The sequence below is a fragment of the Fusarium solani genome, assembly GCF_023522795.1.
Source record: "Fusarium solani strain SB1 chromosome Unknown bctg00000002, whole genome shotgun sequence".
Lineage (NCBI taxonomy): Eukaryota > Fungi > Ascomycota > Sordariomycetes > Hypocreales > Nectriaceae > Fusarium > Fusarium solani.
Window position 1 is genome coordinate 379016 of NW_027072155.1, and position 1019144 is coordinate 1398159.

At 49.2% G+C, this 1019144-nt stretch overlaps 332 protein-coding genes across 332 annotated transcripts; 172 read left to right on the forward strand and 160 right to left on the reverse strand.

Annotated features, from left to right (window-relative positions):
• Positions 1-9995: 9995 nt before the first annotated feature.
• MRS44_004067 (uncharacterized protein) lies at positions 9996-10406 on the reverse strand (the record flags this gene model as incomplete). Its single annotated transcript, XM_046271667.2, has 1 exon — positions 9996-10406. The coding sequence occupies one exon, from the start codon at positions 10404-10406 to the stop codon at positions 9996-9998; it is 411 nt and encodes a 136-aa protein (XP_046125526.2).
• A 4749-nt stretch (positions 10407-15155) lies between these two features.
• MRS44_004068 (uncharacterized protein) lies at positions 15156-16595 on the reverse strand (the record flags this gene model as incomplete). The annotated part of the gene is made up of 3 exons (XM_065622039.1): positions 15156-15986; positions 16117-16404; positions 16458-16595. The coding sequence occupies 3 exons, from the start codon at positions 16593-16595 to the stop codon at positions 15156-15158; spliced, it is 1257 nt and encodes a 418-aa protein (XP_065478111.1).
• A 1645-nt stretch (positions 16596-18240) lies between these two features.
• Positions 18241-19248, forward strand: MRS44_004069 (uncharacterized protein; the record flags this gene model as incomplete). The annotated part of the gene is made up of 1 exon (XM_046274247.2): positions 18241-19248. One exon carries the CDS (start codon positions 18241-18243, stop codon positions 19246-19248), a length of 1008 nt encoding a protein of 335 aa, XP_046125528.2.
• Positions 19249-19643: 395 nt separating this feature from the next.
• On the reverse strand, positions 19644-20836 carry MRS44_004070 (uncharacterized protein; the record flags this gene model as incomplete). Its single annotated transcript, XM_065622040.1, has 2 exons — positions 19644-20346; positions 20559-20836. 2 exons carry the CDS (start codon positions 20834-20836, stop codon positions 19644-19646), a joined length of 981 nt encoding a protein of 326 aa, XP_065478112.1.
• A 3622-nt stretch (positions 20837-24458) lies between these two features.
• On the forward strand, positions 24459-27368 carry MRS44_004071 (uncharacterized protein; the record flags this gene model as incomplete). The annotated part of the gene is made up of 7 exons (XM_065622041.1): positions 24459-24711; positions 24762-25118; positions 25176-25265; positions 25357-25649; positions 25904-26020; positions 26296-26412; positions 26877-27368. 7 exons carry the CDS (start codon positions 24459-24461, stop codon positions 27366-27368), a joined length of 1719 nt encoding a protein of 572 aa, XP_065478113.1.
• Positions 27369-27402: 34 nt separating this feature from the next.
• MRS44_004072 (uncharacterized protein) lies at positions 27403-28073 on the forward strand (the record flags this gene model as incomplete). The annotated part of the gene is made up of 2 exons (XM_065622042.1): positions 27403-27552; positions 27825-28073. The coding sequence occupies 2 exons, from the start codon at positions 27403-27405 to the stop codon at positions 28071-28073; spliced, it is 399 nt and encodes a 132-aa protein (XP_065478114.1).
• Positions 28074-28647: 574 nt separating this feature from the next.
• MRS44_004073 (uncharacterized protein) lies at positions 28648-28971 on the reverse strand (the record flags this gene model as incomplete). The annotated part of the gene is made up of 1 exon (XM_046281661.2): positions 28648-28971. The coding sequence occupies one exon, from the start codon at positions 28969-28971 to the stop codon at positions 28648-28650; it is 324 nt and encodes a 107-aa protein (XP_046125532.2).
• A 1709-nt stretch (positions 28972-30680) lies between these two features.
• Positions 30681-32102, forward strand: MRS44_004074 (uncharacterized protein; the record flags this gene model as incomplete). The annotated part of the gene is made up of 9 exons (XM_065622043.1): positions 30681-30752; positions 30800-30837; positions 30890-30940; positions 30995-31001; positions 31050-31094; positions 31143-31272; positions 31324-31405; positions 31464-31818; positions 31869-32102. 9 exons carry the CDS (start codon positions 30681-30683, stop codon positions 32100-32102), a joined length of 1014 nt encoding a protein of 337 aa, XP_065478115.1.
• Positions 32103-32959: 857 nt separating this feature from the next.
• Positions 32960-34245, reverse strand: MRS44_004075 (uncharacterized protein; the record flags this gene model as incomplete). The annotated part of the gene is made up of 2 exons (XM_046267840.2): positions 32960-34049; positions 34097-34245. 2 exons carry the CDS (start codon positions 34243-34245, stop codon positions 32960-32962), a joined length of 1239 nt encoding a protein of 412 aa, XP_046125535.2.
• A 1058-nt stretch (positions 34246-35303) lies between these two features.
• MRS44_004076 (uncharacterized protein) lies at positions 35304-35975 on the forward strand (the record flags this gene model as incomplete). The annotated part of the gene is made up of 1 exon (XM_046277659.2): positions 35304-35975. One exon carries the CDS (start codon positions 35304-35306, stop codon positions 35973-35975), a length of 672 nt encoding a protein of 223 aa, XP_046125536.2.
• Positions 35976-36080: 105 nt separating this feature from the next.
• MRS44_004077 (uncharacterized protein) lies at positions 36081-37411 on the reverse strand (the record flags this gene model as incomplete). Its single annotated transcript, XM_065622044.1, has 3 exons — positions 36081-36427; positions 36479-37243; positions 37303-37411. The coding sequence occupies 3 exons, from the start codon at positions 37409-37411 to the stop codon at positions 36081-36083; spliced, it is 1221 nt and encodes a 406-aa protein (XP_065478116.1).
• A 214-nt stretch (positions 37412-37625) lies between these two features.
• MRS44_004078 (uncharacterized protein) lies at positions 37626-39233 on the reverse strand (the record flags this gene model as incomplete). The annotated part of the gene is made up of 1 exon (XM_046277660.2): positions 37626-39233. One exon carries the CDS (start codon positions 39231-39233, stop codon positions 37626-37628), a length of 1608 nt encoding a protein of 535 aa, XP_046125538.2.
• A 2932-nt stretch (positions 39234-42165) lies between these two features.
• Positions 42166-43092, reverse strand: MRS44_004079 (uncharacterized protein; the record flags this gene model as incomplete). Its single annotated transcript, XM_065622045.1, has 2 exons — positions 42166-42753; positions 42973-43092. 2 exons carry the CDS (start codon positions 43090-43092, stop codon positions 42166-42168), a joined length of 708 nt encoding a protein of 235 aa, XP_065478117.1.
• Positions 43093-44223: 1131 nt separating this feature from the next.
• On the reverse strand, positions 44224-45286 carry MRS44_004080 (uncharacterized protein; the record flags this gene model as incomplete). The annotated part of the gene is made up of 3 exons (XM_046282722.2): positions 44224-44334; positions 44384-44440; positions 44495-45286. The coding sequence occupies 3 exons, from the start codon at positions 45284-45286 to the stop codon at positions 44224-44226; spliced, it is 960 nt and encodes a 319-aa protein (XP_046125540.2).
• A 437-nt stretch (positions 45287-45723) lies between these two features.
• MRS44_004081 (uncharacterized protein) lies at positions 45724-46688 on the forward strand (the record flags this gene model as incomplete). The annotated part of the gene is made up of 2 exons (XM_046272358.2): positions 45724-46009; positions 46072-46688. 2 exons carry the CDS (start codon positions 45724-45726, stop codon positions 46686-46688), a joined length of 903 nt encoding a protein of 300 aa, XP_046125541.2.
• Positions 46689-47153: 465 nt separating this feature from the next.
• On the forward strand, positions 47154-49817 carry MRS44_004082 (uncharacterized protein; the record flags this gene model as incomplete). The annotated part of the gene is made up of 1 exon (XM_046272359.2): positions 47154-49817. The coding sequence occupies one exon, from the start codon at positions 47154-47156 to the stop codon at positions 49815-49817; it is 2664 nt and encodes an 887-aa protein (XP_046125542.2).
• A 246-nt stretch (positions 49818-50063) lies between these two features.
• MRS44_004083 (uncharacterized protein) lies at positions 50064-51895 on the reverse strand (the record flags this gene model as incomplete). The annotated part of the gene is made up of 2 exons (XM_065622046.1): positions 50064-51491; positions 51773-51895. The coding sequence occupies 2 exons, from the start codon at positions 51893-51895 to the stop codon at positions 50064-50066; spliced, it is 1551 nt and encodes a 516-aa protein (XP_065478118.1).
• A 284-nt stretch (positions 51896-52179) lies between these two features.
• On the forward strand, positions 52180-53872 carry MRS44_004084 (uncharacterized protein; the record flags this gene model as incomplete). Its single annotated transcript, XM_046279040.2, has 2 exons — positions 52180-52393; positions 52467-53872. 2 exons carry the CDS (start codon positions 52180-52182, stop codon positions 53870-53872), a joined length of 1620 nt encoding a protein of 539 aa, XP_046125544.2.
• A 520-nt stretch (positions 53873-54392) lies between these two features.
• Positions 54393-55114, forward strand: MRS44_004085 (uncharacterized protein; the record flags this gene model as incomplete). Its single annotated transcript, XM_065622047.1, has 3 exons — positions 54393-54455; positions 54520-54625; positions 54696-55114. The coding sequence occupies 3 exons, from the start codon at positions 54393-54395 to the stop codon at positions 55112-55114; spliced, it is 588 nt and encodes a 195-aa protein (XP_065478119.1).
• A 310-nt stretch (positions 55115-55424) lies between these two features.
• On the forward strand, positions 55425-56237 carry MRS44_004086 (uncharacterized protein; the record flags this gene model as incomplete). Its single annotated transcript, XM_065622048.1, has 1 exon — positions 55425-56237. The coding sequence occupies one exon, from the start codon at positions 55425-55427 to the stop codon at positions 56235-56237; it is 813 nt and encodes a 270-aa protein (XP_065478120.1).
• Positions 56238-56828: 591 nt separating this feature from the next.
• Positions 56829-59470, reverse strand: MRS44_004087 (uncharacterized protein; the record flags this gene model as incomplete). The annotated part of the gene is made up of 3 exons (XM_065622049.1): positions 56829-59222; positions 59281-59352; positions 59414-59470. The coding sequence occupies 3 exons, from the start codon at positions 59468-59470 to the stop codon at positions 56829-56831; spliced, it is 2523 nt and encodes an 840-aa protein (XP_065478121.1).
• A 623-nt stretch (positions 59471-60093) lies between these two features.
• MRS44_004088 (uncharacterized protein) lies at positions 60094-61129 on the forward strand (the record flags this gene model as incomplete). Its single annotated transcript, XM_065622050.1, has 4 exons — positions 60094-60126; positions 60183-60248; positions 60322-60700; positions 60870-61129. The coding sequence occupies 4 exons, from the start codon at positions 60094-60096 to the stop codon at positions 61127-61129; spliced, it is 738 nt and encodes a 245-aa protein (XP_065478122.1).
• A 589-nt stretch (positions 61130-61718) lies between these two features.
• Positions 61719-62860, reverse strand: MRS44_004089 (uncharacterized protein; the record flags this gene model as incomplete). Its single annotated transcript, XM_065622051.1, has 2 exons — positions 61719-62390; positions 62465-62860. 2 exons carry the CDS (start codon positions 62858-62860, stop codon positions 61719-61721), a joined length of 1068 nt encoding a protein of 355 aa, XP_065478123.1.
• A 698-nt stretch (positions 62861-63558) lies between these two features.
• MRS44_004090 (uncharacterized protein) lies at positions 63559-64530 on the reverse strand (the record flags this gene model as incomplete). Its single annotated transcript, XM_046277661.2, has 1 exon — positions 63559-64530. The coding sequence occupies one exon, from the start codon at positions 64528-64530 to the stop codon at positions 63559-63561; it is 972 nt and encodes a 323-aa protein (XP_046125549.1).
• A 2018-nt stretch (positions 64531-66548) lies between these two features.
• MRS44_004091 (uncharacterized protein) lies at positions 66549-71498 on the forward strand (the record flags this gene model as incomplete). The annotated part of the gene is made up of 11 exons (XM_065622052.1): positions 66549-67188; positions 67237-67688; positions 67736-67832; positions 67883-68370; positions 68420-69015; positions 69067-69415; positions 69462-70032; positions 70076-70464; positions 70515-70701; positions 70752-71022; positions 71081-71498. 11 exons carry the CDS (start codon positions 66549-66551, stop codon positions 71496-71498), a joined length of 4458 nt encoding a protein of 1485 aa, XP_065478124.1.
• A 269-nt stretch (positions 71499-71767) lies between these two features.
• On the reverse strand, positions 71768-72763 carry MRS44_004092 (uncharacterized protein; the record flags this gene model as incomplete). Its single annotated transcript, XM_046273122.2, has 1 exon — positions 71768-72763. The coding sequence occupies one exon, from the start codon at positions 72761-72763 to the stop codon at positions 71768-71770; it is 996 nt and encodes a 331-aa protein (XP_046125551.1).
• Positions 72764-73377: 614 nt separating this feature from the next.
• MRS44_004093 (uncharacterized protein) lies at positions 73378-74466 on the forward strand (the record flags this gene model as incomplete). The annotated part of the gene is made up of 1 exon (XM_065622053.1): positions 73378-74466. One exon carries the CDS (start codon positions 73378-73380, stop codon positions 74464-74466), a length of 1089 nt encoding a protein of 362 aa, XP_065478125.1.
• Positions 74467-74859: 393 nt separating this feature from the next.
• MRS44_004094 (uncharacterized protein) lies at positions 74860-77011 on the forward strand (the record flags this gene model as incomplete). Its single annotated transcript, XM_046272360.2, has 2 exons — positions 74860-75190; positions 75246-77011. The coding sequence occupies 2 exons, from the start codon at positions 74860-74862 to the stop codon at positions 77009-77011; spliced, it is 2097 nt and encodes a 698-aa protein (XP_046125553.1).
• A 642-nt stretch (positions 77012-77653) lies between these two features.
• Positions 77654-78847, forward strand: MRS44_004095 (uncharacterized protein; the record flags this gene model as incomplete). Its single annotated transcript, XM_046280333.2, has 2 exons — positions 77654-78154; positions 78206-78847. 2 exons carry the CDS (start codon positions 77654-77656, stop codon positions 78845-78847), a joined length of 1143 nt encoding a protein of 380 aa, XP_046125554.1.
• A 124-nt stretch (positions 78848-78971) lies between these two features.
• Positions 78972-80152, reverse strand: MRS44_004096 (uncharacterized protein; the record flags this gene model as incomplete). Its single annotated transcript, XM_046273123.2, has 3 exons — positions 78972-79620; positions 79674-79792; positions 79841-80152. 3 exons carry the CDS (start codon positions 80150-80152, stop codon positions 78972-78974), a joined length of 1080 nt encoding a protein of 359 aa, XP_046125555.2.
• A 979-nt stretch (positions 80153-81131) lies between these two features.
• Positions 81132-82021, forward strand: MRS44_004097 (uncharacterized protein; the record flags this gene model as incomplete). Its single annotated transcript, XM_046279733.2, has 3 exons — positions 81132-81207; positions 81265-81411; positions 81465-82021. The coding sequence occupies 3 exons, from the start codon at positions 81132-81134 to the stop codon at positions 82019-82021; spliced, it is 780 nt and encodes a 259-aa protein (XP_046125556.1).
• A 1830-nt stretch (positions 82022-83851) lies between these two features.
• Positions 83852-86032, forward strand: MRS44_004098 (uncharacterized protein; the record flags this gene model as incomplete). The annotated part of the gene is made up of 4 exons (XM_065622054.1): positions 83852-83854; positions 83907-84686; positions 84870-85407; positions 85479-86032. 4 exons carry the CDS (start codon positions 83852-83854, stop codon positions 86030-86032), a joined length of 1875 nt encoding a protein of 624 aa, XP_065478126.1.
• A 195-nt stretch (positions 86033-86227) lies between these two features.
• On the reverse strand, positions 86228-89812 carry MRS44_004099 (uncharacterized protein; the record flags this gene model as incomplete). The annotated part of the gene is made up of 10 exons (XM_046282725.2): positions 86228-86275; positions 86336-86975; positions 87034-87170; positions 87217-87524; positions 87586-88324; positions 88570-88621; positions 88876-89032; positions 89082-89380; positions 89442-89681; positions 89760-89812. 10 exons carry the CDS (start codon positions 89810-89812, stop codon positions 86228-86230), a joined length of 2673 nt encoding a protein of 890 aa, XP_046125559.2.
• Positions 89813-91112: 1300 nt separating this feature from the next.
• On the forward strand, positions 91113-93209 carry MRS44_004100 (uncharacterized protein; the record flags this gene model as incomplete). Its single annotated transcript, XM_065622055.1, has 4 exons — positions 91113-91507; positions 91561-91625; positions 91673-92317; positions 92374-93209. The coding sequence occupies 4 exons, from the start codon at positions 91113-91115 to the stop codon at positions 93207-93209; spliced, it is 1941 nt and encodes a 646-aa protein (XP_065478127.1).
• Positions 93210-94281: 1072 nt separating this feature from the next.
• Positions 94282-96063, forward strand: MRS44_004101 (uncharacterized protein; the record flags this gene model as incomplete). Its single annotated transcript, XM_046271658.2, has 5 exons — positions 94282-94468; positions 94517-94585; positions 94639-94785; positions 94843-95693; positions 95749-96063. The coding sequence occupies 5 exons, from the start codon at positions 94282-94284 to the stop codon at positions 96061-96063; spliced, it is 1569 nt and encodes a 522-aa protein (XP_046125561.2).
• Positions 96064-96600: 537 nt separating this feature from the next.
• On the reverse strand, positions 96601-98537 carry MRS44_004102 (uncharacterized protein; the record flags this gene model as incomplete). The annotated part of the gene is made up of 7 exons (XM_046272362.2): positions 96601-97086; positions 97146-97204; positions 97262-97446; positions 97502-97793; positions 97844-98066; positions 98114-98273; positions 98338-98537. The coding sequence occupies 7 exons, from the start codon at positions 98535-98537 to the stop codon at positions 96601-96603; spliced, it is 1605 nt and encodes a 534-aa protein (XP_046125562.2).
• Positions 98538-99088: 551 nt separating this feature from the next.
• MRS44_004103 (uncharacterized protein) lies at positions 99089-99505 on the forward strand (the record flags this gene model as incomplete). Its single annotated transcript, XM_046277663.2, has 1 exon — positions 99089-99505. One exon carries the CDS (start codon positions 99089-99091, stop codon positions 99503-99505), a length of 417 nt encoding a protein of 138 aa, XP_046125563.2.
• A 418-nt stretch (positions 99506-99923) lies between these two features.
• MRS44_004104 (uncharacterized protein) lies at positions 99924-100982 on the reverse strand (the record flags this gene model as incomplete). Its single annotated transcript, XM_046282726.2, has 1 exon — positions 99924-100982. The coding sequence occupies one exon, from the start codon at positions 100980-100982 to the stop codon at positions 99924-99926; it is 1059 nt and encodes a 352-aa protein (XP_046125564.2).
• Positions 100983-101406: 424 nt separating this feature from the next.
• MRS44_004105 (uncharacterized protein) lies at positions 101407-102128 on the forward strand (the record flags this gene model as incomplete). Its single annotated transcript, XM_065622056.1, has 2 exons — positions 101407-101756; positions 101816-102128. The coding sequence occupies 2 exons, from the start codon at positions 101407-101409 to the stop codon at positions 102126-102128; spliced, it is 663 nt and encodes a 220-aa protein (XP_065478128.1).
• Positions 102129-103399: 1271 nt separating this feature from the next.
• MRS44_004106 (uncharacterized protein) lies at positions 103400-104710 on the reverse strand (the record flags this gene model as incomplete). Its single annotated transcript, XM_065622057.1, has 5 exons — positions 103400-103931; positions 103990-104197; positions 104370-104399; positions 104456-104585; positions 104639-104710. 5 exons carry the CDS (start codon positions 104708-104710, stop codon positions 103400-103402), a joined length of 972 nt encoding a protein of 323 aa, XP_065478129.1.
• Positions 104711-107495: 2785 nt separating this feature from the next.
• On the reverse strand, positions 107496-109456 carry MRS44_004107 (uncharacterized protein; the record flags this gene model as incomplete). Its single annotated transcript, XM_065622058.1, has 6 exons — positions 107496-107951; positions 108007-108140; positions 108194-108252; positions 108313-108624; positions 108686-108959; positions 109015-109456. 6 exons carry the CDS (start codon positions 109454-109456, stop codon positions 107496-107498), a joined length of 1677 nt encoding a protein of 558 aa, XP_065478130.1.
• A 795-nt stretch (positions 109457-110251) lies between these two features.
• MRS44_004108 (uncharacterized protein) lies at positions 110252-111259 on the forward strand (the record flags this gene model as incomplete). The annotated part of the gene is made up of 3 exons (XM_046280334.2): positions 110252-110550; positions 110601-111117; positions 111179-111259. The coding sequence occupies 3 exons, from the start codon at positions 110252-110254 to the stop codon at positions 111257-111259; spliced, it is 897 nt and encodes a 298-aa protein (XP_046125567.2).
• Positions 111260-113152: 1893 nt separating this feature from the next.
• On the forward strand, positions 113153-114260 carry MRS44_004109 (uncharacterized protein; the record flags this gene model as incomplete). The annotated part of the gene is made up of 2 exons (XM_046279043.2): positions 113153-113269; positions 113319-114260. The coding sequence occupies 2 exons, from the start codon at positions 113153-113155 to the stop codon at positions 114258-114260; spliced, it is 1059 nt and encodes a 352-aa protein (XP_046125568.2).
• Positions 114261-114478: 218 nt separating this feature from the next.
• MRS44_004110 (uncharacterized protein) lies at positions 114479-115549 on the reverse strand (the record flags this gene model as incomplete). The annotated part of the gene is made up of 3 exons (XM_065622059.1): positions 114479-114482; positions 114538-114795; positions 114852-115549. The coding sequence occupies 3 exons, from the start codon at positions 115547-115549 to the stop codon at positions 114479-114481; spliced, it is 960 nt and encodes a 319-aa protein (XP_065478131.1).
• Positions 115550-116019: 470 nt separating this feature from the next.
• Positions 116020-116963, forward strand: MRS44_004111 (uncharacterized protein; the record flags this gene model as incomplete). The annotated part of the gene is made up of 2 exons (XM_065622060.1): positions 116020-116621; positions 116681-116963. 2 exons carry the CDS (start codon positions 116020-116022, stop codon positions 116961-116963), a joined length of 885 nt encoding a protein of 294 aa, XP_065478132.1.
• Positions 116964-117460: 497 nt separating this feature from the next.
• MRS44_004112 (uncharacterized protein) lies at positions 117461-120977 on the reverse strand (the record flags this gene model as incomplete). The annotated part of the gene is made up of 6 exons (XM_065622061.1): positions 117461-118153; positions 118202-118255; positions 118349-119124; positions 119370-119569; positions 120119-120562; positions 120625-120977. The coding sequence occupies 6 exons, from the start codon at positions 120975-120977 to the stop codon at positions 117461-117463; spliced, it is 2520 nt and encodes an 839-aa protein (XP_065478133.1).
• Positions 120978-121479: 502 nt separating this feature from the next.
• MRS44_004113 (uncharacterized protein) lies at positions 121480-122554 on the forward strand (the record flags this gene model as incomplete). Its single annotated transcript, XM_065622062.1, has 5 exons — positions 121480-121579; positions 121639-121949; positions 122005-122115; positions 122178-122478; positions 122547-122554. 5 exons carry the CDS (start codon positions 121480-121482, stop codon positions 122552-122554), a joined length of 831 nt encoding a protein of 276 aa, XP_065478134.1.
• Positions 122555-123175: 621 nt separating this feature from the next.
• Positions 123176-124037, reverse strand: MRS44_004114 (uncharacterized protein; the record flags this gene model as incomplete). Its single annotated transcript, XM_065622063.1, has 2 exons — positions 123176-123342; positions 123407-124037. The coding sequence occupies 2 exons, from the start codon at positions 124035-124037 to the stop codon at positions 123176-123178; spliced, it is 798 nt and encodes a 265-aa protein (XP_065478135.1).
• Positions 124038-124763: 726 nt separating this feature from the next.
• Positions 124764-126629, forward strand: MRS44_004115 (uncharacterized protein; the record flags this gene model as incomplete). The annotated part of the gene is made up of 5 exons (XM_046277664.2): positions 124764-124878; positions 124942-125778; positions 125835-126228; positions 126292-126386; positions 126439-126629. 5 exons carry the CDS (start codon positions 124764-124766, stop codon positions 126627-126629), a joined length of 1632 nt encoding a protein of 543 aa, XP_046125575.2.
• A 672-nt stretch (positions 126630-127301) lies between these two features.
• Positions 127302-128442, reverse strand: MRS44_004116 (uncharacterized protein; the record flags this gene model as incomplete). Its single annotated transcript, XM_046271680.2, has 2 exons — positions 127302-127763; positions 127819-128442. 2 exons carry the CDS (start codon positions 128440-128442, stop codon positions 127302-127304), a joined length of 1086 nt encoding a protein of 361 aa, XP_046125576.2.
• Positions 128443-128985: 543 nt separating this feature from the next.
• Positions 128986-131436, reverse strand: MRS44_004117 (uncharacterized protein; the record flags this gene model as incomplete). Its single annotated transcript, XM_046282728.2, has 2 exons — positions 128986-130152; positions 130204-131436. 2 exons carry the CDS (start codon positions 131434-131436, stop codon positions 128986-128988), a joined length of 2400 nt encoding a protein of 799 aa, XP_046125577.2.
• Positions 131437-132394: 958 nt separating this feature from the next.
• MRS44_004118 (uncharacterized protein) lies at positions 132395-134513 on the reverse strand (the record flags this gene model as incomplete). Its single annotated transcript, XM_046274249.2, has 2 exons — positions 132395-134052; positions 134111-134513. 2 exons carry the CDS (start codon positions 134511-134513, stop codon positions 132395-132397), a joined length of 2061 nt encoding a protein of 686 aa, XP_046125578.2.
• Positions 134514-134990: 477 nt separating this feature from the next.
• On the forward strand, positions 134991-138969 carry MRS44_004119 (uncharacterized protein; the record flags this gene model as incomplete). Its single annotated transcript, XM_065622064.1, has 4 exons — positions 134991-135327; positions 135393-135687; positions 135748-136198; positions 138136-138969. The coding sequence occupies 4 exons, from the start codon at positions 134991-134993 to the stop codon at positions 138967-138969; spliced, it is 1917 nt and encodes a 638-aa protein (XP_065478136.1).
• Positions 138970-140128: 1159 nt separating this feature from the next.
• On the reverse strand, positions 140129-141184 carry MRS44_004120 (uncharacterized protein; the record flags this gene model as incomplete). The annotated part of the gene is made up of 1 exon (XM_046281662.2): positions 140129-141184. The coding sequence occupies one exon, from the start codon at positions 141182-141184 to the stop codon at positions 140129-140131; it is 1056 nt and encodes a 351-aa protein (XP_046125581.2).
• A 2996-nt stretch (positions 141185-144180) lies between these two features.
• On the forward strand, positions 144181-146433 carry MRS44_004121 (uncharacterized protein; the record flags this gene model as incomplete). The annotated part of the gene is made up of 1 exon (XM_046277665.2): positions 144181-146433. The coding sequence occupies one exon, from the start codon at positions 144181-144183 to the stop codon at positions 146431-146433; it is 2253 nt and encodes a 750-aa protein (XP_046125582.2).
• A 221-nt stretch (positions 146434-146654) lies between these two features.
• MRS44_004122 (uncharacterized protein) lies at positions 146655-148745 on the reverse strand (the record flags this gene model as incomplete). Its single annotated transcript, XM_046277666.2, has 2 exons — positions 146655-147466; positions 147518-148745. 2 exons carry the CDS (start codon positions 148743-148745, stop codon positions 146655-146657), a joined length of 2040 nt encoding a protein of 679 aa, XP_046125583.2.
• A 1491-nt stretch (positions 148746-150236) lies between these two features.
• On the reverse strand, positions 150237-151367 carry MRS44_004123 (uncharacterized protein; the record flags this gene model as incomplete). The annotated part of the gene is made up of 3 exons (XM_046267844.2): positions 150237-150413; positions 150465-151005; positions 151060-151367. The coding sequence occupies 3 exons, from the start codon at positions 151365-151367 to the stop codon at positions 150237-150239; spliced, it is 1026 nt and encodes a 341-aa protein (XP_046125584.2).
• A 1132-nt stretch (positions 151368-152499) lies between these two features.
• Positions 152500-154159, forward strand: MRS44_004124 (uncharacterized protein; the record flags this gene model as incomplete). Its single annotated transcript, XM_046277667.2, has 3 exons — positions 152500-152648; positions 152704-153862; positions 153920-154159. 3 exons carry the CDS (start codon positions 152500-152502, stop codon positions 154157-154159), a joined length of 1548 nt encoding a protein of 515 aa, XP_046125585.2.
• Positions 154160-154956: 797 nt separating this feature from the next.
• On the forward strand, positions 154957-165154 carry MRS44_004125 (uncharacterized protein; the record flags this gene model as incomplete). The annotated part of the gene is made up of 21 exons (XM_065622065.1): positions 154957-155150; positions 155221-157047; positions 157097-157330; positions 157967-158138; positions 158206-158247; positions 158303-158369; positions 158443-158465; positions 158516-158534; positions 158588-158710; positions 158763-158785; positions 158835-158872; positions 158921-159058; positions 159108-159480; positions 159681-159878; positions 160128-160140; positions 160195-160667; positions 160721-160831; positions 160893-161065; positions 161124-162080; positions 162848-162944; positions 162998-165154. The coding sequence occupies 21 exons, from the start codon at positions 154957-154959 to the stop codon at positions 165152-165154; spliced, it is 7452 nt and encodes a 2483-aa protein (XP_065478137.1).
• Positions 165155-165169: 15 nt separating this feature from the next.
• On the reverse strand, positions 165170-165742 carry MRS44_004126 (uncharacterized protein; the record flags this gene model as incomplete). The annotated part of the gene is made up of 1 exon (XM_065622066.1): positions 165170-165742. The coding sequence occupies one exon, from the start codon at positions 165740-165742 to the stop codon at positions 165170-165172; it is 573 nt and encodes a 190-aa protein (XP_065478138.1).
• A 1213-nt stretch (positions 165743-166955) lies between these two features.
• MRS44_004127 (uncharacterized protein) lies at positions 166956-168391 on the forward strand (the record flags this gene model as incomplete). Its single annotated transcript, XM_046280336.2, has 2 exons — positions 166956-167147; positions 167195-168391. The coding sequence occupies 2 exons, from the start codon at positions 166956-166958 to the stop codon at positions 168389-168391; spliced, it is 1389 nt and encodes a 462-aa protein (XP_046125590.2).
• Positions 168392-168510: 119 nt separating this feature from the next.
• On the reverse strand, positions 168511-169355 carry MRS44_004128 (uncharacterized protein; the record flags this gene model as incomplete). Its single annotated transcript, XM_065622067.1, has 2 exons — positions 168511-169011; positions 169071-169355. 2 exons carry the CDS (start codon positions 169353-169355, stop codon positions 168511-168513), a joined length of 786 nt encoding a protein of 261 aa, XP_065478139.1.
• Positions 169356-169868: 513 nt separating this feature from the next.
• Positions 169869-171225, forward strand: MRS44_004129 (uncharacterized protein; the record flags this gene model as incomplete). Its single annotated transcript, XM_046281663.2, has 4 exons — positions 169869-169899; positions 169952-170191; positions 170245-170389; positions 170442-171225. The coding sequence occupies 4 exons, from the start codon at positions 169869-169871 to the stop codon at positions 171223-171225; spliced, it is 1200 nt and encodes a 399-aa protein (XP_046125592.2).
• An 86-nt stretch (positions 171226-171311) lies between these two features.
• On the reverse strand, positions 171312-172474 carry MRS44_004130 (uncharacterized protein; the record flags this gene model as incomplete). Its single annotated transcript, XM_046284361.2, has 7 exons — positions 171312-171417; positions 171469-171632; positions 171680-171782; positions 171834-171992; positions 172042-172179; positions 172229-172322; positions 172372-172474. 7 exons carry the CDS (start codon positions 172472-172474, stop codon positions 171312-171314), a joined length of 867 nt encoding a protein of 288 aa, XP_046125593.2.
• Positions 172475-175196: 2722 nt separating this feature from the next.
• MRS44_004131 (uncharacterized protein) lies at positions 175197-176510 on the forward strand (the record flags this gene model as incomplete). The annotated part of the gene is made up of 6 exons (XM_065622068.1): positions 175197-175232; positions 175280-175525; positions 175576-175778; positions 175832-175923; positions 175968-176138; positions 176188-176510. The coding sequence occupies 6 exons, from the start codon at positions 175197-175199 to the stop codon at positions 176508-176510; spliced, it is 1071 nt and encodes a 356-aa protein (XP_065478140.1).
• Positions 176511-177418: 908 nt separating this feature from the next.
• On the reverse strand, positions 177419-177878 carry MRS44_004132 (uncharacterized protein; the record flags this gene model as incomplete). Its single annotated transcript, XM_065622069.1, has 2 exons — positions 177419-177740; positions 177796-177878. 2 exons carry the CDS (start codon positions 177876-177878, stop codon positions 177419-177421), a joined length of 405 nt encoding a protein of 134 aa, XP_065478141.1.
• A 755-nt stretch (positions 177879-178633) lies between these two features.
• MRS44_004133 (uncharacterized protein) lies at positions 178634-179896 on the forward strand (the record flags this gene model as incomplete). The annotated part of the gene is made up of 1 exon (XM_046277671.2): positions 178634-179896. One exon carries the CDS (start codon positions 178634-178636, stop codon positions 179894-179896), a length of 1263 nt encoding a protein of 420 aa, XP_046125595.2.
• Positions 179897-180294: 398 nt separating this feature from the next.
• On the reverse strand, positions 180295-182244 carry MRS44_004134 (uncharacterized protein; the record flags this gene model as incomplete). The annotated part of the gene is made up of 4 exons (XM_065622070.1): positions 180295-180784; positions 181170-181254; positions 181301-181463; positions 181513-182244. The coding sequence occupies 4 exons, from the start codon at positions 182242-182244 to the stop codon at positions 180295-180297; spliced, it is 1470 nt and encodes a 489-aa protein (XP_065478142.1).
• A 99-nt stretch (positions 182245-182343) lies between these two features.
• On the reverse strand, positions 182344-183894 carry MRS44_004135 (uncharacterized protein; the record flags this gene model as incomplete). The annotated part of the gene is made up of 1 exon (XM_046277672.2): positions 182344-183894. One exon carries the CDS (start codon positions 183892-183894, stop codon positions 182344-182346), a length of 1551 nt encoding a protein of 516 aa, XP_046125598.2.
• A 541-nt stretch (positions 183895-184435) lies between these two features.
• On the forward strand, positions 184436-184669 carry MRS44_004136 (uncharacterized protein; the record flags this gene model as incomplete). Its single annotated transcript, XM_065622071.1, has 1 exon — positions 184436-184669. The coding sequence occupies one exon, from the start codon at positions 184436-184438 to the stop codon at positions 184667-184669; it is 234 nt and encodes a 77-aa protein (XP_065478143.1).
• Positions 184670-184974: 305 nt separating this feature from the next.
• On the reverse strand, positions 184975-185825 carry MRS44_004137 (uncharacterized protein; the record flags this gene model as incomplete). The annotated part of the gene is made up of 3 exons (XM_065622072.1): positions 184975-185266; positions 185314-185606; positions 185658-185825. 3 exons carry the CDS (start codon positions 185823-185825, stop codon positions 184975-184977), a joined length of 753 nt encoding a protein of 250 aa, XP_065478144.1.
• Positions 185826-186222: 397 nt separating this feature from the next.
• Positions 186223-188342, forward strand: MRS44_004138 (uncharacterized protein; the record flags this gene model as incomplete). Its single annotated transcript, XM_065622073.1, has 2 exons — positions 186223-186718; positions 186778-188342. 2 exons carry the CDS (start codon positions 186223-186225, stop codon positions 188340-188342), a joined length of 2061 nt encoding a protein of 686 aa, XP_065478145.1.
• Positions 188343-188809: 467 nt separating this feature from the next.
• Positions 188810-189905, forward strand: MRS44_004139 (uncharacterized protein; the record flags this gene model as incomplete). Its single annotated transcript, XM_046271678.2, has 2 exons — positions 188810-189770; positions 189826-189905. The coding sequence occupies 2 exons, from the start codon at positions 188810-188812 to the stop codon at positions 189903-189905; spliced, it is 1041 nt and encodes a 346-aa protein (XP_046125602.2).
• A 273-nt stretch (positions 189906-190178) lies between these two features.
• MRS44_004140 (uncharacterized protein) lies at positions 190179-191405 on the reverse strand (the record flags this gene model as incomplete). Its single annotated transcript, XM_046277674.2, has 1 exon — positions 190179-191405. The coding sequence occupies one exon, from the start codon at positions 191403-191405 to the stop codon at positions 190179-190181; it is 1227 nt and encodes a 408-aa protein (XP_046125603.2).
• Positions 191406-193041: 1636 nt separating this feature from the next.
• Positions 193042-194532, reverse strand: MRS44_004141 (uncharacterized protein; the record flags this gene model as incomplete). The annotated part of the gene is made up of 2 exons (XM_065622074.1): positions 193042-194353; positions 194417-194532. The coding sequence occupies 2 exons, from the start codon at positions 194530-194532 to the stop codon at positions 193042-193044; spliced, it is 1428 nt and encodes a 475-aa protein (XP_065478146.1).
• Positions 194533-195775: 1243 nt separating this feature from the next.
• On the forward strand, positions 195776-198950 carry MRS44_004142 (uncharacterized protein; the record flags this gene model as incomplete). The annotated part of the gene is made up of 2 exons (XM_046272364.2): positions 195776-196293; positions 196349-198950. The coding sequence occupies 2 exons, from the start codon at positions 195776-195778 to the stop codon at positions 198948-198950; spliced, it is 3120 nt and encodes a 1039-aa protein (XP_046125605.2).
• Positions 198951-199586: 636 nt separating this feature from the next.
• On the forward strand, positions 199587-199881 carry MRS44_004143 (uncharacterized protein; the record flags this gene model as incomplete). Its single annotated transcript, XM_046281664.2, has 2 exons — positions 199587-199680; positions 199736-199881. 2 exons carry the CDS (start codon positions 199587-199589, stop codon positions 199879-199881), a joined length of 240 nt encoding a protein of 79 aa, XP_046125606.2.
• Positions 199882-201687: 1806 nt separating this feature from the next.
• On the forward strand, positions 201688-203160 carry MRS44_004144 (uncharacterized protein; the record flags this gene model as incomplete). Its single annotated transcript, XM_046277675.2, has 1 exon — positions 201688-203160. The coding sequence occupies one exon, from the start codon at positions 201688-201690 to the stop codon at positions 203158-203160; it is 1473 nt and encodes a 490-aa protein (XP_046125607.2).
• Positions 203161-204560: 1400 nt separating this feature from the next.
• Positions 204561-205950, forward strand: MRS44_004145 (uncharacterized protein; the record flags this gene model as incomplete). The annotated part of the gene is made up of 4 exons (XM_065622075.1): positions 204561-205196; positions 205247-205466; positions 205512-205801; positions 205876-205950. The coding sequence occupies 4 exons, from the start codon at positions 204561-204563 to the stop codon at positions 205948-205950; spliced, it is 1221 nt and encodes a 406-aa protein (XP_065478147.1).
• Positions 205951-206793: 843 nt separating this feature from the next.
• Positions 206794-208582, forward strand: MRS44_004146 (uncharacterized protein; the record flags this gene model as incomplete). The annotated part of the gene is made up of 5 exons (XM_065622076.1): positions 206794-207033; positions 207078-207199; positions 207249-207300; positions 207358-207463; positions 207585-208582. 5 exons carry the CDS (start codon positions 206794-206796, stop codon positions 208580-208582), a joined length of 1518 nt encoding a protein of 505 aa, XP_065478148.1.
• Positions 208583-209289: 707 nt separating this feature from the next.
• MRS44_004147 (uncharacterized protein) lies at positions 209290-210372 on the forward strand (the record flags this gene model as incomplete). The annotated part of the gene is made up of 1 exon (XM_046267848.2): positions 209290-210372. One exon carries the CDS (start codon positions 209290-209292, stop codon positions 210370-210372), a length of 1083 nt encoding a protein of 360 aa, XP_046125610.2.
• A 1061-nt stretch (positions 210373-211433) lies between these two features.
• Positions 211434-212228, reverse strand: MRS44_004148 (uncharacterized protein; the record flags this gene model as incomplete). Its single annotated transcript, XM_046277676.2, has 1 exon — positions 211434-212228. The coding sequence occupies one exon, from the start codon at positions 212226-212228 to the stop codon at positions 211434-211436; it is 795 nt and encodes a 264-aa protein (XP_046125611.2).
• Positions 212229-212720: 492 nt separating this feature from the next.
• Positions 212721-214379, reverse strand: MRS44_004149 (uncharacterized protein; the record flags this gene model as incomplete). Its single annotated transcript, XM_065622077.1, has 1 exon — positions 212721-214379. One exon carries the CDS (start codon positions 214377-214379, stop codon positions 212721-212723), a length of 1659 nt encoding a protein of 552 aa, XP_065478149.1.
• Positions 214380-214840: 461 nt separating this feature from the next.
• Positions 214841-215785, reverse strand: MRS44_004150 (uncharacterized protein; the record flags this gene model as incomplete). Its single annotated transcript, XM_046277677.2, has 1 exon — positions 214841-215785. The coding sequence occupies one exon, from the start codon at positions 215783-215785 to the stop codon at positions 214841-214843; it is 945 nt and encodes a 314-aa protein (XP_046125613.2).
• A 399-nt stretch (positions 215786-216184) lies between these two features.
• Positions 216185-217261, reverse strand: MRS44_004151 (uncharacterized protein; the record flags this gene model as incomplete). The annotated part of the gene is made up of 1 exon (XM_046277678.2): positions 216185-217261. The coding sequence occupies one exon, from the start codon at positions 217259-217261 to the stop codon at positions 216185-216187; it is 1077 nt and encodes a 358-aa protein (XP_046125614.2).
• A 1788-nt stretch (positions 217262-219049) lies between these two features.
• MRS44_004152 (uncharacterized protein) lies at positions 219050-221114 on the reverse strand (the record flags this gene model as incomplete). Its single annotated transcript, XM_046267849.2, has 4 exons — positions 219050-220079; positions 220134-220232; positions 220297-220920; positions 220978-221114. The coding sequence occupies 4 exons, from the start codon at positions 221112-221114 to the stop codon at positions 219050-219052; spliced, it is 1890 nt and encodes a 629-aa protein (XP_046125615.2).
• Positions 221115-221776: 662 nt separating this feature from the next.
• Positions 221777-222401, forward strand: MRS44_004153 (uncharacterized protein; the record flags this gene model as incomplete). The annotated part of the gene is made up of 2 exons (XM_046277679.2): positions 221777-222231; positions 222287-222401. The coding sequence occupies 2 exons, from the start codon at positions 221777-221779 to the stop codon at positions 222399-222401; spliced, it is 570 nt and encodes a 189-aa protein (XP_046125616.2).
• A 206-nt stretch (positions 222402-222607) lies between these two features.
• Positions 222608-232450, reverse strand: MRS44_004154 (uncharacterized protein; the record flags this gene model as incomplete). Its single annotated transcript, XM_065622078.1, has 9 exons — positions 222608-223672; positions 223722-225428; positions 225486-226830; positions 226929-227556; positions 227607-229970; positions 230018-230213; positions 230264-231151; positions 231208-231730; positions 231777-232450. The coding sequence occupies 9 exons, from the start codon at positions 232448-232450 to the stop codon at positions 222608-222610; spliced, it is 9390 nt and encodes a 3129-aa protein (XP_065478150.1).
• Positions 232451-234178: 1728 nt separating this feature from the next.
• On the forward strand, positions 234179-236139 carry MRS44_004155 (uncharacterized protein; the record flags this gene model as incomplete). Its single annotated transcript, XM_065622079.1, has 6 exons — positions 234179-234237; positions 234284-234510; positions 234558-234608; positions 234655-235032; positions 235086-235359; positions 235407-236139. The coding sequence occupies 6 exons, from the start codon at positions 234179-234181 to the stop codon at positions 236137-236139; spliced, it is 1722 nt and encodes a 573-aa protein (XP_065478151.1).
• Positions 236140-236627: 488 nt separating this feature from the next.
• MRS44_004156 (uncharacterized protein) lies at positions 236628-237700 on the forward strand (the record flags this gene model as incomplete). Its single annotated transcript, XM_065622080.1, has 2 exons — positions 236628-236986; positions 237121-237700. The coding sequence occupies 2 exons, from the start codon at positions 236628-236630 to the stop codon at positions 237698-237700; spliced, it is 939 nt and encodes a 312-aa protein (XP_065478152.1).
• A 588-nt stretch (positions 237701-238288) lies between these two features.
• Positions 238289-239773, forward strand: MRS44_004157 (uncharacterized protein; the record flags this gene model as incomplete). The annotated part of the gene is made up of 1 exon (XM_065622081.1): positions 238289-239773. One exon carries the CDS (start codon positions 238289-238291, stop codon positions 239771-239773), a length of 1485 nt encoding a protein of 494 aa, XP_065478153.1.
• A 442-nt stretch (positions 239774-240215) lies between these two features.
• On the forward strand, positions 240216-240683 carry MRS44_004158 (uncharacterized protein; the record flags this gene model as incomplete). Its single annotated transcript, XM_046281665.2, has 1 exon — positions 240216-240683. One exon carries the CDS (start codon positions 240216-240218, stop codon positions 240681-240683), a length of 468 nt encoding a protein of 155 aa, XP_046125622.1.
• Positions 240684-241928: 1245 nt separating this feature from the next.
• MRS44_004159 (uncharacterized protein) lies at positions 241929-242741 on the forward strand (the record flags this gene model as incomplete). The annotated part of the gene is made up of 4 exons (XM_046282734.2): positions 241929-242051; positions 242100-242172; positions 242247-242421; positions 242474-242741. The coding sequence occupies 4 exons, from the start codon at positions 241929-241931 to the stop codon at positions 242739-242741; spliced, it is 639 nt and encodes a 212-aa protein (XP_046125623.2).
• A 567-nt stretch (positions 242742-243308) lies between these two features.
• MRS44_004160 (uncharacterized protein) lies at positions 243309-243617 on the reverse strand (the record flags this gene model as incomplete). Its single annotated transcript, XM_046267850.2, has 1 exon — positions 243309-243617. One exon carries the CDS (start codon positions 243615-243617, stop codon positions 243309-243311), a length of 309 nt encoding a protein of 102 aa, XP_046125624.1.
• A 1349-nt stretch (positions 243618-244966) lies between these two features.
• MRS44_004161 (uncharacterized protein) lies at positions 244967-246205 on the forward strand (the record flags this gene model as incomplete). Its single annotated transcript, XM_046277680.2, has 1 exon — positions 244967-246205. One exon carries the CDS (start codon positions 244967-244969, stop codon positions 246203-246205), a length of 1239 nt encoding a protein of 412 aa, XP_046125625.2.
• A 217-nt stretch (positions 246206-246422) lies between these two features.
• Positions 246423-247661, forward strand: MRS44_004162 (uncharacterized protein; the record flags this gene model as incomplete). Its single annotated transcript, XM_046280339.2, has 1 exon — positions 246423-247661. The coding sequence occupies one exon, from the start codon at positions 246423-246425 to the stop codon at positions 247659-247661; it is 1239 nt and encodes a 412-aa protein (XP_046125626.2).
• Positions 247662-249083: 1422 nt separating this feature from the next.
• Positions 249084-251316, forward strand: MRS44_004163 (uncharacterized protein; the record flags this gene model as incomplete). The annotated part of the gene is made up of 5 exons (XM_065622082.1): positions 249084-249319; positions 249377-249648; positions 249704-250382; positions 250447-250703; positions 250757-251316. 5 exons carry the CDS (start codon positions 249084-249086, stop codon positions 251314-251316), a joined length of 2004 nt encoding a protein of 667 aa, XP_065478154.1.
• A 343-nt stretch (positions 251317-251659) lies between these two features.
• MRS44_004164 (uncharacterized protein) lies at positions 251660-253222 on the reverse strand (the record flags this gene model as incomplete). Its single annotated transcript, XM_046282735.2, has 1 exon — positions 251660-253222. The coding sequence occupies one exon, from the start codon at positions 253220-253222 to the stop codon at positions 251660-251662; it is 1563 nt and encodes a 520-aa protein (XP_046125628.2).
• Positions 253223-254032: 810 nt separating this feature from the next.
• MRS44_004165 (uncharacterized protein) lies at positions 254033-256113 on the forward strand (the record flags this gene model as incomplete). The annotated part of the gene is made up of 2 exons (XM_065622083.1): positions 254033-254638; positions 254677-256113. The coding sequence occupies 2 exons, from the start codon at positions 254033-254035 to the stop codon at positions 256111-256113; spliced, it is 2043 nt and encodes a 680-aa protein (XP_065478155.1).
• Positions 256114-256991: 878 nt separating this feature from the next.
• Positions 256992-257794, forward strand: MRS44_004166 (uncharacterized protein; the record flags this gene model as incomplete). The annotated part of the gene is made up of 2 exons (XM_065622084.1): positions 256992-257201; positions 257249-257794. 2 exons carry the CDS (start codon positions 256992-256994, stop codon positions 257792-257794), a joined length of 756 nt encoding a protein of 251 aa, XP_065478156.1.
• Positions 257795-259101: 1307 nt separating this feature from the next.
• On the forward strand, positions 259102-259488 carry MRS44_004167 (uncharacterized protein; the record flags this gene model as incomplete). The annotated part of the gene is made up of 1 exon (XM_046274250.2): positions 259102-259488. The coding sequence occupies one exon, from the start codon at positions 259102-259104 to the stop codon at positions 259486-259488; it is 387 nt and encodes a 128-aa protein (XP_046125631.2).
• A 722-nt stretch (positions 259489-260210) lies between these two features.
• Positions 260211-262316, reverse strand: MRS44_004168 (uncharacterized protein; the record flags this gene model as incomplete). The annotated part of the gene is made up of 7 exons (XM_046271666.2): positions 260211-260605; positions 260658-260832; positions 261007-261095; positions 261167-261597; positions 261646-261794; positions 261851-262080; positions 262130-262316. The coding sequence occupies 7 exons, from the start codon at positions 262314-262316 to the stop codon at positions 260211-260213; spliced, it is 1656 nt and encodes a 551-aa protein (XP_046125632.2).
• A 1463-nt stretch (positions 262317-263779) lies between these two features.
• On the forward strand, positions 263780-266044 carry MRS44_004169 (uncharacterized protein; the record flags this gene model as incomplete). The annotated part of the gene is made up of 6 exons (XM_065622085.1): positions 263780-263828; positions 263896-263910; positions 263963-264112; positions 264165-264745; positions 264808-265120; positions 265167-266044. The coding sequence occupies 6 exons, from the start codon at positions 263780-263782 to the stop codon at positions 266042-266044; spliced, it is 1986 nt and encodes a 661-aa protein (XP_065478157.1).
• Positions 266045-266161: 117 nt separating this feature from the next.
• On the reverse strand, positions 266162-267657 carry MRS44_004170 (uncharacterized protein; the record flags this gene model as incomplete). The annotated part of the gene is made up of 7 exons (XM_046267851.2): positions 266162-266243; positions 266301-266374; positions 266424-266841; positions 266890-267359; positions 267407-267454; positions 267504-267548; positions 267604-267657. 7 exons carry the CDS (start codon positions 267655-267657, stop codon positions 266162-266164), a joined length of 1191 nt encoding a protein of 396 aa, XP_046125634.1.
• Positions 267658-268343: 686 nt separating this feature from the next.
• On the reverse strand, positions 268344-269376 carry MRS44_004171 (uncharacterized protein; the record flags this gene model as incomplete). Its single annotated transcript, XM_065622086.1, has 4 exons — positions 268344-268513; positions 268560-268782; positions 268834-269295; positions 269344-269376. The coding sequence occupies 4 exons, from the start codon at positions 269374-269376 to the stop codon at positions 268344-268346; spliced, it is 888 nt and encodes a 295-aa protein (XP_065478158.1).
• A 716-nt stretch (positions 269377-270092) lies between these two features.
• MRS44_004172 (uncharacterized protein) lies at positions 270093-271848 on the forward strand (the record flags this gene model as incomplete). Its single annotated transcript, XM_065622087.1, has 7 exons — positions 270093-270341; positions 270391-270475; positions 270595-270649; positions 270697-270916; positions 270966-271105; positions 271154-271790; positions 271840-271848. 7 exons carry the CDS (start codon positions 270093-270095, stop codon positions 271846-271848), a joined length of 1395 nt encoding a protein of 464 aa, XP_065478159.1.
• A 997-nt stretch (positions 271849-272845) lies between these two features.
• Positions 272846-273817, reverse strand: MRS44_004173 (uncharacterized protein; the record flags this gene model as incomplete). The annotated part of the gene is made up of 1 exon (XM_046279045.2): positions 272846-273817. The coding sequence occupies one exon, from the start codon at positions 273815-273817 to the stop codon at positions 272846-272848; it is 972 nt and encodes a 323-aa protein (XP_046125637.2).
• Positions 273818-276471: 2654 nt separating this feature from the next.
• On the forward strand, positions 276472-278451 carry MRS44_004174 (uncharacterized protein; the record flags this gene model as incomplete). Its single annotated transcript, XM_046271664.2, has 4 exons — positions 276472-276532; positions 276580-276923; positions 276976-277796; positions 277842-278451. 4 exons carry the CDS (start codon positions 276472-276474, stop codon positions 278449-278451), a joined length of 1836 nt encoding a protein of 611 aa, XP_046125638.2.
• Positions 278452-279127: 676 nt separating this feature from the next.
• MRS44_004175 (uncharacterized protein) lies at positions 279128-280804 on the forward strand (the record flags this gene model as incomplete). The annotated part of the gene is made up of 1 exon (XM_046282737.2): positions 279128-280804. The coding sequence occupies one exon, from the start codon at positions 279128-279130 to the stop codon at positions 280802-280804; it is 1677 nt and encodes a 558-aa protein (XP_046125639.2).
• A 610-nt stretch (positions 280805-281414) lies between these two features.
• On the forward strand, positions 281415-282563 carry MRS44_004176 (uncharacterized protein; the record flags this gene model as incomplete). The annotated part of the gene is made up of 1 exon (XM_065622088.1): positions 281415-282563. The coding sequence occupies one exon, from the start codon at positions 281415-281417 to the stop codon at positions 282561-282563; it is 1149 nt and encodes a 382-aa protein (XP_065478160.1).
• A 329-nt stretch (positions 282564-282892) lies between these two features.
• Positions 282893-284773, forward strand: MRS44_004177 (uncharacterized protein; the record flags this gene model as incomplete). Its single annotated transcript, XM_046277682.2, has 1 exon — positions 282893-284773. The coding sequence occupies one exon, from the start codon at positions 282893-282895 to the stop codon at positions 284771-284773; it is 1881 nt and encodes a 626-aa protein (XP_046125640.2).
• Positions 284774-284976: 203 nt separating this feature from the next.
• MRS44_004178 (uncharacterized protein) lies at positions 284977-287187 on the reverse strand (the record flags this gene model as incomplete). The annotated part of the gene is made up of 5 exons (XM_046274251.2): positions 284977-285575; positions 285628-285766; positions 285812-286613; positions 286663-286985; positions 287035-287187. 5 exons carry the CDS (start codon positions 287185-287187, stop codon positions 284977-284979), a joined length of 2016 nt encoding a protein of 671 aa, XP_046125641.2.
• A 2205-nt stretch (positions 287188-289392) lies between these two features.
• Positions 289393-289929, forward strand: MRS44_004179 (uncharacterized protein; the record flags this gene model as incomplete). Its single annotated transcript, XM_046281667.2, has 1 exon — positions 289393-289929. The coding sequence occupies one exon, from the start codon at positions 289393-289395 to the stop codon at positions 289927-289929; it is 537 nt and encodes a 178-aa protein (XP_046125642.2).
• Positions 289930-291972: 2043 nt separating this feature from the next.
• MRS44_004180 (uncharacterized protein) lies at positions 291973-292443 on the reverse strand (the record flags this gene model as incomplete). Its single annotated transcript, XM_065622089.1, has 1 exon — positions 291973-292443. One exon carries the CDS (start codon positions 292441-292443, stop codon positions 291973-291975), a length of 471 nt encoding a protein of 156 aa, XP_065478161.1.
• Positions 292444-293411: 968 nt separating this feature from the next.
• Positions 293412-294311, forward strand: MRS44_004181 (uncharacterized protein; the record flags this gene model as incomplete). Its single annotated transcript, XM_046282738.1, has 1 exon — positions 293412-294311. One exon carries the CDS (start codon positions 293412-293414, stop codon positions 294309-294311), a length of 900 nt encoding a protein of 299 aa, XP_046125643.1.
• Positions 294312-296861: 2550 nt separating this feature from the next.
• On the forward strand, positions 296862-298220 carry MRS44_004182 (uncharacterized protein; the record flags this gene model as incomplete). The annotated part of the gene is made up of 4 exons (XM_065622090.1): positions 296862-296991; positions 297149-297614; positions 297668-297798; positions 297856-298220. The coding sequence occupies 4 exons, from the start codon at positions 296862-296864 to the stop codon at positions 298218-298220; spliced, it is 1092 nt and encodes a 363-aa protein (XP_065478162.1).
• Positions 298221-298504: 284 nt separating this feature from the next.
• On the reverse strand, positions 298505-303041 carry MRS44_004183 (uncharacterized protein; the record flags this gene model as incomplete). The annotated part of the gene is made up of 9 exons (XM_065622091.1): positions 298505-299312; positions 299373-299468; positions 299697-300295; positions 300352-300431; positions 300484-300863; positions 300916-301043; positions 301687-301820; positions 301870-302403; positions 302459-303041. The coding sequence occupies 9 exons, from the start codon at positions 303039-303041 to the stop codon at positions 298505-298507; spliced, it is 3342 nt and encodes a 1113-aa protein (XP_065478163.1).
• A 442-nt stretch (positions 303042-303483) lies between these two features.
• MRS44_004184 (uncharacterized protein) lies at positions 303484-304270 on the forward strand (the record flags this gene model as incomplete). The annotated part of the gene is made up of 2 exons (XM_046271663.2): positions 303484-304079; positions 304135-304270. The coding sequence occupies 2 exons, from the start codon at positions 303484-303486 to the stop codon at positions 304268-304270; spliced, it is 732 nt and encodes a 243-aa protein (XP_046125647.1).
• Positions 304271-305405: 1135 nt separating this feature from the next.
• Positions 305406-307057, forward strand: MRS44_004185 (uncharacterized protein; the record flags this gene model as incomplete). The annotated part of the gene is made up of 4 exons (XM_046273129.2): positions 305406-305651; positions 305703-305754; positions 305809-306069; positions 306120-307057. The coding sequence occupies 4 exons, from the start codon at positions 305406-305408 to the stop codon at positions 307055-307057; spliced, it is 1497 nt and encodes a 498-aa protein (XP_046125648.1).
• Positions 307058-308445: 1388 nt separating this feature from the next.
• Positions 308446-309879, reverse strand: MRS44_004186 (uncharacterized protein; the record flags this gene model as incomplete). The annotated part of the gene is made up of 1 exon (XM_046277684.2): positions 308446-309879. The coding sequence occupies one exon, from the start codon at positions 309877-309879 to the stop codon at positions 308446-308448; it is 1434 nt and encodes a 477-aa protein (XP_046125649.2).
• Positions 309880-310690: 811 nt separating this feature from the next.
• MRS44_004187 (uncharacterized protein) lies at positions 310691-312409 on the reverse strand (the record flags this gene model as incomplete). Its single annotated transcript, XM_065622092.1, has 5 exons — positions 310691-310862; positions 310911-311046; positions 311095-311491; positions 311538-311776; positions 311929-312409. The coding sequence occupies 5 exons, from the start codon at positions 312407-312409 to the stop codon at positions 310691-310693; spliced, it is 1425 nt and encodes a 474-aa protein (XP_065478164.1).
• A 710-nt stretch (positions 312410-313119) lies between these two features.
• On the forward strand, positions 313120-315400 carry MRS44_004188 (uncharacterized protein; the record flags this gene model as incomplete). The annotated part of the gene is made up of 5 exons (XM_046277685.2): positions 313120-313238; positions 313296-313424; positions 313470-314127; positions 314177-314689; positions 314741-315400. 5 exons carry the CDS (start codon positions 313120-313122, stop codon positions 315398-315400), a joined length of 2079 nt encoding a protein of 692 aa, XP_046125651.1.
• Positions 315401-315720: 320 nt separating this feature from the next.
• MRS44_004189 (uncharacterized protein) lies at positions 315721-316536 on the reverse strand (the record flags this gene model as incomplete). Its single annotated transcript, XM_046282739.2, has 2 exons — positions 315721-316198; positions 316250-316536. 2 exons carry the CDS (start codon positions 316534-316536, stop codon positions 315721-315723), a joined length of 765 nt encoding a protein of 254 aa, XP_046125652.2.
• A 556-nt stretch (positions 316537-317092) lies between these two features.
• Positions 317093-317893, reverse strand: MRS44_004190 (uncharacterized protein; the record flags this gene model as incomplete). Its single annotated transcript, XM_065622093.1, has 3 exons — positions 317093-317258; positions 317309-317594; positions 317644-317893. 3 exons carry the CDS (start codon positions 317891-317893, stop codon positions 317093-317095), a joined length of 702 nt encoding a protein of 233 aa, XP_065478165.1.
• A 1079-nt stretch (positions 317894-318972) lies between these two features.
• On the reverse strand, positions 318973-323878 carry MRS44_004191 (uncharacterized protein; the record flags this gene model as incomplete). The annotated part of the gene is made up of 3 exons (XM_065622094.1): positions 318973-320777; positions 320826-323534; positions 323638-323878. 3 exons carry the CDS (start codon positions 323876-323878, stop codon positions 318973-318975), a joined length of 4755 nt encoding a protein of 1584 aa, XP_065478166.1.
• Positions 323879-326464: 2586 nt separating this feature from the next.
• On the reverse strand, positions 326465-328525 carry MRS44_004192 (uncharacterized protein; the record flags this gene model as incomplete). The annotated part of the gene is made up of 6 exons (XM_065622095.1): positions 326465-327063; positions 327134-327387; positions 327430-327759; positions 327832-327912; positions 327971-328211; positions 328354-328525. 6 exons carry the CDS (start codon positions 328523-328525, stop codon positions 326465-326467), a joined length of 1677 nt encoding a protein of 558 aa, XP_065478167.1.
• Positions 328526-330548: 2023 nt separating this feature from the next.
• On the forward strand, positions 330549-331433 carry MRS44_004193 (uncharacterized protein; the record flags this gene model as incomplete). The annotated part of the gene is made up of 1 exon (XM_065622096.1): positions 330549-331433. One exon carries the CDS (start codon positions 330549-330551, stop codon positions 331431-331433), a length of 885 nt encoding a protein of 294 aa, XP_065478168.1.
• A 2010-nt stretch (positions 331434-333443) lies between these two features.
• Positions 333444-335220, forward strand: MRS44_004194 (uncharacterized protein; the record flags this gene model as incomplete). The annotated part of the gene is made up of 5 exons (XM_046277687.2): positions 333444-333736; positions 333789-333795; positions 333842-334291; positions 334339-334920; positions 334969-335220. 5 exons carry the CDS (start codon positions 333444-333446, stop codon positions 335218-335220), a joined length of 1584 nt encoding a protein of 527 aa, XP_046125658.2.
• A 1782-nt stretch (positions 335221-337002) lies between these two features.
• On the forward strand, positions 337003-339046 carry MRS44_004195 (uncharacterized protein; the record flags this gene model as incomplete). Its single annotated transcript, XM_065622097.1, has 6 exons — positions 337003-337160; positions 337207-337339; positions 337420-337515; positions 337561-338264; positions 338315-338641; positions 338689-339046. The coding sequence occupies 6 exons, from the start codon at positions 337003-337005 to the stop codon at positions 339044-339046; spliced, it is 1776 nt and encodes a 591-aa protein (XP_065478169.1).
• A 315-nt stretch (positions 339047-339361) lies between these two features.
• MRS44_004196 (uncharacterized protein) lies at positions 339362-339847 on the reverse strand (the record flags this gene model as incomplete). The annotated part of the gene is made up of 1 exon (XM_046279046.2): positions 339362-339847. The coding sequence occupies one exon, from the start codon at positions 339845-339847 to the stop codon at positions 339362-339364; it is 486 nt and encodes a 161-aa protein (XP_046125660.2).
• An 830-nt stretch (positions 339848-340677) lies between these two features.
• Positions 340678-341676, forward strand: MRS44_004197 (uncharacterized protein; the record flags this gene model as incomplete). The annotated part of the gene is made up of 1 exon (XM_065622098.1): positions 340678-341676. One exon carries the CDS (start codon positions 340678-340680, stop codon positions 341674-341676), a length of 999 nt encoding a protein of 332 aa, XP_065478170.1.
• A 69-nt stretch (positions 341677-341745) lies between these two features.
• Positions 341746-343476, reverse strand: MRS44_004198 (uncharacterized protein; the record flags this gene model as incomplete). The annotated part of the gene is made up of 1 exon (XM_046279735.2): positions 341746-343476. One exon carries the CDS (start codon positions 343474-343476, stop codon positions 341746-341748), a length of 1731 nt encoding a protein of 576 aa, XP_046125662.2.
• Positions 343477-343839: 363 nt separating this feature from the next.
• On the forward strand, positions 343840-345387 carry MRS44_004199 (uncharacterized protein; the record flags this gene model as incomplete). Its single annotated transcript, XM_046277688.2, has 1 exon — positions 343840-345387. One exon carries the CDS (start codon positions 343840-343842, stop codon positions 345385-345387), a length of 1548 nt encoding a protein of 515 aa, XP_046125663.1.
• A 144-nt stretch (positions 345388-345531) lies between these two features.
• Positions 345532-347497, reverse strand: MRS44_004200 (uncharacterized protein; the record flags this gene model as incomplete). The annotated part of the gene is made up of 6 exons (XM_046277689.2): positions 345532-345864; positions 345909-346243; positions 346293-346713; positions 346764-347129; positions 347174-347409; positions 347458-347497. The coding sequence occupies 6 exons, from the start codon at positions 347495-347497 to the stop codon at positions 345532-345534; spliced, it is 1731 nt and encodes a 576-aa protein (XP_046125664.2).
• A 680-nt stretch (positions 347498-348177) lies between these two features.
• On the forward strand, positions 348178-352197 carry MRS44_004201 (uncharacterized protein; the record flags this gene model as incomplete). The annotated part of the gene is made up of 10 exons (XM_065622099.1): positions 348178-348203; positions 348254-348385; positions 348437-348534; positions 348589-349391; positions 349495-349555; positions 349683-349776; positions 349816-350915; positions 350968-351370; positions 351425-351713; positions 351760-352197. 10 exons carry the CDS (start codon positions 348178-348180, stop codon positions 352195-352197), a joined length of 3444 nt encoding a protein of 1147 aa, XP_065478171.1.
• A 72-nt stretch (positions 352198-352269) lies between these two features.
• On the reverse strand, positions 352270-352809 carry MRS44_004202 (uncharacterized protein; the record flags this gene model as incomplete). The annotated part of the gene is made up of 1 exon (XM_046280341.2): positions 352270-352809. The coding sequence occupies one exon, from the start codon at positions 352807-352809 to the stop codon at positions 352270-352272; it is 540 nt and encodes a 179-aa protein (XP_046125667.2).
• Positions 352810-352821: 12 nt separating this feature from the next.
• On the reverse strand, positions 352822-353163 carry MRS44_004203 (uncharacterized protein; the record flags this gene model as incomplete). Its single annotated transcript, XM_065622100.1, has 1 exon — positions 352822-353163. The coding sequence occupies one exon, from the start codon at positions 353161-353163 to the stop codon at positions 352822-352824; it is 342 nt and encodes a 113-aa protein (XP_065478172.1).
• Positions 353164-353528: 365 nt separating this feature from the next.
• MRS44_004204 (uncharacterized protein) lies at positions 353529-355768 on the forward strand (the record flags this gene model as incomplete). Its single annotated transcript, XM_065622101.1, has 3 exons — positions 353529-355072; positions 355210-355436; positions 355482-355768. The coding sequence occupies 3 exons, from the start codon at positions 353529-353531 to the stop codon at positions 355766-355768; spliced, it is 2058 nt and encodes a 685-aa protein (XP_065478173.1).
• Positions 355769-356962: 1194 nt separating this feature from the next.
• MRS44_004205 (uncharacterized protein) lies at positions 356963-358916 on the forward strand (the record flags this gene model as incomplete). The annotated part of the gene is made up of 3 exons (XM_046271662.2): positions 356963-357898; positions 357951-358705; positions 358823-358916. The coding sequence occupies 3 exons, from the start codon at positions 356963-356965 to the stop codon at positions 358914-358916; spliced, it is 1785 nt and encodes a 594-aa protein (XP_046125669.2).
• Positions 358917-359858: 942 nt separating this feature from the next.
• Positions 359859-361253, forward strand: MRS44_004206 (uncharacterized protein; the record flags this gene model as incomplete). The annotated part of the gene is made up of 6 exons (XM_065622102.1): positions 359859-359912; positions 360063-360249; positions 360304-360496; positions 360557-360694; positions 360746-361171; positions 361220-361253. The coding sequence occupies 6 exons, from the start codon at positions 359859-359861 to the stop codon at positions 361251-361253; spliced, it is 1032 nt and encodes a 343-aa protein (XP_065478174.1).
• A 476-nt stretch (positions 361254-361729) lies between these two features.
• Positions 361730-363826, forward strand: MRS44_004207 (uncharacterized protein; the record flags this gene model as incomplete). Its single annotated transcript, XM_065622103.1, has 2 exons — positions 361730-362105; positions 362166-363826. 2 exons carry the CDS (start codon positions 361730-361732, stop codon positions 363824-363826), a joined length of 2037 nt encoding a protein of 678 aa, XP_065478175.1.
• Positions 363827-367564: 3738 nt separating this feature from the next.
• Positions 367565-369881, forward strand: MRS44_004208 (uncharacterized protein; the record flags this gene model as incomplete). The annotated part of the gene is made up of 4 exons (XM_065622104.1): positions 367565-367896; positions 368178-368381; positions 368604-369036; positions 369132-369881. 4 exons carry the CDS (start codon positions 367565-367567, stop codon positions 369879-369881), a joined length of 1719 nt encoding a protein of 572 aa, XP_065478176.1.
• A 1205-nt stretch (positions 369882-371086) lies between these two features.
• Positions 371087-371971, forward strand: MRS44_004209 (uncharacterized protein; the record flags this gene model as incomplete). The annotated part of the gene is made up of 3 exons (XM_046277693.2): positions 371087-371376; positions 371431-371826; positions 371878-371971. 3 exons carry the CDS (start codon positions 371087-371089, stop codon positions 371969-371971), a joined length of 780 nt encoding a protein of 259 aa, XP_046125674.1.
• Positions 371972-378641: 6670 nt separating this feature from the next.
• On the forward strand, positions 378642-380527 carry MRS44_004210 (uncharacterized protein; the record flags this gene model as incomplete). Its single annotated transcript, XM_065622105.1, has 3 exons — positions 378642-379072; positions 379121-379286; positions 379337-380527. 3 exons carry the CDS (start codon positions 378642-378644, stop codon positions 380525-380527), a joined length of 1788 nt encoding a protein of 595 aa, XP_065478177.1.
• A 3757-nt stretch (positions 380528-384284) lies between these two features.
• MRS44_004211 (uncharacterized protein) lies at positions 384285-384909 on the forward strand (the record flags this gene model as incomplete). The annotated part of the gene is made up of 2 exons (XM_065622106.1): positions 384285-384625; positions 384681-384909. The coding sequence occupies 2 exons, from the start codon at positions 384285-384287 to the stop codon at positions 384907-384909; spliced, it is 570 nt and encodes a 189-aa protein (XP_065478178.1).
• A 216-nt stretch (positions 384910-385125) lies between these two features.
• Positions 385126-386060, reverse strand: MRS44_004212 (uncharacterized protein; the record flags this gene model as incomplete). Its single annotated transcript, XM_046277694.2, has 2 exons — positions 385126-385743; positions 385794-386060. The coding sequence occupies 2 exons, from the start codon at positions 386058-386060 to the stop codon at positions 385126-385128; spliced, it is 885 nt and encodes a 294-aa protein (XP_046125676.1).
• Positions 386061-389418: 3358 nt separating this feature from the next.
• MRS44_004213 (uncharacterized protein) lies at positions 389419-390703 on the reverse strand (the record flags this gene model as incomplete). The annotated part of the gene is made up of 3 exons (XM_046277695.2): positions 389419-390186; positions 390232-390362; positions 390415-390703. 3 exons carry the CDS (start codon positions 390701-390703, stop codon positions 389419-389421), a joined length of 1188 nt encoding a protein of 395 aa, XP_046125677.2.
• Positions 390704-394326: 3623 nt separating this feature from the next.
• Positions 394327-397133, forward strand: MRS44_004214 (uncharacterized protein; the record flags this gene model as incomplete). Its single annotated transcript, XM_065622107.1, has 5 exons — positions 394327-394467; positions 394512-395193; positions 395248-395585; positions 395632-395697; positions 395745-397133. The coding sequence occupies 5 exons, from the start codon at positions 394327-394329 to the stop codon at positions 397131-397133; spliced, it is 2616 nt and encodes an 871-aa protein (XP_065478179.1).
• Positions 397134-402284: 5151 nt separating this feature from the next.
• On the reverse strand, positions 402285-403235 carry MRS44_004215 (uncharacterized protein; the record flags this gene model as incomplete). The annotated part of the gene is made up of 1 exon (XM_065622108.1): positions 402285-403235. One exon carries the CDS (start codon positions 403233-403235, stop codon positions 402285-402287), a length of 951 nt encoding a protein of 316 aa, XP_065478180.1.
• Positions 403236-404277: 1042 nt separating this feature from the next.
• On the forward strand, positions 404278-405979 carry MRS44_004216 (uncharacterized protein; the record flags this gene model as incomplete). The annotated part of the gene is made up of 7 exons (XM_065622109.1): positions 404278-404303; positions 404352-404645; positions 404707-405029; positions 405077-405375; positions 405427-405586; positions 405631-405733; positions 405916-405979. The coding sequence occupies 7 exons, from the start codon at positions 404278-404280 to the stop codon at positions 405977-405979; spliced, it is 1269 nt and encodes a 422-aa protein (XP_065478181.1).
• Positions 405980-406182: 203 nt separating this feature from the next.
• On the reverse strand, positions 406183-406714 carry MRS44_004217 (uncharacterized protein; the record flags this gene model as incomplete). Its single annotated transcript, XM_046281668.1, has 2 exons — positions 406183-406530; positions 406577-406714. The coding sequence occupies 2 exons, from the start codon at positions 406712-406714 to the stop codon at positions 406183-406185; spliced, it is 486 nt and encodes a 161-aa protein (XP_046125681.1).
• A 1013-nt stretch (positions 406715-407727) lies between these two features.
• Positions 407728-409218, forward strand: MRS44_004218 (uncharacterized protein; the record flags this gene model as incomplete). Its single annotated transcript, XM_065622110.1, has 4 exons — positions 407728-408160; positions 408217-408648; positions 408713-409060; positions 409190-409218. 4 exons carry the CDS (start codon positions 407728-407730, stop codon positions 409216-409218), a joined length of 1242 nt encoding a protein of 413 aa, XP_065478182.1.
• A 992-nt stretch (positions 409219-410210) lies between these two features.
• On the reverse strand, positions 410211-412326 carry MRS44_004219 (uncharacterized protein; the record flags this gene model as incomplete). The annotated part of the gene is made up of 2 exons (XM_046274252.2): positions 410211-412115; positions 412285-412326. The coding sequence occupies 2 exons, from the start codon at positions 412324-412326 to the stop codon at positions 410211-410213; spliced, it is 1947 nt and encodes a 648-aa protein (XP_046125683.2).
• A 2976-nt stretch (positions 412327-415302) lies between these two features.
• MRS44_004220 (uncharacterized protein) lies at positions 415303-417238 on the forward strand (the record flags this gene model as incomplete). Its single annotated transcript, XM_046282742.2, has 3 exons — positions 415303-415948; positions 416019-416267; positions 416325-417238. 3 exons carry the CDS (start codon positions 415303-415305, stop codon positions 417236-417238), a joined length of 1809 nt encoding a protein of 602 aa, XP_046125684.2.
• Positions 417239-418455: 1217 nt separating this feature from the next.
• Positions 418456-420875, reverse strand: MRS44_004221 (uncharacterized protein; the record flags this gene model as incomplete). Its single annotated transcript, XM_065622111.1, has 5 exons — positions 418456-419173; positions 419552-419650; positions 419723-419887; positions 420138-420276; positions 420740-420875. 5 exons carry the CDS (start codon positions 420873-420875, stop codon positions 418456-418458), a joined length of 1257 nt encoding a protein of 418 aa, XP_065478183.1.
• Positions 420876-422398: 1523 nt separating this feature from the next.
• Positions 422399-423816, forward strand: MRS44_004222 (uncharacterized protein; the record flags this gene model as incomplete). Its single annotated transcript, XM_046279051.2, has 2 exons — positions 422399-423145; positions 423196-423816. 2 exons carry the CDS (start codon positions 422399-422401, stop codon positions 423814-423816), a joined length of 1368 nt encoding a protein of 455 aa, XP_046125686.2.
• Positions 423817-424676: 860 nt separating this feature from the next.
• Positions 424677-425423, forward strand: MRS44_004223 (uncharacterized protein; the record flags this gene model as incomplete). The annotated part of the gene is made up of 1 exon (XM_046281669.2): positions 424677-425423. The coding sequence occupies one exon, from the start codon at positions 424677-424679 to the stop codon at positions 425421-425423; it is 747 nt and encodes a 248-aa protein (XP_046125687.2).
• A 1287-nt stretch (positions 425424-426710) lies between these two features.
• MRS44_004224 (uncharacterized protein) lies at positions 426711-427847 on the forward strand (the record flags this gene model as incomplete). The annotated part of the gene is made up of 3 exons (XM_065622112.1): positions 426711-426733; positions 426781-427480; positions 427530-427847. 3 exons carry the CDS (start codon positions 426711-426713, stop codon positions 427845-427847), a joined length of 1041 nt encoding a protein of 346 aa, XP_065478184.1.
• An 82-nt stretch (positions 427848-427929) lies between these two features.
• Positions 427930-428499, reverse strand: MRS44_004225 (uncharacterized protein; the record flags this gene model as incomplete). Its single annotated transcript, XM_046273131.2, has 1 exon — positions 427930-428499. The coding sequence occupies one exon, from the start codon at positions 428497-428499 to the stop codon at positions 427930-427932; it is 570 nt and encodes a 189-aa protein (XP_046125689.2).
• A 208-nt stretch (positions 428500-428707) lies between these two features.
• MRS44_004226 (uncharacterized protein) lies at positions 428708-429329 on the reverse strand (the record flags this gene model as incomplete). Its single annotated transcript, XM_065622113.1, has 2 exons — positions 428708-429045; positions 429092-429329. The coding sequence occupies 2 exons, from the start codon at positions 429327-429329 to the stop codon at positions 428708-428710; spliced, it is 576 nt and encodes a 191-aa protein (XP_065478185.1).
• A 256-nt stretch (positions 429330-429585) lies between these two features.
• Positions 429586-431464, forward strand: MRS44_004227 (uncharacterized protein; the record flags this gene model as incomplete). Its single annotated transcript, XM_046267858.2, has 2 exons — positions 429586-430566; positions 430640-431464. The coding sequence occupies 2 exons, from the start codon at positions 429586-429588 to the stop codon at positions 431462-431464; spliced, it is 1806 nt and encodes a 601-aa protein (XP_046125691.2).
• Positions 431465-431539: 75 nt separating this feature from the next.
• Positions 431540-432567, reverse strand: MRS44_004228 (uncharacterized protein; the record flags this gene model as incomplete). The annotated part of the gene is made up of 4 exons (XM_046282743.2): positions 431540-431780; positions 431838-431874; positions 431936-432441; positions 432518-432567. The coding sequence occupies 4 exons, from the start codon at positions 432565-432567 to the stop codon at positions 431540-431542; spliced, it is 834 nt and encodes a 277-aa protein (XP_046125692.2).
• A 746-nt stretch (positions 432568-433313) lies between these two features.
• MRS44_004229 (uncharacterized protein) lies at positions 433314-434904 on the forward strand (the record flags this gene model as incomplete). Its single annotated transcript, XM_046279052.2, has 4 exons — positions 433314-433715; positions 433772-434244; positions 434321-434732; positions 434791-434904. The coding sequence occupies 4 exons, from the start codon at positions 433314-433316 to the stop codon at positions 434902-434904; spliced, it is 1401 nt and encodes a 466-aa protein (XP_046125693.2).
• Positions 434905-436470: 1566 nt separating this feature from the next.
• On the forward strand, positions 436471-438216 carry MRS44_004230 (uncharacterized protein; the record flags this gene model as incomplete). The annotated part of the gene is made up of 5 exons (XM_046282744.2): positions 436471-436957; positions 437023-437282; positions 437349-437401; positions 437455-438129; positions 438186-438216. The coding sequence occupies 5 exons, from the start codon at positions 436471-436473 to the stop codon at positions 438214-438216; spliced, it is 1506 nt and encodes a 501-aa protein (XP_046125694.2).
• A 533-nt stretch (positions 438217-438749) lies between these two features.
• MRS44_004231 (uncharacterized protein) lies at positions 438750-440466 on the reverse strand (the record flags this gene model as incomplete). The annotated part of the gene is made up of 4 exons (XM_065622114.1): positions 438750-438896; positions 438952-439849; positions 439912-440302; positions 440394-440466. 4 exons carry the CDS (start codon positions 440464-440466, stop codon positions 438750-438752), a joined length of 1509 nt encoding a protein of 502 aa, XP_065478186.1.
• A 1845-nt stretch (positions 440467-442311) lies between these two features.
• MRS44_004232 (uncharacterized protein) lies at positions 442312-443580 on the forward strand (the record flags this gene model as incomplete). The annotated part of the gene is made up of 3 exons (XM_065622115.1): positions 442312-442334; positions 442387-443052; positions 443244-443580. The coding sequence occupies 3 exons, from the start codon at positions 442312-442314 to the stop codon at positions 443578-443580; spliced, it is 1026 nt and encodes a 341-aa protein (XP_065478187.1).
• Positions 443581-443745: 165 nt separating this feature from the next.
• On the reverse strand, positions 443746-448209 carry MRS44_004233 (uncharacterized protein; the record flags this gene model as incomplete). Its single annotated transcript, XM_065622116.1, has 4 exons — positions 443746-444463; positions 444516-445687; positions 446275-447324; positions 447379-448209. The coding sequence occupies 4 exons, from the start codon at positions 448207-448209 to the stop codon at positions 443746-443748; spliced, it is 3771 nt and encodes a 1256-aa protein (XP_065478188.1).
• A 1518-nt stretch (positions 448210-449727) lies between these two features.
• On the forward strand, positions 449728-451323 carry MRS44_004234 (uncharacterized protein; the record flags this gene model as incomplete). The annotated part of the gene is made up of 3 exons (XM_065622117.1): positions 449728-450169; positions 450244-450281; positions 450334-451323. The coding sequence occupies 3 exons, from the start codon at positions 449728-449730 to the stop codon at positions 451321-451323; spliced, it is 1470 nt and encodes a 489-aa protein (XP_065478189.1).
• A 976-nt stretch (positions 451324-452299) lies between these two features.
• On the reverse strand, positions 452300-452926 carry MRS44_004235 (uncharacterized protein; the record flags this gene model as incomplete). The annotated part of the gene is made up of 1 exon (XM_065622118.1): positions 452300-452926. The coding sequence occupies one exon, from the start codon at positions 452924-452926 to the stop codon at positions 452300-452302; it is 627 nt and encodes a 208-aa protein (XP_065478190.1).
• A 223-nt stretch (positions 452927-453149) lies between these two features.
• MRS44_004236 (uncharacterized protein) lies at positions 453150-455448 on the reverse strand (the record flags this gene model as incomplete). Its single annotated transcript, XM_065622119.1, has 4 exons — positions 453150-453497; positions 453546-453585; positions 453649-455326; positions 455373-455448. The coding sequence occupies 4 exons, from the start codon at positions 455446-455448 to the stop codon at positions 453150-453152; spliced, it is 2142 nt and encodes a 713-aa protein (XP_065478191.1).
• An 879-nt stretch (positions 455449-456327) lies between these two features.
• On the forward strand, positions 456328-457928 carry MRS44_004237 (uncharacterized protein; the record flags this gene model as incomplete). Its single annotated transcript, XM_065622120.1, has 5 exons — positions 456328-456428; positions 456506-456642; positions 456696-457224; positions 457281-457393; positions 457459-457928. The coding sequence occupies 5 exons, from the start codon at positions 456328-456330 to the stop codon at positions 457926-457928; spliced, it is 1350 nt and encodes a 449-aa protein (XP_065478192.1).
• A 741-nt stretch (positions 457929-458669) lies between these two features.
• On the reverse strand, positions 458670-459981 carry MRS44_004238 (uncharacterized protein; the record flags this gene model as incomplete). The annotated part of the gene is made up of 5 exons (XM_046282745.2): positions 458670-459061; positions 459119-459183; positions 459243-459625; positions 459675-459779; positions 459832-459981. The coding sequence occupies 5 exons, from the start codon at positions 459979-459981 to the stop codon at positions 458670-458672; spliced, it is 1095 nt and encodes a 364-aa protein (XP_046125702.2).
• A 1172-nt stretch (positions 459982-461153) lies between these two features.
• MRS44_004239 (uncharacterized protein) lies at positions 461154-463441 on the reverse strand (the record flags this gene model as incomplete). Its single annotated transcript, XM_065622121.1, has 6 exons — positions 461154-461173; positions 461222-461506; positions 461654-462325; positions 462665-462927; positions 462982-463193; positions 463238-463441. 6 exons carry the CDS (start codon positions 463439-463441, stop codon positions 461154-461156), a joined length of 1656 nt encoding a protein of 551 aa, XP_065478193.1.
• Positions 463442-464075: 634 nt separating this feature from the next.
• On the reverse strand, positions 464076-464820 carry MRS44_004240 (uncharacterized protein; the record flags this gene model as incomplete). Its single annotated transcript, XM_046277698.2, has 2 exons — positions 464076-464137; positions 464187-464820. 2 exons carry the CDS (start codon positions 464818-464820, stop codon positions 464076-464078), a joined length of 696 nt encoding a protein of 231 aa, XP_046125704.2.
• A 499-nt stretch (positions 464821-465319) lies between these two features.
• Positions 465320-466705, reverse strand: MRS44_004241 (uncharacterized protein; the record flags this gene model as incomplete). The annotated part of the gene is made up of 4 exons (XM_065622122.1): positions 465320-465453; positions 466105-466128; positions 466223-466450; positions 466510-466705. The coding sequence occupies 4 exons, from the start codon at positions 466703-466705 to the stop codon at positions 465320-465322; spliced, it is 582 nt and encodes a 193-aa protein (XP_065478194.1).
• Positions 466706-479740: 13035 nt separating this feature from the next.
• Positions 479741-480858, reverse strand: MRS44_004242 (uncharacterized protein; the record flags this gene model as incomplete). The annotated part of the gene is made up of 4 exons (XM_065622123.1): positions 479741-480277; positions 480349-480462; positions 480522-480602; positions 480682-480858. The coding sequence occupies 4 exons, from the start codon at positions 480856-480858 to the stop codon at positions 479741-479743; spliced, it is 909 nt and encodes a 302-aa protein (XP_065478195.1).
• Positions 480859-482199: 1341 nt separating this feature from the next.
• On the forward strand, positions 482200-483366 carry MRS44_004243 (uncharacterized protein; the record flags this gene model as incomplete). Its single annotated transcript, XM_065622124.1, has 1 exon — positions 482200-483366. One exon carries the CDS (start codon positions 482200-482202, stop codon positions 483364-483366), a length of 1167 nt encoding a protein of 388 aa, XP_065478196.1.
• Positions 483367-483706: 340 nt separating this feature from the next.
• Positions 483707-485204, reverse strand: MRS44_004244 (uncharacterized protein; the record flags this gene model as incomplete). The annotated part of the gene is made up of 2 exons (XM_065622125.1): positions 483707-484736; positions 484795-485204. 2 exons carry the CDS (start codon positions 485202-485204, stop codon positions 483707-483709), a joined length of 1440 nt encoding a protein of 479 aa, XP_065478197.1.
• Positions 485205-486829: 1625 nt separating this feature from the next.
• On the forward strand, positions 486830-488391 carry MRS44_004245 (uncharacterized protein; the record flags this gene model as incomplete). The annotated part of the gene is made up of 5 exons (XM_065622126.1): positions 486830-487010; positions 487075-487213; positions 487267-487514; positions 487578-488266; positions 488359-488391. 5 exons carry the CDS (start codon positions 486830-486832, stop codon positions 488389-488391), a joined length of 1290 nt encoding a protein of 429 aa, XP_065478198.1.
• A 546-nt stretch (positions 488392-488937) lies between these two features.
• On the reverse strand, positions 488938-489895 carry MRS44_004246 (uncharacterized protein; the record flags this gene model as incomplete). Its single annotated transcript, XM_065622127.1, has 2 exons — positions 488938-489342; positions 489395-489895. 2 exons carry the CDS (start codon positions 489893-489895, stop codon positions 488938-488940), a joined length of 906 nt encoding a protein of 301 aa, XP_065478199.1.
• Positions 489896-490789: 894 nt separating this feature from the next.
• MRS44_004247 (uncharacterized protein) lies at positions 490790-491837 on the forward strand (the record flags this gene model as incomplete). Its single annotated transcript, XM_065622128.1, has 2 exons — positions 490790-491240; positions 491293-491837. 2 exons carry the CDS (start codon positions 490790-490792, stop codon positions 491835-491837), a joined length of 996 nt encoding a protein of 331 aa, XP_065478200.1.
• A 15449-nt stretch (positions 491838-507286) lies between these two features.
• Positions 507287-508763, reverse strand: MRS44_004248 (uncharacterized protein; the record flags this gene model as incomplete). The annotated part of the gene is made up of 5 exons (XM_065622129.1): positions 507287-507689; positions 507738-508319; positions 508379-508403; positions 508458-508640; positions 508694-508763. 5 exons carry the CDS (start codon positions 508761-508763, stop codon positions 507287-507289), a joined length of 1263 nt encoding a protein of 420 aa, XP_065478201.1.
• Positions 508764-509561: 798 nt separating this feature from the next.
• On the forward strand, positions 509562-511715 carry MRS44_004249 (uncharacterized protein; the record flags this gene model as incomplete). Its single annotated transcript, XM_065622130.1, has 1 exon — positions 509562-511715. One exon carries the CDS (start codon positions 509562-509564, stop codon positions 511713-511715), a length of 2154 nt encoding a protein of 717 aa, XP_065478202.1.
• A 296-nt stretch (positions 511716-512011) lies between these two features.
• On the reverse strand, positions 512012-513080 carry MRS44_004250 (uncharacterized protein; the record flags this gene model as incomplete). Its single annotated transcript, XM_046272367.2, has 3 exons — positions 512012-512635; positions 512692-512869; positions 512923-513080. The coding sequence occupies 3 exons, from the start codon at positions 513078-513080 to the stop codon at positions 512012-512014; spliced, it is 960 nt and encodes a 319-aa protein (XP_046125713.2).
• A 730-nt stretch (positions 513081-513810) lies between these two features.
• MRS44_004251 (uncharacterized protein) lies at positions 513811-515976 on the forward strand (the record flags this gene model as incomplete). Its single annotated transcript, XM_065622131.1, has 3 exons — positions 513811-514757; positions 514858-515248; positions 515302-515976. 3 exons carry the CDS (start codon positions 513811-513813, stop codon positions 515974-515976), a joined length of 2013 nt encoding a protein of 670 aa, XP_065478203.1.
• Positions 515977-516855: 879 nt separating this feature from the next.
• On the reverse strand, positions 516856-518296 carry MRS44_004252 (uncharacterized protein; the record flags this gene model as incomplete). Its single annotated transcript, XM_046272368.2, has 2 exons — positions 516856-517867; positions 517917-518296. The coding sequence occupies 2 exons, from the start codon at positions 518294-518296 to the stop codon at positions 516856-516858; spliced, it is 1392 nt and encodes a 463-aa protein (XP_046125716.1).
• Positions 518297-518801: 505 nt separating this feature from the next.
• MRS44_004253 (uncharacterized protein) lies at positions 518802-520233 on the reverse strand (the record flags this gene model as incomplete). The annotated part of the gene is made up of 6 exons (XM_065622132.1): positions 518802-518976; positions 519043-519270; positions 519361-519455; positions 519509-519882; positions 519933-520041; positions 520087-520233. The coding sequence occupies 6 exons, from the start codon at positions 520231-520233 to the stop codon at positions 518802-518804; spliced, it is 1128 nt and encodes a 375-aa protein (XP_065478204.1).
• Positions 520234-520810: 577 nt separating this feature from the next.
• Positions 520811-522367, forward strand: MRS44_004254 (uncharacterized protein; the record flags this gene model as incomplete). Its single annotated transcript, XM_046272369.2, has 3 exons — positions 520811-521117; positions 521168-521514; positions 521564-522367. The coding sequence occupies 3 exons, from the start codon at positions 520811-520813 to the stop codon at positions 522365-522367; spliced, it is 1458 nt and encodes a 485-aa protein (XP_046125718.2).
• A 303-nt stretch (positions 522368-522670) lies between these two features.
• Positions 522671-523333, reverse strand: MRS44_004255 (uncharacterized protein; the record flags this gene model as incomplete). Its single annotated transcript, XM_046281670.2, has 2 exons — positions 522671-523153; positions 523319-523333. 2 exons carry the CDS (start codon positions 523331-523333, stop codon positions 522671-522673), a joined length of 498 nt encoding a protein of 165 aa, XP_046125719.2.
• An 873-nt stretch (positions 523334-524206) lies between these two features.
• Positions 524207-528149, reverse strand: MRS44_004256 (uncharacterized protein; the record flags this gene model as incomplete). Its single annotated transcript, XM_065622133.1, has 2 exons — positions 524207-527819; positions 527875-528149. 2 exons carry the CDS (start codon positions 528147-528149, stop codon positions 524207-524209), a joined length of 3888 nt encoding a protein of 1295 aa, XP_065478205.1.
• Positions 528150-529372: 1223 nt separating this feature from the next.
• Positions 529373-530611, forward strand: MRS44_004257 (uncharacterized protein; the record flags this gene model as incomplete). The annotated part of the gene is made up of 1 exon (XM_046273132.2): positions 529373-530611. One exon carries the CDS (start codon positions 529373-529375, stop codon positions 530609-530611), a length of 1239 nt encoding a protein of 412 aa, XP_046125720.2.
• A 1312-nt stretch (positions 530612-531923) lies between these two features.
• MRS44_004258 (uncharacterized protein) lies at positions 531924-533259 on the reverse strand (the record flags this gene model as incomplete). Its single annotated transcript, XM_065622134.1, has 5 exons — positions 531924-532479; positions 532527-532561; positions 532611-532691; positions 532737-533073; positions 533120-533259. 5 exons carry the CDS (start codon positions 533257-533259, stop codon positions 531924-531926), a joined length of 1149 nt encoding a protein of 382 aa, XP_065478206.1.
• Positions 533260-534233: 974 nt separating this feature from the next.
• MRS44_004259 (uncharacterized protein) lies at positions 534234-535637 on the forward strand (the record flags this gene model as incomplete). The annotated part of the gene is made up of 2 exons (XM_046267862.2): positions 534234-534785; positions 534834-535637. The coding sequence occupies 2 exons, from the start codon at positions 534234-534236 to the stop codon at positions 535635-535637; spliced, it is 1356 nt and encodes a 451-aa protein (XP_046125722.2).
• A 516-nt stretch (positions 535638-536153) lies between these two features.
• MRS44_004260 (uncharacterized protein) lies at positions 536154-537115 on the reverse strand (the record flags this gene model as incomplete). Its single annotated transcript, XM_065622135.1, has 3 exons — positions 536154-536665; positions 537002-537062; positions 537110-537115. 3 exons carry the CDS (start codon positions 537113-537115, stop codon positions 536154-536156), a joined length of 579 nt encoding a protein of 192 aa, XP_065478207.1.
• A 107-nt stretch (positions 537116-537222) lies between these two features.
• MRS44_004261 (uncharacterized protein) lies at positions 537223-540189 on the forward strand (the record flags this gene model as incomplete). Its single annotated transcript, XM_046277705.2, has 12 exons — positions 537223-537234; positions 537320-537624; positions 537675-537722; positions 537769-537822; positions 537874-537965; positions 538028-538420; positions 538472-538649; positions 538716-539052; positions 539111-539174; positions 539231-539563; positions 539613-539876; positions 539927-540189. 12 exons carry the CDS (start codon positions 537223-537225, stop codon positions 540187-540189), a joined length of 2343 nt encoding a protein of 780 aa, XP_046125723.2.
• Positions 540190-540608: 419 nt separating this feature from the next.
• On the reverse strand, positions 540609-542521 carry MRS44_004262 (uncharacterized protein; the record flags this gene model as incomplete). Its single annotated transcript, XM_065622136.1, has 10 exons — positions 540609-540714; positions 540763-540935; positions 540988-541096; positions 541145-541387; positions 541435-541810; positions 541858-542003; positions 542059-542209; positions 542255-542272; positions 542325-542374; positions 542421-542521. The coding sequence occupies 10 exons, from the start codon at positions 542519-542521 to the stop codon at positions 540609-540611; spliced, it is 1473 nt and encodes a 490-aa protein (XP_065478208.1).
• A 680-nt stretch (positions 542522-543201) lies between these two features.
• On the forward strand, positions 543202-544582 carry MRS44_004263 (uncharacterized protein; the record flags this gene model as incomplete). Its single annotated transcript, XM_046281671.2, has 6 exons — positions 543202-543256; positions 543306-543407; positions 543458-543626; positions 543679-543802; positions 543850-544277; positions 544342-544582. The coding sequence occupies 6 exons, from the start codon at positions 543202-543204 to the stop codon at positions 544580-544582; spliced, it is 1119 nt and encodes a 372-aa protein (XP_046125725.2).
• An 83-nt stretch (positions 544583-544665) lies between these two features.
• Positions 544666-545366, reverse strand: MRS44_004264 (uncharacterized protein; the record flags this gene model as incomplete). The annotated part of the gene is made up of 3 exons (XM_046277706.2): positions 544666-544702; positions 544754-545131; positions 545176-545366. 3 exons carry the CDS (start codon positions 545364-545366, stop codon positions 544666-544668), a joined length of 606 nt encoding a protein of 201 aa, XP_046125726.2.
• A 1347-nt stretch (positions 545367-546713) lies between these two features.
• On the reverse strand, positions 546714-547166 carry MRS44_004265 (uncharacterized protein; the record flags this gene model as incomplete). The annotated part of the gene is made up of 1 exon (XM_046281672.2): positions 546714-547166. One exon carries the CDS (start codon positions 547164-547166, stop codon positions 546714-546716), a length of 453 nt encoding a protein of 150 aa, XP_046125727.2.
• A 944-nt stretch (positions 547167-548110) lies between these two features.
• MRS44_004266 (uncharacterized protein) lies at positions 548111-553034 on the reverse strand (the record flags this gene model as incomplete). The annotated part of the gene is made up of 7 exons (XM_046282749.2): positions 548111-548467; positions 549207-550204; positions 550257-550412; positions 550459-550506; positions 550567-550626; positions 550680-550868; positions 550922-553034. The coding sequence occupies 7 exons, from the start codon at positions 553032-553034 to the stop codon at positions 548111-548113; spliced, it is 3921 nt and encodes a 1306-aa protein (XP_046125729.2).
• Positions 553035-553475: 441 nt separating this feature from the next.
• MRS44_004267 (uncharacterized protein) lies at positions 553476-555574 on the forward strand (the record flags this gene model as incomplete). Its single annotated transcript, XM_065622137.1, has 5 exons — positions 553476-554030; positions 554084-554279; positions 554330-554467; positions 554520-554684; positions 554733-555574. The coding sequence occupies 5 exons, from the start codon at positions 553476-553478 to the stop codon at positions 555572-555574; spliced, it is 1896 nt and encodes a 631-aa protein (XP_065478209.1).
• A 289-nt stretch (positions 555575-555863) lies between these two features.
• MRS44_004268 (uncharacterized protein) lies at positions 555864-556259 on the reverse strand (the record flags this gene model as incomplete). Its single annotated transcript, XM_065622138.1, has 1 exon — positions 555864-556259. The coding sequence occupies one exon, from the start codon at positions 556257-556259 to the stop codon at positions 555864-555866; it is 396 nt and encodes a 131-aa protein (XP_065478210.1).
• Positions 556260-558302: 2043 nt separating this feature from the next.
• MRS44_004269 (uncharacterized protein) lies at positions 558303-559304 on the forward strand (the record flags this gene model as incomplete). The annotated part of the gene is made up of 2 exons (XM_046277708.2): positions 558303-558455; positions 558507-559304. The coding sequence occupies 2 exons, from the start codon at positions 558303-558305 to the stop codon at positions 559302-559304; spliced, it is 951 nt and encodes a 316-aa protein (XP_046125732.1).
• A 1689-nt stretch (positions 559305-560993) lies between these two features.
• Positions 560994-562799, forward strand: MRS44_004270 (uncharacterized protein; the record flags this gene model as incomplete). Its single annotated transcript, XM_046277709.2, has 1 exon — positions 560994-562799. One exon carries the CDS (start codon positions 560994-560996, stop codon positions 562797-562799), a length of 1806 nt encoding a protein of 601 aa, XP_046125733.1.
• A 525-nt stretch (positions 562800-563324) lies between these two features.
• MRS44_004271 (uncharacterized protein) lies at positions 563325-566561 on the reverse strand (the record flags this gene model as incomplete). The annotated part of the gene is made up of 1 exon (XM_065622139.1): positions 563325-566561. One exon carries the CDS (start codon positions 566559-566561, stop codon positions 563325-563327), a length of 3237 nt encoding a protein of 1078 aa, XP_065478211.1.
• Positions 566562-570632: 4071 nt separating this feature from the next.
• On the forward strand, positions 570633-571593 carry MRS44_004272 (uncharacterized protein; the record flags this gene model as incomplete). The annotated part of the gene is made up of 3 exons (XM_046271659.2): positions 570633-570854; positions 570900-571221; positions 571460-571593. The coding sequence occupies 3 exons, from the start codon at positions 570633-570635 to the stop codon at positions 571591-571593; spliced, it is 678 nt and encodes a 225-aa protein (XP_046125736.2).
• A 361-nt stretch (positions 571594-571954) lies between these two features.
• MRS44_004273 (uncharacterized protein) lies at positions 571955-573305 on the reverse strand (the record flags this gene model as incomplete). The annotated part of the gene is made up of 2 exons (XM_046281673.2): positions 571955-572866; positions 573258-573305. 2 exons carry the CDS (start codon positions 573303-573305, stop codon positions 571955-571957), a joined length of 960 nt encoding a protein of 319 aa, XP_046125737.2.
• A 9036-nt stretch (positions 573306-582341) lies between these two features.
• MRS44_004274 (uncharacterized protein) lies at positions 582342-582740 on the forward strand (the record flags this gene model as incomplete). The annotated part of the gene is made up of 1 exon (XM_046277710.2): positions 582342-582740. One exon carries the CDS (start codon positions 582342-582344, stop codon positions 582738-582740), a length of 399 nt encoding a protein of 132 aa, XP_046125738.1.
• A 30-nt stretch (positions 582741-582770) lies between these two features.
• MRS44_004275 (uncharacterized protein) lies at positions 582771-583651 on the forward strand (the record flags this gene model as incomplete). The annotated part of the gene is made up of 2 exons (XM_065622140.1): positions 582771-582976; positions 583432-583651. The coding sequence occupies 2 exons, from the start codon at positions 582771-582773 to the stop codon at positions 583649-583651; spliced, it is 426 nt and encodes a 141-aa protein (XP_065478212.1).
• A 27-nt stretch (positions 583652-583678) lies between these two features.
• MRS44_004276 (uncharacterized protein) lies at positions 583679-584861 on the reverse strand (the record flags this gene model as incomplete). The annotated part of the gene is made up of 4 exons (XM_046267865.2): positions 583679-584456; positions 584506-584601; positions 584649-584688; positions 584738-584861. The coding sequence occupies 4 exons, from the start codon at positions 584859-584861 to the stop codon at positions 583679-583681; spliced, it is 1038 nt and encodes a 345-aa protein (XP_046125740.1).
• Positions 584862-585670: 809 nt separating this feature from the next.
• MRS44_004277 (uncharacterized protein) lies at positions 585671-588531 on the reverse strand (the record flags this gene model as incomplete). Its single annotated transcript, XM_065622141.1, has 3 exons — positions 585671-586918; positions 586970-588352; positions 588403-588531. 3 exons carry the CDS (start codon positions 588529-588531, stop codon positions 585671-585673), a joined length of 2760 nt encoding a protein of 919 aa, XP_065478213.1.
• An 815-nt stretch (positions 588532-589346) lies between these two features.
• Positions 589347-591759, forward strand: MRS44_004278 (uncharacterized protein; the record flags this gene model as incomplete). Its single annotated transcript, XM_065622142.1, has 4 exons — positions 589347-589394; positions 589446-589505; positions 589565-590921; positions 590981-591759. 4 exons carry the CDS (start codon positions 589347-589349, stop codon positions 591757-591759), a joined length of 2244 nt encoding a protein of 747 aa, XP_065478214.1.
• Positions 591760-592341: 582 nt separating this feature from the next.
• Positions 592342-593152, reverse strand: MRS44_004279 (uncharacterized protein; the record flags this gene model as incomplete). The annotated part of the gene is made up of 3 exons (XM_046274254.1): positions 592342-592575; positions 592626-592954; positions 593014-593152. The coding sequence occupies 3 exons, from the start codon at positions 593150-593152 to the stop codon at positions 592342-592344; spliced, it is 702 nt and encodes a 233-aa protein (XP_046125743.1).
• A 1508-nt stretch (positions 593153-594660) lies between these two features.
• On the forward strand, positions 594661-595727 carry MRS44_004280 (uncharacterized protein; the record flags this gene model as incomplete). The annotated part of the gene is made up of 4 exons (XM_046267867.2): positions 594661-595030; positions 595084-595321; positions 595375-595588; positions 595635-595727. 4 exons carry the CDS (start codon positions 594661-594663, stop codon positions 595725-595727), a joined length of 915 nt encoding a protein of 304 aa, XP_046125744.2.
• Positions 595728-596537: 810 nt separating this feature from the next.
• On the forward strand, positions 596538-597556 carry MRS44_004281 (uncharacterized protein; the record flags this gene model as incomplete). Its single annotated transcript, XM_046282751.1, has 2 exons — positions 596538-596719; positions 596773-597556. 2 exons carry the CDS (start codon positions 596538-596540, stop codon positions 597554-597556), a joined length of 966 nt encoding a protein of 321 aa, XP_046125745.1.
• A 740-nt stretch (positions 597557-598296) lies between these two features.
• On the reverse strand, positions 598297-600500 carry MRS44_004282 (uncharacterized protein; the record flags this gene model as incomplete). Its single annotated transcript, XM_065622143.1, has 3 exons — positions 598297-599528; positions 599577-599895; positions 599940-600500. 3 exons carry the CDS (start codon positions 600498-600500, stop codon positions 598297-598299), a joined length of 2112 nt encoding a protein of 703 aa, XP_065478215.1.
• Positions 600501-602984: 2484 nt separating this feature from the next.
• Positions 602985-604967, reverse strand: MRS44_004283 (uncharacterized protein; the record flags this gene model as incomplete). Its single annotated transcript, XM_046277711.2, has 1 exon — positions 602985-604967. The coding sequence occupies one exon, from the start codon at positions 604965-604967 to the stop codon at positions 602985-602987; it is 1983 nt and encodes a 660-aa protein (XP_046125747.1).
• A 2743-nt stretch (positions 604968-607710) lies between these two features.
• Positions 607711-608286, forward strand: MRS44_004284 (uncharacterized protein; the record flags this gene model as incomplete). Its single annotated transcript, XM_046280347.2, has 2 exons — positions 607711-607797; positions 607846-608286. The coding sequence occupies 2 exons, from the start codon at positions 607711-607713 to the stop codon at positions 608284-608286; spliced, it is 528 nt and encodes a 175-aa protein (XP_046125748.1).
• A 4256-nt stretch (positions 608287-612542) lies between these two features.
• MRS44_004285 (uncharacterized protein) lies at positions 612543-615052 on the forward strand (the record flags this gene model as incomplete). Its single annotated transcript, XM_065622144.1, has 3 exons — positions 612543-612598; positions 612962-614045; positions 614102-615052. The coding sequence occupies 3 exons, from the start codon at positions 612543-612545 to the stop codon at positions 615050-615052; spliced, it is 2091 nt and encodes a 696-aa protein (XP_065478216.1).
• A 330-nt stretch (positions 615053-615382) lies between these two features.
• On the reverse strand, positions 615383-616648 carry MRS44_004286 (uncharacterized protein; the record flags this gene model as incomplete). The annotated part of the gene is made up of 2 exons (XM_046267869.2): positions 615383-616387; positions 616436-616648. The coding sequence occupies 2 exons, from the start codon at positions 616646-616648 to the stop codon at positions 615383-615385; spliced, it is 1218 nt and encodes a 405-aa protein (XP_046125750.1).
• A 2008-nt stretch (positions 616649-618656) lies between these two features.
• Positions 618657-622518, forward strand: MRS44_004287 (uncharacterized protein; the record flags this gene model as incomplete). Its single annotated transcript, XM_046273134.2, has 4 exons — positions 618657-618674; positions 618725-619042; positions 619095-619483; positions 619539-622518. 4 exons carry the CDS (start codon positions 618657-618659, stop codon positions 622516-622518), a joined length of 3705 nt encoding a protein of 1234 aa, XP_046125751.2.
• A 352-nt stretch (positions 622519-622870) lies between these two features.
• Positions 622871-624961, reverse strand: MRS44_004288 (uncharacterized protein; the record flags this gene model as incomplete). The annotated part of the gene is made up of 2 exons (XM_065622145.1): positions 622871-623099; positions 623196-624961. The coding sequence occupies 2 exons, from the start codon at positions 624959-624961 to the stop codon at positions 622871-622873; spliced, it is 1995 nt and encodes a 664-aa protein (XP_065478217.1).
• Positions 624962-625855: 894 nt separating this feature from the next.
• MRS44_004289 (uncharacterized protein) lies at positions 625856-626751 on the reverse strand (the record flags this gene model as incomplete). The annotated part of the gene is made up of 2 exons (XM_065622146.1): positions 625856-626096; positions 626168-626751. The coding sequence occupies 2 exons, from the start codon at positions 626749-626751 to the stop codon at positions 625856-625858; spliced, it is 825 nt and encodes a 274-aa protein (XP_065478218.1).
• Positions 626752-628331: 1580 nt separating this feature from the next.
• On the reverse strand, positions 628332-630269 carry MRS44_004290 (uncharacterized protein; the record flags this gene model as incomplete). Its single annotated transcript, XM_065622147.1, has 2 exons — positions 628332-629683; positions 629762-630269. 2 exons carry the CDS (start codon positions 630267-630269, stop codon positions 628332-628334), a joined length of 1860 nt encoding a protein of 619 aa, XP_065478219.1.
• A 5514-nt stretch (positions 630270-635783) lies between these two features.
• On the reverse strand, positions 635784-636934 carry MRS44_004291 (uncharacterized protein; the record flags this gene model as incomplete). Its single annotated transcript, XM_046271673.1, has 2 exons — positions 635784-636790; positions 636850-636934. 2 exons carry the CDS (start codon positions 636932-636934, stop codon positions 635784-635786), a joined length of 1092 nt encoding a protein of 363 aa, XP_046125755.1.
• A 248-nt stretch (positions 636935-637182) lies between these two features.
• Positions 637183-639379, reverse strand: MRS44_004292 (uncharacterized protein; the record flags this gene model as incomplete). Its single annotated transcript, XM_046277713.2, has 2 exons — positions 637183-637453; positions 637848-639379. 2 exons carry the CDS (start codon positions 639377-639379, stop codon positions 637183-637185), a joined length of 1803 nt encoding a protein of 600 aa, XP_046125756.2.
• Positions 639380-639993: 614 nt separating this feature from the next.
• MRS44_004293 (uncharacterized protein) lies at positions 639994-641661 on the forward strand (the record flags this gene model as incomplete). The annotated part of the gene is made up of 1 exon (XM_046277714.2): positions 639994-641661. The coding sequence occupies one exon, from the start codon at positions 639994-639996 to the stop codon at positions 641659-641661; it is 1668 nt and encodes a 555-aa protein (XP_046125757.1).
• A 711-nt stretch (positions 641662-642372) lies between these two features.
• Positions 642373-644115, reverse strand: MRS44_004294 (uncharacterized protein; the record flags this gene model as incomplete). The annotated part of the gene is made up of 4 exons (XM_046274255.1): positions 642373-642813; positions 642894-643152; positions 643209-643275; positions 643350-644115. 4 exons carry the CDS (start codon positions 644113-644115, stop codon positions 642373-642375), a joined length of 1533 nt encoding a protein of 510 aa, XP_046125758.1.
• Positions 644116-645660: 1545 nt separating this feature from the next.
• MRS44_004295 (uncharacterized protein) lies at positions 645661-646339 on the reverse strand (the record flags this gene model as incomplete). Its single annotated transcript, XM_065622148.1, has 2 exons — positions 645661-645856; positions 646176-646339. 2 exons carry the CDS (start codon positions 646337-646339, stop codon positions 645661-645663), a joined length of 360 nt encoding a protein of 119 aa, XP_065478220.1.
• Positions 646340-648861: 2522 nt separating this feature from the next.
• MRS44_004296 (uncharacterized protein) lies at positions 648862-650254 on the reverse strand (the record flags this gene model as incomplete). The annotated part of the gene is made up of 3 exons (XM_046267872.2): positions 648862-649135; positions 649189-649667; positions 649727-650254. 3 exons carry the CDS (start codon positions 650252-650254, stop codon positions 648862-648864), a joined length of 1281 nt encoding a protein of 426 aa, XP_046125759.1.
• A 440-nt stretch (positions 650255-650694) lies between these two features.
• MRS44_004297 (uncharacterized protein) lies at positions 650695-652271 on the forward strand (the record flags this gene model as incomplete). The annotated part of the gene is made up of 3 exons (XM_046277715.2): positions 650695-650803; positions 650907-651856; positions 651909-652271. 3 exons carry the CDS (start codon positions 650695-650697, stop codon positions 652269-652271), a joined length of 1422 nt encoding a protein of 473 aa, XP_046125760.1.
• Positions 652272-654968: 2697 nt separating this feature from the next.
• Positions 654969-657631, forward strand: MRS44_004298 (uncharacterized protein; the record flags this gene model as incomplete). The annotated part of the gene is made up of 4 exons (XM_046267873.2): positions 654969-655217; positions 655299-656434; positions 656486-656887; positions 656941-657631. 4 exons carry the CDS (start codon positions 654969-654971, stop codon positions 657629-657631), a joined length of 2478 nt encoding a protein of 825 aa, XP_046125761.1.
• A 720-nt stretch (positions 657632-658351) lies between these two features.
• On the reverse strand, positions 658352-659558 carry MRS44_004299 (uncharacterized protein; the record flags this gene model as incomplete). Its single annotated transcript, XM_046267871.2, has 3 exons — positions 658352-659198; positions 659254-659480; positions 659535-659558. 3 exons carry the CDS (start codon positions 659556-659558, stop codon positions 658352-658354), a joined length of 1098 nt encoding a protein of 365 aa, XP_046125762.1.
• A 1853-nt stretch (positions 659559-661411) lies between these two features.
• MRS44_004300 (uncharacterized protein) lies at positions 661412-665014 on the forward strand (the record flags this gene model as incomplete). The annotated part of the gene is made up of 4 exons (XM_046272370.2): positions 661412-661420; positions 661505-661985; positions 662045-664907; positions 664963-665014. The coding sequence occupies 4 exons, from the start codon at positions 661412-661414 to the stop codon at positions 665012-665014; spliced, it is 3405 nt and encodes a 1134-aa protein (XP_046125763.1).
• Positions 665015-665678: 664 nt separating this feature from the next.
• Positions 665679-666989, forward strand: MRS44_004301 (uncharacterized protein; the record flags this gene model as incomplete). Its single annotated transcript, XM_046272371.2, has 3 exons — positions 665679-665775; positions 665824-666624; positions 666886-666989. 3 exons carry the CDS (start codon positions 665679-665681, stop codon positions 666987-666989), a joined length of 1002 nt encoding a protein of 333 aa, XP_046125764.2.
• A 1746-nt stretch (positions 666990-668735) lies between these two features.
• Positions 668736-669872, reverse strand: MRS44_004302 (uncharacterized protein; the record flags this gene model as incomplete). Its single annotated transcript, XM_046271657.1, has 1 exon — positions 668736-669872. One exon carries the CDS (start codon positions 669870-669872, stop codon positions 668736-668738), a length of 1137 nt encoding a protein of 378 aa, XP_046125765.1.
• Positions 669873-676999: 7127 nt separating this feature from the next.
• Positions 677000-677370, forward strand: MRS44_004303 (uncharacterized protein; the record flags this gene model as incomplete). Its single annotated transcript, XM_065622149.1, has 2 exons — positions 677000-677150; positions 677210-677370. 2 exons carry the CDS (start codon positions 677000-677002, stop codon positions 677368-677370), a joined length of 312 nt encoding a protein of 103 aa, XP_065478221.1.
• Positions 677371-681041: 3671 nt separating this feature from the next.
• On the reverse strand, positions 681042-682016 carry MRS44_004304 (uncharacterized protein; the record flags this gene model as incomplete). The annotated part of the gene is made up of 1 exon (XM_046273135.2): positions 681042-682016. The coding sequence occupies one exon, from the start codon at positions 682014-682016 to the stop codon at positions 681042-681044; it is 975 nt and encodes a 324-aa protein (XP_046125767.1).
• Positions 682017-683196: 1180 nt separating this feature from the next.
• Positions 683197-684909, reverse strand: MRS44_004305 (uncharacterized protein; the record flags this gene model as incomplete). Its single annotated transcript, XM_046267875.2, has 1 exon — positions 683197-684909. The coding sequence occupies one exon, from the start codon at positions 684907-684909 to the stop codon at positions 683197-683199; it is 1713 nt and encodes a 570-aa protein (XP_046125768.1).
• A 442-nt stretch (positions 684910-685351) lies between these two features.
• MRS44_004306 (uncharacterized protein) lies at positions 685352-686507 on the reverse strand (the record flags this gene model as incomplete). Its single annotated transcript, XM_046277717.2, has 2 exons — positions 685352-686142; positions 686207-686507. 2 exons carry the CDS (start codon positions 686505-686507, stop codon positions 685352-685354), a joined length of 1092 nt encoding a protein of 363 aa, XP_046125769.1.
• A 521-nt stretch (positions 686508-687028) lies between these two features.
• On the forward strand, positions 687029-687584 carry MRS44_004307 (uncharacterized protein; the record flags this gene model as incomplete). The annotated part of the gene is made up of 2 exons (XM_046279056.1): positions 687029-687037; positions 687084-687584. The coding sequence occupies 2 exons, from the start codon at positions 687029-687031 to the stop codon at positions 687582-687584; spliced, it is 510 nt and encodes a 169-aa protein (XP_046125770.1).
• A 98-nt stretch (positions 687585-687682) lies between these two features.
• MRS44_004308 (uncharacterized protein) lies at positions 687683-690414 on the reverse strand (the record flags this gene model as incomplete). Its single annotated transcript, XM_065622150.1, has 6 exons — positions 687683-688136; positions 688195-688548; positions 688605-688936; positions 688992-689290; positions 689345-689805; positions 690395-690414. 6 exons carry the CDS (start codon positions 690412-690414, stop codon positions 687683-687685), a joined length of 1920 nt encoding a protein of 639 aa, XP_065478222.1.
• Positions 690415-691223: 809 nt separating this feature from the next.
• On the forward strand, positions 691224-695554 carry MRS44_004309 (uncharacterized protein; the record flags this gene model as incomplete). The annotated part of the gene is made up of 10 exons (XM_065622151.1): positions 691224-691397; positions 691450-691637; positions 691693-691747; positions 691805-692403; positions 692462-692888; positions 692944-693099; positions 693148-693687; positions 693837-693929; positions 693986-694515; positions 694567-695554. 10 exons carry the CDS (start codon positions 691224-691226, stop codon positions 695552-695554), a joined length of 3750 nt encoding a protein of 1249 aa, XP_065478223.1.
• Positions 695555-696118: 564 nt separating this feature from the next.
• MRS44_004310 (uncharacterized protein) lies at positions 696119-697512 on the reverse strand (the record flags this gene model as incomplete). Its single annotated transcript, XM_046277718.2, has 2 exons — positions 696119-697159; positions 697219-697512. The coding sequence occupies 2 exons, from the start codon at positions 697510-697512 to the stop codon at positions 696119-696121; spliced, it is 1335 nt and encodes a 444-aa protein (XP_046125773.1).
• An 837-nt stretch (positions 697513-698349) lies between these two features.
• Positions 698350-698862, forward strand: MRS44_004311 (uncharacterized protein; the record flags this gene model as incomplete). The annotated part of the gene is made up of 3 exons (XM_046277719.2): positions 698350-698416; positions 698511-698687; positions 698756-698862. 3 exons carry the CDS (start codon positions 698350-698352, stop codon positions 698860-698862), a joined length of 351 nt encoding a protein of 116 aa, XP_046125774.1.
• A 274-nt stretch (positions 698863-699136) lies between these two features.
• MRS44_004312 (uncharacterized protein) lies at positions 699137-700315 on the reverse strand (the record flags this gene model as incomplete). The annotated part of the gene is made up of 2 exons (XM_046277720.2): positions 699137-700111; positions 700178-700315. 2 exons carry the CDS (start codon positions 700313-700315, stop codon positions 699137-699139), a joined length of 1113 nt encoding a protein of 370 aa, XP_046125775.1.
• A 1334-nt stretch (positions 700316-701649) lies between these two features.
• On the forward strand, positions 701650-703000 carry MRS44_004313 (uncharacterized protein; the record flags this gene model as incomplete). The annotated part of the gene is made up of 4 exons (XM_046277721.2): positions 701650-701865; positions 701920-701954; positions 702050-702371; positions 702425-703000. The coding sequence occupies 4 exons, from the start codon at positions 701650-701652 to the stop codon at positions 702998-703000; spliced, it is 1149 nt and encodes a 382-aa protein (XP_046125776.1).
• Positions 703001-703910: 910 nt separating this feature from the next.
• MRS44_004314 (uncharacterized protein) lies at positions 703911-705140 on the forward strand (the record flags this gene model as incomplete). The annotated part of the gene is made up of 2 exons (XM_046277722.2): positions 703911-704315; positions 704382-705140. 2 exons carry the CDS (start codon positions 703911-703913, stop codon positions 705138-705140), a joined length of 1164 nt encoding a protein of 387 aa, XP_046125777.1.
• Positions 705141-705848: 708 nt separating this feature from the next.
• MRS44_004315 (uncharacterized protein) lies at positions 705849-709717 on the forward strand (the record flags this gene model as incomplete). The annotated part of the gene is made up of 2 exons (XM_046272372.2): positions 705849-708980; positions 709037-709717. 2 exons carry the CDS (start codon positions 705849-705851, stop codon positions 709715-709717), a joined length of 3813 nt encoding a protein of 1270 aa, XP_046125778.2.
• Positions 709718-710088: 371 nt separating this feature from the next.
• MRS44_004316 (uncharacterized protein) lies at positions 710089-710765 on the reverse strand (the record flags this gene model as incomplete). Its single annotated transcript, XM_046277723.2, has 2 exons — positions 710089-710364; positions 710421-710765. The coding sequence occupies 2 exons, from the start codon at positions 710763-710765 to the stop codon at positions 710089-710091; spliced, it is 621 nt and encodes a 206-aa protein (XP_046125779.1).
• Positions 710766-711757: 992 nt separating this feature from the next.
• Positions 711758-713231, forward strand: MRS44_004317 (uncharacterized protein; the record flags this gene model as incomplete). The annotated part of the gene is made up of 2 exons (XM_046267878.2): positions 711758-712856; positions 712915-713231. 2 exons carry the CDS (start codon positions 711758-711760, stop codon positions 713229-713231), a joined length of 1416 nt encoding a protein of 471 aa, XP_046125780.1.
• A 3459-nt stretch (positions 713232-716690) lies between these two features.
• MRS44_004318 (uncharacterized protein) lies at positions 716691-717967 on the forward strand (the record flags this gene model as incomplete). The annotated part of the gene is made up of 3 exons (XM_065622152.1): positions 716691-717013; positions 717071-717504; positions 717576-717967. 3 exons carry the CDS (start codon positions 716691-716693, stop codon positions 717965-717967), a joined length of 1149 nt encoding a protein of 382 aa, XP_065478224.1.
• Positions 717968-718862: 895 nt separating this feature from the next.
• MRS44_004319 (uncharacterized protein) lies at positions 718863-719862 on the reverse strand (the record flags this gene model as incomplete). The annotated part of the gene is made up of 3 exons (XM_046277724.2): positions 718863-719474; positions 719530-719605; positions 719663-719862. The coding sequence occupies 3 exons, from the start codon at positions 719860-719862 to the stop codon at positions 718863-718865; spliced, it is 888 nt and encodes a 295-aa protein (XP_046125782.1).
• A 299-nt stretch (positions 719863-720161) lies between these two features.
• MRS44_004320 (uncharacterized protein) lies at positions 720162-720980 on the forward strand (the record flags this gene model as incomplete). Its single annotated transcript, XM_046271669.1, has 4 exons — positions 720162-720236; positions 720295-720311; positions 720440-720645; positions 720706-720980. The coding sequence occupies 4 exons, from the start codon at positions 720162-720164 to the stop codon at positions 720978-720980; spliced, it is 573 nt and encodes a 190-aa protein (XP_046125783.1).
• A 1026-nt stretch (positions 720981-722006) lies between these two features.
• Positions 722007-723311, forward strand: MRS44_004321 (uncharacterized protein; the record flags this gene model as incomplete). Its single annotated transcript, XM_046272373.2, has 4 exons — positions 722007-722545; positions 722598-722675; positions 722730-723227; positions 723281-723311. 4 exons carry the CDS (start codon positions 722007-722009, stop codon positions 723309-723311), a joined length of 1146 nt encoding a protein of 381 aa, XP_046125784.1.
• A 743-nt stretch (positions 723312-724054) lies between these two features.
• Positions 724055-726053, reverse strand: MRS44_004322 (uncharacterized protein; the record flags this gene model as incomplete). The annotated part of the gene is made up of 6 exons (XM_065622153.1): positions 724055-724198; positions 724237-725387; positions 725445-725474; positions 725558-725583; positions 725641-725909; positions 725973-726053. 6 exons carry the CDS (start codon positions 726051-726053, stop codon positions 724055-724057), a joined length of 1701 nt encoding a protein of 566 aa, XP_065478225.1.
• A 3797-nt stretch (positions 726054-729850) lies between these two features.
• On the reverse strand, positions 729851-731699 carry MRS44_004323 (uncharacterized protein; the record flags this gene model as incomplete). Its single annotated transcript, XM_065622154.1, has 3 exons — positions 729851-731164; positions 731219-731313; positions 731462-731699. The coding sequence occupies 3 exons, from the start codon at positions 731697-731699 to the stop codon at positions 729851-729853; spliced, it is 1647 nt and encodes a 548-aa protein (XP_065478226.1).
• Positions 731700-733724: 2025 nt separating this feature from the next.
• Positions 733725-734980, forward strand: MRS44_004324 (uncharacterized protein; the record flags this gene model as incomplete). Its single annotated transcript, XM_065622155.1, has 2 exons — positions 733725-733958; positions 734009-734980. The coding sequence occupies 2 exons, from the start codon at positions 733725-733727 to the stop codon at positions 734978-734980; spliced, it is 1206 nt and encodes a 401-aa protein (XP_065478227.1).
• A 734-nt stretch (positions 734981-735714) lies between these two features.
• MRS44_004325 (uncharacterized protein) lies at positions 735715-736296 on the reverse strand (the record flags this gene model as incomplete). Its single annotated transcript, XM_046277726.2, has 3 exons — positions 735715-735818; positions 735883-736071; positions 736131-736296. 3 exons carry the CDS (start codon positions 736294-736296, stop codon positions 735715-735717), a joined length of 459 nt encoding a protein of 152 aa, XP_046125789.1.
• Positions 736297-738126: 1830 nt separating this feature from the next.
• Positions 738127-739345, forward strand: MRS44_004326 (uncharacterized protein; the record flags this gene model as incomplete). Its single annotated transcript, XM_046282752.2, has 2 exons — positions 738127-738334; positions 738402-739345. 2 exons carry the CDS (start codon positions 738127-738129, stop codon positions 739343-739345), a joined length of 1152 nt encoding a protein of 383 aa, XP_046125790.2.
• A 734-nt stretch (positions 739346-740079) lies between these two features.
• On the forward strand, positions 740080-744342 carry MRS44_004327 (uncharacterized protein; the record flags this gene model as incomplete). Its single annotated transcript, XM_065622156.1, has 6 exons — positions 740080-740954; positions 741086-741263; positions 741464-742078; positions 742141-742415; positions 742483-744092; positions 744152-744342. 6 exons carry the CDS (start codon positions 740080-740082, stop codon positions 744340-744342), a joined length of 3744 nt encoding a protein of 1247 aa, XP_065478228.1.
• Positions 744343-744537: 195 nt separating this feature from the next.
• Positions 744538-745783, reverse strand: MRS44_004328 (uncharacterized protein; the record flags this gene model as incomplete). Its single annotated transcript, XM_046274257.1, has 2 exons — positions 744538-745475; positions 745531-745783. 2 exons carry the CDS (start codon positions 745781-745783, stop codon positions 744538-744540), a joined length of 1191 nt encoding a protein of 396 aa, XP_046125793.1.
• Positions 745784-747306: 1523 nt separating this feature from the next.
• Positions 747307-748068, forward strand: MRS44_004329 (uncharacterized protein; the record flags this gene model as incomplete). Its single annotated transcript, XM_046279058.2, has 1 exon — positions 747307-748068. One exon carries the CDS (start codon positions 747307-747309, stop codon positions 748066-748068), a length of 762 nt encoding a protein of 253 aa, XP_046125794.2.
• Positions 748069-748280: 212 nt separating this feature from the next.
• MRS44_004330 (uncharacterized protein) lies at positions 748281-753246 on the reverse strand (the record flags this gene model as incomplete). Its single annotated transcript, XM_065622157.1, has 4 exons — positions 748281-751137; positions 751191-752013; positions 752202-752757; positions 752815-753246. The coding sequence occupies 4 exons, from the start codon at positions 753244-753246 to the stop codon at positions 748281-748283; spliced, it is 4668 nt and encodes a 1555-aa protein (XP_065478229.1).
• Positions 753247-754160: 914 nt separating this feature from the next.
• On the forward strand, positions 754161-755503 carry MRS44_004331 (uncharacterized protein; the record flags this gene model as incomplete). The annotated part of the gene is made up of 3 exons (XM_065622158.1): positions 754161-754202; positions 754575-754591; positions 754642-755503. 3 exons carry the CDS (start codon positions 754161-754163, stop codon positions 755501-755503), a joined length of 921 nt encoding a protein of 306 aa, XP_065478230.1.
• A 5981-nt stretch (positions 755504-761484) lies between these two features.
• On the reverse strand, positions 761485-761973 carry MRS44_004332 (uncharacterized protein; the record flags this gene model as incomplete). Its single annotated transcript, XM_065622159.1, has 1 exon — positions 761485-761973. One exon carries the CDS (start codon positions 761971-761973, stop codon positions 761485-761487), a length of 489 nt encoding a protein of 162 aa, XP_065478231.1.
• A 13737-nt stretch (positions 761974-775710) lies between these two features.
• Positions 775711-778203, forward strand: MRS44_004333 (uncharacterized protein; the record flags this gene model as incomplete). Its single annotated transcript, XM_065622160.1, has 1 exon — positions 775711-778203. The coding sequence occupies one exon, from the start codon at positions 775711-775713 to the stop codon at positions 778201-778203; it is 2493 nt and encodes an 830-aa protein (XP_065478232.1).
• Positions 778204-778415: 212 nt separating this feature from the next.
• Positions 778416-779051, reverse strand: MRS44_004334 (uncharacterized protein; the record flags this gene model as incomplete). Its single annotated transcript, XM_065622161.1, has 1 exon — positions 778416-779051. The coding sequence occupies one exon, from the start codon at positions 779049-779051 to the stop codon at positions 778416-778418; it is 636 nt and encodes a 211-aa protein (XP_065478233.1).
• Positions 779052-807916: 28865 nt separating this feature from the next.
• MRS44_004335 (uncharacterized protein) lies at positions 807917-809702 on the reverse strand (the record flags this gene model as incomplete). Its single annotated transcript, XM_046283240.2, has 4 exons — positions 807917-808142; positions 808200-808656; positions 809093-809463; positions 809515-809702. The coding sequence occupies 4 exons, from the start codon at positions 809700-809702 to the stop codon at positions 807917-807919; spliced, it is 1242 nt and encodes a 413-aa protein (XP_046136541.2).
• A 439-nt stretch (positions 809703-810141) lies between these two features.
• Positions 810142-812687, forward strand: MRS44_004336 (uncharacterized protein; the record flags this gene model as incomplete). Its single annotated transcript, XM_065622162.1, has 3 exons — positions 810142-810199; positions 810402-811556; positions 811603-812687. 3 exons carry the CDS (start codon positions 810142-810144, stop codon positions 812685-812687), a joined length of 2298 nt encoding a protein of 765 aa, XP_065478234.1.
• Positions 812688-812704: 17 nt separating this feature from the next.
• Positions 812705-814267, reverse strand: MRS44_004337 (uncharacterized protein; the record flags this gene model as incomplete). The annotated part of the gene is made up of 6 exons (XM_065622163.1): positions 812705-812733; positions 812780-813246; positions 813299-813660; positions 813735-813839; positions 813904-814177; positions 814215-814267. The coding sequence occupies 6 exons, from the start codon at positions 814265-814267 to the stop codon at positions 812705-812707; spliced, it is 1290 nt and encodes a 429-aa protein (XP_065478235.1).
• A 1537-nt stretch (positions 814268-815804) lies between these two features.
• On the forward strand, positions 815805-816803 carry MRS44_004338 (uncharacterized protein; the record flags this gene model as incomplete). Its single annotated transcript, XM_046280948.1, has 3 exons — positions 815805-815871; positions 815955-816380; positions 816430-816803. The coding sequence occupies 3 exons, from the start codon at positions 815805-815807 to the stop codon at positions 816801-816803; spliced, it is 867 nt and encodes a 288-aa protein (XP_046136537.1).
• A 496-nt stretch (positions 816804-817299) lies between these two features.
• On the forward strand, positions 817300-819143 carry MRS44_004339 (uncharacterized protein; the record flags this gene model as incomplete). Its single annotated transcript, XM_065622164.1, has 4 exons — positions 817300-817382; positions 817436-817617; positions 817668-818785; positions 818844-819143. 4 exons carry the CDS (start codon positions 817300-817302, stop codon positions 819141-819143), a joined length of 1683 nt encoding a protein of 560 aa, XP_065478236.1.
• Positions 819144-821506: 2363 nt separating this feature from the next.
• On the forward strand, positions 821507-822140 carry MRS44_004340 (uncharacterized protein; the record flags this gene model as incomplete). Its single annotated transcript, XM_065622165.1, has 2 exons — positions 821507-821960; positions 822058-822140. 2 exons carry the CDS (start codon positions 821507-821509, stop codon positions 822138-822140), a joined length of 537 nt encoding a protein of 178 aa, XP_065478237.1.
• Positions 822141-822999: 859 nt separating this feature from the next.
• MRS44_004341 (uncharacterized protein) lies at positions 823000-824554 on the reverse strand (the record flags this gene model as incomplete). The annotated part of the gene is made up of 3 exons (XM_046268942.2): positions 823000-823184; positions 823238-823946; positions 824006-824554. 3 exons carry the CDS (start codon positions 824552-824554, stop codon positions 823000-823002), a joined length of 1443 nt encoding a protein of 480 aa, XP_046136535.1.
• A 1526-nt stretch (positions 824555-826080) lies between these two features.
• On the reverse strand, positions 826081-828471 carry MRS44_004342 (uncharacterized protein; the record flags this gene model as incomplete). The annotated part of the gene is made up of 2 exons (XM_065622166.1): positions 826081-826917; positions 826969-828471. The coding sequence occupies 2 exons, from the start codon at positions 828469-828471 to the stop codon at positions 826081-826083; spliced, it is 2340 nt and encodes a 779-aa protein (XP_065478238.1).
• Positions 828472-830155: 1684 nt separating this feature from the next.
• On the reverse strand, positions 830156-834438 carry MRS44_004343 (uncharacterized protein; the record flags this gene model as incomplete). The annotated part of the gene is made up of 3 exons (XM_065622167.1): positions 830156-830827; positions 830880-831298; positions 831780-834438. 3 exons carry the CDS (start codon positions 834436-834438, stop codon positions 830156-830158), a joined length of 3750 nt encoding a protein of 1249 aa, XP_065478239.1.
• Positions 834439-835418: 980 nt separating this feature from the next.
• MRS44_004344 (uncharacterized protein) lies at positions 835419-837555 on the reverse strand (the record flags this gene model as incomplete). Its single annotated transcript, XM_065622168.1, has 4 exons — positions 835419-836055; positions 836109-836219; positions 837178-837259; positions 837300-837555. 4 exons carry the CDS (start codon positions 837553-837555, stop codon positions 835419-835421), a joined length of 1086 nt encoding a protein of 361 aa, XP_065478240.1.
• A 2510-nt stretch (positions 837556-840065) lies between these two features.
• Positions 840066-840685, reverse strand: MRS44_004345 (uncharacterized protein; the record flags this gene model as incomplete). Its single annotated transcript, XM_046275658.2, has 3 exons — positions 840066-840239; positions 840328-840477; positions 840539-840685. 3 exons carry the CDS (start codon positions 840683-840685, stop codon positions 840066-840068), a joined length of 471 nt encoding a protein of 156 aa, XP_046136531.1.
• Positions 840686-841275: 590 nt separating this feature from the next.
• On the reverse strand, positions 841276-842224 carry MRS44_004346 (uncharacterized protein; the record flags this gene model as incomplete). The annotated part of the gene is made up of 2 exons (XM_046279399.2): positions 841276-841453; positions 841506-842224. 2 exons carry the CDS (start codon positions 842222-842224, stop codon positions 841276-841278), a joined length of 897 nt encoding a protein of 298 aa, XP_046136530.1.
• Positions 842225-843247: 1023 nt separating this feature from the next.
• On the forward strand, positions 843248-845294 carry MRS44_004347 (uncharacterized protein; the record flags this gene model as incomplete). The annotated part of the gene is made up of 4 exons (XM_065622169.1): positions 843248-843372; positions 843471-843611; positions 843659-843731; positions 844458-845294. 4 exons carry the CDS (start codon positions 843248-843250, stop codon positions 845292-845294), a joined length of 1176 nt encoding a protein of 391 aa, XP_065478241.1.
• Positions 845295-845501: 207 nt separating this feature from the next.
• On the reverse strand, positions 845502-846640 carry MRS44_004348 (mitochondrial 37S ribosomal protein mS45; the record flags this gene model as incomplete). The annotated part of the gene is made up of 2 exons (XM_046275656.2): positions 845502-846044; positions 846221-846640. The coding sequence occupies 2 exons, from the start codon at positions 846638-846640 to the stop codon at positions 845502-845504; spliced, it is 963 nt and encodes a 320-aa protein (XP_046136527.1).
• Positions 846641-847249: 609 nt separating this feature from the next.
• MRS44_004349 (uncharacterized protein) lies at positions 847250-849858 on the reverse strand (the record flags this gene model as incomplete). The annotated part of the gene is made up of 2 exons (XM_046283238.2): positions 847250-847447; positions 847501-849858. The coding sequence occupies 2 exons, from the start codon at positions 849856-849858 to the stop codon at positions 847250-847252; spliced, it is 2556 nt and encodes an 851-aa protein (XP_046136526.1).
• A 1398-nt stretch (positions 849859-851256) lies between these two features.
• MRS44_004350 (uncharacterized protein) lies at positions 851257-851939 on the forward strand (the record flags this gene model as incomplete). The annotated part of the gene is made up of 2 exons (XM_046268939.2): positions 851257-851431; positions 851482-851939. 2 exons carry the CDS (start codon positions 851257-851259, stop codon positions 851937-851939), a joined length of 633 nt encoding a protein of 210 aa, XP_046136525.1.
• A 756-nt stretch (positions 851940-852695) lies between these two features.
• MRS44_004351 (uncharacterized protein) lies at positions 852696-853679 on the forward strand (the record flags this gene model as incomplete). Its single annotated transcript, XM_046268938.2, has 1 exon — positions 852696-853679. One exon carries the CDS (start codon positions 852696-852698, stop codon positions 853677-853679), a length of 984 nt encoding a protein of 327 aa, XP_046136524.1.
• A 196-nt stretch (positions 853680-853875) lies between these two features.
• MRS44_004352 (uncharacterized protein) lies at positions 853876-857259 on the reverse strand (the record flags this gene model as incomplete). The annotated part of the gene is made up of 1 exon (XM_046275655.2): positions 853876-857259. The coding sequence occupies one exon, from the start codon at positions 857257-857259 to the stop codon at positions 853876-853878; it is 3384 nt and encodes a 1127-aa protein (XP_046136523.1).
• Positions 857260-858619: 1360 nt separating this feature from the next.
• Positions 858620-859511, reverse strand: MRS44_004353 (uncharacterized protein; the record flags this gene model as incomplete). Its single annotated transcript, XM_046268937.2, has 3 exons — positions 858620-859066; positions 859119-859331; positions 859389-859511. 3 exons carry the CDS (start codon positions 859509-859511, stop codon positions 858620-858622), a joined length of 783 nt encoding a protein of 260 aa, XP_046136522.1.
• A 1274-nt stretch (positions 859512-860785) lies between these two features.
• On the forward strand, positions 860786-862100 carry MRS44_004354 (uncharacterized protein; the record flags this gene model as incomplete). The annotated part of the gene is made up of 4 exons (XM_046275654.2): positions 860786-860842; positions 860890-861260; positions 861312-861720; positions 861777-862100. The coding sequence occupies 4 exons, from the start codon at positions 860786-860788 to the stop codon at positions 862098-862100; spliced, it is 1161 nt and encodes a 386-aa protein (XP_046136521.1).
• Positions 862101-862817: 717 nt separating this feature from the next.
• Positions 862818-863984, reverse strand: MRS44_004355 (uncharacterized protein; the record flags this gene model as incomplete). Its single annotated transcript, XM_046270669.1, has 5 exons — positions 862818-863014; positions 863070-863316; positions 863372-863533; positions 863584-863849; positions 863927-863984. The coding sequence occupies 5 exons, from the start codon at positions 863982-863984 to the stop codon at positions 862818-862820; spliced, it is 930 nt and encodes a 309-aa protein (XP_046136520.1).
• Positions 863985-865107: 1123 nt separating this feature from the next.
• MRS44_004356 (uncharacterized protein) lies at positions 865108-866271 on the reverse strand (the record flags this gene model as incomplete). Its single annotated transcript, XM_046270683.2, has 3 exons — positions 865108-865132; positions 865235-865931; positions 866028-866271. 3 exons carry the CDS (start codon positions 866269-866271, stop codon positions 865108-865110), a joined length of 966 nt encoding a protein of 321 aa, XP_046136519.2.
• A 1279-nt stretch (positions 866272-867550) lies between these two features.
• MRS44_004357 (uncharacterized protein) lies at positions 867551-868488 on the forward strand (the record flags this gene model as incomplete). The annotated part of the gene is made up of 4 exons (XM_065622170.1): positions 867551-867837; positions 867897-868126; positions 868168-868184; positions 868396-868488. The coding sequence occupies 4 exons, from the start codon at positions 867551-867553 to the stop codon at positions 868486-868488; spliced, it is 627 nt and encodes a 208-aa protein (XP_065478242.1).
• Positions 868489-870526: 2038 nt separating this feature from the next.
• MRS44_004358 (uncharacterized protein) lies at positions 870527-879069 on the forward strand (the record flags this gene model as incomplete). Its single annotated transcript, XM_065622171.1, has 4 exons — positions 870527-870573; positions 870632-872705; positions 872774-873274; positions 873538-879069. 4 exons carry the CDS (start codon positions 870527-870529, stop codon positions 879067-879069), a joined length of 8154 nt encoding a protein of 2717 aa, XP_065478243.1.
• A 1153-nt stretch (positions 879070-880222) lies between these two features.
• Positions 880223-882574, forward strand: MRS44_004359 (uncharacterized protein; the record flags this gene model as incomplete). The annotated part of the gene is made up of 5 exons (XM_065622172.1): positions 880223-880718; positions 881117-881595; positions 881640-881679; positions 881737-882154; positions 882199-882574. 5 exons carry the CDS (start codon positions 880223-880225, stop codon positions 882572-882574), a joined length of 1809 nt encoding a protein of 602 aa, XP_065478244.1.
• Positions 882575-883843: 1269 nt separating this feature from the next.
• On the reverse strand, positions 883844-889963 carry MRS44_004360 (uncharacterized protein; the record flags this gene model as incomplete). Its single annotated transcript, XM_046275653.2, has 8 exons — positions 883844-884065; positions 884120-888429; positions 888632-888743; positions 888798-889040; positions 889092-889157; positions 889218-889271; positions 889322-889595; positions 889647-889963. 8 exons carry the CDS (start codon positions 889961-889963, stop codon positions 883844-883846), a joined length of 5598 nt encoding a protein of 1865 aa, XP_046136515.1.
• Positions 889964-890557: 594 nt separating this feature from the next.
• Positions 890558-891493, forward strand: MRS44_004361 (uncharacterized protein; the record flags this gene model as incomplete). Its single annotated transcript, XM_046275652.2, has 1 exon — positions 890558-891493. The coding sequence occupies one exon, from the start codon at positions 890558-890560 to the stop codon at positions 891491-891493; it is 936 nt and encodes a 311-aa protein (XP_046136514.1).
• Positions 891494-891848: 355 nt separating this feature from the next.
• MRS44_004362 (uncharacterized protein) lies at positions 891849-895050 on the forward strand (the record flags this gene model as incomplete). Its single annotated transcript, XM_065622173.1, has 5 exons — positions 891849-893130; positions 893189-893703; positions 893750-894274; positions 894330-894969; positions 895013-895050. The coding sequence occupies 5 exons, from the start codon at positions 891849-891851 to the stop codon at positions 895048-895050; spliced, it is 3000 nt and encodes a 999-aa protein (XP_065478245.1).
• Positions 895051-897604: 2554 nt separating this feature from the next.
• MRS44_004363 (uncharacterized protein) lies at positions 897605-898147 on the reverse strand (the record flags this gene model as incomplete). Its single annotated transcript, XM_065622174.1, has 1 exon — positions 897605-898147. The coding sequence occupies one exon, from the start codon at positions 898145-898147 to the stop codon at positions 897605-897607; it is 543 nt and encodes a 180-aa protein (XP_065478246.1).
• A 451-nt stretch (positions 898148-898598) lies between these two features.
• On the reverse strand, positions 898599-899705 carry MRS44_004364 (uncharacterized protein; the record flags this gene model as incomplete). The annotated part of the gene is made up of 3 exons (XM_046283237.2): positions 898599-898676; positions 898729-899070; positions 899127-899705. 3 exons carry the CDS (start codon positions 899703-899705, stop codon positions 898599-898601), a joined length of 999 nt encoding a protein of 332 aa, XP_046136512.2.
• Positions 899706-900113: 408 nt separating this feature from the next.
• On the forward strand, positions 900114-901933 carry MRS44_004365 (uncharacterized protein; the record flags this gene model as incomplete). The annotated part of the gene is made up of 4 exons (XM_065622175.1): positions 900114-900154; positions 900412-901044; positions 901113-901798; positions 901848-901933. 4 exons carry the CDS (start codon positions 900114-900116, stop codon positions 901931-901933), a joined length of 1446 nt encoding a protein of 481 aa, XP_065478247.1.
• A 392-nt stretch (positions 901934-902325) lies between these two features.
• Positions 902326-906243, reverse strand: MRS44_004366 (uncharacterized protein; the record flags this gene model as incomplete). Its single annotated transcript, XM_065622176.1, has 6 exons — positions 902326-904177; positions 904231-904849; positions 904902-905529; positions 905582-905812; positions 905886-905929; positions 905985-906243. The coding sequence occupies 6 exons, from the start codon at positions 906241-906243 to the stop codon at positions 902326-902328; spliced, it is 3633 nt and encodes a 1210-aa protein (XP_065478248.1).
• Positions 906244-907012: 769 nt separating this feature from the next.
• Positions 907013-908503, forward strand: MRS44_004367 (uncharacterized protein; the record flags this gene model as incomplete). The annotated part of the gene is made up of 1 exon (XM_046275649.2): positions 907013-908503. The coding sequence occupies one exon, from the start codon at positions 907013-907015 to the stop codon at positions 908501-908503; it is 1491 nt and encodes a 496-aa protein (XP_046136509.1).
• A 1057-nt stretch (positions 908504-909560) lies between these two features.
• MRS44_004368 (uncharacterized protein) lies at positions 909561-910793 on the reverse strand (the record flags this gene model as incomplete). Its single annotated transcript, XM_046279956.2, has 2 exons — positions 909561-910462; positions 910514-910793. The coding sequence occupies 2 exons, from the start codon at positions 910791-910793 to the stop codon at positions 909561-909563; spliced, it is 1182 nt and encodes a 393-aa protein (XP_046136508.2).
• A 1090-nt stretch (positions 910794-911883) lies between these two features.
• On the reverse strand, positions 911884-913736 carry MRS44_004369 (uncharacterized protein; the record flags this gene model as incomplete). The annotated part of the gene is made up of 6 exons (XM_046280945.1): positions 911884-912102; positions 912155-912809; positions 912862-912973; positions 913024-913277; positions 913331-913372; positions 913423-913736. 6 exons carry the CDS (start codon positions 913734-913736, stop codon positions 911884-911886), a joined length of 1596 nt encoding a protein of 531 aa, XP_046136507.1.
• A 3200-nt stretch (positions 913737-916936) lies between these two features.
• On the forward strand, positions 916937-918943 carry MRS44_004370 (uncharacterized protein; the record flags this gene model as incomplete). The annotated part of the gene is made up of 1 exon (XM_046268936.2): positions 916937-918943. The coding sequence occupies one exon, from the start codon at positions 916937-916939 to the stop codon at positions 918941-918943; it is 2007 nt and encodes a 668-aa protein (XP_046136506.1).
• A 1200-nt stretch (positions 918944-920143) lies between these two features.
• Positions 920144-923315, reverse strand: MRS44_004371 (uncharacterized protein; the record flags this gene model as incomplete). Its single annotated transcript, XM_046268935.2, has 5 exons — positions 920144-920683; positions 920741-922207; positions 922262-922545; positions 922600-922889; positions 922993-923315. The coding sequence occupies 5 exons, from the start codon at positions 923313-923315 to the stop codon at positions 920144-920146; spliced, it is 2904 nt and encodes a 967-aa protein (XP_046136505.1).
• A 1410-nt stretch (positions 923316-924725) lies between these two features.
• MRS44_004372 (uncharacterized protein) lies at positions 924726-926424 on the reverse strand (the record flags this gene model as incomplete). The annotated part of the gene is made up of 2 exons (XM_046270690.2): positions 924726-925869; positions 925919-926424. The coding sequence occupies 2 exons, from the start codon at positions 926422-926424 to the stop codon at positions 924726-924728; spliced, it is 1650 nt and encodes a 549-aa protein (XP_046136504.2).
• Positions 926425-927797: 1373 nt separating this feature from the next.
• Positions 927798-929445, forward strand: MRS44_004373 (uncharacterized protein; the record flags this gene model as incomplete). Its single annotated transcript, XM_046273654.1, has 2 exons — positions 927798-929082; positions 929135-929445. The coding sequence occupies 2 exons, from the start codon at positions 927798-927800 to the stop codon at positions 929443-929445; spliced, it is 1596 nt and encodes a 531-aa protein (XP_046136503.1).
• A 1076-nt stretch (positions 929446-930521) lies between these two features.
• MRS44_004374 (uncharacterized protein) lies at positions 930522-931265 on the forward strand (the record flags this gene model as incomplete). The annotated part of the gene is made up of 4 exons (XM_065622177.1): positions 930522-930630; positions 930670-930806; positions 930861-931182; positions 931237-931265. 4 exons carry the CDS (start codon positions 930522-930524, stop codon positions 931263-931265), a joined length of 597 nt encoding a protein of 198 aa, XP_065478249.1.
• Positions 931266-932318: 1053 nt separating this feature from the next.
• Positions 932319-933612, reverse strand: MRS44_004375 (uncharacterized protein; the record flags this gene model as incomplete). The annotated part of the gene is made up of 3 exons (XM_046278343.2): positions 932319-932531; positions 932590-933340; positions 933440-933612. 3 exons carry the CDS (start codon positions 933610-933612, stop codon positions 932319-932321), a joined length of 1137 nt encoding a protein of 378 aa, XP_046136501.2.
• A 793-nt stretch (positions 933613-934405) lies between these two features.
• Positions 934406-936460, reverse strand: MRS44_004376 (uncharacterized protein; the record flags this gene model as incomplete). Its single annotated transcript, XM_046275648.2, has 3 exons — positions 934406-935793; positions 935872-935985; positions 936349-936460. 3 exons carry the CDS (start codon positions 936458-936460, stop codon positions 934406-934408), a joined length of 1614 nt encoding a protein of 537 aa, XP_046136500.1.
• A 2882-nt stretch (positions 936461-939342) lies between these two features.
• On the forward strand, positions 939343-939901 carry MRS44_004377 (uncharacterized protein; the record flags this gene model as incomplete). The annotated part of the gene is made up of 2 exons (XM_065622178.1): positions 939343-939544; positions 939615-939901. The coding sequence occupies 2 exons, from the start codon at positions 939343-939345 to the stop codon at positions 939899-939901; spliced, it is 489 nt and encodes a 162-aa protein (XP_065478250.1).
• Positions 939902-940961: 1060 nt separating this feature from the next.
• On the reverse strand, positions 940962-943565 carry MRS44_004378 (uncharacterized protein; the record flags this gene model as incomplete). The annotated part of the gene is made up of 4 exons (XM_046283236.2): positions 940962-942488; positions 942548-942633; positions 942687-942805; positions 943318-943565. 4 exons carry the CDS (start codon positions 943563-943565, stop codon positions 940962-940964), a joined length of 1980 nt encoding a protein of 659 aa, XP_046136497.2.
• Positions 943566-944675: 1110 nt separating this feature from the next.
• MRS44_004379 (uncharacterized protein) lies at positions 944676-946313 on the forward strand (the record flags this gene model as incomplete). The annotated part of the gene is made up of 2 exons (XM_046268934.2): positions 944676-944810; positions 944868-946313. 2 exons carry the CDS (start codon positions 944676-944678, stop codon positions 946311-946313), a joined length of 1581 nt encoding a protein of 526 aa, XP_046136496.1.
• A 1444-nt stretch (positions 946314-947757) lies between these two features.
• MRS44_004380 (uncharacterized protein) lies at positions 947758-949568 on the forward strand (the record flags this gene model as incomplete). Its single annotated transcript, XM_065622179.1, has 5 exons — positions 947758-947833; positions 947936-948024; positions 948084-948116; positions 948177-948551; positions 948606-949568. 5 exons carry the CDS (start codon positions 947758-947760, stop codon positions 949566-949568), a joined length of 1536 nt encoding a protein of 511 aa, XP_065478251.1.
• A 273-nt stretch (positions 949569-949841) lies between these two features.
• Positions 949842-950087, forward strand: MRS44_004381 (uncharacterized protein; the record flags this gene model as incomplete). The annotated part of the gene is made up of 1 exon (XM_065622180.1): positions 949842-950087. One exon carries the CDS (start codon positions 949842-949844, stop codon positions 950085-950087), a length of 246 nt encoding a protein of 81 aa, XP_065478252.1.
• A 3204-nt stretch (positions 950088-953291) lies between these two features.
• On the forward strand, positions 953292-955055 carry MRS44_004382 (uncharacterized protein; the record flags this gene model as incomplete). The annotated part of the gene is made up of 3 exons (XM_065622181.1): positions 953292-953486; positions 953548-953724; positions 953784-955055. The coding sequence occupies 3 exons, from the start codon at positions 953292-953294 to the stop codon at positions 955053-955055; spliced, it is 1644 nt and encodes a 547-aa protein (XP_065478253.1).
• A 2041-nt stretch (positions 955056-957096) lies between these two features.
• Positions 957097-958484, reverse strand: MRS44_004383 (uncharacterized protein; the record flags this gene model as incomplete). Its single annotated transcript, XM_065622182.1, has 2 exons — positions 957097-958137; positions 958230-958484. 2 exons carry the CDS (start codon positions 958482-958484, stop codon positions 957097-957099), a joined length of 1296 nt encoding a protein of 431 aa, XP_065478254.1.
• Positions 958485-966691: 8207 nt separating this feature from the next.
• MRS44_004384 (uncharacterized protein) lies at positions 966692-968182 on the reverse strand (the record flags this gene model as incomplete). The annotated part of the gene is made up of 2 exons (XM_046268926.2): positions 966692-967501; positions 967553-968182. The coding sequence occupies 2 exons, from the start codon at positions 968180-968182 to the stop codon at positions 966692-966694; spliced, it is 1440 nt and encodes a 479-aa protein (XP_046136491.1).
• Positions 968183-972033: 3851 nt separating this feature from the next.
• On the reverse strand, positions 972034-972354 carry MRS44_004385 (uncharacterized protein; the record flags this gene model as incomplete). Its single annotated transcript, XM_065622183.1, has 1 exon — positions 972034-972354. One exon carries the CDS (start codon positions 972352-972354, stop codon positions 972034-972036), a length of 321 nt encoding a protein of 106 aa, XP_065478255.1.
• Positions 972355-982347: 9993 nt separating this feature from the next.
• On the forward strand, positions 982348-983645 carry MRS44_004386 (uncharacterized protein; the record flags this gene model as incomplete). The annotated part of the gene is made up of 3 exons (XM_065622184.1): positions 982348-982614; positions 982980-983216; positions 983295-983645. 3 exons carry the CDS (start codon positions 982348-982350, stop codon positions 983643-983645), a joined length of 855 nt encoding a protein of 284 aa, XP_065478256.1.
• A 343-nt stretch (positions 983646-983988) lies between these two features.
• MRS44_004387 (uncharacterized protein) lies at positions 983989-985186 on the forward strand (the record flags this gene model as incomplete). Its single annotated transcript, XM_065622185.1, has 5 exons — positions 983989-984026; positions 984253-984397; positions 984464-984612; positions 984657-985003; positions 985041-985186. The coding sequence occupies 5 exons, from the start codon at positions 983989-983991 to the stop codon at positions 985184-985186; spliced, it is 825 nt and encodes a 274-aa protein (XP_065478257.1).
• A 1349-nt stretch (positions 985187-986535) lies between these two features.
• MRS44_004388 (uncharacterized protein) lies at positions 986536-987641 on the reverse strand (the record flags this gene model as incomplete). Its single annotated transcript, XM_046268924.2, has 4 exons — positions 986536-986611; positions 986672-986896; positions 986995-987258; positions 987463-987641. The coding sequence occupies 4 exons, from the start codon at positions 987639-987641 to the stop codon at positions 986536-986538; spliced, it is 744 nt and encodes a 247-aa protein (XP_046136485.1).
• Positions 987642-988657: 1016 nt separating this feature from the next.
• On the forward strand, positions 988658-989023 carry MRS44_004389 (uncharacterized protein; the record flags this gene model as incomplete). Its single annotated transcript, XM_046280944.1, has 1 exon — positions 988658-989023. The coding sequence occupies one exon, from the start codon at positions 988658-988660 to the stop codon at positions 989021-989023; it is 366 nt and encodes a 121-aa protein (XP_046136484.1).
• A 48-nt stretch (positions 989024-989071) lies between these two features.
• Positions 989072-989426, forward strand: MRS44_004390 (uncharacterized protein; the record flags this gene model as incomplete). Its single annotated transcript, XM_046275646.2, has 2 exons — positions 989072-989203; positions 989256-989426. 2 exons carry the CDS (start codon positions 989072-989074, stop codon positions 989424-989426), a joined length of 303 nt encoding a protein of 100 aa, XP_046136483.1.
• Positions 989427-989771: 345 nt separating this feature from the next.
• Positions 989772-991493, reverse strand: MRS44_004391 (uncharacterized protein; the record flags this gene model as incomplete). Its single annotated transcript, XM_046275645.2, has 2 exons — positions 989772-991423; positions 991478-991493. 2 exons carry the CDS (start codon positions 991491-991493, stop codon positions 989772-989774), a joined length of 1668 nt encoding a protein of 555 aa, XP_046136482.1.
• A 547-nt stretch (positions 991494-992040) lies between these two features.
• Positions 992041-992764, forward strand: MRS44_004392 (uncharacterized protein; the record flags this gene model as incomplete). Its single annotated transcript, XM_046273652.1, has 4 exons — positions 992041-992043; positions 992106-992432; positions 992484-992702; positions 992756-992764. 4 exons carry the CDS (start codon positions 992041-992043, stop codon positions 992762-992764), a joined length of 558 nt encoding a protein of 185 aa, XP_046136481.1.
• A 1432-nt stretch (positions 992765-994196) lies between these two features.
• On the forward strand, positions 994197-994744 carry MRS44_004393 (uncharacterized protein; the record flags this gene model as incomplete). The annotated part of the gene is made up of 2 exons (XM_065622186.1): positions 994197-994517; positions 994568-994744. 2 exons carry the CDS (start codon positions 994197-994199, stop codon positions 994742-994744), a joined length of 498 nt encoding a protein of 165 aa, XP_065478258.1.
• An 18-nt stretch (positions 994745-994762) lies between these two features.
• MRS44_004394 (uncharacterized protein) lies at positions 994763-997060 on the forward strand (the record flags this gene model as incomplete). The annotated part of the gene is made up of 5 exons (XM_046283947.2): positions 994763-994786; positions 994848-995864; positions 995917-996333; positions 996382-996768; positions 996824-997060. 5 exons carry the CDS (start codon positions 994763-994765, stop codon positions 997058-997060), a joined length of 2082 nt encoding a protein of 693 aa, XP_046136480.2.
• Positions 997061-998929: 1869 nt separating this feature from the next.
• MRS44_004395 (uncharacterized protein) lies at positions 998930-1000285 on the forward strand (the record flags this gene model as incomplete). The annotated part of the gene is made up of 2 exons (XM_046268923.2): positions 998930-999447; positions 999496-1000285. 2 exons carry the CDS (start codon positions 998930-998932, stop codon positions 1000283-1000285), a joined length of 1308 nt encoding a protein of 435 aa, XP_046136479.2.
• Positions 1000286-1002716: 2431 nt separating this feature from the next.
• Positions 1002717-1005268, forward strand: MRS44_004396 (uncharacterized protein; the record flags this gene model as incomplete). The annotated part of the gene is made up of 4 exons (XM_065622187.1): positions 1002717-1003905; positions 1003954-1004336; positions 1004395-1004782; positions 1004859-1005268. 4 exons carry the CDS (start codon positions 1002717-1002719, stop codon positions 1005266-1005268), a joined length of 2370 nt encoding a protein of 789 aa, XP_065478259.1.
• A 6172-nt stretch (positions 1005269-1011440) lies between these two features.
• MRS44_004397 (uncharacterized protein) lies at positions 1011441-1012774 on the forward strand (the record flags this gene model as incomplete). The annotated part of the gene is made up of 3 exons (XM_046273651.1): positions 1011441-1011558; positions 1011614-1012045; positions 1012095-1012774. The coding sequence occupies 3 exons, from the start codon at positions 1011441-1011443 to the stop codon at positions 1012772-1012774; spliced, it is 1230 nt and encodes a 409-aa protein (XP_046136476.1).
• Positions 1012775-1014647: 1873 nt separating this feature from the next.
• MRS44_004398 (uncharacterized protein) lies at positions 1014648-1017710 on the forward strand (the record flags this gene model as incomplete). The annotated part of the gene is made up of 2 exons (XM_046268920.2): positions 1014648-1014865; positions 1015892-1017710. 2 exons carry the CDS (start codon positions 1014648-1014650, stop codon positions 1017708-1017710), a joined length of 2037 nt encoding a protein of 678 aa, XP_046136475.1.
• Positions 1017711-1019144: the final 1434 nt, after the last annotated feature.

Consider the following 1019144-nt stretch of genomic DNA (forward strand, 5'->3'; position numbering starts at 1 on the left):
GATTAAAATCTTAAATAATTATATTTTTATTATTTTTATAAAAAGAAACTTAATTATAATTAATAATAATTATAATTAACTAATTAATTAATTTATAACTAATTAATTAATTTATAACTAATTAATTAATTAATAATATATTAATAAGATTATAATAGCTTTTTATAAAAACTTTTAATTAATAAATTAAAATAATATAGCTAATACTTATTAATATACTTTTTTATATAACTAAGATAACCTTATTAAAAAAAACTATAAGCTTTATAAAAGCATAAAAAATACTTATAATAAGCTATAAGAAATATTATTATATAGGGTTATTTAAAGTATTATAATAAATATATAGCTTATTAAATAAAAACTTTAAATTAAACTTATAATTTTTAATTATAACTTTTTTTAATTAATTTTTTTTTACTTAATTATAATATAAATAATTAATTTAATTTTATTAAAAAAAAAACTTTTTTATTAAAGGCTCTTAAAAAAAAGCTAAAAAAATATAAGTATTTTATATAAAAAGAAATTAATTTCCTTAATAACTTAAGAAATAATAATAATATATATTTATATAAGATATAGCTTATAACTCTTATTTTTAATATTAATACCTTTTATAATATTAAATAAAAAAATTAAAAAAGTCTTATAGCTATATAGGATTTAGCTATATAGCTATAAGTATAATTAATTAAATTTATTTAATTAAATATATAATATATATATCTTAGCTTATATAAATATATAAATAATAATAATTTTAATAATAATTTTAATAATAATTAATTAATTATAATATATATTAATTATTTAAAAAATAAAAGTATTAAAGATCTTATATAAGGGTATTAAACTTATTAAAATATAAAATATATTAATTATAATTAAAGTTAAATATTTTTTTAGTTTTTTTAAGGACTTTTAAAAAGGGATTTTATATATTTCTTAATAAGATAAATATAATATAAAATAATAAAAATAAATAAATAATTAATAATAATAAAAATCTAATTAAAAAAAAAATTTAAAAAGTTATTTATTTTATATTAATTATAATAATAATAATAATAATAATAATAATAATAATTAAAAGTATTTTAGCTTTTAACTCTTTTTTATATATAAGAAATTATTTAATAGCTTAAAATAACTTAATACCCTTTTCCCTTAATATATTAAGCTATTATATTATATACTTATATTATTATAAAAAAAGTAAAAAATATATAAATATCTTACCTAAAAGGAAATTAATTTCTTTAATAGCTTAAGAAATAATAATAATATATACTTATATAAGGCATAGCTTATAACTCTTATTATTAGTATTAATACTTTTTATAATATTAAATAAAAAAATTAAAAAAGTTAACTAATTATAATCTAGCTATATAGCTATAAGTATTACTATTATAATAAGCTTAAGTTAAGGTATTTTTATAAAGAAATAAAAAGTAATAAATCTTTTATTATTAAGAAATAAAAGTTATTAATATTATAAGTTTTAAATAAATTAATTCTTAGAGTTAATAATAAAGTTTTATTATTAAATTTAAAAAATATTAATATTAAAGCTTAATATTAAACTTAATAATAAATAAAAGTCTATAAGTTTAATTAATTAATATATATAATAAGCAAGTAAGATAAATAAGTAAGTAGGATAAAAATCCCTTACCTTATATTATCTCTATTTAATTAATTAATTCCTTACTATAAAAGATATTAAGCTTAAATACTAAGGCTAGAATCCTTCTTGCCCTTTAGGCCCTTTAAAATAACCTAAAATTAAGCCTCTAATAAGTAGTAGAGATATATAAAGTGACTTATATAAGGCTCTAGCGCTAGCAATAAGGCATTTAATCTTAATATAATACTATCTAGAAATCTCATAAGCTATTTAATTTAGAGAAAGAGATCTTTATTTATTTTATTCTTAACTTAGATTTGCGAGGATTTTCTCCTTAGCTTTATAATATAAAAGAAATAGCTAATTAATTACTTATTAACTATAATATATTATTAATTAATATATATTAAGCTTTAAACTTTATTAAGTAATACTTAAACCTTAAGATATATTTTTTTTTAAAGATATAATTATTAAAGAACTAAATATAAAGATTTAATTATTATTAATAATTAGTTTTAACTTATAGTAAATATAATTATAAAGTATAATATTTAATTAAATAATATTTATAATATTAATAAGATTAGCTTTTTTATAGGTATAATTATAAGTAAAATAGTTATTATAGGTATAAAAAGGTATAAAAAGCTAAAATTAATATAGCTTAGAAATTAAAAATAAATTATAATTATTTAAGTAATTAATATAAAAGGTTAATTAATCTTAATATTTATTATTAATATAAGCTAATATTACTTTATTAATTAATATTAAAAAAATAATCTCTTAAGTAATTAAGCTATTATAATAATTTAAAATAATTAAATTAATAATAAGATTAATCTTAAGTAATTTAAATACTTTAATTAATATATAATTAATTAATTAATTAATATTTATTATTTCTTAATCTTTAATAATTATAAAAATTATTATTTTATTAAATTTAAGAGATATTATAAAAAAAATAAAATTATTAGGCTATATATACTATTTTATTTATTTTATTTACTTTAGCTCTTTAATATTAAGTATTTTAATATACTTAAGAATACTTATAATTAAAAAATAAAATATTTAATTAAATACTTTATAACTTATATTTTAAAGATTAAATTTTTTTTAGCTTTTTATATTATATTTTAGGCTATAATAATAGAAAATAATATTAAAGTAGCCTTTAAAGGAGCTAAGTTTATTTCTCTTAACTTAGAAAGTATAATTTTAAAGCTTAATATATAGCTATAGACTTTAATATTAGCTAAAGAGGTAGCTTAACCCTTAACCCCTTAGGTCTTAAAGACCTTAAAGATTATACTTAAGGCTTAATCTTAATTTAAATATATTAAAAAATAGATTAAAGGGCATTAAAATAACTCTTTAAAGTTAATTCTTAAAGTATTAAAGTCTCTTATAAAGGGGATAAAAATAGTTATATATAAGATAGCTTTAATAAAGGCTAAGGTCTAAGACCTTTAAGAGATAAATAAGATACTAAGTTAGCGCTAAAGGGTAAAAAGGATTAAATTATAAAGAAGAGAGGTTATAATAATAAAGGAAAAAAGATAAATAATTAATTAAATAGATATTAATATATAAGTAATAGCTAAATTATCGAGGAGTAATAATTAAAGAAGGTAAGTATAACTAAGGGTTTAATATTATAATATCTATAGTAAGCCTAGCTATAATATAAGGACTTATTAGGTAATAATTAAGATATTTAGGGAAGAATATAATAAGTAGTTTTAATTAATTAAATAGCTTATAATATTTTTATTATAGTTTTAGTCTTAAAGGTTAAGATTTCTATCTTACTTATTTAATTATTTTACTTACTTATTATATATATTAAACTTATTTAATTAATTAAACTTATAGACTTTTATTTATTACTAAGCTTTAATTTAATATTAATACTTTTTAAGTTTATAAATCTTTAATATTAATTTTAAAAATTATTCCCTTTAAGTAAACCTATAATATTAATTACTTTTATTTCTTAATATTATACTTATAGCTATATAGCTAGATTTTAGCTAATTATTAGATTTTTTTAATTTTTTTATTTAATATTATAAAAGGTATTAATATTAATAATAAGGGTTATAAGTTATATTTTATATTAGTTATTATTATATTAATTCTTAAGAACTATAATATCTTTATTAATAAGATTTTTTTTTTAAATTTTTTTTTAAAAGCCTTTAATAAAAAAAGTTTTTTTTAATATACTTAAACTTTTTATTAATATTATAATTAAATAAAAAAAAAACTAAGAAAAAGAATATTATAATTAAAAATTCTAAGTTTAATTTATATTAATTAGCTAAGCTTTATACTTAATTTAATACTTTAAAAGGCTTTATTTAATATTATTTTTTATAATATATTATAAGTATTTTTAATACTTTTATAAAGCTTATAAATCGCCTTAAAAAAGTTATTTTAATTATATTAAAAGGTAGATTAATAAGTATTAATTATATTATTTTAATTATTTAATTAAAAATCTTTATAAAAAGTAATTATTATAATCTTATTATTAATATATTATTAATTAATTATTATTAATTATAATTAAACTTCTTTTAATAAGAATAATAAAAGTAATTTTAACCTCTTTAAGTAGGTAAGAATTATAAGGATAATTAAAAGGTTAATATTAAAGGGCAGAGCTATTATATAAAAAGATTAAATTTTAATCTTTTTAATTAATTAAAATATAACTTATTTATTATAATTAAAATTAGTTTTAATATATTATTAAAGCTATTAGTAATTATATAAATAAACCTTATTAATTTAAGCTTATTAAGACTTTAGGCTTTAAGTATAAAGCTTTTATTATTAAAATTATTAAAATATTAATTAAGATATTTTAATTTGTATTTTAAATAAAATAAAGTTTAAAATAATATATTATAAATATATTATAATATTATATTTTTAATATTAAAATAGTAATATTTATTTTAATTTTATATTATTAATATTAAAAAAATTAAATTTAATTATATTAGTATAATAAATTAAATCTTTATAAGATATTTAATTATTTTAATTTTTATATATAAAATAAAATAAATATTTATTTTTATTTTATAATATTAATATAATAATACTTATTAAATAATAAATTATTAAGCTAAGTATTTATATTAAATTAATTATCTTAAAAAGTAAAGTAATTTTTATAATATTAAGGCGCTTAAGAGTATTATAAACCCTTAGGCGCTTTATATAATATAATATACTATTATAACTTAAAGAGCTTAGAGATATATAGCTTAAAAACTACTTATTTATTAAAGCTATAAAGGAAAATATAAGCTAGGTTAATAGCCTACTAGAGGTAGTTAAGTAGCTAAGAGAGTAATAAAAAGAGAAAGACCATATTAACTATAGATAAAGCAGGGAAATTAGCTATAAAGGATAAGTTATAAAAAACACCTTACTAGGGCTCCTTTTTAATATAAGTTAATAAGAAAGGGATTAAAGTCTTTAAGTTATTAAGTCATAAGAGTAACTTAAGAGAAAGAAAAAAGGCTTTAGTTATAACTACTAAAGTAAGTTAACAAAAGGATTATAGTATAGATTAGGTTAATTAGAGCTTAAGGCCCTAATCATAAAGGGGGAATAGTCTAGGCTCTATTATAAGAAGGGATAAGGCCTTAATTATAAACTAGGAATAGTCTAAGCCCGGGATTAAGTTTTTAGTTTAAATATTTATTAGATGTACTTAGCTTAATTTAATATTATTCCTAGTAGGTAATAAATATATTAATAGTTATAAGAATATATATATATATAATAATACGTCTCTTTCTTATTATATTTCCTTATATATTATAAATTTATTCCTTAAGATTAATAAGATAAAAATTATACTTAAAATCCTAGCTTAAATTAATCTTACTATAAAGAGGTATAATTAGCTATTTCTTAACTATAAGATACTAGCTAAGCTAATTTTATATACTAGCTTATCCCTTCTTATAATAGGGCCTAGACTATTCCCCTTTTATAATTAGGGCCTAAGCTAGCGCATAAAATTAACTTAGCTAGCGCCTTATAATTAGGGAATAGCTAGTTATATCCCCTTATAGCGGGATTAATTTAAGCTAAGATTTTAAGTATAATTTTTATTTTATTAACCTTAAGAAATAAATCTATAATATATAAGGGAATATAATAAGAAAGAGACTTATTATTATATATATATATATATTTTTATAATAATTAATATATTTATTACCTACTAAGAGTAGTATTAGATTAAGCTAAGTATATCTAATAGGTATTTAAATTAAAACCTTAATCCCGGGCTTAAACTATTCCTAGTTTATAATTAGGGCCTAAGGCCCTGATTATTAATAAGGGTTAAAATAAACCCTGTTTTTAAGTAAGATATCTTATTATATAAAATTAGCATAGCTACTATCTTATACTTAAAACCCTATTATATTTATAGCTATTCCTTAATAAGCAATAGCCCTAATTGCCTTTCTTACTTATTAGAAGGTTATAATAAAGTTATTATAGCTATAATATTAAAAAAGTAAATATATTACCTTTAAAGCTTAATTTAAATACCTTTAGATATAATTTTTAAGAAAAAGAAAATTATCCTTATATCCTCTATAGAAAATATACCTAATTTAAAGAGATATTACTCTTAAAAGCCTATTAGAAGTCTAAGAAGTAATCCTAGTTACCGCTAACTATATAAGAAGCATCATAGCTACTACCCACGCACCCTAATAATCCTAGTATATAATTAGTCGCATTAAAGCCTTATAATAGCTAGGGTTAGAGATAATCTAATAAGTAGATTTTATACTTCCTTAAGAGATTACTTAAAGCCTAATAGAATAGCGACCTAAATATTAATAAGAAAGAAGTATATAGGGATATATTAGTAAGCTTTATCCCTAGCTTTAAAGTAAAGTAGAGGAACTAAAGCTAATCTTATAAGATAATAAAGAATAAGCTATAAAACCTAAAGGACTTTTAATATACTTTTTATAAAGCTTATAATTTATTAGGAAGGGGATATAATAAGAGGACTAGATATATTAATCTTAGCCGGGAGAATAAAAAAAAGATAAAGCAAAGATTCCTATAGTAAGGCTATAAAGCTATAATAAAGGGACTACTTATTAGTTAGTATATTATAATAAACTTATAGGAGGAGATATTTATAGATAACCCGCTAGTAGGTTATCTTATTACTATAGTAAATAATAAGATAGTCTAAGTAGCCTATAACCTAAGAGGCATAGCAAAGGGTAATAATAAGGATATTATAATAACTAATAATAATAATAAGAAAGTTAAGGAGGATAAAAATAATAAGGATAATAAGGAGGGCAATAATAAAGTAAATAATTTACTATAAAATTAACTTCTTAATTCTTTAATTCCTAATACTCCGCGTAGGAAAAAATCCTTATTATCGCTAGCTATAATATCTTTAATATCTATGGGAGGGTTAATTCCTTTTTTATTATAACTATAGCAGTGATAGCGCAGCGCTATATTAGAGTATTAAACGCCTTCCTTAGTAGTAATAAGGAAGAAAAAATAGAAAAGTAAGAGACTAATTATACCGGCAGAGTTAAAGAAACTACTTTATAATAATTCTTAAAGGAGCTTATCTATTATGTTATAGGTAGCTAAGTTAAAAGACCTAGAGAAAGTAATTATTAATTACCTAGAGGTTATTAAAGAGTTAAAAGGTATAATTTATACTATAAGGGCAATCTTATTATTTAAAGAAATAAGGAATATAATAATATAAAATATATTAGGTTTAAAAGAGGTAAAAAAGGCTTAGGTTAAGAGCTAATTTAGCCTAGTAAAATAAGACTATATAGTTATTATACTTAGAAGATAAAGCTTAATAATATTTTATTTATTAAGGTAGTTTTTCCTTAGTAAATTAACCTTAATTTAAATACCTTATTACTAATTATAATTATATTATTATAAGCCTAATTTTATAGCTTTAAATTACCTCTTATTACCTTTAGCTATACTATTAGCCTTTTCTTTATTTATTTTCTTTAACCTTATTACTTTTATTACTTTTATTACTTTTTTTATTATTATTACCTTTCTTATCTTAGTTATTTTTATAGTATTATTAATTTCTAGCCTCTTATTTTTTTTTTTTCTTTTTAATATAATATTATATTCCCGCTAAGTTATATTAATAATCTTATTATATAGCTTAATTAGGGACTATATTAATATAAAGTTATTTATATACCTCTTAGCTACTTTTATTACTTCTTAGGTAAGAGAGAAATTATTTAGGTATATTAAAGGGTTAAGATTATACTTATTAGGCTCTATATTATTTACTAAGAGGAAATTCTATAGACTTATAACTATAAGTAGAATATAATATTAGTCTTTAATAAAATATTTTATAGCGCTATATCTTATAATTTTAAATTTCTTTTTAATTTAGCTAAAGATTTACTTAATAATTATATAAAGCTAAGTATAATAAAGGTTATATATCTCTTTTAGGCGTTATAGCTATTAAGTAATTATTTCTTAGTCTTAAAGATAATATCTTATTTCTAAGAATAAAATTAAAATATTTTTATTAAAGCTAAAGCTAATATTAATAATATAAACTTATATTAATAAGATTTATAAGTTAATAATCTTTATTATATATATAAGTAAAGAGTTATTAATAAATCCCTTAGTACCTATAAGTATATATATAAAAAATCCCTTAAACTTAATTATTATAAGAATATTTTATAAAATATTATTATTCCTTAATTAATATCTCTTTTATTATTAATAAAAAATAAAAATAAATATATAATATTTATTTATAATATTAATAATATTATTAAATATTATTTTTTTAAGGATAATTTTATAAAAATTAATAAATTAAAAAAATAATATATTAATTATATAATAAAGTATATATATAATTACTAAAGAAATTTAATAAGTTTATAAAATATATTTAAGATTATTTCTTAATTAATATAAAAATAAAAAGTAATATTTCTTTATAGCTTTTTAAATATAAATATCTATAATATAATTATTAATTTTTACTTAAGAGATATATATCTATTATTATAAGTAATAATATTAATTTATAATTATTAATAAAGGGCCTAAAATAAGATATATAATATAAAAAATAAATACTTAAATATATTATTATCCCTATTAAGTAGCTATAAGGTATAATCTCTTATAAGATATATATTTATATATAAATAATAATAATAATAGCCTTATTAAGTTAATCTCTTATTATTAATAATACTAAAGAAATATAATATAATAAGAACCCTATAATAATTAATAATAACTTTATCTTTTATTATTAATTAATAAAGATATTTTTTATTATTAAAGAAATTATTATTATTAATTAAGTAATTTCTTTATTTTTTTTAGCTTTAGATATTATTTTTAATAATAAATAAAAATATAAATAACTTTTAATTACCTTTTTTTACTTAATTTAAAATAAATTATAAAAATTAATATAATTATTATACTTCTTGCCTCTATAGGTAACCTAAAGCCCACGGTAAGTCCTAGCTAGTATAATATATAATAATAATAATCCTTATGCGCAGAGATATAATTAGGACGGTTAATTCTTATATCCCCCGCTAGGAGTAGTGCTAGATCGAGGAAAGCATATCCCCTTATTCATCTAACAGGAAAATTTAAAGCATGATTCATTTTGACCCCTGTTCATAATCAGGGCCTAAATGCAATATCTCGGCGAATTGCCATACTTTGGCTGGTACACATCAACTTTGAACACAATGGAGGCTAACTATAACCCTCACAGCCCTGCCAACATGAAGAGAGGCGACGAGGCGCTTAATAAGCTTCATGCTCGCCAGTCAGGCACCTGCACTCACAAGTTCAGCACTGGCGCCGAGCTCGAGCTCGACAGATGCGCCGGCAAGTGCCTTCATCGACTTCTTGCGAGTACCACTCTTGAGCGGGTTACAAGTCAATGAGTATCTGTACACTGTGTGGCTCAGGCTTGCTTTGTCATTGGTTGCAAGGTAGACAAACCCTTACTATGGGGTTAAAGATGCCAGTCTCAAGTTGACATGCACCAGATCTAGAAAACAACACAAGCCAAAAAAATCTGCTACGGTTAACAACAACAACAACATAGAAAAATAAATCCTTTGCATTTTAGCCAATTTGGGTCAACTATAGACAATAAAAGAAAGAGGAAAACAGTCTAAGGATCGTAACCGCGACGCCTCAAGTTAGGCTCGCGCAGAGAGTAACATGAAAAGCAACCATCACCCATATTATCCATCATCACCTTCAGCCATAATCAGTCATCGTGGCCCCTCTTGCACTTCTGCTCACTATCGTCCCAATGCTTATGCTTAGGGCACCTGCAATTGCCCCATCTGTCCTCCCACATGCCGTCCCTGCATCTGCATTTGCCGCCCCTGAACTCCTTCTTCCTGTCTTCGCAGACACACTCATGGCCCTTCCGTCTAAAACCGTCCTTGCAGACGCATTTATTGAAATCCCTATTATACTTCTCCTTTGGGTCATTGCAGACGCACGGCCTCTTCCTGTTACCAGTCCGGTGGGCATCGTCGGGGCAACGGAAGTGGTGGCCTCCGTGGTTGTCATCCCTGGCCTCGACGTCGTGAATGTCAGCGTCCGGATTGGGAAGTGCAGCGACTGAGTTCAGGGCAAGAAGCGCCCCTAGGAGAAATTGGTTGAGAAGCATGATGACTGAGGGGTGGATTCTTTAATAGGGTCAACTTGGTTATGTAGAAGAGAAGTAGGAGTTTCTTATATAACGGCCAAGATGAAGAGTGCGGAAGGGAAGGTGCCGGTATCTCAGTCAGAGAGGGTTCGACATGGAGAATAGAAAAGGATGAGATAGAGAGAGAATGCTTCTAATATATACGTCTCAGCTGGCCCTCATTGAGAGTGCCATTCTCCCTTCACCGTGAATTGAGCTTGAGTTCTGCATCTATCTTTAGAATCACATTCTGCCTCGGAAGCCCATTTTTAGAAAATTAAGTTAGTATTTGACACCACCTCACCTCCTCAAGCATGCTATGCCCTAATTCCATCCATCGCCGGAAAGATCATGTAAAAATAGCTATGGTTCAATATCTTAACCTCCCTTCTACCGCCACTTCTTATCGATACGAGGTAAACCCAAACGGCCTGGGCGGATCTACAAGGGAGCCAGCGAGTTGATTTGCCGAACATGTGTGCTGTGGAATGAAGCTATCTCGATATCATCAGTGACCCCTTTCAGTAGCACGCACTCTCCTTGGTTGGTGCATCTCGTTGAGGTGACATGGTCGTGACAAAGAGGCTTCGGCATCTGGCCCTTCCGTCTGTAGCCTGAAGGCAGAAGCTGAGTCTCGGGAGCGAGGCATCAAAACGGACTTGCGGGCAGTGTTCGAATATGATGTTGATGCCTCCTAGATAATGCTGGACACTTGCACTGTCTGAAGCCTATTAGACACACATAGAGAGTCGGGTGTTTCCCCGCTTCAACGTCAGCGCCACCGTCGCGATGATTCCGTCACAGACTGGCCCAGCGCTAGTGAGCGCGCTACGTGTAGCCGCCGCGACACCATTCCCGATGGCCTGGGCCGATGGGGCTTGAACTCAAATCATGAATGGGAGCATAGCTGAATCTCGCCGGTGAGGCTCGTGGGTGCGTCTCTTATAATGTCATTACGGAGGATATCGTTATGTATAGCGAAGCTATATGAAGACTTCTCGGTTATGTCCCTACATTCACCAGCAAGTGTGGTTGGTTTCAGGTTCAGGTGGCAATAGATATCCAACGGAGCACAAGCATGAAACGGCGGCGAGAGATGGGCCACGCTGAATCTTTCAAGAGCTGACTTACAAGTACACTCGGTGGATGACAAGATTGGGAACATGCAGCCACAGAGGCCATTGCCGAAGAGCACAATTGACTTTCTCATCTATCCAGGCTTACTCGGGTCCACGAGCTTCCGACGAGCTCCGCCGACGGCCCGGATGGGTAAGTAAGTAAGGCAAGTCTCATTTCTCACAGCTCATATCATACTGTGTTGTCGTTATTATGGGCGCCTATCTGAAGCGGGTGGTAAGCAAAAAGCTAGCGGCCAGACTTGGAGGACCAGTGTCAATAGCTGAACGGTTGGCTTGTATTATAAGGAGCAAGCTAAGCCTGCAGCTTGAGGGCTGTGGAGACGAGGCTCTGTTTGGCCATCTATTTCTGGATTGTTTACTCCGTACATGTCTTTCTGAGCTGTCGTCGAAGAAAACGGGATATCTAACAGAAATCTGGAAATATGCACCATCCGAGTAGAATGGGTAGGTCATAGCGCACATGTGAGCGAGAAGCTTGGCCTTAAACTCCGCCGTAGTCTAGATCGCCAAGAACCTTGCGCATGTCGCCGGCTGAGAATGCAGAGAGCAACTGCGTTCAGCCGGCGAGTGGTCTCATGGGAACTCCTGGTGGCTGCAACCGTATCTCACGGTTTAGAAGCCACTTCAGCAGCTTCTTCATTAGAAGCCACCTGTTCATCGGCTTGACGATGTCGTCGTCTACCCCCTTCTCTGGACGGAGGTCCATATCCCCCTTCAGTGTGTAGCCGGTGATGGCAATGATGGATGGGTGGCCGTGCGCCGCTTTTCTTGATGTGGATCGTTGCCTCGTATCGTTTTATAATGGGCGTACTGATGTCTATGAGTATTAGATCAACGGCATCGGGCGCGATGGATAGACTCGAGCCCGCCTGGGCTCCGCCAGAGGCGATCGTAATTGTGACGCTCGTCTGTTTCCCAAGGGATAAATCGGTCGTGCTAAGTTTATATTGGCAGAAGGGCTAATCACGCTATTAATAAATAATAGGGGTTATTATATATAGTAATATGCTTAACGGTATTAAGTACAACTAAGTTATATTAATAGCGAAGGTAGCTAATATATAAGAAAGTATAAGTAGGTATATTTTATATACTTGAGGTATTATACTTAACTACTATGCCTTAGCATCTTAATTGAGATAGAATTAGATACTTGCAGGCCTCTATGGTATACCGGTGTAGCTTGACTCTATCCAAGTCGTAGTGGAGAGGGTAAAGAGGTCTTCGCTGTCGAGTGGTAGCTAGTTTAATGTCCACCCTGGAGCGTTTGAGATTGAGCCTCTTTTCAAGTTGTGTGACTTCTGAATACTTCGCGCTTACTAGTTTATGAATCGGCTAACCTGGCAAGTATTAATAGACTTAATCCCTCCTCTGAGAGTAAGTAGCGTTTACAGTCTCCGCATGTGAATATCCGCTTCCTGAGAGGAACCCTCTGAATTCTGGAACACTAATGTCAACAATTGGATACAGAACCGCCCGGGAGGCCTCAGACCTCAAGGCGCTCGAATATTCACTGCAATATATCCTAGATGTGCAATAGCAGCAAGTACATTCTCCGGCATTTGGCCATTTTGAAGGATCAAGTTAACGTCCTCGATGATGTCACCCTTCAGTTTCAATCCTTCCTTTCGCAGATCTGGACTAAATAACGGTGTTTCCATTGCCACGAAAGCTGCAGTCATGCAAAGGGTCACACGCATAAGTAGCGGGTCGTTTATCGCAAGACTCAGCCATGTCTTGTTGTTGGGAACTATTGTAGTCAGGTAGTCAAAAAACACCACGGCTAGAGCCGGTGAGCTAGAGCAACTGGTAGCAGAAATGAGGAATGCATACAATGCTTGAGAAGCGTGTCGATTCTCGGATTCGATGATATTGGGATCGTTCCAAAAGGGTCGAGACTACTAGCTGAGAACCGTTCGACTCCCGTTGTGTAGTTGCTGCAAAAACCTCTCTGGTTCGCATTTGCCGGTAGACATGCTGCTACTGTCGTGCCTACTCATCGTTTGGGATGTTCTCTTAGGCTTAGAACCGCGACTCTTTATAGGGGCCGTCCTGATCTTGAATTGGCCTTTTAGCTCCTTTTTTCGTTGTGCTGTTCGTGCTGAGTCTGCTGCGCCATCCCGCAAATCTCCTCCAGCCACCCTGTTCGAACATAACTGCAGGGCTGTCTTTACGGCATGGCTCCGGACGGCCTTGTTAGCCGGCATCGGTACGCCATTTGAGACGAGAAATTCGTATTTGGGCATATCGGCTTCCTGGAACACGACTTGAAGCACTAGCTGGGGATGGTTGATGCGTTCGCGTCGTCAATTCTGAAATGCAGAAATGCCGGCATCCCAAACGAGCCCTATGACGTCAAACGAGAGGCCATGGACGAAAGCCGAATATGACACTGCTATTTTAGTTTTACCCGTCGAGTGAGTCGTGATTTATTGAATTCAAACTTTAATAAAGGAAGGCAAGAGCTCCAACGAAGGAAGCTCGGCTGGTAAGTTATTGCCGCAGTGACCTCAATGAGAATAGTTGCAGGATGACGGTGATGCCCATGGGAATATTCGTGATAGGATCTCCGCAAGGGCAAGGTCTTGCAGCAGTGGCAATGTCGGATGGATGGGGTGCGAGAGTACTTGGGGACAATCCAAGCCATAAACACAGAGGTTGTTCTCAATAACCCCAACCATCGAAGAAGCGGTCCCTGCTTACCAAACGGAGAAACTAGAACTAGGTTTGCTACAGGGTGGGCGATTGGAGACAAGACAGCGCTCCCCTGACCCATTTTCGCCACGCTGTTAGCTTTACAATTGCCAGCCGCGCAGCTAGGTGCTTCCAAGTGTTCCCCAGCGTCAGAAGTCAAAAGAATACTAACACATGCACTCTCAAACGGCCAATGTATGGATGCCTTTGTAGCCAGTGACTCAGCCCACTTCTTTATTATATATAACAGCAAAAAGAATTTGAATTTTTGGAAACCCTCCCAACTAAACGTGAGGTTATGAGCATCGATGTGCACTCTTGCATGGCCGAGTCAAGCCTCGTTCTTCCAGAAACTGCCGGACTCGACTTGGGGCCATGGGCTTAGAGCCAGGGGCTTTCACCATGGGTAATCTCTCATCGCCTCAGCCATTTTAAATGCACTTCTTTCGGCCTGTTCATCTGCAACGTCAGCCTCGGTTGGCTGTCCTGCATCAGGCTCACCAGTCTTTCCCTCGCCTGCTCCATGCTCTCTGCCCGTTTCACCACTGGCTCAACTCGGCAGGTCCGAAAGAGCGTCGCAATAATGGCCACAAATTCTACCTGGGACATCTTCTTGCCAGGGCAGACTCGAGGGCCACCGGACCATGGGATGAATGAGCTTTGCTCTGGAGTGATGAGCTGAGAGTTTTCTACTGTACAGCCAGGAGTAAGCCACCGGGAAGGGTTGAATGAAGTTGAGTCTTCTCCCCAAATGGACGGGTATGTATGCAGACAGGCGCTGTTAATATAGACGGTACAAGGCCCAATGATGTGGTAGGTTTTACCATTTGCTGTGATAGATTGCGTCGATTGGATGCTGCGAGCGATGTGCATAACTGGCGGGAATAATCGCAGTGTTTCAATCTAGTATCGAGACGATTAGCTCGGTCGACAGACAAGCTCGAGGCGGGAGGCGAGTTACCATCAAGGCCAAGCATCTCGTTAGTTTCGGGAAAGTCGTGGAATACTCGGGCAGGCCGCTTCCTTTGTCGGCACCTAGGACGAGGTCCAGTTCATCCTGTATCCACAATTGCCATTCAGGGTATGCGGCGAGCAGGGTGATAGCATAGGCCATGGTGTTGGCAGTTGTATCAAAGCCCGCTGCAGTGAAAACAAACATGTTTCCTGCAATTTCATCCTCCGTGAGATATTGACTTGCTCTACCAAGTAGCTCGTCATGCCCCTTGACCTTCTCTTGGTCTGACAGGCGAACGAGCATACTCATGATATTATCAGGAGCGCCAGCTCCTGAGGCAGTCCGTCGCCGTTCCTGATGCAGCATATTCTTGGTAAGGGTCGGAAGATTGTGCAGTGCCGCCCCAACCGTCTGTAGTGTTTTGGGCATCACTGGCAAGCGCAGGAGTCTTGCTGGTACTAGAGCAGCCACTACAAGCTGTTCTGTGCACAACGAGATCGCATCGATATATGACATGCTCGAATCTGGGTCCCTAGGTAGCTCCATGGGCCCAAAGGGCTTCGGCTGGCCATAAACAACTTGGCCGAGAACGTTGATAGCAATAACGCGGAGTCCTTCGATGGTGTCGCGTGACTCGCCTTTGGGCATGCCAAGCATGAAACCGGCCATCTGGCTTGCTTGTTCCGCGCTTTCCTTCCAGACGACTTTACTGACTCTCTCGTTCAAGCTCGGTGCAACGATGCGACGTTGTCTTGACCAGGATTCTCCATCAGCCTGCCAAGGCATAGCTATTAGCTACCATTTGCCAAGAGATGTGTCACAAACCGCTGTTCATTGATGCCGTGATGCCCTAGATTCAGCTGGTTCTACATTCCATGATAACACTAAAGGAAAGGCAACCAACCGTGACGATGTTTTCCCCTAAAAAATTCATAACCTTGGATGCTGTAGGTGACTGGACAAAATCCTTCCTCCGTGCAAGTATCACTTGCGCCATGGCGGGATCTGCACACTGAAGCTGATTTGTGGCAGGCGTAACAAGAATAAAGGCAGGTCCAAGCCTGTCGTGGAGATCATGTTTGTCCCTGAACTCCCATCCGAATATAGTGACTTTGATTGCGTCGTAGAAAGCCGCGGGCAAGATGCGCTCAAATACTGGTCTCAGGGGGACGCTAATGATAATATAGAATACCTGAAGAATGTTAAGAAAAGCGCTTTCCAACTGGAAATCGTGAGGGCCCTCACATTCTCTGGGTCGAACGGGCATATCAAAATTGGCAAGCCCGATGCACGCGCAGCCTGGTAGTTGAGGTAAAGCGCCCAAAGATTAGAGGCCATCCACGAAAGTGGCACGAGGGCAATGGCAACGTGCAGAAATCCCATGGCGCGTTGAAAACTTGCTGAAATCTTGACATGGAGTTCCAGAGGTTGGTGACAGAGTAGTCGTATATAAGGACTGATTCATGTTATCTGTGAGCCTCTGGTATGCCAAGCCAGGCTAGGCTTGCTGTTCGCTTCGCCGGACTTCAAGAGGAATTACCAAATATGGAAAATAGTTGACTGAAACCCACTAAGCTCAAGTTTAGCTCCGCAGTTAGCTTTGTGGGCCTCCTGCTCCTCCGAGCCTTGTCCAAGACAGGGACTTTTAGCAACGGAATTACCTTCCTTTTAAGCGGAGTAAGCGACCCCTTTGAAGTCCAATTATTTCAACGCCACTAAACAGTTAAATCATCTCCAGCCTACGCCTCGATCATCAAGACATTGAGCACGAGAAGTTAGTCGAGGCAGCATGCAAGGATAGGATCGGGTTGTACTTTGACGGAAATGATCGTTCCGAGGGACAACGGAACGGGATTTGTGAAGTGGGTCAGGGCTTAATTAGTAATGCGAGGTACCGGGGGTTAAAATGACTATTATAGCTACAATACAGGACTGGGAAGAGTCTCTTGTTACAGTTATAATGAATGCCTAGGCCTGATTGACCGCGGACTGGCACTCCACAGTTAAAAGTGGGTAGACGGCCCAGTTCGCCTCGAGCTTGAAGACATAGGTGTGACACTCCAAGGAAGAAAGGTGCACCAGTAAACTTGCACGTAATGGGAGTCCGAAGAACGAAATTAGTGAGCTATTTATGGAGGTAGTGATAATAATGACTCTTACGAAGGAGTTTGTAAAGCTCAGACCCAACGGGTGCCCCTGCCAAGAGACAGCCTGTGAAACGACGGAAGCGTCATGGAATGGGGATACGAGGTGACATTCGGGAAGAGGAATGGGACCGGCAGCTACGTCGGCCAAAAGACCGTCATACCGCATCCCCGATCTGGACAAAATGGTTCAGCAGGGGAAACTTTTTGTTTGTCGTATGCATGCCAAGCCATGCTAGGCTAGCCGTTCGCTTTGCAGCACAAGCTTAGGGATGGATTACCTACTTTGGAAAATAGTTTAACGCACAAACGTACCATTCCATCGTCCATAAGCCCGATCGACGAAAGTATCATCAAGGATTCGTTCATGATTCTGGCTAGTGCTGATGATAGCCATGAAAATAGAGTCAATCTTAGTTTTGAGCCGAGGCGGGCAACTCGGGTATTCGTGTAATCGTTTTTGTGGGTCCGGGTACTCGAGCTGCCAGTCGCGGACAGGGAATGCGGGTTCGGGGATATGTATAATAGAATGTCGGGTGAGAGACAGTTCCTGATGTAAAGAGTCTGGAGATAAAGCAATCACAGCCAAGCCGCACACACGACCAGTTCACAATAACATGTATCAACTCTCACATATTTCCATCAACTTCATCTCAGGCCTACAACAATCCTAAAATAATTCTGCATAACTCCAAATCATGGAAAACAAGATGTCACGCAGAATCATCATCATCAGCGCCGGTTTCGCCGGGGTATAGAAAGCCCTCTCAGCAAAGCATCTCATCAACCTCCACAACACGGAGCAAAACATTAAGGTCCTCGTCATTGCCCCAGAACCATCGCTAGTAATGCGTCCACGCCTCTAGGAAGCCAACGCCTCAAGGATGAATCATCCTCTCGGACCGCTCTTCAAGTCTGCTAGTATCGGCTTTTTCCAGGGCACCGCCGAAGCCATCGATACGGAGTCACAGACGGACCGTGTTCGATCCGTTTCAGGTGATGAGTCCGATATTGAATTTGACTGGCTCATTCTAGCAGCTGGAAGTGCTGTCGTACGACCAAAGAGCGTCACTGGCCTTGAACAGTATGCATTTGACATCGACTCTTTGGCTTCTGCGGGCAAACTCGAGTTTCATCTCAACAGCCTAAAATCTCTCCCGCAAAGCAAAGCTCGCGATATAGTAGTCGTATGGGGTGGCGGTCTCACTGGTATTGAGCTTGCAGCAGAGTTTCCGAGACTGCTTCACAACATGGACAACGTCCGCATTGTCCTTGTTGAAAGCGCGCAAGATCTTGGACCAGAGCTGGGAGCAGGCCCTCGTCCCACGATCACGATCACGAAGATCCTAAAACACCTCCGGATTAAAGTCAAGCTATGGTCCGCAGTTACAGCCATTAAAAACAGCGGTGTGGCCCTTGCCTCTAATAAGCGTATCGAAACAAGGCCAGTCGTCTGGACCGCCGATATGCGAGCAACACCCCTCACACAGCAAATCCGCGGAACCAAGGACCACCTCTCCCGACTTCACATTGACCAATATCTCCGCATTCTGACCTGTAAGCACGTCTTCACCACTGGCGACGCCGCCTTGATGTTCAGCCAGCACGCCAACATCCTCGGCCGCTTCTCAGGCCATAATGCAGCAGCAGTCCTCCTCGGCGAACCAATGATAGCGTACTCCCAGCCAGAGTACAACTGCTGTATCGATCTTGGATTCTGGGGCGCTATGATTGCAAATGGCTGGGATAGGGAGGTTAAGATCATAGGCCACGTCGCAAAGCAGCCCAAGAAGTATGTCAATCAGAAGCTGATTTATCCGCCGCAAGATGCAAAGGAAGCAATCAAGGCTGCGGATCCCGCTTGTTCTGACTCATATGGCCTTTTCAAATAGTTTCTGGGAGTCTTGGGATGGACACTGAGTAGTTGCAAGGGTATGAGGACGGCGGAGCATTGATGAGGCAACGAAGGAGCGGTTTCAGGGTCTAGAAGAACGGAGCCTCTCTTGTTCTCTCAACTCGACGCGGGGAGATTTCTTGACGGAAGTAGTTATGCCCTTCCAGGGCTTCCTCGCTCTGCTCGTCAGGGGATGTCGCACAGAATGAAGGAACCGGCGTTTGTTTTTATCGCTGGGGCTCGGTACAGTAACGGGGTGTGTGAAGACTGCACCTGGGAAATAGATCCACCACAGATGGCTGCTAGTAGTGATGACGTTAACGACTGTACACTTTGCCATACTTGATAAACCAAACCGATGTCTGAGCCACAAAGTCTGCTGCATAAATCGCCCTAGCCCTTTCTGATCTGGTCCATCCCTTTCCCCCAAGCCAGCTTCAGCCCCGGGACTGCTCCCTCCGATTTGCACCTCGTCCATTCAGCATCGAATAGATCAAAATGTCTTGCCTCACCTTCGGTGACTATTGCGCCTCCCCTCAACTCTGTCATATTCATTTGAACAATCCCACTCGCCGGGTCTTTAGCATGGGTAGCTAACTTCCCCCGACCTTTCACCTTTGGATGTGAACCAATGAGTAGGACCTGGAGACGGGCACTCAGCGGCTTCAAAACCGACGCCCACTTTTCATCTGCTTCACTTGTGGCCCCGAAATTGCTCAGCAGGACTTTGGTTCCTTTGTCGATGCCCAGCGGGCCAGATAAATCGGACTTGGTAAAGTCATCGTACAGCAAGACTTCATCAAACAGGCCGGCTATCTCGCTGAATACCCTAGATTTAGCTGACCCAACAGCGATAGCCTTCCTAGGCTGCTTGCTTACTAGCCATCCATGCCGCAATTGGTAAGGAAAGCTAAGGCCTGTTTTTCTGGAAAGCGCGAGGAGAACTGCGACTGCGTCGGCGATGTCTGTGTCATCGTTACTCCATCGCATCTTCGTGCCGAGAGGGTGAACAGGCATTTCGGCCCATGAAAAACCACAACGGCTCAGCATGTACGATGACTCAAAGAGCACTCGCATCATTGCGTCCCATCCAAAACTATGTTTGCCCGTTGGCAGATCTGTGTCCGGAGGATAGGCCAGGTAGCGATTGTATATTGACAACAAATGTCGCCCCCTCTCGCTGACCTCAAGACTATGCTCCGATGCATGCCCAATTGTGACTTCTAGATCTTCTGGATGTGTGCCAAGGGGCATATATCCCCACAATTTTGTCCCGGCAGGAAAATGAAGAGACGTGCTCCCGATCACCTCGGCATAGCTCCACGGTAAGATTCGCCCATACTTCTGGGTGTCATTATACGGTGATGGCAGTGAGGGGGGAGCGGGCAAACATCCCACAAGCCAAGGATGTAGCCGAGGCGTGCGTGAGTGAAGTTGTTGGCCGTGAGCGAGAGAATGATGCTGCGGATGCGGATGGCATTCGGCTCAAGAGGCCGGAGAGGATATGTACCCGGCAAAGAAACCACGTACTGCTTGGTATTGTCGGACTTTTCGAGGGTTTGGGTCAAGGGGGTTGACTCAACCATCTTGAGGACTGCCTTCAGATGGATCTTTTGCGTGATTTCAATCCTTTCTCCCGGTCGACCCGCATCTAAATAGATCCCAGCTGTCAGCCCGGCGTGACTCATAACTGGCTGGTAATACCTAGAGCGGTGGCCCATTTGGGGGTGAGGGACATTATTTGGGGTGCTTGGTGCCAGTCATCTCCGAGTGCTTCAACTCCTCCTGGTATAGCATTGGCTTGAAGTGCAGTACTAAGAGAACCCTCATAACCCGCAAGCTAGGGGGCCTCTACGGCGACCTATCGGCTACTATCGCGGAGATCACCCATATCTCGTATACCGTCCTCCGCGGCGTAGTGGATATTGAGGCCCTTAGCGTGGCGGAGAAGATATCATAGGCTGCCAGCCGCAAGATAACACGCTCCGAATGGCATACTCGCTATTTTGCATATTCAGTATCAACATGTCATTGCTATACGGCGAGGGGGGACAGCGTGCCTTTTTTAGACTTCAAGATGAGATCATGCAATAGACTCATGACCACTCCATCTTGTCATAGGGCTTCGCCATAGGGCCTACCAATTATGGCATCTTGGCCAAGTCTCTGAAGGAGTTCGCCTGTTGCGGCAACCTCGTGGCGTCGGGGGTCAGGCCCAAGGGCCACCGGTCACACTACACCGTGACGAACCTGGGATTTCAGATCCAGATCCCCGTGGTGACCGTCCGCAACGTCCGGTACGGCCTGTTCAACACCACGAGGCGCGGGGCGCGGCGTCGACGCATGGCACTTATGCTATGTCGTGTAGCAGGAACTGACAAGGACGAAGACATCGTCGTCCGCGCAGCATGCAGCATGCCCATCTTCCGTACCAGAGACGTGATTTGACAAGGCCACCAGGAAGCAGTTGTATCTTGCCAACAAACCAGCTGCGGATGTGCAGAAAGATCAAGATTTATTCATCATCCATGTCCCTCGGGAACTGGCCAAGTACGGGTACAGGCCTACAGAGATGTATCCGAATGTAACGCCGTCAGGGAGGTCGACAGATGTTGAGAGCAGGGTATGTTTCGGGCCATGGGCCCCTGGTGAGGAGAGGTGGGCTCTGATGAGGTATGAGAGCCATGCATACCCTGTTTTCCATCTCAAGGCCAAGTACCACGAACGTGGTGGAGTTGGTCTCCTGAAGCTGTGTGCAGCTAGAGGCATACTCGTTACGACATTAGAGCCGCCGGGTAGTGGGCCGGATGAGGAGGCGTCAGACGCAGCATGGCAGAGGGTATATACCTAGGTCCGGCTCTGGGCTATCTTTCAGTCGAAACAGGAGAGTCGCTAGTATATGTGGGTAGTTATTGCATCGGAGCTTGCGTCTATCGAATGGACTGGTGAAATAAAAGAATGAGACTAATGTACCGATGCCTGGCCTCATAACTGAAAGAGACATGTAAAGACTGAGTGAGTTATCTTGGCACTCTTTAAATGAGATTTTTGGTAGAAATCTCTGTTCTAGCCACTCGAGCGTCCGGGGCTGTCATGGTGGGTGGGATCCGATACTGAATGATAACATCGCTTAGAGTTAAGCCTCAAAAGGGTTTGTAAATACCCATCATTTTAAAACAATAGCTGTTCCGCGGCTATTAAGCTTCAAACTCTGCGCCTTTTACAAGCCTCCAATACAGTTAACCACTCTGCCACCAGGGGGAATCTCCAACGACACTTGCTCTTAAGCGCCATCGAGGGAGCGTGATTGACACCTTGCATGCCAGAGGGGGCACAGTACCGAATTCAGTCCCGACAAACTCAGTCCCGACAAACTCAACGCCTAACCAGAGCCTAGGGCTATCCATCACTTGGTCACGACCACCCTCAGGTTCAGCGAGGATCGGCACGCTTACCTGGTAATATCTACGAGCCATGCAGGCTTGGCACAATACCCTTTGTCAGCGAGGCCCTATCAGACATGTATCACCACATCTTTTCTGATATGCTTGCGACGAACGCCTCAGCAGTCGACTGGCAAGACCCTGTTTCTGGGGCCTCGGTATTACATTGGGTGGCACGCATCGGCATAGGCATGCAGATCCATTCCAGCAGACATACGATCCGGGCCTCGATGTGTTTGTTCCCCTGTGCTTGGATTTATTGTGAATTATAATATAGCGTCTTCCATAAGCGATTAACTATTCCTACCCTATATCTATTTAACTTTATTAATATAAATGTTTGCTACTAATACGGGTCTAATTAATTATTAGTATAATAATTAAAATAATTCAGTTATAATATTTAATAGTATTAAGTTTTAATACTATTATATATCTATAATTATATCTCTTGCTATTATGGCTAATAGTCTCTCGCTGACTCGCTAGCGTAGATAATAATACTGTGTTTCTCCTTGCTGCGCTTTATTAGAATACAGAGGGGCTACGACTATTAATGATCCCGCGAGACGCACCCCGAAGCCAACATAAGAACACTGGTCACGCCATCTCGTTAACCAGACGGAGCAAGGAAGCGAAAGTGACAACGACGTGGTGTATGCAGCTCTTCTGCACTTTGCTGGTGCTGAGCCTCCTGTCCCACGGAGCGACCAGGAATGTTAACGACAATAGAGGTTTAGAGCCTATCCATTACGCTGTTGCTGGTGGAGCAGGCGGAGCCGTTAAGCTTCTCTGGACACCCACGACAACAAAGGGCAGGCTCCTACGGGCGACTGATCTTAGGCCCTACAGCATTGCATACGATCCCATTGGTAGGCTTTAAACTTGGCCGAGAGCCCCTCGGCCCCGATAAACCGCTCACCTGTCGCGTTCTCATCGAGGCTGGGGCTGACGTCGAGAGGGTTGGAGATCACTTTCGCGGAGGCCAGTCTCAGTTTGCATGTTATGAATGTAGTCGGCATAGGCTAAAGCGCTGGTTTCTAACTAGAAGGGGTTGCTTTATTGAGCCAATTCTTCTCCTGCAAACTCTTTGTCTCTTTCCTAACCTAGTTAGTTAACAGGGACGTGTGTAAGATGAATAAGTTATCTCAGGCCTCTTGAAGCCAAACAATCGACGGACTACGGTAATAAAGCTAACACAATCAATACCTAGCATCCTATCAACACCGCAATAATACGATAGTTCCTAACTCTACTCCTATATAAATCCAATGAGTACGGATATGCCCGTTTCAAGGTCTTCTCAACGGTCTACAGCAACGCAACCAGGTGATTAGGTTTCCTAAGAAAGGGCGACAGCTCGATCTAAGGACCCAGTTGCGCATCAGTGTGAGTCTACCATGGAGTTATCACGGCTACCCTTCTTCAATTTGATCCGCGCTTATCTCTACATGTTCCGAACAGGGTGTATGCTGACGTCGAGAAAGGCCCTAGTCAAGATGAATAGACGATTTGTAATCAGCCTGCGTACTAAGGCGCATGCCCAGTTTTTAATAACTGTTGCTGTAGATATTTGTCTGCGAGAGGGGTGGTCATTGGCCAGTTCGAGAGCAAGATTCTCTGACAGGGGCTATTCATGCTGCCCTGACCCACCCAGGGGCATTTTTCATAGAGTATAAATAGACGCGGTTCTCGTGTAAGAATTTGATGTCACAATCACCAGGCTAACTCCAACAAACACCAAAGCCTTGAATAGCAGCCCCTGATGACCTTCCTCCATGAGCCAGACATTCCTACCGGAAACACTGTCCTTGTGACAGGTGTAAGCGGATTTGTTGGAAGCCACATCGCAGATCAGCTCCTTCACGCAGGCTATAACGTCCGAGGCACTACAAGAGATGCTGCCAAAACTTTTTGGATCACTTCGCTTTTTGAGAGAAAGTATGGCCCAGACAGGTTTGAACTCTGTGCTGTTCCCGACATGGGAAAGGCTGATGCCTTTGATTCTGTTCTAAAGGGTTCTTCCAAGAGACGGTTTGCGTTATATCCAGTTACTGATATTTAGCAGGAGTTTCGGGCGTCGCCCATGCCGCATCCGACATGACGTTTGGTTCTGACCCGAATGAGGTTATCCCGCCCATTGTTGCCATGGGCTTGAATCTCCTCCGTTCAGCGGCAAAAAATGGGGAGATTAATAGATTTGTGTTTACATCGTCTTGCGCAGCGGCAACGAGTCCGAAGCCTGGGAATTGGCCGAAGATTTCGAGCGACACATGGAACGAAGAGGCGATAGTGGAGGCTTGGGCCGAGCCGCCGTATCTTCCAGACAGGGGGTTTGCAGTCTACGCGGCGAGCAAAGCGCAGGCCGAGAAGGAGATGTGGAAGTGGTATCACGAGAACAAGCCTTGCTTTGTTCTCAACACAGGTCAGCCTTGAAGGGTGGTTTCAGTTTCGTAAGCCAACTAAAAGCACCTCAATGCAGTCCTTCCAAGCATGAACATGGGCCAGAGCCTCGACCTCGACAACCAGGGCCATCCTTCAACGTCTGGCCTCATTGAGGCTTTATTCAGGGGTAATCACGACGTGGTGAATGCGGCTCATCAATGAAAGTGGACTTCATCGCCATTTTCTTTTTATTTTTCGCTAACTATCTTCTGCTGTAGTCTTCTACGTCGATGTCAAAGACACTGCGCGCCTTCATCTAGCGGCCCTGCTTCACCCCGACATACGTGACGAACGAATCTTTGCTTATGCTGGGCCGTATACTTGGCACATGATTCAGGCAGTCATGAAAAATCTTTACCCTGACAAGACGTTCTGTCCCGAGATTTCCGAGGCCGTGTTGGACCGGAGCGAGATTGTACTGGCTCCGAGGGCTGAGGGATACCTAAAGCAGATGGGCTGCAAGGGTTGGACTACTCTTGAGGAAAGTGTGAAGATGAATACGGAGGACTTGGTGTGATCTTATAATAGAGTACTACAGGGTTATCATTGGTGCAATGAGATCGACTGGCTTCTCTGCATTGAACGGTTTGAATCGAGGTTCCTCCCAGTGGTGTAGCTATTAAATAGAGCTGGAACCTAAACTAACAATACGATTAAGTAAATTAAGATTACAATAATTCTCTGTATATTAGATAACCCCGTATAGCAAGCATTTTAAACGCTTTTTAGCCCGAGGAATGATATCGCGACAAAAAAGAGCCTTAGTATACGTTTCCCGGCTATCGGGGTGGTGGCCCGGCCCGTCAGAGAGTTCTCCGAGGATGGCATCGACTTGCAGCGATGGAAGCCGCCAATGATAGTTTGCGTGGACCACACAAAGACGTGAGTCTCCAAGTGCAGAGTTGCACGATTAGTTGTTATCAAAATCAATAAATAATGCATGGTTCCACATTTGAATATTTCACGATAAGACTAGGATTTATTCGCCTACTCCCTGCCAAGCAATGCGTGCCCTTTTTAGCGAATATCCCAGGATCTCTTTGAAAGGAACATGCTCCCTTCACATCCAATCGGCCTTTCCTGCATCTCCATGCCTACAGATCCTAGAACCAACACTTTACTGTGAAACTTATTTGACCCTAGCAACGACAGAATAGGCAATCGCCGTGCTATGGTCATATCCGCCGATCTTGAAGAGAGGCCATGATGCAGGAGAGGCAAGTGGGATCACACAACGCAAGAACTTTTTCATTGAGGGCTCGATCTCTGGTCAAGTAAGTAAAAAACAAAGTTTATATATCGCGAGTTAGGCTCGGTAGTCTTTATTTTTGAGGCAAGCTGACTCTTATTCCTTTGAATCTCTTTTCTCTATTAAGCCATCTTAGTCTAAGCCTATTTATTCACTCTTTCATTTTTTCAGTTCTAACTTATACTTATTACTTCTACTTCTTTACTTCTTACTCTTCTTAGCTTAATACTATGCGGCCTTACCTAAGATTACTACTAATCTCTCTCTTATTAGGGGCTAGCTTAATTTACTCCGCTATTAATCTTATGTGAATATTTCCAGGTCCTAGCTAAAACTCATTATCTTCCTCCTTCACTTTTTTCTTCACCCTCAGCCTGAGTCATATGAGCAGAACCACGCGTAAACTCAGGATGAAGACCTCATTTCCACTTTCACTTCTGGCTCCTTGGTTCTCGATTATGTGCTGGCAGTGCAGCCCCCAATCTCCAGTGGGATCCTGAAACAATCGACTCTTGCGTCGAGTGGTACGACAATGATGAGGGCGAGACATGTGAATCTGTCAGAAAATCCTTTGCCATCACTCCCGAGGAGTTCACTGCATGGAACCCTTCTGTCGGCCTCAACTGCAAGCCGTGGAGATGGCAGTCTTACTGTATAGTAACCAAAGAGAAGTTGGCCACTGCACCGCCGAAGCCGAGAACAGCCCAACCGACTACTACCACGCCGACCCCAACGACTGCCACTCTAGGACCCTCTCCTGCCGCTTGGACTCACCTGGGCTGTTATGTCGATAACGACACTACCTCGCCAGTGCTGGAGAAGCGCGTCAGCAAGGAGGGTGGCGACGCGGCGTTGACAATCCCAAAATGTGAAGATACTTGTTACCGCGCTCAATTCGAGTTCGCCGGTGTCAAAGAAGGCAATGAATGCTGGTGCAGCAGCTTCGTCGCTGGCGAGCGGACACGCAACGAGACTGACTGACTGCAATACGCCGTGCAGCGGGGACAAGGCCAAAATGTGCGGCAGCAAGGACCCCATCAATGTTCTTGCACCTGACTGGGAAACTACGAGCGAGGTAAATGAAGAGACATCGACTGAAGCTGATGCTACGACGAAGGTGGAAAGTGAGGTTGTCAGTGGCTCGACAGAGGTGGACGGTACCGTCGTCAGCGCCCATTCTTCCTGCTCAGGAGGCATGAGATACCACGCACTATTCCGATGGTGAATTCTAAATATTTAGATAAAAACAGATCATTAGTTCAATTTCATCGTCTCGGTGGTTATGATCTGGGGTGGTGACTGTGGGACTGCCTCGTGTATTTCCTGATCGTAGCTCTCTTAGTCGATCAAAGCCCTTGAAATTGGTCTCTGCCTCGCCAGTCGAAGATCAAGAATTCACTGTGCCGGTTTGGGAATACACAGACTTTCTGCTCGTAGCCTGACTCTATCCGAGACTCGAGGCGAACGTTGCAGCCACTCACCAAGCTCCGTGACTGTGCCTTGGAACAGCTCCAGCTGTCATCCCAGCCGTCGGACGGAGCGTTTCGTCTCGCGGTAGGTGGTGACGAGGCGGGGGATAGTGTTTATGAGGTCTGCTACTCGGGCCGCTATTGCCATCGAGGCGCCGACAAGGCCGGCGATGCTGACTGGGTCCATGTCGACGTTTCTGTTTGGAATGAGGATTGATCAAGTGGGGGAGGAAGCTTTTCTATGTGGCAGGGAGTTTCAGCTGCGGCTGAGAATGGGTGTTGGCAATGTGCACTTTGCTGCGACTCTGGCGAAGTTTGCGAATCAATAGACCAAGCCACCTCCGAATGTGAGTGGACAAACAAGTGATAAGGCAGACTGCCAACGGTTCATTAGTCTGACTACGGCTTGGCGGTCTAGTGCCTCGATAAGCATCTGGCAGTGCGATAACAACACCAGAGAGCAATGTTGGGTTACCACTAAACCATCCGTTCCAATAGTCTGATACCCTCTTCCTCAACTCTAACTCGAATCAAGTCGCAAACGTCACGAGAATACGGCGCCAAAATACCAGGCTTGTTCAGGGGAGCATGTCCGTCAAGAAGGAGTTGCGTAGCAATCCCACACGTGACTCCAACCGACTTGGACATGGCTGAGTCTCCGTTGGGGTCACCAAAGAGCTCAAGAGTGGATGTGATGGTGTTCTAGTTCAATCATTAACAACAAGTCAAGAGGTTTTGTGAGGGTGCTGTGTTACCTGAGTGCCATCCTTCCATTCAACAACAAACTTGTGCTAGAGCATCACCAAGTCACGCTCACCAGGGCTGAAGTTACACAGCTTCTCCAGCTGTGCCGAAAGAGTATCGAGGAGGTTACTATGGAGGGTGGGCATCTGGTCGGAGAACAAACCCATCCAACGAAGTCCCGACAGGATCTTGTCTCGCTCCTCCGCGGAAGAGAAGGTACAATGCTCATCTACCTTGGCGACAAAATCATTTTCTTCAGCCGAAGCAGCTCCAGTTGCTTGTTTCTGAATCTCTGCCCACGTCATTCCATCCTTCAGCCACAGCTTCTCTTCTAGGTTGATCCATCCGAGATCAATAAGGGCCTTGGCCATGGCAGGGTTACCTTCGTATCGAAGGGACCCTCTGATGACTGTCAGACCAGAGCATCGCGTCATTCTCCCTGTAAATGGCGATAGTGCATGGTAGTCTCTTCTAATGTCCAACGCCGACCCAGTTCCATACTAATCAACAGGTACTGAAAATCTCTTCATGGTCAGTTTTGAAGCCTTTCTCGTAGCATTTAAGCACTGCCTATTGCTAAGCCAAACCCAACTGTCTGTCACAGGTCATACAAGGTAGCGCTTGCGTCTCATTGATTGACCACATTGGATCCAGGAGACCTCAGTTGTAAGATTTCCATCAAAATAAAAGGCAAAACGACATTGTTCTATTTGCGCACCGATCGTGGGATGTTGACGTTGTGCAAGGCACTATGCGAACTATGGGATAACGGTGTGACTGCCGTGAACCTGACTAATGATAGACAGAGGTTTGGATGTATAATTAATGTATAAAAAGAACCTTCACAATGAAGGCTATATCATGTTTCTTGCTTCAGGTGAAGTAGAGCAGAGCGTCGTGGTGCTTTTTCATGCGCTAAACCATTATCACCTGAACGAGAAGGAGGGAACCAAAGGTACGAATTGACAGAATGGTGAGAGTTAAGTACAATTGAATCGTCTCGATAAAGGAAACAGAGCCGCCTCCTTGGGTTAAATCTGTTTACTCAATCTCTATCTTTTCAATCATTAGATAGTCGTCAAGTGCGTTGCAGAGAGAAACATGTGACAAACGTGATGGTTGTTGCTACCCTGAGCCTGAGCCCAGGAACGGCTGCGGGGCTTCAACGACTCCCGAAAAGAGGGGTTCATCCCGATGCCCAATCAAAGGTCGACTACCCACTTTTATCCGGTGTCTCGGCTAGGCTCTATCCAATCACAGCGAGAGACATGGGGCAAAGTGGGGAAGGTGGGATTTAGCTCGGATGTGGCTGACGCTCCTTCCGCAAATGCCGGGAAAAGGGAAAGAGAGAAGAACAAAGAATGGAGGAAGGGAAATTGCGAGGGAGCCCTCCATTAACGGAAAGTCCCGTTAGAGTCTGAGGGCAAATCCAATGGTTTTAATTAGGAGCTTTGAGCGTTTAATACCACCTTTTTTACTCTCCAGCCCTAGCGGGCTAGCTAAACTTGCAATTGGATTAGTGATCGACCTAAACGATATTCTCCGGGAAATCCCCCACAAAGAGGGATGATCCCGTCTCAGGGACGAGAAGTAGCGCCGACTCGAGTTTGTCTCTCAGAGAGAACAACTTCTGATATGAATGGTTTGTACCAAATGCAACGTTCAACAGCAACTCTTCAACTCCGACACTTCCGACCAACTTCCAGAACCGTAAGCAACGCCCGAGCCCCCCCGCGCATGTGCCTCTCCTGCGCTTTGTCTCCCCTGTTTCCGGAACGCTCCCCGACCGGATACTTGACCCTCAGGCTAAACCAAGCCCTCGGGAGTCTGTGTCTCCCATTGGCTTGTCGACTCTGTCAGCCTTGTTTTAAGTGGAGGGAGAAGAGTCTGGGCACAATATTCGACTGAGCAGTGGCTTGCGCTCTGGAATTCCCCGTGGCCTGATGGGGTGGGGGTGGGGAAAACAGAGGAATAAGAAGAACGTGGCTCCGGCAACGGCCCGCACTTTTCCTCTTCTCTGCATCTGCGTTGCCCTGTTGGTTTGACTTTGTTTCGATCGAAAAAGATCTGATCTGCAAACATGGCGGAACCCACTCAGGAGGACACTCGACACTTGCAAGAGACCCTGGCTGAGAACCCTCTGCAGGCCGACGTAGGCTGCACGTGTGACTGTTAGAGATTCTGTGCTGACACCCACAGGACACTGCCTCCATCGCCGATTCAAGCTTCGGTGGCTCGTGAGTCTCTTGACCGATCTGGAGTAGTCCTCGTCTGACATGCCCCCTTTAGAGACTCTTCCAGCTACTATACGTCCATCAACTCTAGTATTCGCAACTACAAGTATGTGATCGAAGTTTCTTTTACCTCGGTGCCCCACTAATAGTTCCCCTCTAGATATGAGGTTAGTGGTATCGATCACATGTGTCACGTCTCACCAACACTATTCTAGAATGGACGCCGTTATCATGCATTTCGTGAGGGTGCCTACCTTGTGGTACGTATTATCACATGGCGTGTAACTACTCGTCTCACTTAGCATTAGCCAAACGACGACGATGAACAAGACCGCATGGATCTAGGTCACCACATTTATCGCCTTCTTCTTGGGGGAAAGCTTTACCTCGCCCCTATCAAGGAACCTCAGCGGGTACTTGACCTCGGTACCGGAACTGGTATCTGGGCGATGGAATTTGCAGAGTAAGACCTCGCAGTGAAATATCTAGTACTGGTTCTCATGGTTTGCGTCAGCGAGTTCCCCTCCGCTCAAGTCCTGGGCACTGATCTCAGCCCCATCCAACCTACATGGTACGAATAACTCATCCTTCCAAGACGAGAATGACCCCTCTTACCAGTCACCACGCAGGACGCCACCCAACTGTGTGTTTGAAGTTGACGACTTTGAATCACCCTGGCTCTATAAGCAACCATTCGACTACATCCACGCCCGAGAACTAGGAGGCTGTGTAAGTAGCGATAAGCACTTCTTTGGAGAAGCCTTTAAGCACCTGAAACCCGGTGGTTATTTGGAAATGCAAGCCGTGTACACAGACTTCAAGTCCGATGACGGTACCAAGGACAAGGCCGAGAATGCCGTTGTGTGGATGAAACACATGGTTGACGGCACAGCCAAGTTTGGAAAGCCCCTAGATTGCGCGATTGGGTGGAAGAAGGCGATGGAAGACGCGGGGTTTGAAGATGTTCAACAACAAGTCTACAAGGTTTGTGCCCTGACGCATCTTTCTAAACGAGTATGCTGATCTTCTCAAAGTGCCCTATTGGGCAGTGGCCAAAGGACCCCAAACTCAAGGAGATTGGCAAGTATCAAGCCGCTCAAGAGTCTCAAGTTATCACCTCATACACTCCAGCCGTCTTCTCACGTGTTCTAGGCTGGCAAGATGATGAGATTCAGGTCTTTATGGCCAAGGTCAAGAAGGATATCACGAGCCCGGCCATCCACCTCTATCTCCCCGTGTACTTCATTTGGGGTAGAAAGCCTGAGTGATGGCGAGTCTGGGTATCAAGGGTTGAAGTTGGTACATTCTGGAGTTGAGCGCTGAATCACTAATGATTTGTGAGGAGCTTTTATGAAGCAATGATCAACAATTACATAGATTCCAAATTCCAGCAGTCCATCGTTAATGACCAGATTCTCACCATCTCCGACATGACGATTCTTCGGAACCTGTTGAATACCTTCAAATCACTCGAAACATGTTTGATTTAACTCCCCTCTTCAATCCCTCGGCTTTCCCATTCTCGTACTCAACCCCGGCACTGCCACCTCCACCAGACAGCATCTCTAGCTTCTCTCTAAGCTCCTGGTCCAGCTGCGCACTTGTCTTTTTAGGCACTTTTAACTCGGACGGAGAATTCTGAGTAGTTGTGACGGATGACTTGACTGTTTCGGTGGTTCTTGATCCCGTTGGTATTGTTTCTGGAAGCGCTGGTTGTGAGGTTGATTGTACGGTAGTGGCGTGAAAGAGTCTTGAGCGAGCAGCGATTAGCGGCCTCGAGGCTAAAATGGTACGTTGCATCATATTGATTGTTGATACAGTATGGAGAGAGTCATGCAAATCGCTTTTTAAGAGAGAAATAGGAAGAAGGCGAAGGAGCCTATGTTGTGCTGGATTTTGTTTGGGGAAATCGAAGTACGTCATCAACACGTCAGGAATCCATCTGTGAGTCGATTTATGCGAAGATCACGTTGTTCCTTCAGGCAAACAACCTATCGATTTCAGTGGTACCCATCCTGCGTAGTGGGAAAATGCTTGCCCAATAAGATATATTCTCAGCAACTCCTTGCACGACCTATGCTTTCAAGTATGCGCCCAATACCTAGTACAACTCTCGTGACACTCTCTAGGAGCCTATCTTCAACAACCAGCCATCCGCCTCAGTCTCGCCCTTGGCATTCACGCCTCCCCACATGATGACGCCCTTGCCATCCAAGCAAGTATCAGCTCCAAAGAAACCCCGAGGTCCAGGGTGCACCTTTCCAGTCGTTTGTGTCAACTCGGTGGGTGCAATCTCAAGCTCGTGCCAGCTGAATTCCCCAGACTCCACACCTGGGATGGCGTCGCGGATGACGTCTTTGACGTGGGACCCAGTGAAGCCACCCGAGGGGAGTTGCAGGGACCACATGTCGGAGTAGAAGGGGTGGTCTTCCGTAAAGGTTTCGTCTGAAGATATATCGACGTCTTTTCGGCTTCCGAATAGGCAGAGGAGGTAGTGTCGTCCGTAGCCTGTTGTGACATGGGACATCGCACCCCCCACACGAGGTCGAGGTCCAGGAGCCAATGGGTTAGTGGGGAAGTCAATGGTGGACCATTCTGGCGCTTCAGTTTGATCTTCAGATGTGCCTGGCTTGATGTAGTGAATGGAGCCATGCACGTCTGAATCCCCGCCGATGGAGTAGAGCGTGCTGTCCACATACTGCGCCGCTAGAGACACGGCGGGAGCAGCTGGCAGCTCGTTCCACAGGCGTGTTGTAAAGTCGAATACCCAAATGTCCTTGGTCGGCTCGCCGTCCTCAAGGCCGCCATGGAGGACCAAAAGATCCCGCGCCTGATCATAGAAGATCTGATGCTTCGATCTCGATTCTGGCGTTTTCCCCACGGCCTCAATCTTTTCCCACTTGAGAGTATTGGCGTCCCAAAGCCACAAGCAAGATGCTTCGTTGGGTGCCTGGCCATCACCTTCCTGTCCCCCATGGATGATGAGAGCGTCACCACGAGCACAGGCAGCATGGTTTACTCTGGGGGCTGGACAAGCATCCTCTTCACCCACGGCTGGGTAGCATGCATACTCTCCATTGCCCTGTTGCTCGCCTGGAAGAGATACAGCGTGAACTTCGTTGGAGCACAGCTGCCCGTCTTCTTTGTTACCGCCAAAGATGTAGGCTCTGTTGTTGATGACGGTGACCGTGTGATGGGATCGAGCCAATGCGAGCCTATGACTTGTAAGCTTAGTCTTTAACCTCCAGAGCGAGCATCCTACGATTCGTCCTCTGCTGGAGTCGTAGCAATCTGGGTCAAAACGACCGTCAATGGCTGCGACGGTCGCGCAACAACAGCAGCGGCGCCAGCTTCGACACCCGTCGAGATGATTTGCTCGGCGACGATAGCTCCAGCTGCGACTTCTGCCATTGTGAGTGTGTAGAGCGAAGTTATCGCGTTGAATGATGTAGATGAAGGAGAGACGAGGTCAAGAGTAAACAGTGAGAAGGTGACGTAGGGAGGGAGAAAGGGTCGTCTTCCATGACGTAACTGTGTGAGTTAAAAGTGGCACTGGAATGTCAGCTCGGCAGGATTGAGCCACAATGTCCCTGATTAGGACCACGGCATGTGCATGTTGGAATTGATGAAAGAATTGAATTCTTGATCAAGGTTCATTATTAGCTCCAACTCTGTCGTTTCTGGGGATATACGAGGGAATGGTTGGGTGCTATTCTCCGAGTCCCGCCTTGAGAGACGATGGCCTTATCAGAGCTACCACGCTAAGCTTTTTGTGAATAGCCAAGGACGAGGCCAAGAAGTGACAGCTAATATGTGGCAGGGCTGCTGTGTTGCCATGGGCGGTGGGAGGTGTTCGAGACACGACATGGGCCATGGAGCAAGCTCCGGTTCATACCAAGCACTTCATTCGCCATGACAGGTTTTGCTTGTTTACTCCAAAATTCCTAAGCTTTTCTCAATTTGAATATTTCTCCACCAAGCCTTGCCCTCCGACAGACCGATAGTATCTATGTATCCCTTCTCTCCGCCTCCCGTCAATAATGTGTCCGGGTGCAGCCGTGCCTAGGTAGCATTTCGGGCTGTCTTGGCATACCCACCCCAAGTCTAGACCGTAAGAACTGAATCAACGTGCCCCTTTCGGAATCCTCTCCTGCCAAGGGAGGAATCGGTATAAAACCAACCATTCCGCGCGTCGTTCAGCTTCCCCGCGTCTGCAGCTCCGTGGCCCGCCCCCGCATCCCGTCGGAACGTTCCCGCGGTGTGTGTTACCCTTGGAGAAAACATGTGCCGGCTTCGGCAGTCGGAGGCTAGCAGCGGATATCAAAGAATATGGCACATGGACAATGATGGGCGTTGTGATGACATAAGAAGGGCGTGGCTGTCGAGGACGATGAGGAGAAGAGTTGGTGTAAGATCTGTTCTCATCTAATCAATTCAATCTCAAACAGCGACAAGATCGAGGTTTCATCATGTCTGACTTTGATTATACCCTCTACTCTTACTTCAGGTCTTCCTGTTCCGCGCGTCTTCGAATCGCCCTGAATATCAAGTCGATCAAATATGACATGGTCTACGTCAATCTCCTCAAAAACGAACAGCTGTCAGATGAGCACAAAGCTCTCAACCCCTCCGCCTCGGTGCCCGTTCTCATCAACAAGGCGTCAAAAGGCACTCCATTCAAGGTTGGCCAGTCGGTGGCTGCTCTAGAGTATCTGGAAGAGAAGCACCCCGGCACTCCAATGCTTCCTCCGACGTCTGACCCCGAGGCTCGAGCCATGGTGCGCACACTCGTCGACATCGTCTGTGTAGACATCCAACCACCCACAAACCTCCGAATCATGCGTCGAGTCAGGGAACTTGGAGGCAGTGCCGAAGATTGGAACCTCCAGCTCATGACGCAAGGAATGGCAGCTTACGAGAACGTGGCAGCGGGAACAGCGGGCAAGTATTCTTTTGGGGACGAGGTTACACTGGCGGATGCTTGTCTCATCCCAGCTATTTGGAACGCGCAGAGGTTTGGTGTTGATTTGAAGGCTTTCCCTACGATCAGCAGGATTGTGGAGAATTTGAAGGATCATCCTGCTGTGGTCAAGGCGCATTGGCAAAACCAACCAGACACTCCTGAGAATTTGAGGGCGTAGATAGTGCTAGTAGAGGCAAAGAACAGCAGAGTCTGGATAAGAATGAATTTTTGATTGTATCATGCCATCATTGACTTTCATTTTCTAAAGTAAACTCGCCCACCATCACTTGAACAAAGGCAACGGAGGCTGAACAGTACCAGAAACCTCACCGAATCCTACCACGGAATCACCACTTCCAAAGGAACCTCGAATGACCAAAGTATCGCCGTCTTGCAAGAACTTGCGTTCTTCGCCACCGCTGAGTTGAATAGGAACCTTGCCGCCCTGGGTCTGTTCCAGGATGCTTCCTTCAGTGCCAGACTCGGTACCAGAGATTGTGCCTGAGCCGAACAAGTCACCTGGTCGGAGGTTGCAGCCGGTGATGGTGTGGTGGGCGATCATCTGTGGCCATGACCAGAGGAGGTTCTTAGAGTTGGTTCGACTGATTGTGGTCTTGTTTCCGGCAGCGGCTAAATGAATGTTAGCAGCGGCTTTGTCTCATGATGTTGTTAACCACTTACTGATAAGATCCACCTCAAGATCAATGCCCAGCACATTGTCCTGCACCTTTTGCTTCAGGTAAGGCAGAAGCTCATTGTCGTTCTTGATACCAGGTCCCTTGGCTCCCTCAAGGGCATCGGCCAACACAACCCAAGGACTGATACTAGTACCCAGGTTCTTGGCCGTAAAGGGGCCAAGGGGCACATACTCCCAGGCCTGAATGTCTCTTGCACTCCAGTCATTCATAAGCACGTAACCAAAGATGTGCTCTTCAGCCTCATCGACAGGAACAGGGCTTCCGAGTGTGTTCTCGCGGCAAATAAACATGCCCATCTCCAGCTCAAGATCCAGCCTCTCGCAAGGGGCGAGATCGGGGGTCTTGTTACCGGCTCGGAGGATTTGACCCCATGGTCGTCGAATTGGTGTACCAGATGGAACCACGCTGCTGGCCCTGCCGTGATAAGCGACGGGAAGATGGGTATAGTTCGGCTGTAGAGCGTTGGCAGGTCCGCGGAAGAGAACGCCGACATTGTAGGCGTGGTTCTTGCCAGCGTAGAAATCGGTGTAATCGCCAATGGTGAGCGGCAAATGGTTCGTCACATCTGATCGCTTCGAAAGAGACGCATCTTGGAGCTTCTGGTTGTCCTTCAAAACTGCAGCATGTTTGCTGTCCTTCGCAAAGACTTCCTGGAGGTAGCTGCGAACAGCGCGATGAAACGGGCGACCTAGGGCGGCAAAGGCATTGAGGGCGGGTTGCGAGAAGACGCCGACGTGCTTCTGGATGTCTGAGCTTGCCTCAAAGCCTCCCCGCGGGCAAAAGCATCAAGATCTAGCACATGATCACCGATCGCAATGGCTGGCCTTGGGGATGCGTTTGACGAGGTGGAGATTACGCCAAAGGGGATGTTGGCGATTGAGAAGTGAGAGCCAGAAGGAATCGATAGCCACGACATTGCAACGGCGTAATGAATGAGAATACAACGAGAGTCTCACAAAAGATTATTGCATCAAAGAAGACGACGTCAATTGAACTTGTATTATATCATCAAGCCGCCGCAAGCCGATGACGCGGGGCCGAAGCCAGATGCGGGGCCGGGCGGAATGGAGCCGCCTCGGCTAAGCTCGCCCCGGCCGACCAATGCCGCTTCTGCAGGCGGAACCGGAGCCTCATCGGAAATTTGGGCGGAATCGGTTTCGTTCAAAGTAAGCATTTAGCCAAGAGGGAACACCGCGATGGCTCGTCGTGTCAGGCAACGGTGTTGCCCTGGTGTATTTGCTCGGCCTCTTGGCACTGCTCGGCAAGAATTCAACCGTCAATGCGATCCCAGCCGCGTCCATCACACGATCAACAGCTTCGTCCAGCTTATCCCAAGCCCCAAGATGAAGTTGTACAAGATGTGGAAACATTTTGGGGTGGGATTTCTTCATGTCGGCGAGTCCTATGATTCCTTCTTGAATGGACTCAAGTGTTGTGGCCTCGTCCTTGATCAGATGGAGAGAGACGATGGACGGTGGCAATCTAGACCAGATACGGTCACGATCCTTTTCGAGGCGTTGAGTATCTGGGCTGGCGGGTGGTGAATAGAATATAGCCGCTGTAGAAACCAGAAGGCGTTGTAGCGAGCAAAAGTCGTTGAGACCGAAAAAGGCAGGGCTGGGGGGAGGAGTGTAGTAAATGTATCGAAAATCGAGGTGAAGGGTTTCTAGTGTTTTCCGATGAGGCTTCAACGCATCGACCGCTTGTGAGGGGGTTAAATAGTAATCGTCAGTATCAGGCGTCGCCGAGGATGCCTCTTGTTCGTACAAAAAGGCCCTGAGGCCTCCGGTGCATCGAGATATAATGGCTGGGACGTTTTCCTTTTTGCAGGTCATGCGAGCAAGGCGAAGCGTCTTGAGATTGGGTAGGTTGACGTCTTGAGTCGGGGAGGGTAGAAACTCGCGCGCATTGAGCGTCTCTAAGCCAGTCGCCAAGGCCAAGATGGGATGGGGATTGATTTCTATCTCGAGTGTTTTCAACTTGGGCAGAGTAGTAATTCCCAGAGCCTGAAACGCTGACGGATAAAAGCGCAGTCGAGACCGTTGCTCTTGCCAGAGACTGAGGTGATCCATGTTTGGGAGGAGAGCAATGAGCATGGTGATGAGCTCGGCGTCGACGGCCTTAAAGTCACAAGGGGGTCCCATAATCTCCAGGTGAGCCTTTCTGGGATCCCTGAGCTCGGGAGTCAAAAAGATTCGGAGGAGTTCATCGTAATGCGGACCCCATCGTCTCCGCTCATCCGCTGAAGCCTCGTCTGCGCGTCGCTTCCAAGCTTGAACCAGATCGATTCCAAGAACTGCTGCCGACTCGAGCAGCAAGTCCCGGATTTCCTCTGTGCTGACACTCTCCCTGAGAAGGGGATGAATAGCAACCTTGCGAACCTTGGCCGCGAGGTCTCTTCGCCGCCCAACAGTGCGCATAAACGACGCGAGCCGGCCGTCAAAGTCATACACCCTCGAGCAAACCGAGTCGCCGTATCCGAGCACAAACTCGTGATACAAAACAGTCTGCGCTAATGGATGCAGTTTCCTGCACGAGGTGCTTAGAGAAAATAGCGCATCTCGATCCAACGCGTACCAAGAGCTCTCGTAACGGTCCTGCTTGGGACGCGGGTTCTCATGTTGAAACGAGGTGCTGAGTCCGACGGGTTCTCGGAACTCACCGCGGCAGTGGAGGCAAAATTGGCCAAAGATTTCTACCAAGACTTCGGCGGGGAGATTATCGAGCGATGGCTTCATGTTTGCATGTCATGAGATGAGTGTGAATGAACACGTCGCGTCAAGTGGAGGAGGCTGGCAGGGTGCAAAGACGCGTGACACGCGCGTCAGGTCAACCATAATGGAACAATCTTGTCGCAAGACATCTATCTAGGAACATCTCATTGTAGCCCAGAATACAATTTCATTCAAGGCATTCTTTAGAAAACTAAAGGTTACGCAAAGTCCAGCTTATATCTTCATTAAGGCGTTGAGCCAGTGTTTCTGAACCTTTACAACGCTTCAGATATTCGACATCTCATGCTACGGGCTTGAGAATATGCAATGCGAAAAATAGTGAAAATCATGTTAACTTTTCTCGCATGAGGGGACAAGACGTGTGGCGCGGGAGATGGGAGACTGCACCTACGGTCCAGCGCATCGCATCTCAAGAACACTCAACCATTGTCGATAAGCCCGACCAGAGATTTATTTCTGGCAGTGGTATTCAATCTGATACTGAGTAATGGTCAACAGTAATGCTTAGTAAACTGGCCGGCGGTCATCGGTGTTAAGCCATCTGATAACGTTGACGCAGGCCCAGAATGGAAACTTGCGTTATGAGTCATTCTGATTCAGCTTGTATACTCACTCACTCACAGAGTGACTACTCAATCAACCCCGGAAACTGCTCCACCAAGGAAATATCGGCTAGATCGCTCTCATGGCCCACTGTGAGATCCGGCTATTGCGAATCCTGTTGTAGTCTCGGGCGTTGTTGTTGGGAGGGATATTGAGGTTGGTCAAGTTGGCCGACACCCTTGTCGCTACAACCATAAAAACAACTTGTCAAGGGCGCATTGCATCATTCCAAGGGTCATGCGCCAAGTCTGCATTCTCTAGAAGCAGACTCTTGCATTCCCGCAAAACCCCGTATCAATGTCAAAGCCCAGTTGTGAGATATACGTTGGCCCTTGCCGCACACTGCATTAAAGAAGACGGATTTCTCGGAAGCCTGTTAGTGTCTGTCATGTCATGGCTGCCCCGTTAGTTAGCTCTTCCACCCGTTGGTGTTTGGGGCCGGCGGGTTTTGTAAATACCACCGAGGCTCGTGCCAACGGTTGCTCGGGGTAAGCTCACTAGACACACACTCATAGCATCTCCGAGACCCTATGAATGACTAAAATTAGTCTCGTAAAAGATGTTCATTTCAAAAAGCTTGTTCTCACTGGAGCCGAAGATTGCAGGCCCATCATCCCGTCAATGACTTGTAACCCGTTCCGTGAGGGAAACGGTGGTCAAGAACGAGCTCTAGACCAGACGTAAAACTTGGAGGCGCCATTGAGAGTGAAGCACGCTACGTAGAATAACCTGTCCTGACACGTGGGGCCTCGACACCGATATGTCACAACCAGGTTGTGTGGAGGTTGGAGCCGGAATCGTCCGCCTCAAGGATCAAGGTAACATTGTGATACCAGCCGCAGATGGAATCAATATCTCTCACAGTGACTCATAATGAGCAAAATATTATCCATCATTTCTCATTATTGCTCAATTACACGTCAGGAGTGTTGTTGCGGCAGGCCGTAGACTCTCCACGGAGGAGAATAGGAGATGGCCCGTTAAGGGCATCTTGATCACGAAGTCTCCTTCTTAAATATCGGGAATTCTTCTTCATCATCTAAAGTCTTCTCGCTAGACATGATTCAGTGATACGCGCTCTTCTCTGCAGTTCTCCACTAAGGCATCCTTTGAGCCAGGTAAGATCCCCCCTTTCACCCAATATCACCACTCTCCATCATGATGCACAACAATATTTTGCCGATCTGAAGATTACTGCACATATTGCGTTTTTGAGGACCTATATAGCCGACATCGCCTGAAACTCTGAGACTCATCCCCTTGCTTCTTCTTCACTTTCTTGGCGGATGGTTGCTAACAGTGGCATCCTTGCATCAGTTCTCCTCCAAGGGGAACCGCCCCCAGGGGGGCCCCGATTATCTACTCCGCGATTTATCCCTCCTACGGACTCTTGACCCAGCCCGAAGGCGTCTTTTCGGCAGGCCGGTTGGTTGACACCTCGGATGCTCGGAGTCTTCTGCTACCCCACTTGACTCGTGGTGTCCCATACTGTAAGCCAGAAAACCAACGTCCAGAAATGGGATGGCTGTGAGTTCTCTTGGAGTCCCCGAATTTTACTCATGACTATATGAGCTTCTATTCCCAAGCAACCCTTTGCAAAAAGCAGCTGTGAGCTATGGGTGTTTTTGAATCCATTCTCGCTCCGCCATTAAGCCCCAAGGCTATCAATCCCCTCTGTGGACCAAGCCAATAGGTTTGTGATGGATATTAGCATTCCTTCCTTGTTATGTGACGTGTACTACTAAGTTGATAACGAGCATTAGAGCTATCTCCCCATTTGAAAGAGATCTTGCTAAACTAGCTAGTTGCGGGCTTATCAAAGCCATTGCCGCTTCTGATATTCAGCGAGGACTCCTGAGAGCTGGCCCAGAATTACAAGTGTCAACAAGCGCTGTCCATATACCTCCCAGCTCATTATGTCTGATATCTGGTTTAACTTGGTCGTCAAGTAAGAGTAAATAGGGCTTACGTGCTCCTATTCCAATATCTCCAGCCGCCTAGGAGAGACAATTGGCGTATGACGCCGTATTCTTTAGTCATCTGGGTCCAATTTGACATGTTTCTTAGCGAAGTCTTGGTAGGCTCTTCTACCTCTCAGCAAGTAGGAGTATTCCTGAAGCCGTCAGCGTCGTCGGCAAAGCTTATCCCCTGGGCATCTTCAGAAGTAGACGCCTTATAGAGGTCGAGAATTTAACAGACATCCGACTTCAAGAGGATATTTTTGGTTTTAGCATTAGCTATTGTTTTCTTGTATGGGTATTTTTAAATAATTATCCAAATCCCGAAGTGCAATCTATAGTCAAGCCATCGTCCAGCTTCATAAACCAGTACGTCATGTCTGCCGCGGACCTTCAGGAAGCTCCTCACGCCGTATCTCCTTTCCAGCCAGCTCTTGAGGCGGACTCTGCGGGGTGTCCAATTCTGTCGGGGGATACCCTCCAGCAGCGTAACGGTTGGCATTGTCCTCACCGTATTCGACATTCGAATAGGGTGCTTTCTGTTCCCCGTTCTGGCCCTTCGCTCGTCGTCTGAAGAGCCAGAATGCGGCTGCAGCGATCAGTGCGACGCCTGCGACGCTGCCTATTACAATCCCAGCAATGGCACCTCCACTGATGGAAGAGTCATCATCTGTATCTGTATCTGTATCCGCTTCAGGCTCGGCCGAGGTTGTCTGCGCTGCTTCGCTCGTCGTCGTGTCGGCGCTATTCGTACTTGCAATCGTGGTTGAAGTGTCGACGCAGGTCGCATCAGGCTCGAACCGACTCGCTCTTGTCTCGCCCTTGCTCATTGACGAACCTTGAGAGCAAGCGGCGCCAACGCCGTCGGATCGAATTACTCCTTTGTAGCCAGAGTCGCAACAGAATGATTGTTTAACCTCACGGCCCTCTCCCACCCAAATAGTTCGATTGCCATGCGCGCACTAAATAGCAAGGTCAGTACGGGAGATCCTGACCTTGGTGTCTCGCCGTGGAGACTGTCTACAAGGACAAATGCCTACCTGAGGATAATTCAAAATGTCTTTGAGACAATCGCTGTTCTCCGGGCAACAATAGGCATTGCCCCCTTTGTCGGGTTCCGTGTAAAAACACCAAGATCCTTGAGGACAACATCTCGAGCTGGCGCCAGCTTTGCAGCTCACCGTGTCGTCTCCGCACTCATCCGACCGGCGAACGGAAAAGCCGCCATCGAAATCGCAGCTTGTCGCCAAGCATTGCGAAGCTCCTGCGAGGAGCGCGAGAAATATTGAAGAGGAGCGCATTACTTCACTGGTGATGATGGTGAGGAGGGAAGATGAAGCTTTGGAAAGAAGAAAGAATCGGGAGGATGGAACTGGGCGCGTTTCAGATTATTAGGGCTAGCCTCTCTACCTGCATAGCCGCCGTGTTGGTCAAAGGATCTTCAGCTCATGGCATGATCCCTTGAGGCTGTGGAGTCATCTCGCCATGTCTGGATGTGTATTGGATACTCGGGACCCTTGGCGTAATCACGGGATCGCCCGTTGTCAAGGTCAAGGAGGTAAACTGCCTGGAGGATCATCCTGCCAGGCGCATTTTCTTATTTCCAGGGCCCTGATTTGAATGAGCAGGATGCCGACGTGCGTAAGAACCTTGTCGAATGGCTGTGAAAGTCAAGGCGCAGTTTCAGCCCCCAATGGCCCTGGCACCTGAGAGGTTGGTTGGTGCAAGGTTAGTTTCAAATAAAGTTGGAGTTTTGCGAGTTGAGCTGGGGTTAATTGATAACGATAAGAGGCTGTGCTGTGGTAATTGTGGGCAAATTAGCCAACGTTCATTGCCCGAAGTTGTTGGTTCGTCTCGACGCGTGTGCACCTAAGGAGGCCAAGTTTCGGCGAAAGATGATACCAGATCGGTAAAGAAATGAATCCAAGAGCTTCCAACCTTGGAATGAACATGCTTCTAATCTCATTGCCGTTCGGGCTTGTCGCAAAGCTTGCCAAAAACGACTGCCGAGTCTCCACAAGGGTCCGATCGGGTCCTTGACAAGGATGCAGCAGTCAGCCCAGCTACCCTTAAGCTACCCTACGGAGTTAAAGGTCGGGGTAGCCCAGTCGATCCATCTCGCAACAATCTTGGTGGATATTGTGAGACAGTTGAGAATATAAAGAAGAAAAGGTGAGAGGTTTAAAGTCGCCGACTTTTCTAACTATGAAGCCAAGAAAGGCACAATTTGATCCTAGGCGTACATCGCAGTCAAACCACTTTGAGCATCCCACTATTTAGAGATAACTCTCACCTAATAATAACATCTAGGTTTGCTACTACATACGTGCTTTACTAATATATAAATATTGAAAACTAAATAGCAGGTAAACTAATTAGCTCAGAGGTTTACCTATTGCATCCTCTCATCCTCTTTTAAGTACAATTCCATATCAAAACACCTGTGGAACAGGTGGACCCCATACAGACAAGGCGTCTGGGCCTGCAGGCACTTTCGCAATCTCTGTCTCCGAATTGACAAGGTCACCGTCGGCGTAGTGTTCCTGTCAAGGGTTAGAAACGACCCCTTTGGCAACTGTCAAAGGTACCTACAACAACGAATTTGCTAGGGTCGAACCAATAGTCAAAGATTTGGCTTCCTAGGACGTGCTACAGCAAGTCAGTCCCTTCATGTCAACAGCGATAGCGTGGCATTTAACTCACTCTGCCAACTCCCCAGCAGAGCTGGTAGCCCTTCCCCTTCAGATGCTGGTGTCCAAGCTGCTGTATATCAAAGTCGTGGACCTCGAATGCAGCGTGAGCCACGTTCAGCTCCTGTCCAGGCTTGGCTGGCTTGAAGAAGAAGGCATGGTGGTCGGTGAACTCTAGGCCCCGGTCGATATGAAAGAAGCAAGTAATTGGCTGGTCGTCCTTGTACACCACATCCGAGACGGCCAGGGCAAGATACTTGGTGTACCAGTTGAAAGTCTCCTGGTATTTCCCGGGGGTGTATGTGATACCGTAGTGGCCCCATCGGTGCACAGGCGCCGGGCCGGGTTCAAATCTCTGGAACCTGCCTTTGCGTGGCTTATCGTCTTCGTAGTTGATGGTTAGTTTCTCGAGATTCACAGGCACCGCCTCCTTCTTGACCTGGCCAGCAACAAGGTGGACCTTGTGTCCCATGGGGTCCGTGAGGGTGACTATCTCGCCTCCGCCGGGACCATCGAGCTTGGAGATGGGGGAAGCGGAGGGGATCTCAGTGGCTCTTTCAAGCTCCCTTCGTGACTCGACCTCGTATGCGGCACCGCCGAATGCACTCTTTTCGGCCTTGCGGGCAACGTAGATGTATGGCTCGGTCCCGTAGCCGGCAAAGTAAACTCGATCGCCACGATCCTCGACAATTGTCATGCCAAAGTCTTGGAGAAAAGTCTTTGCTGCGTCGAGATCAGCATGGGAATAGTCTACATAGGCCGTCGCCAAGAGACGGATTCGGCTGTCATGTTCCGGGATAGGCATCTTGATACAAGTGACGTAAAAGTTATAGAAGCGGTCAATTGGAGATGTCTGGCTCGTGTTTGGCATGTCAATCGCTCCTATATATAACCACTGCAGATTCCAGCTGATTGACAATCTCTGGTGGTAAGTTTCCAATCGAGGCGTCTAAGCAGCCGAGACCGAGCTAGAGAGGCTCCGGCCCCGGTGTGGTTGTCAGTAACGGCATCGGGTAAGGTGGTTTTGGATGCGGATAAAGTGGTACCGAGGGGAGCAACCCCGGACGATCTCCAATAATTTTGGACCTGCTATGACTTGAACTCGCGTCATCCACAAGACATGAGCCCCGAAGGACAACAAATAAGTAATGTCAAGATGCCGCCGGGCCTTTGGTTATTTCAAGTCTCAGCTACAAAACTTGCTGTATCCCAAAGATTCCGACTACGCCCGCCCTCTTCAACATGTCTACCTCGTCTATCCACCCAGCCTGGGATCGCTTGATCCGCTACCTCCCGCAAGGCGGCTCGAACCAAGTTCGCTGGGGCGAACCCATCTTGAAGGATGAACAAAGCGACATGGCCAAGCTCTCTGAAGAAGGCCAGCTGCAGGTCAAAGTCCTCGAGGGTCCAAACTTTCTAGACGCAAAGCCCACCGGGCAGACTGAGACCGTCGGAAAGCTGCTGGGACCAGTCACGGCACAGGATGTCCCCATCATTCGATGCATCGGTCTGAACTACAAGACACATAGTAAGGCCGTTACCCCGTCTCACAACGAATTCCCTGTTGCTAACTTACCCGCTTGTCGCCAGTTCTCGAAACCGGACGCCCGCTGCCCACATGCCCCACGATCTTTACAAAGCCCAGCCCCTCGGTGGCTGATCACAACGAGGATATCCCCATCCCCGTCATCGCTCAGGGCCAGTGCGATTACGAAGGCGAACTGGTCTTTGTCATTGGCAAGGACGCAAAGAACGTCCGCGAGGAGGACGCCCTCGAATACGTCGCGGCATACACCGTAGGCAATGATGTTTCAGCTCGCGACTGGCAGCGGGAACCTGGCAAGGCTGGGCCCGTTCCACAATGGAGCTTTAGCAAGTCCTTTGACAAGTACGCCCCGGTTGGCCCCGGCCTGGTGTCTTCCCGGCTTCTTGGGGATGCGGGGAATCTAGACTTGAAGACGATTGTCAACGGGCAAGTCCGTCAGCATGGCCACACGTCGGACTTGTGCTTTGGCGTGCGGAAACTTGTAGCTTTTTGTAGTCAGGGACAGACGCTCCAGCGGGGAACGCTGGTGATGACAGGGACCCCCGGTGGCGTGGGTTTGTTCATGAAGCCGCCTGTGTTCCTGAAGGGCGGTGATGTTGTCGAGGTTGAGATCGAAAAGATTGGAAGGTTGAAGAACCGTATCGTGTTCGAGAAGGAATAACTATAGCCTCAACCAAGTAGAGAGCTCTTTTGTCAATGCCAAACTAAGCCAATAAGGAACCTCATCCAGTTACCATGCCTTGCCTCGGTGATAAATGTCTTTGAAACCAGTTTCCCTCCAACTGCTGGAGAGCCTTGAAGCCTTGAACCTTGTACCACTCGATCCGGCCGGCTGGAGAAACTGGGGTATGGTAGAGGGGTTGGGGAACTTGACGAGATGGCTTTTGCGGGGTTTTCTACAGAGCCAATGATTGTTTCTGGGGAAATGACGCTAACCATGCGGGGGTCGAGTGCCACAGTGCTGTGCTTGGAAACAAAAGGCTCCTCCTTTGCCAGCCAACAAACCCCTTCCTCGCCACCCTCTTCACCACCCATCACCTCCACAACGCGGCAGGCCCGGCACAACCTGAATTGCCTCAATCACTGCCTTTAGGGAGGTAGCCTGTATAAACGCCTCGATCTTACCATGGAAAGCCCAGAAACGACAGACGCTGCTGGAAAAGCAACTGACGAGTTGCCCGCCGAGGAGCCCTCATTCATCTGCAACGATGCCCAATGTGACAAACGTTTCTCCAGCGCCACGGCCTTGGCCCGACATGAAAAGAACCACTCGGATCAGTGCACAGATGTCTGTCCAGTGTGTGAAGTCGGCTTCTTCCGCCACGATCTCCTAACCCGCCATATGAAGCTACACACCGACAGGGCGACGCTGAGAGGCGGGCCCAACTCGAAGAAGCGCATCCGGAAGCGATGTCATACTGCATGTGACCGCTGCCGTGACTCCAAGAAGCGCTGCGATGGGCACCAGCCCTGCGCGGCTTGTCGGCTTGCTGGTAAGCCCTGCAAATTCGACACGTCGACGCAACGCATGAGTCGCGTGCTCAACCGCGAGAGGCGATCCTCCCCGTCAGAATCCCCTGGGTCGGCCGATGGCGCGACGCTAGAAACTGTCGAGAGCAACTCATCTACCACATGGTCCCATGGAGATGCCGGCCAAGGCCGAGTTTCGATGACGGTGGATGCCAGCCCCGGGATGGAGGAGCCGCCCTCCAAGTGTAGCTCGAATATTCAAGAGAGCCATGCCAACGACCTCGACAACTCTATGCTCGACTTGATGCCGTGGGCTTGGCTGCATGAGAACGCCTTCCTGGTCGACGATACGAATCTAGCAATGAACTCGATTATATCGGCCGACATTGGGCTCCCTCTTGATTTATATCGGGACGTCCTAGAGGGTCAAGGTTCTCAACTTGCCAGTCAAACTGGCCAATGCAGACCGTCCGAGATTGCCCCAATACTTTCACCTACAACTCAAGATATCGGACACATATCAACTTCTGCCACAGGTGGACGGGCCGGAGGGACAACGTCAGTCACGAATGCTGGTGCCTCGCTTGACCTGGCAATCCACAAGCATCGAACTGTCGACGAAGTAGTTCGGTCCGCGGGTTTTGAAGCGAGGGGACTTTCTGCGTTGGACCGCGGGCTCTTCTGGGACTCTGTCTCTTGCAAGATTGCCCAGACATTCCAAATCGATCCTTCAGCGTCGACCGTCATGGACAGCTTTCTGCAGCTCTACCTAGATCACTTCCACCCCCTGTGGCCGCTGCTCAGCCGCCAGAATCTAGAGCCCAGAGAACTGCACCCGTACCTCTACCTGGTTCTTTCGAGCATCGGAGCAATGTACGACGGTGGTCCTGCAAAGGAGTACGGCTCTATGATGCACACGGCTCTGTGTAGTTGCCTCTGCGCTCCCCTGGAGCTGGAACTTGAAGACGACGGAAGCGATCACATCTGGCTTGCGCAAGCTCGCCTCCTCACCCAGGTCGCAGCCCTCTACTTTAACCAGTCCAGGGCCTTCTCATTTGCTCAGCATCTTGGGGTGCTACTTGTCGCCCAGGCCCGCAAGATGAGTCTATTCTCGGCGCCATTCTACCGGAACGGCATTGCCCTATTCCGTCGCTCGAGGTCCGTGTATCCAGACGCCGAGCGTCTCGCCCTGTGGCTCAGCATCGAGTCCCGGAGACGTCTCGCCTTTGGCATCTTCAGGGGCGACACCTTTACCAGTGTCGTCCTCAGCACGAAGCCCTTGGTGACCTTGGAAGAGATCGAGCTCGAGTTTCCAACCTGCCATTCTGTCTGGGCTGGGGAGAAGCTGGAGGCTCGTCAGGCTCTGGACCTGATCGATCACTACAGCCCGCCCAACAATCCACTACCTGCTTCTGACATGTACCATATCATGATGGACAGAGGCGAAATCCTCCCGCCGCTGGAGCCTCTTGCTCACGAGCTGCTGCTATTTGGGCTCCAGTGGCCGCTGTGGCGCTTTTCACACGACAGAGAACTTCTGGAGCGTCTCACAGGTAGGCCAGGCAGTGAAGATCTATGCCAGGTTTTCTGTCAGCAAGACGAGCCTCCCTTTGGCCGGAAAAGGCCAGAATCGATGACCTCGGAGACCGAGTCCCTCGATGCCCTCTCTAGGCGTATGGACGACCTCTTGGCCGACCGTAAAAGGCTACTGCATGCCCTTGGGAAATGGGAACGGGCTCTTCCCGTAGTCAAGACATTCTCTCGGACTGAGCAGGACCGCAGCTTCATCCTCAGCAGTCTCATCCTATACCATATAGGATACATGAGGTTGCTGGCGCCTATCGAAAAAGTCCACCAGGTCCAGTACCATATCATGAACAGGCGTCCGGTAGACGATGCCATGATCCAAAAGATCGTTCAGTGGGCACACTCGCCGCAGGCGGAGCTCACCATGAGCCGCGTAGGTTCAGTCTGGTCGCTACTAGACAAGGAGTCATGCCGAGCTGCGAGTAGCCGCTCCAAGGTCAACATCCTTGCCTTTATCGGCCTGCATCACGGTGCGGCTCTGCTCTGGGCGTTTGTAGGATGCAGGAGGGACAAGGCAGAGAGCGAGTGGCTCTCGCTTCTTGGGTTTGACGATTCATTTCGTTTGCCGGTTGATCATGAGGGATGCGGCGAGTCGCGAGTTTTGCAGCCCTTCATTGACCAGTATGGTCGGATTGATCCTGCGGGATGGTCTTCTTTTGTCGAGCCCATGAAGGTGATGGCGAGGAATGAGTTCCCTTACGCAGGTTCGTTGGATACAGCCATGGTTGGGTAGCTTCACTGCATCTGTTAATACCTAGTATTATTCACACATGTGTGGTTGACGGTTTTCTTGTTATACATCTTCACGACCTGGGTAAACATGTCAAGAGGTGTGGACTTGAGTTGATGGATAAATTCTCATGTGACAAATGATCTCGCCTATGACAGTAAAATATATCTGCTACTACTAAGCACACGTCCAGCAACCTCCCTTCCTCCTATTCACCATAGACCATAGACCACTTCCCACGCTCTTCTTTTAGATCGTCTCCTTAGCCTCTAGGAACTTGAGCCAAACGTGACCCGTTTTTGATCCAGCAGCAAACACATCTGCCAGCTCCAGAGCATCTAGCTCGTGTCCGGGAGGCGTCACGGCTCGGAAGAACCGGAAGATCTTGCCAATCATGTACTTGAGCTCTGTCATGGCGAGGTTGGACCCCGGGCAGGATCGGCAGCCATATCCGAACGGTGTCCAGTTCAGTTTCATCCGCTCGTCAGCGTCAATCCAACGCTCGGGGGTCCAGTTGTTGGGCTCGGGAAAGACCTCCTCCAACCTGCCTTGGTTGTACGCAGCTGTCGATGCCACGACACCCTTGGGAATTCTTTTATCAGCTACAACAATCTCTTCCCCAAGATACCTCTCTAGGGGCCCCGGAATCATCGGGTACAGACGCATGGTCTCGCGGATGACGCCGTCCAGGTACGGTAGGTCCATCATCTCACGGATGTTGATGTCGTCAGGATCAGGGTATCGCTCAAAGAGCTCCCTGCGCAGGCGATCCTGAGCATCGGGATGACGTGTAAGAAGCCAGCAGGCAAAGGCCGCAGTGTGGGAAGTGGTGGACGACCCTGCGGCGAGCATCTCGACCATGTATGCGGGAATATCCTCAGTGGGAACCGCCGGTGCATTTGCAGAGTTCATGGACTGGAGCATCGACAAGACGTCCTTCTCTCGGTTCTTGTCAGCGCCGCCGCTCTTCCACCGCTGAAGCGCCTCGCGAGCCGTGACGTCCATGTCATTGCAGTCGTTTCGGAGCTGTTTCCAGCTTCTGCTCCCGCATGTCTGGACCAGCATGTCGAGGGCAGGGATGAAACTCTTGAGAGCGTTCCACGTGCTGAATGCGTGGAATCGGCGTAGAAAAACAGGTGTCTCCTCGCTTTGGGCGTTTCTGCTTGACAGCAGAGTATTTGTCTCCCCCCACAGGACATCAGTGACGATGTCCAGGGCAAGGAGCCGAAACACAACGACGCCGTCTACTGTGCTGTCCTCCTTTGTGCTTGTCTTCAACAGCTGAATGAACTCGTCAACGTGAGACTCCAGGTTCTCGACTAAGACCGAGAGGTTGCGATTCTGGAAGCACTGCAAGAGGTTGTTGCGCGAAGGAGCAGCAGCGCGATAGTCGACAAAGCCAAGCGTCGAGGTGACGCCTTTCCAGCTTCCCATAGACTTGTAGAAGCTCGTCTTGTTGGAAGACCGGTTGTAGATAATCTTCATGGCGGAATCGTCGGTTGTATGAACCTGGTCTGGGGCTATGACAACGACGGGACCGTACTTGTCAAGCAATCTCGTGGCGTATGCGGTTCGAGCTCGATTTAGAGTTGCCCATAGTAGTGGGAGCCGCGAGACTCGCGCGTACCAAGGGCCGGGGATGTGGCGTACAGGAGAGAGAAGGAAGGGATAGATTAGCTAGGAAGAAAGGGAAATGTCAGCTTTAATGAATGTATGGACACATGGTGGGCTTGGAGTACCTTGCTATAAACTATATAGAGGCTTAACAGGATGGCACTCCACTCAGCCAGGCTCAAGTCAGGAAGCTGTTGGAGGATTTGCATGGTGAAAATGGAGTGACTTCTTGTGTATCTGGTTCAAAAAGGCCAGCAGAGTCAGATTGGCGGTATCTGGGTGTGATCAAGTCTGTAGAGGGGCAGCAGTGATGGGAATTTATCTTGAAGCGCCCGCCGAGGCACCTCATTCTTCTTCTCTTCCCCGTATCCAGGATCCTTCAGTGGACCCGTGGAGAATTCGCCGGGAATGAAGGGGTTGGCCCTGGGGGAGGGCCATTGTCCAATTCCAGCCGCTCCGAAGGCCATGTTGTCGGATAATGTGGTAGGCCACGGGGATTGCCGACCATGGAGATGATCCTCGGCACGTATGTTGTCTCGCGGAATTGAAGGCACTCACGGGATTTTTGAAGGCATGAATAAGCCCATTTACCACTTTTCCAGGTACTGTCGCGTCGTCCGTCGATGAGGCCTACGGAGTTGAAATAGTTGACCGGTCGCTGCTTAGCAGGGTGTAACTCCGAGTCATCCATCACCAGCTCTCGCCCTAATTGCACATCACCAAAGACGCTCAAATGAATCAACAATCCAATATGGAAGTCCCCGTTTTGATCATTGGTACTGGTCCTTCGGGGGCCACGACCGCCCTACTGCTCGCGCGAATGGGGATCAAATCGATGGTGGTCTCCAAGCACAAGAGCACGGCCAACACCCCCCGGGCACACATCTTCAACCAAAGAGCAATGGAGGTGCTGAGAGATGCTGGCCTTGAGCAGAAGTTACGAGGTCTAGCAACACCCGCTGACGGTAAGCCAGATGCTCTATCACCTCTTCCATGCCTTCGCTCTTACAGTCATTTGCTAAACAACAAATGGGGCAGATATGCAACACACTTCGTGGCTCAACACTCTGACTGGCGAGGAGTACGGTCGCCTCTGGGCCTGGGGAAATAAGCCAGAACAGCGTGGTGACTACATTGCCGCAAGTCCCTGCGTCATGTCGGACATCCCCCAGACGGTTCTTGAGCCTGTCGTTGTCGAAGAGGCTAAGCGGCTCGGGGCCGACTTCAGATTCCACACCGAATTTGTCAAGTTTCAAGAGATTGAGGGCGGCGTTGCTACCGTTCTCCGCGATCGAGGCAGTGACGAGGAGTACACTGTTACATCGAGATTTCTCGTGGGCGCAGATGGGGCCAGGAGCGCTGTTCTCACACAGCTAGGAATTCCCATTCACGGACGCCAAGTCAACACGGCCTTCAACGTCCACATCCGAGCCGATCTCACCAAGTACCTGGCACACAGACCTGGAAGCTTGAACTGGGTCCTGAACACTCAAGCACCCGAGTGGTCCGCCGTGGGGAACTTCCGCATGGTTAGGCCATGGAATGAGTTTGTGGTTTCCATGCACCCTGCCACCAAGGACCCGACCTCGTTCCAGCCGACCCACGAGTCTCTCAAGGCCCGTCTGCATGAGATGATTGGAGACTCTAGCGTCGATATTGAGATCCTGTCTTACTTCTCGTGGTCCATCAATGACCAGGTCGCCGAGAGGTGGCACCAAGGGCGTGTCTTTTGCATCGGCGACGCTACGCACCGTCACCCACCCATCAACGGTCTCGGTAGCAACACGTGCATTTCCGACGCCTTCAACCTCTCTTGGAAGCTGGCATACGTGCTAAAGGGTCTTGCCACGCCCTCTTTGCTCGAGACCTTGACGGTAGAGAGGAAGCCTGTCGGTGACGGCATCGTCCGCCGGGCCAACGACGGAATGGAAGCTCATCGCCGACTCTGGGACGTCCTAGGCCTCGACCCCAAAAGTCGAGACAAGGCGACAAAGGTTCTAGCCTCTGCCACCCCTGAAGGTGCGGGGCTACGACGACAACTCCGTGACGCCATGGAGGCGACCGAGGATGAGGTTCAGGCGCTGGGTATACAGATGAACCAAGTCTACAAGGAGTCAACAGCAGTCTTGGCAGAGCCAGATGACGAGCCTCCCAACTTTGACCATCTGAATGCCATCAGGCAAGTGTTCATCTCCACGTATCCCGGATACCACTTGCCTCACGTCTGGCTGGCTGCGGACGCAATGTCGCCCCGGATATCGACGCTGGACTTGAGCGGTGACGGCGCCTTTACTCTTTTCACGGGCATCGGGGGGAGATTGGATCAAGGCAGCCAAGAGAATTACCGTAGAGACTGGCGTGAAAATCACTGGATACTCGATTGGCTTCCATTGCGACTACATGGATTGCTACCGTCATTGGGTGCGAGTCAGGGGCGTGGATGAGGATGGCGCTGTGCTGGTTCGGCCGGACCACTTTGTAGCATGGAGGTCCCGTAGATTAATGAGCGATCCAGAGACGAAGCTCAAGGCAGTTCTAGGAGAGATACTAGGGACAAAATAGCATTAAAACCATTGCATAGTTGATAATTAAATTATTATTTTTGAGCTTTTTTAAATCCATTTCTTCCTCTTTTGACTGAGCCGTATTCATGTTATTTTGGCATCTACAATATCTGTTTACATCATCTAAAATAAACATTCAAAGAGTATCATTATATCAACATGCCGGGTAAGGGAGCGGAGTTCTCGTAGTCCATGTAAGCGGGAGACTAAGTCTTGGCGTGTCGGATAATGTGGTTTATGACCACATTCATCCGCCCGCTACACGCTATCGTTCATCTCGCCAAACCTGGGGATTTCCCCATGGGGCTTGCTGGAATAGAATAAGTAGTCAGTTGTCGATCCTCCCCTTGGCAGTTTTCCTTTTATCACAACACCTCTTTCTCACAGGGTATCACGCAACATGGGGTTTTTGAACCGCGGAAAGAAGCACAATGAATCGTCTGTTGGCCCGGCCCTCGCTGCGGTACGTAGCCCGATGGGGACGGCAAACTCTTTTCCACGGCTCCTTCTCTGACATTGCATTGTAGGTCCTTCCGGATGACCCAAGGCCCTGGTACCGGATTGGATACCTCTTAAAGCTCAACTGCTGTCTCATGGTGCCTCTTCTCTCCTCGACCACCCTAGGCTACGATGGTATGTGACAGCTACTCAGTGGGGTACATACGGCCTTGGCTCGTTCTAACACAGGTTTCTACATTTCTAGGATCCATGATGAACGGCCTCCAAACCCTCCCTCAGTGGCGAACCTTTTTCGATCAGCCAGAGGGAGCGATCCTTGGCCTCATGAACTCTGTGTACCCGCTGGGCAAGGTGGTCGGCATGGTGGTCGTCACGTATGTCTCTGATCGCTGGGGTCGTAAGCTTCCTCTCCTCATCGGCATGGTGACATGCATTGGCTTCGCCATCATGCAAGGGCTGTCTCCGAACCTGGGCACCTTTGTTGCGGCGCGAGCCCTGCTGGGGTGTTCGACCTCGTTTATCAGCCAGGCGAGCCCTATTCTCATCACGGAGGTTGCATATCCCACTCACCGAGGAAAGATCACGGCCATGTACAACACATTCTATGCAAGTGCCTCCCTCACCGCCTCGCGTCCACAGATGGCTGGGTTCATATCATGCTAACCATGTTGGCCATGACTAGTATTTCGGCGCCATCTTCGCTGCTTGGTCTACCTTTGGGACCTTCAAGATTAGTTCGACTTGGAGCTGGCGCATCCCCTCCCTGCTCCAGGGAGCCATACCGGCAATTCAACTCGCAGGCCTGTTCTTCGTCCCTGAATCCCCAAGGTACATTGCATGGTTCTTGAGACATCATCTGTTAGCTAACGCGGGATTAGATGGCTCGCGTCTCGTGGTCGGAAGAGGAAGCGCGACAGATCTTTGCCACCTATCACGCCGGGGGAGACATCAACTCCCCCTGGTGACTTTTGAAATGGACGAGGTCCAGCAAGCGCTCAACGAAGAAAGTCAAGAAATGTCCCAAAGTTCCTGGCTCGATCTTGTTCGAGGACAAGCTAATAGGAGGCGCACTCTTATCGCCGTCATCGTTGGCTGGTTCTCCCAATGGTGCGGCGTCGCCGTGACATCGTACTACCTCACCCTTGTCCTCAACACTATCGGCATCACGGAAGCAAAGGACCAGACTCTCATCAACGGTCTGCTTCAGATCTTTAACTGGATCATCGCAACCTTTCTAGGCGCTCTCATGGTTGACCGCCTCGGCCGACGTTTCCTCTTTTTGGTCTCAACCGCAGGCATGCTAGCCAGCTATATCGTCTGGACCGGCCTTACCTCGTACTTTGTTAGCAGCCGCGACGAAGCAGCTGGCCGCGCTGTGGTCGCCTTTATCTTCATCTTTTACTTCTTTTATGATATTGCGTGGACACCCCTATTACAGGCCTACCCCGTCGAGATCTTCCCCTTTACGCTTCGCAGTCGCGGACTGTCTCTCACTTATATCACTGCGTCTACAGGCCTTATCGTGGGAAATCAAGTCAACCCTATCGCGATGAAGGCTATCGCCTGGAGGTATTATATTGTCTTCTGTTGCATCCTTGGTCTGCTCTTTGGCATTATCTGGTTCCTCTTTCCAGAGACAAAGGGCCGTACCTTGGAGGAGATCAGAGAGGTTTTTGAGGGTGAATCGTCCACCGATGGGGACATTGAGAAGGAGGACAAGCTGAAAGGGGATGGTAGAGCCACTTCCACCGGGCATGTCCAGCACGAGGAGCTTGAGCGTTCTTAACGGGATGACCTATTGGTATCGTGATTCCGCGTCTAGGGAAGGCTATTGTTAGGATACCCATCCCTGGCACATTTCTCGCCGGGAGATTTTCTTGCTCCACAATCATGTTTCGCGTATGGTGGTACCAAGTTCAAGTATCGTAACTACCATGCACTAAAGATTATATTGGATAGGATTGGGTCTCTATAGATGTCACTGCTGTATAGAAAGCTGTTCCCTACCCACCATTTACTGCTTCAACCCGGCGTCTGAGAAACTAACAGTTGAGTATCTGTTGACCTGGGATCACAAGACTCGCCGAGCCACTACCGTCCTGTCTTCATTCCTGACTCCTCAACTCGAATGCCAGAAGATTCTGGTGAAGATAACTAGCTCCTCAGCCATCTTTTGGAAACGTCACGAAGTTCACTATACAGTGTATGTATAGGTAACTCGGCAGTTCTTAGTCAAACGTAGTTCAATCACCTTGAAGGGTTGAATCGTGCGGCACAAACACGGTAGCCTCGAGATTGGGATCTATTTCTAAAGACGCCTACGTTTCGCTACGTGCTTTTATCAAGGACCTTACTCCAACTCCGGATCCTAAGCAGCCTATGGCGAGTAACTAGTGCCCTTGACAGTGATGGGGACAACCTCCAGGATATCTGAAGCCGACGATGCCAGCGAAAAGTCGTATTCTCCTGCCTGAACCACCCACCGCCCCAGCGCCTCGTCGTAGTAAGCCAAGTCCCGCATAGCAACGGAGAGCTGCAGAGTCTGCTCCTCGCCAGGCTTCAGAAAAACTTTCTGGAATGCCACAAGAGCCTTGACAGGGTGTTGGTCGGCATTCCTATTCTTCTTTCCAACGTAGATTTGCGCAACCGTCGCCCCCTCTAGAGACCCAGAATTCGAGACATCAACCGTGACCGCGAAGGCGTTCTCTGCTTCTTGAGACACTTTGAGGTTCCCATAGGCAAAGTCAGTATACGAAAGACCATGACCAAAGGCAAAGTTCAACTTGTCACTACCAACACGGTCATAGTGCCGATATCCCACAAACACGCCCTCGGCGTAGTTGACCTCCAAGCGACCATTTACATAGGTACCAGGAAAGTTGCCATGGGCTGGTGCATCTTGGATTTTTCTCGGAAAGCTAACCGGAAGACGCCCTTCTGGGTTCACAGCTCCAGTGAGAACATCGGCGATGGCATTGCCACACTCTTGTCCAGGGAACCATGCCTGGAGCACAGCTGCGACCTTGTCAACCCAGGGCATCGCAACCGGGACGCCAGTTGAGTTGACGATAATGGTTCTGTGATTCGCTGCTGCAACGGCCGCCACCATGGCGTCCTGGTTCCGCGGAAGATGGAAGCCCTCTTGATCTCGGCCCTCAGACTCCCACTGAGGGTCGTGGCCAGTGAAGACAATAGCAATGTCAGCCTCGGCTGCTACATGGGCTGCTTCCGTCACCAAGTCGGCGTCGTGTTCCGACTCGAGGGAAAAGCCCATTCTCACTCCCGTCCGGCCCTCGAGGATCTCGAGGCCGACGTTGACTGGCGGGCTGCTATGGATACACAGGCGATACTTTTTGTTAGCCTCGAGGTGAACCCTGACTTCCGATTCGTTGGCAACGCCAAAGAAGGCCCCCATTGGGTCAGAATAGTTCATGGGTTGATCAAGGACGAGACGGTCATCGATGAATACCTGGGTCGGGCCAACGCCTGAGCAGGCGAGGTAGTGTGTGCCTGTCTCTTTAGGAGTGAAGTACCCGATGAGGTCCAGATCTTTCCATAGCGACTCCTGAGAGCCGAGCGGAGAGTAGACAGATGCCGGGAACCCGTGGATGGTCGAGACCAAGGGCCCACGAAACTCGGATAGCTGACGAGTAAAGCCAGGTTGACCGTCAAGACCAATGATCTCTCCGTAGCTAGCGTCTTTGGTGATGGGAGCTAAGAGGCGCTCCCTATGGGCCCCCATTGCAAACGTGAATTCGACATGTTTCCCGAGGGCTTTGTGGAGGGCATCCCAGGGCGTGATTTTATAATGGGCGTTGACAGCTGCGCTGCCGCCGCCGTGAGCGAGGCCGACTTTAGCGTACCCAATCAAGGCAATCTTTTTGCCCTTGGTGTTCTCCTTGTTGATCGGCAAGACATGGTCGCTATTCTTGAGAAGCACAATGCCGCGCGCTCCAGCATCTCGGATCAAAGCCCTATGCTCGGGCCTATCAACTGCGACTGGGATGACGTTGGATGCCGTTGTTTCGGTGTCGTTGAAAGCACCGACTCGTGCAAGAAACTGAAGGACTGTCCTTGATCGATCGTCGATATGGCTCTCTGTTAACTCGCCCTGCTTCAGCGCCTCCATCACGGCGTCAAGCTTCCGCACCTGCGGCGGTCCCGGCATTTCGAGGTCGAGGCCAGCCTTGAGCCCTTCGGCGACGGTATTGGTGCCGCCCCAGTCGCTCATCACGAGGCCCTTCCAGTTCCATTGGCCTCGCAGCACGTCTTCTAGTAACCACTTGTTTGCGTCGCAATGTATGCCGTTGATGCAATTATAGGCCGTCATGACCGCCCAAGGAGAGGCCTCCTTAATTGCAATCTCGAATGGCCGCAGGTAGATCTCTCGTAGGGCTCGCTCGGTAATAGCTTCGTTGACGGTAAAGCGCTCCGTCTCCTGCTCGTTGGCGACAAAGTGTTTTATCGTAGCGGCTATTCCGTGGTTTTGCACTCCCTGTATCGTCTGCGAGGCGAGCTTCCCAGACAGAAACGGATCCTCGCTGAAGCTCTCAAAGTTGCGTCCTCCCAGGGGATGACGATGGATGCAGACGGTAGGGGCGAGAAGACATCGAGCCCCCTTGCCCACAGCTTCCTGGCCGAGCGCGTGACCGACTCTTCTGGCTATACCGAGATCGAAGGTCGCGGCGATGCTGCACGCTGCAGGGAAGCATGCGGCGGCTGTGTTGCCGTCCGCGGCGGGACCTCGTGTGCCATTAGGGCCATCTGTGAACTATGGACAAAGTGCATCAGTATGCATCACGTTGTTAGGGAGGAAAGGGGACACCAACCTTGATGAAAGGCACACCCTTGTCAGGAATTGGCGCAGATTCAAAGAGCGCCCTCCCAGAAAGAAGCGTGATCTGCAGATTGGTTCGTTATACCGGACACAGACAAGAGGACTCCTCTCTGAGTGACACTCACCTTTTCCTCTAGCGTCAAAGACGTGAGAATGGCTTCGATATCGGCGGTGGATTCCATGGCCTTGCTCCAAAGGTAGGTAATGCAGTTGATGGGAGAGAGCACTGTAAGAAGGCTACAGTACGATGTATCCGAAACGAAATAACTAACTCAAGGTTCAGAATTTATTAGGTGTCTCTCAACGGCAACGCGCATCGGTGGGATCGACAGGCGCAACCACTTTATCCGACTCAAGCATGGTGCTTTGCGAGGGCCCAAGCGAGAACTCTCGCGTTACCTGGGGGCATAAAGAAGTAGACTAGTCACCAGGCCACCTACTTTTATTTTAAACAACTTGTAGTTATTTTCCAGGGACTCACTGTTTTGTGTTGTGTGTTCGACAGGAGGAGCCTGGCCCGTAGTAACCGCGGTCTGACCTGGTAAAGGTGACCACCATATCCGACCGCCACCGCAGGAGTCTTGCCGGAAAGTGCCTGTTTCTGTCCACGTGGTAATAAACAAGGTAGAGCCGGGATCCAAAACCTTATTTCCCCGCACCGTTCTCACATGCCACTTTGAAGATTCTGCATGGGGATATAAAAGCAAAAGTTGGATCTTTCTCAGGCTGGATGAGGGCACAGTTTGTGGGTAGCCTTTGATGAAAACCTAACCACCCGTTGATTGCCTGAAGTCACCTGCGTACAATGTTGGTCCCCAACCTCGAATCAGCGCCCGAGGTCAGTAATCCTCGAGAAAATACCTGTATCTTCAAACTGACACGGAAACCGGGCAGGGCACCAAGATCTGGCTGCTACACCTTGGAAATCTCGTTGCAGATGAAGGCTTCTTTCTTCCTCATGTCAGCCAGTGCCCTTTACTTCTTCCCGCTGAACCTAGAAAATGACACTAACGCACTGCTCTCAACGACATAGGCAAATACTTCTAGCTTGAGCAACCCCAAGCCCGAGCATGCCCGACGATGCATGGTGATGATTTCAGTGCTCATCTACCACCCGGAAGAGGGGTTGATCCTCTTTGAGACGGGGGCTGGGAAAGACTACCCCGAGATCTGGGGCCCTATGCTGGTGGACCTCTTTGCTCGGGAGGGCTACACCGAGGATATGGAGCTAGACGTGGCCATCAGGAAGACGGGAAACGACATCAAAGATGTCAAAGCCGTCATCATCGGTCATTTGCACCTGGACCATGCTGGAGGTCTTGAGCACTTCAGGGGGACTGATGTCCCGATCTACGCCCATGAGCTGGAGCTGAAGCATGCCTTTTACAGTGTTGCGACCAAGACAGACCTCGGTGAGTCCCAAACCTGACCTATACAGTATTGTTTCGTTCCGAGGGCTAAATTCCGGCCATCTTCCAGGTCTTTACTTACCCTCATACCTCCAATTTGACTTGAATTGGAAGCCGTTCCATGGGAGCAGCCTCGGCTTTGCACAGGGTATATTCATCCACCACTGTCCAGGGCATACCCCAGGACTCTGCATTATTCAGATCAACTTGAAGAAGAGCGGGACATGGATCTTCACATCTGATCAGTACATTGTTCGGGAGAATTATGACTCGCTGGGGACTCAGGGCTGGCTGACACGAGACCATCATGCGTGGTCTCAGTCGAACCAGATGGTGCACTTTCTCCAGAAGATCACAAAGGCCAAGGTGATTTTCGGGCATGATCGCGAGGTCTTTCAACAGTACCAATCTGCTCCACACTATTACACTTAGGTAGAATTGGCCAGTGTACCAGGTTAGTGGTTGTGTCAATCTTTACCTCCTTAGTAGGAACAAGACTCTTTGTTTGCTGGGTGTACATCGCATGATGGAGTGTGTAGAGGGAGATATCCTGCTTTCTCCAGTCTATGCTACGGTTTCATCTGCTTTCAATGCTATTTTTTAACTTGACCCGTGGTATCAGAGGATAGCAAGATATTCCAAAAGCTACACAAAAAGCTGCTAGCATGAAAGAGACCTACTCGTTTTCCGTGTGCCATTGAAAGTTGGAAATGCGACAGCTTCGGTTAAGGGCGTGGGAAGGGAACAGACCCAATACAGTCAGAGTTGGACAGCTATTGGAAGGTACTTCAGTAGGTTTAATTGAATGCAAGATACTATAGGAGGTTCTCTTGCGATTCATGTATTGCCACCTTAGCTCCGTTGTCTCACTCACAGAGATGGCTGTATCTGAGAAGACACGGTGCCAACCAAATAAAACCTGACAAGAGCAATAGTATGCCATATACCCAGCGGGAGACATGTGCTTCACATCCAGGTTTAATCAATCAGTGTTCCATTGTTCGCTACCTATCTATCCTTGTCAAGTCAACTTGGGTAGCTGACCAAGCTCAGCAAACCTCTCAAAAGCGTCAACAAAAGACTGATAGGAATCAATGTGACCATTCCAGCCAAACGCCCTGGCCTTGTTGATGCTAAGCGTCGCATTCCAACCTCGCTGAAACACCCAGTCCTGGAACGCCCATGTCCCGGCCTTCCAGGTAGGTTTCGCCGCCGGGCATCTAGCCTTGTCGCAGATGCGCTCCCAGACTTCCTGCTTGTCCTTTGACCATTCTTCAAAGCTGGTGTCGAGCTGAGTTTGGCCGTACTCGGGCCGCGGCTTTGAGAATGCCTGATCGCTGCTGGCCCTGGCTCCGAAGTAGGCGGCCAGGCGGGGCCACATATGCTTCCACGAGAAGTAGTCGCCGTTGGCAACGTTGAAGGCCTGGTTCCCCGCGTGGGGATGCGTCGACGCCCAGACGGTGAGATCGGCAATCAGGCGGAAGTCCGAGATGTCGTCGTACCCCTCATAGTATATCTGGTTGGTGGGCATCTTTGCCTCGACGCCGAGCTCCCTGCAAACCATCATGTACAGGGCTATGGTAAGGGCTTCATTCATGCCGTTGGGCTTGACGGTGTAACCGATGATGGCCTCCGGCCTGATGACGTTCCAAAGCCACTTCTGACCCTTTTGCCTCTGGATGAGGTGGTCCTCCTGATGGAAGTAGAAGTTTCCGATAGAAGTCTCCCGCCGGGGCTCCTCCTCCCGGGCAGGAGAAGGAACAGGACCGAGATGGACATTGTAGTGCTTCCCCCGGTCTGCAGAACGCAGCTCTCGAGGTTAGGGGCCACCTCGAGGAGGGAATCAAGAAAGTTTTCAAACAGAGCTTTATTGGCCTTGTTGAGATTTTGGAAGTCGTCCTCGTGAACGTAGGAGGAGAAATATGCGTGGGTGACTTTTGCGCAGACTGGCCTCATCTCTGGGATTAAGGAATTCGCATCCTTGGTAAAATCCAGAGGAATAAAGGTGATGCGGTCATCCTTGACGGTGCATTGGAGAGGTGACAGGGATGTCGCAATGATCTCGGACCATTCGTCGGGGCCGGTCTTTTCAGCCAAATGCCGGATGAGGGCGGACCCGGTGATGCCATTGGCGCCGGTGATGAATGCAACTTTAGGTGGCATGTTTAAGACAAATATGTGCAGGGTTTAATGGTATTGAGTCCCAAGTGGCTGTGAAGATCCGGGGTATTGTGCTGATGCTGACGAGGCATAGAGGAGTTCAAATGACGTCTCTTTTTATCCTCTAGCGGACGGCAAAGACAAGTCGATGTTTGAAACCACCTCATCCGATCTGAACTTTATTACTCCGCTTCCACGAGCCGTTAACCGCCACCTCCCATCGGCCCATGACTTGCCGACATGGGCCGCGGGGATTAGCTTGCCACTTGGCGTTTTCTATGGTCTAGTTAGCATTGTTGTCGGATGTGAGGGGATGGCCTAGCTGACCGGACCGCTGGGGTTGTATCCCATAAGCCAGAGAAACCTCCGCTCCGTACCGCCCCACTGGTGTTGATAACAAAGATAGTTCTCTCACTATGAGCATACCTGTCATATCCTGTCCCTTTCGGTGCTTCTTGCTTGGGCAAAGCTAAGGGCGGACTGAATTTTCCCTCACAGAAACGGATGTGATTGACTTGAACCCCCGGTGGTTCCTGTCAGCTGATGGGATAATTTAATCCAACATTTAGATATCACGAAAGTGATTCCTATCTATTCATATCTAAACCGCTTTGAGCATTTCCCTCTCTAACCCTGAGTCTCACCAGGCTATATCATCGCTTTTCTATCCTTATAGTCCCTGATAAACAATGCAAAGCCCCTCAGAGCTTTGGCTCAACTCCCTTCTGGAGCCGTAGAATAGACTGCTGACTCTCAGACGCCACCAAGTTTCCATGCTCATCCCAAAGCTTTCCCTCAGCAAACGTCCTCCCATTTCCAGCTCTATAAGTCCTCCGCTCCTTAAGATGCCATTCGTTCAGCTTGAGGTCAGGGACAAAAATGCGCAGAGCAAAGTCCAGGCTCGAACAGACCGTCACGTCGTCGAACCAGAGGTGGTTGTGACTGAGCGGGAGGAATGATAGACCGCCATCCATGAGGAAGGATAGGGCGGCCATGTTGTCGGCATGTGTTGCGAGGGGATCTCTGGCGCGCTGCCATTCTGCTGATGTCTTGTCGGTGACGTGACGATCATCTTGAGTTGTGACCTTGTCCTTGATCGCTCCGCCCATGTTTTGACCAGCGACACCTTCGAGGCAGTACTGGGCATCGAAAAAGGTGTCGAAAGCTGAAAATGACTCTAGGAACGCGTCGGCTTGATCCTTTTCAACAGTTCCGTCGGCGATTAGCTTGTTGATGTGTTCAGCCATGTCTTCGCACTTGTCACTCCCCGGCTTGGGCCAGTTGGGGTTTGGTCGTTCCGTATACGTGAGAGTAGATGGCTCTATCACGTGAAAGTCGGCAATGAGTTCCAAGCAGACGCGAAACTTGCCATCTGGTTGCTGTTGCTTGACCTGAACGCGTCGTGTAGCGAAAGACCTGGTGTCTCTGGTGTGTGTAACGCTGCAGTGCAACTTTCTATCGGTTGAAGCGGGGCCGAGAAAGTGTCCCAGCACGGAATACAACGCCATGGTGGGAGGTGCAGTTGCACAGGCGGCGCTCACAGCAACGCCTGCAGTGCAGCCTCCGTAAGCGATGGGCATGGAGTTGCCCATTCTGATGGGGAGCGTCTTGGAGACATATTCTCCCTTTTCCAGCTGCTCCACGGCAACTTGTTCAGCGAGAGTCGGAGCCATGATGAGATGAGACGAGATGATGGAAAGAGAAAGTCTAAGATTGAAGATAAAGATGAGATCGCAGGTGACATTCCTCAGCTCCTTGATCAAGGGAGACCCTGGTTTTGATGACGTTTCGGCCAAGGTGGAGATGCCTCGGTTGGAGTGGGGCATCATTCGCCGTTCCTATTGGATCGGCTCCAGAAATGCAAACTCCGACGGAGAATATCTCCACGTGCAAGACAATGTCAACCAAAGTTCTGTGTGCGATGAAGGTCAGATTCACGCCAGTTTAGGGTTATTTAATGTCTAATGGCTCGTTGAGAAACTGCAATTTTAAATGGTCACTCTTAAATGGCCAATATAGAACAGGTCGCCGGTACCAGAGACAATTGCAGGTGGAGATGGACATCAGTGCGACACATGCAAAAGCCGATAAAGTTCACTGAGATCTTATAACGTCTTTATTTGACTGGCTGGAGATGCATTAAGCTTTGATATCAGGTGGATGTCATGGGTTAGGTAATTGCTGTCATCAATGAGAAGTTGGTACAAACCAACCGTCAAGGACCAGTTGAGATCTGCCCTTTGACACATCAAGTCAATGTGTTATGCAATCCACGCCTTGCGTCCTTTATTAACCAAGCTTGTGTAGATAAATCACATGAATATGTTTAACTACACTTTAGACAAATGTTCAACCAGTTCCCGAGCCCTTTTACTTGTGTCTCGAATCAAAGCCGTCTTCACAGGTTAAATCACTTACTTACCCTGTAGCTCCGGCAGGGTTCCATAATCTTGCACTGACTCAGAATTCGACAAAAACCAATCGTCCGTTGATTCAGTTGAATAAGGCTCGAAATTTCACCAGCAGGGGATCAGTTGGCTTCGCAAGAGACCAATGGATGTTGAGAGGTTGCAGTGGTGAACAACGCCACGTGTTATGTCATTTCAGCCGCAAGGTGGCGTTGAACCCGGCTGCGCGAAGTCAAAAAGACCTTAGTCACCCTTATGATGAGCTACATAGCACCGTGATTTTGGAAACCATGCCCGTGACTCTGGGGGGTGAGGTGATATGATTGTGATGTGGTTGGCAAGAAAGCCCGCAAAGGTTGAGCAACATCAACAACAGCCACGTTGGGGTTGACGTGACGCCGCGTGCATATTTCGAAAAAAATTGAGGCATATAGAGCATGAGATCCTTCGTCGACTGCAAGGTATATGATAGGCGACCTGAAGTCGGCTTCTTGATGGTGGGAGAGTGGCGTGATTGATCGGTCCCCATGGATGGCACAGCAACAAGCAATGAAGCTTGAATGTCGATGAAACTAGACCGTTTGACGATACTCTACGTCATTCAGTAACACCTCAGATCCCTCATTGTGCGAATACGTCACTGAACTTCGTAGAACTCGTTGCGGAGTGATGCCAGGTGACGACGGCTGTGAAGCAGGCAGTCTCGACGGTCAAACCCGACCTCGCCAATCAATGCCAACGAAATGCATCCCCTTTCTTAAGCGAACCTGTCGCAGCCTTGCCCCAAACTGAACCCCTCCGATAAAACGAGTGCGAAGGCGACCCGTGGACCCCCGGGCTCGGGCCTCCGCGGGCTCCTTGTGGGGACCCGGTCCACACACATTTAATCATATCCCCCGACTCCGTCGGTTCGGGGCGACTCAGCTTCGAGAGCCAAGAAAGTGACTCGCAAGCTGCTGCAAGGAATTTGTCGCTGCGGATTTGCGGCGCGTGCTGATTCACCCGCGGGCCCCGTTCCCTTTATACGAATTTGCTTGTCCGCACAGGACTTTTCCACTCGGGTCCGGAGCCCCGGTTCTTTCTTGTCAACCTTATTTCTTTGCGGACTTCAACTTTGCAGATCTTTTGGATTAACAGGTTTGAGGGTAGAGGCTTGTTGATGGTTCTTATACTTAAGACCTGTGCTCCCTGATCTGATCTGATTTTGAACTCGACAAGCCTCTGGACATCATACCGTCTAGAACAAAAGTCTCGACCATTGATCGATCCTTGGCGCCTTCAACATGGCCCCTGAAGACGAAAAGACACCCGGAGGTCTGACCCCGGGTGAAAGAGCTGACCACCACGAGGATGGCACATCGACATCAACCGCCGCCAGCATCAAGGATGATACTGCAGCCAGCAGCTCCCATTCAGACGAAGGTCCTTCGAGGGTTATGAACCACGAGATTGAGGCCCTTGCACGACAACTCACCAGAGCTTCTACTACAGTCGGCGCCGAACTTCACGCCTTTTGTCCTCAGCCCGGTACACGACTTGATCCCGGTTCGCCCAACTTTGATGCACGAGCATGGGTCAAGGCCTTTGTCAAGCTTGACGAGTCCGAAGCTGGCTCTGCACCTCCTCGCAGTCTCGGTGTCGCCTTTCGAGACCTGAATGTTTTCGGATGGGGTACCGGTGCTGAACACCAGAAGAGTGTTATCGACTATCCATTGGATGTTGTCAAGTCTTTGGTTGATCTCTTGAGTCCTCGAAAGAAGAGACGTGTCGATATTCTTCGCAACTTTGAGGGTGTTGTGGAGGAGGGCGAGTTGCTTCTTGTGCTTGGACCTCCTGGCTCTGGTTGTTCTACTCTTCTCAAGACCATTGCGGGTGAAACAGCTGGTCTTGAAGTTGACCCCCAGTCTTACATGAATTTCCGAGGTGAGCATCAATTGGCCCAAGCATGAAATCTTTCTAACAATTGCCAAGGTATCGAAGAAAGCCACATGCGAACCTCGTTCCGCAGCGACGTCCTCTACAACGCAGAAGTCGACACCCACCTCGCCCATCTCACAGTCGGCGAGACCCTCTCCTTTGCCGCAAGCGCCCACTCCCGCCGTCACGTCCCCGGTGGTGTGACTCGAGCACAGGCGGATACAATGATGCGCGACGTCATGATGGCCATCTTTGGTATCAGCCACACCGTCGACACACGAGTTGGTGATGACTTTGTTCGAGGTGTTAGTGGTGGTGAGAGGAAGCGTGTTAGCATTGCCGAGGCTGCTCTCACGGGTGCCAAGTTGCAGTGCTGGGATAACACTACGCGTGGATTGGATAGTGGGAACGCTATCAACTTTTGCAAGACTTTGAGGCTGCAGGCTGATCTTGTGGGAGTTGCTGGTGCTGTTGCTATCTATCAGGCACCTCAGTCAGCTTATGATGTAAGTCTTCAATCAGGAACTATCAGGGGAGAGCTAACATTTGGTAGTTGTTCGATCGTGTTACTGTCCTTTACGAGGGACGGCAGATCTTCTTTGGCAAGATCACCGAAGCAAAGCAATACTTTGAAAGCCTCGGCTTCGAGTGTAAGTTAACTTACAACACCTTTCTGTTCTACTCAAGACTAACAAGACAGGCCCTGATCGACAAACCACCCCCGACTTCCTCACCTCAATGACTAGCCCTCAAGAGCGTCGAGTGAAGCCCGGCTATGAACGCACAGCCCCCCGAACCCCCGATGAGTTCGCCGAACGCTGGCAAGCCAGTGAACCTCGCAAGCAGCTCCTTCGCCAACTCTCTGAATACGAGGAGAACCATCCTCGCGAGGAGCGTCTGGCTGAATATCAAACCTCTCGTCGCGCAGAGCAGTTCAAGGGCCAGCGTGCCAAGTCTCCCTACACCATCTCGTATGCGCACCAGGTCAGACTCACGCTCTGGCGTAGCTGGCGCAGGTTGCTTGCTGATCCTGGATTCACGATTGCTTCACTCTTGTTCAACTTGATTATGGCCCTGGTTCTGGGAAGTATGTTTTACAACCTCAAGAACGATTCGTCGACATTCTACTACAGAGGAGGAAGCATCTTCTTCTCGCTGCTGTTCAACGCCTTTGCTAGTCAGCTCGAGGTAAGCAACTAGTTAATTCATAGCATGGCTGATACTGACTGAATAACAGGTCCTGACTGTCTATGTAGAGCGTCCTGTGGTTGAGAAGCACAACCGCTACGCCTTCTATCACCAGTCCACCCAAGCCATTGCCAGCTACCTCATCGACCTTCCTTATAAGACGGTCAACATGTTTGTCTTCAACCTCACTGTGTACTTCATGGCCCACCTGCGAAGAGAAGCAGGCAACTTCTTCTTCTTCTGCCTTACCTCATACCTCACCACCCTGGTTATGTCAAGCCTCTACCGCACGCTTGCCTGCCTGACTCGCACCTCTCACCAAGCCATGGTTCCCTCCGCTCTTCTTAGTCTCGGCTTGATGATCTACACCGGCTTCACTATCCCCACCGACTACATGCTTGGGTGGTCTCGCTGGATGAACTACATCAACCCCCTGGCCTATGCGTTCGAGGCCCTTATGGCGAATGAGTTCCACAACAGAGAGTTTCCTTGCGCCCAAATGGTTCCCCGCGGCGGCAGCTACGATGATCTCCCTCCCGAGTCGAGGATTTGCGCTGTTGTGGGCGCTGAGCCTGGATCGAACGTTGTCAATGGCGACAGGTACATCAACATGTCATTTGACTACAGCAACGCTCACAAGTGGCGGTAAGTTTGAAACCACTCACACTACACTGAACATTACTGATATCGCCATAGAAATGTTGGTATCCTCTGTGGTTTCCTCGTTGCTTTCTTCCTCACCTACATCATCTCGGCCGAATTCGCCAAGCCCCCTCAGAGCAAGGGTGAAGTCCTCGTCTTCCGCAAGGGCAAGATGCCTCCTTCCCTTAAAGAGAGCAGCAAGGGTGACTCTGAAGCTCAAAAGACTGAACGACCTGTCGTGGCTGAAAAGGTTGCCAACAATGGATCCAGCGGTCTCGCTGCTGGTGCATCCGTGTTTCACTGGGAGGATCTTTGCTATGATATTCAGATCAAGGGTAATGAGCGACGTCTTTTGGATCATGTTGATGGCTGGGTCAAGCCCGGCATGTCCACAGCATTGATGGTATGCGAATTCTTTGATATTGAGAATGCTCAACTAACAATTTCAGGGTGTTTCTGGTGCCGGAAAAACGACTCTCCTCGATGTCCTCGCTACTCGTGTCACCATGGGTGTCGTCAGCGGAGACACTCGTATCGACGGAAAGCCAACCGACTCTTCATTCCAGCACCGCGTCGGCTACGTTCAGCAACAGGATGTCCACTTGAACACCATGACAGTCCGTGAAGCCCTCGAGTTCAGCGCCCTCCTTCGTCAATCCGCAGAGATCTCCCGTGAAGAGAAGATCAAGTACGTCGAACAGGTCATTGAAATGCTCGACATGCAGGAATTCTCCGACGCTGTTATTGGAACGCCTGGTGAGGGTCTCAACGTCGAGCAAAGGAAGCGTCTTACTATCGGTGTCGAACTGGCTGCTCGTCCTCAACTGCTCGTCTTCCTCGATGAACCTACTTCGGGTCTCGACTCTCAGACTTCATGGGCTATTTGCGATCTGATTGAAAAGTTGACCACTAGTGGTCAGGCTGTTCTCTGCACTATCCATCAACCTTCGGCTATGCTGTTCCAGCGATTTGACAGGCTGCTTTTGCTCGCCCCTGGAGGAAGGACTGTCTACTTTGGAGGTACGTTTACTATTACACCAGTTTAACACACTTCCACTAACAGCCTCAGACCTCGGAAATGAATCTAAGACCCTCCTCGAGTATTTTGAACGAAACGGTGCTCCTCCTTGCCCCCCTGATGCCAACCCCGCCGAGTACATGCTTCAAATCATCAAGCCTACTCACGATGACGAGGACGTTATCGACTGGCACCAGGTCTGGAGAAACTCCCCCGAGTTCAAGGACGTCAAGAAGGAGCTTGCAAGACTGAACTCTCTGGCATCTACCCAGCCTGAAGGTTCCTCTGCATTCGCCGACGGTGATCAGTCTCAGCACAACGAATTTGTGGCTTCCTTCATGACGCAGTTCCGGGAGGTTCTTATCCGTACCTGGAAGCACTTCTGGCGGTCTCCTACCTATATCTGGTCCAAGACCATCCTGATTGTCCTCGCTGTGAGTTGCTTGCAACCAACGAGATGCTTCATCACTAACAGTTGAAATAGTCCCTGTATCTCGGCTTCAGCTTCAACGCCAACAATAGTATCCAAGGTCTCCAAAACCAGCTCTTCGCCATCTTCATGTACCTCGTCCTGTTTGGCAACATCAACGAGCAGATCATGCCCATGTTTATTCCCCAGCGCGCCCTCTACGAAGTCCGCGAGAGACCCTCCAAGATTTACCGATGGAACAGTAAGTCATTCTCCATCCTCAACTCAAAAACATCAAGCTGACTCTTGTAGCCTACATCCTGGCCAACATCCTCGTCGAGGTCGCATGGAACAGCCTCATGGCTGTCATCATGTACTTTTGCTGGTACTATCCCGTGGGCTTTGTGCAAAACACCACGTCCGACGATGTCAGCAGTCGTGGATTCCTCGTCTTCCTCTTCCTCCTCATGTTCATGCTCTTCACGAGCACCTTCTCTCACTTTGCCATTGTGTGGATTGAGACTGCCGAGGAGGCCGGTGTTCTCGCCTCGCTTATGTGGATGCTTTGCATTTCTTTCTGCGGGTAAGTTGTTCTCTGTCCCTTATTTTTCCTGTATCGACGGTTGCTAACGTTCATGCAGCGTCGGTGTTCCTTATCGCGACATCCCCAAGTTCTGGACATTCATGTACCGCGCATCTCCTGGCACATACCTCGTCAGCGGCATCATGTCGACCGCTGTATACGGCTCCAACGTTGAATGTGCCGACAACGAGGTTCTTCACATGGCGGCCCCTGCCAACATGACCTGTGAAAGCTTTATGGGTCCCTTCATCAAGGAGGCAGGAGGATATCTTCTCAACCCCCTGTCTTCCGACACCTGCCAATACTGCAGTCTCGCTTCGACGGAGCAATATCTGAAGAATTTTGAGATTGACTATAGCGATAGGTGGTGGCAATTTGGCCTCCTGTGGGTCTACATCGCCTTCAACATTGGTGCTACTCTCGGTCTTTACTGGTACTTCCGGGTGCCCAAGGGCGCCGGAGTCAAGCGAAAGTAGGAGAAGCTGAAGAGGGGGAGAGAAGAGGGGAGAGGAGAGGTGGTTTACATTCAATCATGCACTAATGGCCCAGATCAAGATTGATCATATTGCATATTAATTGGCTTCTAGACTTTGGGTTCGGTTACAATTTTACATAGACTGTCGTCCAAATTTCCTTCGTGTTATAGAGGGACCGGGTAGATCTCATCTCTTCTTTTTATACTATCAAGACAATAAACTCGCGTTTCTTTACCCTCATCCTCGCCAAGATTTATCTTGATACCTCCTCACCAGTTTGGGTTATAGTCAAACCCAGTCAGATACTCAATGTCCTTGGAGGCCAGGAACTCCGGATACGTGGGGGTCTTGACCGGGTTCTTCAGCTGCTTTGGCTCAATGACTCCTTCAACTCCGGCACAGAATTCGTACTCTCCAAGGAAAGCAGGTCCATCAAGAACCTCGAGAGGAAGACCAGTCAACTCCTGCATCTCCTCTAATGTGACCTGCTGAAACTCTGCCTTCTTGCCAGTGACGGCGCTCCATGCATCGATGGCCTCACTGATGGTCATGTTGCTGTCATAAGCTAGGAGTTTAGTTCCAGCAGGCTCGTCTTCGATGAGAGCACGGACGAAAGGACCAGTAGATGTCAGAGGGTCGATGATGGGGAACTTGGTGGTCTTGGGGCCGGGTAGAGCCACAGTGTACTCTCCAGTCTTGGTGTTGCGCTTGGGGAAGAGCAGGAGGTTGGAGCTATAAGCACCAAGGTAGATGTAGGATGCTTTGTCGGCCAGTTCAGGCACCTCTTTCTCGATGTAGTTGACAGCCTCAGCCTTGCTGTCCCAGTGGTAGCAGTGAGAGTACTTGCCACCAGACGCGACCTTCATGGGACCCAGGGCCGAGTAGATGAACTTCTCAAGGGTAGGAGTCTTGGTGGCGGCAATAGCGGCGTTCTTGACGTGTTGGAGTTCCGTTTTGAATCCCATGGCGCTGCTGGTGGGCTGGTCGTGTCCTGCGGCGAGGGCAGCTTGGTAGGGTGCCCAAAAGTCCGTGTTGACAAAGATGGCATGAACACCCTTGAAGGCGACAATCAGAGAATCGAGGTTGTCGAGATCCGCCTCAACTACTTCAGCTCCGAGAGCCTTGAGGGCTTGAGCTTTCTCAGAGGTGGGTCGACGGGTAAGGCATCGGACATTCCAGCCAGGGAGGTCGAGGAAGGTCTTTGCGACTGAGGAGCCCTGATTTCCAGTGGCTCCCACGACGGCGATGGTCTTTGAAGTAGACATGATGATCACGTGAAAAGTGTGCGATGTTGTGAAATGGTGGTTGTAGAAGTGTGCTAGTTGATGTGTTGCTGGAGAATTGGATACCAAGGGTAGAGTCTTGGAGAATATTTATGCTTCATCTCGTCTCGGCCTTAAACTTCATTTTTCCATCTTTCCAGGCCATTTATTAATTCCTTCATATTCCATGTCGCGATGCTCAGAATCGACTGGACTTAGTGGTAGTAAGCCATCGCCAGTGACGCAGCGTGATTCTGTGTGTCTTGGCGGCTTACCCATTTATCCACTTCTGATTGGCTAACAAGTAGTAAGCCAGGTGGCGATACGAGACGGACTTCGGACTTTAGAGATGGTGTGGAGACGATCCTCGTCCCCAATGACCTTGACCTTTATCCCCTTGTGCCGTCCACTAGCGACGTTGAGACTTTGATGACAAGCAGCTCGATATGGAAGGCAAAGACAGCCTTGATTGGGCTACAAGTGATAAGCCAACAGAGTCGGTCGGGCGAACTCCGGGGCCGAACCACCACCCAAGCGCCGGGTCTTGACCGAGGCGCGACGAGAGCAGAACCGAGTCGCTCAAAGGGCGTATCGTGAGCTACTCCTGTCAGAAATTCATGGATTCTATCCTAATATCTAATCCCATAGGCAAGCGACAAAAAGAGCATCGTAAACAGCTCAAAGAGGCAGAGTCACGCCGCTATCAAACACGTCGACCGCGACCGCTGCTGAAGCGATGCGACATCACTTCCAAGCCCATCAAATGCTCTCATGATACGCCAAGCCGTGTTCAAGAGCCATTAAAAGCCGAGATCCTATCAACGCAGGGCACTCCACGCAGCAATACCAGTGCATGTCATGGTCCTGTCTCACTAATCCAACCACCTCAAGCGGCTCCCGATGAGACAGGCAACGGCATCCCCCCATCATCCGATGCGCTGATCGTAGAAGACGTGGAGATAATTGGGAACATAAACGCATCCGATGTTCATGACGACAACTTACAGTTGGTTCCGACTCGCCATCGATCAGACAGATCCAGGACCTCGCACTCCTCGATAAACAGCCAACATGACGAATCAATATTACCAGATGTGTACCTCAACATGCTTCAGTTCGAACCAGTAGCGATATTCAACGCTGCATTTCAAAACGCCCTCTCCATGGGCTTCGACCTACCATTTATTGCCAATTGTGGCGGTCATTGCATCTCACCCTTTTACCAACCTAGCCTCGCTTCAACAACCGACCCAACAGCGCTTTTGCAACAGGGGGCCGCCTCTACTGCATCTTTCAAAAACACCAGCATTCCTATCCATCTTCGACCAACACTCGCACAAGTCCTCATTCCACACCACGCCAGTTTAGATCTCATCCCGCTCCCATTCCTCCGTGAAAGGGCTATCCTGCTGTCAGCTGCCATGCCTGACACCTTTAACAGCTGGGAGCTAAAGTTTGATATTTATGGAAGAGGAGGTTTGACTATTTGGCGACGGAGCCAGTCTGGGACAGAGAGGCGCTCTAATACCACGTATCAGCCATGGGACATGAAGAGCTGGGAGGCTGCACCGTGGTTTCTAAAAAAGTGGACTATGATTATCGGGGATGAAGAGAGCGAGTTTTACAAGCAGAGTATTGGGTGGCAATTGATTAGAGATTTGATACTCTCGCAAGGCGAGTTGCAAGTTGGAAATGGAGGCGTTTGAAGGATTCGGTTTTGGTGTCGAATCAGCAGTTATCACCACGACAATAGTGCAAGATAAAGACAAAATATGTCTCATTATACTAGACAACCAAGATGTTCTAGTTGTAAGTCAGTTGTTCTAACAGGCGATGCTTCTGCTGGGGGAAACTGTGGATTGCCTGAAACCCTCCTTTAAAATTGGCCTGGTCAAAGTGGTGAGGGGACGCTGTTTGAATGGAGATTTTTACGGATGGCAGGAACTGGAGCAGTCGGCGGATCTTTATTCCACAAATCAGGTCGAGATCCTTGTGAAGAGCTGCAGTGCTTACCTCTCATACCCCGCAAAGATAGTCGCCGTACAATGAAACAAAGCTAATGAAAGCTATTCCGTGCAGCACCACTGAGATCCTAAGCCATGGCGTCGGAACTCTGTTCAGCATGCAGTAACGTCACCCTATCGATGCTAATAGATGGCTTCCAGCATCCTCTAGACTACAACCAGGTCCTTCAGTCCAAGGAACACTGCCGACTTTGCGAAATCGTCAGCAACGCCTACAAGTCACAGACCTGTGTCAAGTATGACAACTTGACGGCTTTGAGGGGTGATGAAACAAAGGCTTGCAAGGTAGATCATTGTGGGCCACTCATGTGGAGGTTGCAACAGTCAGAACCTGGGGCACGCTGGGGAATGTTCAAACTCGACTCTCAGCATTACGGAGGGCTGCATCGGATCTCCGTGTCAGAAGGTACGATTGTCTTTTTGTCTGTGGACTTTTCAGGACCAAGACTAATTATTGGTAGAATCAAGTGTCTTTAAAAACAGAATCATCACGCACAGGGACCTGCAAGACGCCAACTCTCCGCGAAACATGCGTCTGCTTCGTGAATGGCTCCAAGAGTGTCAGCTACATCACGATGAGTGCGGGCGGGGTACATACTCGGGGAATAAATACAACGATGGCTCTTCCTCCACGACTCTCCCGTTCAGGGTCATCGATGTTGGTTTCGCTGGTGATGGTAGAAGCGAGGAGAAGAAGCCACGCGTCTATACGACACACGGCAAGGAAACTGGACGTTACATGACTCTCAGTCACTGCTGGGGAAAGGTCATTCCGCCAAGGATGACCAAGGATACTGTCGATGCCTGGCAGGTGGAACTCCCATTGGCGAATTTGCCCAAGACGTTTCGAGATGCGATATGGCTTACAAGGGAACTGGGCGAGCGATTTCTCTGGATCGATTCCATCTGCATCGTCCAGGACGATCCCACTGAGCTCATGACACAGATAGGGCTCATGGGAGTGATCTTCGAGGAATCCTTCTGCACTATAGCTGCGGTGGATGCAAAAGGCTCAGACGGGTCTCAGATGGCCGATTCGGGCTTGTTCGTTAGTGGGCCAGCGGTTGCCAGGACTGCCAAGTTTCAAGTCAAAACTGCTGGGACGAATAATGATGGAATTGCAGAGAGCATCGTGGGACCGAGTCAGAGTTCATCACAACAAGAAGTAGATGAACTGTGCGAGGTCATCATGCAGGAAGCTTCTGATACCGCCGATCCCTTCCCTCTCCGACTCCAATTCAAGGCATGGCACTCCCGCGGCTGGGTATTTCAGGAACGGGAACTCTCCCGCAGATGCATCTTCTTCACCGAGTACGACCTAGGCTGGCGGTGCAACCGATACTGGGAGACGGAGCAGACGGGGATCCCTGAGTGCCGGCGTCCTCGTGGCGAGTACACCATGGACGGTACGAAATCGTACGGTGGCGTGTCTTACGATGCCGAGTACAATCTGAGGAAGACGTGGCAGAATACAGTACATCAGTACAGTGTGACCAAGCTGACGTATAACTCAGACAAGCACAATGCGTTGATGGGGTTTGAAGAGCGGCTGGCTACGCGCTTCGGGTACAAATTCTATCACGGCATTGTTGATTTTGGATATTGTGAGCACCTCCATTCCCAGCTGCTATGGGTTCCAGCCATCAGCCGCGGCGGGCTCAATGACATCCCATTCCCATCTTGGAGCTGGATGAATGTGAAGGGGGCGGTGAAGTGGCCTCATGATGAGTACCTCGTCTATCCAGAACTCCTGGCACAAGTCATGTTTGGCGCACCAAAAACAAATGAAGAAGCCCAAGAACTGCAAATCTCCGGGCCTTTCCAGAGCATCAGAGTTGGGGCTCGGATAGGTGACATTCCTCACTATACGGACCGTGAAAGATGGGCCCCTGACACTCACTTTGGATGGTCAGAGTTGGGCCTGCATCCCGACACGAACACGCTTCTGTCATCCAAAGATGATCAAGTTATTGGATGGGTAGCTTTGGACGCCGATCTTGAGTCTGGGGACATATTTGCGTTTCCTCTGCTCAGGTACTTGAGGCAGGACGATGAGGAGGAGCCGATGTGTGTTGATTTCTTGGCCGTATCTGGAAACTTCACACGGCCTGATTTGAATGCCCCAGAGAAGAAAGAACCGTGCCGTCGGGTTGGCCGAGGGCGAGTACTCAAGGCTGCATTTGAATGGCTAGACGGTTGCCAGGACGGCAGTGTTGTGTTGAACTGAATCGAATTGACTATCCGATCTTAAACCGGCCACTTCCCGAGATATCCTGCCTATATAGTGGATAAGATTAAGAATAGATGATCTTTCATCAGTATAGCCTCATGACATTAGTAACAAGATGGGCAAACCTCGACCAACAGAGCATCTCTCTTGCAAGGCAAGCTGTTGCATCCACTTTTCATCATTGATTGCCCGGTGTCACGCGCAGATTAAACTCGGTATGAGTCAATCGTGCTACGTCGAAACGAGAATCAACACAAGGCCGATAAAGTATACTAAAAGAAGAAACTGATTGTACAACAGAGAGGAGTTGTACAGCAGGTTGACGGAAACTGCGACGAAGATGGGACTAGCGCGTATGACAGGGCTTGTAGGGTAGGATGACAACTTTAGCCTATGCAGGCGACTGAAACTGCAGCCTATTTAGTACTAGTATCGTGGGCCTCAGTAGAGACCCCGGCATCCACTAACATGAAGGGATCCAGGATGACTGTGTTGAACTCAAGTATAAGAGCTCCTCGAATTGGCCTCATAGTCTCCTCTTCTTTCTTAATTACTAGCAAACAGAAGCTTCCACTAATTGCAATCAGTCAGAACAACCTTCTTTACCCAACTGCAACCGCTCGCCTCCTAGACCTTACAATGGAGCACGCCATGCCCCTCGAAGAACGCCTAGCCTTGCGGCAGGAACTGCTGAATGCCAACGATCAGTTCGTGCTCGACCTTCCAAAGGTGGAACTGCACGTCCATATCGAGGGCACCTTGACTCCTGAGCTCAGGTGGAAGCTTGCCCAGAGAAACAACCAGACCCTGAAGCTCGAGCGGACTGGTACCGTGTACACGAGTCTAGAGCAGTTGAAGGTGTCGTACAACATCATTCCAGCCCGGGAAGGTCACTCCATCGACAATGCTGAAGAGACCTTTACCTTCTTCGAGGCCTACTATGGCGGGTTTGAAGTGCTTGCCACCGAGCAGGACTTTTACGACTTGGCCATGAACTACTTTGAGCATGCTGCCTCGATGAACGTTCGGTACTGCGAGCCTTTCTTTGATCCACAGGGTCACACCCGCCGTGGCGTCTCCTGGGACACTATGATGGGGGGATTTCGAGCGGCTCAGGAGGAGGCAGAAAAGCGCCTGGGCGTACGTGAGCAGCACACCATGAGTTTGCACATATGCTGACCCTGAGAGCAGATCAAGTCCAAATGGATCATGTGTTTCCTGCGCGATCTATCGCCAGAGTCTGCCATGGAGCACTTTGAAGCTGTTCTTCCCTACCGAGATATGGTTATTGGCATTGGTCTTGACTCGAACGAAGACAACCGTCCCCCATCCTTGTTCTCAGAGGTCTTTACTCTGGCCAAAGAGGCCGGCTTCCACCTCACCGCACACTGTGATGTCGGCCAAAAGGACACCCACGAGCATATCCGCCAAGTTGCGGCGAATGTGGGAGGTTCAGGCGCGGAGCGCATAGATCACGGCCTGAATGCTGTTCAAGACGAGGCTCTCGTGAATCTCATCAAGAAGAAGGGTATCGGCATGACGATTACTCCATGGGGATATATTCGCCACGAGCCAGTTGACGAGATCTTTCCGAGAATACGCACCCTTTACGAAGCGGGGATCCCAATCGCAATTGCAAGCGACGATCCGGCCTATATGGAAGATTGCTGGATCCTACATGACATGCTACTGGCCAAGAAGATGTGCGGCTTTAGTAACCAGGACATGGTGACTTTGACGAAGCATGCTATCGACATGTGCTGGGCGACTGAGGCATGGAAGAAGGAGATTAGGGATGAGCTGGAGACTGTAGTATCTAGATACATGGACTAGATGCATTTCTTGCAGGTATTTTTCAAGATAAATTACAGTCTAAAAACGCAACAGATATGCAAGTAGTATGCAAAATCCATGTGAGTGTGCATGCTTCAGTGTATTACTACCTCTATTGGGCAAACTATGCCAACATTATGATGCGTCCGTTCATGCTAGCAGTGAGAGGGTCATATTGCACATCATTATCCCAGACAAAACGCAGTGTCTCGAGCGCGTTACTGAAATGCCGACATCCAACGGCCTCTAGGGCAATGTTGAGACGCTTCTCTACCCACGCTCTCTCCTCCAGTGCTTCATTGCCCAAAGTTACCCCGATCTGGAAGATGGGCCACAGCAAGGAGTAGCTCCAGGGTGAAGCCGGTGGGATGAGCCGCGCGTGATACAGAATCTGGCTTGTCAAATCTGCTGCACCCGACGAGTTGGTGGACGGGAATAGTCGCCCGAGGTACGCCATGATGCCGAGACACCAAACTTCAACCATATGCTTCCGTGGGCCAGAAGTTTCTCCAAGCCATTCCCACGCTGCCAGACGGCATTTTATACGATGAGCCTCCTCCATAGTCTCCTGGCTTGGACTCGTCACGTCCAGTTGAGTTTTGGAAAGCATAGTAATGTCTCCGAGTATCTCAAACAAATCGATTGGGCACGGGAAAACATCATAGCTCCATTGCCGCCGTCCATGATTCGAGCAGCGTCCGAGAGCCGCCTTGAGTTCTGTGGTGGACAAGTTTGGTAGTCGAGGAGAAGTTGTAGACGCCATCATGTCGAGCCTAAGGCTTTGTTAGAAGAGAATTGCTGCTACAAGGATGGCTAGCAAACTCACCACGCAAGCCGCTGCTCAAAGTAGTGCCTGTTTGATGCGTGGTCATAATCATGGCCCCGAATTATGACGACTGCGGCTTTTAGATGCGTCTCAAACTCAAGACAGTCTCCGGAACACATCTAGATATTGATGAGACAAGTACTCGACAGAACGCTTGTTTAGCTTACGTCAAGCTGTGCCAGCATCAACATGCTGGCTAGTATGCTTTGATCTGTTGCCGGGCAAGGATCTCGGAGCATCTCTCTCAATAAATGCGTAGCATGGACACGCAGATACAGGCTTTTCTTCTCGAGCTCTTTATCTGAGGTTCGAACCGCAAGGTGACAGGATGCTGATGCAGCGATGGCATAGCGTATAGGAGGCACAGTGTCTATAAGTGGAAGCACATAACGGAACATTGGATTGTCGCTGGGTCCAGTTCCTAGATAAAAGATGCTGCTGAGGTCCTGGACGTCTGTGTAAACGCCAAGATTAGTCATGACATTCGATGGTTAAGCGGGAGGGTGTCTTGCAATGTTTAATCAGACTTTCCAACTCATCATCTCCAATCCATGCCATCACATTGAGACGCGAGTCGTTAGAGTTGTGTCCAAGCTCCCTCTCGATGGCGTCCCTCGACGACACAGGAATATTCCCCCGCTTGGCTCGTTTAGGCCTGGGCTTTGGGGTGTTTGCTGAGCTGTCGCAAACCGGAATAGACTTTCCCGCAAGCTTCCCTCTCGCCGCAACGCCAGGCCATCTTGTGATGTATCCTTCGCACTCCACTCCTCGGCGCTGACAGCTCAGACAGGCCGGCAGTGTTCGATCACATTTGCGGCCTCGCCGGCGGCATCCTTTGCAAGCGGTGGCGTGATGTCCAACCTGACTCATTTTTTCAGCCGCAGGTAATGGAAGTTTCTGAGGACAAGAGGATATATGCAAGTTATTTCAGCTTGTGTAGATGACGTTTGAGTCAGACCCTTGAATTGGTGGGGTCAGCTTGGGTCTGGGGGATCACATGACTGGAGGCATTGTTGGTAAAGCTATACTTGATTAGGTTCAAGTATGAGGTCATATCATAGTGCAGCTCTCCCGAGACGTGACCCGAGTTCTCTGTCCTTGGATAGGTAGAGTTGGGATCAACTGCAACGCCGATATTGTCGCTGCTAGGTTGTATAAAATGCTCGATGCTTGCGAGGTCTCAAGATACCAACTGGCACTATCAAGTTAGTGGCATGACTAGGCCCATTCTTTGATGATCTGTCCTTTCAAGAAGATTGATCAATTCTAGGCCCTTGGCAATAAGCAAGTGACACAAATTATCAGCGACTATTCTATCGATAGCGGCAAAAGTACAGGGCGCTTGCTTTGTGTGGCGTTTTGACTTTTATTATTAATCTGGCCCCGACCCACCTTTTTCTTCTAGCAGATCTCATCTCAGCTCAGCTCAGACTTCACTCATTATCAAACATCAACATCATGATCACAAACGGGGAAAAGTACGCCTGCGAGAGCTGTATTCGCGGCCACCGTGTCGCCCAGTGCCAACATACGGGTAAGTTCATAATTTATGGCTCTTCAAGGTGGGCATGGTTGATGCTAACGCGTGCAGATCGCCCGCTTCAAAGAGTCGGAAAAAAGGGCCGCCCGGTATCGCAGTGCAATCACTGTCGCACTCTTCGAACCTCAAGATCAGTTCATACCAATTGCAAATGCGGCTCGACTTCTCGTCAGGCCACGCTCAAGCAGTTCGGCCAAGGTATGTATCCGTGTTTCATTCATCCAAGACCCCGGCTGATCAAGTTTTCACAGAGCGATGCCTCTGCTGTGAGGGCGGCGACTGCACGTGCGCCTACAAGACTGGTCAGAAGAAGCACTGCGGGTCATCTACATCTTCACCTTCAGCCATCTCCAATCAGAGAAGTCCCGGGATCGCCCTCAGCCCTACTCTATCAGACTCAACGGCCAGCATGGCGATACCTCACGATATTCCCGACAGCGACGGCACATATCCCGCACTAACCCATGTTGACCTGAGTAACCAACCTTCCAAAGCTGTCCCTGACACGTGGGCAACGCCACCAGACAATGGTCCCCATCTCGTGATACCTCAATCACCAGATTGGCTCAGGGCATTGGATTCAGTTCTGGGGCCAGTACCAGACGAACAGACGCAATTCTCCATGTCGGCCTTCAATGATCCATTGTTGCCAATGGACTCTTCTTACCTGGCTGATTTCTTGAGTGATCCGCCACAAACCGAACAGCCCAACAATCCCGATCCTATTCCCACATTTGATCCGGCCCTGTTGGATTTGACGTTGTTCAATTTTGACAACCATGAGCAATCACCCGTCAGTCATGACTAAAACCTATAAGCTCGCATCTTACCCCGAGTCGAGGCAAATGGGAGATGGGGGATGGGTCTGATACAGCTGCCCTACCAGGGAAGTCCAGTACCTATGCAGGGGGGAAGCGAGCCCTCGGCGGCTTCGATGGACGGGCATATTATCAGGCTGCTCTCTGTGTTTTTCAAGTAGAAAATCTTTAATGAGGAAACCACCCAGTGCTGGTTGGTGAAAATCCACTCCTTTCCTTCACTCCAGGGCCTCGGCCCAAACCCAGCTTCTTGCCTACGATCCAGGGGTAACTCACGGCTCCTTCCTCTGTCGTCATTCTATTTAATCTCGCAGAAACCCATCCCAATTCTGGGGCTCCATCAAATTTGCGGACATTTACTCCATCAACTGTTGTCCCGACGCCGACGCGGTCCGCGGGGCTCCGAGCGATTTGTGCGTCCACCGCGTTAATCTCTCCGCATCTCCGAAAGCCTCCTGCAGGGTTTGTGTGCGGAGTTTTGTTTGCGGCATTTGTGCGGTCGCTTGGTAAAGCCTGCGGGTGCCACCTAAGGTTGTGTGACTCCGGGTACGAGCATACTGTAGTTATGTACGAGTATCTGAGGGATGTACTCGGAACGAGGAGGAAGCCAGATATCCTCTCACGGGAAAAGGAAAGGTGGCATCTTGCACTGTGAGACTCGCCTTTCCACTATTGAGTTTCTATGGCTGCAGAACCTCAATTTTATCTTGGTTACGGTGTTTTGAAACTGGACTTTGATGCTGTCATGTGTTTATTAGTGTGTTCTGTTGTATATTGTGCCCGACGGAGGTCATTGATAACAAGAATATACTCGGAACAGCGCGGTTGATGTCACCTGGCTTCGCGGTTCCACCCTGCCTCGGCTCCAACTTTACTGTGCATAGTACCAAGGCTCATGAATGCCTTAAAAGTGCACCCGTATCGGGTCGAGGTAGAACTGATATCTACCAACCACCACCTACCAGGATACTTCCCACCTAGCCCTACACCAATACAACCATTCCTGTAAAGTGCGTTCGTCGAGTTGAAGTTGCCATGCAAAGGTGGCTATCGCATCGGCGAAGCGACTCCAACCAAGTCGCTGGCTTCTGCCCTGTTGGCCGTGATAGGCCACACACGGCAGGGTAGATGCTGAGGTGCTAGCCCACCGGTTAAGGGAAAATAGGGAGGCAATCACAAATCTGATCGGGATGTTACCGGATTGGCAAATACTGCGGTATTGACGTTGGGAAACATTGCTCTTATAGCACAAAGAGGTGTAGTATCTCCTGCGTTGAGAAAAGAGAAGCGTAACTACCTGTCACTGTGGTGGCCAAGACGCTGTATTGTTTACATCTGCAAGGGCAGCGTCTCTCATCTCCATGCATTGCTGCCTAATCCGGCTTTGGTAGGGTTGGTCCCAAAACATGCAGCCGCAACCGCATTTAAGAGCCAAGTGATTTTAAAAAGCACAACATCCCCTGTTCAGCAGGACCGATTAAACCGACACCTGCGATTGCCAACCCGCTCTTCACAATTCTGTTAATACCTATAGCGACTACCACTTCAGCCGACACTCTCTCTTCTCCGTGAAAAGAGAAATGTCCACTCAACAACATCTTGCACAAGACCGTCTTCCCGCAAGCATCTTGTCCTTTAGCCTAAGTAGGCTCATGGATCATGTCTGAAATTAAATCTTTGCTTCAAGTTACGGATGCCATCTTGGAAGACGCAATAGCAACGTACGAGAGTATAAAAGGCACAAGTAGGCTCCCCCAATCCCTGTGCCAGGTTCTCGACAAAATTCCCGCCCTCAGGGATGGTCTCGAGGCTATCATGTCATGGTAGGAAGACGACTCTCCGTTCTGGACCGACATTGCCCCACGGCTTCATCAGTCCTGCAACAAGAGTGCTGTGCGACTAAGAACCATACTACGGAACCTTCAACTTGATAAGGACACGCCATCGGTCAACTCTTACCTATCGACTATTCGACCTTGGGGTAGTGAGAGTCGTGCTGAGGTGCTCGTGAAGGAAATGCTAGAGGCTGTGCTTCCCTTGGTAGAGGGGCAGACAGGGACAGTGTTGGTTCAAGAACAACTGCGGCAGCTGAGCGCCAGTCTTGAAGAGTTACTACTGGTTGGACCACTAGTCGGAGACCCCGAAGAACCTGTGGGATCATTTCCAAAACCCTTGAACGAGAAATTTGCACTCCCGTTCCTTCCCCGTGGCTCCCCTTATCCCGAACGCTTAGACAGTAGCAGTCTTCGGCTTCTGGAGATCGTCTCGGCGGATGACGACAACATTGGGATCCGGCTCCAGCCTTTCAAGTTTGATCGGGGATTGAGCTTCGAGGCTCTTTCATACGTCTGGGGAACAGAAGGACGCATAGTGCCCATCACCTGTAATCAGGATACGACTGTTCTGGTTACACCAAGCTTAAAGAAGACACTCAAGTCCTTACACCTTTACCGACCACCGCCAGCAAGGCCACTTTGGATAGATGCCATATGCAAAAGCCAAGACGATGACAAGGAGAAAGCGGCCCACATACCACTGATGACGGATATTTATTCTCGAGCTGCCCAGACAATTATCTGGTCGGGCCCATCAGACATGGCGGACACCTTCATGGATGTTGCGCCGGCCGTCGCGCGGCGAATGAAGTCAGGCTATGTGAGTCGTGGAGACATTTTTCTACCTGACGGCTACCCCGACAGTAGCAATTACGGGCCCGTATGGTCTAGTTATTCGTTTCTGTTCAGCAATCCTTGGTCAACACGCTTGTGGATTCTCCAAGAGGCCATCCTTCCGCAGAATGCAATCATAATGTGTGGGACTAGGTGGATTCCCTTGCAGGCGTTGGAAGACATTCAACAATGTATCCGAGGGAGCGGTTTGCGTGTTCTGCAGTCGCCAGAAGAAGTTTGCGATGGGAGACTCGGGCCTTACTTTGGACGTCACCTTGCGGCGACCTGGGCCGAAATCTTTGCTTACAGGCACTACAAGTCTAAAGAGGGGACCTTGGACTTAAAGATGATTCCAGGGCTTTTAAGCGAAGGGATGCTGCGCGCCGTTCGAGACCCAGTGGATCGAATTTGGGCAGTGGCCGGTCTGTTCGAGGGGAGCTTCCGACACCAAATCATGCAGCACATTGACCTCGGACCAAAAGCCCGCCAAGAGTATTGGAGCACGTATATCAACTTTACAAAAGAGCTTCTTCTCTGGGTCCCTTCACTTGGGATTCTATCGATTCCGCCCTCGCCGGAACGGGATCCCAGGCTACCAAAATGGTGTCCCGACTTTTCCAAGTGGCCGACCCACGATGGCATGTATACTTTCTCGACGACTTCAGTGCAGGTGTCTCCAGATTGGGAAATCCAGACCATCCTGCCCGGTGCGTTTCTTTATCAGGGAGTGGCAATTTACTTTGCATTCGGGGATTCCGACTGGATATCGTGTCTGAAGTTGTGGACGGCCTCGGGCCTCTCGGGCTGACGAACGGTTCCCAGGCGGAGTCTCAAGATGAGATAGAGCGGTGGGAAAATACTTGTTTGAGTCTTTCGAGGCGCGTCACAAACGAGAACGATGGGATACCCCGTGGCTATATACGTACATTGTTGGGCGGTAGATACCCGTTCGGGTATGAAGAGCATGGTTCAGAGCTGTGGGAACGAGCGCACGAGTATGCACTACGAGGCGTCCGGACTCCATCCCGCGGTATTGGAGGGTTTGACTGGAGCCCTCCCAAGGCAAGGCTCCTCCAAGCATTCCACAGGTTCCGGAGCCGTTCTTTCTTTAGCACTCGCGATGGACGGCTAGGACGCGGCCCACCAAGTTTGAAACCAGGGGACACTGTTTGCTGTTTTCACAGCGCAGCGCCACTGTTCATTCTTCGTTTTTCTGACAAGGGCAACGGCGTTGCACAGTTTGTGGGGGATGCATTCGTTCATGGCTGCATGGACTTTGACAGCTTGGAAACACCTCAGAAGAACAACCCCGAAGATTTTTCTATTGAATAGGGAGGTAGGATAACATGAGCTACTGACTTTCAAATGGTCTGAGAATTTTAGAATAAAGTGTAGACTAGCTAGGTGTGAAAATGCACATGACAATGAATGCAAGATAAGCCCCGATGAAGTCAGACGATGTAAACACTCCCTCGTCATGTCATCCGACCCCTCAAATATCTGCATCCCTTGACAATGATGGAGTAGCTAAAAGATCAGATAATCGTGGGTTTCCATGATGTCTTTCTTTGATAGCTGTTCAACATGTCAGTACGATTCATGAAACTTGTCGCCAGAAAACCCAGGTGTACTCACATAGTCCGTCCATAGCTTCGTGTCCCTGCCGCTCTCCGCCCCTTTTCTACGCTCCTTCCAAATATGCTCCAAGATAGTTGTAGATGCCAGATTTCGAAACCCTGTATCGTTCAAGATGGACTTGACTCGAAGAAGCACGTAATCTTGCTGATACGCCATCAAGCTCTCAGTACCAGCCATGAACAGTGGCCAGAGCAATCTTGATGAGCCTTTGAAGCCGGTCGGGACTTTAGAAACCGCGTTGAGGATCTCTTGGATGTGTCTTTGGATCTTGGGGTTGTCAGCGGTCATATCCTTGTCTGAGAAACTCAGCGAGTGGAGGAGGAAGCTGTGCCGGAAGGCGTTGGCGAGGTGGTCTGAGCCATCTTCAGGGGCTGCATCGCTGCTCGCATCTCTCCGCCAAGTGGCGAGATATTGTTGAATAGACCGGATGGATTCCATGTCGGGGGAGGTCTCTGAGGCTGCTGAAGATTCATCTTTGGAGAGTTTAAGTAGACGAGAGAAAGCCAGAAAGAGTTCCAGCGGACATCCTGAGAAGCACTCAAAAAGCCTAGGGCACATCTCCTGGAAGACGTGTTCCTGAACCCCGTCGGTGAGTAATTCTTCATATCTCCTTGGGACACAGCGAAGCATGTGTAACCTAGGCAGGTAGTGAGCGATGATGTTTCCCCCTCAAACCTAATCTTCCCTCGACTTACCATGACAAAGCGCCAAATAAGAATTTCATGCATGGCCTATCGCGAATCGACCTCTCAAGAAGTTTCGAGTGTCGTTGACAGATGCTTGTGACCCCATTCAAATGAATGCCCCCTGCCGAAACACCAGTTTCACAGACCTGCATAAATGTGAGTTTTGTACAACAGAGAGTGAATAATTCTCACATCGTGTATCAACAAGATTAGTATTATGGCGAGCCCAGCTTCTACGAGACAGGGATCAGTAGAGGTGCCTTGCAGCCCTTCCAGCCAGTCAATCACCTGCCTGATCGCCCTAAATCGGTACTGCAGTGATTCCTGCTCGTTGAAGGGATTGTCGCAGTGGTTGATAGACAGATGGCCTAGTGAGAGACCCAGAACGGCGTATAGGACGCCTGAGAACTGGAGGGACATTGGGAGGAGGTATTGCTGGAAAGGGTTGGACCAGGCTGCTGCTCCGTCGATGACGAGTTTTGGGCATACGGTTTCGTCAACTGCTCAGATGTTAGTATTGAAAAGTCCTCTTTCTCCTATTCTCCTTGGTCGTCTCCTTACAGTATTGTAGTAGAAATTGCACCCGATCTTGGTCCAGATTTGTAGGAAAAGGCGTCTTATCTAACGGGGAAGATAGACTCGGCAGGGCATCGAACTTGACGGCTGCTATCCTGGAAGCCCAAGGAATCCTAGAAAAGGAAGCAGCCAGTGAAGCAGCGACTGCATCCTCCTGTACATTCCCACTGTTGGACAAGGAAAACTTGTTCATTCCAACCAGAATCCGCTGACCCTCTGCTTCCGTAGTACCGCAGATAGCATCTAGAGGGAGTAGGAGTTCATCGTCGCGGGAAAGTGCGCTCGTTGCTGGGCTGACACCCGTAATCTGGTCCTCTAACGCACTCCCTCTCAGAATCGAAGCCATCTCCATGAAGGCCTCGCGACTAGACCAATCAAATTCGGGAGATTCGGGGAGAATTGCCCCTCCGGGGACTGTTATCGTCGCATCCTGGTCCAGGTGGTTGGGATCCACGATGGCTCCTACAGGGGAAATGGCGAGGGTAGGTCCGGTAGGAGAGGAGACGGCTGTGACTGTGGTTGTCTCCGGGGGAGATAGCCTAATGTCCCTGGGAGTCGAGATCGGAGCAACAGCCTCTGTGCTTCCAGCGTTGGATTGAGCCCGAACGCGTCTCTTCTTGGTGGGCCTGGGGGAGGTGTCGGCAAAGGGGTGAGGCTTGCCAGATAATTTTCCGCGGCTGGCGACTCCACAGAACTTGAGGGGGTATCCCTCACAGTTGTCACCCTTGGTTACGACGGTTAGTAGGCAGTGAGTCGCTGTGATCGGAAGGTATTCACCTTGTTTGTGCATTGGGCACAAGCCGGCTTCTGGCGGTCGCATTTCCTGCATTTTCTCCGACAAGTGGCACAGGCAGGGCCTTTGATGAAGACTTTATCAATTTCCATTCGCAAGGGATATATCAAGCAAGATGGGTTACTTACCGGCAACTCCGGGCATGGTTGTGTTGTTGTTGTGTAATGACTACGTACGCCTTCGCGTGGTTGCTTCGGAATGAAGGGCCTGGGGCCGATTTGGCCTTGTCTGGGGTGCAATATGTAGGAAAATCTGATGCGGGGTACAGTTAACGCTAGAGATTAGCGTGGCGATACCGAGATAGCGGCTGCCATGTCATTTTTTGGTGCGTGACTCGCTAACGAATGCTACAGATACAGGCCCCGTTGAAGAACGCCCGCTGTGACAGATTCACATCACAATGGATAAGACGAGTTGAGGAAATGTATTTAATTCAGTTTTGGTCTTGGATTTCTTAATTATAGAGCCCTCCATTCGCAGACAAGACAGATCCAGTTACCCAGCGTGCCTCTTCAGTACACAAAAACGAAACCAGAGGCGCAATATCCTCCACCTCTCCAACTCTTGGAGCCGCAGGGGTCGACTGGATGATCGGCTGCATAGCCTCGATAAACTCGTTCGTACTCGCGCGCCATTGATCTAAATAGGTAAGCATTGACACAAGGCAAGACATGGATTCGGTACTCACCTGTTGCGACTGGACCTGGATTGACACAGTTGACAGTGATGCCGTGCTCGTGTCCAAGCTCCTTAGCCCAGACGCGCGCCAAGGCCTCTCCGGCTGCCTTGGTAGCAGAGTAGATACCCTGTGTTTCGACACCAAGTCGAGCTGCGACCGAGGAGACGATGACGATGCGACCGCCGTGGGCTAGATGAGGGAGGGCTTTCTGGGTCAGGAAGAAGAGTCCTCGGATGTTGCAGTTGACGTGATCATTGTAGAAATAGACCGTCGTATCCTTCAAGAGGGCGTCTCGTCCAACAGCGGCGCTACTACGCGTCAGTATCGCTGTGAACGCAGTATGGCATTGACGGGCAATAGCAAGCGCACTTGTGAACCAAGATCTCAATCTTTCCACTCTCACTAACATTTTTGACCGCAGCATCGATAATGTTCTGATGTTGGTCCAGATCTGTAAGGTCCGCCTTATAGATGGCCGACTTCCTCCCCAAGTCTCGGATTTGTTTGGCGATGGCTTCGGCCGCGGCAACGCTGTTCGGGCTCGTGTAATGGACTAGGACGTTGGCTCCTTTCCGGGCGAGATCTAATGCGATGCCAGCACCGATGCCTCTACAATTGGATACAAATCATCTATTAGTATTTCTTCTTCTCGGTGTTGGAATGGTGTTGTAAAAACAGCACACATACCTGGAGGATCCAGTGACAATGGCGGCCTTTCCTTGCAGTGGCAGATTGCTCATCTTGTCGAAAGTATCTTACTCGCAGCCTTGGAGTACAGTGGATGTTGGTAGATAGGATCTTTACCGATGCTCAAGCTAAGCTATCAGGCATGATGAGAGTCGGCATCCATCGTTTGTTTAATAATTAATGATGCTCGGCATCTGAGCCGCATCCCCAATTCCCCATCGTGGAATGAACAGGGATGCTAGAGTACGCGATTGGCTGGTTGAACTGCCTTTTTGGGTAAAGCCTACAGAAAAACGTCTAGTCCCACTTGGAGGGAGGGTGGCATCTCGGCTGCGACCTTGAGGTTTGGTTACTTAGATTTGGAGAAGAGTCATGAGATAACTTTTATCTCTATCAATGACGCTCCAGAAACACAAGCGTGCCGCTGATGGTCTGTACGACGACACCCTGATACGGTGGCGATAGAGTCAGTCCCATGACACGGGGTAAGTCCTGCTTTGCTCTAGGGTAGCTTGCTGCCACGACACCATTGACATCCATGACATCTAGTTGCTCTGGTGCTCTTTCATAGTTTAAATTGAAGCACATTCTATAAGACATAGCTGTAGTTTTCTTTTTGGTCATTCAATTGCTTTATCTGGGCATTAGGAATTGAACATGGGACGAGCATGAAGTGGCCACGGAACAGCAGAACTCAGTCGCATACTCCCAGAGTCGTCCACAGCCAACAAACTTGAGATAAGCCACATATGCGCCCAGAATAAACACACTGGCGTTATCTGCAAAACAAAGAAGGTTATTCACAAACCTTGGTATCTCATGAAGCAGCTCGGCCAGGCACGAATACAAACATGCCACTTCAAGTGTCAAGCTGTGACAAGCGAGGCGAAGCGGGTGGAGACTAGCTGGCCGATTTTCCCCTCATGGTCAAAAGATTGCATTTTACTCGAAAAGCAAACCCAGCCTCGCCCATGTCGCATCCTCCACTTGTCATGATTTGCCACATGCTCGAGTCTCTAGTTCCTGATAAGATGTAGACCATGAGGGGCTGGATCTCCCATCCCCGCGATTGACTCCCCCGCAGAATTGATGGACGGTAATGATTGGAGCATCGGAAAGGTCAACTGCTTCAACTGCTGAATGTGGTATTAGCGTGGACCGGCGGGCTGCGAACACTGAGCTGGATGTGCTGGGAGCTGTAGAATATATATCGTGAGAGGTCCGAGAAGTTCAATTGTTTCCATATCTCATCATCAGTCAACATCTTAAATATAGAGCAGCAGCAGCAAGACAAGTCTCACTGCCCGCAAGAAACACAATTGCAAAGTCTCTTTACACCCCCACGAGTCAACAATGGCCCGACACCCTCTCGACCCCCTGCACGCCGATGAGATCGCGCAGGTCGTCAAGATTCTGAACCACTCTCAGAGGAGCAAGATCCGATTCAAGGTCATCACCCTCGATGAGCCCCGGAAGCAAGACTTCATCCCCTACCTTGAGGCTGAGAGGTTGGGCGATCTTTTGCCTACTCCTCCCAACAGGAAGGCTTATGTCTACTTTCACACCCTTGACGATCACAAGTTCCACCGTGGTGTTGTCAACATTACTACCAACACTGTCGAGGTTGATCAGATCCTTGAGGGTATCCAGGGCCCTGCGGATGCGGATGAGCAGATCGAGATTGAGGAGGTTTGCAATGTTCACCCCGTTGTCTTGGCCGAGATTGAGAAGCTCAAGCTTCCTCCCAAGTAAGCATCCCTTAGCCCCCAACTGACACCTGCACGTGACTAACCTGGTATAGTGCACGCGTGTTGAACGACCCCTGGGGATACGGCACCGACGACGACAGCATCAAGAGCGACCGCCGTCTCATCCAATGCTACATGTACGCCGCCCTCTCCGACGACCCCGAGGCCAACCACTACTCGATTCCCCTACCATTCTCCCCGTCTTCGACTCCAACACAAAGGAACTTGTCCGCATCGACCGACTCCCCCTGAACCACGACGACGAGCGCGTCGACACACAAGCATGGATCCCTCGAAAGGCTGTAGAGTACAGCACCGCTCTTCTGGAGCAGGGTGGCCTGCGACAGGACCTGAAGCCCCTTCAGGTTCAGCAGCCTGAGGGCCCTTCGTTCAGTGTCGACGGACACCTTGTTGAGTGGCAGAAGTGGCGATTCCGTCTCGGGTGGAACGTCCGAGAGGGTCCTTTCCTGCACAACGTCACCTACGATGGTCGAAACGTCCTGTACCGTCTCTCCCTGAGCGAGATGACTGTCCCTTATGCCGACCCTCGACAGCCTTACATCCGCAAGCAGGCGTTTGATCTGGGCGATATCGGCTTGGGAATGACTTCTAATTGTCTGACTCTGGGTTGCGACTGCTTGGGTGTTATCCGCTACTTTGATGGTTTCCGTGTCAATGCCAAGGGAGAGACGGTCAAGATGAAGAATGTCATCTGCATGCACGAGATTGACAACGGCATTGGCTGGAAGCACACCAACTACCGCAATGCCACATCCTCTGTCGTCCGTGATCGACGCCTGGTTATTCAATGTAAGTTGGCATTGAACCTTGGCGGCTTCATTCGAGCACTAACATAAGTTCTTCAGGCACCGCTACCGTGTCCAACTACGAGTACATCCTGATGTGGACCCTCGACCAAGCCGCCAACATTCACTGCGAAGTCCGGGCAACTGGTATCGTCTCGACGATGCCCGTCAATGACGGAGTCAAGCTGCCCTGGATGACCCGCGTAGCCGACGGCGTGGGTGCCGCATACCACCAGCATCTCTTCAACCTCCGCATCGACCCAGCCATCGATGGCTTCTCCAACACCATTGCATACGAAGATTCCGAGCGCACATCCGACGATCCCGTGCTGGACCCTTACGGCGTTGGCTACTATGCGAAGATCACAGATATTGAGAGACCCGGAGGCTACGATCTGGACGTCAACAAGTCGAGAGTCTACAAGATGATCAACCCTTCCTCCATCAACCCCATCTCGGGAAAGCCAGCGGGCTACAAGCTCCACGCCCATCCCTCTCAGATGATGCTCATGCGTCCCCACGCCCCAGGCGCAAAGCGAGCCCTCTTCGGTAGTAAGCCCATCTGGGTGACAAAGTATCAAGATGGCGAGCTCTACGCCGCAGGAGAGTTCACCAACCAGAGCGCCGCCGACTCTGGACTCGCAGTATGGGCCAAGCGCGACGAGAACGTCAAAGACACAGATGTGGTGCTCTGGCACTCCTTTGGTCTCACGCACAACCCTCGACCTGAGGATTTCCCCGTCATGCCCATGGAGATGATCAAGGTTGAGCTGCGACCGACGAGCTTCTTTACCATGAACCCTAGCAACGATGTTCCTAGGTCGAACCAGAAGGCTAACAAGTCGGTTCTTGTGCCTAGCTGCTGTGATGGACCTGCGACGTCTAGCCGGCTGTGAGCCTAGATGGATGGTGTTTTGAGCGTCGCATGTAAAGAATAGTAGACCAAGGTTAAAGAGCAGACGAGGATGGAAACTGTATTGTAGCCATGAAGATTGAATAAACTGTCGCTTAGATTATATTCGATTCGCTAAAATGACGAGGTATGCGCTTGACCTTTGGCCTGTTGTATAATTGCGTCTCCTGATGCTAATGACCTTGTGAATTGGATATGATCATGATGGTCTGCACGATGGGGAGAACGTAAATTCATAGAAGATCTCGTCCTATGTGTTATCTGGTATCCTCAAGATGCATATACGAGTGTATTCTACGTCTTCTATTGACTCTGGAGAAGAGGCCATTCTAGCTACAACATTGACAGGGAGGACATGATCAACCAAGGTCCAGCAATTAATCACCGGCTAGGTGACCACATTTATCTTTATCACGATAGTTGGGCTGAAGAAAGATAGCGTATCACGACTCCCGTTCAGTTCGGCTGAGCCATTGCTTCGGACTGGGAAGCATGTCATGATGAGATGGCCATTCAGATGGATCAAAATATAGCGAACGGGCAGGAACATGGGCCATTGCTGAATTTGTTACCAAACAGAATAAAAGATAACCGAACAATCAAGCCGAAACAATCATCCGCTGACCCGCTTCGAAGGAGCCTGCGAGCCCCGGAGCCATCGGCAGTAGCATCGTCTCCTCCCTCCGGGCCGAAGGGTCATCTCGTATCCCTGGAGACCTGGCCCAGCCGCCGACTAAAGTCTAAAGCCACCACTTCTTGCTACCGCTTCTTGTCGGCGGGTACATTAGTGGGTTTCCCAAATGTGACGATTCTCACTCGGACAGTCATTTGTCGTAAGACTCTGGGAACTGGGTGGACTGCCTATTGAGGAAATACCTTCAGGACCCACCCTGACTCGCCCCCTGGGATGAAGGTTCAAGAGGAGGCGATTCGAGACTAAAAGATGCAGCTGATGAACGACAGTAATCCTCTAGGGAGACCAAAGCTAGCAGAGATACGACTCAAAAAGATACAGCAACTTGTTTAGTCATTATCGCACCTTCTTTACGCTCAAAATGATCCCAAACACTTCTGAGGGTTACGTTTGGACCGCTGAGTCTGGTGTCGTCCAGGGCTCGTTGCCTTGTAAAGGCGTCATTCAACCTCCCACATCGATCCGCAACAGCCGTGGGGTCTACGACTGCATCGTCATTGGCGCTGGGTTTGCTGGTCTTACTGCAGCAAGAGACTTGACTCTGGCCAGTAAGTGTTTCTCAACATATTCTGAATAGGGACTGACGTGATGCACAGAGAGAAAGGTTCTTCTGATTGAGGCACGGGATCGCATTGGAGGACGAACCTACAGTATTGAGAAAGATGGTATGAAGAATCCATGATATCTGTACTGCTCCTGAGCTTACTTCAACTGCTAGGCTACACGTATGAGATGGGAGGCACATGGGTGTCTCACTTCCAACCCAATCTCTTTAGGGAGATGCAGCGCTACGACATGGATCGAGATCTTGTCACCACCAGACAAGGCATGTATGAGAACAACTACTACACCATGAACCTGACCGGTAAGTCTTCCTAATATATGGCCGCCCCTGAATATTTAGCACTGACCAGCGTTGTAGGTCATGCTCACAAGCTTACCCACGAAGAGGCCGGAAAGCTCCAGGCCAAGGCATGGAACCTCTTCGTCAACATAGACGGTGCCGGATGCCGCAAGATCTGCCCCCTGCCTCATCAGCAGCTGGGAAACTTCATGGTCAAGAGAGGGGATATTGAGCGCGTCGACGCCATGTCGTGCAGAGAGCGCTTCGAACAGATCAAGGACCAACTCACCGAGGAAGAGTCAGCCCTCCTTCTGTCTCTGATCCTGCACATCTCGGGCGGTAACCTCGATAACTCGAGTCTTTGGGATATGATCCGCTCGCATGCTTTGGCTGCGCACTCTTCGGACAACTTTGAAGATGTCTGGCTTTTGTATAAGCTTCGAGAGGGCCAGTCGGTCCTGGCCAAGCGCATGTTTGACGAGGCAGTCAACGACGGTCTTGACTACGCCTTCTCTACCGAGGTAGCATCTATCTCGGACTGGGGCCAGCAGGTAGAGGTCGCTAAGCCAAGCGGCGAGCGATTCCGTGCTTCCCAGGTCATCTCGACCATCCCGCTCAACGTGCTCCGTCACATCAGGTTTGAACCCCCTCTGTCCCCTCTTCGACAGGAGGCAGTCAACATCGGTCATGTCAACTTCATGAACAAGATCCACGCCGAGGTCAAGGGATCTGGTCTCGCCTCTTGGAACGGTATGTCATTCCCCAACATTCTCATGTACGGCTATGGAGATGGCGTACTGAACAACGGAAACGCGCACATTGTTGCCTTTGGCACCGATGAGCGTGCCACGGGTTATGTTGCTGAGAAGTGTCCTGAGCAAACTATTGAGGCTTTCCAGAAGCTCCATCCCATGAAGGTTGAGAAGATGGTATGTTGGAGTGTTGAATTGATATGTAACATGCCTGCTAACTTTGGATTCTTAGATCTTCCACAACTGGAACACCGACCCTTACTCCCAGGGGGGACCAGCCTGGTGGGCTCCCGGCTACATGAGCCGCTTCCAGGAAGAGCTTCAGAGCCCTCACGGAAACGTCCGATTTGCTTCTGCCGACTGGGCTCACGGATGGAGAGCCTTTATCGACGGAGCCATCGAGCAGGGTCACTTGAACGCCAAGGCCGTGCTCTCTAGCCTTGGCCCTATCTCGGCGAGAACGCTCAGTCAGCTCCAAAGCCTGTGGGAGGGTATAACAGAGTCGGAGAGAATACGAGAATTTGTGTATAATAAAAGAGACATTTAGTTCTGCGACATTCATGTCGACCAGCGAGTTGGAAGCTAGCTTCTTGCAACCTTTGAAAACGAGTTTACTTTTGCGACGAACCTAATTTCGAGTAAGAATTCCTTAGCAGTGGTATCCGTGTCGTTAGAATGTTACTCCTCGTCTTCTTTGTCTTTATCTGATACTTTCTAGTGACAAGATATATCAATTTATCATCCAGAGGTAGGGGCGCAGCTATTGCCTTGGGGACCTTGCTGCAGAGTGATGATGAAAAATCTCGAGACCACAAGATTGCGCATGTATTTTCTATCTCATGGAGTGAATGTCTAGGAACCTTTGCAGCAACTGTAAATTAACCATCAGAAGACCGGCATAGTTGTTACTTTACTGTGTCTTTTACTATTGTGGCTGATGGCTTCCTCCGGCCAAGTTATCACCTTCAATATTGTAAGGCCAAGAGTTCATTCTTTCATATCCTTACTTGGTGCCTCCAACTTTACATAGTGGCCCTTGTCATCAAGACCTTGCTTTCCAAGTCTCCAGGTCCCCCTATCAAGTCTACTCTTCGTCCTCCACGGTATTGAGAGCATTGAGGGTATCCCAGTCAATATTCGGTCCTTCAAAAGTACGCCTCTGAACCCACCACAGACCCAAAATCAAAAGCAAAAGGATGAACAGCACAACTGAAGTGTAGTTCATCGAGCCAGCCTCGACGGGCAATGCTCCTGGAAAACAGAAGAAAGTGCCAATGATTGTCACCCACAGAGGGGCAAAGAAGTTGGGGATGTAGCCCCAGTTTCCGAGATTCAGGTATCTCTTGGGAAGACGCGACCTACCGTAGGTGGCACATATGCCCTGGGGTACACAGTATGTGATGTTCAGGGCGAGAACTGCCGTCGTGATGATCGAGTTGAAGGCCGCTGTGGAGGCAATGTACAGCAGTCCGTAGATGGTGCAGAAGCAGGCCGACAGGATGGTCGCTCTGAGAGGTAGCTGGAAGCGTTTGTTGATTTCTGTCCAATACTCGTGGTAAGGCAGGCCCTTCTACATGAGTGTCAGCGAGAGAATTAGACAATTCGTAAGATCTAGAATAAGCAACTCACGTCACGAGCAAATGCCCACGTCATTCTGCCACAGGTGATCCACTGACTCGGCAGGGCAGCTGGAGATGAAATTGTTAGATTATTTAGCACTCGATCAACAAGTTGAGCAGACTCACAGTAGTAGACGGCAATGGTCCAGGCCTGCAGAAAGGTAGCCATGACCTTACTACCAGTGGCTTGGTAGTACAGCTCCATGCTCGGCAGTGGCGAGTTGAGAACGGCATCCATATCCTTGATGGTAAACATATAGGCAATCGCCACAGGCACGGTGGTGACGATGCCGATGAGCATCGTCACGTTCCTTTGTTGTCAGAATTAGCTTAAGAGATCTTGCCAATGAAGGGTTCAGAGCCTACATAACTTGAGGAAGACGCTTTCCAGGGTGTGTGACTTCTTCGGCAATGTGAATGACTGCGTCTGTTCCACCGTAGGCATACAGGGCGTTTCCAATTCCCAAAATCCAGGCAATTCCAGAAGGCCAGCCAGTTCTGTTGCCACCCGTCTCGGTGATGGTGTGTCCAGGCTGGAAGTAGTCGCACATGGCGAGGATGGACACAAATACAATGATACAGCCAACAATGGACAGATGTAGGGCGAACTGCGTCATCTTGCCCATGTGCCTGTTGGGGACGATGAAGATGGGAATCACTAGGACCCGCGTCAGCACGAGAATTCAAAGGGTCATTGGCACAACTCACTTGTAATGATGATTCCAAGGTCAAAGAGCAGATAAATCTGCCACTGGGTCGCTTGGAAGCTGGGGTTCCACCACGAGACGAGACCCATGGTGGAGACAGTGCCCAGGGAAATACCGGAACAAGTCACGATCCACCATCCAACGACATTGAGCGTGCCTACGGAAAAGGCAGCAAAGTTTCTGTGCTTCTCGGGTGCGAGGATGTAGGTGAAGTGATATTGGCCCTGCTTCGGTTAGCACTGAAACGAATGGGAGGGAATGGAAAACCTACACCGGACGAGGGAAAGGCCGAGGCGAGCTCAGACAGTCCAAGGGTGACGGTCCACTGGATGAAGCCCGCCACGATGACGGCAAATACAACGGCCTGGGGACCTCCAGCTGCGAGTGTGACTCCGAAGCAGCTGGTGTAAGACATCCAGGAGTTGGTGATACTGGAAATCACACAATTGTTAGCCATAGAGACACTAGAGCAGATCCGAGTTCATCCTATCGCACCTGTATCCCAAGCCGATGGCTCCTCCCCAGGAAAAGGATCGAGGGAGCGCAGCCTCATGGCCCTGGGCTCGCAGAATGGCATTGTCTAGGTCATCTCCATGGTGGTCGGGGATCAGAATGGTCTCCCCCTGATTGTTGCTGCTAGTCCTCTTCAGCTCCCTGTGCTTAGTGTCGGTTCTGTCGGAATCCATAGTCTCCATTATGTTGGTTGTTATTGAGAGGATCGTCTATTAATGTGGTCGGCCCTGTTTACAAAGCTTGACTCGTCGAATGACAAACCTGGCTCGAGAAGGCGAGGTTGCCCTTCTTTTATTCTCGTAGGTCGGGCTACGCTCGGCGTGCTTCGCGTACCTAGGTAGCCAAGTAGAAACTTGATAGAGGCTTATCTGCGGGCTTTCCACTCCAGCCACTCTCTTCACGTTGCAAGGACCAGGATCATGGTTGAGTCAAGTTCGTCCGGGGGTCGTTTACCCCACGATCTTGTGATGGATGCCGGTGGCGGCTCGTTAGCCTATCTCTCCCCGCATTCTGGATATCATGGCCGGTCTGGCCGGGCCACCCGATGCAGAAGGTCACCCAGGCCATGCCTCAAGGCTAGCAGGTTTAGCCTTATCTAAATGGTTCACTACGGGCTATATCTTGAGGGCAGATTGCTTCCAACAGGCTGCAGACCAACGTCACGCACAACACCAGCATCCAACCACAACCTGTTATCTCATTTGGCTTCGAACCCTTGCCATTCTTGGAAAAAATGCCGCTGGTTACCTTTTCCCAAACGCCCGGTCCGCTTGGAGACCTCTTCTACGCCTCGGGATGTTCTCACGCCGCCAAGATCCCCTTGTCCGGATCCCTCGTCACAACCGCGGGTCAACCAGGATTCGACCTCAAAACCTGTCAGCTCATCACTTCGTCTCTGCATGATGAAGTTAACGCCTGCTTCGATTGTGTGGAGGTAGCATTGAAATCCGCAGGGGTCTTACAGGGTCTGGCTGCTGTTCACAAGTTCACGGCGTTTCTCATCGACATGAAGGTGGAAGAGACGATGATGGAGGTTTGGAGGAGCAGGGTTCCGGGGCATCGCCCAACTTGGGTAACTATTGGAGTGGCTGAACTAGCTGTGCCAGGTATGCACCTCGAGTTGCAGGCTGAGGCTATGCTGTTGGAGTAGACGGACCGTGGGCTAAGGGAAGATGAGGAGTTGAATGATTAGCCCGTGTATTATCTTGGAGAGCCGAGCCAAGATATTGGAATACATGCAAGATATCAAAACTTTGACAACTTGGCCCTCGCTTGATTGATGATCTGCATTCGCACCATGGGATAACTGCCCGACCAGGTAGTTCAGCCCTTGTCAAGGGGAGCTCGCTTCGTAACTTGGACTTGACATCCGTCGACAGGCTTCCCGACAGGGTCTATGGTGTTATTTTGGCTTGGGTATAGCACGAATTGTTGGAAACAGCGAGACGAAAGTAGCACCGATTTCGGTTGCAGTTCGAATCTCCGGATAGATCTTCACTTGGCGAATATGCTTGATGCAGTTATTTATTCAATGCTTTGTTTACCTTATCAGTTACAAACACCTCGATTCAAGCTTTCTTCAAAAGACACCCTGATCGAGATGAACTCTCATCATCCAGCAGCCATCTCATCCCATCAACCATATCCTTCCAGTAGTCCTTGCTCCTCTCAATCTGTGGCCAGTTGGTCCAAAACATGTGACCATGCCTCTCGTAAAGATTCAGCCGAGTGGGGACATGCCACTCTTCCTCCAAGACCCTCTGATACACAAGTGCATGGTCCCGCAGAGGATCAAGTCCGGCTACCTGGAAGAAGGCCTTGAGGGGTCTTGGTGCACCCTCGGGACCGGGATACCACTCTTCGGCAAAAGGGGAGAACAGTGGCGAATGAACATCTGCCTTGAGCATCGTGGAGATGAAACCGATTGTCTTATCGCTTGGTCCATCAAGCAGTGGAGGAAGTACAGGGTCGACGCGGTTGGTCCACATGCTATTGTAAGAGTCTCGATACCGCGCAGGGACCAGTTCGGGGGGCAGAAGATAAGGCACGCAGAGCCATTGACCAGTGATAGGGGGCTGGAGGTTCTCTTTCATGGCGAGGTGGGCCAGAACGGCAGTGATGTTGGCCCCCGCGGATGAGCCACCGACAATGAATCCCTTGCTCGGCTCCGCGCCGAGAGGAGCTTTGGCGGCCCATTTCAGCACATCCCAGCAGTCCAGGACGCCAGTAGGAAATACAAACTCTGGTGCCAGTCTGTATTCCGGGTTTAGAACGACGCAGCCGAGATCCCTGGCAAACACTCTGGCGTTGGAGTCTTCATCCGTCGAGTCACCCATGACCCATCCACCCTCGTGGAATAATATCACTAGCGGCATCTTCTCCTCGCCACCGGATGCAGACCTGTAGAACTTGGTCTTGATCTGGTAACCATCTCGAGCCTTGACGAAGAGTTCGCCTTCGATTACCTCTGGTATCGGTCTAGGCGCTGGGAGTAGGTAGCTCACGCCGTCGAGATGTCGTCGCCTATCCCCTCGGTTCTCTGGCTCAAACGGGAAGCCCGGGAACGGTCGCTGATCGATGGCAGCCTGTAGTATCGGATCTCGCTCTTCTGGAGTTTTCTTGTCCATGTTGATGTTTGTGCTGCAATTGATGGATGATGCAATGTGAAGTATCTTTCGCAGTTCACGATACCAACAACTGGTTACTTATCCACGTCGTCTGGATGACCCCCATCTCCAACCCCCTGTCTCCTTGAAACGTCAAAACGATGACGATGCCGAGTCTGGCAGTCTACCAAACCACTCTAACCTTGATAGGAAGTTCAACCAGCCGCTGGATTAGTGTCCTTGGAATGAGGGGAACTGCAGGGACTGCCGTTTCGATCCACGCCGCCAAGATCCTCCCTTCTGATAGGTGCCTTGCTTACATGCCCAACCCCCTACATAGCGCAGTACAGATCACAATCTTGACATCAATCATCCACGAAAAAGAAATCTTCATCTAACATCTTTCCATCTATCCTTCCTCCCCGTCTAATCCCCCGCCACCAACATGGTCCCCCCTGTCCGCACCGAGAAGAACCAAGAGGCCATCGCCTTCTCCAAGACCCTCTCGCACATCCCATGGTGCGATGACTACGAGAAGATGGTATCGAGCATGCTCTACAGCTGCGAGGCGCCTGAGCTGCTCGAGGCCAGAAACCACGCTCGACGGCTTGCGCAAAAGTTCAACACATACGTGCCAGATGAAAGTGCCACGGCTGCACAGGTCACCGAGACGAAGGTCGCTATGATTAAGGAGATTTTTGGTAAGGTTGGTGCCGATGTCTACGTCGAGCCCAGTCTGCAAGTGGATTACGGATGCAACATTACCGTTGGCGACAGATTCTATGCTAACTTCAAGTAAGTCGACTGACGCTCTGCTGAAAGAGCACAAATACTAATCTGAGGCGTCCGTCCAGCACCGTTATCCTCGACTGTGCTCATGTCACGATTGGCGACCAAGTCTTCTTCGGCAACGGCGTCAGCCTGATCACGGCCACACACGAAACGAGCCTTCAATCCCGACGGGACAACATCGAATACGCCGAGCCCATCACGATTGGCAACGACTGCTGGCTTGGAGCCAATGTCACAGTCCTGCCCGGTGTGACAATTGGCAAGGGATGCACCATCGGCGCTGGAGCTGTTGTGTCCAAGGATATTCCTGACTATTCAGTCGCGGTGGGAGTTCCAGCCAAGGTTATCAAGAAGGTCGAGCCCTTGGATGATTAGAAGGCATCATTAGAATAGTACATCATACAAAAATAGACGGCTACAGGTGTAGCTGCGCCTGCTACCTGTCTTTACTTGCAATGTTAATGGATGCCCCCTGCAACACAGTGCTGGTTGACCCTTTGCCAATGGCTTGCTGAAGGACTGTCAGGGCTTTGACGTCGCCTTGTCTTTCTCCAGTGTCGTTATATGCAAAGGCTCTTTTCAAAGACTAGGTTCGTGACCGACTGCTGTCATGCGAAGTCTGGCGACTTAAGAGAGAATTACAAGACCACAAGAGCCAAATTTATAGGCAATAAGATCTTAGTATAACCAGCTACTCCTTCGAACCATATTACATGACCTTTGACGCTCTTGCGCTTGCTATGGCGAAAAACGAAGACAGGATCGACCGACCGAGCCCGGAGAATCTACTCGCACCAGACTGCTTGCCAACATTGGGCTCAGTATCTTGACGCGAAAGAGATGCATTGCTTGAGCCTGACGGATATTTGGGATCTTTTAAGTCTAGAATATCTTCTTAGTAAACAGAGGAAGCATAAAAAACGTTGGGTGCTGACCTGAACCATTTATTCCTTCAGACATGGTGTCTTATTAATGCGACGGAGCCAAGCAGCTGTCGAGTTTTGGAGGATATGGTGGGTGTTCCTATTGTCGTACTGCCAGATGATCCAAAGAGAAGTACTGAAATCCTCATTAGTCCTTCATCGCCCCATATCTATATCGCAAACTTAGGGACTAGACGTTCAAGGGGTTGCCCGTTACAGTAATGCCATGTGCGGGTTAAGCTTCCTGACAAGGAAAACGAACCCACTGGGGCAGTTGACAGAGGGAAACCTCCTCAAATCTCTCATTCTGAATGGCTTAAATCGCGGGGTTTGCATGCACGACTCTTGGGGTGTTGTCATTGTGGGATCTTGACAGGGTTCCCCGCCAACTCGAATAGCCTCATGTCATTCGGGCATATGGCTCAGTACTGTGCCATTGCCTGTATGGTTCTGTGTCACTATATGGGTCAAAATATGGACAGGTGACCCTTTTCATGTGTCTACAACGGTAGTTTCGGTCACGGTCAACGGAAGGTTGCGCCGTACCATGATCGACATATTTCCTGATCATGGCGCAGGTCATGCCATGTAGATTTCATGTCAATAGGAGACCTGCACTCACGGGGTTTTAATTTATACGGTGTAATCCACAACTGGGTAGCTTACACCTGACCTCTTCAAATGCGCTGAGGATGAACATGAAGCTCTGGATTCGGCGTTTATTTACAGACAGATATCTAAAGAAAACTGCTTCTCGTAGTCAACCAGGGTGAATCTATACCGAACATCCCCATTGTGAAGCCTTTCCAGCGCCTCACCGACTCCCTTCTCACTAATTGAAATTGTCTCAACCCAACTCTTGATGTCCTTGTCCGCAGCCAGCTGCAGCATCTCAAGCACCTCTCGTCGGTTGCCCAGATGGCTACTTCCTATCAAACATCCGTTCCAGATCAGACTCTGTGGAGCAACCTGCCAGCCCGTTCCCTCAGGCAGACCAACAGCGACGAACTTGCCGTGAACCTTAAGGAGTGAGAGGTAGTCACCTAGCTCAAAACCTTCGGCGGAAGAGGCCGTGCTCAGAATGAAGTCGAGCTTTCTGGCATAAGGCTTGTTCCAGTCTTGTTCCTTCGTAGGTAGGAAATCATCAGCGCCCAGCTGTCGTGCGTCAGCTTCCTTGGCCCTTGAGCGAGAAATAGCTATCGTGTTTGCTCCCAGAGCCTTAGCAAAGAGGATGCCAAAGTGGCCGATGCCTCCGCTAGAGTATGATGAGCTCTGAACTTTCCGAGAAAAAGGTTCATCCTCTTGTCACTCACATGCCAATCACACCGACTGTCTTGCCGGGCCCAACGCCATTGCGAACCAATGGTGAGTAAGCCGTCAAACCAGCGCAAAGCATGGGGGCGGCAAGTTCAGTCTGCAGTTTCTCTGGGATGGGATAAACGTAGTGCTCGTGAGCACGGATATGAGAAGAGTATCCTCCCTGGGCGAGGGTGCCGTCGGCGTACACCGATCCATAAGTGTCTGAAGTCAAGACATGAGCATAACGAGTACCAATGTGAGATGAAGAATGACTTGCCCTTCCACTCGGGACAATAGTTTTCATTCTCGCTTTTGCAGGCATCGCAATCCCGGCAAGAATCAATCTGGGCCCCGACGCCAACACGCTGGCCAACCTTGACACTGGTGACTTTACTCCCAGCCTTGACAACATGACCGATAATTTCTAGCAGGATATTAGCACCAGTGGCTTCAGAGGCGATCGGGAGGGGGCTAGAATACCATGACCGGGGACAATCGGCCAGTTCTTGTTTCCCCAACCGCCAGTAGCTGTGTGAAGGTCGGAGCCGCAAACTCCGCATGCAACAATCTTGACGTCAATGTCATAGTCCTCCAGAGGCTTGGGTTTGAACTGAGACAGGTCAATCTCTATCCGCCAGCTAAACAAAGGTGACCAGGGTGTACTGTAATTCGCTTGGGGTTGTTCCACTCCTCAGCTGAGGGAATGCCGAAGCCTTCGAAAGAGTCTGGGTACATGATTGCTTGGTGTATGGAGACGGGCCACAATAGGTGTGGTTGACTGTTCTATCATGGTTGTTTCACTTAATGTGCTTCCCTATTAAATAGGTGACCCAACGTGCAATGTATGGTCCTGTGTGGTTTGTTCCTTGGGTGGCTGTCTTAGGGGTGGAGAATCGTGAATATTGTCCTTTCTGGGAATAGCTTCATGCTAAATTGGTGCATGTGAAGGAAGCGGACAACGGAAGCAATTCCCATAGACAGAGAATACCCCAATTCTTGACTCGGTCCCAAGAAACAGTCAGCGAGAGGGTGACAGAGAGATAGTCAGGGTCAAGTTTGAGAAAACATGGCAAATAAAGAGCCAAGGTCACATTAAACTGAGTCGTCTCATTGGCAACAACATACCCTACAGTATCTAAAGCTATGGGCTGGGTGCTAAAACTACCAGTCTGCCCTTAATCCTGCAGCGTATCCAGCATAAGTTGCTACATATAAGCCACATGTGGTAGATACCTCAACACTAGAAGTTTCTTATAAGCAAGCTCAGCCCTTTGACCGCCCCTTTGTCTAGCTGGTGACACTCGATAACATGGTCTGATAAGCAAGCAAAGGCATGTGCCAGGAAAGACAAAGGATTGGCTTTCCTCGCCTGTTTAACATGTCCGTTCACAGTCTCCCCAATGCCACTGGCAGCCACTGGGCAATCTCATGAGTAAATGTCATCCAAAGCGGCTGTCATATTCAGAATTTCGGGCTTAATTATGTCATGAACATCTGCAAGCAACCATTATTGTTACTGAAAGTGACATCGGGGACAAGCATTGGAATCTCACAGTTGAACAGGCGAATCATCCCCTTTCCAAGCTCTGCAGCAGCACCGTAGGACGCTTGCTGGCAAGGGCAGAGTTTCTGGAAAACTTCTACTGCTTTTTTTTCTCTCGTCCTCGAGCCTTCCCTCGTAAGTCATTGCGTCCTTTAAATACATATACTTTTCGAAATCCGTCAATTGGTCTCTTGGGGACTTAATCAAAAACCCATGCCACGTGTACGCAACTTTGATGACTGTTTCGAGTATCATGCCGTCTTGGCAGCTTTTTGGGTATTTCAACTTAAAGAAGACACTTTAGTCCTTGCACCTTTACCGACCCCCGCCAGCAAGGCCACTATGGATAGATGCCATATACATTAACTAAGATGATAATAAAGAGAAGGCTACCTAGATACCACTAATGATAGAGATATATTCTTGAGCTGTGTAGGTTACTATCTAGATGGGCCCATTAGACATGGCGGATATCTTTATGGATGTCCTCTATGAGCGTGACACTTGAAATTAAGAGTCGGCACGGCCTGGATGTCTTCTTCACCATCCAGATTACATGTAAGATTGAAGGTTTCCATGCTATCATTGCGATAAGCCCACCGGGCCATGCCTATCAAGGCAATTGAAACCCGCGGATAGCCCGTTGATCACATGGACAAGCATTCTAATCTAGATAAGGGATGGGTGAAGAATGACACTGGGCTTACCCGATTCGGAATGAAGACACCTGTAATACCGGGCTTATTATTGGTCAAGCAGGGGCGGATTGCCTTTCCTAATTGGGATGAGAATACCATCCTTTGTCTTCGTGGAGGTGTTAGACATGGGACGTAGCTCGAGTTACCATGACTTGCGTGTTGAAGCTGTTGTGATTTATGTGTGCGGTCATCTCCACGAGTCTGAGTTGTTTTATGGCAATCTTAAAATCATCATTTAAACAGCCTTGGCCTAAAGTCTCAACTCAAAATCTCCTGCCTGACCACGCTCCCTGCCTTATGGTATACTACCAAGGCCATTACTGGCTTGGTGAGACGTGGAACCGTTTGCAAGGTAGGGAGGAGAAGTAAGTCTAGTCCAGAAAAGGTCTCCTTAGCCCATGTTTCCCTTCATAGACAGTATCCCACGCTATCTTAACTGCTGTTGCCCGCACCATCGGAACAGTGATACCAATCCCTGTCTCTCCCCGCGTAGGATGTACCAGTAATCACTTGATCCTGATACGAGGATCAAGTCTCCATAACAAGCTCAGAGTCAACCTTAATATCACCCAAGATTAACATAACACTGTGGGGGACAACAATCTCTAGTCTGCTGAACCCCTCCAAGCCCTAGCCACGAGAGTGAATCTTCCTAGAACCCCATGCTACTCAGATTTCTCTCGACTTGGAGGCTCATTATGAAAGCGCTGATCGTGAAACCTCATCCCATATCCCGCTGCACTCGAAGCTAGAACCCAGTCTTATCTGAAGAAAGTAATGAATAGATCGATATGTGAATCATTAAATAGTTACTTATTTATATGCCAGACAGACGAGGGTTTTACGACCGGTCTGATACGGATAATCCAAATAGGGATAAAACAAGTGACATCGGGGTCCTGATCACAGGCTAGCCAATTGATCAAAAGGCGTTCTTGATGACCTGATGATGATTGTGTTGAATTCCTTCCTGTGGGATGGCCAGATTTCCCCTCTTTTCTAACCACGTGCCATTACGGGACTAGCCTCTTCTGTCAGACAACATAACTATCGAACTACTGTATGAACGACCGAGCGGAAAGGTGATAGATGGGGTGACTTGTCTTATTCAGTCTAGCTAGTCCGGGGGGCGAGGGGCTATGTACCAGAATGCAAGGGTCTGAAAGCCAATCCTACCTATGGAGAGAACGCCCACTCATATTGTTGCAGGGTCACGAGGGCTGGGTCTCTTTGTCCTTGTACCCGGATGGACCGACTTCCGTGCCACAACAACAACTATCTACCAAAGCTTCTCCCAAAATCGTCTAGCCCAGTTCATCTCTTGTAGACGCAGTCTCTGATTCTCCAACGCCGCAGGATCTTCCCAGACTCGAGTTTCCTCATCAACTTCAGCTTTGCCCGTAATCAGGTCAGCTTCCGAAGGTTTGACGAATCGTGATCGTTTGAGAATCTTCCCAACGACAAACATGAAGGGGCCGAACGCAGTGGCAAAATAGTAGGTGATCCAGCCTTCAATATCAAAGGGCGAGAAGGTATCCCAACCGATGAAGATGAGGAAGATGCATCCCAGACCAAAAGCAAAGTAGGCGCCATATGGTCTGAATGGCGACAAGAATGGTAGAGATGACTCTGGAACAACGGTTGGTTGGGCCTTCAACGCGCGATGCCACCCGATGAATGTCAAGAGCATGCAAGTATAGACGTAGACAAATCCGCCAGTAGTCAGATCGACGAACTAAAAGCTATTATCAGTATGAAGACCACAGCGACATTTGGAACAAATGACTTACCCAATAGAAAACTTGGACGGACGAATTAGAAACGACGAGGAAGGAGAGGCAGGAAAGCAAAGTGACAACTAGGACGCAGTAGATGGGTACGCCCGACCTAGTGCACTTCATAAGGAACTTTGGGGCAAGTCCATCTAGAAATTTGTTAGACGAGGTTTTGCGTGTTCATTGTTTGAAGGAGACTCACCGCGAGCAAGTCCGTACAGGGAGCGAGAAGTCGAGTACAGGTACGCATTCCCGCAGGACCTTTGAGGCACAATTAGCTACTTCACGTAGGACTCCACGACTCATGTTGGGATTTCTTACCAGCCAGACAGTAAGATAACGGCATTGATCACATGCGGCAAGCCGTGGATGCCCAAATTCTCAATGCCAATGACCCAGGGCGAAGCTGCCGCCCCTGAATCACCATTCTCGATAGCGCTCATCAACCGGTCATCACGGCTTGAGCAAATGATACCAACTGCAAGGACTCCGACAACGTAAAAGAAGGCGAGGCGATAGAATATAAGTCGAGCGACTCGCGGGATCGTGTGCCGGGGGTTCTGGATCTCGCCAGCCGTGAAGCAGATCAGGTCGGGACCGCCAATGGTGAATGCAGCATAAATAACCACAGACCTGTATTCTATTCGTCAGGACACACCTCCACGCGTTACTCATTTGTGTCAGGATATCTTACCAAAAGCCAAGAAAGCGGCCAGTTGCTCCATCGGTGTAATAGGTGTGCATAGCATTTCCACCACCCCAGTATCGAAAACCATACGCATCGCCTCGAGGGTTTCCACCGCACATGGTAATGAGAGTGAGCAACATGAGACCAATGATCAAGATCACTTTTGTCGATGCCATGATGAATTCAGACTCGCCATACCACTTGACAGCAGCCATGTTCAACAGGAAGCAGACGGCCAAGGCCATGGCGACCCATACGCCTGGGTTGATAGTAGTATTCCCTGTCATTCAAATGGTAAGAGGAAAACACTCGCTTCATCGGGGAACTTCACGTACAATACTGCATCACCGTCGCGACAGCACTATATTCGACACAAACCAGCATAATACCACCGTAGAAGTATGTCCAGCCCATGGAAAAGCCAAGAGCTGGGTCGACAAAGCGGCTGGCAAGCTCGAAAATGCTCCCTCGGACAGGGAGATATGCACACATCTCTGCAACACTGAGGGTGCATGGCAAGATGAAAAACATGCTCCAGAAGAGATATCCAAGAACAAGCGAGAGTGGACCGGCTTTGGAGAGTGCACCGCCAATACCAACAAAGAGGGCAGTGCCGATACTGCCTGCAATAGCCATCAATTGTACATGTCGTGGAGAGAGACCACGCTTGGTCTCCACGTTGGTAATGTAGATTGAGGCCCTGTGGATGGAGCTCGTGTCGTTGATTCCCTCAGAGGCAAGTTTGTTGGAATCATCTTGCTTAGCTGTGTAGTCCATCTTTGGGTAACAGTACTTGGTGAGAGAAAGGTTGGGAACTTGAGGTCGTTACTGAATCGTATCTCAATGAAGACAACTCCATATTTATCTCCACGTCGACCCTAGTCAAAGATGAACCCCAAATCTCATGACTCGTCATATCCCGCATCGGTTCAACATATCCGGACTCGACGGTGGGTCGAGCTACCCCTGATGAAGCTCACTTATTGGCCATATGCAAGCTAGAATCTATCGTTAGAGTCCTTGACTGTGGGATAGCTAATCGGGCATTGCAGAAGAGAGGCTAGCAAGGGTGGCTTGTAGTCCAGTCCGAATGTGTTAGTTCTAAACGGTGTCAGATAACTAGATAACGACTACCTACGTCATTGCAAGGAAATCACATTGTATGTACCGTACAGATTACAGAACCCTAGCAGGCGGGTTGAAGAAATCACGGCCGCTCTCCTTGTCCCTGGAAATCTTTTCTTTTCCAAGCAATCAAATCCATACCCTGCATGATGCCGTTGTGTTATTTTCCTCTGTTGGGTTAAACAAGCCGGGGATGACAAGTCGGCTACTCGGCGGGAACAAAGATCAGGCACGATAACAGATCAGCGCGGGGATCCATGGTCCACTTGAGCGTGACTCGCTATCTCGTGTTTTCCGTTTTCGAAATTGGGCGCATTATCGTATGAGAACAAAAGATTGAATCCCTGCGATAGATATAAAGGGTATCAATGCTCACCGTGGAGCAAATCGCCCCTTAATCCCGAACATTGACACAGACATCTTTGCAAAGACGCTCAGCACCACATCATGACCTCCACAACCACTGTTCAAGCCCAAGCCCTGACTCTTGAGGGTGCTGGGTCCACCCTTGTCAACCAAAAGTCTGTTGCGAAGAAGGAAGAAGAGCACACGCAGGTGTACACAACTGGTGCATACTCGTTTCCAAGCATCCCCATATTTGACGACCTTTACAAAAAGCGACAGTGGCAACTAGAACATATGGCTGCTGCATTCAGAGTATTTGCGCGCAAAGGCTTCACGGAGGGAACAGCCGGACACATTAGTGTTCGAGACCCCGTGCAACCAAATACCTTCTGGATTAACCCGTAAGTGGATCTTGGCCAATGCACGAGAAACGACTCTGATGATTTCCCAGTTTCGGTGTGCATTTTGCCATGCTTAAAGCAAGCGACATGGTGCACATTGATGAAGACGGCAACGTCATCGGCGGAAACCGAGTCGCAGTTAACAAAGCTGGGTTCCAGATTCACGGAGCTATTCACAAGGCTCGTCCCGACATCAACGCTGCTTGTCACACACATTCACCAGCTGGAAAAGCATGGTCCACATTCGGGCGTCCTCTCGACATCATCAGCCAAGACACGTGCGCTTTCCTCGGCATTCAGGCAGTTTACGAAAACTTTGGAGGCATCGTTCTAGAAGACGAAGAGGGACAAAGAATTGCCCAGGCTTTGGGTGAGAAGAACCGAGTTGTGATTCTGCAAAACCACGGCATTCTCACCACGGGACAAACTGTCGATGAGGCAGCTTACTTGTTCACACTGTTGGAGCGATCGTGCGAGGTGCAGATCATGGTGGATAGTACTGGTCTTCCGAAGAAGGTGATTAGCAAAGAAGAAGGCGAATACACTGCCAAGATCTACCAAGAGCCGGTAAGTAGCAAGTTATCTCTTTATACTCCTATAGCGAAAAACGGTCAACTAATCCTTCCAGGACACACTCTATGTGGAATTTCAGCCTGATCTTAACTTTGAGGTTAGCCAGTCTAATGGGCAACTTACTATTAGCTCTTGACATGTATTCCTATCTGTCTCATGTAGTAGTAAATGTCAATGTCAATTCCAAGTTGAGGTAAATACATATGTTGTTAAACTTGAGTCCATCAGCAAGGGTATCGAGATTTGCTTGACAGGGTCAGCTGGCCTTGAGGGTCATGCTTTCGCTGCCTCCAGAGGTCCAACGTAGAGCCCACCCATATTCCAAATTACATCATCCGGTTCTTCTTCAGTGGCGCTAGGGTTTTTTCAGCTAATCGGGTATAACCACTGTCAAATCTCATCTTATATCTATAGCTAACGCCATCGTGCTGGGCTCCCTGTGAACGTCATGACGCTTCCACCATAAGCCATCAGTCATCCCTAACGGTAACATGTATTTTGACTACTGCTGTGCCGAGCTTGATTTGCACTATTTGGGCTAAAACATTCTCGTCCCGAAATTCCATCACCCATCATAGTAAGGAGCACAGGTGCACCGGTGTCCATGGCAAGGGTTTTACAGGCAACCGGGCCATTCGGTATGAGGGCATCCTGCTGTGACGAGGCTTTTGACGCGCCACTAATAACATCCATTCGTGTTTTTACAAATATACGTTTCCCGTTTAGGGATTGTGGTCCTATTTCCGTCTGGCCACTATTTAGGCGCGTTTCCCATAAACGATGAGCCTGCTTGATACCACATTAATGTGACCGAGATTGCCTTCTGGCAATGCCTTCTGAATAGAGGTGAGGAAGCTGATATGATTCGGCGATTCGGACTACACTAGAAGGCCGTCTCCGCTTATAAAGCCGACGGAGATGGATCACGGGCCGGGACAAGGCCAGGCTTGGCATCTGCTCCGGTTCTCTCACGTGAGCTCAAACCACCCCTTGTTCCCTTGAGGCCTCTTCCTTTACCCTACAGATTGAACCACAGTGATCGATAAAGTCTGAAGCTCCATGAATCTCCAGTGTCTAATCCCCACGTTGATCAATTTCCGAAACTGCATTATGAATGGAACTTCTCCTTCCGTCGGCCGGGAATATGGCGTGCAGCCTCGGGCCACCACAACAACAGCAGCAACAACAACCACGAGACTCTGGAGAAGAGCAAGGTGATACTAGAAACATTAAAGACGTTCATCCTGTACTTCACCAGCTTAGCGTTGGAGTATGTTAAACTTTTAGGACCTCGACGAAACAACATCCACCAACTTCCAGGGCGTCAATACCAGCTTGCTTTACGTGGACGGCCCTTTAATCAACGTAGTGGCCCAGGGCGAGGCATTCGGTACAGTTCCGAATCACAGAGACTGTCTTCCGAATTAGGGGCATTCTGTGGCTGCTTGGCTTTCTTCCCTTGCGACAACGAACTCGGCCAACGGAAAAGTGTCCAGCATCGAGTTGCTGGCCCACAAAGACGTGGATTTCGTCACCGGAGCAGTGCGTAACTCCAGGAGTACTCATCTGCAAGAACGAAGCTGTCGACAATTATGTCAGCGGGCTTTCGTTGTTACTTCCTCGAATGCGCTTCGTCGCTCATCCCACTCTAAGTTTAAGCTTAGTTGCAGCAAGAACCCACTTCAGAACACTGTTCATTTAATCTACTGATTCATCTTGGTAGTATATGCATTATTTAAGGCATAGGTTCTCATTTCCGGTTGCGACGACGCGGCGGCGGACTCCTCCAGCGCTCCGTGGCCTGATCGTGATCCGCCCCAGTAGTACAGGCTCTCTGGAACCCCTGCATCGGAACTTCTCAGCTAGCCCGGCTCAACTGACTGGCAATGTCTTTGAAGTTGTATAAAGGTTGACATCTTGGGCACAAGAAGAAAAGATATTCTAGGTCACCAGGTACAGCTTTTCAGAGTCCTTATTATCACTCATCCAGCCTAGATCACCATTTTCAGAACTACTAAACAACCAAACCATGGTTACCAAGTTGGCAACACTTGGAGCATTGCTCCAACTCGCTGCTGCGGCGCTAGGTGCCGCCACTCGCAAGAAGTACACCTTCAAGCCAGAGAACGAGGTCACTTACCAGAACGTAAGGGTGTCTTCCCCGTGTTAAACTATGTCAAACTGACGCATCAAAGGCTCATGTTCCCGCTCTTATCAACATCACCAAGTCTCAGTACGACTATGAAGGGGGATCCTCTTGGTGGATGAGCTCCTTCATCACTAGCACCCGTGGAAAGCAGTACCTTGCCATAGACCACATCTTGACAGCGCCCAAGAACGTCTGTCGATCCTCAGTTCTGGACCTGGACACCCTCGACTACTGGGTTGATCTTGTCTACTGCTCTGCCAAGAGCGACAGGACGATTAACTCGCCCGGGCCCATCAATGCCGACTTTGGAACTCACGGATTCGTATCTACCTCGGACGATAGCGTCTCCGAGATGTACGCATACGCCGACACCAACGCTTCCTTTGCTTTCAATATCAGTTGGCAGGCGACATCCAAGCTCGTTCTCAACGGTGGAGCAGGGACCATTGCTTTCGGGTCCGGTCCTACCAACGCGACTGAGTGGGGACTCCCCGCTGGGAAGACGACCGGAAGCCTCACGCTCAACGGGACGGACGTCAAGATTGACCCCAAGAAATCCTTCACCTGGTACGACCGTCAGATCTCCTATGGAGCCCCTCGGAACTGGACCTGGTTTCAGTTGCACTTTCCTGGATCGGATATCAAGGCCAGTATCTGGGCATTTAAGATGGGCCCACCTGACGACACCACTTATCAATTCGCAACGGTTCGTCAGGGCGACTCGCAGCTTGTCCTCGCCTACGACTTGATTCCTGACATGAAGAACACCTGGACGTCCCCCAACTCAGGACTGGTTTACCCTCTCTCGTGGAGACTGGAATTTGAGAATGGTGACTATGTCGTTGTCAAGTCTGTTCGGCCAGACCAGGAGATGTATGGGCCTGAAGACCTAGTTGACTCGGCTTACGAAGGCTTCATCACAGCGTCTGGAAAGTTCCTTGGGCAGAAGAAGGGCTTTGGAGTTGTCGAACTCGTTACGATTTACTAGTTGTACTAGCAGTATGTGGGGACTTCAGGGAATCGTTGGGGCTCACCATGGTTGAGGTCATGCTGAAAGCACAAGAGCCACAAGGTCCTGTACGATAATGGGTCTGGAACGTGCGACGATCCCTCTGTATTTTGCATGGGCCTATATAACTTCCCTCTCTTTAGCAATCAGTGCGCTCCTAAGCCAGTATCGGATAATCTCTCCTCAAATACTAGTTTCTAGCTATGTTTGACCATCAAGCAATGCTCCTTTCACACATCTATCGAGCTGTACGCACCACAGCCGGTGTTCATTCAGCGCAAAGAGTTGACCCTCAGGTCCGAAGCAGAAGTTAGCCACGCCGCCTGAAATAATGATCTTGCCCAGAAGGACACCTCCAGGCGACCATACGTTGATACCATCGCCACAACCGCTGTACACATTCCCCCGTGTGTCGCACTTGATACCGTCTGGGATCCCTGTGTCGGCGAGAGCAAACAAGCGCCTGTTGGCCAGGAACCGTTGCCCATGTCGCTGAATTACTTCAAACGCATATCTATCAACAGTCAGCAATCGAACGGGGGCATCACAGGCAACGGGGGTGGGACTCACATGGAAGCTGCCCTACCATAATCGACAGACTGGCCACGCACCTGATCTGTATCAGTGATGTATATGGTCGAATAGTCGGGCGAGAAGCAGATGCCATTAGGTCTTCCCAAACCATCAGCTACAGCCCTGATACTCTCAGTAGCAGGGTCATAGCGATATACGGCGTTGGGGAGGCTAGGCTTGGGCCTATAACCCTGGTCGTGGCCGTATGACGGGTCTGTAAACCAGATACTTCCGTCGCGGTGTACGACAACGTCATTGACGGCATTGAAAGGCCTCCCCATGTAGCTTGTGATAACCGGCCCTGATTCGTAGGGGTAGGTGGTCTGCAGCTTGAAGAGGCCACTAGGACGTGTCGCAGAGCCTTGGGCGCATACGAGGATTCCATCTTGATAATTAACCCCACCATTTGCCATGTGAATGAGGTCGCACACGATCTTTTCCAACTTGACCGGGCCAGCGTCATCACCTAGGGAAATCTTGGAGATTTGAACTGTCTTCTCGCCGGCATGGTCCTTGAACTGGTTGCTCGTCACAAAGAGTTCATTCGTCTCGGGGAGGAAGACACCGGCCTCATGGGCAAAGGGGAACTCGTCGATTTGAAGGAGCAATTGGAGTGACGGCTCCTGTCCGAGTATGTCCCTGAACTCATCTTGAAAGATCCGCCAGGTGTTGGTAGGGTCGTTTGTGTTTGCCATTGTAGTGGGAGTGACGGAACAATCCGAGGGTGAGCTTGAATGTGAATATGACTTGGAGAAGGGCGCGAGAGATTGAGAATAAACAGCACTACACCGTATGGCAAAGGTAGAGGCCTATCAAGCCTAGTATGAAAACAAGGATCAACTGTATCATGCACCATGCATCCTGGTAAAGATCTCCTCGACCTGTTTGGACCCACCAACGGTGGCTTGAGTCCGCACTTTGCCCTCGAGACGAGCAAAAAACAGAGCCCGTCTCGGTCGAAAATTGCCCAGAGATTGCGTTCCTCGAGGCAAGCGAGGAGGTTTCAGCTAAAAATAGTGGTTTTGTTCATGAATCTCCTATAAACTGCCGAGAGACCCTTGTAAATGCACTATTGTCAGAAAACTCTTCGGCTACCTCTTCGACAGCGTGCCGTAGCCCTGTTTCAAGCTGCTTTCATCGTCCATACAGCTCCAATCTTTCCAATATGAGCCAAACAAGCGACTGGAAGGCGTCAAACCGCCATCTTCAGATCCTCAAAGCCGCCGAGGAAGGCCACTACGGTGTTATTGCCGCCATCGCCTACAACATCGAGCAGATCCTTGGTCTCGTTCGTGCCGCCGAAAAGGCTCAATCTCCCCTCATCCTCCAGTTCTTTCCATGGGCCATCCGGTTCTCAGATGGACTCTTGATACGGACGGCTGCAGATGCTGCCAGGCGGGCTCGTGTACCCGTGTCTGTCCATCTTGACCACGCACAAGATGAGGCCGTCATCAAGCTTGCGGCAGATACGCTGCCGTTCGATAGCATCATGGTCGACATGTCCCATTACGACAAGGAGGACAATCTGAGAAAGACTGCCAAGTGGGTGCTGTATTGCAACGACAGGCAGATTGCGACCGAGGCCGAGCCTGGCAGGATCGAGGGTGGGGAGGATGGCGTTACCGACACGGCAGGGCTCGAGGCCAGCAAGACGACTCCAGAGGAGGTTGAGCAATTCATCGCAACGGGTGTGGATGTGCTAGCTCCCGCGTTTGGTAACGTCCACGGCGAATACGGGCCTCAAGGACCTCAGCTAGACTTTGAGAGGTTAGTGGCGCAGATTGACAGCAGAGCGAGAGCCGGACAAGAAACTCACTAGTTTCCAGGTTCAATTCGATCAAGGCACAGCTCAACAAGAGGGCGCATGTTGCTCTCCATGGCACCAACGGCTTTCCTCCCGACTTGATGCGTCAGTGCATCAAAGCCGGGGCAACCAAGATCAACGTTAACAGGGCCGTCCTCGACGACTACTACGTCCACCTCAGAGCCGAGAATGCAAGGGCCAAGCCGCATACTGTTCTCATGGAGGAAGGCGTGGAGAAGGTGATGAGCCAGACGATTGAGTGGATGGAGATTGTTGGTTCAGCGGGTAAAGCGCCCTCTTCGTAAACAAGTAGAAGAAGACAGCTTGCGTTAGCCCCCCATCAACGTCAACTGGCAATATTACAGCCAACCGCGGTGTCTAGTCCGCTCGCCATATGTCGCTCAGCTCACGGCCTAGTGAGTATCCCGGCCAGCCTGCGCGCTTGTTACACGTATCGAGGTATTCGAGAACCGCGGCTCGTTGGGTGTCGTCTTCGATCACCATTCCCGCTGCTCATTCAAGATGATCAGTCACATGAAAGCTGTAAGGGAGACTAGAGTTGCCATGTTACCTATAAAGACACACTGCGAGGACATGACACTGGCCGCGTAGTCGGTGCAGGTCATTGCAATGCCACACACCATCCTCGCCCACTTCTTCAAAGTCTTTTGCCTCTCCAGATACTCTTTGAAGCCCCCGTAGCATGGCTGATGCAGGTGCAGTAGTATCAAAGAGCAGTAGTATAGTTGCATGGCAATCCCTGCCAGATGCTGGTCAGCCAGACGATTTGCCTACCCCGAGACTAGCAGAGGGCGATGATGTGCTTACCAAATGCGGCGGGCTGGATCCAAAGAAGTGGAAAGTCCTTGTTATTCTCAGAATCTGGGCCTGGAAGGGGGTTGAACTCTACAGTTAGATACGACTTCCAGGTTTCTAGCCGCTGCAGGAGAAGTGCTGCTTTTTGAGTGTTGAGAGTGGCATTGCCTGGCTCACTCTCCTCAGCGCAGAAGCCAACAATGTGAGCAAAGTTGTAGACGGCTCTAGCAGCCAGGTGGTTCGGATCCAGCTCCGCGAGAGAGCGAGTGGGTTGCCAGAAAGTGAAGGGCTTCCGCTTCTCCCGGAACGCCGCCCACACGTCCTGGCACAACCACGCCCACCAAACAGCCTGCCGCAAGCCACCAGAGTCACCGTGTATAACCTGCGAGCGTTGAATCCAGAAGACGCCCTTAAGGTGCTTCTCCCAGTCCGTGCTTGCGCCGTCTAGCATCTCATACGACGAGATAATTATGGCACTCGCCAAGAGTTCCAGGCTGGTCTGGTAGGTTTCATACTTCATGGCCTTCTGGCTGTAGTGGAGCGTCTTCCAGTAGTAGCGGATGGTATCGTTGGGATCGGGTCGGTATCCTGCGGCGTGGCATGGGGAATCGCTGTTGACGATGCGCAGATGACGAGCCGACAGGGCCAAGACGGCGTTCATCAGCCCAATGTTATGGAGCTTTGTGCTTGTTAGACTTGAGAGCAACCGTTGGCAGCGAAGACGTACAGCTAGGTGAGGGACCAGAGTCCCAAACGGTCTCTGCGGCTCAAAGAGATCCATCTAAGGTGAAGGGGGGAGTCAGCAAAATGGCCTCCCAGATTCACACATCGAAGCAAACCAAGGTCGTGGCTTAACAGGGCACGTGGCACGTACCCAACGGCTGATGTGTTCTGTAAAGTGTCGGAAGAGGATATGCTCCTGCGGCTGCAAGGCTATCGCCTCCGAGGCCTGCCAGAGCTGTTTATCGCCGGAGGGACCCCTTCTGTCGGGAAGCCGCTCCTGCAGGTAAGCACTCTGTGTTGTGACACCGGAGCTGTCGTTGGTGGCTGGCGTAGCTGCTTCGTCGAGGCTGGTTGGCGTCTGGGTGACAGCGTTGCCGAATACGTCTGGACCAATTTCAAGCTCTGGAAGCGGCCCGTAGTTGAGAGTCGCGTCACCAATGAGTAGATCGAGCCATCTAAGCGTTAGTGATCCATTCCCGTGGTTGACTCCCGAGTCGGGAGTGCTGTGGTATGCGAGAGCGGCCGTTTGGAAGGCGGCCTGAGTTGGCGACAGCATTTCTGGGTGCGCGTGCTGGAAGGTGTAGCAATTCTGGGTTCCGAGGTTTGATCCAGATGATACCATCGCCTCGCACCCCATCTGCCAGCTCGTTGCATCCCCTTGAGTAGTAGAGGAGAGTCCGGGGTCTCTTGCACTAAGCTCAAGAACGTCCTCTAGCACAGAATAGCCCTGGCAGTCATCAAGTCCATGCTCTGCCGCCTCGCGTGGTACTGACTCAGTCTCTGGTGCTTGATCTTCCTCTTGAGCCCCATCGGAAGGCTGAAGCCCTTCCTGGTTGTCCCCAGAGGGCGGAGACGATGCTTGGGTGGCGCTGGGGCTGCCTTGGTTGGCTTGGTCACCCTCGGTCTGCGTAGTGTCTTCAGCCAGGGCTGGCCGAGAGATTGAAGTCTCATCTTGATCGCTAAGCTCCAACGAGTGTCTCGTAGTCCTCCGTGCAGCTTTCTTGGGACTTGAATAGGCACAAACGGCACTGATGCGGTCGCATGGCCCACAACGCGGCTTGCGCTCGTCGCACTTGATATGTCGCCGACGGCAGGTCAAGCTGCAAAGTCTTGTCAGCAATGGGTTACACTCCATTCCACCCCACCATGATGCTGGAAGCGACTCATCTTACCAGCCTGTAGTCCTGCGCAAGCCTTTCCCGCGTGACAGTCGGCCTCTGGTGAAGCGACGAGGTTCCTGGTTGTCGTCCATGCATAAGGGGAGAGTTGGTAAGTCGCAGCTGAACCAATGATCTCACCGATACCTGCACTTGTGCTTGGGCGCCGTTTGCCAACGTCGATGGGGAAGTCAGAGGATGGAGCGATGAAGAGCCTTGAGGGCCGATTCATTGGCCCTGGTGCTATTAATAAGTTACTGGAGCTTCTCCGCACGTACCAAAACTACCTAGAGCGAAATCGGACTAGACCACCAGTTGGTTGGTAGTTCCCCACGGAGGTAAACACCGAAGTCATGGACCCAGGCTACCTACCCTACGCGACCTTGTCTGCCGCACGAGGCTTGTAACTCCAGGATCTATAACTATCCTACACAGTGTCCTGGTGTAAATCACGTTATTCATGATAAAATCGGCGTATAACGTGATAAGTACTCTTTACAGTAATGTTCTAATAAAGACAATTATGTCCATGACGTCTCCTTGGGGCCAGGTAAGGATGTTTCCAATCGAGGATCCTGAGGATTAACGTCAGTTCTTAACACCCCGAGAATACTTGCTATTTGAAACGCGGATATTAATTTGGATATTAGAGATTAATCTCTCTTTATGCTCACTTTAATGTCTAGTACCATCCTCGTGACACTCCCTCATTCTCGTAGGCCTAACTTGTGTAGTTGCAATTTCGTTATTGAAGATGAACATACATGCCGCCATCTACCAGCAACTGAGCCCCCGTAACAAAACCACTCATCTTGTCACAAGCTAGGAAGACAGCCGGCCCAGCTAGATCCTCAGGATTGCCGACGCGGCCCCATGGAATGCGGTGCTCCAAGTACTTGCGCTTCTCTTCGTTGGCCATGTCGGCGTCAGCCAGCTGCGTATGAATCGTGCCCGGAAGAAGGGCATTGACTCTGATCTTGTCCTTGGCCAGGGCGATCGCCATCGATTGGGTCATGGACAGGAGAGCAGCTTTGGTTGGCGTGTAGTGTACTTGGAACCCGCCACCGACGAGTGCGCTGATGGACGAGATGCCGATGATGGAACCCCCATTGCCCTGCTTGACCATCTGTCGAGCTGCGGCCTGGCATGCGTAAAAGGCACCGTTGACGTTGACTTTCATGGACTTGTCAAACGTCTCCTTTTCGATGCTGCGACATGAGACACGGATCATGAGCATTGGACATGCTGCAGAGGTGTGGAGAAAACTTACTCGAGAAACTCGTTGGCCTTGAAGATGCCTGCATTCGCAACAAACACGTCCAAAGCTCCCCATCTCTTGACTGCCTCCGCTACCAGAGCCTTCCCCGTCTCTGGATCCGTCACGTCTCCGGCAATCTCCAGCAACTGCCCCGTTGGTGCTCCCTCAGGTGCCTCACTGCTCAGACGCTTGGCCTCGTCGACAAGGCTTCGGCGAAGCGGTTCGTCCTTGGAGAGACCGAGATGGTTGACGGCTACATTTGCGCCTTGGCGGAGGTACTCGAGGGTGATGGCCCGTCCGATTCCCGTCGTACCGCCTGTGATTGCAGCCGTCTTCCCGGCGAGTAATCGGACAACTGCACTCATGTTTGTCAAATAGGGTAGTGCACAAAGGACGGATATCTGACTACAAGAGATGTTTGAGGGGAAGGACAGATATGACCCATTGATTAGTGACCAGGAGCAGCTGTTCCCATTGCCTTGTACCTGGTAGTCATGAATCGTGTGGCCAGCACAAGGAGGGTTCACCCATGGATGATGTGGAGGCGCGGGGTTGTGGAGACATGATGGTGCCTTTTCCCTCGAGACGAGGGCAAGACCCATAGTGTTCCAACGTCCATGGGTCCAGGACAACTTCTTCGCCAATCAAACTTTAGCCGCAGTAGCCCAAAGCACACCTCCAAAGCAGGAATAGTCAACATGGCCGTCTTGAGGCCCGCAGTATTGTACCCTGGAGCCGCGGAATGCATCTCCCGATCCTATGTATTGGAATTATGGAGACTCGATATATATCTACACGACCAAACGTGAATCCCTTTGCACCATTTCATTCTAGCCCGTACCCAAGATCACAGCAGTAGCAGCAACAATGAGTCCATCAGCCGAGCAGACGACCACCGCGGCCCCAGCTACGACAGCTGGCCAACAACACCAGACCAAGGTCGCCTTGACCGGCAAGATCATCGCGGGTACGTCCACCTCCCCTAAGAAGCTCTCTGAGCTACTGCTAACAGAGACTTGTCAACAGTCACGGGTGCGAACCGGGGCATCGGCCTCGGAGTAGCAGAGTCCTGCCTCGACAACGACGCCGCCCTCGTCTACTCGATCGACTACGCCGAACCCGGCGAGGAGTTCGCGGCCGCCCAAAAGAGATGGCCAGGGAAGCTAAAGGCCATTCAGGCCGATGTCACAAAGGAGGCTACCGTCACTGCCGCCGTTGATCGCATCGTTGAAGAAAGCGGTGCCTTGCACGGCATGGTTGTCAACGCGGGTCGGACACACCACAAGGCTGCGTTGGACTTCACAGAGGAGGAAATCCACGCTCTCTTCAATATTAACGTATGTATACTAACGCGGTCTCTGCCTTGTGTGCGATGCTTATAGATCCCATCAGCTCTTTGGTGCCTTTTACTGCGCCCGAGCCGCCGCGCGGGCTTACATTAAGCTCGGTATCAAGGGTGCCGTTGTCTTTACGGCCTCGATGGCTTCCTACCGCCCCAACAAGGTCAGTCACATTCCGTCATCCGCAGTCGGGTCTGGCATGGTCGCTAACTGCCCAATCTCCAGCGTGTGCCTTCGGCTCCGTACGGCGCGACCAAAGCTGGTGTCCGAAACATGACCCATACACTCGCGATGGAGTGGGCGAAATACGGTATCCGCGTCAACTCGGTGTCTCCTGGTCTGGTCGAGACGGCCATGACCTACTGGGTACCGCAGCAACCTGACTGGGAGCAGCAGCTCAAGTACTATGGTGGCATGCCGCGGCTGGCACAGATCCAGGAGCTTGGTGGCGCATACGTATACCTGCTGAGTGACGCTGCAAGCTATACTACATCGATCGACATTCCTGTTAACGGTGTTATTGGAAGTAAGTGCCGAGTCGAATGGCTTGATTATCCAGGAATACTTGACCATCGGTAACTAACAATTCCTCAGTTTGCTAATCGACAACTGACCAAGAACATGTATCATTGAGGTGGATAGTACAAAGGAAGAAATTTGATAGATATCGTGCCTTCTTTCGACTGTGCAATCCAACGTCATTTCACGACCCAAGTTGGCTCCTTGTAGACTCCCCTCGTCTTTCGCCCATTTGCGTGAATGGGCAAAATCACGCTCATGTGGATAAAACCCACAGAAAAGGGTCCAACATCAGCCATTGCAAAGACTCTTCCTGGCTCCTTACAACTAAAGGCGTCCACCACAACTCTCATTTAGTCTGCAATTATACTGTCTCTTGTACTGCCACAGGAATGACACCACCATCCGCCATGACTGATTTCAAGTGTTTGCACCTTTGTTTTCTAGCTTCTTGGGCGTCGTGCCTGGTTGGCTGGGGGAAGTGCCCGGTGTTTCCTTGCAAAAGTTCGGCAACAACACCGACTTGTCACGATGGAGCCGACAGCGGGGAGAGCATAATTCAATATGGCAGTACATGGGCACTGGTTTAGTCTATTTCTCATCTTAGGTGCTAGCTATCCTTTCACCCGCGCTGAAAAATCATCTATGGTAAAGTAAATCCTCCGTCGATTATCACATTTGAACCTGTCATGTATGTTGAAGCATCACTGGCCAAGAACGTGTACAACTAGATCACTTTTGTTAGTTTCATCAAAAACTCGCGGTTGGGAGAGGAATCCTACGCCTTTCAGCTCCTGGGGCCGACAAGTGCGGCCGCCTGGAATCATGCTTAGCCATTTCGCCATCAACTCCTCTGGCTGGGTAGTAATCACTGGCCGATGTCAGCAACATTAACGACAGACTTTAACTGGATTCCATCAAGTTCGGCTACTTACTCTCCGTGTGCACGTATCCTGGAGAGACACAGTTAACCCGGGCAAAGTCAGCCCACTCGACAGCCAGCGACTTGGCGAGCAGCAAAGCCCCTGCCTTGGATGCGTTGTAGGCGGCCTGTGTTTGGGGAACATTAACCAGGCCTGCGCTCACAGACACTGTAATTATGAGGTTGCCTTTGCCCTGCTGCTTAAAGATCTTGCCTGCTGGGATGGCCGTCCACATGACACCGTTGTAGTTGACCTTGTTGATGTAGTCCCATGTTTCCCCCGTGTACTCGAGCGACTTGACATTCTGGCAGACACCTGCGTTGGCGACCATGATGTCAAGCCTGCCTCCTCCAAAGGAGCTGACGATCTCTTGGATTGTGTCTGCCATCCTTGTTCGGTCGGTTACATCAGACTGGTAGGCTTGGACCCTCTGGCCAGTCTTTGCACTAATCTCGGAAGCCACTTCATGGGCATTCGTGCTACTATGGTAGATGAAGGCAACATCTGCTCCAGCTTCGGCGAGAGCGGTGACGACCTGGAGGCCGATGCCCCTGGAGCCCCCTGTGACGATGGCGATCTTGCCGGCCAGTGAGAACTGGGAGAGGACTGGCGCGTCCAGGTTCTCGGGTAGATTGAGAGGCATGGTGATGGTTGCTGGGAAAGATTTCAATGATGTGTTAACTGTGGATGATGGTTAAGATTGCACGAGTAGTAGCTGAAATATCTAAATCCTCCAAACCCTTCTTCCCTGGAGTTATGTATGCTGAGCTCTTGATAAAGCATGGGCGATTGACAATATGCTGATTGCAGGAAGCCTGCCTGAGCCTGTTGAGAGTTCCCATCCCACCACCTGAGCCGTGGAGTAAATTCAACATCATGTGGTGGTTCTCATCCGTCGGCAAGAGGGAATAGTCTTGGTGAGTACAATAGCGTTTGCTCCACGCTAACCTCTCCACATTTTGTTCTAGCCTCGCCTTGGCACTCCGGGGCTAGTTCTGCTCGTCTCGAGGGAATGACTGCCCAATGCACGGACAAGGCCAGGCGTCGGATGGTGAGCCGGCACGAATCGTGCTCTTGTGTCTGGAGGTACTAGGTGGTCACTCGGAAATGCCCTCCGGATCCAAGTCCCAGACCCCAGCTTTGAATATCTATAGTGTGACATCAATCCGGGGACCCCGGATCACAGGAAACATCGCGCCAATTCCCCGTCTCCTCAGAATCCTAGCCTCGAGGAGTGGCGCGAGGTGTCGTCCATAGTCTCACGAGCCCTATATATGTCTGTGATCCAACTTCCTCCGCTTCAAAGTTCATCTGCATTCGCCAACCTCCATGTTCTAAACCATCGCATTTTACACAAAGACACACTCCAATGGCATTCCTCACAGTAGACCAGACCCGGTCGTGGATGGTTGCAGCCCACCTGCAGAAGCGATCGCTTCTGGTGGCTGTCAACGCGCTGGCTGGCATGTCCATCTTCTTCTTCGGTATGTTTGAATCACCAAACGGCATCTGCAGCCACATTTAATAACCATGTTTGAGCTACATAGGCTATGATCAGGGACTCATGGGAGGTGTGAACCAGAGCACCGACTATATCCGTCGCATGGGCCTAGGTCATCTCGCCGAAGATGGGAGCCCCGTCATAACAAAAACTCTCCTTCAGGGAGGCATCATGGCCATCTTCTATCTTGGGACACTCGTTGGTTGTCTCGCTGGTGGTTCCTTTGGTGACCGGTACGGCCGAATTGGAACCATCGGTCTCGGAGCAGCTTGGGCCATCTTCGGCGCTGCTCTTCAGTCGTCAGCCATGAACCCATCATGGATGCTCGGTTCTCGGTTTGTTAATGGTATCGGGACTGGTATCTTGAACGGCATCGTCCCAGCTTGGGCCTCGGAACTCTCCGACTACACCAGCAGAGGAACCTTTATCGCTATGGAGTTCACACTCAACATCTTTGGTGTCGTCGTGGCTTATTGGCTTGCCTACGGCGTGAGCTTCATCGATAACGGCGAGTCCGAGATCCGGTGGCGCTTTCCAATCGCGTTCCAGATCCTCCCATTGTTATGCCTCCTTGCGGGATGCTGGGCCTTCCCCGAGTCCCCTCGATGGCTTGTCAAAGCTGGCCGCAATGAGGAGGCACTTTACATCCTAGGACGCCTCCGAGGCACTGAGGGTGAAGATGCGGGCGTTGCCGAGACTGAGTGTAACGACATTCGCAGGGCTATTGAACTTGAGAGGAGCTCTGAATCCACGTCCTATCTTCATATGCTCTTTGGCTGGAAGTCTGGAAGACTTCATACTGGTCGCCGGGTGCAGCTGGTCATCTGGCTCCAAATCATCCAGTGCTGGACTGGAATCGCCGGTGTGACCATGTACGGGCCTAGTAAGTTCTCGAGAAACTCCCTGCTTCTGTCCCGGTTGCTGACATTAACCCCTTAGCGATCTTTCATATTGCTGGCTTTGGTCCCAGCAAGACACAGTGGGTTGCCGGTCTCAACAACATCTTCTACATGTTCGCCACATTGATCTGCGTGTACACCATTGATCGCATCGGTCGTCGATGGACCCTTTACTGGGGTTCGGTTGGACAAGGAATCGCCATGTTCCTCGTCGGTGGGCTGTCCCGTGGCGGCCTCAACGCAAGGGCAGATGGCAACATCAATACCGCAAACCAATGGGGCGCTGCCGCTGCGTCCATGGTCTATCTGTATACCTTCATCTTTGGTGCTACCTGGCTTACGGTTCCTTGGCTCTACCCGGCCGAAATCTTCCCCATCCATATCAGAGCAAAGGGGAATTCGTGGGGTGTTGTTGGATGGAGTATTGGAAACGGGTGAGTACTTCAGCATGCGTTTAATTACCTTGCACCAGTGCTCTGTGGCTTACACCTCTTTAGCACATTGACTCTCCTACTCCCGTACATTGTGAGCGCCATCAACGAAAAGATGATGTACATCTTTGCTGTTGTCAACGTCCTCAGTATCCCCATCGGTATGTACCAATCATCGAAACGCAGGGGCTTCCATCTGCTAAACAACAATAGTTTATGCCCTTTATCCCGAGTCCAACCAGCGCACACTGGAAGAGATGGATCTCCTGTTTGCAGCTCCAACTCCTTGGGCATGGGACGCTGAGAAGACATTTGCGAGGCTCAAGGAGGAAAGGGATGCAGCTGGCGAAGGGGTCAAAGGTAAGAACAGCGAAACCCCTGCCGAGTTTGTGGAGAGTGTGTGATGGATTTGAGAGTGGTCAAGTTGGACATGCAGCTAGGAATGGCCAACTGATGTCAAGGGAGAAGGACGATACGGAGTGACTTGATGCTGACTTTCAGTATTACGGTTTTTCGCTGGTATATATGACTGAATCTTTGCTCCATGTTGCTCATGAGCCAACTTGCCCTTTGTACCACTACCTAAGTCTCCCTAGTACTCTCACGACATAATAGCGGTTTCCTCCCCGTTTTGTAACTTAAGTTGAAGACTCGCACCTTGATAGACGTGCTCTAGATGTCACAAAAAGAGTTTGCTATGGACGCTCTTCTCACCTAATGTCAACACAGTTGTCTCTAGCCTTTTCAATTCTGGCCTGCTTTATAATACCTCAGAAGCTACCTACCTCATCGTTCTTGGGTTCCTCCCCAGACGATAAAACTTCACAAGTACTAATAGCCAAGATCACTGACTTCTCGGTCATTGGATGCTTTTATCCATTCTCCTAGAACGTTGCGCATGAGTTAACTCCAGGGCAAGGTCAGATCCTCCTCAAACACGCTCAACCATGTATGCAGTGCTTCATATGATCTGTATATTGCTAACAATACTTCGGGCTAGTACAGTTACCCCAGCCGTTCCTCGTTACTTGTCGAGCTTCCCGCCGTCCTTAGCCTCCACTGCCTCCATTACCAAATCAATGAGTTCGCCCGTCCTTAGTCCCCTCAATACCTTCGAGATCGGCGTACAGCCTCCATTGGTAGTCGAGACTAGGGTCGTTGAACCGCGCCTTGATATCCAGCTCCTCAATCGCCTTGATGTCCTCGGCATCGAGCTTGAAGTCGGCCTCGACATTTTCCTTGATCTGCCAGTCGATGGTGCTCTTCGGAATAACGGAACGGCCGTTGTTGACACCCCACGCCAACACGATTTGGACTGCGCTCTTCCCGTACTTGCGCCCAAGGTCCTGGAGAAGAGGCTGGTCAATGACTCTCTTCATGTGAGAGACTTCTTTGCTCCATCCCGTCGCGCGATAGAAGTCATTCATATTTCCCAGCGGGCTGAACTGCACGACATGAATACCCTGTGAGCGAAGCCACTGGTTGAAACCCTTCTGTTGTAGATAGGGATGGACCTCCATTTGGTGAACGGCCGGGACCTGAGCACCCAGATGTTAGCCAAGGATCTCTCTATGGAGTCGCTGTAGAACATACCACTGAGCACTCTCCAATGATTGTCTCGAGCTCTACTTTGCTGAAGTTGGAGACGCCGATGGCCCTCGTCTTGCCTGTCTTGACAAGCTTCTCCATAGCCTTCCAAGTGTCCACAAACGTGGTTTCGCCATGGATCATTTTACCATTGCTGTCTCTGGGGAACCGCTCCTCGCCCCTAGCAAAAGTACAGGGATAGTGCATCATGAGCAGGTCGACATACGGCGTATCGAGATCTGCCAGTGACGCATCCAGAGCCCTTTCGACGTCATCCGGGTGGAAATCATTGCACCACAGCTTGGTACCAAGAAAGATTTCCTCGCGCGAAACTCCGCTCTTCTTGATGCCTCGTCCAACCTGCTTTTCTACATCGTACACCCGTGCAGTGTCGATGAGTCGCAGGCCCGCCTTGAGAGCTCGCGACACGGCGTCCTCTTGAGCATCTGGATCTTGGAACGTTCCGAAACCAATAGCGGGAATTGAGGCGCCTGTGTTGAGCTTGAAGCGTGTCTGTTGAGTCATGATACTTCTAGTTTGCTGATGGCGTGGGCAAGCAAGGCCAGTCCAGGTGGCCCGTCGCAGGCGGGCAGCCGTGAAGCGCCGAAGCAGAGACGTGGTGGAATGCATGGTGGTACCTGGCTGATTATTCCTGGTGCCAATGGTGTCGCAATAGATGCGTCGTCTTCTGATTTCTAACCTAGCACGAGGGAGTCTCTTATGGGCTCAGCTCATGCCGCGCGGGGGAGTCATGCCAGTGGCCTGGCTAACCTGGGAAGCTCATACTCCCTCGACACGATACGTTAACAGTCTGTGGGGTAGACTAGCTAACTGTGTCAGAGTTTGGGCCGTTTGTCCCTCGTGACGAGGGATAAACTGTGTTTAGTGCGTATGGCCTTCGCAGCTGGTTGGGTAACTTGAAACAGGGGACTCTGACACTAGTCCAGGTATAACTATGTGTGGGTATGGCTTAACGTGTTTTAAAGCATTGTGTTTGAAGGCATTGGGTTTCAATGTTATCAAGTATCGACTTGAATATAACAGATATTTACAATCCCATTTAGCTAACTGATGTCAAGTCTATCAATACAGTGAATTCTAATATTTACTTCACGAAATTCGTATGTCGCTGGTGGAGGACGTCAAGCTTGGCTGACGAGCCATGCCATTTTCCTACCAGTGACGGTGTCGGAGTGATCGTCGACGTCTACGGCCTCCGCAACCAGACGTCTTGGTCGCAGCGGAAGGAGTTGTGACTGACGAAGCAGTTCCACCAACGGTGCCAGATGAAGCAGTGCCGTTTGTGGGAACAGTAGGTGTGACGACTGTTCCGCCTCGGTTGATTATCTTGTCCGCAGCGTGCTCAGCGACCACCATGACCATGGCCTGGGTGTTACCCGTTGGCAGGTCAGGGTGAATACTGGCGTCGACAACGAAGAGGTTATCGGTGTCCCAGACCTTGGTGTCGACATCCACAACACTGGAGCCGTCGTTCTCGGTGCCCATCTTGGCAGTTCCGACAAAGTGAGAGCCAGTGGTGTAGTCGGAGATGATGGACTCAGCAGTCGTGTTTGAGGCGATGGTCAGGGTGCTGTTGGGCTTCTGGGCGTAAGAGATAAGCTGGTTGAGGAAGGTGATGATGGCCTCCTTGTCACCATCGGTCTTCAGATACGGCTCCGAGATAAGCTTGGTAGCTCCAGCACTGGTCATACCCAAGGACCCAGTCGAAGTGGCACCGTGAGTAAGGTAAATCTTCATCTTAATGGTGTCGTTGGAAGGAGAGTTGCAAGTTCCCTGAACATATCGCTCGATTCCGTCGGCCTCGCTCTTGACAGAAGACCAGAAGATGAGTCGCTGACCAGACTGTGCCATCAGACCTGATCCCTGAGCGTAGAGGTCAATGTTGGTCTGGCTAGGGTCGGTGAACTCGGTGCTGGGCAGAGCCGCGAGTGACTGCTTGGTCTTGAATGTGGCAGTGAAAATGGGGTGGTCCATGAGGTGCTTTCCAACGGGGAGGTTGATCCAGTCATTCTTGGCGGGTAGGGTGATGCGGGTGCTACCGTTGGAGACGGTTGTGATCTGATCCGATGGGCCGATTCCGCTGTTGATGAGAACTCGAGGCGTAGAAAGGGCACCGGAGGCGAGGATCACGGCACCGTTGGCCTTGAGGTTGATGATCTGGCGGGTGGTAGGTCCAGTCTCGACTTCGACACCGGTGACTGTGCTGCCCTCTCGGATGACACGGAGAACCTTGGTGTTGAGCTGAAGCTTGAAGTTGGGAAGAGCCTGAGCGAGAGGAAGGTAGTCACGCACAGGACCAGCACGCAGACCATTGTTGACCTAGTGATGTTAGTGTTTGCTCTTGCGCATATAGTGCCACTGATTACTTACCATGATAGGTGGGTGAGTAAAGACGGACCGCTTCTTGTCCGACTGCTCGATGCCGTCAACCTCCACAAAGTTGTTCCCAGAGAGCCACTTGCTCAGCACATTCCAAGCTCCTTGGTCCACCAACTTGCCGTCCTTGGTAGGAGAGGTAGTACCAGGCGTGCGCTCGTACAGCTTTTCAGCTGAAGCCTGGACGTCTTCCCACTTCCAGCCCGTGGGCCACTTGTCGTCGAAGTCGACGGGCTGGGGCCTAACAAACATCATGGCGTTGATGGAAGTCGAGCCTCCAAGGATGCAGCCAGCCATGCTTGCAGTGTCGGTGCAGTAGGCGCTGGTATCAGCGGCAGTGGTGAGGTAGTAACCCATTCCTGGGACGTCGTACTGGGTCACGGTGTCATTCCAGTCCATGACAGCGCGGCCACCGGAGGAGTAGAAAGAGGCCTTGCCACGCTCGAGAAGGAGGACGGACTTCTTGGACTCTGCCAATCGCTCGGCAACGATCAAGCCGGCAGCACCGGCACCCGCCACGATGTAGTCGTAAGTTGCGTTGGAGACGATGGTGGTGACGTTGCCAGCGGAACCACCACCTGTGCTGGGGCCAGTGTTGGATGTACCATCAGAAGCAAGTTCGGCCCAGGAGCTAAACTTTGATGACTTGGCGGCGGCGAGGTCCAGAGAGAAACCACCAAAGCCGGCGCCGTGGTAGTTGAGCGCACCGTCGGCGGACTCAGGGCTGGAGAGGGCAGTGTCGCTCACAGCAAATCCCAAGATACCAGGGGAATCGCTTGCCTTGAAAGACGAGCCGTCGTCCTTGATGCAGCCTTTGCACAGAAAGGTAAAGGTGAAGGAAGATGCTCCCACGGTGGTTCCCTTCTCGATGGGCGAGAGGACAACAGAGCTGTCGTCGAGGACATCGGGGTTGGAGTATCCACTGGCTTTTCGCAACGACGAGACGACAGCGTCACCGTTGGGCCAAGCTACGATGAGAATCTTCTTGGCCATGGACGAACCCAGAGACATGGAAGCATAGCCTTTGGTGATGGGGGCAGAAAACATGCCGATGAAGTCGGTGGTGGGGTTCTCGGGGAGGGCAATACCAAAGGTGGCGTTGCTCTTGGGGTCGGTCCATGACTGAAACGTGATGCCAGAGTTGGCGTCGGTATAGGCGGTTGACTGGGCCTGGGCGAATCCAGTCAGCAGCAGAGCCGCTGATGAAAGGAGAAACTTGAACTGCATCGTGTCGGGCGGCGAGAGAGTGTCTGGTTAGGCTTGAAGGAAAAAAGAGTGACGAATAAGGAACGTATGTGCCGGTGAATGAATCTCTACCAGCGAGAAAAGAACGTGAAAATACAAGCAACCAGTGCTAAAAAAGAATGAAGGGCAAGCCAGGCCAGAATGAAGTGAGCAAGCAAACTACCTAATGCGACGGAAGAGCAACATGCCCTGGATTATATAAATTCTAGAAGCAATTCCCTATTCTTGGCCAACGGCACTTCAATCCCGAATTTTCGGGACCTCATCCTGAACACGAAACAAGGACCCAATGGCGTTGACTCGAAATCGACCATATCCCGACTCCTTGTTTCAGCGACGGTGGAACATTATATCCACAAACTCTTCGGAGAAACTCAGCACGAGATTCTCCGTGCCCAATGCCCCATGGTAATATCCTCGCGACAAGGAGGAATGCCGTAAGCCTTTATCGCGGAGCCATTATTGGTGCCGAGGTTGGTGGACCTCGTTACAGGCACAAGAAGGCCAAACCAGCTTGGGCCTCATGGCATGATGGAGGAATTGTATATCTGAAACCAGTTTATCTGTGCATCTCGAGTGGAGAGGATAAAACCTTTCCCTGGGCTCGTGCACGGTATTTCCAGCAATCAGGGTTCTGTGTTTGGATTCGCGTAGCATAAAGGGCCGTTTACATGGCTGACCCTGGGTTAATTTATCACGTTTCAGGGATCCTACATACGCGTCGTCCGGCAGTCACGTGTGTGGCCAAACTTAGAGAGGATTGATAAATTTCGCAAGGCAGATATCTCGACGTCTATTTTAATAATCAAACCCTTTTAATTCGAGAACATGGTCTCATTTTGCATCCGAGTCCTCGGCCAGCTTAACTAGGTACTTTATCTACACCCCGTTAATGAACATCCGCATAAAAAGAAAATAGTTGCACGTCAAACTGTAATAATCAGATCAGATTAAATACATCTTCGCCGTCTTCCAATTCCTCCTCTATGTCACGATACAGATTCGCAGCAGCCTTATGAACAACAGCAGAGCTCCCACTGAGTGGCGTCCAACCATCCAGATGAGGTCCTTCCCTCTTGTGCAGGATCTTGAGCCACTGGACCTGAGCTGCGCCGACACGACGATAATCGCCCGTTGTACCTATTGCGGAAACCAGGATGGCGACTATGGCCGCTTGGCTCGCGTACAAGGGAACAAACCACAGATTCCCATCCCTGATCAGACGCTCAATGTCAGGCTTGGGTCTGTCCGGATCCAGGCGCGTGGATTCTGGACTAGGTCCTTGTTCAAACTCGCGCCCGTACACAGTGAACTTCCTGACCACATTTTCCGACTCCCCATAGATTACGTCTTCAACTTGAAGCAGCAGCCCTTCCAGTCGAATGGCTCCGTGGGCAACCAATGCTGAGCTTCCCACGTCATCGGAAGCTGGTATGTCTAGAACACTGGCAAATATAGTAAGTTTGTCAGCCCAAGGAATCTTGGGATAGAAGCATATCTCCCCATCTAGGGAGAGCCATGACCAGCTGGGGGCACGGGTTGCTGTCTCACTGACTGGAGTCAAGCCTTCTATATACTCGGTAAGAAACCAAGCCAGGTCGACCAAGAAGGTGCTCTGCCATGCACCGGCAATGTACTCGTCTCTCCGGCCTGCTTCTATCATCTTGGCGACGCCTGCAAAAGCCACCAACTTGTCCGATGGAAAGGTGAGAGAACAAGCCGAGTACTTTGAGACCAGGTCGTGCCAAACTCGACAGAAATCAGCCTGTTTAGTACTTTCCTTTGGGAGAGTTACGGCTAGGTGCACTTGCTGCTTCGAAAACGTTCCCAAGCCCTTGGGCAAGCCGTGAGGAAACATCTCCAGCGCATCCAGTCCATTGCACTCCCAGGCCAGCTGTCGTTTACCAAAGTGTAAAACTCTCGGGGCAAGAAACCGTTCTTGGAAGACCCAGCCTCTGCCCATCAATGGCGCCTCAAGAGCCTCATCCGCCCAGAGGTCTCCGTCTAGCACATAGTCCTTCTTCAACGGCCCATCACATTCCACTGCCAGCTGGCATGGATAAGTGTTGTCCAACGGTCCGGGGGCGAAGAGCGGGGGGTCATTGCCTTCGGTTGCATAGGACGCTGACAAGTTTAGGTATGAGTGAGCATACACATTGCCCATCTGTAAGGCCTCAACCTTCCAGTCTCCACACTCTTTATCTTGCTTGATGCACAGCGAATCGATCCACAGGTATCGAACATTGAGCTTGCGGGTCATATCGATTGCATCTTGGAAAACTCGTGGCAGTGTCGAAATGTCGATAGACGCCTTAAAGCGGCCTTCTGACTGAGAAGTGAGCTGCTCATAGACATGTTTCCCCCATCTGTGACTCAGTGTCATGTACGGTCCGGTAGGTGAGGTCTCTTTGGCGATGATGAGTTTCATGGTGGCTCCTGGCATCCCCAGATCCAACAGTCTGGTTGGGTACCAGATTCGATGGGATAAGACGCAATTTTTATGGTCTTTCTCGCATCCCTTGATCCATTCACGGACCCTTTCAATATCCACGCCGGGTGGGCTCTTCTGGTTGGCATACATATCCGGGCCCTGAAAATCTGCGCATTGCTTAGCTATCGCTCTCATTATCGACATCTGCTACGCCAGGAGTTTTACCTGTATCTCTGAGGAAGTTTAGCTGGATTTGACATCCAGCTTCTTCGCTGTCAAGGCAGCGCCATAGGAACATGCTACTGATGCGAAGTTTGCGCCGGCCGATACTGTCAGCGGGGAGATCCTCTTCCATGTCAACAGAACTAGGATCAGAGGATCCATCTCCAATCAAAGCGCATGTTTCGACCCGGAATACATTCGTCAAAGGGCCTTGAAACCACGCTTGCCAAGCTTCGTCATCGTCATCCTTCAGCCAGTCGGCGAACTTGGCGCAGATCCAGCAACTCTGTACTGCAGCTGCATCGTACGATGGATAAGTCGCCTCAGTGCTCCGCCGGGGCTCTAGTCCGTCAAGTTTGGGGTATAACGCCACGACCACGTTGCTGCAGATGGTGCAAATTGCCATTGTAAACTCAATAGGCTGTAGAGGGAGGCAACTGTAAATCTAAACCGCAGTTGGGATCTGCAAGGCTTTTTATCGTTGTTTGGGTTAGGACTAAATCCGCCTTGTCAGCCATGCATTGTGCCTAATGGAGTGGCATGCATGTAAATTCTGCCTTTGTCATTCCATTTGTATTTTGTGTCAGAGGGTACTCATTTGTTATTACTAAGTAGATTTGGCAGGGAAGCATTAGTTACAATATTAAAGATTTTAATAAATAGAATCTAGATAACGAAAGCAAAAGATACCTTTAATAGGCTCCCTGGACTCGGTATGTATTCATCCTGACTCCCGTAAACGTGAACGTCAATCACGTGAGCCAGCGCCTTAAGCGAGATTTGATTCCACCCCGCTTTGTGGAGAACAATCTGCTCTTCCCCGAGCGCCAATCTAGCATCAGGGGCTCCATGAATCAGTTCAAGCGCGGATTCTACTCTCCCAATGTCAGGCCATCTAGCTACTACCTGGCTCGACACGGTGCTATCAGATCGTGACAACCACCCGGACCCTGTGGTGGCAGATTCTAGCCCACCTCCTAAGCGGCGTCGACTTCAGCCATCGTCACCCGAATCACCCACCGCGAGGACTGATGATGGCACTCCCGTTGCCTCCGGAATAGAAAGACCCACTCACCACCTACCCGACACTCATGAAGAGCCCCAGACTGGATCTCACAGCAACGACCGCGAGCAGACAGCACCAATAGAGTCAAGCTCTCCTTCCCCTACCCTGCCGAGAGAGGACGACGAATCGGACTTATCAGACAACTCCTGGATAGGTAGCGCGGATGATCAGTGGTTTAGGGTAAAGAAGCGCAAATCCGACAATTCAGCAACGGGATAGGCATTTTACCGACTTCGGCTCGACGCCGCTTCAACAAGCTCAAGGACGAAGGGATGGAGTGGGCCAGACAAGGATCCAAGAGTAACAAATACTACTCTAAAGAACGACAGGATCTTGGGGAGATTGTCTCCCCGGAAGAAGTACGGAAGATCGTTTTCAAAAATACCCAATATACCCACATCGAGGATTCTTGCGGCTGGAGGGCCAACATGGACATGGGAGTCAACAGCCGAGTTCTTGCCTTAGCCTTTGAGCGACCGGATGGCTACCTCACTATGTCGAATTCTCTTCAGATGTGAGAACCTCCCATGCCTCAATGACCTTGTCACACATCTAACTGTTCTATGTTGTATAGTTCCATGGCATCTATTTCTGATAAGTTCAATGCAGGTTTTGGCGACAAAGGAATGGCCGACTTCTGCATTTACCTACACCTCGACAGCAAACTCTACGCGAAGGAAAGAAATGAGATTGATCGACTTTATGAAAGCCCTGCGGGTACCAAAATTAACCACACGAATTTTGAACCCCTTACACATTTCCCACTAGCTCTAAGCATCAACACTGGGGGTGATATATTGGACCTCGGGGCATGGGAGTCTGCACGGTGGGCGTGCTTGCAAAATTTGATGAAGGTTTGCACCGTCGGTGCTTGGGAAGAAGACCCGAAGCCCAGCCTGCCTGAATTTCTCCCGGCAATCCTTGTTGAAGACGACGAGTGGAACCTTGTGGTGACCACGCACGAGAGGAAAAATACGACTATCTGGCACCAGATCAAGATTGGATCCACGTCGGGCATGCAGGAGGTTTACCAAATCATTGCCTGTCTGCATCTTCTGAGAGAGTGGGCAGAGGATGTCCTGTGGCCATGGCTCAGTGATCTTCTTCATCACTCACGCCCAAGCTATCGTGCCCACAGATTCAGGCGTTCTAGGCCGATGTCCGTAGAGCAATATTATGGAAGGGGGCGGCGAGGGTCATCTACAACAGATATTGATTTGTAGGTTGCAGGGTTTTACGGTTTGGAGTTCTAACGGCGTTGTGTATTAACAACGATGTTGTGCCCGATTGTGGGCGATGGCCTCTTTCGGACTTGCCATTGTATATAATGATAAAGAGTAAAAAAAATTAACAAAACCATCTGGGTAGTCAAGCTCCCCATCTCCTGCCTTCCCGAGAGAAATACGAAGCAGTCCATATGACCCATATTGCCTCGGTAGCTTCTAACAGGCATTGTTCACTTTTACTGTTGACATAGTAGTTTATTGCGTTCCACAGAAGATGACGAATCGGATCTATCAGACGAGACCTGGTCAATGGGTAGTGTAGGGGATAGCCAAGTGGAATACCATAGGCACTCAACTATGTCAGACAGAGCTAACGCAAACCCAATCCCATATACGACAGTCCTTTTGGTTAAAGATATTATTATGACGGGTAATAGGAGAGGAAAAGTGAGGAGCACGGGCAAACTATGTCTTAGCTCTGTCTGAATTGGTTGAGAGGATGCGGTATAGGTAGCAAAGGAGAGTGAACTTAGAAAAGTTTGATGTATTATTACCATCCTTGAAGCCCCTCTCAAAGCGATCCGACCCCGCGAGCCACCAACCCATGCGGCCCATGGTTCGCCCGCTGCCTTGTCTTGGCATGAGGCTCTGCCCAGAGGTTGGCATGTTCTCGGCCATAACCCATAACTGTAATAATCTCTCGAGTCACTTGCCTAGGTAGAATACGTCATGTCGAGGTATAGATAGCAGGCGCGTTATGGGTATTTTGAAGAAGGCAGATGAAATTGACATTGAGGTGGGTGCCTGACGCCGCGATCACGGGCCGCCAAGAACAAAAGCGAGGCCCGGACCGTCATTCAACTGCTAACATCATCTAATTTTCGATAGGTCTCGAAGCTTCGTCCGATATGGCATGGCTTAAGTTGGGTGGTCAGCCCAGACGGGCACACTGAGACATCAGCACTGCCAATGCAGCACAAAATTGGCCCCTTCGCCCAACCGGAGCCTGATTTGGCCAAAGGTGAATGCCTGAGGCTGACGGTGCCCATTGATTGGTCTTGGAAATCCGCCCCGTTGACCTAAATTACCTGGATCTCAAAATTGGCCCCGTGCTTCAGTCGCCAGGAAGCCACAGGCACAAAGGCTGGGTTGAAACGTGTCTGGATTATCCAGCCAAGTCTCCTACTGTGGTGCAGAGTTGTTTTCATTAGCCAGCTGAAAGATTTTGAGCGAAGTTTAACATCGCCTTTATGACGTGGCGCAAGAAATTTGCCCCTTCGTTCAGAGCCTGGCTGGAAAATCAAGTCTGTAGCTTACAGCCTGATTCACAGTTATAGGTCTCAGAAATTGGCCCCGCTTAGTCAGAAGTTGTAATTGTCCCCGAAGCCTAAACAATCATAAATACCCCTCAGTCCTTCGCTCCCTCCCTTTCGGCCTTTCCTCTACCTACCTATGTGTTGGTTAGAGCGACCCCGCTTGAGGGGGGCTCATTTCACAAGAACAAGGCCCTTTCAAGTACCGTTTTCATGCCCCAAGGCTAGGTAGCTTTAACCCCCTGTACGACACTGTCCTGGTTCCACGGATCTCTCATGCTGGAGTCGCTCCAGCGAAAAATCGAAGAATAGTAAGTTCTGCTTTATCTATTCTCTTGACGCTTATCCCTAATTATCCCGTGTTGCTAGGTCTTCCCGCTTAACTACTCGGAGGGCTACCGCCCATTATTGAAAGTCCAATAGCTTGTCGAGCAGTGCGGAACAGGCTTCCGCGCTCTCACCATCTCTGGACAAGACCATGGACATCGAATAGATCAGTTTTCGTACCTCAGCGTACTTGACTTTCTGACAGGGTCATCATCCGACACTTTCTGCGCTGACATTGGCTTTTGGAAGTGCGATCTGGAGTGGATGTCAAGACTCAGTCCCCCAGTCTCCACCTCGGACGTTCTCTTGTCTGAGGAGGTGCGCTTGGGAACTTCGGGCTCTGAATTAACTCCTGCGCCTCTAGGTAGCCTTGGTCCTTGCTTGGAATCTTCTCAGTCTTCTCGCTCTCCCTCCTCGGCAATCTCTTCCTGTCCTCCACTTCTTCCTACCGACACGCCCAATTCTGTATCCAGTGCCCCGTCTTTCGAGCTCAACTTCTCTTTGGCCCCACCGCAATACCAAGGGTGTGTGATTTGTGGCAAGCAGTTCAGCGCAGACCGCTTCAGATCCCACACAAAGCTTTGCAAGCGCCATCGTTGTTTGGCAACTGGCTGCGGCAAGTGTTATTTCGACGCGGGAAGCCTGAAGCGCCATGAAAAAGAGTGCCGACATATCGAACGCAACCAGCCATCCTCGAGCTACAAGTGTGTTTGCCACAAGACTTTCGCACGATGGGACAAGTTTGTGGCTCATCATCGCCGACGCACCTGCAAGGCTCTTCCTGGAAGTTCATATGTTTGCCAATGTGGACTTGCTCTGGCCCGCATCGAACTATTGGAAGCGCATCACAAAACAGAATTACGGAAGGCAGGACGCCCTCGAAAGCAAGCACGACAGGAGGACAACCACGAGGGAGAGGACTACGGATGAGACCACTCACACTTCGTTGTCCGGCATGGGCGATGTGAGGAGCATTATTTGTCCCCTTACCACCAACCGGCTGCGAGGTATGAACAAGGACTAATTTCATGTGTGGTAGTGAAGGATTCATCGGTCATGTTAGAAAGCTAAGATAACTTAGGGGGTTTCTGAGCCCCTTAGCTTCTGACCCCTCTGAGTGCTCTGGAGAAAGACAAGGTCTACTGTTTCGGTGTCAAGACTTCTATGTTTAGTTAACTGATCGAGGAGCCAATCAGTTAACTAAACATAGAAGTTTTGACACCTAGATAGTAGACCTTGTCTTTCTCCAGAGCACTCAGAGGGGTCAGAAGCTAAGGAGGGTCAGAAGCCCCCTAAGTTATCTTAGAGGACGCTGAGTGCTATTTCTGCGACGATGCCCATGCTGGTTTGGCCCTGGAATGGGCAATGGGGGATTACGCTGTCGATAGAGGCCGAGGGGTATTTCCTTCGGGGGGGCTTAGAATGCCTCTGTTGAAATTACGGCCCGCTCATGTGGGTTTGGTGAGTGTGCTGCTCGGCTCATCCGACTGTGTTGTTTCCAATTAGGATAGGCACAAGTAAACCTTTCCGGTTGGGTATATGTCTTGGCCCTTGACCAAGGCTAGCAACACAGTCGGATGGGCCGAACAGCACACTCACCAAACCCACATGAGCCAACGGATTGTGGCATCTTCCCACTAGGGAGATCGGGACTCATTATATGATGGTAGCCATTTTGATGAAGAAAGAGAAGGGAGACGATAAAGATATAGATAATAAGCCAAAGGAGGAAGTGAAGGAATATATCTTCTCGTAAGAAAAAACCATACAATAACATTACACCATTTAATGTTATAACCGACGGAAACTGTAGTAATCTGATCCACTTAGACTGAGATTTCTCATACACACACAACGCGTTCTAAGCCTTTACCTTTTAATGAATGCAATTACTTTTATTTCAATACGCTGATGCCTCGCTTCTGAGCAGAAAACGCAAGCCTTGAATGCAGCTGACTCCAGCAGAACATATTCATAAGGAATGTTCCTTGCTCGCTACCTCGTAAGAACACTATCAATATGCCACCAGCTCCGTTTGTCGTGATTCTTTGTACGTGAAGCGACCCGTATCCGGTCTCATTTGCTTGTTTTACTCCCACTCCAAAGACCGCATATACTCGACCATGATATGCTCCCGCTCCTTTCGCAGGTCCGCCAGACTTTCTGATTTATCCAGAGTCCTCCGAATTTCTTCCATCTCCTTGCCCAGATAGTCCCAAGCTGGACAGGTCGGCAGAATGTACGTCCGATCTTCCACCAAAGCTAGCAAGCGATACTCTATCTCCTCCCGGTCAGCCAACTGAGCTTCCGCTTTGTCCAGTCTTTCTTTCAGGATGCACGCCGAGCCCAATCTCTGGCGTAACTGAGCCACTTGGGCCTCGAGACAGGGAGTGATGATGTCGGTATAGAATCGAACAGCCTCCTCAAAGAGTTCATGCTTCTCAATCTCCGTGTCTTCGTAAGCTTCCCAAGCCCGAAAAAGAGGCCCTAAGGAGGAGATGAATGTTTCGCGGGCCCTTGGGTCATGAGTCTTAGACGGTAATTGTCGCAGCACGGAGACGCGGTGTAAAGTAGTCTTGAGATAGCATAGCTCACCATCTTTGAGCGACACAAAACGATCCAGTTCTTGTGTTGAACGAAAGGTTCGCTTCCGTCTCTTGCCACCCCAGGTTTTCTCCGCCGCCTTTAGCATGGCTTCTGCCGTTGCATGATCCAGAGATAGAGCGGAGAGCAGCGAGGGTTTGGGAAACAAACGTGACAAATGGTCCAGTCGCATCAACGCCGACGCGCTCCTCTGTGCTGGGCTTGGACGGTGGCGCATCTTTTTAGACACTTCAGTGTTGTCCTGACCAACCTCCGTTGCAGCACGCTTTGAAGCTCTCTTCAGTCTTCTTTTCTCGCGCTGCTTTTCCCGTTTTGCTTTCTTGGATGCCCCAATTGTTTGAGATGGAGATAGTTCGGTCTCCTGCTCTGTGGTCTCATCCGAAGATGAATGAGGTTTGACACCCTGGTGGTCTGGAGAGAGAACTGGGCTGAGGGGCAGAGAACTGGCAACCCCGCTCTGTGTAATGCTGCAAGATGCCTCGATGTCTTCGTTGCTGGCTTGTCCGCTGGCATGGAGAGACGTCGCTGATGGCGGGTCCATTGTGAACTGACGCTGGTGACCAAGTGGTTCCATGTTGCCTGTTGTAAGAAGAACCTGCGGTACTTTTTAGAAGCACAGAAGCCCGACCTGAAAGATGGGGAAAGTACAAAACTGATGACAACTTGGCGAGGCAACCAACAGGGATGTCTTGATTCTGCTTGGGCGCGGGGATGATTATTCTAGCCAACCGCAAAGAAGTCCGCCCTGGCGAGCGGTTGGAAACAAACGAGGCGGTGCAACTCGCGGGGCCAATTTTCTCGACGGTTCATGTCATCTTGAAGCACGCTGGGGCGTGAGACGGGGCCATTTTTCTCTACCCAGCCTGGTGCGCCGGAAAAGCGCTTTTCACCAAGATCAGAGGGCCAATTTTGTAAATCCCGAATTTCACTGCTCGAGCAAAATGGCCCCTTTTTTCTGGCTGAACTAGCCACGACTCATCCCAGCGAAAACCGGCCCCTCACGGGGCACATTATATGGCCTTATGGCTTAGGGACAACGTCAAATCAGCTCAAATGGCCAGTACAGTCCAAGTAAATTGGCCCCGTCAGCTGCCATGGCAGCTAGAAATGATCAACAGCTATTAAAGAAGCAGTAAGGTCTTGAGCTATGATGATGAAGGTTTAGTTGTAAAACCACAATTTGTCTATCAAATTCGCAAGTTCTTTCAAAGTTCCCTTCACTTGAATTTCTCCAGGACGCCAATTGCCGTCTTCCAGTCCGTGATTTGTCGACCAAGTTATGCCATCTTAGCAACACAAACCTATTTCTCCTTCCTGAACCCACGCGATCCGAACCTCCTCGGCAATTCGCAACTTGGCCAGCAACTTTGCTTCGCCCTGAAACATCACACTTCGCCTTGGTTTACGAGCCTTGCTACGGAACCAAGTATCTCTCATGAACCAGAAAAAGATGGCATTTTTCTCGCCGGAGGTTATTATAGCCATGATTTTCGGCGCTCCGAGTTTCCTAGTTGCCGTGGCGGGCCTTTGGTTCGCATACCGAGCTGCGTATTCCTTCAGGCAGCGGCGTCATGATCTAGAGGCCTCGGTACCGGCAGATAATTCCCAGTTCACACCACCAGGCATATCATCGGGGAGTCTCGAGTATATCGTGGCAATTCCAGATGTCGCACACATACGACATGCTTGGGGCGAACCCGTTATAGACAGGCGTCATCAGGTCCCTCCGTGAATGCTGCGCGCCAAATCGCTGCCCCGTTAAGCGTGAGTTCCCATTATTCTTACTTTTGCAGCCTTACAGCTTCTCATCGCAATGGGCAGAATAAAAATTCATCTCGCCACAGCAGGACATCCGTTAATTCATAAGTTAACTCATCCCCTTGACTCAGGATGATCTTTCGTCACACCGAACATCCTCGTCAAGGTCAAAGGGCCGGAGGGGTCTTGTGGTTGTTGACTGTTGTTTGTTATATCTCCTGAGTTAGGCTGAGCGTATTTAGTGCGGTGAAATGAAAAGAAGTAAATCGTTGCAGGAAGCAGACATAGAAAGGAATCTTGGGCGGTTTATGCATTGCAGCTGTTAGGGAAAAGTCAACATGGGTAAACATGGTGCCACCCAATGCCGTTCAGTGTCTGACCAGATTGCGCACTACTCTATCAACGAATGTGACTCCAAGTGATAGAGTGCTCTTGACCCTCTCCTCTGAGCACTGGTAGCTATCTTCTGGCTTAGCTATCCCATCAAAGGCCGGGCTTCAACTACATTAAAAAAAAACAATGGTAGCACGGGTGCACAATAAGCATTTGGTCCAGCCCAACCTCTAAGATGTACACCTATGCCTGCATTCCAGTGAAGCATGAAGCGACACTCATAACCCTTATTCCCTCACAAGGCCAACCGACGGATAGACAGCTCGGCTAGATGGCCAGGTTTCACGGTGCAATAGCAGCTCGAGTTGTCTGCGAGAGTGGTGGGCTTACCCTAAGCCACAGTTCTGTACTAGTGGAAATTGGCAGAATGGCCAATGAAGGAAACCCAAGGCCTTCTGCCCAAGCCTAATTCTATCACGAACCAAGGCACTAACTGAGTTCGTGAAACCTAAAGCCCGGATAGATGCTCCGCTTTCGGTTGATCATTACCTATCTGTCTCTCCTCAGGCAGTGCAGAGGCCTTTTCTGGGTCCTCAGCGAACTGCTCCATCTGTCACACCCAAAATCTCCTTGAATAGCTCAATCCACCGCCTCAAACGGGCTAGCAGTCTTCTTATTGGTCATTCTTTACAAATAGAATGTTTTGTAGAACTATGAAGCTATACGGTCGTTAGGGGAGAAGATTGGTCCGGATCGGTTCCGCTTGCACCACTTCAAGTCATTATTATGTCTTGATAGGTGATAGCCCGCATCTGGTTTCGTAGTCACACATAGAGACTTGGTTTCCTTAAGGTGCTTGAACTAATTACTTGAGGGCGCTGGTCTCTTGGCTCCCTCCGGTAGCGCAAAAAAGGTAGCAAGTGGCAAAAAAGAGTGGACAATGGTGGATTCAAACCACCTCTGATGGACGAACAGGGAATCGAACCCTGGACCACTCCCAGAGGCGAGGATCTTTTGGAAGAAACTTGCTAAGGGAGTATTATACCACTAAACCATTCGCCCGGAATGCTTGTGCGTTGCGATGTTCGGCGTCTCCCTCTCGGGGTTCATGAACAGAGAGAGCCATTAACATGGATAGTATATTTTTAGCTCACTGGAAAATTCCGATGGAAGACGACGATCTTTATTTAAGTACTGGTTTGTCAGTTTAGTCACGCGTGTTTCACCTAGGGTGCAGAGAAATCCAGGGGCTAGCAATACGGGAAAAGAGCAAAAACCCCCACCTAACAATCTCGTATCCCAAACCTTGCTTTGATTAGGTACGGCAATGCCCGTTAGTATGGAACCAATACATGGTATTTAAAATGGCAATGGCAGCCGCCATGCTTCTAGCATGCTTCTAGAAGCAATAGACGACATCCCGTTCAGTTACTGGACTGGCTAATGATGCTATCGCACGCCACTCTTCACCTATTGGTGGCCGCTGGGCTCGCCTTAGGTGCCGAGCTCGACTTCGTCAAGGCATCCAACAGTTATATCGTCGAGTACAAGAACGGTATCACCAAGAGAGACAACATCTTCTCTCGTGATGCTAGCATCAAAGTTGTCCGAGACTTCCATAGCGACATCTTCTACGGCGCCAACATCGAGGCCGAAAAGCACACAGCCGAGGAACTCTTGGCCCTCCCCGAGGTCGCCAATGTCTGGCCCAACCGCTTCTACGAGCCTATGAGGGTTGTTGCCAGACAGGCGGCTGATAACTCGACCGACCTGCCGCCTGGATCTGACCTCAATCCGAATGAGTACGACGTGCACAACGCGACAGGTGTGTGGGCTCTCCACCAAAAGGGCATCAAGGGCAAGGGCGTCAAGATTGCTGTTGTCGACACTGGCGTCGATTACACTCACCCAGACCTGGGAGCCGGATTCGGCCCCGGATTCAAGGTCGCCGGTGGCTATGACTTTGCCGGTGATGGAACCTGGCCCAAGGGACCTAGAGAGCCTGACGACGACCCAATGGGTCTGCAAGATCACGGTACCCACGTGGCCGGCATCGTGGCCGGCAAGGGCAAGAACTGGTCCGGCGTCGCCCCCGAGGCTACCATCTACGCATACAAGACTTATGCGCGGGACGGCACCGACGAAGCAATCAACATTGACGCCTTCCTCGCAGCATACGAGGCCGGCGTCGACATCATCACGGCCAGCATCGGCCTCGGCGGCGGTTGGTCCGACGGCGCCTGGGAGGAGGTCGCAACTCGTCTTGCCAACAAGGGTGTCGTTATCACCGTGTCCGTTGGCAACGGTGGCGACGGCGGACCTTTCCGCGCTTTGTCTCCCTCCGGTGCCAAGGGCGTCATTGCTGTTTCCAACATCAACACGTACTCGAATCGCGATGCAAAGCTAGCCGTCCCTGACTATAGCACCTCATGGGGGCCCCTCTTCGACCTACAGCTCAAGCCCGACGTCGGCGCCCCAGGGGCATATATCTACAGCACCGTCTTCAACCACGGATGGGCTATCTACAGCGGTACCTCCATGGCGACACCCTATCTTGCCGGAGTCGCGGCTCTCTACATTGGCCAATTCGGCGGTCGAGGCACCCAGAACGGCGCCAAGTTTGCCAAGATGATGCATAATCGCCTCGTGTCTAATGTCCGCAAGGTGAACCAGTTCAGCTGGAATGACCCAGTTGCTTCCGTTGCCCAGATCGGAAGCGGTCTGATCAACGCCACAAGTCTCTTCGCGTCGACGACTGACCTGATGTATGAGCCCATGGCCCTCAATGACACTCGCTTTTTCTCTGGCCACCACAAGATCACTGTTATCAACAACAGCAAGAAGCCTGTCGAGTACTCCTTTACCAAGGAGGACTCGCAGGGCGTCAGTTCCCTGGGCAGCGATGCGTATGACACCATTGTCAAACAGTACGATAACCTGCAGTGGTACGAGTACTCTATCAATGCTACACTTCCGAAAAAGTTCACCCTGCAGCCCGGCAAGAGCAAGGAGGTCACTGTCTCTTTCCAGAACCCCGACAAGTCCAACTGGTATAAACCAAGTATGCCCCTATACGGCGGCAACATCATCGTCTCGGGCTCCAACGGCGACCGTCTTGCCATCCCCTTCGTAGGTGTCGGCGCTGACCTGAAGGGAACGTTCAAGAACATGTTCCTTTCCGAGCCGCGCATGCAATCCCTCGATCCACCCGTTCAGCAGGGCGTCAATGGTTCTACTCCCTCCTTCTCCTTCAACCTCACTGCCCAGGATTTCCCCGTCATCTGGGCCGGCATCGGCTGGGGCACGCGTCAGCTCCGCTACGACATCTTCGAAAAGGGGTGGAAAGAGAGCGCATGGACGTGGCCCCTCGTTCCGGGGAAGAATAAGTACGTGGGCTCGGGCGCATGGTGGGTTGGGGCGGGACAGGTTCCCAAGTGGTTTGACGATCAGGGCTGGAACCCAGACGAGACGACTGACTATCCCTTGATAAACACTGGTCGAGCAGCGGCCATGCCTGGATACGACAAGCGCGAGTACTGGTGGTTTGGCAAGCTTACCAACGGCACCAAGATTGCCCGTGGCGAGTATGTATTGCGATTTGCAGTTCTTGTGCCCTTTGGCCGACCGGAGGTTGCAGGTGACTGGGATACCTTTACAGTGCCCTTCAAAGTGACGGGACAATACAACTCTTTACAGTAATTAGATAGACGACTGAAATATACACAGTACCTAAAGTCTCATCAGAATAAGCTGTTAAGTATTTAATCAATTAAAACAGTACATAAACAAAGAACTCTGTACGCCTATCCTGCCTGCAAGACATGCCTCTTGTAGTAGCAATTTATCTGTAAATCCCAGGTCCCTCGAGCAATCTATACTCTATCCTCTCTGTCCACCATTTTCCGTTCAGACTGTCAATGTTAGATGGCCCGAGTATCTCTCAGTGCCTGTCCAGCACCAAGTCCATTTACATCCACCTCAATGCCCCCAGCCATGGTTGGCCGCTGAGGCACAGGTACAGAACCGCTAGCCTTGATGTGCAGTTTCTCATCTTGAGCGGACGCAATCTTGTCCTGTTTCAGACCCATCGAATCAAGAAATCCAATAGTGTCTGTCAGTTCTTGCTCCTTCCTGGCTGCGGTCCAGTGAAGCTCTTCAGCCATAATGTCAATGACCCTTGGCAGAACTTGCAGCGCTTTTGAAGCATCAAGGAACGACAGACGGGTCCGGCGGGCGATGACGTCCGCAGCTGTGCAAGCGGCCTCAGAGCGCACGCCATGGGTAATCTCGGCCTCAATGAAGGGGAGATTTGGCAGTAGTCGGGTGTTCAGACGTGGTGAAATGGCGAGTAGTGCCCAGGCTCGGTCACCGTAGTTGGTGGCAAGGTGGTGGGCAATATCAGCATCGATGGGGAATACCTCCATCAGCCGCGAGGCAAGCGAGGACCAGTAACCATGTGCGCCTACGAGCGGTACGTTCCGCGTGCAGCATCTACCGCTAGTCGTGAAACCTGGTAGCCCGGCACCGCTAATGTCGGGAAGAGGAATGGCGCGCGGTTGGAGGTTGAAAGTCTTGATGGCTTCATCAACCGTGTCTTCAGCCATTTGTCGGTAGGTGGTCCATTTCCCACCTGCGCAGGTAAGAAGACCTGAAGGAGAGACGGTGATGAGATGGCTTCTGACAAGAGATTCGGTGTTTTTGGCTCGTGGGTCGCGGACTAGGGGACGGATTCCTACATAGTGTAAGTAGATGGACAAGCATTCAAGACGGATGCTTCACTCACCTGACCAAGCTGCCAGTACATCATCCCTGGAGAGCACCGATTCTGGCGACAAGAGCTTGCTGACCTCATCGAGAATGAAATCCACATCGTCTTGCTGCGCCACAGGTGCCTTCTCAACCTTGCAAGGGTTATCCGTCGTTCCAGCCAGAGTGAAGCCCTGCCAGGGAAGAACAAAGATGACACGTCCATCCGAGGTAGCTGCATCAAGCATCCCCATTCCATTAGGGCACAGCCTCTTTGGGAGCATGATGTGGACGCCAGATGAGGGAGCAACGATGGGCTCTCGAGAGGGTTCATCCATCTGCTCAATGGCGTCGGTGAAGGGACCGGTCGCATTGATGACGCCCTTGGCGTGGACTGTGAAGGCTTGCGATCCGTCAAGTACATCTCGTACCTTGGCACCGCATATTTGACCACTGGCGTCTTTCTCGAGACCCGTGACCTCGACATGGTTGAGAACCGTGGCTCCGTATTGAGAAGCCGTCATCGCCAGAGCGACGTTCATTCTCGAATCGTTGTGTTGACCATCATAGTACACCAAAGCTCCGACCATGTTATCTCGTCGCAACAACGGAAACGCAGCAAGCGCTTTGCTCTTACTCAAGTAATAAGAACTCTCAAGACCCTGCGAGCCGGCAAGAAGGTCATAAGCCTTGGTACCAGCCCAGAAGTAGGGCGCTTCCCACCAACGCTGCAACGGTAGCAAGATTGGCAGCGAACTTGATAGATGCGGCGCAATGTTGAGAAACGTCTTGCGCTCCCTCAAAGCTTCCATAACGAGTTGGAGCTGACCGTAGTCGAGGTTCCAAACAGCTTTTTCGAGATAGCGAACACCGCCATGCACGAGCTTTGTGCTCTTGGAGCTTGTCCCCGAGGAGAAGTCATCGCGCTCGACGAGTGCGACTTTCAATCCGCGTGTGACGGCATCAAGGGCGATGCCTGTTCCGGTTGCGCCGCCGCCGATGATGAGTAGATCATACTGAGCGCTCTTGTCTGGTGTGTTGCTACGGCGCAGGTCGGCAAGCTGTTCGGCGCGGCTCTTTGTAGCTTGGAAGGTAGGTGGCACGATACGGCCGGCGGAATCGCGCTTGAGAGGAGCAATGGGCTTGTCGATGGAATGTGTCTTGTTTCGAGTCGCGTAGACGACGCCGCCGGCTGCTACGGTAGCTGTTGCAGCCGCGCAAGCGACGAGCAGCGGCCGCTTGACTGTTCGAAGTCGCTGCTGCATGGTGGTTGGCTTGTGCTCTTGACGGGGGTTGGTGTTCTGAGCTCCTCAGACAGCTTTGAGCGCGTCTTAGGAACGATACAGGTGGCCTTGAGTATGGTGTGAAGTCGATCAACTTGGAGCAAAGAGAAAAGTATGTTTATAACAGACAATAACTTGACAATGATCGTCGCATTGGAAAAAAAGATTCCATCATTTGCCGGGTGAAAATGGGCCACTCGAGCAGCTCTGATATCATACCTGACGCTTTCCTCTGCAAAGAACCGGAGACATGCCGGCCACGCCAAATCACGGTCCCACGTTTCTCCCCGTGACCATTTTCCCTCCTCGATTTCCCGTCGAAATGAAACCCCTGCCCCGCCAGAAACTCGCATCTGACAAGTGAGGTCGTCCCGTAAAACCTCCAACATGCAAGGGAGCCAATTCTTGCCGTGTCATGACCAACGCTCAGCCTCATCCACCATATGCATGTCGGTATTTCAGCACCGAGCTGCTAAGCTGTACAGGGATTAGGGCCATGACCCCTGGCAGATGCATGTCGGGGTTTGGTACCGACCATAATTCACCGAACACGACCGAGAGATCCATCGTGCGCCCGCTTCCTCCGGTGGCAAACTTGGCTTCCGTGGCCACGTGCTGATGTTCACCGAGGTACAGCAAAATGCTGTTGGCTTGGCTCGCACCTCGATGTTGCTCTTCAGGTAAGAGGCGCATGCAGGTTGGTACCATTCGGACTAGGTACGCTTTCTGGAAGGGAGCCGCAAAACTGCAGTTTCTTACGTATCCACTCGGTTTGGTTGGTGTGGGTCAAATATCCTACCACGTTGTATCACGGCTCGGCGTCAACTCACCCTGGAGTTGGAGCATTGATGAATGGTGTTATCCAAGTCGAATCTCAGCAGACTTTCTCGCTTGATAGGCCTTAAGCATTGTAATTAGGATGATTTGGTTTGGATATCACTTGATATCGAGGCTAAATTATTGATGCCCAAGATACAGTGGAGGAGAAATACTGGAGCCAAACGTTGTGATAAAAACCATCGATAGCCAGCGAGTTGGCCAACTGCTATGCACTCCAAACAATCTCACGAAAGATTTCCTCATCGCCAAGGGTTCATCGATTGAGTTAAACATTGTCCTCAACTCCAAAGGATATCCACAACGATCTCGCAATGTCTCAGAATGCTGACACTTCCAAGTTCCACCAGCGCTGATCACAAACTCCAGTGGAGAATCGCGAGGTGGGCACCGTGGGGTTGAGGCAAACGTTCTTCAGACGATCAACGCTATCAATTGACGCACTACGTAACTAACTATAATGTTCTCCAAATATGTTTCTCATTCCCGTCATCTGGGTTCTGTCTTTCCCATCTTCTGTTTCGGTTCCTGTTGTTTCTCTTTCACCCACCAAGCTTGACTTTTCAAAGATTCCCGAACACCCCGCCCTCACCCCGAAAGCGTCCGAGCCCTTCAACCATGCCCAGCACGAGGATTCTATACCTGCGAGTCCAGGGCACGGTCATAGGTGTTTGACCAGACTGATCGACGAGGGGTTACCAGCCGCTTGAATCCCATGTAGGGAGTGTTCATTGGGCTAGGGCCAGTGTACATGAAGGCATCATAGAGGAAACCACCAAAGGATGTACCAAGGAACGGTATCACCATTGGGATCTATCATGAAGGTCAGTTGAGTTCGCCATAATCAATCAAAGCTTGACTCACCCAGAAATAGTATCCTCCCGCAGACCAAACCTCAGTTCCGTATCCAAGCATGTACGAAACCAACCGCGGTCCAAAGTCACGAGCCAAGTTGATGGCATAGCCAGTCTCCCAACCCCAGCAAGCACCGATACCAAAGATCAAGAAGAACAAGGCAAGAGGCATCAACGGCCCGGCACCAATGTTGGTGCTGTCTGCCAATGCAAAGATGACAAACTGCAGGATCGTGCTGGCGATGAACTCGGAAAAGACCATGCCCGTACGCGTCATGAAGGCAGCGGGATACGTGCAAAAGATGCCCGCCGTCGCGTTCTCTCCCGTGACGGTTCGGATACCTGGGCCGCCCTCGTACGCGTTGATGGCAGACTTGTAGTTGCCGTACACGACGGCGGCGGCGGCCATGGCTCCGAGGGTTTGGGCAATAGCATAGATGGGGAGTTTACGCCAGGGATGACCTCTGAAGAGACAGTTCGCCAAAGTCACGGCGGGGTTCAGATGGCCTCCTGATTTACCACCGACGTATACTCCAAGCATGACACCTAGTCTGGTCGAGCTCGTTAATCAAAATCCAGGTCGACTATCACGATCGAAGACTTACCCCCAACCCCAAGAGATGCTCTGATAGTCACCCTTGGTTCCTCTGCTCAGAACAACCTGAGCAACAACGCCGTCGCCAAACAGAATCATGATAAAGGTGCCGAAGAATTCCGAAAAGGCATCCTGGCAAGTCTCCCTGACCCTGCTCCAAAGCAACGCCTCCTCCCTCTCACCAACATGAGGCTGCAGCGTCGAATCGCTGGGCAGTTCCTTGAGCGCTTTGGTCTGAACCATCTCGACTTTGGCGGGAGAGCTTGGACTGTTGATGGATGACTCTGAGATAGAGTCTTGGTTGAAAGAGGCGGTCATTGCAAAGATCTTGTTGGAGAGGGGATGGATGTGAATGCCGTCATCACCTCATGGGGATGTGGTTACAATTTATGCTCAGCAAGGACCAGGAAGGCTCTTGGCCACCAAGCCGATTAGGTTACAAAACGGTCGAGTGTATCCTCTCGCACTGAGCCATAGTTCGGCTCCGGTGCGAGCGAGCATCGCTTCCTTTCCCGAGGCACATTCCCGGTCCCCTCACCTTCCCATGGTGAGGGTGGCTTACAAGTCTGTTGGTACACTCCTAGTTAGAGAACGGGAAAGTCCAGCTCCGAAGGGGTAGCACTTCCAATCCCTCCCGACACAATCGAACCATGGCTTGTGGACGGGCCCTTCGGTGTTTGTCAGTCAGGTGAGGGTAACGTCTAGATGCGAGCTCGGTAGCCCACACCGAGAGGTATCACCACCCTCCAAGATGGGGATTCGAGACCCCCATCCCCCGCCTCCGCAGGTTCCCCGACGAGCCTCAGCCCCTCCGGAGGTCCGAGGGACTTTAATTAGACAGTATAATAGACTACGAATATGCAGATAAGCGTTCGCCAAGCCCCTTGTCACACTCAAGCTTCTAGAACGGGTTCCCACTTTGTGGGGATATGCACAAGGTCCCGAGGTGTCAAGAAACTTCTCCACGCTGATCCTTCGCTGCTTAAACCCCGATGGCGTCCTCCGATGCTCGTGCCATTGACCATGTAAGTCGGGTTCGCAAAACCCGAGTTTCTGACCTCCATCTCTCAAGTGTAGGGATTGTGAGACGTGCTGTTGGTCCGTGTCAAGATGCAACCCCAATCAACCGCGGTGATCCTCGGCCGAAAATCTTGATCTCGTGCTCTTTTCTCGACCAAAAAGTAAAACCCCGCAAATTGACCCTTGGGGTAGTCACCTGGGGTTGGGTCTAGGAGGGGTTTCTTCCCCGTGGAGGAGGGGATGGCTTGTGATGGTGTCGCATTAGAACCTCCAAGCTCAAGCCGAGACGGGAATACTTAAGTGCCTGGTCCATTGCAGTCTGATGACACGTCCTATCGCATCTTATCTCGGTTTAATCATCGCATTACAAGCTCGTCCCACCTTTTTTTTCCCAATTCTTTACGACTGATACCTCTTCACCAAAAGCGTCATGCCTCTCATCAATGGAAACTCCAATGGCTCCTTTATTGGAGCCATTGATCAGGGCACAACCAGCTCACGCTTCCTCATCTTCGACACAAGTGGCGAAGTTGTGGCGACGCATCAGCTCGAGTTCAAGCAGATCTATCCCCATCCTGGGTAAGGCGATATAGAAGCAACGTATTTTTGGTCCGGAAGCTAACATTAAACTTAGATGGCATGAGCATGACCCAGAAGAGCTGGTAAGCTCTGTGGAAAAGTGCATTGATGGAGCTGTCGAGTCCTTTGAGGCTCGGGGCAACTCACGCGACCAAATCAAGGCCGTGGGCATCACAAACCAGAGAGAGACAACCATTGTCTGGGATAGAACGACGGGCAAGGCGCTGCACAATGCCATCGTCTGGACCGACACTCGATCTCAAGAGCTAGTCCGAAGACTGAAGCGTCGTCTCGGGGCCAGTGAATTGCCTTCGAGATGCGGTCTTCCTCTCTCCACATACCCTTCTGTCAGCAAGCTGCTATGGCTGCTCGGGAATGTTCCTGAAGTCAAGGATGCTTACGAGCGCGGCGTGCTCGCTTTCGGTACCGTCGATACTTGGCTGACGTACAAGTTGAATGGCGGCACGGAGCGTGACATTTACGTGTCAGATCCTTCGAATGCGTCACGCACCATGTTCATGAACCTCGAGACGCTCAAGTACGACGAGGAAATCATTGACTGGTTCCGTCTCGACCCCGCAAAGATTACCCTGCCAAGGATCGTGCGGTCCTCAGACACCAAGGCTTACGGCTCCTTGGCTGGCACATGCTTGAAGGGCACCAAGATTACAGGGTGCCTAGGTGACCAATCTGCTGCCCTCGTCGGCCAGAAGGGCTTCACCCCCGGCCTCGCCAAGAACACATACGGGACTGGCTGCTTTCTGCTCTACAACGTGGGATCCAAGCCCGTCATGTCTACCCACGGACTTTTGAGCACCGTCGCCTTTGACTTTGGCGAGGGCAACACCATGTACGCGCTCGAGGGCAGTATCGCCGTGGCGGGCTCGAGCGTCAAGTTCCTCGTCGACAACTTTGGCTTCATCCAGTCGTCGTCCAAGCTGAGCGCCCTGGCCGAGACTGTCGAGGACAACGGTGGGTGCACTTTCGTAACGGCCTTTAGCGGCCTGTTTGCGCCGTACTGGATTGACGATGCCCGAGGTACCATCTTTGGCATCACAGCGTACACACAGCGCGGACACATCGCTCGCGCCACGCTCGAGGCCACCTGCTTCCAGACAAAGGCCATCCTAAACTCGATGGAGAAGGACAGCGGCCACGCCCTAACGGAGCTGGCCGTGGATGGTGGCATGTGCAACTCGGATCTTATCATGCAGGTACGTACATCAGCTGAAGGAACAAGGGGGAGATGAAGACGCTAACAAGGTTTACAGACGCAGTCTGATCTTATTGGTATCCCTGTCAATCGACCAGCCATGCGGGAAACAACGGCTCTTGGCGCCGCCATCGCAGCCGGTTTCGCAGTGGGAATCTGGAAGGACTTTGATGACCTCAAGAATGTCAACACGCAGGGCCGGACCATCTTTGAGCCCCAGATCACTAATGAAGAAGCGGCAGCTCGTTTCGGGACGTGGGAGAAGGCGGTCCAGATGGCTAAGGGGTGGGCGAGCTAAACGAGGCGGTGTCTGTAGCGTTCTTGTCTGTGCTTTCTTTTTTCCTTGCGTTTTTTTGTCTGTAGCATATGTATCAAGTGAAATACTGCTGCCTGGGCCAAGGGCTGCTAAAACAAGCCCGTTCAATTACCTGTCAACACTAGTGATGATCGCCTAAGCCATTGCCGTCTGCCACATGCCAATAGAGGCAAAGCGTCCTGGGGCCGATCAAATCCTTCAATGGCGCCAGGGTGAGGGGACAAGAGAAACGAAGCATCTTCTTCCCGGCGAAGCCGTAGCATGAATCAGGACATGAGCTGCGGGTGCTCAGCGTCTCATCTCCACCGGAACTTTATGTAACCTACCAAGCATCGACGTACGTCAGCCGGAGTCCAGAAGAAGAAGGCCCCTAGACCTTCTGGGATGTCATTTGCTACGGGCCCCCTGGTCCGCGCCTACAGGGAGGGGGTAGCACCCCGAAATGCCGCCTTTGTGGTGTGCCCCCCTCAGCTCGGCAGTAGAAGGCATGGCGACAGTGTCAAATCTCCACGTTTCACCGGGGGGTCTAGGCCTCTCTAACTGGGGCAAACTTGGTCAAAGATTGACGGCTTACCGCCGGTGTTAGTGGACCGAGGCTCGGCCTTATTGTTCACCAACCGTTCGTTCTCCTCAATATTATCTCTGGATCCAATTCTCCACGTTTCCTGTCAACGAAGATCTCCTGTTCCACCAAAGCAATCCATGCGCATGGTTTATTCTACTGCTTATCGCTCTTCCCCAGATTCTACTCCACGCCAACTCAATCGACCTCTGAGGGAATGTGGAGGTCCCAGACCCTCGGGAGAGGGATCGGCACAATCCCCACGAGCGAGCCCTCGACAGCGGCAATTGAGGCCGAGGACCTCAACTCGACCTTGAGTAATGACGAGGGATCCAGCGGCGAGGAGTCCAGGCTCACCAGCTCAAATGGCCCGGCGAGGAAGCGGAGGAGGGAGAGACACCAAAAGATATCGTAGGTTTTTTTCCGACATACAATACCCGATAAAAAATACGAAAAAATCTGAATAGTTTGTGTGTTCAAGGTGTGAGATGTGCAAATCCCGCAAGGTAAAATGCGACCGTGCTGAGCCGGCATGTTCGTGGTGCGCCCGACACAACCGCGCCTGCGTCTACCTTGAGAGACAGAAGCCAGGGGCGGCTCGCAATGGCTTCAGTCTTGAGCTGGAGGCCAAAGTCAACCGGATCGACGCGTTGCTACAGGCCCTGGGACGTCGTGTTGAGGAGCACATTGTCCAGGATCACACGGCGGCTTCACCGAGCCTCGCGTCTTCCACCGCGAATAATCTACAGGGCGACAGTCAAGATGGTAGTCGGCTTACGCCTACAAGTCTCCCAAGAACCTCTTCAATGTCGCAAGCTAGGTCACCAAGTTTGTCCAGCACAACATGGCAGCCCGGCATCCAACCTCAGCAGCCGGTGCTGATGGCCAGTTTGGAGGGCCCTCCCCAACCAATCAGTTCTCCAAATGCCTCTGGATTTCGAAAAGACCCTTCTCTTCACTCCTTCATCATTGATCTCCCACCTCACGACGTCGTCTACACCCTCGTGGACCTCTACTTCAAGCACTGCAACACGTGGTGTCCTATCCTGGACCGAAAAACGACCTTTGCTAGCTTCTTCGGGCCAACATTGATGGAGGAAGCCGACCGGATTCTACTCTATGCAATCGTGGCAACGACGCTGAGGTTTCTCAAAGATCCAAGGATGTCATCCGAGATGCGGACATACTACCATGCCGTGGCTAAGCACACGGTGCAGATATACGCCATGGAACATATCAGCGTACCTGCTCTAAGAGCGCTCGTCATAATAACCCTGGATGAACTGGGGACATCAAACGGCCCCCGCGGCTGGAATCTCTTGTCATTACTCTCACAAAGCGTAAGGCAACTCGGCCTATGTGAAGAAAGCACCGTCTTCCTTTCAGCCGAGGCGTCAGAAACTCCGCACACCGGCTCCATGAGAAGAGTCGCAGCTGGAAAGCCCGAGTCCTGGATCGAAGACGAGGGAAGGCGACGGCTTTACTGGATGATATACCTCTTGGACCGTTATGCAACAATAGCCACGCCGACGTTTGACTTTATGCTCGACAGCAAGAAAGTCACTCGGTTTTTACCTTGTTCATACGATTTGTTCTCCAAGAACGTGCCGGTAGAGACGAGGGCCTTTCACCCAAGTGACGTCCAGCAGAGAGAATACCTCGTCAACAAACCCGAAAACCTCGGCAGCTTTACCTACCATTGCGAGATTCTCATCATCCTTAGCAAGATTCACGAGTTTCTCAAGACGCCTATTGATGTATCTTCTACAAAGGACATGGCTGAGTGGCGAAACACATACCAGACGCTTGATCGATCACTGGATGGCTGGTTGCAGAGCTTACCGAGTGAATACAGCAAGATATCTGCTTTGTGCCACTCGGATCCTGCAAGTCGTGTGGCCAACTGGTTCATGTTGCATAGTGCGTACGTCACTTCTGCGGTGCGGCTTCATTCTTCGGCGGCGTACCCAACCGTTAGGTCTCACATATTTGTGCCCTCTCACTACGCAATGCAGAGATGCCTGTCTGCTGTACAAAGCCTGGGAGACATTACCCGTGATGTCTCCGAAGCAGATGGCTTGAATCTTCTAGGACCTCCGTTTGCATTTTCGCTCTGGGTGGCTGGTCGATTGCTGCTGGTTCATGCCGCTGCGGTTGGATGTCCAGTTGATCCCCTGATTGACTTTTTTATCGATACGCTTCGAAATGTCGGCCAACACTGGGACGTCGCGAGCAACTACTCCAAAATCCTGAGCCGACTTGTCCAACGGGGGAGACAGGGTGACATGAGTTTTGCCACCATGAGACGGTAGGTCCTCGACAATCTCCCCTAACAACAGAAACTAACATGGCTTTAGGAGCGCGTATGATCTGGTGACACTCACATCTACAGCTCGACACTCGAGCCTAGAGCCAACATCAACCCAAGTCACATCTCTCAGCGAGCTCGACAACATCGATGTCTTTGACTTTTTCAATTATCCCAGAGTCTCCAATCAGAGCACGGCGAACCTGGTCATTCGACCCCAGACCATGAATAATATTCAAGGGGACTCGGCGAGGAACGGCATACCTGATCCAGAAGCTGATTGGTTAGCTTATGGGGGATCACTGTTCAACTAACCTGGAACGCCTGGAGCATATAGAATTCTTTTGACAATCACTTGTCCGATATCATATGCTTGTATCATTAAATCTCAGCCAGGTGTTATAGGTATATGATGGGGGGATTGGGATTCTAACAAGCGTAATAAAAGATGACTGCACGCTCAAGAAAGCATGATGATATCCTTTATAGGAGTCTTCATTAATTCCGTATCGATTAGCCTCTGGTTGTTCCTATTTGCCTCCACGGTTTGAATCTCCCCAGAACCCCATTCCCGGCATGTACTCCGACACAGCCCTGCTTGGTTTAGATGCCCTCTTCGACCAAAATCCCCTTCTCAACCTTCTAAACAATACGTCCAACGACAAAGCTAAAAGACTTACTCTTGAGAGATGCAATCCAGCCAGTGACTTGATCCAGACATCGTCAGGCCAGAGATTGCGACAATCCTACGGGTTCCGTCAACGCGTAGAACAACATGCGTAATCACACGCAGAACCGAAGCAAATTTACCGCCAACAACACTTATCTACGGTGTGACAAGCGGGCGGAGATGCAGAGAATGTTACCTTGCATATCAGACCACGGTCGGATAAAATGCCAGGGTTGAACCAACAGACAGCGACACCTGTCAAAAGACCGACGACCCCGCCCGTAATTCTTGTCGCGATCTTGACTCTTATTCCACGCACGAACACCCGCGGACCAACGGACTAGACAAGATGACGAATGATCCTGAGCCTTCTCCTCCAGCGCAGACTGCCGACACCGCTGACGATCAGGTGGCGCCTCTGGTACGTGGGACGACGGAACGGTCCACTCAGACGGTTGATGGTGGATGATGAAACTGACGTGACTCAGGAAGCTGAAGCCCCGGCTGACGACGACTCGGCAGTTGTGGTCGTGAGTGCTGTACCCCTTATCTATCAAGGAATGTCAATTGACTCGCCTCCGCTAGACTGATGATGAGCTGTCCACTGCGTCGTTGCGCTCGAGCATTCGCGAATACCACATGATCAATGGCCGTAGATATCACCGAGACGAGAGCAAGTCGGGACCGAATCGCTTGATCAATCTCCAGCTAATTAATGTTTGCAGAATACTATCTCCCTAGTGACGAGGTACGGCCTCTCGCTCATTCAACCAAAGAACCTCGCTGACAGGCTTGCAGCATGAATCAGAGAGATTAGGTAACCGCGTAGAAGACGTACCCATGAATTCGGGGCTCATAACAGCTTTACAGATCTCCAGAACCACCAACTTCTCCTAACATTTGGCGGCAAGAGGTATTTCGCTCCCAATGCCGAGACAGCCAAGCGAGTCCTTGATGTGGGCACGGGCACAGGAGTCTGGGCGGTCGAGTTTGGTATGTCGAGACAGTCCCCGTGTTGAACTAGACGCTGATGGTAATCCCAAAGCCGATGACCATCCTCATGCTCAGGTAAGATTGATGACGGGATATGATCGATACATATGACTCAATTCAGCAGGTCTTTGGCATCGATATTGCCGCTATCCAGCCAACTTTGTGAGTGTGGACCTCACCAGGCCAAACAATTGTCTGATGATATCCCAGTGTTCCTCCCAACTGCACTTTTGAGATTGACGATGCCGAGAAGGACTGGACTTGGAGTCAAACGTTCGACTACATCTTTGTGCGGCTGATGGTCGGTAGCTTGGCCGACTGGGACAAGTTTACCCGCAAATGCTTTGAGTAAGGGCACAAAACCCCCACTTGCACGCTTCGTTCTGACCAAGCCCAGAAACTTGGAACCCGGAGGCTGGCTTGAAGTCATTGACCCTACTTTCCCCGCCAAGTCAGACGACGGAACACTCAAGCCCACCTCCCCTCTGAACAGATGGGACGAGCTAACCTCCAAGGGCGCCGCAAACCTCGGAAGACCCTTTGACGAAGGCGTAAACCACGAAAAGCGCCTCAAAGAACAGGGCTTTGTCAACGTGACGCGAAAGATGTTCAAGTGGCCTATTAACACCTGGCCCAAGGATCCAAAGTACAAGGAGATTGGACTTTGGACTCTGGCCAACATTGAGAGAAATCTCGAAGCCATCAGCACGATCCTGTTGGCGCATGGGCTTGGTATGAGCCGGGATGAAATTTTGGTTTTCCTTTCTGAGGTGAGGGCCGAGATGCGGAATCCGAGGGTTCATGCTTATTGGGAAGTGTGAGTTTCAACTTGACCCCTGATCGATGGTGAAGCTGACTGGTGATGCAGGTTTGTGGTTACTGGACAGAAGCCGGAATAGTAAACCAGGGCGTGACGACGAATAGATTGTTGAAATGGTATATGAAGTCGAATAAATGCTAGACATGATAGTCTATTTCCGGTCTTCGGACTGTCTACTGGGCCGTGTTAAAGATAATCACTGCTCGACTCAACACCCATATCATGGAGTGTCAAGAAATAGAGTTAAATGTTGCCGAGGCTGGAACTGAAACCACTGCGACATCAGACCGGGCAAGCCGACACAGCACTCGCACGTCATATCTGGGCAACGAATTCTCCATAACCGGGGTGAGTCAACTGAACGCATAGGGCCACAAATAAGAAACCGTCTCACTGTCGTCAATAAAAACAGAGTTTGCCTAGACCCATATTCATCGGCCAAGCCGGGGTTTCATCCGTCTTGTCTTTACGGCGCGGCCAATCATGACGCGCCGCGATCCAGGCCATCTTGGCGAAAATACGAGAAATGGCAAGGGAGCCAATACCTTAATTCAATGTGTCTAGGGAGGCTTCTTGCACGGGCCGACATGAGTACAGGCCCAGCCTGGCTGTGCGACTTGGCCGAAAATGCCAACTGTCAGACAAAGATAAAACCCTCCAACAGCCCAATTCTTCGTCATCTTCAAGTATTTCCAACTTCACTTTGCGTCAATCCACACCATGGAAGGCAGTTATCGGCCTCTTCCTGCTAACGCACCCTCGCACGATCCATCAACGCCTTGGCGAGGGAGTCGACCGAGCAACCAAACGCCAAGCCCGCCTCACCAGCACGAATTAATGGAAAAGACAACACCTCGGTTTAGAGGCCTCCCAGCGCGACGGAGATCACGGCCAAAGCTTTGGCTTGGGGTGCTTGGGAAATGGCTCATCACGGTGGCTTTTATTGTCATCATTTACGTCATTTTGATCGGCTATTCCAACTATGAAGTCATTTCCAACAAGCAGAAGCGATATTTCAATGCATTAATTACCGGATTTTTAATCGCGTTGGGCTTGACGACCATGAGTCAGTTGACAAACGCCGTGTCTGATCTCAGATGGTGGATTCTTAGCCGCAGACCTCGATCGGCAGGAAAGGTGAGTAACGATTTTCACATTTGAGAAATCTTTCAACTAACAATGTCGCTTAGGTCAAGGCAATTCTGCACGCTACTAGTATGACCCAGGTCTTGATGCTGGCCATCAAGTCCAGTCGAACATCCATCCACCTCAGCGTCGCAGCTTGGGTCATCCTATTTCTTGTATGTCCATCTCTCATCTTGCATCCGGAATGCTCATCAGAACTGACGATGGAGACTTCAGGGCTCTCAAATTGGCTATGCATCTCTCGGACTGTGCTACTCTGTAGACAAGACGGAAGACCGCGCCCTGCTCGTTCCTGGCAACGTCTCCATCCCCAATCTATCTACAATCGAGACAAACAAAGTCATCAAGCAGTCCAATTCTATCAGGGCACAGCAATACACTGCCAACAGGTTTGTTCTGCTGCAAAACCAAGGCTATTCCCGAGCAGATTATCTGACTGTCTACTAGTTACGGCACCGTCTCCCTGGCCCTCAACTGGGCCGATCCCGAGGATATGCCCATTCCCGGCACGCTCTGGTTTGCTGATGATTACTCCCTCTTCTGCACCATCAACTACTGTTCCTATGTTTTCCGCGAGACAAACACGCAGACATTGGGAGACCCACGTGCGATTCCTGTCACCGTAACAACGAACCGCAATATCAATGCCACCGCGCAGTGCTCTAGCTACCCGGTTCTTCAAGGAGGCAACGGCACAGACTCGAGCATACGAGTCAAGATTGACTCACGAGAAGTCAATATCACCATCCCGCACCAGGACGGACCCGATCAAACGACCTACATGACATCTACTGACGAGTCTTGCGGGGAGGGCTGCAGCATTATATCAGCGTTCGAAGCATCATCAACGGAGCCATGGTTTTATAACTGCACTGCAAGGCTAGGATCTGTGGCTAATGCCACTAGGCCAGAGCATAGACTTGGGAGCAATCTTGCACAGCTGGCGACGTCGGCAATCGCACTGCAGGGCTATGCCAACAATGGAAGCTTCCAGTACATGACATACCCATCGGCAGCCACCTTTGGAACTCCCGTAAACGGCTCAACTGAAGCCATGGGACTTCTCCTTTCTCGCTTCACAATCGGTGTCCTCAGCACCGTTATAGAGTCGAACTCGGACATCGTCGTCCAAGGCCAGGCACCAACCATCGGGCAAAAGCTAGGTGTCTCGCACTGGGGAATCATTCATCTCATCATCTGGTTGACAGCCGGCTTGCAATTGCTGTTGGCAGTGCTGGCGACTTGGGTGGCGGAAAAGGTGGTTGTCCCAGAAGAGAATCCTCTCGCCGAAGCACGAGTTTTGCAATCCATGGTGACAGAACAAGGGCCTCAGATGATCAACGGCCAGTCGTTTGAGACTGTCCCGTTGGGCCCAGCCAAGTCATTATGGATCTTTAAAGACCAGTATGTGGGGGATGGCGTGTACGATTTATATATGGAGGAGGTTTCGAGATGAGCAGACATATAAAGCGCGCCGGTGTTCTTTGATTTTTTTATACTTTGCTAGCGATGCTTTGTTTATGAAATTTACTTGTATCACGATTTTACTGTGCTCTAGAGTGCAACAACACCCCCCCAGCGTTCATTCTTTCACACGCAAGACAAATCATGCTTGCAAGGCCTCGTGAAACTCGTCACTAAATCCTGACTAACGCTTTTATAAAGCAAAAGTTTTAAAAGTTGAGCTTATCTAGTCAAGTCATTGTCCAAGATGTATTGGTTCTGCCGATCTCGGGCGTCGCTCTCGCACACCAAAACAGGCAAAGTCGATTCTGCAGACCCATGTTCGAGTCAGGTGTTGAAGAAATTGGCGAGAACAACGTGTCCCAAAAGACCAGAGACTATTCATAATTAAGGAACAGCATTCACAATATTTGACAGACAAAAAAAGATATACACGAAATAGAATCTTCTGTTCTTGTATACTTGAGCCAAGATGTAGCAACGTGAGGTGTTTAATTATGCTATGGCTAATCAGCAATCAAGGCGACATGCTGCGAGATAAAGACCCTGTGTTGAGTGATTTTGACAGTCTTGGACCAATCGGAACTAGAGGCAACCATTAGTCATGATCGGCCGGTTCTAGAGTTGACCTCCGAGTTCTTGTCAAGTCTCCTCCATCAATTCACACGATAAACACTTGACCAATCTTTCATGATGCCTACCTTAAGTGCGGATATGTACAAGCCCGCTCCGCGGCGTGTAAAAAAGACAAACATTGTCCGAACCCGAACTGGCTGCATTACATGTCGTGAGCGAAGAAAAAAGGTACGTTCCACAGCCAGCGAGCGATGCGGAGGAACTGGGTTGACTCGTGATAGTGCGATGAAAAGAAGCCTGCTTGCAGCACATGCGAAAGACTTGGAAAGCGCTGTGAAAAGTACAAGGCGGGCATCAACTTTAAGAATGTGTCCTTTGATGCATCGCCAAGTCCTCGACGGGAGACTCGCAGCAATGGAGCCCGTTATGCTCAGCAGGAGGATTGTTCGCCAGAGGCAGTCACCGCGCAAACCCCCTTGTCTCATGAACCATCTCCCATCAATTTGACGATATCTTCGAGGCCAAGCCCACGGGCGCCCAAGGAGACGGCTTCCTCGACCCCGCTTTCGGAATCAATGATATCGGTCCCAATCAGTCCCTTCTCAGATATGGGAGTTGCCGGCTTCGAGTTTACCAACACTGTTCTAGGTGATGGGTTCGCGCTTTGGGCTGGCGACGTCGATGACGCTCCAATGGCTCCATTGAAGCCGTTGGCTGATGACGCGCATTCGTCACAATTTGGCTCAGATACACATCTAGGGGCTCCGCCTGCCACCTCAGGAGGCGAGGAGACTTCGGCCCAGACCCCAAGGCCTGTCGGCACGCCGCTACTCGTTGAACATGGCTTGCAGAATGAAGCTACATCAGACTGCCACGTCTCGGAAGTGATGGATTTACCTACCACGAACTCTCCCATTACAGACCTCATAATCCCAGGCACCAACTTGACGACATCCAACACGATCCAGCCTTACAAAATACTCAAAAGCCCAAGCCCTTTTTTACTCAGCGACAACCAAGTAGTATACATGGACTTCTGGCTTCATCAATGCCTCCCTGCTCTCCATCCCATTTTCAAAGACTTTCCCATCCTCGGAGACCTCCCTGTTGTGGTCACTGACACAATGATGGCCCTATCAGCAGGGCGTCTAAGTCGAATGCTTCCTCAAAGAAGCTCCTCGGCCCTTCCAAGTATCCTGGGGTTGTCCTTTAAGCCTGACTCCAGCCACAAGACCAGGAGCCAAAAGTATTACTACTCCGCCATCAAGGGTATATCCGACTGGGTCAAGGACAGCAATGCGTCCCAGGCGACTACTACCCTTGCGACTCTCATTCTGTTCTGTTATTGGGAATCGTCGATGGGCAACTTCCGAGACTTTTCCGTTCACTCGGGTGGTGCCACAAAGCTCATTGAGGCTCAAGAGAGTACCTTGGTACAACAGGGCTTTGTCGGTTATGGACTCATGGCTGCTTGGGTGCGAGCTCAGATGAACAACTGGTGGCGACGCATGCATTTTAGCACGGTGGAGTTCCAACGAAAGCAGGACCCAGTGTCGATTTCTCCCAACGTCGAGCTCATCTTGGACCTTGTTGGGGACACAAAGGCTTCGGTATTGGTCATGCTATGCGAGTCTCTTCGCATATACTCCTCCGCGGTTGTCGGCTACTGGGACTTGTTCCGCGATCCATCCCCCACCAACGAGGATAGCCAGCCAGGTTCACAAATGCCTACAGCCTCCTCTGCAAGCCGAGAGGGCGATGCATGTTTATATCCTTACACTCTACTCATGAAAGCCCAAGTCAGAAAGCTGAACGATTGGCACACAAAGCTGCCATTGTCTCAGTTACCCATCACACCCTTTCACTCGGCGGGACCGGCCACCTCAGAAGACAGCAGTCTAACTATCGAGCCGTTATACTTCCAATCACATGATTCAGCGATGAATTACGCATACTACATTACAGCACGAATTATTCAGAGTGCAGATTTGTTAAAGGATCAGAAATCTACCACCTCGGCACAGGAAGCAGACAGATGGGCACTTATCCTGCTTCAGATCGCCGCTGGCATTGACTGGGAAGAATGCATCCGCCTCAACACGTTCGCAATCGGCTTCTCCGGCCTCCTGCTAGTTTGCGCCATCCACACCTCAAACCCAGCCATTGGCCTCTGGATCCAAAACTGGTTGGAAGAGCGACAAAGGACCAGTCATCTGGAAGAGGGCAGCTTTCCTGTTCTGCAGATACTTCAAGTCCTACGTGCGGTCAATCATGAGCGAGTCAGGGGCCGAGACGTCTTTGCTGTTTTTCAGACGGTCGATGATGGAGGCGGGGAGGGCAAGTTTCACTCATACCACAGCCAGACGCTCACGTCTGTCATGGTGTACGGGAAGGAGAAGGATACCGAAAACATGGTTTCGTATAGAACCCCAGTTTAATATCGAAGAGGCCTATCACTCCTCGTCCATCTCGACACAATCCTCGGGGTCCATATGCTCCAACAGAGCGCCAGATCTCCCGCTGGTCGTGAACAGAACCTTGAAACTAGTCTTCCGGAGAAGCGTCACTAAATTGGAGATTAGATCGTCCGTATCCCGTCCATCAAGCCAGTGCAGTCCAGCAATGACACACACTGTATCTGGGGTCACAAGTCGAGCCGCCTCATCGAAAGCGGAAAGCGCCTCGCTCCATGTCTGTGCAGTCCCGTCCAAGTCTGAGATCCGCTGCTCCAGCGCACTCAGTAGCGATTGCCTCGACGCATCTGTAGAGTGAAAGGAATGCATTGCAGCGAGGAACTGATGTAGCAATGCGTAAACAAGTGACACGACCCCTTCAGCCTCCCTTGAAGAGTTACCCTTGCGCGGGCCTTGGCGGCTGATGCTGCAAAAGTATGACACTAGAGTATCATCTCGTAGCTTGACCTCCCAGGCCAACTCGATGATCTTGGCTGGTAGAATAGACATGCTGTTATAGTTATCCTCTGCCAGAGTCGGAGGCCCTTGAAGCCAGATCCTTCGTCGTCGCATTTGAGCCAGTCTTCCACACGCTGAAGCATTTGATCAGGGATTGAATCGATGTGGAAGCCTTCGGGGGTTAGCCTTACTCTCTGGCTGTCGAAGAAGCCCTCCAATGTCTCCATGGCGTTTGACTATTGACCATTAGCCGCGTGACACGTATAAGATAAATCATGGTGAGATATCTCACCATTTTCAATAGCGAAGATTGAAGTTGTTGACTGCTACTTTTTTGGGTTTTCTTCGTACGGTGGTGCCTAGGTAGATCTCTTATAAAGACTGCAAATGGTAATTAAATTCAAGACTTGGAAAATGGCAAGACACAATAGTAGCTTATATAGCCTCCAACTACTAGCAGTCGCAGTTTGCAACAGCCTCATGCGGTTTTTGTAAGACATTCACATAGGTCCACCGGATAATAGATGCTGATTATTGATCCGATCTTGGGCCTGAGCTGTCAGCAGACGATTCTTGATCAAATCAGAAAACTTCGGTACGAGTCTCCCATCTTCTCAATGGTAAGCGGTATTATCTTCTCTCAAGTGTTGAACATCTTTGCCGATATCCTCAACGTTCAGCTCTACTCCTCCGATTTCAAGGATGGCCAGCGGAAGCACCTCTATCAGACCTTTGCCGAGAGGCTCAGCGGAACGGCATTTCTTCTCAGCTATTCCCCTTTATTCCTCTGGTGGTAATGTCATCAAGCCTCCCAAACCGCAGTCTTTCTAGCCGAGTATGAAGCAAAGTAGGACAATGAAAGCAAGACTCTCGTGAATGACGACTATTTTCAGGCCTTCATCAAATCTTCCAATGATTTCAAAAAGTATCAAGACACATTGCACAAGAAGGGCGAATCTCAGAGGGTGGCTTTGAAGCCTCGGTAGGCAGATGGGGGAGGGTCTACGCGAACAACAAACACTCATATTTGAGTCACCATATAAACTCACGCGGAAAAGAGCAACAAAATATGAGCCCTACCCATCGCTTCCCATTACCGTCATTGTTGACGGAGAGTCCTGGTGTATGTCGCTATCGCGCACCATATTGGGGATAGCGTCATCTCCACCAACATCGGTGAGTTATGGGACGATGACCAGAACCACTCGGACAAGAGTTGTAAAAATAGGTTAAATACATCAGTTTCTAGAAATTCAGTCAAAGTCAAGATCGCTCTCGACTCACTTAATCACAAGTTACGCTCAGCAACGCCATGCAAGTTACAAAAATGACTCTTCCACAAAGACTCGCGCCCCCGCACGACGAACTACTCCAGTTCTACGTCGGGAAAGACATTCACGATGTTCCCAAGCCGACCGTCATCTTGGACGTGTCACGAGTTCGAAGACATTGCCAGTCCATGCTAGAGGCTGTGGATGCTTTGGGTGTCGGATTCCGTGCCCATGTCAAGACACACAAGGTCAGTTAAAACTGCACCTTCGACCATCATCAACTGACCCCTGTCAGACAGTGGAGGGCACCCGCCTTCAAGTTGGGCAAGGCAACGGCGACATAAAACTTGTCGTATCGACTCTTGCAGAAATCGACCATCTTCTCCCGCTCTTCAAGGAGTACCAAAACGCAGGCCGAGATGTCGACATCCTCTATGGCATCCCACTTCCGCCATCTCAAATTCCTCGACTTGCTGCTCTTGGCTCCGAGTTGGGAAAAGGGAGCATCTCAGTTATGATCGATCATCCCTCCCAACTCGACTCAGTCAAGAGCTTTTCCCAACAGACGAAATTCCCTGCTCGCGTCTACTTGAAGGTCGACACTGGCTACCACCGTGCGGGACTACCTCCAACATCCTTGAACAAGAATGGCTTGATAGAAGCCTTGGCGCAGCTTGAGGCACAGGGGGAAGCTGAGCTGATTGGACTGTACTCGCATAGTAGCCTGAGCTACAAAGACTCTACCCCCGACCAAGCCATGGCTAATCTGGAAGGCGAAATCCAGGGTTGTCTTGCAGCAGTACACGCGCAGTCCCATTTGTTCCCCAAGGATAAAGAGATCATCATCAGCGTCGGGGCCTCTCCACAAGTTACAGCCATCGAAAACTTGACCAACTCCGAAGGAGATTTGTCAGATGCTGCCCAGTCTCTACGCAAGGCGATTCAAACAGTCTCGGCCGGGAAACCAGGTGGACTTCAGACCACCCTTGAACTCCACGCAGGAGTGTACTCCATCCTTGATCTCCAGCAAACCTCAACGAACTCGAGGAGAGCCCTAGGGTCATTCGAGGAAGAGATTGCAATCTCAGTCGTTGCTGAGGTCTGCAGCATCTACAACAACAACGAGCGATCTCAGCCAGAAGCACTGGTTGCTGTCGGTGTACTCGGCTTGGGCAGAGAACCTTGCCCTTCGTATCCAGGCTGGGGCGTCATCAACAAAGCCCACCTCAAGTCTCAAGAAACCTCAGAGAGGCGATTGATCATTGACCGAGTGAGTCAGGAACACGCCATAGTGGCCTGGGAGCAGGGCAAAGATGAAGACACCACTGGTCTACCTCCTCTTCCTTTGCAAGTTGGCCAGAGCGTTGTCATTTTCCCAAACCACGCCTGTATTACTGGGGCTCTGTATGGGTGGTATCTGGTAGTTGACCCGTCAGATGAGGAGAACCCAACCAAGATTGTTGACGTGTGGGTTAGAGCGAGTGGATGGTAGCCCAGTACGCGGCCAAGGGTAGTGCCGAGCAATACAAGATCAACCACGTTACAATTAAAAACACATCACATGTCTCTGACCTATCTACAATATGACTTGAATCCATGAACGTGACAGCTCTACACCAGGTACACGTCCTCGCCCTCAGCGGCGTTATCTCGGTTCTTCACAACTCTGTCAACAGCAGCTTCAATATCCTGATCACCATCAAGCATATCCAGCCAGCACGTTTGCCCCTCATCATGTTTCAGCAGCGAAACAACTGTCTCTGCAACCGATGCACGGCTCACATTGCCCTCCGATCCGGTGGTCTTGCCCAGCTCGACCTGCCCCGCGGGTTCATCCGACAACATGCCAGGTCGGAGACTTATCCCTACAAAGTCGGCTCGCTTGGATGCTTCTTGGAGTAAAATTTCATCCGCAGCCAACTTTGTCTTGCAGTAGTTCTTGAGATAGCCGCTTTGCATCTCTTGGGCGTATTTCCATGATGCGTCGTTCCACCAGTGAGGAGGCCTTTGACGACAGGCCAGATAAGAAATGAGGACGAACTTGTTGACAGTGGGTGTTTCAACGGCGGCCTTGATGAAGTTGATGGCGGCATCTCGATCAATAGCAAACGTCTTGGTTATTCCCCATCAGTAATTCCCTGGGTCTACTCGCTGTGTTGACTGTTACTTACCCGTTCAGGTCCACCCTTTCCACCGGCACCGGCACTCCAAACCACAACATCAGCCTTCACTTTGGAGAGAAGACCTTTGGCCTGAGAGACGTCTTGAACATCTTCGATGCTGTGAACAAGGACGCTCAAGTTGTTCTGCCCTGCAGGCGCCAGGCTCTCGATCTGAGAGACTTGCTCCTTTGTCCGGATAACACTCGTAACAGTCCATGAGTCTCTTAGCAGCACCTGCGTCAGGATCTGGGCCACTTTTCCGTGGCCACCGAGTACAAGAGCGTGTCGACCCATTTTTCGAGTGAGATGGTGTGCCTGGTAAAACTTTGTTTAGGGCGTCCCTAGAGTGATAAAGGGGCTGTTGTCTCTGGATGCGGCTGGAAGTTGGGCCGGCTGAATAATTCTGATACCTAGATTTTATAAAGAGCACGCCACTAGTAGCATTTTCTTCACCTCAAGGTCCGAGTTGTTAGTTAATCACTAATCAAGACCCTCCAAAGGGCCGAAGATATCTGATGATAGAACCAGCTGCCCCTCTCTTGAGAGTGAGTAGCAAATCAGGGTCAAGTCAATCACAGATTAAGATTCCTAGATGAGGCATTAATGATGTCAGATCAGGGCTCAAGGCGTGTTAGCACAAGGTTCGTATGGCGTACCAAGTCTGTAGGGCGTGTATCGCGCCGCAAACCGGAGCCTCTCATTTGTCAGCCTCTTCTGTCTCGATGACGTCGAGACAATGTTAAAATAACGACGTAGAAGATTGAAACATCTTTCAACTGGAAAATCATAATTATTCGAGCCGTCAACATGCCTTCAGCCATTGTCACCGGTGCCACTGGTGAGTCTGTGCCTTGGTGTCTCGAGATATCAGCTAACGCTTCCTTTCTCAGGCATCCTGGGCCGCGAGATTGTAAAGGAACTCTGCAGCAGACCTGAAGAATGGAGCAGCATCTACGCCATGTCTCGCTCCAAGAAGGAGGACTTTGGCCCTAGGGTCAAGCATGTCCATCTTGACTTGACGGCCGCAGCCGAGACCATGTCTGAAGACCTAAAGGACGTTGAGGCAGACTATGTCTTTTTTGCCGCCTATTTACAGCAGGATTCTGAGGAGGAGAGCACTCGTGTGAATGGTAATATCTCAAACATTTATATCCAGGAGATTTTGGTGGCTGACATCACTTAGGCGACATGCTCAATGCGTTTTGCAAGGCCCTCGAGATTACCGGGTGTGCATCAAGTATTAAGCGCTTCGTCCTCGTCACGGGAGCTAAGAACTACGGAGTTCATCTCGGCCGAGTCAAGATTCCCATGCAGGAGACTGATCCATGGTGCGTACGAACCGACCAAGTTTGCGAAAGTCATATTGACATTCGCCTTTAGGCTTCCTGAGCCTCCCTTTCCTCCCAACTTCTACTACCGCCAACAGCGTATTCTGCACGAGTTCTGTGAGAAGCACAGCATAGAGTGGAATGTGACCTATTCCAACGAAGTTTTTGGATTCGCCAAGGGCAATTTCATGAACTTTGGCAGCGCAATTGCCATCTACGCTGCCGTGTCCAAGGAACTCGGCAACGAGCTTGTGTTCCCGGGGTCTGAAGAGTTCTACACCAACGCAACCGTCTTCACTGACGCTGGCCTACATGCGCAGTTTTCCCGTTGGGCGGCTCTGGAGCCTCGGGCAGCTAACGAGGCCTTTAACGTCGTGAATGGCGACGTGGAGTCGTGGATGAACCTGTGGCCTCGCGTCGCAAAATATTTCGGCCTTAAAGTTCCTGCTGACCAGTTCCTTCGCGAAACTCCTCTTGCCTCAGAGAGACCCCTAGTGCCAGAACCACCAGCGTCCGTCCTTGCCAAGGAAATAGGTCTACAGGACCGCGTGCCTCAGAGCTACATCCGCCAACGCATTGATCTCGTCAAATGGTCTCAAACCAAACAAGTGCAAGATGCTTGGAAGAAGATGGCGGACCGAGAAGGACTAGATCCCTCGGCTCTGAACAAGGCGTCGTGGGCTTTTGCTGGATTCGCTTGGGGACGCGACTACAATGTGGTCTTGAACATGAGCAAGTCTCGAAAGCTGGGGTGGACTGGGTATCTTGACAGTTGGGAGAATCTGGAGTCTATCTTTGACATTCTTCAGAAGGAAAAGGTCATCCCGAAGATGTAATCGACATAGTCTCGGGAAACCGGGTCAGCACTGACCCCGAGAGAAGGATTGAAAATTGACAACTTTGGTATTCTATCTTGTCTACTCTACGCCTTGAGGCTATCCTCAAACAACTTTTGTAGTCGTGCACCCTCGCTATCAGCAACCTGGCCGTGGGTCCTAATACTTCCATATGGGTGGTAAGGGAACGGACTATGTATGAAGTCAGCAACCGCAAGGGTCTACCAGAGTCTTACAACTTACCCATACTCAGGCACAAAGGTGATGAGAGCATCTTGGCTTCGCGCCTTGACGATGCGCAGCCAGAGCTTCTCAAAGAATTCGCGCTCGGGCTTGAAGATGGGGTCCTCAGGCTCGGGACATTGCGAGGATTGAGTAGTTCCAATTCGGGCATGGATGTGGTGCACCTAGTCGATGGTAAGACACCGGTATAGGAACGAACAAGTTGACTTACCCGAGGAACCAAGAGGTCGAGAATCTCTTTATCCTCCTCGCCGAAGTCAAGAAGTCGTTCACAGACCACAACCCAGTGGGAGATGTCCGCTGTGATCCGGAGCCTGAAACAAGCATTAAATGGTGATCAAAGAAACAAAGTATGCGAATCGTACTCGGGCACCTTGAGCAAGACCTGCCTGGTGGCATAAGGAGTAAAAAGAGCTCGGTTGCGGTGTGTCTCGTGGGAGACTAGGCCAGTGAGGCCAAGCTCCTGGTCGACTTCCAGGGTCTTTTGGTAGAAGTAGACGGACTCGTCCACAGTCCAGTAGTCACTATCACAGTCAGAAAAACATATAGGTTATATGGCGTGGGTTCGCTTACCCTCCAGACTGCGCATTGATCTTGACTGGTCGCAGAATCTTGGCCAGCTCAAGAGTCTTGCGGTAGACGTCGAGATGGACATCGGGGTTCAGACCCGTAGGTCGAGCGCCGACGTATCCAGCCCAAGCAGTGTGCATCCTTTGACACGTTAAATCACTTTGGCTTCCAGTTGATCAGCCCAACTTACAGCACCGTCGCCTCAAAGCCAGCATCGTCCAAGAGCTTGCGAAGGAGTCGTAGGTTGTCAGCATCTCGATCAGTAATGTCGACCTCGACGCCAGCTAAATCAAAATCAGTTTTTGCAGCCATGGTAGATCTTGAGAAACCAACAGTAGCCCTGCTTCTTCAGATCCGTGAACCAGGGGATCCACTTCTCGAAGTTCTCTCCGGAGTCGATACCCCAGACAGTTCTGAACCGTTTAATAACCACCATTTTGGCTGCCGAGAACAAGCACAAATAGAAGAAAACAAACAATCAACTGAAGAAAAGGCTATGTTGAAAAGTCCAAGTTCCTCCTCACAAGTTAACGTCTTTATATCCCGCCAAAGCCCGCGACTCGGCGATCACCCGGAGTTCCTTACCCAAATAAACCTCCAAAAGCTCAAGTGGAGTTGCTCCTCTCAAAAAGGCAACATCTCGCCGCCGGGAGAAATTTCCCTTTCAGAGATCTCACGCGGGGAAGTGTCCGATCGACCCCGCCTCCGAGATGCTGCCAGACTCCACATGAGGATGGTGGAATTGCCGAATGGACCAGAAGAGGCAATCGGGATTGGCAATTGCCTTGGGCGTTACTGTTTTACTTTTGCGTGATTGGTTTAGTGGTCTATTCTTGGCTGGTCATCTCATATTAGGTGCTGCTTGCGAGATGCTCCCCGACAACAGCAGAGAGCTGCACGTCAGCAATGCCACTTGTCGATTCCTCAATACAAAGCAATTGTTCGCCGAAGCCAATATTTTTTAACTGATGTGTTCTTAATAACCTGCAGAGTGTTGCTATCTCATGGTGGAATCCAGTTGTTATGGGGCAGCCGACTTATAACACAACTATAGGATCGTCGCATGCAATTGACGCATTCTCATGAGCCATTCTCATTCTAAAGATACTTTGCAAGACTTTTCTTCAAATCGAGAATCTCTCTACTCTCTCCCACATCCCCTGTCGATCAAGATGCTAACTTGGCTGTCCGGGTGGCTTCACGCCCACGGTGCGGGAACTAAGTTCTCTTGACTCGTGTCTCATCAGTTGTTAGTTGTGTGGACGCCACGTGTGAAGAGGGTGAAATGGAATTGCTTCCAAGATAGAGTATGCTTATTCTAATGTCCCTATAATATTCTTACTTTCTATCTCTGTTGATCAACCTCGGTCTTATGGCTCAGTTATCCCATCGAAGGCCGGGCTTCAACTATAATAAGGAACACCTTATCAACACATCATAGCATCATATCCCAATGCTAACACAGTGGCCTTGTTGATCAACCTCGCTGCCGTTTGCGCAGGGGATATTCTGCATCCCATTGGCGTTGCACTTCGCAGGTTCTGGTCAGTGTGTTCATTTTTCATCATCGTAACGATCTTGCAATAGGCCATTGGAATTGAAGTAAGAGTATATTTATGACATGGCTTCCTTTGACTATATACATACTTGAATGAATTGAGGGAGTGGTGGAGAGGGCGGGACGTCGGTGGCCCAGGGATAGTTGCTTCAACCGAGGGGTATGAAGTTGAAACAGTACCTACAAAGCGCGTGATGATACTCTAAACGGAATTTGTGGGGTTTTTTCTCAATGATTATTTAGGCTCAAATACATTGTGGTCGTTCCCTACTTCGAGTGGTATGAACAAGGTGTTCCAGTTTGTTCACCAGGATAAATATCTAACACCTTGCTCTTTGTGCATTTCAAAGTTGTCGGTCCGTGTCAACTGTCAGCTTTGTTCAATTCTTTCAATATCTGCAAAAACCCGGTGTCGAAAGAATGCTGCTCGAGCCAGCTCATCTAGCTCTTTGTTTCCCCATTGTTCAGGAGTGAACAAGAACACTGATCATGTAGTAGTCAATCACAACAAGCTACAAGAACAAGACAGTGAGTATGAACCATCTGTCCATCGCAATCAATTATAAAGTTCTGGCCAGCTACAACAATCCAGTCTCCATCATCACCCATCACAGCATCTTCACAGCAGTACATCACAACACACTCATTCACAACCGTCAAAACACTTTACAGTCTCTCACGACCCACTTACACCATCAATATGTGCCAGTCTACTCCGATCACTATCACCCCTGCCTCTCCCGCCGTTTTGGCCCCCTCTACCCCTGAAAACTCGGCCCCATCTTCCCCTACTGCTCCCATCACCCTCGCTCAGCCTATTCGCGAGATGGCTAACCCCCGATGCCAGTGCGCTTGCTCTTGCATCAACATCGTCCGAAACCGATCGTGCATTTTTTGCGACTTTTGTCTCGAGCACCACGTGGCTTAAGCAGACCACATGTTTTGAGCACTGCATGTGAGTGTCTCGAGCCAGATGTGAGCCGTCTGGAGCCTTTGGGGAAGATATAAGATAGATAGGTGACAAGGTTCTGCCCCGCCCAGAACAAGAAAAGATCAATAAATCGATAAACTATTAAACAACTAATTTCTTCTCATTACGTGACTGATTATCTCAAAATACGCCCAAAATATCGACTCGTCACACAAACCTTTGCCAAGCCGCCCTGACGCTTCCACCATCGAAGCGAAAGCTGGAAACGTCGAAACGGTGGCGAGTACGGATGCTGTCGCCCCTCCCGGAACTTGGACCTGATTAGCAGTACAGGTTCCCCATGGGAAGGCGCCTCGTCCGCTTCCAGGTTCATGTGTGGATGGTTCTGGCTTGGTGGCTCAACCTAGCGTGTCCCGACTGGCATGCGCCGAGATGCGCAAGGCTGCGCATGTCTGATATCATCTCGTGCCAGAAACTGTAAACAGCCACACGAGGGTCGCGACCTTGGTGTCAGCATTCTTCAAGCCCGAGGGGTTTAAAAAGGTTGCTTGAGAACCTGCACGTGGTGGGTGACTCCTGTGATGCGGCCGACGATAGCGAACCCCGCCTAGGACTTGAACCTCTCTGAGGGCCGGTTTGAGAGCCCGAATCATCAGATTCTCGAGGACAATGGGGTTTGGAAATCCAGGGCCGGCAGCCATTCTTGTGCGTTCAACTCACAGCCTTTCTCCGACTCTCTTAACCTCCTCCAGGCTTCACAATGGACCCTCATCGTGGTCGCCACGGCCGTCATCGCCGCCCGAGTATACCTACGGCTCAAAATCCAGAACCGCCGGATGCTGTATAGCGACATCATCATGTGCGCGGCGTGGGTTTTCGCCATCATAACAGCGGCATTTGGGCCCGTGTTCGCGAGGATGGGTGCCCTTGAACCTGACGTGCATACGTCCCTGCAAGGGTACAAAGGAGGATTGGATGATCTAGAGCTGGTTCTGCAGGTGAGGGCATCTTGGGAGAGGCAGCGACAACCAGGACTGACGACTTGCAGTTGTTCTTTGCCGTCAATTTCCCCTTCTACACCACCCTCTACCTATGCAAAGCCGCCCTTCTCGCCGTCTACCTGCAGGTATTTCCCGAGTTCATGGTCAAGAGAAGGATCTTCCTATGGGCCACAATCGTGTTTGTCGTCATCGCCTACATTATCACCATCACACTAATATTCACCATATGTCTACCTCTGGAACGAAACTGGTGAGTTGGCCCTGCGGCGCGAAACCGATGGCATGTCTAATGGCTCTTGATAGGGAGATTAGCGTTACAGAGTCGTGTCCAGGCTCGTCTTATGCCATTCTCTTCCAGATTGGCTGGGGATTGCATTTCCTGGGGGATCTTCTCGGTGAGTGTTCTGCTCCTGAATTATTACGCTCTCTAACAACCCAGTTTTTATCCTCCCATGGCTGATTGTCCCTGCATTAAACGTCAAGAGGGCACTCAGGCTAGGCATCTACTTTACATTTCTCCTTGGAACCATCAACATTGCCGTGTGTCTGGTGCGGTTCATCGCGATCCAGCAAGCGGGTGAAGATTACTCCATCTCGCTCAGCACCATCAGTAGGTTCTCGCTCGGAAGCCGACCAATACCAGTTCTAACAATTCATAGTACTCTGGAGCTCCCTCGACGTCAATGTCGGCCTCGTCATCGCCTGCCTCCCATCCCTTCGACCATATTTCGGATCACGAGGAAGCTCAGGATACCCAACGGAAAACACACAAACAAAGTCAACGACAGCAGGGCGACAATCGGAAATCGGTGTCAAGACGCATGACCCTCGGCCGATGGGGCACTTTGAAGATGCGCCAATGTCAGCAGGCCCGAGTCTGCGCGACCCATCTCTCACGTATACGGAGGAGATTTGGGACTATGGAAAGAGGGATAACGCGAGTGATGTCGAGTTGATACAGATGCCTTTACCACCACGATAACAGCAACAATTATTTAGGAACAATAATAATAAACATGTTTCCAGCCAAAACACGACGGCTGAGATTTTCTACTTCAATGCAGACCTTCCATTCTTGTCGTGACACAGAGCTTGTTAGGCATAACACATCAAGCACGGTTGAAGATCAACATGTCGTGATCACTAATCGACGGCGCCACTCGGCGCCCACGAGTACCAAAAGACCAATGCAGGGGCGACGTAAGCTAATTCAAGCCATGATCCAGAGCCTCGTTATCGCATTTCGCTTCCGTATTTCGCATCCGAGCTCGCCTCCGATCCCCGTCGCACAAAGACTGCCGCTGTAAGCGAGACATGCCCACGCCTCCCCGTATAGCGACAAATCAGATGGGGCGTCGAAATCCTCAAAGTTGCCCTGAGCCGAACGGCGCTTGGACTAACTCGCAAAGGGCAATTGGCGCGCACGACTCCGCGTTGTGGAATGGAGGGAAAGCCGTGTAAGCCGTTGAGTGGATATAAGGTTCCCGCGGTACCCCGGATCAGCTAGCCTTCAGCCTTGGCAGGCGAAAAGGGTTCTATGTCCGGTGTTGATGATGAATGAAAGAAACGGCATCTCCGAAGGTGAGTCAATATTGCCAGCAAGAGCTGTGAGACCGTCATTGGTCCTATCTATTGTAGAACCGACTCAACTCTGGATTCGAATATCTAGGCTCTGCTCTATAATTGACTGTTCCATCTGCCTTGAAAATGACATAGAAATCTCATGCTACGTCACAAGAGGGATGACGTCGTAGAACAGCCAATACCAGATGTAAATGTCCCGACGGACTGGGACTCGATGGGACAAGCGCGTGTCAGACCCCCTGGTGTCGCAGAATGACCTCAGTACTTCATACCGGGTTCATGTTTCAATGGCTTGGCATTCCAGCGTCATATCCGACGACTCGATTGAGCTTCTGCCCCTGGTTCAGCAAGGTTGTTCGGTGCAACTTTATAAACATGGTCGCATATTCTCCTCGCTGCCTCTGTTGTGCTCAAGTTAGTCACGTCGAGTTCCATTTCGAGTTCACCTCCAAAGTGGAAGATGCCTCCCTCCCTAAGACCACTCAGGGCCTCGAGGTCATTTAGTTGCGTATTGCTGTCGCCCGTATCGCCCGTATCGCCGCTGATGCTCTCGGGAGTGTTTCTCAAATACAGCTGCGACGGTGTCGATGAGAAGATGGTTGCTGACCACCTTTGCATTCGGTAGTAGCTGGCTTTGCGCTCGCATTAGCCAAAGGCCAAGATACTAGATCAATGATTCTCACTAGAGTTCATTGGCAATGGTGCGTTTGCCAGCGCCAGGATAACCGTTCAGGTAAATGATTGGTCCGTATTTCCTCTTGGCCATTTTGAAGTGCGTCTCTTGGTTATGGGCAAGGGCAGCAAGAGAATTTTGGGCGATCAACACAGAAGAAGAGAGAGAACGACCAAGTTCGTTTCATGGTCATCAACATTACCGCTAGGATAGAGTTGGTCACGTTGAAAATTTTAAAATAAGACTTTCATGTGCAACACCAACATAGTCGGCGAATTTAGCTACCCTGTATAACAAAATGTAACCTTCGCCAACACTCATCTTCTAATATTTCAGGGATGCGGCATACATAGATAAATCAAACATTAATTAAGATTTATAATTGATAACTTTTCTGAGAGAAAGGTGGTGCAAGTTTTGCTGTGAGCTTGGGTGTAGTTGCTCTAGATAATCTGCGGGTAGAACCTCAGATGGCTGGCACGTATCCGTACCCACGCCAATTTGTCTACAATCTACCAAAGTCAGGGCCTCATTTGGCTACTTGGGTTTCTAAATATTAACCTTCATATAAAAAAAAAAAAAAGAACAATAGCAAACATCCAACTTTCGTTACTCCCTTTCTAAAATGGATCCATCACTTGAGACTGTCCCCAGAAATAACGACAACTTGACCATGGAGGTGGTGATGTCAGCCAGTAAGGCTTAGCGGCGGAAAAAAAGGGGGCGGGCCAATGATGACGCAGTTTAACCGTGGGTACCTGTCAGCAGTTGAAACAGTTGTTGGCGATGCTCCGTCTCAGCCTCTCTCGATTCTGACTCTCCTTGCTTCTTCAACAAGCAATGAAGCCATGCGGCCGTCTCGCGCAAACATCGGCTTCTGGCTACTTTGGCTATGCGCCCTTGTCTGGTGCTACCTGAACAGCTACGATGACCCCTCCTCCTTCTTCTACGATGCCGATCGCGCCTTTGACAGGTCCTTTTCTGCTGTTCGCGAGGCAGAGGTTGAGGAGTACCTGCGACGCGACGTGTACCCGGCCGTTGAGCTGCCAGACAGGACCGACGCGCCGGTAGCGGGCGAGTTTCTGTGCATTGGCATTCCGAGCATCAATCGCACGAGCTCTGCTTTTCTTGCGCACGCTGTTGGGAGTCTTGTCGACGCGCTTACCCCCGAGGAGCGAAACTCGATACACATTGCTGTTTTACTTGCCGACAAAGACCCCAAGAGGCATTTCGCATACGGAAAAGAATGGCTGTTTAACCTCGCCGACGAAGTACTCGTATACGAAAACACCAACGTTGGCGAAACGACCGACGAGACATCATCGAACCTTAACTACACCGTCCTTCCCCACGATGTACGCGGCGTCGGTCGCAGCGACGATCGAGTCGAGAATATCCGCCTCGACCACTCGGTCCTATTCGAAGTCTGTCGAAAACGAGATCCTTCATACTTTGCGCTTGTCGAAGACGATGTTATAGCCTCGCGCGACTGGTTCACACGGTTCAAGAAGGGTGTGGCGCAGGTTGAGAAGCAAGCCAAGGACTCGGGCACAGACTGGATCTACCTGCGGTTGTTCTACTCTGAAATCTTTATGGGATGGAACAACGAGGAGATCTTTGACTATTTGAAGGTGGTCATCTTGGCGTATACCTCTGTCATTGTCTGCCTGTTGGTCGCTTTGCGGTGTCGTCGTCATCGTCACTCTGGCTCTTTCGCTAGCAAAGACTTTGCACAGACCGTCGCATTACTTCTCGGCCTCTGGATCCCAGCCTGCATAGCCCTAGCTTTCGTGACCGGTCGCACCACGCTGCGTCGTCTCACTACTTTCTCCCCCGGCGTCCGCGAGATGCCTCGTTACGGCTGCTGCGCCCAAGGCCTCGTATTCCCGAACCACCACCTACAAGGTCTCCAAGACTTTCTCCGAACACCGCCGTTCCAGTTCCCCGGCGACATGATCACGGAAGATTACGCGCGAGATAGGGGATTGACGAAGTGGGCGCTCGATCCGAGCGTGATGCAGCATGTTGGACTGGTTGAGTCGTCTGATGGTCCCAGGAGGGCTGAAGTCTGGAACTTTAGCTTTGAGAGGCTCCGACCGAGGCCAGGATGAGAAGACTGTCGAGACTTGTTTGAATCAATTTGGTATAAATGGGTAGTGGGCGCCTGGAGTCGCTTCAATTAGGTGGCCGTGTTCCAGAACGGGGACAAGCGGCATGTCCTGACGATACCCTCTCCGACCGAAGGAATAGGCCCAAGCTGAGGCATGATGGCTGCATAAGTCTGATCTGGCTCATTGACAGAGCCTGGTTTCTCGGCGTCGACAAGCCCGGATTCGCGATGTTGGAACGAGAAGGAGGGCTCTCGCAGGGTCGAGACAACAGTTGTCGGTATGCCCTGTACAACAGACCATTCACAACCGTGTGAAGAATATATATGGCCATATAGCTTCGTTGAAAATATGCAACAACATACGACAATAATGTCGGACACTTGAAAGCGACTCGAGCTTCACAAGTCCTTCCGAAAGTACACCCGCTCGTAGCCCTCATCAGTCTTTCTCTCTGTCTCCACAAACCCCATCTTGGCATAAAGCCCAAGATTCTCCCACATCTTGACGTTCGTAAACAGCTCCAGAGCAGAACATCCCCGTGACTTTGCAAAGTCAGCGGCATAGCGCATGAGCACGCCTCCGTAGCCGCGTCCTTGTGCTGTAACGTCGACAACCAGATTGTTGATCTTGACCGCGTCGGAACCTTGTTGGTGACCGAGAACGATGGAGCCGACTATAACGTTGTCTTCTTTTCTTCGTAGGACAAAGATGTCGTGTGATTGAAGGACCTCTTCGTAGTCTGTTGTCATGGGAGCTGGTGGCTTGCCGATGCGCTCAATGTACTTAGTGTATGCCGCATCGACTATGGCCTTGATGGCTGGCACATCTTGAGATGTTGCCCTTTCAAGTGTGAGCTCATCAGACGTGAAAGGAGGGTCAGCTATATCCCTATCGCATTGTAAGCCAGTGCAGGACAGATTGAGGGTCGGCGTAAAGAATACCTAGAAGTCATACTTAAAAGGCAGAACAAAAGAAGCAGTTAAGGGTCAAAGTTCGATCAACAGAAGTGATGAAACTCGGAATACTGTCACAACAAAGCGATCTTTTGTAGATCTTCAACTCCGGGACCGGGACCGGAAGCGGAGAACTGACTCAATGAGGAGAACGAGGCAATTTAGCTGCATCCTAATATGACCCAACTAGGCATTTCATGACTTGTCTGACAAATCATCCGATCATAACCGCGTGCTAGCATAGAATAGGCATTAAACAATGATAGTAGTGACTGAATCATGAGTTTCAGAGGCGATACTCCCAAGTCTCTCTCTCACACCAATCCCAGAACTTCTCTCCCAGGCCGTTTTCCGCTGAGGCGCGGATATCTTCGCGGACTGGGGCGATTCGTCCCCAAGGAATAACTGCGATGCATTAGATGAAATTCTACTACTTGAGCTGGATACATACCCCAGCAGCCAGAGTTCTCGGGCGTAATGTCTGGCGAGAATCCTGCAAACAGCTCCGTGTACGCGCCGTACACCGGATCCCAGCTCATCCAGCCAAAGAAGGTGGCGATAATCCAATGTAAATGGCGACGCAGTTCAGTCTTGAGATTGCCAGGGTTCATAGACTAGATTTGCGTCAGTAAATGGTCGCCTAGTTGGAATGGGAAACCCTACGACGCTGATGATGCCGTCCTTTTGATGGCGTCGTGCATACTCTTGTGACAGCAACACCATGCCTCCCTTGCTCATTCCATACTTCTCTCCAGTGTTTACATTCCTCTTGTAGTCCAGATTGTCCATGTCCACGCCTCCATGCGGAGCGAACAGTTCAGCAGCTGAGGAAGCAACCCACAGGACTCGCACAGAGCCTGGCGGCTCATGTTTAGCAGCCTCTGCCAAAGCTGGCGTCAGAAGCTGCGTGAAGAGGAAAGAAGCGATGCAGTTGACGCCTAGCTGGAGTTCGTAGCCTTGCTTCGACGTGGAGCCTTCGGGCGGCCTCATCACGCCGGCATTGTTCCACAGGGCATCGAGACGTGTTTCCTTCTGCAGGAATGAGGCTGCTGCTTCCTTGACGCTGCCTAGGTCTTCGAGGTTAACGGGCAAAAAGACTAGGTCGCCTGTGGACTTTGGAACAGCGGAGCGAATATACGCGATAGCGTCGTTCACTTTGCTCTCAGTTCTCGAAGCGAGATACACCTTGGCGTTGAGCGAAAAGAGGATGCGGGCTAATTCCTTGCCTACACCGGCTGACGCGCCAGTGATGATAAAGACCTGCGGGGTGTTAATTGAGGCTTTCGAGTCATTGAGGACACGCACCTTGCCGGATTGATCTGGTACATCTTTTTCGGTGAATTTAGGTGCTGGAGGCCATACTTGGCTCAATGTATTCAGTGCCCAGCTGAGCATTGTTGAAGTCGATGAGCTGCGTGGTGGAATGATGAGAGAATCAAGTTTATCTTGTTGGCGCTGATTGACAATGACCTCATATCCCCTGCCCTGTTTCGGTTAAATGATGGAAAACTCTTGATACTCGACATCCTTCAACATCTCGATAGGCACCCACGCAACCGTTCCCACGCGTCTATATTCTGAATCACTTCCTTCAACCGCTGCAAGCATCAAACCTCGTCCACCGGCTGGTCGATAACCTTGTACTAGCTGCTGTCCTTCTCTGCCTCCCCACTGTTCCTCGCGCATGTCCCTTGTTCGTAAGATACAGACTGTAGTTGTTTCTCTGCGCTCTTTCTCGATGTTGTCAGGTGTGAAGCAAATGGAGCTGCTCTTGGGCACCTCAACTACCCTCGCGCGCATGCGGACGAACCCAGAGACTAGCCCATCTCCAGCCTCGCTCTTGATGACACCAGCGTCAAGAATCTCAGCATCGTCATCATCCGCATCATACCTGAAAATGATCGGAAAATTTGTCAAGGCCCAGGACCATGAAGGAGCGTAGTACACGGATGAATGGAGTGCCGGATGCATCGCTTCAGGCCCAGCCCTCTCCCAGAGCAGATCCCTCATCAAGTTTCCCCTCCAAAGTCCAGCCAGGTAAGCGCACTGCAGAAGTTTTTGTACCTCCATCGCAAGACCATCAATAGCAGGAAGCTTATCAGTTGGGACTGTCAAGCGCCGCCGTGAGTAATCCTCAACCATGGACTGCCACGTCTTGAAGCGGACCAACGTCGCTTTCTCTGGCCATGCTCGGCCAGATCGTACCATGGCAAATCCCTTGCCATCAGAAGGAACATCGAAGCAACGGAATGGCCAGGCCGAGGAGAAGTGGTCTAGGTCGAGATACTTGATCTTCGGGCTTGACAGGCGGTTTAGAGGGCGGATGTACGAGCAAACTTCCTCTCTGCACTCCCAAACGACATGAGTTGTCGTGAAATATAGAATTCGTGGCGACAGCTCTCTTTCTTGAAGTACCCAACCCCTAGAAAAGAGCGGATTCCTAAAGAAGGATCGAATCCAAGGGTTTGGTTCTTCAGCAGGTGTCGTAAAGTCCCACTCCATCCCGTAGCCTCCTCTACGAGGAACCGGCAAGTCCTTCTTGGAATACGAAGCCTTGATGAAGCCGCCATCACAGTGATCTGAAGCGCCAGCCGCGATGGTGATGTACGCTCTTGAGTAGACTTTGCTCATCAGTGAGGCTTCTCTTGCCCAGTCTTGCTTGTCGTCTTGGAGGATGCATAGTGAATCGATCCAAAGAAAGGGTATTCCAAGTAGATTCGTCAGCTTTATCGCATCTCGTGGTGTTGCTGGAAGCTGCGAAAGTTCGATTCCTTTCCGGAGAGTTTCCAGCTTGCCTGTTGTTGCTTTGCCCGTATCTGGCATACGCGTTCCCCAGCAGTAGCTCAGAGCCACGTATCTTTGGTCTTTTTGTCCATTAGTAGATATCTCATTTTGTAGAATTAGGCGAACATCCGGATAAGCTCGAATGTCGATGAGTCGTGATGGTAGAAAAGGTGTGGAGTCTAAGGTCTGACATGCGCCATGTTTGGCGATGCAGTCTTGTATTAGCCGTTTCTGTATTCTTCGTTCCTTTCCCACGAACATGGCGTCTATACTTGATTGTAGATAAAATTCGAAACGTGTGCCAGAAAGGAGGACGATGTCAAGTCGAAAATGAGCAGCCTGTATCTTGGTTTCGCAGATTGACCAAGAGCCGGGTAAACTCGGAATTTTCTTGCAGAGCAGATGGTTCAGCTTTCCTGCAATGCATCTGCATGTGGGCTTGGTGATTGGGCCATGTTGAAGATGGTGCGTGGCGAAGCTACGAAGCTGCGCCCCCGAAGCAGGGTTATGAACCACACCAACTGGGACCGAATCACAGAGGAGGGGAGGCGATTAGGAAAGTCGCAGCCATGGTTACGATTTTATCCAAAGCCCATTATTGAACCAGGGACTTGCTCAGCCAGGGGTTTGAAACGCCCCAACAAGTCTGCCTTGCGCTTCTCTAGTGTCTAGAAGATAGACAACTCCCCAGTACTTGAGCGCTGGAATTGCGGCTATGAGCCCAAACAACCAACATCGCACTAGCTTGCTGTTTAGAATTCGTGGGGGCGCAGTGCTGCCAGAGGTACTGAGTTATGCGAACATGAGTACTCCATCAAGTCTCGATAGCCTCAAGCCAGGCTTGAACGAACCTCGTATCTTTGGCCTCGACTTTCTTATCCTTGAGCGCTTCATCACGTCCGAAACGGTGAGGGACGATGGTCCCACCGAAGCCTTGCTCAACTTGGTCACAACACCACCAAAAGTAGACTCAGTGGCTGTGCGTGAGATTTCCAGCGCTGCTTCAACCTGCGCTCTCTCCCCCTCCGCTCCTTGACTGAGCATGTGGAGCTGGAATCTAGCCACGTAGAGAAGCCCTTCAAGAACCTCACGTCGCTTGGAATCTTCTCAGGCAAACAAGGGATGCGATCAAGACACTGCGTCAGATCTAGACTCGAGCCTGGAATTGTGTTGGTGGCCTTGGCCCCGGAGAGTATCGTTTGCCAGCGAAAAGTACCTCGGCTAAAAATAGCTTGGCTATCGGAACCATTGTAGAGACTGTCTTCGCAGGTGTAATCCATGGGCGCGTAGGGCGGAAAGAGGAAAGGTGAGCGAGATGTTGTACTGTTGTACACAATGGGTTCATGGGTTGGTGGCGTGCGTGCCACAGGTGAAGACGCCGTTTCTGCCTGTGCCACCGCACATTCTGCAGGCTCTACTAGGACTCGAGGTGCCTTGGTCGGTATGTTGAAACTCAAAATTTGCACCGATACGGTCGCTTATCTCCTGCATCTGCTGGACAAGCGCTTCAAGCCCATAACCCTTTGGCAGACCCATCTTGACCCAGTATGGAAGCTCGTCGGGTACGACAAACCCGAAGGTGATGGTTCGGCCTTTAAATATCTTAAACCCAGTCCTGGCATCCATGATGGACCTCCAGCTCGTTAGTAAATGTGTCGGTGACCGGGAAGGAATGCATACAAACCACCCGTCTTCATTACCGCAGTCTTACTGATGATCCCAGGAAGACCGAGACTCTCTGGTGGTATTTTCAGCAAGCCATTTGGGGCTGCTTGGGCCATGAGGTGATTGTTATGGGAGCGAACGTGGAACATGACGACCGAATCACTCGTCCACAAATTGACCATCAAGGCCATGAGCTCTGGATGAAACCGATTGATCCAACAGCAGTCGTAATCAGTTGGCCCGTATGACTTTATGGCGGCCAAGGAAGATTTCGGGAAGAAGGATTCAACAGTGGACCGGACTTTCTTCTGTCTGTTAGTACATTTTGGCTATGGCGTTGGAGAGTCAGCCTATTGTACCTGGTTTTCGAATATGTTGGTCTTGATAAATGTTAGGCCGGGCTTGTTCCTGAAGTTGTACCCGATTTCTTTAAAAATCGCATCAACTCGTTGTCCCACGTCGAGATCCTCTTGGCAAAAGTAGCCAAGCTCCTCTATCGACTTCTTTGTCTCGTCCAGCGACGCCATGGTGGCAAGACAAGCGATCAACGTGTGACTAGAATATGCCTCGTACAGGTGGACGGTCAAAGATAGCGAGCGATGGTTTCTTCACCTTTGTGGCCAAACGTTGATTATTGGTTTGCTGGGTGGCACCTCTCAAGGCAGGCTCCAATCCAGGCAGCAAGAAGATCTCAGCCTGATGCACGAGATCCCCGTCACATTGCATAAATTCAGCCACCGAGAGCCCAGAGCCCGCTTACTATAATGCATTGTTGGTAGGTCTCTCCGGGCTCAAAGACTCTCATTGCTTATCACCAAGTTTTAGAGCCTAGTCATTACCGGCCTCCCAAACTATCCTGCCAACACCGAGCTGCAGGTCCTTCCCCCTTGAAACCAACACCACGCCAACTTGTAGGTGTCCGCCATGGACTTCATTCTCCAAGCCTGGGACCCTGGCTCTGCGAGATCCGTCGCCAGGAAGGCCGGGTACTGTAAAGCTTGCGTTGGCATGCTATGCACTCCCGAGGGCCTCAAATCCTTGGGAACTTTACCCGGGTATCGCCATTCCAATATGCACCAGCTTCTAGAAAGCATCAAGCAGGGGTGCCGGCTGTGCGAGATCATTCTTCGTAGCGGGTGGGAGCATCCCCGACACAAGTTGGGCTCTGGCAAGCAGGTCCAATACTCTGAAAAGCAGAAAGATAGATACGTCTGGTTTGTCTCGCGGGGGTCTAGACAGAGCCCTCCGCCTGGCTTTACACGGTATACCACCAAAGATTGGGAGAAACGTCTACGCGATAGTTTGGGCGACAGGGTGTGGCTAGATGGCGGGTACGTTGATCACGAGAAGCCGCCAAAAGCCCCGAAAGAACGATGGTCATGGAACAGCCAGATCTCTATCGCAATCATGGCCTCTTTTGGTAAGTATATTCGACCGCGAAGCTTCATAATGCTCATAAGCTACGAGACGATCCTGCAGCAAAGTACTTCTTTAATCGAACTACGCATACCAACTTCCTCGACGGCGATATTATGCAACAAGCAAAGATATGGCTTGATGATTGTGTAGGAGAGTGTCATGAGAGATGTCTTCCTCCTGAAAAATCTCAGCTTCCAACCCGCGTTCTAGACGTTGAGTCTAGCCTTGGTCCTATTGTTCGTTTGCAAGATCAGACGGCCGGCAGATTTGAGAGGTACGCAGTACTGAGTTACTGCTGGGGCGGGCCTCAGCCTCTAACCGCCACCAAGAGCAACATTCAGACCCTGATATCTGGAGTTGAGATTGATAGACTCCCACAGACCCTCAAAGACGCTGTCTACGTCACAAGGAGACTTGGAATTCGATACCTCTGGATTGATGCTCTCTGTATCATCCAAGATAGCCCGGAAGATAAACTATCCGAGATTGGTAAAATGGGCACAGTCTACCGGAATGCCGTGGTCACCATCGCATCTGCACATGCCCGAAAGGCTTCAGACGGTTTCCTCAAAATTGCCAAGGATAATAAACCGGAGCACTCATGCACAATGCCAATCCACCTCCCGAAGCAGCCTCGAGTTGGTAGAGTGACTCTGGCGGCAGAGGGTATCCCGGCCGATACACACCCATTACCCCTACGGACTCGTGGCTGGGCTTTCCAAGAAGCCGTCCTCTCCCGGCGTATCCTGATCTTTTCAGATTACGACTTGCATTGCCACTGTAAGCCTCAGCACGAAATGCTCCTCAACCTCGGCAACCTCAAGCGAGAGAAGAGCCCGAGGCTGTTCTCGTTTGGAACCAAGCTTTTCGACGAGTTTGAAACTTACCATAGAAGCCGCGGAGACGGCTGGATGTCGCCAGTGTTCCTTGGCGGAATGTGGAGCGGCATGCTCCTCGAGTTTACTACGCGGTCGCTCACTGTGGCTGATGATCGACTTCATGCTATGCAGGGCATAGCGAATGAACTACTACAGTCGAAGCACTTGTCAACCACTATGGACAGGACATATATTGCGGGCACTTGGATGGCTTGTCTGCCATTACAGCTTCTCTGGTCACGATCCCAAGCTGGCCCTTCCCAGCCTGTCACGAGTAGATCCAAAAGAGCCCCAACATGGTCTTGGGGTTGTCTGGACTGTCGTATCAATTTTTATTCCTATGGAATATCCTACGTGCGACCATATAAAGGCTTCTCGCTTTTGCACGTCTCTTCTGAGCCAGATGAAGTGTATCTGGAGGCCGAGTGCGATATCGTCTGTCGCAGTTTAGACCAATTCCGCCACGACTCGTCAAAAGGCCAGGGCATCCGGGTCACCCTTGACCTAGATATAGATGAGTTCCCTACCACGGCTACATGTGTCTACTATATACTTCTAGACAAGACTATTGACATCACGGGTAGGAAGAAGAGCGATCCACTCCGGCTGTACTATGTTGAGGGTATCGCTACCTACGAGAATGAGCAAGGGGCTTTTCAACGGCTTGGCTTTTTCAGATGGAATGTGAACCAGCCTGCTGAGGATGAGTATACCTTTGGTCAGCGGAGACGGGTCAAGTTGGTGTAACGGATGCTGTCGCTTCACAGCCCTACAAGGGGCAACCATCGGCAAAGACCGAAAAACGGGCTGACTCTTGGCATGTCAGGATCAATGTTGCAATGTGCGGACCCGCCTTGTCCGCTTTAGGAAAAATCTCTCGAGTTGCATCTGGAGCCAATGCTGGGCGTAATACTGGCCCACTTCCCCAAGATCTTGGCTACGTCTGACTTGGTCAAGAGCTGAAAACTTGATTCAATCTGAATCCAGTTCCTATCCATTTCTGACGCTCATTGACCAGATGGGTAAATTAGCCAGTCCTTACCTAGATACACCGCCACCCGGGCCAATTACCACTTTGGCCAGCTGAACTATGATCCTAGACTTGTTTTCATGTATAAAGGCAGAGTCAAACCTTCACTTCAAGTTGGACAAGCAACTTGCCAGCAATCAGCAGCCTTGAGAGTTCTCTTCCCACTCCTTCTCGACTATTCACCATGAAGTCTGTTCTTGTCTTCGCCACCATGGTGCACCTCGCGGCATCCTCTTGCCTGAACCTCCAAAACCTAGTCAACTTTGGCGACAGTTTCTCTGATGAAAACCGCCTCAACTACATCTACGAGCATCAAGGTCTACCTCCTGCTGGAACCATCCTCCCTGAAAATGGTAACACCACGACCAGCGGCGGCTACAAGTGGCCGCGAATGGTGGCTCGCAAGACTGGCGCCAAGAGCTTCAACTACGCCGTTGGTGGTGCTACTTGCTCCAACAAGATCGTTGAGCGCCAGTTTGTCCTCACACCTGGCAAGCCCTTCCCCTCTGTCCTTGACGAGCAGGTCCCAGCTTTCAAGGCTGATCTTGAGTTTGATGAGCTTTATGGCAACCGCACGGCCGACAACACTGCCTATGCTGTCTTGATTGGAGGAAACGACTTGACTGCCAATGGCTTCTTGACCGATTCTAATGCCCGGGGCACCAACATTACTTCGTACGTCAGCTGTGTCTGGGACGTCTTTGACGCACTCTACGAGACTGGTGGCCGTCACTTTATCGCCATTACACCCCCTGCCGCAGAACGCTCTCCGGCCTACCTCATCCCTGAGGACGGCGGTAGACTCGACAACCCATCCTGGCTCAACAAGGCCGCTTACAACATGACTGACTACAACTACAAACTCATGGAGTACCTCACCAGCGCCAAGACGATGCTGCAGTACGGTGTACCCTTTCAGCTCATCGTCGAAAAGCGATGGCCCGGGGCGACTTTTTCCTTCTTCGACCTCCATGGCCTGATGACCGACATGCTCAAGACTCCTGAGGAGTACATTGACGCCCCTGCCAATATCACTGGTCACTACAGGCACTGCGAGATTGGTGAATTCCTCGACTGCCCGGTTGAGAAGGAGGCCAGGGAGAGTTTCTTCTGGTTCGACGAGCTGCATGTGTCTGAGCGAGTTGGTAAGTCATCAATACCAGACTGCCCCCATTGGTAGTCATTGCTAATACAGCACAGAGGAGAAGGTTGCAGACGAGTTCATCAAGCTCCTGGCACAAGAGTCCAAGTACGGAAAGACCTATCGGTCTTGGGCTTAGGCGACATCCTCAGGCTTGTTGTAGATTAGTGATGGATATCGGCATCTTTCATCTTTCTTTCAATGTGTACTTGCATAGAGACACTGTCAGATCCAGGCTATTGTCTGGCTTAATAGAATTCTTCTTGTGAAGAGGAGTAATATTATTCCTCGTGTCTTCACCCCACCAAATAAGTTGCCAGACCGCATCCCCGATGACTTGCCCTTCTACCGACGCAGCATGCACTTTCAGGCTACCTCATGAAATCAACGAAAACGACCACAATGCTCCTATTTACAGCTCCAGCTTCCCAAGGCACATCCCAGTAAAGTTGGCCACTTGCTGCTTGTCATCAACCTTGGCAAAGCTGCCATTGTTCTTCTTGGTAAACTCGTAGGCAGCCAACCCGTAGAATGGTTCATCAAAGCCCTCGCTCACCGGAATAGCATCCGCAACTGAACCCAGACATGCTCTAACATCAGCGTCGGGGCCGTAGCCGCTAGTGAACTTGCCGCATGGAGACTTGCGGGTCTCGAGGCAGGCGATGACAATGGCAACGACCGCGAAGCTGATGATGCACCCGGTGTAGATCTGGTACCAAGTGTCTGAGATGCAGGGGATAATAGTCGTTGTATCATGCTTGCAGATGAAAAATATGAAAAATATGATGGTTGTTGCTGCAAGAAACACAAGATAGAAGAGCAAGACAGTAAAAGTCGTAGCCGTGTAGTTGCCGCCCGATATCGCATAACAGATGGTCAAGGCCAACAGCCCGAGTATGGACAGCCCATAGACGAAACGAAACAAGATGCTACCCCAATAGGTAGTAGGCAGGAATGGACGTGACTCATCGTCTTCTGAGAAACGCTCGAATGACTGGCCAGAGCTATCCGGCTGGCGACACGGGCATAAGAAGTTATCGGTGGAAGAAGGATATGAGAAATCGTCGGTAAGCCAGAAGCAACAGAAAAGTCTAAGCAAGCCAATGAGAGCGATGGGGAAGAAGATGATGTCGACTGCCATCCACTTTGTGAAGCCGATAGCACCCTCGGTGAGCCCGCCTGATAAGAGGGTGATGGCCTGCAGTCCCTGAAAAGTGACGATGAGGGTCTTGACCATTTCTCTCGAGAACAAAGAAGCCCGGGTGCCTTCTGGGAGATGAACACAATACTGGTGAGTACCCTTGGTCATGGCTTCTGAACCATCCCATCGTCCATCAATCCAGAACAAAGCGTTCGTGGCGGCGAGATCGGCTTTACTCCAGTCTTGAGCACGGATTCTCCGATCAGCGATAATAGCGTAGCGCCAGAGAATAGAGGTTGGGTTGTAATGACAGATCCGATGATACCAAGTTGGTCGATTGTCGTCAAGAATGGTTGGAGAGGGGACACCAACAAGGACATGGGCAACAAGAGGGGTCAGGCACAAAGTGAGGAGCGTGACCCACTCAAAGAAGGATATTTCTTGGTTTTGAACTCTTAGCGGAAGGGCGTTAAGTGGCCGGTACTCGAGTGCAGGCATTGTGGGTGTCTCAAAGGGGATATCTGGCAAAGACGGTAATGAGGCATTGGCATGGAACCGGACATGTTAACAAGGGGGAGGAACCCTGTCCTTTATGTAGAAGCAGCTGGAGAATTCTGAACGAAGAAACCAGTGCTATTATTTGATACGTAATGGAGGGTTGTTGACCAGGCTGTCCGAGAACTTTGGACCGAAATCAGGCTGTAGGCCAAGACATAGCCACACCAACACTTCCTACCAGCAGCAGGCTGTCGACAACTTTGAAAATTGGTAATTAAATCACGCAATGGTAACTCGAAGCCTAGACATCGGGCTAGCAATGGCAAGCTAGAAAATAACGAGTCAAGAATGCCCCAAAGTATCTAGTTGTCAGTTCGATAACCAGATAGATTCTCCAAGGAACTTATGCAGTAGTTAAACCCCGAGAGACTCTTGAGCGGCTATCCATAGCAAATCCCTTTTTAGGAAAAATGGGCTGAAAGAACACCTTACGCGCAGCGGCGCGTGACGGGGCATAGTGTGCACTTTCGACCCTATTTTTACGTATCCCAAGAGACAAAAGACACGGCCTGAAGCGCTGTGGCATAAGCCTCATCAGCCACCTATATGCAATCGGCCAATAGACTCAACTTGGCAACATACCCGGGTCTCCAGCTCAGAAACAACAGAGCCTGATCTCATGCATTCGGTGTGATAAGGATTTACTAGCTGAATACCGTGTACGCCAGTACTCAGTTGCGGCTGATGGCATGCATTGGAGAGGTTGTTTCCTCAGCCTGAACGGGCAGAAATCTTCTTGACTCTTCAACAATGTTTCTTCTAGGCGCCAACTCTAAAAACCCAACTGTTCTTTCTTGTTTTCAATGACGTCTCCGTCCTGCACAATATCAAAGAACACGCTGATAAACACATAACAGTATCATAACCAAATTCTCTCAACGAACTCACAAGGAGAAGAGATAGTTGAGAGCCTGACCAACCAAACCAAGTTCCCATTTGCAATCCGGGCCAATATGCAGGACCTCAGCTGAGCTGAATCCCATCATATCTTGTAAATCAGGCTGTGGGAGGGTAAGCATTCCATCGTAGGGAGTGGCCAAGAAAGCGGTCTGCGGATAACCCTAGCCTCAAATCTTGGAGCCCGTGACTCTAAACTTGGCTAGTCTCTCAAAACCGACTCCCTTGCTGAACCGCCAAGACTGTGGCAGTGCACCATGTTGTGTTACCACTCACAACAGGCAGTGCCCTCCACAAATCAAGTCAGGGGTCTCACTTTCTATGGGCAGGTGTCACCACACTCTTGAAAGGATGTCCTGTCTGACCTCTACACAGAAAACCGCACATTACTCTAAGAACAACAGACTAGATAGTGATCTGTTTGAAAAGGGGAAGAACTTTCAACCTGCCTCAGCTACATGCGTAGTTGCGAGTGAATGAATTGATTCTCAGATGCCATAAAAGAGTTAACCCATTTGGAAGGAAAGGACAGGAAGTCATACCAAGTGAACGATTGGAAAACAAACAAGCCCAGAGAGTTCTTGACACCAACCTCCATCCAGGTTCACCCGAACATCTTCCTTCCTTGATTCAGTCTTGTCCACTTTCAAGCCCTTACTGAGCTTGCGGCACCTGTCCTTCAATCCGTCAATGGCACAGTCCAAAGCCGAACGCCATCAAAGTCAACGCTGGCCAGAGTCAACTTCCCTTCTCCCTCCAAGACCAACATACCAGACCCCGCTTCACTCGTAACCTTTCCATTCTCATCTCTCCAACTCTCAGCCTCTGGCCCATCCTCGGTGCCGCCTCTTGCAAACCTCCATTTGACCTCCTGAAGTAAGTCAAACACCTCGATGCTGCCATCGCCACTCACCCACACCACGAGCTTGTTCCCTCCGTCAGCAAACTTGATCTCGTTTACACCTACGAAGCGTCCTGGTATCATCAAAGGCGTCTCGCCTTCAATCCTGGCGTCTCTGCGCGAAAGCAGCCGCCTCTGGATGACCTCTTTCTTGACGATATCCAGGAGAAGGATCTCGCCGTCCCTCTTCCCACCAACGGCTATTAGCTTCCCGTTTGGGTGCCAGGCGACCGAGGGCCTCCACATCTTTGGGCCCTCAGCTTGGAATTGCCAATACAATGTCTCGTCCGCATGAAGCGCATAGACACGAATGATGCCAAACCCGTCTGTGGCGACGAAATACTGCGAATCGGGGCTAAAGGCGCCGGCCCAATGATAGCGGTCTGTTTCGAAACAGTGAAGTTGATGACCATGAGCAGCATCCCAGATACGAATCGTCTTATCGAATGAGACAGTTGCCAGAAGTGTTTCATCAGGGCTCCAGCCAGCCCACTTAATGTCATCGGTATGGCCTTTCAGAGTCAAGAGAGGTCTAAAGTCCTCCGTCGAGCAAATCACAACTTCCCAGGGAACAGTCTCCTCAAATTCTGGGGCATATCCAGGCGAATACACCATCTGAGTCCCTGATGGATTGAAGATCTCGGGCTGGTGACCAATTTGGAGACGACCGCAAATGCGAATGTTGTCTGAGATGTTTTGCTTCGCCATGACTCGGTCGATCTCGGACACCAGAGCTGTTTCAAGCTCTGCTTGCCCAGGATCCTTCAGCTCCAGGCCTAGACCCTCCAACTTGGCGGCTACGACATCTATAGCGGCCTTGGAAACGACGTGCAAATCAGACTCTTCCAACCGCTGAGCCTTTTTAGCTTTGTCGATATCCCAAACAATGATTGTCGGCTCAGCGTCACGACTGATCTGATCAGCCTCTGTTCCTTCAGACGAAACAAGAATGTTGCTGTCGTTTGGCTTTAAAGCAAGGCCGTCTACGGGGCGCGTGTGGCCTTTGAGAACAGTAACGGTCTCCCAAGTCTCCGTATCGATGACTTGAATTCTCTTGTCGACAACGATTGCTGCCCGCTTGCCGTCACCGCTGAGACACGCATCGCGCGGCTTTCCACTCAAAGAAAGCTTTCTATCTTTGTTGCCCCATTACAAGTGACCACCTTGGGCATAAGGAAAAGGCTTGCCATCAGCAGTGACAAAGTCCTTCTCGACGGCATATCGCCAGTCACGGTAGAGTTGATCAATTGTATAATGGTAGGGCTTCATGATGTGATGTGATGTTGCAAGAGCGAAGTTCACGTCTTTGTTGACGGCCTTTATATACCCATCTCAGGGCGGCTGAGCAGGCCGGGTTATGTCAAAATATCGTCGATCTTAAGATGGTATTTATTTATGATATCTAGGCAGCAGTCGATCATTTCAGCTAACTGAGAGCAGCTGAGCCACCTAAATGCAATGCCTTCAGCTTTCTGGCTGTGGCGGATAACACGGCAATGCAAAACCCTGGCCGCCGGGGGCAACAAGGCAATATATAGACGCAACGGATAGTACGGCAATCCAGATGACCTGTGCTACGGCTGGCCTTGTGAAAAAATTAGAGGTCACAGGACTATCATTCCCTCTTATTGCTCCTGTCCAACGGTTTGAAGGCCATGAGAGGCAGAAATACCCAAGTCTGCCTTACATCCGGCCCACCATGTCTGTGACAACGAAGTCGGCCAATTGCAGAGCCTCCGAGTTATGCAAGGACACACAGCATACGAAGCCCACACCACACAGCGCAAAAAAGAGGCAGAGATCATCAGGCATTTCCTGCCTAAGCCACACTCCAGTTTGACCTGTTTAAATCGAGGGGTCATCTGCTTCACGCTGAGTTACATCGACAGGGAGTATCCAGATGTCATCGCCACAGAAGCCTACCAAGATTTATAGAGGTCATTCATCCCTAGACTGAGTGCCGTAGCTCTTTCTCTACTTTGTACCTAGAATAGAGACTTGCCAAAATCTTGCTGGTGGATTAATCTCATTGATCTCATAGTTTTGTATTTGATGTTTTATTTAAATTAAGAAAAATTACAATTATTATAGATACATTTTGAAGATATAATCATAGTTACAATCGCTTTTTAAGCTAATATATCTCTATTTTACATTGTTCTTCGTTATACGTACATTAGTAGCCTCAGTTACATATCTTCTGTGGGCTGTCTCCAAGGCAGAAACCCAACGTGTGGCTATCCAGCTCAGCCCCTTCAGCGGGGCGGAGCAATTGCAGGATACATTAGACCATCAGTTTATACTCCCTACTCGCCTTGGTCGACGAACTCATCGCCGCCTCCCCATACATTCCTGGTGTCAGTACCAGCGGTGTTTTTCTTTTTGGTTTTTTTTTTATTTTTCGACCAACCTGCCGCCTTTGGTTGAGGACTGAGACAAAGGGGACGTTTGTCACTTCTACAACTCACTTCAACAGATAGAGCACTCGCTCTGTTGATTCGATGCCCGATCGATGGACCCTCTGGCCTCCATATCAGCAGCGGCGAGCATCTTGGGTGTCATCCAGTTTGGTGGCAGTCTGCTGAAGACAGTGCGCGAAATTCACAACTCAACAAGCGGCTTGACAGCCGAAAACACCAACGTCGAGCGCGATTGCTTCGAGCTCCGTCATAAAGCCGAGGGCTTGAGCAGATTCGCCAAGAACAACATCCAGTCCTTTCCTTCAGGGGAGGACGGTGAAGAGCTGATTCGGATCTCGGAGAAGTGCGTGAAGGCAACGGAAGAAATTCTACGTTCCCTGGACCACGTTCGTGACAAGCAGCTGAAAATTCAACACCAACAATCCAGCCAAGCTAGTTCGTCGTCCGGGTTTGTTCCGGGCCAGAAGGCAGACGAAGTGAAGCGTCGGAAACTGAAGACTCTACGCCAGGCGCTCAAAGCGGTGTGGAAGAATGATGAAGCTGCAAAGGCTTTGCAAACATTGTCTGATTTGAGAGGCCAGCTGGAGCTCCACATCCTGTCAGTTGTGCAGTGAGTCCTTCTTGGAAGACGGAACTTTTGACATACCAATTGACGCACGCATTAGAAAGGCACAAGCCACATCTTCCGTCCTGGATGACTACAGGTTCCAAGCACTTCAGAAGTCAAATCAAGACCTGATCCAAAAAATACTTGAGAACCGGGATATTTTCGCTGAGGAAATTAGGTCCCGAGTCGACGCTCTATGGGAAAAGACCGAGTCATCACTCGTACAAGCTATCGCCAGAATCGATGAGCGAATACCATCCAGCCAGGAGATTGAGGCCGCTGTTCAGCGGGTGCTACTAAAACGTCTTCGCTTTGCGAGCATCTCACAGCGGTATGAGGAAGTCGCTGAAGCACATCGCTCCACATTCGAATGGATTTTCAAAGCAGACAAGTCCGATGAGACGGCTGGGAGCAGTTTCCCTCAGTGGCTAGAACACGGGAATGGCGTGTACTGGCTCAGCGGAAAGGCCGCCAGTGGCAAGTCTACCCTGATACGATACATTCTCGACAGCGGCCGGGCATATGAGTTTCTTGGTCGTTGGGCATCCGGACATGATCTTGAAGTATTCTCATTCTTCTTCTGGAACAGCGGTACACCCGAACAGCGGTCTTTATTGGGCATCTTTCGATCCATTTTGCACCAATATCTATCGAAATACCCCGAGCAGCTTCAAACGATACTGTCATGTGCATACGATGACGTATCCCGCTACCAAGTTTTCAAACAGCATACTCCCAATATCAGTTGGACAGTCGGAAAGTTAGAGGACGCTTTTGAGAAACTGATAAAGTCAACATCTCATCAAAGACTCTGCTTGTTCATCGACGGGTTGGACGAGTACCAGGGCGATCACGCTGCAATGGCACGGTTCCTGGTCAAGGTCGGGGCCCATTCACATGTCAAAATCTGTGTATCTAGCCGGCCATGGCTCCAGATCGAAAACGTCTTCAAATCTTGCCCGACCTTGAGGCTTCAGGATCTCACAAAGAACGACATCTTCGTGTACGTTGAGGATCGACTCAGCGCAAATGAAAATTGGACTGCCCTCTGCGCAGGACAACCAAGCGAAGCGACAAAGGTGATCAAGGAGATTGTCGCGACGGCAAATGGCGTGTTCCTCTGGGTCAAGCTGCTCCTGAACTCACTCATCAAGGGTCTGGATCTCGATGACGACTTTGAGGACGTTGCAAAAAGGCTCCGGTGTCTACCGCGCGGCCTGGAGGACCTCTACTCTCACATGCTGAAGACGATTGACCCACCATTCTACCTGGAGGAGGCCGCCATGTTCTTTGAGATTCTGCGCACTGCGAGACAGAGTCAGGAACTTGCCATGACCAAGACAGGAGGCGACGAGTGGTCAGGGGGCGTGATGAGTATCACAACGCTGGCGCTGGCGGACAGGAAGAACCACAAGCTTTTTGGCCAAAACGACTCAGTCGATTCCAGCAAAGGTTTTATAACTTCTCTGTGTCGGAAAACCGATAATCGACTCAAGTCAAGATGCATGGGATTGTTAGAGGTGAACGGCGCCCATCGGAAACCGTACGAGAATCACACCGTGTCATACATTCACAGAACACTTCGGGACTTTCTGGAGCGTCCTGATGTTCGCGTCATGATTCAAGACGCCATCAAGGACGATCGATTCTCTCCGAGCCTCAGCTTGGCTCGTTCCTACGTATTTCAAATTCAGCTTACCCTACCGCACTTCAAAACAAGCCCATCGCTAGGTGTATGGCAATCAACACAGGTTGCCATGAGATATGCATCGATGACAGAGAGAAAGCATACCAGCCAGGTTCAATTCATCCTGCACCAATTGGATTCAATGATGGGGGAGCACCAAAAAAAGTACGATACTTCAGACTACCACTGGAGCACAGAGAGTTTGCTCCATGGGAGTGGCGAAAACCGTTCGGACCGTGAAGATGATACCTTTCTATCTTTCTGCATTCAGAGGGGAGTTTACAACTATGTCCGGTCCATTCTACAGCAGAATGCTGGCCTGGCTAATGGAAAAAAAGGACGGCCGCTCCTTGACTACGCGGTCTCTTCGCTGATTGACGAACCTCACAACGATACCCGATGCCGCATGTGCAAGTTACTGCTCGAACACGGCGCATCGCCAAACGAAATCCACAAAGATGTTTCCCCTTGGGCAAAACTCGTTTTATATCTAGCCAGGAACCGTGCTCTCTTCGATGGCGACTCACTGACGACCCAAACCCCTGCGTGGTTAGATCTCGTCACCCTATTCATCTCACGCAAGGCCAGTTTGACCATAACTGTTACGGACCAGAGGTTAGGCGAGTCCATGACGGCAAGGCAAATACTGGAAGATATCTTTCTCCTCAACACTCAACGCAGCACTGGCACGCTGAAGAAAGTACTTGAAGAACATTCACGCGAAGACCAGACTGAGCAGCTCTCACCTCGAAGCCCGACTCCCTTGTTGAATACAAATGCGACCGCCCTGGACGAAGGTGATTCTGAGATGAGTAGGGGCTGGTTGGCCCTCGAAGAGGCGCATAGGGCCGCCAGACCTAAGGACAGGCGCGTACAGACCTATGGCACTTTCGAGAGGAGTGAAGCTACGACTGAGAATCCGGTATTTTTGGCGATATTGTGGTCGATTTTATGCTGCGGCTGGAGCGATTGATCTGGCAATATCTACCCTGGAATGTAAACTAGAAGTGCGCCCTCACAAGGGAGAGAGAGAATGAACAAGATCTTTTTAGCTTAACCCTACTTTCGAACATGTTCTTTAAGATTAAGGATCTAAGGCTACAGGGAAAATAAACAATACCTAACGGTATCACTAAGTTGGGCCATTTGAGACAGACGCTTTCCCAATTGCCCTCTTGAAGAGGAGCTCCATCACATCTATTACTATTTCTTAACCCAGTCCTATCATAGGTACTCTGGAAGGAGTTCCATCATTCCATGTCACCCCGAGCCACGGGGTGATTGATGATGCACGTGGCTGGCTCCTAATTCACGCTTGCGGTGATGACGCGGGGGAGAAAAGGAGAGGTTGACCATTGCAGTGGATGACCTCATGACTGTGTTGGTGTATCGAATCGCTCTAGGCATGGCCGAACAATCGCCAATTACGAGTGATGAGATCATGACTTTGGACGTAGTCGCCTATGCCCGGGTGATGTAATCGTAAAGTTTAAATACTATAAAATACCTTGACGCAATGTTATCCTCTCGTCAGCATTTTATATCATTCATCTGTACTCTTCCCATATATACCAGTATCAACAGTACATACAACATACCAACACTCACCATGTCGGACAAGCCTATGGACGCTACCAACCTGAACAAGGACACCATGCCCAAGGCGATGGATGCGCAGGGTAGCATTGGCAAGCAATTCACCGGTTTGTCGCTCCCTGGCCCGATTGAATACAATCATGCTCATTCTCTCACGAATAGAACAAGGTGCAATTGGATCAATGGGTCAAAAGATTGGTGGCCCCTTCGACAAGGAGGGTATGATTGGAAAGCAGTTCACCCCGGAGGGCAGCATCGGCGGGGCTGTTCAGAACGCAATGGGTGGAGAGAAGAAGGCAAAAGAGTAGCCTTGAAAGGTGCTTCAGGACCATATGAATCTAAGCCAATAATGGGAAAACGCCTCGTGTTAACGCAACTTTGCAATTCTATGAACTGTGCCACCGTCTCTGCCGGAACCGTCATCCAGGGATCTTAGCGCCCAATGGAACAGTATCAAGACATAGTCTGAGGTTAGGGGGTAAAATTGGCTGTCAAACCCGCAGCTGTCACTCCAAATGGGTCTTCACGATCGGAGTTACATACTCAATCTGTAACTTGACCCCAGAATCCTGGTGTGCCCCCGGGGAAGGTCCTTAGTGGCGGCAAACCCGCCTAAACGCCCAGCCACAGACAGCCAGCCACTGAAGACCTTGAAAAGGAAGGTCAGGTTCCCATAACAGTTCAAGTTCAAGGATCCAGCGGATCTCTCCAAGGATGTCTCAAGGGTAGGTCCAAGGATAAACGCGCGGCAGCAGCGTCAAAAGCAGCCTATTCGACGCCGGAACGGCCCGTCCGTGTGATAGGTCTCCATGGCTACATGTGGCCAGGGACGAACGAGGAATACAACATGCCATGGCTTGTCGTTGAATGGAGACGTGATGGGTCTCGTGCCAAGATCTTCACAAGGGGTCTGGCAAGGATGTCTCGCAGCTTCTTGTCTGGGATCGGTTCTTGTGAGTCTGTCCTACAGCATTTACAACATCCTCAAATATCGCAAAATACGTTCATTGAGATTCCTCACTTACATATCGCCTTCACTATTCCGCCGTAAGCATTGGCCCGCTCGGTTGGTTCACGTCTGACGACTCCATTAACGAACCAACGAGCCGCTTCTTTTTGTTTTCTGTGATTGCCGAGATAAGCTTCCGCTCGATGCCGTAGCCCGCCGCCATCGTTTCATCCCAGCGAGGGTCAAGCAAGACAAGCAAGGCTTGATTGGCTCTGAAGCGACGGAATCAAGCGGAGATTGCGATTGTCCAATAAGAAGCTATTGCGATATGTGTGTCTCACTCCACATGCTCTGTCACGTCTTATCACATCGTATCGCGAAAAACGCCGCACGCAAAAGGGAGATTAAAGTGCAGGCATGAACAATTTAGGTCTCACTGATGGTGCAAGGATGTTGCTCCTAACAAGCTTTTTACAGGTTTTCTCAGCTGTGCGAGAAGCGAAGGATGCAAGTGCTTCGCTAAGAGGTGTTGATCATGTTTGTAGAGTGATCAAAGCGTTTCTTCGTGCTTACTGAACCTGGGTACTTGACATGTCGTTATCTCCGGAGTCGTGAGAAAACATTGCGCAATGTTCATTGTTCAGCACAATCTCATCATTCCTTAAGAGGACATGCAGCTTGGCATGATCTGTTGGCTCGAGAGACGGGAGATGGGCATATGTACGTGATCATAACCCATGCGCCGGGGATTACAGATGCAAGGCACCCGTCCCGTAGCCATCCACCCAACAGCGGCGGGACCGATGCGGCCGGAGCCAGGTTCATGGCCCTCCACGCTGTTGGTCGTGAATTCCCTCTTGTCTCAGTTTCAGCGGTTGATGCCTCTATCTGATCACACAACGTCAAGGTATCAGCCAGCGCCAAAAACAAACTCGGTCGGATTTCTGCATCCCCTGCTGCCTCTGTCTCGGCATGTTAGACATGCAGGAGGAACATCAACAGACGCACTGTGGATCCCGCGGCCGACCTAATCACCCTAGTGAGGCACACTGTCATCAGAGGTTACGTACGCTTCCAGATCCTTTGTTCTTCCTGCCATGTCAGCCCCTCCTCCCTTCGTAATCTTTCTCACGCGACCTCTTTCTCTACTGTAAAGTGCTTCAAAATGTCGTTGGAAAAGGCCACTGGCCTGGTCCAGCGTTTCCGAAGTCCACGGCGCGTTCTCTTGCAACTCACTCTTTTCGTCAGCTTATCATTATTCCTTCTCTTCGTCACTTGTAGAGGCTGGCCCTCTGAGTGGATGCGCGTCGATTGGTCGCAATTGTCCCAGGCTGAACTCGACAACATCACTGCCACGGCGAGAGAGTTTGCAGACCACGAGATTCAAGCGCCATACAAAGACCAATTCTGGGAGGTTGGACAAAGGTCAAGACAACTAAGTCAATGGATATCTCAATCTGACAAATTAAATCCCAATTCTTGGGTCGGAAAAGAGTTACTCGCCACCACCGAGACGACGGCCCAAAATCTCTTCCCCTTCCTCCAGAGGCCCGCGCGCAATCCCGAGTCAAGAACGCCGTTATCCGATTTACGAAAATCCTTCGTCAGAGGCTCGCGTGGTATCGTCATTCCCGTTGGAGGAGGAGAACAATCGATCCGTTTTGCCGGCCATTTGATCGTCTCTCTCCGAAAAGTTCTGGGATGCACCCTACCGATTCAGATCGCCTTTGCGGGAGATGAGGACCTATCAAGAGAAGAGCGCGACAAACTTGCCCAACTAGAGGGATACATGGACATTGAATTCCTCAATGTCTTTGACGTTTTCGACGACTCGACGATGAAGCTTAAAGATGGTGGATGGGCTATCAAGGCATTCGCTGTTCTTGCATCGAGGTTTGAACAGGTCATTCTCATGGATGCAGATGCCGTCTTTCTACAAAAGCCCGAGACACTATTCTTCCAAAGACGCTACATCGAGAAGGGCGCCTACCTGTTCCACGATCGTCTACTTTGGCAGCATGCCTTCCGATCAAGACACGACTGGTGGAAGGATCAAATCAAGGTCCCTTCACCCGAAATGTACAACTCGTTGGTCTGGACAGAAGACTACGCCGAAGAATGCGACTCTGGCGTCGTTGTCGTGAACAAGGGCAGAGTCGACGTTCTCGTCGGCATGCTCCACGTGGCTTGGCAAAACACGTACGACGTCCGCGAAGAAGTCACATACAAGTTGACCCACGGAGATAAGGAGTCTTGGTGGCTTGGCCTAGAACTTGGCGGTTCGACATACGAGTTTGAGAAGCACTATGGCTCTATGATTGGCTGGGCCGACGACGCCAATGCCCAGAACGTCACAAAGGTGTGCAGCTTTGTCATTGCACACACAGACGACAAGGACAAGTTGATATGGTACAACGGAAGTTTGTTAAAGAACAAAAAGGTGGACCCCAAGGGATACGAGGTTCCTGAGTACTGGATGGTGGATGGAAAGTGGCACAAGGGTGCTACAAAGGCGGACATGAGTTGCATGGATGGCTCGGAAGCCATTGAATTGACTGATGAAGAGAAGCGTGTGCTCAAGGAAAGCATTGGCGCCGCAAAGAAAGTGGACGAGGCTTTGAAACTGAAGCTGGACTAGAGACATGGCGGTTTTTGAATGTTTAATATGATATCATAGCGGTGTAGTTTATACCTGTATAATTAGGATTAATCTGTTATAAAAGTATTCAAACTGCCATGATGTTGAATTTGTCAAGGCATCATCTTTCGTTGCAACTCACTGGGTAATGATGGCAAAGGCATGTGTTTGATCACCGCCGTCAATACTGAGGTCATATTTTGCCACAATTCAACTTCTCCTGGTGTTTTTTATGGGTTCCAGAATCGATACTCGCCCGGGTTGAGCGATCTCCTAACCAAAACCTTTCGTGACCAAGATTGGCGGTGTTGGGGGATGCAGCTAGTAAGTTGGTTTTCGGTGGGCAAGGAACAACCCTTTTATCCCCATACATGGAGGCGATTCCAGGCTCTTTTACACTTGAACAGAAAAAAAATTGTTATTAACCCGGCCGGATTTTTTTTGGGCAAGTTACCAGTCTTTCTTCTCGATACTGCTTGTACGGGTGGTCTCATCCCTGCTACCCTGCACTAGTGAGACTTGGGCCCAGGGCTCTCCCAAGGACGAGGTGATATAGAGAGGTTATGGCGATAGAACGGAGTCTTTGTGGTTCCATATTCTCATTTCAAAGCAGTTTTACTTTAAATATTGCATTTGATGTTGAACGCCTCGAAAAGAGCTCCGTGAGAACCGTTCGAAGGACGGTAGCATGGGGCTGAGACACCGTTAGAGTGCATGCATGATCTCAAACTCACCGAGAAACACTATGCATGGTCAAGGTTATCGCAAAGCTGAGATTCTATGGCAATGCCTATGTTGCCGAGAATATGACGAAGATGGCTAACAAAGGTTTCATGATCCAGGATGAACCAATCTTAACCACCACTGCTGTCATTCAGCATTTCACACCCGGATATCATTTGAAACAGCCTATCAGGTAAGCAAGAGGGAGAGTATTATGGAGCACCACGGAAATCACCAAGATCAAATTCCCCCTTGAGGCGTATCACGTCTTTCATATAACTCCGTACCACTACGCGTATCGCGTCATACGAACTTATACGCGTATAGCATCACCAGGTTTCCAAACCGACGCGCGGCTGAGCGCCCCTGCCCCGGCTAAACACCCAATCAAACTCGCGACTTGTAAGGAACGCGACCTTGGCCCGTCACGTAAGACAAAAAACCCGAGGAATCCGGTGCGGGGTTCGAAAGGATGACGCCAGCACCGTCACGGATCTTGTCCCTACTGGTTGGTGGCGACGAGTGTCAGCGTAACCAGTTTGGAGTGAACATCTGATCCTTGGTCCTGATATAAACGTTGCTTGCCACACCGCTGCGAACTTGTCGACGTTATCGTGCTTCACTTGCAAGTCAGGTGACCGACGACATTGGCATTCATCAACTGTGCCTCATTCAAGATGAGATTGGTACCAGCGCTTACGCTGGCTTCGGCCGCCTCGGCCATCGTCATCCCCCAGGCCTTGGACGAGTTCAATCACCTGAAGAACGACATCAAGGCCACCCTAGAGGAGCTGCCCTCTCGGATCGCCGGATCCGTCGATGAGGCTGTCGAGCATCTCTCCTCCGAAATCTCCAACGCCGTCCACAAGAAGCTTGAGGACCCAGAGGTCCACGGCCATCCCACCGAAGCTCCTATTGACCTACTTGGACTGGATCTGTCGGATTTGACTATTTGGGAAATCCTTGAGAAGAGCAACCATACCAAGGAGTTTTTCAAGCTGGTCGGGAAGCACGACAAGTTTGGCAAGCTTCTCAACAGTACTGACGCAAACTACACCCTCTTTGCGCCCATTGATGAGGCGTTTGAGCACATCCCCCACGACCACAAGCCCAGCGATGAGTTTGTCGAGAGCGTGCTCAACTACCACCTCGGCCTTGGAGAGTACCCTGCTGGAAGGATTCTCTTCACACACACTCTGCCCACTGCTTTGAACGAGCCATGGCTGGGCGGCAACCCCCAGAGACTTCGAACAAGCGTTGGCTTCAACGGTGTCAGAGTCAACCTTTATAGCAAGGTCGTCGTCGTAAACATTGTGCGCATCATCCCACCCTCTTAAGGATCTCTCCACTCACATCTGCACAGAAAGCCAAGAACGGTTGGATCCATGCTGTCAACCGCATCCTCGTCCCTCCGCCCATGATCGGTCGGGTCATCAGCCTCTTCCCCGCCCAGTTCTCAACCCTGCTGCTCGCTTACGACAAGACCGATTTCGTCAAGTTCGTGCACAACGTCAAGATGAACGGAAGCACCGTGTTTGCCCCCTCTAACAGCGCATGGGAGCGTCTTGGCCCCAAGGCCAATGGTAAGTGCTAAAACTCGCGTAGAAAATTCAAGCTAACATTTGCAGCCTTCCTCTTCAACACTGAGACTGGCAAGAAGTATCTCACCGCTCTGCTCAAGTACCAGATCGTCCCCAACACCACCGTCTACAGCGACGAGATCTACTACGGCGATGAAGAAGCCAACAAGGAAGACCAGCCCAAGATCAACGGCAACTTCCACATCGAGCTCCCTACCCTCCTTGAAAAGAGCCTCGGAGTCGACATCCACACCTGGAAGAGCTGGACCTCGATCGTCGTCAACGGCAACGTCGCCGTCGACTTTGAAGACGGAATCGGCAAGAACGGCGTCATCCACGTCGTCCGCAGCGTTCCCCTTCCCCCTGCCGAAAGGGTGGTCCACGAACCATGATTGGAGAAATCACCGTCCAGGAACTGAAGGAGAGACTTCGACCTTATGTTGAGGGCGAGGAGGAGAGTGAGGAGTGGGATGAGGAGGAGCTCTGAAGGATTCTTTTGCATGGACAAGGGCATCTGCAGTGATTGACGAGTTGGTTACACCATGAGTCATGTAAACGATAAGACAAGTCGGAAAAAGCCCGATCGGACGAGAATAGGCAACAATTAGGTATTGAAATATGTATGTTAGCGTCGGAGCTGTTGGTCTCCCCTTGCAACCTTGAGAGGCCCAAAAAGATACAGCAAATTCTCCATGAACCATTCCCAATATGCTCGCAGGAATATCCTTGCCATCAAGGATACGTAGTATCCAACCCCAGTTGCTGAGGGATTATATCTATCTATCCCCGCAACCTTAACCCCGGCCGATCAAGCACCACATACCGGGACAAGGTCACGTCAGCGCCAACAGACCAATAGTGGATCGCCTCTGCAACAACTACTATCCTCAGCGTAGGAATGATCAGATATCTGTTACAGTATCAAGTGGGAGAAAATCGGACAAGAGATGGGAGATGCAACGTTTCTAGCATGACGTCTTTGGATCTGTCTTGCTCGTGCTACTTGTGGTTCTATCTGCGTAGCATCGCAACCCTACCTGGCAATAATCGATTGACGACATTTCCAACCTCGATGAGGACTTTTCCATAACAGACATTATTGGGCGTCGATCGTAGCATCGTCTCCCCACGGAAAACTATTCACCTGTTCATGCTCCTCACTAACCCCGACATTATTTCCCGAAGGAGCAAATCTTGAAGCAGGGGCGGATAAAGGATAGATCGCAGTCTGGCAAATGGACACTCTAATGTTAAGCTTAAAAGAAGGTTATCTCCCACTAGCAAAGGCCCATCGACTTGTTTTGCAGGACGACCGAGTACCGAAACCAAGATGGCGGATATTTCCAAGGCTGTGGCAAACGAAAAGGTGCAAAGGGTAGATGACCCTTCTCCCGCCTCTGATTCTGACACCGTTGTTGCTGTGGTTCAAGAGAAGCCCAAGTCAACATGGAAGAGTTATTTGTGGGATACTTTTGACAAATCGCCCGAGGAGAGAAGGTTTCTTTTCAAGCTGGATGCTGCGTTGATGACGTTGGCGTCGCTCGGCTATTTTATCAAGTATCTCGACCAGGTGAGAACAACACGCACCAGCGACGAGTGAGAGTACTGATTTAGAAGGTCAACATCAACAATGCCTTTGTCTCGGGGATGAAAGAGGACCTGAACCTCATGGGAAACGAACTCAACTACATGCAAACGTGCTGGACGGTCGGATACGTGCTAGGAGAGATCCCTAGGTGAGATAACGTACCAGCCTAAGCTTTAGGATGATGTTGACGAGAGTAGTAACATGCTCCTCACTCGGATCCGTCCCAGCCTGTGGATCCCCTTTTGTGAGGTAAAAATAACCTCCCACGTGCGTCCCCACAACGGTCAATTTCTAACAATAGCGCAGGTCACTTGGTCCGTTCTGACGATCCTCCTTTGCAAATGTACCTCTGCGAAGCAAATCTACGCTTTACGCTTCTTCATCGGTCTTGCCGAAAGCACCTTCTATCCTGGTATGTAGTACTCTCTATCTTCTGGCTTAGTTATCCCGTCAAGGGCCGGGCTTCGACTATAACAAAGAACACAGCATCAACACATCATAGCATCATATTCCAATGCTAACACAGTGCTCAGGGATGCAGTACATTATTGGATCATGGTACCGAAAAGACGAGCTAGCGAAGCGATCGTGTCTCTTTCACGCAATGGGGAACGTCGGATCCATGGTGTCCGGCTATCTGATGGCCGGGTCCCACAACCTCGACGGCGTCCACGGTTTCCATGGCTGGCAATGGCTGTTCATTACTAATACGATCGTGTCGTTGCCTATTGCAATCTCTGGTTTCTTCTTCCTGCCCGACCTGCCCGAAATCACTCGCGTTTGGTACCTTACGAAGGATGAGATCGCACTCGCCAAGAAGCGAATGGAACTGGAAGGACGAGCTGAACGAGCGCCATACACCAAAGCCAAGTTCATCAAGATCTTTTCGAGTTGGCATATATACGCTCTCACGTTGTTGTATATCCTCTTCAACAATGGAAACGGCGGAAGCTCGCAACCTGCGTTCCCCATCTGGCTGAAAGAACAAGGATACACCATCCAGGAGGTCAACATCTACCCAACCATCGTTGAGGTGATTAGCATCGTCACCACGTTGATCTACGCTTGGACTTCAGACAGTCTGTTCCGCGGAGCGCGCTGGCCGGCGATCCTCTTCTCGGGCCTCGTCAAAATCATTGCCTACGCCGGCCTCACAGTATGGAACGTCCCCAACGCATTCACCTGGGCATGCTTCATGCTCTGTGGCTTCGGAGGAGGTATCAGCGGCCTGACATTTGCTTGGGCGCACGAGATTTGCAGTGATGACAACGAAGAGAGAGCTCTTGTCACAGGTGCCATGAACGAGATGGCATACGTGTTTCAGGCTTGGCTGCCCTTGGTTATCTGGCAACAAGTAGAGGCGCCGGTTTATCCAAAGGGATATCCTACCATGGTCGGCATGGCTGTGGCTCTTATTGGAACTGCATTTTTGATTCGGTTTTTGCACAAAAAGGAGCAGAGAGGACGACACGCGTTGGGCAGGCCCAGCTTAGAGGAAGATGTGAGCTTGGGTCTTCATGTCATCTGTTAGGTGAACAATAGTGTAGCTCAATAGCTTCTCTCTACTTACCCACTCTCACCGGATCTGCGTATTTAATGAAGTTAACTTGGAACGTTGGCAGCCCTAGCTCCTCTCAAGCATAATAATTAGCTAAACATGGATAATGATAAAAGTAAAGCTTTAGAGCTTCTTTCCCTATTGTTATTATACTCTATTCATTATCTTTAGGGGAGGATAAGCTAAAGGTTACACTAGTGTCTCTCTGTTTCATCGACCCGGATGGCAGTCAAGTCCCCCTGGTATTATGAGACGAAACTCGAGAGACACGTGATCTACCGTAGATTGCCGTTTTTAAGGTCTTCTTGCTTACTAGCTTAGCTTCGGCTCAGCTATTCACCAGCCCCGTACCTGGGAATATGACACATTGTTCACCAATGGATTTGCTGGCACGTAAAAGTCCTTTTTCACTGGAAATCAAGCTGCCATATATGTGGCCATGGTAACGTTACATGCCTAGATACACAGCAGATATTCTGCGACATACTGCCAATCACAGACACATAATTCTAGTCCAATCGCTGGTGTTAAACAAAGGCGGGGTCAATGCAGCCTGACAACCCGACGGATCAGAATAATAACTGACAGCATGTCTCTCAGCACTCGCCCGCTCCCCGTACATCTTTCGTACTTTTTCTCCTTCATCATCTGCTTTCTCAATCAAGCACAACCACACCAATATGAAGACCCTAACCCGCCCTCATGTCATCGTCGTCGGCGGTGGCATCGTCGGTGCCTCCATCGCCTGGCACCTGGCTCGCGAGACTACGGTGACCATCGTCGCCGAAGATGTTGGGGGCCCAGCTACTGCAGCCTCTTTTGCGTGGCTCAACGCCAGCTCGGCCAACGAAAAGTTCTACTATGAATTTCGCCGTCGTTCCTTGGAGCGATGGAAGCAGATCAAGCTCCAGCTTCCTGACCTCCCAATTTCTTGGAGCGGGTCGCTAAACTGGCACAAGTCGCCCGAAGATCTTGTGAAGAAGGAGAAGAATCTCAGCGCCTGGGGCTACGACGTTGCCCACATGCAAAAATCTCAAATCGCCGAGCGAGAACCCTTCATAGACACTTGTATCCTCCCAGAATGGGGTCTCTGCTATCCCGAGGAGGGTGCCATTGAAGCGCACATTGCCGCTCGCCAGCTGATAGCCGACGCAGAAGCCAAAGGCACCAAGTTGATCAGAACTACAGCAAAGGGGTTTTGCAAGAACAACGGCCGCGTCAGTGGGGTTGTTTTGGCCTCTGGGGAAGAGGTGCAAGGCGATCACGTTGTTGTCGCCGCTGGCTTGGGCAGCGTGTCTCTTCTGGCAAGTGAAGAGCTAGCACTCCCGGTCACCCGTGTACCTGCTTTGCTCGTGAATTCGAAACCTACAGAGAAGAAGCTGGTGAACGAGGTTATCAACTCCAAGTATTTATACGTGCGTCAAACGCCTGATGGTGTCATCCGGGCGGGTTGCGAGTATCCAGGCGATGACCCGGGTGATGATCCGGAGCAAACAGCGCGTGACGTCTTCGCAAAGATTCGGCAGACGTTGGTTGGCGGGAGCAACCTCGAGTTCGATCACTATACTATTGGACACAAGCCGATCCCCGAGGATGCGCTGCCTATCATTGGACCGACCGGCCTTGATGCCCTCAGTATTGCAGTCATGCACTCTGGGGTGACAAATGCTGCCATAGTCGGAGAACTGCTCAGCAAGCAGATCTTGACGGGCGAGACTGACCCAGCGCTCGTCAACTTTCGGCTCGACCGATTTACCAGGTAGACAACGAAGCTACCTTGATTTTGTTCTTCCGCTCGTCATTGCTTTTCTTTTCGGTGTCAGAGTCGGGCTATATAGATTGATCCTATAGCTCCTCATCTTTAGGAACGGATTTTCGCTTCATGGTAGTGGCTTGTTGACCTTGTTTACCTTTCTTCTTCTTCTGTCCCAAGTCTGACACTTGGTCTTCTTCCTGCAAACTAGCTCCCTGGCCGCTGAACTGAATTTTCGCTTTTACGGCGACCGCTCCAGCGTCCAAGAATGGGACGCTATCGGAGATGGCTTCCTCGGCGCCATGCGTATCCATCTAGTACATGAATGGCAAGGGCGGCGATAGCACGTTGTACGATGCGCTGAGTCGAATGGAGTTCCTCCCTGGCGTCTCCGGGAGTTTGTAAATGATGGGGAGTCATGGGAAAGCTTTTGTCTATTATAGACTGCCTGAATCGACCAGATGTAGCCGTGAAAAGTTCAAGATGGCAAGAGTCCTACCAGTATCATCAAGTAAAAGATACATCGTGGATTACTTCTCATGTCAGCGCCTTTGGTTACATCTCCCCCAATTTGCCCAATTGCCATCTTCCCCTTGTAGATTCATTCCAGGTTCAAGCTATCCGTCCTATCTCCAGCTCCCCTGCCCATCCATTCTAATCTGGAATCCTTGGAACGCGGTTAAAAGATACAGCTACGAGCTCTTGAGTTACGTTGAATTCCCTATACCTTAGTGGTCGATGCAGACACCAAAGTACATTTGGATAGACATCAACATACCTCGAATAATCCTCTGCACTTTTGCAACCACCCGCTGCACATGACTCTGCCTCTTCCTAACCTCTGAAACGTCATTAGAGAATAACATATCTCAAGGAATCCGATGATCTCGATAGTGTCGTTTTGTTGCCCATACCGGCCCTGATAGCGCTTTAAGCCCACACATATGATCTATTGCTCGCCTATAGCCTACTCAAGCTCTTCCTCGAGGTCCGGTATAAAAAACCCGACGATACAGCCACATTCGTCTGCCAGTATCTCTATGTGATCTGGCACTAGTGGGTTATATGGTATCATGTGGCTGAATATCCACCATCCACAAAGATAGTCTGTCCCGTCACTGCAGCACTGGCCTCGCTAGCCAAGTACACAGCAACTCCTGCAAAGTCCTTGGGAATACCATTCCTTCCTATCATGGTTCGGGCAGCATGAGCCTCCACCTTTGTCGGGTCGCTAAACACAGGTGCTGTTAAAGGCGTTTCCACCACGCCCGGCGCAACAGCGTTGCACAAAACACCTTGTCGAGACCAAGCCTCTGCCTGGGACCGCGTCAAGGACAGAAGCCCTCCCTTGGAGGCACCGTAGGCGCCGCTATTGCCGTAAGCGCGGAAACTCTGCTGACTGATGACGTTGATGATGCGTCCATATCCTTTTGATGCCATCTTTGGCCCGAATGCTTGGCCGAGGATGAATGGCGCTGTGAGGTTCGCCGCGATGGTGTTATCCCATACTTTTTGGGAGAGATCATTCATGTGAGGGCGGTCGTTTACTCCCGCAGCGTTGACGAGGATATCCGGAGTTCCAACACTCGACGTGATCGTGTCAATCGCGCCCTTCAGAGATGCTCGGTCCGCCAAGTCTGCCGTGACGGAAGTGGCTTCAACGTGGTATTCGGCGAGTTTGTTGATGGTTTCTTGCAACGGCTCTGGTCGACGAGCAACAAGAACGAGACGACAGCCAGCGCGGCCCAGAGCAATAGCCATTTCACGCCCAATCCCAGAGCTGCCTCCTGTAACGACGGCAACCCTGCCGGCAAGGCCGAAGAGGGATGAGAGATAGCTTCCGATAGCTTGAGGACTTGGAGTCATGGTGTCGAGACATGAGAGTTCAAGGATGCAATGGGAGGAAGGAGGAATGAAAGAGGTATGGCGATATATCCGAGACAAGTCAACCCGTGGCCGAAATCGGCGATGATCAGTCCAAGGGCGCAGAGGCGTTATGCGGGGTAGGCGGTTCACAATGTCTTGAATGACGGTGACTCAGCGCCTCAATCGGATGCTGAATGGCATTGAAGTATTTGGAGAGATGTGTCAGGAAGTAACAACAACTGCCCCGAGCTCGATGCGAGCAAAGAATCCCTTCGTCAAGTTGCCATCGCCCTCAGAGACGGCCCCCCTCCCCGTTCATTTATAACTTTAAAGACGCCGATGCTTTATAATGGGACTTTAACGCTGCAATTTATTGAAAGCTACTCTCTTTCTGACAATGCGTGGCACAGTCTGCAATTCTCCATAGAGGACGACATGGGGACAAGAGGCTGGAAGTATCAGCCATTGCTACCCCAATGGCAACAGCGTATGTCACAGCTCGGAACCCTGCTCTGTACTCGGACCATGCTTTGAGGTCGAATGTCGCTCAAACACCTCGCCAAACCCATCAAACGACGGTTCGTGCTTCCACCAGAGAGCGTCTATAACATCGTCATCACCCTTAACACTGCCAAACCTCGAGGTGTAGAAGTCTTCCCCATATCCATCATACCGAGCTAGCCTGGCAGCCTCGTTATGAGTCAAGAACCAAAAGAAGCTATCATCTTGGTATGTCTTCAGTTCGAACGTGTCCCTCTTTCTTCCCATGAACGAGATATGGAGGTTGCCTTGATCGTTGAGCGCAACGTCGATGAAGAAATTCTTGACTTTGTTGAAGTAGCGCCCGACATAGCTGTCTAGAGGCCTGCATGGCTCAGAACGTGTTCGATCGTCAACGAGTCCCTTGTGAATGCTCTCCAACCTTGTCACTGCCAGATCTCTCGACCTTTTGGCCAGTTTCACATAGTCGTGTGCATTGTCAAGATTGTCCAGCAGAGCCTCGATGACCAGATCGTTGATGTACCTGGAGCCGTCATTCAACGACAGCGAGTTCGTCAACACCACAACTGCCTGTTTAGTCTCTGGGAAAAGCGTTGCATGAGTCTGGTATCCCGGGATATCGCCACTGTGCCAGATGGCAAGACGAGACGGAGCTCCAGTGCCGGCCAACGGGTTAAGGTCTGGATCTCCGCGCGATGGAGCTAGGACTGACGGTAGTTGGGATCTTAGCCAGCCATAACCGTATGAGTGCTCTCGGACGAGGGGCAATGGTAGAACGTTCCAGCCTGTCCACATAGCTGGGAGTTCAGAGAACGATACGGGCTGGCCCTTGGGAGTGAAATTCCGTTCTGTGCCAAGCTCGACGTGTTCAGCGGCAGCATCCAACAAAGCATTGTAAAAGATGAGAAGGTCAGAGACGGAGCTCCGAACACCGCCAACCGGGCCCATCAAAACGTGATCTCCCTGGAGGGCAGGCGAGATGCGAATCGGTGTAGCGTCGGAAAGGGCAGCGTAGGGCTTGGCTTCATTTTCCGTTTGTTCAGTCCGGTCGGTGAAGTAGGTTCTCTTCATGCCTAGGGGGCGAAGCAGGCGCTCGTGAAGGGATGAGGAGTATGATGAGCCGGAAACCTTCTCGATGACATGCCCAAGAACCTCGTACGCAAAGTTGTTGTAAACAAAAGACCCACGGAAGGGCTGTTGTTGCGGAACATAGTTGAGAATTTTGATGGCATCGGAATGGTTGAGCAAGGGCACATTGTCAGAGCCCAGCCAGAGAGAGTCGCAAGCTGACAAACCGGTGTGATGACAAAGGAGGTCCCCGATGGTGGTATGGCTGCTCAGATCTTGAGGATCTCTCTGAAACTCAGGCAAGACCTGGCTCAAAGGGTCGGTCCAGCTCAAGCGACCTTCTTGGACTAGCTGAGTGAGTAGAGCGGAAGTGAAGGCTTTAGTTAGGGAACCGAGGACGAAAGTGCTGTCGCTGTCGCAAGGGATTTGCTTCTCCACGTCGCATAAGCCATACGAGGCCTGATGGATGATTTTTCCATTATCTATGACACCGATAGCAACCCCTGGGATTCCTGACAAGCGACTTATCTCAGTGATGGTCGAAGAAAGGCTCGCGAAGACTGCACTGCTGGGGACTTTCATAGTGGATGACATGGAGAGGTATGACTTGAACACTTGAGCGGCGAGATAGGCGGAGGGGGGCTTTGTCTGTGGGAGATAAAGAGAAGGTGCAGGCTTGGGGAGGTGGCTTTTGACCCTCTGGTGTGCGTGAGGGGGGTTAGGTCAGCCGTCGAACAAAGGAATGAGCTGGGGAGACCGTGATATGAAGCCTATTGATCATTCTCGGAATGAAACGAACGGTCTACAGCCTGGTCAGCGCTGAAAACGACACTGACTGGGGCATATTCAGAGGTTCGGGTTGTGTGTGATGTTCTGCGCCATGGAAAGTATTCAGGGTTGGAAGCCGTAACATTGCAAAGGTGACACCAATGCTCGAACATGAGCCAAGGTGCATCATATTTGAGAATCTCCATCTACCTATCTACCTATTCAATAGGAAGGACTGGTCTTACTGAGCCTATTCCACGATGCTCTACCCAAGCTCACTCGCGATGCTCTGGTGTTGCTTCTATCCGCACCACGACCAACCACGTAGTCGCGTCAGCCAGATCAATGACACCCGGTCCCTGAATCTCTAAATGGGCAATGTGCTCTCTCAAAGCACTCAGCTGTCCCTCTGCACCTCCACTCTTATCCCCAGTAGATCCCTCCAGGACCGCCTTGACCGAGACACCAAGAACCTCGGAAAGCTGTTCAGTATTGACCAAGCTCGCATGGAGGCCTCGCTTGTTGAACCAATCCTTGTTGGCAACGGTGACATAGGCCACCGCTCGCTCCGCCGGTGTCTTTGGCTTCCTCGTCACAGCCGCGATTGTATGGGCTGGGAGGCTCACGACTGTGCCAACCGCACCAAGAGCAGCGCCGACGGGGATGGAAATGGCGCCGCCGATGACACCAAAGGCTGCCCCAATGATGTTGCCCCTCTTTGCATTATCGCCAATGTTCTTTCCAACGCTCTTGGTGTGGGAAACAACGTTCTTGACATAGCTTGTCGGACGCTGGCCGACCTTTTTGGCAATGTCCCCAGCGTGGTTGATTGCGCGCTCGCCAACCTTGGCCGTCAAAAAAGCAGAAATTGTGTCCAGGAAAGAAGACCATGCTTCTTGTGTGATGCCATGGCTCAGCAGAGCTGGAGGGTAGGCATTGAGGAAGGGAGCAGTGGGAGTGGGGGACTCCTGGGGGATTGCGATAGGTGGCTGCTTGCTCGAAGATGCCTCAGAGTAGGTGGGCAAGGGATCATCGGAGGGGAAATTGAAGGGCGCGTCTGCCGTTGGGCGCATTGAGGCCTTGGAGGATTCGCCAGTAGCTGCGGGCGGGGATGTCATGTCCCGAGCTGAAGATGGCTCGCCTGTCTCGTAGGCAGGAGGAGCATCGCCCTCCTCCGGGGCCTTGTTGGCAAGATGCTCTTTCTCTTTCTCAGACGGCATTTTTGATGAGTAAATAGTGAAGGGAGATGATGATGACTCTGGGTTCAGCCATGAAGTGGGATCTTAAGGAATGCGATGAGCTCGTCAGGTGACTCGACTCGGCCACAGCGTCATCGGCTAACCGGCACCAGAGAGTAAGACGACAACTACCTAATCGGTTCATTCCAGCCAAGAGGGTTATTATAGATTATGAATTTTGAGGGATATTTTATTTCCACGTATAATATACATCTCATTCTTATCGTAGGGGCCGAAAAGGTCATGGTTGATTTGTGACGGCGTTGCTAGTCACTACAAGCGACATCCAGCATCCATTGTCAGTTTGTCACTGACCCACCTAGGCAAACATGACTAAAAGACGAAAACAACTTCAGAACGAAACATGCTTGTAGTTTTGCTTCAAAAAGGAACACCTTCTTCGTCTTTTTTCCGCAGATTACCCCCATTACTGATAAACCAAGACTCCTTCTCTGTTGTCCCGTCATCTCTCCTCGCCCAAAGATCCTGCGCAAAACTGCAGGTCTTGAAATGTTGCAAGAAGCCCGCCCTTAAAAACACCTGATCGCGGTGTTTCCTTTCATCTTCCGGCTCAACCATACCAGGTGGTACAATTCTCTCGAGGTGGAGTTGTATCCCTCTGCAGTTGACACCACGGTCAGCCTCTCCCCTTTGCGCGTTATACCAGGGATACATCGCAGCTGATGCGAACCGGTTGCTCTCCCAGTCTGCCATTCTGTACACAGCCGCTTCAATCGCTTTTTCCGGCACATCGAGTGACCTGAGTCTTGCGACAACTTGACGCGTCGGCATGAGCTGACGCCCGGTCCGAACACTTCTGTAAGATTGCAGACAGTATTTTCCACGCACAGGATGAAGAACTGGCCTCAGTTCTCTCTGATGATACTCAGTTAATCCCTCAACCGGGGAGAATTGGGTGACCAAATTGGAAACATTCGTCATACGCAACTCGGGTGCCTCGCTGAGGCAGGGAAGACAGCAACGCGTGCAGTCGGGAAGGTATAGGAAGCATCCAAAACCACCACAGACCTTGCAACTGTATGTCACAAGGGGACGGTACAGGTCTTTGATAGTGAAACATTCGCCTAATTTCGTTCGCAAAATCGCCACAAGGCCCTCGAGTCCGTGGGTGGAAACGAGCTTGTATTCGTGAAGACGTGTTGCAATCACCCGGGCGTGCCTATTGACACGGCGAAACTGAAGGTATGATACGGTATCAAGTTGGAGAAGGATGATGACGATGAGTTCTGGGGTGAGGAGATCCAAGACACCGAGTCTAAACGGCGGGTCATGTTTAAAAGGAGACGGGGTGGTGAAATATGTTTGAAGTAATGTCGCAATGGCTTGCATTTTATGTGGACGTGTGTGGACGAGAGCCAGAGCAAAATCTGTGCGATGGTACGAACAGACGCGAAGGACGTCTTGTCGATACTCCTCAATGCCTATCTCTGAAGACATTTTCTTGTCGTTGTTAGTAGAATGGGGAGTTCCGGTAGATCAGATCATGGGACGAATGAGTGAAGCGGCACAGCGCCTTGTACCTATCAGATCGGAGTATCATTAAATCCGGAGGCACTGTAGTTCAGGTATTTATGATCAAGGTTTGGATATGGGAGGGTTCTTCTTAGGCAAGCATAGCATGAATTGCCTGGAATCCCAATTGAAAATGGTTCAGATCAAGAGGGTCTTTACTAGAAGAGAAACTCAACACAAGAAAATTCCTATAGAGTATTAGGAGTGGGTTTGAAATTGTGTGCTAAATATGCCGATGACATGGAGTGTCACCCCAGAGCACATTGTGGTCTAGGCTTAGGTTCTACCTTTCTGCTGCTGTAGATGGGCAAGTCTATTACAATAAAAAAAAATAGATGAGAAATAAACCGTTCCTTTGCCTATGTTGCTCAACCAGATAAAATTCAATTCTCGGCATGGTGTACAAGCCAACTCATGAAAGGTGGACAGGCCATCTTCTTAGCCCATGTGCTGCACGGCATATGCAAGCCACGCTAGCGAAAAGCGGTAAGCGGCACAAAACAGACATGCTCAGCCCACTTCATACCCAACTAGCCCTCCTCTTCCTGTCAGGCCTCTCTTAGACTCTTCCAACTCCTGTTTGATGCTCATGAATGCTTTCGATAACTTACGCCGCCCGTGCGAACCGCCATCATTTGAAAGGAGATTGCCGAAGACTTGAATTATTCTAGCCCTCCGTCCTACGAGTCAAATATGGTGTGTATATCCTCATCAACAAATGACCCCTTCATTTGATCATCTTCTAGTCCCTCGAAGTAAGGGAGCTCACCAAGGACGACACGTTTTTCGAAGACGCCAGGCGAACTCCCTACGTTATCGATGGCGCAGGGCAAACGGTCTACTGAAAGGGTTGCTTCGTTCTGGTCTATAAGAGCAACGACACCACCAAGGCAGTGGATGAAAAGAAACACGGCGATGGAGAGGCCACGGTAGAAAAGGCGACTACCCTGTGGTTTGGGCCCCGGGGTGGCCGAGTGAAGCAGGATTAAAGATGACCAAACGGGAAAAGTAAATTGACCTTAGGTACGTGTTGAAGTTTCAGATTCCAGCTCAAACAATTTCATTGCGATCCGTGTCCTCTCCACTAATGCAAGAGATAAATAGACATGGGCTGTTGCCTCTTGCTGGTGCGAAATGATCATAGATACACTTCCTGTATGAGCGCGAGCTCGACTCACATCATCTTGATAGCCGGAAGTCTTTTCAACTGCGTCCACTATATCTTTCCTAAATGTCTGCAAAAGCATCCTTATTCGGAACCCTTGGTGGCGTCGAGTTAGGCACCTGTCTGCAATTTCGGTTGAGAGTTTTTCCGAATTCCCCTTGACTGAGGTTCCTCAAGGATGCAAAACGGGGGCCGAGCAAAACACAAAGAGCAATATCTAGCAGTTAGAAGAAATTGAGAGTTCATCCTCTTAATGCTACTGAGTTCTATGTAGGCATTACGTGTCAACCTCGCGACAATCCGGGACCCGGGTCGAGCCCCGACTTAGTGCCAGGCAGTGCTAAATTCAAAGATTGCCGAGCCGAAATTTCCTGGGCTACATTGGATGCTTTCACATAGTCAAAGGCAAGTATGTGATGCTATCATTACATGGATAATACTGTAAAACATTAAAACTAGATGGCCTACTGCTTTCGGTATGAACCAGAGCCGTTAACTACTGCTCTTGAGATTCTCGTGGGCCGGATGGCAAGACACTCGCAGCCAAGTTAAGCCCAGGAGAAATGTTCCAGGTGCAGAAGGATGTCTCCAGTGCCTCTCTTTACTATGTCCAGCTGCTCACGCGCCACGGCAGCCGAAACATCGCTCTGCATGCTGAGAGGACCACATACAAAGACGCCCAGGGACTGGCCAGAACCACTCGACCTGGCCTCTTCTTCCACCTTGGCTGCCAGGTCGGGCCTCGATTTCAGATGTTGGACGCTGTGCTCGGGGCTTGGTGCCGTCTTTTGAACGTCATCAACGTCTGATGTCGATATGACTGGGGTAGGCGTCGACTGAGACGCCTTTTCTGGGTGATCCAACGCCTTTGAGAATTGCCCCGTCTGTATTGGATTTTCTTCGTTTGCTTCCGAGCCCGTGTAATAGATTTCGACTTCAAGCCCGTGTGTTGGTGCCTCTGACCGTGACTTCAGTAGATGATGGACCTCCTCCTCGAACCAAGTGGTAGTCAAAATGTCTCGAGTGACCAAAATGACTCTTAGTGATTGAAGAGAATCTTCATCTGCAGGAGACCCGGCTCGGAGTTGACGGTCTAGATACGCCGTGATGAAAGGTAGGATCCAGCCCGCACCTGATCCACCAGCGATAACGAGCATGCGCTGGCTATCGTCAATAGCCGTGGCGTCAACACCACCATATGGGCCGTCTAACAAGACTCTCATCTTGGTGTTTGTGTGCAGCTCGGTGTAATGCGCCAGCCGAGCCGTGAATCCGCCGCGAGGGCGAATGAAGAAGACCAGCTCGGATTCGTCGAATCCGCTTCTGGCGTCCCTGGACGGTAGAGAACAGGCTGTAAACGGGTGAAGGGTCAAGGCGTGGGGGCCCAGGCCCATGAAACGAACGAAATAATGCTGGGCGACGGTCCAGGTTGCCTTGGTTGGTACAGAAACCCGAATGAAGCCGTTGGAAGCAATAGTCAGCTCGGCGTGATGGCTTATACTGTGTTCGAAGTAGATACGTGCCTGTCGATACAGCCATGACAGGGAAAACAGAACCCCGGTGGCGGCAAAGTAGTCCCTGTGAATTGTCAGTCATGAGTCTTGTGCAGTGCTGAGGGTCGCGACAACATACCATGCAGTTAGTGTAGCATCGCAGTGGAAGAACAAGAACAGCACAAACACGAGTGCAGCGACGAAATGAGCGAATTTGAACCACTCGTAGCATAGACTCCTGCGCAAATACATTAGTCAATAACTTTGCCGTTGTGGCTATAAGTAGTTTCGACATCGCCTACCTCAGTGGCCCCCATGAGGCAAAGGTCAACCAGGCTTGGGCAATAAGGGCGGCTACACCTGTCCAGTAGAAAACGGTGGTTTTCCACATGTCGATCATCATGCCCTTGTCAATGTTGTAAATGATGAAGGGGAAGGTGTGGATCAGGGAGAGCACGAAGAAGGCGTAGGATATCCAACGATGGCATATCTGAAGCCGCTCGTGTGAGATGCCAGTTACCAGAGTGATAAAGTTGGTCTTGGATGACGTGGCTATCACAAAGGGCAGACAGGCCAAAGCCATCCAGCCTGTTCTGGTCGCGATGGGAGGCGAGGATCCGTAGTCGACGTCGTCCGTGTTGGGCCAATAGTACGGTTTTGGGCCAAGCGTCATGGCGAAGAAGAAGATGGTACCGACACCGGCCAGTGCCAGTAGGCCGATGGGTGCCGAGTTCCAGTCCAGGGCTGGGATCCTGAAGGTTCTATACGACAGGTATCGGTACAGCGCCTTGGTCTTGGTCACAGGCCTCGTCTGCTGGACTCTTCGAGGGGTCAAGCTTCCTGCAACGTAGACTAGGGCGAAGACGATAATGCTTGCCAGGAAGAAGGCGACGGTAGGCAGCGCATAGCGGTGATCAGCTTCATACCTAAGAGACGCGTCAGTCGAGGCTCAGATGTGGTCATTATGGGACTCTACGACTCACCAAAATCTCCAGTAGCCCTCCTGGTAGTCGCATTGCGACGTCTCGTTAAAAGTGCATTCGTACTCGCGGTAGTTGCCAGAGAAGACCAGTGGCTTGTCAAGCCATGGTGTTGCACGGCGGTGAATCTGCTTGTCCATGTCGACTTGACCCCTACAGCTGATGGTAGTCGAGTGAGCTGTATTGCTCCCTTGTCAAAGAAGACTGGGCACCTGTGTATGAGGTGAAGTGTACGGACGCCTCCGTCTTGTATATTTATTCCCAGCCAACTCTGCGCCAGACCCGCCACCGGACTCTGCTCATGTGCGCTAGACTAGTCCGGTCCCTCTTGGCTAGATTACCGAACCGGTGCTCCGGGCTGACTGGCTGCGCATGTTTGCGCACGTTTTCCCGGGTCGTGACTGGTTTTGATACACGCCACGATCCAGAATAATCACCAACAGTTCGAGAATCCATGCGAGCCACGGCTAGACGGCAACAGTCTACATGGACATCACCAATGGCAAACTGCTCTCGCGAGTTGTAAGCCCACCTTGCTTGTGACAGCCGCGAATCACCTGTTGCTTGAAAAATGCTGACAAGCGAGGCTGACGCTCAATTAATACCCATGCTCGCGACTTCATACCCCTGAGACCAAAGTTCTATCACTCTGCTACCGCTCAACTGAGACGGAGAACAAAATTCCATTACTCTGCCTGCTTGGCTGAGGATCTCGAGCGCCGACGGAAACCAAAATCCTATTATTCTACCATCGCTCGACTGAGAATCTCCAACGACCGACACTGCCTGTGAGCCTTTCAAGATGGACATGTCAACAATGACAATGGCAATGGGCACAGCCATGTCCGACATGCCAACAGCCACCTCGGCCTCTACCTCCATGGCTACGTCGATGGGCAGCATGGACATGTCGCATTCCTCGTCCATGATGCCCGCTAGCGAGATGGCCATGGTCTTCTTCCGGGCCGTCACAACACCACTCTTCTCCTCGGCCTGGGCTCCCTCCAGCGATGGCACCTACGCCGGCACCTGCATCTTCCTGATTGCCTTTGCTGTCATACACCAGATACTCAATGCCGTCAAGCGCACACTCTTCAGCACGCCCGATGCAGTCGTGCTGCCGAGGGACTCTTATAATCCCAACATGTCGGTTGCTGAGCGCCTGCGAGAACAATTAGCCAACCATCCTTTCCGTATGGCCACTGAGACGAGTCGTGCCCTGTTTCAAGTCGTCACCAGTGGCATAGGATATCTGCTGTATGTCAGGTCCTCCGCTGACAGTCCCCCGTCTTGCGCTAACTATAGTCAATAGTATGATCGCTGTCATGACAATGAACGTCGGATACTTTCTATCAGTCCTGGGAGGGATTTTCCTAGGCACTTTGATTGCCGGTCGCTTCGGATCTGATGCTGCCTCTGGACACTGAGCCTATGTGACGACAATACCACCATCTTGTTGATCGGGTCCGACGTTCATGAAAGCCGCGAAACTTGCAAGGAAAGCTTGGTACCTTGTGGTTTCATACGACTTAGTGCTAGTTAGAATGACAAATGGAACTTATATTCATGCCTGATAGATCCTATACTCATACAATCCGTAACTCATGTGAAATCATACTCATACTAGAGAATGTCACTCCACCTCGAGAAGCTCATGGATCAACTTGGCTGCCCTCTCCATGCACTCGCAGAACCTCTGCGTCCTATCCCTCCCAGTAACGATCGAAAATTTGGCCGAAGCAGCATCAACAACATATTGAACCCACACCGAATCAGGATACCTCAGGACCATGCCAAACTCGCCACCTCCAGATCCTCCGAGATCAGTCGAACCCGTCATCAGCCAGTGAGGCCGCATGCTGATGTACGTCGGATCGTTGTAGATCTCAGGCATCTCCTCATCTTCTTTGAGAACTGTTTGCATGGCTGACATGGTTCGCTCGTAGCCCTTGCCTTGCTGCACGCGGTTGACATTGGCGACGTGGCTTCTTGCAGCGGCGAAGAGCAACATCTGTCGCTTCCGAGCTTCGATAGAAGGATTCTCGGCTGCATCGCAAAAGGCTTTGAGCTCAGCTGTGTATGTCTGGATGATCTCGGGACGGCCTTTGTGCGCGTGACCCATGGAGATGGCACTCCAGCAAGGATGGTTCTCGCCCAGGAAGTACTTGGATGCCAGCTGGACCATTGTCTCAAAGATGCCCTTGGCGGGAACTCTGTGGAGCTGCAGGTACTCTTGACCAAAGTTGACGCATTCCCAGGTCGTGAAGCCAATTATGGAGGTTTCCTGCAAGTATCGAGCCCGAACATGGGTAATGCGCTCGTCGATGGCCGGGGAAGATTGACAAGTGTACTCGTCTAACTTGATCTCATCCACGCCGTTCCGCGAATCAAGTGTATCTGGGCCGTCCCGTCGGTAGTTGAGGATGGCTGAGCTGGTGGCGTCGTACAACTCTCGTACCGTCATGCCGTCAATCATGCTGTGTTCGACGACGGACCCAGACATTCCGTTGGAGCAGACGACAAACTTGAGGCCCTTGTCAAACCAGCGGTTGAAGCCATCGTTGAGCTGCCAGCACTTCATTCGCTCGAAGGGAGTGGTGGGTGCGCCATCATCTAGACTGACGACAAATGCTGCACCTTCAACCATGTCGAGATATCGTTTGTTGTTCGGGCTCAGGTTCTTGAAAGCTTGACGCACCTACTCGATATTAGTATACTGAAGATCCTCTGTCGACACCAGGACTTACCTCTGCCCACGAGTCTCGTTCATCCGCGGTCAGAATGCCAACCCACGAATCATCATGCACCTTGTCCAAAATGGCCTGGAAAGTAGACTCCAGTTTGGCAAACGGAACATGCTGGCCTTGCTCATCGGTCAAGTTGACCTTGAACAAGTGGCCACGTCTGAGCACCGCAATGTAATTCTCAGACGGCATCTTGCGCATTTCGTCAATTCCCGGAAGAGCCTCCCTGAAAGAGTTGAACAGCCATCCATGGAGGTACATACACTGAGGCCGACCACCGATGACGGTTGGCTCCAGTCTGCTGCTCTCAAGCTTCTGCTTGAACTCGAGTGCCGCGAGCGAGATGATGGCCGCCCTCTCCGCCTGTCTGTGGGGGAACTTGCTGAGTGTATCGCTGCCGGCAAAGGTACTGAACGGTGACACGGGATAGTTCCGCCCGGTGAAAATGGTCTCCAGGTATGGCTTGAAGAGCCAGTTGTCGATGGTTGGGTCATTGAAGCGGTCCATGAGTCGGGCGTGGAGCTTTCTGCCCATTCCACTGGGCTCACTGAGTCTCTGGAGCAAAGTAACCATGTGCTCAAGCTCTGGCGGAGTCAGAAGATGCTTGATGGCACCGAAGTAGAGATCGAGAACCGTGTCAAGATCGAGCAGAGGCAGGATGGGCAGTTCCTCAGATGCGGCACAACAGTCAAAGCCATGCTTGGGATGACCGTTGACTTGCACCAACTCTTGACTCTTGTCCGCCTTTTGAATTGGGCCGGACCCGTTGGTGGTCGTTCCGTTGGTGGCTGTGCCATTGTTGGCCGTACCATTGGTGGTTGATTTGTTGGTTGTTGATCTGTCAGTGGTTGGAGTATCGTTGATTGCTTTGCTAGCGTCATCTGTCTTGATCTTGCCGATGAGTTTGGACTCTTGCAAGATTGTGTCTGTCAGGGTGATGATACTTGAAGCATCCAGAACCTGAGACGTCTGCAACGGGGCTTCAAATTCTCTCCCGATCCAATTCTTGATCTCGATGGCAACAAGCGAGTCGATACCTAGATCAGGAAGCGGCACGTCCAGTCTCAAGTCATCTGGGCCAATGGCGATGAGCTCCCGGATCTTTGTCGTCACGGCGTCGGAAATAACATCATGAGTCTCCTGGATTGTGTTGGCAGCTGCGAGCTTCTGGCTGAGAGTTGCGGGTGCTTGTTGCGCTTCATCCGCAGTCGACGTGACGTCTTTGGTCTGAAGGATATCGGTAAAGAACGGGTAGTTGTATGTGCCGTCGTTGGGGATTGCATTGGGGTCAATGCCGACAATCAACTGCGAATATCCATCACGAGGAGCCTGTGAGCCAACCGCATACTCAACCATAGAAATGACCTCGCCGAACTCCACGATCGTGGCTCCTTGTCTGAAGAGCATCTGTCTCCGCTCTGGACCAGTCGTATCGGCGTCAGAACCGCCAATCAGCGCGGGCATGATCGTCGTGAAATGCGTCTTGGATCCAGCGGCAAGTTGCTGTCTCGCGAAACCTTCTTCGAACGAGTTGCCCGAGTTGTAGTGAGCTTGTCCCTTGGTTCCCAGAATTGCCGCAGCTGAGGATATCATGACGAAAAAGTCAAGGTTATCGCTGGCAAAAGCGGCATGCAGGTTGAGAGTACCGATCCGCTTTGGACGAACTGCTCCGTTGAATAGCTGGGCATCCATGTTCTCCAATGTGCCATCCTAGTCACGAGTTAGCGAGGTACTTATCGTCGAGGCAGTAGAGCTATGAATACGAACCTGGAACACGGTGGCTGACTGAATGACACCCCTGACAGGAGGCAGATTGTCTGCACACCAGTTGGCCACTTCCTGGACCTTGTCGCCATCTGTGATGTCGCAGGCAGGGAGATACAGCTTCACCCCGAGAGCCTCCAACTCTCTCTCTAAGGCTTCCCTGTGACCCGAGTGCCTCGTTGCGCCACTCCTGCTCAAGGCCACGATGTGCTTTACACCGTGGGATGCCAGCAGAGGACAGATCTTCAACCCGAGGTTTCCCAGACCGCCAGCAATCACATAAGTCGCGTCTGACGAAAGCCTCAAAGGTGCTGGTCGAGGGACTGTGGCCTTGACAAGAGCTCCATCATTAACCTCCAGGACAATCTTGCCCTGACTCTTAGAGTGCAGTCGGAAAGCGTCTTCAATGTCCGAGATAGGCATCTTGATGATCGGAGAAACAAGCCTCATGTGGTCATTGCTGAAAAGCTCCATGACGTTGTCCAAGACCTCTCCAATGACTTGTGGCCGACGATGGACGAGGAGCCCCAGGTTGAGCGACACAAAAACCGCGTTCTTGTCAGTCGTCGTCATTGTCAAGGGACTATCACCGTATCCAATGTCGATAAAGGTTCCAAACCCCGCGAGGCATGCCCAACTGTCTTCGAATCTGGAGCCTCCCAGGGAGTTGAGGATCACGTCGACGCCCTTTCCGGCTGTTTGACGAATCACGCCTTCCCTGAAAGTCGAAAATTGGCTGGAGAAGATGTGGCTTTCTGGGATGTGGAACTCGTCTCTAACCAATGCCCTCCCAGCAGCGTCTTTGACAGTGGCGAAAATCTTCACACCCATCATCTGCGACATCATAATGGCAGCTTGGCCAGTTGGTTCATCTGCGGCGTGGATCAGGACGCTCTGGCCAGTTTCAAGTTTTGCAACGTTGAAGAGCGCATGATATGCGGTCACAAAAGCCGTCAAGAGCGAAGCTGCTTCAGAAAAGGCCATCGAGAATGGAATCTTGCGCATAAGAGTCGGGTTTGGAATGCTCGGATTACTCGCGAATGGAGCCGTGCCTTCGAGACCAAACACTCTGTCTCCGACCTTCCATTGCTCACGAAGGCCGGTTCCAACAACTGTGATTATACCAGCCCACTCTGAGACTGCTGTTGTTTTGACTTGCTCGCTGACATGGCCGAGAGCTGTGTCCACGTCCGTTGAGTTCACCCCAAAAGCTTTGGCTTCGACCTCAACGTCGAATGGGCCCAAGATACCACGAGGCTCGTCATCAGTGAACCGAATGCTGCTCAGCAGCCCAGGTGTTGCGATCTCCATCCTCAGAGGTCTCTCTGGTGAGAAAAAGGTGTGGTGTCTGTCGTGGTCTCGTCTGTCTTGCTTTGAATCCATCGCTGATAGTTTGCCGCCGCCCTGACTCGGGGAACGAGCACTCTGCCATCGTTGTACTCATACTCTAGCTCGCAGGTAGGACCCCTCTGTTGATGGAAAGAAATGTCAATGATACGAAGCATGACGCGTAGGATGTCCAAGTTTGCAGGAGCGTCTTGCTTCACAACGAGTGAAACCAGCTTCAATGATTCATTCTCTTTGCGTGCGACACGGGTGAAGCCAGTCACCATGTTCATGTCGGCCCCCGAGGAAGAGTTAGCACCGTCTGCTCTCATGCTGACCCAGAGAACAGACTTTGCTTTGAGGGCAAGCGTCTTGAGCTCTGAGAATCTCGCTGACGATGGGTTGGCCAAGAGTGGATCGGATCCCTCGTCGAGAACGACGTACAGAGACTCTGGGACAACTTTGTGCCGGGTGAGGCCGGAAATGGACGAGGCCATGCCGTTTGTAGCCAAGATTGACGAGAACTGGCCGGCAAAGTTCAGGAGCTTGCCTTCAGTGTTGGTGATGATGTTGACTGGCATTCTTTTGCGGGTTGTAGAAGCCAGAGCAGTTGAGATGACGCAGTAGCAGGACTGGCCAATTCTGTCAAACGTCTTTGTCGCCTGCTCAGGACCACTGAAGTTGTTGACCGAAAGGACATGCTCCCATTCGGCTGGTGAAGGAAGTGGCAGTTGGTCAGAGTGTTGACCTAAGAAATCTGTAAGTAAAGGCGTGCAGAATGGAAGAGAAGAAACATACTTGACCACATGCTCTCCATCATACCAAAAATGAGTCCGTATGTTGGCGATGGGTCCCTCATCCCGAGGAGAACAAGAGCGCCGCCCGGGACCAAAAGCTTGCGGGCATTCTTGACAGCCTCATCAAGTGAGTTGGCGATGCGTAGCACGTTGTTGACAATGACCACATCGTAAGAGTCGGGTCCGAATCCTTGGCTCAGCGGATCCTGGTTGATATCGAGAGCCTTGAAGTTGACGCCCTCATGTTGAGCAAAGGAAGACTTGAGTTGTTGCAAAAGCGAAAGCGACACATCGGTCAAGTCATAAGACTGGATGTTTCGTCCCTCGAACGCCTTGAGGATATCACCAGTGTGGTAACCGGTGCTCGATCCAATTTCCAAAACCTTCATCCGAGGTCTTTTAATCGCATAAGACGAAAGATACTGACTGACGTGGACACCGAGCTTTCGTCCCGTCTCAATATTCTCCTGCACTTGGCCGAGTCTGCCCTTTTCGAGGAGCAGTGGCAAAGGGTCCATTTCTCCTTTGACGATGGAGATCAAATTCGGGCCGATTGTGGAGAGGAGCTCTCCCTCCACACCTAGCTTCGGGAGCGACGAGAGGATCTCGATAGCCGAGATCATGGAGACATCCGCTAGTAGCATCTTGCTCGCTTGTAACGAGTTGTAATCCTGCATCCATGTGTAGAGATGCTTTCGGCAGCCCGTCAAGGCTGATGGGTCAAATGCCTCATCATCTCGACAGATGTTGTTGATGCACGATCTGATGTGCAAAGCTGCACCTCGTGCGAGGACGACATGATGATCGATAGCTGCCTTTCCCGGTGGTGTCGTCGGTCTCAATGATGGTCCTGAGAAGAAGTCGGCGTCTGTCTCCCAGTCGACGTGAAGAACAGTATTTCGCTCATGATCCTCATCAGGCGACTTTTGCCCCTCTCCGATCACCACAGTCTCCAGGTTAGACATGCTCACAACTGGCTCCGCCCGTAGATCTGTCTCGCCCTTTTCAAGGACGGCAATCTTGGCTCCAGTGGCAAGCAAGCCAACCACGACCTCGAGTTCTCGTCCGGCTTGGTTTGGAACAGTCGGTGAAATAACAATCTCTCCGATGGAGGTGGGCATGACAGATCCTGACTTATGATAGATGGCTTGGAGGGGGAGAAAGACATGCGTGATTGCGTCTAAAGTGGTTGGATGAATGAGGTGACGCTGCATGAACTGACCAGGCATGTGACTTTGGACATCCGGGACACGGACCGTTGCGACCGCTTCATGATCCCCGAGGTTCAAATGGACAATGTCAGCAAATGTTGGACCGTAGACATTTCCGTTTCGCTCGAGGTTGGAGTAGATGGTGTCATGGTCGACCTCTGTCTTGCAAGACTCGCGAGCGTTTTGCACCCACTGGGCCCGTATATCTGAAGCGATGTCCTCCTCTCGAGTGCCCTCTACTTCGTTTGCTTGTGAGCCGTACTCAGCCGTGACTAGACCTCGGCAGTGCTCAGACCACTGTCCCTCTGCGGAAAGTGCCGCAACGACAAACTCACGCCAGGTTGAGGGACCTCGGCGAAGAATGATTTGGGCTTCAACAGTCTCCGGGCTATCCGGGATCACCAGAGCCTTGATGAAGCGGACATTTTGCAGTCTGATGTGACTGACTTTGTCGGCTTTCTTGCTGTCCTCGGCAAGTTGCCATGCTGCTTGGATGGCCATGCAGACATAGCCTGATCCTGGAAAGATCTTGAAGCCGTCAATAACGTGGTCGGCGAGCCATGGCTGGCGATCAACGCTGAGAATCTGTCGCCAAGTGGGATCAATCGAGTTGCCGCTGATGACTCGCAGGCCCAAGAGGTCATGATAGGGATGCTGACGCAGGCGATACTCCTTGCTGAGTCGAGATTCATGCCAGTATTTGGCTGAGTGGTCCCAGCTGTAAGTAGGCAGATCTGAGATGACCTTGGCGGAGAGTGCTGGCGATCCGAGAGAGTTGGCAGTGTCGACATTCACAGGGTAGCCCAGCTCAAACAGCTTTCCGACCGCAGAAAGAACGGACTGGCGGGCATCTTGAAGACGAACCAGAGCTGACGTGTACTCATAGTCAAAGTTGGCGAGGTTCAAAGCCTTGAGAGTCTGTCCAAACGGGCCCTTGAGGGCTGCGTGGGGACCAATTTCGATGAAGACGGGATTCATGATGCCCGAATTCTCTTGGCGGAGACAGCGGCAGAGACTCTCAAGAGCTTCACTGAACCGAACTTGAGAGACAAGGTTCTTGACCCAGTATTCAGAACCGAATCCAAACGTCTTTTCCATTGTGGTGACGGAGGAAAAGAAGCGGACTCCAGTCGATGAGAGGGTAGTTCCGCGAACTAACGGAGGTTAGCCTTGAAAGTCTTGAGGCTATTGGCTCATTCACCTTCACCAAGCGCGTCGAGATATCTGGGAGCCACGGTCCTCATGTGGTGGCTATGATAGGCCGTGTCAACTTTGAGCAGTCTGTTGAAAACAGAGGCCTTTTCGAGGAGCCGTTGCAGATCCTCGACTGCCTCTTTGTCGCCCGTCAACGTGGTGCTTACGGGGCTATTGATGCATGCAACCGACACAATTCCGCGCTGCACGAGAATGTTAGAGAAATTGACTAGGATTTTTGGGTTCGACTTACCGAGTATGGAACTTGTTGGATATAGGGCAAGATGGCCGCTTCGCCAAGGCCAGCCGCAAGCATGGCACCTTGGGTAGGAATCATCTCATGACACCAAGAAGCAATCTGACTTCGACAGAACGAGACAGTCAGAGCTTCTTCCTGTGACAAGGCACCTGCTGCATACGCAGCTGCGATCTCTCCGCTGGAGTGACCGACAACAGCCTCAGGTAGGATGCCAAGATGCTTCAAAAGATCGACAAGAGCAACTTGGATTGCCGTGCTGGCTGGCTGTGCGAACTCGCTCTTGTCGATCTGCGAGGAAGCCTTGTCTTTTTGAAGTTCCTCAACCAGACTCCATGTGAGACCAAGAGACTTCAAGATGCTGTCAGATTTGAAAATAGAGTCTCGAAAGACTGATGGACTGGCTGCCTGCAAGAGCTCGCGGCCCATGGCAAACCATTGAGCTCCCTGGCCAGTAAAGAGAAAGACGACAGGCGGGTGTCTCGAGGATCTTGTCAAGGATAGGCGTTCGAGGGATGAAGCCAGGTCCTCGGCTGATGAGGCAACGTAGCTAGCTCTCCAAGCCATGAGGCTTCTGCGAGCGGCCAGAGTATGGGCAAGATCACCAAGATGGAGTGTGTCTTGACGTGAGCTCACCCACTTCTGGAGCTCACTGAGGTTCGAACGCAGACAATCTTTCGACTTGGCAGAAAAGACGAAGAGTCGAGGAGACTCCATACGCTTCTCCAGACGGTTGACGCCGTTGGTATGAGCCTCCCCACTGGTTTGAGGAGAGGCGTCTAAGGCTTCAAGGATAACGTGAGCGTTTGTTCCACCAAAGCCGAAATTCTGGACTGAAGCTCTGCGGATAGCGTTTGATGGCCAGGGTTGAAGGTGTTGTGGTATCTAAATGGTATAATTGTGAGTGTCTGCTGTCAGACCTGGGAGTGGGTGGAACATACCTTGATTCCATACCTGTCAATATCCCGTAAGCTCTTCTTCAAGTTCACTAAGCTCGGCACAGGCAGTATGTACCCTTTCTCCAGGATCAAAGCAGTCTTGATGACTGCAGCAAGTCCACTGGTACATTCAAGGTGTCCCATGTTGGCCTTGACGCTGCCAACATAGAGCTCCGAGTTCTTGTTGGGACAAAACACCTTTTGGATGGCGCCAAGTTCAATCTTGTCTCCAGCAATCGTCCCCGTACCGTGAGCTTCGACGTAGGCCGTCTCCGTTGGGTCAAGACCTGCTTGATGGTAGACTGCTCTTGTGAGCATCTCTTGAGACTCTGCACTTGGGTATGTGATGCCGTTTGTCTTGCCATCCTGGTTGACACCTGTGTTGCGAATCACGGCACGGATTGGGTCGCCGTCTTGGAGAGCGTCATCAAGACGCTTGAGGACAAGGGTAGCAACGCCTTCTCCTCTTCCATAACCAGAGCCACGCTCGTCGAACGAGTAGCTCTTGCCGTCATCATTAAGCATACTAACCTCGTTAGTGCAACCTCCAATTGTGGTCAAGGGTAACCTACTTCAGGAAACTCATTCCAAACATAAACTCCGGAGACAGAATGAGATTAGTTCCTCCAACAAGCGCAATTTTCGACTCTCGATTTCGAAGACCCTGGCAAGCCTGGTGAAGTGCCACCAGACCTCCAGAGCACGCTGTATCCAAGGAAAGTGAGGGTCCCTTGAGGTCAAAGAGGTATGAAATGCGATTGGCCACGATGGCCTTGTGAGTTCCGGTTACATGGTACTTGGCCAGGTTGTTTGTATCCTTCATCATCATCGTTTCCCAATCTTGACTAAACGTCGCGACGTAAACAGCCGTGTCAGATCCACGGATGCTTTCAAGTGGGATACCAGCATTCTCCAGAGCCTCGTATGAAGTCTCGAGGAGGATACGCTGTTGTGGATCAATAGCTTTTGCTTCGTTGGGGGAAACTCCAAAGAACTTGGCATCCCAGGTGCCAATGTCTTGTTGGATAAAGTGACCACCACGTTGGTTATGGCCCTCTTGGGAATCTGAGTAAGGGTGGTGAAAAGATTCCCAATTCCAGCGATCTGGGGGCACATCTTGCCAGGCTGTGCGGTTGTTGGAGAGGAGGTCCCAGAGCTTTGATGGGTTGTCTGCACCTCCGGGTAGTCTGCAGCCCATGCCAATAATGGCAATAGGGATAGGGGTTTGTGGACAAGTAGAAGGCATTTTAAATGGATTGAAAATTTGCAGTGACGAGGTGAGGATGAACGTGCTTAAGCCTAAGATATCCAGTGTACGGACTTTGACGTTATATATCCAACAGCCCGGGCCCTCTGATGATCCCTGAGTTTGTTCTCTCGTCTCCCATCCTTCATCCTTCGAGACCATATCTCCTACTTGAAGCAGCTCGCAAAACAGCCTATCAAATTTCCAGTCCTGCTATCATGACAACACCATGTCTTGAACCACCCGGTGGCACAATTCACCAAGACGCCGCTAATCTATAATGTGGCCAGTTTCTCCCACCTCCATCATGCCGGTTCACGGATCTTGGCGGGTTCTCTATCATCTAGCCCTGCACGTGTTAGGAAGTTGGTTCTCATATCTCGGCGTATACTCGAAACAGCAGATGCCAGAGTCTCACTATGATCAGATATGCAGCTGCGCCTTTGTGTAACTTTTAGATATGGCGACAGCTTCAGGGGCAGGCTTCACACTGCAGCGGCTAAAAGAGTTTTAGAGTGATGTCTGGGAGTTTGAACGTACGAGGCACTGCAGTGATTTTCTCTCTTGGATTGCCATGACGAAGCAAATGCCTCAACTACGTTCCAAGCCTCAGGTCTAGATGAGGCCCTTGCTGCACGAAACCCCTGAAGTAAAAGTTCAACTGCGGCGTAGCTGAGGCAGGGAAACTCTTGGGCTTCTAGAGGACGTACTTATGTAGTGGTAGGGTGAACTATCCGTCGGATCCGAACGATTCAGATAATACTTGCCTGACGACTCACGCCTTGTCGATTCAGAAGTTCCACTTCGGGACACCCGTTACGTTACACGTGAAGCCATAACCAACTCTGCTAGGCCAGTAAACGAGCGAATCCCCCCACAACCCGGTCTCTGTCTAGCATCAACCAAGAGGGCACCCGGTAGTTGGAGCGGGTAGCGGGTAGATAGTATGATGCGGATAGATGGCGGGATCGCCGCCCGCCCGCGGCTCTGCAAGCTGCAATCTTCAGCCAGGATGCGGATCCCACGAATAACAGGCCTTTCAGTTATCCAGGGGGCGAGGCGGAAAAGTCTGGCCGTCGATCCGATGCAAGGTAGCATTTTTCGTACCGTGTTCGGATTAAAGGGATCCTTCCCCGAACCCCTTGCTCTTGATCTCCTGATTGAGGTCACACACTCTTTTGAGATTACGCAACCTTGATTCCTTCTGTGAAAAGTTGCAGACGACTAAAAGCCGGGGTAAGACATTCCCAACAGTTTTCGAGATGGGGGTGGAAGGCTGATCGTCATCATCTTTTGTCATCCACGCAAGTGCGAGCCATCATTTGCAACGTTGATAGTAAGCGTGAAAGTCCAATGAAGTCTTATTCTATCATGGTTCCATGCCAAACCCATGCTGTTTCACGCCCTCGTGACAAGCTGTTCGCTTATTGATGACCCGAATGTGAGTCAAACTGTTCAACGTTAACAGCCCAGTCTACGTTGTAGTAACCACTGGGGCCTACACGTATTTGTACTCTGTCTGATTACCTATTAGCTTAACCGAGCTGACGAGTGCGAGTGCGAGCGCGTCAATGGCCTGACCTTGCAGCCGCGTGCCCCAGATCTCACAGGGCGCGCCCGCACTGGGGCTTTATTGACACATCGACTCTTTTTAGCGCTCGTATATTTAAGCATAATCTTCCATTTTCGCGGTGTTGTCTTTCTCTCCAGGTCAACTTTAACACGGAAATGCAGATCCCTCAGCCAACATCACCCGCTATGCCAGCGGAGAATAGGAACTCTCAACAGTCAGTAAGATGGCGAGTGAGTTTGGCATTTACTTACCGTTCTTAGGAGCAATGAAAACCCCCCAGTTGAACCAACCATGAATGCAGATCCAGGCTCAGGGGAAAAGTCTCCACCAGGAGACGTGGAACCTGCGCTTCAACCAGCACTCTTGCCAGATGAGGGATCTGAAGACTCGGAAAGCGACAAGTATCTTCACGGAATGCCTCTGATCCTCATGGCCCTGTCTTTGATGATCGGTGTCTTGACAGTTGCCTTGGATAACAGCATCATCTGTAAGCAAACCCACTCCATACTTTTCTCTCTTGTTAACGTCCAAAAGCTACTGCTATCCCCAAGATGACAAGCGAGTTTAACAGTCTCAGCGATGTTCGTAAGTTTTGACCACCAAATAGCACCGCAGCCACTAACAATTCCAGCCTGGTATGGCACCATTTATCTCCTCGCACAAATGTCCTTCCAGCCGACATTTGGAAAGATGTACACCTTTTTCAACTTGAAATGGATATACCTCGGAGCCGGTGTGCTTTTCGAAGTTGGTTCCATCATCTGCGCGGCGGCCCCAAACTCAGCAGCCTTCATCCTTGGTAGAGCCGTGGCCGGGTTCGGAGCTTCTGGTCTTTACTGCGGTTCCATGATCATCATTACGCAAATTGTTGAGATGAGAAAACGGCCACTGTTTCTTGGTATAATCAGTAGCATGTTTGGTGTTGCTTCTGTCATTGGACCTGCACTCGGAGGCGTCTTTACTCATTCAGAGCGTCTCACATGGAGATTCTGCTTCTGGATCAATCTGCGTAAGTAAACAGCCAGATGTTGTTCACAGATTCCTCAACTAACAATCGAATAGCACTCGGGGGCTTGACGGGGGCCATCATTTGTTTCTACTACCCGTCCACACTTGGAGGGGCTGTCAACAAGGACCGCCCGTTGAAGCAAAAGATTTTAGGTCTAGGCCTCAAGAGCGCTGTCATTTTAACAGCGACTCTGGTGTGCTTATTCCTCGCTCTTCAATGGGGCGGCACTGTCTATCCCTGGCGCGACTCTCGCGTCTGGGGCTGCCTCCTTGGGTTTGGGTTCCTCTTGATCTTGTTCGGCTACATACAAGTCCGGCAAAAGGAAGAGTACGAGGCTTCTCCCCCAATGCTTAGTACTTGGCTAATATGCGCAGTGCTTTAATTCCTCTCCGTATTCTCTCGCAACGCTCCGTCCTGCTCGGCTGCCTCTTTTCCTGCTTGCTCCAAGGCGCAATGATGACACAAGCCTATCACTTACCCTTCTACTTCCAAGCCGTCAAGGGCGACGACCCTCAAGAATCCGGTATCAATATTCTTCCTCACGGTGTCACGGTCTCTATCGCCACCCTGATCAGCGGTACTTGCATGACCCTTTCAGGCTACTACGTGCCATTCATGTGGTTTGGCGCTGCTCTCTTCACCACTGGTGGTGGTCTCTTGTACACACTCTCTCAGTCCAGTTCGATTGGGCGCTGGTTTGGATTTCAGCTCATGGCTGGTGCCGGCTATGGAACAACAGTGCAAATTCCCATCTTCGCCATCCAAGTGGTGCTCAGCACCGCCGATATTCCACTCGGAACAACCATGGTCATCATTGCTCAGAGTTTTGGAGGAGCAGTTGGCCTCGCCATCGCCCAGAACGTGTTTCAAAACTTTCTAAACCAGGAGCTTAATAAGATCAGAGGCATCGATGTGGCAGCTGTGGTGGCAGCGGGAGGAGTAGAGCTTGAGAAGGTTGTGCCGAGCAGCCTTCTTGCTCTCGTCAGGGGTGCTTTCCAGGTGGCTATTGCCAACGCGTTTCTCGTTGCTGTTGGTCTCGGAGGTGTTGCATTCCTCGCCAGCCTTGGCATGGAGAGGAAGCGAATCAACAAGTCTAAGAGTAGCTAAAGCAAACACTAAGGCACGTTCACTATATAAGAGAGCAATAAGAATAAGAACAATAATAGCTAGTAATATGCTATTTCTTTCTTAAAGTCACTGTGGCTTGAAAAGGCTGGCGGATTATAACTAATTTAATCTATGCGCACTGAGTTGCCTATGCGCAACGTCTGACAGAGCGCCGGAGTTCGGACTCCCCAGTAATTCCGCTCGGGATACGGAGTAGAGGTGGCTTTGTTGATTACCAATACTGATGGTGTTGGTGCGGCCCAAATGCGAGGGCTGAGATGTGAGAACAGACTCTGGTATCCTTGACACGGTACAGTAGTCCTCTTTGAACACTTGGCCCCGAGGTACCGGTATGGCGTTTTATAAAGACTGCCAGCAAGCTGCATCTTCAAAAATATGATTCTTTCGATTGAAAATTTTTTGGAACCTCTTACTTAATACCATCCTACTTCGCCGACGATAGTAATTATTCATCACACTGGGTAGCCATGTCATTCTTCACCCCCATCCGAGCTTCCAACGCCCTCATCACCGAGGCTAGTGTCCCCAAGACCGCCGTCTTTGTTGGCGGTACCGACGGCATTGGAAAAGCTACCCTGAGGGAGCTTGTCTCCAAGCGTTTCCCGATCAAGGTCTACATCATAGGCCGCAATGAGGCGGGTCATAGGGCATTGCTGGATGAGCTTAGGAGTTTGAACCCTGAGGCCGACCTGATTTACGTCCAAGGCCAGATCTCCTTGATTGCAGACTCTCAGCGTATTGCAAAGCACATCTCAGCTCAGGAGGACAAGATCGACCTTCTCTTTCTCTCAGCAGGCTATTTGCCTTTTACTGGGCGCCAAGGCGAGTGATTAGAACGGTCATTCCCGGGTTCATCTAGTTAACTGTTATCACAGAGACTTCCGAGGGCCTAGAGGCGTCCCAGGTCGTGTCCTACTACAGCCATATCGTGTTCATCACCGGTCTCTTACCCCAACTCAGGGCGGCCGCCAAGTCTTCGGTCTCGGCGCGCGCCATCAATGTCCTTGCCGCTGGTCAGGAGTCGACCAGCCTCTTCCTTGATGACCTCACCCTCAAGCATCCCGGCCGTTTTAGTATCCCCACCTACGCTGCTCACGCCGCTACTATGGTGACCCTGACCCTGAAGCGTATGTCCGAGGCACCAGAAAACAAAGACGTAGTCTTCATCCACTCGCACCCAGGCAGGGTTAGCACAGATTTGTTCATGAAAAGCTGGGCTGGCAAGTTCGACCCCAGCAAGGCTGCCGCTGCTCCGCCCCCTGGAACATTCGTTGAGTTGACACCCGAGGAATCTGGTGAGCGGTGCCTGTATTTGATCACAAGCGCAGAGTTTGGGGGCAATGGCGTCCCCGTGCAGGACAGGCGGCAGGCAGCCTTGACTCTGGCCCACGGGGCCAGGGCATCCCTTTTCTCTATCGACGACAAGTTCGTTGTTCTGCAACAGGACGATTTGCTAGCTAAGCTAGAGCATATTGGGGCTCCCCAGAAGATCTGGCATCACACTTTTGAGGCCATTCACTCCATCACCCAGGAAGATTAGATTAGGGTCAGTAACTAGCCTAAGCTACCAACAAGAATAGTTCTCAGATTAGTAGTCAGAGTATCTCTATTTAAATGTGAGACCACCAACTCTGGAACACTCACAGTTTGTTTACCTTGACACGGTCCCGAAAGGTCATGCCCTTGACTGAGGAATAATTTCAATGCAATGAACCCTCAAAACTGCCATGCCACACCCGGTTCAATCATTTGCTTGCTCTCGGCTCTCTTGTGCGGTCTGTGACCTGCCCGGCAGAATTAATAATAATTGGGCAAATTCAGGGGGTTGAAGCCACCGCAGTTGTTCGTCCAAACTGGGCTAGCGTTCCGTGATGTCGGCAACGACGGTCGATCACCGGACGCTGACAAATGACTTCAACCCCAGGCTTGAACAAGACATGAGCAAGACTTTGAATAACCGCTCCTTTTCATGCATTTTACCCTATGAGGCTAGTCTTCCGGGATAGAATAAATCTCATTCATTGTCTTCCATTAGCGCAATCACCGCTACATACCTTCTTGTCTATGAGTATCCATCCCTAGCATCGAATGACCTTCACCTATCGGAGAAATCACCATTGAACAGGGCATGGTCTATCACGGTCGTCCGTCCAAATATTGTTTGCCCTGCAGGAGGAGGAAGATCCGGGTAAGGAAACTCCTTCATGAGCGATCCGCTCCTGGCCCAAGACGGTATGCTGATGTTACCCATACGACGCAGTGCGATCTGAATCCTGTGGGCTGCAACCAGTGTCGCAGAGCCAAGCTCGTCTGCCATGGTTACCGCAACCTGCAAGAGTTGACTGTCCGTGATGAGACACGTAGCACGGCCCAAAAGGTCTTGGCCCGCCATACACCCTCTCGTCTCACCACCGCTCCACAACTCTCCTGGGATATGATGTCCCGGAACGCCTTCCTTTGCCTCTATATTGACCGATACTCCTACGGCTTTGATGCCCTAGCTCCTCTTCTGGCCACGGCGCCCGCTTCCGGACACCTGCAGGCTAGTGTCGGTGCCGTCGGGTTGGCCTTCATGGTTCTCCAAGAGAATCGTCTTGACCTAATGCCCCTGGCCAGCCGGCAATATTTGGTTGCCATCCGAGCAGTCAGAGAAGCGATTCGCATCTCGCAGCAGCTGGCCAGCAACGGGACCTCCAAGCCCGTCAGCGATGAAACCCTGCAATCAGTGCTCCTTCTTGACCTCTACGAGAAGCTGACCATGTGTCATCAGGGGCCAGGGCTTCCGGGCTCCTGGCTGAGCCACCTTCAGGGCGCTCTGGGTGTAGTTCAGGCCCACCCGAGCACCGACTTCCGCAATTCGACTACTTGCCAGCTTGCCGGTCGAACCGTGATAGCTCTAACTATCAGCTGTGGTGCAGCTGGTGTGCCCATACCGGAAGCCCTAAAAGTGGTTCGCCAAGATCTAGATTGCTACATTCGGAACTCAAAATGGACATTTATTGGCCTGTTGATGACCATTGTCAATCTTCGTGCGCGTATGCGAAGCGCCGTGTTAGGATCGGACGACATCCTCACGCAGGCGTCTGAGCTGCAGGATCAACTCGCCCTTGCGGAGAGCAAGATTCAACGCTCATGGAGGCCGCACCGGGTAACCTCTCACCAAAACTTCATCTTGGACAACTACTACGATGTTTATCCCAGCCACTACGCGACCCAAGTCTTCAACGCCTTCCGGATCCTGCGTCTAGAGATGTGTGGCATCATCCGGAACCTCCATCCCAGCAGCTCAGTTGAGAAGACGATTGACCAAGTAACACGGGACATCTGTGCAGCCGTGCCGCAGTTCATACTTCCGGAAGCGAGACCTGGAAACGCGCTGCCATTTTCGCCACTGCAGCTGTTGGAATGCCATGGCATTTTGACCGCCCTTTACGAAGCTGGACAGATTACGACGGATATGCATTTGCGAGGGTGGATCTTGCAGTGCTTGGCGTACATGGCTGATAATGGCATCAAGATGGCCCGAGATGTAGGCCACATTTTGACGTTTACGCCGAAGGTAGACTACTGGACTGTCTTCACCATGATCGGTAGTTGCGGGATTACCGCCTAAGGGAATGGCGAATCTCGGAAAGGCCCATTTCCAGAGCCAGTTTATGGCGGAACGCTTCACCGACCGATGCAAGATCTTCTCCACTCTTCCAATATACGAGTCGCGGAACCCTAGCCTTGTTGAGCACATCAGACTTGTAACTCTTTCCCCTTGTACTGTAGTTCGTGGGCGACTCGGCCTGGGGTGGCAATACGAGGTGACAAACATTGTCTTTACATTTGGCACATCAACTGGCGGAACTCTAGCCTCATCGAGCTTTAGTGGATTATTGTATACTGTCTACCACGCAACATATATACGAAGATGCACACACTGTAATCTCCATCAAAGGCATTTGACACAAACCAGCATCACCTGTTTTCCCTACTGTTCGGTGCTTACCAAAACGGCGTCGTCTTCACAGAAACATACAGTCTTACTTCATCTCCCCCTTTCCACCAACATGCGTCAGACCCAAGATCTCGTCCCCTACTGTACCGTTATTCGCGACATCTACGCCCCTATCGGCGAAGTCTGGGGTATCTTGGGAGGCTTCGGAGCCGAAAAGGCTTGGTATCCAGGATGCATCAAGCTCAGCCTGGAGGGGTTCGGCGTCGGTAGCATCCGCAGCTTCTGCTACGAGTACGCTTTCGGTCCGCACAAGGGGGAGCGTTACGAATTCACTGAAGAGATGACCGAGGTAGACGCCGCCAATCACTCGATGACATTCAGAGTGCGGAGACCTGATTACCCTGATATGGTGGCGTTTGGGACAACTACGCTAGAATATGTTAGCCCCAACAAAACCCGTTTTATTTGGAGTGCCAAAGGGAGCCGACTCCCGGAGGAGCACATGAAAGCCTTGGCTGAGCAGGACCTGGAACCGCGCTTCTCCGGCCTTATCGCAGCCATCTCAAAGCAAGTGGAATAAGAGCCGCTGGGATAATTTGTCATTACTATTTTGGTATGTCGACAAGCTGAACTTGCTGGCCCAAGACTCTGGACAAACGCAAGACGAATGTCGAGGCTACACTGGTGGAAGACCTTCTCTATTAACACAGCAAGGTTTGAGCTTGAGCCTGGCGTGCCAGGGACAAAGGACAATCGAGGGAATGGCTTTTATTACCCATGCACAATTAATAGGACATTATTTGGATTATCCCATTGTTGCCTACTTCATGCACGCATCATTCGTAACGAAATAAGACTCGTGGGCTTACCAGTGCGCTGGTTTTCAGTACTGAGAAGGCTGGCCTGGGGCTCGAGGTTTTAGGGAATGCATCCACTTCGTAGGCGTGACGTGACGTCTGGGGGGACCTCGAATGCTATGCTATGCTATGCGAATTCAGCCTGGAAGGAATAGAAAGTACTTCAGGAGTAATAAATAGTTAGGAGTCTAGATTCGGGTGGACTGGTTTTTAAGTCCACTTCCTAACTCTGGCTTTGCATAAGTTAGTATTTATTATCTTCTGTATAGCTGGGATAAGGCTGCCTCGTAGCCCACCAATATCACTCTAGAAACCCCCCCATGGCCAACAATCTAAACCCGCGCCGGGATCAATCGGCCCTTCCGCAAAGACGCTTTCATCTAGGTTTGTCAGTGGCCAGCATCCGCCAATAGTATGACGTATGATGACCAGGCTGTCGAGCCTCGGCCATGCTAAAATGCCGAGCCTCGAGGCCGACGCGCGCGGTTGACAACCTATGGGCCATAATGGCCTTGCTGCCCACTATGCACGAACGCCGACGCGCGCGGTTTACGGCCCATGACGAGCCCTGAGAGCGGTGCTGTAGGGTGCGTGTCTCTTTGGGCATGCAGGAGTTTGTGGGTTAATCAAGAGGTACTTGCTTAGATGCGACATGACTTCGTTGAAGTCCGACTCAAGCTAATGGCATGTTTTCTGGAAACAACGGAACGCTAGCCTTTCTAAGCTGAAGGTTCTCCAACCTCGCAAACATTGACGATTGGGATTAGCAATCAACAAGGAGACCTAGTTAAAACCACAGCTTGCAGCGATAGAAGCAAAAGCACGATGCTAGAGCCACCAAACAACCTTGCTATAAAGGGCCAACACTATGCCCATGGAATCATTCACCAGCAACACACTATTCGTGTGTCGACACAAAACCAAGACATCAAGACAGACACCAATCATCACTTTCAGCCCATTCCACAATGACTCTGAAGCTCTACGGCCACCCGGCTTCCTTGTGCACTCGCCGCGTTCTGCTCGTTTTAGCAGAAAAAGGCATCGAGTATGAATTTGTGAACGTTGATTTCATGGCCGGAGAACAAAAGGTGAACTTTTCCAACCTAACCAGTTTGGCTGCGCTCTAATATCACCAGCGGGCGCCCTATGAAGAGAGAATGCCATTTGGGCAGATTCCGGCCCTCGAAGATGGCTCGCTCCATCTCTATGGTAAGTGCTTGCACTAGACACTCACACTACAAGGCCACATGGTGATGGGCAGTCCAAGCCTAACGTTACTGCAGAGTCCAGAGCGATTGGACGTTACCTAGCCTCCCAATACCGCGGTCATGGAATCGACCTCCTCCCTGCTGTTGACGATGCCCAAGGTTGGGCCATTTTCGAGCAGTTCGCCTCCGTAGAATACTCTCAGTTCTTTGATGCCGCCCTCCAAGTTTTGTGGCTGAAGCTCTTCAACCCGTGAGTGCTTAAATACATGTCAGGGCAAGGCTGTCTTTTCTAACACTGACAGGGCTTTTGGCATACCTTCGGATGAGGTTGCGACCAAGGCTGGTGTTGAAAAGCTCTACGCTAAGCTTGACGTCCTGGATAAGATTCTGTCCAAGCAGAGCTATCTCGGTGGCCCTGGCTTTACTATTGTGGATATATTCTACATGCCAGCTGTGAATGCTCTTCATCAGGCCGGTGAGGGGCAAGCCTTTGAGCGACGCAAGAACCTTGGCGCTTGGTGGAACAAGGTGTCCAGTAGGGAATCTTGGAAGAAAGTCAACAAGAACTAAGTAGGAGTTCGGAGGGTTGAACGAGGACTCTTGGAGTTGTAAATCATTGTAGTTTCAATAGTCTACCTTATTTATATGGTCCGGGGCAGCCTAGCTTATCCAAAAGCGAATCATAGCTAGTAGGCGTTTATAGATGTCTAGAACAGTAGTAATTCCTGCTTCTCTTATAGTTAGGACTAACCTAACAAGACTAGTAATTTATTAGAGAAAAAAAGGTACCCAACGATGGGCAAAAGAAAGCGCCTCTTTACCTTGTGGGTGACTTTTAAAAGAGGGATCTTATATACTTCTTGATGAGGCAAATGCAATATAGAATAGTAAGGGCAATTAATTAATTGATAGCAATGAAGATTTAGCCGAGGAAAGAGCCCAAAAGCTGGTCCTTTCCGTTGACCGTGATGAAGATAAAAATAGTTAGAGGCCCTCGCCGCCTCTGACCCTTTTTCTACATACAAAGAAATTGCCCAGAAGCCCAAAGTGGCTTAGCACGCGTTTCCCCCAACTCAGTAAGGAAATCCTATTTGCGTTAGCTCATATCGCCCCATCACAAGATCTCCAAACCTACCCTTACTCATCAACCTCACACCAAAGCCTCTTGTATCCGCTCCAGCAGCTGGATCCGTAGTCATTGCAGCAGTTCGAGCTAGGTCTATCGCCGTCATGATTGAAACGAGTACAGAGATCTGCGCGATCCTTGTCCTTGGTCCAGGCCTTGAGGACTTTGCCGGTCTCGTCAATCTCTCCAATATTGAACTTGGTGCTTTCGCAGAAGGGAGCGGTTCCGACCCAGTAGCACCAGCGGTTGTCCATGGAGCAACGTGAGACGACTGGAGTCAGAAGCGTGGCGAGAGCGGTGGCGAAGATGACGGGCTTCATGATGAAGTTGGTGTTCTTTTGGTGGAGAGAAGATTGTTAGAGATCAGTGAAGAGTGAGGAGGAAGCTTGGTGATTATTTGGCTCATATTTCCTTGATCTCTTAAGTATTTATAGGTCAATGACGGTCCCTAGGGATAGTATCTGTCAAAACTAAGGGAGAAAATCCTCCGTCCTCAGACAAGTCCTGTCTTGAGCACATCGGGCCTTCTCTGCCGCGATATGAGCCAAGACTATCTTCTCTACTAAATGTTGGTCATTTGTGCCAGAATTTCCGCAGCAAAGTCAGATGTCTCGGACCCTGAGCACCTATTATGAAGCAAGACACATCCGCTGTCCCTCCCTCTGGCTGAGATCGCGGGGCCTCCTCCACTTGTTGTCTCCGTCAAAGATGGGGCTTGCATCTTTTCCGGTGCCGACGGCCCGAAGGATCATCCCGTCACTGAGTATATTGTCTTGCTTAGCGGCGATCCCTAGTTCCGGAATTGCCACTTGACCTCGGGATACCGGGTAGCTTTGACATGGGGTACTCAAGTATCTTGTTAGAAATGTAGAAAGATGAAAAGTACTAGGGACAATTTTACAGGGGCTCAAAAATGTTCCTACAAGCAGGGATACCTTAGCTTTTCCTTTATCTTAGACTTGTGTAGTCAACAAGGTGAGCTGAAAAGCGAGGGACTTAGCGATTAGGCCGCAGCCTCCAAAATCTGGCAACAGTTGCTTCATCATTGCGCGACTTTCGGTTCTCGGTCAATAACATCATGATTTGATCCCTAAAACTTTGTTGGAGCAGTTTATCACGAAAATACAAGTGTTCCAATATCTGAAGCTCTGGTTGACATCCTGAGGCAAAATTCGACAACGCCCTGTGAGGCAGACCCTGCTCCATGAATATGAGCCCTGTAACCCCAGCAAAGCTTCAACTCCTCCCCGCTATTTTATATAGTATTACAAATGCAGTGCAGGCTGGCATATTACCAATCAAGGTACCAGATGGGGTGATGAAAATGGTATAACGCCAATCAGGGAAACGATCTGCCTACTTGGTTCGTTGTGAGAGGGGAAGCTCTATGATGTGATCGACTGTTGGTCCATGAGTCCGAAAACCGCACATCGAGATTGGCTGGCTCTAGGTTAGGGAGTTGCACAACCCAACAGCATTAGTAATCATCACTGGCTCTCTTCCTCAGTGCCTCGGTATGCACATTAGTCATGTATGCAAGGAACTATTGGCCAACTCAACACAAAAACCTGATGGCACGAATCGTTCGTTATTCACTTCACCACTGATAGAAACGCCCGTCTTTTCCTTTCTAGCTTTGCTAAGCATTCCAGAAGCTTAGGCCGCAGTCATGGCGCCAGAAAGAATTGAAAACGTTGCCGCCAAGGGCATTTCCTACTACACGCCAGCCCAAGACCCCCCCGCAGGCACGCAACTCAACGGATCCACCAAGCTCTTCACTCCCATCACGATCCGCGGCGTCACGTTCCCCAACCGTCTCTTTTCTCTCCCCCCTCTGTGCCAGTACTCGGCCGATAATGGCTATGCAACTGATTGGCATCTGACCCATCTCGGCGGCATCATTCAACGTGGTCCAGGGCTGGCAATTGCTGAGGCCACCGCGGTGCAGCGCTTGGGTCGCAGTACACCCGAGGACCTCGGTATCTGGGAAGATGGTCATATCGAGCCGTTGAAGCGCATTGTCGAGTTCGCGCACAGTCAGAGTCAAAAGATTGGCATTCAACTACAGCACGCGGGTCGCAAAGGCAGTGGCGTCACACCTTGGCTGAGAGGCAATGGCGTGGCTGTCAAGGAAGTTGGTGGATGGCCAGACGAGATCGTTGCTCCTTCGGCGATTCCCCAAGTCGAGGGAGTCAACCCTATTCCAAAGGCTTTGACTGAAGAGGAGATTGAAGAGCTGAAGACGGCCTACGCAGAGGCTGCACAGAGAGCGGTGAAGGCTGGTTTCGATGTCCTCGAGATTCACGCGGCCCACGGATATCTACTCCATCAATTCCTGAGCCCCGTCAGCAACCGCCGGACGGATGCTTATGGAGGAAGTTTTGAGAACCGGACCCGGCTTCTATCGGAGATTGTGGAGAAGATTCGGGCTGTCGTTCCTGAGACCATGCCGCTCTTTGTCCGCATCAGCGCTACGGATTGGTTCGAATTCGACGAAAAGTTGAAACAAGAGTTTCCCGAGAGCTGGACTGTTGACCAGTCAGCCAAGCTTGCATCCTTGTTGGCTGACCGAGGTGTTGATTTGGTAGACGTCAGCTCAGGTGGTATCCACGCCAAGTCTGCCATCGCCATCAGGCCAGGACCCGGTTATCAGGTCCATCTAGCCCAGGCGATCAAGAAGGCTGTGGGAGACAAAGTCCTCGTTTCTGCTGTTGGAGGCATCAAGACTGGTACCCTCGCTGAGGAGGTGTTGCAGTCTGGCATGGACGTGGTCATGGCTGGACGGTGGTTCCAGCAGAACCCTGGCCTGGTCGATGCCTTTGCTCGGGAACTGGGCGTCGAGGTGAAGATGGCTAACCAGATTGGCTGGGGCTTTAGAGGTCGTGGAAAGAAGGTAACCAAGATCTAGAGTTGATGACTTGCTGATGCATAAAATGCGAAATAGAGTATAGAATAGACTTAGAGTCTTCTATAGTAGCTGAACTAGATTGTATTCACTGTTCGGATCCTCTGAACGGCTGGTTTATTCGGCTCAACTTCGGCCGAGTAATTTATTTGCAGTTTCTCTCACCGTTTTGAACTTTAACCTTAGCTTAACCTCCTTTGAGTTGTGATTTTTATTCACCATGGATGTATCCTTTGACCCAGTTCGGTGCGCCGAGCTTCATAACCAACTTCTCACAAAAGCAATCTCCAGGATCCCGGACGCAGCCCAAGATGTCAAACGTGACGTGCTGGCACGGTGGCGCGATTTACTACCGGAAAAACGGCCATTTGACATTCCTGAAGAGGAGCCGCTCTACACATTTCTGTCGTTGATTGATAGTTACAAGCCCGATGATCTTCCGTTGACAGCCGAGTTCTGCCAGCCTAACCCGCGGTGGTTTGACGACAACTTTCAAGAATTGGATGACCGGCGCATTATTCTGCTCTACGCGGACGAGACTAACACGCCAAAAATGGACGGCGGTCTCTACTTCAATCTCGATACTGACTTGGTCTACTGGACTCGTCTCCGTGGATGTGGCGGATTCCCACCCGATGAGCAATGGGTCCCGCTTGAACTAGCTCTTCGAAAGGCGTTGGGCATGTGGGAACTCGGCAAGTTCACCTGGGGAGGTGAAACCGGCTGGTACCGGCCTAAAGGCGCAGTTTCCTACCTATCCTGGACATCTCAAGATCTAATTACGGCTCTGCGTCACTGGGAATGCTTACTTGAGGCTATCCAATCTCGCCTACCTAATGGCACGCCCAGGTCACCTCTTTTGGAGCCCCTTTCCTTCGAACTCGTCAACAAATTCCAGCTAGGGTCCTTTGCGAAAGCCTTTCTCTGTGCTGCAAAACGCCCCTCTTTCAAACATGTCGCACCCGGGATCACGGCCTTTACACCGGAAACCTTGACCGCCATTTACGGGGCAGAGTCTCCCACAAGCCGTCGCCTACAAATTGAACAAGATGGTGGATTTGAGACGATATCACTCATACTACCCTCTACTGCCGGTCCCATAGTGAAGAGCGAAGATCGACACTTGTTTGACGGAGAAGACCATCTCCCTTTGGCTGATGCAGGGTTGTACGAGCATCCTGGCCTATACACAACCTTTGTGCAGCCAACATCGGACGGTGATGGAACGGATCTAGTCACTGCTCAAGGTGCGATGAACCCGATTCAATACGATGGCCGTCGACCTTGGGGGCCAGGGGGCAACATGCGACTTGAAGTCATGCTTGATCTTTGGATTAGATACGTGGTGCATGGAACGTGGGAGGTTGGGCCAGAAGGAATATCTACGCCGGATAGCTGGTTCACGGATGCGGAGACAATAGAGGGCCGAAGGCTCTTGTGGACAGAGGATTGTCTATAATACACACGTCTACATCAGTAGTCCCTGAGAAAACCGTCGTTCTGATCACTGCCATGCCCAGAATTGAACCAGAAGCCAACTCTTGCCATAATCCGCTATCTATGGGAAGTCTCCAGTGTCTCCTTCTGGTATGCAAAGTTGCTTTCCGAACTGGCTACCAATTCCCAAGGAGTCGATGGCGGATGGCTTGAGGAAAGAATGGATGTTTTCTTCCTCACCATCAAGCTTTTTGCTCTTTGAGAAACCACTATGATCCCTTTCCACACAGAGGCTGGAGGAGATGCTCTGCGGAGAGGGGCCGTCCGAATTTGACATGGCCCTTAGGGAATCCAGCCCTGTCGCTGTGCGGGAAGTCTTCAACTCGGGGATGTTACTATGATTGCTTGGGCCTTGCGAACTATCTCGTCCCGTTAGTCATGGTTCCCAGAAAACGGATCTCAAAGATTCTGGGGGGTTTTACCTTGCAAGAAGGGTCGAAGACGCCTGGGAAATGGGGGTTTCCTTGTTGGTCATTGAAGATGAATGGAAGTTTCCGATGGGTGGTTGTGCGAGTACCATCTGGGTTATGAGGGCTGGTGTATGTAGTAGAAACACTAGGAAGACGAGATGTTGGTAGGGATCTTACATTCTGCGGTGACAGTGACCTGCTCAAATTGTGCTGAAGCCGCCCACACATTTTGGGAAGCTTGCCAAGAAGCAACACAATTTGCGCTCACTAAGTATATACCATAATAATCAGGGGGGCCAATGTGTTAACGACCTAGGTTACTTTGATGTCTTTGTCAACGTGAAAGCAGAAACCTGCCAACCACGTTTCAATTAGCAAAGGGTTGACGGGCTATTGCTCGCCTCGGCAATTATCGAGAGCCTAGAGATTCGAAATCCTAAACCCATGTACCACATCGTGTGTCTTAAAGACACACACTCAACCTGTATTGCATATTCCCCCACAATCTGTGTCCGCCTGACAGACTTTCATTGGTTACAAGTCGTAGTAAGCAACACAAATTGTGTGTCGGCTCAGCCTCAAGTCCAACCAGGGGTCGTGCGATAAATACAGCCAATTAGGCCCCATAGCCACTATGAGGGGCCTCCCACCTTTTGGGTGGCCCAACGACTTATTTTTCTGCCTTACAACAAGGCTGCACCAACTTCCCCAACCAACTCCGGACATCATCAGAAAGGTGCGTCGAAATGGATCCATGGCAGCGTGTCAGGATGGGAAGAGGCCGTCGGGTGCGCCCGAGCCGACGTATAAAACCGGAAACAGGCCGGCAAACCTCCTTAGGTCAGTCTACGGACGTAGAACCAAGCAACCAAGCTTCCGAGAGTCTAGAGGCGGATCTCCACCGTCTGTCGTCTCTTGGGGAAGGCTCTCGCGGTAAATTTTCTCTAGAAGCGTATCTTTCATCGGATATAGAGATGGTGGACATATTCGCTGCTGGGACTGCACGCTGCCACCAACTGGCGTCCTCGGAAGACAATCACTTGACACTGCCAGATGACAATCCATTGGTACCGATGCCAATCGAAGAGGAGCCACACCAACCTGCTTTGCAGTATGGCTGTCCTTATCGAAAGCGCAATCCTGGCCTCTTTGATGTTTGCGACTTTCACAGTTGTGCTCACAGTTCATTCAACACAATTTCCGAAGTCAGGTATGCAAATCTTCTTGTGGCAGTTCGCTACGATACTAGCTCTAATATGGCATATAGGCAACATATTATCGAGGCTCATCAGTCTAAGGACTTCCCTAGCCAATGTCCGACGTGCAATGCATGGTTTCGGAGCGACACTGCCCGTGACGATCACCTGGGAGACAAGAAGTGTTTCGATTCGTTTCCTATGATTATCGATGATTACGATAGAGGGATTAGCGAAGCCACAGCAGCAAAGTTGGAGAGCGGCCAGGCTGAAGAAGGCATGGCCGCTTGGGAACATCTTTGGTGCATGATATTTCCCGGCAGAGAGACTCCCATGACTCCCGGTTGGTCTTGCAAACCAACCCCTACTGACATAAGACTAAGTTATTATGGGCCTAGATTTCGAGCCTCCTACTCCCTTCTATCACAATGTGGGCGCAGCAAGCCAGACTTATCCCCAAGATTCAAACCCGAGCAGCCTAGCGGGAGAAACCGGTTCATCGTGCACCGAAAGCGATGCGAACAGCTTAGCAAGCGAAACCGGCTCAGCGGAGGCGGAAGGAGATACGCAATGTGTTCTATCGCCGGATACTGTGAATACCGCACTCATGCGTCGTGTAGTGCTTGCCACAATTCAAATCGAAAGGCTGTCCCTGTCGGACGAGTCCAGGCGGAGGGAGCATGATGCTGATGATAGTCTGGGTCAATCCGCAGATGAGCCAGGCAGTGAGAGGTTTGGGTTTGAGCTTGACCTTACCGCCTCCGAGGTTCAGGAATCCGACCGTCTACCTGAGAGTGTCCCGACAACAACAACTACCCAAAACGCACCCCAGTCGCAGACATCTGCACCGACAGAACAGCAAGCCTGGCCACTGAGAAGAAACCGGAGCAGCGAAGAGGATGATGACGAAAATGACAACAACCGACAAGGAAAAAGACCACGACAGGGGTCTCAAGGCACAATGGTTCCTAAACTACTCTTCGCCTGTCCTTACCAAGCTGCTGGGCTAACACAGGACTGCTCCAAGCCCTCGAGACGCAAACCTAGAGGCGGATACGGCACCATATCGCGTCTCAAGTGAGTAAAGATTCGTTTAGACCAAGGTTCATCGTGTTCATATTCCTAACAACTAGTTCCATAGGCAGCACTTTACTCGGAGGCATAGGCCGTCATATCGATGTCAACGCTGCTGGAAGCATTGCAACGTCCAACGTGAAGCACAGACACATCCAGAGAGCAACTGCGTTCAAAACGAAATGCCAAGCTACGAGTATTTCATGACCTTGGAACAAGAAACAGAAGTCGACAGGTGTGGCGGGAAGCAGCCCGAAGACACCTGGTGGAAACTGTTCCGACTTCTAATTCCGCCCATTGATCAAATGCTTGTTTCCAGCTGTTGTCAGTCATCATCCGAAGCTAATCAACTAGATATACTAAGTATCATTTTGCAGATTATGACAACATACCCACGAGTTCAAACCTCTCTTCCGAGCAGCCGCACGCCCAGTCGTCAGGTCAAGCAAGCGGGAACGAGGCAACTCCAACCCTCCTAGGCTCGCCATCAGATGCCTTTCCTGAACTGGTTTCTGCCCCGATTCTTGGAGCAGGGGCCACCCAACCAGTCCAGGATCCATCATTCAATGACCTCTTCCCGGAGTTGATGGCTTTTCCACCCTACCATGAATCATATGAGCCCGGCCCAGTCATTCCAGCTGAGACAGCGAATTTGTCGGCACTGCCCAACTCTTACTCACTGAACCCTGCATGCAGCTCAACTCTCAACATGACACAATTGCGCCGCAACTACGATCTGTTAGAGAAGCAGGCCAAAATTACGGATTTGGAAAACTCAGAGTTGCGAAAAACTATCGAGACATGTCGAGAAGAGGTCAAACTTGCCAGAGAGGTCCTACAGACGGTTTTAGATATGGGGAATCTAGATAGCGCGATAGGTGAGCAACTGTACTGTGTGGCGGCCATTCTAATCAGTGCGGGTGGAAACTTGCGATGACAAACACATGATTTGGGACATTTCATCCCGATATCAAAATGAAGATAATTTAGTGGGCCGTCCCTTACAAAGAATGGGAGTGTTTTTCAGGCATGGATTGGATGATAGCAGGGAAGAGTTCGAATGAGCCCTGAGAAAATAGAGGTACGGGTGTAATAGTTCAATCACTTTTATAAGCACTGCGGGGAATTGAATTCACCTGATTCTCTAGAGGCCCATCCCCTATCGAGAATGTATCATTCAGCCTCAGTCTCATAAATAGAACAGTCTAGACGCTCTCCCAATCCATACTCGAAATCTCCAATCAAAAGCAACAACCATGCTCTATCAAGAACTCCTCCTTCTAGGCAATTTCTCTTCGCCAGATTTTTATCGGAAGCTGACCACAGATAATGTTGAAAGCCTCCACCCTCTGCATGTTGAAATCAGACGAAGGTAGAGCAAAATCATACCTATGAACCAACGAAGCTAGGACAACGATCTGCTCAAGATACGAAATGTTTCGTCCAATGCATCCGCGAGCACCAGTAGAGAATGGGATGAACAGAGGCTCCATTCGCTTCCGTTCGTTGGGATCCATCCAGCGCATGGGATTGTACGTCTCAGGGTTGGGGAAAACCTTGGGATCTCGGTGTGCGGCGTAGATGGTCATGTTGACTGAAGTGTCACCGGGGATCCATTGGTCGAGGATTTGGGCGCCTTCGGGAGGGGTTCGTCGAGGGAGACCAGCTGAGGTTGGCGGGATGACGCGAAGTGACTCGTCAATGCAGGCTTTGAGGAAGGGAAGATCCTTGACCTTGTCGTAGGGCGCAATAGCCTCATCGGTTTCGAGTACACTGTCGAGTTCTTGTCGAAGATGTTGTAAGTGCTGTGGGTGCTTGATGAGGAGTTCCAGGGTCTGAGTAAGGGCGATGGCGGTTGTATCAGAGCCAGCGTTGATGATAGCACCTATCTCAGAGACAATCTCACCCCACTCAAGGTTGTTGGGGCTACCAGTCTTATCCTCCATGAGGCAGGAAAAGAAGTCATCCAATTCCTCACCAGCCTCAAACCGTCGAAGTCGCTCCGCCGCCTGGTGATAGTAGATATCATCCCAAGCCTTGGCAGCATCCCACATCTTCTGGTACTTGCCGGGCATAGTCTTGGTCAGCCACTTAACCCACGGCCAGAGGTTATAATCCCACACCCAGACAGCCTGCGCAAGAGCATTCTGGTCTCGGGCATCTCGGTATCGGCCTCTGTAGCGAGTTCCGTCGCGCTTCTCGGCGGGGACTTCGTCGGTGCCAGTGTCGAGAAGATCCATCTTAGCAGACAAAGTGATGTAGCAGATGGCCTCGGTTGTCCAAAGGTTGATCCAGTGGCTGAAATCGAGGTTGACGTCTTGAAGATCCGGGATTGAGCCCTTCAACGGAGCAGTGCACTTCTTGTCAAAAGCATCAAAGAGACGCTTGGCAGTGTAAGCGACTTTGTACTCCCACTTCTCGAGGTTCTTGATAGCGAAAGCCGCCGAGAGGAGGCGTCGCTTGCGAGAGTGATCGGGCTTGTCAACGACATCGAAGAGATGACGGTGAGAGCCAGAAAGAACAACATAGTTGTTGTCCTTAACGCACTTAGTGTTATGGCCGTAAATCGCCTTAACAGCGCGAGTGTCGCCAAAAGACAGCGAGTTGGGTCCAATTCTCAAGATGGGTTCGCCCGTCTTCTGGTGGGCTTCGTACAGAGACCGAGAGCGGAAGCCCTGGGAGGAAGTGTAACAGTGTCGGAAATCGGTGATGCCCGAGAGAAGGGCATAGTTGGGGTACTTGCGAAGACCCTTGGGATCCAAGAAATAGACAACAATGGGCCTGACGATCAAGTAGGCAAAGGCCAGTGTGACCACAACGCCCAGAGCGATGTATCCCAACATGGTGGCGAGATTCCAAGGCTTGAGACTTGAAGAAGTGAAAGATGAAGATCGATGAGGTTGTCTGAGGTTGGGACGAGACCAGTCGAGTCCGTCTCTTATACCTCAAGTTGGACTTGGAGAAACAAACTCCGAGAAGCCCTGATGACAGTAAGGGCGATAAGATGCGGGGGATAATGCCGAATCGAGAGGATGACAATTGAGAAGAGAGATGACAAGCAAAATGTGATGGATATAATTAGTGAAGTTCTCTGTGGGGGAACCAAGTTTGCGGGGAACACTAGCTTGATCAAGACAGCCGCCGCCGAACTCTACGTTTTCCGGCAATCTTCAAGTTTCAAAAGTTCACCCTAGGATGGAAGAATTTAACTTTATTGTAGTTTTGGGTAATTTTCAGCGAATTCTGTGCCTGGCTAGAACAGTCATTTGATGCACAACTTCTTACGGGGTTGTCTCGGTGCTGCAGAGGGGCGGTCACGTTGGAGAAAGGTGGTTGCTACTAGTCGATCGGGGGCGTCGGGCTCGGCGAGTTGTGGCCTGTTTGGGAATAGAAGTGCCTCGGCAGCTGTCACTACGTGATCTTATTCGTCAGATCTCCTCGGCGAACCATTGCCTTTTATGGATTGCCCCAGGATCGCCCTTCAACCCCAGCTTCCAAGATACGACTTGCGGGGTGGCTAGGTTCACGGCATTTGTATATCAAACCCCATGAAAACAGTTGAAGTCAAAGCTATTCAAGGGACATCACACTCATCATCCATCTCTCTTTTCGTTTCTACCTCCAGCGTCGTTCTTCTCCTGCTTTTCGTCACAATGGCAACCTTCAATTCCAACACCACACAAGTCTTGACAGACGCCATCGAGTCTCTGTCAAACAACCTCAGCCATGACGACTATATCCTCCTCCCCCTAGTCATCTTGGGAACTGCCTTTGTAATTAACAAGGGTAGCATTCTTCCCAAGAAAGACCCCCTCTATCACATGTGGTTTCAGCGACCTCAAGCAGCTCATGGCTCTGGTGTTGAAACCACAAAGAGGTCGCGCAATGTTGCTGATCTCATCAAAGAGGCCAACGCGGACTTGGTCATCTTTTGGGGTTCCCAGTCTGGCACTGCTGAAGGCTTTGCCCATAGACTTGCTCGAGAAGCCCACCAGCGCTATAAGCTGACGGCAGTGGTGGCAGACTTGTCTGACTACGATGCCGAGTCTGTTTCTCTCATCCCAAGTACGACACTGGCCATCTTCATCATGTCCACATATGGTGAGGGCGATCCTAGTGACAACGCCCAGGACTTTGTCACCTGGACCCATTCCGCCTTCAGCATCAGCCTCAACCACTTGAAGTTTGCTGCCTTTGGTTGCGGAAACTCCAACTACCGATACTTCAACAAGACGATTGATGAGGTCGTTACCGCAATGGTCAAGTTCGGTGCTATCCCCTCGTGCCCACCGGGAAGGGCAACGAGGCAACACGGACAACCGAGGAGGACTTCATGGACTGGAAAGAGACTCTCTCCACTCTGGCAACCGAGCGTGACCTGACCGAGGTTGAAGCCGCCTACGAGCCCGAGGTGGAGGTTATCGAGGGAGAGACCATCCCACACGAAGAACTTCATCTTGGAAATCCCTTCCACAAGACTGCGTCCAAGGTTGGGGCCACAAATTCGGATATTGTGCCAGTCTCGGTTGTTGCACACACAGAGCTGGCACGATATGCTGAACAAGATCGCTCTTGCATCGAGGTCAAGGTCGACCTGACGCCACATTTACAGGTCAAGTACAAGACTGGTGATCATATTGCCGTTTGGCCCGAGAACTCTTCAGAGGAGGTCGACACTCTCATCCGCATCCTCGGTCTCGAGACAAGACGATCCAACCCCATCCGCATCAACGCCAAATCCGGCTACGACGATCCCAAGGTGCCCAACTCAACGACGATCGAAGCCCTGTTCCGCCACTACCTGGAGATCTCCAGTCCCGTACCTCGAGAGACAGTCTTGTCCCTTGCGCGAGTTGCTCCTAGCAGCGTGGCTAAGAAGGAGCTGCAGGCCATCAGCAAGGACAGAGAGACCTATGCTGCCTTCTTGAACGCCAACTATCTGACCTTCTCGCGGTTGCTGGCATACGCTTCGTCTTTTGACTCCTCCATCTCCTGGACAAATCTTCCGCTCTCGTTCGTTATCGACTCTCTTCAGCCCATGCAGCCACGACTTTATTCTATCTCTAGTTCCAGAATCACCTCTCCTCGCCAAGTCACTCTCACAGTCTCTGTCAAGCCCTCCACACTCCTTGGTAAACCCGATGTTCTCATCCCAGGAATTACCAGCTCTTTCCTCTCCAAGACAGCTCCTAGCGACGATGTGGCTGCCACTCAATCCACACTGCAGATTCAGATCCGACCATCGACTTTCAAGTTACCGATCAATGCGTTGACTCCTCTGGTCATGGTTGCGGCTGGAACGGGAATTGCCCCATTCCGAGCCTTTGTGCAGGAGCGTGCAAGACTTGCATCAGTTGGTCGCGACGTCGGAAAGATGGTTCTCTTTTTTGGATGTCAAAACGAGTCCGACTACCTGTACTCTCAAGAATTCCAGGAGGCAACCTCTGGTCCATTGGCAGGGAAGCTTGAGTTGGTACCGGCATTCTCTCGAGCGGGCAGAAAGAAGACGTATGTTCAAGACAAGGTTCATCAGCGTCAAGAGGAGGTTTTGGGTCTGTTGCAAGATCAGGATGCGGCGTTTTATATTTGTGGTGCTGCAACTATGGCCAAGAATGTTGGAGACGTGTTGAGTGAGGCCATCAAGCAAAAGAATGACTGGCCCGATGCCCGGGCTGAAAGCTGGCGGGCGGAGAAGAAGAAAGGAAACCGTTGGTTTGAGGATGTTTGGAGTTGAGCGTCAGGCACCTACAAGAGATGAATGGAGACTGAAAATGATACGGCCCATGTTTAATTTCACAAACTTCGTACGCAAAGCACCACAGATATTTACATTACAAATGCTGTAGTGCACTGTGCCTATTGCTTCGAGTTGTTGCCCTGACAATCGTCTTTCTTCCAATAGTTGGGATTCCTCATCTTTCGCCTTTCTGTTGCCATCCCCCATCCCAAGCAACAAAGACGTATTGGCAAACAGGCCAAAGGGCTTCCAGCCACACTTCACATGTGACTCTAGAATCTGCTGATCTCCTCTCGTTCACCACAGCTAATACCTGACCTTCCATAGATTTTTCATTATCCCTTTACTACCGGAAGTTTGCCTTATCGCAGATATCCAGGGCGCATGATGTGGGCCGGAGCCTCAGTGACCAGTCTGGCGGTGTTTGACACTGCTCAAGTCGGTTTGAACAAGCTGTGTTCATTTTTGCCAAATAATGTCATTTTATTGTTATTCAATCATCGCATTCACTTTGATTCTATGGATCCTAAGCATCCTCTGAAGGGTGAATCACGAGCGTGCATTCTCCATTTTCCCGAACCTTGTCCTCCTTATCCTCTTCACCTTCACCTTCATCTTCATCCATCACCTCTCAAACTCCATCGCGGCTCTCTTGCGACCACCAAAGCACAACCACCAGTGCTTCGCAGGCGCAAAAGCCTGATTCTCGGACCGTGTTCAGCTTTTGAGGTTATCTCACGGCTCTTTTCCCTTCCTTTTCTCCCTTGGCGGTCGCGCCTCGCTGCATCCACAGCTAGACTCTCTGAGAAGCTCAAGAGGTTCCTCCTCTCGCCTCGTCTTTGGTATACCAATCCCTTCCTCTCGCCTTACCCGAGATGTCCGAGTCATCGTCGTCCTCTTTCGTCCGACCAGAACTGGAAGCCGACTGGCAGGAAAAGATGGGCCGACGATTGGTATGGCTCCGTGATCTCGGCGTGATGGGCAAGGTCCATATCGATGTGCAACCCGACGGACTGCCTGGATTTCACGGCATGCCCGAAGAGGATGTGATGAACTTTCTCCCTACCGTAACGGGTCCTGAGTTGGTAGCGCTTGCCCTGAGAGATACCCGAAAACATCCCTTGATGGGCAGACCGATCACCATCCTCAAGGGCATAGACCCAACACGCATATGGCCTGGGAAAAGGCTCTGGAACGGCTGGAAGCACACTGTGCCTCCAAAACCACAGCGACCGCTTCTGATGTCTCGGCCATCTTGGCAGACGCCTGGGGGAGCTACGGAGTTGATTACGATGAACTCATCCGTTTTATCTGTATAGCCAATGATGACTACAGCTACGTTCTATGCCGGAAGAAGCCAGTGATGCCGTGGTTATTTCACTGCATGGCACGCATGTTCGGAGTTGAGGCCCCTCTCGAGTCTGACGAGAATTGGTGGGCGACGGCTCGGGAACACGTTGAGTTGGGGAACGACGAGAGAGTTTTCAGCTTGACCGATATGGCTTGGCGACAATTGCGTAAGACTCGCCGACGTTTCGAGAGAAATGACCTTGATGAAGAGGTGTTGATTGGGGCCCGAAATGTCGTCGACCTCGTTGACGGGTTCATCGAGCGTGACAAGAACGGGCCGATCTGCGAGCTGATGGAGGAGGCCGTGTTTGAGCCTCGTCGCGGCTGACTCGAGCACAAGGCCATAGGGTCTCCCTGGCTTGTATGCCAACCTCTCAATGGCCCTGGAATCCCATCAATGGGTGGAAGCTGGAAACGGTTGAGGACAAAGTGAGTGGAACTTGAAGCGCGAGACAGGAGAGATCAAGAGGGCAGTGGTCTTGCAAGAAACTTGCCGAAATGGGGATGGTTTTGGACGTCGCAATGCGGCTGGGTAAAGGTTTTTCTTAACTAGCATCTGCCAGTTTAGCTATTCCATTCAACGAGATGCGAAATTGATTGTTATCCCATACTCTTTGTGTAGGAAACTAAGCCGTCGATGTTGTACAGGCAGAGTTTCTTGGATCAAACAGATAACACACCTCCCTTTCTCCAAATAGCATCCAGAATGCCCACAATGGACTCCACCTAGAATGCGTTGAGCCATTGACCTCTTTTCATTCATAGCAGTACTGACTCCAGGATCTCCGTCTCAGTATCAATGAGGGCATCGTTCGATATCTCGGGATCCAGGACTCTGATTGGGGTCCCCTAAGAGAATTTGACGACTCGTCTAGCTACCCAGTTCAACCATCTTGAGTCTCAAACCAGTTCTGAATGTAATATTCGCGTTTGCCAGATATGGACATTTACTGTTTTGCCTTTTCATATTCTCTCTGATTCTATGGATCCTAAGTCTTCCCTAAGTTCTAAGTTTTCTAGCTTTTTAGACCCTCTCCTCTCCCTCTCTGGCTTCATCTTCCTCCTTCACCTTCTCAACTCCGTCGCACCACTACTGCGACATCTCAACACCATCACCAGCGCTCTAGGGCCACTAAAAGATCAAGTGTCTAGATCTATTTAGCCTTCAAAGGTAATTTGCTTCCTTTTTTTTTATTTGATTCCTCTCAAGGCGGCTGCGCAATCCCTCCTTCACGCCCAAGCCTCCAGAGAAGTCCAGGAGCTTCAAGCCCTCCCCCCACCTTAACCTCCGACGCTGACTTTTTACTTGCTCTATCTCTTGGACTCCCGTCACATTCACAAGCGTTCTATGCTTGCTTACTTACCATTGTCTATCATTAGGCTCCACGTCTAGGGGCTTCCGCCGCACAAGTCAATCTCAGTACCTATACTGCGCGCCTGTCGCCGCCTCTGTATGGCTCCTCCTATGTTGTTTTCCTCTTTCAAGGCCCATTCATTAATGATCAGCGTAGTTTAGGCACACTGTGCTCTGTACCAGCAACACTGGGAGCCAAGCTCAACATCCAATCCAGGTATGCTCAAGGCCCTTCTTCTCCTCTATGATCACAGCTAACACCATTAAGAGCCCTTGCCACCATGTCTGGCATATCTTCAACCCCCCCTCAGGGACCTCCAGGCTTCGGTAATTACCCTGCTGTGTCCCGAGCATGGCTAAAGCGCATGGTTACCATCCTAAAGACCCGAGGCCAGCTCTCACATGTGGCCTGGAAAAGGGCTTTGGATGAATTGCGAAAGCTACTTCTCCTTCCCCAAGATCCTTCTGCCTTTATTCCTTTGCACATTTTGGGCGTGGCCAAGAAGGCTTGCGATGAGGATTTCGAGCATTTCGGAGATTTCATCCATCAAGCGGAGGCAAGCCTGACGCTCCTTGTGAACAAGCAGCGTCCAGTCAGCGCCTGGTCAGCTCAATGCATGGCGCGTATGGTTAGTTTCGAAGCCAGCCACGAAGACGACAGCAAGTAGTGGATGGCGAGTGGCATCAAGGCTTTGGTTGAGAACCTCGACGAGGATGTGTACATTCGCATTCATTACGCCCCGCCGTCGATTCATCCAAGCCCACGACCATTGCTACACACTGGGCGACATTGAGGTGGGACGAGAAGTTGCTTTTAAGGGCCTTCATCACATGAAGGCCTTTGTCCATCTACACCAGAATGGGCGGGTGCTTGCACAGATTGGGGGCCACATTGAAGAACTTCAAAAGTTCATTCGAGACAAGGGCCTTGGAGTATGCTTGCCCTCATTCTATTAATAAATCCATCGCAGGGCGAGTCTGTGGGCCTTAGGAAGGGGATGTTGCAGGTCAGAATGGGGATAAAACTGGTGAAGGCGGGAAAGGAACGCGAATGATAAGGTATCTGGTTGGCCGTGGCCAATGAACTGAAATTAAGGCCCTTCTCCCCATAGCCCACCCGTCTAAGATACGTGAGAACAAATAACCTTGATACTGGCCTTTCTGTATTTCATCACGTTTAAATCAGAGCCGGTCTCCTTGGGCATTTTCAGAGCGAAGTCGCACGCAAATTGTATAGGTAAGTGTCAGCGAAGCAATAATGATGGGGAGTGGATTTGCGAGCAGCAGAAACCACTCCGACTGAAATAGTAAATACATGTTGATATTGATCTTGCTATGTACGGAGAGCATTTAAATGATCAAGATCAAGTCTGAAGAGTATATGGCCCATCTAGGAGCTGGACGCAGCCTCGGCACCAGCAGCGGTGTACTTGGGGTCAGACCAAACCTCCTGCTGGATACGAACACGGATAGCCTCCTCCTCAACAATGTGGTTGTCTCCAAAGAGCTCAGAGATCTGCTCCAGAGACTTGCCGGAAGTTTCAGGCACGAGGAAGAAAGAAAAGATGGCGGCAAGGGTACAGAAAACTCCGAAGAACAGGTAGGTTCCCCAGCCGATTTTGATGACCATCTCGGGAACGACAACGCCAATGATGAAGTTTGCGAGCCAAATCATTGAAGTAGCTGCACCGACACCCTTAGCTCGCTTGGAGCTGGGGAAGACTTCGGCGGGAAGGGTCCAGGCGAGAGGGCCGTAGGAGCAAGCGTAGCAGAGGACATAGGTGTCTTGATAAGATGTTAACAGACAGTTCGATCAGACTTTTCTTATGGAACTTACAGATCAGAACAACTCCAAACCATCCCATTCCCTGGTTGGAATCCCATTTGTTATTGAACTTGCCAACGACGCCAGCCATGATGAGGTGGGGAACAGCCATGGCGATACCACCGTAGATGGCGAGCTTCCGGCGGCCGACCTTGTCGAGGTAGAGGAAGGTGGGAATTCCGGCAACCTAACGAAGATGCTCTGTTAGCTAATGAAAAGTGACGGGCGATGCTCTTGTTGTTCTCTTCTCCGAGTTGAGATCCTAGGGCACGTGATTGGACACATGACTCCCGGCGTCTCACCAAATTGATGCACACAGACACTCAGAACGGTAAGAGGCAGAACAGGGAATTCTGCTTACCAATTGGCAGATATTGACCATTCCCGAAAGGATCAGAGCCATGTTATCGTCCTGACCAAGGGCCTTGAAAAAGGTCGGCGCATAGTACACTAAACCCGTCAGCATGCCCTCAACTCACAACTCGACCCTCAAGAGTCGTTTAAATGGCTTCAGAACTCACCGAAAGCATTAATTCCAGAAAACTGCTGAAAAAATGGAATTCCAAGAGCGATAACAGTACGCTTCAGGTACTTGGGGCGGAACAGATCGATCCACTGGAGGATCTCAAGCTTGAACTTGTTGTTGGTAGGATGATCCTTGGCGATGACTTCCTCCTGGAAGCGGACTTCGCAGACGATACCCTTCCACTCGGCTTGGACTCGGTCGTCGGTGGCGGGGACACGGCGAAGCTTCGAAAGGGCGGAAAGACTGTCGTTGTCGCGGCCACGCATGGCGAGCCATCTAGGGCTGAAGGGGAAGAAGTGGATTCCGAGACCGACGCAGAGGGCAGGGACCATCTGGAGACCAAAGGGAAGTCGGAAAGCAAGCTCTCCGGACAGTTCCTTAGTGGCGTATGTGATCCAATATGCGATGATAGCGCCAATAACAATGCTGTTGATACTGTTAACTTGCTCTCAATAGTCGCGCTGAGATACTTACCTAATAGCCTCGAGAACAAGTAGAGATCCTCGCAAGTTAGGAGGCGCAATCTCGGAAATGTACAGAGGGGCTCCCATGGCAAGTTGACCGACACCGATACCTCCAATCGTTCGACCGGCGACGAGGGTTCCGTAATTGTGAGAGGCAGTCTATCGAGCGATTAGCCAAATTTTCTTCCGTCATTCTCATTCCACGGTTGCCCTACCTGAATGATAGCTCCGACGACAAAGAAGCCAGTGGCCACCGTGAGAGACCACTTTCGAGAGATTCGGTCCGCAAGATATGGGAGGAACAGACACCCTATGAAAGCACCCAGTTCCAACATTCCGGTCATGAATCCGACGTTGAATCCATATCCAGGATGTCCAGGAGCAGTTTCTGGGAAGGATTTGTGGAACTGCTCCATTACCAGAATGATACTGATGACACCCTGGTCTGGAACATGTTAGCAAGTTAATGATGAGTTTTTGATGAAGGAACGCACCGTAGCCGAAGGAGAAACCTCCAAAGGAAGCCAGAGCTGCTGCTCCGAGGACGTAGGGTGAGCGGACGATACCGGCGAGGCCATTGTCATCGTAAGAGATGATCTCTCCCGCCTGAGCAGCGATATCAGTCTCTTCGATATGGCTCTCAGTGGGCCGTGAGTGGCTAAGGGACTCTTTGGTCTCCATGTCTAACGAGGAACAAGATGTGAATGTTGAAGTAGGATCAGGCTGAAGCAGTGGAGATGCAGGATGCAGATCATCAAAAAACTGACAGAGAAGTCGAAGCATTTAATACTTTTCGGCTTGAATATAGTCACTTCATGCTCCAAGAGTCGAGAACATGGGGAGCCTTGCATTGAGTGACGCCACCCCAGACGAGCACATGGAGAAGGGGCCTCTCCGCATCCCCATGGGGAGGACTTGACTAGCGTGCATGTCAAGGTCTGCTTACACTTGAAGCCGTCCGATTGGATGTTGAGGAGGATCCTAGTCAGTCTCTCCACATGCGTCAAAGCCTAACAACGGTGCTAGTCAGTTTTGGAAATGTTTCGGCGAAAATGTGACCAAACAGGCAATGTTTCGCCGGCTCTCCAACACCGCCTTGTGAGGCAAAAGCTGAGACAGCGCATCGCGAGTTGACAACACCACTTTGCGAGTGATTATCTGTGATTCTATCGTCTCGAATTGTCCAAGTCGCCGAGCTTTGAGCGAGGCAGGGATAGAGTCAAGGTGAGGAGAGTTAGAGCTCGCTGAGAAGACCGGAGAGTCCGGCGAAAGAGACCCAAGAGAAGCACATTGTCCGGGTGAACTGGGATTATCACCAACGACCAAGTTAGGAGACATTGACGTAATCTCAGGCAAGCCAATGCGTTTCTCTTGTATAGACCGTGTTAAACAACATGCGATATTGTCTTCAATGCGAACCGTTGGGGTTTCTCAACCGACTCCCTCCATCATGCCAATAGCTCTCGGGCATTGCTACGGTTGCAGAATTCTCTAGGGTAATCGCATTGATGAGGTCACTGGTGCGGGCGCAACAGTATCTTGTTTTGTTCGCGTTCCAAACTGTCGGGCACGGGGCTTGGAGAATCCGCCCTCCGTGAAACCATCCACAAGATACCAATAGATCGCAGGTAAATTACCAAATCACGAGGCTGTTGGCAAGCTGCAGTCTCTTCGAGAAACGGCATCGAAGGATAATCACAGCCAACGCCACAGCCAATGTTAAGCACCCTCCAAGAAGTCAGCCCTCCTCGGCGCAGTGGATACACGAGTCAGCTCTCCAAGTGTTCCCCCTGGGTAATATCGACCCCGGACTCGGCAGAAGCCCGCGGGCGACGTTTCCTTTTAGGTCCAGACAAGGAGAACTCCAAGCCAACCAGGATAATCATCTCCTCCCCCGTCTGGGGATCCCGGATCCCTGGAGAAGGCTTGAATCTTGGTCGTGATAGCGTCGTGCGGGGAAGTCGAAAGAAAAGGGTGTGGGGTGACAACATGGTTAGTGCTGCCCAAAGGTCCAGGGCTTTGCCACCCTTGCCCGCCCTCGGGCTGCTCACCGGCGTTTCCTTCAAAGACGAGACATCTTCCCCTTGTCAAGGACAATCTCGGCGAAATCCTTCCTCTTTTGCTCGACAATCGTGACATCTGCCATGGCTCCGCAACCCCGCACGCGAACTGTTCCCTGCGACAAATGTCGAGGTTTGGATGATTCCTCCTTTCGATCCACAGAACAACAATGAGCTGATAAGACCGACGTCATTTGTAGAGAAGCATCTGAAATGTACGTCTTCTGCAAGCTGTCGAGTCGAGAAGTCTGTGCTGACGCGCTGCAGGCGACGGCGAGACTCCGTGCGGAAATTGCAAAAAGGCGTCTGCCAACTGCGTTCGCGTCAACAAAAAGTTTCGCGTCAAGAGGTTGATTACGACGCAGAATAGCTTCAAGTTTGACCCGAACCAGACGTGGATACGCACTGGAAATCAAGGTACACTCATCTCTTATCTTGAGTTAGTTGGTTGATGGCTGACAATCGATAGAACAACAGGAACCCTTCGCCATCATTGACGAATCCGATATCGCAACGAATCGATCCACGCAGGAGCCTTCTTCGGCGAGGGATGAACCTCAAGAAGGTTACCTGAACTTTGCCGCGTCCATCCTGCAGTCTTTCTCTCGAGATGATCAAGTCAGAACTGACGACTCGCTTCGGCATCAACCACTTGAACACAGACCGACTACGGCCACCCGATCAGAGAGTAATCTCGAGACGTCCAGCATCGGCGACGATACAGCCCTTAGAAAGCACCCAAGTCTGACACCCTCCTCTACGTATGACGATACCTCTGTTCTCACATACTCGGAGCCAATATCAACACGCACACCATTGTTTCCCACGGCATGGCAACATTCTCCCGACGCGGCTTCCCACGGCCCATCTCCGTCGAATACAGAGTCTCCATACAGCGATAGACACCTTCACTACGGCGCGTCATCTAGCTCTGTTTCTAGGCCCGGGGTGAGGAGGATAACGGAACTCGCTGGGGGCAGCGATGTGCAACACACGAGCATTGAGGAGGCATGCTTGGTCCGTTGCTTCGTGAAGAAGCTAGGAAGGGCTGTGAGTTTCCCAGCACCATCCTCTACCCATGGCTCAGAAACTTGTGCTAATATTCTTGACAGTTCGACACGAGCGACAGAGACCACCATTATTGTTCTGTTCTTCCAATTCGTGCTATGCACAGTCCTCTTCTTCTGAACGCCATCTGCACAGCAGCTGCCAGATACCTCACCCGAATATGGTCTCTCAAAGACCCCCATGCAGTCATCGAATACGATGGGGTTCCTCTCCCCAACCTCACCATGGAATCAGCAATTCACTATCACAACAAATGCATCTCGCACCTTATGGATGTCTCTGCAGACCCCACCAACACATGCAGTGATGACGCACTTACTGCCATTACTATCCTCCGATATCATGAACAAGTTGACAGTAGGTCTCCAAAATCCTCCCTTTACATCCTTGCTAACAACCCCAGCCCACTTCACCGGCACCGACAACGAAACCTTCTCCATCGCCGTCCAGGCCGTCTTTCAAGCAGCCCAGGACGAAGCCCACGGACTCTTGACCATTATTCTTCAACCCCCACGCGGCTCTGATGTTTACGCCACATCCCTTTCTTCTCTACGATACTCGGCCTGCCTCATCGCCCTCCGACAAGAAATTTGGGGCGTCTTGATTTATCGTCGACCCTTCAGACTCCCAATCTTCGCCGTCACAGATTACGCCAACTTTGACGACACCATGGCTGCTGACGACTATGACTGGACGAATCGCATCATTATATGGTGTGCCCATGTGCTCAAGTATTGCTTTCCTGGGGACACAGATGTAGAGACCAGAGAGGATACGAGGTCTCGCGCTCAGCAGTGGGAAGCGCTGAAAACCTTTCAACGGAACTGGGATGAGCATACACCACCACACTTTGCACCTCTCTATTACCAAGAACGCAACCCAGCAGAAGGTCGATACTTCCCAACAATATGGCTGGCAAGTCAATGTCAAGTCATGGCCCAGCAACACGTAGAACTGGCCCGCATCGTCCTCGCAGTCCACGACTCCAAGCTCCAACTGGGCATTGGCGGCAGGGCAGCACACAAAGCACTCGAAAAGCTGCTACGAGACTCCACCCGAAAGATATGTGGGCTAGCCATGTCTAATCAGCAATATCAGGAGGCCATGGTGACCAGTGCCGTGGGGATATCGATGTGTGGGGAATACTTCCGGGACCCTAGGGAACAGGCGGCGATTGTTGAACTCATGTCTATTTTGGAACGGAAACATGCTTGGCCGACAAATACTGTACTTAGCTCACTTCAGGAGGCGTGGGAGTCATATAGCAATCACTATGCGTGACTGCTTCGCAGTTACTACAAATCTGAACCTTTATTCATCCAGTCTTTTGGAAGTCTAGGTCTATCAAAGTGATTACGCTTTTCCACACGTCAATCCCCCATTTCTAAGATGCTCTCATCACAGATGATATTCACTGGGCTGCTTGACCTTGATGCCTCGTCTCTCCCACACACTCGTAATGCTCATATCCTCAGCACCACTAGAAACAGTCCGTTAGTACATTGGCATGCCAAAATCTGTTCCATAGAGGACTTACTCATCCTTCATATTGATTGATGGCTCCGTCTGGCCATTCGCCACATCAGGGTTTCGGAAAATCATATTCTTCGTCTACGCAACAGTCAGCTCTGCATAATCGGCTTTGTAGAAGTGTTCTTACCAATCCAAGAGTGAGGTGGATAGCCGGGGGCGCAACAGTAATCTTCTCGATAGGTTCCTTTCCTTGGATCATGGCGGCAATGTTCTCAGCAACAACGCGGGCCTGCGCCATGCCAGGTCGGGCAGCCTTGTGGGCCTTGGTATCGGCGATATCACCACAGGCATAGAGGTTAGAGTAGTTGGGGTCGTTGAATTGCAAGGTCGGTCGGATGTTGATGAATCCATTCGCCTTGTTGAGAATCTGGTGGTCTGGCGAGGGTTCCAGTGTCTCGAGGAATTGGTTGTTGGGAATTTGTCCAGTTGCCGGGATGATGAGGTCTGCTGGGATCTTGCGGCCATCCTTCAACTCCACCTCGAGGTTCTCGCCTTCAATTGGGAAGCCTCCGGGAGGGACCACAGCACGTGAGCCGGTCGCCAAGCTATTTTTTGTCAGTCTTGAACAGAGGTCATGTACGATTATCACTTACTTGACTCCAAGCTCCTCGAAACGGGCCCTGATAGTTGCATCCATCTTCTCATGGTACAACGGCATCAGACGATCCCGTGAGTGAACCAACGTCACATCCTTTTCGGGATATACTTGCTTCAGGTCGCTAGCCATCTGCACGCCAACGGCTCCACCACCGACAATGACGATTTTGTTGGCGTTCTTGACACGCTGCTGATACGCCTTGAAGTAGTCGATGGACAACTGCTTCTCATCATCCTGCATGGTACCCGGCGCAGGCAACCTCGTCCCAGTAGCAACAACAGCATAATCGAACGGCAGCTCAGTGGACCCCTGCCAAGGCCGATCAAGCACCACATGGTCCTTGTACAGCTCCAGGACTCGTGCCCTCACGACGGCATGCTGAGAGGCGTTTGGGAGGGAAGAAAAGGACCCAGAGTACGGGATAAAGGCTTTGTGCTCATGAGTGGGCACGATTGCGAAGCGAGGCTGCGGCGGTGTTAGAGTCGGTGTGGAAACGTACCATTATGACTTACAAAAGCAAAGAGGTGATGAAAATGGCTGTGCGGCTCCACCAAGAGGACCTGAGAGGTGTCAGCTGTTTGTTTGAATATGGCCTAACTGGTGAATTACTCTGTGGGTGATGGGTAGAAGGGTTGCTAGTTCTTTGACAGCGGCCTGAAATTGTTAGCACATAGTTCAGTAAGTATTTGTCTCATTGTGTAAGTGTTACCAAGCCGACATATGAGCCGCCAATAACGACAACGTTCTTAAGAGGACCAGTCATTTCGTAGGGTATAAGGATGCGTTTCGAGGTATGACGAGTAAGATATCCCAGGAAAATTGCACAGCCGGGGCACACGATATTTATAACGACTCACAAGTCATGTACCTACTTCGGATGCTCCGAGCGGCAGTCGTCGTGGCGGCTTGCGTTATCAATCTAATCTCCACCCGGATATACGGATCTATAGGCGGATATTCGGAAAGCCGATGGCAGACCGAGGTCGGCTTTTGGCACGGCTTTTGTAGGCCGGAGAATTCAAGTTGTATCAGAAGCTTCTGAATATTATATTCTGAGAGTGTTTTTCAATGATGTGAGGGTCTATGAAGGTGAAGAAGGATAAACGATCGAGGCAATGAGGCTCTGGGTGAGGAAGAATCTGAAAGCTTGTCCGAGTCGTGGTTTGGTGTGGGTAAACCTTCACCCATTGCAGTGACAACCATAACTCAAGTATCACAGACAGTCAAATAGGGAGAGGACTATGGTCAATGAACTCAACTACTATATGGCAACTATGTTCTGATATATTGATAAGATATCCCAGAAGATTGTAATTCAAGATAGCAATCCTCAAGGTCTAGGGTAGCCCTCGGTTCAACACGGACACGGCGCGCATAATTCCGCCCGACCCGACACGAATAACCCGAAATGGACCGGGCGCGGAAACCTCCGTTCCGAACCGGAGCTTTTCACAGCCCCTTAACTCCGACCTTGAGCAACCACGGGTCGGCGTCAATTTGAGACCGGATTTCACCGGAGGCGAGATCGTTGACGTCCCAGGTCGACCAGACGAAGCGGCCGTGGAGGAATTGGGCTTCGGGGGATGCTGCCCAGACTGCGAAGCCGCCGGGGATGTTTGCTGGCAAGGTCAGTGTGTGAAGTGAGAGTGGAGGTTGGTTACGTACAGTCTGTCCAAGGGAGGGTTTCTTCAGTGTACCCTGCCTTTTGCGCAGCCTCCGTAAATACAACAGATGGATGGAAGGAAATAACTCGCAACTTTTCCTCGGCAGTGTCTCGTGCAATTTGTTGAAGGACACAAGTAAAAGAATTCTTGGTCAATTGGTATCCAGGCATTTGAGAAGCGCTGTCCCAACGATGAATATCCTGAGTCGAAACAAAAATAAGGAACTAAAGCCAAGTTAGAAAATGTCCTTCCCAAGAGGTCTTGAGCCTTCTTACCTTTTGGCTTGAATGCTGAGGCTGCTTATAGAACCGCTCCACAATGTAAAGGGGAATATGGATATTGTTCTCAAAATCTTCCCAAAGTCTATCCGCTCCTTGTTCAAGAATTGGCTGCATAGCTGGCATTCCAACAGCATTCAAAACAAGAACATCAATAGTAACCTTTTCCTTCTCAAGGGTATCCCATAGCTGCTGGACCTGGTCTCTAACGTGCACATCACACACGCGTCCAGTTACAGCAGTGTTTGGGTGTGCCTCGTTGAGCTTAGACGCAGCATCATTGAGGACATCAGGACGACGGCCAAGAAGTATGACACTGGAGGCCCCAGCGATACAATAGTTGCGTGCAATGGCATGGCCGATGCCCGTAGAGCCGCCACAGACGAGCACGGTCCTTCCAGCTTGGGACAGCTCCGGACGTCGAGGTGAGATCACCTCGTATGGCTTGTCGTGGATACGCTAGGATGTTCAGTAGTGGTTTAGGGACACCTGATAGGCTGTACATACAACAGAGACACCATTGATGGTTGTAGTCGACATGTTGGTGGTTTTGAGTCGTTGAAATTGGATAGTTTTGCACTTAGTTCTTGAGAAGCTTGAAGATAGAAGCTGATGATTTATTCAAAAAACCAAGGCCATTCCTTCAGTATATATACTCTTTCCATGTCATCTTGCTCCTTGTCGACTCTTGATAACTTGGACTTAGTCAACTCCTTCGTCTCAAGAACAAGGTTGCACTGAGTGTATATTCGTCCCAGATTGGCATAGTCTGCGATGATCCTTTGTCTCGCTACGGATATAGTAATCGATTAGCGCTGATTTTGCGGGGGCGGGAATGGATATCGCAAGGATATTAGTCAAACGGGGCCATTACAAGACGAGTGGAAACCAGTTCTACTAATACACCATGGTTCAATACCCAATAAAACATGCCCATAGTGGCAGAGGTCATGAACATAGACTCAAGCCAAAGGTTTATCCCAATAGCCTAGATAATTGAGGGTATATCTTGCTTGTTTGGTCCGCATTTGACTGGAATGTTTTAAAAGCAAATCACTATACACAGAAGTCACTCCCACGCATAACACACGCAAACCAGACCAAAAGCTACCTGCAAGGGCGCCGCGGCAAGTTCCGCCATATCTGGATCCTTATACCCATCACACCAAGACCGGCGAATCTCACCTTGTGGCGTGTCCTTGTCCTTCAAACCTCCCATCCATGCATACCGAAAATCATCAGCTGTGGATTAAAAAATGCCGACCCAAATCGACGACGGCCAACAGCCCGCTGCTGCCCAGTCAAGGAGCCGGAAGCAGCATACCCGTAGCCGTACAGGATGTCTTACCTGCAGGAAGCGCCACAGGCGATGTGACGAGCGCCGACCCGTCTGGTCAGTTCCCCATCTTTCCTCTTCGGGACGAATAGACGCCATCACGCACACCTTTTCTGTGCGACCCAACAACCAGGCTGACGAATCTCCAGCGAGAACTGCGACGCTGCAGGTAGGCAGTGCGAGTATCCCCTGCCCAACCTTCCTCTTCGGGAGCGTAGAAAGACGAACCTGCCCGGGGAGCAGGAGCCTTGGGCTCCGGCAGCCGCGTTGGCGGTGGTACCCTTGCCCCGCCCGACCCGGCCTGTTGGACCGTGTCTGTCCCAACAGCCGATCTATATGCCGTTCAGATCGAATGAGCTCTTTAGTTACTGTGAGTGCTGTTCATCCAATGAAGTGCCGATCGCCTCTCTGACCAACGGCAGTCTATGAACTCGAGGACCCTGTCGACATCACCCCTCGAGATAAACGCCAAGGCTTGTGAGGCAATTCCTCCCCACTGACTCGTTCGGTTACTGATCGACCAGGCTGAAATCTGTTATGCAAAGTCCTGATGCGCTCCGCAACACAATGCTCATTGCTGGCCTTCACTATGGTTGGAAGGCCGGTCGCCTGCAGATATTCGAGTCCACATTGCTGTTCCACAAGATCGAGACTCTGCGATTGGTCAATTGGCTTCTTGTGCAATCGGAGCCGACAGCGTACCATTTGTGTATCAGACACATTGCTACTTTGTGTTTGACCGAGGTGAGTAACTTGGATTGCCTCGTGATGAGCACGGTATTGACAGTGATAGTGTGCTTTTGGCAATGTTTTGGTAGCAGAAACTCATCTCAACGGCCTCATGAGATACATGGACTTTCACAAGCCCCCGGACTCACCATATGCAGATGACGAAAGCGTGGAAGAGGAACTAGCAAACCGATACGTAATCCTGTATGTCCTTTCCCGTGGTTGTATATATCACCTCTAACCAGAGCACAGCACATACAACTTCATTTACGGATTCAAAAGCCGTCTCCGAGATATTCTACACGAAGATGATCGCGTGCCCCCAGACACAAAGCCCGATCCCAAGAGGCCAGACCCCGACACTGTCCAGGAGCTGATGCATTCGTGGCACAAGGACGAGTTCCGAGGTCTCGATATCAGACTCAAGGCCATGAAGATGGTTCCATATTTCTTTAATCAGCTACCGCCAGATGCCAAGCTTTCGGATATCGATGGTACACCCATGTTGGAATGCTTGATAAGGATAACTGAAACGTCTGGCTTCAAGCGGAATTCGGCTCGCGAGGCTATTCAGCAGAATATGTGGCTTGAAGGTGCCGTCACCAGACTCCTGCTCGCCTTGGTAGGATGCCATATTGAGTCTCTGTCTGGAGATCAAACCGGAGGTTTGAAGAAAAAGAAGGGATCACGGCTGGTGACGTCATGGTCAGGCATGTGTTCTGCCTCTGGTCTTTACCTGCACGCAGTTCTCGGCATCTGGAACGCCGGAGAACTCATCGAATCACGAATGCACAGACGAGTTCTCTATATCGTCAAGCAAGACTTGGAACGCTACCGACCACAAAAGAGGGATCGCAGGGCTTCAGATCTCTGGCTTTGGAAGGCCTACGTGTGTGCATTCAGTCTAGCAAGACACTTGCAACTCGCCGACGACCAAGGTCTCTTGATTCCGCTGCAAAGAATTTTCGCTGAGTTAATTGCGGAGTGGAGTTACATGACGGGGGTCACGGATTGGACAGAGGCAAGGAATGCGTTATCCAGGATTGTATGGCCCGAGTCCTTTTACTTGGAGGATATGTGTCGGTCGCTTTGGTATGGGAGTGTTTCCTCCGGGAGTGTTTTCTCAGGGAGTGTTTTCTCAGGGAGTGTTTCCCCAGTGAGTCTTTCCCCAATTTGATATGATAGCATCGTGGGCGTCGTTGAGGTTTTGTTCCAAAGGAGCCATCGTGCAGGGAAGAGAGGTCTTTGTTTACGGCTAAACAAAATGTTCACTCATTATCTATGCTCACTTGACCGAGCGCTCGTCCGGACACTTCTTCAGAACGAGAAAAGTGTTCCAAGAACACGAAACAAACTCGGAACACACTAGACTCCGTGATGGAACCCATGTAGCTGTTTGGGATTGCAGATGGTTGTCCGTCCTCCAGCCTCAGCCAAGTTCCCAAGTCTTTCGTCCTCCGAGTCCCATCCGATTTTACGTTGAAAGGAGAGACATTTGTCTCTTTCTCCTGACTATTTCGTTAGTACATCTATCTAGTTGTTAGTCAAGGCACCATCTTAAGCTTCGGGTTTATTCAGTTAGTCATTTAAGGTCATCACATTGCAATATTCAGAAGTCATTTATTGAACAAGACATTTTTAAAGGGTCTAATAACCCATATTTATTTATCTACCTAATTACCTACGTTGTCCCCTGCTTTAGCAGTGAGATCCTACAGGTCCGGGCCCGGACACCTGTGTTGTTGTTCGCAAAAGTCTACAGGCTGTGCCTGGACATCAATACCTATCCCAACCGTTTTTTTTTTTTTTTTTGGTTTTCCTCCATTTTTTTTGCTTTTTTATTTTTTGTTGTCACGGCCGGCCTTTGTTTAGCTCATGACGGGGTGGGTGATTGGAAACCGTCGTCTCCAGGGGGGAAGGGGGGGTTGACTCAGTCTAAAGAACTTACTGAGGGCCAATAATGTACTGGCGCATACCAGAGTTCTTGGCCTTGCCAAGAGTCTTGATGGTGAGACCCTCCTTCTTCGTAATCTCGTGAATTTCGGCCTCGCCACGCTTCCAAGACGGGAACATCTTGTAAGACGTACCAGCGGAGATCTTGTAGTCTCCAAAGTTGTTGCAGACCATGTCCTTCAGGGCGGTGACCTTGAAGAAATGCATGGACTTGTCCATGTTGGACTCGTAGGTCCAAGAGGACTTGGCATCAGCCACGATTCCCGCGTGATCCTGGATCCCCTCCAAGTAGCGGACAAAAAAGGCGTCGTACTCCTTCGTCTGGTACGACGACTGGGAACTGTGGCTCTCAGTAACAGAAGGAGCGTCCTGCCCAACAATCAGTCGGTCAGAACCCGCCAAATGGCGACGGAATTCAGCGCAGCGGTCAACGCACATTTCGTCTGGGGCATTGTAGAAGATACTCCCAAGGGACAGGAACAGGCGACCCTGGGGAATTTGATGGAAAAAGCGGTCGCCCTGCTGGAAGGAACCCCAGAGGCCGACGCACTTGACGGCAGGAAAAGCCTTCTTGACGTTGTCAATATGGCGAATGAGGGAGGTCTCAGAGAGATCCAGAGGCACATAAGTGCACTCCTTCTTCTGTGAGATGAACTCTCGGACATAGGGTTCGAACTTGAACGAATCCGCTGCCCCCATATCAATGATGCAAGTCCCCGAGGGGAGCTGAGCAACGACCTCCTTAGCGGTCGATTCAATGATAGAAAGCTCATCCGTGGTCTGGTAAGAGCGGTTAGCAATGGCACACCACTTCTCCATGCCCTTGATGTAAGCAAGTTCCTTCGGGAACCACTCCGTACCGGCAATGGCGGCGGGAAGATGACTAGCGAAAGCCGTATCAAGCTTGCTACCACCAATGTCGAGGACCTGGCGGTCAGCGGGATTCCAATTAGGAGAAGACATATTGTCGTTGGCGTTGAAGAAAGCGGGTGGTGGTGTTGTGAAAGTCGTGGTGGTGGTGGTGTTGCTTGCTTCGTAGCCGTGAGGGTGAGGGTGGGTGAGTGGGTGATGAGAAAAAGGAAAGTCGGTCTTTAGAAGAGGGTTTTGGGTTTATATAGTTGTTGTAAATCATTCACTCTGATGTGGACGACACTATGATGTTCTTGAGAACATAGGAGGTTTGAAGAGTTCCATGTAGTTCCGAGTGTTTTCGCGCATCCTCAGCAAGTGTCCTGTAGTGCGAGAGTATTTCAGAATAAACAGTACCGTTGTGTTCAATGCTTGATTGGGCAATGGACACTGGTTGGAACAGTTTCTGTCAGGGACAAGTAGAATGAACGGTAAGGAACAGCCAATGGCTAGAGCACGGGTCCGAGCACAACTCCCGAACACCTACCGAAGATCTGAACTAGACAGGTGAATACTGTCGGAACGCTTAGAATGTTGTGAACGTGTCTTGTTGAATTTGAAATGGAGTGAACTGGCATTGAACAGGTGAGCTGTGGGGGCCAGGACTTGCTCTGAACACTATTATAGATACTGACCAATCCAAGGTTTGAACTAGAACTTGCGGAACGTTCATATTCTCGTCCGCACAAGGATAAATCTGCGATAACATACGAATGAAGTGCTTGAGGTCTTATCTGGTATGAAGTCCGATGTCAACATTGTCTTGTAAGCTACCTCATTTCCCACTCTATCTGACACCCTGTGCCCTCACAAAGAGACATGGATTAATACTAATTTTCTGTGGAAAATCAACATGAGCATACTCTGGAGATATGGGCTTTCATTTCCCCCCATCTTTATTATTGTCTACAATGATGAGTCCACAAGAGATGGACTTTCCTTGATTGTGAACCTTGGAGATTATCATCTTGGCCTTGTGACTGTTAAATCATTGATGACCAACGTCACTCTGGTGAAGGATTTGTATGCTCTGATAACTTGATCGTGTAAGCCTATACACCGGAATTTAATCACCGCTTTCCTAGTATCTTTTGGTGTCTGTAACCCGATAGCCTCAACGAGATAATCCGATCTCTTTGCCGATGAAGCAAGCTGATGACGAAACACAACCTCATGGCCCATGGCTGTTGATTCTTCTTTGGAACTTGTTCGTGATGCAAATCGGATTTTAAGTATGATATGTTCTCCCAAAATGAGCATATTGCACATTGCTATGAGCTGCATAGAACCCGCAGCTTCCCGATTGATGATGCATAATTGTTTCCAACAAGAATCATCCTGGGAAGCGTCACAGAGGGAGAAGTTGCACAAATCGAAAGGGCTGCAGGAATAAATTTCTTGTCCTCTTTTGCTCATCGCTGGGCCAGCTGTCATACTAGCAAAATGGTTACTGCTTCTGGTGCTGCGTTGAACAATGAAGCTGACAGGCCTTAGCCATGGCGCCCAGAAGAGGAGTCGTGCAAGGCTTCCTTGGCGATAAAGAAACTCGACTTGTGTCATCCATTGAAAGGCTTACCACATAATCGCCCCTTGGACAATGTCTTTGTCTGCCATTCATTGCCCCGCAGCTCGCACCCGTGCGAGGACAGTTTGTGGTGCAGATCAAGGTCCCCGAGGAGGCCTCGAACCCTGGAATGTTGATGCCCAGATCCCAGATGCGTCTTTCCTGCCTAATGGATCTTTTGCACAGCCGACTGTGTTGACCAACCGTATTATGCAGTTTGTCTCAGATCCTGCATATTCCGCCCCAACCCCTCATCTCGTACCCGAATCTGACATGTCAGGCGAGTCTTCACGATCGACAATGGTTCCTATACAGCCCGGGGACGACTAATGGTGTTCTTGGGGTAACGTTCTACAGAGTTTGTGAGATGTGACAACGAGGACCAACTTGCAGAGGCAACGCGACAGTTGGCATTTGTGTACAGCACCGCGAGAACTGAGGACTCGGGAAATCGTTGCGGGGACAGCTCGACTGTCTCACCTGGGCGCAAAGTGCCTTGTCTTGATTCGCCAGAAGTGCATCGTGGTGGAAGATTGCATGTGCCTCAATTTGCGACAGGCTGAGTCACTTGTTGACTTGAGTGGGCAGGTAGAGATATTTGCTGGTTTGAACTAGCAGCCAGGGAGCCTCTTGTGAATGGCTACGCAGTTTAGTTACGTCTGCGAGAACTGGGATCTACCCCGATTTTCGAGAGAGGTGGAGGGCCAACAGTCAACAGGGTCCCAAACTGAAATAAGACATTCAGGGTCTGCTCATCGCCATGCCAGTGGAGCTGCTGCCATCTGTATGCACTTGCTCTGCCTACGGGCTCGGATCAACGTTCACTCCTCCAAACAGGCCGAGGCTGCTTGTTATCACATGGGTTGTGTCCGGGGGGAGTGTGAGCCGGGATGATGGTGCTCATACCCCGTATGTGCGACGTGACTGAGGGAATTTGTGTGACCCCAGATGAAAGATCTGAGAGTACGTGATACGGAAAGAGCATCCGGCATGAGAAGCGGGGGCCAAACATGCATGAAGCTGTGATTAACATGCAGGGCAGCGGCGGATGTATATAAGGGAGGAAAGAGACCCTGATCAGACTCCGACAGAAGAGAGGATATCGCCCTTGCGACTGAGTCCTTGGGCACCTCCAACAGTCACCATGGGTCTGTATACCAAACTCGCCGACGATATCGATGAAGTCGATGTCATCATTGCCGGAGGTGAGATACTACTCTGCTCATATTATCGAGATACTAATCTCTAAAAGGTGGCACCGCTGCCTGCGTCGTGGCTGGACGTCTAGCAGAAGCCGACCCAAACCTCTCCATCCTCGTCATCGAAGGAGGCCCGGACAACCGAGGCATCCAGAATATCGAGAATCCCGTCTTCTATCCTGACCATTTGCTACCCACTAGCAAGGCGACCATCTTTTACAAAGCCAACAAGGCAGAACAACTGGCTGGCCGAGAATGCATTGTTCCCTCAGGCGGCGTGCTGGGCGGAGGTTCATCAATCAATTTCCTCATGTACACCCGCGCCCAACGATCTGATTTTGACTCGTGGAACACGCCTGGATGGTCGGGAGATGAGATGCTCCCGTTCTTGAAGAAGGTAAACATTGATTCAAGTTGTTCACAGTAGTTCTGCTACTGACACTCTCAAGTTCGAGACGTACCACGGCAAAGGCAACCCAGAATTGCACGGGTTCGACGGTCCAATCCATGTCAGCGACGGCACCTTTCGCAACATCAAAGTCGAAGACGACGTCCTCAAGGCTGCGGCAGCCGTCGGATGGCCCGAGATCAAGGACTTGCAGGACCTAGACAGCAACAACGGGTTCGAGCGTTGGCTTCGTTACATCTCGCCCGATGGCAAACGACAGGATACTGCCAGAAAGTATCTGCACGACAAGCTCCAAGGGAATAAGTACCCAAACCTTCACATTCTTGTCGAGTCCAAGGTTGTTCGAGTATTGCTGGATGACGAGAAGCGAGCTGTTGGTGTCGAATACACCCCCAATCCTGCGTTCCAACTCCAACTTGCTGCCACCCAACATCCAAAGCGCACCGTCAAGGCTCGCAAGCTCGTGGTTGTTTCCTGTGGTGCCTGTGGCACGCCCTCTGTCCTCGAAAGATCGGGTGTTGGTGACCCCAAGATCCTCAAGAGGGCAGGCGTCCCTGTTGCTATCGATCTACCTGGTGTCGGCCACGAATATGAGGATCACAACATCATTCTCTACCCATACAGGACAGGCCTTGAGCCCCACGAGACTGCTGACTGGATCTTCAGAGACTCGGAACAACGACAAGCGTTGGTCGACTCGAAGCATCCACAAATCGGTTGGAACACAGTCGAACTCTCATCCAAGCTGCGACCCACAGAGGCCCAGGTTGATGAGCTTGGTCCCGAGTTCCGAGCTGCGTGGGACAAAGACTTCAAGGATGTTCCAAACCGTCCACTGATGCTCACAGCTGTTATCTCTGCGTACGTCGACCGAACAATGAACAGTGCTGTGCTAACAAGTGGTAGTTTCTATGGTGACCTTGCAACTGTCCCGATGGGACAATACATGACCATTGCCAACTACACTGCGTACCCCTACTCTCGAGGTCATCTTCACATCACTGGACCAGAAATTACCGACCCTCTTGACTTTAACGTGGGCTTCCTCACAGACAAGGGAGACATTGATCTCAAAAAGCAACTGTGGGCCTACAAGAGGTCCCGCGAGATCATGCGGCGCACCGAACTGTACCGCGGTGAGATCCCTGCTGGCCATCCAAACTTTCCACCTGGCTCCAAGGCGGCTTGTGTCGATCTCAGCGAGAGATTGGAAAATTTCAAGGATGTAGAGTATTCTACAGAAGATGACAAGGCCATCGAGCAGTTCATCCGCGAGCGAGTTGAAACAACATGGCACTCGATCGGCACAGCCAAGATGGCCCCTCGTGAGAAGTTTGGTGTCGTGGACAAAGACCTGAACGTCTGGGGAACAAAGGGTCTCAAGCTTGCTGATTTGAGCATTCCGCCGATGAACGTCGGAGCGAACACGAACAACACGGCTATTGTGATTGGCGAGAAGGCTGCGGATATCATCATCAAGGAGCTAGGGCTTGACAGCAAGGGAGCAAAATTGTAGGCTAGCAGTCGAGGGATTTCTTCCACAAACGCTCTATTGTTGGCATGACATATGTTAGTTGAGATTTCACTCTGAGCGCGTTGTCTCCCGCCTTGATTGGGGCCATTGTTCTTCACACTGTTCAACCCGGCTGAGTTACAGGACCAACACGTTGGCTCAGCGCATTCAAACGCCACCGTACTGCCCCCCACTCTGTGGAAATTTGTAGATGAAAAATGGCTAACTACGAGCTGAAAAGATTGCACTTTGATAAGCTTTTCAGGCCCCAGGCCTCGGTGGCTGGGCTTGGCCCACGATGTCACAGGTTCTCACTGGTCAGTGACGCCCATCCGGATACGGAGCAACACACATTTCAGCTTACAGGTGGAGCTTGAGACCCATCAGAGAGCGGTCAGAAGTTATTTCAACCCCCAAGACTCTGTAATAAGGAATCAGGCTGGCGCTTATCAGTCGGAGGTCTCGGGTGTCGCCCGACGTTGTTGCACGAGATAGCCTATTGCTCCTCTCGAGGGACGCCTGCCTACCGTTACGTTCCGCTTGCATTGTATGTCATTGGCTAGGGCCTGGGTTATCCTCCCGATGGCGGAGTGGTGAAAGCCTGATAAGAACCTCCCTCTCCGTCGTCTATGGTTATTCATGCTCCTTTCCGCCGCAGACAGCAGAACACGCCCGCAAGATGCCGCCGCTACTCCGACAACTTTTTTCTCCGCCCATGTCGATACGACTTGTGTTTCTCAGTCTCTTGCAGTTATGCTGGGCTCAAATACCCAACAGTGACATGGGGCAATACCCGGCCGGTGTTGTAACGCTGATTGCTGCCAGTTGGATGTTCTTTAGGAATAGCACATCCACTCTGTATGGTATGCTTCCTCAATACTGGCTGGTGCCTGGTCTTCAGACGGCGAAGAAACAGTTCCGTGATGGCTTCGGACACGTAGAATGCTGCCAGAAGAACTGTTATCACGGGGATCAAAAAGACATTATCGACAAAGCTGAGGAGCTTCGACAGAAGTTCGCCGGCATCAACCTCGAGGACGCCAGCAAGCAGATTGTCGAGTCAGGATGTTGGAGCTTTTCCACCTTGGTTCACGCAAGCGATGAGGATGTCAAACGGGGGAGCGAGTTGTTCCTCAGGAGTAAAGGTCAGAAGAATACGGAACAACAGTGGCTATCAGACTTTCGTTCCTGGGAAAGAGATGTGAATTCCGCGGCAAAGAGGTTCTGGGTTTCCGGCGACATCTCAACTATCTCCGACCTTTTAAAGCACCACGTTGCCATCAAAACTTTCGATGCAATCAGCGTGAGAGTCGGAAGTCGACGAAGAACGATGAACCTCAAAAACGTCAAATGTCTTCTTACTCATTCTGTTGCTGCAGCTGCAGCTCGAGATACTAAGCGATGTATCGTCTTCGAAGCCATGCTTATCTCGATCTGGGCCGGCGTTGCTTCAATCAATGACCAAAGCACGATGACTGCACACAACAATTCTGCGACGCAATGGGCCAACCCAGTTCTTGTATCAGCTTCCACCCCGAAACTACAAGCAGTAACACCACCAGCAGGCTCTAGACTAGCCTACGAGCCTATCGAGGCCCACGGTCTCTGGGTTTACATGGTTTCAATCACAGCTGCTCGCGTCACAATCAGTGCCGCTACAACTCTTGGTAGTTCAGGTAGTCTATGGCTTGCTGTGTTCGCGGGCTTGTACCTGACCAACCCTTCTGCCGCCGGTTCCTTTGGCCGTGAGAAGGATGATGCTCGCGCCGACTGCGGTCTAATAAGCGGAGAAGGTTTCTACATGAACTTTAGGAGGGAGACAATGCCCGCGCATGTCAATCTGCATGAAAGACTGGAAAGCTTGTCCATCGCGCTCTCGGTGGTCTTTTCCATCGTCGTCAGGCTGTTGAAACTACGGCTAAGGTCTCTACTCGGCTACGGCCATTGGGCCCCTTCCGCGCCATGGCAAATGGTTCCCGGCATCCTCCTTTCCATATGGGCCAGTTTGACCTATGCCGTTGAGCTAGTTGGAAACTTGGACAGGAAGTCACCTGAATCAAGGGACCCGGTGTTTATTTACTACAAGGCTTTTATCCTTGTCTCTTCTGTTGCTTGTGTCTGCCTGGGCGTGGCGAGCGTGACGGCTGCATACAATGGTTCCTTGCTTTCGACAAGTTTGAGATGGGTAACGTATGGAGTTGCCGAATTTCACAGCTGGCATGTCTGCATTTACTACTTTCATATTGACAAGGTCGACGGGCCGGATATGTGGTTTGCCTCAACCTCGACTCTGGCTGCGACATGGGGAGCGGTACTTTTAGCGGTGGCATCTGACTTGGGAGAATCATTATTATAGACTAGTTTTACCAGGGAAGACTTTTTGCCATTTCCTTGCTTGCCATACATGAGGTGTTTGATATCTTTTCATATAGCGGTGGTTCGGGCGTATTCACAGACCGATATCCAGGTCAACGTCCTGTGTGCTTCCGTGTGCCACGTTGTCGTTATTTTGACGCTTGAGGCGTCTCTAGGTTGGACTCGTTGGAAGACACAACACATGAATTTTGAATCGGCTTATTGCTACTTAAATCTTTGGTCAAAAAACCTTGCAATTGCGTCAACGAAAGAGTTATCCTGTCCGTGTTAACCTTACGTCCGTATCTAACATGGCTTCCAAAGACTAAAAAGCTTATCTTGGAATACAAGACTGCCTAAAGTCAAGATGTAAAACACAATTTAACTTGAACGTAAAGATGCATAACGGCATTACCTACAGTAGCTGCTGGGGCAAGCTTGAGAGTGAGGCAAAATAGCTATATAAGAGCGACCAGTGCACTCAAGGGCCCCTTGACCTTTCTTCCCCTATTAGAAACCAGTCCAAACACACGCCAAAGTTTTGCTCAAACACGCCGCCACCTTCAAATCCAACGCGTCTTCTAAACACATTCTTCGACAGAATAGCAACGATGGCTCCCACTCAAGCATCCATCCACTCCTCGGAGAGCACGCACCTTCAGAGATGCTCGCTCAGGGTTCCAAATGAACTAATAGATATCATTTTCATGTATCTCGATGGACCCACGCAGATTTGCTTTGTGTTGACCTGTCGAACGCTTTACAGCAACTATTTTCGCAAAACCGATCCCTACTACCGGCGCAAAGGGGATTGGTACTGGAACAAGAGTCTGCTATGTCAGCTGGAGAAGGACAGCCCCGACCATTACTGTTGCATTCAATGCGCCAAGCTTCACAGATGGGATGTGCCTTCGAAGGAAGATGGGTCAGGCTGGAAGCAATGGAAAGGGTATCTGGGCCTTCATCCTACTCGGGACGGGGAAGATGATTCTTTCGAGTTCCCAGTGGGCGAGGATCATTGCCTCACGTACCATGCCGTGAGGGTCGTTATGAACCGCTATATTTATGGGCCTCGACATGGGATACCACTGGAAGCGCTCAAACTAGATACCCACAAGCTGTGTCAGGAGACTGGTACGTCGGTTGATATGGCCGTCCGTCCACGAATAATCGATAACGAATTATTCCTCTCCGTCCGCTACAAGATACTACACCCTCAAAACGACACCCAAAGCCTGGAAAGGTTCACCAACCAAGCTAGGTGGCGCGTGTGTCGACACCTACAGATTGGGAAGCATTGGACCAGAGGTAACTGTTGGTACGAGCGCCAAATTCTTTTCCTGCCACGTCGTGTCCCGGAGCTTGAGAGAGTATGCTGGCCTCGACAGGACTGTGCAAGCGAGTTTGGAAACGTCAGGTCCTGTCAAGTCTGCATGACAGATTATCAAGTCAAGATCAGCCGGCAATACGACGGACAAGAGAAGAAGGGTTGGTCTATCGAGATCGTCGTGTGGCACCAACTCGGGAATGGCCGCGATCCTTACGATGAAGCGCGTTGGTTTAATTTGGCGCACGAGGGTTACTATGGTCCAACTCGAGACGGCATGCCTGGAATTACGCGACCAGGGATTGTACGACATAGGTGGAGCAAAGGTGACAGAACTTTGCTTGATGTCGAAGGAGAGTTTGTGGAAGGCTTGGAATGTCTTCCAGAGGAACTTGGAATGGATCAAGAGGGAAACGTAGTCTTGGAAGACTGAGGACTTGGTGGTGTGGGAGTTGACCTTGTTGTGCACGACGTAGCCGCCCTGATTGTTAGAACTCCTATAGAATGTAAGCATAGTCCTATCCATATTTGATTCTGGGCTTGAGCTTCATCTAAGTTGGTGTTCAGCTCTGACTGGGGAACCTAGAACCCAGGCTGGGACACACTACACCCCTGCAAGGTCACAGATCTGGGACGACATCCAATAGCGCTCATGCTTGGCCTGCATCTTCTTAAGCACGTGGTGAGGGGTTCGTACGAAGAGAAATACTTGCCTGAAACAAACCTGCGAGTTATTTTCCACGACAACTCCAAGCCTGCAACATGTCGGCCAACGGGTTTCGCTACGTTCCGCTTGGCTCCCAACCTGGCGGGTTTCGTCTTCTCACACTATTACCGGGCAGCCCAGATACGCTACTGCATTGTCAATTGTCCAACTCTAACCTCACCACCAGCCCCGTCTACGACGCGCTATCCTATGTCTGGGGTACGCCCTCGAGTCCCAATGACTCGACCAATGTCCTAGTTCTCGATGGACATCATTTACCGGCTACGGCGAACCTCGTTTCAGCTTTACGACATTTGCGGCCGCCCGCTGGAGCGCACCCAATCACCCTCTGGGTAGATGCCGTGTGCATCAATCAGGAAGATCTGAATGAGCGAAGCCAGCAAGTTTCAATGATGCGGGATATATATGCATCAGCGGACAGAGTTGTGATATGGATTGGAGAGGAAGGCGATGGCAGCGATGCCGTGTTTGATGCGCTGCCAGTGATTGTTGGGCCAGACGGGCAACAGGGCACTTGCGGCCAGAGCACTAAAAGATTGAGCCTGATGCGTGAATGCAGCAGCTTCTTCATTAGCGTCGTGAATCGTCGCCCATGGTTCTCACGCACTTGGATTCTTCAAGAGCTAGCTATGGCTAAGCAAGACCCCTTGGTGGTTTGTGGATGGAAATCTGCGCCATGGTCGCTCTTCATCAAAGGATGGGTCGCTATTGCAAGAGAAGCATTCTCGGAAATGGGCATAGTCCGTGAAAAAGGGCCAAAGCGAGAAGGGGATACCAATCATAGCCCCAGCACTAGTGGCGACTTTCAGATGGTTGCATTAATGAAGCTCGACGTCTTGAATGAACTCAGGGAGGAGGTCATGCGGGCACAGGGCGGGGAGAGTTTGAGGAAACTATTGATGATTTCGAGGTCCTCAGAAGCCACCGACCCAAGGGATAGGATCTATGGGCTTCTTGGAATGCTCAAAGCGGACGGGCTCGGCACGAATATCCCCGTTGACTACCACAAACCTACCGCGGCGGTTTATTCAGATGCTATGGCACATATCTTCTCTCAAGGAGAAGGCCCATACTTCCTGTCAGGAGTATGGCTTCCAGGGATTTCTACTGCCGCTCCTCGTATCGATTCTCTTCCGTCAACGGTCGAACAGCCAAACCTTCCATCTTGGGTTCCCGATTTCTCGCGCCAGATGGCCGGCAAGGCAACGCAGACAAGCGGTATTCATTTCCACCCACCCGCGGGAATCGGCGCATCTGGGGCTGGGGCGGACTGCAACAACGGAAAGAGGCTGGATGACGAAAGAACGCTGCAAGTAGAGGGCCTCTTTATCGATACAATCGACCAGGTCATATCACTGGGCACATCTCTCGATTCATGCATCGAGAAACTGCATGCTCTGGAGGCTGTGGTATCTGAAGCCAGGCAACGACCTTGTCAGCTCAACCCCACAATTGCACCATTTATAGAGCAGTTTAAGACAAAGGAGCCGTTATGGAGGATCCTGATCTCGAACAAGCGCCTGATGTCTGGGTACGACGCCGCCCCTTCGTCTTACGAAGATATGTATCTGAGTCTCCTTAACCGGCATGCCACGAAGGCCGACCCAAACAACAACAACCAGCAAAACGAGTACGAGCAGTGTTTGAAGCAAGGTGTTGGTAAACGATCTCTCTTCGTCTCCAAGAGCGGGTTTGTAGGCACTTGTGTGGCGGAAAGTTGTGTGGGAGACACTGTTGCCATTGTTTTTGGATCACCGGTGCCTTTCATCTTGCGCCTTGTACCCGGGTCAGAGACGGGAAGAAAAACTTATTCGCTCGTTGGCGGTTCATATGTCGGCGGTATTATGGCAGGTGAGATGGTTGATGAACTTTACTGCGAGGATTTGATGGATTCCACAACGTTTTTCATTCAGTAGAGTTAAGGTACTGATGTTAGGCGGTTCGTTTTTACCTTGAAATATTATCCCTACTCTTCTAAGTGCAGCTAAAGCGGGAGAACTCACGCTTAGGTGCGTAAGTGCAATGCGAGTCGACATAACAACATTCTCTCATCATCTCAAGATAGTGTGGCATTAACTATTACTTCAGATCTCCCAGTCACCAAGCTAGTTTAAAATCTCTACATGAGTAAAGCAGCCATCAAGAACACAGACATAGACACCCCAACAAAGCTTCCCGCGACCGTAGACCCCGCAGAATCATCATCCTTGCCACTGGTGCTGTTGGACGATCCCGCAGACCATTCCGTCTTGTTCCACTCCTCATACGTCAAACTGGAATTCAACCGCGGCCTCAAGTCAAAATCAGCAGCTGTGGCCTCCCTGGAACTCGTCGTGCCATTCCAGCAATGTCTATCAAAACACTCCCGACACTGCGACGGCAGCTTAATGTTTGTGCGCTGAAGAGCTCCTTTGATGGCAGCACACGCGAGACAAGCCGGCCAATCAGGGTCAACCGTGCCGTTTCCATACGTGGCGATCTGGAACGCGTTGTCAAAGGCAATGTCGAGTTGCTCGTCTGTGAATTGATCCAGGGTGTACGAGTAGTTGGTGTAGCCAGTCCATGGAGCATTGGGGAGGTAGAGAAGGAGGGGAGTGTCCTTCGTGGTGTTGCAACCGAAGAAGGTTGGCTGTTTTGTGAGGTTCTGAGCAACCATGGTGTTGACGTCTGGAATGTTGGGGAACGGTATGTTTCCCTCCTTTGCAGAAAGGGCAGTGTCTAAGGGCCAGTCAACAGATAGTCCCTACAACAAGGCAGGGTATCAACATACTGATCAGATTGGTTCCGTTGACCCAATCGTTCACAATGGAGTCAGATGAGGCTTCATAAACGATGATCAAATCAAGCTTGCGATCGGGGATGATCAGAGGCCGAAGAGGATTGGTCTCGCCCGTAAGGCTGCCGTCCACCTGGTCTTGTCAGCAGTAAGTCATTAATATCGGCATTTGACTCACAAGAAGCAACTCCGAGACACCCTTCATATCATTGTTGTAGTCCTCAAACGGATTGGGGAAAGTAGACCACAACGACTCGTTGAATGTGAGATCAAAGTACTCAGCAGTCTCATTCACCAGCTGAACAAGGGGATTGTCGTACTGATCCTCAGGAATAGGAATATCATTGATATCCTTATTCACAGTCTGCCTCTCCTGCAAATATCTCTTTGCAAAGACCGGAATGTCGTAAAACGTATCAATAAACCAAGCAGTAAACGCATTGGCCGTCGTCCCCTGCATGAAGGTAAGCTTATCGAATCCCTGAACGCACTCACTCGAGTTTTGAGCTTTGCCCTTAGACATGGCTGTTCCAAGCCACTCTGTGGGAATGAAGGCTTGCACTCTGCCTCCGAGCAAGCTTCCAAACTCGAATGGTGTGACTTCGTAAGCGGTGAGGTTGAAGCCGTTTGTCTTGTTGAAGCCGGGGTACATGAGTTTGCCGATCTCGGGGGACTTGCCGGGGATGACTTCTGCGAGGGCCAAGATTGGCATAGGTGCATCTCCGAGGTTGAAAGCAGTGCCGTTGGCGGCAATATCGGAGTAATTGCTGAAAAGCTGGCCCTCTGGCAGCCAGGTGCCCCAGAACTGTCCAAAGGTGTCGCCAACGGACACAGGAAATCCGGTCTCGGCCTTGGCTCCAGTGTTTTCGAAGATTTCTTTGAGAAAGGCCTCCTGGTCTCCATCTGGCCCAGAGGCATAAGCCGCTGAGAAGTTGGTGGCTTTTCGTAGTGCATCTGTTGTGCTGAAGTTATTCGCCGCACTATCACATTCAATCAGCATTCGGCGTCTGGAAAGGTTGGGGGTCCTACAGCAAAGAAACGGTCACAGTTCCGCCTCCACTGAGACCAGTGATGTAAGAAAGCAGCTGTGTCAAGCCTCCAGTGCGGGCGGCGACAGCGGCATCAGATCGAGCATCGTACGCTTGCCAGATGCCCAGACCTCCAAGACCAGATTGTGTGCCGCCGCCAGAGACCGAAAGACCAACAACGGGAACATTAGTTGGCTTGAGCTTCTTGATGAAACTTGACACATCAAAGTCGGAAATGTTGGCTAGCTTCAGGTAGTCCTCGAGATTGGGGATCATCTGCTTTCCTCGCTGTTGTCTCCAGGCGCTCTCTTCCTTCGAAAGACCCTAAGATCAGTCAGCTTAGGCACTCCGAATTGGACCGTACATGGCATACATTTGAGGGATCGCGGATTCTCAAGTTCGATGGACAATTTGTGTAAACGGGCGCATAGGGATCGGCATCAGCGCCACCCTGTTGTGCTTGTGCCGTAAAGCCATTGCTGAGAAGGGCTGAAAGCAGCAAATGCGTATGGACTGTCCAATGCATTGTGTCGGTGTGATCGCGCCGTGAACGATCAGTCTACGATGAACAACAGCGAGGGAGAACGAACAGAGATCCTCTTTGATTTTGACAGGGAAACGGCTGCTTATTATCCCTGTTCACGGAACACATGCCGATCAACCGATCTCCCTTGACGGGACTTGTCGTTGTGGAAACTTTCACCTCGGAAATCGCCAAATCTGGAGCTACATGCCAGCCATTGACGTTGACGATCCCAGCCACCACTCCTGATTGGTTTTTAGGACCAAAATATCCGTAGCCAAGTATCTGAAATAGTCCAGAGGAGAGAACAATTTCGGTAAAGAATGGGGGAAGATGGCTATGCCTCTAATGTGGCCCTTGACGGGCGCCCTGGAAGGAATGCGCCGAAAAATTGCTTCTTGACGCCCCATAGGTCTTAGCAGAGGCGACGCCTATGTCGCGAGATCTGACTCTTTTGTGCGAATGAAGCGCCCCTGATGGATGATGCAAAAGCGTTGCGAAAAGCCGTCGCCCCAGTCCCCGAAGAGGCTCTCAAAGCCCGTTGTGGTGCGATGGGGCTGGGGGCAAGTTGTCCTCTGGGAGTCTCTACCGATGTGGCTGAGCCCAGACATCGACAGGCTCATCGAGGTCATTTCACCCTCTGAACTTGGGGTGGGTAGGGTTCGCAGATGCCTCCACCGTAGTACCTGATGACAGAATCCCACCTGGTCATGGTTGGACAATGGGGCTTTCATCACATCCACTATATAATTGTTGTTATGTTTCAAGACTATCCCCGGAGTAGGATATTATTGCCCTCGTCTCTGGTTGTACATTTCTTTTTTTGGTAGGTACGGCGCCCCTCTTGTCGACCACAAACTGACACTGCTTCCGCAACGGCGGCTACAACCCATACCAGATGACATACTTCCATGAAAAAGCTCAACACGTTTGAGCTAATTGAGAGCAAGGAATTGTACCTCCCCACGTAAAACAGAATCTCTTGCTGCTCGGCCTGTGATGGCTTTGGAATCTGAGGATAGTCCTTGACGTTCTTAAAAATATCCTCGCTCTGGGAACCCCAGACCTGGACGGACAACAACTACTTGTCCAAGGAAGCCGCCACGTCCCTGAGGATTGATGGCGATTTTATGGATGAAGCAGCTTGGTTCTTCTGATTCAGAAATACTGGATGATTACCCCCAAACACCCCATCGAATCATTTCTCTTATCGTGGCTGCGCTGCCCCAGCTCGGTCCTACCAAGCGACCCATTGCAGTCAGCTAAGTTCAACAATTATCACATTTGTCACCCCTCAGTCGACACTCAGAGTGAAAGCGGTTCTGTCAGAGCTTTCGCTTCAGGGGTCGCCTGGAGAGTATGGTGATATGAGCTGCTTGGAAAGTCAGCGGCTGTCGAGACTATCCCTCTCCTTGACGTTCTTGTAAGTATTGCCATGAAATCACATTCGACAGTTATACACTCCAACAGTACCGAGGAGGGAGGACGTATGCCGGATAATGAAACAAATAGGGGGAATGTCATGTGGCGTACGGAGTTCGGCACGCGGGTGAAAGAAAACAGGGCCGGTCCTCACATACAATTTTTACGCGGTGAGTAGCCTTGTAATATTCCACCCCGCGTGAACGGATATCGTGGCTTGCATTGGTCGTCGAGAATGGCCATAGTGCGAGAGACTATTTGACGTTCCCGAGCCCTCAAGCGTCGAAAGCGCGCCAAGCCCCTGGACTAGTTTGGATCTCGATCTCCTGACTGCTGACGGTCGCTCGCCTCACCACTAAAGCACTACCAGCTGTTGCTGATGCCTTGGTTTCGTCTTGATCTCATTTTATTATACTCATAGCAGGACAAGCCACCGACCAGCTATGATTGGCTTAGATCCCCATGTGCGGCCTCTTGTTTGAATGTTCGCGCCCTCAAGGAGGTCTTCATCTCCAGATGTGATCCCCAACTAATCTCTCGAAGAGAAGGGGAACATCATCTTGGATTGTGATTATTAGGGAGATTTGTTGACGCTAAATCGGTAAATCATAACAAACTCTACGTAAATACGGATGCGCCCGCATTCGCTCACCGTCTTGGTTGTTCTTTGTGCATCCTCCGTTATTGCGAATGCATCTCCAATAGTCACTCTTTTTCCTTGCCTCACTCCCAGTCACTCGCTACCAGACCATCTATTAAATTCTCCATTTCACTCGAACAGACACAATGGTCCACTTCAAGCCCCTTTTCGTGGCCCTGGCCGCCGTCTCGACCGTGGTCGCCAGACCTCCTTGCAGACCCGACACCACGGCGCCTACCCTGAGCACTACGACAACCACAACCGAAGGCACCACCAGCACTGAAGCCTCTGCTACTGAAACTTCTACTACTGCCGTTTCTACCACAACCGTCAACGATGAAACTTCTACCACCGCTGCCCCTACCACCACAACCACGGAGGCTGATGTTTCCACCACATCTACCGCTCCAGAGACAACCACCTCGGCCCCTGCTCCAGTCTGTGGCATCACCGGCTACTTCGTCCCCGGCCATGATCTGACCTACCTTTACTCTCCTGGATACAAGCTTAGCGCCAAGGAGTGTCTCGAGGGGTGCGCTGCTTACAGCGGCTGCGAGGTCATTGCCTTCTACTACACCGGCAGCAACTTCGGCCGTTGTGAATACTTCAAGGGGCCTCTCATTACTGATGGCCAATACACACAGTACAAGTGGTACGACGTCGGCTGCCTGGCTAACATGTAAGGCAAGTCGTTGGCAGAGTTACATGCTGTTTCCGTCACGGAGGTTACGGCATGCTGTCCTGATCGCTATATCGGGCTGAAGGGCGCCCAAACATTTGTATTCGACCACGGCAACATATTTATTAACATAGAATCTTAAGAGCTACGACACTTATACGTGGCCATTTAATTCATAAATACATTCCCAGCACTTCAAGGTGATGGTACTGCAGGCAGGCATGGCGATCTCGTCGGAACTGACCCTCCTCAAAACGGTGTTGCACCTTGTCATGCCAGCCTTCCTCACCATTAATGATGTCTGGAAAGACATGGTACCCCATGAGAATAAAGTAAATTGTACAGCCAAAGGCAAAAAGATCCATCTTGAAGTCCGCCATAGAAGCCAGCCAAGCAAACCTATTAATAGTCTCCAAACCACGCGGGCAATGGAGCGATCCAGGGCTTTCGAAATTCTTAGATGATTTGAATATCTACTAGTGGTTATGCTAGGGAACGTTTTGTTATTGGAGGATGATTCCATACGACCTACAGGAAGCCCCCACCGACGCGCGAACCTCCAGGCACTTAATATATTGCGGCCTGAGCTTTCGCCGAGTATCCCACGTTATCTTAAACAGTAGTATTGTAGCTGTACCCCAGTGCTATCGGTCACTTACAAGGGAAGTCCTCAAGCTCTCCCTTAAACTCCTACCTAAACTCATATTATGCAAGAATGACGTGGATAATAGGTCTAGGGTGACATGCCTGGCCACCTGGACTGCGCCTTCGCCGCCCTAGTATACATCTCAAATATACCCTTTTACCATTAAATATCCGCCATCGACCTACTTAAAGGATTTAATGAAATCCATAAATCTCACGTCATGCTAATATAATATTAAAAGTAGAGTCATTCAAGAGTAAACTCTAATCATCCTCAAACCACAACACGCCCGACTGGATTGAAAGCCAAGCCCAGGATGGCAGGGATATTTTCATTCCCGCTGGGGCCTAAGCTACGCTATCTCTATATATATCCCATCTCCAAAGGGTCTATCTAAATAAATCCTTTATCTAATAGCCTGCCTCGTACTCCGAAAGCTTACAATTCGCCATATAGGTGAACGTCTCGCCAGCGGAGGCGAAGGCGCCGGGCTTGTCATCCAGACACAAGATATGACGACGAGAATACCTGCTTGCCACGTCCAGCCAGGGAACCAAGGGCTCTTTGGTGTTGGGACATTAGCACTGAATCAGTCTACTCGAGATAATGGAGCTATCGAAACAGGGTGCCGGAAATACACATTCCTGTCATCCAAGAACTCACGAATATCGCTATCCCGAAATTCGTCTATTTTTAACTCCACTCAAAGTCAATAGATGTGAATCAGGCCATAGCTAATGCGTTAGGCTGATTTGGTCCAAAGAGAGCACCTCGGAAGGCCACGTTAGAGCCCCAGTTCGACGACATCACCATGGGTGGTACCAAAGCCAACACCCTAAATAAAGCAGATAGAGCAGGAGGTATACACTGAGCAATTGGCATGTCAAAATACATATTTATTCTTAGATCAATGCGAAGTGTCAAAAATCTAAATTTAGTCTTCAGCTGCGTACGATCAAAAGAATGTAGGTATTGATCGAAGTGAAAGCCCCGTACCCAGGGGGCTAACTAATGATAGGCTGCCCCATTATACTCCTGTCCCCGAAAAGAAACGGGTTGAGCCTGGCTAGGTGTCACACCGCGGGAAAGGAAGCGTGCTACTAATTTTGGGGAAATTGACTCAGGAAGTGTGTCATTGGACGGGTGCTAATCATGGCTATGAGATACCAGAAGTGGATACGCGGGAATGTCTGACGACGCACTCCTATGGATACAGCTTTATAAGTATGAGCAGGCCTCCCTGCAGATCAATCGTACTGATTCAACCAATGTTCCTTCCTATGATCCCACAATGCAGCGATTTTTTATGCTATCTAGTCTACTCGGCCTTGGTAAGCAAGTCTCCTGGTCCACACCTAAGGTCGAATCTGATACATCTTTCTAGGTCGAGTGATGGCCTGTTCACCTGGCTGGTACGGCACCGCACCATTTTGCGACGGAGAATGCCCTCCCGGAACCCGCCAGACGAGAACCGATGAATGTGGTGGTGGCCATTGCTGCTGGAGCGGACACAAAGTCTACTGCGAATGCATTGGCGGCGATACTTGCGCGGCTTTCTGGAGCGGGACTGCGCCGTTTTGCGATCCGGAGGCGTGCCCGGCAGGATGGCACGAGGCGGGGAGAAGTGACTGGGGCGACGGTGGCTACTGCGTCACAGGAAAGAAGATTCTCTGTGATTGCAACGGTGGAGGCGCTGGACCATGCTCTCCAAAGCCAGCAGATGTTCACTGCGCGGGCATCTTCTTGATTTGCGATAATGGCTGCTCGACCTTCGTCTGTGGAGGGTGCTTCGGGGTCGGTTAGCACCAAGGCTACGACAACTGATGTTGATTCAGCTGCAGATGTTTCAAGGTTTCCGTAAAACTGAGTCATGTTTAGTATTTAGTGAAGGTTTCGTTGAGAATAACACATCGCGAACATAATCCAACCAGTTTGAAGGAAGTCACTGTGAACCAAGAGGCATCTCGAAAATACAATCTGTGAGATGGCTCCTTATGATAGCACAACAGCGGAATTTGGTACGTGTGGCAGTATCCTGTTCCGTGGTTCGGTCAGGTTAGAAGCCTGAAATAGAATCTCTGCAACAGAGACGGATTGAGCCACTAGTCCACTTGAAAGCTCTCTCGTAGTGTATACGTACTCAGTGGCGACTTACAGCTTGACTACAAATTAAGAGTCGTGATCTTGAACTATTTATGGAACATTCTACTAATATTAGACCTACATTCGTAGATGTATAGAAATCTTCCCCTAGTCTAGGCCAGAACACCCGGGCTTGTGCTATAAGTAGCAACTTTGTTTGAATACGAGTTGAAGACCCCGAACTAGGACGAGAACTATTCATAGAAAACTTTTCTGAAACTTAGAGAGACTAGCAGCACCTGTGTCTGTTTCTGAATCTCATTGGCAGATATCCTCGGCCCCTTTCCAGAAGACAGGCGTCCCTCGAACACAGCAGCGCGCCCGCTCGCTATCCTGCGAGTGCATGGAGTCCTATAATAATAGAGGTGTCTATTTATAGCAGCCTTCTTCGAGGTCTAAATATAGGCAGCCATGGTGGAGTTGTGCTGGCGATATCACGGCCTGGCGCTCCAGCATAAATAGAATGAAAAGATGCACAGGCGAGGAATCTTATCCTTCGCTTGGTTTCTCTGTTCTATATCGCCTAGGTTGGCATCCATCAATCAGTTGCTCTGAGCAGATTCCTTTATCATCTCCACTGAGAAAGGTGACGCAGAGCCAATCCAAGCGAGTCGTCATGCCAGGTACTGACAACTGGCCAAACCACCAGTCCCTCAAATTCATTGCAACCTCCACGATTAGAAACTGAGACTGCCACAATGATCTCAGCTTTCCTATCTGCTGTCACTTGGGCTTTTGCCCTCATGGTTGTAACAGGCCCTCCCTCACAGGCCACCCCCATAGCATCAGACGACACTGGTGCAGACCATTCTATCACTGCTCGAGATGCTGCATCGTGGCAAGCTAGACACAGAATGTCTTCTTCCACCTTCCAGGACACATTCGGCAAAATGTGCCACGACAAGTACCGTCTCACCTACGTGAGCGGCTACACTGTCGGCGGTGATCCGCGTTTCGCAGCGATCTGGGACCAAAATTCTAGTTCGGATTGGGCTGCGAGGCATGGCATGACCGGTGCCGAATACCAGGGCCAGTTCGATGCTCTCGCTGGCAAGGGCTTCCGGCTCCGTCTTGTCAACGGATACACCGTTGCGGGAGACGCTCGTTATGCAGCCATCTGGGACAAGTCTGCGGGCGCCATGCCGGTCGCTAGACATGGCTTGAGCTCTTCTGAATACCAGAAGGTGTTTAATACCTTTTTTTCAAAGGGGTACCGGTTGAAGCATGTTAGCGGCTATGCGCAAGGCAATCAAGCGTTGTATGCGGCGTTGTGGGAGAAGTCGGCGACTAATACTACATGGGTTGCACATCATGGAATGACAACGTCTGCATATCAGAAGTTTTCGGATAAGTATGTGGGCCAGGGCTTCCGTCTTGTTCATGTCAGTGGTTATGTGGTCGATAATGTGGATTATTATGCCGCGATTTGGGATAAATCGCCAAGTGGCCCTTGGGTTGCGAGACATCGGATGTCCTCAGAAGACTACCAAAATGAGTTCAACAAATGGGTGGGTGAAGGATATCGGTTGATGCTGGTAAGTGGGTATACATTGGATTCAGACCACGATATGTATGCTGCTCTTTGGGTCAAAGAATAGTAAGAGTTTGGATGGTTTCAACGTACTCAAGGCGCAGTGTTTGCTCTTAAAAGGACAATTTGAAGCCGAAATTGTTTGCTATATCCAATTTGTAACGACCGATTTTTTTGCTTACTATGTTCTGCAGCATTGGGTCTTTGTAACATTCTGCGCCCATTTCAACGCAGTAATCTTTTTCACCCCCCAGCACCATCTCCTTGAAGCTAAATCTTAAGAAGGACTATAAAAGGTGGGGCAAGAAAGTGATGGCAAGTGGAACAAGCCTTTGAAAGCAAATGGGAGACTTGACAGCTTGAGCTCGGTTCAGTTCAGACTAATCTGCTAACATCAGTTGGGTTCATAGGGAAACATTAAACGGTGTGTAAAGAGTAGCAGGCGCCAGAGAAAAACGAATTGCCGTACTTGATGCGCTTTGAGACACGTACTTGACCTTGCGAGGTGTAGGTCGTGACGGAGTTACTGCGCCATGCCTGATGGAACGCTCAGGCCCTTTGTCCCCATCAGTTAACGGTGACCTGTATTTACGAGGGTTAGGATCAAAATACTGCGAGCACTGTTGAGTATTCTGATAGCTGATACGATGGAGTAACGCACCTTCACTGCACGGACTGCTGAAATGCCAACCGCATTTCCGACTCCACGTGGCTGATCATCGCCATGAACTGTTCGGCTCCTCAACCGCACGTGTCTGATGAAATGCATGATTACATCGGATCTCCAATCGGTTCCATCAATGCAAGATTGCCTATCAAGGGGCTTTAGACACTAACTATTTCTTGCAGATGGTGCCCCTGAGCGACTGACCCATAAGCCACATGGGGAACTGCCAAGAGCGGAAATATCGCCAACCTCACCCCAACAAGCGAGAGGGGGCGGAAATAGAGACCTTAGAGCCAGAATCAACTTTAAGAAATTCCAACTTGGGCAGTTTGGCACGGATGTGATGATTGATGCCCCTGGGTCCAAGCGAGCTGAAAATGGCTTCCGTTGAAAGCCGTCACTACCATGACAACCCCTGAACTTCCAAGACGAACCGCGTCGATTCAACCTTTTAACTATCACTCACATGGGAATAGTATCATGAACCACTGAAAAGCCTTCGAACTGCAATCTTGCTTTCAGACCTCACTGCGGACGACCACCCGCGCGGCCGCCCACTTCGCCAACCGCGCTAAGCCCAGCCATTCAGCTCTAGCTTGCCTGCCGATTTGCAACGGGAGAAAAGCCACGGCGGCCGCGTCGTATCGCTCGACACGTGTCGGACCCCCAAAGCATGTCACCCTCCTTGATCGGCACCGTTTGACCCTGAAGAAAGAATGACATTCTGCGATCCGTTCACTGATAGACAGATCTAGAGGACGGTCTTCTGGATGGCCCGAGCTGTCGGTGCTAGGACACCAGGCTAATCGTCCACCTCAGCACGTTATCAAAATCCGCTGCAGCCACCACGCGTTAGCTGCCTCACCGTCGGTGGGTCGGAGAAGAAGCTAGGCTCGATCAGATCTGTCAACAGACCTAAGCGATGCGTCTGTGAAGAACCAGGAGCCCGGGCCGTGGTGCACGGTCAAAGGGGGAATGCTACGGTGGAGTTGAGAGGATCTGAGCGTTTCTTCAAGAATGACATCAAAGCAAGGAGCTGAAGATATGGAGTGGATACCTTCTGCAACGGCAGCAGCGTGGCCGTTTACGCGGTTGGTGTCCCTGCATCTTGCGTCGCCCTGCAGGACACCACCAGCTCAGCTGAGAACAGGCCCTGTTTCCAGATCCCCGATTTCACGTTCAACTGACTCGAGTCCCAGGAACGCCGACATGACAATGGTTTCAGGCCGCGTTGCTATCGCTCGCAGGGCTATCGGGACAGTCGAGACCCGTCAAATCAGGGCTTAGCGATAGATAACCTGGGGTTTTTGAGGCGGACCACGCGCGGGTCCGAGTTAGAGTTTCCCAGACCCCGGATCCAACACTGCCGGGGTGGACGCGGCAGCTGTTGTGCGCTTCTTATCTCGCGTGTTCTTCAGTGGCTGATTTCGAATGCAAAAGGGGCTTCACTTGCGCGTCCAGAATGATCGGTAAGAAGACGTGGCTGAGACCTGGCAAAAGGGATTTCTCGAGAAAAGCCTCTGCATGACTCTTGTCTCAACCGTGGCATTTGAATGGCTTGGTCTACCGTGAAGCCGTCGCTGCCGATGAACCGAACCAACAAATCGGTCTCGATCTAGCTATCGACTCCCCAGCTCAAACGTGAGTCCTGAAAACAGCCCAGCCAAGCACCGCAGCTCGAGTCCAGCCCGCCAAGGCCATTGGGGACATTGCTGCCACTCTGATTTCAGCCAATGTGGCTTGTCGCGTCGAGTCAGGTCCTCACGTCAACGGTCCAATGATGGGGGTCTAGTCTCGTTGATAGGCCAGCCACCCTACCAGCCCAAAGTCAAAGCGCTGATCCTCAGCCAAAAGGTGAGGGAACCCCAGCTAAACTGGTGGCAAGCGCTTCTCGTCATTGTTGTGTTTGTCGTCGAAAGCTTCAACTTCTCGAGGATTGCAGTCTCAACCATGGCTGGGCTCGAGCCCAACATCTACTGGTCGACGGCCATCACATGGATCGCGGCATCGGTGGCCATGGTGATGCGCTTCATGGCTCGGCGGATCACAAAGCAGCCTTGGTGGTGGGATGATACATTTTGTGTGCTGACCTATGTGGGTTCTCCATCCGCTTGAGACACGATCAACATGCTTACAGACACACCAGATATTTGGATGCCTCTACTCGGCGACCGTGTTAGAATGTACAAACCAACCTACGATATACACACCATTCAGAGTCTAACAATTCCTTGCAGGGACCATCCACTGGTACCTTGGCCAATACATGCCCGACGACCTCAGCGATGCCGAACGAGACCTGATCCTTCACAATGGACGATTCATCGGATTCTTCAACTCCCTGACATATGCCTTTGCGATCGCCTCTGCGAAATTGGCTATCCTCTTTCTCTACTGGCGAATCTTTCAGCTATCATCGATCCGACTCCCAATGCAGATCATGATCACCATGTGTTTTATCTGGATCATTGTTCGAACGTTCATGACCATCTTTCGCTGCCTCCCGGTACAGGCATATTGGGATAAGACGATTCCCCATGCCGTCTGTAGGATCCGGGATACGGAATTCTTCTTTAGCACGGTGCTTACACATTTCTTGATGGACCTTGCTATCTTGGTCTTGCCCATCATCGAGGTCTTCAAACTCCGCCTACGTATCGGCCAGAAGATTGCTGTGGCCGCTCTCTTCATTGTTGGTTCCATGTACGTGACTCCTGGGCTCTGTTACTATTCAGTCGCATCTAACTCTGTCATAGTGTTTGTCTCGCGTCGATATTCGCTATTGTCGAGGCCCTCAGTTATAACCCCAAGTCAACACAAATGCCCCATGACTATGGTATGTACTGCGTCTGGGGATCCGTCGAGATCAACATTGCCATTGTATCTGGTAAGAGCCCTTAATCTTAAGCCAGTGTTTAGCCTCTTGACTAACTGCTTCTAATAGCTTGCTTCCCCCTACTTCGACCTGTCATCCGCAACATCTTCCCCGCCCGCTTCCTCAGCTCCTACTACGGCGGCAACAGCAGCCAACCCATCAGTCGACCAAGCCGTGCTATCCGACTGGCTACAATATCGAGAACAAATAGGGAAAAGGAAAATGACGAGACCAGTTCAACCCATCAGCTAGCAGACATCGAAAGTGGTGTCTCGGAAGTTGGCGATTTCGACGCGGTGCCTAGGCCGGTACACAGCCATGAGGGTATTCGTACCGTGATATCGAGTCCATATCACGAGGACACGGATCAAAATACGGCTGGGATACATGTACAGAAGGACATGATAGTCGAGGTGGTGGCAACCAAACGATGAAAGGGATTGGGAGATGAGAGATGATACCCCGGGAGATAATGAGCAATCTATATATTTAATAGAGTTTAAAGACCCGTTCAATAAGATCTTTGTAGCGTGACATGATGGCGCCTGGTTTCATGTTTAGACTTGACAGTGAAGCGCTCCTTACCATGAAAACTCAGGGGAGGCTCGCTCGACATTCGCGGTATAACGGACCTAGGGAACAGTCCAGTCTCTCACAGGGTTCACTGTTCCTTCATCGCACTGCATGTCTAAATTTTGTAAATAAATTGTGTCTTTGCTTATCCTATTGAACTCTGAAAGTAGTTTTCCAGGCCGGGCAGCGACGCAAGCTCAGCAAAATTAGTAGGAACAAACTCGGGCATCAAGTTCATTTCCTCTGAACGAAACGACCCCTGCCCCGGGCTGCTGCCATACGCCCACTCCATCGTTGGCATTGCTTGCTCTTGTCCAAGCATCTGCTCAGGCTCAACCTGCAACGCAACCCAGTTGCGAAACTGATCGTAACCTGCACCACCCAGTGACGGGCTTTCACCATGACTCGCTCCCAGCTTGGCCAGTGCCATTTCCAAAATCTCCAGGCCCCGCTTCTCGGAGCTTTTGGTGTTGGCAAAGACGCCGCCGGACATGATTTTCAGCAATGTGATTCCTTGGTCGCAGATGTCGCCGAATTCTACCGTCTTGCTGAGGATGCGTTGAGCTATCAAAGTTACTACCGCAGCACAGCAAGAAGTGAACTCGGTATATGAAGACTTGGAAAGCCCAAACTCATCATGGAGCTTTTGACAGAGCTGGATGGATGTAATGGCGCTTTGGATGCAGCGTTTTATAAGGGTGTTGCGAGCGTTGACCCATCCGTGCAGACCAAGCTTATCAGCATCGGAATCGTCAAACATGAAAGATCGGCCAATGAAGATATGCACAAGATGATATGTGAGTGCGAGGTGTATGTTGGATCGAAAGAGTGATTGGCCTGGCGTTAAGTCCTTGCAGTAGGTCTCTTCTGAGAGACTATCCCACCATGTCTCCAATGCCTGGTTTACTTTGAGGGCATCATTAGCTACTAGTATGCTCGAGCTTGGAGTTGCTCTTTTAATCATTAAGCTAGAAAGTTAGCTTTGTAGCAGAATTCGGGATGAAAGAACCAACATGTTGTCGCGAGCATCCTCCATAATCTCAGTAAGGTCTTTCTGGGCCATGGCGTTATGAAACGTATTGGGCCTTCCGGATGGCTGTAATTCAAGACTATTAACTGGGAGCTCAGTGCTTATCTGGGATCTCTGAATGGATGCAGGCCGGCCATGCAAGATGGAAACACGCCTGTGAGTAGTCAGATATTTGGCCAATTGTACCAATACGCATCTTCATTCAAGCAGTGACTCTATGCCTTCCAGTAAAGCCTTTTTCAAGCACGAGTAGACTCATCAAATGAACTTTATATGAGCATGTACACAAGAAAAATGCTTGGCTCACCTCTCCAGGGTATACACCGTCCACCAAATTCGGTTGCGCATCTCGGTGTCTCGCGTCTTGGACTTGCTTTTCAAGTGCATGTTGTTATGTATCGCTATTTTCATAGCAATGCCGTAATAGCTGCTGGCCAGTCCTGCCGGGTCCACCGGGAGCGTGTACACTCCCATCAAGATGAAGGCCTGCACGCATTGGGCACTCCCGATAGTCAGCAGATCGGGGATCATGGCTGTTGCCTTTCGATAAAAAGACAAAGCAAGGGCGTCATCGATTGCCGAAGTCACGTCAACCTCCCCCGTATTGGACTGTCTTCCTTTGACCAGGTGCGCAAACTGGGTGCTGACGCAAAACACCATGAGAGCCGTGCAGACCCATGGAGCGTCGGCGATTGTGAGTGGCGCAGCAACGTGGGTATATATGTCGGATATCCGATTCCGTATATGCTCTTCGTCTACATAGAAGTAGTTTGTCTGAGCTACGTTGAAAAAGATGTCCAGCAATGTAGTGGCGACCTCGGCAGGTGGGAATAGAGATACAGCATCTTGGACGACAAAGGGGAACGATAGCAACTGTTCGGCCGTGGCCACGCTGGCTGTCGGATCCTGTGGCTACAATTAGCTCCACACATGTCATATTGACAATGAAGGACACTTCTTACAGTGCTGGGTCTTTCCAAGTCAGGGCCTAATTTTTGTTGGATTTGGCGAGTAAAGTCGGAATGAGAGAACTCTTCATAGGCTGCGAAGTGATGAGCAACATTGTGATGACTTGGTTATCTAAAACCGCATACCTAGGATGGAAGTAGCGTCTTTCGTCCCTTGATTGCTGGGAGTGTCGTCGGAAGCCTCATCACGTTGCAGGTTCGCTAGGTCCCGTGACGCAGGCGAGCTCCCCTTATCCGTTGACAGAGCTGCCACCGTCTCCGCAAGCTGAGTAGGGCTGAAATCCTGAATATTCGTAAAGTGTTGAACGATGGCTTCCAAGTTGCGAATCCTATCGATATCGAAAAACACCCTTGGGTTAATCGATTCCGCCAACTTTTGTATTTCTGGCCGCCGTCTTGATCGTCTATATGCGTTGGTGAAGGCGCATTGGCGCTTGGATTTGATACACCCGTCACATGGGGTTCCGCCAGTGCACCTCTCCTTCAGGCGCCGGCAATGGTCGCACCTGTGAGTCCTATTAGCCATGGAACGCAATGATGCGCTATCTGAGCACTGACGCTCGTGCAGCCCTTGGCTTTTTCCCAACGGCCACGGTTATCTCGTTGCGTGCCGGCTGGGGTGACCCCGGAGGCTGCCGGTCATCAACAGTCTGATCTGCCTCGGTGGGTCTCGACATTGCGTCACGCTGAGCAAATCAGTCCAATCAGCTTGGTAAACAAAGGTCCTGGTCTAGTGGAGGGATGTTGAAAGAGGGAGGTTCCTACGATTTGAGGTTTGGTGTTGTGTGCCGGTTTCGTGCCGGAAAATGTCAGCCGAAGCGTGCCGGGCCGGAGATCGACGGGAATACTGCCTAATTCAGATACCCACCTATCCAAACCATTATCACTGGCTTCAATAACATTATCCTTGTGAGGTCAGGCACAATCAAGTGTTTGAATGAAGACAGGGGTTGCGAGTAGCAAATTCAGGGGCTGTCCCAGGTTCTCACAGAATGGCATCTAGATTGCCTTGAACACCATTGTTCAGCATACCTATCAAGGCCAACGGTTACGTGTTGGCAAACAGTCAAGAAAAAAGCTCTAGGGTGTTTACATGACGAGAAATTAACTAGAGTGATTGTAGCATTGAATGGACACTATTCTCTCGCGCTCATTTCTCTATCCTAAACCGCATCTCCTCCCATTTATCTACAGTTTTGACTCCCTCCCCGTTTTCCACAAAGGCTCGAGACTTTCTTCCATGAGGTTTCTTTTTGAGGATATCCTGGCTTTGGTGGTCTTGAAGATACGAGGTAGACCCGAATTCTCAAATGAAACACCGTCACGCACCATGGCCGCCATGCCTTTGCTCGAAAGCAGAATCTGTGGCATCCCATGGCCCGTGAAACCAGCAATGATGAACTGACCTGGCTTGTCTGGGACCTCGCCAACGTGAGGCATAAAATCTCCGCTGTAACCCATGACTAGTGCTCGTGTTAGCAGCCGTCGGTAGTTGTAGCAGTTCCAACTTACTTCCGGTCCAGATGCTCTCTACTTTAGCACCCGAGTTCTCCCAGCAGCGGAAATGCCGTTGCATATAGTCATCAAAATAAGACACAGCCTCTTCAATGAGCTCATCGTCTCGTATTGTGCCATACCATCGCTCCTTGTTGTGCCAAAACCGCTGTCTGGCCCCACCAACGATGATGCTACCGTCAGGGCGCGGAATAAGATAGTCATTGTTGCGTGCATCGAAGCGGATACCATAGGTATTGACCAGATGAGGCGTGTCAGTTCCCTTGGGGCTGCTGATATGGCAGGCGATACCCCTGATTGGCACGATGCAGCGCGCGTATTCGGGCAGTAGGTGGCTGGTATAGCCGTTGGTGGCGTAGATGATCTTCCGAGCCTTGATCAAGCCATCGGGGGTTGTCACAGTCCATGATCCATTGCTATCATGAGTTGACGAGACTGAAGATACGGGCGTGTGAGAGTACAGCTTGACGCCTTTGTCGAGGAGAAGTTGTAGGAGTTGATGGATCATCTTTGATGGCCACAAGTGGGCGGCTGTATAGGAAAAACAGCACTGCGCGCCCTTGACACCAGAAACCTGTTTTTATACCTGTCAGCTGCTGTTTCGAGTGCAATAGAATAAACACGAGGTGCTTTACCCTTTCTGCGTCTTTCTTGGGCGTAAAAGCGATATCGTGTAGATCGACAACATTCGCTTTTACCAACTCTCTGTACGCTTCTTCCGTCTGCTTTGCATGTTTGGGGTCCAGAAAAACATCCAAAGCCCTAGTGACGTTAAAGTCACAGTCAAGGCATTCCCTTTCGACGAGATCCTTAACCGCGTATACATGGGCGGCTTCAAATTTGGCCAATTCGGCAGCTGCCTCTGCGCCATAGATCTTGGCAGTTCTTTGGACGTTGAGGAATCCGTCTGGCTTGACATGACCTCCGTTTCGTCCAGTGGCACCAGAGACTGGCTTCCTGGCTTCGAGGATTGCGATAGAGGCCTTGAAAGAGCTGTCTTGAAGCAGATGGTAGGCCGTGCCCACTCCGGCGATGCCAGAGCCGATAATGAGAATGTCTATCTCGGAGGGAAGGTCTTTGGTACTCCGGAAATCATCCAGGGGGCGAGGCTCCGCGTTCCAAAAGGAAGGGACGGGGTTAGCGGCTGGCACCATTTGATCTTTGGTCATGTCGGTTGTTTGACGGATGGTCAAGGTCGGGTCTGTATCTGAGGAATTTGCCTGATATCAACGTTAACAGAATTGAAAGATCGGCAGGGTAAGTCGCGAAGCTTGTTCAGACCAACATTGACAGGAGAGTATCTAGATAACACAGGCGAATGATGCAGAGATAGGTGACGTCGACACAACTTCACAAATGATAGTGACTAGGATCCACCTCCTTCTGCGGGGTGGTGTGCCGGCTGCGTGCCGGTAACATTGAATCCATCGTTCAACTCAGTTAGTTCTCTAGCCCCCGGCACAAGCAGGCACCGACAATCATCAGCTGGTTTTGTCATTTATAGGGCCCAAGCCTTTATCGGAAGCTTAGAGTTAGCCATCTACCTGCCTACCCAGCCCCCTTGTTCACCACAAACACCACATTCTCACTCCGTGTTTTACCGACTCAACCATGTCTCCGGCTAATAAACACGTTGTATTCGACATTGTTGGCACATGTGTGTCGTATGATGCCATGTTCAACGCCCTTGACCGACGGCTGGGCGATAAGCTGCGCGAGCAAGGCATCAAGCCTCGTCTGCTTGGATACCTTTGGATCGAAGTCACTGAGCGCGAGTATACCTATCTGAGCATGAACGGCCGCTACATCACATTCCGAGATGTCTTTAGCAGCATCTTTTACCGAATGTTATACATGGCAGGTGTGCAAGAGCCGCATGAGTTCGCCAACGACGACGACTTGAAGTATATCCTCCAGGAGTACATGAAGTTGGAAGCACGCCCCGGAATTGCCGAGTGCTTCCAGATACTGAGGGATAACGGCTTCACTATCTGGGCGTTGACGGCCGGTGATGTGGAGCGCGTGGGCGGCTACTTCACTCACAACGGCATCCATATGCCCATGGAGAACTTCGTCTCTTGTGACGGATTCAAGATTGGCAAGCCTGATCCCCGGGTGTATAAGCTTATGCTGGACCGTCTGGGTGATGATGAGAAGTGGTTTGCAGCCGCTCACAATTGGGATGTGACTGCTGCACAGTTAGCAGGGTAAGTTATATCCCTACCCTAACAATTGTACTTACTGACCAGGATTTGTCTATAGATTCAAGGCTGCGTACTGCACTGTTTGGGAGAAGGAGCTTTGCGAGGGCGTCTTTGGCAAGATGGATATCACGGCTGATACATTTCCCGACATGGCGCGCCAGATTGTGGCAGCATCTGCGGCGAGCTCATCATAGGCTTGGAGGAGGAGGTAGAACTAGCTGGTATCATGATATTGAGATAAACAAGACACAACATATACCTAAAGTCTAAAGAGCACCGGGTTGATGATCCAGGCATAATGACATCTAAGAGAATCTATCATCCAATACACCGGAACTTTTTTAATGTTGGTATCAATGACGTCCCCGTCGGGCACAGTAGCAAAGAACACAACGATAAACCAGCATTAAAATCCAATGCTGAACACCGGACCTTGAGCGTCTTGCCCATCACCAAGATCTTGCCCCTCCTGTACTGAAGTTCAATGCCAAGGTCCACGAGGATTGTAATGACAGATCGTTGACCGGCACACCCGGCTCTGGCCAAGGCCGTCTCCAGGCTCCTCGACTATACTCGTTCCACCACGACGCGTGTTTTCGACTCCTGCCGCACACCATAACCTTATCCCAGCTGTATCCATGCCATGCCTGCAACAGTTCTTGCAGCTATCGCCATTAGCGCTGCATTACCCCAGACCGCCAACCAAGATACCGGGCCGTCGCTTTGAGTCTGCGTGCCGGTAGCGTGCCGGGTTCCCCGCAACTCAGACCAGACTTGAACCACGCTCGGGGTTTGCCTTTGAGTGACCATGGCGATCCTTCGTCATTTCCCCGCAAATCCTCTTGGTCGAGGGAAAAAGAAAGGTGAGCGTAGGATCCATCTATACCATAATATCCATCCTGGAGTGGTGAATTACTTGTGTATACGAACGAGCTGGAATCGAGGCTCGAACTCTAGGTAACCTAATTCTCAACCAGCGCGCCCTCTACCAACAGTGCACGCTTATCTCGAGACAGTTGGATAGACTCTTGGCAGAGCGGATCCAACAAACCCCAGCTTATCTCCCGTCTTTGATAACTTATCCGGGATCTGGGGTTGAACCCGGCAAAGCTAACTGACTAGTATGTCACCCCTCATGATCCTGCGTAGCGGCTAACTTCTCCCGCTCGCCAAAACACCTCCCACACGGGGTACATAACCTGATCAACCACCTGGGCTTTCGAATGTTCATCTTGCAACAGGCATTGGAGCATTTGCTACCAGACTTGATCAATTTTGTGCTCGCACACTTCCATCGTATCAACTTACTCTTGCAAGCCCTGCTCAGCGATGGAGCACTCTACATCCAAAGATCAGGGGCCCAAGGCTCACGATCGCGTTTCCAACTACAGCCTCAAGGAGACCAAGGTTTCCGCCAATGAACTTTCCCTGGAAGATGCCGAAATTGTCGCGGCACTCCAGAGTTATGTCCCAGGAACCTCGGAGGAAAGGCGACTAGTCAGGAAGGCCGACATGATCCTGCTTCCGCTTCTCTGGTGGATGTATATCCTTGCGTACCTCGACCGAGGAAACATTGTGAGTCCCTCCCTTGGATATCCGAGAGCCCAACCAACATGATTTTTCAAGGCCAATGCCAATGCTGCAGGAATGAGTGAGGATCTAGGACTCAGCGAGAACCGTAAGTCACACCCTCAGTCATCAATCGCCAACACTAATCACCCTTTGCTTCCAGAATACTCTCTGCTCGTATCTCTCTTCTTCGTCGCCTACGTCCTGTTCGAAGTACCCTCCAACATGTTGTTGATGAAGATCAAGCCTTCTATCTACCTGCCTACCATCTGTGTCATCTGGGGTAGTGTGATTATCGGAATGTCGCAGAGCAAGAACCCATCCTCGTTCCTTGCCGGCCGTTTCTTCCTTGGTGCCATCGAGGCCGGTCTCTTTCCTGGTGCTCTGTTTCTCCTGACCTGTTGGTACACCAAGAAGGAAGTTGGTAAGCATTCAGCAAGTCCAACAGCGTGCATCTTGTGGCTGACTTGTCAGGCAAACGATTCTGCATCTTTTACACTTCCGGTTGTGTTGCGCCCGCCCTCGGTGGCATCATGGCTGGAGCCGTTATTTCGCGGCTCGAAGGAGCCCGTGGAATCCCAGGCTGGCGATGGCTGCTCCTCATTGAAGGTGTTGTTACCGTTGCCTGCGGATTTGGCCTCTACTTTGTACTTCCCGACTACCCCCGAAACTCCAAAATGTTGACTCCCGAGCAACGACTTCTCGGCCACGTCCGCATCCTGCACGACCAGAGCGCCTCTGTTCAACCCGAGGAGGATAACTTGACACCCTTCCAAGCCGTTGCAGCAACCCTCAAGGACGGCAGAACTTGGCTGTTCCTAGCTCTCTATACCTGTAACATTCTGGGCTTGACTATTTCGTACTTTATCCCCACCATGCTCAAGGGACTCGGCTACACCAGTGTAACCGCCCAATGGATGACGGTCCCTATCTGGGCCTGCGGTGCTGTTTTCCAGCTATTTTGGTCCTGGACCTCGGATAAGACTCAAGATCGCAGATGGCACATAACTGGTCTGCTTTCCATTTCGGCTCTGTCGTGCCTGATCGCCATTGTTGTCAGGAACAACACTGTCAAGTACGTCATGATGTGTTTCCTCATTGGTGGAATGTTCACAACGGTACCACTGATTCTCAACTGGACGAGCGAGGTTATGGCCAGGCCAGAGCGAAAGCGTTCTATTGCCATTGCCTTTGTCAACTCTTTCGGTCACACTAGCTATATCTACGGAAGCTACTTGTGGCCCGCCTCTGAAGGACCCCGCAACCTCAAGGGATTCGCAGCCTCCAATGCTGTTCTCGGCACCGCCGCCATCCTTGCCGCGGTCTTGCCCATCATTTTCAAGTACTTCCCCAACAAGGACGAAGAGCCTGTGCAGCGAAGGGACCAGGAGACGGCCGGACGAGAAGATTGAGAGGTATAGCGAAGAACTAGTATCTATCCGTATGGCAGTAAATAGCAGGGTCAGTGGTTAGTATGAGTGGTAGAGAAATGAACTTGGCGGCCCCCTTCGTGTTAGGGGCCTGTGTTGGAGAAACGAGACGGGGTCGGCACCTGCACAAGCCGCATTGGGTCAAGTCATTTCTTACAGCAGTGCATCTATCACGACGCAAACACTTAGCAGAGCAAATCCATAGCTAACTCAAGTGTTATTATTTTCGTATCATATTGACTCTCATGTAACAAAACACTCAGTTTCCATCAAAACTTCCCACGGATACCAGAGTCCGCCCAGGCCCTCATCAGATGGCGTAGGAGCAGGCCACTTCGGCTACACAAAACACGTATACCAGAGAAAAACAGCAGACCTTCTCTGTGCACGGGGACCATATCTTCCCCCTAAAGTTAGAGGAAGCTCTGCAAAAGGCTCATGGGTATATCACTCAACTGATTTTGGGCGGCTAGCTAAGCGGCTTCAACCACATAGTCGAAAATACACTTCTTCAGGAGCCTTTCGACCACGGGCAGCAACGTGCAAAGTCAAAAGGGGCGTCGTTGCGGGATTTTCCTTCCGGGATAAAGAAAAAGACGCAATGAGCAGCGTCGTGAATTTTAGATGCGATCCCGTCCCCACATGGCCTCCCTGAGGGTCTCGATCCAGAGCTGCTGTCGGGAGCTCTTGCTGGAGCAGCATACGCAGTGGCAAGAAAGTAGACGAGCCCTGCCGATATGTAATGAAACTTCATCGCGTCTGATTGGGGGTGCTGAGGAAATAAGGCAAAAGGCGAGGTAGGATGGAGAGAATGATGGAGGAAAGAGTTCGAGGGGGGAAGTTGGAGATACTTATAGAGATCACAATTGTAAAGAAGGATAGACAGATGTCGTATTTTGTGCTCTTCTTTGGGCCGTCTAGCGTCAGAGAAACGCCGAGACAATATCTGCCGCCCCAAACTGTGCATACCTGCGGGGCTGGTTGGGCTTGAAGCTCGAACACTGCTTGTAGATCACACGGCACGATTGCCAGAGCGGAAAGGACAGTTTAGTGATGCCTAGTAAAATAATGAGCATATATTAGGGAAGATGGTACTGCCTTGAACCTAGGTACCTCGTGTTACGTACCAAGTAGTTGAAAACCTGTCGGAAGTGATCGGCTTGAAGAATAGCAAGGGTATTGTGGCGTGTCGTTCTCAATATCAAGTTCCCGGTCTTCAGACCATCATATGAAAAGGCGCTCACTATCATTTGCCGTGTCTCACCTACATGTTGGCAGCTCCCCGCCCTTGATCATGGGCTTGTTTATCTTGTTGATTTTGGAAACTCTAGTCAAGATCTTTATGTCTCTAGCTGGCTGTCTTTCATCAATCAGACACAAGGATTCAGCTGTCTTGCCACTTTATCGACTTGTCGAATGATGCCCGCCATCTCATCACCGCTCAATAACGGACTAATCGAGCATATTCTCAGAACTACCCTCCCTCGTAGCTTTGTTGTCAATATCCCAGCGATATTTCCCTCGACCAACTTTCTCGAAATCGCCGTGTTTAGGTCGTTCAGCTCCTCGTCCGTCTTTCCCGGTGGTGCATATCGGAATGTCACTATTGCCATGCTCGCAGCACTTGTAACCTCCCAATTCTTCGACTTTTTCACCTCTTCTTGAGCAATCTCTGCCAGGCGGAAGCCATGGTCAATCATTAGTCCCAGTCTTTCTACTCCGAGGACGCGCAGCGTGAACCAGAGCTTCAAAGCTCGCGACGGCCGCGTCAACTCCATGCCAAGGTTCCAGAAGTTGGGAATCTCCTCGTCATCGAGTGCGTCTCGGAGGTAGTCGCCGTCGTTGGTAAAGACCTTTGCCAGGTTGATCTTGTTTCTGACAAGAATAAGACTGCAGCTGTAGGTTTGAAACAGCCACTTGTGCGCATCCCAAGAGATGCTATCTGCAAGGCCGAGACCGCTGACCGCTGAGCTTCGAGTAGCGGCGAGAGAGGCAGATGCACCGTAGGCACCGTCGATGTGAAGCCATACGCCCTCTTCGTCTCGAATTTGTGCAAGAGCCGTTAGATCGTCAACACTCCCCGTATTGGTCGTCCCTGATGTCCCAATTAGGACGAAAGGGATGAGTCCTGCCGTTCGATCGGCTTGGATGGCGTCCTTGAGGGCTGCGGTCTGTATCTGGAAGGAGTCATTCGACCGAATGACACGGATCCGATCGCGTTTGATCCCAATAATCCTCAGCGCCTTCACCACAGAGTGATGCGTCTGATCAGACACATATGCAACACCAAATCCCTCCTGCCCAGAAGGCAAAATACAATCCCTCGCCAAAACCATAGCAGTCATATTAGCCATGGACCCCCCAGAAACGAAAATCCCGCCCGCAGTATCAGGCAATCCCACACGCGCCGCCAGCCACTCCAGCAACGTCTGCTCAACTACGGCTACTCCCGAGCCCTGCAGCCTGGACCCCGCAAACGAGTTGAAGGCGCTCGAGAGGCAATCACCTATCCAGGACAGTGGCGAGGCGGGGTTGGGGACGAAGCCGAAGAAGCGGGGGTTGTTCATTCGGAGGCGAAAGTCGGAGATTGTGAAGGCATCTTGGATGGCTTGGTCTATGTCGTTGGGTTGGCCGGGAGTGCTGAGTTCTTTGAGGAGAGGGACGTCTGCTGGTTGGGCAACCCGTAACATAGGATCATGGCGAACTTGTTGCGTGGACTGAAGAAGTTTGTCAAAGACGGCTTTGAAGGAAGCACTGATGGCTGCTATTTCTGCACTCTGGTCCAATGCATCGAGAGAGGCCATTGTGATAACTGTGTCAGTGTGTGGAATCTCTGATCAGAGTGGCCAGAAAGTTCATGTTATAGCAGAGGTTGACTCAAGGTTCATGGAAAATAGTCCCGTTTATTGCCGAAACAGCCCGGAAATGCTCCCCGTGAATACCGTGGTGGAGCGTGCTTCATGTCAAAAATGTCAAAATTGACTACAAAATGTCAAGCCAAGGGCGCGAGCGAACGTTAGCCTCCCCACATCGTAGGATGGTGATCGGATATGCAAGCGCAAGGCTCTATATTTGGGCGTCTTGGTAATCATGTCTCCATATTATTACTTAGTCTTTTGATGCCCTTGCAAATTGGGACGACGGTTAGTGAACGAGTGAGCTAGTATTGACTAGATTTACGAGGCAACCTATGAGCTCTTGATAAATATTTTTCGTAAGTAGCCCCCGGGTAGTTGGTCCTTGAGCGTTTCTACCCTGTGTCGAGTTCGCTTTTCACGACTGAGTCAATCCCACACTATTCTAATATTCCATCTCGTAAAAATACGTCCAGGTCAGCCGTGGTAGAGTCAGAGGCATGACAAGATGTCGTTCTTTGTCCCAGGTCGAGCATAAATCAGCGTCACCCTCAACTTGAGTCGCACATTGAGCGTTGCTTTGATCGCCAGTCAATACTCGGTGCTGTTCCTCAACCCAAATAATTATAAGATTACTCCTCTAATTGTCTATTCTACTTAAAACACTTTTGTGTAGGTATGCAAAGTCTATATCCAAACATTATATGCCTTCCATTTGATGCAGAGTCGTTTCGTGGTTCGCGTATCAAACCTGTAAAGGTCAAGCAGACTTTTCGTTGTCGTATCCTGTTTCGGCCATCTCCTGTGCCCTGCTAGATGGCAGGCTTGATGGTGAGTTGTCAAGCCATTTGCCGCTATTTATTGCTTCCATGTTCTGCTGAATCTGGAAATCAGCACAACAAGCGTGCCACTGATAATGGTCGCGAATGTAGCTTCATCAAGTTAGCACATATTCCAAGTCTCGGCCAATAATGGAATACTCACTGATGGTGAAAGCCCATCCAACACCGAGGCCGTTGATCAAGGGCACGACTCCGCCAACACTTCCCGCGGCAAAGCTGTACTGAACAACATACTTGCCCGTGATGACCGCCGTTCTGTATACCGGACGAACTTCTACAGAATTATTAGCGCCTTCCCCTAGGCTGTGCAATTCTGACTTACCAGCAGCGTATGTGTTCAGCCCGCTGAACGACGCCATGAGTCCTGTTCCCTGAATGAAGGAACCCACAATAGGCAAAGCCATGCTTCCGATGCGTTTCTGTACACTCCAGCCATATAGGAGAGTGCCTAGAGGTAGCACCAAAAGAATGAAAGGCAGACTGGCGTTGAGTCTGTCCTCTGGTAGTCGCTGCCCATTCCTCTTTCGGATGTATCTCCTGACAGTGATGTCGGACACTTTCCCACCAAGCGTGCTGCCAACCAAGAAGCCGGCGCCAGGAGCGAGGTAGAAGAGACCGCTTTCAAGAGGAGAGTTCAGGTTGAATCGAGGGTTGACAACACGCCGGACCGAACTCAAGAGGCCGTACTGATTAAACGCCAACAGGCCACAAGCAATGTTCTAGTAGGTATCAGAAACGTCTTATCATCGAGTGGATGCAACATACAGCCAATAGAACCTTTGGGTATTTGAACTGCCGAAACACAATCATAGGGTTGAATGTCCGGATCATGTCCTCTCGTGTCTTGGGACGTATAGCCTCGGCAGTCTTGGGGTTCCCGACCTCGCTTGCCCGAGGGATGAAAAAGAAGGTGAGAATCAAGCCAAGGCAGGACATGCCGGCCTCGACGCCATAAATGACTCTCCAGCTGGTAAAGGTGGCAATGATACTACCAATCAGTGGGGCTGTAGATGGTTAGTTGTGATGTCGCGTGACCCGTGGGGTTGCTCACCGATGGTGTTTGCACTAACGCAGCTGCCAAGAAAGAAACCAACAGCCGTCCCGCGAACAGTCTACATGGCATTAATATTAAACACTAATAATCTCTTGGATAAACTTGCCGGTTCAAAAATGTCTGCCAGAATGGTCTGTCCGGCAACAAGGAAGAATGGCCCTGTTGTGCCGCCAAGAATCCAGAGAGCACCGAACCCTGCAATGTTGGGAGCCACAGCACATCCAATAGAGCATAGACACAGGACAAGGTTGGCAACAAGATATGTTGACCTTCTACCAATTATTGTGCTAATTGGGAGCCAGATCAGGCCAGACAAGGCCTGGGCGACGAAAACGCCAGCATTGACCGTGTTGATGGTAGTCACCGCGATGTCCAAGTCTGAAGCAACCTCAGGTGTAGCAGGCATAATCGCAGTACTCCAAAATGTCATTGGAAGAGGCATCCAACAGACGACAAACAGGATGACCCATTTTCTCCAGGATGGGATCTCAGCCACATCATCGTCAATGGCACCGACAGGAGGCAGAGGCGTCACTGATGGTTGGGCACCAGTCAATCCCCCTGACTTGGGTTCACTCGCCATCTTGGCAGAAATTCAGGGGACAAACAAAATGTATTGAAACAGGAACTCGAAACGGGAAATCAACACCTCGGCAATAGCATCTGTCAACGGACAACTTCCGGTGGGCATTGCAATGAGGCTCAAAAACTTGCATTGCATTTGCAAGAGAAGCCGAGGACCAGAGAGTACAAATACCACCTCGAAACCATGAATACCCGAGCGAAGGAATTTTTGCTTTCATCAGCAGGCATCACGATAAGTGGGCCTTCCATGACTCTATCTTGCGGTGTCGGACACCCTTTTTTATCCCTGGCAAATCATGAGTTTGACAAAGACGCCGGCATCGAGAGTCGAGATGCCGATTTAAAGGGTCAAGTAGCCGGAATGTCCTCGGCGGAGAGTGAGTTTTGCCGATCCGGTCGGAATTTGGCTTAGTCATTCCGGCGAGGGGAAACATTGCGCCGCGGATATTCGGCGTCACATTCCGCTTCCAGAGATCTTCGCAGTCACACGACATCACGGTTGCGACCAGATCGACTAGACGCATGTCCAATCGGGAAGAAACCGGATCCCCAGATTTGTTAAGATCAAGCGTTTGCCGCTACCGACGATCCCCAGGTTTCCCACCTCGTGCGGCGACTTTACCATCTTTCCGCCTCCTTTTGTGGTTGAGACCCGAAGACCCCATCAGTCCACTCGAATCGAGAGACGGCTAAACGCAAGTAGCCGACATGACCTCGAACGATGAGAGTCCCCGTGAGTCCGAGGGGGAGGGAAAAGATGATATCGACTCTCTTAACCCGGCCAGCAGCATCTCTGGCAAGCGACAGCGCAAGACCAAATCAACGGCGTAAGAGTGAGACATTTCGTGCGCCCGGGAACCCCTTGCTGATTCATACCCAAACAGCTGCCGTCGGTGCCACGCCCGAAAGGTAAAGTGCTCGGGAGGACAGCCCTGCGAGAACTGCCGACAGGCAAGCAAGGGTGCTGAGTGCTCTTATCCCCGGAAGAACCGGTTGGTCAAGGTCAGCCAACAGTAAGTTGATGCATGGCCTGACATGTTTCCTCTCTGACGTGGTAGATATATCGATGACCTTGTCGCCGAAAATCAGCGGCTCCGTAATAGTCGAGATGCGGACACCAAAGCTCGGCCTGAACTCGGCGCACTGGAGGCTCCAATTGCCCCTACCAATGGCCAGGCTGAGGGGACCTCGACCTCGACTCTTCAAGGGACCCTGTTGGAGGAACGCCCATGGTTCTTTGACATGAATGTTCTTCACACACCGGTATTGATCGGTGAAGCATCAGATGCCGCCTTTGCCACGCGTTTCCGCCAAGCCATCTCGGAGCCAGGGCATAGTCATATTCCTCGAGTCAATTACGCACCGGATGATAGACTACTTACCCTCTCTGATGCCGACTGTCCCTGGCCTATTCCCTCCCGGGCACGGTTGCTGGTCAATGTCGCCCTCAAGTATGTCAGTCGCTGCTATCATATCGTCCGGAAAAGTCAGATCCTCGAGGGACTTGAGCAGACGATCCAGAACCCACATTCTACCGATTCGCTTCTGAAGAGTAAACTATGGGCCTTGTTTGCCATCGGAGAGATGTACTCGACGCGGACGGCCGCAAAGGAAAAGAACTTTCCAGGCATGTGCTATTTTGCTCGGGCGACTCGTATCCTCCGCATCATCAGTGAACGGCCGAGGATTGATGCCATCGAGATCAGATTGCTTCTGGTAGGTTACTCGACAAGTAACTTTACCAACGTAGGCTAACCGTTCCAAGTCCTTTTACTCTCTTGCACTCAATCGTCGGTACACGGCATATGCTCTGGCAGGCTCTTCTGTTCGCCTTTCTGTGGTTATGGGACTACACCTCAACGTCCCCGAATCCCAGCTAAGGGATGCTGCTGCTAGAGAACACAGGAATCGAGTGTGGTGGACCGCATACAGCTTCGATCGCATGTGGGCATCAAGGCTTGGTCATCCAGTCGCGATACAAGACAACGATATCGAAGTTGACTTCCCTTCTGATCCGGTATTAGAAACATCATCGGACGACTTCGCAGACTCGGCATACTTTATTGCAAGTATACGATTGGCTCGCCTCGCTGGTCGGGTGATTAACTCTATTTACACACGACGACCCCAGCAAAAGACCCTGTCTCAAAGAGTGCAAGAGGCTTTGAGGGATCTGCGCACGTTTGTGGAAGAGCTGCCAGCTCATCTACACATTGAGTCGACGGACGGACCTGAACCAAGTCCCAAGCCTCTCTCCCTACACCTTTACTTCAATCAGGTAAGGATATGCCCCTCAAATTCAGGTTGAATTGCTTCTAATGCCCGACAGGTCGCCATCACTTCCACCCGACCTATTCTTCTCCACGTTCTAAGAACTCACGTCGCCGCTTGGGAGACCCAGCCAAGGGCAGAACCCCAGATTCCCGCATCTGCCGTCACCCTGTCAGAGGCTTGTGTGAGATGTGCACGACACTCATGCCGTCTACTAATTGAGTGCTGGATTGATGGATCATTTGCTACGTTTGACTACTTCTATACACAATACCTCTTTGCTGCCGCCACTGTGCTGGCCATTTCGAGTCTTCTCGACGGCAAGGAGTGTCGAAGCGATAAGGAGCAGTTTGAGTCGGCCGCTCAGTTCTTGGCTCAGCTGAAAGAGAATGGTAACTTCGCTGCCGAGGAGTTCTGTCGACATTTAGACGCCATGAAAGTTTGCATGGCGGCAGTCCAATCACGGAGGGGAGACTTTACCATACCGGATGCCAACCTCATACAACTGGATGGTATCGACGTTAGTCAAGCACTCACGGCGGCCAATCCCACAGCGGGCATGGCATTGTCAGAGCCTTCACTGCAGGAACTTCTGTCCCAGCCCGTTCTGGATTTGCAGTTCATCGATGCTTCGATGTATCACGATGGTTCACAGGGACTGTACTGGCCAGATATCAGCCCCGAGAGTTGGACGACCAACGCGTGGACACCAAACTAATACGTTTTCAACCAAAAGTGGATTTTTTGTTTGGGGGGTTGTTTGTTTTTGTTAACGTAGCCATGTCTTGAGATGATTGAATTCCAACTTTGTGCGTCTTTTTTTGGTTCCAGTCTGCCCCTGATATTCATCCTGATCATAGGTTCATATCTCGGGATAGATAATACCTATTTGTTTGCGCCAGTGCACACAACTTCCGATTGATGTCAAGATAATTCGTGCCTAGAACCGTTGTTGCCCTCCAGCTCCGGGATATCTCTTGCACGCCGAGTTCATGCCTACCCCCTGTTCCAGAAGTACCGGCAAGCTCCGGCGGCATCCTACCAGCCTCCCCAGCTCTGGGATGACGGGTTTTTCTTCTTGTTCCAGTTCGCGAACAGACCCTCCTCTCTCCTGCGAGGTCTTTGTCGCTGTCGCCAATTCTGCAGGTTGGGCTGGCGTCTCCAGCTCTGCAAGTCCATCTTTCGGGTGGTTTTCATCAGATGAGACATGACTCTTTTGTGTTCCACGGCACCCCCTTCTGCGAAACAAAAAAAGAATAAAAATCCGGCGAGTACGGCTACCGCTGCAGACCCGAGGGCTATACCCACAACTGCACCAGTGGGCAGACCTGTGGGATGGGGATGTGACGTCGGACTCGAGCTCGAAGTCGAAGTAGCGGCGCTGGTTGTTGAAGTTGAGGTTTCGAAAGCAGTGAGGTCAGACTTGGCCCATCTGATCTGAAACGCGGGGACCATGATCGTATCGTTACCAGAGACGGAGCTCGCGTAGATGAGGTAGTCGGAACACGAGTACGAGCTACAGCCACGGTAAGTCTAGGTCATGTCCAGGGGAGGAGGAATCACGGACCTAGGCACACATATGGCCGCCGCCTCGGTTGGACGGACCGTCCCGCCATAAGCTGAATCTGTCACAGTACATCCTGACGTGTACCCATGTGGACAAATCCCGGGTGAGTAGAAGCCAAAGCTCTCCCATATGGTCCAGTAATCTGGCGGACAGCAAGAGTCGAGAGTGGTGTGCTCATCACCTACCAAGGGCACGGACGATGGACAGTCGTCAGGTATAGTCCATACTGTCGTGAGCGGCTCGATCAAGCTGCTTTTTCTATCAGGATTGCCGAACTCGTCGGCCATTCTAAGCAAGGTTAAGAATACACCGAAGAACAGATGAAGACAGGGGAGGCTGATGGTTCTTAAATAAGTGGTTGCATCCCAACAGCACGTTGGTGTCGTCGAGATGGGTTTAGTCTCGCAAACTGGTTGTTAAGAGGTTACTGGTGTGATAGGCTGGTGTTCAACTAAACGACGCCACGAGACTTTTTGAATCAATAGTGGCAGGAGCGAGGCTCAGTTGTTGCCGAAGAGCCGACTCAGCGCGTGTGCAGAGGTGAAAGGTTGACTAACTACTGAGGAAATTGGTAAATCTAGACCGGAATAAGTTGAGATCGACCTTTCCGTGGCTTGAGGCGGCACGTGGGCGGTTCATAACCGAAGAAGCGGCTGATTATGGATGCTAAGCAGTCTATTCAGTCGTGTGTAGCCAGAATGGCCTTTCACTCTGAAGATTGACTGCAGGACAGAGGCAAAGTGGCATTCCTTCAGTAATACATAGTGACAAATGTGAGGCAGGCAACCCGGGCTGATACTTGAAGGGGATGTCATTGCCTATTCACCATACCTACCAGTTCGTCTACTCCTCAAACTTGACATATCCCTTGCCCTTTACAAAAGAAGCCAACCATGGACCCTGAGCCTTGGACTCAGCGAGCTCAGTATAAAACTCTCCGTGGGCTTTCCCATCGATAGCCGCCATCACTGGCGACCCATCTTCATTCCTCTGGTCCGCATAGTAAAACCTGTCCTTGTCAATGCCAGGTAAATCTCACTAAAATAGGCGCTATCTTACTTGTAACCTTGGGAGCTATATGCCTTGGCAGCAAATGAAATCATGTGCGAAGACGCAGCTTTGCCAACGCCGAGACTCAGAAATGGAGGGAAAGGCTCGAGGTTGGCCTTGTTTCCGGTGTAGATGAATGTCCGGGATGTAGATTCGGGCAGCTTTGCAAAGCCTGTTATCGCCAGCTGAAGAAGTTGAAGTACGCTTGTTGTGTTGATAGCTAGGTCGGCTGCGAGGCCAGACACTGGAAGCTGGATTGGGTCGGCGTTATCTGGCGCCATGGTGCTGGCATATGCTAGCTCTGTCGTCAGTACTGATGCTTCAGTATAATATGCATCACTCACCATTGTGGATAACGACGCTAGGAATTCCAAGCTCATCCACAGTGCGCTTATATGCTGCCTCTACCGAAGACGTATCCGCCAGATCGCCTTTGACATGCAAGAAGTCTCGACCTTCAAACACTGGCGCCAGCGCACCACGGGAGACGATGGCCACCTTGTACCCCTTTCGAGAAAAGGCATCTGCGACGCCATAACCAGTGTTGGCGCCGGCACCAAAGATGAGAATAACAGGGTGATTTGCGGCGGACATGTTGACTGACTGTGGGATAATGTGTTGGGTAAGGTTTTAAGATACCAGCAGATGGGATATTTATATGCATATACGGTTACATCGAACGGCTTACATGATTAATAATTCCTCGAGAGAGTAAGCGCACAGATCGACCCGCCATTCGGGTTCCAAGTGACGCTGTTGGACAGCCGGTTCTGATGTTGGCATAGCACCGCTAAGTCCGGCACTTGCAGAAAAGTATTAATAAAACGCGCCCGTCACAGGTATTGTCTGATCGTTCATAAGTTCAAGTGATGAACCTGTTCAATGAATGCTTTGGACTGCCCAGATTCAGGTTGAACGACACATGGTACCCCTATCGGTGAGAAAAAGCGCCTATGGTTGATGGTACAGAATTACTCGCTTATTTCCACTTAGATCACCCCATGTAAGTTGGTCATGACGCATCTGAGTTCTTATTTCGTAAATGTGGCTCTATCATGAAACGTCGATGCAGCCTTGTCCAGACATGAGAATCACCACCCCCTTTGACCGGCATGATACACTCACAGATAGTGCTTACTTCTAGCGCCTACCCCAGATGACAAAAGCTCTATTTATCCTTGGAAGGCTCATATTTAGAGCTCTATAGGAATCGAAGCATGGTCAGATCCTCTGGTGATGAGTCTGGCGCGAAAAATACTGTCTCTCTAGAGATGTGCGCGGATGAAAGAAATGGCATGGTTTCCTAGATATACGAGGATACTTGAATCCTCATGACACTGTTATTTCCCGGCGGTCCTTGTTGTTGAAGATGATTGCACTTCCTCTTGGCAGTCGAGGGGAATTTGGGGAACAGGAGCAAAGGACACAATTTCCAACGCAATCTCGTGTTGTCTTAGCACATTCTTCTTTTATTCTTGTGCCTGACACTGCCTGTGACTGTCAGAGGGAAAGTGTAAATAAGTCAGATGTTGGATATGGCGGCAACACATCAGGCAACGAGACAAGAGCTGGTGCAGCCATAGAGCTCGGATCCCAAGCAAGAAGAGGTTAAAGAGGGAAGACGATACAAATTAGTTACAACATAATACAAACCAATACACACCATTCACCCCTCAAGACTTCCTCTTCTGCAACAATCCCTTGAACGGGTTCTTGCCCCGGAACCTCAACCACGTCGCCACATAGATAATCGCATAATTAAAGACAATAAACCCACAAAAGATTCCAAAATCCCGCCAGATGTTCCTGTAGTAGACGCTGAATCCAGCACCAAACTCATCTCCAGTCGCATATTGACAAAACTCGCAGATTCCCCCTTCACCTGTCTGCACGTAACCACCCGCCTGCTGGATGTATTGTCGCGCGTACTCCTCACATGATTGACCAGACGGTGCTTGGAAGCGTGCAAACTCGCCTGACTTGCACTCAACTGGTTGATCATGAATGGCAGCGCCGAGGAAGGCTTCGAGGAGATAGTGGAAGGGCGTGAGCCAGTACATCCAATCTCGCCAGAAAGCCGGCAATCCAGCAGGAGGAACAACGACACCACAGAAGGATACGACAAAGAGGAAGAATATGGGTACGAGAAGAGAAGCAAGAAGCTCATTCGGAGCGAAAGCGGCGATGGCCTGTCCAAAGCTGGTATAGTACAGCTCAAACAGCAACACCAGCAAAAACGCAAAACCAGAAGTGAAGCTTGAAGCTTGCCATCCAAAGACTCCCCACCACCAGCAGTTGAAATAAATCCCGCCTGCAAAAATGCGATATGGAATCTCAACTGCAACAGCAGCAGTAGTCCATGCGAACCAGCTGTATATCTTGGCATTGTTCTCGCGCCACTGGAAGATCTGTCGTGACTTGAGGAAAACGGGCTGGAGCTGCTGGATGAGAGGCGGGCTGATGGTGAGGGTCATGAAGATGGAGAACAGCCTGTTCTGGTAGTCGATGGATGCAAAACCAATCTTGTAAAAGGTGAAGCAGTTGAACAGACCGGTGAGAATATGTAGCATAAAGTTGCCAAAGATGTACTCTGGGGATCTCCAAAACGCGATGAAGGAGCGGCGGACGACAGCCCATGTTTGGGTCGAGAGAGGCATGGCGTACTCGCGGTCGTCTTTAAGGCTTTGGGATGGTTCGACATTGCGACGACGCTCAATCATTTCTTCGATTTCTCGAGCTCGGGTGTCGCGTTCGGATGAGTTGGCCCATACGTCGCCCCAATCTTGGCCGTTATAGTCAGGATCTCCGGCACCGATAGAGTCGAGCATGTACTCGGCGGGATTGGCATCAGGTGGACACTTGGGGGCTCCGTTGGACTCAAAGTAGCGGATGAGATTCTGGCTGTCGCTGCCCAAGGGACCATGATACACGACGCGACCACCGGCTTTGAGAAGAAGAAGGTCGTCAAAGTGCTCGAACAAGACGGCAGAGGGTTGGTGGATGGTGCAGAGGACGGCTTGACCTGCATCTGCGAGCTTCCGAAGGAACCGGACAATGTTGAAAGCAGCGCCAGAGTCGAGACCAGAAGTGGGTTCATCAAGGAACATCAAAAGCTCAGGCTTGGAAGCCAACTCGACGCCGATAGTCAATCTCTTGCGCTGTTCGGCGTTGAGACCCTGTCCAACAATACCTATCGTAGCACCAGCGATGGGACGCATCTCGAGCAGATCAATGATGGTCTCGCAGTACGCCATCTTTTCCTTTGTCGAAACCTCCTTGGGTTGCCGAAGGAGAGCTGAGAACTGCAAGGCCTCACGTACAGTAGAGGTTGGTTCGTGAATGTCCATCTGCTCCGCGAAACCGGTCGCTCGCTGGAACGACTTGGGAAGAGGCCGACCGTCGACGAGAAAGTCGCCTGTGATTGTTCCAAAGTTGATTCGCTGAGCCAAGGCGTTGAGAAGAGTCGTCTTTCCGGCGCCTGCAATCTGTCAGTTATTGCAGTGGTACTCCCGAGGCAGTGACTTACCAGAAGCTCCCATGAGGGCAGTCAACTTTCCAGGACGAACATAGCCCTGAACATCCTGAAGCAACTTCCTCTGTCCCTTGTCATACGGGATCGTGTAGTTGATGTTCTGAAACGTAAACACAGTCTCATTCTTACCAACCTCCTTGGTGATCTGCTGGTCCGTCTTGGTCCTCTCAGCAGTCACGCCCTCGGCGAGGGAAACAACCCGACCAGCTTCTTCATCGTTCTTCTCATTCTTGGTGCGCCCGCCAGTGTCAATTGACTCTTCAACAGCCTTGGGAACTTGACCTCTCTTGAAGACGGTGATGGCACCACCTCCGACGTTGGGTTTCATGAGTTCCATGCCGAGAGCTGTGAGGAAGACGAAGAAAAGGAAGAAGGCCCACAAGAAGCCAAAGTTGCGCCACAGGTGAGCTCGGGTGTAGCTGAATGACTGCTGAATGTAATCTGATCCCTCAACGGAAGAAGCTCCAGGAGATGAGCCCGGTAGGGTGCAACCTTGGTACTGCGGCTGAGCGTTGGGGCCCTGCGGGACCAGGTACGGTGGCGAGCATTCGAGGGTGAGGCCAGTAAATTCGTTAGCCATTAGGCACTCGAACCCGTATTGAATCCAATTGATCCATCTCAGCCAGCCGAACCAAGGACGCATTGAGTCAGGAGGGATCAAATAGCCTGTGTACACAATGACGATCTGTACGCTCAAACCCGTGAACCGAGTCGCGATATCGAGACTCTTGCACCACGCCGAGATGGCCCTGAAAAAGGCGTACGTCACCATGGTGACAAGCCAAAGGATCAGCGTCGCGATAAAGAACTGCGACGCGGTACGGGCCAGGTTGGACATGAAGTAGATGATGACGTTGAACAGGACGACTTGGATAAACACCATAGGAATATCAACGACCGTCTGTGCTATAGCAAATGCGGATGGTCGATAGAAGGAGAAGGACTTGTGCTTGAGAAGAATGGGCTTGGACTCGAACGCAGCAGTCTGCTCAGCCAGAGCAAGAAGGGCATTGAACAACAAGAGGAAGAAAAGTGTACCGCCGCGAGGAAACGCGCCCGCAGCAGTTTCAGGGAGGTTGTAGAAGAGACTTCCCACAATGAGACCCTGGAAGAGAAGACCACCCCATTTACCAAACAGCGAGGCTCTATCGCCAGTCATGACGAGGAATTGTCGATGCGTGCAGGCGAGGACTTGCTTGTGGAAGGGAATCTCGTAGTTCTTCTTCTTGGTGCGCTCCGACTCGTGTCTGCGGCGTTCTTCAGCTCGACGGCCAAGCTCAGATTCGAAATTGTCAATGTCCTCGAGGTTCTTTTGGTAGGCGTCGCTTCGACGGTACGCTTCAGCGAATTCGTCTGCGGTGCGTGGGATGCGATCTTCCCAGCCGCTGCGAACACTGCGCTCATGCTTATCCGTGACTGAAGTCAAAAAGTCGGCTGTAGTCCATCGCTCAGGACACTCAAACCCCAGATCGAGAAAATACTGCTTCGCATGGTCTGAAGGTCCAAAGTATAGGCACTTGCCATGGTCGATGAGCAAGACCTTGTCGACGAGATCGTATAGAGTCTCGCCAGCTTGGTAGAGAGACACGGCGGTCGAAGTGTCGGCCATGTTTGTCATGGCGCGAATCGACTTGACGTATTCGACGGCTGTACTCGCGTCGAGACCTTTGCTGGAGTTGTCCCATCCTTGCACCGAGGCTCTGGTGATCATGGCCTCGGCGATGCTGACTCGCTTCCTCTCGCCGCCCGATACACCACGGATGAACTCATTGCCAACCTTTGTTCCAAGGGTATGTTCAATCCAGAACAGCTTTGTTACAACTCGTAGAAACTCGCGGACGTAATCCGCACGGCTCTCACCCTCCAGTCGATCCTCCTTCCCAGGCGTTCGCGTCTGAAGCGCAAACTGAAGAGTCCTCTTGACCGACAAGGTAGCATAATGCAAATCGTCTTCCGGATTGTAAATGATCTCTCCCCGAAAGTCCTTTGCCATAGTTCCCGCATCAGTACCTCCATACGTAACCTCCCCCTCAACAGCCTCAAAGCCAGCCCTCTGGTTACAAAACGCCTTGAGAAACGTGCTACAACCTGCCCCAGGCCTGCCCAGTACGAGGAGCAACTCGCCGGGACGCACACACCCATCAAAGTCACTGATTAGATCCCTAACAGGTGGCTTGGCAAACGCCGCCTTCGGACCCTGAGTGAACAGCTTCGAAAGTGTCCGAGGGAGGCCGAGGAAAAAGTCGCCGACGGTGGGCTGGAGGCTTGCACCGAGGCCGACTCCGCGGACGGTCAGGCGGCGAAAGATGACTCCGCTGTGTCGCGTCTTTTCGCCCTCGCTCTGCTTCTGGCGGGCTTGGCCAAAGATGCGTGACATGAGACGCTCAAGTTCTTCGTGTTCTTGTTGTTCCTCCTCGGGTGTGCTCGCAGACGTCTTGCGACGGGACAGAACGCGGAAGAGGTCATCTTCGGTACGAATCGTCCTCTTTCTCTCGAGGTTGGGTCGTTCTTTTTCTGGATCGTTTGACTGGGACTTGATGGGCGAAAAGATTGGTTCGTCGGGAGAAGATGGAGCGTCGGTTGGTGAAGGTTCGCCAGCAACTGCAGTTTCCTTGTGCTTCTCGTCGGTCGAGGCTTCGCGTGGTAGGATGGTACTGGAAGACGAATTCTCATCTCTCGACATGCCAACAGCCGCAGCCAAGCCTGAGACATTATCTTCTTTCGCTCAGCCTGCTGCTGTGACGCCTGTTGCTCGTGCGTGTGCCATGTTTTCTCGTCTTGGCTCCCCTCAATCACATCGTAGTACTGGTGCACATTCGTTGTCTGTGGCTGCTGTCGTGTACCCAAGTCTCCACGGCCGAAGCCCCGATGGCCACCGGTTGGCCCCAGCCGGAGGTGGCCGGGCCATGACGCCCCGAGACGCCGGCTTCGAGTCGGTGTGCCGTATCACCAGTCGGCGTCAACTGGTCAATCGAACTGACACTGGGCGTGACGGGGAAACCGCCCGGAATATCCTCATCCCGAGGAGTAGGTCTCTCGTCAGCCATTGCAATTGATGTTTGAAGTGTCATGGAACATGGACATTTTAGCAGTAGTTAACCAACATGGCATTTTAATCTCGACGCTGCGGATGCCCTGTGAGGCGTCTATGACGACACCAACGCAAAACGTCGGACTTCGGACTTTTGAATAAACGCGACCAACTACGAACAAACGTCTTATCTCGTGCCGCGCTGACGCGGAAGCAGCCACGATGGGAGCGGCTTCGATCGTAGTGCGCGGGTGGTTTCGTCATAGACTTTTAAGCTTACTGGAGGTTTGGTTTAGCTACCCTAGACTTGGCGTAAATCTACTTCAAGTTTTGTATCAATTGACTGGGGACACAGATGCTACTCATTTTGATGAGTATTAATTAAAGAGGACCCGTGACTTAAAGAAATTACAGAATGACGCAGTGTAACCACATGTTTGCAGTCAAAAACTCCTCTCGTTCATGTCGGATACTGTGCATATCCCCAGTCTCACCAATACCCAAACCAGCTCACAAGTCAGACCACGAGATGTCCTCTTGTTGTACGGGTCATACAAGGGAATAAAACGACATTCTGGAAATAATTTCGCGATGAAAGGACCCTGAAAATCCACACCGAACCCAGACTTGGCATCGCTCAAACCTAGGCTCGATCGCGATCTCACCACACCATCATCTACCGGACAGCGGTGTTTGTCATTAATTCCGTCCACGTGCAACTGCCGACCACAAGCAACGTCAGAGCTGTGTTACTCATCACGTCGCACAAAGACAGCGGTGACACCTTGTGGTATGGCGTACACACTGGACATTTCATCCTAGCATCTCTGGGAAACATGACCAAACACAAGGCTCTGAAACCCCTGGGTTCAGCTCGCTTCTCCAACGCCATTCTGCACCATTCCGGAAACCTGGAAGGTAACCCTCTGTCGGCCAACCACGTTGAGGAAGCCGACACGCCCTCGCATGCTGGACCCTATCCGGATCAAGAAGCCTGCATATTTGGGGGTGATATGCCGCTGCAGGTAGCCAACCCTCCTTTTTACTCTGTTCTGAGGAGACAACAATGTGAGTGACAACAACGGGCTTGCTGCTGGCTGCCGTTTCCGGGCGCATGGTGGCTTCGGCCTTCAACGGTGCCGAGCAGATCTTTTTTGTCTCCCCCTCGCCAGTGAGACATCATCTCTCGCAGATAGACTATTGATTGAGAGCGTCACTCGCTAATCTCTGCAATCTGGCTCTATTGGCGAGGTTTACGTGATTAACTCGAGACAACCAAATATAGAGCCTGGCAACCCCTCCTCCCTCCCCCTCACCCCTAGCAACCCACCACCACGCAAACCGTCTCGCGTCTCGCGTTACACGTCTCGCTCAAGGTCGACAGCGATGCATACACTTAACGCAACGGAACATACTCCGTGCGTGGCCATAGGTTATTTACGGGGCCCAAGACATGATGCGTCTCTCCTGTCGCCTCTATGGATGGGAAATTCCGTCTGCATACATTGCAGTTGATCGCTTCTGCAGCGTGGCGAGAGCCTGCTGATCACGCAGGGCGCACACGATGGAGCCTGATGGGAAGGCAACCGAGTATATCAACGCGTCTGCCCTGCCCGTGAACCTTGGGAGAGGGGGAACGAACGCTCCAAGTGATTTGACCCGAACAACCATGTGCCAGTATCCCACGCGTCAACAAGACAACTCGACCCGCGACAGCTTCAACCCACCGCACCAACACTCACGAAACTCTCAGCAGCGAGATACATCTTCAACAATGCCTTCCGCAGACCAGCAGCACCGTCTCAACCTCGACGGCCTTCAAACCCTCTCCATCTCAGCTCCAGACGTCCCGAGCCCGCCCTACGAGCACCGCACCACCATGACGATCCAGCAAGACGAGCAGCAACCTCCGGCAACCCACTGGCCGCAGGACATCTGGCTTCACAGCCCCTCGTACCGAGTGCTGTACCAGCCTGTCCTCGTGGTCCCCCACCAGCCGCCGCCCGACGAGTCTCCCTTGCAGCGGCCAGCAACAACCAATGTGCCAGATGCGCCACTGCACGATCTGTCACAATGCCGCGACGGAGAGGACCCGCAGCCCGAGGGGAACCCCGCCGACGGGTGCGGCCGCTATCAGCCCAACGGACATGCTCATTCTGAATCCAAGGGTGACGGGCGTTGAGACATTGTGAAGGCATGCATGGAGGGGAAAAACACGACCAGCCAGTCTTTCACACTCGTTCAAGCCACCGGGTTTATTTCACGATGGTACTAATGGGAGTCTGCCTTGTTTATTTGCACTTTTACCACACACAACAACCAAAAAAAAGAGAGAGAGAGAAGAGGGATTTTGGTCTGTCTGTTAAACGAGGCTTTGGGTAGGGATGCGATGAATCTGGTCTCTGGTATGGATGTCGGAGCGACAAGGCTTTTACATGTACATCAGAGACAGGCGAAACACGAGGCCTTGGTACCAAAAACAAGGCTTTTTGGTACCTCCAAAATGACGTCTGAGAGAGAAAAAGTTGGGCGCTGTATCGGCATTAGTTAGCGGTCATGATTGATGATGAATTGAAAGATGGCTTCGCATCTCACTCAAAGATCAGCACTCAAATCTCCAATCAACGTTCTCCCAACCACTCCTACGAGTAATCTTCCCACCAAGTCCTTTGCCGTGCTTCTCTGGTCTTACCGTCCCGCTTGCGAGCTGCCCTCCAAGCATCTTCATCTCACCAAACCTCATACCCAAAGGCTCAACATCAAATCCTAGCACCAAAACAGCCATGAAGCCCAAAATCTCTGCAAATGCAAAGTTCCTCCCGGGACACAGATGCCTCCCCCCACCAAACGGGAAATACGCCGCCTTTCGCCTCCGCTCCGTCTCGGCGTCCCCAGCCTTCTGGAGGAACCGCTCCGCATCAAACTCGTCAAAGTCCTGCCCCCAGGCGCTCCGGTCGTGGTGCGTCACGCCCGCGGGGAGCTGGAGGTCGACGCCCTTCTTGAGGAGGTAGGATTGGCCGTCGGCGCCCGTGATGGTCATGTCTTGCATGATGCGGCGCATGCTGACCGAGTGGTTCGAGAGGCGCATCGTTTCGCGGTAGCAGCTGATGAGGAGAGGGAGTTTTGCGTCGAACGAGGCGATGTTGAACGTTGCGGTGCGTTTTCCTTCACTGTCAGATATCACTGCTGCAGCCTCGACCTCTTTTCTTAGACGATTCACAAGTTCAGGTCTCTCAAAGATAAAGAGAAGCATCCAGTAAAACGTAGGTACCGCATTGAGAGTCGCGACATTCGGTAGGATCACCTCGAGCTGTCCCACTTCGTTTACCGGTGAAGCCATGCTTTCGTAGGGCGCCTGCACGATTCTTGACAAGCTGAGACGTGGTTGGGTCGTTGATGTCATGGTCTTCTGTGTAGTATTTTCCCATCAGAGCCTGCAGCTTTGACCGTGCCCGATATGCCTTGGGCATCGTGATGGATGGGAAGAGAGATAACAGAAAGTAAGGGACAGATTCCTCAAACAGCCTTTCTTATCAGTAATTGAAGTCCCAACGAGCAATTACTTACCCTAGATCGTTAACCAGGTGCGGCTGAGGCCCAAACGGATCGTGATCTCCATACAGAGCCTTGGTCGTCGCCAGAGTCATAACATCTCGACACCAAAGATACAAATTCTCCACCCTCAACCCCCCATCCACCAGCTCCTCCCTCCCCGAGTTGACCTCATCAACACGCACTGTGCCGAAACTAATTGGATCCATCTTGGCAGAGATGCTAGCCAAGAAGTGGACATTCATCTTGTGCAGCATGGGCGCCTGAAAGCTCGAGTGGATGGCATCGTTAAAGTCGTTGAAGACATTCGGGCCTCGGACCTTGGCAAACGTCTCCTTGCTCAGGCTAAACGTCTTTTGCGCAAAGTTAATCACAAACGGCTCGAACGAGGCGATCCTAGACCGCAGCGCCGTCTACACGAGGTGAGGATCGTAGATGGTGTACATCTTGCCATTGAGCATGGGAAGCGTGGCGATGGGCTTTGTAGGGTTGGCATTGCTTTTCGGGCGTCAGCAGAGGGTGATCCAGAGCAGTGATACAGAAAGTGCAGACGCACTGGATGATCCTGTGATAGTCCGATTGGTGCCGTATGATGCCGATGATGTGGCCGACGAGGGGGATGGTGGGTTTCACTACAGGAGGCTCGCGGGGGTCCAATCGCGGCGTGAGGAGCAGGGACAGCGCGAGGGCGCCCGCCAAGAGCGCCGTGGTCCAGACTGCTGCGGTGCTGTAATTGCCATCGACGAGATCAGCGGCGAGGCCTGCAGGAGGGAGCCTTGATTGAGGACGCCCATGGTCTAGAGGCGTGGGATGAGGAGAAGCATGATTGTTTGGCAAGAAGAAAAATGCAGGTTGGGAGTTGCTTTTGAAGCATCAGCACCGCGATGCAACGCCCGCTGCACCTTGCTAGCGTGGGCGCGAAAGAGGAGAGACTCTAACTGGACTCGGGATGGGACGATCGAGGAAGTGCGAGTTGGCCAATGAGATGCTGACTATTTCGAAATTCAGGACTGCGCCGTACGGAAGCGTACGGAGTAGGGCTGTTGTAGGGCTGCTTGTTCCCGAGAGGTCGGACTTCTAGGGAGCTGACGTGAGATGGATGTTTTGGCATTGCCTCACAGAAGTGTCATTGAGTTCATGATCTTGCGGGGTGCACCAAATGACAAAAGACAAGTTTCCTCCCTCATTGACCACTGCCGAAGCTCAGCAGACGAATCCAAGGGTCATCTCCAACTCAAAGCCAGCAATCCATGCCAAGAGGAGACCTTAAGAAATGGGTTAGGGGAGCGGGTAACACTGGATCGAAAGCATGAAATGCGGGTCACCGTAGGATCATGACCAGGAACATGGTCCCTTTCCTTGCCTCTGCGGGCTCCTCACCAACAGGTTCGGACACTGCCGAGTAAAGGATGCAAGAGATGGGCAAAGCTTATAGCGACGTACACTCATATCGAGAACACATTGGTGGCGGCAGAGGCAAGGTCAAGGTGAACATCTCCAAGTCTGTAAGACAATGGCTAGTTCAACACAAGCACGACACCCTCCTCTCATCTCTACCGCAAGGGTGAATAAAACCTGATCGATCTCGGCTCAAGTGTCAGCCATGGATGGTGTTGGTCGGACTCGCAACCGTCGTTATCCATGATCTTGAAATCTAAAATCCCCATCCAAAGCTGCAGGGTAAGTAAGTTGATTGTCTACTGGGGGTCAATTGAGTGGCTCAGTAATCCATACTGAAAGGCACTTTGAAGTCGAGGTTGAGAGGATTTGCACACTAGACAGGAAGATTGAGAGAAAAGACTGCAGACGCATGTTTCAACCTACTTGTCATGATAGTTTCAGAGAGTAACCACGCTGCGCCCAAACCATAATTGGTGGTGAGTGCTGAAGAGGATGCTTGGGCCATGTGTTCGGACAATATATTTTCCGGAAGTGACAATCGAGGGACCCCTTCTGAGATCGACACACTTTCCTCAAACCGGAGCAAAGCTCCCTCAATTGCTTGGTGACGCCAAAGCAATTACTCCGACAATTTTTACCGCCTTGACTGTCGTCCGATTTCCCTTCCCCGAACGATGCGATACGATGTGGAATATGCAGGAGCGGGCTTGCCTAGCGTGGGCTATGTAGAAGCACAAATTGAACACATCTCGCGTTGTCAATTGGCAAATGCTTGATTGTCTCGCTATGGACCGGCTGTTCAGCGCATCAACAACGACAGCTTCACGGCACTGTGTCTACCGGAGCAAATCTCTCGCGCATGCCCTTTGTATCCTTGGCCGAGTGCAGCGATGTAGCAGCATGTACTCGGCTCGCTCGAATGGCCAGAGCAGGTCTACCATCTCGATGCCGGCTCTGGACCCTCGGGGAGATGGCTGCCCAATATTGTCTCCGGTCATTCTTGCCGACAGACCCCGGGCTACTGAAGGCACCTGGTCATTGCCTGGCTCGTGGCCATGAGCCGTTGTCTGCCATGTTGACGTCGTTGGAGCGGCTGAGGTGTTGAAGTGGACAGATTGAAGGTTTCGATGTCATCGTCGACACATCTTATCCAACTGTAGCAGTGCCTTCGCAAGAAAAAAAATACACCCCTGAAACCAGAGGTGGTCGGACACCAGTTCGTCGTAGCAAGTCACTTGTACTTAACAAAACAGCATCACCCTGGAGCTCCACCCCGATTTGGGGCCGCGAATGTGGGGCCGTGCCAGCCGGCCGCGATCGCACTCCGACGGTTGATCCTCCGATGACCACAAAATACAGCATATATTTTGATTTTACAATCTTTTCTAATATCTTGACGGGATGGAACTCGGCTACACATGTAAAGACTAGTATGGACAACTCTTGAATCATACTCAAGTGGAATCTGCGCCACTGCGCCTCGAGATCCGCCAACTGAACTTTGATTGTCACAGCGCCGATATGCAAAGCAGTCTCTCGAATAAGATTGCATAGGTACCTACGCGGGCCAAAAGCTTGACAAAACTCCCTCAGTGAGTCATCGAGACTTTGGTTTATGAATATCCTGCTTCCCCATGCTCCTTTGCTCCTTTGCTCCTTTGCTCTCTGCCTTGTTACGCCTGCAGAGATCTTGACAACATCCATCATCAGCTTGGAGCGAAAGCATTGACATGATGTCGGGTTGGTCTTTATTACCTCCTGAGGTGCGCGACATCATCTTAAAGTTCCTAACACATCATAACAACATCGCGCCCTATGCCACAGTCTCAAAAGAATGGCAGAGTGTCATAGAAAAGAAGAACTTTGGTCGCCTCAAACTTCATCCATCATCCCTCGACTCGCTTCAGAGACTCACCGAGCAACAGCAAGGGCTCGTCAAGCACATTTGGCTCAATATAGAGCTGAAAAGATATACTTGCCGATCCTGCCGAAAGATGGAGTCGCTTACATCGATCTATGCCAATAACAAAATCATGGCAGAAGCAATCACGAGATTATTCTTCCTCTTGGCCAACTGGAAGCAGAATGGAGGGGGCTTGACACTGGAGCTTAATGCGTACTCACCAAGCGACTCAGAACATTGGTTTAAGGGGTGCTACTTTGGAGCTCCGGATGAGGTCCTCGGATCTGAGTGTCCACCGCAACGTGGCCTGCTTGCGCCTGCAATTCATTACCCAAACCATGGATTTTGGCACGGCCCACCCACTGATGATGCCTTACGACGACCATTTGAACCAACTACCCTCAGGTTTCAGGAAGAGCTCCCTTCGATTCAAGCTGTGACACAGTTCTTTCTCCGCCGACAGTGCCGTCGTCAACTAGATCCTTCGACCTTGTCATACCTTTGGGCAAAGCTTCCCCAGCTAGGAGAAGTTAGATATGAGCCATGGCAGTTATCCGAAGGGGTCTCTCAAGACGTATGGGACTCCGGTAAGAAACCCCATCTAGATTCATCAAGTCACAAGACTAACTATCTAAACTACAGGCTACGAAAAAATGATTTGTCAGAGACTTCCGACGAGCGTCAAGAGGGTTACAATATTCGAGGATTTCAATGAAAATTATCTCGAGATATTCCAGCATTCTCAAGGGATAAATTCACACCTAAACCCAGACCGAGTCCGGATCACATATCCTGGGGGAGGCGCTGCATTTGCGAAAAAAAGCCGGCAACTTGAACACTTTTCAGTCGCTTTTCTCGTCGATGCCTGCCACTTCTTCGACGCTTGCCAACCGCATTGGCGATGGCCTCATCTGCGTTCGCTCGCATTGACCTCCCGGATGATGGACAAGAACAATCCGCTCCCGATTAGAAGGATACTAGAAGCCGCAGCGCAATCTGCACTTCACATGCCAGAGCTTGAGACCATGACTCTATGGAATGGAGCAAAAGGGGAAGCTTGTGCATTCACCTGGTGTCGACAAGATGCTTCAATATCCTGGCGTGGGACATGGGACTTCAAGCTGCACCCTTCGGTCATTAAGGATTGGAAGAAGGTGGCCTATAAATATGCTCGCCACGAGTTTACAGTAAACGAAGAGCTGTTGATGCAGGAAATTCGCTCTCATGGGGATGCAATTCAATACCTGGGTTTGCACTCTGTGGTCGACAATGTGTCCTTATGGCAAATATGTCGAGAGAACAATTGCGGCTAGTCCGGCCTTGATGACGCAGAAAAGATGCTCTGATCGGAGAACAAGGTAGTACAATTGGAGTTTTGATCATGATATCTACCAGGGTGGTTGCTTGGTGGGCAGAGCGGATGGGCAGAGTCAGTGGGTGTGGTGGAAATCAATACTCAGAAATATATGCTGCTGCTATTGAACATGTCCGCCCATCTGCTTCCCAGAGTATCCAAACACGAGTTCTCCAAAAATGGCCAGAATTGGCTAATACCCCAAAATCTATAAGACGTCTTCTCCAACCGGGAATATGGCTCCAATTCGCCAATCCAAGACTCGACCATTATCATCGACTGGTGGATGAGACGGGGACTCCATCAGCCGCCTTCAAGGTACCTTGGTTGGTGGTGAAGATTATCAATGCCGAGAATGATGATGTTGGGACAGGAACGAAGGCCAATGCGATGGCATAGACAATGTGGTTGTTATAGTTGAAGCCCGGCCCTTGATGAGATAACTGAGCCAGAAAACCACAATGTCGACCTAGGGCTCCTAGAAGCATATCCATGTCAAGGGAAGTTAAGAAATGGGCTAGGTGAGCGGGTAACACTTGGATCGAAAGCATAAAATACGGGTCGATCGTCCTTCTCCCGCTCTTGAAGCTCAACAGGATCACTTACCCTGCACGTGGACACGGGATGACAGGTTTCGGAACCAGGCAGGCGGGTTCTTGTCTGTTTATGAGCGTGACGACGATATCACGCGACCTTGAGCGCCGACGTGTCACATCTAGATCATCACGACACAAGATCTTGGTGTGTCATGATGAGATGGGCATCTCGGTTTCGGGATATGCACATCTACATTACATCGCCTGACTCTGACAAAGATACGCGTAAAAATGCGCCACACCCGTAAAATCTTCCTATAAAGAGAGAGCGAAACCGAGAAAGAAATCTTGATCCAATCTTCGAAAGTGGAACGTGGCGCTTCACAAGCCCGGACCCGGAAAGGGGGCTGCCCCGGAGATGTATGCACAACCTGTGCATAAAATCGGATGATTTGCACAACTCGCCGTCCGGAAGCTGGAGGTGCCGGGAGGGGACAGCATAAAGTCGGCGCCGACACCCTTCTTCCCCATGACACCCATGGCCAACCCCAGAAAACGTCCAGAAATGGGTGTCGTCGGGTTATTTAACGGGTCCAATAACCCGGGAATGAAGCATAATTCGTCGTCGGGTGTTGCAATTTCCAGTGCTAGCGCCCACCCCCTTCGCTCTCGGTATCGCTCTCGTTCAGTCCGGGTTGCGATTGGTGGTGGTGTCATGCGGACGAGGAGATGGGCATGCAAGATGGCAGCAGCGTTTAAATATCTTGCATTCCCAATCTGAATGATGTGTTGGGTGCTAACAGTCTGTGACAATCACCAAGTTCGTTAATCCATCATGGCTGAGAAACAAGAGACCCCCAAGAGTATCCAACTCGACGACATGGCTCGTCCCGAGAGCCAGCGAACACTCACTCCTTCGGTCCCTGGCAGCGAATCGGGGAAGCGACAAACAGACGAGGAAGCGGCAGTTCAGAGTGACAACAAAGAGGGTGAATCTTCGAGCTCTGCGCCTCAAGATCCCAATGCTGTTGGATGGGATGGCGACGACGACCCCAACAACCCCATGAACTGGACGCCAAAGAAGAAATGGGGATGTATCGGTGCTCTATCACTCATGACCCTATTGACGTGAGTTACATCTTCATCTCCAAAAAACTGCAAAATACTAACAGCTTCATAGTCCCCTCGTACGTCCCCCAAACCACCCCCAAGTCCCCCTCTAACCCATAACAGGGCTCCTCCATGTTCGCCCCAGGCGTCCCCGACATCATGCGCGAGTTCAAAGACGACAACGAAAACATCGCAACCTTTGTAGTATCCGTCTACGTCCTCGGCTTCGCCTTTGGTCCCCTCCTCGCCGCACCCCTCAGCGAGATCTACGGCCGCGCACCCGTCTTCAACGTTGCCAACATCCTCTTCATCATCGCGACAATCATCACCGCCCTCAGCCAGAATATGCCCATGCTCATCATTTTCCGCTTCCTGATGGGGTTCGCTGGTTCTACACCTGTTACAAACGGTAGTGGAACTATTTCTGACATGTTTCCTGTTGAGGAGCGTGGCAAGGCCATGGCTGTGTGGGCTATGGGGCCGTTGCTGGGACCCTGCATCGGACCGTTGATGGGAGGGTACATGATCGAAGATCTCGGTTGGCGATGGGTCTTTTGGGTCATTGCCATCTTTGTAAGTGCCTTACTTGTCCTTGAGAGTACCCTAGACTGACATGATAGGCCGGTGCCCTCTCCGTCCTCTGCTTCTTTGCAGCCCCCGAGACATACCATCCCGCCCTCCTCGAGAAGAAGGCCGCTCGTCTTAGGAAAGAGACTGGTAACCAGGACCTGTACTCGGTTCTCCATAACCCCAGCCTTACTAGCAGGAAGCAGTTTGAGCATGCCATCATTCGCCCCATGAAGCTCCTCTTCACCCACTTCCCCGTGCTAATCCTCTCCCTCTACGTCGCCATCGTGTACGGTGTTCTGTACCTCATGTTCAGTACCTTTACCTTTGTGTTTGCGCAACAATATGGCTTTGGCACTGGAACAATTGGTCTGGCCTACCTCCCCACCGGTATCGGCATGTTGTTCGGTGTCATGCTGTTCGGCGTCATCACCGATGTCATCATCAAGAAGAAGCTCGCGCAGAATGGCAAGACTGTTCCCGAAGACCGTCTTCCCGTCTGGCTAATTGCGCCCAACGGCATCATCATTGTCGCGTCGCTGTTCTGGTACGGATGGTCGACCGAGAACAACACGCACTGGATCGTGCCCATGATTGGCGTCGCCTTCTTCTGCTTTGGTCTGATGGGCATCATGGTAAGTCGCCTGCATACGCATAAAGAATGTCGCTGACGAGTATTGCAGATGTGTCTCCAGATCTACCTCATCGACTCCTACATTTCCTACGCAGCCTCCGTCGTCGCAGCCGTGACAGTCCTCCGCTCACTCGCTGGAGCCATGCTCCCCCTCGCGGGTCTATCGATGTACAACCATGTCGGCCTGGGCTGGGGCAATAGCATCCTCGCATTCTTATCGCTGGCGTTGGCGCCAGTGCCCATTGTATTCCGCTACTACGGAGCCCAAATCCGCGCCAAGTGCCCGGACAACCTGGGTTGATCGTTTCTTGTAAATGGTTTGAAGTGGAGGAAGACGGTTCAATTGCCACGTCGGCAACATACATACAATCCCCGAAAGCATAAAGCATCATCCGGAGTTCAGCGACATACCGAGTTTGTTTTGTCTATAGAATTATTGTGTAAAAAATATTTAATAGAGGCTTTAAGATGCTGGCAAACATCCCCGTACCAAGAATGACGGAACCCAAAGGTGGGAATGCCCGACTTTAAAAAGACCACCCCTTCACATGACCCCCCGGACGGGACCGGAGCCAATGAGACGATTATTATGCTGTAATAAGACAAGGTCTAAAATGAGAACAAAGTACGGAACTTTTTCTAGCTTGCCAAGTCCAAGTCCAAGCGTACCCACGCAAGAGAGGGGGGCTGTTCCGAGTGGCGCCACGGTAACGGTCAATATGCATGAACCCCAAATGTCTCCCTCGTCTAGCAAGCGAAAAATGTCTTCTTTTTCGTGGCGCTTTTAAACTCTAGAACGATGGGTCAGCCCTGTAAGACCTCCATTATCAAATCCCGAACCTTGGCCGGTGCGCTTTTTACGTATCCACGGAGGTAATGGCCCGGGTTGCCTCTCATCAGGTCGCCGTCTACGATCGGGGACACGGAGGAAGAGTCTTTGTCCGGAACTAGGATATTCCCGTACTACCGAGTTTCCGGATGATCAGCATTGAGCGTCTGACATTTGTCTTTCCAAGACGATGAATGGATTTGCGCGGCCGCTCCTTGGCGTATAACAAAGGTCGTCTGATGCGATTGATAAACTGCGCTGATAATCTACCGCGTGGCAAGCGAGTCAGATCAAGTGGTCTTATGTTTCCGCCAAGTTCTCGGCGGCGTCACCAAGACATTTTCTTACACACACAAGATCAATAACATGAGTCGTCGAGTTGAAAGAAAGCTGAGCTACCCCCAGTCAAGGCTTGTTCCAACAGACTGGTAACGGCTGGGAATACACTACCGGGTGATTCCATCCGCAGTGACCATGTGCTCCAATGTGTCTCGTGTCAAAAAAGAACAGCCGAGATCGCGCCGTTGAGCTGCATCGTGAAGGGCATCTCGAAAGCCGCCATGACCCGATGACAGTGGGGTGAAAAACACCAAGCTCTCTCATCTCCTAGGCCTGTCATAGGTGGACAGTTCAAGCTTGAGCTCTGAACCAGCAGGACGGGTTCGTTACCAGGATCTAAACCTCAAAAGACCTCCCACGCCAAGCTCCCAGATCTGACCGTTTGCATGTGGGCATTAAAAAATGTCGCGTGTTCAGGGTTCCCTCGTCCGTGAAGCTATTCCCAACGCGGAGAAGACAGGCAGGGACAGGGTGAGGCCTTTTTCCTTGGATCACGGTTAGATCACGGTTAGATCACGGTTTTTCAGGTGTCCATCACGGTTAATGCCAAGGAGAAATCGGGTCAGCCCACAGTGGAACCCACGCCGCGTGTTTTGAAAGTCTGGTCGATCCTTGCGTCAAGCAGCCAGTGAGGCGGTGATCTGATAAGATTAGATGGATCCATAGAAGGTACAGAACCCCACGCTCAGAGTTTTACGGTAGTGGCATGACATGTGAGTGAGACCGATCTCGGTTGGTCGCCGCACCGGGATGTGGGCTAGGCGGAAATGCCTCCGCTGTTGACGACGAGGGTCCGAGACACGAGCAGAATATAAACTTGGGCTGTTGGCCCCGTAGCGTTGCATTGGAAGGATCTGATTGTGAACCACAGCAAGGATAACAACTCAATTTCTCTCTTCTTTCTGTCTTTCGAAAATGGCTGCAGATACTGCGTCTAATCCTCGAAGCTCGGCTGATCTCGAGGCGGCCAAAAAGGAAGAGGGTGTTACTACTGAGGAGCGCCATGTCCCGACCAATACGGATATTCTGGCCGAGACGTGGTCTCGGAGGGCCTTGATCGTCGCCTTTACGGGGTCAGTTTTTGACATAATTCTGTCTTGATTATACTGACAACTATAGTCTATTTGCTACTACCTTCATCACCTCATTCCTCAAGTATGCAACCAAGGTGTATGATGCCTACGCCACGTCCGAGTTCAAGAAGCACTCTGCTTTGACCACCGCCAATGTCGTCGGTACCATTATCGGTCTCGTCACATATCCCATCATGGCCAAGTTCTCCAATGCAAGTTACTCAAACTAAAACTACAATTCGTCATCTTACATGTCCAGGTCTTTGGTCGCGCTGAGGGCCTCACCTTTTCCATCCTCTTCCTTGTTCTCTCGCAGGTCATGTACGCCGCCTGCCAGAACATTGCCACCTACATTGTAAGCCCCCTCCTAGCCTTCTCAAAACACCGCTAACAAATACAGGCTGGAGGCATCTTCGAGTCTATCGGTGACACTGGATACGTCATCATGCAACAAGTCTTCATCGCCGACACAACCAGCCTGATCAACCGAGGTTTCTGGACATCTCTCCCCGAATCCGTCGCCTCTATCCCAACTCTGTATCTTGGATCCATTGTCGCCGACAGCGTCCTCAAGCACTCGACTTGGCGATGGGGATACGGAATGTGGGCTGTTATCCTCCCCTTCTGCGCTGCGCCTCTCATCATCACTCTCTACATCCTCCAGCGCAAGGCCCGAAAGAATGGTTACCGCCGTGAAGGTGCTTGGGATGCTGCCGACAAGTCTCAGCCTCTTGGAAAGCGTCTCATCAACCTCTTCTGGGTCGATCTCGATATCCTCGGCGCTGTCCTTCTCGTCGTCGGTCTCGGTCTCACTCTGATTCCCCTCTCCCTCACCGGCGCTAAGCGAAGCGATCGATGGGACCAGGGCGGATACATCGCCATGCTCGTTATCGGAGTTGTTATCGTCGCCGTCTTTTTCGTCTGGGACGCCAAGTTCGCCAAGGAACCCTTCGTGCCTTTCCGCATGATCAAGGAGAGAACCGTCATTGCGGCTTGCATTCTGTCCATGCTCGACTTCTTCCACTACTCTTGCTTCACCATCTTCTTCCCCAGCTATCTCCAGGTTGCCGGTGGATTCAGCCCAGGCCACTCCACCCGTATTGAGTATGTCCTCTAATAACCATTTTCAAGATAGGTATACTGACCATTTACAGTAATGCCCTCCGTGTTGCTTTCCAGATCGCTTCCGTCCTTGTCGGTGTCCTCATGAAGTACAGCAAGCGCACTCAGATCTTTATCTTTATCGGTGTTCCTCTCGTTGTTCTCGGCCAGGGTCTCCAGATCTACTTTGTCAATCAGAACGGAGGAAGTGCCAATGAAGCCTCCTTCATCACCGCCAAGACCCTCGTCGGTGTCGGCCGTGCGTTCTATCAGACTGCCGCCCAGGTCTCCATCCAGGCTCTCGTCGCTAAGCGTGATGTTCCTGTTGTCACTGGCGTTTACTACGCCTCCATGAACCTTGGTGGTGCCATCGGTACTAGGTAAGTTTCCTCTGCATACGTACTAAGAGCAATGCTAACTCTCCCAGTGTGAGCGGTGCCATCTGGAACAACATGCTCCCCAAGAAGCTCGTTAAGTACCTCCCCGAAAACGCCAAGGCCAAGGCTATGCCCATCTACAAGTCCATTGTCGCCGCCCAAAAGTTCGCCAAGGGCACCCCCGTCCGCGCCGCCATTGACAAGTCATATTGCGAGACTCAGCAACTCCTCGCCATTGCCGCCACAGCCGCCCTCGCACCCATGCTCATCGTCATGTTCTTCCTCAAGACCATCGATCTTACCAAGGTGGATGATGCCAAGCTTGATGAGAACAAGTCGACTGATGGAGAGGTTGAGCCGCCTACGGAGAAGGGCGTCCAGCAGACTATCAGGGCTGAGGCACGTTGATATCCGGGAACTGGATAAAACACAAAAAAGCTGAAAACTTCTCTTCTCCTGTACTGGATAAATAATAATTGTACATAACCTAGTTTCTACTAAACGTAGAGAACATCTGAGCTCACTGAGTGAGCCATCAACAAATAGTGTCAGGGTATTGCTGTTGTAACAATTTGAGGAAACCAACACCCTATCATCGATATGAGAGCTCTTCGTTACATAAACTGGCTGAATCCTTAAGAGAAGGTGTTGGCCCCCGACATCAACCAGTGACGTCGATCAACATCGATACCATCTCTCCTCGCGCTTGCCAGTCGCAACTTTTCAGATAGACTCCTTTCCCCTTTCCAGCTCTCTGAGCTCTTTTTCTGCGTCGTGGATTTGCTGCCAATCATAACAGCCCCATTGCCGCTGATCATCCGTCTCTCGCAGTTCATGCCAAAAATGAACCCTGCTGCCAAAATGCTTCTTTGCAATCTTGTACACGCTTCTGATGTACGGCTCAGCAGAGGCTGTCAGGCGCCCACTGACCTTTGAGCTGAAGCGGAGAAAGTAGTCGCATCGCTCGGGGTTGCTGGGCATATGCGGACACTCGCCGACCATGAAGCAAATGTTGACTTCGTCGAAGTGATCGGGATGGTCAGAATCTGTTGGCATCTCCAGTACTTTGCCGTCATCCCGTCTTCCTCTTAGATCATATGTGTCCTTGTAGATGTCTATAATCTCATCGAGGAATCGTTGGTAGGCCTCCCTGTTCTCAGGAGTCACCTCGAGCCGAGGGTAAATATCAAAACCACAGCAGAAACCCATCGTGAGGGTAGAGAAGTTGTGATGATGTTTGGGCGGGGTTGTGACGGCATTGTCTGCGTAATATGCCCTCGCACGCGTGGTCGGCCTCCCAGCGCACACGTGACTTGGGCAGCAGTGCCTGATTGAAGTGACCTGGGCTCGCAGATGCTTTCTGATTAGATGCATGGCTTAGCAGTACCCGATAAGCTGCTCTGTCTCGCGCGGAGAGTGCCAATGTGTAGCCCGCCGGATAGCGAGGCAGGGTTCATGAGGAAATGGCAATCGCTATAACATCAGAATGCTCTGCACTCTTATCCTATGACCCTCTAGTTAAACCATCTGCTCCTTCCTTGGAGCCCTAGATACTTCTACAAAGCTCTCTTGGGAAAGCATCACGATCTAAAATAATCTCTGTGTATAGTCTAGCTCCTATAGAATATAAAGAACATATTAACTAGCTCACTGAGTGAGCCATTCAGAACAGCAACACCTGAGTATAAGCGTTGATCTGCGCCCCTGCTTTGAGTCCACTCGACCCGACAGAACCTATGACCGATAACAGTATTAATCATGGCACCTAGGCCAAAGGATCGTTTGCTTTGATTGATCATGCTGACGTGCCTCGTCCGCTTTGTGGCTTTATCTTATTTCCAGATATCTGAGAGTTCCAAGAGCATGGAATGGAAACTGGTAGTTGAACACTAATCATTGGCAATCATGCAAAATGTACCCAGTCTAGTATCCATCCACTCCTCGCTTCCGGGGCTGAGGCACAATGGTCCGTCATCAACACAACTATGCCTTCTGTCCCGAGCAGCATGAGCACTGGTATCTCTTAAACCTGTGGCGATATGATGTCGCTGTCGCAGACACTGCCAGACTGGAGCGTCGTTGGATTCCATTTCAGCATCAGAAACACCGATTCGGAGCTGACGGTTATGTGCAATGGCAAACGCTTTGTCCTGCGTTTGGTCGCCGACAACTTGTCCGAATCACCCAAGCTGAAAGAGCGTTACCTTTTCCTTCTACGAGTCGCTGAGGAGTTCGAGCTGGATGGTTTCACTGTCGAAGACCTCTGGGATTGGGCTGCTGAGCCTCTGTTCCCCCTCTTCCGGGAATTACCCCCTCCAGCCAAGACGCGGCAGTCGACCCTTGACGACTTTTTCAACCCCGAAACTTTTGTCTACACCTTGCGAGCGGTCTCCGATAATCTAGTTCCGGAGAAATGCGAAAACCAGAACCAAGATTCAATGTTTGGCATTCTTCTCCCTGACGAATTCTGTGCGCCCTGGACCACTTTCAAACCGTCCGAAATCCGAGTCTGCGAGGAGAAGGTCATTGGGCCTCCTAATCACACACCACGCAAAGTTCTCCTGAAGGACGACACCGTCGCATTCTTGAAGCTCATGCATCGCGGCGACAAGCAGTTCCTCAAGACCGAGCTGGATACTTATAACAAGATCGACAAGGCACGGCTTGACAGTACGACCAGGGTCTCACACCTCCATGGTCTAGTGCAGGACAACAGCGGCGCAATTCTTGGCCTTTTGCTCACTTATATCGACTGCAAAAATCTGACACTGTCGTGTGCTATCAAGCCCGAGACGCCAACAGCCCTGCGCGAGAAATGGGCAGCCCAGCTCCGGGACATCATCACCCAGCTACACAATGCTGGGCTCGTCTGGGGAGATGCTAAGCCGGACAACATCTTGATCGATAGCAATAAGGATGCTTGGATTGTCGACTTTGGTGGCGGGTATACAGAGGGATGGGTGCCCAAGAGGTTGGCCGGGACGGTAGAAGGTGATACGGTTGCTCTTGAGAAGATGGTAGAATTCATCAGCACTTGAGACAGGAACCCCAAACTACAGCGGCTTGAGAATGCATAAATTTCGTCTATATTCTGATATTGTGCCTGCCTAGTTCAAGACTCCCTTACCATTCTTTTGTGCCTCCATATAGTTCCACAATGGCCCCTTGGGACAATCGTCCCGATCCAAAAAGATCTCCACCATCCTAAGCTCCTTACCCTTTGTCAACCCCTCGTGCTCTAGTACCTCCTTCAGCTCACGCCAAGTCTTTGCTGAACCAGTATAAGTTGTCTCCTTGGCTCCAAAGAAGGATGGTGCTTGGAGATATCGCCAAGGTGTGACGTCGTTATACTCTTGATTCCGTCCGTGGATGCATCGCTCGATGGTGTAGCCGTCGTTGTTGATCAGGAAGACGACGACGTTGAGATGATGCCGAACCATGGTTGCGAGTTCTTGGACTGTCATTTGGAAACTTCCATCGCCGATGACTAGGATGGTCTTTGCTGATGATAAACCATGGTACTTGGAAGCCTCGATAAGCTCTTTCTGTGCAAGGGCAGCTCCCTGGGCTCCAGGTAGCATGTAACCAATGGACAGCCAAGTCACAGGTGTAAAGACCCTAGTGTGCTGAGGAATGGCCATCTCTCGAACGCCGAAGCCAGCAGTACCAGTCTCGCCGAGAATAATGTCTCCAGGCTCAATGACGTTTGCCAGAGTCTTCCACAACTTGTCTTGAGCGAGAATCTCATCTGTCGGTTTATCCGGGATGGGAAGGAGGACGTCGCGAGGCAGCTTGGGATAAGGGGTGTAGGATGGCACTTTCTTGGAATCCAGATCGCGTACTAGGCGGGAGACGATGTTCTTGGATGATACATCTCTGAATAGCCGAGTGCCAATCTGTACTCCATTGATAGTAAACAAGATTGCGGCGTCGTCTTTTGGAATGGTGGTGTAATTGCTGCTGTTGGTGTTGCTGAAATGCGGACCAAAGAAGAGGACCAAGTCTGAGCCTTGGTAAAAGTCCTGAACGGTTTGATCATCAAAACACCCCTTGTAGACTCCGTGGAAGTTGTCTAGCGTCTCATCTGTAAGACCCTTGCCGAAAGGCATTGACCATGTTGGCCACTTGGTGTTCTTGACGAGAGTCTGAACGTCCTCGCAGATTCTAAGCGGCCTGGTCTCGCCATCGACGACGATAAGAGGCTGTTTTGCGCTGTAGATTCTGTTCATGACCTTGACAAGGACCTCATCTTCATCCTTGTTGGGCTGCGCTTCCGGGAGGACGATTGGAGACCCTAGTCTCTCCCTGGACAGAGGCTTGGCCACCATATCAACGGGGACTTCGATGTAGACGGGCCGGCTGTGTAGTAGACACTGCCTGAGAGCCTCATCAATCTGCTCTGCGCTTGTCCGAGGGTCGTTTAAGCAGGCCTGATACACAGTGACGTGCGCATGCATAGCTGCGAAGCGGCGATATTCACCATCGTTGAAGGTATGGTGAATCAGCCGACGAGATTCCTGAGCGTCCCGGACTGGGATGCCAACGATATGCACTACTGGAGCAAATTCGGCGTATGCGCCGGCAATGGCATTGATTGCAGACAGCTCGCCGACACCAAAGGTTGTGACGATGGCCCCGAGACCCTTGATCCTTGCATAGCCATCGGCAGCATAGGCGGCGTTGAGCTCATTGGCGTTTCCGACCCATCGCAGGCCTGAAGGCTGAACGTAATCGAGGAGAGTGAGGTTGTAATCTCCCGGGACTCCGTGGATGGAATCAACGCCCAATTGGCGTAGACGAGTAAAGAGGTATTCCGCAAGCTTGATAGATGAAGACATGATAGCGGATGGGAGAGTCGAGGATTGAGTGAAGTGTGAGTGTCAGAGCAGGGATTGTTATAGTCGTGCATGCGTGTTTAAGTAGGACGAAAGATGGGGTCGAAGGGTGATCAAGACAAACCCGATAGCCGATATCCATCTCTACGCCGAGGCCCGCTTTCTCCGGCCGTGACACTCCGGTCCCACTTTCTCTCCGACACGCCGACGCCAGCTCCGGCGCCTAGACCCCGTCAAAAGAGACCAATACTCCGTGGGGATATAAATTTAGTAATGGCGGGATTGCTTCCCTTGTTCTCTTCTCAATTTGAGTATACCCATTGAACTCTGCCTTCTTTCTCTTCTCCTCACCAACTATCCGTCACCATGTTGCGCAAGAAGCTTGCCCAGATTGAACAAAACCGGGCATCCTCTGATCCCCTTCCAAAAGTCACCGCACCTTATGCATCATCAACCTTTTACAAACTCAAGAATGTTGAAGACAAGCCCAAGGCCAAAAGATGGGACGACCGTTTCAGCGTTGACAGCCATAACCAAATCATCTCACCCCTGAAGCTCGCATCCAGGACCTTCAACCATCCTGACATGATCAGCCTGGGAGTTGCTCGACCTTCTGCCGAGTACTTCCCCTGGGAATCTATGGACCTTTTCTGCCCCGATAGTTCATCACCCGGCGCCAAGAGCCCTCTTGAGTCAGGTGTCCGGATGGGCTGCACCAAAGGCGAGTCTGACTACGACCTTGGCATTGCCATGAACTATGGCTACTCTTCAGGATCTCCTCATCTTCTTCGATACCTCACTGAGCACACGGAGCTACTACACAACCCCCCTTACCAAGATTGGGAGACAGTCCTCAGCTGTGGCACCACCTCTGCCATGGAGATTGCCTTTCGCATCTTCACCAACCCTGGTGATACTGTCCTTATGGACGGGTACATGTACTCAGGCACTATTACTGCCGCTCAGTCCCAAGGGTTGAAGATCCTGGGCATCGAGATGGATGACCAAGGCATCATACCCGCAGATCTAGACCACAAGTTGGAGACTTGGGACTCGAAGAAAGGCCGGAAGCCTTTTGTTCTATACACGATCCCAAGTGGGCAGAACCCAACAAGCACAACGCAGAGTTTGGAGCGACGGAAGGAGATCTACCAGCTTGCTGAGAAGCACAACCTCTTTATCCTCGAGGACGACCCTTATTTCTATTTCCAGATGGGAAAGCACACCACCGATGCACCTCCTACCGATCTGGATGACTACATCAAAAGCCTGCCAGTATCTTATCTGTCTCTTGATGTCTCTGGCCGTGTTCTCAGAATGGACACAACCTCCAAGATCCTAGCCCCAGGTCTACGCTGCGGATGGGTGACAGGAAGCTCCCAAGTCATTGAAAAGTTCATATGTTACTCAGAAGTCGGCGTCGTCTGTCCAAGTGGCCCCTCACAAGTCATGGCATACAAACTCTTGGATGTGACTTGGGGTCACGAAGGGTTTATCCGGTGGTTGATGAACCTCTCTGCCGAGTATCGTCGAAGACGAGATGTCCTCGTCGCAGCGTGCGAGAAGCACCTTCCTTCTGAATACTGCGTGTGGCAGGTTCCAGAAGTTGGCATGTTTTTATGGATTGACCTTGACTTATCCAAGAGCAACCCAACGATAAATCAAGTCAACGGATCCGAGCCGTGGCAAAAATATCTCGAGGTTGAAGGAGATATTTTCTCCAGAGCCCAAGAGAATGGAGTGCTGGTCAGCAAAGCCAGTTGGTTCATGCCCAATGTGAAGGATTTAAAGCAAGTCAGCTTCCGTCTGACGTTTGCCGCGGCGAAAGAGGATACTTTGGACCGAGCGATGGAACGTTTTGGTCGTGCTGTTCGATCATACTTTGAAAAGGGACAGCAGAATGGGAAGGTTTGATATGGCGGAGTTCAAGAAAAGAAAAGATTAGGTTGTGCTGGCAGGACACTCCCTGATAAATGAAAATGCATGACATGGTAGCTAGACTCGAATGATTCTATGACTTTGAACGACTCTATGAGACCAGATACTTTGACAGATAATCTAAAGCTTTGCAAGCTCTTTCTTGCCCACGGGAACAGCCTGAGACCTCAACACTCGCCGTAAGATCTTCCCGCTAGGAGACTTGGGAACAAGCTCCAAAAACCTGATGCCGCCCTTTAACCACTTGTGTCTCGCCTTGTGCGATTCAACATGTTCATGAATCGACCTTTCGACTTCTTCGTGCGATAGGTTGCTGGCTTCCTTACTCTTCACAACAAATGCCAACGGCACTTCGCCTGCTCTGTCGTCGTGGATCCCAATGACAGCGCAGTCAGAAACATGGGGATGGTCGAGGAGATGAGCCTCAAGCTCAGCTGGAGCTACTTGATGACCCTAAGAGTGTTAGACAACGCTTTCAAAGGGTCATTTAGGCTTACCTTGACTTTGATAAGTTCCTTGATCCGATCCACAACCACGAAGAGCTCAAAACCGCCAGGAGACTTTCGCACAAGTACCTCATCGCCTGTCCTTAGCCATCGTCCGTCTTTGTCCCACACAAACGTCTCGGCGTTAGCTTTGGCGTTGTTCAAGTATCCTAAAGTTACGTTGGGTGATTGCACGTAAAGCTCGCCTGGTGTCTCGTGCTCAGTCACTTCTTTGCCATATTGATCGATGATCTTGGCCTTGACACCAGGCAGCAGCGAACCGGAGGACCCCATCAGCGAGTCAGTCTCGCTACTGTGTAAGACTGACGGTGAAGCTTCCGTCAGGCCTAGCGTGCGCTGTCAGATTTATCCAGAATCACACACGGCAGCACATACCATAGCCTTGGCTGATTTTCCACTTGGGGAAGAGTTCCAACATCTTGTGGCTCGCCTCACTGCCCAATGGAGCAGCTCCCGAGAAAGCGAGACGAACACTGCTAAGATCGTATTTCTTGCACTTGTCGTGATTGCTCAGGAGTTGCACAAGTATGGGCGGCACAACGTATAGCACCTCGATCTTGAATCGCTGGATAGCTGCCAGCAGCTGGTCAAGCTGGAATTTCTGAAGAACAATAACCTCATCTCCTCGATAGTGCGCGACGTGGGCTACGACTACGAGGCCGTAAATGTGACTGAAAGGGAGCACGCCAAGAGAGACCTGGGTGTTTAAAACACCATCCCGATGGTCCCCCTGTTCAAACGTGTGTATCATGAGAATGCATGCAATCACATTGTAGTGAGAGATCATGACGGCTTTCTATCATATGTTAGACAGCTAAACAGCAGAAATATCAGAATTTCACGCACCGGAAGTCCAGATGTGCCGCTGGAGTAAGACAAATAGGCTACCTGTCTCCTCCCTTGTCCTGGGATCCATTTCTGAACAGGCACAGGTGGCAAGGTTTTTCCTTCAGAGATTAAGTCCTCAATAGTCTTCAGATTACTGGGCGCTGAAATTCCAGGTACTGGAAGAATGAAAACGTTCTTGTCGGAAATCCCGACCGCACGCGCTGCTTTCAGCGCATTGTCGAGTAATGGAACACAAGTGAACAATGCCTTGGCACCGGAAGAACGTAGCTGATGTTCAAGCTCGGAAATTGAGTGAGCAGCACTTGCAGGAGTGACGATGCCATCGAGACGGTGGACAGCGTGGGTGACGGGTATGTAGTCAATCTGGCTCATTAGAAGGTATGCGGCGGCTTGGTGCGCAAACTTACGGTGTTTAAAGAGTAGATGGCCACGACTCTGTCCCATTCTGTTCCTTCGAGAGGATCAAGATGGGTATTCTTGGCAAGCGCTCGAGCAAGATACTCGACGCGCTCAGCAACATCTGCAGCGCTGCGAGATTGACCAGTTACACCGCATGTGTAAGGGCTCTTGGAACTCGCAAAGGATCTCCTTCCATATGCTTCGCTATTGATAAACTCATCAACCGTGATGGAGTCTGGGATTTCTACCCAGTGTTAGGATCGGTATTTTAAGGACGCGTTTGTTCACGAACCTGGAAGAGGGGGAACCCAAGGCGGCGGATGAAAGACCATGATGGCTTCGCAGGTCTTTAACGATTGAGGACAAAGCTGCAAGATTTAGCTAAGCCGGAGGAATTCTACGAATGGTTTGTACGCTGCTTTATTATTCCTCGTTGAAATGCAACGGAGGACGCGGAATGGATCGACGCGGTTGAGGGGTTGCCTCGGTAGGCTGGGTCAGCTCCTCGGAAGTCGTCGATCTCGGATTTAAATCCCGGCAAAGCCAATCAGGCCTCGATAGATTGATGTTGTCATTGCTCAGGGCGTAATCCGGGGTAGCTATTTGCGGGGTTTGGGGAGTTGGGGTCATTAAGTCTGTCCGAGAATTGTCGGTCAGGACATACACCGTTCACCGTCGGCCCGTTGGGTGAAACAATCTTGTAGGTACAGGTTTCATTCTGCTTCTGAATAAAGGATATGATAAGCAAACAAATAGTCTTACAAGGATGCTCCAGATGAAGGAAAGCCTTCCCGACCGTATCTCTGATAGCGAGATCGGAGAAATGACCCTCCGGTCGCGCAAACAACGCGGATCCGATGGTATCCGCTTCCCCTCTCTTTAAAAGATAACGACTTGATGATTTACTGCTCACGAAGATACCGAAACTCGAACACCTGTAAACATTATTCGGAAATATCAACAAGAAACTCATAAACACAAATACAACTCAACTCTTCAATCTCGATTCAACATGTCTCAAGACATTGTGGTTGTAGGGTGAGACCCTCCAATCTCAAGAAAACAACCCGTTTCTGACTCACATCAAGTGCCGGCGTGAGTGGCTTGACAACCGCCCTTCTGCTATCCAAGGACAACAAAGTCACCGTCGTTGCAAAGCACATGCCCGGCGACTATGACATTGAGTATACCTCACCATGGGCTGGCGCCAACTTCTTGCCGTGAGTACAATCACCAGATGACCTGGACAGTGAGAGCTACCCAGTTAGCAGGATGGCGAGTAAGGAAAACTCGCGATGGGAAAGCAGAACTTGGCCAGAGCTGAAAAGACTGGCTGAGGACGTCCCGGAAGCTGGTATTCACTTTCAGAGTCAGTAACCTTCTTCCCGCCCCTCAGCCCAATGCCTCACCACAGCTGTTGCAGAGGCCCGAACATTCAGACGAGACAAGGACATGAAAGGTTCTGTCCACCCTACCGATCATCTTCTTGACCGTGACCCTTGGTGCAAGTCTCTCTTTCCCGATTTTCGGGAGCTGACGGCCGACGAGCTGCCTCAAGGGTATCAATCCGGCAGCGAGCTCACTAGTGTTTGTATCAACACTGCGACATACCTCCAGTGGCTCTTGGGTCAATGCTTGAAAAACGGTGTGATCGTCAAGAGGGCTGTTCTCTCAGACATCAGCGAGGCCAAGACAATGAGCCACACCGGTTACCCGGCGTCTATTGTCATCAACGCCACCGGCCTGGGCTCTCTCAAGCTGGGCGGTGTCAATGACACCACACTCACTCCCGCAAGAGGCCAGATAGTCTTGGTTCGCAACGAAGGCCCTGTCATGCTTGGAGTATCCGGCACAGACGATGGATCTACTGAGACTATGTATGTGATGCAAAGAGCAGGAGGTGGAGGTACCATCCTCGGAGGAACCTATGACATTGGTAACTGGAACGCCAACCCAGATCCCAACATCGCGCTACGCATCATGAAGCGCGTTGTCAATGTGTTCCCTAGCATTGCTGGTGGAAAGGGTATTGAGGGTCTGGACGTGATTCGACATGGTGTGGGCTTGCGGCCACTGCGAAAGGATGGAGTTAGGATTGAGACCGAGAAGCTTGACGACTCGACCTGGCTTGTTCACAACTATGGGCATGCTGGTTGGGGATACCAGGCATCTTACGGGTGTGCAGAGAGAGTCGTCGAGTTGGTCGAGGAGATCAAGCAGCGCGGCGTGCGAGGATCTAAGCTCTGAGTGATGGCATTAGATAGCATTTTTTACTATACTAGATAATCCTGATGCGTCTAGAGTTGCGGTAGACTGAATTAACTCCAAGTCAAATCCTCAATCCTGGGCTCTTTCCTCTAACTCACAGACTCTCCCGGACACCTTTGTTGGTGGGTATACTCCCCGTCCTCGCCCAACAACTGAACTCTGTTCCCCTCTTTGTCCGCTGTCGCAGTCTCCTGCTTTGATAAGAAGCGACCTTGTATTTGCGCCCTTGCGCCCTATTGCTTGTAATAGCGGGCCGGTTGGGCGCGGTTATTGGCGCCATCGAGGGCAGGACAGGAAAGTCTACCCGAATTAGTGTTGGTGTCTCGGGTCCGGGTCACACGGAGTACGGGCCCACATTATCATAGTGACTTCACCGACAAAGGGTTGTGCGTATTCTCCGCTCCGAACACGCCGTCCGTCTTCTCTCCGTTCCATTGACACTGCTCTCCGATACCCAACCCTTCTCCAAGTTCGAAACATGGCTTCCAGGCAACCTGCGTGTGATCCCTGCAGAAGAGCCAAGCTTGCATGCGACCACACTCGGCCGGTTTGCTCCCGTTGTCGGAGCCAACAAAAGCAGGGGTTATGCACATACAGAGTGTCCCCCTTCAAGAGAAAACGTGCAAGTGATTCCTCACCGCGGCCCCAAGAAAGTCGCCCCTCCCGGTATATTGCACCATTATCTCACTGAGCTTAGAGTAGATGCTGAAAAGTGTGTGCCTAGCCGTCGGGTCTCTCAAGATGCCACCCCCACTCGTACCAGTTCTCAACCCCCGGTCACCAACAAGACCTACCTGTATCCCAACCCGGGGCATATCGGACGTTCAAGTCATGTCGCCATTTTCAACCAAATATTTCCTGACCAGTCAGACGAATCTCCCACTGCTGCAACAGGGCATAGTGGTTCCCCGAATTCCGTAAGCCCTGAGGGTCCCTCCTTGGATGATAACCCTTTGGCTAGAAAAGGAGCCGGGCTATTAAAACAACTCCTAGAATCGTATAGTCTATCGTCTATGGAGAGGTTCGTCTCCTTCTGGATTGAAAAGGGGGTAAACCTGCCTCTTGCAGAACCCTTTGTGGCCCTCTGCGCCCAAATATCCAACTACTCCTGTCTATCAACCTTCGAGGGTCCAGATTGGCACCTTAGAATGGCCCAAAAGATGTTAGCCAACACATCCCGGCCCTTGGAGTATGACGGCAACACAAGTTTCTCTGAATATGTTGCTCAGTTCACAGGGGAAAATACACGCTGGGAGACTTTAGGCCTCTTCTTAAGCGCGGTTCTTCGGGCTTTGATCGAGATTCCTTTCTTCCCTACTCTTTATACGACAGAGACCAGTCAGCGCGATCTGAAAGTCAAGTTGCTGGCCCTAGTCGGTTGCTCCCTAGATGTCTGCCTCTCCCTGGACTGTTTAAACGACCTGCAACATGTGATCCAGTACGAAAACACGATTACTTACACATACACAAGCGGGGATCAAAGTCAGTGAAGTTACGAGTTTCTTTTGGGCGTGCTAATACTAACATTTCAAAGGTTTTTTCTTATATCGAAGACTCGGGGACGTCATGGCGTCCGTCTTTGCACTCGGATATCACGAAGACTTGGACGCCAAGTCTGACACACCTCAATTTCTCATCCAACTACGAAAAGCCGCGTTTGCGCGTATATACTCGGCAGACAAGAATGGTTCGCTTTTTCTTGGTCGACCGCCACGTCTGAGCAAGAGATTTTCTTGTTTTCAACTGCCTGACAGCCGTCTGCCTCTGGACTGCACTACAGCAACGCATGAGCCGATTGGTACTCGTGAATGGGACCCAAACTCGGTTATGAATTACAGAGCAGAGACCCGGTGGTCAGCTCTTTGCGCCTTTGTGAAAGAAGAGGTGATGGAGCTTATGTTTGACAACAGCCGCACTGACTGTCGGCAGAAGATCGAGTGAGTCGATACACACACGTTGACACTGAGAGCATAACTAACCAGATCCAACAGAGCCTTACAGGAAATGGCAGACTCGCAATGGAACGCTCTGCCACCGCACTTTCGTCTAAGCACCAGTATCAAACAGCACAGCGACGTTCCGTTTGAACGCGACTTTGTGGCCAGCACACGTCTTAACTACTTGCACACAACGTTTCTTATCCGCCGCCTGGCGTTGGATCGCCTATCCGAGCCGGCGGCACCCCTAATTGAAGTTTCGATCGAGATGCTCAAGCTTGCTGTCGAGGTTACGGTTCTACGGGAGGAGCTGTCAAATTCTGGCACTAGACTCACCTGGAAGGTCTGTCTGAAAACCCGAGAGTTCAACTTTAGCTAAGATGTCGCAGATCGCTCACTATGGGTTGCCTGCTGCTGGCATAATCATAATGGCAATGCTTAACCAGCATCCAACACCACCGTGCCTACGAATTTCCAGATCCAGAGTTCTTCAAGACCTAGCTGTTCTAGTGGCCGAAGTCGAGAGAGGCACGGTTGTCAAAGCAGAAGATCCCAACTATGCCATCCTTTCAAAAGCCACGCAAATAATCCAGAGATTTCTTGACTTTATCCACAGCGAGCAGGGTATGGAAACGATTCCCCAGTTGTCAGAGCAACTACAGCAGCCTGATGTCCCGTGGGGCCAGCAGCTGGGACAGGACTTGGAGTCGGAGTTTTCATTCTGGCAGGGCATTGCGGATCATCCCTCTTTGTATAGTCAGTATCTCTTGCCTCCAAATGAGGCAATTGGGGAGCGGTCTAGTATGCAAGGCCGAGAAGAAACTTAGGGTCAGCCGAATAACATCATGTGTACATTCGTCTCGCCAAGCTTGAGTGAGCAACTAGATAGTAGCTCTTAGTCACGAGAGCCCGAGAATGAACCCCACAAGGATATACTCAAGATCATGGCGGTTAGCAAAGAGAGACGGGACATGACGGCCCAGTGTCTCCCAGTCAATGTTATCCATGCCGCGCAGTGTGAAGACGTATTCCCAATACTCTGGGTACCACCCCTCGTACTCCCAGTCCAGCAGGGCAACAATATGACCGTCACGCACCAAGATATTACGCGTAGCGATATCTCCATGCGTGAAGACGATGAGGCTTTCGGTAGCAAGCTCGGTTGTGATTTGGTGCCAGTACATAGACTGAGCCTTCAACCGCTTCGGCGGCTTCACCAGCCAGTCATGGAACTCGGATACAGCAGCAAAGGGGCCTCCTGGCCGCGCCATGATGCTGGGGACAATGACGCCCTGGCCGTCAAGACGGCCGAGGTAGATGCCGCCCATGGCACGTATCTGGGAGATGTATCCCCGAAGCTGAGCCAAGACGCCAGAGCGCTGGTCATCCGTGAGCCCAGGCCACACCTGTTTCAGCGTCTCGCCCTCAACGTATTCCATAGTTATGCGGTCCTAGTCACTGCTGATGACCTCGGGGACCGGGATGGTGATGTACGTCTTGACAAAACGTAGAGCTACGGCCTCGTTGGGGTGGTCATTAACGCCCATACCATGAGGGCTTGTAGTGTACTTGGTGACGTGGCTTCCGTGGCGTAAAACATAGCGATCTAGAAGGTGATGTATCACGTCGCCTTCGGGGTACGGAGCAGGCTGCCTCGGGGGTGGAGGCGAGTCTCCGTCAAGGGCCTGTGTGCGGTCCTTGTTCCTCATTTCCTTGAGGCGGTCTAGTCCCTTGGTCTTTTGAGTACTGTAGCGTCCATGGCTCGGCAGAGGAGGTGGCGGCGGAGACGGCATCTTGGGTTGGTCTCGATGCTGGTTGGGAAGTGTTCCCTTGCCTGTCACACATAATGTGGGGCTGCTGGGAGACGCGAACCAAGAACTGTACATAGCCTAGTGCACGCACATGGCCTGATGAGGTTAGTCTCATTGCTGTCCAATCTTGCCCAATTTGCCTAACCTCACCCGAGCCGGCTGTCACGTTGCTCAGCACTGCCAGCGAGAAGCGCGCAGAGCCCATCGAACAGCCTAGCAAACAGCCTAGCAAACAGCCTAGCAAACAGCCTCCCCCCCCCTCTGTTCGTATCATCGACCAGCCTTCTGTTTCTGCTTGTGTTGCCACTATTTCTCACTTCCCGATACCATCAGCAGCATTACGCAGAATGCGTCTCCTTCATACGACTGAACACAAGGTCAAAGAAGTAAAGACCACCACTCAATTTGCAATACTTTCACACACATGGGAGAAAGACGAAATCACGTTTCAGGATATCGAAAGGCCTGGGGCGGATGAAAAAGAGGGATACAACAAACTAAGAAACGCGTGCTCTGTTGCCGCGGCCGACGGGTTCGACTATATATGGATTGATACTTGCTGTATCGACAAGACAAGCAGTGCGGAGCTGTCTGAAGCCATCAATTCCATGTACCGCTGGTACCAGGAAGCCGAAGTATGTTACGCATATCTTGCTGATGTGCCGTTTTGCGAGTTTTCACAGAGCCGATGGTTCACTAGAGGATGGACCCTCCAGGAGCTTATCGCTCCATCGACAGTCATCTTCTTCGACAAGGAATGGGAAGTGATAGGAACAAAGTCTGAGCTGGCAAGGCTTATATCTGACCGAACGCAAATACCCATCGGTATCCTTTCAGGAGACGACATTTGGACCGCGAGCGTCGCGCAGAGGATGTCATGGGCTTCAAAGAGAAAGACGACGAGAATTGAAGATCTGGCATATTGTCTAATGGGTATATTTGATATCCACATGCCCATGATATATGGAGAAGGTGAAAGAGCCTTCATCAGACTCCAGGAGCAGATTATGAAGACCTCGGACGATTTCAGCCTCTTTGCCTGGAGATCGACAGAAAACCACGGCGGGCTTCTAGCAACTTCCCCGGCTGCATTTGACACGTCGCACAGTATCGTCCGTTTAGGTCGCTCCGATACCTTCAGCAGCCCCATATCCGTTGACAATCAAGGTGTCCACCTGAAGCTCAGGTTTATTCCTCAGTCGGATTCCCCGGCCTTGGGTCTCGCAGTCCTCAATTGTACGCTGATTGGAAGAGCGGAAACGCCAATCGCAATCTACCTCGAAACCACGGATCCGACCAAGCAATACTTTAGGAGGGTTCAGAGTGAGAGATTGCACCTGCTGGATCAGCATGATTCTAGCTGGCCTGAGATAGCCATCTGCGTTCAACAACCTCATGAGACTCCCATGGGGAGATCAAGGGAAGTGCCAAGTTTTAGACAGAGACGGACAGGAATAACACCCCTGCTATATGCAGCCAAAAGAGGGCACAAATCCACGGTGACGGATTTGCTAAACTGTAGCGACGTGGCACCCAATTCAATGGACGAGACTGGGCGAACGGCGCTATGGGTAGCGGCAGAGAACGGGCATGAGGAGGTAGTCAGGGTGCTGCGAGACCGAATCGATGTCAAGGCCGACTCAAAGGATGCGAATGGACGGACGCCGCTATGGATAGCGGCATCCAACGGACATGAGCAGGTAGTGAGGGCACTACTGGATCGAATCGACGTTGAAGCCGACTCAAAGGACGCTGACGGATGGACGCCATTAGCGATAGCGGAATCGATGGGGCACGAGGCGATTGTCAAGATGATGGAGCAAAGATGGCAGGCTTCGCAAACTCTCGCATGCCCATTCTTGAAGCATTACCCTCACAAGGAGTGGCCTCGGTGCCAGAGAGGCTGGAATTCGGTTTCCCGGCTTAAGCAAGTTCACCTATTGCTGTCCTCCATGCCTCTAATCACCAAGCTAACATCATCAGGGAACATATCTACAGAGCACACACTCTACGAACCCACTGCGACAGGTGCTTCAAGGAGTTCAAACAAGAAACAGACCTTGAACAACATCGCCACGAAGCCATACCTTGCCAAGTTATCGATGCTCCTGACGATAGGATTTGCATTAAGGAAGACATCATTAGGAAACTCCGGTCAAGGAAACGTGTGCGACACGCCCCGAAAGAGGAACGGTGGAAGCAGATATATACAATCATCTTCCCCGATGTCAACGACAAGGACATACCCACACCCTGTAAGCTACCCCAACTATCTCTCTGACATGAACATAGACAACAAGCTAATGTTAATATCGACTACCACCTACACATCTTCACTGACATCACTGACGAAATGCGAGCCCATTTTGGGAGCTTCATACGGCGAGAGACCCCTGATAAAATTATCCGCGAGTTAGCCGCGGGGTTGAATGAGATGCCGGAGCTTCGGGATCGTTTGCATTTCTCAGAGGGGCAGCTTTCAGAATTTATACATCGATCGGTTTGGGACGCTTTCGATACTCTCTTCCCCAGTCCCCCGCAGCCTACGGTGCCCCCAGAAGCACCTCACGACGATATGTCAGACTGAAACAGATACCAGCTTTAACATACAAGCCTATTATTATCAGGGGCGAGGTTAGGGATAGGGTGAGGAAAGAAACTGCGAGTCTTAGTGATAATCTTAAGGCGAACATCCCCTATTTTTCACCTGGTCGCCATTACAGGTGTCTTTTCCATGTTGATGTAGTGTGACGGTCAAGGTTCCCAACGGAATAAACCATAACCGAATTGGTTTATGTTGGCAGTTGAACGGGGCGTAACGTAGTGAGCGTAGCAGAGATTATTAAGAAAGTCAAGCTCGGTAGGAAAAGTTAATCGCTTATAGAAAAAGGCGCATTATAGTTCATAATAAGTCCGAACATATGGAAAGGTAAACGTCGTGTACGTAGTGTATCAGACGCTGCCCGTCGTATTTAGGGGAAGATAAAAGATGGCCTCCCTTGTTTGTTAATCCTAGACAAAGAACTTTCCCGCATTACCTAGGCCTTACGCTTGACGCGACTAGGATGTTCCCCTCGTTGCGTCTCGTCACCGAGACAGTTAGAGGCCATAATACCCCTGACGAGCTTTTGCGGCGTGGCCTTTAATCGGCCGCTCTTAAGAAAGAAGACCGAAAATTCCTAAATAAAAGACACGTGGGAAGTAGCTTCTTCCTTATGGATCCATTCAGGGATGAAAAGTCTGCTCTGAACATGCATCTTCAAGTGACCCATGTCTCAGCGTGACGGAATCTATATTCCGCAACATGAAAAGAAGGGGCATTACCTCTACTCATCGCAGCCGCACGAAAAATAACAGCGTATTATTAATACGTCGACCACTTACAAATCAATCGGGGTATTAAAACTCGGCATGCAGCCAATCACTCTGTTTATCTTTGTTCAAGTACGAGGCGAGATGGGCCTTGACCCATCTGCCAAGGTGCACGACTGGGACGATGCTCCAGGATGCTCCTCTATGATGGGTCCTTCTCATACCTTGATTTATAAATCTAGGGGCGACAAAATGGGCTGTAGTTATCCACTGGCGACTTGAAATAGCAGCAGTTGGCTCTTCTCTGTGAATATCTTCTAGCCAGCAGAGGAGCCGAACTTGTTCAACGGCCCAATCCTGCCACGAAAGCCAGATAATTAACCCGCATCGTCTTCTACTATATGCCCGTCTTCCACACACAAAGCTTATCATCCTACGTGTGTCGACAAACCTCGCCATCTAGTCCATCATGCCCTCCGTACCTGGAGATTCACCAATCTGGTGGCTTGCAAGACGGTTCTTTGGCAGAGACAGGTACCGCTTCTACGAAGAAGAGGATGATTTCCGTTCTCAAATAGGTAGTCCCGGGTGGGATCAATATTTCGATACCCTTCAGATTTCTTCGGGGAACAGCACCTCGCCTTCCAGCATCAACGAGAGCAATCCTGATCCTTTATGCCTGACACTATGCAACGGAACGCAGGGTATCGATGCTTTGGAAAACAAAGTTACGGCTTCGGAACCACAGTCCGAGGTAGACTGTACCTCGTCATTAGAAAGAGGAGCGTGCGATGGTGATAGTGGGAGAAAGCTCATGGTTGTCGGCTGGTACGGGGAGTCAGATCCAGCAAACCCCATCAACTGGCCCTTGTGGAAGAAAGGCCTTGTCATCTTGACCATCAACTTTACCGCATTCGTCGTCTACATGGCATCGGCTATCTACACACCCTCACAACCTGGAATACAGAGCGAATTCAACATCTCGGCAACAGCTTCGAGTCTGGGACTAGGTATCTTTGTCATCGGCTACGGTACCGGATCGCTATTCTGGTCTCCCGTGTCGGAAATCCCAGCCGTTGGGAGAAACGGGCCTTACGCCCCTACGCTGGTCGTCTTCTTGATCCTATCCGTCCCTACGGCTCTGTCGACGGATTTTGGAATGCTTCTTGCCTTCCGATTTCTGCAAGGCTTCTTCGGCTCTCCTGTTTTGTCTACCGGCGGTGCTTCGCTCGGAGACATCGCTGACCCCTACACTAAGCCCTACTCACTGTACACTTGGGCCATTTCAGCCTTTGCAGGTCCATCTGTTGGCACCATCATAGCTGGCTTTACGGTCCCTCGGTTTGGCTGGAGGTGGGGCTTGTGGGAGATCCTGATCGTTGTGAGCCCGGCTCTGGTTCTTCTCGTAAGTCGTATTCGCTATAGTGGACATTACAGGTGTGCTGACCGAGATCAAGTTATTTCTCCCAGAGACTTCCGCACCTACGATTCTATACCGCAGAGCGAAGTTGATACGTCAGCTCACAGGAAGTCACTCGTATGTGGCCAGGTCGGAGATTGAGTCCGGCAACGTCACCCTCATGACCTGGTTCTATGGGTATCTTGTCATCCCTTGGAAGATCAACCTTCTTGATCCATCCATCATGTTCACGAGCGTTTATTCTGGCTTGACATATGCCATCTTCCTCTCCATGTTCGAGTTCTTTCCCATGGTATATGGAGACATCTACGGCATGACCCCTGGGGAGATTGGATTAGTTCTCATCTGCAACATTGTCGCAACTATCGTGGCTGGTGTCCCGTATCTTGCCTTTGTCTACTACAAAGTCAATCCGTCGGTCAAGCAAGGACGGCCAATGTCACCGGAACACCGCCTTCTCCCTGCGGTAATCGGCTCTCTCCTGGTTCCGGCTGGCATCTTCATGTTCGGATGGACCTCCAGGCCATCAATCCACTGGATGGTGCCAACTATTGGCGCACTTTTCTCCACAGCCGGCTTTGTCGTCATCCTACAGAGCATTTTTGTGTACATTACCCTCGCGTATCCCACCTTCGCTGCTTCACTGTTTGCAGGCAACGGCTTCATCAAAGGCTTGGTGGCATGCGGTGGCATTCTCTGGTCGCATCCGCTGTACCAGAGGCTGGGTCTGTCCAAGGGCATGTCGGTACTTGGGGCCCTCTGCGTGGCTTGTATCGCTGGCACCTTGATCTTGTACGCGTGGGGTCACAAGCTCAGGGAAAAAAGCAGGTTTGCAGTGTAGGACTTGAGTGTGCCATGCGGTCCCTACTGTCAAACCAAGTCGTTCAGGAATAGCTGCTTTCTGACCAGAAGGTCGCGCGGTCAAGCCTCAACTACGGGCTGGACTGGATGTTGTGGAGAGGTTGGTGTCTGGAAGCAGTCTATCGACACCAAGGGAGGATGAGGCAGCGAACAGTATAAGTGCAATGTGCTACTCACTCAACGATTCGATTAGCATTGAATCGAATGTGGGATACCGAATAGGTAAATAAGAATGTAGATTGTGCCAATTGTGAGCAATACATGAGTCACCCATGACCGAGGCTCACAAACTTGATTCTCAATGTTCCATCTGAGAGGGGCATCCCCAAGGATGAGCTTGTCGAGATATATAGACTGTGAGGTGTTTAACTCCAAGTGAGGCCTCTGGTGCTAATGGCACTACGGATGGGACCAAGGGAAGAACAACTGGGGCGTAATTCACTGGCAATTTCGGACTCAGTCATTCCGTCGCCCGGACGCAAATCTCCCAGATCGCCAATGGCAAGGAGCCATTGAGTCAAAGTTGAAACATACACTCAAGACTGGATCGGTTGGACTCAGATGTTGATGACGCCGACGAGAAAGTCCCGTTCTGCCCTAATCCACGTACTTCTTACACACCAAATACCATGTTGAAATTGCAGCCGAGAACAACATCTACAGTATGATGCACGAGAACTCGGCACCAGGACTCATGGGGTCGATTATCTTGCTGGGCAACTACTGAAAGATAGATCGGATGGCATCACATATTCAATTCTGTGCAATTATGTAACCACAACCCTCTTTCAACTAGCATTACCGTAATTGATTTCCCTACTATATCTCCCACTTCGTTTTAACGAGTCCCCAACGGGAAAAGAACCCCGCCAACCCCGAGTGGTTCCCTGTCGTATGATATGTCGGGTTCGCTTGGCCACCTGCATCTTGGCCTGTTGGTTCGACTGTGCAGGATAACAAATCTTTCAGCAGGGGGTCTGAACTCTCTTAAAACCGAGCTGTGCCCCAGAAGAAAGAAAGAGGGGTAACTGTCTTTTGACATTCCACACACTGCGCGATTAAGAGAAGAAGCTCTGTTTGAACCATGTGCAACAACACAACCGTCAACCCAGAGCCTATCATTGAGCCTGACGACGAGGTTTGTAGCTAATATTCGTCATGTAGAGCATTGACTAACCTGTTACATGTGGGCGATGATCTCGACTCTTCGCTCGGCACGGTACGGATTCCATCTCGTCTCCCTTTACCCGTTGAGGGAGCCCGTGGTCTGATATGGTTTGTCAAATAGGATTTTGCTTCGTCGTCGTCGAGTCTAAGGAGCTCTATCCTTAGCTATCGACAGGAAAATGGGAGGACCTATCACCAATACAAAGACGGCAGTAAGGCTACCTTCGCTGTTGACCTCATCGACCAGGTTCTGATTCGCCGTCTAGAATACAACATGCCTAACGACGATCTTGAGTGTGAGAGGCTAGGTACTTTCCAGCCGCCCTTCAGATTCATCATGCGCAAACACTTATTGAAGCCAGATTTGCAACACCATCTGTTCATCCTCACCCTAGATGGCCGACTGGGCCTAGCACCACCCAACGACCCCGACTCCAACGTCAAGCGGGTCCTTGATGTTGGCACGGGCACGGGAATCTGGGCCGTCGACTTTGGCGATGAGCATCCCAAAGCTCAGGTCATTGGCGTCGACCTCTCACCGATTCAACCCAGTTTGTATGGTTGAACTTTATAACTCTTACCCTGGCATCACGCACGAAGCTGACAAATTCGTAGCGTCCCCCCAAACGTCGAGTTCTTCGTCGACGATATTGAAGAGCCATGGTCGTTCTCTCAGCCTTTTGACTACATCCATAGTAGGATGATGACCTTCAGCATCAAGAGTTGGCCAGAATACATCCGCAAAATCTACGAGTAAGCCCCCGGCCAAGCCACCATCGTGAACACCCTCTCTGAGCTAGCTAGCAACCTCACCCCCGGCGGCTACGTCGAGCTCGTGGAGATCGACCTCCAGAACAAATCCGACGACGGCACCCTCAAGGAGCACCATGAGCTATCGCGGCTCGTCAGGCTCCTGGACGAGGCGTCCACAAAGATCGGTCGTAGGTTCCAGGACAATAAGAAGAACAAGGATATTCTGCGGGACACGGGCTTTGTGGACATTGTCGAGACTACCTTCAAGTGGCCGAGCGGGCCTTGGCCGCGGGAGAAGAAGTATAAGGAGCTCGGCCAGTGGACCAACGCTAACATGGATGCGTTCCAGGGCCTTGAGGCGCTTGTCATGGCTGCATTCACTAGGGTGCTTGGGTGGACCCAGGAGGAGGTGGTTGTTCATCTCGCAATGGTCAGGAAGGAGATATCTGACAAGAGGATTCATGCATATTGGACCATGTATGTGTGGCATGACTTGAATGTCTTGATATTTGCTAACTCGTTTAGATACTCGACTTATGGGAGACGGCCTCTTGAGTAACTTGGAATAGGGGCCTTCATGATCCAGGGATGGAGTACTGTTGTATATCCGGCACCCTCCTTTAGGTATGCGACAGTTAGGGGACATTAATACACCGGCCAGAGAGTGCAATTTTGGCAGGAAAATTGGGCCTGTGATGGCCTCGTAAGTCGGTGGAATAGATAAAGACCTTGTTGACATAAAAATCCCGCACCTGCTGGTCTGATATTGAGGGGAAGGCTTCCCAAGATGGCCCCCTCACTGCAGTATAACAGGGACCTCCGCCTTTTGCTGGACAGGAGTCAATGTGGCTCGCTTACTGTTTGCGGATTCGCTATGCTACTGGTCGAGTGACCTGGCGATGATTGGGTCAACTGCTTTCAGCTCTTCACCTCGACGACCTGATGGCAGTCTCCTGCCTATAATCACTCGCTTGAGACTTCTCCCATCTCTTGAAACATTTCCTCCGAGTATCACTCCTGCTCACGACTGCAACGATGGAGCCCACGGCCGGGGAGCCCATGAAGCTAGAAGAAGACCCAGCCTCGCAACAGTATGAGCTGAAGCTTTACGACCAGCGGTGCGAGGCGGGAGTCGTACAGCATTGCAACCTCTGCCGCAACATCACCCGCAGACGATTTCCCTACACATTGAACGCAGAAGACAGTCTTTTCCAGGCCTCAGCTCGAGAATGCACTGTGTGCGCCGCTGTATGCGACACCTTGACAGGGATCCGGTCAAGCTTCCAAGAGCAGTGGAGCTCGCTGGACTTCCGCTTCAATGCCTGTAGCAAAACACCGAGATTCTTTGCTTCAGAGGTAACACTCAATGACACATATCGATATACCCAGTTTCAGATCTTTACTGAGCTCAGTGAGTCGCTTCACGGCTTGTGTTTAAGTGTTGTGTTTCACTGTGGCCCAACGTTTCTAGGCCAGCCAGGCTCTGAGCCCGTCATCGGCGCCGCGAGGAGCATTGCGGCCGAGTCCAATTCAAGCCAATGCTTTGATCTCGTACGGCATTGGATCAAAGAGTGTGCTCAGCACACAGCGTGTGCTCCCCCGTCCTCCTCCACCAGACTGCCCACCCGCCTTCTCGACCTGCAGGCGGGTGAGGATGGCCATATTAAGTTGTATGAGACACACGGAGGAGAGACAGATCTGTACATCGCTCTCAGTCATTGCTGGGGCCCCAAAGGCCTTCCAGCTGCAGCCAAGACATCAAACGCGACCAAGGGTAACCACATGCAAGGAATTCGAATCGAAGACTTGCCCAAGTCTTTCCGAGATGTCATCGCCATATGCCATGAGCTCGGAATAAGGTGCCTGTGGATTGACTCACTGTGCATCATCCAACAGGACAAGGACGACTGGGAGAAGGAGTGCTCCCGCATGAGAGATGTTTACAGAAACTCGTACTTGACGATATCCGTGGTCCGCTCCCGTGACAGTTCAGAAGGGTGTTTCTCAACACGTCCCAGTAAGTATCTGTCCACAAAGGTCGGCTCCATCAACCACCAGGGCCAGGCCCACGACATTGTGGCAAGGGAGAGCGTCAAGCACTACGAAATAGCGGGATCGGACAGTCAAAATTCGAATTTCCCTCTCTTTTCACGGGCATGGACTTTTCAAGAGCGGCTGCTCCCTCAACGCGTGGTACACTACGGCGAGACAGAGCTAATCTGGGAGTGCAATACCTTGTGCAACTGTGAGTGTGCTGCTTCCCGGGAGTTTCTGGCCCCTTGGGACTGGGAGAAGAGCCCCAAAGTCATGTTTGCCAACATGATGAGCCGACCAAGACATGGGCCTGAACTTCGCCGTGACTGGGCCGCCCTGATGCGGCGCTTCTCCCTCATGCAGCTCAGCTTCGACGCCGATCGCCTTCCGTCCCTCTCTGGCCTTGCCCAGGATCTAGAGTGTAGTGAGACGGGGAGATATCTTGCTGGCCTGTGGGAGAGGGAACTGCCCTGGATGATAGGGTGGATGAGCATGGGCAAAGACTCATGCCGCCCATCCTCAACCCCAAAGCCCCCAAGCTGGTCTTGGACCTCGGTCGAGAACATTTGGGTTTCCTGGAACTACAGTGCTGATCTGAACGGCCACGACAAGTGGACCACTATGTGGCCAAATGGCAGGGACCTGACGGAGCACAACGATGCATTCGGGATAGTCCAATGTACAGTCGAGAGCAAGGACTATACCCCTCTCGGAGAGCATGACACGTTTGGTCGAGTCTCCTCTGGCACACTCGTCGTTTCCGGACGACTTGTCTCTGCGGTACTGCGGGACGACTTCTTTTGCGAGCGAAACACGATCAAGCAACGTTTCAGCCCGGATGTCCGAGGGGAACCAGGTCTCTATATCGCAGGACGACCGGTCTACTGCCTCATGATCGGCGCCATGAGCAACGAGAGCTCCAAGTATCCAGGCCTAGTCACTGTTTCCTCCCTGGTTCTGAGACTTCAAGAAGGAGATGTTGAGGGGAGACGTACCTATGAGCGAATTGGACTCATGAGCCAGAACAATCACTTTGCTTGGAAGGAGACGCCTGCCTGGTGGGAGGATGCTGAGCGCGCTGTGGTGGAGATTACCTAGTGACACATAATTGCCGCCGCTCATGAACAGTATAGGGTTCAAATGCCAAGCTTGCCTATCATCATTGAGTTCTGTCCTAAACTCTATGGCTAGCCCGAGCTACATGGAAATATTGGTCCAAAACGTCTTGAGTGCGCTACTAATCTTTGACTTTGCGCCCTCATTGCGTCCTGTGAGCAGCAGGCTCACTGGTTGCCGCACCGACAATCCCCTATAGTCATCCAGGGCATCCGCTACAAGCTAGTTTCTCGCCGCTAGCTTTGCAGGTTCACTTCCCGTTCTAAGATGACCAATACAGTTAATCCCCAGATCGTCGCCCAGGACTCCACTGCTCTCTGGCGGTGGCTGGCTTCAAACCTGGGGAGAATAACCAGGATACCTGCCCCCAGCATTTGCTGTATCCACCCCATCCCCATCCCATCCTTGGGGCCAACAACCTCTCGCTTGTCTATTGTACGGAAAGATGTCCCATCTGATGAGCCCAGACAACAAGAAGTTGCGAAAGTGAGATGCGGCGTTAGGGGGTCTACATCTTGAACCAACCGCAACTCTCCAGTAGGGTCCAACGATATGGATGAGTGAGACCTGAAACTCTGATTAATCGGTGCCCTCCTTTCAGATCCATACCGAGTGCGAGGCAGCAAAAGATGCTTGCTTGCTTTGCTTTTGCCTTCTCCAGTTGGTTACTCGCCCAACCTAGACAAGACCGCGTCGCTCTGACTGGTTGCCTTGGACCTCAAGGACCTCATCAAGTATCTCTAGGTGTTCTTCTAGAGGAACAGCCTCGAGATGAAGCGTCTTGAGATGAGGAACGACGTAAATATTATACGCGTTAGGCGGCCGGCCTTTGTTCAAACTCCAGAATCGTCAGTCGAGCTAATGCTAAAACGAAAGGTTCAATTAAAACATGACGACCGTTCTGCCGCTGACTATGCAATCTTGTATTCTCATGACTTGGAGCAAAAGTCTGTAGTTTTCTTTGTTTTTCTTATGGCAGCGATATTTGGGGAGCCTGGGAGTCTGGGACTTGGATGCTATGGTAATTACACCTTGTATACTACACCTTGTATACTACACCTTGTATGCTACGTAGCCTGTACAGTACTGATCTGCAGGCGGCAAAAGGTTAAAAAAAGGCCACTGTGTTAGCATTGGGACATAATACTATGATGTGTTGACAATGTGTTCTTTATTATAGTTGAAGCCCGGCCCTTGAAGGGTTAACTGAGCTAGAAGATCGTTGTGGTTGGCAAAAGTAAAGTGGCAGACGAGAGTGGCGATGTCGTTCATTATGTTTTGTTGATCCGACCATTGGGAGGGTCGGCTCAAGTCTACGAAAGGGTTGGAGTTGGTATACCTCTGGGCACACATATCTCGATGGGAACCACAAGGGTGTATCTCAGGTAGTTTGGAGAGACGGGGTTGAAAAGAGCAGTGATCGGGCAGTCTGTGTTTTAAGCTTGGATGGGTTGAACTACATTGAGTTTGCTCAATTCTTACATGGTTGTTTTGTTGATCAGGAAACCTCGCCCTCGAGCCTCAGCGGCGGACCAGGCCAGGCTTGGATTGATGTTGCTGTTCCCAATACCGTCTCTTAATCACGCCACCAGCCGCAATAAACAAAGGGCTCGATGTAGATTAATGTCAGCCAGGCTGAAGTGGCAGCAAGCGGATGCTTGAATAGACCCCTTGCAACTCGAAGGTCATGTTGAAGTGGAGGCTGTAGAAGACCCATGCGAGCTAGGTTGAACGTCTGGCAACCATGTAACAAAATATTCTACTAACCTTGCGAGGCAACGATGACGATCCCAGGTCAGAATTCGACGCCCCTTTCATCACAAGCGCCCTGTGGTGTCGGCCAAACGATCATGAAGAGATGTGTAGCAAGAAACGCCAGTCTAACTATAATCCGAACTAGCAATACTAACTGTATCAAACTCAACATCGTCTTTCTTCACAAAAAAATCGCCCATTTCCTCAGAATCAAACCTGTTCATCAACAAGTGTAGAATGAGATATGCTGGCCATGTAACAAAGACAACGTTGAGAAAATAAAAATACCAGCCGGGCACCAGAACCAGACCGCAAGAACTTCCTATCCTTGACCACACCTGACTGTCAGGGCAAACATCTAGCAAATCCAGCCGTGAACGTCTGTAGCTGATGCAGGCAAATGTGGTATAGAAAACAGTGCGGACAATCCATAAAGCAGAGCATTGCACGCATAAAACTTGACTGGGCGAGAACTACCAAGGTTAAGCTGAGAATGAAATGCACAAGGAGCACCACAACCTACTTTTTGAACAGAGAACCCATGATGCCGCCTCAGTGCAGTAGTCACCGCGTAGATGAGAACTAAGCAAGCAAGGCTAAGTACGAGGATAGAGCATGCTATATCGATTTGAAAGGCGGTGTCACGATGACGATAGTTGTAGCTATTTCGGATGTTCCAGCTGACGAAATCGCACACATATCCAATATATGCGAGGCCAAGAACTAGCAGTGTGAAGAGAATTGTTGATGGGAGGGTCCTCACGACCCTGCTGTACCGGTTCTTGCGTCCAGACTGGGGAGTATTCATGGTCAAGCCAATGCGTAACAAAATGAGAAAAATCAGGCCATCTGTCAAGTAAGAGAAAGCTCTGGCCGGACCCGCGATATCCCTCCCAAACCGGGTTAGATCATCCGCGGTTTGGTACATGCTTTCATCAGAAGTTTCTGCAAAAGAAGCCGTTAATCACAAGAAGAAAGAACACATTTATGAACACATACCCTCGGGGAAATAGCGGAATATATTATCCGACGGCGGCTTCATCGGACCCAATATAGACGCATACTCGCAAAGGTCCAAGAGGCAGAACCTGGTCGGGCCAAGGTAGCCAGAGTCAGTGGATCCTGGAGGGTACGTGCGAAGAGCACTCACATGCCCAAAAACCCGACAGAGACCTCGAGATACCTAAAGAATGTCGTCCCGTGGCATGTGTGCTGATTGGCTTTGCGATTGCAAAGCCACAAAAGTCTGAGGATCAGCACCAGAGTGACGATGGTGAGGGCTATATGAGCGATGAAAGCGCCCTTAAATCTGCCGGTGGGCAGCACATTACGGGTAAAGATGGTAAACGCAAAGACGAGCGTCATGGAACGCAGCAGCAAAGAATCAAGTTGAACAGGGCGTAGGTGCTGGCTCAACAACTTTCTGCTTGTAGGGAGAGTTGAAAAGCCGGGCTGATAACGTCAATATCTGAGGAGGGCCAGATATTCATGGCTTGTGTTTCTCAGTAACAATATGTTTCTACAAAGGCAGGATGAAATGTGCGCGATTTTCGTCAAGATGCAACGAAACTTCTGTCTGCATGCGGCTGCATCGTTGTGCATCTGAGGCCACTAAACAACGGCTGAACAGGGCGCAACAAGTCGGCTGAGCAAGGCATAACTGGGCTTGGCCCAGCGTGGCGTTCTTCCTGCCTTCAGCTCTCCTAATGGAGCGTCATAATCAGTAGCTGAGCGACTAGTCAAGAGGGCTCTTTTCACAGCCTGACCAGAAGCCTGTAGATAAGTGCAGTTACTCTCGTCCCCCTAGAAGCATCGCTACTAAAAATATCCCGCGCTGTACAACTGGTGAAGTCTCTCAAAGGGCCCCTACACAGTCAGTCTTTTTTCCTGACATGACAGTATCAAATCTCGATTCATCTTGCTTACGGCTCTCTGGACCGAGATTTTAAAACTGGCACTGTCACAATGAGCCTCCACCTCGACGATGGATCCCGCGACAACTTTGCCGGACAATCCCATGAGTTGACCGACTTGACAGGCCTGCTCAACAGGGATGTGAATGATGTCCAAGAGCCAACCCCTGAGACCGAAACTCGGTCAGAGCAAGGAGCCTCCTCGACGACCAAACGCTTCACCGGGTGGCGCGTTGGCGCATCATACTTTGCTCTAGGCGCGCTCATATCCCTCATGCTTCACATTATACTCGCCATCTGGATCCCTACACTCGATTCTTTCCACAATGGCATCAGCGTTCTATGGACTGGTAACTGCCATTGCCACCTTGCTCATCGGTGGGAGTAACTATTGCATGCAGTGCTTGACGGCTCCGACACGCAAGGACTTGCAGACAGCGCATAATAAGGGCATCTGGCTTGATGTTGGTGTACAAAGCATTCGTAATCTCAAAATCATCAAGGGGTATAAAGCCGTTCTTTGGCTCCTCGTTGTCATTTCATCTATTCCCATCCATCTCTTGTGAGGGCTCTCTTGTTTTACTTCTCTCAATCTCTTGCGGTTACTTGCTAACCCACCGACCAAGGTACAACTCGGCGCTTTTCGTAACTCTAACCACCAACAGCTATCAAGTGTACATGGTCTCTCGCGACTTTTGGAACAGCACCAATACAGTCCCCGTCGATGTTTTACCATCCATTCAAACAAGCTATCTGGACACAGAACTGAGCATTCCTCGTAATGCCACACGGTATCTAGATGGAATCAAGACGGCTCAATCACGGCCCGGCTCAGTCGAGCAGAACGATATCGGCGAGTTTAAGCGTTTGTCTGTTGAGGAGTGCATCGACGCATACGCAAGACCAGTCGTCAGCGGTCGACGAACGGTGATAATAACGACCTCCAACGAAACTGAAAAGGGCCCATTCGCTTTTGGTTACGAGCATATTGCAGGGGAACACGTGAACACTACCTTTGGCGCATACAGGCCATATGGATGGAAAATGAATATGAATCAAACACACAGACGACATTACTGACGTCTACCTAGGATGTGTTGGGATACCAGCCCTCCTCCCAGCGCTCCTAGTCGCCTCTGCTTCAAGTCTATCCCCTACATAGCCAAGCAACCCTCGGGTTGGGCACCGTCTTTTCTCCCAGTAAAGTATTGTCACAGCGAGATCGTTGAAGAAAACTGTGCCCTCAACGCCAACCAACCCATCGTGATTGTCATCATTATCTGCAACTCGATCAAGCTGATAATCATTACAACGATGGTGTTTTGGGTCAAGGGATGGCCGATCATCACTCTAGGAGACGCCATTCAATCGTTTCTAAACGACCCCGATCCAACCACCGAGGGCCTCTGCTTGCTTTCTAAAGACGCTTTGACGGACAAATCCCCATCCTGGCCCAAGAGCGAGCCGACAGATGATCCCGATCCTGTCATGGCTGGAAGAAGACGTCACCGATGGTCAGACGCAGTGAGCACTAGGAGATGGTTTATGCCCTTACGATTCTCGGAACATCGTTGATGGGGATGATCATCTTCTTCGGCCTAAGCATTGACTTGATTAAGGACAACAACATAGTCAATCCCTTCTCCATCGGCTTTGGATCCGTTGATGCAGCAGCCGTTGTGACATACCGCTCAGTTCCAACCTCGACGAAATACCGATATCGCATCCTAGCAGCCGTGGTTGTCGCCAATCTCCCACAAATGATCTTTTCGATCATCATATTCTCACTCAACAATCTCTTGGCAGTCATCTATACGGCCCAGGAGTGGGAAGGCTTCTCGAGACAAAGAAAGACACTCCGGGTATCTGAGCCAAAGGGCGAGCAGAGAAGCACATACTTTCTTCAACTGCCATACCGAATCGCGGTCCCTTTCAATGTTGCCACTGGTGTTATCTCATGGCTCCTATCGAACAGCGTCTTCCCGCTTGTTATATACAGCTACGATTCTCTTGGCAGGGCGTTGAAGGATGTCGAGGTCACAGCATGCGGTTTCTCGCCTTGGCCAATGGTACTTGCGATTGCCGTAGGGGTCGTTCTGATAGCTGGCGTGTGCACGTTCTTTTTCTTTCGTTTCGTCAGCACAATGCCTATGGTGGGAACATGCAGTGCGGCCATCTCAGCGGCCTGCCACCATGATGATGGGCAGGAAGAGGTTGCTCTAAAACCTGTGAAATGGGGGGCGGTGTTTGTTCCAGAGACAGAAGGCCAGGAATGGATCGGACACTGCTGCTTTACGAGTAGTCTTGTCAAACGACCAAAGCCAGGGCGATTTTATGCGGGCGGGGGTGCGGCATACAGGGGAAAATAACAGTCCGCACTTACACATAGTGTTTCCCCCTGATATCTTCATTATGGCCCCGTCATAGTGCCCATCCTGAGAAGATCGCTGTAAATTGAATCGAGAATTGGATCTGCAAATACTCCTGAAAGATCGTGGATATTGTTCTGCGCTGATAAGAAATTAGTGCTTACTTGACAGTATCAGTAGGTATCAAGGGGCGATCATCGACACGAGGTGCGAGGTGCGATGAGGCTGAAAGTACAAGTCGGCCGTCAAACTCCGCGATATAGCGGTCGCAAATCCAGGATGACGACGGGCTCGTGAGTTAAAAATGACGGCTCCCTTCTTTTTTGTGAGTGAGAATGTTGCCAAGTCCGTCACCGAGCATAAACTCGCAATCCCTTCACGCCATGTCAATATCGAAGCAGTTGAAACCAAATCTTGGCGACAATCGAAAGCATCCCACACCAAGGAAACTGCCGAAGCCTCTGACGGAGTCCCTCGGCCGCCTAAAGTACACTGTAACATAGCCCCTGCGCTAGCTTGGCCATCACGCGGCTGAAAAAAAAACGACCGATCGGTGTTGATTAGCCTGATTTTGATAGCGCCACCTGGGAAACTTTGCTTCTGTTTACGATGTGTTTAAAAATAAACAGTGGGATTGCAGCAGGAAATGCAGCAGGAATGCAGGTTGGGATGAATGGGAAAAAACAGGTCGAGATAAGGTTAATATGCTTGAATTAAGCGATGACTTCTACATGAAGGATTCCATCTTTTCACTCCATCCTTTTGATGAGAATCTCCTCTCAATGCCGCAGTCGCTGTCGGGGATATCCCAGCGAAGAACCCGCGGGCCCCGTAAGCCTGCCCCCTTAGCCCCTGTCTCTGGAGGCGCCGCTTTGTTCTAGAAAGGCCTCTTCAATAAACACCCCGTTCTCCATTCTGCTTGGGCCAGTCCTTAAAAAGTCAATCTCTCACGGCCCGGATTTGTCTCTCCGCCATGTCACCCGACTCTGACCCGGCTCATTATCTATTCTGAGGCCCGATCCGTCCACCGTCAGACCATCTCATGATCTCACGACGTCGACGTAGACAAGTAGAGATAGTATAAGTATTCAAGATGGCGATGCATCGAGGTTCAATCCAATCTTCAATCGTCTTCCATCGCTTTAAAACACATCCTTCTTATGCGATAAATCCTTTCTGTGCGATAAATCCTTCATCGGTGCAAAATGACCGGCCAAATCTTTGACCCCAATAACGACTCGGACAAGACACTTGATCATCACCACTTCGTCCAAGATAATCGTCCGGAAATGGCCACCACCCAGACATTCCGCATCGTCACCTCTGAACCTCGACGGTTCGCCAACCCATCGCCGCTAGGCCTCTCGGCCTTTGCCGTCACCACTTTTGTTCTTTCGTGCGTCAACATGCACGTTCGCGGCGAAACTAAGCCCAACATCGCCGTTCCCCTCGCCTTTGGCTATGGCGGTTTGGTCCAGCTACTTGCTGGCATGTGGTATGCATTTCACGACAGCGCCCGTGTATTATAGCATTTAACTCATTCGCCTAGGGAAATGGCCGTCGGCAACACCTTTGGCGCTACAGCTCTCTCCTCCTACGGTGGCTTCTGGATCGCCTATGGCATCCTCCTCACGCCTACATGGAACACCCTCGGTGCGGATGGCCCCTACGAGGGCGACACGGGATCGGTAATGGGCTTCTTCCTCACCGCCTGGTGGATCTTTTCCACGATGCTCCTGATCTGCACACTGAAGTCGAGCGCCGCCTTCTTCCTCCTATTCTTCGCCGTCGACATGACCTTCCTCCTCCTCGCATGCGAAAGCTACGCCAGCGACCTGGGCAACGAGTCAGCCAGAAGCGGGCTCCAGCAAGCCGCCGGTTTCTTCGGTCTGCTAGCCTCGTTCCTCGCATGGTACAACGCACTGGCCGGCATGCAGGACAGCAGGTTTGTACACCCATGTAAAGCCGTTAAAGATCCTTGCTAACCTTGTTCTAGCAACTCCTTCTTCCGCGTCCCCATGTTTCACTTTCCATGGTCTGATCAGGGCATGCAAATGCGAAAGGAGAGGGCCCAACACGACTTGGCTTGATTGCATCTTGACTCCATCACGACCTGGTTCGATCGCCACTTGGCTTGATCGCGCAACGTATTCTGTTCTTGTTTTTTATAGATTATGACTTGGGAAAGACAAAAGTAGGTTAGAACGGGACTGCTTTGACTACCTAGACTAGACAGTAGGCCATATTTAATGTTACCATTCTACGATTACCGTTTCAATAACGTCTGATACACAGATAATATCTGATACATTGTTTTGACTCGTTCGCGGCGGTGTGTTTGCGCCCGAGCCGACCGACTTCAGGCTCAATACAAGATATCTCCCGTCGGTGGTTTTACCTGTGGCATCATGTTCCATCGGCGCAATACAGACCGACGCTAAAGGCGAGGGCCGAACCACGCCACGCAAGGGGCTTGGCAGAGCACCTGCGCCATCGGGGTGTGGCAGACTGCCTCGATCGGTCTGCAGGGCCGATGACCACCCCTGTCAGTTCGTTAGCATCTACCGACAGACAACGCCATGCAGTCGGCCCTTCGCTCGATCCAAATCTGCCGATGCGACCACCGAGTGGTTCGTATTGGAGCACAAGACCTGCCAAGGCGATTTCTGGCGGCAAGATATCTGTTGAGGCATTATCTAGAGGTGTGAGAATTGGGGGTGTACGATGAAGGTGTGCAGCCTCAAACTTGACAGATTGCCAAGGCAAGCGAGAGCGGAGATACGGTCCGAGTTTCCAGACACACATGCAACGAACTATAGGTTATGTTATTTTATATTCGGTTTTGATGCTATCACTGTTCCGAAAGTTGTATTATTCGCTCCTGTGCGCGAGACTCTACCCAAGTCGATGAAGTCAAAAGCGAAGTTATCAACAAGATATTCATTTATAATTAGGAACCATACTATCTCGTAATTATTAATCTACCAGTCTGATTAAATCGGCTACTATGCGAAGTCGCCGAAAGACCTCAATTAGCTTTCAGGTTGTCATCAAACGGGCGGTAGAATTACGAAATGGAAACGCGGACAAGATGACAGTATCAAGCAATACTTAATAACACCGAGATCAGAATATAAATGAGCTCATGATGGATTCAACGGCCTTGGCCCTCCGGTTGCACGCCAAGCACCTATAGTGAGTCACCATAGGACCCTAGGAGGCCGATCCAGCTCTGACAACTTTGATGAGACCGCAGTAGACCAGCAACCCAATACTCAAGCCTATTACTTACCTTTCGATGGTTTGAAGAGACATCCTCATCTCGTGGGTCTGCGTCACCCACAGGAATGTCGTCGGCAGTGGCAACATCAGAAGGGGGCACAAGAAGGATCGTGCGTGTGTGGAACGTGGAGTCGTTAGCGAGAACCACAAAAAGAGATCTCGGCAGTGAGTTTACATTAGAGAGCCCTCCAAAGGATGGTCTGTGATTTCAATGGAGAAAAGGAAGCAGACCTGCCAAATGAAGGTAAAACAGGCGTTGTACGGTGGTGATAATTGGGAAAACATCACCAACGTGAGCGTATAGCCTTCTCCTGAAATATAGGCAAAGCAATGAAATACTATTCAAGACATGACTAAATGATTTTATTTTGAAATCGCATTGGGTTTCGCTGTTTGCCGCTTTGAAGGGCTGCTTGACTTGAAAGGCTGACGATGCACTGGAACACCCAGCCGCATGACTTGTTGATTTAGGAAATTGCTTTTTTCAGAGCCTAATTAACATGTAAGGAGATTATGGCAGGGCCAGATACTCGAACCCCCCCGGCGCGAGAATCATCTCATCGTACCGACCCACGGGTAAGTCTATATACCGGATGAACTAGACTATGCTGACGCTGCCGACGTGCCTACCAGATTCTAGCGAAGCATAGGCGGATTGGCCCTCGAGGGGTGAGTATGCCAACGAGGGGAGCTTATTCTCATCCTATAATGCCGAGATCCAGCATAAAAAGGCGTAGATATCGCCTTTAAGGGTCCATAGCGGGGGCACAGAGGGGATATGAGATTCAGAAGCCATAGCTATTAAGGTTATTCAAGTCAAGTAGAGTGAGCTGATATCATGTATATATATATCAATAGTTGAATGCCGGTAATGTGTCTTGGCTAGGGCCTTGGCATTTGGCTGTTCTGGTTGATTTGTGCTGCTTGGCCAACCTACCTTTGACCAAGACAACCGCCAAGCATACTAACCAAGCCAGACTATTTGAACCAAGAACTTGTACAAAACATCAGGAATTTAATACAGCATGGATTCATCACCTGCATCTCAATAAATCTCTGCTCCGCAATGAAACCAAGGAGAGTGTTCCCACCCTTCTTGGATCCTCCTCGAGTCCTCGGTGACAACCGAGTTGAGAATAGGTTTTTGAAAAGCTTTTATACACCATGGAGAAAAATAAGTATCTACAGAGATGTAAATACGAAATATTCAAGCAAGAATAACAAAATTCTGCGTTGACGGGCTTGCCTGGGCCATGGACCATGCCATCTGTTCTCAGCAAACGGATGACTCACTCTGGCATTCTTCTGCCCCCCACACCCCTGGCCTATACCTAGTCTTGAAATAGATAGAATATTTCCGTAATTTAATCCCGAACGAAGTGGAGGCCATGCAAGTTATTTTCGGGTGTCTTTCCCTAGTTTAACTCTTGGTAATGGCCCCATACTGCCGCTTTTGCAGAGCAGCAGATGATAGCTTAGACAAGAGAGAAACGACCCAACAGCCCTACGGCAGGATCCACAGAGTATTGGAAACCCCGGGACGTAAATTTCCTGGTCTGTACCTGGGTGGTCGTAGTCATAGTCAACGATTCGTCGGCGCTGGGTAACGCCGCTTTCGGAGAAGCGACAATGTACCATCACCAAGACCACCTAGTAACTGAATACTCCTTGTAGTTGACTAGTTCACTTTGTAATCTGACTACTTCACAATAATTCCAGCGATTCCTCAGAATAATAAAAGTAGCTTTTTTGCTGAATGAGTCGAGGAGGTGAATGGCGACGTCCACCCGTCAGCTACCCGGGAGTGCCCCTATTCTCAGCTCAAACTTCACTTTTTTCTTTCTTTTTCGTAACGTGACTGCAAGAAGCACATGGGCATGTGTTTTTGAATGCTGAAGAGACATCCCACTATCTATTGAACGTTTGTTTGCCAGGATGAGAGCATATTGAGACCCAGCAGCTGTGTTAAAGCTGAAAAGGAAGACTCAAAGAAGGTTCTTCGGCAATTGCCACGTGAGAGTGTCACAGCTAAGTCGAACGCTTCGACAGAATTCAGAACAGTCTTTCCATTTAGCCGAGATGGGATCCCAAGGGATCCTGCTATCAGATATGAGCCTTCCTTGTGATGTTGCCTCCAAGATAACAGGCGACAACTTCAGAACCCACAGCAGAAGGGAGAAAGGTCAAGTGGCAAGGGACTGCAGCATGCTTCATGCAGATCTCTTCAGATCACCCGTCTAGAATCCATTTCATTGGATAAGATATGCATGCGGAAGAAGGCGGGAAGAATCCGAGGAAGCACACAAGAAGGCAAACATGGAGGGTTGCCAACACCACCAACAACCCGATCAAAACGGTCTTGGACCGTCGATCCCACGTTCTAGAGCCTTGATAGCGATTCTATCACCTGCAGCTGCTACTCGCCAGCACATGATCCCACGCCAACGCACTCCTTAGTACTCAATCTCGATTTAGCTAGAGTGGCAAAGCGGCCGCACCGTTGGCCTGCAACTCTGTACCCAACTCAATCTCTCTGGATTAGGTAAAGATATTGTTTATTCAACGGGTCTGACCGTGCAATCGGGTTAAGAAAATTGAGGTGGTGTGGTGCTTTGGCCCACATTAAACGAGGGGAGAGGACATGGGGTTGAAAGCCCAGTCCATCGTTGCAGAAACCCTGAAGGGTAGGGAACCGAATGCTACCATGTGATTTTCCCCCTCGCAAAAATGCGAGAGCGAGGTTGGTTATGTCTGGAAATTGATGGGCTCGCTTGTGTGAGAGAGGGGGGAAAGACACGGAGTTATGAAGTGTTCAAGCCGAGATGTGTTAGATCGTGATAACACTTTGGTATAGCGTAATTCCTCGTCTAGCCCATGAATCCTTCCTGCGGTAAGAATCACAGCCAGACCTTCCTCTTTGGTGAAGCAATCATGAGCCTCTTGTCTATTGAGGGGTGCTAAAGGAAGCTCCAAAACAGTAGTTCAAGGATGACTTGAACATTGCTAATCAGAACCATGCCGGACTCCGAACGACCTGCCCATTTGCAGAGCCAAGCCAAGAACAACATCCCCAAGCCAAGAGAACCTAACAGCGCCGTAGAACGCCCTATCAGGAACTAGCGAATCGGCGCGGCGTGCGGCTCTGCGGATGTGCCGCTCTGCCGGTCAGCGAAAAAGCAGGTGCTTTTTTTCATCTAGAATTACTCAAGATTTACTGGGTTTCAATGACGATATCGCGGGTGAATCTTGCGAGATTGAGTACAAAGGCCAATGGTAAATCTGGGGAAGAGTTTCCATTACCTACTTGCCACGCGAGAAGCTCTCCACAGTGAGAGACTCGAGATGAGGCCTGAAGCAGCAATACGCGCGCTAAACAAAGGGTCCTCCAAAAACCCGGATTTTTTTGGTGTTAGTGCCGGGGGGGGGGTGGTGGTCACTGCAAGGTTACATGATGGGGGACAAGGCCTTGGCTTGGCTTCAAAAGTCCGTGGGGCCACCCGTCGAAAGGAAAGCCGCCTGTCAAAAGTTCCCTCCCCTGGGGTGGAATGGAAGGTCTGGGCGTCACGCGCGTAATTGGCCCTGATAAACGCGCTGTTCGAATAGGGAAGCTGAAACCGTTTTACAAAAGAACATGGATAAACGCGGAGAATCATGGGCTTTGAGTCGGTTGTCGTCGGGCACACGACAGCGGCAATCTGGCTTGAACCTTACGAACTTTCCCCAGGTCCAAAAGAGGAAGTTGAAGAAAAGAGGGTTCAATTTCAGGAGGCAAAATAGAATGGGTAAGTTTGTAACCCAGAGCTTTGATGTTGGTCCATGTGGGATCTGGTGATTTTGTGGTTTATTCGGTGGAGACTGGGGAGAAATGGGTCTCATCAACGAGTGGATGCAACCATCTACAGATAACGGAGTAAAGGTGATTTCACAAGGCAAACGATGCATCGACAAGACAAATCCCTTTACCTCTCTACCTCTTTTTTGCCAAGAATCACGTCCAAACCTTTGTCAGCACTGAGAATCTCTCTTAGCATCTCTCCCAATCGCGACGGGCCTATCGCCAAGCTCCTATTCCCGACGGCCGCCCCCCAGACCCGATTAGGAAGGTTACGGTTACATGAGAACACCAAGGCGGCAAAAGTTCTCCCCCACAGGCTATATGACGTGCTGGGATATCACGCTATTTGGGTGCATGAGCCGTGTGCTGCGCGTCTGGACGTGCGATATGGACTGACTACACTGAGTAGAGAGACGCTGAGGCTAGACTGATGGAAAGGTGGTTTGAGAAGAGTGACGCCAAACTCTAGACTATTGCCAACTCCAAACAAAAGTGCAGTGAGGGAGTAAAACACACGATTGTTAGCCACCATGGCCAACTTTCAGACTGATCGGCCAAGCCATTGACACCTAAGAAAAGCCACATCACACGTCGTCGCGGATCTGTAACCATCAGGAGACCATTCTTCTGCTATGATCGCCTCCAGCAAAGCACGCAAAACGCCAGTGAAAAAACTAGACACTGCAACCAAACCTCCAGAGTGCAAAGCCACATCCCGGAGACGATCGCCACACTAGCGCCGGCTCTCCCGATCCACTCTCGGGTGGCTGACACCAATCAGAGCGTCAACATTACCTTTTCGGAGCCGAGGGTGGCTTGCTCCGGGAGGCGGCACGTCTATTTCCGGAAGCAGACCTCGGCATCTCTGGCGCCACGCCATCATTTTTCAGAGTTTTACACTCCCTCGACAAACTTGTGTGAAAGAAGAAGGAGATCAATGCAAGTTGCAAATCCTCACAGAGGCTCAAACCCCTGACAAACAAGCTTAATCCCCATGCTAAACCACCTCCGCGGGTCGGCGCTTGGTGACTCAAGATGAGATATCACGAGAGTCAAGATACGGCTTTCCACCTTCCGAGCCTCAAACGCCATCCCCTGGTCTTCCCGCCATGGTGCAGCGATCGACATCCACACCCCTCGGACGACTTTCCACCTGCCAAGTCGGGTAACAAACCCTTGCCCCCCTCCAAAAAGGCCCGATCCCTCCCTCCCCTGCGCACTCCACGACGGGCTGTCCCCCGCAAAGGGGAAGGACCCCCGGTGGTTGTTGGCCTTATCCCAAACGCTGGGACTTTTGTCGCATGCGCTTTGGTTGGTCGATAAGGTCATTTCCTCTTGTGGCACTCGTCGTCGACTCCGACGTCTTGGTACTGCAAGAGTGCTCGTCTCGAAAGTATGTCTCAAGGATGGTTGCGTGCGCTACTGACCCATGGATGCTTCACTCAAGGTGGCAACGGCCAAGCCGTGCTGTCGGATATTGATCTGTAGGGGGGATTGGTGAAGCCATTGACTCTTATAAGACTGCTCTCCTCGTCCCTTCTTGGTCCTTCTCTCCTCAGGGCATCCCTCGACAACTCCATTCCTCCTCATTGTCAACTCCATCAAACGGCCTCTTGCCAATAACAAGGCCCAGCTTGCCCAAGATGACAACCACCATCAACCTCGACAACGACGCCATCGCGCAGTCAGGTCTCGTCGACCCCGAGACCCGCGGCATCCCCCAGATCCCAGCCAAGGGCTCCATGGACGTCCGCCGCGAGGTGCAATCCGTCGACTCGTCGTCCGACGACGAGCTGCCCACCGAGGAGGAGCTTCGCACGCTGCGCCGTGTCTCTGGAAAGATCAAGTGGAGCATGTACACCATCGCTTTCGTCGAGCTGTGCGAGCGTTTCTCCTACTATGGCTCTTCGGTGCTGTACACCAACTTTGTCACCCAGAAGCTGCCCGAGGGTTCCACCACGGGTGCTCCTCTTGACCCCGATGGCCAGGCTGGTGCCCTTGGTATGGGAACTCAGGCTGGTCAGGGTATCTCTCTGTTCAACCAGTTCTTTGCCTATCTGATGCCTCTTGTCGGGTAAGTCCTACACTCCCTCATAACTCAACAATTGCTAACAACATCCAGTGCCTGGATTGCTGATGCCCGCATCGGTCGTTTCTGGACTCTTCACCTCGCCATCGGTATCTCCACCATCGCCCACGTCATCCTCGTTGCTGCTTCTTCCCCCGGAGTCATTGTCAAGGCCGATTCTTCCTTCGCCGCCTTCATCATCGGTCTCCTCACTCTCTGCGTCGGTACCGGATTCTTCAAGGCCAACGTCTCCCCCTGCTTGCTGAGCAGAATGAGGACAACAAGATGCGCATCGAGGTTCAGAATGGCGAGCGCGTCATTGTCGACCCCGCTGTGACAAACACCCGAATCTTCCTCTACTTCTACTTTGCCATCAACTTTGGTTCCGTCGCTGGACAGATCAGCATGGTCTACGTTGAGAAGTACCACTCCTTCTGGCTGGCCTTCTTCATCCCCACCATCCTGTTCCTGACTGCTCCCATCGTCCTGGCCATCAACAAGAAGCACTACAAGCTGTCTCCCCCCACCGGCTCCGTCCTGTCCAAGTTCATGCGCATGTTTGTGTATGTTCAGAAGCAGTGCAAGCCCTTCAAGCTCAACTGGGACCTCGCCAAGCCCTCCAACGTTCCCGCTGCTGAGCGCCCCGCCTGGATGACCTACGATGACGCCTGGGTTGATGAAGTCCGCCGAGGTCTCATGGCCTGCAAGGTCTTCCTCTTCCTGCCCGTCTTCTTCCTCGCTTACAACCAAATGACTGGTAACCTGACCACCCAGGCCGCCACCATGCAGCTTCACGGAGTCCCCAACGATGTCATCCAGAACCTGAACCCCATCTCCATCGTCATCATGATTCCCCTCATTGACCACCTGCTGTACCCCGGTCTCCGCAAGCTTGGTTTCGCCTTCACTCCCATCAAGCGTATGACAACTGGTTTCATCATCTCCGCTCTGTCCATGGTTGCCTCTGCCGTGATGCAGCACTACATCTACAAGATGAGCCCTTGCGGTGACCACGCCAACGGCGAGGACTGCGACCCTGCCCCCATCAACGTCTGGGCCCAGTGTCTCCCCTACATCCTGATTGGTATCTCCGAGATCTTCACCAACGTCACATCTTACGAGTATGCCTACTCCAAGGCGCCCGAGAACATGAAGTCCCTGGTCATGAGCGTGAACCTGTTCATGAGCTGCATTTCCGCTGCCATCGGCCAAGCCTTCACTCCCCTCTCGGCTGATCCCCTCCTTGTCTGGAACTACACCATCGTTGCCTGCATCGCCTTTGTTGGAGGTGTCGCTTTCTGGTTCTGCTTCCACCACCTTGACTCTGAGGAGGACAAGTGGAACATGCTCAAGGCTTCCGAGTACAAGGGCACCAACCAGCCCAACGCTCTCGAGAACAAGCTTGCTCACGAGCACGATGAGGAGGAGGCCAACGCCCCCAGGGACATTGAGAAGGCTTAAATGTTTAATCATGTGGATATTATCATGCATCGCTAGCGTTAGTATTATACCAATTTGTGCTTGCGCATTTCGCTACAATTAGTCCCAGCCTGGCCTGTGAAGATATGTCCGTTAAGTGATGACCACACCCGCAAAGTAGCAAACATCCTAGGCCGCTGCTGGCGACCTGAATCAATTGAAGACGATGAAATGGCGCTCCCACATTTCGCATCCCATTAAGCCTGCGATCATGCTGCCAGCGAGTCTCATTACACGTTGCGACACATCGACATCTAGCCTAGTGTGTGACTGGGCACCAAATTCGACCTGAAACATCAGACATGTCTAGGCCATTGGTAGTCTAAGTCTTACTTGAACTGTGATTTGACAGTTTGCGGAGGCGGGTTTTGCAAGTGTCAATATTGAGCCGGTGACGGTAGGCTGCTCCTTGCTGGTCGAGTGAGTCTCTGATCTCCCTCGACCAATCCTGTAGAAGAACGGTGAAGAGCTTCTGGGAGGTACTGGAGCCTTTCGAGTCATTCTTCTCGGTGTAGCGAGCTTTACAGTGTATAGAACGTCCCAATACCAGAGAGCTCGGCTCCCTTCGAGCAATGGATGGATGGTGTCACCACTTGACGCCCTCCCTGCAACGATGATCTCGCCTTTATACGCGCCATGATCATCACGTATGGAGGGACAGTCAAAGCGATGCCCCCCGACTTCGCAGCCCGGAAGGGAAATCACGGTACTCACTCAGATGGTGTTCAGTGGGCAAGTGCAGAGTCCTGTCATCAACACCACGCCCATATCCAGTGTCCCAACGCTCTGGTTCTTCGCCATTCTGGGCTTCATCGCGCTCTTTCTTGCGGCACGAGCAAGCGCTTTTACGTGGTGAATTATGTTTAGCTGATTGAGAAACGGAATTTCTCTGTCGTGTGTTGCCATCAGATATGACTTCATCAGTACAGACATAATGGACAATTTCGACGGCTACCCGTCGTCCCAGCACTTTCGGTTCACCTCACTCGACGGAGAGCAGTCGGACCTATGGTTCAACGTTGCAGTAGATAGTATTCGCAGTCTCTAAATGCCAGGCGTAACGAAGCAGTTGGCATCGAAGGAATTAAACCGTACTGTACCTTGGTTGAGGGGTTAACCAGTTGAGGTGGTAGTGTAAGGTTATTGGTCAGGTGCCTCTGGTGGTTTGTTATGATGCAAAGTGAAACGACTGGTCTTGCCTCACGCCGGTCTCGCCGTTGTCTGACAAGCTCTCGCCGGCTATGAGACGTTCTCAGCATACTCGTACAGGGGGGGGGGGGCACAGTAGCACGTCGCTTCGCCTGCACAATACACCGATAATTACAGGCGACAGTAGCGAAGCCAAAGATTTTGTCTCACAATCTGGGTTGTTGAGGAGTAATGGACTTCGAACTATCCCGAAGTAATCTCTAACGGGTCGCCACGGAACCTCTGAGGCCAACCTGGCCGAGATGGTTTTCTGCAGTGTCCCAAAAGATTGCCATCATTTCTCTGGTCCTTTGCTCCGGCCCATGGTGCTTGTAGAGAGCCTTTGCCAAAGGCCGAACGTGGAAAACAGGTGCATCTCATTAGAGACAACACGACATGCTCCAGAGGAAAGGCATTGCCAGTCAAACGGTAGAAGTTCGCCGTACCGTGTGGTACAACCTAATTTATTTACGGTATTTCGTCGACTGTTTGGCCAATCGGCGACGTATATGAACATTTGGCGTCGCGATACTTCGCTGTGATCCAATCTGCAAGTGCTATGTCGACGGGGCCACTCTAACACTCGCACGCAACTCTTTTTTTCACATCGTCCGACAGCTTAGAAACAATCTCCAACCAGGATTTATGCTTGAAGGTGAGTTATCTGGGGCGAATAGGTGAGGTCCGTCCCCTGCGACCGACGTCGTCCTTGAATGTGATTAAGAGACATAGACCCATCGCCGCCAGATTACCATGTCTAGTGAGGATGAGGTCCACGCAGATATGAGACGCACGTTTTACATCGGGAATGTTTTGACATACCGAATTTATCGCGCTCTTTCTAATTCAGGTATCGTCGGGGCTGCGTTGTCCTGTCGCTGGCCACACAACGATCCTCCCAGTCCCAGAGCATGTGTGGAAGGAGCAATAAGAAACATCAAGATTAAACAAACAACGGAAAATAGCCTCAAAGAAACAACTCAAGTTAATATACAGGATCTCTTGAATTTAAAGCCGCATTCTTCGCCGGCAATAGACCTCTAACTGCGGACCTGCGGACCCTGATGGCCTCGACAAACCATCAAGCCTTGATCCCCCTTCTGTTCCTCTGGCCACCAGCAAACCACCACCCCAAACCATTGCAACAACGAATACTACTTTACAAACTTCGATTTCAACACCATCATGTATCGACTAGTGTGTTCTTTGTCACTGTGGCTGGTGTCCCCTCGGGTGCCAGCAGCAGCAGCAACAAAGACGCAACAACGGCAACAACTGGGCTCTCTGTCTCTGAGAGAAAGCGAGTAAAGCCATCGCCAGCTGAGAATTAACTCGCTACCACGTGCATAAGAACTCCCAAAAGGTAATTGTGTGGTTGGATCACGAAGGCATCGCGACGAGCCAGTCCGGCTTGAAGCCGTCCTGAGGCAAATTGAGGTCGACGGTGTAACAACAGGGGAATGGGGACTTAGACCATTCAACTGGCCAAGAGACAAGATCTTTCTCCTGTAACTCGTTGGTCGAAGTGTTATTTCGAAGATATTGACGATATTGCATTGGTCTTTGTTGGTTTGAGTGTGTTAGCCTTTCGGACTTGAGCTATGTCCAGCGTCAATCCCGTCGAGATTTGCGCAGACCTATTTCAATCCACTTTACAGGTACTGTTGAGTCCTGAATGAATCAATCGTTCCTGTGATTGGCCTTGTATTTGTGTCCTGTAATTGGTGTGTCGGTATTTGTTAAGTCGGCCTTCGTTCGTGGCATGTCAGGTCAACACCACGACGCCACGGGCATACCCACGCACATCAACTTCCCTATACAAATCGACTAACCTAACTCTCCAGAGCATTAACCAAAGCCTATTTATTAACCGAAATGTCAAGAACACGCATTGGGATAATAACGACCCCGCAGGGGACGAGGACGACGACCGAGGAACCTGACACGATCAAGAGCAGACACAGCTCGATTGACAAAAGACCATAGACCAAATAAACGAACAAGGCCAGGATAGCTTTTCGAGAGCATCGGCTCTCCATTACAAGCAATAGCTACTTCAGAACATTGGCAGAATGAAGGCGCACAGCTTACACAACGTGCCTTCGGTGCTCGCGGCTTCCAATGGTAGAAGACGACTGCGTCGTCCTGACTCGATGTTTTACGGACAACTGACAGTTTATTTGTTCTGAATACATGATCAAATGATCTGAAACAGCAGCGGGCGAGTTCAATGGTTGTCACTCGAGTGCTCATTGTGCCATCTCTACTTCCCATTGTTGACCCAATTGTTCACGCTCAGCTCAGAGCCTACTCATTTCAACAATCCAATTCAGTTATTGTCAGGTCATTCTCCATGATGCCTCACTTCACTTTTCAACTGCTATAAATCTTTCCTCTTGTCCTTGTTCTCTATCATTCTCCTTCCTCAATCCACAGCAACACTCAATCCCCTCATAACATTATCTTGCTCTCTACGCACTTCTACTACTTGTTCATCAAAGTCGGCACAATTCACAACGACCATAACAGCAACAACGTCCCACCTAACCCCATGCCTCCTCCCAATGGCAACACCACCGATTTCTCCAGACAGCAGACCCTGATGCAGTTTCTGCGCCTCCCGGACAGCTGCGGAAAATCCCACTCCTTCCTCGAATTCCCCGAGGATTTGCAAAGGACCCTGAGAGCTCTGGCTCCGTGGCAGCTGGCCCTACTGGGATTTAAGGCATCGTTGTCGCTACTATGGAACGATCGGGCTTTGCAGCAACATCAAGCAGATGCCATGTTGAGGCTACTCCCGCCGCATCTGCGGGAGCTGGCGGAGGAACTGTGTTTCTCTCAACCGGAGGATCTTCCGAAGGCGCAGGAGGTGGACTTTCCGATGGATGCTTGGTGTTGGCTATTCCGACAGGATCCATTTAAACCGCGACAACAGAATGTGCCTTAGGGGCCAGCTCCGTCGGCGCAAGCGGCAACGGTATCCACAGAGCAGCCAGAAGTTGCAGATGAGCAACCCCAACCAGACTATCCTTCAAAGCGACCTCGGCGAGAGAGACAGAGGTATGTACTCCAGCCAGAACAAGGTGCTTATTCGCCAGCGTCGGCGCTTACTGGGCAGCTGGTTCAGAGAACCCGTCGCAAGATGGTCAACTAAGCAATGGGCCGTCACAGGGTGAATAGGCCCCAACAACCTTCCCCAGCGGTGGATTGTATGAATAGAGGTGAGTGATGATACTTAAAAGAGCAGCGATAGAGATAGACAGTTGATCGTAATACACACTCAGTAGACAAACTCTTCAACCTTGACCGTGACAATTGTGACTATGACCAATGACTCAAGGTGAAGGGAAAACAACGCTTTCTATGTTGACGTCTTATATCCAAGACATGGTCTATAATCTATTGCTAATCTCCTCCAGCAGCTGGATCTCCTCTTGCATGAGAAAGATGTGACTCGGCAGCACCAATACACCACCCGGCTTGATGATGATCTCTTGTCCGTCATGCCTCTCGTGCCTCTCCGTGTCGCTGCCATCCTCTGTCCTCATCTCCTCCGCCACGCCGCCCTTGCTCTCAATGTCGCTCGGCGACTTAGCTCTCTCACCCTCTGTCCGAACTCCTCTGAGGTCCTCGGGCGTCCACCAGTATGAAGGGAATGTGCGCTGGATGTTGTTGATGAGCAGCGCAACAACAAACATGATGGTGCAATTGAACAACACGACAGGAATGAAGAACCATCCCAGCGCTAGTAATCGATCGTCGACGACAGCGAGAAGAGCGGTCGCGCCAGCAGGAGGATGAATCGTCTTTGTCAAAGCCATGATAGCCGTCACGGTCGCGCAAGAGATGGCGCCGCCCACCCAACGGATCGACTCAAAGTCATCGCTCAATAGGAACAGCTTGCCGATAGCGACACCAAGGATCGCAGCGATGAGCTGGCCAGCGAAGAAGTTTCGCGGCTGTGCAAGAGGCGACTCAATAGCATAAAACTCGAGAACAGCACCCGCACCCTGAAGCAAGTCAGTACCACATCATCCATTAATCAGTGACGAGTACATACAAAGGAGCCGACGATGATTGGCGCACCCCTCTCCTTAAACGACGGTATGCGCTCCGACACAACCTCAATAATAGAGAGCGCGCAAAAGATACCGACAAAGGCCCAGAGCACGGGGACGACGGTGCCAATATCACGAGGCTTCTTGTGACGGTAGCCAAGAAAGTAGGCGACGGGGTAGGGCAGGTGACGCCACGGCGGCGGAGGAATGAAGCGATTCAGAAGCCGATCGATGTCGAACTTCCACGTCGTAGGGTCCCAGCGCGACATGGGGGGCAGCGAGTGGTCTGACGGTATGAGGTGATTCCAAGATGCGAGATCTTGTCGAGATCGTAGATGAGATTGTGCCTGTCGGTGACGACACAATCAGGTGGTGATGCTGCCAACCGTTCGTCCGTCGCAGCAGAGAGAGACAGGAGTCAGAGCAGAACAAAGAGAGAGGGAAACTAGATGGTGACGTCAATCTTGGCCAAATTGTTCAATCGGCTCTAACAAATGCGTAATTTGTCGTGACTAACAAAACACTCTGCAAACGTCGTGAGTCAAAAGAACAGACGCAAACCGGGCTCCTCGTCCATCTAATAAACCCCCCTCATCTTCCTCCTCCCCGCGGAGATCGTCAAACTGTCATTCCCGAGAAAACAGAAAAGACGAGATCCCGAGGACCACCTCCTCCGCAACAAAAAAGAACCAGACAGGGACAACGCAAGGTCTTGCTCATCTGCTATTGGCATCACGGGGAGGCGATTTCGTAACAAAAACTCGGCCGGGTGCAGCTCGGGGTGCAGCCAAGACGGGTAATTGTGGGGTTTCCCCAGGTTGGTCAAATTGGAGCGGAAAGGACGGAAGGAGCGGCAGGTGCATGCTGACGTAACTGCAAAGTGCTATATTATTACTAATACTAAGGCTTATAAGTCTAAGGCTATAAAGGCTATATTATTATATTTTGCTATATAAAAATACTTTTATATAATATTTTATATAACTAATTAGTTATTATTATTTTAAATCTTTTTTTTTTTTTTATCTCTTTATTTTATGCTTAGCCCGCCTTACATATATGCTACGTGGTGCTTAAACAGACATCAAGGTTCTTCGCATGAAGCACTCACTCCAAACACAAGCCCTCTCACCGCGGAACCTAACCCGTCCAACACCACAAACCACCATCGCATGCAGCACATTGGGTAACACAAGCGACAATACAGCGCCGTGGCTTGACAGCCTTCTAGAAGCGGGTGATTGGCGCTAGCCAGGGGCTCTGGAACAGCGCGTGGCGTCGTTGAACAATGTCTGGGGAGTCACATCGCTTTGAGGCTCTTGAACGTAGCTATTTGGACCACTTCAGCTTGTTCCCTGCGGACACCAAATGTGACACTCCAGACTTGGCAAAGTTAATGGCAGACGTTGGTGTGCAGATTGGATATTAAACCCTTCTAGAGAATGATCCTGGTCTGGATCCATACACAGCTGGGACAAGCAGCCAAAAGCAACTTCATCTATGGGTTCGCAGAGTTCTCCCAAGTACCACATGGCCCAAACCCACTGCCAACTCCACTCAGTGTTATAACTACCAAACCTCGCCGGTGTCCCAGCCCGGCACGTAGCCGGAGCGTAAGACGGCGCGCCAGGCAGCGTTACCTCCTCGATGGCTTCGCAGCATGTTAGCCGGCGTCAATCTTTGAAGAGACTCTAGACATACAGCTCTCAACAACGGTTGTTGTGGTCACATGGTTTGTGTATTTGGTCTCGGTGGTAGGCACTCTCTTGGTGACAATTTCGGTAACATAGTCGGGATACTTGACCGAAGTAATGGTTGAAGTGGCAGTGGACCATTGTGACTTTGTCACGGCAAACGGCGTGAGTTTGAGTCCATCAACCGTCACCCTAACCACGTTGGTTGAGGTCGAGCGGACCTTGGGCGTGCAATCCACTCATTGGGGATACTATTGTAGGTTGTCAACGTCGAGTAGGCCGTTTCAATAACCTCTACAGGGCTCGTGACCCACGTTGTGTCTGTGTTGAAAGCTACCAGTACTGATTTGTTTCACGTTAAGGATTTCACTAACCATAAACCGTCTCGGTCACAACATCCGTGTCAGGATCAGCAGCAGTCTAAGTGGTTGTAACCTTCTTGACGGTAGTCAAGGTTTTGGTAACGCGAGCAATAGGTATAATGATAATTTTGATCTTGCGAATGACCCTCTCGGTGACGGTAATCTTCTCAACCTCCCTTGAAGTCGTCCGCGGAACGTTGGCAACACTGACAGGTCCCAGTTGAGTGGCGCAGACAACGTCTTGAGGGGCTCCCAAGGCAAGAGCCTCGGCGCCCAGGGGGGTTTTAAAGGCGTGGCGTCGTTAAGCAAATCGCAAGTGGACTATCGAGTTCTAGGCCTTCAGATTGTGAAAGTGGACACACAATCAGACCAGACATCGCGATCACATGAACTCGCACCAGTGCAATTGACCTCTGTAAGATTTGAATTTCTCAACCGACATTCGGTGTGTTTTCACTTTGCGTTGTGGTGGTAACAGATAATTTTACGCCTAACTACAAGCAAGGCATTAATGATAAACCTAGTCATGCCAGCCTTCGGACATTACTTGTTGGTCTTCCTCCACGTTGGCCCCAGCCATGCATACATAAACCCGTACGGCTGGCAACTGACAAATCCCAGACGATGTGTGACCATGGCTTAACGTGGCAGAAACTATCTATCCGTTCAATGGCCGGCATTGCTGAGTGACTGTTGTCCGGTATATAGGTTCAGCCCGCCACTGAACAAGAGAGACAGGAAGCTGTGCCTTTCGATCCGTATGATCACATGATGATTTCTTAGCAGTTGAAGACTGATTCTTGTTCTCGTTCCTGGCAACGAGTCACCAATGAATTACCGTCTGAATCGGTGCGGCATAGGCCTTCGATCTCCTCTTGAATCACATCCTGCAGCTGCAGCGATCGAGCTCCGGGGCTAGCATCAAGAGTCGTTGGTCTTGTAGCATTTTCAGATGCCACAAGTCAACGAGGCACAAAGACATTAATATAAGGACAATAGGTAGAACAGGGCTTATCTATAGTGAACTTATTTTAAAACTGGTTTCCCTATATAGAGAAGATAAAGTAAGAGGAATATAATAAAATAATAAATAAAATTATTATTATTTAAAAAAATTTTTTACTGAATAATATAAAATAAAATTAATAAAATATATTAAAAATTAAAATTAATTTTTAATTAGTTTAATAAAAATTATAAGGCTTTCTTAGTACTATTAGCTAATGCCCCAGGGGCTTATAACTCTCCGAGCTATCCCCTTCAATTCCGCCCTCCCCACTCCGCGTTCACGCTGACTATTCCCCTTCGGCCGCTGGTAAAACTTAAGCCCGGGGTTCCTTCGGCATCGCGGCGCTGACCGGCTGTGCTGCCGAAACTATGACAAACACATTCTTTATTAAACAAGGCAAGTCGCCCTCTTTTCTTTTCCACCGCCGCCCAGCCGGCACGATGGAGTCTCATAGCCAGGGTACGGGACTTTACGCCTCGGAAACGTTCAATTCATGATGCAAAGCTCCTGCATGTTGAGTGCTTTTGCCAACCTTGTCTTCGATTGACTCCATACGACGCTCCTAAAAGATGATTCCTGCCGATCGAAACCTCTCGAACGCCTCGGTCCACCCTCGGACCGGCTCTGCCTCCTCCAAGAATTCCACCTGTCGCAGTCGCTCGGCGCTCAATTGCCGATCAAACGTCAACCACCATCCCACGCTGTCGAGCTGCTTACTACCCGCGCCGACACCTGCCGAGATCGCATTTGGCTTTCCGTTTTCTGAGAAGAGGTGCTTGTGCGTCTCGATATACTCGCTAGGAGGCTGAGGGGTGGTGTCTGCAGAGGGTGCGACGCCGATGAGGCCGAAGAAGGATGCGATCGAGGGCCAGAGCTCGGCAAAGGTGGTGGGCTTTGTGCGGTCGAGCATGTTGATGATCCTGGATCCGCAGGACTCAGGGTTGAGGGCTGCGTGGACGGCGATGCGACCGAGGATATGCGAAGCCACAGGCGTGAAGCGCGCGTGGTAGGCTTCATTGTTCCCTGGGAATGGGACCTGAATCTCCTTGGCATCACCGACGTCGCGCACGCCATGGTTGAAGGCGTACAAGGAGAGATACTGCGCCCAGTGAAGTGCCAGAGAATAGTTGGATCCGATGGGACTGAAGCCTACGACAGCATCAGGGCAGACCTCTGTCCACGCCCAGCCCCGACCTTTGGACGCCTCGGTCAGAATCTCGCGGAACCAAGGGTAAGCAACGGTCTTTGCGTAGTCGGCGGGCAGATTGTCAGCCATGGACTCCTCGAGAGGAGGCGTAAAGATGCCATCCGGGATGTAGATGCCGTAGCCCTGCTCGAGTTAGCAGGAGACGATATGAGTGCGGTGATGACAGACTCTTGTGCCGCCAGAGTAGACGAATGACTTGAGATGAGGAGCCAGAGCGTTCAGCGCAGAAGCGAGGTTTCGCATCATGTCGCAGTTGAGCTGGCATTCCTTCTCGAAGTCGTCATTGTACGGCGCAAAGACTACAGGTCATTAGCTTGTGTCGTTGACCGTCCTTCACACGGGATCCCGTACCAAAGTAAAAGACGTGCGTCGTTTTCTCAATGCCGGCGACCTTTTTCCGTAGCTGGTCCAAAACATCGTCGCTCTGTAGATTCACACCCGAAACAAGTTGAAGCTCTGGTCTAGTGTCTGGTTCTTCTGGCCAGAATGTCCGAGATGCATCAACAGGTCGATTGCTCACGCCCGTGATGCTGGCGAAAGTCGTTGACGTAGGGTAACCCGACAAGAGCTGGTCGACAACAGCCCAGCCAACGAGGCCGGTCGCGCCAAAGACGAGAGCATGGTTTTGAGAATCTGACATGGCGATGGTGATTAAGTTTATTCGGACAGGCTATAAGAAGAAATTGATGCTGTTTGTGATTGTTTTAGATGTTTAATTTGCGATGGTTCATGATGGCTCATCACGGCGGATTTCCTAAAACAGCCTCGCCGAATAGCACGTGTGGATCGCTCATGAGATGATCTCGCAGAGCTGCACGTCCTGCATGAACAGATCCAGCAGCGGGGCCAAGACATGCAATCCCTTCTGCAGAGTCTATGACTTTAAGCTCCGGCGACGGTCGACTGTGCATGAACTCCTGTTTCATCCCTTTGGTACTGCTTGTCATGAAGACCATTTACTCAATATAGGACCAACAATGAGAACTTCAACATTGAACACGGCATCTGCTTGAACAAGCGATTCCTTACTCATCAACCCGCCCCTGGTTCACTGAATACTGCTGAAGTGCCTTTTGAAGCCTCTTTTTCTGGGCTATTCTCCCTGCATGGCAAAGCAATCTAATGGATGCTTGGTATGGCCTTACCGGGCATGCCGGAATCCGGTACTCTCGACATACTTCCTTGTGTTGTAGACAAGTAGTCCCAGCTAGGCAAAAGAATTGTTATGGCGATACTGCCTGCGGTACTTTGTCTCCAGGTTCACAATCCAGCTCGAGATGGAACAATACGGAAGCTCGCCCGACTTGGGAGGAGTTGATACCTCCTTGCCGTCCACGACGTTCCGCAATCTATCCCCTAATATCGCAACGGCCCGAAAGTTGTTCAAGATATCTCTATCGGAGGCCCGACGCCGTGTCGCTGGATCAAGAGCGTCGGCCTTGCAAGAGTACCACAGTGGTCGCGTTGCTCAACATCATCGCGTGAACTCGGTTCCCTTCCGAGAGGTGCGCTGGCTACCTTGATTAGAAAGCAAGTGGCTGTATCCCAATTCAGCGGCAGTCAGTCTCCTGCCGTGGTTGTCGTGTCGTTGAACGGTGCAACGCTGTGGTAGTTCATCTTACCTATACCTTATCTCTGTGATTGGAGTCCACGCCGTGACGATACACGACTGTGCACCGGTCATATCCGGCCACGAAAACCCCCAATATTGCCTCATTTGTCCATCTTAATGTGCTTCGCTGGAATAGGCGGAGGTGCATGTGCGGGCTCACACTTGTTGAGATGCGGACCGCTGCTGTGACGGGACGCGTAAGATGCTTATCTTGTTGACATCTGTCAATGTTGTACGAGTGAGGATGGCCTCATTGTGCTCAGGGTCCTTGAAGATCTCGGGGATGGTCTCGGCCGTGGTGTGTAGTACAGACAGGTAGGGTAGAGGATATCGATTGGCTTGCTAGCGAATTCAAGCCTGATTTTACCACACCAAAGCCAATGGATATAACGAATATGTAGAGGTGCTGTATGGCCTCATAATCCATTGTTTGGCTGCCTCTGAGCGGCGCTCAATGGTCTGGAGCTGAGTTGGCCCCAAAAGTCGAGTTCCAGGCCAACGTTCCGGGTCAACGTGCCTGGTGGCCAGATCCACCTGTTACATGAATCTGACATAATTGTTCGAGACCCTAAACGTAGATTGTAGATCTAGATGGAACGTCGTGTAATGGCCGAATAGTCATGGACTGGCAAAGTATGGTGACGGGAGAAAAGAGCAAAGAGCCAGAGAGCGAATCACCTGGCCCGCCCCGACAAAGAAAGTGAGAATAGCTTCAAAGCGGACTTCTCTGATTGACCAATCAACGGTTACCAGCATGACAATCGCACAAAGTTTGAGCAATGTCGTTCGAGTGAGATAGTGCCACGACTTGAGCTGACCATCTCTTTGAGGCGACTCACATAAAGTCCGAAGCGATGTGACAGAGGCTGCGAGACACAAACACAAGACAACCCCTGGTGATCCCCAATCACGATGTTGCCAAACTCTAAGCCGTCGGGCCCGAAGAGATGGTACGCTTGGAGAATGTCACGGTGAGACAGTACCATCGACCACCACTACTCTCGACGGGGGGACCTGGGGGGGATCGCGATGCTAAATTAGCACTAGATTGGGTTGGGGACCAGAAAGTCGGGGAGTTTATTCGACGGGGAGTTGTCGTGGCTGGCAGAGCTGGTGCATGTTCCCCAACTCCCCGCCCAGTGAGGCTTGAGTCCAGCCTCTCTTTCTTGGGGTAGGGTAGCAGAGCGGGAGACGCGGCACATCAAGTCCGTGGGCAGATGCGGTGTAATCGTATGCATCGTCTGAGCGGAGTGATGAACCAGGTTGGTGGATGGGGCACAGAACAAGGATGGGCAATGTGACGGCGTCTGGACCAACAAGAGGCTTGTAATGTACCCATTGGCGAATACGGAGTCTTTTTCAACACCATCACCAGCTTCTTCCCCCGCATTTCGCGTCCGAGTCAAAACAAGTCGACCCGACCCAAGCGCCGCAAAAGAAACTACTAGACCGAGATCTCGACGCGGGCGGTGAAACAGATGCAACGGCGCGTGAGCGCGTTAGCGGCCCCTCCAAGAATGACGACGGTTGCCTTTGAGGCGAGACGAGGCGAGGCGAGGGGGTCACATGCCCACACATGAACGGGGAGTAAGATATTGGATGGATCGCATGCTCAGCTCAGTTCTTGCAGGATGGGCGCGACTCTTTTGCCTCTCTTTGACGATACATCTCTTTCAGCCCCTTTCAGCTTGGAAAAAAGAGACAGACAACAAACAGGGTTAGGGTCTTTGGTATTGTCACCGCTCTGCCGCCCGTTGCGCCGTGACCTGTCACCATCCAGGTGCCGAGAGGGGAAGCCCCAACTCCACAAAACGTCGCCTTCATTTGATCCCGTGGTGTCTCTCTGATCAAGGGTGAGCAGGGCACAACGTGCCTCCCAGCCTTGGCTGAGATGACTGCGTCCAACGCCCGTCCAGGCCTTGCATGTCTCACCCGTCTGGGCGTTCGTCATCCGAGCACAAGCACAGCACCACATGGCCCCTTGAGACGACGACCCCTGCAAACGACTTGCCCTCTCTCGCTCGGACAGCTTGCTGAACCTTGCACCCTCCCCCGGTCTCTAAGATCGAAAAAAAAGGGTCTGTCCAACTGGAATGCGGAGCTAGGCCGACACACGGTGTCGCCGCCCGCCCGCTCGCCGTATCACAAGCTCCGGCGCAACGGGCTTTGTTGTTGAAGCTTATCACAGAATAATGCACGTCAAAAGCAAGAAAAATGAATAAACGGCTCCACGTGAAATGGAGCGTGAGACCAAGCGTCTAGACCATCCCATCCATTGGAAGGGACCACTCTGGATGGAGTCTTAGGGGTCCCTAGCAGATGACCCCCCGCTAGCTTGGCTGCCTACCTACCTTGATCGACTTGGATTCTTCAACAAAAAGGTTAAAACCAAACGGTGCCCGACTCATTCTCACCGACTCGCTTCAACTTGTCTCCATATCCTTATCTTTTCCTTCTTGTCTTGGGATTATTAGTCCTGTCCTTCTTTTACCCCGCGTCCCCCCGTCTCGCCACAATCCGCCCACGTTTTCGCGCGTCGCATTCGCATCCGACCTCGCCGGACCATCGAATCCTCTCCGATACAATACATCTGTGAGCTTCGTGCTCTGCCGACTCGCAATCGCGGTCGCGTACCATAGCTCTCGCCCGTCATGTCGGCCACAACGACGTCGGCCGCCGCGGCCGCTACGAGCGCGCATCCTCAGGGCGGCATCATCGAGGGCCTCAACCCCATTCACTACAATCCCAAGGACCCCATCTCCCTCTTCATCATCCAGGCCATCATCATCATTGTGTTTTGTCGCCTGCTCCACTACCCCTCTCCAAGTTCGGCCAGCCTCGCGTCATCGCAGAGGTCATTGGCGGCATCGTCCTGGGTCCGTCCGTCATGATGCGCATTCCCGGCTTCAAGGAGAACATCTTTCCCACCGAGTCGATGCCCGTCTTGGCCAATGTCGCTACTCTTGGATTGCTGCTCTTCCTCTTCCTCGTCGGCCTCGAAGTCGATACCCGAATGTTCAAGACAAACTGGCGCGTCGCTCTTAGTGTGGGCCTCGCCAGCATGATTATCCCATTCGGTCTTGGTGTCGCTGTGGCCTGGGGCCTGTACAAGGAGTATGGCAACGAGGGCCACAAGGAGGATATGGAGTTTGGCACTTTCGCCCTCTTTATCGGTACTGCCCTGGCTATCACTGCCTTTCCCGTTCTCTGTCGTATCCTGTCCGAGCTCCAGCTTCTTGGAACTTCGGTCGGTGTGACAGTGTTGGCGGCTGGCATTGGCAATGATGTTACTGGCTGGGTTCTGCTGGCCCTGAGCGTTGCCCTTGTCAACAACGCCAATGGCCTCACAGCCCTCTACGTCTTTTTGACTGCCGTTGCATGGGTCCTCTTCCTCGTGTTTGCAGTCCGGCCTGCATTCCTTTGGGTCTTGCGCCGAACCGACAGCATCCAGAACGGCCCATCCCAGGGAATCACGGCCTTGACTCTGCTTCTGGTCTTGGCGTCGTCTTGGTTCACTGGTAAGTCTAGGCTCTTGATTGGTTGATCATGTACTCTTGCTAACTGGCAATCAGCTGCTATTGGTGTTCACGCCATTTTTGGTGCTTTCCTCATTGGAGTCATATGTCCCCACGATGGTGGTTTTGCCATTAAACTGACTGAGAAGATTGAGGATCTGGTGGGATCACTGCTCCTCCCTCTCTATTTTGCTCTTTCTGGCCTCAACACCAACTTAGGTCTGCTTAACGATGGCAAGACTTGGGGATACGTCATTGCTGTTATTCTTTGCGCCTTTTTCGGCAAGATCGTTGGTGGTTCTGTGGCTGCGCGTTGGTGTCATTGTCTTTGGCGGGAGAGTTTCACCATCGGTGTGCTGATGAGTTGCAAGGGTCTCGTCGAACTGATCGTCCTGGTAAGTGAGGCCGTTCAAGTTGCCAGCGTAATACTGACTTGCCCAGAACATCGGACTCCAAGCAGGCATCCTCTCACCCCGAACATTCACCATGTTCGTGGTCATGGCACTGGTTAGGGATGCGCCTATACGAATTGACAGCTGCTAATCTCGGCATAGGTAACCACCGTCTCGACTACGCCCCTGACCAGATGGCTCTACCCTGTGTGGTACCGTCAGAAGGTGGACAAGTGGCGCCGCGGCGAGATTGACTGGGACGGAACTCCCATCGCCACCGAGGCCCAGGCTTCTGAGCACAAGATGGAGGAGGCCTTGGACAAGTCGCAGACTAACCGGGTTATTCTGCACCTTCGCCTTGATGCTCTGTCTGGCCTGTTCAACCTGGTTTCTCTGCTCGGAGGTTCTAGGAAGGCATCCAACGTTACCCACCAGGAAGCCGATGATGAAGGTTCGGCTGTCGTATCTGCAGATGACAAGTCACGGCAGCCGCCTCGTCGCCCTCTCGAGGTCCGAGGAATTCGTCTCATGGAGCTTACCGACCGTACATCGTCCGTCATGCAGTCTACCGAGGTTGCAGAATTTACCTCTCGCGATGCCGTCTTCTCGGCTTTCCAGACCTTTTCGCGTCTCAACGGTGTTGCGGTTGCTGGCCAGGTCTCCATCATCCCCACATCGGCTTACGCTGACACTCTCGCTAAGTGCGCAGAGGAGGCCAAGTCCGACTTTATGCTCATTCCATGGAGCACGTACGGTGGTCTTGCTGAGGAGAACTCTGCTGCCGCACTCTCCGAGAACGACAACCCCAACGACCGCTTCTTCAACCGAACCTACATCGACTACGTCCAGGGCGCTCTTGAACGATCAACCTGCACCACTGGTGTCTATATCAGCCGAAGCCTGGACAACAACAGCCTCTCCAAGAGACCGACCCTTACCCGCAGAGCTCTCACCGGACTCTCAGTGCACAGCAACCATGACTCCCCCGCGGTCCAGAGCCCAGTGGATCATCACCAGCACATTTTCGTTCCCTTTATCGGTGGCGAGGATGATCGCGCCGCTCTGCTCTTTGTTCTCCAGCTTGCCCACAACCCTCATGTGTCCATCACGGTCGTTCACCTTGGCTTTAGCGAAGATGACCCCGATCTGCACAGCCCCGACAGTACCCCTTCAAGCAGCAATGACATTAGCAAGGCTGTGGTCGGAATCCCTTCTGCGAGCGACATGGATCTTTTGAGCACCGCTAAGAAGAACGCCTCTGGCACCCTTGAGGGTCGTGTCACCTTTGTCGAGGTCTCGGTCGACTCGATCCGCCAGCTTCCCGACCGCGCCGTCGCCCAGGCTCGCGAGGTCGTCGGCAAGTCCAGACTCAATGTGGGAGATCTGGTTGTTGTTGGACGAGCTCACCCATTCTTTGACAACCTCCTCGTCGACGACCTTGGCGTTGAGCGCGAGTTCCAACGCACTGTGGGTGTCCTCGGCGATCGGTTCGCGAGGGCCGGCATCGACGCTGGCTTGCTGGTGATTCACGACAAGGAATCCAAGGCTTGATTTGTCTCACGCTGCATTTATTGCGTATTTGGATATTATGGTATCGAGGCGTTTGGATATCACACTCTTGGCTTGTGGACCTGGCACTTGCATAGAGTACACGGGTTGCATACAGGGAGACTGATGTGGATTGAATTGGGTTTTAGCATATACCAGATCTTGTATACCCTCAAGGTCATGAGTTATGAATTGATTAATTTTCTATCGATTTGATGATGTTTGGTGATGTGATGGATGATGATGTTACTGCTGTTACTTCTGTTATCTGCATGACGGTCTTGATGCTTCTTTCGCTGCCCAGAGCGATAGGATGTCTGCTGAGAGCACGAAAAGCAGTGATGAATAGATAAGCGTCTATATAATCGAAGTTGTTTCGGGTGAGGCACAAATATGCCATGATGATCAAGTATCGAATGGTGGCTAGCCCAACGGTGAGGCACCCACAACAGAAGGCGATAGAGCCATTGCTGGTGTCGCGTAGCCTACCTTGTGACTGCTTCGTGTGATGGGCCAATGGCCCTCGAGACTCACAGTCGGGCTCAATCGAGTGCTCCCATTCGGCGAGGACCAAAGCTGAGGGCATCGAATAGACCACTCAAGTCGTGGAGTATCAAAGGGACAATGATGCCAGAAGCCCGGCACCCCGATGAAATGCAGAGCTGCGCACTAGACTCACGGCATCCGTAGTCACTGAAACTGGAAAACATGACGATGAAGAATCATCCTCTGGACGTTCTGTACCAGGCTTCTTCATTGGCATAGAGGTAATTTCACCATCCTTTCGATTCGGTTCGCCGTGAGACGGTCTAAAAATATGACGTCTTGGTCTAAGACTGCGTCGATGAGGTGATCTGTGTTATAACGTGCGCCGTAGAGGTACTCAAACGACGGCGGCAGTTGATCGACTTAATGTTGCGATCCACAACACCAGTCCATATGGCGGAAAGCTAAGTTTATATAGGGTGCATGAAGTGTAGTATATAGGAAACCGAGTGGCAGAGCGGTGGCATGTTCGGGATTGAACCTTTGGTCGACAACCGCACAACATGAGGGGGCTAGTAAGTAGTTGAACCGAGTGTCTGATTCGTGAAAGGTTGTCCTTCGCTCCAACTTGCGTTGTGACGCTAAGAACCGACGACAACGACAAACACCTCATCTCCCTCGTACTCGTCAACTCCGCTCGCCGTGCTTATCCTCACCCTCATTCAGGAGGTGATGGTAGAGCCGATCAATACCATATGCCGACACGACTGCGGCGACCTACCCACCCTGGAGATTGCGTGTTTTCGTCTCTCCTTTCGGTCAATAAGCACCAGTCGAGGTGAACATCGCCCATGACCTTCCCCTTGTGAAATTGGGAGGTGAGGCCATCATCAGTCAAGCTCACGGCCAGAAACACCCGATGTCTGGGGCTGGGATAGTGTCACAAAGCCCGATGTAGTTGTCTGCGGCTAGGATGTATATATAAGGTGTCGGTCTTTCTGTACCAGATGTGCGAAGGGAGCGAATGCGATGTTGTGGTTCCGCGCGACGGCTCTTTTGGGGCCTGCTTGCATAGTCCTCCCGGGAGTATATACAGAGAATTCTTTCTTTTTCGTTGACGGCATGCAACAACAATAGAAATGTATCCGAGTTGGAGGATGATCCACGCCCCTTCTTTCAGTGGGACGCCAGCGCCCAACGCGTTGCTGCCGCCTCGAGTCTTTCAACCTTAGTTGGACCGGGTTCCTGATGGGCCAAATGGTGTGTTTCGAATCGGTCAGTTCCTGTGACATCCAGGAGCCTACAACTGAGACTGGCTGTTACACTATTGTTCGGCCACAGCCAACAGTGTTGACCCTTCCGGGCGGATGCCCCTTGTGATTGGGGCGAGGGTCGGCTCTGAGGCTGAGAACATCCAAAGCCTAGTGCTGGGAGTATTGTAAGAGATCGCTGATTTCGCCAGCATCTAAGATGTATATATATAGTATGCCGTTCAGTCCATTCACAGCCCGAAAGGGGCAGGATAGTTGCAATGAGATGAGAGCGCCTGATAGATTGGCCGCCTCCGCCCGGAATCGGCAACCATTCTCAGCCCTCCTCAGAGTATATATAGGGGTGTCTTTCCTGTTGGCTGATGGCGCGCAACAACAATGAAAAGGCGTTCGCGTTCGATGGATATGCATTTCTCTTCTTTCGCTGGTCCTCTGAAGTCTGCTGCGGTTGAGATCGAGCTGAAGTACATTGTTTGACTTGATTGGACGGCTTGGCGTTCGTTCTCTGGGCATTCAGTAGGTCCGCCTGGATCCGCAGCTCCGCTGAGGGTCTTCCTGCTCTCTTTTGTTCGTGTCGATATGCGCCGTAGACGAACCGGTGCAGATGGATATAGCGGGATAGTTTAAAAGCTTGATGAAACCGTAGCCAATGCGGGTAATTCCACCTGCAAGCTTCGTCAAGTCCATCTATTCGGTTGCTTGCAGTTCAGTCCCACGACAGCAGCTGAGGTATGTCTGCACAGGTTTATATAGGACTTTTTGCATACTCGTAGTATATAACGAACCCAGCGGCCCAAGAAAGAGGACGATGTGCGCAAGTGGCGGACACGCAACATTACGATCACTCGAGCTGGGCCGTATGGTTAGATCGAGTGCCAGATGCGAAAAGCTGCCTCCTAATTTCACCCCTTGGGGCATTTTCGACAGCCCCCCCCAAAAAAACCGCTGTTGCCTTTTTGTTCAGCCCACAACCACCAGTTCAGTCCTCGCCTGATCGAGGCCCCTTGTAGTCACCCTCCTGGCGAGGCTGGATGACGAGAGTTAGGTCCAAGGCTGGGGACATCCAGAGTCCAGGATCTGAGAGGATTTTACAGGCCTTCCTGTCTTTGGCTGTAGCTCGGCTGTATATAGGCTGTCGGTTCTCTCCATTCAGGATCCAAAGGGGACACAGATGGGCTAGGTTGCCCCAGCCCGGAATCTACGACGATCTTCTGCTGTTCTGTTCGCATAGTGTTCCCGGGAGTATATATAATGGCGTCGTTCCTTCTGGTTAAGGGCGCGAAATACTCACGGTAGAGCGGTGGGACATGAGGGCGGTGAATTGAACGCCATGAAGGAATCCCTCAGTCGGTTCATCCAGGAACCTGAAGCAAGTGTTTGCTGCAAGAGTAGCCGGGCAAGTAGATTAAAGGTCGTCATTGCATGTCTGAAGGTCTCACTGGGAAACAAACCCAAAGTGCCCAGCTGATGAATGTATATAAGATATCGCAACTGGACTTGAGTTGTGCTGAATATGATCACTGCTCCGGGCTCAATTAAGGACTCGGTGGGTGGCGGTGATCAGTCACCACGGGGATACGGTCTATCAGTGTTCAAAGACTTCGACACGGATCGCTGGGTGATCTTTCTGTGGAAGGAGACATGAGCCGCTTCATGTAACCATGTCTTCGCCGAGGATCCCCGGTGTGCTTGGCCTGGGGAGGTGCCATGTAATAAGATATATAGAGAACGATATGATCGGTTTGTGTAAATAATCAGACAAATGGGTTGAAAGTGACTCTGACAATGTGCATAAGGTCATGACAATACTCGCAGATAAATAAATATATGAGCCTCAGTCGCTGTTCCTGGTTTCCCAGTCGGTGGTGTCGTTGAACGTCTTGATATGAGTGGAAAGAATTCGCTGAAGACAAGTGTTGGGAACGGTCCCAGTCATCGACCTCGTCGTCTGAGTATACTACATGGTGTTGATGAGTGTCCTGAAACTTGGCCTGCTGGCCTACCGATCATGGTAGTGGAAGTGGTGGGCGGAAATACCACGGAGGACCATCCCAGCGTATCGATTGAACTCTCACGGGAAGAACATCTTATGGTCTCGAAAACCGAGGTTTGACGTTCGCCATCTTCAATCCGCTCAGGAAAGTTGACCTCACGAGACAGCAGGTCACTGTCCCTGAGACCGAAGAATCCAGCACGCCAACATATTGGGCCCCCGGGATCTGGTCTTCTTGGCCAATCTTGTAAACAGGTCGTGAGACAGATAGGCTTGCTTGGTCGCTACCCAAGTCCTGTTCCAGTGAAGCTCGTAGGGCTCCTTAGCCTTCCAACGAAACCCCATGTTGAACCCCACTCCGAAGGGGATGGGGTCATCGCGGTTTGCGAGCGAGGTATATATACGGCGAGTCTGTGTGCGTCGCCTGTGCGGTGAAGTTCAAAAACTCATGCAATTCATGATGACCATGTCAGGTTGGTGCGTCGCCAGCTGGTACCTCCTTGGTCATGGGCTCCATCGTCCATCTTCATCAGCGTCAGACCCTTGATAGTCCCCAGAGTGAGTGGTCATGGTAGGCAGGATAGACCACTGGGAGTGCACAGGTTAACTAGGTCTTTGGCGATTTCCAGAAGGGCGTCTGATTGAGGCGAGGAGCGTGAGCAGTTCCTCAGCCAGCACACAACTGGTAGGTAGGGGGAAGCTGGTATATAGCGTGATGATGAGTGTTGGCGCATGGTTTGGCATGAAAAGATCTTGATTTCGACTACTCCACTATCTCACCGCGTGAGATGGGATCTGACATGTTGGACGGATTGGAAGTAGTGCCTGAACGACGATTCAAAGAAGAAGTCGCCGATCAACTCAGGATCGAAGGACCGGGTGTTTGGTCTTTGGAGCTGTCGACAGAGCGGGCAAGAAAGCGACAAGATATGGCGTGTAACACTGGAGAGTTTCTGCATCAAGCCTCATCCGTCGAAGCTCTTTCTGGGCATTGTATATAAGACGAGAACAGGACGGATGGGATGAAGGAGGGGAATGAAGGGGGCGAGGTGCGACTTTTATACTTGGCGATGTGATGGTGTTTGTGGTTCGGATATTTGGATTGAGGCCCAAACACTTGGCAGTGCAACATAGGATGGGTGTGCCTCAAATCATGAGATCAAGCGCAGGAGCAAATGACATGCTTGGGAAACGAGCGTCAATCAAAAGAGAGACCATGTTGTTGATGATGGTTGCAAAAACTACCTGGATCAAGGCATCATGGTAAAGCGACAAGTACAATCCACCTTCCCTGGCGCGCAAATCCTTCATTGCCTCATTCCTGCGTGAAATGGCGAGGAAAATACCGACCGAAAGCCCCAAACTGATCAATGAGATCCCCCACACTCAATGTAACCGCCCTCTTCAGGCCTCATCCTGCTCTGACTTGGCCTTTCGCTTCTCACCTCCGGGAGTGGTCAGGATGCTCAGAACCAAGGCGCAGGTATCCACGACCTTGTCCACCCGGAGATTGGTCGCAGAAAGTTCCTTGTTGGAGGTCTCAATGTCGTTCTTGAGCTTCTTCCGAGTCTCTTGGAGTTCCCCGTTAGTCTCCTGGAGCCGCTTTTGAGTTTCCTTGAGCTGCCCTTGCGTCTTCTGTAGCTGTTCCTGAGTGTCCTTGAGCTTTCGATGCAGAGACTCTACATCATCGGTAGGCACGGGTTTGTTGAGCAGGGCTGGGGCGTACTGTGTGACAGCTTCGATGACGGATGGTCTACCAACACCTTCGATGGCTGCTTTGAAGCCTTGAGCACGACGTTGAATCTCACAAAGAGGTGTAGAACTCTCTCGGCCCCCATGGAAAAGCGCTTTCTGGCGTTCGACGAGTATGCCATCGGGGTAGTGGATGTGGGCCTTTGGGAACACGACTCCCCAGAGGGCCGCCATGTCGTTGCGGATGTTGGTTAGGCTTGGGTGGCTAGGACCCCAGACCGCGGCCAAGAAAAACCAATAAGGATAGTAGAGTTCCTTTTGGTTTCGCCCGGTTCCCCGCAACTTCCGGTAGAATTCGTGCTCGTCCGGCGACTTGATCTTTGAGAAGAGAGATTGCTCCCACGCCTTGGGCAAGAATTCGGCCAACTCGATCGCAAGCACCTTGTCCATGTGATGCTTGATGCAATTGAACGTAAAAGTTATATGGTGAGCACGGGACTGATTGTAAATCACTAGATCGCCGGGTTTGAAGGCAGAAATGGGTAGTTCGACCGAGGTGCCGGGCTCTAGGCGAGAGCTCTCGCCTTGGTTCGCGTTAGCGTCTGCGGACACATTGCGAGAGTTACTTGGGGACAGACCGGTGGATTCGTTTGCAGGAGGCATGGTGAGTTTGGCAGTCCTGAAAGACGCTGGGTCAGTTTGCAACTCTGGGAGCCGATTACAGTGGGGGGGACAGTACCGGCGCGCACTTACTAGTCGCGAGTAGCTTAAGAAGACAAGCGAATGATTGAGGGCGAAGGGGTAAATGGGTTGGCAAGGGAGGATGAGAAGGAGAGGCTCTGCCGCGTGCTCTGGTAGGTACACTTGGCCTGTGTTGAGCTAGGCTCTGATGGTGGTTGAGAGATGGAGGAGATTCGTGTTTGCGTGATGAGAGGGAATGTTGTGAATGCAGATGCTAATCCCGTGATCCTAAGGATTGATGATGATTATGATGGCGATAAGATACGCGCACCAAAACTTTTGGTCAAGGATTGTGGTGGCAGAGTACGGGAGGCGAGTGCGGTGTTTGTGCAATGCGCCCGTCGTTTGGGCCGTAAACATCAAGCGAACTCTTCCAGACCTGGGCATCATAGACTTGTGTTTGTAACCAAATTGTTTTCTGAAAGCAGAAGGTTGGTTTGGATGCCATTTAATGGCTTATGGTAATTGACTGTGTGAGTGTTATACTGGGATCCAAACGAGTCGACCAAGGAACAAACGCAGGTCAAGCTCAAGAAGCACAGAAGGGGACCGGAACAGTAGAGGAGAGTAATGTAAAGCGCCAGCGACGCGGCAAAAAAGTCATCACATACCGAAGAGAGGTGGTAAGACGCTGCCAGAGGTCGACAGGTTGGTTGGCAGTGGCATCCCCGTTGTTGGGGCATCATTCTCTGCACCTTGAGGCATTCATGTCTACATGAGTCGGCGGGTCAACAATGGTACATCCCCGCGTGACGGTAGATAATGGGAATGGTGAAATAGAAAAGAGAGACCGACCATATTGTATTTCATTGTGACGTCTATTTTGCTGCTTTAACATTGTCTTGGAGGTTGGACGTTCCTTGCGATGAGGCTCAGCTGACTGGGTGGAAGTGGGTACGAGAGTTCACCTCACTCGTCGGGTTCCCAGAACCAACACCTCTACTTACCTCCAACCCTTGACACCATGAGAGTCTCGGGGTCAGCGCAGTGGTATTTCGGTCGTTGCATCAAGATAAGATCACTCTCTCAAGTTCCTAGGGCCTTTAAAAGACCCCTCTCCCGCAGCAACCGGTCACCATTAATCTCTCGCGAGCTTCATCTGCACCATCTCCCGCCCTCAAGAACCGCGGCAATCCACGCGCGAAACTTTCCGAGTGAAGGCTTTGATGTGCTGCCAATTGATCGCAAAGTAGAAGAAGAGACACTTCCAGAGTATAGAGCCGAGGGCTTTTATCCCGTCAAACTGGGCGAGGTCTTTGCCTCTAGGCACCAGGTCGTTGCTAAGCTGGGCTTCGGCACGACTCTCACTGTTTGGCTTTGCCGTGACCTCACGTATGTTTTCCCAATCACCCATGTTTGCGTGTTTTGCTAATGCCACGATTTTACCACTCAGGGAGGATGTGCTTGTCACTCTCAAAGTTTGCACCACGGGACAAGACACAGCCCAGGGGCTGGTCATATCCAACCACATCAAGGCCATCGATGGTTCAGAACACCCTGGCAAGAACATACTGCGTGTAGCCTTAGATGACTTCAAGGTCACTGGACCACAGGGATCTCACCAGTGCCCCGTCTTTGCTCCTCTGGGCTTGACGTTCACGGATTACCGAAATCTCTTCCCTCAGCGGTCCCTCCCCAAGGACATTCTTCGGGTGACTTTGCTCATGGTTTTGCTTGGCGTCGATTTCATGCACCAAGCCGGCGTGGTGCACACCGGTACGTGCCCATATTTATTGCTTGACGGCTCCTAACAGATGGTTTAGACATATCACCAAACAATATCCACCTTGGAGCCAACAAGACCGCCATCTCCAAAGTAGAACGCGCCGAGCTCGACAATCCATCACCGCGAAAGGTTCCTACGGATCGCACCATCTACCTTTCCTACAGAATGCCAATCACCAGTGACCCACTGGTCATATCCGACTTTGGCGCTTCAGTCCTGGGCCAGGCCGGCCAAAAGCATGCCGGGGATGTTATGCCTGGGGTATATAGAACGCCCAAAATCATTCTTGGTTTAGAGTGGGATTCAAAAATCGACATTTGGTTAGTTGGGGTTATGGTACGCGGAGACATCTCTCTCCCCATCCCCCATCACTGACATGGAGCGTAGATCTGGGACCTCTTTGAAGGAGGCCGACTCTTTCGCGCTACGAAAGACGGCCATCTGAATGACGAAATGCATCTTGCCGAGATGGTTTCCCTCTTGCGGTCACCCCCGAAGGAGTTTCTCGAACGGAGTGACAAATGCCGTCGGTACTGGAACGCCGAAGGTGAATTACCCTTTTCTCTGTTGCGGTAGCTTCACTAAAATCAGAACGGAAATGGATTGCTGCGACATCCATCCCCGACCAAACTTTCGAGAGCCTTGAGACACGTCTTGAAGGGAGCGAAAAGAAATTTCTCTTGGCTCTTGTTTTGTTCGTAAAATCTTGCGTTGGCTTCCGGAGGAACGACCTTGTGCGGAGACGCTGATAGAGGAAGATGAATTTCTCAATTAGTAGAAACCAAAGAAGGGGACAGATGGCTACCCATTATATGCCATGTCATAGGCAAGGCTTCATCGAGTTGCAACGATTGATCGCTCTGATCCATCTAACAGTTATGATCTGTGGTATAGCACAACGATCTTGCGCATCCCCGGAATCTCTCCTGGCCGAAACTGATGTCCTTCACTCGTGGAAACTCGGGAACCGTGAAATATTTCAGTGTATGTATCGTCTATTCTCAGCAATGTGTACAGGTCAAAACTCCGACAAATGCATCCCTCAATCATGCCACCTAAATCCCGGACCACGTAGTGAGTGAATCTTCCCTTCATATAGCAACAGCAAAAGACCCTTCGCATCATGTTGATATGGGCATCGATTTAGATGGGCGAAACAGGTGACTTGGCCTTGCGCTTTCGTAGAATCCTGGGCGTCGCGGGAGTCTCGGGCGTCTCGGTGCCGGTGTTGGTGTTCTGCAGAGCTCGGAAAGCAAAACGCTCAGGCTTCAGGTCTCTCTTGACCCATTCGTAGTTCCTCCTGATTCGACCTGTCGCGAAAAAGATTTTGGGGTCTCCTTCGATGAAACCCTTGCCGGCCATGGGGCCCGTCGTGAATTCGCCGCCAAAGTGACGGTACTTGGCGGGTGTGGACATGTACATGTCGCGTACGAGGTCGACATCGAAGCCTGGGTCCTCGACCCATTTGACGTTGTTGTTCATGTTGATTTCCTGAAAGAGTTAGCATTGAGGGCGGTCAGCATGGAATCGAACGTACAATGATCTCGGCAAGCTTGGCGTGTCTTTCAACGTGTCGCTTGAAAACAGCCGCGCGACCGACGATGCGGGCCTTGCACTCGGGGCACTTTCTTCCGAAGCGCGGGTTGGGGCTTGGCACTTTTTGGACGTGGTTCATCTTGGGAGAAACCATTTGATTGTTGCGAGGAGATTGTTCGGAAGCACGTGTGGTGTTGTGAGGTGGATGATATGCGAGAGGGTGAATGAAGGATGAACAAAGAGCAGAGAAGAAGGCGAGCTCGCGAACAAAGAATGGACAGTGAATGAAGAGATGAAAGGAAGAAAGGAAGAAGCTCTATTGTTCTGCTTTGGGAGCATTATTTGCGGTGGTTATTGAGGTGTTCAGTTCGGCCGATGGCACTCGCAGCTGGTGACAGCTGTCAGGCAGACGGTGCAAACTTTTCGCAGAGGCATGATCGGGACCAGAAATCGATAAGATATGAAGTTCAAAATTGATGGTTAGATATTCGGAAATCTCTAAAAGCAGCGACTACGGCAGTGATGAAAGCGCCTTTCTCTGGTAACCGGAGACCACCCAACAGCCACGTGGTGAACGAGACGGCATGTCCTGCAAGCTGGTACTGAAACGAACACTGCTCTTGGAGTGACATAATAGTTCAAATCGATATGACAGCGGTAGAGGGACCTGGGACTAACTCATGGCTCCTTAAAATCTTTATCACAGGAACAGGCGCGTCTACCTGGTCTAATGGATAGGGGTGGCGGTAGATGCAATGGAGTTGTATAGATTCGGTCGGGAAATGCGCAAATCCTAAAGATAAAGCGGGTCGTAATTGTCCTGATAACTCGACCAGTACCAAGAATCCGAGTGCTGGAGCACAGCGTCTTCATCGAAGGCTGCGCGCCGCTTGATAAGACCCAGGTGACTCTACACGTGTCATTGCAGAAGTATGCCTCATTCCAAATGCTTATTGGAAGATTGATCACCTGTTAGGTCGGTCATTGGTCTCGAAATAGAGGGTATGGCAGACGCGCATTGAGATATTTGCACTTTTGGAGAGCGGGCACCAATATAAGGTCGCAACGTCTCCCCCCTTCTCCTCGACCATTTCAAAAACTTCAAAATTCACTCGCAATCCCTTTGCCTAGTCTGCAGAAGCTACCGACACCATGCCTCCTCCCCAAACGCGAACGCGGCTTCAACGGCGTCGAGATCTAGAAATTGCCAAGCGGCAGTTCACCTTTCTCGTGTCGATCACGGCCACCATCTTCATCCTTTGCCCTGAATGCCTGAGAATCTACAGAAACCTCTGCATCGTTCCAGCCTTGGCGTGGCTTACTGGGTTTGCGTTTGACTTGATCAACTCCCTGATCAACACTTGGGGCAATGTCCCAGCTGTAGTGAAATACTTCATCCCCTTCGACATGAACTTTCGCATTACAGCTCCTTTTGACCAAATCAGCACTTACGTCGGCCCCACCCTGTCTTGGGCAAGCTCCCATGTCAAGCTCATGGCTCTAGAGGCAAAAGCTCGAATCATGGCGTTTAGGCAGGTAGTTCTTCTTGTTCTGGCTAATTGGGTCTTGCGTCAACTTGGGCGAGGTGAGTGCTGTTCAAAATGACTCGACATATCCAAGCTCACTGTAAAGATCCCATAGGAGAGAATTCAGGCGGGGAATTCGAGGACGGTGCACCGGGCCCGCCCCCGATATCCGACAGGTGGTATGGAATTCTTATCATGACACCTCCCGTTCACGACTATGGATCTCTACCCCTTGGTCCAAACACCAGCGAAAGATCTCAGCCAATTCCATGGGATAGTCACGAGACTTCATCTCTACCGTCCATTTCCCCCCCTTCAGACTTTCGAGTCCATCTTTCGTTCTGCCTCGTTCCTAAAACAGTTTGGGTCTCCCAAGACACGACGCTTACGGAGAAGCTCAAGGCAGGCCTCTACTGGGACATGAGAGGAGAAAATTGCGGATCTGATGGCGAGATCTGGGCACAGGCACGCGTCCAAAGGATCACAGGCATCGAAATCCTGGGGTTGGTCGACGAAGATCAAGACGCGGTCAACTCCTGCCATGCGTGTAAGTACTATTCTCCAACATGTATATGATTCATCGACTTGGCAGAAAATCTAATTGACTCAAGACTTTGCTGCTTTGCGGCAGGGCTGGAACTATATGAAGATCTCCTGGAACGACGTTGACTTTGCAATCATCTTTGGATTCCTCGCAACCGGACCACAGACCACCCAAAGCACAAAGGACCTGCTTAGCCGTTTCACAGGACTGCGCATTTCCCAGGCTATAGGTTCTAGGGAAAACGTGCCGATAAAGGGATTCATGGCTTGCTGGTGTATGGGCGCGGCATCCGCGGTCGCTACAATTCTGACTGGGGGATTGGCGGCTCCTATAACAGTGCCGCTGTTTGTCGGTAGCGGGTTTTCAGGCCTCGGGTTTGGGCTTGCCGGGATTACAATTAGTGCACGCGATGCAGGTATGTGGAACAGACGGATTGAATGTTGCCAGGATCTTCAGCGTCGGTTCCCTCAGTTGGAGAGATTTTTCGAGGAATGAAGCCTGAGCAGTGGCGGAACTGGGATGGCATTGAACTGGTCACGTCTAGTGATTTCAAGACTAGTAACAGAGATTTGATGTCAAAAGATGTGCCAGTTTGTACCGCCGTAAAAGGGTAAAATGACTAGGCTACGGTTTGTTCCGGTATTGGGGTTTAATACCGTCATGTATTGATAACTGCGTCTTTTACTATTGTGGTGTCAGGAGAATATCCTAGGTCTAGCCTACAATTAAGACGACCCCCAACCCTCATGTGCGCTGACCCCCTCCCTAATTTCAACTAATAATGGACTTAATTCTAGCGTGATCTACCATAACTATAACCATTATCATTACCTATCTATTAGCTAACGGCGTGTCAAAGATGGTCGGCTCACAAGGGGGTCAAAGAGTGGTCTTGACGGAGTACTTGGCGGTGCCATGCTCCAGAAGATGGCACTAGAGGCCTCTTTTAAACACTTCATTGAGAATAGAAATAGTTTTTTTTCGTGGTGTAATAATGTTCTGGCCTATAGAAGCGGGTGATGGCCACATGTGTGTAAGTATAGGAATAGAACATGTGTGACTACCTAGGCGATACAAACACGATACATCCTCCCGTCAATTATGAATCCTTTCAAAATTGGGCGTGGCCAATCAGGACAAGTCACCATGCCTGCCTCTCCTATGATTCTCTCTGGTGGCATATATAATCGAGCATCTGACCTGCACCGGAACCGGCACCTCTCTTCAACCCCAAAAGCCGTGAAGCTCTCCATCAAGGCGTGCAGCTTGGCCTGGGACACTCGCAGGTGAAGGGGCTTCTTATCCCTGATAAGTGGGGAACCAAGCATTTTAAGGCTTTCAAACTTTTCATACGCTTCGGATTGCTCGCTCGTTAGAGGCCAGTACATCATCCGTGTCGAGCTCGTCCAATTCTCCTCCTCTTCGAACCTTTTCTCTTCGTAGATCTCTCTCAAGCGATCCATGGACTCGGAATCAACAAGGGACTGCCAGTCGGCGGGATGGATGGTTATTTCGACGTGTTCCCCATTGACAACCGGGTGAAATCGCGGATGTGTGCAGTCACATTAGGCTTGAAGCGACTCTAAAGCCGATCCACGTTGGAGGTCATGGAAGAACGTGCTGAGCTGACGCTCATTAATACTGTCGGGCTGCAGGTGCGGAAGTCTTTTAAGAAATACCCTCCCAGAGATCAATCCCATCAAGTCGTCTAAGCGCAGGCGGTATCGAAGCTCAGGAAGGAAGAGCTTGTCGTCTCGCGGCGGGGTCAAGTTGTCTGATTTAATCAATCGGAAATATAAGTCGTAGCAGCATCCGATCAGCCTGAAGACTGGACTGTCGTCGAGCTTCCTTAGGATGAGAATTAGGAATGACCTTTCGTCCCCTTGATCTAAGATGAACAATTGATCCCTGGTAGGAATAACAAGATGGTCGAGAGGCATGTCGGTGATCAAGTACATCCATGCTTTGTCTGGGCCGACACCTTGCACCTCGAAGATCATCATCCTTCCGTGCCTGTGGATTCTTGAGGGCACGACAGCGAACTCGCAGATACGCGTCAGGTTGATCGTCAAGCTCCCAGTAGAAGCATCGACTGCAGCATCATTGTCCCAGCTCTCCTCCTTGAGTCTTTGCACCTCCTTTCCATCAAGATCTTCGAAGTTAGGTGGCGCCTGCCTAGGGTTGACCCAGCTGGGATAGCGCTCAGTGACTCTTCGATGAAAGTGTATTCCCAAGCGGCGTCTATATTGAGTGCTAAACTGGGAAACAAGGTATTCCGTAGTCGTCGGTGTCTCAAGGCGAGAAAGGTTTCCCTGAGCTGGAGCCAGGTCGTCCCTCGGTGGACATACCCAGTCTTGAGGCCAAAGGTGCTTCCAGGACTTGAATGACAATTCAGCTTGATCTTGGAGGTTACAGAGTGTTGGCCATCTTGGGATATTCCAATCGATCATCCACGACGGTTGGCCATAGGGCGCGGAGCGACTAGCCCTATGGCAAAGGATTTCGACACGCTTTAGGCCAAGCAGCAAGTAGGCGAGTGTTCCAAGATGTATGTGGAAAAAAGATAATGAGTAATCTGGTCGGAAAAGTTCCTTCTCTCGATGATCGTCGAGCAGGGCTAGAACACCAAAGATCTTGTCTCGAGGGTCTGATGCCTTGGAACTCCAGGTTGCTCGCGTGGCATCGCATATTTTACTACCTTGGGACGTTCCCTGAGCCATGTGTACGAGCCACGGCGCCGATGTATTCTCCCAGTCGTAACCTTTTAGCTGAGGAACAGTTGCTCCATCGGCCCAGAACTCAGTGTCGCCCACTTGAAAGACAACTTGTCGGGATACGACAAGCTCTTGAATAACCCAGAGGCGGCTGAAATACCTCCTAGTGAGCAGCTTGTTCAAGTCAACTTTGCCGTCCCTTGTAATCTTGTCGCAGTCGTTGGATCGCATGACCGAGTGCTCTAATCTTCGCCGGAGGGGGTATTTGTGAGGGCTAGCTGGGTCGATCGAGCCGCTCCCGAGATAAACCACCACCCTCTGGGCTTCTTGGTAGATATCAACCATTTTGGAAACTTGTGCTTCGCGTTCCTTGTCGTCTTTTTGGTTGATGCAGATGGCATCGACCCACAGTCTCCGCAGGCCATCTGCGGGTTGAAGGAACTTGAGCATGTCCCAGCAGTTTTGCGTCTGGAGAAGGACGTCCCAATGAGGACCGATGAAAACTGGCCGGCAGCGGGAGTTGTCGTTATTCTCTCCACCCCAGTTATATGAGACAGTCTCATATACGGGAAATCTTCCTTGGTCGTGCGTCTCTAGGTGGATATGCAAAAGATCTACGCCGCTGGGGGCCGCTTCGAGTCTCAAAAGACGAAACTCATGATCCTGCAGGCGGCGGTGGTAAATTGGCGATGGTTCGAAGTCGTCACTTGAACGTAGCTTTTCGTTTGGACTATCGCCGTCGGAGCCTTGACGAGCCTTGGTGTGAGAGTAAAGTGAACTGAGCGGCTAGTAGAGATTGAACTGTCCCGGGGGTGCATTAGGCGGGATCGATGGGAGGGGACTTATTTGCTGTTGCTGTAATCTGATGGCGTCTAGATCTGGTACGCCGCCGCATGTGTAACAAATGGGGAGGTCCCTTCAATACCACATCGGGCGATACGCAGGTGGGTGCATGCCAGCGGGTCATGATCGATACACGAAGGATGTTGGAGAACTCAGAGGAACAAGGGGTCAACAAGAAGGAGAAACGAGGCAGCGAGATTCATGACCACAAGAGCTGAAATATGGCCTAGTCCGAAATTGTCCGAGATTATGCTGACAAGCTTAGTGCTACAGCGTGTCCCAGCATTTCCTCTCAGCCAATGCTTTCTCAGCCTGATTGAGATCTGTTGGAGTACGAAGACGTGGGCACATGCGGTTGGACGTTGTCCCCGCTGACTGGCATAGAAGCCCTCACACACTTGGCCCAGGTTGGCTTGGGTTGCCGGGAGGCTGGAGCTGGGATACCCTCCACACCCCACTTGCTTCTCAGCTTGGATATCTATCATGATAAATTTGTCTAAACGAGCTCCGAGGACCTTGGCTATCACTCAGAGGCGGCTCAGCAGGAGCTCGGTTCTAGAGATAGGAATAGACTTCAGTACGCTTAGGTATCATCTCTGAGTTGGATGGTATATTTAACCAAGTAAACGCGCGTCGCGAACACTAGATAAGATAGGGTCTAGGTGACAGCAAATAGAAATGCTGGCCAGCGCACCCATCGTTTAGGAGCGGCTGAAAATTGTAACACTTGAACGGGTACTCATAACTTTTGATTGGTGATTTGGTTCTTCGTTTTGTCACCTGATAAATGCACAGCGAAGCCGGGCGTGGAAGTGACGGCAGTTGCACTTCTTGCAACGCCCATCAGGCATCACAGGCAACCAGAGGCTAAGTCGAAGACATGGTTGCTTTCTTGATAAAGAGACAGATCCCCTCCTAGAAGTACGAAGTTAAACTTCTTTCCTAAATTCATTGTCTAAGCCAGCTCAGAGTTGACATAACGCTCGCTGCCATCCGATGGAGACAACCAATTCAGCTCCCCCTACTGCTGTAGGGTGCCTTCTTGATGTGTCTGGGTCAATGCACCAAGAACAACAGACTAGCCTCTTGTATCTAGGTTTATTGAAAAGATAACATCAGCATCAAAGTCGTGCAATGTATCAATCAGTAGGATTCTACATACCAGCCAGAAAACATTAGCAATGCCTATGTTAGTTATAATTGACCAACCGACTTCGAAGAATGCAGTTGTCGGCATTTTGGGTTGGGACGGCCCGCCAGCCCCGCGCTCTAGGCTCTTTTTGTCTTTAGTTTGTAAAGCACCAATAGGATGGAGGGCAAAAGAACATGGATCATAATCACAGACATGTTTACCCTGGACTCAAAGTATCTAATCTTCACTGATTCAGCCCTGCTTTGGGAAGCACAATGTGGCTTGCAGTCGTGGGGTGGCAATTGCATAAGCCTACCTGAGGAACAGAAGGTATTGGCTCGCCGGGCGCAGGGTATTTGATGAGGTGAAACATAGCTCAAACTATCGAGTACTAAGCTAATAAATTTTAGGCCGAAGTGTGGTCTAAGGCTCAGATTAGTTGTGTTCAACTTGCGGAGATCTAGAGTCGTTACATGGGCTTATGGAGCATGTGGCATTTTGGACCGACATTTCGGGATCCGATTGACGCAACCTTGACGCCGTCATGTGGCACAGGACTTGCTTAGGCAATAATCTTGACTCGTCCCCCGCTGTAGTTGATTTGCGCGACTTCAAAGTTGTTTAGTTTCATTCACCAAAACGCATGGGCTTCAACCCAAGAGATACAATTATTGGAGCGTGCGCTAAAGGGCTATCGCGTGTTCGAATGCCTCACAAGTGCCTTGACTTGCTACCAAGCTGTCTCCCGCTCAGAAGCCTACTATCAAAACTCAATCCAAGATCTTCGGTGACAGGGTGCTCCTTGAAGTCATGACAAACTTGCGACGGTATGAGTCAGACAAAAAAAATTAATGGATGGGTTACACGAGTTGAAGGGCGAGTTCGATCCGAAACCACACTCTGGATCATCTCGTTAGATAATGCAAATCGCAGTTCTCGGTGAGCGCCCAGGCACTACTGACCGGCCGCAAGACCTTACATCAAGCGCTCAAATAAGCAAGACAGAGCCTACCAATACTGCCAATATCGCCCCATTTTCCTCACCCGCGTGGAAGCTTAGCTTTCGTGGCTTTCACTAGCTGCATCTTGTCGGACGAACGGAATGGGTCCGGACCACTTCAATTCAAGCCAAGCAAACGAGGCCAATCTCCCGGATTCAAGGTACTGGAGAATGGTCCAATTTTGGCGTACTGAGCACGTGCTTGGCGATAGAATGCTTCTTGAAGCCAGGGTAAGCTTGCGGGGATTTGCGCCATGAAGAAGGATTGATGAAGGGCTGTGCATGGCCATGCGGCCACTTCATCCAAAACTCAGCGCGAATCGCAGCATCCGGGTGATGCTCGGGCCCCCTCCATTTGGTGTTTGACTGAACCTTAGGCGTTCGAGTAAGAGAGTTGGAACGCTCACCACCTTGCCTAAATCAGCAGCCACTTCGCTTTTTTCCATTCAGCTGGGCCAAAACCCTCGACTGTGTGGCACTCACTAGCTGCATCCCCCCAGGTCAACAGGGCGGGTCCAGACTGCATCGTCTCAGGCCAGGCAAATGGGGATATCGTCACACAGTACTCTGTAAAGGTACCGTCTTAGCTTCGTACCTGATTTTGCCTGGCGTTATCCGTGCAATTCCTATTCTTGTTCTAGAAAGCCACGGGGGAGGTCCGGGCGGGGTCGGCGGGGGAGAATTGCTCCACTTTGGCGTGTTGAGCCTTGGTTTTGAACCAAGCGTGGTGTTCCCTCTCATCGATCGACCTGGGGAAGTGACTAGTGACAGCTGAGCCAGGGGCTGCCAAGCTCCAAAAGTCAAATTTCCCCAGCATGGAGAAGACTATGGGGTTGTTGCATGGATGTGGGCTGCTTGATACAAAGTCCCGATCTTGTCCAGAGCATGGTCAGTCGCTCTATCTGAATGCTCACCTCCAATGAACTTCATTTTTCTACTACCGCGGAAGGTTTCACTTCTTTGAGGCTATGTTTACACCAAATGACAATACCGACAGCATAGATGAGGTTGTCTTGATATCTATCACCCCTAAGCCTGCCTTTTCGCACCATGAGTCATCCGTTGCGGAGATCAACCCCCCTGACGGAGGGGATCTTGGGCGTCTCCCATCCAACGTCTACGCGGAAACGGCGAACAACGTCCTATGGCTTCCGCGTCCGTCAACAAGCTCGAGTGGCACGGGCGCACGCGTCCGGCGTGGCCTTACCGCCGAGAAGGAGATGACCCTCTTCGACTGCTGCAAGAAGTACCCCAAGGCCATCTCGTGGTCACTGCTCTTGTTTCTCACTGTTGTGATGGAAGCCTACGACAAGTCGCTTATCTCAGGATTCATTGCCTTCCCGGCTTTCAGACGAAAATATGGAACGCCGAGACTTCCACTCGCCGACTCCCCCGAGAATCAAGATTATGAGATTTCACCGCTGTGGCAAATGGGTTTGCAGAACGCCGCTGTGTCTTGTGAGATTATAGGCCTTCTCGCCCATGGATATGTCTCTTACGTCATCGGATATCGAAAAATGATGATCGTCAGCCTTGTTTGGATGGGTCTTGCTGTTTTCCCCGCCTTCTTCGCTCACAACATTGCCGTACTAGTTACCGCCCAAGCTCTCTGTGGTGAGTCCTCTGCTTGGGTGCGGACTCTGTCGTTAAGTTTGCCTTTAAGCTGACACTTGCCCCGCACTAGGCCTATCGTGGGGGGTCATCCAAACTCTGGCTGCAACTTACGCTGCTGAGGTAGTGCCCTCGGTCGTGCGAGCTTGCATCCTGAGCAATGTCAATATGTGCTGGCTGATAGGTCAGCTGATAGGCACAGGGATTCTCCGATCCCTTATCCACAACACATCTGAGTGGTCGTATCGTCTGCCTTTCGCGCTGCAATGGATATGGGCGGTTCCCTTACTCTTCGCCGTCTACTTCGCCCCAGAAAGTCCATGTAAGAGAAGGCTCCGTTTGAGATGCATGGATTTGAATGTTCTCTGACATTCGATAGGGTGGCTCGTTCGCCATGAGAGACTTCCAGAAGCTCGACAGTCGCTTCAGCGACTCACAAGCGATAACCACCTCAATATTGACGACACAATCGCTGTCATGCAGCACGTCAACTCGGTTGAGAAGAAACTCGGATACGGCGGTGCAAGCTTTGCAGATCTATTCAGAGGCTCAAACCGTCGCAGGACCGAGATCTCATGCATGGCCTGGTCCTGTCAAGCCTTGTGTGGCGCTACTTTGACTGGATATGCCCCTTATTTCCTGGAGCAGGCCGGTTTTGAATCGTCCAAATCATTCAGTCTCGCCACAGGAATGTACGGCCTCGGCATCTTTGGCGGGATGATATCTTGGCTTCTACTGTCTGTCATTGGCCGACGCAGGCTATACATCGCCGGGCTCGGAGCAGCAGGAGTCATCCTCATCATTGGCGGCATAATCGCTATTGTTCTGGAAGGCCACCCTGCGATGAACTGGACACTCGGATCCCTCATCATCTTCATGACTTTTACTTACAATATGACCATCGGCCCAGCTTGCTACGTTATCGTGGCCGAGATCCCTTCGACACGCCTCAGAGTGAAGACGGTCGCCCTTGCAAGGGTCGTGTACAATGTGTTCACCATCATCAACAACGTTGTTGCACCACAGCTTTTGAACCCGACTGCTTGGAACCTAGCTGGTAGGTCGTGTCTGGTTTATGCTGCAACGGCTCTTCTATGTCTTATCTGGTGCTATTTTCGTCTGCCCGAAACGAAGAAACTGTCGTATCTCGAGTTGGACATGCTCTTTGACAAGGGAGCTCCCACAGCCAAGTTCAAGGAGCTGCAGGAGCGGTTGGCTCAGACTGCGTACGTGTCGATGTCGAGGGCAGAACGCATGAGGAATGCGTGGCATGGGTGGCTTGCGTATTCGTAGAATACTAGATGTCGGCTGTACACTGAGACAGCTTTCGCCGTACGTACTTTTACACGATTACCTAAAAGATCTTCAGCCCTAATTATCGGCAAACCCAAAACCTTCCGACGCGTGATTGATGAATTTCGCCAGCCCACTTTCGCCCTGCCGTAGATCATGTCTATGAGCCATGTCCAGACTGAAATTGTGCGTAATTGGCGTCTCTTCCCACGTTCCCCTTGCATGGAAATGAACGCAACTCTACAACGCACTGATTCACAACTAGACTGTCAATACGAGGTACACTAAATCCTTCGGTTTCGAAATGCACGCTAGCCGTTTCCCCTAGCCCAGCTACCCAGCCCCCAGAAACTATGTTACGCCAACCGCTTACGGGCTAGTTTTGCGCTAAAACGGCTCAGCTTGACCCCCTGCGAAGGCTAATCCAAATCCCCGCCCAGCGATCAATGGCACATCGGGCCGACAAGAGAGAGAGATGGAGATGCCCTAGACAGACACGACGAGGGCAGATACGCCTGGAGGTCCTTAGCTTGCTCTACCATCGAAATGATATTGCTGTTGGTGAATAGCCGGGAATCGCCATCTCTCACCCAACCTGCACTCAGCGGGTTTTGAGGGTCTATACGTAGCCCCTGGGACTCGCTACTGACTCTTCACTCGCAAGTGTCGTGATGGCAGAAACCACGACACGGTCGGGAACAGCACCCAATTATAATGAGCCATGGCCATCAGAAACCGGACGGAGGATTCGTACCCTGTTTAGGAGATGAGGCTGGCGGAAACCAAGATTGTATTTCGCCCACTCTCCTGTACCTGATGGGAACAGGTCTCCGATTTGGCCCTGCCGCCAACTGCGGCCGCCGCAGCTTCAGACCGATTACATTTCCCCAACAGCAAATAGATGTTTAGCTCTACAGACTTGAAGCTTTAGATGATACCAAGGGACACGGTATCTTCATAACGCATCAATCATTGCGGCGTGGTTGAAGGACTAGGTAGAGTGTTGGAACCTGGTCGAGCCTCAATACCTGGTCGTATTCCTCTGCTCGTCATCTTTTAACCACAAAATAAGAAGAAGACGACCCCGCAGCATAATAAGAGCCTCACCCTGATCCATACAGCCCCGCCATGATTAGCAGGAGCAAGAGAGGCAGTTATTAAACAACCTATAAGACACCAAGAGTAGTCAGTATGCTGGCTAACAAGACGCATTAGCCCTACTCCCAACCCCATTTTGCCTTCAAGGCTTTTGACTCGGCGAGCAACTTGTCCGTCTCAGTCTCGTAGAGCCCGTTCTCCCTCAAATACTCTCTGTAACGCTCACACTCTTCCGCCCGGCGTTGCGCTTCCAGTGCAGCCGCTTGACTCTGCTTGAAAAACTCTGATACTGCATCATCAAAGCTCTTATCCAAAAGTTTCTCGGCCAAGAAATCTTCGAATATCTCGGTGGCATCGGCGGGACGGCGCAGCACATGGACAACACAAAATGCCATGTCTGTTTGGTCCTTCGTTTTTCCATCGGCCGATTGGCCATACCATTCCTTTCCAAGCTGCTCCCAGAGACCATTTGCCTTTCTGTTCTCGTCCAGGACGCTGCGGAACTCAGCGTGCATCTGCTTGTTTGTCTCGATCGAGTCATGGCCAGTTATCCATGATGGCGGGGTGAAGACCTGGCGTGGAACAGTATGTGCGAATTCCCAGTCAACTATGCCTTGGATTCGCAGGTTTTTGTCCACGATGATATTGGGCCCCCGTAAGTCTAGGTGGTTCAACACAAAGGGCCCTTTGTCCAGCTGAGGATCAATAACCTGTTCAAAGATGCGCTCCATGCAGCGCAGCGCAAAAATCTCTTGCTTAATATCGTCCACGGTGTGGTTACTAACAGGCGGCGAGAAGAAGCCGGATACAAGACCGAATTGGTACGCCATGTATTTCCTAGCGGAATCAAACCGTGACTGAGGCGGCAGACAGAGATGACGGGGCCCAAAACAGGCTGCGGGCTACCGTCAGGATTTAGCATTAAAGAGCCTATCAAGGGGAACTCCAGTTGCCTAAGCTCAGCCAAGATATCGATCAACTGAGAAAAGAAGTTTCTCCTATGCTCCTCTTCAGCTTCAATCAAGAGCTTTTTATCTAGCGGCTCGCCCCGGATAACATTTGCAATGAGAAAAATCTGCGTTCCTGCAATATTTTTAGTCAACTCAGCATCACGTCCATAAGCGTGAACATAAGGGACCGGAATCCAGGTATTCCGCTCCAAGTATCTATGTATGCATGAGTGGTAGTCGAAGCTAGGAGATAACCAGCGCTTACTCTATAGTGGCAACTTCGCTCAGCACCTTATCCCAGGGATTACCGAGAATAGGCTCGATTGGAACCCTGACAACCCACTCTGGTCCATACTGTCCAAGCCTAACGAAGAAGCAAGCATTACAGCTACCGTTTTTGCTATTTACAACCTGGCAAGGTTTGCCGTCATTGTACCTTAATGCCAGAGCACAGATGGCATCCAAGTCTAGCGATTCGATAAACGTGTTTTTGACCCGGGTGTCTTGTTCTTCGGTGGCGGGAAATTCCTGAGCATTCGATCCAAGCGTTTCGACCTCTGCCTCGTTGATATTTGAAGTGTTGATCTCACACGTCCTGACCCTAGGGGCATCCGTGAAGTGAAATAGATAACACCATAACCTAGGAAGATAGATAGTTACCAGCGTCCATAGCATGAGTACTAGATGAATGAAAGCGGACAGCATAGTTGATAGAATACTGAGGCTGTACTGTCAACTCACTCATCCTGTTGTGAGCGTCGCGGTCGCGCACCTGGCTGTATGTCTGAAAATAAGAGGTGGCCGCTCGGCTAAATCGGCGCCTTTCCTATTTGGATGGTTTCTGGACCCACTCTTCTTGCATCAACAGCGTTTCTTCCTCGCTACCCAGGACTGTTGCTTTGTCTTCAGAGAAGAGCCAGGGGTTAAGAAGCTCCGAGGCATCTGTTATCTCATTGATGAACTTTATAGATTTAGAATAAACCATAGTAGCTATTCTCTGTGTGAGAAAGCTATTAGTAGACGGATACACGTTTAGCCCTTCTAAGTTGCTCCGATGAGGAACCCATTTTTGAATGGTATTTATCCTTCACCGCGTAGCTTGAACATTAAGTGGTGAAAAGGAATAATGAAATCAAAAATACCGACCAAAGCCAGTTCCGAAGTCTTTGGGGGGTTATTTAGTACCTGGATCGGGAAGACGGGGAGTTTGGAAAGTGATCTTACACATCTTCACGCGAATTGCTATCGACATGGGGCATCCGAGAACCCTCCCGGAGTCGGCGTAGGCAAATTATGGAAGTAGAATAATATGGATTCTCTGGTTAAGATGATGCTGGGATATTATGTAAAAGCAACAAAGCAATTCAGTCCTGGCTCACCTTTGTGTGTTTCCCACACTAAAACCTAGGCTGTTAGTCCGCAGAAAACTTACCATCTCACTTCTTATCCTTACCATCCTTATCATTAGCACCCTTCTTCCGAGCCTCCTTGGCAGCATGGCCAGCGTTGAGGGCCATGTCTAGAGTCTTGGGGTTGATAACGAGCCCTTGTTGCGCCGTACCAACATAGGTCTGGGTGGTTTCAGACATGTTGAAGATGGGATTTGTTGTGAGAGTGGTGGTCTCTGAAGTGCAGTATTAGGTAATTCAGAGGTGGGAATGTGGAATGAACCTGGAGTGATGATCTCGACTGAAGTCAGGTGGATGAGAGGATTTATATCCGCGATTATTGCAACTGTGTCCATTGTCTGGATGAACATTACTTCCCACAATGGACTCTTCGAAATGAATGCCTTGTGATGAACATATGTTTTCCCGGGCGCCAAGCGAACAAAGCCAGGCACGGGCGATCTTATCAAGTTTGACCGAACAACCGGTGGATTTGAGTATCCATTGTCACTGTTATGCCCAAGGCATTGTGTTGAGTGTCTGAGCACCATTGCAGATTTTGCATCGGAGTACTGAGGGCGGAACGATAAACAGACCGTAGGTGGAAATAATGATAGGAGCGGATATTTTCCACATGAGCTTACCTCCCTACTTACATGCCCTGCCGGCATTCAGCTTGTCATCAAAATCACATGGAGTTTTCAATTACGCGATGTGAGAGCTGCAGTCAAAACATGAGGAGGCCTTCATTGCCATTCATTATGTATTGCCATGCCCATATTTAATAGACCTGTACCAAATTTCTATCCACCAAGGAATTGCCGTGTAGAGTCCGCGCCCGATGATAGTCTCTACTAGAAAACGTCGACGCCAGACGTTGGGGTTTAGGGTGGGTGATGATCTTATGAAACGTGTTCGAAGAGTTGAATACGCATCGTCTGCTTTTTTTCTTCAATCTGGAAATGGAAACAAGGCTGAGCAGAACCCTCATGGATCTTCTACCTGTTCTCCATTCTAGAGCAGACAAGCCCATACGAAAGCAGTTCGTTGGGCGTATGGAACAGTGTGTCAAGAGCTCCCCTGGTAGACAACAATGCCAAGACATGGCTTGTCGCCAACTTTCTGTTGGCGGCCTCGCCGGTGTTGACTAAAAATAGAAGAATACGACTCGTCACCTTACTTTGGTTGGTTGAATGGTTGGCAAATTTCGTCCCAAACAGCCACGCGAGCGTTAACGAAACAAACCTGAGATATCCGCTTATGCAGTTGTGGCTGGTTTCGATCACACATCACTCTTTACTAAGGCTGGGGGTAATTAATTGACAGGTGAAACAATTTCCCAAACAAGGCTGGCCTAAGAGTACAAATTCGCGTGGCAAAGTCTTTGTTGGTTGCAGGGGCATGTCTCGTAGGCTTCAAAGAAATGTGATCATGTGACGACAATGGAATATGACAGACAATATTGTCAAAGAAAACCTCAGAAAATGTAGTGTTCAAGGGAAATTACACACAGAGAGACACGTAATATTTTCCATGTCATGACTTTGGGGAAAGCCCCTGGATTAGAATCACTCATGGAAGCTCCTGCGACGCGTACTTGTACTAGACCTGCCCTGCCCTTTATTTTAGACTGTTGATTCATGCAGACAGCTATCATCCTGACTCACACATTCATCTCATCTGAACTTTATCTTTCTCTCCTCTTGCTTGAACCTTTGAGCGCAATGGCGCCTTCACAGCCTTTCACGGCGTCTCGTGAACCATCCCCCCTCTTCTCCCTCGTTCCCCAAAATCGCATTGCAGAGGCCTGCATCGAAAAGCTCGGAGACCAGCCATATGTCTCTGAGTTCCCGAATCCCCAGGGCACGAATGGGAAGGGCCGAGTGGTTTGCGTCAAATTCAACCCCGCGAGCGCTTCCGGCCTGGAGCCAAACTTGCTCGGAAACCACCAGTTTATGCTGAACATGAAAACTGGGGAGGTTTTGCTTGAAGACTTCTCCGATGATGAGGTTTTCAGGTTTACGGGACCGACTGCCCTTGACTTCCCCAACCCTCCACATCCTCGCAGACTCATCGTCGATTGTAACACCAACCTTGAGTTTGAATGCATTGACGACTCTGGCAGTTGGAGCCGATGGAGGATCCTCTGGCATCAGGAGCCGCCTATGGACGTCCTCCTCTGGGAGCGTGAATCGACTGATCCAAGAACTGGAGTGGTGTCTCCAATCTTGACCAATGACGATGGGTGTGAGGTCTGCCCAGGATACAACAAGACCCCTGAGTCTAGCGATGACTTGATCCGCTATGTCGACCGGAGCCAGTACTTTGGATCAAAGTTTGGCGCTCCTCAAGCGGTTGTTGATGTTGGCACCGGCCAGCATCTGGCTGTCAAGACAGTCTCGTACCCATTCAAGATTGAAGCCCGTCGATCTCTGCTGGACAGAGTCATCAGGAGCTGCAATCTATCACATGTAAGATATTCATACATTGTCAGTCAAAAACAACTCGCTAACACAGACAGCCACACATCATTACCTTCTTCCAAGTCCAAGAAACCCCTGACAGCATCAACATCATCATGCCTTTGAAGGATGGCAGCCTCCTTGGGCTTATACAGCTGCACCAGAACGGCTCCGGCCTCTTTCAGAAGCCCATTGAGATCCGCCCTCTAGGCCGACTTCTCTTCGGCGAAATGCTTTCGGCTCTTGAATACCTGGAGCGCGAGCGCGTGGTTCACCGAAACATTTGCCCCAGAAACATCCTCGTGAACGGCTTGAGAGAGAGGGAGAACTTCCATTTCTACCTGTCCAACTTTGAATACGCAAGCTTCAAAGACACATTCCCAGACCCCGGTGACCCTTGCTTCAAGGCACCAGAGACATGCGGTCTGACGACCGCCGAAGAGTCACCCCGGACGGACATTTGGGGTCTATGCGCAACCATGGCATATTTCCTCAGCAAAGACTTCCGAGACATTGTCAACAGCAAACCTTCAGAGGATGTTGTTGCCCAGACCGTGTGTGGCGCGTCTAGGATGTTCCCAGAGCTGGGAGGGATGGGAGAATGGGACGCCAATGATCGCCCATCGGCACGACAAAAGCTGGAGGAAGTTTTCAGCGAGGGGGTGTTGAGTGATGAGTAAACGTCCTCAAAGAGAGCATGGGACTGTGGGGCATGAACACCGCCGAACTGGTATCAGGAGCTGGGGATTTCGATGAAGAGGGTGGAATGTGAGCAACTGTACTCTTTGCGTTTGGCTGGCCAAATTGTTTTGAGAGGGGAAGTAGATAGTAGATGTTCGCGAGGTTACGTGGCTGTTGAGAAACTATTAGACAGTGGGCCATGGAAAGGGGACAGGTTGAAGGAGAGTCTGGAAGGGGTATGACCTAGAATGTGCAGAATCAAGATCAAAAGACTAATGAACTTTGCGAGATTCATTGCGGCGTCTTCTTTGTTCCAGTTCTTCTACGTAATCGCAGCCTGAGATGCATGCCACGTCAGTGTATTGCGAATATTGCATGCACTATATGCATGTTTGCATCGTTCCTTTGAACCAATTCTTTGAGCTCTCACTGCCCACCGCTCTTGTGAGCTTCCTCCATTCAACACTGTTGGCACATGACTTGTGAGATGGGTCAGGTGAGATTCAATACTTTGAAGACAACTTCAACTGCATGCAGCTCCTTGGAAGCAGACTGAAGGACTATCTGAAGGGATAAAATCGATAAAGATTTTAGATAGACTGAATAAAGAGCTCAACCTGCAGAAAGGTGCTCGTGAGCGACACGTCATAGGAAGATTCTCGTTTGACCACTTGGTACATGCTATAATCACCTCAGCCCTGGGTATTTATACTAGCCGTGGTGCAGGGCTTTGGGCTCAACTTCTCACCATCACTTGCTCTGACAAGCCTATCCTCTCAACAGACCTACACCAACCAAGCTCTACATCAACTACGAACAATCAACAACAGCGAACTACCAACCACCCTACTACTTCATCATGTCTTACCGAGGCAATCGATCGTCGGCGAAGAAGGAGAACAGCCAGAACAACTCACCTCATGGCCAGGTCTCCTCCAGCTCTGGCATCGGGCAAGCCGCCTCTGGAGAGCCCACGAATCTGACTCCGTGCTGGCCTCCGAGAGATCAAGGCAGGAATAACGAAGAAGAAAGAAAGGGTATCAGTGTTTCCCGGACGACTCTCGAGCCTCGCCCAGCTCCCTCGACAATGAAGAGCACCCCCCCCCCAACTCCCTTGATCACCAGTAGGGATATATGCAGACGCTATGTGACGACCAAGGCTTCCCGGGCAACCAAGAGCATTCATCAAACTCCCTCGCCGATCACCAGTATCCCGCCGAGCCCCGTGATAGCTAGCATGACGGCTTTTAATCGCGAAATGCAACATGACGGCAAGGACACGTACAATTTCTACGAAGATGCCGACACCGAGGGAACGGTCGACTACCCCACAACTCCGTCAGAGAGCAACAGTGGTTCCAGCAGTGTCTGGAGTAGCCAGAGTAGCCGGAGATCGCGGGGTGACACGCCGGCGTATGACCAGGACGGCTGGCGGATGGGGGGGTTTTCTCACAAGCCCACGACGATAAATCGGGTGATGAAACTAGCGGTTCATTTGATCACTGCAATTTTCCATTTGGATGGGGGCGAGAGTTTGGCAATGAGATTTGAGATTGGATTATTTCCTTGTTTTGCTTGGGCGCTGGAGTTTTGTTATTCTACTTGAGTTCGATACGGAATAGATTGAGTTGCTGTCAATTGAATTTCAGGGAGGGTTGTCTTAAACGCCTTTTCCCCTCTGGCCTCACAGAAGCCTTGTTAGCCTAGGTAGTAACTTAGCCTCGGAGTTAGTACCTCAATCGCTATTGCTGAAAGTTCTCATCAGTATACGAAAGTAGCCAAGGCCCATATCATTCACAAGGGCTCATTTCATTGTTCTAACATGTTGTCTTTATTCCATGGCTGCAAGCATGTTTCTCAAAGAAAGGCAAGACTCTGTTGCCTATTTCAAAAGGTGCCCAACGAATTATCCTTTGATAGGGGAAGTCCAGCTACCACGGACAAGAGGCGATACTGCAGAAACAGGCACCAGTGGCTGACACGTCACTCTATGTCTCACTTGTGACGAACTGCTAAGTGTTGCAACCTGTGTTCGCCTTAACCATGAGTATTTATAGGAGACCTGGCTTCAGGGCTTCAGCTCAACATCCCGCCAACACCTACACAACGAAAACTATCTACCTTCTACGAAAACAACATCTATCTCAAACTAGAGCAATCAACAATCTCAACAGATCACTACGCCGCCATGATTATCTTGGCAACCATTTTGCTGATCTTTCTCTATCTCCTCATATATCGAGAGGTGAGAGCAGGACCCACCAAAAAGACACCGCCAGGTAATCGATCCCAAGGAAGGAAACGGAAGAGGAGGAATAGGCGCAGGCGCAATCAACCTTCCTCCAGAGCGAGCATTGGACCTGTCGCTTCTGGAGGACGGGCTAATGGGGACACTGGGGTTTTGCTATGGTACTTGGTTTATTTGCAGTGCAAGACTTTTAATCCTCACGAGATTGGTCACACGAAAGAAGTCTTTATGGCCGGGATCGCTCCATGACGAGCCACAGGGCGGTATGTCTGAGTAATGAGAATAGACATGGTAGGATTGCGATGAATTTATTCCTGATGACCTCTGATACACATTGCCATCTCCATCCTTGTACCAAATTCCTTGGATGTTTCTGCCAAGCCAATGATGAGCGTCCGAAGATTCGGCCGAATGTGATCCGAAGTCGGTGTTTGTCATCCCTGGCGACGATCCTTCGAAACGGCCAAATAATGCGCCGACTGGATACACTCTTGGCTGGGCGTCGGAAGCAAATTACAAAGCAGGATGGGTTGGTGGGGACTCGCTTGCAAGTCATCATGCGATACATCATCGATAAGGAGCAGATATAAGGAGGAGAAGAGCTTAAGAAATTTGACAGTTATTCAACGGCAATCGCATTCAATCATGGCTCCGACGAAACTGTTCATGTATGTCTCATCTCAACTTTGAGCATTATTTTCTGACGCGTGAGTAGCACTGGCGGCACCGGCTTCATTGGTGGAAGCGTCCTCGATGCCATCCAATCCACTTACCCCGAGTTGGAAATCACGGCACTACTCCGACGGCCTAATGAGTCGTTCACGTCAAGATATCCCAGCATCCAGATTATCAAGGGAACTTTTGAGGACTTTGACATCATCCAAGATGCATCTGAGCAAGCCGACATTGTCCTTCACGCCGGTAACACTGACCACATGGCGAGTGTCAAGGCCATTCTCGCTGGCCTAGCCAAGAAGACGACCCAGAGTCTCTTGCTCCATCTCACCGGAACAGCTTCCATCTCCGATACTATGCAGGGCAACAAAGCGTTCGCAGGAAAGCTGAACCCACGCGTCTGGAATGACATCGATGACGTCGACGAGATCTACAACCTCTCAACTGACATTATCCACCGGGATGTTGATAAAATTATTGCAGATGCCAACAATGACTTGGTCAAGACGATTACCATCAGCCCACCCGATATCTATGGACAAAAGACTGGTTCTGGCACTACGGGAAGCTTCCTGGTTCCGGAGTACGTCAAGGCGATTATTGAGCTCAAGAAGGCCTTCTATCTCGGAGAAGGGCAGAATATTCGTGGTCTTGTGCATATCAGCGATGTTGTCAGCCTATTTGTGCTCATTCTCGGCAAATACCTTCAAGGCGGCGAGGGACTTGACTATGGCAAAGACGTAACATGGCCCCTTCTGCCATTAAAAACTCATCACTGACACTTTACAGGGATTCTACTTTGCCTCCTCTGACGGAGTTAAGTGGAAGGACGCCGCAGAGGCCATCGCCAAGATCGGCCACGAGCAAGGCTGGCTGACCGAAGAAGCACAGCCCGTTTCCCTCAGCCTGGAGGAGTTTGTGAGCCTGAGATTCAAGAACAGCTTCTTTCAGGACCAGATTATCCTGTACATGTGGGGTTCCAACAGCAGAGCGGAATCTGCGCGGGCAAAGAGGCTGGGCTGGGAGCCAAAGGGGCCTAGTTTCTGGGACTGTCTTGCGGAGGATTGTAGGGTTGCTGCTGAGGAATACGCCAAGGCTTCCAAGTGATGTGCATGGTGGTTTTCTCATATATAGCGGGTGGGTTAACCCGAGACTAATATAGCTACTGGTCAAGACCTCTGAGTTCTGCTCATTCCCTCTCCAACATGCCAAAGCTAATAGTATCATACCATTTCCGATAATACCAATGCGACTCGCGGCTTCGACCCTCCTCCACAAACCCCAGTTTCTTGTACAGATGCAGGCCTCTCTCGTTATAGCTCACGGTGCGTATGTTGACACGATGATAACCTCCGTGACGAAACGCCCAGTCAAGAGCCCAGTTTATGGCTTCTGAGCCGTAGCCATGACCTTGATGAGACGTCGCAAGCGCAATTCCGATACTGGTGGAACTGTGGCGTGCGTGTTCAGGGTTGACTCCGCCCCAACCGAGAACAATGAAGCCGATGGGAGTTGGCGCTTCGTCCTTGTTGGGCAAGCAGATCATGACGCCCATGACAGCCTTGGAGAGCCCTTCAATCAAGTCCTCGGCTCGTTTCTCACCCCTAGGTCGGATCAGAGCTATATCCGAGAGCGCCGTGTTGATTGCGTCGTTTACGATCTCGGTGAGGAGAAAGTGCTTGTCATCTTTGTTGTTCTCTACTGCGCGGTAGACGAGCCGCTCGGATTGGAATGCGGTTTTGAGGTTGTCTGTGATCATGTTGTCCTGAAGTTATGGTGTTGAGGATGGTAAGAAACAGGTCGCTTGGAGATGATTGCTGACAGTCGGATAATCTGACCATCTCCACATCTGGTTACAATAGGAAGGTCGTTAACCGCATGAGACGATCGGCATGGAAATGACATGGATTTCGCTTACATGCATTCATAATCTTCGCGATCATATTTGCCATTTTTGAGGGTATTTACTACTGCGCTTGAAGAACCACCATGACCGCCTGGACCCCAGCACCACGCCGATAGTCCTCCAACTCTGCGCTCACAACCTTCAGCTTCCCTGCCTTGTCAAGAGACTTGACTTTGTCCTCGTATCCATTCATCTTCCAAAAGGTGTCTCGAACAGTCGAGAGGATGAATCCACCAGGTTTGACAATTCTGGCGAATTCATCAAAGGCTTCCGGTCCGACATGGCCTTGGGTCATTGTGCCGACACAGACAACCACATCGTAGGTTTGATCGGGGATATCAAGGCGCTGGGATAGATTCGCCACGGATAGAGTTTCGTAGGCCCCGGATCGCTCAGCAACTTGGAGCATCCCAGCTGAGATCGATGCCATCAATGTGTTTCGCACCCTTCTTTGCAAGACTCGCCCCAACAAGACCTGTTCCACATCCGGCATCCAGAATCCTGACATGTTCGATAGGGTGCGAACCGAGATATCGCTTGACGTAGTCGCTAGCAATTCCGGGTGCAACGTAGTCCTCCGATTCTCCCAGCATGTCGTTGTCGTAGTTCTCGGCCCAGTCATCGTACGCAGCCTGTGCCTCGGCGCTGCTGGAGAGATTCAAGACGCGCTGGATACCAGACATTTCGGCTTATTTAACTCTCAAAGTGATTATGGTCAGGTAGACAGGATAATATAACTCTCAAGATCAACAAGGCATGGGAAGGAAAGCTTGGTCTTCGTATGCCCTCACCATCACCTTTTGGGTTTACACCAAATCGCTGGCGTCTCACGTGATACCCATCCGCTAGGCCACCCCCCGCCTTTTCCTGCCTCCAGGGTCACGTCCCTTATCATTTGCTCACCCGTCCCCAGTCTGGAATTCATCCACTGCTGCATCAATGCATCCAATGCCTAAACAGGCGATCCCGGCCAGCACGACGCGGCCTCGTCTTCGTCGGCGAAAGCCAATCCTCAGGGTCAAGACGGGATGTTTCACTTGTCGAAACCGCAAGAAAAAGTGCGACGAAACGCGGCCAGTCTGTGCCGGATGTCTTCGCAACAAGGTACCCTGCCGATGGCCCGATTCTCATCCCCATTCCCCGTCAAGTACGGCACGCGGCAATGGGGAGAAGGCACTTGACTTGAGACCTTCGGCTCCGAGCCCAGACGGCGATGGACGACGAACCCCTGAGACTTTGACTAACCCAGGGGACTTGGATTTCGATGTGGGAATCGGAGAGACGTTGGAGGAGTGTGTAACGGTTGACATTGGTCCATCGTCAAGTGTTTTGGAGCACGAAACTTCGCCGCCGGAGTCCTCTCCTGTCGCCACCCCAGAGGCACCCGCCGCATCTGAACAATTCGACCAAGTCCTCAATTGCCTTCAGGATGCAACGCAAGAGACAGTGCCGATTGACGCAGATGGAGTATTCGAGGACGTTGGAGATGCCGTCAGCGATGCACTCATTAGGCTATCCCGGGGCCATTTTGACCAGGACCCTTTGAACCTCGGACACGCCTCTGTTCCCTTGGCTCCATCCATCATGCCAGGCCTAGACGCTCAGTCGTTCGAGCTCATGAGCCATTACCTAGCTCGCACAGCCATAAGCATGGGTAACGGGTCAACGACGGCAAACCCATTCGTCGTGCAGCTCATACCGCTGTCCTTTGCCAGTCCCGTCGTCCTCGAGCTTATGCTATCCCAGAGCGCTTCTCATCGCGCGGTCTTGGACGGGGCGGGCTGGGCAGATGCGGTAGCCCAGAACTACTACACCAAATCCATTCGTCTGTTTCGCAATGCCGTCGCCGATTATCTGGCTGGCACCGAGGCGAGTCCGCTGTGGGTGACAATTGGTGCACTCATCATGTGTTTCACTGAGGTAGGCATACCTGTCGCATTCTGAGGGAGCGACAGCCCTATCTCAAATGTCAGCCAACTAACCTTGGTCACAGACAGCGAAAGGTGATACCAATGGCGTCATCTTTGACCACCTCCAAGCAGTCGGTCCTCTTGTCAAGGACTTGGTCTCGAGGCATCGACATCTGCTTCCGGATGGGTTACGCGCCTTTGTCACAGAGTACTACGTCTACACGGCAATCATCAGCATGATATCCATGGACCCGTCAGCGAGCACGGGGCATCTCCTCGCCCCGGAGCTGGAGTATGAAGCACACTCTCTGGTCGAGAGTGGCTATGTTGGGCAGCTATGCGGCTCGTGGCTCTCGTTGCTCCTACTTATCCCTCGCATCTTTGACTTTGGCCGTCGAAGAGTTGCGGTGCGCGCCCAGCCTCCCTTCCCGACAGCAGACGACTTTCTCAATTTTTCCAACCTACAGGCAGAGATCACCTCGTTCACGCCGTCGCCACTGGTAGAGTCCGAAGTCGCTACTTGCGGCTACATCTTCCAACAGGCAGTGCATTTGTACCTTCTCACGGCCTTTGGGGTCGGTGATGCAGGGCAGGTCACTCAGCAGTTAAGCCTGGAAAACGCGTTAGTGAAGGCTTTTCTCTACCTCGAGCAGCTCCCAGCATCAGCGCGCATCAATACCAGCATGTGCTGGGCCTTGGCAGTTATTGGATCTTGTACAGCGGACGACGAGCGGCGAGACGTGCTTCGGCAACGTCTGAATACCATGTTTGTTACGATTGGTCTGGGAAACATTTCTTCAACGCTGTCACTTCTGGAACACATCTGGGCACGGCCACGAGAGGAACAGAGTCCATGGATCATCTGCCGGATTATGTACGAACACGATATGTGGATCTCATTTGCCTGAATGATGCCCAAGATCGGGCCTTTCACTCTCATTTAACCTTTCTTCTCATACTACAACTGCCCTGTCTATCGAGTTCTAGTGCCCTTGGTTCTTTGGTGGTTGAGTGGCAGGGCCCTCGGGTGTCACATATGCCTTGGTCAATCCACCATCCACGACAAGGTCATGGGCGTTGACGAAGCTGCTCTCATCGCTAGCAAGGAAGAGTGCTGCTTGGGCTTGCTCGATGGCCTCACCAAATCGGCCGGTGGGGAAGTGGACTTCACGGCGGAATCGCTTTGCCTTGTCGTCACCAAGGAAATCTTGGAGCATGGGGGTGCTGTCAAATGTTAGTGACTAGAGCACCGCATGAGTCTTGGATGGCATGGGGACTTACTTGAGGGGTGCTGGGCAGAGAGAGTTGAAGCGGAAGCCTGCAAGAGAAAAATGGTTAGTTCAATGTCTTTTGCACCTCTCGAGGCAGGATAGACCTACCTTCGCGCGCATGAACTACAGCCATCTCGCGGGTATAGGCAAGAACGGCGCCCTTGCTAGCTGTATACGCAACCTGGGGCGTAGCAGCGCCAACGATAGCAACCATACTGGCTGTGTTGATGATGCTGCCCTTGGTCTTGCCATGCTTCCGCAGCGATCGCACAGCGTGCTTGGAGCCGTACCAAACACCCTTGACATTGATGTTGAAAGTCAAGTCCCAGATAGCATCGGGACACTCCTCCGAGTCTCCATCTTTAGGGTGCATGATGCCGGCGTTATTGAACATGACATCGACGCCGCCCCAGGAGTCAAGGTGTGCCACCGCTGCCTCGACTTGGTCTTCGTTGGACACGTCGACGACCTTTGTCTCGACTTTGCCGGTGTGGTTGGGGACGACGCTCTTGACCTTGGAGAGAGCCTTGGAGAGGGCCGCATCGTTAACGTCTGTCATGAGGACAGATGCGCCCTGTTGGAGGAAGAGGATTGTGGATTCGAGACCGACGCCGCTGTTGATAGCATGCTATTAGCACTCGTTCGTAGTTTGATATTGGGATATGGGTAGGGTCAAATCAATAAACGTACCCAGCTGCGCCGGTGATGATGGCGTTCTTTCCTTCAAGTCGTCCGACCATTGTGATGTGCAAAGGGGGATTTCAGGGCGATGGTGTGTTGCTAACGAGCACAGACAGTGTTGATGATACGAAAGCAGCACAAGACAAACATGATGTTCTTTATACATTCAGTCGCCATCTTGTAATACGCAGACGCCGAACCCGCAGCAGCACCCTTTGGAACACTGGACGCGCCGGTATCGTATCGGACGCGGGTCAACGAGTCTCGAGTCCATTGATACCTTGATCTGGCCTTGGATTTGCTATTGACCCCGCCATCGGGAGCGCGGTCTTGATCGTGATTGGACAGAGGAGGGAACAATAGCAGCAGGAAACATCTCAGCCGCCTGAGATGCATCTCAACACTCGTCCACCTACGTAATAAGGGTCCGTGAGATGAGGGAAGAAGAGCTGAGTGCGGGGTATTGGGATGCTTTCGAGTAATTGGCAATGCAGTGGCGCGTGGTGTTTGTTGATGACCGCAAGACAGTATCACGGCGCGGGCCAATCATGTTCTATTCCGCTGGCCCTATTGGCATGCTTCATGGCACAGTGGAAAGCAACTGCGTGCTCATCCAGTTCTGCCATCCTTCGATAACTCAAGCATGATGATAAGCTGGCCGATGCTCGGACGGCTTTATTGGACGTTCATTGGTATAGCTTCATCATCATCTGCGGCATAAGTAACATCAAATAATCCAACATTTGCTCCCTGTTTTCTCTCAGCCCTCCTTCAACCCCGTATTCCTACATCTCTATCAGTAACAATGGCCTCCACCATCAAGACCATCTCCCCCTCGACAAACAAGGTCGTCTGTGAAAGGCCAGAGACCTCCCTCGCCGAAGCACGCGACATCTCCCGACGATCCGAGGCAGCCTTCCAGTCCTTCCGCAAGCTTCCCTTTGCGCAGCGCCGAGCCATCGTCGAAAGGGGCCTCGCTGGCATCCAGGACCGCAAGATTGAGCTTGGCCGTGAGCTCGCAGAGCAGATGGGACGGCCCATTGCCGCGAGTCACAAGGAGATTGAGACGATGCAGAAGCGCGCCGATTATCTTCTTGATACGGCTGAGGAGGCGCTGGCCAGCTTGCCGGGACGACCTGAGAAGGGGTTCCGGAGAGAGATCAAGAAGATTCCCGTCGGCCCTACGCTTATTGTCTTTGCCTGGAACGTGAGTAATTCTCCTTCGCAGCATTCTTGCGCCTGCTAACGTTTTACCCGCGGCAGTTCCCGTATCTCATCATCGTCAACGCCCTCATTCCAGCGCTTCTGGCCGGTAACTCGGTCATTCTGAAGCCCTCGCCTCAGACACCGCTCATCGGCGAGCACCTCGTCGACATATTCAACAAAGCCGGTCTGCCCAAGGATGTTCTCCAGGTCATCCAGTCCGGCGATCCTCAAGCCCTCAAGGAGCTGGTCAAGCTTCCCGAGCTCGGCCTCATCAGCTTCACCGGATCCACGGTCGGTGGCCTAGCCATCCGTGAGGCTGTGAGCGGACGCACCATTCCCGTCAACCTAGAGCTTGGTGGCAACGATCCAGCCTATGTCCGACCGGATGCCGATTTGAAATACGTTGCAGCTCAATTGGTCGATGGCGCTGTCTTCAACTCCGGCCAGAGCTGCTGTGCTGTTGAGCGTATCTACGTGCATCGAGATGTGCACGATGCCTTTGTTCATGAGCTTCAGGAAGAGCTGAAGACGTATGTATACGCTACCAATACTGATGTTTTCATCATGATACATAATTGAACCGATTGACTAACCCCGTTTATGCAGATACAAGCTCGGCGACCCCCTCGAGAAGGACACCATGGTCGGTCCCGTCATTTCTCGCGCTGCCCAGAAGAACATCAAGGCGCAAATCCAAGACGCTCTGGACAAGGGCGCTGTAGATGCGACTCCCAAGAATGACACCTTCACCAGTACACCCTCCTCAGGCAACTATGTCGCCCCCATACTCTTGACCAACGTCACACATGATATGGAGGTGATGCGTGAGGAGACATTCGGTCCCGTTATCCCCGTCGCCAAAGTCAAGAACGACGAGGAAGCTGTGCGTCTGATGAATGACAGCGACTACGGTTTGACCGCGAGTGTCTGGACCAAGGATATTGCTCGCGGAGAGGATCTGATTGAGCAACTCGAAGCTGGTACTGTGTTTGTCAATCGATGCGATTACCCGAACCCTGTGAGTATTTGCTGCATTTACTCGACAAGAAAGATTTGACTGACAAAAGGTGCCATAGGATCTTGCTTGGACAGGATGGAAGAAGTCGGGTTTGGGCTGCACATTGGGACCTCGTGGCTTTGACGCCTTCGTTAAGCTAAAGAGCTACCACGTAAAGGAGGCCCAGGCCTAAGTAGAATAGCAATGTTGGTTAGAGATGTAAAATCTGACTACATCCACTTGCAAAAGCTCTGTATTTCATTGAGAAATGATGTACTTGTTGCATTTGAGACGCGTGAGCACTTGTTGATCTTGGATCCCTGTTGGGGATCTACGGCGTTTTACAACATTGGGTTTTGATACTGTCATGCGTTTACTATTGTGTTCTTCGATGTTATGACCGCTGGAGACGTCATTGATTGTAACAAAAGTTGCAGATCGTTGTCACATAACTTACCACATACACTCTACTAAGCGCTTGTTGGTGATGCCGGCCATGAAGAATATTTCTCATTATCGTAGCATCAGAGTCTAGGTGTGTTTGGGCCGTACATATTTCACTCAAAATGTATAGGCCTTGCGCCTCGCAGGCTGCAGTAAAGCCCACGATACCGGACGGATACCTGCGGTGGGCATTCGCCTTGGTCACCATATAAATAAGAGAGTTCTCGGTGGTATTGTTTAACGAAGCCCCTGTGGTTGGGGGTATCGGTTGAGAACATCAACTTTGGCCAGCCCTTTGGCGTATGATGTAGTTAGTCTTGGGCTCGGTTACTGAACAAGGGTGAACGGAATGCTCTCTACAATCCAGCGATGAGTACTCCAGCAGTCACATACTGCTAGCACTCAGGGGTAAACAATCGCCAACATCAAGGCCCATCAGATCTTCCATGGCGATCATTTTGCTCTTGATGACCTAGAATTTGGATGCCATGGCAGCGATGGTTGCCGTATCCTTAGCAAGGCCCTTCTTCGGAAATCGTTCAAAGAGGTCGCCATACGCGCCTTGTTTCTCAATGGAGGAGGGACTCGATCGGAGCATCACATTACCAAACCGAAATTGCGGGGGACCCCCATGGTGATGGATTGCTCGGAGTAGGGGAAAACAATGGGGGGCGCGGGATCGCGGCGGCAATGTCGAGTATTGTTGGATGCCTTGCGTGAATCGCGGCTCAAGTTGTCGATCTCGGCGATACGCGATGCGCGGTCATGCAAAGACTCTCAGTTATCCAAGCGCGGAGAAGCTGGAACGGCTGGAGTCACATCTTTGGTAGGATATACAATGTTTTCGAATAATGGTGGAGATAATTGTTGAAGTGTTGCTGCCAAGTGTTGCTAGCCTAGCCCGCGTTCGATAGCCTCAACCTTGAACACCCACCCGGCGGAAATGGTTCTGATTGGTCCTCATCGAGACGCTTCAGGTACCCCCTTCGAGAGCGGTCGATCGGCCGATGACATGGTTAACCGCGATGAACCAACGCCGTGTAGAATCTTATCGACCCGAGGCAATGCCCTTTCTAGACCATGAACCAGGCCCATTGCCGGGGCCGCCCCCATGGCGCGTCGGGGAACAAGGTCCGCGCCAACCTATTCGTCGAGTTGTTTGCATAAGATGACCGTGTCTTATCTACCCTGATATCGACACTGGATCATCAGCCATCAGCCCCCTACAGATTGTCTCTCACACTGGCGATACAGTTCCCAAGTTTATCCTTACCCTGTTACTACCATCTTGTTCAATCAAGCCCGCATCGCAATAATGACCAGCTCAAGCAACGCGTCGCATGAAGCGCCAACAAACAAGACATTGGCCAACGGCGTCAATGGCACCAACGGCACAGAATCACCACTCGATCGCATCACAAGATTATTAGCCGACGACAACAAAGTCAAGGTGGCAGGCATTGATTGCGATGGCCTGCTCCGTGGCAAGATCATCCACAAGGCCAAGTTCTTGTCCAGCCTTAAGTCTGGTTTTGGCATGAGCTCGGCCATCTTCGGCTGGGATATGCACGATGTGTTGTACACTGAAGAGACGAGCTTGACGAGCGCTGAGAGCGGCTACCAAGATTTTACCGCCATGATTGACTTGGAGTCGTTTCGAAGGCTGCCCTTTGAGGACAACATAGCCTTCTTTCTTCTTCACTTTTATATCCAGGACAAGCCCGTCTTTGCCGATGGCCGTGGCCTGATCAGGTCACTGACGAATGACTTGGCTGCCAAAGGCTACGAGGCACTCGCCGGAGGTATGTCAACAATCCCAAGATTCAGATATGTAACGTGTACGAATGCTGACGACTCATCTTGCCAGTGGAACTCGAGTTTATGAACTTTCAGACGCCTTCCGAAGATGGCTATGGCGATCCCAATGGCCGACCGAATCTTGCAGCATTCCTTACCACAAACGCGCCCAAGGCTCTTCGTCCTGTAACAGCAGGGGCTTTCGGCTACAGCGCGACGAGGCCTATCATGGCCAAAGAGTACTTCCACGATATTTTTGACAAGAGCTTGGAGATTGACTGCCCTATTGAGGGATGGCATACCGAGAGCGGACCTTGCGTTTACGAAGCGGTACGGAAGAATATTTGCACTTAAAGTGTACGAGAGGTCACATTACTGACTACGTCGGGATTATAGGCCCTCGCTGTTTCACCCGTCTCACGTATGGCCGACAATGTCGCACTCTTCAAGTATGTCTTGCCTGATGACCTTTCCCAACGCTCTCAACTGACAGATGGGACAGACTTGTTTGCAAATCGATCGGCGTCGAACACAATATTACTCCATGCTTCATGGCCAAGCCTATCCAGGGTCTCCCCGGTAACTCTGGCCATATTCACGTATCCCTCACAAGCAAGGGTCAGAACGCATTTGTTCGAGAGACACCTGATGCCGATGCGCCATGGTCTGACATGGCATATCTCTCTGATACCGGCCGTCATTTTCTCGCAGGAATCATCGAGGCAATGCCCGACATCATGCCATTACTTGCTCCCAATGTCAACTCGTTTAAGCGTTTGATCGAGAATTACTGGGCACCCGTCTCTGTTAGCTGGGGTTATGAGGACCGTCTCGCATCCATTCGTCTAGTCGCACCTCCAAGCTGCAAACCCTCGGCGACACGCTTCGAGATTCGTGTGCCAGGCGCGGATATTCACCCTCATTATGCTCTCAACGCCATCTTCCGTGCGGGATTGCGAGGCATTGAGAAGAAGAGCCAAATCACCATCCCACCCGAGTCGGCACGGCCCAAGGATAGTCCCGCTGAGCGGTTACCCAATACCCTCGCGGCTGCCGTCGAGCGTTTTAGTGCCAAGGGCTCTGTAGCACGCCAGATCTTTGGCGACGAGTTTGTTGACTTCTTCACGGTCTCACGAAGACATGAGTTGAGACAGTGGAGGGAAGCCGTGACTGATTGGTAAGTGGTGCCTCTAATGACATTCGCTGCTTTGTCCTGATCAAGATTGCCTATAGGGAGTTTTCTCGTTACATCGAGACCACGTAGGGAAGGTTCTGGAGCGGTATAATGATTGAGCAGGGTCCATAGTAAACAGGACGGGCACTTTTCGAGTTTCTAAGTGTATCAATCACGTAACAAATAAAGATATGGCATTGTATTGGCCCTTGTCACCTTTTTGAGTAACGTCCAACTCAGTCATAGTGTTTTGATATAGTTAGAGCCCAGACCTTGATGGGATACCTGAGCCAGAAGACCGTCCGAATCAGCCTACTGTTGTTTGCTTGCGACACAACCTCAGTCTAGATGAGCATTTCCAACGTTCCCCATCTCCAAGATGTTGTCAAGTGAGGACTGGAACGTTAAAGTCAAACAATGCCGAGCTTCTGGGTTTGATGCGACATCTCCTAATGCTATTTTGCTGCCACTAATCGCAAGAAGAGTTCTGAGGGTATGATCTGCTTCGTCAGAGGACATTTCTAGAAGCGATGTTATGCATAGGCGCAAAGAATCAATTAACCTATCAATGTAGAGCTCCAACTATAGTTACAACGTTTAAACCTCGATAGGTTCACACTTGATCAATGAACATTGACGATGGGATGATAATCAACGCGAGCCCTGGCATACCACCACGCCATAAGAACAGCAAAGGTGATGGCGTAAACGACACAGACGTAATTCATGTTATCGCCTTGGACCGGATACTGAGGTGGGAAAGCGTACATCTGCAGATAATGTTAGGGTCCGAGAACCAGATCGAGGACAAGATCGTCAACTTACCACGATGCAGAACACGAGCCAGAGCAGGAGGACAAAGTTACAGACCATGCCGAACTTCCCCATCCAGAAAGGGCCGTGATTCAACTTGGAACGTCCTTTGACAAGGAGACAAACCACTGGAATGCTGTAAGATGCGTATAGAAGAACGACGCATGCCGTGACCATGCTATTGAAGGCAGTGTAGGAAGCCAGGTACAAGCAGCCGAGGATGCTGACGATGGTGCAGCTTACCACGTGCGCCCAGATTGGCGTACGAAGACGCGGCTGTACCTGGCTCAGATACTTGGAGCCAGGCAGGCCATTATCTCGAGCAAAAGACCAGCAGAGGCGAGCCTGCCAGGTATGAGAAGCGATGAGGCAACCACAGCCGGTAAGTACGATCAACGAGCATAGTACGATAGCTCCAGCTTTGTTACTCAGTGCCTGATCGAAAAGTTCAAGGATGGGCACCCCGGTTGGCGTACTGCTGACAGCGTCAAAGTCCTTGATGCTAAACATCATGGCGATGCCAAAGAGCCAAGCCGTCACGAAACCGACTCCCACCGTGCCAAGAATAGCAATGGGAATGGTTCTCTCCGGGTTAAGAACCTCCTCAGCCATGTGTGTGGCACAGTCGAGACCGTTGAACGCCCAGTTGCAGTTGATGAGGCCGACGATGTATGCAATGCCGTCGCTTGGCCACCCAGTGTTGTTGACAAACTGGGAAAAGACAAACTTGGCCGATTGATGCGTGTCGGCCTTGCAGGGGACGGTGAGAATGATGACGAGGAACGAAATGATGGAAGTCCACAAGGTGAAAAACGTAACGCCTGGCAGTGCTGTGCTGGAGATGTTGAACAAGGCACAGACGAGGTTTACAGCCTGGTAAGCGACAAAGTTCATCCACGGTTTGATGACTCTGTGATGTATTAGAGCCAGGTCCATTTCAACACAATCTTGCCAAGTCCGGGGTGTACTTACAAGGTTGGGTGCGCCATCTGGATGCAACCCATGATCAAGCCTCCAACCCCTAGGGCAATACTAGCACACGTAAAGAGGGAGCCAGCCCAGGCAATCCACCCAGTCAGGTAAGACAGGAACCGACTGTAGCGTCTGCTAGCAAGCTGACTTGTCCAAAAGTATTGTCCGCCGGCATCCGGCATAGCCGAGGCCAACTCGGACAGCGACACGGCGATGGCGGCGCACACGATTGTGATGAGGATGATGCCGTAAACGAGCTGGACGGGTCCGCCAGAGTTGATGCCCGTGACAAGGGCCGTGGAGATGCCGAACCATGAGTTGGCGAGCGAGAAGCTGATGCCGAGGACGGAAAAGACGGAGAAGTTCTTGCGCAGCTCTTGGGTGTGGCCAACTGGAGTGCGCCCAATTCAAGTCAGCACAGATTTTCTTGAATGTGATTTTTTCGCACGTCGAGGGACAACTCCTACCTGTCACCGACTTACTACGGCCGAGAGCAGCATCTTCCTCGAGAGGGTAGTCCTTTTTCGAAGGGGTGTCTGTACCACCCAACGCCATGATGAATAATGTGCTGTGTGAACGAGTTTCCTGGAAGTGACTGGTACAGAGGTGGGCAAGTAGGGAAAGTGGCAAAGATAATTCACGAGACGGCGCATCGCAGACTAGTGTCAATATATATAAGCAAGAGGATACGATCTCTATCAGTGTATCGGGCCAAGGCATCCATCGCTATCCCGGCTCTCCCGTGCCCGCCACCCTGCCGAGATAGCACCTTCCGGAGCCACCGCGTCTTACCTTGTGCTACATCAAGTTTATCTTGGATATCTGATTGTGGTATCGTGTCGACCGAGTGAGCACAGAGATGAGCCACTGCCCATGGGGAAGCGGAGCCAGGCTTGGGCTCGCACGAATCCGGGGATCGCGCAAACGTGTTCCATTGGTCGCGGATCATGAACTCAACGAACGGAGGCAATCAGTAGCCTCGACAGAAATAGGGGAAGGGAAATGGTGGTTGTGGCCAGCCAATCTGATACAGTTCCGCGGTGGATCCACCATCGTCATCTGGACGAACTAGACAGGGAGAGTCATGAAAACATTGATAACTAGTCATGAGAGAGCGAGTTAATGCTGGCTACCACCTATCTTAAGCTCAGAGGTTAGATACCGTGGGTCAACTGACACATGCGCCCTGAAGCATTTGACCCTCTTGTAGGCTATCGAGACCTTGACGTCTCGAACCATCACAGAGTTTTGGTTCACATACGCGTATGGCTCGAGTGGGTCAGAACAAGCACGTGACAAGGCATGGAGGTGGTCGACACTCCCAGGCCTGCCACCCAGGGGCATTTATTTGATTATGGAGAGTTTTGATCAACAGTGAGGGCTAGTTAAACTATCTGACTGGATCGCTTGGTCGATTTGCCTGGGTATTCCTCGATGGCTTTCGTAGCTTATCAAATATTCCCTGATAGTTAGGTCCGATCTCAAACATGCAAACTACCCTATAGCTCAAGAGTGAAAATGAGGATGGAAGCCACTTGTATCCTGAATGGATGACCGAGGTAGAAAAGCGGCCGTAAGATAAGATCTCGACAGTTGATATTGTTCGATGCTGCAAGTCTTCTGTCCGCTGATTGCACGCTTCGTGTGTTTTCAAGTGTTGATTAGAAAGACGTGTCATGAGAGCCCAAGTGACATTATCAGCAAGTCTAAAGGGAAGAAAACATACCTGTATGGATTCCCACTCCCTCGACTCATCCAACGTGTAACCATCTTGCTTGCCCATTAGAACCATATCTGACTTTTCTTCCAAAGACCTTCAACAGGTCTCAGCAGTTGTGACGGTCTAAAACTACTCGGTAGCTACCGAGGGCTATGGTGCACATCCAGACGGTAGTAGGGCTCTCGTGATCCGGTGTAGTTGGCAGACCCTTACAAACATTCAAGCCCTCGGCCAGCCGTCGATGCATTTTTGGGTTTGATTGAAACACGGGGAAGGAGTCATATCGAGGCTGAGCCTCTCATGTGTGCATCCCAAACCCCTCCCTATATGCGGATTGCCAGCGTCTCGTGGCTCAACTAATGGCCGTTGAGGATTTAAACTCTCAACTTGCATCTACATCTCAACTCAATCTCAGAAAGACCCCTGTAGAATCCCGACGAGCTGGTGTTGTTTACATCTTGAACAGATGCCGCCTGGCAGAGAACAGAGTTCACAATGAGAGAACTGAGCCATAAAAAGACCTGGGGATCATTCCTTCTCTCTTCAATTCACTTCTCTCCCACATCAAAACTTTCCATTGTCTCAGCAGCTTCACTCAATTGATTCTCTCCAAGATATCACAACGCTCTACCAACACAATCACTGCATCTTTCTACTACAACCTACTTACACACTACGCGATGGATTCATCCAACATTCACAGGTAAGACAATTTGATCTTGAACCATAACCTCATCCCTGCTAACATCTCTCAGCATCATGGCCTCGCCAAAGGCTCAATTCCTCATTGGACCCAACAAGGACGAGTTCAGCATCCCCAGCGAATTGGTTGCGGTCCAGTCTTCCTCTCTTGCAAACATCATCAGACAGCAAAAGGGTCGATTCGACGGCAGACCAATCCTCTGGAAGCATGTCGACGTCGACACCTTCATTTACTTCTCCGCGTTTGCATTCACTGGAGACTACGATGGTGTTGAGCCTCGTCTCAGGCAGATCCCAGCCATGGTTTCCCAGCCTCGTCTTCAGTGCAAGACGATGAAGATTCGCCTGACAAACCACAGGAGAACTCCAATGGGCGTGTATAACAGCTTCTGCTGGGAAAGGTTCAAGGAGCGATATTCCGGACACGAGTTCAGCCCAGATAACGCTGTCGACAGTCGAACTCACACGTGCGCAGATGTCTTTCTGTGCCACGCTCGCGTCTTCATTTTCGCCGACCGATACAAGATAGCCAAGCTGCGAGACCTCGCCATTCGCAAACTTTGGATCGCGATGGTCAACATCACCTTTACAGGCAATGCGATCCCCGACATCACCCAGCTCGTAAAGTACGTCTACAACCACACCACCAGCGAGAATCCCGCTGGCAAAGAGATCCGTGCTCTGGTTAGGCGTTACTGCATCATCAGACTGGAGAGAATGTGTGATCACGCCGAGTTTCGGGATTTTGCTAAAAATTCAGAGCTGCTTAAGGCGATCAACTGAGTTGAGCACGACGTTCTTCGGTCCCTCTCCCTAGCTACATTCACGGGCTTCATGTCTGCCTAACGGCTCAGCCGTTGGTTTCTACGGGAACAGAAACGAGTGTGTGACCATTATCGGCGTTTTGTAGCATTGAGTTTTGTTTGTGGGTACTGTTGAGAACTCAATCTCGTTCTGGTGCTGGCATGATCCTTACACCCAACACCATGATGCCTATGGCAGCGCTAAACTTCCTCAGTCCTGATGGAAAGCGCTTCACACTTGGCGCCCGAGCGAACGGCTATGGCAGAGGCGAAGGCATCGGCGTCGTCGTTCTCAAGCGTCTTCAGGATGCTCTGAGGGACGATCCTCTGGCTCAGTTAACCCATCAAGGGCCGGGCTTCAACTATAACAAAGAACACATTGGCTCTGAGGGACAACGACACCATTCCACACCATTAAAGTACGACATCAATAGAAACTGCTAAGTGTAGGGTTATTAGCACATATGGTCCTACCGCCTTCTTGGATCTCTGGGCGTTTTGACCAAGCGTTACAAGTCCAAAAGCGGCATTTCCTACATACACTATGAAACCACCTTCCCTCTCCATACCCATACAGCGAATGAGATAAGGGAAAGGCCAGCTAAATCATCATTGGACCCTAATCTCTCTTTCCAGGACTTGAAAATCAAGATGGTGTGCTTCAAGCACAGCAACTCCAACCCTCTCATATACTTCGCTACCAGAGCCATCAGCATTGGAGATACAATTGACCAAAATGACCCAATGTCTCTGACAGTCTCCCGTAGAGCTTTGACTGCCGCTACCCAACACAACACACTCCATAGGCTGTGTCAAGACTCGGGCTGGCTCGTCAAGGAAGATGGACTCGTCGGGAGGGTTGTTGATGACGCTCCGAACTGGTGCCTTCAGTGCAAGAGTTTTATCTTCGTAATGGCTCGACTCATTTGGGGTTCGAGAAAAGGGAGACTTAATGTTGCTGAACCACGAAACCTTTCCACCAGGAGCAGACACGTAGTCAATGGCCCCGTCATAGGCCATCCATGACCAAGAAGGAGCAGGCTCGCCACGCGTGTTTGTAATACGGTGCAATGTCTCTCCACCACGCTTCCAGAGCAAGGACCGATGAAAGTAGCGGTCCAATACTCCGTACCCTCCAGTGGTGTTGAAAGTGTTGAGAAGCCTATTCTCGAGACCTCTGATGGCGATTGGCCGATCAAAGGCGAACGAGAGTGCCAACTTGGAGTAGCGAACATAGAGATCCTGGAAGAACTCAATCTTCAACCCCTTGACGTACTTCTCGGCCGAGTGGGGAAAGTTGGCATCACCAAGGAATGAGGCTTTGCGACTGCGATCTCGGGTCAGGAATGGGACAGAGCGACTGTGCTTCGAGTGCATACTTGTTCATCTTGGTCATTGTCTCGCATCGGACGCCGCCACCACATTCCCAGTAGGACTGATTCTCCACAAAATAGATCGTCCGTCGTGATAAAGCTCTCTCCTGCATGACCCAACCTCTCTGGTTGAGCTCACTCTGATCGACATGGGTGCCGAAGTTGTCGATATTCTCGCACGCGTAGTATGTCGTGTCGCCGAATCCCATTGGGATGCATCGTCTCTCAGGTCGCGCCTTGAGAAATCCGTCATTTGTCCCAGAGGCGCAGCTTGCAGCAAGAGTGCAGTATGCTGAGCTAAAGACCTGCTCCATGAGCTTGGATTCGATGTGCCAGTCTTCAGCGTTATCCTGGACGATGCAGGCAGAGTCGATCCATAGGTACTCTAGTCCGAGCCCCTGGGTCACAGAAACGGCATCACGAAAGGTCTTCGGGAGATTCGATGTTTCGAAGCCATCCTTCAGCCCCTGGATGTTGGCAGATGTGGTGCAAAATCGTCCGTTCTGGTCAGGTGAACCCCAGCGATGAGACAAGGCCACGTATTTGACGGGCTGGTTCAGTCCGCCATCTTTCTCCACCAGTCTCACTACACCAGAGTCCAGACGGCTGATGTGAAGAAGCCGTGATGGTATGAAATCGCGTTGCTTGGGCACGCAGTGATGGGTGCTGTCGCAACTGCGAATCCACTCACTCAACACTCTAAGGTGAGCCTCGCTCCCAGCCTCTGGGAGCGAGGAGAAACCAGTTTGAACGTTCTTCAATGGCTTGACTCTGGACCCTACTCGAAGTAAGCCCTCAACGAACCCATGTAGAAAACGAGGGTCAAAACACGAACCTGGTACAGTGCAGAGATTAAGGACAGGTTGTCCTTGACCATCATCAACTGTGAGGTACGACCCCGCGCGAGCAAAATGGACCGGATCTCTCAGAGAGAATGGCTGGTCTCTAATACAGTAAGACAGAAGCTTGCAGAGTTGACAGTGCTCTTTCTGGGCTTTGGCATCAAGACCGCTTCGAGAATCCGTGAAGTGGCACTCAGTGGACCAAAGAGAGAGACTGCTACACCGGCGACAAAGTGCAGGCCGGTCCACCTGCAGAATAACAGGAGCCAAGACCAAAGAATCAAGAAAGGAAACGTCGAAAGCATCGTCGGGGGTGTAAATCCAGTTGTCGGTGAGCTAAGGACACTTAGCCAAGCCGGACGGATGACAGACATGCTGTTGGTTTGAGATCAGTGGGTCACTCACAGGCTAAAGGAGTCGATGTGTCAGTTTCATCCTGATTTTGGTAATCAACTGACAGGATGACTGAAGCTTCTTGGAACTTAGGCCCACACATACGGTCTATGAAAGAGGTCAGACCAAAGTTCCAGTAGCAGAGGGGCTCTCGGGCTCAGAAGGAGCTCACAAACTAGGTACGGAAGAAACGAATGAGCACACATTATTTTCGAACGTAAATCAAAGTAGATTAATCAACGCACTGTCTAATTGGCAGCATGATCCGTTAGCTTGCCCTGTTGTCATCATTTCGGCCTGATTAGCGCAAGATTGCTCACATACTGTAAACCATAGATTTAGCATCGAGTTAACACCAAACAACTCAATGGGGAAAATCGACTTACTTCCTTTCCGATTAAAGATCCCAGGTTAGCTACCAGCAACTTGCGAAGTGTATTGCTGTTGAACACGCACGTTCTTCACAAGGCAACTTTCTGTTAGCATATGGCCATGTTCGCTCGTTGAAGTTTGAACATTAGGGATCTTACCCGAGTACGGTAGCGCCCTGGTGCGAGCAGCCCACCTTGGGTTATCGACGCGAAATGAGACGGTCCTTGGCGCTCCGGTGCGTCGATCGACGGCCTCTCCCCGATAGCGTTGATTTTACCTGTTTCCAAGTCCGTGAGAATGCCTTCCAACCCCTCTCTCATCCCTCTAGCGTAGGCGCGAGGTTTCGATTGCTCGAATGGTTCGATCAAAACGGGTGAATCGATGGGGTCCTGGACGTTAACAACCAAGAGCTTGTCGGTGATGAGATTAAGAAGTCGTTCAAGAGCAGTCCCGCTGGCACATCGCCAGTCCTTGCGGATGGATTTCATCCATCCCTGAACGGTCGGTTCGATTCCAACCGAGATGACCCTTTCACCTTCGTCCCTCTTCACCTTGTAAAAGGCGATAATAAGGGTTTCAGTGCATTGAATAAGCTCTTCTCCGCCGTAGAGAATCCATATCACAAACTCGAGGAGAATGCAGCCCATGCTCCAAATATCGAAACGTCTGGAAAGTGGTGCGTCGGGATAGACATCCATCTCTGGGGCTGAGTACCTTTTAGTTGAGACCTTGGTATTTGTGGCCTGTCGGAACCGTGTCCGTTCTGCGTGGTCCTTGGCTAATCCAACGTCAGTAATAACCATTCTTACCCCAGGAGTTGAACTGCCGTCGCTGGTGTCTTGAGAAAAGCATAGAATGTTTTCGGGTTTCAGATCTCCGTGACGACAGGTCTTTTGATCGTGCAACCGCTCGATGGCATCGGCTAGCCCTTTGAGCTGCTTGAACATCCAGATGACATAGGGCTTCTCCAGGCTGGGGCCTAGGCCCTTGGTCCAGAACTCCCAGAGATTACCATGTTCTGCCCAGGGGAACATGAAGTGATGCTTGTCGTCGTATGTATAGTAGGCTATTGCTTTGACCATGTGGTCGGTTTCGAGCTCTCTCATCATCTCAAGCACCTTGGCTTCTCGGTCGGCTGGGTCTTGCTCCAAGCTGAGAAGCGTTTTGACGGCGACGCGTGGGTTTCCAGACCTATCCTTTGCAGGATTCTTATTTCTCATCAGAAAAAGTTTTATCTTAGGGCATCGATTTCAATCACATACCTGACTCGCTAAAAGCTCGATATGGTCGACGTGAATGCTCCTCTCCTCGACAGTGCTGTAGTTTGAAGCCCCGAGACTTCTTCCTTTGTCAGCCGTGGTGAATGGCAGGTGACAGCACTTGACAAAGTCATATCTGAACTTGTCTTTGGTGAATGTCGGCGACGTGAACCACCACTGCTTGTCACAAAAGTCTGAGATGCTATCACTCTCCCACCCATCCCCCTTGAGCATCTGCTCAACACACCCCGACTCGACGGGGAGGTTTTCCTGCCCAAAGTCATTCTTGTAGAATGTGAGGATACTTTCTGGTTGTCTCATGGCGATGAGGATGGCAAAGATCTTGGAAGCCTTGTTCAGAATGAAGTCGACTAGGTTTGGTGGTGGTGGACCCTTCTGGCATTTCTTCAGAGTGGCTTTGACTTCGTTACGTTGCAGCAGTCCTTCCCAGCCGGACTCGGGAAAGAAACGATGAATGTGATCTTTTTCGTGCACCATGTTTCCCCAAATCCTCTCTTTGAGAGATGCGATCATTTTCTCTTCCGTGGCCATCATGAATGACACAAACTGCGCTGAGAGACGGATGCGTGATGATATGCGTGTCAAGTAACTGGGCTGAGATGTCGATTCAGGTGAAACAGGAGAAATAGACTCTTCAAAATGTTGAACTTCGTTCTTCCCTGAGACACTTCTGCCATATGTCTCTTGTGTTGTAAAGGACTCGGCAATGGTGGAGGGTCTCTTCTCCCCGAGCCGATGTGAAAGCAACAGCAGAGCCTCAACATGCGCGCCATGGCCAAATGATAAGCGGTACAGGTGGCATTGACACCTCATCTTGCAGGGAGGCAACACGCATTCTTATTGCAACGCCCAATCCAAATCTTCAATGGGTGTACCGACCTGCAGTCTTCTCAGGATGACTGCATGCTCAAGAAGATCAGCAGAGGTTACATCCAGCAATCCGCAAAAAAGGCAAAGATGACGATGTAACTATCATCGAATAAACTATATAAAATCTAGTAAAATCACAAACTTATCCTAAGAAGCGTAATGATATACACCCTGTTTCTTTTTTTTTTTTTTTTTTTTTTTACAAATTTTTATTATCCCCCCTTGATCATCATTGAGGAAAACAGGCTATGGTGTCTGTCATAGTGTCTCGTTTCTTATGTATGATGTCGGGCATGGCCGGTCAAAGCATGAGGTGTGTCGGATGTCCATTTTGGGATTTGTTCTTGGCACTTGCTAGTAAACAGGGCGAAAGCTGCCACCCCGAAGGCCGCCATGGAGGGTGCGCTTGGGTTGGCATTTGCTCGTCTCCTGCGAGTTTTTGGGTTGAATCACATTGGAGGGTGTGGCAAAGTCCAATGAGTGGGCAGGACGACGAATTCAGCCGATACAACCAACGTCACCGTCAACTCTGGTGGCTTGCATATCGCAACTCTCGTGACAGATATGGTCTGATTCCATCCACTCACACCCTGATAAGAAACAGCTCAGCTCCAAAGTGCAGCCTCGGGGTCTCGCTTACAGCTTCCACTCTGCTCTTGTCCCCGTTCAGCCTAGAAAGTTATCAAGTCGTCCTTTCTGCCTGTCTTAGTCGGTAGCTTGATGACATAGACTACAACATCCCCAATCTATCTTGGCATGTTGGACTGATGATTTACGGATGGGCACTCATCAAGCCGCACCCGTTTGAGACATGACGCACAGCAATCAGTGGACTTAGCCAGCGACCCGGTTCCTGGATTCTAGTCTACTGTAGGTACACATAAGTTTTCGCAGAGCGCCCCACGAGTTCGGCATATTTGTATCCACTAGCACAATGACCAGGTGCCTGCCAGGAATTACAAGATCTAGATCAGTGGATCGTTCAGCCTTGAGATTTTACCTCGATGGGTTCGACACGTCTACTGAGCATCCCCATTCAGAAGCTGACATTGAAAAAGCGGCCCAATTCCAAGCCATTGGGGGGCCTCAAATCTGGAAAGGCCGCATCTGGGGAGGCCTGGTTCGCGCATATCTGCAAATATGCCTCACCGGCCAAGACTTGGCACAGCTGCCTGTCATCACACCACCATCTTGAGTTGAAAGTAAGGCTGCCTTCCTGTCATTTGAGGCCCCCCAGACCTCCGGGGGACAGTATTTGCCGTGGATGAAACTGTGCTTGCGTGTTAATCTTCCACTGCCATCATACACAAACACTTCAATATCATTCCACTCGCATGCAGCTCGGCAGAGTCTGGCCTCATCACAACTCGAAGCCAATCCTGTTCATTGCTATTGATTTCTGAGCAGTTCAATTTCCTCCACACACACCTACAATTGTCTTTATCCAATCAAATCACGAATATGCCAGTCTCGACACAAACCCATCCATCCTTGTTCCAGGATCTCAAGGACGCAACGCGCAAGTGCATCGTCACGGACAATTACTACATCCCCGAGCAGACGCTCCTAGAGATCGTAACGCTGCCCAGAGTCAAGTCTGACCTTCGGTCGACCTGGAGCTGGCTGCGCTTGCTGTTCTTCAACCGCGGCGTCGAGTCCAAACTCCTACAGGCCAGAAAACTGATTGCTGTGCTCGCTATCATTGGCCAACTCAATGAGAGGTCCCTTAAGGCTCTCATTGCGAATGCCCTCACGGATGATGACCTCCCCCTCGCCAAAAACCCTGCTTTGCAAACCCGCCACAGAAAACCTGTCATGTTTCCAGGCTGGGAAGAAGCTGTGATAAATTTATTCCAAGAAAAGCAGTGGATAGTCCTGGCCTCCATCTTGAACCTCAAAGACGGTTATTCCATTGATATCAAGATGGATGATAAATGCGCCCTCGAGTTGTCCAACTGTGAGAACAGGGGAAAACAGAATTCAGCCGGGTATTCTCTGCTGAGATTCTCTCACGGGTAAGTATTCATATCATTGAGTTACTTGACGCTCCCTAACATCAAATCCAAGGAGGAGGGAGTGAAGCCACGTCGCATTGCGGTCAAACATTTCCCTGACGAACATTTTCCTCAGGCCCCCAAATCTCAGAGCGACGAGACTTACCAACAAGAGAAAGGAAATCTGGACAAGATCAAGCACATCGAAAATAACCACCTCATCAAACATCTGGCTACTTGTGAGGGAATTCATTGCATCATCTTCCCATGGGCTGAACACGGAGATCTCAACCAATTCTGGAAAAGCAAACATGACCGAGAACTGCCCATTTTCGTTTGGTCCATCACACAGTTGGCTGGGCTCGCATCCGGCTTGAGAGACCTCCACGCCGTGAACTGCCGTCACGGAGACCTCAAGCCATCCAACATACTCCATTTCGAGAATGATGGGGGTATCCTCAAGATCGCCGACCTGGGGGTATCCAGAGTGCACAAAAAGGCAACAGATCAACGCCAGAAGGAGACGGTCACGACTGCGTCGACCCGAGCTTATGAAGGTCCAGAAGCTAGTGGTCCGATCAATGCACCGAGGTCGCGCAAGTACGACTGCTGGTCGTTGGGGTGCGTCATCTTGGAATTCGTGATCTGGCTACTCTACGATCTGCGCGCACTTGACGGTTTCCACTCGTCACGGGATTCACTGTGGAATAGCTTCTATCGTTCCAAGAATTCCGATCCCGCCTCTAAAAGCCGAAGAACGGAGTGGTGGGAGAAGATGGAAAGACATCCGAAGGTCGACGAGGTCATCAAGCTGCTTCGTGGGGATGCGCGGGTTACAGGTACTGCGTTGGAAGAACTCATCAATCTCGTTGATTCGAAGTTACTCTTGATCAACCCACAAAGTCGCCTCGAAGCTTCCAAGATTTCCAAAGTGCTTCACGAGCTCGTCGAACGATGCAATGCAGGACAGACGCCATGGGTCAACGACGTTGATGCCCCTTCAGAAGTTCCAGCAATCTTCAGACAAGAAGCGCCAAAGGCACCAGTCACTACTTCTCAGTAGAGGCCTCTGAGGGTCATGTCAAGATTTTGTTTTACACGTTGTATTTAGCCAAGAATGATACCCCGAAACCCAAACACTTGAGTCTGAAACACAGGCCTGCAGAGCCTCCAAGGCCAATGTATTCCTAGAATACATCATCTATCTTTTTTTCGTAGAACGCAAATATTACTAGCTCTTCATTTTAGAAACTTGATGTCCTCCTAACTTCCTTAAGGCCAGGGGTACCCGACAATGCCATGTGAACTCACTGGATATCACGGAAGATATGAGAGACAAAGCTGGGGTTTGTACCGCGATAGATCTATCTTTCGGTGTGATTTCCAACCTGGTACCGGAACCCTCCACAAGGGGATCTCCTTGGTAATGTCCGGCAAAGGACCAAGGGCCTCGATTGGGAAAAACCAGAATCCTATGGCTGGCCGAAGCGGCAGCTCGAGCTCTTGAAAACTACCCCCAATCAACTCTTCGTCCCCTTCCTCCTCTTGCTCCTCTTCCTCTTTTTTTCTTCCCCCTCCTCTTTCTCGCGGATCTCTCGCACTGTTTCTCTCCATGTCTAGTCTTTCCTTTGAACCCAACTGATAGCGGCGTCTCTGTTGGTTATTTCCGGGTTGAGTTCATATCCCTTTGGCCTCCATCTCCGTCCTCTCCATCCTTCGTCGACGGCAAACTGAGTTTCTATGGTGTAGAGACGGCAAAGGCGTCCCCGAAGGCCACCAGAAAGCGGTAGTCAACCTCGTGATCGTGCTTGACATTGCACCTTGTCATCAGCCTAAACCAGCTATGAACCAACCTGCGCGGTTCGGGGCAATCCAGATACACGTTTTTGAGGGAGGTTTTGATATGCAATCTTGGATCATACGGCAGACGATCAAACTTTGTAATAGCTGGCATAATGGGGCGAGAACAATAAACCTCGGCTTTGTCCATGTAGTTGGTAGTCCTTGGTTCCCCTACCGTCCCCTGTTAGCTTGGCAGTTTATATAGACGTAAGTGATGACTCACCCAGGAACATGCGTTCAACTCCACCGAGGTATAGGAACACGACGCGCTTAAGTCGAGGCATGATTTTTTGGAGAAGAGAAAGATCACTGCTTGATCCGGGGCTGAAGTGCCTCGAGCTCAAAGCGAGCTTAACGAGGCCAACATGCCGTGTATCATGAACCCAAAGGTCCTGCGCAAAGTTGGAAAAGGCTTTGCATCGGATTTCCAAAGTATCCAGCTCGGGATTGAAGTAAAAGACGCCATTCGTATCCTCCTTGCCCTTCCAGCGATATACACAGGGCAGCTGAACCCTGTAGAAGCAAGATGCGACCGCTCGAGATTCGGAATTGACACGGGCAAGCTTGCTTATCGGCTGAAACTCAGTCATGATTTCGTAAGTTCTCCCAGTGCGGTTGGAGATCTCAGAATCAGAGTCATCATCGGCTGGAAGCTCGAGAGGATCAGCCTCGACGTGCAGTAGACGCTCATGTTTGAGTTCAAGCTCCCATATCGTCCATCGGAGCTCAAGAGGTAGCCGTCCGAAATGCCGAAAGGTGCCGGTCGCCTTGGACCCAGCCGGAGGGTTGAAGATGCCCTGGTTGCTGCTCACGACAAGAGGCATGCCGGTATAGATGATGTCTTATGAAGGAGTGCGCGGATTTGGATGGATGGAGAGGTCGTTTTATAGCCAGCGAGATCTATCTGGAGAGGAGACGTCGCTAATGCCAAAGAGAAGACGTCGTCAAGATTAAGTTAGCCACATCGTCAAAACTAAGTTCAAGTTATCGCCAGTGTCAAAAGACGTCGGTTCATTAAAAATTAAACTTCAAGCCAATGTGCTATTCTTATCCCGGGTCGTATGGGGAACTGTCCCTCGTGATGTAGATTTCCCCAACCAGCACAAGACACCCCACGGTCATGGAGATCGCGATGATGGGAAAGTTAACACGCGCAAACTCATGGTTCTGGACATGTATGTGCTTCCGAGCGAGGATGTCCCGCCAGAGAAGGCCAGCCAACGATGCGCTAAAGGCTGTGCTGAAAGCTCCGTAGTTGACGCCGAGAGCCATGCTATAAACGGTGGCCCAGAAGGTTCTGTCACTAATGGCGGTCCCATTTCGTTCATGGATCTTCTGCCATGCCTGGATGATGCGGGATAGGAGAATGGTGGTGCCGATGTTGGTCCCCGAAAACTATTTGCGTCAGTCAACGCTCGAATGAATCTTCTACCAGAAGCTTACATTGCATAGGATCACAGATATGAATCCCATTCCTCCAATGCTACCAACCGTGCCAGTCTTATTTGACCAGTGGTACCAACCTACTGAAAAAAGTTCTACCCACCCAGTACTGACCAAGGCTTGAACGAGAACAAACATGGCGAAGGCAAAGGGAACCAGGGCAAACGGTAGGTGTGACATGACTGCCATGACAGTAGGGAATGTTTCTTGAAGCCACTCGTGCGCGGTAGACGAGTATGACAACAAGTTAGGCCGTTCCTCTTCTTGTTGTGAACCGATCTGCCAGGATTCATCGTGGACCATCTTCATGGGACCCGGCAGTTGTGACAAGGGCTCAGATCCGGGATTGCTTGATCCACCGGATGAGGGATTCTTAGCATGACGCTTAGCCGCTGGTATCGGTGACTGGGGGGATCCCGATATCGTGACAGGACTATTGTCACCAGTTCCAGATAGAAGCACCTTAGGAGCCGGGCATGGCGCATCCGGAGTATTCTCAGCCGATAGGTCCACAAGAGTAATGCCCTCAGCTGTCTCCGTGCCCCTTGAGGGATGACTGCTTGCCGTGGCATCGTTGATCGTGGACTGTCTACTGGCTGCGGCTGCTTCTTCGGTTCTTCTCTCTTGCCGTGCACGCTCAATCATCCCCCGATAATTGGCTGCTGTCCGGCGCGTCTCTTCTCGATGATACCACCCGAAAGCAAGGTCCCAGCACAACATGACAAACGCTGCGGGCAAGGTGACCCAAAAGACATGATGCTGGTTGTTCTTGGCACTTGCGGCGTTGATCGCGAGGAGGGTGATGAGGGTGGCGGCCATGATGACGGCGCCAAACGTTGCACCCTTTTTGTCCAAGAATGGATTCATGATCTCTTCGAGAGGAACACCCGGCTGGCCACCCTCCCCCGTGTTGCCCCGCTCTTCTGCTTGACGACGCACGTATGGAATGTTCGGGTTAACAGGGTCTCCGGTTCCAACCCCGTTCGGCAGTGTGTGCATCTCGATTGAAGATGGGATAAGGGACTCGTCCGCAAAGACAACGTAGAGAAGGAATGGAAACAAAACAATGCCCGTGACGATGACTGGGACGATCATGTTGGCAGTGTATTCGATAAACTTGATCTTGAAGGCTCCGGCAAGGACCAGGTTGGTCGGATTCGAAGAGACAAGAATGGCGGACGCGATATTGGCGACGGCGAACTGTGTATGAATCCATGCTCTAGGATTTTCGATGTTCTTGGAGGCACGCGTCATGTAGGCGAGAAACGCCGTCCCCGACAAGATGATGGGATCGTTGCCGACAAAACTGCCTAGAACGAAGAAGAAGGTGTAGAGATAGAAGAAGAGCTTGTGGCCAATCTTGCCGCCCCATTGTAGCACCTTGAAAGCGAGCCATCGAATGAGACCGGAGGCATCAATAGAAATAGCTATGTAAGCCAGAGTGATGAAGAAGATCATGATATCAAGAGGCTCGATGTTGTCGGCGCCAATGGTACCATCGTGGACTTCCTGACGACCTATCGCTGAAATGGCCAGTAGGAAAAGGTCGGCGATCAATGGAGCAGTGATGAAATTAAGAGGGAACTTGAAGCGCACAAAATGCTTTGAAAGCCTCTCCTTGTTGGCGCCGTTGGATTCATATATATCATGGGCATCCTCGCGGATCTCATAGCGAAGCCGTGAGGGAATTATCCGCAGCCTGACGAGTGACCCAAGAAACAACCTGACGACAGGCCTCGGCACGTAGAGAGGAACGTGGAACGGAAATAGCACGATTATATCTACAGGCGTCAGTAAGCAGTCCCCAGTCTGTGAGGGCATACTCACTGGCGATAACAAAGGCGATCAGGGTCACGATAGCTCGCCATTGCCCGATGGCACTTGTATCAACCAGGCCAGACATTGTTTCACTTTGAGGGGAATAGTTATGCGTCCATTTCCTGAGGGTGGCGTCTTTCTTTATCACGACAAATTCTGCGATCTGCAAGCCCCGCACCGGGTACGACCCCACTCCTCTCTTTACCTAAGGGTGAGCTAATTCTCACCACACTCTCATACTTAAGGTACCTAAGAGATATCTATGGTTTGCGAGGGTGTTGTATTAGGGGTCGCATTCGTATAAGGGCTTGCAATACCCTTATTCATCTCGTTTATATTGGATAGTATTGATCGCTTCACCTCTATTAGAAGAAACGCTAAGCTTTCATTGTACCTGACTCGAGACAAATCAGGCTCGGCTCGTAGCAATAAATCAACTGCCTCGCTTAAGTATGGTACATCTGCTGATGCCTAACTACATGCACGTCTACCCTATCAAAGCACTCAAATTGCACGTAGTGGTGTCCCAGCCAAAGCAGGCTGTCCTTTGGCACATAACGAGTGCCACAAGTGATAGCCTGATAGGTACCTCTACTTAAGAGGGAAGTAGAGAGTGCTCCTTATTGCTTCGTCAAGTAGGTAACCTACACAACGACCGCTTGTGTTCCCCCAGACTTTCCAGCCTCTCGCCCAGTTAACTACTAAACTCTGTGGCTATGCTCACTCAGCTGAGTCTAAGCGATGCAGGAAATGCAGATGCCCAAACCAGGCTCCAGATTACGGATGGACACCGAGGGAACGCTCACGCGACCTCTTACCGAAAATGAAAAGGAGCTTTATTTCCATTCTCTTGCTTGTCATGTCATGCACGTGTCCCACTGCCGCTTTCAACCTTTCCTAATTTCATCACCGAGAGCTGCGGCAGTGCCCACGAAAAGACGAACCATGCAAGTGGCATCTCAACATGCCACCACTACCTATTGACGCTTCGGTTGAGATCCATCCGTTGCAAGTAATTTGTGCTTGGCCTGTGTCGGGCCAATACGGCTTTGGTACTAGAATTCTGTAAGTCTGGACATTTGTGCCGCAGACAAGCATAATATTGACAAACTGCTAACTGGTACTGCGCCTCGACTGCACAGCTACTACGTCCTCATCGCGACTTGTCTTGCTGCAAGAGGCAAAGATTGGCTCGTGACTCCTTGTTTAGCCGCCGCATTGGTTTTGCCGGCCGTTGCTGCTTTCCATGGCATCGTCCTTGCAGCACTCCACAATCCCTGTGAGATATATCCCGCGATGTGGCTGAGTCTGTCGAGTTGCTGATTTTTCTAGATGCTGTTGATATGGACATCTTTGGTGCCTTTCAGCTTTGCTCTGTCGGCATTATCGTTGCTCCAGTCACTGTTATGATGTCCCAAACCTACTTCAACGATCCTGGGCGGAACACTATATTTATGTGGACTTTTCTCCAGCTAGTCGGTCAGTTCCACCCCGCAATTCAAAGATCCGCCACCCCTGACAGTTCCTATACAGGACTACTCTCCTTAGCTGTCGAGTTTTACCGGATCAAAACGTCTGATTGTATTCAAGGCAACTCGAAACCCTTTCCCTCTTCCGACCTCTCCAATTTCCCATACGCTGAAGGAAACAACTGTGGCCTGATCTGTTCAGTTCAAGAGGGACCCTCTTCACCCATGAGAGGCGGCTCAGCGAACAACATATACGTGATCCCCGCGCCCAACACGCTCACATTTGGCGCCGCGACCCTCCTCGCAGTAGCTTGCTGCATCCATGCTGTGCTATGTCTCGTAACGATGTGGGGCAAGGTGGTAGAGACCAACTGGAGGAGGAATTCCACAGCGTGTCCCCCGAACGAACGGGCAATTGGTTGGATCAAAAGATTGGATACTTTCTTAGGATCCTCGCGGCTCCTGTTTTTGGGGGCGTTGGGCTTGCAATCCTGATCGTCGGCGAGATCAACCTCTTCAGCTCTCAGGTCCAGTACCAGACTGAGCCGATGGCCAATGTCGGTACGTATGCCTCCCCCAACCCCCTCTTCATAGTTGATATGCTCACATGCGTCGTGTTCGTGAAGGCCAATGGGCTCCTGTAGTAGGCACCAGCCTAGCAATGCTCGCGTCCCTGTATATGCTGCTAGCGAACCATCTTCACCCCCCTAATGATGACAGGATCGCTCCAAACCCCGGGCCGCATCGCACTACCCGTGTTTCATCAGCAAATCTGTACAGGCAAAAGGTCCAGGATATACTATACACGGTAGGCGAGGCTATTGGCGCTCCATCCTGGCGCTACATCACTGAGGCAGTCAGTGATACGACTGGCCCCAATGGGTTACTGGTACCAGCCGAGGAGTATCGAAATAACAGACTCTACCCGGACGACACCACGCGTTCGAGAGCCAGTAGCTTTGCCAGTAGTACTTGGTCAAACTTGAGCGTGACACGCTCCCCAACGATGCCGCAAGCTGCTGTCCTGCCGTCTGGTACACGATCGAGGACATGGTCAGCCTCTTTAGACCCTCAGGCTCTTACAGCTCATCGCTAGATACTATATAAACTTTTTCCTAATATATCACTATGCCTACTATATTATGCTATATATTTTAACTTTAAAAGTGATAGATTTCTCTTAATAGTGTATATAATCTATATAAAAAGAGCTTTTTTCTATGCAGTATTTTATATAAAATATTTAATTCTAGAATAGTCGATAATCACGTGTGCGATGTACCCGATGTTCCTCGATGGCAGAGGGTCACTAGAGCACTGAGGGGAATCCAGTGACGCTTAGCGAGGGAGGCGTATCCTTAGAAGATACGGATAGGGGCTCAAAGAAAGACTCTCCCGTCACAAGTGCCGATGTCGCTTGGCTTAAATAACCTGTTTGTGTGGCGTAGAGGCTAGGACAAAACTTCTGTAAGCGACCTCTTTAGCGAAGATGCGATCGATCTGGGCGGGACCTACACGGGCTAGCGTGAGGTCCGAGAGCACCTGACATGAGGCATAAATCGCCTCACAGGCACGGCTCCAGACATGGATGAGCAAGCCCGGAACCGAGCCTTCGGCGGCCACACCACGTGCGTCAGGGGCTCCCGGGACATGCCGGTGCAGAAGTAGTCCGGTATTAGAAAAGTCGCATCTCCAAGACTGGGTCCCGGTTGGCAAACCTTGATGAATACAGGTATCTCGAATGCCGAATTTACCGAGACATTACCATTACACCCAATGCATCGTCTGATATCCCTGATCAATTGTAAATACGTACACCAACTCCAAATCTCCCCCCTTAATTAATTACCACGAGTTCTTCCTCACTCTCATTCGACTGGGTCTTCTCCTGCTTGACCCATGAGGAATTATATTTCCCCATTGATATGTCTTGGGCCCCTTCGTTGCCAATCTCGCACACCATGCCTTTGCCCAACTCATTCCGTCCCTTGAAGGCTGTCAAGCTAAAGAGCTCGCCGTCTTTCTTTCTGCCTCTGGTGCCTTCTGAGTCTCCCATAAACCCTCTTGGTTCATGTCGATCCGAGTCTTGTAGAATCGAGGGTCCTCTCGTCGAGAGCCCAAACTTGGGGCCGATCATGCGGAAAAGGGGCCGGAGCGTAGCCAGACTTCCCGCTGTGATGCCGAGTCCTCCTTCAACCGTCGACCAGATTGCAATATCCAGTGTCGCGTCTAGAGCAATATTAGCAAAGTGATTCCTCGGCGCACCATTGTAATTTGAGTACGTACAAAGAAAGTCTGGATTCTTAAAGTCCTTAACATAGCCGAAGCGAACAACGACGGCGGCGCTCGCGCTATAAAGAGGCTGGTGAGCCATGTCACCAGGCTCCAAGTAGGGGAAGAGAGTACGCACACGCATGCCATAAGCATGATGGGAATGAGGGCGATCTTGCTTCGCCTGTTCATGTTCAACTTTAAGATCATGGCGATTGGCAGCAATGCAAACGTGAAGTCGCAGAGGACGGTGAACGAGCTGTATATATAGGTAATCGTGATGATTATGTCCACGTTGATGCAGGAGCCGGGTTGTTGTCGAGTCCAAAAGAAGGAGATGGGGTTGCACTGGAATAGTGTGATGAAGAAGAATGCGACACAAGTCAACACTGTGACTGTCATGGCGCTATAGATGATGTAGATATCAACTCGGCGAACGGCAATTCGGAGAAGAAAGAGGCCAATCGAGATTTTGCAGGTAATCATGGTGATGCAGTACCACAGATAGCAGTGCCACCAAAACTAAATTCTGTCAATTCCCAGTCGCTACTACATACTGGAGTCGTCTTACTTTCATTGCCAACACGATATCGCTGTCTTCAAGATCCCAGTAGTGGCGTCCAGTACCGTAGCGGACGCCGAGGAGGGTGAATACAATTAGAATAAGAAACGAGACCTGGAGAATAAAAGATTAGAAGAACCCAAAGACAGCAGTAAGAAATACTTACAAGAGCTCCGACCATGGCCCAATCGTCGAGCCCGAAGTTCCGGACGATCCGTAGCCTCACATAGCATCTCAACGCAACAGCAATGGCAGTCGTGGTGATAAAAGTTGCACAGACTGCCGTGAGCTGTGGCCCGCGATTTTCAATAGTCATGACTCTTCAGCAATATGCAACCATGTATGTCGATGTAATCTCATTTCACAGGAGCCGAATCGATGACCATAAAGTGCCCCTAAATACAATTCCAGGCCGGGCAGACTTCACTCATAATGTCTCCACTGGCATGACTCGCGTTGGCGATGGACACGGGATGGCTTTCGCCACGACTTCCCATGGCTGAGGATTCGCTTAGTAGCGACCAAACTTTAAAGCGCCTCCAGGAGGTCTAAGCGCTGAGCTAAGAGCATTATTCTCTGTTAATTTCCGCACAGCTTCGAACCCATTCCGCGTGGGACGATGGAGGGGCGGGCGTCTTGGTACCTCGTGGCTCTCAGGGCCACAACGGGGATCTAACCTATCGTGGTCCACCTCCTGTCCCGGTTAAGCCGGCCGTGACTCTCAAACTCATGCTTCATCACCCCAACAACGTCTCATCCGCCTGGTGTGGGCCGATCCGAACCATCAAGCATGAAAGCTAGGCGCTGCCTCCAACGGCTCGCGAAGAGCAACCACATATCGGCACGATGCAGACTGATACCTGTCGCTGCACCGATTCGTCGGGACCTCGTTTCGACGTAAACACGGTTGTCCACGTCGCACGTTCCTCGTGCGACGACATGCCATATAACATTGAGCCTTGCCTAGAAGGCTTCAACAAATGGCTTCCAGTCGTTGATGACCCAGCAATGATGACAAGAAGCCATCGGCCACAACAGCAAAAGACACAGTTATTAATACATGACGGCATCAAAACCCGATACCGTAAAACACCGTAACCTAAGACCCCAAAGTATGAGCCGCGTCTTATATCCAGCCGCACGAACCTAGTGGTGATATGCGACACGTCATACAATAGCTATTGTAAATCCTTCCCCCGGGCTGTAGTTTAGTCGTGAGGGCCATTGATTTGTCAGTGGGGCCGTCGCGTCAGGCTTCCTTTTCGTATGTTTGTCGAACGTTTCTGTAGAGCATTCAAAGTAGCCAACTCGTCGATAAACACCGACAGTACCCCCTGCAAACTCGAGAATAAGGCCACAGACGAACCCATTTCCTCGGCCCCAGATAGGCGTGCTCGTTGAAAGAACTGGCATGCAGCACATATTGGTCAATTCCGGCGAGTGGAGTGCCAGTAGCCTTTGATGGTTGTGGAGGTAGTTCTTCAGACTCTAGACGGGTGGCAGCCTAGCTAGAGAAGTTAACAGCAGCTGCGTTCTACTGTCTCTTGGAGTCGTACCAGACAACGGTGTGCTTGAATCCACGACCACGTCTTCAAGCAAGGATGCATCTTGCTCAAATTCATGCTTGCTAATGTCATCCCAGTCCCAACTGATTCCCCAATTCTCGTCAGGCCTAGGCGGGGCCTCCATACCCGGTGAATAACCAAATGCTGCACTTCTGTACATGGGGAATAGTGGCCCGGTGAGATCAATGCGCCCACCTTTGACTGCCCCAATCACGTCGTGTCCGCTGAGGTTGGCATTGACCTTCAGGATCTTGACATGCGTGGCCGCGTCGAGATCTACCGGGTTGTCGAAAGGTCGACTCTCAGCACAGGGGAAGTCGTCAATCTTCTAGTCCATGTATTTCGGCAGTACTGCTTCGCAGTCCAGTGACGACCATGACCAGGATGGGCTATGGTTCTGCCGAAAGCCGTGCTTTTTCTTACACTCGATGATACAGGCATGGCGCCAAAGGAGCTGACTAGGCATGAAGTTCTCCCATAAGCCTGCTGCGTAGTTTCCCAGCACTGGCTGTAATTGCTTTGCAACAGCAGGCACGGCGGGTAGTCGATCTTGCGGGAAGGTTATGCCGAGTGAAGTGAAGAAACCAACGACCTGGCTCCATCTGTCAAGACACAGTAGCCTGCGATCCAAAAGGGGTGAAGGCTGCCTCAAGTCTGGAGGAGCCTGGTGAATATCCCTCCACACATCTTTCACCATACTCCCCCCGCAGGTCAACACGGGGTGGCTTTCCGACCTCATCCCTCTCCGACACTCCCAGACGAACTCATCGGCAGTGCAGTGGAGGATCCGCGGAGCGAATAGACGCTCTTGAAGGACCCATGCGCGCTGGTTCAAAGGCGCCATATACACAGCCCATTCGGAGAGCGTGCGCATTCTGTTGCACCATTTTGGCTGTGACATGTTCATGTTTTTTTCTGCCATGTCAATGTCCGCAGATACGACGAGATTACCGTGGACCAAGGGTTGCGGCCAGTCTGCGCTGTGCTTGTGGAGGAAGCCGGCACTGTTGTTGATAGATGCCGACGCGGCAATGCACAAATATGAGCCCTCGTAGATAGATCCCATCTTCGCTGGCTCGCGACGCCAGTCATCCACTGAGTCCTGGATAATGCACATCGAGTCAATTCAGATATAGGGAATCTGTAAATGACGAGCGAGAATGACAGCGTCGTAATACAGTCTAGGAAGTTCTTGGAGGGAAACTCCTTGCCTCAGAGTCATTGCCGTACTTTTGTTCAGTTGCGGCTCGTGAGTATTGCCCCAGCAATGAGAAAGGGTAGCATATTTAAACCGACAAGTCTGTTTCTCGCCGGTGAGCATGCTCGTTTCGACCAGTAGTATCCGATCTGCGGACTGAACGTCGATGAGGCGTGCCGGGGCTTGCTATGATCGGTTGGCTGCGTCTCTTCTACATTTAGGATGGTCCTCCTCACAAGTGTGTAGCCAGATTTCAAACAGCTTCCAAGTTGCCGAAGAGGGTGTTTCCTGCTCCAGGTCCATCAGAGCAGTCAATAGACTCTGGGGTAAAGGAGACGAAGGCATTACATCAATGAGAAGAGATGCGAGCTCATCACCTCTCAGAGACTTATACGGCCGTGGCTGCGCTGCCGAAGGCCGGACCAGTTTCCCGTGAACATCGAAAGTCATCAGTTCGCCCGCCCGGAGAGGTTCAGTAGACGGAGGCGGTGCGGGGCATCTGAGGGTCAGGCGGTAATGGTTGATGCACCGGTTGCTGAGGTGGCTCTCCTACGAGTCGAGTTCTATCGTAGCTGGGCGCTTCAGCCACTCTTCAGCTAGACCATGGTTGGAGAGCCTTGATCGAGAGTTCAACGATTGAAGCAGCCAGGTGCACATGAGACAACCCTGGAGAGAGGATGCACGTAGTTCTGCGCGGACTGACTTGTGCGGCATGGAATTGTCCTCGGGCATCTCAAGGAAAACTGGCGAATCTTCGAATTTTCCCTGTTTTCGAGGGTGCTGACATCGGGAAGAATCCTCATTGCTACCTTGTCGCTTTGATCCGAGTCGTCTTGCTCGCTGTCGCCCCGACCGAACTTCCCTTCAGCCCACTTGGGTTCTCCATCTCTCAGGTCCAAAAGCCTTTGGAGTATACCCCGGCAGTCAGAGCATAAGTTTGACACGGCCTTCCTTTGAGCTGCTTCGCCGGACACGTCAGTGTGTGTAATCTCGTTACCGCTGAAATCTTTCATCGCGCATCTGTTGTTACTCAGTGACGAAAAAAGCCTCTCAAGCCTTACAATGTCCAATGAGCGTGGATGGAAAGGATGTGGCAGATACAACAGTTAGATAGGAGCTGACAGAAGGGTTCAATAAGCAACTCGGGTGGGAGGAATTATTCTCATCGAGAATGAGGGGGCGAGTGATATTTTTATCTCCTCAACAGAGGAGGCAATGCATAATGGCTATGTTAGGCAGCAATGGAATGAAGCTTTTGTAGTTGCATAATAGGTTATAATTAATGAAATGAGAGTCTTTGTTAGTCGATCCTGCAGGTCGGTCCCCGGTTAACCAATATACTACTATTTTACCGTCTAGTACACGATCGAGGGCAAGATCAGCCTCTTTGGACCGTCAGGCTCTTACAGCTCATCGCTAGACAACATTTAGAATTTTTCCTAGTCCATCACATGCCCGGTTCATGTTGTGAATTTGATAGGGTTAGATTTCTCTCAATACCTAGTCTATATAATCTGTACAAAAACAGCTTTTTTCCATGCAGTAGTTTACATAAAAAATTCAAAGCCAGAATAGTCGATCCAAATGAATGCCGAACGCCTTGGTAAGTCGATATACCATGCGAGTTGATATGGACATCAGGTGTGTTTAAGAAGCGTGCTCAGAAGCCTTCTTGGCGGCTAATCGAGCCTCTTCGGCGGCAACCATATCTAAAAAAGGTCAGTTGTCTGTTCTTGGTATGATATAGAGAAAACTTACCCTTCCAGAGGTCCTGACCCTCGTACTCCTCCTTGTGCACCTTCTTCTCAATGAGCTTCTTATGCTCGGGATCGTTAGGATCAACAACCCAGATGGTCTGGAATCGGCTGTTTCCCTCCTTGAGATCATTCATCTCAAACATTGCCGAGATGATCAACACGGCAAGCGTAAGGCCTTGCGCGTAGACACGAGCTTGCACAACCTTGTTGGCCGTGTTCATTGGTGAACGGCTCACAATGGCGAATGCAACACCCATTGAAGCCAGCCATGATGCGAAAACAATGGTGTACCTCTTTTCCCGACCGTACTCCATGAATCGCTCATAGGCACTCTGGTTTTGTCGAATCAGATCCGTAGCGCGGGTGGCCTCGTCCCTGTAGCTGTATCTTGGGTCTTGGGCTTTTTGGTGGGCAATGCTCCACCGTTCAGCGTTGACGATGGCGCCAAATGTGCTACTGGATGTGATGAGGAAGGACTTGAAGGGGAGGGTAAGACCGCGAACGGTCGCGTAGCGCTTGGAGCCAAAATAAACACCAGCGAGACCGAGGGTCGCGCCAAAGACACCACCAATGACACCGCCCTTGAGGACCTCGGCGTAGTGGGCTTCCTCTTCTTCCTTGGTGAGAATCTTCATGGTGATGGTTTGTTGCGTAGATGACTTGAAGTGGAGACAAAGAATGGAATGAAAAAAGGTGCGGAATTGGTTGAGTGGATGTTATGGTAGGGTATCTTGGCGTGTAATGATGAATTGTCGAGAAAAACGCGGGTAGAGGGCAAGACGTTTTAATATGAGACGAGATGACTGAAGAGGCGAAAACTGGAACCGGGAAAAAATCGTGCTGTATACAGTGTACGTAAGGCGCGGTTCACAGGCTAGTTAAGGCGTTTGGCAGCTTATTCTAACCGTTCAAATCGTACGATGATTGTGAGGGTGTGTGTTTGAAGTCTGAGTGGTTGCAGAATGAAGGTATACCTACCGGCGTTATATGTGTCATTCAACGCGCACCTTTTAATCCATTTTCTTTTTAATTTCTACTTCCTACCATTCCAATTCTCTCCACCGTCATCATTCCTCTCGTCCGTTTACGAAATGACTGATACACGGGCTTGACCGAACGATGCCGCAAAATCCTTTACCTTCGGCGCTCGGGATGCGGCGATTGCGGCGTCTTTGTGGCGGCATCTGCGGCATCGGAGGCGGGTGCGGCATGAGCGGCAAGGGTTATCGCCGCGGAGAGGGCCGCAACCGCGGGATCGAATTTGTCGCCTGATTTAATGGTAATTTTCTAAAGCTTATTCATCTCATGTCTATTCGTCAAAGTTTTCATTGCTTGTGATTGCCATTTCCGATGAATTTGGCTGACTTGATTGGTGACGTTGCTACCGTTAGTTCCTCATGGATGCGGTTTAACTTCGCGACTCATTTTCGTCCAGATGCTTACAACGGATTGATTTAAGACTATTGTTCAAATCAATTCGCCTGTAAGTTACCTTGTGTCCCTGGGGGGTGGTTGCTGTTTTAGTAATTAGCTATTTCGCCACCACCGACACCGTTATGGAGTAGATACCGTACCTTGGTAAATGACTGTTGTAGTAAGGTCCAACCCTATACCCTCGACACAGGGTGATAGGCCGCCAGTTATCGTGCTTATCGATAACACGAAAGCTTATCGCAACTCCTTAACAATGAAGTTCCAGAAGCAAAGGTGGATGGGTTGACATTGAATGCTAAAAATTTTACTTCGTAGGCAGACATGGAGTACTTGGTGGTCTGACTATACCCATAACCTAAGAAGGTATTCACGGGTTTGTCGAGCCTCGGTGAAAGATCTTATGGCTACCTATAACTAGAACTTGTTTGCGTCCTTAATACTTGAGGCAATGAGAAACGGACCCTATTTCTGTCGTACGTACATACTCAGTAGCATCGCAAAAGCCAACTCTACCCGAATTCATTTCACCATTATTAATTTCGGCAGAGTTTTTCCATCCATTTATCTTTTCTCAAGATTGGCCTGACTTTATGGAACCCTTACGCTTCTCTTCTCGTTCTTGGGAGGTCTTGGCTGCCATGTCCTGGGATCTCTTTATGTTTTCCTCCATCCTCTGTTCCTCTGCTTTGGTTGGAGTCTCAATCACTCTCTTTCCAGCTGGGGTGTTCCATTCGTACTTTGTATTGCCATCGGACGTCTCGGATGCGGTATCACTAACATTTGTGATATTCGGACCTTCATCCAGAAATGCAGGGGTGGCGGTGCTCTGCTCTTTATACCACAAGTATTTGAGTCAACAGTCGGATATATATGGGTTCATAGGATCATACCACTGAAGGCTTCGCCTTGCTGTGCGGGAAGCATGGGCAGGTCCTTGTGTTTGTTCGGTGCTGGAACGTCAGTCGGCAGCGACGAAGGCGCCATACTGCTGCTGGTACCACTTTTGAGGTAATCGTATGGTAGGTTCTGATTCTGATATTGTCCCTGAAGAGGTTGCTGTCTGTAATACCGTTTTTGAGAGTTCATTGTCGCAAAATCGCATAAGAAACGTTGCTACGGGACTCGATGGCGATTTCGAGGGGATACAAAAGGGAAATGGTGGATTGACCCCTTATCCACAGCCTAAATAGAAGCCTCTTTATGGGCTGAGAAGGTCAGATCATTTTGAGTATGTACTTATCTATTATAGTTACTCTACTATTGCTAGTGGTTAGATTAATACTCGAATGGTGACTGAGGCCCGGATAGGCATAATCCTCTAATATATTAATATCTGATCATAGTTATAGGGTATGAGATTAAGTTAAAAAATCCCTTATAAGAGAAGAGTGGCTTAAAAGGACTAGATTATAAGATATTAATGCGTTAGACTGGAATATTAAAACTTATTAAATAATAATATATTTTAATTAGTTAGAGTAGTTTTATTAAAAGGCTTATATATTATTATATTATTATATAAAGTAATACTTATATTTTTAAAAAAAAATAAAGCTTTTTTAATTGTTATTTTTATATTTTAAAATAATTATAATATCATATCTTAATAAAGCACGCATTATATAATTGCAATAAGCCCTATAAGTTTCTACTAATACGGGCATATTTATCTATATACTAAGAATAATTATAATAATTACTTATATAATTACCCTAGTTAATATAATAAAAATAATAATTAAATATTATAACCTTAAGTATATAAAATATATTTATTATATTTTCTTATATATTAACTACCTTAGCTATTAATATAACTTAGTTATACTTAATACCTTTAAGTATATTATTAAATACAACTTATACCCTACTTAAGATAATATTAATATCCCCTTTACTAATATAAATTAATATAATTAATTTATCCCCTTAAGACCTATATAATTATTATATCTTAATAGCTTTTATTTAAAGGAATCCTTATATTATCTTAAATAATATTAAATATAATAATTACTTAGGTAAACCTTATTAATAACTACCTATAAGTTTTACTTATTAATTACTAATTAACTCTTATTATACCTTTTAGGGTAAAACCTAATAATAATAAAGAAATAAATAATAATAATAAAAAACTTAAATAAGTTAAAGCTTAGCTTATTATTATAATTACTAAGTTAGAGAAAATAAAAGGACTTATAGATTATATAGCTATTAGTTAATAAACCTAGAATTAATAATATATAAAAAATATCTAATTTATTAATATTATAGCTATTATAGCTATAAAAGGTAAGGATATTAAAGAAATCTTAAACTTAAACTTATTAAAGATATTTAATAATATATATAATAAGCGAGTAAAATAAATAAGCAAGTAAAACAAAAATCCCTTAACCTATACCTTCTCTATTTAATTAATTAATTCTTAACCACCTAGCATATTATAGTCTAATTATAAAGCTAGAATACTTCTCGCCCTTTAGGCCCTTTAAAATAACTTAAAATTAAAGCTCCGACGCGCTGCAGCGATCTATATAGTTAACCTAATAATACTATAGCGTTAATAAAAGGGCATCTAAGCCCGAGCTAATATTATCCCTAAATTATGTAAGCTATCTGATTTAGAGGAATAGATCCTTATTTACTTTATTCTTAACCTAGATTTATAAGGATTTTCCCCTTAGCTATATAATATAAAAGAAATAGCTAATTAATTACTTATTAACCGCGATATACTACTAGTTAGTATATATTAGGCTTTAAACTTTATTAGGTAATACTTAGAGCTTAAGATATATTTCTTTTATAAATATAATTACTAGGGAGCTAAGTATAAAGATCTAATTATTATTTATAATTAATTTTAACTTATAGTAAATATAATTATAAAGTATAATATCTAATTAAATAATATTTATAACTTTAATAAGATTAGCTTTTTTATAAGTATAATTATAAGTAAAATAGTTATTATAGGCTTAAAAAGGTATTTAAAGCTAAAATTAATATAACTTAAAAATTAAGAATAAATTATAATTATTTAAGTAATTAATATAAAAGGCTAAGTAATTTAATTATTTATTATTAATATAAATTAATATTACCTTATTAATTAATATTAAAAAAATAACCTCTTAGGTAATTAAGTTATTATAATAACCTAAAATAGCTAGATTAATAATAAGATTAGTCTTAAATAACTTAAGTATTTTAATTAATATATAATTAATTAATTAATTAATTTTTATTATTTCTTAATTCTTAATAGCTATAAAAGTTATTAATTAATTAACTTTAAGAGATATTATAAAGAGAATAAAATTATTTAGCTTTATATATTACTTTATTTTTTTTATTTATTTTAGCCCCTTAATATTAGGTATTTTATACTTTTAAAGAAGGCCTATAATTAAGAAATAAAATAATTAATTAAATACTTTATAACCTATATTTTAAAGACTAAGTTTATTTTAGCCTTTTATATAATATATAAGATTATTATAATAAAAAGAAATATTAAAGGGGCTTTTAAAAGTATTAGTCTTATTCCCTTTAACCTAGAAGCTATAGTCTTAAAGCTTAATATATAGCTATAGACTTTAATACTTATTAAGAAAGGGATTAAACTTTTTATTTCTTAAGTCTTAAAGACCCTAAAGATTATACTTAAAGCTAGATCTTAATCTAAATACCTTAAAAGATAAATTAAAAGGTATTATAATAGCTCCTTAGAGTTAATTATAGAGGCTATAAAGTCTCTTATAAAGGTAATAAAGGGAAATATATATAAGATTATATTATTAAGGGCTAAGGTTAAAGACCTTTAAGAGGTAAATAAAATATTAAGTTAGCGCTAAAGAGTAAAAAGGATTAAATTATAAAAAAGAGAAGTAATAATAATAGAGAAAAAAAGGTAAATAATTAATTAAATAGATATAAATACTTAGGTAATAATAAAATTATTAAGAAGTAGTAATTAAGGAAGGTTAGCGTAACTAGGTATTTAATATTATAGTATTTATAGTAAGCCTAGGTATAATATAAGGACTTATTAGGTAGTAATTAAGATATTTAGAGAAGAATATAATAAGTAGTTTTAATTAATTAAATAATTTATAGTCTTTTTATAATAGTTTTTATTAAGAAGATTACGATTTTTATTTTACTTATTTATTTATTTTATTTACTTATTATATATATTAAAACTATTTATAAATTATTTATTTTCTTTATATAATTATATATATTTATAGCTTATTACTTAATATAATTTATTTTATTATTTAATTATATTAAATATATAATAAGATAACTTATTAAATATATTATAATATAATTTAAACTTATAATAAGGGAATATTTAATTACTTTATTTACTTAACTCTCCTTATAAATAGCTAAGCTTTACTTAGATTATAAAGCCTTTAAAGTAATATTTTAATAAGTATTTAAGATAATTAATAAAAAAGATTAAGCTAAGAGAGAAATTAAAACCTTTAAGTAAACTTAATTTATTTTAAAATATAAAACTAAGTATTTTTAATTTACCTTAAAGTATAATTAAGACTAATAGCTCTTAATATTTTTTTTTAATAAACTTAAAAATAATATTTAAATATAATTATATAAAAAGGTTTAATTAGATAATCTTATTAATTATATTAAAAAGGCTATAAAGATTAATAATTAATACTTTTCTTAAAAAAAACTATAAAACCCTAAGTTTAATAATATTAAGGCTAATACCTTATATTATAATATTAACTAAGGGAAGAAATAATAATATAATACTTTATATAATATTAACCTAAGACCTATAGAATTAGGGGCTATTTAGCGAGGACTTAAGGATATTAAGTATTAGTATTATTATAAGAAAGGCTATAAGGCTAATAAATATAAAAAGAAATAATAAGATATTTAATAAGGGTATTATTAATTAAAGCTATAATAACCTTTTTTAAAAGGTAAGAAATAAATAAGAGCTACTTAGGTAAATATAAAACCTTATAACATATATAACAAGCAAGTGGATTAGATAAGCAAGTGGATTAATTTGCCTTATAGTGGGATTTATATATAATATAAAATTAGTTTAAAAATTTCTAAGAAAATTAAGCTAAGCCTAAAATATATAAAATTAAAAGTTTAATTATATTATATAATATGCTACTAATATTAAATTTTATATATTTTTATAAAAAACTTAGTAAGCTAGTATTTAAAAAACTCTATTTATATTATATAAATAGTTATTTCTCTATAAAGAAGCTTTTCTAAAAATCTAAAGAAAATATATATAGTTTATTTAGAAATTAAATAGCTAAAATCACTTTTTTTAAGCTTATAGCTTTTTTATAGCTATTTTAATTAAGCTTAGAAATCTCTACTTTTAGTGCATAGTATACTTAATTTACTTACTTATTTAATTTACTTACTTATTATATATATTAATATATATATTATTACTTAAAATTATTATAAATTAAGGATTTTTATTTACTTTAAAATTTTAATAAGGCTTTATAAAATACTTAAGGATTAATTATAAGCTCTTTATTATATATTATAAAGAGATTAATAAATAATATATATAATAAGTATATAATATATCTAAGTATATAATGCACTTTTTATTACCCTAAAGGATTTAAATTATAATAAAAATATAATAAATTAATTAATTAATTAATGCTACTTATTATATTTTTCCCTAGATATCTTAATTACTACCTAATATATTCTTATATTATACCTAGGCTTACTATATATATTATATCACTAAATACTTAATCTAATTAACCTTCCTTAATTATTACCTCTTAATAATTCTATAATTACCTATATATTAATATCTATTTAATTAATTACTTATCTTACTTAATCAATTATTATTACCCCTCTTTTTTATAATTTAATCTTTTTAATTCTTTAATACTAACTTAATATCTTATTTACTTACTAAAGGTCTTAGTTTTTAATAACTAATAAGGTAACCTTATATATAACTACCTTTATTTCTTTCTTAAGAGACTTTATAGCTATAATAATTAACTCTAAAGAGTTATTATAATGCCTCTTAATTTATCTTTTAAGGTATTTAAACTAAGATTTAGCCTTAAATATAGTCTTTAGGGTCTTTAAGACCTAAGGGGTTATAAGGCTAATTACCTTCTTAATAGGCATTAAAGTTTATAGCTATATATTAAGCTTTAAGACTATACTTTCTAGGTTAAGAGAGATAAGCCTAGCTTTTTTAAAGGCTAACTTAATATTTCTTTTTATTATAATAGCTTAATATATAGTATAAAAGGCTAGAAAGAACTTAGTCTTAGAAATATAGGTTATAAAGTATTTAATTAAATACTTTATTTCTTAATTATAAGCTTATTTAAGTAGGTTAAAGTACTTAATATTAAGAGACTAAAGTAAATAAGATAAATAAAGTAATATATAAAATATAATAATTTTCTTTTTTTAATAATATTTCTTAAAGTTAATAAAATAATAACTTTTATAGCTATTAAGGATTAAAAGATAATAGAAATTAATTAATTAGTTATTTATATATTAATTAAAGTATTTTAGCTACTTAAGACTAATATTATTATTAGTCTAATTCTTTTAGCTTATTATAATAGCTTAATCGCCTAAGAGGTTATTTTCTTAGTATTAATTAATAAGGTAATATTAGCTTATACTAATAATAAATAACTAAATTACTTAGCTTTTTATATTAATTACTTAAATAATTATAATCTATTCTTAGTTTCTAGGCTATATTAATTTTAGCTTTCTATATTTATTTATGCCTATAATAATTATTTTACTTTAAATTATATTTATTATAAAGCTAGTCTTATTAAAGTTTTAGATATTATCTAATTAGATATTATACTTTGCGATTATATTTACTATAAGCCTAAATTAATTATAAATAATAATTAGATCTTTATATTTAACTCTTTAGTAATTATATTTATAAAAAAAATATATCTTAAGCTCTTAATATTATATAATAAAGTTATAAGCCTAGCGCTTATTAATAGGTAATACGTCGCGGTTAATAAGTAGTTAGTTAGTTATTTTTTTAATAAAATATAGTCGCGGGGGAAATCCTCGTGAATCTAGGTTAAGAATAAACTAAATTAGGATCTATTCCTCTAGATTAGATAATCGGCGTGACTTTGGGATTTAATTGCATCGCGATTAAATGCCTTATCTACGACGACGTAGCCTTAGCTCGGAGACCTTATAGATCTTTGCAGCGTATTAGACGCTTAGCTTTGGGTTACTTTAAATGGCCTGAAGGGCAAGAAGGGTTCTAGCCTCTATATTTGGGTCTGATATGGTTAGTGGTTATGGAATTAATTAATTAAGTAGAAGGTTAGGTATAGGAGGGAAAAGTGCGTCGCATACTTGGATGCGTCGCATGCTTAATATGTATGTTAAATTAAATATATAAATTAAATATTAAAATAATATTTATAGTATTATCTTAATTATAAATAAATTAATTAAATTAAGAAATTACTAATAGCTTAGCTAGCTTATGATATAGTAATTAATAAAAATTTAAAAAGTATATTAGCTTATATTTATTTTAGATTTACCTTAGATATTTATTAATAATCCTAAGATATTATTATTAACCCTAAGACTATTCTTATTAATAATTAACTAAGAAATCTATATAAAAAAATATAAATAAAACTTAAATATATTAAAAATAAGGTAATAAATTATATTAATAAGAAAAGAATTAAGAGATTAATCTTTTAGAGAGAGATATAAGATATTTTATAATAAGAAATATTAAAATAATATAATATAATAAAAAACTTAATTATAAATATAATAAACCTTATAAAATAAAATAAAAAATCTTAAAATATAATTATAAATTTTATTATTAAAATTATAATTAAAATTAACGTACATGATAAGCGAGCGACGCGGACAAGCGAACGACGCATTAAAAATTTCTTAGTATTTACACCTTAAGCTTAAAAAATTCTTAAAAATTACAACTAGGCTTAAAATAGCTATAAATTTATAAGTAAGACTTTTAATATATTAATAGCCTGGAAGTAACTTTTTTAAAGGTTTAAAAAAATCCTTTATTAAGTTATTAAATAAAACTCTATTCGCACTGTTTTTTTTAAGTTTTTTATTTTTTAAAAAATTATATAATTTTTTAAAAATGTAAAAAAAATATAAAATAGTTTTCTTTTTAGTTAAATAGCTAAAAATACTATTATTAGGTTCTTATCTATTTTATAGCTATTTTTAAATACTTAAGGTTTTTCATTTTTAAGTGCACAGTATAGGTGCGTCGCTCGCTTATCCGCGTCGCTCGCTTATCATATACGTTATTATTATTTATATATTTATATAAGCTAAGATATATATATTATATATTTAATTAGATAAGTTTAATTAATTAAACCTATAAACTTTTATTTATTATTAAGTCTAGCGCTAAGCCTTAGCGCTAATACTTTTTAGGGTTATAAAACTCTAATACTAACTAGGAATTAATCCCTCTAAAACCTATAATATTAATAACCTCTATTTCTTAATATAATTATACTTATAACTATATAGCTAAATCCTAGCTAGCTATAAGACTTTTTTAATTTTCTTATTTAGTATTATAAAAGGTATTAATATTAATACTAAGAGTTATAAGCTATGTTTTATATAAGTATATATTATTATTATCTCTTAAGCTATTAAGGAAATTAATTTCTTTCTAGGTAAAATACTTATATTTCTTTAGCTTTCTTTTAAGGGCCTTTAATAAAAAAAGCTTTTCCTTAATAAAATTAAATTAATTATTTATATTATAATTAAATAAAAAAAGGCTAAGTAAAAGAAGAAGGTTATAACTAAAGATCATAAGTTTAACCTAAACCTTTTATTTAGTAGGCTATATACCTACTATAATGCTTTAAATAGCTCTATATAATATTATCTCTTATAGCCTATTATAAGTGCTTTTTATGCCCCTATAAAGCTTATAGACCTCTTTAGTAAGGTTATCTTAGTTATATAAGAAGGCATATTAATAGGCATTAATTATACTGCTTTAATTTACTAGTTAAAGGTCTTTATAAAAAGCTATCACGATCTTATTAGTATATTATTAATTAGTTAGCTAATCGTAGATTAGTTAATTAGTTAGTTATAGTTATTATTAGTTATAATTAAACCTTCTCTTATGAGGATAATAAAAGTATAATCCTTTAAGATTTTAACCTCTTTAAGTAGTTAAGAATTATAAGGATAATTAGAAGGTTAATATTAAAGGGGAGTTAATATATATATAGAGGGGTTAGATTTTAATTACTTTAGCTAGTTAAGATATAAGCTATATAATATAAATAAAACTAGTTTTAGCGTATTATTAAAGCTATTAATAATTATATAGATAAACCTTATTAATTTAAGCCTATTAAGACTTTAGGCTTTAGGTATAAAGCCTTTATTATTAAAATTACTAAGATATTAATTAAGATACTTTAATCCCTATTTTAGGTAATATAAAATAATAAAATAATAAGTATAAATTAAACTTATAACCTAAAGTTAAGCTTTATTTAATCTTTTATATTTTATTACTTAAATTAATATAATATATTATTTAAGTAAAAATAAATAATAAACCTAATATAAAAGTTAAAAAATTAAAAAAATATATTATAAGAATTATTCTTAATATAAATAAAATTAATAATAAAATAATATATTTTATTAAATAAAAAAATTATCTAGACTTAAAAAAAAATAAGAATTATTAAAATACCTTATTAATATATAATACCTCTTAAAGAATTTCTATTAATAATCTTAAATATAGACTTATTAAGGCTAATTATATCTTAATTAATTAAGTTAATCGCCCTAAGGCAGTAAGCCTTTATTATAATAAATAACTCCTTATAAAGCTTACTTAATTTATCTAAAGTATATAAGCTATGCTTAAAGGCCTTATTACTCCGCGCTTTTAAGAGATATTTTTATTAATAAATATAAGCTAGCTTAGTTATTACTACTTTAAGAATAGTCTTTACTTTTAACTTTTTATTCTTAAGTCTTTTATACTTATAAATATTTTTTATAATTATTATATTAATTAGAAATATAAATAAAATATACTTATATAAAAAAGACTTATAAAAAAAAAGCTATATTAATATTATTATATATAACCTTCGCGATTATATAATTAAAATAGTAATTAAAATAATTAGATATTACCTTATAGGGAAGACCTTAATAAAAATACTAGGTATAAGATATAATTTTAGATCTAAAAGTATTAATATATACTAAAAGGCTCTATACTATAGAAAGTTTATAAAAAAAAATATACTTAGAAACTTAATCTAATATTATATTAATAAGGAAAAGATTTTTATAGGTCTAGGTTACTTACCTCTAATACTTAGCCGCGAGAAATAGTCTTAAGGATAAGACTAATAAAGAAGAGATCTTATATTATAATTATAATATATACTAAGCGGGGAAGCTTAATAGAATTACCTAACTAAGTAAGGGACTAAAGGGATTAAACTTTATTCTTATTAGTGTATAGACTAATAGCTAGAAATATTAGTCTTACCTTAGATTAAACTCCTTAAATATTAGTCTTAAAATTAACTCTAAATATATAGAATATACTTATTAGTACTTTCTTATATATTAGCTATCTTAATTATTAATATAACTTAGTTATATTTAATACCTTTAAGTATATTACTAGATATAACTTATATATTATTTAAGATAATATTAATATCCTCTCTATAAATATAAACTAATATAACTAGTTTATCTCCCTTAGGACTTATATAATTATTATACTTATAATCTAACTTATAACTTATTATAAGTTAGACTTATATATTATAAGCCACTAGAAGTATATAGAGCGTGCCCACTAGCACTTTCTTATATACTAGCTACCTTAGCTATTAATATAACTTAGTTATACTTAATACCTTTAAGTATATTACTAGATATAACTTATACCTTATTTAAGATAATACTAGTATCCCCTCTGCTAATATAAACTAGTATGACTAGTTTATTCCCTTAGGACTTATATAATTATTATATTAAGGATTATATTTTTTTTTTAATTTTTTATATTATATTTTACATTATTATAATAAAGAAAAATCTTAAATTAGCCTTTAAAGAGACTAAGTTTATTTGTATTAACTTAAGAAATATAATCTTAAAGCTAAATATATAATTATAAACTCTTATATTACTTAAGAAAGAAATTATATTATTAACCTCTTAGGTCTTAAAGATATTAAAAATAATATTTAAGGGTTAATATTAATTAAAATACCTTAAGAGATAAATTATATACTATAAAAATACCCCTTAGAGTTAATTTTAAAAACTATATAGTTTTCTTTTAAGGGAATAAAAATAATTATATATATAGTTACTTTACTTAAGGGTAGTATTAAAGAATTTAAATATTTAAATAAAATACTAAGTTAATATTAAAAGATAAAAAAGACTTAATTATAAAAAGAATAAGGAATAAATAATAAAAAAAAATAATTAATTAAATAAATATAAATATATAAGTAACAATAAAATTATTAAGAAATAATAATTAAGAAAAGTTAATATAACTAAGGGTTTAATATTATAATATTTATAATAAGCCTAACGTACGTGATAAGTAAGTGAGCCAGTTAAGCAAGTGAGCCACAATACTGTGTAACTAAAAATAGCTGATTCTTAATTTCTAAAATCTGCTATAGGGTAGCTAGAAGGTTAAAAAACATATTTTTATAAACCTAATTCTTTATAGAATCTTATTATAATTTCTTTAGATTTTTAAAAAAATTCCTTTATAGAGAAATAGCTACTTACACAGTGTAAATAGACTTTTTTAAAACTACCTTATAAGGATTTTTTTAAAAATTCTAAAAAAATATACATTATTTATATTAATATTAATAAGCTAACTTTAAAGCTAAATCTATTTTTAGTAATAATTAAACTTTTTAGAATTTTTTAAAGTAATTTTCTTTAAAGAGGAAATCCCACTATAGGGTAATTTGGATCACTTGCTTGACTGGCTTACTTACTTATTAAGTATGTTAGTTATAATATAAAGACTTATTAAGTAATAATTAAAATATCTAAGAAAAAATATAATATGTAATTTTAATTAATTAAATAATTTATAATATTTTTATTATAATTTATATTTAAAAAGTTAAGATTTTTAATATACTTATTTATTTAATATACTTATTTATTTAATATACTTATTTATTTAATATACTTATTTATTTAATATACTTATTATATTTATTATTAAAATTACTATTAAAATTATTATTATTTATATATTTATATAAACTAAGATATATATATTATATATTTAATTAGATAGGTTTAATTAATTAAACCTATAAACCTCTATTTACTACTAAGTCTAACGCTAATACTTTTTAAGTCTATAAAACTTTAATATTAACTCTAGGAATTAATCCCTCTAAGTAAATCTATAATACTAATAACCTTTATTTCCTAATATAGTTATACTTATAGCTATATAGCTAGATCTTAGCTAGCTATAATAAGATTTCTTTAATCTTTTTATTTAATATTATAAAAAGTATTAATATTAATAATAAGGGTTATAAGCTATATTTTATATTAGTTATTATCTTTTAAGTCCTCGAGGAATATAATATCTCTATTAATAAGATTTTCCCTTTTTTTTAGCTTTTTTTTTAAAAGCCTTTAATAAAAAAAGCTTTTTTTTAATAAAATTAAACTTTTTATTAATATTATAACTAAGTAAAAAGAGGCTAAGAAAGAGAAAAAAAATATTATAATTAAAGATTATAAGTTTAATTTATATTAATTAGCTAAGCTCTATATTTAACTTAATACTCTAAAGGGCTTTATTTAATATTATTTTTTATAGCTTATTATAGGTATTTTTAGTATTTTTATAAAGCTTATAGATTACCTCGGTAAAGTTATCTTAATTATATTAGAAGTTATATTAATAGGTATTAATTATATTATTTTAATTATTTAATTAAAGGTCTTTATAGAAACTTATTATAATCTTATTATTAATATATTATTAATTAGTTAGCTAATTATAAATTAGTTAATTAATTAGTTATTATTAGTTATAGTTAAATCTCTTTTAATAAGAATAATAAAAATAATTTTAGCCTCTTTAAGTAATTAAGAATTATAAAGATAATTAGAAGGTTAATATTAAAGGGGAGAGCTATTATATAAAGGGGATTTTAATCTCTTTAGCTAGTTAAGATATAACTTATTTATTATAAATAGAGCTAGTTTTAGTATATTATTAAAGTTATTAATAATTATATAGATAAACCTTATTAATTTGAGCCTATTAAGACCTTAGGCTTTAGGTATAAAGCCTTTATTATTAAAATTATTAAGATATTAACTAAGATACTTTAATTCATATTTTAAGTAAAATAAAGTCTAAGAATAATACTTATTATATATATATTTTAATTAAGTATTAATTAATTAAATTATAATAATATAAGTTAAGGAATCTTTAAGATATTTATTTATTTAAAATACTTATTAAGTATATTATAATTTTTATATTAATTTAATTTAAATCCTTATATAGCTTATATAAGTTCTAACTTAGCTTATAATAAAGTATAATTAATTACTTCTTACTTAAATTAAGACTTAATATAAGTATAGTAAGAACCTTTCTTCTTAATATATACTTATAAAAATACCTTAATAAAATAAAAAATAAGTAAATTACTTTAATATCTTATAGACTAGTAAGGTTAAACTATGTATTTAAGTCTATACTATTTAGGTATAACTTCGTTTAACAGTGGATTTTTCCTAACATGGCTAAGGAACCTAAAAATGCTATGTTTTATTAAACTTCTCTTAATACTAAAACTAAAAACTAGCAAAGCCTATATCCAACGTGTGACTAGTTGAATCACAGTTCGTTGTATGCATAGAATAACACGCGTGAACGGCTTGACTCTTGCATAACCAAGTTAGCAGTGCACTTGGACGACGCAGTTATCGGATCACGAACGCTTACTCGAAATTCATCTTATTGGTCAAAATCCCGACCTTCTGCATTTCAACTTCTACCGCATCGCCATGTTGCAAGAATATCTTGGGTTTGCGAAATGCCCCCACTCCCGCTGCAGTGCCTATCATAACTGCCGTCCCTGCTGGGATCGTGGTGCCTGCCACAGCAATGAGAATGATGCCTCTGCTGAAATGATCGCCTAGAACAGTCTCACCTTGGCTCATATGGCTGAGCACGGTCTCAGGGGAAAATATCATGTCCCGTCGCAAGTCCGCTTCTTGGCGGGTCTCGCCATTAACTCTTGTTACGACTTTAAACGATGTGCCGTCGGCGAATACCTCCGGACTGATCAACGTCGGGCCGATGGGTGCAAACTTGTCGAAGGCCTTGGCAAAGAAAAACTGACCTCCAGAGTTTTTGGGGAGCTGGAACAAGCGACAGGACAGATCATTCCCAACTGTGTAGCCCAGGATGTAGTTCTTAGCGTCTTCAGGTGACACGTCCCGGCACTCTTTCGAGGTGACGAATACCAATTCGCCCTATATCTCGAAAAAGGTCGATTCGTCAATGACGCATTGCGAGAAAGAGGGGTGACAGCAAGCCTACTCACTTCATAATCCAAAAGGCTTTTGGCGCAGAAATCATTGACTTGAATGTCTTCGCCTGGGTGTGCGATTGACGCAGCTGGCTTTGTCCATAGTGGAGGATATGACGGAATCGAGAGCTGTTCGTTGTTTAGACGTGTCAGACCCTGGAAGAGCATCTAACTTGGGGTATTCCTACGTCTGCTTCCTTTGCGTGGCTGCGAAAGTTGAGACCTACACAATATATCGGAACACCTTCTCGTGGAAGAGGTGCCAGCAGCTATGGACGGGGCTTAGCACGTCACATGCTTCGATACTCAGGCATGTGGGAACCTGGGCGTTTGTGGAGGTAGACATACCCGTCGCACCGTCACAGTCTTCTCCTCAGACTTCCGGGTGAGATCATCAATAGACCCGAACGCACCCAGCTTTGTTCCTGGCAACGGCAGCCCATCAGTGTCGGGTCCAAGGTCGGCAAAGCAGGGTCTGCCGTCTTCTTCGCATTCGAAGCGCACAAGGCGGGTGAAGGACGACATTTCGACAACTTGAGAGGATGGTGATGTGGTTAATCGGTCAATCAAGCTTGCCTGCTGATGGTCATATAATCACTGATGTGGGCAACCCCAGATGCCTCACGGAATCATCTAACCGCTTCCAGATCCAAACAGTGGCTGATGCCTACTGTAGGTCGCTGGGACAGGCAAAAGTTATTCCGAAGCATGGTCGAGCGTAGCCCCGCTTTTGTCGGAGTATCTTTTATATAAACCGTTCATCCTCGGGTCCTTCGGCGCAACTTCCAATTTCCTTTTTGTCGCGGGACATGAACCCCCCACATTTTCCTCTAAGCCCTGGTTAGACCCTGCATCCACTCATTCTTACAAAGTCGCCTGTTCAGACTTTGCAAGGTTAGAGTGTGGCCTGTTGCGGATGCCGAGGATCGATTATGCAGCAGCCATCGTCATCCATAGCACCGGCTCCGCACTTCGATGCCGAAGCAGTCCCGTGGCCCCCGTCTGAGCCACCGCCTGAGCCCTTCGCACCACTGCATCCTAACGAAAACGGGAGCCAACCGTCAGCGTCCAGGGTGTGCGATACCTGTATCTGGTAAATCACGGCTACCTCGCTGAAGCCCACAATCGTCACGTTTTCCCAGCTGACATCATCTCTAGGAAGAAGGTGAAATGTACGCGAGCCGTACAGCTATTCCGCAAACGGAGTCTTGCCTAGAAATCATGAAGGCTGACTGAACCTGTCGGATATAGGTGATTTGGGGCGACCGACGTGTTCTCCCTGCCTTCAACGTGGATACACTTGCACTTATTCATCGATAAGACGCAGACCTGGCCCGCCTCGTGGTTCCCGACGCGGGTCGCGACGAGCGCAAAGATCTCATGGTAAGGCCGTTGTTAGATTCCTCGCCGTCAGTAGCCTATGTGCCCCTCTGTCGCCACAAGAAGTTCAGTCAATCGTGCTAATCAGTTTCCCGCTTCGTGATTGAAGCCCGACAACAAAGTCCCGTCGATAGCCGACCGTCGAATGAAGAGGAGTCATCCACGCCAGAAACAACCTCGATATCTGGACCCACTGTATCCTATGAGTCAAGCACCCAGGCTTGTTCCGAATCGTCCCAGGATGCAAGGAGCAGAACTAAGCAGTCGACCCAACTCAATATCCTCCCTGAGGAGGAGGAACATCTGTATGGGCTTCCGACTATGGCTGTTTAGTCGTCTCGCTAATAATTTTTCCTCTTCTTTTTGGACCCTAACAGCCTAGAAAGGTTCTTGGATGTGGTTCACGACGCTGTTCCTATCTTCTCAAGAGCGCGATTCCTCCCTAGCTTCAGGCACTCCCTATACAGCCGGGATCTCGTCTTGGCCATGCTCATAATCACGGCTAAATTGATAGGGTTCAAGTTTGCCTCCGGTGACTCCGACCTTGACTCTCACATTGACCTCATGTTGAGTTCAGGGTCGCTTCAGGAAGACATGTGCGGCGATTCCCTATCACTCGACCAATTTCGCAAGGCTTGCCTCCTAGCATTCTATGAATTTCACCAATTTCCCGGGCAGCAGGCTTGGATGCGGGTCGGAAAACTCACCCGCTTGGCGTATTGGATAGGACTTGACCGCCTGGACCGCTTCGAAAGTTTACCCTCTCATAACCTCGGCTGGGGTGCCACGAGCCAGGATGATTGCGAGGACTGGCGCCTCGTATGGTGGTTCGTCTATCGCCTCGACACGTACGCGAATCTATCGTCGGGAACACCATATTTGATTGATGATAGGCTCGTGAGAACCGCTCTCATATGCGATCAAGAATCGGATTGTCTACCAGAGAGTCGGCGGAGTCACCAAAAACCAAGACTATACTTACCGCCTCATCCGGATGGTCTTTGGGAACTGGTCCCGGCAATTACCTCAGCTTCACATCAGACATCGCTGTTCAACCTTCACATTATCACTGCAACCGCCACACGTCAAGCCGGCCGAGCGCTGCAATCGCATATGATAGGGGCCCCAGATGAGACAGTCGCGTCTCTTGCCGACCTCGAGCGACGACTTTCTGCGCTGCGTCTCTCTCTTCCGAAGAACTATCTCAATCCTATGCGCAACGCATTTTCGAATGAAACGCACTCCGGCCACCATGCAAGGCTCATCACGGTTCTCCATCTGCTCATGGCACGACTTCTTGTCTCGATTATGAGCTGTTCTCGTTTGGATGAAGGAGATGAATGGCTACTGAGCTGGCAGCAGGTTCTTGAGACATGCCAGGACATCGCTTCTATATCAGAGCAGTGGAACAGCGCTTTCTCTCTAAGCGTGGACCCAGCAGTGTCCTTTATCATTTTCACCGCACTCATTTTCGTCGATCTTCACAAAAAGTTTGCTGGAGTTACTGATTCTGCGCTTCACTCCAACCTGGAGCACTGTGAGATGGTCCTTCTCCTGCTGCTCGAGCAATTTGCAAATACTTGGACACTTCCAAGACTACTCATTCGTGAGTACATGTTGAGTCTATTACCAAAGAGAGTTCTATCATGCTGACACAGTTGACAAGTTTCGTTCAAAGGTTTCAGGGAGTTGATGATAGGTCCCTTGTTGTATTCTCATATTCGGTCTGTACTTGCTCGTTTCGAAGCGCCACTGCACCCAAGATGGTTGCAATTCCTTTCTACAGCTCCAGCAGACTTCGAGATCTAGGTTAAACACAGAGCTGGGTCCTAAAGTTTCAGTAACTCAATGGCAACTCCCTATCTAAGGTGGGAGCTAGGGATTTAGGCTCGGCAACGCGAAGAAATGCTTGTCTTGATGATGCTATTTATGCAAGTGCTTTGTCATGTTGATTCTTTCCCGAAAAACCTGGTTCCCCCTGCAGCTCTACAAGCTAAGCCCTCATCGGGTATAACCAACTGAGCTTGCCTTTCATCGGCTCTTCCATTGGGACGTAATCCAACACCTGTCCCTTTCGGAGCTCAGGTGAAATCACTGACTTTACAACAATGTCCTCCACAACCTTCGGCATGATTAAAAATCGAGAAAGCATGTAGTATCCCGTATTCGCCCAAGCATGCATTCGTGTCTCCATTCCCGAGTGAGCTAGATCAGCAACGAGCGAGCTGGCTGGGCTCTTTCGAACCGCCTCGTAGCTCTCAAACACCTGTGTGAGAGCAGAGGCGTCTGGATTTCCATCAGGGGCCGCAAGAACGGCGTCTCGAAGCTTGTTACAGAGTACCACAACATCTTGAACGCCGTTGTTGTACCCCAGGCCGAGATGAGTGGTCAACTTGTGGCACGCATCACCCACAAGCACGATTCTACCCAAGCTCCAGTGCTGCAGAATCCCCTCCTGGAGGTTCGTCAGGCCCGCCCCCAACATTCGTGGCCAGACATCCTTGACCTTCACCTTTTGGGTTAAGGGAAATTCGGCGAACTCCTTGGCAAGAGCCTCAATGTCTTGATCAGTGTAATCCATGCGCTCTTTGGTGGGCTTCGGCAGCTTCTTATATAGGAAAAACCATGAGCGCTCAGAGCCGCTGAGATACATGATGGACTTATCCCAAGTCTGAACATCGTATCCAAGGCCTGGCTCCGAAGGTGACGGAAACGACCCAAACAGGACCTGGTAGGCTGCCATAAACGGTTCCGCAGGGTCCCAAGTCCGTGATGAATCATCCTGGAGGGCAAGATCGCGCATCAAGCGGCGGGTTTTGCTGTGGACGCCGTCGGCGCCGATAACCATTGATCCCTCATAGACGCTGCCATCGGCGCATGTCACCGTGACATTAGTTTCGCAAGTTTTAATGTCGGTTACTTTCTTGTCGGTCAAGATCTTTTCTTTCGCGGTGGTAGGGAGACCATTATACATAATCGCAACCAGCTCAGCGCGGTGAAAGGCAGCAGGTCCATAGCCATGGCTGATCCACAAGTGTTAGTCAGGAAGCGCGAGCGAAATGTGCGATCTGCTAGACTTACTTCTCGCGAACGCGGTCATACCTTGTGCCCTCTTTGAACACATGTCCGAGACTGGTAATAGACAAATGGTGATTGAGCTCATTGCCCACAGATAACACTTTCTCCAAAATACCGAACTGGTGTAGGACTCTGAAGGTATGAGGGTAGACCACAAGACTTGCGCCTTGATCTTCGACAATATTGGGCCTGCGCTCAAGGACGACAAAGTCAATGCCGGCAAGGTGAAGAGCATGTGCAGCCGTCAGTCCCATAGGACCTCCACCGACGACTATGACCTTGAAGCTGCTGATGTTGTTGTTGTTGCTACCCATGGCGTGGTTTGTAGGATAGACGTTACTCAACATGACAGAAGTATTGAAGAGAATGGGAGAATCCTTTATAATGCGGAGGATGTGTCGCAAACACTCCATGCCGAGGAATCACGCGTGCTGATCCTTGCCGTTGAAATTAGCATATCGAGGCCACAGGTGCGCCAGTGTAGGTTCATGAATGGAGATTGAATGGAGTACCAAACGTGCTGCAACTGGGCTATGAAAGGGAGTGGTAGTCTGGTAGGGTCCACCTATCCGGAATAATTAGGCTAAATGAGCCAAGTTCACCGCTGATGAGGTATTTCCAATTCCAGAGACGTGGTCTCTCCCTTGTGCCTCGCAAGCAGCCGAGGGTCACCGGACCTGGCTACCTGAGAAGAATTCAGAAGTCCAATGATTCGATTCAGCGGAGCTGTTAATTAACGGAGTTTGCCGCGGAATGAGTTCCCCCGGAAACTTGAAGCGCGGTGGGCCTGGTGCCGGAACATCTTACATAGTGTGATACAGAAAAATAGGCCGTTAGGCCAACTAAAAGGTAGGGGGCCTAATTGGCTCTATTTACTGTACGACACATAGGATGCGGAGCCTCCCCTAGTAGCTCTTCCCTACCTAGACATGAACTTTCTTCCGGGTCACACTGCGTTGTTTGCGTCATGCACGGAAATGGATTTGAGCAAGACACAAACGCCCTTAGCCGCCCTGTGACAATCTAACGACTCGTACAGTCAGCGGCTAAAAGTCGTCCCCCCCACCCCCCAACACACACACACATTGGCCGCATTCATAACGCGCATTTTCAAAGTCAAAACAGCCAGATTGAGGTCAATTGAAAAGTTGTGGATACCAAAATAATGCCCAGACCTTGCCGTTCAATATTTCGTATACCAGCCCTTAGCCCCAATTACGGCACGCAAGAGGTCAGGCAGTGATTACCAGGTCCCGAATTTGGTCATTAGGACTGCTTTCCGCGTCAACTCAGCGCATTTTTGCATTTCTGCCCAGCCGGTCTTATTATCTTGTAATTTAGTCAAATGAGGGCATTTTCCCCTCATAATGTGCTTCAAAATATTCCAAAGGTTCTCAACTGGATTTAAATTTGGCGAACATGGAGGCCAATCTACCACCTCCCTGGTTGGGTTATAAACGAACACATCGTACTCTTTTGAACTTGTGACCTTATGACCTTCCAGTTGTTGCGGGTGGGTGTGTGCTGTGTCTCTCCCACCAACAGAACATGTATGTTGTCTCCCATAGGCATAGCTTGTGAGAACCAGTTAGTTGATTGCCCGCCCGAGGTTATCGAGCCCAAAAGAATCAAGCGCTTGCCATTTTGGCACGATCTAGAGAACCGCAATCATGTTATTCATATTTATTGCTCCGGGGGCGAACAATATGCCCTTGCATGACTTAGATCCTCCGACGGAAGAATATGTTCCCAATGAACTGATCCGATCAGAGCGAGCTACGAGACTCAGCCCCACATCTTCCATACGGATGTCATCTGCGTTTAGTTCCGTTCTCGAGCTAGGGCCTTATTTCTAGAAAGTTGTACTTTATTGCCTTCTCTTTTTTTTTTTTTTGGGCTCGTTTTTGGGGGTTTCCAGGTCTTGTTTTATTTCTGTGACATTCCGTGGTATGTTGTATAGGTTCGCCTTAAGTTCTTAACCCCATCAACCTGCAAACACACAACCCCGGCCAACAGCTGTTCTTCAAAGTCCACCATAATGTCAGCTATGGCGGCTTTAGCAAGCGACCCATTGCGACTCCCATGCGGTCTCATGCTGAAGAATCGGCTGATAAAATCAGCCATGACCGAGAAAATGGCAGTCAATGAGCAACCCACTACTGACCACCAACGGGTATACAAGCGCTGGGCGCAAGGAGGATGGGCCGTGTTGATTACTGGTAAGTAATGACGCTGTGGCGTTATTCAGGTACGATATAATGCTGAGTACTTCTCTTTGTCAAGGAAACATCATGGTCGACGACAAATACCTCACTTCTCCAGGAGATGTTGCAGTCTCAGGCCCCGACTCGACCATCATTGAGGGCTGGACAGCATGGACCAAGGGAGTTCACGAGCATGGGTGTCATATCATTGCTCAACTGTGAGTGGTACACATGAATTATAAATGCGCTGATCCGCTGATAAGGGTTCTAGGAACCATCCCGGTCGCCAATCGCCACTCGGAGCTGGGAAAAGGGGTCTGTTATCCAAGGCGCTTGCGCCAAGCGCTATCCCTCTCAGTCTCGGGGATAGTTGGATTGCTCATGTCGCCCGTGCCGTGGTGTTCGGTACTCCTCAGGCAATGACGCCGGACCAGATCGACGATGTAATTGCGCAGTTTACTCGTGCTGCAAGGCTAGCATCGCGTGCCGGTTTCGACGGTGTGGAAATTCATGCAGCACGTAAGAGAGAACCTAGTTTTCCACCTAGTAAAGAAAATACCAGATTGGCTGACATTCAAGCAGATGGGTTCCTACTCTCCCAGTTCTTGTCATCGTCTTCCAACAAGCGTTCAGACGAGTTTGGTGGCTCTGCAGAGAAGCGTACTGGGCTCGTTCTTCGAATCATGCGGGCCATTCGAAAAGAAGTACCCCAATCGTTCTGTGTTGGCGTCAAAATCAATGCGGCGGATCATGTGAACCCAGGAGGTTTCGACGAGATGCTGCGACAGATTGAGCTTATCGACAAGGAAAAGCCGGATTACATCCAACTCAGCGGCGGGTCTTTTGAGGATCCCCAGGTTTGTACATTTGAGCTCTTCTCGACTCCGATGTGCACGAATCTAATCGTTATGGCCCAGATGCTTAGTACTCGAAACTCATTGCCTAGGATTGATACCAGAGCCGGCCGAACGATCAGCCGTGAAGGCTTTTTCATTCAAGCAAGCACGGGGATTCGTCGCAAATTTCCCCATCTCCTGCTCATTGTAACTGGAGGCTTTCGAAGTCGAGAAGGCGTTAATAACGCACTCAAAGACGGAGCTTGCGACGCCATTGGCCTTGGCAGGCCCGCTGTAAAGTTCCCAGACTTACCCAACAAGATAATATTGAATGATGATTTGGGAGAAGAGGAGGCCAGGTTCGACGTCGAGCCCGCACCAGTTCCAGGGTGGATAGCAACCAAAATTCGTTCCGTCGGTGCTGGGGCAGAAACGGTGAGTGAACAACCCTGCCACCAACACCTGACTCCTCAAATTTTCCTTTGTGGGTTTGACTTGTGAATTTGTCAACTGACAATGCATTGTAGAAATACTATTCCTCTCTCCTTAGACAGCTCTAGTGCTTCAATAACTCTGCTCTCCAACACTAGTGCTATATTTCCGGTCACACACTTCACACGTTAGCATACTGTTATTGTAGTATATCACACAGTCAGATGGAAAATGATCAGTAGGAAAGCTCGTGGCTCTATTTCTATATAGTCAGTGAAGAAGGGTCGGTTTCTTATAGATAAGATGAATTGGGCCTGCAAGGCTGTTGTGTTGAAGAAATTGCTCCCTGCGAGGCATAGGTGACACCCAGCTCAAACTGGAAGTCCGGACTCCCGGGCTGCCGGTCTGAACAGCTTGGCTGAACAGCTGGAAGACCTTCCTTCTACTTTGATCAAATGTATGGACTTTTTGGTCTGTTGGATGTGACACAATATGAAATGCGCATCCGAGGCCAGGATTTGTTCTGGGAAGGAGCATGTACTAGTTGTCACTTCAAGGTCGGGTTTCTGGGGGCGGAAATGCCGAAAACCAAATCGACTCATATTTGCAGGTGTCTAGGCTAGTATCCCCTAAAGTCTTGCGAGATGAGAGAAAAGAACCCAACTCTTTTTCTCTCAATGAGTAACATGACGGGAGCCGGACAAGCGATAAAGTTGGTAGTAACGGAAAAGCATCCAGTTCTGTGCGAAAATTTGGTGAGACGTGGCTGAAGCTCGGGAGTTTTCACATACCATGAACGACGCCGGGCAGCAGGCCACGATGAAACGCAAGTACCATGCTAATTTACCTTCCCATATCTCGGGACCCGTCGACCCTTGCATCAGCTTGCTAACAACGGACCTGGCATAGGCATCCGCCATCATACCATTCGCATTCCCCTCATACTTGATACGTTCCATGGTACTCTTAATTGGGAGATAGAGCGAGTCTTCGGGGGCGTAGAGTCCATGGTGAAGGATGTTAGTGCGGACAAATCCAGTAACAACTTCGATGACAGATATTCCAAATGGCTGTAGCTCCTAGTGACTGCATTTAGGACGGAACAACTCCTGCATTTGAAGTATCACTTACAAGACGTAGAGTCTTCGTGTATTGGCTGAGGGCAGCTTTGGACGCATTGTAGGCACCTTGCCACACGACTGGCACGTCTCGAGTCACGCTACCAACCTGCACAATCCGTCCATGGGGAGCCTTGCGGAGGAGTGGGACAAAAAGCTGACAGAGGCGCATCACGGCAAAAACATTGACCGTGAACAGCTTCATAGCCTCTTCCACATCCAGGTCGATTGCCGTTGCTGCGTAGTGTGTGCCTGCGTTATTGACCAAAAAGTCGATATAACCACCCGTACGTTTCACAACCTCATCTCTCAACCTTTCCATACTCCCCATATCACCAAGTTCCAGGGGTAACGCTTCGATGTTTTCATATTGACTAGTCAGGTCCCGAAGTGACTCGACTCGTCTTGCGGTGGCGAGAACGGTAACTCCCCTGGATGCGAACGTCAGCGCCAAATGCTTTCCAATACCGCTGCTACACCCAGTAATTAGTGCGATCGGGACTCTAAGCGTCATTTTGGCAGACGGGTTATGGGCTCGTACGGTATTACCATGCAAGTGAGAATAAGCACGTATCTATGGAGTTTCTTGATCAGTATATAAATCCAGCTGGGAGCCTTAACGTCATGTGTACGGATATTCAACTAGTCAAAAGATCCCGAGGTTATGACCACCAACAAGAACACAACCACAATTTTGATGTCGCAACACCAAGTCTCTAAGTCGGGGCATCTTTCAAATTACGGAGGCGCCACGTTCGGTAGTGTGAAAAGTCCCCGCACACTAACCTGGTCAGGATGGACAAGCCGTCGACACCGAGGCCTTTCTCCGGATCATCATCGATCTACTAAAGCTACCATTTGGTTTGGGTGTAGTTTTTGCACATGTCTCATTGGAGTACGGCCACGATACCGAGGAGAGGTTGTGGGCGGATTGTGCCAAGAACCGCCGCTGGGACCCTACAGGGTGGGGCTTAATGTTAAAAGATCCTCCGAAGAGCAAGCGCTAAGTTCTTCCGAGTATGTCTCACCATCCTAGCGCAAAGTTTCCGAGTGCGACAGGCCAGCCAAAAGCGGTAATTGTTACGGAAAGCTGCGTTGGACATGATTCCCTACGGCGCCTAGGAACTTCCCATTGGTAACGCTGAGATCAGCCGGGGTAACTCTATGATGTCTACTTAAGAATTCATAGCTTGTGGAAGATGTGCCGATAACAAGCAGCTTGTTCATAGCTAAATTCCTGGGCCCTGGGCACTCTGAGATATGAATATAATCTCCACTACACGACAATCCCTCATCCCACCCAACATTTGACGATGTCGCTGTTCTTCAAGTTTTTTTGAGCGCCCTCTCGAAGCTCCCGAGATCCCTACGCGAGGCTATCATGCCTGACATGTTAATTCCTCAAATCATGAACGATCCGTCCAAGGTCCAGCTCGCTCGTCCAGGGCATGTCTACTTTGAGCACACCGACTTGAACAAATTTAGCGAATTCGCTAAGGACTTTGGATTCATTGAGGAGAAGAGAACGAGAGACCGAATTTATTTCCGTGGGTATGGCAAGGACCCGTACGTCTATGTCGCCTCCAAGAGTAAGGACGGCAAGCCGAGATTTCGAGGCGCAGCTTTCGTTGCGGCTTCGGAAGAAGAGTTCAACAAAGCAACCAAGCTGGACGGTGCTATCGTCGGCTCCTTAGACGGTGCTCCTGGTGGAGGCAAGATTGTCACGTTCAATAGACCGGACAGGACGTACTTCCATGTCATTTTCGGACAGGAAGAGCGCGAGACAAGTGCACATGAGCCGACTGCTACTCATGAGCAGCAAGGGCCATTTAACACATCATTTAATAAGCCGAGGCGAGGTTAGTATTGACACAGCTTGACGTATCTCACATTTCATCTAACGATTTCCAGGCAAATTTCAGCGCTACCATCGTGGTCCAGCTTTGGTCCATAAGCTAGGACACTTCGGCTATGTGGTGCCAGATTTTGACCGCGAGCTCGCATGGTACACAGGCAACTTCAACTTTGTCCCATCCGATGTGCTCTATCACTGGGACTTCTCCAATGTGGATGTGCTGACATTCATCCACCTTGACCTTGGCGAGGAGTACTCTGACCATCACTGCTTTTTCATGCAGAGGGCAGAGCCTCATGTCAAGAAGACGTTCCTACACCATACGTCCTATGAGGTTGCTGACTTTGACACGCAACTACTCGGGCATGACTGGTTAGCCAAAAAGGGCTGGAAGAGTATCTGGGGCGTCGGGCGCCATGTCTTGGGCAGCCAGATCTTCGACTACTGGGCTGACCCGAGCGGGTTCAAAATCGAGCACTATGCGGACGGCGATATCGTCAATAAGCACACGCCGATGCAGAGGGATGTTGTGGGCCCATTTTCGGTATGGGGACCTGAAGTTCCTAAAGACTTTAAAGACAAGGGAGATGTTATTGCTTGAAGAGCAAAAGTATGATTATCCATTGTATAACGTACTGTCATACAGAGCGCCTGAAGTGGCTAATTAAAGCATGAAAAACTGTAGTTGAAAGAGCCTTATTTTCTTTAATCGAAGGCATCGCCTAATGCAGCCTTTTAACAGCGCAAAGCCTCTATAGTAGGGCTGCTCTGTGACGGTCGAGGTTCCCAACGTAGTAAACCGTAACCTGATGGGTTTATGTTAGCAGTTGGAACGGGGTGTAATATATTGATCGCAGGGTAATAAATCACATCTAATAATATTAGGAAGTATTCTTAAGTAATTAAGTTATATTAAAAGCTGAGGTAGTTAGAGTATCTATCTAAGGAATATTACGTGGTCTTTTATAGGTATAGTCTAGGGAGTATCTCACGATATCTATTATGAGATATTGCTATATTCTTACTCACATAGAGTAAGAGAGTAAGCGGGATAATGGGTTCCAGAGTGAGCGGTAATATATTAATCTATGCCGTGCAGCGTTATATATTTAGTCATAGCATAGGTCGTGACAGATACTCTTTCCTCCTTTATAAGCTCGCTTCTCCCGCCTAACGCATAGCATAGTAATATTAGATTGGACCCTGTACAATAGCTCAGAGGGTGGTCACGTGCCTTCAATGTCGGGCCGGGTGATCTCCGGATCGTCGGCACACTAGGCCCAATTAGGAAGGCCACGTCGTGGCCCAAAAGGGAAAGAGGGGATTCCCACAGGAACAACAACAAGCAATACACATAGGTTCAAGGATAAGCCCGACTTATCAACAAGTAACTTCTAACTTTTATTATTTCTTATCTCTAGATCCTACAAGTAACTAGCTTATTCTCTTTTCTCTATAGCAATACTAAATAACATATATAATAAGTATACGCTATATCTAAGTATATACCGCACTTTTTATTATGGCTTAGTTCCCCGTAACAACGCTATAAGCCTCTATAGGCAGCTGAAGCACCACTATGATTGCTACTATTAGATTGGACCCTATACAATAGCTCAGAGGGTAGTCACGTGCCTTTAATATCGGGCCAGGTAATCTCTAGATCGTCGGCATACTAGGCCTAATTAAGAAGGCTATATTATGGCCTAAAAGAGAAAAAGGAATTCCCTTAAGAATAATAATATAAGTAATATATATAGGTTTAAGGATAAGCCTAACTTATTAATAATTAAGAGTCTTATATATAAATTAATAATTACTAATTAAAATATTAAGTAAAAAAGTACTTATTAATTACTCCTTAAATAATAATAATAAATATAAATATAAAACTAGCCTTTAATAATAATTAAGTTACTTAGTTTAATATCCTTAAGATAAAAATAAAAAACTAAGATCTATAGGTCTATATTAATTTATTAGCTAAAAATAAGCCTAGCCTTATATTAAATCTTTTTATAAAGCTAGATATATAAAATATATAAAAAAAAGGCCTAAATATTAAGGTAATAATTACTAAGGGAACCCCCTTAATATAAGGCTTAAATATTATTATTTAAAAAGAAAATCCCTTTTTTAAAGCTAATATAAATAATAGCTAAAAGACTAATAAAATCTTAAATCTCTTAGTAGCTAATCTCTAGACTTATAACTCTTTATAGACCCTCTATAAATATCTCTTATTTAAGTATAAAAACCTTAAAAAAAAATTATAAAGGTTTAAGATTAAGTCCTTAAGATAATTAATAAGCCCCTTATTTATTATTATTATTTAGCTAATAATATATTTATAAATTAAGTAAAATCCTTATATAAAGAATTTTTCTTAGCTATAATAAATAAGAAATAAAAGGCCTAAAAGATATATAAAAATTACTTAATAAAGTCTTATTAAAGTTATTTAACCTCTTATTAAGCTCTTAATAAATAAATTATAAGGTAATATAATATAATTAATAAGATAAGAGATATAAACTTCTAAGAAGCTAAAAAGGTAAATTAATAATTCTTAGATCTTCTTAAAGTATTTTACTTATTACTCTTTAAGTTATAAATCCTTACTTATAATATAATAAAAAGAAATAATATAAAAAAAAATAAACTTATAATAGCCCTTATAATTATAAATATATAATAGGCCCTTAATAACTTTAAAAAATCCCTAAAGAGAAAAAGGTAATATATAGCGCCTTTATAATAATTAATAGAGATAACTTAGAGGAGGCTCTTAAACTTAGATAATAAAAAGGCTATCTTAAGGGAATTCTAAGAGGGTAAAAAAGAGCTTAAGAGACTAAAGATAAAGGTATATAGCTAATATATATAGTATATAATTATTTATACCTCTTAGTTAATTATTATAATATATTCCCTAAGAAGTAATATAAAAAATATAAACTAAATATACTCTAAGAGGAGATAATAAAAAAAAGATCTTTTTTAATATTAATAACTTAGCTAATTAAATATAAAAAATTAAGCTAAAAAGGTTAGCTTAATTATAACTTATTAGCTCTTATAATTAAGAAATAGCCTTATTAGCTGCTAGGTATTACCTTCTAAGGGATAATATATTACTTAACTCTAAGGCTATATTATATATCTTTAGAGATACCTTAAGGCTTAGGAACCTATAAGTTATCCTAATAAGGGATTTCTTTTAATTAAGAATAAACTAAATATTAATAAATAATTATAGAGATATTATTATTACCCTAAGAGAAGCTAATAACTTAATAAAAAGGCTAAAGCTCTAAGATATTACCTTATATATTAACCTTATTATAAATCTTATTTCTTTTATTAAGCTAAGAAGGTAAGGCTTTTAATAAAATATAAAGCTAAGTAAGAACTACTTAAGAAGGGTAAATAATAGCCTTCTTAGAGAAATAAAAGAAATTTATAAATAATAAGTCTTAGAGTACTAAGAAATAGCCTAATAAAGCTAGCCTAATTAGGCTATATTTATAATTAATAAGGCAATAACCTTCCCTCCTAGGGTAAGATATAAATATATAACTTATATAATATAAAGACTACTTAAGAGAGACTCTCTTATATAATATTAGCGCCTAGGGCACCTAGGACTAAATATTCTTTAATGCCTTATAATTACCTTAAGGGGCATTAAATTAAGGCTAGATAACCCTTAGGGCCTAGAGAGAATTATTATAATTAATTATAATATATATAATATAATTAAGGCCTAGTGAATAATCTAAAAAGCCCTTAGAGAATTAATAAAAGAAATAAAACTAAGGGAATATATTATTATAAATTTCTACTTAATAACTTAAGGCTATAATAGCTATACCTTTATTTAAATCTTTATAAATAAAGCTTTAAGCTACTTATAAGATTATTATATTATTAATTATTATATAAATATTATTTTCTTAATAATAAGAGAGTTCTTAAAGCTCTTAGAGGTTTAATATTCCTTAATAATAAAAGTCTTTAAGTATAATAATAAAATTATAGAAATCTACCCCTAAGTAATTATTTATCTCTAAGAGAGAAAGATATATTATAAGCCTTTTATATTAAATACTTAAATATAAAATAATAAAGCTAAGAAGATTAAAGTAATAATTATTTAAAAAGATAAAATAATAAAAATAAAAACTAAGCTCTTAAAATACTTTTAGCTAGAGATAATAAAGGTAATAATATATTTATATAATTATATACCTTTAATTTAAAAAAGAAAAAAATTATCTTATAAAATCTTTTACTCTTAATAATACTCTAAGAATATATTAAAACTAGACCTCTTATATCTATAAGTATTTAGCTATAAGGTATATATCCTTATAGCTAATACTTAGTTATAATAAAATTACTTATAAAAATAAGCTCCCTAGGGATAAATAAGATTTCTTATTAGCTATACCTTAAGTAATTTATTTTATATATAAAATTTATTTTATAGGGAAATAATTATAACCTAAGATATTATATTTAATAAGAAGTAATTCTTTAATAATTAAATTAAGTCTTTAAGAGATAATCTCCTTAAAGAAGACCTTAAGGTAATTTAAAGGTAAATATAAGAGCTTATAATAAAGTAAAAGGCATTAAGTTAATAGGCTATATAAGCCCTAGATAAAAAACTAGATAAAGTTAATAAGTTAAAGCATAATAAAGAGGGAAAAGCGCCTTAAGACCTCTTTTTAGAATTAATAAAAGAATTATATAAAAAGAGACCTCTTAAACTAAGAGAATATATATTAACTAAGTTTAAAGTCTTCTCTATGCTACTTAACTCCCTACTAGTAATATTTATCTATACCTAGGCTATTAGCCTAGATATAAAAAGGCATAATAAAAAAGATATATATAAAGAGAGTAAAAATATTCTTAGCGAAGTATATATAAACTTTCCCTTTAATATTATATTTTTCTTAGAGACCCTTTAGTCCTTAAAGTATTATAAGAGTACTTATTAGAAAATACTTAGAGGCCTAGCTAGCCTTAATTTATTACTATTAAGAGGAAATATAATTTACTTTCTAGATATAAGTATATAAAAAGCCCCTAAGAGTAATATAAAAAGCCTTATATTTATTAATAAAAAGTAGCTTAATATTAATATATATTAGAAGCTATTAAAATAATTTCTTAGCTTATATATAAATATACAAAGTTATTTATACTAAGATATAATCTATAAGGCTAAGGAAATATACCTTTAAAGCTATAAGTAATTAAACTTATAGATAAAAGTCCTAAGGCTAATAATAAGAGGCTATAGAGTCTTAGGGTATTATTAAGTATATACCTATAAATTAAATAAATATAATAAGTTCCTTAAGGTTAAAATATACCTTATAGTCTATAGAGATTAATAAATAAGAGATAACTAAGATATATATATAGTTATACTTATAGGTATATTATTTAAAACCCTAATAATTATTATTAATTACTTTAATTATAAGATATTATAATATAATATAATTAATACCTTTATATATACCTTACTTAATAAAGATATCTTTATAGAGATACTAAGGGGTATTAAAAGCTAAGTAAAGTATTAAAGCTTTAAAAAGCCTTATATAAACTAAGAAAATCTTCTTTATTATAGTAATATTACTTTAAGAGAGGTCTCTTAAGTAATAATATAAAAAAAATACTAAGTAAGAATTATAATTAAATAATTAATAATATTATTTTATTTTTTTATATAAATAATTATATCTTTTATTTTTTAAAGTATAAGTAAGAAAAAATAATAATATTAATAAAAAATCTATAAGAATTATATTACCTTAAGAGGGAAAAACCCCTTTATTAATTCTTAGAGATAAAAGTTATATAAGACTAAGAGAGCTATTAGTTATAGCTCTCTTAAGTTATTTATATTAATAAGATATATTACTTTCTCTTTAATATCTTACCTTAGTTTAAAATAATTATCTTAATAATATAAGAAAAACTCCTCTCTTATAATAAATTAATATCCCTAAGAAGTATTAATTTATACCTAAGAAAAATAAGTATAATTATATATATTATAGTAATAACTTAGCTAAATATTACTTTTATTATAAATAAGCTTATAAGATTTAATTAAAACCTAGGCCCTTAATATTATTAGGCTATTAATTAGGTCTTATAATATTTATTTTAAACTAAGGATTATATCTTTAGCTTTAAAGTAAATTAAAGATCTAAAGAAGATATATTCCTTATAGCTATTAAAATAAGCTTTATTAATAATATAGAGAATTAAAAGAGCTCTTAAGTATTTAGTATAAGGCTATTTAGAGAAATAATTACTTAGAGAGTAAATAAGTAAAATATAATTATTTTATTTACTATAAAGGTAAAGCTCTTAGCTTTCTTATAAGCTATTAAGAAAAGTATTTTTATAAGCTAATTATTATTTACCCTAAGAATTAACTTTATAGGGCTAATAACCTAGCGAGGTTTAATAATATTAATTAAAGTTATAATTTAATATAATAACTAATAAATAATTTACTTTATTAAGGTAAAGCTTATTTAATTATATATAAAGCTTTATTATATAGATATATATAACTACTAGCTAAGGTAAGAAATTAAAAAAAAAAAGATTAAAATAAAATATATTCCCTTAAATAAGCTTATTATTAATAGCTTAATAAAGGTTCTCTTATTAAATAAGTTTAAATAATCTTATATTTAACTTAGCCTAGAAGATATCTTAGCGAGGCTATAATAAAAAGAAAACTAAGAGTTATTTAATTAATAAAAGGAAAAAGATATATAATTATATAATACCTCTATTAAAGCCCTTAAATTAAAGCCTAAGTAAAGAAATAAGAAGCTAGACTATTAGATTATTAGCCCTAAAGGCCCTAATAAGAGAAATTATATAATTATATACCTTTAGTAAGAGTAAGTAAATTAGAGCTTAAAAAGGGCTATTAAAACTAAGTCATTAAGGAAGAAAATATTAAGTAAATAAATAAAAGATATAAGATATACTATAAGTTTATTATAAAAAGAATATAAGACTTATTTATATTAATAATAACTAAAGCTATTAATAAAATAAACTTCTCTTAATAAAGCTAAAGGCCTATAATATTAAAAGACCCTAGGCCTAAAGAAAGAAAATAATAAATATAAAAAAGAAATTAAGAAAATAAGTATAAGCGGCCTAATTATTATTAAATAAACTATTACTTAAGGAATTATTATTATTATTAATAATATACCGTCGCTAAGAAGAATAGCCTTTAAGAGCTAGCCCTAGGGTAATTTATTTATAGGTATTATAAACTAGAGGTTTCTTAATATATAAAATAATATAATTAAGGGCTAAGTTATTATAATAAAAAGATAAAAGCTATAAAAAGTTAATATTAATACTTAGAGCTAACTTATTAGTACTAATCTCCCTAGGATAAAAGGTATTTTTATAATTATTAAGCTATAAGATAGCCTCCTTAAGAATATAAGTAAAGAAACTATTAGAAGTATATAAAGGTATAATAATTATTATATAAGATTAAATCTTAGAGAGAAAGACCTTAGCGCTTACTTATAAGATATATAAATTAGTTATAAAAACTTAAGGGAAAAAAAAAAGATATATATTAACTATAAAAAAAAGAGAGTTAATTATTACTAAGAAAAAATAAGCTCTTAGAGTATTATCTTATCTTTTAAGGTAGCTCTAATAAGGGCACTTAGAGCTAGCTTAGTTAGGCACTTAAGGATTAAATTCTAAGTAGAATTATAGTTAACTAAGATAATAGCTATTTACTTAATTTAATAGCGAGACTAATTACTATCTAAGTTATTATATTGCTATTAAAGGTCCTTTATAGCTATTTAATAAGCCTAAGCTATGCCTAGAAGTTCTAAAGGTATTTATAAGGAATTAATAAAAATAAAAAGAAATAAGGATCTTAGTTATTTATTATATTATACCCCTTATAGTTATAATTATAAAAAGTATAAGTCTTTAGCTTATTATTAATTATATATAATAAGATAAGATCTTAATAAGCCTAAGTAATATAATAAAAATATAATACCTTATTAGCTATATAACTAATAAAAGTATAATTAAAGTTATAAGAGAAGTAAGCTAATTTAATAATATATATTATAAGAAGAGATATAATAAAAAATAATATTAGTATTTAAATAAAAAAAAAATAAAAAGAGGTTATATCTAATTAGAAATTAACCCTTATAATATTAAAGCTACCTAGGCTTAAGTATTTTAAGCTCTTAGTAAGAATTAAAATAAATAAGTTATTATAAGTATAAAAGAAATAAAAGTAATTCTATTTATACTTAAATAATATAAAAACCTAAGAGAATATATAGAGATATCTAAGCTTTAATTAAAGACTATCTTAATAAAAGAAGTTATTTTAAGATAACCTTAGTAGTATTAAGGTAATACCTTTACGCTAAAGAGGCATATTAGATTAAACCCTATATAATAGCTTAGAGGGTAGTTATATACCTTTAATATTAGGCTAAGTAATCTCTAGATTATTAATATATTAGGCTTAATTAAGAAGGCCATATTATAGCCTAAAAGGGAAAAAAGGAATTCCCTTAAGAATAATAATATAAGTAATATATATAGGTTTAAGGATAAGCCTGACTTATTAATAGCTATAATAGCGATTATAGTCTAATCTTTTGCCCTATAGCATAACGGCTAAGGTGCACTATTATATTTTTATTACCCTTAACGAATAAAATTATAATAAAAATATAATAAATTAATTAATTAATTAAAACTACTTATTATACTTTTTCTTAGATATCTTAATTACTATTTTATATATTCTTATATTATAGCCGGGCTTATTATAACCTACTTAATAAGCAAGTATCTTAGATAAGTAAGTATCTTAAAATATATTATAATAAGATTTTTATTTAATTAAAATCTTCTTTAAAATATTTTAAAATATTTAAATTAAATCTTATTAAGCTAGAATATAATATCTTATTTTTATTTAAGCTAAGATATATAAAAGTATTCTTTAAAGATAATTTAAAAATCCCTTATAGGGTAGTTTAAAAAAATATATATTTATATTATATATATTACTATTTCTTTATAAAGGGGAGTTTTTAAAAATTTAAAAAAATTACTTTTAAATTAAGTAAAGAGTTAGATATATAAAAATACTTATTTTAAGTTTTTAACTATTTTATAATAGTTTTTAAAGATTTAAGGTTTATAGTTTTTAACTATATAATATAACTAAGATATTTACTTATTTAAGACACTTACTTATTAAGTATATTATATAATATATTACTAAATACTTAGCCTAATTAACCTTCCTTAACTATTATTTCTTAATAATTTAATAATTATTTATATATTAATATCTATTTAATTAATTATTTACCTTGCTTTATTATTATTACCTCTCTTTTTTATAATTTAATCTTTTTTATACTTTAATATTAGCTTAATATTATTTATTTATTAAAAATCTTAGTTCTTAGCTTTTAATAAAGTATTTTTATATATTATTATTTTAATTCTTTTAATAAGAGACTTAAGAGCTTTTAAAATTAACTCTAAGAAGTAATTTTAATACTTTTTAATTTATTTATTATAATATTTAAATTAAAATTAGGTATTAAGTATAATCTTTAAGGTCTTTAAGACCTAAGTAATTATAAGGCTAATAACTACCTTAATAGGTATTAAAGTCTATAATTATATATAAAGCTTTAAGATTATATTTTTTAAGTTAAGAAAAATAAACTAAGTTTCTTTAAAGGCTAATTTAATATTTCTTTGAACTGTAATAACTTAATATATAATATAAAAAACTAAAAAGAATTTAATTTTAAAAAAATAAATTATAAAATATATAATATATATAATAAGTAAGCGCTATAAATAAGTAAGTGCTATATGTTTTTTTACCTGTTTATAAGATATTATAATAAAAATATTATATATTATTTAATTAATTAAAATTATTTATTATATTTTTTTTTAAATATCTTAATTATTATTTAATATATCATACTTAATAAGCAAGTGGGACAGACAAGCAAGCGGGACAGCATACTGTGCACTAAGAATTAACCTACCCTAGAGAACCTAACTTTTTATATAAAATAGCGAAAAACTTATAAAAAATATTTTTATAATACTACATTAATAAATAATTTAAAAAGGATTTTTAAATATTTTTAAAAAATTCCCTTTATAGAGAAATAGCTAAGTATACAGTGCGAATATAATTCTTTCTATACTACCTTATAAGGAATTTAATTAGATTTTTTTAAAGATTAATATTAGATAATATACTATGTAATAAGTATAATATTAAGTTTATGCCTATTTTAAGCTATATTTTAAATTTTAAAGGTTTTTTTAATTTTCTCTTTTAAGGTAAAAATACCTCTGTCCCACTTGCTTAAGTGTCCCACTTGCTTATTATATACGTTATAATAAGTAGTTTTAATTAATTAAATAATTTATAGTATTTTTATAATAGTTTTATTCTTTAAAGTAGTAAAAAGTATAATATTTACTTATTTATAATACTCGCTTATTAAGTATATTAATATTTATAAGATATTAATATATTTTTTATATATTAGGTATATTTATATATTTTCCTATATGCAACCTATTTATTATAAACAGAGCTGGTTTTAGCGTGTTATTAAAGCTATTAATAATTATATAGATAAACCTTATTAATTTAAGCCTATTAAGACCTTAGGCTTTAGGCATAGAGCCTTTATTATTAAAATTATTAAGATATTAACTAAGATACTTTAATCCCTATTTTAAGTAAAACAAAGTCTAAGAATAATAAATTTTCTTATAGGTAAAATAATATTTTAAGGTACTTAGGGTTTTTAATTAATTTTTTATAATATATTTTAATATAGATTTTTTATTTATTTATTATTCTTATATATTTTTTTATTATTTAAATATATTATTCTTATAAGCTATTTTAATATTACTTATTATTTTTATTATAAAATTAAAGATAGCTTTCTTTTTATAATTCTTTATTATTTTTTTATATCTTTTTTTATTAATCTTATATTTTATATAATTCTCTTTATAGCTTTTTTTCTTTATATTTATAATTAACTTAGCTAATATTATTATTATTTATCTTAGCGATTTAATTTATTTATTATATTTTATTATAATAACTTAATATTTATTTTTTATATTTATTATTTTATTTTTATAATTATTTTAAATAATACTATAATATACTTAATAAGTAAGATAATTAAATAAGTAAGATAATTAAAAATCCTAGCCCTTAAGATAAAAATTATAATAAAAATACTATTAATTATTTAATTAATTAAAATTACTTATTATACTTTTCTCTAGATATCTTAATTATTACCTAATAAGTCCTTATATTATACCTAGGCTTATTATAAATATTATAGCGCTAAACGCCTAGTTGCGCTAACCTTCCTTAACTACTACTCCTTAATAATTCCGCTATTACCTATATATTTATATCTATTTAATTAATTACTTATCTTCCTTCCTTTATTATTATTACTCCCCTTTTTTATAATCTTATCTTTTTTGCCTTCTAGCACTAGCTTAGTATTTTATTTATCTCTTAAAGGTCTTTAACTTTAGCCCTTAATAATATAATCTTATATATATTTCCCTTTATTGCCTTTATAAGAGATTTTATAGCCTCTATAATTAACTCTAGGGAGCTATTATAATACCTTCTAATTTATCTTTCGAGGTATTTAGACTAAGATCTAGCCTTAAGTATAGTCTTTAGGGTCCTTAAGACCTAAGGGGTAAATAATTTAATCCCCTTCTCGGTAGGTATTAAAGTCTATAGCTATATATTAAGCTTTGAGACTATAGCTTCTAGGTTAAGGGGAATAAGGCTAGCTCTTTTAAAAGCCCTCTTAATATTTCTTTTTATTATAATAGCCTTATATATTATATAAAAGGCTAAAAAGAACTTAGTCTTTAAAATATAGGTTATAAAGTATTTAATTAGATATTTTATTTCTTAATTATAGGCCTTTTTTAAAAGTATAAAGCGCCTAATATTAAGAGGCTAAAATAAATAAAAGGAATAAGGTAATATATAAAGCTAAATAATCTTATTTTTCTTATAATATCTCTTAAAGTTAATTAATTAGTAATTTTTATAGCTATTAAGGATTAAGAGATAATAAGAATTAATTAATTAATTAGTTATATATTAATTAAAATACTTAAGTTACTTAATATTAGTCTTATTATTAATCTAGCTATTTTAAGTTATTATAATAGCTTAATTACTTAAGAGGTTATTTTCTTAGTATTAATTAGTAAGGTAATATTAGCTTATATTAATAATAAATAGCTAAATTACTTAGCCTTTTATATTAATTACCTAAATAATTATAATTTATTTCTTAGTTTCTAGGCTATATTAATTTTAGCTTTAAATACCTTTCTAAGCTTATAATAATTATTTTATTTATAATTATACCTATAAGAAAGCTAGTCTTATTAAAGTTATAAATATTATTTAATTAAATATTATACTTTATAATTATATTTATTATAAGCTAAAACTAATTATAAATAATAATTAGATCTTTATACTTAGCTCTCTAGTAATTATATTTTTAAAAAAAAGGTATCTTAAGGTCTAGATATTACTTAATAAAGTTTAAGGCTTAGTATATACCGACTAATAATATACTATGGTTAGTAAGTAATTAATTAGCTATTTCTTTTATATTATAAAGCTAGGGGGAAATCCTTATAAATTTAAGTTAAGAATAAAGTAAAGAAGGATCTCTTCCTTTAGATTAGATAGCTTATGTGATTTAGGGATAGTATTAGCTCGGGCTTAAATGCCTTAATTGCGGTTAAAGAGAGTACTATAGTTAACTTTATAGATTCTTATGGCTCGCTAGAGACTTAAGTTTAGGGTATTTTAATAGGCCTAAAGGGTAAGAAGAATTCTAGCCTTTTTATTTCCTTCTAATATATTAGGTGGTTAAGAATTAATTAATTAAATAGTAATAATATAGGTTAAGGGATTTTTAATTATCTTACTTATCTAATTATCTCACTTATTAAGTATATTAAGTAAACCTAATAAATATATCTAAGGGGGTTATCTTATTAATAATTCTTTTTTTAGACCTTAATTAAAAATAAAGGTTATATATTATTATATTTTATAATTTAATATTTATAATTAAATCTTTTTATTATAACTTCTTAATATTCTCTTTATAATTCTTTTTATTATAATAATATTAGGGTTATTACTATTAGCTCTATAGGTTATTAATTAATATATCTAAGTATAGTAATTATATATTATAGTAAAGTAACTATAGCCCTTTTTACTTAGTTTTACTTTAATAGAGGTTTTTATTTATATAAGTTAATAAGATATAATTAATAAGCCTTTTAAGGTTTAATAAGTTTATAAAGTTATTCCTTTATAATATTAGTAATTATATAATTCCTATTAGCTTATTTTTCTATTAAGTAGGTATCTTAATATAATATAAGAATTTCTCTTAGTTAGGTATTAGTCCTATTATATTTAGTTTGCGCTATCTTAAGTATCTTAGTAATATAAATAGCTATCTAGGGGTTATTATCTTAGTTAATTATATTTAGGTATTTCTTATATTTAGAAAGTCACTAAGGGTTTTTTAGCTTATAATATTTTTCTTAGATATCTCTTATCTTCTTATAGTATTTATTTACTTTATGCCCTTTCTTATAATAATTATAATACTTAATACTACGAGAGTCTTACTAAGTGGCTCTTAGCTCTATAGAGCCTATATATATCTTAGAAGAAGTCCCTCCTTGGGATAGCTATTATTTCCTATAGTTATCCCTTTGCTATTAATATTAGTTTAAGAAATATAAATTAAAGTTTACTCCCCTTAGCTTATTCCTTTGTAATATTTTTTATATATATCTTTTATATTACTATTTATTAATCTTAATAGCTATAGTAATATAATTATTAAGGTTATTAAGTCTATTAGTCTTATAGAGCTTATTTTAAACTTTAGTCCTTAATAAAAAATTTCTATAAGGGATTTATCTTTAAACTTTATTTTTAAGGTAAATTATTTAAAATAAGCTATATAGGTAATATATAACTTATTTTATATAAGTATAAATAGCTATATAATAGCCTAATATTCCTTATTAATAAGTTTAAATATATCTTTAATTACTATTTTAAAGTTTTCTTAATCTAAGAAAATATTAAAAATATCTTAGTCTTAATTATTTTTTTTATTTAATAAGAAATCTCTTAAAATAGGTTTTATTTATATTATAGTAATACCTTTTAAGAGTTATCTTATAAATAAGGCCTATGCCTTATTATTAAATAACTTATTTAAAAAATATATAAAGTATTCTTTATAATAAGTAAAGAATAAAATAATATCCTTAATATCTCTATTAAAAAGTATTAATTTAAGGGGTTTAATAGCTTTACTAATATCCCTTATAGATATAATTAATAAGGGTATTATTTATAATAATAATTATTAATTAATTTAAGCTTAGAATTAATTTATAAGAGGTTATAGCTATTAAACCTTAGTAGTTATTTTAGCGGTACTTAGTAATATATTATAAGCTAGAGGTTAAGTAATAGAAGTATTATTTAATATATTAATAGTAATATAATATTACTTAAGGTAATATTAATAATCCTTTAAATAAGAGCTATTAATATATAATAATTATATAGGTCTTAAGAGAGATAAATTAATTATATTAATTTATATTTATAAAGGGGATATTAATATTATCTTAAATAAAGTATAAGTTATATCTAGTAATATACTTAAAGGTATTAAGGATAACTAAGTTATATTAATAATTAAGGTAATTAATATATAAGAAAGTATTAATAAGTATATTTATATACTTAGGGTTAATCTTAGGATTAATATTTAAGGAATTTAGTCTAGGGTAGGACTAATATTTCTTATTATTAATCTATTAATAAATAGGAATAAAGTTTAGTCCTTTTATATTATAGCTATAATAAGATATAAGTAGGGAAGCCTAGTAAAATAATTATTAAAAATAAGACTAAAAGAAAAAATATTTAGTCTTATACCTTAGGACTAATAAGACTAAAGTATAATTCTTATAGTCTTATCTTAGATTAATTATTTAAATATTTAATCCTAAAGGGGGCCTTATATATATAAAATATACTTATTATACTTTCTTATATATTAATTACCTTAGTTATTAATATAACTTAGTTATACTTAATACCTTTAAGTATATTACTAGATATAACTTATATCTTATTTAAGATAATATTAGTATTCCCTTTGCCAATATAAACTAATATAACTAGTTTATTCCTTTAGGACTTATGTAATTATTATACTTTAATCCCTTGCTTAGTTAAGTAATTCTACTAGGCTTCCCTGCCTAGCATATATTATAGTTATAATATTAGGCTTTAAATTTTATTAAATAATACTTAGACCTTAAGATATATTTCTTTTAGAAATATAATTATTAAAAAATAAAATATAAAAATCTAATTATTATATATAATTAGTTTTAATATATATAATAAGTAAGTATTATAAATAAATAAGCGCCGCACCTTTCCCTTTTATATCTAACTTTTAATTTAATTAATTCATTCCTAATTAATAAATATATTAGACTTAAATATTAAGGCTAAAACCTTTTTTACCCTTTAGGCCCTTTAGGCCCTTTAAAATAACCTAAAACTAAGTATTTAATATGCTATAAATACCTATATAGTTAATAAGCGATAATTATATTAGCGATAAAATAGTATTTAATCTTAACTTTATATTATCCCTAAATTATATAAGTTATTTAACCTAGAAAAAGAGATCCTAATTTATTTTATTCTTAACCTAGATTCGCGAGGATTTCTTCCTTAGCTATATAATATAAAAGAAATAAGTAATTAATTACTTATTAATTATAATATATTATTAATTCTCGTAGATGATGTTGCCACCTTCAAGGCGACGCTTCACCGACTCATGGACAAGCCGGAGGGTACCTTTGTCACGGTCCTCGACCACCAAGCCGGCACAAACGGACACCGGGGAGTGTTTTCGTGGTTGACTGTTCTGCCAGGAGTCCCCTTTACTTTCGTGGAAAGCAAAGCTGTCCTCGATTTGCTTGATGGTCAAGTCGTCCTTGGCATGAACAATCCAGGTAAGAGCGTGATTGGCTAGGTCTCTCTTAAAGCCGCGTCTCTTCTTGATCTGGTTGATTGCTCCTTCAAACGCCTCGTCGAGGTCTTCTGGAAGTTGATCGAGAGCATCTTTGACGCTCTTCAGAGTGCCACACTTGCTCAGAGTGTCCAAGTGTAACCTGGCAAGAAGGAACCTGGATACTGTCAGTGCTGGTTGGATAGACCCTCAAGGTAGTACTGACATTCCACTTTTCAACGTGAAACTGGTGACTGATCTCGTCACCAAGTCAATCTCATGGTCCTCTTTTAGGACGTGGAGTAGGTTTTCGTCGCTTTCGATTCGAGCCTTGACGTAGGCGGATATGTCATCCTCTCGCGGTGTGATGACCAATGTTTGCCTGGTTTTCAAACCATGAACCCCAAGTTCTGTTCTCGAAGAAACCAACGTCCTGACGTTCCCGGGCAGGTCCTTGATAGCATTCAGCACCTCTTGCTGCGTTGTTTCGTCTGGCGAGTTGGGACAGCTATCGAGCCCATCAATGACCAAGTAGACTGCGGTAAAGGTTTTTGCCTGTTTCTTGAAAAGTTCAAGGTATCTGGGAGGATCGCGGCTATATGACCCCCCTAAGTACTTATTGAACTCGAATTTCAACTCGTCGGCAATGTCTCTAGATCCTAGGTTCTGCAACAGCTGCAGGAGGAGGCCTTCCCAGATGCTTGCTGCCGAAGAAACTTTGGCATCTGCCTTGTGGAACAGCAGGTAGATGCAGATCACATCGTTGCTATCGCGGTATTCCTTCTCAAGGGCGTCGATGATCACATAGCTAGAAAGAAGAGATGCGTTAGCAGAAGCAATTCACATCTACCATCCACTAGGCCTCACATCAGCGTGCTCTTTCCAGATCCGACTAGAACAGTTATGATCAGCGGATGACATCAGAAAAAGAGCTCCCGATTCTTACGGGTTCCAAGCATGAATAGAAATCGGTTGGAGCTTGAGACATCATTCCACCTTTGGAACTGTTCTGTGGACAAGATCCATGTCCCGGTCCCTGGCGTTGGCTTGTCCAAGATGTTTAGGTGATGGCAGCGCGAGATTGCAGAAGGCTGCCCTGACTGCTGCATGAGCCACGCCAAAATCACGTCTATATCAGAAGTTAACTTGAATGTTTGAAGTCTTCCGGTCTTGCTGGCGTACGATGTGGCTCCTTCCCTTTGTTTGCTCCAAAGTCGCTCAGTTCTGGAAACAAAAGCCGCAAATCTGGCATGTTGACTACCACAATAGTCAGCGAGTGTTTGGATTCAAGTCAGTACAGTGAACTTGCCGATAGTATGGCTGTTGTGGTAATTAAACTGAACGCCATGGTCGCTGACCGAGTTCATATCGCGATTGTCGGATGCCACATTTTGCCTGCCATTCGAGCTGTTATGGGCATATGTGTTAAACGAGGACATGGCCGACAAGGCTCTCTCACAAAGCGAAAGCAGGAAACTTTGCCTTATCCACAGCAGTAGGTATATTAAGGACTCGCAGATGCCGCTTCTTGACCGCTGGAACGATATTGCTGATGACCGCTTAAAGTCTGTCTTCTTCGCCAGGATGAGAGAAGAGGGAAGCGTCGCCCGAGCCACCACTACTTCCATTTTAAAATCAGGCTGTCGGAACCCTGGTAAGTCGCCAATATGGCCGCATTTCAGCTTTTGCTTACTTGCAGCAAAGTGCAAGGCAACCTGTCACCCGACCATCAAGCGTGGGGAGGCCCGACACATTGTTGGTTGATTTCAGCCAATAGTCGAGACCGCAAGGGCAACCCGAGTCGCGAAGTCTTGAGAGTAAGAGGGTGTTGCCAAAGAGAGACCTTTGGATGACTTTGAAAGGCGTTCTACTGGAATTTGTGGCTTAATCTGGCTTAATCTGTCCTTTTACCTCGCGACTCATATTTCATCCCCCCTCGCCTCAATCCTGCAACACACAAACGAATCACTGCAACAGGTTTCTTCACTGCTGTTGTCACTCTTGTTGCCCCTCTTCAAATCAGCATTGCGCCTTACCACAACAAACAAACATGCCTTTACAAAAGAGGGGTTCTAGAAACTCTGGAACTAACGATGCAGAGGGAAATACGGACAGCAGTTATATGACGGACAGCAACGCAAGTAACGATTACTACAGCGGCATTGAGATGGAAGCCGAGGAGTCTGACTCCGACGGCACCGTAAGAAACGCCCAGCCCAAGCCTACCCGGCATCATTCCGTGGGGACTGGCCGTCAGGCTGGTCAACCCCTGGGCCCATATAACGGATATACTCAGCCGCATGTCTCGTGGGCTCAAGTTCCCCCGGCACGTCAACATGGACCCAACCAAGGTCCAATTCCAGAGTTTTCTACCAACCACTATCCCGATGAGAATTTGAACTACGCCTTCGGTCGCAGCAGGCAGGGAAATATTCCCGCTCGACCCACCAACTTGAACCCTGTAGACCCTCGACTGTCCATGCCCGGCTCCCGGGGTCTACCATCTCACTCCTATGGTGGATATCCAGCAGGCTATTCAACAGGTTATCCAACACGTCCACAGGATTATCCCCCGGTAATGCTCCCAATGCACCTCACCCCGCCGCCACCACCCCCTCAAGAAGTCCCATCTGTAGCCCCGGAAGCAGACCGCAGCAAAGCTCGACTAGAGGCGCGGCTTGCCGTCTTAACAGCTCAGCTGGAGAGAGATGAAAGGGAAAACACAGTTCGACAAGAATTGGAAGGAACGGTTCGGCAATTGAAAAAACAACTGGAGGAGGCCAGGCAGGAATCATCAAGAGAAGCGGAGCGGGCGAGGCTGCAAGGTGAGCGAGATGCCCGACAACAGATCGAAGAAGAACGCCACGCAGAATTGGAGAAGCAAATGCAGTTGGCCAAACAAAGGATTGAGATTGAAAGTGAGGTAAAGATCAAGTTGGAAGCCGAACACCTGGCCCAAACCGTCCGAGAAGAAACGCAAAGGAAGCAGTTGGAAGAGTTGAGGAGGGAAGCTTTGGAGTGTGTTCTGGACAGACTTGACGATGCTGTGACTCTTTCCCAAGAAAAGCTCCTTGGGGATACCGAGATGAAAAAGGAGCCGGCTGCTACTCTGACAACGAAGCCTGACCGGGAGTTGCTGCTGGCCGAGATGAAAACCTCCATCGCATCTCGTTTGAGACAAAGCCTTGTCTTATCTGAACCAGAACAAAATTACGATCATATTTCACTCCGTGGACGAGGATCAAGGTCAAAGTTGAGGTCAAGGTCGAGGTCCATGTCAAGTTCAATGTCACGATCGCCTCGTCACCAAGTGGAGTGCGTGTCAGTGCCGGATACTTCCTCTTCACGATCACCCAACAGTTCGTTTCATGGCATCGGCCCAGGGGACTGGACAGGTGATCTTCCCCATGTCCCTGATGCGCCAAGAAATGCCTATGAGAGCGAAGAAGAGAACGACGACTTGACCAGCCATTCCGGGTACGACGATTATGGTGACCATGATTCAGTGCCAGGTTATCGACCACGACAATACGACTCAAGGAGGCACTACGGAAGAGGAACCAATGGCGACTATCAGGATGAAGAGCAACGAAAATTTGAGACTCTCATACATCGTGTAGCTGACGCCGTCATGGATCGTCTGAGGGTACCAAACTGGGATGGTCCAATGCACACAGCTCCCTACGACAGGCAGTGGGGCCAATACTACCCAGATCCGAGGAGAAAGCCATCCAAAATCGGTGACTACTCGGATTCATTCGATGAAAGGCGTCCTTGTGACGATGTTACCGATATTCATGATGATACACCATGCCATAAAGAGCCCAAGCATATCTCACGGCCTTACAAACCTCACGGCCTACGTGGGCAGCCTAGCGGAGCAGTTCGAAATACTTCCCAACCATCTCCCAGGACTTCTCTTAATCCATTACCATTGTCGATTGCGGAAGAGCCTAACATATCCGAGGAGGACCACGCGAGGGCCCAACCCAGCGTGTTTCCGAAGCTTCTTAAAAATAACAACAGTGTTGAAAGAGACACAGAGAGTATCCCCGAGTACTCGGCAATTCAGGAGTCGACAGAACCACAGGCCAACTACAAGAGGTTTTCTGATGGGGGTAAAGATGAGACATCGAGCATTGAGGAGACAGGGAGGTTCGGAAGTCAAATGAAGTTATGGAAGGAGAAGATGCCGGAATCGTGAAATAGGCTAGAAATGGTATAGAAAATCTAATCATGAGTCTGACGGATGTAGTATCATTGAGTTCAGTTGAATCATAAATGATATCTTCTATGGCGTAATACATATAGCAGATCGGCATAGCTGCGAATACAGATGACGACGAACGGGTTCACCGGCTTGAGCGAGATGCTTTGGAACTATGAGAGCCCTGCATTCTTCTAGGTAATCTTGTTGAGCTCCTGATATCAGCAGATCTCGAAATCATGTATTAAATAGTTCTGTTCATCCCGCAACTAAAACTGGCAACACTCACTGTATCACTCTTTGAGCTCAACCGGAACGGCAGCCTCAGTCTGCACCCGAAGGCTCAACAAGTCCGGCCGCGAGTAATGCCCCACCAAGTCGAGATTCTGCTGCATCATGGCTCGCATCTTGAGGTCAACATCGGCGTACAGGATACCCTCTTCTCCAGGCTGCAGAGGCTTGCACAGCTCAGAACCATCGGGCCCGTAGATCATGCTAAAACCACCACCGGGGCATCGAGCATAGTCGAAGTTTTCCAGCCTTGTGCTAGCTTTGCCAGCTTCCGTTAGGACCTGAGAGCAAACCAAGACGAAGCAAGCTCCTTCCATCGCCATCACCTGGGAAAACCTGTTGCAGGCCGGAGGAGTCAGGTGATACGGCCACGGTTGACCCTCCAGAGGATCCCAGCATAGAGGCCAACTAGACACCTGGATATCTAGGTTTTGAGAGTACTGGTAGTAGCGTAGTAGAGGTTGAGTGTGCTCCCAACAGTTCAAACCGCCAATGTTACCAAAGGACGAAGGCACGACAGCTTTGATGGACTCTGCTTGACCGTCGCCCCAGTATGCTCTCTCCACGTGAGTTGGCTTGATTTTCCGCCGATGGCCAACGATAGTACCGGTCTCATCAATGAAGGACTGAAGTAAAGTTAGTGTCTCGACTCGCAGCATCATACTCGGATTGTTTGGCTTACCTGAGAAATGTAGAGGGATCCCTTATATCGTTCACTATAGCCCAGCACAACAAAGACGCCGGCTTCACGAACGGCGGTTTTGATCTCTTCCATTTCTTCAGACTCCTTCTCAAGGGAGTTATGGAAATACTCGTTCATGAAGCCAGCATTGCTAACAGGCGAGTTGGCCCAAATTGTCCTAGGCATATGTTAATTAGCTAAAGTTAGGCCAAGTCTGGCATACCAACTCACCATGGGTATCCTGGGATGAAAATCTCAGGAAAGCCAACGACCTTGGCACCATTACTCGCAGCCTCTTGTATCAGCCGTGTCGTTTTGGCAACACTGCCTTTCAAGTCGTTCCAGCATGGCTCGGCCTGGATAGCGGCTACTTTGATAGGGGATGACATTGTGGAGATGTTTTTGAACAATTAGGAATCGTGGTTTTGATCGTATGTTGAGCAATTGTCGGCTGCATTTACTGTTTTTATATTGAATCTCCCCCTCACTTATCTGTCGTGTCACCTATTTACCCCACAATTTGCCAGAGTTGCAGATCTTGGAATCAACGTGCCTTATCTCATTCCGATGACCCAGCTCCAATCACTATCAAAGATAAGGTCGGCTTAGTCATTTTAGTCTCAAAATAAGCTTTGCGACCCTGGCTTGTCCCGGACCCGACGGCCAGTCTATCGGGTAATGCACCTATCACTGTAGCTATCGTTGCCGCTCACCACGTGCCATAGGATGAATACACGAGATTCAGTCTAGTGCCATGTTAATCTATGATCGGAATAAGCTTTCGTGGGTAAGGTGATTCCGATTCCGTAGCTGATCTCGGCAGATAAGCAAAATCTCAGCTCGTGGCATTGGTGCGTTCAAGGGGCTGAACAGCTTGTGTGAGGTTCCACGTGTGCCTATCAACCTGATGCTTGGTGGTACATGGCTTGAGACCAGCATGCTGTCATTGTTGTACAAAAGTAACTTTACACATCCATTGGCTTTTATTCTTCAGCTAGTCTATAAATATGCCACCTTTCCCCGCACCCATCTTCAGCTGATGACATATTTTCACTACGCTTAACCAAAATATTCTGCTCGTGAAAAGCACTTTTGTTGACATTGGCGCGCCTCATCACTATGTTTTACAGAGCCAGCTTCAAGCCTGGAGATCTATTTCTCTACGGAATATATGGCATCCAGTACCAAGGCCAGAGCCCTTCAGGCCGGCAGCTGGAGCTCATTCAAAAGTTCGACGAGCTCATCGCTGGGCAAGCTCACCTTGATCGCATCACTGTTCCCGGCAACGATGGATTTGCCACTCAGATCTGGCTTTCATACTGGTGGCCGGAGTCTCACGCAGAATGGTGGTCCAAGCCCGCCGTGAAAAAGTTTTGGGACGGCCTCCCAGAAGACGCAGGCATGTGGCGAGAAGTCCTTACAGTCTCGCCCAGCAGAGTGCAGAACGCATGCACTGCCGAGCTGAAGAATGGATTGAATGGTCTTGGAGACATGGAGCCGTTTAGTGACAAGATTGGATATTGGGGCTGTATTCGCCATCGCATCCCTGATGTGAGTTTGGGTGATAAGCTTGCCTCTTCGCTTGGGGAGATGCCTTCACGAGTTCCAGAGACATCAGATATCCGGCCTGGCAGGACACTCGTCACCGGCTTGCCAGACAACATCTGTTTTCTCGTCGAAGGTCAAGACCATACACGCATGTCGGCAAGAGAGAAAGATTTGTGGTTCGAAGAGTTTGATGAGCTCGTCTCCGGATGGATGGAACACTTAGGCAAGGACACCACTGCGAACGGGCTTTTCGACGTGCGGATGGGTCACGTCTCAGATTGTGGAACATTCAAGGACACAGGCCCAATCAACCTGAACCACAACAGGAAGATTGAAATGTTTTACTGGATGGACATGAGCAAGTTCGAGAGGGTTGGTCGAGTCCACAGAGGTCATATCAAGCTCCGGAAACGTTGGATGGAGACGTATGGGCCGGAAGGAGAGATGGGGGGTGGTGTGGGTAAGATCAACTTGTGGGAGGAAACGTCGATTATGAAGGGTTCAGATATCGTCGCCGAGTATGTTGGATGTCGGGAGGGCACTGGTTTCATGGCTTATGACAAGTCGGGTGTGGTCCATAGTGAGGTAGCAGTCTAAATTGAATCTTCACGTACCTAGGATGGCATCATTTGGTGTTATTATTGGGTTGTTCATTGGAGGAACAGCGCAGGACGAAAACAGACATCGCCGATCTTGTCCACCAGACAAGGCAGACGTGTCACCCATCCGCCAATCACAGCACATTCTCCTTGACCCAGCCAGAAAACAAACAAGAGGCAGTATTCACGTGTTCTCTCTCTGGTCCCCACCATTTCCTCACGCATCCAGACATTTCCCTACACTGGCAGGACTCCTCGTCCTGCTGCACACGAGAATGCCTTTGTGGGCGTGCGATTTTGAGAGCTGCCATAGACCTGCCGTCCGCACTTTTGGCGATTGTGTGCTCTGCAACCGTCATTTATGCTCCAACCATCTTGAACCCAAGTTTCACACCTGCCCTCGGTGGGAGGTCAGTATGCTCCCTCGCTCCGCCTACTTACTCGCTAACTCATCAATTGTCAGGACGCGGACTCTTACGATCCTGTGGCCCGGGATGCCGAAAGACGTGAGCTCACAAAACTGATCGAGGTGATCAATACCCACGCCCTTGAGGAACGAGCCAGTCATTTACGCCATGGCACACCCTGCTCTATCCCCCCACTCCGGTATGATAGATCGACACAAATCTCTGTGATGGGCGGCATGAACTATCACATTGAAGTTTGCTTTGACGATGGAATCATATGGATCGCCCGTATCTGCAGGTTCAATGCTACGTCTCCCCCGGCAGCATTGCGAGATTACATCATTCAGAGTGAGGTTGCAACTCTAAGATTTTTGGAGCAGACTGCTGTCCCCGCTCCAAAGGTTTACGATTTTGCACTCGAGCATCCTGGCAACCTTGTGGGGGTTGGCTTTATTCTAATGGACAAGTTACCCGGCAAGTCCTTGAGATGGTCCATTGCAACTCAAGAACAGAGGAACAAGGTCATGGATCAGCTTGCCGACACGTTTGTGGAGCTTCATAAATACCCCTTCGACCTTCTCGGCTCGCTTGATAGCCCTGGCGAATCTCAGGTCGGCGCATTTGCTCGAGAATCACTCACCAACCTGTGCATTCCGAAATGCGCACCACTGGGCCCTTTTCTTCTCTCGACGAGTATCACATCGCCTCAATCCAACTCATCTTGGATTTAATCACCCAAGAGGAAATGTACTCCCAGCAAGCAGTGGATGCTTACTTGATCCACCGGTATCTCCTCGACTTAATCCCGCGTGTATTGCCATCAGCCTTTGATGACAACAAGTTCTATCTGAAGCACGCAGACGACAAAGGAGATCATATTCTGGTCGATGAGAGTTTCAACATTACTGGTATTATCGACTGGGAGTGAGCTCACACTGCTTCGCCTGCACATGCCTTTAACTCTCCCATTGGCTTTTTACCAGTTGTAGACTTTTACCGTGGTGAAAATAACCTGGGTAACGACGAGGTTATTTTTGCACGCCTGCTTGAGGAGAAGGGCCATCAGGACTTGGCCCGGTTTGTTCGAAATGGTCGGTTACAACATAGGTTTGCTTTCTGCTGTGGATATAATCTTGCCGACTGGGACGGATTCCTAGGCCTCTTTCGAGGGCTTCGAGAAGCTGTGGGCGTGGACGAGTGTTTGGAATGGAATGAGTGGAAAGCTATCGCGATACAACGCTACAAGGACGATACGGGGTTACAGCTCCTGCTAGCCAGGCATCAGGTCTCCCCGATTGTTTGAGTTCGCAGGATCTGAACGGGCTAAGCTCGCCCAACAGCGAGGGTGAAGCAGTGACAGTCAGGTCCCCATGTATGTCGAGATCCATATTGATGCGGCAATTCAACAATTTCGAGGGTTTTAACAGCATTCATTATGTTCAGCAGCAGTATTTCTTGTGGCCTTCTAGCCCAACTATTGAAGGGAAAGCTGTGTTCCTAAGCAATGACGTGTGCCTTTCCGTCTATGTGTAGATTCGAGCATCGATTTGTGTGCTCTGATTATCCTCCATCAAAGGTTTCCTAACCTTCTTCACATTATATCCAAAGTGTTACCGTCTCCCCCAGAAAAACACTAGTATCAAGACATTATACACAAGTTTGAGAGCACCAGCCACGATAAAAGCCAACCAGAACTGGTCCAGTCCTGCAAACAGGCCTGTCACGTACAGACCCAAACAGCTACCAACCGTCTTGACGATGTTGATGACACCCATAGCTGACGTACGTTCGTGATCGAGAACCCCAGCAGATATAAACGATTGTCGGGGCGCATTATCGATCTCCCGCGTGACAATGCGGAATATGAAGATTACAAGGGCGACGTACTTGTTTCCGGGGACGGAAACCATGAGTAACGAAATGGAGTTGATAGTGTGGCAGAGCACCATGGTCTGTACTTGACCGATTGCTCTGGAGAGGGGAGAGGAGGCCAAGTTCAGCACCGATGAGATGATGCCGGCAGTGAAGGTTGCAGAGCCCAGCGCTCCTTCGGGTATGTCGTACTCTCGTTTGAAGAAATATGTCATCCAAGAGATCTGCGCGAGGCCGGAACCGACAAAGTCAAACGCCATGGCGACTGAAAGTTTCCAGATGAAGCTAAAGGACGAAGGCGTAAACATTCGCTTCTCCTGAGATGCCGTGCTACTAGGAGATATGGTCCTGGAGCTAGCAGCGCCATAATCAGGGGAATTGTCGCCCAGAAGAGGTTCCCTTTCGCTCTGCTCCTCATCGTCACCCTCGTACTGACTCGAAGCTGGGGATGAGCAGCTCTCTTTCTCGATTGCTACGTGCTCCACCTCTGAACTCAGTAGCAGAGAGCAAAACAGCTTGACGAGGCCAATGCCAGCGTAGCCTAGAAAGATGATGCGGTGGCAGTCAATCTTTTCAACGCCCGAGACCTCCAGGGCATCGATTACCCAGCCGGTGAGGAGGTTGCTCGCTGCGGTGCCAAACATGCCTAGCATAGACCACCAAGCAAACATGTCGTTGCATGTTTCTGGTGTGCTGAGACGGGCGATGGCTGACTCTTCAACAGCTTTGAAGGGGTCAATCTCGTTTGCACTGATTCCATTAGATCTTTGTCTCGATAATGATAGAATCTGAAACTCACCTCGGATTGATAACTGCAACAATGCTGGCCAGGAGTAACAGCCAGAAGTTGTCCAAAAACACAAAGGCACCGCCACCAGCACACATCAACATTGCGCCAATGGCGGCAGTGACTCTCACACCCATGCGATCGCCAACATATGTGAGCACAAAACTGATGGCAAGATCGCCCACGAGCGTGAGAGTCATGAACAGCCCAATCTGCGTGTCCTCAAAGCCGAGAGCGTTGAGGTACAACGCGAGGACGAACGTTGTGCCTCCATAGCCGAGCAGCCTGACAAAGCGCAGCAGGATGAGAATCTTGAGGTCTCGACTAGACCGCCAGAGGGCACCAGCTCCTATGCTCGAGAAGAAACTCGTCAAAAGGTTCCACAGCCCCATCGTGGCCGAGAGGGTCAGGATCAAGGAATGAGAAGAGGAGGATCGGGCCGTGCCGGCAAACGATTGCAAGGTGTAAAGGGAAAAGACCTTGGCCGTAAATTGAAGGGCAATGCGCACTAGGGAGACCAAAACTTTTCCATATTTAAGCACCTAGACCCTCCACGGGACCGGAGTAACTGCCGGCAGTTGACTGATCTCTCTGCCAAGTCGATCCAGTACGTGCAACATTATGCGGGCCTTGAGTCACCCAGAAACGGAATGCAGCAGAGGCGGTCTGTCTCAGTTGGCGTAAGCCAGGAGGGGTCCCAAGAAAGGTTGGCACCCTTGAAGAGGCAAGGCGCGACAGCCGAGGGCTTAGGATTCATCCCCCCTTTGGTTTGGTCAAGACACGGCTAAAGGGGCGGGATCGCGTAGCATCCAATTATACATGTTGAGCTACAGTGGCTAATTCTAGAGTGAGTCTTCTCAGCAGAGGGAGGGCCGTGGGGGGCACGAGGCCACCATTTCAAGCAGCTGCCCACCTCTCCTCCCTCTGCGAAATGCCCTCATCTGCGTCAACATTTCCGTCATGCACCCTGCGCCAGTCCCAGTACTCTGCGAGCCGCTTCTCGGCGTATCCGGCATAGTCAAAGTCGATAGCCCCAGTCGATGTCTCAGCCTGGATGAGGGCGCAGAGACCCCTTTGGCAGGCGGGTCAGCCCGATCTTCAGATCTCGGCAGATATTACATGTCGGAGAGAAACTCACCAGTAGAAGCCGGGGAATCCTCGAAAAGAGTCCACTTGGGTCATTAGATGATCCACTTGGGCTTCGCTAACGGACGGGATATGCGCATGATCCTTGTCTTGTTGCAGCCGATCGATTTCGGCGAGATATTCATGGATGAAGTCTCGCCGGGTTGACCTTGTCGGCAGGAGAGTGTAGTCGCATTCGAAGCCTGTCCATTCTGCAAAGTGGTTGGCCAGCTCGAATGCCCTTGGACAGTAGGTGGCATGTCTGGCAGACGCCACAAGCGCTGCGCTCAGCAATGCACGACGAGATGTGGAAATGGGATGTATCACTTACTCATAATCGATAAATCGGACAGACGCAGCCTCAGTGGGTTCGGTCAGATCCTGGACGATGATGTTGCCGCACAAGAGATCGCCATGTCCGAGCACCTGGAGGATGGGCCCTTAGCTTGGGAGGGACCGGTGAGATGAGAGAATCGTACCAAAGGTTCTGGTTTGTCGTCATTGAGAAGCAGCTTGCCGGTTACGTAGTGAAACTGTTCCCGGAGCAGGGCCTTATCCGCCTTGGACCGCGTCGGTTGACTCGGGATAGCGTCAAGCCACTTCTTTGCTGTTGCCCAAACGCTGGGCTCATGCTCAAGACTGCTCTGTGGGTCTTTGGGCTCGATGATTGGGAGTGTCGCGTGCCATCGAGCAAGTTCTCTCGCGACTCCACGATAGATGACTGGGTTGGCCATGTCAGAGACGGAGCATGTTTTCCCGTGGATGAACTGGTAGGCATGCCCATTGGCGAATCGGACCAGGGGCGATGAGGAGAGCTTGTTCTCTGCAAGTAGCTGGTGTACTTCGAGCTCCTCTTCCAAATATCAGACATGCTTCAAGGGGATGTAGGTGATAGACACAAACTATTGCGATCGATGGTGATATCCGTCCCGTCTCCATATACCTTGACCAGGACTGCATCATGAGTAGACGCATCACCGGCATCAAAGGGCCGATACGTCACCTTGAAAAGCTGCGAGATTCAGCGCTTGCTCAAGCGATAGTCAAGTCCACTTACTCCATTCGTAGTTCCCTGCGTCAAGGGCTTCACGTCAAGTCTCTCATCAACCAGCGCTGCATCGGGGAACAGGAGCTCCGACAGACGGAGGCTTGAGCCCTTGGCGTCGTCCTTGTCAAAAACCTGGTTCACAAAAGGGACTTGCATCTCCACAGGTTTTAGTGGCGAATAGGAGGTGAAAGAGGATTGTTGAAGAGGGAAGCTTTACAGACAAGGATAGGGGTCTTGTATTAGAAGGAGAGAAGGGGAAATGGATGACGCGCAACTTTTTGCGTGCCTAGGCAAAGATGCATGCAGGACGGGAATGGTGGACCTTTATGTCTCACTGGGTATCTCGCCTAGCCTCTCGAGAGCGGGACAACCCCGTCAGCGGCAAAGATCGACTCTGTAGCGTGGCGCTGAAGTGAGACATTGACTCTCCCGCAACACGACATTCCGCCTCTGTTTGATGACACCGGGCATCATGTTACACCAGTAGAAGCTTCTATCGCCATCTCCTCTGGCCTCGCCACCAGACACGGCTGGCTTGGCTACAGTCTGAGCGGCCGCAGCCGCAACATTCCCTCGATCGCGCAACGCCTGGGATCCTCGATGGTGCTTGACCGAAAGTCTTGCAAGCGAGCAAGACTTTAAGCCATGGCTTTATGAGAGAGTGCAATATAAAAAGGCACCTTCTCATCTGGAAAAGCCATGAACACCATCTCACAGCTCTCATCTATTCACAATGGACTCCAAGAACAGCCTCTTGTACAAGAACTTCCACAAGCACCCCGCGGCTTTGGTCGAATCGGCTTCTGGCATCTACCTTCACACAAGCGATGGCAGGAAAATCCTCGATGCTACCAGCGGTGCAGCAGTCGCCTGTCTAGGTTACGACAACAAGGAGGTTCAGAAGGCGGTTGTTGATCAGCTGGTCAGCGTGCCTTATTGTCACCCTGGCTTTTACAAGACCAAGTCTGCGGAGGATCTTGCCGATTTCCTCGTCGACTCTACTCATGGACAGATGTCCAAGGCTGTCCTGTGCGGATCAGGTATGACGAGTGACACCACCTCTCATGCCATGACTAACAAAGAGGTATAGGCTCCGAGGCTGTTGAGGTCGCTCTCAAGCTCGCCAAGACACACTTCTCTCACCTCGCTATCCCTCAGACCGAGAGATGCCACTTCATCGCCAGAGTTGGAGCATGGCACGGAGCCACCCTTGGCGCCCTGACACTTGGAGACTTCAAGGTCCGCAAGGATCCTTTTGTTCAGCTCATCTCTCAGAACTCGTCTCGCGTATCAGCCTGCAGCACATACCGCGGCCTGCAAAAGGGTGAGACTGAGGAGGCGTATGTGCAGCGTCTGGCGCAGGAACTTGACGATGAGTTCCAGAGGGTTGGTCCTAACAAGGTCTGCGCGTTTGTAGCTGAGACTGTTGGCGGAAGTGTAAGTCTAGTAATGCTATGTTGATGATCAAAGTACTTACCTTTTATAGGCCAGTGGATGTGCCATGCCAGTCAAGGGCTACTTCCCCGCCATGAAGGCCGTATGCAAAAAGTATGGTGCCCTCCTCATCCTCGACGAAGTCATGTGTGGAATGGGTCGCACCGGATCTCTTCACGCTTTCGAACAAGAGGATGTCGTCCCGGATATCCTAGTTGTCGGGAAGGGTCTCGGAGCTGGCTATGCTCCTATCTCAGCCGTCATGCTCAACACTAAGCTCGTCGAGTCGTTCCAAAAGTCCGGCAAAGGCTTCGCTCACGGTCAGACGTACATGGCTCACCCTCAAGCTGCTGCGGCTGGATTGAAGGTGCAGCAGGTTATTCGGGACACGAACATGGTTTCTCACGTTCAGCGCATGGGCGACTACCTGGGATCAAGGCTCAAGGAGAGACTACTACCCCTCCCCTGGGTGGGAGACATCCGTGGCCGAGGCCTATTCTGGGCTGTGGAATTTGTCATTGACAAAAAGTCCAAGGAGCCATTCCCCTACAGCCTCGGACTCCATGGCATGATGCACTCCAAGGGAATGAGCGAGGGCTACGAGATTTCTCTCTTCAATGCTAACGGTGGCTATGACGGCTACAGCGGCGATCACTTCCTGATCTGTCCCCCTTTCATTGTCAACGAGGCCGACGTCGATGAGATTGTGGACCGAACCGCACGTGTCATTGAGGATACCTTTTCAGAGTTAGTCAACTCGGCGGTCTGGGAAAAGATTGCTATCCAGATGGACATTGCTGCCGAGGCTCCAGTGGCGGACATTGCAGTTGGAGAGACATTGGTGTCTGTGAACTAGGGTCGGTACAAGACTAGCCTTCGGAGTGTTGTAAATAGTTATATAGTATAAATAGTTGAAACTACACATCACAGTTTATTTTGCGCATCTATTCACATACCAAGCTGAAAGCGCGTCACATCGGGAATCACGATTCATAGATCAACGATATTCAGATCATTTTTGTCCACAAGGCAATAGCCAAATCCGGTGTCAAGTCCGTATAAGTTAAAATCAAACTACTTTAATCTCATCGATAGAGAACATTGAATGACCGTGAAGATAACCTGTCAACCCTTGTTCCTCGTCAGGCCCATGTCTGATCTAGAAACGGTTACAAAGATCCTCGAGCATCTGAACCTGCTTCTTGAGGTTCACAATAACCTTCCCAAGCGAATCCGAATCTACCCCGGGGAGGTACGAGTCAGACAACTCCTGGACATCCGCCTTGGACATATCAATCGCCATCTTCAGAGTTTCAACCCTTTCCATAGTCGCTGCGTAGTCACGCTGACGCTGTTCCGGTGACACCTGCGGAGAAAGTAGGCGGATGGTCTGTGGATTCTTGAGGAAGTCGTCCATGTCCGAGGTCGTGGCTTTAATGCGAGCCAAGATCCGTCGAGTATTATCCTTCTTCCAACGTGCTGGCAGAGACTCCTCCAAGTTTGGCTCCTCCTCTGGAGCAGTGAGCCTGTCAAGCTGGTCTAGGATGGCCTCCATATCCATACGCTCGTTTTGGCTGTCAGTGTTGCCAGTCTGGACGTCAAACTGGCCGTCTTCAACGGAACGGGAATCCGAGACATGGTGCTAATCAGTATTATCTCTGAAAACTTTGGTGTAATCTGTTGGGCTGATGAGTGAAAGCGTGGTGTTAGCGATGCTTGTTGTTTCAGTATGCAGAGAGAAAACATATTGGCCAAGGCAAAGGTGAGTATTTATGTCTTATTGGGCCGCCCAAGTCCAAGATCACACACGTAGACGATTCATTGCAAGTGAGGTGTTCCTAGTATTCACCAGTGTGTTTAACTGTTCTATCCGTGCTCAGCGAGGAGAGTAGGAGAACATCACAGAGCCCATTCCCAAGGCAGTGAAGAAGTCAAAAAAGCGCGATGCAGCGAACGAACGCGCGAAACCTCCAGATCCGTAGCTTATTCAGTTATTCGTCTTTGTTAGTTGTCAGCCTCTGATCCACAGAACAAAGGCCCAACTGCATGAGTGTTCCAGGTAGCCTAAGGAACAATGATTCGAGCCCCAGGAAGCCTTTGTATCACACAAGAATTCTCGGGGCTCGAAAAGACTGCTTTGCAAATTCTAGGAGAGCCACACGCTGGATTTCCACCTGTATTAGTTAGTGACAACAGGTCCAGGTCGGTCATCAGTTCAACTTCAACAGCGATCCTCTAGCTCAGTTAACCCACCAAGGGCCGAGCTTCAACTATAATAAAGAACACACTGTCAACACATCATAGCATCATATCCCAATGCTAACACAGTAGCCTTTTTTTTAGCCTTTCTGCTGCCTACAGTAAAAGGCTCATAGCTATCTGCATCATGAAAGGTTAAAGCTTTGGGTACAACTTGAACAGCATTGTAGGCCACCCCGCCTCAGAGCTTCGGGCTTGAACGTGCGAGCAAGATCAAGTCAATGGCGCAGTTATGGAATACAAATGATACTATTAAACTAAGTTTGCTACCTATAACTTATAGAACCCGGCGCGATTGTGCTTCTCCTCAGGATGGGAATTGAAAGAAAGGAAACTCTGTCTTGCCAAGGCTTGAGCATAGATCTCTCCATACTCGCCCAGTGTTGCTCAGAAGCCACAGCGACTTCTAGTATGTCATGTCCTCACAATATGTAGTTTACACAGCTTCAACCACATTCTCAAAAATCGCGTCGTTGAGGCAGTCGACGATGGAGTTGCCATTCGTCAGCCCCGAAGTCAGACAAGTCAACGCCGCTCCCGCAGCAAAAGGCCCAAGAGCAGCCGTGCAGAGTGGCACATTGAGGGCGAGTTCAACAACTGTGTTGCCGGCAAGGTCGAGGCACGGCTCGGGGAGTGACGTGATACATGTCTCAGAGAGGGCGTCTTCAAGGCATCCAACAACAGTCTCTCCCAAAGTATTCTCCGTGATGAGATCGGTACCCAAGCAAGTGGCGACGTTGCCCACAGCGAAACCTCCGAGCGCAACTGTACAGACAGGGATGGCTGCGATAAGAGCAAGGCCATCAGTATCGGCAAGGTTCTGGCAAGGCTCAGGTACCGTCGCACAGATTGGCTGTGGGTTGGGAGTCGGTGTGGGTTCCACGCAGAGAACACCGTCAGTGACGGTACCTGTACCAGAGTCGAAGCCGAAAGCAATACGCAGGCATTCAACGATACTAGCGCCCTCGGTCGACGCGGTGATAGATCCAGTGGCAAGACAAGTGGCCGCGCTTCCAACCGCAAAGGGACCGAGAGCAACAGCACAAACAGCGACATCAGCAACAAGTTCCAGGCCGTTGGACTCTTCGAGGCTGACACATGCGTCCGGAAGAGTCGTGATGCACCTACCCTCCAGAGCAGTCAAGATGCAGTCTGCAATGTCCGATCCAACTGTAAAGATTGAGAGGGACGTTGCGAGACAGGTGGCGATGTTTCCAGCTGCGAATGGACCAAGGGCCGCAGTGCAAGTGAGTATCACGGGCGCCAGAAGGAGACCGTTGGTTGTCTCAAGATCCTGGCAACCCGCTGGGAGAGCGACGTCGCAGAAGGAGGTGGTAGAAGTAGGAACCGGGATGCACTCAGATGCCGAAGTTTCCACAGTCTCGGGCGTTGTTGAACTGGCTGCGATAGATGTGGTGGCCTCCTCTGAGGTGGCTGCCGCGGTCGTCGTGGGCTCCTCTGAGGAAATGGCAGTAGTCTCCACAGCTATGGTGGTGTCGATTTCGGTGCTAGAAGCCATGTCCGAAGTAGCCGCCTCTGAAGAAATAGCAGTGGTCTCGGCGGCCAGAGAGGTATCGGCATCGGTGCTAGTAGGAAGCTCGGTGGAGGAATCCGAGGAGTCGGAAGTCTCTGGATCGGCTGAGGTGGCAATGGCCGTTGAAGACTCGATGGGGTCGCCCGAGGTAGAGTCAGCGCTTGTCGAGGCCGCGTCTTCTGAGCTGGCGGTTGTCTCAGCGGCAGCTGTCGAAGCCTCAGAGGTATCAGTGGTGGCCAATGCAGTCGAGTCGCTACTTTCCGACGCGTCGCTGGTGGCCGCTTCTGTGGAAACTTCTGACTCGGTCGAAGGAGCTTCTGTACTAGACGGATTCTCTGAAGACTCCTCAGGCATCGTTGATGTAGCAGCGGCAGTGAGATCTGAAGTGCTAGTGACAGCATCTGTGGAAGGCTCTGATGCCGTAGAAGAGCCTTCCAGACTAGACGAAGGGGCCTCTGAGGATTCCTCGGGTGTCGTTGATGTAGAAGCGGCAGCGATGTCTGAGGTGCTGGTGGTAGCGTCTGTAGAAAGCTCTGGTGCGGTGGAAGAGGCTTCGAGACCAGAAGATGAAGTCTCTGAAGACTCTTCGGAAGACGACGCGGACGTAAAGGTGGTCGCATCGTCAGACGTGCTGGTTGCAGGAGTGGACTGGGTTTCCGGAGCCTCGGATAGTGCAGGCGCTGAGGAAGATGCTGACAGTGTTCCAGCCGCACTGGAAGACGTAGCGGCCGCAGAGGTAGGCTCCAATACAATCACTGTGCCAGTAGGATCAGTTCCAGAAGGAGGCATGGTGATAGTTGAAGCTCCGGTAGCGGTACCAGTGTTGACACCCGTTATAGTAGTGAATGGTCCAGTGAACGTTGTGCTGGGGGATGAGCTGGTGGGCTCCAACACAATCACAGTACCCGTAGAATCGGTTCCAGATGGGGGCAAGGTAAGAGTTGAAGCACCGGTAGCTGTCCCGGTGTTAACCCCGGTGATGGTAGTGAACGGTCCGGTAAAAGTAGTGACGGGCGCCGAGGAGGCGGGCTCTAGAATAATCACTGTACCAGTAGGGTCGGTTCCAGCTGGGGGCAGAGTAAGGGTTGAAGTGCCAGTAGCTGTCCCGGTGTTAACACCAGTAATAGTGGTGAAAGGTCCGGTAAATGTTGTAGAGGGAGATGAGGATGAAGGCTCCAATACAATAACCGTGCCAGTGTGATCAGTTCCAGAAGGGGGCAGGGTGACTGTCACAGGCCCGGTGGCAGTCCCAGTATTAACACCAGTTACGGTTGTAAACGGCCCTGTAAAGGTCGTGACGGGTGCCGAAGAAGCAGGCCCCAGAACAATGACGGTGCCTGTGGTGTCGGTCCCAGATGGGGGCATGGTGAGGGTTGTGCTAGCGGTGCCAGTGCCAGAAATGGTGGTAAAGGGTCCAGTGAAACTAGAAGCGGGCGAGGAAGAAGAAGGTTCGAGAATGATGACTGTGCCCGTTGGATCCGTCCCGGAAGGAGGAAGAGTCAGCGTTGCGGTGGTAGTCCCGGTATTGATACCAGTGACGGTGGTGAAAGGACCTGTAAAGGTGGATGCCGAAGTTGGCTCTAGGACAATAACGGTACCGACTGTGTCAGTTCCAGAAGGAGGCAAGGTCATTGTCGCTGTCTCACTTCCCGTGTTAGCACCGGTAATGGTAGTGAATGGACCAGTGAAAGTGGACGCTGAGGTTGGCTCCAGGATAACAACAGTACCAACCGTGTCGGTTCCAGAAGGGGGCATAGTAAGCGTTGCTGTATTCGTTCCAGTGTTCGTTCCGGTGATTGTAGTGAAAGGTCCCGTGAAGCTGCTCCCTTGCGAGGTAGGGGTGGGTTCAAGAATAATGACTGTTCCAGTAGAGTCGGTGCCTGATGGAGGCAGCGTTAGCGTGCCAGTGGCGGTTCCCGTGTTGACTCCGGTAATGGTGGTGAAGGGGCCAGTGAAGGTTGTGGGATTGGCTGAGGTGGGGTTGACAACAATGACTGTCCCAGTAGAGTCGGTACTTGAAGGAGAAAGTGTCATGGTTGTTGGCCGAGTGGCAGATCCATCAGATCTTGTAATGGTGGTGAAAGGGCCAGTAAAGCTCCCTCCAGAGCTGGTACCTGGGGTCACGACAATCACGGTTCCGGTGAGATCCGTACCAGACGGGGCAAGAGTCAACGTTGTAGGCCGAGTAGCCGATCCATCAGAACTCGTAATCGTAGTAAATGGTCCCGTGAAGCTCAAAGAGCTCGAAGGGCGTACAACGATGACGGTTCCGGTGCCATCTGTTCCAGAGGGGGGAAGAGTCAGGGTGGATGGTTGGGAACCTCCAGCGCCAGTGCGTGTAAGAGTCGTGTAGGGACCGGTGAAAGTATTGCCGAGGCTGTTGGTAGGGTTGACCACAATGACTGTTCCAGTCGGGTCTTGGCCAGAGGGAGCTTGGGTGATGGTGGTCGGCCGGGACCCGGGACCATCGCTGGTAATGGTGGTGTAGGGACCAGTGAATAGAGGTTCGGGATCACTGATTAGAGTATATCAGTTAGTCTAGGTTATAAGAAATTCAGCATCGTACATACCCAGTCGAGAATCTTGTAGATGTTCCCGTCAGAGTGAACGAGGTCACAAGAGTCGTTGGCGCATTCGTGATCGGGATCGTGGTTCCGCCAATCGTGAGGACCGTGTTGGACGGAATGAAGGTGCTGATGGATACAGGCTGAAGACCAACAATAACTTCAGGCTGTACCTCCACGACATGTGTCCCGTCAGGGCAATCTGGATCGCCCTGAGCCTGTGCTGCTACACTGAGGCCGTGTAAAAGCAGAAGCTCGGGAAGATGGTGAAGGAAACGCATTGTAGCAACGAGCGAGAAGCTGAGTGAGCTTAAAACTTTGAAAAAGATGTGAAAGGAGTAAGGGAGTGTGATGATTGATGCTGGATGCCTCAACTCTAGATGCAGAGAGGGCGATATTTATGGTTAACAGAGCTCAGGTCAAATCACCTCTTACCAGCACATTCAACGAGGCCAACTCGCAAGTAATGCAACTCTGAAAGCTCATTTCAGGAGTATGACTTGCAGAGAGGCATCTGAAACCTACAAAGAGAGGTAAAAGTTGGTCTCCGGAATGGAAAGGGAGAGTGGTCAACGTGAAGGTGATATCGGCTACGATGTCTCTCAGGCCAAGAGCACCGAGTTGTCATTTTCAGCCCATCTTGCCATCGACAGAAATTCCTCTGGAATTCTATTAGGTTTTCACCTTGGGCTTCAATGGAGATGTCCTAAATGTTGTGACATTCGTTCGAATCTTGTCGGTCTTTCGTTGACGGACGACATCGTGCTCCTTGTGATCTGGCTCATTGATCCAGCAGCTGTTCCAAGATTATCGGAAATAACACTAATGACTCTGATATTAGGGACCTCAAGTGTTCATAACAAGGAATTAGCTGGGTGAACAGACAGTGGTAGTGCTGATGAAAGCAGACTGTTGATGAGAGGTGACTGCCATCGCCCTCTCCAACCCCTTTAGCAACAGGAAAAAGAGTTTGCGACTTGAGACTAGTGCATTCATGGCATAATTAACCCTCTTTTCGGTGTTTCTTTTCAGCTCTCGTGGGCCGTGCAGCAGATGGAAAGGAGTCTTTTGACATGGTCAAGGCCAATGAGAACAACGAGTTGGATGCCCGATTCGGAACAGCGTCAAGCAGAGCGATTATATGGCATCCAAATGTCATGTCCCTTGAGTTTAAGCGAGGCCTGATTCGCCGAGTCCCAAAATTCCGATCCGGCATTGGGGATGTAAGCGTGGTGCCGAGAATGGGGCCCTCACCCAAGAGCCAAGGGCATCGTACAACGCCAACCTTGGAAAAAACATCAGCTTCATTGCTTCAATGAATGGTTCAGAGAAAGTTCATTCTTCATTCCTCGCTTGGGTTGAAGTGTTGATGAGCAACAGAAAGCACCAGCTGACCAGAGGGACATAAATACTCCCCCACGAGGCACCTTACATCCAGAGCATCCTCACCAACACAACTCCCCACGCACCCACATCCACTCGTTCATCTTACACTCGTTTAAATATGCTCCTCTCTCTCGTTCTCGTCTTCCCTGCCGCTACCCTGGCGTCTTGGCTCCCCATCAGACCAAGACAAGCGTCAACTCCTGATGATTGCACGCTCACAAGCACCCTCCCCCCAGTGACCCGGACCAGTATTTACCCTGTATCGACTATTGCCGACTCGGGACCGGGTCAAGCCACTGGCGGGGGATCCCTTATTTACACCACTGCCTTGCCAACACTCGGTCCGAGCGGCCCCGGTTTACACACCTACACCATCACTGCGCCCTGCCCTTCGGCAGAGTGCCAGCCACCCGCCGCCACTGAATGCCCTCCCGGGTTCACTACAGCTGTCGTGGTCTGTCATGTTTGCGGTGAGAGCCCGGTAACTACGGTTTTGACTCTCCCTGAGATGGCCACGGCATCGCCCAACAGGGATGACTCCACGGATGGTTCCGGGCATGGCTCCGCTAGTGGGGTAAACGGTCACCCGGCATGTAAAGGCGGCTCTTGCGTCCTTGGCTCAGCTCCTACCGTCTCTGGGTTTGTCAAGACTACTCGTCCGACATCGTTGGATCATGCCAAACCAACCGGCCCCCTGTCTGTCCCTGAGGCTCCTGGATTCAATGAAGCCGGAGCCTCTCTTCCGTCGCCGCAGAGCCCCTCTTCGCCCGATGCTCTTCAACCCCAGGATCACCCTCAGAATGATCGCCAGGGTGCTCCCGGAGCTGCAGACATCCCTGAACACCAGCCAATCCCTGGATCTCCCAAGTCCCCTAGTGCGCCACCATCAGCGGGCTCCGGATCGTCCCCGGGATCCCCTGAAACTGTCGAAAAGCCAGCCACAGTTGAAAACCCGGATGCTGGATTCCCAAACAGTCCTGAGAAACCCGATGCCCATGCTCCCACGGTCCCAGAATCGTCGGACTCCGAGTCTTCCGCCTCGTCTTCGTCACCCTCAACACTCCCTGAATCCCCGGTCACTGGTCAACACCCCGAAAACCCTAAGCTGCCGGAATCCCCCAAGTCGCCTACTTCTCCTACCGTACCCAACGCCCAGCACCCGGCGACGGACTCCCAGGATGGTACCGTTGGAGGAGGAGCGGCACCAGAAGTTGTCTCTTCTCCTGAAGCCACACCAGCCGCCCCGACAACTGTTCTTGTTACAGGGTCTGCCCCTGGAAGCAGGGTGACCAAGACTGCTATCCTCGGGGCCCTCGCGATTGGTTTCCTCTTCTGGCTCCCTCTTTATGCCCACTAAGTGGATATGGGGAGGTCCCGGCCGTGATTGCTGAGCGGAATAGCGTCTCGGCCGTTAGTCACCGAAACCCCAATATGTCTTTGTTGGTGTAGCCTCTAGGAGCATAAATTCAATACAATGTGAGCCTTTATTGGTTCATGCTCTGGTAGTTCAAGTAGCTGTAGCATCTTAATAGACCCTTTATAGCTGAAAACGTCCTGAGATTGACTCAGATGACGAGCCGTTAGATGATGTATCAACAACGGCGGTTCTCGCTTAAGCTCCCTCCACTTTTTAAGCATTCTTTCCGTGTGTGTTGCCAGCTGAACAGGGGTCCAGGCCTGATGGCGCGGGCAGGGTATAAAAGATCCGTCGAATCATATCCTTTGGTCACTTTCGCTTACAGCCAAAAGCAAAGAGAGTAAGCCATTACTAAGATTGTATGTATGTATTTAGTATCTCGGGAGACGAGGTCATAGTTAATGCCGGCGCTAGGAAGAACAAAACTTCCAAGACCTCCGTCACTGTCGATGAAAGGGAGAGCGGTCGAGACCTAGGCTGCCAAGGCCGAAAAGGAAGAGCCCGAAGTCGCCGAGAATTGGGGTTCTAAGCCTGAGAAGGAGTAGTCCAACGCATTGACATCCAAGCGTAGTATTACCCTACATAGGTAGACAAGAGCATTCTGAACGACAGCGTGTCGAGTGCTTCTTCACCGTAAAATGTGCGGTTGCAATCAAATTCCGAGATCTTGTCTAGCTTGAGGGCCCGTCTGTTGTGGCGTTTTGAGTACTCTTTGCAGGAGTAAAACACGCCCACATAGAGCTGGAAGATGCATTGGAACCTTTTTCTTACAGATTTTATGCAGCCAATTTTAAGCACTTTCCAGCAATTATTAAGCAAAAAAATAAAATAAAATAAGGGCCAAGGATTAATTAATAGTAATAACAATGATCTCAAGAAAAGAACTTTAAGACTTTCACTTCCTCTCATGATCGCTAACGAAGCGGATGAGGGTGAAGCTACCCTGTAGCTCAGAATGACTCAACCCGCCTTTCCTACTTATTTGGTCACAACCTCCTGTGAGAGCTTCGCATCTGTCATAATCACATCGTCAGGCCACTCATGACAGCCCCAGCAAGGCTCACTTGTTGTCATATAGTGCAGCCCGGGCGCATTCGTTCAATACAGGACAGTTCCTTTTGACCATGACTAGTTTATTTACGAGGTGGTTCGAGCCAGCCCACACACATATCTTGAGTTATGTACAACTAAATAATATTTCCAGAATCGAAACCCCCTATCGGCAGCGTTCTTTGACCCGCAAAACGCCTACTTAAATCCTTCCGATACCAAAGTTACCACTCACGTGTCCCTTGACATCTCCGTACCGAATAGGGGTGACCAGGTTAGACTTGTACTTGCCCAGCTCAGACAGAACAACGGTATCCTTGCGACTAGGCACAGCACCCGAAGAAGTGTAGGCGTTGATCTCACAGTTACGTCCAAGCGACGAAGCACAAGTAGTGCGCGAGCCGCTATCAGGAACGTTGAAGATCTTGCCCACCTCGCTCGCATCGGTGATGGGCGTCTTGGAGTTCTCGAAGCGGTTACCTTCCAAGAGCACGCGGCCGGTGGAGGAAATGTCAAAGTTGTGGCCGGTGTTGGAGTTGAAGTAGTTGTTGACGGCCTGCACGGTCTGGGTGCCCTCGGAAGAGCCGATCTTGGGGGCGCGGCCGGAGAGGTCGTGGAGGTAGTTCTTGTCGAACGTGATCTTGTCACCCTTGCCACCGATGATGATGGTCCAGTAGTGATCGTTGTTGCACGAGTGGGAGAAGTCGGTGCGACCGTCGAATTCGGTGTTGGAGATGGTCACGCGGGAAGCCTCGTAGCTGGGAGTGTTAGTAATGAATCGACATTGGTGGGAGGGGATGCCTACTGAGAAACAAACATCTGTCGGCCGGTGCGGCTGATCTATTTGGGGTCAGTATTATGTAGCCCCTGTCCGTCGTGAGGTCGTTACCTTGCAATGGTCAATCCAGACACCGTCATTGCCAGACAGGCTGATAGCATCACCACCCCAGACATACTGAGGGTTGAGGTTCTGCAAAAGTCAGCAATAGTACTTTCCTTTTCCGGGACAACCTACATCAATGTGAATGTTCTGAATAATGATGTTCTTAGCAGCAGTGATGAAGCGAAGGCCCTTGCCAAGCAAAACACCCTTGTTGCCAACACCAACAAGACTCTTGTTGCTACCAACCGGCATGCCGATGTAGCTAGCCTTGTCGTATTTGACCTGGATAGGCTTCTCGTTGCTGTCGCAGCCGCCCGTCTTGATGGTGTCCTGGCCTCCGTTGGCAGCAGTGCATCCACTCGTCAGACGACAGCCCGTCTCGGTGACGCTTCCCTCGGAACCAAGGAAGTTAAAGGTCTTGTCAATCACGATGACCCGAGGGGTGTTGTCGGCCAGCCATGACTTGAGTCTACCGTAGTTAGTAGGTGATGTTATTCGCAGTCTGGAGAACATACTGGGCAATGTCCTTGGGCTTCTGAGGAGTAGCATTTCCGCCGCCAGTGACGCCCTTGGCAAAACCATAAGGACTTCCAACGACCTGGCATAGGGAAGAGGAGACGCCTCCTAGGAGAACAAGAAAGGGAGCTAAATGCATGATAAGCTTGGATGCTGTTTTGATACCAAGCTGAAATTGAGTGCCGACTTGATTAGAAGCCGAAGCAAGACGGCTACTTGGCTTCGGTTTTATAGCCACATCTCTTCACCTCTCATACAGCCAAGACTCGCCATACGTATGATTCTCTACAGATATTCCATCGCGGACATGAATTCTCCGGGTCAGGTAAGGCGTGACGGCTGGGATATCAGTCCCCGATTCTCGCAAGGCATGGTAACCAGGATGTCGATAACGATTAGATAACGATAAGCGCGCTTAGCCATCTGATAAGGATATCATATGCCCGCGGACTACCGAGGGGACGGGTACCACCCTGAAGCGAGTGTGGGTATTTTTCCAATGCCTCGGTATGATTTAACAACAACCAGACAAGCGGTAACAAATGGCCAACGCTGCACAGATCAGAGGAGTCAAACTAAGTAATGTCCTGCATATAACAAACCATGTTTTAAGTAAAACTCATAAATCAGCCTTATTCTGAAGCTTAAAAACTGGACGAACCTCTACTGAAGACATGCAGCACACCCTGTAAAGAGCTCGTATTTCGTGCCCCCATTTCTCGCTTTCCTAACCCCTACAGCGCGTAGAATTTCCCAAATTCAAGGGTCCAGGTTGAAACGAGCCCTACCGAACAAGGCTTAGAATCACCCAAAAAAATTAGTCTAGAATGCCGTAGTTCCGAACCAAGGCCCCTGAAACACGTCGGTTGAGCACACAGCCTCAGGTGAAGAAAGCATCGACAACTTCCACCAATCACGTCTCTCGTGCTGAACCATTACTTAAAGCATCCATCCCCGTCGAGCTTGGCGAGTTTTTTTAATATTCATCTGTTTATTATTCATTCTTTTTTTTGAGTTTCATCTTGTATATTCGACAATTGTTTCTTGACCGTCATTCGCTCGTTTTTTTTAACCTGTCAACAACACCTACTTTCGTTTCAACCAACACTCATCATGAAGTCTGTCTCGACTCTCCTAGTTGCTCTAGCTGGTCTGGCGCAGCTAGGCGCCTCTCAGAGCGTCGTCGGCAAGGCTGAGGGTTTCGCCAAGGGCGTTACGGGCGGTGGCAAGGCGACTCCGGATCACCCGCAGACCATCCAGGAGTTGACCAAGCTGCTCACCGACAAGCAGCCTCGCGTCATTGTGCTCTCCAAGGAGTTTGACTACACCACCTCTGAGGGCACCGAGTCTGGGAATGTCTGTGCCAGCTGGGGCACCGGTGACAAGTTCCAGAAGATTATCCAGACCGATTGTGGTGGCAAGCCTGCTTCGCGTGAGACGTGGTACAAGGCTGCCAGGACTCCTATTGATGTTGCCTCTGACAAGACCATTCTCGGCGTGGGTGACAAGGCCGGCATCAAGGGCAAGGGTTTGAGAATGCGTGGTGGTGCCAAGAACATCATCATCCAGAACATCCACGTTACTGATCTCAACCCCAAGTACGTCTGGGGTGGTGATGCCATCTCGTTCGATGGCGCCGACCAAGTCTGGGTTGATCACGTCACGGTAACCCATCCGCTTTTCCTCACTCCAAATACCTTCTAACAGTGATAGACTGCACGCCCTGGCCGCCAGCACTACGTCTTCGGCTTCAACCCCAGCAAGCGCATCACGCTGTCCAACAACTTCATCGACGGCCAGTCTCCCTACTCCACTGGAGGCGACGGCTACCACTACTGGACCTTTGAGATGGTTGGCAAGGACGACCAGATCACCATGCAGAACAACTACATCAAGCGCACCGCTGGCCGCAGCCCTGCCCTCAGCGGCAAGACTCTTCTTCACGCCGTCAACAACGTCTGGGAGGACAACAACGGCCACGCCATCGAGGGAGGTGAAGCCACCGCCCGCGGCATCTTTGAGGGTAACGTCTTTATCAACGTAAAGAAGATGGTTTCCGACTACAAGGGCCGTCTCTTCACTGCCCCTAGCTCCAACACGGAGTGCCAGCTTGCCCTTGGCCGCGCCTGCGAGACCAACCTCCTCCAGAACTCTCAGGGTGGCTTTGACTACAAGGACACTTCCTTCTTCTCCGAGTACTCCAGCCTCAACATCGCACCCGCTGTTTCCGCTAGCAAGGCCAAGTCCTCTGTTCCCCAGAACGCCGGCGCCGGCAAGATCGACACTGCCGGAAGCTCCGCCGCTGCCGTCGATAACAAGTCCACCGCTCCAGCCTCCAAGGCCCAAGAGCCCAAGCCGGCCGCGACTCAGGCTTCCAAGCCCGCCACGGAGCAGCCCAAGACCGCTGGCACTGTTGCTCTGTATGCTCAGTGTGGCGGACAGGGATACACTGGCGCTACTACTTGTGCCCAGGGCAAGTGTGTCAAGTCCAACGATTGGTACTCCCAGTGCCTGTAATAGCGAGCATAGCTGGCTTTACCCTGAGGCTAGAGTGCATCGCTTTCTTCCATTCTGTATTTAATATTCTAAACAACTTTAATACCAATGTTCTGGACACAACCTCTTCTGAGAGGTGACCACAACGCCAGAAGAACACAGCTAATATCCAACCTGCCTCATCTGCCGTCCTTCCCAGTCTCGTACATTCGTAGACGCTGATTGACCTCTCCCTCCACTATTTAGAGACACACCCTCGTTCGGCAGCGACCCCATTGGCACTACCTTCGGTGGTACTCTCGTCAATGACAAGAGTCTCGTCTCGCCTCTTGCTACTGTATCTCAAGTTAGATGGCCGCGCCCCTTTGTTATAGCTCTCTTACCTTGGTCTTACTTTTAAAGCTAATTAAGAATCGACCTCTGTGGTACTTTTTGGACGGTATCTAGATGCCATTGCTCTCCTCGTTCCTTAATACTTTTGCGTAGCTTATTAAATGCCATATAGATAAGCCGCGTCTATTAATAGTCTATGAGCGCTTAGTAGTTGAGGCTAATTAATGAGTGCCGAGGAAATATAATAGGGAATAGATTTTCGAGGCTCAAATAGATTCTCTGATCTGCAGGCTTCCCCTTGGAAAGGTTCTGGCGAAGAGGTTGGAGCATGGGTACGCAGTTCTCGTCTGGCGGCAGGATGCCAAAATAACCCGAGGACTCTAAGAGCTCCCTGAGCAATCTTAGATCTGTTGTCGAGGCCTGGTAAACCAGGATTATTGTGTTCTGCGTGATCCAGACTTCCTTGAGTTTGGATGCAACCTGGTGCACAGTCATGCGGTCAATGTTTGATAGGCGAGATGGTGAGTAGACGGCCGATGCTTTTGACCGGCTTAGCCATTTCATGAAAGGATACGGCTTGAGCTCATTGTGGTCGATTCCGTTCTGATGCTCGATAGTGGTGTTGATGAGAGTACGCCCAGAAACTCGTTCAATGATGGCAAATTCCCATAACTGTTGCGAGGAAGGCGAGTATTCATCGTCGAGAATGACAAGTTCTGAACCATGGCGTTGTCCCTGCTGGATTTCTTCTATCCGACGAAGCACTTTTCTGTAATTCGACGGAAAGGTCTACGTTTTCCGAGTCGCGGACTTGAATATCTTTATAGCCCGTCGCGGATCAGCAACTCTCCTCGCTTGCTTCGTCATTACCATGGAATGGCTTATGTGCCGAGGCACATCCGTATCGCATCGACTCAGCAAGTCCGCCCAAGCAGGCCGACACTTTGCTATAGTTCTTCCTCAATGGTTGGTTGTTGGGCCAGCAACTTTGCGTGCAGGCAAAAGGATCATGATCCAATAAAGAGCTTTCTAAAACAAATAATATCCCGTACTAACCCATATCCAGGTCTGCCCCGCCGCAAGCTCCACTTCCATTTCCTTCTCCAGCATTCGCTTATCTACGTTAGTTCATCAGATATGCAATATTGCCCAAGGCGTACCGACATTGTGCCGAGAATTCTCAAAAGTTTTCTTTTTGGGAGGCACAACTCCCCCTCCACCGAAGAATCACTTTGAAATCATCAACGCAATTGCCCGGCTGCACCTATCCATCATGACTGCTCTTGTATGTTCCTCCAAACCACCGATTCTCTATTGCGTGCAGCTTTTCCATCGAGACTGACTGACTGGTATTTTTTTTTCCCTTTTAGCGAAGAGCCATCTGTCTTGATGCCGCCGCGCTTGCGACGCGGCAGACCCGAACCTCGATTACCCGCTCGCGATTGTTGGCAGTACCTGCGCTTCGGTTCCGCAACTATGCCTCAGCCAGTCCGAAACGGCAACAGGCCTTCCATTCACAGCTCGAGACCGCCCCCAATTCCTCCGCCCTCCAGTCCTCCCTGGACTCCGCCGCCCGAACCTACCCACAGACACTTACCGAGAAGATTGTGCAACTTCACGCAGATGGCGTGGCCCAAGGAAGAAGAGTCAGAGCTGGAGATTACGTGATACTGCGGTTGGTCTAGTCCTGGTTCGTAGGTCTGGAAATTGAGCTGATGTCGCAAGGCCTCATAAGAGTATGACCCACGACAACTCGTTTCCTGTAATTACCAAGTAAGCACTTGACTCATCGTAATGGCCCATTAACTAAGCTGTGTAGGTTTATGGAAATGGGCGCTACTTCAGTCAACGACAATCGTCAGGTCGTCATGACGTATGTTACCTTGTCCTGACCCAGCCCATATGCCCTGTCTGACTATCCCAGGCTTGATCATGATGTCCAGAACAACTCTGAGCAAAATTTGCGCAAATACCGTCTGATTGAGGAGTTCGCCAACAAGCAAGGCATTGATTTTTGTATGCGCAGCTCCAGGACTCCCCCCTCGACACTCTTTGAAGCATTGAGTTAACTTGGACAGACCCCGCCAAACACGGAATCGGGCACCAAATTATGATTGAAGAAGGCTACGCCTGGCCAGGAACCGTCACTGTTGCTAGCGACAGTCACTCCAACATCTACGGTGGCGTTGGGTGTCTTGGCACAGCCATCGTCCGCTCAGACGCCGCAAGTGTCCTCGCAACCTCGACAATATTCTGGCGAGTCCCGCCAGTTGCCAAAATTACTTTCACGGGTACTCTGCCTCCGGGGGTTACAGGCAAAGACACCATCATTGCCCTATGCGCCTTGCTCAAGTCCGAAGTGCTGAATATGTGTGTCGAGTTCACCGGGTCTGAACAGACTCTTGCAAGCATCCCCATATCCGAACGCTTGACAATCGCCAACATGACAACTGAGATGGGATCTCTATCAGGTCCCAAGCCCTCTTCTACACCTCTGCCAAGTCACTAATTCGTATGGGTAGGACTCTTCCCTGTCGACGAGACGCTCATCTCGTGGTACCGCGCCAGAGCCGCAGCCGCAGCCACGTCTGGCAATTCTACCAAGGATCGTATAAACCAGAAGCGGATTGACGAGCTCCTGGAGAACACCCTTGTGGCTGATCCTGGTGCTAAATACGCAAAAGAATATTTCCTCGATCTGTAAGCAACAGCCACCCTGGCTGTCTCGTTCATAAATGTTACTCCCAACAGACTAACAAATCGCAGATCCACCCTTTCACCCTTCGTTGCTGGTCCCAACTCAGTCAAAGTTGCCAACCCTGTTGAGAAGCTCGTTGCTGAGGATATTGCTATAGACAAGGCATATCTTTTAAGTTGCACCAATGGCAGGAGTACGGATTTCGCAGCTGCTGCTCGTGTCTTCCGCGAGGCCGGTAAAAATGGCAAGCCTGCCAAGGTCCATCCTAGTGTCAAGCTCTATCTCGCACCTGCATCCCTGGCCGAACAGCGGATGTCGGAAGAGGCTGGGGACTGGCAGGTTCTCGCGCAGTGTGGAGCTGAGCTACTTCCGGCCGGATGTGGAGCCTGCATAGGCTTGGGCCGTGTATGTAGCAAATATCCTACGTTCCAAAGCTCCTTTCCAACGCTAATATTTCATACAGGGCTTACTCGAGGAAGGCGAGGTGGGCATATCGGCAAGTAATAGGAATTACAAAGGGCGCATGGGTAACTCCATCATGTCTCCAGCCTTTTTTACGCACGATGCTAACTTGTTGTTCAAGGTAGCCCCAAGGCGCTGTGTTACCTCGCTAGCCCTGAGGTAGTCGCGGCCAGTGCCATTAAGGGTCGGATTGCCAGTCCTGGTTGGTACTTGAAGCCCGAGGGTGTCGAGAAGGTTGTTGTTGGTGAGGGCACCGGCGACTTTGTTGCTGATAAAGCTCGTTCCATTGAAGATGCTTTTGGACAAATCATCGGTGAGATGGAGAACGTGATTAGCGCTGCTGAAGCTGAAGGGGCTGCTGGGGAGTCGGCCAGTCCCCCAGCCACTGAAGGCGAGACCTTGACGGATGTCCTCCCGGGCTTCCCCGAGAAGGTCGAGGGCGAAATCGTTTTCTGTGAGTAGCTGTTGTATACGGTTGAAGGATTATTCGCTAACCGCTGTAGGCGACAATGACAACATCAATACTGATGGTATCTACCCCGGACGCTATACTTACCAGGATGGCATGACAACAGAGCAGATGGCTTTGGTGTGCATGGAGAACTACGATACCGAGTTCCGCAATATCATTAGACCAAATGATGTGCTGGTAGCCGGGTATTCCTTCGGCTCTGGTTCTTCCCGGGAACAGGCTGCCACTTCTATCCTGGCTAACCGGATTCCTCTCGTTGTTGCTGGTAGCTTCAGCAATATCTTCAGCCGCAATAGTGAGTACTCTTGATTCTCTTTCTTTGCTCGTGATGCTAAAGAAAACAAGGCATCAACAATGCTCTTCTTGGTATTGAAATCCCGAAACTGGTCGAGCGGCTTCGTGAGGTGTACGGGGACGATCCGGAAAAGCCTCTGACTCGCCGGACAGGCTGGAAACTTCTTTGGGACGTCCGCCGGTCCCAAGTGACCATTACGGAGCAGGACGGCACCTCCTGGGTAGAAAAGGTTGGTGAGATGCCTCCTAATGTTCAGGAGATCATCGCCAAAGGAGGGATCGTGAAGTGGGTGCAGTCTACATTGCAGGCTTAGAATACAACACTAGTTTTGTGAATAGTTGTGTATAGACTTGCGGGGCTTCGCTGGCCGGCCACTGAATGTCAGTGACAGCTCAGCTGAGAGCAGTAAGAGCTCGGCTCCAGGCAGGGAACTGGGTTTTAGTACGCTTGAGTTCTCTAAAGGGTCCAGCGATGAGCTTCTTGCTTTCAAGGCTGTTCAATTGGAATTTAACTCGTCGCTGGCGTGAGACCAAGCCGCTCAGGCGAGAGGTTCAAAAATAACAAGTTAAATTTGCATGGCTCTCGTCAATCGAGGCTCCAGAACTCATGAAACGCACTAGGATTTCCATCAGAGCTCCAACATGGCATATGCTTCAAATGGCCAAGACTGGGATGGCGTGTGATGCTTCCTATCCTTGCGCATTTCGACACGCTGATTGGCGTCTTCCCCTACTATTTAGAGTCGGATCCCCGTTCCACAGTAATAGACTCTTCCTCAACCAAACTATCCTCGGCTGCACTTTCGTCAATAGCGGGAGTCTCGTCTCGCTTCTTGCTACTGCAGCTCAAGTCAGACATCTGCACCGTATTGCCATGGTTTTCTCACCTTTTCTTGTACAGCACAATAGCGGTAACAAATCCCGACCACAGTAAAAAGAAGAAGACAAGAGTGACAGGCCAGCCCTTGCGCCATCTGGGCGCGCCATAGGGTCCAGCTGTGGGAAACAGCAGGAGAGGAACCCAAATGTAGAAAGAATAACCGAATGTCATCATCGATCCCTTGCCCCTGTTAGCTAGTTACAGTGATAAACGTGGGCGAGTATATGCCTACCATGATGAGGGCTCGCTCCTCAGAGTCATCCTTGACGATGGTGTTGACCGTTGAATACAAAATCGGACTTGCACAGCCCGAGACACCAAACAGGTACCATGCAAAGAATCTATCACATTAGTTAGCTTCACTCTCATTAAAGTCTTCAATAACTCACTTCAGCCCTTTGGGGATGTTCCACACAATCATGCAGATTGTTGCAAACATACAAGAACCCTCAACGATGGTGTATATGATCCACGACGGATAAATAGACGCCAAGGTCGTGCCAAGCCACGAAGCGACGATGGTGATGGCAGAGGTGACAGTTGGCAGCGTGTTTATCTTTCCAACCGAATAGCCTTCTTCCTTGAGCCAGAGATTCATGTACGAAGAAGGATAGGAAGAGATGATCATGCAACTAAAATGGTCAGTCGGCATCATCCCAGTTGAGCACCTGAAACTCACATGTAGCAGAATACAAAAACCCAAATATGCCATCTCTTGATAGTGCGCTTAAACACATCCTTTCCAATCTTTCCAGGACGTCGGATACGGTACCTTTCCAGACGCTGCTTGGCCAATGAAATATCATTCTCAGTCAGGAAGAAAGGCCTCGGGGAGTCGGGAACCCCAGGGAAAATGATGAAGCCCAGAAACGCAACAGGAATGGTAAAGATGCCATCGATGATAAAGAGCCATTTCCATCCAGGCATACCACCAACACCGGATAGGTTGGTATAAGCAGCGGCTTGAAGGTAGCCGCTCACCATTGATCCGAGGGGGTTGCAGACGAACCACGTTCCGGCGCGCTTAAAGAGTTCAGGGCCGCTATACCAGGAGCCTATTTACACTTAGCACTCAGTGGAAGACGAGATAGTGATGGCTTACCCAGGATGAAATGTGTGCCTGCAAATACGGGAGCCTCGAGCATCCCAACAAGGAAACGGGCCGCATAAAGTTGGTGCACGTTAGTAACTCGGCTCTGAGCAAAGGTAACAATTCCCCAGAGAACTTCCAGAGTCGGAAGAAGCCATCTTGCTCTTCCCAAGAGTTAGTATCAGAAACGATTGCCAAGAAGAGTATTCTTACAAAGCTGGCCGAGACATCAACAACATGCCTGGAACCTGAAAAACGACATAAGCCGTATAGTAACAGACATTGAAGTAGTTGAGCTCGTTTCCGTAGAGGCCAAAATCCTCCTTGAGTCCGCTGACGTATGCATTGCTGATGTTGGTTTGGTCTGCTTGCGTTAGATTGGACACTTAATAAGTGAAGTGAGACCGACCTAGAAATTTGACAAAGACTTGGCATTTGTTAGTTCCTGTAAACTTGAGTAGATCAGTCAGATGACTTACAACATAGGCATGCAAAAACCAAAATTGAAACATCGAGCTTGAAGAGTAATCTGGAGCCAGTCAGTCATGTCCGAGATAGTGCTTGGTTGTACATACTTTCGCTCCTCCGAGGGATATTCGGAAGGATACCAGTTAAAGATTTCCTTCAAGAGTCCAAGCAATGATAGCCTCTTCTTTTTGATGTCGGTGGTTGTCATCGTGAACCAAGTGACTGCTCAACGGACGTTTAACCCTTCACTAGAGTGAACATAGGTCGTTCGAACAACCCTTTGTAGATAAGAGCAGGTGGCAGACCCGAGAATAAGAAGCAGTTCTTACATGATTCTCGCGAGCCGAGGCTCCAGAACTAATGAAACGCACTAGGATATCTATCAGAGGTCCGACATCGCAAATACTGAAAGCGGCCAAGACTTGGATGGCGCCGCATCCTCCTCATAAGACGTCATGTCGTCAAACTGTCACGATAGGATTATAAAACGACTTTAATGGAAATAAACGAGGGATCTACAGGGAAGTTACCCCAAACTACATCCTATATCCCACTCGGTCCTGCAGTAGTTGTCGGTTCCCGCATGATGTGCTGGTCGCATGCATTACGTGCTTAGATCTACTACAAACCACCATCAATCGGTATCATTTAACGCGAACATGATATCAAAACACTTAATTTCATTGGTCAAAGCCGGAAATAATTGCCGTTTGTCGTCGGGTCAGGACCGATAACTCCGGGGATCGGGATACTGCTTCCGCACAACGCGGAAGTGGGTATATATGGCGTGCTCGGCCAGGGTTTCTTTATTACCTGCTTGATCGCCTTTGATGTTGTTATCTGATCCCTGTGTTAACCCCGCAAGTAGTAACTACAACACAGTTCAAAATGCCAGGAAGATTGATTGACCGATACGAGCAAGTCCCAGTGACCAAGGAGAACTGTAGGTCTCCCGCAACCAACGTCTTAACGCATCACTAATGAGCGACTAGTGGATTGGGCAGAGTTGGCCACCCTTGACTTGAGCCTCTTCGACCAACCTGGAGGCAAGGAAGAGCTTGTGAAGCAACTCGACCACGCCGTCCGCAACATTGGTGGGTAACAACAACACGACCCTCCAGTGCAACGCCTAATTATATTCCAGGCTTCTTCTACGTCAAAAACTTCAACATCAGCCAGGAAGAAGTCGACCGTCAATTCGCTCTGGGCCGAGAATTCTATGCTCTACCTCTGGAGGAGAAGCTCAAGTATCATAACGAGAGTGACCTGGTCAAGGGAGAGTACAACGGATACAGACCGGCCGGGAACCGAATGTGAGTAGCACTCCTTTTCTTACCTTGCTCCAACTAATCCGGGATTATGCAGTATCGGAAATGGCATCAAGGACAATATTCAGGTGTACAACATCCCCAAGTTCGATGGCTTCCACGAGCGTCACCAGCCACCTGTTCTAGGTACCAACATCAAGGAGATTGAAGCTTTCAGTCGTGTAAGCCAAACCACACTCACACCCATTATTAGCTCTAACATTTTTAGAAATGCCACGACGAAGTCGTAGTCAAACTCCTCCGCCTCTTCGCAATCCTCCTCGAACTTCCCGACGAAGACCAGCTCGTCCGCGCCCACCAATACGACGTCAAGGGCGAAGACCACCTCCGCTACATGCACTACGCCGCCCGAGGCCAAGAGGAGAACCAGAAGCTTGGTGCCCTGTACGTCCCCGGACACACAGACCTTGGCACGTTGACCCTCCTGTTCCGTCAGCCTGTTGCCGCCCTGCAGATCCTCAACTCGGAGAACCAGTGGAAATGGGTCAAGCCGCAGGATGGGACTATCACTATTAATACTTGTGATGCTTTGACGGCTTTGACGGGTGGGCTTATCAAGTCGAGTATTCATCGGGTGCATGCGCCTCCAGCGGACCAGGCACACATTGACCGATTGGGTGTGTTGTACTTTGCCAGGTGAGTCATTCCGTTCTTCCGTCTTCAGCAGACCTCTATTTTGCACGATACTGATGAACCGTAGACCCAACAACAATGTCGTTCTAGACCCCATCGACAACAGCCCTCTTCTCAAGCGACTTGGTTTGACATCCAACGTGTTTACGGAACTGGGCCAGCATCTGACAACAGAGCAATGGGTCAAAGTCCGCCAGACGCAGCAGCAGCGTCCAACGGTCGGTGCCAAGATCACCGATGGAAAGTACGAGCACAGCAAGAAGGATTTGGAGATTCTCCCTGGGCTGCATGCCAAGATTCATAACTAGAACTCAATAACATTGAAAGATCTCATTACATCAAGCCAAACCGTGCCCCCGCTGAAAGGTCTTCGCAGTCCACGTACACCGTCTTAGTAGTTCGGAGACCTCCCAGTCTCATCCGGGGAACTAACCTCTGTTAGATCGTCTCTCTGTCACAGAATCAGAGGTTATACTCACGCCATGTGATGGGTAAATCTTGTCCCGTCCCACCACTGATATTCAACTCCCGGAGCCGCAACATATGCCGGTCGAGCAACCCACTGCGGAAACGGAGGAGAAGGCGGGTTGGGCTCATGGCCCGCGTAGTAGACGCTAGCGGCAGGTGTCTGTTCTACGACTGGAGAATCATAGTACGAGGCGTGGGTAGAAGGCGTACGATCCTCCCACTTGACGTGAGAGAACTCCATGTCGCTGTACCAATACGGAGGCAGCTCGGTATAGGCAAAGCCAGTGCAGTACACATGCCCAGTGATCCCGCTGCACTCGATGGTGATATGAGGGTCGTCGTTAAATCTCTGACCGGACTCATCAACTGTAGTGACGTGAACGCTCGAGCTGTGCATGTCAGAGGAAAGCTACTTGAGAAAGGACCGTCTTACCGAATATGCACAGTAGCAAAAGAACGCTCAAGAGCCGCTTGAACAGAAATGTCTTCGAGTGCTCGCTTTAGCACAGGATTCGCGCCCCCTTCGAAATTCTGTCTCATGTAGCTGTTGTAGGTGACTCGGACTGGGCCTGCCCAGCCATCGAACTCTTCATCGCCGAGATAGTAAGTTCGTGTAGCAGGCATGGTCGTGTATAGTCACGCATTTTCTCCTCTAGTTGAAACGGTACATGCAATCCTATTTATGTACTCGCAATGCTGTCCATGCAAGTGAGATTTGCACTTCTGCCTATTCGCGTGGGCGTTGCTGAGTGGCTCAGCATCATGGCTTTCACCAATCAAGGCGAACAAGATTTCTCTTGCACACTCCCGTTTGCCCGGTTGGTTGCACTTCATTCCGTCTTCTCCTGGGCATCCACCTACCAAAATCCTGGGTATCTTAGGTGGCTGTCACTAACTGAAGGCTGAATGTGCTGGCTGGCATTAGCTCCACCAGACCCCGAACTGCGACCGCCGAGTTACGCCGCTTAAATGCTGAGAGCAGGATGGCTCGACAGGAAGACCATTACGACCATCTTCCCAATGTCACCGTCGATTGGCATCTTCCAGGGCGTCACGTCTGTCGCGTTGTGGGTCCTACCGCAAGGTAAAGCAGGATGATGTCTGTCTCGCGTCCCTGGAACCTGTCGATAGTAGAGGCTCCGCTCCTAGACGTGGTTGTAGACAAGGATTGTTACCTGCTGAGCCAAGCTCACACTGAGAAATCTAATCGCAGTGTCTTTTGCTCTGGTTTCCGATGAGGCCATTATTTCGTGATGTGATTAGGATTCCCACACTGGGCGCCCATCGAGGCGAGTAAGCACTCATAGAAAAGAAAAGATGTTGCCGAATCTCTGCTTGGATGATGGCCATCCACCAACCGAAATGGTCCATCAAAGCTTAGGGTTTGCCTCTAGAATTACAGAAAGCGATGTGACAGCTGGAGCCTTCCGCAGCGACCACAGAACCATCATCGAAGCATTTATAGAGCTTATTTGATATTGACTCTTGCGTTGAAAGGCATTGGGCATGATGGCTTAATTGCGTTGATAGCTGTATCTCTCTTGCTGGGTTGCCTTGATTTGTCTCTCTGTATGTCACAAGGTTAGATAACTTAAGAACGGGGGCAGGACAGACGCTTCGTTTGATATGTAACCCATTGACAACATGTGATATACGTCCAAATCGTTGACGTGAGAAGTGTTTTATTCTCTCCTTTTAAGAATCTCTATGTGATCGATGTAGGAGCAGGGTCAATCTGGATCAAGAACGATGAGCACCCCAGCCTTTCTACATGGCCAGTGCAGTTCATCATTGTCTATCTCAGCAGGCATCTTCTTTCAAATCAACAACATTATCACATTTCATCACGAACACTATGGACAAAACGCCAAACGCCAAGCATGAATTACTTAGTCTGGTAGTCTAATTGCGATCTAGCTATAATAACTCCTACACACCAACAAAGCACATAAACTCCCTTATCCCAATCATCTAGACTTGCTTGCCCAAGAATCTGTCTGCTTCTAGACTGATACTGTGACTCTGGGCCAAGAACGCCCAAAATCTGACGAGCAGGATGACTTCATCCCCTTCGATATTCGACTCGGGCTCCGTCATGTCCTTAAGCATCTGGACGATTGGCTTCTTAGCCTCGACGAGCCTATCGCGGAGGCCCTCGGCGTCCATTGACAGCCACTGGGCTCCAGGGATGGGTTTGTGGATTCGCTCGTTGATCTTGAAGATGCGGTCATCAATTTCCTTGACCGTTCCCATCACAGTATGAATGATGGAATCCCTGCCTTGCTGCATCATCTCCTCTATTACCTTCTCGTCAGGCGACACGGGCCGATCAGCCTGGTCAGCCTTCTCCAGCGGCTGGGTGACGTTGCCAATGACCTGGCCATCGTCAGTCTCCTTGTGAGCGGTCGTCTGGTGATTTTCCATCTTGGAGACTATGAAGAATCAAGGGTGTTAGAAGATCAAGTAAGTGAAGTCCCGGGATCAAGTAGATGCTTCTTATCAAGGGCGGTTTTGAGAAGAGTGAGGTTGAAAATGTCAAGGAGCAAATGAGCTATTTATCTATAAGCTGGGCATTTTCAAAAGTAAAAAGGGACTTGAATCTTGCAATTTAACTCTTTGTTTTTGATATCAATGACGTCTCCAAGAAGACTTGTTTGATGTTTTTGGTAATTATTATCAGAACTCGACTGTTCTGTGTGAGAACGATGGTGTCATGGTACCAGAATAGCTCATGCAGAAGATCAATACCATCATTTGATACTCCCTTGAAGCTAGATCTCAATTCAGTTGACCAATGTGGGATGTGTGCTGAGATGAGAGCATGAACAACTGCCCAGGGTCCTTATCAGTACCTAACGTCAAGGCGTCTTTGTCGTGGTCACGGTTTCATACTGTGAAAGTACCAATGCATCGCCATTCCCGCCAGTCCCCACGCCATCTAACTAGCTCAGAACAAAGAAACAGTCCAGAATAACAGGGATATAGCCATGTTATTTATGGCGATGCCCGGCTCTCCATCTCTGGGTGAGACATTCCTACATGAACAACATTGGCAACCACAGGCGTCCCAAAGAAACAACCTGATAGCACGGCCCTATCTAGAGGCGGCATAATGAATCATTCTTGCCTGCCTGTGTTGGCCCATGTTTGCCCCCATTATCTATTTCAATAAATCTATCAAGTTATACACTCCTTTGGTACGCCTCTTCTTTCTAGTCAACGACATTGTCACAATTCACGCTGAGTACCATGATTATAACACCAAACACCAAATATGAATTCACATCTACTTGTATGAATAAATTTCTCCATTGTAACTCCTTATCATATGTCACACCAATAAAGCACCTAAACTCCCCTGTCCCAGCTTAGTGTCCCAAAAACTTGTAAGCCTCCGAAATAAGAGGATCAACCACATTCCAATAACCAAAGAGTTCCAAATACATGCTGTTATCTTCTTCTCGGACTGGTGGTCCATTCCTTCTGATCTGGTCGATTAGCTCGACGACGGGCTTCTTGGCCTCGACGAGCCTATCACAGAGGTCTTTAGCGTCCGTCGATAGCCACTCGGCGCCCCTGATGGGCTTGTGGACTCGGTTGTTGACCTTGACGATCAACTCGTCAAGGCGTGTTACGGTTTCCATCGCGCTCTTGAAGACGTAGTCCTGGTCCAAGTCGTTTGGGACTGACCCCTCAGGGGGCGGCTGACTCGCGTGGCCAATGATCTCGTGATCATCAGTCTCAGTGATAATCTTGGCTTAGTCTTGCGCCATGTTGTAAGTTGCTAAGAGCTGAGGAGTATGAGAAATGGTGAGTCGAGGCTTGTTGGTGACGAGACGTAATGACGATCCGAGCAAGAATTTGAGAATTTATGACATTAGAAGATCTATTTGTAGTTCCGATTCAGACCTCCCCAACAGCAGAATGTAACTCGAATCCTGCGACTCTGCTCATGTTCGATACTTGTTGTCTGTAGTCCTGCTCATGTCCGTACCAACGACTGGGTTGGGATGTCGGAACAACCCGTCCAGGACAGCAAAGTCATCATCCGTAAATCCGTTTAGAATGCTTTGAATCTTGCTCAGATTATCTACATGGAGTGTGCGCCCGAGAAGAAAACATGAACAATTGCTCAAACTGCATGTCGTTACGCCAAGGCACGTCTTTGTCGCATCACGGGTTCATGCTGTGAGAGGACACAAGTGCTGCTCCTTCCCCCGAATTATCTATTGCAGAACAAAGGAACACACAAAAACGGATCTAACTTTCCTGTTGTGTAACTCGCCCTCGTTTGTCAGTGTCACCAAGTTACGCACTCCTTGGTCAACCCGTTTATATGCGACCCCCCTCATTCCCGACAAACTGTCTATGATTCTGCTCATTAAACATATCCTGTCCCGTCTGAGATCCAGACACAAAGCCCTGGGAAGAAGTCTCCCCCATAGGAATTGATGGGACTTGCACCTGTGGCCCCATGACCTGATGAACAGAAACACCCCCGTATCCCTGCTCCGGCTGACTCTGAAAGCTATTCTGAGGAATAGGCGACCCCTGAAAGTTGACGTTCGTATTTCGAGGAACACTCTGGTTGTTCTGCTGGTAACCTTGACTGTTTTGTTGGTACCGCATGAACTGTCCATCAGGCTGCTGGTTCTGCATCATGCGAGGGTCCGTCTGACTTTGTCCCGGTTGCCCGGACATGCCGAAACCCATGTTGCCCATCGGCGCCATCTGTTGTTGCTGCGGCTGCTGATATTGTCGATATGCTTGAGGGGATACGTTCATACCCTGATTTGACTGCATATGGCCTTGGTTCAAAGGCTGAAACGGATCCCCTTGAGAAGCCACCCGATAATGCGAAGCATCGGAAGACATTGTCGTAGCATGTCCATGCCACTCATGAGAACTCATCTCCTCCGCTTTCTGTGCAAACCGGCTGGACTTTGCCTGATACGGCGTATCCTGCCTGGCCCTCAGGCCATAGTCAATTGCCCTGCGATCGCCCTTTGTCCCGCGAATATCACCCAGGTACTCCCCAAAGCTGAGATACGCAGCCTGTACAGTCTTGAAGTGCTTCAACTGTAGACTGACAGGAATGCTTCTGTCAATCTCAGCGTCAAGCTCACCTCCTTGAGCGTCAAACTCTGCCAACGCGAGGGCCGTCTGACACAGGTTGCGGATCTGACGACCGTTCCAGCGACTGTACTTGTGCTGCTTAAAGTGCTGCTTTGCAAAATCTTCGATGGAGGAAGCATCAAAGATGATTTCTCTGCCCTGCTTCTTGAATCGATCTCGGATGAGGTCGAGGTTGAGTTCAAACACCTTGAGTGTCTTTTCCTCGTCCAGTTCTGGGTAGTACAGACTCATGTGTACTCGAGATGCAAAAGCTTCGTCAAAATCGCCGATACGGTTAGTAGTTAGGAATAGAATACCCGTGTAGTACTCCAGAACTCGAAGGAACACTAAGTCATGCCATTAGGGAAGCCACTAATCGAGGGAAGCGTTTCAACTCACCGGCAACCAAACCATTACGCTTAAAGTCCATGCGTTCTCGAGCAGATAGGAAGACATCAGCCTCGTCCAGAAGCAAGATACAACCCCATCGACTGGCCAGGGCAAAGTTTTTCTCGAGCTCCTCCTCGACCTCGCGGGCAGTGGTTCCAAGATCACCTAAGAGGTCAGACCAGTTGCCAAGGCATAGAGGGGCCAACCCTACCGCAAGTGATTTGAAACAGAGGCTTCTTAAACAGTTCAGCGATGCCCTCTACAAGATGTGGTTAGTAACTTTAGCTCAGAGAAGACGTGCCGCAGGGAAGATACGCACCAGCAGTAGTCGTCTTTCCAACTCCAGGTGCTCCATGCAACAACATGATAAGTCCCTTGCCTGAGATGCATCAGCAATCAATACTTTACCGAAATAGCACAGCAATATCTTACCCTTCCCCTTGATCAGATCAGTCTGCTCATCTTTGGTAAACGCCGTCTGTCTCGACCGAAAGTGCTGTATCACAAGAGACTTGACCATCTCTCTGTGACCTGCTGGCAGCTCGAGCCGCTCAAACGCGTTGATCGACACGCTCCTCGCGTCGGCGTTTTCGTATCGGAGAAATGTGAGGTCGAGTTGAGCTGTTGGCTCCCGTCAGCTTAATGCAACTCCATCTCCACAGCTTGTTATTCACCCCATTTTCGACTTCGCAACACAAAGCCAAACACCCGATACGTCATAACCACAAGCTCCTCTTCAGTGAGCCCTTCCACGCCGCCAAGATCCTCCAACGGTCTAGGAGATAGCAACAAAGATGGTGCCCGCAGGGAAGTCTTTGGAATAAGGCTTCTGACATAGTTCTCAGTCAAAGTTGAATCGATATACTCGCCGTCATGCACAGCCTGTCCATCACAACAAGACGCCATACAAGGCTCATCATCCCTATCATCTGGAGCTGTACCAACAGGTCCTATTGTGGGCTCCCACTTCTTTCGTCTCTTCTCGTCAGCCAACGCCTCGTTGAAATCCACAACGACTTGACTATCAATCTCATCTCGGGTGTCCAGCGTAAGACCCATGTAGTACATGGGCTTGAACTTGGCCACGTCGAGAAGCATCTTGCCACGCTTGATAAAGTCCTCTTGGAGATGCTTGTTCTTTGCGTGCCGGAATGGATACACAGGAAGTGACCTGATATCCTTGAGCTCCCCAAACTGCGGAATCTTGAACTTTTTCGAGACAGGTCCAAACTGCTTGCCGTCAAAGTCGATATAGACGCAGTGAAGCATGACAGGATCCTCTCCCTCATCATCATCACCTTCATCTTCGCTATCGCTGTCATTCTTGTTCGTGGGCTTTTTGTACCAGCGCAGCCACGGCTCCTCAACCTTGTGTCGCGGCGTCTGCACGCGTAGAATGACGTAGGCTTGTTTCTCTGTCTGATCGACGACCCTGTCTCCAGGCTTGAAGAGGTGCCAGATGTCGTGAAAGGAAACGTGAGTGTAGTCGGGGCTGTTGATGTGATTGAGCTTTGCCTTGATGTTCTTGTCAAAAAAGTCCATCAAGCACCGGAGGTGAAGAAGCCCAGTGATGGTGTTGTGTTTTTCATCCTTTTCTTCCTCCTCATTCTCGTCCTCTTTGCCCTTCTCCTCCTCTTGCTTCTCTTGAGACTCAGTCTTTTCTGTGTTTTGTGACTCCTCAGCCAAACCATTCGGCTTCTCTAGTTGATCACCGGCTTTCTTTCCCTCAGACTCTTTCCCAGAAGTGGGCTTCGAAGCTTCTTCAGACTCCTTTGCTTCTTTATCACCCTCCTCCTGTTCGTCTGATGCTTCCGGAAGCGGCTCCGTTCCATCATAGCCCTCAAACTGCTTCTCCAGATCCGCAAGATACTCCCTCAGCTTGGTCTCGTGATAAACCAACTGCCGGTATGGCCGCAGAAACACCATGGACTTGTCCTTGGCAACACTCCATTCCTTCTTATCCATGACGCGACAGAAGATGGCCACCAACGGACCAGAGTGAATTTTGATTCTCTCAGGCAGAGACCGTTCGCCAGCCGACTCTTGGTCTTTATCGCTGTCCACAACGCGATGGCCAGAGGACTTTGCCTTGACTGGTCCTCCTGCACGATTCACAGGGAGTTGAAGGATCGTCTGAGGCTCAGGCTCCGAGGACACAACCTCGATCGGAGTCAGAATAGAGCTTTCAAGCTCCCCCTTGCTCGCAATGAACAGTAGCCAATCGACCCGAAGAACCTTGGCCTTTTCTCCCTTGAGAAAAGCCTCAACACTCAATTTCCTCGACGCCTCGGGCTCCTTTTCGGACAAACTCTTTGACTTTGCCAGCAACTCTGCATCTCGTTTCTCCTTCATAATCTTCTTGACCTTCAAGAGAGAATCGTGCGAGTCCCTGGCCCTTTTCATGAACCACATGGCGTCCCAGTAAAAGTCGAGGTGCGCCTCGTGATGGATTGACAGCTCGTTCAGCGTCATTGACTCGATCGCGACGCCCTCCTTCGACACCTCTTGCTCAGGTCGCTCAAGCCTCTCGAATGTTTGGCGGAGATCAACGATGCTATCGATGAGCTTGAGCTTGGCTTCCATGGCGGCGAACCGCTCCTGGAGTTGTCCGGCACCATGGTCCTTATCTCCGCCACTAAGTGACTGCTCTGTGTTTTCTGTGGTGAGGTTGTTTGTGTCCTTTTGCAGATCGGCCTGGCCGTTGGCTTTGTTTGAGGCCAGGTCTGAGGCAGAAACCTCAACATCCTCAGCCGGAGGAGTCATGACTTGAGTTGTAACCGTCTCCATTGCAGTTGCTGTAAACTCTGCAGATGCGAGCCTTGGTCCGATATATGAGCAACAAATGAGGGATATTGCCCTCGTCCGAGAGTCCCCCGCTCCTGCAAGGATCAGCCTCAACGGTCGTTCATGGGCAAATCAACGAGTTATCAGCCCAATCTACGCCGTTTCAGGCCATCAGCTACTGCAAGAACCCTAGTCAATGCAACCAAGTTCTAGGCAACGACGGAGCCCCAGTTTCTTACATTTGGGGGCCGTTGTGACTCGTCTTGCATTCAGGCGGTTATCGCTGTTGAGGCTATTGGATATAGTGTTGGTGATATCCACATGACCCCAGTCTGGCCCCCAAAGCTGAACATCCATCAGAACTCCTCCTCTCTTCAGGCTGACAATTATCTCGAAGCCCTTCAAACCAATCTGAAAACTGACTCCTCCAAGCTGATAGCAGCCATGTCCTACCAAATCCCCCAAAGAGACACATCACCACATCCAACATTCAGACTCCACACTCCCGCAGTCGACTTTATTGAGAACCGACTACCAGAATACCATGAAGCTTTCGATGTCCGAAGGGTCCGCTACGATGCCAGTCAGGGCCAGTTTGTCGCGCTTATCCCGGCTCCGTCGCAGAGCCTGATGGTCCCTGATGCCTCACCTCCCACTCAGCCTCGACCAGCGCCAGCTCCTGTAGCCGACATGAAATTCTGGGATGAGATATTTCCCGACGCCATGGAACTCTTGAACAACGAGACTCCGACTCAGTCCAAGTATAGTGAAGAATGGGGCATACGACACTTGACCAAGTGGCAAGAGGTCGAGGCCAAGCTGGAAAAGGCCCGCCAAGTGTACGGCTTTGAGACAGGCTCACAAAATGTCGGCAAGGTCAGGAGGAAAGTTCGAAGCCTCATGGATGATCACCACGTTATCGCACAGCAGGCAACCAAGCTAGTTCCCAACTCTGAGATTGCAACGCCAATCGTTGGTGTCATCAACCTCATGGTGGATGTGAGCACATGCTACAGATTTATATAGCTACTCCAAGACTGACTGGCTCCAAGGCTTATAGCAAAGCATCCCAGGTCCGTCAAGAAGTCAACTCAAGCCTCGAGGACTTACCGGACTCGTTTGCCAAGATGGATATGTATCTTCAATCATACCCGAAAGATGCAAACATTGTAAAAGCCTCGACAAATCTCGTTCTGGCAATCTTCAAAGCGATAGAAAACTCCATCAAGTTCTACACGAGCGTACAAGGTGAGATCGCCGCCGAACCCTCAACATTCTCAGCTAACGGCATGCCACAGCCAAGAGAGCCGGCGTCGCAATCCTCACAGGCCCGCAGTACCAAGCAATCCTCGTCAAGAGCCTGACAGAGATGAAGACTTGCTGCAGTGAATTGGAGAACCAAGCACGAATGTCCTTTGATCACCGCATGATGGGCGGTAAGTGCGGAACAGCAACACCAAGACGGGTAACCGACTCTAAATCACACAGACAACGATCGTATGTTCAGAGACCTTTCAACAATCATGCAGAGAAACACTGTAACAAACATGGGTCTTGGCGCAATTCTCCGCGAACAGCAAGCCCAGACTGCAGGTGTGCTCTGGATGCAGGACATGTTCAACTGCGTCTTATCTATTCTGAGCGATAGAGAGAGTATGTCCAGCTTTCCTCAACAACCCCTTCTCTACTTACACTCTCTAGGAAACTGGCAGCCATATTCACCCGTCCCATCAAGACCAGTGACTCCACAGTCTATTCAAATGCCAGAGCTCACACCTCGAGAACTGTGGTCTCGTCTCGGTATCCCCAACTTTGACGAGATAGACCTACAGCACATGGCATCTCGCGCAGAAGAAATGTTCCATCAAGATCAGGGGCGGGCCCAGCAAGTTGTGACGACGCAGCTGTTCCGTAATTGGCTGGGCAACCCCAACTCTTCCAAGCTTCTTGTCCATGGAGACTTTAGAACGGCAGGAGATGTATCCCCTTTTTCCACGCTCTGTGCCGTTCTTGCGCACACATTCAGAGAATCGGGCCGTTACATCAGCCTCGTATTCTTCTGTGGTCGTCATCTAGCTTGGGATGAACATCAAGGTGGTGCTGTCATGATGCGTTCCCTCATCGCTCAACTACTCCGTCAGTTCCCAGGACAGTACTTTCAGCCTGAGTCTCAGATGTTCATCCAGAACATGGATCTTAGAAGTGTCGAGTCTCTATGCAGTCTCTTTACACATCTCATCGGCCAAATACCACCGAGGACACCCGTTATCTGCATCATCGACAGCGTCAACCTCTACGAGACAGATGATTACCTAGATGACCTGGCGAGCGTGATATTGAGCCTAGTCAGCCTAGTCGACGACGGTAGCCGTGGCGGAAGACCCCCGCTCAAGCTACTTCTAACCAGTCCGCGACCTACTGTTGAGGTACGAAGGATATTCGACCTAGATCCACAGGGTTTACTTCACACGGAGAGTCTGCCTTGGATCGGGAGTAACTTGGGCGTGGGGGGACTTCAGGAGCGCCTGGCCTCGGGGATATAGGAAACGTGAACATTGATACCAAACCGGCGGTAATATTATACAAGCGTGTCTCTAAAATGAAATCTAAGCCGAACCATACTATCAAGTTAACTGAACTTCTCCGAATATTTCGCGTGTTTCAATAGCCCAGGAGGTCCAACAAGCCCCTCAAACTCCAAGCCACCAGCTCTACCGTTCACCTGGAACAGTGTGCTCAATATACAAAACAAAGCTCCCTTAACGCCATCTCAACTTTTCGTTATCCATCCATCATCTTCGCTCGCCTATTCTCGCTACCACGAAGATCGTATCAAACCTTCATGTCGACGGGGCCAGATGTCGATGAAATGGCGAATGATGGTCCAAAAGCAACACCAAGATCAACAAGCTTACCCAGAACCCAACAAGACGAATAAAGAAACGCAAACATAGTAGACGAAGCGGCAATGAGTGTAGTTATTCTCCGCTTCTCAAGTCCCGGCGGTCGATGCGCATGTCGAAAGTCCAACGGCAAGTCAAACACAGACTCGTCATCAGTGTCGCTCTCTACCTCATCCACCGCGTCGCTTTCAAAATCGCTCTCGGATGAGGAGTCTGCGTCGGAATTTAGCTCAACCTCACAGTCTGTATGGTAGAGTTGAGATTCGAGCTTTTCGGGGCTTCGAGTCGCCTGGAAATAGGGTCTTTGTTGGTCGTCGAAAAACATGGTCAAGAGTCGCTAGAACAGAGTCGGATAATAATGCGAGACTGCAAACAAAGCCGCAAAAGAGACAACTCTTCGAATCACAAGTAAACAACTTTAAACAGCAGAGAAATGATGAGAGTAGACGACTTTGAAAGATGCCGCCAGATCCGAATTAAAGCAAAGTAGCAGAACAAAGAAGCTCAATCTCGTGACTTTGCTTTCAACACTGTTCCCCTCTGTTCAGAGATGATTCCTCCTCTCCTGCGTCTGAGCTTTGACGGGTGACTGAATGGGCTTGCCGTGATTGAGTTGACGATGTGCCAAGGAATAAAGGCATTGAACAATACCATTGAAAACCATGATTTCACATTGTTTAACTGCTTTAAAGAAACTCGTTAGCTTGCCACAAGCACTTGATAGTCAAGTTCAGCGTAAGTTCGCAGCGGCTCGTCTCGAGTACAAGCATGGTGGCGTCCCTATTCAGATCGATGCCCGTTCGTCAAGGACTCTTCTTTGACACGGACCATCCGCTGAACTAAAAGCCCTTAAGCCCTACAAGGTCGAGCACCAAAAAAAGAGACCTCCACAAAGAAAGAAAAAAAACGGCGTCAAGCCGTGTGGTACCCGCTGAGGGGCCAGGCCGACAAGACACGGCCGGCTCGGACGGAGTCACGATGGGTCCCGTCGGGCTTCCATTCTTCTGGAAGGATTAATTACTTTCTCCACCTTGAATGACGTGACGTGGAGTTTAGAGGAATGAAGCTATGACCCGGCTCGACGGGCTGTTATCAGGATGTCTCTTCCTGAGCCCTGATGGGCACCCCTCACAACACCTGTTCAATCAAAGGATCTCTATCACTTGAATACCACTGCTACAAAAAAGGAGAGCAGACAACATCTATCCCTCGGCTCTACTCAGGTGCACTCACATGCAAAAGCAATACCACAAAACTTACCGAGGAGCCGGAGAATCTCGCAGCCTGCTGGGCGCACATCCAATATCCAACATGACTCTGCATGTGAGGAATGCAAGGACCATCCCAGATTCACTCAGGGGAAATTCAAGCGCCAATCTACATCTCGCAGTTGCCGGGTTTCATCACAGCAACAGTCAAGGGTACCTGGTGTAAAACACAACAAGGGCGGCATTCCAGTCGTTGTTGCGAAACGCTGCATTTCAGAACAAGACAGTCAGATACAGCTCCAGATGCACATGATCTTCCAGATCCATTCCAGACTTTCGTACGGAGTAATCAGTCTCGTGCTCATTCGGCTGTGCTGAATCAATCGCCACAAATAATGCTAGTCATCCATTTCGCCGCCAAAAAAGCAACATTTCGCCCCGAAAAATAAATAAAAACCGTTTCACTCGACGAAAAGAAAAAGGACCATTAAAATTTTCAAAGAAAAGAAAACGGAAAGTATGGGAAGGGAAAAAGAAAGGCCAGCGTCGAGACCACCACCACACGAAACAAAAAAGGACCCTTGTGGAAAAAATTTGTCTGTGCCACCAGGTAATCTTATTTTGTCGTAAGCAACCTCACCCATTCCAGTTATCGAGATGGGCAACAATTGTAGATACAGGGGAATAGGGTCAATGCCGATAGCTCCATCTTCATACGAACTGAGTCAAAAGCTCAGACATACAAAATCAAGGAAAACAAACTTGAAACTGATTCTCTTCAAACGTCATCGGATCCATTCCAGCCACAATTGGGTTCCGGCTGTTGAGACCCAACCCGCCAAAGCATCCAGGGTCCAAGCTGGGATGACCCTGAGATTTTAAGATTACCTCGCCCGTCTCTGGCCCTCCCATTGGAAGACACCCCTGCCAAGAGTGCCATTGGGCACAGTTTAGGTACCCTTGATGCACCCCGCGGTCAAATTTGTTTGACAGTTTCTGTTGTTGTTGTTGTGGCCCGTCCTCCATGTAGAACTGCGTATATATGGCGAGACAGCCCTGTCCCCCTTGCGGCTGGGCTCTGCATCTTCATCAGAAGGCATACGACCACCTATCCACGCGGGCGAAGTCCTTTAGTAGTCTTCTCAACTAGTAGTCCAGACATGGCTCCACTACTGACCTTCGCCCAGCTGGAGCAGGCTGCTCTATACGTGGTGCGTCTCATCGCCGACATTCCCGGCCTTGAGAACACGCGTCTGGCCATCATCGGTGACCTGGCCGTCACCAAGTATCTGCCAAACCATGGCCGCCCTGCTGTACGTTCATGTCTCACATCACACTCTCAGCACTCACTAACATTCTCTCAGAGCATCGACCTAGTCATCAGCAAGTCCTCCTCTCCCGGTCGCGTCCGCAAGGAGATTGTCGGCCACCCCATCACGCCCCTCATCGAAAAGTCGGGCGCCGTCTTCTACCGCCACACCTCTGGCTGGGAGATCGAGGTCAAGCTCATCCCCGACTGGCTCTGCCCGTACCTCCCGGCATCTGCCCGCCGCGTCCGCGACGTCACCGGCGAGGCGACCCTGCCCTACACGTCTCTCCAGGACCTCATCGTCTTCAAGATGGACGCCTGCGGTCTCCACGAGAACGACGCCAGCAAGCGCCGCGACGCATGCGACGCCGCCGCACTCCTCGAGCTGGCCTCGGAGCACGGCGCCCTCAACCTCGATGAGGACCAGGCCGAGCGCGCCGAAGAGGCCCTCGCCGACATGGTCGAGTTCTCTGACCCCGAGCACGACAAGAACTGGTGGCAGCGATGCCTGGGTATGGTCTCGGACAAGCCACGAACTCCCCAGGAGATTCTCTCTGACCTCGCCGACCGACCCCAGACGGCTTCTTCCTCTCGCTCATCCGTCCACTCGTCCATTTCGCGAGCTTCCTCCTACGCGAGCACCCACTCCTCGACCTCTTCCGTCTCTTCCGTGGGAATGGACGAGAAGCCCTCCATGGCCGAGAAGAACGGACGTCCCCGCAAGATGAGCATCACCAAGAGGACGCCCCGACACAAGCGCCACACCTCGATCAGCGGCCTCGAGGTGCACATGCACCGCCTCGATCTCGAGCGACCAGCCTCACCCGGCATCGCTCTCACGAACCGCATCTAATGCACCACCACCACCACTTTTTCTTTGGAGTTTCTTTTTCTTGTTCTGTGATAATAGGGAACGCATGGCGGGAAGCTACTTGTACTACATTACGGGATACCCAATTGTGTCGTTTAGCGTATTGTTAATGTGTTGAGACCTATGGCAACGAGGTTTTTTTGGCAAAAAGTTCTTTCTGGTTAGGAAAAAAGTTTGGAGTTGGAAGGATATAGACGACAACGGGTTATGGTTTGGAGGATGTATTATGGACCTTGTTAGAATACCTTCTCTCATGTTTTCATTTTCCTTTGTCTAGCTGTATTCTTCTTGTTTAGATATTAGATTAGCCACTGTATCATCATTAAGATATCCCATTGCGACATACAAAGTTCGACATGTGCGTCTTGATTCCCGTGCCAAGCAGTATCCCCTTCAGCAAGTCCGAATACCTATACATGTCATCGCCCAGGATAGAGAGCGCATAGTACATCTCCCAGTGGAGCTTCCCGGGAGGGTCGTATGCCCTAAACAACCGAAGTCACTGAACCCTTACTCGAAACTCAAATCTGACTACACTCCATCCTTTACATAACTTAAACTAAGCCTCCATGAACAAATATTGATTCATATTTCTCTTTCCTATCCCGTGTCTGGTTAGCAGTGGCTCAAACAGCGTTGAGGCGCCCAGCAATATACACTGCTCGCATGGTTAGCCATAGCCATCTTATGGTTATGAAATTAATATTACTACGTCCAGTTCACTGCTATTTTTAAATTACTTGTGGCTCTGGAGCCGGGATACTAGATTCAACCCATCGAGGCCTTCCTATGTTGTAGTATCAGACGGGCAATTCGCAAGTCAGTGGCCAGAAAGCCAGATCCAGGTTGCCATCTCCCTCGAAAACGATCGACAGCTTCAGCCCCTGCGTAGAAGAAAAAGAAAGGACAGTCAAACTTGTGAGATGAGCGTGATGACAATTCCCTCGAGGTTCACATCATGAAAAATGGGTCTGACACGGACAACATTCAAGTTGACTTACAGGGATGGACGCTGTGTCCAAGACCATGCAAGCATCACGTTCACCTGCAAGAGAAACCATGCAGTTTATGTGTATGCATGAAGCTGTTGTCCTAGGCCAGATCGGTCTCATGCAAGGCGGATTAAAGTCCGGGGTAAATTGGAAGTGGTGTCGCGTGACCATCCGTAAGTTGCTTGCCGAACGGCTGATGTGTGACTGGCTTTGGAGTTTGAGCTGACTTCTTGAGATCTAAATATTGTTCTTCAACGAGATCCCACAACGCATCAATCAACGCATAGAACTACATATGCAGGTATGGCGAGAATGCTCAAATTTTCTCAGGGTTTTATTCATTTTAATTATCTTCACAAATCTTCCCTCTAGCAACTGACGTCACTCTCCAAGCAAACTCCCACCCAGCACTAGGGTAAGCCACCAGGAGCCACCCCCCGCATCAGCCGCAGTGGCGCACCACCTTATGTAAACCTCCACCTACAACCGCTCCAACCACTGCAAGGAATCCCATCCCTACCAGCCACCCCTTATCGCATCCACATTATGTAATCCTCGTGTTCAGTGAACGAACATTCCGTCACGACTCCAGGACACCCTGTCTCATCCCTCATCCCAACAACCCATACATCGCACAATTGACTGTCGCGTGCACCACTCCCTCACACCACAGTCAATCATGCTTCCAAGCCCGAGGGCAAAGTCGCGCGACGGGCTGCCTCAGCAGGCGGAGCTGCTCCAGCAGGACACGGACCGCGACCATGAGAAGGCCTCCCTTGCCAGGAAGAACAGGGACAAGATTCGATGCCTCGACGGGCTTCGCGGCATCGCTTGTCTCATCGTCTTCAACTACCACTTCTTCTGGCCCTGGACTCCTGCTGTGATGCTGGGCTATGGCGCCCTCGCCCCTCGTTCTCCCGAGCCTTACTGGAACTGGCCCTCGCTGCCGATTGTCTGCCTCTTGCATCGTGGACGTCCAATGGTGGCCATCTTCTTTGCAATCTCGGGTTATGTCATCTGCCGTCACATCCTAAGGTCAATCCACGAGCGTCGTCTCGAAGACACGTATCAGAAGCTTGCATCAGCCGTTTTCAGACGCGTCTTTCGCCTCTACATCCCTCCCACCATCAGCATGTTCATAGTGGCCATGCTTGCCCAGATCGGAGCCTTCAAGTCTGAATTCAACATCTACAAGGGTCCTGACTCGGTCTACATCAACGCCACTATTACCACCGCCCAAATCCAGCTGGATACGTCATGCGTCAACGGGACTTCCCTTATGGGCGCTGCGGGCGTCGCAAACTATCTGGGCTTGCAGGGCCCACTGTACCTGGGCAACACCACCGCCAACCTGACTGATTTGCTCTGCGTCAACTCCACCTCGCGACTCTATGGGCCCGATAAGTTCTACAAGCTCGAGGGCGAAGTCGAGGCGGAGCTGGCAAAGAACACGACGGACAACGCGACCACCACGGCCCTGGCGACCCTGGAAACTCTCTCACCGCGTTCGTATCTCAAGATTGAAAATGACAAGCGCAAGACGCCATCTTACGTTTCTGATCTCACTGAAAAGACGGATTCTCTGAATGACACGAACCCCGTCAACTTGACCTGGGTCCAGTTTGGTGGCTCATGGGAGGAACACCCCTTCATTCACGACAACATGACGTACGCCCTCAAAAACTTTACTCGGGCTTACGCGGAGTGGGCAAACCCCTTCAACTTTGGCCACTACCATCCTCGCTATGATCCTCACACCTTCACCATCCCCATGGAGTTGCGCGGCTCAATGGTTCTGTACATCTTCCTGCTGGGTACGGCAGCTCTCAAGGCAAGATGGCGGCTCCGTTTTGCAGGCTTCCTCTCTGCCTACAGTCTCTTCATCGGACGATGGGACATGGCTACATTCCTGGGAGGCGCCCTTCTCTCAGAGCTGGATATTCGACGATCTGACCCCAACGACCGGACAATAGCACCTCCTTCCGCGGGCGTCGGCAAATCTCGCCAGTCAGGCTTGCAATCAACTCCCCTCCGCGTCCTCGTCATCTTCGTGGCCCTCTACTTCCTCTCTTACCCAGATGTAGGCGCCGAGTACACTCCCGGCTTCGTCTTCCTCTCCTACTTTGTCCCCAAGTATTACATCCCCATGTCAGGCTGGATGTTCTACCAATCCATGGGTGCTCTCCTTCTCGTTCCCTGCATCCTCCGCAGCCCGCTCCTCTGCCGCCTCCTCGAGGGCCGTGTGGCACAGTACCTAGGCAAGATCAGCTTCTCACTGTACCTCGTCCACGGTCCTGTCCTACACTGCATCGGCTTCTGGATCATGCCCCGACTATTCGACAACTTTGGCCGTCTCACAGGCTACGCCATTGGCTATGCGACGCTCATCAGCATCACATTTTACCTGACAAACCTGTGGCACAGAAAGGTGGACGTCTGGAGCATGACTGTGGGAAGGAGAGTTGAGAAGATGCTGTCTGAATGAGTGAGGAGCAGTTGGGACTGGTTCCGCTGGGAAAACTGCATTGTAGGGAGGCATCATGTGGCGCAAGGTTCTTTGTTTAGAATGCAAATTTGTTTTTGGGTTATTTGGATATTGTATTATAACGTATCTACTTGGGAGAATGATATACTAAAAGTTCTTATTAACTGGACACGTTCACTGAGCTATACATATTTCGAATCTGTAAACGACAGAAACCGACATGACGTCCTCAAGGATGGTAGTCAAGTTAAGTTCATGTCCCTGAGTTCAGCAGGATGCACCGTTGCCTTTGGATATGTATGTATTAATCTTGCTCAAATGGGGTCATCTTCACAAGACCATCACATAGCTAGTATTATAGCCCTTAAGACACAAGTTTCACACGCTATGGCAAAGGATATGGGCTGAATTAGTGCATTGTCCTAATCTAGAATACCTAGTCGTTCTGAAAGTTAGTTGATACCTGGGCTGTCAATCTCATGAACCCCCCATGATTCCAAGTAATGTCCTCCTCGTCTCTCAACTCTAGAACTTTCGAATAGCATCCATCAGCTCCTTCGCAGCATCCTCGCCAATCTCATCAGCCAACCATCCCTCAGCCTTCTCAACAAGCATCTCCCAAGTATCCTCCTCACTCTTGAGCTTGCTCTTGAAGAAGACAACCGCACAGGCAGTAGCAACAATGTCGTCCTTCTGCTTGTGGTTCGCCACAGCGGTAGGTAGACTCATCTTCGTCAGATCCTTAGCCTTCACACCCAGCACACCCTCAAGCTCTCGGCTCCAAGACCAGCTGCCAGAGAAGGTCTGCAGCGTAATGAGAGTCTTGAGAGCAGTTTCAGCATTGAAAGCAGGGACAGGAGGGGGAGGAGGAGGGGCAGAGGAGCCCAAGTCGTCATCCTCCTCGAGTTCGTCAGGCAGCGGCATGCATGCTGCCTCTGCCATCTCCTTCTGGTATTGTGCAAGAGTGGCATCGTCGACAGGCTTTTCCGGAGGTGCCAGTGCCGGCGCAGCATAGATTGGTGGCTGAGGGCTACCAAATAGGCCACCTCGAGCTGCTCCCTGAGGTTGGCCAAAGGGAGAGCTGGATTGTTGGGGAGCCCCGAAAAGAGCACCTCCAGGTGCCGCGGGTGCTGCAGGAGGGGGAGCACTGCCAAACAAGCTGCTGCTTCTGTTGCATGTTGCTCCAGTGTTTCCGAAGCCACCCCCAAAGCTAGAGGACCCAAAAGCAGCAGGCTTTGCCTGGTCACCACCTTGTGCACTTCCAAAGAGTCCTCCCGTGCTGGAGGGTGCAAGCCTTTCGAAGCTTACCATCTGAGGTGCTGCAGCCGGAGCTGCAGAGCTTCCAAAGAGTCCTCCTGAGCTGCTATCAGAGCTGCTCTTCCTGCCAAACAGTCCGCCCAGGCGACCGCCTCCGCCTCCAAACAGACCTCCACCGCTCGTGGATCCGGCGTCGGTCCTGGACCTCGATGGAGCAGCCGACTTGACCATGGATCCCATGGACCTGAACATGTTTGCTCCAGGAACGCCCATCTTCTTGGACTTCCGGGCAGACATGTTTGCGGATTCCAAGCACAAGTTTGCAGAGGCAATACTACCACCCATCGGGGCACCGCGGCCATAGAAAGCATCTTGGGGTTGAATCGTGGCATAGCTAGAAGTCTCGCCATAGTCTTGATATGAAGGAGGAGCGTCGTGCTGCTTCTTCTCCCCGTCCTTTTCCTCGACAGCGACGAATGAGCACCACTTACCACCGACTTGGTAGGTGACACCAAGGCGAACAGCCTCTCGCTCGACGAGATCCGAGAAGTGGCCCTCGTGCTTTTCCTTGAAGAGTTTACCGCTGGTGTCCTTGGCGTGGGTGATCCATCCTCGGCCCTCCTCTAGCTCCTTGACCTCCTTGCGTGCCGCAAGACGGTGGATGACCGAGTCCTTCTCAGCGAGGGTGGTGATTGGGATCTCCAGCTCAAGGGGACCATGGCGAGATGTGCCCTTGAGGAGGACCGACTTGGGTCGCTGGTCAGGTGTGGCATCGGAGAGGAGCACATAGACAGTCGTGCGGTTGAATGGGAACAAGGGAGGAATCTCGCCTGGCGTCTGGAGGTAGCGAGGAATAGGGACGGCAGGAAGATGATCGTACTTGGAGTCGACGTCGGGCGCATCGGTCATAGCGGTGTCGTTGTCGTCGTCAACTGAGCGATTAAATAGAGAGATGGGTTGCTTGGACTCGCTGGTCTTCTCTGCAGCCTCAACCTCCTGGACATCAATCTTGAGGCCATCGCTGACCTTCTCGACCAACTCGAACTCGTCGTTGTCGTCGGCCGAGGTGTCTGCCTTTTCGTACTTGATCTCAAGAGAGTAGTCGGTGATGTGAGGGAACAGAGCTCCCTTGAGCATGCGAATGACCTTCTTGTCCATCTTCTCACCGTGGCCGACCGTCTGGGCGAAGCCATTACCAGCCCGAGCGACACCCTCAACCAAAGAGGTACTGGCACCGGATCCGATACCGAGGGAAAAAACTCTGACACTACCCTTGCTCTCAGCCACATTACGGTTGATGAGTTCAAACAGGCTGTCCTGGTCGTAGATGGCACCGTCAGTCAGGAGGAAGATCTCCAGGTTCATGTCGGCGTAGCGCTTCTTGAAGGTGGCCTCGACAGGTCGGTACATCTCGGTACCACCAAAGTCGGCATCGAAAGACTTGATGTGGCGCAAAGCCTTGTCGAGACTATCCTTGCTGTAAGTCTGAGACCTGTCCCAGAGGAAGCTGAAGTGGGAACCGAAGCTGCAAATGTTGAACTTGACGCCAACGGGAAGAGACTTGAGAAAGATCTCGAGGGCAGCTTTGAGGTCGGGAATGGTGCCGCCCATGCTTCCGCTGCGATCGCAGATAAAGACAATCTCAGGCTTCTCAGAAGGGAGCTTGAACTTGGGGACAAGGGTCGTCATAAGGGCACGCTGGTTGGGAATGGTGGGATGAGTCTCGAGGATGGCCGAAGGTTCTCCGATGTTTGTGGCGACAACCTGAACAATAAAGTCCTTTTCCAAAAAGGTAGAGTTCTGTTGAAGTGTGGCAGAGGCTCGACGGAGAGATGGCTCCTCAGACTCGGTCGTGGATGTGGTGCCGATGTTGACCGAGATGGGATGGGATGGTGACTGGATGGACTTGATGGAGGAGCCTTGAGGCATCTCTGCATCAATACTGAAGGCGATTCCTTCATCTCGGATGACATTTGAGCCATCTCCGAGGCTCGAGGCTGTTCCATATCGAGGGACAATGTGGGTGGGAATGGTGAATCGGACGCCGTCAACCTCGGCATCATGCTTGAGTTCACCCAGGTAGGTGATGTCCACCTGAATCTTCTCGCCAGCTGGGACATTTCCGATGGTGGTGGTGAAAACATCAGCAGACTCGAGCGACTGCTCTAGCAAACCGGCGATCTCTCCCTGTGCCTTGGCCTCCTCGTACACCTGCTTAGCCTTTTCGCGCTCCTTGACTACGCCCTTGATGACGCGGGAGCCGACCGTGCAAGTAAAGGCGACGACAGAGACTCCATCGTAGAGGGGAAAGATGTACCGAAGCTCATCGATGGCGTTTGTCTTGTCGGGGTTCACAAAGGTCTGGGTGAGGTTTGTGCGGGATGTGGTGGCGAGGATGGTGGTGTGGGCTTTGACCTGGACCTGGGGGAGGTACTTGCGAGCATGCTCGACCCAGATGAAGCAGCCGCAGCTGGGCATTACCGTTCGCTGGTAGCCGAAGAACATGTTTCTGGTGGTGTTGGGGGATATGATGTGGGGTGATGATGGTGATGTAAGTGAGAGGCACTTGGCCGGCAAAGATCAGTCACGTATCACCAAGTAGCGGGTATCAAAGATGAATGGCGATGATCAAAAAGGAAGATGAAAGATGATGAGACGGGGCGTTAGTCGTAAGTCTCTCAAAGGCTGCGGCTGAAGTTGGCGCAGCACCAGGTGAATGAATGGTCACAGTGAATTCTGGAGTGGATGGATGATGATGGAGAAGGAGAGTGGATTGGGGGGAACAGCGGTAGATCTTTATAGACGGAAGCTCTCAATTGCTAACACGGGGATTGTCCAACTGTGACGGCATTAGTCGTTGTTGTTCAAGCATTGATCGATGGATTGGACGTTGCTCAACAATTGTTTGACTTCATGGCTGCCTTGGCTGCCTGTGCTATTCTGCCTGAGGCGTTCCAGCCAATAGAACTCGACAGCTGAGTCATCAGGAATGCCCATCTCCACATCTGATTGGCTCACAGTCCTACTTCAGCCCTCTGCCCTGTTGCCTGCTTCACCGAGATGCTCTGAAACGGCACCGCGCCCAGCAAAAACACCACAGAAGAAGCCAAATACGAGTCGATTGCGCGGTTATTGATGCTATGCTTACACAATCACATGCCCTCTTCACCGTCGTTGGGCTGTGTTTCCGGCGTTTAAGCGTCCTTTTAGCGTGAGGGAGCCTACGCCTCACCACCAGCCACAGAGCACATCCTGGCAATGGCGTCTTGGCGGTGACATGGGACTTGGCCCAAGGTGACAAAGCGCAGTCTGCCTTGGCTTGAGATTGAGGTCGAGATCTTGAGTAGAGACGGGAGAGGCAGACCAAGGGTCCCGACTACTTGGGACGTCATTCCTAATGTCGCATAGTCGATATATTCCGTGACTCTTCGGCGAATGAGGTCCAGGTCCTCCACTTCAACGGCGTCAAAGCAGAGTGATCCGGGCGCTCTTGATCTTCGACATGGATCCTCCTGGGATAAACGCGTCCCTCCAAGTATCACAACGTGATGCCTGACAACGCCGCACAAGTCCTACAGCAGCAAACTATGAGTGCGTCGCGGTCCCTGATGTGGACACCGATTGCGATTTGCCAACAAGAACACCGACAAGATGCTCAAGACCACGATACTCTAGGACTGTTTGCGTAAACCTCCCCCCAACACATGCGGGACAAACCTTGGCCTAACTAGGCTTCCACAGTTTGCAGATCAAGCCTACAGACTACATCGCAGGCAAACCTCTCCTGCCCCAAGGCGTCAACATTCTCTACCACCTCTACCATAATGTCACCGTAGAGTTGAAGGACTCCTTAGCCAAGTGGCGCCACAAAAGCATCGCCTGTTGCCTGTTTGGGAAACATCAGGGGGCCAAGAAGTCTTCCTTCAAGAGTAGGAAATCCTTCTTGAAGGATGCCTAAAACTTGCAGAAGTGTGCAATCACTGGGTGACACGAGTGGTCGTCAGCAATCATCGCTCTTTGGACCGATGCCCAAGCTTGCGTCTACGTTTGTGTCGTCGTCAGTTACAACCCAAACGTGCTACCCCAACCCAGATCCTTTAGGCCACAGGAACATCAATCTACCCAACGTCTAGCTCTACCAGATCTCTCCGGCGCAGTACGACCCATCACACGTCGGGACCTGCCGTCCATGCAGACAGGAGGAGGCCAGTGGGCACGACAGATCTCGCCACCACCGCAGGGGTCAGACACACTTCTCGGAGCAACAGGCCATCCCCCCAATGGTACGATTAGCAACAGGACGAATTGGAGCAAGGTATTTTACCCCGGAGACGACTCCCGCGATGAGTGCCGATAGCAAGATGAAGCCCACCTCACCCCCCATTCATGCTGTACATCAGTGCAGAAGCGAGGAGATCTTGCAGAAAAGGCTGACCCGTTTGTAAGAGTACAGACGCATGAACGAGGGGTGGCCTCCCTGGCATGGCATCAGATGTGATATCTTGGCGACGCAGGTGACAATGCTAGGCGAGATTTGTCCATCTGATATGCCACTTCCAAAACTCCAAAAGGTATAACTAAACGATAAGACACTTCCGGATAGTCTCTAGCTTGACGATAGTTGCCATCGGCAGTACAAGATCTCACTCGGATCTATAAGTCTGGGCACCCCCTAATGCCAAACATCGAAAGACCCGTGATCCAACGAATCTCCCATCTCACCCCATCGCCACCGTCAGACCGGCACATGGAACCCGGTAATCATACGTTCCCGTGCCGTCTTGGCCAATTGGCGAAAGGTCCAAGAGATCCACGGATGCAAGGCATCACCATCGATACCATTCCTTCGGTACTCGTCCCGGCTCATCAATCCTGGGAATTAACCCCCACGGATCCAGGGGCGCTTTTGACAAGATCAGCCGGGATAGGTGAGATGTCAAAGAGTGTGTCGAACGATAAGGAACCGGCAGTTTGACCTCGCGTAGTCGTCTTGCTCAACCAGTTCCGCATCAGAAGACTTGGAACACGAAGTCTTGACCCAATTTAACTGAAAACACCAAATGAGTCAACTACCCAGGCCGTCCCAGGTTCTCTGGGTGTGTATCTACTCTACAACTCCCTGCAATCCGCCAAGGTGCAGATGTTGGTGGAGTAGAGATCATGGGTTTCCTTCCAGGCGGGTCATGTATGCAGGTTCCTCGGGTCGGGAAGCACATAGAGAACCAATTGACGATGAACGAAATGTCATCACCGTTTTCATCAAAAGATTGTTAACCCTGGGTGTCTCACTGGGAACCTCGAAGCACGCATGGCCTTCCCCTGGATTGGATGACAAGCGCATCGTGGAGATGACCAACCATAGTGACTTCAGACACCAAGCTAACAAGCCCAAAATAAACATTCACAGATCGGCAATTACAACCTTTACACCCCCATCGCCACCCGCCCCGATCACGTTGCGTTCATCTCACAGGACATGCCACTATTCCCAATGCCGTCCAAACCACACTTCCCATTGGCCAATCCCCTTCCCGCCGGGCGCTAATGCAACGAGTTGTTGACAGGTGGGGCCGTAATTCTTTCGCGGGTGACCCGGAGGTTAGCTCATCCTCCCCTAAGAGTAGCTCCTCAAGCGTGATGAGAATAAGATGATAAATAAAAATAGTCTAAAGTGATTTTTATATTAGGATAGTATTTTATCATATTTATATAAATTTACTGGTCATGTTTTGAAGAGTTATTAGACCTCTTTTACCATTCTGGCGTCCCTGTCCGTCCTGACCCACAGGCTCCGATGCTACTCTGTACTGTACGCCAATCTTGGGGATAGGAGGCGAATTGCAAGATGAGCTTAAATGCTATGACTAAAGAGGTTCAGCCTTATGGTTGCTAGTTGAGACTCAAGAGTCACGGGTTTATAGTCGAGCTATGGTGATGGTATGAGTTGGGTGATGTCTTATGGTCGGTCTCTCCACAACAGACAACAGGCGATCTATCACGCTACTCATGGCACTGTTTATAAGAGTAGAGTGAAGAGCGTTTGACAAACAGACTCTTGGAGTGTCAGTTCAGTAGAGAAGCCATATCAGGCTCAATTACACTAGCTGCTCTCAGCGATTTATAGCAACTCAAGACCATCAACATGGCACCTCCACGACTTCATCACCGACAAATCGAGTCAATGTTACTTACAGACACACTATTGACCATCTTCACTTGAGAACTTATTCCTTTCATGCCAAAAACATAGTCCAAATGGCCCGGTTGACCCCATCATCTCATCTCGTCCCGCGATAGCCTCAACTCACTTACACCCTCCTCCCATCCCACAACGCCTGCCCAACTCACCAAGCAGAACTAGAACCGATGCCATTCCAATGCTATAAATTCCTCCTCATTCATACGCAACGTCCTCGATCCCCCAATCTCATCGTCAACCACCGCCATCGCCCACCAGTCGTGACGTCAGATGTCTATGACGCGCAGAAGCCAAAACGCCCAAGTATATACTCGCCAGCCCGCCTCTCATACCAGCAAGGGAACCTTCAATCTTCAACGGTCAGGCTTCTGAACCAAATGTCCCTCGTCCGCTGTATCCCACGAACCACCCTCGTCCTCACCCAACGAAGCATTCCGCAGAGACACTTCCACGCCGCAACCAAGTGCACAATGTCGTCCACCGATCAACCTAGTGCTCCAACCTTTAAGAGCATTGGCATAACAAACACAGATATCCGTAAAGCTGCCGGAGTCCAATTAACCCCTCACCAAGAAGTCCTCGTCGGTTCGGTCCTAGACGTAAGCTCCCTCAAACTCACCTCTACCTCTCCTAACACCCCCCAGCTCTTCGAAGGCCGTCCCTCCCTCCGCCACCTCTCCCTCTGGACCCCAACAGCAACCTTCCACGATCCTATAACAAACGCCGTAGGCTTCGACAAGTTCGCAGCCCAGTGGTACGGCCTCGTAGCCCTCTTCTCCCCGATAACAATCCAGTCCCACGAGGTGACCTCCTCGGGAGACCCCATCTCCCTCCGCCTCTCCAACAAGTACGTCCTCAAGGGACTCGGCACCGAAAAGGTCATGGACTCGGTCGTGGACATCCACGTCGGCCCGGACGGCAGGATCTCGAGAGTCGAGGATAAGTGGAATGACAAGCTCCCCCAGGGTCCCTTTGCAACTGCAAGTCTCACTCCCCTTTTTTCCCTCAAATTGACTCATTCACTATACCCCCCCTCCCCATGACCATTTTCCCTTTCCACATGACTTACAGTCAAGTCGTCCGTTCCAGCTGCGAGGTGTCATGTCTGTCAGCCACGCGTGGGCTATATACCGCCTGAGCCACCGGCCCATGGTGGTGTGATGCATCACGCCAGAGGCGCGTTACCATCTACCGAGTTTCTGAGCTGACATGCACGTGCTCGACCAGGCCTTCCAGAAGCTCAATGCCGTGTCGGTCCCTGCGTTTGTCAAGGTCCCCAAGACCCAAGAGGAGGACGATCAGATGCGGGCCGACCGAGCCCGTGAGGCTCAAACTTGAGGGACGGCAGACGGTCCAAAGGACTCCAAACGGTCCAAAAGGGGAACGTTTTGAAGTATCGCCAAAACACTTTAACAATAAAAAGACACAAGGAAAGAATTGCGGACAATATTAAGAGTGTATTGGAGATGGTATAACTATTCCACACAAAATCCTGCCCAAGTTTTGATCCCAAGGCCCGCAGGCCGGTAACCAATGTCCGCTGCGCCAGGTTCGCGAATTCAATCCATGTCCGTCCATTCCTCTCTTGCGCCAGAAACTCCAGGGATATCATGATTCATCACACAAGCTCGCGTCTTGCGCTCGCTTTCTCCGCCCAGAAAATTGCAATGCAAAAACACAGTGTCTATGTCTATGATGCCTAAGCCCAGACGCCAGCGGGTGGCGCCTGATCTCGGGACATGACGAGCATCTCAAAGCCCTCGACGCGATTCCGGAGCTGGTTGTTCTCGCGCGCGAGGCTCTTGTTCTTCTTCTCCAGATGTGCAATGTACTCGGTCGCCTTGCTGAGGATGGTGGCCTTGTTGAGCTTGTGCGCGGGGGCGAGTCCACCGAGATCCTCCTCGACATCCTCGTCAATGCCATCAGCACCCTGGGTCTTGAACCGGTGCACCATGACGCGGAGAGCGGGGACTGAGTCGCGGAGGGCGGCGATCTTGTCGTTGAGGTTGGTGCGGTAGCGCTTCTCAATCATGTTGTGCGCAGTCTTCTTGGGAGGCGAGCCGTGGCGGCGGGTCGCAGGAGGGGGAGAAGCAGAGGAGCGAGAAGAAGAGGAGCCCGAGCCCGAAGACTTGCGCTTGCGCGAAGGATATCGGTTGCGTGCGTCCTTGGCAGCCATGCTGTTCATGGCCGACATCTGAGGGTTGGTGGTGGGAGGCATCATGGAGGACTGAAGATGAGGAGGTTGGGAAGAGATGGAAGGCATGGGAGTCTGGAAGAGAGGCTGAGCGTCAATGTCGTTCAGGCCGACTCGACCAAAGGGAACGGCGTCGGGAATGGTGCCCGAGAGGTCGTGGGGGTTGATGGCGGGGCTGAGCTCCATGCTGTTTCGGGAGGGGATGGTGGAGAGGTTGATGCTTTCAAAGGGCTCCTGCTTGGGGAGCGTGTCAAGATCAGGAGAGAGAGTAGCCTTGTCGTCCCAGCTCACCCAGTCGCTAGAGACGGGAAGCTGATAGGGATTGGCAAAGACGGGAGAGAGGGGCGAGTCGGGAGAATGGGCCGAATCACCGCTGAAGTCTGCGGGGTCGTAGAAGGATGCAGGAACACCAAGGTTCTGTGATGGTGTTAGGTTGCGTCAACCAAGAAGTAGAGTATTGTGTATGTGTTTGAGTGTATGAGAGTAGTGTATATGAATGAAGATGGTGTGCTTTGTGGTGTGTTCCAGTCGAGAGACTAGTGGAGAGAGGCTTGGATATAAAGATGAGATGGATAGATGAGATAGCTTCTCAGAGCTAGGCCCAGCAAATGCTCAAAGAGGAAGAATGAGCTGAGATGAGGTGAGGTGAGGGGGAGGGGGGAACATATGTGCCATAAAAACGAGGCCCCAGACTCGAGTTGACCAGGGGGGGTGGGCAATTACATATGCCATAGTCAAGGATGGGGGATGTATTGACGGTGCAAGACGCATCAAGGGGAATCAAAGATGGAATTCATCAGAGGCATACCTGTTTGTGCTGAGGGTGATCAAAGTAGTCGAATGATACGTCGGCCATTGTGTCCAAGATGAAGTCGATTGTTGACTTATGTGTGGTGCTGGTTGATACTATGTATGTCTGGAGAGCGGGAGCTGGTGGCTGGCGATCTGGTAATCGAGGGGGTGCGGTTACGGGGAGGGGGTGTGGATTGGCTCCCGTGAAAACGATTCTCTGGCAGTGTCTCGGGTCGGCGGAATGCTCAAAGGTACGATGATGAGACGATGAGACGACGAGATTCTGGATTGCTGTCGTGTCTGTGGTTGATTGTGGTGAACGGTCCTGGTAGGGAATACAGCGTAGGGACCAAGTTTGCAACGGTAGGTGATCAAGATATCAGACGGTAGGTGGTGCGTGGGCGGTCGATGGTGGGGAGAGTCTCGAGTGATGTATTCGATGAGTGCATGGCACCAACAGGAGGGATGGGCAGACACTTGGATGGCGAGACGGGGCGAGCGATATATAGCTTGGCCCAACTGACAAAAGAGGTCCTGGAGGGGGGAAGCTGAAGGCCCAAAGCAGTGGCCCTTGGCCCCAAGGATTGTCGCGGGTGCGAGGGCGAGGGTGCAGGAGACATGAGGAGCGATAGCGCCCGACGAATCTGCTCCGCGTCATACGACCGTCCGGCCGAGGGCGGGGGGTGCCGAGCTTGGCGTGGCGCCGGGGCGGTACGACAACGCTGGTCAACGACGAGCGACGAGGCGCCATGCGTCGACATGGATTCGGGGGCGGGCAACGGAGCCGACAGAGGGCGTGGCGGCCACTTGCTTGTTGACCCTGGTCGCTCACAGCCCACTGGACGTGGGTGACCACCAGAGAGAGGGAGCATGGGCCATGGGAATCTCTGGGCCAGAGCATGGGCAAATTGATTGAGGGACCCCAAGACCCAGGGAATTCAGGGATTCCATGGGTCGTTTTTGCTCATTCCGTATCGTTCGGGAGACCGGGGTACTTGCAGTCCGCCGGCCGTTGAGTACAGTGTAATAGTGCTATAGACTCTCGACCATCGACGGCGTGGGATGGAAGCTATTGCGAGACGGGACGAGGACGTGGACAAACAGATCATGCATTGTTTTGTTGGATCTGCTGGTGGGTAAACGCTGTGATTGCCGTGGGCACTCGGATGCCCGTGAGTTGATGCTCACTGTCATGGCCCTGCCCGCATCGTTTGGATTAGCCACACAGTGAAGCACAAGGCGCACCCGTGAGCCTCGGAACGGGGGGGTGCAGAATCCAATCCTCATCGCGATCGCTGAGGCGGGCAAACGCAGGGTTGGTGTTTTCTTGCTTTCCCCCTCTCCTCTCTGCTGGAATAGCTTGGTGATCGACACTGCACGGCGTGAGAAGGCGAGGACGCGCCGTTGGACTAGCGAGCTCTGGTGTTGAAGACCAGACAAGGGGGGTGAAGTGGTAGGGGGGGGGGGGAGCTTCCGGTGCTTGTGAATGGTTGGGTTCCTTTGCTTGTTGGCTGTGAATTTGGGTACAGTAGTAAAAGTGACTCTCGGTGAATGTGCAGTTTGTGCCCTGTGCGGAGAGAGAGGAAAGGAGGGGCACCCGAAAACGCCGTTTGCAGCAGAGGCGTTTGTTAAAGCCCGTCCGTTGAAGATTTCTATTTGAGACAAGCCAAAAAGTGTTTGCTTTCGACGGGCAGCTCGGCAAAAGAAAGAACAGAGCTTGACGACATTGATGATGCAATCTTGAAATGCCGGACACGGTAAATGGGAATTTACTTTTCTTTTTTTCCTTCCCGGCACATGCTGGCAGGGACTGGCTCTCAGCCGCTCTTCATGATGGAGGGGGCGCTGCGCCAGGTGGAGAGGTGCGGCGCGGAAGAAGAGCAAGACACCAGGAACCCGACCCGAATTTGGCTCTGACAAGCTGCAACCGAGAAAGCTAATACGGCCTCAATAGAGCTCTTTCACTCTCAGCACATGCAAAAGAAAAAAAGTGCCTGGTTTATTTCCTTATCCGGTGCCGCAATCCATATCATTACTCTCAGTGACCCACTGGAGCTCGTTCCGCTGCGGCTCGGTGTTCTCGACGTTCTGGAACCCCGACAACAGAACAAATTGAGCCCTTGCCCCATCACATCTCCATCCGCCTCCCTAAGCGAATGGCTCCCCAGGATGATGACAACTTTGTTACTGATGAGTCTTCACCTATATCCGACCTGGGAAGCGTGTAAATCCGGCCAATCACTTGCTTCAATGCCGTTGCTCGGCGCTTGATCTGGGCGCTCGTGGTCAGCATCAGCAAACACAATGCTGGCTTCAAAACATCCCCTAACCCAGTCTGACAAGGCTTCCAGACCGGGTTTTGCAAACGAACCGTCAAGTTCAGCTGGGTAGGCAACAGAGCAATGTAAACATCAATGCAAGAGACGTAGTCATTCAATAAACAAACAACGAATGAGCCAGCTCATCCGGGATGCCCTCAGTTACCAGTAAGCTTCTAGCCAAGCCTCGCAACCAACAGCAACCTGTCAAATTGGCAGCCCCTCTTCCCGTGAAATGGATCCCGCGCTCACCGAAGCGACCGCTGCCCTCCTCGCCTATCGTTCCAGACCTGGCTACATTTAGCAACAAAGAAGGGGTCTCCAGTGGGAGGGTTACAGCGCATCTGCCTGTGCTTCTCGCTCGCTTTCGCACTGACCTTGAGCATCCCGTTCCCGCGGGCGCCCTGTGCCTGGGCCCGCGGGTCATGGTGATCCATTTCAATAGTTGATATCCCACCCGGTAACGTTCCGCGCGTGGCAAATAATTCCCAACATCGTCTAGAAGGCCAAGAAAAAGCTTCGAATTTTTTTGCAGCTGGATCTGACAAGGCCGCTAGTTCCATTCCTTCGGCGACGCCATTCCCCAAATCGTCGCTTCGTGTCAGAGGTGGGAGATTTAGGGGTCCAAGGCTGAGCTGTCCGCCAGCTCGCGGGAAGCCGTGAGACATGCAGATGATGTATCAATTGAGAGAGAGAAGGAGTCCTGTCAATACGGGCCTTGGTACCAATTGCTGCGCTGTGGATTCAGGCTGAGAGGATCCATGAGTCTGGTCGAGACCCTTCTTTTTTCAAGGGTCCTACACTTATGCTGTTGGTCTTGAGACCCAGATCCGAATAGCTTCCCTTCCGTAACGTAACCTATCTATGTAAGGTAGGTAGGTATCCATGGACAACAGAGGACACTCTCGAGTCTCTGCACAACATCCATGCCCACCTAGATTCAATGCCGTGCATGGGATGGAGACATGCACCCGCACAACCCGAACCCAGGGGTGAGCATGTCTATGTCGGTGTAAGGTCAACTGCCAGCCTTTCATGGATCATATGCCATAGTCGGCATATCCATAAGACAACAACTCCCAGCAATATCATCGGAAAGATTCGCTTCCCACGAGGACAATACCATGTTGACCTTCTATCCCTACCCCGTCAATACTAGAGTAGAAACATGTCACAAGTCAGGATCTAACAAAAGCTCCCCTCTTCCCGGGGGTTGTCGGCGATTGACGGCAACCGGGAGAATGGCCCCGATCCCAGTCATAAAACCACGGGAACAAGCAAAAAAAAACAGCATCATCGATCACAAATGCCGCCGAACAAATGTGCATCATGACCATATTGTCGGCGTCTATGGGCATTCTGCTCGCCGTTAAACTGGGATTCTAGCGCATCGCACTCCCGTCACAGCGGTAGCTGTCCATCCGCAGGGGTGCCAAAGTGGCCTGATTCCCCCCATAACAGCCCATTCTGGGAGCACCAGCCAACCTGCCCACCGCGGGTGCAGAAACGCGTGAGCGGAGGGGGCCGGAACGGAGGGAGGGAGTTAGCGGGGGAGGTCCATACACACATGATTTTGGTGTGGAAGTACACCAGTCACCATCTCGAGAAATTATCGTCAAAACGTTGCCCCTACCGTCGTCCGTTCACGGGACCGTGCTGCCCTAGATGGGATGTTTTGCTGGCACGAGCATCACAAGTCGAACGGGTCCATCTCGGAGGCGGGCATCGCCTGCTGTGGCTGATGACCTCTTCCCGTGGGAAAAATCGACGTGTCGCGCGCCTAAGCAGCGTGTAATCTACACTGACAGGATGTGAAACTGGGCGTCTACACCTTGGTTTTCGATCCCGATCTTTTTGATGTGAAGCTGTAACCCCCATCCCACGCTGTCCCCCCGCTAGTGTCGAGGCTAGGGAGCCGTCGTCGCATTTCCCCGGGTCTTTTATGACACCTGCTGCGGCGTCTGCGGCGTCTTTTCTGCGGCACAAGTGCGGTCTGTCATGTACGGCAAATGTAGGTGATTGCTGTTCTCTTCCCGACATTTCCATCCTCTGCCCATTGTCGGACGGAATTGGGCGACCATGGGGCCAACCTCTGTCTGAAACCGTGCCATGAGCGGTGATGGCATTCCGATCCCGAAGGTGCTTGCTGTCCCCGGGTTTTCCTCTCACCTACAGTTTCGGGTCTTTTGATGCTGTGTGACCCCCAAACACTTGTCGGTGACGGTGTATTATGTGCATTTTCTCTACGGATACTGTTGGCCTTGTTTTCTGCGGCGTTGGCTCCGCATAATGGAGAAAGCTGTCTGTAAATCAGCCCTGTCCTAGGAACAACTCGGCAATGATCATCACCGCCTCTCGGATCCGCCATCTCTTGTCGTCGATAGTTGAGTGGCTAGCCGTGCTCTGTTGTTCCTGTCCGCGTATCAAGCAACGATTTCTCGCATTTCAATCTCGTCTATCTCATTCCGCCATGAGCCTCTTTTTCCTCAAGAGTCCAAGCTGTGCCTGTCATTCAACCCTTGACCTGAAATCTCACCCACACGCCCCCCCCTGGCTCTTCTTCCCCATATTTCATCCCATCCAATCCCGCGCTACGGGCCACGCCGTCATCGTCAAAAGACAAGTCGAAGGAAAAAGCAAAAAACGAGTCCATCTTTCTACAGCTGAAGAAAGCTAAGCTAAACAAACAAAAGGCACCCACCAGCTGAAAACGGTAACTAGACTAGACCCAGAATAATCTTTTTGACAACTCGACGAGGCGCCCGTAGCCATGTGCGTTTCCCAACGTCCCTGCATTCGGCGGCGGGCCGGGTTCGGCTAACCATTTCCTGTCTCTTGACTCCTTATTCCGTCTTGATGAGCCAAGAAGGGCTCCGCAAAGTGGACAAGTACAGACACTCCAGTGTTTTCCTTTTTACTCGGCATTGCTGTGTTGGCTAGGAAGCCGTTGTCTGTCAAAATAAATTACTTTCTTTTTGCTTCGGTATTTACGGGACGAGGCTCTGATGGGAAACCGGCGAACGGCGAAGTTCACTCGAACCAATACTACGTTGATGACTTGTTCCGAAACTCCATCTCCCAAGTAAACTACGTGTACAATGTGGACTCTTGTCTTCTTCCGAGTCTTTCCTAAGTTCTCGTCAATTCTCCCTCAATCATCATCCATCGTGACGGCTTCTTCGTTCGATGCGGAGAGGTCCGACGAACGACGATAATAAGCGCCCCGACTAACACACAGTCCGTGCCTTGTAAATGTCCCTCCTCTTTCTCTCGACAGCGGCATTATCTGCTATAGCACGCGACGTCCCTCTTCTTGGTACGTGCGAGATGAGAGTCGCGCACCATCTGCCCTGTTCTACCCCTCCATCGTTCGAGTGGCAGCCGCCGTCTTTTGTCCATGATGTCACCTAAGATTACCGCCCATGCCCTGGCAGGCATTGAAGCTATTCGCGCAGGCGAACTTGCAATTGCGCCTGCTACCTCGCATCTAGATGCACGAGATGGCCAGATCCGTTTGTGTCCACGGGTGGGAGACAATCACCGCAGTGACCCACCAACTCAAGATGACAGCTGAACAGCAACAACATCAACCACGGAAAGACTATTTTTAATCACATACTTGGCCTCAACTCTTTATTTGCTCCCTACCCTGCATCTACCTGCAAACAGCCGTCGTCGTTTACGTGTGGCGTTCATACGGGGCATGTCCATTGTCTTCCCCATGTCTCACTCGTCTCCTTTTACCTACATACAAGACACACACACACACAAACACGTCTATCACACCTCCACAAGTTCTAGATTCCTGCAAACTGCATTTCGTATCCTGTAGTTATCCTCTCTTCTCCCCCTCTCTTTTGAACGAACCGCCCGCTACCACTGTGAGGCCCCCTCCAATCCCACCTTACCCTTTGGCCATTTTTTCGCCAGGAAAATAATTTGCCCCGGATGTGACACCTCACAAAAGCGACAGAGTAAAAAACATGACGTCTCACAAAGCCTCAAATCGCCGATTGTGTGTGTGTGTGTAAACTCTGCTGCCTCTTTTCCCCTCTTCTGTCTCTCAGGGTTTCTTTGTTTGAACAGAGGTGATCATGTCCTCTTCCGTTTGTTGTCTGCCCTGCTTTTTTGCGAGTTTGCATCGAGATCTTTTGCTTCCTCCTCCACCTTGACCACATCATCCCCTTGTACTCGGTACAGCCCCAATTCTACCAATTAACCCAATTCGCGAATCCGAGCCGTCAATTGATTCGAAACCCAAGTCACGGATCCATCCTCATGCGTCCACGTCCACTCGGCCTTCGGCTCTCGACTCCCAGCCCGTCGTCCCGTCTCGTCCCCTCCATCCTCGTGCACTAGCCTCAACCCAGATCCAGCACGTCCTGCTCCCACGTTTCCCGACGGGAGCCTCTTTTTCAGGACAGCCAAGACCGTAGCCCGCTGTGCTGCGTATAGCCCTCTGCCTGCAGGATCTAGCCTCTTCCAATCTCACTTCCCTCGTCTTGGCTCGCTCGTAGACCCTCCAAACGGCGCCTCTCGCCGCCTCGCCTCGCCCACTGATCTTCACAGAGACTTTCCCGATTCTCTACCCCGGGGTCCCTCAGCTCGCGAATCTGCTGCCCTCTCCCCAAGCTTGGAAAGCAGCTCGCTCGTCTCGTCTCGTCTCGCTCTGCCCGGCGACCTATCCTTGTTTGACAACAGGGGTTCCACTTCCACATGTCACAGCAAGGCCCCCCAAGACAAGAGATGGTAAAAGCAAACGTGTATCCCTACACGGACGCTTCCCCGGAACGCCGAGGCTGGCCGCCGTCGTCCCCCCGCTCTCACATACCCGGACTCCGGGCCAGCCACGGCGGCGCCGGGTCCCTACAAGTGGCGTTGGGCACTAATCTTCCAGCGGCACAGCACAAACTATTGTATCAAAACATGGATTTCCTTGCAAAGAGAGGCTGAAAATTTGCAAGTCATTGATCCGCAGGTGATTACCACTAGTTCAGTGACAGAAGCCTGCTAGTCAGGAAGATGGAGATGCGCAGGCCCTAAGCTGCAGGGACAAGGACCGTTATCAGTCAGAGATCGACGGCGCCAGCGTGTGTGACAACGGCTAGTAGTTTTACTAGTTTGTGAACATCCCTAGTATGATATGAGATGACGGAATGTACCATTTCGTGCTCATGTTTGGCCTCGGTTTGTGTCCCCATGAACCCGGCTCACCGGTCTGAATAGTGTCGTTTCCCACCGGATACCAAGTGTCCACCAGCCTCCGTACTACTAGACCAAATGCTTGGCCTCTGGATTAATTATGTACGAAATTGGTTGTTTGGGTGGCAAACTGCAGGGTATTCAGGATCTAGACTCCTCCCCCTGTGTAGTCCTCCGTGTAGTTCAGCCATGGGTGTTATCACATCTCGGGAGAGAACAACATTACGGAGAAAATCTTATCTTTACTTGTATTTTCACATGTTTACTTTACGATTATTGCATTTTTGGCCTTGTCGCTTTCTTAGTGTTGTCATCAGCTCCGAGTGTTCATCTTGCACCTTTTGTGCTCGGCTACCCTATTGGGAATCTTCACATGGACAGCAAAAGCCGTTCTGTATCACAATTCTTGTTCACATCGCTCTTCACTCTTCAAACTAGTCTCCTCGAGTCAAAAGGGATTATCACTCACGAGCGATAAATAAATCGTATGTTCCGCACTCTGTTTTGAGCAGTGTGGAACGGCGGATGGACCACGTCATGTCAATCACATGGCTATTCCCCTTTCTAACCAAATATTGGCTGACAACTTTTGTTTATTTCTTACAAATTGGGAGTGGATCGCCGTCACGTTCACAGGCTATCTCTTGACCTTGTCTCATCATTGCGGTTGATCATGAAGGCTGCTATCCCGCATAGTAGCATGACACTGGCGACAGTCTGGCCCAAATGAGCCCTACGAATCTCTAGGATATCTTTTGAGTAACGTTTCTTCCCTCGGAATATGCCAGCCAACGTTCAGCATCCCCCGGATTCCGACTTGTCGCCCCTCAATCGTGCTTCACCTTCACTCTTACCGTCTCATGTCCCTTCAAAGAGTCATTCAGGCTCGATTCATCGTTCTAGCATTTATTTGAACAAATATACTGAACATTAATCTGTGTCGAACTGGCTCTGCGCCTGACGTCTCTGAACAACGGCTCATCGCTCTAGTGACGAGACGGTCTAGGAGACGGTCTTGGCCAGTACACATCACAGATCAACTGAGCAGACAGTGAAACACATCATCTTAGTAACAGTTCCGTAAGAACTCCTCGGCCAATGTCTTGCACCCTTCCATGTTATGTCAAGCGTCGTCTCCCAATGGCGTTCTCCTACATGACTGTTGAACTCGCAAAACAGCCATTGAACCCCCTTGACCATCAATAGAACCAATTCGAAGAATCTATGTTCCTCATAATAACTGATGAGTTCCCATCGTCTCAACTCATATTCCTCAATGTAATTCACCCCAGGATCAATAGTGCCGTACATCGCCGCACATAACCATCTCATGAGAGAACGCCTGAAAAACACCATGATGACAACTTCATCGGTGAATAACCAAGTCATTCCTCACAACTATAAATTGGCTCAATGCCTCTCTCAAACCATCCATTCTCTCTCTTCGATTCTCTAAACCCGCGCATACATTCGACGAGAGAGAGCAAGCGGCACAACCAAAGCCAACCGCAACAACTCCACTACCACCAACAGCTTGCTCTTTCTTACACCACACCTTCTCCTAAGCCATCATCATCATCATGTCTCAGAGCCCTAACAACAATACCGCCACTCATGGCACTAGCTCCAAGGAGACTGACCAGTCTTCCACTCAGGGTGCTGCCCCCAACACCGCCAACGGGGCCGACTCTGCCAACATCGATCGGCCTCGTCACCACACTCGTCGCTGTAGTCCAAGCGACCTCATTATCGTCGAAGCCTCTGACAAGGCTCCTAAGGAGGAACCAGCCACGACCCACCGCCGCAACCGTCGTTGCAGCCCAAGCGACCGTGCCCTCATTGACCTCTCTGACATGACCCCGGAGGAGGAGCCAGTCATGGTTTCTCACGAAGAGGCCATCGTCGACGATGAGTGGATCAAGGATTTCCCTAAGAACGACCAAAAGGAAGCTGACAACGCCCAGGGACCTCGCGGGTAGAACCCCGAGTACCCCCAGGATTCCGACGACATGGCGCACAAGGGCTTGGTGGTCCACTTCCTCGATGACGAGGATTATGAAGCTGACGATGAGTTTGAGGTTGTCGATTACCTCAGTTACGACGAGATGGTTGATCTCGAGTGGCTCGACCACAACACCGTCGCTGATCTGTTCATGCTCTTCCCCCTGGGTTGTGTCGCCATTGACCAGCTCGGCCGAGTCCAGCCAGGCTCTCAGTAAGTTTGACTACATTGAAGAGTTGTGGACCGTGACTGATTAAGTAGGGCCGGCTTGACAATGCAGCGCCCTGTAAGATGGGAACATAGTAGCTCGGGCTTAAGAACACGAAGAAACCCGAGTGAACAACATCAAAGAACGGACAGGGGCCTTTTCCTTTGTTAATGAGTTCCAATCACCGTAGACTGCTGGAGGCCAAGACGGAAACAGAGAAGCTCCGGCAGTGAGATAGATAGACAGATTCCTTAGATAGAGAATCAATAGACTAATAATAATAGACTTGTTTAAACACTTGTGCCTCCATCAATGTGAATTGATATTGTTTTACACTCTGGCATCATTAGAAGTAAAGCTTTGTAGCTTGCCATCATCTGCCATCCATTGAGGCCTCTTGGTCCTCCCAAAATGCATAAACATGTCTAAACATGACCATGGCCCATTCATCAACACCTAGCCATGATCTGGACTCCCTTCTGCGCCTTGCTCCATCAGACATGAGGGTTTATAATCTCCCAGTCGCCCATGAGATGGCCCTCGCTTCCGCGCATCGGAGGACTGTCAGTCGAATGAGCCCCCTTGTTAAGGACCCTTTCCAAGTTGGCATCAGAGCGGCTGCTGCTGGGCGTGAACGTGCCCGAGCCGCGCTCATCGGTTTCCAGGCCGCCCGACGTTGAAGAGACAATGCTGCGCTCTGCGTCTTTCTATTCCGCATTTCGCTCTGTCCCTCCGCGCCAGAGGCCGTAGAAGCCCTCGCAGTTCTTCCACAGCTTGATGGTTCCGTCCTCTGATCCAGTCGCGTACAGCTTGCCGTCGGGGGCAAAGGCGATGGACCAAATAGGGCCGTGGTGTCCCTTGTGCGTATCGATTTCCGTCTCGTCGTCGTAGCGAATCACCTTGGCCCACGTTCCGGGCTCCTCACCGACAACTAGCTTCCGGCCCTTAACGTCAAGCGAAACGCTGGCAATCGTGTAAGGGAGAACGATGCGCTTCAGCTCGTCCATGGCCCGGTCACCGCCCCAAAAGTACACCGTCTTTCCAGCTGACACGGCAAGCACTGGCTTTCCGCCGCCAATGTCGTTGGGCGAGCTGTATTCGGGTGCCAGCGAGACCATCTCGCAGGACTTGATGTCTCCATCAAGCACCTCATGGCGGATGCAGGCACGGCTTGGCAGGTCGAGCCATCGAATGGTCTTGTCCGAAGCGGTAACGACAATGTTGGGGTCCTGGGTCCAGCAAATAAACTTGATGGAGCCGGTGTGAACACCCTCGCCAATCTCGAAGCCTGCCGAGGCGGGAATGACGGCCGGAGATCCAGAACCGGAGGCAGCGAGCTCCGTCAGGTCAAAGACACGGAGCTTCTTTTCCATGCCACCCGTGGCGACGAGGTCAGAGTTGTCCGGGGGGTATGCGACAGCGCGAACAATGTGGTCGTGCTGAAGGGTGTACAGCAATTCGCCGCTGTGAGTGTCCCAGATCTTGCTGCACCAGCGTAAGCGACACCGATGATCCAAATTGAAAGCAGACTTACGCAGTAAAGTCGGCCGAGGCTGTGGCAGCGTTCGAGTTGTTGGGGCTTAGTCTGGCTTGCCAAACAGCACCCTTGTGACCGATAAAGGTGCCGATCCTGGACGAGTCAGAGGGGCCAAGAGACTCGAGGATCAAGTTTCATACCAGTCGCCAGTGATGCCATCACGGAGCATTGGATTACCATCTAATGCGCAGTCAGCACTTATCCTGCACGAGAGAAACAAGCGGCTCACCTTTGCAGGCCGAGATCATGTAATACGTATCATCCTTTTCCAGGGTGGAGAACGCAATGTGAGGAACGGGTCGGGAGTGACCGTGGCAGGTCAGAGGAACATATTGTCTAGGTTCAGAAGCCATCGCGACAGAGTTGAATGTCGAGGAGCTACGGTCGCGTTTCTTGCCGAAGCTGAGGGAAGGTCTAAGCGGGCTTTGGGAAGGATGGTGTGAGGCGAGGTCGTGAAACGGCAGGAGACGTCTGGCCTGATGGGGACGAACAGCGTCAGAGGTTCAAAGGAGAGTATCGTTCGTAACGGTCGTTAAGCTTCGTGAAGAGCGGTCTGTGTCGTGACTCGTGGGAGCAATTGTCGCGTGTCGTCGCAGGAGTGTGGAGCGTCTAGAGCAATGACGGAGTTTCAAGGAGGGGAAAGCGAAGAGAGGATCGGAGACGGTGAATCAATCAATCGTGATGGAGTCGGGGCGTATCGTATCGTGTCGCAAGGCAAAGCAAGCCGAAGAAGCGTGATCGTGCCCAAGATCAAAGCCCCCGCTGAGGTAGAATCAAGGGAGAGAACAAAAAAGAGAAGAAGAGAGGAGGGAGGGAGAGATAGGTAGGCGGTGGATGGATGGAATTTGTCACTGGAAATCTTCGCGAAGGAAGGACAGGGCAGGCATGGCAGGGAACAGCGGCGCGCAATCCAAAGAAGGAGGGTCGCGCTTGCCCAACTTGTACAGCGGGGTTGAGCGGTGGAGCCTCAGAGCCTGGCATGGAAGGAAGTCTCGAAAACGGGCAGGTGTGACGGACTGATTCTGCACCGCCACAGGGCGGGGTAATGTCATGTCCTCAATTTAGCAGCCGACACCACTAACAATATTCGTACTGCAGTCTGAGAGTCTATCAACAGTTGCAGACTGCATCAAGGTCAATCTGGACAGCAAGGCATATCGAATCATGCCTCTTCAAGCTTTGCTCTCTCAATGTCCTGAACCAGCTTCATCGTCTTCTCACGCCATGGATCTCCAACAGCGCAGGCCCACTCCTGCTCCACCCAAGCTCTAACCCCCGATCTCGGTGCCTCTCTGCCATCGAGCAAACAAAGTACAGCTCTGATCAAGCGTGAGACCTCAGGCTTTCCAAGCCCAGAAGAGAGACCGAGATGGAACCGACGAGAAAGCTCACTCCCTGTCGCCAAGTCTGCAAGATCTGCCCTGCCCTGACGCCTCAGGCACGTGGAGAGAAGCTTGTCATCTACACAAAGACCTGCAACCCCTCTATGCAGGTTGCCAAGGTTGGCCGTGAACAAAGAAGGGCCAAACGCCTCGCGCGGTGGAACAAAGCGCGCATGCTGCCAATCAATGACGGCAGTGATGTTGTAGTTCTTGTCAACAAGTAGATGATCCCCCATATCGTCAGCGTGCTTCAAGTAGAACCCGCCAATGCGCGACGGGGGGGTTGCTAATATGGGAGCAACTCGATCTCTCAGCATCCGGTAAAACACAAATGCCTCTTTGGGATACTCCGGGCAGAGCTGTCCATCTGCAATTAAACGTAGCTGGTGCTCTGCGGTCGAGGTAAAATAGTCCCGCGATGTGTGGAAAGGCCCATGTTTTTCAAGTGTACGATCCCGATTGCTCGCGATGGGTCCTTGCTTGATCATTCCGTCGCGTGGGACGAAGGAGAAGGCCTGTGTTCGAGGATGGCGGCTAATCTCGATAAGAATTCTCGCGTATTGGTTATAGACATGTGTCTTTTGTTGGTCGGTGGCCAGGCGAGGGTTGAATGGCTGCCCTGGCATGGCATCTTCGAGGATGTAGCTCACCCCAACTAGGTTGTCAGGATCGGAAGCGAGTCCATACCCGTGAGCCCTTGGGGTAGGACATGTGAGGCCACCCAGCCATTTGAGTGTAGCGTATTCGCTCTCGACTATGTACTCAGCAAGGTCGGAGGGAGTGTCTGCAAAGGTTGCGTCCCGAGGTATTCGAGCGAGCCATGTGACTCTGTCTTCAAACAGAATCCAGACATGATAATTCGAAGAACCCATCATTGAACCACGTCCAATGTAGTTTCCAGGGAAAAACATGCAGCGTTTGCCGTGACGGAGAGAACTAGCAACTCGCAAAAGCTGATACGCATTCACTTGGGTAAGGAGAACCTCGACCTCCATGTGCGCTTCCGTCTCCTCGTCATCATCGAGCATCTTGTCTCGTTAGCACGTGTCCCGTAGACAAATTCCTTGACAAGAACTTACGTAGTTGTCTAGAAGACAAAGATGGTACCGGGGAAGAATATGAATAGCACACAAGTCGTTCCAACAAGAATGGCATCTTCGTCCACGGACACTTGATCGAGTGCAGTATAGGTATGAGCATGAAGCGAAGCGAGGGACCTCGGGGATAGAATTTAAGAGTCGAGTTGAAATCTCTTGGGAATGGGCGGACACGAAAGGGTCATCCTTCCACTCGATCAAACTTGCATGCCACCACTTGTCCCAATCGAGAGGCCGGCCTTCAAAGGTGGCAACCAAGCCTTGAAATGCGCCGATGGCCTCTTCGTGTACAAAGCTCATCGCCATCCCTAAGCCAAACAGAAGTCGGCGTATCTCATCGGACTGAAAGAAGCAGAACGGTGATCCACGGAGTTGTAGTTCTAGGCCCAAGATCATGTCCTCGTTGGTTAGTCCGACCTCGCCGAAGAATAGATCGTCATTGTCTGCAGAGATGAGTGAAGGGCCAAAAGTCTCGAATGCCGGGACTATTCTCGCAAAAGTCCAATCAATGACGCCCGTGACTTGAAATTCGTCGTCGACAAGGATGTGGCTGCCTTCATCGTCGGGGTGCTTGAGGAAAAAGGGGCCCGAGTTGAGATCTCGCCATCTGTCGAGCCAAGGCCCAGTCTTGACCTGTCGCAGAATGTACTTGAACATGATGTATGCATCAAGAGCGAAATCGGAAAATATTTGCCCTTCAGTGATGATCTTGAGGTATGCAACAGCCCAGGAGCTATAGAGGTCCTTGGCATGTTGGAACGGGCCCATACAAGGTAGCATTGCCGTCTTGTCGCTCGCCATGGGACCGACTTTGATTGTTCCGTCGTTGTCAAACCTCAAGGATCCCGACTCTTGAAAAGGATGCGAGCTCAGAGTGCAGAGAATATCTGCCCATTGGCCCAAAACTTTGGTCTTTTGCTCCTCGGAGGCTGAGAGAGTGTTGAAGGGTCGTCCAGGCATCTTGTCGATGAGCATAAAGGCAACGCCAACCTTGTTCTGCGGGTCATCGTAGAGACCGTACCCATGCAGGCGTGGCGCAGGTACATCAACAGACTCAAGCCATCGAAGTGTTGCGCATTCACTAGCCAGAATTTCGTTACCAAGTTGATAGTCAAAAGACCGGTATGTCTCTCGAGGAATTCTGGCAAGCCAAACAGTCCCGTCTTCAAAGACCAACTGGAGATGGATATGTCTATCACCCATCATGTGGCAGCCCATGGGGTCTTGATCGTTGAGTTGACATGGTTTGCCCCCAGAAAGCTCTGTTGCAAGCCGGACGAGAGCATCATGGTTGATCTTGTTGCTCAGAGCCGTCAACTCTGCCGTCTTGGCAGCGATCAATTCGTCACTATCCAGGGGCGTATCCTTGAGATAGGCTTAGAAGATTTAATTTTGGCACGGGATATGGACCTCACCTCGCACGTGTGGTGGATCGAATCAACATGGTTTGAGCAGTACATGGACTGGCATCGCTCACAACCTCCGATATCGATAGCAGCAGCGTCTGGGCATCCAGCAACGGCGCAAGCCCAATAGGGGAACATGGCGCTGGAAGTGGTTCAGGGCGAAAAGACTGGTTTCAAGTGGGTTGGTCTCGGCAAAGGCTGTCCTTGGGCAGAGACAAGCCTCGACTGAGTGTGTTTGGACAGTGGAAGACGGTGTGCTGGGAGGGAGAGGACACCAATATAATGGACAAGCACGGCAGCCATTTTCACTCGGTGAGACATGGCGACCAATGGCTTCTGAGACATGAGGCGAGAAGACTCATTGTATTGGTTCCCCGCATTGTGACCATGTGTGATAGCCTATCTGTTCGGGTATTGCAAGATTAGAGGGGGGACGGCCGCTGTGGTGAGGCGATGAAGGTCTTGGACCAGCTGCATCCCGTGTCTCCACCACATCGTGAAGGTGTCGATGACATTCGCTAACGCATGTTGACACTGCAGGGCAGGGTTGAAATAGCCTGTGAGGGCGGGACGGGACGGGATGAAGGCAAAGGAGAAAAGCCTTTCTGCCGCGGAGCCGGACCACAAGCAACGTGAACCTGAAGCGGAGGTGGAGGTGGCTGGTGTCGGTGACGCAGTGTGGCTGGAGCTCCTGCAACGAGGGGCTCGGCCCAGCTCCGACGGGACTGCCCATCCCGCCATGTATCATCAATCTATCAGTTTCCATCATCGACCATCCTTGAGTACGACATTACGATTTGTCAAGCTCTTAACAATTTCCAAGGCTGCACTGCTTTCGTTGTTCTTTGACGTTTTTCGTTGTTAAGAGATAGCAAGCCTTGTCTTTCCTTCCCTATAATCACCACCTTGCCCCTCACAGAGCGGTGTCCCATACTCCTCAACCCCAGACCAAGATGGCCGACTTTAAGTTGTCGGCGCAATTGGTTGGCCATGAATCTGATGTGCGCTTTTCCTATGTATTCAAGCCCTTCAAGTACTGACAGTTCTCTTAGGTCCGGGCCGTCAGCTTCCCTTTCCCCGATACCGTCCTAACTGCCTCCCGCGACTGCAGCGTACGTGTATGGCGCCGCACCCAAGACTCCCCTCCATCGTTCGATCCATCCCTCCTTAGTCGCGGCTCCGAATACATCAACTCTATCGCCTACTTCCCCCCTCAAGCGATCGTCCAGATGGTCTCGTCCTGTCCGGCGGCAAGGACACCATCATCGAGGCCAAGTCACCCAAGGCAGCCAGCTCCGACAACGCCGAGCGCCTCTTGGTCGGACATGCTCACAACGTCTGCGCTCTCAACGTCGCACCAAACGGCACATATGCTGTCTCTGGCGGCTGGGACGGTCAGGCTCGTGTGTGGAATCCCCAAAAATGGGAGACGGAGCTCATGCTCACAGGCCATGAGAGCATGGCGGTCTGGGCTGTCGTTGCGGTGGATGACCGCACCGTGTTGACAGGTTGCGCCGACAAGAATATTCGCATCTTTGATCTGCGACAATCTGTAGCAGGGGAGGTGTCGCCAAAGTCAACAATCCACACACCCGACGTTGTCCGTGCTCTCGCTCTGGTACCCGAAGGCCACCCTAGCGGCGCAGACATCGCGAGCGCCAGCAACGACGGAACCATCCGCTTGTGGAAGTTCAACGGCCAACAGGTCGCCGAGCTCCACGGCCACGAAAGCTTTGTCTACAGCTTGACCAGCCTTCCCACTGGCGAGCTTGTCAGCTCTGGAGAGGACCGAACCGTCAGGATATGGAGGGGCACCGAGTGCGTCCAGACCATCACCCATCCCGCCATCTCGGTCTGGACGGTGGCAGCCAACCCCGAAACCGGCGACATTGTGACAGGCGCGAGTGATAGTATTTCTCGCGTCTTTACTCGAAGTCCCGAACGAACAGCCGACGAGGCGACGCTCAAGGAGTTTGAGGAGGCTGTCAAGTCGTCATCGATCCCTCAGCAACAGGTTGGAGGCATCAACAAGGAGAAGCTTCCTGGCCCCGAGTTCTTGACCTCCAAGTCCGGCACTAAGGAGGGTCAAGTCCAGATGATCAAGGAAGATAATGGCGCTGTGACAGCTCATCAGTGGTCCATGAGCCAACAACAATGGGTCAACGTTGGCACTGTCGTTGACGCTGTCGCCAGTACAGGCAAGAAGGTCGAGTACAACGGTCAGATGTACGACTACGTCTTTGACGTTGACATTGAGGATGGAAAGCCTCCATTGAAGCTCCCCTATAATCTCTCTGAGAATCCTTATGACCGAGCAACCAAGTTCCTTGGCGACAATGAGCTGCCTATCTCATACCTCGACAACGTGGCCAACTTTATCACGGAAAACACCAAGGGAGCTACTATCGGTCAGACATCCGAGCCTAGCGGACCTGATCCTCTTGGAACTGAGTCGAGATACCGACCTGGTGAGGACACCCAGCCCAAGGTTCTCCCCAAAAGGAGTACCTCAACATCACGGCTGCCAAGTATGAAGGTAAGCAGCTCCCTGCCTCGATCTTCTGACAAGGACTAACATATTTCACAGCAATCTTCAACAAGATCCTCACCATCAACAAGAACATGGTCTCTTCCGGCCGCAAAGACGCAGCCCTCAACCCATCAGACGAATCTCTCCTTGCCGACCTCCGCTCCGCCCTTGAATCCTCCAGACCAGTCCCCCAAACCGCTCTCCCTCTGCTCGTCCGCATCCTCACCCAATGGCCCTACTCGGACCGCCTTGCCGGCCTCGACCTCCTCCGTTGCGTGGCAAAGTACCCTCTGGCCGCGCAGTTCTCCGACCCGGAGGTTGGCTCTCTTCTCGACCTCGCCATCGCGGCATCCCTGCCCGACGGCGAGAAGCCCAGCGACAACGCTGCCATGATGGCTCTCCGAACACTCGCAAACATGTTTTCGTCGGCTAATGGCCGCTCAATCATCAGCGCGCAGTCGGACAAGGCCATTGCCCTCCTCGAGCGTGTTGTCGGCATCTCTACAGACCCCATTGGCCCGTACAACCGCAATGTCCTCATCGCCACTACCACAGCTGCCATCAACCTCTCCGTCCTCGTCCACCGCGAGCGTCTCCTCACACCAGACCAACGCCGTCGTCTGGCCATCGTCTTGGGTGCCATCCTCTCCCGCGACGGCCAGACCGACTCGGAGGTGCTGTACCGCGCCCTCGTAGCCCTAGGCACTCTACTCTCCGCTTCCAAGGCCGAGATCAAGGGTCTTGGCGTCAAGGAGTGGATCCAGGGTGCCGCTTCCGGCAGCGTAGAGGACCGCGTCAAGGCCGTCGCTGCCGAGTGCGCCAAGCTAGCTCCGTAGATGTGTGATTGTGACGAGAACTGTAACTCGGCGGCTATTGGGGGCCGCCAAGCCGGATGGATCTGGTTCCACTCGAGATTGCAGACGGATATACGGAGTTTGGACGTGTACGGATACATAGAAGTAGAAGCATTCAGAGAATACATGGATCCATCCTGAAGTTTGTGCTCCATCCGTGAACTACGTAGGATCTTCTCTCACGTCAGAACCCAAGCCATCACTCGAAATTTTACTAATATCACATCCCTTGTCATTCACAGGATTCTCAACGTTGAACTTCATAATCGTAGATTCATGTCTCTTACATCAAGACACCTCATCTCATCCATTTCCTCGAGATGAACCACCCATCAGGACTATAGTCCAAAAAGGAATGAAGTAAAGAAAGAATAAAATAGCTCCTCCAACACCGTAACAGAAACTTGCGATATCATCTAACCCAGACTTGGGGGTGTATTATCAGACAGGTAAAAAGAACTCCTCAGGGATATATAATTCCCCCATTCCGTAAAAAAACGCCATGCGTGAATAATGCCCAAATATGCATATTTTTTTACTCTTCAAACTCGCACGTCATACAGCTCATGCGAGGGAGAGAGCCCATAGAGCGGCTCCTACAAGAGGTAGTAGGGTGGCCCAGCTCACTTGGTGGGGGGCGTTTGCGCTCGAATCTTTGACGTATTCGTCGCTGCCGGATGCCTTGGTGGTGATGGTAAAGACCTCTGCGAAGCCAATGTCGGTCGAGTTGAAGCAGTTGGTCTGGTTGACCTCGGCGAGTCTCTTGTCTCCGGGTTCGGCAAAGATGATGTCGACGCACTAGGACATTGTTAGCTTGAAGCTTCTCGAGTCAGTTTGACTTTACATACCGAGTACAGGGCAGCGCCGTGAATGGCGAGCATGACAACCTGGATGGTCGCCTTGTCGCCAGCCTTTACCGTCGTGTTCTTGGGCAGAGGTACCTGAGGGAAGCAGATGGTTCCTGGGTAGGGGTTGTTGGTGGGACCAAGAATCTGGAACTGGGGAACCATGGGGAGGGTCATGTTGGCAGGGCCACCGTCTGGGCCCTCATCGCCGAATCCCATGTTGATGTAGGCAAAGGCAGTCTCATGGCCTCGGAACCATCCAGGCTGGAAGGCGATGGCTCCTCCTCTCGTGGGCCAGTACGTGCGGTTCTGTGTTACGTTGTGTCCGCCACCTGCGCGCGAGTCAATGGGGGTTATTCGGGTGAGAAGCTCGAGGAGACAAGTCACGTACAAGGATACGTCCATTGCATGCCGTAGGGAAAGGTTGCGTTGGTGATCAGGTTGTTTCCTCTCCATCCTGGGTAGGTGATGACACTATGTGCCGAGACGACGGCCGCGAGGACGAGGGTGATGAGAGCTGAAGAACGCATATTTGCTGTGTTCTGATGGTCGACGAGAGGTTTGTCGAGAATTGCAAGCTTGTAGAGGCAATGGTCCGATCCGAGCTCTATTAAGAGTGGTTGGTCTCTTGCTCAACAGACAAGTCGGTGATGCTTGGTCCCAAGAATTCAAGGCTCAGCCTCTTCAGTTCTTGGACATCTCAAGCAGGCTGACAGCTTCGCAGGGAAAAGGAAAAATGTACGGTACGGAATATGGACGAGCGCTAGAGTAGAAGATCCGGAGTGAAAGGAGGAGTCGATGCTGGGCGGCCGCATGGGCGTGGGCAAGTCTTAAGGCGCTGGGGGCCATAATCCAGCCGCCCGACCTCTGGCCTTGCATGCAAGCACTTGTCCCTCTCTGTGAATCCGAGAGAGGGAAAAAAGAGCAAGACCCCAGTGTGATTCCCATGGCGGCGCGGAGCGGCCCAGTCAGAGGCCGTTGAACAAGGGCCGCGATGCATGCCGGAGGGTGTGACCCCTGCCGCACCCTGCTGCGTGTCGCCAATGGGAGACGACGTCGAGGTGACTGGCGCACGTTGCGGCGGCGTCTTTGCTGGTCCTCGGACGCTGGTTGGAGAAGATTTAAGCGCCGGCACTATGCCAGGGATGGGGGGAGTTGGGGACAAAGCGTCCAATGATCACCAGCTAGACGGGATTGGAGCAGGGGTAGCACATCGGAGTGTTGACGGGACGGAGGGGCGATAAACCAGGGGGACACGAAGCCGGCGGGGGAGGAGGTTGGTTGGCAGACGGAGACCTTTTTCGAGGCCCAAGATAGGTTCACAAGAGGACATTTAACTGCCGCTCCCCCTTCCACCATCGACTGACTTTGCCATGGGATCGGATGAGTCGAGCCGGTACTGCCCTTTTGCCGTTGAAACGCAACATCCCCACTGGATCCGCGCAGCCGCCAAGATCCATGTGAAGGCTATCTGTCCGAGGATCCCGTCAGCAAAGAGTTTCTACTCTGTACCCTGCGCAACAGGTGACTCTCCTGTGATACCGGGACACTCGTTCGATCATAGGCGCCGGTAGCACAGTCACACCGACGACAAGAGGCACAGTCGTAGAATATCGGTGCCGCGGCGGGATATTCAGCGCCCATTGTACGCAAGACGCGCAATATTGTAACAAGGACAAAGACCGGAAATGGTGTGAGATGATTAACTTTGTAAAGCACAATTGGAAGATTCTGTAGCTTGGAAAATAGCAAAAACCAATCGGCATTGACTTTGTCCCGAGTGTTTGGAAAAAGACGCCACCAAAAGAGATCGACGAAACGGCAGAGCGTCCCTCACCGAGCCACTCACCGAGCTTCACCTTGATGGTGGGGTCGGGAAATCTCAGCATCTTGAACCGCCTCACACTGTCAAGCGCAGCAGATTAGACTACCCTAGACCGTTTGCCTTGTGGTTGTTTTAATCATTATTTCTCTTCTCGGTGGATTATTGCTAGATATCTAGACTCTCGCTCAAACACCAGCCATCTCGCACTTCACCATGCCTTCTCAAGACAAACCTGACACCCAAGAATGGACACACGTCACCCGCAAATCTCGAAAATCCCGTCCAAAGAAAGCCCCTTCTCACACGCACATCAACTCCCTCCCCATAACACCCCGCACCGACAACCTCCGCTCCCCCTCAGATCTCGAAGCTGACTACCGCCGCATCCGTGACCGCTGGGAGGCTGAACCGCCCTGCTCACGCCTCCGCGAGCTGGTCTCGGAAAAGGCGTCCCACCTCAAGACTGTGTCCCGAGCAGTGAACCTCGGAGTCGGGACTTTTGACCCTGCTGATGGCTCTTGGGAAGCCAAGAGGTCGGCGTTTGTGCAACTCACTGCGTTCCTGGTCATGGTGGAAGAACTAGGTTTGTCACCCTCAACACAGGAAACAGACACTTGGACTCATGCATCTTTATAGAAAGGATAACGGACCGAAAGATAGACTGCTTCTTTCAAGACCCCGTCTTCAATACCTCAGACAAAGCCTTTCTTAAAAACCTAGGTCACACAGTCGTCGAGACACCAGCCGGCTGCGAAATGATAGACCAAGACACCTTCTTCTTCGGAGTCCACCTTTACAAGCCCATCTACGCCATGGCACTGGAAAAGCACCTGCCTGTCATCTTTGTCGGGACAGGCTGGGAAGTTTGGGACGAGTGAGTTGTTTGTTCTGCCCCCTTTTGTTGCTCTGATGCTGATGGATTTGTAGTTTGTTTGCGACGGAGGGTCTTGAGAGGATGGAAAAGATGCACAAGTCTTATAGCAAGAGTGAATTTCCGCAAGAGTCTTTTGATTCGGCTTTTTCGAGCACGAGTATCTACTGGAACTCAGCTGGGGAGCCTGAGACGGTGCCTGAAAAGGGGCCTGAGGGGGAGAAAGAGAAGGAGGGAGAGGGAGAAAAGGAGAAGGAGGAAAAGGGAGAGGTAGAGGTATCTAGCAAAGATGAATCTACAACTACTTCATAACCAGTCTTCTCACAAGTATGTTCCACCTGTCTTCCTCCCATGGCCCAGGGCTGCTGGTATCTCGACTGAGTGTGAATCACGGGCTGTAGATGCTTAGGGCTGAGGCTCAGGATTCTCCTCCGACTTCTTACCTAAATCATGATCCTCGGGCTCTTCTCACTCTTCTTCCTTAGCCATCTTCACCATAACCCTCAGGTTCTTCTAATTCTCCCTCATTCATCTCAACTCGCAATCATCGGAGACTCCTCTAGCCCTTTCTCCATCGCCTTTAGAGAGGTCCTCAGCGTCTTTTCTAATACTTCTTCCTCTTCGCTGACGATCGTCAAATACTTCTCAAACTTTTCCTCCTTCATCTTCTCTCGCAATCCTCAGAGACTTGTCTAACAGTCTCCCCTTCACTCTGATTCACCATCCTCGAAGCCTTCTTTACTCTAAAATCCCCAAAGCCTTTCCTCTTTCTTTGCTCAGGATCATCAGACTGCCCTAACTTCCTCTTCATAAAATTACTCAGAGCCTCCTCTAAGATCCCCTTCTTTACATTAAACCTCAATCATCTGGACCCTCTCGAGAACTCTTCCTCCTTCATCCTCACCACCCTCAAGACCAAACAACTCAACCACCTTCAACTACGACATCAGTTGTCGCTTACCGATTGATTCTCCCCATATCAGGTAGTCGACAGCATTTTTGGACGTTTTCCCATCAGAAAACAGATTTGTTTCGCGTTTTACTGTTCAGTGACGGCTCCCGTTCCCTTCAAGCTACCCCCACCCTCAAAGCTCCTTCCTTCCTTCTCTTCCATAAACAACCCCAACGCAAACACCAACAAATTTCTTCAAACAACTTTCACAAAGCGCTCAATACCTCATTCAATCAACCTCACCAACCTTTGTCAACGCTCCTCACAATGGCCGACTCTCCCTCCTCGGACGACTCCAAGCGCCCTGGTCCCAAGTCCCGTGAGGCAGAGTACCAGGCCCTCTGGCAGGTCTGCGATCGCACCGCTCGCAAGAACGAGTACAAGTACGCCGACTACACCACCCGCAGAGCTATCCTGGAGGATGCCTGCCACGCTCTCATGAACAGACGGTATGTCTATCCTCCTCTAACCTCTAGCTGATCGTTAACTAATACATTTGTAGCCGTGACGGAGGCAAGGTCCTCTGCAACACGAGCATCCCAGAGATGGTCGAGCGTCACCTCAAGCGAGAAGCCCACTCTCGCATCATCCACGAGGCCCGCGTCACGGGACAGCTGCCGGATTCCCCTGTGCAGGTTGCTAGGACTGTTCGATCCGCCACCCCCCAGGGCACCATGGCCGACCCTCAGCCCATGGGCTCTCGCATCGCCCTGCCTTTCGGTAACAGCCAGCCCTACGCCGCCAACATTGACCCCAACCCTCTGACCCTCCGCAACGAGATCGTCGCCCTTCGTCAGGAGGTAGCCCGTCAGCATGAAGAGCAACAGGCTATCGTTTCCACCCTGCGGGGTCTAGCTGCCCGTCTCACCGCCGTCGAGAACGAGCTCGCCGAGCTTCGTGGCGGCCAGGGACACGGCAGACTCTCGTTCAACGAGATGGATGTCCATCTTAGACAGACTGACCTTGCTTCCCACCCCCGATCGGTTCTGATGGGCGAGAATGGCCTCCATCATGTCAGTGATCACGAGCAGAGAGGTGCCGCTGCTACCCAGATGACCGAAGGCGACATCCACTTCCGGCCCAACTACACCTACGAGAGCGAGGCCCGCTACCGGGCTCCCGGCCTGTTCCCGCACGGCACCTATTCCGGCCCCCTGTACCCCGATGAAGGCGTCGAGGGTCCCGGCTTCGGCCTCGGCTTCGGCTCCCGACCCCGGGAGAGGCGCCCCGTAACGCCCCGGAGCCAGACTCACGGCCAGGAGGACCTGGGCCGACAGAACATCTAATGAGAGGCCAACATTCTTCTAATGGGAGGCTAAGGGAGCTCTGAATGGAGGCTAACTATCAGGGTTTACTGTCAGGGCTATTAGGCCCTTGGAGTTCAAGGATGGGGGGGTGGGGGGGGGGGAGTTATTTGCAAAAATGGTGGACTGGGAATCATGAATGGCGATAATGATGATGATGACGATCAATATACCCGACATAGAAGGCTGCAGATGAAAAGTAGCTAGCTCTAAATACATGGGAATGGGCAAACTATATACAAGAAAAAAGACTTGACTGTCAGATGTGTCTCAACCCTATACACTTGAAGACCGATAAAAAGGGGGGGGGGAGAAGAAGAAGAATGCCGTGAAATGTACGTCCATTTGCTGCTGTTATGCACCAACTATATAGCCCAGCGAATCATGGCTCAAATCCACCCCCTTTCCCACAAAGATCCCATTCATACCAGGAGCCCATCTCTCTCTTTTTGAAACAGACAGACACAGAATTACAACATACATAAGAACAGTTTTTACCCGTTTGTCCTTCGGGGCCCGGAACTCCAGTTGCAACAACACAGAAAACAGAGATTAAAACACCAAACCATGGGGAAGATCTGTTGGTTGTAACACAACATCCAACAGATAATCCCCTCTTTCATCTCCTGAGAAAAAAGATTCGACCCAGTACCTTGTGTGTATCGTTTCGCTGAAAAAAGAAGCAAAGAAAATGTCGAGTTGGTGATCGTAGTTGTAGTCGTCTAGGCAAAATCCTTGTAGTCTTTGATCGTCTTGCCACCACAGTCCGGAATCTTGACGCCGTCCTTGAGCTCGCGGTTGACAGTCATGAGACCCCACTTGTCCTCCCACTCTTTACCCTTCTCGTTGAACTTGACCTTCCAGGGCTCGTCGAACGCCTCGAACCAAAAGTAGTTTGTCCCATTCTTGAGGGCCTGGCAGACCCAGTTGTCCATAAAGGTGTTTAGCTCATCGATGCCAGCGACGGAACCCTCGGTACAGGTCGTTGCTTGACCGCACGTCTTTCCACCGGCACTGGGCCAGCCTGTTTCTGAAATGATGTTCTTCTGCTTGTCTGATTTCCAGTATGGGCCGTCTCGGACCTCCCAGAAGTTGTATGTCCACGCAGCAGCCTCTTCCGCAGTGACGCCAGCAAAGAAGGGGTGGATATTGGCCATGATATAGTCACTATCCTGGGCCAGCTCGTCTGTCCAGTCATCGCCCAAGTCCGAGGTAGCAACGGGGAGGTTGATGCTCTTCTTCTTGAGTTTGGTTCGGGTATCGTCCAGGATCTTGGCCAAGCTGGTAATCGTCATCTCCTCACGGAACAGAATCTCGTTGGCAATAATAATGCCCTCGAATGGGTCATCTCCGTACTCGTCCAGAATATCCCACATCTGATCCAGTTGTCGGTCGTTGGTGGTCTCGTTCTTGTCCAGCCACACTCCCAGCCAGACCTTTGTGTCGGTCAGTTCCAAACGGTCGATCGCGTGCAAGAGCATCTGTGTCTGGTTGCAGTCGGTTCCGTACAGGCGAATCTTGTTGGTCAGCTGGCCCAGCACGGCCACATCGCGGGTAATGTTGTTCTGAGACGGCGGGTTGTGCATGCAGTCGGGGTACTGCGAGTTGAGAGGCGTATAGTCGATACCGGGGAACACTCGGTGTAGGTCAGGGTTGTTGAGGAGCTTCTGGATCTCGGCGCTGCTCTTGCCAAGGTCACCGTTCTTCTTCTCATCCTCCTCGGCCGACTGTCCCTTGCCGCCGCCGCTGCTGCTGCCGCTTTTACTCTCATGATTTCCATTGTTGACCACACCACCAACAACACCTCCCACGATGGCGCCCACGATGACAAGGAAGACACCCACGATGATGATCCACTTCCACTTCTTGCCTCTTTTGTTTTCGTTTTCCAGCCAGTCGGAAGGCTTCTCGTGGCCTGCATTCATCTCGTAACCTCCGCCGCCGCCACCTCCGCCTGCACAATGTTAATGACAAGTCATGATTGTCGCGGCAAGCAACTCACCTCTATTCCCCATTAGGCCCGCAGCGGCCGCACCACCCCCAACCGCCGCAGCACTTGCCGCAGGGATCTTCTTCCCACGGTCCGAGTGGGAGAGGCTCAGCATTGAATTCCTTTGGCTCTTGCCGTATGTAAGCCCGTCATCTCCGTCGTCGACAATCTCGTGGGGATTCACGACGCCCAGATTGGCACTGCCACGCGAACTGTTGGCATAGTATCCACCTGGGGGGTACGGGTTGTTGACGTAGGGATCACTTCCGTTGAAGTGAGGTGTTGAGCCGGAACCTGGCGGCCCTCCAGGCGCGAGGCCAGCCAAGCTTGACTGTGACGGTCCATGTGCGCCGTTGTCGTAGGAAGAATCGTAACCGTATCCGCCATTCGAATCGTAGGGGTTCTGTTGAGATCGGGAGGGGGCGGGGGCAGTCCGGTGCGCTCCATCGCGTCCATGCCACTGTTGCGAGGGTTACGGTCAGCGACGTCCCAGGCAATTCCCGCCATGCCACCAGACGCAGACTGGCCAAAGTTGTCTGCGCCGGGAGTTGTGTTAGCGTTTGGGTGGGCATACCCCATGTATCCGGCGCCGCCGGCAGCAGCAGCAGCGCCACTCCCTTGGTTATAGTAGCCTTGGTCGTGATGTGAAGGCGATGGTCGTCGAGGACTGTCGTAGCCAGCAGAGCCGCCAGAGTATGGCGAGGCCGAGCGGCCTTGACTATAGTTGTCTTGAACAGGCTGCATGCGATTGAATGCAGAGTCGGGGTGAGAGCTCGGGTGGTTTGCCCTCACGGGAGAGGGAGCGTCGTAGTAGGGCGTGGGAGATGGTGGTGAGTAGTGGTTCTGAGGTTGGTTGGGATGTCGCGGAGAGGATTCGTAGTAGTTTTGAGAGTCGAGAGGTTCACTCTCATAGTGATCGTTGCGGTAATGCTGCATGGTGGGTGTATGCTCGACAGCCGAGGACGGTGGGATAGGATGACGATGAGCGAGGGGGAGGCAGTGCCAAGCAAGCAGATGGATGGATGACCCCAGCCGCCAGAGAGAGACCGGCTCGGCGAGTTGTATGTCTCGGCAAATGACTTGACTTCGATTTGCGGGTTGAAACGAGTGAGAGACGCGGGTGCGAAAGCGGACACGGAATCTGACTGCGCTGCAGGGAACGAACGAGAGGCGCACGAAAAGAAGACGCAGTCAGTCGAAAAGGTGTGTATGCGGGAGGAAAGGTTGTTGATGAGGTTGTTGGAGAGCAACGGCCCATGCATGAGCGACGCCGCAGTATGCGACCCGACCTCCACTGACGGATGGACCTGAACCTGGCGCTGGCGGGTCCCCCTCGTCTAGTCCATGCACATTACGCACAGGGAGCCACACCGGATGCGGACCGAAAACACACCTCACACGGTGGACTTGGGGCTAAATGAAACCTCCGGACGGTGAGAACCAGTTTAGTGGCTTCTCCGCCCTGGCCGAAGTGGCCTGGCAACCGTCAATCAGGCCTAGCCCAGCCGATAGATCCAGGGAGCGGGGGACCCGTGACGCACTTGGGTCTGGATTGAAAATGGAAACGATTCAAGGTCATCAGCCGTTCGGGAAGGGTTCCAGTCCCTTTCACTCATGAATTAATTGTCTAATGAGCGTGTGCCGTGTCGTGTGGGAACCTGGTCAATTGAGGAAACGCCCGGGTACGGCACAGCCTCAATAGACACGAGGTTCGTAAACTTGTGGTCTCTAGTGGTGGGTGAGAATCGAGAAATCCGGGGCAGATGCGTGCGCGTCCTTTCTGTCAGTCTGTCTTGCTGACACGAGAACGGAAGAGAACTGCCGGGAGCAAAAGCTGAGCAAGCAAAAATATCTATATTCAGAAACAAAGTCCAGACTTTGTGGGTTCTAGACAACAGCTCGTGTCTTGCCTTTGCGCTCTAAAATGTCGTATTTCAGATTTGGGCTTGAACCCCTTATTTTGGCGGCGCCGCAAACTGCGACTGTGACAAGGGACTCAAAGAGGGAGGTGTCAACAGCCTGGGGTCTGTTTTTGATCAGCCGGAAAACATCAGCAGGGGTGATTATGAGGGTCGATTGACGATGATGGCCCCAGATTCAAGGATGAACGGCAGCCTGACTTGGTGCGTGCGCGACGTATGTGATGTACAACATGTGTCAAGTTGACGACACTTGAGCGACGAGGCCATCACCAAGAATGAAGTCGATAATGACGAGGCTGAAGATGCATTCAACAGAATTTACAGATACCAGAACAATGACATCTTTCCCTCGAGCCTCTCATTTCATTTCCTCGTGTCCTTTTACCTCAGGTAGCATCCACAGCACGTGTTCACCGTAGAGGTACATGCCCCACGTCGTAAACAGCGGCACAGCCCATGTCTCCCCAAAAACGCCATCAAATATCACGTCCCTTCACGATAATTTCCATGTTATAAACTGGGCGTTGAACGGCGTCGTCCACCAAATTACGGCAGAATTCCAACGGCCCTTTGTTTGCTTTCTTGCCGGAATGATTAAAGGATGCCCCCCTTGTGCATCCTACGACCCAGTCTTATTCCCAGTTTTTTTTTTTACTCTGGTGCGACAGGCTCTTTGCTGTCGTCGATCATTCTGTGACAGACAGGTTTTGTTGGTCCATGATGGTGGACAGACAGTGGGTTTGCTACTGTATCGTTACACTTGTCCACATATCCTGTTTTGCTTTCGCTATCCAATCACCATTCAATGCAACGTGTTGGCTCAGCGACTGATGAAATAGAAAAGCCCGTCAGCCGACTTTATTATCGTGAACACCGGCTGAACTCGGTGGCAGAGCCTTGTGACTACAAAATAATTGACAGTGGCGGGCTTTGCTTTCGGCTCCCCCCAGCCATCAGCATGTGGCTTGCGCAAGGAGACAACCCGGTTATTTCTCTCCCCGGCGAAAAGTGTTGGCAACGATGATTCACTCTGTCTCACACGGCTCATGATGATCTGGTCTGAAACAGTCAGCCCTGAGCGACAATTTGTTGTGTCTTTGATTGGCTGCCGTTGATGTTGCAGGGTAAGCTTTGTCTTTGAACGGTGATATGATGCGCCAAGTCTGGAATCACCTCATTGCTGGCTTTGCATAATAATATTAGAGATTTATGAGCTGTCTGATCTGACAATACAGTTACTGGTTCAATCAATCATTCGGTTGAATAGTTCACATTTCATTTGTTACAGAAAGTTTAGAGGTCTTGGCTGAAGTTGGTGTGACGAACCTCCCTTGATGGTGTTCGTCAATAACGGTCAAAGCACAGCCAAGAACAAAATACAAAAGCCAAGATATCATGTACCACTTTTAATATTTGTAAATATACTCCGTGTATCCATATATCTACATATCCCAAGTCATGTTTCCCCTTGTCCTTATTTATAGAACTCTATTGGTCATCACTTGAATCTCCCGTTTATCCACTCCCCCACGAACCATGACGTTGATCTAACGCTACCACCATCCTTGGACCCATTGCTGCTGGAACTATCTCGCATCGGATCGGGGTTTTCCCAGTGGAATAACCACCGAAGCTGATCTTGGTCCACTGGTAGGACTGCATTCGCCCAGTCACGTCTCCCTACTGCGTCTTCAACAAAGAAGTTCAGCATCCTACGTGTCGATATTCTTGACGGCCGGATGTTAAGGGGAGGCTGATAACTTCCTTTCGACACGATGCCAGTGGAAGGCCGGTCCAAGTTGTCGGGGACGTTCTTCACATCCCTACCGGTATCGTGCCTGAATCCATGCTCCGGTGTTGAGGGCGAGTCCCTCTCGGGATACCACACGAACGAGTGATACTGCCGGACATATTTGGTCTCCAATTGCGGCCAGAGCTCGACTTCAACCTGGCCTTTCTGTATATACCCGAATGGCCTCCAGGCCAGGAGGACTGAGGCATAGTCTTGGAGCTTTAGATCGAACCGACACCGAAGCACGTCCGCCCTCGAAACCAGGTCTGTCTTCTCCCCGTATGTTGCATCCTTTTCATCATCCAGGAAAGACTGCTTCGCGCCTGTCCATGCGGATACTATTGGATCAGGTGCCGCCATGGACCCTGTCCCCCCTTTCTCCTCCAACTTCTGGGTATATCTTTGTACGCAGTCCAGGACGGTCAAATCGCCCAGCAGGATGATGGCCACCCACCAGATAGCCACTCGAGGCCGACGCGCGATAAAAAGCTTCAAAATCACCTCCACATGCTTCTGCTTGATGGCTGGCTTCAATACTTCAAGTATCGAAGACAGCCATGGCCCCACCAGGTTGCACTCAACGTCTGGCTGCCAGAAGATGCTCCAGAGGACCGACCCAACCGACGGAGGATGACTGCCAAGGGCCATGAAATATCGGAGGTCACCGTGATACTGCCGGATCTCTTGCTCATGTGTATTTTTGAATACCCCGCGCTGTGACTTGGGGAGACGCGGCGTTGGAAGCTGTGGCTGAAGATCCATGAAGGTGTAGAACGGCAGGACGAGCGCGGCCAGGAAACCTGCTCGATACGGCGATATGGCTTCCCATTCGGATGTCTCGCTGCGCTCAGTTCCGAGATGAAACAGGCGGCAGAGCTCAATGAGTAGCTCCATCGCTTCGGAAGAACTTGGCGCAGAGTGTACGTCTGTGGTCGAGATGGGAGCTCCTCCAATGACGATTTGAGCATCTTGGTTGAAAAAGGCGGCAAACATGGGAAGCTTTCCCTCATCTTTTGCACCCCAGCCAAATTCAGGACTGAGAATGGCGCAGAGCCATCTGACGAGTGCAGACGATGCGCCGTCGAGATGGATCATGGGCCTCTCGTGCTGCTGCGGCGACAAGTGGTGGGAAGAATAGCACACTTGCCGATCCTGCATCTCGAGGACTCGAACTGACAAGATGTACGACCAACACATTGTCAGGACGGCAAGGCTGTCGGTCGTGGTTGAATCCAGGCCCATGGAGTACGAGGCAGCCTCCTGACTGATACTGCTGCGAATTGGGTCTTCGGCCTGAAGGAAAAATGCCAGCCGACGACCATATCTCAGCGTTGGACCATCATCGTCTTGGTCCGTAGACCTTGGACTCGCAATGTCGGGAGAGAGACGCCACCGCGGTCTTCCGTAAAGGATCCGATCGGTAGGAAGATGCCCCGGAAGACTGGGAACGTCCATCAAGGCAATGTAGGGATCCAACATGCCCGTTGGCCATAGACCCCTGGGCATCCCCTTCGCTTGCTGGAAGAGAGCATCCCACATGGCCTTTCCGTCGCGAAACGTCCGACGAACGTCCGAAGCAGAGGGTATCAACGGGTCATCTTCTTCGCTGATGAACGGTACATTGTCCTCTTCATCCGTAGACGGATCCGTATCGTGTGTCGGCACCGGTCGAGGCTTGTTCTTGAACATGGTCGCGCTGCACCCGGAGGATGCGAAACGCAGAGCGGGACATGGACAGAGCCCCGTGGGGTTAATGAGAAAACCAACAGGCGGTGATTAACCCCCCAGTAATGCCTGTCAGATGGGTGCGCGTACCGCAGCGGTTCTCAATCACGTTTTGGTCTGTCTTGGCCCAACAGAAAAGCAAACTTCCAACACTGGTGTGGCGCGCCCGGGACTCCATGACTGGATACTCGACGAAACCAGGCTCTGCGGAAGAGCAAATCACATGGCGTAAAGTGAACAAACGGCAATTGTAAGCGATTCGTTCGAGGGCCGTAACCGAAGTTGCCGTGTGTCTGAGAGGCGGCGCTGTTGGTCCTGGTGCGGTTGTCTCTCCGCACAGGGAAACGAGGCTGTTGGTTCGGATCGGGTACAGGCAACTGGGTTTCTGTTGACGCAATTGACAAAAGGTTGGATAAGAACCAATTCAATATGAAGTGATAAGAAGCGGTCAGTGATAACTAAATAGAGCGACTGTCTCAGGCTGCACCGAGCCCTTGCACGAAGAACGCAGCTGCGCCCATTTGCCCAGGCCGCAATACTTACTTGCCTCCCTGCTTCTGGGTTGCCAAGCCGAGTAGCCCTAAGTATCAAGAAACTATTTAAGTTCAGAGCAACTCTGACTTGACCGACTCTTGACCTCGATCCCGGACAACCCAGGTCTCGACCCCAGTACAGCATCACCAAGAATACGACTTGGTAATTAATTAGGTTAGCTGGAGGCTGGGAAAGATATATAGCGACGGGGATTTTACTATCAAGAGGGCATGCAAGTGAAGAGATGAAGAATTGGCGAGGAGTTCCATGTTGTTGGGCCAAACGACCAAGCTCGGCGATGGGACTATTAAGCTGCAACACGATTGCCTACGGCAGGCGACACATCAATCTATAACAGAAAACATACAAGTGTGTGCATGAATATAAAAAGTAGCAGCTCGTCTACTATCGCTGCTGCTTGGGATAAGTATAGCTAAGGTTTAGCACCACTGAGACGATCAGGGAGGTATGCATGATCCACAGCAAGAATCTCTTGCTGAGCGAGATACTTCTACATAAAACCACGTTCGTAGAAGCAGTCATGTCCTGGGACCTGGTCATTATATACGTGAAATATCGGCAGAGAGAGAAAAGGGGATATTTGCATGAGGGAAACCACTCTCCTACGCGGCCCTTGCGATGCGCCTTGTCAATACTTCACTTACTTTTTACCAGACAAATGCAATTGTAGCTGATAGATGAAGTCTCGTAGCGTTGTAGGCCATATCGTGAGCCTTGTCCTCGCTGTAATTGACTCAGAGATGCAATCCCCTGAACCGATTCTAGTGTTTGAACCAAGACGCCCATCAAACAACCCAACAAGACTACCTAAGCGGGCTTTCCCTCTCCGACATACCGCTTACCTAACAGAACTCTTTTCTATTATCATGTCACGCTAAAAAACTTTCCGAGATCTCTCCAGTTTGGGCTCGTATGTGGTGCATTGCCTGAAACCGGTCCGTGGTTAAAAACTCCTGACTTCCAAGCTCTGTGGTTGGACGTTGAAGAAAACTCGCTCAACAGGCATGAGCTGTCAAAATCTCTGCAAAAGGGGATTAGTGTCCGAATGGTCGCTTGCTTGTTGGTGCGCTATCAGCTGGTAGATGCTTTTGAGGCCAGACACCTTCAATATCACCGGACCATCTTACTCCGACGAGGAGTTTATCAACGGAACCGAACACGACGGGAATGGCTCGGTTGCATATGTATCTCACCATAACAGAGTGGCTGAAATAGTACCTCTAGGTCTAAGTGAGAGCAGTGGGCTCACGACTCCCACCTTGCCTTAACTCTCCCACACTTCCCCCGTCCACATTCACTCTCCCCACCTCTTGCATGTCTTTCCTCCCGACATCGCAGGCGCTCGTTCTTCGCTTCAAGATGAGCGTAACGTTAAAGTAAGCCTCAAGGTATACCTATCCTGTGCTGGCAAAGCAAAGCCCTCCACCCGAAGCATCAGTTCGTTTCTTCGCGTCGACACTTGTCCGCTGACTGCACGAGATCCCCCTGAGGGCCTTCAAACTGTCATCCAACAATGCTCTGCGACCCCCAACGTGAGGCAAATACAGAAGGGTCATTGATCTTGCACCGTAAATAGCTTTCAATGTCCATTTATGAAGACATTGAAGAGTCCTTGTACTTGCAGTGACAGATCAGATATAAGTGTAGTAGAAGACGTTAAGACTCTGAAACCCAGGCAGATTTTTCCCCATTTGCACTGTCAAAATCGCTACCTAGTCTGTATCATGACGTTCAAGATGCCATCCTCCTCCACATCCCCAGCCAACGATCAATCTCTCGGAGCTCACCTCCCTCTCTGCTCCACATTTCTGCGATATCTTCACCGATCGACCTGACATTTGGCACTTCTGCCAGGGCAGAATTATTCTGGAGAATTCTGAACTTGATACGTATTCCCTCCAAGACGTTTCGGTGAGATGGTGATGACGGTCGGGTCTGAATGGGTGAGTCCATTGTGATGTCATGTCGACGTTCGTTGATGTTGACATCATACATATGGGTCTGGGTATCACAACGATTTATATCGTCTATTTCAGCGTGAATAGAGCTCTTCATTCTCACCATTATCCTTATTCTATCACTGCGAATACTTTGAAGCCTCTCATCAAACAGACCTTTATATCACCATACAACTTCATCACAAACCTCCGCCATGTCTGTCAACCCCGACTCCGCAACTCCCGCCCAGGGCGAGTTCCGCAGCAAGGTTGCCCCCTCCAAGCCTCTCACCACCAAGGGCGTACGTTTCCCCCAACATCCCAATCATTCTCTTACTTACACATGTCAGCATGCTCCTGGAGTCCTCGTAGGCAACGACGCCAAGCCCGAGTTCCGCGCTGAACAGTACCCCCCTGGCACTGCCCCTCCTGAGCACTCCTTCGAGCCTCAACCCTCAAGTGAATATCCCACGCAGGCCCCAGGCATGGAGGGTGGTGTCTCTGCTTCCGACACTCTTCAAGGCGCCACTTCTGCAGATGTCCACACTGGCCTCGGTCACCCCGGCTCCGGAATGACAAGCCAGGAGGAGCATGGTGGCAAGAGAAAGAAGGTCGGTGCTGGTCTCGAAGGTGTTGGTGCGAGCTTGACAGATCCCATCCACGACAAGGGAGCTGATCGGGAATATGAAACTGATTATCGGGGCAAGGGTGGTGAAGCTGCAGCCAACTACCCTGGCGCTGAGGAGAGAGTGGCTGCTAGTGCCGAGGAGGTTGCCAGTGAGCGTCGTTAGAGCCATGCTTGCGGAGCATGTAATGAATGATTGAACCTGTACTATTAGCCAGGAGTGGCATAATTTGTAAATGTCGAATGACAAAATCACCAAAGTCCTGATCTAGTTGTCAAGCAGTGGGGTTTCTTGCAGTCAGCATGGGATATACTCAGATCATGGGGGACACTGAAGCAGAGAGCAGAGAGATGTCTGTGTCAATATGACCACACGAGCTGTTAGACCAAGTGCCAGGTCATCGTGAACGGAGGCTGCAGCCCGATGCTCTGGGCGAACGCCTCTTATGGCAGATCAACTAACAACTTGGTCTCAGAAGCAATTCTGCCGCGTTATACGCAAAGCACTGGCTAAACGCGCCTAGTAGATGGACTCACACCCCAAATCATCCATCTGAGACATCCATTGGCGCCTTTTGTCGTTTCAGCTCTCCTCGTAGGGCACACCACGGCACTGCAACTTGGTAACCTGCATGAAGCCAACGGCTTAGCGTAGGCGCCAACATGCCAACTTCAACGACTCCAGACGGGACAGGCCCGCGAAGCATGACAACCCGCGCATGGAACGGGACCGAAGAAGCTGGCCGAAGTTGATCGTGTGCCTCTTTGCCTTTTCGGGATGTGAGCTCGGAGGCCGAGTCTGGCCGGCTGTCCGCTTGGACTGTCCCAATACCAAGGCCCCGGCGGCAGGCAATTCCCACTTGGAGAGAGCCACATGAACCAAAGAGAGGTCCCAAGAATCCAGTTTGTCAGTGCCTGGGACTCGTCGTTCACGTCTTGCTGGTTACACAGGGTCAGGGTCCTGTGGGTTGTCGAGTGCCCGCCGGTTCCCGGAAAATTAAACGCCATGCAGAGTTTGACAGCGTCCAAGCACGCCCAGAGACGACAGACGACACCACATCTTGCAAGTGAGCACATCTCGCAACCGAGTTCGGCTCCAGGAGAGCCAAGGTCGCCTTGGGAAGAGCCGATCGCGGCGAGGAGGGTCCCAGTCTTGGCGTTTAACGGTCTCACGCCGAGCTTCGCGCCAGCGCATGGCGTCCAAAAAGGTTGTCTTTGCCTGTTCCTTGCCTTGGAACTATCATGCACTGGCCGAAAGGAACAACAGCCGACGAGATGCGACGATCATCAGGCAGGCTTGGCCCCATGGGCCATGTGGCGCGAGGGTGGGAGTAAAGTTCCCCGAACTGGGGCCCCTTCAGCCCTGTTCATGGGCCTGTCCTTGCGGAGGGGTTGCTGAGAGCTGGTGATCTGACACCACTGTTGGAGCCGTTGGCTTGCAATGGGTGCATCGAGAGCGGGATGTACACTGCGATCCTGGGACACTCCCGCAGGGCGTCGTCGTTATTGGCGATGGGGGCCCTTGGTGCGCGGGATGGTGCTTCGAGGCATGGTGCAGTACCGGTGGTGGTGTTGTTGATGCGGCCAACACGCAGGCGAGGTTGCATGAGGTGAAATGAAGACAAGACTGTCAGTGAGGCAATATCAAGGCGTCAATAGTGAGCTGCCGGATCGGTGAGGATGGTAGTATAATGTCGAGGGCAAGGCCAGCCCGCGAGACTGGACAAAGCATGTATCTGGCCATGCCCTGCACATGAAGCCGGATGTTTCCATCATCACCACCAAAGCCGAAACCCTTCAAAAGCCGATGTCTCCATCTTGAAGCCGACGGAGTAGTCAGAAGCTAGAATCAGCAACAGCCTTGTTTCGGCGCGGTCCCGTGGCCCCTGGCAATGATCAATCCAGGGCCCATTCTCCACCGCGGGGGTACCGCGAGGGTTCGATTGGTGGTGGTTCGGTGATGGGTCCTTGGATGACAGCCAAAAACGACGATCGGCCTGGGTGTTAACCGCGATTTGGCGGAGATAATCAAGGTGCGGCCGACCCTGATTGATATTGGTGATACTCTCGGGGTGAGAGCCGAGAATACGACCCTCAGAAAGAAGGCAGAATGTTGGATTACCTAATGTTAGGAATTGTTAGCGGGCTGTCGCGGAACATCTGGCAGTCATGGGTTGATTGTGCTTGTAGGGCGCCAAACCCCCATGCTGTTGGCCGACTTCATTAAGCAACAACCTCATCGACATGCGCTCTGAGCTTCTTTCAGCTACTAGTGTTGGATCTCGGAGCAACCGCCGCAAATAGTCTGCCTGGCCGGGACGGGATTGGGCGAATGCGGAGCCAGAGATAATCAACCATTATCAATCAGTACCTGCCAGGGCCTACAATGCCACGCCCCGATACGAGAAACTGGAGGCAAAGGCGGAGGACTCTTTCGATTTTCCGGCCAAGGGTGTCAAGGTCGAGGCGGGAACGGCGGGACTGGTCCGGTACTCGGGGAGTGATTCGCCTCTTGGCTGTGTCAAGTCGTCCAGTCGTTCCAAATGTGGCTTTACTCTACGCTTTGACTGCGTGGGATGAACCCCGGCGGTCCTAGTGTGTGTCAATGTGCCTGGCCGCTTTTGGGGAGGGATATCGACTGATGATGGTCTCTTGGTGGCAGAGGTAGGGGCATTGATCGGCTTTGGAGGGAATTATGGGACGGATCTCGTGAAGCTTCAACGTACGTCTAAAATGACGGGGCTAGTGGTAGACAGGTACTTTTTTCCATTACCCAAATGTCCCCCCATCATGATCTGGAACTCGCAAGAGAAGGTCTCCATTTTCACGGCAGGATCCATCGCAGACCTTGGGTGCACCCTGTACCAGTGGACGGGATGCCTGGGGGACCGTGTGAGAGTCGAGAGCGTTCCGTCATGATTCCGCGCTCTACACCCTTGATCCTTTTCGCTACGTGACCGACTCTGATCTGCTTTACCTCGACTTTACTTCAGTTAACCTTGAAAATGGTGTTGTACCTTATTTTTTCTTCATCTCGACTTCGGATCCGGCGGCCTCCACTCGGCTGGCGCCCTTTCAGCCCCAGACCCCTGCCTGATGTTCTCATTTGGGGTACAAGCTGTCACAGGCTTTTTTGTGTGAGGTATCAAGTACACTTTACGGGCGGATCCACAGCCACGCGCCGGCGCACATCTTCATCTTGTTCTGTGACGCACATGGCACGGAAGATTCCATGATGCCATGCCATGGAGAAACAAGTGACTGGTTGAGTAGCTGTTCTGTTACGTCTGGATAATCTACAGATGCCCTTCACCTTGACTCACCTTGTTCCCTCCTAACCCACTTCTAATGGACCTTGGACGGAGCGGACCCAAGTCCAAGGACCCAGGACCCGAAGGCCGAGGGGACCCCCATCGTTCGCTTCCCCTGGTCACTTGCATTGCATTTCCCATGGATGCCCTCCCTCCATCTCATCCATCCCTCCATCTCTAAACAACAAACACTCGCTGCCAGAGGCAAGGGAGGGCCAGACCAAACGGCTAGAGGGCCTCTCTCCAATCAATCTCTTCGATCCCGTGACCAGGTCCCTGGCCTCAACCCACTCGCCTTTCACGCCTTTCACTCCATTCCAAGCCAAGCTAAACCCACCTGGTTCGTCCATACATATCGCTCGCCTGTCCTGTCCATTCATTCAATTATTTCCAAGCCATCCATCCGTCTCCGTCCCCGTCTCGTCTACATCAACTCTTTGAGCGCCGCCTCTCCCGGGTTTGACTTTTCGCTCCCCTTGCTCTAACTGGTACCGCACCACACCTTCTTGCCCCTTCCCGTTTAAACCTCCCGCCATTAACGCCCTGTGACAAGCGACCTGCGCCCACCATCACCGCTACCGCTACCACTACCGGATTTTGTCTGCCCAATCCCCATTTTGGATACCGAGTGAGAGAGACAGTCTTGGCTTATTACTTGGCCACGGCAGAAGACATTGACTCTTTCGGCAAACCCGTTTTTTTCTTTCTTCGTTTGTCCTCCCAAATATTTATTATCGACAACTATCGAGGTTTCACGGCAGATGCACTCTTCCTCACATCGCTTCTCCCTGGCCAGGCGCCGCTGACGCTGCGAGATCCCGCCTCCACACAAACGTCTGTGGTCCATTGAAGGTGTGCCTGACAGCCTGCCCGTTGTGGGTGAGAGTTACGTACCCGATTCCGAGTGCCGAGCCGTCCCCGTTGGTTCCAGTCGGCTGGGGTCCTTGGCCTTCTGCCTTGGACAGCTTCATTCAGCTCCTTGCATTGCATTGAATCCTTCAGCTGAGTTGGGCTGAGGCTCCAACTCGACTTGACTCGAGCTGGCTGGCGATATAAGAATCAATTGCTTCTTTGCTGGCTGTAAAGCTGGATCCTCTAAACTACCACAATCATGGAGATCCAGTTCTCGCTTCCCATCAACACCGTTCGTGCCGCAACCTCTGTCGGGTGAGCTCCCCCAAACAAAACCCTTGTCGCGCAAGAAGTCAAACTCTGACCAGCGCGTTTTTCGTATACAGGACGTCAACCGCAACAGGAAGGTCTGCGCATGCTGCCGCGGCGAGAGGCGGCACTCATCGTTTCGCCCTTGAAACCCGTACCCGGCATACCCGGCGCAGCTCGACCAGGGCGCGCACGGGATGCAGCACCTGTGAGTATCTGTGCAGCTATTCTCCATGTTGAACGCGTCACTGACAGTTTGTAGGCAAGTATGTATAATCAAGCCCCTGCATTATCGCCAAGTGCCGGCTCCAGTGGCATCTCCAGTGACATCTCCCGGATCGTTAGACAGCGCTAACATTTGCGTCACAGGAAGCGGCACGTCAAGTGTGACGAGACCAAGCCCTCGTGCCTCAATTGCATGAAATGGCGTGGCTATTGTGACGGTTACACCGAGAACCCTCCCGCTTCATCATCTTCAACCTCTCCTACCACCACATCCGCTCCCTCCGAACAATCATCACGCCCGACAACCGCCGCAACCTACCGCTCCACTTCCACCGTCAACTCTAGCTCCACGGTTAGCTCCAGCAGTTCCCTGGGCTCCAGGACTTCGTTCAGCTCCTCCTCCACGAGCATTGCAACGTCAGATATCAAGGTTACCACGGGCTCCACCGCCGTCGTTAGACCAAGGACACCGCCGATCCTCGAGGAACCCGCTGTCAACACCGTCTGCTTCGCCAATAGCGATCAACGCGCCTACTTTGACGAGTGGTCCAACCTCACCATCAACTTCTTGAGTGGCGGCCTCGGGAATTCGCGACTATGGACGATTACAATGCCCCAACTTACACTACAAGAGCCCACGTTGAGATATGCGGCCATGGCTGTTGGTGCCCTGCGCAAGGCCTCCAATGTCGAGTTTGAGGCCTCATCACCTAATGACGACCTCATGAGCGATAACAAACACTACCTCAATGCCATAATCTACTACTGCGAGGCTCTCCGCCTCCAGTCTAAGGCCCGACCATCGAAGGAAGGCCTCCGAACAGCCATGCTATCGTCACTCCTCTTTATCTGCTTCGAGACGCAAAGGGGAAACATGCCAGCCGCCCTCAAGCATGTCACGCATGGCTTCAGTATGCTCAATGAGCTTGCTGCTTGCTCCGAAAAGGCACCCGACCTGGTTAGCATTGCTCCCGCGCCCCCTGCGCTGGTTCGGGAGATTCTGGACTGCTACAAGCCTCTGGAATTGCAGTCACGTTCGTTCATGGGGTCATATAGGAAGTTCTTCTTCCCCCTAAACCAACTGCGCCCGCCTCCAGTGATCCTCTCGCAAGTCGAAGTTCCAGCCCTGGTGGACCCATGTCTGCCTCCAGCCCACCCAGTCAACCAGGTTCGCCATGGACGAGTTCTCCAAGCCAACAAGTACCGACAGGCCTTCCCAGTCCCCAAAGTCAAGGAAGCCCATGGAGTGCTTCAGATCAACAGACACCTCCACGGGCGCCTCAGGGCCCTCCACAAAGGCCACCAGGGATCGCCCCCTTTACCAAGTATTCTCCGTACTTCAAGCCTCGAATTACAAGCATCACAAATATCGAGGACATGCCTCCGGCATTCGGCAGTTTTGAGGAAGCTCGTGACTATTGGAGTCTGCTCCAGAGGCAAATGGTTGGACACGTCCCCATGCTTACCGTGGTGACGGCGCAGCTTGGCCTCACCAAGGTCAAGGATATGGGAGAACTCGAGACGAAGCTATCGAGCGTGACGAAAAATCCTAGGATCTCCAAGTTTGTTGAGGAATCACGGTATTGGCTGCAGAGGTGGTCACAGTCATTTGATCCCCTGCTTCAGTCTGCTTCCAACAACCGGCAGAACGACATGCAGCCATACTTGGTGGCCATCAACTTGCGTGTCGAGTTCCTGATCCTCTACATTTACACCGCCATGCCGCGGTATACCGGCATTGAAAAGGCTCACGAGCTTACACCGTATTACCAAGAGATCAACACCTTGGCCGAGATATTGATCTCATGCCGTCCCAGCTGCGGTTTCGCAATGGACTCGGGCTGGACCTGGCCACTCTTTGTCTCGTCGTTCGGATGTCGGGATGATTCCGTTCGAGACGAAGCGATCCGCATTCTGGGCCAATATCCCATCCGCAACGCCTTGCGCGACAGCCGAGTCTTCCGAGCGATTGCGATCAAAAACCGTGAGGTCGAGATGATGAACTCAATGGAAGGCAACGAACACGACCAGTGGCTGCGACTCAGGAGACGAGAGATTGTGTTTGAGGATCTGGGAACCAACATCATCTTCCGATCGGCTCAGAAGAACCCTGCCACCGGCGAATGGGAGCTTGTCGAGGAAGCGTCGGCCTTCCTGGTCCGCCCTGACGGGCTCCTTGACTGGCACAGACAGCCCGTTTCGGACTCGGCGTCAATCCTCTCGGGCGTCTGCTAAAGCCAACATTGACGCGACATGATAGATACACATATAGGTATAACATAAAAGGCGGGAAAGGGGGAAGGATTTAGACAGTTATGATGGAGTTTATTGGCGTGCCTGTTTTTAGACGACATGATATCTGGCCATTGGGCTATGGGCTTGGAAATTTGAAGGCGTTTTGGGGTCAATAGGGACCCTGTTTTTATTGTAGGATATGTCGAGAGGGAGAGATCACAGGCAATGCCTGGTTGGATATGGTGTTGCATGCCATCGGCTGGTGGACAGTAGTAATGAAATGAGATGCCCTCAGGGCCTGGCATCGCTTGTGCCTCTAGATCTCCCACCTCAAAGTACCTCAAACAGTGACTGAAGCATCATCCTATCCTCCTTCTCCAATTCCTTCCAGTTGTCTTCCTCCAGAAACTCCTCCACATTATCCCCAGCCCTCTCGAGGTACCACACTCCGACCTTGAAAATCTCGTCAAATCTCTCGTTGCCCTTGTAGGATTCACATGCTTGGTTCACCATCTCCCGGCCATGCGTGATAAACGCCCACCTCATCAGCCGCAGCGTCTCATCGTCTACCCGCCTTCTCAACCGCAACCCTGCACGCGAGGCGTACCCCGCGCAGAAGCGTAAGGAAAGGGCCGAGACGGCACGATGAAGGGCCGAAGTCCGGGGGTGCGAGAGCTGCTCGCAGTGGAGATGGGCAAGGAACTGCGCCAGATCTCCGTCCACGCCACGGCCGTTGAGCTGGCCAAACTCCCAGTCCACCAGCGTGGGGGTCCAGTCTTCTTCTACCTCGCTGGGATCGCGCATTAGGATGGAACCTTGGGTGAAGTCACCCATGGCGAGGGACCAAGGATGCGCTCCCTCCTGCGTGCGGAAACCTTCTTCAACACGGGCGAATAGCTTGTCGGCGTTGGGAGTGCTAGCGAGACGAGTTCGGAGGGGCTCGATAGCGGCGGTGCGCACAATGCCTCGTGTAAGCGAGTGGGTGAGTTTGGCGGCTGCCTGGGGATTCGAGGTCTGGACTCGGATAACTCTCTCGGGGCTGTGTATCGCTGCAAAGATTCTCCCGAGCTCATAGCTTAGCTTTTCGATCTTGGGGTGTACTTCGTCCCAGGGTCGGTGGGATTGCTGGCGGAGGAAGTCAAAGATGTTGACCAGGTTGCCAAGGTCACTCAGTATGAGGACTGAGGCTTCTTGGTCGGAGGACGAGAGTCCAAGGTCTGACTCCTTGCCTTCTCGATGGTGTAGGCATTTAGGGGAGTTCCAATACGGTTCCTGTCGGAGATAGGAGAGCACGCCGTGCTCTGAGAAGAGATCGAGGAAGATGGCTTCAACCTCCTAGGCAAGTGTTACCAAAGCATTACATCAACAAAGGAGGAGACTTACCTGACGCTTGGTTGAAAAGGTCCATTCTGGGCCTGCGACCTCAACATATGGCTTTGCGTGCTTGAGGATGACGGACGTGGGCGCATTCGACTGGACTGGAGATGTCTGCGTCGCGCGGAGAGTAGTGTTGACAAGACCGCCAGAGAGCCGAGCAACGGACCATGACGTCCCAGCGTATAGAGAAGAAAGATATTTGCCATAGTCTGCCTCCATTGTGTCGTCGGCCTTGGAGTTTTCTACGATAGCGTGGAGTGGATTTCTGATGCTTTTATGCTGGACAACGGTGAGGGGTTGTGCAACGTCCAATGACAGCAGCTTAGCAGATGCAACGGCCTGAGTCACTCACCGTTGATCAAACGTTGTGCGAAGAAATTCTGGAATGTTTGATCGGTTAAGACTGATGATGCATGTGGCTTGAGAAATATGCTAATGCGAGGTACAGTGAGACTTGGCGATGCAGGTATCACGAACAAACACATGATATGTATTCTACGCCAAGATGTTTGCTGGAAATCTACAGAAAAAGAGACGGGAGCGTGTTAATAATAGAACGGGCATTGGAACAAACGGATTTCTGTGCAAAAATCTACCCTGCTGGGCAAACTGTCAGTGCGAGTGTGGCACTAGATGCAGCGTCCCGATGCCTCAATATCTCTGCCGCGTCACTCCGTAGAATTTCCTTGCGCCCTTTCAATTTCCTTCTGCGCACAGAATCACCATAAAAATCCAATTCTGTTCCATCTTTCTTTCCTTTCCATTTTCTGGAATATCGACAAGAGAGCTCGGCTGTCAATTCCCAGTTTGCCCCTGACGCTTCCTCCAGAGACACTACTCGACGAGGGACAGCACAAGTGTTTCTTTCTTTTGGATAGTGGAACATTGTCTTGAAGAAGCTTTCAGTGAGTACTCGTTCCTATATGCCCTCTGTTGAGGTTGGAACACCCAGGAGATCATCCTTGGCCTTCTTCCAGCATTCAGAGCACCAAGCTCCTTCCATCTCTTTGTCCACCACTATAGCATGCAATCTAGTTTAGATTACATCACTCTACCCTCCCGAGGCTTACCAAGCCTTCCCGTCTACGACACCTTCCGAAAATTTCAACCAAGTCCTTCTACACACGTCGACTCCCGTACCACTTCGAGACATTCGAACCGAACCGAGACCGAGACGGACGAAACATCCCTGGCACTTCCTGGATAGCGATTTCTACCGCTTGTAGAAAATCTGGGTGGTGATTGCACCGCGGAAATACGCGGCCAGGGGCGAGTGTTGGGCGTCGTCGAACCATCGTCGCTGCGCATTCTTGACCAAGAGATCAGGAAAACAGCACTCCCTGCATCCAAGAACGCTGGAAAAGAATCAAAGCAACAGAATCTTTCCAAGTGCACTGAAACTCTTCCTAAAACACACTGGTTGGGTACTTATTGGCAAGTGTTATCAACCAATGGCCGCTCACCTCCTTTGATTTGAACACACTACCTCGTCATACAATTCTAAAGCTAGCAGTGCATTGCCAGTGCCAGGAACTGTCAATTACCGTGCGTCATTGCTTCGGTTGACTGCAGCGTTTCCTTAGGTACCTTCCCCCTAAAAAAAACTCCTGGTGGGTAAACTCCTTCCCAAGTTCCCTCACCTTCCAACTCCCGCACCTTACTTCTTTTTTTCCTCTCTTCATCACGCACATTCTTCTGTTTTCATCATCCTTTCTCATTTGCGCATGCTACTGTAGTGGCATCCATCCTGCGAAAAAGGCTTGACAGCAGTTACATTCTCGGTTTCAGAGTTGGTGGGCGGAACCTCATCGCCGCACCTGGTCGGTTACCTGGGCACCTGCTCTGATCTTGTTTTGATCGCGACGGCCTTTTCAGTGGTCTTTCAAAGTTGGTTCCTTCCCTCTTCCCCTCCTCCTGGGCTCTCATTCCTCGCTTCTTGTCCCCTCGTCAATACGAACAACACGCTCCTCTTCTTCCCGTTCCTCTTCTCTTCTCCATCATCATCATCATCCAGTCGTCGCTTTGTTCTGTCCATAGAATCACTGCTCCAGTAAGCCATTTATTTGCCCTTTGTTCCCCTCTGCTCCTCTTATTTGCCCTCCATGCATCTCCGCTCTGCCCTCCCGTACTACCTCTTCTTGCCCTTTACCCATACGCCAGCTCCAACCCATGAATCAATACTGACATCCAGCAGAGACGACGAGGTGCATTTGGTGTCGGTGCCATCATGAAGCAAGGCGAACAGGTAAAATTCCTCATTCTCCCCCTCTGCGCGCGCTAACACACTCTTCCCAGCTCCAGGCGGAGCCGCCCTCCTTTGAAATCATTTCCCGATATGTCTTGAACAGACAGCTGGAGCCTGAGGGAGACACTCAACTCAATCCATGGCAAACAATGCCCGAGATCCCTGAGCCCGGAGAGCTGATGGCTTCCGACCCTCCTGTGGTGCCTCTAGCAACACTGGACGGCGAAGCTCTCGAAAAAGACGGGTACTTAGAGTCACAGTACCGCATGTGCCGTTTCGAGGGCACAGAGCTCCTCCGCCGAGCTGTCAACGAGTTCCGAAATCGCCCTCAGATGGCGGAGGGTTCAGATTTCTACATCTACACTCAGGTTCGTCAAGGCCCCTCCACTGATCTCTGACATTCTGACTCACTGTTACAAGGTCCACGTGCAAGGCTACATGTTTGCCCGGGCTGGACCAGCCTGTAGAATCTCCTTCTCCACGGAGCGTTCTCCTACCCAGGTTGTCTGGAGCCAGTGCACACGTCTTACCACTGGCACTCTTGTTGCCCTTTCGCCGAGCCGGGACAATTTCAAGACTCAGTGCTACGTCGCTGTCGTTGCCGCAAGATACCTCATCGGAGGCCTTGAGCCCAATCCGGATGATGGAGAGAACGAAAACACACCTCCTCGAATCGAAATATTCTGGTCCAACTGCCAGGACGCCATCCTCGATCCCTCTGCCGAACTAGTCATGCTTGAGGCGAAGGGTGGCTACTTCGAGGCTGTCCGCCACGCAATGGTTGGGCTTCAGCATGCTGCCCTGTTTGAGTGAGTTTCTCTTTGCCCCTTTATGCGGAAGCAGACTGACCATGTCTTGTCCCAGATCCAAGTTCGACAAGTACATCATCGATGGGCACGCCCGTGATCCCAAGGCTGCCTACCTTCAGGAGGCCCCAAGTCAAACTGCTCAGGTTTCAGATGGCGCCAATTCGTTTGATTCATCGCAAGTCGAGGCGTTCAAGCGCATGACGTCTCGTGAGCTGGCCGTCGTCCAAGGCCCCCCTGGCACCGGCAAGACTTTTACATCCGTCGTTGCCCTAGAGAGCCATGTTCGCACACTCCAGGCAATCTATGGAAAGAAAAAGCCATTCCCTCCAGTATTGGTTGCTGCCCAGACCAATCATGCGCTTGACCAGCTCCTCACTCGATGTGATTCTGACTTTGGCGCCGTCATTTGCCGTCTCGGTGGTCGCACTGAGGACAAACAGATCGACTCCCGTACCTTGTTCAACATCAGAAAGAATTCCAGTCTTTCGCGCGGGCCTGTCAAGGGAGAAAGTTCCCGGAAGAAAATCCTCAGCCGGATTGACCACACCTTGTCCACCTGTTTCCCATCCAACTTGATCTCTGCTGAGGAGTTCTATGAAGCAGAACTTATCACGAAAGAACAGTTCGACTCTCTTGATGACGATGAGTGGGAGTGCGCACCCTTGGTGAACGAGAACAATGGAGAGGTCTCTTCCAGCTCCATGGTGCAATGGCTTGATGGATACATCGAATCGGACCAGACCTATGTTTACCGCCCCCCTAGTGGTCAAACTGCACCTCCCACCATGGATGATGACCCCGCTGAAGCTGACGACCAAGAAGAGGACGAGAAAGAACGGCTTCAGGGCCAGTTTTTTTCAACTCAGTTCACTGTCACCGGTACTGTCCCAAGCGCCAACTCAGGAGAAGCTGCTTGGTTCTACAAGGCTTCTAAGCTCTTGACCATGCATCAAAACTTGTACAACATCAAGCCGGCGCAACGTGGCATGGTCTACCGATATCTCCAGAAGCGACTTGTTGGCAAGGTGGCCGAGAAGTTTCCCACGTTTCTCAGAGAGTACAAGGCAGCGTGCGACGAAATCAAGATTGGCAACTGGGAAAAGAGTGCCAGAATCATTCGCCACGAACGCATCGAGATCCTGGGTTGCACAACGACAGGATTGGCCAAGTATCTTGGGCTCATCGCTGCGTTGAAGCCTCGCATCTTGATGATTGAAGAGGCGGCTGAGACCAGAGAAGCAAACATCACATCGGCGATGTATCCATCTCTGGATCAGATAGTACTTGTGGGCGATCACCAACAACTGGTTCCACACATTGATGTTCGCGAACTGGGCCAAGAACCGTACAACATGCACGTTTCCCTGTTCCAACGACTGGTCCAGCTCGAGCTTCCATTCTCAATGCTACGCGTGCAGCGCCGAATGATTCCCGCCATTCGAGAAGTGGTCAATACCTTCTATCCAGAACTGAAGGACCACCACTCTGTCACCGATCCCTCTGTTCGACCACCAGTCCCAGGCATGGGTGGGCTGAATCTCTTCTGGTTTCATCACCAGTGGCCCGAGGCGCAGAGCCCTGACGACTTTTCCTTCTCGAACCCCAGAGAGGCCGACATGATGGTTCGGTTTGTGAGATACTTGGTGATGAACGACGTGCGACCATCTGCCATCACTCTCCTGACCTACTACAAGGGTCAAGTCAACCTGCTTCTCGAAAAGCTCCGACGAGACCAGGTCCTCCTCAACTTCCACCCCACCAAGGAGTGGTCCGTCCGAACAGTTGACGGGTTCCAAGGCGAAGAAAACGACATCATTCTCCTCTCTCTGGTCCGAAGTTCCAGACCCGGTTTCGTTGACAATGAAAACCGAGCAGTGGTTGCGACGAGTCGAGCAAGGCGCGGCATGTACATCTTCGGCGACGCCCTGAATCTTGTGCAGAAAACTCAGACGAGCTGCAAGACCTGGGCCAAGGTGTATGATGTCTTCGTCGAGAACGAGTGCATCAACAGCTTTCTCCCAGTCACTTGCAAGAAGCATGGCAAAGTAACTGAGATCGGAGAGGTTGATACGTGGGATACCATTCCTGGAGGTGGCTGCAATCAGAAGTGCAATGAGAAATGCCCCAACGGTCATGCCTGTCAGACGACATGCCATCCATCCGACCAAGCCCGTCTCAAGTGCAGACACGCCTGTGAGAAAGTCCTTTCATGTGGTCATGGGTGTGGTTCCTTTTGCGGAGATCCTTGCGAATGCCCTCACAAATGCAACAAGGCTCCCTCAGTCCCGCTGCCCCTTAGAGGCAGGCCTTTGCCACAGGGTCGAGGCGGAAGACCAGGAAACAGGAATGGCGCTTCACGAGGCGGCAGGAACTTTGGTAACCGAGGTGGCAGAGGCGGACGAGCTCATCGAGGAGGTCATACTCAGAACGCGGCATTGCCTGGCAAAGATGTCCACCTCGCAGGTGGAAGGCGAGGGCCCGAATCCGAGGCTGCCCACCAAGAGCCTACCAGCGAGGAACTGATGGAGATGGGCTACTATGCCCACATGTCGCAGGCCGGGCCGAGCGAGCCAAGGCGACTGGACAACCCCCAGACACCGTTTGAGAGCCGTGCCATCACGTTGACTGAAGACTCGTTGTCGGAGAAGTGGAGCCCGGAGAAGGTGCAGCGACGAGATGCCATGCTTCGAGAGGACATGAGGCGACAGGGCCCGTCTAGCTCGCGTCCGATGGAGGTTCGTGTATCGTTTCGCCAGACAACCATGGCGGCTGATTGCACGCGAGTGTGTGGGCGTCCATTGCACACCAAGTACACGATCCCAGTGCCGTCGCCGAAGCGAGGTGCTGAAGTAGCTAACAGCGAGGTCAGTGTCGGTGCTGCTAAGCAGCCGAGCAGGAAGCACATGGTCCTTGATGCGGCGGCGGGGTTCACGAGTATGGCAGACTACGCTGGTTCGAGTTCGGCGGAGTCGCAGAGTAGCCAGGGCGGTGGCGATGGCGATGATGGCGATGATGACTTGATTAGTTTTGAGTGATAGTGGGTATGGGTATGGGTACGGGTATGGGTATGGATATGGGTAGGTATGGTAGGGCAGATGGCACTTTTTGTACTTTAGGTAACAACGGCTATGAAGGATTACAAATGTTTTGATATTCTTGGTGTTGCGTCTTGGTGATGATGTTTGTGATATGCTGTAGATTGGTATTGAAGTCATGTTTAGGAATGGAATCAACAAAGAGGGACTTGTTCAGAACAGGTGTTGATTACAAGAAGAATGGATGGATGTTTTGTCTAGCCAGAAATGATGCAACTACTCCAAGCTGGCGTGCCAGTTTACTTACCCAACTCCAACGCCAGAGAACAAAACCATGGTGATAGAGTCCAATTCAGCCGCTCGTGACGTTGATCTCGTATCCAATCAATACCTCTGTGCTGGTGCCCTCCCAGCCCCTTGTGCCGGCAGCACTGAGCATGAAGCGGCTCGTGGGATCGATGTAGAGACTGGAGATGACGCCTGCGCGAGGGGGGCCGGGGATAATGAGGAAGGGTACAGTGGAGTGCTTAATGGCGCGAGACTCTCGGAGGTCGTAAAGACGGAGAATATCGTGGGAGGCGCTGGGGATTGTTAGCTTGCTGCCATAAACAAGATTAGAGAGTATGTACTTACCACACCAGATGTCTGCCGTTCAGCATGGGTCTTACGGCACTCACGGCACCACTACCCGCAGGAAACTTGAGAGAACGCTCAGGTTCCCAACCTCTCCTGGCCTTGTGGATATCATACTCCTCGACAGTGCCGTTTCTTCGACCAGCGTAGATGATGTTGCCGTTGGGACTCCAGCAAGTACCCATACACCAGGGGGAACACCAGGTCGAGTACCAATGCGGGCTACGGGGTCTGGTTGTCGCTTGTCCCAAACGCGAAGGGGGCCGTCGATAGCGGCTGAGAGGAAAGTTGTTGAAGAGGTTTGTGTGGGATCGTGCTGTGTCGGGGCGTGGTTGGATGTGTAGAGCATTGGTGACTGCGATCGCTTAAGGGCAGTCACTTCAGCACTAGCTTGTTGCTGATCTGCTTGACTCGGAGCTGCTGGTTCTGTCGTCTGTGTTGGAGCAGGGTCCACGTCCATGGCATCTCCCGTCTGCTGTGTAGGTGGCGGCTGCGTCTCCGGTTCCTTTGCCGCCTCAAGGCTCGCCATATCCGCTGAATGATCCATACCGCCATCATGCCCATGTCCAGGCATCATATCCATAGAAGCAGCGCCAAACTCGTCATCATCGTTACCAAACGGCTGGTCCCCCTTTGTCTCGCCAAAGAGACTCCCCGCGTCACTGCCACCAAAAAGACTATCGTGAGCTGGAGACGCCTGGCCCTCGTCGGCGCCGTTCTCTGCACTAGGCTCGTCGATGCCATCGTTTGTGAGTCCGTTTGTAAAGTTGCCGCTAGCGGGCGGGGCGCCGTTGTTTGTCGACATGGTGGTTGACGGGATAGGTTCATCCGCCTCTTCAGGTATGGGAGCGCCGCTCGCAGGACGCAGCTCGATGGCAGAGATCTGACCGGAATTGCCATCGAAGCTCCGTGTGGTCTGACCCGTGTTGAGATCCCAGTCAAAGATATTCTTATCCCAGCCGCCGCTGAGCACGCTCTTCTCGTCCTGGGCCAGCGTCAAGACGCTCACGGCGTTTTTGTGCTGCTGCAGACAGTGGATGCGCTTACCCTCGTCATGACGCACACTCTGCAGGTTTATACCTCCCGACTCAAGACCAGATAGTAACCAGAGAGCCTCGGAGTGCACAGCGAGAGAGTATACGGGAGACAGAACATGCTCTTGGTCGCCCCTCCCGGGAGGTGAAGGTTCCTCGTTCTCCCAGTACGACATGAGTATACCAGCCTTTGTAACGCTATCAACAAAGGGGTGCCTCTGGGCAACCGTCAAGGGCAGCTTCCCGTTGATGGTATTAGGCCCGTCGTACTTGCGAATGTACCCATCAGACCCTCCGGTGATCCAGTACCGCAGGTCCGGGGTGATGGCCATGGCGTTGACGCTGGTGGACTGAGGCGCTGCCATGGTAGGGACGATGTCGTATAGCTTCGCGTTGATCACCTCGGGGCTCGGGACGGGCCATTTCGTGTACATCTTGGGGGCTGGCGTGGCCGACTTTTGCCTCGACTCTGCTGCCGTCCCTGTCTTGACCTTGTCGTCGGGCTGGTCGTTGGAGTCTGTAGCGGGCGCCTGGCTATCCTGCGCATCGCCCTCAGCATCTCCCTCGGCATCTTCGCCATTATCATCATCTTCCTCGTCGTCGTTGTTATCATCGTCTCCGTTGTCATCGTCGTCGCCGGCGTCGGCGTCCTGGTCGCCATTATCGTCGACATCCTCCATGGCCTCGTCGGCATCGTTATCCTGGTCGGGGCGGTCATTGTCGTGGTCCGACTCGGCCGAGCTCGCCGACAGGCGGTCGTCGTCGAGGGTATTCATCGCAGGAGGCAAGTATCTTCTAATAGGTAGTTCAAGACGAGGCTCAATCGCATCGCATCGCGTCGCGTCTCGAGGTGGGTCCTTTTAATTGGTGGGTGATGACATCAACCCCAGAGCGAGCCCAGGGTCTACAACTCCACAGATTGAGATATTGAGTTGCCGGGGTCGCCAATGCTGTTATAGTCAGTTTATATAGACAACATTTGTTGTGGAAAAAAGACGCTTTTTACTGTATTTTTGCAAGAGAAACTTTGGATCTGTGATATCTGCTCAAAGGTCATGCGTGGTCACGTGCTGTAGAACCATCAATGTCGTCGGTACCTACCGACCTAGGAAGGAGCCTCACTTACACTCCAACTTGGCCATTTAATGTATATTTATCATGGTCTTCATGTCTCAGCCATGGGTATCAATGATAAACCATCTTGATAACGAGCTTCATTAAGTCTTGGTAAAAGATTGGCCAGTTAGGGAGTCGATACGGATCCCAATCAACCTTGGATACTTCTCTTACTCCGAGATAGATACATGCGAAGATACCAATCCATAAAGAGCTACTAACAACGGCGCCAAGCTGATATCATACCAAATAGCAATGTTGATGTATTAAATATCCTCCCTTGTCTGCTACCACCTTCTCCAACATGAACAACTAGGTCACTTATACACGACATCTACAAAAAAAAGTAATAACAAAGGAAATAAGTCTATTGGTCTACTGAAAAGTAAATGACTGATGTATAGGTATCTCAACTCAACCAGTCTGCATCGTCAAAACTCCACAAGTCAAGTCCATCAAGATTCGCCATCAGCACAGCAACTCTGTCATAACTCGCGCACCACTACATAAACCGACTGCACCCCTAATTCATCAACGGTTCGGACGGTCTAACATTACTGAGACCATTTCGTGCTCTCAGATTGCTTCGCACTCTCCCGAGAGCTAGGCGCAATCTTTCCCCTTCTGTACAACCCCCCATCCTCTGCTTCGTCGCCAATGACACTAATACTCTCGCTAGGTCCGACTTCATCACCAGCATCAGTATGAGGACCGGGCCAGGCGGTGGAAACAGAAGTACGACCATCATCAACCGGGCGCAAGTCATCGGGGACGCCGTCAACTTGGCTAGACCACCTGTATATCCGTTGGTAACCTGTCGTCATGCTTGCCGCCTCGGGTTCAAAAGGGGGAAATGCCCATCTGACTTTGCTGCAGGGAGCTTTCGACAAGTTGGTGGAGGCGTTTCTCTTCTCTTCTTTTTGTTTCTCCCTTGCTGCGTGAGCTCTCGTCGTCCCCCGCGCAGCAGAGTACTCAGAGGGTTCTGGCTCGGCTCACGAGTGAATCCTGGAGGTTGAGAGCTGCGAGAGGGGGTGTCTGTCCACTCCATCCCTGACATAAAGTAAGGTTCGTTGCCAGTCAGAGCAGGAGCCCTCGATTCTCTCGATTCAACCTGCTCCTCATCAGCGCCCAAAGCTCCCACACCCTTGATCTCAGAATCACTCCCACTTCCCTCGTCCTCATCCCAAGGACATGGACTACTAGCCTGAGGAGTCCAATCGCTCCTAGACGTCCCTTCCCTAGCCCTGCGAGCTTGTTCAATCTCCCACTCACGCTGCCTCTCCGCCCTAGTCTTGCGTATAGGTCGTGGACCTCCCTCCAGACGACGGATAGCGTGTCTGCGGAGCGTGGGAGGTGCAGCAGCGAGGATGATGTTCATGCCGATGCGGGCGCCGAGAGGCATGTCCTCTGTCAGCTTTCTGGGGTTGTCGTGAGGCTTTTCGTGAGACATGGTGATCACTAACAGTCTGTACAAAGAAAGATATTGTTGAAGAACACTGTCGAGTCTGGCAATGCAAATGTGAGAAAGTAATCATCTGTGGCAGAGAGACACTGTATATACAAGTTTGACAAGGGTTAATTGCCATTTCTTTGGTCATGTTGCCTTATTCAGGCATGTATTCTTGATGTTCGTAGCCGTTGTCCTGTCTTGTTCACTTGGACTCAGGACAAAGACCCCCGGAACAAACGTGCATTGTTACAGCCCATTGACTCTTTCCTGTACAAGAGCCCATCTTCACTGTATTGTCCCTGGTGTTATTAGATGCCCAGGCATGTACCCTAACAGCATGCTGGGAACGAACACATTTGCCTACAGCCTTTCTGGACGAATTAACAAACTCGAGATCCGTTTGTTGTATGTCACTTCCCATCAGGGCCGTTTCCTCGGCCGTCTTCTTTGTTCAGTCCTTTCTTTGAAGCCTAGGTGGCGACGGTGACCGTCAGTGGGAGTTAGCAGTGATGATTAGTTCTCACAGGCCAAGGAATGAGTTAAACTTTGAGCCAAGAATAGAAACAAGTTACTATTCACAAACAGTACAAGGCCCCAGTCACTCACCATTCGGCCTAAACAACTCAGTTGTCACCGCCCCAGTTTAATACCCATCGACTGCAAAGCATAACTTGAACTTAGGCTTGCTCAACTCGCATTGGCTACCATGTCATACATAGACTGAAACCTGACCTACATGTAGGGACGCAGTCTCAACTGACTATGCACGTCCAAGACATACATGTCCATCCACCGCTCATCTCAATCTCACCCTCTCCCTCCAACGCACATAATACACGACATACAGACGCCATGCAAGCCGGCATGCGTCCATCAATCCTTGTCTGAGACAAGCTTCATTCCTGCCACTAAGCCCCTTGCATTCGAGCTCAACGCCCTCACACATAGATAAAAGCCACATTCCCATACTGACACACAAAAGGTTTCTCAAAAAAGTCATTCAAAATCATCCCGTCCGGGTTTTTCTATTCCTTTCCATGTCCTATATATCTTACAGCGAGCCGCTGGCCAACTATGCAGCATCGCCGCAGCTCGTGCATCAACCTCCTCCATTTGTCTTCTCTCTCTCTCTCTCTCCTCCCTCGCTCGGTTATTCTCGTCCGTCAAGACATTCAAGGAAATCAATAAACACGACACGGCACAATGCCTCCAACTCCGTTTTTTAAATCCAGGACATAAGAAGCCCCATACATTCCATTTCCAGCACCTGCCATGACAAGATGACAAACAAAACCACAGATGCCCTCACCTGTCGTCTCGATGAAGGGGTATTATCATTATCTACTAAGGAAATAAAAGGAAATGCTCGCACAAGGACAAGTCGAGTCGGTCCAAGGTGATCGGTTCGGTTGGGTTGGGTTCAGTTCGATTCAAGGAAACGTGGGATACCCAAAGTTGGGTAGGGTTGGGTAGGGGGGTGTTGGGGCATGTTGATACGCAACCCTTGCTCACAAGGGGAAAACAAATGGCTCGGCAATGTCCAGAAACTCAAAAGAATGGCGAGCTCAAACGAGGTAAGCTCATGATGTGACCCGAGGGTCGTTGAAATATTGCACCATGCCCCAGTCGGCTGGTGCTCCGTTATGTTGTTGTTGTCCCGGTTGCTCCAGGATGATGCTCTCCCAGTCGTCAAATACCACAGGAGCCGGCGAATACTCAAAGTCCATCATTGATTCACCGGTCTCCTGGCCCTGAGGTGGTGGTGGCAGCTCGCGCTTGTCGAGTGGCGAAGACGCGGGCGGAGGCATCAAAGGCGAAGTCGAGGGTCCCATGGGGGAGTGAGACGAAGAATCCGGAGATGGTCTCGGTTGGGGTGTGAATGGCTGGGATGGCACCATTATTGTGTTGCGGAAAGGTGCTGCAAACGAAGCCTGTTGAGGATCCGGCGAAGGCATCATCGACTGGTGGCCAGGGTGGCTCTGAGTAGGCAGTGTCATGAAGGACATGCGAGGGTCGTGAGGGAACGCCTGGGGTGCCAGGCTCGTATGCGAGTACTGAGGCGAGGGGATAGGCGCTGAGGTGAGGACGATATCGGCGAGGTCGTAAGCTACACTGACAATCCACTGAGCCTCACCCTCATCGCCAGAGAAGAACTCGAGGAGATCCTGCAGCTGGCCGGGGCTCTCGTTCTCCAGGAAGCCCTGGGCGCGGCCCGTCTTGCTTGGGTGCCAGCTGAACTGGGGTCTTCGGCCATTATACTCAGGCTGCTTGCTGACGACAAGTGCGTCCCAAGCCTCGTGGATCAGGGGCTGGTGCAGGAGACCATACACCACCCGAGAGTGCATCCAGTCACCCTTGGTCATACCAGACTCGAAGTGGCGGGCGACGTGCTCAACATGGCGCTCGCGAGCCGGGTGAAGAGCAGAGCAGAAGCCGCAGGCCCAGTACTTGCGCTTTCGAAGGAACTTGACCACCTTTTCGGCGTGGGGACACGTCTTGCAGCCGTGGCACTGCTTGTGGTGCTGGTTGAACGAGTTGGAACCCCAGAAGCTTCGGTTGCAACCAGGCTCGGGACAGGGGTACTTGCGCCAGCGCTCGTGGAACTCGTCCTCGTGGCGCTTCCAGTCGTACTTGCGCTTGAAGCTCGTTTCACACGAGGTACACCAGTAAATGTTGGTCTTTCCGGCGGTGCCGACTGGAGCACCAATGGCGCCAAGTGGTCCGCTGATCGGGTTGGATGGAGGGAGAGGGAGAGGCGCCTGAGATCGGGCGCAGTTGGAGGTTGATGATTGCCAAGACATGGATGACTGGCCCGAGTTGGTAGACCAGATGGAAGCATGGCCGGAGGAGCCGGAGCTCGTTGAGGAGACAGAGATGCGAGGGCGATGGCTGAAGGGGGCCTGGGGCGGCATGAAGATGGCTGCTTCATTGTCTTGATTAGCAAATCAGTCAGCAAGTGCAGAGAAGCAAGGAAATCGACGGCAACTGCGGTCAGGTGAGTATGACATACAAGGGACCTCCTCGGGGACGGCTTCGCGCTTGATCTCGGCGGATGGAGTGGTGGCAGTTGATGAACTGGTGGGAGTGGTCGTCACGGTCGGGATATTCGGGACAATAGGAGGTGGAGGAGGGCATCGAAGTGGCGGAGGAGGCGCGAGTGAAGCAGCGCTGGGAGCGGGATTCGGTTGTTGAGGTTGGCTAAAGGCGGGAGGAGCCTGCTGTTGAGGTTGAGAGGGAATCGAAGACATCGAGGGCATGGCGTTCAGGCTCAAAGAGAGCGACTGGCTTTCATCGACCCATTGATGAAGGAGATCCTTGGACAGGCCTGAATCGATCAGGACCTGGAGGTTCTTCCTTGCCTCGGCGAGGACATCCTGAGGAGTGGCGTCATGGTGCTGCTGCTGGTGAGACGGCGAAGGGCTCGGCTGCTGCGACATGATGTGCTGCTGGTACTGCTGAAGCTCGAGTTGTTGTTGTTGCTGCTGGGGGCTCTGGCTCTGGTTCTGGCTCGGATCCATGGGCAGCGCTCACATGGGGGATAGACGGGGAATCGACTGCAGCGTGTAATCGGCAACGACGGTTAGGTTGATTTTTCGGCTATGCGAGCTTGTTTTGGTCGAGTGAGCTAAAAAGTGGTGTTGTTTTTCCTTGAATGCGTGATGGTCGTTGAGAAGCGAACGTGTTGTAGTGGCGAGCTGATTATACCAAATGGCACAACAGAAGCGGTTTGAGTCGATTCCTTTCCTCCTTGGGATTCCCGGAAACGAGCGAAGAACGAGAGACAATAGCGAGTGTTAAAAGTCCCTTGGATGGGAACTTTCGTTATTGAGCGAGAGTGTTGAATCAGAAACAATAAGAAAAAAGAATAAAAAAGAAACGAAAGAAAACAAAGACTGGTGATGCTCTGGGCTTTGGAGTTGTCAAGTGCAAAAGAACGAAACGGGGGGAGGAGGAGAGGAGGAGGCAGAATGGGGGTGGGAAGGGTGGTGTAGAAAGGAAGCTACGGGCGCCGGGCACTGGGCAGCTTGGGTCCTTCTCTTTCCTAGGGAAAATGGTTCAGGGACGAATTGATTGGGAGAAGGGAAGGGGGAGGGGGGGCGTGTGCGGTCCCGGGATATTTCTCCGAATATAATTAGATCGCCTTCTTTTTTGCTTGTGTCCGGGGTGTGTGTGTGTGTGTGAGGGAACGAGAAAGAGCGAGCGAGCGCGTGGGTGCAGACAGTGTGGGAAGGGGAAGAAGGGAAGGGAAGGGGCGAGCGCGCGCTCAGCGCCTTCCTATGTATATGCAGGTGCACGTACTGGCACTGGGTTACTTGACTGGAAGGAAGGAGCCTGCTGCTCTACTCCAGCAGCTTCCCAGGGCGGGCCTTGCCTAGGTTGCCTTGCTTGTGCCTGGCTGGCTGCTTTGTGTGCTTGGACCACTGGCACCACTTTCGCGCGGGCTGGGGAGGACCCAGAAGGAAGGGACGGGAGAGGGTCTCTGCAGGTACTTTGGTTCGAGTACCTTACCTAGAAGGCTTGCCGCGCGCTCTCTCAAAGATGTCGAGTTTCACGAGAATTGAGGCTCATCATTGTCCTTCGTGTCTGTTCCCGTGTGGAGATTGGGGGACTGGCGGCAACTAAACATGTGTGTTGTCCGTGTGTGAGCGTGTGAAGAATGGGCAAGGAAAAGGGCATGAATAAAGTGACGTGACGTACAGCGAGAGGATGATGAGCATGTCGGAGGGTTTGAGGGATCCATGGCTTATGGATTGGATCATGGTTGGAGTTGAACAGCGGGTGATGCCGCAAAAGAAGTAAGAAAAGCAGGCTAGTTGCAGATAAGGGGTAACAGTTGTCATAACCGTTGGGGATTCAACTTGAACAATCTTCATTGACCTTTTTTCTTCTTGTTCAATACATTACCAGTATCCAACTCGGCTTCTTCATCTTCTCTCGCAACTGAGTCAACCACATCGCGATCTCACTCTTTCTCCCCCCCAGCACCGACCAAGCCATCAGATCAAGGGCCAACAATTCTCCCAGTCGTCGACCGACAAGCGGGGACCTTGAGGATGATCCCTGCACTGCTGGACGACGGCGCCGCCGCCAGGGGTTAACCAAAGGTCAGGGATCCCTACCCAGGAGGATTTGCTCACTGCTCGCACATGCACCACCACCACCACACGGGTCACCAAGCCCAGCCAGCTCACGGGCGCGTCATGGCTTGCAGTGCTTGTGTGTCTGCTGCTGCCCATTAAGGCGTAGATGGCTTCGAGTTTCTGCTCGGAGGTTGTACAGCGGGAGAAGGCGTTGTTTCACCACCATTTCCAAAGATAGAATCTCTCTCTCTCCCTCTCTCTAAACTTCTTCTCCCCCTGTCCAGCATTTCAATGCACAAGGTCGTCGTCGTGTTCGGATATCTCCCCCCATTGACACTCTGCAATCAAGAACTGCAAAAGAAACGAAGGATTATTCTCTAATACCAAAATGATCAATCTGGTTGTTGTGCGAGAGAAAGGGAACGGAAAATGTTCCACTGTCCACCCCCCGGCTCCAATGTCCCAATTCCTCCATGTTCCTCCGGGATTTGGCTCCATTCTTGTCCCCCAGTACCTGTACTCTCAGTCATTCTTTTGTAATGAAGCCTCAAGCCAAAAAAGCCCGACGCCCACCCAGCCTCACGTTTTCTCTCTTCTCGTTCCTCGTACTTGGCCTTGCGCGCTTTTCAGAGTCCCTCAGATCTCTCTTTTTTTTAATGCTGCTGGAACGCGCTCTGTAACAGACAACTCTCACCTGAAACGCGCGACAATCAATCAGCAAGCATCCCTCTGTCTCTTTTGAGTGTGGAAAAAACAACAACGGTCTGCGCCGCGCCGCCGAGCGTTTCGAAACAGTTTCCCGCCAATCAGAGACGTGTGCCTGTTAGACGACCTTGTCCAGGGGGGGCGTGAGAGGGGGATGGGGGCGAAAAAGGAGACCCCTTCTTTTTTGGCTCCATCTCTCATGATCCAATGTGTTATGGGAGCACATGGGGTCTTGGCTAAGAGAGATTTCGACCTTGTATGCGAAAAGAAGCGTTGGTCGTTGCGTCTACGTTGCTTTTCCTTCTCTCTGCATGCCGACCGTTGAGAAAAAAGGCGCAAACATGGTTCAGATCTGCCGGATCAACCCATCCATGATGATGACCATCACCCCTCGCGATGTGCCCCTGGATCCCTGGCTAGGGCCCTAACTTGTCAACAGGCTGCATCGTCATCATCGTGTCTGCAGCTCGCAACTCTACTTATTGGACCTGCAGAGGACGTCGTACGTACCTTTCCTGTGCTGTGCACAGCCTTGACGCCTCTTCCTTCGACCCGGGTCTTGGGTAAGCTACAGGCGTATAGTAAACCCAGTCCAGCTCAGCTTATGAGAATTGGATCCCTCTCAACAAAAAACACAGACCTTCTCTCGATCTTGTGTCGTCGACTGGCCCCTGGATCGACGCTGTCATCATCGTCATCGCTTGTCTATCTGAGCTTTTTCTCCCCCACCCGAGCAACGAACGACAAGGCAAGCGAAGTGGAAGCCTTACAAATCCAGTTAACCGGGGACAGAGACAGAGAGAGTGGGGTGTGTATTATCTCTCTCTACCCGTTGTAAAAGCATAATTTAATGAAACCTTGTCCCTCTGCTGCTTTAGTGCGTCCCAGCACAGCGTAAGCTTTCACTGGCGCGGCGCCTGTGGAAATTGGCAGAGAGGAAACAACACAAGCAAGGCTCCAGCTCAGATGACTCTCTCGACATAACTTCGCGTCAGGTCGGTTAGCAAGTTTTGTGATGCCGAAGCCCCAGCAAGCTGGAGTCACGCACGGGAACGGGAAAGAGGAGGAGGAGAGCCATGTGTTCGAGAAGCGAACAGGGCGCACGGGGATTCCTGGTCTTGCATCATTTCGCGTATCACGGGGTCCCCTTGTTTAAATGGATACCCGCCATGTTCGCCCCCTTTCAACGGGCATCAAAGCAAGCGAACAGCCCACAGCGTTTCCCGCGTTGCTTTTAAGATGACGATGTAGCATTCCGTTGTCCTCTCTCTGTACCTTGTCGTCTTATCCTTTCGCTTGTCTTCTTGTCTGTTGGTTACTACCCGCGGAGCGGAGGAGGTCTGTACCCCTTGATCCTTGTGGCACCCTGATTGCCCGTACCCTTTTTCGTGCTAGTCAGGGACACCAGAGGATATCGTGACACGGACCAGCAGCCTGGGTGTGAGTTGTTTTCTATTTCGGGTATAGCGGCCGAGCGGTCTTGGCTCTGATCATGAATCAATTGGCTGCGCAGCGAAGCCACTGGGATGTTGAATCATGGTGGACAAAAAGCAACCTACCCTTTACTCAGAATATGCCACACAAAATTGTACAGCTATTTTACTCAATCACCCGCGCAAGATGAAGCTTCATGGGGTGCATGCATGCACTACGTCTGCACATTTCCGTATCTCTGTGCTTTTTACGGAGCAACATTCATATAATCTTGATTAAACATGCATATTCCCATATCAACCCGTCTTCGTATTTTAATCGCAGGATCACATGCGGTCAAAGCAGGTCACGTCCTCGGTTCGCTATCTCTGTGTCTGTCCGTCATATTAAGTAATGTTTCTGTTTTTAAACATGAATCCATCAATGACTGTCTTGTCTCTGATAATGTCACCCGTCCTAGTCTTCCCGCTCTTCCCGTGTCTTCGTGCCTCAGCCCGGTTCCCTCTGCTTGGGACTGATGACGAACAGAGTAAATTCATTCGACGTCAGTGTTTCACAAAAAAGGTTTCTTTCCTTCACATACCCACCCTCTTTTTTACTTTTCTTGGCTCAGCTGACGATCGTCGACGCCGACGAGCGGCACAGGCAAAAACAAGGAACAGAAGCCTTGCAGCAGCAGCAGCAAAAAAGATCAGAACGTTTCTGCCCGAGAATGGGCTATAGTCCGAGGAAACATAAGAAATGCCCATTAAACTCCAATCCCTGCTGAACTCTCTCTCTCGTCATTCCCGAATTCGTTTCCCTAAGGGTCCAAATAATAGCATGCAGTTATAGGTTACATGCTGCAAGGCACCGAGTTATACTCGAGAAACTTGTCTGCCGACTGTTACTCTAACTAATTGTGTGGTCGACAACACAACACCACCAACAATCCCAAAATATCCCCCGAGACATTTCGTTTTTTATCCCCGATGCACGTCAGGTTTCTTCTTTGTCCCAACAGCCCGTTTCCCTCTCACATCCAATCCAACATGTTCAAACAGCCCACCGCACACTCCTCCAACTTCACTTGAAACCCGCATTCAAAACCGCCGGCCCCCCGGCCCCGACCCGTAGGTAAACCCCCGGCACCTCCGTGTTTCTTCACTCCCCCCGGGAACCCTACCCTTGCATCTTTTTGCTCTCTTGCCCTGCGACAACCAACAGACATGATCCACAGGCACGGGCTCGACATGTTCTCGGCCGAGCACTGCCACGCCCTAAACGTCACGGACGGTTCCTGAACTCTACTCTGCCAGTAGTCTCGATCTTTCGTTTCTCTTAGACTGATTAACTACTTGCTTGTTCTGTCTTTAGTTCGTTGTACACTTTCTACCTCGCACCCGTCCGTGCTCTGGCCCCCGGCTCCTTTCCGCGGAGTACATTGCACCAAACCAAACCAAACCCACAATCGGCCAACTCAAAGGCCACCAGAACGCCTGAGTGTCTCCTCCGTCTCCCTCGTGAGTTCCGAAGCTGATCGGGGTCTCCTCTTGATCCCGAACCTCCTCCTCCACTTGGTCGTGATCATCCCCAACTCCCCACTGGCGTCAGGCACTATACCGGCCATCATATCCCGAATCTAGACATGGTTGACGAGAAGAGATGGATCAAGGCTCGTCATTCCGTGTCCGTCTTCCTGTCCATTACCCGATCAAACGCCCTCCCTATTTGCTGGCCTAGTTCCAAACATCCTTCTCTTCCGAGATCAACACCAAAGATCCATCTTGGAGCATATCTGCATCTGCCCATTTCGCCACCTTGCTCCGAGCCTTACGCACTCGTGCTAAAGTAGTAATTCTCCCACAGATACTCGTAGTCCTCGAGGATCCCTCCAATGAACGACGGCATCCTCTTGCTGACTCCTCCTACGACCCCCTTGGTGATGTTCTCGTAGCAGGCGCCCCTCATCGCCCACCATCCCATCGCCCAGCCTCTCTTGTTCCACTCTTCCCGCTCCAGGGACGTTGTCCGTAGCCCGCGCTCCCGGAGCTGCCGCGCTGCATACTCGACGGCAAAGCCAATTAGCCAAGGCGCCCAGGCCTTCTTGCTGCCCCCTCGTCTGCTGTTGTGTGCCATGGCTGCAGCGTATATGAGCGGTGACAGGATCTGCAGGATCTCGGCGCCGTGGCTGCTCCCCTGGAGCTTGTTGAGCAGCTTGGTGGCCGGCTTGATGTCGTCGGCCGTTAGCACGCGTCCCAGCAGATACGAGCTGATGTCCCCGGCATCTGGCAGAGACGGCAGGCTCATGCCCGTCCGGGGCATGGCCCACTCGCGCTCGTGCGGCGGTTTCATGTGTGTCGATTCAGAGTCGGAGCCAATCGCCGACACATCGTCCATCAGCTCACTCTCGCTGCGGTAGGCCAGCTCTTCCTCTTCAGCCGCGGCTGTCGCATTCTCGGGGATGGGCTCCCGTTCAGGCAGCACCGGTGTCACCAGCGGCCGCGACCGCGTGATGCGCAGGAGCAGGAGGCGGCACAGCGCCTTGAGTGCTTCAAGTATTACAACCACCTTCCACCGCGACCGCTCCCCACCCCGCCGCTTGGCCGTCATCTCCCACAGCATCTCGGTGTAAATGATCATCTGCAGGAACATTGCTATCCTGCGGTACGCGCTGCTCCGCTGGGTCCAGTGTCGCGTGTATCGAGCATGCGCCGACGGCATAGACGCCATCGGCAAGCGGGCAATGGCTTTCTGGAGGAGGGAGTCATGGTAGAGGGAGAGGAGCTGAACGCCCGAGTGGATCGACTCGGATGCTATCTCGGCATCGCGGAAACGGCCTAGAACAGGTCAGAAGGAGTTCCTTGCATGTACATGCGCAAAACATGAGTGAACCCACCTGGTATGATGTATGTTAAACTCCGCAGGGCGCTCTCGATCTGTGATACCTGACCGGCGTTCTTTGTGATAAATTCGTCATACATGGAGAGCCATTGCGGAGGTAATGAGAGGATGCGACCGAGGGATGGGCGCGACGAAGCTGTAGAATAAAAGGAATATGAAGGTAATGAGGTTGAATTAGAAGCAGAAGATGGCGCCGGGCGCGTCGACGAGGAATTCAGGTCCCCCATCTCAACGTCAGCCGCGTGACGAAAGGAGATCAATTAAAAAGGAGAGGCGCGCGCTATGGATTGGTGCAGGCGTCGGTCGGTCGGTCGGATCGGGTGATGCTTCAGTCGACGGCCATGACGCGATGTCTATCGTCGAGGAGGTCTTGATCGGACAGAGCGCAGACGACGGGGGTCGGAATGCGCGATGGGATGATGAAGGTGGTGATAATCTGGGGATGGAGTTGAACAGATTGAATTGATGGAGGTCCCCAGCTCCCGCCCGCCGAATCCCGAGGCACGTCACCTCTCGCGCCCAGAATGTGGAGGGAGGGAGGCGGAGGTGGCGCGTGCCTGAGGCCGTTGACCTCGGCCTCGGCATCCGAACCGACTACCCTAGACTTGCACATGAAAATAGGGGATTAGCGCATGAACTGGCTTGGTTTTTATGCGTATTTCATTTCAAGGCATGATGTTGCTGGGATAAGTTCTGGAAGGTAAGATCTATCTATAGGTATTTTCGGGTTTCTGCAATGATTGTTGTGTAGTGTGAATCTACGGACTGCATTGACTGTTAGTCATGTCGTAAGGAAGAGATTCACACCTATGACTCTATTGTCAACGAAAATAATGACAACTTGAACTCAACAACAGTGTAAATTTGAGTTAAACCGATTTAAATACGACCCCAATGTCATCCATCACAGGATGTCATTGCTTCCCAGTTCAGAACTTCATCCACAAGTCAACCCCCTCCTAATGACTCAACGTCCGCTCCTCTGCAACATACGACCAGTACCTCCCAGCAGAAAACTTCCTCAGACGCTTTCCCCAGACAATCATGCACAGAAACGTGCCAGTGACAAAGAGAGAAATCATGGAAACAGAGATGAAGCAGTTCTGAAGCCCCAGACTGTCGATCCACGGGTTGATGGCATACCCGAATGCAAAACCAAGCGTGTTCCTGATCAGAATGACGGCGATGAGTGACTCGCCTGCAATCTCTTTGAAGCAGTCGACAGTGTATGCTAGCGCGATGGCACCTCCGCAGACAACGCCGAATGTGGTGAAACCAATACCAAAGATTAAACCCATGAAGTGAAGGTCATGGCTTGCTCCTACTCCCCACATGATGAGTCCTCCGGTAGACATGAGTGCAGAGAGTGGAAGAGCCCATAGTCGATGCTCCGGTTCACGAATACCCTTGTTGCGACGCGCCAAGCGAAGGGCAATCTTGTCTGCGAACCAGCCGGACCACAGCGAGGCGAAGGAGCTGGCGACCAGAGGGGAGAGGTATGCAGTTCCAACCATGGCTGGGGCAAAGTTGTACGGCTCTCCGCCTAGGATGGACGACATTGTGCCGTTGATGACCATGTACCATGCCAGGTTGGTGCCGTATAGGAGACCCGCCCAGGTGATGTTTGGGAACCAGTACAGGATCTTGAAGGTGCGCCACACTTTCATGAGAGTCTGCTTGGGTGTTGGACGACCGGGGAGGAGAAGCACAAGCTTCAACTTCTGGACATATGTTCTTGGAGGTGGGAAAGAAACCTCTTCCTGTGTTGTCTCTGCCATTCCGGTCTTTTCGTCCACCGCAACAACATCGGTCTCTGTTGTGTTCCGGAAGTAGATGGTCTCCTCCATAAAGAAGAAGAGAATCGTGGAACAAAAGAGCACCCATATGGCAGCAAAGTACATGACCCAGTGCCAGCCAGCACCGTCGAGGATGAAGCCAGCCAAGAAGGGGGCGATAAAGTTGGATCCGAAGAGCATGAGGGCGTAAACGGCCATGTAGCTTCCACGCTCGTGAGCGAAGAAGAGATCAGGGACTGACAGCTCTGGGAGCGATTCGATTGGAGCAGCGATGAAGCCGAGAATGATACGGTGGGCGTACCATTGCGATGGCCCGTGGGAGAAGGGTGTCCAGAGAACGGGCGGGATGCAGAGGATGATGGAGACGAGGTAGACACCCCTCCGACCATACGTCGTAGCAAGAGGTTGCCAAAACAAATTGCCCCAACCAAGAAAGAGAAACATGAGGCCCGTTCCAAGGTTGAGCTGGCTGACAGTGAGAGCCTGAGCCTCAGCAATCTGGGTCAAGACCGAGTAGTGAACGGTAGTGCAGATACCAACACCCAAGACGTAGAGATATGTCATGGAGATGGCAACCAGCTTGCGTCTTCTCGACCAGTTCAGGGGGTCTTCAGGGTCAGCGCTGGGCTGAGGCTGAAGAACCACCTCGCCGCGATGGCCGAGGTCGTTGCCGTGGTGGGATTCATCCCAGAGTAAGATGGTACCGGGGACATCGTCTGGATGTGACATGATTAAGGTAAAAGATGAGAAGATGGGTGATGAGGATGAGAGATCGACAGAGGGGGAAAGCCGAGTTGATATAGACTTTGCCAGTTGGTGTAAGTCGGCAAACATGAATCGCTCAACAACATGGATGTCCGCGTTCCGACGATATCTCTACCCCGCATGCCAACTTATCTCCTACTAAGCAACACTATCATCTCTCTTTCTTCTAGTGTAGCCGCGATGAAGTCCTCCTGATCAACGCGGCAATCCTCATGATTGGAGCAGTCCAATCCTTCAAGGTTGGCGATGCCCATGGCCGAACTCGCTTAGACGATCCGCGCGCCCTTATGATAAGCCCCCCCCGCACCGTCTGCCAAGCCCCCTGGTCCCCGGATTCCCTCATCCGGGAACAAGCTTGATGGGAGAGAGGAGGTTTATCATCACACGGGCTGATGGTTGTGCCTGGCGCAATTAGTTCTGATTCGTCCCACCCACCCGGGTCTAAGCAACCCCCCCGCTCTAGATAGTGTGTGGCAGACAGCCACCGTCCATGTTATAAACCATTGTTACGCTGGACTCACTTACACGATACTCACTCACCCTTTCTTTTTCATCACACCACAGAAGTTAATCCCAATATGCCCCTGCAAATCATCCAACCTGTTCCTACACCTTCGGGTTCGGCGCAGTATTCAGCCCTTCGAGATTCCATCCTCGATGAGTTTGCTGCTCCAGTTCCCCAAGACCTCTTCTTGTCCAAGTCCATCTTTGAGAACCCTCCTAAAAATGTCACGGCCATACCTAAAGAATGTGGCTTGCTATCTCCTCAAGAGATAGAAATCACAGAGGCATACGATGCCGTTGGCCTCGCTGCTGCCATCGCCTCCAAGAAACTCACGGCCGTGGCTGTTGCAACTGCATTCGCTAAAAGAGCCATCATCGCTCATCAACTCACAAGTTGTCTTTCCGAGTGGTTCATGAGCGAAGCGATTGAGCAAGCCAAGTCTCTCGACGCCCACCTTGAAAAGACAGGCCAGACAGTCGGCCCATTACATGGTGTCCCCATCAGTCTAAAGGAGCACATTCCCCTGGCTGGTCATTGGAGTAGCGTCGGCTACCTCGATACCAGACGCAAGGATGAGAATGATGCCCTCATGGTTGCCATCCTTCGCAAGGCTGGTGCCGTCTTCTACTGCAAGACAAACCAGCCTCAAGCCATCATGCACCTGGAGAGCACATCGCCTCGAGGCCGTGTGCTCAACCCTCACAACATCAAACTCTCCGCCGGCGGTTCTACAGGTGGCGAAGCCGCCCTGGTTGCCCTCCGAGGTTCAGTCCTAGGTGTTGGAACCGACATTGGCGGTAGTATCCGAGGGCCCTCTGGCTTCTGTGGCATCTACGGCTTCAAGCCAACATCTTATACAGTGCCCATGAAGGACTTTCTCCCAGGAGGTTTCGGCGCAGAGCTCAATGTCCTGTGTTCCACAGGTCCAATGTGCTCTTCGCTACGAGACATGGACTTGCTCATGTCAATCATCATATCCGCAAAGCCTTGGATAGGAGACCCTCGCGTCATCCCCATCCCCTGGACGGGCCTAAAGACACCACAGAGTCCATCCAAATCTCCTCTAAAAATCGGCTTCATGATGGACGATGGAGACATCATCCCACAGCCCCCAGTAACCAGGGCTCTCGAGTGGGCTCGATCAAAACTCCAAAACTCCCCCGACTTCACCCTCAAACCCTTCAAACCATACAAAACTGCCGAGGCAATGAAGTACATCCGTCTCGCCTACTGGCCTGATGGAGGCAAGACGGTCAAGGCACACCTCGCCGTCAACGACGAGCCCATGTTCCCCTTGACAAAACATATCACCCAAGACGCAGAGGGCCCTGAGCTGGGCGCCAACGACGTTCTCAAGCAGCGTCTCATCCGAGACGAGTTCCGCTGCGACTTTTCCCTGCACTGGGAAGAGCAAGACGTCGACATTGTCATCTGCCCCGTCTTCGTCGGTCCAGCATGTACCCACGAGACCGCCTTTTACTGGAACTACACAGCCTTGTGGAACTATGTCGACTATCCCGGTGTCGTTGTACCCACGCCTATCAAGGCGCTGGCAAAGGGACAGGAGACCTATTCTTCGTCGACGCCGCTGAGTGAGAATTGCAAGCACGTCAGGCAACTCTGGGAGGAGGGTGACTTTGAGGGTGCGCCCGTCAACCTGCAGATCGTGGCGAGGAAATATCACGACAATGACTTGTTTGCTGCCTTGGATCAGCTGAAGGGTGTTTTGGAGTTGAAGTAGTTGATAATTACCTCGTCGATGAATCAAATATCTTGACACATAGCTCAAGTCTCTTTGGACTATCTATTCCATCCTCATGCGCAGGCATATTAGACGTGTACATCCATCACCCAATCTCTGTCATAGCCGCTCATTCAGTTCACACCATAGAAAGACACCGTATCATCCTAGGCATCGCATCATTTCAAGTCTATCTATATCGTCCCTTCACTCCCGCTCATATATCATTTTCAGTCCCATGTGACCCCCCTTCATAGATCATACCTTTGTCTATGATTATAACAAAAAAAGCTTTCCCAGGTTTCGATTCTCAGGAGCAGAATGACATGTCGTGACATGGTGTTTTCGTATCTTGTCCATGCAAAAAAGCTCAACATGTCTGATAACAAATGTGGCTGTGAGGGGATACAGGTGTAAAAAACAGGACAAGAACGAAAGAAAAAAAACACCAAGTATCCGCATATCATGAGCAAACACTGATACCAAAAATCATGGGGAGCCACCACCGTACCGTACCTAGTCTTTCGCTTCCAGATCATGTCCTCATACGTCTTCTCGCAGAAATCAAGATGCCTCGGTTCAAACAAACAGGTAGCATCTTAGCAAGGTTGTCAAACAGAAAAAAGACCAACCATGTATGTGGTGCCCCCGGACTGTCGAGTTTTGGTTCGTGTCTCTGTATGCGACATGTCCAACACGTCTATATTGCCTTTATCTCTTCCTCACCTCCGTTGCCCAACCGTCGATGCCTTCACCCCGGCCCCCTACTTCTAAGCCCTCGATCTTCAACCCCTTCATGCCAGGTGTATCTTCCAGCCACGCGTGGCCTGCCATACCACCAGCATTCGCCCTCTTCTCCGGTACCAGCTCCAACATCGGGGTCAAGAAGTCTGAGATGCGCTTCGCCTCGTCCTCCTTGAAGTGGTACTTCTCGCGTAACACGTCCGGTAGAGCCCAATGCCGGAGCCGGTGAATGTTCCGAAGCTCACCCTTGCGGTTGAAGATTTCCTGGCTCCATTTGCCACTGAGGCATAGTGACTTGGGGAAGGGCCCGAGCAGCTCGATGATTTGGGCAATGTGGTCGTCATCTTTACCGTACTTGGTGCCCGACTGGGGGTCAAACAGATAGTCGCCCGTGATCAACTCAAAGACCTGACACACGTATGTTAGCTCATCTCTGTTGCGCAACCAATAATTATCCCATTCGGGTGAATCAGAAGTCTTCATCATACCATCGCAGCCATACTCCAGACGTCAGTGCTGGCCCCCCACTTGGCACCCAGGATAACCTCGGGTGACCTGTATTGCCTCGTTTGGATATCGTTGGTGAAGTGGTGGTTGACCCAGCAGGCGTTGCCCAAGTCTGCAATCTTGACGCTGATAACGTCAAAGGCGTGAGCATCCTCCGCTTTGCGCTTCTCGCCGGTTGACACCGATGGCGAGTTTGACTTGTCGAGAGAGATGCCAGAAACTTCACGGCTCAGGAGGTCGCTATATTAGAGTTAGTATTTGCCAAACTGATACTGAGCCACGGCGCCATCACTTACGCAGACTTTTCTCGCTGTTTCTGGGCGTCATCGCCTGGTTTAGGAGATGATTCCATTGATGTCTTGCCTGCTTAGAGGAGTGTGTTAGCATGTTTGTACGCAAAACAGTCACCTTGATGCATTGGAGAAAATATGCCTTACCTTCGTTCAAAACACCAGCAAGACTAGAGTGAGGATTCGGTGAGGGAAAGAGGTTGGTGTGGTTGAAGCTGGTGTTGAGGGGGGATGGCAGAGGTTGGCTGCCAGTGATGAGAGTTCTCCGGCGTCGGCGGCCATTCCGATTGTTCTCCTTGTCGCCAGCGTCGGGCTTGACGACGCGCTTGACGATCTGCTCGACATCGCCAATCTCGATGAGGACGTTTTCGGGCTTAAGGTCGGTGTGGATGATGCCGCATTCGCGATGGAGATAGTCGAGGCCAAGGAGAACCTGCTTTGTGATCTGCTTGACCAGAGGCATGGGGATTCCGCGGTGGTTCCAGCGCTTGATAAGGCCAAGCAGGTTCTCGCCGAGAACCTCAAACACCATGCATACATGGGTGCCATGTGGCCCCTTGTGCTCAAACGAATCAAGCAGACTCACGACGTGTTTGCGACCGGGATGGTCAGGCTTGGCCTGTACAATCTTATTGAGGAGCTTGATCTCGTCGATGGCGGTCTCGGTGTAGTGGGCGGCGGAACGGACAACCTTGAGGGCGACATGCTTGCCGCTCGTGTTGTCGCGGGACAGCCAGACGGTTGAGAAATGACCCCATCCTAGCTTGCGAACAACCGTGTACTTTCCGTCCTTGAACTTCTCTCCGACCTGAACGGGATGGTAACCGCCCTTGCAGTAATCTTCAGAATCCTCCTCATCTGCAGTGTTTTCGGCGGCGTCGTCGACCGACGAGGACGAGGGGGAGTGGGTCATGGCTGACAGTTGATGCGATCTAGAGTCGGAAAAAAGTTCAACGTTAGCGACTGCGATGTCCAAGGCGCAAGAGCGAGATGTGAAGATGGCAAGTCAAGATTGCGGCGGAGCCAATGCAGGCAAGGCAGGGCAGATCAAACAACCACGGTCGCAAGATTTGGCGGGAGCGGCGGCGGCGAAAGAGCTGGTGGTCATGGAGCGCGTGGTGGGGGACTTTTGCCGGATTGGGCTTGGGTGAGGTGAAATGGCGGGGAAGCATCAAAACATCATCCAAGGCCATAGCAACCCGTCAAGGCCTTGTTCGGAGACAATCCGGGATGAGGTGCAAGATGCGACAACCTCTGGGCTACCAGAAGAGTATGTAGAATATCAAGGCCCAAGGCTGACGAGGGAGAGGGCAAAGCATGGGGGCGGTGATGGGGGAGTGCAACCTTGTTTTGAGGAAACTCATGATGATGTCTTCATGGCGCAGCTTGCGCTCGCGACTGGCTTATGGATGTCGTTCTCTTCTTCCTCTCTTTGCTTCTCCTGCCCCTATGCTTGGAGAAAACACTCGCTTGGGATGATGAAATAGGGGAATTATAACAACAATCGGGTAGCGAAGCGCGGTTGACAAGCGGGCGAGCGGCGTGGCGGGTTATGGGCGGGGGATAAAGAAGGACGAGGGAGAAGAACAAGGATCAGGTCAAAATGACGATGGAGATGACAAAGACGCAGAGGATTGGACGACACTGCGCGCGGCACCTTGGAGGGCGGCTGCGCTGCGGTAGCGGCTGCGGATGCGAACAGGGAATATGCGAGTGAGATGGATAAAGAGAAAAGAAAAGAAAGGAAAGGCGAGAGTAGTAGAACAATGGTGAGAAAGATTTGCAGGTCGACTGGTTGGGGCGTGCTCCTTGTCTTGAGTTTTGATTGCTTGCTTCTCTTCAACCTCTGACTGTCTCTGGATCTGCATCGCCTCTGGCTTCTGATTTTTGGGCCCTACCCAAAGGACCGACGACCATGGGATGGGATGGGGATGGCTGGCACGCGGCGCAAAACGGAGCGTCCCGCCCGGCGAATAAAGGGTCCCTTGGATTCCTAGGCTCAAAGAGTCCAGCCCGCCACCGAGAAGTCGGCAAAGACAAGGAAGCAAGCAGCGGCATGGCAGAACGCAGAGTGACGGCACCGGTCAGTCAGGTGGTAGCGGGCATGAGCACCACCACCTTGGCCATGCCAGACCATCACATTCACATCCTGCATCATCGCCAACCACCAGACCCATGGGACGTGCCTCGGGTGAGCTAGAGCCGGTCCAGGTAGACTACCTTGGAAGGGCAGCAAGCGAGTGACTGACTGACCGCGACACTACGGATACCCAAGCCCTGAATCAGGTACCTAGGGATCCAGTGATCGATGGATCGAGTGATTCAGGGTTGATGAATGCCCAAGACTTATGGGTTCCGCCCTCCTATCAAGGCCCAAGCACACGGTCCCAAGCTCCTGAATCCCAGCCATCGTTGGCGGGGGGAGCCAGTGGTTGAGTGAGCAGTGTCCACACTCGTTTCAACCTGCTTCACTGCCCGCTGCCGTCTTCTGTAATGTGATGCAATACCGCGCCATGTGTCGCCGCTGACCGTCCTCGGGCAAGCCGCTGGAATGGTGCTTGGCTAGAGGCCATTGGGCCCTCACAGAGAAGCGCAAGGAAGCTGTCGCTCTGGTCTCATCTTCGTATTGGCGTCTGTGCTGTGCCTTGCCAGCACTGAGCCAAAATTAGTGCCCAGCAGGCTCTTCTGCGACTCCGTCCTGAACCGGCGCAAAAGAGTGCAAAACACAAGAAATCGTGTAGGTGGGGGTGAGACATCTTAGGTTGCGACCCCTCTGGCCTGAGTGCTCCAGGGCAACCCTCGCAGAGGGCGAGCGCAAACTGCTCAGATTCCAGGCAACGAGACCGCATATTTCGATGCCGTTGTCATGAGGAAACAATGTGTCGGGTAGTCAAGGCGATGCAGGCAAGTAAAAAGTACAGAGGGTGACAACAATAAACAACAAGACGAGATGAAACAAATCTTTGTACATACCCAATCGCTGGGTGAGGACCTACCCCTTCCATGGTGATGATGGGCTTGAGGCCGTCCTTCTTGCGCTTCTTGGCGGCAAGACTGCTGTTGGTGCTGGCATGTCCATTGGTGCCGGCCGAGGAAGGCGGTGGCTTCTGGGATTCGGGAGATTCTGTGCCGTTCATGATGGTATTGTTGATGCTACCAGCGGGGGTGTAGAATCAAGGCTCAAAAGAGGAGGGAGAAATTCAGCGCCAGTATCGCTGTCGCCGCCGGTTCGCCAATGGTTTTGGGCCGTCGCGAATGTTGCAGATGGTCTGGTCTGTCGTAGCGCGAACTGCAACGAGATTCTTTCGGCGCTGAGAAATGGACGAATGTCGAGGTGGGGGTGAGGGGTGCTTGTAAGTGCTCGACTCGGTGGGCGGGCGTCTCAATGGCGTGCGTTCGCAGCAATCGGGGTCCCAGCAGAATGGGAATCGGCCGAGTAATTGTTGATGAGGGTTTTCGGAAGATGATAGGAGATGGTCGACCTGACGGGAGAGAGGATGGTATCTGCGTGTTGGTGCGGCAGTGGCGCGGGATTGGTCGCGTCGCAAAAAGTCGAAACAAAGATATTGCGCAGTGGCGGCGCAACCTGGCTAAGATCAACGGGCAGAACGAATTGGCCGATTAGACTGGCTGGACCCAGTCTGATTGATCAGAACGGATTGCGATGGGGCTCTGGGCGGGCCGCGAGTAGTGTAGGCGCCGTAGACGGATCTTGGGACGAGATTGAATGAGAAGAGGAAAAGTTGGGAGGAGGGGGAGGGAGAAGAAATTTGGGTAGAGATGGATGAAGGCGGGAGACGGGAGGCGGGAACGGGAACGGCCTGAAGCGTTGGAAGGGGAGGAGCAACAAGGCCAGGGTCCGGGTTGATCAAGCTCTGCTGGACGAGGTATCTTGCAGCGCAGCGCAGCGCAGTCCAGTCCAGTCCAGCCGGGCCAACAGAAAACAAGATGGCTTCTTTTACAAGTGCCAGTAGCAGGAACCCAATCGCCGGCTTCCGCGGCCAAAGGCCTGGTACCAGCTGAAAGACAGGGGAGAGGTCCAAGAGCAACACATCTTGTCAGACGGAGACGGAAGTTATCATTCAATTTTATACAGCTACATTGGAAATATCAATGCCAAGGTCGATATTGACGAGAACAGCAGACAGGTATAAGAGCCAGAAAGACTTGAATCATGGCGTCGCCGAGACATCCATTGCGATAAGTACGACGATGCATTGGTGCAGAACAACGGATGAAAGATGGATGCATGAATATCTACCTATTTCCACTCAACACGTGGGCCTGAGCTGTTCAACGCAAATAACATCATTTCCACCAGTCAGAAAGAAGAAAACAAGCTTCTTCCTCGCAACTCAAAACGCTCCTCAAGAAAAACTTGTTCCCCCGTACCTGAACGATCTTCGGGCAGCGGTAGTTGGAGGTGATTCGGAGTAACGGCAGTCAAAGTGGTACACCCGCATCCGGCGCTTAGAGGTCGCACACGCGCGCAGACTGTAGGGGACTGACGCCATTTCCCCAAAAGCTCACAGGTACATTGCTTACGCGGGGTACTTTCAAATCGGCCAGCCCGTTGGAGATTGCGCTGTAGGGAGGGAGGTGCTGTAACTTTTTTGGTTTGGGGGGAACGTTTGCTTGAAGTTAATTCTGACAAAGCTTGACGAATGGCTTTGATTCTTGCCAGATCTCTTCTTCCTTATTGGGATTTCACATACTGCAGCGTCGATACGATCTTGGCCAATATCCTTTTCAATATTCCAAGCCTCACTCGTGGCATGGATGCCAATATTTCTGTGCAACCGCTGCAGCCCCCAAAATCTAGAGAGGTTGGGCTGACGTCACTGCGTCCCTTGTCCAAGAAAAAGCCTCCCAGGGACCGGACCACACACCAAGGAATTCTCTCCGGCGACCCCGTCGTCTACCCCTATCGTGAGAAAAATAAACTTCTTGGATAACGGGCTTTACAGAACTGGCATAGCATTCCCGCTGAAAGTGGGCTTTCGACGTAATGCCTCTTCCTTTGTCCTCCGATGCCTTGCAGGAAAACGAGGTTCGCAGCGCACCAGTACGACATGCCGAGCTGTAAACAATACCAGATTTCACCAAAGCCACGTTGGAGAGACTGTTCAGAAGTGGTGCAACTGAGAAAGTGATGACAGTTCCGATAGGTTGACAGCCCAAGTCACGCTCTTCCAGAGAACGAACTGAGGCTTGTTCCCAAGAGTCACCTGGCCTCTCTAGGACTCGAAGGTGTGGTAGGTAGACTTAGCTCCATAGCAACAGACAATAAATACCTCTAAACGTTTCCAATTTCACGTGTTAGCTTTAGAAAGAGGCTTGACGAGATGAACGCATGACACGTGGTAGAGAGATCGCCATATCATATGCCGCTAATCCACCAACATCACAGCCTAGATTACAGTCACGCTCGACCCATGACGAGATGGCAAAAGTCTGTTAGCCCATCAAATTATCAGGCCTTCTTCACTTTCAGTTAACTAATAAGTTTGACTTCAAATGCTTGTACGCCAAACGCCAGTACCTATCCCGCCAACACCAGCCAACGTCTTTGATCCACCCCTAGTAGCTTACAACCTGTATGCGTGCCAACACATGCTTCCAACCAAGAAACCGATGCCAAATCTCAACCAGCATTGACTTAGTTGTTCTTCTTCTTGCTCTTCTGGGTAAGCTTGCGGAAAGCATCCATGCCTCCAGCACCCAGTGGGCGGTGGTTCGAGTCACGGGCTCCAGTGTACGTGCTCTGGGGTGCGATGGTGTAGCTCGATGGCAGGTTGACCATGCGAGCCGAGTTGTTGGAGCGTGATGGAGCGAGGAAACGCTCGCGCTCGGCGTCCCTGGAAGACTGCGCAGGGCGCTGGGAGAGGCTGAACTGCGAGTTTGCCTTTTGACGTTGAGCAAGCTTAGCGGCCCTGGAATGACGGTTAGTACACCAGTTGGACGGGTTAGCAGGGCAAACACATACTCATAGTCGAACTCGCGAGTCTCGATCTGGCGCTTCTTGTAGTCGTCTGTCCGCTTAAGAATTGGTCGACTCCATTCACCAAGCAGTCTCTGAGCGATTCGCTTGATGCTAGGCTCAGGCTTCTTGCTTCGTGTATAAAAGACGACCACTCTGCCAATGCCGCTGCTGAGGAGTGCCTCCTTCTGAACGTTGAGCTTGGCAAGAGCCGAGAAAATATCGCGCTGGATGTTGTACGCCGGAAGGGAGCCGTCATTAAGGGGCTCCAGGAAGAACTTGACATGCTGCAAAAAGTTTGTGTCGGGATCCAGGACGGCATGTTGAACATCGTTGCGGTTCAGAAGGCCGGTGACTTCGGGGAGCAGCTTGAGCTTGTGGAGAGCAGGCTGGCCAGACTCACGAGCACTATTGTCTGCCTGGCATGCCTGCTCCATTCGGACCTTGAGATCTGCCAACAAGTCGTCGAGTTCGTTTTCGAGGTCCTAGAAGAAACCAACGTTAGCCACATTCGCCTCCAGAATCTGCCGCTGTAAAAACATACAATCTCGTCCTTCTTCCTGCGCTTGGGACCGCTAGGCTTCTTGATAGCGGCATCAAGAGCTCGGTCAATGGCCCGCTTCTGCCTCTCCTCGGGTGTGAGATTCTCCTCCTTGTCGGCTTCCGGTGTAGCAGCCTTGGCTCTGGGCCGTCCCTCGCCATCGGCTGCGCGTCTCGATCGTCGTGGCTTCTTGCCCCCATCGGCATCATCCATGACAACATCTTCATCTCGATCTCGGCGCTTCTTGTCTCGTCGGCCTTCTCGAGGCTTCTTGGCAACTTCCCCCTCTGTGCGCTTTCGCTTGGTCGCCTTTAGCGTGCGAGCAACGTCTTCATCGATATCGACGGGTCGGTCTTCGATGTTGGCGGTTTCAGGGTCGTAATCTTCGAACTGGTCCTCGTCGACTTCGGAAAGCGCATCGGATTCACGATCAGAGTCGGCCGCCGCAACAGCATCATCATATTCCCGCTCCTGGCCATCGTCAATGGGGTCGTTGGCGCGCTCGCCAGCAGGGGAGCCTCCTTCGGACATGGTGTCGCGTCGTTGATCGCGTCGGCGACCTCAAAGACAAATTGTTTGTCGTGTAAGCTTTGAAGGCCGTTCCCCGTGAGTTAACACTCTCGAAAGAGTAGCGAGTGAAGAAAAGCGGATGGATGAGAAGCTTTTAGGGACAAGGTCGCAAACTCGAAGTTACAACTTTCTTTGGCTCTGAAGCGCCACAGGCAATGATGAGGCGCACCCTGGCTGCTGACATAATCAGCCACTTCCCCTTCCGGCAGCTGCAGCCTCAGGCAAACAAACAGCTGGAGCTTTGTTTACTTTGGCGCTGGTTGCCATTGACGATTGATGCATGCAGGTTGACAAAGGTGGCTCTTTGCGGATGACAAGCCTGTAAAAATATCATCGACCCGCACACGCAGACTTCAGGCAGAACCACGACTCTCAACACACCAACAGCGCATTGGACAGTCATGGATCGCCGGACTTTCGAGGGTCCCATGGACTGGGAATACCAGGACAGCGGTCCATTTGATCCCACGAGTCCCTTTACACATGCAGCAAAGAGCAACTCACAGAATGGTTGGTGATAACTTTGGCCAGTGATGGCTGGCGTATTACAGCTGCTGCGCTATGGCAGTGGCAGGAACTGGCAACAGCTGCTAACCGTTGACATCCAACACAGTTTTTGCATCACCCTCGAAATCTTCGCGACCGAACCCTTTTGCGAACCTGGGCACACCCACAAAAGCTCAACCACCCCAGACTTCCTTCTTTACACCTCAACTTCCCTCCAAGGCTGCTGCTCCGCCCTTTCGAAATCCCGCCTTCACTACTCCCCGACGGCCGTTTGAGGATCTAGCCTTGTCAGAAGCTTCTGGTGCCGAAGATAGCCCTGCTCAGACAGAGGTGTCTGACTACCCCAACGACACTCCCGAGGCGGATCGCATGAGCGACGTTACCATGAGCGGAGTCTCGAGCCCATCGAAAGTCGACAAGTCATTCCGCTATGGCAAGTCTCCTTTCGCAACCAAGAAGCACACATCTGGGAGAGGAGAGATTAGACCGGCCCGAGACCTCTCGGTGTCTGATATGATGCGCAAGAGAAAGAGGCACAATCTCGACAAGGACGTCAGCATAGTTCGCAGCCGATGGGAAGAATCAGAGGCCGACTCCGACGATAGCGTGGCGCCGAAGCAGCACCGATCTCGAAGCAAGAAGAAGGCCAAGGAGCCTGCTAAGGGTTTCGTAGGGAAGCTGTTCCATATGCTGGAAGAGCATCCCAACGCCCCCGACAATTTGTACCGGTGGATAAAGTTACTGGTCAACTTTTTCCTGGTCTCAATCTTCGTCTACATTGGTTGGTCTGTCGTGGATACTATTAGAACCGACATCTACAACGCCAACGAGTTTGCACGTCTCGAGATCACGGGCAAGATCGCAGAGTGTACTAAAGAGTATACCGTGAACGGGTGCCAGAGAGAGCACCGGCCACCAGCTCTGGACCCAATGTGTGATGGATGGAAAACCTGCATGGAACAGAATCCCGGGTCCATCATGAGGGTCAAGGTCACGGCGAAGCAGATTGCCGAGATCATCAACGAGTTCTCGGACACAATGAATCTCAAGGCCTGGGTAAGAGTTTCTAGGAGAGATATTACGATTCCCAGACTAATTAGGCGGGCAGGGATTTTTCTTTGCGGTCCTCATCTTCTGCTCAATCGCAAACAACTTGGTATTTGGCGGCTACGCCAACAAGGCACCGGCGCCTGTCCAGTCACAGTCGGCCACTACGATCCATGATCCATCAATTCCTCCAGAGGGTGGTCCTGGATTCATGTGGATTCCTGTTCAGACGCCCAGAATGCAGCGACATAGGATGCTCGATGAGGGTACGGACACGGATAACTCGCCGCCCAAGATGAAGCCGATTCTGGCGGCACCTTATACACCTTCTGGACGCCGAAGCCCAAGCAAGGGAGACCGGTCACGGAGTCCAGTTAAGTACAACCGAAGCCCGAGCAAGGGGAACCGTGACCCCTTTGCATAATGGCCGTTTGGGCTTGGAAGTCACATGGTAATTCTTCTATGTCGAGTCAAAAGGGACTGTATAATAGCATGGCATTGTTTTGGGTGCATACGACTGGTGGCAGGTCTGGGTGGTGTTTTGAAAATGGGGCCCATTGTATACTCTAGCATTTTGGTCTGTCGAGACAAGTTGACAGATATCTCGAGTGTCATACCAATCAATCAGCTGATTTACGAAAAGACGCATGCCTACCACAGCAGCATCAGCTGAGGTTCCTGTGAATCGCAAGACCCTACCAAGACGGTGAGCCGGGATTGGCGTTGCAGCGCAACGTCATGATGGAAGCTGAAGTGGTTGGATGCTGAAGCGAGACAGAGGTGATGACGTATTGTGGGGTAAAAGGGAGAGGGGCATACTGCCCGAAGAGTATCAAACTTGGCGAGGGAGCATCTGATACAGCGCTACAGATGCAAGAGACACAATGCTAGGACACTCTCGGGTTTCCGAACTCTACAGGAGAGCGCTAGAGGCTGTCTGCGGTCTTGGCGGTGGGCTGTGAAGCTGTCAAGTGAAGCTGCCGACAGCGACGCCAGGGGAACGGCAGGCAAGGCTTGTCGATCAAAGCAGGGCCCTTCTTCACCACCATCGCTTGGGAGAAGCGTCCATCATGGGTCACTAGCTTCGAAGGAAGACCCCTCTGACATCATTCTACATGGACGCAAACCACGGGAAGCCCGTTGGATTCGCGAATGGGGTCAAGGCGGACGGGCTGGTTTCCGATTTCGTTAAAGAATGGAGCGGCACATGGGATTGATAGACATGGGCGTTTGATGTGCAGATTGCCAGTGCTGGAAAAGATGTGCATGAGCCTGGGAGGTTCCGTGGTGATCCAATTGGACAGCTCGGACGATTTGGGGCTGTGATGGCACATGGAGATTGGTGCAAGCCTTGTCAAAGGACGATGAAATGTTTCAGTAGGTGTAAAACGATTGCGATCCATATGAACTATTAAAAGTGGTTAAAAACTTCAAAGATGAGGCATAAATAGCAGGAATAACAGGAAAAGGGAACAGGATGGGGGATGACCAATCACCAACCACAGTGACGATTTCCTGAGTTCATGGCCCAACATTGGTTGAAACATGACATCCATCCAATTCAAGATTTGCGGTATCGTATGCATCGAGATTTTCACATACCTCCAGCTACTACCTCGACCTCTAGCTCCAGAACTAGAGGGAGACACACGCAGCACCGCGAGAAAAAAACAAGCTTCGCCTTCTCTACGGAACCTAAAGCGGAAAAATCCCCGTCCTCCCACGAGGAATCGCAAACCTAGATACCACTCTTGAGACTCGTTCCCCTCCATCTCATCATCCTTCATCGTTTCCCTTTCCTTCCTCTCCACTCGCAACTAGGTCATCCGCAGAGGAGCGAAACGAGCCCAAGTGACCCGCCTGGAGCTAAACATCGCCAGCTCCACGAGACGATGCATCGTGAGACGAGACCCGGACATCGCGATCGACTCGTTGACTGAGAAAAAACGACCCCAAGCCCACCGAGAACGAATCGGGGATAACAAGGACGGGTCGCGACAGAAACAGACCAGGAAGAGAGAGTCAAGAGTGAAGCCAAAAGAGGAGCATCGCGCTATCCAAAAGCTTCGCCGTGATTCCACTGCGTCTAAACCGGCACGAGGTTGGTTTGGACTGGATGCGACTACTTCCTTGGTGCCTTCCAAGGACAACCGCAATCGCAATCGCAATCGAAATCGAAATCGCGGGCCTTTTTAATTCCTCGAGAGATCCAATTTCTTCCTTCTCTTCCATCGTTTCCGCTTTTCCAACCTATCCTCCTCTTCTTTCACGCGCCAGCTCTCGATAGTTGCCAGTCCGCGCCGTGCATGGGCCACGGCAAACGGCGACTGCCACTTTGCTCACTGACGGATACCTACTGGCACCATCACCGAATTAACCGCCGCCCAATTCTGTCTCCCGGCAGCGGAATCATCGTTCTGCAATACGCGAAAACGACGGGGAGTGCAGAGTGGCATTGTGCGCGCTTGAAAGCGCCGTCACCCCTGGCCTATTTGATCGCCTACGTCTCTCTCTTCCTCCCTTGCTTGACTCGTAGGATCGGCGAATTGCTCCTCCTACCCCTGTACGCCAATCCGTCAGCTGTGAGCTTCGCAGCTCACCTCTACTAGTGTCGGTATAACCACCAGCTAGCTCTCTGCTAGGAAAAATCGCCCGACGCCTGATTCTCCGCCTCCGAGCCCAGCAATCGCGACTTCATTACAACTCGATCTGATTCGATCTCAAGAGCTTGGACCATTCTAAACGGTCGCCTCCGCCTTCACGATTTCCCCCCACCACAGACGGTGACGCGAAAGCAGAAGTAGGAGCTATAGCTGCCCAAGCTGCACCGACAATTGCTCCGGAAGCTTTGGTGGTTGGTAGGAGAAGCAAGAGAAACAGCTCCAGCTCCAAGCTCAAGCTTCAACCCACCATCACGATCTTTCCTCGCAGCATGTCAGACTGCGCCGCAGCGTCCTTCAACATCGTCCCTTCGAGACCTCATCCCGCCGCATTTCCTCTGAGCTGAAGGTCGGAATTCGCAAACTTGAGACGACGATACCGATACTTTCATTCGAACGAATCTATTTCCTCCCCTTCAGTGCTCGTCAACGGCCTTCTGGCAAGGCCTAGAACGTGCGCGATGGACGTGGACAGCGCCCCTTCGGGGGGCCCCAACCAGCAGCACCCCAGCTCTGAAAACACGCCTCAAGGTCAAGGAGCTCCATCCCAGGGCAACCCTACCCCCACCTCAGTCCAGTCCTCTAATACACCTTCAACCGCCTCGGGCACCGCAAACCCAATCAGTCATTCGCAAAACTCAAAGCGCCGTCGTGGCTTGGGCGTCGTGACACCCAATGCTTGTACAGAATGTCGCAAGAAGCGCGCAAAGGTACGTGGTGGAGCGGATCACCTCATCTCATGATATGCTTCACTTGGAGGCCCCTCTTTACTAACACTTATCACACCATAGTGCGACGGCCAAAGGCCATGTGGGCGCTGTAAAGGACAAAAAGACGTCGAATGTGTTTACGAGATCCCTGTGCGACAGTCGAAAGAAAACCTGCGGTCCGAGATTGAAAACCTCCGTCAAAGGCAGCGTTCTAGCGATCAAGTCTTTGCTGCGCTCGTCCGACCAGAGCTTTGGGAGGAGGTCCTGACTCGGCTTCGTGGTGGTCAATCTGTTGAGACTATATCAGAATGGCTCGGTGGCATCCTACCCTCAGGCGGAGGCGCAATACCTTCATTCGCCCCGAGACCTGAAGCACCGACTATGGGCCCTGTTGCTGGCTTTCCGGGTGGTGGACTTGGAACATTGGCAGCCATGAGCCTCGGTGTGAACCCTGTGGCAGCGCCACAGGGTTCGCTGAGGCCTGAGATGGGCCAGCATAGTCCTTGGCACTTCTCTTCTCACAGCCAGGCTGGGTCGACTCGAAGCAACTCGCACCCAGACGTCATGAGCTGGACGACGGATCTTAGAGGGCCTCCGCAGACTCGAACAGGATCATGGGCAGAGGGCATCCACCCAGACCAAATGTCAGACGGCATACAGAGGTATCGCGGCGTCGAGCAGGTTCTGTCACCATTGAATGAACCTGAGCTGCGAGCGCCGGCCACCACATGGACGAATATCACTCAAGATATTACCCTCGTACAGCACCTCTTGGCGCTCTACTTTTGCTGGGAGTATCCTACCTTTGCCTCGTTAAGCAAGGAACACTTCCTGCAAGACTTTCAAGACGGGCGATATCGATACTGCTCGCCGATCCTGATGAATGCTCTTCTGGCCCTGGGCTGTCGTTTCTCGACCCAGCCCATGTCGCGTGCGAATCCTAACGACCCCTACACATCTGGCGATCACTTTTTCAAGGAGTCGCTGCGACTATTCGCTCAAGAGACAGATCACCACTCTCTGACAACGATTCAAGCGCTCGGTATAATGTCAATTCGTGAAGCCAGTTGTGGACGAGACTCGGAAAGCTGGTATTATGCAGGTCAAAGCATCCGGCTTGCCATTGAGATGGGACTCCACCGCATTCAGGATGAGGGGGACGAAGATGAAATCGCAGTTCAGTCGGCAACCTTTTGGGGAGCATTTGCGCTGGATCAGTGAGTTTACTGTTTCAAGATGGCGTGTCTGCTGCTAATCTGTTTCCACAGCGCCTGGTCCCTCGCCACGGGCTCATTGCCTCAGTGTTCCTGCTTCCCTCACCTACCACCGAAGCCCGCGATAATAGGAGATATCGAGGCTTCTCTGTGGGTGCCCTACACCGACGACGGTGAGTCAAGCAGCAACATTTCGCTTCCGACGAGTCTGACGATAGCAGGGGCTCCGCTGCAACGCTCATGCCAGCAGCCATCTAATGTACGATCCGTGTACAAGTGTTTTTGCGAATTGAGTGTGCTGGTTCACCGATCTCTGTACATTCTACACTCTCCGGGCAGGCCCCTGACATCTAGGGATCTGTTGGACATTTACACCCAGTACCTGAACTGGTATGATCGGATACCAGAGGTGCTGCGGCTGGGGCACAATTTTACCCCAGCCGTTTTATTTGCCCAGTAAGTGTTGCAGGATGCCGATCATGGCGGAATGGGTTTGCTGATTAGCATAGCATGTATTATCACTTTGCGATCTTACTACTTTTCCGACCCCTAATCAAGTTACGGATTATCGGATCCAAGGTCTCGCCGCGAGACGTTTGCTCTCAGGCAGCAGACGCCATCCAAGGCCTTTCGAGGTCATATTCATCTCTATACACCTTGCGAAGAACTCCATCCTTCGTCCCCTACTTTGTCCTCACATCAGCCATCATGCATTTGGCTATTGGGGCAACAACGGTCAAGTCGGATGATGAGGATGACGACATGGAGAGAGACATGGAGAGGGCGGCAAAGATCGACCCTCATGTGGTGGAATCAATTACTCAGGGGATCGCGGATCTCACCGAAATGGCTCCCTGCCATCACTTTGCCGAGCAGGCTCTCAACATACTACGCTATCTCGCCCAGAAATGGGACATCGAAGTGGGCATCAGCGGCGACAAGCTGACAGCGGAAGAGTACGATCGGCTGGTAAAGCCGCACACAGGAAGCCTCAACTTCTTTGCGCCCAGCGTACGCGAGGGGGACATTATGTGTCAATGGGGCACAGGGCAGATTCTTGCGGGAGGCGATGACACGGCCAGTGTCAAGAAGACGGGGGATAGTATGGAGAACCCTCTTTTCTGGCCATTCCCGATGCAAGGACGTCCTATTTTGCCAAGCGGCAAGGAGTTGGAGCAGGCAGGCTTTGCGGTGATATAAGAATCCTCGGTGGATTCTCTCATGGACGACATTCTGCTCTTGTTTTGTTATTCCTTTGCGATTTTGATATCCAGGAATGTAGAGTACGGGATCATGCCTGGTGCTTTTACCAGGCTAACCGGGGGAAATGGCAAGCGGGAAGGCATTGCTTGGCGAAAGGGAGGCCCAGTCTGCGGGAGTATTCCCACTGCAGCTGGCAAAAGCGATTTTGGCGACATGTATATGAAGGGAGACGATACTTGTGTAAGAGGAGGAGAGGCAACGGACGATATGGGTCATGGTGTTTTTGGATGATTGGGTTTGAAACACGATATCCATCAGGCAGAATTTGAAATTCGTAAAATACGGTCACTCTATGCTTCACTTGAGTGATGCCATCGATGGAAGCATTATTTCTGCCTAATGAAGTCGTAAGTAGAGTTGCCATTGAGAGACAAGTAACATGGTCTATTCTCCTGTCCTGCAGCCCCTGAGGTTGCGAGATTGGACCGCTTCAGGAATCGTGTTGTCGTTCAGGACAGCTGATCCCAGGGTTCCATAGCCTAAGATTCCTTTTGACTCAGACTACTATCTCTCATTCTTGAATAACTTTATCTTATTCTTGGGTAATTTAGGAATACAATTATGAGGAGATAATCATAAGGATCATATCATAACGAGGGAAAGCAAGAACAGAGCTGTATTACATTTACATATAGGCGCAAATTAAAGGAGTCGTGATTACTTCTTACCCTTGCCCCTTCGCTTTCTAACTCCCGCGGCGGGCCCATCGTCTTCACTCTCCTTCTTCACATCGTCAACCGTCACATCGACGATATCGTCGCTAGAAGTGGTTTCCTCTTCGGCGGCAGCATCCCTGGCCGCATCAAGCACCTCGTTCACGATACGCTGGCCCTCGTCCATCTCTCCGTTGAGCGCTCCGCACGACATGCACCTCCAGGAGCCCATCTCAGCGAGGGTCTTTGTTCCGGGAGGGGCCTGGCCGTTGACGAGGCGGCAGGACTGGCAGATGAGGACGATGCGGTTCTTGGGGGCCGTCTCGTCTTCACCAAGGAGGACGTCAAAGATGCGGTCGTACCAGTGCGTTTCGGAGGTCGAATAGGAGGAGTACGTGCTCGGCGGGGGGTTGGGCGTGCCGGGGAAGAAGGCCGGAGGAGGACCAGAGAACTCGGCATTGGGCGCAAACTCAGCACCGGGCTCCAAGGGATTCGGGGCGGGCATGGGGCTAACGGTGGGGGGACCCTCTCGGCGCTGAATGTTGGCCGTAGGAGGAGGCGGCATGCGAGTGCGGCCCGGGACACCCTGAGCAGGACTGCCGCCAGGATGATTCTTGCCGTCCATCTTATCTCCGGAGTTGTCTTCGGCGCCGCCCTTCTTCTTCTTGCCCTTTGTCGGTCCGTCGCCGCCGTACTTCTCGATCAGCTCCATGGTGGAGTCATACTTGGTGGCATCCTTGAGCTTCTGAATGGTCTTTGCGCGCTCCTGCTGGTGATCCTTGAGGCGAGCGCTAAGGCTCTCGATGCGAAAGTTGTAGTAAGCGGCGAGGGTCGTGCGAGTAGTGTAGATGCTGTCATTGTCTCGTCAGTGCCTTGGAAGTGACAACAGGTCTGGAGGAAGCTCACAGCAACGGTCCGCTGCACAGGCCGGTCCATTCGTATGCGCCGAGGTTCGTATATCCGACAACGAGCAGCAGGACGATGGCGTAAACGAGGTAGGCAAAGGAAAGATAGAGGGTCCAAAGAACACGGGCGCGGCGGGAGTTGGATCGGACCTTGTCGAGGGAGGCCTGTGTGTCGGCGATCTTGCTAGAGAGCGTGGACAGGGTCTTTTCGAAGTCGGCGGATTCGCCCTGAAGAGGTTAGCTAGCTGGAGAGTGAGGGCATCGAGGGCGGAAGCGACGGACCTTCCAGGGCCAAAAGGCCACCATTTTGACAGCGGGGAGCGGAAATCTAGAGCATGTGAAGTGGTGAAAGGAGTGGGCGCGATCAAGTCGACAAGATGAGAAAAAGAGGGGAAAACAAAGGAAAAGCGCGTCGTTGCTCGGTAAAGAAGAAAAAGATGGCCAGATACGAGTTTGGCGGTGAAAAGAAGAGAAGGTTGTCAAAGTCGAACAAAGACGAATGAATGGTTTGTTGGAAAGGTCAGAGTTCCAATGAAGCTACGTACACTGGCCAGGTGTGTGACCTCATTGAGCTGTTCAGGCGGGTCAGGAAATAAACGAGACAGAACACTCTAGCTCCTCCAAGACGATGATCATTCTTACATAAAAAGGACTAAAATAATAAGAATGATATCAGAAAATCCATAATAGAATATACTGAAAGTCTCTTCTTTTTATTTTACTATTTTATTGCTATCCTTAGAGTATGATATTCTCATTTTGTTGCTTTCGTCAGTGTCCTTTTTATTGACCTGCCCGCGTGTCATGGAGCAAGGGCAAGCTCATGTGGGCAGGGGTCAGCTGCGGGCGGCAGCTCCACCAACGAGACCACCTTGGAGGCAAAGGAAAACACATGCCACATTGGAGGATATAGTTTCTTGCAGTATTCTTGTTGTCATATCGCATGTTTGTACTCTAGAAAGAGCCAGAGAAAGTAAACAAACAGCCCCTGGCCTCGGACGCGTTGGACAAAGCTTACGAGTCAAAGCGGCCAATAGGAATAACGCAAAGCAACTTACAAGAACCCAAGTCATGAATACGTAGAGTGAACTGAGCAATGAAACCCAGCCATCCCTTGAATTCCTGTTATAAGTATACGAGGGCTTGGTCCAGGTCCTCGTGTCATAGATGCGCATCAAATGCGTATCAGATATCTACTCTCAAAACATATTTGGTTTCTCGGTAACATTACCTGTCTCTAGTTTGAGCAACCTTACTCACAGTTGTAAGCTGATGTGAGAGAGTCAATTACCTGGTTCTCTCAGCCTCCACCGCAACGAGGGCCATGACGCGCTTGTATGAGTGCGTGCTCTGAACTAGCAGCTCAAGCCGCTCACAAAGCCGAATGCCCAGTGTTGTATGTGGCTGTACCATTCAGTTCTGAGCCTAAAGTTCTATAGAGTGTAGTCACACTTGACGGCATCTTTAAGCTTATAGATGATAACAAAAAAGATTTCTTGAAAAAGAAAGGATGGTAGTCATGATCATACACTGAGGATGAATGACACGGGGCTTGGCTCGTTTGAGTGCTGATACGACGCATATTGCTGGGCTCAGGGGCTCACAACATGACTTTCCAAAGTACTATTTGATGTCAAGTGAGGGAGAATATGCGACTTTGCGTATAATATTTGCGGCCTCGTGAAATGCGAAAGCAATCTTAGAACTTACGCCAAGGCTCCAACAACCCATGACAGGAAACAAGCTTCAGTGCTGGACCCGAACGCGATGTTGGAATAAGGTGGACAGCGTTTAAGCCACAGTGAGGCGCTGAAATTGTAGGGAACACGTGGAATTCTTTGGGGCGGGAGGGTGCCTCAGCCACAGGGAAACGCTTCGGCCTTACCCCAGAATTAGCAGCGACGGCTACTGTACAGAAGGGCAAGCACCTGTCTGTCCCTTGGATTAGTACTCCTTTCAACAAGTCATCACCAACACTCTCTCAAGTCATGAGGGCGCTTTTCTGAGTTGCTTTCTTTTTCTCTCCGCAACTCTTGACCTCCTTTTCTTGCTTTCTCTCCGTTCCCTTGCCTTCTTTATTGCCTTATCGCCTGCGCGCGTCCCTTGGTCATCGTTAGCTGCTCCTGAGACGTTGCATTTGACCCAAGGGAGCCGCCATCATGTTCCAAGTAAGTTCAACCATTGGCACATTTCCTTCGAAGACTTTGTCACTCTCCTTGAAACTGCCCAGTCGACGACTAACATCTCCTTAGCGATTCAAGAGCGCCATCGATCGGACCATTGCCGAGGAACAAGCCCGCCAACAGTCAGCTGCCCAGTCGAGAACCCCCTCCAGAACAGCCTCGACGTCGTCGCGCAAGGCTAATGCCTCCCCAACGAAGCGCGATAGAGCAAAGAAGGCGGCGGCCGATGCGGGCGACGCTGCGAACCCTGACCCCGCTGTCTTCGAGGCTGCTTTTGTGATCGACGACAGCGACGAGCCCAGCCGAGCCGGCACCCCGAAGCCACCAGGCACAGCCGACGAGGCAACGGCCGAGAAATCGACGGAACAGACCAGCAATCCGGATGACAAGTCTTCAGAGACCAAGGATGAGTCTGCCACGGACAAGACTTCCGAAGGTGTTGCGGACGCGCCAGCAGCCAAGCCTGAGCCGCCAGCAAAGCCTCAGGAGCTGACTCCGGAGATTCGCCAAAAGCTGCGCAAGCTGGAGAAACTCGAAGCAACATATCCAGGTAAGTTGCGATACTGGGAGAGTAATACAGCGGTAAGCAGAATGCTGACAGGGGTTCAGAGTTGCTACGGTCTTATCGTGTCGCCCATAGAAGGGCCACTGCCATCGAGCCCTTCGAAAAAGCGCTTCGTGAAAACACGCCCTTGACATCCATCGGCGACCCCGAGGCCCTCGTGGAATACCTGAACCAACTAAACCTCCGAAGCGACATGGTAATGGAGGAGCTGAAGAAGGTGTCCGCGGACAAGGATGAACTACAGAAGAAGCACAACGAAGCCGAGGAGAAGGCGAAGAAGCTTGAGGAGGAATTGGAGACTCTGAAAGCTGGCAATGCCGATCAACCCAAGGCCGAAGGTGCAGACAAGCCCGAGGATGCCCAGGAGGAACAGGAAGAAGAAGCTGCTCCTGAGAAAGCCAAGTCACCAGTCGCCTCCGTCATCGGCATGTTCTCGCCAAAGCACCGACCTCAAAAGTCTGTATCCGAAGTCACCGAGTCCAAGGAGTCCAGTGAAGAGTTCTTCTCTTACGACGACGAGTTCCCCCAGCTCCAGGCTGAGGTCGCCTCCAAGTCCGAGGAGATTGAAGATCTCAAGGCCAAGGTGGAGAGTCTGCAGCAGGAGCTCGCCACTGTCAAGGAGAACAGCGATGGACTTGTTGAGAGCCTCGAGAACGCAACTCGGGAGCTCAGCGAGTCTCGTGATGCTGTGTCCACTCAACAGTCTCTTCAAACTCAACTGGAGGCGCGAAACAAGGAGATCGAGTCTCTGAACCAACGACTGCAGGATGCGCGAGCACAGCTCAAGAAGCTTGAAGAGGAAAAGACTACTCAGACGACCAAGGCTGAGGAGATGGAGGCTTCACTTGCTTCTTCAGACAAACGGGCGAAGGAGTTGGATGCGGAGCTCACTAAGGCTTCTAACGCTAAGAACATCTCCAAGAAGCTTATCGACGATCTCAACACTCAGATCAATGCCTTGAAGAAGGAGAAATCTGAGAGCCAAACTAAGATTGACGAGCTGACCAAGAAACTCGAGTCTCAGCCTGCTCCCCCAACTCCCACCCCCACTGCGACGCCCACACCCGCACCTTCGCAGCCTGCTGCGACCCCAGCGGCAACAGGCGGCGGTAAGAAGAAGAACAAGAAGAAGAAGGGCAAGGGTGGTGCTGGTGGTGCTTCTGCTCCCGCCCCGGCAGCTGAGGCTGCTCCCGCTACCCCTGAGCCGGCGCCTGCAACTCCGGTCGAGACCCCTGGAAACGCAGCACTTGAGGCAGAGATTGCCCAGCTCAAGGAGGAGGTTGCCGAAAAGGACAGCCAGATCGAGCGTCTAAGCAAGAAGCGCAAGACAGAGGAGGACTTGCGGGAGGAGATTGAGTCTCTGGAGGAGAACCTCCTCACCATCGGCCAAGACCACGTTGAGGCCAAGGAGAAGATCAAGAGCCTCGAGGCTGAAAAGGTTGAGCTCAAGGCGCAGATTGTTGACCTCGAGAAGAAGGTCAGCTCATCTGCATCTGATGCTCAGGCCAGCTCCAAGCTTCAGGGCGAGATTGACACCTTGAAGACGGAGTATGACGATCTCAAGGAGAAGACAGCTACTCTACAGGCTGATCTCGGTGCTGCCCAGCAACTTGCGCAGAACCGATTCAAGGACCTCACGGACCTCCGAGAGGTGCTACAGAAGGCGCAGCCAGAACTCAAGAGCCTACGCCAGGAGTCTGCTACGCTCAAGACTACCAAGGAGGAGCTTGCTACCAAGGTCAAGGAGCTCAAGGACATGGAGAAGCGAGAGAAGGATCTGAAGCGAGATGTGGAGCGAGCCCAGAAGATTTCATCGGACCGAGAAACAGAGATTAAGGGTCTACAGGAGAAGTTGACAGCTGAGACGAACGCCAAGCTTCAGCTTGAGAATGCTCAGCGGGTGTCGGGACGAGACCTCCGACGATCAGAGGCTGAAAAGGTCGAGCTTAGCGCCAAGGCAGAGAAGGCGGAGCGGGAGCTTCAGACGGTGCAAGAGGAGCTTGGCAAGCTGCGGCCTAGAGTGAAGGAGCTTGAGGAGCAGATGCACAAGCTCAAGCGAGAGAAGACGGCGGCGCAAGAAGAAGTTGACTTCAAGGCGCAGCAGTACGCCAACGCCCAGGGTCTGCTGAGTAGCATGCGAGACCAGACGGCCGAGATGTCGGTGCAGCTTAAGGAGTCCAAGTCACAGGCAGAATCACTGGAAGAGGAGCTGGCTGAGGTGCAGCGCCTACTCCAGGAGCGTACTCGCGAGGGCGAGACGATGCGACGACTACTGGCCGACGTTGATGAGCGTGCCGACAACAAGGTTCGCGAGATGAGGGCGCGGATGGAGGCAGCAGTCGAGGAGCGTGATCGAATCGAAGATGAGTCGAGCACACTGGCACGACGCAAGACACGCGAGACAGAGGATCTGAAGCAGAAGCTACGGGATCTGGAACGCGAGGTCAAGACACTCACAAACGAGCGAGACGAGTTAGAGCACCGAGAGAAGGAGTGGCGTCGTCGGCGAGAGGAGCTGGAGTCGGTTGAAGAAAAGGCCGAGGCCGAGGCTTCAGAGCTCCGAACGACATCATCACAACTCCGCACGGCACTTGATGCGTCAGAGAACCAGGTGCGCGAGGTGGAGAAGCAGCGGGCTGAGCTACGGAGAATGCTCGAGGAGTCCCGACAACGGTACGAGAAGCTGTCCAAGGACCTCAAGGCGGCGCAGACCAAACTCGTTGCCAGCTCAAGCCGGAGCTCGTTCGACTCGGTGCGAAGCGGTAGCAATGGATCGCCTGCGGCGGCTGGAGGAGCTGCGGACACGGTCTATCTCAAGACGATCCTGTTGCAGTTCTTGGAGCAGAAGGATACCAAGCTTAGGGCACAGCTTGTGCCGGTGTTGGGCAAGCTATTGCGATTTGACAAGTAAGTACTCACACTAAAAGCTCACCTTGATGAATTTGAACTAACGGTTGTGTAGATCGGACGAGCAGAAGTGGACCAAGGCAGTGCAGCATATTGAAGTTCGATAGACGATGGATGGCATGGGATGGCGTTGATAAACTGGGTACAGCGCCAGGCAGGCTCGTAATGTGAGACAAGGACGGAATCAAGTGTAGTATTATTGTGATATAAACCAACGAGGCAAAGGGTGTCTCGATCATGGAAGAGGGAGTTGCTGTTGGAAGCTCAAGCCCGAGCTAGCCAAGGTTGGAGCTTTTTCTTTGGTGTTGGTGTGGACATGACTACACCACCAATCTATACAGAACCAAGAACCTCTAGAGGGATCGGGTCCATGTTTCTTTGTAATCTTTTGTTTGAGATCGTGATTTCTCTCTGCTGATGGACATGGGCTTTGTCAAGAGTGCGAATCATCGTCCATCATGGTGACCCCACGTCGACGTCATGACGACTCCTGCAGCAGCCATGAGCACCACAAGGATCGTTTCCTCCGGTGTTTTCGTCATTGATTTAAACTGAGAGACAAGATCGTCATTCGAGGTGAGTGAGGTCGTCATTGGCGTTTGAGAGGAGACTACAAATACGAGGCCGTTGTCTCTGATGGAGGAGTAAACCATGTTGTTTTCTCGACTTTTCGGTATTACTCCACGAGTAACTCTATACAGCAGAAACTGTTGCTTTACGAATTGTCTTAGACCTTTTGGAACTAGTTTTGTTAGGTTTGTACCATCCACCATGTCGAATACGCAGCAGCAGGCCAGTGGTGGCTCCAAGAAGGACTTTTCGAGGGAGAGTCTGTTTGACCTCTCTGGAAAGGTTGCCCTTGTTACTGGTATGTTACACCTTGTACACTTTTTATCACTGCTGACTCTTCTTCTAGGCGGCGGATCCGGTATCGGTCTCATGGCTACTCAAGCCCTTGCTGTCAACGGAGCAAAGGTATACATCACCGGCCGCACAAAGGAGAAGCTCGACCGCGTCACCGAACAGTACGGCAAGAATATTTCCGGCGAAATTATTCCTATTGTAGGCGATATCAACACCAAGGATGGCGTGCAGAAACTCTACGACGAATACTCTTCCCGCGAGAATTGTCTTTGCATCCTTGTCAACAACGCCGGCGTCTCGAGCAAGTCCATGCAGGTCGAAGCAAAGACGGCACAGGAGATGCGCCAAAACATCTTTGACAACAAGGACAGCACGTATGAGGACTGGGCCGACACGTACAACACAAACGTCACGGGGCACTTTTTTATGACGGCTGCGTTTTTACCGCTTCTGCAAAAGAGCAGCGAGAAGCATCACGGCTGGAGCTCGACAGTCATCAACATCACGAGCATCAGCGGCATGATACAGAAAGCTCAGCATCACTTTGCCTACAACGCCTCCAAAGGCGCATCTGAGCACTTGACACGCATGCTAGCCAGCGAGATAGCAGGCAACAATCTCAAGATCCGAGTCAACGGCATAGCACCGGGTGTCTTTCCCTCCGAGATGACGACCGAAGGGAGCGACGAGGCGCAGAAGAGCAGTATCCCGAGGGAAAAGTATGCGGAAAAGGTCCCTGCTGGACGACCGGGCAAGGATGAGGATATGGCGCAGGCTGTGTTGTTCTTCGCTACGAATCAGTATCTTGTTGGGCAGACGCTTGCTGTTGATGGGGGGTATACGATCGCGGCGGGTATGTAGAGTTGAAAAGACGGTCACCATGATCAACTATGAATAATAAAATTACTTGTGTCATCAAGCTTTTTTCAAGCATGAATTATTTGTGATTCTGCCTTGGAAGTATGCACGGGAAATGAAGACTTTGTTAGGCAACCCGATGCCTAACTCTCACTCCAAGATATAAACCAACTCATCAACCTCTCTCAACCGAAAACTTCACTAAAATTTCCCAAACAATGTGCAGAATCCTCTTCGACTTCTAAACAATGTGCAGAGCCTACACATCCTTCAAAATCTACTCCTGCGGAACCACGGGCCAAAAGCAATCCTTCATGGTCCAACCGTGCAGCCAAGCAAGCAGCCCCAATCACATCGTGAAGGAAGTTCCCATGGGTTCGAGCAGAGTCAGAGAGCGCTGTGGAAAGTATACATGCGCAATCTGTCGTGGTACAGGTAAGCCTTTTCGCCCCGAGTGTGAGTATTGTTGAGGTTACTGACGTAATTGTTTGTCAAGAAGAAACGAGGGTTCCAGTTCCATCACAATAATCAATCACGAGCTGAGATGATAATATTAATTTAAGCTTATGACAACCTCATGAATAGAAACAATCCTGATCAAATACACAACAACCACTTCTCTAAACATCATCTCCTGCACATCACCAAAAGCCTCATCAAGCCACAACGCCACAACCGCTCCTCAATCTTGTTCCTTTCTTTTTCCTTTTCCCGCTCTCCACTAAATACGCTCCCGTTCTCCACCTCGGTAACCAACTTTTCACCGACCCTCACCACCCTTGTCATCCCCATCTCACCTCTCACACACACACTCCCCAAGGGGTAAAAACTGTAAAAAAGTACCTCATCACCCATTGTTTCCGGCCGAGGTACTTGCTCTCTAAGAGTACACTCTGCCCCCTCCCCCCACTGCAACGGCGGCAGCACCCGTCCTCGCATCACAGACATGCCGCAACCCAGAAATTCCCAGATGGACGGCTCACGCTTAGCCTCTAGAGGAAGCGACCAGCACCCAGCCCCGACGGAGCTGCAACCGTAGGGCTGAGCCAATTCTGTTCAAGGTCCCTACGTGCGTTGAATCTGTTACATGGGCCTCGATCCAGCAATTGCTTGCATCTCTACCCTTCTCCCTGTCCATCCCATCCATCACCACCACCTCGATTCGTTCCTCCGCCCACCCGAGCCATCCTCTCGGCAATGGCTTGAAAACTTTTCACACAACCCAAACACCAACATTCACTCATCACACATCACAATGGCAAAGCAGAGTAGTCTTTGGGCAAAATATCAGTATTTCTCATCTAAAAATCCTCCTATGTGTGGCTAACTGATCTCTCCCTCGGGCCAGCGGGTTGTGCCACTGTCCCTCGACATCGCCCACACGCTGCCAGGTCGGCAAGACTCCCCTCGGCACCATCCTGTGGATTCGAGGTTCAAGTAACCATTCAATCTCCTCCGCCCCTACTGAATATGCCCCCCTTGATAAATTCCAATAAAATGGTTCCGCGCTCCTCAGCTGCGCTGGGAGGGACCATGTCACAAAACGCCGTACATGCAACCTCTCCGTGTCCATATACCCCCTCGCCCCAAACATTGGTATAGAAAGAAACAAGACTTCGGGGGGCGAGATGAACAGGAGGAAAACAAAATAATAAAAGGGGGAATAAAAGGTGGAGTGGTGTGACGTGATCGCGCAAGGGGTCAGGTGTATCGCACTCCGGGTATCATGGTGAGAATTCCCTAATGCTCTGGTGTATCGTTCAAGAACTGTGCCGTGATGCCAAGTAGTGCCCGTGGTGTCATGCAAGCAAAGACAAGGGAAAAGAAAGAAAACAGAAACCAGCCAAGACCGCTGACAGTAACCGTAAAGAGGGGAAGACATAAGGAAAAGTGCCCAAACAGGGCAGCCAGCTGGGTGCACTATAGTGTTTGCAACTCCCGCCGGAAAGGGCAAGTCATCCAAATCGGATGAAACACGAAGCCAAGTCGCTAGATGCAATGCTCATTCCCGTAAGCCGTAAAACAAATGGTCGTGACTAAGTAGAGAGGTTGTCCCCAAAGGGTTCTCGGAATCCGTCTAGGTTTGGTGTGTGGAGTGAGTTCCGCTCACAGGTACTGACGAACCCAGTCGGCGTCGAGCCAACCAACCCGGTCAAAGGCAGTCCAGAGCTTGGAGGCCTTGTTGACATCGATCTTGCAGGCCTGCTGCGCATCCGTCTTGCGGAACTCCTTGTTGTTGCGGAGGCAGAGGAGTCGTCGCTCAAAGATGCGTCGCTTGCTGGTCAGGTACGTAGCGCAGTCCAGTCGCAAGTTGCTGGCGAGCGACACCTCGTCGGGGTGCAGGAGGCTGACATGAGGGTCGTTGCTCAGGTCAACAGGCTGTCCCTTCCAATCCACCTTGAGACTGTTGGGTCGGTTGGGCAGCGAGTTCAGAGGAGGGCAGTAGTCGGGAAGCGCCCTGAAGTCCTTGTCCTCGCGGTTGGGGGCCACGACCCGACGAGAGGGCTCAGGCGTGGCACTAACACGTGGAGCAGGTCGAATGGGGCCGGTGGTGGCGGCGCCGGGGTGGGTACGGATCGGTCGCGGGGCAGACTGGGGCTTCTGGACCCGGTCGCCGCGCGCCCGGGTTGGCTTGGCGGCAGCAGGCTTAGCGGCAGGCAGGATGGTATGGTATCGTTGGGCATGGGCGCGGCGGTCAGCCTCAAGGAACGCTCTCTCCTTGAGAAGCCATGCCTTTCGGTTGGCCGTGTAGTGCTTCATAACCTGAGATCGGAAAGTGAGGGCGAGCTCGTACTCTTCGCGCTTGGGTGGGATCACTCCGGCGAAAGAGGTAGGAGATCGGGCGCGAACATGGTCGTCGACAATGCGGCGGTGATCTTCGAGTTCGGCGGGAGCAAAGAGAGGAGTCTGAGCAGGGCTGGAAGGGACTTCCTCGGCAGGGTAGAGAACGGGGTCCTTAACCTGGTGAGGAGGAGTGGTGGGAGTCTCGGTCGTCGACATCGCCTTGCTGTAAGGAGAGATGGGAGGGGACATTGGCATTGGGTGCTTGCTCGAGTCGTTCGAAGTCGCAGGCTTGCTAATGTCGGATTGATGATGACCGTGATTGAAGCTATCGTGAACCTGGTCCGGAGGCGACATCAAGCTGCTGAGGTCGTACTTCTTGGAGGCCATTGAAGAGGCAGGATGGGCAGGAGGGCCCATTGAGTTGAGCGCCTGGGCGCTGTGAGGCGCGTTCGTCGCCATTGTGATGGTGTTTGTGTTGATTGATGGAAGTTGATGAAAGGGGGAAGAAAAACAGAGAAGAGGGAGAGAAGAATGGAGATGACTTGAATTGAGTCGGTTTGTTTGACGAACTGTTCTTGTCGAATGTGGTGGAAGGTTGCATGGCGCAGGTATACACAGAATGTGGTTTGTCAGCCATGAATGGACTGCCGTCGCAGAACAGACAGTGACGTGGATTGCTTGTGGCGAAGCCTTTTTTAGTTCCAAAAAGGGACGGCGGACGCTCGCAATTAATAGGTCCGACAACTTTCAAACAAGCGGCCGACTCGGTGTGAGTCTTTCTTTGCGACTCGTTTGCGTTTGCCCAAAGTGTGTGTAAGTGCGCTGTCAGTGACTGGGCGGGCGCCTAGTCCAGAGTAGGCAGCAACGGGGCGGGCGAAGACTGGGGGGCGAGGGCGGCGAAGGCGGAGTTTAGGCCGGACAAAGTTGGGAGTGGGGGGTGAGATCTCCGAAAGAACCTCCTAGTCGCTAGGTGAGTGAGATGTGAGGAGTAGCGTAATAGCGTAGGACTGTGGATTTAGGCGGCGGAGTTTGGGTCGGCGTTTGGCAGTGATTTGGAATCGCTCCGGGACAGTTTCAAGAGTGCAAGAGAGGTTTCGTTCTTGTAAACCACAAGAGCGAAAGGGGGAAGGGGAAGCGACAGGCTTATTTAGTCCTGCTGGGCCAGGAGTGATTCGAGAGTGTGTAAGTGCACGTAGGTGCAAGTGTCAGTGCTATTATGGGTATGGGGTGATATGATTGTCTCGGCGCTCAGTAGGGCGGGGGTAGGGGTCCATTCAATGGGCGACAACCGTATGACGGGATGTGGTGCAGCGCGGTGCAATTGTCGCGACGACGGGGCATCCGGATTTCAAGACGGGCGAATAACAGGCACCATGGGCAGAGAGAGGCGCAATGGGGGCTCGACACACGGCCGATTCTGAATCCCAGCGAGACGAGAAGGCCCAGAGAAGCCACAGAAGGCCAGGGGTTGTTCGATCTGTGGGACGGGCACCGTACCAGACCGTATGACTTTTGAGGGCGATGACTCTCGAGCCAGCCTTCCAGGCACTAAGTACGGCCGCGACCTGACGACTTTTGGGGGTCGCCCGAGGGTTTGATGATGTGGCAGAGCGGCAGCCCGGGCCAGGTTGTGCGTGGTTGTGACGGGGATCTGGGGACCTGGGGACCGCGGACGGGAAGCCGATTCGACTCGACTCTGATGCCTTCCAGGATGAATCCACGAGATTGTTTGAATTGGCTCTGGAGGGGTTGTGTCGTCGCAGACAGACCGAGAAATTGGCTGATTGGCGCTTTTGATTGATCGATTGATGAATGAATGCTCAGTTCACACTGAGGTCCTCGCGGGGGGTCCAGAAGCAGAAGGGCAAAAGGGCAGAACGGTTTGCGCGCGTGTGCGCATATAGAGCCACACACACGACAGTAGACGCACACCAAGGCACGCAGGAATTGAGATGGCAGACACCGCAAGTTAGGCTTTGCTTTTGTGTTGGGGACAATGCAATGCGCGTCAACAGTCTGCGCGGGATTGCAATGGATGGTTGCGGAAGAGAGAAAGAGGAGAGAAGAGGAAAAGGGGGAGAGATCCGAGAGAGATGGACGTCGAAACGTCTCGTCTCGCCTGCCTCGGTGACAAACCACGCCGAGAGCGATGACGGACCGTTCCCCTCAACGGTTTCCAATCGGGAATGGATTGGGTCGCAACCGACTCAAGCTTCCGTCAAGTTAGGGGACCTTTGGAGGGACCGCTTCTCGCAGTGACAACTGTGCGCGCCCAGCTCGACAGATTGATTTGATTGATTTGCTAACAAGCTGGCGCAGACGTCTCTGGGAGAGGGGGCGTATGTGGGGGGCAGTGGAACGAGATATCGATTGATGCTGATGATGATGCTGGTGGCTAAAACGACGCAGCGGGGGTGCGAGGAGATGAAGGGCCCATCAAGCAGCTGCGATGCTCGTGCGATGTTTTGAGAGTCGCAGAACGGACAAGAAGGAGGAGGAAGAGGAAGAAGAGGAAGAAGGCTCACAAAGAGGCGCGTCAAGGTTGATGAATGAATTTGCGACTACGGAGTAGGTACATCCAAGCACTTACTAAACGGGCAGCCTGGGGGACCTCCATCCATCACAATCAATCACTCTCACCTTCAGGACTGGACTCAGACACAACTTTGTGGCGTCCAGCAAGGAAAGACGGGAGAAGAGGGAGGGGGTCAGGGGAGGGGTGGCCTGGGGCAGTGGCGTATGCGCAGCAAAGGAAACGTGGTTTCTCTCGACCAAGGCGAAATGTGACAATGCAACGATGCCAGATTTGTGATCAGAACACACCTTCTGTCTACAATGGCCCCCAATGCCTGAAAGGCTGCTGCCAATCGCCCAATTGACCCACTCCCTTCAGCGGCCCTTCAGCCCCCCTTTCCCCTTGCGCCAGGTTCCCAGGGCTGGACTGGCTCGTTCCTTCCCTCTCCCCCAGCTACTGCCTGCAGGCTGCTGCACTTGGCCTGGAGGAAGGGTCTGGTCTGCTGCAGTTCACGGGCTGGGCTGAGCTGGGGGAGGAAGGAAGCAGCAACGTTCAATCCCACCTCATGCTCACCACGTATCTACCTCCACGCTTAGCTGAGCGCATCACCTTGGAACAGGATTTTGTGATATCTGCCGCTTCAACAACAGTCCTGACCTGAAATTGGGGGGACTCTGGAAGCATTGAAGGAAGGGCAGTCCAATTGCCTTGTCCCGCTACGTCCACTCCCTCCATCTCAGCAGTCATGTGTGGTTGCGCAACCGAGACACCAGAGTCCAAGCGGTCATCAGGGACCTGCCATTAGCCACGGGAGGGGTGCGCCTGGTCGGTGACCATTCCCAAAATATCTCACCCTCTCGACTGAGGTGTGGCTGCCGTCTTCCATCTTACCTGTCTTGGTGTGTCGTCTGTGGGCAATGCAATCCATCCGTCGCGCGACGGACGGGAGACACTTACACCCCTCTTTCTCCTCCCCGTCTTTCAGCTCGCTCTCAATTGCGAGCCATTGCTCGACGCTCTTGGGTCCCTCGGTTTCGCTCTGGGGCATTGTCCAATCTCCTGCCCGGCCTCTGCACCAGGCAGTTGGAATTTTGAATTTGCCTTTTTCCGCGCATGCGCGCGCAAGCAGGAACTGAGCTTGCTTCCTGTGTACACCAAGCACAAAGAACCCCATGTCCTAATAGTGTGAGTGGAGCGGATGACGAAGCGAGAACGGACGGTCAAGAAGACAGTTAATGACAGTCGCAGGCAGAGCAACTTGAAGCGAGACGAGCGAGCGAGGGCAAGGAGCCCGAACCCAGTTCCAAGAACGCCAAATACCCAGTCCCATGCCATAGACGGCCGGCGAGACGAGGCGAGGCGCAACGGGACAGAGACAAGGCCCCCCAGGTTCCACGGGTAAATATCCCCACGGCGCATCCCATCTCATCCCACGGCTCATGATTGTCTATCCAATGGCTCCATCTTCAAGGGCATACTGCCAGGGCAATTGATGCGCATTAGTGGCCGCTGGAAGCACCAACTGCATCTTCACCTTGCCTTGCTCGTAACAACTTACAGCTAGGCGATGAGGCCGGCGGCCAGTCGTCGAGCCAAGCAACCAAGGAATTGGCGACGCTGGCGGTCCAATTCGACGCGCAGGCAGTTCGTGCGCCATCCAGGCCTTGGTATGCGACATGTAGGTACACATCCCATCTAGCCCGCCGAGCCATTCATCTCATCGACCGAGGCGCTCGTGGCTTGGTCAGGACGGGCAGCGTCCACGAGGCCCGGCGCCAAATCTCCCCAACCCAGCTAGTTCCAAGACAAGTGTCATGGCCCATCTCGCTGTTCCTACAGAAGCCCCGGAGAGACGTCGTAGATCTGGGCTTGTCGGCGGCAGATGCGCGTCCCCTACATTAAACACATGTCCATCGCGTCGTCGATCGTCCTCCCCATCCCGACTTGTTCTGATGAGGCTTGCAACCTTGGGATCACACGAGAGTCCCGCGACACCATTATCCGTTATCTAGACTACGCTCCCACACTCACTCGCTCGTTCCATCGCTCGGCTCTTGCTTCTCGCTCCGTCTTCCTCGTCGTCACCACGGCCGATGCCTGCTCTGGTGATATTGATCCTGTTACCCCTCCTTTCTCACGGTCTAGGACGAATCATGGTTGCTCCAGGAAAGAAGACCTAAAATAGGGGGGGCGTGTGCCCTCTGCGTGTGACGGTTCATGTCTTGAATCAGCCCCTCCTCTTTCACGTCTTCTCGCTGCCCAACGCCCAATTGATCAAGAACGCTGGGCGCCAACTATGGGCTCTCTGGCTGGCTGACAGTAACGGTACGGTCTCTTGCTTGCGGCAGACTGTCACCTCACCGTTTGTCTGACTTGCGGTCTGGGTTCAGCAGCGTTTCCCCTCAGGCTTTGCCTCACCTGTGCTGCACCAGCCTCAATTATTTACCACAGCTGCACAATGGCTCCCTTCCTGACGAGCCAAGTGGCACTCTGTAAATTGACCTGCAGCTATTGAGCATTGACGCCTGTAGGTTGTGCCTTTATTGAACTTTCAGGGCGGCACACAGACATGTTGGTTGCCTCGACTCTAGTCGCCCTCCTCGGTGTAAGAGAACTCATTGACGGTTCCTTTGTGGTAAGCCTGTGGCTTCAGTGCGCTGCCACGCTGCATCTCGTCAATCGGTCCCGCTTCCGGATTTCCAGACCCTTTGTTTGGGGTCCTTGAGAGTTGCTTCTTGGGGAAACCCAGGGAAGAACCCCCACCGCGGCCGACGCGACGTCGCTGTGGCTCACCCGATGGCCGGTGCTCATTTACACGGATCCAATGTCGGATGTTTGCTCGTCGACCCAACAAACGTGGGATCTTGTCGCGCGCAGAGAAGACCGAATTGGCCGCAGGCGACGACGGGCGCAAGACGCGGGCACTTGGCAATTGTCAATTGATAACGTCCAGCACAAGCGCTTCTCTCCAAGTGACAGGCAACGAGGTGACAAGGTGAGGCGAATTCAATTGGAAGTCTGTCTGTCGCGCCAGGCTGCGACCCCCGTGGCAAGTTCCTTGTTCCATGTCCCGTCGCGTCGTCGTCAATCATCCAAGGGCTTAATAGGGGCCCGCGTGACAGCTGGTCTGAGCCATGGAGCTTCTGGAGTGATAAAGCGCAGCCTGGTTCTCGGTGACCTCCAATGGAATTTGGGGAGGGTCTCCGAGTGGCCAAGAGTTGGGATACTTGCAATCTGACGGACGGCCTCACAAAGTGTTTGGGTACCCAGACTGGAGCACTTTGGAGACACCGCCACCAGGTTCAGGTTGCTGTCCCTCTTTCCAGGATTCCAAATTCCAATGCCTCGTCGCTCAGTCATTGACTGCCCTGCTGCTGTATGCGTATACACTTCGTGCAGTATACCCAACCTCTGGGCTCTCTCGCATCGCATCCCCCCACACCGACGAGATGTGAGTCACAGGATATGGAGAAGCAGGCTGGGTCTGCCTCAGAAGCAGCACTAAAAGAGGCCGAAACAAGGCCTGGCGCCAAGTCATGTCTGGCCTAGCGTGCTGGGTGTGCATGGGGGCGCACTCTTGCATGGGACAGGGGGGCGTGGGATGGTGAGGGTGATGGGCATGGGCATGGGCATGAGCATGGGCGGTGGGCTATCGATAAGGAGAGACTCCCGTCCCGTACTGGGGCTCTGGGGCTTCTGGAAGTCTTGCTGATTGGTGACCAGGGCGCTTGAGGATCGAGTTGTTGTCGATGGGGGATGGGATGATGGCATTTCCATGCCCGCCCAAAGCCAACGTCATCATCTCTCGATGACATGAGACGGACCTGTGCTTGTTGGACTCTGTGAGTTGCATTAGGTGCTGTGGTCCATGTGTATGTGGGCTCATAATGTGTGGAGAGGTTGGTCGGTCAGTGTCAACATGAGCACAGGGCAGACAGAGGACGGTACATATTGTACTGTGCTGTGCTGTGCTGGACTGAATGCGACAGCGCGCCATCCAATGTCAGCGTGCGACAGCTTCGCATTGGACCTCGTCGCATTCAGGCTCTCCGGCGCATTACGAATTACGCACTGCACAGTGGCAATTTCAACTAGTTTTCGGCTTTTTCCATGAGGAGTTAACCATATCCATTCGGATTTGGCGGAATTTGCTTGATTATTTACGCCGGTCGACTTAAATGCGCCGGACACGGTCGGACTTTGAAGAATCAAATATCCGGCCAAGCCGAGTACAATTGTCAGCAACGATAGATTGGCAAAGGGGCGGCAGGCAATTGGGTGCTACTCCGTACAAGGGAGGGCAATGGCTGTGTGCTCTACCGTTACTGTCTCTACTCCAAGTGTGATCACATCAGCAGCAACAAGAAGAGGAGATGCGAGCCGACCAGCCAGCCGAGAAGCAATTCGATGCAGCCAACATGGACTAGGTGGACGTGCATCCTCCAAGACGCTTCAGAAACTTGATTATGGATTGCGAATAGCCAGTCGCATTCTGCACGCCTCTTCTGCCTTGGGTGCTATGTTCGACTAGAAATGAGTTAGTATGAATTCCGTTCCGATTCGGAACGAACATCGGTCGGCAATGGGCTGTTTCTCATCGGAGTTTTTGGTGCGGGCAGACAAAGTCCAGGACTTGGTTGTTCTCCCCACCATTCCCATATCGGATCATGAATCAGCCCTCTGGCAGGTGAGCAATAGAGGGAGCGCATGACAAGGCGTCTCGTCTAGTGTTGGGATGTGCTTATCAGTTGGGCGATAGCAGGATATGATTGATTCACATGTGTAGGCAGGGACGAATGCAAGACAGACACACCAGCCAGGACAAAGGATGGACAAGGACAAAGAGACTGCCTCACGCTAGGCTAGGGACAAACAAGCAAGACACAACAAGAGGATGGCGTCTACCCTCCATGACTGCTCATCAAGGCTGGGGACAAGGGCTACCGCGCTTCCAATCCCTTGCGCTGTGAAACGGCCCGCTCGGCGCGCGTACCCTCCCATCCATCCATTCCGTTTCCCGAATGGGCTGGCATTGACACGAGAGAGGGCGGCTCTGGACGGTGAGAGGACCATGGGAGGAGAGGCTCAAGGCTGTGTGCGTCTGTGTCGGGCTCACGAGGAAGGTCCCGTGAAGCACTTTGCTCGTCCCCCCTTTTTGCGCTGCTACGCCCAGTCACTTGACCGGTCTGAGACACTGGCGAACAAGTTTGTTGCTGCTGTGTGTGAGAGAGAGTTTGAGACGTGCGGCTTGACGGTGAGTCTGAGCACATCAGCAGCGCAGCGCAGGAGCAGCAGTACGCAACGGGACAGGACCAGGGCCAGCGCAGGATCAGGACGGAAGAGGGCACCCGAGACTCGCGGGTGTCAGCAAGTCATCAGCATTGTCTCAGCACTCAGCAGCATCGAGCCGACGCCTGTCTTGCCTTGATGCCGCCCGATTAGCATGGAGGCGCATTCAATTCTCCCTCAGAACGGTGGTCATTCCAAGCACGCCTTGCATTAACATGGAGAAGGAAAACCAAGGTTACGGAGCGAGTCGTGCAGCAGCGCAGGCAGCCCAGAGAAAGATCCGGCGCGATCTAGAACGCGACAGGCGTGTGTGTGTGTTCCTGCTGGGTTGGAAGACGTCATCGTTGACTTTTGTCTGTGTCACCCGGGGCCTGGCGCCCGGCTTTTAGTGGATGAACCCTAGTGTTGGCGTCGTCCCCTTTGTTGGTTCGCTCCGCTCCGTCTTGAACGCTACTTTGAAAGAGTCAGTGAGAAACCCCGCGATAGCTGACCCGAGGTTGGTTCAATTGACTCGCTCGGGTTGGATTGAGTTGATTGACCTTGTGAGGATCGTTATCTCTCTTGTTTATGGTTTACATTGAACTGTCACGAGGTCATTCAAGCTTCATTTAGAGCTGTCCCAGCCGATATTAGTCTTGTAAGTCTTGGTTCAATCTCGTTATCGCTTATCACCCCTCGTTTCTTTTTTCGTTAGCCAGCCTCGGCTTTCGGGCTCAATCTCCCCCACCGGATCCCAAGCCTGGGATCCATGATCAATCAATCCTCCTTTTTTTCGTTTCTTTTTCTTCTCGGCACTTGTTGTCCACGGGGAACCGTTCCATCGATCCACCGTCTCCTGTTGAGGTCCCACTCACCGTCTCTCCCTCACGTCGGGCCTCCGTTTCCGTTCTCGGCGCGCCGCCGTCCGTTCGGGAGGGCCTCGGCCAATCTAGACGGAGGTCGATGAACAAAGGTGCCCGCCCTTCTTTTTGTTCTCCCGGCGGCTAGATTCGGGCCGCGTGCACGGGTAATTCTGACAAAAATTCAATTCGGGAGTTGAGAAAAGATGAAAAGGTGTGATTCAGCTTGAAAGTTGGATGACTTTTACTCTGTCGTGGGATCAGATCAACGCCAACTGACAATCAATGTCAGACCAATTGACAAGAAGAGTAAGAATGATAGCTTCACTCCCCCTCCTAATTGCTTCTCCAGCAGCAAGCAAGCAAGCAAGCAAGCAAACAAACAACAAGAACAACAACAAGAGTCCCCCATCTCCACTGTAAACCTCTAGAACGGAGGCAGACCCACCGCTCTCCGCTCCTCTCGTTGAGAACCAACTCGACGACCCCTCTCTCTCCATGTGAAAATCGACTTCCGGCGGGGGTTGTTGTTTTTTTGTTGACGGTAAAGAACAACGGCAACTTGCATTTTTAATCAACTTGTCCAATGAAATACTCGCATTGTACTTTTCTAGTTTGCCCCCTTTTTACCCACCCCTACTTACTCGGGGAGTTAAATTAATGGGCTGGAAATACAAGAGACGGTGAGAGAGAGAGAGAGAGAGCAGGGCGGTCAAGGAAACGGAGGAATAATACCGAGCGTAGTAAAACGCATGGATTTTTTACAAAACAAAAAATGTCAATTCCACCCGAAGCTGCAACTGACGTAGCCGTACCTCACATTAGGGCTTGGCTGTTGCTTTGGTTCCTGGGCGTGTCAATATCTGCTTGGTCCAAGGGCCCGTTTTTGCCTCGAGATGCGTGCCTTGAACTAAAAATGGAGAGTTTCTCTTTTCTCAAAAAAACACCCCCTGGTGATGCGCTGTCAAGTACGACATGCTTCTCTCTGCTATGCCGTGGAGCCACATATATGTGCATGAGGATGCAATCTCGCTGCATGGATTTTATGATCCCAAGTCCCGGGCGCTTCTTGTCGAAAGGTTTTGAGACCCAAGCTAAACCTCTTCTTTGTTTCAGATCTTTGAATGGTTTGATCTTTTTCTCTATTGTTGAATAACATTGTGTGTTGCATTGTTTTTCTTTGTCGATCTGCCATGTCATCACATCGTGGTGGCCTCAAGTCTCGCCATGCGCTCGAGAGAGAGGTGATGGGCTGAAAATGTATCCTTACAGCCACCCCCTGAAAGATGCCTCGTTGTGCAACATGACCTGTCTGCCTGCCTTTGATGAATTGGCTTTTCTCTCTTGTTTTCTGACTAGCGGTGGGGAGAAAGCCCAGCCGGCTGTGCCTGGTTTTCTTGATGCTTCAAGCCTCTTGACCAGTCATTTGCCTTTTGGGGGGAATGCTGCGACGAGCTTGTACGTTTGGTGCCACCACCAACCTGATGACTCTCTTTTTTGCTTCTCGATTCCTGGCCCTAGGTTGATCCCATCAGATCTCTAGTAGTAGTGCGTAGTCAGAGCTGGGGTAGTTCCAGCCGTGCTGCCTTGCGGTCAAAGTCAAGCAAACCATTGGCTCGTGGCCATGACTTTTTGAGTGTGCCTAGACGCTACATCACCCAGGCTCCCGGATGTTGCCCAGATCCAGGGCCGGCGATGGGCGTATCAGGGTTCGCCAGCATTCTTTTCTCCTTGGGAAAAGTGAAGTGGCGTTGGGCTGGTCTGGCGGCGATTACCATTGTTGGTTAACGTCGCGGCGCAGAGCTTCGTAAGTGTGCGCCTCGATCCACGGTGGGAGATGCCTGCTCTCGTTGGCACAAAGGTCAGAGCTCTGTCGGAGCTCTCTGTCCCCCTCGTTGATCGAGGCTGACACACTATCGATGTATGCTGACGCGCATTGCTGCTGTTGATGAAGCCGTGTCCAAAGCGTCGTTCCTAGACTGCCCACCATTCCATCTTTCCTTGTCCTATCACGAGGACCATCGATTATAAAGTCCTCATACGTCCCAATCCTGTACGGTTAAACTGTTCAAAAAGTGTAAGTATCCGTAACAGGTCTGTCATTGAGTTGACCATCTCGATTGCCTACCGACCGGGACATCTGCCTGCTCCAAGACGCTTGAGCAGGACTATATAATCGGAACAGGTACCCAGCTTGGGAGGTGACATACAGGAATCACTAAGCATATAAAGGATATTTCCATGTTGGCTCTATCATGCGTTCCTCGTGTCACAATTCACATCGACAATACATTCATTTCACCTCCATGGATGTCCCAAATCTTGGTCGTGGCGATGGTGTACCGCGCTTCTCGCTGTGTTGAGAACCATAGCACCATCAGACATACATTAACTCGCTATGTCTAGGTTGGGCTAGGTATAATGGTTATTTCGATAGCTCTAAGTTATACTCAAGTTTACCTGAGTCTAGCAATATCCATGGCACCCTGTCCCTTGAAGGTTCAATCATGAGTTTACCATCTGCGAAACAGACGTAACCGGACAGGCGTCGAAAGCGAGTCCTGGTCGACTTGAAGTTGGTCCTTCACCAACAACTAGTGTGTGTCTGTCTGTGGGAGAAGAAGGGGCTGTGATACGGAAGCTGGGGATACATGTCTCTTGTATAGTTGTCAGTCATTGACGATAGATGAGGTACATCGTAGAGAAAAGGATACTAAACAGTTCTTTGTCTGCAACCTTCCACAACTATAATTGCCCAGCGTGAGAACCTAGTCCGGGCTACTGAGCTATCATGTCAGTCAACCCTTGAGATCTAGAAGGAGCCCAACGAAACGAATTAAAGCAAACACTACGGTACTGAAAGAATATCACATTGGGAGACTACAGTCTGAATGAATTTCGGGTTTTATTTACGCGTAGTTATGTACAAGCTACGGTTGTCTCTAGCCTGAACCATCCAGTCGTTGAGCGCAGCAAGCTATCAACTTAAGCAGATCGGACGAAGCGAGACTTGGACTTCCATCCCCAAGCAGAGACGTCACGCTTGCTCATGACAGCAACACTCTCAGCATAGTCGCTAGTACCGTTCTCAGGATCAGCGTCCTTAGCCTCGCAGGTAGGACCATCCTTGAAACCTCCGAGCGCACCGTTGACCTCGAAGAACTTACGCTTGTCCTCGGTGGTGGCAACCATGTTCTGCGCAGCCTCCTCGGTCCAGCCGTTGATGAAGTCGCCGTGCGAGCACCAGGCGTTGCCGCAGGCCAGCTTGAAGGGCGCCTCGCCGCTCCAGCCGTTGGGGAGAACCTTGCGCAGGTCGTAGCGGATGCTGAAGCGAAGCTGGGGCATCGACTTGCTGCCCTCGGGGCACCAGTTGCCCGTGCCGTAGGAGCGGGACTTGTAGGCCGTCTCGAGGGTCTCCTCGTTGACGCACTGGGGGAAGTAGAGGAGCTGCTGCAGGTGAGTGCCGCAGGTTGAGGTAGGGAAGCCGTTCTCGCCGATGGGGACGGATTCACCCTCGCACATCCACTCGACCTTGGCATCGGCTGGCACATCAGCCTGAGTCTGGGCGTTGGCATCACCAGCAACCATCCTCAGGTTCTGAGGGATGGCGACCTCGGCAGGGGTCTCGCCGAGGTTGTAGTAGGCGCTGAAGCGCATAACAGGAATAGGCTCGAAGGAGCTTCCATCAGCAGTGTAGAGAGGCGTAGGGATCCAGTAGACGGAGAGATCGTTGGGGTTCTCGGCGTTGGTGCAGCCCTTCTGGAGCTCGGCGCTGGTCTTTGTGTTGACGGTGACGGCGTCGGAGCCGAAGAACGAGTGCAGGTGAGACTTGCTGTACTCGCCGGGGAAGACGATGGGGTCGATGTTCTTGAGCATAAAGGGAGAGGCAACGTTGACCTGGGTGTAAGCCTGAGCAGCGCCAACGAGGAGGCCAGCGGCGAAAAGAATGGAGGAAGACATCTTGAGTCTGGGTTTGGATAATACAATTGGATAGATAAAAATAATACAGTTGAAATATAAGTGACAATCAATGCCTATGAACGAAAGTGTAAGTAAGGAAAAAGAACGAATGTTGTTGCTGTCTGAGAAAGAAGAGCAAAGATTGACAGCAAGTTGCCCATGTTTTAATACTCTATCAATCTAAACGCCAAGCTGGAGAAACCTTGATCAACAAAACCCTTTTTCCTAAAGATTCATCTCCGTTTGTTTCGCGCGAGGGCGCTTGGCAGAGGTAAACCACCGTCGCGGGAGCTCTCAAAGTGGGAACGAGTAGACGTTTTATTTGCGGAAGAATTGATACAAGACACAGCCTGGACGGATCTGTAACAAGGAGTAAATCCAGGTGAATGCTCATTGGCCAATGGCTTGGCCCGCTTGGAAACATTGAAACGTTAGACTCTACTCGAGATCCCGAAATAATAAGCGAGTCTTGAGTTTCAAGATCTGGCCAACACATATGGGGCTACACCTTGGCACGTATAAAGAGGTAGGTATTCTCCGGATGTCGTCCCCTGCGCCTCGACGACCCGCGTTATCAGTCATCAGTGTGGATTGCTCTCATTGACTGTATGTGATACAGCTTCATCTACGGGTCCCACTCCTTCTATGGAATGCCTTCCGCTAAATCGATAGAGAACAGTTGCTTCTTTCTATTGCTTTCTGTTCGTTGATTCGAGTTGTTCTCTGTGGTCTTAGAATCGGATCCGATCTCCGTTGACCGTAACCTTCCAGTAGGCAGGCTCGGCCACGGGCGCCGTGAATCAGTGGCATCCACTATGTACTTGTAGAGTCGAAGCGGCCTTGCAACCCTCGCCTTGGTGGTTATCGGGCTGATAACGTTTGCCACAATTACATGGTCAGTCTCATGCGATGAGATAAACATGTACCCCAAGTGATGCGCTCGAGGGAGACGGTGAGATCTCCAAGGCTGATGGACTCAAGCTTGGCGTTGAAGCCTGCCATGAAGGCAGAGTCTTAGATTCCGAGCAAATACTTGGCATTGGGTGCCGAGTTGCCGTTCTGTGATTGGGATGAGGTTCTGAATTTGGCTCTCCTGCCGCCTTGGCCCTCACCCTGGTCGACAGAGTAGCTGAATTGTTGGTGTCACCGCCGACGTATCTGTCAGCCTTGGCAGTCACCATCACGTAAAGTCGTAGACCATCAAGCTCTCGCGGCCGTCTCGCGCCTCCTTGAGCACGATGACCATCTCATCGTCGAAGCCAACCCAGTTCCTGCGGTCCTCCCACTCAGCTAGGACTCGCGGAGGCGTCCGCGGTGGCGGGGGACTACTGTCTGCGTCATCGGTTGGCTGCCTAGTCGTAGGTCGTACCTCGATGCTGTTGCCTCCGACCCGTCCCTCTAGCTCCCACACGCGAATCTCGTCGCCTCGCGTGCTGATGCTCACGGCCTTGCCCCGGGGCGTGATCTCAGCGTCCGAGATGCCCGAAGTGTGGCCCCAGAGGCGGATTGGCGGGGAAAGGGAGAGGGATGTCGCCGTCGAGGTGCAGAGGTGTAGGACTAGCGTGTTGTCGGGGAGGGTGGCGAGGAGGTACGGGTGGCTGTAGCAGAGCGTCGTGAGCTTCGGGGAGAATGTGATAGGGAGCGTCGAGGCGAGGCGGGAAGTGATCTCGTCGTTGCCTGAGGGCGATGGCTTGATGAGGAGGTCCTGCACGCCAATGCACCATCCGTCACGCACCGAGAAGGTGTATGCGATGGAGGCGCTCACGGAGGACGACATGCGACGGATGGAGAGGGCCAGAGGGAGGTGTGTAGTGTGCGACCTGAGTGATGTGAGGAGGTAGGGAGGCGGGAGGTGCCCCTGTGTCACCTTCGGATCTTGAGGTTTCGTATGTTCGTAGGATGAGGCGCTCGTCGGGTTCGATCTGCTCATCGAGTCGTCGCCATCGGTATCGTCTTCCCCGCTTGTTTCTCTGTCGGTTGCCGGCCGATTGAACGTATAAAGCGATATCAAGCCTGCGCTCGTCGCTGTAAGCACGTACGGGTGTCCGCATGCCACCGCGACAAGCTCCCCATTGCAGCTCTTCTCGTGCCGATATCGTCTCGTCAACTCTTTGCGCTTAGGATCCAGCCTCCATATCCCGAAGCCACCATCTGCGAATCCGACCACAATGTCCACCAGGTTGCCAGAGCCACACTCGTCCACCGCCAATGATGCCGGCGCACTCTCGCTGCAGTCTTCGTTTTCGTAGAGGTCGATTTGCGCAATCGGTCGCCGTGTTCGCAGGTCCCATGCGCGCAGTCCAGATTCCGAATCGGCCGTTATCGCGATGCCCTCAACCACCTTGACCAACGTTCTCTTTTGTCCGCCGCTGTCCCCTGAAGCATCTCGTACGCTGACTTCTTCTACTGCGCACTTGCCTCTAGCCCAGTTGTGTCGCAGTTTGTACTGTCTCTTCCAGTCCACGCCCTCGGTCGCGTTGCTGAGCGCATCGTCTTGCCCGACGTCCACTACTCTTCCCTTCCGTCCATCCGCCCACACGGCCCGTCGCGCAGAGTACTGTAGCCTTGTTCCTCCAGCTGCACCGCCTCGAAACCCAGGTATTCGTAAAGCTCGAGGAAGGACGAAGCGCTCGTAGTAGTGCTCCCGCCAAAGATGTGGATCGGAACAAAGGCGATAGAGACGGCGGGAGGTGGGGGAGATGGAGAGAAGCTCAGAGGAGGACAGGAAGGAGAGGATTCGTAGAAGAAGCTCGGAAGATATGTTGGTCAGTATATCGCGAGAGGGCGGGTCGTAGGCTCTTGGCGCAAGACGAATCCGTTTCGAGGGTTGAGCTATATCGTCGCTGAGCTGGGAGCTTCCCTCGGCGGGCGGAAGCTTTCGCTTTGGGGGCATGTCGGGCAGGTCGTCTGGCGCTGCGCAGGGCAAGCCTGCGAACAGCTAAGAAGGCCGAGTGGTGAAATTAGAACGTCGAGCTAGGAACGTGGTGTTGCAGATGTGAGGGTTTAAGGTTGATTGGAAATGTCGGTGGCGATTGTAGGTTCGGTGGTTGACCGGAGACTACCCTGTACTCGGCGATCTGACGGGAAGTGCTGCTGATGATCGCCCACGTCAGGGATGAGACAAAGGTAAATAGGTATTCGTTCATGAATGATATGTAACAATTTTAAGCTATGATCATGTCCAATTTACTCTAATCGACATATATTCTTCCTCCTCTTCTCTCCATCGTCTTGACTGTGGGTATTTCCATGATGCGCATACCGATGTTGAATCCCAAGATATCTCCGTGTAAATGACCCAAACTCCATCCCAAATGCTTCGTCAGTTTTTGTTTTTACAGTCCAACAGCTGCAAAAATCGCGTCGTACACCCTGCCAATCCAGCCTTCCGTAAGGCCTCCCTTTGCGACAACTCCTAGGCCTCCGACCGCCCATAGCGCAGCAAAAGATATCGCCACACCGTGGAGAGCGGTATATCTCCTTCTCTTCTGCGTCCTGACTTTCTTGTTTATGGTCATCGATCCGGGTCCCCAGACTGTCTTTGTCGACGGCGCCAAGCCGAGCCACTTGGCCTGTCCCCAGATCATATGACTGCATCCAACGCCAAGGAGGCCAATATAAGAGAACCAAGCAACGGCAGGGTGTCGAGCGAAACCGTGGGCAATGTAAGCCAGGCCAATGTTGGAGCTGTCACCCTCGACGTGCAATGGCAAAAAGCGGTTGACAAAAACGTGGGCAGCGAAGAAGGCAGAAAAGACGTAGCCGGATATCGAAATGTTGCTCAGCGCCGGCCATGGTGATGCAGATTTGGCGCTCTTGAGATCCTCAAGCTCTGTCCTTGACCGATGGAGCGCATACATTCCCGGTGTAGCAGCGCCGTACCGTTTCATGTTCTGCGACCTCCTCAATAGACGAAGAGCAATTCCGGAACCGACATGTGCTATCACAGGCAGGGCGACCAGGATGGGTTCGGTAAGCGAGGTCTGGTAGATCTCACGAGTCATGAGGAGATAGGTCTCGGAACCGGCGACAGATCGTGTGATGGCGGGGATGAGGGAGACGTTGGCGAGATGGAGCGAGGTAAAGATACCCATTGCGTAGCTCGAGAACTTTTGAATCCGCATGACTGGCGTGGAGTTAGCAATGGGTTGTATTTACAGAGTACCGAGAGGGCAAATCAAAGAACTCACGATAGAAGATGGGACCAGGACCTGTAGCAGTACCAGATGAAGTGCTGCTTGCTAGGTTTGCGCTTGAGCTCAAGCCTGGAGCACCAGTTGAAGGAGCCTTGATTGAAACTGCACTGCCCTCCATATCATCCGAATCCACGAGTTCATATCCATCATCGCTTCCTCGGGGCGGTGGGCCGAGATCTCGGCGGCTCTCATCGGCATCCACTGGCGGCGAGTCTACTGGCGTAGGATCAAGTTGTTGGAGAGGCAGGTAGCCTGCTAGCGAGTCTCGAGAATCGGGGGATTGGTCGGCGTCCATGGTGCAACCATACCCAACCAAGGAGGAGCGGGTGTTTTTGCAAGACAGAAATCAAGAAGGACAACGGACTTTGGTGGGGAGGATGGGAAGAAATGATGACGGCGCGTGGGATGGGAAGAAATGATGACGGCGCGTGGGATGGGAAAATGTTCTTTCCAGTTGGGATTAGCGCCTCAACGCCCAGAGGAAACGGGGATGCTCCCTAAACTCTGGGGCAACTTGTTCTGGAAGGCCCCTGCCAGATGCCCCTGGACAGTGACGTTGAGGCGGTCCCCGGGGACCTTGGCACCTTCCGTGCGGTCAGCAACACCTGCCGAGTGTCGATTGGTTAAGTGCAGCTGGATCAAAGTTTTACCCAAAATGGATTAGCGCACACCGTGTTCGAAGCTCATCTTAGATTCAAGCATCTGGGATCCATCACATGAACTTCACTTATTAACACTACGTCGTACAAGTTTCGCATAGATCTCTGCGCGCTCCCGGAATACCCTATCGGCTTGCCGCTTTCCGATATCTTCATCATGCCGCCAGTAAGTTATTATTTGTCTTCTAAAGACCCCTCGTTGACGCGTTCAGCGACACCAAACCCTCCCGCCAGCGCAGACCTCATCAGCGCGCGAGGCCCAAAAGTCCTTCTATTGTCAACTGTGCTCCAAAGGATACTCTCGCATGAATGATTATGAGGCGCATCTCAGCAGCTATGACCACAGCCACAAGCAGCGCCTCAAGGACATGAAGGCCATGGTGCGCGACCCAAACGCGGGTTCACGTGCGCGCAAGGCCGAGGCCAAGGCAGACGGACTCATCAGCATCAAACTCCCTGGTCAAGAAGGAGCCAGCGGCAGCAGTGGAGGTGGAGGAGGTTTTAAGAAGGGCGGCTTCAAGAAGAGTGGCTTTAAGAGCGCCTTCACCAAGGTTGAGGGCAGTGCATCAGGAACAGCAGTGGAGAAGCCCAAGCCAACTAACGTCCTTGAGCCTGCCCCGGCAAACCCAAGTCTTCAGAAGAATCTGTCCGCGGAGAGCGATACCGAAGATGAAGGCTACGAAGTCTACGACCCCAGGTTCCCTACGGATTAAGCCATGCACAAACACTTCCAACACGAACAGATATGGACTATCGTCACGACCAGCCGAGTTGAGAGTTGAGAGCCTTCTATTTCGCTTGAACCTGCTCTTCACATTTGTCCGGGCCACTGAGGTCCGCCTATCTGGTTTATATCCTCTTCCAATAGCCCAAGCAGGTTCCGGCTTCCCGACATCCAGTCCGCCATTTGCGCAACCTGCGAGCCCTCATGGAACACTGCGTTGGGATCATTCGCGGCATTCATGGCCTGTTGATCCACTGTGGGCATGAAACCGAGCTGGCTCAGATACACCTCGAACTCATCTCCGATGGGTACCATTGCCTGGTCCTCTTGCTGCTGCGACTTGGCCTCGACATATAGCGCTGCCACGTTGCTCATGACATGACAGAGCCTGAATAGCTTCGTCATAGTCTCGGACGAGTCGACAGCCTCCGCAATAGATGCGGCGAACTTGTTTAACAAGTCAAGATCTTCTGCTGATAGTGACTCGATGACATAGCAGAAGAGGACAAAGAAGGGAGCAAACGGAGTCAACACCAAGTTCCTGCAATAGTTGTCAGCCAGATCCAGAGGAAAACGAGCCGTAGTCAGTTAGAACATACCAATGGACATAAATGGTCTTGGCATTTGGGTCCTTTCGCACCATTTCCATACACGCCAGGTGCGTGTGTACTGCCCGTCGCGCACTTTCAACGCATTCGTCGCAAAACCGGCTGATCGAGCCCTCTGGAGCGGGGATCGCTCGATATATGAGCGTCATGGTTGAAAGCAGCTGTACCTCGTCGCCCTTGACGTGGACATCGACAAGAGGTGACGCTCCAATCTTTTCCAGCGAGGCGATGGCCAGATCTCGGCTTTCAGTCGCTTCCGCTACTACTTGACGGCACTCGGTTGCTAACAACCGGGCTCTTTCGACGATGACCGCCTGTGGTTGCGTTAATGCTGCTGGGCAGTATCTACCTCATGGTCAATCACAGCTTCGAAGGGGGATCATGCGGTAGAAGTTTCATACAGTTGCTCATATACTCGACCCTGGAGTGTTGCGGCTTTGAGCCACATGGTGGCAATGGCCTTGGTCTCTAGACTTAGTATGCCCTCAAAATTGAAGGTACGTGGGATATCGATGTCCCAGTCCTGGATTACAGGGGCGCGGCCTAGCCGTATACCCAATGCCTTGTCCGTTGTGTAAATGTACCAGAACAAGATGCCCTTGACACTAGATCCTTCTGGGTCGCGGGATGAGTGCTCCTTTCGGTGGAAACCGGCTGTGAGACACAGTTGGGCAGCAGCACTATTCAGATGCCAGGCTACAGACGGCCTGCATACGTCAATGGCATATAGGGTCTGTCGCTTGGTCAGTATACCTGAGATGTGCTTAACTCGTAATGCTTCGACTTACGCCCAACAAAAGAGCTTGAACTGTTTCAATCTTGGCAGACATGAAGAGCGAAACATTTGCCAGTGCAGTTTCGAGGTTGACTCGACATGTATGAAGGTACGAGACGAACTCTTCCTTGACGACTTCATTATCGGTCAACGTGTGCTGTTCCAAAAACAAGTAATAGAGACCAGCATTGACGATGATGAAGGAGGAGTCGGAAAAGTCGTCGGTGGGAAAGTAGACCATACGGCAAAGGTTGGAAAAGTCACTGATGCCCACAAAATAGCAGACAAAGGTGAAGAGACCTGGTGGAGATGCTGGATTGGTGTGTCAGCAGAAGGGATTATGTTAGGAGAGGTTGGCGGGAGTACCTCTGATGCGTTTGAGAAGAGAGACTACAACGTCCATAGGTGGCATCCGAAGCTGGACAAGGCCACCCTGTGGAATCGGCTGTTGGAGAGGGAAGCGAGGACCATGGCTGATGGACTGGCGGTTCTGAAGCTCTGCTAGCTGTCTAAGGTTGGTGAGAGCCTCCCACATCTTGGGGCTGACATCTTGTAGCGAGGTCCGCTCAACGGCGTGTTCAAGGAACTCGCTGGCAAAGTTGGTCTGTTGGGCAATGACCGAGTCACCGCCAAATGCGGATTCATCGTCGGAGCTTTCGAAGCCCACAGTGGAGGCGGTAGTTGTACCAGGCTGTGCAGAGGACTGCTGAGGAGTTACAGGGAATTGGATGTTGCTTGCGGGGGTGGAAACGGGCCGCTGTGCTAGATCCCGGAGGATACCCTCGATGCTGCCGAGACGAGTCTCGATCTGGTCGATCTTGCGTTCACTACAGGGCACCCAGGCCTCAGGTCAGCAACTGGTATTATCTGGTTGGTCCTGGGTACGCGTATGGGGTGACGTTTCGTGGGGTATAAAGTCATGGGTGTAGATATGGATGGGTGGAGGAGGTATGGGGGGGACCAACTATTGGGACGAGATCAGGACTCGTTGCCGAGACTCTTTGGGTCTCTGGCCAACGCCTGTAGAAGTACAGGATCTCTTGGCGATGCGGCAGTTGGAACAAGGCCAGTCTTTGTCGCAGCGGATCTATTACATGCAGTCTGTGTTATTTCATCTGCTCGTGTGATCTACGCTGCCTCTCTAACGAAGCAGCAGATAGACTTGACATATCTAGGTAATGCTTACCTTTCTCATACGGCATTGATCACACTGTTTACCCCATCGAGGATACAGTCAGCATTGATTCATAATAGTAACCGCTTGTTCCCCACGAGTGTCGTCGTGTGGCTGCACGTCTCCCCATTTACACGAGCAAGGCCGCTTAGGAACACTTGCATGTACATCAGCACAGGGAGCATAGGGCGCACCGTCGACACGAGGCTCAGCAAGACTTTTGGCTAAAATCAATGACTTACCGCTCGTCTTGCAGTGTCATCGGGACCCGCGGGCCCGGCTGTCGAGCCAACCTTGGACTGATCCATACGTTTGATATGCACCAAACTTCAGGCTGTTCAGAAAGGAGGGGTTGTCACAACCCAAAAGATGGGTGGGCTTTTTGCTTCAAAGAGTTTCTGGGGAGAAATGCCCTGGCTTTTCAATGAACCATTCAACACAAAAGCAGGATCTATGAATGCTGACGACGCAGAAAGCTTGAGACTACTTAATCCAAGAATGAATTCGAGGAGCGGTCGGGCGCCGCGGAGACCGAACCGGGGGCGTTTGATGCTCCGGAGAGTCAAAGTGTGGCTGAAAGCTCCGATCCATGTGGCGATCGCTTTAGTTTGGGTGGCAGGTGTGGCTGTCTGCCATCTTGATTCGACCCGAAGGGAAGGGAATGAATCTCCGGCTCCTGCTCTGAGACGTCATGTCACGTTATGCCTGTTCTCTTTCATATTCCCAACAAATTATCCCTGCTGCATTTCTATTTCATCAGCCCGTTATGATCCCCTTCTTAACTGACGAATACGTACGCTTATCTAGGACTCGGACAAGCTAGGACTCGGAGACGTTGAATTTGGCTCAGCGGCTGAATGATCGGCCTGGAAATTACAGTTGCTTTCGTTTGCCCCCGTGGGCCGAGAAACGTGATGATGCATCGACTTTATTGGCTGTACCGTATTCCCCGGGTTTTGCGGACTGCGATGCCAAGAAGCAAGCTTATTTTAAAACAATGACCTTGCGATCTGCTGCCCTTGTCTTTCCTGCTCTTTTCAGTTTCTGGCCGTCTGTTCGGTTGTGGTGATGATGGCTGAGCAGCAGAAGAACGAGGTGCAGGAGGCCCGGCCGGGCGACTCTACCTGTGGTTCTACCAGTCAGCCGCAAGAGACGAGTATGGCTGTCAAGGCTGATGGTGATGGCGATAAGGGAGGAGAAGATGCCAAAGACGAAAGCAAGGATACGAGCTTCAAGTATTACTTGGTGAGTCTTTGCGTGTTTGGCTGCTGGCTTTAAAGTGCTGACCAACTGTTAGCGCATCTTCACTTACAACGATCGATTCGGATGGATCCTCAACTCGATCGCCTTTGTTGCCATGATCTGCGCAGGAACGCTGCTACCAATTATGGATATTGTCTTTGGCAAGTTTATCAACGTTTTCAACGATTTCGTATCCGGAGAACTGTCTCCTGCGGGTTATCGAAAGGAGATTGCCAAGTACAGGTACGAGGCGACTCTCATTCGTTCTTCAAGACATGCCAATAGCTGACAATCCCAGTCTATACTTTGTGTATTTGTTCATTGGGAGGTTTGTCTTGACCTACATATGGACAGTAAGTGCTTCGCTTTATCACTATGTGAATCCCTCTGACTGGAGTACCCTACTGTAGATGCTCGTCTCTATCGCCGCCATCAGAACCACAAAGGCCTTGCGCGTCGACTTTGTCAAGAGCACACTCCGTCAAGAGGTTGCCTTCTTTGACTCTCCCTCTTCATCTGTGCCAGGCCAAATCACAACCAATGGCAATCTGATCAACCAGGGCATCTCTGAGAAATTTGGCCTGACCATTGCGGGCATGTCAACCTTTATCACGGCCTTCATTGTCGCCTTTGCAGTGCAGTGGAAGCTGACGCTGATTGTCATCGCCATCGTCCCTGTCAACATTATAGTCACAATTGCTGCAGTCGTTGTCGACATTGGCTACGAGTACACCATGTTTGACATTTATTCGAGGTCGAGTTCCTTGGCCGAAGAGGCTTTCTCGACTATTCGTACGGCTCACGCTTTCTGGGCCTTTCCCAAGTTGTCAAAACGGTTCACGTCAATCCTCGAAGAAGCAAGGAGAGTCGGCCGCAAGAAGTCGTTGGTCTACATCATCCTCTTCCCAACCGAGTTCTTCTGCATCTTCTCTGGCTACGGTTTGGCGTTCTGGCAGGGAATGAGGATGTACTCGAATGGAGAGATTACCGAGCCTGGAACGGTTGTAACGTGAGTCCTGACTGTATTTGTCACTTCGACATCTCTGCTTACAAGTCCTGATATACAGCGTCATCTTTGCGGTCCTCGTCGCTGCTACGGCCCTGACTCAGATTGCCCCCCAGACAGTGGCTCTCTCGAAGGCAACTGCTGCTGCGCAAGAGATGTTCCAGATGATCGACCGCAAGTCGCAGATCGACGCCCTATCTCAGGAAGGAGACCAGATCGCCGACTTCAAAGGCGACATTCAGTTCCGTGGTGTTCGCTTTGCGTACCCTTCTCGGTCTGATGTGACGATCCTTCATGGCTTGGACCTCGACATCCCTGCAGACAAGACTACCGCCCTCGTTGGCGCCAGCGGATCAGGGAAGAGCACAATTTTTGGCCTATTGGAGAGATGGTACATGCCAAGTGATGGCTCAATCACCCTTGATGGTCACCCGATTGAGGGTTTGAACCTGCAATGGCTGAGGACCAATATCAGGATGGTGCAACAGGTATGGGCCCCAGTATCAAGGGATAGGGAGGCCCCATACTAACAGTGTCTACTAGGAACCAACTCTGTTCAGTGGGACAATCTACCAGAATGTCGTGGATGGTCTCACAGGCACGAACATGGCTGACCTACCAGAAGACCAGAAGCGCACAATGGTCATCGAGGCTTGTCAGTCGGCCTACGCCCATGACTTCATTGAGACTTTGCCCAATGTCAGTAGCGACACATCGTCTCGAGGGCCACTACTAACTCTGAGGTAGGGTTACGATACTTGGATTGGTGAGCGCGGTGCATCTTTGTCTGGCGGACAGAAGCAGCGTGTGGTCATCGCTCGAAGCATCATTTCCAACCCCAAGGTTCTGATGCTCGACGAGGCCACCAGTGCCCTCGACCCAAATGCGGAAAAGATCGTACAGCAGGCCTTGAACAATGTTGCCAAGGGTCGAACCATGATTGTCATTGCTCACCGACTCTCTACTATTAGAGACGCCGACAATATCATCGTCATGGCCAAGGGTGATACTATTGAGCAAGGCTCGCACAAGGAACTTATTGAAATGGGAGGAACCTACTCACGCCTTGTTCGTCTACAAGATCTTGGCAAAGGTGCCTCGTCAGAGGAAGATGACGAGACGGAAAAGGATGAGCCTGTTGCTGGCCTCGACCCGGTTCTATCTCGTGCTTCGGCACATGCAACAGCCGATATCACCAACAAGGATGAGATCAACTATGGACTCTTGAAAGGTCTCGCATTGGTGGTGAAAGAGCAGAGGCCCATGTGGATTCACGGATTCATCTTGGTAATAGTTGCATTGTTCGGAGGCAAGTCGACCCCTTTAATGCTTCATTATGCAAACTAACTCGAGCTATCTCAGGTGCCACTTACCCTTCATTGGCCATTCTCTTTTCGAGAACCATGACGGCATTCGAGACTAAAGACGTTAGCAAGGCCAACTTCTTCTCCCTCATGTTCTTTGTTGTTGCTCTTGGAAATCTCGTTGTTTACGCTGCTGCTGGCTGGGTCAGCAATGAAGTTGGTCAAGTAAGAATTGTTCATCTGCAACTCTAGTGAGGGAAAAAAGCTGACTGAACTTCTAGCACATCATGGCAGTCTACCGTGGAGAGCTCTTTGACAACACCCTTCGACAAGACATGACCTTCTTCGACGACCCAAACCGCGGAACTGGCGCTCTCGTCTCGCGGTTGGCAGCTGAGCCTACAAATCTTCAGGAACTATTGTCGATCAATGTGGCGCTTATTCTGATCAATTGTGTCACCGTCATCTCCAGCGCTGTCCTCGCCATTGCATACGGTTGGAAGCTCGGCCTTGTCCTGACATTGGGTGCCCTGCCAGTCCTCGTCGGCTCGGGATACGTGCGGATTCGTCTCGAATACAAGTTCGACGATGATACAGCTGATCGGTTTGCAAAGAGTAGCAGCTTGGCTTCGGAAGCCGTGCTCGGTATTCGAACTGTCTCATCGCTGGCGCTTGAGCGGGCTATTATCGAGAGATATAGTGATGCTCTTGAGGGACTTGCGCGAGAGGCTATTGGTAGCTTGGGATGGAAGATGCTCTTCTACGCCTTTAGCCAGTCGGCTTCTTTCTTGGCTATGGCTCTGGGTTTCTGGTAAGCAATTCGGTATCCCTTTGCAAAGAATAGGGTGTTAACATCCAATAGGTACGGTGGACGTCTTGTCTCAACAGGTGAATACTCGACCGACCAGTTCTACGTCATCTTCATCGCCGTCATCTTCTCCGGGGAAGCCGCTGCTATGCTGTTCCAGTACAGCACGAGTGTCACCAAGGCACGAACCTCGATCAACTACATCTTTCAACTCCGGCGCCAGAAGATCCTTTATGACAACGAGGACAATGGCCCTGATGCTTCTGTTAGCGAGAAGGGAGCTTCTGAAAAGGGGCTTGAGGTTTCTTGTGAGGAGATTGACTTTGCCTACCCTCGTCGCCCGAAGCTACAGGTTCTTCGGGGGATTGATATTGGCATCGAGTCTGGAAAGATGGTAGCCCTCGTTGGTGCTTCTGGTTGTGGCAAATCGACCATGATTGCGCTGCTTGAGCGGTTCTACGACCCCAAGTCAGGTTTGATCCGTGCAGATGGTCAAGATATCAAGACCAAAGATCGACGTCTCCATCGTCGAGACATTGCCCTCGTCCAGCAAGAACCGGTTCTGTATCAAGGTTCCATCAGGGATAATATCTCTTTGGGCATCGAGGAAGGTGTCCCTTCAGACGAGGACATCATTTCAGCCTGCAAGCAAGCCAACGTCTACGACTTTGTCTCTTCTCTCCCCGAAGGTCTACACACGCCATGTGGAAACCAAGGTCTCTCCCTTTCTGGCGGACAACGTCAACGAATTGCCATAGCACGAGCCCTTATCCGCAAGCCACGTCTCCTTCTCTTAGATGAGGCGACAAGCGCACTGGACACGGAGTCGGAGAAGGTGGTCAAGGAGGCGTTGGATCGGGCAGCAGAGGGGAGGACAACAGTTGCTGTTGCTCATCGATTGAGCACGATCAGGGATGCCGATGTGATAGCTGTCTTTTCTGGCGGGAGGGTTGTTGAGAGGGGAAAACATGAGGAGTTGGTGGCGAAGAAGGGAATCTACTACGAGATGGTGCTGGGACAATCTTTGGATAGAGAGGCATAAGGTCACAGGGGACTCAAGGGGTTATGGTCTGTAAAACAAGGGGCACAGGCATACAGCTAGTATCAGGGTCATTGGGCATACAGGGCGTTTGGTCACTTTGGACACACTGAGGATACCTATTCTACTCTGCTCTTAGGGTCATCTCTGCTCTGGCGTTGGGTTGGGGGATCTAGTTCTCTACTCTTTACTGTACACGAACTCATGGAGTTGCACCTCCTCTCAGGGAATCAAGAACACTACCATACTTTTTTATATGGCTGAATACGCGGAGCCTGTATCAACGACACGGTCTCTCCATGGTTAGTGCATGGCTACTCGGGAGGCTCTGAAGAAGGAATTTACCAGAAGTACGCTGCGCAATAATGTTAGGGTCAGCACACAATATTCCACACAATAGCGACACTATAGATTTAAGGGTGGGTTTGAAGGGGGTAACGTAGTTGGATAGCATTTTGAGCATATCCAACTCGTCGTATTTAATTTAGGAGCCATATCATCATATCTATTTTATCTAGAAACCGTCATATCCCGACATACACACCATGTACCAAAGTAATCTCGCCTTTAAGCCAGGGCCTTGATATCACCGTCCTTGAGCTTGCCGGCCTCAACCAGCCTCTTGACCTCTCCGCTCCACACGCTCTTGATCTCGTCGGCGACCTTGAGACCGTTGAGCTTGCCAGCCAGGGCAGCGATCTCATCAGGATCGATCTTGCCCTGGATAGTCTCGACGTCGCCCAGGACGTTATCGATGTCGGCGGGGCTGGGTTCACCGGCGGCAAAGTAGTTGGCGTCCTTGACGGAGCCCTTGAGCACACGCTTGTTCTTCTTGACAGCGTTCTTGGCAGCCTCCTTGGCCTTCTTAGCAGTCTCGCGGTCAGCCTTGGCCGCGACCTCAGCCTCCTTAGCGGCCTTCTCCGCTGCCTCCTTGGCGGCCTGGGCATCCTCCTTGGCCTTCTTCTCGGCGGCCTCGCGTTCGAGACGCTTCTTGTTCTTGGCGGCGTTGGCCTCCTGTCGGAAGCGCTTGATACGCTCATCACCGGCTGAGGCGTCGTCGAGCAGCTTGCGGAGTCGGGCGTTGTCCTCGGCCTTCTTCTTCTTGCGCGAGTTGGCGTTCTTGCGCTCCATGTGACGCTTCTGGTCACGGTTCTCGTTGTCGTCGGGGACATCCTCGTCCAGGTACTCGAAGGTTCTCCAGCTGTCAAAATTGTACCAGAAGTTGTAGAAATCCTCGACCTGCTCCTTGGTGGCGTTGGAGTCGCCAAAGGTGGGAACGGGGTGTGTCTTGGAGAAGCGAGCCTCGGACTTGAAGACCTTGCTCCAGAGCTTGTAGTAGTCGCCCTTCTGGAGCTGCTTCTTGGTGGGGGGCTCGACGTCGGCCTCCTCGTCGACCGAGTCAAACTGGCGGCGCTTGACGGGGTCGAGGAGGACATCGGTGGCCTTCTGGATACACTTGAAGAACTGGTCGTCGTCCTCGCCGCCGTGGGCAGCCTTCTTATCGGGGTGGTGCTTGAGGACCTTCTTGCGGTGGGCCTTCTTGATCTGGTCCTCGGTGGCCTTGTAGCGGTACTTGGAGAGGCCGAGAATCTTGTAGTGGTCCTGGGTCTGTAGATGGTGTTAGCGGGACTCCGAGCACCAGATAGACAGAAATGAAATTCACAAACCTTCCAGTCCTTGGCCTCGCGCTGAAGCATCATGGGGTCCTCGGGCTCGCTCTCGTCGCTCTCATCGCCATCCTCGACCTTCTTGGCGCTCTCCTGGGCCTGGATGCGGTCATCCTCGGAAAAGGTGCGCTTGTGGCGGGCTCGTCGGGCGTGGGCGAGGAAGTGAGGGCCAACGGGCTCGATGCTGCGCTGTGTGGCCTCGGACAGCTGGCCGATGGCCTTGAAGTCCTTCTCTGCGGTCCATCCGCTAGGGAGGGCGGGGAGGGGGAGTGTCACGGTAGCCACGGAAGCCATGGTGTGTGATTTGGCGGGTGTTGTTGGTGATAAAGAGGAAGAGAAAATTCCCGATTTTTTGGTGACTTTTTTTTTCTCTAGGCGCACATGTCGAATTCCCCCACCATGAATGGTTTGGTGGGGTGAGGGGCACGCCTCTTCAGTGGGAACAGCACTAAATTGAGAGCGGTTATAGCGGACACACCCAGGTCAAGGAAAAAGAGAGACGTTTTGACAAACCCTTTAGCTTGTCCTCCTCTAAAGATAATAAACAGAGTATAGTAAGAATATTCAAAGAAGCTCTGAAGCTTTACCTTTGCTATGATATATCTTTAGCTAATTATTATGCTCGAGGGGAGCTGGTGTCTCGTTCGTTTCTCGACCCGCATGGGGCATCATGTCTCCTCCCTGCTGTGCGATAGCGTAATCAGACACCAGCACGAGACACCAGAACGGCTGCACTCAGTTCAGTCAATAAAGAGTAATCGCTTTATAGCCTAATTATGAGTTAAATAAGAGATAAAAATAAGAACTAATATCATAAATCGTTGAATATTTTATTTATTATATTTCGGGATCTTTTTTTGCGTTAGAAACCAGAGACCATTGACCCAGTGTCTTGTGTTTTTTTAAGACTGCGTGGCAGTCCACTGTAAGTCAGTGGTCGCGGGATCCGGAATCCCGCTGACCAACCAAAGCTGTGGAATTCCACGCCTCGGGACAAATGGGTGGCTTCTTTTTTCTCTTCCGATTTATCGCCGCCTTCAACTCGATTCTTGAGCCGACAACGACAAGTTACGACAAACCCCTCGCTCGTTTGGATAAAGTCATTGTTCATTGCTTGTTTAAATAGTCATCATGGCAACCGTCCCTGCCCTCAATGCTTACCGACACCTGATGCGCGCGGCGCGGATCGCCTTCCAAGGTACGAAAGGCTTCATGACAATACAACTGCCTCTTTGGCCTGCACTCATGAAGTCGACTATTCCTCAATGATACTAACAGTTCGCTTCATACAGGTGACACCCACATCCTCTCGGCCGCACAGCTCCAGATCCGCAACGAGTTCCGCCAAAAGGCCTCGATCGATGCCCCCGGTGCCACGGCCGCCATCCAGCACGCCGAGGAGGTAGCCAAGGTTCTTCGCGAGAACGTGGTGCAGGGCAAGAAGACAGAGGAGGGCAAGGATACATATAGTAAGTTGGATACAGTGCAGTCTTGCACCTGTCATGGGCAGAGGCCATGATGCTAACAATGGCCTCAGAGCTACGGATACACGAGCACACGGAGCGAGGAGACAACGAGTCTATCCTTACGGCTGGAAATGGCAACACGACGGGAGGTGGCTGCTGCGGTGGCGGTGGTCGATAAGAATAAGAGGAGTGTCTCCAATTGTACAATCTTGTAACATTACTGTCATGATACCCTCAAGAATAATGCCCAAAATGACCATCATCTCTCTATCTTTTTAAATCGAATTGAATCGGAACCTTCATCTTCTTGTGTCCCCTATTTCACCATGTTCAGTTGTCCGTTTCGCTAATGAAGCCCGCCCTTCCATTGTGTCCGTTTTCCAAAACGCCAAACACCGAAAACATACAACTCTACCCTTCAACCGCTAGCAAGACAGACGTGTACTCGTTTCTTAGTCTCCGGTCAGAGAGGCATATGCGGGCGTATCAGATGCTCCAGGGGGCGCTGCCACTGGTGCAGGCAACGCGGCTGGCCTGGTTCCAGCACCTCTGCCACCCTCGATCGCCCGCTGACCCTGACCTCCCGCCTGGCGCTGCTTGGCATCCTTCAACATCTGAGCTCTCTGCTCCTTGTCCATAGTACCAATGGCCTTGGGCTGTCCCCATCGTACCCTTAGTGGGCATCCCGCAACAACGGCTCGTCCTTGGCAGGCTTCCGCCGCCTTCTCCGCCGCCTCTCGAGTCTCGTAGTTGACAAACGCGCAGTGCGACATGTGCGAGCACACCAAGCTCTTGATCTTTCCATGGACCTTGAAGAAGTCCCGTAGCTTGTACTCGGGCAGGTCGTCTTCGATACCGGTCACGAAGAGTGACATGACATTCTTGTCGGCAGGGGGCTGCCAATCGCGCGGGCTCGGCGGCAGTTGGGCAGCGCTGGGGAAGACCTGGCGGCCCTTAACGCTAGTCTTTGCTCCTGCGGCAATGGCCGCCTTTGTATCTCGTGTTCGAATCGGTCCAGGTCCGCCGACGCCAGCGCCGACAGCTGCGTTTCCACCCTTTGAACCCTCGCCAGCATCCTCAATAGTCTTGCCCTTTCGGAAGTAGGGCTTGCTGTTGGCGAGTCGGCGCAGCAACTCACGCGCCTTCTCGTCCGTCTTCTCGTACTCTTCTGTTCCAGCCTTGCCCTCCTCGATGAGCTTCTCATTGTTCTGAGCAAAGTATTCTCGGTTGATATCGGACTGCGGACCCGGGGCGACCATCTTGAGGGCGGCATCTCGTACGACGATTGGAAGGCCGAACGAAAGATCGAGCATGCAGCATTGGCAGCAGTTCTTGAGTCGCGCGCAGGTCAGGCAGATGTTTGTCCTCTTCTTACGGCCATGGGCGCGGGTGGCGCTCCATGCGAAGACGGTAAATGGTCTGGTACACTGGTTCAAGACGAGTTAGCATTGTGTCTACGCGAAAACGCGAGAAAGCAATATGGTCTTACTTACCAACTTGCATTCCGCACCGTAATCTTCCTTGATCATCTTGACGTAGGGATTCTCAGGCAGACACGTCTCGCAGACAGACGGGAAGTCGGTCGACTCCCATCCTGAGCGGTTGAGGTCCTGCTTGATCTGAGGCGGCATCGCGAATAGGTGGAGTGATGAAAGCGCAAAGGCGGCCGGGTGATTATCGTGATGGGGCGCCGGGGTTCTTTTGGAGTTGCGGCGCGCAGGGCAGGACTTGAGAAATTCAGTCACCCGCCACCTTATGTAAGCGTAACAATGACCTCAGGCATGCAGCTGCAGACCCGGAGTTGGCCGCCATTGGGTTGAGGGGCGCTTACCTTATCGATAAGCCTCGGCATTTCACCCTAATGCCCGGAAAAGGAAGCAGCAACGGAAGCCCAACTGGACCTTGTTTCCGATGAATTGGCTCATTCAACCTCATTTCTTAATAATAATTTCTGTCCATCTCCGTGCCATCTCCGGAGTTGTATCTTAAACCAGGGTAACGGAGAGACAAACCGTTTGAGACGGAGAGTATCGGATAGGTACTTGATCCAAGGCGCAGACATCATCTTCTAGTTACTCCAGACGGATCACACCTTGTAGATCCGGAGTTGCACTACGTTGGCACTCAAGTGGATATATCCGTCCAGTTACTAGATTAGATGGCAGGTACGAAAACGAGCCTAGGAGACATTGATCAACACGACGCAACTCGTCATAAAAGGAGTTTCATCGTGAGGGTGTCGAGCATAAGTGAATCTCATCTCTCATAACCGGGAACCATCGCCACGATCCATCGTCAATCTTGCTTGGCGAGTTGATGCCGAGATGTTGTCCAAGTAAACGCGCGGTCGTCTTTTTCGTTTAAGGCACTCAGCGCTTTCGTATTCGTATCGTGGGGCTCTCGCAAATTGGCACAGCCCGATTTGCTCCTTAACAACTGCAAACTGCACCCTCACCGCCCAGAGCCCCCCGGAACCAAGCGACTCGGGTGCCGGGGTGGCTGTCCTCCAGTGGGTGCGACGCCGAATCAGCGACCCTGCTTCGCACCGGAAGCATGTGCAAGCTCTGCTCTTGCCCGCCAAAACGCTGAAGCTGTGTGGGGATGTATCACAGGCACGCAGGTGCCTCGAGTGCGATGCAGTTGCCCAGACCAAAAAACGCCCCCGACACCCCAAGCGATAGACAGGGGCTCTAATCCACATCCGGTATAGCGCCCGGTTGCTGTTCAATTCGCGATTGAGATTGGATGCAGATGAATGGCCCAGTTCAGGGGAGGGCCCTGAAATTTGTCGACATTGCCGTCGCTGCGTTGCCCGTCGACGTTTAAAACCAACGCTGTTCCCTTTCTCAACTTTAAGCTCTTTCAATTGATTGACTTTTGATTGCCCTCTCAACCCTTTTAATCTTTCTCTTGCTTGCCGGCTGTTGTTTTTCCCTCCCTTTCAACCTTCTCCCTCACATTCAACATGGTTGCTTCATCGACCGCCTCCAACCTCGAGCGCGAGGACCACAAGCGCGATGCCGAGTTCAACAAGGCCATGCACGGCTCCTCTGCTCAGGCTCGAGGTGGTGTCGCTGCCATGTTCCGAAAGGGCGGTTCTGCCAAGCAGGCCGCTGTCGACGAGTACTTCAAGCACTGGGACAACAAGCCCGCTGAGAACGAGACTGCTGAGGAGCGCGCTGTATGAAACCACTCTGCCCCTCTCCTGAATGGCGGGGACTAACATAACACTCAGGCCCGTACCGCCGAGTACGCCACTTTGACACGACAGTAAGTGATGCCCATGATTTCCTCTGTCTCTCTTTCGCGGCGTCATTCTAGCCCACCTACTCCCACGCCACTTTATGCTAACGTGTGGCCGACAGCTACTACAACCTCGCGACCGACCTATACGAGTACGGCTGGGGCCAGTCCTTCCACTTCTGCCGATACTCCCTTGGCGAGCCTTTCTACCAGGCCATCGCCCGTCATGAGCACTACCTCGCCCACCACATCGGCATCAAGGAAGGTATGAAGGTCCTTGATGTCGGCTGCGGTGTTGGAGGCCCCGCTCGTGAGATCGCCAAGTTCACCGGCGCTCACATCACCGGCCTGAACAACAACGACTACCAGATCGAGCGTGCCACCCACTACGCCTTCAAGGAGGGTCTGTCCAACCAGCTCACCTTTGTCAAGGGTGACTTCATGGTATGCAGCTCCTAGACGTCTCTTGAGACCAGCATTGGCTAACTCACTCGCAGCAAATGTCTTTCCCTGACAACAGTTTCGATGCCGTCTACGCTATCGAGGCTACTGTCCACGCCCCTACTCTCAAGGGCATCTACAGCGAGATCTTCCGTGTCCTCAAGCCCGGTGGTGTCTTTGGTGTTTACGAGTGGCTCATGACCGACGACTACGACAACGACAACCTCCACCACCGTGAGATCCGACTGGGTATCGAGCAGGGTGATGGTATCTCCAACATGTGCAAGATCTCTGAGGGTATTGCCGCCATCCACGACTCCGGCTTTGAGATGCTGCACCACGAGGATCTGGCAGACCGCCCTGACCCCCTCCCCTGGTACTGGCCTCTGGCTGGCGAGCTCCGCTACATCCAGTCCGTTGGCGATGTCTTCACCATTGTCCGCATGACCACCTGGGGCCGAACTATTGCCCACGGCCTGGCTGGTCTCCTCGAGACTCTGCGACTCGCTCCCCCCGGCACCAAGAAGACCGCCGACAGTCTCGCCCTGGCTGCTGACTGCCTGGTCGCCGGTGCCAAGGAGCACCTCTTCACCCCCATGTACCTCATGGTGGCCCGCAAGCCTGCTGCGTAAAGTGATGGGCTCCAAAACAAAATTCAAAGGAAAAGACAATTGTGAGGGTAGAAAAAGCAGCAAACCATGCTGGCTGATGATGCATTCATGAAGGGGGCCGGCCTCAGATATAAAGGGATTGAGAAAGGCAGAGGAGTTGGGGGCATTACTGGTATTTAATAATAATATTCCAATGTTAAACATCACATGATATCTGTCCTAGTGTCATGATCGTGAGAGTCTGCGTGAATTGGATCATGTCCACTCTTCAACGGCCACGAAGATGATCAGGAACCCAACATCGGTGTCTCATTTCTCCGATCCTGACCGTTTTCTGTTGCGCTTTGGTTTGGTTTTGTTTGTGGTGAGTGGAGATGGTCCCCCAAAATTCCCCTGGATCCCCCCAACAGACTGGTCGACGGGGTCGCCAAGGGAGCCTTCTGAGCTGTGATAGGCCCCTCGCCGATAACAGCGCTGCGATTCTACTGATAGGGGGGCGCATGTTTGGTGGCTCAAAGGCGTTGTAGGGCGGGGACCGCAGAGGGATAAAGCTGCCCCGAGCTAACGGAGGTTTGCTCGGGGATTCCTGCGGGCGGGTACCTCGTGTGCCACCAGAATTTCGTGAGGACCCGGGTACCTCGCAGTTCCGGTACGATACGTACCGACCGGCCCCAAAAAAAACTGGAAGCTGGCCATCAAAGAGCGTCGTTCGGTGAAATTCCCTCTCTCAACCCGACGTTGTTCACCTCGCACCACCACCCTCAAGCTCATCACCATCCTCAATTCCCACGTCCACGTCGACGACCCGGGAAACCAAGAGAAGTTTGGCATCTGCAGCTTCTTGATCTTGAAGTTTCCGTCCTCCGACTTCCGTCGACCGCCCTCCGTCCCCACGACTCCCCGGGTCAATTGACAGTCCACCATCTTCATCATGTCTCGCATCCTCCGACCTGCAGCTCGCCTAGCTGCCTCGACCCGGGCTCTTCGCGCTCCTGCCACTACCTCGTTCGCCCAGTCCGCCGCCGCACGCGCTGCTCTCGCCAGGCCCGTCCTCTTCGGCTCTTCTCAGACCCGATCTTACGCTGAGGGCTCCGGCTCTGGTGTCAAGGAGGTCACCGTCCGAGATGCGCTCAATGAGGCTCTTGCTGAGGAGCTCGAGTCCAACCCCAAGGTCTTCGTCCTCGGCGAGGAGGTCGCCCAGTACAATGGAGCTTACAAGGTGACCAAGGGTCTTCTGGACCGCTTCGGTGACCAGCGTGTCATTGACACCCCCATCACCGAGTCTGGCTTCTGTGGTCTTGCTGTTGGTGCCGCCCTCAGCGGCCTTCACCCCGTGGTGAGTAGCTTTTGCCTATCTTCTATATTTGAATCGCATGTCTGACCAATGGTTGCCGTCATATAGTGCGAGTTCATGACCTTCAACTTCGCCATGCAAGCCATCGATCAGGTCATCAACTCGGCCGCTAAGACCCTCTACATGTCCGGTGGCATCCAGCCCTGCAACATCACCTTCCGTGGCCCCAACGGCTTCGCTGCTGGTGTCGGTGCCCAGCACTCCCAGGACTACTCTGCCTGGTACGGCAGCATTCCCGGCCTCAAGGTCGTCTCTCCCTGGAGCGCCGAGGATGCCAAGGGTCTTCTCAAGGCCGCTATCCGCGACCCCAACCCCGTCGTCGTTCTCGAGAACGAGTTGATGTACGGCCAGGCCTTCCCCATGTCCGAGGCTGCCCAGAAGGACGACTTCGTCATTCCCTTCGGCAAGGCCAAGATTGAGCGCTCTGGAAAGGACCTGACCATCGTCTCCCTGTCCCGCACTGTTGGCCAGTCCCTTGTTGCCGCCGAGAACCTCAAGAAGAAGTACGGTGTCGACGTTGAGGTCATCAACCTGCGATCCATCAAGCCTCTCGACGTTGAGACCATCATCCAGTCCGTCAAGAAGACACACCGTCTCCTGTCTGTCGAGTCCGGCTTCCCCGCCTTCGGTGTCGGCTCCGAGATCCTTGCTCTGACCATGGAGTACGCTTTCGACTACCTTGACGCCCCCGCCCAGCGAGTCACTGGTTCCGAGGTCCCTACTCCTTATGCCCAGAAGCTTGAGGAGATGGCCTTCCCCACTGAGCAGCTGATCGAGGACTACGCTGCCAAGCTGCTGCGACTGTAAAAAGGAGAATAAGAAACGGGACGGGAACCGGTTCAGCCATGAGCGCATTCGTCCCTTGACGGCGCCCGTGCTCATGTGACGAGTGAGGTAGAGGGTAAGAAGCGCTGAGCGTCATCCCTTCAAGGGATTAAGGCGCTGGATGGGAGGGCTGGTTCAAACTGGCGTAACTGTTGGACGCTTCTTGATAGATGTGCGGAAGGGAAGGAAATGTAATTTTACTCCGTGTTGCTATGTATACAGTCAGGGCACGGCACCCGTCTTATTAATGATCTAAAATCTACTTGTATGTGGTTCATGGGGTGAGGCTGAGACAAAATTGTTGACCCAATTGATACCGATTTCGGTCTGGCATGAGGCTGAAGCTCAGAGTTAGTCCCTGCAGGTCATTTATAAGTTTCGATATTGTTGTCAAATGCACCTAAGTTAAAACTATCTCAAACCATAACTTACACATGCAGACTCTTCAATTACCAAAATCCGACTCAACAGGTTGTTTTAAGCTCTTTTCAGAATTTGATGTTCTGGTATAGGGTAGTTGAAATATCCATCGGCGGGGTGGACGTCCCGCATCGGAATGGGTGTCAGAATCACAACGTAATGGTGGGGCACTTTCAACCTGGAGCTTCCAACATCTCTACAACACTCCAGTAACACAATCGCCAAGCTGCCTACACTACCTTGCCCGTTCCCACGGTCAACTCAACGGGCATGGCTGGTATAGACGTCCTCCTTCGGGGAGAGCCACAAGGCACCGGCCAGCGCCAACCTCGCACCCAAGAACCCGATGAGCTGAAGCGCAGCCTTGAGGAGCTTCTCCTCACACCCTCACCAGAGTTCTCGCCTGAATGGCTCAACCGACTGCAGCAGCGATGGGATTTTGAGGCTGACTACACGTCCCTGTTCAAGGTGGCACCGCCGCACACGAGAACTCTCACTAGATTTCAACGCCATGGGTTGGAGGGTCGTGTTACAGGCTACAGGAACGTCACAGTGCCTGCCAATAGCGCTACCGCCAAGAATTCGACCAGCTTGCTACGAAAACCTGCCAATCGTGCAGACTTTGTGAGAGGTGCTGCTGGATTCTTTCCTTTTGCGCCTGGTGGTCTCGAGGGCATTGAAGCTACTGCAGCGTTTGAAGATCAAATCCATTCTGGAGACATTGCCAAGTCTAGTGGTTCTGGAAACAAGCTGGAGAGAGTGATTCAGCTAGGTGCTGAAGGTGGACTGCTTGAGATTGCTCCTGGAATGAGTAGAGGTATCGACTTTACTAAGAAAACGACCGTCAACGAAGAAGATGCGAATGCCATCAAGGAGGTGCTCGAGGAGGATCCGGAGGAAGCCAAGGCTGCACCCGATGCGAGCGAAGATGCTTCTCCTGAAACTGCTACCCCAGATCTAACACCTGACTCTGGTGAAGACGGTGACGACATTGACAGCATTCTCCCTGTCGAGTTCCCGGCCTTGGAGCCTCATGGCGTCCTTGCAGCGTCTAGTGCCCGCAAGGCCGGGCGTGAGTGGGCGCACATGGTCGACATCAACCACGACATGTCCAACTTCAGAGAACTCGTTCCCGACATGGCAAGGGAGTGGCCCTTTGAACTCGATACCTTCCAGAAGGAGGCCGTTTACCATCTTGAGAACGGTGACTCCGTCTTTGTGGCTGCACACACTTCAGCTGGAAAGACAGTGGTGGCAGAGTATGCGATCGCCCTGGCAGCCAAGCACATGACGAAGGCCATCTATACCTCCCCCATCAAGGCGCTGAGCAACCAAAAGTTCCGCGACTTTCGACAGACTTTTGATGAGGTGGGAATTCTTACCGGTGATGTTCAGATCAATCCCGAGGCTAGTTGTCTCATCATGACAACGGAGATTCTACGCAGCATGCTCTACCGAGGAGCTGATTTGATTCGAGATGTCGAGTTTGTCATTTTCGACGAAGTTCACTATGTCAACGACTTTGAACGTGGTGTCGTGTGGGAAGAAGTCATTATTATGCTGCCTGAGCATGTCTCCCTCATTCTACTATCAGCCACGGTGCCCAATACCTATGAGTTCGCCTCATGGGTTGGACGGACAAAGCAGAAAGACATCTATGTCATCTCCACGCCAAAGAGACCTGTGCCCCTTGAGCACTACCTCTGGGCTGGAAAGAATATCCACAAGATTGTGGATTCGGAGAAGAAGTTTATCGAGAAGGGCTGGAAGGACGCACACCATACTATCCAAGGGAAGGATAAGCCCGAGGCCGCTAAAACTACCGTTGCAACCCGAGGAGGCAACCAACGAGGAAACCAGCGTGGTGGTCCCCAGCGAGGAGGACCCCAAAGAGGGGGCCGAGGAGGGGGTCAGCAAAGAGGAGGCAATCAGCAACGAGGTCGCGGAGGACCTCCTCGAGCAAGCCATGCCCCTGGTCACATGGGCCGTGGAGGCCGTGCAGGTGGCTTTACATCAGTTGCGCAAGACAAGAACCTTTGGGTCCATCTCGTTCAGTTCCTCAAGAAGCAGACCCTCCTCCCGGCCTGTATCTTTGTCTTCTCGAAGAAACGCTGTGAGGAGAATGCCGATGCTCTCAGCAACCAGGACTTTTGCAACGCCACAGAGAAGAGTCATATTCACATGATTATCGAAAAGTCTGTCGCTCGGTTGAAGCCAGAAGACAGACAGCTACCACAGATCATCAGACTACGAGAGCTCCTGAGCCGAGGCATTGCTGTCCACCATGGTGGTCTCCTACCTATCGTCAAGGAGCTTGTTGAGATCCTGTTTGCACAGACACTTGTCAAGGTGCTGTTCGCTACAGAAACGTTTGCTATGGGTCTGAACCTCCCTACACGAACAGTTGTCTTTTCTGGATACCGCAAGCATGACGGACACTCGTTCCGAAACCTGCTACCTGGCGAGTATACACAGATGGCTGGCCGAGCTGGCCGTCGTGGTCTGGATACCGTTGGATCAGTCATCATCGTCCCTCCCGGTGGACTTGACGACGCTCCTCCGGTTGCAGACCTGCGCAACATGATTCTGGGAGAGCCTTCGAAGCTACGATCACAGTTCCGACTCACATACAACATGATTCTCAACTTGCTCCGCGTGGAAGCCTTGAAGATTGAGGAGATGATTAAGCGCAGTTTCTCTGAGCATGCTACACAACAGCTACTTCCAGAGCATGAGAAGGATGTCAAGCTGGCACAAGCAGATTTGGCAAAGGTCAAGCGTGACTCTTGTGAGATCTGTGATGTTTCAATGGATGAGTGTCATCAGGCCGCCCAAGATTTCAAGCGACTCACGTTCGAGCTATACAAGGGCATGTTGGCCATCCCGATAGGCCGCAGAATGTTCTCATCGAACCGCCTCATTGTATTCAACTGGGATGGTGTCCGCTCCGTTGGTATTCTCCTAGCGGACGGTATTAGTAACAAGGGCACGTCGGAGGATCCAACACTGCACGTCTGTGCCATCAAGTCCCTCCGGGAACGACGCGACGCAACCGACCAGCTCCCCTTCATCCCTGCTTTCACCAAGTATCTTCATGAGCTTCCCAAGAGCAAGAAGCGGATGCAAACCAAGACGCTTCACGTTCCGCTGAGTGACGTAGAGTGTCTCACCAGATGGGTAACCAAGGGCATTCTTCCAGAGATTTTCCAGGGCGGTGACGGCTATCACCAAGCTAAGGAACGCCTTCAGGAGCTCTGCGGTTCGTGGGGTGATAAATGGGAGGAGCTTGATCTTTCGCGGATCAAGCAGCTTCAACTGCAGGAGATTGTGGAGAAGAGGATCGACTTGGTCAAGACGATATCAAACTCGCCAGCCACGAAGTGTCCAAACTTCTTGAAGCATGTAAGCCAACCCTGATTCCGTTCCTCGTATGTCTTTAGGTTCTAACCCCGTTACAGTTTGCCATGTGTCACGATGAGTGGCTCATCAAGGAGCACATTTCTCAGTTAAAGCAGTCTCTGTCGGATCAGAATCTTCAGCTTTTGCCTGATTATGAACAGCGTGTTCAGGTATTGAAGGAGCTTGGCTTCATCGATGAGGCAACTCGTATTCAGCTCAAGGGCAAGGTTGCTTGTGAGATCCACTCGGGAGACGAGCTGGTCCTCACCGAACTCATCCTTGACAACGTGCTCGCCGACTACGAGCCTGCTGAAATCGCCGCTCTTCTGTCGGCGTTTGTGTTCCAGGAGAAGACGGACATTGAACCCTCACTCACTGGCAACCTTGAGCGCGGCCGTGATACCATTGTCGCCATCTCGGAGAAGGTCAATGATGTGCAAACCCGGCTTCAGGTGATTCAGTCCGCCGATGACTCCAATGACTTTGTTTCGCGACCTCGTTTTGGCCTCATGGAGGTTGTGTACGAATGGGCGAGGGGCATGACCTTCAAGAACATCACCGGCTTGACCGATGTGCTGGAGGGAACTATTGTGCGAACGATCACGAGACTGGACGAGACATGCCGTGAAGTGAAGAACGCGGCGAGAATTGTTGGTGACCCAGAGTTGTATCAGAAGATGCAGCAGGCGCAGGAGATGATCAAGAGGGATATTACAGCAGTGGCTAGTCTTTACATGTAGGCGCGGCATGGCATTGGGCATTGGTATCACGACGATGATGATGCATTGGCTCACGATGGGAGTCGTCCATGTTAGGATGTAGACGACATGTTTGACGATTTGGTTTCACGAACAAGATAAAAGCAAATGCTAGAAATATGTGTTGATGTCTATTGTACGCTTCTCAGAGCCGACATATATGTGTTGATCTCACTGTCATGTCAAAGCAAACGTGAAATCAAGTCGCCTCCCAAAACCCCAACGCCGAACCGTAACCAAGAGAAAGTGATTGTCGTCTACCCCCGACGTTGACCATAACACATGCATCGCTTATCCCCCAAGTACAAGGCGAGCGCTCCACTCCATGTCTCGCCGAATAAAGATGGCCGTATCTATGCGCGCAGAGCCCGTAGTCGCTGCTGCAGCTTATCCTCCTCCTCGGCGGTGGGCTCGTTGGCCTGCTGGGGTTCGGCCATGGAAGGTGTTGCCTGACTGAGCTCCTTGCTGAGCTCAAGACCGGCATCGTCGGCAAGCTTTCCGAGGAGCTCGTGGACTGCGTCCTCGCCGACTTGGGTAGATGTGGACTGGGTGATGGCGTCTTGGTAGATACCGTTGGACATGGCGTATTCTTCGTTTTGCTGCTTGAACTGCTCGAGGGTGACGAGGGTCTGGACATCATGTTAGTCTTGTCGCGCAGATGGTACAAGAGTAAATAAATGCGCACCTTTTCGGGGTTTGTGCTCTTCTGCGCCATGTTCATGGTTCGCGACGACGAAGCCATCATGTGCGTCATGCGGTTCATGGCATTGTTGGCCTGGATCTGAGCAGCCGAGAGCTCAGCCATGTCGGCCATCTGGTCCATCTGCTGGGCGAGGGCCTGCTTGGAGAGCAGCATCTTTGCCTTCTGGTAGGCCTTTTGAGTCTCGCCCTTCTTGAGGAGGTCCTGGATCTGCTTCTTGAGGATGGGGTCCTGCTTGGCGGCCTTTTGGGCCTCGCGGCGGGCCTGCTTGGCTTGGAAGCGGGCTTGGAATTCGACTTGCATGTCGCGGGCCATCTGACGGTTCGACATTGTTGCGGTTTTTTTTGGCGATGGGAAGGAGATACGAGGGTAGACGCGATGGCGATGAAGAGGTTTTTTTTTCGTTTAGAAGAGACTGTCGAGGTTGAGGGAGGCTGTAGATGTCATGTGAGTGTCAGGCAGCATGGAAGCGCCGAAAGCCTAGAAGCGGCCTTTGGGTGTGATGGACGACTCGCGGGCCTGTCGCTGGATGCGGGGCGCCACTCTCACTCATTCAGGGAAGTGGGAGAGTGGGCGAATGACGCAACGACGGGACGGAAAATCACACGGAACCTGAAAAAGAAGAAAAGTTGTGGCTTGGAAAAGTGCACAGCCACTCAGCGCTTGGACACGGGAGGAAGCTTGGCTAATAATGAGCATGGAGTTGTTGGGAAGAGGACAATGAATGCACGAAATAATGTTATGGTAAAATGTAGAGTATTAAGAATTCCATGGAAGCTGTATGGATATTGTTGATGGCAGTTTTGAGTAGGCAGAGGCAAATTTACCTTGTTCAGATTACCGAAAGGCTTGGTATTCTTCCAACATCTTGCACCGGTACCAATGGATCGGTTACAGGGCGAGACATTACCCTGGAGAAGTACCATGTTTTATGCCAAATACCCGGTTTCTCAGCTACAATTCAAGGCCGATATTGATCGGACTTTTCTGGGGGACGGGGAGTTGGGAAAATCAGGCGACCAATCAGGCTTGGAGATTCAGAGCCGACCGACGGGAAAAGGAAGAGAAAAGAGACAAGACGACCAAGGTGTGCTGTGCGTGTGGGTGGGCGACGACGAGAATGGTTGAAGGGGGACGGGGACGGATCGTGACAAGATCAAGATTATTAAACAAGACGACAGCCCGGTCATCCTCATCCTGGATTCAATGGGATATGATGCCTTTATAACTTGGTTAACTTATCCTGTTCTTGCCATCCCTTGCCAGAAGCCTCTCCTCTCCAAGTTGCAAGGGTTCACGAGGCTGCAACAAACACCGCGACGATGCAGACGTCGACCAGGGATCTGGACCTCGAGTTTGAAGGATATCTGTCGTTCCTCGAGCAGCAAGACCAAGAAGACCAGGAAGACGAAAGCTACTATCAGTATGGGTCCTGGCTTATGCCTCTGGAGCAGCTCGACCAGCAACTTCAACTCGCACAGGCACAAGGGGACGCGAGAGATGGGCAGACCGCGTCTTTCAAGCAACCTATAACTCAAACAGAGCCACAACTCAACCAACAGGCTCCGAACAATGTCCCCAGCACCGATACAACTGTGAGACAGTCTCCAACTCAACAAAAGCTGTCGCAAGTCGATGGCGGTGACCGGAGTGCGGGCTCAACCGCGAGACAACTCTCTGCTCAACAACACCACCCGCAGCTAGACAGAGCACGGCGGTCTCAGTTGACGCAGCAAGATGCGGGAAATCGCCAGACCGCAACTCGCTCGCAACCTCAAGTTCAGCAAGCGTCGTTATCTGCTGGCAGGCGGAGTGGGAACAATGCTCGGGGTACCCGCACAACTGGCGGTCAACTTACTGCTCAACACCAGAAGCAACTCGACCGGGGCGCATTGAGCTATACCCGTAGTATAGGCGCAACCTCTGTGCAATCCTCGGTTCAGAAACAGTCCAAGTTCGAGGAACAGGGCTCAAGCAGTGACAATCCGATTGTCATAACTCACGAGCAACCTTCAGCGCCACAACAGCAGTTGCTCGATCGAGGAGCTACCAGCAATGTCCATCTTCCAAGGTCAACACCACTGCCTCCTGCTCAACCAGACCGAACCGAGCGACGGGACGCGAGCGATCATCAGAATGCCGATACACCAAATGGGCCAACTCCAACTCCACAACACCAGCAGGGGCAGCTCAAGCGGAAGCAACCAGATTCAGAACAGCCCCATCACCATCAAAGACGGGTACGGCAGCGAATCCCGGGTCCAATGGCACCTCCGCCTAGACCAAAGATGAACGTCGACGACTTTCCAGAGGTTCCACGGATAGAAAAGATACAGAGACATCTCCGAGTCACCTACAACGGCATGGAGGTTGCTGAAACGTCGGACGGCTTCTGGGTCCTCCAGCAGTATCGACCGCCAGGTTCGTTCTCGGCCAGATAAAAATTGATCCCATCCAGGTCGTTAACTCACTGATATAGAATATTACCTTCCCAAGTCATCTCTCAAGGTCCCTCTCACCCCCACGGGCTACAACCCACCGTGCAGATTCAAGGGCCCAAGAACGCACTACTCGGTGAAGGGTCCTGACGGCAGGCTCCTGGCCAACAGGGTCTGGTCCTATGAGGAACCGAAGCCGGGGTACGAGGCCATCCAGGGCTACGTCTCTTTCTACGCGCGGCCTTGGCAGTCGTTTGTAGACGGGGAGCGGGTGGTGCCGTACCGGACGGACTTTCAAGGCGGTTGGGTGACGGCAGAGGTTGTCGGAGTGGTGAGCGAGTTTACGCCGAGGTTTTAGATGAGATGACTATCTATCTGACACGGGAGATTTGGATGGGAACTTTGTTAATATGGGAATGCCCGGAGCTTGAGGAATTATTATTACAGTGGGTTCGTAAACTCTTCCATTGCTTCCATTTCGTCGTATTCTGGGCCGTCCGCTCCGGGAGGTGACAGGGGGAATAGTGTCTGGAGATAAGATGAGATTACAGTGAGATTCACGAGATTGAAAATGGGGTCCCAGGAACCCGAGTTTGGGATCAATTGGATCAATCAAGCTCTGACAAGGGTGAAATTGCAGACCAGGGGTGGTTGGCTCTTGGAATGGGAGAATCCACAATCCCCTTTTTTGTTCTGCGCGCCCAGACTCTTGTTGGCTCGCAACTCTATCGTCAGACTATCGTACGTACCATCGCGCCCGGCTGGGGAACTATCTGCACAAGAACAAAACTAGGGGTATGAGGCGAGCTGAGCGAGGGATGAGTTGATCGTAAGGGTCCTGATGGAAGAAGGGAGGGGCAGTTTGAGGCGTTTGGAGGGGGATCTCATGTGTGTGAGATGAGGTGAGAATTCAATCAGTCAATCAATCAATCAATCAATCAGTTAATCCCTGAAATGGGCGGTAAAGTGAGGGCCGGTGAGACAGAGATCTACGGTGAGACAAGAGACATCAAATGGGTTTCAGCCCTGAGTGTGCCTGCGAGTTTGAGTTTGGCATGTTTCTCCCTTCCGTGTCTCAGGCTCTCTCCCTCTCTCCCCCGTTTCGCGCTGTAACGGGATCGTCCGCCCGCTTTCCTAAGGAGAAAGGAGAAGAGATTCCCCGACGGCATGGCAGCCCGCTTTCGCGAGAAGCAGCAGGTTGGGACTAGCGCGGCATTCCAGGGAACGGGGATGCGATCCGACGCAGGAGAAGGGGACCGAGGAGCCGGTGAGGAGGGGGATTGGCGGTGATGAGCTGGGCTGGGCGGGCCAAGACACGACGTCGTCTCTCGATAGCCTGCTTGACGGAGAGGCGGGCTCTATTACAATTGAGGCTGGGAGGCTTGGAGCTGAGTTTTCTTGTGCGACAATAGTTTCTTTTTACTGATGAGCTCCATCAGGGTGAAAATCTTTAATCGCATCAGGTACCGTGCAGTTGCGGAATGTGATGCAACATTGACAGCCCCCTTCGCGTTGGTGATGCCATCAATTAAACTCACAACGCTTTCCAAGGGTTAATTGCGTGCGTGCCTGCGCAAGCTTGGAACTCAAAATGCTGTTGAGACGCTGATGGGAAAATCTACTGTCGTACTGGATCTATTCTGAGTTGGCGGCCGCTGTGGCTGGCTCAGGGCAGAGATGATCCAAAAAAGGTACACGCGAGTAAAATGCCCACATGGAATGGTCCGCTATGGACTTGACGAGAGCTCAAATCATGGCGAAAATGGAGTCTCTTGTGGATATGCCCCCAGCAAGGGAGGGACAGAGATTCTAGAGCCAGCAAGAAGAAAAAGGCGTGCTCAGGCTCAGAGCGAGCAAGCGTCGGATAGCACCCGGTAGGGCCGGACGGTGCATGCACCCTCATCCGTGTTTGCTCTTTTCCTGGAACACGAAAGAAAGCCAGAGGCCCACACTCGAGCTGCGCCAGTCAGCGTCAGATCAGCATGTGAGACGCCGCTGATCTGTAAGTGAGAAAAAGACGAGTCGAGTCTTACGAAGCGTACATGGCGCTCACTCACAGACTCGGCAGTACCTATTTGCGTCGGGTTGATGCGATACGTAGTAGGTGATGATGGCGAATTGTTTTGACGTCTTGAGTAGAGTTGGTTGAGCTACGACGTCGTATCTTGGGCATGGTTTGATGATGGCTACTACTCCTCCGTTGATGCATCCCATCACCTTCTCTTTCGGGACCTGTCCGGCTTCTTTTGGTCACATACCTCACAAGCTGCAACTCTGAGGTTGCCTGGAACTGCGGCGTCTGTAGCCGATCCCTTGGGACCTTGGCCGAGGTTAGTTTCGATTCCTCGCGATGCTGCACTCTGGCCTTCTCTGGCGTTGTAGCTCAGTGTATCTGGTGGCAGGCTGCGTCATCTCCCTTTGATCTGACTCAAAGCGATGATGTTTCCCTGCATCAAGTTTGGTGGATGACTCCCTTTGTCTGGCGCGGCCCTTGGGGTCATGGTGGAGTGTGTGGTCCCGTGGAGCAGCGGACGGGGTCTAGCAACTGTCGCGAGCGCTATTCGGGAAACGTTACAGGCCGTGAGGCCTTGCGTAACGAAGAAAATACAGTGCAGCCTGGCGTATTTTACTCGGCTGCCTACGATGACTCACACTGTGCCAGGCCATCCTTTCCGTCCATTTCGCACGTCTTCCTTGGGATGAGCCCATCTCGTCATTGTGCAGACGGAACACGCCTTGGAGCGCAGATAGCTCCTCCATCAAGTTTCCGCAAGAGGCAAAAGATTGGACTGGAGATATGGATTATTTTCTTGTGATCGGATGCTGATCCATTACTGCGTCAGCTTTGAGTTGGACCGTCCCCCCTCACTTGTGCCTGGAATTCCAAAAAGCCATGGCCGAGAGCATATCGCACGACGTTGGGGTGAGGGGAAGCGATGGATGGATGGATCCATGATGAGTGCCTTGTGCCACCACACTTCGTCACGGCGCGACGACTCGTGTAGGAGATAGCCGGGCCTACCTATTGTTGCCTCCCCTAAAATTAACATTCGGCAGCCTACAGCAGATGTACAGCACATACACGAGCCTGAGGACGGCAATCCAATACCTCTCCGCGTGCCGATCGAGCGAGTGTAGGTATCAATCAACTCACGGGTCCACCAATCACGACACAGACTCGCACCACTCACCAGCCATCCTGAAGGAGCCAAAGAAAGGACCCGGACGGACTGTTCTGGGCAAACAATACTCCCGCCGCACCATGCTCGAAACAAGGGAGAAGGAGCGAGAAGCTCCGTACATGGTATCCTCCTAGGTGCGCCGCGGGCTCCTGGGCCGGTCGAGCCTCCGTGCTCCGTCCAGAGGCGGGTGCGCAAGTCAAGTCTCACGGCCTCCGATTGATCGCCCCCTTTTTGGAAACTCGAACGGGCTGTGGATCCCTCCGTGGGCACCGACTCTCAGGTAGGTTGCGTGTCAGCCCGCCTCCCGCCAATCACGCCGCCCCGCGGACCATGGACTCAGCCCCCTGCAGTTGAGCCACCCTCCTGAAGCCTAGCGGTGGGGGAGAACACTCAGCGCCCTGCTGCGTGGCTTCTGGTGGGCCGATGCCGATGCGCCCCCTGAAAGCCTGTTCGTAACGACGGCCAGCCCTGGTACCGGGAGGTACGTATCGGCCGCCACCTTTCCCCATCAGGACCGCAGCGAGCGTTCAGGGGTGGGGATCTCAGGGGTTGGTGCCTCAGGCATCAAAATGTCACAAGCTCCAAGCCTCCAAACTCTCGACGTGTCCTCAACATAAAGAGAACTGGTTCCCGCTATGCAAGCAGCTCTATTCCGACACAACCAAACCAAACAGCCCACATATGAACCATTTGGCGCTACCGCGATGAACCCCATAGAGATGATGACCCCCGGGTCCTTTACCGACGCCACGACACCTCCTGTTGACGCTACCACTATGAACCCAATGGAGATGATGACACCCAAGTCGTTTACCGGTGGAGAGAGTCCTTCTATGGCCTCCATCAAGGAAGAGCCTTCAACACCCTCATCAGACTCAACTTCCCAGAGGAAGCCCACCAAGAAGCGAAAGTCCTGGGGTCAGGTCCTCCCTGAGCCCAAGACAAACCTCCCTCCCAGGTATGTCTCTCCACTTACACCAATGACGTCGCAACATGGTACTCACACTGCATCAAGGAAACGAGCCAAGACCGAAGATGAAAAAGAGCAGCGTCGTGTCGAGCGTGTTCTCCGTAACCGCCGCGCCGCCCAGTCTTCCCGTGAACGCAAGAGGCTCGAGTCCGAAGCCCTCATGAAGAGGAACAAGGAGCTCGAGAACCAGCTTGGCGAGCTTCAGAGGACCAACATGTTGCTCGCCAACGAGCTTGCCCAGTACCGACGCACCTATGGAATTGTTACTCGATCTTCCTCTCCCCTGGACTCCCTTCGAGAGAACGCTGTTACTCTGTCACCAGAGCTCTTTGGCTCTCAGAACGCCACTGGCATGGTCGATGTCATGACACCCCCACACGCCACTGTCAACCCAGCGTCTCTCTCCCCCAGCCTTTCTCCGGTAACCGACTCTGCCGCGACCCCCGTGAAGGAGGAGCCGTCTATGGATGTGACTACCTGTGAACTGACCCCTAGCACCTCTCCCGACCTGGCACAACATCCTGCTGAGATGTTGTCTATCGACCTGCAGTGTCACATGTCGGCGGAGATGCTAAGGTCGTTCCAGAAGTCGCTAACCTTGACGGCGCCAACATCGGGTTGGCTCCGGCAGCTTCGGATGATGTCGCTTTTAGCCTCGGTGATTCCTACGACTCTTCCTCTGACACTGACCGATTCGTCCTCGAAAACGGTCTCGTCAAGAACGGTCTCTTCGATTCTCCTTGCTCTTCAAACCTCAGCGAGGACTACCTCCTCGACTACCCCTCTCCTTCGTCCAACATCTACGACGACTTCGACATTAGCCAGTTCTTCGTCGACGACGCAACCACGTCCGCTTCGGAACCTCTGTCATCTTGTGACTTCTCCGCTGCGAACCACGCCCTCGAGCCCAAGGTCCATGACCTTGTGTCTCCAGTCTCTTAGGAAGATTCTATCCAGCAGCTCCGACCTGGCGCGTCCTCACTTGGATGCGACGTTGGCAGCATTGCGGTTGATCTCCGAGGGAAGTGAGGCACAAGTCAAGACCTTGTGGCGCGGATCGCATGGATCGCGCGGAGATGACAGCAAGCTGTCACAGTGTCTGAGCAATATGGTTGCCGCCGCGGGAGCTACTAATGACGATCGTCTGGCCCGACCGGGCCAAGGAGCAATCAAGACGACGAAAGAGCGGTGCAGTTCTTTGAACTCGCTTCCAGCAGAGCAACCGACTTCTATTACCTCCTATAATAAAACGTCTGGAAACGGTGTGTGGGGGAACAAGACTCAACAGTCTGTTATGAATTTTCTGGTTTTTGTATCTTTCGAGGGTATGGGTATTGGTCAAACCCCGGAGCAAGGCGTCAAGGATACCTCTATAAATGTCCCAGGGGGACTGGAAAACCACGGGTTGAGCCTCTTGTACAACAAATACAATGACACGCTTATGAGCGATGACGAACTACCTTTTGTGCATATTTTGTGATCTTTGTGACTGCCGATGTGAATGCTTGGTTGAAGCTATGAAGCTCTTGATTTCAGGACTGGAGCTTGAGTAGATACTGACGTAGGTGTGACAGCTACCCCTGACTTGCACTACACTAGAGCTACAGCCTTGCCTGAGACCGTGGGTGGTTCTTGGGTTGTGAAGTCTGAATATTGATAGGGAACAAGATGGGCAACATGTAACCATATGTTGGCCAACATGCCAATGAATGACGTGAACGTAGAGACGGTGTAGGAAGGTAGAGCATCCCGACGCTACTCTTTCATTACTCGTAATGGATGCTAAATATCATGGCAAATCTCAACGCCTGACGCCAATTCTTCCATGCCGCTTGTATCACCACAATCCGTCCATCTCCTGCATCGCTGCCTCTTCGTCTGCAAAGTCATCTCCTCCCTTTGGCTCTGCTCCATTCTTCTTTGGTGCTTGATCATGGCCCTCGGCTTCAGCGATCAGAGCGTCCAGATCATCACCATCTGGTTCGGGCTCTGAAGGCTTTGACTTCTTCGCTGCATCCTGACCCTCAGCCTCGGCGATGAGAGCCTCGAGATCGTCTTCTTCGGGGACTTCGTTGCGGATCGGGAGAGTGTGGCGAGCTGGCCGGGGTGTTGCATCGTAGATGTCGTCGTCATCTGGCACGTCGTTATCCCGTTGTGGTGTCTTTGCCCTTGACGGTTCTGTCGTCGTTGTGGTGGTGGTGGTGGGTTCCGGGCCCGCTGGCTGTGATGTATTGTTCTCGCCGAATAGATCCTCCTCCTCTTCCTCCTCCCCATTTGCAATGTGATCCTTAGGCTTGCCCTCATTGATCCAGTCGTTACGCGCTATCACGATCCGTTTCTTGTGACCGGCCTTTTCGACCATGGCGAGGGCGTCGAGGAACTTGGCCTTGGGGAAGAGGTCGTCGAGCCAGAGCTGGTAGAAGGACAGGAGGCGGGAGGCATCCGAGAACTATAGCAGTCGGTTAGGAGACTTGGAGGGAGCTTGGGGAATGGCGATAGCGTACTTCATGGCCTTTGCCCTTGATTTTCAGGTCGCGGGCTCTCTGCCGTAGCTTGGGGATTCCTTTTGGACCCAGTAACCTGCCATTCAGGATTAGTATACCGTAGAAAATGCTAGTCAATTCCGTATGATATCACCTGTCCTCGTCAAGCTTGACATTGGGTGCTCGAGCTCGCTTCTTGACGTCGACTTCCTCATCGATTCCAAGGCCAGAATCTGGCTCCTTTCGCTTCTTGGAGGAGGATTCTGGAGGGGGAGAAGCAAAAGGGTCGTCGGAAAAGTCGTCGACGTCGTAATTATCCAGGCCGTTTGCTGGATCCGAGGCAATGCCAGCCATTTTGGATTTTCCTGAGTGTTGAATGTCGAGGTGAACTCCAAAGACTCGATTCTCCCTTTCACGACGCGTCCAACTCCAGGAGACGCGTCGAGAGCTTAATTGATTCTGTCCACCCCGCCAAGGCCCACTTCCACCACGTGACCAATCATCGGCTACCTCGATGGGCTGACCACTCACGTGATCCTATCCTGAGGCACCAATCCGGCGGCCGGCTCCAGCTTCTGAATGTACCGAAACCGACGACCTCGAAAGGCTCCGTGATAGGATTCAAGGAATTGTCCCGGACGAAGCACCGCACAATGGCTGAGAGCGCGACCAAGCAGGAGACCCCCTCCTTTGTCGGGGCCAGCAAGGTCATCCAGACCCCTTACCCGGTGAGTGAGGCCTCAATTGACGACGCAATGGCTGTTGCTGATCGGATGGATATTATAGCTCATTGACAACGATCCGTACGTCCTTTCTCCCCTCGAGTCCCTCCCGCGATGATCCGAACCGCGATATCCCATGTTTTTCACCGTCCTCGTCGCTGCAATGGTTGGAATGGTTGGATTGTGGACCGTCGACTAACCCTTGACAGTCACTTCAAGAGAGTCGTTGGATATGCCCGAACTAGCGACTACGTCTATGGCACTGCCGCCGCCGCCTTTGCGCCCGCTGCCCTGATTGCTCTCGAGCGATTTGCCCCCTCGCACGTCGGAAAGGGTGGTTTCCCCAAGGCCCTGCGACTGGCCGGAGGTGTCGGTATCATCGGCGGCTTCCTCTACTTTTACCAGCGATCCTGCCGTACGTCGACGACATGCCATAATTGGTAGCGATGGAGAAATACTGACAATACGGAAACAGTCCGATTCTACGGCGCCACCGAGAACGCCCGCGAGATCGAGATGGACATGCGGGAGATGGTGGACAAGGTCAAGAAGGGCGAGCCCCTGTACGGCGTGAGCCGGCTGAGCCCTCATCTGCAGGGCGTGGCGGCCCGCCAGAGCCGGTACTCTGCGCTCATGTTCAGCGCGATCCCGTGGTTCAACTTTGTCAACCACAGCCAGCACGGCGTCGACACGGCCAAGTACTACCAGCAGGCCGAGCGGGAGCTGGAGGCGGAGCGACAGCAGAGCTAAATATGTATTTGGGTAAAGATGAAAAGAGGTGTATATTACCAAGTGGAGGATGGGAAGTGCCTCGACGGCGGCGAGTTTTCTTGCGAGATGGAAATAGATTTCTTGAACCATTGTTGTTGACTTGCTGAAGTGCATGTCTCGGTTGAGGTTGTGGACTGAGCCTTCAAGGCTTGGACCCTTGGGAGGTTATGGCTTCTGGCTGTTCGAGCAGCTGTGATAGGTGAGAGAGCTTGTCGAGATGGGATCGAGAGAGCTGGGTAGACATGGGGTTATTGAACCTCGTTCTCGGCGCAGGTAAGTGTTGTGTTTGTGACAGACCAGATATTGGACACAGACACATCCACCTCACGACTTGTTTAATCTGTATTAGGTTACTTATATCTTGTATGGGGCGTGGCATAATCAGAAGGGCTTCCGACTGCTCTTTTCTACCTTGTATCTCTTTTCGCATTCCAAGAGGACCATTGTATCACAAATCCAATGACGACTCATGAAGGTCTTTATAAAATGTCCCCAATCACACTGAATAGGAGGATGCTCATAGATGTGACATGGTGAACCACTCCTTCGGGTTAGAAGCCATGCTCTCTTGTCTGTCAATATCCCACAAGGCTGACACACAAACAACAACTCCCTGCAGCACTCTCAACATCACATGAAGTCTTTACCTGACTCCCCCGCGTTTTCCTTATCTTGACGCACAGCCCCCGTGATACGCCGCCCCCTCCTACTCTATTGCGACCTCATGATCGTCGCCGTCGGGCTTCGGCCAGCTCCGGCTCTTACTCCAACGTCGCTGGCCAATCATGGCGATTGCAATGGATAAGACCGGTGCAAGGACATGACCTTGTCCGCATCAACTTCCTGAACAGGAACCGGGAGAGGACCCTTTGTAGCGGGTTTAAAAATTTATATTTCTTCATAGATGCGTGTTTTGTTCTTGCCTTGAACTACTGACTTTCTTCAAGGTATACTTTGAGGTTTGCGTGTGGAAAGTCGACGACGCGAAGCGCTATAACCTTGACAATGGACTCAAACCAAGAATTGTCGATGGACCTCCCGGTCATTGACCTCGACGTCTACCTCAACAACCCTCTCGACTCCGAGGCAGTCCAGGCCGAGTGTCAGAAAGCGGCCAACGCTCTCATCACCTACGGCGCCCTGGTCCTTCACGACTCTCGCGTCTCAGAGCAGGACAACTCGACCTTTCTCGACATCCTCGAAGATTACTTTGCCCAGCCCGAAGAGGACCTCAGGAAGGATGAGAAGCCCGAGCTGAGCTACCAGATCGGTGTGACGCTGGAGAACACCGAGAAGCCCAAGTGCGCCGTCGATGAGCCGTGTCTGGATGTGATTCAGAGGCTGCATCCGTCTCAGAGACCACTGGATATCTCGGCGCATTCGCCGGATCCGAAGTGCAGGTTCTTTTGGAGGATGGCGGAGATTCCGCCGTTCAAGACTGAGTTTCCGGGGCTGAATGCTTCGAATATCGTGCCTGAGGCGCCGCATATTAAGGAACGGTGGACGCCGGCTATGAATCAGTGGGGGACGTCTATGAAGAATGCGTGAGTATCCTAGTTTCAAACTCATATACTATGACGCTGACTGTCTTTAAAGTGTGTCGAAACTGGCAGAGATGACGGCTGTTGGCTTGGATCTGCCAGCCGAGTTCTTCAGCGACGCTGGACGTTATGGGTTTGATCTCCCACCCAACACCATGCCATACTCATGAACTCACGTATTCTATAGACCACATCTTCTTGCCCCCACAGCTTCTGATCTGAACAAGTACGGCGAGAAGGATACTATCCTTGCTGGATTTCACACAGACCTCAACTTCCTCACCATCCACGGGCGCTCCAGGTATCCTGGCCTTCACATCTGGGCCCGCAACACCGGAAACCGCATCCCCGTCAAGATTCCTCCCGGAAACTACCTTCTTGTCCAAGCGGGCAAGCAGATCGAGCACATCACCGGGGGTCTCATCAAGGCGGGCTTCCACGAAGTTGTGGTCAACGAGAAGACGATTGAGACGATTGAGAAGCGCAAGCGCGAGTTTCCCGATAGACCGTTGGTTCGAATCTCGAGCACTCTTTTCTGGCACCTGGGAAGTGACTTTGATCTTGTGCCGGTTCCGAAGTTGGCGCAGCGGGCGAAGGAGGTCAGGGAGAAGCAGAAGGAGTTGGGTAGGGATGAGGGACGAGAGGGAGAGTATCCGGCCATGAAGGTTGGACGCCAAGTGCAAGAGTATGTTGACTTGGATCTGATTGACTTGAGGACTTATTGCTGACTATTTCTAGGGAACTCAAGCACATTGCCTTGATGGCGTGAGGAGGTGCGTCGAAGTGAGTTGTTGCGGTAGATCTCTCGAGATTTATGCCTCCGAAAGAGATAGATTGCCACGGATGAGTGAAAATCAAGAGGCAAGTTTGAGAAGCAGAAGCACATGTAGGCGCAGTTAGTGGTGGGAATATATAAGTTGGTACCATTCTCATCCGAGAGTCTCATGACAGCTTCCCGTCTGCACTATCGCCACTATGCCAAAATCCCAGTATAAGAGTTAAATAAAGAATTATGAAAGACAAATGAGAACCTACCTATACCTTAGAGCCCCTTTCCCTATCTCATGATTATTATTATCCCAAGCTGTAGAGGGACACTCATCAGGATACAGATGCAAAGGTTAGCTAACCTTCGTGGCATGGCATATAACCCTTAGCGTGTTAACTATCCGCTCCCATCACAAAGTGGTTAACGTCACTAAGGACAATTTATTATGAGCTTCAGACACACGGCCTTTTCATAACCTTGACGAGTCCCAAGCCTCGCCGCCCTCAGTTGGCGGACCAGAGCAATCGTAGAACCCTACATCACCTTGGACTGACATAACCACTTAGCAAGACATTGCCACTCTATACAACAGTCACGTTGTCAATGGACACGCCCATGTTGAACAAAAATCGCTTCATGTTTCCATTTTTGTTGGGTATCTACCAAGATTATATGCTCAATTACTCATCATGCCAACCTTCTACTATTCTCTCATTTTTATTCCACCTCCTTAGATGATTCGTCTAGATCTCCTTTTCCCGAGGCACAGTCGTCTCAGCCACCTTGCCCTCGGAACCGCCATGATCGGAGCTGGTCTCCCTCTCAGGAACCGTCACCTGGTTATCAGTCGTGTTGGCAGCAGGAGGGTCTTCGCGCCAGAAGTCCTTCTTGCCACGGAAAAGTCGGACCGTCCATGGGGGAAAACGCCGCCGGGAATGCGCCAGGTCCAGCCATCCCGCTCATCATAGTTGGGAGGCACAATGCGTCCGCCGCTCGCAACCTTGATGAGCCAAACAACAGTGTTGAGCAGCATGTAAGTGCAGATTCCAGCAATCAAACCATCAGCGATCGAGTACGCGAAAGGCATGATGGCGATGGTGAGGAAAGCTGGCACCGCATCACCCATGTACCTCCAGTTGATCTCAGTAACTGCGCTGACCATCATAGAGCCGACAAGGACCAGAACGCAGCCAGTGGCCCAAGGGGGGATAGATGCAAAAATAGGCGCGAAGAAGATGGAGATGAAGAAGCAGATGCCGGCAACCATCGCAGTCAATCCAGTCTTTCCACCCTCCGAAATGCCAGCACCAGACTCAACAAAGGCAGTGACGGGAGGAACACCAAAGACGGCACCAATGGAGATGCTAAGGGCATCCACCATGTATGCAATGGAGGAACCCTCAAAGTCCTGGGTGACAGGGTCGACGACGTTGGCGAAACGGGCCATACCGTAGAGAGTACCTGTGCAGTCCAAAATGTCGACATACAAGAAGGTGATGAGGGCGAGTCCAAACTGGCCACCGTGACCAGAAATGTCAAACTTGAGGACGTTGAGGGTGTTTTCGATCTTATGGAAGTCAACCACCTTCTTGAAGAAGTCGAACCTATCAGTGCCGATGGGGTCATATGGGAAGTAAGTGACAGGAGTATCCCGAGGCCAGGAGATGATGCTGACGAGGAGGATTCCGGCAATGACAGCGCCCTTCACGCGGTACAGCATGAGCAACACGGTGAAGATACCGCCACAAAAGATGCCGATCCACATGGTAGGGTTTCGCATCTTATGCGAGGAAGGGCATAGTCTGTTCACCTTCGTGTCTTCGGGGCAGCCTGCAAGCTCCATTGGTGTCGAAGTGGCACCCACAATCAGGCCAATACCCTCGCTGTAGGTCAGACCGATGAGGGTAAGGAAGAGACCGATACCGACACTGGTGGCAAGCTTGATGCAGCGAGGAATAGCACGAGCAAGCCACTGTCGCATACCAAAGAGTGCAAGACCGAAGAAGATAAAGCCCTCGATGAAGATGGCAGTGAGGGCGACTTCATAGGGGACCGGGCCATTTCCGTTAGGACCAACTAATTAAACTTGTTAGATGTTTGATCGAAGCTGAGGTTAGATGGCGAAGCACTTACCGACAGTATAGGTGAAATACGCGTTCAAACCTTGGAGGTATTAGCACCCTAACTTGTAGATGACAAACAAGGCTCCTGAGAGACAAGGCTGCATTATTGGAGTTTCGACATACCCATTCCAGGAGCGAGACCGACAGGACTGTAAACTTGGTGTTAGTATACTAGTCGGGGCAACAAGACAAGCGTTGGGACTTACAGATTGGAACAGAGACCCATGAAGAACGAGGCGAGGGCGGAAATAGCAGCTGTAGCGGTAACAGCATCACGCTTGATTCCCGCAACACATAGGCGATAGTCATCATCTGGCACACACAACCCGGCATCATCAAAGGTGTTGCACACGCAAGTACCGCCGGATTCGGAGACGATGGAGGAGTTCACGGCAATAATGTAGGCCATGGCAAAGAAGGTGGCAAGGCCAGCTCGGATCTCGGTGAAAAAGAGAGAGCCCTTGCGCTCACGAGGCTAATTGACCCCAGGATTAGCATAAAATGCCATGGTTGTGAACGATTGCCAAGGGCGACTTACATGACCTGAGCCCTCGAGCTGGAACCAACGACCGACGGCGCTAGCCGCGATCTTGCGGTTGGTATTTTCCATCCAACCCATGATGAAGATTCGAGTAACAGCAAAGAACAAAGATTTGATGTACAACAACTCGAACAAGGCCTATTCGACGCGAACAGGTGGAGCTGGCAAAAGCAAAGAGTCAAGAGACGAAGCTTTCACAAGACTGGGGATGCGGCACAGTCTTAAACGGCCGACGCGGGACGTAGATCTGTGAGCTTGGGTGAAGCCACTGGGTCTTGTTAGTTCCTAGTTCGGACGAGCTAAGGCGGGCAGCCAACGGAAGAAAGCCGATAAAAGCTCCCGGGGCAGACGGGAACGGAGATTGGATGGGCGGGATGGGGGATGGGTGGCCAGGCAAGGCAAGATAGAGAGATAGCCAGATAGGCCGGGGAAGACGAGAGAGCTGGGGTGGGGGACGGGGAGATGAACATGGGTTCGGGCATGAGCGTGCGTTTGCCCCCAGTTTATAGCAAGATGGAGGGGATACATCCATCTGGGGATGTGACAGAGATCGACTGTGCTAGAGAGTAGCTGAAAGAGCCAAGACCTACCGAAGGAAACACAGAGGGACGAGGTGTTCTGCTGTGCCTCTTACGCGGTGCAAGGGGGGTTGCAAATGCACTGCAGATCGATGCGACTGGGACTTCAGAAGCCGCAACGGAGTAACAATCTAGCAAAGTAAGGCGCGGATGACGGCGCAATGCGACGACGGACGAGTGTACCGGATTGGGGAAATCGGCGACTCGATATCGATGGAGTAGTAAACTGTGCGCGATCAAGGGTCCTGGAGACGAAGGTCCAGGTAAGCCTCAAGACTATTGAGCAGCGCTGAACAGTAGTGGTGGTGGTAAGAATAGGGATAGGAAAGCTCCGATGACCGAGACTCGAAGATAGCCAAGATAGAACACGGCAGCGAATCTTGTGTCGTCCTGTGTCCGTCGGAAGATGGCGTAGCCCGTGTGCGCGCCGAATTTTTCGTGTCAAGACCCTGGGCAAAGAGGGCACAAAGTGAACCGGGGGAGAGGTACTGTAAGAGACGATCTGAGGCTATCAACCTCGACAAAGGGGCCAATGGATCCAGCAACGAGCTGCCTGCTACAAGCAAGGGATCGCGATAGACGAGGACTCTCGAAGATGAGAGTAGAGGAAAAGGAAGGGATCAAATTTGCTGATGGCAAATTCTTGATCGCGGCTAAAGAGGACCCAGAGGCAAGCACGAATCGGGCGGATATACCGAGGCCCTCATCTCAGTCGATTTTTTTTTCATGCTCTCCCCAGTTTTTTTCCCCCGTCGCTCCCATCCTCTAATTTTTTTTCTTCTCCATTTTGATGAAGCCTGTCATATCCCAGTCCCAAATTGTCGTCGCCTCTTGCGCATTCCCCACGCTGTGGCCCGGGATATCGCTCCAGCCCTTCAAGCCATGCGACGCCATGCGCAGCCGCCATGCGCAACCACTTGTCGGGTATGGTGGAGTCGGCAGAGATAGCGGATAGCGGTGCGACGCCACTCGTGAGACGGCGATCCAGTCACAGGGCTCGAGATTACTGTTGGATTTGCGCGCCGAGGTTCTTGTCCTTTCCAGCTCTGCCTCTCCGAACGGCCCTCTTGATGCCATGCACATCGAACGGTGTGAGAGATACTGGCTCGATGACCTTTTCGCGGTGGCGGTTTGTGGTGCCACGCCCGCAGACTAACGTCTCCATCCATCGCTTGTTCCATGATGCGTGATGCGGCTCCGATTATGGGACAGCTCAGATCTCTGTTCGTACGACAAGGGAGCAAGTGACTCGAGGACAGGCTTAGAAAGCGCTGATGAGCGGGTCCTAGCTGATGTAGGATCGATCTTGTGTGCCTTTTGCTATGTTGGTCTGTTGGACACGGGTGAACTGAGCTCGCCAGCTGAGACATGGCGTCGCAGAGAGTGGATTCACCTGAGCAACTCTAGTCGGAGGAGCGGGTAAAATCGTCCTTCAGAAGAATGAGGGGCCCCTTCTAGAAGCTAATAGCGATAGGCGCTACTCAAGCCGTCCCCAGGATATCCATGGTTGTGGGCAGATACCCGCCGGCCGGTCGGACGAGAAGGCAAACATGTTGAATAATGAGCCGTCGGCGGGTATCTCTGACCTCACCTCCGCAAGGCTGGGCCCCGATATCAGAGACTGCAGGCGTTCGATAGATCGAGCGATGAGCTGAGCTGAGCTTAGCTGAGCTGGCATTTGGCATTTGGCGTTTGATTGTGTCGCGTGCGATGCTGAAACCCTACCCTCACGCACGGTGCGTGTGTCAAGGAAAGGGTCGCGGCTTTGGCCAGTGTGTGTTTCGCGATAAGACCCTGTCGGTGTTGCCGCATTAGGAAGGTTGAAGGCGATAAGCGCGGAGACGATAACGGGCCCAGAAAAAGCCGTCTTCCGAGCTAGATCTTTATCACCCAATTTTGGATGCTAACAGGTTTTAGTGAAGGAAATACAAATATACACGATCTAATATTGGCCTTGGGTCAATAAAGATGGATAGGCCACGGAGATGACAGCCTTTCGGCCGACAAGAAGCAACGTTCCGGACAAGTCCAGTGACCGCCACCGCATGCTTGCAGCTGCGGATATCCTCATGGCAGAAGTGGCGAGGGTTGCTGCTGGCGCTTGCTGTTTGCCGTCACTCCAATGAACGCGCACGAGGGATTTTTCTCCGGCTGTATTTGTGTTTCTGATCCTTCAAGGTGCCCATGCTCGCTTCCCTCCTGCGTCGTGAAACCATCACAACTGCAGGTGGATGGCGCCGCAACCACAGGTTATTATGCCAGCAACCTGTGTGTTCTCTGCAACTGCAACCTCACCTGTGGATGGATGGCGGGGAAATTTTGAACTCCTGCAAATAGCTCATCTTACAAAGGCCACACAGTCTGCATCCCCTTAACGCAACAGCTCTCGGCGTCTCCGTACGTGGTACTGCCTTTACTTATGACCCCGCGGCGCCAACTTGAAGTTTCACAGCATAAACTGCCTCTTGGCCTATTGAGCCACACACAATCAGTCAGCCGTCAATCGCCGTCAGCCGCCGGCAGTTTTGCTCCCGTCTCCGCTCTACTCCCGATCCTTATAGCTCGATCTACAGGTCTAGCATCCAAGCTGAGCCAGAGGCACTCATGGCTAGACTACCAGACGTTTTCATACTTCCAAGCAATTATTCCTGCCGACACCAGTCTGCTGCCCAGTCAATTTGAATTGGTCTCCAACATCTTCTGCCGGCGTATTAATGGTCATTCACTTGCAAGAACATCGGATGCTTGGATTGGGCTAAGTTGTGGTCGGCTTCTTCTGGCTCGATGCCTAGCTTTTGCATTAAGATGGAGACAGCCATGTATTTGGCCTCGCAATGTCGAAAAAGCACATCAATTCCCTAGTCTGATTTGTCTGGAGTCTCGTCATGGCGGCGTTTTCAGCCCAAAACCTCGCACACCCTCTGCCTCTCTTTTCCCTGGTTCTATCTCAATTCGCAGTAACAGGACCCCAACACAGCCGCCTCCACCCAGTATTTGCATACACATATCTTCGAGCAGATACAGTCCAAGTTTCCAATCGACCTCGTGCGGTGGGCGATGGCCTTGGGTTAGGACATTGGTCTGAGATCTATCGGCATGTAGATTCCCATCCGGGCCGTTGGTGTCGACATGGCCTGAATCTGGTACGACGATGCGAAGCAAGGACTTGCATGCGGAGGATGGACCAGAGTGAAGCGAGCCCCATTCCGGACCTTTCGGATCACATCCTCTAGGTGGCTTGTCTGTCTTCATCGGTGTGAAAGCGGTGGTCGGTGAGATGCTCAGCCGACTAGGAGTCTACTTCCTTGCTTGACCTCGACGATCGCGATGGAAGCCTGGGCGTTTGTAGCCGCGGCTACTTGCAATATCCGCCGCGGACGGCGATGAGGCCTCGATGGAATGCGAGGGCTGCGACACCGACGCCTTGCCGTGCTTGGGTCCGAATGGCACGAGGGGTGCAGGCTGATAAATGGGCACCCGGTCGATGATGTGACAGCCATCTTTGTCCTCGATGGATGGAAGGGGGGCAGGCTGGGAGTTTTTGGCCTTCCGGTGCTCCTTGAGCTGGTCCCTAAGCTTGTAGGACTCTTCTCTTGCGCAGTCCTGGGCATTCCTGAGCTGCCTATAACCCTGCCTGAAATCTTGGTGAGAGCTCTTCAGGTTCGTCGAGCTGATGGGATACTGGTGGTACTCAGCCGTGCCGTCCTCCGATGGAGTGGCATAGTGAGCAAACAGGTTCAGATGGGTGCCGTCCGTGGTAAACGTTGTGATCTTGGCATGACCAGCAATGGTGGGTTTCCCAATACAATTGAGAGCCTGATTCCTCCCATAAGCGAGGGCCGCCCCATCATAGGCGCTCTGCAGCCTTGCCTTTTCCAGATCCTTTCCTGGCCCCTTAAACTCCCCAGCCAAATGTGGCAATGTCATGGACTTGGGATTGTCCTTGTAAAGAACGGCTCCATCGACATGGTCCTCGATTAATAATGGGCGAAACTCGTTTCTTTTAAGCCCCTCGACGAAGTCAGGCTGTGGAGCAGACAGACCATTGTTGAAGCCAGCGTCTTCCGTCAAGCCCGTGAACGCCTGGTTGAATGCTCGGTAGTAGCCCTTATCCGGGCACCTCTTCAGTAGCCCTGCGGTGACCTCGACGACCATGGTTGCTTCGTTAGGGGCTAGCCCGACTGTCTTGACATAGCCCTCGTACGCGGATTCGGTAGGTGATGCCGTTTCGCGAGACTGGGCGTGTCGTTCTCGTATATCATCCAGATTTACCGGAGGCTTGGAGTCAAGTGGGTCGAGAATGCCGTTTCTACTGGCCTGCATGGCAAACCCAGACATGGTTGTGGAAATAGTCTTGGTTGTTGACGACTCGACTATAGCTTCCAAGGGAGCAGGCGCCGATGCCCTTTTACCCTTCTCCTCTCCCATCTTGTTGAAGAGGGCCAAGGCTTCGCGTGTCAACCGTGTCCGTTTTGGTTGGTGTTCTCTTTCACTGTTGCTGTTGTGTCGTGTCCACAGCAAGCTAGCTGGGTACAATTGGTCCTCACGCTCGACCTTGGGCTCGGAGAGCGAGCTGTATGGGCGTTCGAGAGGCTTTGGCTGCCGTGTATTCTAAATGAGCCGTTAGCGGTTGATTGACTTGTATGGAGCGCACGATTATCCCACCTCGGTGGCCCGCGATGGCTGGTGCTGATCAACGTCAAACTGTTGTATACTCGCCTGCGACAACCCAGCCCGCTTCGACGCACTCTCAGCATCGGCTGTAATCTGTGGTTCGTGGCAAGACTCAAGTGGCGTATCCTGATTGATAGAGAGTTGTCGTGCGTGAAGCCTCGCACTACGCCTTGGTCCTATGCCTGACACATCAGACCTTCAATCCAGGCTTTTTATAAATGGCAGAGTGCTTACCGGCCTGTGTGACCGCCTGCATCAAGTGTGATCTCTTCATCGGTGGGGGATGAGTCTCGGATGTGATGTCCGGTTGTCCTTTCATGGCCTGCAGGAGTACCGCATCCCTTTGAGTTGGTGGAACAGCTGTATCCGGTCGGTTAATATACTTCTCTTCGTCAAAGGGAGCGCCGCGGGAACGCATACTCAAAGGTTTTGAGGTATTCAGGGTCTGCGCCTTGGGGGCCCTGTCTTTCATGATAGACAACGTGCTGGTGTGTGGAGGAGAGAAAGGACCCCTTTCAGCACTCGGTCCGCCCGACAAAGAGGCCTGCTTACCACAAAGCGCCCGGACAGGAGGCGGTTGGTTGACTTGGCGTGACGAGTATCACTTTTGAGGATTCGGATTCTGGCATGGAGTAATTATCTCAGGTTGTGGGCGACCATGTATAATTGACCGCCATGGAATGGATAGAATCGCGTGTTGTTCTGCACCATGACTTTCCATGTTCCCCACGACGCACCTACAGAACACTCCATGTTTTCAGGGCTCTTGATATGCAACAATGGCCGCAAATGCGAGAACAGATAGAAATGATCCCAGAGTCTATTTGTGGCACCGACTGCTCGGAATGCTGCTGGCCGTCAAATGAAAGGAAGGGCCTTTGTGTTTAGTATCGGGGTCGCAAACTTCTTACAAGTGTGAGTGTCAACCGAGTGGATGCGCAATCATTCACCATGTCACCGCTGTTTTCTTTGTTCCCTTTCTTTGTTAGCGCCAAGTACATTTCGTACTGATACGGGGACAGCCCTGCTTTTCTCTTGCCTGCCTTGGAAGCTTGAGTTAAAGTAGGGAGGTGATCAGGGTAGCAGGATTGGCGTTGCAGGACGACCCCGTGACAAAAACTCCGAACGAGGACATGCAACCCTAGTCCATCAGAGGCTAATCCTCCAGATGCTGAAATTGTGTTTTGTATTGTTTAGAAGTCACATAGAACGTTCGAAATCTGCAGCTTGCGCTGGTTTGGTCGTTGCGATGCCCTTGTGGCCTACGAGTGTTGTCATGGTTGTCTGGGAGAGAACTGCTTCTGGAGTCTAGACTCTGCTAACGGAACAAGCCAGAGACAAAGGGGCGCTCACGCGCGTCTGTGACCGTTGGCTCCCTCACGCCAATGTCATCTGATACAACCGTCACTTCAACGCCAGCAGAGTTTTGGATGATGTCGACTCTGCCAGTAAGCCGGCCATGCCCCCTTTGCTCCGGCTGTTGGCTATTGTCTCACAGACTCGGCCGTTGCAAGCCCCTCCCCACCATCGTCATGATGCTTCCAGAGTCAGTTGCCCATAACGCACAACCCCTCGTGGCTTACGAGCGAAGCACACGTTTCCTCCTCACATTCGTCTGAGGGTCGCGCAACGGGGCCATCGCCGAAGGGCGCCCGGTCGATCTCGGCGTGGAGGGATCGCCTCTGTGGGCCCATGGAAGAGCCTCTTGGAGAGATGCCGGACATGGACTCTTGCTGATTGATGAAAGCCCGTTGCTCCTCTGGAAACCTCACCGCGTTTTTCCGGGGTTGCACAGCTCTTGGTTGGGGTATTGACGTCAGTAGACTAACCATGCAAAACTTGACCCGCATGACGTCAGCCACAAGGACCCTGCATCGGTCGTCCCCCACGAAATCCTGCGATGCTGAAGGCTGGATGGCTGGTTCTCAGTTCCAGCGCTGCACCTCTACGCCATATCTCGTCCTGGTTTCCTGGTTTCGCGGCTTAGAATTGTCCACTATTAATGATCCGCGCACAATTAATGCATCCCTACTGCGCGCACAGCCCCGCCACCTGGTCTCCGGGGGACGGGACCCTCCGCGCGCCCTGGTTCCCACCTTCGTCCTCGCGGTCAAGTCACGACCGGTTGACGTTTGAGCCGGTCCTGACCAGAGTTTGAGCTCTGATGATCTCTTGGTCTCAGACCTTGTCCAGCCTGCTCCCCCCTTACCGCCGGGCGCTTGTCGCGTTATGCCGTTTGTGTAAAGGGCCCCCTGTCTTGTTTGTCTTGACATAAAGAAGGATTGCCCCAACATCCTCTTCTCGCCTCCTCCCCGCAGTTTGATCTACACTTCAAGCAAGCTAGTTGTGCTAGTCTTTTCTTGGGCTTTGAATCCTACCTGAGACCAACCTTTCTTCTCTTTCAACAAAAGCCTTCAACTTCCTTTTTCCCATTTCGACCATATCATCCTGAGCATTCATCAACCGGCCAAAGTTAATCCTCTCGGCCGCTCCATCTATGGCCTACTATCGCCCACAAAGGCATCAAGCCCGTCCATCACGTTACGATGATGACTTTGCACCCCCTGAGCCTGTAAACTCCTACGATCCCTACGATGACTTGGAACCGATGCCTCCTCGAAGCCGCTACCCGGCAGGTCCCCCGTCACCACCCCGATCGCCGCCCCGCCGCCACAAGTCGGAGAGACGTCGTCGGCGACCCAGTCCCAGTCAATATTACCCCGATGAGCCCGTGATGGCTTCCCGGCATCGCGAGCCCCGTTCTCGCTCTCAAAATATGAGCCGGAGCGCCGCGGACGAAGTGCGGGACCTGATCGCCGGGCACGGGATCTTAGCCCTCCACCTTTCGGACCTCCTCCCGATTCACCTCGCCGTAAGGCCCGATCAGCTCGCCGTGACCGGGAGCCCCGCTATGAACAGCCACCACCTCGAGAATATCGCCCACCCCGAGAGCCTCGCCCTGGGCGGGAGCGGGAGATCCCCATCCGCATGAAACGAGAGTCACGACCCGATAGAGAATTCCGAGATGAGCGGGCCGCTCCCGTGCCAGATCCCTACGGACCCGATCCATACGCTCGGGGCCCGCCAGGCGAATCTCGGAAACGACGCCCTCGAACATGGGCTCCCGAGCCAGACTCGCCTCGCCATTCTCGGTCCGCTCGGCCACCCTCGCCTCGATCCAAGTCACGACCACGGGGCCGCTCTTTGCGACGCCCGGACTCTGACGATGAAGACGACCATGCTGGTTACTATGCGGCCGGAGCTGGAGCTGCAGGAGCAGCTGGCGCTGCGGCTGCAAGTCATCGGCGCCCACACTCCCAGACAAGGAATCACAAGGGACGAGGCCACCCTCGACCCTCATCTCGCGGCCGACCTCCCACCACACAGAAGACTCGGAGCGGTCCATCAGGCCGCCGTAACTCAATGCCTGCCAGCACCCAGCCTCGCTCTGCTTGGTGGCAGAACCCTATGGTCCAGGCTGGCGCCCGCACTGCCCTCACCGCTGGAGCCCAGGCAGCGATGAAGTCTCGCAATGACCCCAGCCCCTGGCTTGGACCTAAAGGTGCCAAGGTCGCTACCGCCGCGTTGGGTGCTGCACTGGTAGATGGTTTCATGGGCCAGAAGCATCCCAACAGCACGAGACAGAGCCTTATGCGGCAAGGTGTTGATCTCGCACAGAACCAGGCCATGAAGACCCCAGCTCATCACAAGTCTCGCCATCGTCACGACTCTCGCCATCGCCACGATCGATAAATCATTTCTTGTCGTAACACCAATACATCGGTGGTGTATTTATATTACAATCCTGTAACTACGCTGTGATCGGCGCCTCATTTCATGGTAGGGCTTTGGAGGAGTGTACACTGTCATTTACTACATTGAAGGAGTTCCGGGATCTTACACAAGATATGACTTGACGATTTCTTAAAAACATGTACTTTTATGAGACTTTATCGGGCGTTGGATGAATTGAAACGATTGATGAGACCTTATCTCCACTGGGTCAAAATGCCTTCTCGTCTCGTGGAGAGATGATGTGCCTTACACGGCTATATCACTGTGATGTGTGGATAATTGACACCAACTTGGCTATTCAATATCATTTACCATTCATGAACGCATGTTAGCTAAAGCTACACTCTTACAAGCTTCTCTTGCTATTTGTAAATCCTGATCTTGGGTTGGAAACATTGATGTGTGTTAAAAGACTTGTTCCTTTTGTGAAAAGGGAGCAAAGGTCTCATGTATTTGTCCTCTATATTCCCTGCGATGTTTTGTGTCTTCATATGTGCTATATACTTGTATTTGTATCAATCTTGATGTTTCCTGTAGCGGTGCCTATGTTCATGCAGCCTGCGTGCTCACCACTCCGCAACCATTCTCTCAAGTCTTAAGGAGAGTGACCTAGTTGACTCTGCGACACTTTCAACGGCCCACGGCACCCCTCGCCATGTGCGTCTGCACAAACTTGATATATTCCCCCCACCCTAGGACGAGGAAGTGGCCGTGGACCAGGGTCGGCAGCGATCGGCAGCGCAGAACCCGTTGCAGCAAGGTCCCACGGGCTGCCCGTTGCTGTCGTAGCACTCGCCTGTTCACAACCCATGTTAGATCCGATAGCTCGCATATTGACGGATAGATGAGGCTCTGCTTACCGTATGTAGGCACACAAAAGCCCTGACAGCTCACCGCGGTGATGACCTGGGGAGGGCCGACGATGATGTGCTGCGACCCATCACTGTCGATGCTCTGGACGAGGGTCTTTTCACCATTAGTGGTGAAGGTGCACTGCGAGAAGGCATTGTAGTCTGGAGCGTCGATGATGTTGACGTTGATGTCGCTATCTGCAAAGGACCATGAGAGTCAGTACACTTGGTAACCCTGAGGATGTGGAAGTACGGACTGGTCTGTCGAGTCTTGCCGTCCGCAGGGAACGTCATCTCGTAGGATGCTGGGCCGCCGTGGAACGTGAGATGGACGGTCTGGACATCATCTCGTTCGACGGGGTTGGGCATGGCGTGGACGCCAGCGAAGATGGCGATGGGAAGGATCGAAAGGGTCAGCTTCATCGTGAATGGTTCTATTGCATGTGTCTTGATGATTGATGTGTCTGTACTGCTGTGATGAATGGGCTATTTCCTGGCCGGTCTTATATGTTCTCTGCGACGCCTCCTCCATTCCTCAACGGCGGCGATGATGACCCGTGAGGGCACATGACGACTATCTGCAGTGGCGATCAGGTGTAATTCCTCCTCAAACTCGCACTATTATACGAGACCCTGGTATTACAAAGAGTGAAAGGAGGGCCGACGATCCTCGTATTTTCACCTAAAGGTATGTGCAAGTAATGAGGGGTTGTCAGCTTGGGGCTCGTTGAGTGGTGAAGTTGACCACGTGCGACGCGATGATGGGCACCTAAAAAAAAAGAAAGCTGGAAGGCGGGATCTGCAATGACATCGGAGATTTCAGCTCATTGCTCGGATGTCGGCTCCTTAGCTGACTGGCTGATTGTGAGGCGCGCATCATCGGCATAGTCGTTGGAATCTCGACGTAGATTCGACGAATCTCGTTTGAGAGAGTTTTGATCATGAGACCATTCGATCTTATCGATGGCATCATCAATAGAGCTTCTTGTAAGAGAAACATTCCTTTGTATTGTCTTGTAGAATATCTGTCTTGGTTGAATAGAGCGACATTAAAGTCCACACTCTGGGCTTGTCAACTTGACCCATAGATATTGCAATGTGGTGTAACGTACGGACATGCATCTTTCGCGTGCCTCAATGGTTTCAATTGGCCGTAAGGTAAATATGTTGAGTAATCTGCCTTGTTATTGCGAGGAAAGGCGTTGTGGCCTACAAATAGAACCAAACCGCCGGTACTGGACGGGAGGCGCAGAAAATATTGACGAAACAAGTGACTATATGGTGTTGAGAGTGATCTGGGATGATTATAGGTTGTGTATCAAACGACTGCTACTCTCAAAGATTGTACATGCAAACTGCGCGACATTCACGGCGTGCTGGGGCATAGTATCCTTGCTTCTTGCATTTTTGGGGACACCGTTGAAAAATAGAGTTAAAAGGAGCTCGAACATCGCAGCTGTTGCTTCTGGAATGCGAGACTGGACAATGCAAGTGAGCAAAGAGTTACTGTACTCATGCTCTCAAGCAGTCTGACCCTTTATGTTGGCGGCGCGCTTGAGTTTCAGTCCATGAATGTACTTGAACACTTGCTCAGGCCTATAAGCTGTCTTGAAACCTTTTTAGAAGGGTTCTGTGGAATCCTTGAGGATTCGCTTGAGGATTCGTTTGAGTAGATGGCAGAGGCGAGTGATCGAAGTTGGTTGGGAACGATCATGATGGAGCAAAGGCTTTCCTCATAGTATAGGTTTCAGTGACCTCCTAAGACAGATAACCCCACCCATCGGTGAACTGCTAGATCCCACCGGGTTCTTGTTTTGCGTCCAAGCGCTGCCATATCTTGATGCTGGCACCTCCAAAAACAGCGAAGTAGGTCGCCGATTTTTAGAGGATATTGAACAAGGTAGTCGCTGCCAATCGGGGGCTGTAGAATTAGCTACAAATAGGTACGTTAGCGCTCAAGATATTTCCGTATCAGAAACTTAAGGTAGTCTCCAATATGAAGGCTGGAGGAACATAGTGGTCCATGAGAGGTATTGCCGCCGTTGGTATGTGGGCGCCTGGAGTCTCATCACAAGACAATGTCACAACTGCCTCAATCAGCAGTGAATTGAACTGAGAAAGGAGGGACACGTTAGCTAAGCACGCCACGGCGGCACTTGCCCAGCCACAGTCGCGTCCCTGGTGTCAATCCTCACTTTCAACCACTCCACTCACTTCCCTTGACAATATCTCAAGCACGCGCACCTATTCACCATGGATACCAAAGAGCCTATCGCGTCAACCACCAAGGCGCCAACTACTCGTGTCGGTAAAACTAAATCTGGAGCATCAAGAGCAGGGCGATGGAACCGTGAAATGCTAAATCGGCTCACCGTCGCGTTAAAGGAAGATCCCGAGGCAGACATGATCACCTTTCTCACACCAATGTATTCGAAGAAATTGCGATCACTCAAACAAGCTTGTGAGTTTTCTTCTGCCCCAAAAAGAATAAACGGAAACCAGTCCCCATGCTCATTGTTACTGCACAGCTTCATTGCCCCCCGACAACCATGCTGCTAGACCAGCACCTCCGAATCGCGACATCCGCGCCCGACTGCATGCGACTGATCCATCTTCCGTCATTTTTGAGCCATCAGCCGAACTAAAAGCCCTTCTGCACGAGGATCTCAGTCTCTCGGAAAGTATTGTCAATCTTTTGGCCGATAGCGAAGTGCTTTACGCGGCTGTTTCTATCATGGTCTTCAAACTCAACGAAGCCTTGGTAGTCAAAATCACAGGCGAAACCTCTTTGACAGAGCATCGGTCTCTTACGTTCCTACAAGAGAACCTACCGAGTTTCCCTGCCCCGAGGCCACATTGGCTCATTCGACTAGGCCATTTTTACCTACTATTTACGACATTTATTCCTGGGCTGGATCTAGAGAAGGTGTGGCCTCGACTGAATCGCAATCAGAAGCAAAGTGTCACCGGCCAGCTTGGAGTTCTCTTTTCCCAATTGAGATCACTCCCTCACCTCGCTTCTACCCCACTCGGCGATGTCCAGGGAGGCAATGGTTGTAGAGATCTCCGTCGATTCCTTCGAATAAGTACTAAACCAATCACCACCGATAAGGAGTTCCAGGATTTTATTTTCTCTGGATCAAGATCTGCTTCAGCTTCGTATATAAATCTCCTGCGTGGCTTGATGCCCGAATCTGCCGCAAAGATTGTCTTTACGCATGGAGATGTGCGTCCCGCAAACATCATCGTTCAAGAAGGTGAGGATGAGAAGTGGCAGGTTGCGTCGGTGATAGATTGGGAATCAAGCGGCTTTTACCCCGAATATTGGGAATGTATCAAGGCGACGAACAATCTGAGTCTCAGGGACAACACGGACTGGTATCAGTATCTGCCAGACGCAATATCTCCGGGTAGATATCCAACTACCTGGCTCGTCGATAGGCTCTGGGATCGCAGTATCGTTAATAGCTAAGCCAGAATTGCCTCTGTCGTATCTAGACATTCCAGTTTGGTTTATTGGACTGAAAAATGTCGGAAGAGCTGGAGATTGGCGCAAGGAAGTAAAGGGGACAATCTCCACTATGATGCAAATTACAGAGTATTCCTTTCACATACGACCATACCCACCCGAGAACTCGGGATCCCGTCCGCTCTCCCATAGATAAGCCGGTGAGGGGCGGATTAGTAGTTGGGTCGGTGACGACCAGCGAATCCCCGCTGTTGTATGTTTTTGCCCCGGGCTTCCTTTTTGCTAGCTGCTTGGGCCTTGCCCTGAAGCTAGTGTTTTGTTCCAATGCATTAATATACTCTAGCTAAAAGATCCGTACTCCCTTGCTTTGGACTCGTTCCCTCTTGTTTTTAGTTTGGCATTTTACTCCATCATATCTCTCTTATTGTTCCATTAGTTGTTGGCACTGTTAGGACCTCCCCCATTGTCTTCTGGAATTGCCACCGTAATCCTACCGTAAGATAGCATTTAACGTTAATAAAGGCCCATTACTAATGTCTGTGATGCGATATCTTAACAAATGAGGTCGTTGAGTTGCTCCATGCTGACAAATTCTTATCGTTGCCGAACCCATCATTCGACAAGGACCAAGATGGGATCGTGACCCTTGTAATTGAGCCTCTATATAGAGCGCCATGTACCCAGGTTGTAGAGTCCTATTAGATCAAGTTCAAGCCAATGACAACACGAAGAATAAAATGAGCGATAGGCGTCGTCAAAACGTTATTGTTACCGGAGCAAACGGATACATCGGCTCCGCAGTTTGTCGTGCATTTGTCCGCGCCGGTTGGCAGACATTTGGCCTTATACGAAGACCTGAGGCTGCCGAGGAGTTGATTCTTTCGGAAGCTATCCCGGTGATTGGATCATTCAGCGACCTTAGTTTTCTATCAGCCCTTTTCGAGCAAGTCAATACCTTCGATGTCATTGTCAGCTGCACCGAACAGATCCCCGGATACGCTGTACACTTCGAGGAAGTGGTCACTTGTGTCAGAGCACTCGCCGAAGAAAGTAACCGGAATGGGACTCGCCCGTTGGTGCTCTGGTCGTCTGGTTGCAAGGATTATGGCACCACGGGTCTTCATGGCTCACCTGGCCTTGCACCTCATGTCGAAGACTCGCCCTTGAACGCGCCGGAGATCCTAAAGGAGCGTACGACAAACTGTCTCAGAATATTCGACAATACCAACCCTTTTGATGCAGCAGTCATTCGGCCAACTAGCGTCTTTGGATATTCGAGTAGTTACTATGGTGCCATATTCGACTATGTGGCTGATCAGAAGAGAGAGGGCGCTGAGACACTGAGGATCCCCGGAGACCCTAACAGTATTATGCACGCAACACATGTCGATGACTGTGCCGAGGCATATGTTGCTCTTGCAGAACACAGCGACCGAGCTGCCGTGGCTGTCCAGGCTTTCAATATCTCTGGATATCGCTACGAGACTCTGAAGGAGATCGCTACATCTTTCGCTAAGGAATATGGCTTCAAGAATGGCGTTGAGTTCGTGCCGGCCAGCGAAGCTGAACCGTCATTTCCTCCACTGTTGCACCTTGCCTTCAGTTTCAGTCAGTGGGTTGGTAGTCAAAAACTTCGGTCTCTTTGCGGTTGGAATGATCGTCGGGCATTGTTTTCGGAGAGTATCCACGTGCATAGATTGGCATATGAGACACTTAGGGAGCGTGGCCATAGGAATGTTGCAGAGGTTCAGAAGAGGATGCAGGGCAACTAGAGAGCCGAATAGGTATCTCGCTGAACCCTACTGAGGTCAACGAGATAGACTGCAAACCTAACGATTTCCGATTTCCTGGTATTTACAACTTGAGCATTCAAATCATTGGACGAGAGAACCCGAAAACCACATGGGCACAACCCAAGGAGGTAAATTACGAATGTCTATTGAGTTTGGGCTAAGCAGAACTGAATCTAGTGCCCCGCTATGACTTCATGTTGGTGTCGGGCCTCGATGAATGCAGCGCGCGCAGCGCTGCACAGTGAGATTATGCAAGCTTACCTCGGGCCACGTTCGCGCCCATAAAACTTTGCGCTAGCACTAGCAATGATGCCGATCTTGAAAACAGCAATCTTCAAGAACCACCGCTGCTCCCGAGACCAGAGTTTGCGTCAGCTCCTCTGTTGATACTTATCTCTGCGATCGTGGCTGCCTCAACATGGCCCTCAATCGCGTCGTGTCGCGTGGCCCCGGCCACATCGCGCTTGACGACTCCAACATGCATCATGGCCCGTCCAGCGACGTCATTGCCGATGGACGCGTCAAGGTGCAGTTCCACGACAATCCGGAAGCGCTGGCGATATGGTGCGATCGCTTCCGAGGCTCCTTTGCTGGCGAGCTTCCGAGCTTGGAACACCTGGAACCGCCCAAGCCGAGGAGGACGAAGAGCTTTGAGGTCCTCGCAGACGTGGAGAAGCCTGCAACGGGACCGCGTCTCAACATCGCCATCCACATCGTCGGTTCACGAGGCGACGTTCAACCATTTATTCCTATCGCCCAGCTGCTCATGAAACCTCCATATGGCCATCGTGTGCGCATCTGCACTCATCCCGTCTTCAAGGACTTTGTCGAGGCTCAAGGAGTTGAGTTTTTCAGCATCGGTGGCGACCCTGAAGCTCTCATGGCCTACATGGTCAAGAATCCCGGACTCCTGCCAAGCAGAGAAAGTCTTAGAGGCGGTGACGTGGGAAAGAGGAGAGAGAAATGTCGGAGATCATCAATGGAGCTTGGCGAAGTTGCATCGAGGCTGGTGATGGAATGGGAGAGCGGGTGACGGCTGCAGACGTGAAAAACGCCGATGATCTCTTCATCGCTGATGCTATAATAGCAAACCCACCGTCGATGGCACATATCCATTGTGCCGAGAAGCTAGGCATTCCGCTACATATGGTCTTCACAATGCCGTGGTCACCAACCAAGGCGTTTCCTCATCCCTTGGCTGCTATGAGCTATGGCGAGGCCGATAAGAGCACAGCGAATTACCTCTCTTTCATGATGATGGAGCTTTTGACTTGGCAAGGGTAGGTTCAGTTTCTATGTTTCAGCAGCCCCGTATACCGGAGCCCGTGTACTAACGTGAACTTACAGCTTGGGAGACTTGATCAACAAGTTCCGCGCTCAAACATTACATCTTGACCCCGTCAGTCCGATGTGGGGATTTCAACTTCTGCCCAGACTCCGAGTCCCTTACAGCTATCTTTGGTCAGAGTCTTTGATACCGAAGCCAACAGACTGGGAATCTCACCTCAATATCACTGGGTTTTCTTTCTTGCCTTTGGCTAATTCATATACGCCTCCACAGGACTTGATCGATTTTCTGAACGGTGGACCTGCCCCAATCTATATCGGATTTGGATCTATTGTCGTTGATGATCCGCAAGCGCTCACACGGATGATATTCCAAGCCATCAAGATTGCTGGCGTTCGGGCCATCGTGTCCAAGGGCTGGGGAGGTGTTGGTGCCGGGGATGTCCCTGAAAACGTGTACCTCATCGGGAACTGTCCTCACGACTGGCTTTTCAAACGCGTTTCTGCTGTCGTCCATCACGGTGGTGCTGGTACGACAGCTGCCGGCATCGCGGCCGGTCGACCGACTGTGATAGTACCATTCTTCGGTGACCAGCCGTTTTGGGGTCAGATGATGGCACGGGCCGGAGCCGGGCCGACGTCTGTACCATTCAAGGACCTGACGGCTGAGATACTGGCAGAGAGCATCACTTTTGCACTCAAGCCAGAGGTCCAAGAGGTAGCCATGGAGATGGCGTTGAATATCGAGGAAGAGGACGGAGCAGGGTACGCAGCCATGGACATTCAAGACCGTCTAGAGGTGGATAACATGCGCTGCGATATATGCCCCGAACGATTGGCGACCTGGCTCCATCGGCAGTCAGGAGCCCATCTGAGCGGTTTTGCAGCCTCTTGCCTAGTTGACCAGGGACTAATTGTTCCGGACGATATCAAACCTCTTCGCCACAAGCACTGGTATGTCGATGAGGGTGCCGAGCATCCCGTCATTGGTGCCATAGCTGCCGCCTCAGGCTTTGTCTCAGCTGTTGGTACTGCCACTTCCGACTACTCAAAGCGTTTGAAGGCACCAACTCCGGTAAAGCCAAGGCGACGCAGTTCTGTAGGAGGCAGACATCTTCACTTCCCAGAAGACGAGGAAACCCACATTGGCATTCTAGGGGACGTTATTGGACCAGAAGCTCTGACGCCAACCGACATGAGGGTCGTTGCACAGAAGATGGCTACAAAATCACTTTGCACTGCCTACCCATCTGCCGCCATTGTCAGACCAGCAGCTTCTATCCACGAGAAACACAAGAAAGCCTGGAAGTCTCACGAACAAGGGCGATACGGGCGTGCTTACTACGTTACACGTGTCACGGGGAGGTATGCTTGCGACCTCGCCAAGGCTACCGCCAAGGCTCCCGTGGCATTCTTCTACAACGTCGCCAATGGGTTCCACAACGTCCCGTCGTACGGGTGGGCCGGTGTGGACGTACGCCGGCGTGACGAAATCACAGGCTTGGGCAGCGGGATCAAGACAGCTGGCAAGGAGTTCTCCTTGGGGACCTGGGATGCCTTTAGTGGGCTCGTACAAAAGCCCTACGAGGATTCAAAACAGAAGGGTATCAAAGGTTTGGGCAGGGGAATAGTCCGTGGTGGACTCGGATTCTTCAGTAACCTGGGCTCAGGTGAGTACTTCCACCATTCTCTACTTACAATTGGAACTGAAAAACTAACTCTGAATTAGCGTTCTTTGGACTCCCAGGTTACACACTGAAGGGCCTTGAGAAAGAACTCCATAAGCATCATTTGACGAAGCTCAAGGCAGAGATCTTGTTGATTCGGTTGAGACAAGGCATCAATGATTGGAGAAAGGCTACCCCCGAACAGAAGACCGAAGTTGTACGACGATGGAAGGCTTTGGGATTGGCTCACTGATTGGATTATATATAAGAAGCACATGGCGTTTAGAAAGGGAGTGAAGATTGGAATTCATATATCAGAGTGATAATGTTATCTGGGGACGATCTATTTACAGTTGGAAACGCAACACTCGATTCTCTTCTGTCACCTGTGAGAATTCGTTCTCCAATAACTTGAAGTAGCACGAATTGTCTGTATCAACTCCGTCTTTTAAGGAGCCATGGTCCCAGTTGGCATCATGCCGCTTTGAGCTCCGCTGGGAGGAGGGCCGCCAGCACCACCACCCTCACCACCCTCACCACCTCCGCCAATTCCGCTATCCAAGGCATGGCCTCCGTCCTCACCCAAGTATCCGGCAACGCCGTAGTAGTCATCAGTTGAGTAGTCTACAGAAGCATTGACTCCAATTTGGATCCATGCAAAGATACCGTCTTCAACCTTGTCGCCCAGATACACATACTGAGGGAAAGGATCAAAAGACGCGTCGGCCTGCAGGACTGACCACATGTCCTCCTCGTTGCTTGTGACATCTTGAGTGTTGGTGTTGTAGGGATATGTCGCCTCGACAGCCGATCTCAACGTCTCGGGCCAGAAGAGCTGGCCGATATGGGCGACGGGGGCGTTCCAGACGGAAATCGTGCCATTAGGCATGACTGTCGCGTTGGTGTGCGTGAGGAGATGAGTGTGCGTTGCTCGGCCCTGATAGTGACCAGGGAAGATGGTTTCGAACTGAACCACACCGTCGTGGTCGGTGATTTGGACACCTCGAAGGTATGTACTGTTTACACCGTCGGCGGCTTCGTTGCCCGAAACGCTGATACCAGAGTAAACTCCAGTTGCATTGGCGTTCCAGATGTCAACAGCGGCGACAGGGACGGGTTCACAGCTCGCCACGTCGACATACTGGACCTCAAGAAAGAGTGGAACTCCGTCACAGTACTCGGACTCGATGACGTTGGATCTGAGAAACTCTCCGACAACGTAGTAAGGACCAGCAGTGATTTCGGGGGACAGAATGCAGCTGGAGTTGGCGTCGAAGATGTCCGCCAGCGGTGTGAACATGTCGTACGAAACTGAGCCAGTCATGTTGTGGTTGACATCCTCCCAGCTGGTCAGGTCATCGGTATCGCGGCGGTATTTCTTGGAAGCTAAAAATTCAATCAGTCATTGGGCTTTTCTCAGAATGGCTGGTTTGTTTCGTACGAGTAGTGATGCCCCTCTTCGCCCGCAGAGCGCGAACTCGACTCGTGCGTCGCTCTATCGAACGAGCCTTAAGTGCTTGAGCAGCGGTAGAGCCTGAGCACGATTCCAAGGATCGTTGACCAATCGCTGCCATGTTATTACGGGCGTGGATTTCCCTGGCCATGTGCTTTGGATCATGAGCCTCTCCGGGATGGCCCATGACGGAACTGCAGAGGCTAAGGCCGACGGCGAGAAGAGAGGTGAGACGAGCCATGTTGAGGATAGTGAAATTGGCCTTGTTGTATTTGAGTGTGCAAAGAGACTGGGATGTTTTGCTTGTCTTCACCATCCCTCATGACTGAAGGTTCGCCATTTTATATTTCACTTCTACGTGCCAATAACACATAGCGCATAATCCAAATATCTCATTCTTGATTCGCTTCGTCACAATTACGCGGCTCCATGAAACAAGCATAGATTGTAAGTTCCCTGATGACTCGGCCGCCATGCGAAGCCATCGACATTCCCGAGACACTCAAACCAGCCACCGCCGGGAAGTGGGAGGCTGATATATAGACCGAGGCTTAATGACGCGGAACATGGACAAGGGAGGCCATCGAAGCTAATCCACCCCAGATTCACAGACCAATGAGCGCATTTGTAAAGAAAATCGAGAGAAATTGCTAGCGTTTGAGGTGAGAGGTCCACTTGACATGAAACCTTGTTTCCCGCTACTTACGCGGCGCGAGGCGGAATATCGGCATCGTTGCCAAGCGTGGAGACGACATCGCCAGCATTTATACGCAGTTTCCATGGGTGTTTTCGGTTGTGGCTGTGGGAGATTGGCGAATTTCGGGATATGGGCATGGCATGGTTGGGAGTCGTTGTGCGATCCATGCAGCGCTTGGGTTATTTCCATGTCCCCTCCACAACACGGTTATTTCTAATCAAGGGCGGTTGGGGAGCGGAGAGTGAGACCATTAGGGATGAAGTCTTGTGAAAGGCCCACTCCCCTCGAAAATAGATGAATAGGGTAGGGAGGCCGATGATCCTCAACTTGGATGGGATTTCATCATCGTCACCGGCTGGGTGGAGAGAATGGCCCCTTTTAATGCCCCTGAATCCGAGTGAAAGTGAAGAAATTTGGCATGCACCTGTTGTTGGATATAGTGCAAATCGCTGAGGCTAACTATCCTAGGCCAATCCACGTCAGTATATCTTTGTCTAATGTGCTTTTCTTGGGTAGATGCTCTGATATAGATATGTTGTGTAATGGTTCTTGAAGCTTTCGTATAGAGTGCCCCCCCTGCCGATTAACTATGTTCTCATAAGAAGGAACAGGATGAATACGGATCAAATTCCTGTGCAAGATGGAAAGACCGAGGCTTGTGAGTCGAGGAGGGACCAAGAAGACACACTAACTAGAGGAATTGGCAACTCTTCTCCATCCGATAGCCCGCGGTCTGATTTGACCTTGACAACCCTTTCCTATTGGCCTGGGATCCCCGTTGTTTCTCTTTAAATCTCACTGCTTTACTGGCATGTCGAACTCTGCCCAACGGCCCATCATATTGGCGCTTGGCCTGACTCTGGGCGCCCCAGCCGTGCTCTATTCTGGCATCCTTGGCGCCTTGGTCGTCTACCCTCACTGTACGCCCATCTGATCTACCTCCACAAGGTCACTTTGACTTGGTTCAAGGGCTTTGCGCAGACCTTCAACTTTCGGCTGCTCAAGGAGAACCCCGACGCTCGCCTTGTCCTCTATTTTCATGGCACAAGCGGTACCATGGCAAGTAGATGGCGCCGGACAGTTACCGCTCACTGTACTCCGCCGATCCCGTCAACACCCATGTCTTGGCCTTTGACTACCGGGGCCATGGAAAGTCCACGGGCCATCCATCTGAGGCTGGCGTTATCACGGATGCCCTAGCAGTGGCTGACTGGGCCATCAATACGACCAGCATCCCGCCTGAGCGGATTGTCATCTTTGGCCAGAGCCTTGGATCTGCAGTAGCCATTGCTCTCGTCAATGAACTTGCTCAACGTCAACCTTCAGTTCACTTTGCTGGGCTGGTCGTGACAGCTATCTTTCAAGGCATTCCACAGCTGACGGCCACATACCGCATTGGTGGTTTCATCCCGGTACTCTCACCGGTTGCCAGGATTAGGCCACTCTTCCGCTTCTCACAGAGGCTGACAAGCAAGTGGGACAATTTTCGCAGGCTTGGAGAGTTTGTCAAAGAGGCTGAGAGCTATGACATTACTCTTTTGCATGCTGAGGATGACACAGATATCCCCATGGAGAATTCTGTCAAGTTGTACCGGGAGGCGGTGCGTGTGGCGGAAAATGCCAAAAACGTGACTGAGGACAAGGAAGCTTTACTCGAGAGAATAGACAGACTCAAGGAGAGCCGTGGAGAGGGAGGGTCTATAACTGTATGGCCCACAGGGAAAGGTGACATTAGACTAGAGATCTTGAAGTACAGGGTGCATGACAAAATCATGTCATACCCTGCGACTGGGCTTGCAATTAGCAGAGCATTCAAGTCAGTTAGGTAACTAGACGTATTGGTAGATTTATGACAAGATCAAGATTTAGAATTTCGATTAAAACATATCTTTCATTGCTGTACCCAATGAGATACAATATTGTCGGAGAATCTTCATCGTGCTTAGATCGAGTAGATGTTATGCGCCATCTTGAAATCTCGACTAATAAGTAGGTATTCGCACTCAGTTACTGTGTATTGAACTCTTCTGTCTTGAAACAGCTACTCCTCTATAATTACTTTACCTGTACCTAGCAACGACCTAACAATCCCTTCATGCTTTTTTGCTCTAGCCATCGATATCGCAGTCTGCCCACCCTCAATCGTGACATTAACATCAGCTTGTCCCGTAGCTAAAAGTAGATCCACAATACCCTGGTGGCCAAGTGTAGCTGCCCAGTATAAAGGCGTTTTCCCAGAATTGTCTCTCAAGTTGACGTCGACCTCTCCCATGCTGAGCAATAGTTTGATGATATTCTCATGCCCCTTCATGGTGGCTATGGCTAGCAGCGTGAGGCCGGCGCTATATCGCAAATTGATGTCAGCCTTCCCCGTATCAAGCAGTAGTTTGAGGAGGGAATCGTGGCCGTTTCTGGCAGCTAGCCACAGCAACGTCACGTCGGAATTCCTCAAATGGATGTCGAAGTTGCCAGTGGCCATCAGCAGCCTAAACATGGCGTCGTACTCGGCAACACGCGATAACGGCTTCATGCTGCTGTCTTTTACGTCAACATTGGCCTTGAATGAGGTGAGAATCAGGTTGCTCATTGACTCATTCTGCAGAAGAGCAGCGTACGTCTCCTGCGAGAAGCCAGTGAAGCTGTTGGCCTTGCCGTTTGCGACAAGTAGCCTGACAACGGGCTCATGTCCGCATTCGACGGCACAGGATAGAGGTGTCCGGCTTGAATTGTCCGTCGTGCTGATGTCGACCGCTCCCGTAGCAAGGAGCAGCTTAACGATAGCCTCGTGTCCGTGCTGAGAGGCATAATGGAGTAGTGTTGAGCCGTTCTGGTCTTTCGCGTCAATGTCAAACCTGGCCTTTGCAAGTTGCAGCTTAACCATGTCGTTGTACTCGGTGGCCCATGATGGCGACGGGTGGCTGTTGTCAACGTTTGTTTCAACACACATGTTGTTTGGAAGCACTAGCTGGACAACCGTCTCGTACCCTCTCTGAGCAAGTAACGGGGCTGGGATCTGGCTAGAATCATCCCTCTTGGTAGCAGCTGCAGCCAGCAGTATCTTGGTGATGGCCTCGTTCGCGCTGGTCACCGACAATGGCGCCTGGCCATCTCTAGATCTCACGTCGATCTCAGCGCCATGCTCGAGAAGCAACCTGACGATGGGCTCGTTCCATTTCATGGCAGCCCATAGTAAAGGTGTTCTACCGTGGGTGTCATTGGCGTCCACGTCAACTTGCCCCGTCTCCAACAAGAGTCTGACAATGGATTCGTGCCCTTGATACGCGGCCATCAGTAGTGGAGTGAAGCCGGATCCATCTGGAATGTCGATGCCAGCCTTTCCTGTGGCTAGAAGAAGCCTGGCGATTGCCTCGTGGCCATCGTATATGACATGCAGAAACGGAGTTGTGCCCGTATTGTTCCTCGCGTCAACGTGGGCCTGGCCTGGGCCTAGTAACAGCCTGACCACCCCCTCGTGACCATTCTCAGCCGCAAACAACAGCGGCGTCCGGTTGTTTCGATCTTTCAGGTTGACATCAGCTTTGCCGGTGTCAATCAGCAGCTTGGCTATGGCTTCGAGCCCGTCCTCGGCTGCAAACGACAACGGCGTCCGGTCGAATCGGTCCCTCAAGTCGACATGGATCTCGTCCACGGCCAACAGCAGCTTGACGAGGTTTTCGTGTCTCCTTCGAACGGCCCGAATCAAGGGCGTCTCGCCAGATCCGTTCCTCGAGTTGATGTCGAATTTGCCTATGCTGAGCAGTTGCTCCACAATGTCCGTATGCCCCATCTCCACAGCTACCCGTGCCGGTGTCTGACGAATTCGGTTCTCTGCATGTATGTCAACTTTGCCTGTAGTGAGGAACATATTCAAGACAGTAGCATGTCCATTCTCAGCGGCATGGAACAGTGGCGTGCTTCCAGTTCCATCTCTTGAATCGGCATCAACCCCCTCTGTTGCCAGCAGGAGGCTGACAATAGTCCCATGCCCCATTTCGGCCGTCAGCAACAGCGGGGTCCTGTGATATACGTCCCTCGAGTCTGCATCAGCACCGTTCTCAAGAAGCAGTTTGATGACAGCGCCGTGCCTCTTCATTGCGGCCCATGCTAGTGGTGTCCAGCCGCGGGTGTCCTTCAAGTCTCTGTAGTTCACATGGGTCAGAAGGGCAGCCATTGCTTCAGCCATTCCAAAGTAAGCCGCCAGGTGAAGGCCGGTCATTCTTTGTGGAGCCTCCATGTAGTTCCAAGACTCGGCCATGACCATCAGGGCCTCGGCAGCGGCCTCGGCCTGCCCATTACTACACAGAAACTCGATCAGTTCCTTGCTTGTGGATAGAGATATGCGGGCATGATGCCCCCAGTTGTTCGCAGCGTAGCCGTAGAGTTGATGTGACCACAGTCTCTCATCCATCCTGCTCTTTGTTTCGCAGGGACCGCTTTCAAAGGTTTTGTACGAGAGGTATGTGACGCAGGCGGTTGTGATATCGGCCTCTGCAGTGGGAAACCAGTCCCCTTGCGTCCGCTCAAAGTATTGCTGCGTTGTGTAGTGCACCAGCCTGATGATATTGTTCTCCTTGTCCACAACGACCAGCCCAGCACATACAGCGACCACGTCGTCAACCTCGGGGAGGTTCTCATCAAACTCCGTCTCACCAACCTCCACGGCGAGTGCATGCTGGAGCTCGGACGTTGTGAAGGACCGTCGAGCGCAGGTAATGCACGCCAGGACCTTCTTTGCAAACGCTTCAGTGTTCGCCTGGCTTCCGATGCGCTCCATCGCGGCCTTGTACGTCTCGTCGTATGCGGTGGATTCAGTCGGCAGCGCCTTCAATGCTCTTCGGATGTCTTTTGGTGAAAACTTGCCTTCCAAGGAATTCAAATGTAGCTCCGCGAGGAGAAACCTGCAAAGTTAGCAAGTAGTGACAAAAGAAACATATAGATTTAAGCAACGTACATTCCGTTAACCGCTCTAACCACTTCAGTTTTGATATCTTCGCGGAGCTTTGGGTTGTTTCGAACCACCTTTGATAAAGAGGCAACGCGGCTGTCGAGATATCTGCCCACATCCTCCTCAGAGGCGCGGATTTCCAACTCTATGGCGTTGTCTGTGAAGTTCTCTTGGATGTCGGGCATGATCCTCGACGTCATGAAGAGACTTGCGCCACAACTCTTCTGGAGCGCAAACAACTCCCTCAAAAGCTCTGCCCTACTGCCGTCGGATGCCTGGCATTCATCCAGCACATCGACAAGAAGGTAGACTCGAACATACGTTTTTGCTAGCGAGCGAAGCGTCGTCGAAATCTCGTCGACCAACGGCCGTGTCTTTTTAGGCTTGTGGCGGTTGTAAAGATCTTTGACGACTTCTGGGAGGGAGGGCTGTCGTTCAGCCAACTGTTTCAAAAGACTCGCTAGCATCTTGTCAATCCTCTGATTGTCTTGTTGCCGAAAGTTGCAATAGATGTAGGCGATTCCAATGTTGATATCGCCGTTGAATCTTTTTCCGACATCATCAACCACGACTGGCGTGAGAATAGTCTTGCCTGCGCCGGGGATGCCCGGACAGAACAAGGTCTGCCTACTTGTCTTCAGCCAGGTCTGGTACTGTTCCGAGTCTAAGAGCCATTGCCCCGTCCCAGGCTGGCGCCTTCGGAGATTATCATGCTGCAGGGGCGCATACTCGATGGTTGTGAGCCAATCAAGAATGTCCTGATGCTCTTGGTTGCGCTGTGCAGAATGGATGGAGGTGGGTAACTTTTTCCGACATTTCATCCAACTTGCTATCAATTTCTAGTAAGACTGGATCCTATTAGCAAGAGAAATATTCACAAAAAAGCACTGCAATCCACCCAAATCGATGGTCCCTAGCCATATTTCCTCCAAAGCTCCCAACAGTAGTGTCCCCTTAGCTACCCACCTGCTGGTACGAAAAACAAAGCGAAGCCTCACAGGGCAGGTTGAAGCTTACTTTTAGCATTGCACATCTGGTTGACCTCCTGGGCCGGCACCACGGACAGAAGCTCTTTGGCAAACGCTGCAGCCACGGCAGCTGCGTGCTCCTGGCACTCCTTGCTCTCCCCAGAGTCAGCGTAGTCGCAGATACCCCGGATGACGAGGCACGGAAAGTCGTTGGCTAGCCCTGCTGCCTCTATCTCAAGACATAGCACGTTGCCGCCCAGTTGTCGGTTGATATTGTTGCGGAAGACAGCGTCCTTGACGACCTGGTTTCTGGAAGCAATCAGGCCGTAATGGACTTGCATGTCTCTGGGTGCCTCCTGTTCTCCTCCATCAACTGCCCTGTTCTCGGCCACAGGGTGCTGGGGGGCAAATACATGCCATGCCAGGAAGAACTCGAAAATGCTCAAGATCGCCGCCCAGATCATGAAGAGCAAGGCCGACAATCCCACACGATCGTCTGGGAGACCCGCTGAGGAAAGCAGAGGGTCCTTGAGGGAATCAGACTTGATGTATTTGGGCACCAGGTCAGGCCACTTGGTTGCCAGCTCGTCCAGGTATCTAGGTATCTAAGATCTCTTCATCTCACGCGTCGTCTCTAGCTTAGCCAACGCCGTCAGAAGCACGCTAGGCGGGTTGTTGAGAGTGCCTTTCCTATCAAATTGTCCGCCCTTCTCTGCCTTGCCAAAATCCCACTGCACGAATCCAGGATACTGATCGGTTGGTATGCTAACCACGACGTCGCCTAGTCGAACTTTTGGAGGGATGCCACCACCAATGCCAACCATGAGGCCGAACTTGATGGAGGGAAATGTGTCGAGCATTCTGGTGGCAACTATGGCTCCCGAGTTGGTGCCGTACTTGCCCCTTGGCAGGCAAGCGATGACCACGTTGTGGTTCCCAACTGTTCCCAGAGTGTATGTGTTGTGGTCGATGGGTGGCTTGGGCAGGTCTGGGTGTTCGACATCCAGCATAGCCGTGGCTGCGGTCTGCTCCTTTGGAAGGGCGCAGACCCATCCCACGGTATAGTCGCCATGAACAAACTCTGTCGAAGACATCTTTGGGCTTTGCCAGACACGAAATGTTGTGCCCGATGTTCCCGCTTCCTTCTCAGAAACAAAGAAGTGTCACCTCTGGGGCACATCGGAGGGCTTCATGTCTTTAAGCGCCTGGCAGGCAACCAACAGCTACACCGCAAGTACCAAGATGTCATACCCAGGCAGACTGCTGGCTCAGCCTTGGGTTGAGGTTGAGACCTACCGCCAGGCCTCTTGGGGGTTCAGCTTTGGGTTGTGAGACACAGAGTGTGGGTCGCGAGGCGTTTGTGGTGGCGGCGATGCATCAAGCTGAAAAGCAGGCTGGCGGTTCGGAGAGTGTTGGTCGGGTCCAGGGTGAAGCGACCCGGCTCAATTGCCTCCATAGGAATAAGGCAGTCGAGCAAGAGGCTGACAGCGAAGGGCGACATTGTGTCTGTCAGTCTTGCCCAGGCCACATACGCATAAGTTCAGGCTAGAGGTTGGTTCTTTTGGAATTCGCGTTCCAATGTTGTCGAGAATGTCAATGGGGGCTACCCCACCATTCAGATCAGATCTTGGCGGCTTCGCTCCTGCATATACGAGAGCTGAGCCAGAAACATGGATGTTGGCACCCAACGCGCCTGCATATTCCGGGTTAGTGCGGATGTGACAGTCCATGGCCATGAGGGACAGACCTCACCTCCACTTTCAAGGCGGATGTTGGGAAGAGTCAATCAAGAGCCTCCGCGGTATTGTGTTCTTTGTTATGGTTGAAGCCCGGCCCTTGATGGGATAACTGAGCCAGAAGACAGTACGATGAGAAAGGGCGGTCGAGTGTTACCTAGGTTGGAGGGGTGGTGCTGTTCGTAGACAGTAACGGTCGGCAGCCGAGTCTGGGCATGGCCGGGAACAGGTTGATCAGGCTCTCGAGCCCTGTGCTGTGTGCCTTGTGTACGATGGAGGACTCCGAGGAAGTTCTCAAGGGCTTGAGTGGCTATGTTTGAGATGAAGAAGGGCGCCAATCTGCCAGGCGGTTAATGCGGTTCTGCCTGTGGCCGCCATTACCAACTGCCAACCATCTAGTAACGTTCAAGTCCCCTTCGACTTTAACGTACTGAGCTCGTAGTTGTTGAAATGACGTTGACCGTGAGTGTGATGGCACTTGGATTATATGGGATTGGGGCAGGGGTTGTTTTGGGGGGCAGGCAAGTTGGCTGCAGACCGTGAGAAAGACCAAGAACAGCAACAGCAACAGCAACAGCGTCTATCAAATGGTGGGCACCTCACGCCCACTAGGTCAGGTAGGCCACCTTTACACTTTCCTATATTCTTCTTTTTCAAATGGCGCAAGCACTAACAACAAAAACCAGATCAAAGAGCAGAGGAAGTGAGGGTACAAGCACGACCACGGTCTGCTGGCAGAACGACATCACACAGGTTTCAAACACGGCCACGAGCTTCCACTACCACAACAACACCAAATGTGATACCAGCACGACCACAGCCTGTCGCGGCAACAACACCCAGCGCTGGAGACGAACAGATGTTGGAGTTTGCCAGAAAATGCATCATCTGCACCGAGACTTACACAAATATTGACGACTTCCCTCCTCCACACATACTCCCGGAATGCAGCACGCATCATTCCATGGACACGTGCAGGGCCTGCCTCACCAAGCACCTCGAGACGCAGGTGGGGTCCAAGGAGGCCTCGATATGGGAGCAGCTGCCATGCCCAAAGCCGGACTGCGGGCATTTCTACACGCACGAGCAGGTGCGATGCCTAGCCGACGCCGACACTTTTGCCCTATACGACGAGTACGGTCTCCAGAACATACTTGCGAAGCGGCCTAGCTTCCGGAGGTGCCTTCGCCCAGGTTGCGGCAATGGGCAGAGCTACGAGGTTGTGGGTGGTGGTGATAGCTCAACGAGCAATAAAATGGAGTGCAGCGCGTGCGGCTTTGCCATGTGCTTCAAGCACCAGTGCCCATGGCACGAGGGATTGTCGTGTGAGAAGTATGATTCAAGAAGGCAGTCGGGCGTGGAAGAGACGGAACTCTGGCTCGCCGATAACACCAAGCCGTGCCCAGGTCCGGACTGCCGCGTGACAATCTTGAAGGACGGGGGCTGCTGGCACATGACGTGCCGGTCGTGTATGTTCGAGTTCTGCTGGAACTGCCTAGCCGACTGGAGTAAGATTGGGGTTGACCGCAAGTGGCATAAGCCTGACTGCTGGTTTCGAGACGAGAGAGCTCCCTTGCTAACAGAAGTGGTGGGAAACACGCTCGAGGAGGCCTAAAAGTCCAGATACTAGTGTTGAATTGGCAGCATAGTAGGCAATAAGGGAAGCACCACTAACTAGAGTGGCGCGCCATGCTTTTTGGCATAGTGGTTACTTTCCGACAACTAGCTATTAAGTATTAGGAAGTAAGATTGAGCTAAAATTATATTATAGCTTATATTTTATTACCTTAAATTACCTTAAGGACCTTAGCGTAAGTAATTTTTTATTAAATATAATTAATTTTATATACTTATTTAAATAATTTTTATTAGCTTATATAAGCTAAGGCCTAGGTAAGTTAACTTAGAAAGCTAAGTTAATTATAAAATTATAAAATAATTATAAAATTATAAGATAAGCCTTATAAAGTAATTTAAATATAAAAATAATTAAAATAATTAAAATTAAGACTTTTTAAATCTTATATAATAAATTAAAAAAAAAATAATTAAAGTAAATTAAGTATTTTATATATATTTCTTTAAGTAAGGGTTTTAAAAATAAAACTTTTATTTTTATATTTTTTTTAAAAAAGTTTTTAAATTATATTAAAATTTATATAAAGTTTATATAAAAATATAAGCCTAATTAATATAATTAAGGTAATATTAGAGATATAAAATAAGTTTAATTTAAGTTAATTAGATTTTTAATTTATTAAAGCTTTTATAATATATTATTAAAAAGAATTTTATATAGCTTAAGGCCTATATAATTATATAAGAATTTCTTAACTTATTAATAATAACTAATATTTATAAAGGTATAGGCCTAATTAATATAATTAAGGTAATATTAAAGATATAAGATAGATTTAATTTATTAATTAGGCTTTAACTTAGCGAAGCTTTTATAATACTTTGCTAAGAAGTATTTTATATAGCTTAATACTTATATAATTATCTAGGGATTTCTTAACTTATTAATAATAATTAATATAGCCTAAATATTCTTATAATTACCCCTCTCTAAAGAGCTTAGTTTTATAAACTTATTTAATTAATTATATATTTTTTTTAATTAATACTAAAAAATATTTAAATTTAATTACTTTTTAATAATCTTAGGCTTTAATGCTTTTTTATAATACCTTATTAATTATTTATTATTTTTTTTATATTTTTTTATTATAATATTTATAGTCTTTATTATATTATATTATTTTCCTTTATAATTATCTAATTATTATTAAATTAATAATTACTTTATATTATTAATTATTTAATATTAATAACTTAAATATAATAATTATTATTATAATTAAAGTTTTTATTTTTTATTATAATTTTCTCTTATTTATTTATTTTTTTTATAATAATAATTTTTTTATTTATTGTAATATTATTATTATAGCTTTTATAATTATTTTTTATTTTATTTCTTATATTATTATATAAGATTTTCTAATTTTTTTTTTTTTTATATTTTATTTATTTATCTTATTATTATAAAGCTTTTAATTATATCTCTCTTTTTTATATATACCTCTATACTCTCTAAATTTAAGTATAATCCTAATATATATTTTTAGAAAATAAATATTAATAAGGTTTTTTATATATATTACTTAAAATATATTAATAATAATTTTTAAATGCCTTATATTATTAATAATTTATTAAATTATTATCTTTTTTATATTTATAATAAAAAAAAATATAATTTTATAAATTATTTTCTTATCTTTTATTTACCTTTTATAAATTATTATTTATATTTTATAAATTCTTTATAAGCTCTAAGGTACTACTTAAGATTCTTAAAATTATATTTATATTATTATTAATAAGATTTTTAATAATCTTATTACTTATATATATACTTAGATTAAATATATTAATTATATTATTAAGAATATAATATATATTTAATAAAAGCTTGTTAATTATCTCTATAAACCTATATTATAAGGTATTAAGATATTTCTATAAATATCTTATATCTAGATATAAGAGCTTATATTTAACTAAGAGATATTATTTTTTTTTTTTTTATCTTTAAAATATATATATATATATATTTTACCTAAGTATTAATTAACCTTTTATATATAAGCTAAGGCTAAAATAACCTTACTTAAGATAACTAATTATATTATTATTATTATTATTTTTTATATTTATAATAATACTTTTACTTAATTATTACTTAAGGTAATTAATTATCTTAAGGATTATAAGAATATACTAAGAGTTAATATTAAGATTAAAGGTAATACTTATAAGATTATTAATATTTTTATCTTTAAGGCCTTATTAATTTTTTATTAACTCTTAATACTTATAAATATATTTATTTTTTTAATAAAAATAAAAATAAAAATAAAAATAAAAATATTAATAACTTATTAAATATTACCTAAAATAAGCGCTATAAAGCTAAGAAGCCTAAGGCTATTAATATTATTAAGCTTATTAATAAATATTATTTTATTTATAATAACCCTTAAGTTATAATAAGGCTTTTTATTTTATTATTAAAGTCTTAATTATTATTTCCCTTAGTTTTTTATTTTTTATAATTTTATTTTTCTAGGCATAGCTTTTATATTAATTATTCTGTATTTATATTATAATACTTTAATAAATAATTTATATTTTTAATTTATAACTTAACATAATTTAATTTTACTTATATTTTTATATTTAAGTCTTTATTTTTTATACTTAGATTAATAAGTTTTTTTTATTATATTTTTAATATAAATTTAATTATATTTTATTTTATTTTTTATATTTTTTTCTTATAATCTTAAGGTATTTTTTTATTATTATTTATATATTTTATAAGTATTTTTTTAGGTTTTTATATATTATATTTTATTAATTACTTTTTTTATTTAATACAATAAAAGATTTTATTTTTTATTTTTTTATATAAGATTTTATTTTTTATTTTTTTATATAAGATTATTTTTTTTATTTCTTATTTATTAAGCTTATCTTTAAGCTTTAATTAATTTTATATAATATTATTAATCTTTTTATAATTACTTTATAATTTAATAAATAATATATAAAATATATTATATATATATTAATATTTTTTTAATAATTTTAAAGTATAAGCTTATTTCTTATATTTATTAAAAATCTTAGCTTTTATAAATTATAAAGCTAATTTAAGGTACTTAAACCTTTAATCTTTTATTAATATTTTAATAATTTATCCCTAATAATAAGTTTATAGCTTATACCTAGAGTTATAATATTTTACTTATAACTTTAAAGCTTTCTTTTAATATTTTTATACTTAGGCCTATATATAGCTAAGTATTATTAAGTATTTAGTAATACCTTATATATTTATCTATATTTTTATTAAGATATATTTTATATATTATAAGTAATATTTAATTAATATTTGTATTAAAAAAACCCTAATAATTAAATATTTATTATTATTATAAATAAAAGTAATATTTAAGAATTATATTATTTACTTTTTAGGTAATCTTTTTATATAAACTCTTAGATATTTCTTAAGTATTTAATATATATATTTTATTTAATTATTTATCTAAAGGTAATATATAATAAATAATTAATAATAAATTATTTAATTTTTTATAAGGTTTATTTAGAATATATTAATAATTAGCTTATTTTAATTATTAATAATTTCTTTTAATATATTTAAATAGCTTGTAATATATTTATATATAAAAGGTATAAGCTTTATAGCCCTAAGCTTTTTTTTAATTAAAATAAATAATATAAATTTAATTATCTTATAAATACTAATAAGAATTATATTATAATTATTATTATTACTTTAAGTATTTAATAATAGCTTAATAATAAAATTAAGGCTAATTTCTTAAAATATATATAATAATAATAATAAAAATTAAAGTTTCTTATAAGGCTTATATCTAAGAACTTTAATACCTTAATAACTTAAATAACTCTTAATATATTTTTAAATATTTTTTATAATACTTTATTAATAAAACTTCCTTAAGATAAAATTAAATATTTTTTATAATTTTATATAGCTTATTCTTAGATTATTATAATATTATTAAAAGATTTTTATTTTTATAGTGCCTTAATCTAAGATAATTAATTTTCTTTTATAATATAATAAGTCTTTAAAGTTTATTATATTTCCCTTATATTTATTAATAATTCTTTAAGTTTTTACCTTAAACTCTTAATATTATTAATCTTAGCTTTATAGTTCTTTAATTAATACTTTAAACTTTTTAAAAAACTAAAAAAAAAAATATTATTTTATCTCTTATAAGCTCTTTTATAACTAAGTATAAGATATATTATTTTAAAATAATAATCTTAGTTATAATTAAGTCTTTAAAGGCTTATTAAAAATCCTTTATTTACTTAGTAATTTATAAAATATGTATTTTTTTTATTTATATTTATTTATATTAAGTTATAATAATACATATTTATATAATAAGTATTATTTTTTAATTTATATTTATAAAAAAAAAAGATCTTTTATTATATATTATTTATATATAAAGATATATAACTAAAATACTTGTTTTACTTTTAAATATAATAATATATTACTAAGTAAGTTTTAATAATTTATATATAAGCTTTAACTTTTTAGCTAATATAAATAAGATATCTTTATAAGAGATCTCTTTCTTTATATAATTAAATCTCTTTAAAAGACTATTTATAAGGTTTTTTATTTTTAGCTTATATTTAATATTAAAATTAAAGGTAAATAATTAATAAACCTAGTAAGTAAGTTTATCTTATAGGTCTTTAATTACTATCTTAATAATACTTATAAATATTTAATAATTTATTAAGATTAAGAATTTCTCTATGAGTCTTTATAGGTAATAAGACTAATATTTAAGGCTCTTAATAATTATTAATAGCTCTTATTATCTTATAGCTTATTATTACTCTTAGTTTTATAATTTTTATAATTAATAAATAAATAACTATTATTAAGTATTAATTAATTAAATTAAAATACTTAAAATAGCCTTTAGTAGGATATTTATTTTTATTTTAATTAAAAGTAATAAGTCTTAGTAGTAAAAAATTAATATAAATTAAAGGCTTATTTAAGCTATTAAAAGACTTATTTTATATTAATTATTTAAATAAACTTATTTTTTTGATTTTTTTGATTTTTTTTTAATAGAAATATAATTAGGCTTATTATTACTAAATATTATATATTAATTATTTAATAAAAGTTATAAAAGCCTAAAAAGACTTATATATTTTTAAAGCTAATTAAGGCTTATTACTTAGATATTAACTTAACTTAAATAAGGTTTATTGTTATTTCTTTTTAGGTAATAATATACCTAAGGAACTTAATACTTTATTAATAAAATTTATATTTAAATAGCTTATTATATAACTATATTTTAATAAGCTATTATAAAACTTCTTTAAGGTATTTAATATATTTTTCTCTTATTTATAAGTATATTAAGATATTATTTATATAAGATATATAATATATATTTAATATATTAAAAAGTAATTAATAAGTATATATTTAAAATATAATAGAAGTATTAATAAGCCTAAATAATATAATTATATATTAAAAATACTTATACCTTATATAAAAGGCTATCTTTTATTAATTCTTTTTTATAACCTTTATTTAATAATATATAATATAGATATTATTATTGTTGAAATTACTGTTGAAATTACTGTCATTCGCACATTCACACGAGCCAAGATGTACGCATCATGCATTTGACCGGATGGGTTTGATCAATTGAACCTATAGACTTCCATCTGCCGCCGAGTCCGGCGCCGAGCCCCGGCGCCGACACTTTTTAGGTTTGCAGAACTCCGACGCCGACTCCAGGAACCGATCCCTCCGAAACCTATGACGCCGATAACCTCCATTTCCCAACAGTGAGAGATTCGCCACTTTCCATCCCCTTGTACAGACACCCTAACCCAGGCTCACCGCAGCAGTTGCGCCTGCAGCTACGTGGCCAGATCCTGGCTGGCCACAGCAAGACTTCTTCGATCTTCTCATTTGGCGTTGCGGAAGGTGTTGACGCTGATGACGAGAGTCATGAGCCACGCCTCGTACGGGTGCGTGTTGTTGTTGTCTCTCAAGCCATTGAGGAAACCGATTTCCTTCTGGGCGAGATGCCTGCGTTTCTTCAGCTTCCTTTTGAGGGCCTTCAATAAAGAAAGCTCTTCTCTAACGAAGTTGAATCGACCATCTGTATCATAACCAGGTGGAAAGAGGCCAGGCAGAAGAAGAAGAAGGTTGCAGCCGAAGATCGCGAGTTCAACCTGAACCTTTCGTTTGGTAGGCCGCGTGCCCACCGCAACGCTCCGAATGGCTCCGTACGATATCATCTCTCGTAGCCTATTATGGGTGCTTTTCGCGCCCCTGCGAAGCTTGCGGACCTCTTCGGCAAGGTCATCCTGGTCATATAGGAAGGCATGCCGATAGGCATTGGCCGCGCTGCTTTGATCCGCTGGTTGAAGGTCTTTGCGGAAAGCAGCCATCGCGATCTCGTTGGTGTGTTGTTGATCAGTTGGCCGGTCGCAGATTGGTTGACTGGTTGGTTGTGGTTGTTGTTGGTTGTGGTTGAACCTCCTCTCACGAGGATAACGGAAGCGATTTTGACCTCTTCAAGTGGTTGAGAATTGCAAGGATGATTGGAAGGTTGACGTCGGAGGGGAGCTGCTACGCGAAGGGGTTAGATTTTAACCACTTCAGCTGGTCAAGATGCAAGCTGTTCATTATGAATAGAGCTAGTTTCAGCGCGTCATTGAAGCTATCGATGATTGTGTGGATAAACCTTATTGATTTGAGCCCATTGAGACCTCAGGCTTTGGGTATAGAGCCTTTATTGTTGAAATTACTGAGATATTGATTGAGATACTTTGATCCCTATTTTGGGTGGCATAAAGTGATAGAATAATAATATAGATATTAATTTTAGAGATTTATTTTATTTTAATAAATTAATTTAAAAAATCTTTAATAAAAAAGAAATATTTATTTTTATTTATAACCTTATTTAATTTATAATAATCTATATATTAATATATTTTTTTATTTTTTTTAGATATAAAAAATATTAAGGTATTTATTTTACTTATTAAATATTTAATATACTTATTTATTAAGTTCTCTATAAAGTATTCCTAAAGGGTAATATATTATGCCTTATTTATAAGGTATAATAGCCTATAAGGTAATTTATTTCTTTAAATAATATTAATCTTATAAGTTATTTCTAATAAAAGTAATGTTTTTTTAATTATTTCTTTATTAAAGAATCTTTTTAAACCTTTAAGTTTAAATAAGAGCCTTTTAATATTTTTTACCCTTATATCTAATAGCTTACTAAGTATAATTATATTTTTCTCTTAAGGCATAAAAGTAATTATAATATATAATATATAAATAGCTTCTTAATTTTTAATAATATTTTAAAAAAGAGATTTTAGATTTATAAAGGTAATTTTTTTATAATATTATAAATTAATAATATAATTAATAATAATATTTTCTTATCTCATAAATAATTAAAAAAAATTATATTATACCTCCTTAAGCTAATATTAAAACTTATAAATATTTATTATATTTTTTATAGTATTTTATAATTATTAAGAAAAAAATAATATAAGCTAATAAATATTCCCTAGGTTTATTTTATCTTTTTTAAAAGATTTTAACCTTAAGGTAATATAATTTATTATAAGCTTAAGTTTAAGCTTTTTAATAAGGTTTATATTAATTAAATTAATTTTAGATCTTATATTAAGGAATATATTAAGCTCTTCTTTAATAAGCCCTGAGAGAATTAATCTTTTTACTTAGGCTATTTTCCCTATAAGTATTTATTTAATAAGGGTTATAAATAGAGCGTTAAGTTTCTCTTTTATTTATTTTAATTTTTTACGTTATTTAATTTTTTAATGTAAATATAATTAATTTTTACTAAGGAATTATTTTTCTTAAGAGGGGTTTAATTTATATTACTTTATTTCTTTAATAAGTAATCTAAGGCTTTATAGCCTAATTAATTATAGCTATAATATCTAATTATTGTTAATCTCTTATTAATATATATATAATATATTATTATTATAGGTATACTTAAGTAATTCTAAGTTCCTTAATAAAAGTAATAATAAGCTATATTTTTATTTTTTTCTTATTTTAGTAATAATATATTATAAAAAGTATATTATTATATAAAATATTAAAGGGGAATTTCTTTTTTTCTTCATATAATAATTATAAGTTAATTTCTTATAGTTTTAAGTTAATATATTATTTTTATATAAATATAAGATATTTTTCTTAAAAAAGAAAGTTTATTAATAAGCTAATAATATATATTTTTTATTTAAATTAAAATATATAACTAAGCTTAATTATAAATTATTTAATTTATTATTTAATTATAATACTAGGCCTTAATTAATTCATAGCTATAATAGCTTTAATTTAAGTATTAATTTTAAGTATATTAATATACTTAATTAAATACTTATAGTTATATTATAATAATTTCTTATAATCTTTATAAGAAATAAATAGTAATTACTTAATAAGTTATATTAATACTTAGTTTTATTATAATAAATAATCTAAGATTATTTATTATTATCTTTATTTATTTTATTAATAGTATTATTACTTTTATTATTATAATCTTTTAAACTTTTTTAAAAATAACAAACTTAAAAAAGATATTACTAATATACTTACTTTTTCTTATTATTACCTTAATGTTATTTTTTAATATAATATTATACCTAGGGTATAACCCCTTTATGAGTATTATTTCTTATTAAGTAAGTAAATAATATTCTTAGATTATATTAAAAAGTAATCTCTATACTTATATAGAGATATTAAGAAAATCTTTAGAAAAAAAGTCTCTTATTATTTTTTATTCTCTTAGATTAGCTATTTAAGGTCTTCTATATCTATATAACCTAAGATCCTTAATCTTATAATTAAAGTAATAAATAATATTACTATTTTTCTCTTTTATTCTAACTTTATTAGGTTATGTTTATTAATATAGCACTAAGCTTTTAGCTATTAATTAATAAGGGTATTCCCGCATAACTTATTTATCTTAATAATATATTAATTTTTTATAAAAGTAAAAATTAAAGAATTATAATAATGTAGGCCTAATTAATATAATAAAGGTAATATTAGAGATATAAGATAAGTTTAATTTATTAATTAGATTTTAACTTAGTAAAGCTTTTATAATACTTTATTAAGAAGTATTTTATATAGCTTAATGCTTATATAGTTATTTAAGGATTTCTTAGCCTATTAGTAATTGCTAGTATAACTTAAATATTCTTATAATATTCTTCTTAGATTTGATTTTATTTAAAATAAAACTTAAAGTATTTTAGTTAATATCTTAATAATTTTAATAATAAAAAATTTATATTTAAAGCCGAAGGTTTTAATAGGCTTAAATTAATATATTTTATTTATATATTTATTAATAAGTTTGATTATATATTAAAATTAGCTTTATTTATAATAAATAAGTTATATTTTAATTAGCTAAAAAGATTAAAATCCCTTTTATATAATAACTCTCTCTTTTAATATTAATCTTTTAATTATTTTTATAATTCTTAATAACTTAAAGAAATTAAAATCTTAAAAAAATATATTTATATTATTTTTATTCAAGGAATTTAATTATAATTAATACTATATTAATACTAAGAATATAATAATTATTTTTTATAAAATCTTTTAATTAAATAATTAAAGTAATATAATTAATACTTATTAATATAATTTTTAATATAAGTAAAATAACTTTATTAAGATAATATATAAGCTATATAAAAATATTAAAAATACTTATAATAAGCTATAAAAAATAATATGAAATAAAGCCTTTTAAAGGATTAAATTAAATGTAAAGCTTAATTAATTAATATATTTTAAACTTATAATCTTTAAGTATATTATTCTTTTTTTAGCCTTTTTTTATTAAATTATATTATTAATATAAGATTTAATTTTATTAAAAATAAGCTTTTTTTATTAAAAACTTTTAATAAAAATTAAAATAAACAGAAAATCTTATTAATAAAAATATTGTATTCTTTAAGGACTTATAAAATAATAACTAATAGAAAATATAATTTATAACCCTTATTATTCATATTAATACCTTTTATAATATTAAATATAAAAATTAAAAAAAGTCTTATTATAATTAGCTAGGATCTAACTATATAGCTATAAGTATAATATTAAGAAATAAAAATTATTAATATTATAAGTTTACTTAAAGAGATTAGTTCTTAGAGTTAGTATTAGAGTTAAAACATAAAAAGTAATAATGCTAAATTTAATAGTAAATAAAGGTCTATAGGTTTCATTAATTAAATGTATTTAATTAGATATATAGTATATATATCTTAGCTTATATAAATATATAAATAATAATAATTTTAATAATAATTTTAGTAATAAATATATAACTAATAGTAGGTATAATAATATATTAAAACTAGCTTTATTTATAGTAAAGAGGTTCTATTTTAATTAATTTGAGAGGTTAAGATCCTTTATATATAATAGCTTTTCCCTTTAATACTAACCTTTTAATTATTTATTTAATTCTTAATTACTTAAAGAAAATAAAATCTTAAAGGATTATATTCTTAATATCATTATTAAAAGAGGTTTAATTATAATTAATAGTAATAACTATAATTAATTAATAATCTTTATAAAAAGATATTATAATCTTCTTAATATATTATTAATTAAATACTTAAAAAAATATAATTAATACTTATTAATATAATTTTTAATATAATTAAAACAATTTTATTCAAGTAATTTATAAGCTTTATAAAGATATTATAAATATTTATAATAAGCTATAAGAAATAATATTAATAAAAGGTTTAATTTTATTAAAAAAGAACTTTTTTTATTAAAGGCTTTTAATAAAAAGCTAAAAAAATAAAGAGATTTTACTAATAAAGATATTATATTCCTTAAGGATATATAATATTATAATTTATCTAAAGCATAGCTTATAACCTTAATTAATAATCTTAATACTTGTTATAATATTAAATTAAAAAGTTAAAAAGATTAATTAGCTAAGATCTAGCTATATAGCTATAAATATAATTTTATTACAAAATACAAGATATTAATATTATAAGTTTACTTAGAGGGATTAGTTATTAGAATTAAAAATTAAGTTTTATAAACTTAAAAAGTATTATTATTAGACTTAATAATAAGCAAATATTAATATATTTAATTAATTAAAGTTATTTAATTAAATATAATATATATATATATCTTAGTATATATAAAAATATAAATAATAATTATTTTGTTTTTATTTTATTACTTTATATTACCTAAAATAAGAATTAAAATATCTTAATTAATATCTTAGTAATTTTAATAATAAAGGCTTTATACCTTAAGCCTAAGGTCTTAATAGGCTTAAATTAATAAGGTTTATCTATATAATTACTAATAGCTTTAATAATATATTAAAACTAGCTCTATTTATAATAAATAGCTTATATCTTAATTAACTAAAATAATTAAAATCTAATACCTTCGCATAGTAATTCCCCTCTAATATTAACTATTTAATTATCCTTATAAAAAGAAATATAATTATAATTAATAATAACTATAATTAACTAATTAATAATAAAAATAATATAACTAATACCTATTAATATGCCTTTTTATATAATTAAGATAAGCTTATTAAAGAGGTCTATAAGCTTTATAGGGGCATAAAAAATACCTATAATAAGCTATAAGAAATAATATTATATAGAGCTATTTATATTATTATAATAAATATATAGCTTATTAAATAAAAGGTTTAAATTAAACTTATAATCTTTAGCTATAATTTTTTTTTTATTTAGCCTCTTTTTATTTAATTATAATATAAATAATTAATTTAATTTTATTAAAGAAAAACTTGTTTTATTAAAGGCCCTTATAAAAAAGGTAAAGAAATATAAATATCTTACTTAGAAAGAAATTAATTTTCTTAATAGCTTAAGAGATAATAATAATATATACTTATATAAGGCATAACTTATAACTCTTATTATTAATATTAATACCTTTTATAATACTAAATAAAAAAATTAAAGAAATCTTATAGCTAGCTAAGATCTAGCTATATAGCTATAGGTATAATTATTATAATAAGCCTAGGTTAAGGTATTTATATAAGGGGATAAAAAGTAATAAATCTCTTATTATTAGGAAATAGAGGTTATTAATATTATAGGTTTTAGAGGGATTAATTCTTAGAGTTAGCATTAGAGTTTAAACCAAAAAGTATTAGCGCTAAGGCTTAGCGCTAGACTTAGTAATAAATAGAAGTCTATAAGTTTAATTAATTAAACTTATCTAGTTAAATATATAATATACATATCTTAGTTTATATAAATATATAAATAATAGTAATTTTAATAGTAATTTTAATCATAAATAATAATTATTTTAAATATATAATTATACTTTTTAGGCTAATTAATATATTAATTATATATTAAGATATATATATAGGTCTTTTATTAACCTCTTAGATATATATTATATTATATTATATATAGAAATATTATTTAAATTTATTTCTTTTAGAAATATATAAATTTTATAAATATTTTATTATTTTTATAAAAAGCTTATAAGTTATTACTTAGTAATAGGTATAAAGCTATTAGTAAAAATACTTAAAAATATCTAAATTACAAAAATTCTAATAAGGCTTTTTAAGATTTAAAGCATATATATATTATATAATTATTTTTTAATATTAAGATTTATATTTATTAATAATTAATAAATAAAAATATATTAATTAAGGCTATATGAAATACCTTAACTTAGCTTATAAACTTATAATTAAAACTTATATTTTATTAATTAAAGAGACTCTAAGATATTAAATAATATTAAATAATATATTAATAAAAGCTTTTTATTATTATTAATAATCTAAAATATTTAAGACATTATTTATTTTTATATATTACTAGGCTTTTATAAGTATTATAAGTACCTTGTTAAAAAGTCTTAAAAATAAATTAGCTAAATAGTTATATAAGCTATTTATTTATTTATTTTAATATCTAATATTAGCTAAGTATAAAGAATTTAATAAATAGCTATTTTAAGACAACTTAATTATATAAAAAGAGAAATATCTTATAATACTATATTTCTAATTTTAATTAAGAAACTTATTTTTATATATAATCTTATTTATTATTAAAACTATTATTAAAATTATTATTATTTATATATTTATTTAAGCTAAGATATATATATTATATATTAAATTAGATAAATTTAATCAATTAAACCTATAGACCTTTATTTATCGCTAAGTCTAATATTTATACTTTTTAGATTTATAAAACTCTAATATTAAGTCTAAGAATTAATCCCTCTAAATAAACCTATAATATTAATATCCTTTGTTTCTTAAAAAGAAAATCTAAAAAAAAATTCTTATAATTAAAGATATTATATTCCTTAAATATATATAAGATACTAATTAATATTAAATATACTTTATAATATTTATTATTAATATTAATACTATTTATAATATTTAATAAAAAGATTAAAAAAGTCTTATAATTAGCTGAGATTTAGCTATATAGCTATAAATATACTTCTATTAAAGCCTTTAATAATATAAACTTTTATTGAATATTAGTATAGTTTTTATTAATATTATACTTAAATAAGTAAAATTAAAATAAAAAATAAATATTATAATTAAAGATTATAAGTTTAATTTATATTAATTAATTAAGTTTTATATTTAATTTTATATTTTAAAGGACTTTATTTAATAGTATTTTTTATAAATACTTTTAATACCTTGATAAAGCTTATAAATTACCTTAATAAAGTTATTTTAATTATATTAAATATTATATTAATATATATTAATTATATTATTTTAATTAATTTATTAAAGATCTTTATAAAAAATACTTATTATAATTTTATTATTAATGTATTATTAATTAAATAGCTAATTATAAATTAATCAATTAATTAATTATTATTAGTTATAATTAAACTTTCTCTTATAAGAATAATAAAAATAATTTTAGCCTATTTAAGTAATTAAGAATTATAAGAATAATTAAAAGGTTAATATTAAAGAGGAGAATTATTATATAAAAGGGTTAGATTTTAACCTTTTAAGCTAATTAAGATATAACCTATTTAGTATAAATAAAGCTAATTTTAGTATATTATTAAAGCTATTAATAGTTATATAGATAAAGCTTATTAATTTATGACTATTAAGACCTTAGGTTTTAGGTATAAAGCCTTTATTATTAAAATTACTAATATATTAACTAAGATATTTTAATCCATATTTCAGGTAAAATAAAGTCTAAGAATAAAAAAAATATATAATCTTATATTAAGTATCTAAATAAAGATTATTAAACTTAAAAAGAAGATATTAATAACTAAGATATATATTTATACTATATAAGCTATAATAAGAATACTTTTTATCTTTAATAAATATATACTTAAGAGTATTATTTATTACTTAATATTCATAATTATAACTTAATATTAAAAAGTAAGAGAGATTAAAGTAAGTCCTTTATAAATAATCTAAAAAAGAAAAGGCTTTTAAAAATAAAGCCCCTAGGGACTAATTTATAGCTAGGGTTATTATTTTAAAGTAATATATCTTATATCTAATTATAAGACTTTTAATAAATAATAATATATATATTTTTTTTTAAATTTTTATAAAGGCTTAATATATTAATTAAAGAAATATATAATTATAAGTAATAGTATTAATAATTAATAATAAAAATATATAATATCTAGAAATTATAATAATTAGTAAATTATTACCTTATAATTATTATAATTTAAAGAAAAATTAATAATCCTTAAATAATATACCTTATATAAAGAGATCTTATAAAGATATTATACTAACTTAAGAATACGATCTATAAAGTCTTTATAGACCTTATACTTAATAAAAAAGAAATTTTATTAGCTAAGTATTATAAATAATCTTTATAAATAAAAAGTTATTTAATTTTATTAAGGCATTTAATGATTAAGGCATAAATTATATAATTAACTATACTTAAAATTATTATTATTTTATTTATTTTATAAAATTAACATAGATACTAATATAAGAATATTAAATAATATAAAAAGTAATAATAAATATTATAATTTAACTTAAATAATTATATATAAGATAATTAAATATATAATAGTTATATAAATTATAAAGTATTTTAATCTTAACCTTAATAAATATATATTTAATACTTCTTAGGTAATAATTAAAAAGTATATATATTATTAATATTTGAATAATATAGTATATATTTATTATAATATATAAATATTATACTTGATAATTTATATAGTTAATACTTAGATTTATTTTAAAAGTATATCTTAAGATATTTTATTAATATTTAATATATTTTTTATATTTAACTATTAATCTAAAGACAATATAGAATAAATACCATACTTAAAATTAGTTTACATACTTTTATATAGTAATACTATAAGCTTTATAACTTTAATACTTAAGATATTTTAAAATAATCAGAGATCTTAGGTTAAATTAAGTAAAAGATATAAAAATATTCATAAAAGGCCTAAAAGTTATAAGCTAAGTAATATAATTTAAGATATACCCTATAGAAATATTAAGAGAGATAGATTATTAATATATTTATAACTAACTATAAGATATATTACTTTGAAATAATAATAATTATTATAATTAAGTCCCTAGAGGCTTATTAAGAGTTTTTTATTTACTTAGTAATTTATATAATATTTTTTATTTTATCTATTAATTATTAATATTAATTAATAATAATAAATATTATATAATAAATATAATTTTGTATATATATTTATAATAAAGAAAATTCTTATTATAACTTGTATTATATAAATATATATAATTAAAATATTTATTTTACTTATAAATATAATAATATATTATTAACTAAGTTTTAATAATATATATATATGCTTTAATTTTATAATAAATATACATAAAATATTTTATAAAGGGATCTCTCTTTTTATATAATAGGATCTTCTTAAAAGATTATTTATAAGCTTTTTTATTCTTAGCTTATATTTCAAATTAACATTAATAATAAATAATTACTAAACTTAATATAGATGCTTATCTTATAAATCTTTTATTAATATCTTAATAATACCTATAGGTATTTAATAATTTATTAAAATTAAGAATCTTTCTTTCTAAGAATCTTTATATATAATAAGATTAATATTTAAGGCTCTTAATAACTATTAATAACTTTCATTATCTTATAACTTCTTAGTATTTTTAATCTTATAATTTTTATAATAAATAAATAAATAATTAGTATTAAATATTAATTAATTATATAAAAGTACTTAAAATAGCCTTTATTAAGATATTTATTATTATTATATTTAAAAGTAATATATCTTAATAACAAAGAATTAATATAAAATAAAAGGCTTATTTAAATTATAAAGAGTCTATTTTTATATTAGTTATTTAAGTAAGTATATTATTTTTAGTTTTACTTTTTTTTAATTTAAATATAATTAAGCTATTATTATTAAATAATATATAATAAACTATTAATAAAAATTATAAAAGCCTAAAAATATCTATATATATTTAAAACTAATAAGGGTTATTACTGAGATTTTAATTTAATATAAATAAAATGAATTTGTATTTTTTCTTAAGTAATAATATATTTAAATAACTTAATATATAATTATATTTTAATAAAGTATTATAAGACCTCTCTAAGATATTTAATATATTCTTTTTTATTTATAAGTAAATTAAGATATGTTATATATAAAATATATAATATATATATAATAAATTAAAAAGTAATCAATAAATATATAGTTAAGATATATTAAAAATATTCATACGCCTAAATAATATAATTATATATTAAATATATTTTAATTTTATATAAAAGATTATTTTTTATTAAATTTTTTTTATGACTCTTACTTTAATAATATATATAATATATATTTATCTTGGAGATTTATTTTATTTTAATATATTAACTTAAGAGGTCTTTAATAAAAAAACATTAATTTTTAATTATAACCTTATTTTATTTTAAACTTTAAGATTTAAAAAGTCTTTTTAATAACAAAATAAGTAAGGAAATATTATTTTTATTAAAAATCACTTATAAGAGTAATATTATTTAAAGAAATATATTATTTTATAAATTATTATATCTTAGAAATAAGATATACTATATTAACCCTTGAAGAATACTTTATAAAGAGTGTAATAAATAAATATATTAGATATATAATAAGTATATTAAATATATGAATTTTATTATATCTAAGAAAAACATAAATATATATATATAAACTATTATAAATAAAAGCCCCTTAATATTTTTTAGTTTTATATTTAATAACTTATTAAATATAATTATATTTTTATATTAAGATAAAAAAATAATTATAATTTATAATATATAAATAACCTCTTAGTTTTTTATAATATATTTATATAAATATTTTAAATCTATAAAAGTAATCTCTTTATAATTCTATAAGTTAATAATATAATTAATAATAATATATTTTTACTTTATAAAATAATAAGATAAAATTATATTATATATCTCTAAGTTAATTTTAATATTTATATATATTTATTATTTATTATTAAAATTACTATTAAAATTACTATTATTTATATATTTATATAAGCTAAGATATACGCATTATGTATTTAACCGGATAGGTTTAATTAATTAAACTTATAGATCTCTATCTACCGCCGAGTTCTAGAGCTAATACTTTTTAGGTTTAAACTCCGACGCCGACTCTAGGAACCAATCCCTCCGAGTAAACCTATAACGCTAATAACCTCTATTTCCCAATATTACGGCTATAGCTACATAGCTAGATCCTTGCTAGCTAACTTCTTTAATCTTCTTATTTAGCGTTGCGAAAGGTATTAATGCTAATAATAAGGGTTATAAGCCACGCTTTATACTAGTTATTATACTACAACTAGGTAAAAAGAGGCTAAGAAAAAGAAAAAAGAAATTATAATTAAAGATCGCGAGTTTAATCTATACTAATCAGCTAAGTATAATACTTAACTTAATGCTCTAAAGGGCTCTAGTTTATATTATTTTTTATAGCTTATTATAAGTATTTTTAATGCCCTTATAAAGCTTATAGGCCGCCTTAGTAAGGCTATCTTACTTAGATTAAAAGTTATACTAATAGATATTAGCTGCGTTACTTTAATTATTTAATTAAAGGTCTTTAAGGAAAATAATTATTATAATTTTATTATTAATATATTATTAATTAATTAGCTAGTTATAGATTTATTAACTAATTAGTTATTATTAATTATAACTAAACCTCTTTTAATAAGGATAATAAAAGTATAATTCTTTAAGATTTTAGCCTCTTTAAGTAATTAAGAATTATAAAGATAATTAAAAGATTAATATTAAAAGAGAGAGCTATTATAGAATAGGGTTAAATTTTAACCTCTTTAGCTAGTTAAGATATAACTAATCTATTATAAATAAAGCTAATTTTAGCGTATTATTAAAGCTATTAATAATTATAGAGATAGATTTTATAAATTTAAGCTTATTAAGACCTTAGGCTTTAATTATAGAGCCTTTATTATTAAAATTCTTAAGATATTAACTAAGATACTTTGATTTTTATTTTAAGTAAAATAAAATATAAAAATAATAAATATTTATTTTTTATTTTATAACTTTTTATAATTATAAATAAAAAAATATAAATTAATAAAGATTTTTTAAATTTATTTTATTTTTTTAAAAAATTATAATTATAAGATAACACTTATTAAGTTATTATAAGTATAAATTTAAACTTTATATTAATCTTATTTTTTATATTTATAATCTTATTTATATCCTAGCTTTAATAAATCCTTATACTTTTATTATTATTTAATATATTATTAAGGCTCTTAATATTTATAATTTAACTTAACTATTATTATAATTACTATTACTATTAGAATTATAATTATTTATATATTAATATAAGCTAAGATATATATATTAAATATTTAACTAAATACGTTTAATTAATTAAACCTATAGACTTTTATTTACTATTAAGTCTAGGGCTAAGCCCTAGTATTAATACTTTTTAAGTATATAAAACTTAAATATTAACTCTAAGAATTAATCCCTTTAAACCCTATAATATTAATAACATTTATTTCTTAATATAATTATACCTATAGCTATATAACTATATCTTAGCTAGCTAATTTCTTTAATCTTCTTATATACTATTATAAAGCGTATTAAGATTTATAATTTAAATTATAAGATATATTTTATATAAATACATATAATTAGTATTTAATAAGTTATTAAGGAAATTAATTTCTTTTAAATACAATACTTATATTTCTTTAGTTTTTTTTAATAAGCCTTAAAAAAGAGAAGTAGTTCTTAATAAAAGTTAATTACTTATATATAATATAATTCAATAAATAAAACCTAACTAACTAAAACTTTTATAATTACAAATTATTATTCTTAGACTTTATTTTACCTAAAATAAGAATTAAAATATATTAGTTAATATCTTATTAAATATAATAATAAAGGCTTTATACCTAACGCCTAAGGTCTTAATAAGCTTAAATTAATAAGGCTTATTTATATAATTATTAATATCTTTACTAATATATTAAAATTAGCTTTATTTATAATAAATAAGTTATATCTTAATTAGCGAAAAAAGTTAAAATTCCTTTTATATAATATAATAGCTCTCTTCTATAATATTAACCTATTAATTATCTTTATAATATTTTATTATTTAAAGAGGCTAAGATCTTAAAGGATTATATTTTTATTATTCTTATTCAAAAAGGTTTAGTTATACTTAATAATCAGGGTTGTGATTGGGTCCTCATACATGTACGACCGGCCGTACAAATAAGATCACGTGATATATCATACGGCCGGTCGTACAAATAAGATCCGTTATGTAAGAGGCACATGTGGCCACATTGCAAGGGGGCCACACACCGCATTTTGGCCCTCGTACAAGACGATTGATAGCTTCTATGGTATTAATTCTAGTTGCCTTGGCTTTTCCCTGCTACAATGGTTGCAATTGACGACTCTCACGGCTTCCCCGATGATGCTCTTCCTCCTGAAGCACAATTTAGCTCACGCGAGGAGCTGACCGCAGCAATCAACGCTTGGGCAGCGCCACGAGGCTATGCCTTTATCTCCCAGAGGTCTTCAAAGACTGCGAATGGGAGACTTCACGTTACCTTCATATGTGATCGTGCAGGAACCCCTCCAGCTGGTGGGAAACGGTTACGGAATACCGCATCACGCCGTATAGGATGCCTCTTCTCTGTCACGGCGAAAGAGAGCCTATGTAGGACTCAATGGCATCTACGGCATCGCCCTGATCCTCGCTTTCATCGTCATAATCACAGCCCAAGCTCTACCCCAGTGGCACATCCAGTACATCGCCAACTATCACAGTCAGATAAATCAATAGTCCGCCAAATGGCCATCTCTGGCGTTAAGCCAAGCGAGATTAGGTCATATTTACATATGACCTCTGATACACTCGCCACGCAGCAGGATATCTACAACTCTATTGCGCAGAGTAAGCGAGAGCTTGCTCGGGGTCAAAGCAGCATACACGCCCTTGCTGAGCAGCTCGACGGCGACGGCTTCTGGAACAAAATCCGGCTCGACGAGAGTGGCAGGGTCGTGGCAGTATTATTTGCACACCCACAGTCACTGGGATACCTCAAACTATACCCTGAGGTGCTTCTCTTGGACTGTACGTATAAGACCAATAAGTATAAGATGCCCCTTCTTGATATAGTTGGTGTTGATGCTTGTCAACGATCCTTCTGTATTGCATTTGCCTTCCTCAGCGGCGAAGAAAAAGATGACTTTACCTGGGTCCTTGAACAGTTGCGGTATATGTATCAGCTTCATGGAGTAGCTCTCCCTTCTGTGATACTCACGGATCGCTGCCTTGCTTGCATGAATGCTATCTCCTCTTCTTCTTGCTTCCCTGAGTCAGCCTTGATCTTATGTCTATGGCATATTAATAAGGCTATCTTGACACATTGTCAGCCCGCCTTTGCTCGAGATAAAAGCAATACTCAATGGCAAGAAGAATGGAAGGATTTCTATGATATGTGGCACGAGATCGTTGATTCAGCCACTGAGGATATCTATAACGAGAGGCTTGAGAAGTGGAAGAAGCGTTATCTTCCCCTGTACGTTGAAGAGATGAGCTATATTATGGAGACCTGGCTAGACCCTCACAAGGAGAGGTTCATCAAGGCCTGGGTTCACCGATACCTTCACTTGGGGCAATTTGTTACATCACGGGCCGAGGGCATCCATCAACTTATCAAGAGCCACATGAAGCACAACAAGATTGATCTCTTTGATGCCTGGAGGATCATTAAGCTTGTTCTATCGAATCAGCTTTCTGAACTTCAGGCCAATCAGGCCAGGCAGGAGATTACTATACCTCTTGATATCTCTGGGGTATTATTTGGTAATATCCGCGGCTGGGTATCACATGAGGCCCTGCGGAAGGTTGATGCTCAACGGGCACGGTTACTAAAGGAGCTTCCCGTGTGTACAGGGGTCTTCACGATGACTCTTGGACTACCTTGTGCTCATAGCCTTCGGCCTTTATTGGTAGAAGGTCAGCCCCTTCAGCTACATCACTTCCATTCACATTGGCGCCTCCAGCGCTCAGGAACCCCCGAGCTTATTATTGAGCCTCGCAGGTTATTTGATCGCCTGGCAGCCAGTTCGACATTGCCACCGTCAAGCACGCAGCGTGAGCCATCTGCGTTTGAGGCCATTGAGAGAGCATCACAACCTAGGGCGCCGCCACAGTGTTCAAAATGTCATCAGACTGGCCATAGGATGAACGCCAAAGTGTGCCCGTTGCGCTACGACCATCTACTCGAACCTCCTCCTCAGGAATCAGCCCCCCCCCTTCAAGCTACGACGACAACGCACACGACAACGCATACATCCAGTCGCTCTATAACCCGCTCAGTATCGCCTGGGTCCCCGTCAGGAGCCTCTATTGTCTCCGAGACTATTACAACCACACATACAACAACACATACAACAATCCGGGTCTTATCCCCCCCGGTAGCTACGCCGGCAGCTACTACGGAGGCGCCTGTGTTGCGAGCTGGTGACCCCCGCGCTATCTATCAAAGATATAAAGAATCACGAGCGGCCTGGTATGCTACGTTACGTCGGGGAGCCCCAAAGACCAATCAACTATATCGGAAGGCTATGGGGCTGCCAATGCGCTATAGCAGAGCGGAATATGACTGGTGCCTTGACTATAAGCAGATGGGGAGACATTGCAAGGAGGGAAGAAGTATTAGAGAGTGGACCAAGGAGGAGCAGATGAGTTATCTAGACTGGGATAAGGCTGAGAACGAGCGAGTTGAGCATAATGTAGGGATAGAGATGGCACAGCAGCCTTTCTCGGGGCGGCGAGGTATGCAGGGAATATGGAATGCCGCTGAGGAAGATCTCGAAGTACAAGAGAGATGGTATCAAAATGGGAAACCCCCCCATTAACATTTGAAGGAATAATATAGCACGTAATTCATATATATCACTATGAAGACAAAGAAAATGCTAATCTCCGAGTATAATTATGGTGACCTAATGGCTTGATTAAATAGAGCTATGGCTGAGTGTAGATGTAGTGCAAAGTGGGCTTGGCCATCACTTATATATATGATAAGTCACGTTAGGGCAATAACACCATAAAATGGCCTTTGAATTATCTACTGTGTGCCCTGCCAAACCCATGTCACATACCCATTCCGGTCAATATTCTGGATATAGATCCCTGACCGCTCCACTGCCCGGATAGCTGGCAGGCTCATAGTCATGCCTATAGCAGGCGTTGGCCACGAGAGGCCTGTGTACGTTACCTCCTCATGGCGATATACCATATCAAGAGACCGAAGGATATTATGAGTCCACAATGGACATACATCAGGGACAGTCCGCTGTTGCCGCTGACCCAAAGAGTCTTCGAGGTACGCAACATGCCATTGTCCCGCAGCCTCGTATCCCCATGCCAACGTATCTATGACAATTGGTTGCCCTTGAGGAGGAAAATATGTCCTAGAGGCTGTTGAATAGGCACCGGGGTTCGCTGCATAATACACAGCAGCTGACGTGACATCCGTTGGCGAGGTATTTGCAAGCCGCCAAGTCTGAACCGCGAATGGCGGCACCGCATTGTGATTGTAGCGCCCTACAGCCTGTGCCTGCTGGTTGTTTTCGATCGGCTGTAGAACAAAGCGGTTGTTCTGGTCCAAAGTAAGCCCAGCCCCTGTTGCAGTATTATCGACGAAGATAGGGATATTAGGCGGGTTCTGGCGCTGGCGCTGGTGTTGTTGATTGTTAGACATCTTGATGATAGTATTGTATATGAGAATAGAGAGCATCTTTCGGTAGAGAAGTCCCTGCCTTATATATTTCATGCGTTGAGGTGATTCACTTATATCGTCGTGATCGCCGTTGTGTGCTTCACGGCCTTGGGCAGCCTGATGCGCTGTAGCTAACGCCAATAGATGATATATTATTCATTGAATAGCTACATCCCTACTGAATCACTCACTATGTTCAATTTGATGCATCACAGCTGCTTCATTAGATGAAGGAGAGGATCTCTCACTCACGCACTTTGGCGGGCTTACATAACGGATCTTATTTGTACGACCGGCCGTATGATATATCACGTGATCTTATTTGTACGGCCGGTCGTACATGTATGAGGACCCGTTGTGATTTAGTCACTTTAGTCTTAGTCAAGGGTCTGATTTATTCACTTTAGTCTAGTTAGGCCTATGATTAATTCACTTTTGTCTAGTTAAGCCCTTGATTTAGTTAGGCTATTTTAGTCTTAGTTAGACTAAGACTAAGACTAAGACTTATTAGTTAGACTAAAAAGTTAAGTATTTAGTTACCTTAAAAATAAGGAAAATTACTAAAAATAGCTTTATAGGCTTAATTAGGAAATATTATATAACATATATAACTTTAAAGAATACTATTAACTAGCCCTTAGTTATAATATATTTTATTTTATTTTTAATTAGCCTATATAGGTAATTATTAATTTTATTATATCTTAATTTTTAAAAAGCTTTAATTTAATCTTTAAGAGTATTTTCTCTCTTAAATTACGTATTTTATTATTATCCTAGCTAATCTATTAGATTATATAATAAAGAAATTATTTATAAAAACCCTTTTTATTATGCTATATAATATATATTTTATCTTAATTTTAATTAGCTTATTAAAAGGGTTATAATTTATTTGAAAATACCCTTTTTTAAAGCTTTAATTAGAGCCTTTAAAGTATCTTCTCCTAAAAAATTACTTATTTTATTTTCTCTTACCGTTTTTTAGGCGCTTATATAATAATAAAAATATATATATAAGGTAGACCTTTGCTCCCTTTAAATAATATTTTTTATATAGTTTTAAGTATTAAGCTAATTATATTATAATTTATTAGAAAATATTAATTCCTAAATAGCTTAATTATATACTTTATATATCTTTAATATAAAAGTAGTTATAATTAGGGTAAAATAATAGCTTTTAAGATAAAAAAAATACTATAATAATAAGGATTATATATAGAGTAAGAATAAACTAATAAGTATAAGGTAAGAAATTTATTATATAAGTAAAAGCTAAATATAATTACCTTCCTCCTCAGAGGGTTTTTCTTTAATCTTAATAGCCTCCTTATTAATAAAATTAGCCCTTTCCTTGCCTTTTAGCTCCTTCTAAGTATCTTTACCCTTACTTTTATTATCTATTAGCCTAATTAGGCTATCTTTATCTTAAACTTTCTAGCTTTTTAATAAAATAAGTTATCTAATTAAGCTAAAAGAAATTCTATTTTTATTTCTAGTAATAATATTACTAGAAATAGAGAAAATCCTCTCTATAGAAATAAAAGTAATAAGAATAGCTAAATAATACCGAGTTAATATACTTAAAATAAGAAATCTATTAGAATTAGTTTTTTATTATTATAATAGGTTTTCTTATTAATATAAATTAGTATATTAATAAGTAAAAATAAAAAAACATAATAATAAGGGTTAGGGTTAGATTTATTTCTCTTTTAACCCTATTTTTATTTAAATAGGTATTATATTCCTTAAATTTATCTATATTATTAGTATATAATTCCTTATTAGAGTTAATTTCCTCTAAAAGGCTACTATTAAGGCTTTAATAAGTAAATTCGCTATTTAACTCATTAATTAATAGATTCAGCTCTAAATAGCCTTTTTCCGCTTTAACCCTATAATTATAATTATAATTAATATATTTTAATTATTAGTAAGTAAAGAAATAATAAAAATAATATACCTTTTATATTCCCCTTTAAATAATTCCTTAATATTATTATCTATACTAGAATAATAATAAAAGTAACCTAGTGGTTTAAAATAGGCTATTTTAAACCTAGGGTCTAATAGGGTTATAAGGATATAAGCCTTATAATAAAAGTTAATATATATTTTTTCTTATTAATATATAATAAAGAAAAAAACTTACTTATAAGTTAAAAGAGAGCTATAATCTATTTTTTTAGGAAAATATTTTCTTAGTTTTTTTAGACCCTTAGAAATAGCTAAATAATAGCGATAGTAATATTCTTATAAATAAATTAGTAAAAATTAAAAAGATATAAGGGTTAATTTACTTATTTCTCCTTCCTCTTTAGACCTTCTTAAAAAGCCCTCTTTAAGCTTTTTAAGGTTATTATATAGGTTATATATATATAATAACCCTCGAGGCATTAATATATATACCTAATCTTAGAGTTTAATTAAGGCTTTAAAAAAGACCCTAAAAATTAATTCTAAGTCTTTTAAAGTAGCTTAATTAAAGTTATTAAAAGTAATAGCTTTTAATTTATTAGCAGAATCTATTTTTATAATATAATTAATAACCTCTTTAAAAATAAGGGTTATATAAATTATATTATAAGTAGAATTCTACCTAGTTATATTATCTATAAATAAATTAGTATAAGTTATTAATAAAAGAGGGTTAAAATTATTTAATAGAATAGATTATATATTAAAATTAAAAGGTAATTTATTTTTTTTCTTTTATATATCTAATACCTTTTAAAAAAACCTTTTTTATAGTATTATTATATTTAATAATAGTAATAATTTAATATAATTAAGTAATAAGGGCTATAAAAATTAGTTATAAATAAAATAGCCTTAATTAAATAGAAAACTTATTATTAAACCCTAGGGCTATATAATTATTATCTTCTAAATTTTCCCTTATAGATAAATTATTTATATAGGTTAATAAAGAAGAAAAATTAGTATTAAGGTATTCTCTTAATATATCTTATATAATAATATTAAGGATATAATTAATATCGTAAATATTATAATTAAATTCTTATTTAAAACTTTATTAAGAAATAGCTTTAAAGGTATTTAAAAAATAATTATTATTTACTATATTAGCTCAAGTAATACTAATAAACATTAATTATAACCTTATATATTTAAAAAAAATACTAATTTATTACTTATTACTATAATAATAATAATAATAATAATAAGGTATAAATTATAAAAAATAAACTTATAAAGAAATAACTATGCTTACCTAAAAATATTACGCCGCGTAATAATAAGAAATTCCTTTAAGGTATCTTTAAATTAGTTATATATATATAACCCTATATAAGCTTCTTTTAGCTTATTAAACCCTATTAATTATTAATATTTTTATTAGATTAAATAAGGGTTAATTAACTTACTAATAACCTTATATTTATATATAAAGTTAGAAGAAATATAGGCTAAAATAATCCTTAAGAAGGAATTCTACCTATTAGAAGACTAAATGTTAAAAGTAAGAGAAAAAGTCCTAAGACTTTAAATATTGTTTTTTAATTGCGAATTAAATTAAAATAAAGATATTTTAAAAGTATCTTCTAAAAAGCTTTTAAAATTCTACCTATTTTTAATAAGGGAATTACTAAGAATAATTAATTAATAAAATCCTAATTAAAAAGAGTAAACGAAAAAAAAGAAAATTCTTATTATAATAATATAATAGCGCTTAAAATATTTTACTATTAATAAGCCGAAAAGATAGGTTATTTTTAAGCATAAAATATAAACCCTTCTCTAAATAGGTCTATTAAGAGAATTTTTATTTAAGGCGTTTTTCCCTAATCAAAGGATTAAAAAAATCCTCTCTTAAAATGGGGGTATATTCTAGGTTATCTTCTATTCGTAATTAAATTAATATATATAAGTATATAAGGTAAGCTAAATAACTTACATTATTTTTAAGTTTTTTTGCTTTTATTACTATAAGTAATAATAAAATAGTTTTACTTATAAAAACATGAAAAATTAGAGGCTTAAAAGCCAGCTACTTTTATTATCTTTTTCTTAGGGCACCTAAAATAAATTAGTAGATAACCCTAATATAGAAAAAATAACCTTTATATAGTGCATTGAATAACTATTTACCTTATAGTTAGCTAAGATCTAGCTATATAGCTATAAGCGTAATAGTAGGAAATAAAAGTTATTAGCATTATAGGTTTATTTTAGAGGGATTAGTTCTTAGAGTTAATATTAGAGTTCTATAAACCTAAAAAATATTAGCACTAAGGCTTAGCGCTAGACTTAGCGGTGAATAGAAGTCTATAGGTTTAATTAATTAAACTTATCTAGTAAAATATATAATATATATATCTTAGCATATATAAATATATAAATAATAATAATTTTAATAATAATTTTAATAATAAAATACTAATTAATATAACTTTTAATATAATTAATATAAATTTACTAAGGTAATTTATAAGCTTTATAAAGATATTAAAAGTATTTATAATAAGTTATAAAAAATAATATTAATTAAAAAAATTAAAGAAGTCTTATAGCTAGCTAGGATCTAGTTATTTAGCTATAGGTATAATAATAATAAGAAATAAAGCTTATTAGTATTATAAGTATACTTAGAGGGATTAATTCTTAGAGTTAATATTAGAGATGAATTTTAAAAAATATTAGCGCTAGACTTAATAGTAAAAAAATATCTATCGGTTTAATTAATTAAACTTATTTAATTAAATATATAATATATATATCTTAGCTCATATTAATATATAAATAATAAGAATTTTAATAATAATGTTAATAATATAAAAATATAAAGAAAATAACAAAAGACTAAAGGTTTAAATATATTAAATTAATTATATAATTTATATAAGCTAAGATTTTTAATAAATATAAGAAATAAGCTTATATCTTAAATATATTAAAAAGATATTATTATATATATAATATATTTTATATATAATTAATAAAAGTATAATATAATTATAAAAAGAGTAATAATATAATAAAAGATTAATTAAAGCTTAAAATAAACCTAATAAATAAGAAATAAAACCTAATATTATATTAAATAAAAAAAGCTAAATAAAATATAATATATAAAAGCTTAAAGAATATTTATAAAATATATAAATATAAATAAAAAAATGCTATAAGATTATAAGAAAAGATTATAAAAAATACCATAATATATATATAATTAAATATATATTAAAAGTATAATAAAAAATAATTTTATCAATTTAATTATATAAAAAAAGACTTAAATATAAAAATATATATAAAATTCAATAATATTAAGTTCTAAATTAAAATTAAATTATATTTAATTATTATTTTATTACTTTATATTACTTAAAATAAATATTAAAATAACTTAATTAATATCTAAGTAATTTTAATAATAAAAGCTTTATACTTATAGCCTAACGATTAATAAGGTTTATTTATATAATTATTAATAGCTTTAATAATATATTAAAACTAACTTTATTTATAATATATATCTTATATTTTAATTAATTAAAATAATTAATATCTAACTATTTTATATAATAGCTCTATTTTAATATTAATATTTAAATTATTTTTTTCATTTTTAATTACTTAAAGAGGCTAATATTATTTATATTATTTTTATTAATAAAGGATTAATTATAATTAATAATAACTAATAAATAAATTACGTTATAATTAATTAAATATTAATAATATATTAATAAGAAAATTATAATAATTTTTATAAAGATGTTTAATTAAATAATTAAAATAATATAATTAATACTTATTAATATAACTTTAAATATAACTAAAATAACCTTATTAAGGTAATTTATAAGCTTAATAAAGGTATTAAAAGTACTTATAATAAGTTATAAAAAATATTATTTAATAAAGCTTTATAGATTATTAAATTAAATATATAATTTAATTAATTAATATAAATTAAATTTTTAATTTTTAATTATAATTTTTTTTTAATTTTTTTTAATTTAATTATAATATTAATAAAAAATTTAATTTTATTATATATAAGCTTTTTTTATAGATAATTTTAAAAAAGAAATTAAAATTTCTTTTTTATTATTAATAATACTATTATATTTCTTAAGGACTTATAAAAAAATAATTAATATAAAATATAACTTATATTCCTTATTATTAATATTAATATTATTTATAATTATATATAAATAAATTAAAAAAGTCTTATAATTAATTAAGAGTTAATTATATAATTATAAATAAAATTATATTAATAAATAAAAATTATTAATATTATATATTTAATTAAAAAAATTAATTCTTAGAGTTAATATTTAATTTTTATAAACTTAAAAAGTATTAATATTAAATTTAATAATAAATAAAAACTTATAAATATACTTTAAGTAATATATATATTAAATCTTATTAATATATATTTTCTAAAAATATATATTAAGATTTTATTATTAAAATTATTCTTTAGATTATTATTTAAATTATTATTATTTATATATTTATATATACTAAGATATATATATTATATATTTAATTAAATAAATTTTATTTATTAAATCTATAAACTTTTATTTATTACTAAGTTTTAATTTAGCGCTAACCCTTAGCGCTAATACTTTTTAGGTTTAAATTTTTATATTAATTCTAAAAATTAATCCCTTTAAAACTTATAATATTAATAACCTTTATTTCTTAATATAATTATACTTATAGCTATATATCTAAATCTTAGCTAGTTATAAGATTTTTTTAATTTTTTTAATTAATATTATAATAAATATTAACATTAATAATAAGAGTTATAAGCTATGCCTTATATAAGTATACATTATTATTATCTCTTAAGTTATTAAGAAAATTAATTTCATATTAAATAAAATACTTATATTTTTTTAGCTTTCTTTTAAGGGCTTTTAATAAAAAATTTTTTTTTTAATAAAATTAAAGTAATTATATATATTATAACTAGGTAAAAAGATATTAAATAAAAAAAAAGCTTATAATTAAAGATTATAAGTTTAATTTAAACCTTTTATTTAATAAGTTATATATTTATTATTATACTCTAAATAGCTTTATATAATATTATTTATTTTAGCTTATTATAGGTATTTTTTATACCCCTATAAAGCTTATAGACCTTTTTAATAAGATTATCTTAATTATATAAAAAGGCATACTAATAGGTATTAGCTATATTACTTTAATTTATTAATTAAAGGTTTTTATAGAAAGCTATTATAATCTTATTAATATATTATTAGTTAATTAGCTAATTATAAATTAATTAATTAGTTAATTATAGTTATTATTAGTTATAATTAAAGCCTTTCTTATAAAGATAATAAAAGTATAATCTTATAAGATTTTAATCTCTTTAAGTAATTCAAAATTATAAGGATAATTAAAAGGTTAATATTAGAGGGGAGTTATTATATAAAGGGGTTAGACTTTAATTACTTTAGCTAATTAAGATATAAGTTATATATTCTAAATAGAGTTAATTTTAGCATATTATTAAAGCTATTAATAATTATATAGATAAACTTTATTTATTTAAGCCTATTAAGGCCTTAGGCTTTAAGTATAAAGCCTTTTTTATTAAAATTATTAAGATATTAAGTAAGATATTTTAATCCTTCTTTTAAATAGCATAAAATAAAAAAGATAATATATTAAGTTTATATTTAAACTTAAAAAATATAAAAATATAAATAAATAAAATTATTTTTAAAATAACTATAATTTATATATTTAAATAAGCTAATATATATATATTATATATTTAATTAAATAAATTTAAGTAATTTAATTTATAAGTTTTTATTTATTATTAAATTTAATATTAATATTTTTTAAATATTATAAAACTTTAATATTAACTCTAAGAAATAATCCCTTTAAATAAACTTATAATATTATTAAATGTTATTTCTAAATATAATAATATTTTAGCTATATAACCAAATTATAATTAATTATAAGGCTTTTTAACTTTTTTTATATAATATTATATAAAATATTAATATTAAAAATATAAGTTATAAATTATAATTTATATTTATTATTATTTTATAAATCCTTAAGAAATATAATATTTAAATTAATAAAATTTTATATTTTTTTAAGAATATTTTATAAAAATAGCTTTTTTTTACTTAAATTAAATTATTCATTAATATTATAATTAAATAAAAAAGAATTAAAAAAAATATTATAATTAAAAATTAAAAATTATATTTATTTTAATTAATTAAATTTTATTTTTAACTTAATACTTAAAAAGATTTTATTTAATATTATTTTTTATAATTTATTCTTAATATTTTTTATATTTTTATAAAGCTTATAAGTTATTTTAATAAATTTATTTAAATTATTTTTTAAAATTATATTTAATATATTAAATATTTTTATTATTTTATTAAAGATTTTTATATAAAATATTTATTATAATTATATTATTAATATATTATTATTTACTTAAGTAATTATTATTAATTATAATTAAATTTCTTTAAATAAAAATAATATAAGTAATTTTAATCTCTTTAAGTATTTAAAATATTACTTATTTATTATAAAGAAATTAATTTTAATATATTATTTAAGTTATTAATTTATATATAAATAATCTTATTAATAAAATTCTTAAAATTTTACTTAAATTATTTAAATTTTTATTTTAAGTAAAATAAAATCTAAGGATAATATTAATATATTAAAAATATAAATTAAATATTATAATAATACTTTTAATATTATATTAATTATTTATAAATTAATTAAGTTAAAAAGCTATTAGTTACTTAATTAGCTTATAATATAATAATTAATAAACATATTATTATTAAACTTTATTTTACTTAAAATAGGGATTAAAATATTTTAATTTATATCTTAATAATTTTAATAATAAAGGCTCTATACCTAAAGCCTAAAGTCTTAATAAGCTTAAATTAATAGGATTTATTTATATAATTATTAATAGCTTTAATAATATAATAAAATTAACTTTATATATAACAACTATATTATATCTTAATTAATTAAAAAGGTTAAAATCCCCTTTATATCATAACTCTCTTTTTTAATCTTTATTCTTTAATTATCTTTATAATTTTTAATTCCTTAAAGAGACTAAAATTACTTTTATTATTTTTATTAAAAGAGATTAAATTATAACTAATAATAATTAATTAATTAATTAATAATATATTTATAATAAAATTATAATAATTTTTTATATAAAAACCTTTAATTTAATAATAAAAATACTATAATTAATACCTATTAATATAATTTTTAATATAATAAATATAATTTTATTAAAATAATTTATATATTTTATAAAATATGATAAATATTTATAATAAACTATAAGAAATAATATTAAATAAAGTCTTTAAAAGTATTAAGTTATATATAAAGCTTAATTAATTAATATAACTTAAATATATAATTTTTAATTATAATAATTTTTCTTAATTTTCTTTTTAATTATAATATTCATAAAAAATATATTTTTATTAACAAAAAGCTTTTTTTATTAAAAGCTCTTAAACAAAGAATTAATAAAAAAAAACCTTATTTATAAAGATATTATATTTTTTATAAACTTATAAGATAATAATTAATAATTAATATATCTTATAACCCTTATTATTAATATTAATATATTTTATAATATTTAATAAAAAGATAAAAGAAGTCTTATAATTAATTAAAATTTAATTATATAGCTATAGGTATAATATTAAGAAATAAAGGTTATTAATATTATAGGTTTACTTAGAGAGATTAGTTCTTAGAGTTAATATTAGAGTTTTATAAACCTAAAAAGTATTAATATTAAACTTAGTAATAAATAAAGGTCTATAAGTTTAATTTATTAAATTTATTTAATTAAATATATAATATATATATCTTAGCTTATATAAATACATATATATTAATAACTTTAATAATAATTTTAATAATAAGTAATTAAACTAATAAATTAATAAAAATATAAAAAGTTTAAAACTTATATCTTATATTAACCTAAGCTATCTAGCTAGGCCTAACTAGGTACTTTATTTCTTTTTATTACTCTTTTAATTAGAGCGGCCTAGATTAGTAGGTCTAATTCCTTTAAATTAGTAAGCTAGTATAAGATATAAGTTATATACTTTTTATATCTTATCATATTAGCTATCTTAGATATTAATATAACTTAGTTATATTTAATACTTTTAAGTATATTACTAAATATAACTTATATTTATTTAAGATAATAATAATATCCCTTTTATTTATATATATTAATATAATTAACTTATTTCTCTCAAAACTTATATAATTATTATATATTAATAGCTTTTATTTAAAGGATTATATAATATTACCTTAAGTAATATTATATAATTATTTATATATTAAATAATACTTTTATTAATTAACCCTTAATTTATAATATATTCTTAAGTATTATTAAGATAGCTATTATAATTTAATAACTATAAGCTCTTATAAATTAACTCTAAGCTTAGATTAATTAATAATTATTATAATAAGTAATACTTTAATTAACTATAACTAAAAGAGATACTATAAAGCTATTAAGGCCCTTAAATTAATATTTTTTAATAAGGATATTAGGGATATTATTTTATTTTTTATTTATTATAAGATATATTCAATAAATCTTTTTAATAATAAGGCATAAGCGTTATTTATAAAATAGCTTTTAAAAGGTATTAATATAATATAAATAAAACCTATTATAAGAGACTTTTTATTAAGTAATATAGCTAATTAAGACTAAGGTATTATTAATATCTTCTTAGATTAAGAAAACTTTAAAACCGCGATTAAGGATATATTTAGACTTATTAATAAAGAATAATAAGCTATTATATCATTATTTAGGCTCACTTAGAATAAGTTATATACTACTTATATAGCCTAGTTTAAATAATTTATCTTTAAAATAAAATTTAAAGATAAATCTCTGATAAAAATCTTTTATAAAGGATTAAAGCCTAAAGTTAAGAATAAACTCTATAAGGCTAATAAGCCTAATAACCTTAATAATTATAATACTATAGCTATTAAGATTAATAAATAATAATATAAAAGATATAAAGAGAAGCTATTAAAATAAAATAAATTAAAAGTAATAAGTTTTAATTTTTACTTCCTGAATTAATATAAGAAATACTAAGATAATCGCGAGGGATAATAATTACTCCGAGGAAGGGCCTTATATAATATAAACCTACGCCTTATAGAATTAAGAGCTACTTAATAAGACCCTTATAGCATTAAATATTTCTATTTTTATAAAAAGGGTATAAAATAAATAAATATTATAAGAAAATTAATAATATCTAAGAAAGATATTATAAGTTAAGAAACCCTTAGTAATTTCTTAAAAAAAAGACACTTAAATATAATTAATTAAGATAATAACCCTTAAACTATTATGTATATTACTAAGATACTTAAGATAAATAATAAAGATATAATAAGATAAGACTTTAATTAAAAGAAGTTATAATACCTTATTAAGCTACTTATTTAATAAAAAAAATAAATAAAAAGTAATAATATAATTAGTAATATTATAAAGGAATCTTATTATAAACTAATTAAGCCCCTAAAGGCTTATTAGCTATACCTTACTAACTTATATAAACCTTTATTAAAACTAAATTAGGCAAAAAGAATTATAGCTATCTTATTATAATATATAATTACTATAATTAGATATACTAATAAATAACTTATAGAGCTAATAATATTAATCTCGGTAATATTAAAATAAAGGTAATAATTACCCTAGATATTAATTAAATAAGTTAATTTTAAAGAAGCTATAATACAAAGTTTTAATTATATAAATTAGGTTATGAGATATAATATTATATTACCTTATATACCCTTTATTATATATAAAAGGGACTACTAATAAAATAACCCGGCGTTATATACTTATAACCTATGCCTATAATATTAACTTAGAGTATTATATAAATATAATAAAACCTATAAATAATAAAACTAAAAATATAATAATAAGCCTTACTAGCTATGATAACATATTAAATTAAATAATAATAGTACTTATTAAATTAAGTAAAAATATAAAGAAAAAAGACTAAAGAAAGAAGTATATAAAGCCTAAATATAAAAATAAAGACCGCGAAAAACGAATAAAGAGCTATTTAAAAAAATTACCCTTAACTTTATAATAAAAATAATAAATAATATTAAAGTAACTTAAGAGAATAATATATCTATATAATATAAGAATAAATAAAAATAATAAGTAAATAAGAGATTTATATTAAGGTATAGTATAAAAAACTAATTAAAAACCCTAGATAGCTTAAAGTATTATTTAACCTATAAGGTAATATATAAATATATCTAATATATAAAAAGTATATTAGTATCTAATAGATAGTATATTAATATTATTAATATAAGAAATATTAAGAAAAAAAATAAAAATAAAAATATTTCTTCAATATATACCTTATTAATTAAATAATAAACCTTACTTATAATATATAATAAAAGGATATTAAGTATTCTATTAATATATATCTATTAATATCGCTATAATATAATACTTATTAAAACTCTATTATATTATCTAAGAGAAAAATTAAATTACTTATAAAATTAAAGACTAATAAAAATAAATTAGCTAAGAAGAATAAAAAAACCTAGTAATATTTAATATAAAGAAAATAAAATAATAAAAAAAGGCTATTAGTAATAATAAGATAGCCTAAAAGATAAATATAATTATAAAGCCTATATAGATAATAAATATTATTCTATCACTTTATGCCACCCAAAATAGGGATCAAAGTATCTCAATCAATATCTCAGTAATTTCAACAATAAAGGCTCTATACCCAAAGCCTGAGGTCTCAATAGGCTCAAATCAATAAGGTTTATCCACACAATCATCGATAGCTTCAATAACGCGCTAAAACTAGCTCTATTCATAATGAACAGCTTGCATCTTGACCAGCTGAAGTAGTTAAAATCTAACCCCTTCGCGTAGCAGCTCCCCTCCGACGTCAACCTTCCAATCATCCTTACAATTCTCAACCACTTGAAGAGGTTAAAATCGCTTCCGTTATCCTCGTGAGAGAAGGTTCAACCACAACCAACAACAACCACAACCAACCAGTCAACCAATCTGCGACCGGCCAACTAATCAACAACATACCAACGAGATCGCGATGGCTGCTTTCCGCAAAGACCTTCAACCAGCGGATCAAAGCAGCGCGGCCAATGCCTATCAGCATGCCTTCCTATATGACCAGGATGACCTTGCCGAAGAGGTCCGCAAGCTTCGCAGGGGCGCGAAAAGCACCTATAATAGGCTACGAGAGATAATATCATACGGAGCCATTCAGAGCGTTGCGGTGGGCACGCGGCCTACTAAACAAAAGGTTTAGGTTAAACTCGCGATCTTTAGCTATAACCTTCTTCTTCTTCTGCCTAGCCTCTTTCCACCTGGTTATAATATAGATAGTTGATTTAACTTCGTTAGAGAAGAGTTTTTTTTATTAAAGGCCCTTAAAAGGAAGCTAAAGAAACATAGGTATCTCGCCTAGAAGGAAATCGGTTTCCTTAATAGCTTAAGAGATAATAATAATACGCACCTATACGAGGCATAGCTTATAACTCTTATCATCAGCGTTAATACCTTCCGTAACGCTAAATAAGAAGATCAAAGAAGTCTTATAGCCAGCTAGGATCTGGCCACGTAGCTACAGGCGTAACTATATTGGGAAATAGAGGTTATCGGCGTTATAGGTTTCGGAGGGATTGGTTCCTGGAGTCGGCGTCGGAGTTTAAACCTAAAAAGTATCAGCGCCGGGGCTCGGCGCCGGACTCGGCGGCAGATGGAAGTCTATAGGTTCAATTAATCAAACCCATCTGGTTAAATGCATGATGCGTATATCTTAGCTCGTATGAATATGCGAATGATAGTAATTTCAATAGTAATTTTAATAATAAAGATAATAAATATAAATATAATTATTATAGCTATATTATAGTAATATTAAAAAAGTAAGTACTTTATTTAATATAAGGTAATAAGTAAATAAATATAAGAATATATTATTATAAAAGCCCTTTAATTTTATAAATAAAGTATATAAGTTATAATACTTAAAATTAAAAATATAAGTTAAGAGAGAATAATTAAATACTTTAATAAATAATAAAGCCAAATAAACTTACTTTAATTTAATAATAGTAAATAGGCTTAAGCTATTATAAATATATAAATAAATACTTTATTTAGTTATTAACCTAAAAGGAACCCCTTTTAATTAGAATAATAAAATTACTAACCCTAAGATTAATTACTTTAAGGGTTTTATTAAAAAAAAACTAAGAGATATTATTAAATATTATATTAAATAAATAATATAACCTTATACTTAGGTACTTATAGTTATAATAATATAACTTATATTTTTTAATTAAATAACTAGCTAAGTGCTTTTTTTTTAATAATAAAGCGCCCTCTATAATAATCAATAACTTAAGATATAATATAAGATCTTAAACTTTTATTAAAGAGATTAAAGATATTAAATAAAAGTAAATATAAGATATCTCTTTACTTATAAGGATAAGATATAATTATATATTATAATAAATAAAAATAATAAGAATAAAAAATAAAAAATAATTATATAAGTTATATAATAATTTTATATACTTTAAAAAAACCTTAAATAACTAAAAAAAATAATATAATAACTTAGAAAAAGAAAAATAACTTAAGAATATATTATAAAAATAATATATCTATAATAAACTCTTTATAAAAAAACTTAAAATAGGTCTACTTAAATATATATATTATAACCTAGTTATTATTAAAATTACTATTAAAATTACTATTATTTATATATTTATATAAGCTAAGATATATGCATTATATATTTAACTAGATAGGTTTAATTAATTAAACCTATAGACCTCTATTTACCGCCGAGTCTAGCGCCGATACTTTTTAAGTTCATAGAACTCTAATACTAACTCTAGGAACTAATCCCTCTAAGTAAACCTATAACGCTGATAACCTTTATTTCCTAATATAATTACGTCTATAGCTACGTGGCTAGATCCTAGCTAGCCATAAGACTTCTTCGATCTTCTTATTTAGCATTGCGAAAGGTATTAACGCTAATAATAAGGGTCATAAGCTATGCTTTATACTAGTTATTATCTTATAAGTCCTCGAGGAATATAGTATCTCCGCCGATAAGATCTTCCCTTTCCTCTAGCTTCCTTTTAAGAGCCTCTAATAAGAAAAGCTCTTCTTTAATAAAGTTAAACCTTCTATTAGTATTATAACTAAGTAAAAAGAGGCTAAGAAAAAAAAGAAAGATATTATAATTAAAGATCACGAGTTTAACCTACGCTAATTAGCTAAGCTCTATACTTAACTTAATGCTCCGAAGGGCTCTATTTAATACTATTTTTTATAGCCTATTATAAGTACTTTTAGCGCCCTTGCGAAGCTTATAGACCGCCTTAGTAAAGTTATCTTAGTTATATTAGAAGTTATGCTAATAGGCATTAGCTGCGTTGCTTTAATTATTTAGTTAAAGGTCTCTGCGGAAAATAACTATTGCGATCTCGTTATTAATATATTATTAATTAGTTAGCTAATTATAGATTAATTAACTAGTTAGTTATTATTAGTTATAGTTAAACCTCCTCTAATGAGGATAATAGAAGTAATTTTAGCTTCTTTAAGTAGTTAAGAATTATAAGGATAATTAAAAGGTTAATATTAGAGGGGAGAGCTATTACGTGAAGGGGATTTTAACCTCTTTAGCTAGTTAAGATATAACCTATTTATTATAAATAGAGCTAGTTTTAGCGCATTATTAAAGCTATTAATGATTATATAAATAAACCTTATTAATTTAAGCCTATTAAGACCTTAGGCTTTGGGCATAGAGCCTTTATTATTGAAATTATTAAGATATTAACTGAGATACTTTAATCCCTATTTTGGGTGGAATAAAGTCTAAGAATAATATTATAACCTAGAGATTAAGTTTATTAATAAGAAGTAACTTAGCTTTAATAAACTTTATATACTAAATATAATATACTTATTAATATTAAAGGAATATATTAAAGATATAATATAAAAAAGATATATTAAAGAAAGTAAGTTATTTATTAAATACCTTATTATATTTATTTTAAAGAAAAATAAAAAGCTTTAATTATATATTAACTTTAAGATATATAATATTATTATAATTAAGAGTTATATATTATTACCTCTTAATAATAAATTAAAAAAGTAATTATTTAAAATAAAATACTTTATTATCCTTAACCTTAAAGGAGCTTATAACCTTATTTATATTAAAAAAGATATAAATAAAAAACTGCTTTTTATGTTATATATAAGTTATTTGAGTATCTTATTATACCTTTTAGACTTATTAATATATTTATTATATATTATAAATCCTCTAAGATATTAAAATTACTAATAAAACCTAAGAAAAATATATTTTATATCTTAAAAGTAAAATTCCTTAAATATATTATCTCTTATAATATAATATATATAAACCTTAAAAAGGTCCTAATAATTAAGGACTAAAAAGAATTAATTAATCTTAAAGAAATATAATATATATATATAGTAAGTATATTAGATAAGCGAATATAGAAAAAATCCCTTAATCTTTATCTTCTTTATTTAATTAATTAATTTATAACTATTTAATATATTATCTAATAATTATAAGGCTAGATTACTTTTTATATTTTAGGCCCTTTAAAATAACCTAAGTTTAAAGCTTTAATTAACTATAAGGCTCTATTAAGTTAATTATTATATCTTATAGCGCTACTAAAATAATATTTAATCTTAATATTATCTTATCCCTATTTTATATAAATTATTATATCTAAAGAAAAAGATCCTTATTTATTTTATTTTTAACTTAGGTATATAAGGATTTCCCCCTTAGTTATATATTATAAAAAAAAATTAATTAATTATATATTAATTATAATATATTATTAATTAATATATATTTAGCTTTAAATTTTATTAAGTAATACTTAGACCTTAAGATATATTTCTTTTAGAAATAGAATTATAAAAAAACTAAATATAAATATCTAATTATTATTTATAATTAATTTTAGCTTAAAATAAATATAATTATAAAATATAATATCTAATTAAATAATATTTATAACTTTAATAAAATTAGTTTTTTTATAAATATAATTATAAGTAAAATAAGTATTATAAGCTTAAAAAGGTATTTAAAGTTAAAATTAATATAACTAAGAAACTAAAAATAAATTATAATTAATTAAGTAATTAATATAAAAAGCTAAGTAATTTAATTATTTATTATTAATATAAACTAATATTACTTTCTTAATTAATATTAAGAAAATAACTTCTTAGGTAATTAAATTATTAGTATAACTTAAAATAATTAAATTAATAATAAAATTAATTTTAAATAATTTAAATACTTTAATTAATATATAATTAATAAATTAATTTTTATTATTTTTTAATTTTTAAGAGTTATAAAAATTATTAATGTATTCATTTGAAAAAATATAAAAGTATTTAGCTTTATATATTATTTTATTTTTTTTATTTATTTTAATTTTATAATATTAAGTATTTTATATTTTTAAAAAAAGGTTATAATTAAAAAATTAAACAATTAATTAAATATTTTGTAATTATTTTACTACTTTATATTACCTAAAATAAGTATTAAAAAATCTTAATTAACATCTTAGTAATTTTAATAATAAAGGCTTTATATTTAAAGCCTAAGGTCTTAATAGGCTTAAATTAATAAGGTTTATCTATATAATTATTAATAGCTTTAATAATATATTAAAATTATCTCTATTTATAATAAATCGCTTATATCTTAATGAGCTAAAATAATTAAAATCTCCTTTATATAATAGCTCCCCTCTAATATTAATTTTCTAATTATCTTTATAATTCTTAATAACTTAAAGAAATTAAAATTACTTTAATTATCCTTATAAGAAAAAGTTTAATTATAACTAATAAAATTATAATTAATTAACTTATTTATTTATAACTAATTAATTAATCAATAATATATTAATAAAATCATAATAGCTTTTTATAAAAACCTTTAATTAATAAATTAAAGCAATATAGCTAATACTTATTAATATATCTTTCTATATAACTAAGATAACCTTATTAAAGATATCTATAAACTTCATAAGGGCATAAAAAATAGTTATAATAAGCTATAAGAGATAATATTATATAAAGCTATTTAGAGTATTATAATAAGTATCTAACTTATTAAATAAATGGTTTAAATTAAACTTATAATCTTTAGCTATAATTTTTTTTTTTTTACTTAGCCTCTTTTTACTTAATTTTAATATAAATAATTAATTTAATTTTATGAAAAAAAAAGCTTTTTTTATTAAAGGCCCTTAAAAAGAAATTAAAAAAATATAAATATCTTATTTAGAAAAAAATTAATTTCCTTAATAAGTTAAGAAATAATAATAATATATACCTATATAAGGTATAACTTATAACTCTTATTATTAAGATTAATACCTTTTATAATATTAAATAAAAAAATTAAAAAAGTCTTATTATAGCTAGCTAAGATTTAGTTATATAGCTATAAGTATAACTATATTAAGAAATAAAGGTTATTAGTATTATAGGTTTTAAAGGGATTAATTCCTAGAGTTAGTATTAAAGTTCTATAAACCTAAAAAATATTAGCGCTAAGGCTTAGCGCTAGACTTAGTAATAAATAAATATCTATAAGTTTAATTAATTAAATTTATTTAATTAAATATATAATATATATATCTTAGCTTATATAAATATATAAATAATAGTAATTTTAATAGTAATTTTAATAATAAAAATATTTTATAACATATATTTTAAAAATTAAGTTTTTTTTAGTTTTTTATATAATATATAAAATTATTATAATAAAAAAAAATATTAAAAAGGCTTTTAAAAGAATTAATTTTATTCTTTTTAATTTTAAAGTTATAATCTTAAAGCATTATATATAGCTATACACTTTAATACTTATTAAAGAAGGGACTAAATTTTTTACCCCTTAGGTCTTAAGGACTTTAAAGATTATACTTAAGCTTAAATTTTAATTTAAATACCTTAAAAATATATTAAAAGGTATTATAATAACTCCTTAGAGTTAATTATAAAGGCTATAAAATCTCTTATAAATATAATAAAAAGAAATATATATAAGATTATATTATTAAGGGCTAAGATTAAAGACCTTTAAGAGGTAAATAAAATATTAAATTAATAGTAAAGGGTAAAAAAAATTAAATAATAAAAAAGAAAAATAATAATAATACAAAAAATAAATAAGAAATTAATTAAATAAATATAAATATATAAGTAATAGCTAAATTATTAAAAAGTAATAATTAAAAGAAATTAATATAATTAAGGGTTTAATATTATAATATTTATAATAAGCTTAGTTATAATAAAAAAACTTATTGAGGAATAATTAAGATAATTAAGAAAAAATATAATAAGTAGTTTTAATTAATTAAATAATTAATAATATTTTTATTATAATTTTTATTTAAAAGGTTAAGATTCTTAATATATTTATTTATTTAATATATTTATTATATATATATATTACGCTTTTTTTAGTTTTATTAAATATTATTATAAGTTGCTTAGAGTATTTAAGGAAATAAATATATTATTAATAAAACTTATAAAAACCTTTATAATAAGACTATTAATAATATATGCCTTTAAATAAATAAAAAAACCTATCTTAAGTAAATTAATACTTGAGATATTTAATTTATTTTAATTACTTAAACTTAAAATAAATACCTTAGACTTTGCCCTAGGCACCTAGATTAAATAATAAGATAATAAAAGACTTCTATATTTAATTATATTTTATTTTTATAAGCTATATAATATAGAATATAATTCCTTTATTTGGAATAAAGAATTCCTTATAATTATTCATATTTTTTAGGGGTTTTAATATTATCTCTTTAGAAATAAATATTAAATTAAGATATCTATAAATTATAAAAATATTACTTATTTTATAAAAACTTAAGACATTAGTAAATACTAAATATATTATATTAAATATCATTTAGAATTTAATTATATAATTAGTTATATTACAAGATTAAAAAATAATATAGTTAATATTATTAGCTAATAACTTAATTTAAATATTAAGAAGATTAAAACTAAGAAATTATTATTATATTATATATTAAAAGGATATTTAAAATAAAAGACCTTTATATAAGCCTCTATAGTAATACCTTTATTAAAATACCTTATATTTATCTAAAAGTATAAATAATTACTTATAGACTTTACTAAGTATATACTAAGATATTCATAAAGAAATAATAAAATATTATTCTTAGACTTTATTTTACTTAAAATAAAGATTAACGTATCTTAATTAATATCTTAATAATTTTAATAATAAATACTTGATCCTTAAAGACTAAGGTCTTAATAGGTATAAATTAATAAGGTTTATCTATATAATTATTAATAGCGTTAATAACGCACTAAAACTAGCTCTATTTATAATAAATAAGTTATATCTTAATTAACTAAAAAGGTTAAAATTTAACCCCGTTATATAATAGCTCTCCCTTTTAATATTAACCTTCTAATTATTTATATAATTCTTAATTACTTAAAGAGACTAAAACCTTAAAAGATTATACTTTTATTGTCTTTATTAAAAGAGATTTAATTATAACTAATAATAACTAATTAATTAATTAATTTATAATTAATTAACTAATTAATAATATAATAATAATAAAATTATAATAGCTTTTTATAAAGACTTTTAATTAAATAATTAAAATCATATAATTTATATCTATTAATATAACTTCTAATATACTTAAAATAACCTTACTAAGGTAATTTATAAGCTTTATAAAGGTATTAAAAATACTTATAATAAATTATAAAAATAATCTTAAATAAAGCCTTTTAAAGTATTAAAGTAAATATAAAGCTTAATTAATTAATATAAATTAAATTTTTAAGTTTTAATTATAATATTTTTTTTCTTGGTTTTTTGTTATTTAATTATAATATTAATAAAAGTTTAATTTTATTAAAAATAAGCTTTTTTTATTAAAAGCTTTTGAAAAAAAATTAAAAAAAGAAAAAAATCTTATGAATAAAAAATTATATTCCTTAAGGACTTATAAAATAATAATTAATATATAATATAGCTTATAACCCTTATTATTAATATTAATACCTTTTATAATATTAAATAAAAAGATTAAAGAAATCTTATAATTAGCTAAGATCTAACTATATAGCTATAAGCATAATATTAAGAAATAAAGGGTATAAATATTATTATAAGTTTACTTAAAAAGATTAGTTCTTAAAATTACTATTAGAGTTTTATAAACCTAAAAAGTAATAATACTAGACTTAGGAGTAAATAGAGGTTTATAGGTTGAATTAATTAAATTAATCTAATTAAATATATAATATATATATCTTAGCTTATATAAATATATAAATAATAGTAATTTTAATAATAATTTTAATAATAAATAATAACATATAAACTTTAAAAAAAAAACTCTTTATTATAAATAACATTTTATTTTTTATTTTAAATTAGTATTATTACTAAGTTATATATTATAATTACTTAGAAAAAATACTATATGCTATAAGGTAATATTATAATAATTATAACCTTAAAGGTAAAATATAAAAAGAAATATATTAATATAAAGAATAGTATAAATAACTAAATAAGTAAAAAAAAATACTAAGACTACTTATATAATAAAGCAAGGTAATTTATTCTTATAATAAATCTAAGAATATAATTAATAACTCTTAGATAATAAAAAAATAAGTAAATAATAAATCCTAGATAAGTTATAATATAACTTAATACGCGAAATATATACCTATTACCTATATAGTTACTAAAGAATTAATAAAACCTTAAAATAAATTAAAATAATATTTACTTTTCTATATATAAAAAAAATTATCTTATAAATTATATATTAATATAATCTCTATATAAAAACTAAGGCATAATACTATAAACCCTATAGAAAATTATAATTACTCTTAATTATATAATAATTATAAGAATTAATTATTATAGATTTTATTATTATATTACTCTTATTAAAAGAACTAGCTATTAAAAACTTTTATAATAATATTTTTATTATTCTAAATAGACTAATAAAATTTTCTTAATTTATATCTTATAAAGAGTTAATAATAACTAAAGAATTTATTTACCTTTTTTACTTTTATATTATTAAAATATATAATATATTACTTAAGATTATTATGAATTAAAGATTATTATTTACCTTAAAATTTTAATAAAGTCTTATAAAATACCTAGGAATTAATTATAAACTCTTTATAATATATTATAAGGATATATATAATTAAGCTAAATATTAAAATTAAATATTAAAACAATACCTTTAATATTAGATTAATTATAAATAAATTAACTAAGTTTAAAAGCTATTAATAGCCTAGCTAGCTTATAATATAATAATAAATAAGAATATAAAAGTCATATTAGCTTATATTAACTTTAGATTTACCCTAGATATTAATTAATAATCCTAAGATATTATTATTAACTTATAAGTAATCTTTATTCATAATTAGCTAAAAAATCTATATAAAGAAATATAAATAAAACCTAAATTTAATAAAAATAAAATAATAACTTATCTTAATCAAAAAGGTTTAAGGAATTAATTTATTTTATAATTAAAAATATTAAAATAATATAATAAAATAAAAAACTTAACTATAAGTATATTAGACCTTATAAAATTAAATATAAAATCTTAAAATATAATTATAAATTAGACTTATTACTTAAGGTTAAGCTTTATGTAATCTTTTATATTTTAATACTTAAATTAATATAGGATATTACTTAAGTAAAAATATATAATAAATTAAATATAAAAGTTAAGTAATTAAAAAAATATATTATAAATGCTATTCTTAATATAAATAAAGTTAATAATAGAATAATATATTTTATTAAATAAAAACATTATCTTATTATAAAAAATACCTAGGAATTATTAAAATACCTTATTAATATATAATACCTCTTAAAGGGTTTTTATTAATAATAATAAAACTAATATTATCTAAACCTAAGGTAAATTAATTAATAACCCTAAAAGTACTATTTACCTATACTTTACCTATTACTTATTACTTAGCTATAAGTACCTCCTCTTAAGAATAAACCCTATCTTTCTTATCTAACTCTTATATTTCGCGGGAAAGAAATTATAAACCCTACTTATAAAATAAGTAATATTATTATTAAAAATATGCTAAATAAGCTAAAGTCTCTTATAGCTTATCCTTTACTTTCTTAATATTTATATTTACTTTATACTAGGTATTAAGGTTTTTAGAAACTAAAGAAAAGATATTAATTATAAAACTTAATTACTATAAACTATTAACTTATAGAAAAATAATATATTAATATTAGTATAAGAATAACCTTAATAAATATATTCTTAATAATAAGTAAAACTTATTATTTTCTAATAAACTTTCTTTACTTAAAATTATATAAAATAAGGCATAGTATTAAATCCGTAAATATTAAAATAAGAGGTAAAAAAAGAGTACTATATAAATTTCTTTAATTTTAAAATATAACTTAATATCTTATTAATAAAGAATTTTAAAGAATTAAGTTAGTTATATATTATTAATAAGCTATAAATATAGCCTTAAGGATAAGACTAATAAAGGGGAGACCTTATATTATAGCCTAGGATAACCTAACTAGCAATTAGCTTATATAATACCTAAGGGAAGAAACTAAATTAATTAGTATTAGATTACTTAGCTCGCTTAGTAATCCCCGCGATTTATAGATTACTAACATTATAAAGTAATCCTTATAATTTAATAAACTCTAAATATATAAAACTTATTTATTAATGCTTTTTTATATATTAGCTACTTAAGCTATTAATATAACTTAGTTATTTTTAATACCTTTAAGTATATTATTAGATATAATATATATCTTATTTAAGATAATATTAATATCTCTTTTATTAATATAAATTAATATAATTAATTTATTTCTCTTAGGACTTATATAATTATTATACTTTAAGTATAATATACTTAATAAGTAAATAAAATATATAAATAAATAAAATACAAATCCCTTAATTTATATTTTATTTATTTAATTAATTAATTCTTAATTACCTAGTATATTATAATTTAATTATAAGACTAAAATACTTTTTACTTTTTAGGCCCTTTAAAATAACCTAAAATTAAAGCTTTAATATATTATAATAATTTATATAATTAATTTAATAATACTTTAATATTAATAATAAGGCATTTTTTCTAAGTAAGATATTATTATAAAATTATATAAGCTATTTAATTTAAAAAAAGAGATTTTTATTTATTTTATTTTTAACTTAAATTTATAAAGATTTTCTTCTTAGTTATATAATATTAAAGATATAATTAATTTATTACTTATTAACTATAATATATTATTAATTAATATATATTAAGCTTATAATCTTATTAAGTAATACTTAGACTTTAAGATATATATTCTTTTATAAATATAATTATTAAAGAGCTAAATATAAAGATCTAATTATTATTTATAATTAATTTTAACTTATAATAAATATAATTATAAAATATAATATTTAATTAAATAATATTTATAATTTTAATAAAATTAATATTTTTTGTAAATATAATTATAAATAAAATAATTATTATAAATATAAAAAGATATTTAAAGTTAAAATTAATATAGCCTAGAAATTAAAAATAACTTATAATTATTTAAATAATTAATATAAAAAGCTAAGTAATCTAATTATTTATTATTAATATAAATTAATATTATTTTATTAAGTAATATTAAAAAAATAATTTCTTAAGTAATTAAATTATTATTATAACTTAAAATAATTAAATTAATAATAAAATTAATTTTAAATAATTTAAATACTTTAATTAATATATAATTAATAAATTAATTTTTATTATTTTTTAATTTTTAAGAGTTATAAAAATTATTAATATATTCATTTAAAAAAATATAAAATTATTTAGCTTTATATATTATTTTATTTTTTTTATTTATTTTAATTTTATAATATTAAGTATTTTATATTTTTAAAAAAAGGTTATAATTAAAAAATAAAATATTTAATTAAATATTTTATAATTTATATTTTAAAAATTAATTTTCTTTTAGTTTTCTATATTATATATAAGGCTATTATAATAAAGAGAAATATTAAGAGGATTTTTATAAAAATTAATTTTATTTTTTTTAACCTAGAAATTATTATCTCTAAGCTTAATATATAATTATAAATTCTAATACTTATTAAGAAAGGAATTAAGCCCTTAACTTCTTAGGTCTTAAAGACCTTAAGGATTATACTTAAGGCTAGATCTTAGTTTAAATACCTTAAAAAATAAATTAAAAAATATCAAAATAACTCCTTAGAATTAATCCTTAAAGCTCTATAATCCCTTATAAAAAAATAAAAGTTATTATATATAAGGTTACTTTATTAATAACTAAGGTTAAAGATCTTTAAGAGGTAAATAAAATATTAAGTTAATATTAAAAGGTAAAAAAAATTAAATTATAAAAAAAAAGTTATAATAATAAAAAAAAAAAATTAATTAAATAAATATAAATATATAAATAATAATTAAATTATTAAGAAATAATAATTAAAGAAAGTTAATTAAATTAAGTATTTAGTATTATAATATTTATAATAAGCCTAGGTATAATATAAAGATTTATTAAGTAATAATTAAAATATTTAGAGAAAAATATAATAAGTAATTTTAATTAATTAAATAATTTTAATAATCTTAAGAGCTAAAAATAAGATAAGTTAGGGTTTTAATAATAATATATATATTAAGTATAGTTAACCTTTTAAGGCTCTTATAATAATTAGGTATAATTTATATTTTATTATAATAAAAAGCTATAAGAATTTTACTTAAGAAGTAAAGTATAATTAAAAATATAAAAGAAATAAAGAAATAATAATAAAAAATGCAATATATAAAAGGGTAAGAATATTAATATAATTAAGTACTTAATATAATAATATTTATAATAAGCCTAGGTATAATATAAGGATATATTAAGTAGTAATTAAGATATCTAGGGAAAAATATAATAAGTAGGTTTAATTAATTAAATAGTTTATAATATTTTTATTATAATTTCTAATAAAAAGATAAGGATTTTTATTTTACTTACTTATTAAGTATATTATTACTAGATATAACTGATATTTTTTGCCTTAAAATATATAACTTAATCTTTTATTCATATAAACTTAATATACTTAGTTTATCCCTTAGGAAATACTTTCTTATTATATATATATAATAAATAAAAAATATAACTTTAAAGCTTATTTTTTTAATATATTTAAATAAAAAATAATAATATATAATAAATTAAGATTTTATTTTTAATATAATATTAATATTATTTAAAATATTTAAAAAAAATCTTTTTTACTAAATTAAAAAAATTTAAGTAATTAATTTTAAAGCTTTAAGGATATAACTTTATAAAAATACTTATTATATACTTAAAAAAAAGCTTTATAAGTTATTATTAACTAAGATTTAATTACTTATATAATTACTTTAATTAATATTATAAAAATAATAATTAAATAAACTTTATTAAATATATAAAATATATTTATTATATTTTTTTATATATTAATTACTTAAGCTATTAATATAACTTAGTTATACTTAATACCTTTAAGTATATTACTAGATATAACTTATATCTTATTTAAGATAATACTAATACTCTCCCTATTAATATAAGCCTAGTATAATTAATTTATCCCTTAGGAATCCTATAATTATTATAACTACCCTTTACTATCTAGGCTTTACTCCTTGCAGTTTATACCAACCCTATAGATTATTAAAAAAGCGAGTATACCCTTAATAAAAGACTTAAGAAAACTTATCTTTAATATATTTAATATTAAATTTATAAACATTATCTACTAACCTTCTATTCTCAAAAACCGTCTCCCAGAGCAGGACAAACTATTCCCGGTAAACTATATTAAAAACTCCTTGAAACGCTATATCTATCTCCCCGAGTATAGGCAAATATGCCAGTTTCGTATAAAAGTTAAAATCGAGCCAACGATGAAGGTTCTCGCCTTGCTCGACAGTCTTTAGATTCGATTCCTAAAGCAACCTCAGTATTTGTGCCTGAAACAGAAGACGTATTGGCTACCGGGTACATAGCTTCTGCTGTCTTCTCTGATCTAAGCCTAGAGGATGTAGTTGGTATTCCCTGCAGAGCCACCGTAGTTGACAAAGTCCGCTCTTCAGAGTTGTGTCAACGGAGAGCACGAGCTGTCTTGTTGCGTCAGTTAGGAGTTGTAGAGGAGGGAGAGGGGCCTGTTGCGTCACGCAGGCTCCTAAAAGTGGCCCATCACAGGATACGTAGTATTTGTCCCACACCTGTGACCCCTGAAACCATAGGGGAGACAAAGGGAGCCACATCGGTGACCGTACTCGTGTCGTAGAGGCTGCTTCTATATCTCCGTCCAAACTCCTGTAGCCTGGGAGGAGTAGTCGGATCTGCGACTCGCGTTTTCGTTGACGTGACATCAAAGATCTATCCTCTGCCTGCCACCGCTCAATGTTCCTAGTCCACCTCTTCCAGAAAAAGGTAAACCAGGCGTCTGAGTCGGCTGTTATGGCACTCAGGATATTCTGAGCATCATGTATCAGTTTCTGTTGTTTAGTCAATAGATGAGCCTTCAGAATGAGTCGCTAGATGTAGTTCGCCGCTCAGCTGTCCAAAGATCCTCTAGCTTCGTCCACGCCAACTTGAACTTTTCCCAGTATTTCACATCGTTCCAGCGTCAACGGGTTCTCGACCTACTCATCTCATGAGATGATAGCAGCCACTCGCAGTCGGCAAGCTGCCTGATGCCTTCCGCCTCCATCGTGTTTGTGTCTGAGATGATGGAATACTTGCAGGCCCCGACTAGCGTGTAAACGTCAGAGTTCGCAATCTTTCGAAGGATTAGGGCGAAGTTGTATCTGCTGAGAGGAAACACCCTGTCGGTAGCTCTACACCGATTGTGAAGCTCACGAGAGACGGATATTTGCACGTCACTAGCTCTTGCAGAGAAGATGTCGTCCTTCCATGTCTCGCGGGAACCGTGACGCAAGAAGCGATCCATGGTGTCTATTTCGACGGCCAGGATGCACAAGAAGCCCGATGTTTGGTGAACTCTGAAGAATTGGTGTGATTCCATCGGTCGAGAGGCCCAACTCCCTACAGGTAACCAGGGGTTCCTAGTCCACCCCCCTGGCACGGCAGAGCGGGAAGGGAGCTCCAATCAGGAACCCACGATGGTAAGCCAGGCATGCGGCGGTCATGGCTGGCAAGGGACAACATTTGGCCCACGAGTTCGTGCAACCTTGTCCCGTATTCCCGTTCCACATAAGTCACGATGTAGGCAGCCAACCCGTCGAAGTGCCGCACCCATGTCTCATATGACAGGTGGCGTAGGTTGGAGGGAAAGAAATTCCAGTGCATGACCTGCCGGCCGAAAATGACGTGAGCTTCCCGAGCTGATCCAATCTCTTGAACCACTCAGACCCTTGAGAAATAAGGGTGCTGGATCAAGACCTCGGGAGCATCCTGGACCGCACCGTCAACTCCGGAGTCGGGTTTTTCGCCGAGGAAGATGAGCACGCGTGTAGCAGCGAGGTATATGTCTCTCATCAGCCCTACTTGGCGGGATCTTTCGGAGACGTCGCTTTGGTTGATACAAATGGCACCAATCCACACCGGCGGGTTTGTCCTCGAAACGAGATCTCTGTAGTGCGTCGTAGCAGTTCTCGGTGATCCTGAGTACGTCCCACCTCTTTCCTACAAAAATGACTTTTTTCGCCTTCGGTCGCCTTGCCTGTTAGCCCAGGTGTACGAGACAGCCTCGTAAGTTCTGGTACTCTCCTGGCCTTCCACAACGCTGAAGCCTCCTGCCAAGCGTTGGCCTGGTCCCGAGTCATCTTGTACGTGGATGATCTCGAAATGGCCATGCAAGTAGTCTCCAAACTGACCTGGGAGCGGACAAAGAACACGAATTCTGCTTTCCTGGAGCGGCTCGTACGTGGATTTCAACTGTAAGCTTTCGGATGCATGGACAGCACTGGCGGAAGAAGGTAGAAACGACAAGCTTTGGTTTGTCGATTCTGTTTCATCTTGAGATTTTTGGTTCAGTTCGCTCAATAACGCCTTCTCCGTCATGCCCTCTGGGTCATCCAAATAAACATTCTCGGCATAGGAAACTGATGGCGGCCAGCTAAGCTGCATTTCTGATCTCTTCAGGGCTTTGGGGATCGTTAGTTCATCATGCGACTCATCGACTTCGCTCTCGATCGATGCAAAGACCCCACAACTGTGACAACAAGGGACCCCAAGAGATGGGCAAAATGTGACCTCAGGGTTTTTGCAAGTACGCTCATGCCAATTTAACATCTTCTGAGGTTTTCGGCAGGCTTTGAAACTGTCGTTGAGATCGAGATGCAAGATATGTTGAGATGGATGACGATGAGTGAGAGGAGTATGGGTAAGGGGAACACCTTGCATCCTGCAGGTATTGGGTAAAGTCGCCAAGTGTAGTCATCAGGCAGCAATCATAGTCCAGAGAGGGAGGTAGAAGCACACCCTTGCGTTATAATTACTGAAGCTTTGCGTTTTATCTCGACTGAAAATTAACTAATCCAGTAACTTCTTTAATAATTTAGTTATCTAGCTCTTAGATACATAATAAAACGCTTAAACTTAATACTATGCTATAAACCAGTACTCTTCCCAGTCCCAAGTTATCGCAAGGTCCGCTATTTGATTCTCTATGTGTGATTTCCGGGAGCGAAACAGTGGGTGTTCCGTAAAACGTTATCGTCTCGGCCTCATGAGTGGTCTTGCGAGGCATGTCAAACGTGAATGTTGGGGCTGCAGTCGTCTCTTGTTCCGGCTCAGGCACATCAATGGTTTTGTTCCGCTCTTTTTGCTCAGACACAATGCTTGAGGGCATCGGTGCAACAGTGAAGCCTTCGTCGCTGCAGATTTCGGAAAAGTTCCGAGGATCTCTTAGTCGCTCCGTAAGGCCTAATGCGTACATGCAATATCCACACCTAAAATGAGGTTTGTGAGCACTTCTTCTCGTTCAAACGACAGAAACTTACGCCAGGTTTGTCGGAACCCATCCGGATACGCAAATGCATTCGTAGTAGTCGGCGCCATTCTGGTCGGCGCAGTCGCGATCCAGGCCCTGAAATGCACTGCAGATAGAGTCTTGACCGCTGCAGTAGTCGTAGGGAGTCAGGCTCGAGGTTGCGGATGCCCGGGCATACAAACCCACCGCTGTGTTCATGCTTTGATTCGTATTTTCCTTGGGATGAGGGAAAACTTGATCTAGGAGGTCTGCGAGGTTTGCACGACGTCTTATTAGAGTGGCCTCCAGCTGAACAGATCCTCGACGCCCTTGCCTACTTTAGAAGGAGGAGTGTTTCCTATTTCAGAGATTTTGATCCACTTTAACGCTTGGCGCGGGCAAACGATTGCGCCGTCTGACGCTTATTTTAACGACTCCAGTGCAGCTATTGCGGAAATAGGAAGTTGAACCGACATCAACAAATGAGCTAGCAGTTTTAATTGGACCCTTGGTCCTGATGGCGACGATCAGCGACTACCTACCAGTACTGCTAATTTTCTCCGAGGCAGGCTAACAACACATGGGTTGAAAAGACTGTCATGTCCCACAGGGCCAAAGGTCAAAGCCACCAGCTCTTACCCAACATTCATTTTCAGTCATGGTAGACCTGACGACCGGCCAAGTTGCCGCCATCATCGCCTTTGGCATCGTCGTGGGTAAGTCAACCTCTAGCTCGTTCTCCTGGCATTGGGCTAACAAGGCCTCTAAGCTCGCGTTTGGTGTCCCACAGTTGGAACATTTATTCTCACTGGAGTGCTTCAAGATCGCGAGACGGCAGCTACATGGTAAATAATGCGTTGATTTCCCGTTCTGTTTGCTTTTGCTGACATTTTTTTTCCTCACGAAGGACCGTTGCAGCGAAACATCTTCAAAGCTCATATTGGCCCCTCGTACTTCAGTCCGATGCAACAAAGGACCGTGGAGTCCGCAAGCCCATTGTTGTCATCTCGCTGCTTCTGCCACTTCTAAGCTTGCTGATTGCGGTAGCGGGAGTCGTTACGCCCCTTGGCCTCTACGAGTCCAACGAACCAAAATCGAAAGCTGTCAGGGCTGACTTTGAATATGCGAGGGATTCAAGCACCTTCTACTCAAGCACATCCACACGTGATGACAAGCCTTTCACGCGAGTATGCACCATCAATTTATGCTACGTCCCTTGCCCATACACCTCGGACGTTACCGTTATTGAAACTGATGGTGCATCGAACAACTGTACCGTGTTGGGAAGCATTGATGCGAATGTCCCTGACATCCTGCGCGACATCTACACCAGCGGCACTCAGTACGAGAGAACCACCATCTCCAACTACTTCGACATTGAGTGGCGCCAGACAACGACTCAGTATGACCGCCAGCTGAACAACGGTACACCAATCGCCGCCGGGCTCTATCGGCGGCTGGAGAACATTGCGCTCCTGGATACGGTACGCGCCGTTGAAGGATTGATTGTTGATGCCAAGGTGGGACAAATTGGTTTCAGAAATCACACTATTCCGTCTGGCTACCCTCTCGGGGTTACGTGGACTGAAGATATCTTGTTCTGGGAGCCCGACGTCGAGTGTGTCGACACCAACACAACATTTGACTTTGAAATGACGACAAGCTCTCAAACGAACACCGGTGTCTCGGTTTCCAAGTTTCATCTTACCGATAGGGGTGGCTTCGTCAACATCAACAAGACTGACCCATTGGATGATCAACGCAACGGGGTTAACCAGCCTGATCTAAAGATGAGAGCGTACCAGGCTGCGTGGGCCACCAATGCCTTCTCCATGTTGTTCATGAACATCTCGAATGCTGGGAGCGCAAAGGACGACATTGAGCCTTTCGAATACATCAACTCGAAAATCGGAAAGGAATTCAAGTTGCCGAGCCTAGATTTTGATGCGAACTACCTGACACTCGGTCTCACCAACAGCTTTAGTGACCACCTTGGAGTAAGGGCGACCAGCGGTCCCAGTGATTTATACAAGAATCCCTGGAATATTACTACCGAACACTTCACGGCCATAGGTAAGACTTGTTTATTGGCTTGGCAGGCAACGCTAACAGCCTTCAGGGGACCTATGCGAAGGAACAAAACTCGACATGTTCCCTAAACTGAACAACACCTTCGTCATGTGTAACCTCATGAGAGGCATCCCACAGCGAGTCGGTGATGGCCCGGAGAACGTATTCGACGACCGAAGCCAATGGTCGTCTTCGTTGTACGCCTGCGCTTCAGCTGTCAAGGCCACCGTCAAAACCGTCACTTTTTTCTACAACGGCACAGAAGCGAGGTCGGGTAATATCGAAGTCAAGGAGATCAAGGACAAGGAGTACGCGGCAGAGGATGACATGCCGCTGTGGGGTGTCGAGGATTCTCCGCTTGAGCTGGACGTGTTTCCACCCATCTGGGGCCTCGTTGACCCAGCGTACGAGAAGTTCCAAAACATCTCAACAATCCGTGCTCCGTCACTTTATCTTCTTGGATCAGGCTCTATGAGCCCCTTACGATGGGAGCTGGACTCTGGATACGTGCACAGGAACCTGCCGGCCTCGATCGCACCCATCGGGGCTTTCTTTACAATCTTCTCGTCTACTACCAATAGCCTGTCTCCTAACGATGTTGTTGGCAAGTCAAGTATGAGTCTGTGGCTGAAGTGGCGAGAATTGTCCAAATCAGCCAACTCTGCCTCGACTATTCTGAAACTGCTCTGGACCGACTTTGTTGCGTCGGCTGTGGTTGGAACAAAAGGGGTGCTGGGGGCGAGAAATGCACAACCCGAAGACGCGGCAGAGGTGTCTGTAATTCCACTGGAGCACAGAATTCGGTACCGTTGGGTGTATGGTATACCTGCATTCCTCCTCCTCGCATGCATGGCACTCATCGCAGGATTGGCGGTCTTCTTGCGGTTGGCTGGACGATCTAATCTCGGCAAGATGCATTACCGATTGAGGCAGACGTCACTTGGCCGTGTGTTGACGACCTTGGTAGATCCGCAGTCCAGCAACTTTGTCATGTCTGCTGGAGACTGGAGTAAGAGCAATGCTAATAAGGATATTGACTTGGGCGTGAACCGGGCAGTGCCCAGTCCAGAGCCACAAGCACAAGTGACACAAGAGAAGTTTGGATCGTCAGCGTCGGAAACACGTGAAGGGTAGATGATTTACGATTAGCCTTAGTTCTTTTTATTTTTATCTGCGCTATCTTGACATAATAGTCTCTATGTTTAGATGCAAGGTATCTCACCTACTCCCTTCCCACCCCAAGACTCGCTGCCTCGCCCAGTCATTAGCTGCCGCAGAGTGCTCCTGTTCCGCCACTACAGTAACCTGCGTCTGCTTGAGAATGTGCTTCTGGCTATCCCCATCGTCATCACTTCGGCGCGGCCTCTCCTTATCGTAGTTGCTCTGCGTAGCCGTCACTGACGCCAAGGTATTCAGCTTGACACTATCCCCGTGCTCATGCCGCCGACGTCCTGACATGTGGGAACTGATCTGACCCGATGGATATCTTGGGTTGCTGCCACTGGCGTAAGTGCTGCGGCCAAAGATGGGGAGGTTCAGCAGGGGTCGCAGTGCTGGCATGGATCCAGCAACGATTCCAATGCCTTCCTCCAGAACAGACCATAGGCCAATCGCGCCTGTACTGTACATGAACTCCGTCGGATCGTTGTATAACGTGAGGTAACGAAGTCGAACGATCGTGGCACAACTCGCGCTAAGAGGTAGGTTGTTAGTGGTGCTGATGAATGTGATGGAGAAATCCTTACAAGGCGGCAAGACCGAGCATGAGAGCAACCGACATCTTGACTCGTGACTTCATTTGAATGTTCCAGAGCAAGACTCCGGGGAGCAGCGCCAGGGTCCAGTCGGTGACAATTGAAACAGCCGAGAAGAAGAAGCCAATGCTACTGTTCAGCTTGAGGTTGCAAGTGCCCTCCGACTCCCCCCAAAGGGTTGTAACCGGGTGGCAGACGTTGGCTGTCGCAATGATGAAGATGACACTGGCCATGCAGGTCATGATCAAGACGGACCAGATAGTCCACACGAATCGACGGCGAGAATCGGCGATACGGAGGAGAGTGACGCAGATGCTGGCCTTGATAGGTACCGTGCAAGCCGCGTAGAAGAACTGGGCGATAAAGAAAAGCTTTCCCCATCTGTGGTCAGCTTCGAAGAGCCTTCGGTTTAGGGCTGAAATCCCACCTTTGTTCCCTTCATGATATCGACTTTGTCGATGTGCTTGGCCCGCTGTCCTGAACCATGGAAACAACACGTAATGACCAGACCGGCAACCACAGTGTAGAGCACCTGCATCGAAGGCATCAAGTCAGCATTTAAGGGGTCAAGTTGGGACAAAGTTTGCTGCACATACCAGGCCTACACACATCAGCCAGTCATCCAAACCGAGAATCTTTTTCCATCTCCGAACTCCCAAGCGCGTGACGAGTGTGGCCCAAGAAAGTGACAACATCACAATGGTTAAGTAGAGCAGCGGAACGCCATCACCCGCCACTTTAGCCATGCTGGCGGCGAATCGCAGTGGCGTTGATCCCAGATATCGAAGTTCAGGATGCGAAGAAGACCGTTTGGGAAGAGGTTTGCGAATATACGCGTCGTTACCCGGTTCCGAAAACTCGGGACAAAGCCTGTATATCTGTTGGTTCTTGAAAAGCAAAAACCAACCAAGGGTTCGTGGCAGCAGTGACAAGCTTCATGGAATTCCCCATCGTTGCCATCCTGGCAGACCAGGGACTGAAGCTCACTACCACCTCGCCTCGGTTTGCCCGGCCCAACTAGGAATCGAGCATTTATTGAAACAAACCCTTGACCTGGAAGAAGCAGGACTGTTGAGCCCCTGATAGAACCACTTGAACCACTTGAACCACTTGAACCACTTGAACAGTAGCTGCAGGCGAGGTGCCACTTTGCAGGGACCAGGCCCCGGGCCCAGATCCAAAATAACCGGGCCTCCCAATCAACCCCCCAACTCCAGACTTCGGGCAGAGCCTCACAAGAAACGGTCGGAGTAGTCCCTCATTTGGCTCGGAGGCCGAAATCTGTAGATCTTGGTCAACTTGGGGTTAGATAACCGTTGAATTGCAACCGAAGTTGACAGCCGACAAACCTTGTCTAAACGGCGACTTCGGCACTTCGAAATTTCATGCTAGTGAAGCTAGGACCCCGAACTCAACATAGGGGAGATACTACGCAATAACATGACTATACCATATTTTTACTAGTGGATACTACCCTCAGAGGAAGCCGGTTAACACGGATGTTTCCATTGAAGCAGGCACCCATATTCTGGGCTCGCCCTGTTTAGAAACAACATGGGCATGGGCTTGGACATGGACAAGGGTGAATGGAGATGCCACTTCAAAACAATTCACAAACCCAGTCAAATCCTTCAAATCCTTCCACTCTTGGCCCACAGAGACCCCAAGTAGCCCCTATTGGGAGCAGAAGCTCGGAAGACCTGGCTGGCTGCTGCTGTCGGGTCAGTCTCTCTACCCGATAGGCTGGGTGCATCCTCGGATACAGGCGAGCTTACGCGTGAGATGTGACAGTATGGAGATCGCTGTCGGGAGTCAAAAGCGAGCTGCGGCAAAGCTGATCAAACATCTTGACATGTCTGAAAAGCAACATCGACGGGTAGTTTGCGGCTGAGATCGAGGGGTTAAACGATAGACGGCATGTGGCCGACCTTATCTTGATCATCGTGCAATCACGAAGCCTCACGGCTAGTCATAAAGAAGCCGTTGTCTCAGGGTCCTACCTGTGCTTCTAGTCAATGCCACTCAAAGCAACCCATGACACGATTGCACAACAGAATCGTTTTACGCGGCAACCAATCTGCCCCTCATCAACGGAAGGGGCGGCCCCCAAGCTGTTTGATCAGCCCCATCTAGCCGTTCTTGAACCCTGCTAGAGGTGGGTAGAATGAACTATCACGACTTTGGAAACGCCAACCCCCTCCAGTAGCCCGCGCAGCGTTGGATTGAGCGGGTTTCGGAAGACCAAATGAGTCTAGACAAACAAACTCGCCATACGAGAACGAGACTATTCCAACACTGAAGCCTCTAACCAAACTCAATCCACACTCTCCTTACTAGGGTTCTCAGCTGGGGGCTACCATCCCAACCCCCATGCCACGTGGGATTTACATATCCGAACGCCATTATGAGCTCTGCGAGAAGAGCTACTAATACAGACCTTGGGATGTTTAATGCGGCCTCATTCAACTCCTCCATTCTCATTGCATCTCTAAACACCATGGCCGAATTCATCATCGAAGACAAGGACCTCGCCTCCCTCAACGGGAAAGTGATCATCGTCACTGGTATGTCAAATCGGCAATCCCCTGTCCGCTATCGAATGATTTTATGAGCCTGAAAAGGCTGACCGTTGCATTGCATCCTTTAGGAGGCTCTTCCGGCATTGGTCTTGCCACAGTCAATCTCCTTCTGGCCCAGGGAGCCTCTGTGGTCAATGCCGATATCCAAGCCCCGGCTGAGGAACCTCAGGGCTCTTACACCTTCGTCAAGACCAATGTCGCGGTCTGGGCCGAACAGGTCGCCCTGTTCAAGAAGACAAAGGAGGTCTATGGCCGTATTGACCATGTCTTCGCCAATGCCGGTGTTGGCCCTCGCGCGGACTACCTGTCTACCGAGGTGGATGAGAATGGCGACCCTAAGGAGCCTTCGCATCTTCTTCTCGATGTCAGCTTGAACGGCGTCATCAACTCGGCTACCCTCGCCATCTTCCACATGCGACAGCAGCCTGAGGGTGGCAGCATTGTCATCACTGGCTCCACCACTGGCCTCCAGCGCCTTCGTGCTGTGGACTACGGTAACTTCCCTCTATCTCTTTATGTTTCTCCTTCTCTAACGTGCTACAGCCGCTGCCAAGCACGCTGTCCTCGGTATTGGAAGAGGTCTCGTCCCTCTGCTTGGTGCTGCCAACCTGCCCATCCGAGTCAACACTCTGGCGCCAAGTTGGGCCGACAGCAGTGTCCTCCCAGGCCTCAAGGGTCTCTTGGAGGCCATTGGTGTCGAACTGATGCCCGCCTCTGCTGTTGCCCGTGGCGCAGCTCTCCTTATGGCTGATGAGTCCCGCAACGGAAACCTCATTCACGTTCAGCTTGGAAAGTACAAGGAAATCGATGAGGCCGTTCTCCTGCCTGCATTTGAGTCTATCAAGGGCCCCGACTACCCCAGCGAGGATGAGGTTTTGCGCCGCCTGCAGGAGCTTGCGGCCTCCAACAAGGCATAGGCGTCGAGGAGATTATGACATACCCCCTGGAGTCTGCTGGGTTTCAAGGACTCCTCAACAAGGATATCACTAGCGAATAATTGTTATGAATGCATAAATACACATGTACTTATCACATTCTGTACCACATGTTGACATTCAGTGAAATCATTTCATTCATGTCATCGAGAAATCAGCCTAATTACACGGTTAAAGCGCCGTTGCAGATATGTAACCCTGGAGAGAAAGACCCCATCTCTCCCCGCATGTCCCCTCAATAATCTTCTGATCTACTCTTTTTTGGCTGGAAATAGCCAGTTCCACCTATCGTTGTCTTGATCACAATGCAGATCTCATCCATAACTCGCAGCATACTACGCCAAGACGCGGAGTTGAGGATGTAGTTGAATGATTTATAAAACGCGCTGTTCCGAAGCTCGCATCTTGCATTATCAGATAATCTCGCTTGTACATTGTGCCTCTTGTCCCAATACATGGCGGCTGGTCTAAGATTACCATGACAAAAATCAACGTTCTCCTGAGCCTTTGGCTAGGTCTGGCCTCTTTGTCATTTGGGCTGAAGAACCCAATCATTAGAGGGTAAGCATCCATTCCCCCCAAAAGGCATGGTTCTAGTAACACTCTTGTCTTAGATGGAACCCTGATCCTCATGTTATCCGTGTAGACGATACCTACTACGTAGCTGTATCCTCCTTTCTCACATTTCCCGGTATCCCTATATACAAATCACAAGACTTGGTCAACTGGGAGTTGATCTCTCACGCCATCGATGACCCTCAAAAAGTCCCTATTACTGGCACGAGAACAGGAAATGGTAAGTTCATTCTTGGGCAAGGTGTCGATTGCTAAACTCCATGATAACAGGCATCTGGGCGCCTTCCATGTCCTATATCAATGGACGATTTTACGTCACCTCAATGGCAATGACGGGATCGGATCCCGATTATCGAACTTACCCTCGCATGTTCTGGGTCTCTTCGACAGATCTCAAGACCTGGTCTGATGTTGTATGGGGGGAGCCATACGGCATTGACCCTCACCTGTTTCAGGACCCGGTATCGAAAAAGACATATCTCACAATCATGGGCCTAAACAATGGCTTTGATCGGTTATGGGGTATTAGTCAGTGCCAAGTAGACCTGGATAGCGGCGCTTGTGTTGGGCCTTATCGCAGCATCTGGAACGGCACAATGCCCGTGACGAACAAGACACGTCCCGAAGGGCCTAAGCTCTTTTACAAGGACAAGTACTACTACTTAATCATTGCCGAAGGGGGGACAGGCGCTACTCACAGGGCGTCTATTGCTCGCTCCAAGTCTCCTGAAGGACCCTGGGACTCGTCGCCAACCAATCCGTTGATCTTCAACGGTGCCGACTCCAACCTTGTGGTCGGCAACACCGGGCACGCCACGTTTGCCGACACTCCTGACGGGAAATGGTTCGCCACCTTCTTGGCTCGCCGATATGTCGATAAATGGTCGGTCCTCGGACGCGAAACCTTCTTTGCTCCGGTGAGCTGGAAGGATGGGTGGCCCACCATGAACAATGGCGACTACGTTTTGTTGAGCCAGAGCTACGATTATGGCCCCAATGCTACATATCCTCCTAAACCATATGACGATCGCTTTGAGGGTCTCGAGCTCCGGCTAAGTTGGTATCAGCTCCGTTCGCCATACTCCAAAACCTACCGCCTTAAATCCAAGGGAAATGGAGTGGTTCTGGTACCAAACATCTACACACTCAGTGACCGGGACACACCCAGTGCCATCTTGAGAAAGCAGCAGTCTGTCAACATGACATTTTCCTCAACTCTACTACCCACCAACAAAGCCCTGGGGCCATACCAGTCCGTCGGTATCTCGGCTTATTCAAGTGAGCTGGCCCATCAGGATCTTGGGGTTCGAGGATGTGCCCATTCAACTGGCCTTTGCATATTTGTGGATATCACTGCGAATTCACCTGGCCCCGGAACACCCCCGGAAGTAAGTTGAAGTTCATCCTTATGCCTTTTTGAGTATGATATTGACCTATCCATCGCAGACAGAAGAGCTCCCCTTGAAGTTGACCCGGATTCCCTCAGACTTGCAACTGCATATTCGATCTGAACCCCGCCAATACAAACTAGGATATTCTATTGGCAATCATGAAACGGAATGGGTAAAGACATTCTCTTCAAGCCTCCTCCCGGTTGGATTCGACGGTGTCATGTTCGGTCTTTTTGCGAGTGGCAACAGTTTCCCCTGGCCCCACGATGGGCCTGAGGTTGGGTTCAGCAAGATCCGGGAGGAATACTATGACGAGGGCTTTGGCGACTACAAAGATGGAAAGGGGGGCGAATAGATGCCATCTAGCGATGCTGGTTGACACGAAGCGTGCTGCTTTCGATGCAGCACGCGCATGCACACACGAGCAGTTGCTGTTCCTACTCTCTGGTATACGAAACATGGATTAGATGCATTCACCACAAAGAACTTCCACAGCAGCGCTCCATACAACGAAATCTTTCAACAAAACGCTTCATCGCCCTTTCTTAGCTGACTCTCGTGGCTGACTGTGTCTCTGGACACGGCAGAGTGGAACTCGTGCGTTTACCCGAGTTCCATGAGGAACAGCCCACTCGCTGTGGCTTGCAGACAACGCTCAAGTCCCCAAGGGCGTGAGCTGGCCAAGCGTGATGCCCCTTGCATACACGCCAAGACAGGTCTTCTTTTGCTCAATTCGTGACCATTCAAACGCATTCCATTGTGTCATAGGTTGGAGGCCATGCTTTGCCATGTGCGCGCCAAGAGTTCAATCAGCCTCAGCTGAAATATCAAATGAGAGTGTCCACTTCGAGCCAGCAAGTGAGGTGCATACCCAGCCCTGCGTGTTGGTTCTATAGAGTCCAATTGGACAACTGGTGGCCACTGTCGTACATTACTCACTCCCAAGTTCATGATTGACAGCATCCGTCGCGGGATCAGACGCCGCTCTCCTCAAGTTCGGCGCCTTGCATTTATAGCCGTGACCGGACCTTGTAGTTGTAACCTTGTTTTCGAGTCACAGCCGATGCGGTGTTGCACAGCAGCGTATCATTCTGGATCTCAGGCCGTCAGCATGGGCAACCCCCTGGAGGAGCCACAATGGTTCCAATCAACCACGTCGAGAATCTCGCATGGCACAAATCAGCAGCAATTCTGCCACCAGCCAACAGAGATATACCCGTGCACTGGTTCACTACCTACGAATTCTGGACTAATACCAGATCGCTCTCACAGACATTTATGGAAATGCAAATTCTTTCTCTACATCCTCTCCCTTCTTGCCTGCATCGCCAACTTTGGGTTAATCGGCTTCCTCAAGACGAGATGGAGCGATCGATCAATCGTCATGTACAGCCCGTCCGTACGTCAAAGTGCTCACTTATATCTCATGTCTTGTCTGCTAATCACCTTCATGTTATCCAGCTCTCTGTTGCCTTGCTCTGGGATATAGCATGTTGCATCAACTACGCCAAACACCGAGGCAACGCTGTCGGCAACCCAGGCCCATTTGTTGTCGCTGATCTTGTCGCCTTCCTGGCTATCCTTGTTTCAACGATTTGCGTTGGCCTGTTTGACATTGTCGTGTTGGATGGTTACCCATGGGCATGGCTCGAGTTACAACTTCAAACGAGCGTCAGGAGTAGTTACGCCTGTCTCGGAGTTGGAGGCTTTATAGGGAAAGTACTGGTCCTTTTTTCTCTATTTCGGCCTCGATAGAGCGCCAATAATTCTCTATTCAAGATTCATCCATCTAGTGTTTTTTATCATCGCCTGTTACGAGTGTCACAGACGAAGAATGAAGCCTCGGATATGAAAGATTCGGCAACACTCCTCCTCCAGACTTAAGATGGCTACAGCTTATGCGAACATTGAAGAGGAGGCTGATTCATTGTTATCCAAAACACATTACTCTAACCACAGTCATGACATGTCGGTGAGCTTGTAGTTGATATGATATGATACACTGACGCGCGAGTGAAGATATGACGGATCGCCTGTCTTTCAACATCGTCTAACTCTTTTACTATAATGTGTTGTTTTATTTACTACCCTTAGAGTAGGATATGCTCATCTCTTTACCTTGGTCAGTAGAGTCTTGATTCATTTTGACGTCTATGACTAGTAGAACGTATAACTGTGATGCCTTGTTCGAGCAAAGGGGATGTAACTAAAACATTGGATGATTTCAACTAAGGCTCTCGTCAAACTAATCTTTCCTAAATCAGATAAGGGGTCCGCCAAAGACATCCCTTGACTGTCATTGTCGGCGCTCCAAAGATGAGGCTCATCTTAACTTCATAGGCAGTTAATCAAGCTACATGAGCCAAATAGGCCTGGAAGACTGAAGAGATTCATTCTCACTTGGAGGGACTGGGGACACTCCATCGCGGGCCGTTGCCGGGGCGTGCTCTCGCCGAGATGACACCAGAAAATGCCAACAAGCTCATCACGACTTTGCTCTTGTCACTTGCTCGACAACTTCAGTCACACGCATCACTGTCGTTGTCACAAGTCTTTTGCATATTAATATCAGAGTTCCCCTCCCTTTTCTCATCAATACTATCAGCAGACACAAGCATCAGCGGCATACCTTTACTGGAGCTAAACTTCGACTAACCACTACGACTTCAAACGACATTTCCCTAATCATACACTTTCCCAAGCTGAGCAGCATTTCCAATGTATCTCCTCAGAAACTACCGTTCACCCCGGCGATTGCCCCACATCGTCCTCGTTTCGACTGATATAGCAAGCAAGTCAGAGTTTGAGAGAACCCAAGCCGACTTCTTGGAGCATCTTGAAGAAAGAATCAACATCTCCTGGGCCACGACACCATCCGAAGTCCTCGATCACTTTATATCTGTGCCATTGTCAAACATACCGCCCTTGGCCATGCTGCTGATCGACAGCTCCCTCCTACTTCCCGAGTATGCAAGAATCATGGCTCAGGTTCGGCATTACGTTCGACGAGGGGGCAAAGTCGTGGCCATGTGGCGTTTCGGTGTTCCCGAGCCAGACGATCCTACTCACCGCCTCTATTTCAACAACTTCTTTTCGCTATTTGGCACCGGATGGACTCTCGATGAGCATCGAACGATCCAGCTTGTAGTCAACCCGCAATTTGCGGAAGAGAGTAAACAACTGGCTCAGAGACTTCCTCCTTGTTTCACGCTAGAAGGGCAATGCATCCAGGTGTACCAGGAAAAGCATTCGTGCTACACTGCCAACAGGCTTTTGGGTCGGACGCCAATCGCGTATGCACGTATTGGAAGAGGGTGTATTGGATATGTTGGCGATTGTCAATGGCCCATGAATCCCCGCTCGATCAGGGTCATAGAAGCGATGTGCCACCTAAGAACCTCGTCGGAAATTTAGCCCATTGCTATTGAGTAGATACCCGCGGTATGTATTGGCGTCATGAGCGCACAGGTAGTTTGTATTACACATGCAGACCAGCGAATACCACTTTTAAGGAGGGTGAGTTGCTTCACCTTGATCCCCCGTGAACCAGAACCCGAGTCCCTGAAGCGATTTGTATATCAGGCTTTCTTCTTCTTCCTGCTCGTTCGACTACCTCTTTTGATGCGTTCGCTTTATTCGAGACAGCTCGGTGATACAACGGAGGGAAAGATGCCTTCATGGACAATTTGGGTTCACCTACACCCTTCCCTGGCTCTCGGGCGGCTTGGTGGGCTTGAATGCAAGCGCGTCAAGCACATTCATCGTCAGTTGCCGCGTCCATCCACAGAGAACTAGGCGGGTTGTCTCATTCTCCATAGATGCGTAAGTTGCTGATTGACCAGTTCATTTAGATGAGAGGAGAGACAACCTGGCAAAGAGGGGGCTTCATAGGTTATCCGACCCCGGCCAATGCACATTTACTACACCATGTACGATGCGTCCCAAGCCTGGGCCATTGGCTTGTGTTAAATCCTGTACATTATGACTCGCGAGGCATCAGGTGCCTTCCGATGGATATTAGACCACATAGCCTACTCTAAACATATTCTAAAGTGAGACCTTCCAGCATTAACAACATGCTATACGCCGTGACCATGCATACCTAAAGCCCTAGGCAAAAATCCTAAGCCTCAGTGCAGTTCATTACCCCTTGTGACGTCCACGTTGCTCTTCACACGACGATGGCCCAGTGGCGTTTCGCCCGAGTTTCGCTAAGCCTCGGTGCGATCTGCCAAAGGAGTCGGGTCCTCTAGAGCCTTCGTCGACGTTGGCAAGTCGGTCGGCTCATCTTCAGGCACAGGGGTGGCGGCACCGGGGGTTGGGGACTCCTCGCCATCCTTATCCATCATGGCCGCCAAACGGGCTGCGCGTCCTTCCTTCTTGCGAGGTACCGGAGCTGAAACAGGTCAGTATTGCTTAGGGAGGGAGAACGATGCCGTAGAGACTTACCTCGTCCGTTCTCCTGCACGTAAAACCGTCTCAGAAGACCGACTGCATCGTCGCGGCCCCAGCCACCCTCAATCTCATAGCCCGACTCAATATTCCCTCCATCGCCGCCACCAGGAGGGTACGAGACACCCAGAGTACCGCTGCCATCTGGGAGTTGCGTTGGCTTCGGGGTAGGATGGGCGCTCGCGGTCTGTCCATCGGCACTAATGGGAAGAGAGTTGGCATGGATACTAAAGACACCACCAGTGCCGCCAAACTTGTCGTTGACTGCACCAAAGTAGACCTTCTTGATCCCGAGCTGTCGCAGCAGAGATGCGCACATGACACATGGTTCGACGGTAACGTAGAGGATGCACTCGCGAACGATGGATCGATCGACTCGCTCGTCGGGATGACACTTTTGGCCGTAGGGGTAGAGATGTCCCTTGGAGCCATCCTCATTGCCCTCATCGGGCACGACCGACGACATGGAAGAGGCGTCGGAAGCCGCAGCTGAAGGGGGAGGAGCCTCAACCTTCGGTCGTAGAGATGTGGTTCTGGGTCCGTCCTTTGGCGGGTAGGACAGCAAGGCACTCAAGGCCATGATCTCGGCATGTCGAGTGCCATTTCGCGTGACGTTGGTGGCATTCATGCCTCTGGCGATGACCTTTCCGTCATGGACTAGAACACAGCCAACGGGAGTCTCATTAGTCCGAAGAGCAAGCCGGGCCTGCACAACAGTTAGTTAGGTCAGCCTCAAGCAGCAGATACCTGAGCGTAGCAACATACCATATCGAGGGCTTCCTCAATGAACTTCATGTGCATCGCCCGTTCGGCTACCACAGCAGGATCCGTAAAGATCGGTGCCGTAGGGGCCGCGGGCTTCGTGGGAGGAGTCGCAGTCACATTGTCCCGATCGAGGCTCAGGCGAGCCAGTGAGTCGGTCAAGGTGCTTGTGTCCGGTGGCTGGTTCTCTTTATTGCGCTCGGCGGCCTGCTTCTGCGGAGATGCCATCGCCTCTGTCGAAGGGGCTGCCTTTGTCGTGGTGAGATGCTGATCGTTGCGGGTAGTTGAGCTGTCGCGAGGTTCTGTGGATGATCGGGGGGTTGATGGATTGTCGCGGTTGGATTGTGGATTGTTATCGCGCGTGTTTGCTTTGCTGAGGTCCTTCTGACTGCTGCTGGTCTCGTCGTGGTTCTTGCCATTCTCGCTCGTCACTGCGCTGCCAGTGGCACTGTCACTTTCGCCAGCTGGCAACACCCGTCCAAAGAGACGACGAAAGGCCTTTGCGCCTGCCTTCTTGGCCGGTGACAGGCCAAGTGACTTGAACACGCCCATGATTGCCTTGGCTCGCTTGATCTTTGAGCAATCCGGGTGTGCCTCTCGTTGGCTCTTGATGTCAATCCTCGCTTGATCCTCTCACCTCAAGCCCAGGAGCCAAAGTCTTGCGTGTCCCTTTCTCGGATTTCCTCCCTCCCCTTCTTTTTATGTCCCTCAAAAATGATAGCCCTCTCTTTCTTTGGCTCTCCCCCTACCAATGTATCCCCTCTACTCCTCCCAACAAGGTACTCTTCCAGCCCTTTCGACCTACTCAAAGGCCACGCGCCTCTGTCGTATCGCAGCCCTCGCCGATGAGAAATATGATCAAAGAATCAGGTTCTTAGCCAAGGGAGATGAAAGAGACTCAAGCTCAAGGTGTTCTTTGAAGATCACAGTCCCTCCTTAGATCATCGCACGTCAAGAGGACTGCGTCACCGGCGCGACAAACTCAAAAAGCCCAGATTTTGCGCTCGCGATTTCCAAAACTCCCGGTACCAACCGAGAAACACAGAAGTCAAGTCCAGCTAAGCCCAAAGCAAATGAAATCGACAAAAGCGATGCGACCAGTCTATCCCACACTGAAGTACTCCTGGTCGACAAGCAAACGCGCGCGACAGGTGACGGCTGTCAACACAGTCAAATTCGCACTGGAGGTGTAAAGACCGGATCAGCGGCACCAATGGTAAGATATTATGGAATCCCAAGGTCTTGAGTCAAGGTCTGGGCATGAATGATCGTGTAAGGAGCAATCAGATTGTCCAAAGGGTTGAAAAGGATGGAGGATACTCATGTCCTACTTTGACAGGAAAGAAGATTTCAAGCTCCGTTGACGCTAAGCCTCATGTGGCACGCCTACGCGGGTCAAACGAGACACTAAACATGACTCTTCATACATGTTATGAGAAATTTTATATAGAGAATACTGCAAAAATGAAAGAGATATCTTACAATGAGATAGTACTCAAGATCTCTTTTATTTATTATTTTATCACTCTTGTGATGCCTATTTAGCTACCCTTAGAAGAGAAGGAGCCAATGCCGTGCTGTCTCATCTTTGCCTTGACCCACCTCACACCGTTTACAAACTCGCCGTTTTCTGAGCAAACGGTGGTCACCTGATCTCTTTCACAGTTGTACCAGCCATGTACCCCAACCCCACAATGTCACAGCCATTTGCAGGCCGCCTAACAAAGCTCAGAGGTTCAACTCCTCTCAGCGGACAGCACCTGGGAAGCTGCGAGATCATCACACAAGACATCACAATGCAGAGCACCATTGAGGTAAAATAATACACGGCCTTAGAGGCCAGTTCATTGCATTTTGGCTCAATGCTCGCTCTATAGCAAAGGCCGTTTCCTGTCTAAAAAAAACCAGCGCGCTCTGCACATGTGGTCGCTCTTCGATATGACAATCCGAATCAAACAAAGAAAAGAGTCCAGCCTCATCTAAGAACGAGACCAGGGACTTTCAGAGCCATGTGATGCACAACTCTCTCCACTAATGCCCAAAACCCAAAAACCGTCTGGTCTGTATCAAGGACCCGTCTACACTGCAATTAAGCTCCAGCTTTGTGAGACCATGCGATCAACCGACTTCGTGCCGCCAACAGCTCTCCTTGAGCTCAAGGTGACATGAGCTTTTCCTTTGACGTTTGCCATCAAGCGTCGTGCCTGAGACGTGGAAGAGCTTCCTCCTTTCGTTGAGAGAGTCTTCTGGTCCACAGGTCCCATCTCAACAGAGAAACAGAACCAGGCTGCGAGTGCGACCGCTATCATGACGACGGACATAAATGTCGTCAGGGATGACGGTTGCAGTAGTGACGCCAGAGCAGTCGAGACAGGAGCGATGCCCAAGAACGCAGAAGAAAGCTGAGTCCTCTCCTCTTTCTCACCAACCGCAAGTTGGGCGCGGGGTGTCTGGGGCTTGACTTGTGTCATGGAAGCAGCGGGGGCCGACTCTCGCTCAACATTCGCACCTGTAAATGGTGCTAGCTCCAGAACATCACGCCTCCTATTTTGCTCAACAGGAGAACCAGAGTTCAGAGCATTCGAGCGAGTGATGCCGACATCCGCAGCACGTCGATGCTCCGTCAGGACATGACAAGACGAGGTGTCGCTGGGTTGTGCTGCGACATCTTCACGACGATCACGTTGTTGTTGATCTCCGCGATCTCCGCGATCTGAGTGATCATAGTAGTCAGAGTAGCCATCGGCCGTCTGGCTCAGGTCGCTCGTGCCAATGGCACCAGGTCGCGAGGCGTTCGCAAATGTTGTCACCTTCCAAGAAGTTAGTCGCTGCAGGAGGATCAGAAACGGCTTTGAACGTACACTCTGGAGAGAATCTCCCGTGGGATCAACAATGCTGTTGTGACTAATTGCCACCTTTTGACAAATTAGTCGCTGTTCCATCAAGGCATTCATTGAGATACGTACGTTGCTCTCCGCAGGTGACATCGCTCCAGCGGAAGATTGGAGGTCGGTTGTGTAGGCCGACGAGACAGGAGTCTCTGAAGGTTGGAAGTCGGTTATGTAGGCCGACGATGAAGATTGGAGGTCGGTTGTGTAGGACGATGAGGCAAAAGTCTCAAGTGAGCTCACGCTGTGACTCAGAACATCCGAGTCGAAGCTGGATGAGGGACTCGAGCTGTATCGCTCAAGGCCAACACCAGGATCGCGATACGTCCTATCTAGGACAATGTCGCCATCACCAAAGAGCTCCTGAGGTGTGGCCCAGGCAAGCGCAGATTGCGCACCAAGGTCACCACTTAGATAACCGCCACTGCTCTCTGAGCCACCCGAGGGCTCGATTGGTGGTCGTGGGTTCGGCGCCGGGGACCTAGGTTGACTAACCGACTGCTTGGAGAGTTCGATCGGGACCATACGCTCATCTTCCGAGAATGACGACTCGGGAGAGAACAGGTTGAAATCGACATAGTCGTGAGTCGATTCTGTCTGGTTGAAAGGTAGATCCACCGATGGAACGGTAGCCACCGCATTGCCCGTATTGTACGGGCCAAGCTGGTCTTGTGTCGATGTCGGTGTCACAGGCTTTGTGGAGTACGCCGACACAGACGAAGATTGAGGAGAGAAGTATCCCTCTGGGTCGTTGAAGAAGTCGTAGTCGTCGACAGGAGGGTACTCGAGGAAGTCCTCCCAAGCCACGTTCTCGGCTGGTACTATACCAAGCAGGTTGTCGAGTTCTGGAGTTGAAAGAGCCTGCACATCTGGGAATCCTATAGAAGCAGAGAAATCAGGCTGAGCAGCCACAGGAGATGTCCGGGCTTCCCGAGCAGGAGTCTTCGTCTTCTTGGTGACCTTGGACGCAGGCTGGGCCTGGCCCTGGGTGACTCCACGCTTCTTGTGGCTGGGGTCGCAACGGATCTTCTTCCGCCGGCAGCTGTCGCAAGCCTTGATGATTCGCATGAGGTGAGCGTGGTCTCGCTGCTCCTTGGTCTTGGAACCTCGAGAAGCAGAGTTCGTCACATCGCGGCCGTCTCTCGTCATGATCTTCATTCCAGGCAGGTGAGAGAAGTCGGTGGTCTGGTGCCGCGAAGCAGCCTTGGGAGACTGGCGTCGCGAGGGGGCAGCGGCAGCGTTGACCTGGCTCCAGTCCCAGTTGGACATAACAGGGCTAGCGTTGAAGGAAGAACCGTAACCAGAGTCCTGAAGAGGGCTGGCAGTAGCAGGAGACACAGCGGGGGTAGCCATGGAGTAGACGGGGTAGAACTTGAAGGTCTGACCGGTCAGGTGGGCGTACTCAAGGAAGTCGAGAGAGATGGATGCGCGCTTCTCCTGGACAGAAGCGGGACCGGGGATGTAAGCGTTCACCAGCTCATCGAGCTCGCGGCTTCCGACAGCAGGGAAGAACTGGAGCTGGGAACCGAGGGTGGGCTGGAAGACGGAGAAGCCCTGGGGGAGAGCGTTCGAATTGGCCATGATAAACTGATTACCGTGCGATCCGACTTGATAAGGTTGAATTGTTTAAACGAACGACGGATATTTGGAGCTGCGGTGCGCTCCAAATCCGTGCTTTGAAAAAGTGGTGAGTGGGAAAGTCGATGCGCGACTGAATGCGACTCTGTTAGACCAACGGCACCATGTGTGACAAGTCGGAGGGATGCTTACGCCGACCTGCTTACCCTCACGTGAGGTGCTGTATTAGTCCGGCGATAAGAGCTGGAACGCCGAAGGTTGCGATATCTTGTCGATGCCAACAGTAGCAAGGCTGTGCCACTAGAGATGCGCGGGATCTTTGAGCGGCGAAGCGGGCCACGCTGAGCTGGGGAAGGACGTGGGAATAGGCGAAGCCTCGACAAACGTAACTGGTCGCCAGCTTCGTACGATGTCCTTGTCTCAAAGTATGAGCAAGTGGTGAAGGCGTGAGGGGAGCCTAGGGATGGGGGAAGTCGTGATACTAGTAACGAAAGGGGGAGAGTAGAAGAAAAAGCCTGAGGCCGCTTGGAGGGCGTCGTCCAAGGTATTTCACTGCCTGGTCTGAAGCTGAACTTGCCTGGGGATTCGCTCAAAGCATGGCGCAGCAGGTGGAGGAGATTGAGTCTTTCGGCGTGCTCGATTAGGCATGGCGTCGCGAGGCAGAGTGACCCATCCTAGCCAATCATGGCGTCCAAATCTCTGGAGATCTGCCTCACCCGGAACGCCCATTGGCCTGCCTGGCCCACCACCTGCACCACCCGAGCTCTGACTTCGGCGAGAAAATAGCGCCTCCATTGGTCAATGCGTGGAGTCCTGCATGTGAGGATGACTCAACTCTGGCAACCCCAGGTTTGAGAGTCGTTCGACCCATGGTCCGCCATTCCGGATATGTGGCCATGCCCGTCGGAGGCCGCGACATGGCTTAGCAGCCCTCGTATTTGAGTCTTCAAGATCTCATCTCTATTGTAAGAATACCCAGATCATTGCATCTCCAGAAGAGATACCTGTATGCTTCTCGAGACTTTACATGTTCTTACTGTGAAACTCTCTGCCATGTGGTGGGAGGTTTTTGAGGGAAATGTCATAGAATAGTGAGTCAACCACATTCAACTGTGGCCGTGTCCATCATTTGTAGATAGCAAGTCGCAGATCGTCCCAGATCAGGGAGGCCAGACGGCACCACTGTTCTGGCACGCTGTAGACGGCTCTGTTGGCAATAGCAAGACCAACAGAAGCTCGTTCATGAGAAGCCCGTCCACGTTGACCAAAGAAATGAGAGGGGGCATCGAGACCACTTATATATTGCACCAGGAACCACCAACATCAATGCCCAGGCATATCTTATTAGGCATTACCAAGCAAATGGGTCTACTCCCAGGATCCACACGCCTCTGCCGTCCATTGAACGCCCTCCGAACTTCAACACCCCAATCCCCCCCCCAACATTGCCCGCCGATGAACCATGCCGGAGAACAGGACATGGGTCATGGTGGGGGCTCAACACCATCTTGTGCGGTTACTCATTATGAGTATGTATGGCTGGTCTGTTTCGAGAACGAGGTACGGCGCACCAGGCGCCCTGACATTGCCCACCTCGACCATCACCGAGTAACGCGCGAACCCCGTGTTAGTGACCGGTCGCAATCAGGCTTAACCGCCGAGCACCATTGTAGAGTTTGCATTAAACTCAGACAGGTTTGCTCCGAGGTGACTGTGACGGCGAAGCGCAGACTCCATACCCATAGATCCACTGCTCCTGTTTCTCGATTTCCACATTTCCACACCTGCAACAGTACTGTTGTTTGTCGTTCCATTGATCACACTGTCTGCATCTGAACCAGATGGGGGGGTCGTAGAGCTCCACGGGATGGTGTATCTTGAAGAAGTGATCCATTAATTCTGTCGGGGTCGTGAACTTGTGCGTGCAGGGCTTCGCCATGACCGGCATGGCCCCAGCATGTTGGTCATTCCAGAACAGGCATTGCCATGTGGTTGTCTTGGTGGGTGTGCAAGCCAAGTCCCTCCCAATGGCCACGATGGAGAAGCTGCGCATCAGTTGAGGTTTCCCAATGGGTTCAGCATCCAGGGTTGAGTTATCCAGGGTCAGCGGAACGAGAGTCGGGCCAAGGGGGGTATCTGTTGATACAGGCGGCAGCGACCCTGCGAGACGAAGGTCTACCAGAGAATCCGGTGGATCTAATGTATCCGAGTTGGTTAGGCCCAAGAGGTCGGTGCTCCGCGCGAGATCACCCATCTCGCCAAAGCAATCCTGGTGTATCTCCCCGAGCATCGTCGAATAGTAACCCCTCTTCGACTGCCGGTACGAAGCCTCGAAATCACGCAGATCCCAATGTTTGCACTATGGACGAGCTTGAGCAAAGCATCCTGGTCAACAACACTCGACTACATACCGCAACTTTTCGAGAACGGCAGGGTGGACAAGCACCAAGCCGTCGCATGAAGGCCGTTTTCTCCCTCTTTGTCTTTGAGAGAGGACCGCGGCGACGAGGCTTCTTTCCGTGGTCCGAGTCCTCGGGTCCTGAATGGCCAGAAACAGAAGATCTGTCGCTGTTCCCTGGAGATGGTCCTTCAGGCTGAAGATGGTCTTTGATGTCATCACCTGGAGGGTGCTGCACAGGTTTCTGCCAGTCTTCCAGCTCCCGCCACCGGTCATATAGACTTTGGAGTTCCTCTGTCCTATAAGGTTTGGTCGAGTTGGGGCGACGACTGTTTCCAGAGATGTGCTGGATCCTGGAGTATCCTCGCATCGGCTGGTGATAGGGAATGCGAATGAGGTTGCTAGTCTCTCGGTTCATCCAGAAAGCCATATCTTTGGGTTGATCAGAACAGCGTTTCGCGAGATACCGTGGGGGGAGTCAAAGTGCCAGGTCAGTTGTTGGAACAGGAGGAGGATGGGGTTGAACTGCATAAAAAGCATCTCCTTGGAAATTCGGCTGTTCAAGAAGCACAAGGCATAATGCCCGATGAGCGCCTTCGTTTGCGATAGGGCTTCCGGAGCCTCATTGTGATGGATGTTGGCTGAAACTTCAGGCAAACGGTTCGCGGCCCATTCCCCGCCATGACCTGGAGAGCAAACAGATTGGCGGCTGTTGATAGTGACCGCGAAAATTCATAGTTTTCAATGGGGCAAACGTCTTTTCGAAATGAAAATGGTTGAACAATCGGTGCGCTCGTATCGGCTCAAGTCCACGGGTGGCAAGAGATATTTTTCGCTCCAGTTCACCGTCGGGATGTTGATCGCGAAGGTCTCGTCATGCCCAGCAAGTCTTCTGCATGCCTACTCCACGCACCACCGTTCGCCCTAGAGAACCCGGGCAGTGCTGGCTGGGCTGCATGGCTTCCAGAAGGCATCCGTTTGGTGGCAGGAGCCTGGGCAGCGGTGATGATGCGGGTTGGTACAGCTGGGTCCAATCGAACCATGGGTTGGGGTGGCAGCCCAGCTGCATCTTCCTTCCTCGCTGCTTTTTTGCCTCGGGTTGCTGGATTGATGAGGCGTGGTGGTTGTTTGCCTTGTGACTTGTCGCTCACTCTGCGTTGCACTTCAGACTGCGCCACGCTTTTAACGGTGGTTGATTGGGGTGTCAGGTCCTGGGCCCCGTTCATGTGCAACTGTGTCACTTGCGCATCGCCCGTTTGTTCAGTCTTTTCAGCCTCCGTTTGCCCAAAGGGCCCGTTTGACATCGTCGTGAAAACTGTCGGTGGGAAGTCATCTGTAGGCAGCGTGAAACCAATAATCTCCTTGCTCCTGACACTTTTTCGTGCCATCTTTGTGATTCGAGGACCCGACTTGGGCTTTGGGTCAGGTTTTGGGTCGGGATCGCCATCCGCCATGCCATCATGCGGTGAAGATGGAGTGTCAACTGTGATGGCTTCCTCCCCATCACTCGACACAGGTTGGGCAGGTTTGGGCCTGCTGCGACGAGTAGGATTCGTTCGTCGCCGCATGGGAGGCGGTGACAGGTCGTCCTCGGGGCTGTTGACCGACGCAGCATCACTATTGTGTGCTGCTTCATCTGCATCTGCATCTCCATCTGCATCTGCATCTTCGTCCAACATGCGTGACTCTTCCTCCGGGCTTGGCGCCACGACGACAGGGTGGTTATTGCTGTTTGATGAGTCGTCAGGATCTGGGGTATCGGCATGCGATATATCTGAAGACATCGAGCTTCGCCGGCTACCTGCGTCGCCCGACAAATTGTGGTGCATGACACGACTGTGTGCAACACTAGGCTCCTCATTAACGGAGGCTGAAGGGGGTTCGATTGGTGATCTCCTCTGCGCTTCGATGGTCGTCTCTGCTGCGGGGCGCATGCGGGTTCTCGCGACACGGTCTCGATCTTTCTTTTCAGATACCATTAGCAGGCCTCGCCGTTGTCTTGACCTGATTCGTAGTTCTGTTCTTGGTTCTTTGGCCGGCCCAGGGAGATCATCCGCGTGATTGCGGGGAGCTGCAGCCGTCTCTGCACTCAAAGCTCGTTTTGTACCCCGGACACCTGAAGCCTTGTTCGTTGACTCTTTCGTTGATGGTTTAGATGTTATGCGTTCGGCTCGTGTTGGAGCCATGTTGGGAAGGGGTCCTTGTTCAGATCCATCGTCACCGTGAGTGCGGTTCTGGGCTGAAAAAACCGCATCCGTTTCAGAATCCCGTGGTGGTGATGGTGATCTCGATGGTTGCGCCAGAACATCGCGACGTGAAGAGTTCCCTTCGCTTTGTTGAAGCCAACTTTCGAATGCTTCGTCCTGGGCCGTGACTGGCTCCACAGAGTCTTCGGCTCGTTCTAAAGCCCTGACATCCTTTGGTGGTGATGAAGGAGACCCTGATGGTTGCCTCGAACGCTTTTTCCGGTTGCGCTCATTGGCTGGGGGCTCGACAGCCTGGCTTTCGCGGTTCTTGGGCTGGGCGGGCGCGGGAGCTGGAACAGAGGTCACCACATCCTTCGGTGGTAAGGGGCGGGACCTCGATGCTTGAGCCGGGCCCTTGTGGCGTTGGTGGCTGGCCTCTTTTTGTCTAGGCCTGTCGTGGTTGAAGTTTTGTTCGTTCCCTGCCAGTAACTCTCTGAGCGATGCCCGTTGAGGGAGCGTGCGGCGAGGAGCTATCTGACGGGGGGCAGGATTGGCGTCCGCTTTCGCTAGGTTGTCTGGAGGGGGTGGTGATTTGGAGCTTCTGCGGTCACGGTCGACTGTGCCCGATGGCCTTGACCTGGCGGTGATTTGTGCAGTCTTGGAGGCTTCGTTCGTCCTCTCTCGTAGGGCTTGACTTTGAACTGAAGGCGCCGAAGATGTGTATGGTGTGAGTGTCAAAGTCGCCCCAAAAAGGCTCCGGGCATGCCCCAACTTATTCGGGGGTGACTCCTCACGCCTCCTTCTTTTTGATGGCCGCGCATCCTCGGAAGGCGAATCCTGTTGCTGCCCAGGGCTGATGGCCATTTTGCGAGCCTCGTAAGGCGAGTGGGGAGAGATGACTGCTCTCCCGATCCTTGAGGCTCCTCCAACAAGGTCTGTGAGCGGGCGATGGCGAAGTTGAAAGTGAGAAGACTGATCATTTCTCGGGGTACGGGTTGACGCGGCAGTTGATCCTGGAGTCCGAGTGCCAGCATTGGCACGGCGTCTTTCAACATCTTTTGCTCGCTTGTCCAACAGTTCCGTCAAGTCTTGCTCTCTCTGCCCAGTGCGGTCCGAGACTTGCACAATGGCAGCGCCCCGATCCAGCTCGAACTCGTCGCCCTCGTCCAGGTCCCCTCCTTCCTGCCAGTGAGCATCTCCAATGAAGTGGCCGCGGTCATCGTAGACCATGATGCGCTTGTTGAAAGTGTGGTACTTGAGGACTCCATCTTGCCATCGTTTTTGCTTTCGCTTCAGGTCATGTGTGAAGAGGCAAATGAAGTCCACCACGAGAGCCGACGTCGGTACCGAATTTGAAGTCATGACCAGGGAGGATGAGCTAGCCATAGCGAGGATGCGTCAAAAAAGAATATACTCGTTGCATTTCGAAAATAGGACAAGGAATCCTACGATCCGAAAGGCCGTACAAGCAGACGAGGGCCTCAAAGGTCCTTTCCGATTGAACTAACACGACAAGTTCAAGGAGGGACGCGTTGGTCCGCACCTCACAAGCACTTGACGCGACGCCAGATCACGTGGTCGACATCACTCCACTTTAACCAGGCTCCCCTCCAGGGCGGCTTCTGCCTGGCAGGGCCTGTGCAACTACCTACCCTAGGCCGGATGGACGAGGAGACAATTCCAAGCTTTTTTTACCCTGGAAGTTAGGATGGATATTATGAGAAGCCTCTAAGTTATGAAGGCCCTTTAGATATACCATGTAGGGCTCGGAGGGCTCTGGAAGGCCGTTTTATGTTCATATTTACGCTCCTGGAACGGTGGAGCGGCCAGGACTTCCAGAATCGCGGCTCATCGGCGATGGATCTCCCAAATGGCCCCAATCCCGCGCATTGTGTATTTAAACTTCCATCGTGCATTAGCCTAGCCGTACAGAAGACAACGGCCTTCTATACATGGCGTATTAATTGCAGGGGAAGGACAGGGTTGTCACGCGGTTGTTGGTGGATGAAAATTGGTTGGTGATCACGTACAGAGCTGGATAGCTGTGTGTATGTAGGACAAAGGAACTTGGTATTCTATGGGTATCAATGGATGTCTTTAAAAGACGTGTGTGGTACCTAATTGTACCCGATGCAACTTGAATAAAACGCTGATATGCCGTCCCGTCCATGATGGCAAGCTATTATCTGAGGCCTGCTTTCAACCAACGCCATGAATGGATTAATGCCAAATTTGAGAACCTCCACGAAATTCTTCCATAGTCTGCCCCTGTGTTCTCTACTTCAAAAAGTCTAGAAATCCCGTGTAAAATGTTTCGAGAATGTTAATGCACCGGATAAGGCACAACCCAAGTAGGGTATTGCCCCTTAGCGGGACATGTAATCACCACCACCAAGGGATTCGAGGTCCATTGGTGTCACCGGTCCTGGACTACCGAGGGGAGCCAGTCTAGGCGATCGGGGCTTGAGCGGAGTAGGCGCAATGAACCGCGACTCTCGAAGAGGAAGAGAGCTCAGCGAGACACCGGCATCAAGTTTGTGATCGGACTTGGCCGAGCTGCTAATGAGCTCGTTGGCAGCCATGCTGGCTTGAGCAATCATGTCCCGCTGGTATTGTTGCAACTTGCGACGGAGTTCCGTCTCATGCATTGACTGGTTGGTCGTGCGGGGAGTTGCATGAGAATCGGGCCCGATGTCAGACGAGAGTGTGCCTGTCAAACCAGGACGCAGGTTCGTCTGACTGCCGTTCCTGTTCTCGTAGTTGGAAGGGTAGTACTTCCCCATAGGCAGGGGGCTATCATGGAAGCCGGGAGCCAGGTAGGAGGCAACAGGCGTGTTTGATTGAATCATGGAGGCGTTCTGGGCGGGGTGGGAGGTTGGACGGTCGGCGTAGACTGGTCCGGACTCTGAGATAAGGCGGCTCATCCTGGTGTCTGGGTGATGCTGAAATGGGTGTGGGCGATGTATGCGGCTGTTGGGATCTTCGTGAAGTGGGAAATAACCTCTGCATTCATCCAGTCAATTAGTTGTTTCGACCACCAGGCTCTCTTGACTTACCCAGGAAGATCACCTCGTGCTGAGAGAGGCTCAGGTGGAGTGCGCGCAGGAGCGGTGCTGAAGCGCTTGAGTTGGGGTAGCTCAATGGCTATGGGTCGAGCACGGCTGCGACTGCGAGGAGTAGAAGATCCGGATGGGGTGCCAGGAATCGATCGATCATTATCATCTGGGGTGAGGATGGATGTGAGTATAAGAACTTGGACAAAACGAATTGATGATGAAAGGCCGAGAGGGGCTAGTGACGGAGAGGATGAAAAACAGGAAAATGAGGCATATGATGGGATATAAGAGGCTTTATTAGGGCAGAGCCATAACCAACATCCATGACAGGGCGAGCGTCACTTAAACGGCCGGCCCCGGGAAGATGGGGCCGCTACCCCGCGATGACTGGAGTCTTGGGTGTGGGGGAGAGGCACGAGTAGCGCGATGCATGACAATCTGCCCGGACCTGGTTGACCGGGAGGCCCGGCCCGAAAGAGGTTGGGAAACGTGTTGCGAGAGGGGTAAAAAAGTGAAGGCTGAGGATGATGGGAGTGGTAGGACGTGATAGAAAACAGCTGCCAAAATGAGCGAGCGACGTGCATCTGAAAAAGATATGGCGAATTGAAACGGGCATGGGAATCTCAACAATGGGGGTGCGGGAGGCTCCCGAGACCTCTCATCCGGCCCCGCGCTGTGCGCCAGTCATTTCCAAATGGCACCATTGGCTGCACTGAGACCGGAGGTTGCGCTGACGGACATGTGGATGCATCGCAGCGTGGGACTCAGCGTGGTGGCGGCTCTTAATTGCTGGAGCTCCTCAATCAACCCCGTCCTCGTACATGTCGCATTGGCCGCGAGTTGGGTAATGGTGTACAGTGTGCAGTTTGTACCATGTGTCAGGGGTTTCTTGGTTCCTCTGAGTGTGCTTTTGTGGCGTTGGACCGGGTTGGTGAATAATTGGCGCCGTGTCTCTGGTTTCGGAGGTTTTTGTGACGACCCCGGGGCCAGCGACTGTCCGCCTTCGGATTTGTCACTCGGGCTTGGTTCCCGATGATCATGTTGATAGGAGGGATACTTGAGCACTCACTTGAGAGCAGGTGATGGGAGATCAATGGGGAAGAGGTGGGGTACGTGGGCAATCATGGGATGGCCGGAACACCCAAACATGGCTATCCGCAGTCTTTCATTCCAGAAGTGTGGAGGGCTCACCTTGAAAACGGGCATTATAAGCACGGATATCGTCTCCGTCGATATATCCCTCTCGGCCGAGGGCAGATCTCGAGTGCGGGAACGTCGGGGTGTTGCGTCCGGACAGTACCAGGTCGCCGAGGTCGTCAGATCGTGGGCTGTTGGGAGAGGAGGTGATGGAAAGGTCGGAGTTGGTGGACATGGTACGCCCAGGCATCGAGGGTCGCAGCCTGGGCGACAGGTAAGGGGACTTGATGGAACGGGCGAGGCTGGCCATGGTGTCGTCGTCGTTTGTCGATGTCTGAGGTTTGTATCTCTGATGAGGAGCTGCCTGGCTGATTAAACAGCCCGAGTCGTGGATCAAGCGCCAGCGTCGTTGCATGAATGAAGGGAGCGGGTTTTTCGAGACGAAGAGGAGGCCGAGTGGACAGGAATGAAGCTGAGGAGGGCAGGCAGGGCGGCACTCGGAGGCTGATTATGTGCAGTGAGGGGCAGCTCCTGTCGCAGATGAATGGATGGCGAAGCGAAATGCAGCGCAGCGACTTTGTATCAAGGAGAGGCCGCGGAGTCGCGTGCGATAAGTCAGATGGCGACTGGAATTGCCAAGAAGAGCTGGATAAGTAGACGAAGAGAGGTAGACGCCCGAAGAACGAATTGGTGAGAGAGGGAACAGAGGTGCTAAGAAGAGAAATATTGAAGGGGTCCGAAACGGTTTTGTTAATAACCCGGCGTCAACTTAGGACTCTCTGTCAGGACTGATCTTCCCGTTCCATCCCATCCTCCAAAAAGTGGGAATCTTGGACAGCCTCCGCTAATGATATCGGGGGGAACCAGGACGAAGCACGAAGGTACCCGACGGGACGGGGTGAGATTGTCAAGGGCAGGGGAGCGAGGTGGACCTCTGCGGCGGGTTTCTTTGACCTTTTGGATGCTCGGGGCCCGCTTTTAGGTACCTCGTCAGGCTCGCAACTTGATGGAGGGGGGTTTGGCATGTAGCATTGTCTGCTCGTGGGGGGTTTATCTTGGCGAATAACGACAGATCTGTACCTTGCCTCGTGCGTCGTATCTGTACAGTTGGCGAGCAGATACCTGCGGGACGACCCTGCAGGCTCCCACTGCGACCAACAGCAAACAAAAAGACCGGCGTTTGTTGAGAGTCGGCGAGATACAGGATGATTGTTAAGACGAGACTCAGAGAGAGACATTCGACTGCGAATCAAAATAGACAAATGAAGGCTCAGCAGAAGGAATACGAGTCAACCAAATGACTCTACTGCTTGCTAGTGCTATTCGTGAGAGCACCCGACCCTTCAAGATAATCCTCCGCAGGGCCAGTGGTGTCAGACCCTCAATGACGAAGTCTGCGGTTAATTGTCCGGCTCCGCGGTCGCCTCTGTGCCTTGATGCTATCGTCATGTGGAGCGAAAAGACAAGGCCATCACACAAAAACCCATCCAAGGCTAAGAAAAATCGAGAGAAAAAATTATGCTAAAAAAAAAAAAAAAAAAAAAAAAAAGTGGCAGGCCCCTCTGTGGATGCAAGCAAGCAAGCAAGCAAGCCTGCCTCGTGCTCGTTTTGCTGAGGAATTCTCATTCTAAGAAATTCGTAATCTCAGCTTTTCGTATCGCCTCTTTTTTTAGACCACAACTTCCCACAAAGAGTGCTTCTAACAAAACCCAACACGGGCGGTCAAGGTCTCGACTTCTCATTAGCACCACGTGCATTCTCTCGTGGTTCTAACTTATGCTTCCAAAGGTGATGATCAGCATGAGAAACTCTGGCCAACACGCCTCTGTCCCTCTCCGCCGGAATGAATATCTTGGCCCTGGCACCGAAAACAAACGGGATTTAACAGCAATCCACTCTCTAGTCCGTTCGCCGGTATCTGATCGACGTCATGGCGTCGACAAGGACAATAGGACCCACATCGCTTCCTCGCAAGCACCGCTCCTTTTGTTGCCAATGGAGAGTCGTCGTCCTCTCAGGCCCTCGTCGGGCACAAGATGCCACTGATGGAACAAGGCTACCAAGGCCGGACTGATAGGGCCAGCCAGTCAAGGACCCGGACCCTTGAAAGGACCCTTCTCCCTCGCTTCAAATCCGTCATCGTCACCTTACCACTCAGAGTCTTGGTTTGGGGGCAAACTTGTCCGTGATCGACATTGCCCCCTCTGACTCTCCCCTTCGGATGTCACACACTGCGCCTCGGTGGTGCGATATCGACGTCGGTCTGCATTGCCCTCTATTTGTCTCACATTTTACGCGCGCGGGGCAGCTCACAGTATCACGGTTCTTTACCTTGAACGGCGCTTGTGTGACCGTTTGCTCTGCGGTACGCCGTGATAGATAACAAACGGCCGTGATGATTTCACAAACAGCGAGTAACAATGACCCTCAACCGATGACTGGTTGCACAGGTTTCATCACAAAGGGCCGGTCAACTCTAGATACCAGGTTGGCAAACTGTTGGTTAACCTTGACGGGGGCTGCCGCGGGAGGTTGCCGTAGTAAACTGCAACATGCTCAATTCGGTAGATAACTGTGCGATTAAGTTTGATACGAGTAAACCAGGAACATAACAAGTCTCGCTCGTTGTACGGGTAAATGAAACGGGGCGAACGAGGGTATTGATTCCAAGCCAGTGGTTGAACGGTCCAGCAGCCCGCCGGCGGGCTTCCCAAGTAGCCGTCATGAGTTGTCCTGCTCATCACGTCACAACCTGCCATTATATCGATGTCGGTTCCATCATTCCTCCTCTTGAAAGCTAATTCGTCGAGCACGTCAAGCTCAAACATGGGCACGACCAGTAAAGCGCGATCGCGTGTCGCGGTGCTTCCACCAATATCCAAGGGCGGCCAGAGTCGCAATGAACCACAGTAGGGCGCTGGTTAAGTCAACCCACACAGCGTTCTTCATGCGCTGGACGTCGCTATCGCCCTCGGCGTCCTCATTGATGTACATCTGCACGCGTGTCACACTCGAGTCAGCCGATGATCCATCAAATGCCGCCGTTGATCGTCGGCACTAAGCACATGAGAGAGAGACATACCTTTCCAAAGACACCAAAGAGGGCGATCCAGAGGATGAAGAGGATAAAGTCCCATATCGCAACGACAACTCCCGCGATACGCAGGATGAATGGGACAAAGTAGACAACACATGTGACCGCTGAGATGCTACCGACGACCACGGCGTAGACCTACTCTAGTCAGCGATTTGCGCCTAGGCGTACAGCCTGCAGCCAGCCGAGGTTCACTCACCCATTTCGAGTCTGAGTATTTGTGTTGTTGGTTGGCGCGATGGAGGTCGGTGCCGTATAGACCACATGTGGTCAGGGCGAGCGCGAAGCAGCACAGATGAAGGGCCGAAAAAAGCACATAGCTTACAGCCAAGTCTTTGATGCCCATTGTTATGCCGTGTCTTCCTTGGCCGTGTTATTATGAGTGGGGTTTGCGTGCACCACAGAGGAGAAGCTCGTTGTCAAGAGGAGGAGACTATCTTCGGGTCGCAGCGGGGCAGCGATTCACGGAAGGTGGGTTGTAGGAGCGTCAAACTGGCGGTGATGGTGTCAGGTCGGATCAGGTCAGTCTTGAGGAAGCTTGTGAAGGCGCGCCACTGTGAGCTTCAAGATCGCGACTGAAAAAAAGATGCGCAGGAGCAACTCGTACCTTGGCAATCTCGAGTGTCAATTAATACGTAGGTAGAAAGAGTCTATGGAGTCATTCTGGGCGACTAGGGCAGCCAGCCCATCTAAATCAACAAAAGTTGTGACGGTCCTTGGAAATTGTTGTGAATCAACAGCTGAGAACGATGACGTAGGGGTGGGGCAAGCTTGTTTTAGCCAGACGAATGACCCCTGACCCCCAAACGAGCTTGATTTCCAGGTGCGGGCCGGGTTATTCTATTTCCGCTCCATCTGATCCCTTCATCGCCTGCCCCGCTGCCATGACTTGGTCAAAAGGCTTCACAAAGCCAGGGGCGGGGGCCTCGGAGCAACTCAACAGGACCGCTGATATGACAGCATTGGCTCAATGAAAGCGCCAAAACTCTCGGTAAACTCATCCTTCCAGGCTTCAACCCTCTGTCCCGTCATGTCGTTTCCATACAGGGTTCCTCGGTGAAACATGACAACCTTTTTGCATCGTCCCGGTGCCGTCCGCTGGTCGATTTCGGCGCTGCCATATTTGAATTAGTGAATGAATCGAGAAGCATCTGGGTTGAGCATACATCTCAATGTTTTTGGGTGAAGGCGTCGTCCGGAAATCATGGTTCTTGAGCCACTCCACGTCTTTGTGCTTCACTGCCACTTCGGCAACCCAACTTCGAGAGTGTAATGGTTTCTCTTCCAAAGGCTCTGGTGTGGAGAATGCGAGGTATCGCATCCAGAAGCTCTCCTTCTGGGAAATTTCCCTCTTACACTCAACTATGTCATATTTTGAGTTCCAGTTGACTGTGTTCCAGCAGATTTCTTTATCTCGAAGCCGAGCAGGCAGATCCTTGACAAGAATTTGGAGGTTGCATCCGAAATTGGAGGTAGGCTGGTCGGGATTACTGAGGACTCTGATGAAGATTGCCCACGTCCACTGTTTGGCCCAATCTTTATCAGGATGAATCACATGCTCCCTTTCTCCGGGATGCAGTGATGTCATCTGGTTGCAGGAAGCTCTCGTTCTGAAAAGGAGACCATCATCTCTTTGAAGGCCAGGTTCATATGGCCACACTCCCAATAACCCTGGATTGCGGTACTTGGCGGAGAAATGCGGCTTTGACCAATCGATCCAGAAGTCCACCTTTTTGCCAGCAATGATCGGTGGGCCGCTTGCAACCAGGTCGGCGGAATCTGATGGGATTATCTTTTCGGGTACGCTTGAAGGGTCATCGTCGTAGGGTGGAGGGTCCTCTTGGGACTTCTCGGAAGATGCTGGGTCACGTCTGAGCCAGTTCATTTTTCAGATTGATGGTTGGCAAGGACTTCACAGATTCACGAGCTAGCGGGGGATTTTATAGTTGACTTGAAGCTTAAAAAGAAGCCAGATCTCGTCCATACAATGTCTATTTCGATGAGAACATGCATAAAAGTCATGGGGTTGATATAAGATGAAACCTAAAGGGAGCCCATCGCCGACCGTAGTACCTACGACAGGTCAGGGTCTCAAAGTAAAGTAAAGGAAATTTGGAGAAAGAAATTCAAGACACGCCCAAAAGGCGTAGAGATGCTGCAATTACCTTGACCCAAAAAACCCAGGCGGCTTGGCACACGTGTGAATCGACATGGTCGTCAATTTAGAGATCCATGGATCAGTCTTGGTGGTGTAGAGGCCAAGACACCACGACCCACACAGCAACCTCCTCGTTGTGTACAGAAGACTTCTAGAAAATGCGCAGCCCTCAAAGTGAAGCAAAGTGCTGTGTTTCAGTGGGACGCCGCTCGCAATCCTGCAACTCCTGTCCTCTCGTTTCCCAGCTGCCTGGATGTCCAGGGATGCACGCCGAGCACCGCCACCCAACATCTCATGTCAGCTGCCATGCGGCTCTGCGGAGGGGGAAGGTCACGGGGCAAAGCAGCACCTTTGTGGCTACCAAGTCAATTTCAAGGAATCTGGTCCAAAACAGGGCTTGTGATGAACCTTTCAAAGTTACTTTCACAAGGCTCACTGGCTCATCAGCCGTGAAAGCACAAGTGTGCCCAGTCTGAGCGCTAAACACGACGTCAGCAGTCTAGGCTGCTGTCAACTAACACTAGCTTGACTCCACATAGAGCCGTTGCCTTTTGTTGACGCCGTGAGGCCCAGCGCCGAACAAGAGAAGCTAGCCGGTGTGCTTTCATAAAAACAGAGGCTTAGCAGTTGTGCCTTGTAGTCATTGTACAAGGCTTTCTGTTATTCGGGATATCACCTGTGATTGTGCGCAAATTGAAGTGGGCTTTCCCACCTCTGTGGATATTGGCCTCTTGGACAACTGTGATCGAGATGGCGATAGGAGGCACTGTGAGTGCCTGGGAGGCTGATATGGCTGCGCTCACCGAGATGGCACTGCCGGGGCATTTCAATTGTGATACTTTCACTTGGAAATCCCGGCGCCTCACAAAACTAGTGTAAGATGTCGAGGCCTCTTGGGTTGTATATATACGTCTGGTCTTGGACGTAAAGGAAGACACAAACAAGCAAGCTCGATAGCAAAGACACTCTTCAGTATCAACACAATCACAATCAACAACATCATCTTCACCCTCACATTCTTCTTCTTCTTCTTCTTCTTCTTCTTCTTCTTCTTCTTCTTCTTCTTCTTCTTCTTCTTCTTCTTCTTCTTCTTCAAAATGGCTTACACCAACTGGTATGCTTCTTAGATAGCGCTTTGCTTCAGCTCCTGACCTTCAACAGCAACGACTGCAACTCTACCGAGAGCCACCGTCGACCTGTCAACTTGGCCAACCAGCCGCGAGTATGGAGATGCGTGAGTCTGACCAAGAATCTCCATTCTTTTGACATCGAGAAGCTGACCATGACTTAGTGCAACTGCAGCCTGGGATGGTTTAGCATCGCGAATAACGCCGATTGCCCTGGATGTTTTGTTCGACGCTGTGGCAGCTGCACCTACGCTGCATCCTGATGAGCGGATCACGGGAAACCGATCTATAAGATCTGCCTGTCCTTACCGAAGGGGGAACAACCCCATTTCTTTTATCTAGACTGCATTGGATTTGAGGAGGGTTAGATGTTATGGGAGCGCTCGCTTGGCATGCATTGCATTATTGTTTAACGTCACTAGAGCTGGCACTCACGTGCGGGATAGATAAAATACATTCTTTCTTGTAGTTGTCTCGATCTTTGCCACTTCAGCCCTATTACTCTTACTATTGTCAAGTGTCAGCACCAGCTGCCTGTGGCCAACATGGTATCGGAGCAACTCTTACATTAGGGCCAAGGTAACTAACCCGATAGAGTCTCGACTTTCCATTCCTCCCATCTACATCATAGATGATACAAGTCACGCTCTTGAACGTAGCTTTCCATAACAAGGATCCCCCTCGGGTTCTATTCCCATGCCGAGGCATGAGTGGTGATGCCCCACTCTTCCGACCGCAACTTGACATCCACATCCATCATCACGGCCCGTAACACACATGAGACCATAAAAAACAGCTCGGGATCTAAAGTGATATAGCTACATATCGTCTAGTTTCCTCTAATCCATAAGCCCATCCCAGCCATGTCCGATCTCGGCCCCCCTTTCCACCACATCCCCGGCCTCCCCAACTTCCGGGACCTCGGAGGTCATCCGATCCCCATCGCCTCCCGACCGGGCTACACCATCAGGCCCGGCGTCGTCTTCCGCTCCGCTGATCCATCCGGCGTCACCGATGAGGGCGTCTCCCATCTTCAGGACCTCAAGATCTCTCACGTCTATGACCTGCGCTCTAGGCCAGAGATTGAGCGCTACTCCTCGGCAATTCGGGAGTGGCCCGGTGCTGAGCGCGTCTTCGTCCCCGTCTTCATGGACGAGGACTACAGCCCGGAGGCTATCGCGATACGCTATCAGAACTACACCGCCGAAGGACACGAGGGATTCACTGAAGCTTATCGGACCATCTGGGAGTCAGGCATCGGACCTATCAAGACAATCCTCTCTCACCTAGCCAAGCCAGACCCCTCTCCGTTACTCGTCCACTGCACGGCGGGTAAAGACAGAACAGGCGTCGTCTGCGCTTTTGTCTTGTCCATCTGCGGTGTTGATGACGAGACCATCGCCCGCGAGTATAGTCTCACGGAGGCCGGACTGGGCGACTTTAGGGAACAGCTCCTCAACGCGGTGATGAAGAGCCCCGAGCTCCAGGGGAACCCCGAAGGTGCAAAGCGCATGCTTGGTGCGAAGCCAGAGAACATGCTTGGAGCTCTGAAGGCCATGCGTGAACAGCATGGCTCCGTAGAACAATATGTCGTCGAGAAATGTGGCCTCTCGCAAGAGGAGGTTGAGCAGATTAGGAAGAACTTGATCGTGCCGAGCACGAGTACGTGAGAGGCACACAAAAGGAGAGGGGGATGAAAGTTGAGGTCAGTCGTTAGCATAAATAGAATATCGTGCTCTCATAGCACATCATCCATGTCTAATTAGTTCATGACTTTATACATGGCGTTGGTATTCTTATAGTACAGTTGCGCCGCTGGCCAAGCAAAGCGATCCCCCCATATCCCATCCCACATACGACATACATAGTAATACACTTCAAGGAACAGATGTGGGGATCTTGACCAACCCGCGCTTGCGGTCCTCGTGCGGCGCACCGTACCGCCAGCCGGTTCCTCTCCTCGACCGGCCGTCACGTCCAACATCGTCGACGTTGATCTCCTTGAACCGGAACTCGTACCGGTCAGTCTTTACCCTCCTCGTCCGTGACTCCTCACGTTGGCGCTGCTCCATGATCTTCTGGGCAACCTTGTCCTCCTCTGCCTGCGTGGCCTCCTGGAACTTCTTCAGGCTCTCCGCACGGTCAGCACCCTTGAACACTTCCCGCTCCATGTCAATCAGCTCAGGCTGAGGCGATCGCTTGTCAGCAGAGAGCATCTTGTCGTGGAAGGCCTTTGCGGCGTCTTCTCGGGTAAAGTGTCGGGATTCGGAAACGGGTTGGAAGAGTTGTTGCATGGTGAGGTTGTGGACGTGGATCTCGTTAATGGGTTCGTGAGGCTCGTTCTCCTCGCCTTCTCGGAAGGATGTCTTGGGAAGCATCTTCATGACAGCCTTGGCGTAGGGAGTAGCTAGTTCCTTGCCCTTTTGAATGTGTTAGCTTGGTACCAAAACAAGTAGTGCGATACAAGCGAGGTAATGGTGTTGCTATCAGGATATACAAGTGTCTAACCATTGGAATGTCTTCAAGACTAATCGAAAAATTTTGTGTAGTCTCATCACAGCAAGCAAAACGAAATCAGAAAAAAAAAAGTACTCACTTCTGTCACCCATTGCTTCTCCACCTCCTTCAATCGCACCACGGCAGCAACTCTCCTCACGTCGACGTGCATCTCAGCAGACACTGCCTTGAGCGACTCTCCCCGACGCACCACCTTGTCGTAGATGAGCTCCCGAGTCTGATCGTCCAACACAGGCTGACTTCGGAAGAGAGGGTTGAGGGGAAAAGGCTGGTCTTGGTAGGGACCGAGGTAGTTGGGAGAGCCGTTGGATTCCGCCAGGTTCCTGCCGTTGCTCGAGTTGAGCCACTCAAACATCATCATGCGGCCCTTGCTCATCTTCTCGCGGCATGGTGTCGTCGAAAAGGTCCGGACAAATGGCGCGGCGGTCCTCGAGGAGAGTGAGGCGGCGGCATCGAGGCCAGCCAGCGGCACCGACGCGCCGCATACTCTGGGAGGCATGACTATAGCGGCTTCGAGAAGTCTCTGACCACGAGCTGCATTACATGCGACCCGGAACCAATTGATTAGAATTGGTTGGGTGGAAGTTCAGAGAAGCTGGTTTGATTGAGGTTGGGGTGTGCATTGTCGACTCGCAGCAATTTTTCAGGTCTACGGAATTACTAATATCCGAATCACCAGCCCCCAGCTTGCCATGGACCCACCCAGTTGAGAGGGAAGCTCTCCCGCTATCAAACTTGAATTGAGTATTTCAGGCAATGTCGTGTCTCAACGACAATCCTCCATTGTTCAACATTGACTAAGTTATCTCACGGCTTCCAAGTTACCTGTATCAAGTTTAATGCTTAATGAAAAGTATTGACATTGAAAGAAATTGGTATTCGTGTGTATCTGTTACCTGAGTCGTCATGCAAGCGCCAACCATTACCACAACTCCCAGCTATCCAATTCTGACAACCACATAATGCAAGACATTAATCCAGACAAATCAAGGCTGAGTAATTCATCCAGAAGAACATCTATCCAACCAGCGTATTAGCGTTAGGTGTATATGCCTCGGTTTCTGTCCCTGTTCAGTGTATTTACTCAGGGGCTTGATAGCGATGACCATCAGCTCGCCTTAGAGCTCGACAGCCGATTCTTTTTCGACTTGGCCTTGGCTGCTACTGCTGCCGCCTTCTTGGCGGCTTCGTCCTTCTCGGCCTCTTGAGAAAGCTCCTTCCACTTGCGCCAACCATCAAAGTCGATCAAGGCTTGCATGCAACCCCATTCCATGACTTTCCTCTCAAGCCAAACGAAATTAACAGGCTACCGATCAATCAGTAAGAGATCCAATGTGTAAAGAGTGTACTGGAGCATACCTTGGTCAAGAAGTCGTTACAACCGGCCGCCAAAGCCTCGTGTCTGTCGCTTTGAAGGGAGCTAGCAGTCAAAGCAACAATAATGACGGGGCTCTTGAAAAGAGTCGTGTTTTCAAGTCGATCCTGATCTTTGAGCTCGTCGGGATTCTCTTCGGGGACGCTACTGCTATTAGGAGTAGAAGAGAACACGCCGATCGAGTTGACTCGCTCCAATCGTCGAATTTCCCGAGTCGCATCCAGGCCGTTCATGACAGGGAGTTGAATGTCCATCAAAACCAGATGGAATCCGCCGCTTCTCCACTTCTTGACAGCGTCTCGCCCATTCATGGCCGATGACCACCTCACCTTCAGCCGCTTGACAAAGGCCTCCAGAAGCTTCAAGTTGATTGGGTTGTCTTCGACAATGAGAACATTGATAGGAGGTACCCCGCCATTGAGCATACCCGGAGGTAGGTTCGGATGCTCGACCTTCTTGCTCTTCTTAGGGCGGCTATTCGGAAGTCGAGGTGACGAGATCGCGGGCGGAGGGGTTGCGGAACGGACCGGCGTTGGCTCGGGAGCTGGTGGTGTCGGTAGAGGAGGGGCGGCTGGAGGCATGCCAGGGGCATCTGACGAGTTTGAATGAGTTCGCGAGTGCGGTAGTCTCGGATTAAAATGTTGCGTACCATGATTCGCGTGATTCACAGTGGCAGCGGCGGCCAATGACGTGGACGAGCCATTAGCTAGAATTGTCGGGGACGATGTGTGAGTTCGGACTCCTCTCGGGCGCTGGGGTGGATATCCGCGTCTAGTACCTCCAGGGGATGGAATGGGAGGGATGTGACCAGTACCAAGCACAGCGATAGAGTGCGGTGCTTGTGTGTTAGATTGCGACTGGCTAGCCGCTGGAGGATGTGGTGAAGATACGGCACCCGCATGGGCGCCAACAATGGGGAAGTATCCCTCACTTGTCTCCGTAGGCCGGCCATCTTCACTATAATAGATATTACCAATATAAGCAGGCCCAGCAGGGCGAGGCGAGGCCTTGGGTTGGCGCCGGGGAATGTCAATAATCAGTGCTTCTTCGACGCTCTGGCCGCCAGGATAGTATGCATCGAGCGTTCGGCCCATAGGCTCCTCAGGGCTGAGGAATCGTTCTTGGTGTTGGTCTCGAGGGCAGATGCGAATGTTCAGATCGGGAGAATCAAAGGTCCGTCCGAGCGAGTTTGCATACTTTCGTAGAATCATGTCGCGAACATCGTCGACGAGATCGTCCTCGTTGACGGTAACGAGCGTGGCCGAGGCATTAGGCCGCTTGACCCAGATCTTGCGGGTCACCATGTTGGCGTCAATAGGTATGAGCGTGGAATTGTCAGCGCCCAGCTCATTCGTTGAAGGCTGGTTATGAAGGAGTGTCTTGATCAAGGTCGTTTGGCGGTTGGACAGCAAGCTCTGTCGTCGCGGCGGCGGGGCAGGTCGTGGTGCTGGCGAACCCGGTATCGACGGAGCCGCGGTCGGGGGGAGCCGAGGGGACAGGGCAAAGGTCGAAGGTAGCGCCGGCGTCAGGGGCGCAAAGGCGGCTGACTTGGGAGAGGAGGGTGCGGCGGCTTGATCGGGACTCAACGGCTCGTCGTCATGGTGTCGGGCAGCTTCAGCACCAGTGTCCAAGTCAAGGTCAGGGACCGACCTTGGGCGGGCCGTGGGAGACACTGGCGACGCGGAGGTTGCGTCTTCGTGGATGCGGCCGAGGTTCGAGCTGGCCTGACGCGGTCGAGATGGCGACGATGAGGGCGACGAAGAATCTAATGGCTTGAACGAAGGAGAAGTCAAGCGCGGCGGACGAGGTTGCGGTGGATGTGAGGAGCCTTGCAGATCGTTTCTCGGCAGAGGCTGGTCACTGGAGCTAGCGACGGTTGTAAGCGGCAAGCCGCCGAGGCTCTGGTGGTCTTCAGGCGAGGCCGGCTGTTTCAGCACTGAACCGGTCGCTGTGTCTGGCGCTGTGGAATGGTCAAGAGCCGGTGGAACCGCCAACTCCGAGGAGCTGTCCGCAGCCGCGATTGAGTTTGCTATATTTGAACTTTTGGGGCAAACCTCAACCTCTTCACTCTCATCTTGTTGTTGGGAGCCATCGGGTGTTGATGTCAGTCCACGCCCTGTGCTCGCGGTACCTCGAGAATGGCTGACGGCCCGGCGAGAGGAGCGGTCCCCTTCAGCGCCAGACCCCTGGCGAGCTCGATCCCGATCCCAGAAGGGGCGGCTGCCGTGCGACGATGTTGTGTCGGTGAAGCTCTGAGCTGATGATGCCAGCGAGCCAGCAGTCGAATGCCTTCGCTTTGTGAACTTGGCTCTGAGGCGCGAGGCAATGTCGGTAGCCCCCATCAGGACGGCATGGGCCTGCTGAGCTGGCAGGACACGGCCGAGGCGTGGAGCTGGAGCTGGAGCTGGAGCTCCAGGTGGTATGGCAGGGCGGGTGAGACAAGGAAGAGGGGATACCAATTGCTCACAGATGACGAGAGATCCGCTCGAAAGGAAAGGCGTGCGAAAAATGGAACACAAGAAAGAAAAGATGAAAAGAATGAAGGCCGCAGGGTTCGTGGCCAGCCGGTCAGTAGCTTCGCAACATCGACGATGACCAAGGTCCCTCGGACAGGGTATCAGAAATGAGGCTGATGTCACATATGATGATTAAGGAGAGAAACAGACGGTAAACAAAAAAAGGAGTCTAGAAACCGGAATGAGGGAGAAGAAAGAAGATGGCGATGATGATATGGGGAAAAGATGAGGAGGGGGAAAATACGGCGTCGCCCAAAAGTTGGTCACCGTGATGCTCCCCTCGTCCAGCTTGGGCTGTCGAACATCGATAGCCCGCGATTGCGCACGCATGCTTCTGGTGTGGTAATTTAAAGCCGAGCCAGCGCGGCCCTGGAGCTGTACAATGCACAGCTCATTGCATCCATCCAAGGCTATTCTGCCCATTCAACGCCCTCCCGAGCGTCTCCATCCGACAGGGGTTATCCAAGTTGGGTCGTCGACGTGCTCTTCTGTCGCCTCACCCGGACTGTCAAAGATGATCAATCAAGCCCCAATCCCTCACAACGGAACCCCGGCGATCCGGTTCTTTGGGTCTTCAAGCCCCGTTTCGATCGGATTGGGATGTGTTTGATCCTGTCTGTTCAGCTGAGGCTTCTGAAGAATCCACCTTTACACTGTCATATCTCACATGCGCTGCGGCGCGCCCCTTCACATGCCACCGCGTCTACCGCCTGCGCGTTTGTTGTGTGTTGTGTTGTTTGTCTGGATTTCATGTCAGTGTTGTTGCCCCAATGTGGGCGAAAGTGATAGGTTTTGGCAAGGTGTGAGCATCCTTTCTAGCACCATGCATGCTGGCACTCGTTCGGGCATCCACAGGAGAGGCACATGATGCTGCGAGCGATTAATCGAGTTGAAATCAATGTCAACATTGGTAGTGGCAAAGGAAGAGATCATCAAGCAACATTGAAACATGATGAGTGACGAAATCAAGCTTTGGCGGGGGATCTCCACTGTGCAGACACTGGCGCACAAAAAAGAACACCCATTCTAGCCAGCTGACATAAATATTAGATGATTTATGACTAGGCTCATGAGAAGAGCGTGCCTATAATTATGTCAGCTTATGAAGCAGCCCTCAACCTTTTTGTACACTTGACATGTCCAATCATCAATTGCCAGAGGCCAGGATATGCAACTCTCACCCTTCATCAATCGTTCTAGTCTACGCCCATTAATCATATCAAAATGGCACCGATTCTTCATCCTATACTGCCTCAAAGTGAGGAGACCCTCGACAAGCCAATTCCGCGTGGGCCCAAATCTCCAAGACGGCTTGCGCAAATCCAGGCGCAGAATCGGCGGCGTGAGCATTTGGCACGACACCCATCCTACTTTGAGAGTATAGAGCATGAACTAGCAGGTATTTCATTCAATCCGCCTCGTCGAACTTGAAAGCTGACCTGCGACTAGATCCCGTTCTCTATGAACGCCTGGTGAAGCGGTTTCAGACAGCCTCGGAGCGTGAAGCCGAGGGCAAGGTGAAGGGCTATGGCAGGACCCTCGAGGCTGACCTACAACGAGGAGAGGCCAAGCTCTCTAAGTTGAAAGAGTCAAATGGGTCAGGGCGTACACCGAACGGCATAGAGAACTCTGACGGCGACCTCGAGCACCCGTGGGAAAAGCCAGCGACCGACAAGGCTCATGGTCTGCAGCTGTGGCATGCATTTCTGGAAGAGCGATTCGTCCATGGTCTCGACGAAGACATTGATTATCGCCCCATAGATGGGAATGAAGACCTCGACACTATGATCAGGCAGGATGCCCAAGACGCCTGGTTCGATGATGAAGAGCCGAGCTGGGTTGACGATGAGGCGTCGGGGACAGATCAACAACCAAGACGGGGCGAGACGGGCATCCAAGACTTCTAGATCCATGAGAGGTCAACTACAGCATCAACAAGACACAAGGCTCTGGGCGCTCTGTGGCTTGCCCTGCAGGACAAACAGGCGTTCATCGTCGCACATTAATGCCTCGTGGAGCAGATTTGCACGAACCATCCTGTCGCCTACCAGCCGACCCATTGAAAGACTCAAAAGCATGACGAGCCTCAAGGCTTTCGTCTACACCATCACCCAAACCGTCACATGGGACAAGCACACCTCAAGTCCAAGGCTGGCCATCCATGGCTGTCACCAGATGTCACAGCCGACAATGCTATTTACCCTGGAGAAATACCCATCGAGGTCTTGTGAGTCTTGGCCTCCCCACCGTCAAGGCTGCCTTGTCAAAAAGTCGTCTTTCATCGAATGGATATGGCATGGACCGTCCACTCGGGTTTTACAGGTCCAACGCGGTGTCGTCGCCGAATCTCGACTCCGCGCCGTGAAACCCCGCCCGCCGGATTACCGAGCCGGCATCCCGACCACATGAACCCACCTTGAAAGGTCCCAAGACAACTCGCCTACACTACTATTAGGCGGCTGAGAGGAAGAAGCGGGTAAATTGGGGGGTACTTCTGGATAAATTGCAAGATTTGTCTGGGGTAGAGCTTCATATGGACCTTGCAAGTATACGCGGGGTCTCACATCATATATTGAGCCACTTCCCAAGCTTCACATCGCACGACTTATATCCAAACACATCAAACTCTTGTTTATACACGCCTTCTTCTGAAACTTGTCAACATGGCGCCCCTCATTACAAACATTTATACCGCTGATCCCTCGGCCCACGTCTTCAATGGCAGGGTCTACATCTACCCCTCGCACGACCGCGAGACAGACATCAAGTTCAACGACAATGGCGACCAGTACGACATGGCCGACTACCATGTATTCAGCACCGACAGCCTCTCACCCCCCGGTGAGGTCACCGACCACGGCGTGGTCCTAAAGATGGAGGACGTCCCCTGGGTCTCTAAGCAGCTCTGGGCCCCCGACGCCGCCGAGAAGAACGGCAAGTATTACCTGTACTTCCCCGCCAGGGACAAGGAGGGCATCTTCCGTCTCGGCGTCGCAGTCGGGGATAAGCCAGAGGGCCCGTTCACGCCAGATCCTGAACCTATCAAGGGGAGTTACAGCATCGACCCAGCGTCCTTCGTCGACGATGACGGTCAGGCGTACCTCTACTTTGGCGGTCTCTGGGGCGGACAGCTCCAGTGCTACCAAAAGGGCAACGACATCTTTGACCCAGAATGGCAGGGCCCCAAGGAAGTCAGCGGTGAAGGGGTGATCGCCCAAGGACCAAGGGTCGGCAAGCTCACCGAAGACATGCACCAATTCGAAGGCGAGGTTCAAGAGATCACCATCCTCGCACCAGAGACGGGTAAGCCGATTCTAGGCGATGACCACGACCGCCGCTTCTTTGAGGCTGCGTGGGTGCACAAGAGAGGTGACACTTACTACTTCTCCTACTCTACCGGTGACACCCACTTCCTCTGCTTCGCCACGGGCAAGTCTCCTCTTGGACCATTCACCTATGGCGGGCGTATCTTGGAGCCTGTTCTGGGATGGACGACGCACCACTCCATTGTCGAATTCAAGGGCAAGACCTATTTGTTTCATCACGACTGTGAGCTGAGCAAGGGCGTGGATCACCTTCGGTCTGTCAAGGTGAAGGAGATCTTTTATGACGATGAGGGCAAGATAATTACCACGACAGCAGACTAAGTCGGTATTTGGACACGCTGTTGATGAGAGAAGATACGTAGTGAATGCGATAAAATGTAATGATCAATTCCTATTTTAACCTGCCATCCATCCTCCTCGTTATAAATTATCCATAAACCAACACTGTTGTACATCTCCGGCCAAGTATTTCCCTTGACCATCCTGGCTATACTCCCCTGGGTATCAGTCATCAAAGTTACTCTGCAATTCCGAGGCGAAGCTTGTTCAAAGCTTCCTCATACTTGGCTGGGTTGTGATCAACCAACATGCTCGTCCCAAACCTTATCTCCCTGAAACGTGCCTCGACGTCCTTGACGTACTTGAGCACAATCCTCTGTGCCGGCTTGCCGATGTTGTCTTCCTCCAGGAGGAGAAAGGCATCGCGCCTTAAAACCCGTTGGCTCTCGATGGTGAACACCTCTCCTGGTGGCACCAGCTTTCGGTTCGTCATGCCTGCTCTCAAGCCTTGCAAGACAGAATATCCCCATTTAGACGTATCCCCTGAGGGAACCGAAGGCAACCCACCATACCACTTGTCTGCTATCCCTGTTTGGAAGGCCTGCCATATTCGCTGACGAATCTCGGCCTTGGCCTGTTGTTGGTCATTCTTGAAAGCAAGTGCAACTGCCTGGAAGTCGTGTAGCGCACCAAGCGACAGATAAGGTACAATGTCATTTCCATGGACGATAGTAGTGATGAGGCCACGGGTACGTTTGCGGAGAGAGGCCGACATTGTGCCAGGTGGTCCATATGCGTAGACATGAATCGGGCGTCTTGGTGGTAGAGTAGAGTGAATGGGCAGGAGACCATCAGACTTTTGATCACCAACTGATCTGTCGGGGGCATCAGTCGCAGTCACGAAGCCAGTGCCAGTGGGATTGGGTTCCGAGAGCATTACTCCAAGCAGTGCTGTTACTGCGCCTCCCAGCGAGTGCCCGCAAAGCACAAGCCCATAATCTGGGAACTCGAGCAATGCCTCCCGAAGGGTAAACAAAACGCGTCTGTCACCTCCGTAGAGCAAGCGGCGAGCGGAGGCATGAACACCCTTGTGGACCTTGTGACCTCGTCCACGCCAAGTGAGGACATCGTAATCACAGGTCATATCAGCCAAAACATCCTCAAACCCCAGGGTTCCACGACAAGCAAGAACGACTGCCTTGGCATCGTGGTCCAATGAGATGTAGTGCACAAGGGGCACGCCTGTTCCGGTTGAGCCAGTCGAGTCTGTTCCACCCTGAGAGTCGACAAACGAGGCCAGGAGGATACTGTGGGTATCCGACTCGGTATGATGGACAAAGTGTCGGACATCTGCGTGGGTGCTGTCCCAAGCTCTCAGGAGAGGCATTTCCTTGGATATTCCCATAAACTTCAAGAATGCAGAACCATAAGAAGCAGATGAGAACCGCATGTATCTCGTGATGTTGCGAAGAACATGTGCCTGGGGGAAAGTGCCGTCAACCATGCCATCGCGCCGAAGGCCGCCTAGCGCATCCGTCGCCGTGTACGCGCTCTTTTGGTAGTAGTAAGACAGAACCACAGATGACTGAGAGTCATTTGAAGCCAGGCTGTATAGGCTCGGGGCTTTCCGAAGCACCCGATGGTGACTGAACTGAGGTGGCTCAAGGAGACCGGCTTGCTGGGAGCTCTTTGCCCAGGAAGAGTCAAACGTAATTCCACTCAGCGACACACTGGGCGAATGATTTGAACCTGGGTTGGTTGATTGGATGGAGTATGTGTCTGTCTGAGAGATCATGGAGTCGCGTCGACGCTCGTGGACAGAAACATAACTTGCACGGGAAGAGTTCCGCGGGATCATCTCTGCCTTTTCAATACGCCGCTGCTCCACAGAGGAGGGAGGGCTGGTGATTGACTTGATGTTGTTGGGCTTTGTGATAGTCGAGGCTCTTGATCGAGGCCTTGGCTTGCTGTCATTTGAAGGAGTGTCCTTGTGCCAAATGTTGGAGAGTGATTGACTTCCTTCTCGAAGGACTTGTCTCAGACCACTTTTCTTCTCTGATGTCTGGCTACTACTGGTCGACGAGTCAGACTTCCTCTTGGGCAGAACTTTCCTGGATGTTGGAAGCGTCTCTCGGGAACCGTTGGATTTATTGCGGGTGTTAGCTGCATTGATGGGTGCCCGGGGCCTCTTCTGGTTTGCTTCGCGTTGCGAACTGGAGGGTTTCTGGGGTTCTGTTGGTGAGGTTGGCGGCGTTGCAGGGGAATTCGCCCGTGATAGTCTTCCCTTTTCGTCTCGAGCCGCTGCGGTGCTTCGAGGCCTAACAGTTGCTTGCGAGGAGCTTCGAGACGATTGCTCATTGAGGGTCTTGGTGACTCTCGAGCATCGTGGCGGGGGAGACTTGGTTCCAGGTGACCTTGTCTTCTTGGCCGGCTTTGGTGGCGGATTTGGCGGCACTTCTTCTTGAGGGGTGTCATCCGGTAACTCGATTACAGGTGGAGAGCTTGGAGGCTCTTCACAGCTCTTGAACGAGGTGTCTCCGGTCCTAGACCTTTCAAGCTTGTAGACAACGCGGTAACTTGAGGCTTCAGCAGGCCCATCTGATAGTTGACTGAGACGACTGCCCCCTTGGGGGCGTGACGCATTGGTCTCGATGATCTCTGCGCCAGGTAGCGTAGGTAGGGGGAAGGGGTTGGGTCCATTGACATCGATCGTGATTGTCTGTGTTGAAGTAACGGAATTCGAAATGGTGACGGAAGTGTCGGCAGGGAGTAGTTTAACCATTTCATCCTTGAGTCGGCATACCACTGCTTCTTCGTCGTCGGCTGGAGCAGACTGAGGTATTTCTACCACCTCCCTTCGCAACATGCTAGGGCTGTTACCTCGTGAAGGCGGCGTCGTGGGCTTTGTGTGGAGAGGGCTTCGAGGGACACGGTCTTGGATATCGATTCTTTCGCCGTCATTCAAGACAACAACATCCCAAATGACCTCTTCGCACTCTTGCCGACGCTTGTCCTCGTCAACCATCTTCCAGCACCATCGTTGTAGGTATGCCAGTGCGCACAAGCCAAGGACAAGGTCCATGACACCAACGGTCTCTCCATCAACTCCAATAGAGGTGTCGGTGAACTCGCGTCGGATCAAGGTAATGATGCTGGCAATGGCTCGAGACGAATCAGTAGACCCAAATAATTGATCAAGTGATGACAAGATCAGTTGCGAGACCCCTGAAGCCATGGAAAATGTTGTGCTGGTCAAGTGGAAGCCAGCGCTCGTCCAGAAGACGGCCTGTGACATGGCATGGTGAAGGTTCTCGAGACTTCGTTCAATGATGGACTCGGCTTCAGCAGCAGCCAAGTCGCTTCGAGATCGCGCAAGGGTTTCTCTTCCAGCACGGCCCAGTACGGTTTCGACCATGCTGCGAGCAAGTTCCAGGGAGGATAGGGTAGTGACCTTTGCGGCACCGAGGCCGTAAGAGCCAGCGGTCGAACTGAGTCGAATGGCTAGGCATGTCGAACGCGTTGCGAGACTGACAGCTTGAGCAACAGGCGAGGGCAGCAGAGTGCGGCCCGGCTGCGGTGGAGGTACAGCCTCGGCGTCGGACATGATGCTCTGGCTGTCCATGGTGTTGAGAATCGAGGCTCTTTCGGAGAGAGCATGGAGCGAGAGTGGAAACTGGACTCTAGTAAACGTCGGAGACTATTATTTAGGTCTCAAAAGCTCATTAAAGAGGCTGGCATTCAAGGGTCCGAGTTCTGAAAAGAGAGGGCACAAATTCGAGGGGAGGCTTTAGAGAAGCTCCGAAGTAGCCAGGAGAACATTGTAACGACGGTGGCCGCCTTGCCGCACTCAACACCAATGACACGGCTGGAATGTTGATAAGAACGTGGCAAAGGGCGGATGGGCATGGCATGTCGTTGGGAGTGTGGCATGGGCATGGGGATAATAACAAGGATGCTGTGAAGAGAGCAAAGCCTCAGACGGGAAGAGATGACGAGATGTGAAACAAATTTGCATGTGATTGCCAGCGAACAGGGCGCCATGTCTTTATGCAAAGGTGCAAGTACCTTACAAAGCCTCCTCCTGGAGTAAATTATATGGCTTCCGTCGCACGGTCTTTACTCTTTCCAAAAACATTACATCTCAGCTCCAAGGAGACTTTGGCGTCTGTGAGGTTGTTGCAACGGCCTCGTTAGAGTTTGTTCTGGTCTTGGCTTCATTTGGGGCTATTTCAGGTACCTACACCCATCATCCGGCAATCTCGGGTGTTCCTGGATGTCTCAAACAGGATAATCTCTTTACAAGACTGTCCATGCCAGAGAAAAACATTCGCGACTCAAATTTATATGGCTTGTTTACGTTGAAAAACCAGATAGGGACATCTTCCGCATATCATCTCGATGATTGAGATGTTGCGGTAATGGCGAGTGCAGTTTCACGGATCGCGGCACTTGTTCCGGGACACAGGAGAACCGACAGGGATAATCAGCCCAACAAACAATGACTTCGGCGCAAAAACTAGGAACCAAGACGCCTCTCAGCTTCTGCTTATCAGCTCAGCTCAGCTCAGCTCGCACGCAATCGAGAACCGCGCCCCGACCTTGGGATCGTCTAGAACCCCCATGTTTGCTTCGAGATTTGGGGCTGACTCCCTTCCCTCCCCGCGTCGAGCTTTGATTTGGTTCCTGAAACCGCAAATACCTGGCTAGCATCCGCAAGTCGTAGGGATAGGTACTTGGTGTAAGTTGATGATAACCTTTCCCTTCCGAGATTTTCAGACGCGTCTGGGGTTAGATCCGGTCCTCCCCTCATGCCGTCATGATCCGGCTGGTGTCAGACCAACCCAGTCACAATTTTGCAAGAGGCGTATTTCACAGTCTCTCTAAGATTGATCAACGCACCTTGGTTTTAATTTAGGGTCAAGGATATTATGCTCTATTCATACTCGTTTCGTCCTGGGTATTCATCCACCATGTTATACATTTTACCGGCCCATCCAGCCACCATCCACAACCAAGATGTGGCCGCTCACGTAGCCACTGGCCTTGCTCGCCAGATACACCGACGTACCCTTGAAGTCCTCCGGGGAACCCCAGCTTCCGGCAGGAATGCGCGAGGTGATGCTAGCCAGGCGCTCAGGGTTCGCCAGCAGAGCCTCGTTCATGTCTGTGGCGATGTAGCCGGGGGCGATGGCGTTGACCGTGATGCCCTTGGACGTCCACTCGTTGGCGAAGCTCTTTGTGATCTGGCCCACGGCGCCCTTGGACGCGGCGTAGGCGGGGACGGTGAAGCCACCCTGGAAGGTGAGCAGCGAGGCAAAGTTGATGATGCTGCCGCGGCGGCCGGTGACGGGGGAGGGCTCGAGCTTGAGCATGTGGGCGCCGACGTCGCGGCAGAGGGTGAAGACGGAGTTGAGGTTTACTTGGATGACCTGAGTGTGTCAGTATTGCCTAAATGCGCAATGGAACTAGTAGAGTACACACCTCATTGAAGTCGCTGTCGGGAAACTCCTCGCAAGGATGTCGTCGCTGAATACCGGCGCAGTTGACCAGGATGCGAATCTGGTGTCCATCGGCAAGAACCTTGGGCACGAGGGCAGCGACAGATTCTTGCGACGACAGATCGGCAGTGTAGATGAAGGCCTTTCGGCCCAGCTTCTCGATAGCCTCCTTCGTCGAGTTGACAGTGGTATCCCGCTACAATCCTCATGTCAGCACCACCTTTTCTCCCAGAGTTCTCATGAGATGACGTACCTGGACCAGGATAATGTCGGCACCAGCCTCGGCAAGACCAATTGCGACGGCCTGGCCAATGCCACGGGTACCACCGGTTACGATGGCAGTCTGACCCTCAAGAGAGAAGAATGAAGCAGCCATTGTGAAGTTCGTAGCAATGTCAAGTTACGTTACGGGGTGGACAGAGGATGGTGTTTTTGTTTTATTCAACGAGGGGCAAGCCCCCCCGCGGGGTGAAAGTTGACGATGGAGGGGCAGTCCCCCCGGCTTCGGAAAGCGTCATTTGGAGCGGCTTAAACTCGGCCTCGATGGTCCAATTCTTTCTCGTAAAAGTCGAGCCGAGTCAGACCATGAGCCCGTTGTCAATTGTAATGCCCCTGCCCTCGTTGGAGAGGAGCAGCTAATGCGTGCATTCGCATTCGTAGGCACCGGAGAGAAGTCCGGCCCCCGGCCATATCGCCGTATAAAGCCCCGCATGAAGCCCATAAGGAGGGGTGACCGGCCTGTACCTGTACGCTCATGACTCTATGCTCTCCCGACTCATGTTTTCTCTCAACAAGACAACTTTACTCCGTCAGTGACATGAGGAACTGGTGTAGAGCTTGTGGTTGAGGACGGATAAAGTTGCCCTCCTCTCAGCTACTCTGGACAATGAACCGGCGAGGATTACCATTCTCGGCCATTCTCCAACGCCGTCTCCAAGAACAGTGGACCGGACAACTGAAGCGGACGCTAGCCAGCTCGAAGAATTAGCGCTTCAGCACCCCGCGGGAGGGAGGAGCTCCGTCAGGTTTTGCTTGAGCCGGGTCAGTGGGGAGAGGAGTGTACCTGGCTTCGGTGTAAGACGGCTGGCCAACCAAGACGTTTCTAAAGCTTCCACACACCCCTAATCAAGTCAATGTACTTGTACCTAACGCGGCTTTCAAAGCTGCAATAAATCAAATTGCCCATTTTCTTTCGCTGTCATGGGGGCCGAGAGGCGTCATGGGGCGTCATGGGACGTCTCCCGCGGGGCCCATCATCCATCGTGGGGCGGGTTTTCCGACCCGGGCGAGCTCCATCTCGGCCCTCTCCCCGCGATTGTATTTTTTCTAGGTAGAGTGACGGTCAGAGTGCCTCTGTTACCATTCGCGCGTCTTCTGGAAACTCGTGTGCTTTTAGTCCATTTTGCCTTGAGCTCCTCTGGAGGTCACTCGGGTTTCGTTCCAATATCGGACCCGGCTTGAATCCCCCCGGCCCGCCTTTTACAACTAACCCACGTCGCGCTCTTCCTCTCACCTCCATTCGCGTCTCTCCAATAATTTCTTTCCTTTATTATTTCTTTCTAGATACCATCTCGTGCTCATAACTCGTCAATTGGCCTGTAGTTCACATCCATTCACCCCATCTCTCCACCTTCTCACATATCCTCCACAATGGCAACTGAGCGTGTAAGAGCTTCCGTCCTCCACGGCGAGAAGGACCTCCGTATTGTAAGTCGAGCTATCTGGGAAGCTTGACCAATCTAACCATCGTACAGCAAGAGCGAGAGCTTCCCCAGCCTGCTAGCAACGAGGTCCAGGTCGCCGTCCAGTCCACCGGCCTTTGTGGCTCCGATCTTCACTACTACAACCACTTCCGCAACGGCGACATCATCGTCCGTGAGCCCTTGACCCTCGGTCATGAGTCCGCTGGTACCGTTGTCGCTGTTGGCTCAGACGTCACCAACCTCGTCGTCGGAGACCGCGTCGCTCTCGAGGTTGGTCTGCCTTGTGAGGCCTGTGAGCTCTGCGGCGAGGGCCGTTACAACATTTGCCGTGGCATGAAGTTCCGTAGCTCGGCCAAGGCGAACCCTCATGCCCAGGGAACTCTCCAAGAGAAGATCAACCACCCTGCCAAGTGGTGTCACAAGTAGGTCTCGCTCCTTCTAGATCGCTTAAAGTCGTTCTAACAAGAGCTCAGGCTGCGCGAAAATGTCTCCCTCGATCTCGGTGCTCTTGTTGAGCCCCTCTCTGTCGCCATGCACGCCCGAGACCGCGCCGCTCTCCCCAAGGGCTCAACTGTCCTGGTTCTCGGCGCTGGTGCCGTCGGTCTCCTCGCAGCCGCGGTCGCCAAGGCTGACCAGGCCAAGACCGTCATTATCGCAGATATTCTGAAGGATCGAGTTGACTTTGCTACTTCCAACGGCTTCGCTGACGCTTCTGTCGTTGTCCCCATGGAGCGCCCCCAGACTATTGAGGACAAGCTCGCCTATGCTCAAAAGGTGGCCGCTATGGTCAAGGAGACTCAAGTTAACGGAGAGGCTGTTGGAGAAGTTACAGCTGTCTACGAGTGCACTGGTGTCGAGACCTGTGTGCAGACCGCCATCTATGTAAGTCCGCGACTGCTATTTCGTCCATTGACAACCCACTAATACGTTTCTACTAGGCCACCAAGCCCGGCGGCAAGGTCATGATCATCGGCATGGGCACCCCCATCCTCACCCTCCCCATGTCCGCCGCCTCCCTCCGCGAAGTTGACCTCATCGGCGTCTTCCGTTACGCCAACACCTACCGCCAGATCATCGACCTCCTCAACAACCCACCCGCCGGCATGCCCGACATCAGCTGCCTCGTGACCCAGCGCTACAAGGGCCTGGACCGCATCGAGGAGGCCTTCAAGATGGCGGGCAAGATCAAGGACGAGAGCGGAAACCTTGTGATAAAGGTGGTTGTCGATACTTCGAGCAACGGGGACTCTCCCCGGCTGTAGATTTAGTTGTTGAGGTTTGGGCGTGTTTATAGATTTGGGGAAAACGGCGAATGTTGATGAATGATGTCTTTGGGATGGGTAGTTTGCTAGCAAAATGGATATGGGTTTCATGATCAACTTTTATTGTTTCCATAGCCCTCAGCCCAAGCTACAGGGTAACAATACAAGTGAATAATTATCGCCAAGGAAGGGGCTTCCGTCCTTGGACCTAAGACTCATAACGTGCTCACAAGATGAAATCTAAAGCACTAAATACTCAGATTTCGAGATCCGACAGGAATGACACAGCTCGGGTTCCAGTTCGTACAAGGCCGCGGGATTCTGGGCCGAGTTCATCGGGCGGAAACTGGTTTCCGACCACGGAGCCCCGCCGTGAAGCAACGCGGGGCAATTCACAGCCAGGATAGACCCTCTCAGACGGTAGAGATCATGACTGCCGAGGGAGGAAAGTAAGGATGAAAACTTCGATAATGAGAATTTTATTTAGGATAGACTTCGTCACGCTGAATACCCGTTTTAACTACAAATGATACCAACTGCAATAAGACTTATGAACGATGATTTTATGAGAGTTTTTATTCATTCATGAAGCTTCTATAGAGCCTCTAGTCTATTACATAAACGACATTGTGCGATTGTCATCTCACTTTTATCTCATAATCTCATCCATACCGCAACCCTTAACCCTTTATCGTAAACCTACAGCCGTCCTTGAAGTCACGACTTGTCGGGGAAGCCAAAGTCGACGCCGAAGGGAGGGTAGACGTATCGCTTCAGCTCACCCTTCTTTGTGAGGTCGTCCGAGTAGTCGTTGAGGAGCTTCAGGTCGTCGGCGTCGAGGTCGACGATGGTCTTGTTGGCGGAGATGCGCTCGGGGGTGACGGACTTGGCGAGGACGGTGCTGCCACGGGCGACTAAAGCTGCGTGTTAGTTATGAATTGTAACTCTGATATCGATGTAGAAACTCACCGTGGTAGCTGAGGAGGATGGTAGAGGCAGAGACACCCTTCTTCTCGGCAATCTTGACAACGGGCTCAGCGGTCATGACGGGACCGCCAGTGCTGCCCAGAGGGCTGTAAGCCTCAATGTGGATGCCCTTCTCCTTGCAGAAATCGACAATCTCCTGCTGGGGCAGGCTAGGGTGGTTCTCGATCTGGTTGACGGCGGGGATGATGGTGGCATGAGGTAGAAGCTCCTCAAGGTATCGCTTGCTGTACTGTAGTGGGATGTCAGTCTGGAGCTCTGTGTCGAATTGGAAGGAGAAGGCTTACGTTGCAGACACCAACGCCCTTGGTCTTGCCGGTAGCGGGCAGCTTCTCCATCTGCTTCCAGCCATCGACGTGGTTGTAAGATCGGATAACATCTCGGGAACCGTCCTCCTTGGTGGGGAACTTGTCATGGTTACCCTCGGGGTTGAGGAGGAGAGGCCAGTGCTACACTCATCAGCAAACATTCTTCTTTTAAAGGGAAAATTGCAACTCACCACCAGGAAAAGATCAACGTAGTCGAGACCGAGGGCCTTCAGGGACTTGTCGAGAGCCAGCTCGCAGCGGGTGTTGTAAGTAGCCCAGACCTTGGTCACGATAAAGATGTCCTCGCGCTTGACGCCAGCGTCGAAAGCAGCCTTGAGGCCCGCGCCGACCTCCTCCTCGTTGCCGTAGCAGTAGGCGCAGTCGACCATCTTGTAGCCATCCTTGAGAGCGAAGGTGACAGCGGCCTCGACCTGACCGGGGGCGGACTGCCAGGTGCCTGTAGACGGGCGAGAGTCAGTCAATTGACTCGCTCAAAGCTTCCAAAGAGCCGAATCACTCAAGAATAACACGTACCGAGACCGACGGCAGGAATCTCCTGGCCGTTGTTGAGCTTGAAGCTTGTGGGAGCCATTGTGTGAATCTTGAAGCGGGTGGAAGAGAGTGGGGGTTGTCTAAAGACGAAGGATGAAGAAGAAGGAAGAGATCGAGTCAAGAGCAGAGGGAGAAAAGAAGCTCCCACAGAAGCGGGCACCCTTGCGGCTATAAATCGCGTCCCCATCATGAACAATCTAGCTTTCCACGCAGCTCATCCCGCTCCCTCAAGCTCATGACCCTTCTTTCCCCCAATCTGCTCTGATGATCCGCGGGGTCAAAGCCGAGTCGAGTCGAGCAGGACCCCACCAAGCTCCGTCATTTTCCATGGTCCATGGCGGGGCCCCAAAGGAGAGAGACAAAGGTTTGGGGTGTGCGAGGTCCAGTCGGTGGAGCCGAGTCATGATGTACTGGTACGAGGGCGTCGGTGGACGGAGAATTCGCGCCCGTTTCTCGGGGTGGGGTTGGTCCGAGGGGGCAGCAGTCACGCATCATGCCTCTCCTCTTTGTGCTTCATCCATGCGGAATCACAGGCTTTTCCGTCTTTTGCTGCATGCTGGATGTAGGTACACGCTTGGTTGGCGCCGCACGATGCTCGTAGTGGCCGCCACAGGGTGGATCGAGTCGGTAAGAACCCCGGTCAATCTTCCGGGCCTGTTGGACACTCTGCCCCCAACGGCTGACAAACTTCTGCTTTTGAGAGAGACGGGGAGCTTGTTGAAACGCCAACTGACTGATCGTTGGTCACAGAATCAGTATCATTCTGGGATACCCCGCGTTTCGTGGCCCTGAGCTCGTTTAAATACTCTTCCTCTGGCTCTTGGTTGGTGGATATCCAAGCTTCGCCCACGACACATCACTTGGCGGCTGGAGAAACGAGATTGCTGTTCTACTGATTCAGCAGTAATTATGAAACCCCCAACCTGGGTATCCCAAGAGTCCTTCGCCGAGACTCTTGCCTCTCTCTATGCCGTCCTCGTCTGAGCTCTAAGGAAACGACAGGAAACTATACATACATACATATGGAAAAGAAAAGAGAATGCACCGGTCGGTGATATCCATTACAACAAAGATGTGCCAAAAACTCCCCTCTCCATGTCCCTGGTTTTTTACGATCCCGCCTCTTCTCGTCGTGCGTCATTGTCTCTTTCATGATCCAAGGTCTAGCCCGACACAAGAACCCAGAGCCTGTGGCATGTTAGCAATGATCATATCGTTAGGGGACGCCACCGAAGCACGGCTAGGACCTCAAGCCTAGCCGCCCCCTCGAGGCAAGATGTGAACACTTACAAAAAGAATACCATCAGCACTCCAAACATCTTGGCAATCAGCCATCTGTTGCTTGATACTCGAGACCAGTACTTGAGAAGCTCTCGTTGCGCTCCCTCAACGTTGTCCACCACATCCTCCGTGTTGGCATCGATGCGCTGGATCATCTCGCTCTGCTCCGATACCATGGTCGCCAGTTGTCCAAAGATGCTGCCTAGTTCGCTAATCGTCTTCTCGATCGCTTCGATTGCCTCTCCTCGTTGTTGGATGTATGTGTTGGTCGGTTGGGCCTCCTCCATCATCAACAATTGCTGGTCGCCCACAGGGTTGAGGGAGAGCGTGTCTTGACCTGGAGCTGGCGAGTTACGGGCGGGTGTTCCGTAGAGCGGCGAGGCGGACTGTTGGATAGATGGTTGCGCATGCTGTGACACTGACGAGATGAAGTTTTCCGTTCTTGATCGCGAAGCCTGGATATTCTTGGTTCTCTCCTCCAGGACATCCTTGAAGTTGACCGAGACATCAGTCAGTTTGCCTTGCAGCAGATATACGACGTTCTTGTTGTGCTCGCCCTCCTGGTCGGCCTTCGGGTGCTGGCTCTTGGAAAGTGTCTGTAGGGCGCCGATCTGCTGGTTGAGAGACGACAGATCCTGCTTGATAACAAAGGTGAGTTCGTTGATCTCGACTGGCCGGTCGTCGAAGAGGGTACGTCGCTTTGCCACTATTTCCTGAAATTAGCCTTTGGCGATCAAAACAATCGCGAAACGAGAGACACGAAAGGACTGCCTCGACTGCCTCCGATAAGACAAAAACTCACATTGTGCTAGCTTTTCCAGCTTGCCCATAGTCGCCGAGATGCCACGGCCAATTTCAGCTGCCTTTCTGGCAAAGTCAGATCGCCTCGGCCGGCCGTCAGCATTGCCGTTGGCGGCATTCTTTTGCGCGTCGGTCAGCAAAGACCGGCGCTGAGAGCTGACTTTGGAGGTGGCCTGCTTGCGCTGCGCCTGGGCAAGCACCGACTTGAACTCGGAGGTTCGGTCTTGGATAGATGCGACAGCCATCGTGACTGAATTATGAGGGGTTGAGGATGGGCTCGAGGGAGGGGAGGACTGCGGCCAGCGCGGCTTCGGTTCTCGAGCAGTTCGCGGCGAAAGTAAGGGCGGCAAGGGATATGCCACCTAAACGCCCAACAGTTGTTGATTATGAGGCGCCAAGTCGTGAAGTTCGGCGTCGTTGATGGTGCTGGATCGGTGCGGAAGGGGCCGGATCAAGTCTCGGTTCGGACGGGCGAAGGGTGATTGGGGGCGGGAGATGACGCGGAAGCGAATTGCAAGATATTAAATAGAGGTGGAGTATTATTAGTTGCCTCGACAGCGTAGAGTCTGACCAAGTTGAGTTGAATACAGTTGCAAGAGAAAGCGAGACGTGCAATAGAGTTGCGCGCTGCAGGGACGGAGAAGAGGCTACGCAACCAAGAATGTCAGAGACAAATGAGGTTTGGCGTTTCTGCGCCTGAAAGGGGATTCGGGACGTGTCGTTGGTTTGTCTTGGTTCCAGGCCGTCCAGGCCAGAAGCACAGACGTCGAACCGCCACGCTGGCTCCTTTGAATGTTGAACCGAGGTATTTCCGCTGTGGCTAGTGACCTTTGTGATTGTGTGGCTTGACGGATTGGACTCGCTCGGGATGTTGCAGTGATACATGTCCTTCGTATCAATGTTGAACATGGAGCTGGGCCTCAAGAAGCGACCGAGGACAGCGCCGTGCGAGGAGTTGCTGTAAAGTTCTCGCCTATCGTTTTTTTGAGTGCGAGGCCAGGTTCAGACAATCTCGTCAACCTTATTGGTGTTTATTCAACACGTGGGTGTGAGGCAGACTAAAAGAATGCGTACGGAACGGACCTTACAACTTCATTTCAACCTTGTCATTTCAATCTCAAAGCATAGTTAAAGTGAATACTTGTTGAATCTTTGCGAATCTTGGGCATCGCTGCATCTAGTGAAGCTCAAGAAAGGTTCACTTAGATTGCCGTGCCTTTCAGGTCCGCGCTGCACTCAAGTGGAGTCAGCGTGAAACCGCCACTCAGCGTACTTCTCGAAATAGTATACGGAGTAAGCGATCCATAGATGCGATTGACATAATCCCCCTATCAAGCCCCCGCCAGACCTTTGCCAGCTTATAGGACACTTTTACCCTGCGTGCATATTGTTTCTTGCATCGTTTCCTCGCTTCTACTCGACAATTGCTTCCTATCTGTCGCGCAATCCCTCGAATCGTTCGCTGCCAGCCTCCTTTCTTCCACTTCGATCGACCCCGCGAAACCCCGCCAAATCGACACCGCCATGGCTCAAGAAGGCATCTTCAGCGCCAACCTCCTCTCCCCTGAGGTCAAGGCTGCTCTGCCCGCTGGCTACACTCTGCGCGCTCTGCGAAAGTCCGACTTTGACAGTGGATTCCTTGACTGCCTGCGCGTCTTGACCACTGTTGGCGAGATCAGTGAGGCCGACTTTGCGAAGCAGTACGACGAGATGGCCGCTGCTGGCAGCTACTACATCATCATCATTGAGGACACCTCCCGCGCAGAGCGCCCTGTTGTCGGAACTGGCGCTCTCATCGTTGAGCGAAAATTGTAAGCCAATCTGACTCCATTCCAACCTGGCATTGAAGGCTGACCAACTCTCCCTGTAGCATCCACAACCTTGGCGCCGTCGGCCACATCGAGGATATCGCCGTCGCAAAGGACCAGCAGGGCAAGAAGCTGGGTCTCCGAATCATCCAAGCCCTCGACTACGTCGCTGAGCAGGTCGGTTGTTATAAGAGCATCCTCGACTGCAGCGAGGCCAACGAGGGCTTCTACGTCAAGTGCGGCTTCCGACGAGCTGGTCTCCAGATGGCCCACTACTACGAGGGCACCAAGGGTAAGTCGCAGTGATTTCTTTATAACGTTACGGACGTGTAGGCGTGTTGGAGGCCCAAGTACTGTGCCTGGGCTGTGACGCGCTTACACGTACACATGTTTCTCTTTTTGTTGGCATTCACCATCTCAGTGCGTTGCACAGAGGCTGATGCGGTTTCGCATGGCGTAGGAAGTAAAATATAACGAGGGTGTCTGGTCATTAGAGGGTAGATCGGCTGCCGGGTGAATATAGACGAATATTTCTGTGTCTTGCTGCAACTCTTTGTCCAGTGTGTTCTCGGTCACCTTTTGAACCCTGATGCCCTGAAGAAGGATGAGGATGATATTGTGCTCGACGGAGACGTCATTGGATATAACCATTAGAATGAGGAAGACTTTGCCTATTTGACTAAACGTCGGTGATAAGGCACTTCTTACTTAAGGGGTTTCACCTCACTTTCATCGCTGTGATGGTCGCAATGTAGAGGAGGGTCAGAGATGTAGGAAATCCTATCATTGGCTGGTTTAGGCTCACATTGAACTTGAGCGTCGCCGATACAAGAAACGACGAGACGCATACAAAACGAAATAAGGAGCCCAATCACTAGCAATGCCTACCAGTAGATCTGAGTTCGGGGAAAGAAAGAGCCGATAACCGACTTGACGTCTTCCCAAGAACGTACCTATCACCCGCGTCAGGGAAAAATTAGGACACTGGTACAAAGATCAGCTTGTGCTTCCTAATGATGTCTACCAATGTGAAATAAAGTTTTACAAAACAATCTATAGAATGCCTTTAATGGCATATCCTTCTTCCATTAAATCAGTATTATTCATATTCAAATTCATAGTAAAGTCATGGCATAGGACGTGTTAGACGTCCTTTGTCTCTCTGGCGTCTCGATTATTTCTTGTCCCGCGTACGTGTCATCCCTCGACACCACTCGACGTCACCCGCCGACTACGAAGACGGGGCTTGCGTGTGTTGTCTTCCAAGGGTCCGGCGTAGTGGTTGTCGTGGTACGTGCGTGGTTGGTGTGCTACGTGCGACGCGCTTGAAAGTGCAACATGTTTGTTACGTCTTGTGATCCCCCGCAGTCAAGGATAGGATGAGAGAGGAGAGAGAGGAGACAAGACAACTAACAAAAGCCGGGAGGCTGCGTGAACTGGTTGCATGGCCATTTTTGGGAAATTTGCTCTTGATGATTGCCGTTCCGAGGCTGCATTCTTGGACCCATGCGGACAGTATCCAGGGGCTAGAGGGTTAGTCCTGGTTTGTAGGTCGGGAAACTGAGCCACATTGAGTGACGAACCCTTCAAGCTTTCAATTTACATTTCCAGAAGCAAGTGGAGGAATGGGGACCTCTTGACGGCACTCTCCTTTGTACCTTGGTGGAGGCTGGCTGCTCAAGGTGCCATTCGCCGCTGGAACGGGAGTCCGATTAATGAACCTGCACTACGTCAGCAGGAGAGAGCCTACAGCTCGTAGATGTGCTTCTTGCTCACCTCGTTGTGACACTTACAGCCATCCCGGTTTCTGAGAAGCTGTAGAATGTCAGTCACCAGCTCGTAACCGGCCCCTTGATCCATGTTTCGCGTGCGCGTGTGTTAATTACCAGCTCCGGGTATTGTTGATGAGCGTGGCACTAACGCGGAGTCGCAGCTGATCTCGTAACCCCGTAGCGCTGTTTCGCTGCCGCTCTACATGCGTTGGCCGACTCCGCTGATAGTCTCCATTCCTCGGTCAGCCCATCCCCTGTTTTTTTTCTGCCTCCTCGACGCTGGCTTCCGTTGAGTGGAGGATTCTAGCTTCTCTTGCTGCCGTGTTCTCCGTTATTTCGTACGAAATTCTGTGAGGCTGGGCGAATGGGGTACCTGCTTGGTGCGTGCTGCTGCCGGCCGTTGTTCCTTGTCTTCTTGGCCCCCCAGGTGATGCCAGAGCCCGAAAGTGCCCCATCACCCTCCGTCATCCAATCTCCAACGGGCAACCTACTACCACTGGCACGACCTAACAAAAGTGCCTGACCGCACCCTTCGCTCCCCGACCATCACCTCCTTGCTCCCTCACCATCGTATCGCCATCTGTCGCCTTTGTCCTATCTGTTTGTTCTGTTTCCATCATATTCTTCATTCTGAGTGTATTTGCATCTTCATTTACATCGTCGTCTTTGTTCTGTTCCTTCATTTCCCGCGCAGCCCCTGTATTCTAAGCTCCCCATCACGTCCGATCGCCCGTTACGCATCTTCTCCCGCCGATCTTCATCACTGCCGAACTCGATAAGAAGGCTGTCGCGCCTAATCCCGACTCCGTTCGCATACTGCCGAGCTACATCCATCGCCTGGAACCGGTGTTCAGCCCTCGCCAGCTTTGATACCCGACGAGAATGCTCCGATAACTGAGCAGCTACATACTACGCACGTTATGGACGGGACATACAATAACCCCTACGCGCAAGCGCAATCTCCATTGTAAATGGCCTTTGCCACCCTCGATTGGTGGCCTCGTGTTAACCTGCCACTTCTCTAGATCCCCTCAGACTCCCTCGGCCGGAGCATACCAAGTCAACGTCAGCCGCCAGAAGACGAGAAAATGGGTCCAAGCGCCCGTTCAGAACTATGACGGCGATGACTGGGGTGCCGATGAGTTCGAAGACGATGAGCCGCCGCCGCCGCCTCCTGTCCCTCGGGTCACCACGGGCCTCCGTCCCGTTGGCCAACGGTCCGAATCCTACGGCCCTTCCCCGATGCTGGCCGCCGCAGTGGCATCAAGTTCACAGAGCTCCAGTGGTCCGCCTTCGTTGCACATCCAGACCCAGCAGAATGCTTCTCCCTCGACCGCAGCTCCTGCCCGTGGCCTCGAGCAAGTCCACAATGCTGCTGCACTGGGAGCCGGACGAACCGGCTCACCCGCCCCCGCGTCTTCCGGCGCAGGATCGTCAAAGGCCCCCAGCTATCATCAGCCCGATGTCCGATCTTCCACACCGCAAAGCACCGCCAGCTCTGGTGCTCGCGCTTCTCCCGCGATTCGACCGTCTGAACTGTATCGTCACGTAGACGAGGACCGAAGGCTGGGTGGCTCACCTTTATCCATTGCCGAAGCTATTGCAGCGAAACCGAGTGACCGAGCAACGCCACCACTGAACGAGCCGAACCGCCAGAATTACAACCAAGGAGATGGTCCTGGTAATCAACCAATCCAAAAGCAGCCAACGTTCGATAGTATCCTCGCTAAAAGGGAGGACTCTGGGTTTGCGCAACGAAGCTTCGACAATGCGCCAGTGGCCGAAAGCCGACCTCTTTATGAGGAAACCCGTGATGATAAGGAGGAGCCCGTGATTCACCCAGCTGCCGGTATCGACCGCAAGCGAATGTCCGTCAGCCCACAGTTGCCCAGCATGTTGCGGATGTCGGGCTTCGGGGACGACTTTTTTTCCTCATCAAGTTCAGTTCCTCCTTCCGCACCCCTGGATCCTGTAAAGCAGGAACAGCCCCCCGCACCAGCACCGGTCGCCCCTGCTCCTCCGTCACAATCCGATAAGAGCTCATCCCACGAGGTTCCCACGATAGACGAGGCTCCCAAAGAGAACACGGATAGCCCAAGGGTCGCGGCTATTTCTCAAAACCCGGCCCTCGCACCTGCGAATGACCCTCGAGCCATTCCGCCTCTGCGCACGCCGAGTCCTCACACCAAGTCCCTGGAAGTAGCAGCACTTTCTGGCTCTCCCCAGTCCACGCTGCCCGAGATTACACCCCCTGAGCCTCTCAAGCCCCGTGTACCGGAATACTCCCCTTCAGACTACGAGCCTCAATCGGCCCAGACACAACAGACCATGAGCACTTTTAATGCGTCGCCTGTTAAGGAAAGCGACATGTTGAGTGAAGAGATCATGAAGTCCCTGAGTCCGATCGGCCAGAGTTCTGCCCTGGCTCCCCCACCAGACAACTCGCAGTCTTTGACGCCAGGCAACCGAAACGATACGAGGAATAGCAGCTACACTCTAAGCGGCTACGATGATTATTGGGCTGATACGACCGAGAAGCCAGCACAAGAAGCAAACAACGAGGTGAAGGATCACGAGAAGCCGCAGCCAGTGCCAGCTCCGGCAGCTGCTCCGCTTCCACTGCCTGCTCCAGTGCCAGAACAGAAGGCCCTTGGCTCCGGCTCATCCAGCCCAGCCCCTCCACCGGCTGAGGATAATACGGAACCAGATTCTCTAGGTTTGCGTCGAAAGTTTTCCTGGGAGGCTGATTTTGGCCCCTCGCCCAACCTTTTTAAGAGCGAGTCACCTGCTGAAGCTTCATCCAAGAACGAGGCTCCCACTGTCAATTCTCCCTCGCCACTTGTTGTATCTGCTATTCAGGCTCCTAGGGATGCCACACCTGAACCCGCTGGCCCATCGAGGAGCTCTCCGGGGGCTGTCGAGACTCCCATGATCGTCGTTCCGCCGTCAGGTGGGATCTCACACCAGGTTTCCAAAGCCAGCACACTTCCTCCGACACAGCAACCAGTTGTTCTTGAGCCTCCGTCTCCCATTTCTGTTCGAACTGATGAGAGTACACCACAAGGTCTTGACCGTGTCGGGACTGGGGTTGAAGACAAGGTGCTCATACCGACACCATCAACCATCACTGCGTCAGCGACACCACCCCTGAGAAACCACAACCACAGACACTGGTGCTTCCCCCGAGCGAGTTTCCTCAAACCATCCCGTTCCGCGACATCATGAATCTTTCGACCCCCCTTCAAAGAACTCTCAAGTTTGATGCAGGCCGGGCCACATACGCCGCGTGGGAGTCAGGTCTGGAGAATTGGCTCTCTAACCTGATGACTCAACAACCCGAGTATGCTCACGCAACTGGCTCTTTCTCGGGAGCTGGTCTTCCTGGTTCGAGTCAGGGAGGGCATGCTTCAACACCAAGCGGATCTCACTCACAGCAGCCATACTACCAGCAGTATCTTAACGCAAGCTCTCCGACCACGACGGCTCCGGCAGCGGGCCGATCTCGATTGGGCGGCTTGCCCCTGTCAGCACCATCCGGCTCCAGCAGCTTTGGAAACTCGGGTAACCAGCTGGGTACCAAGAGCAAGGAATTCATGCACTCGGCTGGCAAGATGGGCAAGGGACTGTTCAGCAAGGGGAGGAGCAAATTGCGCGGAACCGGGGACAAGGTATTTCACTGACGCTTCTCTTTCTAGAACCTGCTGCGATGGGCTTCTTCCTTTTTCACTCCGAGCAGGGTAATTGTTGGGTTTATTCTCTCTTCATCATGCGCTTCGGGGCTGATGTTTCACTCTTGGCCTTATGACGAGACGGGTGTATGAGATAGGAATTCTACGACGCTTTTCCCCCTTTCCCACATGTCACCATGCTGTTGCCCATCCATCAGGCTGTATGTGACGAGAATGTTTATTAATGTTTCTTTGGTTGACAGGGCGAACCCATCCCTCCCCCGGTGCAAATCAAGACCAAGAATGAGAGACGCACGTCATGGGGCCTGAGCCTCGGAGCAAAGTCTCGCGCTGATGAATCTGCATCGCAAGCCGAGAAAGACATGATGTACACGAGGCCTCCGACCCAACCGCGCCAGGCTCCCCAATCCTCCCAGTCGTCTGTTGTGTCTCCCTTTGGCCCTGCACCTCAACATGGTGACCCAGGTAATCGACTTGCTTCACGAGAGAGCTACGGACCCCCTCCCATGAGCGGACCGGCAACCCTTCCCAGTAGGGACCAAGAAGATAGGACGGAATGGCAAATCCCAACCCCTGATAATGACAACTCTACCTGGGATCCTTTCAAGGGCACGGACCTTGGGAAGGACGATGCTTCGGAACATTCTGGAGTCCTGCTTGGGAACCGAGAAGATCATGGCCAGCCAAACCGTGGCGCTGAAGTGCCATCTGGTAAGCCGGTGTCTGGCAACGCGACACCTACTCTTGCCAATACTGGAGGAATCCGCATGGTGCCGCCGGAAGCGCCCGCAACTTCGTCCCAGCAGCCTACATCTGCCTTTCCTACTCCCTCTCAACCAGTCCCTGCTGGTGCTCCTCCCCAAACCCAGAACGAGGCAGGTATGCCTCAACGTCAGTCGTCTTTCGTTGGGTTGCCATTGATTAGGAGAGGCTCAACTTTTGACGTAACCACAAAGCCCGCTCAGTCGAAGCCCACCGAGACCATCACTGAAGGGGTCTCTACCGATGTTGACGAGGATGCAGCTGCCGGGCCACAGGGAACACTCACTTCCGAGGTCACGGTTGGTTCAACTTTGGTTGGTACAGACTCTCTGATAGCCGGTAAGGATTTTGAGAAAGATGTCGATGAGCCAGAGCAGCAGGCTCCTGCAGATGCGCCAACTGCCCAGCAACAGCAGCCACAACCTCAGCAACAGCCTCAGCCGCCTCTCCACTCGCAACCGCAACATCCATTCCAGATGCACCCAGTTCATCATGGTCCTATGCCACCTCAGCATCCCCAGTTTGGACCCCGGTCTATGATACCACCCAACATGATGGGTGGCAATCCTATTCACAGACTTCCTCCCTCTGGACCATGGAAGTTGGAGGAGAGCCATCTCTCCGAGCCTCTCCACCGTGTTACTCCTAAGCCGCAGCAGCTTCCCCCATCTGGTCAATGGAAGCTTGAAGAAAGCCACTTGGCTGAGCCTCTCCATTCTGTCAACAGAAACCGTGCCGGTACCAGCAGCTCACACCAAGAGCCTTATTTCGGATATGACAAGGAGACTGGGATTGATCTGCCTTCACCGACGAGCCCTGTAGCCACGAGTCCTGTATCCAAGCAGTTCCAACATCGACAAAAGCCAAGTGAAACGCCTCCATCATCAGCGAACCGATACCCAGGCCTCTTTCCTGGACAGCCACAAGCACAGCAAACTCCTAAAGACGGACCTCCTGGCCCTACTCCGCAGTTTATGAGACGGCTGTCTAACGAGGCAGGTATTACGCGAACTGGAACGGGAGGCCCAGAGGAGGAACGTGGTCGTTCAAGAAAGGCATCAGCGTTGTTCAAGGACATTGGCAGTCGATTTAGAAGGGGATCATCTGAGCGCCGAGGCACGTCTGTGGAGCCCAACCCACAGCAACAACAGCATCAACAACAGCCTTCCCAGTCTCATGCGCCTGAGCAGCCGCATCTGCTAGGTGACGGTGCTTCTGTATCCAGCATCACCACAGATGAAATCCAAGAGCGTAAGAAGTCCAGGTCGAGCTTCATGCTTGGACTGCGAAATCGCCCCTCGACGGACCACGGGCGACAAAAGAGCAGAGATGGGTTGATGGGACCTCCTCCTCGTCCAGATGAAGCTAGGCCAGAGACGTCGCCAGAAGAACGAAAGCTATCTCGCTTCGGCACAGGTCTCGGTGCTCTCACTGGCCACCATCACAGGCCCAGCGGCCCTCCTCGCGCATCTACATCAAACCTAGCTAATGAGCCTGGTACAAGCACGCCCCTCCCCAAGAAGAGATTCTCGGGTTTCAACACCAAGGCTGCAGTTGCTGGTGTCTTCCACCACCGTCCAAGTGGAGATATGACGCCCAAACCGGGCACCCCCAGCTCCTCAAGGCCTGTGTCAAGTCAGCTTGCACTCCAACAACAACCGTCTTTGGAGCGTCCAGAGTTTTCTCATCCTGGGTTTGAGAGGAGCAACACAGCCGGTCCGTCATTCGGCCAGATGCAGCAGCCCACCCCAGCGAATGCGCAGCCGCTTGATCCCCAGGAACGCCGGAGGAGACGCGGCTCAGCGGCGGGGTTGATCTCTGGGCTGTTGGGTCATGGCGGTAAGCATAAGGAAGAGCATCAGGACGCGCCAGTTCGACCATCTTCGGGACAACAGCTTTCGATGCAACAGCCCCAACAGCCCCAGATGCAGCAGCCTCCAATGCAACAACCACAGGCTCGCCAACCTTCCGGGCCTCAAGTCGGCAACCCCCAGCTCGGAGGCCCTCAGCTGCCTAGGCTGCAAACCCAGGGCCAATCTCAAGGTCCTCCTCAGGGCCGTCGTCCTTCAGGCCCTCAGCTTCCAACCCCCCAGCTTCCTGGGCCACAGCTTGGTAGCCCCCAACTTCCGGGATCGCACCCTGCTAGCCCCCAGGTTGCTGGAGCACAAGTCCATAGTCCCCAACTTTCAGGCCCAACAATTGCCAGCCCTCAGCCTCAGAGGCCTCAGCAGTTTGGAGGCCAGCAGCCTCCCATGCTCCGTCGGATGACTGGAACCTCTTCGTTGCTCGAGCAGACTCCGACGTCCCCTGACAGGCCTCCCTCAGGCGGGCATCAACAGAAGCAGCAGGCTCAAGTAGCCTACCAAAATTCTCGTCCGTCACCGCTAGGTTTTGGACCGTCAACAACGCCAGGGGGATCTCCCCCTATCGGCACAACAAACGTCCCAAGTCGTCATGGGACACCGCAGACTCCTTTTAGTGTCGGACAGATCCTCTCTGACAATGGATCTGGCAGGATGCGATCGACCTCACCCGCAGCCTCGGCTGTACGCCCTGCCCCGATATCGCAGGGTGCCTACCACAATTCAACACAGTCCCTGGATAAGCTGGTTCGGCCTGGACAAGTCGGTGGCCAAGCTCAACAGCCTGCTACCGGCTCACCTACTATGGCGTTTCGACCTGACGCTCGGCCGGCTAATGGTCGCGTTGAGAATAATACTCGAGATGACTTGCCACTATCTCCAGTTTCTCAGGTGTCAAACATGGGACCGCCATCAGTCTCTTCTATCGCTACAGGGCAAAGTCCTCGACTGACAACATCCGGGCCAGCTATGGGAAGGAGACAATCCTCTCAACTTTCGCAACCCTCACAGCCGAACACGCCCGCGCTGTCCATGGCCTCTCATACTCCACCAACGCAACACCAACCGTTTTCTACTCGCATAGGCATGTCGCCACAACAGCAATACCAGCAGCAGTTCCCTCCAGGGTTCCAACCGCAGGTTTCTAATCCCCAGCAGGGCGGTCAACAAAACTTTCCCAGTCAGCAACAGCCGGGCGGTTTCCGTGGCCAGCCAAGCCCACACCCTTCGTCCTTTGCCCCTGGGCGTCCATCAATGCAAATGCAGCACTCTGTCGGACCTCAAGTACCTCCGAAGGACAACATGGGACCTCCACCTCAGCCTTATGCCGCAGAAGCACCTCGTCAAGGCAGTCCCGCGTCGTCTAAGTGGAAGGGACTGAAGAACCGAATGTCGGGGCAGGCGGCACATAAGCCATCATCGAGTCAGAGCAAGCCGGAAGGTGAAAAACTGTCTGCGAGCAAGATTCTCGGGGCATTTAAACGAAGCTCCAAGCAAGCGCCGGTTGCCGAACACTCTTTTCAGGGAGGTTACCAAGGAGGACGGCAGCATCAGCAGTTCCCTGGTCAGCCCCCCTACGGGCAAACCCCGACTCCACGACAGTCTTCTCAGTTTGGCAGTCCCCCAGTTGGCCAGATGCAAACTCCACGGCAATCCTCTCAGCAGTTTAGTAGCCCACCTGTTGGACAGATGCAGACTCCGCGACAGTCATCCCAGTTCACCAGCCCACCCATGGGCCAACATCAGTTCCAGAGACCTCCAGGACCTATTGGTCAAGGTCAGCCTGGTATGGGCCAGCCGTATCCCGGCTATGGATTCAAGCCTCAGGGCCAATTCCAATCCCCTCCTCAACCACAAGGCCAGTTCCAGTCCCCGCCTCAACAACACCAGGGCCAATTTCAGTCTCCGCCCCATGCCCAAGGTCAATTCCGTTCTCCTCCTCAGGCTCAGGGCCAGTTCCAATCCCCTCCTAAACCTCAAGATCGATTCCCATCGCCGCCTCTCCCACAAGGCCAGTTCGAATCTCTTCCTCAACGCCAAGTCCAAGGCCAGTTCCAGTCACCACCCCAGACCCAGGGTCAGTTTCAATCTCCACCTCAACCTCAGGGTCAGTGGCAATCGCAAACGCATAGCCCCGGAGGCCAGTTTGCTCCATCCCCTTACCAGCCAGGCCAGTTCCCTACCCAGGGACAAGGAATGACTGGGCAATCCCCAAATAGGACACACCCGAGCCCTCGCGTTCAGCAGGGGCATATGATGCAGCAAAGCGTCCATCAACAGCAGCAGCCAATCACGGTCCAAACGTCCGTCCCCATTCAGCAGCCAATTCCCGTACACGCGCCATCACCCCATCAAGGAGCCTTGTTGCAGCAGTTTATGCCTCCAGCAGCCAACAATCAGCCCAACAATGCGGAGTATCAAGGAAACAGAGGAGGGCAGCCAAGCCATCCGGCGTTCGCGCACAGAGGTAGTCCAGTTAATACTAACCAGCAAGGAAGGCCGGACATGCAACGTCTTGTAAGCAATGACAGCCATCACAGCGGTGGAAGCAGCGGAAGCTCAAGGCTAGGCAGCAATCCTCCTCCCGCGGTTCAACATACATCCCCTAGGATGGTCGCCGGCGAGAACGAGGCCACCAAGCCTCTGCCTCCAGCTGGGGGTGTACCTGTGGTTGCTGCGACTGCTGCTGGTGCATCGCCAGCGGGCGGTCAACCTGTAGTGGCGATGAACGAGAACTCGGCACCCAAGACCGAAGACCATCGCGCTCTTTCGTTGAGCCCTCCCAGCGGGTCGAACGGCGAGATCAGCCCGGTCAACTCGGCCCTTCTGTCTCAACCAACGCCGGAGCCCAAGGGCACGATCAACGCGGCGCCCGTCCAAAACGAAACAACACACGACAAGGCCGTTTCGCCCGAAAGCAACGGCAATGGGGTCGCTACCAAGGCGACCGGAGGGCCCTCCTTCTCCGCCGAGCTGGAAGATACAGAGGACGCTCGGAAGCGCACGCTGCGGATCGACTCACAGGAGGAGAAGATCCATTATGACCCCAATGCCGACTCGGATGGAGAACTGCCTCCTCAGATGAGCGCAACGAGTTACCCCGGACAGGAGTGGAACCCTTACGGAGGGGAATACGGAGATCTCGATTAACGTATCGCAAGTTGATGAATCTCTCTTGATATATACGACAGCACAATTTGTCACCAGTCTTGTACCTTGACGCATCCGTCCTTTCATTTGTCTTTTTGTTTATTATCATTTACAGCGTGGCGTCACGGCCATACTTTCATTACCCCCCTCACTTGATGGTTTATTGAGACAAGATGGCATGGGGGACATTTAATACACAAAAGCAGGTCAGGGAAAACGAGGACAAAATGGAAAAGAAACACGCACTTGAGCATATACAGTTTTCTTTCCGTCAGTATACATAATTCTAGTCATTCAGAGCATCGCCCGCGTCGCAATGTCCCGGGCAAGCATAATAATATTGCATCAATCGCCAGGTCGGTCAGACCCTTCATCTTTGAGCTGCGAACACCAGTGACTGACGTTGAGCAGACGGGATGAGCTGGGGCTGGACCAGGTTCCAACCAGGCTCTCCTGCCCCATGGCCTGTGGAGCAAGTCGCTTGAGTTCTTCCAGCTGACCAAAAAGTACACGCTGAAAGGGGGTACTACGTGCAAGATGCATATGCCATTCTGGATTGCCGATGGCGAGTACGAAACTACTTTGCCGAGTCAATCACAGCTGGTGAAGGATGCTTTGGGCGATCGGGCCGAACTGCACCTCGTCAATGGATATCACCACCAGACGTTGAACGGAATAACACTGAGGTGGCGGGGTTGTGTGTGATGGAAACAGGACATGGCGTCTTGTCTCTCCTGCGGGTGGAGATGGAGAGTTCAAATGCCGGGCTGTAAGTTCAGGCACCACCAAGTTGATGCTCCCCCGTACACCAGCACATCCGCACGGGTAATATATGCTTTATTGAGTCATGAATCATCAAGCTCGTCGTGTGGTCTTGCAATGATGTCTGCCTCTTAAACAGACTCTAGTTGTGCATCACGTATTCACATCATGGTTTGTTCAACCCCGCTGGAGAGACTTGATACGGCATATATTTCTTACGCCTCGCCCCATGCATCTCGTAGCATTATTACATTCCGGCTGGCGGGAGGGACGTTACCCTGAACACACGAACGCTCAATGAACTCTCGGCGAATACAAGGAGAAGCACGTGTGGAATACACAAAACAGAGAATTCTTCCTCGTTCCCCCATCAACATCAACCACCGCTAACATGAACCACACTCCCAAAAGGGCCACTGAGAAGGGCAAAGACCTTTACACCGTGTTTCCCAAACAAAGTACCGACACTGCTGAAACCATGGAATTCATCAAGTCAACTGTCAACAATCATGACCTCCACCCCTGGACCGACGTCCATGAGCAGTTGATGTCGTGGACAGTCGAGGCCTCGCCGAGCGAAGTTACTCAGCTAGAGGGCCATGACGGCATTGATCGCGTGACCAAGCTGGAGATTCCAAAGCATCACAAAAGAGTGAGACAAGATGATTCTTTGCAACAAAAATCCACCATCTACCCTGTGGATGGTCGGAACCTGGACCAGTGCAACGCAACCAGTGCCTCCCTCAAGGCCCTCCTCGACGGTAAGGTAGATGGACCTAGGATATGGGACGGCAGGGTTGAGGGCTGGGTAGCCCTCTTGACCAAGGCTCAGGTGGAGCAAGTTGAGGCCATCGATGGCGTTAAAGTTGTGCACCCAGTTCATAAGGGTAGGCGATGCCGTGTGGCTCGAGGACTTTGAAAGCCGTCGACTTCTCCAAAGGCACCGGGCCCTTTGGAAAGACGAGGTACCATGTACGAGACACAGCAGGACGCTGCTCCTGAGTTGGTTGCCGTCAGCCAGCCGAGGTACGTTAGTTGACCAGCCTATGCCAGCACAATGCTAACCAGCCCTCACTTCTAGCACAATCCCAGCCTTACGGGACCTTAAGCACTACATGTATGAGAGCCATGCAGGAGGAGGAAGCTACATATATCACATCGAGACAGGTGTAGCTTTTGAGGCTCAACACCAGGCAAGACAAGCTCGCCAAGCATTCAATCCGCCAAGCCTAATGAAATCAGGAATTCCCAAATATCGCCCCACAGCATCTCCTAACCCAGCAAGCAATCGACAACCACGAGGAACCTGGAGAGGACGATGAAGAAGATGATCCATCGCATGGCACCTGTAGCGCAGGCAAAGCACTCGGAACCCAGTTCGGGGCTTCTAAGAAGGCTATGCTTGTGGTAGTCAGGCTCTACCTCATTGATACCGACGAGTTCAAGGAAGCCCTAGATCTCATTATTCACGACCTTGACGAACATCCTGAACGACGTAAGAAGAGCGTCATTACCATGCCACTCAGTATCGGCCAGGATTGGGAGGATGGCCTGATAGACCAGATAAGAGGGCGACTGAACGCACTCTTCGACAGGGATGTTCCTTTTGTCTGCAACTCAGGCAACATCGACCCAGTCGAGAATGATAGCGAGGAGGTAAACGAGTATCCGGCACTGCTCGAGGGGCCTGATTTCCCACTCATTGTTGTTGGCTCTGTTAATTCCGAAGGCGCGCTATCTGATTTCTCTCAACGTGGACCCCATGTGACTCTTCACGCTGTGGGGAGGATATTCTTTGTCTGCCAAAGGACTCACAAACACCCATGAGAAAGGATGGTACATCATTTGGTATGCCCCGGGGATGTCCCAGCTTGGCATGATCGCGCGCTAACCAGACTGATTTAGCTGCGCCGCTGGTTGCTGGCGAGATTGCCAATCTCCTCTCGTATGAAACGGTGCCGTTTGATACCAGTGATGGCAGCCTTGTTAAGAACCTCAAGGCATATCTTCAATCCGACAAGGGAAGCTGGGAGCGAGTACCAGGCATCCGCGTGCTCTGGAACGGCGTCACCGAGGAAACCCACAACTCCAAGGAGCATGCCCAGTGCAACACTCTTCAGGCCGATTTCTACGTTGAGCGAGACGATGTGAAGAGCTTGATCGAGAACGAATTTTGCCCCGATGCAACAGTGCGGCGTGATCTACAACAAGATTCATTCTCCATCTCACGAACTTACAACGAGGGCACGCCCAACAAGGTTACCCTCTCGATGGATCTCGAAACAGGCTCCAGCGTCAAGCATAACGGAGACGATTGCATCAAGTACCTCATGATGGCTGTGGACGGCTGTGACCCCTCCTCCGAAGTCAACCAGCAAACTACAAGGCCGGAGGCTTGATAACTATCGGTGGCGATAGATATCGTGTCTCTCCTGGCACCCTCCGCTCAGCTGCTGAGAAAGGGAAACAGGCAGGCTGCGATAGTGCCTATAAGGTCTTTTTCAATGAGTACTGGGTCTGGGGTCATGGCTGGGCTAGTTCTGATAATGGCAAGTCGCTTCAGGACGAGGTCAAAAGTTGTGCACTGCTTCCTGATACATGGAGCTTCGAATATGGACTTGGCGACGATGGACGCGAGTGGACCGCGAAGTTTCGCACTGGTGTCTTTCAGAAGAGCTGTGTAGGGAACGCTCTGAAAACAGCAGCTGGCATTGACGGCGTGGGATGTCATGGCTCCGGTTAAGAAATCAGGGGTCACAGTTAGTTCAGGGTCAGAACTTATGGTTGCCAGGACGCCGCGAAATCGTCTTTCTTTGAGTAGATTCCTGATCGCTCACTGGACCTTATGTCGTTTGCTACACGATCTTTGCACGAATTTAGTCGCTCCTTTAGTTTCTTTTATACAACGCATGCAGTTGTAATGCTTCAAGTTGGTGTTTGAAAATTCATTCTCACATCGTCCCTCCGACCAATCTGTTAGCGACGTGCCTACATATACCTTCGAGGTAACGCTCCAGGTGCTGTTTCTATAGCTTATTGAGCTGGATCATGGTTCGACTGAGTGTCTGACGCCCTTCAGGTCGGGTGCAGGACTGACAAGCGCTGAGGGCCTTTGTTCTGGTCTTGATTCTCTCCTCCAGCTACCACAGGGTAACGTTCCGCATGAACGCGACCAGTTTCACCACGATCTATCCTCCATAAGGCCAATAATGCACCCGAGTAAATCTTTCAGCTTCCCAACTAGCTACTCTATCTCCTCCTAAACTTACTATAAAGCCCATTAATAAGTATGCCATTAGAGCGCGTTATTTTCTGCAGAGCTTATTAATAAGCATACCTATACCTAAGATAGCAACTTAATAAGGGCTATATAATGTAACTCTTTGGCCTAAAAGTATATAAATATATATATTTAGACTATTGCGTATAAGCTGCTATGAAACATATAAAGTAAGCTAGTCAAGAGGGTAAAGGAAGCAAAGCTGTTTAGTAGAATAGATATAAATAAAAGAAAAGCAATAATAATTAACCTTGGGCATATTATCTAAGAACGCCGAAAAAGGAATTCTATAAGAAACACTCAGATAAGGGGGTACCCCATCACGAACAGTCGGCTACGTGATGGCTCCAACAGCAAAGAGGTCCACTCCATGGGAGGGAAGACTAAAAAGAGGCAAAAAAACATACAACAGCGGGGATTCGCTGGTCGTCACCGACCCAACTACTAATCCGCCCCTCACTGGCTTATCTATGGGAGAGCGGACGGGATCCCGAGTTCTCCAGTGGGTATGGTCGTATGTGCTAGAGGGGGGCTGAAAGTCAGATTATATTCTCCAGCCATGGGAAGCAACCAGAAAACTTAAGCCTGGTGAACTAAACGTCATGCTGGTTGTCCTTGATGCCGGTTGTGCAGGCTTGTATGACCCAACTCCTTCAATTTCTTCATTCAACGCCTGTCTTCCGTCGCTATTTCCCTCTTGACAAATAATCTTCAGGTCATACATCAGCCCCCTCACCCAGAACAGTCCGACTCGGAACCAGAGTCCGAGTCCGTCGACTCTGTAGTCGCCGAAGCCGAATCGTCACTATCTCCATCATCAGACCCAGCGAATTCCGGACCTCGCTGATCAAACTCGTGATCGGATGGGTGAAAGAGGGCCACGTGGCGATGGCATTTGGAACAGTACCCAACCTCTGTACATGTCTTGCACAAATATGCGAAGCCTCGAATATCCTATCCCATGGCGTTAGTGAATGTTAAAGTTGGTAATACTGCATAGTAACTAACCCATTCGCATGCGTCACAACAGTAATTTTGGTAGTAACCTCGCTGCGACTTGACCTTGTGTGGCTCTTCCATGTCGTCGCTCTTCTCGGGGTCAGAAACACCATTGGACATGGGACCGTGGGCTAGAAGAGCCATTGACTCTCTGGAACATGCAGAGAAACGACCAATTTCCAACGGAGTCCACTTCTCATCCCCAACGTTGGCCAAAACCGTTCTGTCGGCCCCGTTCTCGAGCAGAAGCGTGATCACCTCCTTCTGCTGGGGACTCTCGCTTGCATACTCTTCATCTCGCCAAGAGCTCGGCCTCCGGGCAGCCCAGCATAGCGGTGTCCACCCATCAATGTCTGGAGCGTCGATGGCTGTCTTGTCAGATAAGAGTGAGATAATCTTCTCGACAACTTGCTTGTGCCCCGACTGCGCAGCAAAGTGAAGCGCCGTTCGGCCCATTTTGTCCTTGGCATTGATGTCACCACCATTTTCGAGGATGACCTCAAAGTTGCTCATCCCGTTAAGAGCGGCAAGGTGTATCGGCATGCGGCCCATCTCGTCCCTCACATCGACTGTCGCCCCCTTTTGTTCCAGGATAAGGTTGATGACGTTTGGCGTCGCGCTAAAGGCTGCCGCAATGATGGGGAAGCCTAGCAAACCGCCTTGTGCAGTCACATCTGCGCGAGACTCTCTCGGGCGAACGTGTGGGTGTTCTTCCTCGTCGAGGAGATAGCGAACCATTTCCTCAGGCGACGGATCATTCGCTCCTTGATTTCGTAGAATTATTGCCTGTAACGGCGTACCGTTCAAGCCATCGCACGGCTGATTCACATTGGCGCCCTGCTCGACGAGAAACTTGACCGTCTCCCACTCCCCCTTCCAACAAGCCTGGCAGAGGGGCGATCCGTTCCATGGCGATCCACGATTGATGCTGGCTCCTCGCTCAAGTAGAAGCTTGGCTCGGGCCAATCCGTCGATTGCAGTGACGGCCATTGAGAGCGGTGTGTCGCGTGAACGAGTTGTCACTGCTTCGATGTTTGCCCCAGCATTGAGGAGACGTCTGAGGTTGTTTAGTGTGGTGTCCACGCAATGGATAGCAGCGATGCCCTCCTCATCGTCACCCTCGTCAATATCGATTCGACCGGAGAACTCCAGAAACTCCTGAAGGTAATCTCCCGTGGCAGCTGAGCGGATAAGAGGAATGCCGTTTGCTTTGTGCTTCAGGTTGGCTCCAGCTTCTGCCAACCGACGTACCATTCCGTCTATTCCAACTCTTGCCGTGACAGCAAATCTCATGGGAGTCCAGCCTGACCAATATTGAGAGTCGCCATCATACTCCATGTCGACTGAGGCATTGTGCTCCAACAGTAGTTCCACAGTCTCATCCAGGCCCCCATCCACCGCGTATATCAAGGCCGTTTGGTCGAAACGTCTGCCAAGGTCTGGATTGGCTCCCTTTCTAAGAAGGAGACGGAGAATCTCTGTCTGTTCGATGCCGAGTATGACCGGCGTCATATTGTGCCGGTTGGCTTGGTCTACGTTGGCGCCGCTTTGTAACAGAAGCTCAACAAGCTCGTACCGCTTACGGCTAATCGCACAACTCAGCGGATAGCTCCCGGCATCGTTAGGTAAGGTGGGATCAGCGCCGTGGTCCAGGAATTTCCGGAGGGCATCCGTCCTAACGTCGTCCTCCGGGTATTGCACTCTGGAGTCCTCGACCCGGATCGGCCAAGTAACCAATGCAAACAGCAGGGCTGTCTCTCCTGACTCGTTTTTAGCATTCAAATCCAAGTCAAGTTCCAGGAACCGGTCTAGGATCTCCAGGAGCCTATCCTTAGGCGTCATCTGGAAGATCTGGTGGAAGATGGGCATATCCAGTAGCTCGCTCTTGGGGTCGGCTCCAGCAGCAAGGAGCATATTGCAGACCCCCAGATGGCCACTGCAAGCAGCCCACCGTAGGGCAGTTCCATTGGGACCGCAGATGTCGGGATTTGCTCCATTGTCAACAAGCAGTCGCACACACTTCTCGAGGCCGTCATCCGAGGCCACAACCAGCGGCACCCACTGGAACTCGTCCCTGGGGCCTGGAGGAAGACCCATGTTGGGGTCAGCGCCCTTCTTCAGGAGCAGTTCCAGGGTGTTGTAATGTCCAAAGACTGATGCAAGATACAGAGGAGTAAAGTTATTGTCACTGGGGGCATCAATCTCGGCCTTGCCCTCCTCCAAAAGGACTCGAGCGACTTCAGTGTGCCCCTCGACTGCTGCAAGATGAAGAGGTGTTCGTTCGTAAAGACTGCCAGTGAACTTGTGATTGGCCCCATGCTTCACGAGAGCTTGCACAGTCTTTGGATGGCCGGCCTGCGACGCTTGGCATAGTGGCGAAGCCCTCAGAGTGAGTGTCCATTCAACTTCAGGGTCAGGTGGGCATCCCAACCCGAGAATCTTGTCGGTAAAACGATCAAGGCCCAGCCACGCCGCCCTATAAATGAGAACCGGTGGCCATTCAATGCTGCCAGGCTCTTCTGTCTTGGCGATCATCTGCTTCAACAGATCTAGCATCAAGTCCTCATCACCAGAAGAGCTTGCAGCCTCGAGAGTCTTCATTAATTGATCGGATGATAGCGTGTGCTCCTCGGTCATTTGTCGGACGATCCCGGCATTCCCCTTGCGAGCTGCTTCGAGTAACCCTCGGAACACGTCTTGTTGATCTCGTGGCTTTACTACTTCGAGCAGTCCAAGGCCAGCAAAGATTGGAAACAGCGTTTCCGGAAGATCGACACTCTTCGTGATTTGGTTTGCAAAGGCCCAGTGACCCTGAGCCAGAGTCCGAGCAAGATTTGGTGATTCTGATTCCGAGAGCGTGGTTGAGAGGTCTGGACGCGACGAGCTCAGAGAATAGTGATGTGTCCACGCTTGGAGGGCATAGGAGGTGAGGTTTGTTCGGTCCGCAAAAGTAGGCGTTTCGAAGGTTATGAGGCCGACCCCGAAAGTCTCATCGAGGAGCTGCTCGATGCTGGAACTGGTCCTGGAAAGATATTTGAGACACAGCTCGGCTATGTCAGAATGAGCAGTCTCTTTTATCTCTTCCCACAGATACTTTGGCTCTCTAGCCGTCATCGGTGCAGTTCCCTCCCCGGCCATGAAGTTTCGCAGGCGGGGATGTCGGAATCTGACTTCATTCTGGTTTACCTCGATGACGCCAGCCAACCACTGCTGAATCTGGGAGATGAGGTTCTCTACTTCTGACGGTCTCGGGGCCACGCCACCTCGATCTTGAGAAGTCTCGAACGAGAGAACAGTTGCAAGTTCCCAGACGCTGAGTGGTCTCACAGAGTAAAGCAGCCATGACAGGAGCCGACAAAGGATGCCTTGTTCGGGAAACCTCCTCAGCACCCAATCCAAGACCTCTCCAAGAATGTCGTCGTCTTGAGATTTGCCCTGGGCCAGATTCACGGGTGCAAAGAGCGTCTGGATGGACGTTTCTTCGGGCCAGCCATCGTGCATTCTGGCCTGCTCACGAATGATTTGCCGGACGGAGGGCTCGAGCCTCTCAATCGTCTTCAGTTCCTCGTGGACCTTGGCATCATGGGAAAGGAGGTCAGGCCGGACCATCGTCAGACTTGCCAAATCTCTTTCATTATCGTTGTCGGTGTAAGATTCTAATCCCGATGCTGCAAGATCAATTGGTGTACAGACGGAACCTGAGAGTTCCTCCGTCAGGGCGCCGGGCTTGTGGCTTGTCACAACAACCTTCCACGGCGTCTCGACGTTTTGAGACACATAGACGAAGTTTTCCAGGAACTTCTTGCGAGATGCTGGGGTACATTCGTCAAAGTAGTTGATGACGCATATGACCTCCTCAACTTCATCTGACGACCGAAACCACTCAAAGAACTGGATGAGGTCGGTCTCAGTCCAGCCGTGCTCATTGTGTAACTGATTGAAGAAGAATTCGAGCTGCTGGTTTAGTCTGGGGAAGTGGGTAATGATCTGTGCCAAGAATGTCGCGATCAAGTCTCTAATAGAGTCGCACCGGACATCCCATCGATCAAAGGAAAAGTAGAGCACCAAGCTTCGCCTCTGATTACCCTCGGCATCTGATTCGAGGGAGTAGAAGACCTGCTCAGCTGCCTCCCGAACACGATGGTTTCCATGGATATAGAGGATCTGAGGCTCCCGATGGCTGAGCCAGGCTTGATACTCGGGGAGGTCCTTGAGGAAGTTGGAAGATTCTCCGGTCCTGAGTGGGTAGACAGGAGAGGCGAGAGCGAGGAGACTCCGCTCTTGGATGTACTGCTTGTCTTCCAATGTAGGATTGATATCTGAGGAAATATTAGCTTGCTGGTCGACGTGAAAAGCAGGTTCACGAGTGCTTGACGTCGGATTGAAGTGTAGGAAAAGAGTAGGAGGTGTGAAAGGTTGACCCTCCCCAGTTGAGATCACAACACGTGACGGGACCATGACCTCCAGCACCATTGATCCAAAAATAGCACGTGAGTTTTCGCAACAGGAACTTGAACTTACCGCTGTCGATCTTCTTGATGTAGGTCTTGAGGTTGGAATATTTGGTGTCACTGGGCTCAGGAAGCCGTCTTTCCAGGGGAATGCCCAAGGTAGCACTGTAGTTATCAAAAGCCTGATCAAGTCAGAAAAGAATTGTCTCCAAGACGCCAACTGAAGAGAGCCTCACATGGCAAATATTCGAGTTTTCAGTTCCTTCAGAGTAAAGGCTGATGACTCTACTGCGAAGGGGGACCTTGGACTCAGCGAATAGGCCGTTGATTTCGATGACGGCATTTGCAAGCCCCGATATGGATGACACTGACGGTCGAACTTTGGAGTCGTTGTGAACATAGCTGGTGAAGAAGAAACGTGTGAGTCTGTCTTCCATATCGATCTTGTTGAAGCTACGATGAGGACAGCCTAGAAAGACCTACAGTAGGTTAGGGCTTTGCTCTACACTCCAGAAACAATACTAGCTTACCACTAATCGGGACATTTCCGAGATGTCCCTCCACCGATACCCTTCGAGAGCTGCCAAAGCGAGGGCCTGTAAATATGGTCAGGTCTCTTATGCCACAGTTTGAATGGAAGGGGGATGAACACCCACATCTTTGACAATGATACCTCCAATATCGTGACAAACAAAGAAAATTCGCCGTTTCTAAGATCAATCAACATCTTAAGTCCTCATAGAACTTTAGGGCCACAAACATGCTGTGCGTTCCGACGTCTCGCCTTGAGAGCTTGCAACAACATGAGAGCCATCTGGCGGATCGACTGGCGAGACTGGCGGGCGCGAAAGAACTGCGAAGCATCGTACTGATAGGTGAGTATCCTGCATTTTGACGATATACCCTTCATCCAGAAGGGGTCCTCTGCAGCTCGCCTCCCAGCAAATTTGGACACCCAGGCCGAGCTTCCTGAACCAGGGCATTCTCCAACGCCACCCTCCCAGTCCCCGTAAACTCCAGGGACGACGACATAGCTAACAAGTTTCTGTCAGTAAACCCTTGCTCGAATAGATGGGGGAACTCACTCGACGGCCAAAGCTCCATCGAAATATGGACGGTGCTCAGCTTCTTCCACATCTTCTGGTTTTTCTTCCCAGACAATGTGAAGGGGTTCAGCATCTGGGTCAGGGGCTGAGTCTGAAGATGGAGTGGTTTTTGAGCCGGAATCATCGCCGGCTGGTATGGCCTCTGTTGCTACCGTTTCATCATTTTGTTGATCCTGGTTGTCGCTAGTGATTGTTTCTTGAACTGGTTCAGTTGGTGGCTCTGGAGAAGGGAGTCGAGACAACTCCGAAGCAGCAGAGGAAGCCACCGAGTCCGAGTCCGAGTCTGAGTCAGGCATCGCGTTTGGTGTTGAAGGCCTACAACGACATTCAAATGAAGGAATCCGGCGATTATGCACTCAGGTGGATGTACAGTATGGACAGTGAGTGATGTGTTGCGTGATCGGGTAAGGAACCGTGAATAGGCGATCTTCCAAGCCGTGTGATTAAGGCAAGGCTTCCCGTCTTCACGAGATAATTTCAACGAGGTTGCACCTGAGGGGGAGGCGCAGCTGAAGGCCAAGATGCACTTGGTATGCAGAGTAAGCGTCCATGCCGTGGTGCCGCACACACAGCGAGCCCTAGCAAATCATGAAACAGTTGGCTATTTTCAACCCTGTAGCCTGCCAAGGATATATAGTGGCGTGACACGGATGCAGGGGTTGCGGTGGGATTGGGGGCTAAATCCTCAAACTTGGTGATCTGAGGCCCCTCTTATCGACGGGATGTGGGATTGGAGGGCCGGGTGATCAAGGGCACAGCCAAGGCAACAGCCAGAAGAGGTATCCAGCCCGTGCGGGGCATCCTTGCTTATACGCAGGGCTGAAGGCATAAAGAACCATGATACTGGTTCTTTGCTGGCTGGGAGATATTGACTCCTCAACAAGAACACCATGAGCGACACTGAGACAAAGAACAACAACGACTACGATGGGGAGAGCGATGATGACATTGAGCTTCCTGAGGACTCGGACTGGGACGAAGATGAGACCAGCATCAGCATCGGCCTGAACAAGAAGGGAGAAAAAGGCAGCGGCTACCGCACCCGAAACGACCCTTCAGCACCATTCCAAAGAGCGACAGTGACTGAACGTCGAGGCATCATCCAAGTGCGATGCAAATCTCGAGAGGTCATTCATGGAGGCTTATCCCTCGACTCTGGAGAGAACGCAACTCTTCTCGTCTACGACCTATACTTGGACACGACTAAAAGATCTCGAAGAATTCTCTCAGCCAAGCTCGAGTTCGAGTTTAGCAGCAACATCCCTGGAGTTCGGGCACCAGAGGTCCAAGCCATTGCCCCCTCTGGCCGCATTACGCTACTGTCTTCAACCCAGGAGGAGTCGCTCACTCGCGGGACCGAAGTCAACGCGGGAGTCAGCCAGTTTGCAGACATTGGTGGCACCGTAAAGTGGGAGAAGACGGTCAGCCGTACCACCAGCGATGACGCTCGTGTAACGGGACACATCTTCAGCGACGAATATGGAAGGGGAGTTGGTGCCAGCTGGGTTCTTCACGAGAACAGTTCCATTCGGTCAGGAACGCCGAGCTTCATGCGCTGCGCGATCCTACTAAACAGGAAATACGACGAGGAGAACTTTGAGTGCAAGATAACGATCAACGCGGAAGCAGATTGGAAGTCGGAGATGGGCAAGCTGTTTGGGTCAACGCCAAAGGACGATCCTATCCTGTTTGATCCGACTCTTCCACCAACCAACAAGCTGCGCAAAGAGTACGATATTGAGAACTTGGGGGCCGTTGATCTGGATGATTTCGTCGACATCGTGTTTGACAGGACCCTGAAGAAGAAGGTCAAGGACGCAGCCTGATAGAGAAGCCCGTAGCGCAACCAATCAGTTGAAGCGAGCAAGCGCTGATATGCAGTCCTGTACGCATTGAAGCGGAGTTGTATCGACCCATGTCTGCAGGGCTGAGGCATCCTTGCCAGCTGACCTCAAGATCCCTGTACGACCGGACCACTGTTGGGTGACAAAATGCCTCTTTGTGAACGAGGGGGGAGACGTTGCATTGGGGGCCAAGGACGAGGCTGGGGAGGGGCGTCAATGGAGAAATCGGTGCTATTCCTGAGATGTAGTCGTTTCAAGTCCATCCTTCAATCAATCGCCTTTCTTCCGTTCTTTGAGTGACCCGTTATACGTTGAGATACCCTCAGATCACGCTACCATGAGTCCCGCAGCTGATGACGATGATCACTTTGACGATCTTGGACCTGCAGAGTCCGACACGGAGCAGGCAGAGTCCAAGGCGGGGGATGATTCAAGTGAAGATGACTCTGAGAGTGACGACGAGGATCACCACAGAAAGGTCTCGGTGAAGGATCTCCTGGATGATATCCTCAAAAAGATCAAGAACGGGAAACTCGACCTTACAAATAAGGAGGACTACGTCAACTTCACAAATGGCGATGGAGAACTTCTTGCGGCTGGCACTGGAGACCAGCGCGTGCCAACGGCACTACACATAATGGCCACGATGGACAAGAAGGAGCTTCCAAAGCTCGACAGCAAGATGCAGCCACTCATCGAGTTCCTCGCAAGCCGTCGAGATTATCTCAAGATTCAAGATCGATCAGGCCACACATCATTATCTCTAGCCATCGAGGCAAAGAAGGAAAAGATGGTCCAGTGGATGTGCGATGCTCATCCAGACATCAGCTCCATCCTCTCCATTCCGAGCAACGACTTGATGAACTGCCTTCACGTCGGCGTTGACAAGAGGGTCAAGTTCCTCGATCTTCTCGTAGATAGAGCAGATCCCCTCACGCTCGCAGCCAAGGACGCCAACGGAAACACGCCGCTTCACATCGCAGTCGAGTACAAGAAGTGCAGGCGAGAGCAGCTCACAATCATTGAGCGCATCGTCAACAAGAGCGACCAGGCCATCCTCGAGGGTCCTCCCCTTGGAGACTTCAACAAGGAGGGCATGTCACCTTATCTCCACCACAAGGAGACAAAGCGAAAGGCTCGGGAAAGGGAGAAGAGGAAGGCTAGAGAAGAGAGCGAGCGCGAAAAGGGCAGCAGTCGCCGTCCGAATCCCGGCAATGCGGATGAGCCTAACAGAGAAACGAGACCGGATCAGAGAGGCAACATGTCTTCATCAGGCTCAAGAGTCCATGGACCTGATCCTGGAGTTCCAGACGGGAGACTCAATCAGCAGCTGGATTCTCGTACCAAGTATGGAGGAAGGCCAGTCCCAAACCCGTCCGGGTTAAACTCGCCGATCATCACCACAGCACCGAGTCTTCCGTTGCCTGAAGAGAAGAAGAAGTCTTCTCGCTCGATGGAGAGTGAGAAGAAGGAAGGGGCAGACAGCAGTCACAAGTCTTCTTCCAAGGTGGACGAGGCGACTGTGAAAGCTGTAGAGCGTTTCTTGAAATTGCATTACCTGCGCTCTCGGAGCTATGGAGTGGCCATGGAGATTCTATACGGGCGCAACACAACATCAGGTAAGATTTTTATTTCATAGATGTAATTACGGTATCAGGAAAGGCTGACATGTCGCAGAGCAAGAACTGTACTTTGACCTGTCAGGCGACGTCAACAGCGGAACCATCACCCAAGCAGGTCTCGAGAACCTCTTGTCCAAGCTTAAGTTTGAGGACATTCTTCAATATGTCGCCATACCCAAGCTCAGTGTGCAAGTAAACCGAGCCGGCGAGAGGTCTAGTAGTCGAAGATCAGCCAAGCCGGACGGAGCCGGCAGACGAGACCTTTGCTACGTCTTTGACCGTCTGCGCAAAAAGGGGGTCAAGACCATTCTCAAGGTCTTTATCGACGACTCGTCCATGCCGGCGCATAGTGATGAGGCTATCGAGGATGCACTCAAGTCTATGGACGTCGAGGTTTGGGATTGGAACAAGACCGACTTGTGTACTGAGGTGATTCACAAGGTTGCTCCAAAGGCACGCGAAGTACACCTCTACTGGAGTGGTAACAATGCTGTGCTCAGAGGATGGAGTGAAGAGGGAGGTTTGAAGAAGTTACGAAGTCTGAAGACGGTACATCTTCACATTCAACAGGTGCGTCTTATCTAGCTGGTGTCTCACGGATGTCTAACCTGAGTAGGGTCTCGAATCCAGCTCCCGCACACAACAAAACGTCAAAGAGTTTCTCGAACGCATGAAACGACTCATGCCCGACGTCGACGTCTTCAAGGACGGACCCGTCGTCCGCCGTGGAGTAGCTGATGTCAACACCACCCGAGCTGAAGACCAAACCGAGCACTCCAACAAGCACGAGTGGATTCAATGCATGAAAGAGTTCCGCAGACTACTATTTGACGCTGAGAGGTACTATGATCGTGGAAAGATTGAGGAGAGCATCGAAGAGCCCATCAAGATTGCTCTGATTGATGATGGCGTGGATATCAAGGATCTCGAGTACTCGTTTATCGGTGGGCGGACGTTTTGCAAGCGTGACCCTGAGCACAACTTGAATGATCCTTATTATGTGTCTAGTACTGGACATGGTACTATCATGGCCAAGCAGATTCATCTGTTGTGCCCTCGAGCACAGTTTTACGTGTTGAGGCTGGAAGACCATCCCTCAGATGAATCAGCACGGCAGATTACTGCCAAGAGCGCAGCACAGGTATTTAAAGCATTGCACTCCTTAACCCTGCACCAGAAATTAATTATTCTTCTAGGCTATTCTTGCTGCGGTGAGAAAAAAGGTACACATCATCTCCATGTCCTGGACCATCGATCCTCCCGAAGACGAAGAGGAAAGGCGAGCTCTTGAAAACGCCATCACCAAAGCGGCCAGCGCCGATATCCTCATGTTCTGCTCAGCCTCAGACCAAGGAGCCAAGCACGTTGCCACTTACCCGTCCAAGGCGACGCCCAAGATCTTCACCATCGGTGCGGCCACGGCTTCGGGGACCGTCGACAGTTGGGTTGGCAACATCAACAACATCAGCTTTACTTTCCCCGGTACCAAGGTCGAGCTTGACGGCGGTCCTACCGATACTGCTGTTAAAGAAGTGACAGGATCGTCAGTAGCTACGGCATTGGCAGCTGGTTTGGCGGCTTTGATTCTCTACTGTGTTCAAGTGCGAATCCTCCTCGCCACAGATCCCGTAGAAAAACAAAAGGCCCGCAGAGACTTTCAGTCGCTCCAGAAGCACGAGAGCATGATGAGGGCATTCAAGGATATCGGGACGACGGAGGAGAGCAATCACAAGTTTATTGCTGTGTGGGAGGTGTTTGGGAAGAGGGTCGAGGAGAAGGAGAGGGTTGACCAGGAGGACTGGATCAACTTGATTGCCAAGGTTGGAACGACGCTCTGTATGAAGGTTTAATTGTGCCACTTGCTATACCTGCTCAACAGACACTACGGCTTGGGGCGTGGCCCTGCAGTTGCCTTGATGTAGGTTGCGCCACGGTGGAGGACGGCCTCGACCTGTCGTGTCGAGAGGCGAGGCTCCCAGTTAGAGCTGACTTTAATGAACGAGTTCTGCGGGCTCTCAGGGCCATGTCTGGCGACACATTTGAATAGGCATGGTGATGATGTAATGGTATCGCCTAGTGAACGACCATGTCACAGTACACGAGAACCGCGGATAATTCGAGCCTTGGAGTGCTATTATCAAAGCGACAGTGAGAAAGACTAAGGAATGATAGTGCTATAGAACGGGTATCGTACGCCTCGAGTACTGAGCCGAGAGCTGGTCAGGAGATATGCCTTGAGGAAGTCTTGTCCAGTTCATATAGCCCACTCGGTAGAGTGAGAAAAGCGACGTAAGGCCCTGGGCTGGAAGGCCCTGCGACCGTCAAGATGAGTCTGAGGTGGTTAGTATCAACAATATGGGTTAATCTGGTTGGCCGATACACCGGGTCGAGTGCATCTCCATGGGCTCTGAAATTAGGACTGTGGGGGGAGCGAGCACACAACTCTTCTCATTGGATACCGTTGCCAATGAAAATGGATGCAAAGCCGAAGCAAGAGTGAAAAGAACGAAACTTTGGGTTGATTTCAAAGGATGACGTTCAGGCTGACGGAAGTTGGAGGCATGATATACATATCTGGTAGAACTTGGTGCAAGACGTGAAGCTTTTGTCCACTTACTGCGCGCCATGTGGCTTCCATTGAGCCTGCCTGTTGCACTCGGGCGTCAAGACAGAAGACGACTGCACCTTTCTATGTAGCAGTGCGCTATATGGGAATGGGATACCGTCTTTGTCAGGTAACGCCATCTTGCACGAATGTCATCTACGTTAAAGAGACTCGCTCAGAGTACAACAGTATACTTCTGTCAAGTATGGGTAAGTTTTTGAAGTTCGGGATATTTTTGAAAGGCATAAATGTCTCTGTACTGACTTGGAAACAAGAAGGTTAGGAATGCTCATATAATGAGGCGAGGTTTGCTCGAGAGATGTGTCGAAGGACGATACAGCACCCTGGCTCGTCTCAAGCCGCCTTACTATTATGTAGTACGGAATGGGATCAGTTTCTTAAATCCTTTTAGCTAGTTACCAGGATCCATTGCCCCCACAGTAGTGAAACTTTGATTATTACACTGCTGCTAAAATGTTCTAGGCAAATAATAAATCAAGGCCAAGAGGCCTGCGTCGGTCTTCTGGCTCGGTTATCCCATCAAGGGCCGGGCTTCAACTATATCGAAAAAACACAATGGGGCTTGCATCGCATAATGGTTTCTCTCCTTAACACCGAACTTGACCTTGGTTGGAAATGCCATTGGCTTACTGCTGGGCCATATCAATGGTCACATAATTCCCTCGCACTAGCAGCCCTTTCCCGACCACCGCAAGATTCCCAGTATTCATCGAGTTTCTCCTGGTTGTGAGCCTTCATATCGCCCTTACCGATATGGCCATATTCCTCACGGCTCATTTTAACATCGGTCCATTTAATTGTAAGATTGGTAGTGTTGCCCATGACTTTATGGGCGATGATTTTTGTGCTTTTGTAACCTTTAATTGTGTCGAAGGTGCCAGTACTACCTGCGATAAAATCAGTTAGCATGTTAGAATCGCTAGTCAACACCAGGGCTTATTTCTCGCGTCGAGGTAGGGCAAATGTATTTCGTCGAAGCTAGAAACCAGGCGACAAAAATGAGTAGTTTAGAGGGTGTTACTTTGAGATGGAGACATGTTGGGTGCCTAGGTCGAGTCGGTCTTGATGGTTTGGTGTGCTCTTCGTAATGACTAGTAAAAAACTTGTCTTGAGCCTGGGTAATAGTTTTTTTCGCAGCTTGTCGAGGATAAGGCGGGACGCTGCAATTTTGTATGTCTACAATACTATGAATCCCGGCAGAATGTTAAGACAAGTGATCACACCACAAGTTCAGAGGTATTAAATTGGCTCGACATCGACCGTGGAGGCTGTGACTAAGAGATTGGAAACTATAAAACGAGACGAAACGAGACGAGACGAACCGAAACGAAGCAATAATAGGAAGACAGATTAATACAGCCAGCGAATCCATGCGTCCTCAACCAAACCTTATCCAACTAAGAGCTACAGGGCACAGAACTGACCTGATGTCAGTCGATACGTTCTTAGTCGGTAACAGAGGAAAAGCATCATGCCCAAAACGATGGACAGCATACGCCGCAATTTTATATGTCTACAATACTATAAATCACGGCAGAAGGTCAAAGCCAAGTGGACCACATCACAAGTTCGAGGCTGTGACAAAGAGATAAGAAACTACCAATAAAACAGTGATAGGAAGTCGGATTGATACAGTCAGCGAATCCATGTGTACTCAACCGAACCCTGCCCAAATAAGAGCTGTAGGGCACAGAACTGACCTGATGCCAGTCGACACGTTCTTAGTCGGTAATAGAGGAAGCATCATGCTCAAAAGGATGGTCAGAATCGGACCCAACGACTACGACATGGAGGTGGTCAACGACCTAGGTATATCTAATATTAATTAAGCCCTTAATGTTCTAATCAGAATGTCAATGAGGCATTCTTGAAAGGAATCAAAGCCAAGATAACCGCCTGAGTGTAAAAGTCTGCTCGATCAACAACGCCATCCGTCAAAATCCCAACCGAGCCCTTCTTGTTCTTGGAGTTTGTCTGTCCAAAAATCTGGTCGTCCGCATGGCCCAGTTCCACGCCCTGCCTCAACAGCTCACACGTCTTCTCTGGCAAAAAGTATCCTGCCGTCCTAGCCCTCCCCAGCTTTCCATCCTTTCCAATGACGACAATCCACGCAAAATTGAAGATGGAGCCGTCACGAGGCTCGACTCCCCCCTCGATCCCAACCCAAAAGTTGGCGTCTGGCAGTTCTTTCTGGGCGTTTCTTGCCCTGTTTGTTGCTCCAAGGAGGGTTTCTTCGTCTGAAAATGGTTGTTCGGCGACGTGAGAGGGAACGCTGATGCCCTGAAAGTCGTACGAGCCTGGTAGTAGTTGAGCGAAGCCTTCCCGTGTTGCTTTTGTTTTGGGGATGCTATTGGAAGCAATCACCACAATTTTCTGAGGAGTAGCCATGGTTTCTGAATAGGAAAAGTTGAAGTCTTGTTGGAGAATGTCTTGACTGAGATGTAGCCGTGGTATAAGTAAGAACAGATAATGATAAAGATTGAGCGCATGACTCATCACACCGAAAGCTGCGGGATTTTCAATGTGTGCTCTCCGTTCTCCACTCCATGGTCGCACAATCACGTCAATGAGGTGATTGGTGAGAGTGATTCACAACACGACACAGGATAACAACATGAGTCAAAGAGACACCGGTTGATAACTAGATGCCTATTTTTAGCGTTTCTTTACTTGCACCGCAAGTATCGACTCCAGGGACATGTCGTAAATCCAGAAGCACCCTTGAGAATACATATTCTTCTAACTACTATGTGTGAATAGTGACAGAATCATCTTGGCAGGAGTTGCAACTATACACGCGTGGTTCTCAAGACGACGTGCATTTCCATGTCCCTTGTTCTCAAGATCCCAACACCTTGGCCCAATCCTGCTTCTTTAGCCAATCCGCAACAGTCCCCAATTCAGGAGGCGAGTCCAGCTATTGCATGTTAGAAATTGTGGACCAAAAGGAGGCAAAATGGTCAACTCACGTCCTTTGGGTGAACGATATCAGGGTCGTTACGACCCTCAAGCCCATACTCGTTGGCAAATGCCCAGTTCTCCAGAAGCTCAGGCTGCAAGTCAGGCGGGCAATCAAACGCAAACTGACCCATAGGAAGCTGAACAGTCTTGGCTTTGTAGCCAGTCACTTCGTTAAAGGTATCCACGACTTCACGCAGCGTAAGCCACTCCCGCCATCCCATAACGCTCTTTCCCGGTGCCTCGTTAATGAGCGCCTTCACAATCGGTCCAGTGTCCTCGTCTTGCGCGATGAAGGGGAATTTGGCGTCGGGGTTCAGGTTTGAGACGAATTGAACACTGCCATCTTCCGCCTATGCTGTATTAGCAACACCCTCCTTGACGCATAACAACTGCCAGAAGTACTGACCTTGGTCGGCTGAGACATTGGATGATCCGTGAAGTTGCTCAAGAAGAAGCCGCCCTTAAACACGCTAGTCTTGGACCACAAATCCGGGTACTTCTCCTTCGCATAGTCCTCGGCGTCAGCCTTGGATTCATAATGGTATATGTGGGTGTATTTGCCGGCAGTCAGTTTTGCCGCATGTGGCAGTGAAGAAATCACCAAGCGGCTCAAGCTAGGGAGTTCAGCAGCTACATCAATGGCATTGTTGAGCTGCTGCGTCTCCCGTTCCTTGGCCTGCTCGTTAAGCGACTTCCCAGGGTGTGCGTTAGGTCTGCCGGCCAGCTCATTATAGATGGCCCAGAAATCGCTGACAAGAAAGATGGCGTTGGCACCCTCAAAAGCAGGGACGAGAGAGGCCGGATCGTCTAGGTTGGCTTGGACGACCTCAACTCCACGGCGTTTGAGCGCTTCTGCTTTGCGGCTTGAGGAATTGCGAGTGATGCCTCGAACTCGCCAATTGGGTTCATTGAGAAACGTGTCGACGACGGAGCCTCCTTGGCCTCCCGTGGCTCCGATGACAACGATCAGGTTCTGGGCAGTCATGGTTGGTTGTTGGTTGTTGGATAGCGTTGGTGGTAGTGTAAGTGGAAGCGTGTTCAGAGCTGGCTGATGATGTCCAAACTTGGGTCATTCCCCAACTTTATATACCTCTTAGAAACAAATACTTAGCATATGATTTCTAATATCATCCCACGATTGTCAAGTAATCACAACGTTAACGGAGCAATATCATCGTTAAATGCCAAGCCCAGCCCATCACGGCCCCACTAAAGTCCGCTCCGCGGCCGCTCTCTATATCCCCCTTCCGCTCCATCCCGCTCTCACTCAGCATCGTCCTCTTCACCTCAAACATCTGCAGCCTCGTTGCAAACATTTCCGCTTTTCCCCTCCTTGATCATCCTCAAAGCTAGACACATCAGCGGAAAGGAACGGACTGACCCCTCATTCGACATGACACCCTCCAGGGCCCGTCATGCCTGTGAAGCATGCCGGTAAGTGTCCGCTCAGACTCCCGCTTGGCCCGACCGCAGAGCGGCATACTTGTCCGCCTAGGCAGTATGAGTACGCGGGTGAATCCGCTAATAACCCTTCCTAGACGTCTCAAGAGAAAGTGTAACAAGGATTGGCCTTCGTGCTCACTCGTGTGTTCCACACCAGCATCTTACACTATAGGCCGGCCACCCAAGACTAATTGATGCCCAACACAGTGTATTCGCCTTGGCAAGGTTTGCGACTATTCCAATCCCAGCTCGAGCAGAGCTACAGAAGCTGCAGGTCTATACCCCCTGTTCGAAGATTCTGGCCCCTCGTTCCCATCATCCTTCTTCATGGATGCACACCTCTTTACTCCCTTGAACACCACCAACGCCTTGACAAGGGGCCCTACATCTCGCTTACGGCTGATCACCTCGGATCACCTCCCCATCGAAGAGCGAGGGGCTCTGCACGAAGAATACTTTACTTCCATGCATCAGTGGCTTCCCATGATCAGCGAGAAGCGACTACTAGACGCCCACCTTGCCTTGAACGATGCCTGCCACGATCTTCTCCTTCTTTGCATGAAACTATGCATCATTCGTGTAGACAAATGCCCGCCCTCCCAGCATCCTTTGTACTCCTTGGCAAAATATCTCTCCTCTTCCGCCGAAAACGAAGGCCTCGCCTCCCTTCGACTCATCCAGGCGCTTGTTCTTCTTGCTGTCTATGAGCTATCACACGCAATTCACCCAGCTGCGTATCTCACCATCGGTCGTGCAGCTAGGCTGGTCATTTTGATGGGATGGCATGACAGAGATGCTCAACAGTTGTTCAAGCCTGCCGATACATGGAGTCTACTCGAAGAGCAGCGCAGAACGTGGTGGGCTGTTTTCATACTCGATAGGTAAGTCACTATCTCGACTTCTGTTAAGAGCAACAGGCATCGACATTGTGACTGATACTCTTCGCCAGAGTCATCAACACAGAAACCAGTGGGTTCCCGTTTGCCACGCCAGAGCCAAGCCCCGATGAACTCCTGCCAGTGAACGATGAAGACTGGGGCAGAGGAAAATCAATCCCCAGTCAACCATTGTACACAGCATCCTTCAGCACCTACGCACCTCTCGGCTGCTTTGCCAGGACATGCCAAGCGGCTCACATGCTCGGCAAGGTCATCAACAACAGAGATGCCAAGCAGAGATCTTCACAAGAGGCCGCAGATCTCCTCACCGAGGCCCAGAGCCTTCATCAAGCACTGTCCGCCCTGAAACTCTCTATCGAGCAGACTGCGGGCTATGAATCTGGCCAATCCGAGTATCCCCTGTGGAGTGCTATCTCCATCTGCGTCTCAGCCCAATCCCTCTTGTACAGTTCATACGGGTGCCCAGATGCCCCGGGTACCGCGAGTCGAGCACGGCTGGCCCTGGACACAGAGATGCAAGGCCTCAGCGTAGAGGGGCTGCGTGTGCTGGCTTCTTCCACGGGTCCTAGACTGGCCCAGATTCCAACTCAATGCCCCTTGATGGCAAGATGCTTCTATGCTGCTGCGACTGCATGTGCGTGGTTCATACGCGAAGATGGTGAGCCAGAAATGCGAGACGCCTTGGGACAGATGGTGAGCAGCTTGACGGTGCTGTCGACGCGTTGGGCCGTTGCAGGTTCGTGTTTTGATATTCCTTTTCTTACATGACTGACAATATTAAATAGGTGAATACCTTGCCTTGCTTGAACATAGTGGAACCTTGAACCTTGTCGACGCTGAGCCTATCATTGTTGACGCTTTCTCTCAATAGGTAAGGCCCAGGGGGGTTTGGAATACTTATATACTATCTATGGAATAGCAAAGACTATTAGGTCCTAAATATGGTTAGGGCTAAAAAACACTAAAATAGTTTAAACTATATCTTGATTTTAAATTTATTGGTATTCTTAGTGTGTTTTTCAGCTATCCCTGGGGAAGGATTTGTTAAAGGGTTCACGCTAACATCTTGTCTTTTTCTTAACCTGCGCGGGCTTGACCATGTCTCGATTTCTCTTTTCAGGTTCCTTAGATTCCATGCTTGGGCTTTGAACTGCAGCATGTTGGTATGGACTGATGATATGTATAACATTGGTATATACCCCTGAAATCCCAACGCTTCAAAAAGAACAATCCGTGCCTGATGCTATTCCCAACGCCTTGTATCTAGTCAACTGGAGGTGGCTTGAAGACCGAATCACCCGTTGGTGGCAGTCCTGCAACACGGCCTCTGGTCTGCGACATCAGCTCATACCAGTGGCTACAAGAATACTTGGTCTCCATTCTTTGAGCTCCCCTCGCTATCCTGCCTGAAAATCTTGGTGAGAGACGTTTCCAAGGCTCCAAAGAACTGTAATCCCCTCGCTTGGCTCGATCCTCAGGACTGTCAACCTCGGTCAGAAATTTATAAAGATATGGCCCGTAGTCGCCGGAAGGGTAAACTGTAGCTCCATGGTCGAGAAGTGTCTTCATCATCGGGTATTTCAGTGAGTACTCAACCCAGCTCGCCGCCTCCAGCGCGCTTCCAAAGTAACCTCCTCTTACGTTGGGATCTGCTCCATGGTCAAGGAGGAGATTTACCACGGTCGAGAAACGCTGGTGGACTGCCAACTGCAATACCGTTCCGTAAAACCCGGCAACCTTGTTCACATCTGCTCCCGCTTTGAGAAGCGGCACCAGGGCAGAGGATTTCCCTAGAACTGCCGCAATGATCGGTATACCCAAGAAGCCGCCTTCGAGGTTCGGGTCAGCGCCGCGGTCGAGCAGCAGCTTCACCATGTCTTGATGATTCATGTAAGCCGCATACTGCAGTGCAGAGCCGAACTCGAAGGAGCATATGTTGATGTCCGCCCCAGCGTCAAGGAGAAGGGCGGCCGTCTCGCTGGATCCTTGGCCCGATGCTGCAGCCGTTAGGGGACTCTTGAATAGACCCTGGTGACAATCCACATCCGCTCCATTAGCCAACAGGAGGCCCACCAAGTCCGATCTCCCGTCATATGCTGCGATCTGGATTGGCGAGCTCCGTTGACGGGCACTCATAGTGTTGACGTGTACCTTGGCCCCGGCATCAAGAATGAGCCTGCAGACGTCAAAGTGGCCGTACTTAACGGCCATAGTCAACATTTCTTCTGTTTCCTCCATCAAGCGACTGAAAAGCGATGGGTTATCCTCGAACATGGCCTTCAAATACCCAGCCAGGCCCAAAGCAGCAAACAGTGCAAAGGGACCAGGCTGGATGTCAAGGAGTACCACAGACAAGTCGATGGCTTCGTCTCCCAGCGGGATGATGAATTTGTAGGACTTGTAGCGCCGTATCCAGTCTTCAGCGTGATGAGCGGAAAAGGTGGCAACCAAGTCGAAAAAGTGCGCGTCGGTTTGATACAACTTGACATCTCCAGCGTCCGCTATACGAACGTGGAAAAACCATCCTTGTGAATAGTTGGTGAGTGGGCCACAGCCAAGCAGCTTTGATTTGACGCTGTTGGATTGTGATCCTTCCGAGGCGTGGGACGAGCCATGGAGGCGGCAGTTGGTCGCAGACTTCAACAAGACGGCGAGGCACACAGAAGCCATGGCTCGGTTAACCTGTTGCCTGGACCAGTGGTGGGTTTCAAAATACTCTTGGACTGATAAATGGGCGAAGCGGCAGATCTTGGCGTGTCTCACGGAGCCGCGCCCGTTGTCAAACGCATCCGTTTCGACGACTGTGATGAGGTTGTGGCAGGCTTCAAGCACAAAGTCAATGTCTATATCGACTTTAAACAACTTGGTCGTATCCGGGTCCTGGCAGGCTGCAGCCACAAGCTCATGAGGCCTCAGAGGCCTGTAGGAACCCATGAGCCATTGAAATGCTCTATCAGCAACTTGCCCCCAGCTTCCTTTCCGGGACTTTATATCATGGTATATCCTGTCGTATGCGTTCTTCAAGCCCTCGGGTAGGTCATCAAGATACTGGAGCACATCCTGGTCTCGTCGGAGTTTGAGGAGATCATCAATATGCAGCGCAGCCCACTGGAACCTGATCCTGACATTAGCCATGCAGCCTGAACGCTTCTCGGAACCCCGTCTCACATTGCTTGGCTTTTCTTTCTGAATGTTGATACGATCTTGATCTGCGTCTGGCTGGATATTTTGGACCGAAATTGTGGGCTCTTGTCAAGCTTGTCCTTGATGAACTGCTCGATGTCTTGCTGGTTGTCTGTGGCCTGGATCTCAAGGTGCTGTCCGCTCTCATACCGAGCCTTCAAATCTCCATCGTTGCGGCTTGCTATGAAGATCTTGACCGGGTGTGAAGAACTAGTCAGAAACTCCTCTAGGGCATCCATGAGTATGTGCCTAGTCTCCTTGTTACACTCATCCAGACCATCGATAACGATGGTGGTTTGCGAATATCGACTTAGCATTTTGACCACCAAGTCCCGGCATTCTTGCACGGTGAGTTGGCTCATGGCAAATCCAGTGCTTTTGCGCTCATCATACACGTCGACAACAAAAGACATGATGAGCTCATCTGTGGTTTTCGCCGCCAGCTGGCGGACGAGACTTTGGAGCACGCGTGAAGGTTGCTGATGGTCCTCTTGATTTCGATCGCAATAGAAGTATGCCAGGCCCTCGTTATTGATATTGGAACTCACAAGGTCCATCAATCCATCGATTACTTTGGAACTGAGCTTGGTCTTACCACACCCTGCTGTGTAAAAAGTCAGCATCTTGCAAGAACACAGCGCGACTGAGGGGCCTACGTATTCCATGCAACCAAAGGACCATCGAGGCACTTGTGTTCCGCCAGTCATTGTAAACTTGGTGACGCAGCAACCAGTCGCCTGTTCCATCAACACGGCCGGCTCTAGCAGCGTCGTGGTCGCTCAGGTGAGGTATGCCAGATAGCCATTGAAGGATCTCGGCGTTCCTTTCCTTGTCTTGGCGGGACCAGAGCTTTTGGACATCTGCGCCAAGACGGAGCAGTTGGGAAGTGAGAACACCCTGGAGCTCTCCATACCGCCCGGCGAGGTTGTGATGAAGTTGTCGCTGGTATATCCTCTCGAAAATAGAAAATTCAACCTCGACTCTTGATTCCAGAGTTTGTAGGTTTCCCAAGTACTGACCAAGCTCGTCTACATTGAACAGCGCGTGCATGGCTCGGCGTGTAGTGCTTTTAGAGATCAACCGTATGAACAGGGCCATGAAGGATAATATGCTAGCATAAAGCTGGATCAGAGCTGTCTCGAAGTTCTGGGCAGACTGCTCAGTGGCCAAGACATCCGCCTTGGTGTACATAGTCTCGTACACCGCGCAGCGCAACAGGAGGTATGTCACCTGCTCCATGCCGACAAGAAGCTGACCGTGCTGTTGGTTGTCCGCAGTAGCAGCCTGTGGTACCGAATGTTAGCCAGCGGCTTTGGCAGTCCCATCGAGTCTTTACCTGCAAGACAAATCGAACAGCTGCCCACGGGAGGGCGCCATGGACTGGATCAAAGCTGACTGCAACATCTCCAACCCCCTTCATCTTGTCCAGCCAAACAATGATCTTGCCGGCCACATCCCGGAGAATGACGTGTCGGCCGTTGAATCTGAACTTCCAGGTCTTGGCTTCCGCCTGTCGCTGCTTCTCAAGGGCCAGTTGCTGGATCTGCTCTTGTATCTGCTCAGGTGGCTGGACAGTCCCAGTGTTGCGGATCAATGCAGTCCTCGTCTCATCTGGAAGCGTCTCAAAAGCCCTTACCCACAGCGCCTTCTTCGTCTGAGATGCGGGGGCGGGACGGCATCAAGGCTGGGTAATTGGTGTTCAGGCGTAGTCCGACTGCCTGGCCGAGAAATGTGCTCACCGGGTACAGGCGACGCATACGGTGATGGTGGGTAAGATAAGGGCCGAGAACTCTGTGCAACTCCCGTCTTCGCGGGTTGGGCAGCAGCAGTGACGGGACTGTGAGTAGACTGAGATGCCGACAATGAAGAGCCCGAGTCATATTCAGTTGCATCTGGAGGTTTGAGTGTTGTGCCGCCCCCGAACCAGGAGTTGCATCGTTGGAGTCTTCGTGTGAAGTCGTGAGAGTACAGTAGCGCATCCTGCGACCATGGTTGCATCACGTGCTGCAAGATGTTGGGCTTTCAGTGGCTGCCTCCCTCCTTCCTTGGGTTGAAAAGCAGAAGCGTCGGTTGGAACGGTTAGGCGGGGGCAATGCATGAGGCTGGTGCAGAGTTAGGCAGGTTGCCAGGGTCTGGTTGGGGGCCAATCATTGACTGAAACCAGACAATTGTTAGACGAGAGTAGAGTTCAAGGCCGAGCGGGTCTAGTAGCAGTCCAATTGACACTATAAATGTGAATATAGCTGCGATGTAGGCCTCGTAGACAGTTCAAAAGTTCCCGCTACTCTTCTGAACGACTTCAGGCGCTAACTTTACTGGGTGGGTACCTTAGTACAATTACACCATAGCAAGTGGTCCAAGAAAAAAATGGCATACTATAGGCAGGCAACGAGAACTTTTGCCGGGCTATAGGGACATAATTTGGAGTAAAATAAATAAATAAAAATGTAAAATAAATAAATTATACTCTAAAGTCTATCTATGATATTATATTTATCATCATAAGCCTTTGATGCTATGGTTCTGCGCATTAAAAAGGTAGAGTACTTGCGATGCGTGCCATTTTTTTCATGGACCACTAGCGTGGCTCCCGTGTTAGTTTGCCGGGCCCACAGATTTTCAACTCCGAACTCGGTCTTCGCGTCATTCTCTTCCTTCTGCTTCACAACATCCTTCACTCAATTCTCCCTTGGAGAGTGGGCCTGGAGCTGCTACGGGGTCGGAGAAGCATCATCTGTCAATTGAGGCGAGCTCAACACCAACGACGATGCCTGCACGCGATCCTCAGCGCGAGGAGAGGCCTCAGAATGGAGTCTTGCACGATGAGACCTCGCCTCTCCTCGCTCGCGCACCCGAGACGCCTCAATTGGACACCAAGTCCCTAACCGAGATTCACAGCATCTGGTCCGAAGCCAAGCTCCTCTGCCAGTACTCGCTGCCTCTGATTGCGACCTATCTCCTCCAGTACTCGTTCACCGTCATCACGACAGTCGTTGCCGGCCATTTAAGCGCCGAGGATCTCGCTGCCTCTTCCCTGGGTTTGACCACCATGAACATTGTCGGCTTCACCATCTTTGAGGGCATGGCGACCGCTCTCGATACCCTCTGTGCCCAGGCCTATGGCTCCGGTCGTTTCACAGGTGTCGGACTGCACATCCAGCGCATGGTTATCCTCATGACGGTCGTTATGGTCCCTGTCGCCACCTTCTGGTTGTGTTCACACTGGATTCTTCCATTGCTCGTACCTCAACGTACTCTCGCCCTCAAGGCCGCCTCTTTCTTGCGTGTCAGTCTTGTTGGGCTGCCCGGATATGCTTTCTTCGAAGCCGGCAAGAGGTTTCTGCAGGCTCAAGGCGATTTTGGTCCAGGTATGGTTGTGCTCATCATCTGCGCGCCTGTCAATGCCTTTCTCAGCTGGTTCTTCGCCGTGAAGCTAGACATGGGTCTCGATGGAGCTGCTTTCGGACAGGCCCTTGCGAATAACCTCAGACCTGCCCTGCTACTGCTATACATTGTCGTCTTCGGGAAGAAGTCCCACCGCTGCTGGGGCGGCTGGGATGCACGAGCCGCCTTTTCCGTCGGGGAATGGGGTCCAATGGTTCGTCTGTCCGTTGCAAGCACAGCTGTCAATGCCGCCGAGTGGCTTGCTTTTGAGATCCTCATGATCAGCACCTCGTACATCGGAACCCGTCATCTCGCCGCCCAGACCGTGCTGAACACGCTCTCCATTGTTACATGGCATATCCCATTCTCGATCAGTGTTGCTGTTACCACACGGTTCGGTCACCTCATTGGTGCAGGAGCACTAAAGGAAGCACGCCGGGCCGCAGTTCTTTATGCCATCGTCTTCTTGGCCGTCGGTGTTTTCGATGGTGTCTTTCTGTTCACTCTGCGACGTCCATTGGCAGATCTCTTCTCAGAGGACGCTGGCGTGAGAGATCTCGCCATCCGCTCTATGCTCACCGTGGCCGTGTTCCAGATCATCGACTCCGTCATCTGTGGAACCAACGGTGTGCTAAGGGGCCTGGCGAAGCAGTCTGTCGCTGCGTGGGTTGTGCTAGCCGTCAATTACCTGGCTGCTGTACCATTTGCTATTTGGCTTGAGCTTGGAAGCCCGGATATGAAGCTTGATGGTCTGTGGGTTGGTCTCGGGGTCGGAATGGTCATCATCGCCCTAATTGAGTGTGCATACATGAAGTGGATCAGCTGGCAGGACTGTGTTGATGACGTGAGGGAAAGGGAGGACGACGGGACATAGAATATCCACGTCTATACTGCCAAGGGAAAGTTCTCGATAGAATCTAGATATTATGTAGCGATACATGCATATAGATAGGCGTCAGTGTTGCGATTTTACAACGCACACTTTACCGACATCTAGAAAGGGGGGCAGGGGACACATGAATGCTTGGATAGTAGAACAATAGCCTAGAGAAGCGATACAAACAGATGTGCCACTATGTCAAAAGACAACCTCTTTAAAACTATCAGATAGTATCAGGGACTTCGAACAGTAAGCAAGAGTGAACTCGATGGATTGCGAGATGTATTAGAGTGAGGAAAATAAAGAGAAACAATTAGCTAACTTCACAAACCTCAGCCGAGCTTGTGTTAATTACGAGGTCAAGAGTGTGTCGACTCACAGACTGAATAACTCCATAATAGATACAACTTGGCACTGATGCATGAGATTTACAGGGATGGAGAACAGCTGGGTAAAAATAAAGGAAATGGTGAACAATGAAGGACTCCAAAGGGCAAAAAGAGTGGTTCCGCCCGGGATCGAACCGGGGACCTTCTCGGTGTTAACGAGATGCCATAACCAACTAGACCACGGAACCGAGGTTGCTGATTGGTTGGAGATGCCTTTTCAAACTGAGACTATTGGCTGTCCAGCGCGTAACCTTGTGGACTGAAGGAATTATTGTCTCCTCACCCAGTAGAGCATTGAGCATTCTAACCTGTACAAGATCCGAAGTATTCGAGTATTTGTCATTGCCTTTCCTAAATATACTCAATGACATGTCAAGTCTCAATTAAGCTGAAGGAGAAGAACGTAGCTGTACAAGTCGGAGTCACCTAACAACTCGTCCCATTCTGTTGTAGCTATCAAGCAGTCTATAGCTATTCTATTCAGCGAATCGAAATTTCCAAAGCGCGTCAAGCTCTTCAGTTCTTGGCCTTAAAGTTCAGCGTCATTTCATGATTGCAATTTAATGTGAAATTCATTAGGATGTGTTACAAAGTCAAGTTCATCGAATTGGTGCTATTACAAGAGAGCTATCTTGGTAAAAGATCTGCATATTTCGGTTTGCCTACTCCAACATGGCCTCAATCACACTCTCCGAATCCTTGTGCCAGATGCCAGTAATCTTCAGCCCTGCATCTGCCAACAGCTTGCGCCACTGGCTCTCCGTCCGCTCGCGGTTCACAAGCATACCCATCATGGTCCAGTCAAGGCTTGTCTGCTGCCAAGGCGCACCCACATCTCGCAGCACAGCCTCGTTGATGAGAAGTCGGGAATATCCCTTGGTCATGGCATCCCGCAGATGAGACAGGATGACAGCGCACTCGGCATCGGGCCAGTCGTGGAGAATGAGGCGCATAAAGTAGGCGCGGGCACCACGATACTCGACGGGCTGAGGCTTGAAAAAGTCGTGCGCCACAGCTTGGATGTTTTCAGGTAAGTTACCGGTTGTCTTGGCGTCTTCAATAACCTCTGGGAGGTCTTGAAGCACCAACTGGCCGGCTGGGACGTTGTCCTTGGCGTTCAGGCCAAGCAACTCATGGCCAACACCACCACCGATGTCAACCAAGAGAGGGCCAGATTGCTCAGCAATCTTGTCATCGGCCGCAAGACGTTCCTCAAATGGGTAAAACTCAACCCAACGAGGTCTAGCCTTAGCATAGCCAGTCATGAAGCCATTAAAGGCCTTGCCAAGGCGGGCATTCTCTTTCAGAATGCTAAAGAAAGGCTTCTCCGTCCTGAGGCCATACTGAACGGGTCCGTCGCTAGCATCCTTGGGGACTCGATAGTTTGTCTTCGCCAAGAACTCTGGAAGACCCTGGAAGGTGGGGATCATGCCTTCGAAGCTATAGATGAGGCCGCCTTCCATGGTTGGGTCTCGAGTCGACATGGAGAAAGGTGTGGCGACATATTGATCCATGCCCACCTCTTTAACGATGCCATTGGCAGCCAGGTGCTTCAGGATCCGAGCTGTAACTCGTGTTAGCCAGCATCACGGCATTGGAATAGCCAAATACATACCGACTAGTACAGGGTCGGCAGTTGTGCCGGCTGCCAACTGCTCACTGCTCTGGGGCTCTTCACCCAGCTTCTTGAAAAGCCCCAGCTCAAAGCCGGTTCTGAAGGCAGCTGTCCGAGTTGGTTCACCCCAGCCGATCCTCGCCAGCTGCTCTCCAGGATTCTCGAGCTCTTGGATGAGAGCGGCGGCTGCGGCTATGACCTTTTGCCTCGCACTCTCATCCCCAGTCTCAGTAAAGACCTTTCCGTTGGAGGCGACTGCATCAATGAGTGCAGCAGCCATGTTTTAGAAGTGTACTTGAAGACAAAAACAAGTGTCAAGGTTAAAGAGTAGAATTCGCTTGCAGATAAAGCCGGTTTATCTCAAGTCAATGGTCCACGAGCACTATTTATGTTAGCAACTTCAAGTCAGCCTTAGGGACTAAATAGTCCGAGATACCGCATTACATTGCGATTAGCGCTCTGGATAGATGCTCGACGCTCCAGTCAGCGGTCCTTGTTACTTGGGGTCAGAAGCTAAGCCGCTAGGGCTTACTGTTGAGCTGGCCATCGCGTCATTTTCCAATGGGAATAATATGGGGTTGCATTGTATGCCGTTACCAACAGCTTTCTTCTCATCAGAGCCGAAGGAGCCGGGGTGTGGCACATATGGTCCTACGGACAACCTGCAGTCCTATGGTCAGCATTCCAGCGTTTCATCACAGAGCTCTGTGACCCAAGGGATGCCCAGTGCAGCTTGACAGCCTCAAGGATTTCATATGTTGCTCGAATGGATTACCTCTTCCGGATACAATTCAGCCTTGTTTCGATCCTACAACAGCAAAAGCCTGATCAGCCGACACCCATGTCCCGGTGCTGTTGCAACCAGACCGGGGCAGGGCACTATTTGTAGAGGCTCATATCAAGCTTGCAACTTTATTAGCACCACATTAGGTTCCTTTTTGCATCTAAAGTCCGAACTGGCCAATCACATATAAGAGTCTGTTGGATAGTCATGGGGCCGAGGCCGCTTAGCTATTTTACACAGCCTCATTGCCTATGCTTTCCGTGCCGAGATTGTTATCTTTGACATCGTTCAAGCCTATGAATCAAGTGCCCTTCATCCAGTCGGACGCAGTAGGTCAATCCTTCAAATGATCCTTGAGGCAATTCGTCTGTCCATAGGTGTAGACTGACCAATTCTCAAGTTGAGGCTGCAATGAGCCTTATCAAAGGGGAATTTGAGAGAATAAATTGCCATATCCTTTCCCGGTATGTGCTACACTCTCTCTGGCCTTCACGAGAAGGTAAAAGCTCAAAGCAACGAAATAACATGAAGAGAGAATAACTCTCACGGGCCCAATCTCCATGTAAACGACCGCCCCAAAACGAGGTTAGTAGAAATCACAATATCCCAGGGTCTCTCTGACCTTCCACAACTTGTCAATTCCAGCTTTGGCATCCAGCCCAAACACTCTACCAAGGTCTGTCATATTTGAAAATATAGGCTCGTTAGGCTCGCATATAGTGCCGGGTGAAGGAATCTCGCCCGTCGTGAAATACTTGTTGATGACGTTCCAGACGCAGTCCGAGTTCTGGGCAACAGAAGTATGCTGTTTTTCCATGTTAGCATGACAAAGGTGCACTTTTGATTATGGCACTTACACCAAAGGCCTTGTATTTGAGGGCAGCTGAGTTAGTAAAACTCTCGCTCAGGTTCTGGGCTCCCTGCCAAGGAGTCACGGGGTCCCATTCGTTGCCGATCATGAGAACAGGATTCCTAGTCGTGACATTAAAGTCTCCGTCGTACAACTCCCTTGCCTGGAAAGGCCACTGTACACATGTAGCCTCCATGATATTCTCTGGTAGGCGCGGAAACCACTCCGTCTTGCCGCGGAGCTCGTCCATGATAGGTTCGAAGTCCAGGAGAGTACCTGTTCTCTTGGTATTGTCACCACAACGGACGCCAAAGGTGATATCACTGCGCCTTAGCCACTCTCTTGTAGCAAGCTCGACGTCCTTGAGGGCTTCCATGTCTCCCGTCACGAGCCTGTCCAGAGTCGTAGCCAACGTCGTATAGTTTTTGGGGTAGTAGAGGGATCGATGCAAGTACGCCTGGAAGCGATGGGAATCGAAGATGACACCATTAATTTCCTTTTGCGTGACATCCAATTCCTTATAAAGCTCTCTGATGAGGAACTTGATGTTGTCCACGGTTCGGTACGCGCGGGCCAGGGCACAGTTATGAGGAGAAGCCACGCACCCCTTCAGGAAGGCATGGAAGGTGTTATCCAAGTTATCAAGAAGATTTGGATCTCCGCTGTAGATTTTTTAGCATTAAAACACTTTGAAGGAAGCTCGGGGGCTCGAACAAGGAATGGTAATACTCGTGTACGTTCCGGACGCCATCGAGCAGGACCTTGTCAACTCGGTCTGGGAACATGGCAGCAGCTGTTGCCCCTAGAATAGACCCGGCAGAAAACCCTAGTCTTGTTTAGCAAATCCACGCTTGACGGTTCTTTGGAGTTGCGTACCCCAGTATCTCAACATGCCGTCCTCCTGTAGGGCGTCGACAAGCTGCATCAAATCCCTAGCCTGGAACGCCGTTCCCAGCATGGTACCATATACGGGAAAGTGAAGATGGCAATCATCGGCCAGTTTGGAACCCTCTTCCCATTCTTGAGCCCACGTCTTATTCAGGTGAGCATTATTCCGGCCCCGACGCGGAGGAGCTGATCCCGGGACCTTGGGGTTGGAACAATCGAAGGGGATTGATCTCCCGGTTCCTCTATCATCAAGTCAGATGGAACTCGCATCCCAGTCAAGTTGAGCACACGATACCTAACGTTCCAAGTAACCAAGTCCCAATGACGATCGGTGACCCTGAGACATATCAGCTTTGATCACCTCTTTTGGTTCCCTATATCACCCACATTGCTAATCTCCTGTACCCCTTCATCATCTTCACGATGTTCATGGCTCCAAGCCTGCCAAAGTTTATAATGATGCTTCCTCTTACGGGCGGCCTGAGGGCCGCGTATCTCACAATGTCCATGAGCACGGTCTGACTCGACAGCGGGTCAGTATAGTCAAGAGGAACTTCCATCGTAGCACACTCGATGTTTGGGGGTAATTGAAAACTGCAGCGGGTCCAAGTGAGGCCGTGTGTGTTCAGGGCGGTCCATGGGAGTGGAACTGTCGTCGCAGCGGCGAGGCTGGCGACGGCCAGACAGAGGATGGATCGCATCGTGGGGTCGGCTTGGGGGTTTTGATTTCCGCGGTGTGTGAGGGAGACGAGACGGGACTTTTCAACACAGCCTTTGGTTTGTTGTCCCTTATTTATTAGGGCTCTAAAGATGTCTTGTGAAATACAGTTGCTTTGGTCATGCACACGAGAGGAGATGTGGTCAGAGATGTCCTTTTTTAGAGCAGATAACAGCGTCTTCCCGGCGTTACTCGACATTTGGTTATTTTGATGACGAACTACGGTGAGAATCTCGTCTCTCTCTTGTGGTCAGTCCTCAAAGGGGAGTTATCAGCCAGGTATCAAGGGGCAGAACATCTACTTTCTCTGGGTGTATAAAGGAGTATTCTTGGTAACATCAAGATCAATGGCCACCTCGATACTTTTCCAATTATCCCGGATGCATTGCATTGATATACTGACAGTTCAAGTGAGCCTGGCCTTTCATTCTTACGAGATGTGGTCTTCACGGTGACGGTTGAAGTTCACGATGAATTTGTTGGAAGCTTTCGGCACCAGAGCTTAAAATGATCCTGTACTCACTACAGAAGTAGCTCACGGGTAGGTCAGGGCACGGAATCACGCTCTTCTCTAAATCGAGATGACATGCTATCCAGTCGAAAGTCCAATTGAGAATGAGACATGACCTCGCTTTTGCTATGTGACTGGTGAATCCCTTGTCTCTGGGCAACTGAAGATTTCACCGGAAGTGGAAATCGCTTCAGACAGTGTCTTGGGTTGGGTAACTCGGTGCCTGGCCCATTGAATTCCAGCGTCTTGTTGAGGATGATGTGTTGTGCTGGCCTCTGCTTACTTTTTGAAACGATAGCTGTCGTTACCCGCAGTGCCAACTCATCGCACATTGTGTGTTGTTTGTGTGTTACTAGGACAACATGAGAAGGGATACAGAGCAGCACGATGCAGTCAGACGGAAACAAACATGGACGACAAATAAGCAGGGGCTGCAGTGAATGAATGATTGCCCGACTTGGCGCCCAATGTGATAGCTCCGCAACAACACACAACCTCATCTCATTCCAATTGATGAGCTTGTCGCTGATAAACAGCCCAACCCAAGCTTACCCTGGACCATCAGCGTATCACGGTCGTATTCCAATCCGTCTTTAGCGCTTGTCTCGCTTTACTCTCTCTTGTCTTTGGTCTCGGTTTCTCCCTTGGCGTGGCTTGTGAAAAAAAAAATCGGGGCCTGACCCCAGTCACCGTCATCCAACTTTTTTGGTGAGAATGGGAGATGGGAGATGGAGCCGTCATCAGCGCCAACTTTTCTTGCTTGTTGCCCGGGCCCTCACTCTCTCCACTTGGCACGGGGCGGGAGGGAGAGGAGAACTGGAGAAAGCACTTTACCTGCAGCAGAGGCTTCCCGTCCCGTCTCTGGATGATGATGACAGCATCATCCTTTTCAATCTCGACTCTTTTCTCTTCTCCTTTTTCTTCTGCTTCCTCCTGAGAGATTGAGCCACAATTGAAAACTATTGCCAATAGGCTTCCCGTTGTCTTCAGGGTCTCGACTGGCCTCGAACTTGGCAGCCCAGCTGCTTGATGCTGGAGGCCTGTGCTGACCAAGTCTTCCGTCACAGCGGACTCGTAGAAGGCCCCGACCCCTTTGATCGCTGAGTTAGCGGCTAGATATCGAGCGCCGGCCCCCGGAAAAGGCGCTGGAACGGCCCCCTGTCTGTCACAGTCCAGCTGGGCTCTGCTCTTTAGCGCACGAGCTATCAAGTCAGAGACCGCGTATCCCGTTCAGGTTCAAGTTCAGCTTGTTCGACGATACCTCGTGTCCAAGTATCCGCTGCTCCTGGCCCTGGCCCATTGGCTAGTCCCAACAGGGGCAAGAGCGCCTGGGATGTGATGGCGTGGCGTCACCAGACAGCTCGTGGCTGAGGCGGTTCCGCTTGAGGTCCGGTTGGGCAGGTGAGGGCCGAGGCCTGGTCGCGCCTGCCGTTCCCTGTTCGTGTTCCGTCCTCTGGTTGGCCGACACAAGAAAGGTACTTTGAATCCTCGTACTGCTGTTCCCTCCCCCATCCCATTTCACCCGCTCCCAAGGCCTTGCACCTGCAGCCTGCAGGCGAGTCGAGCCCCCCGAATGGTGAGGCGAAGAAAAGAGAGAGTGGATTGATCGAATGGATGTCTAGGAGAAGTTGATCGGAACAGGGTCGTGGTTACTTGTACTGGTTGGTCCCCTTTCTTTCCACTGACCTAATCACGAAACACCAAAAAAAATCTTGTCGAGATTGGCATTCTTTCTTTGCTTCGACATCATCGCATCATCCCAAACTCCACCCGCCCATTGCGATCCGCGTCCGATACGATACGACACTGTCGGACTGGGTGCCCCATCCATCTCGAGCAACCCTCGCGAAAGGCTTGCGGAGAAGCAACAAAACGGGGACCGCGGCCGCCCAGGCTACGTATTCGTACACACAGGCGTCACTCCAATCCGTAACAGTCAGCGGAGCGGGAGGGAGCTCCTCTTTCGCTCTCCTCATCTCGTACCGTACCGCTGAAGCTGCGCGCTAGAGTCAACCAGCCACAGCATTTCTGCCCCATCGTCCATCGAAACCCCCCGGTCGTGGAACGTGCGACCCCGTGGAACGTGGCTCGCGCAGTTTCAAAGCCGCAGTTCCTCCCGTCCTGAGGTAGAGACGAGAGGGTGTTGTACCATACCTACCCTCTCACACTCGGACCTCCGTTGCTTCTTTCTCCCTCGTCTGGTCTGTCCGTCTACCGTTCGACTCGCTCGTCGTCGTCAAACCGTGTCGGGTCCGGAGGATCCGCCTTTTCCATCCCATCCTCCATTCCCGCTGGACTGGGCCGCGCTGCCAATTCCCTCCCCCTCTCCCCACGGATCCTGAGCTTGCCTGACCCTGACGCTCTGTCCTCCAACGTTCGTTGACCTGTCTCATCTCGACTGGTCACGTCACGTCAGGTCACGCACGTCGCTGTCCGGGCCGGCAGCGCAGCACAGCACACGACAGATTCGACTGACACTCTCCACCGTGCCCGTTCGCCATGGACTCGTATGTTTGCTCCTCGCCTTGAATTCTTGACTCAGGGCGCCACCACCATCTCTCTTTTCCTCTGTCACACCTTCCGTTACGCACAAACTCTATCCTTTGCCTCGCCGAACCTTGCTCGCACACCCAAACTCACGCTCACGTCTGCTCTGCCCTAGATTTATTCCAATGTCTGCCGCCGCCGCTGGCTGGGGCCAGCCTCTTGCGACAACCTCACCAGCGTCTCGACGATCATTAGGCCATTTCCGATCACTTTCCTCGATCGCTTCTGCGCCTAGCCACAAGCCTCGGACTCCTTCAACAATTACTCCCGATCACACACCCGTCAAATCTTCCTCTTCGACACATCTACCGATCGGTTCTCCTGCACCTATCGACCTCGGCGATGAGATGAGCACCCTGCCTGATCCACGAAGCCGTGGTATGAGCCCGGCCGATGACGGTAGTATCTCGACCCCTAATCACCATCCCGACCTCAATGACGAAGTCGCCACCCTCAGCACAAAACTCATCAACGCCATCAATCACCAGACAATACTCGATGACTCCCTATCGGCCGCCCGTCATGAGCTCGACACTGCCCGCGACCGAATTCGCATCCTCGAGGCCCAGAATGCCTCGCAGCGTGAAATGCTGGCGGGCGACGTTTGGATACGAAAGCATACCGTTGAGGCTGAAAAGAAGGTTTGGCACGCCAAAATAGCCGAGGAGCGCCAGAAGCGTCTCGATACGGAAAAGGACAAGAAGAAGATTGAGCAGGAGCTCGAAAACCTTACTGCTGCCCTGTTCGAAGAGGCCAACAAGATGGTGATTGCGGCCAAGGAGGAGGCCAAGGCGGATCACGAGGTGCTGCAACGCAAGAATGACCAGTTGAAAGCTCAGTTGGCCGATTCCGAAAGTCTGCTCAAGTCACAGCAGGAGCAGCTCTCTGAGCTCAAGCACGTCATGGAGCATATGGCTGCCGAACGCGACGACCAGACCAACCCTACCGCTCCCTCTTCGCCCGGCTTTGCCAAATCCGATTCTCTTGACGATCAGCGAACATCCGCCAATGAACCCTCACCTTCGCCATGGGTTCCTGCTGCCGAGCCCTCACACCCGACAAGCTTTACCCATCTGATCCAACCTGTCCTGCGAACGGATCTGACTTCGTACGATGACTTTGTGAGCCTCGCTCGAGTCTCTCGCAACCGTGCTGGAAGCCGTGTCTCGTCGGGCTCTATGGGTGCCCTTACTGCGCTGTCCTCGTTTGGCCTTGGTGGTTCGACTTCAAGTGCTCACCCTTCCAACGCTTCTACTACATCTCTCAACACAACGGGCCAAGCTGTCGGTAGCGCCCCTCAGTCACCGAACACGCCCGCCTCGACCATCAGTGCTGCCTCAAATGCCTCTGCTGCTCCTCTGCCTAGCTTGAAAGAGACAAAGTTCTACAAGCGGGTTTTGGCAGAAGACATTGAGCCTACCCTTCGTCTTGATATGGCTCCGGGCCTGTCCTGGCTTGCTCGTCGAACTGTTATCAACTCGATTGCCGAGGGGTCACTGGTCGTGGAGCCTGTCCCAACCACAGGATCATTTATTGCTTTGACCAAGCCGCAATTCTACCCGTGCTCCCTCTGCGGTGACTCTCGAAAGGATCCTATTTATCTGCGTACCCACCGATTCCGAACGAGCGAGACCGATTCTGCTCAGAGACACCCTCTGTGCAAGTACTGCCTCAACCGCGTACGCTCTACGTGCGACTTTCTTGGATTTCTACGCATGGTCAAGGACGGTCACTGGCGAGCTGACGATGAGAACCACGAAAAGGCTGCCTGGGAGGAGAGTGTACGACTACGAGAGCAGATGTTCTGGTCTCGAATTGGAGGAGGTGTTATTCCCAACATCCAGGCGCCGCTGTCGGTTGACCTGGAGAAGAGCCCGCGGACCAGCCGCGAGGAGAGTGTGGTGTCCGATCATCTCTCGGTCCCGGGCTTTCAAACCCCACCAATGATGAACATTGACCGAACGCGGAACGAAAAGGTCAACGGCCCGATTCAAGAGCCCCATACTCCGCCTTTGCAGACGGATGGAGCTAGGAGCGTACGAAGCTCCATACAGTCTCTGGATGTCAAGAGCAGCTCTGGCTCGGAAGACACGAAGCGACTGTCCATCACGATCCCATCTGCGGATCAATAAACAAAACAGCCTTTTCAAGACCCGCACGGGGTTGACGACGGCGTCAGCTCCTGATGCGGGCCTTGTGTATTATTTTTGTATAACACTTTGGGTTACAGGATTGCATGCATTGCTTGGTTTGCGGGAATGAGTTTGGATTGCGCATGCTGGGCGCTATGATGCTCCATCAGCTGTCTCGACACGGACACAGCAGCTCAGAAGACGAAGGATGGGATGGGATATTTCAACATACATTGGATGAATAGGTTATGGGAACTGACTTACTGCCGGGGGACTTGGATGAAGGGACCGATCGATCGTTATGGGAGTCCTCGCGGGTCTACAACTTCTGGCGTTTTACGGGGAGAGACAGAGAAGACAGAGAGAGATGCGCATCGTTCGTTTCGGGAGGCGCAAACTGGGTCGGGAAATGGGTTGGGTTTCTTGGGACGACATACTTTACTTGTCCTCTGCTTTTGGTCCAGAGCGTCATGATTGGATTGGATTTGCCACGTGCAAGAGAGAGAGAGCACACATGCACAGGGTTTGCTTGCCTACATTTATTAGATCATCACGCAAGGCCGTCAACTATGCTATTTGACGCTGCCACTAGTTGTAGTAGTAATACACATGATACCAACTGCATACGCTTGCTTGCCATACGATCTCTGTTCTGATATCTATATTGGGCTTCACTTGGACGGAGCAACTTATCAATATACAGTTTGCTTAACGTTAGTATATTCCTTTACGAAGAAATTCAGGTTACTCCAACAAGTATCACACAACCTTGACAACATGAATGACATAAAAATGTATATTAGATGATGGAATTTGTGTCGCAAACATTGTACGCGTGCCACGATTTGCCCTCAGAGACATGTCAACAAATGAGAATACGCCGTAGCCCGACGTCCCGGTCCTGTATAGCCTCCTCATCCTTCCCCTCGTTTTTATGGGTGTAATTTTTTTATGGCTTTTCTCCTCCAAAATCAGACAGATACTGATTATCCCCCCATCTTCTCTAGTAGTGTAAGATCGCCAGGGATTTTCCCCACCCTCTCCATAAGTCGTCAAGTGATAATGAGTACATGATGTTACAAGGCTTGCGGAAGGTTTGTAGAAGAGGCTGAGCCAGGAGTAGGTAGGGCCGTTTGCAAGCCAGGCTTCGTAAACATGGAAATCGAGGGTCTCGCAAAGAGAACTCATCTGTCCGATAGCTTACAGCTCATCCTTGACGGTGGCGTCCTGGTTCTCGCTGGCAGGCTTGGCCTTGGCCTCCTCGGCCTCCTTCTCACCATCCTTGCTAGCAGCAACATCCTCAGGAGCAGCCACGGCCTCCTCGACCTTCTCCTTGCCCTTGAGAGTCTCGCTGTTCACACCCTCAACATCAGGGTGAGGAGGGGCGACACCAGCGTCAATGTCAGCAGGCCAGCCACCCTCGGGCTCTTGAACCTCCTGGCCGTTCTCATCAACGACTTTGATCTTGGTTTCGTACTTGGTCTTGAACTCAACCTTGCCCTCCAGAGCCTTGACCTGCTCAGGGTCAAGGAGGTTGCCGTCTTGGTCACGGTATTCAATCTTCTCCTCCTTGGCAACCACACGGTGCTCAACCGCGGGCTCAGGAGCTCCAGAGATGACAGCCTCCTCCTGCTTGTTAACGACAGGAGCCTCTTGCTTGACGGGGTCAACCTTCTTAGTAGCCTGCGTGGTGGGAACCACGGAGGAGCTGACTGCGGGAACCTGGCTGTACTTGTCATACTGAAAGTCGCATGTTAGTCAACTATTGTCTGAATTGATTGGACACAAAACACTTACGCTATCATAGAAGGTGTTGCAGTCAAAGTCCCAGGTCTTGAAGAGCTTCACGCGCTTGCACTCAGCCTTGGTCCAGGGACTACCATAGGCCAGAGGAGCGTACAGGGAGAAGACAGCAGCAGAGAGGACAAGGAAAGAAACAGTGGCGATGCGGTTGATGGCGTTGCTCTCACGGACACCAATACCGGGAACGCGGGCAGTGATGAAGTCAAAGACCTGGCAGAGGGCAATGATGGCAAAGTAGAGAGCAGGGAAGTAGTGGTGAAGGAACAGTTGACGCTTCATGAGGTAGAAGGGGAAGTAATGCAGAGCCCAGCCGAGGACCGAAGTGCCAATCTCGTAGTCGAATCGCTTGAAGGTGGAGCTAGCGTAGTCGTTGCAGCTGCGCTGCCATCGGAGAACGGCAATACCCTTGAAGACGACCCAGATGGCAATGGCAACGCTGGAAGACCACCAGATGATGGGGTTTCCGAGGAGGTAGACCTGAGTGTGCTGGCGTCCCCAGAAGTTGATACCTCGGCGAAGGATGGGCCAAGACTCAGGGCGAGAGTCCCAGGCATGGGAGTCAGTGAGGCCAGCGTTGGTCCTCCACATGACCTTGTGAAGCTCCCAGAACTTGCCAAAGAAGCCAGGTCGTCGGTAGTTGACCTTCTCAACATCGCCCTCCAGCTGGGGGTGAGCGTTGCTCTCGATGTACCACAAGCTGTTGGGGAGAGTACCGCCGCGAGCGCAAGTCACCTCCTGCTGCTCGGAAGCCCAATCGGGGAGCTTAACCTTGTGAGAGAAGAGAACACAGCCAGTCATGACGTGAACGAGGCGGAACTTGGTCTCAATAGTTCGGAGGCGGGTCTTGGCGAGAGCACCCTTGGTCTTCTTCTTGACAATCTCGACACGGAAGAAATCGTTGGCATCACCATCGAAGCCCTCATAGCCATAAGCGGAGACCTCGTTCTGCCAGTCGGCCTCGGTGATCGGGGGACGGACATCGTGGGAGTGCAGGCGGCGGTGGGTAGGGCTGTGGTAGAGTCGGAGAACAGCTCCGTCCTTGATGTACTGGGGCTCGGGAAGAGCGTCCCAGGCATGGGTACCGTTGATAGGCTGGCCATCGATGCCGAGGGGCTGAGTCTGGTTCTCCAGGAGCCAGATGTTGTTGTCGTCCTTGTGAGGATACAGAGTGATCTGCTGCTGCTTGCTGCCGGTGGGGTACATGAGAGGGTGAGAGTGAAGGTAACCACCCTGGGTGTTGACATGACGAATGGTGACACGGCTGCCCATGATGACATCGGCGGGGACATCCTTCATTCGCTTGTTGTTGAGGGTAGCCTGGAACTCGGAGCTCATGAAACCATCACCATCACCAGGGTTCTTGAGGGCAACGAAGTGAATGGCGAACATGGCCATGTAGAAGGTCAGAGGGACGACGATCAGGGAAAAGACGCGGGCCATGAAGTGCTTGGTCCAAAGACGCTAGAAGAAGTCAGCAGGCTGATCAAGAACCAACATGGGCAATAATTTCCATACCATGGACACGTTCTTGGTGTCACCGAGCAGAACCCAGAGCTGGACCAGAGTGAGGGCGCCAACCCAAGCAATGGTGAACAAGCCAACCCACTTGATGCTGGCGGTGATACCCAGGCCAAGACCAGTGTTGATGAGCCAGAACCACCAGCTGAGTTGGAAGGCCTTATCAGGACCAAGCTCGTGCTGGTTGGTGAAGCACGTGAAGGACAGAACAGTGAAAGCGGTAGCAGCAACAAGAGGCGAATCGAGGAGGATCAGACGGGCCTGGGTCAGAAGACCGTTCTCTGCGAAGAGTTAGCTCAAGTCAATGTGAACCTTGCATCTCCGGGAACACGAACCAAAGATAATGAGACCGGAGCCCATGGCAGCAGTCATGGTACGGCAGCCAACAGCCTTGAGAGTCAGGAACATGCAGGGAATCAGAAGAATACCGCAGATGGCGGGGAACATGCGCATGGCGACATATGGCACGCCGGGCTCAATGTAGTCCTTGCCAATCTCCTTGAAGTCGAAGCTTCCGTCGAAGCCAGCGAGCCAGCCGGTGAGGGCGATGAGCATCTTGGCCAGGGGAGGGTGGACGTCCATGAAGAACTTGCCCTTGATGTACTTGGTAGCAAAGCCGCCGAAGCTGTGGTTGTGAAACGAAACGATTAGTGGACTGGTCTGGACAGGGGATGGCTGGAGCTCGGGATGAAGCTCAACCAAAGCTCCCAGGAGCGAGAAAGACTCACTGGACCTCATCAAAGACAACACTAGTGGGCTGGTAGATCCTGTAGACACGGACAATGGTGGCCACGACCATGAGGCCGAGGACAATCCAGTAGTCGGAGACGGGGAGGAGGAAGACATCGTTGTCCTCAACGCCATCAGACTTGTACGAGGTCGACTTCTTGGCCTTGCCGTTGCTGTTCTTCTTGGGCTTACTAGCCACGGCAGCAGGCTGCTGCTGCTGCTGCTGCTGCGGCTGCGGTACCGGAGCAGGTTGTTGTTTCTCGACGACAGGCTGTTCAGCCTTGACCGGCGGCCTGGGACTCTTGCCCCGGGAACGAGCCATGGCGGTCAAGTATCGATGTTCAGTTCGAATCGACTCGATCGCGGAAGGCTTCTAGAAGCTGTGCCTGAAGCGCAGACACTCGAATCGGGGACAATGGTGTCGGATGGTTTTGGATGTAAAAAAGAAAAGATTGGTCGTGGAAACGAGAGCGAGAAGGGAAAACCGGCCGGGGGAGGAGATGACTTAAAGACACCTCATCGAATGGGCCGGAGGATAAGATAAAAAAGAAGAATAAGAAAAAAGAAAAAGACCCAAAAGTTCAATCGCAAGCTGCCCGGGGTAATAGAATGGACAGCAGGCGATGCACAATAGGCCTGGACGTCGTTGGGTGATGCGAGGTTGAAGAAGGGGAAAGGGAAGGAAGAAAAGAAGTCGAGGAGGACACGAAGCTTCAGGGGATGGTCGATGATTAACTTAGCACATGCGGGTGGGCTGAAACTGGTGATGGGATGGGGGATTGACTGGAAGGAAGCTTGCAGCAGCAGCAGGCGCGTGTCACTGGGCTCCTGCTCCTTCCTGCCCAGGCTCTCTGCTCTGCTCTCTCTCACAAAAATTGTAGCTACAGTGGCCTTTTCGGCTCGCTGTCGTTCCCGTCAGCTCGAGTAGCCTCCACCCTCCACTAGTACCTCGCGCCCAGTGGGGGGAGGGGAGGTACATGGACACGCACAGCGAATCAACCCCTGACCCCGGCCACGAAAATCCCCTGGAATCCCCGTAGCGCTAGTCTGGAAACGGAGCTGCACATGGAAGGGGAACATTCGCCCTATAAAAAGCGTCCTTTGGCACTAGCGAGGCACAGCTAACACTCAGCCGACCTCAGCTCATGCCTACAAAGGTGTTGCTATCATTGACGTGAAGAATAATAATAATAATAATAACTAGGTAGGTACCTAGGCAATGAAGCTCAGCAAGAGCTAAGCTCAAAGGTGTCAATTACCATTCCTATCTAAGCCTCAGCCCAAAGCTCCCAGAGCTTCCAGAACTAGCGATTCACATTTTGCGCCACTCTCGTGTTGTGGCTCATTACTGCAGCCACAGCAGGGGTTCGTCTTGACTGTGGCATCAGCTCCAAACAAGCGCGATGCGGCTAAACATCCATGGAGGGCGAGACTGCACAAGAGCCCCTTTTTTCGCCTATGCCCAAAAACGCGTGTTCTTGGGCCACACGAGTGTCCTCCTCTCCTTAGACGAGCATAGTGACGAAGACTATCCTCGGTGACGTTTGACCCGTTTGTGTTACCACAAGTTTAATATTGGAAACAGTCTATAACAAGCATAAACGCCCTCTGAGCTGAGTCGTCAATGATAACTCCGTCTCGGGTATATCAACTCCACTTCCCATGTATGTAGATTCATGTCTCACTTGGCATCTCTGATCAACAGCTGTCCAAGATCGCGTGTCTCGATAGGCTACAAGTCACCCCGCGCCCCCCTCGACTGCAGATATTCTGCCCAGTGCCGGAAGCCTGCAATCCAGTACGGAACGCCTTGTGGCTTGGCCAGCTCACTTAGGGACGCTCGTCTGGGTGACTCTTGTGATAACCAGTCGTGACCTTGAGCATCGAGAACGTCTGCCATCGACGTTGAGATAATCCGATTCACTCTTCCATTCACAAGAGGGAACTTTTGCAACGCTTGCATCGCTTCACTCCAACAAGATAACGCAGATTCCATCTCAGAGTTCATGTGGCGCAGTTTTGCCAGGATGACGTACAGTCGAAGTCTCTCATATTTGAGAAGGCTGGTCCTGGTCTGGACGTCAAGGCAGATCTGCTCTGGTTCTTCGTAGCGCCCTTGGGCAAAAAGCGACTCTGCCAGGGCCAATTCCAGAAGGGACTTTCCAGGCAGAGGGTCGGGTCTTTCAGTGCGTCGCACTATTTCCGCGCGGAGGAGTTCTTCACCAGCAACAGGCCTGTCAAGCTCTCGCAGTGTGTCAGCCAGATCGCAAGTAAGGTCGCGAAGATCCTCTTCCAGGATGATGTCACTCTGTTCCTGTGTGGTCTTGTGTGCTATCTCGAGCTGCTCCAGCGAGTCATTGAACTCGCCTTGATACCTCATGATTCTTCCAAGTAGCGCATGTTTTCGGAAGCATATAACTTCTTCCAATGGGGATGGGTTCTCTCCAAGAGGGCTCCAGTCTTCCAACAACCCTCGGGCGGTGTCAAGATCTGCTACTTGAATGTAGTTCAAGCATCGCTGAAGGACTGTCACGCAAATTTCTGAGCGTGTTCGCTGATTCATGGCGGTTGCTGGGTCGTCTGATGCAAGGTCCTGGAGGCTGTTCACAGCTTCGTTCATGTTTCCGCTAATTCGACCTAGGAGTGCCTTGGACTGTCCGATGCAAAGGCGAAGATGCGTGTTCTTGAGGCGTCCCGCAGCCAATTCTGCTTGACCAACAGCAAAGTACTTCCATGCCATGCCGGGAAATCGAGAAGCCTCAATGAGGGTGAGCATGAAGTCAGTTCTTGTAACTGTTGGAAGATCGTCAAAGCAATCTTGATAAGCTTCCGTCACATGTTGCAAATGCGGTAGGAATAGCTTGACGGTAGGGTCACTGAGTTGGGTCAGTAGTTGGTCGAGGCTTGTCAAGGTTACAGACTTACGGAAACTCAATATACTTCCAGGGGATCGCTCTATATGCCACGATCAGGGCTTGCTGTCGCCAAAATGAAAGACCTTTGGGATCAAGGCTTTCATGGATGCGAGCCGACATGTCTTCGTTCAAGTGGTAGGCGTCATCGGAATACTTCAAGATAGCTGAAACCCGACAGAGTTCTTCAAAGATGTTGCTCAATCTTGAAGCGTCCGAAAGCAACTCAGCCAGTTCCGGAACCAATCCGACCGGGATGGCGTCCACAGTCTCGATCTTGCCGTCGGCTGTCCAACGCCTGCGATTGGTTGAGCCACGGACAAGAAGATCCAAGGGGATTTTGTCGTAGGGTGAGAAGAATGACATCAGCACCAACAAGATGCTAGCGTCTTCTGAACGGCTGGAGTGTTCGTCAAACAGATAGCTGGAGACAGCTTCCAGAGCTGAGGCTCTCCATGCCGACGACGCCATTCCCACGGATAGAGTATCGGGCTGAACACTGCTTCGGGTCGAATTCATAATAATTTCATGGATGAGGAAGGGAACGGGAGGGATTTAATCATTGGCTCCTTCAGCGGAGAAGCTTTACCCCGAGAGTCCACTCCAACCGTGCGTTGTTTGGTCGTCCAAGGAATAGAGTGAACATGAGTGGTTGGTCAATAGGTACTGTCGAATATCTTGGCCCCTTTTTGAATGGATGGTGTGTGAAAAGATGGATGTTTTTGGAAGGCCGTAAGGCTGGGGTGCGTGATCGGGGAAAACGGCGTTGACTCCGCGAGCAGCCGACAAAACGTCATATCGGCCATTTTGGTAAGCCGGTTTGTGCGGGGTATGTACTTGGCAATCTTTGCTGAGTGTCCAGGGTGCGATACGTCTCTTGAAGATCAAGTTCAGTTCTTGTGCAGGTTTGAGTTGGGGTTGCACAAGGCACTGTGGCTGACTGACCAGGCTTCATCGTAAGTACTGTAAGCCCTAGACCACCATCCCGTCTTCTTCGTTCAGGAACCCAAGGCCAAGCTTGCTATCTCACAGATGCCCGATAGGTTGGTCAACTCACTAAAGTTAGCTGCCGGAGATCTCGGTTCGCTAGTAGAATCGCCGGCGGGATGGCAGAGTCTCCAGCAGAATGATAACGGATGGGCAAGAAGCTAACGCGGCCGGAGGCCGTGCGAAGAGATTCCATGTGTCCCGGCGGTGTGACCAATGGCTCCCCAGAGATGGTCGACCAATGAAGCAGTAAAGGTGAATCTTGCGGCGAGCTGTTGCGCGACAATGCCCATGTCCTGTGTAATTCCACTATCGAGCAAATCGACGAGGGTTTCTCCTCGATGGTCTCCACTGTTGATGGTAGACTCGTTTGTTCCACCTTGACTGTGTTGAACGAGACAAGACAACTCGTCTATGTAGGAAATAGAGACAGGTTAAAGATTGACGACATCATTGTGACACATCCTCACGGATCTCAGCTTGGAGTATAGCATGTTAAGTCGGCTGTTGGCGCTAGTGAGTACTGCTGTTTAATAGGGAATTTTGTATTGATAGTCGGAGCATGAGGAGACCGCTAGCGTTTCTGGCTTGGGCGCTCTGGGACGTGAGGAGATAGAAAGAGCATTGAAGCGAAAACGATGATATCAATTGGAAGACGTGAATTATTTAAAGAGGTAGGTATGCGAATGAAATCAGAGGAACATTACAATCTCGAGTCAAGGCCGACCGACAACCTCGTGGTTGATAGGCAGCTCCTGCCCCAAGCAGAAATAACAGCGAACCCCGGAACAATATTTCCCCGGTCCAAGCTTCGCGTCGCCAGAACACCTCGAAATTTCCCAAGACGCCTTCTGGCTGATAGCTCCCCATCAGCCTCTTTTTCTTCAGCGCGTCCCTCCCCAACAATGGCCGCTGTAACGACAAACGGCGACGCCGCTGCCGTCCTCGACGAGATCAAACCCCCCGCGGGCGTCGTCCTGCCTCCCCGCGAGATCCGCAACGTCCTCGAAAAGACTGCCGGCTACGTCGCGCGCAACGGCGCCGTCTTCGAAGATCGCATCCGCGACAAGGAGCGCTCGAATCCCAAGTTCAGCTTCCTCAACCCCTCCGACGCCTACCACCCGTTTTATGAATGGCGACTTGATGAGGTCAAGAGTGGGCGCGGTACAGCGATCGCTGCTGGCCGCGTTGGCGAGGCCGCGCCTCCGCCTCCTAAGCCCCAGGGCCCTCCCAAGCCTGCCGACTTTCAGTTCTCTGCGCGAATGCCCCGTATCAACCAGAAGGATTTGGACGTTATCCGACTTACTGCTCTGTTTGTCGCCAAGAATGGTCGCCAATTCATGACTCAGCTGGCTCAGCGCGAAGCTGGAAACCCTCAGTTTCAGTTCCTGATTCCCAACCACACCTTTCACAACTTCTTCCAACACATTATCGACCAGTATACTACACTGCTACGCGCAAGCGGTCTGAGTGGCGAAGGAGGAAAGGCCCAGGAGGAGCGCACCAAGGAACTCGAGGCCAACATCCAGGAGAGGTTCCATGTGTTGAATCGCGCCAAACAGCGAGCCGAGTATGCCAAGTACCAGGAGGCTGAGCGTCAGAAGAAGGAAGAGGAGGAAGAGAAGCAAAAGGCCGAGTTTGCGCAGATCGACTGGGGTGACTTCGTCGTCGTCGAGACCATCACCTTCAATGACGCGGATGATCAGGCCAACCTACCGCCTCCGACCAACCTTTCAGAGCTTCAGTATGCCTCCCTCGAGGATCGAAACAAAGCTTCCATCAGCTCCAACCTCCGAATCGAAGAAGCCATGCCCGACGAAGAGACGAGCTACAACGCCCACCCAGCCCAGCCCGCCCCGTCGTATCCTCTACCTTCTCACCCCCAACAGCAACCCTACCAACCCGTCCATATGCCTCCTCCCCCACAGCCCTATGCCCCCGGTCCGCAACAACCGCAACGATCCGCTCAAGAGGAGGAAGAGGAACGCCGGATCCAGGAGCGTGCAGAGCAGCAAGCCCGCAAGCAGCAGGCTCATGCCGAGGCTCGTGGTGGTGCTCCTATGAAGATCAAGGAGAACTATGTGCCACGTGCGGCGCAAAAGGCAGCAAACAGACAGGGAACTCAGATGGCTCTGTGCCCCAACTGCAAGCAGCATATCCCGATGAGCGAGCTCGAAGCTCATATGCGAAGTACGTCCCCCTTGACCCTATTTAGATGGAACAGTCACTAACCATTCTCTAGTCGAACTCCTCGACCCCAGCTGGAAAGAGCAAAAGGCCAAGGCCGACTCGCGATACGCGTCATCCAACATGTCTCACGTCGATGTCGCCAACAACCTCAAGCGTCTGGCCAGCCAGCGCGAAGACGTTTTCGACCCGGTTACTGGCCAGTCCATTTCGGAAGATGAGCGTGCGCGAAGAAAGAAGGCGGCAATTCACAGTTACGATGGAGCCATGGATGCCAAGAGTCAGGCGCAGCTTGGCCACATGCACAACGTCAATGTGGAGGAGCAGATCCGTGCTATTCACCAGAAGTTTGCCGACAAGAAGTAAGGCTTTGATACGGAGAGGCGTCTACATTGGCGAATGAGAGCAGAGGAGTTGTCGACAACATGCCGACAGCTACCTGATTACGGGAGGGGACAAAATAAGGTCCGCTTCCAACACGGATCCTGTATGAAAATACGGATCAAGAGTTTGGCGTTGTAGGAACAGGCCCAAGGTGAGGCACATCTGGCGTCTGGTGTTATTGATTTCAGGGGCTCATGCGTCATTGTTTCAGCTCAGTTCCTCTGCGTGCATTTCGTCTGCGAGCAGCGACGTGGAGGATAGTGGTCACATCAAGAGGTAGCGAGCCTGGAATATGGCCATCCACTCGATCGATCCCAAACACGCTCGGGCTTCCTTCCATACTCTGCTACGACGAGGGACTTGATTTGGATAGCAGTCTTGAGAGCAGACGGCATGCTATGGCCAAGTACCCGTGGCCTGTATAACAGGCTGAGTTGACCTGTATCTAGACGACAATAGCAGGCCGGCTGATGGTCCTCGGAGAGCATCTCGAGACAAACCTGCCCGTTGCTGGCTTCTCTGCTTCTTGCAGAATAAGAGAGGTCAGGTTGCTTCGTCAAATAGGGCCCATACTATAATTGTGCCTTGCAGCAAGTTAATGTAACAATGAATTATCCTACCTGAACTGATCGATATCGCGCAGTAGAGGATTGCCCTAGCTGTATCTCCCGAGTGATGTCTATGGATGGTTCCTTGGCCCATGTTTTGTCTTAACCTTGATCGTATAAATGCAGCGCAAAGGCGAGCGCCACTACCGAAGGTCAATCCAAGTCATGCATAGTAATTCTTTCTCATTCTCAAACCCAACAAGCCGGTTACTGTATCTGCAAGCCCGTTACGTGCATACACCGGTTCTATGACGATGAATCATCAGCATCCTCACAAATGAGACGCTGTGACACCCTCGTCAGCTGAAAACGGAGCAATCCGAGATAGCCCGTGCTGAGAAGACTGTTACCTAAGGAATCGTCAACCCGTAGCCAAGGTTCCTCACGCCGGAGAACGGACCAATACCCCGCCTGAGTCGCTCACTACCCCCACCCAGCCTTGAAGACGACATGCGACAACCTACCTACAACATCCACCACGTTCTGATAGCATCACCACCTCTTTGCGCGCGCGCGCCTCTCGTTTTCCTCGTCCCCTTCAGCCTCGCATCTCCCGTCCGTACGGCTTCCGCGCCGTAAACCGCAACCCTGGCTTCAGAACAAGATACCGCCGGCCGCGAGCCCGTCTCGCCCGGCTCTCAGTTCCACCGGCCAATCCTGCAGTCCATGCCCGATACGCGCCAGCAGAGCTTTGACGAGATCTATGGTCCTCCCGAGAACTTTCTCGAGATTGAGGTACCCTTGCCACATTCTTCCCAAGTACCTCAGCTCCGTAGCTAACGACGTCAGGTCCGAAACCCGAGAACCCACGGCATGGGCCGCCACATGTACACCGACTACGAGATCCTCTGCCGCACAAACATCCCCGCCTTCAAGCTGCGCCAGAGCAGCGTCCGCCGCCGCTACTCCGACTTTGAGTACTTCCGCGACATCCTCGAGCGCGAGAGCGCCCGCGTCACCATCCCGCCTCTCCCCGGAAAGGTGTTCACCAACCGCTTCAGCGACGACGTCATCGAGGGTCGCCGCGCCGGTCTGGAAAAGTTCCTCAAGATCGTCGTCGGTCATCCGCTGCTGCAGACGGGGAGCAAGGTCCTGGCTGCTTTTGTTCAGGGTGAGTTAGCGGTTCAATGTCGCAGTGTAATCATGAATACTGATCAGATATCAGACCCCAACTGGGACCGCAATGCCTGGTGACGCCTTCGTCTAATCTGGCCCTTCTCCTCATCCTCATCCTCGTCTTCCTCCGATTCTCCCACCCGACACCCTCGAAAGCTCCGCAAGCGAAACCCGCACGCCAACCACCGAGACGCCCCCCTCGATACCCTCAAGCAGCACGCCATGGGAACTGAAACTCCTTGAAGTGAAAAAAAAGGGGCTGTGAGGGAACAGGACAAGAGAGAGAGATCGTTTTCTTCTTCTCGTACATGTTATATGCCCTCTGAACCCCCCCATTTCTCTTCTTCTGCTTTCCAATGCGCATTGGGATGGAAAAGCAACCTCTGGTCCGGTCTCTTTTTATATCTTGTTCTCGTCGCTTTCAACTTGTACCACGCTCCAAAAGACTTCTAGGAGCTTCGCGGCGGCTCAATTGTCTGTTTCACTCAGGGGGGCGTTGTTGGGTTGTCTTGTAACCTTGCCTTTTAAACAGATTAACAGAGCTTATCCAACGTCTCAGACACAAGAGAGTTTACGTAAAAAAGATAAAAAGCGTAGAAGGATTCATTAATTTCGTTTTATACATTTCAACGTTTACACCCCAAGACACCCCGAATGAGGGAGATGGGAGAATTCTATGTCCTTATATGCGCAATCCAGCCATCATGCAATGCAGCCAAGGTCGCGTTCATATCCAGGTGAAAAAAAGCAAAGCATGCGCCCCCTCCTGTTATACATGAGATCGTACATGTTTGTGCTGCAAGTTTTGTTGTCAGTGTCAGTGTGAGTGGGTGATTTTGCGTGAGCCTCTACCAATCCATCCGCTCGCCAAACGCCGTAAAGACATCCTTGCTGCTCCGTCTCCCCATTTTATCGTGTCGTCACCCCATCTCTTAATCCTTTTGTGGTTCTGAGGGAGGAGGGTATTATACATTGCTGGCAAAGGTCGATGTTGCTGTCGGGCCGTCTGGGGAGAAGCTCCCTGGATAGCTCGAGTCATGTCCGCCTTTGGTATTGTTACAAAACATCAGGTGATAAGGCTCATGTCCTCTCGTGCCTGTGTGTTTGGTGCTTAAAGTCGTTCTTCACACCTTAAGCAGGGGTGTGGAAGAGTCGGAGAATGCCCTCATACATGGCAAACATGATGGCGGCGCTGGGTACTGTTCGCATGAGATGAGGAGTCAGGCCGCCGTAGAGACCCATGAGGCCCTCTTCGACCCAGACAAGCTTGAAGCACTGGACTAGGCCCGTGTACTTGGGCAGCCCATTGTCCATGGGCGCTTGTCGAAGTCGGGTTCGCGCAACCTGTCAAGCCCGTGAGCATATTATCACAGATAAAACGGTCTTCAAGCCAATGACGTACCTCATGGGGATAAGCAATAACAGCAGCAACAAGCTTGGCGCTTCCAGCAGCAAAGCCGTTGCCAGTCCAGTCAATAGTTTTGTCCCAGAATGTCTTCTCGCGGCCGCTGCTGATAATCTCGTTGTTCCTTCGGGCAAGAGAGGCCTTCATCTGCTCGTATAGCATCCATTGCATGGTCGATTCGACAACACCGAGATAACTGGCGCTCATTCCACGGTAGAGACTTCGAATGCCTTCATTTCGCATAATCTGGCGCACACAGTCGTAGCTGTTGCGGTACTGGCGCAGCTGGGCGCCACCGCTCTTCTCAGCAACGTTTTTATCGAGCTGCAACCGCGTCTTGACCATCCAAATGGGGTTCGTCGCCGTCGAGGTCACGACACCAGCTGCAACACCGGCTGAAAGATGAACCCAAGGGGCCTCCTCGCCGTGGTTGAGATATTGAGAGATGATGCGCTTTCCGTTGCCGTACACGTAAAAGTTGATAGCACGGGCAGGCACCACACCGACTAAATTGGGACCGAGGCCCTTGAAGAGAGCGCGCCAACCCTCAGTCCTGTACACGGAGCCGAGAATCTGGAGGGTGTCGTTGAGGTGGTAGAGGGCCGCTCTGGCGGGGTTAAGGCGGCCGATCGCCTGGCCTTGAGCCTCGCGCGCTGCTCGGATCTGGGCCTGGTAAAAATCGGATTGGAGTCTCGTCTTGAGGACATCGAGAGGAGCAGTCATTGCTGCAGCTGTCATGCCACCGACACTAGAAATTGGCACCCGTTAGCTTGACTGTTTCTCGTGTTTGCGTCTCGAGTCTCGAGTCTCGTCGCATTTCAGGTGGCAATCGAGGAAATGCACATACCCGCCCGCAAGCATGTGAACCCATGACTTGGCAAAGGGCAACGCCTTGACATTGCCTTGCACTGGGGTATCGTCGGGGAGGACATCGCCCGTCTCCCGCGACTGAATCAGCGCCGAATGATCGAGGGGCACTTGAGTGTGGTGAAAAGGCTTGTCGTCGCCGCGGGTGGTCATGATGGGCAGAGAGGATTGTTGGTGTGACATGGCGACAAGAAGCTTCAATCTCCCAGATCCAAGTCGATTGTCTTTGGTCTCGTCGATATCGGTCGTGTGGTGGTCGTCGTCAATTTTCCTCTCGTGACTCGTCGTCGTTGATCGTCGTCTAGATCAAAAGCACTTCATGCGCGGGCGGGAGCGTCGGGAGAGATATCCAGCTCCAATCCGACTTCTGTGCGATAAACAGAAGCACACGTTCAAAAAGCAATCGGGGCCCGATCGTTAAACGTCGTTGGAAAGGAACGGATTGGGTGGTGGTGAAAAAGAAAAGACGGAGAATCTTTTCATGAATCAGCGAACGAAGAGCGACTGCGATTGCTTGCTTCCTTCCAGGCACATCGAAACTTTTTTTCCGCGTCTGCCACTGGGCGTGCGCTTGCCTCGACCCGCCTAGAAAAAAGAAAGTGGCCCCCGTTTCCGATCCGGCCGTCGGTACGTACCTCGAGCATCCGGTGTGGGTCCGGGGCCCCGACTATCATGGCATTGACAACGCAACTAATGGTATCGAGTAGTGGTTCTTAAAGCGGCATTTATTCATTCGTTTCATTCATCACACGTTCGCCAAGTTCTATTGCTTGACTGCTATCGTAACGTTTGTCTGTTCTCGATCCCATTCCGTACACTAGGACCAGACAGCTCATCTTGATGTTTCTTCCAATGAGGGCTTCTCATGCTTCTCCTCAACGCTCGTTGCTAAACGATTGTTGAGAAAAGCACCGTGATATTCCAGCAGTTAGAATGTGTCGTCGTGTTAGCTGGGTGAAGGGTTTTGTGAGCCGTCGCTGACTCTATGCGTGTTCTTGGGGGCCATTGCCACCGTCGTAGCCAGGCTGGGTGCACTAGAACCAGCCTGCATATGCTCATTCCCTCGGCTTCCTTGATCTGATTGTGCACTTGATTGTCCCATGGCAAAGGGGAGTCGATGCCGTTCGGCGCTTAGGTCGAAGCGATGCATCGATGCAGTTGAAGGCTCCATGGTACTCGGAGGGTGCCCATCACTGCGGCTCCGGCTCGGAGGTCGAGAGCTATCATCCCCCAAAGTGCCAGGGGTTCTCTCTCCTGATGTTCGGCCTGCTTCATGTCTGTCGCCGAGCCGGCTCGATCGCGGATCCCTGGTATCCAAAACATCCGGTGCTGGTCCGGCCTCTGACTGCCCGTCAATATCCATCTCGTCTCGGAGACCCATGTCCCGCTTGAGGCGTCGGAACTCGTCATCTGTTACTGTCTTCCAGCTACACTTTGCATGTTTTTTAGTACAGCCTGAACAGGCCGTCAGATGCTTGATGCATTCCACTCGCAAGCGCCGGCATCGGTCGCAGGGAGGGTTGATCGCATCGCCTTTGCCCAGCTGATCTGTCCTCTGCGTGATAAGAGATCGGAAGGCAGTCTCTCTGCTGTCAACCGCAGGCTGCATCAAGGACTCTGCGGAGTGTCCAGAGAAGCGAGGAGCATGAGTCTGGGTATACGTCGTACTGTGAGATGGCGATGGTTGACTGAGAGTGGCGAGAGGCACTCCAGTTACTGATGTCGATCGTGAAGGAGGCGGCGAGGCTGAGGCAGTGAGAAACTGCTGAAGAAGATCCGCATGTAAATCGTATCCTGAACTGAAATTTGAGCCTCTTTGGTTGGCACTGTTAGCTGGGAACCTTGAAGAAGGATCCTGTGCGTTTCGGCGCCGGCGAATGTCCTGCTTTCTCTGTCCAAGCCGGTGATTGAGAATGCGAGCCCTTGCCGCGACCTCGTCAGCCTTCTTGTATAGAATGGATGTTCTCTGCTCGAGAATATCTAGCGTCGCCATTTCCGCCGTTTCGTCTTCCTCGAGGGGGTGGTCAAGGGGGAAGCGGTCAAGGGCGCCGGACCACACCAGACGCCAGTCATCTTCGGTGATTTCGACCTGAGAGCCCTTGAGTAGGAACTGACAGCATCGAGAACCATCCGGCTTGGGGACAAGATTGAAGTCCTTGGGGTTGGATCTTGCGAAAATGACCACGTCCAGCCAACTGATGGGGTTGGAGAAAGGCTGAAGAGGTGTGGTTTTGATTGGCCCATCGAAAAATTTCTCAATGCCCCTGAGAAGGCGTGGGCCAGTCAACTTGGCTCCGAGACTTGATGCAAGGCTCTCGTGCCTGTCGAGAGCGGCTGCAGTATTGGTCAGGACGCTGATCTGATGGCAAACTGGATCGACCTATTGTCGAGCCGAGGTCGGATCATGCTTACCTTCGTATTCGGCGATGAGACCGAGGATATCGGCAAAGGTATCGCCATCACCTTGTATTAGACTCAAGTGAGAGGTGTTTGACCTTGGGAGATAGTGGATGTAGCCGGGGATGCCTTGAATGTCGTGTTAGCATATCCTCCAAGTCGGCAAGCTGTGCCAGCGCACCAAGACAAGAGAGTCAGATACAAAAGCAACAACATGTGCGTCCCTGGAGGAGTCGAGCTAGACGCTGCGTCCGGCGAGGGTGCCATGAAAGGATGGCGGGTACGTATGCCTCTTGCACGCGCCACACCACGAGACGAGGGAACGCGTTGGGTTGGGGGACGGGACACGGAACATGCAGAGAGGCACGCGCAGTGGTGATCCAGCCAGACCAGACCATCTCGTGTCTTAGGCTACGGATGGGCGTCTCGAGACTCGAGGCGGCATAACATGCATGGCATTGCGTTGAATAGCTATTCTCGCACTTGACATACCTTGCTGTAGGGATGCGGATGCGGGTGCAAGCTGGGCACGTCCTGGTTGACCACCAGCATCATCAACGTCACGCTTTCGTTTGGACGCTTCCGAGTCGGAAGTGTGCCCCATCTTGATTGCTCTGTGCGAATGCGTGGTCGCAAGTATGCTAGCCGGGCTTCCAAACAGACCCAAAATCTCGTCAAAGTAGCTAGATGTAAACTGGGATTTGGATAGGCAGAAGGTAATCACAAATGAGAGATGGCTTCTCTGCTTGTGAATGCCGTGCTCCTAAAGACTGTTAGCCTCGAATGGTGCTAGGGCAGGTGTCAGGAGTCATATTGGTACCTTCTGACCGGCGCACTAATCTTTCAGCCGCCTCTGTGTGAATGCTGGTTGACAAGAAGCAGGTCAAGGTCAATTCAAGACACGAATTCTGTCACAGAGCGTCAAAGAAACGCCGAGGTTGAACCCTCAAATTGACTTTGAGCGCGCAAAGGAGATATCCGTCGAGTAGTATGGTATGCGCACTGGGCCCGATGCGGGCTGGGTAAGGGTAGCTGGATGTGGGAAGAGATGGGTATGAAATCGCGGAGAGGCTTGACTTGACTTGACGGAAGCGCGGATGAGGAAGATGAGGGTCAGTCAGGTGAGTGGCGACGAACCGAGGGATGGTGCCGCGGACGAAGGCGGTGATGGTGATGGTGATGGGTGGTTGTGAAAGAGGGAGGGGAAGAGAGGGGAAAAGGGGGCGGCAGGAACGGTTATTGTAAATTCATGGCGAGAGAAGTACTGTAGTAATGTGCGAGTGAGATGATGGAGAGATGGACTGAGTCGATGGATGAGCGATTGACGGAGGCGAAAGAGGCTGGCCCGGGGAGAAGCTCTCGATTTTGTAGTACTGAAGGTACTGTACTGGACTGGACTGGAGGTAGGTATGGATTGGATGTTATAAGGAGGATGGATGCCAGATGCAGGCAAATGACCGCCAAGAGGAGAACAGAATGTCAAGATCCCGTCGCTACTGGTCAATCCGTCTCGTAATGAAAATCCCTCGCATGAGCCGTCGGAGAGCAGCTACTGTAAAACACGACACACGGCCTGCAGGCTGTACTGTACTGTAGGGGGAGGAGGCGAGTGTCAGAGGAGGTGTAGAGGGGAAAGAAGTGGGAAGAAGATCAAATGTCGCTTGGCCAAGGGTTAGGGGGGAGGGAGGGAGATGGGATGGATGTGGATGGGGATGGGGATGGGATGAGATGGGAAAAAGAGTCTCCAGCAAAGAAAGAAAGTGCCGGGTCGGATGTGGGGGGAGGAAAGAGCTCACGGTCAACGTCCAGGTCCAGACAGACTGCAGCAAAAGAAGAGGTGTGTACAGTACTTGTTGTGCCAGGGTCTGGTCCAGGCTGTCTGAGGTCAAAGAAACATCCATGGGACCCCAAGCTGGGGAACAAATGGAATTGCAGGTGCGCTCAAAAATCTCCGACTCCAGTGACGGGCGGCAGGGCAGGTACACTCTGTCTGTTACTGGGCTATTCCCTGGACGGGAGCTGTCAAGCTCAAGCCGTTTACGCGAGCCAAGGAAGCATTGAAGAACTCCCAAGACAAAAAAGCGACGACACCCGGCAAAAACGTCACCGGCGGAACAGGCACACACCAACATCAGATGTCAAGTCAGGGCACGATTTCCGAAAAGGTGGGAGAATCTCGAGCAATTTGATTTGGTGGCCACCACATGCACGGACAAGCAGACAAGCAACCGCACAAGCGGATAGCGGGTTTAAACCATGCTGCTAGTTAGTTTCCCTTTTTGGACAGGTCTTTTTTTTTTTCCTCTCCTGCGTGCAATTTCCTTCATGACCGACCTCGAGAGGCCTCCGTCTCCATCTTCTCTCTCACAATCTGGGATTAACACTCATAAAAGAAAAGGAAAAAAACAACTCATCAAAACATACGGGTTAGCACGCACGCACACGCATCGCATCGCGCTCCTCCTATGCGCGAGTTACCGACCTACATGCGCCCACCCCGGACCGGTGCCGTCAAATAAGATTTCTGAGCACCCAGGACGCATGTCGTCGGGAACCCTTGCGCGCCAACCTTGTGCGACGCGAGACGAGGCTGTGCAGCCTGTGCTGCATCTTTGGCTTGGCGGACTGCTGCCGGATGGATGGATGGCTGGCGGGCGGTAACGATGGATGCTTGCATGGTCCTGGTCCTGTCCTTGGATCCAATGTCATGTTGTATGAGGCAATATCGACATGCTTGCTTGTCATGCCAGTGAACTAACGGTATGACCATGCAAGCTCGTTAATCTGGTCCGGTTGCTGCATCCTTAGTACCGAGGCACGCGAGCGAAATTGGAGAGACGGAAAGTGAAGCGGTGATGAAGATGGACATGATCCTATGGTGACGTTGATCTGTGCGGCAGTGCTAATCGGCAGGCCCAGAAAGCTTGACCGAGCTTTGTTCCTCGGATTACCTACATTGGTATCCATCATGGATATCATGGCCTGCTCCATATCCATCTTTGCACGGTTGTCATCGGCCGCTCTGTTAATTACGTGAAAGAACCAACCCATCACATGAAGAAATTGAGGCGTTCTCCTCGTCCCTCGATTGGCCGCAGCGTAACTTGGTTATCATATTCCAATCGCGACAAAGAAGCAGGAAACTCATGCCAAGAGAGATGGAGACCGGCAGACGACTTCCTGCCGCCATGGCCTTATTTCCGGCTGCAGCCAACCTGCACTGAACTGCAACTCTTTCTCCATCTTCAAGTGACGTTCTGGCACGCACATTAGCACGTGCCTCCCCGCAATCTGGTGCTCCTCTTTGGCACCGCCGCCATTCCTTATAAAGCATAGCCCCTCCAACCCCACCAAAGCCTCGCAAGTTCCAACCTTGACCCAAACCCCCAAGCAAGCTCGCATCCAAACCATCTCGAATTCGTAGCCCTACAAAACCCACCCCCTCCCTTCGACACCCCAAGGAAGAAAACCCACCACGCATGCGCCATGTCCGATAGACCCTCGCACCGAGGCGGCCGGGGCGGCCAGGGATCTCACCCCCGTGGCGGGCGAGGCGGAGGACGAGGAGGAGGCGGCGCTGGAGCGGGTGCGCAGCACGATCGCGAGAGGACCAAGAAGGAGAACATTCTCGACCTGGCCAAGTACATGGATAAGCAGATCACCGTCAAGTTCAACGGCGGACGAGAGGGTATGTTGCGCTGTCTCCCGCAATCAGCGCCTGTGAGCCCTGGAGCTACGATGCTAACCCGTGTATCTAGTCAAGGGCACCTTGAAAGGTTACGATGCTTTGATGAACCTGGTTCTCGATGATGTACACGAAGTTGTCCGAGGTATGTTAATACCCTATGAAGAGTTGCTCACTCACCCTGAGTCCACCCTTCTCTACCATGGCCACGCTAACACGCCCTCAACAGACGACGAAGGCAACGAGTCCACCCGCTCCCTCGGTCTCGTAGTCGTTCGAGGCACCCTCCTCGTCCTTGTGAGCCCCGTCGACGGCAGCGAAGAGATCGCCAACCCCTTTGTCCAAGCCGAGGATGAATGAAGCACGAATTCTCTGGAGAATATACCTAGTTGGAAAGAATCACAAAAACGGTGTGAAGGAAGAAGCCCCGATTCACAGGGTGGCCGGCCGCTGTTATGGCCTTGCCTACCAGTGTCTAGCTGGCGGAATGACGTGATGACCCTTTTAGACTTGCATCTACTATCACAACTTGCTGGATTGCGAATGAACGGCGAGATGGCAACATGTGGCTTGTCGAGTTCAACTCAACTAGCCTGGTGACTTTACGCCATGAGAGGGCATGGTATCACGTTCTTCGCATCAACAGTCTTGTTTCAAATCAAGGCAATATACCATATTCATGAGACAGCTAATTCTCCTCATGTAACATCTCGCTCAGCCCTTGTTCGTGTAAGCATTCAGAAACATCTCTCCCTATTTTTATACAACGTGGATCGTCGGGGGAGAAAAATATCAAAGGTAAAGTAGAGCATTGAGATAAGCTTGTTTCATCTTCACACAAAGGCTAAACAAGTCCGTTTCACTTCATCCTGTTGCCAAGATTTAACAAGCCCAGATATCGTAGTTAGGTAACTCAATCATCATTCATGCTAACTTATATGAACAAAGGTGTGTTAAATATCTGCTCCCTAATGCCTCCATCCATCATCGTTCAATCCCCTGGTGCCAACAGTCCGTGTGTAGCTTGTCCCGAGACCCCGTCGTGCCGTCATCAGCCATATAAGAGACATCATGTCCAAACGCTGGCCCCTTGTCTACCCAATTTGCCGGCAATGGTCTCTTCATAGAGGAACATGCGCTGTCTTCGATGGAAGCGGTCTCAGTCAGTGTAAGAGCCGAGTCTTTCCTTTCCCTAGAAAATCCAGGTCCTCACATCTCCCCCTAAAGTCTGTTGTGGCTTGATGGAGTTCTTTCCCTATTCATCCGTGTCCTTGCAGGTTTCTGGGCCTTGCCCTCGTTTACCTCATCCAGCTTAACCTTCATCCTACGATATTCCAAGGGACCCCTTAAACCCTCTAAAAATCGTGCTTGACTTCGCCTGAAATTCTCCCTAAACCCCCCTGAAACCGTCTAAATCCTCCTAAAATCCTCGACCACCTGACTTGCTTGCCTTGGCAAGCTCGCCAAATGAAGTCGTTAGCATCTTCTTCAGCTCCCTATAGCTGACAAGGAAGCTCGTTTGTTCGTCTCGGCTGGTTAGACAGATCCGCTCTTCCGTCCCGACTTCCAACTTGCTCAGGCAACGGAGCATGTGACCCATGTCGAGGACCGGGTTGCCGTTGCTGTCAACTTGGTGGAAAACATAGTCCCGGAATAGCTTGAGTATGTATCGTTCCCCGTTCTCGGACCAGTTCTGGTCGCCGTTGAATTCGTATCGCTCATTGATGGTGGCCAGCTTCATCATCAACCTCGCCACCCTTCCGTTCTCTACCTCCCGCATCACATCTGCGTTGACCTTATCCAAAGCCTGCAGGCTCATGTCGAATGTGGATGTTATCCGGCCGGCAATTCCGCGTACAAATTCGTCAATTCCCTTTTGTGCGGGGGGCTGCTGCGGTGTAAGCAGCCACAAGATGGTATCTCTCATCTCAACGGAGTATGTCCTGCTCATTTGCTCCATAGATATCTTCAGGTTAGTAAGATGAATCGGTAGCGTGTTGGTTGTGAGGCATAGCAATAGTCGCCCGAATTGGATAAAGTCCTCTTGTTGTACATCCTGGATTGGCCGGCGAGCGTCAAACTGCACAACATCCAGAATGGAACAGGCGCTCAATCTGATGCGGTTCTTGTCGGTCAGGATGATCTTGCTAGGATCGATGCATCGAGCTGCGAGGTTGGCTGAGTGGATAGCTTGGAGAGCGTTGGCGATTTGTGATATGTAGCCCCAGAGGGTGTTCTCGGGAATGGGTGTTTTTGCGGGAACACGATTGCCGTGAGTAGGGGTCGGAGATAAATGGACCTCGACAAGGGTCTTTGAAAGTGGAAAGTAGTTCTGAACGAAGATGAGGGAGCTGTCGCCAAATGCACGGGTCGTAAATGCATCTAATATCGAGACCACGTTGCCGTTGCTGATGCGGCGCCATTCCTTCACCTGTCTGATCGCGTGCTCGTTGGTCAGACGGTAACCTTCGAGTCGTCTCAAGCAATAGATGTGGCCGGTCTTGGTGGCCGTGGCCTTGTAAATCCAACTAGGATATCCAAAGATGTTGGCGTTTTTGCGATGTGTCGTGTCCAGGGGAACCAAATTGTGATAGTTATCTAGTTGTGGCAGCTGTGAATTGGGGAGAACCTGGCCGGCAGCCTCAAGCTTTCTCGCAATCTCCTGCCGCTCCTTCTCGGGAAGAAAGAAGTCATGCGGCACTCGATGATACGGCATCAGGTCATCCCGCTTCGGTCCGACAGGGAAATAGAGGTGATGTTGAAGGGGTTCAAGTGGTGTCGTGAAGGCGTTTTGCGGCGGGAAATAGCCAGGTCCATGGCCACCGAGGGCGCCGTGGTCTTCGGCATAGGGGTTGAACTGAGGTGTGGAAAGGCCTGGATTTACTGGCGGCATTGTAAAGGGGTCATAGGATAGTCCGCTATCTTGAGCAGAACCGTTTGTCGCAGTCTAGACAGTTGGTCAGCTACGACGGACGGACTAACAAACGGACAGCCGTCATGACCTACAGAAATGTCGAATGTTGGGGTAAATTCGCGGATAGCCGCAGGATTGAACACACTGCCATCGTTCTCGGGCCCGACAGGGGTGGCTGCTACGTTGCTGTTAGTCGGACAGATGTCACTGTCATGACGAAGAGATTCGTACTGCCTAAACCACGTGGAGTGAAAGCTGGAGCACTTGCAGCTTGCGACGAGAATGTGGGCTTCTTGCCGAGCCCTGCAGGTGTAAATGACGGTGAATCAACGTTCAACGTCTTCTTGGAACTAGATAATTCGTCAGTCATGATGCCTTGTGCCCCAATAATTGTTCTCGTTCATCAGCATGTCTAGGGCTTGCAAAACACACAACGCCAATGCCCACGACGATGTCGGGGTGACGAATCAGATCGAGGCAATGAGCAAGTCTGGGCAATTCTAGAAGCGATCGCAGAGACGAGTGATTGTCAAGAGCTCTGACTACGGTACGGACCAGTCGGAACAGCGCGTTTGTGGGCATTCGAGTATCGGCCGATGAGCGGATATGTCAGGCGACACGACATCCCTCCAAGCGACCATGCTTCCGAGAACGGCGCCTTTCGAGGGAACCCAGGAACCCCAAGTCAAACAAGCCGAGGACGACTCGAACAGGCCGCGGGATCAGAAAACATGGGACACGGGTGTCGGCGTCAATGGGCGGGCTGTGTAACTTGTGGCGGCAAACAAGGTTGGGCTGGGTTCGTTGTGTCGCAGGGTTTCTTGGGGATACCAAATGACCAAAGTACGAAAGATAAACCTACGTTTCCGAGTTTGAATTGTTTTTGTTTTGGTCGTGGCTGAATGCGCAACCTTGATCCTCGTATCGGCAGTGACCGTAGATGAGAACGTTTCGACATAGTGTATCCTTATTCTCTGGTAGGGCCGGGTCAGCTCGAATGGAATCGCGGGGTGTTGGGTTGGGATCGAGAGGGTACGAACCGCGTCCCTTGGGTCTTGGAGAGCCGATCTGGCGTCGCAGATCGGCTGGTTGGTATCGCGACGTCGCCATGGTCAATAGTATATAGTGATGAGGATAGAACCGTCCCCGTGGTCGGATTTACGACGTCTACTGTGGTGTGGATGTTAGCGGGTGTGTAGCCAAGAGTGAGACGGGTGCCGTCATGGGACAACGGCTGCAAAGCAAGATTGCGAGAGGCGAAGGAACCATACAAGGCGCAACTTGTAGAAAAGACCAGTCAAAGAGAAAGGAACACCGACTTGACTCTGGCAAGCATTTCCCATGGCTCAATTGATCGAGGCGACCGGCCGCCCATATGGAGGAAGGAGACGAACGGCGGGGTCGGACGGGCTGACGGGAACAGCCTTAGCAAACGACGAGGAGCCAAGGACAGTGTTCCTGGGCGAACAAGGCGCGGGCCGTCGCCTCTTGAAGCGGGAGCGACGACGTCGGGAGGAAAGATATGCAGGAGATGGAGAGAGTGTGGATGTGGGCGGTGGGGGGAGTTTTGGTGGAGGAGTCGTCCGTCGCGCGCGGAGACAGTTTATTAGTTGGGTTGGGTGAGAAGGCAAGACGGGAGTCGTGAGCCAGCCCAGCGCCGCGCTTAGAGGTACTATCCCAGCTAAACTCTATGGCCAGGTACATATGCACCCCCCGCGCCATGACGCCAATCGTGCTTGCCCGTTCCAAGAATACAATATTCCGAAGAATACCCCCCGATAAGCAGCGCAACCAGTACCTTTACCTTGGTAGCTCTTGACGCGGTCCGATGCCACCATTCGTCACTGCTTTACTTAGCTTCCGGCGGACATCTTCTCGATCCTCGACCGCCGGATATAGAGGATAAAGTCAGCAACTGACTCGCCAAAGTAGCAACCATTTCTTGCGCTTTTCGTTCGAGTTAGAGCAGTGGCTTGCTTTTACTCACATACACTGCGTCTATTTGGCAAACGGGTCACCGGGCCGACTGCTCGCATGCACCTCCAAACTGTCCAGGTGGTTCTTGTCACGGGTGTCACCGCAAAACACCAAAGCCGAAGTTATTCTCCTACATATTCGCCAGCTACCCCGAACTTATTCTGGACCTGTACTGGCGCATCCATCCCCTGATTTCTGATTTCCATTACCAGAGGAGGGGCACCTGGGGCACAAACCGGCATCATGGCCGAAGCCGACATTGACTTGGGACAGTTGTCCTCTAGTCAGCAAGAGGCCCTCGACCAATACACCCAGGTCACAAATCAGGAAGTTAGTGATGCTATTCCGCTGCTTCGGCGGTCTGAATGGAATGTTCAGGTATGAAACGAGCATCCCCGACTATACGCTCCAACAATCTGACCTCGGGGTTTACAGATCGCCATTGCCAAGTTCTTTGACGGCGAAGCTCCCGACCCCATAGCTGCGGCGCAACAAGAGATTCCTCGGGCGACGGCGAGACATGAGAACCTTCAGGAGAGTTTGCTGGCATCGTCTGCCCGATCCCCCCGAGCTTCGCCAAGGCAGCGCACCGACCCAGCCCCGAGAATCGTCCCCCAGAACCCCGTCACCGGGCGATCGCCCTGGATCATAGGACTTGTTCTTGCACCATTTGGCTGGGGATGGAGGGCGGCCTCGACTCTATTCCGCACTTTGATATATGTGTTGTCTTTCTTGCCCGCATCTATCCGACCTCGGGCGGTGACGAGTAGGATATCGACAGGTTTCCGGGGTACCAACGGACGCCGACCACTTATGCCGCGAGATACAGCTGCGAGGTTTAAACGAGAATTTGAGGAAGAATATGGAGAGAACGAGCTACCCTTCTTTGAAGGCGGCGTTGCCCAGGCGCATGATCTGGCCAAGAAAGAGCTTAAGTTTATGCTCGTTGTGTTAATGTCCCCCGAGCACGACGATACCGAATCTTTCGTCAAGGACACCCTGCTCTTTCCAGACGTGGTCGATTTTATTAAGGACCCCGCAAATAACATTATCCTATGGGGAGGAAACGTCTTGGATTCAGAAGCATATCAAGTCGCTCAAGAGTATGTATGCACCAAGTTCCCCTTCTCGGCACTGGTATGCCTCACTCCCAAGGAGGGTAGCACCCGCATGGGAATAGCGAAGCGACTTGTCGGACCTATGCCGCCGGCGACCTACCTCTCAGAGTTGCGAGCCGCTATCGAGAAGTACGGCGCCGACCTGGAAGGGGTAAGGGCAGAGCGAGTCGCACAAGAGGTGACGAGAAATCTACGAACTGAGCAGGATTCTGCATATGAGCGATCTTTGGCTATTGACCGAGAACGCGCACGTCAGAAGAGGGAGGCTGCTGCAGCTGCGGTGGCAGCAGAGAAGCGGGCTCAAGAGGAAGCAGAGGCAGCGGCAAGACTTGAGGAGAAGCGACAACAATGGCGAGCATGGAGGGCCACAACTATCGTGGCCGAGCCTCCTGCCAGCGATAAGAGCGTTGTGCGGGTTGCGCTCAAGATGCCCGAGGAGTCAGGTATTGGTCGAATCGTCAGACGCTTCCCCCAAGACGCTTCTATGGAAGACCTATATGCCTTTGTGGAGTGCTACGAACTTCTGCAAGAGGAGAACCCAGAAGGAGGTGACAAGCCGGAGGAGTACGAGCACGAGTACAGGTTCCGAATCGCATCGATTCTCCCACGGATGGTGTACGAGCCCACGGCCACCGTGACGATGGGAGAGAAGATCGGGAGATCAGGGAATCTCATTGTGGAGGACATATCACCGGACTCGGATGAGGAGTCGGGGGACGACGACGACGATGACGAAGATGAAGAGGCGGAGGGGCAACAGTAGGTCAGTGCCAAGGAAGCATGATGGGGAGGTTATCCGTGACCCATGAGTCTTGACATAGCGGTAAAGCGTCAATCTAATCCTTTCTGAGGGATAAATGTTGATTCAGAGTGGAGTGAAGGTGTAGACGGCGGCCTCTTGACGTGGGTGTGGAAGTGTACGACTGCTCCCTGACAACACCAGGACAAAGTGTTGTGAGAAATATGCCGACGAGTCACCATGTTTGCCATGTCACAAGGGAACACTGAAGGACAGATGTATCCAGTCCCATGGCCTGGAGAAGGGGGACATCATCACGTCTTGTGGTTGAAGCTAGCCATGATCCATCCATACAACCGTCCATACAGAGCATCAAAGTGCATGCATGATGCGGACCCTCTTTGCATGTGTCTATTGCAAAGGGACCACCCTGCTAAACCGTCTAGAGCATAACGACACGCGTTCTCGTCAAGAGGAGTGTCTTGTCGACATCCATGACTTGACAAAGCAGCAATTCCCACTTCAAGAGGCAAGCCAAGAGTGAAGTGTCATGTGCTTCCCTGAGGGGTTGATTGCGTAGGGCGATGAGGCTGTGCAACGGCTGGCCGCTAGCAAAAGATGGGGACGTCTTGTCCATATTGTCTTGGGGGGAGGGGAGTCGTTCTTCATCAGAGGCCTCAACTTTAAACCGATAAACTTATTCAAGAGAGGGGGACGTCAGAAAAAAGGTTTCGACTTTTGTTGCTACTAGCAGCCTCTCTCTTCTCTGTCGGGGATTGTGTAAGCTCCCCTTGCTAATCTCCTTTGCTGTCAACTTTTAAAGGTGACGCACGGGGCTTGGTACCTACCTACCTATTCGAAGACCGCGCCGCGCATCACGGACCCTGGACAAGTCCGAAACTTGGCAATTTAGAGGGACGGGAGCCTACGAATACAGAGGCTGTATCTTGTCAACGACTGATCGGCAGCCTTCAAGCATCATTCTTTGCTTCACTTGAACCTCCTCCTCTTAACCACCTCCTCCTACCTCTCTCTCACCGTCTGGGATTGCTTCCTTTTCCCTCATCACCGCCAAGCGACACACAAGACCCTTGCGAGTTCTTCCCCCAGTCCTGCTAATCCCAGACAACCGGCGCTCCAATCAGTCGACGCCCGCTCCAACACCAAGAGCCAGAGCCCATCGTCGGCCTTCTCCCAACCAACATCACCGCTTCTGAAACTCGCAGCATCCCCCTCGGCGCTTTCCCTATTTGGTCGTTCATTTCCCTTTCGACATCCTCTTAATTATTCTCGTCCTCCTCTACGAATACCTTTATTCGAGCTTCTAGGGAAATCGACAACTACCTACCTGTCCTCTAACCGACCTTACTCTCTCCTCTCTCTCCTCTCCCCGCGTGCTCGCGCGCCCCCCCAAACCCGCCTCCCACCGCAAGCGCCGCCCGCTGTGGCGCGAGCTCAAACCGCAGCCATGAAGTCTCTCAAGGGCCTCGGCGTGAATAAGATGCTCGGCAGCATTAGGAGGAAAGCGAGCAACGTTTCCAACCGTACGTTTCTCCCCGTGCTTGCGCGCATCACGACGAAACCCCAAACGTCCCGGACACAAAACACCATAGAACAAAACGGCTGATGGGATGGATCATCTACAGGAACCTCTGACGGACCCTCCGGCTCCGGAGCACCACCCAGTGGCACAACACCAGCCGCAACCCCCGAGGCCACGGCTCACAACAGTGTAGTATGTTACGAGCGCGCCGCCCATATCGTCCGTTCTGGCCATCGCTGACCAGAGCTTAGAAAGCATTCTGCGAGTCTGGAGGCACCAGCAAGGTAAGCATGCGCACCGGCAGCTCCGTCAAACCTCCAATCCGCTAACACGCTGCGCAACAGAGCGATGAAGTCCTCTTCCTCCCCCCGATCGTCGATGCCGCCGAGTCCTCTCCGGGCGCTGCCACGGAATGCGCGCGCCTCATCCGCAAGTACATGTCCAAGGACTACATTTCGCGGCCTGCGTGGCAGTATAACGCCGTGATGCTCATGCGCATCCTGACCGATAACCCTGGCTCGACCTTTACACGCAATTTCGATCAAAAGTTTGCCGACACAACTCGCGCGTTGCTCAGGGGTGTGCGCGACCCCAGTGTGCGCCAGATCCTGATGGAGACACTGGACGACTTTGAGCGCACCAGGATGGATGACGAGAACCTGGTGATTCTGGTCACCATGTGGAAAAAGGAAAAGGAGAGGGCTTATAAGGATTTCGGAGTATGCCTGTTAAATGCGCCTCTGGGAAAGATCAAGACTAACATGGTTTATCAGGGACAACCGCCTCAGCAGATGATGGGACCTCCAGGGGCATACAACACCCCTCCTGTTAACCCGCACTCGCAAAACTACTTTGCGAGACACCACACAAATAGGGCACTGCCTGATCCCATAGAACTGGCCAGCCGACTCGAGGAGGCCCGAACATCGGCCAAGCTCCTTGAGCAAGTCGTCATGAACACGCCTCCCACCGAGATTCTCAACAACGAGCTCATCAAGGAGTTTGCCGACCGGTGTTCGAGCGCATCTCGAAGTATTCAGGGTTATATGGTGTCCGAGAACCCAACCCCTGACAACGACACCATGGAGAGCCTTATCGACACCAACGAGCAGCTGCAGACAGCATTGAACCAGCACAAGAGGGCTGTTCTCAACGCCAGGAAGCAGATGGGCCTTGGAGAACGAACCGACTCGCAGTCACCTGCCGTTTCTCCCCAACCTCAGGTCAATGGCTCCAACAACCATTTCAGCGACCACGCCTCACCGTCAGGATCAGGATCTGGCGGCTACCCGTACCCGGACCACAACGCCAACGTGAGTGGCAAGGGCAAAGAGACGGAATCTTACACACCGCCCCCTGGTCCACCTCCTAGGGCCGGAGAGGCAAGTTCGAGCAAACAGCCCGACGAGTCTCTCGAGAACCCCTTCGCAGACCCCCAACCAGGCGGTTCATCGAGTCACGCCGGTCCCAGCACGACAAACGATTATCTGGACCAGCGCCTTGCCTTTGAGCCCTTCCATCCCGGCTTCCAGCCGACTGATAGCTATCTCGGTCGCCAAGACAGCGCGGTGGGCAAGGTGCAGATGCACGGAGCTGGAGTGCCGGCTCAGAGCCCGGCTCCGACAAGCCAAAACCCCCCACGACCGCGGGTAGACGAAGTCTCGGACGACGATGATATCTATGATGCGCCCCGCGATAGTGCGCCCACAAACAAACAGCCCTTGTACCGATATTAGTCGGGGGCCTCAATCTTGGCGTGATGGACGGTATTTCAAGATGCAGGCGGCTCTGTTTGCATTGCATCCCTGAGGTTGTCTTCCATGATCCATGGGCAGCAACCTGGGTCGCTCGACCCAAGGAGACAAGAAAACACAGATGAGAAAAGAGGGATAATGGATTGGATCGACTCGTTGTATTCTCGTATATGCATGAAATGGGCGGCTGGCGCGGCGAAAGGGCAGATTCCCATAGCGTTCTCTTTGAGTTGTATTGTTACTCTACCCTTAACCATGTTCAAGGTGTGGGCATCGGCCCCTCTGTCACTTTTTTCTGCTCTGCTTGTCTTACTCTTTGTCGAGTTTGCCGCTGATGTCTCCGAGGTTGTAGCAGGAATCGTAATCCTCGATGCATTGTCCACCAGAGGTTTGATCTCCTTCAGGGGTCATGGTGGAAGGGCCAACCTTCAGCTCACCGTGTCCGGTGGCCGCAGTCACAACGGTCGAGGCTATGGCGCCAACGCGACCAACGAACAGTGACACATTCCCCTCGGCTGATGCTGGGATCACATGAAAGTGTGGTTACTCTCATGATCTTGTGTGTAGACGCCGTGTGGCCCATGATCCAGCGGGCTGGGGCTCGAATGCAGTCGACGGTAAGGGCCGGAACGTTGGGCAAGGGACAAGGAGGCCTTGCATATCTGGTTATGGCTCACCGCAGCTGCAAGTCTCGGACTCGACGGCGTGGTCGACGTCTTATTAGTAAGGACAGACAGGTTGCTTTTCTGCTTCACAGTAAGTAGCACAAGCCGGGCCGAGACCTACCTTGCCATGGGTGAGAAACATCAGGAGGTCCTAAGACAGCCCTGAGGCACACGAGTAAGTTGTCCTTCGAGGCAAGAGAGGTCGAAACGACACGATACGACACGAAACAAAACGAAACAGAAGGAAAAGGACTCGGGCGGCGACAGAGGGGGGAAGCACATGGGAGAGGCTGCCCACCCACCCACGGTGCGGTACGGTCCCAAGGTGCTGGAAACGATCGTCGGCTGGGACAAGCAGTCGGGATATCTAACGGGTTTGGGTATAACGCGGCATCGAGTTCTTGTTTTCGTATTGGCGAGTTTGCATGCAATTCCCGTCCGTTGCAAGGCACCTGCACTTCGCACTTGGGCCTAATGCAACCATCAGCAGCTCTGCTGAGCCAGTCGCATTTTACCATTGGGAAAATCCACAATCGCAAACCTAAACTAGCAGGTTGACAAGTTGCGACGGGACGGCGTTTGCCGCTTGGAAGAACAACCCCTGGACACTTTTTTCAACCTCATCCCACATGTTGGTAATTTGCGTCGGCATGGCTCGTGGTGACCAGTACATGGTCGTCGCGCAGCGTTTGGCGAGTGACACGACAGCCGCAGGCTCAGCTTCGAGTACGTGATGGGGGACACGCAGACATTTCGGTGCAAGGTGACGGGGTTTGACTTGTCGTCTGCTTCACAAATCTCGCTGTGGTCCCTTCTGCCCCGCCATTGAGGGGATACGAGATGTAGGAACAACAGTTGTTAGTTGCAGAGTGTAGTTCAAGACTTAGAGCTCTTGCCTGGTGGGTGCAGAGGGAAGTACTGACCCGCATGGCGGAGAAAGCTGGCCTCAAGACGAAACGGTGCAAGTAAATGATCATATTGGCCGGCATGAATGGAGTAAGCTCTAGTGCAAGAGTTGATTAATCCTTCATAGTGAGGATGAATGATGCAAGTTGGTGGTGTATGATGGTGACGTTGGAGGTGTAGAAGGAACACCCCGAATAGGAAAGCACAGGTGCTGCCCATGCTTCCTTCCAGAATAACACGGACGAGGTCTGAGCCAACAGACACGGAACCCTCCTCACATGACCTGGACCAAATCTCACGGGATATTGAACATTGTCGCTTTTGGCAAGCTGCATCTCAGGCTAAACAACATACAGCATCATCAGCGAAGAAGCCACAGCTCAGATCATGGAAAGAACCCAGCTTGTACGGTATAGGTCAAGGATCCGCTGCCCGGACGGACCCAGAACGGCGTTCAAGAATCCATCCATCGGCGACGGAGAGATGCCCGTCCACCCACCGCCAGACCGAACAAGCAACGGCTATGCACGCTGCAGAACCAGAGGCCCGGGGATCCGCAACCGTTGCCATGTCCGTCTGTTGGCAGGCATGGCGCACCGCACCGCAAGACATCGAAGAAGAAAGGACAAGGGTCCAGCGCCTGGCAGAAATGCGATTGACTGACACCCCCGGCCGCCGCGGGGGTTCTGACACGGGCGATTGGCTCCGGAGAAAGACGCCATGAGGGGCGACGGTTCCCTTCAGAGTTGGACCCAGTTTCCCGTTTTGGGAGATTCTTGCGAATCGTCTATCAGGACTTACTACGGGCCATGAGATTGAAGGGCCTAACTCCTGTGTGTGCGTGTGTGTACGTGTACGAGGCCAATAGCCAGATCGGGGACTCGCCCGCGCACCGCGTCGATGCACCAGAACCCGGTGCGCTACCACAGTCGATCTGTCTGTCGGTGGGCGAGACTTGATTTTGGACTTGGGTCGGCTGTTGGATCTGTCGGCTTCTTGGCCGTTGACGTCGACGTCAACCTCTGCCAACACGAGATATCACGGTCGTCTTATTTCTCCTGCCGCCCCCCGCCCGCGGCCCGTCATGGACATGGACTGGATGGATGGATGGTCATCCTGGGTGTCCAAGACACCTGAGGCTGAGGATTACATGGACTTGACGGAAATGTCTCTTTTCTCAACGCCATGACCGGCTGTCTCGCATCCTCCTCCTCTCCCATACATACAGACATACAGACAGAGACGCCTCGCGCCGCACTATCACACGACTCTTTTCCCTGTACTTAATGTCGTTTTACACACCATGTCTCTGCCTTTGCCTCTCGATTCGTCCAGACCCATTAACCTTCCCCTCGGTCTCATGTCCTCCTCGCAGCTGAGTCTCCTCCGTCATCTCCCCACCTGGAACCCTGGCTTCTTCATCTGCACTCCGTAGCTTCGCCTTAGCCTCTCTCCACAGACAACTCACCCTTGTCTACCCGATCTTGGTCCCCTTGGCTTGGGCGGCTCCGTCATCTCCACAAGGCTCGAGGCTCCCTCAGGTCGTCCGTTGGGTTACCAAGACGGACCGACGTGGGTAGTGCTCGAGAGTCAGAGCTTCTCCCTTCATCTACCTGGCTTGGTCCATGTCTGCTCCGTGAGATGCCAATGCTCCCTCACTTTCTTCTGTCGTTTCAGTCCCCTGCCCCCATCTCATCCCATCCCACGCCCCAGCTGCTCACAACCTGCTTGACGGGCATGCATACATACCCGTCCTTGTTCCTACAGTATCCTAGGCTGGACAGTACATGTACATAACCCTGTCAGATAGCACTCCACTCGTCCCGACTTTGGCTTGCCCGTCCATCCTAGCAACCAACCCTGCTATAGTTCCGCCGCCTCGGAACTGCATTGATAGTACGGCCCTCCACTTCTTCGAGAGCCACGCCGCTTCTCATCCCGCATCGAGCTTGACCGTCTTCCTTCCTTCGTTACTTTGTCCCCAAGAAGTCTAGTGTCATCCATGAGCAAGAGTTTACACGCGGTCTCCCCACCACCAGTCGACTTATACATACACTGGGTCCCTCCTCTTCTCTTTGCCCACAACTATTCCGTTGCTTCTTTATTACCTTGACTGGTCATTTTTTAATTAACCATGCCCTCTTCAACCGAACTCATGCTCTCAACACCCTCCATTACCCTCTCCTACCCCAATCCTCCAACAAGTGCTCGCTTCTCGTGTTCCTTCAGCACTCCTCGACGTATGGCCGCTCCATCCAGGCCGGCTTCTTCTCTCCATTCCTCCTTCAACCGCCTCAGCTCGGAGCTCCTGGTCCTCATCTTTGAACAGGTATAGACTGTTACAGACCCCTGTTTCCATGTGAGAGCCCCTCACTAATAACTCCGTTTAGCTTCGGGATATTGATACGCGGTCCGTCTTGTCTGTGCGTCTAATCTCAAAGAGGTTCGATGCCATAGCCACACCTACGGCCTACCGCTTCCTGACGTTGAACGAGCATCTCGTCGCTCCAGACGCTGAGCAACAATACCCCAATGTCTTTGATCACATTTCTCTTCACACAAACCATGTCGTCGTTCCAAGCAACCTAGACCCCGATGGCATCTCAAGGGTGTTATCATGTATCAGGAGGTTGAGCTCCATACGGTACTGACATCGTCCCTGCAACTTCGCTTTCCCGCTGACAAGTTCACCGGCAGCTGGCAATACATCGACGGCGATATTCACGCTGCTGGCATGTGGCTGCCTTCTGATCTTCTAAGCTCGAATGACGCCAAGTTCAGGGGCACAAAGCTCCATGTTGAGGACTTGCCCATGCGAAACTTTGACAGCAACCTGGGAGAGGTCTTCACGGAAGCCATTCCCGCAAAGCATCTAACGACTTTGAGGCTGGCCAACCCGACTCCAGCTTTGTCTACTCGACTTAGCTCTTTGAAGAGTCTTCTTGTCCAGGCTTCACAACTCAGGACATTCCACTATGAGGACCGCGGACAGGGCACATGCTTCAACTTTCTGCCGAGAGACTGCATGCCTGCCTTCACCAGCCTACGCCTGCGATCATACGACTGGAACCATGCGGCAGAGGATGTTCGGAAACACTGGGACTTTTCCCGGATAGAGTCCCTTCAGCTGGTATCTGTGCCCGTCTTTCACTTTCTGAGGTCTGTGTCTTTCAAGGACTTTGCGAGACTTCACACGTTGCAGGTGGAAGACTACAGCGCCCACCTACCGGACAAGAGAGAGGATGCCACTGCTGGACTTTATCTGCTCATCAAGAATCACATTAGGGCTCTCGAAGTTTTGGACATTACTTGCCACACCAAGCTCTTCCCATTGGATGCCATCTTGAAGCATCAGCGGTCACTACGAGTGTTACGATTCCGGGATCACACTGGGTTCTCCGAGGATGACGAAAGGTGCCCGACCTTGCTGCCAAACGACTTGGCGATGCTCTCACAACCACTGAGACGTGTTCACACGCTAGAACTTGACATGGACGTAAGGATGTGTAACGCGACTGCATTTCTGCGAGCAATTTGTGCTTTCCCTGAACTCCATACCCTGACCCTTCACGTCCAAACGGTCGTTCAACCTTTTGAAGATATCGCTCCCGGAAACGACTCCGACTACGAAGCAGCGATGGAGACTTTCCGACTTCTCATTCAAGGCAAACATGCGATGAACTCTTCGGTCTCTTGGAAGCAGATTACCATTAATGTCGGGGGCTGGAGACGTGTCATGGTCCGAAGACTAAGCAGCGCATGGCGAAGGCAGAACGAGATGGGAATCTACGCCGAAAGGTGCTTCGTTCTCGAAAACGATGCTTGGACCGGGAATATCGCGGTACGGGAGGAGATGTGCGTGGAGAATACTAGCCGCGGGGGAAGTCCAATTCCATGATGGTTTCAGATGGGCCGATTCCTCAATGCATTGACACTCCCCGACGGTGGCAGTAACGAGAGAGTAGCGGGTCAAAAAAACGGCATGAAAGCAGCCTCACGATGATCCATTGCACGTAACGAGCCGTGACAAGTCGCATCATGCGCTTGGGCCTCTGTCGGGCTAACAGCATGATGCTTGGTGTTGGGCACCTGTGAGGCTGACGGTCACGGGCTAGCAAGCATTGAACCTGTCGAGCATGGACAAGGTCGGGTTCATGGCTTCGAGAATTAATCTAATGCACGAGATGATCAATGTATACGCAAGGATAGAATGGATATGAGATGGATGATTCACGATCAACATGTACTGGAAGATTGAACAGCACACGCCGGTTGACTGACATCATGTCGCCATGCTCTTCTCTGCCTTGTATCATCGTCGACTGCTCTAAGGCTGCTACTGTATAAAAATATGAAGATATGCTGATGAACATTATTCAAGGGAAGCCTCGGTGTGATGCCAGTGGAACATCCACTCCCTGATTGACACTGCACATAGGTACGTAGCCCAAAGTTTGACCCGATCCGACCTGCTTGGACAAATATGGTCTTTGGATCAGGCGGAGATGACTTCAGAGTAGGATGGAGGATCCGTCAGGCTATCCAAGGCCACTATGCACCATATCTTCACATATATTGCTAATTGGACTATTTACCATGTAAAGATGCCTCTTACCAAGTATACACCTGAGCCTCACCAATCTCACATCCCGCAGGCACCATGACACACCCCAGTACCAAACTCTGTAGCCATACCATCATATGGGTTTTTTTAACTCTTACAGAGCGAGCGCAATTGGTGAGCAATCTTGCATTTGGTACTGCTCCTAATTAATTTAATGCTGCTTCAAAGCAAAGTCCCGCCGTTTGACTGCCATTCCCATGATCCTCTTGGAAAGAACGAGCCACCGGATCATTGCTTATAGGAAGGTGCTTCATGGGGACGGTACTAACCATGCCAAAGCCAGTGTCTCTCCCAAACTCGTGTGTTCGCAGCCCAATTATGACAATGGTCAGTCGATTGCTGTGCCATGGAACTCATCCTGACCGCAAGCGCATTTACGTGACTTCCATGAGCTGATGCTGTTTTGGTGTCGCTTCCTCGCCATCTCCCAGATGACAGGGTACTCAGTGTCTAGTCAGCCTTTCTACAACTATAATCACTATGTTGTAGAGCCTCTTCTACCTATTTGTTTTATTCTTATGCTAAGTTCTACCTAAGCTATGAATGTGCGTCAAGTTCCTCAGTTGGCATGTCCAATGTCTGCTCTCATCTCCTATCGAGGCCATCTTGTCAAGCACAACGAGCGTGATTCCTTGTCATCGGTGCATACCTGCCTCCCTTGACTCGAATCAGTCGTACCCTTCTGGTCCTTGAAGTAATATATCCTCTGCCGTACTTCGCATCCTTAACGATAGGAAAGATAGATGGATGCTGAGCTCAACTTTGAGCTAGAGAAGGGGACCTCCTTTCACCTCCTCACCCCCTCCACCTCTCACCTTTGTCATTTTGTCCTGCCTTCCATCATCATCATCATCTCCTCCATGTCCATTTTCACTCTCAAACCTTGCTGTCCCAATACTCCGATGTGTCCATGCCTATTCATCCTCCTCTTGATCCACCTATGATGCTCGCTGAACTCATTCCCCATGACCCAAAGAACAAACTACCTAAGAACTATCAAGCAGCAGCCAGAATGAAGAAAAACCAGCACGACAAACAACAACCTATCCAGGCCTCCGGAATCCCAAGCCACGCCAATTCCTCTTCCTCGGAGAGTATAGCCCCAGCCAGTATCTTGGCTCAAAAGCCGGCGGGTTTACCTCCGAGATCGCCCCTGGCAGTGTCCATCATTGTCAAGCCCGCACAAACTCCCTCTCATCCCATTCCCCAAATTAAAACCCCCATCTCGCGGTTCCAGCAAACATGCCACACCTCCAATAGCCAACAACGACTAGCTAACAGAAAAGACGAAGTCCTCAAATCTCCCAGAAACACCTCACTCGAGGTTCACATCCACCGAATACTCCCCCAGCCTCAAATTCTGACACTGCAAATCATACATCTCCCCCTCGCGAACCTTGTTGGCCACGATATCAACCCTCGCCGGGCTATCCTCCATGAACTGCCGCACGAGATCAACCGGCACCTGCGAGTCGTCGCAGAACCGAAACCCAAAGTAAAAGATGATCTCGAGGTCCATCTTCTCCAGGGCCTCTGCCACGAGGAGTCCGCCGTTTCTGTGGATGCCCTGCCACTCGTCGGCAAGTTGGGAGCCGTCAAATTGAGCTTGCTCTCGCTGTCGCAGTATGGTGATGAATTTGTCAAGCTCCTCGACGTGGTATTCATAAAACTGACGCGAGGCGAGGAGCTCAGGGGAGTTGCTGACGAGCCACAGAGGAGGATTGAAAAGCTGCAGAGGCACGACACGACTCCATTCCCAGCCCAAGACGGCAACGATGCGCATATCATCGTCGACAATGATGTTCCGGTCAACAAGGTCACCGTGGCAGAGCACAAAGGGCTCGCGGTCCAGACTCTTGTCGAACCACCGATAGCGCACGAAGCGGTCAAACTGGTATAGGTAGTACAGGGTCTGCTCGGCGTCGTCGTGGTCTTGGGTCACTGCAGGGCTGCTGTAGAAGATGTTCCACGCCATGGCCAGCAATAGCGACACGTACTCCGTAGCTGTGCGTATAGGGCCTCGAGGGCCGCGGACCTCTCGTACGCGCGAGGGCTGCAGGCCTGCCAGCTGCTGCAGGTTGAATTCTACCGAGACAGGACCTTGGAGGACGTCGACCTCGTCTTCCTCAGACAAGGCGAGAACTCCAATCTCTGAAAACGTGAGTCTTCGCAGCTGCAGGTATATATCGGCCAGGCCTTGGTACAGAGTAGTCCGCTTCTCGACCGAAAGGCCCTGGATTCTCACGTCCGAGAGCGGCGTGCCCTCAACGTACTCGAGGATGACAAACGAGGGGATATCAGCATCGTCTTCGTCATCGATGTTCGGTGCTATGACCCTAGGGATCGGTATCGTCGTCTGAGACACCAAGCTGCCACAAGACCCATCCGTTAAACCATGGTCTCATAAGGGGGTAACTAGATGGGAGCTCTCAACTGCATCGTCACCACCTCTCTCTCGACCAGCTGCTGGGCGTCAAAGGCCAGGCATGGTGCTATAGGTACGCGCACGACCCAAGAGTCGCCGTTGGGGAAGCGCACGTAGTAGGACATGATGAAGCGCCCGCACTTGGGCGGCTGGAAGAAGTCGCACTCATCGCCGTCGTGGTACGAGCTCGCGAGTCGCCGGATCGCAGACTCGTCAATCGTCTCGATGAAGCTATCGCGCTCCTTCTGGAGGCGGTCTTGGGCTATGAGGTCGACCATTTGGAGAAAGCGATGCAGAAGACAAGATGGGTTGATCGGGGGCCATCTTCAGCTTCAGCTTCAGCTCTCCTCTCGGGCGCATGCAGAGTCGGAATCGAGTTTGCCCGCAAAACCGTGATTGGCTTATCAAGAGCCTGTGAATACGAGGTTTGCTGCTTAGCAAGGCTCGGCTTGATTCTGTGTAACAAGACAGTGTCCTTGAACGAAGGTCTGGATGTGAACACGATTCCTCAACGGATCAGCATCAAGTTATCCAGGGACGGGAGTTGTCTGACCACGAGGGTCATGTTGGCTGGAGAATGACCAGCTGAAGCAGATGATCCATGTGTAACATAGATAACATCCCAATGTGCAGAGTTGACGACTCCAAGTTGAATAGTCGCTTGACCACACAAGAAGCCATCATCTCTCCCAACACAGACAGTGTCGAGCCTCTCCCCTCCCCTTAACCCCCGATAAACTCCTGGCTCCATCTGCTCGCGTAGCTCGTCCGTACTAAGGCCAAACCCCTGTCGCCTGTTGGTCCAACCCTTCCCACCCGCGCGGCCCTTCCCGTCCCTCTCTCCCGCAAATGCTGGGCCTTTCCAACCCTCACGATGCATCACGGCCGACAGGCTCAGCCTCGACCCTCGCCAACGTCCAGGCTTCAAAACAAGTCGCAAATCCAACATCTTTTGGGCCCGGAAACGATCCCGTCGTCCCTATCCAGATCCTGACCCCTCACACAGTGTGGAGCGTCTCCCTCCCCCGGACCCCCGGCCCGGCCCAACCGCTGCCCTGCCCGCATTAGCCTCTTTGAGGCGACGAGGAATGGCTCAAGCGAGACGTGCCAAAGTGGGAACCTGGGGAGCGCAATGAGACAAGGGCGACGAGTTGACGCTGTAACGAGCTCGACCGCCCAGATACCACCAGCGCAGTCTCTTGGTGGGTGTTGCGAGTTGCAGGAGGGAGCAAGGCAGGCTTGGGGCCTCACTGTGAATTTGGCCGGAGCCAGAGGGACCAGTAGTGGACCAGAAGAATCAAACAAAGGAATAGTAGTAGACGGTAGGTCTGAAGGCCATGCGAAGAATAGAGAGAGTGATGTTGGTCCAAAGAAGCTGTTGACAAGCAACCACATAGACGGGCACTTGGATCATAGCTCCATTGACTACATTGTGCCTCGGGATACCCCCAGCAAGACGCCAGACCACGTGGGCATGCTCTAGAGTCTCTCAGTCGCTCATTCTCTTTGCGCCTTGCAACAGCAAAGGCGACAGAAGGGAAGGCTCGCTGTCAGAGCCCGTTCCAACGGCCCAGAAGCGATCATACCGGCTTCTTCAAACACCTTCGACCAGATCCAGCTTCAACTATGAAGCAGCACCAAAAGTCGATTGCTCAGCTGCAAATGTGGAGCCCATATAGGCCAGCAACAACCGGCCAACTTCCAACTATGCCATGTATGAGCGGCAACAACCAGTCTTGAACAGGCACAACACTCGTTGTTTCTGAATGTAGCTCGACGATAACAAGCAGCTCAGTAGTATTGGCACTTGTACCATGTCCTTCTGGGCTTGTTCGCAACTCGAATTGTCGAAAGCTTGTCACTAGACAAGGCCAAGGGTCCAGTTCGCTTAGATAGTTGTGCGCAATGGCTGTCCAAGTCAAAATCCAACGACGCCAAAGGAGAAAGACAGCGCAACGGCCAGCTCTGAACAACTCTTCTGGGCCCCCCGGCTCCTCTTTTCTTGAGGCTCCTGCTCTTGTATAGCAAATTAGCTAATCTGCTATTCTTTAACTCTTGTACACATCGTTCGCTTCGAGGCCGCCCCCGTTCGTTCGAAGTCTTGGGTCGAGGTATATCATTTCGGTGACGCAGGGGGCACTCGAGTGATGGCTCTTGCCAGGTATTCGCGACAGAACCAGCCAACTTGACCATGTTCCTCTCAACGGGCCATTTAACGCTCCAAGCAGACTCGGTAGGAACTTCGAAGGTCGAATACCGGTTCTAAACGTTCAAACTCCCCCCGTTAGCATCGTGATCATGACCAGAGTCCGAGGTATACGCAAGCAAAGCCACAACTCGCCGATACTTCAACGAGTCCAATCATCAAACCGCCGATGATATCGTCGACTCTCCAAGGTCGTCCCTGGGGCAAGAGGGTGCACAACGGCCGACTCGGAACGTCCCGCCCACGCTTCCAACGACAACTTCCGTTCTTTGAAGCCAGAGTTTCCGAGGGATGTGTTTGCCATGTACGAACTTTCACAACGAGTACAACAGGAACGCAGGAGGAGTGCCAGAGCAGCTGAGGACAATACTTTCCGTCTCCAAGTCCGTCAAATGATCAGCCTTAGAAGGCCAAGAGACCAAACAACAAAAGGCAAAATAGCCAGTGGCGTCAAAGTCCACAGGATAGATCAGCCTTGGGCAGTTCCTCCTTTGTTCTCCTACCTCGTGTGATCCACGAGATTGGGCTTCAGGATGGCAGACGGGCTCCTCCCCCCTCCTTCTGCCGGAAGTAGTAAGAGGGAGTCGAGAACGAAAGACGGTGATGCCGAGAGGGGCGGGGAGTTTGATCAACGAGGACGCGTCTTTCTTGGGATGCATGGAAGAGTTCAAGGTTTGAAGGGGAGAATGGGAGTTGCCAGTAATCAACTTTACCCGTGGTGTTGGTTCCTTCCTCTAGAGCGAGAGTAGTCTGTCATCCCGTGACGTCCCGTCCCCCGGAAGCGGGAAGGTTCCAACATTCGCACCTTCCATCCTTCCTCTCCCATCATCATCATCAACATCATCATAACTTCTTCCCGCTCTTTTCTTTCCTATTTCGTCGTCCGGAAAGTCCACCGCCACCCGTTCTCGATCCCGTGTCTTCGGTCTCCCCGAGAAACGAAAGCGAAGCCATCGCCAAAAACAAAAACAAACAGAAAAACCTTGAAACCTCGCTTAAAGGCTTTCTTCGACGTCACCTGCATTCCAGCGCCTCGAAAAGCCGTTTGCGGTCTCGACGCGGGAGAGAGATCCACAAGCACGGCACACGTCGTCGTCCGTTCCCTGTCCAGCTGAACGACAATAGAGAGAATAGCAAAAACAGAGAAAGAAGCAAGACAAGACGGCGCGGGTCAATAGGCGTTAGTCTTTTCTGTCCTAGTAAACCACACGCCCCGTCTAGATCTGATCAAAGGGAGAGAGAGCGAGCTGAGGCTTTCGATGCGTCCCGAGCATCTGGCCTAGATCGAGGGTGTAGAGGGAGCATCTAGACTTGCACTTCGATTTCCGGGCATGTGGGAAGGGCCCGCGCAAACTCCGCGCCTCTCCGATGAGGTTAATCGACTCCCGTATCGAGATCTACATTCCAGAGCTTTCGATTTAGAGGAGTCTCGGCGCGGGGAAGGGGGCGCGCGATCTGGCGATGGGCAGGTGTGGTGTTTGAGGGGGAAAAACACCAAAGAGTAGGTCATCACGATAGTAAACTACCGAAACCACCCCCCTTTTTCCAAGTCATCTTAATATCATCTCCATACCTTACCCAGCTACGATACACTCCTACGATGACATCTACCGTAGCATGCCATATCCCTTCCGCATTCCAGCAACTGGTTTCAGGCACCGCCCAATCTCTCGAGTTCCAAAGCCTCGCCTCACTTGTCTAAGACAATTGTCTCTCCCTCCCTTCATGTCAAAATGTTTCGGAAGGCGCTCCCGCTCCCGTCGGGACGATGCCTAGTCCCTGATTCACATTCTGCCTCTCTCTCTCCCTTGTTTCCCTCCCGTCATCAATTGACATTCGTAGATCAGAGACAGAACACGCCCCCCTTTTCCGGTTGGTCGTGTTTTTGTTTTTCGACACGGCTCTCTAAACGAGAAACAAAATCTCGGCACAAATTCTGCCGTCCATTTTTTTTCTTCCAAAGTCTCTAATCACAAGCCGGACCTTTTTGGAGAAACATTGCGAGCCTTCTCCCACCGCCCCTGGTAGCCTGAATGTCAGCTCATCAAATGCCTCGCCTACTTTGATTATCAACATTTGGATGACACACGGGAACGGAAATGCCATCGGGGGGCTGTGCTGCACCCCAGGAACTCTACTCTGGAGCGTAGTTTCACTTCTACACTTCCCGTCTGCCTCAACTCTATCGGCTTCCGCGTGAGAGAAAAAAATCTTCATCACCAACACTGTTTAGCATCCCCCTTTTCGCTACAAGGTCAATTGACCCAACAATCACCAGAAACTAATCCTTCCTCCGCCCCCTTTTTTTTCTTGTTCATCGTGTCCGCAGCGCATGTGATACTGTGGTGAAAGATTAACATGTCAGATTACAAGGCTCTATCCGAGTCAATGCTGCCCAACAGCCAGTTCGAGTCATGCGTAACACCTCCAGGCTGTCAGCGCTGGCCTTGCCGTTGATGCCGCTGCTGCTCTTCTCGCCAGCCTCGTTTGGCGTATCTGCATCAATTGGAACTAAAAGACAAACATGGCCTGAGTTGAACAATGACATCGTGACCAACCAACTTGTCGTCGCCCAATCTTGATTGATGGCTGAAGCATCACTTACATGGACCAACTCGAAACTTGTCACCACCCCCTTCATGCCCAACCAACAGAGTTGCACGCAGCAAGGGACAGTACAGTACAATCCACCACGGGCCATTCCCTTCTTCATCTCGTCTCTTGTCAAACCAGTCTTTCCCCTCTCCAATAGCGCCCGTCTCATCCGCCAAGCCCAGGCGAGAGAGAGGAGGGAAAAAAAAACCTTACCGCCTCTCTCACACTTCCACGCACACCCCCCTCCTCCTCCCGCCGTTTGTTCTGCCTGGCTCTCACTCGCATGGTGCCTCCCTCGCTAAAAGGGAAAAAGAGGCTCCTCCCCCTCATCGCGGCGCCGGCCGCCAGATCAGGCCCGGGCCCCCCCTCCTCCCCTTGTTTCGCGTGCCTCCCTTCTCGTTGTTAATACCGGACTCTTTCTGAAAGCAACGGCGGCGTACGACTAAACCCTTGCCCTGCCCTAAGCTGCACGCCAGAGACACCGCCGTTGGGAAACGGGTCCCTGGGATTGTGATGCATCACAAGCAAGGGGGGAGCTAAGGAGGAGAAAAGGAGACGGGAGCAGCTGCCAGAATCGGGATCGAGGAGAACAAGAAAAACAAGCCTGTACGAGGGTCTCTGGTTGATTCTCCCTCTCTGTAGACAGTGACTTTGAACCATCTTGGTCAGGTTGCTAAGCTCGGGCTTCAGGCTTACACCCGCTCGGGCCAATGCACACCTACCTACTACTTGACTAGATGTGGTGTTGTAGCGGCAATCTACGGCTACGGCTCGTACCTGAGGCGAGGGTCTCTTGTTAATTACCTTTGGTACCTACAGTACAGTACCTGTCTACCATGCTGCGCTCCAAGTAAAGCAAGACATCCCTCCTTCATTCAGCACGTTTTTTCCCCATCTAGTTGCGGTAAAGCCGTCCGTCGAACGACTCTCGCAGGTTAATAACTCTCAAGTTGATTAAATCCCCAAGCCCAACCGTGCCCTGTTGATTGACACCCCCAAAGGGTACGGTACCAACAAGAGACAAGTCAAGTCAAGTCAAGCAACAATAACAACCTTGTCCAAAATCTTCAGCTCAGACCAACAACAACCACCCAGCCCAGCCCAGCCCAGCCTCCCCTCCCCTCCCTCCCCCTAAGACATTGTCTCGCTTGAACACATCGACTCCAGGTCATGTGCCTTTCCCGTCCTGCGCTGTCCCCTGTTGTCTCCCCTTCCTCTCTTGGACGCAAACGAGCCCAACAATCACACTCACACGCCCCCTCGAGGACCAACATTCCATTCTTCTCTACGAATGTATGTACATACAGTACAGTGTTCAACTGACAGGGCGGGCCCCGGGACCATCCACCACGGGGCGCCGAAGTGCACGCGGCGCGAGAGCCACAAAAAAAAAGACGTTGGAAATGGAATTCCATCCAAGGAAAAAGCTCCAGGGGGGAGAGTGTATGCAGTGCTTCAACCTAATCGTCCGCCTCAGCCTGGTGTTGACATGGGGCGCTTGACAATGCCCGTCGTGGCTTGTATTGACACCCGAGTAGTTAATAAGAGTCTCTTTCAGCCAGCCTTCAGCTATTGTCTCCTCTAGCTAGCTGTAGTAGTGTATTGCCTCCATCTCATCGAACTAAGGTAGCTAGTAGTCGTTGGCCTAGGCTCTCTCCTCCCGCCTTTTCATCCCGTCCTCTCCATCCGTACCGTACTACTACTACGTGCTGCCTAGTTGGCACCACGGACGGCCTGGCCATGTGGATTCTTTCCTTCATCTTCCCTTGCCGTCTTTCTTTCTTTCTCCCTGCCACGCCCCCTCCCGAGCCGCCCGCCCCATCTTGAATGTCGCCGCCCAGATGCCTCTCGACGTCTTGTTGGCCTGAACCGGACTGCTACATACGTGCTAGCTCAACCAGCGCATGCGTGACAAGCAGCAACAGTAGACGCCCTTCCCGCTTCCATTACCACCTCGACTCTTGTTTCTCCTCTCCTCTCCTGTCGTGTCCCCTGCCCATTGACATACCCAAACACTCTCAATTGCTCGTACTGTACTCTCTTGTACTATCCCTACCCCTGCAAATCTCACCACGGTATCTGCCGCGCAGCCGCCGGGAGTCTTCGGGTGACACATGACGACCTTGCGTGGACCCTCACCCCTACTGTAGAGGCCCTGGCTTGCCCTGGGTCTGCCCTGGGTCTGCCCTGGTCCCTGGCCCTCTTTTTCCATCCTGGCCTTGCGTGCGTAGCTTGCCCCCTTCTCCTCTCTCACTCTGTTCGTTCCCCTCTTCTTTCATGGCCCTTGTCCAACCCTGGAATCGTCCGTCCTCATGGTCACCGACACCCCTGCTTCTGCCTCTCTGTAGCGCCCCTCCCCTCCCTCTCCTCCCCCTCCCTTCGCTGTGCTTCTTCTGGTCTGTTGGTTGTGCTTCCCAACCTCGAGCCATTCATTGGATACCATTCGTCCGACTCTCTCCATCTCCTCCGGCCAGTTGACGGCTAGAGATCGAGCCATTCACTGCCAAATGGAAAAAGAAAAAAAGTAATAATAATAAACCAAGAGAAAATCAAAACAAGAAGAAAAAAAATAGACACCATTGATCGTGCATGCAGCCAATCACACCCTTGATATCAACTACTCCCACACCCTCCACCCTGACAACCTACTCCCAGCCCAGCCATACTGCGTACCTAGCTCCAGCTTCACTTCACCTGCTGTTCACGATAGCTTCAAGTCCTGGCCAACACGCGTAGCAATGCTGTTTTTTCTGGCTGAGCAAGATCTCGATTACACTAGACAAAAATTCGACTCGAATAACACAGCACAAAACTTCAACAAAGCCACCCGTCCCCGTGCTCCCGCTGCCTTTTCCCTTTTCTTTTCCTTTCCCATCCAGTTCCCAATCATCCATAGCATAGCTTCCGTAGCTGTGTCTTCCAGTCGCGCTCCAGTGCCTGACCGTCCCTTGAGCTGCTTTTCTGTTTCGCTTGCGCGACTCGCCTGACCTCATAGTCAAGAAACACAACCATCCAAGCCTCCATAAAAACACAAAACTGAGCTCCATCATCGCCCCCGAGGGCGACAAGAGAAACCGGAAAATCAAATAGGTGCAACGTACAAAGGGCATTCCGAGGGCATCAAAACAAAACAGAACCACATGGTGCCGTGAGGCTATCCGTCTTTCCTGGAAACACAAAGTGACCGACCGATTACAACATTGCGGCGGCTTTGCAGCCACTGCTTTTCGGACAAAAAATCATCAACCATCCAAAGAAACGAAGAAAGCAAACTCGACAGCAAATCAAGCAAGCAAGCAAGTAAGCAAGCAACTGAGAAAATCGGCAAAATCAAGCCAAAGTCAACCCGTGCAACCTGGGAACCGAACCATTCAAGGAAAGGGGATTGTTCGTTGCCAAACTCGCGTCTTTCTCTAGGCCATGACCTCTTGTCCTGTATCGTCCTCAAGTTTCCCGTTCAGTTTTTTCGTCTTATCTTTTTGGTCACGCTCCTGTCGCTTCCCTTCCAGTGAGAACATGAGCGTGCTTTGGAATTGAAAAGGGTATAAAAAGCAAAACAATCGTCATCAGCTTGTCGGCAGCCATCCAGCAGTAACCGAGGGCCTCGTCGCTAGGCGTCGTCAGGCGGTTTCGATCCTCCCTGTTGACCTGTCCGGCAGCGTCAACCTATTCTTGGCCATCTCGTCAACGGCTGGCATCTCGTCGTCCTCCTGGCTGTCCTGGCAAAGGTCGATTCAATCGCTCGATCATAGTCTTGTCGATGTCATTCTGCTCCACCAAGTTGCTGAGGCTCATAATCGACTGGTTCCCGCTCTGCTGCTGCTGCCCCTGTTGCTGTTGCTGTCCCTGTCTCGCAGGAGTCGACGCGCCACTGGAGCCGTTCTGGCCTGTGGGAGAGCGGCCACCGGGTGCGGAAGCAGCGTAGCCTCCGCTCGTCGTAGGCTGGGGTAGGGTGCCGCTTGTTGGGTTACGAGGGCTCTGTCTCGGGCCCCCGTACGGCGGGTATCCAATTCCACCCGGGCTGCTGTGGTTCGAGAATTCGGCCGGAGACCTTCTTCGTGGGTCCTCCTCCAATGCGCTGCGTGGTGGAGGCAGTCGATAACCCTCCTCCTGCTCCTCCGAGGTCCGGCGGCGCCGGCGTCCGGCAACTTGGCTTCCATCGTCGGTTCTTGCGTCTCCGTAGGAAGAGAACGATTCTGTCGGCGATTGAACAGGCGCATAGTAGTTTGCCGGAGGGTGAGCATTCGGGTGCTGCTGGTAAGTTGGGGGAGGGGGTTGCTGAGGCGGAGGAGGTGGGACGGTGCCTGGCGCCAGGGGTTGGCCATATGCTCCAAACAGCTGAGTGCCAGGAGGAACACCTCCGGGGACTGCAGAGACTGGGATGAATGCGGTCGAGCTCGAGGAAGAGACTGGCTGGAAAATGCATTCTTGGTTCATTCTGGCACAGTTCTGACACTTGCCACCAGGAGCGCTCTGGTAGCCGCTGCATCGGATCTATAGACAGTCAGTCACACGCGCACCGCTACATACGTTTTCCACACCGACCTTTCTCTTGCGGCAATATCGACACGCAATCGAGGTACGCTGGCGAGGCGCGGCTTGGGTCAATTGGGGAGGGTTGCCAGGTCCAACTTGAGGGTACTCGTAAACGCCGCCAGCGAGGTTACGGTAGTTCTGGTGACCATTTGGCGGTGGGGGACCAGGCGGCGGTTGTCGATAGTAAGAATGGGCGTAGTAGGGATCCTGAGGGTAAGGCTCTTGCCCATAGGCAGGGCGGCGATCATCGTAGTAACCACCTCGCTGGTCCTGTGGGGGAGGAGGATAGGCCGATGAACGCGGGTCAGACTGCGGCTGCAGAGGCGGGAGATACGGCTGCTGTTGCTGGCCAGGCGGAGGCTGCTGCCCGCCGGGAGGCGGATAACCGTTGACAGCGTTGGGAGACGCATATCGCGGATCACTAGGGTAGCCTCGGGGTGGTGCTGCAGCAGGCGGGCCGTAACTGCGCGGGTCGTGAATGGATGGGAGAGTAACAGAAGCAGCCATGGTGGCCGGGTGAGCGTCGGGAGGGCGCTGGGCGGTTTCTGGGGGAGGAGGGTAATGCGACTGAGGTTGAGATTGGCTCTCGTTTGGACGGCTTTGCTGATGATAGTCTTGCCGGTAGCTGTCGTCGGCCATGCTATGTTGAGGCGCAAGGGGCCGCTGACGGGCGAGTGTGGTTGACTGGGATTGAACCAGGTGCGTTGGATGGAGAGATGTGGATGGTCAGGCTGCGACAGAGCATTTGGCGGTGGACAAGACTCGAGAGGGAGCGGAGCAGAGCAGCGCAGCGCAGCAATTGGCGTGGACAACGCCCTTCTTGAAGTGTCGTCGGAGTGGCCGAGGCTCACGAGTCAAGAATGAATGTCTCGGCGGGAGATGACAGCGGATTCCAGAAGTCTTGGGACCGCAATGCCTGAGGCTTGATTCCCGAGAGGCGGAGGGTGAGTTGTCTCTGACGCGGGCGGGAAGAGTGCGGCGGGACAGGCCGACAGTTATAGCGAGGGATGGAAAGAACCTCCGATCTGATCCACGCCGTCCGTGTGAGGAACCAGGAACCACCAACCGTAAATGGAGCCTGGGGTTTTTGGGGATTGTGGATTGAGGACCGGGACTGGGGGTGATGGAGGGGGGACACTCTGGGCCCTTCCCTTCTGTCGGGCTTGGGGGTGCGGAAATAGTCAGCTGAGGAGAGAGAAATGCTCCTTGACGAGCGAGCAGGTGAAGCGAGCCCAAGCGAAGGCGGGCAGTAGAGAGCGAGGTGTCTGTGTCTGTGTCTGTCCGTCTTGTCTGCGACGACAACGACGACGACTACGACGACGCCCTACCTATAGATGCACAGTTAAAAACAAGACGCTGGCCCTCGGAGGCGAGTTGCAGAACAGAGGAGAAGCGGAAGGGGAGAGAAAGGATGAAGAAGAGAGATGGATGTGTTGGAAGCAAAAGACATTGGAAGGCAAGGAAGGTAGGGTAGGAACTAACTACCTATGCCTACGGCCTGCCTACGTCTGGTCTGGCACTGGCACTGGCACTGGCAGCGAGCGACATGAAGGGAAAGTGGAGAGCCAAGGGAAGGGAAGGGCAGAGAAGGGGGGGTGCGAGTCTAGCAGAGGCATGTGCGAGGGCTGCCGAAGGATGGAAGTTTAGAGTGGGCAAGTGGCGGAGACGATGGCGGGAATGTAAATGGGACGGATGGGCCGGTGTCGTGCCGTTCCCAGGGAGCCGGCCCCAGCTAGCACCAAGAACCCAGGCCTGCTAACTAGCACCAGAACCCAGCAAGTAGCGTAGCGTGCGCCGCCGCCGCCAAAGGGGGGTAAGGCAAGTCGAGTTGGGGCGAGGAAGAAGGAAGAAAAAAAGAGACAGCCGGCGTGCTAGGTAGCCAGGGAGCCGGGGGAGGAACTCCAGCGGAAGGAAACGAAGCACGGAGCAGGGACCAGGGCATCATCTCTGGCGTCAAAGTAGAAGGAAGGGCAAAGGGCGGGACGGGAGATGAAGCGACCGACTAGAAGCCAGCACGTACCAGGTAGTAGAAGTAGCAGCAGCAGTTGTGGCTCGATGTACGAGCCGGAATGAAGCCTTACTGGGGACTCTTAAGGCTCGAGGAACCAACTCGCTTCAGGCGGATTGGCAGCGATTGGCCTTGTAGATCTCCGTGAACCAGGTTGCTGATTCAAGGCAGACGGCGCCTTGAGCAAGACCACCAGTGTTGAGTGTCTTGGTAGGGAGCAAAGAGAGAAAGGAGCCTTCTCGTGGGTAGTCGGACGGCGTGCAAAGCTGTTGGCCCTGTGGCCGAGAGGTACTGGCTCCGTGTCGAGGACTACGTCAGACAGAGGTGACTTTATATCTGAGAGGTTCAAAGACCAGAAATGCGATCAGGCAGGGCGAATGCGTGACTCCGCGATACCCAGCGGGTGTGAATAGACTCTACTCAACAATCGTGTTAGACTTTTTTTGCTGAAGCATGAAGAACTCTTTCGATCGATCAGAACTCATTGAGGACAGCGCGTCCCTCCCTCTGATGGTTGGTTTCGTATCGCCCCGTGCCTCTTGTCACTCACTCGCATCTGCACGGGCGATTGTCGTCTGTTGGCCGCCCAGTGCCTCCTCTACGCTCTGGCCCGGCCAACTATCGTGTGTTGTTGGCCGCCCGGAACGTGCTCTCTCCACCGCAACAATGTGCTTCTCTGCCAGGTTAGGGTGGTTGGTGATACGCTCGGTGAAGCCTCTCTCACTCAAGCCATACACGGAAACCTAAACTAACCTGGCTCGGAGATAACTGAAGGATGGTTTGAGTCAAGGTGAAAGCAACAGCGCAGGCATCGGTAGAGACCAAGAGACGGCGCAAAGCTCGATCAAGATGAGACTTGAACGAGACAAAGACAGCAAGGCAGAGAACTCAACAGCAAGGGCGCGGCAAGCCAAGGTTTAATTCCCGTGGCCGTACCCGTGTTGGCTCAGGTGCCATGAGTTTCGCTCGCCTCTCGCCGCTCGCCGCCCGCCGGCTCGGTCAGCAATAGCCACGCCGCCAATTGCTGACAAGTCGATGTTTCCCGAAACAAGACAGACGCCAGGACCAAGCAAAGGGAGAGTCGGAGGGAGGGATGGATCGGAACAGCAGCAACAACAACAAAACACACATCACACACACAAAGACATACCTAAAATATCGGCGGAAGAGAGATCGGAAGCGGTCTTGAGGACGGAGGAGGGTGGAGGAGATGGCGGGGAGGGAGAGAGATGGAGAGATGAAGAGAGCGCAGCGCGGCAGAGGGGCGGAAGAAAAGGACCCAAAAGACGACAGAAAGCAAACGAGGAGGACGAGGAGGAGGGGCGTGTGAGTGCGACTCTTTGAATGGTTGTTGGTTGTGTTGGAGGGGTTTTCTGATTTTGGCGTGTTTGGTCTGTCCCAGCGGTATGGGAGAGTATGTCAAGGTCAGGCCAGGCCAGGGCCGGGGGTACTGTCCAGCAGCCTGGTGCAGGTGCAGGTGCACGGCAAAGCAGAGCAAAGCAAGCAAGCAGGGCCAGGTGCCGGGTGCATATCAGGTGCCCAGCAGGTATGGATTCAGCCCTCTTGTCTGCAGCCGTGTGTGTTGCGCTGCGTCGTTGTTGGTGCGCACAAACCGAGCGAGCGATGAAATAGGATGGATGGGTGGGTGGATGGATGGAGAGATGGATGGATGCTTGCTCGGCTGTGGCAGAGCTAGCGGTACCTTACAGCAGTCGACCAGATGGCGGCCGAGGCGGCGACACGGGTGACGGTGGAGTCGATCAGGGAGTCGCCGAGCAAACCCAGCTGGACTGAACTCGAAAGAAAGACCAAGTGTCTGTCGGCTCGGTGCGTCAGGGCTTGGTTGGGAGGCGGCTTCGGGGCATCGAGGGAGGGCGTCTCATCGGAGGGCGACGTATCCGTCCACACAATGCCTAGGCAGTTGGAGCCTTTGCCTTCAAACACACTCCGGGTCCGCTAACGGCGAACGAACGAGGGAGAACACAGTCAGTCAGTCGAGGGTGGAGGAGGGGTTCAGCCGAGTACAGTGCGTGCGTGCGCCCCGGAGAGCGACCTGTGTGTGGTGGGCCTTGTCCTACCCAAGAGGGGACAAACAAAGTGTGTGCGCAACCTGTGTGATGGATGGGAGGAAGCTCGTGAAAGCTAACCTACGGGTTGCGTTGTGAGATGCAATGCCCAAGATGGTTGAAGGAAGGGTAACTACCCGGGCGGGCAGTGCGGCCTGGAAGTGACCGAGCCTATCAAGCGATGCAGATGTAAGAGCTGTGCGCTGAGCTCAGACTGATTAGGCTCGGACTCGGGCTCAGCCTGACCAGAGACGTTGTGTTCAACTGTCAAGCAGTGAGAGAATTGTTGCTAAGAGGATGCAGGATTCGATTCACGCATTGGATGGATCTTGGGTTGTCATGTCGTCCGTCGCAAACAAGATATACCCCCAAGGGCAACACAGCCCTCCCAGTTTGCACCTTCGAGATTCGCCCAATCAAGTCCCTGTCGAGAGAGATGCTGGGGTTCCTCGACGCTCCTCCTTCTGGCCTGGGGACAGGGACAGGAGAGCAGATGCTGCCGGGACGTTGCACCGCGGGCGGATGGTCTTGGGGTTTCTGGAGCCCTGAGCCTTGGGCCGCTGCGTGGTCTGGGGTCCCGCGCTTGTTCCCGACGGCGGGTTGCAGAGGCGGCCGCAGGATGCACCACCAGTGTGTGCGAGGTGTGTGGACAGAGCGAATGGGCGTGCCACTCGGGCTTCTGTACTGTGCGTGAGTGGGCGTGCAGCCCATCTCTCTGAGCCGGTAGTGCGTGGCATGCCGGACAGCAGGGGTGGATGTATACATCCGATGATGATGTAGGAGCAGCGCAGCGCGTGGTGGACCTGGCAGAGAGGACTCAAGCCCTGGTCGTGGCCGTGGTCGTGGGACCTGGTCTTCCTTGGGTGGACCTCGGCGCGGCGGACCTGGGTCTTGGACGACGACGGTGGAATTGACCGACGCAATCAGTTAGCGTCTCTTTTCATGCGAAGCCCTTGCTGTCATTCATGCAACTTGTTCTCGACCGCTGCTTCGTCTCTTGTCCGCCAGGTGCCTTTTCTGCGACACACTATCAACGCATCGCATGTCTTCGTTTGCTTGCCCCTTCTGCATTCGAGGGCCCAGTTTCTCGACAGCCCGCTCCGTCGAGACTCGGCGTGTGAGAAGCCAGCTGTCCCATCGGCTTCGAAGCCCGGCCAATGCTCATCTGTGCGTTTGCGCGTGCGCGTGAGTGTGTGTATGCGAGGAGCCGCAACGGAACGCCTGCCATAGGTGTGGCGGCCAAAATAACCTCCTCTCTTCTCTGTTTGCTCTGTCTCACTGTTGACAACTTGGACTGCATTGGCGGAACCCAACGTCCTTCAGCTACGGCGGGTAGAACCATCGATGTCTACTGTGACGACGCTCGAGGGCAAACACCGATTCGGTCATGTTTGCGGATGGTTGCAGGACGGCTGCATGGACTCTCCCAGACAGTACGCGACTTGTCCCGAACTGTGTCTCTTGTCTGCCATCCAGATTCGCCGTTTGGGCCAGCAACAAAGCCAGGGGTTGAAGGCGTTGCTTGCACGGCTTCTTCTGCCTCGCCGCCATCTCGAGGAGGATTGCCCAGAGCCCGCCCACGCAAGGATGCTTCTGCTGCACTGGTTTTCGTGCCTTCAGCCTGGTGCAAAGTGAAACTGAACCGCACAGGCACAGGATGGGAAATGAGTTCCAGTCTCCCCTGGCCAAGATTGCCGCGCCGACCGGGGCAGGTTCAAATTGCAACCAGCTCCAGGGCGGTTTCAAGTGCACAGATGGCAGATGCGCGATGCACACCTCGGGCGCCTCCTAATGCTGCGTAGTAGGCATGGCATGGCATGTACGTAAGTGCGAGGTTGTTTCCTGGTGGCGGACAACGCTGGGCGGAGAACAGCAATGTTCGGTGTCCAGATCGATCTATCCGAAACCACGATTAGGTTCAAAGGGTCCCATCTACATGTCCCCCGAGAAACTCGCCAAGTCGGAAACCCCAGTGGCGTCACCTGCGAGCCCGGATGTTGGAAACTCCATCGGTTGAAGCAAGCTCATCGGGTCCAGATAGGGGCCAGAAAAGGCGGCCGACACGATGGGCAAGAGATCGGAGAATTGCCGATTTCAGATGCTTAATCCCGCCGGTCTCAAGGGGAAAAAGGCCAGAAGATGATGGTGATGATGCATGACGGCATGCCGGGAAGACGGGAGCAGGGTTAATTCGCCCTGGCCTCGCCGTCCGTTGTCGCGGGGGCCACCTGGAACGGTCCGGTCTGCGCTGGGACCAGTGAATTCTCATCCCATCCGTTCCCCATCCATTCTAGCCCCAGGGTCCGTCCTTCGCTTATGGAGACCACCTTAGCCACTGCCGCCCTGCGACAGAACCGTAGGATCCGCTACGCGACAGCGGTGTCGGGGCGCTCGTGGTACGCGGGGGCGGTACGCCGTCGGTACTTTGAGATCTCGCTTGAGGCGTGCTGATGTGCACTATTCTGGGGCTTGGTCTTGCTCATCCAGATGCTGCTGCCATGGTACTCCTCGTGTACATCTCCAACCACGAGTCTTGAAGAATGGCCCTAACCCAACGGGACCCCGCGGCCGAGTGACGTGCCGCTCTCGTACAGTAGCGCCCGGCGGCAAGGACGATACGCAATGAACATAATTGAAACTCTGAGCCAAGGCAAGGGATTTGCACGCACTTGTTGAGCTCAGGGACTCACCGGGGTGGGTATCCATCATCCACAGCAGCCAGCGTGAGAAGATAAGAGAGCAATGGTAGATCGACCGGGGAGCGTGTTTCGTTTGCTCACCGCTAAAATCTGTGAGGGATGGCATTGCAAACGCTGACCGGGACCAAACACGGCTTGGGATGCGAGGTGATGAGCCGGAGTGTCATAGAATGAGGAGGATGAGACATGTTTGCCTGCAAAGGGTATGCCTCTTTCTCAGGCTAATGTCCCGTTCTTCTGGCAAGGTCGCTCCCTCGTCATCACAATGACCATCAACCTGATCCAATTCCCGAGATGTTGGTTGTCTTCCATTCCTTGTCGCTACTGCATGGCGCCCTGCGTTCTTGACAGCCGGTGGCGCCAGCTAGAGGGGGGAATCTTGCACAGATGAACGTGGCTCTGTAGAGTCCCAGCCGCTGTCGTTTCCTTGGGCTTGCCCGCGAGATGGTCTGGGCAGTGGTCTGGGCAGCCTAGTTCCGCCAAGGGGTCATGGCAGCAGAGGTCGCGAGTTGAAGTCACTCGCCCACCGCATTGGTAACAACATCCATGTAATCCACCACGCCACGCGCTGGAGTCCCCTCCCTCTATTTGACCCCATGACGCCTCGTTTTGGTTGTGGGAATCTGCTTCACTGACGCTTGTCTTCCAATGTCAGCTTGGTTGGACCGTGGAAATTCTGACAGGTCACGCATCCCCTGCGGCTAGCTGCTGAACGAACACGGGCATCCAGAGCGTTCAGTCTCGTCCGTCTCATCCCCTTGCCTTAGTCCGTGTCAGTGCAACCAACATGCGAGTTCCCTTTCCAATGATTGCGCGACATGGATGGGGACCCCGTCGGAAACTGTGCGTAGATGGGCAAATGCGAGACAGTCTGTGTGAATTCCACTGGGTTTGCCAACAAGGAACAACTCCAACTTCTGCATGCTCGAGAAAACGGCGATCTTGGTGCGCAACCTCCCGAGGGGCTGATAGGCTGTCACAGGCGGCTCGACGCCAGAACCCGTCAGCTAGTGACGCCCATCTGAGCCGGCACTGTCGCACAGCAAAGTCCCTCGCCATTGTTTGCTCCATAGATTGCCTCGTGCCATCATGATGACCAGAACGAACGCTTCGCAGGCAAACTACAGCAGCTACCCTGCATTACGCCCGAGGAGGTCCGATGGCTGCGCTTTGATCTGCGCCTTGTCAATTGCAGCAGCGGCCCAGCAGCAGCCACACCAAACAGAGCTCGCATTGAGGAAAATGCAGCGTTTGATAGGAGTCCCGTGAGAAGGTAACCGGCTTACCAGCAGACAGCCAAGACGCAACCTTGTCTGTAGCTCAGTCGGTTAATTGATTGATCTTGGATGGCCACCGATAATCGCCTGCGAACCGTCCATGTGGATGGCAACCGACAAGGGGCCGACAAGGAAAGCAACAAAACATCCGAGTTGACCAAAAGCATCGCCTCGCATCATGGTCATCCGCATCTCTCGCGTACTCGCAGACTTGTGACTCTCAAGCGTTTCGTCATTGTATCCCACGACTCGATCGGACGAAATGAACTCAAAGCGCATGTTGATACCCGTTACCCCCACAACGCCCGTCTTCTGGGTGGCATCTCTCATGCACGGCGGTTCAACCCGCAACTCTCGAGATAGCGCCGGGCCTGACAACCAAACTCGCTGGCGAGACCCCGCCACGCACGAGGTGTTGACCCGCGGGGGTAGGTACCGTCCGTTCATCCTTGCCCCATCCAACGTGTGTGTGCCCTTGGAGTTTTCCTCCCTGGCTTCTTGGGCTAGCGCCCCTCCTCGACAGGGACCAGGTGACGAGCACCCACACGACTCATGCAGGTCGACTCAGCTCCATGCTCGCCCATCGACGTCTTAGTTGGCCCTGGCTCGAGGTGGGCAACCAGTCACCAGCCTCCAACCACACAGTACGGGTTCTGGTCAACCCAACAGAACGGGTGCCCTGCGCTTTAGATCGGGCTATTTTCTTCTCTCGGGTTCATGGCACGTCTCGTGTGAGGTCGACTTTTGGTGGAAGTGTCCGATGACCTCTCCACCCGGGACATTGCCCCTCATCGTCTTCACCCCTCTGTCACTCTGAAAGAAGAAAAAAAAAGTCTGCTCCATCGCCATGACGATGCAACCCTCCACATCGCTCGAGATGCCTCGCCATGGAAACACCGAGGGATAATACATGAGCTGCTGATTGGTGTGTTGGCTTGCATCCGTTTGACCTTGGAATTCGTACCGCCAGGGCGGTGCGGAGAAGATCTCCTTGCGTGCTCAGACAGTGCTCCGCAGGAAGGGCCGCAGCCTGGTTGTCCGCCTGCCTGTCTCTGCTCAGTCAGTGGCTCCCCCTCTCACCAGGCGTAACTATCAACTCTCCACGCTCCCCTCCCCGAGAGCCGTTGAGATTTGACGCCCTGTTGTTTGCTGATCGGCAGGAGTCCCGAGGCTGACGTAAAAAATACGCCGGTCGCAAACACCCCAAGCCATCAAAACCAATTCACAAACACGACTGACATAGCGTTATTGCTCCCGACGGTCTAGGCATCGCGGTCACCAACAGCAAACGCCCGCCGATTGGCGACCATCGCGTCATCATCAGGACATGGCGGGCTTGTTGGCATCCAAGGTTTCCGATCGCGGAGCTGACCGAACCGACTCAAACGCCGTGATGGCCAAGAGTGACGAGTGGACCGACAGGTCGATTTTGGCGACACGACGAAGCCTGGGGTTGGCCACAGCCATTGGTCAACAACGTATCGATGGGATGCTGGATCGTTGTGTGTCCCGTTTGCCGTTGTGTGTCACGAACCCTCTTGTGGAGCGTGGCTCCGATTCTCTGGAAACCGAAAAAAACTACCAGCGACGGACCTTGCTCGAGTGACTCCCTGTCGCCAATCATGTGTGAGAATTGCTTTTTTCATCCCTAGCCACATCCAAGGCACGGGAGCGGCGGCCCTTGGGGCTCCTTTAGCTCTGAGCAATGAGAGCCTTCGCCGAGGGGGGTGTCTTGGGTCTGGCGGAGTCCCCAAGCAACTCCACAACCACTGACAAGCTGAAATGGTCACCGCTCCTCTTGATCGGGACCAGTTGCAGGAGGAAAGGCGCTGCAAGAAAAAGGCAACGTCAAGTACGGACTCTGACGCTGCAGCACCCCGGCCAGATTGTCATGTGTTCCAGGTGGGAAGGGCCGTAGGTCAAGCTGGTTGCGTCAGAATACCAGCGATCTTCAGAAGGCCCAGACCCCAAACACTTGGTTTGACACGACTGGGGGATCTTTCCAACGAGACCAGGGACGAGCATGGCCTGAGCCGCCCGCAGAAAAGGCTCCTCCCGTCCCTGCCGCGCACACCCAAAACACAATGCCCCCTTCTCAATGCATTTCTTGCTTTCCCATTTGCTAGAGCTGCAGATGTTGCCGACCGACCATGTCGAGCACCACCAACCGGCAATGCACGATGTTACGTTTTTGCCTGACTGCGCAGCTTCTAGCGCAGCTTTGATGTCTGCGGGACTTGTATGCGTGTCCATCTGAGTGGGATGTGTGGTCAGTTCCAGCATTTGCTTCTTCCTTGGCTGGTAGCGTAGCGGCGTCGGCCATGAAATGGAGACGTGCGTGGAAGCCTCCCACAAACAGACTGCTGACCGCCAATGAAGCAACATTCTCTAATGCGGGTGGGAGCAAACACTCAACCGCATGCTGGTCGATCACCTCTGCCGCTCCATTCAAGCACTTGTCTTTCACGTCGGCCTCCCTGCAGGCGGCTGGCCTTGTCTGGATTTTGGGAAACCAAGGTTCGATGCGGGATCGCTGAGGTTATGCTTCTGTGAAATATGGTTCACTCGTGCGCCAGACTGCTGCAAGAACAGCTCGATGGTGTCTCGGAAGGGGGGACGGAGTGAGGCTGACGGATATCGCCAGGGATACCTGATGAGGTGTGTTTGATGTGCTTGTAAGTTCCGAATACATGCATCTCCTGCAGTTCTCTCCGACGATGGATCCCGGTGAGCCTTTGAAAAACGACTGGCAACGATACCGCAAGGCGGCGACCGCTCCAGGGGCGGCAGTGTCATGAGTTGCGACTCTGGCTTGGTGGATCTGGGGTGGTCTGAGCCAGACGGGGCATGCGGCTTCTAGGTGCGCGTCGGGCCGCAAGGGCTGTCCCGCCCAAGCCTGCTTGGGGAAGGGTTGAGGAAGTGAAGCTCGGCCAACCCGGCAAGCCGCGTCAAGCCTGCTTCACGTGAGAGGTCGACTGAACATCAAAAGAGCTGCGGGACGAGACTTGGTGCGGAGATGTGGCAGCCGATTTTGCCAAGGGTGACTGTCTTGCCCACATTCGGTTGTCTTGCTGGATAAAGAGGGCTGCTGTGCCACAGTTTGGCAGGAGGAGAAAAGCAAGCACGGGCAAGGAAAAGGAACAATGCTGGTCGACAGGATTGGCTCTGCACGGCGCTCGTTGATCATGACCGAGCGGTGTTGATGTGAAACAGAGCTCCGCTTCTTGACATCTCATTCGCAACGCAGGACACAAGGCCCGGGACACTGGTATCCAGCAGCTTGGCATGGCCGGAGCATCATAGAACGGCAACATGGCATCCGGATTGTGGCCTGCACGGTGTTGATGCCGAATAGCTTTGGTAGTAATTTTGCGCGACAAAGCAACAAAAAATAGGTAGAGCTATGCGTTATCGAGGGGTCGATTGGCTCGTAGCCTCGAGTTGCGACCCGCCGACCAAGTTGAAGGGGACAGCGTGTCGATGAGGTCCTGCAGCTCTACATGCCGAGGCGGATTGACTGACCACACCAACTGAGACACCTAACAACAGATTGAGTTGAGAGACCCGGCTGCAGCCCAGCGAATAGTCCAACATGCCAGCCTCCAGACTGTTGTTAGTTGAGGTCTAGTCTTGGGTGCGGGGATCAGCTCTCAGCATAACAGCAGCGGCGATTTTTGGCCATCCCAGCAGCAATTTCGGATCGAATTAGAGGCGACAAATGAGGCCGATGGCAATCCACCTCGCAGTGGGTATCTGGACGCCAGCCTTGCTCTGGTGGTGAGTAATTTCGGACGATGTCCAAGGAAGGCTACCCCTGCTTAGCCTGACGCTGTCGTGTCGCACGGCGAGGAGGGCAAGCCACAGCCTCGTCAACGAGTCCAAAGGGGCAGATAGTCGGTCATCCTGTCAGGGGCGAGCGTTTGCAAAGCCGTAAAAAAAAAAGCCCATGGAGACTAGATTGAAACAAGGCCGAAATTATTTGTCGCTGGGGGGCTTTCTCGTGTGTCTGTTTCCCCGGATCGCCGCTCACATGACCGTTGGCAGCTGCAGGGACATGGCCCGATGAGATGGCGAATTGAGAAATTCGAACCCGGTCGGAGAAAAGGCACTTGCAATGGAGCCGATGACAGCCTCGTCGTTCCTCAATGAGAAAAGAAGCAAAAAACTTGACATGGGCGCTTGGCGCCAGAAGCGAGAATCTGGGAGTGGATAGGTAGACAGAGACAAGTTGCAAGAGACTCGCGACGGGTGGGTTGAGAAAAATTCCTTGTTGTCTTGAGGCAATTGGAAGAAGCGACAGAACCCAGATCTGGAAAGCACGGTCGGAGCGAATTCACCTTCCCAAGTCCTTCCTCCACTCAATTGTCTACATGAAGCAGTAGCAGTCCTGCGTAAAACTGCCTGTGCTTGGTTCATGGTTGGTTGCTGGCTCTCGATATGGAAGGTACGGGACACTGACGGCAGCGCAACGGTGGCAGGGGGAGGTGTCAACTTCGGCAGGCGCGTTTGATTTCGTCGTGCTAACTGCCAACCAGCCGTCATCGCAAGCCACGCGCTGTCATCGCTCCTTCCTCGATGCAACCTCCCACGGCCTGAGAGCCTGATGTACATTCGACCCAACAAGGGTTCTGTGATGAATGCCCTCCTTCAGTTCCACACCCATCACCCTCAAGTTGAGCTTCAACCCGTCTCTAGGCCCGACTTGTGGCATTCTCCGGTCCTTGCCATCATAGTTTCTTTTTCAGCTTGTCCCCGAGCGTCTTTACTTTTCTCGACACTTGCTATGTGCAATTTAACTTGACCGACTTTGAGATTGATCGACGTCGGCTAGACCATCGCCACCAGCCGCCGCTTGACAGCGAGGGATGTGTGAACGGCCCGGCCCATCGAATTCCGCCCGATCCCTGCATAAAGAGAGACATCTGCTAGTTACGACCCGCATACCGCCCCGAGTAACCTCGTGGACTGACCAGGAGAGCTGAGGCTCGCTTCCCCAGTCTGAAGCCAGATGCTTGATACACCGTCATCGAGGACCCCCACAAGCATGGAATGCGGTTTCTCATCAGCTGAGAACGAAAAGTTGCATGCCGGTAAAGGCAAATGGAGAACAATACTCAAGAAAGCCCTTGGAATCCTGCACATGGGGGAGCCTGGTCGGCGGATAACGGTGGCCAATATCATGCCAGGACGCGGGTACCCCACGACATGGCCATGACCAATGCTGACGTGCGACGCAAAACACTTGATCTATGAGGCACAGCAAGAACCAACAAGTGTGGCATTCGACCAACAAGACTTGGACAAGGGTGACTGCACGAGCGAGAGCGATCATAACGTGTTGGGCTCACGATGCCGCGATACGCAATCGGCAAACTGACTTGACATGGTGGAACGCGGCTGATGTTCACACCGACACTCGTCTCGCCCTTCGGCCAAGTCGACTGGTATGCAGACCCGAGACCTCGGGGCTGGCGTCAGGGTTGGCACGACGGGCTTGCACCAGAGCTGCCGCCATGCTCACTTGTCACAATCTCAACCCCATACCAGGGGGGTCCTTGATTGGCTTCGCCCAGGCAAGGCTCGGTCCGCCAATCGCACACGTCAAGCTACGGTCACGTGAACAAAATCTCATGCGGAAGATCCATGCAAGTCCGGGTAGGCTGCATGTCTCCCGTGAAGGCCCCGGTTTTCCAAGTCCGCCGCGGGCTTACTGAACGGGCCGCCATACCCAAATGGGGTAGGCGAAGCTATCACGGAGCTCGTGGAGCGGTCGCCTTGGTCGCCTCACCGCAGGAAGAGGGGAGCCTGGTGGACAGGTTGGCAAGTTGAGCAGTCACTTGGATGGCGTGGTCGCATCCCAAAGGTCTGGTACCCGCGCCGCAAAAAGCAACAGGCCCCGAAGGAATCTTGGGCTCCCGGAGGAAAAAAAAAACAAAAAAGAGGGCAAGGGTTGGTGCTTGCAGATGTGCATCCGTCCAGCAAAGCCTGCCACGTCGCAATTTCACGGCGCGGCACGGTCGTCAGTCACTTCGCGCCATCCCGGGCTGCATGTCATCCTGGGCCACCAACACTCGCCAACGACGATACGTACCAACGAGTGACTTTATCCTACAGTGCGAGATTGGCCAACGACGCACGGGAACCGATTCCCCGTTTCTGACAACCCATACCAGACAACCCAACCCACACAGGTCAGCCAGCCCCGTCACGCCCATTCTGGTCCCTGTGCGACAGGCACAGACAGACAGGCATGAGACAAAGCGCCAAAGTCAGCCATGAGCGGTTGTTGAATCAAAGTCAAATTCGTGTTGCGGGATAAATAAGGACGAGGGCCCTGCACTTGGCGATCAATCACTCTAACCGACCACGCAATTGGGGCTCGAGAGTGCTTGGCGACGTCTGAACGTGAGGGGAGTGAGCACAAGGCAAGGCAAGGCAGGGCAGGGAAGGACAGGGCAATGTACTCTGGCACCACGAGACCTGGTCTGCATGCACGGCGACCTGCAGGCTGAATAGTGCGGCGCTGGTCTGGCGTGTTGTTGTTGTCCTTGCCTTGACCAGACGGGGTCCCCTGCGAGACAACACGCCCCAAATTGATTCTTGCCAATCTGACGGGCGCGCCTCGCTCCTACAAGACTTGAAGTGCTTTTTGCGTTGATCTCGCCGGCGCTCGATCTAGCGACCGCCACTCCGATAGGGCGCAGGCTCATCCGGCGCCGGCTAGCAGCTTGTCGCAGCGCAGCGCAGCGCAGCCATGCACCTAGCCCATGGCTCCGCGACCACCAGCGGGGCTCCGCCACGGAGGACAGAGGGTTCCCGCAAGAGCAGCAAACACAGGCCGGCTCGGCCGCCAGCCAGCCCACGGCTCGGCCTTGCTTGGTCAGAGGACTCGGCCGCCTCGCACCCCGTCTCTGAACGCCTGGTTGACCTCTGGCCGGGGTTCTGCGGTGTCATGCCCGATCAAGACTGCGGATGGCTCGGTGACAAGTGGGAGCCTGCTTCTAATGACGGACATACAGCAGTATGGCAATCAAGCGGTGAGGCGGACAGGGCGACATCTGCCAATCTACATCCATGCCAGTTTGTGACCCTTCTCGGACAGAGGGATTGCCATTTTCACCTGCTTGCGTCGGGGCCGCCTCTATGGCCCTGTTTAGCAACAGACTCTGTCAAAGTAAAGTTGTGCTACTCAGCGCTGCTCTTCTTGTCAGGGTCGCAGTCTTCGTATCCCTCGACGGATGGCTGCTAGGCCGCACCAAACTGCCGGCCGTGGGTTCGGCTTGGCATAGTTCCCGGGCGGGGATGGGAGGGAATGCACGACCTTGTCTCTGGAGGTTTTGCCGCAGCAGCCAGGAACCTTCATGCATTGATGCTTCGACATGACAGTGCCGTACCGTACCGTACCGCACTGCATCGCAGAGGGAGCGAGCTGCTGCAGTGTGCTACGCCGCAGCATCATCCCTTGCAGGCTCGGCGATCAGCGTCGCCTGTGGTCAACCCCACCCTTCTCTTTGGGCTGGCTGCATGTTACGGCTCACGGGCGGGAGAGCATCTCGTACCACTTACTTGCTCCTTGGACGCTTGCATTGGCCTATGATTGCTGTACCATATCCTCCGTACGGGGTACCGAAGGAGTTGCTAGAATGGCACAACTACCGGGTGCTACAGTACTGCTCCATTGCACTGCTCCTGCTACTGTAGTATGCAACATCTCCCCTCCCGGCTGGCGGACCGGTGCGCTCGCGCATGCGCAGGATCACGGAGCAACACAGCAACGCAAATCGACGATCTTGGCTCGGTTGGCGACGTTGGCTAGTTAAGGGGAAGGACGGTGTAGGCAACCGACTCGCCCATGTCGCCAAGCGCACACTAAGGCCTTCTGTCTTGGGTGTCGATAGTAACTACGCCTGTTTTGCCAGTTATGAGGCCAAGCCAACAAGAGTTTCGGGAGCTGTTTACTTACCAGCAGCTTGGAGTCCCTCCACGGTCCCAACATGTATTTACGATCCGCACGCAACTGGCCTTGATTCTCTGGATCAAGCCGACAACTGAAACATGCAGGCGTTACTTGATTCCGGCCATGTACTGTTGGGTGAGGAGGGGCGGGGCTTTTTCATCAATGGCAACGCGGAGATATTATCTTCAAATGTTTGCGAGGATATGTCTGCGATGTTGAAGGCTAACTATCCGAAAAGTCTCCGCTGCCGAGTTTATAACATGGAGTTTTCTGAGCGACCGAGCAACAGAGTTCAACACTTGTATCAACTTGAATTGTGTACGAAACCACCATTGGCCCTCAGCAACCAAGACCAGGTGTTTGATGCTGCAATACTTGATCCTTATCCTGCACGCTTTGCTCGCTGTTTCACTTGCCGCTAGGCCTGACCTCGCCACCATGACCGACGTTCTATCCGAGAACCAGGCGTACTTCAAGTGAGGACCCCTTCCTTTAGTTCGGCATGAACTAGAGAGCTGCATGCATCCGCCATGTCCATCATTCGATCTCGGCTGCTTGTTTGCCTGCCACGGCCTCATACCTGTTGGTCTGGCCTGGTCTGGCCTGGTGGTGGATCAGCAACTTGTTTTCCACCACGTCACGCTACTAGCCGAAGCTGCAGCCTCCTGTGTGAAGGTCCTTGCTAATTCGATGCAATTGCAGTAAGATCGCCGGGGAGTATGACCAACGCAACGCAGGTGCGATTGCACAGCTGGAGCGCGACATTGAGCAACAGACGGCCTTTATTGGAGTCAAGCAAGGTGCCAGACTGCTAGACTATGCCTGCGGCACCGGCATGCTCTCGAGGGTTAGTTACCTACCTAGGATGAACCTGTCCGGGCCAGACATGATGGAGACTGACGTTGTATTGCAGGTACTGGCAAAGTACACGAGCGAGACCATTGGCATCGACCTCTCTAAGGACATGGTCGGGGTGTATAACGCCCAGGCCAAGAGCCAGGTTAGTCTCAACCACCTCAAGCAGGCTGTGAAGCCCGCTTTTGGTCCACAGCAAGCCGTCTTGTCTTGATGGTTGAGTCCACTAACAGTACATAGGGTTTGTCTAGGCAGGCCTATCAAGGCAATCTGGCTGATCCCGCCGACCCGTCGGCTCCGGGCTTCTCGGACGCCAAGTTCTTCAACTTTGACATAGCCGGCGTGGGGCTTGGTTTTCACCACATTGACAAGCCAGATCTGGCAGCTAAGCGGCTGGCTGAGCGGCTCAAGACTGGCGGAGTGCTCTTTATCATTGACTTTGTTGCCCACGAGATGGACCCCAAGTTCGCGGCTGGACGGGGTATCACGCATCATGGCTTCACTGAAGAGCAGATCAAGGAGATGTTTGAAGGAGCTGGGCTTGTTGATTTTGGCTATGAGGAGTTTTCAGAGCCTATCACGTTCAAGGACTGCCACGGTGAAGGACATGGGCATGGACATGGACACGATCATAGTCACAGTCACGGGCATGATCACGGTCACGGAGAGGGCCACGATCATGGTCATGGACATGGACACGGAGGCAAAGAAGGAGTACAAGCTACGAGGAGGGTCTTTATTGCAAGAGCCTCGAAGCTCTAGCGGAGCTGCGCCTGTTTAGACTCATCAACTGTCAAATTAGACAGATGTGGCGGTTGACTAACAAGTTGACCGCTTCCGAAACATTCGGATACTTGATTGTCAAATAATTAAGTCATGTACATTTTCCAGTACAGCTGTTCCGTGTCTTGGAACTCTTCGGGTCGGTGATAGTTGCGGGCTTCTGATACCAAGTCTTGGTTACAACTACGAAAGCACATTCTCCCTAGATAGCACAACAAACAACCCTTTATCAACTCTCTATTAAACTTGCCAGATGTCAAAATTCCCTGCCGTCACCACCTACCCGTCTTGGGTAAACAAGTTACACGGCCGAGCAAGAAGCTTGGCACTGGAATGAATATCCACACGCAATCCCGCACACCAACCTTATCCGCAATCCACAGACGGCCCTTGAGGATTATATCCGTTCCAGAGGCACAGCGCGATTCCATGGACCAACAGTAAACACCACTGAACAGGCGGGTGCCCCTTCCGGCTGGCATGTGTATAGGAAAAACATCTTGTGACAGGTAGAGACAGGTAATCTCCTGAGAAACCAGAGAAGCATTCCCCCACACCCTCCTCTGTCTGGGCCGTGCCGTCCCGCCCTTTCTGAGCAGTCAGACTTGGTGTCTTGTCCCTATCCGGAAAAAAAACAAAAAACAATAAATAAACGAAAGCCACTTTGAGAGATGAAGGGATGGGAGGTCTTATCTTGGCACATTTCTCCCCAAGACTCGAGTGGAGCAGAAATACAACAGCAAGGGAGCAGGATAGGCCCATCAGAGTTGCCAGTGACGTCTTTGAGTCGGGCAAGGGAGGCTTATCCGGGGCGGCGCGATCCGGTGTCTTGGAAGCGAAGGGGGAGCGATGGCTTGCATCATGTGGTCCAAAAGCCTCTTCCGCGCTTCCAGAACGAGACCCCAGTTTTGTCGACTGAGTCGTGGAACGAGAACTGGTCTTCCACACGCCCTTGTTTTGAAGACAAAAAGATAAAGGAGTGTGTTTAATTTGCGGAGTTGGCGGTGGCGGACGGACTCATCGAGGGCGGCGGCGGCGGCGCTACCCGAAGCGAGGGCTTGGTCATTTCCGTCGAGCATACCAGTCAAAGAGGCTTTTTGAGCCGTGTGTCATGAGGCCCTGCGAAAGGTGTTGTCTGTGTCAGGTCAGCAGCTGAGACTCTTGGTGCAATATCACGTTTGAGGGGGGGTCTGATCGTCAGCGGACTGTAACAAGAGTCCGAGAACTTGGGGGGAGGTTGGTGATGCGAGCTGAAAATATGTCGATTAAATGGCAAAGTCTATGGTTAAATGGAACCATCTATGTCTGTATCCGGGCAGTAGATCTGTTTTCAAGTACTTGGCAAGCTTAATTCTCGTCGAGTTCAACCACGAAAGCACCGCCAAGGAGGAGGGCTGGTTCCTCAATGTTGTGATGCTCGTAACTGTGTCGTGTTAGAATACGTGTCATTGATAGATGGGCGTGGGTGGTTTTGCTAACTCACCTGAGAGTTCCAACACCACCAGCCTCCAGAAGAAAAGCAGGGCCATTCTGTAGAGAGTAGCGAGCCCATCTCATAGCAAAGGCGCGGAGGATGTGGCCGTGGGCGATGAGGAGGACATCACCACACTGGTCCTTGTCCTTGTCCTTGCCCATCACCGGCTGGTGCCACTTTTCACGAATTTCCTTAATCAACTCGTCCAACCGTCTCGTGACGTCTTCAGGACTCCTGGGATGTTGTTAGAAGATGAGGTTGTCGACGTGAACGGCCCAACTGGTCTGGGAGTGTAGGGTAGACAAGATTGTCAGATGGGATGGGGTACTCACTCTCCTCCTGGGCATCCATCTCTCCAGATATCCCAAGTTCCCCTGTAGCCTTGTCCATCTCTCATCTTGCGAATCTCGGGGGTGGTGATGCCCTCATAGTCGCCATAGTCCCACTCACGGATATTCTCAGTGACTTCAATCTTGGCACCACACTGGAGACCTTCGCCCTCACTCTCTCCGTGTCTCGTCCACGGCAGAGGTTCATCAAGTCCAATGTTGAGCAGTTCAAAGGTGCGTTGGGCACGCTTGCGGGGTGAGACGTAACTGGAGGGCATGTCAGAACTGGGTGTTGAAAGGGGAGATGTTTGTTTAATGATAGGAATGGAATGGAGCCGTATAGATGGTTTTGCTAGATCAAGAAGGCATCGAACTGAACTTGCCGAGTATTCTTGACGATAGCTTCCCTATCTTGATGGCCTTGAAAGATGTTTTGTGGAAGGTGGGACACGAAGAGAAATCGACACTCACATGTGGGCAATCTTCTTGGGAGCAATAAGTCGGTCATGACCAACAAGAGCCTGTCCCGTAGCCTTGACACGCTTCTCACCGTTGGCGGTGAGTGGAATGTCGGAACGACCGGTATGCCGACCGTTGAGGGACCATTCCGTCTCGCCGTGGCGGACGATGAAGACGCGGGGTGTGGACATGGCAGACGAGTAGTTATAGTAGCGCAGTAGAGCTTAAATGAGGTAGTACTCGATTGAAAGTTGCAGAGCAATCTGCTTCAGTGGCTGCTGCTCTGATCAGCAAAAGTCGTCAAGCGGGGGAGAATGATCTGACGTTAACGCAGCCTATGATGGCGGGGCCGAGTCAAGGCCGGAAGGAGTGGGATAAACCTGTTTGGAGAGGCACAGGTCAGGCGAGCGTCTATACTATCGATTGATATGCAAGGTAGAGGCGTAGGCGGTGATGCCGCGCCTGATATATATGTGCAAAAAGGGTAATTTCGGTGAAGAAGAGGGACAAAAAGGTATCTTGACCTTGGGGATTGTGGTGTTGAGGGGATGGATCGATTACGTTGGGGCCCCCGCGCTGTCTTTGACAGGTCAGGTCAGGAACGAGCAGGAGGGGTACCTACTTGCAGTTGCCTTGATGGCCTCTTTTTTTCTCACACACAATTAAGAAAGAAAGAAGAAAAAAGCTGCGCCGTACAGCTTGCTTTCATGCACCACCGCCAATTTCTTCCAATAGGACAGGATAATATCCTTTACCCGGCGGCCGCTTTACGGTCTTCTCTCCTTGCACATGCCACTTCCAGCCCCACTCAATCAGTCAAACTGGAGGGGGGAGCAAAAGGCTGCATCAGCAACTGCATGGCGGGTTTATTGTTAAGCTTCATGTAATGACCTATCTAAGCCATATTTTGAACAAGTGTCTATTTTGTGACTTGTTATGCGTTGTTGATGCATGGAGAAAGTTGAAACGACAATATGTATGAGCCACCATTGTCCTCTATGAATAGACTCGAACCTCGAAACTCAAGTCTGCTTTTTCGGCCTTTTATTCTTTACCATAAATAATACACGTTGCCCTTTATTTTGAATCTCAAAATAGTAAACAAAACAACAACACCAATCATCTCGACATCCCTACCACCATCCCCCATCACCAACTGCTTCATCATCAACACACTCACCGTGACATCAGCCAACCCCCCCACATCATGCCCCTGCTCCACAAGACTGCAGCTAGCTTACTAAGCTGCCTCCCCAAACCATCTCGGCCCCAAAAGTCCCACTCGGCGGCCGCTGTCGACGACGATCCAAAGTCCTCGTCCGCGTCCTCGTCCCGGTCCTCCTCGCCGACTCCGACTCCCCCGGAAGAGATCGAGCTCGACGTCCTCACCTCGAAACCCGCCCCGCCTCCGACGTGTCCGAGACTCAACTCAACCCTGTCAAACTCCACCACGAGCAGTTCCGAGTCCTCCACAGAGTCTTGCAGCTCGGATCTCTTTACAGATAGCTCAGGCTTGACACCCGAGGAACGACGCAAGCTTGTCGAGGAAATTCTGAAGGAGCTGGAGGCCTAGTGACGACCTCCTAAAAATCCTGCAATAAAACATCTACATCATCACACAATGGCTGGAGTGCATCAGTGGACGAGGCAAGAAAAGTTCAAGCGCGGCATCTGGGCCGTAGCTTTCGCCGCCTGCATTTTCGCCGGCACAATCACCGGCGCGCAATTAAAGACGGACAATGAAAAGAAGGAGGTCAGATTATATCAATACTCCATGCTGCGGGCTATATACTGACCTTGGGCAGGCCATCAAGGAGTTTCGCGCAACCTCACCAAATGACCAGATAGCCGCTCTCCTGTCACAACGGCAAGCTCTTGTCTCGCAAAAGGAGATTCTGCAACGGAAAATGGACGCATTTCAAGAGCGTGTCAAGGAGAGGGAAGCCGAAAAGGCAAGAAAGGAAGCGAATCCTTGATCATCGCCGTGAAGACTGGCTCTTGAGGCCTAGTATCAGTTTTGTTGTATCACCATCATGTAACTCTATGAAAAATTGCATTCACGACAGGGAATCGGCGTTGAGGAATGGGAAAAAGGGATCGGTAGAGGTATTGTTCATTGAAAGCTTCATTAGAAAGCTCTACAAAAGGAATAGACATCAAAAATTCATCTCGTTAACATTGGCGAATTGATCCTTACTTTGCCCCTACGCCTGACCATGTTCCTGTTCATTTTCATCTAACACGTTCGTTCCGCCCTGTGCCACATCCCCGTAACACAACCAGAACTACCTCGTCTATCTATACCCATAATCCCATGAAGCTTACTCCTCGGTGCCCTCAGCAGTTGGCAGAGGGATGGCCCGGTACAGCAGAATGAGAGCAGAGTGAGACTCACCACCACCGGCGAGGGTCTCAATCTTCTCTGCTGGCACCTCGGAGACCTTGTCATCGTTGAACCACCACCACTTGCCGTCCTCCTCACCCTTCTTGCCAGTCTTGGGGTCGATAGGGGCGGCCTTCTTGACGTATGAAGTGTAGTGACCACTGTCGGCACTGGCACCTTGATGCGTCACGACACCTCGGAGCTCATACAGACCCGACTGGTTAGCACCATCGTCCTGGCGGAGATCGGGGTTGATGAGGGCATAGAGCTCCTTCTTGGCCTCCAAGAGAGAGGCCTTCTTCTCGGCCTCAATCTCGGCATCCGTCCTGTAGGTCTCACCCTCCTCTCCCATCACGGTGTCGCCGTCAGCCGTCTTCTCGGCCTCCTTCTTCTCCTTCTCAGAAGGGAGAGCGGCACCGCCTGGAATGTCGCCGACATCAACATTCTTCTTGCGTCGCTTGCGGGTACGCTCAATGTCCTCCTCGTCCTTGCGAATCTCACGGACCTTGTCACGAACAGGAACCAGAGCCTTCTTCAGCTCATCCGAACAAAACTCGACAATATCAAGCTCCTTAGGGAAGGTCACCTTTCGCATGATCTTGGCCTTCTTCTGAGTCTCTCGCTTCCAGAAGAAGCGAACAAAGTGCACCGTGAGGTACTTGGGGGCCCGCGAGATCTTGGACGTCTTGGTGTAGACGGCATCGCGGCCGAGGACCTCTGAGTTCTTCTCCAGCTTCTCACTCAGAGCAGCGATGATGCCATCTCGCAGGTGGTTGGTTGAGCTGTCGATGTGACAGTTGAGCTTTCCGAAGCTCTCAGTGCTGGTAATGGGCTGTTCGCCGCCGTTGCGGGCTTCCTCCTCGTCACACTCCATAACCGACGAGAATTCGCCCGACATGTACTTTTGCACAAACGACGTGTCGGATGAGTCTTCATCCTTGATGCGAAGCTTCTGGCTCAGCTGTTGAACAATTTGCGTCCAGGCCTCCTCAGCGTCCTGCTGGGCGTAGCCGTGACCCGTCTTGGACTTTTCGGCAAACTGGGGGTAGACAATCCGTAGGGCGTTGAGGAAGTTCAGAGGAGGGAAAGAATCTTGCGTTTCGCTCATCTTCTTGTACAGACTGGCCAGGTGGCCGGCCAGATCGTTTGAAGAGCCACCCAAGAGGAGGCTGCCAGAGGCCGCGTCCGGGGTGTACTTGGATAGGGCATCTTGAAGTTCTGGGATCACACGCAGAGTCTGGAGGGTGGAGTTGAGGTAGCAAGTGTTTCCCAGGTTCATCAGGCCGGCAGGTGTGGCGCCAACCTGCTGAGCCTGCTCAGCCTCTGTCATGTCCTCGACGAACTTGACAGCATCCTTGGGTCGGACGATATCTCCAGAGGCAGGAGTACCCATCATCATGATAAGCTGACCGGGCTTAAGGTTCAGCTTGCTCATGTCCGCATCGTCCTTGAGCTGTCCTCCCTTGATCAGGATCTTCTGTCGCTCGGGCTCGACATTTGTCAGGCTGTACATCTGGAGCTTAAAGTCCTCGCCGGTGGAGTTCGGGTCGACCTCGACATCGTGTTTCTTGCCCTGATGCTTCACGACAACTGTTGTCTGTTAGTAATCGAGTCGATAGCGAGGGAGGAGTGTGGGCAACTGACCTGATATGGACGCCATGATGTCGGTTCACGGAAGCTCTCCGAGCTTGAAAGTGGAGGGGAAAAGAAGGAGAGAAAGAGACGCAAGAGGGTATCTCGAGGTCCCCTATCAATGACAGCTTAATCGGCGGTAGCACGACACAGTCGGTGAAAGCAAAAAAGAAAAAGAGTTCGTGCCTCTAGGCAAGGTTCATGTGCGTAGAAGATGCGAGAGGTGCGTCACCGATTGGTACCTGGACGACGGCGAATTGTTGGTGGGGAAAGCGGTGTAACTTCCGCGGGGCAACAGATGTGGCTGAACAGAGCTCCACCAGCCACAGACCGCTGAGGCTCAAGCTATCCTCCCACGTGACACAACGCTGTGAACCTCTCCAGCTCCGCGCCTCGTCATGAGCCCCACCCGGGGGAGACGTCAGGCACGGCGCCCCAGAGTGACAACTGCGCCTCACGTCGAAGCGAAGCTCCAACCTCCAACTCCAACATCGACCGACCCCGCCGAATCCGTTGATACCTCGACTCACGCCTCGACAGCTTGATTAGAGGCATCATAGGAAGCATCAGCAATCATGGTACATCTTTCAGGTCCCCAGATGTCAATTTACTCAAGCTGACGCCTGCTCCCCGCTTCTAGTCTCAATCACTCCGACCTTACCTGCAATGTGTACGCAGCAGCTTGACCGCCGCCCTCACCCTGTCCAACTTTGCCTCCCAGACGGCCGAGCGACACAATGTCCCCGAGATTGAGGCCCAGACGTCCCCCGAGGTCCTCCTGCAGCCCCTGACCATTGCGCGCAACGAGAACGAGCGCGTCCTGATCGAGCCCAGCATCAACTCTGTCCGCATCAGCATCAAGATCAAGCAGGCCGACGAGATTGAGCACATCCTGGTCCACAAGTTTACGAGATTCCTGACGCAACGTGCCGAATCGTTCTTTATCCTGCGGAGGAAGCCTATCAAGGTCGGTTTTGTTGTCGTTGATGACGGTTACCCCTGACTGACGTCGTTGTAGGGTTACGACATCTCCTTCTTGATAACAAACTTCCACACCGAGGAGATGCTTAAGCACAAGCTTGTGGACTTTATCATTCAGTTTATGGAGGAGGTTGACAAGGAGATCTCTGAGATGAAGCTATTTGTGAGCACCTCTCACGCGTGGACAAATTCCGGTCTAACCGAGTTGCAGTTGAACGCCCGAGCACGATTCGTGGCCGAGTCTTTCCTTACACCTGTAAGCTGACACCTCCTTAAAACTGCACTCACCACTAATACTGACCTCTGCAGTTTGACTAAAGAACCTCAGCTGGCTTGAGGGTTGGAGTTATGCTTGGGGGCGTCGGTTGTCGCGATATTCTTGTGATCAAGGGAAAAGGTACCGACCATGATAGCAATTTGACCCGCAGAGATGTAGACGGGGCGAACCTCATGCTACGGCCAGAGGGAGGGATCCGAGATGACGATATTAGACATGAAACCTTGTCGACTACACCGAAACTTGAATGCACGCTTTTTAGAAATACTCTGCCTGCCTATGTCGTCTGATCTCCTAAGCTACCACCGTATTTGCTTATGTTTGCTCGAGTTGCCTAGACAGGCTTAGGCTTTGCATCGAGTCAGTGGCATATGCCCCAAGGCATCCAATTGACCCCATTATTCCAGTGGGCGTTCCATTGTCGCACCCCAAACTTCAAAGTTGAGTAGACCGCAATTCACCACCAAGAGAGAATAGCAAATTATCCAGATCCCGAATTCGTCCTTTTATCACTTCATCTTCATTAATCATTTCACCAAAGATTGGCTGTGGCCGGTTCTTGGTCACTCGGCCAGCAGTGTCAAGCATCGCCACTAACCTCAATTGACACTCTGATATAAAAGACCCAAAAGCAGTACAAGACATTTCCCATTGCCCTTAATTCCTCTTTAAAGCATTCCCATTGTATTTCCTGCTTTATTCCGGTTCTGACTGGCTTGATCGTGAATCATTGTCGCTCGAGTTCGGCTCATCTATTTAAGCCCCCCCCTGTCTCCTTTTCTCCCCTTCAACCTCATCTCTTCTCAACACTGCCAACTGACAGCCACTGCCTGGCACTTTCAACTCCCATCTTTGCATTTCCCAGGCTTCATCCGTCACGTGCGCAGCCCTCCCGTTTGCCCTACTTCTTCCTCCCCCTCCCGCTTCTTTTCCTCTCCCCTCTTCTTCCACTCAACATCATCTTCCCTCGAACACACTCGCTCTGCGATCGCACTTCAAACATTTCTACCTTGCAGCTTCCACAGAGCTCAAAGGATTGTTTGCTTGCCTTTAGCTACTCAAAGGCGATCGTCTGTTTGCGCGCGCGTTCTCTTCGCATGTCTCCGCATTCATCTTTTTTAACATCCAACATCATTCAACTCCATTCAACCTTGCGCAATCGAACTTCGTTCCCTTGCGATCGCTTCATTCAGGTTCGTTCGCGACACAAAGACAAACGTCATGCCAGGAATTCTCAAGTACAGAAACACTAACTCCATTCAGCCTTTGTCTTGCGTCTCCGTATCAGAAAGACTTTAGGTGGTTATCCCCTACTGGTAAGTTTTGTCCCTACCCGCTCCTCTTCTATGTCGCGGGAGATTAGTTTCTCGCGCGAGCCCCCTGGGCGTTCGTCCTCTATTGAACTCCGCCATTCACCATGTCATGACTTGAATCACTGACAATCATGACCCATTTTAGGTCTGCGATCTCATCATGTCGCATAACACTGGCCCCTTTCCCGGGCAGTTGAACGCCGCACTGCCTAATATGGCACGCGGCACCTTCCCGAACCAGCATGCCGTTCAACCCCCGGCTCAGTACCCGGGACCTTTGAACTCGCACCCACCGTTTCGGGGAGGAGCTCCTTCCTTCCACGGCCAGGGCGCTCCGGGCCAAGGTGCCGGAACCGGGGCCCACTCTGGACCACACCCGATGGTCAACGGCAACGTCCACGGTAGCATCAACGGGAATATGGCCATTGGCGACGAGTCTTGGATTCCGTCTGCTCATCAGGTCATTTCCAATGCTCTGCGAGTAAGTTCATCCTGGTGTTTTTTTTATCTTCTCTACTAACTTCTATTCAGTCCAGTGGACTCGGGAACCAGAACATCGAACGCCCACCCATGCCCGTGGTCATTGCCCCTGGCCAAGAGTTTGGTCTTCAGAACTATGTTCGGGCTCCCCCTAACAGCCCCGCGGAGGGATTTGCTCAACTGGCCACTGCTGCCAACACGTACGGTCCTGGTGCTTCGGTCCCTTAGATGGGAGGCCAAGCTACCATGAACGGTGTTCCTCAGGAACAGGTAAGTTTCTTCTCTCCTCGGACCCCTGATTTAGGTCTGTCATCACTAACTCTTAAACCAGGCCCCTCAGGTGAACGGAGTTGAACCTGGCCCACCTACTGGTCTTCTGTCTCCTCCTCATAGACACTCGGAGATGACCCTCTACACTGGAGTCCCCAACAACGGTGGATATGTGAACCATGGTCACTCCAACAGTGGAAATTCCAGTGTTGGACTTCCTAACGCTGGAATGTTCAACGGCGGAATGCCCAACGGTGTGCTTCCCGTCAACGGGGTTCCTAACAATGGTTTCACCAACAACGGACTTGCTAATGCTGCATTTGCTAACGCTGGACTTCCCAACGGAGTGCCTTCGATCAATGGTCTTCTCGCCAATGGGGCTGTTCCCGATGCTGGTTTCCCCAATGCTGGTCCTCCTAACGTTGGATTTCCTAGCAACGGAGTCGTCAACAATGGACTTGCCAACGGCAGAGTTCCCAATGGTCTGTCTGTTCCTATGGGCAGACTCCCTCAGAGCCAGTCGTACACTGCTGGTCTCGCTCAGAGCAACTCCCAGAACTCTGGCCTCTCGCTCATGAGCCCTGGTGACACTCCTCACGAGATTACCGCTCCTCGCGCTCGAGTTCCTTTCTCCAGCCCCCTTGCTAACGGGCGTCTGACTGAGCCTCGAAACTACGCTCCTCGCACTTCGGGTCAACCTGTTGAGCGTCTGCCCCCTCCTCGCTTCAACCTGAACTTGGAGTCGATCCCGGCTGTGTCTGAGAATGTACCTCAGGAGTCGTCCCAGGACCCTTTTGCCAGTCCTGCTCCTTCTGATGCTACTTCTCTGGTCCCGTTCCCCAACTTGCCACCTCCTACCGTTCAGCTGGCAATGCTGGACAATGCGCAGCTGGACCGGGCCATGGAGATGGCTCTCATCAAGGCCAACGCTCCCAAGTCGGACAAGCTTCACCAGCTGACGGGCACGTACACGGGCTTTCCCAGTCTTCAGATGGCTCTTAACGTGAACTTCTTCCCCTTCATTGATGGTCCTAGCTCAGCTAAGCCGGTCACCTACGGTGTCATCCGCCTGAAGAACGTAAGTTGATCTTCTCTCTGCTAAATTCTCAACTTGATGTTAACTGCCGCAGATTCCATTCTCTACCAAGCGTGCAGAGGTCGTGGCTTTCATCGGCCGCAATAGCAAGATGCTCAATGATGCCGACGAGCCGGTGCACATCATCATGGACCGCGCCACATCCAAGACTATGGACGCCTTTGTCGAGTTCCAGACCATGGAGGACGCGATCCGCTGTGCTGAGCGCCACCACCAGTTTGCTCAGGCCGGACGTGTCAGCCGTCTTGGTGATCGTCCTATCGAAGTCGAGCTGTCTAGCCAGGCCGCTCTCATGAGAGAACTCTACCCGCTTGCTCGGGGCGTTTTCTGGGATGGTGCTACTCCTAACATCCTGCCTCCTTGCGCTCGTGAGCCCTGGGGCAACTTCAAGGGTTTCATTTCCTGCGAGGAAATGGTGATGCTGGTCAAGCATGTCGAGGTTCCTCACCGAGTAAGTTTTTGTATTCATGCCTCTTCAACTCAGTCACTAACAGCCCAGTCCCCTTTCTCCAAGGAGTGCCCCCAGCGCCCCTACGAGTGCCTCATCAGCACTCTCGGCAAGTTTCCCTGGTTCGCCACCGACTTCATCACCGTCGCTCAGCGTGGTGCCATGTACAAGGCCAGCTTCAAGCTGATCCGTCTGCTTTCTGGGGCCGTTTCCCGAAATGATGACCCGGTCAACCTCAACCACCAGCTTTTCAGACGTGTTGTTGCCTCGGCCATGAAATGCAAGGGGTTTACCACTCTTCAGAAGGACAACATTGCGTTCCTGGTCCAGATGGGTCAGGCAGAAATGCGCATGTACCACCAACCTGAGAATGCCAGCTCCTGGGTTCACCAGTACTCTGTTACGGCCAAGCCTGGCGTTCCTCAAGATGTTCTTGATGTGAGTATAGCCATAGCCTTCCAGTTTCTGCCAACATCTGCTAACATGATCTTAGTGGTACATCCGAATCATTCGCGAGCAGTCGACTCGAGATGTCCTTGTTCGACCCATCTCTGAACGCACCGCGATTCAGGAAACCCTCAAGGAAACGGATGAGTACTGGGGATACTTCTTCCAGGAGGTGGGGTATGCCCAGGGTCCGGAGTTTGACATCATGACCCTCAAGCAATGCGCCTTTATGGAGTTCTCTGCCATTGAGCGTCTTCTCACTCGAGCCCTTGGCCGTTACTAAGTTGCGGCACCGGAGGTTTACTCCTCTATCGGTAAACATCACAGGTTTACCAACACCACGCGTCATTGAACGTAAGCCTTACAGGCTCAACTACAACTCAACACTCTGATTTTCGATCTGGTTTTCGGTCTGCATTTCCTTTCACTACTCTACTGGCTATACCCTTGGTTTCTTCGTTCTGCATTACGCCTTCGCATCTCAGCCGTTCTCATTTGCATTTCGCCTCGGCCGTCTGGCTCTACTACGACTCGACTCGGTTTCGGTCTACATCAACAACTGGCTTCTTTTCTTTTCTTCTTTATCTCGGCACAGCCTACTTCTTGAACGCAGTTTCCCACCTCAGAACCCCATAGAGAGAAAAGACTCTGGCGCTCGCGGGCATACGCAACTTCACCGGCACTAATAGGGAGTCGGTTTCGAATCATGAATCGGGGCCAAGGCTAGACGACCAAACGCACGGGGAAGAAGATGTTGCGGCGCTTTAATAACTAATAGAGGACTTGATCCTTGGGGGGCGAGGATGGATGGATGGATGGCTGCCACGGCATTTTATATTGGGGCGATGCATTACTGGTTTCGTCTTCTCTTTTTCACTCGGTCTACTCTTACACACCATCTTCGTGGTTTGACAGGTTTTCTCGGATCATGGTAGTTAGTAGCTTGAGAAGGTCGACGGGGGTGAGCCCGTCTTGATCAGGACTCGCGAATGGACTGTGGTTTGGGGGTCTGGAGGACTATGGAGGTATGGTCTGGGTTTGGAATCACAACAACTTGATATATAAACCAGAAAAAGAAAAAAGGGTTTTTGACACTTGTGGTGTTTTGTGAGCTTGTGAGGCTTGTGATGGCCAAGTTGAAGTTGTGAATGGGAGATGGATGTGGTCAACGTCAGTGATGTCTCCTCTCTGTGCTTCATCCAACACACTGACACGTTGATATTTGAACTCCTCAATAGCATCATGCAGATGAGCCTCTAGGTGTCTATTTTTTTTTTTTTTAATTATTTATTTCTTGTTCTCCATGATGCGTAGATGTCGACATCCATGAATCTGCCCACGCAGCTCGGGTCTATGCTATGGATGATGCCCTCTCGTGCATAACAAGATTGATAACGGCATTTAGTGCACCAGTGCAGTGACATTTCCCCTGAAACCCACCCTCAATGCCCTGGAATTCTGCTGAGCAACCCCTAGAATGTCATGGCTCCACGTGTAACAGATTAGACTTGGGCCAATAGAAGAAACGAGCATCATCTCCACCTGCCGAATCGACAGGGGGAAGGCACCCTGCGGTGGGCACCCGTCCCCTACCCCTACCTTGTAAGGCCGGACATGCAATGTTGACTTGGCTTGGCCTTCTTTTCCTCCCTTGGCTCGTTCTCCCCTCGATCAATCAAACATTTCATCAGAGTCTTATTTTAAGGGGTTCGCTTTCTTGTTTGTGTGTCTAGTACGACGTCCGTCTCTTCCCTTGCCGCTCCCGTGCCGAGATCTCTAAATCCAAAACATCCAGGAGGTTGCATTGACACTGACATTGAATGACGAGAGAAGGAAGGACTCGCTCGTCCCATCGTTCCTTGGTCGACGGCTACTATCAATAACTAGACGAGTTCCCCAAGCTAAGCTAGCCTCTCCCTCTAGCTCTCCACCCAAGCTCCCATCTTCTTCACCTCAACACCAGCATCAGCCGATTCTCTGTCATCCCCGTTGTCGGACCTGCACTGCACGGCACTGCGCTGCATACATTACACAAGCACATCGGCCACATACGCACGCCATTTTCTTCTTCTCTCCACCCCATCGTCTCTTCTCTCCTCTGTCCTTTCCTTCCTCCCTTGATTAATCTCATTTTATCGACTTTGAGATCATCATGGCTGCCGAACAGGACAAGACCACTGCCGCTCCCCCTGCGGAGACTCCCGCTGCTCCCGCCGTAGCTGAGGCCCCCGCTGAGGGTCACGCTGAAGCTCCCGCAAAGGCCGCCGATGAGAAACCCATCGAGGAAGCTGGTCCTTCTGCCCCAGAGACGCCTCTCACCAAGCTCAACGGTCGTCTTGATGACATTTTCAACACGACCTCTCACAAGGAGATGTGGGGTGTTCAGCTCTCCGACATCGATCACGTCCCCACAAAGGTTGTGCTTCAGAAGTTCCTGCGCGCCAACAACGACGATGTCGTTGCCGCTGAGAAGCAGCTCACCAATGCCCTCACGTGGCGCAAGAACATGAACCCTACTGCCCTCGTCACCAAGACCTTCAACAAGAAGAAGTTTGACGACCTTGGATTCGTCACCGTCCACAAGGGCGAGAGCGGCAAGGAGACCATCATCACCTGGAACATCTACGGTGCTGTCAAGGACAACAAGGCCACCTTTGGCGACGTCCAAGAGTAAGTTTACTACATTCTACGCTCGGACCTTTGCTAATTTTATCAAAGGTTCATCAAGTGGCGAGCTGCCATCATGGAGCTCAGCGTTCAGAAGCTCAAGCTTGACCAGGTCACCGAGCCTATCCCCGAGGGCGGCGAGGACCCCTACCAGATGATCCAGGTTCACGACTACCAGAACGTCAGCTTCTTCCGCATGGACCCTGCCGTCAAGGCCGCCAGCAAGGAGACCATCGCCATCTTCTCCATGGCCTACCCTGAGCTGCTTGCTCACAAGTACTTTGTCAACGTTCCCGCCATCATGGGCTGGATGTTTGGAGCCATGAAGCTCTTCCTCGCCCCTGCCACCCTCCGCAAGTTCCACCCCATGACCTCGGGCACCACTCTGGCCACTGAGCTGAAGGACATTGTTTCCACCCTTCCCAAGGAGTATGGCGGTCAGGGCCCCAGTGTCAAGGAGGGTCTTAAGATTTCCCTGGCTCAGGAGGGCGAGGCTCCCACCAAGGCTCCCGTTACTGAGACTCCCGCTGCGGAGGCTGCTCCTGTCGCCGAGCCCGCTGCTGCTACCGAATCTACTCCTGCTGCCGAGCCTGCTCCGGCTCCTGTTGAGGCTGCCAAGGAGGAGACGGCCGAGAAGGCCGCCGAGAGCGCTGGTGAAAAGCCTGTTGAGGAGTCTTTGGAGAAGCTGACTCTGAAGCCCGTCGAGGAAGCACCTGAGGCCGACAAGGAGACCGCTCCTGCTTCCGAGACCGAGAAGAAGGAGGTCACCCCTGCTGTTGAGTCAGAGAAGAAGGAGCCTGTCCCGGTTTCCGAGGCTGAGAAGAAGGAGACAGCCGCCTAAGTGTTGTTGTGTTCCTGTGATCGACGAGGCTGAGACTTGGAGAAGGCTGAGAGAAAAGTGCGGAGGATACCAACCATGTGTGATTTTCGCTGTTATAAACAATACCCCTTTACTTTAGTTCTCGCGAGCGCGCCTCCTAGGAAGGGCGCGCGGATCTCGGCTCTAGAGACGTTTTAATTCTCAAGTAGACTATAAGAGAGATTCTTGTCTTGTAAAGTTTGTTCTTGTGGTGTCTTGCTCGTGACCATGCTCTGGAGGCCAATGGTGTCGGATGATTGAGGCGAAGAAGCTCGGATGCCAAGGCTGATGTCTCTTGCTTTGTCTTGAACGGGTCTGATGGGGAAATGCAACAGATTCGAGGACCTGGTCCTGTCCAAAATGCAAATGTTAAAATATTAGATGGTGCTAGTTGGATTTGGCGGTGATACCATCGAGTGAGCTGCAAGGGATCGGGACTGGCACCCGAGACCCCAGATCTGGGGCTTCGGCGCGTAGCATGACTTTGGCGGTAGATTGTCTCAAGCATACAAATTCGAGTCTCGTGCAAGGCATGGGCTGAGCTGATGATAAAATCGAGATGATGATGGATACAACTTTGTCGGAGTTGCGAATGGCTGCTCACTTGATGCCCCGTAACCGAGGATGTCTCTTCGAGAGGTCGGTCAAGCGTCAAGTTGCGGCGGATATACGTGTATCGCCCACCTAAACATTTTTGCCCATCCTTTCGAGATAGAGACCAGAGGATGTGACAGTGAATCATGGCCGGTGGCTCTTCGGTGGGCGAGGCTCGCGATGTTGCGAAAGGCTTCACACGCCCCCAAACTCCGTGGGTCGTCACTCACACCTTGGCCCCTGAACTTTGCGGCAACGTCAAAAGACGATTTTGCATATATCTGATATATTCATGTGCAAGTATTTCTAACCCATTGTTGGCATTTTTTGGAGGTTTTGAGACGTGATTGAGGGTTGCAGTGGCAACAGGAGGGTGTCACGGGGTTGTTGATAACCGGGAGTCTCCTCCAAACACATTCCCCCAGGGACGGGTAGAGGCAATAACTACTCGGTAACTCGACATTTTATCTCGGGATAGTAAAGATATCGGCAGCTTTGGTTTTTCATGGTGTTTCACGATGGATCGGGTTCCCATATACGGTGTCATCTGAGTCAGCTGTCGTCAAGGCTGTCGGTGGCAAAGCAGATGGAGGTCAGTCTCGAAGAACGGGGAGGGTTTGCAACTCGAGAGATGCAGAGGATATACGAAATGGATCGAGGCGAATTCAGTCAATACTTTAAAGAGAGATCTCGCAGATTTAGGACTGACTGTTCTTCGCAAATGCCTCATAGTGAATACATGATATGGGGTGGTCTGTCTGTAGGCCTGGGCAAGGTAGGCAGGTCTCTCGACGGCTGGTGTTTACCTCATTAGCAAACGAAATAGCCCAGCCCATTTTCCCTTGCTTCCTTCGCTCATCCTCCCCTCCTGCGGGCGCGATAAACCATCCTCCTTCAACATCCACCACAACAAAAATCTCTCTCTCTCTTCACAACCTCTTTCTTCTCTTGAGTTGACTCCCGACATACGTGCTTCCCTCGGCCGTGTGTTAGTATTACACTCACGAGACCTCGTCTCTCTACTCCACTATTCATTCGGTCTTGTCGTCGTCGAGACTATTCTTTTTTTTTTCCGGAGAAGCAGCTGCCCCCCTCTTCCTCTCTATTTCCTCCTCCCTGTCACGCACGCCTCTTTTTCCTTCACCACTCATCCCACTTTTTTCGACCTTCAAGACGCGCGACCTCTCGACTTGACATCGGTCTCGACCTCAACCCCCTTTCTAGAACGCGTTCTTTCATCGAGAGGGCGTGAATCACGATTCGCCTACTTGATTCTTCTCTTCTCTTTTGTGTGCCGGCCATTTAAAGCCTCTCACACACTCTCGACTCGCCATCAAATCTAATCTCTTGTCCTCCTTTTTCGGTTGTTGTTGTCCAGACGGGACCCAGGTATCCGTATACGTACCTTCCTTCCTGCTCTGGACTCTCCAGTGGCAGCTTGGACCAGCGCGCGCGGGGGGAAAGGACCACCCACTCTCACGGGCTCCTTGCACCTTACTCGCTCACGCACATACCCACGCCCACACCACACCCGACCCGGGGGCTTCCTTCCCATTCCCACTCTCACTCTCTAGGCGCGGCGCGTCTCGTCTCGTCGTGCTTCCTCACTCTCATTTACCTTTGCCTCTATTAAACTCAACTTCAACCAAAACCCAACCTCGACTACGCCCCAACTCTTTATCTTCCGCCTCTTTTCTCCGCGAAAGTGTATCCTCTTCCCGTCGACTTTCTCTCTTGCCTCTTTTTCGACTTCTCATGATCACTGCGTCTTGAGCATTTCGCGTCGAATCGAGTGCACGACTCTTGTTCCCCTGCCGCCATGGCACTCGATCTGTCCGCTGAGGGCAGCTTCGAGGTAGGCGCTACGGATGACTCCTCTTCGAATGTCGCGTCAACCACCTCTACTCCTCCAACCACTGTTGCCGACGAAGCCAGTCTTCACTCGGAATCCCCCAAGCGCGATGTCGTACACGTAGCCGTCGAGCCCGAGCCCGAGCATGCGCACGAGCACGAGCACCCACAGGAGCCCCTCGAGGCCGCTCCCGAACCCATTGACACAGCGCTGCCTGCTGTTCCCGCCGAACCTGTCAAGAAGGTCACCGCTGCTAAGCCGGCTCCTCCTCCTTCTCTGCGTTCTCGTCGCAGCAACGTAGGCGCTCCTGTCTATAACCTGGCCAAGCTGAGCGGCACCGATGGCCACGGCAAGCGACGCGCCAAAGGCGACATTGTTGCGGATCGCCGACGACGAAAGACTATTTCTGGTCCGATTGTGAACCATACGGAACAGGCGACCTCAAGCCCTGCGACTACCGATTCTGTTCGCCATGTTACCCACGCGCTTAGCCTTCACCAGTCTCTCAAGAAATCAGACACACCGCGCACTCGCCTCCAGGTCACTGCTGACCCCTCGCCATCTTCACGCCGTTCCTCGACGCGCCGTTCTAGTGCCATCGCGCCTATCGCAACCCCGTCGAACGCAAAGATAATCAAGCCGAGCAAACGCAGTCGCAAGGCTGTTGAGCAGCAGCCAGCAATCATGTCTAGGGAAATGAAACGCTTGGCCGATACTAAGGAGTTTGCCGGCGTTGATACCGAACCTGTGCTTCTTTCATACTGGTCAAATGGTAAGTACGTTGACCCCAACGCCGCGAAGCAGCCACAACGAAAAAAGTCGGAGCCCGAACCCGCCGAGGAGGAGGAGGCTGAACCGGAGCCCGTGGTCAATGCCAAGAAGAGACGCGAGAAGAAGTACCTCGACAAGGGTCTTTATGCAGGCCAGGATGCTCCCATCGATATCTCTAAGGGTCTATCTATGACGGAGAAGAAGAAGTTGGCTCAGCTGCCTGAGCTCATCCCCAACGGTCGTGTCAACAAGACCATGCCTTTGCCCATGTTTAATGGCCTGCGCAATCTCATCAATGGCCGCGACTTCAAGCTCCCATTTAATGTGTGCAACCCCCTTCCTCCGGGCCAGCCCAAGCCTGATGAGTGGAAGAAGATGACCAAGAGTAATTTACCCGACAACCTGATTTGGATTTTTTACTAACACTGCTTAGATCGGTTCATCGGCGAGTCCAAGGACTACTGGCGCAAGTCACCACACTTCCACGACTATCAGTCCAAGTGCGTGTGCAAGCCCGAGGATGGTTGCGGTGAGAGTTGCCAGAACCGAATCATGCTGTACGAGTGCGACGAGCAGAACTGCAACGCCGGCAAGGAACACTGCACCAACCGCGCATTTGCAACTTTGACCGCACGCCGTAACCAGGGCGGCAAGTATCGCGTGGGAGTCGAGGTGATCAAGACATCAGACCGCGGATACGGCGTGCGAAGCAACCGATGCTTCCGACCAAACCAAATCATCATGGAGTACGCAGGCGAAATCATCACTGAAGCTGAATGCGAGCGTCGCATGACCGAAGTCTACAAGGACAATGAGGTGAGTTTTGACTTTGAGATGACAACTCTGAGTGGACAGATTAGCTGACTAAGCCCAGTGTTACTATCTGATGAGCTTCGACCAGAACATGATCATCGATGCGACGACAGGGAGCATCGCGCGGTTCGTGAATCACAGCTGCAATCCCAATTGCAGAATGATCAAGTGGATCGTTTCCGGACAGCCGCGAATGGCCCTATTTGCAGGTGACAGGCCTATCACGACGGGTGAGGAGTTGACTTATGACTACAACTTTGACCCCTTCTCCGCCAAGAACGTTCAGAAGTGTCTATGTGGTGAGCCCAACTGCCGAGGTGTGCTCGGCCCCAAGCCTCGAGAGGTGAAGCCTCCCAAGTCCGATGCGAAGAACACCGTCAAGGGTGCTGTCAAGGGTGCCGTCAAGGCTGGAAAGCGCAAGCTTAAGGAGCTGATCGGTGACGATGGGGGTAAGGACGGAGGCCCAGCGAAGAAGCGCAAGGTTCAGCCCGTGAAGCAGGCGAAGCGAGCTCTGTCTCTGGCCAGCTCCACCGGAGGTTGCCAAGGGCGCAGCCAACGCTCTTAGGAAGGGTGTGTCAACAGTTACCTCGACAGGACGAAAGGCAGCTCTTGGATCCAAGTCACCTGCGAAGCGACGAGCATCGACCGGAGCCATCCTGAAGAAGACGACCACCAAGCGAGTCATCCAGACCTACGCGGCACGCACGCCTAAGCGACGTGGATCAGCCGGGGCTTCTAGCATTACCAAGGTGACCATTAAGACGACGGCCAAGGTGACGCCCGCCAAGAGCTCACCAGCGACCAAAGGATCCATGACCAAGACGTACGCTCGAGGTACGAGCTCTCGCAAGTCCATCGCGTCAGCGGCGTCTCCTCGCAAGGGATTGGACATTTCTCGTGAGACGGAAATCGAGGTGATGCAGGCGGAGGAGTAAAGTAATGAAGAAGGGGTGGATGATGACGAAGGATTTATGTGCAAGTAAACGAGGCCTTCCAGCGGACCTGGACCAGGACAGTTTTTTGGAGAAGGGGAAAGAAGGGAGGACAAGCAAGACAAGTAAGGAAAGTCAGGCAAGGAAAGGGAAGAGGACTCTAAGGATCTGGGGTTTTTTGTTGCAGTGATTTTCATCTCCGGCTATTGTTTTCTCGCTGGCGCCAAGGCGTAACAAGGAGGGCGGGCGGTGGCATTGTACATTACCAGGGCGGGCCGGCGGGTTGTCTATGGCATGTGTATGTCTGCTTGTCTACCTAGTATCTATGTTTGTGTTCTGTAAGCTTCACGTCTGTCCGGTGGCTTGGAGTGTGAGTGAGTGAGTGATGTGATATGAGGCTCGTGGTCTGCTGACTGCGAGGTGATGCTTCAGGGATCAGGGGTGATTGATTGGATGTGGGTGTACAGAGTAGATGGACGACAATAGCAACACCAGGGCGCAACAAGATCGCAGAGGCATTCTTTCGTCATCTCCTCATCTCATGTTAGGCAGCAGCTGGATCAATCATGTATCGGCGATTCAGCATCTTGATGCCGTGATGCAAAAGAGTCGGTGAGACGGGAGCGCAAAAGATGAGGCGACAACGACTAACATCAGGCAGAGAAACTAAATCCGTACGCCCTGTTGCTGCTGCGGCTCCCTCCTCAGATATACGACAAGAGAATTAAAAAAAAACGCCCATGTATAAGCCCCGGTCCGAGCGTTCTTCTCTAACCCTTCCAGAAAGGAAAAAGAAAGGCGAAAAGTGAATGTGTGTTACCGACTGCTCGGTGTTGATATTAGACAGGGTGTGACAGTGGCGCAGTTGCCGCAGGGGTGGGTTGTCATACGTATCAAAGGTCTAGAATTAAAAGAGTTTAATTAGGATCGTCCAGGCGGGGGTTTGAAAACGTCGCGATATTCATAACTGTATTAACTATGGTGTTTTTAAACATGTGTGAGGTGATGTGATGTGATGTGACGTCTGTTGTTGAGGCCCGGATTCCCCATGGACGTCTGGAGGGGGAGAGGCGGGGTAGGTAAGGAGGCAGTGTGGATTGAGGGGGGGCGAAAAACAGGGGAGAAAACACATGGCAATGAGGAACATGTGCAAGAGAAAGAAAACTGCAGATGTGGCATCACGAGCGCAATGACATAACTAGCTAGAGAAGACTTGATTGCTGGGGCGATTGGTGAGGGCGCTTACACGGGATGGGATGGATGATGCATCTCACTGTGACCAGGCGCTGCCCTAGAGGTTTCGTGCATGGTGACACGCCCAGGGGCATGCGCCCCAGCAGAGAGGACGAGAACAGAGGTCATCTTGCTACCGCGAAACCATCGCACAGTTGACATTGGGAGTCAGAGGTTGATACAGAAGATGTTTGGGAGATAGGAAATGGTATTTGCGAAAATCTATGGTCTATGGGGTATGGTCTATGGGAATATGGTCTATAGTAATGACAAGGAAATAACACGAGCCAGAAGAAAACACCATCCAGGAAAAGATACCAAGCAAGAAAATACAGAGAAGAATTTTGCTATGATAAAGGAAAAGAAATGAAGAAAAAAGGCATTTGCGAGAAAAAGGGGCAAGAAACTGAGATCCTAGCCTTGTCGCGAGCCCAAGAGAAGCCAGCTAAAAACAAGACGGCGACAAAAGAAAACAACATGGAGGTCTGGTTCCATCCAAGTGAAAAAGAAGGTAGCAAATGTGCCCCATCAACTCCGCGTGAGCATTGGGATGTGCTGTGTGTCCACCCCTCTATACCGCCGCCGCCATCCATCCATCCTGTTCGTCCCCTGCGTCGTGCTTTTTTTTTGTCTTTTCTGTTTTTCTTTTCTTTTGGTCTTCCCCAAGGAGGGCGTCCTGTTGCTATCGTCATGTCATGGCTATCGGTACATGAGACAGTGGTCCAGTCTGGACTTCTGGACCTGGGCTCCATGATCCCCTCTCCTGAAGTCGGAAGTCGGAAGTGGTTGAGGCGCCTTGGTGGTGCATGGCCAAGATCAAGGAAACGTCAAGAAGGGCTTCTTGAAGCGAATTCCTGCCGAACAATCGTTGGCTGCTTCCTTAACCTCCCTTCCATTCAGGAATCGTTGTGTCAAAGGGTAGCCGACGGTGAGGATCATCTCAGCAACTAGCCCTGAGCGTAGACCCAGCGCGTCGTGCAGCCGCCGCAATAGGCGCGGGAGCATCCCACACAGTATGTAGTTGTTGCGACGCAGTTGTCAAAGCCGCAGTTGCAGCAAGTCCACATCTGGGTGGGAGGCTGAGAAGGCATGGTGACGATGATGGTCGGGATGTGAAGAGAATCTAGTGGATGATCGAGTGTTGAAAAGGTGTTGTGAGCGGTTGAGTAGGAACTGTAGCTCAGCTGTTGTGGTGAAGTTGTTGATGAGGACTTCAATAGAAAGAACTTCCACGGCTCTTATATATCTGGAATCAGTTCACATAGCACAGAGCTCAACTTACTTTGTTAAACATCAAAGTCCAATACTTTCAAAAGTCCACATGGGCAAGGCGTAAATTCCAGACTCACCTTGCCTCTCACAAGTTGACGACGAGAGGCCCATGTTTGCCAAATCTCCATCGCCTCAACATAAACAGAGGCGCAAGCAATGAATCAAACACCTGTGATCAAGTTGAAACCAGTCAGGAAGCTCTAGCGTAGGCCGTAGTGCGACTATCCCGTGGCGTAGTAAAGGATATTGCCCACAGCTGGGAAGCTCGTCACGCCTGAAAACAACATCGGAAAGGCCGGTCAGGATGCTCTATTCCTCGATTGGATCAGCTATCAGCAAGCATGGCCTTGCGAGACCTCAGCCAGCGCCAGGAGGACTAAGTGACGGCATCGTCAGTCAAAGCGTCGGATAGATGCGTCAAGGTAGGGCCGTCACAAGCTTCGCCTCGCCTTAGTAAGGGGACGTTTCAGTCGAAAGGGGTGCACACTTTGATCTGGCATCGGGGCTGCCACATGGGCGTCTGGATCGGTTAGCAGGAACATAGCGACGATGAAAATACCCCTGGGTGCCGAGGCTGGTCTTCTGGAGGGTATGGCTCGAATCGCGAACCACTTGTACTTTGTCCGCTCGCCTAAGTACAAAGAAACTCGAGACTAGGATCTGACGGGCGCTGTGGACGAGAGGGGTGTGGAAAAGCTATTCATCTGTGTGCCTTTGCCTTTCAAGTCTCCACGGACGCCGCTTGCTCGCTCCGCCACGAAGGAGAATTGCACATGATGTTTTGAGGAGCTTGGGTAATTTCGGTTCGGTCGGTGGAATGGCAGCCGAAGCAGGTGTGAATGACGGGGCGATTGAAATTGTAAAGCCTGGTATGGCCGGTCTTTTGTTGTCGCAAGATGTAAGTTGCTAAGTGACGTCGACCAGGCTGGGGAAGAGGGGAAGTCCTCTGTTGTGGGGTTGACGTTGTGCGGCTGGACTTGTGGTTGATCCGATCCTCGGAGGTTCCTTCCAGAGACCAAAAGACTCCAACATTTGATAGGGCGAGGAAAGACCAAGGGAAAGGGAAGGGAATGGTGACCAAGGTCCCGGCTAAATTGATGAATGCGGCTCTGCGAAGATAGGGCAATGACCATGCTGTGCAACCAGCTCTGACTCGGCCAATGTGCAGCCGCCCTGTTGATCCTCCGGGCTGCTGCATTTTCGACCACCTGGAGAGACTGTGGCTCGTGTTAGTTGAACCTCTTACAAGAATAATGGGTATATACATGTGGCTGGGGGAATCTGTAGGTACTTCCCAGGTACATGGGAGACCATGTGAGACATCTTCACCAATGTGGGCCCATCAGTTGGTAGGTACTGCAATACCTCTAGGCAGACAATTCGCCTTGCCAAGTACTCGAGGCATATCAGGACTGCTCAGTAAAATTGAGCAACACTTCTCGAATCGGTACTTCTGGTGTTTGGTCTGGGTTTTCGTCGAATAGAAACAGTATTGTTGATCGCTGTTTTGAACTACTCGAGTTCCAGGTTCTCTCGATGATGGGGTTTAAACGGACGGCCCGCGATACACCATGCACTGCTATACTCGAGTTAAAAGTTAGCACTGGTAATCTAGTATTTCTGCTATGCACTCACAAATATCAAGCTTGGTTGTTTTCTATCTAGTAGAGTAGATAGCCGTAGCCCGTACCAACTTGTGGTCCAGGCCATCAAACGAGTGTCATGGCCGAGTGTCATCCAGGGGGCCTCCGACCAGAAAGGGGGGCACCCAAAAGATCAGACCAAAAGACCAAGAGGAAAACAAGAGGAGGACATGCGGCTCTATATAGCTATGTGCCGTAGGAAGAGTGCCTTGGGGGCGTCATGGTGTGGTGAGCTTTTAAGCCGCAAGCTCTTGCAGAGCCTCTTGCCCACCAGGCTCAGATGTGCAATTGGAAATAAGGCACATGCACATTGGTCGATGCAAACTGCCTCCTTTGGGACCAAAGTAGAAGGGCAGATGATTCTTCGCCGACGTTTGTGTCACTGCGTCCAGCCCGATGTGCTCTGCCTGGGCTAATATGAACTCGTGGTTGATGGTCGTGGCGGTTTCGCGGCTTGAAAGGAGCGCCTGAATACCAAAGAGGATGCTCAGATGTTCACGGTGGTTTTGGACAATGTGAGAAGAGGAACATTGTGCCAAAGACGCCTCATTTCACAATCATGGCGGATAACTGTCGGGCTCCGACGCAGGATAGCCCAATGATAGTGACTCAATATAAATGACTAGGGTTGAGTAACAATACCAGTATTTCCTTGGTCAGAGACATGAATAAATGGAGGGATAATGGTGGCATTATTCTGAAGCTAGGGCCCGATCGAGGTCCAATCAGCCAGTCAATGCTGATGCCCCTGGCCCTAGCCCTGAGGTATCGTGAACTGCATCATGTCAAAAGGGGGGGTCTCAAGACACCAGACAAAGCAAAACGAAAAAGCCAACGGGCTCTCTGGATGTCTATAAACTTCCCAATGCTTCCATCGGCGAACTCAGCGCAATTGCTTGCGTCGGTGCTTACGCAGTACTTCGCCTCCGCCATTATTCCAAATACTTCAGCTCACAACGGAAGTACATAAATGCACAGCGGCCGCCGCCGACATGAATTGTACACTCAACCAGAAAAAAACGACACGTCTTCTTCCTGAAGGGTAATGCCTGCTTACGATTGAGGTTTTCGAGGCGAAGATGCCAGCACGTTTCGAATCTGAGGCGTGGGAGAGCGGCCAAAAGCAATTTTGAGTCGTAGGGGGAAGAGGGATCGTCGTCCTTGTGGGAGGCACGACAACCAATCGTCTAGACAGGGTGAATTCCCTCTGATGCCATCACAAAGGAGCAGAGACGACACAATTAAAGGCATTGTGTTGCTTCAACACACAAGTTGGGCTCTCAACTGAGACAATGGCTTAAGGTGAGCTCGGTGTGACAGGTGTGATAGAGGAGCGCCTCCCGCCCGGTGTGTTACGGTGTTGGACAGCCCCTGCCAATAACAGTTGGTTAATAGTTCCGCCCAACACTTTCAGGTGAATTATATCAAGCTAGTTCAGCCAATGGAGGGGCCTACAGTTATTTTACAATTGAAGACAAACGCCATCGATTGTGCGGCTGCAAAGAATATTTTGCTCAATTGGCAGACCTTCTCCTTGGCTGAGGGTTGGTGGCTGTCATGTGATGAGCGGCGACATCAATTGATCAGATGAATAATTTGAATCGAGAGAAGAAAAGCCAATTGATGTTACTAGCGAAAACTAAAAACACAACTATTACCTACTGAATTATAATAGTTACACATCCAATAGGTAGAGACTCTCAGCAAAGATAGATGTTGCAACGGAACAAATTATGTACAGTGTGGTGTATGCTGGCACGGCACCTCTCGCACAGTCCCCGGCCCGCTCCTGCATCCCGCGCTTAATGCGACATGTTAAATGAGATCATCAACAACAGTCGAGGACAACTCTCACGTCTGCGCCCACGAGGTCGTCGTCACCCTCGCCAACCACTTCACTCTCATTGGCCTCCTCGTCGGCCTCGTCACCGCCATCCGACTCTTCCGGCTCTCTCCCTCCTCCTCGATAGACATGGCCCTCGAGTGCCCTCGCCGTCTCCTCCTGTAAAGACGTCCGCGATGTTGCGATGCCACGACCGGCGACGAGCAACCGCGCAGAGACGCGGTGGACGGTGCGCCTAGTCCCGTTCTTCTGCGCCGCCGCTATTGGCTACGCGACCTACCTCACAGTTGCACATCTCTGCGGTATGTGGTATCAAGCCCTCTCCTTGCATGACGTATTACTAACGAAACGGGAAAGTCAACTATCTTCTTCGAGAAAAGAAAAAGACGGCCGTCGCAGTCGTCCTCTTAGTTCTCTACTTTGTTTTCTTCATCCTCACCGTTGCAACCTACCTCCGAACTTTCCTTACCATTCAATTCAAAACCGGGTTCGTTCCCTTGACGCCCGAACGAGAGGCCCTCGACCAGGAACGCGAGCAGATAAAGAAGCGAGGCGGTGACCTCGAGGCTCTACCATGGGTCCCTCCCGATACGAATCCTGATAGTCCTGGCCTGGAGACATTTTACAGCAGAGATGTTTTCGTCTGCGAGAGTGACGGTCGTCCCAGGTGGTGCTCTGAGTGCAGGAACTGGAAACCTGACCGCGCCCACCATTCAAGTGACCTTGATCGATGTGTTCGAAAAATGGATCACCTGTGTCCCTGGGTAGGAGGCGTGGTGGGGGAGAATTGTGAGAAACCCTGCAAAATGGACTCATATCTCAACTAACAAGTCGCCAGCCTTCAATTTCTTTGTCCAGTTCACATCCTACTGCGCATCATTCTGTGCCGTATGTCTGGCCACATCCGGATACTCGCTGCATCTAAAGATGCAAGACGGAGAATCCTTGGATGCACGCATCGTCGTGGGCATCGCTCTCGCAGGCCTATTCTGTCTTTTCACCTCGGCCATGACCATGACGTCGGCCCGCTTTGTCTTCACAAACATTACTAACATCGACTTGTTCAAGAAGAACCAGGTCTTTCGGCTGGCTGTTCGAGTATCCCATACCACTCGACCGACAGATCGTTTTCAAACCATCGTATACCCGCTCTCGCCTGTTGCTTCAAGTTCAACTACTTTTTCGAGGGGTCAACTTAATAGTGTCAACCGATCTCGTACAGCATCGCCAGAGCCAAGGGTGTCAGCCAGGGACCAGCAAGCCAGGCGAACATTCGCAATCCTGACCACCGAACCCGGCGAGAACCCCTGGAACCTCGGGTATTGGGGGAACTTCAAGTCGGTCATGGGGAACACCGTCTTCGAGTGGCTGCTGCCCATCCGGCACTCTCCTTGCTGTAACCATGACAGCATGGTGAGCGACTACGAATATGGACCTCTCATCGAGGTGCTGAAGCGACGATATGGGATCACCGACGGTGGACCCGCTAAGGAAGGGATTGAGATGACGTCGAATTAGATACCCTCGGTATGTTAGAGCGCTTTCTTTTTTATGGTGTAACGGGAGCAAAGAGGTGGATATACCTATATAATATTTAGATGGAGATTAGACACTGCCCGACACAGGTGGGTTTGATGTGGGTGGACATCATGGCCCTCGAGGCTACACAATTCATTTCCTTGAACGTTGTTTTAGTTCATTTTGCTGTGCCGTGTATTCGGGAGAGGATTTGGATCAAAAGATAAGGGGCCATGGCTGTCCTTGAGTTTTAGGTTACGAGACATGAGGTGGTCTCTCTTCTGGCCTCCACTGAGAGAGGTCGGCTTCGAAGCCTCACCACCACACACAACTCACTTCATCCACCAAAAAGAAGATCATAGTCAAGATCAAAAAAACATACAACAGCGGGGATTCGCTGGTCGTCACCGACCCAACTACTAATCCGCCCCTCACCGGCTTATCTATGGGAGAGCGGACGGGATCCCGAGTTCTCCGGTGGGTATGGTCGTATGTGCTGGTTTTGGTGGTGAGAGGCGTTATGTGCAGGTGGTGAGGGAAGAGCTTCGGGAGAATGAGTGCCAGCCACAACATAGCTACGATGGGAAATTTTAATCCCCTTTGAGATACAAATTCCCCAATGGTGCATTAGGAGATGACGAACCAAGAGATATTGTAAAAATGTGCAAATTGGAGGGCAGACTGGTTGTGATGTAGGGTAAGTCTAGGGGCTGGGAAGTGTCGAGGACATCGATGAGGAGCTCAGCAAATAATGCTAATACATGGGTATTTTTAGCTCTCTGAGGGAAAGGGGAATGAATATTGGTGCCGTCGACACGGGTTCCAAGGCCGAGTTATCCTCCCTGATGTTCCATTGTGTTGGCCAGTGGCTCCTCATTTATCAAGTCCACGGATCTCGAGCTACAGCCCTAGCACCATCACCAGCATCAGAGCTGGAAGCAGGTGAACACCCAATTGAAATGAATCGTCACTGGCAGTGTGAATCCTTTTTTTTTTTTTTTTTTAACCTTTTTTTTTTTCTTTTTCAATGACATATCCGTCATACACATGATCAAAGAACACAGGAAGAGACACACAGCAGCATTGGCAGTGTGAATGGATTGAATCATGAGTCGAATTCGAATCGTGTTCACGTGATAGACTGACTATCTATATGGGAGGCAGAGCTGAATGGGACGGTAAAAGTGCGGTAATAGATGTTGGTGTGAGTGGAAGGGGGTAGGGGGAAGGGGGAAGAGGGAAAGGGCACTGGAGGGAGATGGGGAAGGAGCACTCAGGTAAAGCAGAGGCTTCCTGGGAAAGAGCATTCTGCTCAGAGAACGCTGACTAAGGCCATGCCAGACCAACCATGGACACTCGAGTTTTGTTTCTTCGGCCGAAGGCCTTCAGAAACCTTGTCAAGTCACGTTTCCAAAGAGACCCATTTATATTCAGAGGCCATTTTCTCTTTTCAAACCGGTGTCGAGCAGACATCTCGTCGGTGGGTCCTTGATCTGCACGGGTGGACCCTCTCCACCTTAGCATCAGCCAGTCACATCCCGCGTCACCATACAACATCAAACCCGCAACCATCTTCAACTTGATACCCTCGACAACATTCATTGATACGCCAATCATCGAACGCAGTCTGACACAGGAGCTGATGAGGGAATTTCTTGCTTGGATGATCTGAGTGAGACTTTTGTTTCGTGGCGTTGCGTGCGTGATCACGGCTGAGTCCTCCCTTCCTTCCCGCGGGGACGTCGCAAAAAAGGGAGGCGCGAGAGTCCCGGCACAAACCAAGGCACAAACTGCATGCTTTGCTGATCCATCCATCACTTGTCATCACACTCGCTCTCTCGCTCGCACGGAATTGCTCACCGCCAGAGAAAGCATGCCCGCTTCCCCGCTCCCAGGGGTCTCGTCGCCGCTGAACGAGGCCGGATGGCGCCGCTCCCAGTTCACGTACCGCCAGCTCTCGCAGCTCGCATCGTCCAACACGTCGTGCCCGCTGCGCGTCGTCGCCCACATCGACCTCGATGCTTTCTACGCCCAGTGCGAGATGGTCCGGCTCGGCACACCAGAGGACAAGCCGCTTGCGGTGCAGCAATGGTGAGTTACCTCCGCGCAGCCCATCCATCCCTTCCGAGTCACTTCCCCGCTGTTTGTTGCACTTTGGCCTGCCGCTGTCAGAAATGGTGGCTTGATGTTGTCTTTTCCCCCAAGTTCTGGACTCTACGTTGGCTGTCCGTCTGCTTGCCGCTGGATACCTGGAGGTTTCATTCTGGTTTGCTTCATCACAGACAAGTGTTGCCCTTCTGCTCGACCTGAACGAGAAGTTTACTTTGGATGGCTCCTTGAACCCGTTGCAAAAACCATTTCCACTATCCTACCACTTGATACGAGTATCTTGCGAGTCTCTTCGCAACCATTGGCCTATGTCCCTCCTCTAGACCTCCGCCTTGCAATATTCCCTTGGCTGCCCTCCTCTCCGTGAACCCCTGTCTCTCTTGAGTTACATTTCCCCTCTGGTGGCTGTTTTACCGTCCCCTCGATGGAAATTATCCGGTTTGATTGGCTGGCAGAGTTGTCCAGGACCCATCAATGTTGTTGTTGCTCCTCGCCGGTGTCGTTTATATGTCGAGTTTCGAGCTCCTCATGCTGCTACACGGTCTTGATTGGTCGGTAAAGCTGCCGAAGGACCCATCGATCTTTTCTTTCTCTCTCGCCGGTCATCTTGTTCTGCGCTCCATTCCAATGGCGCCCTTCTTCACCGTTGATTGGATGCCACAATTTCCAAAGGACCCATCAACCTGTTCCTCTCTCCTCACCGGTGTTTATATGTCGAGTTTCGACGACATTTTGCTGGTTGGGACTCAGGGAGTGATTGGCTGACAGTTGTCAGAGGACCCATTTCTGGTTCCTTTCACCCATCTCAACCTTAACCGCAAAGCTCTCAGGACGCCTGCCCTCAGTTCGACGGTCTTGGTTGGGCGGAATTGCGTTCCGTTGGCGTTTGAGTTCTCGTGTTTGCCCGCCTTCTCTGCCACACCCGTTCTGACTTGTTCATTATCCCTCATTTTCATGTTTTACTGGCATAATGATAATCTGGCGAGCACGATAATAACGATTTTACAGGCAGGGACTTATCGCTGTCAACTATCCAGCCCGCGAATCAGGTATTGGACGCCACTGTAATATCGACGAGGCAAAGAAACTATGTCCCGACCTTATTGCTCAGCACGTGGCTACATGGAGAGAGGGCGACGACAAATGGGCGTACCGGGACGATGCCGCTGCCAACATAGCAACCGACAAGGTCTCGCTTGACCCCTATCGACTCCAGTCGAGAAAGATCTTGGCAACGATCAAGGACGCACTGCCTCCTGACCTGCAGAAGGTGGAGAAGGCAAGCATCGACGAAGTCTTCCTGGACCTCTCCAGTCAAGTTCATTCAATCCTCCTAGAGCGGTTCCCCGAGTTGAAGAATCCACCACCATACGATGACCCCACCGAAAGACTCCCGCTTCCATCTATTGTTGCTCTCGACTGGCAAACTGATGCCTTGGTTGACCTGGACGAGGAACAAGAAACGATCGATCCTGACTGGGACGATGTCGCGATGTTGATTGGATCAGAGATTGTTCGCAAAGTGAGGGCCAAGGTACGACAAGACTTGGGGTACACATGCTCGGCAGGAGTAGCCAGCAACAAGCTTCTCAGCAAGCTGGGATCCGGTTACAAGAAACCCAACAAGCAGACCGTTGTACGCAACCGAGCCGTGTCGTCCTTCTTGTCTGGGTTCAAAATCACCAAGCTACGGAATCTGGGTGGTAAGCTGGGCGAACAGATTGTTTCTACGTTCAACACGGAGAGTGTCACCGACTTGTTGGAGGTACCTTTGGCAAGTATGAAGTCAAAGCTTGGACATGATACTGGGTTATGGATCTACAACACTATCCGGGGCATCGACACCAGCGAGGTCAACTCACGTACTCAGATCAAGTCGATGTTATCAGCCAAGTCATTCCGCCCTACCATCAGCTCTCAGGAACAAGCTGTACGCTGGTTGAGAATCTTCGTCGCCGACATCTTTGCTCGCCTTGTTGAGGAAGGGGTACTAGAGAACAAACGACGACCTCGGACTATCAACCTGCATCATCGTCACGAAGGACAGGTAAAGTCACGGCAAAGTCCCATCCCTCAGGGCAAAGTGTTGAATGAGGAGAGTCTGCTTGACTTGGCCAAGGATCTTCTGGGACAGATCATTGCTGAAGGTAGGGTCTGGCCTTGCGCGAACCTTAGTCTCAGTGTTGGTGGATTTGAAGATGGTGTCAAGGGCAACATGGGAATTGACGCATTCCTGGTCAAAGGGGAGGAAGCCGAAGCCCTTCGGTCATCGACCCCCGAGAGCCGCCCGGCATCTACGGGATCCGAACACGCTGTGAAGAAGCGCCGGGTTGAGGATAACGGTATCCAGAGGTTCTTTGCAAAGAAACCATCCGGCAACCAAAGTCCCTTTTACGCGCCTGCCATTCCTCAACATCAATCCAAGACCAATCCGCCTCACTCCAATGTTGACGCCTTCGGTTCGAAGCATGAATATAATACCGGCGGTGAAACCGACATCTCCATGCGCCAAAACGACGCATCAGATGCAGCCATTCCGGATGCGAGCTACTCTGCAGACATGCAAGAAGATTGCAACCAACCGACTCTCGCTGATTTGCTTGTATGCTCTCGCTGTAAGACCAGTTTCGGAGACCCAGACGCGCTGCAGAACCATGAGGATTGGCACATGGCCAAGGACCTCCAGGAGGAGGAACGTGTCAAGCCTACATTCGCTCAACGGCAAGCCGCTCCACGTAACTCGTCACAAAAGACGCAAGGAACCTCGTCAAGACGCGGCCGAGGAGGGAAGCTGGAGCAAGGACAGAGTCGGCTCAAGTTTGGCTGACGGCTTTGAGCATCATCACAGCGTCTGCTCAAACACGGCGTCAACTGAAATGGATGCGTCTCGAACCACGGAAGCGAAATTGTTCGATTTTAACACTCTGGGCTCCTTGGCTCGCGTCGACTTGCCGTCACAGCATGATCATGGGTGCAGTGACTGGGGATATGCGTGGACTGGGCTGAGTTGAGCATTGACGGAGGCGTCAAGGGTTGAGGTGAATGAGCTTATGACGGGTGTCATGAAGCTATTCTCGAGCGTGCATTCAGTACGTTGCACAAGCCTCTTCCTACGGACCGGGGCTGTGGGATGGTTACACAAACAGCCCTTCACTAATTACTCCAGCATTAGCTGTGCGACGACAGGTCCAGAACGGGCGTTCTGAAACTGTGGGATGGAGGAGAATGGATGCCACAGGCCGGGGGAATTGCGGCTGCATGGGAACACAGTTCATGTCAAAACGGCCGAGGCGGCATGACAGGCGATGAAGCATGCGGGCAGCCGAGACGTACCAGGGAGGAAACGTTTCAAAGCAGCTCGACTGGCTGCGGCATACCGGATGCTTGGTGGTTGAAGACGACGGACGAACCGGGAGCGATGTCAATCTACGACATGACGATGCAGGCATCGGGGCTGTCATTTGTGACCAGACGGCATCCGTTGATTGCGTGGGATGCTAAGGTATCTTGTTCCGTTTCGTTAAGGTTTTCCTGACATGGAAGAGCGATATGATTGGACAGGGGGGCTTGGGCAGCGAACAACATGGTTCCAGAAGGCGGGCAGCGCAGGGTTGGGCCTCAATTAGTGCGAGGCATTGATACCCAACCCAACCTCCCCTCAAGCGCAGGCGACCACGCAAAGGCAGTTGACAACCACTCAAGACGGCTGCTCTGCCTCAGTTGCAGCTGAGGTAATATTGGCAATGGCAACACCTGACAAGCATGGCGCTGTGGAAACACGTTGCCTGTCATGTGTGGGCGTCAAAGATTGGGCTAACGCCTGGCGAACAGCGACTGGGACATGACGGGGAGAAATAAGGAGCCAGAGGAGCAGAGATGCCCAACTCGCTCCGAGACGGTTGGGCAAGGGACGATACATACGATGCAACCAGAAGGGAACACGGCTTCTTTTTGAGACAGGGCGACGGACGTTGCATGGGTTGGACTATCTGGGAAGGACACAGAGGCAGCTCCATCAACATACGTGTCGCTTGGAGATGGGATTCGGCGTGGAATCAGCATAGGAAGCGAGTCTCTGATACCTCAGAGGGGATATAAAGCTGCGTCATGAGGTGGGCGTCGGGAGATGACGATGGTTCCTGGATGGTTTACGCTCCAGCCTACCGTTATCCCTCTTGCTTCCGCGCGCCGCCTCACGCCAGTCACGTAGACAGATTTCGTGCTTGCAGAGACCATACCAGACCAGACCAGACCAGCCCGC